This window comes from Homo sapiens, chromosome 16 (genome assembly GCF_000001405.40).
Source record: "Homo sapiens chromosome 16, GRCh38.p14 Primary Assembly".
NCBI classification, from domain to species: domain Eukaryota; kingdom Metazoa; phylum Chordata; class Mammalia; order Primates; family Hominidae; genus Homo; species Homo sapiens.
Genome location: NC_000016.10, coordinates 27,190,667 through 28,319,085, shown reverse-complemented (window position 1 = coordinate 28,319,085; position 1,128,419 = coordinate 27,190,667). Strand labels below are relative to the sequence as shown.

The following is a 1,128,419-nucleotide window of genomic DNA, read 5'->3' as shown; positions in this document are numbered from 1 at the left end:
GAGGAGAGGCTGTTGGTGATGCTCACCTCCCGTAGGAAGTTCTTCAGCTTGGTTTTGCTCTTGTTCACAAACTTCAGTGCCATTTTTGTGCCTGATGGGAGCAACAGCAACAGGGTTGAAGCCCCCTCTCCCAGTGCCTCCGCACTGGATGCACCCATGCCTGTCTCTGGACCCTGGTGCAACAGGGTCCCCAGCAGGCATGACTGTCCTCATCTCACGGATGGGAACAGACCCAGAGAGAGGAAAGGACTTGCCCAAGGCCATGCAGGCAGGGTCAACCTGAGCCTTCTACACCCACTCTGCAGCTCTCCAAGAGGAGGGGGCGAGGGGGCCTGTGATGCCCTCCACCTCTCTCATTTTGTCCTGCCCGCCATATGCTTATTTATCTTGTCAGCCTACCCCATCTAGAACGGGTCTCCCTAAGCTTCCTGTCTTGCTAAATGGATGAATGAATAAGAAATGAGACACTGCAAGGCATGTGTCCACAACTCTGTGCCTGGGCAAGCATCTGTGCCCATCTGGTACATAGCTGGGTGGAGCACACATGTGTGTCCACGGAGCATTTACACATCGCAGGCCCTGCCTTCAGCACTGCACATTCACAACTCACACTTCATTATGATTGTATGGGTTGTGCACTAATGTTACCCTATTTTACAGAGAAGGACTCTGAAGCACAGAGAGGTGAAGTCACTTGCTCAAGGTCACACAGCAAGCAAGTAACAAAGCTCAGGTGACCCCATGTTAGGTGCTCCTCCTGCTGCCCTCAGTTAGCACAAAGCCCCTGGACCCAAGCGCGTGCAGCTGTGGGAGCTCACACAGCCCCAGCCCCTGGCTGGCTGGGTGGCACGGCTGTGACCTACAGTGTGGGGGAGGTATCAAGCTCAGTGACTAAGCGACAAGGCTCTGGAGATGACTCCTGGGGTCTCGTTTTGGTTCACAGCCTCTGTAGCTGCAGGGCATTGGCTATGTGGCTGAATTGGCCTAGGTCTCCCTGTCCTCACCTGAGAGATGGTGATTGCAATATTGACCTCACAGGTCCTTCCACCACCCATTAAGTGTGGCACCCTGTTCCTGAGGAACCACCCTCACTCTCCATCCACCTTCCTGGGGCCAGACATCCCTGAGACGCTGGTGATACTCAGACACAGCCGGCAGCCCTGCCCTCCCCAGACACTCCTGGCACAGCCCCTTGGCTGTCTCAAAGTCACCCCAGATGGCCCCACAGCAGCCCATCCTGTACCCTGGCCACTCTGCCCCGGATTCCTCCCTTGCCCCATCTGCCCAGTCTCTTTCCCCCTGGGCTGCCTCAGGCCTCATCCTCTACATCTGGCCCCTGACCCTGCCTCCTGGCTTCCACAGAGCACCAGAGAGCCCCGGCCCAGCTGCAAGGTCATGTCCCCCAACCCTGACCTCCCAGCCCTGCCCCACCCCAACCTCTCAGCCCTGCCACCCTGCACTTGTTCACCTGTGCCCTTGTAGACCACCAGGTCAACCTTCCCATAGGTGCCTTTGCCCAGCTCCCGGACTAGTTCGTAGTGCTTGGTGACGTCGCTGGCGGCCAGTGTGCGGAGAGTCAGGGCCTGCATGTCTTCAGTGAGAAGGGGCACACCGGCACCAGGCCCAGGGGCAGTCCCCGGCCCACAGCAGGTCAGGGAGCGGGGCGGCTCAGGCTCTGGGCAGCCCACGCTCATCTTCTCCCTGTTGGGTAGGGGTGGTGAGCATGAAGTGTGACATCAGGCAAGGGTCCCCTCCTCCAGCCCCTCTGCCCTCCCCAGAACCCAGAAAACTTGAGGATGGGCCCGGATGCCAGGCCCAAGATAACCACAAGGGGGCGACAAGCATCTTGGTCGCGTCGCCTTCCCCAAAGCCTCAGGGGCCAGGCCTGAGTCAGCTCCCCGAAGACCAGTCACTGCCAGACCCTGCGCTTGGTGGCACCAGCCCCTCTGCCTCATGCTGCCACCCACACACAGTGTCAGGCAAGGCCCCTGTTTATGTCACACAGACACAGCCAGATACCGAGTTCACACGGGTACTCCCATTCAGAAGCGTTGGTTTTATTTGGATTGTAGAGAGGGGGGTCCCACTATGTGGCCCAGGCTGGTCTCGAAATCCTGGATTCAAGTGATCCCTCTGCCTGGCCCTCCCAAAGTGCTGGGATTACAGGCATGAGCTACTGCACCCGGCTTGTTGTTATTTTTATTTCTGAGACAGGGTCTTGCTCTGTCACCCAGGCTGGAGTGCAGTGGCGCAATCACAGCTCACTGCAGCCTCGACCTCCCAGGCTTAAGCTATCCTCCCATCTCAGCCTCCTGAGTAGATTGGATTACAGGCATGTGCCACCACACCTGGCTAATTTTTATTTATTTATTTTAATTTTTAGTTCTGGGGTACATGTGCAGGATGTGCAGGCTTGTTACATAGGTAAACGTGTGCCATGGTAGTTTGCTGCACCTATCATGCCTAATTTTTAATTTTTTTTTTGTAGAGTTGGCATCTCTTTATGTTGCCCAGGCTGGTCTAGAACTCCTGGCCTCAAGTGATCCTTCCACCTCAGCCTCCCAAAGCACTAGGATTACCAGCATGAGCCACTGTGCCCAGCTTATTCACAAGTACTGACGAAGCACCTGCTGTTCCCCAGGGCTCTCCAAAGCCTGGAGGACACAGCATGGAACAAACACCTAGGATTCCCTGCCACCATGGGGCTTACACCCCAGGGGGAGAAGGGCAGTAGACACAGTGATCACATCAGTTGTATATTACGATCGAAAGTGGTATGGCTGTCCATAAGGTAGGGGGTGGGGAAGAGGTCTGAGGGCCATGATTGCATCATCACATACCTTGGCCACGTGGTCTCAGGCCAAACTGGCAGGATGGTATAGATGTGGCCACACCATCCCACCATACACATGGCCACACATCAGCACAGCCTGGCAGTGCCTCCCCCACTGCAGACGACCTCACCACCCGACTAATGAACACTGCGCCTGGCCAACCTGACTTTTTCAAAAATTGTATTTAGGCTGGGCATGGTGGCTCACAACTGTAATCCCAGCACTTTGGGAGGCTGAGTGGGCGGATCACTTGAGGTCAGGAGTTCGAGACCAGACTGGTCAATGTGGCGGAACCCTGTCTCTACTAAAAATACAAAAATTAGTTGGGCATGGTGATGCACGCCTGTAATCCCAGCTACTTGGGAGGCTGAGGTAGGAGAACTTCTTGAACCCTGGAGGTGGAGGCTGCAGTGAGCAGAGATCGTGCCACTGCATTCCAGCCTGGGCGACAGAACAAGACTCCGTCTCAAAAAAAAAACTGTATTTGTATTGAGACAGGGTCTTGCTCTGTTGCCCAGGCTGAAGGGCAGTAGGATGATCATAGCTCACTGCAGCCTCGAACTCCTGGGCTCAAGGGATCCTCCTGCCTCAGCCTCCTGAGTAGCTGGGACTGCAAGCATGCGCCACCACATCTGGCTGATGTTTAAATTTTTTGGAGAGATGGGGTCTTGCTATGTTTTCCAGGCTGGTCTCGAACTCCTGAGATCAAGCGATCCTTCCACCTTAGCCTCCCAAAGTGCTGGGACTACAGCGTGAGCCACCACTTGGGCTAAGACCTGACTTGTCATGTGGGTGACAGTGAACTAACTCTCCATCCGTGGCCTTCATTTCTTTATTTCCCCTTATCTCATGTCATTTTTCTAGTTTTATTGAGGTATATTTGGTGTTCAAAAAACTACACATATTTGAAGTGTACAGTGTGATGATTCTGACATATGTATACATCCCTGCCGTCGAGACCACGAACACATCCATTACCCCAAAGTTTCCTTTTGCCCCTTTCTAAAACCCCATCCCCCCAACCCCGGTCTTCCAGGCAACCACTCTGGGCATTCATTTCTCATCTGTAAATGGAGAGAGGTAGACTATGGGGGATGAGCCTTTCCCAGGCGCAGGCACACATGAGTATGTATCTGTGTGTGCACTGGCAAGAGAGGCCAGGGCTGCCTCCTTTAGAAGCTGCCACCAGCCTCCAGCCCCTGAGCACTGCTTCCGGGTGCAGCCTCCCTCTACCCTCCCTGCACTCCCTTCTCCCTTTTTTCCCTTTTTTTTGAGACGGAGTTTCTCTCTTGTCACCTGGGCTGGAGTGCAGTGGTGTGATCTTGGCTTTTTGCAACCTCCGCCTCTTGGGTTCAAACAATTCTCCCACCTCAGCCTCCCAAGTAGCTGGGATTACAGGTGTGCGCCACCATATCTGGCTAATTTTTGCATGTTTAGTAGAGATGGGGTTTCACCATGTTGGCCAGGCTGATCTCGAACTCTTGACCTCAGGTGATCCATCGCCTGGGCTTCCCAAAGTGCTGGGATTACAGGCGTGAGCCACCGCACCTGGCCCCTTCTCCCTCTAATCCCAGACATGTCACTCCAGTGTCCCTAGCCTGCTCCTAAGCACCCCTGCACCCTGAAGAACAATGACCACAGCTCCCTCTGGGAGAAGGCACAGATGTAGAGCCAGACAGCCTGGGTCTGAGTCCCAACTCTGTCACTTGCTAGCTGGATGTCCTTGGGCAAGTTACTTCCTCTCTCTGTGCCTCAGTTTCCTCATCTATACAAAGGATATAATAATAGTGCGTTGGGCCACTCAAGGTAGCTCACGTCTGTGATCCCAGCAATCTGGGAGGCCAAGGTGAGAGGATTGCTTGAGGCCAGGAGTGTGAGACCGGCCTGAGCAAGACCCTGTCTCCACAAAAAAAAAAAAAAAAAAAAAGTTAGCTGGGTGTGGTGGTGCACACCTGTGGTCCCAGCTACTCAGGAGGCTGAAGCAGAAGGATCGCTTGAACCCAGGAATTCGAGGCTGCAGTGAGCTATGATCACTTCACTGCACTCCAGCCTGGATGACAGAGTGAGACCCTATCTAAATATAATAATAATAATAATAATAACAATAATAACGACAACAACAACAACAACAGTGCCTTCTCCCGATGCGTTCTTGCGAGGGTTAAGTAAGTTAACAGGCGTGAAGCCCTGGCATGTGGCATGCAGTAAGTGCTCCATAGGTGCCCAGGCTTGCTGTGTTGTTCTCGTCATCATCACCGGCTTTCTCTCTGGCTGAGCAAGGGTGGGCGGGCGGGTGGGCATTGCTGGAGGCTGGGAGGGGGTGAGCACTCCATGAGCCCCGCATCCTCTCGCAGCCCAGCGGCTCCCTTCCAGGCCCCAAGCCTCTCCTCCTCCTCTGCCTTCCCCTTCACTCTCGGCACGACCCAGCCTCCCACTTCACACGGAGAGGAGGAACATCAGGAGAGAACTTCCTGGCCTCCCACCCAGCCCCAAACGGAGCTCCATCTGCACCGTCCTCTCAGCTGGCTGGGGAGGAAGGAACCCTCCCCTCCCCGCCCTGCAGCCTGCTCCCATCCCTGTCTTCCCAGCCTCCTGCCTCCCTCCATTCATGAACCAGCTCATCTCCCCTGTCAGTATGTTTTTTTTTTTTTTTTAAGACAGGGTATCGCTCTGTCACCCAGGCTGGAGTGCAGTGGCGTGATCTCAGTTCACTGCAACTTCTGTATCCCGGACTCTGGCAATCTTCCCATCTCAGCCTCCTGAGTAGCTGGGACCACAAGGTGTACGCCACCACACCTGGCTAATTTTTGTATTTTTTGTAGAGATGGGGTTTCACCATGTTGCCCAGGCTGGTCTTGAATTCCTGACCTCAAGCAATCCTCCAAAGTGCTGGGATTACAGGTGTGAACCACCGCACCCAGCCTCCTGTCGTTTTTTAAATTAAATTAAATTTTTTTTAAACAGGGTCTCGCTCTGTTGCCCAGGCTGGAGTGCAGTGGTGCCCCCATGGCTCACTGAAGCCTCCAGCTCCTGGGTTCAAGCAATCCTCCCACCTCAGCCTCCTGAGAAGGTGGGGCCACAGGCACGTGCCACCACGCCCAGATAATTTTTTTTCGTATTTTATTTATTTTATTTTGAGACAGAGTTTCCCTCTTGTTGCCTGGTGCAATCTTGGCTCGCCGCAACCTCTGCCTTCTGGGTTCAAGCGATTCTTTTGCCTCAGCCTCTGGAGTAGCTGCAATTACAGGCATGTGCCACCATGCCTAATTTTTGTATTTTTAGTAGAGACAGGGTTTCTCCATGTTGGTCAGGCTGGTCTCGAACTCCCGACCTCAGGTGATCTGCCCGCCTCAGCCTCCCAAAGTGCTGGGGTTATAGGCGTGAGCCACCGCATCCGGCCCATATTTTATTTTTTGTAGAGATGGGGTCTCACCTTGTTGCCCAGGCTGGTCTTGAACTCCTGGGCTCAAACAGTCCTCCTGCCTCGGCCTCCCAAAGTGCTGGGATTACAGGCCTGAGCCACTGTACTTGGCCTCCTTGCCCCTGTTCCAACAGGAACTTCCTCTCCAGCAACTGTCTTTTCTTTCCTAGCTCATTTCCACCTAAACATGTGCCCTGGCCTCGCTCATTCCACAGTCCCCTCCACCAGAGGTAGGAACAGTGCCAGGCCCAGAGAACCCGGTCCCACATGCCCTTCCTCTCTACTCTAGTGTGCTGATCCAAATGCAGACATGCCACTTGCCACCATGTCTCCACGCAGTCCCAGCTCTGGGCTGGACAGCACTGGCTCTTTCCCGCAGCCACCAGCTGGGCTTACATGGGGCGACATCTCCGCGTGATCGTCTTTCCCTGGTCTCAGGCTTGGAAAAAATCTCTTCCAACCCCTGTGAAATGTCCACCCACCAACGGGGTGATGAGGCTTCCGAGTTAGAAAACCGAGGTGACCGCGGCAACACCAGCAGGGAGAGGCAAGGCTGCTTCTGTGCAGGCCTCCCCGGGGCCTGCGCGTCCTTGGGCCCTTTCTGTGTGGACTGTGGGGCTGTCCCCCAGGGGCTCTGATGAGCACGCAGCCCTCTTTGCCGCAAACTCCTCCCCACGCCCAACAGGGAGACGCTGGGCTGCTCCCCTGACCTACTTTTCCTGACGTGTGTGGAGTCCCCAAGGGCTGCTGAGGTGGGCGGTCCACGTGCATACAGCACACACATCCACACGTGTGCAATCCTCCCGCCTTGGGCTTTGGCCCTGCAAGGCCACCTCAGGCTGTTCTGTGTACTCTGGGAGCTTAATTGGTGGCCACCAGTGGCTACAAGCCCTCCCTGCCTCCCACACCCAGGGACAGGATGCTTGGCTTATCTCTGCCCTCTGGCATGTCTGCCTCAGAGTTGCCCTGGGAAGGGCTGGGCTGGATCAGGGACACAGTCCAGTGGGCTCAGTTTGGGCCCCATGTGTGCCCCCCACTGTCAGGTTCAGCCCATGCTCTGACCACTACCCCACGCTGCCTCTCTATGGCTTTATTTAATGCACTTATTTACTTTAATTCTTTTTTTTTTTTTTAGAAATAGGATCTTGCTCTATTGCCCAGGCTGGAGTGCAGATCATGGCTCACTGTAGCCTTGAACTCCTGGGCTCAAGCAGTCCTCCCATCTCAGCCTTCTTGTGAGTAGCTAGGACTGCAGGTGTGCGTCATGGTGCACAGCTAATTTTTTATTTTTTGTGTTTAGAGATGGGGTCTCGCTATGTTGCCCAGGCTGCTTTTAAACTCCTAGCCTCAAGCGATGATCCTGCCAAGCCACCACCCCTGGCCTCTCTAAGGCTTTAGTGTCCTCTATTCTATCTCCTCAATTCCTGAAGAGTCTCTCCTGCCTGTTCCACCTCCCTGCCGTGCCTCCTCATCGCCAGGTCTCACTCCTCCAGGAAGACTTCCCTGCTGCCCTCACACGTGCTGACTCCTGTCTCTGCTGAACAGCAAGATTCACAGGGGCTGCCTGTCCCTCTCTCAGGGCCCTTGTTGAATACCTCAGCTGTGTCCCTGTCTGCCCATCAACAAACCAAGAGCTCCCCAGGGGCAGGGGCTGGATCGGATTCACCCCTCTCCTGCATCCCTTTCCTGGTTCCCAGGGCTCAGCTTTGGGAGTCCCCCTACTGTCCCCTCCCTCCTTCTTCTCCTTCCACACCTCCCTCTCCCTTCAGGCCTTTTCTCCGCAAGGTGTCAGCAGGAGACAAGGAATTAATCCACGCACCCATCCCTGCCTCTGCGTCATCCGCCAGGTACATGCTGCCTCTGACCCAGTTCCGGCGCACGTGGCGTCGGAGGCACAGGGGGAGCAATGGGCCTTGAGGCTTGGCCTTGATCCTAATGTGCGCCACTTTTTTGCTGGGTGACCTTGAGCAAGTCACACCACTGCTCTGGGCCTCTGCTTCCCCATCCCTACCATGAAGAAATCAAGTAACAATAATAATGGAACCAACATTCACACAGGACTTACCACCTGCCTGGCCGTTCTCAGGACTAATGCACTTAATCCTCACAAATACAAGGTAGGCATTATTGTTAGCTCCACTTAAAAAAAAATAGAGACAGGGTCTCACTATGCTGCCCTGGCTGGTCTCCAATTCTTGGCCTCAAGTAGTCCTCCTGCCTTGGCCTCTCAAAGTGCTGGGATTACAGGTGTGAGCAGCAGCACAGGCTTTTGAGATGAGGAAACAGGCAACTTGCCCAAGGTCACACAGCTAGCATTGGTATTGGCTCCAAAGCTGGTACCTTTCACTCTTGTGCTTTCCCAAGGCAGGATATTGGGAACATCGCACCCAGATTCCCCAGCCAGGTGGGGAAACTGAGGCCCAGAAGAGGGCCGAGTCTCAGTGGGAACTCGACCCTCAAAGTATTTCGTCATTGGTCGTCCCTGCCTCCACTTGCAGGAGCAGCTGTGGATGTGATGGCTGTGAACTTGCCAGCACCAGGCAGCGGAGGCCTCTCTGACCTCTGTTCACGCCGGGCTGTCAGCGCCGCATCCACCCACACTCAAGAGGGTGGAGGAAGGGCGCACACACCTCACGCCTCAAGGGTGTGTCCTCACCGGCCCTGAGGGAGGCCTCCATCTGCCATCTGTGTTGCTGAGGGTGGGTGGGGGTCCCCCTCGACTTCATGGCAGTAGTCACGGCTCTGCCACAAGCTGGGAGGGCCACCGTGGTGGGGGAGGGTTTCCCAAGCAAGAAGCAAGACTGAGCCGCCCACCACTTCCTGCTGGCGGTCGGCAAGCGTTGGCACCACCCTTATGAAACGACACCCAACTCATCGTCTGGCTCAGGCCTACTTTGGAGTCCTTGTTGCTCTCCCCACCAACACACACACGGATGCACAAGCATCCACACAGACACACATGCACACATGCGCACACACACAGACACACGTGTATACACAGACCTACATGGTGTGGCCAACTTGGAAAAATTTCATTCATTGAGTCCTCACAAAACCCCTGAGAAGGGGGGGTGCTTCCTATTATTTTATTTTTTTAAAAAATAAAAGGTTTCCCCATTTTGCCTAGGCTGGTCTTGAACCCCCAGGCTCAAATGATCCTCTTGCCTCAGCCTCCCGAGTAGCTAGGACCACAGGCATGCGCCACCACGTCCAGCTTGAATTCCTATTTTGAAAAAATAGCTTAATTGAGGTAGAACTTATATACCACCTAACTCCCATGGAGTGCACAATTGAATGATTTGAGTAAACGTAAAGGGCTGTGCAGTCATCGCCACAACTGAGTGATGCCTTCTATTTAACAGACAACAAAAGAGGCCCAAGAGGTGGATGATCCGCCCATAGTTATGACACAGACAGCCACCTGTCCCTCAGCAACGCGTGTGTCCTCTCCTATACTACAAAGTCGGGCTGGAGAGCGGCCATCCAGCAGGGAACCACGTTGCCTCCCTTGCATCCAGGCCAGCCATGTGACTGGCTCCCCACTGGAATGTGCACAGAAGTGGTATGTGTGTCGCTGTCAGCCTGGGGCTTCAAAGGATCGGGGAAGGTTTATCTGCACTCTCTTCTTCTGCAGCTGGTTTGATGCAGAGGACTCCAAAACCCCAGAAGATGGTGGAGCCACAAGAGAAGAAGCACCTGGGTCCCCAGGTCACTGTGTGGAAAGCCTCCTGCTGTGGAGGATTGCCCGTCTGCATTGTTGTGGGAGCCACTGGGAAACTTCGATCATGTTTGGCTGCTGGGATATGGGGGCTTGTTTGTTACAGCAGCTGGCACTACCCCAATTCAAGGGTTATGCAGCAAGTAAGCAGAAGAGCTCAGATCTGGGGCTGCATGTGATGGCACCTGTAGTCCCACCACTTTGGGAGGCCGAGGTGGGAGGATTGCTTGAGGTCAGGAGTTCGAGGCTGCAGTGAGACATGATCACACCACTGTATTCCAGCCTGGACAACAGAGTGAGGACCCCATCTCTATCAATTAAAAACAAAACAAACACACACACACACACACACACACACACACACACACACACCCCAAAGAACGCCAGGCACGATAGCTTGTGCCTGTAATCCCAGCAGTTGGATTGGGAGGCCAAGGCAGGTGGGTTGCTTGAGCCCAGGAGTTCAAGACCATCTGGGTAACATAGCAAGACCTCCATCTCTATCTACAAAGAAACAAAAAAATTAGCTGGGCATGGTGGCACATGCCTATAGTCCCAGATACTTGGGAGGCTGAGGTGAAAGGATCGCTTAAGCCTGGGAGGTCTCAACAGAGTGAGACCCTGTCTCAAAAAAAAAAAAAAAAAAAAAAAAAAAAAAAAAAGCCCAAGCATGGTGGCTCACACCTGTAATCCCAGCAATTTGGGAGGCTGAGGCAGGCAGATCACTTGAGATCAGGAGTTTGAGACCAGCCTGGACAACATGGTGAAACCCCATCTCTACTAAAAATGCAAAAATTAGCCAGGTGTGGTGGTGGGCACCTGTAATCCTAGATATTTAGAGGGCTGAGGCAGGAGAATTGCACGAACCCGGGAGGTGGAGCTGGCAGTGAGCTGAGATTGTGCCATTGCACTCCAGCCTGGGTGACAGCGAGACTCTGTCTCAAAACAAACAAACCAGAGAGATTAGATTTGAACCTCAGCGTGTCCACCTCCCTGGAATGTGGCCAGAGGAGGTTAACCAGGACAGTGACAATACTGGGCACCAAGTGACAAGGACCCAGTTACAGAAGTAGGTGGAGAGTGACCAGCCTGTAAAGAGAAGACGGCTTGTTCCTATCCTGCTCTGTGGGAGAATAATTATGCTGGCAAATATTTCCTGAGCATTTACTATATGCCAGGCACTGTGCTAACCACTGTGGATTAAATCTATTAGATGATAAGCACAGCAACCCTGGGAGGTGGGTGCTACCGTCGCTATCCCCATTTTACAGGAAGAGATATTGCTACGGTTTTAATGTCCCCTCCAAAACGCATCTTGAAATTTATTTATTTATTTTTTCTTTTCTTTCTTTCTTCTTTTTTTTTTTTTTTTTGAGACTGAGTCTCACTCTGTTGCCCAGGCTGGAGTGCAGTGGCATAATCTCAGCTCACTGCAACCTCTGTCTCCCGGGTTCAAGCGATTCTCCTGCCTCAGCCTCCCGAGTAGCTGGGACTACAGGCGTGAGCCACCACGCCCGGCTAATTTTTGTATTTTTAGTAGAGATGAGGTTTCACCATGCTGGCCAGGCTGGTCTCTAACTCCTGACCTCAAGTGATCCACCCATCTTGGCCTCCCAAAGTGCTGGGATTTCAGGTGTGAGCCACCACATCCAGCCAATAAATGGTAATTTTTACTCTGTCATTTTAGAGACAGCGAAGCATAGTGGTTAAGCTTTTGGACACTGGAGTGATGGTGCCTGGATTTGAATCTTGGCTCTGCCGCCTATTGGATGGATGATTTTGAACAAATGACATGACCACTCTGTGCCTCAGTTTCCACATCTGTGTATTGGGGTTAATAAGTCTCTGTGTCATAGGACATTGTGGGGATTAGATGAGTTCATTTACATGAGGCGCTTGGTACATGACAGGGGTTCCCTGAGTGTCGGCTATTTATCATCACTCTCCTCCCCGTTGGCATCATCAACCTCTTCTAGCACCCCCAGCCTCTCTGTTCACAGCGGCCGCTGTTACTCACAGCCACCCCCATCTGTACTGCACTGTGCTGGGGCTGGGGCTGGGGCTGGGGCTGGGGCTGCTGGAGGGAGAGAGCACCTTGCCCTGCAGATGCCCTGGCTTCTAGCCCAGCCCTGCCACTGACTTCCTACGTAACTTTCGGCAAATCACTGTTCCTCTCTGGCCATCAGTCTCTGTGCCTGTAAAATGGGGCTAATGATACTTTGCACAGGCCCTTGGGAAAATAGCTATGTGCCTACAGGGTCACATTCAGGAAAGCCAAGTATAAAAAGTTACAATTTCCCAAACACGTAGAGAATTATTCACCCAGCGTTTGTCACACCCTGGCTAAGTGCTGGGAATAGTGAGATGAGGAAGGCACAGGGCTTGCTTTCAAGGAGCTCTTCGGTTTCTTGCTGGGTTGTTAATCCCCTTCAAGGCCTATTCAGGTGCCACCTCCTGATTTAGGAAGCCGCCCAGATCCCTACTGCCAGGGCCCTCCTTGGAAATGTTGGAGCCCTGACCATTGCCCTGGCCTCATGGTTATCTGTGTCCATATTTTATCTGCCTCTCTGATTTGTGGGCTCATTCCCACTTGTCTGTTGCATTGCTCTAACATAGGCACCCCATGCCAACACCCCGCACAGTGCCTGAGCCCGAATAGCTTGCAAGTTACATAAACTCAACTCAAACCAGCTGAATTAAGCCAAAAAGGAAGTATATTGATTCATGAAACAAATGTTCAAGAGTATAATTGGCTTTAGGCATGCTTGGCCCCAGAACTCAAAGTCATCGGAAATCTCTCCACCTTTCTCTCCTCTCTGCTTATATCTTTATTGCTTTATTCTCAAGCGGGCTCTCCCCTTCCCCCATGATGGAAAAGCCGGCCCACAGCAGCGGCACAGCTGTGTCCTGCAGCTTTGCAGCCCAGGGTGAGAGGGTCCCTCTTTCCTGATGGCTACAGCAACAGTCCTGGGGCTAGATCTCGGTGGGTCACCTTTGGTTACTTGTTCATCTCTGAACAAGTCACAGTGACCTAGCAGATGGGATCGATCTGCTTATTGGCCAGGCCCTCCCTGCAAAACCATGGTGGAGACATCCCTTCCAAACTTCACGGGCAGAGAGAGGGCCATTACTGTAAGGAAGAGAAACTGATGTGGAACAGAAAACACCACATGCCCATTCAAGAATCCACTGAAAATATGTAAGCAAGGCAAGGATTGGGTCAAATCTGGTTTTAAGACAGTTTATCTGACTACGTATATAAGAAAGATCAGGGCTGGGTGCGGTAGCTCATGCCTGTAATCCCAGCACTTTGGGAGGCTGAGGCGGGTGGATCACTTGAGGTCAGGAATTCAAGGCCAGCCTGGCCAACATGGTGGAACATGTTGAAACATGGTCTCTACTAAAATACAAAAAGTAGCCAGGTGTGGTGGCAGGCGCCTGTAATCCCAGCTACTCGGGAGGCTGAGGCAGGAGAATCACTTGAACCCAGGAGGCAGAGGTAGCAGTAAGCCAAGATTGCACCACTGCACTCCAGCCTGGACGACAGAGAAAGTCTCTCTAAAAAAAAAAAAAAAGAAACAAAGAAAGAGAGACAGATTGGGGCCAGGTGCGGTGGCTCACACCTGTAATCCCAGCACTTTGGGAGGCCGAGGCAGGCGGATCACCTGAGGTCAGGAGTTTGAGACCAGCCTGACCAACACGGTGAAACCCTGTCTCTACTAAAAGTACAAAATTAGCCAGGTGTGGTAGCACACACCTGTAATCCCAGCTACTTGGGAAGCTGAGGCACAAGAAACACTTGAACCTGGGAGGTGGAGGTTGCAGTGAGCTGAGATGCACCATTGCACTCCAGCCTGGGCAACAAGAGCAAAACTCCATCTCTAAAAAAAGAAAAGAAAGAAAGAAAGATCTGGCGGGGAGAAACCTTGAGGCAGGTGAGGGGTCATATGGAGGTGCAGAGAGTGGGCTTGGTCCTGCAGGCTAAGGGAATTCAGCTCTGGTCCCCTTGCCTTACAGAGAAGTAAAGTGAAGCAGGTGAGAGAGGTCAGAGGTGCTCAGGGCCTGAAGTTCCACCATATGGCTGCTGAGGTGGGAGGATCACTTGAACCCGGGAGGTGGAGATTGTAGTGAGCTGGGATGGTGCCACTGCACCCCAGTCTGGGTAACAGAGTGAGACACCGTCTCAAGAAAAAAAAAATTACCGCTGCCGTGCGCGGTGGCTCACGCTTGTAATCCCAGCACTTTGGGAGGCAGAGGCGGGCGGATCACGAGGTCAGGAGATCGAGACCATCCTGGCTAACACGGTGAAACCCCATCTCTACTAAAAATACAAAAAAATTAGCTGGGCGTGGTGGCGGGCACCTGTAGTCCCAGCTACTCGGGAGGCTGAGGCAGGAGAATGGCATGAACCCAGGAGGCGGAGCTTGCAGTGAGCCGAGATTGTGCCACTGCACTCCAGCCTGGGCGACAGAGCAAGACTCCGTCTCAAAAAAAAACAAAAAAACAAACAAACAAAAAAATTACCATTTATTTTCTCAGTGTGCTGAGACTTTACATTGCTGCTGTCAATCAATCTTCATGGCAGCCCCATTTTACAGATAAGGACACTGAGGATCAAAGGGGTTAAGCAACTTGCCCAAAGTCACTCAGCTCCTGAGTGGCAGAGCCAGGGACTGAACCCTGAACGTCCCACTGCTCTATCTCCCCTTCTCTATTCTTGGTCTCTGGTTCGCAGCGCCAGGCCTCTCTCCAGCTCCAGTGTCTTCAGCACCACAGGCGTGGACAGCACCAAGGCCTGTCCAGCATTAAGTGCGAGGCTGGGGGAGGTTCCAGGAGGATAGGGAGCCAGGCACGGAGGAAATGCCGCAGAACTGGAACCCAGGCCCCCAGCGCTGGAAAGGCATATATGGATGTACTGCCATTCATTTGACCAAACTCTGAATGACAGACACTTGGGTCGTGGCTAACCTTTTGCTATTACTATAAACAATGAGTAGCCTTGTACAGAAGTCATTTTGCCATGTGCAGGTGAGTCCGTATGATAAAGTCTAGAAATAGGCTTGCTAGGTTAGAGGGTGAGTGAGTTTGGAATTTCTGGAGAGTGCCCAACACCCCCCATCCCACCCCACAGAGCTGTGGCACTGAACCTCTCCCAGCCACGTAGGAAGGGGCTGCTTCTTGGTGAAACACAGCAGTTGTCACTAGCTCCCTCACCCTCTCTGGGCCTCAGTGTCACTTTGGGACATGGCCAGACAGTCCCAGGTAGTTAATATGCTACCTTGCAATGGGGGAAAGTAGTGGGTGTGGTAGCTCATGCCTATAATCCCAGCACTTTGGGAGGCCAACAAGGGAGGATCTCTTGAGCCCAGGAGTTTGAGACCAGCCTGGGCAACATGGTGAAATCCCATCTCTACAAATTTTTTTTTGAAAAGCAGGCAGGAGTGGTGGCATATGCCTGTAGTTCCAGCTACTCAGGAGACTGAAGTGGGAGGGTTTCTTGAACTCAGGAATTCGAGGCTGCAGTGAGCTATGATTGCACCACTGCACTCCAGTCTGGGTAACAGAGCAAGACCCTGTCTCAAAAAAAAAAAAAAAAAAAAAAAAAGAAAAGAAAAGAAAAGAAAAAGAAAAAAGAAATAGTGAGAAGTAAGAACAGGTTTCTCATTTGTATTTGCATAAAATAACTCTAGAATCAACACTAGACATTAGCAAGGTGCTTAGCCACCTCAGCACCCAACCTGGTCACTCTCCACTCACTCCCACCTCTCTGAGCCATCATCAGTCACCTCTCAGCTACCACAGCAACTTACTAACTGGTCCCTGCCTCCAAGCCCTCTCAACACAGCTGCCAAGGAGCATTCCCTTACCCCCAGGCTCAGCAGCCTCTACTGGCTCTCATTGTGTTCCAAAGCCCTTACCATGGCCCTCCATTTACCCTTTGGCCCATCTCCCCCCCATATTCTGCCTCCCTCTGCTCAACACGCTGGTCCCCCCACTGTTCCCTGAACATGCCAGCCCCCTGTCTGGGGGCAAGTCCTTCTGCCTTCCCCTAGATATCCACAGCACAGCTCATTCCCTACAAGTTCTGTTCAAATGACAAAATGACACCTTCTCAACCAGGATTGCCCTACTGCACTCCTGACCCCCCCCCATGCCCTGCTCTATTTTTTCCTGGTAGGATGTATCACTTTCTCATGTATTATATAATGTACCAACTTCTGACATCTATTATGACTGTCTCTTTTCCTCACTAGAACTTAAGCAGCTGGAGGGCAGGAATTTTGCTGTCTGGTCTTGTTCACTGCTGTATCCTCCAGCTGCTAACATGTGCCTGGAGTATAGAAGGCACTTAGTAAATGTTTGTTGAATAAATGAATTAACCTCTGAGGAGAATGGCAGGAACTGGGTGAAAAGGGGTAGCGTAGGCATGAAAATTCCTACCGGGTACAATCCAGTTGGGTCTGGGGAGTAAAAGGAACCAAGAGACCAGACAGTGCCAGAGGAAAGTGCCAGGGAGGGGTGGCACCTGCCCGCCCACCTGCCTGCACCCCCAGAGAAGGGCCAGAGGAGAACAACTGCCCCCTGAATTCCCACAGCAGGCCAGTCTGTGCTCAAGAAGCAGGGGAGGAATCTGGGAGCCCCCTTCACACCCTGCCCAGAGTGGAGGCCTCCCTCTATGTCCCGAGGTGGATGTACCAGCCTGGCTCTCTGCCTTGTAACACCTTCCCTGAAGGATGTCCCCGACCTTCACCTTTGTTTACTCCAGTGCAGAAGTCTGTTCACTTGTGGAATCTCCTATTCACTGCCAGAGGGTGGGGGCCACCAAGCCAGGCTAGTGAGGTTCTTGGAAAGACTCTGGCCTCTGCTGTTGGTCCCAGGGAGCCCTGGTCATCCCTGGCCAGCCCCTCCTTCTCTCCAGTTTTCCAGTGGGTGAAATGAGGTAAGCTACTAGTTCTGCCTTCACGGGGCACCATGAGGCTCAGGACCTTCTTCCCTGAAAAATGTCCCATGTAGCACATGCATACTTCTACACACAACAGCAGGGACAGGGCTCCTGGGAGCCCACAAGCCTCTAGATAAGGCCTCTCCCTCCCCTTGGTCCTCAACACAAATACAGACCCCAGCAAGCTTTCTGTTTTGGCTCACAAAGAGAAGGAGGAGGAGTATATTCTCAAATCCCCTCCTTGTCTTCCCTTCGGGGTATAAATCCTGGCTCCATCCCTTTTTAGCTGTGTGACCTTGGGCAGTTTGTGCCACCTGCCTAAGCCTCAGTTTGCCCATCAGTAAAATGGGGCTGAGAATGCTCATTTAACAGGATGGGGCACAAAGTGGGTGTCAGTAAGAAGTTGCTGGTCAGAGGGGCCTGGACCTTGGATCTGTCGTTGACTCTGCAGGTGAGCCTGGGGAAGGCCTTCCTCTCACTGTGCCTTGGTTTTCTGTTCTGTAGATGGAGGCCATTTGGCTATGCTGAATCTCACCCCTGAACCCACTTGAGGCAGAAGGCACTGTAGGGATCCCCTGACCCCGCTCCTCCACTTCCCACATGAGGAGCCTGGGAGGAAGAGTCCAGACTTTCCTGAGATCAAGCTGCAGACACTTGGACATTCTTCCTCACTGCCCTCCCCACCAGGGGCAGTCTGGGGTTCCCGGGGCTGTGAACTCCTATTTGGCTCCGGCCTCTGCCTCAGCCTCCCCTCCCAGCTGGTGCACAGTCCGCCCCTTCTCGGGGCACATCTTTGGTGGCTATTAATAGCTTGTGACGCTGCCTTCCTGCAGCTGGTGCCCAGAGCTGGAACAGGCTCTCCAGCCTCTCCTGCCCTCCCCAGTGAGGCACTGTGAAAGGCAGGGGTCCTGGGTCCTATCCTCCTGGCTACTGGAGGGTGCAGGGCCCGGGGCAGCCCCCAGGGGTGTGGGATAAGCTGGGGAGGTCTTCCCAGCCTGGCTGCCTGGGTGAGGCAGGTGGCCCAGCACTCAGGGGTATCAACAGGAGTGCAGGATGCTGGGCACAGTAGGTGCCCACCACTGGCTGACAGGCAAGGGGACTGGGCTGAATGTCTACCAGTGGACAAGTGGTGGTCTCTGGTGAGATGGCTGGGTGAACAGAGGCCCCAGAAGAGATGGGCCCTTCTCCAGCTGCATCCTTCACCTCCTTTGCCTCCCTGAGCTCCTACACCGGGATGGACTGAAGACAGCCCAGCCTAGGAGCCTGCGGTCCAGGTTCAGGCTTTCACCGCCATTTCTAGCCTGGAAGCTTTGGATCTGCCACTTACCGTCTCCCCATTTCCCCATCCTCAGTAAAGTGAAATAATAAAATAACAGTGCAGTTTAGGGTACTATTAGTAATAGCCAACATTTATGAGCCACTGAAAGTATAAGCACTGTATATATATTGACTCATTTCAACTTCATGACAATCTCAGGAGAAGCTATTATTAATCCCCTTACATCCTTTACAGTTCAGGAAACTGAGACTCTGAGATAGGAAGCTTGGCCAGGCACAGCGGCTCAAGCCTGCAATCCAAGCACTTTGGGAGGCTAACACAGGCAGATGGCTTGAGCCTAGGAATTCAAGATGAGCCTGGGCAACATAGCAAGACCCCATTTCTATAAAACATTAAAAAAAAAATGAGCCAGGCATGGTGGCATGCGCCTGTGGTCCTAGCTAGTCGGGAGGCTGAAGCGGGAGGATCACTTGAGCCTGGAAGGCCAAAAGTGCCATGAGCTGTGATGACGCCACTGCACTCCAGCCTAGGCAACAGAGTGAGATCCCATCTCAAACAAACAAACAAACAAACAAACAAAAAAGAGAGATAGGAAGCTTAAGTGATGTGTCCTGTGTCACACAGCTAAGAAGTCACGTAGAGATCATCTATCTGGCTCCAAAATATTCAATAAGTATTTGTTGAGCACCTACTATGTACTTGGTACTATTTTTGGGTCTGGAATACATTCGTGAACCAAACAAACTGTCCTGCCCTCAAAGAGCTCATATTCTAGTTTGGAGGCACACAGTGACAAAGATGAGCAGGAGATGTGTGTCAGGCAGTGAGAAGTCCTCAAGGAACAGCAGAGCGGGAAAGAGGCAAGGGAATTGTGGGTGGGAGGCCAGCCCATGGAGAAGGCTGCATGCACATAGGCATTGTGGTGGGCGGGCTCTCCTGGCAGAGGGCACTGTGTGGAGGCCTAGAGGTGGGACCTGCTGTGTGCACAGGGATAAGGGAGTGAAGGGCAGGAGATGAGAGCAGAGGTGAGAAGGGATGGCTGTTGTCATTCAGGGCCTCCGAGGCCATGGCGGGGACCTGGCTTCCACTCCAAGTGGGATGCACTCCAAACCCCAAACCTGAACAAACCCTTCCTGAAGCCAACCTGGCCTGGAGAAGTGAAAAGTGACAGTGTCAACCTGACCCGATCAGACTCAGAAACTCCGAGGCCAGCTGTGGCAGCATCGCACACTGTTCTTGGAGTGGGGCTGAGGAGGGGGTGGGGGAAGCTTAGAGGTTTCTCGGGGAGGCCTGGGGCAAGTGCTGCAGATTCCTCCCTGACACAGTTCTCACTGCCATGGCCCCGTGTAAGTGGAAGCGTGGGGCAGGAAATCTAGCCCTGGAGCTCAGGCGAGGTCCCATCAGGTCCATTTGACTGGCCTTGGCTTGTGGACCATGTGTGAATGGTATCAAGGGAGGCAGACTCTTCCCTAAATCCCAGCTACGGAATCTTGAGGAAACAGCTTCACCCATACACCTCCAGTTTTTCCATCTGTAAAGATGGGGCTAACTTTCCCTTTCTGCTCAGGGCTTTGAGGACTTATATGAACAACAAACCCTTAATGGGTACTGGGTGCCATTCATGGCACTTTACATTCATTCTCTTACTCCTCACAGTGACCCTAAGAGGCAAGTACTAATATCATCCCCCTTGTTTACAGATGAGGGACCTGAGGCACAGAGAGATTAAGCACCTTGTCCAAGGTCACCCAGCTGAATCTAGGGATTGCGTTTTTTACCACTAAGCTGTGTTATCTGTGGGCCCCATTGTGCCTCCTGGAGACACCTAGGGTCAGGGCTGGCAGGCACCTGAGCTCCCAAGGTGGAAAAGTCTCCTCTCTGCAAGGCCTTGAGCCCTGGCTCAGAAAGTCACAAATTATGCTCATGGATAGGTAAACCCCTTCTGGCTATGGTGGGGGACCCTAACAAACCCAGAAAAGCTGCCCTGGAGGCAGTGGGGGCCCAGCGCTATACAGCCTCTCTGGGCCCAGATCAGAAGGAGGAGGATGGTCCCCTCCAGCCCCACCCGTGCCCTGTCTCCCAGCCCCTTGGGGCCATCCCAAAGCCCAGAGGCAGTTGGAACATCCTCTGCCCCTCTGGTGGTTGCCTAAAGCCATGAGGAAGGAGTGCTAGTGCAGTGGGAGATCACAGCAGTTCCCTGGGCCTGGATCAGCTCATTTGCATACCCCGGCAGGGAAGGCCAGAGCAAACACTTAAGCAGCAGGCCCTGCTCAAGCGCTTCATCTGCAACAGATCCACTTAATCCTCACAACAACTTTAGGAAGTGGCAGCTATTATTGTCTCCATTCTACGTCAGAGGAAACTGAGGCCCAGGAGACAACTGACCTGCCCAAGGTCACGCAGCCAGAGAATGGTGGAGGTGGGCTTCAAACCTGGGCACTCAGACACTGGCTTCACACAAACCTTTGGTGGCCCACACAGCTGGGTGCAAATCCTGACTCTGGGGTTAACGTGGTGCTGTCCTCAGGGCTAAATGAGAAAACGCTGTCCAGCACTGAGCACTTGACACTAGGAGATGTTCCGCTGCTTCCTCTCCAACCCTGACATTACGTGGTTTCCCAAGGTGGGGCTGAGCTGGACCTGTCCTCTCTCCAGGTATGGCCAAGCAATTGTGGGGCGATGGGAGGGTGGCTGGGGAGGAGAGGGGACTTTAACTGGCCTTTCCAGGCCTAGCTGCCACCCCTTCCTGAGACCTGAAAGGGGGAGCAGGAGGCGAGCCAGGGGAGGGGTGGTTTGGGGAATACTTTGGCCTGGGGCCCATCCTTCTGGGGCAGAAAGTCTCCAGGAAACTCTCCAGCAGAAGGCAGCAGGCGCCTCACGTGGAAAGCATAGGCTGGGAAGGAGGAGGGCTTTACCCACAAAACCACGGTCCCAGCCCTCAGGCAGAGTGCTAGAAGAGGCTCAGGAAGGGCCTCCGCCCTCACCCACACCTGGGGCAGGGGCAAGCTCCACTTCACAATGCTATCCTGCCTCCCAGGGACCCCTTCCCTTTCTTGAGGACAGAACCAGAAGCCTCTGCCTCCCTAGACCAGCTCCCAAGGAAGAGTAACTGTGGAGGCTCAGTCACCCACCTGCCGACGCCCCATTTAATAAGGGCCAATAGTTAGTGAGCATTTTTGATATGGGATACCCTGTCCTAGGTCCCTTCCATTCTTTAGCCTGCTTAATCCCCCTGATGATCCTACAAGATAGTATTATCCCTCTTTTATAGATGAGGGCACTGAGGCCCAGAAAGGGTAAGTGCCTTGCTGAAGGTCACACAGCATCTCAGTGAGCTTCAAGCCCAGGCAGAATCCAGAGCCTGAGCTCTCCTCCATGGTGCTCTGGTATCTGCTTTGACCTCAGGTTGCTGGAGACCTGTGTTCAGAAAAAGGGTGCACTCCCTTCTAGAGCTGTGCCCAGTGACAGGGGCCTGCTGCTGGCCCCTGGCCCAGCTACTCCACAATGCCCATCAGTTTCGTTTCTGTTCAGGAAATGTCAACTTTTGTTTCTTTTTTTTTGAGACGGACTCTCAGTCTGTCACCCAGGCTGGAGTGCAGTGGCACAATCTCGGCTCACTGCAACCTCTGTCACCTGGGTTCAACCAATTCTCCTGCCTCAGCCTCCCTAGTAGCAGGGATTACAGGAATATGCCACCGCACCTGGCTAATTTTTTGTATTTTTAGTAGAGACAGGGTTTCACCATGTTGGCCAGGCTGGTCGCAAACTCCTGACCTCAAATGATCCACCTGTCTCAGCCTCCCAAAGTGGTGGGATTACAGGTGTGAGCCACCGCACCTGACCAATATTTTTTAGTTACTCCTATAATTAGGCCCCCAGCTCTCCTGCCTGACCAAAACTTAGACCAGCTTGGACTTAGTCCTAGAAAGTTAGAAGGAAGAAACTTACAGCTACAAGAAGCTTTCATCCAGTTCTTCTGTGGACAGAGGGGTGAACGGAACCCTGGACAGTAGCCCTGCCCCAAGAGTCCTGAGCAAGACCTGCACCTAGAACCAGGTCAGGAGGGGAAGGGAAGGACTCGGGTTTGCTGTCCCTGGGACACATGGGGCAAGTGGGACAGAGAAAACAGGTTTTTGGTTGCTGGATGTCACTAGTTCAGGGGTAAGAGTGCAAGATGGGATCAAGAGTGGAAAGTGGAACCAGGCTGGAGAAGTTCAGGTTCACTTCACCACATAGCCCTTAAGACCCTGGGTGGACACTATTCTGTGCACGTTCTAACTTGACCATGGGGGTGGGAGGGAACACCCATGAGTGCAGAACACACACAGACGAAGGTTGCCCACCGAACAAAGATTTTTTGGGCTGTGTGTGGTGGCTGTAATCTCAGCATTTTGGGAGGCCAAGGCAGGTGGATCACCTGAGGTCAGGTGTTCGAGACCAGTCTGGCCAACATGGTGAAACCTCGTCTCTACCCAAAATACAAAAATTAGTTGGGTGTGGCCGGGTGTGGTGGCTTACACTTGTAATCTCAGCACTTTGGGAGGCCGAGGAGGGTGGATCACGAGGTCAGGAGTTCAAGACCAGCCTGGCCAAGATGGTGAAACCCCGTCTCTACTAAAAATACAAAAAATTAGCCAGGCATGGTGGCGGGTGCCTGTAATCCCAGCTACTCGGGAGGCTGAGGCAGAGAATTGCTTGAACCCGGGAGGTGGAGGTCGCAGCGAGCCGAGATTGTGCCACGACACTTCAGCCTGGGCAACAGAGCGAGACTCTGTCTAAAAAAAAAAAAAAAAAAAAATTAGCTGGATGTGGTGGTGGGCATCTGTAATCTCAGCTACTCAGGAGACTGAGTCAGGAGAATCACTTGAACCCAGGGGCTGGAGGTTGTAGTGAGCCGAGATCTCGCCATTACACTCCAGCCCGGGCAACAAGAGTGAAACTCTGTCTCAAAAAAAAAAAAAAAAAAAAAAGATTTTTCTGGGCCTGCAAACCCAGATGCCAGCATCGGGGGCCAGGAGGTGACCTAAGGGAGCGAACGGCTGCCTGGGGGTGGACTGGAAGGCAAGGGCCCTGTCTAAAGAAGGTGGTCATTCTCCCGCTGTGGCCTGAGGTTGCCACATCATCTGATTTTTCAAGAAGATCCAAAAATCAGCTTTTGTATGTGAAATTGCCTCCCCCCGACTTTTTTTAAGCACTCACAACAAAGACAAACATGTAAAATACATTGGACCAACAAAAATCGTCTATAGGCTGTATTTTACAGCACGTGCCCTACCATACGCTGGGCTCTGAATTAGACAATGCTGATGCAGTATGGACAAGACAAACCTGGTTCCCGTCTCCTGGAGCTGAGTCTAGATGTGGAGACAAACTCTCACTGCACATGTAGACACACGCCACTACCTCCAAGCCACCAAACCACCAACCAATCAAATTCAGCTCTCTACTACGTGCCAGCTCAGGTCAGCTCAAAAAGGGAGGTGGAGGCAGAAAACGGCTCCGGAGCCATCCTAGAGTGGGGCTTTTCAGGTCAGGGGAAGAGCACGTGACGGAGGCAGAGAATTAGAGGACACGGAGGAGATGGGCTAGGAGAGGTGGTTTAGGGCCAGGCTGCAGTCCAGAGACTATCTGGACTCAGCGACTTGATTCTGGACTCAATGGAGAGCCACTGCAGGTTAGTGAGGAGGGGAGGTCTTGCTCCTTGTCCTCCTCTGGCCTCCTCACAGTTTGCCCTGGACACAGTGACTCAAATTTCTGCTCTTCAGCCTCTGGTTCCACTGCCTTGCCTGTGGGGTGTGTGACAAAGCCCTGGGCTTCTGGGAACCCCCACTGGGGGGAAATGAACTCCTTCAGCAATGGGTAGAGCAAACCTGGATGCTTGTCCTGCCCAATTTCGATCTCCATCCGCCCTTCAAGCTGCAGAGAGGCTCACTCTCTGTCATTTTCTCTGGGAAGGGCCACGTGCTTGCCCAAGGTCACTCAGTCTTCAGGGCACCTGATTCCCCCACAGCCTGTGCTGAAGGTGGCTGCCTCAACTGTCCTGAAATTGGCAGGAGAGGCTGCCAGAGGTCTGCCCGCATCAAGTGCCCCCTACCCTCGTCTCCAGCTGGTCACATCCTCACCCTTGGGTCAGTGCCAGCAGCAGGTGGGGGTGGGGGCACTTGGTGCTGGGAAGGTGGGAGATGAGGAGTCAGCCACCCAGGCTCAGGGCTCCCAAGGCTGTAGCAGGACAGGGATCAGCTGCTTCAGGTGTAGGGTCAAGAATCTCTCAGCTGGACCTGGCCCGGTCCACTTCAACAGGCCCAATGGGACGTGCCCAGGGGTCTGATGATCAGGAGACATCAAGAAAGGAGATAGGAATGAAGTGGGGAAAAGGACCCTGACTCTAGCGCATGGTCCATCACAGACATTGGCGACAGGTTTGTTGAATGAATAAGTGAAGGAGCTACTGGCAGGGCTAGCTGTATCCTGGGTCCTGCCTTCCCGAGCCTCAGTTTGTGCACCTATCAAATGGGTCCAGCATCACTGCTTGTCTGCAGAAGGCTCAGAGAGAAGAGATGAGAGGAACTCCCAGCAGCCCAGAGTGTGTTCTTTCCATGCAGTCCAGCCCCTTCTCAGGATCTGATTCAGGATTTCAGGGTACAATGTCCCCTAGGGTCTCTCGGCTTCCTCATATGCGGTAGAGCCTGGGGTTCAGGACCTCACTGAGGGCCAGGCTGGGGTACGGCCGTGTGTACCACCTGGAAAGCCACAGTGAGACCCTGGAATTGGCCCTTGGTTGTCTGGGACACATTGAGCCAACCCTTGGTTTAACCTGGGTGTTCTCCAGGTTAGGAGGGGAAGGGAAAGACTTGGGTTGCTGTCCCTGGGACAAATGGGAACAGAACGGTGCCCTGACCTGAAATAGCTTCTTCATCTAGGCTACCTCTCCTCCCCAGAAACTAGCGCCTCACTTTGGGGGGTACTTACTCCCTCCCTGTCCCACAGGGAGTACAAAGTATGGTTTAGGTAAAGACCGCCAGTGTGGCCTGGGTCGGGCAGCAGAGTCACAGGGAAGATGCGATTCCCATTCATCCGCTCAAACACACCCCTTCCCCGCACTCTCACAGACAAAGACACACACCCGAAGCCCCAGCCATCACCCAGGGCCACATAAGGCAGCCCCCCTCACCTGTGGGCACCCCCAAATTTTCCCCTCTCGGGGGGACTTCACTAGAAGCTCAGCTTGGCCGTGGGGGAGGGGTATTCACACTCCAAGGACCTGGGGGCCAACCTCCAGGCTCGCAGCTTTTGGGGGGGGACTCTCCGCCCTCTTCCCCCCTCTCCATGGCACAACGGGCTCCACCACCACTCCTCCGTGGGGCCGGGGAGCTGCGCCCGAGCCTCAAGGCTAGGGAGTGGGGTGGGGGAAGGGAGAGGAGGAGGGGGCGGCTCCTCCAAGCGAGACACAAAGAGACGTCCTTCAGCCTCGGCTCCATGGCGACGCTGGGGAAGGGGGAGCGCGCAACCCGATACTTCCTTCCCCACCTGCAGGGCTATGGGGACCTCGGTGGCCACTCACCTGCCGCCCCTCACCTGGGCCCGGCTTACCTGGGCTGGGGCCGCGGGGACGCCGCGGCAGGGGGCCTGGGCGCCGTCGCGGTCTTCGTCTGCCCGGCCCCGGGGGCTCAGGGCGCCACGACCATGGACCGGGGTGCAAGCGGTGCCGCCAGGGGCTCAGTCGCCCAAGTCCTGGAGCTTTAGGGGGGGGATCCCCGAGGCTTCTTGCTGGTGAGAGTGTCTCTTGCTGTCCCCGGCTGCCTAGATTTGGGATTTCTATGTACCGGAGTTGGGGGGAATTGGGATCCCCTGATCTAGGGGCGTTCTGAGCTGGGTCTTCTTGTCTTGAGGTGTGGAGTTGTAATGACCGGATCTTGGGAGGGGGTTCTCGCAATCCCGGCCTGGGGGCACTGCGTTCTAGGTCTTGGGGCGGGGGCCCAGACTGAGGAGGGGGAGTCCTTGCGGTGCCGTAGGGGGCTTGCTGTCTTCTAAATACCGAGGAAGTCTCCGCTTTCCCCGCAGGGGAGTCGCTCGGTGTCGGATCCGGGAGGGCCCCCCCTCTTCCCCGAGGCTCGCCGGATCCTGGATGTGGAAGGGGGCTCCCCGCACTCCTCGGCTGCGGGGGCTTTAGTGGGTCCCGGCCACCGGCGGGCGCTGGAAGCCCCTCAGCCGCTGGGGGGCTCGGTCGCCGCCGCTACGAGCAGCCCGGCCCTGCGCTCCCGGCCCCCGGCCTGGCCCGGGCTCCGGCTGCGGCTCCAGCTCGCGCTCCGCCTGGCGCTCGGGCCCCGGCCCCGGCGCCCGCCCGGGCTGCGCTCCATCGCGGCATCGCGGCTCCGCCCTCCAGCCAGCGCGCACCTGCCCGCCCGGCCCGCGGCTCCGCCCTCCGGCTCGCGCGCCGCCGCCCGCCCCTTTGTCCGTCCCGCTCGGCGCGCGCCCTCGCGCAAGCGCGCTCACCCGCCGCGCGCCCGCCCTCCCGCCGCGCGCCGCGGAGCGCAGATTCTCCCCGCGCGGCGCCCCCACCCCCTTCCGGCCGCGCTGGGTCCTAGCGCCGGTGGCTCCCGAGCTGGCTCCCACCCCCCACCCCCCACCCACCCCACTCCTTTTCTAGGTCAGAGCCCACGAGGGGGCGAGAACGAGGTTACAGAGGACTCGGGGGAGTCTGAGAGGGTCACCTGGTCCAGCTTTCTGGGCCCTGCGGGACGAGACTGCCCCAGACTGTCCCGGTCTGTGCTAGTGGGGCGGAGCCTGTGTGTGTTTGAAGGAGGGAAAACAAATCCAGGTTCTGCATTCGGATATGCATTTCATTCATCCATGCGTCCGCCTGCCTGCCTGCGCTTCCATCCATCCATCCATCCGTCCGTCCATCCATCCATCCATCCATCCATGCATCCTATTTCCAGCGAGACGTCAGAGAACTCACAGTCTTCTTGGGGAAGAGGTCATAAACTTGGGCCTGGGTGGTTGCCCTATCCAACTGAGGTCGCCTTTGCGATCCCTGCTGCAAATAGGCAGTGACTAGTCCAGGAGTGCAGCTGGGAGGAACTGCTCGCCGGATAGAAGGGAAGAAAGGAGATTCTAGGCAGAGGTACAGCAGGTGTAAGGGATGTTGCATTGTCTGTTTGATAACCGGAAATTGGTGGCCTGGATGAAGTGGGTGGATGGGGACAGAGATGAGATAGGGACAGCTCGTCCTTCCAGGCCCTGTTCTTTCTCCTCCCTGCAGCTCACTCTTTCCCTAGTGAGAAAGCCCCAATAGGACGCCTTCCCTATTTCTTTCTTTTTTTTTTGTTTTTTTAGCTTCAAGCTTCAAAAGCATTTCTTTTTCATTCTTTTTTTTAATTATTATTATACTTTAAGTTTTAGGGTACATATGCACAACATGCAGGTTTGTTACGTATGTATACGTGTGCCATGTTGGTGTGCTGCACCCATTAACTCGTCATTTAGCATTAGGTATATCTCCTAATGCTATCCCTCCCCCTTCCCCCCACCCCACAACAGTCCCTGGTGTGTGATGTTCCCCTTCCTGTGTCCATGTGTTCTCTTTGTTCAATTCCCACCTATGAGTGAGAACATGCGGTGTTTGGTTTTTTGTCCTTGCGATAGTTTGCTGAGAATGATGGTTTCCAGCTTCATCCATGTCCCTACAAAGGACATGAACTCATCATTTTTTATGACTGCCCCTATTTCTTCTAAGTTTTTGATCAGGCTGTTTTCTCAACCCAGCGTAATCCTCCCAGCCACTCCCGACTGTTTCCAGAGCTTTAGGAGCCAGGGATTGCAAACGCAAGTACCTACAGGCGCAGACATGAGCGACTGGGGTCGCATGTAAAGTGATAGAGAGGGTGGAGAAGAGGGGAACTGGAGACATCGTGGGCTGTGCGTGGCTGGATGATATTCAAAGAGAAGCAGGACATCCAGAAATCTTCCAACTTTTAAATGTTTGAAACGAATTCCCAAAATTCGGAAATATTGAATGGGCCAAATGAAACACACTTTGCAGACAAATCTGGCCCCCAGACCATAGGTTGGCAACCTCTACCATTGAGAATATTGTTTCAGTTCTTAACTTGTCGGCCTCCTGCCTCTGTCTAGATTGTCTTTTTTCTCTTTTCTTTTCTTCTCTTCTCTTCTCCTTTCTTTCTTTTTCTCTCCCCGCCCTTCCTTCCTTCCTTTCTTCTTTCCTTCCTTCCTGCCTTCCTACCTTCCTTCTTTTTTTGACAGAGTCTTGCTCTGCTGCCCAGCCTGGAGTGCAATGGCACGATCTTGCCTCACCGCAACCTCTGCCTGCGGGGTTCAAGTGATTCTCCTGGCTCAGCCTCCTGAGTAGCTGGGATTACAGGCGTGTGCCACTATGCCTGGCTAATTTTTGTATTTTTACTACAGACGGGGTTTCATCATGTTGGCCAGGCTGGTCTCAAACTCCTGACTTCAAGTGATCCACCCACCTCAGCCTCCCAAAGTGCTAGGATTACAGGCATGAGCCACCGTGCCTGGTGATTGTCTTTTTTCTAGAATCCAAATCCTTTGGGATCATCAGGTCTGTAAAATACAAATGGGGTTGGGTTGCTGTCTTACATAAAACTGCCAAGGACTTCCTGTGTACCATCAGGGTAAAGTCTAACCTTACTTATCCTGGCATTCAAAGCCCTTAACATTTAGAGCCTGCTCTCCATTCCCCTACAAAGGACCTCTCTTCTCCATTCGGCCTTGACCTCAGCCACGCTATTCTAGGACATCTGCCTCTGTCTTTTTTTTTTTTTTTTGAGACAGGGTCTCACTTTGTCACCAAGGTTGGAGTGTAGTGGTGCAATCATGGCTCACTACAGCCTCAACCTCCTGGGATCAAGTGATCCTCCCACCTCAGCCCCCTAAGTAACTAGGACTACAGGTGTGCACCACCAGGCTCAGCTAATTTTTGTATTTTTTGTAGAGATGGGGTTTTGCCATGTTGCCCAGGCTGGTCTTGAACTCCTGAGCTTAAGCCTTCCATCCACCTCAGCCTCCCAAAGCGCTGGGATTGCGAGTGTGAGCCACCACGCCCAGCCCTGACATCTGTTTGTTTTTGTTTTTTTTTTTTTTCTGAGATGGAGTTTCACTCTTATTGCCCAGGCTGGAGTGCAATGGCACAATCTTGGCTCACTGCAGCCTCCGTCTCCCGGGTTCAAGTGATTCTCCTGCCTCAGCCTCCCAAGTAGTTGGGATTACAGGTGTGTACCACCACGCCTGGCTAATTTTTGTATTTTTAGTAGAGATGAGGTTTTGCCATTGTTGGCCAGGCTGGTCTTGAACTCCCGACCTCAGGTGAGCTGTCCACCTCAGCCTCCCAAAGTGCTGGGATTACAGGTGTGAACCACCTCACCCGGCCTGACATCTGCTTTTGATACCTCCACGCCTTTGTCTACTCGGTTTCCTCTGTCTGGAACACCTTTCCCTTCCTCCTTGTTTTCCAAACAAGTTCTCTTCTAAGAACTCTGTGTCTTCCCTTCCTCTCCCACACTCCTTGTCCTGCCAATGTAGAGGAGTTTCGGATTTCATTCTAACTTTGTTCTAATCCTCTCCAAGGCCTTAGTGCCGTAAATAAACTAATAGAGGGATTTGAGTTATTGGGTGTGCAGAAGAGGGGGCTGGAGAGGGAGAAAGCAGGAAGAAAACATTCTGTGTCTAAAAGCTGAGTCTCAGAATGTTAGCACTTAGAGAGCACTTTCCTCTTTTTGCAGAGGAAGAAACAGACCTAGAGAGGGGAGGAGTCAAATCAAGCTTTGCAGTGCCCCTAGCCACAGTTAATCAAGGGTTGCCCAGTTCAAGGCCACCTTCTGCGGAAACCTTCCCTGATTCCTTATCTGGGGCTTTGATTACCCATAGTGCAGTTAGTAAAGGTTTGCTGGCATGCATTGTGGGTAATTAAGTCCCCCTCCCGACTCCCTCTCAGTTCTACAGGGAGGGAAGTCCTGGTCCCCAAAGAGGGTATGCTCTAGCCAGGGGACACAGCATGGGTCCCATTAAATTTAAGCTGTGGCCGGGGCTGGGAAACTTTGGACTCCATGTGTTCTGGGACCAGCAGGTGAGAAGAGAGGGCACCAGCATGGCTGCACTAACTGACCCTGGTCAGCAGAGAGGGCAGGGCTGCTTTTACAGTGGGAGGACAAGGAGGAATATATGGGAATCCAGTGATCCATGGGTTACAATAACCAATAATTTAGGTCCCTCAGGACTGAAGGGTCGGGTCACATCACCAGGTAACCCACCAAGGCCTGCCAAGGCGACGGTGGAGAGTGTGGATAATTTAGAATGGATAGTGAAGAAAGAAAGAACAAGCGCTGGTTATGGCCTCTCGATAACTGCAGCAAGGAGGCGGGGGCTCTAGCATGTTCCACTAATCTCCCTCTTCAAAGTTTTCCCATAGAAAGAGAGGCTCACAGGATCCATGGTAGAGCTGAGTAGTGCAAGGGATGGAAGGTGACGGCCCTGAAAATGTGCCATTCAGACCTCTGACTTCAGGAAAAGTCATTGACCAAGGGCAGCAGCTGTGAAACCCATCTGTGGTTCACACAGGAAGGCTCTGGTTTGCTTCCCACGAGCTGATCCCAGCCAAAGAACTAAGGCGCGTCTGTTCGTGGAGACACAGGACTCCTCGAACAGGCAGCTTTGGATCAAGGACTCCCCCTTGACTTTGTAAAAACTTTCTCACTGCACTGCAGTTGAAGACTCTTCCTCTCCCATCATCCTTCCTTCTGTCTCTCTTTTCCACGTGTTAGATCTAGTACAGTCTGATGATCTTCCCAGCTTCCTCTTCCTCCCTCCTTCTTGGTCCCTCCCAAGGGTTTTCCTCAATAAATCATTTGCACATCTGGCCCACCTTGCCTGCTTCTCAGAGGATGGAACCAACACAACACATCTGAAGAGAGGCACAGAAGTGGTGACTTTGGGAGGCCAAGGTGGGCAGATCACCTGAGTTTGGGAGTTCAAGACCAGCCTGGGCCAACATGGCGAAACCCCATCTCTACTAAAAATACAAAAATTAGCTGGGCATGGTGGCACGCACCTGTAGTCTCAGCTACTCGGGAAGCTGAGGCCCAAGAATCACTTGAACTGGAGAGGCAGAGGTTGCCATGAGCCAAGATTGTGCCATTGCGCTCCAGTCTGAGCAACGGAGTGAAACTCTGTCTTTCAAAACAAAGCAAACAAAACCAAAAACAAACAAACAAAAACAAAAAAAGAAGTAGCAGCCTGCAATGGTGCAGTCCTTTGTCCCTGACGCCTAGGGATAAGCCACTCTTGCCAGCTCAAAGGTGCCACCTCTCCAGAGAGGGTCTTGATGGGTATAATTTGGATAGCGGAACACAAAGAAAAAACTTAGCCATGATTTTATTTTCCTTCTTTCTTCTTTTTTTTTTTTTTTTGAGATGGAGTCTTGCTCTGTCACCCAGGCTGGAGAGCAATGGCACAATCTCGGCTCACTGCAGCCTCCGCCTCCCAGGTTCGAGCAGTTCTCTTGCCTCAGCCTCCCAAGTGGCTGGGATTACAGGCACGTGCCACCATGCCCAGCTAATTTTTTTTTTTTTGTATTTTTAGTAGAGATGGGGTTTCACCATATTGGTCAGGCTGGTCTCAAACTCCTGACTTTGGGTGATCTGCCCACCTCGGCCTCCCAAAGTGCTGGGATGACAGGCGTGAGCTACCTAGTCCAGTCTCTTTTCTTTTTTTAATTTAATTTTTATTTATTTATTTAGTTTTATTTATTTATTTATTTCTTGAGATGTAGTCTTGCTCTTCTCCCCCAGGCTGGAATGCAATGATGCGATCTCGGCTCACTGCAACCTCCACCTCTCGGCTTCAAGCAATTCTCCTGCCTCAGCCTCCCGGGTAGCTGGTACTACAGGCTCCTGCCACCACGCCCAGCAATTTTTGTATTTTTAGTAGCGACAGGGTTGTACCATGTTGGCCATCCTGACCTCAGGTGATCTGCCTGCCTTGGCCTCCCAAAGTGCTGGGATTACAGGCATGAGCCACTGTGTTCAGTTGGCCATACTGATAGACTCCAGGCTTTGGGAAACTGATGGCATTTGGGGATTTCCCCAGCATGTCCTGTGATGCTCTTGATTCCTTGTGTCTCCAGTCATGACAGAGAGAAGGCATTCCTGGCTTGTTGGTCCACATTTATGATTTGTTGATGTTGTTGTTGAGATGGAGTCTCACCTTGTCGCCCAGGCTGGAGTACAGTGGCGTGATCTTGGCAACCTCCATCTCTTGGGTTCAAGTGATTCCTCTGCCTCAGCCTCCCAAGTAGCTGGGATTAAAGGGGCGTGCCAGCATGCCTGGCTAATTTTCATATTTTTAGTAGAGATGGGGTTTCACCATGTTGGCCAGGCTGGTCTCGAACTCCTGACCTCAGGTGATCCACCAGCCTTGGCCTCCCAAAGTGCTGGGATTACAGGCGTGAGCCACTGTGCCTGGCCTGTGATTTTTTTATTTTTTCAGAAGGGGTCTCGCTCTATTGCCCAGGTTGGTTCTGAACTCCTGGGCTCAAGAGATCCTCCCGCCTCAGCATCCTGAGTAGCTGGGACTACAAGTGTGAGCCACTGTGCCAGGCACAATGGTCTTTTGTAGTGGAGAACCTCCTCCCTGGGACCACTGGAAGACACAGGCCAAGTTATTGCTGATAGGAAAACCAAGAGGTCCAACAGAACCCAAGATGGATCGGATGGAAGATGGCACAGGTGCCCGGGACGTGCAGCACTGGAGTGGGTGATGGATCCTGGAATCTCTCCATCCCTTTTTGGAGTGTACATTCTGCAGTGAGAAACAGTGCCCCAGCACAAGTACTGATGAGCTCTCCACTGCCGAAATACAACTCTGTGACCATGGCCAGCAGGAAGCCACTGATGAGGGGAAACACAGTGTGACGGTGCCCAGGGAAAGAACCTGCTTCTTTGTGACATCACGGAGCTGCTGAGCCGCTTGAACTTGGAGCCACTTTGAGTTGGGAATTCTGGCTTTTTTGCAGCTGAAAGTGTGCCAACCCCGTACAAGAAGAACAGCTGCAGGTCTGCATGTGGCGGCTCGCGCCAACACTTTGGGAGGCTGAGACAGGAGCATCTGCTTGAGCCCAGGAGTTCGATACCAGCCTGGGCAACATAGTGGGATCCTGTCTCTACAAAAAATAAAAGTGATGAGAAGAATAGCCCTAAAATCATGAGAGTGGTTGCCCCTCGGGACGGCACCAAGGAAATAGGACTGGTGCGGGGAGTATAATAGGAATTCATCTTTATCTGTTATCCTTTGTCTTTTTATTTTGAGACGGAGTCTCATTCTGTCACCCAGGCCGGAGTGCAGTGGTGTAATCTCGGCTCACTGCAATCTCTGCCTCCTGGGTTCAAGTGATTCTCCTGCCTCAGCCTCCCGAGTAGCTGGGATTACAGGCGCACGCCACCGTGCCTGGCTAATTTTTTGTGTTTTTAGTAGAGACGAGGTTTCACCATGCTGGCCAAGCTGGTCTTGAACTCCTGACTTCATGATCTGCCTGCCTTGGCCTCCCAAAGTGCTGGGATCACAGGCGTGAGCTACCAAGCCCGGCCCTATCTTTTTTAAAATTAAAAATATCTGACACACGAGCCAGGTGCTGTGGCTCACACCTGTAATCCCAGCACTTTGGGAGACTGAGGAGGGAGAATCACTTGAGGCCAGGAATTCCAGATCAGCATGGGCAACATGGTAAGACCTCCGCCTCTACGACAAATAGCCAGATGTGGTGGCACACACCTGTAGTTCCAGCTACTCAGTAGGCTGAGGCAGAAGGATTGCTGGGGCCCACAAAGTCAAGGCTGCAGTGAGCTGTGATCATGGCACTGCACTCCAGCCTGGGCAACAGAGTGAGACCCTATCTCAGAAAAGAAAAACTCTGACATAAATGTGATAAAATGTTGACACTGTTTCTATTATAGCTGTAGGTGTGTGCACAGTTTACAGTTTTGTGTAAATTCTTTCACTGTTTCCAAAATAAGTAAAAACTATTCCATGGAAGTGTTTTAAAATGGGATCTTAAAAAGAAGGAGGAGGAGAAAAAGAAGAAGGAAAAAGAAAGAAGTTTTTCACTATGTGATTCTGTTTTCTCGAACTCCTGACCTCAAGTGATCCACTCGCCATGGCCTCCCAAAGTCCTGGGATTACAGGCATGAGCCACTGCGCCCGGCCTGATTATTTCTGTTTTCTAAAGCCTGGTCTGAGAACAACTGGAAATGCCCTCCTCTCTCACACTCTGAGAAGCACTAGGATTAGGTAGCAAGTTTGGCTCCCTGGGCCCCGCCACCCTGACCTCCTGCTCACGATGGCTCTGGGTGCTGGGCTCCTTAGGACTGGGACGAGGCCATTGCCCCTGGAAGCTATGCAACAAGGATCTGATGGGTCCTGACCCCGCCCATGCCCATGGGGGTGTGTGCTGGGGGAGCAGGGGGCATCCCCTGGACTTCCCAGAAGGAGGCAGGATTCTCCGAGCTGGCTCCATCCCAGCTCCTCCACAGGCATGGGTCAGCAAAACCAGCCCCAGGAATCGGAGACATTTGGCAGGAAACAAGTGCTGTCTGGAACACATCCCTAGGGGGCTGGCTTTAATGATGTCCTAGTTTGGGTTTCCCAGAAACTGACCCTGAGACAAGGATTCTAAAGCAAGTAGTTTGTTTGGTAGGTGATCCCAGGTAGTGGAGTGGTGGGTCGGTGGGTGAGACAGGAAGACAGCGACAAGCGTCGTGTTACCAACTCAGTCACCACCGTGGGCAATGGGAGGTGAACCCCACTGAGGAGCTCACAGAGACAGCGTACAACACGCTGCTCAGGGTTACTGCATCCAAAGGCAAAGGAGCTGGGGTATTGATACTCTGCCTGTCAGTCACCGGGGAGAGCTGCTGGGGCAGTGGGGAGGAGGGGAGGCAGCACTCTGGATGCCAGCAGAGCAGGCTGAGGCCAGAGAAGACCCTGGGAAAAAGAGATGAGGATGCTGGCAGGTCGGAGTGGGGAAGGGGTGGGGAAATGACATGTCTGCCACCAATTTCTAGCACTTAGAACAGTGACCAGCTGGGTCTGGCATGATGCCCACATATTCCTCTGTTACACAGCCTCTGTCCTCTACCTGGTAACAGAACCCCCGTTTCCTCTGGGTACCCACATTCCCTGATACATCCTTCCCTACCCATTAGGGGTTCCAATGGTGGGGTTCACTTGTTCGACTGTAGGGGAGGACTTGTGACCCAGCCCCCACTGATCAGTGTATAACACCCCCATGGCCTTAGCAATTGTTTCTGAGATTGGTCTGTTCCCTGAGCCAGGCTGGTAGGATAGAAGCTGTCTTTCTATGGCGCTGAAAAGCAGTAGGATGTAAGCCTGGAGTTGCCGCAAGCAGGAAGAACCCCTCAGAGGAGGAGGCCAACACAGCAGACGGCAGAGCCAAGAGAGGTAAAGAGAGAATCCTTGTCATCGTTTGATCCCCTTGATCCAGCTATGCCTGAAACTCCGAACTTTTCAGTTACATGACCCACTCAAGTCCTTTTTGTGCTTAAGTCAGTTGGACTTTGGTCTCTGTCACATACAACCCCCCAGAAATAAAGGGTTTAAAAATGTGGGAGTATGGTCGGGCGCGGTGGCTCATACTTGTAATCCCAGCATTTTGGGAGGCCGAGGTGGGTGGATCACGAGGTCTAGAGATCAAGACCATCCTGGCCAACATGGTGAAACCCCGTCTCTACTAAAAATACAAAAATTAGCAGGGTGTGGTGGTGCACACCTGTAATCTCAGCTACTCGGGAGGCTGAGGCAGGAGAATCGCTTGAACCCGGGAGGCAGAGTTTGCAGTGAGCCGAGATCACGCCACTGCACTCCAGCCTGGCAATGGAGCGAGACTCCGTCTCTAAACAAACAAACAAACAAACAAATAAATAAATAAATAAATAAAAATGCGAGAGTAATTAAACACCGTCTCCTCTGTCCCATACAGTCACTATATTTCCTCAGCACCCCAGGGTATGCTGGGGATTCTGAGGAAGCTCAGCCTACCCCAAGCAGGGGTTTGGGTCCTTGGAGTTTAGCCCCTGCCCTCGAAGAATGGTTATTCTTGGAGCCATGTGAGGGGCTTGGTGGGTTCACAGCTGCCTGGGCTGCCATATGGGGCCCCTTTCCCTCCAAGCTCCAGGAACCTCTGGGCCAAGGCACTCCATTCATTCATTCATTCATTCACACTTGTTCCCAGGCCCCCAAAATGTGAAGACTCTGGGATAAAAGGGCTGGCTAAAAATCACAGTCTGTGCCTTCAGGAGCTCCCAGACTAGTGAGGGAGACACTGCACTAATCATGCCAACAAATGTAAAATTCCTACTGAGACCGGGGTACAGAGGAGACACAAAGTTCGGGGGCTTCCCGGAGGAAGGCATGGCCGCCCTGAGATCTGAGGGGTGACGGGAGCTGAGTGAGCTGAGAGCCAGCTGGTGCTCAGGCTCCTTCTCCCCTTCCCCTCCGTGCGAATGCCCACTCATCTCTCCCCAGAGCCCACCCGGCAGCTCAGACACCTCTTCCTCCTTTCTGCAGCCGAGATCTTGCACTCCTCAACTCCGGTAAGTCCCACCTGATGTCTAACCTGCATCCAGCTTGCTGCCTGCACAGCACACTTTCCTCGCTTGGGTCCCAGGGGAGGTGTAGGTCACTTTCACTAAGCCCCTCCCTCCAAATAGTTTTTGGGTCACCTCCCATCTCAGGGATGAGTCTAGATTTTGATTAGGCATCTGGGATATGCCAGGTACTTTCACAAGGCTAGGGTCTTCCCCCAGATGGGGAAGCTGAGGCACAGAGGACCTAGGTAATGAACCAACAAGGTCAGCTTCTTCCACCCTCAGAGGAGGAACAGGATACCTAGGCCTGAATCCTTCCAGCCCACTTTTTACCCCTTTAACCTCTCCCAGGCCATGGCTCTTCCCAGCCCGGTCCATTTGTGCCACCCCCCAGAGCCTGCCTGGGACACCCACCTGGCTGTTCCCTCCCCTTCTCCAGCTTCTCGCCCTCAGGGGGCCTCTGTTCATGCCCACCCACTTATTTAACAAGCACAGATTTGTGCCAGGCTGAGTTCTAAGCCTTTTACACAAATGAGCTCATTTAAACCTCGCTACCACCCCAAGGGTGTGGACGCTATCATCATCTGTCAGGGACACAGACAGGCTGAGGCTTTTGCTGAAGTGCGCACCCTAGCTGGGACTTGAACCCACGCAGGCTCCTGAGTCCAGGCCCTAACCACCCTGCCACCCAGCCTGTCCATCAGCTGCCAGCCTTACCTCTTCCTCCCACCCGATTCCATTTTATCCCGATTCCATCCCTCTCTCCATCCACCTCCCGTCCCCATTTCCATCCTGACTCTGGGTTGCTGCCTGGGAGGGGCACTGTCCTGGTGTCCCGGGACTCGGGGAGGGACACAGGGTGGAGGCCTGGGTGCTGGAGGGGCCCAATTCACACCTGGCTCCAATCCCAGGCTGAGGGAGGCTTGGCTGAGCTGGCCCGGAGGAGGCAGGCTGGGGTGGAGCAGGAGGGGGCTGGGAGGAGCTGGGCCTGCAAGCCCTAATTAAGTCAGTTAATTAGGAGGGGAGGAGAAGTCTTGTGGGAGTTAATGAGCTCAGCTAATTAAGTGGATCCAGGGGGATGGCTCAAATCCTAGTGGCTGGGGAGAGATGGAGGCTCAGCCAGGATGGAAGGAGGGGAATGAGATGCCAGGTGCCTCCCTGCTGTTACCAGGGTCTGTCTGAGGACACCACCAAGGTCTGAGGTCACCAAGGTCGCCACTGGGTCTAAGGCCACTGAGATCACTACCAAGACCTGTAGCTACCCCCAGAGTCTGGTTTGAACTTGTTGTCAGGAGCCAGGCGTGGGCGGCTCATGCCTGTAATCCCAGCACTTTGGGAGGCTGAGGCAGGTGGATCACCTGAGGTCAGGAGTTCGAGACCAGTCTGGCCAACATGGCAAAACACCATCTCTACCAAAAATACAAAAATTAGCTGGGTGTGGTGGCATGCGCCTATAATCCCAGTTACTCAGGAGGCTGAGCCAGGAGAATCGCTTGAATCCGGGAGGCGGAGGTTGCAGTGAGCCAAGATTATGCCACTGCACTCCAGCCTGTGTGACAGAGTGAGACCCTGTCTCAGAAATAAAATAAAATAAAATAAAATAAATGAAGTTACTGTCAGGGTCTCACAGTAGGGCCATAGAGGATATCCACACCTGGGACTGAAGTCACCACTGAGGCCCCATCCCTTGTCAGCCATCCTTAGGGGGTTAAAGCTGGACCCTCTTTGAACATTTCAAGGAATGGGGGTAGAAATTGAGTCCTGGGCTGGGCGTGGTGGCTCATGCCTGTAATTCCAGCATTTTGAGAGGCCAAGGCAGGAAGACTGCCTGAGGCCAGGAGTTCAAGACCAGGCTGGGCAACATAGTGAGATCCCATCTCTGAAACAAACAAATATATATATATATATTTTATATATATATATACATATGTACGTATATATATATTATATACATATATGTGCATATATATGTATACATATGTATGTACATATATACGTATATATACAGATATATACGTATATATGTATATATGTATATGCGTATACGTATATATACATATATGTACATATATATGTATATATACATACACACACACACACACACACACATATATATATATATATATATATATATATATATATAGTTTTTTTCAAATTAGGGAGGCATGGTGGCCAGATTGAGCCAGGAGTTTGAGGTTTCAGTGAGCTATGTTTGTGCCACTGTATTCCAGCGTGGTCAATAGAGCAAGACTCTGCTCAAAATAAATAAATAAATAAACCTAGCAATTGAGCCCCTGACTCTGGGACCCTTCAGAGCAACCATGGCAATCTCTGGCAGGTGAAGAACCATCGCTGTTGCCCACATGTCCCCCCGTGCTTCAGTTTACAAAGACGTCCTCACCCGCTGTCCCTGCTGGAAGCCGGCCGCCTCCCCATGCACAGTGGGACAACTGAGGTCCGGGGAGGAAGGGGCTCATCCCCAGCCTGCTGCCCTCAGTGCCGACCCTGGACTCAGGATCCTGGGGAGGGCAGGGGAATGTGGTCTCCAGGCCTGGCACCAGTCACCTCGAAGGCCACCAGCTGTCCCTGGGGCCCCTGGGCTTTGTCTTGCTTGTCCTGTTTCTCTCTAACCATAGGATACTAAATAACCACGGCTCCCATGATGGAGCACTGACAGTTTTCGAGGTGAAAGTAGTTGAACCTGTGCCCGTGACAGAATGCGGGACCCAGAGAAATTTAAACGTGGGGCCTCTTATTTCTGAGAGCAGAAACAAAAGCTTCTTCCTTTCTCCCTCAGTCTCTTTCTCCCAGCCTGTGATGGTGGTTTTTTTTTTTTTTTTTTTTTGGTTTTGTTTTTTAGAGACCAGATCTTGCTCTGTTGTCCCAGGCTGGAGTGCAGTGGTGCAATCATACCTCACTGCAGCCTCGAACTTTGGGGCTCAAGTGATCCTCCCACCTCAGACTCCCAAAGTGCTGGGACCACAGGCATGAGCCATAGCGCCCAGCTGTGTGATGGTGTTTTTTATTTCCTTTCCTTTTTTTTTTTTTTTTGACAGAGTCTCGCTGTGTCACCCAGCAGGCTGAAGTGCAATGGTGCCATCTTGGGGCTCTGCAACCTCCGCCTCTTGGGTTCAAGTGATTCTCCTGCCTCAGCCTCCCGCATAGCTGGGATTACAGGTGCACACCACCACATCTGGTAGAGAGCGGGTTTGACCATGTTGGTCAGGCTAGTCTTGAACTCCTGACCTCAAGTGATCCACCCGCCTTGGCCTCCCAAAGTGCTGAGATTACAGGCATGAGCCACCACGGCTGGCCCTTTTTTCCTTTCTAATGTCATGCTCCTTTGGGCACAGGGAGGTTGATGGGGCAAGTGCAGACCTCACAGGTGCCTGGACCACGTCGCTGTACACCTGACACCGATCCTGCCCTCACCCAGGCCCCTGGCTGGGGACAAACGGCAGCAGTGGTGACTGTTGTCGGGGTGAGTAGTTGGCTGAGAACCTGCCTATGGGAGGTGGTCGGAGTGTGATCATGCCTGGTATGAGGCAGGGGCTCCAAGGCCTGGGCACATGCCCCACCGGCCCATCAGACTCCCCTTACAAATTCAAAGATGAAATTATTAAGAATTTCAAACTGGGGCTGAGATCGCGCCATTGAACTCAGCCTGGGTGATGGAGTAAGACTCTGTCTCAAAATAAGATAAATAAATAAATAAAATAGAATAGAATAAAATAAAATAATAATTAAAAATTTCTCAGGCGTGGTGACACCTGCCTGTAGTCCCAGCTACTCAGAAGACTGAGGCAGGAGGATCGCTTGAGCCTGGGAGGCTGAGGATGCAGTGAGCCAGGATCAGGACACTGCACTCCAGCCTGGGTGACAGAGCAGGATCCTGCCTCTAAAACAAAGGCGGGGTGGGTGAGGTGGGGTGGGGTGAGGGAGGTGGCTGCCTCCTCTCTTTCCCTGTCCTAGACACTGCCTACCTCCCCCTGCTCTCCCCTGCCCCAAAGTCGATCTCAGTCTCTCTCCCGGGACCGGATGTGGCCTGGGGAGGGCTGGGCGGAGGAGCTGCAGGAGAAGCGGAGAGAGACGGAGGCCATGGCGAAGCCTCCCCTTCTCGCGGGGCCATTCGTTCCCCACTGGACGCTGCTCTGCCTGCGTGGCCTCGGGCATCCTCACACCACCTTAGAAGGTCGGACTTATAGCTGTGCCCATTTTATGGCTGACCAAACAGGGTCACAGAGCTTTTGTGTAACCTGGCTGAGGCCACACGGCCCGGACGTAGCGGGCCTGGGGCCAAGCCCAGGGTTCTGTGGCTAAACAAGAGACTTTGTCCGCGGAATCCGCCGCTTGCCGGCCGGTCCGCATATGTGAGCACAACACGCCCTCTAGTGGCCGTTTCGCCGTAGTGCAGGACGATCTGAGGGACCGCGGCGCGCGCTCTGTCTCTGTCTCTGTTCTATCTGGTTCTCGAGGGCAAGACCACGACATTTCCATCTTCTGATCGCCCACAACCCAGGACATGAATCCCCTCCCCAGCTGGTCCACTCGAGGTCCCCGGTCTGTGCCAGCCCCAGAGTACCTTTTAAAATTTGTATTTTGGAGAAAGGGTCTCACTGTCGCCCAGGCTGGAGTGCAGAGGTGTGATCATGGCTCACTGCAGCTTCCACCTCCTGGGCTCATGCGATCCTCTTGCCTCAGGACTACAGACGAGCACTACCATGCTCGGCTAATTTAATTTTTTGTGGAGACGGGGGTCTCACTGTATTGCTCAGGCTGGTCTCAAACTCCTGGTCTCAAGTGATCTTCCTGCCTGGGCCTCCCAAAGCACTGGGATTACAGGCGTGAGCCACCATTCCCCACCTTAGAGTGCCTTCTTGTTACTCCCCTGTTGTCTTTTTTTTTTCTCTCTCTCTCTCTCTGTCTCTATGTTTACACCGTGGTTCTCAAACTCCGGGGAGCTTTCAAAAGTCCCCACGCAGCCACACCCCAGAGCAAATGAATCCGTTTCCTCTCTCACCATCTTTAAGTTTGTGGGGTACAAACCTCAGAGAACAGAGGAGTTCTCAGCAGCCTCCAGCAGCCTCTCAGCTCCCTGACCTCCTCCCGTCCCCTTCGACCCTCTCCTCTGCAAGCCCCTTGGCCACCGCTCCCAGGCCCACACCCCAGCCTGCGTAACGACCCCACACCTCACCTGCTCTGAGTTCTCTATTTCAGGCACTCCCCCCTCTGCTCTGCCCTTCTATCCTCTTCATCGCTTGCCCTGGTACCTGCAGGCATCAGCTTCAATCCACCGCCCGGGAGCTGTGGCTCACGCCTGTAATCCCAGCACTTTGGGAGGCCGAGGCAGGCAGATCATGAGGTCAGGAGATCAAGACCATCCTGGCTAACACGGTGAAACCTTGTCTCTACTAAAAATACAAAAAATTAGCCGGGCGTGGTGGCGGGCGCCTGTAGTCCCAGCTACTTGGGAGGCTGAGGCAGGAAAATCACTTGAACCCGGGAGGCGGAGGTTGCAGTGAGCCAAGATCGCACCACTGCACTCCAGCCTGAGCAACAGAGTGAGACTCCGCCCCTAAATAAATAAATAAATACATAAATAAATAAATAAAATAAAAACTTCAATCCACCACCTGCAGCACTTTCTCACTACCCAGCAACCCCCTTCTGCCACCACCACGATGGCCTCCTGGAAAACACGCCCACTCCCATGCCCACCTGTCCTGCTATAGGACCAACCTGGCACAGCGCTAGCCAGGCATCCGCTCTCTGCCTGCACCAAGCAAGCCAACACTGCCTGGGAGGGTCACCCCGCAGCTGCCAGTGCCCCGTCTCATTCAGGGGCGCGGGTCTTGGAGAGGCACTCAGCAGAGTGCCCCCAACCTCCGCCCTCACTATGCCTCCCAGTTGCTTTTTCCTGCCCTTTCTGAGCAGCTTCTGAAACTGTAATTCGCCTGTGAGTCTCCTAGGGGTCTTGGTGAGGCCCGAGATTCCGCATTCCATCCCGCCAGCCCCCAGGGGTGCTGACGTTGCTGTCCGTGGAGCCCACTCTGTAGCAAGGTCTGGGATGACTTCCCACCTCCTCCTCTCTCCTCAAACAAACCGTGGCTCCCACTTTGCTGAGAAAACAGATGGATGAGATACATTTCCACTGCCTCCGCCATCAAACCACAACCCCTCCTCCAGCCTCCCTCCTCCTCCACTTCTTCCATCCGCTTCAGTGGCAGAAGGGCCCTTCCCCTGAGGGGCTACAGGGACCCAGTTTCTTCAGAGGTTCCCTTCTTCCCCACTCCGTCCTCCTCATTCTTTCTTTTTCTTTTTCTTTACCCTTTCCTTCCTTCCTTCGTTCCTTCCTTCCTTCCTTCCTTTTTTTTGAGACAGGGTCTTCCTCTGTCACCCAGGCCAGAGTGCTGGAGTGCAGTGGTGCAGTGATAGCTCACTGCAGCCTCTAACTCCTGGACTTAAGCGATCCTCCCACCTCAGCCTCCTGAGTAGCTGTTACTACAGGTATGCACCATGGTTGGCTAATTTTCTTATTTTTTGTAGACTCAGGGTTTCGTCATGTTGCCAAGGCTGGTCTTGAACTCCTGGGCTCAAACGATCCACCTGCCTTGGCCTCTCAAAGTGCTGGAATTACAGACATGAGCCACTGCACCGGGACCCCCTCATTCTTTTTCCAGGACTTTCTTGTGGGCACCAAGGCTCTGGCGTCTCCTCCTGACCCACGTCTTGAGCCATTTCTGGGCCCCCGAACAAAGCTTCTTGATGGAACTGGCTTCCTTCTCTCTGCTCTGCAACTTCCCAGTCTCTTTTGTTTGTTCTTATTATTTCTTCTCTTCTTATATACATATAGAAAATATACTTTTAATTTGTATTCAAGTTAGATATGCCCATTGTTTAGAATCAACGCACAGGGGCAGCCTCACCCCCATTTCTCACTTATTTTTTAAGAGATGGAGTCTCGCTCTGTCACCCAGGCTGGTGTGCATTGGTGTGATCACGGCTCACTGTAGCAATCCTCCCGCCTCAGCCTCCTGTGTAGCTGGGACCACAGGCACAAGCCCCAGTGACTGGCTAATTTGTAATTTTTTGTAGAGATGGGGGAGGGTCTCACTATATTGCCCAGGCTGGTTTCGAACTTCAGCCCTCTAGAGATCCTCCTGCCTCGGCCTCCCAAAGTGCTGGGGTTACAGCGTGAGCCACCACGCCCGGCCCCTTTTCCCACTTCATAAGGACAACCATCTCAACTCTTTTAGCTCGTGATTAGTCATTTTTACCTCCACATTTCCTACATACCATGTTTACATTGCTTCTTTTCCAGTTTTAGGCATTCCTTACCAACCTCCCACTTTGGGAGAAGAGGATTTAGCTCCTTATGTCCAACCACTCCCTCTCCCACCCACTCCCACATCCTATCCCCCCTCACATTACAGTTGCATTATAACATTGGTAAGACTGGAAATGTTTACATATTGTGGAAACGTTATTTACAGCTCTGTGTGGAACACTATGATTCCTTTCTTTTTTTTTCAATAATAGGCTTTATATTTTAGAGTAGTTTTAGGCTTACAGAACAATTGAGCAGAACGTGTTTCTTTTTATTTTTTGAGACAGAGTCTCACTCTCTCACCCAGGCTGGAGTGCAGTGGCTCGATCTCGGCTCACTGCAACCTCCGCCTCCTGGGTTCAAGCGATTCTCCTGCCTCAGCCTCCCGAATAGCTGGGATTACAGGCACCCACCACCATGCCTGGCTAATTTTTTTGTATTTTTAGTAGAGACGGGGTTTCACCATGTTGGCCAGGCTGGTCTTGGACTCCAGACCTCGGGTGCTCTGCCTTCCTCGGCATCCCAAAGTGCTGGGATTACATGTGTGAGCCATCGCACCTGGCCTGAGCAGAACGCGTTTGAATTGACCAAGAGACTTTCAGTTTTGTAGTATACTTCCTCTCCTCCCAACAAATTTCTCCTACCATTAACATCTTGTATCAGCGTGGTGCACTTGTTAAAACTGATGAACCAAGATTGATACATAGTTGCTAACTAAAGTTCATATGTTACATCATCGGGGCTCATTCTTTGTTTTGTAGAGTTCCATGGGTTTTGACAAATGTATGTTACAGGTCCACCCTCCCAGTATCATACAGAATAGTTTCACTGCCCTAAAAATCCACCATGCTGTACCTCTTCATCCCTCCCTCTCTCCCGCCAGCCCCCTGGCAACCACTGATCTTTTTATTCTCTTTAGTTTTGGTTTTTCCAGAATGTCATATCACTGGAGTCAGATAGTACTTTTCAGACTGGCTTCTTTCACGTAGCAATACACATTTAAGGTTCCTCTGTGTCTTTTGGGTGGCTTGATGGCTCATTTTATCACTGAATGTTCCATTGTATGGGTGTACCTATAGAAGGACATTGTCATTGTGGTTTCTTCCAAGTTTTGGCAATTATGAATAAAGCTGCTATAAATATTCATGTGCAGATAAGACACCAAAAACAGGCAGCAAAAACAAGAATAGACAAGTGGGGCTGGGCGCAGGGACTCTCGCCTGGAATCCCAGCACTGTGGGAGGCCAAGGTGGGTGGACTGCTTGAGCTCAGGAGTTTAAGACCAGCCTGGGTAACACGGCATAACCCCATCTCTACAAAAAAATGAAATGGACAAGTGGGACTACATCAAACTAAAAAGCTTCTGCTTAGCAAAAGAAACAATCTACACAGTGAAAAGACAACCTATGGCCGGGCATGGTGGCTCATGCCTGTAATCCCAGCACTTTGGGAGGCCGAGGCAGGCGGATCACCTGAGGTCAAGAGTTTGTTGAGACCAGCCTGGCCAAAATGGTGAAACCCCATCTCTACTAAAAATACAAAAATTAGCTGGGCATGGGGGCTCACGCCTGTAATCTCAGCTACTTGGGAGCCTGGGGCAGGAGAATTGCTTGAACCCAGGAGGCGGAAGTTGCAGTGAGCCGAGACTGCGCCATTGCACTCTAGCTTGGTCAATAAGAAAGAAACTCTGTCTCAAAAGAAAAAAAAAAAATCTGAAAGAGAGGCCAGGTGCGGTGGCTCACACCTTTAATCCAGCACTTTGGGAGTTCAAAGTGAAGGGACTGCTTGAGGCCATGAGTTCGAGACCAGCCTGGGCAACATAATGAGACCCTGTCTCTAAAAAAAGAAAAAAATAATTCTCAAAATGGTATTAGCACTCCTGTGTTCTTTACAACAATATTCACAATAGCCAAATGTAGAAATAACCCAAATGGGTTGAATGGATGAAAAAAATGTGATCTATACATGCAACAGGGACTACTACAATTAAGCCTTAAAAATATGCGATGACAGGCCAGGCATGGTGGCTCACGCCTGTAATCCCAGCACTTTGGGAGGCCGAAGTGGGTGGATCACAAGGTCAGGAGTTCGAGACCAGCCTGGCCAATATGGTGAAACCCTATCTCTACTAAAAATACAAAAATTAGCCAGGCGTGGTGGGGCATGCCTGTAGTCCCAGCTACTCAGGGGGCTGAGGCAGAAGAATCGCTTGAACCTGGGAGGCAGAGGTTGCAGTGAGCCAAGATCATGCCACTGCACTCCAGCCTGGGTGACAGAGTGAGACTCCGTCTCAAAAAAAAAAAAAAAAAAAAGAAAGAAAGAAAGAAAGAAAAAAAATATGTGACAACATAGATGAAACTCAAGGACATTATGCAAAGCAAAATAAGCCACAGAAGGACACATATCTCATAATTCCACTTATATGGGATATCTAAAGAAGTCTAATTCCTAGATTTTGGTTCTATAGTTGTCAGAGTTGCAGAAGAAATTGGGGAATAGCTCATCAGTAGGCATAAAGATTCAATAAAGCAAGATGAATAAGCTCTAAAGAGCTGCTGTGTAACTCTGTACCAGGGGCTCACACCTGGAATCCCAGCACTTTGGGAGGCTGAGGCTAGAGGACCACTTGAGCCCAGGAGTTCGAAACCAGCCTGGACAACATAGCGAAACTCTGTCCCTATAAAAAATTTAAAAATTAACTGGACATGGTGGCATGCATCTGTAGTCCCAGCTACTCTGGAGGCTGAGGATGGAGGATTGCTTGAGCCCAGGAGATGGAGGCTGCAGTGAGCTGTGATTGTACTCCAGCCTCAGTAACAGAGTAAGACCATGTCTCAAAAAAACAACCATGTATTATACATGTATTGTACATTTAAAAATATGTTAGGAGGACAAATTTCATTAAGTGTCCTTACCACAGTAAAACGAAACTAGCAAATATTCATGTGCAGGATTTTCTGTGGGCATAAATTTTCAACTTATTTGGGTAAATACCAAGGAGCACTTGATATTTTCTGCCATTCTGTGGCTTCTCTTCACATTCTCTTGGCAGAGTCTTTTGCAGGGCAGAAATTTTCATTTTAAATTTCTTTCCCTTTTCTGTTCAAAAGTTTCGGTTTTCCTGGATTTGATAACATTTTTTGGAGAGGGGAGTACTTGTTTACCTACATGTTTATATATCAGTCAACCCATATTCTCCCCTACTTGTGTAAATGTCTCCAAAATTCAAAAACATTAGGTATTCTATCAATTTCATCTCCTTGAAGAGATCTCTTCTCTTATTTGAGTGTGAACTGCGAGATTCTCTTCTCCTCTCTCTTACATTCAATTCCTGTTTCCTGGAGTCCAGATGTTACTCTCTTTTTTGGGGGTGGGGGGACGGAGTCGCATTCTGTCACCCAGCCTGGAGTGCAGTGGTGTGATCTTGGCTCACTGCAACCTCCGCCTCCCAGGTTCAAGTGATTCTCCTGTCTCAGCCTCCCAAGTAGCTGAGATTACAGGCGTGTGCCACCATGCCCAGCTAATTTTTGTATTTTTAGTAGAAATGGGGTTTCACCATGTTGGCCAGGCTGGTCTTCAACTCCCGACCTCAGGTGATCTGCCTGCTTTGGCCTCCTAAAGTGCTAAGATTACAGGTGTGAGCCACTACTCCTGGCCCAGGTCTTACTCTTTATTGTTTTTCTTGTTTACTATTTCTTGTTTTACTTGGTTTACTCCCTTATTTTAGTGGAGTACATCCTCCAGTAGCTTTCTCAAGTAAGGGTGCGTAGGCCGGGTGCAGTGGCTCACGCCTGTAATCCCAGCACTTTGGGAGGCTGAGACGGGTGGATCACAAGGTCAGGAGATCGAGACCATCCTGGCTAACATGGTGAAACCCCGTCTCTACTAAAAGTACAAAAAATTAGCCAGGCGTGGTGGCGGGCGCCTGTAGTCCCAGCTACTCGGGAGGCTGAGGCAGGAGAATGGCATGTACCCGGGAGGCGGAGCTTGCAGTGAGCGGAGAGCACGCTGTTGCACTCCAGCCTGGGCAACAGAGCAAGACTCCGTCTCAAAAAATAAATAAATAAATAAATAAATAAATAAATAAATAAATAAATAAGAAAGGGTGCATAGGAGGTAAAATTTTTGAGCTCTTGCCAATCTGAAAATATTGTTTTTTCTACTCTCACTTTATTAGTAGTTTGGCTAAGTATTGAATTCTATGCTGAGGGCTGGGCACAGTGGCTCATGCCTGTAATCCCAGCACTTTGGGAGGCTGAAATGGGAGGATCACTTGAGCCAGGAGTTCAAGACCAGCCTGGGCAACATGGTAAAACCCTGTTTCTACAAAAATTAAAAAATTGGCCGGGTGTGGTGGCACTGCCTGTGGTCCCAGGTACCCAGGAGGCTCAGATAGGAGGATCATTTGGGCTCAGGAGGTTGAGACTGCAGTGAGACATGATTGTGCCACTGCACTGTAGCCTGGGTGACAGAGCAAAACCCTGTCTTTAGTAATAATAATAATAATAATAATAATAATAATAATTCTAGGCTGAAAATAATTTTCTTTTCTACTTTTGGAAACATAGTTCCGGCAGATCGTGGTGGCTCACGCCTGTAATTCCAGCACTTTGGGAGGCCGAGGTGGGTGGATCACGAGATCAAGAGATCGAGACCATCCTGGCCAACATGGTGAAACCTCATCTCTACTAAAAATACAAAAATTATCTGGCTGTGGGGGTGTGCGCCTGTAGTCCCAGCTACTCTTGAGGCTGAGGCAGGAGAATCGCTTGAACCTGGGAGGCGGAGGTTGAGTGGAGATCACGCCACTGCACTCCAGCCTGGCGACAGAGCACAAGACTGTGTCTCAAAAAAACAAAAACAAAAATGGAAAAAACATAGTTCATTGTCTTCTCGTTTCCAGGATTGCTGTTGAGAAGTCCGATGCCATTATGATTCTTGATACTCTATACAATTTTGGAGAATTTTCTTCTTGTCCCAGTGTCTTGAAATTTACTGGCGATTGGCTTTGGCATGAGTCTATTTTTATCCTTTGTTTTTGTTTGTTTGTTTGTTTGAGACGGAGTCTTGCTCTGTCACCCAGGCTGGAGTGCAGTGGTGCAATCTTGGCTCACTGCAACCCCCACCTCCCGAGTTCAAGCGATTCTCGTGCCTCAGCCTTGAGAGTAGCTGGGACTACAGGTGCGTGCCACCACTCTCAGCTAATTTTTTTTTTTTTGTATTTTTAGTAGAGATGGGATTTTACCATACAGGCCAGGCTGGTCTCAAACTCCTGACCTCAACTGATCCTGCTGCCTCGGCCTCCCAAAGTGCTGGGATTACAGGCATGAGCCACCACACCCAGCCTATTTTTATCCTTTGGATGGTCACTCCGTGGGCTCTTTTAATCAGGAAACTCAGGCCCTTCAGTTCTAAGAAATAGTGGAAACATTTTTTTGACTATTTCCTCTCCTCTCTACTGTCTTTCTGGAGCTCCTTTGTTCAGATGTGGGATGCCTGCACTGATCCTCTAATCTTCATACCCTTTCTTTCCTATTTCCCATCTGTAGTAGTCATGGAGGTGGCTGCTTGGTTCTCCTTTCAAGAAAGAACTTGCAGGCCAGGCATGGTGGCTCACACCTGTAATCCCAGCACTTTGGGAGGCCGAGGCTGGTGAATCACCTGTGGTCGGGAATTCGAGACCAGCCTGACTAACATGGTGAAACCCCACCTCTACTAAAAAATACAAAAGTGAGCCAGGCATGGTGGCGGGCGCTTTTAATCCCAGCTACTCAGGAGGCTGAGGCAGGAGAATCGCTTGAACCCAGGAGGCAGAGGTTGCAGTGAGCCAAGATTGCACCCTTGCACTCCAGCCTGGGTGACAGAGCAAGACTCCATCTCAAAAAAAAAAAAAAAAAAAGGAAAGAACTTGCTATTTGGCTTTGAGGATTGCAGTTGGCTGACAGCCTTCAACTACACTGTCTTTGAGATCTGCCACAGCAGTTGAGCCAAAACTAAGGTCTTGTTGGGCAGCTCCAGCCAATGACTGAGGACAGTGGGGACAGTGGGGACACTGGAGCTCCTCTCCTGGACAATGTTTGCTCTTGAGCTTCTCTATAGGTTGGCCAAGACTGCTGGATCAACACCAAAGTGGCTGCCTAGCTCTTTTTTCCTTCTTTCTTTTTTTTTCGAGACAGAGTCTCGCTCTGTCACCCAGACTGGAGTGCAGTGGTGCGATCTCGGCTCACTGCAACCTCCGCCTCCCAGGTTCAAGCAATTCTCGTGTCTCAGCCTTCTGAGTAGCTGGGACTACAGGCACGTGCCACCATGCCTGATTAATTTTTGTATTTTTAGTAGAAACAGGGTTTTGCCATTTTGGCCAGGCTGGTCTCGAACTCCTGACCTCAGGTGATCCACCCGCCTCAGCCTCCCAAAGTGCTGGGATTACAGGTATGAGCCACCGAGCCTGGCCAATAGTTTTGATTTCTGGGCAACATAGTGAGACCCATCTTTACAAAAAAAAAAAAAACCCATTTTTAAAAATTAGCCAGGTGTGGTGGTGCACACCTATGATCTCAGCTACTCAGGAGGCTGAGGTAGGAGGATTGCTTGAACCCCAGAAGTGGAGGCTGCAGTGAGCCCTGATCCCACCACTGCACTCCAGCCTAGTTGACAGGGTGAGACTCTATCTCTACACAAAAACAAAAACCAAAAAACCCCCAGAACTGTTACTACTATATTTAGATATTTAAGAAAATATACTATAACTATGAAACAAAAACTGGATGCTATTTGACAGGGAGAGGGACCTCCAGGAATGAACAAAACTGTTTTATAAAGATGGGGTCTCACCATGTTGCCCAGGCTGGTCTCAAACTCCTAGGCTCAAGCAATCCTCCCACCTCAGCCCCCCAAGTAGCTGGGACTACAGGTGCACACCACCACGCCTGGTTAATTTTTACCTTTTTTTAGAGACAAGGTCTTGCTATGTGGCTCAGGCTGGTCTTGAACTCCTGGCCTCAAGCAATCCTCCCAGTTCAGCCTCCCAAAGCGCTGGGATTACAGGCACGAGCCACTGCGCCTGGCCGCAAGGACATTTGAGGATTTAAGCCCTTCTTACCCTAGTCCTCCTGGGGTTCAGCCCCAGCTTTACTCTCATTTCCAGAGGTACTTAGGCTATTAATGCCAGCACCTTTCAGGGATTTGGCAGTATAGATTATACTCCTTGGCCTGTCCTAACCCCAGTTTAGGGTTCACTTAAAGTGCAAATTCCTCAGCCTGCTAAGTCAGTTATTACCACGTGTTCATTTATCTTCCAGATTCCAAAATGGTGTTGCTATTTTCTCCATTTTCAGTTGATTAGTTCTCACTGCTTCATGCTGTGTTAGGCAGAACAATGGCCCCCTGCAAACATCCATGTCCTAATCTCCATTAGCCATGAACATGTTACCTTCCATGGCAAAAGGGACTTTGCAAATGTGATTAAGGTTAAGAAGCTTGAGAAGGGGAGATCAGTCTGGATAATTCAGGTGAGCCCAATCTAATCACATGAATTGTGAAAACCTTTCCCAGGTGTGGTCAGAGAAAGTGATACGCCACGAATAGTGGCTCACGCCTGTAATCCCAACACTTTGGGAAACTGAGGCGGGAGGATCACTTGAGCTCGGAAGTTCGAGAACAGCCTGGCCCACATAGTGAGATGCCTCCGCCTCCCCCCACCCCATCTTTATAAAAAATTAAAAATTAGGCTAGGTGCAGTGGCTCAAGCCTGGAATCCCAGCACTTTGGGAGGCTGAGGTGGGTGGATCACCTGAGGTCAGGAGTTTGAGACCAGCTTGGCCAACATGGTGAAACGGTGTCTCTACTAAAAATAAAAAAAATAGCCAGGTGTGGTGGTGCACACCCATAATCCCAGCTACTCAGGAGGCTGAGGCAGGAGAATCGATTGAACCCTGGAGGCAGAGGTTGAAGTGTGCTGAGATCGCACCACTGCACTCCAGCCTGGGCGACAGAGTGAGACTCTGTCTGAAAAAAAAAATTTAAAATTAGCCGTGGTGTGTGGCGCATGTCTGTAGTCCCAGCTACTTGGGGGACTAAGGAGGGAGGACCACTTGAGCCCAGAAGGTCAAGGCTGCGGCAATCCTGATTGGGCCATTGCACTTCTGCCTGGGCTACAGAGCAAGATCCTGTTTTGTTTTTTTTTTAAAAAAAAAAAAAAAGAAAAGAAAAAAGAAAGTGATGTGATGAGAAATCAGAGAGATGCTACCTTGCTGGAGGGAGGTGGTCACGGGCCAAGGCATGCAGGTACCTTTTGGAAGATGGAAAAATCAAAGAAATGGGTTCTTGCCTGTAGCATCCAGAAAGCCCTTCCAGGAAGAGCTTCCTAGAGCCGTCCTGTCAACACTTTGATTTCAGCTCAGTGAGATCTGTGTCAGTTTTGACATATAAAACCGTAAGAATTAACTTGTTTAGTTTAAGGCAACTCAGTTTATGGCAATTTGTTATGGAAGCAATAAAACACTGATGCACACACCTTTAAAAATCCACTCACTATCCTTTTTCTTTTCTTTTCTTTTCTTTTTGTAAGAGACAGGGTCTCCCTTTGTCACCTAGGGTTGAGTGCAGTGGTGTGATCTTAGCTCACTGCAGCCTTGAACTCCTGGGCTCAAGCGATCCTCCCACCTCAGCCTCTCCAGGAGCTGGGAATACCGATACGTGCCACTATGCCCAGGTAATTTTTAAAATTTTTTTGTAGAGACAGGGTCTTGCCCAGGGTGGTCTTGAACTCTTGGGCTCCAGTGATCCTTCTGCCTCAGCCTTCCAAGGTGTCGGGTTACAGTTGTGAGCCACTGCACTCAGCCTCACTGTCCTTTCAATGGGGCTTTAGGATACAGAGAAATTACATGTGTGTGTTCAATCTTCCTTCTTTAACCACATCAAACCTGGTTTTGTTTCCACTGCTTCATGTTTGCATTCTTTTTTTTTTTTTTAATTGAGACAGAGTCTCACTCTGTGCAGTGGTACAATATTGGCTCACTACAACCTCCACTTCCCAGGTTCAAGCTATTCTCCTGCCTTAGCCTCCCGAGTAGCTCAGATTACAGGTGCGTACCACCACGCGGGGCTAATTTTTGTATTTTTAGTAGAGATAGGGTTTCATCATGTTGGCCAGGCTGGTCTCGAACTCCTGACCTCAAGTGATCCGCCTGCTTCACTCTCCCAAAGTGCTGGGATTACAGTAGTGAGCCACCGTGCCAGGCTTCATGATGCATTCTTATCAAAGTCACTCTTGACTTCTACATCACTAAATCTAATCTTTTTTCTTTTTTAAAAAATTATTTATGTTTTTAATTTTAATTTTTATATTTTTTAGAGATAGGGTCTTCCTCTGTTGCCCAGGCTGGAGTGCAGTGGTACAATCACTGTAACCTTGAACTCCTGGGCTCAAGCAATCCTCCTGCCTTAGCCTCCTCCCAAGTAGCTAGGACTACAGGTGCATGCCACCATGCCCGGCTAGTATTTATTTATTTATTTATGAGAGAGTTTTGCTCTGTCTCCCAGACTGGACTATAGCGGCGCCATCATGGCTCGGTGTAACCTCGACCTCCCAAGTTCAAGCAACCCTCCCACCTCAACCTCCTGAGTAGCTGGAACTACAGACATGCGCCATGATGCCCGGCTTTTATTTCTTTCTTTTTTTAATAGAGATGGGGGTCTCATGTTGCCCAGGCTAGTCTCAAACTCCTGGCCTTAAGTGATCCTCCTGCCTCTGCCTCCTCAAGTGCTGGGATTACAGCTGTGAGCCATCGCACAAGTCCTATTTTTTTTTTCTCTCTCACTTGTTGTAGAGATGGGGGTCTCCCTATGTTTCCCTGGCTGGTTTCGAATCCTGGGTTCAAGCAATCCTCCTGCCTCGGCCTCCCAAAGTGCTGGGATTGCAGGCGTGTTCCAATGCGCCTGGCAGCTGAATCTAATCTCGTTTCCCTGGACTGCTCACATCTTTGAAGCAGGTGGACCACGCCCCCTCTCCTCGCGACACTTCCTTGGTTTCCGTGACTGCCCAGGCTCTCAGTTTTCCTCCCACTTTCCCAGCTGCTCCTTCTCTGCCTCCCTCGCTGGCTTCTCCTCCACATGATCTCAATACCGCGGAGTCCTCAGGGCCCTGTCCTGGAGCCTCTTCCCTCCCCTCTTTCCCGTGTGATCTCATGGCTTGCAACACCATCTTTTTACCAATGACCCTGAAGTTCCACCGTCAGCCGAGAGGCTCCTCTTCTGAACTCCAGACTCTCATTATGATGTCCTCTCTTGACATCTTCACTTGGACACCTCACCTGCTTCTCAAGTGGAAAATATCTGTGGCAGGAATTTTTTTTTTTTTTTTGAGACGGAGTCTCGCTCTATTGCCCAGGCTGGAGTGCAGTAGTGTAATCTCTGCTCTGCAACCTCCGCCTCCCGGGTTCAAGCTATTTTCCTGCCTCAGCCTCCTGAGTAACTGGGACTACAGGTGTGTGCCTCCATGCCTGGCCAATTTTTGTATTTTTAGTAGAGATGGGGTTTCACTGTGTTGGCCAGGCTGGTCTTGAACTCCTGACCTCAAGTGATCCGCCCGCCTCTGCCTCCCAAAGTGCTGGGATTACAGGCGTGAGCCTGTATTCTTGATGTTCTCACCAAGTCTTTTCCTCCCTCGAATCTGCCCATCACCCATGCACCTCTGCAATCCCCAAAGCCCAGATCACCCCGGATTCCCTTCCTCCTCTGACCCATCAGAAAATTCTGTGGATTTGTCTCCAATGTTTGTTTGTTTTTATTTTATTTTTAGTTTTAGAGACAGGGTCTTGCTGTGTCACCTAGGCTAAAGTGTGGTGACACAATCACAGCTCACTGCAGCCTCAAACTCCTGGGTTCAAGCAACCCTCCCACCTCAGCCTCCTGAGTAGCTGGGACTACAGGCCCACGACACCATGCCTGGCTAATTTTAGAATTTTTCTTTTGCAGGGATAGGATCTCATTATGTTGCCCAGGCTGGTCTGGAGCTCCTGGGCTCAGGCAATCCTCCTGTTTTGGTCTCCCAAAGTGCTGGGATTATAGGCATGAACCACTGTGCCCAGCCTCCTAAATATGTTCAGAAAGCACTTTCTTACTTCCCCATCTCCAAAGCCGCTCACCACTGTGACCTCCACGTTGGCGTCCTCTATTCATTCTGGCCCATCACCACTGATTCTCCCAAGCATAGCCTGAAATATCCTTTAAAATGTCAATCAGATTATACAACTTCCCCCATTTAAGAGCTCTCAAAGGCTTCCCAATTCCTTCTGGAACAAAATCCATCTCCTCGCCATGGGTGCCAAGGCCTGCGTGGCCTGACTGTTCCTGTCCCTCCTGCCCTGCCTCTTGTCACTGTCCCCATCATTTGCTCTGCCTCGGCTACACTGAGCCCTCCCCGTGCTCCTGCCTACCTGTTGCTCTCAATTTGCTTTGCCTGAGCTGCTGTTACTACCCGTCTCCCCACTGCTGGCTACTTCTCATTCTCTAGGTCTTAGATGAAATATCCTCACCTCCCTGTTTACCGTATGCAAAGCAGCTGTCTCCACCATCCCTGGTAATTTCCTTCACAATGGGCTTTGAACCTTGACGATTTGTTTATTTGTTCACTTGTGTTTTGTTTGACTCCCTCATTAGATATAAACCCCATGAGAGCAGGGATGGTATTTTCAGTCCAGTTTCTGGTGCTAGCCCACAAAAGCTATGCAACGAAATTTGTTGAGTGAATGAATGAATGAGAACATTGGGCATCTATTATGTACTGGATGCTTTCATGTAGACGGGACTATATTTCCCAGCTTTTCTTGCAATGAGCTGTTCTGGCCAATGCATGTGGGCAGAAGTAAAGGAGGCCATTTCCAGCTTTGGTTCATAAAAACCTCATGTGTGGTTTCCACTCTTGTTCTTCATCTGCAAGCTGGATGCAGAAGATCCAGCAGTGGCCGTGGGTGATGACAGAGTTACAAGATGAGAGGAGCCTGGATCCCTGAAAGATCACGTGGAGCAGAGTCTCCTCCATCACCACCCCCACCCCAAAACACACACACACCCAGAATATAAGGCTCTTCTGTGTTAAGCCATTACGATTGCCAAGCTTATTTATTCCAACAGCTTGCCTCACCTTAATTAATACATCAAAACACCAGATGTAGGTGGCTGGTGAACATTACTGTGGGTGATGCGTTTGCTGACAAATTTTCATCAAATGCAGATGTGTTTTCTGTGGGGCTGTCTCTTGCATTGTCCCACAACAGAAGCCGAGGGCACAGTGCTCACACCTCTATTATAGCACATTGTGCTGTCTGTTCGAGCGTGTGTTGTTTTTGTCTTCACTAGGCTGTGAGCCCCTCCAGGGACATGGCTGTGTCACATTCATCGCAGTGGCCTCAGCATCCAGTCCCCAGGGAGCCTCAGGGAAAATGTACTGAATCCACAAAGGAGTGAACTGGTCACCTGCCCCCCTTCGTTGCCTTTCTTTCCCTACAAATGCCTGAGAAAGTCCAACTCTTTAATTTTGCAGAGACCCAAAGAGAAGTGACTTCCCCAGGATCACACAGAAGCAGGATGCACCAGAATTAGCCTGCCCAGGGCTGCTAAACGTGGCAGCCAGCTATTCTAGGACTGAATCCTGGAGCCTACCAGGGGCTGGAGCAAGGCTGGGAGAGGCGGGGCGGGGTTGGCTGGGGGCAGCCACAGATTTCTCTAAGCCCCCAAGGTGACCCCACCCAGCCTCATTGCCCCACTGCCCCTCCTCCAGCAGCAAAGAAACACTCCAGAGCCTTCTGTCCCACCCTCCCCAGCCAGCACTGGCTCCTGCAGCCTGGGCGGACACATCACTCAGTATTTTTAGCTTCACCACCTGGCACCTGTGGTCACTGTCTCTGCCCAGCCTGGCCCTGTCCCCTCCCAGGTCTTAAAGGGCCAGAACCTGCCAGCTAGAAAGGAGACCAGCTCCTGCAAACATAGGCTACCATACTCCCAGGGCAGGAGGCAGAGAGACATCCCCTACAGAGAGTCCCCAGAATCAGAGGTGGGAGATGAAGGGATGAGGGATGAGGGGGCAGATTTCACGGCTGCCAACCCTAAGGCCTATTCCTGTCTCTTTCTGGGGCTTCCCAAATGCTGGTTTGCTTACGTTGTTCACCTGGAGGAAACTGATCAACATTACACATCCATCCTAAGACCTGAAGCTGCAAAATCTCCGATGCAGGGTCTGGGAGTGTAGTATTTTTTAACAATTCAACTCAGATTATTCCCATGCCCTCTCTCTTTCTCTTTTTTGAGACAGGGTCTCACTCTGTCGCCTAGGCTGGAGTGCAGGGGCGTGATCATAGCTCAGTGCAGCCTCGAACTTCTGGGCTCAAGGGATCCTCTTGCTTCAGCCCCTGGAATAGCTGGGACTACAGGTGCATGCCACCATGCCTGGCTAATTGTGTGTGTGTGTGTGTGTGTGTGTGTGTGTGTGTGTGTGTGTGTGTGTGTAGACGGGAGTCTCACTGTGTTGCCTAGGCTGGTCTCGAACTCCTGAGCTCAAGCGATCTACCCGCCTTGGCCTCCCAAAGGTCTGGGGTTACAGGTGTGAACCACCACACCCCGCCTGATGCCCTATCTTTCAATGTCATATTCGTTCATTCATTCATTCATGTATTCATTCAACAAGCATTTTGAGTGTTCACTATGAACACGGGGTTCTATCATGAGACCATTGCTTAGGAGTTCTTGCTTAGGGCAAGAAGCCCTTCTGCACCTATTATTTCCTTGCCTCTCCTCACTTGCCCCTGTTTTGCCTCGAGTCTTCCCCATTGCTTGCTCCAGTGCCTATGGGTCAGGTCCCCGGCTCAGCGTCCAGGCCCTCTGTGATCTGGCCCTGTTCTGCCAGCCTCATCCTCACCATCCACACTTTGTTTCTTATTTGCACCAAGCCTTCCCTCTTGCCGTTCCCACTGCCTGCGATGCCCTTTCCTCAGCCTCTCTCACCCCTGGGAAGGCACTTGCACGTTAAGACAGACCTGGTGGGCCTCCGATGGCTCCTGTGGGCAGAGGTGGTCTGTTTTGCCTCCTGACTTCCTAGGCACTGTGCACCCACGCCCATCAAGATGCCCACTACCCTGTGCAGAACTGACCTGTCTTCTCTTTTGTCTCTCCTAGCAGGCTGTGACCCTGTGAGCCAGGTTCCAGTCCCCAGCCCAGGCCCTGGCAGTCTGTGGGTGGCCAGTCACTGTGTTGAATGTTAAGCTGACAACCATAGCAGGGAACATCCTCCCATTTTACAGATGAGGAGACAGAGGCCCACGGAGCGGGAACTGTGCACCCAGAGTCCAACAGAGAAAGTCAGGGAGGAACCCAGCCCAGGCTCCAGGAGCCCTCGCCTGGCCCACTTGTCCTGGAAGGATCCTGGAGGGGGAAACTGGCTTGGCCCATGCCTACCCTTCTCCCCACCCAGGGCAGGGTAGTGCTGACTCAGACAGTGATGGAGGCACAGGCAGGCTGGGCTGGAGCAGAGGTGACCCCTGTCTCCCTTGCAGATCACTCCCAGAGCCTGTGGTCACAGCTTGGATAATGCACTTGGCTGGAGCCTGGGTTTCCCTGCAGGTGGGGGTGGGGAGAGCTGGCTAAAGGAACAATGATCTCTAGGGCTTGAACTCCCACTGGGCCCCAGGCACAGCCCTTCCCTCCACATAGGTATGCAGCACTCATACCTGCTCCCACAAACATGTACACAGGCTCACAGTCACACACGGTCACCCCCAATACCCAGTCACGCAGCCACACAAACCATTCTGTCTCTCTCCCTCTCTCTTTTACACACACACACACACACACACAAGCAAATACACATGCATGCATTTTCGTGTATGAATTCAACAAAGATGGAACATCTGTTAGGTGCCACTGCAGTGCAGGATGGAAAGGTGGCTCTCAGGTTAGGGTGGGACAGGGACATCCAGGAGGGCTTCCTGAAGGAGGAAGCGTTGCAGCTGGGCCTGGATGGAGGAGAATGGGGGAAGAGAAGTCTGGGCAGAGTTTCACTGGAGGTTAATATAGGGGAACAGAGTGAGATGAGGTGGGGAGTGTCGGCCCCAATCACGCAGGCCTTGAATGCTCAGCCGAGTGTTAACTTTATCCCACGGGAGCTGGGAGCCATGGAGGGCTCTGAGCAGGGGAGGGACATGCTCACTGTGGGAGAGGACGTGAAAGCCACTCTGGGGCTAGGGTGGGGGAGATAGGAAGGAGGCTGTGGCAACAACCAGGTGAGAGATCTGAGATCTGAAGCAGGAAGTGGCAGTGGGTGGTAAGCAGTGGACAGAGAGAGATTGACTTGAAGCAAGACTGCCAGGCCCACAGGCACCCTGGGTCGAGCGCTGTGCCCACCTGCTGCCCACCCACTGGCCACCCACGAGCACTGACCTCCGCAATGGGACTTCTTCCAGCAGCTCCTCTTCCTCCTCCCTGTGGAAGCAGACGAAGCAGAAGGCCGGCACATCATCGACTCCGCAGCCCATGGGCCAGGCCGGAGGCAGCTCCAGGACAGGGCAGGGGTGGCCAGGGGTGGCCTCCGCAGCATCATCGCCAGCCTGGGCAGGAGTCCCCGAGCCAGGGCGCTCCAGGGTCAGCAGCCCGTCGGCTTCAGGGCTCTGCACTTGCCCGCCCGCCACCTGTGCCTTCTCACTCAGGTTGCCCGTCGCCTCGGTGGGTGGAGGAGCCGGGGGCTCTGTCTGGCGGGGGCTCCTGTCTTGACCCGTGGGGGTTCCAGCCACGGGGCTGGGCCGTGCGAAGCGGTGTCCAGCCACCTGGATTCCGAGGTGGCTGGTGGGCAGACGGAGGTCTGGGAGTGCCCCCCCAACTGCCCCTGTGGAGCCCTAGGCCCTCCGGCTGCCCACTCTGTGGCTGTCTGTCAGAGGCAGGACTAGGAGGGCAGGCTTGCAGGTGTCCCGTGCCCCAGTCCCCCTGTCTGTCCAGCCGTCTGCTCCTCCTGGTCCAGCCAGCACGGCCGCAGAGGTGCCTTCCCTAAGAAAGTTTGTTCTCCTCGGCTGGGGTGAGTGGCATGGGTGGCCTCCAGGAGAGAGGGTTGGGACCTGCAGCTGAAAGACGGGCAAGGGCCAGGTGAGGCTGGCACGGTGCCCACGCTGTCCTCGAGAAAAGTTCTGACCCCTGGAGTCCCGGTCCCGGCTCGGCTGCGACTGGCGGCTCTCCCGGCTCCCTGCTCTCCCCAGCTCCAGTGGCTTCTCTGGCAGACTGGCTGGGCTGTGGGTATTAATAGCTCCACATTCACGCTGAGAAGCCTGGAGGTTAACTCCTTCTCTGCCAGAGCTGGGGAGGCTGGCAGGGCGGGCGGGTGCGGCCAGGCAGCGTGGCGAAGTGGCCTCGGGGAGCAGAGGGAAGGGTGGTGCCTTGATCCTGCCCCCGCTCTGAGCCTGGCTGCTGCAGCAGGACCCTCAGTGCCACCTCCTGCCCATGAGTCTCTGTGCTGCACTGGGCTCCCGGGGCTTGGGAGTGTGTGGGCCACCTGACCCCTCCACATGTACCCCCAGGAAGTTGGGGGGCCCTGGGAAGGGGCACTGGGAGCTCAGGGCAGCTCCTCTGGGATAGAAGGGGCTCAGGGCTTCAGGGAGCATCCCCAGGGCTCCCAAACTCACACAATCACCCCTCAACTTCCTGGGTCCTCCTATGTTCCCTTAACAGTCACCTTTGCCAACCCTGGACCCAGGTCTGGGGCTGGCTTCAGTGAGACCCAGTGACGAAGCAGCCACAGTGCCTAGCGTATTTTATTGAGGAGTATGGGAAGAGGGTGGGAGTGGGGGAATCATAACAGAATTTGTTTGCCTGAATCTATTTATTTATTTATTTATTTATTTACTTATTTGAGACAGGGTTTTGCTATGCTGCCCAGGCTGGTCTCAAACTCCTGGGCTCAAGCGATCTTCCCATGTCAGCCTCCCAAGTAGCTGGGATTATAGCTACTGCACCAGGCTTGGAAATGTTTATTGAGCACCTGCTTGGTGCCAGGCACCATGCTGGACATGGACACACAGCAGTGAAGTGGGCAGGTGCCGTTCCTCTTTGGTGGGTTTGGGTGTCACTGCAGGAGGTGACACCAGTGGAGCTGCAGCTTGCCTGCATAGTGCCATCATGTGAGTTAGGAAAAGGTGCCTCCCGCCAAGCAGGTACAGCCCCAGCACCAGCTTGTAGTGTGGGCCCAGGCTGGGTTTCGGCCCCACTCACCTCCTCTGCAGTTGACAACATGCACCACCATTCACAATGGCTCTGGAAACACCCGTAAACCAAGGAAAAATAAATTCAGATTGTCCAAAGTGCTACGAAAAAAATAAAACAGGGACATGTGACAGGCTGATGGGGAGGTAGTTAGATGGGGTGTTCAGGGAACACCTCCCAAGAAGGGAACACTGGAGCTGAAACCTGCAGGAGGAGGAGGAGGAGGAGGAAGGAGGAGGAACCAGCCAGATCTGGAGGCAGAACATTCTAGGAAGAGGTGCAAAACCCCAGAGGCAAGAACTGGCTGGCATTTGAGGAGGAGAGTGAGAGGCAGAGATCTTTAAGCTGGGCCTTGAAGAGTGAGTAGAGTTTTCCAGGGGGCTCAAGAGAGGAGGTATCGCCAGCAGAGAGAATAGAGTATGCGAAGGCTCAGAGGCATGGAAGGCAGGGACGGTGCACTGCAAGGCAGCAAGAAGCAGAGGTGATGCAGTAGGATATGCATGAGGGATTGGTTCCAGAGCTGCCCATCCAGGGCTTTGAGGAGGAAGGGTGGGTGGGAGGAAGATGGAAGTGGGAACTCGGGTCAGCTAAGGGGCTGAGGAGTTTGGAGGTGGGGAAGCAGAGAGGCTTGGAAGGGACCATCGATATATGTGGAACTGAGTTCCACTGGCTGGAAGAATAGGTCTGGGCCTCCTTGGCCCAGAGAAGGTGGAGGCTTGGAACAGAGCAGCCATGTACAGTTGTTTAGGCTGTGCACAATGCACAAGGACACCCTGGCAGATAGCAGCCCGTCAGGGGTCAGGGAGAGGGGAGAGGGGAGGGGAGGGGAGGATGGTTGGGGGGTGGTATCCAGCCCTACCTCTGCTCTGCCAAGACTTGCACTTTTCAACTGTGACAGCATGGGGAGTTGCCTTTTTCTTATTGGCCCACCCAAAATGGTGCTTCTTTCTTATTGGTTAGTCTGAAGGGTGCCTTTAAAAAATTAGTCCCCCTAGGCTGAACGCAGTGGCTCAGGCCTGTAATCCCAGCACTTTGAGAGGCCGAGGAGGGTGGATTGCCTGAGGTCAGGAGTTCGAGATCAGCCTGGCCAACATGGTGAAACCCCATCTCTACTAAACATGCAAAAATTAGCCAGTCATGGTGGCGCACACCTGTAATCCCAGCTACTCAGGAGGCTGAGGCATGAGAATCGTTTGAACCCAGGAGGCAGAGGTTGCAGTGAGCCAAGGTTGCGCCATTGCAGTCCAGCTTGGGAGACAGAGAGAGACCCTGCCTCAAAAAAAAAAAAAAAAGAAAAAATTAGTCCCCCTAGAAGGGTGCCTTTTTCTAATTGATCTATTCAGAGGGCATGCATTCATTTTCAAATTGGTCCCCTCAAAGGGGTGGCCTCTTCCAATTGCTTTACCCAAAGGGGGTGCTTTTTTCCGATTGGCACAAAGGGGTCCCATAGACTGGGCTGCGGGGGAGGCCGCAGTGGCCCAGGCTCTGCTACGGACCTGCTATGTGACTTTGGGAGTCACTGTTCCTCCCTAGAACCACAGACTGAGCAAGAGGACAGCTGGGCCAATCGCTGCACTGTGCAGAGGCGGAGAATGAGCCCAGAAAGGGGCAGCAACTTTGCTGAGGTTACACAGTGACACACAGCAGAGCTGCCACTCGACTCTTGCCTCCGTGCTCTATCCTCCCTGCATCGGCTTAGGTCGCTGGCTGCGCCGTGGACTTGGTGTTTCTTTAAGGAGAGGACAGGGAATGAGAGGGGACAAGAGACAGGGAGGGGAGGGCAGCCTAGACTATAGCTCCCTGGGGTGGGGGTCAGAAGGGGTCAGGGTGCCCCAGGCCTCTAGAAGCCCCTTCCCGCCTCCCCCCAGCCCCATGGGGTTGTCATTTGCAGATGTTAATTATTCACGATGCTGCCGCTTTGCCTGGTTTTAATGCACTTTGATGGCGTTCTCTAGCTAATGGGGAAAATCAATAGGTCTTAATTCTTAGTGGCTGTGAAGCTCTGTCTGTCTCCTGTTTGGGTGGCTGGGCCTGGCTCTTCGGCTGGAGGTAGCGGGTAGAGGCTCAGACACAGTTCACAAGAGCCTAAGACTCCACCTTTCCCTCTCCCACCCCTGACCCTCTTCTGATGACAGCCTAGGGAAGGAGGATTAGAGTCACCATGCAGCTCCAAACTCTGCCCTGAACATCTTGGAGGGTCTGACCCCTTCAATCTCGGCCATTTGCCACCCCTCCTAGAGGGATGGTGGTTCCCTCTGCCTCCCCCAAGGCCCTCCTGGCCCCTGAGCCAGACCTATGGGCCATACCATTGGGACAGCAGGGGCCATGTCACAAATTTCTGGCGCCAGAGCCAGGCCTGTAGCCCTTGGCTCTGTTGCTTTGGGATGTGGGGGAGTTTTCCTCTCACCACTCAGGGTCAGCCCTGGTCATCCTCCTGGGTGCAGGCCTGGCTTACAGACCTGTCTTGAGGAGTTGAAGGAATCTGGCCTGGGCCCCACATTAAGAACCTTAAACTTAGACTTACTTGGCCGGTTTACAGTGAGCCTAGATCAAGCCGCTGTACTCCATCCTGGGTGACAAAGCGATACTTCACCTCAAAAAAAGAAAAAGAAAAAAAGAAAAACAAAACGTAGACCTGTGGTATTATCTTTGCATGCCGTCATACACTCAGGCATGACAGTTTCTCTGATGGGATTGAAAGCTAAGACATTCATGGGACGTCATCCGGGAAACCTCCCTTCTCAGACCATACCCTCCTCCGCTACCCCGTGGTGGTCAATGTCCTATATGAGTCCTGTAATTATCTTGTGAATGGAACAGCTATATGGCACTGTATTTGTGTGTTTGTATTAAGAGTGTTCATTACAGCTGGGTGTGGTGGCTCACTCCTGTAATCCCAGCACTTTGGGAGGCTGAGGCTGGTGGATCACCTGAGGTCAGGAAATCAAGACCAGCCTGACCAACATGGTGAAACCCCGTCTTTACTAAAAATACAAAAATTAGCTGGGCGTGGTGGCAGGCACCTATAATCCCAGCTACTCGGGAGGCTGAGGCAGGAGAATCACTTGAACCCGGGAGGCGGAGGTTGCAGTGAGCCAAGGTCGTGCCACTGCACTCCAGCCTGGGTGACAGAGCAAGACTCCATCTCAAACAAACAAACAAACAAACAAACAAAACCAAGACAAAACAGGAGTGTTCATTAGGCAGATGTAAACATTTAAGATACACCGTGGTTTTCATAATGCTGTTTTTGGTATTTTTTAATGTTTCCAAAACACAATGAGCCTCCAAGAGAGGAAGAGGCCTGAGATAGCTAGGCCTTGGGGAGGCCCTGCCTGCTTCCTGGTGGAGCCAGGCCCTTCCTGATGGAGCTGAGGCCCACCCTTGGCTGGCTGGAAATGCTCGGGCCATTTAGAGGATCTGTCCGCTGGGGCCCTCACCTATCACTGTAGCTGTCTGGAACCCAGGACCCAGGGCTCGGAGAATGGCGTCTGCCAAGTTTCATCTGCTCTGTCCGCCCAGGCCCAACCTAGGCATGATCATAGCTCACTGCAGCCTTGATCTGGGCTCAAGCAATCCTTCCACCTCAGCCTCTTGAGTAGCTGGGACTGCAAGCATGTGTCACCATTCCCAACTAATTTTTTTAATTTTTAATTTTTGTAAAGATGGGGGTCTCATTATATTACCCAGGCTAGTCTTGTACTCCTGGCCTCAAGCAATTTTCCCACCTCAGCTTCCCAAAGTGCTAGGATTACAAAGCATGAGCCACCTCGCTGGGCCCCTGGTTTCCTAGAAGAAGTCTTACTTGAATTAAAGTTTATCAGAATGTTGCGGCCGGGGAAGGTGGCTTATGCCTGTAATCCCAGCATTTTGGGAGGCGAAGGCAGGTGGATCACCTGAGGTCAGAAGTTCAAGACCAGCCCAACCAATGTGGTGAAACCCTGTCTCTACTAAATACAAAAAATTAGCCAGGCATGGTGGCGCATGCTTGTAATCCCAGCTACTTGGGAAGCTGAGGCAGGAGAATCACTTGAACCTGGGAGGTGGAGGTTGTAGTGAGCCGAGATTGTGCCATTGCACTCCAGCCTGGGCAACAAGAGTGAAACTCGGTCTCAAAAAAAAAAAAAAAAAAGGTTGCTTCTTCATTTTGTCAAGGATGCCAATGTCTTCCCAGAAGGAGGTTGTGAATTGCATCACATGGAAAAAAGTTATATCCTGAGCCAGGTTTGGGCCAAGTTTTCTTTATCACAAGGTAGAATTTTGTTTCTCAGGTAGCAGTCCAGGGGTTGGTAGTCTTCTCAGTCGAAAATGGCTTATAAGCATCACGCTCACATTTTGGTCCTCAAGAAGGAAGAAAGATGGAGTGATGCCTAAATGACACTCCTTACTCCTACTCATTTTCTGTTAGTGAATAGTTGGTTCCTCACTGCAAGGGAGACTGGGAGACTGGGAAATTCAGTCTCTAGCTGCATGGCCATATGCATTGCTAAAGGTGCAAAGGTGGATTACTATTGAAAAGAGGAAGGGAGAATAGGATACAATTAGCAGTCATGATCTAATTCATAGCAGAGGTTCCAAATCCTCCTCTCTGCCTCAAACTCTGTTTGGTAACCCATTTCTTGTGCTTTTTTTTTTTTTTTTGGAGTCTCGCTCTGTCAGAGGAAATACGTGGAGCAACCAACCTATATTGAATCGGGGGACAGGGGCTCCAAGACCTAGATTATGCAATGTGTTTGAATATACTAAGAAGAGCCTTTCAGTTTTGTCAGGAGGGTTTGTGAATGCACTGATAAAGCTGAAATGAAAACATTAAGCAATGATTAACTCCAGGGAAAACAAAAGGTTGCACAAAAATGGAAATGCCATCATGGTATACTATGTGGCTGAGCTGTTAATATTATCTACAAAGGTATAATAATATAAATACCAAAACTTATTTTAACCAAAAAGGTTATATAACCATATTTAACCAAAAAGGTTATGTAACCATATTTAACCAAAAAGGTTATATAACCATATTGGGAGGATGAAGACAGTATGCATGTGTGTGGAAGAGGAGGGATAGGATATTAGAGAACTACATTTTCATTTTCTATAGTAGGAAGTAAGATCAAAACCAGAAAAATCAAGAAATAGCTGTGTTCACAGATTCTTTAGAATCTTGCCATTCAGAGAATAATCCATGGACCAGTAGCATCAGCATCACCTGGGAGCTTATTAGAAATGCACAATCTTGGAACCTGCCCCAGACCTGCTGAATCAGAACCTGTATTTTAACAAGATCCCTGGGTGAATTTCATGTTGCTTGGAGTTTGAATGACCTTGACTTCCAAAGACAACAGCAAACAGCAGGATCAGCTAAAAGTGTTGAATGCATTGCCTAATTTAGAAAGAGAAGAGTTGGAGTGCAGAGCAGCAGGATAAGGGGCTGCTAATTTTTGAGATACCGCCTGTAGCTTTGAGTTTTAAACTATGTGGAGGATTTATGTTGCTGAAAAAAAGTAAATCGTGTGCATGAATTCAAATCCCAATGCTGGCTGGGTGTGGTGGCTCATGCTTGTAATCCCAGCACTTTGGGGGGCCGAGGTGGGAGGATCACTTGAGGCTAGGAGTTCAAGACTAGCCTGGCCAACATGGTGAAACCCCGTCTCTACTGAAAATACAAAAAAATTAGCCAGGTGTGGTAGTGGGCACCTGTAACCCCAGCTACTCAGAAGGCTGAGGCAGGAGAATCGCTTGAACCTGGGAGGCAGAGGTTGCAGTGAGCCAAGGTCGTGCCACTGCACTCGAACCTCGGTGACACAGCAAGATTCCATAAACAAACAAACAAACACACACACACACAAACAAACAAACAAAAAAACCAATCTCAGTGCTACAAAAAGAAATACAAAGGCTTCCTCCTACTAGAGGCCCCCAGGCTGTCCTATGCCTTGTCAACAGTTTCTAGAGCATCCTTCCAGAACATTTCTCTGCACATCCAGCCTTTGTGTGTGTGACTATCCTGTTTGTCATTTATCTTTATTTTATTTTTTGAGATGGGGTCTCACTCTGTCACCCAGGCTGGAGTGCACTGGTGTAATCATAGCTCACTGCAGCCTCAACTTCCCAGGCTCAAGCAATCCTCAACTTCCCAGGCTCAGCCTGGGACTACAGGCATTACCACCACGTAATTTTTTAATTTTTTGTAGAGACAAGGTCTCACTGTGTTGCCCAGACTGGCCTCGAACCTGTGGGCTCAAGTGGTCCTCCCACCTTGGCCTCACAAAATGCTGAGATTACAGGCATGAGCCACCGTGGCTGGCCCGGTTTATTATCATTATCATTACTATTATTATTTCAAACATGAGAGCACATGCAATGCACCGTTGGGCTTCGTGCTATCTTCACTTAACAATAGCTTGAAGATTGTTCCATATATGTGCATATTGATCTGCTTAATTCATTTACAGATTGCTTTTATAGGCTATTACAGGATGCATGGTATTGTAATTTGTTTAACTGCTCCCCTACTGATGGGAAATCAGGTTGTTTACAGCCTTCTTCTATTACACACAGTGCTACAATAAGCATTTTCTAACCACAATGTAGTGTAGGGTTAAGGGGACAGAGTATCTGGGGTTGGAAACCTAGGGGTGCTGTGAAAGCCAGTTATTTGTCCTCTATGAACCTCAGTTTCTATAGCTGTGAAATGAGAATGAAAATGATATTTACAGTGCCTACTATGTGCACTTATATTCTAGACACAGGGGATTCGGGAATGAACAAAACCGATATAAGTCCCTGCCTTTGTGGAGTTATATTCTCGTGGCAGGAGATAGATATTAAATAAGATAAATTAATAAAAATAGGCCAGGTGCAGTGGCTCATGCCACTAACTCCAGCCCTTTGGGAGGCCGAGGCGGGAGGATCACTTGAGGTTGGGAGTTCGAGACCAGCCTGGCCAACGTGGTGAAACTCCGTATCTATTAATACAAAAAATTAGCCGGGTGTGGTAGCACGCATCTGTAATCCCAGCTACTCGGGAGGCTGAGGCAGGAGAATCACTTGAACCCGGGAGACAGAGGTTGCAGTGAGCTGGGATCGCACCACTGCACTCCAGCCTGGGCGACAGAGTGAGATTCCATCTAAAAAAACAAAAGAAAAATAAATTAATAAAAATGGATGATGATAATAAGTGATGAAGAAAGTGGAGCAAGAAGAGGATGGAGTGGGAGGTCTGCAGTGTTAGGTAGGTGGCTGCAGATGGCCTTACTGATAAAGTGACACTTGAGTGGCATGGACCTCAAGGGGCTGAGTAGAGAGCTCTGCAAATCCTTGTGGGAAGAGCATTCCAGGGAAAGGAACACGGATGGGAAACTCACTACCTCCCATAGAGCTGCAGGCAATTAAAAGGGCTCTCTATTAGTCAGAGTTCTCTAAAGGGACAGAACTGATAGGATAGATGAATATTTGAAGGGGAGTTTATTAGGAGAATTGACTCACACGATAACAAATGAAGTCCCACAATAGGCCGTCTGCAAGCTGATGAGCCGGGAAGCCAGTCCAAGTCCCAAAACCTCAAAATTAGAGAAGCTGACAGTGCAGCCTTTAGTCTGTGGCTGAAGGCCCGAGAGCCCCTGGCAAACTACTGGTGTAAGTCCAAGAGTCCAAAAGCTGAAAAACTTGGAGTCTGATGGTTGAGCGCAGGAAGCATCCAGCACGGGAGAAAGATGGAGGCCAGAAGACTCAGCCAGCCTAGTGCTTCGACATTCTGCTGCCTGCTTTTATTCTAGCCACACTTGCAGCTGATTAGATGGTGCCCACCCAGATGGAGGGTGGGTCTGCCTCTCTCAGTCCACTGACTCAAATGTTAATCTCCTTTGGCAACACCCTCACAGACACACCCAGGATCAATACTTTGCATCCTTCAATCCAATGAAGTTGACACTCAATATTAACCATCACAGGCTCCCTCCCTGTACCTTCCACCTCCTGGCCCTTAGTCTGTCCTTGGGGATCCATACACAATAAGAAGAATCCCTCCCCTGCATGCTGCAGCTGTTCCATCAAATGCCAGCAAGAGAGCTGCCCCTGCCACATGGTCCTGTGTTGAGATGGAGCTGCCCAAAGAACTATGGTGGCTCCCTGGTGGCCTCAGATGCCCAGCCCAGCGGGGTCAGTCCCTAGCCACAGGGGACTCTGCCCCCTGGTCTGGATCCTTCTTCCGGACAGTTGTGTGGTGGGGAGGAGGAACCAGGAGAGAGTGGGGGCTGGGAGTGCCATCTTAGGGTGAGCACACTTGGCTCACAGAGAAGGTTGGCAGCGTGGGCAAGCTGTGTGCAGACCTCAGCAAGGTGGGATATGTGAGAACAGCCCTCTTAGGCAGTTGTCAGCTCTGCTTCAATTTATTTATTTATTTGTAAATAATTTTATTATTTATTTATTTATAAATATAAATTATTTATTATTTATTTATAAATATAATTTATTCATTTATAAATATAAATTATTTATTTATTAATTTATAAATATAAATTATTTATTTATTATTTATTTATGATGGAGTCTCTCTGTGTCGCCAGACTGGAGTGCAGTGGCAGCATCTCGCTTCACTGCAACTCCACCTCCTGAGTTCAACCGATTCTCCTGCCTCAGCCTCCTGAGTAGCTGGGATTACAGGCGTATGCCACCAGGCTTGGCTAATTTTTGTATCTTTAGTAGAGACGGGGTTTCACCATGTTGGCCAGGATGGTCTCGATCTCCTGACCTTGTGATCCACCCGCCTCGGCCTCCCAAAGTGCTGGGATTACAGGCATGAACCACCACGCCCGGCCTCCTTCTTTATTTTTTTATCTTTTATTTTATTTTACTTTTTTAAATAGAGATGGGCGTCTCCCTATGTTGCCCAGGCTGGTCTCGAACTCCTAGGCTCAAGCGATCTTCCTGCCTCAGCCTCCCAGAGTGCTGAGATTAAAGGCGTGAGCCCCTGTGCCTGGCTTCGCTCTCACTTCAGAGAGTAAGATCCGTTTCAGAATTTCTCTGCAGACATCTTTAGGACGGCAGTCTGGTTGGAAGAAGAAGTGCTGGGGAGTTTGTTTCAAGGCAGCACTGGAAGACAGATGTGCTGTTTAACTCATAGTATGTTTATTTTATTATTATTATTATTATTATTATTTTCTTGAGATGGAGTCTTGCTCTGTCGCCCAGGCTGGAGTGCAGTGGTGCGATCTCAGCTCACTGCAACCTCCGCCTCCCTGGTTCAAGTGATTCTCCTACCTCAGCCTCCCCAGTAACTGGGACTACAGGCACCTGTCACCACGCCCGGCTAATTTTTGTATTTTTAGTAGAGACGGGGTTTCACCATGTTGGCCAGGCTGGTCTTAAACTCCTGACCTCAGGTGATCCACCAGCCTTGGCTTCCCAAAGTGCTGGGATTACAGGCGTGAGCCACCGTGCCTGGCTTAGAGTATGTTTATTTGGGAGGACTTGGTGGGGGAACAGAAGAGCAAGTGGTGGGAGGGCTAAAGTCCCCCAAGCCACCCAGTAGCATCACCATTGCCCCAGGGTCATGGGAACAGGAAGGACTCTGGTGTCCTCACTCCCCCAGCCTCGCAGTCCGCCTCCAGCAGGGAGTCTAGCAGAGAATGGCTAAGGTGGTTTGCACAGTTGCAGCCTCAGCATTGCAAAGATGACTACGAAAGGGGTAGATTTGAACTTAACATCCGACACAGGGGCGTTTCAGGTCATGAGGAAGGGCCAGGTGTGGTGCTCACGCCTGTAATCCCAGCACTTTCAGGAGCCAAGACGAGAGGATCAATTGAGCCCAGGAGTTTGAGACCAGCCTGGGTAACATGGTAAAATCTGGTCTCTAAAAAAATTAAAAAATTAGCTGGGCGTGGTGGCACATACTTGTAGTCCCAGCTATTCCGGAGGCTGAGGCCGGAGGATCGCCTGAGCCCAGGAGTTTGAGGCTGCAGTGAGCTTCCAGTATCAGTGCACTCCAGCCTGGATGACAGAGCAAGACCCTGTCTCTAAAACAAGACAAAAACAAAGCAAATTAGTGAGGAAAAGATGGGCTACTTGATGGTCTTTGGAGAAATATAAATCTATATTCACAGTTACTAGACACCTTACTCTTTAAACCCTAGGAAACAACAGATGGATCAGAGATTTCAAAGTTAAAAATAAAGCTATAAAAGAATTAGAATAAAATGTAATGATTAAAAAAAGTCTCGATGCAAAAGGCTTTTCCAGGTGAGAAATCAAGTTCAGAAATCAAAAATTTGACTAGAAAAGGCCGAGCGCTGTGGCTCACGCCTGTAATCCCAGCACTTTGGGAGGCCAAGGCGGGCAGATCACTTGAGGTCAGGAGTTCGAGACCAGCTTGGCCAACATGGGGAAACCCCATCTCTACTAAAATACAAAAATTAGCCGGGCGTGGTGGCAGGCACCTGTAATCCCAGCTACTTGGGAGGCTGAGGGAGGAGAATCGTTTGAACCTGGGAGCAGACATTGCAGTGAGCTGAGATCACACCATTGCACTCCAGCCTGGGCAACAGAGACTCCATCTCAAAAAAAAAAAAAGGAAAATTGTCTATGCAGCAAAAACTACCATATGCAAAATAAACACAAATAGCAAATGATTTTAAAACTGCGTAATGCAAAGGACAGATAAGGGGTAATATCCATAAACCAAAATTAGCTCTCATAAATCAGAAAGAAAAGGACTGTGAATCAAATAGGAAAAAGAGCAGCCTGGGCTCACATCTTCATGTCGTTAGTCCCAGCACTTTGAGAGGCTGAGGTGGGAGGATTGCTTGAGCCCAGGAGTTCGAGACCATCCTGGCAACATGGTGAGACTCCATCTCTACAAAAAATACAAAAGAAATTAGCTGGGCCTGGTGGTGGTTGCCTACAGTTCCAGCTACTTCAGAGGCTGAAGTGGGAGGATCACTTGAGCCCAAGAGTTTGAGGCTGCAGTGAGCTGTGATCGCGCCACTGCACTCCAGCCTGTTTCAAAAAACAAAAACAAAAATGAAAACAAACATCATGCCTGTAATCCCAACATTTTGGGAGGCCAAGGTGGGTGGATCACCTGAGGTCAGGTGTTTGAGACCAGCCTGACCAATACGGTGAAACCCCGTCTCTACTAAAAATCCAAAAAAACTAGCCAGGTGTGGTGGCATGCGCCTGTAGTCTCAGCAACTCGGGAGGCTGAGACAGGAGAATTGCTTGAACCTGGGAGCCAGAGGCTGCAGTGTGCCGAGATCCTGCCACTGCGCTCCAGCCTGGGCAACAGAGGAGGACTGTATCTTAAAAAAAAAAAAAAGAAAGAAAGAAAAGAAAAGAAAACAAACAACAACAACAACAAAAGAAAAGAGAAAAAAAGGAAAAAGCAGAGAATGTAAACTGGTAAATGGAAATAAAGAAATATAAATAGCCAGTAAGTATGTGGGGAACGATACTCATCTTCTCATTACTGAAGGGTCTTTGCACTTTCTGTGCCTTTGCCTGTGACCCTCCTTTCCCAGGTAGCAACAGTAGCTTGCATTCAATTCCTTCAGTTCTGTGTCACTCAAAAATCTAAGGGCTATTACGGCCGGGAGTGGTGGCTCACGAAAATCAAACTTTGTGTGTGTGTGTGTCTGGGTGTGTGTGTGTGTTTGAGATGGAGTCTCACCCTGTTGCCCAGGCTGGAGTGCAGGAGTGCACTGGCGTGATCTTGACTCACTGCAACCTCTGCCTCCTGAGTTCAAGTGACTCTCCTTCCTCAGCCTCCGGAGTAGCTGGGATTACAGGTGCCCGCTACCACGCCTGGCTGATTTTTTTGTATTTTTAGTAGAGACGGGGTTTCACCATGTTGGTCAGGCTGGTCACGAACCCCTGGCCTCAAGTAATCCACCTGCCTCGGCCTCCCAACGTGCTGGGATTACAGGCGTGAGCCATGGTGCCCAGTGGACTTCTAGGCTTCTTGCTTGTGGATCTAGATTGATGGTTTTGCTAGTCACTGAAATAGGGACACCAAAAGAGGATTGGGTATGGAGGACCCTGAAGGCAAGCTTGTCCTCCTGATGAGCCCCAGGGGCCTTGGAAACATCTAGGCGAGGTTGTGGAGCAGGAAGTTAGATGTATGGAATTGACTCCAAGGTGAGGTTTGGGCTGTGTATAATTGCGGGACTCATTGGTGTAGAGATGGTAACCAAGGCTGGGCGCAGTGGCTCACGCATGTAATCCCAGCACTTTGGGAGGCCTAGGCGGGCGGATCATGAGGTCAGGAGATTGAGACCATCCTGGCTAACACGGTGAAACCCCGTCTCTACTAAAAATACAAAAAATTAGCCAGGTGTGGTGGCACGCGCCTGTAGTCCCAGCTACCCGCGAGGCTGAGGCAGGAGAATTGCTTGACCCCGAGAGGCAGAGGTTGCAGTGAGCCGAGATTGCACCACTGTACTTCAGCCTGGGGTACAGAGCTAGACTCTGTCTCAAAAAAAAAAGAAAAGATGGTAACCAAAGTCCAAGGTGTAGCTGGGTCAGTGCCTCACACTTGTAATCCCAGTACTTTGGGAGGCCGAGGCTGGAGGATTGCTTGAGGCCAGGAGTTTGAGACCAGCCTGGGCAAGATGGTGAAACCCCATCTCTATTGAAACAAACCAAAAACAAAGTCAAAGTGAGTGGGATCAATGAGGGTCAGTGTGGGGTGAGACAAAAAGAGGGCCTAGGACTCGCCTCCAGGAACCCTGATATCTAATTGCCATGTAGGAGGATGAGCCTGTAAAGGGGATGGAGGAAGGGAAGCCAGAATCATCGCAGAAGTCACAGGATTCAGCTTTGCATGAAGGAGGAAGAGTCAATGATCCTGAACACTCCTTCGGAGGCCAAGATAGATAAAGACTTAAAAACAAAAGTCCACTGGATTTAACTTTGATGTCAGAGAAAATGCTAATCCAGGGTTTCTTTGTTTCTTTACTTTGTCACTGTTGACATTTGGGCTGGATGATTCTGGGTCATAGGCGGCTGTCCAGTGTGTTAGCAGCCTTCCTGGATTTTATACACTAGATGCTAGTAGCACCCCATCCCTAGGTTGTTTTTTTTTCTTTGACAGAGTCTCACTTTGTCACCCAGGCTGGAGTGCAGTGCAGTTCAGTGGTACAGTCTTGGCTCACTGCAACCTCTGCCTCCTGGGTTCAAGCGATTCTCCTGCCTCAGCCTCCTGAGTAGTTGGGATTACGGGCACATGCCACCATACCCAGCTAATTTTTGTATTTTTAGTAGAGACAGGTTTTCTCCATGTTGGTCAGGCTGGTCTCAAACTGCTGACCTTTGGTGATCCGCTCCCCTTGGCTTCCCAAACTGTTGGGATTACGGGCATGAGCCACTGCACCTGGCCCCATCCCTAATTGTAAACATTGCTTCCAGATGTTGCCTAACATCTCTTGTTGGGAAAATCGCCCTGGTTGTGAACCCCTGCTTTGGCATTGTGTCTTGGGTCGGCATCCAAATGTGGCATTACATAGTTCTTTCTTTTTCTGAGGCAGGGTCTTGCTGCACCCAGGCTGGAGTGCAGTGGTGCAATCATGGCTCACTGCAGCCTCAACTTCCTGGGCTCAAGTGATCCTCTCACCTGAAGCCTCCTGATTAGCTGGGACTAATTTTTTGTATTTTTATATTTTTTGCAGAGACGAGGTTTTACCATGTTACCCAGGCTGGTCTGAAACTCCTGGGCTCAAGCGATTTGCCTACTTCGGCCTCCCGAAGTGCTGGGATTACAGGGGAGAGTCACCATGCCCAGCTTCTCCTTGCTTTTTTCACTTAACGGTATATCCTAGAGCTCTTTTCATTACAATACATAGAAGCCTTCTTCATTATTTTATGGCAACAAAATATTCTGTTTTGTGGATTTACCATAGCTTATTTCATCACTTCCCTATTGATGATTCTGATGATTCCCTAGGCTGTTTCCAGTCTTCTAAAAAGAAAGTCAACAGTACCAAGCCACACACACACACACAGACACACACAGACACACATACACACACACACACACAATTTTCATTCATGTCAAGTAGCTCTATAGCATAAATTCCCAGGAGTGTTCAGAAAAAATAAATAAAGGAAAGAAAAAAGAAAATCTGAGCTATCTGATCAGGAAAAAACATCCCCAGAAATGAGACTGCTGAGTCAAAGGATAAATGCATTTGCAATTTTGCTAGATAATGCCAAATTGTCAATCACAGGAGTGGTAGCAATCTGCACAAGCCATTAGAAATGTACTCAAGAGCTTATGTCTCCTTCACCTCAATAGAGTCAAAAGGAAAATGACAAACTAGGACAAAATATTTGCAACTCATATCACAAATGAATGGCTATTCTGTCTAATATAAGAATTATTGGCTGGGCGCAGTGGCTCACCCCTATAATCCCAGCACTTTGGGAGGCGGAAGTGGGCAGATCGCTTGAGTCCAGGAGTTTGAGACCAGCCTGGGCAACATAGGAACATAGGCAGACCCCCATCTCTACAAGTAAGTAAATAAATAAAATATTAATGAGATGGATTCAATTGAAAGTGATTGAAATACAGAAGTGAGAAGTTCCTGAGAAGGTGGAAGTGGGTGAGATTCAAGGCCAGGTGTAAGTGTAGGTGTTTGCCCCAGTCTCTTTTCTTGCTTTCTTTCTTTCTTTTTTTTTTTTGAGACAGAGTCTCGCTCTGTCGCCAGGCTGGAGTACAGTGGCAGGATCTCAGCTCACTGCAACCTTCGACTCCCTGGTTCAGGTGATTCTCCTGCCTCAGCCTCCCGAGTAGCTAGGATTAAAGGCATGCGCCACCACGCCCAGCTAATTTTTGCATTTTTAAGTAGAGATGGGATTTCAGCATGTTGGCCAGGATGGTCTCGATCTCCTGACCTCATGATCCTCCCACTTCGGCCTCCCAAAGTGCTGGGATTACAGGCGTGAGCCACCGCGTCTGGCCCCCAGTTTCTTTTGTTTTTGTTGTGTTTTTGTTTTTTTGAGATAGAGTCTCACTCTGTCTCCCAGGCTGGAGTGCATTGACATGATCTCAGTTCACTGCAACCTCCGCCTCCCAGGTTCAAGCGATTCTCCTGCCTCAGCCTCCTGAGTAGCTGGGATTACAAGTGTCCACCACCACACCCAGCTAATTTTTGTATTTTTAGTAGAGACGGGGTTTCGCCATATTGGCCAGGCTGGTCTCAAACTCCTGACCTCGAGTGATTTGCCTGCCTCGGCCTCCAAAACTGCTGGAATTACATGTGTGAGCCACCGTGCCCGACCCTGCCTCAGTTTCTCCATTCATAAAATGGGGGTTCTCGAGCTAACCATGAAAGGCACCTAGCACTGTTCTTTGCTAAATGTAACTCATCCCTTTGCTGAGATCCAGGGCAGACTGGGCTTGGGACCACTGGGCAGAGGCCAGCCCTGGGAACAGGCCTTGTGCACAGGTCCTCCGAGTGCAGCCTGGAGGATGGTCGGTGTTCAGTGGAGGGCCTGAGCCACTCCTGGAGCCTCACCATAGGAGAGGAAGGGAGACCTTTAGCAAAGCCGGAGGAGGGAAACCTGCGGGCCTGGAGCCATCTCTTTGTGAGTCCACCCACAGCCTTCTTCAAAGCTCCACCAAGCCCACGATGGGGACAGATTGGCCCTAAATTTAGCTAAACATCAGGCCCAGATGGAGCTTTTAAGAAGCACAGTGCACAACAACAGTCATGAGCACTGTCAGTGGAAGCCCCTGGTTTACAAAAGAGGAAACAGGCGAGAAAGGGCAGGGGGCTATTTCCAGAGCTACACTGCAGGATAGGCCTGACTCCTGCTAACAAGTGTGTATTATGGGCTGGAATGTGTCCCCCTCCAAATGCATATGTTGAAGTCCTGACTCCCAGTGCCTCAGAATGTGACCGTATCTGGAGATAGCAACTTTAAAGAGGTAATTAAGTGAAAATGAAGTCATTGCGGTGGGTGGGGGGGGGGGGGTCCGAATCCAATGTGACTGGTGTCCCTATAAGAAGAGGAGATTAGGGCTGGGTACAGTGGCTCATGCCTATAATCCCAGCACTTTGGGAGGCTGAGGTGGGTGGATTACCTGAGGTCAGGAGTTCAAGACCAGCCTGATCAATATGGTGAAACCCTGTCTCTACTAAAAATACAAAAATTAGCTGGGCATGGTGGCCTGTGCCTGTAGTCCCAGCTACTCAGGAGGCTGAGACAGGACAATTGCTTGAACCGGGGAGGTGGTAGTTTCAGTGAGCTGAGATCACACACCTGCACTCCAGCCTGGATGACAGAGCGAGACACTGTCTCAAGAAAAAAATTAGCTGGGCATGGTGGTGAGTGCCTGTAATCCCAGCTACTTGGGAGGCTGAGGCAGGAGAATTGCTTGAATCCAGGAGGTGGAGGTTGCAGTGAGCTGAGATCGTGCCACTGCACTCCAGCCTGGGTGACAGAGCAAGGCTCAGTCTCAAAAAAAAGAAAAAAAAGAAGAGGAGATTAGGACACAGACATACAGAGGGAAGACCATGTGAAGATACAGGAAGAAGATGACCATTTAAGGCCCACTCTGGTGGCTTAAACCTATAATCCCAACACTTTGGGAGACCAAGGCAGGAGGATTGCTTGAGGCCAGGAGTTTGAGGCCAGCCTGAGCAACACAGTGAGAGCCCATCTGTCTTTTTTTTTTTTTCTCACTCTGTTGCCCAGGCTGGAGTGCAGTGGTGCGATCTCAGCTCACTGCAACCTCCACCTCCCGGGTTCAAGCGATTCTTCTGCATCAGCCTCCCGGCTAGCTGGGACTACAGGCGTGAGCCACCATGCTCGGCTAATTTTTTGTATTTTTAGTAGAGACAGGGTTTCACCATGTTGTCCAGGCTGGCCTTGAACTCCTGACCTCAGGTGATCCGCCCGCCTCGGTCTCCCAAAGTGCTGGGATTATAGGTGTGAGCCATCACGCCTGGCGGAGCCTGTTTCTTAAACAAAATTGGCTCTCTGCTCCTCCCATTCGACAGACAGCCGCATCTTTTCTCACATCCCTGAGAGCATGGTGAAGGTCGGAACAAATGGATTTGGTCGTATTGGGCGCCTGGTCTCCAGGGCTGCTTTTAACTCTGGTAAAGTGGATATTGTCGCCATCAATGACCCTTCATTGACCTCGACTACATGGTCTACATGTTCCGGTATGATTGCATCCGTAGCAAATTCCATGGCACTGTCAAGGCTGAGAACGGGGAAATCCCATCATCATCTTCCAGAAGCAAGATCCCTCCAAAATCAAATGAGGAGATGCTGGTGCTGAATACGTCGTAGAGTCCACCAGCATCTTCACCACCATGGAGAAGGCTGGGACGCACTTGCAGCGGGGAGCCAAAAGGGTCATCATCTCTGCCCCCTCTGCTGACGCCCCATGTTCGTGATGGGCGTGAGCCATGAGAAGTATGACAACGGCCTCAAGATCGTCAGCAATGCCTCCTGCACCACCAACTGCTTAGCACCCCGTCCAAGGTCATCCATGACAACTCTGGTATTGTAGAAGGACTCACGACCACAGTCCATGCCATCACTGCCACCCAGAAGACTGTGGATGGCCCCTCCAGGAAACTGTGATGTGACAGCCACGGGGCTCTCCAGAACATCATCCCTGCCTCTACTGGTGCTGCCAAGGCTGCGGGTAAGGTCATCCCTGAGCTGAATGGGAAGCTCACTTGCATGGCCTTCAGTGTCCCCGCTGCCAACGTGTCGGTCGTGGACCTGACCTGCCGCCTGGAAAAACCTGTCGAATATGACGACATCAAGAAGGTGGTGAAGTGGGCATCTGACGCCCCCTCAAGGGCATCTGGGGCTACACTGAACACCAGGTTGTCTCCTCCGACTTCAACCGTGACACTCATTCTTCCACCTTCGACGCTGGGGCTGGCATTGCCCTCAACGACCACTTTGTCAAGCTCGTTTCCTGGTATGAGAATGAATTTGGCTACAGCAACAGGGTGGCGGACCTCATGGCCCACATGGCCTCCAAGGAGTAAGACCCCCGGACCACCAGCCCCAGCAAGAGCATGAGAAGAAGAGAGAGGCCCTCACTGCTGGGGAATCCCTGCCACACTCAGTCCCCCACCCACCACACTGAGAATCTCCCTTCCTCACAGTTTCCATGCAGACCCCCTGAAGAGGGAGGGGCCTAGGGAGCCCCGCCTTGTTGTGTACCATTAATAAAGTCCCCAGCACTCAGCCAATCAATCAATCAATCAGTTTTAAAAAGATGATCATCTACAAGCCAAGGAGAGAGGCCTCAGAAGAAACCAACCCGGCCGACACCTTGATCTTGGACAATCTCCAAGTCTCCACAATTGTGAGAAAATAAATTTTTCTTGTTTAAACCTCCTAGTCTGAGGCACAGTTGTCCCTTGGTGTCCCTGGGGATTGGTTCCAGGACTTCCCACATATCAAAATTGGCAGATGTTCAAGTCTTCATATAAAATGTTGTATTATTTGAAAATAATCTATGCAGTATACTTTAAAACATCTCTAGGTTACTTAGAATACTTAATACAATGCAAATGCTATGTAAATAGTGGTTATACTGTATTTTTTATTGTATTTTATTGTATTGTATTTCACTTTTTTTAGAGACAGGGTCTCTCTCTGTTGCCCAAGCTGGAGTGCAGTGGGGCAACCAGAGCTCACTGCAGACTTGAACTCCTGGGCTCAGTTGATCGTCCCACCTCTGCCTCCAGAGTAGCTGGGAGTACAGGTATGTGCTACCATGCCCAGCCAATTTTTATAAATTTTTCTGAAGAGATGGTGGTCTCATTTCGTTGCTCAAGCTGGTCTCAAACTCCTGGCCTCAAGTGATTTGCCTGCCTTGGCCTCCCAAAGTGCTGGGATTATAGGTGTGAGCTACTGAACTCAGCCTAGTATTGCTCTTTTGTTTCTTTTTTTGAGATGGAGTCTCACTCTGTCGCCCAGGCTGGAGTGCTGCAGGACAATCTTGGCTCACTGCAACCTCTGCCATCTGGGTTCAAGTGATTCTCGTGCCCCAGCTTCCCGAGCAGCTGGGATTACAGGCACACGCCACCATACCCAACTAATTTTTGTATTTTTAGTAGAGATGGGGTTTCACCATATTGGCCAGGCTGGCTTCAAACTCCTGACCTCAGGCCATCTCCAGCCTCGGCCTCCCAAAGTGCTGGGATTACAGGCATGAGCCACTGCACCCAGCCTATTACAGTTTTTTTTTTTTCCAGATATTTTTGACCTGTGGTTGGTTGAATCTGTGGTTGCAGAACCTGAGGATGTGGAGAGCTGGCTGTTTTTTGCCATGGCAGCCCTCACATACTAATGCAGTGCATTTCCCATTCATGTCAAATACATCTGAAGGCAAGTGGTCCAAGATGCTATGGCCACAACACAGAGTCTCACGCTCCACTTTCTCATCCACCTTCTATTTGCAAGGTCACTTCTTGGGCCAACATGGCTGCTGGAACTGCCTTACTCCAAGCAACAAGGAAGTGGGGAGAAAGCTTGTGTTCCTTCCTTTTAAGGCAACTTCCTACAAGTCCCATAGAGCCATTTTGCTTACATCTTATTGGCCACCGCTTAGTCACATGATGACACCTAGCTGCAAGGGAGGCTGGGAAATGTACCCAGCTAGAAGTAAAAGTTTATTCCTAAGGAGAAGGGGGAGAATGGATGCTGGGAGAGGTACCCAGTGGTCTCTGCCACAAACTATGATCTCAGACCACATACTGAAGAAGGCATGAAGAACTTTCTTACTTTTTCCATAAATCAGCATACTTTCTCTTCCTTTCCTTTCCATTCCTTTTTCTTTTTTTTTTCTTTTTTTTTTTTTGAGACAGAGTCTCACTCTGTTGCCCAGGCTGGAGTGCAGTGATATAATCTCAGCTCACTGCAGCCTCTGCCTCCCTGGTTCAAGCGATTCTCCCACCTCAGCCTCCTGAGTAGCTGCGATTACAGGTGCACACCACCATGCCTGGCTAATTTTTATATTTTTAGTAGAGATGAGGTTTCACCATGTTGGCCAGGCTGGTCTCAAACTCCTGACTCAGGCGATGCACCTGCCTTGGCCTCCCAAAGTGCTGGGATTATAGGCATGAGCCACCATGCTTGGCCACTCAGCATAATTTCTATTGCAAGCTAAGATGGCATTTTCACCTATGTGAATGTGTATATTTCTTGGTAACTTTTGAAGTGCCAAACTATGGTGGGCAGTGTCTGTACTGAAGTCCTCTGTCCATGCAGGTGTGCCTGAGACATCACCCCTCAGCCATTGACCCCCTGGCTTTCAGCTTACACAGGCTGCTTGTTTCTGTCTGTGCAGCTCCTTCTGCCTCTCAGGACCATGCTCAAGGCTCAGAGAATGTTCCACTACTCTCATGCCCACTGAGAACTAGGGCATTGTGTGAAGCATTCTCCCCTCTGCTCTTTTTTTTTCTTTTTGAGACAGGATCTTGCTCTATCCCTCAAGCTGGAGTGCAGTGGTGTATCATGGTTCACTGCAGCCTCAACCTCCTGGACTCCAGCAATCCTCTTATCTCAGCCTCCTGAGTAGCTGGGACTACAGGTGTGCACCACCATGTCTAGCTTACCTTTGTATTTTTTTGCAGAGATGGGGTTTCGCCATGTTGCCCAGGCTGGTCTCCAACTCCTGCACTCAAGTGATCCCCTGTCTTGGCCTCCCAAAGTGTTGGGATTACTGACGTGAGCCACCATGCCTGGTCCCATCTGCTCTGGGCTTTCTCAAGCATCTCTCTGGAGTCTCATCGCTTTTCCCCAAAGAAGTGGAGTTCAGAGCTTTTCCCTCTGAGATTTCCCAAACTCTCTCTTTTTTTCCATTACTTCCCCTCTGCCTTTCTCTTTTCTCCCTACCCCAGGGGCATCTGAAAGTGACAAGTCCTATTTTTGGCCTTTATCTTTCTCCAATAAGGACTTAAGCTATTGGGATATAAAAGCCCGAAACTCATGGATTTTACCTGCTTTCCACCCTCTCCCATTTCTCTACTGAATATGAGACAAAGACAGGTTTTGGATTAACATTAGGGAAGAAAGAAGAAAATAAAATATCAGGCTAGACATGGTGGCTCACACCTGTAATCTCAGCACTTTGGGAGGCTGAGACGGGAGGATTGCTTGAGCCCAGAAGTTTGAGACCAGTCTGGGGAACATAGTAAGACTCCGTCTCTACAGATAATAATAATAATAATAATAGTAAAGGTTTTTTAAAATCAAGAAATTAAATAAAACATCAATCTGTGTCTCAAAAAATATTCTCCTGCCATATTTACAATAAAGTGTCCTGTGGTTGGCACTTTTTGGCATTCCTCACTTCCCTCTCTCTTGCTACTGCCACTATTTACAGTCTAGAAAAGCTACATTTTCTCAGCCTCTCTTGAAGCTTAGGGAGGTGGTATTTCCCAGTCCTGGTCAATAAGATAGGGACAGAAGGCTGTTCAAGGTTTACAGGAAAGCTTTGAAAAAAGAGGGTCCAGGTGTGGCTGACATCATTTCTTTCCCTCTGCTTCCTACTTATAATGTGAACATGGCTGGGTGCAATGGCTCACACCTTTAATCCCAGCACTTTGGGAGGCCGAGGTGGGTGAATCACCTGAGGTCAGGAGTTCGAGATCAGCCTGGCTAACATGGTGAAACTCTGTTTCTACTAAAAATACAAAAAATTAGCTGGAGGTGGTGGTGCATATCTGTAATCCCAGCTACTTGGGAGGCTGAGGCAGGAGAATTGCTTGAACCTGGGAGGTGGAGGTTACAGTGAGCTGAGATCATGCCATTGCACTCCAGCTTGGGCAATAAGAGTGAAACTCCATCTCAAAAAAAAAAACAAAAAAAAAAAAGGTGAACGTGAACACAATGCCTGGAGCTGCAGCAGTCATCTTGCAACCATGAGGAAAAGGCTAAGAAAATCATACAGATGCCATGGCATCATAAGCAGCTGTATCTATATAGTATCATTTATTTACTATTAAGAAAGAAAAATAAACCCCGTTTTTAAGTAAACATAATCCCCAGGACATGGTAGGAGCCCCTGGATCAGGCTATGCCTGAAAGCCACCTACATCTAGACTTTTAGACTTTTGTTACTTGCTGCTGAAAGCATTCCTAATGTATATATGTTATTAAATTAACACAAATGCTTTTCTCTTTATTGTCACAGACTATGCCCAGATAGTAACAGAGTGACAGGCATCTTGAATTTTTTTTTTTTTTTAGATGGAGTCTCACTCTGTTACCCAGGCTGGAGTGCAATGGCACGATCTTGGCTCACTGCAACCTCTGCCTTCTGGGTTCAAGCTATTCTTCTGCCTCAGCCTCCCATCTTGAACTCTGAACCACACGGATGCAAGACCATTTCTAACCATCCTTCTATCATGCTCAGCCCAGGTCCTGCCACCAATTCTGTCCTGAGGGTTCCCATGCCAGACTCTAATTTTCAGAGTGAGTCAGGTATGTAAGGTAATGTTCAGGGCATACTGAGTGGAAACTCTTGATGGAGATAGACAGGCTGTAGAATGGAGATAGTCCTCCATTATTGTCAACCTTAGGACGCACCACCTTACCTTGGTCCCCCTTTCTCAGCAGCAGAGCTCATAAACTGAGTGTTTGGAGGAAGTCCAGACCCGTCTACTGGAAGTCTTCTACAGGATATGTCATTGCTACGGTCTGAATGTTTGTGTCCCTCCAAAATTCACATGTTAAAACCTAACCCCTACCATGATGGCATTGAGAGGCTGGAGCCTTTGGGAGGTCATTAGGTCGTGAGGGTTCTGACCTAGTGAATGGAATTTATGTCCTTATAAAAGAGGTTTGGGCCGGTGTGGTGGCTCACACCTGTAATCACAGCACTTTGGGAGGCTGAGGTAGTGGACTGCTTGAGCCCAGGAGTTCAAGGTCAGCCTGGGCAACATAGCAAAACCCTACAAAAAATACAAAAATTAGTGGGATGTGGTGGTGCATGCCTGTAGTCCCAGTGACTCAGGAGGCTGAGGTGGGAGGATCACCTGAGCCTGGAAGGTCAAGACTGCAGTGTGGCCGGGTGCAGTGGCTCACACCTGTAATCTCAGCACTTTGGGAGGCTGATGCGGGTGGATCATTTGAGGTCAAGAGTTCAAGACCAGCCTGGCCAACATGGTGAAACCCCATCTCTACTAAAAATACAAGAAATTAGCAGGGCAGTAATGGCACGCACCTGTAATCCCAGCTACTCAGGAGGCCGAGGCAGGAGAATCATTTGAGCCTAGGAGGTAGAGGCTGCAGTGAGCCCAGATTGAGCCACTGCACTCCAGCCTGGGTGACAGAGTAAGACCTTGTCAAAAAAAAAAAAAAAAAAAAAAAGCCAGCACGGTGGCTCAGGCCTGTAATCCCAGCACTTTGGGAGGCTGAGGCGGGTTGATCATTTGAGGTCAGGAGTTCGAGACCAGCCTGACCAACATAGAGAAACCCCATCTCTACTAAAAATACAAAATTAGCTAGGTGCGGTGGCACATGCCTGTAATCCCAGCTACTCAGGAGGCTGAGGCAGGAGAATCACTTGAACCCGGGAGGCGGAGGTTGTGGTGAGCCGAGATCATGCCATCGCACTCCAGCCTGGGCAATAAGAGCAAAGCTCCATCTCAAAAAAAAAAAAAAAAAAAAGGTGGCTGGGCGCTGTGGCTCAAGCCTGTTATCCCAGCACTTTGGGAGGCTGAGGCAGGCAGACTACAAGGTCAGGAGATCGAGACCATTCTGGCTAACACAGTGAAACCCCATCTCTACTAAAAATACAAAAAAATTAGCGGGGCATGGTGGCACACACCTGTGGTCCCAACTACGTGGGAGGCTGAGGCAGGAGAATTGCTTGAACCCGGGAGGCGGAGGTTGCAGTGAGTTGAGATTGCACCACTGCACTCCAACCTGGGCGACAGAGTGAGATTGTCTCAAAAAAAAAAAAACAAAAAAAAAAAAACAGGTTTGAGAGAGTCTGTCTGACACTTCTTCAGCGTGAGGACACAGTAACAAGGTTAACAAGGTGGCATCTATAAGGAACAGGCCCTCACCAAATCGGTCAGTACCTTGATCTTGTCTTCACAGCCTCCAAAACTGTGAGCAATATATATCTGTTGTTGGTAAATTACCCAGTATATGTTGTTATAGCAGCCTGAATGGACTAAGACAGTCGTGATGTACTGGGAAGGTTCCTGACTGCTCCAACGGGTGGTGCCAGGCTCAGGGCCCCTCTTCTTTTTTTTTGAGACGGGGTCTTACTCTGTTGCTCAGGCTGGAGTGAAGTGGCGCCATCTTGGCTCACTGCAACCTCTGCCTCCCGGGTTCAAGTGTTTCTCCTGCCCACCCTGTAGCTGGGATTACAGGCATCTGCCACCATGCCTGGCTAATTTTTGTATTTTTAGTAGAGATGGGGTTTAGCCATGTTGGCCAGGCTGGTCTCGAACTCCTGATCTCAGGTGATCCATCCACCTTGGCCTCCCAAAGTGCAGGGATTATAGGCGTGAGCCACCACGCCCGGCCAGCTCCTCTTCTTTGAGAAGTCCCTTTGCTAGTCCCTCACTTGTACACTCTTCCTCAGCTGAACTCACCAGGGCCTGGAAATGGAGGGGTGACAGAATACAGATATGGTTGGTGCATGGAACATGTGTCCCGTGGACTTCAAATCTGATTCCAGCCAGCTAAAACGTCATGACCCAAGCCAAATCAACCAGAGTAAGCCCTAGGACTCTTTTCAGAACAATTCAGGAGGAGAAACTTTCTTTCCTTTAGACTGAATCCTGAGAGAATAATAGTCTAGAATAGCTAGGATCCATCACTAGGGGAAAGTATGCCCTAGAGTAAAGTGAAAGCTAGGAGGGTGGGCATGGTGGCTTATGCCTGTAGTCCCAGCAGTTTAGGAGGCTGAGGCAGGGGGATCACCCAAGGTAAGGAGTTTGAGACCAGCCTGGCCAACATGGTAAAACCCTGTCTCAACTAAAAATACAAAAATTAGCTGGGCATGGTGGCAGGCGCCTGTAATCCCAGCTACTTGGGAGGCTGAGGCAGGAGAATTGCTTGAACTCAGGAGGCAGAGGTTGCAGTGGGCCGAGACTTCGCCTTTGCACTCCAGCCTGGGCAACAAGAGCAAAACTCCATCTCAAAAATCAAAAAACAAAAAACAAACAACAAAAAAAGAAAGCTAGGAGACAGAGAGACCAAGTCCCTAGGACATGGTAGAACCCCTGGATCAGGCTATGCCTGAAGGCCACCTACACCTAGACTTTTAATATATGCGAATTAGAATAGATCCGTGTGTGTGTGTGTGTGTGTGTGTGTGTGTGTGTGTGTGTGTGTGGCAGAATCTCACTCTGTTGCCCAGCCTGGAGTGTGGTGGCATGATTTTGGCTCACTGCAACATCTGCCTCCCAGGTTCAAGCAATTCTCGTGCCTCAGCCTCCCAAGCAGCTGGGATTACAGGCATGTGCCACGATGCCAGGCTAATTTTTTTATTTTTTATTTTTAGTAGAGATGTGGTTTCCCCATGTTCGCCAGGCTGGTCTCGAACTCCTGGCCTCAAGTGTGGATCCCTCTTTTGTTACAGCCAACTGGAATTACTTTTCTCTCTAAAAAAAAAAAGTCTCGAAAATTTCAGCCCATGATGAAAACATTGTGGTATGCAGGGAGCTAGACTGAGATCTAAAGCCCAAATTGCCTGTGGTCAGATCCATTGCCATGCACTGATTGACCAGAGTCTGAATCCAAAGTCTCCCTGGGAGAATTTATGTGCCCATAGCTTTTCCTGATATTTGTACTCTGCCTTGTCTCTGAGGCTTTCCCAGACCATTGGGTTCAGCCCAAAGTGCATCTCTCTCTTCTCCACATTTGCCAGCACAGTGCATTTGGCAGTGAAGTATGTGCCATCTCATCTGTTATTGTCCTGAGATGGTCTTTAAATCTTGGCAAACTTGGGCTGTTCTTCAACTTTTCTCTTTTGAAGTTAACTCCTCCTGGACAGTGGCTAGCTCTTATTGATTTAATTTTTCCACATAGCTTTTAGCACAGGGCTTAGCACATTGATGGACTTTCGGGTGGCAGCATGGGATGGTGGAAGGAATGCTGGCCTTGCATCCCGGCTCTGCCACTTAACGAGCTGGATGACCTTCGGCAAGTTACTGAAGTATTCTGGGCCCTGTGAGAATTGCTGTGAAGACTAAACAACATAACGTGTGCCTTATTCCATTCAGGTTTCAACAATAAAAGATCATAAACTGGCTGGGCGAGGTGGCTCACTCCTGTAATCCCAGCACTTTGGGAGGCTGAGGCATGCGGATCACCTGAGGTCAGGAGTTCAAGACCAGCCTGGCCAATATGACAAAACCCCGTCTCTACTAAAAATACAAAAAATTAGCCAGCTTGGTGATGGGGGCCTGTAATCCCAGCTACTCAGGAGGCTGAAGCACAAGAATCGCTTGAGCCTGGGAGGCAGAGGTTGCAGTGAGCCGAGATTGCGCCACTGCACTCCAGCCTGGGTGATGAAGCGAGACTCCATCTCAAAAAAAAAAAAAAAAATCGTAAACTGGGTGGCTTACAAACAACAGAAATTTATTGCTCACAGCTCTGGAGACTGGCAAGTCCAAGATCAAGGTGCTGGAAGGTTCAGGCTGGTGAGGGCCTGCTTTCTGGTTCTTACATGGCACCTTCCAGCTGTGTCCCCACATGGAGAAAAAGGCAAGGCAGCTCTCTGGGACCTCTTTTATAAGGGGACTAATTCCAATCATGAGGACTCCACTTCCATGACCTGGTCACCTCCCAAAGCCTGCACCTCCTAATATCATTGCATTGGGGATTAGGATTTCAAAAGATGAATTTGGGGGAGATGCAAACATTCAGACCATAGCGATATGTCATTGAATTGTTTGTTCAATCAGTAAATATTTATTGAGTACACATTCTATGTCAGGCATGGGGCTACAGACTGAAAATAAGATGGTGAGTATATAAGTTAAGATACACTGGCTGGGCGTGGTGGCTCACACCTGTAATCCCAGCACTTTGGTAGGCTGAGGCAGGCAGATCACAAGGTTAGAAGTTCAAGACCAGCCTGGTCAATATGGTGAAACCCTGTCTCTACTAAAAATACAAAAATTAGCCGGGCATGGTGGCGGGTGCCTGTAATCCCAGCTACTCGGGATGCTGAGGCAAGAGAATTGCTTGAACCCGGGAGGTGGAGGTTGCAGTGAGCCGACATCGTACCACTGCATTTCCAGCCTGGGCGACAGAGTGAGACTCCATCTCAAAAAAAAGAAAACAACAACAATAAAACAACAAAAACACTTCAGTTGGCCGGGCATGGTGGTTCATGCCTGTAACCCCAGCACTTTAGGGGGCTGAGGTCAAAGGATTGTTTGAGGCTAGAAGTTTAAGACCAGCCTGGGCAACACAGCTAGACCCTGTCTCTATTTTTTTTATTAAAAAAAAATTTTTAAAGATACACTTTGTTAAAGATACACTTTTTTAAAGATACACTTTTTAAAAGATACACTTTTTTAAAGATACAGGCTGGGCACGGTGGCTCATGCCTGTAATTCCAGCACTTTGGGAGGCCGAGGCGGGCGGATCATGAGGTCAGGAGATCGAAACCATCCTGGCCAACATGGTGTAACCCCGTCTCCACTAAAAATACAAAAATTAGCCAGACGTGGTGGCAGGCACCTGTAGTCCCAGCTACTTGGGAGGCTGAGGCAGGAGAATCGTTTGAACTTGGGAGGCAGAGGTTGCAGTGAGCTGAGACTGCGCCACTGCACTCCAGCCTGGGTAACAGAGTGAGACTCTGTCTCAAAAAAAAAAAAAAACCAAAAAGACACACTTTGGTTGCTTGCAAGCAATAGCGACAAGCCTGGTTTCTTTTTTTCTTCTGGCACATGGCTAGACTACATTTCTTAGCCCCTCCTGCAGCTGGATGGGGCCATATGAGTAAGTTTTGGTCAATGGAATGTGGGCAGAAGTGATATATGTTGCTTCTAGGCCTTTCTCCTAAAACACTTCCAGGAGAAGATCTGATGTAGGTCCAAAGACCTACAGGAATGTTGAGCCCCAAGATGGAAAGGGCCTGGGTCCCTGAACAACTGTGGAGCAGAGCCCCACTGCCAACTCACTGTGACTGTGACATGAACCAGAAATAGGCTTTTCCTTTGTTAAACTACTGGGATTTTATTTTTTAATTTGATTGATTGATTGATTGATTGCTTCCGAGACAGGGTCTTGCTCTGTCACCTAGCTGGAGTGTAGTTGTGCGATCATGGCTCATTGAAACCTCCACCTCCAGGGCTCAAGTGATCCTCCCACCTCAGCCTCCTGAGTACCTGGGATTACAGGTTTGTGCCACCACATGCAGCTGATTTTTAAATTTTTGGTAGAGATGAGGTCTTGCTATGTTGCCCAGGCTGGCCTCAAACTCCTGAGCTCCAGTGACCCTCCTGCCTCAGCCTCCCAAAGTGCTGAGATTACAAGTGTGAACCACTGTGCCTAGCCAAACTCCTGGGATTTTAGATTATCTGTTACAGCAGCACAGCCTACCCTGACATCAACTCTGGCCAACTCGAGCAAAAATGGATTTCTCGGAAGGAAATAGAATGCTCATAAAGTTGACAGCAAGGTTGGAAATGAGCAGCTCTGGAGGTTAGAAGGGAGGACTGGTCATGGAGAGCGTGCACTCGTTTTGGAACAGTCATCTAGCCATTTCAATCTCTTTGTCTCAATATTAAAATTTCCAGGCCAGGCGTGGTGGCTTATGCTTGTAATCTCAGCACTTTGGGAAACCAAGGCAGGCAGATCACGAGGTCAGGAGTTCGAGACCAGCCTGACCAACATGGTGAAATCCTATCTCTACTAAAAATACAAAAATTAGCCGGGTGTGGTGGCACGTGCCTGTAATCCCAGCTACTCTGGAGGCTGAGGGAAGAGACGCACTTGAACCCTGGAGGTGGAGGTTGCAGTGAGCCGAGATTGTGCCACTGCATTCCAGCCTGGGTGACAGAGAGAGACTCCACCTCAAAAGAAAAAAAAATTTCCAGAAGGGAGGATTTATCTGGCCTGGTTTTGATTATACGCCCTGCCCCTTGGCTAGAGGATAGCAGACCTTTTATTTCAATCCCTACTAACTGTATTTATTTATTTATTTATTTATTTATTTATTGGCGACGGAGTCTCAATTTAGTATATATACATACTAAAATTAGTTGGGCGTGGTGGCACATGCCTGCAGTCCTAGCTATTTGGGAAGCTGAGGTGGGAGGATCACTTGAGCCCAAGAGCCAGAGGTTGCAGTGAGTTATAATTTTGCCACTGTCCTCCAGCCTGGGTGACAGAGCAAGAGGTTGTCTCAATCAAATCAATCAACCCACCAATCAATCAATCAATCAATAAAGGGGGATAGCAAAGGGGAAGGACATATGTAACAGCTATGAAGTACTACAATAAATGCAAATTTCTCTCCCCTTCTTCCTCACTAAATGTGCAGGGCTGAAGCATTTTATTTATTTATTTATTTATGAGATGGAGTTTCACTCGTTTTCCAGGCTGGAGTGCAATGGCACAATCTCAGCTCATCGCACCCTCCACCTCCCAGGTTCAAGCGAGTCTCCTGCCTCAGCCTCCCGAGTAGCTGGGATTACAGGCATGCACCACCACGCTCAGCTAATTTTGTATATTCAGTAGAGACGGGGTTTCTCCATGCTGGTCAGGCTGGTCTCAAACTCCCGATCTGTGGTGATCTGCCTGCCTTGGCCTCCCAAAGTGCTGGGATTACAGGAGTGAGCCACCGCGCCTGGCCTGAAACATTTTATTTTTAGTCACTTCTGGAAAATGGAAAAAGTGGCTAGGTGTGGTGGCTCAGGCCTATAATCTTAGCAATTTGGGAGGCTGAGGTGGAAGGACCCTTTGAGGTCAGAAGTTTGAGACCAGCCTGGGCAACAGAGCAAGACCCCGTCTCTATTTTATACATTTTTTAAAAATTAAAAAAAGAAAATGGAAAAAGGGAGATAAAATTAACATGATTTACAGATGATACAGCCTTATACCTGGAAAACCTGAGTGAATTTGTTGCCAAAAAGAAAAAAAAGATAAAATATTCAGTTAGTTAGCTGGGTCCAAGATTAAAAAGAGGAAATCAATTGCTTCCCTATTAATACCAACACCAACCACTTAGAGGGTGTAATGGAAGGGGTGACCGCATTTACAATAGCAACACAAAAGATGAAAGACCTAAGAATAGATTTAACAAGAAATGTATAAAATATATATGAAGGAAACTTTAAAATGCTGCTGATGAAGGCAAAAGAAGACCAGAACTCACGGAATGACAGACTTATTCTTGAAAGAGCAAAGTCAACAGCATAAAGACATCACTTCTCCCTAAGATGACGTATACAATTAATGCTATTACAATTAAAAGTAATTCTTAGGCTGGGTGTGGTGGCTCATGCCTGTAATCTCAGCACTTTGGCAGGCCAAGGCAGGTAGATCACTGAGGTCAGGAGTTCGAGATCAGCCTGGCCAGCAGAGTGAAGCCCTGTCTCTACTAAAAATACAAAAAAAATTAGCCGGGCATGGTGGCAGGCTCCTGTAATCCCAGCTACTCAGGAAGCTAAGGCAGGGGAATCACTTGAACACAGGAGGTGGAGGTTGCAGTGAGCCGAGACTGTGCCACTGCACTCCACCCTGGGCAACAGAGCGAGACACTGTCTCAGACAAAAAAAACAAAAACAAAAACAAACTAATTTTCGACCTGTTGAAAACTCAACAATTTTTTTTTTTTTTTTTGAGACAGAGTCTCGCTCTGTCACCCAGGCTGGAGTGCGATGGCTTGATCTCGGCTCACTGCAAGCTCCGCCTCTCAGGTTCATGCCATTCTCCTGACTCAGCCTCCCAAGTAGCTGGGACTACAGGTGCCCACCACCACGCTCAGCTAATTTTTTTGTATTTTTAGTAGAGATGGGGTTTTACCGTGTTAGTCAGGATGGTCTCGATCTCCTGACCTCGTGATCCACCTGCCTCAGCCTCCCAAAGTGCTGGGATTACAGGCATGAGCCACCACGCTCAGCCCAATAATTTTTTAAAGCTCAGCTCAAATGCCATCACCTCCTACATAAAGCCCTCCTGAAAGTTAGGATATATTATTCACAGTCTCTTGGTTTTTATTTATTTTATTTTTTGACATGGGGTCTCACTCTATTGCTGAGGCTGGAGTGCAGTGGCACGATATCGGCTCACTGTGACCTCTGCCTCCCGGGTTCAAGTGATTCTCCTGCCTCAGCCTCCTGAGTAGTTCGGACTACAGATGCGTGCCACCATGCCTGGCTGATTTTTGTATTTTTGATAGAGACAGGATTTCACCATGTTGCACAGGCTGATTTCAAACTCCTGACCTCAGGTGATCCACACACTTTGGCCTCCCAAAGTGCTGGGATTACAGGCGTGAGCCACTGTACCTGGCTGTTCATAGTCTCTTGACCTTTATTTTATTCTGCCTTTGGTCTTAGAATCCTTGACTGATACATGTGACTCTTCTTTAAGAATTAGAACCTTAGGTCGGGCGCAGTGGCTCACGCCTGTAATCCCAGCACTTTGGGAAGCCGAGGTAGGCAGATCACGAGGTCAAGAGATCAAGACTATCCTGGCCAACATGAGGAAACCTCATCTCTACTAAAAATACAAAAATTAGCTGGGCGTGGTGGTGTGCGCCTGTAGTCCCAGCTACTCGGGAGGCTGAGGCTGGAGAATTGCTGGAACCCAGGAGGCAGAGGTTGCAGTGAGCCAAGATTGAGTCACTGCACTCCAGCCTGGTAACAGAGCGAGACTCAGTCTGAAAAAAAAAAAAAAAAAGAAAAAAAGAAAAGAATTAGAATCTTATGTGTGTATTTAATTCCTATATATTTTTTAATTGTAGTAGAGACGGGGTTTCCCTACGTTGCCCAGGCTAGTCTCCAACTCCTGGGCTCAAGAGATCTGCCCACCTCGGCTTCCCAAAGTGCTGGGATTACAGGCGTGAGCCACCGTGCCTGGCCTTATTTATTTATTTTTTTTAAGAGACAAGGTTTTGCTTTGTCACCCAGGGTGGAGTGCAGTAGTGTAATCATAGCTCACTACAGCCTCGCTAACTCCTGGGCTCAAGCGATCCTCCCACCTAAAGTTCCCGAGTAGCTGGGACTACAGGTGTGAGCCACCACGCCCAGACAATAAGAACTTTTTGAAGGTAAGGACGCTCTCTCACTTTTCTCTGTGTATCAGGAAAGTAGGGCTCAGGGAGAGTGACCCTGAGGCTCAGGAGGCCCGGAGTCCCAAAGGTCAGGCCACAGGCAGGCTTTGTCTGAAGTGCAGAAGTAGCATCCCTGTCCCTTCTCCTGCCCTCCTTGTCCCTCTGATGGCTGGGACCCTGGGCTTGCCACCTGATTCTGCTTCTTGCCATCACCCCTACTGGGACATGGTGTTGCCTCCTGTTGTCTTGGAGCCTAAACTTGGCCAGTCCCAGGCAATTCCTTTGCTCCATGCAAGTCCTGCCAACTGGCCTGGCCTCTTCCTGGGAACGAAGTTACCTGTCCCTGGTTTGGGTTTGACTTCTCTGGTCTCAAAACAACAGTCTGGACTGGGCACAGTGGCTCACACCTGTAATCCCAGCATTTTAGGAGGCCGAGGTGGGTGGATCACCTGAGGTCAGGAGTTCGAGACCAACCTGGCCAACATGGTAAAACCTCATATTTACTAAAAATACAAAAATTAACTGGGCGTGGTGGCGGGCGCCTGTAGTCCCAGCTACTCAGGAGGCTGAGGCAGGAGAATTGCTTGAACCCGGGAGATGGAGGTTGCAGTGAGCCGAGATCATGCCATTGCATTCCAGCCTGGGCGATAAGAGTGAAACTCTGTCTCAAAACAAACAAACAAACAAACAAACAAACAAACAAAGCAACCTGGATTCATACCTCATACTGGACACCAAGATAGACTCCAAGTAGATGAAAGATTTACCTGCTAAAAAGAAAAAACTAGAAAAGCAGTGGAAGAAAGCATGGACAATTTCCTTTATAACATTGGCATGGAAATCTCCTTTTCTTTTTTTTGAGATGGAGTCTTGCTCTGCTGCCCAGGCTGGAGTGCAATGGCATGATCTCGGCTCACTGCAACCTCTGCCTCCAGGGTTCAAGTGATTCTCCTGCCACAACCTCCCGAGTAGCTGGGACTACAGGCATGCCGCCATGCCCAGCTAATTTTTGTATTATTAGTAGGGGCAGGATTTCACCATATTGGCCAGGCTGGTCTCGAACTCCTGACCTCGTGATACACACACCTTGGACTCCCAAAGTGCTGGGATTACAGGTATGAGCGACTGTGCCCTACCTCTTTCTTTTTTTAGAAAGAGTCTCGCTCTGGCACCCAGGCTGGAGTGCAGTGGCACAATTATAGTTCACTGCAGCCTCAAACTCCTGGGCTCAAGGGATCCTCCTGCTTCAGCCTCCCAAGTAGCTGATACTACAGGCAGATGCCACCATGGCTGGCCAATATTAGAAATTTTTTGGTAGAGAGGGAGTCTTGCTATGTTGTCCAGGCTGGTCTCAAACTCCTGGGCTGAAGTGATCCTCCCGCCTTGGTCTCCCAAAGTGCTGCAATGACAGACATGAGCCACCATGCCTGGCCAGGATAATGCGTTCTGTTAATGTAAAGGTCCTTTGCTTTGCTGAGCACCTAGAGTATGGATATGCAAATGGGGGGCAGCATCTGGGGCAATGCTGACTCCCATTTCTGCATAATAGTGGGGAGAGTGAGCTGGGCGTGGTGGCTCATGCCTATAATCCCAGCACTTTGGGAGGCAGAGGCGGGTGGATCATGAGGTCAGGAGTTCAAGACCAGCCTGGCCAACATGGTGAAACCCCATCTCTACTAAAAATATAAAAATTAGCTGGGCACGGTGGTGGGCGCCTGTAATCCCAGCTACTCAGGAGGCTGAGGCAGAGAATTGCTTAAACCCGGGAGGCAGAAGTTGCAGTGAGCCGAGATTGCGCCACTGCCCTCAAGCCTGGTCAACAGAGTGAGACTCCGTCTCAAAAAAAAAAAAAAAAAAAGTGGGAGAGAAACGTGAGATTTGGAGTGAAATTCTGAAGGCAGGGAACATGCCCTGGACAGCCAGGCATTATGGGAGACGAGGGGCTCAGGAAAAAAGTGAGCTAGCAGCAGACCAGCTGATGAAAAATTGTGAAAACAGGCAGAAAATATGGGGGAATAAAAAGCTGATGGCCGGGCGCTGTGGCTCACCCCTGTAATCCCAGCACTTTGGGAGGCCAAGGCGGGTGGATCACGAGGGTCAGGAGTTCAAGACCAGACTGGCCAACATGGTGAAACCCCGTCTCTACTAAAAATACAAAAATTAGCCCGGTGTGGTGGCCTGCGCCTGTAGTCCCAGCTATCTGGGAGGCTGAGGCAGAAGAATCGCTGGAATCCGGGAGATGGAGGTTGCAGTGAGCTGAAATCAGAGGTTGCAGTGAGCCGAGATCGTGCTACTGCACTCCAGCTTGGGCGAGAGGAGCGAGACTCCATCAAAAAAAAAAAAAAAAAAAACAAACAAAACTGAAAGGTGGGCCAGGCGTGGTGGCTCACACCTGTAATCCTAGCACTTTGGGAGGCTGAGGCAGGCAGATCATGAGGTCAGGAGTTAGAGACCAGCCTGGCCAACATGGTGAAACCTCGTCTCTACTAAACATACAAAAATTATCTGGGTGTGGTGGCACACGCCCGTAGTCCCAGCTACTCAGGAGGCTGAGGCAGAAGAATTGCTTGAACCCGGGAGGTGGAGGTTGAGGTGAGCAGAGATCGTGCCACTGTACACCAGCCTGGGCGACAGACCGAGTCTCAAAAAAAAACAAAAAAAAAGCTGAAAGGTTAGGTTATTTGCTATGGGGTCAGTGATGTAAGTCCTCTCCTCTGTATCCTCATGAACTCTTAGTAAAGATGCATAGGCCGATGCAGCAGCTTGTGTCTGTAGCCCCAGCTACACAGGAGGCTGATGTGGGAAGATCTCTTGAGCCCAGGAGTTCAAGGCTGCAGTAAGTTGAGATTGCACCACTGCACTCCAGCCTGGGATACACAGCCAGACCCCAACTCCCTTAAAAAAAAAAAAAAACAAAAGGCATGGTGGCTCACGCCTGTAATCCCAACACTTTGAGAGGCTGAGGTGGGAGGATTGCTTGAGCCTAGGATTGTTTGAGAACAGCTTGGGCAACGCAGTGAGAGCCCATCTCTACAAAAAATTAAAAAATTATCCAAGTGTGGTGGTGTATGTGTGTAGTCCCAGCTACTCGGGAGGCTGAGACAGGAGAATTTCTTGAACCTGGTAGGCGGAGGTTGCAGTGAGCCGAGATCACACCACTGCATTCTAGCCTATGCAACAGAGCGAGACTCTGTCTCAAAAAAAAAGAAATATATTGTTCCAACAACCAGCTAAAAGTGAAGGTGGGAGGTTGGGTTCAAGCTCTGAGGGGTCTCATAATCTGAAAGTTGCCTGACGTTCTTGGAAGATGTGAGTATGTCTTGGGGTTGGATGGGAGTGTTTTTTTTTTGGTTGTTTTGTTTTTGAGATGGTCTCGCTTTATCGCCCAGGCTGGAGTGCAGTGGTGCTATCTTGGCTCACTGCAACCTCTACCTCCCAGGTTCAAGCAATTCTCTGCCTCAGCCTCCTGAGTAGCTGGGATTATAGGCAAGTGCCACCATGCCCAGACAATTTTTGTATTTTTAGTAGAGACGGGGTTTCACCATCTTGGCCAGGCTGGTCTTGAACTCCTGACCTCATGATCCACCTGCCTTGGCCTCCCAAAGTGTTGGGATTACAGGCGTGAGCCACCGCGCCAGGCCGGGAGTGGTCTTAATGAACATGAGTCTCAGACACCACCTTTCTTTTTTTTTTTATTTTTTTATTTTGAGACAGTTTCACTCTGTCGCTCAGGCTGGAGTGCAATGGCGCAATCTTGGCTCACTGCAGCTTCCACCTTTGTAGAGACTGGGTCTCACTATGTTGCCCAGGCTGGTGTCAAACCTCTAGGCTCATGTGATCCTCCCACTTTGGCCTCCCAAAGTGCTGGGGTTACAGACATGAGCCACTGTGCCTGGTCAGATTCCCTGTTGATCAGTGAAACAGGTGGAATAAAGCCAGGCACGGTCCCTGTAGTCCCAGCTACTTGGGAGGCCAAGATGGAGAATTGCTTGAGCCCAGGAGGTCAAGGCAGCAGTGAGCCATATTCTCGCCACTGCACTCCAGCCTGGGCAACAGAGCAAGACCTGTCTCAAAAAAAATCTGCTTAAGCTATTCTTTTAAAAAAAAGCCTTATGATTCTAATATCAGAAATGCTATCTAAAAGAGCACTGGGGATGCAAGTGGTCAGTATCTAGTGCCATGTGACTTTTGGGTACAAGGAAGTGGGTCAAAGTGCAGCCTGGTTGATGCTTAATTGTAACTGTATTTCTGTGCAGAATTCTTGTTAATCCTGTGAGGATGGCTTCATTCAGGCAAAATTTCTCCATTAATCATGGTAATGGATGTTTGCAAACATTCATTTACTCTATGCCAGGAAATCACTGAGTAGGATACATTTGAGTTGGGTCTTTAGGGTGAGTAGGAATTTAAAAGGAAGGGAAAGGGATGAGGAAAAGGACACCCCAAATAGCAGAACAACATGAGCCTTGGCTCTGAGACATGAAAGAGTCCGCTGGGTGTGGTGGCTCGTGCCTGGAATCCCAGCACTTTGGGAGCCTGAGGCAGGTAAATCACCTGAGGTCAGGAGTCCGAGACTGGCCTGGCCAACATGATGAAAACCCATCTCTACTGAAAAAAAAAAAAACAAAAACACAAAAATTAGCTGGGCGTGGTGGCACATGCCTGCCTGTAATTGCAGCTACTCAGGAGGCTGAGGCACAAGAATCACTTGAACCAGGGACGCAGAGGTTGCGGTAAGCAGAGAACGCACCATTACACTCCAGCCTGGGCGATAGAGTGAGACTCCGTCTCAAAAAAAAAAAAAAAAAAAAAAAAAAAAAAAGAGTCTGCTGTTTCCAGGAGCCAAGAGGACTCTAGCTTGCTGGGTTTGTATATGGAGAGGAGTTAGAAAGGTGGGATGCAGGCCGGATGCAGTAGCTCACACCTGTAATCCCAGCACTTTGGGAGGCCGAGGTGGGTGGATCGCCTGAGGTTGGGAGTTTGAGACCAGCCTGATAACATTTTGAAACCCCGTCTCTACTAAAATTACAAAAATTAGCCGGGCATGGTGGCAGGACCCTGTAATCCTAGCTACTTGGGAGGCTGAGGCAGGAGAATTGCTTGAACCCGGGAAGCAGAAGTTGCAGTGAGCCAAGATCGTGCCATTGCACTCTAGCCTGGGCAACAAGAGCAAGACTTCATCTCAAAAAAAAAAAAAAAAAAAGAAAGCTGGGATGGATATAGTGATTAATAACTAAAATTTATTGAAAATCTTTGTCAGGTGTGGTGGCTTATGCCTGTGATCGCAGCACTTTGAGAGGCTGAGGTGGGAGGATTGCTTGAGCCCAGGAGTTTGAAACCAGCCTGGGCAACATAGTGAGACTGGTCTCTACAAAAGAATAAATAAAAAATAGTTGGGTGTGGTGACACGTGCCTGTAGTTTCAGCTACTCAGGAGGCTGAGGTGGAAGGATCACTGGAGCCTGGAATGTTGAGGCTGCAGTGAGCCATGATTGCACCACTGCACTCCCGCCTGGGCAATGGAGTGAGATCCTGCCTCTCTTTAAAAAAGAAAGAAAGAAAGTCTTGTAACGTACAAGCACAGTTCTTTTTTTTTTTTTTTTTTTTGAGATAGAGTCTCACTCTGTTGCCCAGGCTGGAGTGCAGTGGTGCGGTCTCGGCTCACCGCAACCTCTGCCTCCTGGGTTCAAACAGTTCTCCTGCCTCAGCCTCCCAAGTAGCTGGGACTACAGGCATGCACCACCACAACTGGCTCAGTTTTGTATTTTTAGTAGAGACAGGGTTCTACCATGTTACCCAGGCCGGTCTCAAACTCCTGACCCAGGTGATCCACCCACACAGTTCTAAACACTTCTCATGCTTTGCCGTGGTCATGGTGGGCTGCCGGATCTTTTCCATGTGCTCCCCTGCTGTCACACTTTCCCTGTGCTGCCTGCCCTGTGCCCAGAAGTTCGACCTGTACGGATTACATCAGCAGGCTCCCTTGCTCCCTGGCTTACAGCTGGACTTATCCAATGTGGATCCCCCAGCAGGAGATTAGCAAGAGAGCAGACAGTGAGGTCAGCATGTTTATTTCACTGGCATTCTCCCCACAGCATCACCTTAGCTGGCTGCTTCCTTCAGCTGCTCTCACACAATTCTTCCTTTCCAGATTCTGGCCTCCATTCCTCCTCTTGTCCCTGCAGGCTTAGAAGTACTAATAATCATGCTGTTACTAGACCTCTTGTGTTGTGTTTTCCTTTGCAGGGTTTCCTTACATCCCACCCTTTAAAAATAGTCCCCTTGTCAGCTGGGCATGGTGGCTCACACCTGTAATCCCAACATTTTGGGAGGCCAAGGTGGGGGGATCACCTGAGGTCAGGAGTTCACGACTAGCCTGGCCAACACAGTGAAACCTCGTCTCTACTAAAAATACAAAAATTAGCCAGTCATGGTGGTGCATGCCTATAATCCTAGCTACTCAAAAGGCTAAGGCAGGAGAATCGCTTGCACCCAGGAGGCAGAGGTTGCAGTGAGCTGAGATCATGCCACTGTACTCCAGCCTGGGTGACAGAGCGAGACTCCGTCTCAAAAAAAAAAAAAAAAAAAGTCCCCTTGTCAACATTTCTTTTGTTTTTTTTTTGAGACAGAATCTTCCTCTCTCTTTCAGGCTGGAGTGCAGTGGTGCGATCTTGGCTCACTGCAACCTCTACCTCCCAGGTTCAAGTGATTCTCCTGCCTCAGCCATCTGAGTAGCTGGGACTACAGGCTCGTGCCACCACGCCTGGATAATTTTTGTGTTTTTAGTAGAGACAGGGTTTCGCCATGTTGGCCAGGCTGGCCTCGAACTCCTAACCTCAAGTGATCCACCCGCTTTGGCCTCCCAAAGTGCTGGGATTACAGGCGTGAGCCACCGTGCCCGGTTCCCTTGTCAATATTTTGAATCCTAATTTGGTTTTCCTGATAGAATTTAGCTGAAACAGGTACCTGCCCAGCCAACTAGGTACTAGTACTATTCCTATTTTATGGATGAGGAAACTGAGGTTACAAAGAGTTTAAATGACTTGCTCAAGGCCACACAGCTACGTAACAGGCTGAGTAAAAACCCAGAGAGTCTGGCTCTAGAGCTGCGAAGGCCTTCAAAGGCCTTGAATGCCAGGCTATGCAGACAGTGTGTTCCCATCACCTACAGAGGGTGCCAGACTCTCACCCTTTCTTCCTTCTGAGATCCTCACAGAGCTGTCGTGGGGCTCAGACAGATCTTGGCTATGGAGGCCAGGCACAGTGGCTCACCCTTGTAATCCCAGCATTTTGGGAGGCTGAGGCAGGAGGATTGCTTGAGCCTAGTTTTTTTTTTTTTTTTTTTTGAGACGAAGTCCTGCTCCTGTCCCCAGGGTGGAGTGCAATGGCGTGATCTTGGCTCACTGCAACCTCCACCTCCCAGGTTCAAGCAATTCTCCTGCCTCAGCCTCCCAAGTAGCTGGGATTACAGGTGCCTGCCACCACGCACAGCTAATTTTTGTATTTTTAGTAAAGACGGGGTTTCACCATGTTGGCCAGGCTGGTCTCGAACTCCTGACCTCAGGTGATCTGCCCACCTTGGCCTCCCAAAGTGCTGGGATTACAGGCGTGAGCTACCATGCCCGGTTGAGCCTAGGAGTTTGAGACCACCCTAGGGAGACCCTCGTCTCCCTAGTCATTAAAAAAAAAAAAATTAGCTGGGCACAGTGACTGTAGTCCCAGCTACTCGGGAGGCTGAGGTGGGAGGATCACTCGAGCCCAGGAGTTTGAAGCTACGTCAGTTATGATTGAGCCACTGCACTCCAGCCTGGGCAACAGAGCAAGACCCTGTCTCAAAACCAACAAACAAATGAAAAAAAAAATGAGAGCTCGAGAGAGAGAGAGATGTTGGCCATTGAAAGAGCTACTCTGGAGCTTGGTGGCACATGTGACCCAAGATTAGCCAATCAGGGCATCACACTCCCCAGGCCATGGTGACTGGTTCAGGAGTGGGCATGTGACCCAATCAAAGACAAAGGGTTTATTTTTCTACGACATTTGTAGGAGATGCATATGCCCTTCTCTCCACCAGGCTTCAACCTGGAAGAAGGGAAAGCCTAGATATGCCAGGGCCCATGAGGATAAATGACCCCCAGTCAAGGAAGCAGAACCAACGAACAGAGAGAAACTGAATTCTGTGATATTCACACCCTGAATCCACCATATCTGAAATTCATCCAAACCTTTGGATGGCGTTTTACGAGACAATACATTCTTTTTTTCTTCTTCAACTGTTAAGAGTCCAAACTTTAGGGTCCCCACCTTGTTACTTGCAATGAAACGGACACAGTGGAAGACAGCTTGGAGTAGGAAAAGGACTGAAGACTGCAGCAGCCAGGTGAACTTCTATTCGTCCATCAAGACCCAACCCAAAGGTTACCATCTTTGTTGCTTCCTCCCCATTTCCTCGTACGCTTAGGAAGTTCATACACACCTCACAATGTGCTGTAATTATTTGGGTGGCTGTTGCTGACCCAGACAGTGGACAATTTGCCTGATTCTTATTCACTTTAAATACTTCATTTTTAGCAAAAGGCCTGGCACAAAGCTAATACTAACTCACTGAAAGTTTGTTGAATGAATAACTAAATGCAGGCGATCAAGGCAGTAGCAATAGAAATAGGCAGGCAGAGATGGCTGGGGGCCATCCCTGCAGTGCCAACTAAAAGTAATAGCAGCCTTAAATCTTTTTTTGGAATAAGACAGGCTTCAGATTAATATTAATAACAAAATGTTATTTAGTTTACTTGAACAAAATCCCTGGAGTCAAATTTATAATAGCTGTGACTTATCTCATGCCTCATGTGCCAGGTGTTTTATGTACATTAAATTAAATCTTCACCCCAGCCTGGCAATGGAGCTATGATGTGGTGACTCCACACATCCAGTTTATTCTGAGGAATTGAAAGCAACTCCAGGGGATTCTATAAGCCACTCATAGCAGTTCCACCCTCCTTCACTACGGCTAGATCCGGGGGACTAGGCCTAGGCCAATTAGGATCAGTAGGGAAAGCTTCTTGGCTTGAGAAAGGATGTGAGAAAGGTGCTCTCTCTTTTTTCTTTATTTTGAGATGGAGTCTCACTCTGTCACCCAGGCTGGAGTGCAGTGGTGCAATCTCGGCTCACTGCAACCTCTGCCTCCTGGGTTCAAGCAATTCTCCTGCCTCAGCCTCCTGAGTAGCTGGGACTACAGGCGCCTGCCACCATGCCCAGCTAATTTTTTTTTTTTTTTTTTTTGAGATGGAGTTTTGCTCTGGTTGCCCAGGCTGGAGTGCAATGGTGCAATCTCGGCTCACCACAACATCCGCCTCCCGGGTTCAAGCGATTCTCCTGCCTCAGCTTCCCAAGTAGCTAGGATTACAGGTATGCGCCACCACACCTGGCTAATTTTTTGTATTTTTAGTAGAGACGGGGTTTCTCCATATTGGCTAGGCTGGTCTCAAACTCTCGACCTTAGGTGATCCACCCACCTCGGCCTCCCAAAGTGCTGGGATTACAGGCATGAGCCACCATGCCCAGCCTCATTTTTGTATTTTTAAGTAGAGATGGGGTTTCACCAGTTGGCCAGGCTGGTCTCAAACTGCTGACCTCAAGCGATCCATCCACCTTGGCCTCCCAAAGTGTTGGGGATTACAGGTGTGAGCCACTGTGCCCGGCCAAAAGGTGCTCTCTTTTGCTGGATTTGAACAGGGAATTTTGTGGCCCTGGCTGTTCCTGGCAACCACCTTGACAACAAGTCTGATAATGGAGAAGAGCAGAGCAAGGAAGTCCTAGAGGAATGGCCGGGCGTGGTGGCTCATGCCTGTAATCCCAGCACTTTGGGAGGCCGGGGTGGGCAGATCACTTGAGCTCAGAAGTTGGAGACTAGCCTGGGCAACACAGTGAGACATTGTCTTTGCTGAAAAAAAAAAAATCAGCTGGGCATAGTGGCGCACACCTGTAGTCCCAGCTAACTGGGAGTTTAAGGTGAGAGGCTTGCTTGAGCTTGGGAGGTCGAGACTGCAGTGAGCTGTGATTGCGCCACTGCACTCTAGCATGGAGAACAGACTGAGACCCTGTCTCAAAAAAATAAAACAAAACAAAACAAACAAACAAACAAACAAACACACACAAAACCACACACAGAAAAAAAAGAAAATCCTAGAGGAATGGATCTAGGCCTCCCATCACACCCAGCCAAAAGCTAATGAATCTCTGGAAGTCCAGTTATGTAACCCAAAGGCATACCCTTAAGTGAGTCAGTTGCATTTCTGTTATCTCATTCAATTTTACAGTAAGGAAACCAAGACTTCGAGAGTCAATAACTCAAGATACCTTAGCTAGTGAAGTTAAGAGCTGGATTCCACTCCAAATGAGTCTCAACCCAAAGCTTTCACTCATCCTACTAAACTAAGCCAAGTAAGTGACTTGGCCTCCATTCCGATTCATCAGCTTACCTACTGAGATGGCTTCTCTTGTACATGCTGTTTCTACTGCCTGGAATGTTCTATGCCCCCTCTCTTTGCCTAGCAAACTCCTGCTTCTTTAAGGCCAAAGCTTAAAGAAATGTCACTTCCTGACTTCCTCCCCATCCTAATCTGCCAGATTATTTTAGATCCCTTGGCCTTATTAGCGTGTAAACTATATTAAAGTTATATCATGTTAGTTTCAATTTTTCCTTCATTGCTCTTATCACAATAACTGATCCATTATTGTACAATATTTTACAAATAATTTGTCTTTAAATTCCATAAGGGCACACATATATTTGTTTTGCTCAGCATTGAATCCTTGAAATAGTGACTGTCACTTAGTGGACAACAATAAAGATTTGATAAAATAAATGTGCTTGAGGCTGGGCATGGTGGCTCATGCCTGTAATCCCAGAACTTTGGGAGGTCGAGGTGGGCGCATCACTTGAGGTCAGGAGGTGAGACCATCCTGGCCAACATGGCGAAACCCCGTCTCTACTAAAAATACAAAAATAAATTTAGCTGGGTGTGGTGGCAGGTGCCTGTAATCCCAGCTACTTGGGAGGCTGAGGCAGGAGAATTGCTTGAACCTGGGAGGCAGAGGTTGCAGTGAGCCGAGATTGCACCATTGTACTCCAGCCTGGGCAACAAGAGCGAAACTCCCTCTCAAGAGAAAAAAAAATAGTGCTTGATGGCCTGGCGCGGTGGCTCATGCCTGTAATCTCAGCACTTTGGGAGGACGAGGCGGGTGGATCACCTGAGGTCGGGAGTTTGAGACCAGCCTGACCAACATGGTGAAACCCCGTCTCTACTGAAAATACAAAAAATTAGTTGGGTGCGGTGGTGGGCTCCTGTAATCCCAGCTACTTGGGAGGCTGAGGCAGGAGAATTGCTTGAACCCAGGAGGCGGACGTTGCGGTGAGCCGAGATCATGCCATTGCACTCCAGCCTGGGCAACAAGACCGAAACTCTGTCTCATTAAAAAAAAAAAAAAAGTGCTTGAGGCTGGGAGTTTGAGGCTGCAGTGAGCCATGATCATGTCACTGCAACAGAGTGAGACCCTTTCTCCAAAAACAAACAAACAAACAAACAAACAAAAAACTAAAAAACCCCTGAAAGCTATTGCTTTCAGTGGTAAAGTGTTGTATCAGTGGTTCTCCAAATGTGGTATCTAGACCTGCAGCATCAGCTTCATTTGGGAGCTTGTTAGAAATGCAAATTATTCAGCCCCATCTCAAACCTACTGGATGGGAAAGTCTATGAGTGGAGCGAGTAATCTTTGTTTTAACAGTCCTTCTGGGTGAATTGATTCAGATCACACTGAGGTTTGACAGGAAAGAAAAATAGCTCAGGGAAGTCTGAGTTATGTGAAGTATGCAAAATTTGTCAGGTCCACTGAGACTTGTGTATGGGAGTTCGGGCACACTCCCACCTCCACATGCTCGGGGACAATTGTTTAAAGATATTTTGTTCCAGACTAGCTGCCTCCCCCATTTCCTTCAGGTTCCTGAAATTTGTGATACAAAGAACAATGTATAGGCAATAGCTTATGTTATTTTTTCCCCCTTTCTCATCATTCCTATTCAACCTTATGTTATGCCTCTTTTTTCCTTAGAAACCCACTTGAAGCCAGGCGGGAGGGCTCACGCCTGTAATCCCAGCACTTTGGGAGGCCGAGGCTGGCGGATCACCTGAGGTCGGGAGTTCAAGACCAGCCTGGCCACTATGGTGAAACTCCGTTTCTACTAAAAATAAAAAAAATAGCCGGGCATCATGGTGGGTGCCTGTAGTCCCAGCTACTCGAGAGGCTGAGGCAGGATAATCGTTTGAACCCGGGAGGCGGAAGTTGCAGTGAGCTGAGATTGCACCATTGCACTCCAGCCTGGGCGACAAAGCGAGACTCCGTCTCAAACAACAACAACAACAAACTACACTCTAGTCTGGGCGACAGAGCAAGACCCTGTCTTAAAAACAAACAAACAAACAAGGAAACCCCATTTGTAACTGCCACTAATTGGACTATACTTCTGGTGGGCCATCTTCAAGCTTCGGGCTTGAATAAACCCTATACTTAAATACTATTTTCTCAATCTCGTTATTTAAGGTTGACAAGGGCCATTGGGTTACATAGATTTGCTCCAATCTATGTAGTAGGCACACCCGCGGGCTCAACCTCAGCTGTTTGGGATAGTTTCCTGACTGTTTCTTAAAATTAGCACTTTCAGCCTGGCTGGATGACTCATACCTGTAATCCCAGCACTTTGGAAGGCTGAGGCAGGAAAGCTGCTTGAGCCCAGGAGTTCCAGACCAGCCCAAGCATCAAAAGGAGGCCTCACCTCTGCAAAAAATAAAAAAATTTAGCTGGGCATGGTGGCGCACCAGGAGGTTGAGGCTGCAGTGAGCCATGATTGTGTTACCGCACTCCAGCCTGGGCAACAGAGCAAGAACCTGTCCCCAAAAATAAAACAAAATAAAGATGAGCACTTTCACGAGTAAAGTGGATTGGAGGATGGGAACAGGAATCCAACACATTCTCTGCCTCTCTCAGCACCTTGGCTATCGAAGTTACGTTTATCTCCCCTGTCCTAGCATCCACAGCAGGGCCTGGAATATAGTCGGGCAAGAGTGTGTGGACTGCATGAATGTAAGCTCCATAGGGCCGCGTGTCGTCACGCTGCCAGCTCGATGCTCCGCCCGTAAAAGGCACTCACTAAAATTTTAGCGGAATGAATGGGCGAAAAAAGCGAAAGGGAAACCACGCCTTTACTAAAATGGCAGCCCGGGCTCCCTTTACCAAGATGGCTGCCGGCCCGCGTGGACGCACGGGCGGTGGGCGCAGGGGGCGGGGCAAGAGAGGGCGTGGTAAGAAGGCGGGGCCAGTGGGAGCCGTCAGGTGCAGCCCCGCCCTCCGCCCTCCGCCCGCTCCCCCCGCTCGCCCCGCTCGATTCCGGATTGGTCCGGTTCCAGCGCCGCAGCCCGGCGGCCGCGCTGTGGGGCCGCCCGGCGCTCGCCACTTCCGGCGCGTTGGGGCTGTTGGTCGGGGGCGGCCGCGCGGTACTAGCGGGCGGCTCCAGGGCGGGCGCGCGCAAGGATGCTCTAGGGGGCGGCGGCAGTGGCCGTGTGGGTTGAGGCTGCGAGGACAGCGCGGGCCCCCGGGCCTCTCCCCTGAGCCGGCCGCCTGGGCCGCGCGGTCGAGGCCTGTCAGCCTCCGCCCGTTCAGCCTCGGGGCCGGGGCCGCCGCCACCTCTGCCCGCGGAGGCCGGGGAGCCCCTGCCTGGGCCCGCAGCCTCCCCCGCGGGGGTCGGGCCCGGGCGGGGGTCCCGAGCAGCTGCCCTCCTCGCCGGCATCCGAGCCTCATTTCCTGCTTTTTCAGTTTCCTTGGGGAGGGGCGGGTGGGTCTGGATGAATTGTCTCGGGGTCCCCCGATGAGGCGACCCGGGCGGCCCTGCCCTTTTTAGAGGGTCCCCTCGGGGCCCGGTGGGGAAGGGGTTGTCTTTGCATGGGTGGGGGACTTCCCGAGTCTGCCGGGACCATGACCTGAACTGTGCGAGCGGGACGTGTCCGAAGCCCAAGAACCAGCTCATCTGAGCCGCCCCCTCCCCGGCCAGCATGGTAAGTGGAATTGGAGCCCCCTTCCCTCCTGGGGTGCCCTACCGGAAGGGTGGGAATGGGCCCCGGGGCTGCTGAGCCATCGCTGCTCTCCCCATGGCGGGGAGAGGCGCGTGCGGAGCCTGGCCGGTGACACATGCGTGCAGAGTGTGCAGCCCCGGCCCTGCGCTCCCATCCCCCCAGGGATGATGGCTCAGGCCTGGGAGGGCCCTGGGAGCGCAGCAGGCACAACCCTTGCATCTGGTGTTTGCCTCCTGCAGCTCCTCCGGATAATAACTATCGTTTATTGAGGGCTTACTACTTGCCAAGGCCCTGCGCGAAGTGATTGACAGTGCAGTAGTATTTAATGATCACACCAGCCCTCTGTTCGGAAGTGGGGAGACTGAGGCACGGAGCAATTAATTCCCCAGCTCAAGGTCAAGCGACTTTTTAACAGTGTTAAGATTTGAACCTAGGCATCTGACTTTGAACCTAGGCATCTCTAATACACTTAGAGAGCTGGGTGATTGTAGGAGAAACATCTCATCTAGCTGTAGGTTTATATATGAGGAAACAGAGCGATTTACAGAGGTCACTTGCACAGGTGATGGCAAAGTCAGGAATGGTCGTGATCTTTTGACACTGAGGCTGCTATTCTACATGCTCTGATCTCTGCTGAAGCTACCTTCCACGTTTTCTAGACCGATACTTTCAATACTCCCCTAAATGTGTGTACTCACATCTCTTTGTGTATCCACATCTCCACGTTTTCTAGACCGATACTTTCAATACTCCCCTAAATGTGTGTACCCACATCTCTTTGTTAAGCATTTGCCTTTTTGCTCTTGTAATTATTTCTGAGCCTTATCTGTCTATTGCGGTATACACAGCTCCTTCAAAGACCAAATTGTTTGAACCCTTATCTGCTCCAGCTCCTGGCACATAGTAAGCCCTTGGTAAGTACTGGATCACCTAGCCTGTGGTTGAGCACCTCGAGGAGTGGAGCTGTTCTCCTCAGTTTCACCCATTTTACCCCTGCCAAGTTAGTGGTATAATAGAGAAAGGGACATAGCTGCATCTTTTGTGATACAGACCTTAAGGCCTGTGGAATTTTCGAAACATTCAAGGGGCCTGTGGGTAGTGTGTAGGTCCTGAGATATGGAGCTTACAACCAGCTGGGTAAAGTACACCATTAATGCTGAGCAGCACCGTACAGTATATGCTATACGTATAGTGTATGTGTTTTATTTTTATTTGTTTTGAGACAGGGTCTTGCTTTGTTTCCTAGGCTGGAGTGCAGTGGCACGTTCATGGCTCACTGCAGCCTCGACCTCCTGGGCTCAAGCAGTCCTCCCACCTTAGCCTCCCAAGTAGCTGGGGCTGCAGGCAAGTGCCACCATGCCTGGCTAATTTTTTGTGGAGATGAGGTCTCACCACGTTCCCCAGGCTGGTCTTGAACCTGAGCTCAAGTGATCCGTCCTCCTCAGCCTCCCAAAGTGCTGGGATTACAGGCGTGAGCCACCGTGCACAGCTGAGTCTATGTATTTTAACATATATATTACACAGTATGAATTGTGGCAAATCAGTTAAGCTCTCAGTTCCAATTTCCTCAACTATGAAATTTGGGGATAGGATTTCTCTAAAGAGTAATCTAGAGGTATGAGGTATAACATTTAGTGGCTAATGAAAGTAGCACTCATTCCTTCCTTCATTTATTCTTTCAGTAATGCTTTTTTTTTTTTTTTTTTTGAGATGGAGTTCAGCTGTTGTTGCCCAGGCTGGAGTGCAGTGGTGCAGTCTCAGCTCACGGCAACTTCTGCCTCCCGGGTTCAAGTGATTCTCCTGCCTCAGCCTCCCGAGTAGCTGGGATTATAGGCATGCGCCACCATGCCCGGCTAAATTTTGTATTTTTAGTAGAGATGGGGTTTCACCATGTTGGTCAGGCTGGTCTTGAATTCCTGACCTCAGGTGATCCACCCGCCTCGGCCTCCCAAAGTGCTGAGATTACATGCATGAGCCATCGCGCCCGGCCTCAATATACTTAAGTTTTGTTTTTTAATTGTAGTAAAATATACATAATTAAAATTAGCCATTTTAACCATTTTTAAGTGTACAGTTTAGTGAAATTAAGAACATTCACATTGTTGTGCAACGATCACCACCATATATCTCCAAAGGTTTTTTCCCAAAACAACCTGTACCCGTCTTTTTTCAGTCTCTCCCCTGCCCTACTTTAGTTTCTATTTCTATGAATTTGACTACTTTAGGTAGCTCATGTAAGTGGAGTCATGAAGTATTTGGCCTGTTGTGACTGCCTTATTTCACATGGCACAGTGTTCTCAAGCTTCATCCGTGTGGTGGCGTGTGTCAGAGCTTCCTTCCTTTTGAAAGCTGAATTCCATTGTGAGTATGTGCTGCATTTCATATATCCTTTCATCCTTCGGTGGATACCTGGGTTGCTTCCACCCTTTGGCTATTGTGAATAATACTGCTGTGAATATGGGTGTACAAATCTTACAAGTGAATTTTCAGTAGCCACCACCATATACCAGGGCCTAGGGCATGTACAGATGAACAAGACACACATTCCTCCCCTTGGGAAACTTACAGCATTGCTTTAGGACCCTTGGACAGAATTTTGTTATTGACTGAGCTAGCCCAGCACCCTTGTATTGAGGTTTCATTTTAATTGGCAGTCAGTAGAGCATCATGGGAATGACCACCTTTGAGTAATGAATTGTAAAGTAGTTGGCTTCATGAACTCCATGTGCATTTTTTCTGAGGTACGTTGCAAGTCAAAGTTTTTGTCACCTAGACCTCAGTTATTTAAGTACACAGGGGGTGGCCATAGTTGATGTGAATAGGATTGTCCTTTTTGTGTCACTGACACAGTGGTTCATCTGTAGGTATCCCAGGGTCAGGGGCTTGGGTAGGGTAGGCCCTGTCCCCCAAAGGTAAGGAAACTGTTGCCTGGCTGGTGTCTTACAGGCGGAGGGTCTTTTCCCTGGGATCCCAGCTCTTTATTCCAGGAAATTATTTCCTCTCCATTTCTTGCTGACTTAACATTTTTACTTTTAAGGGTATTAGTTGGCATAAGTTTGAGCCCTTTTAACATCTTCTTTTTAAATCTTCAACTCTAATAAGACTTGAAAGTGGCGTAATGTGATAAAAACTACCACTTATTAAGCATCTTTGATGTGCTAGCTATTCTTCACTCATTACTTGTTTTTTCTTTCTTTTTTTTGAGACGGAGTCTCGCTCTGTCACCCAGGCTGGAGTGTAGTGGCATGATCTTGGATCACTGCAACCTCTGCCTCCTGGATTCAAATGATTCTCCAGCCTCAGCCTCCTGAGTAGCTGGGATTACAGGCACGCCCAGCTAGTTTTTTTTTTTGTTTTGTATTTTTAGTAGAAATGGGGTTTCACCAGGTTGGCCAGGCTGGTCTCGAACTCCTGACCTCAGGTGATCCACTCGCCTTGGCCTCCCAAAGTTCTGGTATTATAGGCGTGAGCCACTGCGCCTGGCCAAGTTTTTCTCTTAGTCATTCAGTATCAGTAAACCCCACCAACTCTGCTAGGTTCCACTATGGCTGTTCCTGCCAGAGCGGGAGATGGACAGACCTGCTCTGTGATTCCTAGTTGACAAGTGGTGGAGTTGGCATTTAGACCCAAAGTGCTGTACTCCGGAGCCTGTGCTCTTTGGGTGCTGCCTCATGGGAAGGAAGATCAGGAGAGTCTTCCACCTGTATGTTGTTTGGCTTAGAGATAGATAGTGGTGGAGCATAGGGAGTATGGGGAATTTTGTTTACACTATCCCTGTTGACCTTCACATTTAGAACCAGTTTAAAAAGATTTATAGTTGCAGTATAGAATTACAGGAAGAGCTAGCATACTATAACTGTATTTGATTAAATCATTTTTTGTTGCATTCCCATGGATTCTTAAGTGGTGTGACATGTTAGAGGTTCCCACTACTTTGCTGAGAAATTATTACTTAGTATTGAGCGAGCTGTTGCTTAATATGAAAATTGTGTGCAAAATTGAGTTTTTGCTTATATTAGCATTTCTTTTTTAGTTGCTTAGAAATTGAATTGCCTGCTAAGGTTTGTTTTCTTTCTTTCTTTCTTTCCTTTTTTTTTTTTGAGATGGCATCTTGCTTTTGCACCCAGGCTGGAGTGCAGTGGTACGATCTTGGCTTACTGCAACCTCTGCCTCCCAGGTTCAAGCAATTCTCCTGCCTCAGCCTCCTGAGTAGCTGAGATTACAGGCACCCACCACCATACCCGGCTAATTTTTGTGTTTTTTAGTAGAGATGGGGTTTCACCACGTTGGTCAGGCTGGTCTCGAACTCCAGACCTCAGATGATCTGCCCACCTTGGCCTCCCAAAGTGCTAGGATTACAGGTGGGAGCCACCACACCTAGCCTTATTTTTTTAATATCAGTTACCGTGAGTGGCCCCTGTAATGGAGGCAGAATCAGAACTGAAATTTAGCCACTCACATGGCATGTCATCCACTTGTTCATCCACAGCATTGCATTGTACCCCATGCTCTCAGAGGTACAAAGAAGACATGGGGGTGCAGGGAGATGGCAGGGAAAGGTTCAGCAGTACCCAGAGGTTTTGTATGTCAGTCACAGCATTAGAGAAAGTCTGGAGAAAAAGTTACCTGTCAAGAAATGACTTGAATAGCTTCTGAAAAAATTAGTATATGATATGGTTCAAATCACCTGATAAAACCAAAATGTGGTCAGCAAAATTAATGTAGTATAAAGAAATAGGTAGATTAAGCCAGAGTTTTTGTTATTGGTTTTTATATTTATTATATATTTATTTATTTTTTGAGACAGGGTCTTGCTCTGTTGTCCAGGCTGGGGCGCAGCAGCACAGTCACAGCTCATAGTGACCTCGATCTCCTGGTCTCAAGGCAATCCTCCCACCTCAGCCTCCTCAGTAGCTGAGACTACAGGCCCATGCCACCATGCCCAGCTAATTTTTTTATTTTTATTTTTTGTAGAGAGTGGGGATTGCTATGTTGTCCAGCCTGGTCTTGAACTTCTGATCTCAAGCAGTCCTCTTGCCTCAGCCTCCCAAAGTGCTAGGATCACAGGCGCGAGCCACCACACCAGGCCAAATAATCATGAAATAATGTATTGACTTCCTGCTATGAAGTTTACAACCCTAGGTACTGTGGTTACAATCTAACAATATAATAGTTAATATGTGTGTGTGTGTGTGTGTGTGTGTGTGTATTGCTTTCTATATGCCAGGCATCTTACATCTATGAACCTATGAACCCATTTACTGTCCCAAACAACTCTAGGAGGTAGAGGCAGTTTTTTTTTTTTTTTTTTTGAGACAGTCTTGCTCTGTCGCCTAGGCTGGAGTGCAGTGGCGTGATCTCAGCTCACTGCAGTCTCTACCTCCTGGGTTCAAGCGATTCTCCTGCCTCAGCCTCCCGAGTAGCTGGGACTACAGGTGCGCACCACCATGCCTGAATAATTTTTGTATTTTTAGTAGAGATGGGGTTTCACTATGTTGGCCAGGCTGGTCTTGAACTCCTGACCTCACATGATCCACCCGTCTGGGCCTCCCGAAGTGCTGGGATTACAGGCGTGAACCACCATGCCTGGCTTAAAGGCAGCTTTCATTTCATGTTTTATAGCTGACATTCAGTGCACTGAGAGGTTAGGCAACTTCCCAAGGTCACACAGCGAGTCACTGCTCATAACCGTTACACTTCCAGGGTAATATTTAATACTGCCCCTGCCCTCTGGGAGTCAGTTTAGTGGGGAAGATAAGTCAACATACTCTGAAAATACAAGAGACTGTGATACAGGTGATAGTAGAAGAATGTGTTGGTGCAAAGGGGCATTGGTACAAAGATTGCATAGGTACTGACCTGAGAGAGATTGGCTGAGAAGAGTCAGGGAAGGCTTCCCAGGAAGGTATATTTGAGTCTTGAAGGATGAGGAAGAGTTTGACACTGGGACAAAGAAAGGGCCTTCCAAGTGAAAGTTTCTTGCAGACAGTTACAAAGGTCACATATATAGCAACAAAGATAATAGAAAATGATAGGTGTGAAGTGAGAGTGAAGGAAATAAACATTTGTTGGGTGCGTAGGACTTTCTAGGGCTTTATATGCATACCTATGTACACATATACATGTAGTACACAAACATGGTATTTTTTTTATCTGAAACCTTTACTCCTACTTTCCTGGCCAGTTATTGCCCTATTTCTTTTTTCCCCTTTGCAACAAAACCCCAGGAAGGAGTGGCCTGTACTTGGTCTCTAATTCCTCACTTTCCCTTTGCTCATTAATTTTAGACATAGGATCTCGCTCTGTCGCCCAGGCTGGAGTGCAGTGGAGTGACCATAGTTCACAGCAGCCTTGAACTCCTGGGCTCAAGGGATCCCCCTGCCTAGGCCTCCCAAAATGCTGGGATTATAGATGTGAGTCCCCACGCCTGGCATTATTCTCTCTTAATCTCACTTATCAAGGTGATAAGTGTTGCTTATCCAGTGTTGCTAAATCCAGTGGTTAGCTCTCAGTCCCTATCTTACTGGATCTGTCAGTAGTGTCAGACAAGTGGAGTACCCCTTCTGCAGTTCAGCCTTTCGTCACTTGGCCGCTGGGACACTAAGGTGTGTTCTTGGTTTTCCTCCTGTCGCACAGGTTGTTTCTTCCTCATCTCATAGCCGGAACACTCTAGGCCTCGAACTTAGTGCCTTCATCCAGGACACCTATAACCCAACATCTCTCTCCTCAGCTCCAGTTCTCGAGTCTCCAGCTGTCTGCTTGACATCCAAGCTGGTTTGTGAGACGGGTCACATCTCCCCTCTAGCTCACCTCCTTTAGCTCTCACTGGCTGTGCTGCAGCTCCCTCGGTCTTCTTACTGCTCTTCAGACCTTCTGGGCATGTTCCTGCTCCAGGCCTTTGGCCTGGCTCCCTGCCTCTGCTTGGACCGTGCTCTCCCTGAGAATCTGCTTGACTAAACCTTTAAGCCTCGAGTCACTTTTCCAGTGGGGCCTTCCCTCACCACCCTGTTTAAAATGGTAATGCCACTTCAGCACTTCCAGTCCCTGACATCCTGCTTTACTTCTCTTTTTGTACAATTTTTTAACATTTTATATACTCAATATTATTAATGAGGTTGGTCTTTTGTTGTCTCCTGCTAAAATGTTAGCTCCATAAAGCTAGGGAATCTCTCTTTTGTTCATGTATCCCAAGAGTCTAGAGCAATTCTTGGCATAGTGGGCAATTAAATTGTGGTAGGGATGTTGTTGAGGTCTTGGGTGTTCAAAGGGAGCTTTAGGGAAGGAGTAAACTAGGCTCCCTAGCAGTTTCAGAAGTTTGGAAGTTTCAGAAGAGAAGGATGTGAAGAAGTAGTTGGAGAGAAGGCTATCAAGGTAGTTTGTGGCTAGATGATGGAGGGTCTCCAGTACTACCCTAGGGAGTTTGGCTTTCTCTTGTTGGATGGTTTTTCCTTAAAGGAAACTTAATCTGCTGTGTATAGGTTAGATGTGGGAAACCAGATGTTACACCATGCCTGTGTGGATGTGACAAGGGCCTGCCTGTTCTTGCATGTGTAATTAGTGGTTGAGAGGAAGACCTGGTAAGGGAGTTGTCACTTAAAACTGATTCCAGAGTTAAGAGATGAGGAAGAAGGAAAAGCACAAGCTGATTTTGGAAGCCTGTAACCTGGCGATTGAGAGTAGTAGAAAGTTTTAATCAGTTGGTGATTTGGATTTGGTAGGAATGGAAGCGATAACATGTAAACTGATAGGAAGAGATGACAGGAGATGGGCCATGTGCTGATGAAATATGGGATGTGGCTATCTCTGTAGGTAGGTGAGCAGTTGTGGCGCTGTTGACATGAAGGTAGTTGGCCCTGGGCACGAGAAGGATGTTGAAGATCTTAAGTAGTTGCATTGTCAAATGTATCTGTCTAAGCCAAGGAAGATGTGATAGCACAGGCTGTGTTGAAAGGGTAGGAATTCCTGAAAGTGTGGTTGCCACTCTACCTCTACTTTTTCAACCTCCCACCTCTCCTTTCCCCCTGTCATTCATTCTACAACCCATTGCTGACTGACTTTTTTTTTTTTTTTTTGAGATGGGGTCTTACTCCGTCGCCCAGGCTGGTGTGCAGTGGAGCAATCATGTCTTACTGCAGCCTCTATCTCCTGGGGCTCACGCGATCCTCCCACCTCAGCCTCCTGAGTAGCTGGAACTATACGTATGCATCACCATGCCTGGGTAATTTTGTATTCTTTGTAGATACGAGGTTTCACCATGTTGCCCCTGCTGGCCTTGAGCTGCTGGGCTCAAGTGATCCTCCGGCCTCAGCCTCCCAAAGTGCTAGGATTACAGGCGTAAGCCACCACGCCCAGCCAGCAGACTTTTTGTCTTTACCACTTTTCAAGATTATGTGTAACATCTGTGTGCTGAGTTCAGTTTAATGCGTATTTTCAATCCTTAGGTCATTTGACCTCTCAGTGTGGCCTTTGGCAGCCACTGATCTCCTTTTCTTTTCTTGAAACACTTTTCTTCTTGGCTCCCGTGGCATCCATGGTATTAGTCTCTTGGTTTAGCCTCCCATGGCTTCAGCTATGACCCGTGTACCAATGAAAACTAAACCCTCACCAGCTGTAGATATCCAGTGTTCTGACAACATCAAATTAAATGTGTGTTAAACCAAATCCATCATCTTCCTCTCAGGTTAGTGCCTCCTCTGTCTTGCCCTGGTTCTGTTAATGACCTCATTTTCTAGCTAGTCAAATGATGAACCTGAGTCATCTTTAACTTCCTCTTCTATAGCGCCCCCCTGCTTCCAGACCTGTTGATGCTGCTGCTAACGTATCTGTGTCCTGACCCTGACCTTTCCCTCCATTCCCTCTGCTTTGATCAAGCTGTCATTGTCTCTTGCTTTGGTTGTTGCTGTCATGACCGGTCCTCTCTTCCAGGTTCTGCGTCCCTCTGTCCATCTTCCGTACTGCTGAGCTGCCTCATAGAGCTCAGATGTGATCATGCCACGTGAACCCCAGTCATTCAGAGCAGAGGGTTCCCACTGTTGTCTGAGACCAAGTTTTCATCATGGTAGAGTAACATGGGCCCTGAATTTTAAGTTTCTTACTTACTTTGAGGTCCCTCAGTAAGGATGAAGATGGTTCATTAAATACTTAAAGTGATTTATTTGGAGTATCTATGAAAGACTTCCCAAAGTACACCTTGTTTTCCAGCCACAGCAAACCATTTGTCATTCCCAGAACACTCAGTGCACTTTAATACTTGTCTGCCTTTGCTGATGCTGTTCCCTCTGCTCTAGCGCCCTTTTCTTTCTTGCAAATGAAACTTATGTGACATCTCAAGGTTACCATAAACATTACCTCTCTGAGGCTTTCCAGCTGCTAGTTTATCATAGGTCATCTTCGATTATAGTTTGGTATTTTTTGGCTTTTATTATTTTGATATGTTTGTTTTTGTTAATATAAGAATGACAAGACTACATTATTATTATTATTATTATTTTTTGAGACGGAGTCTCGCTTTGTCGCCCAGGCTGGAGTGCAGTGGTGTGATCTCGACTCACTACAAGTTCCGCCTCCTGGGTTCAAGCATTCTCCTGCCTCAGCCTCCCGAGTAGCTGGGACTACAGGTGCATGCTGCCACGCCTGGCTAATTTTTTGTATTTTTAGTAGAGATGGGGTTTCACCGTGTTAGCCAGGATGGTCTCGATCTCCTGACCTCGTGATCCACCCGCCTCAGCCTCCCCAATTGCTGGGATTACAGGCATGAGCCACCACGCCCGGCCAAGACTACATTCTTACAGTGAGTGTCAGACAGTTCAGAAGTTTCAAGAGCAAAATGTGGATCTCTTGCCTCCTTCCCCACTCCTCCTCCTTCCCACTCCAAGCCTGGGGGTGAGGAGGATTAGTTCTTTCTCTTTAAGAGCCCATAGCAGAGTGCGTCTTACTCTGCTTCGCCTCTTTAGTGCCTAGTAAGCATTCAGCAGATACATGAGTAATTAAGAGTCAGGTGTAAAAATAAACCCAAGCAGGTCAAGGTGGGCCCTTGAGGTTAGTAAATGATAGTAATAGTATTTGGAGAGGGTGGTAAGAGTGAAATAGAGTATGAATGCAGTAACACCTTGTATTTCCAAAATCCATGCAACCAGCAAGCTCAGATAACTGTATTTTTTCCCCCGGTGGGTGGAGATGGGCAGCAGGTGAGCAAGGGAAGTTGTCAGAACAAGTGCTGTGGGGGGTGGTGTGCTTACTGGGGAGCCCCAAAGCTAATTGCTACTGGGAGAACCGCTGAGGAACAATGAGGAGTGGGAGTGGGTGAGGTGAGGTCTTTGTGGATCTTAACCAAGGAAAGACACAGGGCAGAGAAGTGAGGGGGTGAAAGAGGCTAATGGGAAGGGAAGGAAATGGGCATAGAGAGAGAAAAGGTCTGTGTTTCATAATTGCACTCTGTGCTAGTCGTCGTTAAGGGGCCCTCATGCATACCGCGTAGGGTATTTGATTTAATCTCTCATAGCCACCCTGCCAGGTAGGTATTATGTTCCCATTTTATAGTTGAGGAAGATAAGGACGCTGAGGCCCAGGGTGGGTAATGCTAAGTAACTTCTCCAAAGTTACCTAGTGTTCTCTTCATCTGGGCTAAGAAAATAAAAAACCAAAAAAACAGAAATCAGAATTACCTAGTGAGTTGACAGAGCCAGGATTCAGTTCTAAGGTTCCAACTCCAAGGCCCATGTTTTTTTCTAGATCACTAGGTTTCTTTTTTATGAGACGGAATCTTTACCTGTTGCTCAGGCTGGAGTGCAATGGTGCAATCTTGGCTCACTGCACCCCAGCCTGGGTGACAGACGAAACTCCGTCTCAAAAAAAAAAAGAAAGAAAGAAAAAGTAGTATGACTTGAGGGCACAGTGGTAGCTGGTCCATATTACAGGACATCAACAAAAAGGAAGATTGCTTGATTTCTTTGAGTTTTAATTCAGGTAAGCCCATTAGGCTTAGCATATGCAATAGGTTCATTTCCATTAGAGGAGCCTGCTGCTGTTTTATATGAAGGTTATAATGAAAAAGATCTCTGGTCTAGGGCTCCCTGAAAAGTTAAGGGTATTTTATAAGCCAAATGGAGCTGGAAGGAAAATCGTTGGTTTCTAAACTCATTAATAATCAGACCTGAGAAGTTCTGTCCTTTCCTTTCCCTTTTCTTTTTTTGAGATAGAGTCTCCCTCTGTTTCGCCCAGGCTGGGGTGTAGTGGCGTGATCTTGGCTCACTGCAACCTCTGCCTCTGGATTCAAGCGATTCTCCTGCCTCAGCCTCCCGAGTAGATGGGATTACAGGTGCCCACCACCATGTCTGACTAGTTTTTGTATTTTCAGTAGAGACAGGTTTTCACCATGTTGGGCAGGCTGGTCTTGAACTCCTGACCTCAGGTAATCCACCGCCTTGGCCTCCCAAAGTGCTGGGATTACAGGAGTGAGCCACCGTGCCCGGCCCAGGGAAGGCCTTTTAAAAAATTCATGAGGAGGCCAGGTGCAGTGGCTCATGCCTGTAATCCTAGCACTTTGGGAGGCCAAGGTGGGCAGATCACAAGGTCAGGCGTTCGAGACCAGCCTGGCCAACATAAGTGAAACCCATTAGCCAGGTGTGGTGGTGGGTGCCTGTAATCCCAGCTACTTGGGAGGCTGAGGCAGGAGAATCACTTGAACCCAGGACGTGGAGGTTGTAGTGGGCTGAGATTGCACCATTGCACTTTATCCTGGGTGACAGAGCAAGACTGTCTCAAAATAAAAAGGCCGGGCATGGTGGCTCACTCCTGTAATCCCAGCACTTTGGGAGGCCGAGGCAGGCGGATCACCTGAGGTCAGGAGTTTGAGACCAGCCTGACCAACATGGCGAAACCTGTCTCTACTTAAAAAAATACAAAAATTAGCTGGACATGGTGGTGGGCACCTGTAATCCCAGCAACTCAGGAGGCTGAGGTGGGAGAATTGCTTGAACCCGGGAGGTGGAGGTTGTAGTGAGCCAAGTGCTTTGTTATTGTCCAGGAAATTATTCATCTGCATTTTGTTTTTAGAGAAAGATAAATTGAGTGATCTATCAAGGATTTTTTAATTTTAGGGGCACATGTCATCAGGACCTCCTGAGGCTGTGTCACGGACTCATGTCCTTTTAAATAAAAACATTTTTATAAAAAGGGTTTGTTTATTTAATTTAATTTCATTTTTTTGAGACGGAGTTTCACTCTTGTTGCCCAGGCTGTAGTGCAATGGCACGATCTCAGCTCACTGCAACCTCCACCTTCTGGGTTCAAGCGATTCTCCTGCCTTAGCCTCCCAAGTAGCTGGGATTACATGTGACACCACGCCCGGCTAATTTTTATATTTTTAATAGAGATGGGGTTTCACCAGGTTGGCCAGGCTGGTCTCAAACTCTCAACCTCAGGTGATCCACCCACCTCGGCCTCCCAAAGTGCTGGGATTACATGTGTGAGCCACTGCGCCTGGCCAGATTTATTTATTTTAAATATGTAATTTTGAGATAATGTAAGACTTACGGAAGAGTTGCAGAAATAGTATAGGGAGTTTTTGTAAGCTCTTCTCCCATAGGTACTTACTAACAAACAACAAAACTGCAGCAGCCAAGCCCTCCAACATTTGTGACCAACAATTTATTTTTTAAAAATTTTCTTTTTTTTTTAAATTTTAAAATTATTATTTTTTTTCTTGTATCAGGATAGGATCTCGCTGTGTTGCCCAGGCTGGTTTTAAAATCCTGGGCTCGAGCAGTCCTCCTGCTTTGGCCTCCCAAAGTGCTGGGATTATAGGTGTGAGCCGTTGTTCCTGGCCTTGTGACCAATAATTTAGCTCAGTTTCTGTGCCTTCTTTATTCTAGTACTGCTAGACAATTAAAGTAGGTGCTGATGCTACTGTAGAAACACAAAATCTTCTCTGCCACTTCTTGATTTTGCTTAGTTGTTATTATCCTGATTGTAAAAAGTATTTTGAACTCTAGAATATTTGATAATTAAAAAAAAAAATTACCACCATTGGATTCAATCTCTAATAACATTTTGATTTGCTTCCTTCTAGTCTTTTTTCCTATTTACTTTTTCAATATGGTTGAGATTACACTGTAAATGCACTTTTTTCTTCTGCCTTTTCCGCTTTATAGCATAAGTGGCTTTTCAAATCATTAAATATTTTATAAATATTTGCAGTGGCTTTATAATACCGAATTGCATGGATTTTTAAGCAGTTCATTGTTCTGTTTTTTGCCATGGTAAATAATAATGTGATTAATGTCTTTGCGAAAACCTTTGTATGTATTTTAGAAAATTGCCTTAGGATAGATTCCCAGAAGGGCCCAAGGGTATGAGGGTTTTTTTTTTTTTTTTTTTTTTTTTAATAAACTTAGATGTAGTCTGAACAATTTTTTTTTTTTTTTTTTTTTTTTAAGAGTCTCTCTGTGTTGCTCAGGCTGGAGTGCGGTGGCGTGATCTTGGCTCACTGTAACCTCCGCCTCCCGGGTTCAAGCAGTTTTCCTGCCTCAGCCTCCCAAGTAGCTGGTACTGCAGGCGCCCGCCACCACGCCTGGCTAATTTTTTTTTGTATTTTTAGTAGAGACGGGGTTTCACTATGTTGGCCAGGCTGGTCTTGAACTCCTGACCTCGTGATCTGCCTGCCCGGGCCTCGCAAAGTGCTGGGATTACAGGCGTGAGCCACCGCGCCCGGCCTAGTCTGAATATTTTTAAGGCACTTCATCACATGTTTTCCAGAAAGGTTACACGAGTTTATTCTTCCCATCAGCTGTAGATAAATATCCTCATCAGCGTTGGGTAATCTTAAGAAAATTGTCGCTAATTTAATAGGTTAAATAATGGCTTCTCATTATTGTTCCTCAGTATCTTTTTCTGTGTGTCTATGTAGGAAACTTATCAACAAGTTAGATTTTATTTTTTGTCTGTTTATAGGAGACAGATCCCTTAAGCTTTATTTAGGTATCCCTTATATTTACATTAATGTATTAGAAATAGTGGCTTAACATATTTTAATTTTTTCCAGTCGTAAGTTAGTTACTTTTCAAAAAGCTGTAGTAAAATACACATTATTTTTTTTTGAGTCAGAGTCTCTCTCTGTCACCCAGGCTAAAGTGCAGTGGCGTGATCTCAGCTCACTGCAACCTCTGTCTCCCGGATTTAAGTGATTCTCCTGCCTCAGCCTCCCGAGTAGCTGGGATTACAGGTGTTAGCCATCACACCCGGCTAATTTTTGTATTTTTAGTAGAGACGGGGTTTCACCATTTTGGCTAGGCTGGTCTTGAACTCCTGACCTGAAGTGATCTGCCCGCCTTGGCCTTAAAATACTACATGTTTTAGTCTGTTTTGTGTTGCTGAAGGAGTATTTGAAGCTGGGTAATTTGTAAAGGGAAAAGGTGTATTTGGCTCCCAATTTTGGTGGCTGAAAAGTTCAAGATTGGGCATGTGGTAAGGGACTCAGGCTACTTCCACTCCTGGTGGACGGTGAAGGGGAATCTGTGTGCAGAGATCACAGGGCAAGAGAGGAAGGATGAGAGTGAGAGGAGAGGCGCCAGGCCCTTTCAAACAGCCAGCTCTCAGGAACTAGGAGAATGAGAATTTACTTACCCTCACCCCCCGAACTCCTTGCCAGGGAGGGCATTAATCTTTTTATCAGATATCTACCCCCATGACTCAAACACCTCTCATTAGGCCCTGCTTCCAACATTGGGGATCAAATTTAGGCATGAGATTAGGTGGAGACAAACCACATCCAGACTATGGCAACACATAACATAAAACGTCACCATTTTAAAGTATGCAGTTCGGTGACATTAAGTGCATTCACCATGTTGTGTAAGAATCACCACTCTAGTTTCACACTTTTTCATCACTCCAGAGGAAACCTGTACCCATTAAGCAGTCATTCCCCTTTCTCCCTTGCCCCAGCCCCTGGTGACCACAAATCTAATTCCTGTCTCATGAATTTGCTTATTCTGGATATTTTATATAAATTATCATACACTATATGGTCCTTCCTTATCTCCGAATGCATAAAAAGATGACATAGATTAAGTAAAAGTTGAATTGAATCTGTATTTTGAAAATAGAAATCCATCTGTGGCAGCAGTCTTAAATTCAGCATATTTAATTGGCCAGGATGTCCCATGCCCCAGCCACTAGGAAGAAATAGTTTATACCAATAGTTACTGCCAGTGGACAGAGGGTTATAGACCTTGGGGTAGGATGGAACCTAAAATAGAGACAAAGACAGGAAAAGTATGGGGCTTAGAGAGTGAAAGCCAGTGAATGGCAGGCAGCACATTCCATGGTGGAATAAACAGAAAACTTCTAGGCATTTACCTTGATTTGGAGTGCAAATTGGAGAACTTGCAGGTAAGTGCAAGTTCTTCCGTGATCAAAAAAATAACCAGCCTAAAGAATGAATGTTTGTGACAGTGTCTAGTACATAAGACCTTAGTAAATGTGCGGAGTTTTGCTTAAGAGCAAGAGTGGTATTTGGGATGACAAGGACAAGCAGAGAGGATCCCCAGGCATCTCTTTCTCAGTGTTTGACATTTTCTCTCTTTCTTTTTCTTTTTGAGACGAGTCTCTCTCTGTCACCCAGGATGGAGTGCAGTGGCGTGATCTCTGCTCACTGCAACCTCCGCCTCCTGGATTCAAGCAATTCTTCTGCCTCAACCTCCCGAGTAGCTGGTACTACAGGCTCACGCCACCACACCTGGCTAATTTTTGTATTTTTAGTAAAGACGAGGTTTCACCATGTTGACCAGGCTGGTCTCTAACTCCTGACCTCAAGTGGTCCGCCCGCCTCAGCCTCTCAAAGTGCTGGGATTACAGGTGTGAGCCACCACGCCTGGCCATGTTTGACTGGGATCCTTGGGTGTGGGGAAATGTGTTTTTAGGTGAGTAGTTTTCATGGTTCCATATACATATATGTATAGAGCTTATTCACTATTTTTCATAGTTAGTAGGTGTTCTACAGTGTGGATGTACCTTATTTAACCAATCCTGCCTTGATGGAAATTTAAGTTGTCCCCATTCTTTTGTTTTACAAACGGCATTGACATGAAGATCCTTTACACCTAAGCTTTGGAGGAAAAATCACCAAAAGTGTATTGCTGGGTGAGGTTGTCTTTGTGTTTGAAATTTGATAAATATTGCTGACTTGTCTTGGCCCCCACTGAGGTGGCACCAGTTGTCTTGCCATCCCTGTATGAGAGTGAAAGATGTAATTTCAGTTCATTATGGTCGGTGTCATGTTGAAGCCCACAAGGAGTGAGGAGCTCTGAGGGTGGGGAAGGGGGAACTGCATTAGGCTTCACAGAGTTGGGGACCTTTTCGAGGAGTCAGGAGCATTCTAGATAGAGGAAATGGTGTGTGTGAAGACATGGAACTGTTATGTGGAGAGAAAAGGGTGAGTTTGGGTTTGGCTGAGGCAGAGGGTGGGTGGGTGGCTGTGGATGGTGAGGTGGGGACAGTAAGTCAGCTAGGTTAGGGCCAGGTGATGAAATGGTTTAATCACCCCTGGTGGTCAGGTAGCAAAGACCCTGGGCGGCAGTGGTGATGGGGCTTGCAGGTGAAAGATACTTGAGAGAGAATGTACGACCAGTCTTTTTAGCAATCTTTTTTTACCCCCGAAAAACTTTCTAGACTTGTTAGAACCAGAATCACAAAGCTGGGAAGGGCTTTAGTGCAGGGCTTTTCTGGTGCTCTGTAGGCCCATAGGGATTCTTGGAGGTGTCACAGACACTAGGTTTGGGAGTACAGACAGGCATTTGAGACCCCCTCCTCTACCCTTATTAATTAAGCAGTTTCTCATTTAGTCTGCTTTATATGGTGGGGTTCTATGCAATATTTCTTTCTTTAAAAAGAAAAAAAGTGTTTGCTGCTAGAATCATGAGTCTAGTCCCAAACTCTTACTGTCCTGAACACAGATGGAGGCCTGTGGGACACGTTTTCATTCTTACATTCTTCGTTTGCAGCAGTGAGAGGTGATTTGTATATAAAAATGAAAGTGAAAAGGCATTTGGCATTCTTGGGATGTTTTTGAGCATTTAGCTAATTTTTTATGTAGGATTTTTATTTTGTTCCTTTTTTTTTAAGCTCATTGACTCACCAGTGAAATATCTAGTGAAATAGTTTTGCTCATTTATGGATGAGGGTGCTAAGGGATTTACATCCATTGATGTCATTCCCATAGCTACTTGGTGAGGGGGAGTACTGTTGAAAGTTCATTTTGCAAGTGAAGAAACTTGAGCTCCGAGAGGTTAGGTAATTTGCTCAGGGGCAAGCAGATAAGTAATCAGGAAGTCATCATTAGATGCGACCTGCCCTGATTCCACAGCCCACACCCTTCAGTTCATGCTAAGGCCTTCCCAGGACAAGCGTACCCAGCCACCTGTTGGGGGTGGAAGGGCCCAGGAAGAAGAAGGGTGTTGGATTTCTGGTCAGTCTTGGCTTTGGGCTGGTGCCTGTAGAAGGGGCAGAGCTGAGAGACGGACTGAGTCACTTCTAGCAAAATTGGTTGAGAATCGTGGGACGGGTGATGCGTGCTTGCTGTGCGGGGATTGAAGGCTCATGGAAAACCCCATGTAGAGTTATCATCTTCTCTCTCCAGGGATGTGAGCAAGGCCAAGGTTATTGGCCGAGTACCTGTTTCATTTCACCTGTGCACCGACTCCCTCCAGAAAGGCGCCATCTGCTTTCTTGCTGCTCACTGCCACCACAGTCACCACTACCACTGTTTTGCCTTTCTAATCCAGTGCCTCGCCAGTGGGGTGGAGGGATGGAACTGTGTATAGTTCCAGTATTACAATATAGTTTTTTATATTGTACAAGTTTTAGTTTATTAGTGGAACCCGGGCACATGAAAGTCCCTGGTTAGAGAGTTGCTTTGCAGCGTCTTCTCCCTTTGTGGCTAGTAATGATCTGCGGGGATGGGAGGAGCATTGAGAACCTATTGGCCATGAAGAGTCACTTCCTCCCGACACAGATCTCTGCTTGTGCAGCGCCCCCACACTTCCTGCGTAATGCAGTGCCCTCAGAGATCCCCCAGCAGCTGCCACCCCGGCAACATTATCTATATTTGCAGGGATACTTAAGGACCCTTTGGCAATTGGCAGTGATATTTTGAGAGCCTTTGAGGAACGTGACTGAACATGAATTTTAAAAAAGTATAAAGGTGGCACTAGGTGTATTCAGAGGGACAAGCTGGTGGCAACTTAGGGGGACTTTGCCTTTATAAAAGGAGACCCACACATGGAGTTTACGTAAGAAGAACTTACAGTGAGGGAGAGATGACTGTATCAGCCAATACAGATGAAGAATGCTCCAGGAGCTTGCGGGGTTTGCCCACAGTGCCACAGACTAGACTCAGTAGAGCCAGGACTGGCTCTAATCTGGTACTTTCTCTGCCTGCCATGCTTGGCCCTGTACCCCTCAGTGGCAGCACTGTTTCCCATTAGAGAAAACAAACCTGTTAGTTTTCTCATTGCTTATGTAGAGGGTAACCTTCCTGTGTCCCCTCATTCTTGCTTTAGCCTACATTCAGGGGGGTTTTGACTGCACACCAGGTGGGAGCAGTATTGGGGCACATTCTTCTGGTCCTGTCTCCACCCTCTCATTTCTTCCTTTCCATAGGAGTGATTTATCTGATTGGTACACCAGGGAGAGCCTCACTCCATTGGTCCACATCTACCCAGTGTGAGGTCACTGCATCAGAACACTGCCTGGCTTTGTGCTTGAACTCTCTCCCCTGCTTACCCTTAAGAGAAGCCTGTCCTTAGCTGTGTCCTACCTTCCTTTTGTGGCTAGCACCATTCTTTGTCCCTAGGTCTGGAGGCGGGTGGCAAGGCCAACTAGAAATGGGAAGGGCGAGGCATTGCAGCTTTGCCATTGACAAAGAGGATGGTAGACTTTGGTTTGCTCTTGGTTTCTTGAGACTTTATAGCAACCGAGTGGAACCTGGAGGGGATGATTATGCTACCCCAGTTCCCAGTAGTAATGTGGTCTAGAGATTTTTACCAAAGTCAAATAATATTATAACTTTTTTTTTTTTTTTTTTTTTTGAGACGGAGTCTTGCTCTGTCACCCAGGCTGGAGTGCAGTGGCCCGATCTCTGCTCACTGCAGTCTCTGCCACCTGGGTTCAAGTGATTCTCCTGCCTCAGCCTCCTGAGTAGCTGGGATTACAGGTGTCCGCCACCACCACTCCTGGCTAATTTTTGTATTTTTATTAGAGATGGGGTTTCACCATGTTGGCCAGGCTGGTCTCGAACTCCTGACCTCAGGTGATCTGCCTGCCTCAGCCTCCCACAGTGCTGGGATTACAGGCGTGAGCCACCGCGCCCAGCCATTATGTTAACTTATTTAAAATGCCAAGTCTACCTGGGAATAATTCAGGATGAAGGTGGTTTTACAAGAGACTTGCTCTTAAATAGCACAGGTGGTAATAGCAGCTGAAATGAAATTACTCACCTGAGCAGTAGCGTTAATCATCATGTTAGATTTGCAGCATGCTTTTATAGTGGTTCGTCAGTTTCATACTCATTCATTACCTGATGTCATCCAATGCCAGGTAAAGCCAGCTCATTCATCATCCTTAAAACCCTTGGAGCAGAACTCCTCTGTGCTTCCTCAAGGGGTGTAGGAGCTGTCACTGGGCAAGAGCTCTGGTGGCCTGCCCCTGTCTTCACTTGACCCACAGCTAGCTGACTTTGGGAGGATGCTCTCTCTCAGCTTCATTTTCCTCATTGTAGAACAAGATTGGACTTGCTGTGCTCTGGGGTTTGTTTACTTCTGTCTTAAGATTCTGTGATCGTGTTTTAGCATTTCTTGGTAGCTTGCCTTGTGTTAATGTGCCCAGTAAGTATCTTTTGAGTTTAATACTAGGCATGCAGATATAAACATCCATCCTCCTGGGATATGTACCTGGGAAAGGGAAGCAGATGGGACTGTGAAGACAGAGCCTACTCTTGGCTGTATTACTTACTTTAGACAGTTTCTGCAGAATAACTATTTTTATCATTTACTTTTTTTGGCTGTTTAATTAAGCCTTCTGACTGGAATATAAATAAGTATATAAAATATATGTATTTTAGCTCCTAGTGGATATGGTTTGTTGCCCAACCAGTAGATGCAAACATTTTAATGTCTAGGCTGTGTAACTGTGGTGAAAATAAACCTGGCACCTGAGAGAATAATTCTTTCCTATTGTATCCTTTTCTCCATTTCTCTTTCCCATATGCCTAGCTAGCTGGGAGCAGCCAGGGGCAAGGTAGAGGGTACCGGCCAGTGGATGGTATTTTAAAAACTGTTTATTTCAAAATGATTTCAAATAGAAAGATTTCAAGGAATAAGTTATACAAAGATCTCTCATACCCTTTACCCAAACTCACCTACCGTTAATATTTTGTCCTGTTAACGTTATTTGCACGTTCCCTCTTTATATGTATATATAGACATATATGCATGTACATGCATGTACATTCACACACACATGTATTTTTTTCTGAACAATTTTAGAGTAAGTTGCCTTTGTCATGGTCCATTGCCCTATATCATATATTTCTTAATAGGGGCATTCTCCCACATGACTATGGTACAGTTACCATCTTCGGTTAATAGAACATTGATTCAGTACTTTGATCTAACCTACTACCACCTGTATTCCAGTTTTGTCAATTGGCTCAGTCATGCCTTTCATAGCATTTTTTCCCTCCAGTCCAGGATCAATCTGTGGTCAGGTGTAGCATTTACTTGTCATGCTCTTTAGTCTTTAGATTTGTTGTTTAAAATTATTGAAACCAGGCTGGGCACGCTGGCTCAGGCCTGTAATCCCAGCACTTTGGGAGGCCGAGGTGGGCGGTATCGCTTGAGGTCAAGAGTTCAAGACCAGCCTGGCCAACATGATGAAGTCTTGTCTCTAATAAAAATTCAAAAAAAATTAGCCAGGTGTGGTGGCGGGCACCTGTAATCCGAGCTCCTTGGGAGGCTGAGACACGAGAATTGCTTGAACCTGGGAGGTGGAGGTTGCAGTGAGCTGAGATTGTGCCACTGCACTCCAGCTGGGCGATAGAGCTAAACTCAGTCTCAAAAAAAAAAAAAAATAAAGAAAGAAACTGGTGCACCTCTCCATTGGTAGCTGATTGATGAGTCTTGTTTTTATGCATTCTCCAATACTATGTGGATGAGGTTTCCCAGCATAAAACGTACCATCCTCTGTATACAAAGATGTTTCCTCTAACTGGTCTCCATGGGGAGAAAATATGCTGCTTCCATGTTATCACTGCCACAGTGGGATCAGTTGAACTTCCTGGCCCAGACACCCGGCAGTCATCTTGCTTCTAACTCTTGGTCCTCAGCAGTAATTAGAGGAAGAGACAGACAATCTGACTGGGCACTTTGTGCAAACCCAAGAAATAATAGAGGAATGTTCTGCCATCGATCAACTTTATGGTAGTTTTAGATTAAAGCAGAAAAGTGCTTTTTAATGACTAAAATTATGTTTAGATGCAGCCAGAGTGTATGTTTTAATCAAATATTAAATGTCTGTGTGAAGATATTGTGCAAAGTTATGTCTAGATCTAAGCTGCAGACAAGAAAACAAGAAGCCTTTCTCATGCGAGGGGATGACTTTGTTCCAGATTGTGTTAATAGAGGGGTGGGCGCGCCTGCCCAGCCTTAGCAGTCCTGTTACATGCTGTGGTTGTCTGTTTGCTTCAGTAGAAGACATTTTTTTTTCTCCTGCAACTCTTGTACACAATGTTTAGAATGAATTACATCAATGTATATTTGTACCTCGGTCTTCCCTCTGCTTGGCCTTACGCTGTCCTATCACAGTCAGGCTAAGGAAAGGAACTCACATGGGTGTGGCTGGGGCTGAGATTCTGGCTGGCTGCTCACTGGCTGTGTGTCTTTGAGCGAGTCATCCAGTGTCTCTGGGCTTCCCTGATTGCCCTGCTGACTGCTAGACTGTGGAGGGTCAGTGGGCTTCACCACTTTTTCTTTTTTTTAAATAGAGGAATAAAGTGAGATTTCCACTTCAATATGCTGTGCTTTTTTTTTTTTTTTTTAAAGGAAGTGTCAGCTGGGCGCGGTGGCTCGTGCCTCTAATCCCAGCACTTTTGGAGGCTGAGGCAGGCGGATCGCTTGAGCCCTGGAGTTTAAGACCAGCCTGGGCAACATGGCGAAACCCCAGCTCTACAAAAAATACAAAAATCAGCTGGATGTGGTGGTGTGCAGCTGTGGTCCCAGCTACTTGGGAGGCTGAGGTAGAAGGATAGCTTGAGCCCGGGAGATAGAGTTTGTGCCACTGTACTCCAGCCTGGGCGACAGAGCAAGACCTGTGCCTCCAGAAAACAAAAGGAAAAGGAAAATATCTACGGGCTGGGATGCAAAAGAGCAGTAGTGACCGGAGGGAGAGATGGGAGGAAGCATTGTTCTGAATGTCGTTCTCCTGACTGGGGCTTCCTTGATGCACTTTTCTAGCTTTCTGGCTTTTTGAGCTGAATGACTTCAGGAGGGGGATAGGTAGATGTCACTCGCCCTGGTTCCCATGCATGTTATTTTAAGCTTAGTATTTCATCTCATACTTGTGTGCAGGCCTACAGGTCAAAGATTTTTTTCTCTCCTTTTTTTTTTTTTTTTTTTTTTTTTTTTGCAGTGGTGAAGGGTGTAGGGAAGTGAGAGTGATGATCTGAGAGTTTAGACATCTATGGTAATCCTGTTAGCTTTCAGAGAAAGTTTACATGAGTTTGAATATCTTTGCTAATCGCATGTGTTGTAACACACCGGATATGTTTTGCATACTTTTTAACCTTCGTTGGCAGCAGGGATAGAATCACTTTTCTTCGAAACCTTTATATACAGCAAATAGGGTAATGACACTGTTCTAGATATGCCACAGGGATATTTGAATGGCACTCTGGGATACTAGTCCTCATTTTGTTGAGGTTTGGTATCTATGAGCCCATGAACCTGAATATAGGAGACCCATATGATTCACCTCCTAGTAGATTATACAAAATGAGGCTCTGGGAAAGGATGGCAAAAAGCTTAATAGAAGTGTCTTTAAAAAATAGTCATTTTTGGCTGGGCATGTTGGCCCATGCCTGTAATCCCAGAACTTTGAGAGGCATAGGTGGGAGGATTGCTTGAACCTGGGGGTTTTAAGACTAGCTTGGGCAACATAGCAAGACCCCATCTTTATTTAAAAAAAATTTAAAAAATAGTCATTATTCCCCAAGATTAATTTTGTAAAAAGGTTATGCTTAGAGGGGGTTGTTTTAGAGGCCATTAGGTAACATATTACAGATTTAATCAGGGTTTGAGGAAACCACCTTCTAGCTGCTACATCTTAGGGAAAAGCACCTTATTATCCACCTTCAGTCTCAGTGTTAGCAGTCTCCTGTTTTTCAACACAGATTGAATCTGCGTGTGAGCAGAAGTCTGCTTATGGTCAGAACCCTTAAAGGGGAAAATGTAAAGAGTCACATGTATCTTCAATTTGGAGGAATTACCAGTATTCTTGAGAAACTGAAAGTGATACCAACAGTTTTCTTGTTCCTTTTACTGTCTTGAATTTGGTCTTTAAGATAGTTGAGCCACCAGCCCATGGTAGATATTGTAGAAAATACAGACATACTAGATAGAGCATCTTTCCAGACAGTTGATGTTCTGGGTAGAGAAGCCTAATATCTATGACGTATGAACAGTGACTTTCAGCCCACACTTCATGCCTGACATTGTGTTTACTATGTATTTTACATTTTATTTAATTCTCAGAATGACCCAATATGTTAGGTACTTTTACTGTCCCCACTTGTGCACAAGAAGAAACAGTGACACATTAAATAACTAGGCCAAGGTCAAGCTGCACATTTGGATTCAAACTTGGGGAACCTGACCCTAGAGCCTGCATTTTAAAACTTTTGCCATTCTGAAATGACCAGAGAACAGCACCAAGGGCAAAATTCTGTAGTACTGATTACAAGACAAAGACACAAGATGTAAATGACCTGATCTGTACTGTAATCTGTGTAGGAAAATTCATGAAGGTTAAACTATAAATTGCAGTCTCAGAAGCAAATGCAGGATGGGGCTAGGTACTCGCTTATGAGACCATGAGTGTTCAGATTGGAGTGGCTTCCTATGGCGAGTGACATTGAATCAGGCATGCTTTCCTTCTTATCCTCCTAGTAAACTTCCTTGCTCTTCAAAACCCAAATCACCCCTTTGAAGCTTTCTTTCCTTCAGATAGAGTTAGTTTTCTCTTTGGTCTTCTGAGGCTGTTTATATGTACGCCAGGACTACAGGATGTAACTGCTAGGCCACCTTCAGTTCTTTGAAGTTAGGGACCGTCTTACTCATCATTGTATCCCAGGGGCTTAATTTAAGCAATATCAGTTACTTAGTGAGTATTGAATTCTCATTTCTCCAACAAATAGCTGAGTTGCTTAGTCACTCCAGAATTAAAGCTAGGTTTAGAATAATTGGAGCGGTGTGATGGCATGTGCCTATAGTCTCAGCTTCTCAGGAGGCTGAAGTGGGGAGGATCGCCTGAGCCCAGGGGTTTGAGGCTGCAGTGAGCTGTGATTGTTCCACTGCACTCCAGTCTGGGGTGATACAGCAACACTCTGTCTCTAAAAAAAAAAAAAAATTAGGCTGAATGCAGAGGCTCCCACCTGTGATCCCAGCATTTTGGGAGGCCAAGGTGGGAGGATCACTTGAAGTCAGGTGTTCAACCCCAACCTCGGCAACAGAGCAAGACCCAGGCTCTACAAAAATGAAAATAAAAGCCAGATGTGGTGGCATGTGCCTGTAGTCTCAGCTATTTGAAGCTGAGGCAGGAGGATTGCTTGAGCCAAGGAGTTTGAGGCCTCAGTGAACTAGGATCATGCCACTGAACTCTAGCCTGGCAACAGAGACCATGTCTTTAGCAAAAAAAAAAAAAAAAAGAATAACTGGGGCAGAAAAATCTATATTTAAGAGAATTTATCTGGCGGTAAAGTACTGTTTGGATTGGAATTGGAAAACCTGGAAACCAGGTAAAAGCAATTATAGTAACGTAGGCAGGAGATGATTAGGGCTCCGTAGAAATAGTGGTGAGGGAGAAGGTACAAACCTGCAAAAGAGTGAGAAGCAACAGTCCGCAGACCTGATGGTGTTTGCTGTGGATGGAGAATATGGGGAAGAAGCAAAGGCGATCTCAAATTATGTCACCCTTCTGCTTCTTCCAAGTTTTAATTTTTTTAGGTGATTATGGGTCTTGGTGGACTTAGTAGTCCCTTAATAAATGAGTCAATGGCATAGATCTCTGAACTGCTGACCCATGAGCAGCAAAGTAAAAGGAGCAGATAAAGTCAGGGCAGGCACAGTTGCAAGCTTATCACCTTTGCAGTTTTAACTGTTTCTGGAACAGAAAACTTGGGTTTGTTTTAGATCTATGCAGAGCTCTCCAAGAGTATATTCTGAGCCAAGCTTAATTCGTCATCCTGCCCAAGGATTTTAAGTGTATGTGCCATTTGCTATTGAGGTGAGCCAAGTAACTCTTGGGGAAGCATAGGCTTATGGGGTTGTAATACCTTGTGCTGCCATCCTGGCAGCTCTGAAGACAAGAGATGGTTCCTAGAAATCAGGAGCCTCATGCTCACACTGTTACCTGCAGGCTTATTGCCAGTCCCCAGAGCCATAGTTGTGCTGATAGAGCTAAAATACAGTTTCTAAAGAGTCTGATAACACCAACCTGGACTTTAGAAATGAGGATTTTAAAACATTAAGTGTTTAAAATTGCAGTATATATTTACACAGAAGCAGATAAATTGTAAAGTTGATCATCTTTGTGTAACTAACACTCAGATAAAGAAATAGACTATTACCAGAATCCCTCCTCCTCCAAGGTAACCACTAGTCTGATTATAACACCATAGATAAGTTTTACTTATTTAAATTATTATTATTATTATTTTTTAAGAGGCAAGGTCTTGCTCTGTTGCCCAGGCTAGAGTGCATTGGTGCAATCATACCTCACTGCAGCCTTGAACTCCTGGGCTCGAGTGATCCTCTTGCCTCAGCCCCCCAAGTAGCTGGAATTATAGATGTGGGCCACTATGCCTGGCTTTTTTTTGTTGTTGTTGTTAAAATTAATATAAAGTGAATAATGAAAGGTTGTGTTTTGGTTTCTTTCACTCTACATTGTGTTTGTGAGATTCATCTGTGTTGTTGCATGTAGCAATATTAATTCCTGTTGTCTTATAATATTCTCCTCTATCAAGAAATCACTATTCATCCATTCCAGTGGTGACGGATATTTGGGTTCTTTTGACTTTTTGGGTATTGTGTATAATAGTGCTGTGAACATTTGTGTATGTTTTCGTTTGGTATACATGTAAAAATTTCTGTTGGGTATATATCAAGGAGTAGAATTGCAGGGTCATAAGATATGCATATGTTTAGCTGTCAGTTTTCTAGAGTGGTTGTACCAGTGTATACTCCCACCAGCAGTACATGCATGTGCTGGTTGCTCAGCCTCCTCATCAACACTTATTATTGTCAGTCGTTTAAATTTTAGCCTTTCTGGTAGATGTGTAGCACTATCTTATTTTAAATTTGTATTTTCCTGATAACTAATGAGGCTGAACACTTATTTATAGGCTTTTTGAATACCCTCTTTTATAATTAATTATTTGCCTGTCCAAAAAAATTGAAGTCCTTTGTCTTTTTTTTTTTTTTTACTGATTTGTTGAAGTTATTTTATGCTCTGATATGAGTTCCCTGTTTCCATATTGCAGATAGCTCCTATTTTGTGGCTTTCTTTTACACTCTCTCCATTGTGCCATCTGATGAACATTTCAACTTACCAGTCTTTTCCTTTATGGTTAGTGGTTTATGTGTTCTGTTTAAGAAATTTTTCCCTACCCCTAGCTCGTGAAGATACTCTGTATCTACAATCCAACTGGAATTTTTGTGTGTGAATGTGTCTCACTTAGTTTTAAACTTATCTTACCTTTCCTTAGTTTGTCAAGATCTGTCTGAGGCTTAAATCCCAAGCACAAGGTAGGAGGCAGTCAGATAAATTTTCTTATTCTTCATAAATTAATGCAGCGCAGGAGATAAAGTTTTTGAATAGCCTTTGGGAATGGAAGCCTTGTCTCCCTACCACACGATGGCACTTGGATTTTGTTTTATGTTCTTTGTCCCTTTCATTACTTGAAAGTGTAATCTGCTTGGAGTATTACCTCTTCCTCACTTGCAGTTAATTCCTTAACTCACCCAATCTACTTTCTGGCTTCACCACTTGCTTGAAACAGCTGGCCAAGGTTCCGGTGGCTTTGTTGCCAAACGGGAGCCAGGGAATTCTCCAGTATCCTTGAACCAGTATCCTTGAATGTGCCTTCTATGTCTTTTCTACCTCTGTTCTGATTGTGTGATGTTAGCAAATTCTTGGCCTCCTGATTTTTCCCGCCTATACATTTTACATAGCTTCATTTTGAAATCTAGTCTGAAAAGCCCCACTAGATATGATTGGGAGAAAGCCCTTAAACCTGAGGGCATGAGTCTCTAGTTTCAAAGTAGGCCTGACCACTTTTGTTGTTTTGCTTTGGTCTGTTTTCATTTGGTATCTAAGACCAAATAAAAATGAGATCAGCCATAACTACAGATTAGATAATTCCTTATGGTTTATGTAGCAGTTTTACATGGATCGCCTGATTGGATCTCATATCACCCTGTGAGGCAGGTATTGTTGTTACAGATATAGAAATGATTAAAAATGCAAACAGCACTTATTTGTTCTTGTTGAGAAACACCTGGTAATGCCCCGGATTTGGTTTTGGAGCTTCCTTTTTCATGTAGCCATCATTTAATGGGAAAATGCATCTGGGTTTTTTTTTTTTTTTTTTTTTTAAACTAGTGAAGTGTAGTAGTGAGAACGGGGGAAAGAGTAGAACAAGGAGTTGGATCTGTAACTGACTGCAAACAGTCCAGTGAGATAACTCAGTACCTTTGGGCCAGCCCATCTGGGATTCTTAGGAGTACTTTTGTCCTTCCACTTTCTGCAGGAACTGTAACTTCTTGGGTTGGGGCAGAGAGTAAAGGGTAGATGGGACTGGGAATGGTGGCAGAGTTGGATTCTTTTTGGAGATTATCAGGAACTTTCCAGTAATCATTTATTTCTCAGATCTCTTCCTCAAGAATCTAGTACTAAATAAATGGTGGTGGTTGATTGCCTGGATGTGATAAGCTCAAGTTTGCTGCAGGATCTACTTTAAAATGATTCAACACAAGAAGTTATGGAGAGATATGATTTGCAGATGTGTCCTTAGTTTCCAGGAACACATTTTGGCTCCAGAAGAACTATTGATTTATTTTAACATGTGCTATTTTTTTTGATTCTTCTGCATCTTCCCACAGCCTTTTTATTTTAAATAGCAAATCCTTTTTTCAAATGAAATGGCACACCAGACTCGATTTATGAAACAGACTACGGCGTTCTTTTATTATGTACACTCATTTTAGAGGTTTGCATTTATAGCATTTATTTATAAAGTCAGTGAGAACAGTGAGGCTGTTTTGATCAACACAAACACTTGAAACATTTTAGAAGATTGCAGTCTTATTTTAGCTTCACTTTTCAGTTTATTTTTGGGTTTGAAAAAATAGATAGTTTTTAATAAAACAGCTTGGCTTGCAAGCCAAGGATATTTTTTAGTTAAACCGATATGGAAGTCTGAAAGAGGAGTAGGGGGCTAGGCTAATCTTTATCCTAAATACAAAGTTCAGGGAAGAAAGTCTCTCTCACTCACAAGCGCTCAAAGTATTGTACAATAATTCATCATTCAGTGTGTCGCAGTTCAGGTGTCATTGCAGAGCCATCATTCTGTGACCTCAGTGTGGGAGGAACGTGGCCCTGTGTTCTGTGTAGTGAGTGCACTTGTGTGTGTTGGTTGGTGTGCACACGCTTATGAATCAAGTCTGATTCAGCCTCTGTAATTGGTACTGAGAAGTGCTGGTTTTTCCTCAGAGATGAAAATTTGTTCCTCAGTCTTCACAAAGTCAATCACCCGACGGAGGCCGCTGGTATACTACAGTTTGACATGTGACACATTTGAGTGTGGGCTTGTTGTTTTAAAATGCAGTTTTTATAGTCAGGTCTCAGTCCATGGTTGATGGAGAGGATATGGGGAAGGGAGATAGGTGGGAAGAAAGAAGTTAAGAGATAATTAAATAATCACAACTGCTGCTGGCTCTTGATTATGTCTGGGGTAGAATTATACCAGTGATGACTCAAAAATGGTTTGGGAATGGTTACCTTTTTGCAGGCAGGTTGTGTGAAGGAGTGTTAACTCAAGGTCATTCCTGCGACTCCTACTTGAGTAAGAATAAAGGAAGTGGGTTTTGGGGCTCCATATGAACCCCAAAGGGAGGGGATGGGTACTGGGGGCCTTGAGCTGCCTCTCCTCTCATTTCCAACCTGAGCAGTTCTGCTGAGAGTCTGGCTCTCACTGTGGGCCTGTGGTTTACAGGAGCTAATTTTGAATCCCTAGTTAGCTTGGCTCTCAGCTGCACTTTAATCTCTGTTGGCTGCTCACGTGAGATTGAGAATTGACTGTATGACTCCTGGAATGCCTTCAAAAACCTCCAAGAATCCATGGCCAGTTGCAGTGAATGACTCACACTTGTAGTCCCATTGCTTTGGGTGGCTGGGATGGGAAGATCGCTTGAGCCCAGGAATTCAAGGCTGCAGTGAGCTATGATTGCACCACTATACTCCAGCCTGGGCAAACAGAGACCCTGTCTCTTAAAAAAAAAAAAACCACTCTCCCTGGTTACCCCCCAAACCCCTGAGAATCCATGAAGCTGTTTGATATAAGTGCTGTGAATCAAAATATGACAAATTATTCAGACACAGGGGAAATGTATCAGGGATGAATAGTCTATGAGGAGTTCTGGCCTTCTTGAATCTCTCTGCTCTGCCCATTCAGGAAGGGCCAGGGGCTAATTTGCTTTCAATCATTATTCCAGAGTTGAATTTTGAATTTCCCCTTTTCTTAGCATACATAATTGAAAATCAGCTGCACAGTAGCATGAATTTATAGAGGATGCAACAACAACGTTGGGTTTTGAGCCAGCTGGGAAATTCCCTTCAGTTTTTTCTGGCATATACCATGCATTTGAAGAATGTTGAACCAAGATTTTGAGGAAGTAAATTGCTCTTGCTGTTGAATGTGACCTAGAAGGAACTGAGGAACAGTGGAACTGAAGATGCAGCTTATTGATTTTTTTTCAAATTCCTTTGTTAGGCATCTGAAGAAGCCTCTCTCAGGGCATTGGAAAGTCTGATGACAGAATTTTTTCACGATTGTACAACCAATGAAAGAAAACGTGAGATAGGTAAGTGGAGCATTGACTTGTAAAGAGGAATTTATAATGAGGAGGCCCTGGTAGGGAGGAAGGAGTTGTTCGTAGCCGTGACTGGTCAAGTCTGCGTGCTTTCCACTTGAATTCTTGCTCTTTTCGCTCTGGTTCTGTTGGCTGGTGGCTGGGGAAACCCCTCCACTTGACCAAAGGAAAGAAAATCCATCACTGTGGATCTTAATTTCAGCAATGTTGTTGAACTTTCATATAAGAAGCCTGCGACTTTTTGGTGGGGGCGTCTAGGGTGGGGTGGGACAGGGTCTTGCTATGTTGCCCAGGCTGGTCTTGAACTCCTGGCCTCAAGTGATCCTTCCATCTCAGCCTCCTGAATAGCTGGGATTATAAGCGGGAGCCACTGCACCTGGATGGTTATTTAAAGAGAAACAGTAACAACTCAGGAAAGTGTCAAAATGAACATGTTTTGCTGTGCAGACGTCTGATCTGAACCTAATAGTGCCCAGAAATCCCATAACTGGTATTACTTTTGGGGGCTTCCCACTGCCTGGGCAATGTAAGATCCTGTCTCAAAAAAAAATTTTTTTGTTTTGTTTTTGAGACGGCGTCTCATTCTGTTGCCCAGGCTGGAGTTCATGGGGCGATCTCGGCTCACTGCAACCTCCGCCTCCTGGGTTCAAGCGATTCTCCTGTCTCAGCCTCCCGAGTTGCTGGGATTACAGGTGCCCACCACCACCCCCGGCTAATTTTTTGTATTTTTAGTAGAGACGGGGTTTCACCGTATTAGCCAGGTGGGTCTTGAACTGACCTCAAGAGATCTGCCCACCTCGGCCTCCCAAAGTGCTGGGATTACAGGTGTGAGCCACCGTGCCTGGCCATTAGTCTTCGATATTCTGACACTCTACTGTATTCTTTGAAGTCTTGTTTTAGATTATAATTGAAATGCTTTTGATTCTTTTAATTTTTGGTTTGTAAATCAAATATTTCTCACCTTCTATTTCATGAATTAAACGTAGAACCTTCTGAACATGTTCATATTCTAATCTGATCTTAAAAGAGATTTAAGTAGCCAAATGCTCCAGATGCCAAATTTGAGTGCAGGCTGAGGGGAATCCAGGGGTTTGTTTCTATACAGTAGGCTTGTCTTAGTTCAGTTCTCTTTGTACCTAGTCATTGTAGCTTTATTTGAGTGTGTGGACTTGGACTACTTATTGCTTCTTTTCTATGGTCTTGGGATAAACTCTAGGCTTTTCCTAGTTTGGTCAGAGAAAGGAAGGAAGCCTTTTCTTCAAAGGGCTCCACCCACCCTCCAGCAAAGGTAAATCACTAGTGCTCTAGAAATTGATAGAGCTGTTAGCAGGGACCTCGAGACCATGTGGTCATTGTAGAGTGGAGGAAACAGAAGCATCAAGGGGGAGCAGTGACTCACCTGGGGTCAGACTCAGAGTCTAGAACAGAGCCCAGAGTTCCTCAGTTCCAGTCTGGTTTGACTTCACTTTGGGGATTCACAGAAACCTTTGCTTAATTATTAGGGCAGGCTGTTAGCTTCCTTTTATGGATTTGTAATTAACTTTTATTTTTATTAAAATAATGTTTTTGACTAGGCATGGTGGCCCATGCCTGTAATCTCAGCACTTTGGGAGGTCAAGGCGGGTGGATCACTTGAGCCCAGGGGTTTGAGACCAGTCTGGGTAATATAGCAAGACTCCATCTCTACAAAAATATGTTTCCCCCCTTTTCTTATGTCTCCTCAGGAAAACAGCACCATTGAGTGCTATGGCGTCCTATAGAGAACTTCAGTCTTTGGTCATAGCATTAAGAGCTCATGGTTTCATAGCCCCACGAGCCCTCTTTGAAATGATCTAAAATTAAAAGGCTTGGATTTTTTTTTTTTTTGAAATGGTGCCTCACTCTGTCGCCAGGCTGGAGTGCAGTGGCGCAATCTTGGCTCACTGCAAGCTCTGCCTCCCGGGTTCAAGCGATTCTCCTGCCTCAGCCTCCCAAGTAGCTGGGACTAGAGGCACTTGCCACTACGCCCAGCTAATTTTTGTATTTTTAGTAGTGACGGGGTTTCGCCATGTTGGCCAGGATAGTCTCGATCTCTTGACCTCGTGATACACCCGCCTTGGCCTCCGAAAGTGCTGGGATTAACGGGCATGAGCCAATGGGCCCGGCCTTTTTTTGTTTTTTTTTTTTTGTTTTGTTTTGTTTTAAGAGATAGGATTTTGCTCTATCACTCAGGCTGGGTGTAGTGGCGTGATCATAGCTCATTGCAACCTCGGCCTCCTGGGCTAAAGCTTCAGGCACACCAAAGCATGTTCATTTTGACACTCTCCTAAGTTGTCGAGTTTTTTTTTTTCTTTAAATAGCCATCTGTGCGTGGTGTCTCATGCTTATAATCCTAGCTATTCAGGTGGCTGAGACAGGAGGATCACTTGAGGCCAGGAGTTAAAGACCAGCCTGGGCAACAGAGCAAGGTCTCCTCCTGCCTCAGCCTCTTGATTAACTAGGACTACAGGCACTTACCACCATATCTAGTTAAGTTTTTCATTGTTTTGTAGAGACAGGGTCTCAGTGTTGCCCAGGCTGGTCTTTCAACTCCTGGCCTCAAGCAGTCCTCCTGCCTCAGCTTCTCAAAGTGCTGGGATTACAGATGTGAGCCACTGTGCCTGGCCTTTCCATGGATTTTTTAATGAGACTGCGTCGTTGCATTTAGCTTAAGTTGTAGGGAACTAGCAGAGCAATGACTTGAGGATTAGAAGAAGCTGCTGTGTGTTCTGCTTTTCCAAAGGCTTTCTAGAATCTCTCAAGGTTGTGGGCCTTTGCACTTTTACCCTTTTTGGATTATATTTCATGACCAGTGCAGCAGGTCAAGGTGACTAAGGGACAGCATGTCCAGAAACATGATGGTAGCCCCGTAATGCTTGCTGCCTTGTGGGTTCTGGCTGATGCCATCAGCAGCCTCAGGAGGAGGAAAACCGTTTCTAACCAACGTGATGTGTGGACAGGGCTACTCGCCGCAACACTCGTCATCGTTGCTCTTGCCACCGGTCGATTCACTTTTTTGGTGGCAGTGTTTTAAAATAAAACCAACCCAAATGAAGAGTTAGCCGTTTTGAATTCTCTTGCATTTTTTTCCTTTCCTATCTTTGTAGAATTAGTCTTAATCTTTTCTTTTTCTGCCTTTCTAGCCGTCATTTTGTGTGTGTGAACAATGTAGGCTCCACTGAAGATTTGTAGAGGAATGGCGAGGCCCTAGAATGTAGCTCATATTCAGACGAAGTAAGTTAGCTAGCAGTTTTAAGAAGATGGAAGGGTACTCTTAGAACATTCCAGCCACACATTAGCTTAAATAAGAACTTTAGCAGTGAAAGTTTCTCTGCCTAGAGAAATATCCATAGCGAGGTTATTGGCTTTTAGGTGGCTGAAAACATTGTCAGTGTCCATGGTCACCTCAGACGCAGAAAAATATTGTATGATTTATTCTTTCTATCTTAAAGAATCCGCTGGTTTTGACATCATTTACATTATATGCAGAGAGACATGTTTAAATAATAATAAGATAGCCCAGTCTTGTCTAATTTCATGTATTTTCATAGCTTTCTTTTGTTGCCATTTAACTTTTCCAGAGGAGCTTCTTAATAACTTTGCCCAGCAAATAGGAGCCTGGAGATTCTGCCTGTACTTTCTCTCCAGCACTAGGAATGACTATGTAATGATGTACAGTTTAACAGTTTTTGAGGTAAGTTGTCAGTAATTTTATACTCTTCTGAAAAGGATTTTGTAGTTCTATTGCCATATCATTAGCACTAGACTAGAGCTGTAATGTGCTGGGAGAGGGTAGCTCAGCTCTGGGATGTCGTCCCACATACTGTCTTTATGTAGTTGTCTGGTGTTTGGGGCATCTTCCATCTTCCACACTAGAAAGGTAAGATGGATGGTTGACTTTAGGGTTAAGTAGGTAGGTCATTTGTGGTAACATGTAACTATTCCCTGCCTGTTATCATTGATAAAGGAAAGATAATTAAATAAAAACATTTTAGGAGGAGAAATAATAACCATAATACCATCATCCCCAACAACAAAAAGTTTTATTTATCACCTCTCTTCCAATCCTTGTCTTCTGTGCCCCCCTTTAAAAAGCCTAACTGTAGGCCGGGCGCAGTGGCTCATGCCTGTAATCCCAGCACTTTGGGAGGCCGAGGCGGGTGGATCAATGAGGTCAGGAGATGGAGACCATCCTGGCTAATAAGGTGAAACCCCGTCTCTACTAAAAATGCAAAAAAAAAAAAAAAAATTAGCCGGGCGTGGTGGCGGGTGCCTGTAGTCCCAGCTACTCTGGAGGCTGTGGTAGGAGAATGGCATGAACCCGGGAGGCGGAGCTTGCAGTGAGCTGAGATTGCACCACTGCACTCCAGCCTGGGCGACAGAGCGAGACTCCGTCTCAAAAAAAAAAAAAAAATCTAATTGTAATCATATTGCCCATGCTATTTTGTATTCTACTTTTCCCCACTTTATTTTATATCCCCACATGTGGTTATGACATTATTCACCAAGGCATGCTCCTGTTTTTGAACATTGAAGTTGCTTCTGTCATTATATTTTGGTGGCCATTAGAGACAGTGGTGTAAAAAAGTTTTTGCACATACAGCTTTTTGTTTCTGTTATTTGGCAGTTCTTCCTAGGAATGGGACTGTTGTGTCCTAAGATTTGAATACTTTTATTATTCTTATTGCCATATTGCCCCAAACCTTTATTTAAAGAGGGATTCTTGTTTATTGAAGTGATAATAGCTACCTGTGGGATGAAAAGCAGTTATTTTTGTGTATAGGTTGTTAACTTAAAAGATGTATATTTGTTTTTCAGAATCTGATCAATAAAATGTGGCTTGGGGTCCCATCTCAGGATAAGATGGAAATCCGTAGCTGTCTGCCCAAACTCCTTTTGGCTCACCATAAAACCTTACCTTACTTTATCCGGAACAAGCTCTGCAAAGTTATTGTTGATATTGGACGTCAGGATTGGCCCATGTTCTACCACGACTTTTTTACTAACATTTTACAGGTAAGGATATGCCTAAGGAAACTTTATCTTGTGAATAGTTTGTTTGTTGAAGTGATTATTTCCTTGTCCTGAAGAGGACTTTTAAGATTAGCAGTTTGGAACTGCAGTAGTGAGGTTATTGTAGGACTGATTATCGCATTCACTTTATATTTATAAGACATATTGTATCTTTGTGAGGTGGAGAAAGTGGGGGAGAAAAACTTAATCTCTTTTTAACCTCTTGTGCAGTTTGTTCAGCCAGTATTTGAAAGCCTGTTAGGTGCTGTACTAGGTGTTGGGGGTACAAGGGTGAGGCTTTCAGTAGTTTCGGCGTTTAGTGGGGGAAATAGCTGTGCAAACAGTGATTACTCAACAATATGGTAATTATTGTGGAAGTATATGCAGAGTGCTATGGTGGCATAGCATGTAGACTTGGTGTTGTTGGGCTGAGATGTGAGATGGTGAAGTGGCAGAGTAAGGGGCTAGATTGATGGGCAGAGGCCAGGCCAGGAAGGGTTGGGGGGTTCCATTGTGCAATTCGTAGTTTTTCCTAGGGAGCTAATGAAAAGTTTTGGGGAGGGAGAAAACATGGCTACATGTTTATGGTGGAATGATGGCTAGCTGGGGTCTGGATTGCAGAGGGGCGAGGTGAGAGGGAAAGAGGCAGGGTGTAGAGGATCTGAGCCAAAAGGAGACGACCTGGTGGGTGGAGGTGAGGCACCCAGGGGATGGGGGCAGGAGGCCAGTGACAATAGGTGAGAGGGGAGAGAAGGGAGGAATCTAGAATGACTTCCAGTTTTCTGGCTCAGATAGATTTTTCAGGCCAGGGTTGAAAGAAGGGGAATGAATTTGGGCAGAAGATGGTGAATTCAGTTTGATAGAAAATGCATTTAAAATTTGTGTGTTCCTTCTTTGTAATAACTAATGAGACATTAGGAAGTGTGGATCTGGGATCAGGATTTGGAAGTCAGAAGGGAGTAACTGGGACCTAAAAGCTACGAGGGAGATGCTGTTGCTCATTTGAATCCTGTGATCAAGTTGGAAACATTTTCATGTATTGAGCTAGTCTTGGGTATGCAGGAAGTGGGTATTATATACAGTTTATAGAAATAAAGTTCTTTGAAAATTGTTTATAGTCTCAGTGACTGTAGGATTTTCCAGAACAATATCATTTTCTAATGTTCTGCCTGCTCTTCATACAAACCATTTTAATGATGCAGCAATTCAAAAAGAATTCAGCATCCAAAGTGCTTCTCTCAGATTGTCTCTCAAAGGGGCACAAAAATTCTTCATTTAGTTTTGTTTTGTACAGTGCTTCATTTATCTAGAGATTTATTGGGTTGTTACTGCAAAGGAGATTCATGCCTTTATTCAAGTAAACTATTTGTTGAACACTAAGCACATGAGGGGATATAGTAATGAACAAAGACCAAGTCCCTGCCTTCCTGGAATTTATGATCTCAGGGCGGGGATGAGGGCATCAACGAACAATAAACAGGTACACACTTGGAGGTATTTATAAGTATGATGAGAACTCAATCCAGGGAAGGGGAAAGAAACTAGCGGGGGTTGTGTTTAGATGGGATGCTCGTAGAAGGCTTTTCTGGGGACAGACATTTGAGCAGAAACCTGAGTGGGGGTGATGGCGTGCACCACGTGGGTATCTAGGGGAACAGTATTTTGGGCAGAGAGAATAGGAAGTGCACAGGACCTGAGGAATGGCAAGCAGGCCAGTAGGCCTGGACTGGGGGGACACGAGGTGGGAGACACTTCCCTGGCGTTCTGTCCAATACACTTGCCTTCAATCCAAGTTGAGGACGGTTATGGTAACCCTCTCCAAGGCTCTCTTAAGTGGGCGTCAGGGAAGCCCACTGGAGACAGGAAAGACCAAGAGGGTTGGGAGTCTAAGTGAACCTATTCCTGGGTTGGTTAGTGGTGCGTCCTGTGACAAGAAGAGAGGGACCTTGAGACGGAGAGTCACAGGCCTGATGATAGCAGGTAAGGTGGAGCCACAGTTCCACCGCTGGGATTGGTCCCTTTGATGAAGAACAGAACGTTTCCTGGCTACATTTGAAGTATAATTATTTGTAACAAAAGATGGATTTGGAAGAGAGCACTTTTAGGTGAAGGGCTTCTGGAGGTTTAAAAAGGCTAATTGTCCACTGTTCTCCACCACCTCCCGCTTTCAACCCCTTCAGTATTGACTCCTTTAACCTCATGTAGCTTTCGTGACTTTGAAACACCATGTAGTAGAAGGAGCCAGACTGTGAGGCAGCAGGTTTGGGTTCTGCACCCAACTTTGTGTAAAGTCTTCTTTTTCTTTTCTTTTATTTTAATAAATAGAGATAGAGTCTCACTATGTTGCCTAGGCTGGTCTTGACTTCTTGGCCTCAAGTGATTTTCCTGCCATGGCCTCTCAAAGTGCTAGGATTATAGGCGTGAGCTACTGCCCCTAGCCTAAAGTCCCCTTTGATTTTAGCACCTCCTGCCACTTAGGTAAGCTTCCCTTTCTTTCTTTGTAAAATGAGAGGGTTGGACTAAGTGATCTTTGAAATCCTTTCCAGTTGTGTTATGTCCTGCTTCTTATTTATTCTTGTGAACTAGACAATGGCATATAAGCCTTGTCAAGAATGATCAGTACTCAATGATCAGTGCCCAATTGCTGACATTTCTGATAATATAGTGGAGTTATCCCTCTGTATCCGTGGGGGATTGGTTCCAGGACCTCCTTGGATATCACAATTCATGGATGTCGAAGTCCCTGATATAAAAAGGCATAGTTTGCACGTAACCTATGCACATCCTTTTGTGTAGGTTAGACCATCTCTGGATTACTTCTAATACCTAATAGAAGGTAAGTGCTCTGTAAATAGTTGTTATACTGTATTGTTTAGGAAATAATGATAAGAAAAAACTATACATGTTTACTACAGATGCAGCCATTTTTTCTTCTTTTTCCTGATTATGTTCTATCTGTGGTTGTTTGAACCCTTGGATACAGAACTCATGGATATGGAGGGCTAACTGTAAACATTTTCTTCAGGTATTGGTAAATAATGCCAAACTGGTTCTGGAATCCATTTCACCATCACTTGATCCTTTGAGTAAATCATCTCAAGGGTTTTTTTTTGGCTCATGTTGTGTTTGCAGTCTGGGGTGCATGGTTTTGTTTTTTTTAAACGCTGTGACAGTTTGTTGGGTGGTATCTATGCAGTTTTTGTTATAATTGTGGTGACCACCATAACCAGATAGAGAGGGGTTGATTTGGTAACCCAGCCTTACGTGCGGTGGGTTGGTTATACCCTTTCTAGGCTCCTGGAGAAGTAATCGAAATTGAAACCGACCGCTTTCCTTCCCACCTGCCTGCATATACGTCAGCACACACATAACACTAATGGTTCTAGAACCTGTTCTTCAAATTCCTGAAGTCTGTTGAGCAGAACCTGTGGTCACATTGTACGTGGGGCTAGAGACTTAAGGGGCAAGCAGCATAGGAGAGAATTGCTGTTTCTTCTGTTGGGTCGTGTAATAAAAACAATGGAACCTTTTCAGAAGTTCACGCTAGAAACCTGAACTTGTTCTTCAACCTGCAGGAGCTTATTGTCTGTTAAATTGCAGAGATTACCTATGTTACAGGCTTAAATTATAGATGTGAAGATGGTAAAGGGAGACACTATTTTAATCAAAAGCTTCCTGGGTACAAAGCTAATGAGAGGAAAAATTATACATTTTATCAAGCTCTTTTTCAAGTAAAGAATAGCTTTCTTTTTTCATCTGGCTTCTTGCCTGACCTTCTCCCCTTCCCCTAAATGGTGAGAGGAAGGAGAGCTTGCAGATAGATTTTCCATATCGTAGGGGATTTTTATATCTGGGAAGCACAGCATTTCATATTTATAGGAGGGTGTATATTGCCAAATGGGATATTTGGCATTACGAGTCATTTCCAGCTGAGAGAGTAAGGATGCAGCCTGGAGGGGAAAATAGAGACAAAAGAGGTAGAGGAGAAAGAAAGGAAAAGGAGGAAGTAATGGGAATCTTTTAGAATATAGACTGATAAGCCAAAGGTCTCCAAATGGAAAGAGATGCTTACCAAGGATCAGTTCTATTTCATTGTGTGAAGAGAAATTTCCTGTCCTCCCTACACTGCATGATCTGAATTTAAGTCAGTGTTAGAAATAGGCCCAATTTGTAGAAAACGAAGATAAAAATTGTGGAGAATATACAAAGTTTTAGTGTTCAAGAGACCTGAATTTATAGAGAGCATTTTAAACACATCATTCATTGCTGCTGGTTACCTAGTGCTGCTTCTGAAGACACTTGAATTTACCTTAAGTTCCCATTATTGAGTACTTGTCCTGTTCTTTAGGGGTGAGCTTTTCCTTGCTTTGTGATAGGGAGAGTTATTTCTAAGGGAAAGGAATGTACCCTGTATTTCTTTCTTTTTCTTTTTTTTTTTTTTTTTTTTTGAGACAGAGTCTTGCTCTCTTGCCCAGGCTGGAATACAGTGGGGTGATCTTGGCTCACTGCAACCTTTGCCTCCTGGGTTCAAGTGATCCTCCTGCCTCAGCCTCCTGAGTAGCTGGGACTATAGGCGCCTGCCACCACACCCGGCTAATTTTTGTATTTTTAGTAGAGATGGAGTTTCACCATGTTGGCCAGGTTGGTCTCGAACTGCTGACCTCAAGTGATAAAGTGCTGGGATTACAGGCATGAGCCACCACGCCCAGCCCGTACCCTGTATTTCTTGAAGTGAAGAATATAAAGTCTGTATGGGTGCAGTTCCTGAGTGTTCTGCTCTTCCCTAAAGTTTATATATTTTTTTAGCTTAAGTAAAAAAAAAAAAAAAGTGTGTCAGGGAATTAACTACATTTAAAGTTAAGATTAAGGAAAAACTTGAAGTGCTTTTCAAATTGTCTGCTCTTTTATAGATTGTAGCAATTAACTCAACAGATAATTTTAGTGGCAACTTGTTTACTTTTATCATTTCTGGAAATTAAAAAATAAGTGTAATAGTAATGCTTTGAATTTTGTAAAAATGATTAGGAAGATGTAAGTAGTGCTTTGCTGTTGAAGGCGTACTTTTTTTGTCTTGTTTAGTTAAACTTTCTTATGGTAGAGAGACTATTACACGTGATAGAAACAGCAACTTAATTTGCTACATGGGTATTTGCAAAATCCTAACTAATCTTAGTTTAATGACATGTATGTATGGTGTTGCTCTGCTATATTTAATCATGAACTTTTCTGAAGCATGCAAAGTTTAGAAGTGTAAAGTTGATTTAACAACATGCATATTGAAAAGACATCACAAATTGATTTACACATCTTAATCACTAATACAGATATAATTTATATACATACACACACAAAACTTGGCTACTAGACAAAGTAACAAAGGCTGTGTTAGGAATCTGGACATGTATAAAAATTGTCATGTTAGGTATAAAAGACCATTGTTTTCTAGCTGTTTTTAAGTTCATGGTATTAGAATTTTGTCCATAAAATATGATGAGAATGTATTTTGAATGGTTAAAAAGAGCTACCTAAATATCCTCTAAGTGATGTTTCTTTTTTTTTTTTTTTTTTGAGACAGAGTTTTGCTCTCGGTGCCCAGGCTGGAATGCAATGGCACGATCTCGGCTCACCACAACCTCCACCTCCTGGGTTCAAACGATTCTCCTGCCTCAGCCTCCCAAGTAGCTGGGATTGTAGGCATGCACCACCACACCCGGCTAATTTTGTATTTTTAGTAGAGACGGGATTTCTCCATGTTGGTCAGGCTGGTCTCTAACTCCCGACCTCAGGTGATCCGCCCGTCTCAGCCACCCAAAGTGCTGGGATTACAGGCGTGAGCCATTGGAGCTGGCCTCTAAGTGATGTTTCTGAAGTGTTGATTTATGTTCATGTAAGATTAAACACACACAGATGCTTCATAGCTTTAATGCTACTGAGTCCTCTTTGTACTTTATTAGTCCAACACTCTGCTCAGAACATGCTTTTTCCTGGCAGTTGATCCAGTCCCCTGTGACAACCCCCCTTGGGCTGATCATGTTGAAGACAACTTCAGAAGAGCTGGCTTGTCCCCGTGAGGACCTCAGTGTGGCTCGGAAGGAGGAGTTGCGGAAGCTGCTACTGGACCAGGTGCAGACAGTGCTTGGGCTACTGACAGGTGAGCAGTATGGTAGTGCCCAGAGATAGAGGCCTGCCCGCAGGCACCCAGAGTTCAGGCCTTGGCACTCAGCAGCTTTGAGCAGTTGTTTGCGCTGTTTCTGAGATAGCATGAAAATGGGAAGCTGCGTTCCCAACACCTATAGCCCAGGGTCTAGCACACAGTAGGACTACAAAATAGATTTGTACCTTATTTTCCTCGTAGTCTTTCACGAAGTGGTCTTCACTGTAACTGTGATCAGTGAGGTAGAGTCCAGGTCATAGGAGTATACCTACAGTGCCGATCACTGCATGGTAAGTTAGGTGGGTGGCAAGCACTCTATTTAAAATAATTTGAATTGAAGATCAGGAGAAGTTGGAGTAGGAGGATATGAAAATTTCCCGTTCTGGGTAAGGAAGTGAGACATGGTGTGGAGCCAGCCCCTTGTGCACTAGGTTGTAGTTGTATGTAGCATTTTGTCTTTTCTGTTTGATGAGAGCCTCATGACAAGGTGTAAAGGGTAAGAATAAACAGAAAGCAAACCACAACATGAGACAGGAAGGTAGGAGGAGAGGGGAGTGCCCTGGGTGACTGGGGTGGCTGCTGTGTGCTGCTGTGATACCTGTTTGCTAGGGAGACATGTATGCAATGCCTGGCCGTGAGGCCCTGAGGGTGCCGGGAGCCTGGGCTTGCTACTTGAGGGAATCTTGTAGTGAAAAGAAGTTTTTATCTCTAACTCCTTTATCCAGGCTTCTTCTTGGATGTCTAGGAACTTTCTTTATATCTCCAGTTTAGTGCTTGGCATGTGGTGGGCACTTAAAGTTGGCTGAAAGAACCATTGATTTAAAGTAAACTTGGGTTAGTGCAATGGCTCACACCTGTAATCCCAGTGCTTTGGGAGGCTGAGGTGGGAGGATCACTTGAGCCCAGGAGTTTGAGACCAGACTAGGCAACATATTGAGACCCCCATTTCTGGAAAAAAAAAAAAACAAAACAAAAAAGTTAGCTGGGTGTGATGATGCATGCCTGTAGTCCCAGCTACTCAGGAGGCTAAAGAAGGAGAATTGCTTGAGCTCAGGAGTTTGAGGCTGCAGTGACCTATGATCGTACCACTGCACTCCAGCCTGGGTGACAGAGTGAGACCCTGTCTCTTTAAAAAAAAAAAAAAGAAAAAGAAAAAGAACTTGGCATTTGTCCCCCCATCCTTCCCTAAAGCCCCAGGGGTAAACCTAAACCTTCAGAGTATTTATTCATTCAAAGCACTTTTTTTTTCTTTTTTCCTTTTTTTGAGACAGGATGTCTCTTTGTTGCTCAGGCTGGAGTGCGGTGATGTGAACATAGCTTACTGCAGCCTCAGATTTTGGGGCCTAAGCGATCCTTCCACCTCAGCCTCCCCAGAAGCTGGGACTACAGGCATGCGGCACCACGCCTGGCTAATTTTTGTATTTTTACTAGACATAGAGTCCCTGTATTGCCCAGGCTAGTCTCTAACTCTTAGGCTCAAGTGATCCTCCTGCCTTAGCCTCCCAAAGTGCTGAAGTTACAGGCATGAGCCACTGTGCCTGGTCTCAAAGCACATTTTTTGACACCCCAACTAAATGTTAAATTTCTAATGTTAGGGACCATGTTTTATACCTCTGTGTCCTACAGTGCCCAGCAGTATATTAAATATTTTAAAAATTGAGATAAAACTCACCATTTTAAAGTGCAATATTGACCGGCTTTTAGTATATTCTTGAGGTTGTGCAACCTTCACCGCTATCTAATTCCAGAACATTGTCATCACTATAAAAAGAAGCATCATACCCATTAGCAGTACCCTCCCCCACCCCGCCCCATTCTCCTCTCCCCCAATCCCTGGCATTCACTAATCTACTTAGTCTGTCTCTATGGATTTGCCTTTTTTGGAATTCTCATAAAAATGGAAGCATACAATATGTGATCTTTTGTGTCTGGCTTTTTCACTTAACATAATGCTTTCAAGATTTATTCAGGTTTTAATATGAAAAATTTGAGAATAAGATATTTTCAAAAGCCTTTGTGATCACCTTATGTTCCGGGTTCTGTACGGGTACAAAGAGGAAGAAAACACAGTTCCCACCCTCAGGTAATTTACACTTGAGTGGGGAGACACAAGTAAACAGTTAAAGATGTTTTAAGAGCTAAATAGAGGTATGTTTTATGTGCAGGAATTCCTGAAGGAGGTGACAGCTGAATGGAATTTTGAGCGACAGACAGGTGGCATTTAGTCTGGTGGAAAGGTGATGTTGAAATTGGGAGGAGGAGAGCAGGTCAGAGGTTGAGAGGGACACATGTAGAAGGAACAGCAGACAGTTGAGCATAGCAAGGCCGCGTCTGTCGGGTGAGCTGAAGCCTGGGTCAGGTGAGGCTAGATGAGGTCAGCAGAAGCCAGGATTTCCAGCCTGTTTCCTGCATGAGGAACGAAAAAGGATTGGTGGCAGGTTTGTGGGGAACGAAAAGTTGAGTTTGGGATATGCACGTAGCATTGTCCAGGAAGCAGGTGGACATGCAGGTCTGTTACTGCCTTGCCTTGTTTCTGAAGCCCCCATCGTGTGAGGCAGAGCTTGGTGTATATAGTCAAGGTGAGTTTGGGCCAAGAACAGGAGACTTGAGAGGCTTCAGAATATATTGAAGCCATAGCAGTGGATGAGTCACTCTAGCAGTGAGAGTGAAATGAGAGGAGAAGCAGGTCAGTCAGGGAACCTGGGGAAACGTGTGTTTAAATGACTCATGGGCAGAGGATGGAAGTAATAGTGAAAGGGATAGAATTGAGTTCAAAGAAACCAGAGAAAAGCCAGGAAAGAGTGGTGCTACCAGCTCAGAGAAGGGTTTAGGCAATGGCCTGTAATGCCACAGTGTGGTCAAGGAGGATGGGGATTAAGTGACCAGTGAGTGCATGCAGCAACCAGGTGACTCTGGCAAAGAGCAGTGCTGGAGGCAACAGTGGGGAGAGGCCACACCACAAGGCCACAGTGAAGCAGTGGAGAGCCAGAAGATAGCTGTGAAGTCGAGAGGCACAGCCGCTAGCTGGAGGAGGACATGGTCAAGAAAGGGATGTTCAAGTACTCATGTTTGATCAGAGGTATCAAGAAACTTTCTCTAAATATGATTTTTATATGCTGGACATTATTTCTCTTATAACTCTGTTTCTCCTTTCTTGGTAGGTATCTTGGAGACTGTCTGGGACAAACACAGTGTTACTGCTGCCACTCCACCACCATCCCCGACCTCAGGAGAAAGTGGTATGGTCTGCCTGCCAGCCAAGGCATTCTTCTTTTTAAATGTATTGGGGGCCAGGTGTGGTGATTTGCAACTGTAGTCCTCAGTACTGAGGAGGCTGAGGTGGGAGGATCACTAGAGGCCAAGAGTTTGAGACCAGCCTGGGCAACATAGTGAGACTCTATCTCTGTTTTTAAAAATTACATTAAAAAAATAGTCCTAGGTTGTTTCCCTCATTTTTTTATTTTTCCTGAATGTCATGGTTATGTGCTTGTGCTGAGATTGTTAGGAGCCTTTGGGCTTGAAACGTCTGCTTGTCCTTCTGTAGGGGTGGCAGGAGGTGGGCAGCAGCCTGCAGGAGAGGACATAGGAACAGGAATATTGAGTGCTTTCTTCCTCACTGGATTCATGTTGGCCAAGGCAGAGTGGAGACCTCTCTGCCTGCATAGTGGAGACCTCTCTGCCTGCATAGTGGAGACTATGCAGTAGTTAGCATTGAATCAACATTGGTTAAGAGTCATTTGGTAAAGCGGGGCATATTTGCAGAGGCTATTAAATAGTTTACTGGTTGCTAGTTATTGTCCACAGTTATGTTAATATCTGCTTCAAAATTCAGAGTGTAGTTCTTCTAAAGATGACTACTTTCAAGGATGGATGGAAAGAGGAAATTGCATCTGAACAGGAACTTTTAGTTTCTAAATGCTGCTGTTTACACTAAATGATCACAAATGCTTTTCCAGCAGAGTACATCCTGTGAATTGACACATATAGCTTCCTCTACTGTAAAGGTTGATGTGGCTAATGAGAAATATTTCCACATCTTCTCCTTTATTTCAAGGAGATAGGCTGTGGAAGTCAGACGTCTCTAAGCCCAAGCTGTTTTATGTAGCCTGTTGTTAGTATGTGGAAGCTGAAATTCTTACAGAGTTACTCTAGAATTGAAAAATCTATCTGGAAGTTTTGGGGAGTACTCATAGTGCACTAATTATTACAAATTTTCATTATCTTACTTGGATTAAAAATTATTAGAGAGCCATTTGTCATACTGCTTAGATTACAAACAATTATAGAGTTCTAGAGTGCATTATAAGCTCATAGGAAATGGAACTTTGTATTTGGTGGCAAACCTTTATTCTTTAGGTAGATATTTGAGGTGGCTCAGCAGATTTATATGTTGCGGTATCTGGAGATTAAAGAAACATTTGGAAATGATTCAGAGATTTGATTTTATGAGTGAACGAATGTCTTGGAGTATCCACAGTTAAGTTTGTTTTTTCGTTTAAATTCTGTTTGCAAATATTAATTCTTTTTTTCGAGACAAGGTCTCCTTCTGTCACCCAGACTGGAGTGCAGTGGTGTGATCACAATTCACTGCAGCCTCGACTTCCTGGGCTCCAGCAATCCTCCCATTTCAGCCTCCCAGGTAGCTGGGACCATAGATGTGCACCAACATGCCTGGCTAATTTTTGTATTTTTTGTAGAGACGGGGTTTCGCCATGTTGCCCAGGCTGATCTTGAACTCCTGAGCTTAAGCTATCCACCCGCCTCAGCCTTTCAGATTTCTGGGATTACAGGTGTGAGCCACCATACCCAGCCAAGATTAGTTCTTTTGAGTTAGATTTATTTTAGACAGTTGAATACTCGCTAGCATGGTTTATTAGCAACAGCAGTTTACTGTAGAAGAAATGCTTGTTTGTGTTTCTGTTGGCTTCATCCAAACAGGTTCTGAGCTAACTCAGTTTATACTTTGATAGGCTCTGTTTTCCTCAGGGCCATGTTGGGGAATGTCAGATAATACAAACCAGAGATATGTGCTTACTTCTTCCATGTGTTGCCTAGGTTTTATGCGGCTAAGCGGAATAAAATATGAACTAACTTGACATTTGCTTGTAACAAAACCTAAAATGTGGTGCCTACTTCTTGAGAATTGCCTCTTAAAATTTTTTGAAGTGTTGGATTTTAGTATTTGAGAAATAACAAAATAAATTGAGACTGTGGGGGCACTTAGGGAGTTATGTAAGCTTTTAAGCTGGTAAAGTTCCCCTTTAAAAAAAAATTGCATGTTCATTTGTTACAGTATTTTTCTTTCTTTTTATGGTAATGTAAGTGAAGTCATTAGATCTTGCCCCACTATTTGGACAGTGCTGATGATGCAATCACCATTCATTTTGATGCTTTTGTTCAACTGTCTTTGTGCGCTTAAGATGCCAAGTTAAGCAGTAAAACTTCCAGAAAGTTGTTTTGCTTTCTTGACCGTATCAGTTTTCTAGAGAAAATTTGTTCTGAGAAACTGTAGGGCCCAGTGAAGCAACCAAATGAATTCCTTAGCTCAGCCCCTGTGGGGCTCTCCTGCCCTGTGTCTTAGGTTTAGTAGCCACCTGAGGCTTGTGGGGTTTTTTTCCCCATATACTTTCTTTTAATGTAATTTTCTGTCTTATTACTTTTAAAGAACAAAGCCCAGGGACTAGTTCCTGCAACAACTCCTTTAATAGTCTGGATGTAGAAAAAAGTTTGAAGGAGTGTGTGTGGTTTATTTCTCAGCATAGTTCCCCCAAATTGTTACCTTAACTCCTAAACTGGCTGCAATAGTGATCACTCACCTCACGAGATCAGACTAGTCTGTCTCTTGCTTACAAACAAGGAAGCTTGCCAGGGGTTGCATCGCCAGTGAGCAGAGTGGGGACATGAACCCCTACCAGAACCCTAGAATTCCAAATCTAGGTGCACGGTCATTGTCCTAGCTTTGCTTTCTTGGTCGTTCTCACCAATTCTGTCCACTTCCTTCTTCCCCTGGTTTGGAGTCTTGGCCCTGCCACTTACTCTGTGACCTTGAGTGGATCCTTCACCTTCTCTGACCGCTGATGTCCTTGACTTTAAAAAAGGAATAGCTTCCTCTGAGGATAAATGAGGGAAGATGTGGACATTGCCCCCCCGCCTGCTGAGGCTGTTCCTTCCTGCTGCACTTGAGCAGCCTCATCTTCCTTCATCTCCTCTCATGTTCACTTCTCTTTGCCTGGACCATTGGGGAAAAAAGTGCACAGAATGAGATTATGTGACTACAGCAATTCTGAGTTAGCTTTGATTGCTCTGCAGTAAAATTAAGGGACCATATCTTTCTCATGCACATGATATATAGTTTCAAATATAGATCTGTACATACGTGATGATGAAAAGTTCTTCAGGATGAGGATGTATCAGAGAGTGTGAATTGAGGCCAGTCTTCTGTTTCCTCCCAAACTCTTAACAGATTGCATATCTTCATGCAAATCTTTTCATGTATTCCTTGTATACTACCTATAGAAAGGTGGGACTTGGGAGGGTCACTTACAACTCCTGTGATCTTATTTTCTCCTCCAGGGGCTCCTTGAATAGAGTTTTCCCCCATTTTACTGGCCAAGGCTGCAGTTAGAGCTGTGGTTTGTCCTGCAGGGGATATTTGTCAGTGTCTGGAGAAATTTAGGTTAACGCGACTGGAGAAGTGCTATTGGCATCTAGTGAGTGGAGGCCAGGGATGCTGCTAAACACCCCGCGGTACACAGCAGACCAAAGAATGATCTAGCCCCAGATGCCAGTAGTGCTGAGGTTGGAAAACTCTTAAGTTAGTAAATATACAACTGATAGGAAAAACATGAAGTTTCAATAATTAAAAAGCTTTGCACGAAAGTTTATTACAGGGCTGGGCATGGTGGCTTAGGCCTGTAAATCCCAGCACTTTGGGGGGCCGAGGTGAGAGGATCACTTGAGCTTAGGAATTTGAGACCTGTGTTGGCAACATAGTGAGACCCCATCTCTAATATATATATATCTGGGCATGGTGGCTCCTGCCTGTAGTCCCAGCTACTTGGGAGGGTTGAAGTGGGAGAATGGCTTGAGTCCAGGAGGTTGAGGCTGCAGTGAGCCATGATTGCATCACTGTACTCCAGCCTGGGCGACAGAGCAAGACCCTGTCTCCAAAAAAAAAAAAAAAAAATTACAAATATGCCAACCATGTCTTCATTCCTTCTAAGTCAGTAAATGCACCAGAGTTGTCTACACAGCTCTGTGGGCATTGGTGCGTATCGCTGCCAGGGTCACAGGTTTTGTAATCAAGCTACCCTCTTCCATAGAGAACTTGATAAAGCTCTCTTAGGTTTGCATTGGAAGTGCTGCTGCATGAAGCAGAATCTGTTTTGTGCTGATTCCTTCCACTTTGATTACGGTGTAATTTTTGAAAAACACTTCCGCCATCCACTAAAATACCTTGAAACATTTAAATTTGAGTAAAATCGTTTTTATGGAGAAATAGCCTTAACAGGTTCTTTCCCTCACCCCAACCTTTTTAGGCAAATGAGTTGTGGTACACTCCTTAGCAGATGCTGACTTCCATGACCATGGTCCTGCTATTTTCTTTCTTTTGAGGACAAAAGTAATCGCAGATCATTCATATCCACCTAAACAGTTTTTGCCTTTGCATAATCTTGTTCAGTCTTTGTCTTCACATATTTGTCTTTCTATGCTTGTAGTCATGGTATACACATGCTATTATTTTACATATGATTTTAGGCCATACATATTTTTCCATATTTATTTTTTCACTTTAATACAGAGGAGAACAATTAGGAATATTTTTCTGTATTTAAATATTAGCTTTCTTATTGCTCATTTTTCCTGGTTGCATAATCTTTCCAGTTAACTTGGTTTTTGGAAGGAAACATTGGTTTTGAGGCCAGACCCTGGTTTGGTTTCATTTCTACCTTATGCTAGCAGAGGGACTTGGGGAAACACTTGGTCTGTCTGTGCCTTAGTTATTTTAATGGTCTGTAAATATGGGTAATAATGCCCACCTTAGAGTTGTGAATATTAAATGAGAATATGCATATATAGTTTTCAGTATAGGGCCAAGCAAGTAGTCACACAGCAGATGGTGGCTGTTACTGCTTTTACCATAAGTATTATTATAGATGTTTTGTTTTTTTTTTTCCTTTTAGCATCCATTCTGGAAAAAGTCTTCTGAGCCACATGCTAGGGACAGCTTTTAAATCTACTTTTCTTTTTTTTGGCTCCTCATAAATCAACTTGATAAGTCCACTTTTAAGAATAGAACTTAAACCCTTCGTTAATGAATTCACAAAATCCTCATTATAATGGCGGAGGAGGTTGAGGCTGAGAAAGGCTAGCCAACTTGTTCATGTTCTTCCAGCGTTAGCATAAGACCTCAGCTCTCAATAAGTCTGGGGACCCCTGGAAGTCCCCCAAACCCTTTTAGGGAGTCCCAAAGGCCAGGTATGTGTTCATAAAAATACTAAGACATTGTTTGTCATTTTTATTCCCATTCTCTCATGAGTATATGAATAAAAAAGTTAATTCCAGATTCCACATTGCAGTTAACCCTTCAGAAATGACTATTCATCAGACTTTAATCTAATATGATAGAATAGACACAGTTATTTGAAAAGGCCACTAAAGCCCTTTGTTCATTTGTAGTTGCATATCTGTGTGGAGTTGCATTTTCTTCACATACTTCAGTGAAAACAATCTATTGCAAAAGAGTGAAGGCAGAAGCAGTTGGGAGAGTCTAGTTATCTTTTAAACCAGCCACTAAAGAGATTTCAAAAATAGAAAAACTGTACTACCTTTCTCACTATTTTTGGGTAAAATACAGTTTTTTTCATTTAAAAATGTTATGCTAACATGATGGCTTTGTAATTAAATGAATTAAATATTTAAACACTTCTCAGCTTTAATTTCTAATATGGCAAATATCAATAGAAGTAATGCTCCTAAGAGCTTTCTCTTCGGGATGCTTAGTAATTTTTAAGAGTGAGGACTTCTGAAACCCAAACATTTGAGACCTAGTGCTGTAAAGTACAAAATAAAATGTAAACATTTACCCAGTATCTTACATAGAAAGAACATCAAATAATATTTGATCACTCCAGACATCTCTACACAGAGATAAGACAGATAAAAAGACAAAAATGGCATCAGATTATATATTTTTTAATAACATTTAAATTTTAGTTTTACTTGATTTTTTTTTTTTTTTTGGTGATGGAGTCTCACTTTGTTATCCAGGCTAGAGTGCAGTGGCATGATCTTGGCTCACTGCAGCGTCCGCCTCCCAGGGGCAAGCGATTCTCCTGCCTCAGCCTCCTGAGTAGTTGGGATTACAGGTGGCAGCTGCCATGCCCGGCTAAGTTTTGTATTTTTAGTAGAGATGGGGTTTCACCATTTTGGCCGGGCTGGTCTGGAACTTCTGACCTCAAGTGATTTATCCGCTTCAGCCTCCCAAAGTGCTGGGATTACAGGTGTGAGCCACAGTACCCAGCATTTTACTTGATTTTTTTTTTTTTTTTTTTTTTTTTTTAAGACGGAGGCTTGCTCTGTTGCCCAGGCTGGAGTGCAGTGGTGCAATCTCTACTTACTGCAACCTCCACCTCCCGGGTTCAAGCAATTCTCCTGCCCCAGCCTCCCGAGTAGCTGGGATTATAGGCACGCACCACCACGCCCAGCTAATTTTTGTATTTTAGTAGAGACAGGGTTTCACCATGTTGGCCGGGCTTGTCTCGAATTCCTGACCTCAAGTGATTTGCCCGCCTTGGCCTCCCAAAGTGCTGGGATTACAGGCGTGAGCGACTGTGCCCGGCCAGGTTTTACCTAAACGTAACAAAAATTGTTAAACTTAAGGAATTGCTGACCTTGAGGTGCTTTTTCTACAAGAAATACTAATTTCTAAAAGATACCTTTATGGTTAAGAAAAAATGATAAAAATCAATTTTGTACTACATGTTTGAATTTTATGTATCACCTCCCCCCGCCACCATGTTTAATTTTAGACCATGTATTTTGAGACTTCTTCCTTGTGAAAGATGGGAAAGTTAGCTAGCGCACCCTCTTAATTCCTACGTCTGTTTAGTCTTGAGTCTCTATGTAATTTGATGCCAGTGTGTCCTTTTGCTACAGCTTCTCCATTCCTTAATTCTTTATTTTGATTTATCTCTTTATCTGTGTGGTTTCTTTGTCTGTTATCCTCCTTGAGAAGAATTTGTGGAGTTACCTGAGTTTTTGCGTGTTTGAGAGAATGTCCCCATGCTGTGAATGTTACTGTGGAGAAGTCTGACTGAGGTGTTTTCTCCTTTGTATCTGTACTTTTTCTGCCTACACTGCTTCCTCATTTTAAACATTCTTAGTATTGATCACTCTTCATCATTTTTTTCTTGGAACAGGATAAAACCCTTTCATGTTGTAGAGTCATGTCAAATTTCAGGAAATTTTTCTTCTTGTTATAGTTTTTTTTCTTCTTTTCTTTTTTCTTTTTTTAAAGACAGAGTCTTGCTCTGTCACCCAGGCTGGAGTGCAGTGGTAAAATCGTAGCTCACTGCAGCCTTGACCTCCCCGGGCTCAAGCGATCCTCCCACTTCAGCCTCCTGAGTAGCTGGGCCTATAGGCATGTGCCACCATGCTTGGCTAATTTTTGTATTTTTTGTAGAGACGGGGTGTCGCTATGTTGCCCAAGCTGGTTTTGAACTCCTGGGCTCAAGTGATCTGCCCGCCTCAGCCTACCGAAATGCTGGGATTACAGGTGTGAGCCACCGCTCCTGGCCTGTTGTTATAGTTTTAAATATTTTTCTTCTTTTGTCTTCTCTAAAATAATTTTATAGCTTTTTTTCCCCTGTTTCATTTTGTTTGATTTCCTTTAGTCTAGTGCTTTCAAAAATCAAGCAAGCATAAGAATCACTTGGAGTGCTTATAAGAACACAGATTCCTGGGCCCCAACCCCTTCAGGCTCTACTCCAGTAGGTGTGGGATGGGGCCTGATGATTTGTATTTCTGACAAGTTCCCTGATTACATTACTGGTCCAGGTCCACAGAGTAGCCCCGTGGTCCTCCAATTTTGGGTCTTGGGGTCCCTTGACTCTTAAAAAATTACTGAGGTCCTCAAAACACTTTGTAAGTTATATCTGCTGATAGAAAAACTGAGAAAAATGTACAAATAGTCATTAATTCATTTAAAAATATCTGTGATGAACCCATTACATATTAACAGATAATATGCTTTAATAAAAAATAACTATATTTTTCAAAGCAAACAGAAAAATTCACTGAGAAGAGTGGTGTTGTTTTACAGTTTTGCAAATCTCTAACATGTGGCTTAGTGAAAGGCAGCTTCTGCATTTCATCTGTTGCAATATCCCATGTGATGTAGCCTCTGGAAAGCTCCATTGTACACTTGGAGATAATGAAAGTGAAAAAGGAAAAGAACATCTTAGTATTCCTTTAAAAATAGTTTTGAATTTGTGGACTCCCTTCCCCGTAATCAACAGCCATTTTAATGTAGATAACCTCTGTCTTCTGTTTGGTAACATGTTCTTGTAAGAACTTACTGTTTTGTGTCCATGTATTTTAATATGTAAGTGGTATAGTAAAACTGTCATTCTGTTTCTTACTTTTAATTTAACTGTATCTTTTTAAGGTCTCTCCAAGCTGTTGCCCGTCTGTGCCTTAGTCCTCTACTTCTGCTCACTGTGTGATATGATACCTGACTCTGCATTCCCTATCCTCTCCCGCCAAGGAGGAGGCCAGACTGCCTCCAGCTCTCCCCCTCACGCCTGTCCCTTCATGGACCCGTGTGAGGGTTGCTTTGGGAGCATACCAGGAGAATGGTCAGGTGAAAGGATATGTGAATGTTTAATAGGACTCCAGAGTGCCAGGTCCTCCTCAGAATGGCCCTTCTTCCTGCACCGCCTTGTGAAGGTTCCTGCATCCATTCCTTGTACTTGACGTCTGGCATTTGCCAACATTTTTTCAGACTCCTTTTAATTTGCTTTTTCTGATTACTAATGAATTTGAAATCTCTTCATATGCTTTGGAGTTTCTTTCTCTGAAAATTGTCTCTCCATATCAACTGCCTGTTTTTGTACTGGGGTTGTTGTGTTTACTGATGTGTAGCATTTTAAAAATAGATTTTAGTTTTTAGTCCTTTTCGATGTTAGAAATTGTGAATATCTTCTCACAGTCTGTTGTCTGCCTGGTAACTTTCCCTTAATGTTTTTCATTGATTAGGAACTCTTTTTTTATTTTTATTTTTTATTTTTTGAGATGGAGTTTCGCTCTTGATGCCCAGGCTGGAGTGCAATGGCGTGATCTTAGCTCACTGCAACCTCCACCTCCTGGGTTCAAGCGATTCTCCTGCCTCAGCCTCCCAAGTAGCTGGGATTACAGGCATGCACCACCATGCCTGGCTAACTTTGTATTTTACTAGAGACAGGGTTTCACCATGTTGGTCAGGCTGGTCTTGAACTACTGACCTCAGGTAATCCACCCGCCTCGGCCTCCCAAAGTGCTGTGATTACAGGCATGAGCCACCGCGCCCAGCCTTGATTAGAAAATCTTAATTTTGTTATATTCCTCAGTATTTTTTGTTAAGGTTTTCTTTTTTGGTAGTTTTAAGGAGTCTTTTTCTCTCTTATATTTCAAATACTCTTATATTTTCTTCTGTTAACTTTAAAGTTTTATCTTTGGTTTAAGTCTTTACTTCATTTGGTGCCCAACTTTGTATGTGGTGTTAGGGATTTTTATTTGTTTATTTATTTAATGGTCATGTATCATGCTTTTCAAAAGCAAGGTCATGATTTGGGGGAACAGTAGCAAGAAAACAAAAACTTGAGTGGATTTGGGGTTTTGCAGCCAGAGAATAATCCCATCTTCTCTTCACTTATGTCTCCTGGGAAACTGCTGTTGTACAAATCTCACTAAAACTAAATTTGAGTCAAAACACTAAAGATTGTATCCAGATCCCCCTCACTAAGAATCATAATCAATTATCTTATTTTTGCTGTACTGTTAAAATTTCCTAATTAGTGTTTAACTTTGAGCATATAGATTTTATTTTTTTATTTCATAGGTAACTAAACTGATACATATATGTATACATATATATATATATTTTTTTGAAGGAGAATTACTTAAAGTCATTTGTAAGAGATTTGATGCTGGATAGCTTAAAAGCCTTTCTTATTTTCAGGTGACTTACTGAGTAACCTGTTGCAGAGTCCCAGTTCAGCCAAACTGTTGAATCAGCCAATTCCCATCCTTGATGTGGAGAGTGAGTATATCTGTTCCCTGGCTTTGGAGTGCCTGGCCCATCTCTTCAGTTGGATTCCTCTGTCTGCCAGCATCACCCCATCCCTCCTTACCACCATCTTCCACTTTGCACGATTTGGCTGTGACATCCGGGCCAGAAAGATGGCGTCAGTTAACGGCAGCAGCCAGAACTGTGTCTCGGGTCAGGAGCGCGGCCGGCTGGGGGTCCTGGCCATGTCCTGCATCAATGAACTCATGTCCAAGAACTGTGTGCCTATGGAATTTGAGGAGTATTTACTGCGTATGTTCCAGCAGACTTTCTACCTCCTGCAGAAAATCACCAAGGATAACAATGCCCACACAGTGAAGAGCAGGCTAGAAGAGCTCGATGAGAGGTAATGAAACCAAGTGTGGAGCTGGTGTGCCCCAAGAAAGGGCCCTGACTGTTTACCATGCTGTGCTGCATGGCATCTGTAATCCTCTTTGATTTCAGAATATGGGGCTCCTGGTGAGGAACAGAAAGGTAGGTGTGTGCCAGTAAGTCTGAGATTAGCTGGAAGGGCTTGGGTGGTTAAGGGAAGTGACTGAGTTTGAAAAATGCTTGTGCCTTGTGTAGGTTTGTTGTCTTTTCTCCCCATCCATCTCCTGTCCTCCCTTCTACTCCTCTTGCCCCCTTTTCCTTACTATTTGCTTGCAGGTCTGAGGTGGTGCAGGGACTGAGACTGCTGCTCCTGCGTAGCCAAGAACAGGAGAAGAGGTCCGTGGAGGTACAGGAGTTATAATCGCCTTTTGTCACTTGGTGTCAGTTTTTACTATTTGACTTTTCCCAAGTGAACATCCTGCAGTATTCAGGAATGTTGTTGTTATTGTGAGTTTTACACCAATGGCAAGTTTTCATCAAACTATAGGAGGGATGTTAATGTGTGCACAGGTTAATGTAGCACACAGCTGTGTTTCTTTGTTATTGTCCTCTCAAGTGGAGCCTACAATGACCTACTTTTTTTTTTTTTTAAAAGCACTCTAAAAGACGACTCCATCACAGTACTCTGAGGCAGGGTTTCATGATTTATGTCTCTTGCAGATGAGGTCATTTATGTATCTTACAACTGCTGCTGTATGAAAACAGGAGGGAATTTGGAAACTTATATTATGAACAATCAGATTGACGGTTTAGGGACTTTCAAGCAATAAATCGTATCGAATTAGTAAATATTTACAGATGACATGGCAGCAAAAGTTGCTAATATTCTCAGTTTTCCTTAGATTGTCCTTTGTTATTAAGCTATATAGAATTAAGCTATTTTCTTTTCCTTAGAGTAAATAGCAGAATATAAAATCAAGTGCATAAAGTTGAAAGTTGTAGTGCTTTTTAAATTGGGCAGTTTTGTAAAATATTTCTAAAATTAAAAAATTGGTACATAAGATTATTTTGGTTTGGTTTATTGTAAAACCGTGATGTTTGCTCTGTATAAGAACACAATCTGATATGGTAATATGTTCTTAAAAATTATTTGGTGATAGCTTTCCATATGAATTCAAAGGCATCATTATTCACACTTTCATATTCTTTCTGTCTGTGGTTAAGAAAGGCTGTATTACCTTTTTTTTAATGATCTGTGTGTCTCATGTCTATCTCTTCATATGTTAATTTAAAAATCTAGCTGCTTGTATCAACTATCAAATATCAGTTGTTTTGACTTTAATCATAATGTAGTCACAGACAACTTTGTTGTGGCTTCCATTTGGATGGTATAGAAATGTCATTATGGATTGTCTATGTACTGATGTTGTTACGTGTAACTTTTGTGCTCTTGGTTTTACATTTTAATCCTGTGCTTCCTATTGCCCTGTGAAAGCTGAGAGGTGCCTGGGAGCAGAAAGGTGACATAAATAATGCTGTGTGCTTGCTTCCTGGCTCTGGGTCCCCTACCACTAATTCTAAACAGCTCAGTCCATTCTCAGTTGTTTAGGAGCTGCTAACCAGATCCTTGGCTTCTCTTTCCCTCTACTGCCTTTTCCCCTAACTTTCTACTGTTCATTAGCACCTGTACCAGAAGGTGGGCAAGGGAAAGAAAATGAGGTGAAATAAAATCTGTAGTTTTAGCTACTGAACAGCCTTGTTTGTATTTTTAAAAAATTGGGTTAGATACTAAAGTAAAATTGAGATTGTTCTGTATTTAGCCCATGGCTTTTTTTTTTTTTTTTTTTTTTTTAAATGGGTAGTAGGGAATTGAGTGCACCTTCCTAAAGAACAGTCAGCTGGGTGGTGACTTTGAATATCCATGTAAAACTATCATGCGGTACATAAGTGAGTGAGGAAGGAGTTCCTACTCTTGAGTATTAGTGATTGATGACACCAGAGAGAAGTGTCTTTGTATGTTCCTGTCTCTAAAAACAGTTGATTTTAGTGCCTTACTGTTTTTCGAGTACTTGGCCCCATGATCCACAGAGACAGCCATTCTCTTTATCAAAACAAATTAATATGTATTTTTTAAAAAGCTGCAAATAAGCTCGGCCGCATAGAGGTCAGGCAGGCAGGCTGGCCACCCTCAGGGAGATAGGTCCCAGGAGCAACATGGGACATTTTATTTCCGGGCCAGTTTTGCTTTTCTGAGTAGTAGTTTTCTCTGCTTTTATTATTTCACATATCTCTGTTTTGAAAAATAGCTTTTGCAGTAATGAGCTTCAGAATTGCTTTTAGCCATTATTTCATTTTCAGCTAAGGCCTAGTATGTCTTTACCTTTTTGTGTTGGTCTCTGAAATGTGATTTATGAAGGTATGGCCATCTCATTTTCTAATCACCTTTTGGTATTTAGGGGCTTAAAATGACAGTTTCTGAAATGTGAGAGTGATGATGTGCTGTGTATTTAATAACAGAGATCTCTTATCCTTGCAGCTGTGACCCATACTCTTCTGTGAAATGATTTTGTGAATACAAATGAGTTGGGGATTCACTGTGAAGTGAAAAGAAAGAGCACTGGATTGGGAGTGGATGATAGTCCTGTTCTGCCATGAGTTGGCTGAGTGACTTTGGGCTGGTCACTTTACCTCTCTGGGCTTCATCTGCAAAACGGAAGCATCAGACTAAAGTCCCTGAGGCTTGCCCAGTTCTAATAGCCTTCCTCCCTTATATTTGAAATCACTTTTAGAGTATTGGGTTGTGCTGTGTTTAATTAGCACCAGGAACCAAAGGGGGAAAAATGGCCATTAAGTTGCAAGCCTGAGTACATCTTACCTGGATGCCATGCCCTTCGTAGCCTGGTTTTGTTTTTGTGTCTTTAGCACCATTCACTTTAGTATTTTGGCCTCCCGGAAAGAAAACCAGCCTTCTAGACTTGCCAGATTGAAATGACACAGTGATCTGCCCATCAACTTTTTATCATTTCCCTTCACTTTAATTGGGTCACAACACAAATGACTTAGAAAATGTGAGCGCACTAGATTATAAGAAGCCTTAGCAGACAGTGTCTGAGGATTAAAGTTGCTTTTCTGCTATGTTTCAGGTGGTTAATGGAATGAAGGGTTGCCTGTCCTGTAGGTAATTGTTGCAGGCCTTTATATTTTTAAAAGAAAATATATTACAAATTTGTATAGTTCTGTACTGAAAGAACTTTGGATTGAATTTAAGTTCTAAGGAGGTGGCTGGGTTTCTTATTGTCACCTTTTGTCTTGTCTCATTTAGCTATATCGAGAAGTTTACTGACTTTCTTCGGCTCTTTGTGAGTGTTCACCTAAGAAGAATCGAGTCTTACTCCCAGTTCCCTGTGGTGGAGTTTTTGACACTTTTGTTCAAGTACACATTTCATCAGGTAAAGCACCAAAGTCATCCTTCCCTTCCAGAGAAAAGGTTTATTACCTTGTTACTTTGAGAAGAAAGAACTTTTTCTTTCAACTTTATTTTCCAAACATTAATATAATGCTTATTATGTGAAGAGTCACAGGTTTAATCTTCCTAACATCCCTGTGAAGTAGGTTCTATTACCATTGTCATCTCTGTTTTGCAGGTAAAGAGACTGAGGCACAAAGAGTAACTTGCTTAGAGTCATACAGTTAGTAAGTGGTGGAGCTGGGATCTGAACCCAGAGTCAGGGCTCTTGACCACTATTATGTGAACAAAGCAAAAGAAAGGAAAAGTCTGAAATTACGGCCTTTAGTTCTGTTCTGTAACTGCCACTGAAACCTCCTTCAAGAAGATTATATATAGTGAAGCTCTCAAGAGTTAAGTTTTGGTAGTGTCCAAGTTTTTCTCCCCCTCACAAATATTTTTTGAGCTCCTATTGTATTCCAGGATTTAGACATACAACCTTCACAAGCAGTCTTTGCCTGCATTGAGTTTACTTACATTCTAGTGACCCTAGTCATTCTAGTATGTGTGTGTACACACACACACACATAAAAAATATATAAAATTATATATGTGGCTTTATTGAGGTATAATTTTATATACCATGAAATTCACTCATTGTAATTGTATAACTCAGTGATGTTCAGTGAATTCATGGAGCTGTCCAAACATCACCACAGTACAATTTTAGATATTTCTATCACATCCTATCCCCCGTGCCTGTTGGTGTGTGTTTTATCTTAGTTTTTAAAGTTTTTGGTAGACATTGGGTCTTGCTATGTTGACGAGGCTGACTTTGAACACCTGGCCTCAAGTGAGCCTCCTGTCTGGGCCTCCTGAAGTGCCAGTGTTACAGGCGTGAGCTACCGTGCCCAGCTGTGTGTTTTTAAAATAAGCTTTTTATTGAAGTATGACACACATACAGAAAAGTGCATAAATCTTAGGTGTAGTTAGATGAGTTTTCCCCAAATTGACATATGCATGTAACCATCACCTAAGTCAAGAAGTACATTGTTGCCAGCAACCAGGAAATCTCCTCATGTCCTTTCCAATCACTTCCCCTCGTTTCTCCCCAGAAGTAACCCCAGGCCTGACCTTAATACCACAGACTAGTTTCGCCTGTTTTAGAGCTTCTCTGAATGAAAGCACATAATGTATGTTTTATCTGTGTTTTTATTGGCCATCGTGTTTGTGAGCTTCGTTTGCGTTGTGTGTGGCAGTCATGTGTTGATTTTCGTTGTGCTGTTGTTAAGTCATTGTTTGCAAGTTCACTCCCCTGCTGATTTGGCTGCTTCCAGTGCTTACTGATCTTGCAGTGAACATTCTTGTACGTGCTTTTGGATGTACACAGATAGCTGTTTTAGTTGATATGTACCAGGGATGAAACTAATGGGTCACTGAGGACATTTGATTTTAGAAGTAGCCTTTTTTTTTTTTTTTTTTTAACCACTAGTGTTGTAGCTTAATGTGTCTAGAGGAAAGGCAAGGGTCTAGGCTAGGAGGGTTGTGTATATGACTTGGAGCAGGGGTTTGTTGGGAAAGCTGTCCTTTCTCAAGGAAGATCTTGGCATGTGAAAATAGAAGAGGACCCAGTGGTAAGGATGAGCCAGTCCTGGGAGCAGGGGAGGGAAGGCCAAAACTTGAAGAAGCTCAGAGGTGTCAGGTAGAGGGGCAAGTGCGTGCAGAGCATGAGGAGAGCCGTGCCGAGGTCATAGTCCTCAGGAGAACTTGAAGTGACTGCAGGAGGGTGAGGATGTAGGGGAGAAGCATCAGAGGTGGAACAGTTTTGGGACATCCAGAGGAATTTTAAAGGAGACCATGAAAAAAGAGGATTTGAGAGAATGTTGAGTGAGTGTTAAATAGCGTAACAGAAATGAGGGAGCTGAGGAGCCAGTTCTGAGGCCAGAAACAGGAGGCTTACTTGGGGGAGATGGAATGACAATGTCTTGACATTTCACTCTCTATGTAAAATGGGGTCTTCTGGTGTGTATAGTATAGAAGAAAGTGAAACATCTTTTAAAGTAGGCATGTCTTATGCCTGATTCTTTGGATTGGACCCAAAAGTTTTGTGTTTGAGGTCTGCTTATTTCTATTAGTTCTGTGTCCTTGGAGAAACCTTAAATTTACTTAGATTTCAGTTTCCTCACCTAAGAAAATAGACTGCAGTGGACATCTTCAGGCCTTTCCCCTGGCTTATTTTTTATGATTCTTTCAGTAGACTCCTATGTGTCATCGAATTGAAAATGGTGGTTTTATATATTTATATATTATATTTATATATTGGGAAAGTAATTGGGGAAAAAGTATGCTCATGAAGCAAACCACAAGCTTCTTTCCTCCTCTCTGTACCTGGAATCGTCAGATGAGCTCCTTTCTGCTCTCCTGTCTCCTGTATGAGGACCTTCCTTTCTGGGAGCAGGCTGGCCACCTGTGGGAGTAGGTATGTCTTTGACGTCCAGACAGAATCAGATTCTGAGCATTAGGTAGAGGGACAGGAACCTGAAAGGTACACTGTCCCAGCTTACTGTGGGTAAACCAGGGCAGACAGCCCTTTGCTGGGGAGGTAGAATGGTGAAAAGGTGGCAAGGTGCACTCTAGGACCAAGGCCTGCTTATAGGGGAGGTCTTTGGAATAAGACTTAAGAATAAGAAATTAAATGATCTCAAGAGACAGCTTTAAGTTCTCATCTGTTCACTAACAAGTATGATCTTACTCTCTCATAGCTTTATTACCTGTAATGTGGGAAAATGTGTCTTTCTCTCGTCTAGAGGGTTATATAAATATATTTAATATTCTTGCCTGTTGTTTCTAAAATTCACAAATTTTAGTACAGTCGTGTGTTGCGTCCCTTAATTGACAGGGATGTGTTCTGATGAATGTGTTAGGTGATGTCATCGTTGTGTGTACATCATAGAGTGCACTTACGCAAGCCTAGATGGGAGAGTCCATCACACAAGTAGGCTAGGTGGTGTAGGCCACAAACCTGTGCAGTGTGTTACTGTGTAGAGTACTACTCTACTATTCTACTGTGTAGAATACTGTAGGCAGCTGTAACACAAGGGTAGGGATTTGTATCTAAACATAGAAAAGGTAGAATAAAAATACAGGGGTTATCTTGAATTGGGCCACTGTCACACATGCAGTCTATTGTTGATGGAAATGTTGTTATATGGTACATGACTGTACTGATGAACATAATTTCGAAGAACAGTCATAAGACAGAAGATGGTGCTAGTATCTTCTTTAACCGTTTCTCCTTTTCTGTTTCTTTTCCTGCATTTTTCTGTAAATGCCCTGCCGCCAGCGCCTCCAGGTAGCAGTGCTCAGCAGGTGTCTGCTGCCTCCTGCCTTGCTTTGCTTGCTGAGCCTCCTGGCTGTCTATAAACCTATGTCTCTGTCTTAATGCTCCTAAGCTTAGTGCGTCCTCACCACTTCCTTCTTGTTCTTGTGTTTTTCATTTTGCCCCTTCTTCCTGAAACTGTGCCTGAGATGGTATACCCTGGGGGGGAGGGCTGTGGACCACAGAGCCTTAAGATCCACCTTCCTTTTGTTTTTTTTTTTTTTTATTTTCTTTTTTTTTGGAGACAGAGTTTCACTCTTGTCGCCCACGCTGGAGTGCGATGGTGCGATCTTGACTTACTGCAACCTCTGCCTCCTGGGTTCAAGCAGTTCTACCTCTCAGCCTCCTGAGTAGCTGGGATTACAGGCAAGCACCATCCCACCCGGCTAATTTTTTGTATTTTTAGTAGAGATAGGGTTTCACCGTGTTGACCAGGCTGGTCTCGAATTCCTGACCTTAGGTGATCCACTTGACTCAGCCTCCCAAAGTGCTGGGATTACAGGTGTGAACCACCGTGCCTGGCCAAGATCCACTTTCTAGTTCTGATTTTGTTCCTTAATTGTCTTGTTACCTTGGGCAAGATACGACTGGACTTGACTTTTGAGCCTTGGTTTCTTTATCTGTAAAAGGGGAAGATGCAAAATATTTGTTCACTTTCCAAGACTTATGAAGATCACATAGACCAATGCAAATGAAAACTAAACACTGTAAACCACTTGGAAGATAGAATGGTATCATTAGTTTCTTAAAGAAACCTGGATTTGTAGCCCTGGAATCTGAAAAGTAAATTGGGGTCTAGGTCCATTTTAAAAATGGGTCTGTGAAGGTTTTGAAAAGTTAGGCGACTTCAAAAATGGAGCCAGCCCATCATCTTGATGACCGGAATGAACCATGTCCACAGCAACTATCAGAGGCCAGGTCATGGGCGGCCTGTGGGCAGTGCACAAGCCCTCGCAGTGGGGCCTGCAGGAATGGATGTGAAAGGTGGTGCTTCAGGTTATACAGGGTGTGTCTGCTCACCTTTCCCCCAGCCTTGAGCATATAGCAAGTCCTCAATTCACATGCATGAAGTTTATATGTATAATTATAAAGTACTTTGACGGAGCCATAATACTTGGATTTATGTGGTAACCTTTCCCAAAGGCACTTCCATATGCATCTGATGAGCTGTGCTCTTTTGAGGGGGCTAGTGGATAGTTTTGAACCAAGGAGGGATAACCTTGGTGATTGACTTGAGGGAAGCTCAGCAAGTTGAACCTAGGACAAGAGTGTGTCTCTTGGATGGGCAAGTCTAGTGGCCTGTCCAAGGACTACTCATATCATTTCTTCTTTTTTTTTGAGACAGGGTCTTGCTCTGTTGTCCAGGCTGGAGTGCAGTGGCACGATCTCAGCTCACTGCAACCTCCGCCTCCTGGATTCAAGCGATTTTCCTGTTAAGCCTCCCGAGTAGCTGGGATCACAGGCGTGCATCGCCATGCTCGGCTAATTTTTGTATTTTTAGTAGAGAAAGGGTTTACACCATGTTGGCCAGGGTGGTCTCAAACTCCTGACCTCAAGAGATCCACCCGCCTGGGCCTCCCAAAGTGTTGGGATTACAGATGTGAGCCACTCGGTCTGGCTGCCGTATCATTTCCATGTGGCTTATTCATTGTTTTTCCTGGTTATTCTCCTGGTTCACTTCATGTCGTGGATATTGTCAGTATTGCCAAGTATGAGGTAGAGACAGGACTTGGTCATTTTGTTTTCTGAGGTTGGTCCTGTCTAGTTCCAGAGCTACCCTTTGGGTCGTGAAGTTGGAATTTGCCTGGCTTTTTAAGTTACACTCTTTTCTTTTTTCTTTCTTTTTCTTCCTTTCCTTTCCTATTTTAATTTTTTTTCTAAAATATACACACCGAGTCTCACTATGTTGCCCAGGCTGGTCTCGAACTCCTGGTCTCAAGCAGTCCACCTGCCGTGGCCTCTCATAATGCTGGAATTACAGGCATGAGCCACCACGCCCAGCCAAGTTACACTTATTCTGTCTCAGACTTCAGCTTAGGTACAGAACTCCCACTGGATACCACCACCCATTGTTAGTTATTTCTTGGGCACCTCCATGTATGCCCTTGTAAACGTCTAGATTTCCATGTGGATCAGCAATGGAAAGAAACTGATCCAAGAAGGTCATGTTATTATTTATTTTCATATTTGATCTTGTCACCAAATATGTGGTCCAGTGAGACAGCCACCAGCAAAACCAAAGGAGTCTTTCAGGTAGTGAGCATTTGAGTGGAGATATCAGGGTTTGGAGCCACAAGTTGAACCTGAATGCATAGGGGAAGGAGTAGCTGTTGGAGATTGTGTTGCCTGGACTTTGCATGAAATAGAGTCTCAGAGCCCTTGAGAAAGTTAACTAGTGCAGTGGTCTTCATTGTACTACTAGGATCCTACAAAGACTTCTCACTTTGTTCCTCCACATCAGCACCTGGTTGGAGGTTGCTATTAGCACGTTTGACACCCTTGCTTTTGCAAATGGGATAATGCCCTGAGGGTCAGACTTAATGAGCTCATTTTCAGTCTGTTCTGTAGGAAGACTGCAAGTGTTACTTTCCTTACATTCAAATGTGTGAACCTGTCACCTTTGGAGCCACTGAAACTGATTTTTGCTTTCGTAATGGTTTGTAATGGAAAGAGCATTGGCTGGGGGTAAAGGGACTTGTTTTTACCTCTGGCCTTGAACAACTTATATCTCTGAATCTCGATTTCTCTCTGGAAAATAGATTTAAACTAGATGATCTGTAAGAGCCCTCTCTACCAGTCTCAGATTTTAAGATAGGTTTTTGCTTGACTTATTTTATAACTCAGTTTATGCTGCACAGTATCTCCCTCATGATGTGTTCCATGGTACCCTTGTCTTGTAAGGTTCAGGAGGGCCCAATGGTATAGACCGACTAAAAGCCACCAGTTTTGGTTACCAGGAAACTGGGGAATCTAGGCTTATGATTTCATCATTCTGCTGGAATTAAACACTGGCATGTGTGTGTTTCTAAGGAATAGTAGCATTAAATAATTTCATTGTCTGGATTTTTTTTGTACCATAGCCTACTCATGAAGGTTACTTCTCTTGTTTGGATATCTGGACGCTGTTTTTGGACTATCTGACAAGTAAAATTAAAAGTCGTCTTGGAGACAAGGAAGCAGTTCTCAACAGGTAAACTCCTCAAACACTGAAAACTAGATATGGTCATTTTGCCAGTTATTCTAGTGGCCTAAGAGACAGCCATGCATTTGGACCTTTTCAGTGAAGCTGAGTCATGTAAGCTGTTTAGGCAATAATGCCATTGAGCATTTCCTTTTTTTTCTCCTTTAAGTATTTTGTTAAGACTTTTTAAAATTTTAAAAGTAATATGTATTACTAATTTTTTATATTTTAGTGCATTTGTGTTAATGTTCTTAATTTTTTAATAGCCCTTATTTTAGAGATACAAACTGAAGTATTTATTGGATAAAATGATATGACATCTGGGATTTGCTTAAATAACCCAGTGGGGGTAGAAGGGAAGTGGGTTCCTGTAGAGAAGAAACAGGCTGCCCATGTGTTGGTGATTGATGTTGGAGTTAGTTCCTAGGAACTTGGGGTTCATTATGTTCTTACCCCATTTGTATGTGTTTGAAAATTTCCTAAATAAATTAATAAATACCTGTTAAGAAAAAGGTGTTCATTTTTAAATCTAGGAAAAGATATAGGAAAATGTAAGGAAGATAAACATAATCCCACACCCCAGAGATAATTGCTTTTGCACTTTTTGTTGTATTTTTAAAAAACAGAGAATGCGGAATGGTTTGTTTCCCCCCCCATATGTTTCTCAAACCCATTTTTCTTGCTTGCAGGAAGAGAGTATATTTCCTGTACAATATGTTCTTTGTGCCACAGGGTGGGGAGAAGAGGAGGGGAAGGTGGAGATTCAGCATGCCAGGAAAATAATGGCAGCATCCATATATGGGGAAAGTAAATGTGGCAGCTTTTCTTAGCAGAAACATACCCATCATAGTCTCAGTAGGTGACTGCATCCCAGTCACACAGTGAGCAGGCAGTCATGAAGGAGGCAAAGAAGCTATATTTTGCATTTTAGGATCAGAGTAGTTTCCTAATAAACTAAAACTGATTCGTGTAATTTGTATATTTATGCTATGAGATTACAAACTAGGTGATCTAGCCCTAAGTACTTTATCATACTTAACAGAGTGCCTGCAGATTTTACTCAGTTTGGTTATAGCTCCTACTTCTTTGCACAGTATTTATAAGAGCAATTTCAGATTAGGTGGTCATTGTGTTGTAAAACCAGTGCATGAGGGGGTTCTGTCGAGTGGAAGCCATGACGGGGAATCGCACAGACCTATGTTTGGATCCTGGTTTTGTAGTTCCTACCTAGGGGTACTTGGGTAAGGTACTTAGCCTGTGGAAGCTTCTGTTTCCTCATTTGTAAAATGAGGATGAAAATAATAGTTGTTGAGACATTAATTGAAATAACGAACTAACATATTTAGAATGCTTGGCACACTGCAAGTGTTCACCTGGTGGTGGTGTTAGTGAATACTCTTTCCCCATAAATGTACCAAATGGAGGAAGGTGGAGAGGAGAGACTCCACTGCAGAGAAAAGGTTGGGCTGGAACTCCAAAGGCTTTTCCATTGCTGAGGTTTTATGAGTTTAAAAAATTCTAAACAGGACCTAGATGTGGTAGTATGTACCTGTAGTCTCAGCCACATGGGAGGCTGAGGCAGAAGAATCGCTGGAGCTCAGGAGTTCAGAACTGTTGTGTGCAGTGATCACGCTGTGGCTGGCCACTGCTCTCCAGGCTGGGAACATAGTGAGACTCCTTGTGTCTCTTGGTACCAGTCACTGGTACCATTTGCTGAACTCTGTCTCTATTGAAAATTAAAATAAATAAATATGCAAATATTCTGTTGAGAATTTTATTTTCCAAGTTTAAACATTTGTTCTTTTGTTCCCAAAGATGGTTTTTGTAATTGTGGAATAAGTTCCAGGTTGCTATGGTGTCAGGTCACATGTGTGATTATAGGTAGTACGTTCATATATCAGAAATCGTATTACACACAGGAGATCCTGTTTTTGGTGAAGTTGCCAACTTTAAGTAATTATGTTTTTGAAATGAGATTCTTGAAGGAAAAGTTACTTTTGCCAAAATAATCTTTCTTGCATGCTAAATAGGCATATCTTTTTGGTTCTGGGACTATGCCTCATTTTTCTATATTTAGTGGTAGATATTCCTTCATATCTCTCAAGCTTGTTGTGAGAATAAACTGAGGAAATGATTAATATGAAAATGCTTTTTAAAAAACAGTACAAGGCCGAGTGCGGTGGCTCCTGCCTGTAATCCCAGCGCTTTAGGAGGCCAAGGCAGGGGGACCACGAGGTCAGGAGTTCAAGACCAGCCTGGCTGAGAAGGTGAAACCCTGTCTCTACTAAAAACACAAAAATTAGCTGGGCGTGGTGGCAGGCATCTGTAATCCCAGCTACTTGGGAGGCTGAGGCAGGAGAATCTCCTGAACCCGGGTGGCAGAGGTTGCAGTGAGCCAAGATCATACCACTGGACTCCAGCCTAGGCGACAGAATGAGACTGTTTAAAAAAACAAAAACAAAGTACAAATGAGAGATGTGAAGAATATGGTCCTGTTGAGAAAATATATACTAGCAGATTATTAGTATTAAACACACACTTTTGCAGATCATTATACTAATAGAGCAGTGGTATAGAGAATTTAAATTCTTTTTTTGCTTTAGGCTAGCCGTGTTACTTTTGGTCAAGTTATATGCTGATCACATTTCCTCTTGCAAAATGGACGTACTTAACACTTCTCTTGCAGGATGGTTAGGATTCAAGGAAATCATGTATGTAAAATACCTGGCACAGCATCTAGATGTATTAGGCACTCAGTAAATGGTCACAGTGATGACAACAGCAATGATGAATAATAGAAGATGTTACTGCCTTTAGACTGTGGTTGTGACTGTAGCGTTAGGTGGCATGGCCCCTGGACAGTCTAAAGGCCTTTAGCCCACCTGCAGATGTTTACCTGCCTGCCCTGGCATCTGTTGTCTAATGTCACAGTTGTCAGTTGTTCTGGCTGACCACTTGAAACAGTGGGAATTTTTCTCATTGATCATGTGATTATCATCCTAAATGAGGCTTTTTAATTTTTCATGATTTATTCTTTTTTAAACATAACACTTTCATATAATGCCTTTATGCCTTTGAAAAATAAAACAACAGGCCAAGTGCCATTGCTCATTCTTGTAATCCCAGCACTTTGGGAGACTGAGGCAGGAGGATCACTTGAGGGCAGGAGTTTGAGACCAGCCCGGCCTACATAATGAGACCCTGTCTCTACAAAAACTTAAAAAACAAATTAGCCAGACATGGTAGTGTGCACGTGTAGTTCCAGCTCCTTGTGGGGACCAAGGTGGGAGGATCACTTGAGCCCAGGAGTTTGAGACCAGCCTGGGCAACATAGCAAGACTCTGTCTGTACAAAAAATACAAAAATTATCCAGGCATGGTGGTGCATGCCTGTAGTCCCGGCTACTCAGGAGGCTGAAGCAGGAGGACTGCTTAAGCCCAGGAGTTGGAGGCCACAGTGAGCTATGATCATGCCATTGCACTCCAGCCTGGGCGACAGAGCAAGACTCTGTCTCTAAAATAAAATAAAACAACAACAACAACAAAAACCCCTCCAAGCTCCTCTGGTTAGTGCTGTTAAATAGTAACCACCGTCTGGGGAACTGCATGTCCTGTCAGATACCCCTTAGTGGTCTAAGACAGTAGACTACAAAGAACATGTGTTAGTCCAGTGGGCTGCACAAAGAAAATATTTCAACTTCAGCTTATAATTTTTTCTGTAACCCTTAACATTCACCACTCCAGACTATGAGAGACTCTTAATATATCAGAGATATGCTGTTTTGCAGGAGCAGCTGCTGAAGAACACTGGCTTCTGGTGATGACCACATTTATGTTAACTAAGAGCATGCACATGTGATCAAATGTTTGTCAACTGATAAAATATACCAGAGAGAAGTTGGGATGTTCTGGAATCATATTTCAGAAGCAACTAATCTTGCAGGAAGTAGTCAAAAATGTTTTCTTGCTGTCTTAAATGGGAAATGTAGGTGTGGTTAAGTCACAAAGGCAGCACTCATTTCCTGTCCCCTGTGGTTTAAAGGTTTTGCATCATTCATCACAACAAAGTGGTAAGCATTGTAGGCTACAAATTTAGAAGCACAAATATACATAGATTTATTTTTGGTCCTAGGAGCTTGGAAATTGGAGCTCTGCATGCTCACTTGCCTGGTCAGGAGCGCAGTGGCGCGATCTTGGCTCGCTGCAAGCTCCGCCTCCTGGGTTTACACCATTCTCCTGCCTCAGCCTTCCGAGTAGCTGGGACTACAGGTGCCCGCCACCACGCCCGGCTAATTTTTTGTATTTTTATTAGAGACGGGGTTTCACCGTGTTAGCCAGGGTGGTCTCGATCTCCTGACCTCATGATCCACCCGCCTCGGCCTCCCAAAGTGCTGGGATTACAGGTGTGAGAGGAATTTCTTGATGAGAGACTGTGGGGACTTGAGAGAGCCTGAGCCCCAGTGTTAATGGGGTAAATGTTCTGTAGCCATTCCTGCAGAGTGGAATGGCCGATGGGGTAGATCATCCTGATCTGTATTTTGAGGTGGTGGCATGGAAAGGCCCGGATTTTCCTTTCCCTTTCCTTGTTTGTGCTTTTGGATGGTTGTGCCTTCCTCACAGATTGTTGAGAAAGTGGGATGAACTAATGAGCGTAAAGTGCCTTGGCTGACAGTAGGTGCTCAGCAAATAAGCATTGGTTCACCTCCCCTTTCTCTCTCACTTCCGGCTCTTTGTGCTTGTCAATGTGAAGGGAGTCACCTGTGTAGAAACTTATTTTTACAGGAAGGTGAAGAAACCTGAGTGTGTGAAGCAACCTAAAGTCATTGTGTCATGTTCTGTGAGCCTCTTTGTGACTAGACTTCTGGCAAGTGCTGGCCACAAACCAACGTAGGGATTCTGGTGACATTAGATAGGACTGTAAACAAATGTGAGTGAGGGTGAGAAAAACTGCTCCTTGCTTTTTGGAGTGGGTGAACCTGCTTAATAAAGAGGAAGTGCCACTGTTACACATGACATTGTGGTGCAATAAAGGTGTGAACTAGGTTTAGATCAGAGCTCTAGCAGCTTTCTAGTTCTTGCTCTTGACTGCCCCACAGGGCAAGTGAATAGAGTCTTAGTTGCTTTATTGAGTTGAAAAAGCTATCCAGGAATATGCTTCAATCCTTTGTATTTACCTGACTTGGAATTTTGTCTGTTTATCACCTGTGTGTTTTTCATTCATTTCTTTGTTCATTTGTTCTTTATTCATATATATTTTATTGAGCACCTACTATGTAGTTGCCTTAACATGTATAATTTTATTTAACTCTCAGAACTTGAGGCTTATAGGCTTATCTCTGTGGTGTATATAAGCATTTAATGCTGTAAATTTCCTTCTAAGCCCTGCTTTAGCTTTATCCCTCAAAAAAAATTTTTTTTTTTTTTTTTGAGACGGGGTCTCACTCTGTCACCAGGCTGGAGTGCAGTGGCGTGATCTTGGCTCACTGCAACCTCTGCTTCCCGGGTTCAAGCAATTCTCCTGCCCCAGCCTCCCGAGTAGCTGGGATTACAGGCACAAACCACCACACTCAGCTAATTTTTGTATTTTCAGTAGAGACAGGGTTTCACCATGTTGGTCAGGTTGGTCTCAATCTCATGACCTTGTGATCCGCCCGCCTTGGCCTCCCAAAGTGCTGGGATTACAGGCGTGAGCCACCACGCCCGGCTATCCTTCAAATTTTAATGTTACATTTTAATTTTCATTTGATTTAAAATATTTTCTAATTTCTTTGGAGATTTCCTGTTTAGTTTCCGAATATTTGGGGATTTTCCATATACCTTTTTGTTATTGTTTTCTAGTTTAATTTGTACATGTCTTTTTTTTTTTTTTTTTGAGATGGGGTCTTGCTCTGTCACCCAGGCTGGAGTGCAATGGTGTGATCTCGGCTCACTGCAACCTCCACCTCCCAGGTTCAAGCGATTCTCCTGCCTCAGCCTCCCAAGTAGCTGGGATTACAGGTGCCCGCCACCACGCCTGGCTAATTTTTGTATTTTTAGTAGAGACAGGGTTTTGCCACGTTGGCCAGGCTGGTCTGGAACTCCTGACCTCAGGTGATCCGCCTGCCTTGGCCTCCCAAAGTGCTGGGATTACAGGCGTGAGCCACTGCGCCCAGCCTGTACATGTTGTCTTTATCCTACTTATTCTATCAGTTACTGAGAGGGGGGTGAATTCTCCAAAAATAATTTTGGATTTGTCTGTCTCCTTTTAGTTTGATCAGTTTTTGCTTCATTTATTTTGAGACTCTGTTAGTTGCATACACATTTAGTTTTCTTTTCCAGTGTGTCTATTGAGTGTTGGACCACATTTCTTTATGTGGGTTTTTTTGGTGGTTGCTCTGGGTATTACAGTATATATACTTAACTTTTCAGAGTCACATTTTACCACAAGGGTGGTATGGAAACCTTACCACCATATAGATTAGAGTCCTTTAGCCTCTCTTCTTTATATTGAGGTTTTACATATACATACTTGGAAAACCCCACCAGACAGTGTTCTAATTTATACACGTACCCATCATTCATATTTTATAGCTCTTAAGAAGAAAGAAGTAGTCTATTAGATTTACCCAGACATTGCCATTTCTCTTGCTTTTCCTTCCTTCTTGAAGTTCCAGGTTTCTTTCTCATATTGTTTACCTTCTCTATTAGTTAGATTGGGCTACCATAACAAAATACCACAGGCTGGCCTTAAACAACAGAAATTTATTTTCTCTTAGTTTTGGAGTCTAGAAGTTCCACTTCAAGATGCTGGCAGATTCTGTTTCTGTGAGCTCTCTTGGTAGCTTGCAGATGGCGCCTTCTCTCTGAATGCTCACGTGGCCTTTCTTGTGTGCATGTGAGGAAAGGGAGGGAGAGAACCCTTGTGTCTCTTCATCTTCTCATAAGGGCAACAGTCCTATTGGATTAAGGCCCTACTCTTTGACCTCACATAACTTTATTACCTTTTTATAGGCCCTGTCTTCAAATACAGACACATTGAGGGTTAGGCTTCAATATATGAATGAGTACTTTTTGGGGGAAGAGTCGCACAATTCAGACCATAGAGGAACCTCATGGAGCATTGTTATTATAGCTGTTTTAGAGTCATCGATAATTCCAACACCTTTGTCATCTTGAGGTTGGCATCTGTCGATTGTCTTCTCCTTGAGAAGTTGTGTCTCTTTGAGTAGCAAGTAATTTTTTGAATCCTCTTACTTATTTGTTCTACCATTAGGCGTGGCTTCCCTCTCCATCATCATCTTATGGTCAGAGATGGATGCTGGATGATGCTACAGACATCATACCCATGATTCAGGCAGTAGGAACGAGAAGTGGGATAGGTTGGGCAAAAGAAGCTTTCTTAGAAGTCCCACCCAGTAGCTGCTTTTAGGCTCTCGTTGACCGCCCCCATCTTCAGGGGAGATGTTGTCCTTGAGTTGGCCTCAATACCCAGTGCTCTCTTGCTGAGGAAGGAGAATGGGTATTGGGCAGGCAACCAGAGTGTCTGCCACAGCCATATACTTTCTCCACCTCCCACATGACACTTTGGGAGATCAGTGATCTATGTGCATGTTTGCCTGGTTCCTACTTGGACTTAATTTTCTAAGCGATACGGGTTTTTTTTGCAGCCAGAGTTGCCAATTGCCAGTTAAGATTTTAGGTCTAATTTAGGGTTACATTTGCATAGAAAGTCTCTAAATTTCCTTTTAGCACAGCAAGACAATTTATAGATGACAAAATTCATCTGTCCTCTGGTCTGAAGTAGATTTTCTTTCCTAGGAGAATTGTGGAAATATTTTGATCTGTCACAGCAATTTATAGTGTGGAACTTCTGTAACTTTAGAAATTTATGTCTTGAACAAAGGCAAAAACATAAACTCTAGGCCTAAATGTTTGATCTTACCTTTCTATGGAGTTTACTAAGTGGGATTTTGACTTTATTGGGTGAATTTTCCCACAGACGTTGCAGATTTTATTAGTGCCTTTTTCCCTGCCGGCATTCTTTCCTGGGCCCTGTTCAGTTGCTAGTCTACTTTAGGGCTGGCGTGTGTTAGGTTGTTAAGTCGTTTGCATACAGTTGGGGAGTCATTGCTGGATATGGGCAAGTAGGGAGTGTCTCTGTCTCTAGTTAAGAAACGAGCTGTCGGGAGCTAAATAGTGGGTGCTCGTGGACATAGGATGGCAACAACAGACACTGGAGACTGATAGAGAGGGAGTGGGGAGGAGGGCAGGGGCTGAAAAGCTATTGGGTACTATGCTCAGTGCCTGGGTGAGGAGATCAGTTATACCTCAAACCTCAGCATCACGCAGTATACTCCGGTAACCAGTCTGTACATGTATCCCCTGAATCTAACATAAAAGTTGAAATTATGTTAAAAAATAAGTAAATAAATACAAATGTCAATTTTGGCATAGGTTAAATTTTTAAGTTAAAAAAAAAAAAGATACTCTGGTCACCAAAATCTGAAATGGGACAATCCAGGAGGATTTGTAAGTGGTCTGTAGACTGATTCTCATCACATGGGCTGTACCTCCTGGACTAAATGGACTGTATTTGGTCTTGGTATTGGATATCTTTTAACTTTGGTTATCATGTTGTCCCAGTACTCAACTGTATTAGATTGGGTGGTGTATTAGAGTCCTGTCAGGAAATCAGAAACCATACTTAATTATTTGAACAGAAAATTCATTTTAGGAAATTGATTAAATAGGTTTCAGAGGAAACACTGAGATAACACAGTTGATAAGTACAGGAAGTGGCTTCACCCCTAAGGCTAGAAGTACAAAGGCAAGAAGCTGGGGCTGTCAAAATCTGGAAGATCACTGCTTGGTCCCTGAGCAACTAGGGTTCAGATCTCTGAAGAGAGGGCCCCATCTAGCTGCCACAGGAGTTCAGAGGAGGGATCTTTTCGAACTGGGACCATTCCTTTGAGGAGAGGGTGTTGCCTCCACCTCTGAGGGTGCACGATACTAGTTCTGGGAATGTGGAATGAAGCTGGAAACCGGAACCAGTTGCTTCTGCCAGGTGTCTGTTGCTGGGGCAGCACTGCCAGGACAGCAAGCCCACAGGAAGGATGCAGTCCTTTTGTCCCTTCTGCCTTCCAGTCTCCCTCCAGTGTCCCTGCTGGCAGAACCTAACAGACCGAAACAAAGTGTCCTTTGAGTCTCAGCCCCAGCATCATAGCTTTGGAGAGCAGATTGATGTGGAGAGCTTACTAACCAGCACTGGTGGTTTGCTCTGTGAATGGGAGCAGTCCCTTAACTTATCTTAGAAGCGTTTCAGGATAGGCGAGTATTTAGGCAACATGATTTGTTCTTGAAAATGAGCAGTTTGTTGGTCCTTGTGGTAGCAATTGTTGCTTATAACTTGGTATCTTCTGAGTTGGGTTCTTATTACATGTGGGAAATATCCAAACCTACCGCTCTGAGTATTTCTTTGAGAAATTATTCTTAGACACAAATCAAAGGGTCAGGGTTTCCCCAGGCTCTTTTTAGTTTCTAAGTCTTCTTAAAATGGACTAAAGATTAGGTTTTGGGAGTTGGGTGGAGCAGGCTTAAAACCCATTGGTGCTGGGCGCGGGATCACGCCTGTAATCCTGACACTTTGGGAGGTCGAGGCAGGTGGATCATCTGAGGTCGGGATTTCAAGACCAATCTGGCCAACATGGCGAAATCCTGTCTCTACTAAAAATACAAAAATTAGCCAGACCTAGTGGGTCATGCCTGTAATCCCAGCCACTCGGGAGGCTGAGGCATGAGAATCACTGAACCTGGGGAGGCGGAGGTTGGAGTGAGCCAAGATTGCGCCGTTGCACTTCAGCCTGGGTGACAGAGGAGACTCTGTCTCCAAAAACAAAAACAAAACAAAACAAAACAAAACACTTCATTGGTGATTTATGTGTAGCGAGAACATGATTTTGAATTAGGGGGCCCTAGGTTCGAAATAGCTTTGTGGCCTTGGGCAGTTTATTTAACTTCTGTTAATTGTTGTTTCCTCATCAGAAAAATATTGATACCATTTACTTCTCACAGCTGTTAAAAGCATGAAATCATTGAATTAGGTAATATTTATATGCAGTGCCTATCATCCCCAGAGCAGCTGCTAAGATCATAACTTGAAAATACTTAGTAAAAGAAAGGACAAGGGATTTAAAATGCAGCACTAGAAAATACCTGTTTGACACAAAAGAAGGCAGGAATGGAGGAATTGAGGAACATAAGTCATAGAAAATAAATAGCAAAATGGCAAAAATGAGGCCTTCCTTATCAGTAATTACATTACATTTAGTGGATTAGATTCTCCTGTTAAAAAAGGCAGAGAACAGATTTTTTAAAGCCACGACCCAATGACGTGTTGTCTACAAGAGACTCACTTTGGATTCAGATACAAATAGATTGCAAGTAAAAAGATGGAAAGAGATATTCCGTGCAAAAAGTAGCCAAAAGAAAGCTCGGGTCACTATACTAATAGGAGACAAAATATATTTTAAGACAGAAATTATTGCCAGAGACAAAAAAGGCTGTTATATAAACAGTCTGTCAGGAAGATACATGGTGCCTGGTACGTCATTAAATAAATACCTCTGCTTCTCTTCCATGGGCGCACACACGTACCAACCCATAAACTCAGCCTCAGGAATTTCGATGCTCTTTTTCCATGGTGATCAACATAGACACCATTTCTTTTATAGTGCAGGAGGCATTTTCCAAATTCTAAGCTGAAAGCCTCCTTTCAATGTTGAATTTCTCCCTGCCACATAGGTACGAAGATGCCCTGGTGCTCCTGCTCACAGAGGTGTTGAATCGAATCCAGTTCAGATACAACCAAGCCCAGCTGGAGGAGTTGGATGATGAGACTCTGGATGACGATGTAAGCGGCATGCCCTGATTGATTTTTTGTCGCTGTCATGTTGTGACATCAATCAGAATGGGGACCTGGAACCCAGAGCCCTCTGCTCCGAAGACTGTTCTGAAACCAGAGTAGTCTTCTGGTTTGAGTCGTACATTTGAAATTTTTAATCTCCTGCTGGTCCCTTTTGGCTTATTAACCATAAAAAATGTTTTACAGGCTTTTTTATCTATGTGGACTAGAGATGTAAGTAGAGAAACCATATGCACAATGAAAAACGGTTTAGTGAGAACTCTGTATCCTCTCTGTCTCCCCTGCCTTGCACCCTCACCTCTGCTCCCCAACCTGGGCAGCAGTAACAGCTAGCTGGATGCTTGTGGAGACCGTTAGCAAGATACTGAACCGATAAGGCTAGAATGAAAGGAAGTCTGTTTGGAGTACATTATGCAAACTTCTGCTTCTTAAAATCAGCCTTGAATTTATTGATGCTGATGTGCCCAACATTAATAAGGAAAATGTCTTTAAGGAAACAATTCCAGTGTTTTTTTTTAAACCATTAGGCACTTTAAAATTTTTCAAATAACTGCTGCTCTTCTCAAAGTAAGAGTGACTGCGGCATGGTCAAGAGCTTATGGGTGGTCATATTTGGGTTACAGAGAGCCCTTTGCTTAGAGCCAGATGGCCTGGGTTTGAAGCTCTGCAACCTTGGGCATGGAGGAGATTGGAGGGCTGGGTGTGGCATTTCTGTGAGCCTTAATGTCCTCATCTCCCAAAAGGGGAGTGACGTGTCTTGCTTCTTAAATGTCACCATGGATAAGAATCACTGGAACAGCTTGTTAAAGCAGATTCTGATTCTGGAGGCTTGGGGTGAGGACCATAGAATTTGCATCTCTGACAGCCCACCAGGGGATGCGTTTGCTGGCTGGCTGTGGACCCCATTCTGAGTGGCACTGAGTCAGTCAGTTATGTGGATAGGGATACAGTAGTGGACCGTGTCAGAAGGTGATGCGTGATCATTTCCAACAGGTGATTTCACAAGTGGCTCTCCATCTCTGTATCCTATAACCCAAAGGGGGGAAAATAGCTTATTCTATGTGGATCATTTACTTTCTGAGGAAGTAGTTTTTTGTGAAATTAATTCATTGTTTTTAAAAAATTCTAGCTTGGCCTTTTTATAGTACCAGATAACCTGGTTCCATCATTTTCCATTTCTTCAAAATTTTATGTCTGAGAGTGGTCTTGAGGTTGGCAAGGAAGATGAGAGGATTCTGGGAGAGCTGATTCTCCTGTGCTTCCCCTACAGCAGCAGACGGAGTGGCAGCGGTACTTACGGCAGAGCTTGGAGGTGGTGGCCAAAGTGATGGAGCTCCTGCCCACGCACGCCTTCTCCACACTGGTAATGTGCTGTCCGGGGGAGTGGAGAGTGTAGCGATTTCTCTGTACACAGAGCATGGCTGGTTGACTCCCCTGGATCTCTCTCTCTCTCCCCTCTTTCCCCTCTATGTAATTTTTAAAAACAGAATAATTACCATAAGTGATGCTCAAACTGAACAAATATTAACATTTCCACAAAATATTAAACCAACTTTTGGAACCTTGTTTAGTCTTGGATATAATAGCAATTTGACTAAAGCCTTAATACCTTTATCAGTAGCTTGCAAGTGGCCAGGCCGAGTGGGAGCTGTTACTTATAGAAGTTACATTGCTGAAAAGCTGGCCTTTGTAAAGCTCGCTCTTGGCAAATTGCTAGCTTTCTCTGCGTGTGTCTATACGTGCTGGAATCTTTAGTTGTAAGGATTGATTCCCTTCCCTGTGTGGTGCGTGTTATTCAAAGAGATTTCATTAAATTCATCACTTCTTCAAGGCAAGGCAGTTATTAGGGTAATTTTTTTTTTTTTGAGACGGAGTCTCACGCTGTCTCCCAGGCCGGAGTGTGCAGTGGCGTGATCTTGGCTCACTGCAACCTCCACCTACTGGGTTCAAGCAATTCTCCTGCCTCAGCCTCCCGAGTAAGTGGGACTACAGGAGCTCACCACCACACCCAGCTAACTTTTTGTATTTTTAGTGGAGACGGGGTTTCACCGTGTTAGCCAGGATGGTCTCGATCTCCTGACCTCGTCGTCTGCCCGCCTCTGCCTCCCAGAGTGCTGGGATTTACAGGCGTGAGCCACCGCCCCTGGCCATAGGGTCATCTTTTGCATTGAATGACCCAGCTATACTTGTGTTCTCTCCTGGAAAGCTTCGTACTTTGCCATCTGCCTTTCTTAGGGGCCAGTCACGTTTTAATCTTACTGGTGAGTGTAGCAGCTTGAGAAAGAAAGATGCAGCTCCGGTTATGACGTTCTGACCGCTACTTGAGCCAGGGAACTGACTTCCAAATAATTTGGCCAATCTTATCACTTTACCATGTGCTTAATAAGGCATAGCTGACATTTCTCTCAAGGTAGAGGTTCCCTTGGATTTGAAGGGAGATATGGTCCCTTCTCAGAGTTCTAGAAGGTGTAGGTCATTTCAGGGTTTGATCTCCTCTATTAGGAACGTAAGAGTCATACCACAGTGTCCTTTGCTTTTTTTTTTTTTTTAAAAAAAGGGTTGAACTAATACGTTTTCTTTCTTATTCTGTGTATTAATTGGCGGTTTCAATTATAGAAACTAGTTGGGGGGCACTGAAGGGGGGTCATAGCTTTTTAGCTGCATTTAAAGGTTCCCAGAGAAAAGGTTTTGATCCTGTTCCTCACACCATAGTTACGTGTTAATGTTGTAATGTTAAAATGCTATTAAAACTTGCATTTATGGCTTAAAATTTTTGTTGTTTTTGTTTCTTTGTTTTCAGTTCCCTGTTCTTCAGGACAATTTAGAAGTTTATTTGGGATTACAACAGTTTATAGTCACTTCAGGGTCAGGTAAACTGGTTTTTATTTTCTAATTTAACCAAACATTCAAAAAACCATCGGACTGATATTTCATTACTGCTGCCGTTGCTGTCGGAACATGATTTCTTCACTGCAGCCTCCCCACTGGCATCTCTCCCCACTTCGAAACAGGGAACGTTTTTAAAGGCTTATGATGAAAAGCTGTGGGGGAGGTAAAAGATGAGGTCATGACAGTGTATTCCAAGGAGGTGTTTGGAAAAGAAACTGATTTGGAGTAAAGAGACAGGACTTACTAAAAAGCCTCTAATTAGTTTCCTTATGTCCTTTCAACCAGCAGGTGTACTAGGGAGAACATGGCCTTGTGCTTTCTTGCTTCCTGCTCACTTTAGAATTGGAAGGCCATAGTGCAGCTGATGGCCTGTGGTCCCCCTGCCCCCTGCACCTGTTGCAAATGGCCCCAGGGGCTCTGACCAGAGCTGGTTGAAAAGGCTTTTGGCTGCTGTTTACAGGCCCTGCCTGCTTGGGGTTTAGGGTTAGTTTGCTTTGTTATTTTGTTGATAACAATAATAGTAATAGCTTCCATTTGTAGCTCTCATTACATGCCAGGCACTGTGTTATTGACTTATATTACTTAATTCTCTCCATCGTCCTGTGAGGTGTAAGTGCTATTACTAGTTACCCCTGTTTTACATAAGAGGAAATTGATGTTCAGAGATGTTAATTTACCCAGGGTCCCATGGCTTTGTTGGTACAAGTCGCATGATGGTATAATAGGGAATGACAAAATGTTGAAATAGCTAACATCTGACATTCATTTTTGTCAACTGAAAACACCAGTAACTGAAAGCCACATGTGTCCTCCCTGCCCCATCAGCTGCTATGCACCACTCTCACTGCCCTTCCTTCTTCCCAGCATGCTTCTTATGGGATCTGTCCCGGCTCTGGTGCGCAGCCCCTGTGTTGGGTAACTGTTGTTTCAGCCCAGCACAGAGCCGCCCAGTGTGCAGCCCATCTCCTGGATGAGCTTGTGATTCATGGCAGAGCCTCCACAGGAGCCTTTTTCCGAGGCTGTCCTTGGTGGTCTGTGACGGCTGGTTTCCATGACTATATAAGCTTCTAAATAATCTAGTGGGCCCCAGGAGGCTGATGGGCCTTGGCATGCCCCGAATGTAGGCCCTGACTTTGTAGATAGGGTAAGAAATTTAAAAAGACAAAACTTTAAAAAGACACTTTCAAAACAAACATGCTTATAAAATGTGCTGTCACCACTAATGAAAATCATTTGGCTGTGTAGAAGTGCTACAGATGTTTCCAGAAGCCATTTTTGGGAATAATCGTGCCCAGGTGGTCTTTCCTTCAGGACCACTATTCAAATTAGAATGTACTCAGGACCCTGAAGACACTGTTCTTGATCTATTAAAAAAATCAAGCAGGTGTTCTTTCCTCCCCCACACTGACCCTTCAGTGTCCTGTTTACTTTTGTAAAAGCTGGTGTTTTTACATTCTGTTGTGTCTGTCTTTAGGTGAAAGTCTAGTGAATCTGAAACTCTATTTCTGGGACATAGCTGATAATTCTGAGCTCTTCTCCCTAGAAGGATAATGTGATTTATTTTTTCCTATAGGAAATACCGCATACTTGCTTTCACTAAAGCCTGTTTACTGGCAATTTCACAGAACTCGGCTCGTCCGGATCATTTATAAATCTCATCCTCAGCACTGATCCTTGGCTTGTACTCCAGTGGCAAAACCTCCCAGGCCAGAAAAATGCTTATTTCCTGCTTTAAAACGAGCTCTCTCATCCATGACAAAGCATTCCCCAATTTTTGGTGGCTCAGAAGCCAAGTTTCCAGTGCAAAGGCTATTAACAAATGGAAACTCTGAGTACATTTTTTCCCCTGGTTCCCATAGCCATTTACCCCCTCAAATAACCTCCATGCCACACCAGTCAGTCAGCCTCATGACCCTCAGCAGAAACTGTGCCCTCTCATCCCTGATAGGCTCTGGGCCTTCCTTCATTTGCATTTACTTTCTAGCCCAGCCTTTAGTTCTTGGGTCTCCTCTGGAGCCTGTGTAAATGGGCGCCAGCCGCGATTCTTGTCTACTCCTGGTGCTGTGACCGTGTATGACAATGGGATGCACATTTTGGCCAGCAGTGAGGCCTGCAGTGTGGTTACCCAGCCTGGAAGGCTCCCACTTTTGCTTTTGTCAGAGCAGTTGGATTCAGAAGATCTCGTGCTTCTCACTGTTTCCCTTCCTGCTGCTGAGCCTGCCTCCACTTCCCTGTCAAGACCAAGGCACAGCTTGTCTTGCTGGGCCACGTTGGTTGCTCTGTGCTGCTCTGGCTCCTGGCAGGTCATCCTTTGCTCCCTCTGTCTTTTCTACCTTATGTGGGTTAAGAAACCCTCATTGGTGGTGTTCCCCTTGCACAGCATTGACATCCGTATGTGACCCCAAAGCCTCCATTCTGTATTTGACTTCTGCCACCCCTCATTGGCATCTTCCTTCATTGAGACAGTATTTCTCCTCTAAGTAACCCTTTAACTTTTCTGGTTACCCATGCAAACTTTCCTGTGTAAGGGATTATTTTGCCTACAACATTTTATGTAAGATTTTTAGACTTAAATTGTTTGTTCTGCTTGGGTCCGTTTATGATTTATGATTATGATTTGTTCTCTCAGAGGGAAATGCCTGAATGCTAATTTTTAGACCTCCCTCAACTCCTCAAAAAGAGAAGACTAAATTATGTTTAAGACTTTTTTTTCCCCTAGGGCAGTGAATTGCCAAGGAGCTGTTCTTTGGATGTGGCTTAGGTCATACCTAGACAGCTTTAGAATGACTTGGTTTGTGGAAGATAGGACTTTTGTGTGGCCATGATGTTTTGTGCCTCCAAACCTTTCAGCATTATTCTCATCTGAAGGTTCTACCTTGCAGATGTCCTGTGCTTTTGGGGGGAAATCTAAGCCTTGACCAGACAGAAGAAAGTGTGGGTGGATCTGAACAGCTTTTCACAGTGGGACACTGGCCTATCCCCTCAAGTTTACTTGATGCCCTGCGTGACTTTTGTGGTGGTGAAATTAGGTTTATAGGCTGAAGGAGGGGGTGTCAAGGGTAGAGAATTTGATTTGGGGTATTTATTGCCCATGCGATTGTCTGCCTTGCAGATAGAACAGGAAAGAACCAGCTGTACTTTTGATGAACATGGATCTTAGATACACATATGTGTGAAGTGGAACTGTATGGAATTGCAGTTTTGTTGGGTCAGAAGTGATCAAGTGTCAACAGTTTCATATTGTTCAAACTCACAGTTTAAAACACACACCCAGCACTTCCAAGCTGTTTTCCATCCTGGGTACTGGATGCTAGGTACCCATAGTTGTCATCCTAGGTACTGCTCTTTGCTAGACAAAATAGGACAAGTTCAGAGGGGAGGGATCAGGATGGCAAGGATTCTCAGGAGGGTAATGAGGGGTTACATCCCCAGGGCTATCATGCTGTCAGCAGGCTTTGGCTTGTTCTGTGTTCTACCCTCAAGGAGTGGGCCAGGGGTGATGAGCAATCACAGGGAGATTTACTTTACCCGTGTTTGTGACCAAGTTGTCCAGAGATGGAAGGGCTCCCTTGAGCTCCCTAGCATTCAGCCGAGGTCCAGGAAGAGGCTGAAGGGCCGGGTGTGCAGGGGAAGTGCTGGGCAGAGGGGACGGCTTGGTCAGGGCGACTTTTAAGCTCTCTAGTAATTGTCTATTAAGGACCATACTCAAATGGAAACTTGATTTAGGGTAGTGTTTTGGTTTGGTTTTTAAAACAAATACAGTGTTCCCCTTGTACACTTAAAATACTTAAGAAGCTTGTTCTCAGGTATTCAGCAGGTACCTAGTTGAAGGAATTGGATACTATAGAGAAGTTGGAAACTGGTGGTCAGGGTAGAGCCTGGGGGGAGGTGGAGGTGCGAAATGAAGGTTGAGCATGTGGAGAGTGCCAGGGACTGCTGAAGCGGACTCAGTGACCCCCAGTGTTGCTCTGAGAAAGAAAAGCTGGCCTCCCCTCTTTTTGGGCCTGTACTATGCTATACCCAGTGTCAGGGTGTATTTTTCATTAGAGTTTATTCCCACAGAGCCCTGAGGTCTGGTTGGTGTGCAGAGGAGGAGCAGGTTTTAGAAGTCAACCCTGGGAGTTGGTTGCATAGATATAACCTTGAAAATCCCATTGACATTCAGAGGGTGTATAATTTTGGCACTTCAGTTAACTGAGAGATTGGGGCTGTCTCTTTTTGTAGCCCATGAAGTCTGTGTTCCCTTTCGTACAACCAGTGTGATGAAAATCCCTCTCAGTTCATTGGTTCCGTGAGTTCGTCTGGCTGGGTGGGATGGTCATTCTGTTGCTGTGGTTGGAGGAGCTGGCTTACTCATTAGCTGCACCCACAGCCTCTTCAGGGCTGCCATCTTGTTTCTGCGCCAGGGCACTGCTGTCCTTGTGGAGTGGAGGAGGCAGGACCAGGTGATTTGGGACAGGTCAAAACCAGCCTTTGTCACTGGCCCTCTCTGTCTGAGGTCCTTCCATGAGTTACCTCTTCTTTCGTTCTCCTGCTCCTTAAGATGTGGCCCTCTGTCCCCTCTTCCAGCCTCGTGTCTTCCTTTGGGGGCTGTCGCAGGCACTGTTGCGAGCCTCATCCCTTGACGTTGGTGGCGGATCGAGGCATTCAGCCTGCTACTTCATTTGCCACGTGCTTTGTAGGTGTCCACCCTTCCTTTCTGCAGGTGCCACCCATCCGTGTTTACTGTCAGTAATACATGCCAGTATTCCCAGGGACAGGGTGAGGAAGGAAGCTGCCTGGGACTCCCTGTCCTGCTCTAGTTTGCCGTCTGTTCTGTTGCATCTAAATCATTCATACATTTACGGTCACTCACTCTGTACCAGCTGCTGTGCTGGCTGCTGGACATAGCTGCTCACCACGAGGGATTTTGTGGTCAGTAAGGAGATGGACTTGTAAATCATCGGTTTATCTCCTTATGGGCACGGGTGCCAAGGAGGAAGGCAGGAGTGGGGAGGCCCCACAGAGACAGGATGCCCCTGAGAGGCTGGAGGCTATGTAGGAGCTTGCAAAGCTTGGGTGGGCAGAGGATGACATGATCAGCAGTCTAGGCAGAGGCACAGAGACACGAGGCTCTGGGGAATTACCAGTGGATCTGGATGACATAGTGGCATAGTAGAAGGTGGCGAGGCCATGAGAGAGCTGAGTTGATACTGGAGAGTCTAGGCTCTCCCCTTTTAGCAGGAGAGAGCCTCCAGAGGCTTCAGCACCTGCTTCAGGGGAGCTGCAAGCTTAGTCTGGGCTCTGGGAAGCTGATTTTGGAGCACAGCGGGAGGAGGGTTGGTGGTGACCAGTGTGAGGAGGAGGGTTGGTGATGACCAGTGTGAGTCTCGCCTCCTAAGAGACAGGAGAGAACTGAAGTAGGGGGAGGGAGCAGGTGTGGAAAGTACCCGGGGAGTTCTGGGATCGTAGGTGCCCTAGTTACGGTGCCCTAGTGGTGTTACCACCCCACCCTCATTCCTGCTGTGTCAGTGAGAAGGACTTGAATCAGACCTGCAGGTCTCTGTTCCTGCAGGTCTCTGAAAATTCTTACTATCTTTTGTGGACATTTGTGAAGAGAGGGATCCAAAAACCAAGGAAGTGACCGAATCAAGGGAGGATGTTTTGTCCTTCATCTTAGCATCCTCCTTATTCAGTTTGAAGAAGTTGTGTTGAAAAGTAAGGAAATTTCAGACCTTAGTAAGTCACTAGTTCTTTGTTATTTATAATAATTAGAAATACTGAACAATGCTCTGTAGCTTAGAGGGTTATATATTTTAACATGGCCCTTGTAATAGTGATACTGAGGCTTAGGAGGGTTGTATGAGGCACTGAGCCCAGAAGTGGCGGGGAATCTGTGTCTTCGGAATCCAAGTCCCATACTCTTTATTTCATACTGTGTCACCTCCCAGCCTTCAGGGGTGGAGTGCTGAGTGTACCTCTCCTCTCTTAGCAGGGGCGGGTCCTAACTGTTGGTCCATGGAAATTTCATTCTGAGATAGGGCCCTATCCTAAAGGAACCAGATTTGGAGTCACATAGACTCAGCGTAGAACACCAGCCTTGCCCCGGAAATGTGACACGTGCTTGGCAAGTGCCTGGGCCTCCCTGGGTGTGCCTCCTTGTATGTAACAGTGATGGTGTCAGGACCTTACAGGGTCAAAAGGAATCAGATCAGGGGCTCCCTCCACGTTAGCACACTCCAGGCTGTCTGCCCCTTCCCACAACTCTGTCTCTGTCCCTGGACTCTGGAGCACAAACGTGTAGTGTTAGGTGGATACCGGGCCCAGTTTCCCTGCTCAGTACTGGGAAGCAGCCCGTGGGTTGCTTTGTTTCGCGAATTGGTTTTGCTGCTGGTTTTGCTGTGTGTGGCTTGCTGGACCAGCTGTTATCTGTAGTATCTAAAGCGTGGTCTTCCTGTGAAAAACTGTCTGGCGTGTTGTGTTCCAGGACACAGGTTGAACATCACGGCGGAGAACGACTGCCGGCGGCTGCACTGCTCCCTGAGAGACTTGAGCTCCCTGCTGCAGGCCGTGGGCCGCCTGGCCGAGTACTTTATCGGGGATGTGTTTGCTGCACGGTTCAATGATGCCCTCACAGTCGTGGAAAGGTAGGCTGGCAGTTACCTTATGGAGCTGTTCCTTCTTCAGAGTTCAGCTTTACCTTCTTGTGTGAGGGGCAGCATATTGCCAAATAGCTTCTGCTCTGGCCCCGGGTAAATCTAGGCTCTGCCACATACAAGCTGATAGGGAACAAATTACTTAACCTCTCTGAACTTCAGGTCCCTCATTTACAATATGAAGTAGATGTTGTTTCCTGTAGGTTTAGTGTGAGAATTAAATGAGATAAAGCACTTAGCACTGTGCCTAGCACATAACAAAACGCCTGATAAGTTATTTAAGGTATTGTTTCTTTGAAGATCTTGTGTATAAATGTAAACACAGTTGTAGACCCAGGAGAAACCAGGAGAGGTCAGTCTTCATGTCTTTCCTCATAGGATAAAGAGATATTAAGAAAGCCCTACTGATAAGGAGTCAACTCCATTGTCCAAGTAGGCAGCTAGATGCACAGGGTGCTTTTTGTGTTTTTTCCAGTCCCATTAGGGCCTCGGGAGTGAAAGCTGGGTAGCCTCCACGCCTGGCCCGAAAGGTGGTTCCCAGCCTTTCACCACTGGGCTCCTTTTCTTCTCCTTCCTCTTGGGTCTCACACCAGGTTTACAGATGCACTTGTTGAGGAACACTTGATTCTACTCAGTCAGCAGTCCCTCCTCCCTTTCTCCCCTCGAAAAACCCAAGATGTAAGTGACAGGACATTTAGATCATTTCAAGGCAGCTGTTGAATTGGTTAGATCAAAACTGAGTAGATGTGGATCCAGCCCAAAGCCAAGACACCTGATGCTTCGACTGGCCCAGCAGCCGCATCACTGGTGACGTGCAGAGGGGAAGTGAGCCTCAGGAGCCTGGGTGCATGCATGCCAGACTTCACTGCCACATCTTAGCTGAAAAGCAAAGATAGCCAAGGGGCTTAAATCCCTTAAAAGCCAGATTCATATTAATAATAAAAACAGCACACAGTAGTAGGACATTTTCTGTGTTTTTGCACATGGTCTTTCATTTTGTTCTGTACTTTGAGAGACAGGCATTGCCGTTTTATTGTTGAGTAAGTACATTGTGGCTCAGTGATGTGAGTGCCTTGCCTCGGTTCACACAGTCTTTGAGAGGGAGAGTGGATTTTAACAGTTTCCTGGGTCCACATGTTGTGCGCTTTCCAAACCGTAGCGTTTGTATTGCCAGTCCGTTCCTCCTCCTCTTCTTGTACTGGGCCCATTTGCACTGAGGTTTAGCAGGGATAAGACATGTTTTTCTGTCTGAAATCCAAAGATAAGTCCATTATTTGAACTTACTCTGTTAAGCAATATAGATATATCTTATCTGTTCAGTTGGCGGGGCGCAGTGGCTCACGCCCGTAATCCCAACACTTTGGGAGGCTGAGGCGGGCAGATCACCTGAGGTCAGGAGTTCAAGACCAGCCTAACCAATATGATGAAACCCCATCTCTACTAAAAATACAAAAATTAGCCGGGCGTGGGGACATGCGCCTGTAATCCCAGATACTCAGGAGGCTGAGACAGGAGAATCGCTTGAACCTGGGAGGCGGAGGTTGCAGTGAGCTGAGATTGCGCCAGTGCACTCCAGCCTGGGCAACAAGAGTGAAACTCCGTCTCAAAAAAAAAAAAAAAAGGTATATCTGTCAGTCATCTCAACTTTGTAGTGAGATGATGTCTCAAAGATCCTGAATCATTTGATAGGTCCCTATCTTTCTGCACTGCTTAGATTTCCAAGCCCAGTGCTTAAACATACTTGTTATTAATATTTTGTCTTCATTTAGAATAAAATGTGAGAGAAGGCTCTTGTTATGACTACATGACCTTAATAGCCAGTATGATTAGCAGTGTTTTCATTTATTGGTTACATAAAACAAAGCTAATATTAGAACTGCTAAACACAGACACATTAAAAGATGTTTGGAAATGCATTTTTAGTGTAGAACAGGATTTAAACACCAGGTGCATATTGGTATATTGTTTTCTGATAATAACTGTTCTGATCACGAGGACTTCGTGGGACTTTGGGAACCTTAGTTCTTTTGCCCTCACTTTCTTGACTGACCGGAAGTGCTCCTTTTTGATTGCTTTCTCATTGCTCCCCAGCAATCAGAAATACAAATACAAGTTTGTATTTGTAACAAGTTCCTTAGTTGATTGTTATGCTGGGACAAAGACAAACACTGCCTTCCCTGGCATCCATTTCCAGGTTTCCACGCAGAGTAGGCAGAGAGAAACTAGCCAGGTCTTGGGTTTTTTCCCCTTCACTCAGAAAGGAATGTCTTTCAACTCCAGGCGTGGTGGCTCACCTGTAATCCCAGCACTTTGGGAGGCTGAGGTGAGCAGATCGCTTGAGTCCAGGAGTTCAAGACCAACCTGGACAACATGACGAAACCTGTCTCTACTAAAAAGACAAAAAAATTTAGCTGGGTGTGGTGGCATGCGCCTGTAGTCCCCGCTATGGGAGGGGGCGCTGAGGCGGGAGGATCACTTGAGCCCCAGAAGTCTAGGCTGCAGTGAGCCAAGATCACTACAATCCTCTGGCCTGGTTGACAGAGCAAGACGCTTTCTCAAAAAAAAGAGGAGAGAAAGGAATGTTGTCCTGTCTGTAATGAAAGAGGCATTTCCCATTTCCTACTAGATAGAGCTATTAGTTATTGTGTTTAATGCTCGTTAGTATCCAGTGAGCCCTTGAGCAACCAGTGGGCTCAACAGCTTGCTTCTGAAAGAATTGTACTTGAACATAAAACACCTCCACCTATTCTAGAAACATTTGCTCCTTTCATCTGCCTCCTCCAAAGTTTTATCAAACATTTTCAAATTTGAAGAAAAGTTGAAAGAATTGTACAGGGAATACACATATACCCACCACATAGATTCTATGGTGGACAGTTTGCTGTATTTTTTTTATTATGTATCAACCCATCTGAAACATTTCCTTTTAAAAATGATTTTAAATAAAAGCTAAGATGGTTTTATCATTATCAAATTTTATAGAAAAGCCCACGTCATCCTATTTCGATAAACTGCCAAAAGAGCAGTTTTTTTTTTAAAACAAAACAAAACAAAACAAACAAACAGGATTTTGGTCTTGTTCTGTTACCCAGGCTGGAGTGCAATGGCATGATCCTGGCTTAGTCCATCCTCAACCTCCTGGGCTCAAGCAGTCCTCCCTACTTAGCCTCTCCCAAGTAGCTGAGACTACAGGCATGTGCCACCACATCTGGATAAAATTTTAAAAGACAGGGTCCTACTTTGTTGTCCAGGCTGGTCTTGAACTCCTGGACTCAAGTGATCCTCCCACCTTGGCCTCCCAAAGTGCTGGGATTACAGGCATGAGCAACCACATTCTGCCTGCTTTTTAAGAACTATTTTTTATTCTCCTCATTTATAAAACATTATATATTAATTGTAGATAATTTGGAAATGCAGAAAAATAGAGGGAAAAAAATCATCCATAATCTACCCACTCTATCCTCCCCCTAAAACAAGTGGTACCAATAAGCATATTTTGGTGACACTTCTTCCCGCCTGTCTTCTGTTAATAGATGAACATTCACGATGTATTCTGTATGTATATTTAGTACAACCATGTCATGTTTAAAACATCCTGAATATTTATCATTAAATATGCCTCTAAGCATGGTTTTTATTGTATATATTGCATTGTATTACCTCCTCTGGGTTGGATATTTATATTGTTTTCAAAGTTTTTGACACCTTCAATAAGGCTTTAGTTAATATGCTTGTATATAAATCTTTATGCATATCTCAGATTATTTCCTTGGCATAAAATTGAAAGTCTGGTCTTGATTCTTTTTTGTATATGAAAAAGTCTGCCCTTACGCTCTTTGCTGGTACCAGCCTTGTCTGTTTTGTCTGTCTTAGTTCATAAGCTGAATGTTCTTGTTTACCTGCCTCTTTGCCAACAGGTTGGTCAAAGTCACTCTGTACGGATCTCAGATAAAATTGTACAACATTGAAACTGCTGTGCCATCAGTATTGAAACCTGACCTCATTGATGTGTAAGTCTAGAGTTTGATGTTTGTGCATTTTTAGGAAAGACCTTGCCCCCAATCTCCAAATAATTTGATTGAGAAAAAGGAACAGTAGTGGCTGCCATGAATCAGGGAAAAACTCTTAAACTGCAAACCTAGAAAGAGAGAGAGATTTTTTTGACTATATGTCTGGGGCAGAGGCGGTTGGAGAAAGTGGAATTAGGTAAGTGAGAGCTGGGATGGAGATTCTATGGAGTAGGCATTTCAGGAGGAAAGAACAGTACAGGCTGAGACAGTCACACAGGCAGGAGGTGGCTACTCCATGTAGTGCAAGAAGAGACTGGATAGGTGTGTTGGGACTAATGGGAAACACCTCAGATGCCATCAGTCTTTCCTGTAGATCATTGACTAAAACTGTAGGATACTGTAGGATGCAGAAGAATGCTTGGGGAACACATTTCTCAGAGATTCTGATTTTAGCAGAATGGCATAAGGCCATAAGGCTTGGGTATTTGCGTATTAAACAAGAACCCCAGGTTATTTTGAAGCAGGACATCTAGAGACCACACTCTCTACCTACAGAAACTCTACAGATAACATGGGATGCTGTTAGGAAAGTGACATATGGAAGGACAGGGACAGGAGATGGGCAGTATCCCAGAGATTTCACTGCCCAGAAGACTTGCTTTAGATGAGAGCAGGGGGTTGGCAAACTATGGCCTTTGCCAAATCTGGCTTACTGACTGCTTTTGTAAATAAAGTTTTATTGAAACACAGCTACATTGATTTACATACGGTCTGGGAGTGGTTTTGCACTATAGCAGCAGAGTAGAGTAGCTGTGACAGTGTGTATGTATGCCCTGCAAATCTGAAAATATATACACTCGGGTTTTTACAGAAAAGGTCTGCCGACTCCTGCTGTAGAGCATTCTTGAGCTGCAGATTAGATAAACGATGGAAAGAGAATCTTACTTACTATGGTGGTTTTAAACTTTTAAAAAATATATTGCTTTCCCTTTTGAGAATTTAGAGAAAGTTGTAAAGCATCTCCCAAGAAAGATGCCAGTTTCCTTATAAATACAACAACTTGTACACATTTTGGGAGTTTCAGAGCCCCTCCTTTCAGCCTTGAGGAGCTCTACAGATGTGCTAGATTGACTGAAATTCTTACTCCTAAGGCTGACTTTGATGTCCTTTCTCTTTATTTTGGTATTTAGAACTTAAAGGGTAATGTGATTCTAAATATAAAATAAAATTTTAAATGTAAAATACAAAATAACTGTGTGGTCACTATGAATTTCAAACTTTCAGTAACTATATTTTCTTACTTTAAAGTACTAGCACATTTTCTTACCCAACTGCTAATTTTGAAAAAGTTCAAACCTATAGAAAATGGGAAAAACAGGCGAATAAGCACCCATGGACCCTTAGCCTAGAGTAACCAATTACAAATTGGCTTTTGTTTCTTGTGCCCTCTCTGCACACAATACATGATGATGATGATGATGATTATTATTATTATTTTGCTGAGCCATTTGAAAATAAACTGCATGGCTGAACGTGATGATTCATACCTGTAATCCCAGCATTTTGGGAGGCCGAGGCAGGCGGATCACTTGAGGTCAGGAGTTCAAGTCCAGCCTGACCAACGTGGTGAAACCCTGTCTCTACCAAAAAATATAAAAATTAGCCGGGCATGGTGGCACTTGCACCTGTAGTCCCAACTACTCGGGAGGCTGAGCTGGGAGAGTCGCTTGAACCCGGGAGGCTGAGATCACACCACTGCTCTCCAGCCTGGGTGACAGAGTGAGACCCTGTCTCAAAAAAGAAAAGAAAGAAAAGAAATTACAGACAACATGTCACTTCACCCGTAAATCCTTCAGTGTGTGTATCCTAGAAATAAGTTCATTCAGCTCTTTAACTATGATATCATTATCAACCCTCACATAATTTAATACATACAATAATGTCATCTCATATATAGTCCATATTAAAATTTCTTCAGTTGTCCCAGGAATGTTTTTGTATCTTTTTTTTTTCTTGGATCCAAGGTCTAACTAATCATGAGCCACACATTAAATGTATTTCCTATAGTCTAGAACAGTTCACCCAATTGTGTTTGTATGTCTGCATGTGCGTGTGTGTGTGAGAGTGACTGAGGACCTTTTGCAGATCCAGATCTTAATTTTTTTAAAAGCATGTCCTACAATCTGGATTTGTCTAATTATTTCCATTATATTAGATTCAGTTTAAACATTTTTAGCAAGGTTACTACATAGGCAATGATGTGCCTTTCCTCTTGCATCATGTCAGAAGGCTCTTAATATCAAATTTCCCTGTAATTGTTGATGCTGAGTTTGCTTTTAAAATGGTGTCTAGGCTGGACACACTGGCTCATGTTTGTAATCCCAGCACTTTGGGAGGTTGAGGTGGGAAGATCGCTTGAGCCCAGGAGTTTGAGAGGAGCCTGGGCAACATAGTGAGACTCTGTCCCTACCAAAAAAAAAAAAAAAAATAGCCGGACATAGTGGTGCATGCCTGTGGCCCCAGCCACTTAGAATTGCAAGCCAGGAGAATTGCTTGAGCCCAGGAGTTGGAGGCTGCTGTGAGCTATGATTGTGCCACTGCACTCCTGCCTGGGCAACAGAGCGAGACCCTGTTTCAGCAACATAAATAAGTAAATAAAGTGATACCTGCCTATATCCTAATTCTGTCTGCTGAAAGCTCCTAGAAACAGTGACAATCCAGTAGCAATCCTATCCGTTTTCCCCAGGTCTTGGTTTCTCAAATCCATTCTCCAGAGCACCTTGGAGAAAAAAGCTCAAGTCTGGGGGGGTGATGTTGGACAATCTTGCCAAGTCAGCAAGTAAGGAAGTGCTCAGTGACTGTTGGGAACATGTGAAGAGGATGCAGGACCCAGCTTGAAAGGGTTCTTCCTGGTCAAACTTGACAGTTCAGTCATCAAGAAAGAATAAGGACAATAATGAATTATACCAGTTTGAATGAAAATAATCTACTCATTCAAAGTGATTAACAGGCTAGGCCGGTGCAGTGCCTCACACCTGCAATCCCAGCCCTTTGGGAGGCCAAGGCAGAAGGATCGCTTGAAGTCAGGAGTTTGAGACCAGCCTGGCCAACATAGACCCCATTTCTACAAAAAATACGACAATTAGCCTGGCATGGTGGCATGGACCTGTAATCCCAGCTACTTGGGAGGCTGAAGCAGGAGAATCACTTGAGCCCAGAAGGTTGAGGCTGCAGTGAGCCATGATCGTGCCCCTGCATGCCAGCCTGAGCAACAGAATATGACCCTGTCTCAAGTAAACAAACAGATAAACAAAAACCCAAAGTGATTAACAAAATAAGGATGAGAGGAGGGAAAGCCTCTTTTTAGAGAAGACTGCCAACTAATGAGGAGAAAAGGAAAGATAGAAAAATTACCAATTCACAACCACCAATGTAATACTGATTTAGGCAGGAGTCGTTAATAAATGCCCAAACCATGAGGAACACTGTCTTTGTGTCACCTCATAGTAGTACCACCTTACAACTTACTAATTATTACCGAAAGGTAATTACATTTAGGTATGTTGGAAGGCTTGGTGTTTTGAAGCTCCGAGACAACTGTCTCTCCTTGTTTAAGATTGATTGTTTATTATATTTGATGAATTGCATACTTTTTTGATGTATATTTTGTTGCATGTACGATGCAGTCAGTACAGCCTTTGCTGAAACCAAACATAGTCTTTGCCGCCTCAGTTATTCCCTAGCCAGGTGGAATGTGTGGTGCAGTGGAAGCTTAAACTCCAAAATCTGACATCAAAGCTCTGTTTATAAAGCTGTCACACCTGGTAGTTGTCTACGCTTTAGTCTGCAGCTAGGAATGTTAAATTTGTACTAGTTCTGAAGTCAACACATGATCACTTAAGTTCTTTGATTTTGCTTTTATAATTTACCTTTCTCTTAGGTGAGCATGTGTCACAGAAAGATTGAATAAGATTCAGTAGACATTGACTAACTGCCTTCTGTGCTCTAGTCAGCGGTGGCAATGTTTAGATGATGAATATCTTAGTTTTTAGGTTCTACGTGAACCGGTAAATGATTTCTATGCTGTTGCCCATGTCTTAGAACAGCAAATGCAGTGGATGCAATTCTTACCTCCTATGAAAATGAGTTGAACGCTAATATATTTTCACCTTAACCTTTAAAATCACATCTTCTTTTCTTTCTGCAGGCATGCTCAGTCCCTGGCTGCGCTGCAGGCTTACTCTCACTGGTTAGCACAGTATTGCAGTGAAGTTCACCGGCAGAACACGCAGCAGTTCGTGACACTCATCTCTACTACCATGGATGCAATCACACCTCTAATCAGCACCAAGGTCTCGAAACAGCAAAGCCTACACCTTTTATCTAACTCTCTGTCTCTCCTTCTGTTCCTATACCCATTTACTAGAAAATCTAAATATGACACAGAGTTAGACCCATAAATCTTTCTGCTGTTATACATCTGTTTTATTTCATGTTCCTTTTTAGTTGTAGCCTACATGCATTCAGATACAACTTTACTTTTTTAGTTATCTGAGTTCCACATGAATACATGCTCACTGTGAAAAAGTAAAATATCATTCAGATTTCCAGACTAAAAAGTTGTGATACCTCTGAAACATTTTCCTTCGCGCGGTAAGCACAGTTGGGCAGTGGTTGTGCAGGCACACCTCATTTTATTGCACTTCCCTTTATTGCGCTTCACAGAGACTGTGTTTTTTACAAGTTGAAGGCTTATGGCAACCCTGCATCAAGCAAATCTGTCAGCACCATTTTTTTGACAGTATTTGGTGCTTCCATGTGTTACATTTTGGTAATTGTTAGAATATTTCAGACTTTTTTGTTACTATATCTTACAGCGATTTGTGATCAGTGATCTTTAATGTTACTATTGTAATTATTTTGGAGTGCCACAAACCAAAGACTGCAAACTTGATTGATAAATGTGTGTGTTCTGACTGCTCCACTGATTGGAGGCTTCCCCATCTTCCTGTCTTTAGGCCTCCCTATTCCCTGAGCCATTTAATAACCCTACAATGACCTTTACGTGTTCGAGTGAAAGGAAGAGTCACATGTCTCTTACTTTAAATAAAAATCTAGAAATGATTAAGCTTAGTGAGGAAGGCGTGTCAAAAGCCAGGATAGGCCAAAGGCTCTTTTTTTTTTTTTTTTGTCGTTTTTGTTGTTGTTGAGATGGAGTCTCGCTCTGTCGCCCGGGCTGGAGTGCAGTGGCGTGATCTTGGCTCACTGCAAGCTCCGTCTCCCGGGTTCACGCCATTCTCCTGCCTCAGCCTCTTGAGTAGCTGGGACTACTGGCGCCTGCCGCCTTGCCTGGCTAATTTTTTTGTATTTTTTGTAGAGACGGGGTTTCACCATGTTAGCCAGGATGGTCTTGATCTCCTGACCTCATGATCTGCCCGCCTTGGCCTCCCAAAGTGCTGGGATTACGGGCGTGAGCCACCGCGCCCGGCCTGGCCAAAGGCTCTTGAGCCAAACAGCCAAGTTGTGAATGCAAAGGAAAAGTTCTTGGAGGAGATTAAAATTTCTGCTTCAGTGAACACATGAGTGATGAGAAAGTACAACAGCCTTGTTGTTGATATGAGGAAGGTTTCAGTGGTTTGGATAGACCAAGCTAGCCACAACATTCCCTTAAGCCAAAGCCAAATCCAGATCAGGCCCTTCAATTCTGTGAAGGCTGAGAGAGGTGAGGAAGCTACAGAAGAAGAGTTGGAAGCTAACACAGGTTGGTTCATGAGGTTTAAGGAAAGAAGCCATCTCCAGGATGAAGCAGCAAGTGCTGATGGAGAAGCTGCAGCAAGTTCTCCAGAAGTTCTAGATCACTGCTGAAGGTGGCCATACTAAACAACAGATTTTCTGTGTAGATGAGACAGCTTTATACTGGAAGAAGGTGCCATCTGGGACTTGGATAGCCAGAGAGGAGGAGTCAGTGCCTGGCTTCAGAGGACAGGCCAACTCTCTTGTCAGGGGGCAACTGCAACTGGAGACTTCAGGTTGAAGCCAGTGCTCATGTATCATTCTGAAAATCCTAGGGCCCTTAGGAATTATGCTGAATCTACTTTGCCTGTCTCTATAAATGGAACAACAAAGCCTGAATGACAGCACATCTGTTTACATCATGGTTTACTGAATATTTTAAGCTCATTATGGAGACCTGCTCAGAAAAAAAGATTCCTTTCAAAATCTGCTGATTGGCAATGCACCTGGTTACCTAAGGACTCAGATGGAGATGTTCAAAGATATTAGTTTCCATAGTTTCCATGGCTGCTCACACAACATCCATTCTGTAGTTCTGTAGCCCATGGGTCAAGGGGTAATTTTGGCTTTCAAGTCTTACTGTTTCAGAAATACGTTTCATAAGACTATAGCTGCCATAGATGGTGGTTCCTCCAGTGGATCTGGGCAAATAAACTGAAAACCTTCTGGGAAGGATTCACCATTCTAGATGCCATTAAAGACATTCATGATTCATGGAAGCAGATCAAAATATCAGCATTAATGGGAGTTTGGAAGAAGTTGGTTCCCAGCCTCATAGATGACTTTAAGGGGTTCAGGACTTCAGTAAAGAAAGTAACTGCAGATGTGGAAATAACAGGAGAACTAGAGGCGGAGTCTGAAGATGGGATGGAATTGCTGCAATCTCAGGATCAAGCTTGAACAGATGGGGACTTGCTTCTTGTAAATGACCAAAGAAAGTGGGTTTTTGAGATGGAATCAACTGGTGAAGATGCTGTGAACATTGTTGAAATAACAGAGGATTAGAATAACACATAAACTCAGTTGATGAAGCAGCAGCAGGGTTTGAGAGGACTGACTCCAACTTTGAAAGAAGTTCTACTGTGGGCAAAATGCTATGAAACGGCACCGCATGCTCCAGAGAAATATTTCATGAAAGGAAGTCAATCGATGCAGCAAACTTCATTGTTGTCTTATTTTAAGTAATTGCCACAGCCACCCCAACTTTGAGCAACCACCACCCTGTTCAGTCAGCAGCAGTCACTTTCAAGGAAGACCCTTCACCAGCAAAAAGATTACCGCTCTGAAGGCTCAGATGATTGTTAGCATTTTTAGCAATAAACTACTTTTTAACTAAGATATGTACATTGTTTTCTTAGACATAATGCTTATTGCACACTTTATAGACTATAGTGTAAACAAAACATATGCATTGGGAAACAAAAAAATTAGTGTGCCTTGCGTTATTGCATAATTTGCTTTATTGTGGTGGTCTGGAGCTGAACCTGCAGTATCTCTGAGGTATGCCTGTATATCCTTCCAGACTTTTTTCTCTTTTTATGTAATAAGTAATAACTAAGTTTGTAGATAGCTGGAGATATAGCTGCTTTTGCCTAACAGTATGCCTTCATTTTCCTTTACATATGTACAGCAACTTCAGATTGTCAAAATGTCCAGTGGTTTTTTTTTTTTTTTTTTGTGAGGATGTATAATAATTTTCCTATTGCTAGAAATGAGTTCCTTTTATGTCCATCTTACATATGCTAGTGGGCCTGAAGGATAGATTCCTGGAAGTGGAATTACTGAGTCAAAGGTTATATCCATGTTAAAACTGGACAGATTCTATTATGTTATCCTCCAAGTCTGCTATATTACTAGAGCATATATGTGTTTATTCTTTGAATTTTTTTGTAGTTTTAGTCATACATAACATTTTATACATTTTTAAACAGTGTATTGTTTTAATAACAATGTGTTGCTTTCCATAAATTTATGTTGTATTTATAATTATAACTTTGAAAATAGTCCTATCCCATCAGGAATATGTTTCATTATTTTCCTAGCCATTGCTGGACTTCTAGGCTGCCTCCCTTAAAAAATAAAAAATTATAAAGAATTCTGAAATGCACACATTCATGAATGTAGCTTTACCCTTTTAGGTAATCTTCTTAGAGTAAGTATTATAGGTTATAGGTAATCTTAGAGTAAGGGTTAAAGGTTAGGAATATTTTGTGACTTTGGGAAATCATAGTAATTTTTTTCCCGAAGTAATTCTGCCTGCCTTGACTTTTTGGTGTGCTGTTTTTATCTTAGTCTTACCAGCATTAGGTCCCATCTGTAACACGTTTTTCTCCTTTGCTAATTTGAAAGCAACAGTGGTAATTGAACCAAGTATTTGATAGGCATGCTGAAGGGAAAGCAGTAGGAGAGACTGGCCTGAGTGTTAAGGCACAGAAGAGTCGGGGGCTCGGGGAGATCTTGGCTCTGCTGGAACAATTAGTGAGGTGAAGAATTCTAGGACCTGGATGACATGCCAGGGAGTGTGATTTAATAGCTGATAGGGAGCCACTGCAGACTCTAAGCTGAGAAGTGCCTGAGTTCAAGGCTGCTGGTGACTGTGAAGGAGGAACGGGAGGAGGTGATAATGGCTGCGGCAGGAGCTGTGGACATGACAGAGAAGATGGGCTTCTCTTGTAGTCATCATAGGAAAAATTCTTGAGCTAGATAGGGCCTAGGTGGTGTAATTTGGAAACCAAGAATGACACATAGCTTGTGGCTGCCTCAGCAAAGTTCGAATCCCAGTCTTACAGGGATGTGGTGAGCTGACGTGCCCTCTTCCCTCTGCAGGTCCAAGACAAGCTGCTGCTATCTGCGTGCCACTTACTGGTCTCACTGGCCACCACCGTGCGGCCCGTCTTTCTGATCAGCATCCCTGCAGTGCAGAAAGTATTCAACAGAATCACTGATGCCTCTGCCCTGCGACTTGTCGATAAGGTGAGGCCCCAGAGCTCCCCCGGGGTCCCCAGGGCTGTGTGACTGAGACCCAAGGAAGCTGAGGAAGAAGAGTCTGGCCTTTGATTTTGTACTCAGAGCTTACAGGCTGTACCAGCATAGACAGATTTCTTATTGTGTGGCACTGACACAGACTCAGTGATTCTCATCGTGCCCATTCTAAGGCAGGCAGTCAGTGTGCTGATTGAGGCGTGGAAAAGCACCTCCCAGTGTGCAGAAAGGTTTTGCTGCTTTGCAGCCTGGTAATTTCGGCCAGTGTTGTGAGAATTCTCTTTGCATTCTTTCTGATTCAAAGCAGTCTGGTTTTTGTTGTCACTGTTCTGTGTGTGTTCTTTGGGGTTGAGAAGTGCCAGGCAAGTGCATTTTCTTAGAATCCTCAAAGGAGGCTCAAGCTAGAAGTTTAAAAACCACCTAACAGGAGGGAGGGCAGGAAGGTTTGAAGAGGGTACCAGAGGGCACCAGGATGTGATTGCAGGATGTGACCTGGTGCTAGGGGCATGGATTGTCACGGATTCTCCTGCAAGTCCTGCTCTAAGTAGCTTCTCAGAGGACTCAGAAGCCACCAGCTGAACAATGCCTGAGATTCAGTGTCTGCAGTGTGATTTTTCCCTCTCTAATACTTCAAGTATCAGATTAGAGAGGAAACGAGAGGTTAGCTCTGGGTTATGCTAGACCTAGACATGGTGCTATTACTTCATTTCATCTTCCTCCCTAAGTTGCCTTCCAGTTGGACCAAAGGCCTTGCCCAGGTTGCAAGAAACGAGCCTGGGGGCTAGGGTTCCAGGTGTGCAGCCAGCGGGTGCTGAAGGCTGTGTTGGGCATGCCGCACCACGGTCTTTGGCTCTGACCTCTGATGGATGCCTTTGGGGTCTCTTGTAGGCCCAGGTGTTGGTGTGCCGAGCCCTCTCTAACATCTTGCTGCTTCCGTGGCCAAACCTTCCAGAGAATGAGCAGCAGTGGCCCGTGCGCTCCATCAACCACGCCAGCCTCATCTCTGCACTCTCCCGGGACTATCGCAACCTGAAGCCCAGTGCTGTTGCCCCACAGAGAAAGATGCCACTGGATGACAGTAAGTGACCCCTAGGCTAGGACAGCTGGGGAAGGAGGTAGGCAGGCATTGTTCTTTGTGGCAGATGAGATTTGCCCCGGAGGCTCCTGAGGTAAATTTTTTTTGTTCATAGTCCCACAGAGGCTGAGCAGGAAGTCATACTTGGGGGTGGGATCCTGCTACCTTTGGAATTCAGTTAAGACAGCAGCCAGACCTATTTCCAGAATCAAACTGTCCCTTCTCTTATTTAAAATGTAAAAAATGCTGGAGCCCTAAGAAAAAATGGAAGACACTGGTGATGGTGCCTTCTGTCTATAAAATACATCTTAAGGTGGTTATTGATCTATTTCAGATGCTTGTGTAGGCAAACAAAGCAGTTCACCTCTACACGCTGGGAAAATGCGCTCAAGAACTATTTTTCCAGATTGGTTTCAACCTTTTTCCAAATACAGATCTTCCAGAGGTTTTGAAAGAGCTTAGTTTCTTAAAAAATGGCACTTGAAGTTTGCTTGTTTATATTAAAGAAAGAGGGAAAAAAATGAATAAGGAAATATCTCTTTGAAATAACAAATAGTACCGAAATATTTTAAAAATACGAGCTCCTTTCACAAAAAGAAAATAATAGAACATTATTAGATGGTGCCATTTATGGAATGTCAGCAAAAATGCTTTGTGAAATGTCAGAAATAGTAATAAATACTATACTCTTTAAAAAACACTACTTTTATAACTAGGAAGATTAACATATGTGCATTGTACAAATACATTAAAATAGAATAATACAAAGAAGGAAAAAGTAACTCCTAAATCTGACCAGTTTTAATATTTTAGAAAGTAACCATTTTAACCATGCTTCCTTCTTACCTTCCCTTTTCTATTTTAAAATATGCTTCATGGTTACATAGCTGGATGAGAGTAGCTGACATATTGAGGGTATACTGTGTACTAGGCTCTTGCCTTGGTGATTCTATATCCATCGTCAAGTCTCTGGCTATGCCAGTATCAACTTTCAAAGTCTGGTGTTGGTCTCTTCCTGGTTCTAAGTATTTTTCAAAAATCAGTAATTCATTCAGTTCTTACATTAGCCTTATGAGTTCGGTACTGTTAGGATCTTGATTGATGATTAGCATGAGGAAGCTGAGGTCTAGAAGATTAAGGAACTTGCCCAGGGCTTGCATCCAGCTGTTGTGGAGTCATGCTTTATCACGTGTAATGGTCTCCTTTCCGCACTTTATCTTACATGGGAGTTATGTTGGTCTGCATGGGCGAGGATATGCTCAGTGGTAACAAACAACTCCAAAAGTGTAGTGGCTTAATACAAGAAGAAAAAGGATATGTTGTTTGTACTATATGTCCAGCTTGGGTCAGCAGAGTGGGGAGGTCACATAGGGACCCAGGCTGTGGAAGGCTCCATTTCAGTGTGTTCACTCTGGAAGGGATTGTGGTGAATTGCGTAGTGGTTCTTAAAGGTCTTGCCTGAAACTAACACTACTTCCACCTCTATTTCCTTGGCCAGAGCCAGCTACATGGCCTTGGCTTAACTCAGAGGGCAGGGAGGTGTGATGCCACTGTGTGCTGAAAGGGTTTGCAGTGTAGTATGTGAATGACGTCTTCAGTATGCTGACTGTGTGCAGGCACTGGGTTGAGCACTTTGTATACGTTATTTCATGTAACTTCCTGTGTAACCCTGTAACCCTGTGAGGTATGTCTTATCCTCATTCCACAGTGTTGAAATTAAGGTTGGAAAGTTTCATTTTTCTTATCTCAACTTTATACTTTGAAAAAAAAAAATTCCAAACCTACAGACTAGCCAAAGGAATAAGAAAATGAACAACTGCATCTCTCTCACCCAGATTCACTAATTGTGAATGTTTTGCCACATTTATGCTTTTTTCTGCAACACACTTTTTCTTAAAAGCCAGCTGTTTAAGTTGCAGATAATTGACACTTCATCTCTGACTACTTAACCTTTGTATCTATATAGAACAAGATATTAAACATTGGTACAATAATGTTATTTAAAATGTAGCCATATTAACACTTTCCCCAGTTGTTACCAAATTGTTCTTTTTTGCTTTTAAAAAATCCAGGATGTAATCTAGGATAGTTTTATTGTGTTTGGTTGTTATATCTCTTTAGTCTCCTTTGATCCAGAAGAGCATGCCCAGTTTTTGTCTTTCGTGACATTGGCATTTTTGAAGCGTCCAGGCCTGTTTTCTTGTCATATGTCTCCTAGTCTTGTTTTGCCTGATTGTTTCCATAGGTTGTGGTGTAGTGGTGCATGTTCGTGTTCGCATTTCCTCTTGCATTGCTTCTGTTTGTCCCATCCTTGGTGATGCTCAGTCTGGATGCCTGTTGGGAGTAGGGCCTGCCAGTCTGTCCATTGGGAAGGTGCTTGGCAGGTGTAATTGCTCAGGACTGTAGAGAAAGTGGGCGAGGTCAAGAGTTGGACTTGGGTCTGAATGGCTCCAGCTCCTGTGTTCTGCACCACTTTGCTGCATTGCCTCTTTCTTCTTGAAAACAAAAAAAAAAAAAAGAAAAGAAAAAAGGTTTTAATGGTTTTATAATGTCCTGTCTCATGGAAGTATAACAGTTACCCACCCCATTCTCCTATTATTATATACTTATAGTGCTTTCAATTTTTGACTTGTATTTTTTTTAAATACATCTTTTGTCCTCGTTTGAATTTCCTTAAATGCCAGAGGTCAGATTTTGGTCTCTTGACTGTTGGTTTTTTGCTCTAAACTGCTTCCCCTGTTGCCTGTGCGTTCTTGAGGAAGTGGCTGCCCTGAGTGCAGTTTCCTAGCTGAGTAGAAGTCCATGTGCTTGTAGTTGTGGACGGCTCCCTGCTCAGCAGTGTGGGTGAGCCTTTCCTTTACTCTCCAGTGTCACTGTGACTGGGGGACCAGGACCAGGCCTGTGGCGAGAAGCGTCTTCCTTCATCCTCAGCCCTGTGAGTGGGGCGATGCTCTCTATCCACGTGTTCAGATGAGGGGCAGCAGGGCCAGGCCTGCCTCCATCTGCCTCCTGAGCATGTCTTCTTTCTGCCGTACCCCTTCCTCAAAGCTGCGGCAGTCCCACAGAGGCTGCTGAGCACTGGGGTTCGGGGGACCCAGAGACTGCTGCCAAGTGGGAGGCAGCTCTCAGCCCAGCTCTGGCTCAGCCTCTGGTGGTCGCCAGGGTTGAGTCTGCTAGGCTCAGGCTGAGCCATGGGCGTCACTTTGGGGAGGCTGGTGGGAAACTCTGCATCTTAAGAGGGTGACTCCACTCGCGCTGGGAACAATGGCAGCATCTCCGTCCTGGACCTTCTTAGATGGCTGGCACACTGCTAGCATCGTTCGGGACCTTGTCTCTAATCCCCACTGCAGCACTGCCAGAGTGGGGTTGTCGGCTCTCCCAGATGGATGAGGGTCCTGCCCATGGCACATAGCCTTCAGATGGTCACCTGTGGTTCATAGCCAGGGCTCTCTGACCTCTGCCTGTTTGCGGCCCACTACATCTGTTTTCCCTGTGTGCCATATGGAGTCAAAAGTCATCTCAGGGTTAGCATTATGTATTGTCAATAACATAATAACAGTAATTATATGCCTTATCAAGCTACGGGGCTAATAGGCCAAAGATGGATCAGGCAGGTTGTTCTTGCAGCCAGCACCATTACATGTGCATGGCAGGTGTTTGTGGGATTACTGGGCTGGAGTAGCATCCCACTGAGTGACAAGGTTTGAGCTGCATGTGTCCGTCCTGGCCTGTGACCTTATGACACTCATTTTCTCACCAGTCTATTCACCATCTTTTAGATTTGATTAAATCCAAGGCACCCAACCTGGGGGTACATTTATTTATCTTTTTTCTTCTGTGGACTTGTTGCCAATGGCCAGAGGCAAAACAGAGGCAAAAACCTGAGCAAGCAGGCAGGCAGGCATCTTCTCCCCAACACACATTCCAGGCTTCTGGAGTCCTGGCAGTAATAATAGTAAAAACAAAAACTAAAACATAAAGAGAGGAGAATTTATATTGTAATCAAGAGACTGTTCCTTTAGTGAGACTCGTGTGATCATCTTCTTGGTACCTTTGCAAGTTTCCTCCCTCTCCCTTGTGTCTCCTCTTACCATGCTTTCTCCCCAGACAGCTTATAACCTGCAACTCATCTTGATTTGCAGCCAAACTGATTATCCACCAGACACTCAGCGTCTTAGAAGATATTGTGGAGAATATCTCGGGGGAGTCCACCAAGTCTCGACAGATTTGCTACCAGTCGCTGCAGGAATCTGTTCAGGTCTCCCTGGCCCTCTTTCCAGCTTTTATCCATCAGTCAGGTAGGAGCTGGCCCAGAGGCCCCACTGGTGGGTGGTGCTAACAAGGGCCAGAATACCCACTTAGATCTGTAGAACACACTGAGTCGGTGCAGTACAGGCCTTGACTTGTTCCGTGCAACGAAACCCGGTACTGAGGGGAAAGGGCAGTGATGTTTATTTGTGGAGTCTAGGGCCAAGGCCCTTTGGAAAAGTGAGCAGAGCTCTCCATATGGGCCTTGGCACCTACAAGAGAAGGCAAGAGAGCTTTTTTGGCTTAGTTCTCCTTATTTTGTGGCAAGGTGCATTTGCCGAGATCGTTCCCCTCACCCTTGTCTGTCACTGTCAGTGATAGAGGGCCTCTCTAGCTCTGTGGATGTACTTGCCTAGCTCTCATGACAGCATTATAGTAGTCTTGTCAGTTTTACAAGAGAAATATCAGGCACTTCTCAGTCAGCAAATATTCATTGCCTCTTGCAAGCAGATTGCGTGCAGTTAGGGCTGAAACACACTACACAAGATGATTGTTGAGATCTGGAAGTGAAACTGCCCTATATGTAACCAGTATTTTCTGCAATTAATCCATTTAATGGACCAGGGCCATGCAACCTAAATACACCTTCATTATCCACTTTCAACCACTTAACCCCTGACCCAGCTGCAGGGATTATTAGTCATAGGGGGAAATGGCTTAAGCACTCAGGTGTTGACCCAGTTGGCATTCATCAGTGTGGGCACAAAGTGATCCCTCTCCAGTGAAACTCTGACCATCACTGGATGTCGGGCAATGAGGGAGGGTTCGAGATGACCTTCATTTCCTGTAGTGAGCCACCAGGTGGAGGTTCCCTATACCAGAACTATTTTCTCAGCATGTCCCTAATCGTTTTCCACTTTCCATCATTGGCCCTGATGGTGTTGGGGAAATGTTTCCAGCAGGAAGCTGTAGAGAAAGCTGATAGTGCAGATTTCAGGAGTAGGTTGATGAAGCCCAGGGTTCTGGTTCTCACTGTGTGCAAGCCTCTGACGATATCTCTGCCCCTTTCCTCAGATGTGACTGATGAGATGCTGAGCTTCTTCCTCACTCTGTTTCGAGGCCTTAGAGTACAGATGGGTGTGCCTTTCACTGAGCAAATCATACAGACTTTCCTCAACATGTTTACCAGGTAAGCACAGACCCACCATCTATAGTTTTCAGATTCAAGGGAGAAGTGGTGGGTCTGGCGACAAAGTGTGGCTTTTTGCTCCTGTTCTGCACTTGCCACAGCATGGGTTTTCATGCTGGCCCCCAGAGAAACATGTGGTTGCTCACTGTGTGGCTTTCTCCTCTGTAGAGAGCAGTTAGCCGAGAGCATCCTCCACGAGGGCAGCACAGGCTGCCGGGTGGTGGAGAAGTTTCTGAAGATCCTGCAGGTGGTGGTCCAGGAGCCAGGCCAGGTGTTCAAGCCCTTCCTCCCCAGCATCATCGCCCTGTGCATGGAGCAAGTGTATCCCATCATTGCCGAGGTAGGGGCTCAGACGGTCCCCTGTGCAGCACCCCCCATCTCCAGATTGGGAAGGGAATGAGATTTCACAGAAAATGTATTGTGTTTTAAAGTTCATTTGTTAGTTTAATATGCTTGTAAAGTAGTTTCTCCCAAGGAAGAAGGCCTTTAGTGGTGTGGTACAGTGTTTTTATATTGATTGAGTTCATTGGAGCTAGTCTAGTGTAAGCATGGCAGTTATTCCACAGGGTCAGTTGCTAAGATCAGTCTCCTGCGGCAAATTTTATACCTTTAAGAGACTCTGGTTTTCTATAGCAAACATTCTAACATATGTACTTTCCTATTAGAAACATTCATGGTCTCGAGGATACAAGGCAAGTTCTTGAAACCATTCAAACAAACCTTTCAGTGTTACAGGAAAGCCCTTTGTCCTTCTTAGAAAATAGGCAGGCACTCAGCATAATAAGACCCGGAATAAGTATAGATTTAATTTCAGTTTTTTTGGTAATAGTCGTATAAATAAGAGTTAATCTTTAACTGTCTGAACTGAGACTGGGACAGGTCTGGTTGCTGTGCATTACGAAATGCACTGGGCCTATGAGGCTTCTTCTGTGGATGCTTGTGGCCCCTGGTGTCTATTTAATTTTAATCAAGGCTGAACTGAATATATGTGGGCCTTCTAATTTTGAATTCTGCAGAGACATTTGGAATAAGGGATTGGGGGAGTTGGAGTCAATGAGAAAACACTGCTGAGCCTGACCCTTCTCCTCTAACTCCTCTCAGAATCCTGGCTACTGGGAAAGAGGAGACTGGCCCAGAGAGCCTGGCTCCCAAGTGTTCTTTAAACCCTCCCCTTCTGGGGAGCAGAATCGCTTTAAGGCGTTGGGTCTGTCTTTAGCCTCCGTGGTTGTGTAAGACCAACAGGTTAGTGGGACAGCATTTTTTATCCTGGGAAAAGGAACAAGCAAGAAGATCTGACAGGTCGAATAGAACAGGAAATCCATACTCCTAATTGTTCATCCACTTGGTAGCTTTTTTCTAGTGTAAAAGCTGAGTGCTCATCAGAAAAAGGGGCCCTTGGCACTGACCCGTGCATTCTCTCTCAAATGTGGGCCATGTCTCTCCTGAAGAACTCGCGGTGTGAACCGCCAACTCCAGGGGCTAGATGTCTTTTGCACAGGCAGTGACAGGACTCCAGGGGCTGGATGTCTTTTGCGCAGGTAGTGACAGGCATGTGGATGGAGTGTTGACACTCGGCTTGCTGTCACGAGGCGTCTCCTAGGCATCTTTGCTGCCCTGGGCCCAGGCCGGAGCAGCTCCGCAAGCTGCAGGTCTGAGCGTCTGTGTGTCTTTGCAGCGTCCCTCCCCTGATGTGAAGGCCGAGCTGTTTGAGCTCCTTTTCCGGACGCTCCATCACAACTGGAGGTACTTCTTCAAGTCCACCGTGCTGGCCAGTGTCCAGAGGGGGATCGCTGAGGAGCAGATGGAGAATGAGCCCCAGTTCAGTGCCATCATGCAGGTAACGTGGGGGCGGGGTTGCTGCCAGGTGACTTCCTCTAACCTGACCACTGCAGCGAGTCCTGTCTTCGAAGCCCCACAGTCTCGGGTCTGAAGCTCAGTTCTGCCTGTTAGTATTGATGAAGTTAATTAATTTCTTGGAGCCTCAGTTTCTTCATCTGCAAAGTGGAGCTAATGTTGCCTGGGTCACAGGTTTGTTGTGAGGTTAAATGAGATGACATACACAAAGTGCATGACACTTGGAGATGCTTGATAAACGTCAGTTCCGCTGACCTCATAGTGCTGTTTCCCCAAGTGTAAAGAGCCTGCCTATGCCAGAGTCACCGAGGGCCTTCTTAGCGGGGAGCTGCCTGAATATGAGTCTCCGCAGGAGGGCCCCAGACCTGCACTGTGATTCTGACTCTGACCATACTGGGAGAAACACTGCCCTGGGAGGGAGCATTCGCTTTCAGGGCAGATGCAGCTGTCCATTGGAGAGAGTGCACTGTCTGGGGGCTAAATACCCCTTGCTGTGGAAGACTGGGACGGCATCACCTCGCCCAGACAGCCAGCCTGCTCTGTGGCTGTGTCAGGCACGCTCCCAGGGTCTGCACTCAAGTGTCTGACGTTCTCATCTGAGTCTAGCTAGGGGAGTCTCTTTTGGTATTTTCAGTGCATGCTTTTCCTCATGGGGAAGCAAGAGGGATTTCCACCCTCCCTCCAGCTCCCTACTAGCACACAGCATGCACACAGGCATGCACGTGCGCATGCGCGCGCACACACACACATACTGACTCTTGTGTGGCAGTTCTTTTCAGGCACGTGCCCTTGCCCTGGCCTTCCCATCCCTGGCACCCACCGAGGCCTCAGGTCTGCAGTACTCAAGTGTTTGCGCCTCCCCTGCCTTTCTCTTGAACCCTGTCCTTGCCTGGAAGACTTCTTTGGCACGCTGGTGCCTGGTCCCCACTGAGGGCTGGTGAAAGGCACTTTGGAGAATAGTTTCACAGTTTGGCAGTTTCTTTTAAAGTTAAGTGTGTAGTTACTGTATGACCTAGCAGTCTCACTTCTAAGTATTTTACCCAAGATAAATGAAAGCATATGTTCACACAACCTGTACACTGATGTTTATAGAAGCTGTTTCATAATTGCCAAAGCTGGAAACACTTTGAGTATCCAGCAGCTGAATGGATGAACAGGCTCGTGCATGCCTCTAAGGGACTGGCACTCGGCAATAAGCAAGCATGGATTCTTGGTACAATCAGCAGCATAGATGAGTTTCACATGCATTCTGTCAGGTGAAAGAAGCTAGATGCCAAAGGCTATGCATGGTAGGATCCCATGCCATTCTATGACATTCTGGAAAAGGTAGAACCACAGGGACAGATAATGAGCAGTGGTTGCCTTAGGGGTGAGGGTGTGAGGGGACGTTCCAGGTGATGGAAGTGTCCTGTCTTGGTTGTGATGGTGGTGGTACAAATCCACAGGTAGGTCAGAATTCATAGAAAGATAAACCTCAAAAGTTTACTCTGTTATACTTCCATGAACCTAACTTTAAACAGTAAATAAGTGGAAACTATTGGTCATCATGGAGATCTCATCCCTGCTGCAGGGATTACAAGATCCTCCTCTGGTAGCTTAGGGGCCCAGGGACAGAATGACAAAGCAGTCACCACTTGTTTTGTAGGGGGGTCCTGCAGACCACCGGCCTCCCCGACTGCCCCCATGGTCACTTTCTATTCTTTCTGTTGGAGCAGGGCACTTTGTGTTGGTGTGCGGGGTGTTTCTTTTTGCCCCTGAACTAGTAATTTTTTTCTTTTTTCTTTTTTTGAGATAAGTCTTGCTCTGTTGCCTAGGCTGGAGTGCAGTGAGTGGTAGGATCTCAGCTTACTGCAATCTCTGCCTCCTGGATTGAAGTGATTCTCCTGCCTCAGCCTCCCGAGTAGCTGTGATTACAGGCGTCCGCCACCACGCCTGGCTAATTTTTGTATTTTTAGTAGAGATGGGGTTTTACCGTGTTGGCCAGGCTGGTCTTGAACTCCCACCCTTCAGTGATCCGCCCACCTCGGCTTCCCAAAGTGCTGGGATTACAGGACTGAGCTTCTGTGCCTGGACTGAACTAGTAACTTTTACACCCAGGAATTCCAAAGCAGTTTAAAAATACTTTGCTTAGCCCCCAGGCAGAGGCTTAACCTCCAGGTGGAGGCTCCATGAAGGAGCCTGTAGGGCTTGTGGCTTTTGAGACGGGGGATGCAAGAAGGAGGGCAAGGGAGGGGATTGCTTGGCTTGAGCAGGAGCAGGCAGGCAGGCTTTGGTGTCTGTCTGCCAGGATTGCTGAGGGATTTGACTAGAGGTGTGAGCTTCTTGCTTCAAAGCCAGGTCCTGTGATGGGTTTCTAGAGGTTTGTTAAAAAAGGTATATATGAGACCATAATAAGAAGCAAGGCCCGGTGGGGAAAACATGAACTCTGAGACTTAGGAGGAGCGTCGTAGAGGTCTGAGCTGGTGGGCCAGAAGCATCAAGACAATGGGTACCCTGGCCCTGGCACTTGTTCTTCTGACATGGGGTAGATGCTCCAGAAGTGCTTGGTCTTGCAGTTTATAAAATGGTGGTCTCATTTCCTAGGCTTTCGGACAGTCCTTTCTCCAGCCCGACATCCACCTTTTTAAACAAAATCTCTTCTACTTGGAGACTCTCAACACCAAGCAGAAGCTGTACCACAAGGTAAGTGCCCCAGCTCTTGGAAATATTCTTCCATCAGGGGCATTGTGGCCTGTGTCCCACCCTCAGGTTACTCACTGGAGAGTGTGACAGAAAGTGGATGGGACCCGGGACAGGCCCCTGGGGGCTGGCTGCTGCTCACCTGGTCTCTCTGCCTGCAGAAGATCTTCCGGACTGCCATGCTGTTCCAGTTTGTGAACGTGCTGCTCCAGGTCCTGGTCCACAAGTCCCATGATCTTCTGCAGGAGGAGATTGGCATCGCCATCTACAACATGGCCTCAGTCGACTTTGATGGCTTCTTTGCCGCCTTCCTCCCAGAGTTCCTGACCAGCTGTGATGGTGTGGATGCCAACCAGAAAAGTGTGCTGGGGCGGAATTTCAAGATGGATCGGGTGAGGAGAGAAAGAGGCCGGGCTAAGAGGAGGGCAGAGTGGGCACGCAAGCCTGGCACCTGTGCAGCAAGGAGGGGGCACATTGAGGCCTCTGGGCGTGGTCTGTGCCCACCCTGCAGCTTGGCGGCAGCTCACGAGATGCCTGCTGACCTGGTGCTGTAGCCTGATTGAGGGGCACAGCCTTTTCCCCAGTCTTGGTGTCTGTAGCACGTATGTTCTTAGTCTCAGCCATGGAGGTCCCGAGTTCCTGGCTCTGCAGCCCCTCCATTTGTCTTGGCATCTTTGTTCATACCCAGGACCCTGCCGTTCTCCCTCCTGGGTGATGAGCCCCGGTGGGGCCAGCATTGGAGTGTGCCCAGGCTTGCATTCAGGCTGAGATGGTTGGTGCTTGGGAGCTGCACTTCTGGGTCCCCAGGGTTAGAGGTGGGACCCAGGTTCCCCGGCTGTCTTGGGCTCTTTCCAGACCAGCCCCAGCTCAGCTTGGGCTGAGTTGCTGCCAGGTCCTGGGAGGAGCCCTCCTAGTACTCACCCTCTTGTCCCACTGCTGCCACCTGTGCAGGGACTGTCAGGTGGGCTGTCCCCACCCGTGCAGCACCTCGGTGGGAGCTGGGTGCTGCTGGCTCTTGGTGTCCATGAGGCCATCTTGTTGGAGCCTGACAGTGCCTGGGACCTCCTTCCCCATGGGGCTCACCTGTTCTCTTCTTCCTGTGTCAGGTGACCAGGCCTCTCTCTTGCCTGATAGGAACTTCTGGGAACTTTTCCTTGTACCGTTTTATACTTGATGAAATTAGGAAAAGAAATCGCTTTCTCCCTGGTCCTCTTGGGGTTCTTGACCTGAGTCCTCTGTGAAGCAGCTTGTCCACGGCTCCACCGTAGTGCTCAGATGCACACACTGCTCTCACTGGTGCAAACCTGGCCGCCTGCTTTCCTCATTTGCCACGTGTGGCAGGGAAGCTTTTGCTTAGACTCATCCTGTTCTCCTTTGTCTTGGGGTCTTCCTTTTCTTGGGACTTGTTCTCTCCTAAGCCTCTTCCAGTTCACTTCAGCCCCTGGATATGTTTTTTCCTTTTTCTAGAGGCCAGATCCTAATACTTAATGATCAGCTTCTAACGACATCAATATCAGTCAACTTTTTGATTTAAAGCTGTGGTTTCAAAATCTAGTTATAGGCCAGGCGCGGTGTCTCACACCTGTAATCTCAGCACTTTGGGAGGCCAAGGCGGGCGGATCACTTGAGGTTAGGGGGTTTGAGACCAGCCTGGCCAACATGGCGAAACCCTGTCTCTACTAAAAATAAAAAAAATTAGTCAGGTGTGGTGGCACACGCCTGTAATCCCAGCTGCTTGGGAGGCTGAGGCACAAGAATCTCTTGAACCCGGGAGGCAGAGGTTGCAGTGAGCGGAGGTTGTGCCACTGCACTCCAGCCTGGGCGGCAGAGTGGGACTTTGTCTCAAAAAAAAAAATCTAGTTATATCAGAAGCACCTGGGGTACTTATTAAAAATGGAGAAACAGACTTCTGTGTTCTACCCAGGAAATTCTGGTTTGGCATTTGGGAGCCACTGATTTAAAAGACATCCCTTAGTTGGTTTTTTGAGGGTAAAATAAAAGAATCACCACCTTCCATTCAGTCACGCACTGTGTGTTTGAAGCCAGCTGCTTCTCAAGCCCCGGGCCAGGAACTGGGGCACCAGTCCCAGCCTTCACCAAGTCTTTCATGGTAGACAGGCCAATACAGCACCCTCTGTGGACCACATAGTGCCAAGCATGTGACATGTCTTGGCTCGAGTAAGCCTTCTAACAAGCCTCTGAAGTGTGGGTCCTGTTACTCCCCCATTTCACAGATGGTGGGGGCTCAGAAGGTGAGCAGTTCACAGAACTTGGAAGTGGTAGAGCTGCGAAGCAGGAGGCAGACCTGGGTGTTCTGGCCCCAGAGCCTGCACACACTCCCCAGAAGCAGATTGCTCAGGACAGAGGCGCTGAGCTGGCTGCTGGGGCCAGGAAATAGGAGGCATCTGTGCAGACTTTGGGAAGAGGCAGGCTTTGAATGGAGTTCTGGAAGAGGAATAGTGGTTGGGCAGGAAAATGAACTTGGTCCTGCTCATGGCTCTGCTGGGGCTTGCTGGGCCTGTTTGAGTCCTCACCGGGACCTACACTGAAAAAAAAAGCAGGGTCTCACCGTGTGCATGATGGCGGAGGTCAGGGCCTCACTTCTGGCCCAGGGCCTTCCATGGCCCACGCTGCGCCCAGTGGGACAGGCCTTGGGACTGTGTTTGCTGCTGCTCGGGTGGCTCTCGAGGGGCAGGGGCGGCCTGGAGCCCCGTGGGTAAAGGTTCTGCAGACATTGCTCGGTGTGCGCGTCACCTCAAGGGGCCATGGTGAAGAAGAGGGCTGTCACCACAGCCATGTCTGCGTTTGAGGGGCCGGACTCAGGAGCAAGTGTGCTGGTCTCTTCAGTGTGAGCTGGGGCCAGCTTCTTCATGGTGCAGCGCTTTGGTCTTTCTGTCCTTAGACTAGTGGTTCTGGTAGGGCTTGGTGGCAGCCTTGTGGTGAGGACTCAGTGAGTTGATGTCTGTATGTTGATTGCAGCAGTGTCTGGCACCCGAGAGGCCCTAGGGACGTATTCCTCTTGTTCTTTTTCTCCCACAGCGCCTGGCACAGAGTCTCTGTGACACGCAGTGCAACAGTGAATAGAAGTTTTGAGTTTTAGAAAGTGCTCCCCTATCTTCAGTGCACACTCTGGGATGGAAGTAGCTGTTGGGGTCTGGTGGGTGGGTGACCTGGTGTGTTGTTGGCTGCAGCTATGCCCCTGCCTTCCAGGACCTGCCCTCATTCACCCAGAATGTGCACAGGCTGGTCAACGACCTGCGCTACTACAGACTCTGCAACGACAGCCTGCCCCCTGGCACTGTGAAGCTCTAGGCCTGCTACTGCCTGGGGACACGGACTTCTGCTGCTGCCACCTGCGCCAGCCCTACCTTCCACCACAGATGTCTCCCAGATGGGCCTTGGTCACACTCCTTGGCTTCTCCCACCGCAAGCAACGCTGCCTGCCTCTGCCGCTCCTCCACATCTTGCCGCTGCCCAGCAGAGCTGGCTTCTGGGTCCACCTGAGCACTGGACGGTGCTCCCAGGGCGTTGGAGCAGGCGGAGGGGTGTGTGGCCAGGTACTAGGAGGCACCAGGAAATCCCGCGGGGTGGCCCATGCAGACCAGGCGCACGTGGCTCATGGGGCAGAATTGCCAAGGACAGCTCACGACAGTGCCACCTTCTCACCATTCCAGCCAAGGAGAGATGTGACGTTGGAACTGCTCTGGCACTTCTGTCAAGCCTCCCCCGCCCCAATTGCCTTGAGATCTCTGCTCTTTGTCAGAGATTTGCAAAGACTCACGTTTTTGTTGTTTTCTCATCATTCCATTGTGATACTAAGAAACTAAGAAGCTTAATGAAAAGAAATAAAATGCCTATGTTGTTGTTCTAGAAACCCTGGCTGGGGAGCTGCTTGCTACTCACAGCCTCCTTGAGGCCGGGTTCCCAGCAAGGTGCATCCTGATGGGAATGTGGGCAGTGCGGCTTGGAGTGGGCTGGCTCCTGGCGTCTCCCACCTTCTAATGGCATCTCCCTGACTGCTCTTACTCAGCGAGGGGAGGGGGTCTCACTGACAGTTGGCCAGATGATGGAGGGAGGCTGCAGTCTGGGAGGGGGTCTCACTGATGGTTGGCCTGGTACTGGTGGAGGCTGGAGGCTGGGAGGGGGTGTTGCTGATGGTTGGCCTGGTGGTGGAGGGAGGCTGGAGTCCAGGCTGCCTGACTCCTGTGGCCCCTGTGGCACCCACTCCCCCTGCCCCCCAGGGTGGGAAGTGTGGGCTCCACCTCCCCCACCTGCTAGGGAATAGATTCCTTCCCACGATGTGCAGCAGGACCTGGCCCTCCGTGGCCTGAAGTCTCGCTGGAGGACAGGGAGGTGGGGTCTCATGATGGATTGGCTGGGTGAGAATAGAGGTTGGAGAGGGAGGGAGGGTGTGACTCTGTGAGGGTGGGGATGGGTGGGACTTGGGGCTCTATGATGTGTCTGAGAGCTGGGGCTTTGCCCAGACGTTCATGTGTGGAAGCGGCATTTGTCATCAAATTGTCCAGAATCAGGAACCAGCACCTCCTCCTGCGCTAAGTATCATGATGACTGGGCAGGCCCAAATGGGGTGGTTGCTGATGTGGACTACAGCGCCTGGCAGGGAGAGATTGGCTCACCTGGACGTGAGGGCAGGCGTTGACTGGCTTGTTGCCAGGCCTGGGGAAGTGGGGAGCTGTGGGTTGATGTCTGTTTCTGAGACTTCCATAGGAATCACCTGGGCAGGGGCTGGGCCGGGGTGAGCAGGGCGTGCATGATGTGTGCTTGTGTGGCAGGCCCTCGTCCATGTCAGTCACAGCCTCCCGACTGCAGCGAGCTCTGCTCCAGAGTTCAGAAAGGAGAGAATAGAAATGCCGATGGCTCTTCTGCAGAAAGGAATTAGCATCCAATTATGCCTGGGCTATATATACCACCTCACCTGCCTGCTAGGGAAGGCCAGGAGTGCTGTCTGTGCCTGAGACTGTGAAAGGGCTTTTTCCTTTGGAGATGGAGGGGTTGAAGGGATAGGATTTGTTGCCTGTGAACCCCACCCTTGGACAGAAGAACACAGGTAGGACTTAGGAGCGCAGAGGAAAGGCCAATGGGGAGTAAGCTGGGCTGGGATGGAGTTTTTTTTTTTTTTTTTGAGACAGAGTCTCGCTCTGTCGCCAGGCTGGAGCGCGGTGGCGCTGCAACCTCCACCTCCCGGGTTCAAGTGATTTTCCCACCTCAGCCTCCCGAGTAGTTACAGGCATGCGCCATCACGCCCAGCTAATTTTTGTATTTTTAGTAGAGATGGGATTTCACCATGTTGGCCAGGATGGTCTGAATCTCTACCTTCCACCGTAGATGTCTCCCAGACGGACCTCGTGATCCACCTGCCTCGGCCTCCCAAAGTGCTGGGATTACAGATGTGAGCCACCGCACCTGGCCTTTTTTTTTTTTTTTTTTAAGAGACAAGGTCTCACTCTGTCACCCAGGCTGGAGTGCAGTGATGCAGTCATGGCTCACTGCAGTCTTGACTTACAGCTTTTAGTGATCCTCCCACCTCAGCCTCTCGAGTAGCTGGGACTACAGATGTGCATCACCATGCCTGGCTAGTTCTGTTTATTTTTTGTAGAGATGGGATCTCACTGTGTTGCCCAGGCTGGTCTCAAACTCCTGGGCTCAAGCGATCCAAAGTGCTGAGACTACAGGCTTTTGAGACGCCATGGCTGGTCAAATGGAGGATGTTCTTTCCAGGACTGATAGCATGGCCCAGGGGTGTGGGTTGTAGTGAGCCCTAATTCTTAGAGGTGTGCGAGCTGGTCTTTGACCTGACCTAATTCTTAAAGTTTTTATTTATTTGTTTATTTTTTTGGGACAGAGTCTTGGCCTGTGGCCCAGGCTGGAGTGCAGTCGTGCCATCTTGGCTCACTGCAACCTCCGCCTCCTGGGTTCAAGTGATTCTCCTGCCTCAGCCTCCCAAGTAGCTGGGATTACACAGGTGCATGCTCCCACACCCAGCTAATTTTTGTATTTTTAGTAGAGATGGGGTTTCACCATGTTGGCCAGGCTGGTCTTGAACTCCTGACCTCAAGTGAGCCACCTGCCTTGGCCTCCCCAAGTGCTGGGATTACAGACGTGAGCCACCACACCTGGCTCTTTGATTTGATTCTTACCTGCAGTGCCTCACATAGGGCCTGGCATGAAGCAGGCTTAAGAAGCACGGGTAGAATTGAGTGAGTTCTCAGGTCCTAGACATATCCAGAAAGTGTGTCTCCCCATTCTGAGGAAGGGGATGGGGAAAGGATAGAGCTGGACAAGAGTGGGCCTTTTGGGCCGGGCACAGTGGCTCACAGCTGTAATCGCAGCACTTTGGGAGGCCGAGGCGAGAGGATCGCTTTAGTCCAGGAGTTTGAGACCAGCCTGGGCAACATGGTGAAACTTCATCTCTGCCATAATAATAATAATAATAATAATAATAATAATAATAATAATAATAATTTAAGAAAAGAAAAAAAGAGTGGGGCTTTGTGTCAGTCTTGGGTTGGGGCGGATAATGGCAGGGGGCTCTCAAGACGGCTGTTTTTCCTGCCGCCTTTGAATGTGAGGCGGCTCTTCTGTCTCCATTTGGGCGCCCATGGCCTGCTTTTCTTCTGACTTGTGTCATTTACATCTGCCAAGAGTGCAGCCACTGGCTTTGGGACGAGATCAGATGAAACCTTCATCTTCCCAATTTCCAGCATTTTCCTCCACTGCCCATCATTGGCCTCATGTGATGGAGGGTTGAATGTTTTTTTTTTTTTTTTTAACAGCATGTATTTTTCTCCTGACTATAAAATGTTTGTTGTAGAATATGTGAAATATGCAGAAAACTTTGAAGCAAAAAAAAAAAAAGTTATCCTACTGCCCAGAGAAAAACACTGTTAATATTTTGGTGTATTTCCTTTTGAGATTACCCTGTATGTGTGTAAATATGTATGGTTTTCTTTTTTCCTTTTTTTTTTTTTGTAAAATTGAGCTCCTGCCGTTCTATTTTATTTTTATTTTTTAAAAAAGATTTTTTAAAAAAACAGAGACAAGGTCTCGCTGTGTTTCCCAGGCTGGTTTTGAATTCCTAGGCTCAAGTGATCTTCCAGCCTCAGCCTCCCAAAGTGCTGGGATTACAGGTGTGAGCCACTGCACCTGGCCGAGATCCTGCTGTTTTATGGCCTCCTTTTTATTTAATATGTTGTGACCATTTTCTCATATTATTAGATGTTTTTTTTTTGAGATGGAGTCTTACTTTTTTGCCAAGGCCGGAGTGCAGTGGCATGATCTCGGCTCACTGCAACCTCCGCCTCCTGGGTTTAAGTGATTCTCCTGCCTCAGCCTCCCGAGTAGCTGGGATTACAGGTGCCTGCCACCATGCCTGGCTAATTTTTGTATTTTTAGTAGAGACGGGGTTTTGCCACATTGCCCAGGCTTGAACTCCTGACTTCGAGTGATCCGCCTGCCTGGGCCTCCCAAAGTGCTGGGATTACAGGCGTGAGCCACTGCGCCCAGCCTGATATTCTACAAATATCTAAGGCTATCACTGATATTCTACAAATATCTAAGGCTGTCACTGACGATGCAGTGATCATCCTTGTGTGTAAATCTGTGTGTTTGATTGTTTCCATAGGTTGGATTCCTGCATGTGAAATTGCTGGGTCAGATGTGTCTGAGGCTTTTATGGATATTTCTGGGGACTGGTTTCTATTCTGAAGGAGGAAAAATATCACAGATTTGACCAAATCAGCCCCTGGTTTTGTGGGTCTTGGAGATTCAGAACTCTAATTGGTTAGTGGCCTAACCAGGCCTGCCCACTTCTGAGCCACATCCTTGTCCCAGTGTCCCTCTCCAGCGTGAGACCTCTGCAGAGGAGCTGAGACCAGGAGAGGAAGGTTGCTGACAGTTCTAGCTGGCTCCTTGGGCCTGGGCAGAAGAGCCATGATTGTTGGCCATTTATTAATAACTATTATTTGCTGAATTCTACAAGCCTGGTGCCCGGCTGCAGGCGAAGGACTCCTTTTCACTGCACATGCAGTAGCTGGTTCCTCCTTAGGTGGAGTCAGCTCCGAGATGGGCCTTGTGTTGTGTGCACGGAGGATTTTGGTGACTGTGGTTTGATCACTGTGGCTCATCTCTGAGACCAGCCCTTGGGAAAAGCTGAGGTGCTCCCCTGAAATGACTCTGGCTGCCCCATCAATCCCCCTCCTTCTCCCTCACCCCTCCAAAGCCTCCTCCTCCAATCTCTGTGAAGCCCTCCTCTGTGAGGCCCTGCCAAGCGCCCCTTCCTCCTCGCTGCCCCGCAGCACCTGTGTCCCCTCTTGTCCCAGGAACCGTGGTGTCACCCCTACCACCATGAGAACCTGCAGGCAGTGGGGGGCTCTCTGTCCCTAGCAGGCAGCGTAGGGCTTGGCTCAGAGCAGGCACCAAAAAATTCTTATGTGCAGGAGGATTTTTCAGATTTATCCAAATGGGTTTTTCTTCAAGGAAGAGGTCTAGAGCCCCGCTGAGGCATCTTCTAACTAATTTTCAACATAATGAAACCGTGTCCTTGGTGTCTGCTCAGAACACCGTGGCCTTACCTTGCTGGGCTCCTTAGGGAAAAGCACTTACGTGAAAGGCTCTTCAGTGAAGAATTTCTGTAGCTCAAGGACTCCCTTTTCCGCCCTTCCCTGTTTGTATCATTTGAAAACATCTTTTAAAAGCCTTGTTAATTAATTGCCTCAGGGCTTGGAGGTGCTGAGTGGGGGCAGGCATTGAGAGCAGGCCGGGTTATGCGGCCTCCTGGGGTGGGCAGAGAGAGCTCCGTGGTGCTGGTCAGAGCCTGACTCAGAGCCCCCAGGGGCCTCTGAAGGGTGGCAGAAGCTTTCCCTGGGTCAGTCAGGTACCAAGGGGTGGGTTGGAAAGTTAAGTATTTCAATGAAACGTCCCAGAGATCCACAGACCTGACGTAGGCGGCAGGCATTTTGGCAACAGGTAGATTTTTTTTTTAAAGACACTCAGGTTTTGGTTGGGCACAGTGGTTCACGCCTGTAATCCCAGCACTTTGGGAGGCGGAGGCGGGTGGATCACCTGACGTCAGGAGTTCGAAACCAGCCTGGCCAGTATGATGAAACCCCGTCTCTACTAAAAATACAAAAATTAGCTGGGCGTGGTGGCGTGGGCACCTGTAATCCCAGCTACTTGGGAGGCTGAGACAGGAGAATCACTTGAACCTGGGAGGCAGAGGTTGCAATGAGCTGAGATTGAACCACTCCAGCCTGGGCAACAGAGGGAGACTCTATCTCAAAAAAAAAAAAAAAAAAAAAAAAAAGACACTCAGGTTTTTAATTTTTTCCCCTTCTCTCTTTTTAATTTTTTTTTTTTTTTGAGACAAAGTCTTGCTCTGTTGTGCAAGCTGCAGTGCAGTGGAGTAGTCATAGCTCACTGCAACCTCCATCTCCTGGGCTCAGGCAATCCTCCTGCCTCGGCCTCCCAAAGTGCTGGGATTAGAGGTGTGAGCCAACGGGCCCCGCCCCTCCCTCCTCTTTATTACAGATTATTATTTGCAGATAAAAAGACTCGCCTAAACCATATAACATTTCAGTGGGTGGCTTTCAGCCCTTTCCTTGCATTTGTGTGCATTGGCCCAGCTGTACACCTCTGACTTTCAGTGGGAATAAATCATATTACTGCCTGGCAGGGTTCTGCCCCCTGAGGCACACACTCTTTTTGGTGGTTCTCACGGACCCTAGAGACCCCAGCTGTCTGTGGCAGTTTGAACCTAAGCCCTGGACTGGGGCCAGTCAGGTAGAAGTGGCCTCTGTGGAGGGTCGTGGGAGGTAGTCTGGGGACCCTCTGACCTACATGGGTGTCCGGCACTATTATTGGTGGCTGAGGCCAGAGACAGAGCCTGTTGTCGGGGTAGTACCTGAGGATGGTGATCCCCAATTAGCAGAGGCTGCAGCCTACCCATGCCTGCCTTCCCCAGCACCGTCCCTGGGTGCCACACTGGAGCTGATTCCTGAGCTCCCCGTGTCTCGGCGACCTTGCTTCCAGCCTCTGAAGGGCACTCGAGGAAGACTGATTGAGACTCTGGGGAAGGACGTGCGTAGCATCTCAATCTCCCCTCACAGAGCCTGCCTGGGGAGGGCTACACCTCGGGAGGCTTTTATGTACGGAGGCATTTCCAAAACTGGTTTGTCCCTCCCCTGCCACAAGAGACCAGCGGGGGCCTGCCTTCTAGAGACACACACCCACCCCCTTAGGGTTCCCTGCCTTCAGAGCAAATGCTTACCTATGAGGAAATTGAGGCACACAGAGGTTTAGTGACCCACCCAAGGCCACACAGCGAGTCTTCAGCAAAGCTGGGGTCCAGCTGGAGGCCTGGCTCCAGAGCCAGCGCTGGCTCAGCTCTACCTCCTCTCAGCTGCTCTGGGGACACCAAGGCTGCTATGTGCTCCTCAGGATTTAGGGGCCTGGGAATTCCCTGAGCTCATGTCAGTTACTCCTAAACGGCACATTCTGATGGCGGAAGGAGACAGCATCCCGGTCACTGTTCCCATTGAGTCACAAGGAGATGGAGGCCCAAAGCATGACTCACCTGGGGTCACAGAGCTGGAAGGTGGCTGGGCAGGAGTTTAAACCAGGTCCATAGCATTCCAAATGCTGCCTTTTTCTCTGTTTCCAGCCAGGGGCGCCGTGGCTGCTCTGTCCATTTTACTGCCTAGTGAAAGGCCTGCGGGGGGCGCTGTCAGGCTCCTTGCGGTGCTGCTGGTGGAGCGCCAGAGCCTGGGCCTGGCTGCGGGCTGAGCGGAAGCTGAGAACGTGGAGTCTGAGTCTCTTTGGGCCCCAGATTCCCCACGTCTGCCCAGTTCCTTCCCCTTCCTGGGTCATGTCTTGTCTCAGGGCATGGAGGGGCCAATGCACAGAAGAGTCACTGGCTTCCTGGAACACAGCACGACTCCGTGACCACCTGGGTCGGCTTTCCCCGTGGCCTTGAGAGCTGCTTGCAGAATCCAGCTTGCAGGTGACCTAGGTGGGGCTGCACTTGGAAACTCTGCTCCGTTTTGGAGTGCAAGGTCCCTGGGTTTCTGTCTGGCTGGAGGCTGTGGCTTTGAACTGTCCTCGAGGGGTTAACAAGAATTACATGCCAGGTTCTGGGCAGAAATAGAATTAAGCATGGATCAGGCTGCACTTTGTAACCAAAAGCCACAAAAGCCACCTAGCATTAGATACCCTGGCATCCCCATTGCTCCAACTTTAGAATCATAAGGCTTTTGTTTAAGAATGACTTGACCTGCATGGTGGCTCACGCCTGTAATCTCAACACTTTGGGAGGCCCGGGAGGCAGAATCGCTGGAAGCAAGGAGTTTGAGACCAGCCTAGGCAACATAGTGAGACCTCATCTCAACCAAAAGTAGAAAAATTAGCTGAGCATGGTGTGGGCCTGTAGTCCCAGCTACTCGAGGCTGAGGCAGGAGGATCTCTTGAGCCTGGGAATTCGAGGCCACAGTGAGCTATGCTTGTGCCACTGCACTCTAGCCTGGGTGACAGAGAAAGACCCTGTCTGTTTAAGAGAAAAATAAAAGATTGCTGGAGTGATTACAGCTTCCCTTTGGAGATGGCAAAGCATCTGACTTCACACTCCCACCCTCAACTCCCACCCTTAGCTCTGGGACACATCTCTTGTGCGTCACTCGTTCTTTCAGTCATCACCAGACGTATCCAGAGGTGTGACAGGTACCGGATCCAGAACTAGGCATGAGGCACGGTTCTGCCTTTTAGGAAGGAAAGGGAGGATCAGCTAGGGCCAGGTGCTTTTTACTTGAATATAATTCGTGTGTGTGTGTGTGTGTGTGTATGTGGTTTGTATGCATGTGCATGCATGTGGGTATGTGCACATGTGTATGTGTGTGTGCATGAGTGTGTAGTGTGTGTGGTGTGGGGTGTTTGTGGGGTGTGTGTATATGTGTGTGTATGGTGTGAGGGGTGTGTGGTGTGGTATGTGGTGTGAGGGGTGTGTGGTGTGTGTGGGGTGTGTGTGTGGTGTGTATGTGTGTGGGGCATGTGTGTGGTGTGTGGGGGGCATGTGTGTGGGGCGTGTGTGTGTTTGTGTGTGTGTGTGAGGGGTGTATGTGGGGTGTGTATGTGGGGTGTGTGTGTGGTGTGTGTGTGCGGGGGTGTGTGGTGTATGGGTGTGTGGTGTGAGGGGTGTGTGTGGTGTATGTGGGGTGTGTGTAGTGTGTATATGTGGTGTGTGATGTGTGGTGTGTGTGTGGATGTCTGGTGTGTATGTGTGTGGTGTGTGTGGCGTGTGTGTGGTGTGTATGTGTGGGAGTGTGGTGTGTATGGGTGTGTGTGTGGTGTATGTGTATGTGGGGTGTGTGGTGTGTATGTGTGTGGGGTGTGTGTATGTGTGAGGGGTGTGTGTGGTGTATGTGTGTGGGGTGTGTGTGTGTGGTATGTGTGGGGGTGTGTGGTGTATGTGTGTGGGTGTGGTGTGAGGGGTGTGGTGTGTGTGTGGGGTGTGTGTGGTGTGTGTAGTGTATGTGTGGTTGTGTGGTGTGGTGTGTGTGGGGGTGTGTGTGGTGTGTGGGTGTGTGGTGTATGTGTGTGGGGGGTGTGTGGTGTGTGTATGTGTGTGGGGGTGTGTGGGTGTGTGGTGTGTGTGGGGTGTGTGGTGTGTATGTGGGGGTGTGTGGTTTGTGTGTGGTTGTGTGGTGTGTGTGTGTGGGGTGTGTGTGGGGGTGTGTGTGGGGTGTGTAGTGTGTGTGGTGTGTGTGTGGTGTGTGGGGGGTGTGTGGGGGGGTGTGGGGGTGTGGGGTGTGTGGGGTGTGTGTGGGGTGTGTGTGGGGGTGTGTGTGGGGTGTGTGTAGTGTGTGGGGTGTGGGGTGTGTGTGGGGGTGTGTGGGGGGTGTGGGGTGTGTGTGGTGTGTGTGTGGTGTGTGTGTGGGGTGTGTGTGGGGGTGTGTGGTGTGTGTGTGCGGGGTGTGGGGTGTGTGTGTGGTGTGTATGTGTGTGTGGGGGGGTTGTGTGTGGGGGTGTGTGGTGTGTGTGTGAGTGTGTGTGTGTGGGGTGTGTAAGGTGATTGATGAAATGCACTCTATGCTCTCACCTGACTCAGATGCACGCAAAATGCATGTTTCTTTTTTCTTTTTCTTTCTTCCTTTTTTTTTTTTTTTTTGAGATGGAGTCTCGCTCTGTTGCCCAGGCTGGAGTGCAGTGGCACGATCTCGGCCTACTCCAACCTCCGCCTCCCGGGTTCAAATGATTCTCCTGCCTCAGCCTCCTGAGTAGCTGGGATTACAGGCACCTGCCACCATGCCCAGCTAACTTTTGTATTTTTAGTAGAGAGGGAGTTTCCCCATGTTGGCCAGGCTGGTCTCAAACTCCTGACCTCAGGTGATCGCCCACCTCGGCCTCCCAAAGTGCTGGGATTACAGGCATGAGCCACCGCGCCCGGCCTGTTTCTATAACTCATCTCATTTTGCTCTGGAAAACTGATGGCAGGAAAAATAAATTTAAAAAGAAATTTGCTGGCTAAGTAGAACTTATTCTCTCCAGATTTAAGACAGCGTCTCTGGATAAAATATTCAGTTAAAGTTCAAACTTCAGACAGGCTCTGTGCAAATTTCAAAAGGTGCCTCTTCCTCTAGGCAGCCAGGGCAGCTCTGCACCAGGTGGGGGTCAAGATTTCAGGTGCCCTCGCCCTTCTCAGCCAGGCCTCCTTGAACAGTGAACAACCTGTGTAGCTGTCCATGGTGGCTTAGTCAAGCTCTCCAAGGAAACTGTCTCATCTCAAGAGGTCTCCCTTCCCCCGCATCCCTTCTCCTTTTTCCAAGGGGGCTTCAGAGGAGGCAGCTTATGTGTCTGTGGGGTTGGGGGAGGGATCTCCAGCCCTTGTTTTGGACTTTAGTCCTCAGATCCGAAGGCCACTCTCAGATGGGCCTGGCTTCCCCAGGACTGAATATCCAACGTGGCCCTCATCCTGCATCTGAGGCCAAGCATGTCTGCAGGCCACACCCCCAGCCTCTGTGACACCTGGTCTTTGCAGCTCTCATCAGGACACCATCAGGACATCATATAGGGTGAAATATGAATGAAAGCTGTCATTGGCGCCTGAAGCCCCCACCTTCCCTGTTGGCAGGGTAGGAAGTTAGAGTGCGTGGCCTTTGGCCTTGAGGCTGCTGGTGCCGTGGAAGGCAAGGCCTGCAAAGGCGTCCTGGGTTTAGGGAGTGCTTTGAGGGGTCTGCTGACTCCTGGTGCCCCTCTGCGGTCGACCCCAGAGTGCAGGCACCCAAGGCTGCCTGGGGGCTGGGATTGGAGGCACCTGGTTGGTGTGGGGCAGCTTTGTCAGGGAGGGGCTGAGCAGGGCAGCCCCTGCCTTCCCAGTCCTCCCAGTCTGGGCTGAGTGGGCCGAGGGACCAGGCTGCGGCTGTAGCCACCTGCTGCGCCCACCCCCTGCCTGTGTGCTCTGTTGCCTGGGGCAGGCCTGGGTGTCCCAGGGCTCTCAGCCTCAGCTTTCTGGAACCAGACTTTGTCCCCTTGCCAGGTGACCTTGCCCCTGCTGCCCTGGCCTGGGCAAATCTCAGCGCCTCCCTCCCATCCTCCCACTGGGGGCTTGCGGGGCTTTTCTTTCCACCCACAACCACCCCCTGGGGGCCCAGCTCCTGCTGCCCTTCCAGATAACTCTGGGGAGGCTATGGCCTTTGAAAAGAGAGTAGCAGCCAGGTGCAGTGGCTCACACCTGTAATCCCAGCACTTAGGGAGGCTGAGGCAGAAGGATCACTTGAGGTCAGGAGTTCAAGACCAGCCTGGGTAACACAGTGAGACCCCATCTCTCAAAAAAAAAAAAAAAAGTCTGACGCCGGACACATCTTGAACTCATGACTTATGACCTACGGCCATGGTCAGTGACCATCTCTGAACCTCGGTTTCCTCATCTGTAAAATGGGAGTCATCTTGGAAATAGGCCGGAAAGAGCCAACCTATTTCATTATTTAAATATCTGTGTGGATTATTTTGATATGAATTTTAAGTGATAATTGAAAACAACAGCAGTACAAAGCTGTCCTCCCCAGCCCCCTGGTGCGGCCCAGCTGCCCGGCCTCCCCTGTTTGGAAGGGGACTCCGCCCTTCCCTGCAGCAGCACACGCTGGGGCTTCCATGCCTCTCCTCCAGACTCAGGTGGCCTAAGTGCCTGCCAGCCCCTCTGGGCCACGCAGGGAACAGCACACGGGCAGTGGCTCAGAGGCTATGTGCCAATGCGGCCGGCCGGCTGTGGGTCGTACACAGCAGATCTACCCATCTTCCATGGCACCTCTGGTGGTGGAGACTGTTTTGTGGGATCAATGACCCTCCTTGAATGTGAAAACAGGACCATCCGCCGGTCCCTCCGAGCTCCTCCAAAGCCTTCTGCTGTTGCAGAAACGTCACTTGCTATTCCATCTGGACTAGGCTGCGTTTCTGTTCCTCCCAACTGTCCTCCCTTTTTCTTCTTTCTGTTTCAAGAAAGCCCCTTCTGCAAGCTCTGGGTAGAGGCAGTGAGGGTGGGGGCCCTGGGCTGGGATCCCGGCACTGTGCCCTACTCCCTAAGTGACCCAGTGCAAGTCATCTCAGTGTCCTAATCAAAATCATGGTAAGTATTTTGATATTTTTATGAAAATAGTAGTTATAAAGAACCTCCTTTTTTGTTTTGTTTTGTTTTTGTTTTTAGACAGAGTCTGACTCTGTTGCCCAGGCTGGAGTGCAGTGGCACAATTGTAGCTCACTGCAGTCTCAACCTCCTGGGCTCAGGCAGTCCTCCTCGCTTAGCCCCCCAAAGTAACTGGAGCTACACATGTGTACCATCATGCCTGGCTAATTTTTTGTAGAGATGGGGTCTTGCTATGTTGCCCAGGCTGGTCTCAAACTCCTGGCCTCAAGCGATCCTTCTGCCTCAGCCTCCCAAAGTGCTGAGATTACAGGCGTGAGCCACCTTGTCTGGCCATAAATAACCTTCTGAAGGAAAAACCAAACGTTTTTCTCTCTCACACTCAACACAGAATGTGTCTAAAATGTGTGGGGATTTCTCCTTATCAGCAAGCAGTTCTCCAGTGGACACGCTGGGCATCCTCTAGTTCAATTCAATTCTGACACTGTCTACCCGAAGTTAGCATCAGATCCCACAGAATGAGGGCTCAGTCCTATGAGACTGCCCCCGACTTCCGATGCCAATTGCAACCCCAGGTTGTTTTACCTGCACTTCTGACCAATGGGCTGTAAATCAACAGGTTCCCACAACTCCCTCCTCAGATTTCATAGATCTAGAGCAGCTCACAGAACTCAGGGAGACACTTTAGCCATTTGTTTTAAGGGATATGACAAAGGCTGTAGGTGAACAGCCAGGTGGAAGGGGGTGTGCAGGGCTGGGCATGCCAGTGGGAGCGCATGCCATGCGCTCTCCGGGGACGCCTACCTCTGGGAACCTCCACGTGTTCAGCAACCAGGAAGCCCTTCCAAACCCTGACCTTTTGGGTTTTTGTGGAGACTTCATTACATAGGTATGATTGGTTACATCACTGGACATGGGTCATCAACCTCACCTTCAGCCCCTCTCCCCTCCCCGGAGGTCCAACTCTCTAATCATGTGGTTGGTTCTCCTGGCAACCAGCCCTCCATCCTGAGGCTATCTGGGGACCCACAAAGAGTCCGAGTCCCCTCGTTATAACAAAAGGTGCTCCTATTGCTGACGCATTCCAAGGGATTTAGGAGTTCTGGGTCAAAAACCAGGGTCAAAGACTGAATATTAGGCTGGGCGCAGTGGCTCACGCCTGTAATCCCAGCTACTTGGGAGGCCGAGATGGGAGAATCGCTTGAACCCAGGAGTTTCAGACCAGCCTGGGCAACTTAGCAAAACCCCGTCTTTAATAAAATAAGCCAGGCATAGTTGTGCATGTGCCTGTAGTCCCAGCTACTCGAGAGGCTGAGGCGGGAGGATCACTTGAGCCCAGGAGTTTGAGGCTGCAGTGAGCCATGTTCACACCACTGCATCCCAGCCTGAGTGACAGAGCAAGACGCTGTCTCGAAACCAATCAACAAAAAACCCCCCAAATATTAGAACAAAAGAGTCCCCTTAACCCCCTGTCTACAAGGGTTTTACTTAAGAACCCACAGCAGAGACTATGTATTTCTTATTTTATATCACAATAAGAAAGATCTCTTACAATATCCCATACCTCCTTTTTCTAAAGGAAGTTAATCATAGCAGTTTCAAGTTAGGGTTCTTTTCTCTTTTTTCTAGAGATAGAATCTCACACTGTTGCTCAGGCTGGAGTGCAGTGGCGAGATTATAGCTCACTGCAGCCTCAACCTCCTAAGCTCAGGTGATCCTCCTGCCTCAGCCTCCTGAGCAGCTGGGACTATAGGTGTGCACCACCAGGCCTGGCTAATTTCCTTTTTGTAGAGATGGGGTCTCGCTATGTTGCCCAGGCTGGTCTGGAACTCCCGGCCTCAAGCAATCCGTCTGCCTTGGTCTCCCAAAGTGTTGGGATTACAGGTGTGAGCCACCACGCCTGGTCCCTCAAGTTAGAATTGTTGAAGGAATTAAATGAGATTGTCCACTTGACATTAACGACTCATTTAATTTAATGGGTACATTAAAAAAACAAAAAACAAAACCCTAGTAAGAATCGGCGCTTCTTCTTATGTGGTGACTGACTTGGAATCCTAGCCCTTTAACCTACAGCACCCAAGAGCCCTTTAACCTATGGCACCCATAACTTCTCCCTCTCGCTCACCCGCCTCCAGCCACCCGGGTCTCTTTGCTGCTCCTCATACGGGAACACACTCTTCCACCTGGGGTCTCTGCACCTGCTGCCGCCTCCCCTAATGTCCCATGGCTCCCTCATTCCCCTGCAGGGCTCACAGCCTCACCTCCCTTGGGTGTCCACAAAATAAAATGCACACAGCAGCCCCCCTTTCCCTTCTCCATTCTCCTGGCGCAGCTCTGATTTTCTTCATGATGCTTATCAACACTGGACTTGCTATGTATTTTTTTGATTGGAGGGGTTATCATAAGTATCCCTTCAAAAGATTGGAAGTGGCTGGGCTCGGTGGCTCACGCCTGGAATCTCAGCACTTAGGGGGGCAGAGGTGGGCAGACCACTTGAGGTCAGGAGTTCGAGACCAGCCTGCCATGAGGTCAGGAGTTCGAGACCAGCCTGCCCAACATGGCGAAACCCTGTCTCTACTTAAAAAAAAAAAAATACAAAAAACTAGTTGGGTGTGGTGGTGGGTACCTGTAATCCGAGCTACTTGGGAGGCTGAGGCAGGTGAATCGCTTGAACCTGGGAGACGGAGGTTGCAGTGAGCCAAGATCACACCACTGCACTCCAGCCTGAGAGACAAGAGTGAAACTCCGTCTCAAAAAAAAAAAAAAAATTAAAAATTAGCCGGGAAGTGGTGGTGTGTAACTGTAGTCCCACCTCCCTGGGAGGCTGAGGTGGGAGGATCACTTGAGCCCAGGAGTTTGAGGCTGCAGAGAGCTAGGATTGCACTGCTGCACTCCAGCCTGGGTGACAGAGCAAGATCCTGTCTCAAAAATAAATAAATCTCAAAATAAATAAAAGATTACAAAAGAAGCTTCTAGAAGGCAAGAAACCACTTTACAGAGTGCCCTGCCCCAAAAGATACATCCACATCCCAGAACCTGTGGATGTGACCTTATTTTGAAAAAGTGTCCTATCCATTGGGCCCTAAATCCTGTGACAAGTGTCCTAAGGGACACACAGAGGAGAGGCACCTCGAGGAGGAGGCGAGGCAGGGACTGGAGGATGCCGCCAGGAGGGATGCCCTTGGCCCCCAGAGCTGGGAGACGCAGGGACAGATTCTTGCCTGGAGCCTCCGGAGGGAGGTGGCCCTGGCAGCCCCTTGGTTTCTGACTTCAGGCCTTCAGAACTGTGAGCAGATGAACTCTTGTTCTAAGTCACTGTGCTTACGGTAATCTGTTTCGGCAGGCCTAGGAAACTAATCCACCCCTGTGTGGCCAACACCCAGGCAGGGACTGGAATGTAGCAGAGCCGGCAGCAGCGAACATTCTCTGAAAAGAGACAGATAGAAAATATCTGAGGCTTTGCAGGCCGTTGTCTCTGTCTCGAATGCTCAACTCTGCCACCGGAGCATGAACTGCAGCCACGGAGAACACTAACAAATGGGTGTGGCTGTGTTCCGATAAAACCTTATTTATGGGCCGGGCGCGGTGGCTCATGCCTGTAATCCCAGCACTTTGGGAGGCCGAGGCGGGTGGATCACGAGGTCAGGAGATGGAGACCACCATCCTTGCTAACACGGCGAAACTCCGTCTCTATTAAAAATACAAAATATTAGCCGGGCGTGGTGGCAGGTGCCTGTAGTCCCAGCTACTCGGTAGGCTGAGGCAGAAGAATGGCGTGAACCCAGGAGGCAGAGCTTGCAGTGAGCCGAGATCGAGCCACTGCACTACAGCCTGGGCGACACAACCAGACTGCGTCTCAAAAAACAAAACAAAACAAAACAAAAACTTTATTTATGGACACCAAAATTTCAATTTCATATAATTTTCATGTGTCAATACATATGATTCTTTTGATTTATTTATTTTTTTGAGACAGTTTCGCTCTGTCCCCCAGGCTAAAGTGCAGTGGGGTGATCTCCGCTCACTGCAACCTTTGCCTCCTGGGTTCAAGGGATTCTCCTGCCTCAGCCTCCTGAGTAGCTGAGACTACAGGGTGGGGCTCCACCATGCCTTGCTAATTTTGGTATTTTTTTTGTAGAGACGGAGTTTCACCATGTTGGCCAGGCTGGTCTTGAACTCCTGACCTCAAGTGATCTGCCCACCTTGGCCTTCCAAAGTGCTGGGATTACAGGCGTGAGCCACCTCACCCGGCCAATGTGATTCTTATTTTGACTTTTTTCAACCATTTAAAAATGTAAAACTCATTCTTAGCGTGTAGGTCAGACAAAGGCAGGTGGTGGTGGGGTTTGGCCCGGGGGCTATAGTTTGCTGCCTGGTCTAGCAGATGCTCCGTATTTGTTGAAGGATTGAAGGGACATTAGAGGTGACAGCTGGATGCTCCGGTCAAGTAGCCCAGAGACTGTGATGAAGCCCCTTGCAACAAAAATCCCTGAGAATTAAAGTAGGGTTGGTGTAAACTGCTGGAGGCAGCTGTCTCACCCCAAGATCTTCAGCGACAGAGGGCAGGGCCAAGAGGTCACCCAGGTGCCTGGCTGGGGAGGTTGTTCCCAGGCCTTCAGTGCTGGTCGACGCCATGGTGCTGAAGTGACAGAGGAGACACGGGAAGGCACTGGCCACTTCCTGACCACACTGCATGTGTTCAGCTGTAGGCTCAGTGAGGATGGGTCCTGGGATTGGGGTCTGGGTGGAGATCTAGAGCACATTGGAGCTGAAACCCTAACCCAGGGCTGGAAAACTCCAGTGACTTCTAGGATTAGGCCAGGAATGCAGATAAGCAAAGGAGGTCTGATGTAAGACAACAGGGCATGATGGGGGCTCTGGCAAAGAGGGGAGACCGCCTCCTATTTAAAGCAGTTACTCAGTCTTGGCACTGTGGCCCATGCTGGTTATCCCAGCATTTTGGGAGGCTGAAGTGGGAGGATCATTAAGCCAGGAGTTCAAGACCAGCTTGGGTGATGTAGTGAGACCCCATTTCTTAAAAAAAAAAAAGTAAATAAAATAAAAATTATTTTTTTAATTAGCTGGGCACAGTAACAAGTATCTGCCATTCCAGCCACTCGGGAGGCTGAGGCAGGAGGATCGCTTGAGCCCAGGAGGTTGAGGCTGCAGTGAGCTGTGATGACACCACTGGACTCCAGCCTTGGTGAAAGAGCAGGATGCTGTCTAAAAAAAAAAAAAAAAAAGGCAATTATTCAGTTTCAGCCAATCCTGCCAGGTGGGAATGCAGGCTCCATGCCAGCAGATTTCTAGATTGTTCTTGAGAAGCTGCAGAATTCAGTTGTTTGTATGAAATCTCCTGATTTAAAATCTTGGCTCAAATAATAATAATACAAAGTCATGCCAGGAGTTTTCTGCATGTTGAGTGGATATTGGAATGCCTTCTTACAGAGAGCTCCGAGAGGCTAGGTTACCTTACCAACAGCACACAGCTCAGAGATGCCAAACTGGGTGTGGGTGACCTCACAGCTGCCTTCCAGGTGGTGGCTCTTTGTGACCTCATTCACTGAGTGAAGGGGGAGAGGATCAGAGGGTCTCTCTTCAGCCAGATTTGGGCCCCAGACAAGATTCAGAAACTGCTACTATCAGCCAGGCTTGGGGACTCATGCCTATAATCCCAGCACTTTGGGAGGCCGAGGTGGAAGGATCACTTGAGCCCAGGAGTTTGAGACCAGCCAGGGAAACATAGCGGGACCTTGTCTCTGCAAAACATAAAAAAATTAGCTGGGCTTGGTGGTGGACGCCTGTAGTCCCAGCTACTTGGGAGACTGAGGCTCGGGAGGATCACTTGATCCCGGGAGGTTGAGGCTGCAGTGAGCTGTGATTACACCACTGCACTCTAGCTTGGGCTGGGCTTTGTAAGAGTGAGACCCTGTCTTTATAAAAAAACAAAACTACTACTCGCTAGCTTTTTTGAAAACTGTGGTGTTCAGAAAATGGATATGGTCACCATATTATAATTCGTATGGCGTAGTACTACTAAATAAGTTTTTTTTTTTTTTTGAGATGGAGTCTTACTCTGTCTCCCAGGCTGGAGTGCAATGGCGCGATCTTGGCTCACTGCAACCTCCTACTCCCGGGTTCAAGTGATTCTTGAGCTTCAGCCTCTGGAGTAGCTGGGATTACAGGCGCGTGCCACCACACCCAGCTAATTTTTGTATTTTTAGTAGAGACAAGGTTTCGCCATGTTGGCCAGGCTGATCTCAAATGCTTGACCTCAAGTGATCCACCCACCTCGGCCTCCCAAAGTGCTGGGATTACAGGTGTGAGCCACCGTGCCCGGCCTGAAGAAGATATTAACATTACAACTTGCTCCTTTATTTGAGAACAGTGGCAATATTATGATTGTTACGATTATGGTTGTGATTTGATCACTACTATACACCTCAGGACTCCCTTCCATATCCAACACCCCACACCCTGCACCCAGGAAATAAATTGGTTTTAACCATCTGGCTGCTAGACCATGTCTCTCCCACCCCACCGCTACTCCACCCCCACTTACCCAACCATCTGGTCCAGCCCTGCCCAGCCAAGCCATGCCGTCTGGTAGACCTTGCTGGCTACCAGCACAAAGGGCTGGTGTTCCCTGTCACCTTCAGTCACAGGGGTGCTAGGAAGGGCATATCCAGGTTCTTGGAGGGACAAAGCCATGCGGGACCTTCCTTCTTGGTTGATAGAGAAGTGGGTGGGTGCATACACCCATGTCTGATGGAAGTGGCTGTCACTCGTGTTTTCGAAAAATGTGGCTTTTTTTGTGAAGAAACTTTGGGAAGTGATGTTGCTGCCATGCCTGCATTCTTTTTTTTTTTTTTTTTGAGCCAGAGTCTCCCTCTGTTGCCCAGGCTGGAGTGCAGTGGCGCCATCTCAAGTCACTACAACCTCTGCCTCCTGGATTCAAGCAATTCCCCTGCGTCAGCCTCCTGAGTAGCTGGGATTACAGGCGCCCACCACCACGCCCAGCTAATTTTTGTATTTTTAGTAGAGACAGGGTTTTGCCTTATTGGCCAGGCTGGCCTCGGACTCCTGACCTCAAGTGATCCGCTCGCCTCGGCCTCCCAAAGTGCTGGGATTACAGGTGTGAGCCACCGCACCCCGCCCATGCCTGCATTCTTAAGGGCCTTGGAAAGCACTCTGCATGCACGCAGTGGCCCAGCCAGCCCACTCTGCAAATCCCTCTGTCTGCCCCTCTCATTTCACAATTCCATCAGAATCGGCGGCCGTGCTGGTGAAGAAGGGTTTGCTCTTAATGAGCCTGCCCAGAATTGCCTTGTTTTCTTGGCGTTGACAAACTATATCCCTTAATAAAAGTTTCATGACTCAATTTAGCACGGGAGGTACATAATCCCAGCCCCTCCTGCCCTGAAATCAAAGATTGCCTCGGAGTATTGGTCCCAGGGGCACTCCTGGGTTTGACACAAACGCTGTCTGGGGGCATCGCTGGCTGAGATTTGCCAGGGGGTCTGTGGGCAGAAGGTGCCCCCTCGGGGAAGGCCTCCCGCTGCTGCCTCCTCCTGCTCTCTTCTGGTGGTCACTGGTCATTCTGGCTGTTCAGCTCTGCCCTGGTCATCCACGGTAGCAGGTTGTTTGCAGAGTCAACCACAGCTCTCCCTCCCATCTCACCAGCCCTTTGCAAATGCTTGTCTCATCAAGAGGTGGGGTCTATTTTCTCCTCTCCTAAATCTGGCCTAATTGGCTCTGCCCAGTAGAGTGTGGCGGATGTGATTGCATGTGAGTGCCCATGAGGCAGCTGGGGAGGCCTTGCAGCTTCCACTTTTGCCTCCTTATTTTTATTGATTGATTGATTGATTGAGACAGAGTCTCGCTCTGTTGCCTAGGCTGAGTGCAGCGGTGTGATCACGGCTCACTGCAGCCTCTACTTCCCAGGCTCAAGCAATCCTCCCACCTCAGCCTTTCAAGTAGCTGGGACTACAGGCGCTCGCCACCATGCCTGGCTAATTTTGTTGTTGTTGTTGTTATTGTTGCTGAGACAGGGTCTCCTTAGGTTGCCCAGGCTGGTTCTGACCTCCCGGGCTTAAGCGATTCTCCCACCTCAGCCTCCCAAAATGCTGGGATTACAGGCGTGAGGCACTGCACCAGGCTCCACTTTTGCCTCCTTAGACCCCAGCACTGCTGCGCAAAAAGGAAGCCCTTAGGCTGTGCGCGGTGGCTCATGCCTGTAATCCCAGTACTTTGGGAGGCCGAGGCAGGTGGATCACCTGAGGTCAGGAGTTCAAGAGCAGCCTGGCCAATATGGTGAAACCCCGTCTCTACTAAAAATACAAAAATTAGCCGGGCATGATGGTGGGTGCCTGTAATCCCAGCTATTTGGGAGGCTGAGGCAGGAGAATTGCTTGAACCTGGTAGGTGCAGGTTGCAGTAAACCGAGATCGTGCCATTGCACTCCAGCCTGGGCAACAGAGTGAGACTCCATCTCAGAAACAAAAACAAAACAAACAAATGAACAAAAAAGAAGCCCTGCCCAACTTACTGGAGGGCGAGGGCTTCTGTGGGGAGAACTGAGGCACCCTGACCAGCGGCTGGTACCAGTTGCCAGATCCACAGGTGAGGTCATCATTGTCACCCCACAGCCCCAGCCGAGCATGGGGAGACTGCAGCACGTGAATGACCCCAGGACAGAGGAGCAGGACTGCTTACATTCCAGCCCACAGAAGAAGCAGGAGGAATCGTAATGGTCGCTTTAAGCCCCTAGGTTTTAGAAGTTTGTTATGTAGCAATGGACAATTGTTATAGCCATCTCTTTTGCATTCTTAGCTGTGACATTTGGGTGGGAATGACCCCTCACCCAGCTCCAGGCGTGGGTCCTGACTGGTGTAAAGAAATGGATGTCACTGTTGTGTGGTCAGAGCACCTCATTCTCCCTGTCCACAGCGAGACGCCAGGAACCGTTTGCTTCTCCACCATCTGAGAAAGAGATGAGGTGCTGTGAGGATGTGAGGTCAGGAATCCAGGCGGCTGTTTTGTGCCGCGTGGGACCTCCATGTGGAGCCAGAGGACAAAGGGATGAAGTTAACACTGAAGAAAGTAAACCAGGAGGCCAGAGAGGACCCAGGTCTTTGACAGCTTTGAGATGCTAGATTCAGCCATACCTCCAGCAAGATCTCTCCCTGAGCTTTTCAGTTACATAAACAAATGACTGCCCTTTAGGTGGCTTCAGCCAGCCCTGAACGACACATCTCTCTCCAAGGTGTGGCATGAGCATATGCAGGAATGTATTTATAGATTTTCATTTTCTTTCTTTCTTTTTTTTTGTGACAGGGTCTTGCTCTGTCATCTAGGCTGGAGTGCGGTGGCCCCATCATAGCTCACTTCAGCCTCGACCTCCCAGACTTAAGTGATCCTCCTACCTTAGCCTCCCAAGCAGCTGGGACTACAGTCGTGTGCCACCACGCCTGGCTATTTTTATTTTTACTTTTGTAGAGATGGGGTTTTGCTACATTGTCCAGGCTGGCCTGGAACTCCTGGGCTCAAGTGATCCTTCCATGTCAGCCTCCTGAGTAGCTGGGACTACGGGCTCGTGCCACCACACCCGGCTCTGTGATGCTATTTACCGAAGAAGTTCCCAAGCTCACAGTGCAGCCAGATGTTTCTGTGAGCCTCAGCTCTTTCTTCCCCCTTCCCCATCACATAGCGTATCTTTTGTTAAAGTCTCTTTAACACAGTGGACACATTTGGCCACTTCTGCTCCTTTTGTTTTGTCTTCTTTTTTTTTTTTTTTTTTTTTTTTAAGAGATGGTGTCTTGCTGTGTTGCCCAGGCTGGTCTCGAACTCCTGGGCTCAAGCGATCTTCCTGCCTCGGCCTCCCACAGTGCTGGGATTACAGGGATGAGCCACTGCGCCTGGCACATTTCAGCTCCTCATTCCTTTTCAGCTCTCTTGATCCCATACACTTTGTTTTCAGAGAAGCTTTGGGGGTTCTAATGGGAGATGTCTCCAGCTCACTTCTTCCCATCTTGCTGGCATCCTGGCCTGGCTGAGCTGGATGCCTGGGTCCACCGTAATCCCCACCTGCTTCTTACCCCCATTAGGACTGTGCCGTGCACAGGTGGGCAGGGAGAGGGCTCGTGAGAGAAATAACTGGAACACAGATGCCCACTGTATCAGTTAGCTTTTGCTACAGAAATGCTTCCTAACAAATGACCCCACACGTCACCCTAAAGCGACACTCATTTATTCTCATAGTGGGTTGATTGGTTGACTGACCTGGGCTGGACTTGGCAGGGAAGCTCTGCTGGTCTTGGCTGGGCTCAGCCATGTGACTAGGGGTCAGGTGGGAAGGAATTCATCAAGGTCATCCTTGTCCTGGGGCTAGTGGGATGGCCGAGGTGTGTTCTTATGGCCCAGCAGCCTCATATGATTGGCAAAGCAAGTCACATGGCAATGGCTGGAGTGCAGAGGCAGGGACCCAGGCCCTGCTCACCGTGGAAGGGCTCTTGCAAAATCACTTGGCAAAGGGCAGCCAGACACAGGAAGGGACACAGACCTGGGGCCAGCGACGTGACTGGGAGTAACCATGCATCTCAGTGGTGGTGCCCAATCTCTCTCCCAACCACCCTGGGAGCATTGGAGCTGGAACAAACAGCTGAGGTGGAAAGACCACAGAGTCAGTGGGGTAAATGGTCCCAGCTACTTGGGAGGCCGAGGCGGGAGGATCACTTGAGTCCAGGAGGTGGAGGCTGCAGTGAGCTATAATCATGTCACTGCACTGCAGCCTGGGTAACAGAGAAAGACCCTATCTCAAAAAAAAAAAAACAAACAAAAACAAAGCTAGAAAACCCCACTGACTTCTCCAAAGCCTCCAGGAAGACACGTTCCTCCTCCTCCCAGGGCTGAGGTCTCCCCACTGCACAGCCACACTCCCAGGTAGACAGAAGAGGCCTCCCTGAGTCACAACCACCCAGTGCCTCACCTCATCGATTCTGACCGTTTTAGAGTGAGGTGCAATGAGCTGGTCGCATCCAGGACTCTCCTGAGCTTGGAGACATAGTACAATCCTTTTGATTTCCTGCTCAGATCCGCCCTGTCCTGTGCAAGCCCCAGCCAAGCCCCTTCCTAGGTCAGCTCCCTCCAGAGTGCTGCTCAGGAGACGGGCGTTCTTCTGATATCCTTAGCGCAGGGAGGATCCCCCCTTGCACTGGGCTGTGCCTCAGCTGGTGGCTGGGCTTGCCTCACTCTCGGGGAGACAGGAGTGGGCTGCCTCCTCCTCCTCCTGTTTCTTTGTCTCCATGCTTCCCTGACTTCGCCTCTTTTAACAAAACTCTTCTAATGTAATAAATTTCTTTTGTGGTCAAAAACTTGCAGTACAGGCTGGGCGCAGTGGCTCATGCCTGTCATCCCAGCACTTTGGGAGACCGAGGTGAGAGGATCGCTTGAGGCCAGGAGTTTGAGACCAGCCTGGGCAACATAGTGAGACCCTGTCTCTACAAGAAATATTTAAAAAGTAGCCTAGTGCGGTGGTGTACACCTGTAGTCCCAACTACTCCAGAGGCTGAGGTGGGAGGATTACATGAGCCTAGGAACTGGAGGCTGCAGTGATCTATGATTGCACCACTGCCCTCCAGCCTGAGTGACAGAGCAAGACCCTGTCTCAAAAAACTAAACCAAGCTGGGTGCGGTGGCTTACACCTGTAATCCCAGCACTTTGGAAGGCTGAGGCAGGCAGATCACGAGGTCAGGAGTTCAAGACTAGCCTGGCCAACATGGTGAAACCCCGACTCTGCTAAAAATACAAAAATTAGCCAGGCATGGTGGGGCGTGACTGTAGTCCCAGCTACTTGGGAGGCTGCGGCAGGAGAATAGCTTGAAACTGGGAGGTGGAGGTTGCAGTGAGCCAAGATCATGCCACTGCACTCCAGCCTGGGTGACAGAGCGAGACTACGTCTCAAAACAAAAAACAACAAACAAACAAAAAACCATGAAAACCTCCCAGTACACAGAATGGGTGTGACCGCTCAAGGGGGCTTCTGGGGAGGCCCCTTCTGGAGGTGATCGCTGCTCAGTTAAGGCTTTCTGGACTCCTGAGATTGGTGGGCCACACCTGGGGTTGACCGCTAGACCTTGGGCAGGTTGTTTCTCTTTCAGCCTCAGTTTTCTCATCTATAAAATGGGGACAGAAGAGCACCTGCCTTACAGGGCAGTTGCAAAGACTAAATGAAGTTACGTGTGTAAGGCACTGAGTACACTATGGCACTTGATGTTGAATACGTTGTCTTTCTCTTTGCTTTACTTAGGAGTTTGAATCAATAAAAGAAGTGTCAGGCAGGTGCGTGCACATGTGTTTGTGTGTGTGTGTGTGAACACCGATGCTGGTTAACAGATCATCTGTGTGGTAAGGACAAGGTTCTCAGAAGATAAGTCTTCATCATAAACCCAGGGAAGATAAGGCTGTGCTCAGTGAAAGCAAGAATTCACCCTTTTCCACTGAGCTCTGGGCCCCTCACCTTCTGTGATAGCCCGGGACTTGGGTGTATCTTTTGTGGCCTGTGCCACAACCACAGTCCTGGACCCAAATTTGCGAGAACTCACAGTGTCTTCTGGGGGTAGGGAAAGCTCTGGTTCCCAAGTTTTAGGGTCCCCATGCGATATGGTTTTGCTGTGTCCCCACCCAAATCTCACCTTGAATTGTAATAATCCCCACATTTCAAGGGCGGGGCCAGGTGGAGATAATTGAGTCCTGGAGGCGGTTTCCTCATACTGTTCTCATGGTGGTGAATAAGTCTCATGAGAGCTGATGGTTTTATAAAGGGGAGTTCCCCTGCACACACCCTCTTGCCTGCTGCCATGTAAGATGTGACTTTGCTCCTCCATTGCCTTCCACCATGATTGTGAGGCCTCCCCAGCCATGTGGAACTGTGAGTCCATTAAACCTCTTTCCCATATAATTACCCAGTCTCGGGTATGTCTTTATTAGCCGTGTGAGAACAGATTAATACACCATGCTGTACCCTCTGTCCCATCAGCAGTCTCCCCTTTGACAGTATCATCTGTCACAGTCACAATAAGGTCCTGAAAACACTTTACCAGTTCCGCCGTGTCTGTGCCTCTGTTTCCTCATCTGTCAAAGAAGACTGGAATCATACCTGCCTCACAGGGTTGCTTGTAGATGTAATGAGTTAATGTGCGTGAGTCTGCTTACAACAGTGCCCAACACATAATCAGGATTTTTTTTTTCTTTTGAGACAAGGTCTGGCTCTATCGCCCAGGCTAGAGTGCAGTGGCACAATCTCGTCTCACTGCAACCTCCTCCTCCAGGGCTCCAGCGATTCTCTCAGCTCAGCCTCCTGAGTAGCTGGGACCACCATGCACCACCATGCCTGTCTAACTTTTTTTTGTACTTTTTGTGAAGATGGGGTTTGTCCATATTGCCCAGTCTGGTCTTGAGCTCCTGACCTCAAGTGATCCACCCACCTCGGCCTCCCAAAGTGATGGGATTACAGGCGTGAGTCACTGTGCCTGGTCCAGAATCAGGACTTTCTATTGTTGTTTATTATTATTATTTATAAATTACTCCTAAAAATATGACTTTCCTAGAAGATTCTTCAATGACACTTTGTTTTGAGATGGGGGGTGACCATGAGGGTGACTCAAAACAGCTGTTGAGCCTGAAGATGAGTTTCATTATTTTCTTTTATGATAAGACAAATGCTTTCATTTACTGATGTCTTCTTCGGGTGACATGTGACTGTCAGCTACTTGTCCCCCTCCAAAGAAAGCACAGGATCCGCCCCTTCAAGGAGAAGGTGATTTTTAAACAATGAATGAGAATGTGAGTGCTTTTTGAGAGATACTCACGTTTTGGAAAGAGCATTTTGAAAGCAGATGTTTGGAAATGTTTCCATTGTTATCAGCTTTTATTGCCAAAAAGCAAAGAAAGTGTGTTTCCTTTTAAAACCTCCCCACGTCTGCACACTTGAAGAACTGGGAAACAGAAAATTCTAGCCAATTTCAAAATCTTTCAAAAGAAAACTTTTAGGAAGTTTTGAATCCATTTATTACAAATCTGCAAATACCAATTTTCTGAATTCTTTTCAAGATGAAATGAGGGCTATCCAGGAAGATGGATGTATACAGTACTAGTCAATTTCACCAAAAAATAGTTCCCTATTTGGTGAATGGGATTAAAATACGAGTATTGATATTAATATTTAGAAAGCACAGCATATGGCACTTCTTCCATTTGAATTTACAAATCTTTGTGAGGTATCGTTTGCAGCTCTAATAGCCACTCAAACCAAGTATGGACATCACTCTCCACAGAACGAGATTCTCATGTCACCACAGCACGTACCGTGCTTTCCAAACCTAAGCTTTCCAAAAAATAAAAAAGATTCAATTGCATTGCTATCAGGAAAAGAACATTTGGAATGCTCAAATGAAAGCCAAAAGGTGAATTTTACTGTTAGCAAGTAAAATAAAAATATTTCAAAGTAGTGTTTATTTAATCTTCATGTCCTCCGTTAAGAATTCCTAGTTTTTATACAGGTTGAGCATCCAAAATTTGAAAAGCCAAAACCTAAAATGCTCCAAAATCCAAAACATTTTGAGTGCTGATATGATGTTCAACAGAAATGCTCACTGGAGCATTTTGAGGCCGAGGTGGGCAGATCCCTTGAGGTCAGGAGTTGTCACCAGCCTGGCCAACATGGTGAAACCCCGTCTCTGCCAAAAATACAAAGATTAGCTAGGCATGGTGGCACTCGCCTATAGTCCCAGCTACTCGGGAGGCTGAGGCAGGAGAATCGCTTGAACTCAGGGGTCGGAGGTTGCAGTGAGCTGAGATTGAGCCACTGCACTCCAGCCTGGGTGACAGAGTGAGACTCTGTCTCAAAACAATAACAACAACAAAACAACAACAACAACAACAACATATTTCAGATTTCCGGATTTGGGATGCTTAACTGGTAAGTACAAAGTGGATATTCCAAAATCTGAAGAAGTTAGAAATCGGAAAAAGTCCAAAATCTGACACACATCTGGTCCCAAGCTCTTTGGAATAAGGGATATTTTATGCTTTATGTACAGCTCGTAATATGTTAGTGCATCATTGTGTAATTCATAAATGTTCCTGCCCAGTTGGAGATCTCTGCTCTTAGTCGTTTCATTAAATCCCAAGTCCCTCACCTGGGCAGTTTTCGTGTCTTGGTGGTGGATGGATGAGTGTGGAGGGGACGCTCTTACTGGTCCAGGGGATCAAGACTGGCGGTCCCACTCTTGGCCCCTAGGAGGCAGCAGAGGGAAGCAAAACAACAGCTTTGAAACCTACTCTAGGAAAACAGCCCCATAAGGGCTGGTGCAGGAGACACCTTATAATGTCTCCTTTCTCCCCAACCTTCCTCGTTCTCCCTCCTCAGGAATGGAGTAAAATAAACCATCTGCAGCCCCTGAGGACCGAGAAAAATCCCATTGAGCGTGGGGAATACGGAAGGGAGTCACTGACCCCCAAGGCTCATTTTGAGCGGTGGGGCTTTAACCTGAACACTGCATTTATCCGAAGATGACACAGAGCTGGCCCACGACAGGTAGAGGGGACCCCGGGTGGTCCTGGACTCTGGCCACTGTCCTGCTACTTCTTGAGCTGTTTCTCCAGCTGAGATCTAGTAAGAATTCCATAAGGGTCGATTTAATTGTATCCCTTTGGCTAAAGCGCATGGTATACAGTCGGTGCCAAATCAATGTGTGCAGTCTCTGACCTGAGGAGTAACTCTTCCTCATCTCATTTGTTACTGCTCTATCCCACCCAAACCTATCTGTGACCTGTCACGCATTTCCTTTCTGTCCTGGGTGTTGGAGTCAGGGCCAGTTTGCGGGCTGCTGTGTCCCTGCCTCTGAGAGCATTTTCTGGCAGATGTACTAAAGCTCTTGTGTGGCGGGTTTTGGCTTGATTCTTCGAGAACGCAGCTGGGGAACAAGTGTGAGGTTCCTTCTCATGGCTCAGAGCAGACTTCAGTACTTGGCATGGACTATGCGTGAGCCTCCTAACACATCCCCACGATGCCTCACCTCCCATCCAACCGACCGCGGGTCCCCAGAGCCGCCTTCCAGAAACGCAGCGTCGTGCGCCTGCTCCAGCCGTCGCTGGATCCTCATGGCTGGCGGAGTGAGATCAAAGCTCCTGGGCCGGTCTTGAAGGCCCTGGGATAGGAGTGCCCCCCAACCGTCAGCCCTCCAAGACACTTCTGTCTACGTGCCCCACGCTTCTGTCACGTAGGCTTGGTGCAATTGATGGAGCCTCTCTGAGCAGCGTCAGTTTCCTCATCTATAAAATGGACACGACTAACCCCTTGAGGATTGAGAATGACGAGAGATGGGCGACCATGTGTGGAAATGCGTTCCTGTGCTGAGACACTCCACACATATTGGTGTCCTTTTCCCGCCCTCATTTCACAGACGAGGAAACTGAGGCTCTGAGCGAGAGATTGGGAACAGATCCAAAAACACGCAGCCCAGATGCAGCAGAGCCAGGATTAACACTCAGACCTTCCCAGTTATCTCTAAAAATTAATTACTTTTTAATTTTATAATTGACACATAATAATTGCTACATATTTCTGGGGTGCAGTGTAATGTTTCAGTGTCCATGCATATATTATATAACAATCCCTCATCAGTGAGGGTCCCCCAGTAGATCTTTTCTTTGTTCTCCTGCACAGATTACCATCTATGCATTTGGGGAATTTATCACCCACTTCCCTGTTTATTATTATTATCATTAAAGACAAGGTCTCGCCTTGTCATCCAAGCTGGAGTGCAGTGGCTCAATCATAGCTCACTGCAACCTCCACCTCCCAGGCTCAAGTGAGCCTTCCACCTCAGCCTCCCGAGTAGCTGGGATGACAGGCACGTGCCACCATAACCGGCTAACTTTTTTTGTATATTTTGTAGAGACGGGGGTCTCACTGTGTTGCTCGATGATCTTGAACTCCTGGGCTCAAGCCATCCACCTGTCTTGGCCGCCTAAATTGTCAGGATGACAGGTGTGAGCCACCACGCCCAGCCCCTTGTTTATTGTTGTCTCCCCTTCTAGAAGGTAAGCCCCATGAAGGCATAGACCTGGCCTGTCTTGTTCACTGAATGCCCAGCACAGAGCAGGAGGCTGATAAACACTTCCTGAATAGACAAGGGCTACAACAGTTTCCAAGAACACACAGGTAGCCCCAGCTGATCACTTTCTAATGAAGCTGGTTCCTTTCACCTCCGGAGAATCTACCCCCTGGGATGTCTTTGATTGCACAGAGCTTGAGGGCCTTCCCTTCCCTGGGAACAGTGGCCCTGAACCACGAACAGCCTGGTAAGCATACCAGCACTGTGAGGCTGGCTTTCCCCAGAAACCCGGAGTGACGGGTTAACCAGGGGAGTGAAGTGGGCATTAGGCTTGCATACCTTGGGAGTCGATGTTTAAAAAACTTCCCTGATAATTGGAAATTGGCTAATCTCTTGCTATAATTAGGAGAGGCTGGAGGCTGGGGATGTTCTGTTTTCCCAAGCTCTGTTTTGAAGGTGTAGAAACCAGGAAGTGACTTAGGAAGCCCAGAAGCTAACAAATGACCGTAGCCACGGACTCCAAGGAAACATGAAATGCATTGGGGACACATCCCTTCAAGGCAGATTCATGTTTCCTGAAAAGTATGAATTTCATTATTAATAGCAACAGTTTTTCTGGTAAATTTTGTTGAGTATAAAAACACGAGCCAGGGGCACACCACCACACCTGGCTAATTTAAAAATTTTTATAGAGATAGGATTTAATTTTTTTGCCCTGCTGGTCTCCAATTCCTGGCCTCAAGCAATCCTTCTGCCTCAGCTTCCTAAAGTCCTGGTATTATAGGTGGGAGCCATCTCGCCTGGCCTGGGAGTCTAGATTCTTATGTGAACTCTCATGATTCTGGAATGTTGGCAACTGATAAAAATTTAACACTCTGTAGAGGCCAGTTCCATCCAGGCCAAACAAAATAAGCTTAAGGGCCAGATTTGGTCTGCAGGTGCCATGTGGGGTGAGCTGGAGGGGCTCCCAGGCACGTGGGGGAGACAGGTGTGAAAACAGACATCATGGTTCAGAGTGATTCATGATATTGAAGATCAGAGGAGGGATGACTGGCTGCCAGGACGTGGGATAGGGGTCAGGGAGGATTCTACGGCGGCATGAGGCTTACAACAGCACCCTGAAAGACGCACAGAGGAAGGAGAGCAAGGATTTTCCATGGAGAGGAAGGAATGTGTGTGAAGGCCTGGGTTCAGTTTGAGCACCAGGTGGTCTGACGCCGCACGGTGGTTTGGTGCAGCTGTGGCAGTGCAGGGGCGGCAAAGGGGCTGGAGACGTGGACAGGAGCTAGTCACTAGGACCTGGAAGAGCGAACTCAGTCATTGAGCCTTTTTGTCCTGCAGGGCAGGCGGTGGGAGCATTTGGGGGGGGTTTGGCGGAGGTGTGTGGGGCTGGTCTCTCTGGAGGCAGGTGCAGGGTTGGGGTGGCTGAGGGACAGCATGGAGACAGGAGGCTGCAGTGAGGCCTTGGCCTGTGGCAGTGAGCCAGAGAGGAGGGAGCCAGGGACTTAGGCTCACATTTCTGGCCTCCTAAACAAATCCCATTACCTCTCCCTGCAACCGCTTCCCTCTACGCCCAAGGTAATTCCAACTATATCACTATTTGGGATAAAAATCCCTGTGGTGATCCAAGGGTTTTGCTGATGAGTTTGGATTCACTTCGAAGGTTGTGTAGACATCTGAAGTGGTCCCTCCAAGGGTGTAATCTCCATCCACTGTCTTCAGCTCATGGGAAAGGCCCAGTACAAACTCAGCCAGAATTTTGGATTTTCCCTGTGCCCCACAGGTCTGCTTCTGACTCAGCCAATAGCAACTCCATCCCTGCGGGAACTCCTGCCGAACACATCGGAGTCATACTTCCCCGTGTTCTATCGTGGGCAAATCCTGCTGGATCTGCCTTTATTTCACTTTCTTTTTTTTAGAGACAGGGTCTCACTCTGTCACCCGGGCTGGAGTGCTGTGGTTCGATCATAGCTCCTTGCAGCCTTGAACCTGCCCGGCTCAAGCGATCCTCCTGCCTCAGCCTCCCAAGTAGCTGAGACTACAGGCACACACCTCCACATCCAACTCATTTTTAATTTTCTTTTGTAGAGATAGGGTCTCACTCTGTTGCCCAGGCTGCTCTTGAACTCCTGGACTCAAGTGACCCTTCCTCCTCGGCTTCCCAAAGTGCTGAGATGAAAGGCGTGAGCCACCGCACCTGGCCTGGAGCTGCCTTTAAAGCTGACCCAGAACCTCCACCATGCCTGTCCCCACACTGGTCTGAGTCCCTGGCCTCATGCACTGGAATCCACACACCAGCCTGTCTGGTCTCTCTGCTTCCACCCTTCTTCCCATAGCAGCACGTGCGGTCCTGTTAGACACGAAACCAGACATGGGTCCCCTCTGCCCAGACCCTCCGCCGGCATGAATATCTTGCTCAGAGTGAATACCTGAGTCCTTGTGTGGTCTCTGCATTCCTGTGTGATCTGTCCCCTCCTCTAGCACCTCCCGCCCCCTTTTTTTCCTCCTCTGCCCTTTGCTCACTCAGCTGCAGCCACACTGTGCTCTCAGTTTTTCCCCAAAGGGCCAGACAGGCTCCTGCCTCGAGGCTTTTGCACTGGCCATCCCTCTGCCTGGAACTTCCATTCCCCCGGATGTCTTCATGGCTTGCCCCTACATCTCCTTCAAATCCTTGCTCCAATGTCCCCTTCTCAGTGAGGCCCTCCTTGAAGCCATCCCCACTTTGATCCCTCCCTGCTGAATTGCTCTCCCTGGCTTTCACCCCTGCATACTCTGCAGTGTTCTTTCTTTTTTTCTTTTTGAGACAAAGTCTCGCTCTCTCGCTCAGGCTGGAGTGCAGTGGCACGATCTCAGCTCACTGCAACCTCTGCCCCCGGGGTTCAAGGGATTCTCCTGCCTCAGCCTCCTGAGTAGCTGGAATTACAGTTGTGCGCCACCACACCAGGCTAATTTTTGTATTTTTAGTAGAGACAGGGTTTCGCCATGTTGGCCAGGCTGGTCTTGAACTCTTGACCTCAGGTGATCTGCCCGCCTCGGCCTCTCAAAGTTCTGAGTGATGTTCTTTCTTACGAACTTTGTTCACGTTCTCTTTTCTTCCCAGTGCTGAGCATTCAGTGGGTGGCTCAGTGAGTGGAGGAGCATCTTAGATGGAAATTCCAAATCCCTCTGTGCATCCTCAGGTGTTTCTTGAGAGAGTGTGGTCCCTGAGACATATCTCACCTGGGCTCTCCTGGCTTTGAACATGCAGGACAGGGTTCCCAGCTGTAGGTCACCGAGCCCTGCTCACATGCACACCAACCACAGCCTCGAGTCCAAAGAAGTACCCTGTTTAGCACACATCGAGGGGCTGGTTTTCATTGGTACACAGACACTCATGATGAATACTGCATGCCAGTTTAAAAGTGCTACTGGAGGCTGGGTGCGGTGGCTCATGCCTGTAATCCCAGCACTTTGGGAGGCCGAGGCGGGCAGATCACTTGAGGTCAGGAGTTCGAGACAAGCCTGACCAACACGGTGAAACCCCGTCTCTGCTAAAAATATGAAAAATAGCCAGGCGTGGTGGCAAGCGCCTGTAATACCAGCTACTCGGGAGGCTGAAGTATGAGAATCGCTTGAACCCAGAAGGCGGAGGTTGCAGTGAGCTGAGATTGCACCACTGCACTCCAGCCTGGGCGACAGAGTGAGACTCCATCTCAAAAAAAAAAAAAAAAAAAAGATGCTACTGGATTCTTTACAGCTGTTTGGCGATGATGTATTTTCTCTGTCAACCAATACTCTCAATGCCACCATTATCACATGGAGGTCCTCTCTTTCAAAATAGTTGAGAATCTCTTGCACAGTGCCAGAAAAGGGCTCTAAAAGCAAGTTTGGAGACCCTTGGCCATCCTTCGTGCCTGCTCTTACCAGGGACGTTGCCCACAACGTTTTCCTCTCACCTACCCCCCGGCAGATTAGCAGCAGCTGACAGTGGGTGCCGGCTCACCCACAGGAGTAAGGCAATTCATAATCGGTTAACCTTGAATTCTGCAAGGCCTGCCACTCGGCAAGCCGGGGGTTGTCGGAGCAGTTCTCAGCTTGGGCAGAATTCAAATGAGCTCTTATAATCAACATGCAATTAATTGTTGCACGCCCTGAGCATCTGGGCAGTAAGTGCTGTGCAGCGCGAAGGGAGTTCAGGGAGCGTGGTCATCTTAGAGCAGAGGTGGGGACGGGGTTGCACACAGTTTCCACGTTGCACAGGAGAGCCTGAAGAGGTTTGTCTGAGTTTGGTCAACTGATCTTGGTTCAGATGTCAGTAACAGTGAATTATTAATTGAGTCTACTGTGTGCCAAATGCTTTTTGCAGCCATGATCTCATTACAGCAGCCCACTGTGATATACCTTGAAGGGGGGGGGGTCCTCCCTTTTTTATAGTTATGGAAATTGAGGCTCAGAGAGGGTAAGTGACCTGTTCAAAGCCACACAGCTGGTCAAGCCCTAGATATGCTTGATCCCAAAGTCAGTATGTTTGGCCACCCTGCCCCCACCCGAATCTTGAAGATTCTACCCACATTCACATGGTGTGCATGTGAGCAGGGTTGGCAGCCCCTGTAGGGCACCACTGCCTGGTAGCTGCAATAACTTTGTGGCCGGCATGGGCCCTCCTAGGGTTCTGCTGTTTGGGATCTCAGGTGGGTGCAGTGGGCTGTCTGGGGTACCCTGTTGCCACTCTTCCTGCAGTTGCATGCCATGGTTGGGAGCCCAGATGACAGTTTCATCCTTGGAGGGGAGCTCTTCCCAGATGCTGGAGGTGACACCCAGGAGACAGAAAAACGTTTCAAACCCTATAACCCAATACTCCAGGAGGGGCGCCTCCTGACAGATTCTGCCACTCCAAGTCCAGCATGGGTTGTCTTATCCAGGGGGTCTTGCAGCTCCCTGGCTGTGGGAAGCCCTGCAGGCTCTGCTGTTTAGAACCTTTGGAAAAACTCCTTTCTCAGGGTCTGGTGCGGGGGTCCTTTTGGGGATCCCCTTCTGGGACAGGGTCCTGCTGGTCCGTGTCCCTCTTGGGGAGCCCCAGCAGGCTCTGCCCTTGTCTCCTGGGGCAGGGCCTCTCTGGGTCTCATGAGATGCCCGCTCCCGGCGGGTTTTGTTGCCCCACGTCCGCCGTGGGGATCTTTTCTCAGGAGCGCCTTGCCTGGGATTCTCCTTGCGTCTCAGACCCTCACCCTGGCTCGGATTTCTTTCGGGGGCGTCCCTCCACTCCCAGGCCCCCGCCCGCGCCCGGCGTGGCGGCCCCCTCTCCCCGTGCGGGCGGGCTCCGGAACAGTGTCGCCGGCCGCCTGCAGGTGTCTCCCCACGGAGGGGCGCGCGTCCCTGCGCCGTGGCCGCTGCCAGGCGCCAGCGGCTCCTAGCCGAGGTGCACTCGCGCTCCGGGCTCCGGGCGCGCCGTAGCCGCTCCTCCACCGCCGCCCGCCCCGCCAGCCCGCCCCGCACGCCCCCCGCGCCGCGCCCCCACCCCGGGGTTGGGGGGGGCATGGGCCCGCGCCGCGTCCGCCGCCGCCGATCTCAGGCACCCGAGCCCCGGGGCGCGGCGGGCAGCGGCCGCTGACGCGGGGCGCCAGCTGCCAACTTCGCGCGCGGAGCTCCCCGGCGGTGCAGTCCCGTCCCGGCGGCGCGGGCGGCATGAAGACTAGCCGCCGCGGCCGAGCGCTCCTGGCCGTGGCCCTGAACCTGCTGGCGCTGCTGTTCGCCACCACCGCTTTCCTCACCACGCACTGGTGCCAGGGCACGCAGCGGGTCCCCAAGCCGGGCTGCGGCCAGGGCGGGCGCGCCAACTGCCCCAACTCGGGCGCCAACGCCACGGCCAACGGCACCGCCGCCCCCGCCGCCGCCGCCGCCGCCGCCACCGCCTCGGGGAACGGCCCCCCTGGCGGCGCGCTCTACAGCTGGGAGACCGGCGACGACCGCTTCCTCTTCAGGAATTTCCACACCGGCATCTGGTACTCGTGCGAGGAGGAGCTCAGCGGGCTTGGTGAGTGCGCGCGGGCGGCGGCCAGCTCGGCTCCGGCTCCCCCGGGGCGGCGCGGCCATCGAGGCCCGAGCCCCGGACCCGTTCGCCCTCCTCCCGCCGCCTGGGCCCAGCTCCCAGCGCTCCGCCTGGCTAGGGGCGACGTTCCGGGGCAGGGGGCGCGCGCCGTTCCGGGGCCGGGGACCAGCATGGGGGGACGTGCGGGACGCCCCGCCGTGGAGAGGTGCAAGGCAGAGCTCCTACCCGCTGCGGACGCCCCGCGGCTTTGGGGACGCTCCCGCGCCCCGGGAAGGCGCCCACCCCCGCTGCCGGTCGGAGGGGCGCGCGCTGCTTTCCGCTCCTGAACTCATCTCCACGCTCGCCCCCTCCTCCTCTTCCTTTCGCGGGGCACTAGATGCCCCCACCCACCCCGGAACGCCCCTGGGGGTGGGGGTGATGCAGGGACTCCTGCTACCAGCCGCCCCTCCTGCCGCAGATCCACAGACCCGGGAGCCTTCCACCCCCATCGCCAACCCACGCCGAACCTCCCAGACGGGAGTGGGGAGTGGGGGAGTCCCGCGGGCTCCCGGAAAGCCGCACCCGCCCAGAGGCACCCCTATTGCCAGACGCCAGGGAGCCCTCTGTATCCTGGCCCCCTCCTGGGAGAGGCAGGCTAGGGAACTGGGGACAGCTGGGCAAACTCCGGGTCGAGGAGTCCAGGAGGGCTTAGCTTAGCACAAGGCTCCTATTAGGTTCGGTGGGGGACTGACTTTTCAGAAGGCAGATCAGACTGTCCCCTTTGCCTGGACCCCCTCCTCTACCCTCCAGAGGCAGCCTGGGCTGGAGTGCGTGTTTTGGAGGCAGACAGCCGGGCTGTGGCAGGGCCCAGGGGACAGCTGCCGGACAGCTGGTTGTGCCACACAGCAGGTAGAGCTGGCCCGAAAGACGTGGTATCTCTGAGCGGGTGTCCAGGCATGGACACCCTCCTGAGTGAATTGACCTCTTTCTCCAAGGTTAAAACTCCTCCCTGCATGCCTAGCTCCTCAGTGTGGACACCACACATATGTGTGTGCTCAAGGGTGGGTTACAGCAGACCTCCACCCTTAGTTTGCCCTAAATAAGCCAGTGGCCTAAGTGGTTTAGAGGGCAGAGGGAGGAAGCTGTGAAGCGAACCCAGTGAAAAGCTCCAGGCCTCTGCACAGGCTGCATCCTCTGTCTGGAATGCCCTTCCCCGCCCCACCTCCTTCTTCAGGGGCTCCTTTCACTGGGACTCTCCCACCTGCCTTCCATGTCAGGATACTGAGGAGGGACAACCTTGTGAGCTCCCCGTTGGAGGGAGGGTCTCCATCTTTGGATCTCACCACTGCGTTTATCTCCCTGCCACACTTGGCACTCCCTGACATTTTCTGGGGCCTGTTTTTGGTCACTAGCTTATAGTCCCCACTCCCCATAGGATGTCACTCTGTGAGGGCCAGCCCGGTTGGTCTTGTTCACTGCTGCCTCCCAGTAATGTCTAGCGCATAGTAGGTCTTCAATAAACATTTGCCGGGTGCATACTGGATGGGGTTGGGATGATGAACCGGAGGCTTCCTGCGGTGCTGCCTCCTCTGTCTCTCTTCTGGGGGTGGCTGACCAAACTTTTCTGTGACTTGAGCCAGGCTGGCCGTTTGTCAGAGATACATGGTGTTTGAATATGGACCTGCCCCTGATTGGTTTCATCCCATCAGACCCACTTCTGGTTTACACTCAACACTCAAATGTTTACTGTGGGATGCAATTAAAATTATTAACTTCAAAAGGCATCTTGGCCAAAATTCCCTGCCTTCCGCACAGCCCAACCCTAATCTCTCACACGGAGGCCTCGTAACACCTTGTTGTCAGGAACATCTTCGTCCTTGGAGGTAGACATCTTGCTACTGTACATCTTTCTCCAAGTTCAAGAAGGTGTTTCCAAGGCTCAGGAGACCCAGCCCTGGGGAGATACCACCTCTGCCTCCCTTCCTCTGTGCACACACCTGAAAATACAATGAGGCATCTCTGGCACCGGAGTGGTCCTGTCTCTACCTCTGTGGAGTGTCCTGGTCCAAGCTGCTCAGCTGAGCCTCTTAATTGTTTGGAGTCTCTGTTGGCTGCTCCCTGAAGGTCACGGTCCCAGTACTTGCTACAATTATTTCCCTGTAGTTCTTTCAGGGCTTGACTTGGGATATTTAAGTATTTTAAAAAATTATTAATTGAAAATTATTTAAAAAACAATGTTGGCTAACATTTATTGAGCCTTTAACGTTCACCAGGTCCTGCTGAAACTTCTCATCTCCTGAATCTTGTTGAATCCTGGCCGCCACCTTTGAGGCAGACACTTCTAGGGTACTTGCTTTTTCAGATGAGGAACTTAGGCTCACAGGGGATTCTGGCAAGGGAGCTGGAATTACCTTCTCGGGAACAGAAAGAAATCAGAGTGAAGGGATCGCGGAAGAGAATAGTACAGTTGAGGGGTCAGGGAAGTTGGCATTTTGGGGGACTCAGTTAAGACCCTCACTCCCAAAACTCAGTTAGAAATGCGGATGGTTAGTTTGTTGCATAAATAAAAGAAACCCCCAGTTTCCTCTTGGCCACTGTGGGCTGGAGATCATCCCTCCCCCAAAATCACAATTTTCCTCTCTGAGAGCTTGGAAAATAGTTATCAGCTTGTCAGTGCTGGTGAGAAATTTGGGAATCGGAGCCAGCTGGGGTGGTTTCTGCAGCTGATCCTACAGTGCCAAAATCCTGCCTTCTCCACCACGGTGGTCCTGAAAGGGTGATAGCAAGTACCTGGCCTCAAACTTTTGTTGCCATGACAACCTTTCCTCTGGGTTCTGTGACTATTTTATTTTTTTACTCGAAGAGGAAAAAAACATCCCAATAGCCCCCTGAACAAAATCTCGCCTCCCCCACCCCTATACATCAAGGCTAAACTTCCCTCCCTTCCATCAAACTACAGCAAAGCTTTCTTTCCTTCTGTGTGTTTCACGTGCATCCAAATGCGAACACCAACCAGGAGATCCTCACCGCTCCGTGAGAAGGAGCTGCTAAATGTTCCCTCCTCTCCAACGCCTGTTTGCCTGTTCGGCCATTCCTTTCTAGGCTCAGAAAAACCTCTCCCCACTCGGGCAGCCACAGGGAAATGTAATAAGCCCTTTTTCCCACACTAAAAATCTACAGTGTTCACAAAGAAAACTGCAGCCTGCCCTAAACAGACACACTTTCACCAGACCCTGCACAAAGAAACCTTTTCTCCTTGCTCCAAGAAGAGCACCCGCGTCCTTCCACAAACAGAAAGGGAAGCGTGGCCTCGACACAGAGTCACCCCAAGCCCTTCACACAAATTGGATTTCTCTTCTGGTTGAGACGCTGGGGAGGGGTTTGGTGGGGAGCAGAAGCAAGCATCGTTCTAGTCAGTGTGGTGGGGGTGGCTGAGGAGAGGCCTGGAGGAGGGGAGAATGAAGGTCTGGGTTAGGGGCGATGGTGGGGCAGGTGGGAGCTTGTGCCAGCTGGGAGCACAGGTGACGTCCACATGCGTTGGACTTCATCCTGTATGCTTTTGAGCCGCAGGAAAGGGGTGGCTTGGGAAGATTGGGGGGAGGTGGAGGGGTCTTGGGGGACTTGCCAGGCTGGCAGGAGGGAGGTGAGACTGGAGAGAGAAGAGAGAGACCAGTCCCAGGGCTGGGTGGTGACGGGGTGGGTGTGAAGCCAGAAGACCCATGCAGGACCCAGGCGGGGAGCCAACACACCCCACACCGCGGTGGCCCCTCCCACAGTCCCAGAGACGTTGGGGTAGGAAGGAGCATGTTTCCTTCAAACTCAAAAACTCTCTCCCCTGTAGAACTGGTGGAAGTTCAAGGCTGGGCTCAGCCTCTTACTAGCAGCGTGGTTTCAGGCAGGAAACTCCCAGGGCTACTGTGTAGGTGGGGATCAGAGCAGCTAGCACCCGCCGGAGATGCAAGGATTTGGTGACGTAGGGCAGGGAGTGGGGAGCACCACCTCGGTGTTGCCGCCACCCTGGGCTGAGCCACCCACAGCCACCCGTGTCTCCCATGGACTTCTGCAGCCATCTCTCCGCCTCTGCCATCACCCCCACTCCCCAGTTCATCCTGCACCCAGCATCCGAGTCATCGTTAGATGTGGGGCACAGCACCTCTGACTGCCCTCCTGTCATTCAGAGTCAAGTCTCCAGCTAGCCTTCCCTGTACCTGTCTTGTCTTCCTTTATTTTGAACAGAGAACCCCAGCTCTTCTGCCCAGTCCCCTAAATTATGCTGCTACAGTGTCACAAGTATGAGGACCCCTGTGATGTCCCCAACCGGGAGGTTTTTGGTGCTTGGGAGTATGTTAGTGTCATATTCGATGTGTTTCATGTTGGGAGCATCTGTTGGGCAAAGATTTGCATGATGGAAGGCATTGCTCTAACTCCTCGACATGGTTTGTTTGTTTTTTTTTTTTTTTTGGTCTTGTTCTGTGGCTCAGGCTGGAGTACAGTGTTGTGAGCACAGCTTACTACAGCTTCCACCTCCTGGGCTCAGGCATCCTCCCGCCTTAGCCTCCCGAGTAGCTGGGACCACAGGTGTACACCACCATACCTGGCTAATTTTTGTATTTTTTGTAGAGACGAGGTTTCACTATGTTGCTCAGGATGGTCTCAAATTCCTGGCCTCAAGCGATCCGCTTGCCTCGGCCTCCCAAAGTGCTGGGATTACAGGCGTGAGCCACTGTGGCTGGCCTGACAAGTATAACTTCCTTTGTCTGCATAATAGCCCTACGAGGTGGGTGCCGTGGTTGCTCTCATTTCCTAGGTGAGTAAACAGAGGCACAGAGAGGTGAAGTGAGTTGCCCAAGGTCACACAGCTAGTAAGTGGCAAAGCTGGATGTGCACCCAGGCGGGAGGCTCCGGAGCCTGGCTCTTGCCTGCTGTGCTGTGCTGCTCCTCAGTCTCCCCAGCCCAGCTCACTCAGGCTCCCTTTGTTCCTCCAACCAGGCTCGTTGGGCGGAGCACTGCATCTGGAGTCACGAGCCCCGGGTTTGGCTCCAGGCTTTGATGCCAACTTACTGAGTGGCTTCAGAGAAATCACACTCCCTCTCTTTCTGGCCTTTTCTTTCCTTGTGTGTAAAATGGAGGTTTTGTTGAGTGTTTTGTGTGGATGATGGAGGTGACAGAGCCCTGTCCCATGACCCATCACAGGGTTTGGGCCCAGATGGTCCAGATTCTAGTCCTCATACTACTGCCAGCTGCTGTGTGGCCTTGGGTAGGAGTCTGCCCTCTCTGGGCCTCAGTTTCCTTGGCTGGGGCATGAGGATGATCCTATCTGCCCCATGATAGCATCGTTGGGGTTGATCCAGATAACGTGGTCCCAGCACTCCACTGGCCACAGCCAGCACTTGGTAAATGGGACTTGCTGCCATCTGACCCGAGGCTGCAGACAGGTGGCCCGTGCATCACATCTGAACCGTGTATCTGTTTTGTTTGGCCCTGCAGTGTTCCCAGTGTCTTTGAATAAGTTGCCAACATTTGAATATGGAGCCACTTCATAGAAACATCTGGATTTATGGCTTTTCTTGAAAACTTGGCAGATGGAGTCTGTACTCCCAATGGGAGTGAGTGGAGCTGCCCCTTGGGGGAATCCACGGTGCCCCCCCACCAACCAGTTCTGCCCTCAGTTTACACGAATTGCCGCCCTTCCCTTCTAGGAGCTCAGGCCTCCAAACCTCAGTTTGGATGCCTAGTCCATTGGTCCAACCTGCCAGCCGGTCAATCAGAACCCAGTGCGTCCCACCTTGCCCCGCAGCTCCCCCTGCTCCTGGCTTTGACTTCATGGTCCGTTTCTCCACCCGGTGGCTGGAGGGTTCCCTGTTCCATCTGAGGCGGATCACCCCCGTTCCCCACTCCGGACCCTTCCTCACTCAGTCACAGTCGAATGCCTTCCAAGGACTGCCAGGAAGTCTGCAGTCTTCTCTGCTGCCTCCTGCCCTTCCCCACTCCTCTCTGCCCCCACAGTCACTCTTCTTCAGCCACACCGGCCTCCTTACCGGCTCTTTGACAGGCCGAGGCTTTTGTACTTGCTGTTCCTTGCCTCCAGGAACTCTTCCATAAGACAACCCCGTACAAGTCTCTGCTCAAATGTCCTCCAGTTTGTGAGGCCTTCCTGGACCACCCCACTGAAATTAGCCGCCTTGCTGCCCGCCGGCACTCCCCTGCACCCCTGATGTCCCCACTGCTCTGATCGAGGTCATACCCACTGCGTATCACACTGTCTTCTCTCTATCATCCATCTCCCTGCTGGGACGCTGGCTCCCTGAGGACAAGCCTTGTCCCGGTCACATCGTGCTGCCCCCAGAGCCTAGATGAGCTGACACTTCAATGCCGTAGGACTCAGCATGGCAGCTCATCCAGGCTCTCGGAGGCAGCACCGTGTGACAGGGACCAAGATTTTTTTTTTTAATATATATTTTTTATTATACTTTAAGTTCTAGGGTACATGTGCACAATGTGCAGGTTTGTTACATATGTATACATGTGCCATATTGGTGTGCTGCACCCATTAACTCGTCATTTACCTTAGGCATATCTCCTAATGCTATCCCTCCCCCCTCCCCCCACCCAACAGCAGGCCCCGGTGTGATGTTCCCCTTCCTGTGTCCATGTGTTCTCATTGTTCAATTCCCACCTATAAGTGAGAACATGTGGTGTTTGGTTTTTTGTCCTTGCGATAGTTTGCTGAGAATGATGGTTTCCAGCTTCATCCATGTCCCTACAAAAGACATGAACTCATCATTTTTTTATGGCTGCATAGTATTCCATGGCGTATATGTGCCACATTTTCTTAATTCAATCTATCATTGTTGGACATTTGAGTTGGTTCCAAGTCTTTGCTATTGTGAGTAGTGCTGCAATAAACACGCCTGTGCATGTGTCTTTACAGCAGGGACTAAGTTTTCAGGAGGGACTCAGGGAACACTTGTGGAATGTACTGGGGCTCTGGGGACTTCTCAGGGCTTCTGTGGGCAGCGAGAGGCCGGGGCTCTCTACTCCGTGCCTGTCATTCCCGTGGACTTGTCAGATGTTCTTCTTTCTTCCCTGCTCCCTCTCTTGGTTTATTTCCAAGGAGAGGTGTTTAGTGGGATCCTGTGGGGAGCTCACGTCACTCCCCCGTGTTTAAATTCTGGGGTGCCAGACTCAGAGCTGTCTTGTGAGGATGCTGCAACCTCGGGCCTCTGCTGCCTTCAGGACGGTGCAGGTTAAGCTCTTTTGGTCTCAAGTGATGGAAACAAACTCGACCCCAGATAAGAATAAAAGGGGAATGGGCCGGGCGTGGTGGCTCATGCCTGTAATCCCAGCACTTTGGGAGGCCGAGGTGGGCGGATCACCTGAGGTCTGGAGTTCAAGACCAGCCTGGCCAACATGGCGAAATCCCATCTCTACTAAAAATATAAAAATTAGCCGGGTGGTGGCAGGCAGCTGTAGTCCCAGCTACTTGGGAGGCTGAGGCAGGAGAATTGCTTGAACCCGGAAGGCAGAGGTTGCAGTGAGCTGAGATCGTGCCACTGCACTCTAGCCTGGGGGACAGAGCAAGACTCCGTCTTAAAAAAAAAAATTAAAAAAAATAATAAAAGGGGGAGTTTATTAGAACAATGCTAGCTCGGCACAATGGCTCACGCCTGTAATCCCAGCACTTTGGGATCCCTTGGGGAATTCAAGACAAGCCTGGGCAACATAGCAAGACCCCCATCTCTACAAAAAAATTAAAAATTAGATAAGTGTGGTGGTGTGTGCCTGTAAGTCCCAGCTACTCAGGAGGCTGAGGTGGGAGGATCGCTTGAGCCCAGGAGTTTGAGGCTGCAGTGAGCTGTCATCGTGTCACTGTGCTCCAGCCCGGGCAACAGAGGGAGACCCTGTCTCAAAAATAAATAAAAATAAAAATAGAATAATGCTGCAGCAAAGGTGAAATCACCACCCCTCAGAGGCCAGAGCCAGGGCCACTGGGCTCCTGGAGGCTGGACCTTCCCTCGGGTCCAGAGCCACCAACTAAAATCCCACAGAGGCCAGCCTGGAAACCTACGAGAGTGACGTGAGGAAGGAGTAGGGGGCCTGCGGGGGCTGGGCAACCGCTGTGTAGTTCCAGAAGCTTTCTCACTGCAGGAGGGGGTGGCTCGTGGAGTGCCTAGTGGTCCATTTTTGTTCAAAACTCCCAGTTTTTATATGACATCTGTTGATTGTTCACATTTGGCAGCAAATCCATTTTTTTTTAAAGACATCTGATCTGCAGGCCAAAATAAAACACTTTCGAGGGGTGGGTAGACCCTTGTCCCGTCAATTTGCAACTTCTAGGCCAGAGTTTTGCTCTTGACAGGATTGAGTTCCCAGCCCCCAGTTGTTTTTCTTTTTATGTAAAAATATTTGTAATAATAATATTTTATTATTTTATTTTATTATTATTATTTTTTGAGATGGAGTCTCAATGTGTTGCCGAGGCTGGAGTGCAGTGGTGCAATCTTGGCTTACTGTAACCTCCGTCTCCTGGGTTTAAGCGATTCTCCTGCCTCAGCCTCCTGAGTAGCTGGGATTACAGGTGGCTGCCACTACACTGGGCTAATTTTTGTATTTTTAGTAGAGACGGAGTTTCACCATGTTGGCCAGGCTGGTCTCCAATTCCTGACCTCAGGTGATCCATCTGCCTCAGCCTCCCAAAGTGTGGGTGATGTGGGTGAGATATGGAAGAGGACTTGGCCCCAAGCTTGCCTGGAGGGGGCAGGGTCCCTTCTCAGGGGCCGTCCTTCTTCCCCGATGGTGGGGACTGGGGATGGGAGGTGATGGAGGTAGAGGAGGGTCGGTGCTTCTGGAAGCAGAGCTGGGGTGGGTATTTGGGCTGGAGCTTGGCGAGGACAGTGGCCGTGGCAGCCTTGTCCCATGTCCTGGCCTCCCAGAGTGTGCATCAGAGATAGCCACGGGGGAGGAGGGGAGGAGGAGGGCAGGAGACACAGACATTGTGAGGAGTGGGGAGTGACAGACGCAGGGCGGGTGGCACACACAGAATCTGAGAAGGATGCAGAGGGAGGCTGCGAGGGGGACCGAGGGGACCACAGAAGGAGTGACCAACAGAGAGAAAGGCAGACACATACAGAGGGAGCGAGCGAGGAGAGAGACAGAGACACAGAGACCCAGAGAGAGATGAGAAGACGCAAAGGGAGATCGAGGCACGTGCACCGCATTGGGTGCACACCCGGACAGAGATGCAGAGAGCAGCAATGAGACAGAAACAGACAGAGATGGAGAAAGGGAGAAATATGTGGGCAGAGAAAGAGACACACGTGTGTGCACACACGCATGCATGCACAGACACACACATGTGCACGTGCACTCACACACAGGGAGGAGGGTGCCCGAGAAGCTGGAGAGGAGAGAGGCGAGCGAGGGGAGCCCGAAATAGCCCAGGGGAGGCGGTAGCAGCACACGTGGCCCTTCCCGCCTCGCCTTGCTCTTTTCCAGGAGGCCCCTACAGGGGAAGTGACTCCTTGAGGCCTCAGCCCCGGGGGAGTGGCTGCGCCCCATCCAGACGGATGAAGAAGACCAGACCCTCCCTCATCTGACTCTGCCCTCCAGTCCCCCTCTGTCCTCCCAGTTGGCAGCAGTGGGTGGGTGCAGTGTTTGGAGGATGGGGGCTTCGTTTCATCACTGACCCCTCTTCATGTTGCCCAAATAATAATAATAATACGCTAATAATAACAACAAAAAGAAGTCTTCTGTAAAGTGTGACTAGAAGAATACAAACATCTTAGGAAAACAGTGCTATTTTTATTAGTCATTCACACTCTAAGCAAACGTGGCATGTGGGAAGCAGCTTCTCCCTAAGTCAACTTGATTGCCTCTGTCCCCTCTGGACACATTTGTGGGGCTTCTGCTCCCCTTTGTCTATGTCTGCATGCCACCCCCTTCTCTCTGGGCCTCTCTCCACCCTGGTTTCTCTACAGGGGATCCTTTTCTGGAAGAGGGCATGGGAGGCTGAAAGCCCCACTCCTCCAGCCCCTTGGACACCACTGGCCACACTCTCTGCCCCCCTCTGCCAGCCTTGTCCCAGGCAGCTCCACTTGGCCCGGGCCCCACCTTGAGGGAGACTTTCTGGGTGGTCCTGGAAGGGGCATAGAGGAGGAAAACCCTCTCCAGAACACAGTTGGGCGGGGCGGAGAGGCAGAAGACTTGGACACGAGTCACTGTCTCCGCTTGGTGGATCTCTCCACATGGGGATCTCACAGGCATCTCAGATTAACATGTCCCTACCTAATCATCTGTTTTCTGCCCTCCTCAGCCAGGGCAGCCTGGGCTATGCTGTTGCAGCTATCTGCAGCAATCTGCAGATGTGGGAGGTTGCAGACAACCCTAGTTGACTTCTTACTCCCGTGACATGTCCATAGCAGGTCAGTGGGGGGCTCTACTTCATGGTGACCTCACTGGGGACCTGGATAAAGGATGCTCCATCTCTGATTTTCCATGGCTGTCAAGGCAGGAAAGGGTATGAGTCCTTGCCTAGAAGTGGCACGGACCATCCTGCTTGCATCTCATTGGTCAAAGCAAATCACATGGCCATGTCTACCTTTTCAAGGACTGGAGAATTTCAGTCCTACTATGTGCTTAGAGAGCAGAGACCTGGGGCCAGCAGGGTGGCACACATCTGTAATCCAAGCACTTTGGGAGGCTGAGGTGGGAGGATTTGTTGAGGCCAGGAGTTTGAGACCAGCCTGGGCAACATAGCGAGACCCAATCTCTAAAAAAATATTTTTTAATAATAATAAAAAAAAGAAAGTAGAAACCAGGGAACACTGATAACAGGTTGAACATTGGTGGCACAGATGACTCCTCCACACCCCACTCCTGCCCCTCTCTTAGCCCCATCTCAACAAAAGACAGCTCCATCTTTCCAATTTCTCAGGCAAAAGACCTTGGAGTCATCTTTGACTCCTTTCTCTCTCTCCCCACAGACACAAACACACACTCATCCTCACACAGCTCATTTAATCTATTGGCAAATCCTGCTGACTCTTTTCCCAAACACATCCAGAGTCTCACCATTTCTCCCCGTCTCCTCCGCCCCCCTGGTCTGAGCCTGCACCGTCTCTGGCCTGGATGACTCCAGCATCCCACTCACTGGTCATCCTGCTTCTGTTTATCCCCCACCGTGCTGAGCAATCCTACTGCATACTGCTGGAGTCCCTCTGCTCAGACCCTCCAATGGCTCCCATGTCATTCCTGGTAAAGCCAATGTCCTCCTGGTAGCTACAAGACCTGCCATCACCTGCCCCGTTACTCTCTGCCCCATCTCCCATGATGCTCTTCCTCGTTGTCTATGCTGCAGCCCCACTGTCCTCTTGCACACACACCTCCAGGCATGCTCCTGCCCCAGGGCCTTTGCACGTGCAGCTCCCTTAGCCTGAAACTCTTTCTCCAGATTTCCACACCATCACTTCCCTCAAACGTTCCTTGTGAATGAGGTCTTCCTTGGCCACCCTATTTAAAGTCGCAGTCACCTCCCCACCTTATTCCACTACGCAGCTTGTTTTTTTTTTTTTTTCGTAACACTTCCCCCTACCTGACATGCTGCCAATTGCTCGATCTACCTCAATGCCTCAGTGATGTGCAACCCACGCTTTTGCAAATCACTGTCTGAAAATCAACACTTTGTTTTATGAACAAGGAAATGCAAGTCTCTGCAGGGAGAGACCCTTTTCCAAACCATCCCCTAGTCACCGGCAGAACTGGCACCAGAACCTGGAGCCCTGCTTTCTAGTTGCTGATCTTTGTCTATCCCTTAAGGTTCTGCTAGACCTTGACCTTCAGTTTTCTGACTTATGCCCTGTTGGTCAGAATAGCTGTTATTCAAAAAATGCCCACTCCAACCAAAAGCCAAATTTCCTGGGACTGGTAGGTAATGAACACTTGGGTTGACTCAGAAGGAGAGTCTACAAATTCTCATCCCTTCTTTCATTCATTTTCATGAACACCTACTATGTGCTAGGCTTTGTCTAGGTGCAGGGGACTGTAGCAGGAAACAAGACGAATGAGGGTTTTAGTTTCATGGAGCTTCCATTCCAAAGGAGGAAGACAGACGACAGGAGGTGGTTTCTTCATTTGCGCATGTAACCTAAATTTATTAAGCCCTTACTTGTGGATTCAGTGGGGGACAAAGCGGACAGTCCTTGTCTTATGGAGCTTGCATTCTGGAGGGGACAGACAATGAGAACAGATACATTGGTGATGGTGGCTTATATGTCACCAGTTGCAGATCAGAAATGACCCCTGGAACTCAGGGGATCAGGAAGCAGTTGGGCTCCTCTGAGTTGGTGAAGGCTAATAGGCTCTTGACAGCATAAGCCATAACCTCTTTGTGACTTTTGAAGCCTGCTTTACATTTTTTCTCTAACGGTGATGGAGTAGAATTTTGAGACCCAAGGTCATCTTTCCAAAAGGCACCAAACCCTTACCTGCTGGCCGAGTTGTTCCAACCCTTGAAGTATTTTCCAAGATACCTATTTCTATCTTTAAAGATCTGTCCTCCTAGCTGGGTGCAGTGGCTCATGCCTCCAATTCCAGCCCTTCTTTAAGGATCTGTCCTCCTACCTGGGTGCAGTGGCTCACGCCTCCAATCCCAGCCCTTCTGGAGGCTGAGACAGGAGGATTGCTTGAGGTGAGGAGTTCAAGACCAACATAGCAAGACCCCATCTCTACAAAAAACATTAGCCAGACGTGGTGGTGTGCACCTGTAGTCCTAGCTACTGAGGAGGCTGAGATGGGAGGATCCCTTGAGCCCAGGAGTTTCTTGGCTGCAGTGAATTGTGATTGCACCACTGCACTCCAGGCTGGGTGGCAGAGTAAGACCTTGACTCTTAAAAAAAAAAAAGATTTGCTCTCCTTTGTAATAAGAGGTCATTTGGAAGGAGTTTTTGGAAATTGTCTTGTCTCCTTTGGTATTCATTCATTCATTCATTCATTCATCACATCTATTAAACACCTATTCTGTCCCAGGTCTTCTTCTAGGCACCAGGTTTACTAGGTGAACTTCATATATAAGGTTCCTGCCCTCAAGGAGCTTCCTTCCAGTGGAGAGAGAGAAAATGAGTAAGTTAAACCGTAGATAAATCAATAATTTCATATAGAGATGTAGTGCTTGAATTCCATGAAACAGAGTCATGAGGTAGCTCTTGCAGGTGGAGTTTTGCATACGGTGTTGGGGAGACTTCTTTGACAAGGTGACATCTGAACTGAGTCCTGAACGACTGTAAGAGGGCAGCCATGGAGTTCTTGGGGGAGTACAGGGGAGGATTCTAAGCAGAATAAGTTAGTCCTTGCTGATTGATCACTTTAGTCTTCCACTTCTTCTTCTTTTTTTTTTTTTTTGAGACAGGGTCTCACTGTGTTGCCCAGGCTGGAGTGCAGTGGTGCAATCACAGCTCACTGAAGTCTTGACCTTTCAGGCTTAGGTGATCCTCCCATCTCAGCCTTCCGAGTAGCTGGGACTACAGGCATGTGTCACCATGCCCACCTAATTTTTAATTTTTTTTTTTTTTTAGAGGTGGGGTCTTGCTATGTTGCTCAGGCTGGTCTTGAACTTCGGGGCTCAAGTGATCCTCCTGCCTTGGCCTCCCAAAGTGTTGGGCTTACAGGCATGAGCTACCACACAGTCCAGTTTTCTACTTCTTAAGTCAATTTTTAGTGAGTTGTCTTTTCTCAGAAAATAATTTCTTCATCAAGAGTTGCAAATGTATTTGCATAAAATTTAGCATAGTATTTTAGCTATTTAGCATAGTATTCCTTTTAAAAGGAATTAAAAGGAATTTTAAAAGGAATTTAAAAGGATTTAAAGAAAAAGCCTCTCTTTGATGAGTTTCCTTTTCTCATTCCTGCTCCTGTGTATGTTGTGGTTTTTCTTCTCTTTCTAATGGCTTTGTCTTGCTCAAGTCTACCAGTGGTGATATGGGCCCTGTAAAAATTGCTTTCCAGACCTCCAGAGAGAGCCGACAGGCTTGAAACCTTTACACAGGATCTGTACTGAGACTGCGCATCCTCAGGCCCCAGGCCTGATTTGTTCTACCCTTCTCCCTTTTTTTCTCCAGCCCAGGTCTTGCCAGCTTAGCTGTTTTATTGCCCCCTCCTCCATCTTTTTTAAAAAAGCCTCATTACTCTTGTATTTATTGATTCTGTTTTTTTAATTTTCTGATACATCCTAGTTTTCTTTAGTCTGACTTTTCTGAGGTTTGTTAATGTTTGCAAGTTTTTACATTGAAAACTTTGTTTTTTCATAGTTAAAAAATTATGAATGCATTTAATGCTATGAGTTTGCCTCTGAGCACCACTTTAGCCATATCCTATGAGTGCAGTGCTTTAAAATGTGGTGCTTTCTTTCAGATGATTTTCTAAAAATTATGCAATGACAATTTTGTTTCTAAAACTTCAGAAATTTTGATTTTGTTACTTCATTGATCCAAGAATAATTTAGTAGAACGTTAAAAATTTCCCAGTATAGGCCAGGTGCAGTGGCTTATGCCTGTAATCCCAGCACTTTGGGAGGCTGAGGTGGGAAGATCACTTGAAACCAGGAGTTAGAGACCAGACTGGGCAACATAGTGAGACTCTGTCTATTAAAAAAATCCCAGTGCCTTGTCTTATTTGCTTAATTTTTTGTCATTAATTTATAATTTAATGAATGATAGAGAAAGTAGCCTATGCAATTTCTGCCTTATATTTTTTTTTCGTAAATGTTTTATTTGAAAAAGCAGGTACATTCCCTGTGTGCAGTTTAAAGCAGTTTTATAGATAGTATTATTTAAGGGCTTTATATTGTTATATATATATTTTTGAGGCAGAGTCTTGCTCTGTCGTCCAGGCTGGAGTGCAGTGACAACATCATGGCTCACTGCAGCTTCAACTTCCTGGGTTCAAGTGATCCTTCCATCTCAGCCTCCTGAGTAGTGGGACTAAAGGTGCATGCCACCATGCCTGGCTAATTAAAATTTTTTTTTTTTTTTTTTGTAAAGATGAGGTGTTACTATGTTGCCCAGGCTGGTCTCAAACTATTGGCCTCAAGCAATCTTCCTGCCTCAGCCTCCCAAAGTGCTAGGATTACAAGCGTGAACCACTGCACCCAGCCTCTAAATTGTCATTTATTTATCTTTACTCCCTTTATCTGCCAAAAGCTGGATGAGGTAGGTTAATCTCTTTCTCTTCAATAGGATTCTTCCCATTTTTACTTGAATTTCTGATAGTTTTTGTTTTCATAAAAAAGTTTGAGTCTATGTTGTTCATCACAAGAAGATTCTTGACAGTTATATTTTCATTGCGGAATTGTGGATTTTATCTTTTGTCAAGATAAAATGGCTATTTTCCCCCAGTGAATGCTTTTTACTTTGCATCCTATTTTTTTCATATTTTAATATTGCTATCCCTGCTTTCTTTCGTTTGTATTCCCTTGATATATCTCTTACTAGACTTTTTATTTTAACTTCTCCATGTCTTTTTGTTAGGTGAATATCTGGTAAGAACATAGAGTTAGCTTTATTTACTTATTTTTTGGTACAATCCGAGAGTCTTAAACAAATACTATTTATTTCTATAACAAATACACTTGGCCTCACTTCTTTCACTTCTTTCTTTTTGTTGAATGTTCCCAATTTTTAGTTTTTTTTTAATCTTTTACTATATAGATTAGGTTTTGCTTCTTTTTTTCTTTACTAATGTTTTAAAAAGCATGCATACTGATATTAATTCTGTTTTTAATACTTGGACTTCCATTTTTGTTATAATTATGAAGAACAAAACAGCATATATTGCATATTTCCTGGTAGGATGAGAAAATTAGTTGCTCTTGAATTCTGTTTTTTATTCATACGTGTCATAATCGTTGCAACTTAATTCCATGCTTAACTGGTTTCATGGCTAATTGCAAGTCCCTTTCGTAAACTTTCCCCGTTTTTATTCATATGGGTGCTGGTTGGCTTTGAACGCAAGATATGATGGTCTATGGGCTGGTCACTGTCCACGTGCTGGGTCCCATGATGGAAGCTGGATTCAGTGAAGAGGATGACTAGGTTCCTGTCCTCATGGAACTTCCAGTTGTGTGTTTGTGCTCATGTGCATGTGTGTGCATGCGTGTGCATGATACACAAAGAAGCAAACTTTTCCCTCTCTGAGCAGGTGGCATCTGAGTGAGACTTGAAGACTGAGAGGAAGTCGGCCACAGGTGATCAGAGGAAACCGTGTCCAGGCAGAGGACATGGCACGTGCAAAGGCTTTGCGCAGGCTTTGTGCAGGGATAGAGCAGGGCGACTTTGAGGAACAGGGACAAGGCTGATGCGCCAGAGTGCAGTGAGCCTGGGAGCCAGGGAGCGGTGATGCGGGAGTGGAAGCAGAGACGGCCACGAAGACTGGATTTCGGGCCGGGCTTGGTGGCTCAAGCCTGTAATCCCAGCACTTTGGGAGGCCAAGGCAGGCGGATCATGAGGTCAGGAGATCGAGACCATCCTGGCTAACACGGTGAAACCCCCGTCTCTACTAAAAATACAAAAAATTAGCCAGGCATGGTGGCGGGCGCCTGTCGTCCGAGCTATTCGGGAGGCTGAGGCAGGAGAATCGCTTGAACCCGGGAGGCGGAGCTTGCAGTGAGCTGAGATCACACTACTGCACTCCAGCCTGGGTGACAGAACTAGACTCCGTCTCAGAAAAAAAAAAAAAAAAAAAAAAAAAAAAGAGTGGACTTCCTCCTCAATGCATGTGGCACACTCCCCAGTGCTTGTTTTCCTAGCAATAGCTAACGGCCTGCGGATGTGTATGGCCTCGTGGCTGGGCACAGACTCCACAGGTTTAAACCTTTCCCCTCAATATCCTGAGGGCAGCTGTCCATGTTTTTTGGCATCTGGTGATGAGGAAGTGATGTCTGAGGTCAGCCCCAATTTTTGTTCCTTTATGGACAACATTATTAATATTTTTCCTGAAATCCTACATGATTTTTCCCATTCATCTTCAAAATAGAGAATTTCATGATGGAATATATAAATGTTGGGTCTTTAATTTTTATTTAATTTTTATTTTTCTGGAGAAAGAGTCTTGCTCTGTCACCCAGGCTGGAGTGCAATGGTGTGATCTCAGCTCACTGCAACCTCTGCCTCTCGGGTTCAAATGATTCTCCTGCTTCAGACTCCTGAGTAACTGGGATTACAGGCACCTGCCACCATGCCTGTCTAATTTTTGTGTTTTGAGTAGAGGTGGAGTTTCACCATGTTGCCCAGGCTGGTCTCAAACTCCTGAGCTCAGGCAATCCACCTGCCTCAACTTCCCAAAACTGTTGGGTTTTTAATTGGCCTGGTACTTGTTGAGGTCAGCTTAGGAAGACTTGATTGTATTATTATTATTTGAGATGGAGTTTCGTTCTTGTTGCTCAGGCTGGGGTGCAATGGTGTGGTCTCGGCTCACTGCAACTTCTCTGGCTCCTAGGCTCAAGTAATTCTCCTGCCACAGCCCCCCAAGTAGCTGAGACTACAGAAGCGCACCACCATGCCCAGCTAATTTTTGTATTTTTTGTAGAGACAGGGTTTCACCATGTTGCCAGGCTGGTCTTGAACTCCTGGCCTCAAGTGATCTTCCTGCCTTGGCCTCCCACAGTGCTGGAATTACAGGCGTGAGCCACCGCTTCTGGCCAATACACTTTTTTAAAGCAGTTTTAGTTTCACAGCAAAATTGAGCATGGAGTATCGACACATCCCATATCCCCCCTTTCTTCACATATGCATAGCCTCTCCCATTATCAACATCTCCCACCAGAGTGGTACATTGGTAACAACTGATGGGCCTTCACTGGCATGTCACTATCACCCAAAGTCCACGGTTTACATTAGGGTTCACTCATAGCGTTGCACTTTCTGTGGGCTTGGACAAATGTGTAATGACATGGACCCACCATTGTAGTATCAGACAGAGTCGTTTCACTACCCCCAAAAAATCCCCGATGCTCTGCCTTTTTGTCCTTTCTTTCCCCCAAACTCCTGGCAACCATTGATCCTTTTACTGTCTCTATGGTTTTGCCTTTTCCAAAAACTGTCATAGAGTTGGAATCACACAGGATGTAGCCTTTTCAGACTAGCTTTTTCATTTAGCAATGTGCATTCATGGCCGGACGCGGTAGCTCACGCCTGTAATCCTGGCACTTTGGGAGGCTGAGGCAGGCAGATCACCTGAGGTCAGGAGTTCAAGACCAGCCTGGCCAACATGGCAAAACCCCATCCCTACTAAAAATACAAAAAATTAGCCAGGCATGGTGGCACACGCCTCTAATCCTGGCTACTTGGGAGGCTGAGGCAGGAGAATCACTTGAACCTCAGAGGCGGAGGTTGCAGTAAACCGAGATCGTGCCACTGCACTTCAGCCTGAGTGACAGAGGGAGACTCTGCCTCAAAAAAAAAAAAAAAAAAGCATTCGTTGCCTGCATGTCTTTTCATGGCTTGATAGCTTGTTTCTTTGTAGTGCTGATAATACATGCCATCGTCTGGGTGTGCTGTAGTTTATCTACTCACCTACTCAAGAGCATCTTGGTTGCTTCCAAGTTTTGGCAATTATGAATCAAGCTGCTATAAACATGTATGTGCAGCTTTTTATTTGGGTGTAAGTTTTTAACGCCAACTAACTACCAAGGAACACAATTTTTGGATAGTTTGGTAAGGGTATATTTAGTTTTGTAAGAAGCTGCCAAAATGTCTTCCTTCCTTCTTTCCTTCTTTCCTTCTTTCTCTCTTTCTCTCTTTCCCATCCTCCTGCTTTGGCCTCCCAAAGTGCTGGGATTACAGGCGTGTGCCACCATGCCTGGCTAATTTGTGTGACTTTAGTAGAGATGGGGTTGTACCATATTGTCCAGGCTGGTCTGGAACTCCTGAGCTCAGGCAGTCCACCTGCCTCGACCTCCCAAAAATGTTGGGTTTTTAATTGGCCTGGTATCTGTTGAGGTCAGCTTAGGAAGACTTGATTGTATTATCATCATTTTTGTTATTTAATACAGTTTTTTTTTGTTTGTTTTTTTCAGACAGGATCTTACTCTCTTGCCCAGGCTGGAGTGCAATGGCACAATCATGGCTCACTGCAGCCTTGACTTCCTGGGCTCAAGCGATCCTCCCATCTCAGCCTCCTGAGTAGCTGGGACTACAGGCATGTGCCACCATGCCCTGCTAATTTATGTATTTTTTACAGAGATGGGGTCTCACCATGTTGCCCAGGCTGGTCTCGAACTCCTGGGCTCAGGCAATCCTCCTGTTTTGGCCTCCCAAAGTGCTGGGATTACAGGCGTGTGCCACCACACCCGGCCCAAACCGTCTTTCAAAGTGGCTGTACCATTTTTCATTCCTCCGGCACTGAGTGGGAGCTCCTGTTGCTCCACATGCTTGCCAGCATTTGATGTTGTCAGTGTTCTGGGTACACTTTTACATTTTAAGTGTACTTTTCTCCTATTCCAGTTCCTACTATTTCATACCATCCATCCAGGCTATCCATGCAGGCTACCCATCTTCAGGGACACCACTTATTTATGGAATTGCTTTCTGTCCTCTGACCTCTATGTCTCTCGTTTTCTCTGTCATAATTTTAATGTTCCTTTTGACTCCTTCTTTTGTATTCCAAAATAGTTTAGAAAGTTCGTCCTCCAGCTGTTGGTACCTCTGAATGTTTGAGAGAGGACTCCGAGCCTCAAATCCTTTATAGTTTTCTATGCTCGTGATCAAAGCTCTGCTAGACCAGCTTTGAGGATGCCTTTGCCTGGCCTGAGAGATCTCGTCCTTGCTTTCCACCCTCTGGGTTCCAGCCTGGCTTCTGTTTCGTCTTCTAAAGGATGGCAAAGGAGGCACTTTCACCAAAGCCAGAGAAGGCTCTAGGCCCTAGTTCCAGTTCCATCTCAGAAAAGACACAGAAAAGAAAGAAACATTCTCTCTGCCCCTAGTGTTGTACCTAATTATGTCCATGACTCATATCAAAATACCTCGTCTTTGGCAGGGAATTAACTTTCTGGAGCTCGGTGCCACTAACACTCTACATTGTTGATTCAATTTTCCGTAGGATTGAGTCTGCTCCTTGTGGCTTCAAATGTGTATTTTCGCTCTGCGTTTGCATTTTTAGCTCCTTTTCAGCCCGTGCTTTCCCCATTTGGCTTCCACTTCACCTAGCCTGCCTTCCTGGCAGCTCTCCTTGGCTAAATCTGTTGTCTGATCTTCCGATCTGCCAAGTCTTCGTGATAGAGTTTATATTTTCTTAGGGACGCAAACACATGCTTTCGTGAATGATTGTGTGTTTCCTCTAACAAGCACGTCTCAAGGACCTGCTTTTATTGTCTACCTTGAGTATATCCTTCCTCTTTTTCAGGTGGTAGAATTGTCCCCAGTGTCTTATTTGCAATGATTTCCCCCTTTCTTTTCTGTATGGAAAGATCTCTTTAGGCCTACCCTTTGCTCATAAATAGAGTGAGTGGGTTCTCTTTGATACTTCTCGCCTTTCACCTGGTTGCAATGGAATCTTCCTGACATATCTCCAATGGTACTGCTGGTTAGCATGAACATTACTAAATGGATTTCTCTGTTGTTGGGATTTACTTACATTTTATGACTTTTTTTTTTTTTTTTTGAGATGGAGTTTCGCTCTGTTGCCCAGGCTGGAGTGCAGTGGAGTGATCTCAGTTCACTGCAACCTCCGCCCCCCGGGTTCAAGCAATTCTTCTTTCTCAGCCTCCTGAGTAGCTGGGATTATAGGCGTGCACCACCACGCCCGACTAATTTTTGTACTTTTAGTAGAGACAGGGTTTCACCATGTTGGCTAGGGTGGTCTTGAACTCCTGACCTCAAGTGATCCACCTGCATTGGCCTCCCAAAGTGCTAGGATTACAGGCACGAACCACTGCGCCCAGCCCATTTTATGACTTTACTAGCTGGAGATAGGATCTCCCTCTCACCTCCTGGTGATGTGATCATGGAAAGAAAAGCAAGACCTGCATGTTATTTGAAGGATGCTTGTAGTTCCTTTCATAACAGAAATGGCGAATGTAAAACCACAATTCCCTCCATGCACTATTCCCACGTTTCTCCACGTCTTTGCCCAGTTTTACTTTGCAGCTCAAGATGTTGAGTGGATGGAAGCCAGGGGGATGAGCGATCCTGGAGCGATTCTCTCAGAAACTTCCAGCCATTCAACATCTGCGATGCCCAGCGAGGGCACGAGGCTGAGAGGGTAAGTGAATGTGCTTTGCATCTTGAGTTGCAAAGAGTCTAGTGACGTAAATGCCAACCAGCAGTGACGCTGGTGCTATGAGAGGAAGAATCTAACAGCAACCTTGTGAAAAGTGAGACGATTCAGGTAACCCACCTGCTCTATTTTTGAGTAAATGCCAGGCCTGGGGAGATCTGTTAGGTTTGGATAAATAAGAGGGAAGAGTGTGGTAGACCTCTTCACTGACTTACTATCAAAAAGTTGTGAGTAGAGTTGTGGTCCACTTATTCATTCATTTACTCATTCATTCCCTCATTCATTCCACGACTACTACTAAGCTCTGGATGTACATTAGAATTATATCAGGCACTCCATCCGGATATAGTATCTTTTTTTTTTCTTTTTGAGAGAGGGTCTCACTTTGTCACCCAGGCTGGAGTGCAGTGGTGTGATCGCAGCTCACTGCAACCTTGATCTCCTGGGCTCAAGCAATCCTCCTTCCTCAGCCCTTCAAGTAGCTGGGGACTACAGGCATGCACCAACACACCCAGCTAATGTTTGTATTTTTTGTAGAGAAGGGGTTTCACTCTGTTGCCCAGGCTGGTCTCAAACTCCTGAGCACCAGGGATCCACCTACCTCAGCCTCCCAAAGTGCTAGGATTACAGGTGTGAGCCAGCACACCCAGACTCTGATACAGTATCTTTATCCTGATAGCTATCAGGGATCAAAGAGGATACACTGGGTCTTTGTCCTGCGAGGAATTCTTCCATTGCTACCTCCGTGTGACCTTAAGAAAATGGTTCAATCTAACAGTGCTTCATTTTACCCATCAATGAAATGGACATAAAAACCAAACATCTTAGGGGTTGATGTGAGATTGAGAGGACACGGAGGTGCAGTCCTCACCCTAGCACTTGGCACAGGCTCAGTGCACAGCACACATTTGCTGCTGTGGGGTCTGAATAAGGCCCTCGGAACGCAGAGAGATGGTCTGGGATGGGGATACTGGATGGAAAAGGAGTGTCTGGCTGAACCTGAACTGATTCTAGGAGATGCCCTGGCGGCCAGTCAGCACTACCCTGCCTGGGGCGGGCATGTGGGGCTCCAGAGCCACCTGCAAGTTCCCCCACCTGCCTGCAAGCCCAGAGGGGCCAGAGCCCAGTGGAGGGAAGGCTCTCAGGCCTGGGGGCTCTGAGAGCATCTTCATGTCCTGCGGGTCTCTTCTTAGGTTGCTGGAAGGGCATCCGTCCTTGACATTTCATTCATTCGTTCATTTATTAGACTTTTTTTGAGTGCATACTGTATGCCAGGCACCATTTTTTTCTATTATTATTATTATTGATGTTGAGAATACAGTGGTGAACAAGATGGGGTCTCTACTCTTCCGAATTCGTAATTAATTCTGGGGGAGTATGTGGTGAGGCAACAGATAAGCAAATAAGATGGTTTTAGAGCATGAGAATTACAGTGAAAGAAAAGAGAAGTGATGGGATGGAGAGTGATTGAGAAGAGGGAGGCCTCTGGGGAGGTGACATTTCTCTTGAGAATGGAATGTCAAAAAGGAGCCTCCCTGTGGAGATCTGGAGAAAGAGCCTCAGACGGAGGCAATCGCAAGTGAAAAGGCCCTCGGGTGGGAGAGGGACCTGAAGGGAGGCGTGAATGGCTGGAGTCCAGTTAGGAGGCGACTGCAGCGGTCCATGAAGGAGACGATGGCAGCTAGGGCCATGGTGATGGGTGTGGAGAAGGGTGACGGGCTCAGCCATTGTTTTGCAGGAAGAAAGGACAGGACTATGATGAGGCCAGCAGGGGAAGGAGAGGAGTCAGGGGTCTCCCTTAGGGTTTTGGCTCCAGAAGCTGGTGGGTGATGCCATTTACTGAGATGGAGAAAAACGAGGGAGGGGCGCGGGGACAGGTTGAGGGAGAAAATCAGGAATTTTGTTTTTGGACATATGAAGGTATAAATACTCATGTTGACTTCTGATCTGCTGTTGACCAAGGAAAGAAGCCCAAACTGTTGTGTGTGTGTGTTTATATGTGTGCGTGTGCATGTGCCTGTGTGCGTATGTGTGCATGTGTATCTATCTGTGTGTGTATGTGAATGTGTATGTGTGAGTGTGTGTGCATGTGTGGGGATGTGCATGTGTGTGCACAGGCATGTGTAGTGCGCGTGCATGTGTGCATACGTGTGTGCATGTGCGTGTGAGTGTGCATGTGTGTGCACGCACGTACATGTCTGCTTGTGTGTGTGTGTGCAAGTGTGGGTATGTGCATGTGTGCGCGTGTGTGCACATATGTGTGCATGCCTGTGAGTGTGTGTGTGAATGAGTATGTGTGGATGTGTTCTGCTGAGGGATTCTCAACTTTGGCCCTGTTAACATTTGGTACCAGATCATTCTTTGCTGTGGGGGTGGGGGGCCAATCCTGTGCATCGTAGAGTTTTTAGAAGTCTCCATGGCTCCTACCAACTAGATGCCAGTGGCACCCATGAATCTCTCCAGCCATTGCCAAATATCTCTTGGGAGGCAAAATTGCTCCTGGTTGGGAACTAACATGAAACCTTCATAGGGGCATTTCCCACGTCATAGGGTGGAATGGAAAATACACAGCATGGGTGCCAGCACTGCCCCCTTCCTTCCCCATGGTCGACATCCTTAACTGATCACATTGTTTTTTCTACAAATCTCAGATGCTCCCTCAGAATCCTTCCTAACACAGGTGACCAGGAGCCATTATCAATAACTAGGATTGGCATTTAGATGAAACCCACTTATTCTCTCTTTTCTAAGGTTAGAAAAAGATCCCAGGATGATCTCTGCAGCCCCCACACCAATTTGCAGTCAAATCCTAGACAGCAACCTTTGCACATCTGTGCCTCAGTATCCCTATATGTAAATGAAAACAACCTGAATTGCTCTCTGTGGATCTGATAGAGCCTTAAGTGGGAGGATCAATGAGATAATCTCGATAACTCAATTTGAGTTTTTGAAGGTGGGCAGAATGTTACAGAAATGTGCAGCGGGATCATTATCTCAAGGGATGCCATGAAGGTGAATCTGTAAATAATTAGAAAACATTTAGCTGGTATAACGTGCCAGGTTTAATCATGGCATAATGAAAAAGGCAGGCTCTCAGAAGCGGGCGGGCAGGTTGGAAGGCCCTGCAGTCTGCTCTCTCTGGGTATCGCCAGGAGGACGGATGGCGATGCTTGAGGTTACGGTAATCTGTGTGTGATGTTTTGTTCGGGCTCAGGGTAACCATGGAGACAGACTCCCCCCACCGCCCGTAGTACCAATTCCACACTCCTGTGCATATGTACACACTGCACATGCACGTCCCCACTTCCCTCCACCCCAGCTCCTTCTCACCTGGAAAGGAGGGAGGATTCAGGGGAGACCCTCCAGAGGGGCAGCCTCAAGGCCGCTGGACTCTGGGGTTGTGGGTTCAGATCCTGCCTCTTCCGCTTCCTGAGCATGATCCTGGAATGTCACATAGCCTCTGGGAGCCTCAGTTTCTTAATCTGTAAAATGAACTTAAAATACTTTTTCCCCAGCAGGGTTATTTGGGGGGGGATCAAATTCTAGGCTGGATGTAGTAGTGTATGCATGTGGTTCCAGCTACTTGGGAGGCTGAGGTGGGAGGATCACTTGAGCCCAGGAGTTACAGACCATCCTGGGCAACAGAGCAAGATCCTGTCTCTAAAACAAAACACAACAACAAAACAAAATTTATCAGCAGTGAGGAATTCTCTGGATGTGGAACTGCAAATTGTTTAACTGCTCCGTGCCTTAGCTCCTCATCTGTAAGGTGGGATAATAATTGTACCTACGGCAGAGAGATCTGAAGCCCATGGTGAGTAGCTCTTCTTGGTGCTGATGAGATTACATTTAATCCATGACCTACAGGAGGGATTGGGGCCCTTGGATCCAACGTGTAGATACCAGGCAGTCATGGGAGGGCTTAGGGTTCAGAGAGGTGGGGAGAGGCTGGAGGTGGCTGCATCCCAAGAGGGGAAATATTAGATGGAAAAATGTACCTCGTGATACTCAGGTCCAAAGAGGGAACAAACAGGATCTAATGGGTGAGTCCAGCAACATGTGAGAGACTCCATGGGACTTTGGTCCATTGCAATTTGATAGAAGAATAAGGATTGGCTCATAGTAAAGATACATGTGGGTTTTTATATTATTATTATTACATTGTTGCTGCTGCTATTGTTGTTATTGTTATTTTGTATCAACAGTGAAAAGTGGTTTCCCCAAACCAGAGCATGACCTAGAGTTACATCAATAGAAATATTATATATAGCATGAGGGAGGTGATGGTCTGTCTCTTCTCTGCCCTAGTAGGGGACCACCTGAAGCATTTGTGTTTGATTCTGGGTGGCTTCCATTAAGAGGGACATTGATGAACTGGAGTGGGTCTTCTGGAGGGGAAGAAGTTTCTCCACGAGGAAACTGAGGCTGTGTTTTCTTCATCCACTAATGGCTTGTGGTTCTAAGAATTAAGAAAGATACAAAGATAAATTTGCAAGGCTGGGCGTGGTGGCTCACGCCTGTGATCCCAGCACTTTGGGGGGCCGAGGCGGGTGGATCACTTGAGGCCAGGAGTTCAAAACCAGCCTGGCCCACATGGTGAAACCCCATCTCTGCTAAAAATAGAAAAATTAGCCAGGCATGGCGGCACATGCCTGTAATCCCAGCTATTCAGAGGCCCAGGCACAAGAATGGCTTGAACCTGGGAGGCGGAGGTTGCAGTGAGCCGAGATCACACCACTGCACTCCAGCCTGGGGAACAGGGCAAGACTCTGTCTCAAAAAAACCCCAAAACCAAAACAACAACAACAACAACAACCAAAGATAAAGTTGTCCCTGTGAAGTGCACACTCTTCTGGGGAGTACAAACCAGGCATGTGACTGTCACACATGTGGGAAACGTAGTTTCCGGCTACAGAAAGAAGCATTTTAAAGAAATGCTTAAGGAAAGAGGAGACTGGGAGTGGGAGTAGCCTGGGGACATCTGGGAGCTGTGTTGAAATGCATCAGGACGTCTGTAGGGAAAAGCGTCCTGATTTCTCCTACGTGACCCCAGAGTCACCATCAGAGAGAGACAGTGATGGAGAGGCCCTTATAGAAACAAGCTCAGCTCAAAGCAGAACTGGCTGCTTGGCTGCTACCTGGCTGGGTCTCCCAGAAGACGACCCTAAAACTAGGATTTGAGAATTTGCATTTGAGCAGTTGATTTGGGAAGGGATTCCAGGAAGTCCTGGTGAAGGGGGGGACAGAGTGATGGGAAAGGAGAGGCAGCCGAAGCAGTGTCCTGGGGCAACTTGGAATCCCAGTGGAGGGCCCTGGGAGACGTGAGGAGCGTGCCTGAGTTGTCCCCCAGACCAGGGGGGAACTGGAGTCTTTCTCCACTAACTCCCATCTACCACTGGTTGAAGGCATCATTAACTTTCAGTCGGCCCTTGGTGCTGGGTGGGCACATACCAGGGCATGAGAAAGCTCTGACAGAGGGAGTCGTAGGAACTTGCAGTGAGGAACCTGTGGCCTTTAGGGGACTGGCAAGCACTGGGGGCCTCAGGCAGCTTCGGGAGGTGGTAGTGAGTTTCCTGACACAGGGTTATATAAGCGGTGCCTTCCTGCGTGACCACGTGGTGGGGAGCCAGGCGAGTCTACTCTGGGTGACAGAGAATCTTTAAACCATTTTGTACGTGTTGCCCACTTGAGAGATGATGTAATCCCAGGCCTTGTCATCCCACGGATGATTTGGGGAGTTTGCGTGTGGGTGGATGTGGGGGAAGAATAACTTTTTTCAAGCTGTTTTTTCCCCTCCTAAACCACCCACTCCTGCCTCACTCTTGGGCTAATTCTAAATAAAGGGGCCCACTCAAAGGCTCAGCTTTCGGTCAGAAGGGCCCAGTTTGCTGATCCAAATGAATCCCACATGGATTAATGATGTTTTCCTGAGGGACTGGGGTCTGGAAGCAGTGAAGTGGCCCCGTAAGCTGGGAGAACCACTGTCATCCCCGCTTTGTCCTTTATGAGCTGTGGAACGTCAGATGGGTCACTCTCCCTGGGGTGGTAGGAGCTCAGACTTTCCATCTGGGCAATGAGGGGTTGTATGAGGAAATCTCTGATTCTTAAGTTGTCATTTGCAGCCTCTGGAAAACTTTGAGTAAGACTTGAAAGCAATTTATGACTTGAGCTGCTGTTAAGCTACAAAGACCCTTGTGTGGAGGTCGGGGCTATTATCATGATGGAGTACTTACAGTAGCAAAGTGCTTCCCGATATTTTATTAATTAAACATGGTCCCGGTACAGCCCCCACTGCCTGCTCTTGTGATGGGGTACATGTGTGCTATAAAATCAGTTGGGTCTATGTGAGGGAGATGAGTAGATGGTAAATAGTAATTGTCACTAAGTCATGCTACTGAAAAGCTAGCAGTGGGGATTCCCATGAAAGAAAGATCCTCACCTATTTTATTTTAATTTAAAAGGCACTCTAAAAGCCATTTAAAGTACAAATACTTTAAAAAATACAGCTGAGGATAGGCGTGGTGGCTCACACCTGGAATCCCAGCACTTTGGGAGGCTGAGGTGGGAGGATTGCTTGAGACCAGCCTGAGCAACATAGTGAGACCCCATCCGCTAAAACAAAAACAAAAACAAAAACAAAAACAGCATTAGCTGGGTTTGCTGGTGCGTGGCCATAGTCCCAGTTACTCAAGAGGCTGAGGTGGGAGGATTGCTTGAGCCCAGGAGTTTGAGGTTAAATGATCATGCCACTGCACTCCAGCCTGGGAGACAGAGTAAGACACTGTCTATAAATAACAATAATAATAAAACACAGCTGCAATTAGTGAGTACATGGGGTGGGTAGAGATGTTGTCTGTGTGCTAGGCACTCCTCTCTCCATTGTACAGATGGACAAGCTGGCAGTCAGAGAAGTAATTTGCTAGTATAGGGGTTCTCAACTGGGGGCAATTCCCCTGCACCTCCACCCCAGGGACATTTGTCAATATCTGGAGACATTTTTGTTTGTCATGACTGGAGTGGGGGCGTTATAGGCAGCCAATGGGTAGAGGCCCTGGATGCCGCTAAATATCCCACAGTGCACAGGATGGCTCTCCTACAACTAGGAAATGATCCAGCCCTGAATGTCCACAGTGTGGAGGCTGAGAAACCAGATCAGCTCTGCGCTCCCTGAGTCCTAACCTTGGCCTCTCCCCTGCCTGTGTTGTCACCCCATGGGATGACAAGTCCAACAAAGGATGCAGACCTCTGAGAAATAGAAAGGGAAAAAAAGAGGAGACAGATAGAAGAACAATGGGAAGTTGAGAGAGATACTGAAACCAGTTGATGTTATATGAGCACCTGGATCCAGCTGAGACTGAAGCCCCGCTACCTTTTTCTTCACATAAGCCAGTAGAAATTTGTCTTTTTGCTTGTGCTGGTTTGAGCTGGATTTTGTCGCTTGCAGCCAAATAGATTTCCCAATTCATTTTTGAATCCCAATGCCCAGACCAGGAACTCGGGACCATAGGGATAGGATGGGATAGGATGGGATGGGTTGGGATGGAATGGGATGGGATGGGATGGGATGGGATGGGATGGGATGGGATGGGATGGGATGGGATGGGATGGGTTGGGATGGGATGAGATGAGTTGCATTGGGATGGGTTGAGATGGGGTGGAACGGGATGGGATGGGATAGGCTGGGATGGGATGGGATGGGATGTGTTGGGATGGGTTGGGATAGGATGGGTTGGGACAGGATGGAATAGGTTGGGATGGGATGGGATGAGTCCCAAGTCTCAAGTCCTGCATGGGAACCCTGTGAGCCTCAGTCTGGTCTCTGATCTCTAAGATGGGCTGAGATATTGCCAACATTTATGTGTGTGTGCGCTGTGGACTCCCTTGAAGAGGGGATGGGAGCTAGGGAACTTCTCTCTTCAACAATTTTCCGCTTTCCACTGTGCGATTTTCTCTTCTTAATATACTCTTTTGTAGTCTGTTTTTCATTAATTATCCCCATAAACATTTCTCTGAATTTCCATAGTCATAATAATGATCAATATTAATGGCTTCATACTACTGCATCTTAACCACAGAGCACTATTTCCTGAGTAATTCTTGGGTTGTTGGACATTTATTTTATTTTAATTTTTTGTTTCCTTACAGTTTAATACACAATGATTATTTTCTTGAACAGAACAATTTATTTGTTGCATGACCTCTTTAGGAGAATTCCCCAAGAGTATTTTTTCTCTCTTTCTTTTCTCCTTTCCTTTCTCTCTTTCTCCCTTTCCCCTCCTTTCCTCCTCCCCTTCCTACCTTACTTTTTTCTTTTTTATTTGATTTAATTATGTTCTTTGGAATAATAACATGAACCTTGGTTTAAAATTCAAAGGCAGTACAAAAAATCTCATTCCCAGTCACCCACTTCCCTCCCAGGGGCAACCGCTGGTGGCATTTTAAAGAATTCATCTGTTAATATTTCATTTTTAAAAAATAAATGGCATCACATCACACTCTATCCACTGTTCTACTCTGGCGGTTGTAGATGGGGAGCTGATCTCCTTCAGATAGTGAGGTCGGAGAAGGCTTCTCCAAGGAGGTGACACTTGAGTTACCTAGAGGACGGTAAGAGAGGGAAGAAGTGGTCCAGCAAGAAGGATTGGCAGGTGCAAAGGCCCTGGGGTAGGATGCAGTGGGCAGATTTGAAGTACTCCATGGAGGCTGATGGGGCCATTGTAGAAGGAGAGAGGTCAGATTGCTAGAGAGGGACCCTGGTGTGCAGAACCTCATTGGCTGCAGTATAAAATTTGGACTTTATTCTAAATACACTGGGGTGCCTTTGAGGGCGTTTAAGCAGGAAGGTGACAGGACGTGGCTTACATTTAACAAAAGTGCATTCTGATTGAGGACTGGGGAGTAATGGATGAAGGCAGGCAGATATTGAAGGGTTAACAGGTGGGGGGCCAGGTGAGATGATGGTGCCTCGGCCTTGTGGGAAGATGGAGAGAACTGGATGGACTCAGGATATTGTTTGAAGGAAGAGCCAATAGGATCTGCTGACAAATTGGATGTGGAGTGAGAGGGGAAGAGGCATTTTGGACAACTCCTAGATTTTTGGCCTGAAGAGATGGTTGTGCCCATTACTGAGATAGAGAAGACTGAGGTGGGAAGAGGTTTTTGTTTGTTTATTTAGTGGGAAGGAAGCGATCTTAAATTCAGACCTGGCCGGGTTATGTTTGTTCTGTCTGTGTGACAGCCCAGAGGCAATGTCAAGTAGACAGGGAGAGAACAAAATACATCTCAGAGCCCAGAAGTGTGATCAGGCTGGAGACATCAACGGAGAAGCCGCCAGCCCCAGGATGGGCTGAGACGCCTGGAAGAGCGCGTCGTGCATACATCAACGTATGAATCTATTTGTCTCACTCTCACTACGCCAGCTCTGCATGTTGTCATTCGTGTTTGTTATTCGTTTTGTAATTTTCTAATTTTCAAAAGCAAACATGGCCTGTAGTGAATGGAAAGAAATTGTGCAGCTGCTTGTATTTGGATCCTAGAGGCTTTCTTACTTGTTTCAGTGGCTTTACCTAATCTAAGGTGAGAATCCAAGTCTGACGGATACCAAAATTAAGAAAAAGAGCCTTTCTGGGTTTCCCATCATGTTCGTGCATCTCCAGCTATTTCTGCCCTGAAAGTCAGAGGTGCTCACTGGAGAGGAACCTTCCAGTAAAAGAGCCGGAGCTGTCTCTTCTCTTCCGTGTCTCCTGAATACCCAAGAGATACAGTTCCCCTGTGATCTTGCTGTAATGAATTCTGGTTGCTTTTTCATTATAAGCCCTAATTTTCTCCACTTCCAGATTATTTTCCTTTCCAGTGGGGTTATAATTCCTTGTTGGAGCCCCAGGGCATGTGTTTTTCCCCTCCGCCATCAAGGCAAGGAATTAGGAAATGCGTGATCTCTGTGGAGTGGCTGCTCTCAGGCCCCTGGCATGGAGGTTCGTCTGTCAGAAACAGCTCTACGCACATTCAGAAAGTGAATCTTGTATTTATGTTAACTTTTATATAAGGCGGCATTAACTAATGTAGCTAACAGATGTTTATGGAGGGTTATCCGTGTGCTGGGGTCAGAACTGAGCCTGTCTCTCAGCTTGCCACAGAGAATCTGAGAACTTAAAGTAGGCAGAAAATTCTAGGCCACCTTTGTGTTCAAGCCTCTCATTAATGAACAAATGGGTGCATCCATTCATAACCTCAGGGAGCCTCAAGCTCTTGGACACCCTGCTTTGGGAAAGTTAATAGGTGAGTGCAAATAATAATGTTCCTAGTCTCAGCATGGCATGGGTGTGGTTATCATTATGAGCCAGGCTGAATCCCATTCCATTCCATTCCCATCCCATCCCATCATCCCATGCCAACCCATCCCATCATCCCATCCCAACCTATCCCATCTCATCCCATCCCATCCCATCTCATCCCACCCCATCCCATCTCATCCAATCCCATCCCATCTCATCCCATCCCATCCCATTCCATCTCATCCCATCCCATTCCATCTTATCCCACCCCATCCCATCCCATCCCATTCCATCTTATCCCACCCCATCCCATCCCATCCCATCCTATTCCATCTCATCCCACCCCATCATTTCATCCCAAACCATCCCATCCCATTCCCATCTCAACCCATCCCATCCCATTCCATCCTATCCCATCCCAACCTATCTCAATTCATCTTATTCCAACCCATCCCATCCCAACTCAGCCCATACCAATCCATCCCATCCCATTCCACCCCATTCATCCCATACCATCCCATCCAATCCCATCCCTCCCATCCCATCTTATCCCATTCCATCGCAACCCATCCCAACCCATCCCATCCCATCTTAACCCATCTCAATACAACTCATCCCATCCCATCCCAACCTGTTCCATCCTGTCCCAACCCATCCTATCCCAACCCATCCCATCCCATCCCATCCCAGTCTATCCAATCCCATCCCATTCCACCCCATCTCAACCCATCCCAATACAACTTATCTCATCCCATCCCATCCCATCCCATCCCATCCCATCCCATCCCATTCCATCCTAACCCATCCCATCCTATCCCATCCTATCCCTATGGTCCCGAGTTCCTGGTCTGGGCATTGGGATTCAAAAATGAATTGGGAAATTTATTTGGCTGCAAGTGACAAAATCCAGCTCAAACCAGCACAAGCAAAAAGACAAATTTTTACTGGCTTATGTGAAGAAAAAGGTAGCGGGGCTTCAGTCTCAGCTGGATCCAGGTGCTCATATAACATCAACTGGTTTCAGTATCTCTCTCAACTTCCCATTGTCCTTCTGTCTGTCTCCTCTTTTTTTCCCTTTCTATTTCTCAGAGGTCTGCATCCTTTGTTGGTTTCACTCTCTGGCAGTCCTCTTCATGTAGTGGCCCCAGCAGCTCCAGGTTTATATCCACCCAGTTTGGCACCAGTAAAAGTCCCCAGAGGGCTCTCATTTGTTGGGCTTGGGTCCATCCCTAAGCTTGCCACTGAGGTGTGAGGAATGTGGTGCTCTGATAGGCTAGGCTTGGGTCAGCCGCTCACCTCTGGAGTTGGGGTTGGAGTTAGCCTCAACAGAGACTCACGGACTGAGCTGCTGGTTCCCCGAAGGAGAATCAAAGTTCTGCTACTAGACAAGGGGAGGAGGGATGCTGGCAGGCAGAACCACAGAACATCCTCTCTATCTTTCTTCAAAAAGCTTCTTCATGCCTCTGTGCCTTTTACAAGCAGTTCCCTTCTGAAGAGGCCCTTCTCTGGCCCTCCTGGAAAATTCATTCTTCCTCTTCCTTCAGGGTTGTTGGAGCTCCCTCCATCTGTGATGTTTCATCCCACGAGCTGGCATGCCTGTCATGTCTGTACACACTGCCCACATGTGCGTGCGTGAACACACACGGCCCACATGTGCGTGCATGCACACACACACACACGCTATCCTTGTAGTTTGAGAGTGTTGTGTAGTTGATATCCAGTACCAGAGTAAAATCCTGACTCAGCAAGAGTTGCATCCTAAGCTGCATTTGGATTTCATTGCTCATCCATCATCCATCCATCTTTAATTCATCCATTATACATCCATCACCCATGAATCCATCATTCTTCCATCTGTCCATGACCACTCATCCATTCATTCATCTACAGTCCATCCATCTATCTACCCATGATCCACCCACCCATCCATTCATCCACCTGTGCATCCATCCATCCACCCATGCATCCATCCATCCACCCATGCATCCATCCATCCATCCATCCATCCATCCATCCCTTCATGCACCCATATATCTACACATTCAGCCATCCATTTTTCCATCATTCATAATCCATCCATCTAACAAATATTGCTGATGCCTTTGCTATGCCAGATGGACTAGAAGATCCCTGCCCTGGAGAGCAAAACATAGTGAGACAGACAGACACAAAAACAAAGATAATTCAGAATGATACAAACGATCCCATCTCAGTCTGGTGTCAGCAGTTTACTTGATGCTGCTGATTCCACTTATAAATAACGCACTTCTACTCACATAATGAAAATGGCAACAGTTCACATTCATTCAGTTCTTTACACAGCACTTTCTCATTTGTTTCTTAGGACCCTTCTTTGGGGGTAGGTATTCTTATCTCTGTTTCTCAGATGAGGAAACTGAGGCCCAGAGAAGGCAGGGAACAGCTCAAGGACCCTTACCTTGACCACAGTGGAGAAGGTACTCAGAAACAGGCCTCAGATACAGCTCCTGATCCCGTGTTAGGCAAGGTGCTTTCCGTAGGTTGAGGATCTGTTCATCAGCTGATGTGGGTCGCCTGGTGCCCTGCCATGCATCACCCTCCAAAACAAACCTGGGCTGGGAGAGCCTAGCTGGCTATTGGTCACTGCTGCAGCGTCTGAGAGCTCCCTGAAGCCCAGGCCTCCTCATCTCTAGCCACTGCCTTTCTGGCTGCCGGGGACCACAGCACTGTGAAGAGAGGCAGTTCCTGCCTAAGCCTGGAGGCTTAAGGAAGGGGCATATTATGTCTCCTCTAGATAGTATGATCTGCCCCGAGCCTGAGGCTGGCTCTCTCTTTGTTCAAAAGAGAGATTAGCAAGTGCTATAGAGGCATTAACAACATATCAGCACCAAGCTGAGACTTTCTCCTTGGTATTAATGGAAGGACAGGAGGAACATTAAATAAGGAATAATTTCCTTTCTCTGAGAGTTAAAAGCTGGGACTCTGAAGCAGAACTGCCCAGGATTTAAACTGTTGGCCATGCAATGAGTGCTAAGTCTTATTAATATTATTCTTATTGTTATATTGTTACTGTGGACAGAGTTTAAAAGCCACAAGCAGAATGAGGCAGTGGTAAACAGTTTACACTCGGGAATCGTAGGCCTAGGTTCCAATCCCGGCTTTGTCAAGTCTTACTTTTGTCAATTTGCAAGTGACTTGACCTCCTCAAGGCTTGGTTTATTCATCTTCAAGATCGGGATGAAAATAATAAAAATAGTCAACATGAGGGATTATTTTCTACCTGCCTGGCACGGGTCTAGGCACTTCTCATGTAATAACTCCCTTGGCCTTCATGGCCCATCAACTACACTGGCTAGATAAGGAAATTGAGGCATCTTGAAGTTCAGTAGCTTGCCCAAAGTCCCACAGCCAATTGTAGGTGAAGGTGGGATTTGGGCCCAGGGCAGTCTGACTCTTGGGCTTGTGATAGGCTTAGGAAAGACTCACGAAATGACACATGTACGTGACCAGCCAAATGCCTGGCACATAGTTTGGTTAAATAAATAGAGGTGATGCTGCTGCTGAGGCCTTAGGTGTCAGCTCTGTTGCTGAGGCTGGAGTGCAGTGGCGCAATCACAGCTCACTGCAGCCTTGACCTCCAGACTCAAGAAATCCTTCCACCTTAGCCCCCCAAGTAGCTGGGACTATGCCTGGCAATTTTTGTTATTTTTGTAGAGACAGGGTCTCATTATGTTGCTCAGGCTGGTCTTGAACTCCTGGGCTCAAGTGATGCTCCCACCTTGTCCTCCCAAAGTGCTGGGATTCAGACTTGAGCCACGGTGCCTGGCCAAGACTCTTACTTCTAATGATGGAAACCCTACTAGTTTAAGCAAGTCTAAGAAAATTATCTACTCCTGTGAACTACAAAGTCTAGGTGGTGTCAGTTTCACCTGAACACAGGTGCCCAAAAATATCACCAAATGCTCTTTGATTCCTTAGACTCTATTCCATTTAAAATTTAAAATTCAGTTCCTCATTTGTACCAGTCACATTTAACATGTGACTAGTGGCCACTGCATTGGATGGTGCAGAACATTTCTATCTTCACTACCAGATTGTATGGTGCTGCTCACTATGGAAATTAACGTGGCCCCTCATAAGCCCTGCACTGAAACCCCACCTGCCTTGCAACCCTAGAGGGAAGAGAGCTGCTTTCCCATAACTCTGGAGAAAAGGCTCAGGGAAGGCTCTCATTGGCCTGATTTATATCACATGTCTATTCCTGAACCAATCACCATGGCCTGCAGCGTGTGAATGGAGTACTCTGATTGGCTGGCTTAGATCATGTGCCTGCTTCATTGGTGGGATGGTTAGGCCTGCCCAGAGCACATGGCATATGTTTCCAGAATAGGGGAGAGAAGAGGATGGAGAGTGAAAAATGACATACTGTGATAGATGGTATTCTTTGTTTATAATTATTAATTCCCCCCTCCACCACTGCTGTGTGTCCCTGAAGGGGCGTGTACTGTCCCACTTCTGAGTGCAGTGGTGCTATTTCGACTCACTGCAACCTCCATCTCCCGGGTTCAAGCAATTCTTCTGCCTCAGCCTCCCGAATAGCTGGAATTACATGTGTGCACCACCATGCCCGGCTAATTTTTGTATTTTTAGTAGAGATGGAGTTTCACCATGTTCGCCAGGCTGGTCTCGAACTCCTGGCCTCAAGTGATCCATCCACCTCAGCCTCCCAAAGTGTTGGGATTACAGGCATGAGCCACAATGCCTGGCCCCACTCTTGATGACTTTGAATTTGGTCGTGTGCCTTGCTTTGATTATTGACTGTGAGCAGATGGGACACACGCAGTATCTGAGCACAGCGAGGCTCTGCCCTGTCACGAGGATGGGATGCCTCAGACAGTGGCTGTTCCTTCTGCCTGGTCCCAGAATGCGAAGGGACGGGGCCCAGTGTAACCAAGACCGGCCAAGCCCAGCAGAGCCCAGCTGAGCTGCGTCCAGCCTGCTTCCCTCATGCGACAAGAATGAGAAGTAAATGCCTGGTATGGAGGGCCACTGAGAGGTTAGGACTCTGTTCTGGCAGCGAAAGCCGACTCGTGCACACCCTGATCCTCTTCCCGAGTCCCATCCTGCTTCCTGCTCTAGTCCACCTTGGGCTTCAGCTGAGGTCCCTCGCTGATGTGTGGCAGATCCGCAGCAGAATCAGACTCCAGTGAAGAGCAAACTCAGGCTGGAGTAGAAGAACTTGTGACATTTCTCAAGGGGCTCCTCTCCTGGTTCCTCTTAAGCTTGCTGCTGTTCATTCAGTCACACACAGTGACTGAGCTCCCGTGATATACCGGGTGCTGGACCTGCAAGATCTTGCGAGACCCAGCTCCTGCCCTCAAGGTGCCCCCAGTCTGTGGGGAGAGACATGGGTGAGCAGGTAATGAAGTCACGGCAGGCCCAGGGCTCTGGCAAACCCGGGCCGAGGACTAGCTGGGCGTTTGGCTTCCTGAATATCGGCCAGCCTTGGACCCAGAGCCACGTGTTGATCAGACGAATTTCTTTAAAAATGACCCTGGGCTAGAAGTGCAATCCTAGCCATGCAGGTTGTCTGGCAAGGCCAAAGGATTCTGGAGATTCTCCTGGTAGCAAGGAGCTGTCTTCCCCAAGCCCATTATCCTCTAGCCTGTGCCTGCTGTGGCATTTCTCTGCCTGGGCTCTGGGTCACATTTCACTTCTGTTGCAGTCCCTGGGGCCATCAGGATGACAGGAGCATCACGCCCAACTGTCAGCCCTCTTCTGTCCCAACACACTGTTCTGACTTCAGACCTTGCCAGTCCCAATTATAAAAGAACAGGCAGGGGATGGGGTCCCCGCTCTTTCACAGGGTCCCAGGCAAAGGCCCGGCTCTCTCTTGCTCATTTATTCGTGAATTTATCTGACATACATTGAAAGCCAATTATGTCTTGCTGCTGGGGCAGGCAGGGGTGACAGAGATGATTAAGATACAGTCAGCCCTTCTAGCCTGGGCCCAGCAGCGTTGGGGGCCTGCGGAGCCAGGGAGGGTTGAGCCGGGCTTGGGAGGATGGTGAAATTGATCCAGCAGTGAGCATTTTAGGCAGAAAGAACAGCACAAGGAAAGGCACGAAAACTGGATGTAGGGTTCGAGCACAACCTTTTGGAGGTGGGGTGCATGTCCCCCTTATGTCTGCTCTTCCTTAGATGAGGTGGCATGGCCCCTGCCCAGAGTTGCCATCTGGGGAGATTTAAGGCTCCCCGAGCCTCCTGGCCCTAGCTGCTGGCCAGGCCCAGTGGCTCCCTCATCTCCCTTTCCTGCACCCACTCTCCTGGTGACATGGCTCGCAGTGCACATCTCCTGGGCAGGTGCAGGACATGGCAACCCTTGGTTCATCTGCTCTTCCCAGAGCCCCAGCCTTTCTCATGCAGGCTACTGCTGAGCCATGATGCATCCCTCCCAGTCCTGCAAGGTTGGCTTTCAGAACCTTGGAGTGGGGCTTTCTCTTGGTTCTGCACAGGAGCTCCTATCACAGCAGCAGTCAGCATGGCCTGAGCCCCCGGGTGGGAAATAAATCAGACAGCTGTGATGGTAACACTCCCATTTATTGAGCACCTATTATGTGCTGGGCACTTTGAGGGCTGCTGCAGCACACAGGGAACTTTGGTAAATGTAAGAAAGCCTTCCCCTCTGGGCATGGAGGATGGGCTCGATGCAGCCCTGCTCAGCCTCAGCTAAGTGCCCTCCTTCACGCACAACCTGAACAGCTGTCATTGGCAGCCCTGGGCCTTTCTAGTCAATATCTCATTTAATCCTCACAATAGCACTATGAGGTGTGTTCTGTTTGGACTCCTATTTTACAGTCAAGAAAACAGAATCTCTGAGAGCTTCAGAAACTTGTTTAAGGTCACCTGGCTGGCAAGTGTGGGAGGAGCACTTCATACTGGACATCTCTGAGGGCGACTTCTGCCCTTGCTGCTGTATTTCACCCTCTCTTGCCCTCAACAGCGAAGGCCACCCTTTGCTCCTTAGCTAATTTCCCAGCAATTCTCTCCCGCTGTTCCGGGGCCTGTTATCTTTCATTATTGTATTTTGTAGCTTCCTAGATTGTTTTATTTTTCACTCCCAGTGGCTCGTTGCTTGGGAGCAGCTGAGAACCCGGCAGTGGCCCTGCTCTAAACGCATCATGTCAGATGCAAGTTTATCTAATTTACAATCGGAGTTGGCGGCAGCACCTTGTCGATTCCATTTCGAGCTAATTTCCTCCCTGATGATTTCCATGGAGGTGGTGGGCTACTTGCCTCCCGGAATCTCTGCCAGCCCCAGAGCTGGGCTCCATGTGTCTCACCTGGTTGTGAACCCTGGGGGCATCGAGTTGCCCTCAGCCCCATTGAAGGGGTTATTTATGGCCCATCTCAGGAGCACGTGGTGGTTAAGGAGCAAAACCTCGTATCTTGGCAAGATCTTGGGTTTGGAGGCAGAAGTTCAGAATTCAAGTCCTCTTGCTGCCACTGTTTTTCTTTTTTTCTTTTCTTTATTTTTTGAGACAGGGTCTCATTCTGTCATCCAGGCTAGAGTGCAGTGGTGTGATCACGGCTCACTGCACCCTCCAACTCCTTGGCTCAAGCGATCCTCCTACCTCAGCCTCCTGAGTAGCTGGGACTACAGGCAAGCACCCCCACACCTGGCTAATTTTTTTGTTTTTTGTTTTGTAGAGGTGGGGTCTTGCCATGTTGCCCAAGCTGGTCTTGAACTCCTTGGCTCAAGCGATCCTCCCACCTTGGTCTCCCAAAGTGCTGGGATTACAGATGTGAATCACCATGCCACTTTCTTGCTATGTGATCTTAGGCAAATTGCTTAAGCTCACTGAGCCTCAGTTTCTTCACCTGTGAAATGGACAATAATGATGCATTGTTTTCCTTCCCCAAGATGGCAAAGAAAGAGGAACACTTTGACAATAGACAAGTTGGTAAGGATGTAGGGATGTGGGAATCTTCACACAATGCTGGTGGGACAGGAACTGGCCCGACCACAATGGACAACAATTTGTCACTGTGTATCAGAACCATAAATGTTCATACCCCTTGCCCCAGCAATTTCAACTGGGTTTGTATGTGCACAAGATGAACGCATGTGCACAAGAATGTTCATTGCAGTCTCATTCAAAATAGAGAAAAATGAGAACAAACAAAATGTTCATTAATAGGGGGACGGCTAAATGAATTGTGGAATATTCATTCTATAGAATGTGCTGCAGCCACTAAAAAGGATGAAATGATAAAATCTATAGGAGACAAATGGATTAGACTTATTGGCAAGTGAAAAAAGCAGTGCTTAGAAAGATAGAAGAGAGAAAGATAGAATGATAAGTATAAAACAAAAACAGAACAATATTTTGTATTTTCTTAAACAAAAACCTTTTAAAATTATGAATTATGTATACTGGCCAGCTGTGGTGGCTTATACATACAATCCCCGCATTTTGGGAGGCTGAAGTGGGAGGATCGCTTGATGCCAGGAGTTTGAGATCAGCCTAGGCAACATAGTGAGACCTCATCTCTCTATATATATTAAAAAACAAACAAAAAAATTAACTGGTTGTTGGCTGGGTGCAGTGGCTCACATCTGTAATCCCAGCACTTTGGGAGGCTGAGGCAGGCGGATCATGAGGTCAGGAGTTCAAGACCAGCCTGGCCAATATAGTGAAACCCCGTCTCTACTAAAAAAACATACAAAAATTAGCCAGGCACAGTGGCGCATGCCTGTAGTCCCAGCTACTTGGGAGGCTGAGGCAGGAGAATCGCTTGAACCTGGGAGTTGGAGGTTGCAGTGAGCCGAGATTGCACCACTGCACTCCAGCTTGGGCAACAGAGTGACACTTCGTTTCAAACAAAACAAAACAAAACAAAAAACAAAAAAAGAAAAATACAAAAATTAGCTGGGCGTGGTGGTGCACGCCTGTATTCCCAGCTTGGGAGGCTGAGTCACGAGAATTGCTTGAACCCAGAAGGCGGAGCCTGCAGTGAGCCGAGATCACAGCATTGCACTCCAGCCTGGGCAACAGAGTGAGACTGTCTCAAAAAAAAAAAAAAATTAGCTGGTTGTGGTGGCTTGTACCTGTAGTCCTGGCTACTTGGGAGGACCACTTGAGCCTAGGAGGTTGAGGCTTCAGTGAGCTGTGATCACGCCACTGTACTCCAGCCTGGGTGACAGAGTGAGACCTTGTCTCCTAAAAAACAAAAACATGTATGCAGAAAAGTGCATTAAAAAAAGATGATTTACGATTTAATGATTTATCCCTGATTGAACCTCATGTAATCACCTCTGAGGTCAAAAATAAAATATTGCCACCACCCAGCAACTCCCCTCATGGTCCTACCAGTACCTCCTACCCCCATCTTTACCCTGAGTCGTATCCACTATCCTGGTGTTATTACGACGGTCAATTCCTTGACTCACTTTATAATTTTGCCACCTAAGCCTACAACCCTAAACATATTATATAGTATAATTTTGCCTATTTGGTTTTGTATTCACATTAACGGAATCACAGTGTATTCTGTTGCTGTGACTTCCCAGGCTAGGTCACAAAAGGCATTGCAACTTCTGGCTGAGTCTTTTGGATTGCTGGCTCTAGGGAAGTCAGGCACCATGCTGTGAGGATGCTCAAGTAGCCCCGTGTCGAGGCCCATGGGGAGAGGTGCCAACCCCAGCTGGGCTATATCCTGGCATCTTGCTCAACATTATTTTGTGAGACCAATGCCAGTCATTGCTCTGCTATGTAGTATTTTTGGGGACATGAATATGAATGTAAATGATTAGGAAAAAAAAGGGTTAGAAAGGTACCCACCAAAGTGATGAGGTCAGTTTGGGAGAGGAGCCCAGAGGTAGGGACAGAAGAGTTCTAAAGAGATTTAGGGGTCTTATCTACTATCTGAATTTTTCTAAAGGAGAAATGTATTGATGCATTATTTAACTGATTAAATTTTAAGAGAAAGAATAAAATGGAAAAAATAAGACCTATTTGCTGGAGTTCCTGGGAAGACGGAATGCATTAACGTAGGTAAAACCTGGAGCCCAGAGTAGGCACTCAGTTAGAGGGAGATGAATACAGGTGAACACGAACCAAATGTCTTTTGGAAGTAGCCATAGGAGCACTATAGTGGAGTGGTCAGCTGCTCTGGATTGGACAGTCTGTGTTCAAATCCTGGCTCCACTGCTTAGCAGTGGTGTGACCTTGGGCAAATGATTTAACTTCTGTCTCCCCAACCCTGAGTTTTACCATCTGGATTAGTTATCACTTGCCACCTGATAAGTCTGTGTACTTGCACCCCTTCTGCCTTCCACCATGATTGTAAGTTTTCTGAGGCCTCCCCAGAAGCCAAGCAGATGCCCCCTCATGCTTCCTGCATAGCCCGCAGAACCATGAACTGATTAAACCTCTTTCCTTTATAAATTACCCAGTCTCCGGTATCTCTTTATAGCCATGTGAGAAAGGACTAATACACCACCTAACAAATCATCCCCAAATGTAGTGGCTTAAAACAGCAATAATTGCTGATTATTTTTCACTGTTTCTGTAGATCAGGAATTTGGGAGTAGTTTGGTGGGCAGTTCTGGGTTGGGGGTCTCTCAGGAGGCTGCAGTAGGTGTGAGTTGAAGCTGCAGTCATCTGAGACTTTTGACTGGCACTGGAGAATCCTCCCAAGGGGCCTCACGTACATGGCTGCCTGGTTGGGGCTGGCTAGTTAGCTCCTTTCCCCATGAACCTTGCCACGGGGCTGCTTGAGCGTCCTCACAACATGGCAGCTGGCTTCCCCCAGATTCAGCAATCCAAAAGCCCTAGCAAGAAGTTGCAATGCCTTTTGTGACCTAGCCTTGGAATCACACACTGCCACTTCTGCAGTTGTTGGTCACACAAGTCATCCCTGATTCAATGTGACAGAGGACGGCAAAAGGGCAGGCAGACCAGGAGATGAAGCTCACCAGGGGTCACAGTGGCTGGCTGCAACACCCCCTCTGACATAAGGACAAGAGTACCCACTTTATAGAGTTTTTGTGAGGATTAAGTGAATCAATCCATGGAAAGGTACTTAGAACAATGGTTGGCATATTGTAAACTTCAGACGAGCACTAGTTATCGTTATTGTTTCAGAAATGCTGCCAGACACATCCCCTTCATGCATTCTTCTGGGTATTACTTTACTGCTTAATTTTGCAAATGTAGATTGGTTCTCAGATTCCCTGGAATGACACCCCTTATAACAATGATCATGAATAGCAGCGCTTTGGAGTAGCCGCCAGAACTGTTTGAGCCACCGCACAAAGACGGCACCCTGCATAGCCATTTTGCATGTCTGCTTCACTGGGTGGACTGAGTCGCCAATGCCCAGCAAGACAGTAGGGCCGATTTTGATCTCTTTGGGAACAGGCATTGAGTCTTTGACTTCAATCACTCGCCACATCAATGTCTCTGCGCGAACGAAGGCATTGATGAGAGAGTGGACTTGCTACTTTCAAACACAGAACAGGAAACTTGACCATCTTCAGTGCTTTAGTCCAAGGATCTGAAACTCTAGTGCCTACAAGGCGAGACAGGTGACCCAAGTTTGGGAAGTGGCCAAGGGTATGAAGAACCAGGTGAGCATGATGATAGAGCAGCAGCTGACCCCTGACCTTGGTGATGGAGAAATAATAGGGAGTGGTAGGGGCTGTGGCAAACAGGAGTGCACATGCTCTGTCTCTGGGGCCACTGTTAGAAGTGCCAGCAAGTCATTGTCTGCAAGACTGTGGTCTAGCGTGGCCTAAATTTCTGCTCCCTTCTCTGAGTGCTTTGCTGCTGTGGTCCACAATTACAGTGACCCTTTGGACGATTGATGCTTGAGCTGTCCTGTAATTTGCATCCAGGTGCTACCAGAAAGGTGTCCTGATCCAGACCCCAAGAGAGGGTTCTTGGATCTTGTGCAAGACAGAATTTGAGGTGAAGCCATAGAAAGTGAAAGTAAGTTTATTAAGAAGGTAAAGGAATAAAAGAATGGTGACTCCATAGGTGTCAAAGAATGAGTACTCCAATGGCTACTCGTGAAAACTTATTCAAGAGTTTTCTGGGAAAAGTGTGGGCAATTCCTGAAACTGAGGGTTCCTCCTCCTTTTAGACCATATAGGGTCACTTCCGGGCATTGCCATGGCATCTTTGAACCGTCATGGCGCTGGTGGGAGTGTCTCTTAGCATGCTAATGCATTATAATTAGCATATAATGAGCAGTGAGGATGACCAGAGGTCACTTTCGTGGCCATCTTGGTTTTGGTGGGATTTGGCTGACTTCTTCACTTCATGCTGTTTTATCAGCAGGGTCTTTGTGACCTGTATCTTGTGCTGATATCTTGTGCTCCCATCTCATCCTGTGACTTAGAATGCCTAACTTCCTGGGAATGCAGCCCAGTAGGTCTCAGCCTTATTTTACCCAGGCCTTATTCAAGATGAAGTTGCTGTGGTTCAAACGCCTCTGACACAGGGTGTACAGTGGCTCATGGACACCTCGACCAGCTTCTCCCTTTAGCATGAAGGGCCCATTTCACACCAGAGTTCCACCCGAGCAGATCATGGCAGTGGGGAGCATTTGCTGACTTCCTTCATCTGAGAATTGTCCACTGATTGGCATCATGAAGTGTTTCACTCTGTGCAGGTCGCAGCTGGGCTTGGGGATCAAAGGCAATTCAGAGCATCCCTCAAGCCTCTATGGAGAAAACAGACATGTCTCAGCACTTCATGTGGGGGCGGCATGTTATGGGCTCCGGTTTCCAGGTGAGGTGGGGTCTGGGTTATTTGACTGATCTCAGGACATCAACAGTGGGACTGATGCATCTAACTTGCCTGGGGGTGGGGGGAAGGTGGCATTGTGGTTTCCTGCACAATGGCCGTTCCCTCTTCTTTCTTGTTATTCTTCCTTGTCTACCTGACAAGGAGACTGAAAAGGGAAGCTACTTTCCTAGCCTCCCTTGAAGCTAAGCAGTGGTTTAGTGACCCAGTTCTGGCCAATGCAATGTAAGCAGGACTCTGCTGGGGGCTTTTGGGGATGTATTTTTCCTCCTGATGGAAGGATGTGGGGGCATATGAGTGAAGTCTTTCTCACCATCCTGAATGCCCCTTATTTCCTGCATTTGGAAGTGGTTGGGTAAGGATGTGATGTCTGGAGCTACCGCAGCCATCTTGTGCCTCTAGGAGAAGTCTCAGAGAATTGCAGACTTAGATTCCTAATGTTGTTGAGCAACTGGATCAATCTTTAGCTACCTACTTCCAGTCTTCTTGTTATGAGACAGAACTGAATGCCTTTATTATTTAAGCCACTGTTAGGTTTTTATTACAGCCAAAAGTTGCATTACTAATGTTACAGGCAGTGTTTGAACAACATGTTCTCTGATGGTATGGAGTGGAAAATTGGGTGCTCCTTAAATACCGATAAAGGCTTGAATTTTGTTGTGCTGGCTCTATCATATTTCTGGGGCTATTTTCTATTTTTTAAATCTCTAAATTAAAAAAGTGAAATATATCACTTATAAAAAAGAATGTTTAAAACATATCTGTATAGTCTAAGAAGAATAATAAAATACCCATGTACTCACCACCTAAGGATTAGAACATTACCAAGTCTTAGACATTCCTTGTGTGCCCCTCCCCATCACATCCCGTCCCTCCCCAAAGTTAACCAGTATCCTTAATTTTGCATGAGTCACTTTCTGCCATTCCTGATAGTTTTAACACCCACATAATCCTAAACAATATGATGTTTAATTTTGCCTGTCCTTGAATTTCATCTAAATACATGCAGACTCTACGCATTGTTTTGTAAGTTGCTTCTTTTGCCCTCTGTGTTGTACGGTATGTTTTTGAGTTTGTGCATGTTGATGTGTGCAGGACTGCATCTGTTATTTCCACGGCTGCGTAGTTTTTGTTATAAGGCTCTCTTGCAGGTTGTGTATTTCTTCTGCGGTTGACAGACAGTTGAGATGTCTCTCATTCTTTTGCCATCACCAACCCGTCTGCTCTAAACATTCTTGTCCATGGCTCAGGGTGCCACAGGGAAGAGTTGCTCTGGCACGGATTCCTTTGAATGGAGTTGCTGGATCACAGGGAAAGACGTATTACTTTCATTAGATAACGCCAAGAAGTTTTCCCAAGTGGTTGCACCTACTTATCCTCACACAGTAGTGACTGAATGTCCGTGTTGCCCACGTCCTCGCTGACATTTGGTCCTGGGTATGTTCTGTTCCGAATGTCCCTCTGTCCCTGCCAAGTTGACCTCTGACCTTTGAAGATGCCTTTCCCTGTGTGTCATTACATATCAGCATCCATACTTCTTCAAACAGTCACCCCAGAATGATGCTGGGGTCCTGAAATAAGGCCATTATCTCAGTCCTGGTCTTTATCTTTGGGTTCAACTGATTTTGGAGTTTCCAATAAGGAGAAAAAAACCAATTTGATATTCTCAGACATCAGAACTGCACCTGATTTGATTCACAAGACAGTGGGAACTTTTCCTGAAGGTCAGCATCCAATCTCTCTCCCTTGGTTCTCTCTGCCTCTGCGTTTTGTATAATCAACCCTAAAGGCGGAGGCAAGATCTAGGATTCTCAGAGTTGCACATTGCAGGGAGATGAGCATGCTGTGGACATTGTGGGGGAGGCAAGCGGATTTGGAAGGAGGTGAGAGGACTCTCAGGGCTCTGATGATGGACCTTGGACAGATCATTTAACCTCTCTGAGCGTCAATCTCCCCTTCTATTAAAATGGGGATGACACCAGTAGATAATTGTGCAGAGAGGGGGTGAATAAGTCATTTAGCACAATGCCGACATGCAGTAAGTTCTCAATAAATGTCAGCAGCTACTTTTAGTAGCAGTTCTCATCTGCATAGTGTTTTGGTGGGGTTGAGAAAGGTTCCAGACATTATTGCTAACATTCCATACATGCATTCCTATAAAACCTCATGATCTGTAAAGTCGTGGGCTAATAAGAAAGAGGCTTATGAGAAAAATAGAGTTGGGGTAGATGACCCCGAACCTAGGGAAGATTGCACTAAGCTCCAAACTAGCTAACAAAATCAATAACAATCTTAATAAAATCTGAGCACGGGTAAATCCTTGAGGGCATTTGTACCCAGCCACACAATCAAACGTTTCAGCCTTCAACCCTCAGCATCTGCTTCCTCCTCAGAGATGTAGGTCCAGGAGGACATTTGCTTCTAATCACGATCATTTTTATCCACATTAAAACTATGATTGGTTCCAGGTGCAGTGTGGCTCATGCTTGTAATTCCAGCACTTTAGGAGGCTGAGGTGGGCAGATCACCTGAGGTCAGGAGTTCAAGACCAGCCTGGTCAACATGGCGAAACCCATCTCTACTAAAAATACAAAAATTAGCCGGGCATGGTGGCATGCACCTATAATCCCAGCTACTGGGGAGGCTGAGACGTAAAAATCACTTGAGCCTGGAGGTGGAGGCTGCAGTGAGCCGAGGCTGTGCCACTACACTCCAGCCTGGGTGACAGAGCAAGACTCCATCTCAAAAAAACAAAAACAAAAAACTGTGATTGAAAGTGTAGCCTTTGCCACTGGCCTATTGTTTCAGCAGAGGTGGGAAGGACTTTGTAGCTTCTTCATCTCAATTTGCCATATCCCCAGATTATACAGCCCAGTGGCAGCAGAGAGGTTCTTGAAACCACAAATCCGGCCACCACTGGAACCAAGCTGGTACCAGAGGCACTTCTGTAGACTCCAGCTTTTTTCTTCAGTTTTTCAAGTCCTGATAAGGATATTTCTTTAATTGTACTTGTTCCTGACTACTTAAAAATATTAATGTGCTGGAGAAAATCTTGTATGGACACACTTTCCTCATTATTTCAACATCCTTCCCTTACATACTAATCATGAATGAGGTAACCTGGGTCAAAGGAGCCTGCCTTATAGCAGGATAGACTGTGTCCTCTAAGAGTCTTTCAGCACTGATGTTCTACAATGGGGTTTGGCAAGCTACAGCCCAGGGACCAAATCCATGGTCCTTTATTTTTTGAGACAGGGTCTTGCTCTGTCATCCAGGCCAGAGTTCAGTGGTGTGATCTCTGCTGGCTGCAGCCTTGAATTCCTGGGCTGAAGTGATCCTTCCACCTCAGCCTTTTGAGTAGCTGGGACTACAGCCATGCACCGACACAGCTGGCTAATTAAAAAAATTTTTTTGTAGACAGGGGTCTTGCTATGTTGCCCAGGCTGGTCCCAAACTCCTGGCGTCAAGCGATCCTTCTGCCTCAGCCTCCCAAAGTGCTGGGATCACAGGCGTGAGCCGCTGTGCCCAGCCCCATCCCACATTAGATATGGTGTTGCCCAGACCCTCATTGTTTAGCCATGTTTTGGCCCAAGGAGGTCAAATTTCCTGGTTCCTTGCCCAGGCAAAGAAGGCACTCTCTGCCTTTAAGACTTTTGTCTCTGGGAAACCACTGAGCTCAGATGTAACCAACTGGAAATTGATTTCAAAAGCTTCAACAGTGGACTCTGTCCCAGCCACATGGGACTGCAAGGACTAGTAGTTACACCAGTGCCTCCTCTCAAAGCTCACAACCTGGCTGGGGCAGGGCAGGGGCCAGGTTAGTACTGAGAGCAGCTCCTTTCCCGAGAGGACAAGACAAGCATATTTCTCACTTGCTTTAGAAATGCAAGAAAGGTTTATTATACCAAATAGGTATTCATTGCCAAAAGATATAACAGCCCAGTGGGACAAATGAGGCTGGCACGGTGGTTAATGCCTGTAATCCCAGCACTTTGGAAGGCTGAGGTGGGAGGATTGCCTGAGCCTAGGAGTTCAAGACCAGCCTAGACAACATAGTGAGACCCCGTCCCTACCAAAAAAAAAAAAAAAAAAAAAAAATAGCGTGCCTGTAGTCCCAGCTACTTGGGAGGCTGAGATGAGAGGATTGTTGGATCCCAGGAGTTGGAGGTTACAGAGAGCTTTGATTGCCCTACTGCACTCCAGCGTGGGTGACAGAGCGAGACCCTGTCTCTTAAAAAAATGAAAATTAAGAAAATGACTCCCCTTTCCGTGTGCTTATCCCCACTCTTCAGTTTAGTCTGTATTTTTCCAGTTGTTTTCTCTATTATCAACCGCATACCTATGTAAAGAGATGGAAGCAGAGAGGTACAGTTCTACTCTCTGCTTTCTCCCCATGACAACATAACTGAGGCATGTTCCCGTGTCTGCACGTGTGGATCTGCCTCGTGCTCTTCAATAACTGTTTATTAGTATGTCCTCCCATGGATACACCTTTATTTATTCAGAATACATACTTCCTTTCAGCTTAGTGCAAATGTCATCTTCCTCCAGGAAGTCTTCCTTGATTCTTGCAGCACAAAATGGCCACTTCCTCCTCCAAACTCCTAGGTCCCTGTCCCTTTCTCAGGCTCTAGATGAGTCAGGGTAAGGCTATGCTGCTGTAACAAAGAGATCCTGCAATATGGAGGCTTGAAGAACAGGGCAGCTGTTTCTCTCTTAGGTCGTAGTCCTGGTTGGTGGGGCAGCTCTGCCCCTGCCAGTCATTCCAGGAGCCAGGCTCCTTCCAAGTCATTGCTCTGTATGCCCTAGGGCACCCTGGTCGTTGTCAGTGTGGCTGAAGTGAGCCACATAGGAAGGCAGGAGATGCCTGATGTCTTCACCCTGACACGGACTGTCCATTCACAAGCCATTGGCAAGAGCTTTGCATGGCCATGCCTCCTGTCTGGGAGGCCTGGGTGTCTGCAATGCCATGGAAGAAGAGAAACCAGCTTTGGTGTACAATCGCTAGTGTTTGCTATTATACAAACCTTGATGCCTTAACGTGGCGCTTGGGGTCCCCATGCTGTGGGAGATGAAATGCTGAGAGAGCAGGATCCAGGGCTGGTCCATCTTCGCATCTTCCTTCATGTCCTGTGTGGCACCTGGCACGTGGTCAGTGCTTGGAAAATGCCAAGCCCATGTGTGGACGTACAGTCACCAAATCAGAGAGTGGTGGGCAACAGGGTCTAGTAACATTTCCCTGCCAAGCACTGTTCTGGGCCCTGAAGACCCAAAGCATAGTTGCTCCACCCCCAAACATTATAGTCATGATCTCTTTGGGTTTCTGGAAAAGGAGATTCTCTTCCTGTGGCAGGGGCACATGCCATCTCTTCCTCCTGACGCCCACCTCCCTCTGCTCGCCAGCTCTCCTCACTTGCCTAGCTGGCTCCTACTGTATAACTCTCCATAAATGTTACCTCTCCCAGACTAGGTTGGCTCTCTCCATTATCCACATGTGTATTATATTTCTCCCTTGTAAGTTTTTTTTTTTTTTGAGTCAGAGTTTTGCTCTTGTGGCCCAGGCTGGAGTGCAATGGTGAAAGCTCACTGCAACCTCCACCTCCTGGGTTCAAGCGATTCTCTTGCCTCGGCCTCCCAAGTAACTGGGATTACAGGCATATGCCACCATGCACGGCTAATTTTTTGTATTTAGTAGAGAGAGGGTTTCACCATATTGGTCAGGCTGGTCTCGAACTCCTGACCTCAGGTGATCCACCCGCCTCGGCCTCCCAAAGTGATGGGATTACAGGTGTGAGCCACTGCACCTGGGCACTTGTAAGTTTTATAAATTGCATTGAAGTAACTTTTTTTTTTTTTTTTGAGAGTTCTTGCTCTGTTGCCCAGGCTGGAGTACAGTGGCATGATCATAACTCACTGCAGCCTTGAACTCTTGGGCTCAAGTGATCCTCCCACCTCAGCTTCCCGAGTAGCTGGGACTACAGATGCATGCTGCCACCCTCGATAATTTTAATTTATTTTAAAAATTTTTTCATAGAGACACGGTCTTGCTGTGTAGCTGAGGCTGGCCTGGAACTCTTGGCCTTGAGTGATCCTTCTATCTTGGCTTCCCAAAGCACTGGGATTACAGGCATGAGCCACCATGCCCAGCCAGAAGTATCTTTTTTTTTTGTATAAAATTTCATTTCAGGTCAATCTGCACTCTAAGTTTGTAAGCTCTATGATGACAGGTACAGTTTTGTGTGTTCAGTGCCTAGCAGACTGCCTGGCCCAATAGACATTCTGTCTACACATGTTAAATATTTAATCAATATTGTCACCGGTTCACCACGGATGAGAAAATGGAGGCTCAGAGAGGTTGAGTGACTGGCCTAAGATCACACAGCAAGTGAGTTTCAGCATTGGGATTTTGGGCTGCCTCCAGAGCTGCTGCTTTCACAGGCTAATGCAATTAGAATACCACATGATGTGTGCCATAACAGGGTATTAATAGGCTGTGTTTAAGGGGTGGTGGGAGGGCAGAGGGGGGCGTGACTGACTCAGCCTAGGGGAGGGGTGGCTGCCTGGAGGAAGCAGTGACCTTGGGGGCTCAGAAACCGTGGGGCATTTGGAGCAGCTGTAGCGACTGCGTGGGAGTATGAAATCTGAGACCAGAGCAGAGCTGGTTGTGAAGCTCCTGCTTGGGGGTGTCAGGGAGTTTGGACTTAGTTGAGCTGAGGGGAACTCTCAGAGTTCGTAAGCAGGGGAGTGACATGATCTGGTGGGTTCTGTTTAGAATGTCACCCTAGGTCAGGGTTGCAAGCTGACGGCTGCTGGCTGGCAGAGTTGGCTGTGCTCACTGGGAATCTGAAAATGGAATCCGTGGCAAACTGCATTAGTTAGGAGTTAAGTCCAACTGCTGAGCCAAATACCCAAAATTATAGCGGCTTAAGCGAAATAGAAGCTTTCTGTCCTCTGTCACATGAAAGTCTGAACGAATCAGGCATCTCAGCTCTACTTCAGGGGCCCAGAATCCCTCTAGACAGTTGCTCTACCATCCCAAGGCACTGCCCTGGTCCACATGGTCCTCGATGGCCGTGAAGGCACAGAAGGAGGAGGCAGATGGACATTGGGGCCAAAGAGCAGTCTCTCTCACTTCAAACTTGAAACATCAGGTGATTCCACCCAAAAACCAGGGTTCTGACTTCTCTTGGACGACAGGAAGGATCTAGCAGGACTGGGCCACACATGGCCACGACTGACTCGATCTGGACCATGTCTGCCTCTTTCGGATGGGCCCATGTGCTCCAGTTCATCACGGTCCTCACACTCCCTTTTGTCCCTGACCGCCGAGGCAGTGTGTCCATTGCTCAATCCTCTTACACCAGCCCCTTTGCTCAGTTTCATGACCCTGTAGTCCCCAAAGCATGTGAGCTCACAGCCCCCAACCCAGGGCGGAGGATGCCCTGCAGGCGGCTGGGCTGGGAGGCTCTCTCGGGCAGTGGCGGCTGTCATGAGGCAGGACTGGCAAGGACCAGGCCAGGCCCAGGCTCTTTGCTGAGAACATCCCTTCCTTTCTTCCTTCATCCTGGTGAACACAGTTCCAACAACTGCCTCTGCCTCTAAAACTCGTAGACTCTCCAGGGGAAACCTTGTTGGAAATCAGGGTGAGGTTCTTTTCTAAACAGCCATCTGGGCGTGTGTACAGGGCTGCCTTTCATTCTCCTGGGAGCTCTTAGGGGCATCCAAGGAGTGCAGCCTGCCCGGCAGAGCCCCGACGACCCATCAGAGCCCCTCCTCAGCTCTACCCTCAGGCTCCCAGGCCTGCTTGACCACCCTAGAAAAGGCTGAGGCTGGCACAGGGGAGACATCATGTAACTCAGGATGCTGATCAAACTTCCTGTCAGAGGCAGTTGCGGGCGGCTGCATTTGAATTTTGCAATCACCGTCCTGTGGGAGTTCTAGATGACACGCTCCCCACTCCTGCTGGGCACCAGTTGCCAAGGAATGATTTCCGGTGGAGGGATGTTTGGTGCCATCTTTATCCATTATTCCTGACCCCTGGCTTCCATCACGGAGACTCCATCAGGCAGGAGGAGGGATGGATGGCTTCTCCTGTCAGAGGCAGATGTGAATGAGTTTACTGGAGCTGGGGAGCAAAGAAGTTTGCTTCCAGTGGGTGCAGGTCTCATGGAGATTGAAGGTCCCTGCAGGCTGGAAATGGCCTTGGCACGGTGGCACCTCCAGATTGAACAGCACTTTTTTGGTCTGCAAATAGCTCTCCCGTATTAGTCCAATCCAATATTTTCTTTCTGACCTGCAGCAATCAGAGGGGGCCTCTGTGTCCCCCTTGGGGACTAGGTACCTTTTAGCAAAATCCCCCCACAGTGCATGCTGTCTCTAGGGTCCAAGCCTTCCGCTAACCCTAACCTGCCTCTGCATTTGGGGTCTGGGTTTCTGGTGGTTGACTCCCTCCTGAATGGGGTAGTGTCAAGATAAGATGCTGCCCCTTCTTGGGTTTCCATAGAGACAAATCCCTCTCAAAGAGCGTCTGAGGATTTTGCTGACTTTACTGAAGATCCGTGGGAGGTTCCATTGCACAGTGCAGGTGACACGGTGCATCTGGCATCCTCCTGGCCCCTCTTCCTTCTACCTGATTTCCCAAGGAGTTCCCGGTGTCTCTTCCTCACGCGTGCAAAGCCGCTTCCCTCTCCCCTGAAGCCTTTCCTGTTGGCGCCGATATACAACCTTGCAAGCGTGTGTGTGTGTTTTGCGGGTGTGTGTGTGTGCATGAGGACATTGGGGCACTTGCCTTCTGCACTGAAGCTCTTGTCAAAACATTTTTCTCCACAAAGTCATTTCTGTCCTCAAGAGGAATTCTGGTGCCAGCAGCTAAGATAAGACAGTTTCTTCACTTGTTATGTGGCTAACAGCTGTGAAGTGGGCTGAAGCAGTTAAGTCATAATCCCCATTTTACAGATGAGGAAACTGAGACTCAGAGAGAGGCAGTGACTCCCTCAGGGTCACCCACTGTGGGACTCCGTTCTAGGCTTGCCGACCCAAGGCCAGTGCCGTTTCCACTGCATCCCTGCCTCATGGAAGCCTGTTTGCTGGAGTTTGGTCCTGAGTTTGCTTCCATGGTGAGCCTTGCCTGGTAGGGCCAGAGACGGGGGTAATGACACAGCACGCATTTACTCATTCACCAAATAGGTAATGAGCCCGCGCCCTGTGCTAGGCACCAGATACTCGGTAATCAGTGGTGAGTGATACAGGGACTCTGCCCTCGTGGAACTGATGGTCCAGTGAGGAATCAGGTGAGCACACACACAAATGCATGTGTTCCCACAGGCAGGCTGAGTGTCACTGAGACAAATCCATCAGGGTCTGGGGTAAGGGCATGCAGGGGGGGCAGGGGTGCTATTTTATAATGGGGGGTCAGGAAGGCCACTTTGAGGGCACAAGCTCCAAAGGTATCTGGGGTGACAGAGCAAGCAGGTGCAATGTCTGAGCCTGGACAGTGTTTGGTGTGTGCAGGGAGCTGCGAGGAAGCCACAGGGTCTGGAGCACAATGATTGAGGGAGAAGGTCGGGGAAAGAGCAGGGAGGAGAACAGGCATCTCATATGGGGCACCTGCGCTCAGAACTGGGCAGTTAAAACAGTACTGATGTGGCCAAGCACCGTGGCTTACTCCTGTAATCCCAGTACTTCGGGAGGCCAAGGCGGGCGGATCACTTGAGGTCAGGATTTCAAGACCAGACTGGCCAACATGACGAAACCCTGTCTCTACTAAAAATACAAAAATTAGCCAGGCGTGGTGGCGGGTAACTGTAATCCCAGCTACTCTGGAGGCTGAGGCAGGAGAATTGCTTTAACCTGGGAGGCAGAGGTTGCAGTGGTCCGAAATCCCGCCACTGTACTCCAGCCTGGGTGACAAATCGAGACTCTGTCTCAAAACAAACAAACAAAAAAGTTCTGACAACTGCACCCCACTTTCTGGACATTGCTTCTTTCTAAAAGCCCCTCAGGTAACTCAAATGTGCAGTGAGGGCCAAGAGCCACTGGGCTAGGGCCCTGCCGGCCACCGTGAGGACTTCGGTTTCATTCTAAGTGTGATGAGAAGTCCTTGGTGGGCAGGAAGGGAGGTGATGCAATCTGACGTACTTTTCTAGAAGACCTCCCTGGTGCCTGGGTTGGAACAGATGGAAGGGAGTGAGAGGGGAGGCAGGGAGGCCATGAGGAGGCTGCTGCAATGGTCTGGACAAGGGGCAGCAGTGGCTGATGATGGAGGCAGCCTTGGCCAGGTGTCATGCTGGACCCCTCTTAACTTCAGGAGGGATGGCACAAGGTTCAAGAGGCCAAGGAAGAGACCTGGAGCCAGCAAACTAAACATAGAGTTTTGCCAGGCGTGGTGGCTTATGCCTGTAATCCCAACACTTTGGGAGGCCGAGGCGGGTGGATCACCTGAGGTCAGGAATTCGAGACCAGCCTGGCCAACATGGTGAAACCCTGTCTCTACCAAAAATACAAAAATTAGCCGTGTGTGGTGGTGCACACCTGTAGTCCCAGCTACTCGGGAGGCTGAGGCAGGAGAATCACTTGAACCCAGAAGGCGGAGGTTGCAGTGAGCGGAGATCATGCCACTGCACTCCAGCCTGGGTGACAAGAGACTCAATCTCTAAAAAAACAAAAACAAACAAAAACCATACAGTTTATTTGGGGGAACTTACCTACAGGGTGCTCCAGTGGCGATGGGCTGGACAGAAGAACAACGGCTCGTAAAATGCGTGCAGTTTCTATAGTACTTTCACTTAACACCCTTGGTCTGGCAATCCTCATTTCTTAAGTCAGGTGTGTCTGCCATACAGGGTATGCTTAAGTTGTTATTGCTGTCAATTGCATCTGCCATACACCAGGGTCCTCAGATTACCACAAACTCAGTGGCTTAAAACAACACAAATTTAGGCTGGGCATGGTGGCTCAAGCCTGTCATCCCAGCACTTTGGGAGGCTGAAGTGGGTGGATCACTTGAGCCCAGGAGTTTGAGACCAGCCTGGGCAACATAGGAGGACCCCCATCTCTACAGATAATTTAAAAAAATTAGCTGGGTGTGGTGGTGCACACCTGTGGTCCCAGATACTCAGGAGGTTGAGGTGGCAGGATCACCTGAGCCTGGGGGATTGAGGTGGCAGTGACCTGTGATGGCACCGCTGCACTCCAGCCTGGGTGACAGAGCAAGATCCTGTCTCAAAACCAACCAACCACCAACCAACCAACCAACCAACCAACCAACCAACCAACCACACACACATGCACATTTATTCTCCCACAGTTCTGGAGGACAGGAGTCTAAAATGAAGGCATCCACAGGGCTGCACTCCTGGGGGCTTCAGGGAGGAGGTTTCCTTGCCTTTTCCAGTCTCTAGATGCCGGTTATACTCCTTGTCTGGTATCTCCTGCATCTTCAAAGCCCGTCACTCTAACCTTTGGTTTTGTACCATCATATCATCTTTTTTTGATTCTCTGGCTTCTCTCTTATATGGACCCTGGTGATTACTTCGGACCCACCTGGATAATCCTGGCTAATCTCCCCAGCTCTCGATCCTTATCTTCATCACCCAGCAGAGTCCCTTTTGCCAGGTAAAGTAAGATATCACAGATTCCGAGGATTAGGACGTGGACTTCGTGGTGGGGGCATTACTCAGTCTCTGACAGTCAGGGTCCCCTCTGGAGTGGTGGAGGGGCCTATGGGTGGAGCCTGGGGCTCCCTTATCTCCCTGGGGGCTCTCAGTGTCTCCCTGACCAGGCGCAGATAACCCCTGGCTTTTTTTGTCTGCTTTTAGATGCTGTGCCAGCTGCAAAGGCCAGTGTGTGGGTCCCACTCCTGTTCCCGAGGGGTCCTCCAGGTGGGCCGGCCTCTCCATGGTTGCTAGGGTGGCTCACTACCCCTAGGGTGCACTGGTGTCCACCTGGTCTCCCACCGGAGGGCTTGGTTGACCAGATCACCCACTCCCATTTGCCTGGCATTTTCAGAATGTATTAGTTTTCTGTGGGTGCTGTAATAAATGACCCCACAAACTTAGTGGCTTAAAACAGCATACATGTATTATCTTACAGTTCTGCAGGCCGGAATCCAGGACAGTCTCACCCACCTAAAATCAAGGTGACATGGGGCAGGCGCGGTGGCTCATGCCTGTAATCCCAGCACTTTGGGAGGCCGAGGTGGGCAGATCACTTGAGGCAAGGAGTTCAAGACCAGCCTGGCCAACATGGTGAAACCCCATCTCTACTAAAAATACAAAAATTAGCCAGGCATGGTGGTGTGTGCCTGTAGTCACAGTCACTCGGGAGGCTGAGGCACAAGAATCCCTTGAACCCGGGAGGCAGAGGTTGCAGTGAGCCGAGATCACACCTCTGCACTCTAGCCTGGGTGACAGAGCGAGACTCTGTCTTAAATAAATAAATAAATAAATAAATAAATAAAATACAATCAAGGTGTTGGCAGGCTGTGCCTTGTTCCGGAGGCTCTAGGGGTGAATGCATTTTTTGCTTATTCTGATTGTTGGCAGAATTCAGTTCCTACAGATGGTAGGACAGAGGTCCCTGCTTTCTTGCTGGCTGCAAACGAAGGGCTGTTCTTGGCTTCTAGAGGTCACCCTGTTCCTTGGCTGGGGACCCCCCACCCCGTCTTCTCCATCTTCAGAGCCAGCAACAGCGGGCTGAATTTTTCTCACCTGGCTTCTCCCTCTCTTCCTGCAGCTGGGGAAGGTTCTCTGCTATTATGGGCTCATGATGACATTGGGTCAACTTGGATAACGGATCATCTCCCCATTTCAGGGGCTACAACCTTAATTACACCTGCAAAGTCCCTTCTGTTTTGTAAAGTAACATATTTACAGCTTCCAAAGATTAAAGCGTGGACGTTTTAGGGGGCTGTTATTCTGCCGAAATGCACCCAATAATAACAAAACAATGACAATGTAATTAATACTTATTAAGCCTTTATTCTGCCGGTCTCTATGCCTGGCTCCTCAGAATCACCTCTGAGGAAGGTACTATTATTATGCCTATTTTAGGAATAGGAAACTGAGGCACAGAGGAAACTGAGGCACAGAGAGGTTAAGGGATGTGACAGGTTGAATTATGCCCCTCCCCCCCCACCATTCATACGTTGAACTCCTAACCCCCAGTACCTCAGAATGTGACCTTATTTGGAGCGAACGTTTTTATAGACATAAATCAAGTTAAAATGAAGCCCTTTGGGTGAGCCCTAATCCAATATGGAGTATGTCCTCCTAAAATGGGGAAATGCAGAAATACAAACCCTTACAGGGAGAATGCCATGTGGATGGGAAGGTGGCATCTACAAGTCAGGGAGACAGGCTGGGCTGTAATCCCACCACTTTGGGAGGCGGAGGAGGGCAGATCACTTGAGGTCAGGAATTCGAGACCAAGCTGACCAACATGGTGAAACCCCTGTCTCTACTAAAAATACAGAATTAGCTGGGCATGGTGGTGCATGCCTGTAATCCCAGCTACTTGGGAGGCTGAGGCAGGAGAATCGCTTGAACCCAGGAGGTGGAGGTTGCGGTGAGCTGAGATCGCACCATTGCACTCCAGCCTGGGCAACAAGAGCAAAACTCCATCTCAAAAAAAAGGAGAGAGGCCGGAAACAGATCCTTCCCCCACAGCCCTCAGAAGGAATCAGCCCTACCAACCTCTTAATTTTGGCCCTCCAGCCTTCAGAGCTGTGAGATAGGAACTGTCTGGTGTTCAGGCCACCTATTTGTGGTGCTTTTTATGGCAGTCCTAGCAGACTAATAAGTGTAACTTGTCATTAGTTGTGGCAGCTGGGTTCGAGCCCAGGCAGTCGTCAGTCTTTGGCTCTCTGGCTGTTTTTGTTGTCACGTCTGTCTCCAACTCTCTCCATTTTGGTCTCTTTGTCTCTGATTTACTCTGTTCTGATTTTTTTTTCTCTATCTTTTATTTGTTTATTTATTTTGAGACAGGGTCTTGCTCTGTTGCCCAGGTTGGAGAGCAGGGGCGCAATCATAGCTCACTGCGGCTTCCACCTCCTGGGTTTAAGCAAACTTCCTGCCCCAGCCTACTGAGTAGTTGGGATTACAGGCACGCACCACTTTGCTTGGTAAATTTTTGTTTTTTGTAGAGATGGGGTCTCATTCTATTCTGTTGCCCTGGCTGGTCTCAAACTCATGACCTCAAGCAACCCTCCTGCCTTGGCCTCCCAAAGCCCTAGGATTATAAGTGTAAGCTACCCTGCCCGGCCTCCTTTTTTTTTTTTTTTCCTCACTCACTCTCCCCTTCTCTCTCCCACTGCTTCTGGCTCTCTGGATTTCCGTCCTTCTCTCCTTCTGGCCCTCAGCTCCTATTGAGACAGGAAGTCCCTCACCTCCTTCCTCTCAGCTCCCTCATCCCCCTCCAGCCACTGTTCCTCCCAGGACACCCCTTTGCAATTAAACTGTGGATAGACCAAGGCCCAGATGCCAGCATCCCTGGATGCCCACACCGGCTGTTCTTGGGGCCTTGGCGGCAAGGGAGCAGCCAGCACTGAGGAGAGTGGGCAGAGAGCTACCCTCTCTGAGAGCGGAGGCCTCTGAGCTGCAGGAGGAGCCAAACTCAGCCCCCACTCACCACCCTGTGGGCTCTCTCCTGCCCCCTCCACCCTGCTGTGCACACAGGCGCCTCGGGCTGAGTGGCCGTCAGCCCAGCAGCCCCAGCAGGCCTGGCTGGTGCGTGACACTCACAGTGGGCACCAGCAGCTGTGCCGCCCGTGTCATCCTGCCACACTGACTCTTCTTTTTCTGCTCCTGGTTCCTGGCTTCAAGCTTTTCAGAGCAGTCTTCCTGCCCTCCAAATCCCAGCCTCCATCTTTCTGGGTTTGACTTTTTCCCTTTGTTGCCCCTGCTTCTGGGGTCCATGTTGCCCTGAGTGGGAAACTCCCAACTCCCTAAGGTCCGAGGAACCCTGTGGTCTGGCCAGCCCTGGCCCCTGGTTGGGTTGGGGGTGGGGATTGAGATGGAGACAGGATGGAGGAAATCAGGGAAGGCTGCCAGGGGGAATTCTGGGAAACACTGGGGAACGGACACTTTGGAGAGACCTGGCCGGCCCAGTTCTTCTCCTCTGGGAGCTTCCCCAACATCAGTCACGGCCATGCTGGCAACCACGTTTTCCTGCAAGGCCATGATTTACCCGGCCATGCTGATTGGCCACTAGAGCTGGACATGTGACCTGAGCTGGGCCAATTGGCTCCTCTGTCCTGGGAGTTTGGAGGACTCTGGGAGGTGGGTTGGCTTCTGTAGGGCTGGTCACAGGGACAAGGGGTGGAATGTTTGAGGGAGGCAGGCATGTGTTCAGAGGAGCAGAGAGGGGCTGAGACAGCCAGAGAGAGGTTGCCCAGCTCCCATGGCTCCCGTCCCCTGCAGTCCCTGCTGCTGGGTTCAGCGAGATGCCCGTGTATCCTTCTGTGTTAACAAGCATCCATTCTCAAGCTCCTGTGAGTGGGTTCTGTCTTTTGCAGCCGCTCAGCCTCCAGATAGCGCTTTTAAGAATGCAAATCAGATCACAGTGCTCGTCTGCTTGGTGCCCTCAGTGGCTTCCCAGAGCTGCAGCATTTCTCCTTAAGGCTGCCCCAGCACGAGGCTGAGCAATCTGGCCCTGGCCTCTCCCATTGTCCCAGGACTCGCTCACAACAGCCTCTTTGCTGTTTCTCCAGCACTCCAAGTTCATTCCTGCCCCAGGGCTTTTGGACTTGCTGTGCCTTTTGCCTGGGATGCTCTCCCCCTGGATCTTTTTTTGTTTTTCTTTCTTTCTTTCTTTTTTTTCTGAGACGGAGTCTCGCTCTGTCACCCAGGCTGGAGTGCAGTGGTGCATCTGGGCTCACTGCAAGCTCCGCCTCCCAGGTTCATGCCATTCTCCTGCCTCAGCCTCCCGAGTAGCTGGGACTACAGGCGCCCGCCACCACTCCTGGCTAATTTTTTTTTTTTTGTATTTTTAGTAGAGACGGGGTTTCACCGTGTTAGCCAGGATGGTCTTGATCTCCTGACCTTCTGGTCCTCCCGCCTCGGCCTCCCAAAATGCTGGGATTACAGGCGTGAGCCACCGCGCCTGGCCTCTTTTTTTCTTTTTAATTTGTTTTGAGACATGATCTTGCTCTGTCACAGGCTAGAGTGCAGTGGTACACTGCAAATACAGCTCACTCCAGCCCCCACCTCCTGGGCTCAAGCCATCCCCCTGCCTTAGCCTCCTGAGTAGCTGGGACTACAGGCATATGTCATCATGCTTGGCTAATTTTTAACATTTTTGTAGAGATGGGATCTTGCCACGTTGCCCAGGCTAGTCTTGAACTCCTGGGCTCAAGTGGTCCTCTCGTGTTGGTCTCCCATAGTGCTGAGATTATAGGCGTGAGCCACAGTGTGTGGCCACCCCCTGGATCTTTACATGGCCAGCTTGTCGTCATCAGGTTTGAGCTGGAAGTGTTCTCTCTTGTAGAAAAGGCCCTGGTCAGCCCATCAGAGAAGCCTCGCTCACCCTGTTATTCCATCACAGCATCCTGTTTTATTTTATTCAGGGCACATATCACCATCTGTTGTTTATTTATTTGTTGACTTGTTTACATCTGTTTCTCCTGCTGGAATGAAAACATCACATCTTGCGCACCACTGAATCCTCAGTGCTTCCAACACAGCCTGGCGCGTAGTAGGTGCTTAATGAGTATTTGTTGATTGAATGCAAAAATGAGGCAAGATGGCCCAGAGTTAGACTGCCAGGAGTTTGGCCAGGTTTGCTGGAAGAGAGTTAAAAGCCCATCTCGTTCTTCCCACACAGGAACCCCATTCTTGCCTATACATAGGCTGCTCTGCCCTTGTAGATGATAATTTGAAGGTTGCCAAGCAGCGGGTGGAGACCAGGCTGCCAGGCTGCACGGAGTGGTGATCGTAGCAGAGGTGACTCAGTTCTGCCTGGGCCAACCTTGGGCCCCCTTCTGGGCTGATACATACTCTATCCACTGGGCCAGTGTCTGTTCTTTCTCTAGAGGGCCACAAAATGATCTTTCCAGGAGGAACCCCATTTGTCCTACAGCCCTTCAGTAAGGGACTATGATTCACATCCCCCAAGATCAGAGGCTTTGACCTGGGAGAGGGCCTCTGGTCTAAAAACAAGCCCTGTTTTGGGTAAGCTGGTGGAGGAGACGATTTCACGTGTGGGTGAATTGCCTTTCGTCTGCCTCTCTCTGATTTGTTTTTGAAAATTCATTGTATTTATTAGATGTGCCATCACACAATGGTCCCTTGACATATTTCATGCTGTAAAGAGACAGCCCCTGCCATCAAGCTGTACGCTGTAGCTGACAACACTGTGTGTCTTGTGCATACTCACGCATACACTTCCACGTGGGCACACGCTGTTGTCAAGCACACAGACGTCACAGGCTGGTGGGAGCAGCCCTGGGGTTGAAAGACCCAGGCTGGCGTTGGCTGTACCTCTCCTCCCTTTCCTGGAAAAATGATGGCAATTCTGCACTATCTATGTGAATTGGGGAAGAAAGCAGCATGGACAGATAAAGTCCAGGATCCCAGTCGCCTCCCTGGCCAAACAGAAATGGCTAACCAGCCAGTGGTTTTGAGGGATGGGAGTTCAGCAAACTTTTCTTTTCCTTTTTTGTCTGCTGGTGGAGCTGCTAATGAGTAGAACGAAGCCCACAGAGGGAGGGGGAAGCAGAAAGCCTGAGCAATCCACTCCCTGAATAATCAGCCCTGAATAATTGAGAATTGACTTGTAATTGCAATTGTCTCAGTGTGGAGATGCTGACGCTAGAAGATGAGGAACAGGCAAGGAGAATGGTGGGGTTTGGAAAGAGGGCGTTGACTCTGGATTGGTTCCTGGCAAAGCAATGGCGGGTCAAGGGGAAATTTTTTATTACAATTTTAAACTACAAGGTCAAAGGGCTAACACTGTTGGGGGAAGGTTGTAGGAGGAGGAGAGGAGAGATGTATCCAGGAAGGAGCAGTATTTCTTCCCAGACAGTAAACAACTACCAAATAAACCCCAGAAATGACACTCTGAGAGTGTCTGTGGGAAGCTTAGAGAGCTGCTTGTCCGGCAAGAGGTATTGGTTTTGTTCAAGCTTCATCTGGTGCTCATTTAAAAAAATAGATTTCATTTCCCCTCTTGCACCAGTCTGGAGGGGAAAATCAGCACGTAACATCTGCCTCATGTCATCATTTAGATGCTTATAAATAAATGGATTCTGGCAGGACTAAGCAAATAGATAGTAAAATGCAAGACCCAGCCAACTCCTGATTAGCTCTTCGTGGATTATCTGCTGGGGGATCGTCCAGAGGAAATGTCCCATCCCAGGGTGGAGTCCTTCTCGCCATGCAGCAAGGTCCTAGGCTTCACTCTCTGAGGTGGCCTAACTTTTTATTTTTACTTTTATTATCTTTAGCATTATTTGGTAGAGACGAGGTCTCACTATGTTGCCCAGGCTGATCTCAGAACCCTGGGCTCAAGCGATCCTCCCACCTTGGCCTCCCAAAGTGCTGGGATTATAGGCGTGAGCCACTGCGCCCCGCTGTGGCCTAACTTTTGAGCGCACAGAATGTCACATGTGAGCAAGTAATGGTTAAGGGCTGGTTCTATGCTGCAGACAGATCTGAGGTTGAACTCGTCTCTTACACACAGTAGCTAAAAGGACTTGAGCCGTGTCTCCATTCCTCTGAACCTCTGTTTCTTCCACTGTATGATGAGGAAGATGATGATTGCAGCTGTGACTCTATGCTTATCAGTAGCCTTGAGTTTCTCTGCATTTCCCAGCGTCCTTTGCACTTGGAATGGCCATGTGACTAGTCTGGCCAATGGGATATGAGTGGAAGTGGTGGGCTGAGGTGGACAAATATACTGTGTGTCCTCCCTCTACTTTCTCTCCCTCATCTGTGGTGCAGCTACACCATAAAAGGAGCCTGGATCCCTGATTCACTGCATGGATATGAGTCATTCAGGAGAAGCAGCTAAGAAAGAACCTTTAAGATTTTGAGGTGTTTGTAACAGCAGCTAGTATTAACTACCCAAACAAATACAGTAGTACTCCCTTGAGAGGTATTGTGAAGAATTAAGTTAGGGAGGCAGAGCTTATAAGAGCTTAGCTAAGTGCCGGCATATAGAAAATGTTCAATAAATATTAGGTATGAGTATTAATTTATTTATGCAGCAAATATTTATAGAGTTCCCATGATGGGCCAGGGATGTGGAATAACAACAGATGCATAAAATCGTATTTTGGATTATGTATTAAATAGTGCACTCCATGGTAAAATAGAAAGAATTTGGTCATTCTTTCCATCAGTGATTATTATTATTGTTGTTGCAGCTCACTGCAACCCTTGAAGCCTCCCAGGTTCAAGTGATTCTGGTGCCTCAGCCTCCTGAGTAGCTGGCATTACAGGCATGCACCACCACACACAACTAATTTTTGTATTTTTAGTAAAGATGGGGTTTCACCATGTTGGCCAGGCTGGTTTTGAACTCCTGCCCTCAAGTGATCTGCCCGCCTTGGCCTCCCAAAGTTCTGGGATTACACGTGTGAGCCACTGCGCCTGACCCAATCATTGATTATTAAATATTAAACCCTATTATGCTCCAGGCATTGTGATGAATGGTGGGGACGTGTGGTTGAATATGTCCGTTTTCACTCTTAAATTGCTTGCAGGCTACTGAGAGATGTACAAGTAAACATATAATTCAAATGCCAAGTGACACGTGTCATATAGAGGGACTTTTTTAAAGTGCTGGCTGTGTCATTAACTCTGTTTGGGGGAAATCAGAGAGGGCTTCATGGAGGAAGGGGCTTTTGAGTTCAGCCTTGAATGTCTGAGTAGCATTTGGGCAGATGAGAAAGCATTTCAGGTGGAGGGACTGGTTCAGAGTCATGAAGCCTTGGGTTGTTTTTTTTTTTAATTATTTATTGATTTATTTTTTAAAAACAAGGTTTCACTCTGTTGCTCAGGCTGGAGGGCAGTGGCGCGATCACAGCTCACTGCAACCTTGAACTGGGCTCAAATGATCCTCCTGCTTCAGCCTCCCGGGTAGCTGGGACTAGAGGTTCATGCCACCATGCCCAGCTAATTTTTAAATTTTTGTAGAGAAGGGGTCTTACTGTGTTGCCCAGGCTGCCCTTGAGCTCCTGGCCTCAAGCAATCCTCCTGCCTCGACCTCCCAAAATGCTGGCATTACAGGCGGGAGCTCCCGCGCCTGGTGAGGTCTTGTGTTTGATGAGATGTGACAAATGCTTTGGTAGCTGGGGATATAGGGTATCTGTGCTAGGTAGAATAATGTCACCCACTCCAAAGATGTCCACATCAGTGCTTGCTCTGGCAGCACACACACTAAACTTGGAATGATACAGAGAAGATTAGCACGGCCTCTGTGCAAGGATAACACACACATTCATGAAGCATCCCATATTTTTCCATTATTCTAAGTGAAGTAACTCTGGAATAGAAAACCAGACTCTGTATGTTCTTACTTATAAATGGGAGCTAAATTATGGGTATGCAAAGGCACATAGAGTGGTACGGTGGACATGGAAGACTCAGAAGTGGGGAGGGGCCAGGCGTGGTGGCTCACACCTGTAATCCCAGCATTTTGGGTGGCCGAGGTGGGTGGATTACCTGAAGTCAGGAGTTCAAGACCAGCCAGGCCAACATGGTGAAGCCCCATCTCTACTAAAAATACAAAAAGCTGGGAGTGGTGGCGCATGCCTGTAATCTCAGCTATTTGGGAGGCCGAGTCAGGAGAATTGCTTGAAGCTGGGAGGTGGAGGTTACAGTGAGCCAAGATCGTGCCGCTGCACTCCAGCCTGGGTAGCAGAGTGAGACTCTATCTCAAAAAAAAAAAAAAAAAAAAAGTGGAGAGGGTGGGAGGGAGTGAGGGATGAAAAACTACATATTGGGTATGATGGACACTGCTTGGGTAATGGGGGCACTAAAATCTGAGGCTTCACTGCTACACAATTCATCCATGTAACCAAAAACCACTTGTACCCCTAAAGCACTGAAATAAAAAAATATAAATAATAACAATAAAAATTAATAAAATCAACAATAGAAAACAAGCAAAGATGTCCACATCACAAACTTTGTAACCCAACCCGTGACTGTGTTAGCTTACGTGGTGCAAATGGACTTTCTCAGATGTGATTACATTAAGGATTTTGATATGGGAGGTTATCCTGGAGTATCCAAATGGGCCTGACCTCATTCCATGAGTCCTTAAAAGTGGAGAACCATGATGGTGGGCACATGTAATCCCAGCTACTTGGGAGGCTGAGGCAGGAGAATTGCTTGAATCCAGGGAGCAGAGGTTGCAGTGAGCCGAGGTTGCACCACTGCACTCCAGCCTGGGTGACAGAGCAAGACTCTGTCTCAAAAAAAAAAAAAAAAAAAAAAAAAAAAGTGGAGAACACTTCCCAGCTGTAGGCAGAGGGAGAGGTGTGTCTGTGAAAGAAGGGAGATTTGACATGGCTGGTTTCGAATATTGGGAACCACGAGTCAAGGCATGTGGGCATCCAGGAGAAGGTAGAAGAGGCAAGGACATGATATCTTCCCTGGAGCCTCCTCTAGGGGATGTGGCTGGGCCTACACCTTGATTTTAGCCTAGTGAGAACCATGGTGGACTCCTGACCTATAGAATTGTAAGATAAGGCCAGGCGCGGTGGCTCATGCCTGGAATCCCAGCACTTTGGGAGGCCGAGGTGGGTGGATCACCTGAAGTCAGAAGTTCGAGACCAGCCTGGCCAACATGGCGAAACCCTGTCTGTACTAAAAAATACAAAAATTGGCCTGGCGTGGTGGCACATGCCTGTAATTCCAGCTACTCAGGAGGCTGAGGCAGGAGAATTGATTGAGCCTGGGAGGCAGAGGCTGCAGTGAGTCGAGATTGAGCCACTGCACAGAGTAAGACACTGTCTAAAAATAAAAAAGAAAAAGGAAAAAGATTTATAAGGTAAAGATTTTGTATTGTTTTAGCCATTATGTTTTGTTTGTGTTAATTTGTTACAGCAGCAATGGAAAATGAATAGAGCGTCTGATGGAGAATGTCAAGAGACCACACTAGACAAAAGGGCCAGGCAGAGTTCTGTAGACTTATTCTGGATGAGCAGTGGGTCTCAAACTTCAGTGAGGTCCCCACTTTTCCATGTACTACTAATATTCTGTGTGAATATTAATTAATAATTATATTCTGAGAGAGAGAGTAGCCTTGTTCATTTTAATGGGCATGATCCTTCCATAAGTTGAATGTATGTTTCTTATTTAATTAATGGAAATGTAGGTTATTTCCAGTCCTTTGCCATTAAAATAAGGTTGCAATGAATGATCTTGACCTTGTGTAATTTTGCACACGTGTAAGATGAGTTCCAAGAAATGGAATTGTTGGGTTACAGAGAATATGCATCTTTAGGAGTCCACATTTTCCAGAAGTGTTTGAGGGCACCATTCTGGTGAGAGCTAAAGGCAATTGGAGGTTCCTGAGCAGAATTCAGATATGGGTTCTACAAGTATTCCTGTGGCTGATGGTGTGGAAGCAAGGAGTCCAGAGGAGAGGCTGAGGCAATGGACCTAGAGAGAAATGAGTGTGAGTGACAGAGAGAGAGAGAGGGCGCTGTTTAGGACTGGGTTGGTATGGGTGAGAGTAAGTTGATTTTCTTGTGTGTGTTTTTATTTATTTTTAGATATGGGGTCTCACTATGTTGCCGAGGCTGGTCTCAAACTCCTGGGCTCAAGCAATCCTCCCATCTTGGCCTCCCACAGTGCTAGGATTACAGGTGTGAGCCACTGTGCCTGGCTGTGTGTGTGTGTGTGTGTGTGTGTGTGTGTGTGTTTTAATCAGTACAGGAACTTCCTAAGACCTGAGAGGTCCTTCTTCAATGGCCCTGGGTTGAGAGCCTACTGGAGCCAGGTGCGGTGGTACACGCCTGTAATCCCAGCTACTTGGGAGGCTGAGGTGGGAGAATTGCTTGAGGCCAGGAGTTCAAGAGCCACTGGGACTCGTGTCCCTCATGACAAGTGAGGCCCACTTTGTGTTCACGTGTCAGGCCTGAATTCCACTCTCCATTCTCTTCTGCCTGGCCCTTTTAACCTTGGGGGAGACAATTATCTTTGTGGTTTTGCAGGGAAAGGGGATAGAAGTGTGTCCCTGTGGTCTTTAAACAAGATCTTTCTGATATTAGGTTTCTTCTAAGAAATACGTGGTGACCACAGTTCTTCCTGCCCCTGACTTCCTGATTTTTGGTGCTTATATGATTTTTACAGCATCGAGGTGTTCCAACTACAATATCTCCAGTTGTTTCATTTTGGTTATGCGTTTACATAGATTCTTTACCCACCGTGGGGTTTTATTATGATTTCTCCATTCTTGGGCTTATTTTATTCTTCCTTGGTGAGCTGTATTTCAATGTCAGCTAGCTTTTTCAAGAATGGCTCATGGATACTATATTCTCCAAGGGCGTTCGTGTCTGAGAATGTCTGCCTGCTGCCTTTACACTTGAACGTGCAGTTCATCTTTTTGCAGCCTTGCTGGGATTATGTTCGTGAGTCTCCCCTGAGGAGAGCCCTGGGACTGTTTCTCCCATTCTTCTCGAGGTTGGGTTGAGACCCAGTGCTGCTTGGGATGCGTGGTGGTCCCCTGAACTTGGGGATGCTGTAGGAAGATCATGAACAGAAAATAACACAATTTGGAGGGGGAAACTTTGGCTGCCAATTTCAGGGCAGCCAGCCAGAAGATTCTCTCTCTTCCCTCGTATGTTTGGGATATTTGTAACTCTAAAAATATCCATGGCAGCTGTGTACAGCTGCACAGGCTGTGCACTGCACGATTCAGGGAATGTTGTTCCTGTAAACCACAATGTGAATGGTGCTCCGTTATGTGCAATGTCGTGGCCCTGTGACCTCTCAGCCTGGAGTGGGCCTAGAAGCAGAGAATTATTTTATCTCAGTGTTTCCAGACTTTGGCTATTTTCATATCACCTTTATTAATTTATTTCTAGCCACATATTCATCTTCTACTATGATTTTTTTTATTGACTCACAGTCTTCTTACAAAAATGAATGTAAAAGGGGAACTTTAGATCAAAATTGGGAGCGGAAAGCCAGTAAAACTCACCAAAATAGAAGAAATATGTATGTGCACGTGTGTGTGTGCATGTGTGCACATGTGAGCATAAAAGAAAAATAATGCCATCAAACTCTAGCTGGATATTGTGGTCTTTCTTTCTTTTTGAAACAGGAAGTATTAGGAAGTATTATCAGCAAGAGTTAGAGCAATGTTAAAGACAGGCTTGCAGAAAACTGACGTTTTCTTTTGGAAGTCATCTGAAGGGTTGGAAAGGAATTAGAGGGAGAATTGTTCCCTATGACACAATTCAGTGTAGTTTAATGCCACATCCCCCCACCATTCTGAACCCCCCCAAGGGACCTGAGAAAACACTGGCCCAGCCCCATCCTCCATGAGCTGCTTGAATATCTTGGCAACATCTCCCCTTGGTGGTTCAAGCCTTTCTCCTATCCTTATGTTACAGTCTCGCCAATGCACCAGAATGTAGCCGTTGTAGCAGCCTCTCCTGTGGTATCACCTGGAGTTTTTTGTCTCACGACTAAGAAAATTAAGGAGCATGGACACAAAGGATGAGGTTGCGCAAAAGTTTAACAAGCAAAAGAAGAAAGCTCTCCTGTGCAGTGGGGGCCTGGAAGAGGGTTGCTGTTTTTACGGTTGAATGCAAAGCCTTTTATAAGAAATGGATGAGGCCTGGGTGTCTCATTTGCATAAGGCATGAATTTCTGGTAGCTTCGCCCTGTCCTCTTAGTGCACATGTGAGCCCTTAGCTTGAGTTACTGCATATTGCTTTGTTCCCCTTTCTGCACATGTGTCAGGGGACAGAATTTTCCATTGCGGACATGTATGGGCAAGTCATCTGTGTAGCCTTTCTTATCTGTGCGGCTGTGGGCATGTCTTAGGCAAGCCCCCATGTGCAAGTTTCCTTATCTGTGCCTGCAAGCTGTTCTTTTGCTTGAAAGAATTCAACTAAGGACCCACCCTAACTGCCTGCCTGACCAGCTTCTTCCTTTCTCCTCTCTCACTTACACCACTGGAAAGTTTAATGCCATGGCACAGGGGCTTTTTTCGAGGCTGGGCCATTCTTTGATTATATTGGGCAGAGTCCCTCTCCTTGGGCCTGTTGAGCCTGGTTTTACTGTCTGGAGTGCAATAGAACAGATAAAATCCTTCCTACAAGTTACATTCCTCCAAATATGATTGAAAGTGGGGACTCTAGGCCAGGTGCGGTGGCTCTTGCCTGTAATCCCAGCACTTTGGCAGATTACCTGAGCTCAGGAGTTCGAGGCCAGCCTGGGCAACATGGTGAAACTCTGTCTCTACTAAAAATACAAAAAATTAGCTGGGCATGGTGGTGCATGCCTGTAGTCCTGTCTACTTGGGAGGCTGAGGCATGAGAATTGCTTGAGCCCGGGAGGTGGAGGTTGCAGTGAGCCAAGATTGCACCACTGCACTCCAGCCTGGGTGACAGAGCAAGACTCTGTCTCAACAACAACAACAAAAAGCAAGTGGAAACTCTGGAGTTAGAGTGCTTGGGCCGGAATCCTGACTCAGGTACTAAACCTCACTGTACTTCTGTTTCTCCATTCAAAAATGGGCATAATAACAGTACCTCTTTCATATAGTTATTATGAGAATTAGACATATGGACATTTCAGTAGCACCTGGCACATAGTACGTTCTCAATAAACATTAGCTGTTATTATTTTCTGTAGGCAGGGACTGTAGGGACCTCATTCCCTCATACCTTCTTCTAGTTATAAGGTGGAGGATGTGGGTCCTAACTTCAGCTTAATATCTGACTCATGATGAGATCTCAAGTCACCCAAGGCCCTCCCTGGGCCATGGTTTCTGTATCTGGAAACTGAGGGTGGTGGACTCTGTGATCCCTAAATTCCTGCTTCCATCTCTAGCAGAGCTGGATAATTGTATGTCAAGGGAGGACAGAAGAGGAAGCGTGTTCTGCAATGAGCAGATCTATGCAAACCTATCCCCAAAGGCTGAGGGAGCCGAGAGGCCCAAGAATGAGGCTCACAAATCTGGCTTCTTTGAAAAAGAAATTTAATAGGAACTTAGTAACAGAAGTGGTATGTCTGGTGGCTGAGAGACAGTAGCTCCCCACACCCACCCTCCAGAAAATATTCCTTTTTTTTTTTTTGAGATGGAGTTTCACTCTTGTTGCCCAGGCTGGGGTGCAGTGACACAATCTCAGCTCACTGTAACCTTGGCCTCCCAGGTTCAAGTGATTCTCCTGCCTCAGCCTCCCTAGTAACTGGGATTACAGACACACGCCACCACACCTGGCTAGTTTTTTGTATTTTTAGTAGAGACGAGGTTTCACCATGCTGGCCAGGGTGGTCTCAAACTGTCCTCAGGTGATCCACCCGCTTCGGCCTCCCAAAGTGCTTGGATTACAGGCGTGAGCCACTGGGCCCAACCGAAAATATCCTTTATCTAGCAAGCCTTTAGGGTAAAACATGCATAGCTGGTCACACCTCAGGCTTTCTTGCAAAACTCATCATCACTAGGGAGGTTAGATAAGCATCTTGACGAGGGTCATCTATGCCACAGGCATTGCTTAAAGACCTTGCTGCAGGAGTCAAACATCAGTTATCATGGAGGTTTCACTTCCAGATGGCGTCGCTCTTGCCATGCAACAGGCTGTTTTCTTACGCTCCACCCCTGGAAACCTGCCCTGACAATCTCACTCACCCACCTCTCCTGAGGTAGTCCCTGGGTCTGGAGAGAAGACGCTTGGTATGGTATAGATTTATCAGCAGTGCATTGGCAATGGGAAATAGATTGGGCCCAGTAGGATTCCAAAGGAGGGAGATTCACAGCCTTTGTTGAATAATCTCTAGTCTTTGGAATACCACGATTTTGGTTTTCTCAGAATAAGTAAAACAATGAGAGATACATAGCATTAATAATTTGAATAGTAGAAATATGGGCCAGGCACGGTGGCTCATGCCTGTAATCCCAGCACTTTGGGAGGCTGAGGCGGGTGGATCACCTGAGGTCAGGAGTTTGAGACCAACCTGACCAACATGGCGAAACCTCGTGTCTACTAAAAATACAAAAGTTAGCCAGGCGTGGTGGTGCATGCCTGTAATCCCAGCTACTCGGGAGGCTGAGGCAGGAGAATCACTTGAACTGGGGGGCAGCGGTTGCAGTGAGCCGAGATTGCACCACTGCACTCCAGCCTGGGCAATAGAGTGAGACTCCATCTCAAAAAAAAAACAAACAAAAAAAGAAATATAATGCACACAAATACTACAATCAAAAAGAGAATTTGTATGCCAGAATGAAAAAAAAACAAAAACAAAAAACAGAGAACCTATTCTATCAGGGAGCAAACTAAAAACATCACGAAGAAAATTAAAACCCAGTTCTCCTTTAGAGACTTGTTGTAGCCAGGAAATAATTCAGCATTCAGTCCAAATTGTAGGCAAATAATAAAAGCTCAGAAACAACTGTCAAGGCTGGAATCTAATAACAGGTGTGTTATAGTTTTCTTCTGAAAGATAGTTTTTCTGTCTCCAATTCCCCTTTTCTACCAAAGAAAAATCACAGTAAGACCCAGTTTATTTGCAAAATAAATTTTAGCCTTACTGTACTTGGCCCGATTATTTGCATAAGGTGGAGCAAGACTAGCGATTGACCACATAGACTCTTTTTAAGTTGGCTTTGCTGGAACTTACATAAGGAATTTTGAATTAGACTTTTTTTTTTAAATTATACTTTAAGTTTTAGGGTACATGTGCACAACGTGCAGGTTTGTTACATACCATTTGACCCAGCCATCCCATTACTGGGTATATACCCAAAGGATTGCAAAACATGCTGCTATAAAGACACATGCACACATATGTTTATTGCAGCACTATTCACAATAGCAAAGACTTGAATTAGACTTTTAAAGGTCTGGATTTAGGAAGCCAAGTCACAGATTCGTCATCAAAATGTGCCTAAACTACCTGTATGAATTGGGTGAATTCTTTTCTTCTTGAGGTCCCAAAATATCTTGAGGTTCCTGGACCTGCTAGAAAGTGTCATTCTTTATTTATCACAGGTCAGGAATCTTGCAAGGGAACCATAAGACAAGGAACTAGGCCAGTCTTTCCAGAGGACCTTTTATTGGCTCTATTAAGTCAACCTCAATTCCTCAAAGCAGAATGGTCATATCTAAAAATACACCATTCTAGTCAAAACCTTGGCATAATAAGTATTTCCAATGTGTCCAGTGGCAAAAGAAAACGTATTCTTAGTGAATGTATGTTAATAACTATATTATAATAAAATAAGAATATTCATGAATAGTTTCCAAATTATGGAGAAATTAGAGGGAAATGTAAATGTCTCCATTTTGCTCACAAGTGTATACTTTGCCCAATTGCTGTAGATATAAATAGCTCAAAAGAAAGAAAAAAATTTCTTTGACTCTGAAAAACAAAACATAAAAAGAAACAACAATGGTTCAAACAAAAAGTCATAAAAATGATTTCAGTCCTTTATTATTTCAGACCCATGTGAGTAATTCTTGTTCTGCTTGATGTTGGGTTAGCAATCCTCATAAACACATCAGCTAATTAAGAGCCCTGGACGTTTCTACTAGCCTAATGGTATCATCTCCAAAGTTATCAGAAACCTGTTATTCAAGATGACTTGTCAGGGTCCTTTCCATGAATTTCCTCGAAGACACCACACTTTAGGGTTTGCAAAAAGCTTTTAGGAAAAAGAATCAGAATAAAGCAATTAACTGCATATACCAAGACATATCAGACATTTAGGAATTTCCTCCAATTTTGGGACACATATTAATAACACATTTATACAAATACAACTCAAAGAAAGTTAAACACCATTTCTTATTTGACAACGTTTCCCATATAATTGTTTGTTGTTTTTTTTTTTTAGACTGAGTCTCACTCTGTTGCCCAGGCTGGAGTACAGTGGTGTGATCTCAGCACACTGCAACCTCTGCATCCTGGGTTCAAGTGATTCTCGTGCCTCAGCCTCCCAAGTAGCTGGGACTACAAGCATTTGCCACCATGCCTGGCTAATTTTTGTATTTTTAGCAGAGGCAGGGTTTCACCATGTTGGGCAGGCTGGTCTCGAACTCCTGACCTCAGGTGATCCACCTGCCTTGGCCTCCCAAAGTGCTGGGATTACAGGTGTGAACCACCGCTCCTGGTCCGTATAATTTTAACATAACAAATAAGCCTAGTATATCTCTCTTGGCCTTTCAGGGGCCTATTTGTTATGTCTAAGTTAGTTTGGGTCAAGAAGACTTAAGTTTAGAATTTGAAATTTGCTTTTGGGAAGTATGTCAAATATCAAAGGTTAAAACACTTGATATCAAAGTAAGAAAGCTTTAAAACACTTTATCAAAATAGGATCCTGGATGACTGCAAAATAATAGTCATTTAGCCAAAGTGATAACTCAAAGATGGCAAAAAGCAAAAACCTTTACTCTTTGATAGAGAGGAGACTGAGTTTTCCAAAAAATCCAAAGCCCTAATAAAGACAGCGTGAAACTGTCTCTCCTTCTCTCCTTTTTTTCTTTCTTTTTCTTTTTTTCTTTTCTTTTTTTTTTTTTTTGAGACAGAGTCTTGCTCTGTCACCTAGGCTGGAGTGCAGCAGCACAATCTCGGCTCACTGCAACATCCGCCTCCCGGGTTCAAGCAATTCTCCTGCCTCAGCCTCCCGAGGAGCAGGGATTACAGGCATGCACCACCATGGCTGGCTAACTTTTGTATTTTTAGTAGAGACGGGGTTTCACCATGTTAGCCAGGATGGTCTTGATCTCCTGACCTCGTGATCCGCCCACCTCGGCCTCCCAAAGTGCTGGGATTACAGACGTGAGCCACCAGGCCCAGCCCTCTCCTTTTTTTTTTTTTCTTAATTGCAGTTGACTGAAAAGGTAAACAAAATAATTTTCTCTCTTATTAATATGACATAAATTCTTGTTTAAAGGAGAAAATGAAAATTTACTTTTATATTAGTGTATTATCAATACAAAAGCTAATTTTAATAAAACCCTATAAACAAATCCATCCAATTTCAGTCAGCTTTGGACCACACAGATAAGATTCCCACAAATCCTTTATAACTGCTTATAAGACTTTTTTCTACTTTTTTCTTACCTCAACTTTTAGATTCATTTATTTTTATCTATACCATTTCTCCTTCATTTTGAATCAACCTTTAAATAACCTCTAAACTAGAAAAAATTACTTTTCCTTCAGCAAAAACCACAACCTCATGTCTTTTTAATAACATTTCTTAACCTAAAATACATTTTGCTTTCTTTATACACTCTGTATATAGAATTGTTTCTCTTATATCTAGTAGTTTAAATTACCATAATTTCAACTCCTAGTAAGCTTAATTTCCAGTGAAAAACCCAGGAAGTAAGTAATTTTGTACTGTCTTATATCAGTATTTGTGGATGAAAATTATTTCATAATTTTTCAGAAAGATGTTTCCTTAATTTTTTGTTTATTAACAGATATACTTAAAGTATATAAACTTAAACTTGTGTTTAAAAGTTAATATTCCAGTATCTTACCTAGAAATGACTCAGACATTTTATGATGATCTGTTACTTTATTTAACATGACATGACTTTAAGATTTGAAATTACTGAAAGGAATTTGAAACTATGACACGATTATCTTTTCCGGTTTTTTTTTTTTTTTTTTTTTTGAGACGGAGTCTTGCTCTGTTGCCAGGCTGGAGTGCAGTGGCACGATTTCGGCTCACTGCAACCTCTGCCTCCTGGGTTCAAGTGATTCCCCTGCCTCAGCCTCCCGAGTAGCTGGGACTACAGGCATGCGCCACCACGCTCGGCTAGTTTTTTGTATTTTAGTAGAGACGGGGTTTCACCATGTTGGCCAAGATGGTCTCGATTTCCTGACCTCGTGATCCGCCCGCCTCGGCCTCCCAAAGTGCTGGGATTACAGGCGTGAGCCACCACGACCAGCCCACAAGTATCCTTTCTAACGTCTTCCCCAGTCACTCTGGGTCCCAAGTACCCACGTGGCACCCAGGGATGGCTATGAAAGGCAGGGCTTGTCTGGGTCCCGAGTTAACACACCAACTATAAAGCTCAAGGCAGAGGACAGAGCTGTGAAGATAATGTCTGACCCTTCCCAGCACAGCCAGGGGGCACAGCAGGGGCAGGGAGACCTCCACACATGTCCCTCAGCCTCACCATGGCCATTTGCTTAGAGTCTAGAATCGAATGGCTCCAAGACTTAAATTCACAGACAGAAGCAACAGTTTTATGACCTTAAAACATCCAACAGAGATAGCCTAAACCCATCTGACCATAGACCCAGGCGAAAATATCTGCATTATATTTAATACTGATAATTCTGAAGACATTTCTATTTTATTTTATGAACAATTTAAAAACTTTTTTTTTTTTTTTTTGAGACGGAGTTCACTCTTGTCGCCCAGGCTGGAGTGCAGTGGTGCGATCTTGGGTCACTGCAACCTCTGCCTCCCGGGTTCAAGCAATTCTTCTGCCTCAGCCTGCTGAGTAGCTGGGATTACAGGCACCTGCCACCTTGCCCAGCTAATTTTTGTATTTTTAGTAGAGACGGGGTTTCACCATGTTGGCCAGGTGGGTCTCGAACTCCTGACCTCAGGTGATCTGCCCGCCTTGGCCTCCCAAAGTGCTGGGATTACAGGCGTGAGCCACTGTGCCTGAACTGAGACCAATTTCATTTTAGATGGTTAGCTTCTAATTTAGTCTCCATCTACCAACTGGACCACTGAGTTCAGGGCGGAGCCCATTAACAAATAGGACCAACGAAGGAATTGCAATTTCCAGGGCCTAATACTTACAGATGTGAAAAGCAGGTCCAGCTGGAAGGCAGAACACTTAGGTCTCCCCAAATCAAGGTCCCACTTTTACACTGGATCCTGGGTCCCCCAAAAGAAAGAAGCACCACGGACAGTGCAAAGGACAGTGTACCTCACTGCAAGGACATTCTCCCCAATGCTGGTGGGTAACCCCGCACCAGTAAGTCACTTTGTGATCAGCCCATCCCCTGCAGGAGTCTTATCCCTTTGTCGCAAGTGTTTCCATAGCCTCTAGGTATCCAAATCACACTTTTCTATCTTTTTTTTTTTTTTTTTGAGGCGGAGTCTCGCTCGGTCGCTCAGGCTGGAGTGCAATGGTGTGATCTCAGCTCACTGCAGCCTCCACCTCCCGAGTTTAAGTGATTCTCATTCTCCTGCCTCAGCCTCCCAAGTAGCTGGGATTACAGGTGCACACCACCACGTCCAGCTAATTTTTGTATTTTCAGTAGAGATGGGGTTTCCCCATATTGTCCAGGCTGGTCTCAAACTCCTGGCCTCAAGAGATCTGCCTGCCTTGGCCTCCCAAAATGCTGAAATTATAGGCATGAGCCATTGCGCCTGGCCAGATCACACTTTTCTTATCTAAACATGCAAAGAAAGGAGTAGCCTCCCTGCGGCAATAACTCTCGTTGTAAACACTGTCAGCCACCCTCAAAATGGCAGCCCTCATCAGTGACTTGTCAGCCATGGCACACGCAAAGGTCATATTCTGTCATAGTACTAAGTAATCCCTGGTACTCCCAAAAGCCTCAAAGATGGGAGAAAGCAATGCAAAAGAGAGCAGAGTTTTAGACCACAGAGAAACCTTCTCATGACTCTTGGAACCCCACAAGGAAGGCAGAAGACCCCAAAAAGGGGGTGAGTGGCACCTTTTCCTGTGTTCCTCAAGGAGTCGTGTTAGTCTGTGTTGTTATAATGAAATAACTGAGACTGGGTAATGTTTTTTTTGAGACAGAGTTTCACTCTTGTTGCCCAGGCTGGAGTGCAATGGTGCGATCTTGGCTCACCGCAAATTCTGCCTCCTGAGTTCAAGCGATTCTCCTGCCTCAGCCTCCCAGGTAGCTGGGATTCTGCCTGGCTAACTTTGTATTTTTTTTTTTAGTAGAGATGGAGTTTCTCCATGTTGGTCAGGCTGGTCTTGAACTCCCGACCTCAGGTGATCTGCCCACCTCGGCCTCCCAAAGTGCTGAGATTACAGGCATGAGCCACCGTGCCCGGCCGAGACTGGGTAATTTATAGAGAAGAAAGGTTTATTTGGCTCATGGTTCTGCAGGCTGAGCGGAAAGCATCGTGTTAGCTTCTGCTTCTGCTGAGACTGCAGGAAGTTTCCAATCATGGCGGATGGTGAAGGGGAAGGCAGTGTGTCCCATGGTGAGAGAGAGAGCTAGAGAAAGAGAGGAGGAGGTGCAGGCTCTTTTTAAACAACCAGCTCTCGAGTGAACTAACAGACCAAGAACTCCCTCATTACCATGAGGACGGCAGCAAACCATTCATGAGGAATCTGCCCCCATGACCCAAACACCTGCCATCAATCCCCACCTTCAACAGTGGAGGTCACATTTCAACATGAGATTTAGAGGGGACAAACATCCAGACTCTATCAGGGTCTCAGGGGCACAGGAAGTCTCCTCTAGATTGATTCATTTGGCTTCAAAGATAGCAAAAGGCAGGAGGAGCAGAAGTGGAAGGAAATGGAAGAGCAAGAGCAAAAATCATGCCAACAAGACCAGGCATGAGGGCTCATCCCTGTAATTCCAGCACTTTGGGAGGCTGGGGCGGGAAGACTGCTTGAGGCCAGGAGCTCGAGACCAGCCTGAGCAACATGGCAAAACCCCATCTCTACAAAAAATACAAAAATTAGCTGGGCGTGGTGGCTCGCGCCTGTAATCCCAGCTACTCCAGAGGCTGAAGCAGTAGGATACTTTGATCCTGGGAGGTCGAGGCTGCAGTAAGCCATGATTGTGCCACTGCACTCAAGCCTGAGTGACAGAGCAAGATGCTGTCTCCAAAAAAAGAAAAAAAAGAAAGGAAAAAAATAAAAATTATACCAACAGAAAAGACACCAAACAGAGGGATCAAATGTAATTTTTAAAAAGGTGTTTCAGTCGACTGAAAAAAAATGCCAGAAACAGGATAAAGGCCTTCCCCTATCTAGAAAAAAAATTATAACCTGAATATTAGCTTCTAATTAAGCTGACTTCTGACTGTAGAGCTCTAAAAAAAACTTCTTTCTAATTATAATTCCTCCTCAAGCCATTTTACTTTTGCTTCTGTTGCTAGCTGGGCTTCCGTCACCCAATGGGCAGCCCACAGAAGCAGTGATCCTGACATTTCTGGGGCATCCTTGTACTCATGCCATGGGCCAAAAGTGTCCAAAAGATGAGCCACACCACTCCACATAGAAGTGGCTGGCTACCCTGCGATGTCCCCCATGGATGCTTCATTCCCTCTGCCCATTTCTTGGTCTCTCGGCTCCTGGCTGGATTGCTACATGTTCTGCAGTGAGCAGGCCTATGCAAACCCACCTCCAAGGTCCAAGGGAGCTGAGATGCCAAAGAAAGAGGCTGACAAATCCCGTTTCTCAGAGAGAAACATTAATAAGGGCTTACAAACAGAAGTGGTGTCTTGCGGCCATGCAACAGTGGATTCCCGCACCGACCTCCAAAAAATATCCTTTCTCTAGCAAACTTTTAGGATAAAAACCATGCGTAGCTGGTCACACCTCAGACTTTCTTGCAAAACTCATGACCACTGAGGATGTTGGATAAGCATCTTGACAAGGGGTTATCTATGCTATGGGCATTGTTTCTCTATCAGGGGTTATTTATGCCACAGGTGTCGTTTAAAGACCTTGCTGCGGGAGTCAAACATTGTTCATCATGGCAATTTCACTTCAAGATGGTGTCACTCTTGCCATGCAACAGGCTGTTTTCCTGCAAGCTGAGATGCAGATAATCATGGGCCACAATCTCACAGTGTCAGCCATAGAATGCCTCCAAAAAAACTCCCCAGTATCCCTGCCCCCCATTTTGATTTCTCTTTCAAAGCATGCTCTTGGAGAATGAGATAGGGTAACTGAGGAGGGAGGATTGCTTGAGCCTAGGAGTTTGAGACCAGCCTGGGCAACATAGTGAGACCCCATCTCTATATTTAGAAAAAGGGCAGAAATAAGACTGAGATAAGGGGAAAATATTTGCCTTGCTTTAAACCAAACCAAACATATGGGATGACATTACAAAAATCACAATTCTTTAATTTATCAAGCTTCCCTGAAACTGAGTCCTTGTCCTGCACCACGTGCCTCACATGTATTACCTCATTTATCTCCAGCTACCCTATGTGTAGGGCAGCACTAGCTGCTGTAACAAATAAGCCCTGAAATGTCAATGGAGTAACAGTAGAAGTTTATTTTCTTTTATTAATTTTTATTTTTATTATTATTTTTTTGAGACAGAGTCTTGCTCTGTCACCCAGGCTGGAGTGCAGTGACATGATCCGGGCTCACTGCAGCCTCAAACTCCTGGGCTCAAGTGATCCTCCTTCCTTAGTCTCCTGAGTAGCTGGGACTACAGGCATGCACCGCCATGCCCAGCTAATTTTTGTATTTTCAGTAGAAACAGGGTTTCAACATGTTGTCCCAGCTGGTCTGAAACTCCTGGACTCAAGTGATCCTCCTGCCTTGTCCTCCCAAAGTGCTGGGATTACAGGTGTGAGCCACTGTGCCCAGCTAGCAATAGAAGTTTGTTTCCTGCTCATGTAACATGTCAGCACAGGTGGTCCTGGTGGATGGCAGTTCTACTCTACATAGTGTTTTGGGATGATATGGTTTGGTAATTTGTCCCCTACAAATCTCATGTTGAAATGTGATCCCCCATGTTGGAGGTGGGGACTGGTAGGAGGTGTTTGGGTCATGGGCGTGGATCCCTTATGAATGACTTGGTGCCCTGCCCACGACAATGAGTTCATGCAAGATCTGGTTGTTAAAGAAACTGGAAGGTCCTCTCCTCTCTCTTGCTCCTGCTCTCACCATGTGATACGCCTACTCCCCCTTCACCTTCCAACATGAGTAAAAGCTTCCTGAGGCCTGACCAGAAGCAGAGCAGATGCTGATACCATGCTTATATGGCCTGCAGAGCCACGAGCCAAATAAACCTCATACTCTATAAATTACCCAGTCTGAGGTATTCCTTTATAGCAACGCAAAATAGACTAACCCAGGGGACTATGCAACTTCCAAATTGTTCCATTTCATGGAGCCTTAGAGCCCTTTGCATCTAGGTGGAAGAGGAAAGAGAGAGTACACCCATTTCATAAAAGCCCTCCCCAGGAATTGCCTCACTTCACGCACACACACATCATATTGGCAGGAACTAGTCACGTGACCCACTGCTCACATGACCCCACTGGGATGCGGGGGATGCTGGGAAATATTGTACCTGGCTGGGCTGAGTGCAATGGCACAATCATAGCTCACTGCAGCCTTGAACTCCTGGGCTCAAGTAATCCTCCCACCACAGCTTTTTGAGTTGCTAGGGCTACAGGTGCGTGTCACCACATTGGCTCATTTTTTGTTTTTTATAGAGACAAGCTCTTGCTGTGTTGCCCAGACTTGTCTCAAATTCCTGGCCTCAAGTGATCCTCCCTCCTCAGCCTCCCAGCGTGCTGGGATTACAGGCATGAGCCATGGTGCCTGGCCAGGGCAGCTACTTCTTAGCAATAACTCCATACTACAGAAGATCACTTCTTTTGGTAGATAGCTAGCTGTTTCTGCCATACCTGATGTGGTAGAGGTGACAATTATAACCATTTTACAGATGTGGAAACTAAGACCCAGAGAGTCTGACCCCTGGGTCACAGAGCTTGTATGTGGCAGAGCTGAGACTTGAATTCAGGACTCTGTAAGTTTAAATCTCTTACATTTAATCACTATAATTCTAATTTTAGATAAGCATTTAGCTTCTTCAGCTTTAACATTCTTGAGAACAAAATTCTTCCCTTGATTTATACAAAATGCCCCAAATGCCCAAGCAACGTATGTCTGGAGGCCACGGTGTAGCAGTCATGATGCCAAGCGGGGTTTTAGTCTTCAGTATTTCATCCATTTGTAGAAACGATTATCCCCAGAAAGTTGACCTGCATTTTGGACTCCTGCCAGAAATCAAGGCATGGTACCATCTGTAAGAGATAAATAAATCAAAATATCATCAGCAGAGAAGTGTGTGCCATCTGCTGCCCCGTCAGTTGAACTGGCAGAGGCCTCCGGAGAATCCAAGGAAGTGCTTGCCAAGGCTCTGCCGCCAGCCCAGATAGTGAGAGGAGAAGCTTCACACAAGATCTGTTGGCATTTTTTTCCCCCAGCTGAATTCCTTGAATCTGGCCAGCAAAGGTGTATGAACTCTTGCCCTTGCCAACCAGTTAAAATCATTCCCCATTGGCCTCATTTGCTGGGGACCAGGACTGATTCTTCTCTGCCCGCCCAGCAAGTTGAAAGCACTCAACTATGAAGAAAATTTACCATGCACCTGCCAAAAAGCTTTGCTGCTTGTGGAATCTGGGTCTCGGAACCAGGGTCAAACTTTGAACCAGCCAGATTTGAGTCCACTTCGCTGGGCACGTCTGGAAGGCTGCTAGGTTCTCCTGCCACGTGTGGGGTCTCTGGAGGGTGTGTGGGACTTTCCTTAGGAGGAATGAATTTTACTAGGACCTGCCTGCTCTGCTAAGATGTAGTACAGAGGAATGACCAAATCAAAGGCTCTGTGCCAAGCTGTCTTGATTGGAATCCTGGCTCCACCACTAGCTGTGTAAAGTTAGACAAGTGATTCACTCAATCTCCCTCTGCCTCAGTTTCTTTTTTTCTTTCTTTCTTTTTTTTTTTTTTTTGTTTTTTGGTTTTTGGTTTTTGAGACGACATCTCACTCTATTGCCCAGGCTAGAGTGCAGTGCGTGATCTCAGCTCACTGCAACCTCTGCCTCCCAGGTTCAAGCGGTTCTTCTGCCTCAGCCTCCAGAGTAGCTGGAATTACAGGCATGTGCCATCGTGCCTGGCTAATTTTGTATTTTTAGTAGAGTCAGGGTTTCACCATGTTGGCCAGGCTGGTCTCGAACTGCTGGGCTCAAATGATCTGCTCACCTCAGCCTCCCAGAGTGCTGAGATTACAGGCCTGAGCCACCGTGCCCAGCCAGCCTCAGTTTCTTCATCTGTAAAATGGGTGTGGTCATAGGAGCTGCCTCATAGGCTGTCGTGCAGATTAGCAATTGATGCATGTAAAGCACTTAGAACACACGTTGGTAGGCGCATAAAGCATGTCAGCACGTGTTATTGGCTGGTTGACTTTGTGAAACTGTTGCTACTGCCTCTCTCTGTTGACCCTGCCTTCCCCGCCTCTCCCCACCTCCTGACTCCATGGAAGCCTCAGCAACACCATCTGGTGGGGTATGGAATTAAGTCACGATCTTCAGACCCAGGATCTGGGGATTCAGCCAAGGATGCTGGGCTCCTTAGTGACCCCTTCCCCCTGTCTCGTTGCCCACATCTCTGCTGCCAACCAGGACCTGGGCGCCCAATGTCCATGCCAAGGGTAACTTGGCAGACCCTCAATGCTCTGCACACCTTCTGCCAGCATTGGGCATCTGCCTCTGGCCACCCCCCTTGATTTTGCCTGTGGCCCTGCCAGGTTCCCCCCACCTGCTCAGGCTGAAGTTGCAGAATTACAGCCTCCTGCTTCTGGCTTGGGAAGACGCCCGGGCTCTCCTTGGGAGGAGTGACATGTGTCTCTAACTTAGGATCCAGGGAAAGAATTTTTAAAAAGCTCTTATTTATGGAGCCAAGCACAGGGCAGCCATTTTCACACACTTTCTCCCATTTCAATTCTCTCTCTCTTTTCCTTCCTTCCTTCGTTTCTTTCTTTCCTTTCTTTCTTTCTCTTTTCCTTCCTTCCTTTCTCTCTCTCTCTCTCTTTCTTTCTTTTCTTTCTTTCTTTCTTTCCTTTCTTTCTTTTTCTTTCTTTCTTTCCTTCTTTCTTTCTTTCTTTCCTTTCTTTCTTTCTTTTTCTTTCCTTCCTTCCTTCCTTCCTTCCTTCCTTCCTTCCTTCCTTCTTTCTTTCTCTCTCTCTCTCTCTCTTTCTTTCTTTCTTTCTTTCCCCTCCCTCCTGCCCATCTCCCTTTCTTCCTTCCTTTCTTTCTTCCTTCCTTCCTTCTTTCTTTTTTTTTTTTTTTGATGGATTCTCACTCTGTCGCCCAGGCTGGAGTGCAAGGGCATGATCTTGGTGGCTCAGTGCAACCTCCACCTCCCAGGTTCAAGCGATTCTCCTGCCTCAGCCTCCCGAGTAGCTGGGACTACAGGCACTTGCCACCACGCCAGGCTAATTTTTGTATTTTTAGTAGAGATGGGGTTTCATTATGTTGGCCAGGCTGGTCTCAAACTCCTGACCTCAGGTGATCCACCCGTCTCGGCCTTCCAAAGTGCTGGGATTACAGGCGTGAGCTATCATGTCCGACCTTTTTTTCTTTTTTAAAAATGGATTCTTGCTATGTTGTCTAGTCTGGGCTCAAGTGAGTCTCCTGTCTCAGCCTCTGTAGTAGCTGGGACTACAAGCATGAGCCACCATGCCTGGCTTGTTTGAATCCTTTTTGCAAGCCTGGATGGAAGGCGCTCTGATTTCCGTCTGGCAAGCAAGGAAAGGGCTTAGAGAGGTGAAGCCACTCCCTGAGATCACTTGGCTATGAGGAGGCAGAGGATGGATTTGAACTCACGTCCTGTGGCTTCTGAGCCTAGACACCTCCTTGTGCTGGCGCCTCCAGACCTGTGATGAATGACATTGAGGGTGTGGGTGTCAAAACATGGAGCTGATTCCTTTGCAGATGTTGTCTGAATTAAATCCTAACTGAAGATGTCTTGTTTTATGCCAATGACCTTATTTAGCCTTCCCAGCAACCCCAGAAGATTGGAATGGTCAACCTTAATAGCAAACAACTACAAAAAAGAACCCAACCAAACAAATATATATATTTAAAAAAAAAAACCATTATTTACTCCCAGTCCCACAGCTAGCAGGTGGCACAGTGGGGATTTGATTTTTTTTTTTTTTTTTTGAGATGGAGTCTTGCTCTGTCACCCAGGCTGGAGTGCAGTGGCGAGATCTCTGCTCACTGCAACCTCCGCCTCCCAGGTTCAAGCAATTCTTCTGCCTCAGCTTCCTGAGTAGCTGGGATTACAGGTGTGTGCCACCACGCCTGGCTAATTTTTGTATTTTTAGTGGAGATGGGGTTTTGCTATGTTGGCCAGGCTGGTCTCGAACTCCTGACCTCGTGATCCGCCCACCTTGGCTTCCCAAAGTGCTGGGATTACAGGCGTGAGCCACTGCGCCCAGCTGGCACAGTGGGGATTTGAATTCAGGTCTGCGGGAAGCCAGAGCCCAGCTTTTAACCAGGGAGCACACCCTGTCCGGCTTCCTGGTGACCCTGGTGCACCCCATGGCTCTCCTTGCTGCCTTCACACAGGAGCTTCTTTCTCAATTAAACCAGACCTACAGGAGGAGATCTGGGGGTGGAATTCCTGGAATCAGGCCTGAGTGGTGAGCCAGAGTGAGGCAGCTGTGACCCGGCCAGTTCTATCTGTGGTGGATTCCTGGAAGACTCATTTCTGCTGAGGGCCCGTGCCAGGCTCTCCGTTTCATGGCAGTCTCGATGTGCCTGCTGACAAGCTCAAGCTGCTGCACTGAGGGCAATTTCTGAGTGATGCCCCCATCCATCCTCGCTCAGCCAGAGCCCCTGGAGACAGTAACTCAGAGGGGCTAGCGGTGAGGGGAGGTCAGGGCCTCCTGAATTTTCTGTTTGATTCTCATGCTGCAAAATCCAGCTGCCCCATAAGGTGATGCCACAAGGTCTAGGAAGAAATGACCTTCCATTTGTCTTTTCTGAACGGTGGACACACCCCTGAAAAACATATCTAGGTCCAATTCTGGAATTTGTTTCAAAATAATCTCATGGTGGTGGGGACAGTGGGGTGTAGAGGTGACAAGACTGGCCTTGAGTTGACAGGTATTGAAGCTGGTGATGGGGACATGGGGCTTTTTGTACTAGTCTCTCTACTTTTGCAAAAGATGGAAATTTCCCATAATAAATAAAATGTTTAAAAAAAGATTTTAGAGATACCTGGTCTGGCCATAGAATGCCTTCTGGAATGTGTCCTTGCCCTTTTTTTTTTTTTTTTTTTTTTTTTTTGAGGCAGGGTGTCACTCCGTAGCCCAGGCTGGAGTGCAGTGGCACGATCTTGGCTCACTGCAACCTCCGCCTCCCAGGTTTCAGCGATTCTTGTGCCTCAGCCTCGACTACAGGTGCACACTGCCACGCCCAGCTATTTTTTGTATTTTTAGTAGAGACAGGGTTTGACCATGTTGGTCTCAAACTCCTGACCTCAAGTGATCCACCTGCCTTGGCCTCCCAAAGTGCTGGGATTACACGAATGAGCTACCGCGCCTGTCCTGTCTTGTTCCGTTTCTGACCAAGTCAGTCCCCTGCATGATAACAGAGCCTTGGACAGATAAGGACTTAAGTCCAGATCCTGATTCTGCCACATAGTGGCTGTGTCACCTTGGGTAGGTCACTCTGCCTCTGTGAGCCTTAGTTTTCTCATCTGTAAAATGGGAATGGATTCAGACTTCGTGCCATTGCTGTGATGAACGCCAAGTCCTTTGCGTGGGGCTTGTTCTGGACTCTCTTCCGGGTTGTGGGATCCTGGCTCTAAGGCAACATGACAAACTCGAGCCTGGGGTGGGATCTGCCTTCCAAAGGGGCTTAGCAGAGGGGCCAAGCCACGCTCAGGGTAGCACGTGACAATACGATGAGTGATATTGCAATAAAACCCTTGGGAAATTTAGAGTGGAGAAATGTTGCTTCTGGATGGAGCGAGTGGTTGGTGAACAAGACAGGCTTCATGACGGGAGAGTGGGGTGGACATTTGAGCTGGATCTTGAAGGCTGGGGATGGTTCAGACTTAGAGAAACAGAGAGAGAGATGTTGAGATTAAGGCAGTAGCAAGAACAGAGACCCAGCCATGGGAAAAGGCTGAGAATGCAGACGTGATGGCTAAGGTGACCTCCCGATCTTAAGTCTGCTGCCTCGTGGCAGGTGTAAGGCTCAATGTGGCTGCCCAATGTCTGCTGTTGGAGCCCTCAGCTCTTTCTTGGCTAGTGTAGATATCCCTTTCTGTTTGTCTCTTCTGTCTTAGATTGCTCCCAAGATTCAATTTCTGTCTCACTGTGGCCATACATTCTGGATTCTGCAGAGTAGGTCCCCGCTCTTGTGAGATTCTTGAGAAAGACGATTTATGAAGTACTATTAATTGCTTCATTCCACAATCATGTCTGCAGCACTGATCACTGCTCCAGGCTTTGAGGACACAACAGCGAACAAGACATACATGGTCACGAAGTTTCTATTTGTTGCTGAAAACATGTGGCCTCCGTGTTGCAGAGACATTGTCTGGGCATTATTATTATTATTATTGAGATGGAGTTTTGCTCTTATTGCCCAGGCTGGAGTGCAATGGCTCAATCTTGGCTCACTGCAACCTCCACCTCCTGGGTTCAAGCGATTCTCCTGCCTCAGCCTCCTGAGTAGCCGGGATTACAGGCGTGCACCACTGGGCCTGGCTAATTTTTGTATTTTATGTAGAGACAGGGTTTCACCACATTGGCCAGGCTGGTCTCGAACGCCTGACCTCAGGTGATCTGCCCACCTCAGCCTCCAAAAGTGCTGAGATTACAGGCGTGAGCCACCACGCCTGGCCTGTCTGGGTGTTATTTAGAAGAGCCAGGAAACATCATTTTTTGGAGAGAGGATTCCAAAGAATTACTGATATGTACACTTTAACATGAGAATGGAAGTTCCGTGAGGGCAGGGATTTTGTCTGTGTGGTTCGCTGCTGTGTCTCCAGCACCTAAAACCAGGACTGGCACATAGTAGGTGCTCAATAAATGTTGATGGGATACAACTGTGTGAATATAAAACGTTGACATTGGGAACTTAAGAGAAGAGAAGTGTACTTTTGGGGATTGAGATTAATTCAGACACCTTCAGATATCACTACTTGATGTTGTGATTTTGATGCCTAAGATAGAGAGATAGAATATGAATTCTCAGGATTTCAGGGTACGCAGCCTCCAGCCTAGTCTAGAAAGTGGTTAAGCCCACAGTGCACACAGGACTACACGTAAATAGATCCGAAAGCAGAGGAAAAGTCCCCTGCACGTCCTGTAGAGGACACGTGTACTAAACAAGTTGACAAATCCATACACAGGACAATTTCAGAGCGTGATGGTGGTCTCACTATGGAAGAAAAGCAACGCAGGTGCAGGAATAAGCATGATGCGGTGAGGAGGGGTGGGGACCACCTTAAGTAGGGCGGTGTGCCAGCTGTTCTCCATCCACCCCTCCATGTCCATTCCCTGCCCTTCTCGGTGCCCTGGGAACTGCCTGGACTCTGTGCCCATTGGTTTTGGCCAACAGGAGGCACCTACAGGGAATCAAGAGGGCAGAAGGAGAGAAAGATCAGGGCATTCCTTTCTGGCTCATCTTGTTCTCTCCCTGTTGCGGTTTTGACAGTGACTACATTTCTCTAAGGAGTGGCTCTCAAAGTGTGGTTCCCAGGCCGGCAGCATCAGCATCCTCTGGGAACATGTTGGAAAGACCGATTCTCAAGTCCCGGCCCAGAGATGCTTAAGTTCTGATTCTGAGGCTTGTTAAGTGTGAATTCAGCTCCTGATGGCAGCTCCTCCTCTATGGCTTCACCTCTTCCAGGCTCCTTTCCCTCCCCTGCCCCTTCAGACCTGGGTTTCCCTTGGTTACCAGCCCCTCAACCCTGTCCACACCCCTATACATAATTTCTTCACTCGTCGGTCTTCAGTGAGCCCCTCGGAGGTACCATCTGTTTCCTGCAGAGACCCTGACTGTCCAGATGACCAGCATGTCAGTTCATCCCCATCTAGACAGGGCACACCCTCTCACGGTCACCCAGTCCCCACAGGCTCGCCTCAGTCATTGCTGGTCATTGAGAAGGCTTGAGTTGGTGACCTTGAGTTGAGGCTGAGATTTAAGTCCTGTCTGTGTGCCCCTGGCCTGCAAGCAAGATGCAATGGTGTGTGATGGTGAGGGCAGTCACACATGGCATTTCTCTTTAAGGCTATGGTGGGTATGAACAGGCACTCTCACTTCTTCTAGCCAAGGAATGCCCTAGTCATTTATTCCTGTAGACCCAGTAGGATAGAACTCTGAGCTTCCACTCCCCAGAATAGCAAGAAATTCAATCTCCAGTTTTTGAGATTTCCTTTCAGCCCCTGGGTCGTATGAAGTTTTCAGGCCATTTGAGAGAACGCTCTGGTCTTCCCCTACCCTTCCTCTCCCCACAGCTGGTGGTTTTCTGGCCTCATGGGCACCATGGGACCCTCACTGGGTGCAAGATTTTGGCTGAGCTAATAACCTATGACCCCAAAGTCCAGCTTTCCCGTGACGTTTTTCTTTGAAGGCCCTGACATCTTTTAGGGTGCTGTGGATCCCCAAACATCTTCTCCTCTTGGAATCTGATGGCCCCCCTTTCTTTCTGCATGAATTCCCTCTGCTGTCCCCTCCCTGAAGCAGGAAGACATCACCCTCCAGTGGGCCTCTGGGAATACAAGGGGCCTTTAAGGAGTCTCCTTCCTAGGGCAGGAGATGCCAGCTCCATTCACCTTTGCTATCTTAGCAGCTCAAAGGGAATCAGATGGGGAGGGGGTAATGGGAGAAAGGGCATCTTCAAGGGGCAAAAATGAGGCCGTTCCCAGGCAACATTGATGGGCATGGAGGAGACAATGGAAGGCGCAGGGCCAGGACCCAGGCTGGGGCCCACGAAGGAGCCCAGAGCATGTCTGCAGCAGCCTCAGGCAACCTGGACTGCCGCCCACTGAGTTGTCCCAGCTGTACCCCCTGGTGGTTGACAACAAGCCCTGCCGACCTACCCTATAATATGCACTGTAGAAACACCAGCGTTGGTGATCTTCATGTTTTTATAGGTAGGGAAACTGAGGCACCAAAAGGTTCATATTGATGTTACACGTGCAGTGAGTGATGGAGCCAGGCTGCACCCAGGCAGGCCTGGCTCTAGAATCCCTGCACTGAACCAGTGCGTGACCCCCTGGCCATGTGCTAGTCTGTGATGGTACCTGCATGTCACTCTTGTTTCCCCCAATTAGGCTGCAGAAGACCGTGTCTCATGTTTCCTCTGACCCGCATGTAGGTGACAGTGATGACAACGAAAGCCATCTCCTAAGCACACACTCTTTTTTTTTTTTTTTTTTTTTTTTTTTTTGTGATGGGGTCTTTATTGCCCAGGCTGGAGTGCAGTGTCAAAATCTCAGCTCACTGCAACCTCCACCTCCGGGGTTCAAGTGATTCTCCTGCCTCCTGAGTAGCTGGGATTACAGGTGTGCACAACCACGCCCGGGTAATTTTTGTATTTTCAGTAGAGACGGGGTTTCACCATGCTGGACAGGCTGGTCTTGAAATCCTGACCTCAGGTGATCTGCCTGCCTCAGCTTCCCAAAGTGCTGGGATTACAGGCATGAGCCACCGCACCTGGCCCTAAGCACTTACTTTTTTCCAGGCATTGCATCTAAGCTCTTTGCCCATGTTGAGTCTTCACAAGACCCCTACAGGTGCTGTGCCCATTTCGCCAACAAGGAAATAAAGGCACAGAAAGATGGGAGGACTCACATGGCAGGAAGTGACAGAGCCAGCATTTGCACTCAGCTCTGCTGATTCCAGAAGTCAGACCCCTGACCACTGAACTATTCTGCCCCATAAATGCCCTTCCCTGAAGGATCGGCCGGTGCCATCACATGAGCCATCACTAAAATGACTCTCTGTTGTTTTTCTAATGTTGGAAGGATATTTTTAATAGGCTGTGATTCTCACCCTGAGTGTACATTGGAATCACCTGGGAGCTTTTAAAACGCTAAGATATATGGGCTCCACCCTGACCAATGAAATCAGAATCGTTGTGGGTGGGGCCTGGGATTCACATTTCCGGGGTTAAGAATCACGTAAATTGATTGACCTAATAGGATTCTTCTCAGCTTTCAAGTTCCATGGTTCACCAAAGGTATGCTGCCATCAGGTGGCAGTAACATGCCACAGCTCTGTGATCTAATTGTCAAGCCCCAGTCTGAAGTGTGATTGAGAGACAAGTGCACCTGTCTTAAGGTTTAATGCCCAAAATAAATCCCTTAACTAAACATATAAACTTAATTGCCATTGATTTTGATATTTTATGGGTCACTTCTAAAAGCGGCAAGCCAATATGGTGCCATTTAATACCTAGCTCATTAATCCTTAGATAATCTTTATCACAGAGACTAAGGATTTGGAGGAAAAACATCTCTTCTGTGTTTGAATTTCAGCTGTTAGACTTCTGGCCATTGAAGTATCCTGTGTTCCTCATGTCATCTCTATGACTTTTCCTTAAACCTCAGCGTTGACCTGCCTGGGCAGTGTGGGCTAAGTTTGATCACCTCTGCTTAAACATCTTCTGTTTAGCCTTGTCCATGTAGCAGAAATGGAAGTGTGAGAGCCATTTATTTTGGCCCCTCTTGGATTTTCCCTGTCTCTATGGAGGTATATTCCTAGGAGATTTCTTTCAGGACACCCCCAGCTGTCCATGGTGGGAACATCTGGTTCTGGTAGGAAATTCTGACATAGCAATGGGAGCAGAGAGCTGGGAAGATTTTAGGATGTGGTGTGGAGTCTGCAGACCTGGGTTGAGTCTTGCTCCATTTCTTACTGGCTGTGTGGTCTTAGGCAAGTCACCGAAAGTTCAGACCCTCACTTTGCTTGTCTTGAAAGTGGAGATTCTCATTGAAGTTTGTTGTGGGACTAAAGAGACGGCAAATATCCTTTCATGATAAAACTGCTCAACAAAGTAGGAATAGAAGGGAACTTCCCCAACCTGACAGAGGGCATATATTAAAAAAACCCCACAGCTAACAACAAATTTTATGGTACAAAAATGAATGCATCCCCTCCAAGATCAGGAACAAGATGAGGATGTCCACTCTTACCACTTCTATTTAATATTATATTGGACATTTTAGCCAAAGCAATTAGGCAAGAAAAAGAAATAAAAGAGATCAAGATTGGAAATGAAGAAGTAAAACTATCTCTATTTGCAGATGATATGAGTCTGTATATAGCAAGTTCTAAGAATCCACTAAAACTGTTAGAACTAATAAATGAGTTCAGCAAGATTGCAGTTTACAAGATCAATATACAAAATTTAATTATATTTCTATACACTGGCAATGAACAATCCAAAATGAAATTTAGAAAACAATTCCATTCATAATAGCATCAAAAATTATAAAATACTTAGGAATAAATTTAACAAAATAAGCATGAAACCTATATTCTGAAAACTACAAAACATTGTTAAAAGAAATTTGAATAGATCTAAGTAAATGGAAAAACATCCCATGTTCATGGATTTGAAGTTTTAATATTTTAAGACGGCAATACTTCCCAAATTGGTCCCATTACAGATTCAGTGCAATCCCTTTCAAAATTCCAACTTGCTTTTTTAAAGAAATTCACACATTGATCCTAAAATTCATATGAAAATGCAAGAGACCCAGAATAGACAAAATGATCTTTAAAATGAAGGCCAAAGTTGAAGAACCCACATTTTCCAATTTCAAAACTTCAAAGCTACAGTAATCAAGATAGTGTAGTATAAGGAGAGACATATAAATTAATGGAATAGAACTGAGAGTATAAAATAAACGCTTTTACTTATAGTCAATTAATTTTTGGCAAGTGTGCCAAGACAATTCAGTGGAGAAAGAATAGTTTTTCAACAAATGCTTCTGAGACAACCGGATATCCACATGCAAAAGAATAAAGCTGGACCCCTTTTATACACCATACACATAAATCATCTCTAAATGGATAAGAGACATAAATAGAAGAGTTAAAATTACAAAAGTCTTAGGGGAAAGAATAGGAGTAACTCTTCATGATCTTGGGCTAGGCACACCCTTCTTAGGTATAACACTAGTCTAGGTGTAGTGGCTTATGCCTGTAATCCCAGCACTTTGGGAGGCTGAGGCAGGAGGATCACTTGAGCCCAAGAGTTCAAGACTAGCCTGGGCAACATAGTGAGACCCCATCTCTATTTTTCTTTTTTTAGATGGAGTCTCACTCTGTTGCCCAGGCTGGAGTGCAATGGCGTGGTCTTGGCTCACTGCAACCTCTGCCTCCTGGGTTCAAGCGATTCTCCTGCCTCAGCCTCCCAAGTAGCTGGGATTACAGGGGTGCACCACCATGCCTGGCTACTTTTTGTATTTTTAGTAGAGATGGGATTTCACCATGTTGGCCAGGCTTGTCTTGAACTCCTGACCTTAAGTGATCCACCTGCCTCGGCCTCCCAAAGTGTTGGGATTACAGGCGTGAGCCACCATACCCAGCCTCTATTTTTAAATTAATAACAAAGAAGATATGACAACAAAAGCACAAGCAACAAAAGAAAAATAGACAAATTGGGCATCATTAAAATTAAAAACTTTTCTGCTTCAAAGGATGTCATCAAGAAAGTGGAAAGACAAGCCACACAATGAGAGAAAATATTTACAAATCAGATAACTGATAAGGGACTTGTATGCAGAATATATAAAGAACTAATCACCCATAATAAAAGGACAAATGACACAATTAAAAAGTGGGCAAAGGGTCTGAGAAGATATTTCTCCAAAGAAGATATAGAAATGGGCAATAAGCCCATGAAAAGATGCTCAACATCATTAGTCATTAAGAAAATGCAAATTAAAACCACAGTGAGATACCGCATGGCACTGGCAAGGATGCTTATAATAAAAAAAGACGAACAATAGCAAGTGTTGCTGAAGACATGGAGAAATTGGAATCCTCATATGTTGCTGATGGGAACATAGAATGATGCATCTGCTTTGGAAAAAAGTGTCGCAATTTCTCAAAATGTTAAATATAGAGTTACATATGACTCAGCAATTCTATTCCTGGGTATATACCCAAGAGAAACAAAAACTTGTCCACACAAAAACTTGTACATGAACGTTCATAAATAACCAAAATGTGGAAACAAATTCAAGTATCTATTATCTGATGAATGGATAAATAAAAGGTGGTATATCCACATCATGTAATATTATTCTGTGATATAAATAACATAGGCTACAAAGATGGTTGGTCCTTAAACACATTATTCTAAGTGAAAGAAGGTAGTCACAAAACATTATTATATGATTGTATTGTATGATTATATAATTCCATTTATATGAAATGGCATTTCATGTCTTGTCTGATCATATTGAGTGTATTCTATAATTCCATCTATATGAATCATACAATATTGTAAGATTCCATTTACATGAAATGACCAGACTAGGTGAATCTATAGAGACAGAAAATAGATGAGCTCTTTCCTAGGGCTGGAAGGGTTGCAGGAAATGAGTGACTGCTAATAGGTACAGCTTTCTTTTCAGTGTGATGAAAACGTTTTAAAATTGATTGTGGTGATGGTCACACAGCCTGGTGAATATGCTAACAGTATACTAAAAACCATTGAATTGTACACTTTATTTTATTTATTTATTTATATTATTTATTTATTTTGAGACTGAGTCTCACTCTGTCGCCCAGGCTGAAGTGCAGTGGGGCGATCTCAGCTCATTGCAACCTCCGCCTCCTGGGTTCAAGTGGTCCTCCTGCCTCAGCCTCCTGAGTAGCTGGGATTACAGGCAGGTGCCACTATGCCCAGCTAATTTTTGTATTTTTAGTAGAGAAGGGATTTCACCATGTTGGCCAGGCTTGTCTCGAACTCCTGATCTCAAGTGATCCGCCTGCCTTGGCCTCCCAAAATGTTGGGATTACAGGTGTGAGCAGCCATGCCCAGCCAAATTGCATACTTTAAATGTATGAATTGTATAGCATGGGAATTATATCTCAATAAAATTGTTAAAGAAAAGGGAAAATGCCTAGCACATAGATCTTAAATATTATTGAGGTGCCCAGTTGGTGGTGAGAGCTGGGAGCCTGCTGCAGGAGGGCGGGCATCTTTCTTAGGCTCAGGAGGCACAGAGCGGAGGGCCCAGAATACTTCTATAAAGGTCTTGGGCCTGTGAAAATGTTTTAGGGCCATGAAAATTCTACGGGCCCATGAAAATGTTTTAGGGCCGGGCGTGGTAGATCACGCTTCTAATCCCAGCACTTTGGGAGGTTGATGCAGGAGAATTGCGTGAGCTCAGGAGTTTGAGACCAGCCTGGGTGACAGAGTGAGATCCCATCTCTACAAAAAATAAAAAAAACTAGCCAGATGTGGTGGTATGTGCCTGTGGTCTCAGCTACTCAGGAGGCTGAGGCAGGAGGATCACTTGAACCCAGGAGTTCAAGGCTGCAGTGAGCTATGATTGAGCCATTGCACTCCAGCCTGGGCAACAGGGCAAGACCTTATCTCTAAAAATAAAAACAAATAAACAAAAAAAGAAAAAAATTAATTTATTTTAAAATCAGAAGAAGATATAAACTTTTAGGTGAAAAAATGCTTAATACTTAATATATTCATCTTTTTGCCAATGTGGTTGTAAAATAGAATTCTTATTATTATGTTTTGAAGTTTAAGAAGGGCCCCTAATAGGCAAAAATGTGCAAGGCCCACCAACATTTTAATGTGGCCTCGGGTGTTGGTCTGAATTTGGCCATTACATCTCCTCCATTCCAGCAATATAACAGTACAGAAAGTTTAAAACAATTCACTCAAAATCCATCCACTCCAGCACAACACTTTATATTATATTATATTATATTTTTTTGAGATGGAGTCTCACCCTGTCACCTAGGTTGGACTGCAGTGGTGCGATCTCTGCTCACTGCAACCTCCACCTACCATATTCAAGCGATTCTCCTGCCTCAGCCTCCCAAGTAGCTGGGATTACAGGCATATGCCAACACACCCAGCGAATTTTTGTATTTTTATCAGAGATGGGGTTTCTCCGTGTTGGCCAGGCTGGTCTCGAACTCCTGGGCTCAAGTGATCCTCCGAAAGTGCTGAGATTATAGGCATGAGCCACCGTGCCTGACCAACACTTTTTAATTTTAATCCTTCCTTCTAGTTCTTGGCTGTCAGCAAACATCTCTTTCAGTGGGCTAAAATATCAGCACCTCTAATGTGCTGTGTGGCCCAGGATGGTCCCTCAGCTGCCCTGGGCCTTATCGTCTTTGTCTGTAATGGAAGGTGTGAGTCCTGCATCTCAGTACGGAGCACAAGGCGGGGGCAGGGGAAGCCAGAATGCTGGAACCACAGAGCAGGGTTCACCCATCTGTGGCCGTGTGATTCTTTGGAAGGAGTGACATAAATAAGAGAGGAAGCACCTCCTTGGCTTGACATTTAAGACCCTTTGTGATCTGACCCCTTCCTTCCTTCTCAGACTCATCTCCCACCGCTGCCTCCATCTCTGCCTTTGCATTGATATGGGGCTGGCAGGAGGTTCAGGAGGCCAAAGGGGCTTCAAGAGACCTTATCAGAGAACTTAGGAAGCTCTAAGCAGACAAATTAGTTGAGAATGCCGAAAGCTTCTAGATCGTTTTGACTCTTCTACCCACATTGGTCCCTTTTGACCCAATCTGTCTCTTTGTTGGGACCAGCAGTAACATCCTGAAGCCAGGGGTTGCAAACTCACCCTAGAGTTTATCCAGTCTAGTGTCGCAGGGGCCATCTCAGTGGTTTAGGTGAAGCTGGGGGCAGAGCAGTAGTGGGCGGTGGGGACTGTGGCAAACCAGAGAGCTTTCAGGTGCCTTATCTAAAGGAGGCACAGCTGCCTGGCCCCATGTGATTGTTGCTGTGTGGGATTGTGGGCTCAGCACAGCTGGATCTTCTGATTCTTTAAGAGAAAATTACAAATCTGAATTTGTAGGTAGCAATTTACCTATTTTTATGATCCCGTGTGGGTCAAACAAAATGTGTTTGTGAGCATAGGTCCAGCGTGCGCCCCCTCTCTTTGTTAGAAAGGTCTAGAAGTTGGGCCATGATTTGCTCAGTGCTGCATCCTTGGTGGCCAGGTCTGTGTCCGTGGCATCAGGGAGGCCTGGGAGGAAAGACTGAAGAGGGGAAGCTTCTTGTAGACATAAGGTTTCAGTGGCATTCATTCATTTATTCATTCATTTGCTCGTGTATTCATTCTCTTGCTCATTTGTTCATATATTCCTTCAATATTGTTTGTTTGTTTCCTTTTTCCTAGATGGGGTCTTGCTCTGTTGCCCAGGCTGGAGTACAGCTTACTGCAGCCTCAACATCCTGGGCTGAAGTGATACTCCTGCCTCAGCCTCCCCAGTAGCTGGGACTACAGCCCCGTGCCACCACAGCTGGCTAATTTTTAAATTTTTTTGTAGAAATGGGGTCTCGCTTTCTTGCTCAGGCTGGTGGGAAAATATTTATTAAGCAGTCACTGTACACACCAGGTTCTGTTGTAGCTGTTAGGAATCCATCCAGAAGGAAGATGGAGAGTGTCAGGGGAGGGACATTTGGAATTTTAGATAGATTAAATGGAAAGGCCTCCTTGGGAAGATAACATTTGAGAAAAATGACAAGGGAGAGGAGGAGTAAACTACTCAGGTATGCGAGTGAACAGTGCTGCAGGCAGCAGAGGCAGCCAGTGCGAAGGCCCTGAGGCAGGAGAATGCCCGGCACGTTTAAAGATTGGCAAGGAGACCAAAATGACAGGAGTGGAGTGAGCAAGGGGGAAGACAGGAGGGAAAGAGGTCAGGGAGGTGATGGAGAGACAGATCACAGAGGGTCTTGCAGGCCACAGCGAGGACTTAGGCTCTGACTTGGGGTGAGTTGGGAATGCTGGGAGGGTTCTGAGCAGAGAAGGGACATAATCTGTTTTAGGTTATACCAGGATACTTCTGGTCACTGTGAGGATGGGGCAGAAAGAGAGAGACCAGTGCAGAGGCTACTACAGTGATCCTGGTGGGAACTGATGGTGGCTGGACCAGCGGAGGTGGCGAGAAGTGGCTGGATGCTAGACGCATTGGGAAGCTAGAGCCACGAATGAGATAAAGATGGCAGCAGGGTTTTGGCCTGAGCATCTGGGGATGGAGGTGCCATTTACTAGCTGGGGATGCAGTGAAGACTTGGTCCCTGTCCTCACAGAGCTTGCAGCTTGCTGGGGGAAATAGACATTAATGTGTGTGTAAGCAGAGTCCGGAGTGAGCTTCTTCTATTTGTAAGAAAGGGTCTGGAAGAAGTAGAAAGTTCAGAAGAAGAAAAAGAAACTTTTAGGTGAAGAAAATGTTTAATACTTAATAGTAATATTGTATATTAGTCTCTATACCAATGTGACTGTAAAACATAATTTTAAAATTACTTAAAAATTTAATTAAATTAAATTTTATTTAAATTAAAAATTTTTGGCTGGGTGCAGTGGCTCATGCCTGTAATCCCAGCATTTTGGGAGGCTGAGGCAGATCACTTGAGGTCAGGAGTTCGAGACCAGCCTGGACAACATGGAGAAATCCCATCTTTACTAAAAATACAAAAATTGGCTGGGCGTGATGGTGGGTGCCTGTAATTCCAGCTACTCGGGAGGCTGAGGCAGGAGAATTGCTTCAACCCAGGAGGTGGAGGTTGCAGTGAGCCGAGATTGCACCACTGTACTCCAGCCTGGGCGACAGAGTGAGACTTTGTCTCAAATAAAATAAAACAAATTAAAATATTTAATTTTTGTGGGTACATAGTAGGTGTATATATTTATGGGGTACATGAGATGTTTTGACACAGGCAAACAATTCAATTATACTCTTTTTGTCATTTAAAAATATACAGTTAAGTTATTATTGACTACAGTCACCCTGTTGTGCTAGCAAATAGTAGGTCTTATTCATTCTTTCTAACTATTTTTTGTACCTGTTAAGCATCCCCACTGCTCCCCGCCCAATCCCCTACTACCCTTCCCAGCCTCTGGTAACCATCCTTCTACTCTCTATGTCCATGAATTCAATTTATTTGTTTTTTAGATCCCACAAATAAGTAAGAACATGCAAAGTTTGTCTTTCTGTGCCTGGCTTATTTCACTTAACATAATGACTTCCGATTCCATCCATGTGGTTGCAAATGACAGCATCTCATTCTTTTTTATGGCTGAAGAGTACTTCATTGTGTATATGTAGCACATTTTCTTTATCCATTCATCTGTTGATGGTTAGGATGCTTCCAAATCTTGGATAGTGCTGCTATCCACAATTGATAAATACAATTGTGCTATCCACGATTGATAAATACAACAATTAATTATTTAATTAATTTTTATTTAGGAAGGGGCTCATCAAGGCAAAATGGCCGAAGGCCCACCAATGCCTCAATGTGGCTGTGGATGCTGATATGCACATTTTTTTTTTTTTTTTGAGACAGAGTCCCTCTCTGTCGCCCAGGCTGGAGTGCAGTGGTGTGATCTTGGCTCACCTCTGCCTCCCAGGTTCAAGCAATTCTCCTGCCTCAGCCTCCCGAGTAGCTGGGACTACAGGTGCATGCCACTACGCCCAGCTAGTTTTTGTATTTTTAGTAGAGATGGGGTTTCACCATGTTTGCCAGGATGGTCTCCATCTCTTGACCTCATGATCCGCCCGCCTCGGCCTCCCAAAGTATGATCTGTATGTTGAATTTCCCTCCCTCTAGCCTTTGAGGAAACAATGTAACATTAAAAAAAGTATAAAGCAATTCATTCAAAATCCATCCACTGTAGCACACCACTTTTGTTTTCTTTCTTTTAAATCCTCCCTTCCAGTTCTTGGCGGTCAGTACACTCTCTTTCAGTGACTTATCATCTCAGTGCCACTAACTTGCACCTGAGACTCACACATGCAAAGGCAGACTCAGGATGGTGGCCATGCCCCATAGAAATCCAAGGTGCTGTGAGAGTTACAACAGCGGGAGCATGTTCCAGGCGGGGAACAGCATGTGCAAAGCCATGGTGGGAGGCTGCACAGGGGTGTACCAGGAACGGGGGCAGAGGGAGAGGGCAGTGGGTGGACAGGCCAGTCAAGGCCTGTTCTGGGTCCACAAATGGGAATTTGAACTTTCTCCTTTGGGAAGTCATCAAAGAGTTTCAAACAGGAGCAAGCTGTGTGTGTGCGTGTGTTGGATGTGATCAGAGCTGTGTTTTGAAATGATCCCTCCAGCTGCAGCGTGGAGAATGAATTGGAGAGGGGCCAGAGTGGAGGCCTGGGGAGGCCAGTGAGGAGGAGCGTGGATTCTGGGGGGAGGCTGTGGAAAGGGACAAGGTTGCTATCGTGGAGGTGGAAGCGATGGGCCAGGATGGATGGGGTCAGGAGGTGGGAGAATTGGCAGTTTCGCCATCCACACTCCTGGGATGTTGGGCTTCTAGGAACCAGGGTTGGAGAAAGATGTCACTGGGCTTGGGTCAGAGACACTGGCTTGCTCCAGGGCTCATGGGATGGGAGCAGGCAAACCTCGGAAGCCCACGTGTCCTCTCACATTCTGAAAACGCTTCTCTTCTTTTCAAAGGTGAAAAATGTCGCAGCTTCATTGACCTGGCCCCGGCATCGGAGAAAGGTGAGTGTGACCCCAGCTGAGCTGTGGCAGCTCTGCTCTCTCTGGGGACATCTTTCCTACCTTGGTGGCTCCCCAAAGCCCTGTGATAGCATCTTCTTCAGCATCCCTGGGCAACAGGGCCCTGGGAGCCAGACACCCTGTTGCAAAGCCCTGAGTTTCTTGAGCTCTCAGTGGAGTGGGAGAGGCTGGTGGATGGGGACTGTCTGCCCTCCCTGTCTGACAGAGTAGTCCTGAGGGTCATCACCCTTCCATTCTGTCCAGTGCATGCTGGGACTGTGGGAGGGATGATGGGGGTGTGGACGTTTGGTTCAGGCAAGACTGGTGTTGGGGTTTGCCTCCAGCTGTAGGATTTGACCTTGGGGGAGGGAAGCCAGGTGCCTGGCCTTTGTCATCTCACAGGTGTGGGGAGGGCCAGTCTGATTGGATGCCACCATCCAGAGAGGGCTCACTGGTGTTCAGAGCCCGACAGCAGAGGCTCTGAGCCCACAGAGATGTCCAGAGGTGTGCAAGGCAGTGACTGGATTATCAGGAGCAGGGCACAGCTTGAGTCAGGGGATAGCAGTCAGGATTAGGTTTAGTTGCAAGTAATAGTGACCCTAAGGAACTAATTTCAATGGAGAAATTTATCTCCTTTATAAAAGTTTGAAAGTAGACAATCTAAGGTGGCTCTGCTCCACAAAGTCCTCAGGATCCTGGCCCCTGCCACTCTCTCTGTTGTCCCACTGTGTTTTTCTTCATGGTCTAAGATGGCTGCCAGAGCACCAGCTATTACATCTGCATTCCAGGCAGCAGGATGCAGGAAGGGCAAACTCTAAGGTTCCCAGAAGTTATCCCACAACACCTGCATATATCTCCTTGACCAGAACTAGTCACATGGTCACACCCAGCTAGAAGGGAGGCTGGGAAATGTGGTCTTTATCCTGGGCAATGCTGTGCCTAGCTGAAAGTCAGGAGTTTTGTTATTATGGAAGAACAAGAGAATGGACACAGGAGGAGAGCCTGCCACAGGGACACGGGGGAGTGTGGCTGCCTCCCCACCTGCCTACCCTCTGCCACCCAGGAGATAGGCTGCCAAGAGTGAAACAGGTATGCATGTCTCTTCAGATAGCCTGGAGATTAAGAGAGGGCTCTGGGCTTGGGAGTCAGGGGAGGGGAAACTGAGGCAGAAGGGCACCATGTGTCCTGGAAGCTGGTGACATTCTGTTTTGCAGACACTGTCTTTTTGGAGCGCTCCAGTCAAGTGGCAGCTGGTGAAGTTGAGGGGCAAGAGACAGGGAACCCACCGGGCCCTCAGTTCCCAGAAAGCGACAAGGACTCCCTACCCCCCAGCAGCCTCTTGGCAGTCAGGACCGCCTCCTCCATTTCTTTGATGTCCCCATGGCTGTGTTCTGTTTAATTGCTACATGTGACCATCTCCAAAACATTTGGCTGGGCGGCTCAAGCCACAGCTTCCAAATTGAGATCACTGGGAAACACAATAATATGACCACTGCATGGCTGATATTTGTTGAACAGTTACTATGTGCCGGATACAGTGCCAAGCACGTCGCAAGCATCAACTGAGAAACCTCCCCACAACCCCTTGAGGAAGGGGCTGTCATTCTCACTCCCACCTGACAGATGAAGAAACCAAGGCTTAGAGAGATGAAGTCACTTAGGTCTCACACCTCATGAGAGGCAGAGCTGGGTGAAATCCAGGCCTGCGCTTCACACCTCTCCACTGTCTGCAGCCTTCTGGGATGTGCAGCCCTCTGGGATGTGCAGTCCTCTGGGATGTGCATCCCATAATTCCCAAGGCCTTGGAGCTCCTGGGTCAACTTTGCTCCAAATCTGGCTTCCAGAAAGCAGGGCCTGTGTATGTGCACATGCATGTGTGCGTGTGTCCCGGGTAAGGGTGAGTGTGCATGTGCATGAGTGGCTGCTGCTATGTGTGTGCACGCATGCATGCCTGTGGATGAGCTGGGTGAGCATGTGTGAACGTGGGCATGGAGGCGTGTACACATGCGTGCACATGTAAGTGCAGGTGCCATGTGTGCATAAGCACAGGTGTGTTCTAGGGTGAGCACATACGGGTTGTGTGCCCATGTGAGTGCGTGTGTGAATTTGAGTACGTGTGTGTGTGTGTGTCTGTGTACAGTGGCAGGTGGGTGGCCTGTGCCCCTCCAGAAGGTATCAGGCCTTTATTTTGCTTCTTTTACAAGAACCCCAAAGAGGTTGTATCTTTGTGTTTTACTGGCCTTGTGATTTTACTTTTAGGGCTTGGCAGCCACACCGAGAACCTTCTGGCTGTGTATATAAAAATGTTTACAAGGAGGCTGAGTGGGCTGGCTTTGCCACTGAGGTGCTGAATGATTTTCACGTACTCGCTGTCTCTCAAACACTGTAGCTCTCGCTTGAGGTTGGCAGGGTTTGGTCCAAGGCAGCCCGTGTGGCCTCCCCCCATGTATACGGGCCCAGCCCTTCCAGTAGACACCCGCAGTAACGTGGCACCCTCAGACCCATCCATTTTCTCCCCACCACACTCAGCTTCTCCATTTCACAGAGGAATCTGAGGGCAGAGAGACGAGGGACTTGTTCCCAGCCGCACTGGGAACAAGTGTGCGGGGTTGGATGTCCACACTCAGCTGTGTTCTCCCAAGGAATACTCTTTCCCTATGTTATGGCTCCCGCACTGGCTCCCTCTGGGACATCCCTCCTGGCATCTTTCTGGTCTGCCACATACGATAATCGCGACACTGGCACTAACTGGCTTTCATACGGTAGTTACTGTGTGCCAGGTGCTATGCTGAGAACTTGGCACACGTTGGCTCCTGTAATCCCCATTTTACAGGTGAGGAAACTGAGGTACAGAGCAACCACACGGCTGGAAAATGGGGGAACTGGGATTTGAACCTGAACAGTCTGGCTCTTAAATGTCTGGTTCTCCTGCTGAAAAGCTTAGGGCTTCTGAGCCTGGGGGATATCTGTACTCCCTTTATCAGCTGAGGTCCGGTGAGTGCTTTCCTTCCTGCCTCCAGCTCCTCCCACCTGGCAAACCGCAGGCATGATTTCAAGATTTCCAGGCCCTTCTCAAATGCCACTTCCCCATTCCCATTTTCTCCAATACCCTCTTGTCCCCTGCTCACCTACCCTCTCCCTCCTGGCAAAATATTTGTCCATCATCAGTTTCTTACCATAGCATCACACATTTTTCTTCGTTTGCCTGACTATTCTAGTTTTGTGTTTTACATGGGAAATGTCTTTTTTGTTTTATGCTAGCCTAAGCCACAACCATTTTTTATCCGGATTCCTGCCACAATCTTGTAAGTGGTTACCTCCTTTCATTCTTGCTCCCTGATTTGCTTGGTACCTGAATGATCTGTATTTTATATTTTGAGATGGGGTCTTGCTCTGTTGCCCAATCTGTAGTGCAGTGGTGCGATCGTAGCTCACTGCCGCCTTGAACTCTTGGGCTCAAGCAATCCTTCTGCCTTAGGCTCCGAGTAGCTGGGACTACAGGTGCGCACTACCATGCCCCACGCTTGGTGCCCAAATGGTCATTTTTTCTTTCTTTCTTCCTTTCTCCCGTCCTCCCTTTTGCCCTTCTGCCCTTTCTCTCTTTCCCCTTCCCTTCCCTCCCCTTCCCTCCCCTCCCCTTCCCTCCCCCTCCCTTCCCGTCTTGTCTCGTCTCCTCTCTTCTCTTCTTTTCTTGACACAGTTTCACTCTGTTGCCCAGGCTGGAGTGCAGTGGTGTGATCTTGGCTCACTGCAACCTCTGCCTCCCAGGTTCAAGCGATTCTCCTGCCTCAGCCTCCCGAGTAGCTGGGATTACAGGCGCACGCCACCATGCCCGGCTAATTTTTTTTTTTTTTTGTATTATTAGTAGAGATGGGGTTTCGTCATGTTGCCCAGGCTGGTCTCAAACTCCTGGACTCAAACGATCCTCCCACGTTGGCCTCCCAAAGTGTTGGGATTACAGGCATGAGCCACTGCACCTGGTCAAGTGAACCCCTATCCTGAAGCTACCTAGGAAACCCCAATCAACAGCCAGTTCATTAGCACACGTAAGACACTCTCATCACTCCAGAGGTTTCAAGGGTTTTAGCAGCTGTTTGCCAGGAACCATGAGACCAAATATATGTTTTTTGTTATATCACAGTATCACGATTATACACACTTGTTATAGAAATTTTAACAACCGTGGCCGGGTGCAGTGGCTCATGCCTGTAATCCCAGCACTTTGGGAGTACAAGGCGGGCAGATCACCTGAGGTCAGGAATTTGAGACCAGCCTGGCCAACATGGTGAAATCCTGTCTCTACTAAATATACAAAAATTAACTGGGCATGGTGGCATGCACCTGTAATCCCAGCTACTTGGGAGGCTGAGGCAGGAGAATGGCTTGAACCGGGAGGTGGAGGTTACAGTGAGCCGAGATCATGCCACTGCACTCCAGCCTGGGCAACAGAGCAAGACTCTGTCTCAAAAAAAAGAAAAAGAAGTTTTGATAGCCCCAAGTGCGTAAATTACAGATGAAAGTCTCTTATAAACCCACCCTTGGGTATTTAATATGAATGGTTTGGTTTATCAGTTCTTGAAAAAAATGTATACATACACACACGTATGTACATACATATATTTGATATATAAAATCATGGTTTGCTATTCATGTCAGTACATAGAACTTGTCCTTATCTTGAAACAGGTGTAGGATATTCTATCGCATGATGACTGATATAGTTTTCTTTTCTTTTTTTTTTTTTTTTAGATGGAGTCTCACTCTTGTCTCTTGTTGCCCAGGCTGGAGTGCAGTGGCATGATCTCGGCTCACTGCAACCTCCACCTCCCAGGTTCAAGCAATTCTCCTACCTCAGCCTTCCGACTAGCTGGGATTACAGGCACCTACCACCATAGCTGGCTAATTTTTGTATTTTTAGTAGAGACAGGGTTTCACCAATTTGGTCAGGCTGGTCTCGAACTCCTGACCTCAGGTGGGCCTGCCCACCTCAGCCTCCCAAAGTGCTGGGATTACAGGAGTGAGCCACCGTGCCTGGCCTGTGACTGATATAGTTTGAATGTGTGTCCCCTCTACATCTCATTTTGAAATGTGACCTTCAATGCTGGAGGTGGGGCCCAGTGGGAAGTGTTTGAGTCATGGAGGTGGATCCCTCGTGAATGACTTGGTGCCGTCCCCTTGGTAATGCGTGAATTCTCACCGTATTAGTTCACACTGGAGCTTGTTATTTAAAAGAGCCTAGCACCTCCTCTCCTCTCTTTCTCACTCTCTCTCTTGCCATGTGACATGCCTGCTTCCTCTACATCTTCCACCATGAGTAAAAGCTTCCTGAAGCCTCACCAGAAGCCAAGCAGATGCTGGCGCCATGCTTATACAGCCTGCAGAATTGTGAGCCAAATAAACCTCTTCTTTGTAAATTACGCAGCCTCAGGTATTTATAGCAGTGCAACATGGACTATCACGTATATTGACATGTGTTTAAACCAGGCTGTCTAGCTGAACTGCACTTGAGTGTTCTGTATTGTATTGTAGCTGAATAACAGTGACTTGTGCACATCTCTCTGTCCCTTACAAGCCCAAGACCTTCGATGGGTAGCATAATTTCTCATTTACCTCTGGGTCTCCAAGTCCTAGCCCAGCACTGGAGTACCACTGGCAAGACAGTATAAGCAGTATAACAAAGGTCTGCACAGTAGATTGTGCCAGGCAGAGAAGAAGAAAGTGATCAAAGATGCCTGAGCAACTTAAGATGAAATGTACAAACGCAGATCAACAGCAATGCCTCCATGTTATGAACTTTTTTATTTTTTATTTTTTGGTGGAGTCTTGCTCTGTCACCCAGGCTGGAGTGCAGTAGTGTGATCTTGGCTTACTGCAAACTCCACCTCCTGGGTTCAAGTGATTCTCGTGACTCAGCCTCCCGAGTAGCTGGGACTGCAGGCGTGTGCCACCACATCCAGCTATTTTGTATTTTTAGTAGAGACTGGGTTTTGTCATGTTAGCCAGGCTGATCTCGACCTCCTGACCTCAGGTGATCCAACCGCCTTGGCCTACCAATGTGCTGGGATTACAGGCATGAGCCACCGCACCCAGTTGATGTTGTGAACTTGATACTGAACATGCAGAGAAAAGTTTCTCCTACTTCCCTGTCTTCCTCCTCAAGGGTTCCTTTGTCTCTCAAAACCTCAGTCATTTATTCACTAGGGCAAGAGTCTCCTACCAAATAACTGTGACCCACAGGATAATCTTAAAACCTGGTGCATTGGCCAGTAAGACCAACAATAATGTTATGTAACGAGCTATCACACAACCCAGTGGCATTCACACAACTCAGTGGCATTCACACAGTTTTTTTTTTTTTCCTCACATGTCTGTGGGTTTTCTTGAGTTTAGCTCATGTCGGAAGGCTTGGTTCCAGGATATAGGCTGGGCTCAATCTGCCCCACTTGTGTCTGTTCAGGTAGAGGGGATAGTAGGTGCTTGGTGGAGGTTTTTTCATGGTAATGACAGAAATGCAAGATGGGGAGCCAACTGCACAAGCACATTTTAAACCTTGTTTGGATCATATCCACCAACATCCCATTGGCCACAGCCAGTCCCATGGCCAAGTCCAACATCAATGGGGCAAGAAGTATACTGCTCACATGGAGGAATGGGTGGGGTGTTTGGAGTGAATGTTTGCTGATCAATAATTTAAGTGACCACACCCGGACCTGACCATAGGTCTCAAGGATGGGTGGCAGCTGGAGCCAGCCTGGCTGGATTTCTGGTCATGAGTGTGAGACTCATTAATTTGCTTGTCAAGGTCTCCTCTGGTCATTGTCAGGATCTTTATTTCTCCCAAAGTGACCTAAATATTTGAATATTTATCTATAACCTGGTTGGCATCAGGCTGCTAAATGGTCTATTATTGCTTCCTCTTCTGAGATTGAAGAACTGTTTTATGTGCACAGACTTTGGCCAACTTTCTGGTTAAAAATATATAACTATTAACAGTCATGAAACCTTCCAGATTAACCAACTATCATTAAATTTTCTAGATTAACCAACTATCATTAAACTTTCTAGCTTCAAAAGAAAACTGTTCATCCTTTTTGCAAATTATTGGCAAATGTGTAAATGTTCTCTCAATGTCTTCAAAGACAACTGGCTAATTATAATAACACTTCCTCCTTTCCTTCTTCTCTCCCTCCCTCCCTCCTGTCCTTCCTTCCTCCCTTCCTTCCTTCCTTCTTTCCTTCCTTCCTTCCTTCCTTCCTTCCTTCCTTCCTTCCTTCCTCTTCTCTTATGGAGTCTTTTGACCTGCAGCCCCATTTTGACTCAATGATTATCTAGGGCTGTTATTCTGGAAGCCCTTTTTACCATTATTTTGAAATTTCCTCCCCTCTCTCATGTTGGCTCCACTGCTTCCTGGATCCCAGGTAGTCTTCTTTCTGGATTACTTCCTCATTTTGGGGAAAAATATCCTCCAGTAACTTCCTGAGAAAGACAGCATGGTTGAGACCCTTTATGTCTCATGTTGTTTTTATTTGTCTGTCACACTTGACTAGATGTTTTGCTGGGTATAAAATTTTAGGTTGGAAATAATTTTCCCACAAAATTTGGGAAGGATTGGCTGCTCCCTTGTCTTCCAGACTCCAGTGTTGTTGAAAATTTCAATGTTATTCTGATTCTTTTGTGTGATCTGATTTTTTCCCCTCTCTGGAAGCTTTTAATATCTTATTTTCTGTTCTCACTTTTTTTTAATCTTCCATTTTCATTTTTATTTGCCTTTTTATTTATTCCTCAGATATTTATTCAATTTTTATATTTCAATCAGCCAGTCTACTTTTAACATTTCTACAGTCATACTTTTAATTTTAAGAGCTTTTTCTTGTTATAGGAATGTTCTTTTTTTTAATAGTCTCCTGCTTTTGTTTTATGGACACAATATCTTCTCATATTTCTCCAATGATATTAATTTTTTTAAGTTTGCTTCTCTACCCTTTAATGTCTCTGTTTCTTCCAAGTTCTTTTGCCTATCTTATTTTAATTTCAACTGTCTTTTATATTGTTTTCCTTAAACATCTGATGTTCACGTTTAACAGTGAGGTGCGAACTTACTATTTTGAAGCTCAAGATACAGTGGAGATGGGGAGAATATTGGCCAATGGACTTCCCAATCATCTGAGCTATAAACTCCTCATCCAAAAAGTTCATTTGGGCCAGGCATGATGGCTCACATCTGTGATCCCAGCACTTTGGGAGGCTGAGGCAGGAGGATTGCTTGAGGCCAGGAGTTCCAGACCAGCCCAGGTAACATAGTGAGACCCCTGTTTCTATGAAAAATTTAAAAATAAAATTAACTGGACATGGTGGTGTGTACCTGCAGTCCTAGCTACTCAGAAGGCTGAAATGGGAGGATTGCTTGAGCTGGGGAGTTCAAGGCTGCAGTGAGCTAGGATCGTACCACCACACTCCAGCCTGGGTGACAGGGCAAAACCCTGTCTCAAAAACAAAATGAAACAAAACAAAAAGTTCATCTGATGAACCCATACGCACTGTCACGAGGCTTTTTCTCTTGCACTGATCAGTTTCCCGCAAGAGGAACTCTCCCATCTCCAGTGTATTAATAAACTCAGCCATCAGCATTCTGGGAATCAAATGGGGGGCCTGGGAGGTATCTCAGTGGCACACATGTAGACTTTCACTTAATTCTTGGTTTTCAGTATGGAGCTCAGCTGGGCCTGGTTCCTCTATTTGAAGGATTTTCTGAAGTTTCCTCTGTGGCTTCCTCCATGCGGGTAGTCAACTTCCAGCCTTCTCCTATCTGCTAAGTCATTAACCAACTATTCATGAAATTTCTAGCTTTTAAAATGTTGCTGCCATCTTTTTTTTCTATTGTTATCTCTTGTCACATCCTCTTTGTTCTGAGGATTTATGACTTTCTTATTCCTTAACTGTAATGATTGGCGGTATTGAAAGAGAGCAGTGGCCTTTGGTTCAGCCCCATGTTCAATCCCAGGTTTGACTTTGTAAACCCAGGTCTCTCTCCTGAGCTCTAGATTCCACCTCCAACTGCCTCCTGGACACTTCCTCCTGAGTGCCCCCAGGGACTGCAAACTCAGCTGGTCCACAATAGAAAACACTTGACCCTTCTTTGTCCATTGTCCTGTCTTCACCATTATCTGCTCTGATTCCAAAGCCAGGAACCAGAAGGTCATCCTCAACTCTTTCCAAATTCAATTATTTGACAAGTTCAGTTTCTTTTGTTTCATAAATATCTTTGTTTCTTTGTTTTTTTGAGATGGAGTCTTGCTCTGTCACCTAGGCTGGAGTGCGGTGGTGCAATCTCTGTTCACTGCAGCCTCTGCCTCCTGGGTACCAGCAATTCTCCTGCCTCAGCCTTCCGAGCAGCTGGCATTACAGGCATGCACCACCATGCCTGGCTAATTTTTGTATTTTTAGTAGAGATGAGGTTTCACCATGTTGGCCAGGCTTGTTTTGAACTCCTGACCTCAAGTGATCTGCCCACCTTGGCCTCCCAAAGTGCTGGGATTACAAGTATGAGCCATTGCACCCAGCCTATCTCCTAAATACCTTTTGCATTGGTGCGTCTTCTCTATCTCCACTGCCACAGCCCCTTTCTGCTTCTCATCACATCTCTCCTGCCATGACAATAATCTCTCAGTTGGCCTCCCAGACTCCAGTCTGCGCTGCTTAAAATCCATTCCTCAATGCTCATCAACACACCTAATGGAAAACTATAGAGCAACGAAAATGAACAATGTACAGCCAGGCATGGTGGCTCATACCTGTAATCCTAGTGCTTTGGGAGGCCAAGGTGGGAAGATCGCTTGAAGCCAGAAATTTGAGACCAGGCTGGGCAAAACAGCAAGACCCCATCTCTATGAAAAATTTATAAATTAGCCCAGTGTGGTGGCACGCACCTGTACTCCCAGCTACTTGTGAGGTTGAGGCAGGAGGATCACTTGAGCCCAGGAGGTAGAGGTTGCAGTGAGCTGTAATCATGCTGCAATCCAGGCTGGATGACATAGTGAGACTCTGTTTCTAAAAGAAAAAGAAAAGAAAAAAACAAATATGACTGCTCACAACATGGATGTTAGGTAAAAGAAGCTGCATTCAAAAGAATACATTCCATATGATTGCATTCCTGCAAAACCGGAAAATGCAGAAGCCCTATCTGTATTGTTAGAAGTTGGGTCAGCGGTTGCCCTTGCAGAGAAGGTGTAACTGAAAGGGAACTTGCGGAGGGCTTGGCAGCTGGCAGCATTATGTTTCTTGATCTGAGTGCTAATTATGTGTATATGTTCAGTTTAAAGGAAGTTCACCAAGCTGCATGCTTAGGATATATGCAGTTTTCTGTGTGCGTGTTGTATACTTTGCTAAAAAGGAAAGAAAAGTGTTTCCTATGCTGAATTTCAAATTATCTTTCTAAAATGAAAATCCAGTTACATCAGGCCCCTGCTGAAAACCTTTGCATGGCTCTCAAACATACACAGGGCATTTTAACCTGGCATTTATGGCCCAGCACGGTCTAGTTCTTGTCTGCCTTTTCAATCCCTGCCTCCTACAGTCCCTTATGTGAATCCTGTGCTCCAGTCCTGATGCTCTGCACACATCCATTTCCCCCAAACTATCCATCACCTCTCATGCCTCTGTGCCTTTGCATGTGCTGTTCCCTCTGCCTGACTTGCCTTTACCACCTCGTTTGCTTTGCAAACTTATATTCATCCTTCAAAACCCAGCTTAGAAATGACCTTTTGTGAAAAGCTATCCCTAAACCCCCAGAGGAACCTACTTACAGAGACTGGTCCTCTGAGCACTGATCCCGCTGTGTTGTGGTGACCTCCTCCAGCAGGCTGGATACTCCCTCAACACAAGCACTGCATCTTGTCTTTGTGGCGCCTGTGTGCCCGACGGGGCTGTACAGAGCAAGAATTTAGTAAAGGTTTGTTGAATAAATGAATGGGTGAATGAGTGAATGAATAGGGGCCAGGTTATAGATAGTGGGTGGCCCATTTGGGCTTAGAAACCTGGATCTGACTCCTGAAGCTGTGATCTCCTCTGACCCACCTGGGTTGAACTGTATTTTAAGTCATCCCTGCTCCCTGCTCCTGTTTCTTGGTGCCCTGGGATTTCTGGCAGCCACCAGCCAGCAATTTTTGTGAAGCAATCTCCAAAGCTTGTAGGTTTCATTTGTTTAATATTTCAGGGATGTGTAACAATGTGGTTGGCTCCATGGTCACACTCTTGAGTCTTGCGTGAGTCATTTCTCACTTCAGTTCCTATAATAGTCTCTTGTTCGTTCCCTCAACCTCTCTGTTCTCCGCCTGAAATCGATTTACAATTCTGCTGCTCACTTAATTTATTTAGTGCTTTTTATTGATTTATGTCATAGAACTGAAACGTGCATAGATCAGAGCATGCTGAGCAGAGAGGGGAGCCCCTCTCCACAGCTGCTTCCACAGCTGCCCAAACTGACATCTGAGCTAAAAACAGGTCAACCTACTGGCTGCAGCCGGAATACGCCAGGTGGCTAGAGCATCTTTTTGCCTGAGAGTTAATCAATGCTCTTTACACCCCTGGCTGTCTGGGGAACCCTCCATCAACCTTCATGAGCCAACCCAAAGGTCCTGCCTCCACAAAGCCCTCCTTCATCCCCAGACTGCATCAATTACTCTCACTCGATGCTCCCGAGGGACTGGGTACCTCCTGGTGGTCCAGGGCCCAGAAACATGGAAGCTGTGATTCTTTCCATTTCAAAGAGACAGACATTTCAAGACACAGAAAGGCAGGATACTGGTCACACTCCATTACTCCTTCTCACCTACCATTCCCAGATAGTATGGAGATAATACTCCCAGCCCTGCGACCCAGGTTGGGAACTGTCCACCATCTGAATGGCCCTGCTCCATCGTGGAGCTCTAGAATCTTCCTATGATGCCTGGCCATTGTCAGTCAACTCACAGCAGAGGCTGGCTCACCTGATGCCAGTTAATTCTCGGAGGCAGGGCAGACTGCAACCTCGCTTTCAGGAGTGGGCTGCAGTAACCTTCGTCCATCTTGCCTTGGGCCAGTCGTCAGTATCCCTTGATGCCAGGGTGTGTGTCAGGAAATAAGGCAGGGAGGAGAACCATCCCTAACCTCGCTCTGTTCTTGAAGAGCTCATCTTCTAGTGGGAAGGCAGATGAGGGGATCCAGACTCACAATCCGTGAGGGGAGACAGAGGGCTGCGGTGTGATGGCAGTCTAGGAAGATTGAGTGGAGGAGCGCCATGTTGGAAGCATCTCGAAGACAGAATGCAATTCCTTCTCGTGCATGAGGGGTGTCAGAGGAAGTCCCAGTAGAATGAACAGCCTGTGCAAAAGGCGACACTGAGTATCTCAGTGCTGGGAACCTGGCAGGTGCTCAGTGGACATAGCTAAGTGACTGAAGGGTGGAAGGAAGGGAGAGCCCAGAGAGGTCAACTGCCTTGCTCAAGGTCACACAGCAGGTTTAGGTCAGAGTCAGGCTCAGCCTCTAGGCTTCCGAGGTTTTCAAGCCTACCCTGCTACCCACCCTTCCTTCTCAGCCATCCCTCGAGACGCATTTGCTTGAGAAACACACCTGGCCCTCCCACCTCCTTAATTCTGAAGTGCTGGTTCTGCCACTTTCTTTTCTGAATTTCTGGATTCCTCTAATTATGTGCTCTTATTAAAGGTGATTAAATCCCTAAGCCTGGTGGAAGATTGCTCCTGGAGATCACAACATCTAATAATTGCTTTAGTTGCTCTAATTCCAATTATTCAAGATTATCTTTCCAGGTAATTAGGTATTTGGGCAGTCTTGCCTGCTCACTCTTCCACAGAGCATCATATTAACCCCAAACGGTGACCAGCCTTCATGTTTTGTAATTGGAAACAGTTTCTCCATGGCAAATAGACTCTGTTAAGGGTAAACAGCAGTAATTTAAATTTCTAAATGGCTCTGTGGTCTTAGCATGCTTTGCTATGAGAAATGATAATATAACTCGAAGGCTCACAATTTGTACTGATCTATGATGGCGTAGGGTTGGGCAGTGAACATCCTGTATGAGGGGCCCAGGGATTCACAGATAGGGTTAAAAAAGACAACATCATCATACATGTCTATACTTGCACCTCATTGCTAAACCACACTGCCTGTGTTATGCTGGAAATCTGGGACACTATTTTGTCATGTTTCCTTTTTGTTTGTTTGTTTGTTTGTTTGTTTTGAGACGGAGTCTCACTCTGTCGCCCAGGCTGGAATGCAGTGGCGCAATCTCGGCTCACCGCAAGCTCTGCCTCCCGGGTTCATGCCATTTGCCTGTCTCAGCCTCCCGAGTAGCTGGGACTACAGGCGCCCACCACCGCAACCAGCTAATTTTTTGTATTTTTAGTAGAGACGGGGTTTCATCGTGTTAGCCAGGATGGTCTCGATCTCCTGACCTCGTGATCCGCCCGCCTCGGCCTCCCAAATTGCTGGGATTACAGGCGTGAGCCACTGCGCCGGCCTGTCATGTTTCCTTTTTATTTTTTAGAGATGGGGTCTCACTCTATCGTCCAGGCTGGAGTGCGGTGGTGCAATCGTAGCTCACTGTAACCTCGAACTTCTGGGCCCAAGCAATCCTCCCGCCTCAGCCTCCCAAGTAGCTGGGACTATAGGCTTGCGCCACCACACTTGGTTACTGTCTTGAGAAATTCTTAATAATCTTTCAACGAAGGGCTGTTCATTTTCATTTCACGCTGCCTTCCCAATTTCGGCCGTGTGCCATACCCGCCTCCCATACCACTGCTCATTTACTATTTCTGTTCACATTCATTCACTGAAAAAGTCTAATTATTTTAGTCTCATCCTGAGCAGTAATATCTGTCAACTCATAGTTTTAGTATGCCAGTTTATTTTTTCAAGATGCTTTCAAATTAATAATAATAATGATGATAGAGTAGTGGCGGTGGCTCATGCCTGTAATCCAGCACTTTGGGAGGCCAAGGTGGGAGGATTGCTTGAGCCCCGGAGTTAGAGACCAGCCTTGGCAGCATAACAAGACCCCTGTCTCTAAAAAAATAAAAAATTAGCTGCGCATGGTGGCACGTGCCTGTAGTCCCAGCTACTCGGAAGGCTGAGGTGGGAGGATCACTTGAGCCTGGGAGGTAGAGGCTGTAGTGAGCCATGATTGAGCCACCACATTCCAGTCTGGGTAACAGAATGAGATCTTTTCTCAAAATAATAATAATAATAATAATAATAGATCAGGTGCGGTGGTTCACACCTGTAATCCCAGCACTTTGGGAGGCCGAGGCAGGCGGATCACGAGGTCAGGAGATTGAGACCATCCTGGCTAACACGATGAAACCCCGTCTCTACTAAAAATACAAAAAATTAGCCGGGTGCGGTGGCGGGCGCCTGTAGTCCCAGCTACTCGGGAGGCTGAGACAGGCGAATGGCGTGAACCTGGGAGGTGAAGCTTGCAATGAGCCAAGATTGAGCCATTGCACTCCAGCCTGGGCAACAGAGCGAGACTCCATCTCAAAAAAAAAAAAAAAAAAGAAGAAGAAGAAGTTCAAGACCAGCCTGGCCAACATGGTGGAATCACGTCTCTACTAAAAATACAAAAATTAGCTGGGCGTGGTGGTGGGTGCCTGTAATCCCAGCCACTTGGGAGGCCAAGGCAGGAGAATCATTTGAACTTGGGAAGTGGAGGTTGAAGTGAGCCAGTATCACGCCACTGCACTCCAGCCTGGACAACAGAGCGAGACCCTGCCTCAAAGTAATAAGAATAAGAATAAGAATAAGAATACCAAAACCTTATTTCTGTTTTAGCAACATGCCAGGCCCACTTGATTCCCCAACAACTTGAAGAGGTTGTACTGCTGTTACACTAGGTTATGGATGGGGAAACTGAGGCCCAGGTAGTTTACATCATCTTTCCCAACCAAGATCATGTGCGTTTTAAGTGGCAGAGGTGGCTCTGAACCTGGGTAGGGGCTGCAGAGTCCTAGCCTTTGCCATTTTACTTCCTGTCCCCAGGTGAACTAATAAAATAGAAAAGACTGCCCCAGCAAGGGGGGTAAGGAGTGAAATCCAGTGAAAGGAAAGGGCGAGGTAAGTGTCGGCCAGGTAGGGCTGGGGAGGAATCTTTATTCCTCCCCTTTGGCCGTCACACCATGGGGGTGACACTTGTGATTCTCTGAGGCCCTCCAGCCTCAGGCACCTCCTTCTGCTTTCTTCTTCTTGTGCTTCTAGTTCCAGGAAAATAGTCTGACCCTTGTGCATGGAATGTCAGAGTGCAAAGGGCTCCGAGAGCCGGTCCCACTTGCTCCATTTAACAGATGAGGAAATTGAGGCCCAGAGATAGAACTCTTTGTGGCTGCCATGGACTGAGCATATGAAGTATGCCTCCTGCATACCGGTCCTTAAGAAATAGGGTCCTGTCTCTGGGGCAACTTCCCTTAGCCCGACCCTGACATATACAGTAAGCACTCACTGAGTATACTCATCCCTTTCATGCATGTTATCACACAACCCACAGAGAACTTTTCTTTTTCTTTCTTTCTTTTTCTTTCTTTCTTTCTTTCTTTCTTTCTTTCTTTCTTTCTTTCTTTCTTTCTTTCTTTCCTTCATTCTTTCTTTCTTTTTCTTTCTTTCCTTCTTTCTTTCTCTTTCTTTCTTTCTTCCTTTCTTTCTCTTCTCCCTCCCTTTCTTCCTTCTTCTTTCCTTCCTTCCTTCTCTTTCTTTCTTTCTTTCTTTCTTTCTTTCTTTCTTTCTTTCTTTTTCTTTCTTTCTTTCTCTCCTCCTCCTCCTTCTTCTTCTTTCTTCTCCTTTTTTCAGATCAGGAAGCTGTGCTCAGAGAGGTTAAGAAACATTAGCCAGGCGTAGTGGTACATACCTGTAGTCCTAGCTACTCGGGAGGCTGAGGCAGGAGGATGGCTTGAGCCAGGGAGGTCGAGACTGCAGTGAGCTGTGATTGCACCACTGCACTCCAGCCTGAGTGACAGAGCAAGACTCTGTCTCAAAACAAAACAAAACAAAAACAAAACTTGCTCCAGGTCAGTAGCAGGGCTTGGATTTAGATGCAGGGCTTTGAGAGCCGGGCTCTGGGTTCAGATTCCAGCTCTGGCTCTCTAGTGGTGGGGCCTCAGGCGTGCTGTTGATCCTTTTAGTGACTTCATGTCTTCATCTGTAAAATAGGGATAACAGCGTCCACTTTGTGGGATTCTTCTGAGAATCAAGTGGGATGATCCATGTGAGGAGTTAGCACAACGTCTGGCTCAAACTCCAGCTTGAATATCCTGTCGGATTTCCCCCATCTCTTCAGTGTGGCCCAGCCAGCTGGAAGGCTAACTTGGAATAACTCAGTTTGCGTTTATTTCTACTCAGCTAAAACATTCAACTAAGCTTTATAGAATAACGCACAGAATTCCATTCACAGCCTGATACTCTCATACCCCTTGCTTCATTTAATTCTTTCTTTCTTTCTTTCTTTCTTTCTTTCTTTCTTTTCTTTCTTTCTTTCTTTCTTTCTTTCTCTCTCTCTCTCTCTCTCTCTCTCTCTCTCTCTCTCTCTCTCTCTCTCTCTTTCTTTCTTTCTTTCTTTCTTTCTTTCTTTTTTTTGAGACAGAGTCTTGCTCTGTGGCCCAGGCTGGAGTGCAATGGCACAGTTTCGGCTCACTGCAACCTCTGTCTCCTGGGCTCAAGCGATTCTTTTGCCTCAGCCTCCTGAGTAGCTGGGATTACAGGTGCCCGCCACCACACCCGGCTAATTTTTGTATTTTTAGTAGAGGCAGGGTTTCGCCATGTTGCCCAGGCTGGTCTCGAATTCCTGACCTCAAGTGATCTGCCCACCTTGGCCTCCCAAAGTGCTGGGATTACAGGCATGAGCCACCGCGACTGACCTCATTTAGTTCTTTCGACAGCTCTTTGGGTTAGGTACTGTGATCTCTGCTTTACACCAGAGTGGCCGGGCAGCTGACTCAGAGAAGTTGAGCCACTTGCCTGAGGTCACACAGCAAAGTGACGTATCCCGTCAGTCCTGTGCTATTTCAGCCACACCTCATGGGCCTTTTCACCCTGCCTGGTGCCTCCTGGTTCCTCTTCCACTGCTCAGGCCCAGGAATTTCTTTGGTCTGCTTTGCTGTGTGTTCTGACCTGGCGGGGAGGCCCCTTGGCTCACAGCTGTCAGGGCCTGCGTGGAGCAGGAGGGAGGCAGCAGCTGAGGGGACCCGAGTTACCCTCTGCTCATCAGGCATCCCATCTGCTGGCTCCTGTGGCCTCATCATTTGCAGCCATCTGTCAGGCTCCCTGGAGATGCTGCAAAGCCTGAGATGTAACACAGAACCTCCAAATGTGCCACCTTCAGCCTGCACGGGGAGCAGAGAGGCCCATGCCCCTGAGACCCCTACCTACGCCTTGAAGCCACCAGGAACTGGAAACTCAGGAGAGAGGTCCTTTCAGAGGAACTGTTCCCAGAGGGCTGGAGCCCCCTCTCCCATTGGCTGCCCGGCAATTGGCTCCGCAGAACCGGCTGGGGTTTACTTTGCTCAGGCGTCTGCTTGAAATTTCATTTTGGATTTAAAAAGTCCTCTGTCTCTTGGCGGGGATGCCCTGGCCCCTGCTTGTCTGCAGAATCTCTGGCCTCCTGGGCTTCCGATCTTCCGCTCGCGTTTGCCAAAGGCAGAGAAAGGGTCCCATGTGGGACTGGGGGCTTCTGGAGCAGGGGGAGGGGCTAGTGATTTCTCCAAAGCCGGTTTCTGTCTGGTTGATCTTGTCACACATGCCTCTCCCTGGCCCATCTCTGGCGGTGAGGGCAGAGGTTGTCAGTTTTATTCATTAGTTTTACATTAAAGAAATTTCTGATAGCAGCTTTTTTGAGATGTAATTCACTTCCATTCAATTTGCCTGTTTAAAGTGTATAATTCAGTGGTTTTTAGTGTATTCAGAGTTGTGCAATCATCACTATCAATTTTAGAGCACTTTCATCAACCTGAAAAGGAACCCCATTTACTTGAGCACTTACCCCTCAATCCTCCCACCTCCAAGAGACGGAGGCAAACACTGATCTATTTTTTTTTTTTTTTTTTTTGAGACAGGGTCTCCCTCTGTCACCCAGGCTGGACTGCAGTGGCACAATCATAACTCACTCCAGCCTCCACCTCCTGGGCTCAAGTGCTCCTCCCAGCTCAGCCTCCCGAGTATCTGAGACTACAGGTACACGCCACGATGCCCGTCTAATTTTGTTTTATTTTTTGTAGAGATGAGGTCTCACTGTGTTGCCCAGGTCGGTCTTGAATTTCTGGACTCAAGTGATCCTCTTGCCTGGGACTCCTAGAGTGCTAGGATTACAGGTGTGAGCCACCATACCTGGCCCTGATCTACTTTCTATCTCTATAGATTTGCTAATTATAGGCACATAAAAACGAAGGCATAGAATATGTGGACTTTTGTGACTGGCTTCTTTCTCTTTAGCATAATGTTTGCAAGGTTCATTCATAATGTGGTGGGTGTCAGTACTTCACGTCTTCCTTTTTTTTTTTTTTTGAGGCAGAGTCTCACTCTGTCACCCAGGCTGGAGTGCAGTGGCGTGATCTCGGCTCACTGCAACCTCCACCTCCTGGGTTCAAGCAATTCTCCTGCCTCAGCCTCCCGAGTAGCTGGGATTATGGGTACATGCCACCACACCCAGCTAATTTTTTTGTTTTTAGTAGAGACAGGGTTTTGCCGTGTTGGCCAGGCTGGTCTCAAACTCCTGACCTCAGGTGATCTTCCCGCCTCGGCCTCCCAAAGTGCTGGGATTACAGGAGTAAGCCACCACACCCGGCCCATTCCTTCCTTTTTATTGCAAAATAATATTGCATTGTATGGGTAGACTACATTTTCTTGATCTATTCATGATTTATTTATTTATTTTTAAAACCTTTTTAAAATTGGGAAATTAGTACAATGCAGCAAGGTGCATAACATATACATATATAGCCTGACAAATTATTGTAAGGCAAAAACTTTATTACAGCTAAGGTTAAGAAATGGGTCATTGTCAGACTCCCAGAAGCCCCTGTAACCCTTCCTGGCCACTACCAAATCCCTTTCCCCAGGGGAGGGTCATCACTGCCTTGCTTCACTTTCTAACAAGGGTTGCCAAACTATGGCCTGTTGTGTTTTTTTGTAAATAAAGTTTTATCAGAACACAGCAACTCCCACTCCTTTACGTATGGTCTATGGCTGAGACCATCTGTCTTGCACAACATAAAATATTTACTGTCTGTCCCTTTATAGAAAATATTAGCTGGCTGGGCATGGTGGCTTACACCTGTAATCCTAGCACTTTGGGAGGCAAAGACGGATGGAGGATTGAGGCCAGGAGTTTGAGACCATCCTGGCCAACATGACAAAACCCTGTCTCTACTAAAAATGCAAAAAATTAGCTGGGTGTGGTGGTGCACACCTGTAGTTCCAGCTACTTGAGAGGCTGAGGCATAAGAATAGCTTGAACCCTGGAGGCAGAGGTTGCAGTGAGTCGAGATTGCACCATTCCACTTCAGTCTGGGTGACACAGCAAGACTCTGCCTCAAAAAAAAAAAAAAAAAAAAAAAAAAGAAACAAAGAAAAAGAAAATGTTAGCTGATCTCACCTTGTGGTTTTACCAAGTATATAGATTTATTTGTTTTCGAATTTTTTGCCTAAATGTGATCAGTGTACTTTTTTGTGTCTGGTTTCTTCTGCTTGACATTATGTTGATCATGTAACTGTAGTTTATTTCTTTTCATTGTTATGTAATATTCTGCTGTATTGCTACACCACCTTCTATTTGTTCATTCTATTCTTAATGGATATTTGGGTCATTTTCAGTTTTTATTAGGAACAATGCCACTGGTTCTTCAAGTGTGATTCTCAAACTGGTGGAATCAGCATCACCTGGGAGCTTGTTAGAAATGCAAATTTTGGCTGGGTGCAGTGACTCATGCCTGTAATCCCAGCACTTTGGGAGGCCAAGACAGGAGGATCACTTGAGGCCAGGAGTTCGAGGCTGTAGTGAGCTATGATCATGCCAGTGCACTCTAGCCTGGGTGACAGAGTGAGACCCTGTCTCAAAAACAAACAAACAAACAAACAAACAAAACCACTCTGCAAATTCTCAAGTCCCACTACGGACCTCCTGAACTAGAAGCAGTGGACCCTGCAATTCGTGTTCCATAAGCCCTGTGGGTGATTTTCATGCATACTCCAGTCTGAGAACCACTGGTTTCGCATCTACCCAGATGTGGAATTCCTGGGTTGACTTAGTGTATCTTCAACATTATTAAGTTTTCTATCCCATTTTGCAAAGTGTGTGTACCAGTTTACACCCCCACTAGTGGGCTATGAAAATTCCCATCTCTCTATCCTTGACAATACTTGGCATTCATCAGATTTATAAATTTTGCCAATCTGGTGGGTGAGAAATGGTATCACATTGTGATTTCCAATTTACGTTTCCCTGATTACTAATGAGGTTGAACATCTTTTTGTGTTTATGGCTATTTGGAACTTCTCTTGCATGAAGTGCCTGTTTGCATCTTTTGCCACGGTTTCTATTAGATTGTCTTTTTCTTACCGATTTATAGGAGTCTTTTTTACACACGATAATCTTTGTTGCTTGTATATGTTGCAAATACCTTTTCCCACTCTGTGGCTTGCCTTTTCTCAGATGTCTTTTAAGAAGTTCTCATTTTTGGCCAGGTGCGGTGGCTCACGTCTATAATCCTAGCACTTTGGGAGGCCAAGGCAAGTGGATCACCTGAGGTCAGGAGTTTGAGACCAACCTGGCCAACATGGTGAAACTCCATCTCTACCAAAAATATAAAAATTAGCTGGATGTGGTGGCCAGCACCTGTAGTCCCAGCTACTTGGGAGGCTGAGGTGGGAGTATCACTTGAACCCGGGAGGCAGAGGTTGCCGTGAGCCGAGATTGTGCCACTGCACTCTAGCCTGGGGAATAGAGCAAGACTCAGTCTCAAAAAAAAAAAAAAAAAAAAGAAGAAGTTTTAATTTTTTTTATTATGGTAAAATATATAACATAAAATTTACCATTTTAACCATTTTTAAGTGTACAGTTCAGTGGCATTAAATACATCCACATTCTCTGCAACCATCATCACCATTTACCTCCAGAACTTTTTCATCTTCCCAAACTGAAACTCTGTAGTCATTAAGCACTCACTTCCCATCTGCCTCTCCTTCCAGCCTCTGGCAATCACCATTCTACTTCCTATCTCTATGAATTTGACTACTTTGGGTACCTCATCTAAGTGGAATCACCAGTATTTGCGTGTCTGGTTTATTTCATGAAACATAATGTCTTCAAGGTTCATTTCTGGTGCAGCACGTGTGAGAATTCCATTTCTTCCTAAGGCTAATATGCCATCGCATGGATGTAACACACCTGGTTTATCCATTTGTCTGTTGAGGGACAGGTGGGTCCCTTGGCTGTTGGCTGTTGTGTGTTGTGAAGATACACTAACATGCTCTATGCCCCAGGCTGGAGTGCAGTGGCACAATCTTGGCTCACGGCAACCTCTGCCTCCCGGGGTTCAAGTGATTCTCCTGCCTCAGCCTCCTGAGTAGCTGGGATTATAGGCACCTGCCACCATGCCGAGCTAATTTTTTGTATTTTTAGTAGAGACGGGGTTTAGCCATGTTGGCCAGGCTGTTCTTGAACTCCTGAACTCAGGTGATCCACCCGCCTTGATCTCCTAAAGTGTTGGGATTACAGGCATGAACCACTGCGCCCAGCCCATTGTGTCATTCTTATGCCTTTGCAACCTCATAGCTTAGTCTTTTGCCCATTTTTGAATCACAGTGTTTGTTTTTTTGTTGGTGGTAAGTTACAGGAGGAGTCTTTATATATTCTGGATATTAACACCTTATCAGATATCTCTGATTCGCAGATATTTTTTCTCCTTGCATGGGTTGCCTTTTCACTGTCTTGATATTATCCTTTGATGCAGAAGTTTTAATTTTGATGTTGTTCAGTTTATCTATTTTTTCCTTTGATGCCTGTGCTTTTGGTTTTATACCCAAGGAACTGTTGCCAAATCCAATGTCATGAAGTTTTCCTCCTGTTTTCTACTAAGAGTTTTATTGTTTTAGCTCTTCTGTTTAGGTCTCTGATCCATATTGAGTTAATTTTTATAGATGGTTTAAGGTAAATATCCAAAGAAATACTTAATTTTAAAGCAGCTAAATTTATCCATCCTTCTCTTTAGGATTAATGCTTTCTTTGGCCTATTTATTTTTTATTTTTATTTTATTTTATTTTATTTTATTATTATTATACTTTAAGTTTTAGGGTACATGCGCACAATGTGCAGGTTAGTTACATCTGCATACATGTGCCATGCTGGTGTGCTGCACCCATCAACTCGTCATTTAGCATTAGGTATATCTCCTAATGCTATCCCTCCCCACTCCCCCCACCCCACAACAGTCCCCAGAGTGTGATGTTCCTCTTCCTGTGTCCATGTGTTCTCGTTGTTCAATTCCCACCTATGAGTGAGAATATGCGGTGTTTGGTTTTTTGTTCTTGCGATAGTTTACTGAGAATGATGGTTTCCAATTTCATCCATGTCCCTACAAAGGACATGAACTCATCATTTTTTATGGCTGCATAGTATTCCATGGTGTATATGTGTCACATTTTCTTAATCCAGTCTATTATTGTTGGACATTTGAGTTGGTTCCAAGTCTTTGCTATTGTGAATAGTGCCGCAATAAACATACGTGTGCATGTGTCTTTATAGCAGCATGATTTATAGTCCTTTGGGTATATACCCAGTAATGGGATGGCTGGGTCAAATGGTATTTCTAGTTCTAGATCCCTGAGGAATCGCCACACTGACTTCCACAATGGTTGAACTGGTTTACAGTCCCACCAACAGTGTAAAAGTGTTCCTATTTCTCCACATCCTCTCCAGAACCTGTTGTTTCCTGACTTTTTAATGATTGCCATTCTAACTGGTGTGAGATGGTATCTCACTGTGGTTTTGATTTGCATTTCTCTGATGGCCAGTGATGATGAGCATTTTTTCATGTGTTTTTTGGCTGCATAAATGTCTTCTTTTGAGAAGTGTCTGTTCGTATCCTTGCCCGCTTTTTGATGGGGTTGTTTGTTTTTTTCTCTGGCCTATTTAAAAAGTCTTTCCCAGCCAGGCACGATGGCTTATGCCTGTAATCCCGGCACTTTGGGAGGCCAAGGCAGGAGGATCATTTGAGCCCAGGAGCTCGAGACCAGCCCAGGCAACATAGCCAGGTCTTGTCTCTACTAAAAGTTAAAACAACAACAACAATAAAAAAAATTAGCCTGGCATGGTGGCATGCATGAGGGAAAGAAAACAAATTTTGGTGATGCATGAAGTCTCTGTCATATTCTCTGACATCCCTTCCTCGGTCCCCCAGGCCAGGGGAACTTTCGTATGGCATATGGGGAGAGTGGGGAGAGGTGGCAGCCTGGACTTTCATCTCTTCTTCTAAATATATTACATACAGTGAAAACCGTGGCTTTTGAACTTAAAAGCCCAGACTCTTGTAACTCAGAAGTCCTGTTCTGGTGGCCTGAGCTGCCTCTCTGCTGACCAGTGTGTCATTCTGTCATACAGCAACAGTTACATGTGGGGAAAGACACATTCATGGAAGGGCATGGGAAAAGCTCAGTTCAGGTCTCAAGGTTCATCCCACTGTAGTTAACTTGAGAATTTGGGGGCTGGCCTGGTGCCTCATGCCTGGAATCCCAGTGCTTTGGGAAGCCGAGGCAGGAGGATCACTTGAGTCCAGGAGTTTGAGACCAGCCTGGGCAACATAGTGAAACTCCACCTCTACACAAAATAATGTATTTTAAAAAAGCTGGGTGTGGTGGTGCGTGCCTGTGGTCCTAGCTACTCTGGAGGCTAAGGCAAAAGGATGGCTTGAGCTCAGGAGGTCGTGGCTGTAGTGAACTATGATCACACCACTGCACTCCAGCCTGGGTGACGGAGCGAAACCCTGTCTCAAAAAGAAAAAAAAAAATTCAGCTGGAATGTTTGCTACCCTTGAGCTCACAAACTCTAGTTTCTTTCTTTTTTTGCAGTTGGAATGTCATTATGTGCTTTCAAGTGCTGGGTTCCCCGTTAGTTCCCCAGAGTCCCCACTGCACAGCAATGAAGCATCCATCCATCCTCACGGAGGGTCCCAATGCCACAGTCCATGTTTGTTCATGTTGGGAGGCTGGAACACATTCAGAAGGCTCAGAACCTTGGCTCCATTTGGACTTTGGCTCTGCCTTGCCAGTACTTGGGCTGCTCTTTGTGGTTTAAGTGATCCTCTTTCTTGCCAGAGGAGTCTGAAACAAAGCAGAATCAGGGACGTTCTGCTCACTTCCTACCACCATGCTTTCAGAATCTTACCTTTGGCTCCAAGCAGCCCATCCATCCTCACCTTCTTACTCTTGTCCTGAACATAACAGAAGAGCTCTTTTCTGCTCTTCCTAGAGGTTTTTGCCAGCTCAGTCCCTCGCGGTGGGCACTTGCCCGTCCTGACAATAACCTGATGACCTTCGCTGCTCTGATGTTCACTCTGACCTGCTGCCTGGACAGCTTTTGGAAATCTCCTTCTCCAGCAGGGCATCTGCTCCTGTGGCTCTCAAGGCTCCAGCCAGTGTTTCCAGGGACATTTGTCTCAATGGGAACCTTTGGGCAGCCTAGAATTTTGAACAGTTGAGAAGCCAGCGGTCTTTCTCTCTGCTCCTCTGCCTTTTTTTTTTTTTTAATGGAGTCTCGCTCTGTCATCCAGGCTGGAGTGCAGTGGTGTGATCTCGGCTCACTGCAACCCAACCTCCATCTCCAGGTTCAAGTGATTCTCCCGCCTCTGCCTCCCAAGTAGCTGGGACTACAGGTGCCCCAACCTAATAATAAACCAAACAATGGTGCACTCCCCATCCCCCACCCATATTAGTGGTGCCAATCATTGCCTCCCCAGCTACACTCCCTTATTAATGAAACTGACCACAGCCCCAAGGGGCGCCTCTCTGCATGGTGCAACCCTACCCCTCGCCTCAGCTCACTGGACCTGAGCTGGACCCGGCTCCAACTGGACCAATCAGAATCTCTCTCTTTGGATTTTTTTTGAAAAGGAGACCTAGAGATTTCATTGACTGTGGGGTGACCAGGTGCACTGCTGAGCTAGGAGGTGGGGCAGACAACCATGGGGCCATGGTCATCATGTGGGTGTCGCCACAACAAAAGAATGAAACGGATGTGTAGAGGCGTCAAGGGAAGACCCCTGGTAATCAGAGACAGAGAGGGAGTCCCCATCTCATGTTCTAAGTCTGCTCTTCGAACACCTCCTGGGCCCAGGACAGTCCCCTGTGGCCTCTCAGAACTTCCTTTGGAGTTAAGCTAGTTTGAGTGGGATGTGGTCCTTGAAGCCAATTTTTCTTCTTTTCTAAAACCCCCACCAGCCGCCAACTCAACGATGGTGCCAAGGACTTAGGAAGTGCTCCCCAGTCATCGCCCTGGTCTGTCTTACTTGGAGAGTGACCTAGAGGTGAAAGATTGCTGATTGGCAGATGCCCTGTCAGCAAGGGAGATGGTCCTTCGAGAGGGCAGAAGGGGCCAGGCGTGGTGGCTCATGCCTATAGTCCCAGCACCTTGGGAGGCCAAGGCAGACAGATCACCCGAGGTCAGGAGTTCAAGACCTGCCTGGCCAACATGGTGAAACCCTGTCTGTACTAAAAAATACAAAATTAGCTGGGCATGGTGGTGGGCACCTGTAATCCCAGCTACTTGGGAGGCTGAGGCGGGAGAATCACTTGAACCTGGAGATGGAGGTTGGGTTGCAGTGAGCCGAGATCACACCACTGCACTCCAGCCTGGATGACAGAGCGAGACTCCATTAAAAAAAAAAAGGCAGAAGAGCAGAGAGAAAGACCGCTGGCTTCTCAACAGTTCAAAATTCTAGGCTGCCCAAAGGTTCCCATTGAGACAAATGTCCCTGGAAACACTGGCTGGAGCCTTGAGAGCCACAGGAGCAGACGCCCTGCTGGAGAAGGAGATTTCCAAAAGCTGTCCAGGCAGCAGGTCAGAGTGAACATCAGAGCAGCGAAGGTCATCAGGTTATTGTCAGGACGGGCAAGTGCCCACCGCGAGGGACTGAGCTGGCAAAAACCTCTAGGAAGAGCAGAAAAGAGCTCTTCTGTTATGTTCAGGACAAGAGTAAGTAGGTGAGGATGCATGGGCTGCCTCAATGACTTTCCTGCCCTGGACGTTTATTTTGAATTAAATGAGCTGGAGGGTAGTGTTGGCGGGGAGTGGCCCTTGCAAATGGAACTAATGACCTGCATGCATTGAGTAATTGCAGTTTTGTCATTGCTTTCAGTGGCAAACACTGCAATTACTTTTGTACCAATGTAGTAGAAAGAGGATGACTTTGAGCCAGAGGAACCAAAGATCTGGTTCAAATCCAGGCTCTGATTTGCAAGTTGGGCATCTACGTCTGTTTGTGTTGCTGTAAAGGAATACCTGTGTCTGGGTAATTTGCAATGAATAGAGGCTTATTTGGCTCATGGTTCTGCAGGCTGTACGAGAAGCCTGCATCTGCTTCTGGTGAGGGCCTCAGGCTGCTTCCACTCATGGAGGAAAGCAAAGGAGAGCTGCTGTGTGCAGAGGTCACATGCAAGAGAGGAGGCAAGAGACGGAGGGAGGTGCCGGGCTCTTTTCAACAACCAGCTCCTGCAGAAACGAATAGAGTGAGAACTCACTTCCACCCTCGTCCCACACAAGGGAGGGCATTGATCTATTCATGAGGAGTCCTCCCCCATGACCCAAACACCTTCCATTAGGCTCCATCTCTAACAGCAGAGATCAAATTTCAACCTGAGATCTGGAGGGGGTCACATAAACCAAACTATAGCACCCAGTGACCTTATAAAGTGAAAGCCTCAGTCCCCTTCCTTGTAAAGTGGGCAGGATGGTCTGCCGATAAGGATGCTGTGAGTCTGACCACTTCCTTGTTCTTTCCTTGTGCGACTGTGATTGACCTGGGCATGGAAAGGCTTAGTGCCCTGAAAGGCAGGCTGGGTGAAGGTCTGGCAGGGTCCTGAAGGGTGGGGGTGATTCCCTGGGTCCTGGGATGAAGGGGTCTTAGATTTTGGTGTAGTTGTCCTGTAGATCCCAGAGCTGGACCTGACCTCACTTGAGATACGGATCGGGTTGCTAGGCAAGGGTTCACCAGGCAGCATCATCTGTGATGCATCCTGCAGGCTGAGCAGTGAAGGTAGGAAAAGGCATTCTAGATGGGAGGAACAGCACATGCAATTTCAAGGAGGAGGATGGATGCTTGTGTCCGGTTCTGTCTACAGCAGCTAATGGCTGTTGCTGGCACACTGAGGACCAGGGAGCAGGAGGGGCCAGGCGGGAGGGCTTAGCAGGGCTGGGTTGCAACACACCTGAAATGTCACCTTGAGGAACTTGGGCTACCTCTTGGAAGCCACTTGCAAGACAATGGAATCACAGGTGGCACGATCTGATTTGAACTCCAAAAACTGATTCACAGCTGCCTTGAGGCAGAGGGGTGGCATGGCTGTGAAGCAGCCCTGCCCAGATCTTGGGGAGAGCCTCAGCATGGCCTGAGAGGCAGGACTTCTTCACGTCTGTCTCTAGCGTATAGCCGAGAGCCTAACGCTAAGTGGTCATTTAAGATTTTGACTTAATATCCCCAAAATGCAAGGTGTCAAGAGCCCCAAGTCAGACCCTGCATCATAGACACCACTTGGCATCAGAAATAAAAACGCAAGCAGAGCCCTCATTGTTGACTCTGAAGCCCCCCATTCCCCCATCAGGATGGGACTAGCTCAGGAAGGCTGGCCGGGCTGTGGCAGCTCTCAGAGGCCTGGGGACCCACAGGGACCTCTCTCAGCAGCCATTCCAGGGCAGGTGGGAGCTGTTTGCTGATGGGATTAGGGGCTCCCCTGCTCACTGTTTTTGACGCTGCTCCCCATAATGGGCTCCATCCGAGTCTCACCTCAATGTCCTCGCCTTGGAGAAACCTCCCTGGACCGTGCTGTCTAAAATAAACACCTTCTCAAGTCACCTTGCTTTGTCCCTCCTGCAAATCCCCGAAATGATCTCGTTTTATGCGTTCACATGTTTTCTGTCTTGTTCTCTTCACAAGACCTTGAACTCCACAAGGGCACTGCCTTGCCTGTCTTGTTCAATGCCAAATCCCCACATGGTGCTTGGCATCCAGTAGGTGCCCAGAAAATATGTGAGCTACATTCCAGAGCCTGCTCTGAGCCAGGTGTTATGCATAGATCAGCTCATGGTCTCATTGGATCCTCCCAACAGCCCCAGGAAATAGGTGCCACTTTGGTCCTCATTTTTCAGATGGGTAAACTGAGGTTCAGAGAGGCTAAGCATGTGACACCCTCGCACAACCGCGAAATGACAGAGCCAGAATTTGAACCCAGGGCCGCTGCACGCTGGAGCCACAGCTCTCCCATGGTGCCATGCTCCTCTGGGTCTCTTCAACTTCTCCACTCTCTCTTCCGTATTCTCCTTTCCTTGGAAATGAAATTCATAGCTCACTTTTGTTTTTATTTTATTTTATTTATTTATTTTTTGAGACAGAGTCTCACTCTGTCACCCAGGCTGGAGTGCAATGGCGCAATCTAGACTCACTGCAACCTCCGCCTCCCAGGTTCAAGCGATTCTCCTACCTTAACCTCCCAAATAGCTGAGATTACAGGCACCTGCCATCATGCCTGGCTAATTTTTGTAGAGATGGGGTTTTGCCATGTTGGCCAGGCTGGTCTCGAACTCCTGACCTCAGGTGATCCTCCCACCTTGGCCTCCTGAAGTGCTGGGATTACAGGCGTGAGCCACCACGCCTGGCCCATAGCTCGCTTTTAAAGCCTTCCCTCCTTTCTTGCACCTCAATGACTTTCCTGCCCTGTACATTTATTTTGAATTAAATGAGCTGGAGGGTAGTAGTGTTGGCGGGGAGTGGCCCTTGCAAATGGAACTAATGACCTGCGTGCTGGGGAAGGTTGTTCTGCCCCGCCCTGCCTTCTCTGCTGCAAAGCACCTCTGCTGTCTCATGATTTCCTGTGGAGTTCTCATCAACGCCTCTTTAAGACTCAAATGGACAAATAAACTGGCTGAGAGAGTGAGGAAGATTTAATTGAGTTCAACTCCAAGCCCTTCATCCTCCCCGTGGAGGGTGGCAGGGTTCAAAATAGGGACTTTGGCTACCAGCAGATCGAGGGTTGAATGCAGGGCCCAGCCCTGAGCAGCTACGGGACCTCAGGCCTGTTTCCGAACCTCTCTTGGACTTCAAGGAAAAGGTGACATTGGAAGACCCCTCTGGAATTTGAGTTTTGCATTTTGAGAAGATAGTGGCAAATTTTCTTCCAGAAGGGAGGTTCTGGGGTTCTGAGGGTCAAAGAAGTCTTCAGACTTTTTATCTTAGTCATTGGCTCAACACACTTTTTTTTTTTTTTTTTTTTTGTGACAAAGTCTTGCTCTGTCACCCAGGCTGGAGTGCAGTAGTATGATCATAGCTCACTGTAACCTAGAACTCCTGGACTCAAGCAATCCTCCTGCCTTAGCCTCCTGAGTAGTGGAGAATACAGACATGAGCCACTGCTCCTGGCTAACTTTTAAATTTTTTATAGAGATGGGGGTTTTGCCATGTTGCCCTGGCTGGTCTCAAAACTCCTGGCCCCAAGCAAACCCCCTACCTCAGCTTCTCAAAGTGCTGGGATTCCAGGTGTGAGCAACCACACTTGGCCTTCACAAATATTTATTGAACACCAACTCTGTACCTCCCCAGTATGATTTCTAGGGCCCTGCCCTCATGGACTTGTTTCTGGTGAGACAGAAACTCGGGAGAAGAGAGTGAGCTGAGAGTGCTGCTCAGGTCAAGGCTATGGTCCTGAATGGTCCATACCAGTCTCCAGTTGATTGAATAATGGGTTATTCTTTTCTCCATTCCCCTCCCTTCCATACTGGCAACCATCCAATTCTGTCTGAAGTATTTCTGCTTGTATGTGTTTTTACAAAGGTGCCCCCTTTTGCATGTATTTTAAATTCATATGAATAGTATGTGTATTAGTCAGCTATTCCTGCAGTAAGGCTGTGTAACAAATCACCCCACCACTCAGCAAGTGGCTTCCATAACCAAGCATTATTTTTCTTGCTTGTGAGTCTGCAGGTTGGGCGGGTTACCTTGGGTCCAGGCTGAGGGTTGTGTTCAGGTCTTCTTGCTGGACACATCTCCTGTCACACTGGGGCCAGCACCAGGGGATATTCTTATGGCAGCGGTGGAAATGCAACAGGGGTGAGCCATGATCTGGGATACTGTGTAAGCCCTGGCTGGGTGATGGCACATGGTCACCTCTGCCCCTATGTCACTGGACAAAGCAAGTCACATGTTCAGGCCCAAAGTTAGTAGGATGGGTGATATGGTTTGGATTTGTGTCCCCACCCAAATCTATAATCCCCAATGCTGAAGGTGGGGCCTGCTGCAGATGACTGGATCATGGGGGTGGATTTCTCATGAATGGTTTAACACCATCCCCACTTGGTGCTGTCATGGCGATAGTGAGTTCTAGTGAGATCCGGTTGTGTGGCATCTCCTACCTTTCTCTCTTCCTCCTGCTGCCACCATGCGAATTGCTGATTTCCCCTTTGCCTTTTGCTATGATTGTAAGTTTCCTGAGGCCTCCCCAGAAGCCAAGCAGATGTCAGCATCATGCTTTCTGTACAGCCTGCAGAACAGTGAGCCAATGAAACCTCTGTTCTGGCCAGGCTAAGTGGCTCACACCTATAATCCCAACACTTAGGGAGGCTGAGGCAGGTGAATCACTTGAGGTCAGGAGTTCAAGACCAGCCTGGCCAACATGGTGAAACCCCATCTCTACTAAAAATACAAAAATTAGCCAGGTGTGGTGGTGCATGCCTGTAATCCCAGCTACTTGGGAGGCCGAGGTATGAGAATTACTTGAACCCAGGAGACAGAGGCTGCAGTGAGCCGAGATCATGCCACTGCACTCCAGCCTGGGTGACAGAACAAGACTCTTTCTTCATAAATTACCCAGTCTCAGGTATTTCTTTATAGCAGTACGAGAATGGACTGAAACAGTGGGGAAGACTGTTCCCCAAGAAGGACGGCTGTGAATGTCTGCTGAACAGTAATGCAGTTGATCTCAGTTTGTGCTATAGATCTCATTCTGTTTCTTCAGTTTTCATGCACTCTGTTTGAGATTATCCATGTGGCTGTGTCTATACCTAACCCAACACCCGCCTGATTCTCCACACTGCGCTCCTCCTGTGCCTGTCTGTTCTCTTAGTGATAGACAACGAGCTTGTTTCCAAATCCTTGTCACCACAAAGGAAGCTGCAGAGAACATCCTCAGGCCTGTCCTCCTAAGGACCTGTGTGCATCCTAAGGACCTGTGTCCTCCTAAGGACCAAGGATCCACTTGGAGTGTGCATCCAGGTGCAGGCTGATGGAGTCACAGCGTAGATTACGTTGAATTTGCACTGCTTAAAGTTCCCATATCCTGACCAACACTGGGCATTCTCCAGCTTTCTACTGTTTGCCTATCTAATCAGTATAAAGCATAAAACGACATCTCATTGCCTCAACATGCATTTCCCTGATGAGGAGTGCCTCTGAGTATCTCTTCAAGGGCTCTTCTGGTTTGAGTTTTTGCTCCTAGAAACAACTTCTGCCCATTCTATACTCTGTGCTTGCCATGAGGAGAAAGGCCAGTGGGGCTGGGATGGAGGCAGCGGCATGAAGCCAGCCGTTTGAGCACGGTGGGCTTGAGATCAGAGCGGGATGTCCACAGGCATGGGCAGGAGATTGCAGCCGGGAAGCTGTCCAGCCTCCTCTACTTTGTTCCAGGCATTAATTATTTAACCTTCATTAGCAGCTCTGAGATGGGAAATTTGTTGTCCCTTTGATTGGCCCCACGAAGAGCCCGAGTGAAGAAGCAGATGTCAAATGATTTGCTTTATTATAAATGACCTGGAGAGATACCTGGCAAAGTCATCACCAAGTTCTTTCTCAAGTTGCTCTGCAGCTCAAGAAAAGAGCTGGCCAGGCACGGTGGCTCACACCTATAATCCCAGCAGTTTGGGAGGCCGAGGCGGAAGAATCACTTGAGCCCAGGAGTTCAAGACCAGGCTCTTGCTGTGAGCCTGGGCAACATAACAAGGCCCCATCTCTATAAAAAACAATAGCAACAACAACAAAAAATTAGCCAGGCATGTGGTGCATGTCTGTAGTCTCCACTACTAGGGAGGCTGAGGTGGGAGGATTGCTTGAGCCCAGGAGTTTGAGACTGCAGTGAGCTATGATTGTGCCACTGCACTCCAGCCTGGATGACAGAATAAGACCCTGTCTCTTTAAAAAAAGAAAGAAAAGAGCATTTGTGAATGACATCCTTTAAGGACCTACTATATGCTCAGGACCTCCTAAATGCTGTATTCTCAGGGACAATGTCTACCTTGAGATGCTAATTGGACTTACCTGACTGCTTACTTCTGAGCATTGAATCCATTCCTTCCATCAGTGCACATTTCTTGAGCACCTACTATGTGCCAGGCACTGTACAAGGCCCCCAAAATACAGCAGTGAAGAAAAGAAAAGCAATCCTGTCTTCCTGGAGCTTACATCCCAGTGGGAGGAATCAGACCACAAATAAATGTGTGACCTGTGGAGCGTGTTAGATGGTGTTAAGTGGTGACAAGGAAAATAAAGCAGGGAGGGTTGCAATTGTGAAGAGAACAGTCTAGGGGGGCCTCGCTGGGATGGTGTCACTTCAGTGAAGACCCCCAGGAGGTGAGGGGGCTGGCCATGTGGGGCCAGTGAGGCATCACAGGAAAAACGATGAGAACAGCACCTAGTAGGCACTCTGTAAAACTATTGTGGTTTCTCAATGAGGAAGTGAAGGCGTTGAGGTTATGGAATCTGCCCTAAGTCAATCGGCTGCTAGGAGCAAGCTGGGACTAAGATGAGGGATCTAGAATGCAAAATTTGAGGAGGCCCTTCAACCCCAGAGGCATGTAAGTGCCAGCCCTGGCCAAAAGGTGGAGATGGGGCTGCAATCCAAGCCTCTGACTCTCATACACACACCCAGGAAGCACTGCATACATGGGGGAGGCCTGGCTGTGCAGTGGCTTGGCTATTGCACATGGCCTGTTCTAGGGTATAATCTGGGCTGCAGGAGACCCATGCTGGCAGGAGAGGAAGGTAATGGTAAGGAAGGAGGTTCCATGGAGGAGGGCAGAGAGCTGTTCTTCCCTCCCATTCCTGGTTTGCTCACGCCATGCTGGTTGGCCTGGGGTATGTGGAGTGGAATCTAGCCCACAGCTTCACCTCATCAATCTCACCATGGGGCAGATGTATCAGTAACAGCAGCATCAGTTAATACTTTTCCAAACCACAAATAAAAGAAACACAATTTAGACAGGGTAATAGGAAAAAGGGAATTTATGGGCTCAAGTAACTGAAATCATCCTTCAGGCATGGCTGGATCCAGGACTCAAACTACTTCACTGGAATCTGTCTCTTTTCACCTTTTGATGTTGCAGTTCCTCTGTTACGGCTTTATTCGCAGGCAGATTCTCTCCAGAAGGGAGGATGTCCGTACTTAGCAGTCCCAGAGGGAAGAGAGCTTTTCTTCCTTAGCGGCACCCACAGAGGCCCTACGGCTGATTCCCACCGGGCTCACTTGGGTTACACGCCCTTCTTGAATCAACCACTGTCTTTAGGGAGATTCAGAACTCTGATTGGCCAAGCCTGGGTTGTGTGACCATCCCCGGGTCTAGGAGCAAGACCAATCCCAAACCATCAGGACCGAGGGTTGGGGAGGCATAGTTCCCTAAGTCAGCTGTTAACAGAAGAAGGGAGAATGGGCTGGGTGAGTCCACACCACACACTATGATGTCACCGTCTGTCCCTTCCCAGGAGCCATTTATTTACCTTCTAGCGCAGTGATTCTCACATCTGGCTGTCCCTTGGAACTACCTGGGGAGGTTTTGAGAAATACAGGTACCTGGGCTGCACCTTTGCACATTCAGATGCAATAGGTCTCAGGTAGGACCTGGGCATTGTTAGTTTTTAAAAGCTCCTCTGGAAGAGATACTTACATGTGACCAGGGCTGAGAACCACTGCTTTCCCAGGTCCCTGCACCTTAATAACCTCTGTGAATCATCACTCCGTGATTTGGAGAGTTTTCAGTCTGCTAGTTTGTAAGGAGGGAAGCAAAGAGGGACAGAAATCCTTAGCCAGACTCTAAGCCCCTTAGCCTTCCTCTGGCTGGCATTAAGTGGAGCGCCGGCTGGTGTCTGGTCTCTTGGGATAGAGATCAGGACAGCTCTCAAGGGAGTGTGGCTTCTGACCAGCATCAAAGCCACACAGGTTAAACTCCCTCTCCCGAGGCCTGGGCCTGCTTGGCGACTTTCTAACCTAGTCCCTCACCTGCCGAATGTCACCACCCACCAAATGTCAGCAGGAAGCAGCCTGACTGAATCCAATTAGAAGCCTCTCCCTGGTGTCCAGACAGACTGATGAACCAGACAGACTGAGCCTGGGCTTTTTTGTTTTGTTTTGTTTTGTTTTGTTTTCTTTTCTTTTCTTTCCACTCACAAGAACTTTGTTTTCCTTAGAACTGGGCTGGGGGCCGTCTTGGAGGGGCCCAGAGACTGGGAAGGGCCAAGTCACCCACACAGGAGTGTCGCTCAGAGGCGGCGACATTGCAGATGCTGTTTACTGCAGGGTCCTGAGGAGCTGGGCAGAGTTGGGTAGGGAGAAAGTTCTGCAAGGCAGGTCCTGGAGTCAGATGGACAAGGGCTGGAATCTACACTCTGGGACTCACTACCTTTCAACCTCCTGAGCCTCAGTTTCCCCATCTGTCAAACTGGGCTAATAGGAATTCCTACCTGATAGGGTTTTTGTGAGAATGAAAGAAGACAATGCTTGTGAAGTCCACAGACAGGGCATATGCTAGATAAATGCTGGCTGCTACAGTTATCTGCATTTGCTGAATAAGTATTTATTGAGTGCTCACTTTCTCAGGGACTGGGGGACATGGAACGTATCGTCTAGTGGATGAGACAAACTTGAACAAAATAACCCTAAGAATGACTTAAGCAATGAGGAAATGATGATAAAGCACGAATCCTCCACTGTGTCCACACATTGGAACCACCTGGGGAGATTTTAGGAAATGCTGATGTCCAGGCCACTCCCCACCCCACACGCCTCCCAAGAGATTCTGATTCACCAGATCTAGGCAGAGGTGTGGGCATCGATGCTCCTTAAACTCTCCCTAGGTGACTCCAGTGGGTGGCCAGGGTTAAGAAGCATGGTCTGAAGAAAGGATGAGTGATACCTGTGTGTGGCGAATGAACTTTGCCTAGGCTAGGCATCAGGGAGGACTTCCTGGAGGAGGTGGCTGGGTGGAGCACTGAGGATGGGTGGGAGCCAACTAAGGTAGGAACTTAGGGCAGAGGTGGGGAAAGTGTTCTAATCAGGGATTGGCATGTACAAAGGCCCTGTGGTGCAGAGGAGAATGGCATGAGGGGTCCGAGGGAGGGCTTGTGTGGCTGGAGCACAGTGGGTGAGTGTGGAGACTTGGGAGGGGCCGGGCCTGAGCCCCACAGAGCAGGTGAGGCCGGTCCAGGTGAGGCATCTTTCCTCCCTCTGAACAACAACGGGAGTCACTGAAGGATTCCGGCGAGAGGTGGCAAGGTCAGATTCTCATCGCCAAAATATCCTTCTGCCAAGACCAGCCTGGGCAACACCGTGAGACCCCATCTCTACAAAAAAATTGAAAAATTAGGCACGTACCCGTGGTCCCAGCTACTTGGGAGGCTGAGGTGGGAGGATTGCTTGAGCCTGGGAAGTCGAGGCTGCAGTGAGCTGTGTTCACACCACTGCACTCCAGCCTGGGTGAAAAAGTGAGACCTTGCCTCAAAAAAATGAAAAAGAAAAGAAAAGAAAAACAAAAGATCCTGCTGGCTGCTGCGTTGGGAGTAGATTGGAGGGGCTTCGAGAGGACATGGGAGACCTGTCAGGAGGCTACCACAGTCTGGGTGAGCAAGGGTGGAGGGAGGGTTGTCGAGGGAGGCCACTCAGTGCAGAGGTCAAGGGCTTGGCTTCTGGCGTCAAACTCTGAACATATTTCTAAACCCTCCGAGCCTCAGTTTCCTTACCTGAAAATTGGGGGTAGTACTAATATCTACCTCACAGGGTTGTTGAGATAATTAATTGGGCCGTTATTAAATGCTTCTATCCCGGTGGACACTTAATTGTCATCAGCCCTCTATGCTATCTTGACTTACGTGACTCCTTCATACTGCTAAGCGCTCACCCCATATGTCACTTTCTTCAATGAGTTGCTTCTCCAGTGGGATTCCTTATCTAAGGTTTTTTTTCGTTTGTTTTTTCCTTTGTGACGGAGTCTCGCTCTGTCGCCCAGGCTGGAGTGGAGTGATGTGATCTCAGCTCACTGCAACCTTTGCCTCCTGGATTCAAGCAATTTTCCTGCCTCAGCCCCCAGAGTAGTGGGATCACAGGCATGTGCCACCATGCCCAGCTAGTTTTGTTTTTTTGTTTTTTTGTTTTTTTTTTTTCAGCACAGATAGGATTTCACCATGTTGGCCAGGGTGGTCTCAAATTCCTGACCTCAGGTGATCCACCAGCACCGGCCTCCCAGGCCCAGTGGCTTCAGGCATGAGCCACTGTGCCTGCAATCAACCATCTTTCAGTTGTCTGCCGCCTCCACCCACTAGACTGTCCATGAGTTTTGCAACGGCAGGGACCAGGACTACTTTGAACATGGCTGCCTTCCTAGCCTGGTGCCTGGCACATAGCAGGTCCTTAATAAATGGATAATCCCTCCCTTACTTTATAAAGCCAGGACAGGGACCAGATTGACTTGCAGTCAGGTGGCTGTGGAACACATCGGTGATGACTTCTCATGCCCTGCATCAGCTGTCCCGTGTCTGTCCCTGGAGAAGGCTTTGTCACTCCTTTTTCCTATCTTGTATTCATGAAGACTGTTTTTCTGAAATCCAATTAGAAGCCCCGCCTCAATTAACAAACAAAAACTTTCACAGAGCACGCTTCCCAAATTTTACCATGTACTCGCCATTTCATTCAGCTAATTTTTTCCCCCTTTTCCTCTGATGTTGGCATAAATGCATTTTTGTTCCAATCTCCTGGGCTGCTGTCTGCTGTCACTGTGTGAGGTGCTGGCACCTTGCCTGGAAACCCAGGACTCTGTGCACGCCCCAGGCACTGCCCTATTCTTGGTAGATCCTCTGTTTTCTCTCCTTTGGGGGCTTGGTTAATGATGCCATCTTTCACCTTGTCACCCCCAGCCCCTCGGTTCCTGTCCTAACGTGAAGGCACCTACTGGTTCCGTGAAGCTCACCTTCCTGCATCGGTGGAATCTCTCACCTCCTTCCCGTGAACATTGCATGGTTGGGACCCACCCTCGGATGGTCATGGCGTGTTCCTAACTGGCCTCCCTGCACCCACCTCTCTCCTGCTATGCATCTTTTATCCATAGCCAGGTTTTTCTCTCCCCGAAAGCTCAGCTTTTCTGTGTCTATTTTCTTCTCTGAAATCTTCAGTGGCTTCCCATGACCACAACATTCTGGGTCAAGACTCTTTCTCAGTCAGCATTTAAACACTTCTCCCAATTTGTCCTCAACCTAGCCTCGCCTTCCACCCCTCCTCCCTCCCACCACCTGACACCACAGCCTTCCGGGGACACTCATTCTTCCTGGAAAATGCCCCACAACTTACTGCCTCTCTGCCTCTAGGCATGCTGGAACCTCAGCCTGAAATGTTGGCCCTGCCTATGTTGACATTTACACATCCTTTAAAGCCCTGATCAAATGTCATATCCTTTAAGAATTTTAATTCCTTTACTCAGGAATAATTGGTCCTCCAAGTTGGATGTAAGAGAAATGTGTGAAGTGGGAACAAGACAATTACTGTGAGCTGTCTCCCTAATATCTGTCCACCCTACTCTCCTTCCTCCAGAAGGAATTTGGTTCTGTTTACCTGTCCACTCTTGGGGAATGAGCTCCTAAATCCCCAGTCCAGGAGTGAATCCTGATTGGTCTAAATCCACATGGCTATCCCATTCCCTTGACAGTGATTGGTTTAGAAGTAGGCGTGTGATCCGGTGTTGCTGGGAGACTGGGGAAGGTCTCTTACTCTTAAGAGATGTGAGTCGACCTCTTCTTCCACTTCAGCTGGGATAGTTGCAGTCATATTATGACTGTAAGGGTCAAAATTAAGGACAACTCATCATCTATCATCCTCATGATGGCAAAGCACAAATATGAAAACGCCCTTTCTGTGGTGATATTGTTGAGCTGCAAAATTAATCAACTCCAGAGATATTTTCCTTCTAAGTTTTCTTTTGTGTGTGATAAGAAAATCCCTTATTGCTTAAGGGAGTTGAGTCAGGGCTTCCTGTTACTTGCAGCCTAAAGCACTCCTGCAGATACAAGGGCAACAGCTAAGTCAATTCAGGTCTCCATGCTCTTTGGGATATTATACAGTCATACAAAAGAAACTCTAAGTTTCTGTGGCCACATGACACAGCATTTATGACATTATTTATGCCAAAAAAAACTCAACACACAAAACTGTAGGCCCTGCATGATGTAAAAATGTATGCAAATTTTTAAAAAGATCAAAAGAAAATACTTTTTAGAAAATAATAGCTGTGTTAGGGTAGTACATTTGTTCATTTCTCTCTCTCTTGCAACCTTTAGTAATGTGTGTACACACACATACATACACGTATGCATATACATTATATGAAGTACACATATTCTATATAGTACATAAATATCTCTTTAATATATCGATCAATGGTATTACAGTATATCTAAATATATAATACTGTATATAATGTCTATATTTGTGTATATAGACATTATATATATTTGTGCATATATATTATATATTTTTATAAGCATTTATGTGTGTATAATTTTTCTCTTACTGATGTAAATGCTTTATAAATATAAATATTACATTTATAAATATCAAGCACTTAAATATGAAACTGAAGTAATCCTCACAAATCCTGAGTTAACACTATTGTTACTCCTATTTTACTTTGAGGAGACTGAGGCCCAGAGAGGTTAGGTAACTTCCCCAAAGTCACAGAGCAAGTGTGTGGTAGAGCCAAGATTTGAGCACAGGGTCCAGAGTTTGTTCTTTTAATTACAAGGGTTCACTCTCTCAGAGGGTACCTGAAGAAATGGCTCCCACAACACTATTTGTAATTGGTTTTTCTGGCACGTTCTCTCTCTCTCTCTGTCTTTCTTTCTCTCTCTCTCTTTCTTTCTTTCTTTCTTTCTTCCTTTTTTTTTTTTTCTTGACAGAGTCCTGCTCTGTTGCCCAGGCTGGAGTGCAGTGGCTCAATCTTGCAACCTCCACCTCCTGGGTTCAAGTGATTCTCCTGCCTCAGCCTCCCAAGTAGCTGGGACCACAGGCACCCGCCACCATGCCTGGCTAATTTTTGTATTTGTAGAGACGGGGTTTCGCCATGTTGGCCAGGCTGGTCTCAAACTCCTGGTCTCAAACGATCTGCCTGCCTCAGTCTCCCAAAGTGCTGGGATTATAGGTGTGAACCACTTTGCCTGGCGTTTTTGGCACTTTCTGCCACATGCATGCACTGGTGAGGATTTCTGGTGAGGTCTCCTCTCCCTTTGCTCTTAGCATGTGGGTGCCCCAGGGACAGGACTTTGACAAAAGGTGTTTGGGCTGTGGGAGTGAGGATGATCCTCCTGGGGAGCAGGAGCCTTCTCGGGGTACAGGGGCAGAACAGCCACTTGGCCATGGCTGCCCAGATGGCTGTGGTGTGCTGAGTGCCACACAGAGACCTGATCCTGGCCGGGAGCAGCAGAGCCAAGCTTGGTGGTTGTGTCTGGTACATCTCCCAGTACCAGGTTTTTTTGCAGCCCATGAATACCAGTTCAATTTGTCAAATCAGTTCATGCAAATAGTATGTTTAAAGGAAAAGCCAGGCATGGTGGCTTACGCCTGTAATCCCAACACTTTGGGAGGTCAAGGCAGGAGGATTGCTTGAGGCCAGGAGTTTCAGACCAGCCTGGGCAATATAGTGAAACTCCTTCTCTACAAAAAATAAGAACATTAGCCGGGCATGGTGGCGGGTGCCTGTGGTCCTATGTTCTCAGGAGGCAGAGGCAGGAGGATTGTTTAAGCCCAGGGGGTCGTGTGAGGCTGCAGTGAGCTATGATTGCACCACTGCACCACAGCCCGGGCAACAGAGGGAGACCCCATCTCTACAAAAATATGTTAGAGCAGGTGTGGAGTTAGGAGTGATGAGGAGGCTTATGGGCATCTCCATGGGATGGCTCTACCTGTCTGTGTTTGGAAAGAAGGCTGCTGTGTAGGATTGGCTGTCATCCATCACTGGATTCTAACCCTGGGGCAAATGTATTGGAGAGCTGTCCAAAGGGCAGTGCTGAAAGCTTGGGTCATGGGAGAAAGAATAGTGTAGAGTGAACAAAGAGGGACGAGATGAGGAGGGGGCACAGGGACTAGGAATTCAGGTCAGCATCCACATCAGAGTCTCATCTTCCCACAGAGGTGATCGGTACTATCGATCGGGTCGGGGGTGATCTATTATCATTGAGTAGGGAAACTTACTAGGTTAAATAGAAAGTATATAAAATGTATTTGGTTATAGATATGTGAAGGAAAAGGCATAATTATATGGTCATCCATGCTGGGGAATATTTTGTAGTTATGTTTTGTTGAGAGAAATAGAACATATTGGATCAATAGAATTAGACAAATATCTTGGGCATCAAGAGACCTGGAAACATGGGAATGATAAAGAGAGAAAAACTGCAGTTTTGACGTTCTTGAGGCCACAAGAGAGATGGAGGAATGAGGGTAGTGTAGAGGAGAGAGAAATAAGTCATTTTGGGGGTGTGAAGGATGGGTGATGGATAAGGAGAGGCACATGTGCATGGTCAGAACAAGGGTAAATAAATGAAATGTTGATTAATTTGTTTATTATGTTCTGATCACCAGCACTGAAGGACATAATGGACTCAGGAAGCCAAAAAAAAAAAAAAAGACAACAAACAACAACAACAACAATAAAAACAGAGAGAGAGAAAAGAAAAAGAAAAAGCAACCCTTACTTGATGGTCTTTTGAGGGTTGGCTTAGGTTATTAGAAATAGTGACATTCTGATGCCCCAGTCTCTTTCCCTGTCTCTTGCAGCTGCCAACAATAGTGGGTCACAGGTACGATCAAGGCAGGGTCCTCAACTTGAGAAGGGGCTGCCGCATAAGACAGGTCACTAAAACAAGAGCCTGGAAAAGAAACCAACACAAAGATCTGGTTATATACAGGGCATATCCAAGCTATCAAGCCAGTTCCCCTAACTGAGCAGGAAGCCAGGTTATAAGAACTGGGGCACAATTGAGAAAGCTTGTGAGGGATGAGTAGGAGTTTTGGAGGGAAAATGAGGGAGAGGGAAATCCAGGCACATGAATGTGCCTTGCATGTCTCTTTTGGGGAATGGTGGGAAATTCATGTACCTGGGGTTTGTGGTGATTGTGTTGTGAGAGATGAGGCTGTAAAAGTTAACAGGGTTGATGTTTAAAAGGAATATGGCAGATATAAGGCTATGGAGTTTAAATAGTAGTAAGAATGACATTCAAAATCTTTAACAACACACCGGCACCAACCATCAGAACAGACACTGGCCGTGGTGCTGGACCAAGTCTTGGCAGGGAAACTCCAGGGTTTTGGAGGGCATGGGAGCAGTGTGTGTGTTGGATGGAGGACTGGGGGTGCGGTGGGGAAAGAACAGGTGAAATACTTGGAGAAGGTGCTGAAGACAGCAGCTACTTACTGGTATGAGCTGGTAGGAAAATATTTTAATATTTGAACCGTCAGAATGGCTGTGCAGGTGCATATTAGCTGACCATCAGGCCTGAGTGGGGAGCAGGGGAGTGATATAACTGGATTTTTGCTTTGAAAAGTGGCTCTGGTCACAGCAAATGTTTGTTCACCAGGTGGATTGATGGGTAATAGAATTTTAGAATGGGTAGGGACCTCGGCTAATTTCATTCCGTCTGATAGAACATAAAAGTTTCCAGCCCTTCTCAGCCTAGGTCTAGCTAGAAATCACCTGCTTCCATCTGGCCCCTTATTCCCCACGACTAAACATATTCCCAGCTCCCTGCATTCTCTGCTCTTGGCCACTGCAGCCGTGAAGCCTGTCCCTGCCTGGTTGCCTCTGCTCAGCCCTGTCTGGACACGCCTGCTGTGCCTTGCTGTTTCCTCCCCTCACCAGCAGGAGAAGTGGCAATCTTCTGGGATTTAATTACAGGTTCCCTGAGGGCCTTTCAGCCCATCACAGGACTCCTGCAGGCTGCCGGCTGGGAGGGTGACAGGAGCATGCCGTGATGAACAGTGACTTCCCGGGATGGCTGCTATAGCAAGTGACCGGCCCACGCTCCTCAGGCTGCTCTGCATTTTCCTGAGCAAAACATGTCTCACTCCTATTTTGCAAGATCAGATAGCAAACGGGGAAAACACTTGCAGCAGGGAAGATGATAAAAGAGAGAGGGCTGTGCAGCCATGGTGGAGGACAGAAGGCACTGCAGTTTCCCTGGAGGTGGCGTCTGCCTCCCAACGACTCCTGGAAACTCTCCATCGTTAAATAATGACTTAGTAATCCTGCTCACTTTAATTAAGTCAGCCTGGTGTGCGGACAACTCAGGTCCAAGTGGGGATCTTTTTGGCCTCAGGCAGCCATGCTACAGTCCAAAAAAGCCCACAGACTAGGGTCAGCAAAGATACAGTAGGCACACCATGATTCCTCACCACCTTCGCCCACACCAGACATTGTTAATTGATCGTGCACAACAAAGTCCAAATGTTTTAGGAGCCTGGATGTGAGTTCTGGTTATTCAGAGCTTGGGAATACTTTAAAATATGACAATTGAAGATTTTAAATTTTGGTCCTCTTAATGTACAATGGGTTCATGGAAGGTATGCCTCAAAGGAGGACATTCTGACCGAGCCACAAGGCCCCTTCCCCCGAGTCAAGATTCCATAATCTTTTTTCAATTCAGCCCCCTTCGGAACATGCCATTTGGCATGGGATGGGATAGATCCTCATCAAGAGGGATGGGATAAATCACTTACTGCTGCACTTTTGGCCCTTACTCCCAGGATGATAAATAAGCATTGAAAGATATGGGTTTTTCTAAATACTCTGTCTCTTATTTTCCTCCTTTCAGGTGAAAATCCAATGATATGGACTCCATATTATCAACTAGGGTGTAATGTTGAGCCGACTCCCCCTCCTGTAATGTAATTTCTCCATTGGGCACCCATGTCTCCATCACTCTCAGCCTGTGTGGTCAGGGTGAGGCTGGCTCTATCTCCAAGGCTGGGCACACGGTCCAGGCTTGGCCAATTGGAGTTTTCCATCTTCTTGGCTGCCATGATGAGTACTGGATTCTAGGAAGCTAGATGTTCTGCTGCATTTGCTGAAAAAATGGAGCTCTCCTTCTCCTGGGTGTGGACCAAGTCAGAGGGGTGTTTGCCTGGAGCTTCTGGTGAATGTCTTTGTCATCCCCGTAGGGAGATCCTGCAAAGGCTCTGAGGTGAGACCGAGCTTGGCATGTTTTGAGGAACAGAAAGAGAGAATGGTTGGGGCATGGAAGGTAAGGGGAGAATGGTAGGAGATGGAGTCAGAGAGGAAGGTAGGGACCAGATCATGGGCAGCCATGATGGCCATGATAGGGAATTGGGAGATTTTTCTAACAGCAGTGGGAAGTCATTGCCACTTTGGGCATCCCCATGCCCTGGAACCTTCTTTGTACTGACTCCTTCCTCCTTATTGAGTCATCTTGGATACGAACAGGTTTGAATGAGAATTGAAAGACTCTGGGCATCCCTAGGCTCTGCCTTTGTGATATGCGCAAGTTGCACTCATCTCTGGGCCTGTTTCTACTGTGGCTCATGATGGAATCAGACAAGTTTAAGGAGAATGGAAAGCTTTAATCCTTCATCCCTTCTATTCTCAATTGGTAGTGCCTGCCTGGACAGCTGTGTGGAGAAGGATTGTGAGGCGTCTCCCAGGCTCCGTGGGAGAGTGCCATGATCGATTAGCAATGTCTGCCCTGGGTAAAGGAACGGGAATGATGAATCATCCATCTTAAGACTACACACTCCCAGAGGTGTCTCCCATAGAATTTCATGGTACTTTACATCAGATGTATCAGAAACTTAGAGCACCAGACCAAGGATAAAAATGTTCAGCAAGCCTTTGCAGGGCTTCCCATTTTACAAAGATTCTTCCTGCCCATTTTCTTGTTGGATCTTCGCAGCCTCCTCAAACCATCTTCTTTATTCTTTTTTTTCTTTTTCTTTCTTTTTTTTTTTCTTTTTTTTGAGATGGAGTCTTGCTCTGTCGCCCAGGCTGGAGTGCAATGGCATGATCTTGGCTCACTGTGACCTCCGCCTCCCAGGTTCAAGTGATTCTCCTGCCTTGGCCTCCTGAGTAGTTGGGACCACAGGCGCCCGCCACCATGCCTGACTAATTTTTTGTATTTTTAGTATAGACAGGGTTTTGCCACGTTGGCCAGGCTAGTCTTGAGCTCCTGACCTCAAATGATCCACCTGCCTCGGCATCCTAAAGTGCTGGGATTATAAGCATGAGCCACCACGCCAGGCCCTCAAACCATCTTAATAGGAAAACAATCTGTTGTGTTTGCCCCATAGCCAGCATCCCTTTTTCTGGTAACCATACTCTGGTTGTTGTTTTTTTCTGCTGGGTGTCAAGCTCTTTCTATGCTCAGGCCATGTAGTTTGTGACTGAGGTTGAAGCAGGAGACCCAGGCCTACGGCAGTCAAAGCATCACATTCCCCTGTGGATGGGTTGATGGATTCATGACCAAATCAGAGGTTATGCAATACAATGAAATGTCTGCTGCAACCTCAGGGGAAGAGAGCTGTGCCCAGTGGATTTGAAGGTGGTTGGATGTGGGTCTAGGTGTGTTGGGGCTGTTTCCTGTGGCCCTGAAAGCTGATTTCACACATTTCTTCTCAACTTGGCATTCAAAATCTGCCACAGTAGAAGGATTTGCTAAAAATCAGGGATTTTTTTTTTGGTCCCAAGAGCTGGCTTGGCTTCCGGCCACTTTCTTACCATGGCATGGAGTCTGAGACCCAAGCCACAGCATGGAAGATGGAGCCAAAAGTTAGAAAAGGACCGAGTCCTCCGTCTAGCTGTGCCCGAAGCCAGATCTGCTTTTTAGCTGATGAATTATTCTTCTGTTTATGCCTGTCGTGGTTGTATTTCTATCCCTTGCAACTAAGAGAAGTCTGATATAAATTTTAGATTCAGCAGGCTAAAGAAAAGATGGTTTAATTCTCATCTCTTTAAAACTCTGGGAATACTTCCCCACTGCCTTGGGAGGAATGGCTGGATTCTCACCTGGCACCCTAGGTTTTCTGCCATCTGGCCCCAGTTGCTGTCTCTGGCTTCAGAGGAAGGCCTCCTATGCTCTGGGTTGATTGGGTTTCTTAACTGCCCTCAACAAAGTCTCCTCTTTTGCTTATTCTGTTCCTCTCTACCTGGAACACCCTTTCTTTCTCCACAGCTACATTCCTGTCATTGTTTAGGGTCCTGCTCATTCCCCCTACATCCTTGGAGCTATGCCAGCTTCTCCCCCCGCCCCTCTCTCTCAGCACACAGCACTTTCTTGATTGTAGAGTCCTCACGCCCAGCTCACTGCCTCTTCTACATTTGAGCACTTTAAGGTCAGGACTGCATGAGGTTCATCTTCAAATCCTCCCGAATACCTGTTACATCACCTTGCACAAAACAGGCCATCAGGAAATACTTGTGAAGCCAACAGATCCATTCTCAACCCAGCAGCTAGAGTGATCTACTGCAAACGCAAATTATATTGGGCCACCGGCTTCTTTAAAATCCTCTGACCAGAATTCCCACCTCACTGGCCTCTGGATTACAGAAAAAAAGCACGAAGCAAGCTTGCTCCCACCTCAGGCCTTTGCACTTGCTGTGTGTGGATTTATCTTCACCCAACTCTTTATTTAGCTTCCTCCTTCCTACCAGGATTTAGCTCAAATGTCACCTCCTCATAGACATCTTGCCTGGACACTCTTAACTGATATAGCCCCACTCTAGACATTTTTTTTTTTGCATTGAGTGATTTTAATTTTATTTTTTCCATTAATGATGATCAATGCTTATATAGCACTTATGATGTATCACATCGTGTCCTAAGCAAATACAGGAGTATATTAACTCTTTTAGTTTTTAACAACCCCATGAGGGAGGTGCCCCCATTTTACACACAAAGAATGAGTGTCATAAGCTGGCTTCCCTGGGAACAGAGCCTGAGATGGGAATTCTGGTGCCCATGAATTTTTGGAGAGATACTTTCAGGTAAAAGGGAGAGAGCATGGCACAGTAGTTCATGCCTGCCGTCCCAGCACTTTGGGAGGCTGAGATGGGAGGATTATTTGAGGCCAGGAGTCTGAGATCAGCCTAAGCAACAGAATGAGAACTCATCTCTACAAAAAAAAAAAAAAAAAGGATTAAAAATATTAGCTGGCATGGTGGTTTGCAACCCAACTACTTGGGAGGCTGAGGTGGGAGGATTGCTTGAGCCCAGGAGTTTGAGTCTGCACTGAGCTGTGATTGCACCACTGTACTCCAGCCTGGGCAACACAGCAAGACTCTGTCTCTAAAAAAAAAATATAAATACATAAAATTTAGAAAGAAAAACATGTTTAAGAGAGGGCAGAGGAAGATAAATTAGACACAGAGGGCAGAGTAAGGGAAATGGCATGGAAGGGGTGTGGTCTCCCCAGAGACTGACCCCCTGGGAAGCTCTGGAGTGTGAATTATACTGCAGAGTTGGTTCCACCTTCAGCCACAGGAAGCACGCCTTTTTTCCTCATTGGGTGTCTCAGGGGTTAGAGGGAATCACCATAACCTTCCAGGTGAGCTGGCTGCAATTCAACCAAGGGCATGTTTCTGCAGAAGGGGAGAGTGTGCTCCTTTAGTGGCCCGTCATGGCAGCCAGGGAGTGATGTATCACTGCAAAGGGGACCTGGGTAGGCACCAGGAATATTCACTGCAAAAAAAGTTAAATGATTTGCCCGAGGGCCCCACCCGGTAAGTGGCAGAACCAGAATTTAAACCCAGGTTGTCTGTCTGTTCCTTTAACCTCTCTGCTGTGGCTGCCGCTACCTGACATGATCCTATTGTATTTATTATTATTATTTTTTAGAGACATGGTCCCACTGTGTTGCCCAGGTTGGAGTGCAGTGGCTATTCAAAGGCATAGTCATAGCTCACTGCAGCCTCAAACTCCTGGGCTCAAGCGATCCTCCCCTCTCAGTTTCCCCAATCCTATTGACTTTTGAAAACTTGTTTATTTTCAATCTCCTCAAGACAGCAGACTCATTGGTTTCATTCGTAGCTATGTCCCCAGCACCTTGAACAGCACCCAGCACATAGTAGGTGCTCAGTAAATACTTGTGGCTTGAGTGAGTGAATGAACGACTGAGAACTGTGGACCTGTGAGCCTAGGCAGCCAGGCTGACTCTCTTGCCTGTGGCTTTGCTTGCTCAGCGCCCTGCCCTGTGTGTCTGATCTTTATTTATGGCTCCACAAAGCCTTCTGCTGTTCATGGATTTCTTTGCTTTCAAATATTTCTTTTGTAACCAAAATGAAAGTCTGGCAAATTCCCCTAAATCACAGACTCCCTTGGCTCTTCTGCCCCCACCCTGCCCCTCCCTCCCTATTTTCCAGTGAGTTTTCAAAACCAACAGGGTGTGTGTGTGTGTGTGTGTGTGTGTGTGTGTGTGTGTGTGTGTACATCCTCTGGGGGAAGAGACACCTCTGCTCCCTCATCCCCTCTCAGAGTTGCCCCATCCATCAGCCTGGGTTTTGCCTCAGCTCTGATCAATACCTGCTTGGTAGCGGCTTAGTGATATCTACGGTTAAGAGCCATTTGTTCCTTTCTTGGTTGCAGGTAGATTCTCATCAAAACCCATTTGGAATCACAGCCGTTCAGTGATCACACAAATGACATGGGAGCAGTAATCACAGGGCTCCGAAGTTTAGGCAGAAGAATGTCACCTGCCACTTGTCTATGGTCCCTTCCAGACACTTGTTATTTTTACTTAGGTGTGGGTGTAGCCAGGGGCAATCTGCAAGATATTTAGCATCTGGTAGGATGCAGGATTGACCTATCAGCCTGGTTGTATCCTTTTCCCATGATTTATATGTTATTATTACTAAAAATAATAGCTCTAGCATCGGGAATGCAACTTACATGCTAGGCTCATTTGTGCTAAATGCTTTCAAAATTCCTCCTAAATTATCCAGGCATGGTGGTGAGTGCCTGGGGTCCCAGCTACTCGGGAGGTTGAGGTGGGAGAATCACTAGAGCCTGGGAGGTCGAGGCTGCAGTGAGCCATGATTCTGCCACTGCACTCCAGCCTGGGCAACAGAGTGAGATCTTGTCAAAAAAAAAAAAATAGAAAAGAAAAGAAAAAGGAAAAGAAAGAGAAAACGCTTCTAAAACAGCTCTGGGAGGCTGTATCCTCACTTTGCATATCAGGAAACTGAGGCTCGGAGAGAGAACCATTTTTCCATTCTTCATAATCATTACATTTGGAAGCTACAGAATAATATTCCATCCACAATATATGAACTTGGTACTCCACTTAATGTTGTACTAAGTTCATATAACAATTCTACTGCCAAACCATTCATATTGTTTCCAGTCTTTTTGCTGGTATAAATAATGTAGCCATGACAGTCCTTGTATCATTAGAGATTCCTTGAAGAATTCATTTTGGATGACTATATAATATTTCATATTGTCAACGAAGACATGTGTACAAGGATACTAATTGCATCATTACTTATAATAGCAAAAAATGGAATGCTATTAAGCCACACAGAAAAATGCTCCTGAGATTATATTAAGTGAAAGTAACAGGGTGCAAAACTGCATGATCTGCAAGCTCCTGGTTATAGACGGAGGAAACTTACATATGCGTTAAAAAAAAAAAAAACTGGAAGGAAATAGGCTCAAATTTTACCAGTTATTGCTGGTGGTGACCTTATATGGGAAACTATTTTCTCATATTTCTATATTTTTCAAATTCTTTCCGATAAGCATGTGTTACTTTTAAATTAGAAAATACGTAGAAAAAAATTTTAAAATAATTAAATTTAGTCTGTGAGTGTAGGTCATTGCTGTAGCCCTGGGGCAGCAGACTTTTCTTTAAAAGGACCAGAAAGTAAATATCTGGATAGTAAATACTGGCTTTGGGAACCACACAGTCTCTATTGTGGTTACTCACCTCTGCCATTGTTATATGAAAGCAGCCATAGATGATACATAAATGAATGAACTTGATTGTGGTCCAATAAAACTTTATTTGTCTGTATTCCAATAAAATCTTATTTACAAAAACAGGAGGCATGGCAAATTTGGCCCATAGGCTGTAGTTTGACAACCCCTGCTCTCATCTCCCAAATCATTATTTTCCTTTTAATAAACTGACTTTATGAAATATTGGAGTAAATACAAATGAATATTTATGAAAATAAGTTCAAAATACCATTAATAAGAATGCAGCGAATCACCAATTTAAGCAAAACGTCATTACCATTAGCTTTGGATTCCTAGGTCCCTTGCCCTGAGATCCCAGCCCCTCCCTCAAAGGCAACCTCTTTCTTGACTTCTAGATAGAACATTCCCTTGCATTTGTTCAGTTTCGCGACAAGTTAGTATCATTAAATACACTGTATCTTTTTGCTTATCTTTGAACTTTAGATAAATTGGATCATGGTACATGTGTTATCATGTTAACATGGTACATGGGTACACAGAGTTAACTTGTTTACATTATGTTCTTAAGATTCCTCCACATTGGCCAGGCGTGGTGGCTTACACCTGTAATCCCAGCACTTTGGGAGGCTGAGGCAGGAGGATCACTTGAGCCCAGGAGTTTCAGAGCAGCCTGGGCAACATGGTGAGACCCTGTCTCCATTAAAAAAAAACACACACACACAAATAAATAAAAATAAAGATTCTGCCATGTTGATGTTTGTAGCCATTATCCATTTCTGTTCACAGCTTCCTAGCAAGCATTCTATGCTGTGAATACACCACAATTTATTTATCCATTCTACTGTCGATAACCATTTAGTTGTTTCCAGTTTTTTTTCCCATTTCAAACTGTGCCATTATGAACATTGTTGAACCTGTATTATGGTGCAAGAATGTCTTTAACTTTTATAAATTGGACTGTGATTGCTGGGTCGTAGGACACAAACATCTTCAACTACACTAGGTAAGGACAAATTGGTCTCTGAAGTGGCTGCGTCAATCTGTGGAGCCACTCCCACATTCTCACCAGCGTTTGCTATCTTCATACTAATCATTTTTAACCTTGATGTTGTTGTTGTGAGTATATATGAAATCTGAAGATATAACAGCCAGACCAGACCTTTAGTCTTTTGTTTTGTTTTGGTTTTGAGACAGGGTCTTGCTCTGTTGCTCAGGCTGGAGTGCAGTGGTACAATCAGGGATCACTGCAGCCTCAACCTCCTGGGCTCAAGTGATCCTCCCACCTCATCCTCCCCAGTAGCTGGAACTGCAGGTGCACACCACCATGCCTGGCTAATTAAAAGAATGTTTTTAGTAGAGACCAGGTCTCACTATGTTGCCCAGGTTGGTCTCAAACTCCTGGGCTTAAGCGATCCTCCTGCCTCAGCCTCTTGAAGTGCTAGGATTATAGGCATGAGCCACTGTGCCCAGCCAGACCTTTGGTCTTAATGCCAGTTGTCTGACCTTAAGTGGGCTTGGCTGTGAGGCATGCTGGGAGCTTGGGTACATGGATGGTGAGACAGTGGTAGGAGTCAGACCCTTGTAGGGTTGCGGGAACTCACCAAGCCCCAGCCTGACCACCACAAAGCAGGTGGTCAGTGTCCTTATAGCTTGAATCCAAAGCTGATCAACAAATCATTCATTTATTCAACAAATGTTAAGGAATGCCTGCTATGTGTCAGGCGCAGTTCAAGACACTGGGGCCCAGTGGCATATAGGAGACAAAAACCCCTGCCTCCATGGAGCTTCCACTCTCAAAGAGAGAAACAAACTTTCAAAAAAGTAAGTTGTCAGTCACATGGTATTATTAGATGGCAATAAGTGTGGAGAAAAGTAAAGCGGGGCTGAGGCTGTGAAGAAGGGCAGGGAGTGAGAGAGCGTTTACATTACAGTTGGGGGAGCCAGAGGGGGCCTTCTCAAGAAGGTGACATTTGAGCAAAGATCAAAGGAGTGGAGGACAAAACCATGAGGATGCCATGTGGTTGGGGGAGGGAGTGGGGAGGTTCCAAACAGCAGAACAGCAGGTGCACAGGCCCTGAGGCAGAAAATACCCAGGATATTCAAACAGCAGCCAAGCAGCAAGGAGATGCCTGGAGTAAAGAGAGAAAGGGATGGGAGGCCAAGGTGGAAGGGTCACCTGAGGTCAGGAGTTGGAGACCAGCCTGGCCAACATGGCCAAACACCATCTCTACTAAAAATACAAAACATCAGCAGGGTGTGGTGGCGGGCGCCTGTAATCCCAGCTATTTGGGAGGCTGAGGCATGAGAATAGCTTGAACCTGGGAGGCGGAGGTTGCAGTGAATGGAGAATGTGCCACTGCACTCCAGCCTGGGTGACAGAGTGAGACCCTGTCTCAAAAGAGAGAGAGGAGAGAGAGAGAGAGAGAGAGAGAGAGAGCGAGAGAGAGGTGATGAGGCTAGAGAAGAAAGGAGGCCAGATTGTACTGGGCTACACAAACAGTGGGCTTGGTTGTGGCTGCCAAGAAACTCCAAGGAAGTCCAGTCAGGCTGGGTGGGGGCAGCAGGATCCGGCAGCTGCTAGGGAGGAAGTGGGCAGGAACTACAGGGAGTGCCAGGTCCCCAGCCCTTGACTGGGGCTCAGGGCAGGGAACTGGAATTTTTTGTATTTTTGTTGTTGTTGTTGTTGTTTTTTAGACAGGTTCTTGCTCTGTCACCCAGGCTGGAGTGCAGTGATGCAATCATGGCTCACTGCAGCTTCAACTTCCTGAGCTCAAGCAATCCTCCTGCCTCAGCCTCCCGAGTTGTACATGGCACAAGTGCATGCCACCACGCCTGGCAAGTTTTGGTATTTTTGTAGATATGGGCTTTCACTATGCTGCCCAGGCTGGTCTTGGACTCCTGGGCTCAAGCAATCCTGCTGCCTTGGCCTCCCAAAGTGCTGGCGTTACAGGTGAGAGCCACCACACCCAGCCTAGACCTGGAGTTCTTGGGTAGACTGAGGCAGGTTCCTGCATGTGTCAGTCATCCTGACCAGGGGCTTTTGTACCTGTGTGTGTTTGGGTGTCTGTGATGGGAAGACTGAGGGTCATGAACCATGCAGTTCATCATCCATGGCAATAAGACTGATGAACTAGAAAGCTCCATGGCCTCAAGTGGCCTGGTTCAAACCTTGGTCTTGCCATTTTCTAGTTGTGTGACCTTAAGCAAGTCAATGGACCTTTCATGCCTCAGTTTCTTGACTATAAAATGGGGATAATCACATTACCTACCTCACAGAGGTTTTTGTGATGATTAAATCAGTTGTGATTCAAACAGCATGAGTAGTATAGTAAGTACTTTATAAATACTCTTTCTTATTAGTTATAGTATTTCTCTTGAATACTACATTTGTCCTTGTCCCAAATATGGACCAGACCAGGAGGGGCATGAAAAGATGCACATCAGCTGGGTGTAGTGGCTCATGCCTGTAATCCTGCACTTTGGGAGGCCAAGGGGGGCAGATTGTCTGAGGTCATGAGTTTGAGCACAGCCTGGCCAACATGGTGAAAACCCGTGTCTACTAAAAAAAAAAAAAAAAGTAGCCAGGCATGGTGGCATGTGCCTGTAATCCCAGCTACTCAGGAGGCTGAGGCAGGAGAATCTCTTGGACCTGGGAGGTGGAGGTTGCAGTGAGCTGAGATCATGCCACTACACTCCAGCCTGGGTGACAGAGCAAGACTCTGTCTAAACAAAAAAAAAAAAAAAAAAAGAAAGAAAAGATGCACATCATTTAATTACTGTGTGCTCATGGGCAAGTTACATTGCTTCCCCGAACCTTGATGTTCTTAACAATGAAATGGGACTGTGAAACTTCTCTTTAGAGAATCAGAAGTGACAGCTTATAAAGATCTAGGTGCAGGCTGGGCATGGTGGCTCACGCATGTAGTTCCAGCTACTTGGGAGGCTGAGGTGGGAGGATCACATGAGCCCTGGAGGTCGGGACTGCTGTGAGATATGATCACACCATTGTGTTCCAGCATGGGCAACAGAGCAAGACCTTGTCTCAAAAAAAAAAAAAAAAAAAAAAAAGCTGGGTGCAGTGCAGAGTCATGCAGGTGTTTGGTTAGTTCCTTCGCCTTCTCCCTCCTTTCATCAACATTGTCCTCTCTGGGGCCAGGTCAGTGGTGGCTCACGCCTGTAATCCCAACACTTTGAGAGGCTGAGGTGGGACCCTTGCTTGAGCCTAAGAGTTCAAGGCTGCAGTGAGCCATAATCACACCACTACACCGCTGCAGTTCAGCTTGGGTGACAGAGTGAAACCCTGTCAAAAAAAAAAAAAAAAAGAAAAAGAAGAAAGAAAGAAAGAAAAAAGAAAGAAAGAAAGAAAAAGAAAGAAAGAGAGAAAAGAAAAAATAATTGTTCCCTCTGGCCTAGTCCAAAGGCAGATAGTGAATGAGGTGTGGGTCCTGACTTCTGGGGCCCAAAGTCTCACAAGGCAGAAAAATAATGGCATGACAATGAGGTAAGCACCATAGCGACAGGATAGCAGCTAACTAGAGAGAACTCTTGCTGTGTGCCAGACACTACATGAAGCCCCTCCCATGGGATATCTACTAGATGGGTGATGTTATTGTCATCCCCATTTTCAGGTGGGGAAACTCAGGTTTAGAAATGTTAAATGATGGGCCCCAGGTCCCTACGGCTGGTAAGTGTAGGCACCAGGGCTTGAGCTACACTCTCTGACTCCAGCCTGTTTTAATGCAGAGGGGCTGTAAGGGCATAGAGAAGTGAGCTATCAGCCTTTGGGGTGGGGTGGGAAGAGGAGGTTACTGAAGCCCTCAGTGGGATGAGATACTGAGCTGAATCTTGCAGGATGTGTAGGAGTTGGCCAAGCAAAACACTGTGGTTTGAATGTTTTTGTCCTCTCCAAAAATTCATGTGTTGGAAACTTAATCCCAATGCAACGGTGTTAGAGTTTTGGCCTTTGGGAAGTGTTTAGGTCAGGAGGGCTCCATCCTCATGAATGGATTAATGCTGCTATAAAAAGGGCTTGCAGGAGTGTATTAGCTCTCTCTTGCCCTTCCTGCCATGCAAGGACGCAGGAAGAAGGCCCACACCAGAAAAGCCACCTTGTTCTTGGATTTCCCAGCCTCCAGAACTGTGAGAAGTAAATTTCTGTTTTTTAAAAATTACCCAGTCTCTGGTATTCTGTTATAGCAGCGCAAACTGGACTAGGAAACAGACCAAAGTGTAGACAGGACGGGCAGATGGAAGAGTACTTGCCAAGGCTCTAGAGACTTGGGGGAAATGTAACATGCATCAGTTCTCTATTGCCATGACAATGCTGCATACTGATCACAACCTTCAGAGGTCTGCAAGTATAAGCGTTTACTGCTTCAACATGTGGGGTGATCAGCTCGATGGTTTTGCTGATTGTGGCTAGCTTGCTTTATGTCTAGGCACAGACAGACTGTTTGGCTGACCTAGGCCAGCCTCAGCTGGGATGATTAGGTTCTGCCCAGTGGGTCCTTCATCCTCCAGCAGGCTAGCCTGGGTGACAACAGGTGCAAGCAAGAGGGATTGCACTGGTTGTGCAATGTGCTTGTGTCTCATCCGCTAACATCCCATTGGCCAAAGCAAGTCCCATGGCTGAGCTCAAAGTCAGAAGTGGGAGAGTATTTTAAAAGGGTACAGACACAGGAAGGGTGAATAATTTGGGACCATGCTTGCAATCTACCAGGTAGGTAGTTTAGGGGAGTTGGAGGGTGGGGCGTGGGGAAGCTGCAGATGCAATTGCCAAGGTCACAGGGGACAAGTTTGTGGAGCATGGGCAAGAGTGGGCCAATGGGAAAGTAGGAAGGAGGCAGAGGCTGTTGCAACCACAAGAAAGGACACAGGCCTAGACTGGGGCAACAGCAGAGGGGATAGAAGAGATTGATTATGCTACATTTGTCCTACAAAACCAAGACAGCCAGGCTGAGACATTTGTTCTGTTACACAGATGTCACAGATGGCCCCTGGGATATAATTGGCCTTGGCCTCTGCAGAAAGGTTAATTGCTCAGATCACACAGTCTGAAGCTTTCTGGAATGGACAGAGCAGCTCCCCAATTAAAACCCCAGAGCTGCAGAGCTTTCTCTCTCCTCTGGTCACTTGGCCAGGGCTGCACAGGGCAGATGAGGAGCAGAGATGCTGGGAGCCCTGCCTATGAGGGAGCTCATATCCCCAGAGGGAGACTAAGAAATGAGCAAACATTCCAGGGCTGGGACAGACATCCTTGCAGGGACAGTCAAGGAAGGCAAAAGCCTATTTTGGCTGCAAAAGAAAGAAAACTCATTTCAAACAGACTTGAGCTGAAGGAGGAGTTTACTGGCTCCATAATTCAAGTATCAGGGACATATCACAGTCAGGCACAGCTGGATCCAGGCGCTCCCACAATGCTCTTAAGAGTCAGCCATTCTCTCTCTGCTCGGCTCTCCTGGGTTTCCTTCTGAGGGGGTCTGTACTGGCAGAGGTGCTCCCGGCAGCTCCAGTTTCCACTTTCTCCAGTTTAGCAACTCCCAGTGGAAAGGGACCGCCTCTTCAACAGATGTTTCTGCAAATTCCCAGGTCTAGCTCTGATTGGCCCAGCTTGAGTCATGTGCCCATCCCTTAACCAATCACAGTAGACTCTGAGGATACTAGCCCTGTAGCTGGGAGCAGCTGGACTGTCCCCCATACTCAAGTGCTGAGAATGGGGTAGTGGTGGTCTCTGGAAGGAAAAGTGGGTTCTATTTCCAAGAGGGATGCTGGGCTGGCCCAGGGCACAGGAGGGGCAGTGGAGGTGGTGAGACAGGGTGTCCATACCCATCGGGGTCTCGGGAGTCATGTCACAGAGGGGATGGGCCTTCAAGTTGAGTCTGACTGCCCGTTTCACAGACGGGTAAACTGAGGCAAAGGTATGATCATTTCAAAATGAGACCGCTGCTAGGGAGACAATTAAACAAGATGTCAGAATGGGGCGTGGCCAGGGGAGAGAAGGTTGGGTAGGTGGATGGGTTAGGATCTTTCTGGTTCCTTGATGAAGAGCTTACATTTGAACTGAGACCTGAGTGCAGATGAGGAACCAGCCCTGTGAGAATAAGAGGAAAGAACATTTCAGGGGGAGCAGGAGGTGCAGAGGGCCCCGGGCTGAAGCAAACTTGATCTCCTAGGGACCCAGGATGCTGGACACACTAACATCTCAACACCTCCTCAGATCCTCAGGGAAGCGGGGTAAGAACCAGGAAGGCCACACGCCAGCTTTTCAGAGCCTGGTGGCCAGGACTAGTCACACAGCAAGGGAGCCTGGGGAAATAGGGGGATTTCATGGCTTCTGAGTGAGAAGTTTGTAAATGTTTCCGCCAGGGAAACCCACCCTCCCGTCGCTATCTTCTACTAGAAGCTCTTAGTTGAAAAATTTTGCTTAATATGCTGGCTACAAGCTCTATCTCATGAGTGCCTTAATTTAAATTTTATTACGAGAGAGGTTGAATTAATTTTTCCATAGGATTTTAACTACGTTGGTTTCTTCCTTTGTGAGCTATCTGGAAACCTAACCTTTCGAGCCTCCTTAAAAAACTTTTTTTTTTAAACCTGAAACAGGAGGCATTTGGAAGCTGTGATCTCAAAGGCCCCGTCCAACTTGTATATTCCCGTGGATTCTCTGATCTTTAAAAATACCAAAGGAAATGCCATTTATATTGGCAAAAGCTTTGTGGGTGCCTCCCAGATGAGAGAATAAACCCCTGAAGTTGGTGCGTCTAGATATTTTTAGACTTCTCTGCCACAGTGATAAAGCCAGGATCCTTTTGGTCAAGGTGGTGAGGCAGGGGTGGGAGTGGGAAGGTGGGGGAAGGGTAGTGGCAAGAGAAAAGATGCTGTCTAGTAATAAGATAGAGATTCAGAGCTCACCATAGACTCAGGCAGGATCATGCATCATGCATCCCCCGCCCCGCCCTGCCACCAAGATGAATGCCGTACTGAGACAGAAGAAGTACATTCTTCGTGCTAGGATAGACCCTTCATGTACCATTGCAGATAAGCCTTAAAAAATTTCTACCCACAAATATTTGTTCATTATTCTGTCCATGTCTTAAAGGTGCTGGCTCATGTCTGTAATCCCAGCACTTTGGAAGGCTGTGGGAGGACTGCTTGAGGCCAGGAGTTCAAGAGCAGCCTGGGCAACAGAATGAGACCCTGTCTCTACAAAAAAATAAAATTAGCCAGGCAGCATGACACATGCCTGTGGTCCCAGCTAATTGGGAGGTTGAGGTGGGGAGGATCACTTGAGCCCAGGAGGTGCAGTGAGCTATGATTGCACTGCTGCAGTCCAGCCTGGGCAACAAAGTGAGACCCTGTCGCTTTAAAAAAAAAAAAAAAAAAAAGATTCTGGCATGAACGGAATAGCATTTTCCCCTTTGTGTGGTCCAGCCAAGTGCTCAGTAGAAGTTGAAGAAATGTCTGCTGTTAAGAAACAGAGTACTGGGTTGGAGACCATGCTCGGCTAGAAGCCGTGTGACCTTCTTCAAATCTTGTCCCCTCTCTGGGGTGAATTTTTAGCACAAAAAAATGCAGTGGGATGGACTCAATCATGATTGGGTTTCTGAGCTCTGTGAAGGATTGGAAACTGGTGTCCTAGGGCCTCACAGTTGTGTTTGAAAAGATTTGAATTCATTATTTTTTCAAAATGAAATTTCATGTAAAACCCAAGATTTCTGGCTTCTTTGGAAGAGTTGGAAGATCTGGCAACCCCGAGTGCATATTCCCACCTGTCGGCTGCGGCTGTGGCTTCTCCTGGGATGTGACCATCCCTGAATGTGACCCCTCCAGGTGGCTGCAGCTGCCATGACTTTCTGTGCTTTTCTTGACACGGAAGCAGAGCATTCACCCCCATTTATGACTGTGCTTGTACCTTTCCTTAAGGAGGAAAGTGAGAGATGTCTTGTAATCGTGTTTCCATCAGAGGTGGGGAAAGCATGTGCAAAGGCCCTGGGGTGGGAATGAGTTTTGTGGCTGGAAAGGAGCCTCAGGAAGGAAGGGGAGGGAGATAAGGCAGGAGAGGTGGGCAGGGGCCAGGTCACTTAGGGCCCTGGAAGAAACCTGGATTTCACTTTGAGTATGATGGGAAACCATTGGAACATTAGAGGGATTTATGGAGGGGAGATTCGATTTACATTCTAGAAAGATCCTTTTGGCTGCTGAATGGTCATACATGCTAGGGAAAAAAATAAAAAGGAAAGGGGGCTAGGGAGTATTGGGGAGGGGCATCGGCAATTTTAAATAGTGGGATCAGGGAAGACATCACTGAGAAGTGACATTTAGGCAAAACTTAGAAGACTGGGCATGGTGGCTGACACCCATAATCCCAGCGCTTTGGGAGGCTGAGACAGGAGGATCACTTGACCTCAGGAGTTTAAGACCAGCTTGGACAATATAGCCAAACCCCATCTCTACAAAAAAATTAAAAATTAGCTAGGCATGGTGGTATGTGCCTGTGGTCCCAGCTACTTGGGAGCCTGAGGTAGGAGAGGATTGCTTGAGCCCAGGAATTCAAGGTTACAGTGAACAATTCAGGCCACTGCACTCTGGCCTGGGTGATAAAAAAAACCTCCAAAACCTTAGGGCAGGTGGAGAGACACAGGGGAACAGCATTTCATGCAGAGGGAGCAGCAAGTGCAAAGTCCCCAAGGCAAGAGTGTGCCTGGCACGTTTCAGCAACAGCAAGTGGGCCAGGGTGCCTGGAGGAAGGTGAGCAAGGGGAAAGGGGGCAGAAGACAGGGTCGAAAGTGAGGGGGAGTTAACGGCCATTGTACAGGTGACCGCTGGCTCTGACAGGTAAGTGAATGCCGAGTCAGCTGGGGCTCACACTCAGTGTCTTCATAGGACCTTGGTGGGGGGTCTCTGTCTTGACTGGGGGACTTCCTGGGGCTGGGACTTCCAAATCTGGGTGCCAGGATACTGCACTCTGTCCGCCAAGCCCCTGACTTCTGGCCTGCCCTGGAGGATTTGGTCCCTGGTGGCTCATTGCAGCTTTGAGGCCACTCTCCCTCCAGGGCCCCAAGGGGGGGCATCTGAGCATCTGGAGCCCCCTCCACCATGCACTCAAAATGGGCTTTGGTGGAGAGGTGGGAAGAAAAGTTGATGGAGGTAGGTGGGCGTTCTGCAGCCCCCTTTAGTACTCGTCCTTGTGGGACACACATCAGAGGAAAGTGACCCGGGGTCCGCAGGGGACGACTCTACTCTGCCTCCCACGGGCAGTCTGTCTCCTCTCCCCTGTCTTGGCTGTGGTTTCCACCATCCAGACAGTTGCCCCTGCTTCCAGGGAGCCCTGCAGAAGTCTCCCCACAGGGCAGCACTGACACCAGGCCCACTTCTCTCTCTCTGTGTGGCAGCCAGAGGGAATACTGGGTACCCAGGTCCGACCACGTTGCTCCCTGGCGGGAGGCTTCCCACAACTCCCTGCTGCCTGGGGATCAAGTAGCCTCTTCTGCGGGCTCCTAGCCCCCAGGATTTGGCCTCTGGGTCCAGCCACACCAGCTCCAGGCTCCCGCCCCCTGGGTCTCGTTCTTCTTGCTGGACTCCCCCTTGTCCTTCAAGACCTCCTCCAGCTCCTCCTCCAGAAACCCCTGGGACTCCTGTGCCTGAGCCAGGCTGGTCCCTTCTGGATCCCTGCAGCCTCTGGTCACTCGGCTCGCCTGGCCGCCACTGCTTTGCCTGGCTGTGTCCTTGTCTCTGTGGTTCATACTGAAAGCTGCCTTCCACTGCCACCTCCCAGCTGCAGCATGGCACCCGACATTGAGCAGCAATAGGAAACAAAAGATGGTACCCGCTGGGCACTTGCTGGCTACTCTCTGGGTACCCTGTCCTGTTCCCGCATGTGTCACTAAAGCCTCACTGCAGCCCTTAAGGCGGACATCGTTTTCATTCCATTTTACAGATGAGAAAACCAAGATCCAGCCAGATTTAAATAACGCCCAAGGCACCCTGCTGGTAAGCGGAGGAGGTGGGATGTGATCACACCCTGCCTGGCTCCAGAGCCCTGCTCTTGTCCCCTCCCCATCCCTCCCTGCTGAAAGTGAATTAATGAGTGAGTCAGTGAATACAGATGACCAAAGCCTCCTGCACCAGCGGCCCCCCCTCTCCCTCCCCTTGCTCTGAAGCTTGGGCGAACCTCCCGTCTCATCATCGGCACCCGCGGGGTCTGCACTGCCAGCCTCACCACCCCCTCCTTCCCCACCTCCTGAAGCCAGATTCCCCCTTGGCATCGGCCTCTCTGCGGAATCAGCTTCCCTCCCCACAAATGTCACCAGAGGGGTTCCAATCGCCAAAGCCCGTGGCCTTTTCTCATCTCTCAGTCTTCATTTCCCTTGACCTTTTGGTGGCATTCATGACAGCGGCTCCCTTCTCCTGGAAGCAGTTTTTTCCCTCGGCCTCTCTGCTGCTGAACAACTCTGGCCATCTCCTTTTCCTCCTGGCTGGTGGCATTTCTTCACTCATTCATTTAGCAAGTTCTTTGCTGAGCGCCACCCATGCCAGAGCCAGATGTGGTTCCCGGAGCGGGTGCTGGACAGACAGACAACATCCTGCCAGACCAGACCTCAGTAAACCAGTGAATAACACCACTTCCAATAACCAGGAGGGCAGAGGGGATAGTACAATAGGGGGAAGGACCGAAAGTGACTGTGTGTGACGGCAGTGGTGGCTGCTTTAAATGGAGGGGTTGGGGTCATCTGAGCTGGGAAGCAGCCGGCCAAGTGACGCTGGGGGAAGAACACTGGGCCAAGGGCACAGCAAGTGCAAAGGCCCTGAGGTGGCTTTGGAGGAAGGGAGCTGCCCATGAGGCTGGAGTGTGGAGGGACAGGGGATGACAAAGGGTAGGCAGTGGTCTGACAATCTGGTAGAAACTCAAATGTCAAGGCACGGAGCTGGGGTTTATCCCAAGCACTACGGGGCATCACCAGAAGGTTGCAGGAGGAGAGAGACCCGATGGTATTTACATTTCTGAAAGGTAACTCTTTCTCATAAAATGGCCCGTGCATCTGAACGACCTGGGGCACTTGCTCGAAGTGCAGATCCCAGCCTCTTCCCAAACTTGCAGCATCAGATTCCACAGGGGCCAGCCCAGGAATCTGCATTTTAACATGCATGCACAAACTTGAGAACCGCTCCTGTAGCAGAGATTCTTCATTCTGCCTTAGCCAAGAAACAATAGCAGAGTTGGTTAACCTGGATGTTCCCAGGTGGCCAAGTGGACAGGATTCAGGATCTAAGAACTGAGGTGGCAGGATCACGTTAACTCTCACTAGCCTGTCACTGGCCATTGGCATCTTCCTCTGTGACGTGTGGTGGCAACAAACCTCAGTGGGCTAGATGCACCTGGGGCTTTGACACCAATCGAAATCACAGATTTTTTCCACCACACCTTATAGGGGTTGCAGATATCTTGAAATACGGCTTCCCTGCTCACTGCTTTGAAATGATTGTAGTTATTAGACGTGCACTAGATCTTGTTATATCCTGTGTCAATCAAGAAGTATGTGTACTAATATACTTCTAATTTTTAAATATTTATTTTTTGAGACAGCGTCTCGCTCTGTCACCCAGACTGGAGTGCAGTGGTGTGATCTCAGCTCACTGCAATCTCCACCTCCCGGGTTTGAGGAATTCTCCTGCCTCAGCCACCTGAGTAGCTGGGATTACAGGAGCATGCCACCACACCTGGCTAAATTTTGTATTTTTAGTAGAGACAGGGTTTCATCATTTTGGCCAGGCTGGTCTTGAACTCCTGACCTCAGATGATCCACCCACCATGGCCTCCCAAAGTGCTGGGATTATAAGCATGAGCCACCATGCTCGGCCTATGTATCTGTTTTTTTTTTTTTAATGTTTTGATAATTCCATTCCAATATAATTGGCTTTCTTTGCAATTCTGCCTGTATTTGTTTTATGCATTGAAAAACATCATTAGGAGTAAGGGTCCATGAGGCTTCACCAGATGCCAAAGGGTCCATGTCCTGGAAAAGGTGCAGAGCTGGAGAGGGAGGCTCAGATAGACGTAGGCACCATTCCTAACTCCCCTTGCCAATGCTGCAGGATCTTGGGTGAATCTCTTTCCTTCTCTCTGCCTCAGTGTCCTTACCTGGAAGATGGAGCCTGGTAGCCCCTACCTCAAATACTTGGAAGGAACCAGCCAGGCCCCCCAAGCAGGCATCAGGGAGGTGCTCTGAGGCCAGCTGGGCTTCTCGTGCCATGGGAGCTGGGCTGACCAGGCTCTGAACCCCAGCTCTGCCACTTACTTGCCCATTATGGCCCTGGGATGGGGACTTAACTTCTTCACCTGCCTCAGCTTCCTCACCTCCATGACGTGGAGATGGTAATAGCACCCAAGGCATAGAGTGGTTGTGGAGATGAATTGAGTTTCTATTTGTCAAAAGGGTGCCAGCTCGGTGCTTGGCCCTCCGTGGGTGCTGTAGAGCGTGGTTGTCACTGGGTGTGTGTCTCACCCCGCAGGTTCAATTTGGGGTTCCTGGAGGACTGGATCCAAGTCCTGTTCTGTCTGCATTCCCAGGAAACAGTGTCTGGGTTTGTGCAGTCACTGCTGTTTTTCAGGTGAGATTGAGGAGGAAGGACAATTGCATTAGTGCTCAGGATGGGGAGACTGAGTTGGAGTACCATCAGGCCACAGGGGACCCTGGATTCAGCAACGGAGGTGCAGAGAGGCAAGGAGCGGAGGCTGAAGCCTGCCTGGTCTTGAGATCCTGGGCAAATGTGGAATCCACATCACCCAGTTGGACAGTACCTCCCCACCACCCACTCAGTCTGGCTCTGTCAGGCTTGAGGCAGCTGAGGATTTTTTCTTTGTTCTTTCCAAGACAGAATCTGTTCTCCTCTGTTAAAATGGGGACAGCTAGCATATTGAAGTCTATCGGGAGTGAACCCTGGGTTATGCCTCTTTACACGTGTCTTGTTGTTATTTATTTATGTTTTTGAGACAGGGTGTCCTTCTGTCACCCTGGCTGGAGTGCAGTGGTACAATCATAGCTCACTGTAGCTTCAACCTCCCGAGCTCAAGCAATTCTCCTGCTTCAGCCTCCTGAGTGGCTACCACCACAGGTGCACGCCACCACACTTGGCTAATTTTTTAAATTTTTGTAGAGGCAGGGTCTCACTGTGTTGCCCAGGCTGGCCTTGAACTCCTGGGCTCAGGCGATCCTCCCGCCTCAGCCTCCCAAAATACCAGGATTACAGGCACGAGCCACTGTGCCCAGCCAGTGATGCCTCTTTACCTGTTTCATGTAATTCCTCACCTGTGAGTCAGGTGAGGAAATCGAGGCTCAGAGAGGCGAGGTAACTTGTCTGAGGCCACACAGAAAGTCCCTAGCACAGCCGGGGTTTGCCTGCAGGTGACCTGGCTCCCCAGGCCGTGCCCTTAAACACTGGGCTACACTGCCAACTCGCAGCGGGTAAATGCTTTCCTGCTTTTCTCCGCTATGTTCCAGACTGAGCAGTCCCAGATCATATTCACAGATGTGTTTTCAAGGGTAGCAGCAGGTGACGGGAATCAGCAGATGTCTGGGGGCGCTTCCCATGGAGGGCCTTTCCTGGCCTCCCATGCCAGCCTCCTCCCCGAGCCTTGCCCATCTGTGTCCTCCCTGACTGCACACTTTCTTCCCTCTCACTGCCTGCACGCTGAGCTGGTTCCCTGGGCTGTAGCCCTCAGCCTTTGTGGTGGCAAACAATAGGGAGGGGTGAGGACTGCAGCAAACTAGACAGCACCTGCCCTCGGTAAAGGGAGCAGCAGCCACTCTGCCCAGCCACTATTTCCATGTGGGAATATGGCCCTGGTCTTCCATGTTTTCAAAAGAATCTAGATTCTCTTGTGATTTTCCCATTTTTAAATATTGGCATGACATCTAATTCAAATTTTTAGAAATATCACATGTACCAAGAGAGAGGGAGACAGAGAAACACACACACACACCCAGAGAGAAAGAGAGAGAGAGAGACAGAGAGAGAGAGAGAGAGAGAGAAAGAGGGAGGAAGAGAGAGGCAGAAAGGGAGAAGAGATAGAGAGAGATCACTTCTTGGCCTTTTGGCTAAGGTCAAGTGGAGAGAGAAACAGAGAGAGGAGAAGAAAGAGGAGGAGGAAGAGGAGGAGGAAGACAGGGGAGGGAACAAAGCAAACAGTAAACAAAACAAAAAATCTCAAAAACCTGTCTTTGAGCCAGTTTGTGACTTCTCCCTTCCCCTTTCTCGTGCTTCTGCCTTCACAGCAGCCCCCTTTTAGAGATGGGAAAAAGGAGACCTGGAGAGATGAGAGGACTTGCCCAAGAAGACCTCGCAGGGGGTGGGTGGGCGGGTGGGGCTTTTGGGGCCAGATCTCTACCTTGGACTTCAAAGTTCTTCCCACCAGGTTCCTACTACCCATCTCCAGGCCCCCAGCCTGTGTGGGCCAGTGCTTATTTTCAAAGTCAGGTGCTGAATTCTGAAGGGGAAGAAAAATAATTGTCATCTGATTCTGAAGGCCAAGGTCACCGTGACATATCTCACAGGCTCAGCAACTGTCCCCAGATTCCAAAAGAGCCATTTCTAAAGGGCACGTCTGCCAGAGACGTCTCTGAACTGACAAGGCCTGGAGGCTTGTGGAACTCTAGGGGCCAGAGGCATTGTCAAAATCCTTTCCAATGATAAACTAGTTTGTTCAGTTGTTGAGTGTGGAGGAGAAAGGACTTGTTTTTCTGGGCCCAGCCCATCAGCTTCATAGGCTGCCGTTTACAGAGGACCTAGAATGCTCCAAGAACTAGATGGGGGCTTTGCAGCCATTCCCTCATTAAAGTTGCCCAGAAAATCCTGTGAGATTGGTAGTGTGGACTCTGTTTTATAGCCAAAGAAACTGAGGCTCAGAGAGGTTAGGAAAAGGCCAAGGTCAAATCCATGTCTGTTTGACCTCAAGTCCAGGCTCACCCCACCACAGCGAGGTATCTCTGTGGAGGTGGTAGAGAAGCTTCCTTCTTTGCTAAGGTCGATCTAGGGGCCATGGTGGGGGCCACAGTGCGGGCTAGGGTGGTTCGGGGAGGAAGTGATTTTGAACAAAGAAAGGAAGTTGGCTGGGCATGGTAACTCATGCCTGTAATCCCAAAACTTTGGGAGGTCAACAGAGGAGGATTACTTGAGGCCAGGAATTTGAGACCACCCTGGGCAATAGGGTGAGACCTCATCTCTACAAAAAATTTAAAAAATTACCCAGACACAATAGAACGTGCCTGTGGTCCTGGAGACTTGGGAGGCTGAGGTGGGAAGATCACTTGAGCCCAGGAGTTGGAGGTTGCAGTGAGCTGTGATTCCACCACTGCACTCCAGCCTGGGTGATAGCACGAGACCCTGTCTCAAAAAGGAAGAAGAAAAAAAGGAGGTGTATTAGTTTCCTCTTGCTGATGTAACAAATTTCCACAAATTTAGAATTTAGTGCCTTGAAACAATATGGATTTATCTCACAGTTCTTGAGGTCAGAATTCCAAGATGAGACTTAAAAATCAGTGTTGGCTGGGCGTGGTGGCCCATGCCTGTTATCCCAGCACTTTGGGAGGCCGAGGTGGGGGGATCACCTGAGGTTAGGAGTTTGAGACCAACCTGGCCAAAATGGTGAAACACTGTCTCTGCTAAAAATACAAAAATTAGCCAGGCATGATGGTGTACGCCTGTAATCCCAGCTACTCGGGAGGCTAAGGCAGGAGAATCGCTTCAGCCTAGGTGGCGGAGGTTGTAGTGAGCTGAGATCGTGCCACTGCACTCCAGCCTGGGCAGCAGAGCGAGAATCTGTCTCAAACAAAACAAAGCAACAACAAAATACCAAAGTGTCAGCCGGACTGTGTTCCTTTCTGGAGGTTCAAGGGGAGAACTTGTCTCCTTGCCCTTTCTGTCTTCTAGAGGCCGCCTGCATTCCTTGGCTCATGGCCCCGCATCACTGCAACCTCTGCTTTTCCCATTGCATCTCCTTCTCTGTCTCTGACCCTCCTGTCTCCCTGTCATAATGACCCTTGTGATTACACTGGGCCAACCCAGATATCAGGATAATCTCCCCATCTCAAAATCTTTTTTTTCTATGCCTTCGACCTTTGACTTTTTAAAAAATTTAATTTAATTTTAAGTTCCAATATCCATGTGCAGGATGTGCAGGTTTGTTACATAGGTAAACGTGTGCCATGGTGGTTTGCTGCACCCATCAACCCATCACCTAGGTATTAAGGCCCATGTGCATTAGCTATTTATCCTTCCATCTCAAGATCTTAATCATGTCTGCAAAGTCCCTTGTGCCATGCAAGGTAACGTATCCTGGAAGTGAACAGCTTCCAGGGATTAGGAAGGGGACACCTTTGAGAGCCCTTATTCAGCCAGCCCCAGGGGCTTAGTCACATTCAAATGTCTTAGTGCAGCATTCAATGCCCTTGACACATGGTTCCCAAGCAGTCCTGCCCATCTCCACCCTGAGCACCCACCAGAAGGAAGTACAGCTGCAGGCTGAACATCTCATTTCCCGCACGCCTCCAGCATGCCCCACCCATTGGAGTGACCCCCTAGGCCAGTGCTCCTTACACTCCTATGTGCTTTGGAGTCAGCTAGGGACCTGATGACAATGCAGGTCTTCAGTCAGTAGGTCTGGGAGGGGCCAGAGATTCTATATTTTCTCCAGGGTCCCAGGGAATGCTGACGCTGCTGGTTTGTAGACCTCCCTTTGAGGATTGAGACTCTAGACAAGATGGTTATGCAGAAAACAGTCATCTCCAGGCCTGTGTTTCCACGGTAGCATGCCGATTGGCATCGGAATGGAATCACATCCCCACGTGCTCTGTTGCCCTACCTTTTTGCCCATCCCACTAAAGTATCCACTGAGGGTCTCTACTATGACCTGGAGTCAAAGCATAAAAGCTTTCCGGACTTATTAAAGGAAGATTCCGAGTGAGCGTCGTGACCTTGGGCAACTCACTCGCCCTCTCTGGGACTTTTTGGAAAGGATTTGGGGCTGGCTGGACAAGAGAACTTTCGGGAACAGCTGTCAGATCCATGCCCTTGGCTTAGAAAGTCAATTCAGGCGTCTGAGCTGAATGTCTTTCCTTTTCCTCTAACTCTGAAAATTGAGTTATGGGATTGTGTGGTGTTTGTTAGAACCCTGGACCATGGGGAAAGGTTTGCAGGATATTTCACCCCTATCTGTAGATATCAGGGGTCCATACAGGGTCTTAAAATGTTGCACGGCTGCAGTATCGGAGATAGAAATGACTGATTTCGTCGTATAGGGAGACAAGGCTGGAAACTCGAATGCTCTTGAGAGCCCGGCAAGACGCATGAAGGGTTGAGGGGCACCGGGTGGGATCCGTGTCCCCTGTCTGAGGAGGGCAGCCCCAGCTCAGCCCCACAGCCATCATCACGTGATGATGCAGTTCCAGTATTGTGCATTTGCCCATTTTGCAAACGAATCCAGAAATCTGGATTTTTTTAATGTGAAGCCTCCTATTTTTAAATGTTGATAATGAATTCAGATATTTTTAAAATACTGTGTGGGCCAAACAAGACATTTCTGTGGGCTGGATTCAGCCTGTTGGCAGCTTGTTTGAGAATCTACTCACTCTGCGGAGAGGGAAACTGAGGCTCACAGCAGCAAAGGGACCTTCCCGAGGTTTGTAGCATCAGGGTTTGAACTCAGGGCTGCTGATGTACAGTGGAGCCACCATCTGTTGGTCTCACTGTAGTTCTCTCTTCCAGACAGCCCTTTCCCCCTCGAACCTCAATCCTCATGCCTCTAATAGAACCAACCTTGCCCCCAGACACACAACAGGAAATAGCCTGGGAGGTGGAACAGTGCCTCCCACCCGACTCTGCTCCTGACTTACTCTGTGACATGGGAAAGTCCTGACTCCTTTTTGCATTGAGATTTCTCATCTGTAGAACAAGGGCTGGGGGCTCAGTGACCCCAGAAGTCCCTCCCTACAGCTCTCCATGGCCTCTGGCCTTTTCCTCCCAGCGCCGGTACATCCCTGCCTCTGAGCTTCCCATATTGACATTTTGCAAACAGCAGCTGCCACAGAGACGTTGCCAGCCCCCGAGGTCCCAGTCCACATCATCTACATGATTCAACATGCTCGGTATCAGGGGGCCTGTCACCCATCTCACAGCCAGCGGCCACTGCGCCGTGCCTTATTGATTTGATGTATTAAACTGATGGATTTTTTGAGAAAAAAGGTGTTTTCTCTTGAAAGGCCACTGTGTCTTGAGACTTCATATGACTTTGCAACAATTCCCCTCTGATCCTCATAAAGGTTTTATTTGTCCAGTGGCTGATAATGCACTTGTTCCGGTTTCCTAATCCTCCTTGGCTACTTCCCTTTAGGAATAACAACAACGGTAACAGCTAATGGGCACCTTAGACAGGACAGGTGTTGTCCTAAGCACTTACTCATTAATTAACTCACTTAATCCTCACAACAGTCCATGGGCTGGCTGCTTCATGTATGCCCAATTTGCAGATGAGAAGACTGAGGTTCAATGGCGATGTATCCTTTTCCCAGTCTCACATCTAGTTATTGATGGAGCTAAGGTCACCTGGTCCAGGTCCTCAATCTTTCTCAGTGCCTTACCACCTCTTATTACAATTGCTGGCCAGGGTTGGTGGCTCATGCCCATAATCCCTGCACTTTGGGAAACCAGGGCTGGAGGATAACTTGAAGCCAGGAGTTTGAGACCAGCCTGGGCAACAGGGTGCGACCTTGTCTCTAGAAAAAATAAGAAAATTAGCTGCATGTAGTGGTGCATGCTTGTAGTTCCAGCTACTTGGGAGGCTGAAGTGGGAGGATCGCTTGAGCCCAGGAGTTCAAGGCTGCAGTGAGTCATGATTGTGCCATTTCACTCTAGCCTGGGAGACAGAGTGAGACCCTGTGTCTTAATAAAAAATGAAAATAAAAAATTAGCTGGGCATGGTGGTGCATGTCTGTAGTCCCAGCTACTCGGGAGGCTGAGACAGAAGAATCTCTTGAGCCTGGGTTGAAGCTGCAGTGAGCCTTGATTGTGCCACTGCACTGCAGCCTGGGTGACAGACTGAGACCTTGTCTCTAAAAAAATAAAAAGGAAAAGGAAAAATTATTATAGTTGTGAATAATGACACTTATTAGCAAGAAATAGTCATACTTAACTTTCTTCAACTCTTTCCAAATGTCGGGCTTGTGTGATTTACAGGTATTGTCTCATTTACTGCGTGCAACAAGTCAATTATGCCCATTTTAGGAATGAGGAACCCTACGGGCAGAGGACCACTCAATGTCACACAGCCGAGACACAGTTCCCACCTATGTTTTTTCACTCAGTCAAGGATCTGGCCCTGGAAGCTCTCTCAGCAAGGGAGGGATCCAAGGCAAATGGGAAATCATTTCTGCAAACCCATCAATCCCAGCAATGAAGGGTCAGAGTTGGCATCACAAAGCTGTTTTTTAAAAAGGCAAAGAGTGCAGCTAACAGGATCAGTTGTCAACTCCTGGCCCCACACCTGATGAGAAATCATTTCATTCCTTCTGCCCCCTGGAGGTCACCTGTTCTCTGCCGCAAATTGAACCATTAGCGCAAGTTTCGGAGACTTGGGACAATCATCCCCACCATTATGGAGGCTTTCCCGGCATCACTAAGGCGAGGCTCTGCCGGGCCTGCTGAGAGACTGGTCTGTTCTGACTTCCTGTCCTTCCGCGAGCTTGCATTCCACAGCACTAAGAAGAAAAGTGAGTGTTCATCACAGGCCAGGCATTCTGCATTGGTTCCCGAATGTTTAATTATTCCCATACCACCTTTTATTTGCCTGATGCCAACACCTACTTTTCTTTCCTAGCATTGACTTAGTTTTTCCTTAAGGTGACTTTTTTTTTTTTTTTTTTTTGAGACTGAGTCTCCTTCTGTCACTCAGGCTGGAGTGCAATGGCGCGATCTCAGCTCACTGCAACCTCCACCTCCCGGGTTCAAGGAATTCTCCTGCCTCAGCCTCCCGAGTAGCTGAGATCACAGGCACACACCACCACACCTGGCTAATTTCTGTATTTTTAGTAGAGACGGGGTTTCTGTATTTTTAGTAGAGACGGGGTTTCACCATGTTGACCAGGCTGGTCTCAAACTCCTGACCTCAGGTGATCTGCCTGCTTCGGCCTCCCAAAGTGCTGGGATTACAGGCGTGAGCCACCAAGCCCGGCCAAGGTGACTCATTTTTTTTATTTTTGAGACAGGGTCTCGCTTCTGTTGTCCAGGCTAGAGTGCAGCGACAGGATCGTAGCTAATTGCAGCCGCAACCTCCTGGGCTCCAGTGATCCCTCCCACCTCAACCTCCCAAGTAGCTGGGGCTACAGGCACGCGCCACCATGCCTGGCTAATTTTTAAAATTTTTGTAGAGATGAGGTCTCCCTATATTGCCCAGGCTGGTCTCGAACTCCTGGGCTTAAGTGATCCTCCCAGCTCGGCCTCTCAAAGCGCTGGGATTAGAGGCTTGAGCTACTGCATTCGGCCTCATTTTTTACATGTACATTTAAAAATGGGACTTTAGATTCCTGGTTCTCAAATTGGACTGCATATCAACATCACCTGTAGGGCCCATTCAAACAGAATGATTTTTACTCTCAGAGTTTCTGATTCCACAGGTCTGGGCTGGGGCCGGAGAATTTGCACCACAAGTGCCCAGGTGAGTCCGGTGGTGCTGGTGGGGCACTCAGTGTGTGCTGAGACCACTGGCTTAGATCACCACTCTCACTGGAAATCAGAGTCCCTTGCATTAAAAAAAAAAAAAAAAAAAAAAAAGATCTGTCACTGACGGTACCTGCAGAAAACAGAATCCCCCAAATAGTTCAAGTGAAGACACTTGAATGAAAGAACTCCTTACAGAGAAGTGAGAAGGGTTAAGAGAATCTGAGGCCAGTCACGGTGGCTCACGCTTGTAATTCCAGTGCTTTGGGAGGCTGAGGCAGGAGGATCGCTTGAGCCCAGGAGTTTCAGACCAGCCTGAGCAACATAGTGAGACCCTGTCTCTACAAAACAATTAAAAATTAGTGGGTTGTGGTGGTGAGTGCCTGTAGTTCCAGCTACTTGGGAAGATGAAGCGGTAGGATCGCTTGAGCTCAGGAGGTTAAGGCTGCAGTGAGCCATGATCCAGCCACTGCACAATGCACTCCAGCCTGGGTGATAAAGCAAGACTTTGTCTCAAAAATGAATAATTAATAATAACAAATAATAAAAAAAAGTTACACAGTATGGCTAGAAACTATGGAAGATTCTGAGTCTGAGGCCGGCCTTGTCTTTGCTTTAAAAAATTGACAAGTGTTAGAAAGGTGTTAAGGACCTATTAGCACCACACAGAGATTCTTTTGATTGAGGTAATAAGAATGCTAAAAATCAGGGAAAAGAGAATCACTTTTTCACTCTTTGGTTCTGACAGTTTAACGTTGTGATTCAACACCACTTTAAAGCACTCGTCCCCTGGTGGGAAACAGGAATGCGTAGCTCACAGCCCCCAGTGGCACCCAGCTTCTGGGACTTATTCACCAGCTTACACTTGGCACGGGGGGACGGCTGCTTCTGGGGATGGGGGCAGGTTGGTGTACGTCCCCCGGCATGTCCAGCCTGTCTCAAAGCTGGGTGGAGGTGGGCTCTGGTGGCCAGGGCAAGCCCCCAAGCAGAGAGACACAGGCGCCAGCAGGTGGAAATGTGCCCCCAAGGGCCGTGGGCAGGCTGGGAGCACCGCACCGGCTGTGTCTGCCGCACTTCCACAGCCCCCTGCCACTGCTCCCTCCCCTTAAGTATTGATGTCCCCTGGAATCCCACTTCCCACATGTGTTCAGAGGCATCCTGTTGACTCCAACTACCTTCTGACAATCACAGCAGATACACAGGGAGTGCTGAGTCTTGCCAGTGCCCCCCACCTGTCTGAGCTCCAGCTCATGGACATTCCTTCTGGATGTTCCACGGCTCATGTAGGCTCTGCATGTCATTGTCCTCCTGCTTTAGCACTGTTCCACACTCAGTGAAGAATGCCATCATCTGCTCACGTGTCCAAGCTAGGAACATGGCACCAGTGTGGCCTCCTCCCTCTCCTTTGCCACCAGGTTCATAGGTGCACAGCCCACTGAGTCCACCCCTCAGGGGTTATCAGTTTATCTACTTGTCCTCATTCCCACTGTGGCCACAGTCCAGGCCACCGTCATCTTTTGCATGGAGTGCAGCGGAAGCCTCCAAGAACTGTTTCCATCCTGTCCATCCATTCTTCACTCTCCTCTCAGCATACAGAGTTCCCTGGCTAAGCCCCTCACCTGCCCCTGAACTCAGGTCAAGTCCAGCTTCCCCAACCTGGCTTCCAAGAATCCTCCAGATTGCCTTCTCTACCCTGTGACCTCCTTCCCCATCATGCCTGGTGGCTGGCTGGTATGGCATCCCTGAGAACCGAAGGGCCATTCCATCCCACTCAGCGGCCGTCCTCTTCTGGACACCTGGTTCCAGAATTGCTTGGGACTCCAGAGAATATCTTGAATAAGAGCCTTGACTAGGGAATCCTACGCCCCACAGCCAGACCGGTGGCAACAACCTGCTAACAGAGGGAGAATATGGTCTCCAAGTGGCCACTCTGTCCTGACGACAGCCTCCTTGCTGACCATGGTTCCTGGAGGCAGAGAGGCATGAGTTTGAATCTAGACTATGCCACTACCTAGGTGTATAGAGCAGTTGCTTAATCCCTCAGAAGCTGAGTTTTGTTGTCTGCAAAACGGGTGATACGTTGCTACCTTGCAGGCTGTTAGGAAGATTCGGGGATATAATCCACATAAATTTTTGTGTCTAAGATCAGATTATCTAGAGGCGCAGCATAGGATGAGGATTTGGGTGCAAAGTCATTGGTGAAGGAAATGCTCCCTGGGGAGACTGGTAAGGGAATTGAAGCTGTAGGACAGGGAAGGGAGAACAGAAAGCAAGGGGTGCTGTCAGGCCAGTCTGACCCCATGGGGGCTTTGTAGTGTGGGTCACAGCTCAGAGTTGTCTTAGCCAGAGCCACAGGACAGGACCCTGCTGGTCAGTCATGCATTGATGGCGGCTAAGAGAGAAATATAAGTTCCCATTTTCTGAACAAAGATAGAAAAAATGGGCTCTGGTTGCCCAAAGACAATCCTCCAAAGACAGAAACTCTAAAAAGAGAGCCTAGGAGATTGGGCGGGACATCAACATCCTCCTTTTTGACTTGGCTCATAATAAAGACCTCATAACTGTCAGCCCTTATTGTGACAATTATAACGACAAGAACAATCGTTATTGTTATTAATTTCCTTGGCTGGAGTGGGCTGAAACTCTCAGACGGATGCTCCCGAGCCCAGTAAGAAGATAAGGAAATAAATCTAGCAATCTAGCTGGAAAAGCACAACTCGGCTGGGCACACCTATAATTTCAGCGCTTTGGGAGGCCGAGGCGGGAGGATCACTTGAGGCTGAGAGTTCGAGACCAGCCTGAGCAACATAGTGAGACCCTGTCTCTACAAAAATAAAAAATAAAAAAATTAGCTGGGCATGGTGGCACTTACCTTTAGTCACAACTACTACGGAGGCTGAGGCAGGAGGATGGCCTGAGCCCAGGAGTTAGTGGCTGCAGTGAACTATGATCATGCCACTGCTCTCCAGCCTGGACAAAGAGCAAGATCCTGTCTCAAAAAAAATCTATATATCTGTATATCTATCTATATCTATATCTATATCTATATCTATATCTATATCTATATCTATCTAAGCACAAGCCAGCTGGGTGCAGCTCAGGCCTGTAATCCCTGCACTTTGGAAGGCCAAGGTGGGTGGATCATTTGAGGTCAGGAGTTCGAGACAAGCCTGGCCAACATGGTGAAACTCAATCTCTACTAAAAATACAAAAATTAGCCGGGCATGGTGGTGGGTGCCTGCAATCCCAGCTACTCGGGAGGCTGACGCAGGAGAATTGCTTGAACCTGGGAGATGGAGGTTGCAGTGAGCTGAGATGGTGCCACTGCACTCCAGCCTGGGTGACAGAGTGAGAGTCGGTCTTAAAGAAAGAAAAGAAAGGGGGGCGGGGAGAGAGAGAGACAGAGAGAGACGGAGAAAGAAAGAAAGAAAGAAAGAAAGAAAGAAAGAAAGAAAGAAAGAAAGAAAGAAAGAAAGAAAGAAAGAAAGAAAGAAAGAAAGAAAGAAAGAAAGAAAGGAAAGAGAGAGAGAGAGAGAAAGAAAGAAAGAAAGAAAGAAAGAAAGAAAGAAAGAAAGAAAGAAAGAAAGAAAGAAAGAAGGAGAAAAGAAAAGAAAGAAAGAACCACAACCCCGCCAGGCATCGGGGTACCCGTGCCTATTTCCCCATGGTTAAGTTACTTCCGGAGCATCCCCACCTCCAAGCTCTGGCCCATCTCCCATCACTTCTGAAAGAGCAGAGCTGGGCCCTGCTGTGAGGAGAGGGGCGGGGGAAGCGTCCTGGCCCGGGGCCCACGTGGGCAGGGTTGAACGCACCCCCTGGGGTGTGGGGGCTGCGTGGGGGAGGCAGCTGAGTCAGTGAGCAGCGCCATGATGAGGGGCAGTCCCTGCCAGCACCAACAGGGGCTGGAAACCCAGCGATAGGAGCATCAGCATCTCCGAGGTAAAGACTGTTGGGTTGGGGATGAAACCTCCTGGGGGCGGCCACCCTCCTGCAGGCTCAGCGCTCTCTGAATTTCCTGCTTTGCTCCCCGCTGCCTGGTGGCCCTTGGGCCAGCGAAGGGCTGGGAGGCTCTGAGTGTGCGGTGCCAGGGGGTGTTTTAACAACATCCAGGCTGCCAAGAGCACATTATTCTCTTACAACAATCCAAGGAATTGCCCAGGAGATGTGATATTTTGGTAGGGAGGAGAAAAAAAAAGAAAAGAAAAGAAAAAAAGGGAAGAAGAGGAAAAGAAAAGTTCTCTGAAACTCTAAAAGCACTGTTGCGCTAGGAATGATAGTGGGTGTTTCAGCATCTGGGTTCTTCATCAGGGAGCAAGTGGGGACTCAGAATTTTCTGTTTATTTGTTTTATTTGATAAATAGTATTTCTTGGATGTCCCCGGGACATTCCAGGTGGAAGGAACAACTTGTGCAAAGGCAGAGAGCTAGAAAAGGACATGTTTGACAAGAAAAGCTGAAGATAAGGACTCCTGGTTGTGATGGAAATTCTCCTCAAACTGGCATGGGCAAAGACAAAGAATTAATTGGTTCACGTGATTGAAAGAACAAAGGACCGGCAGCCTCAGGCATGGCTGGATCTAGGGGCTCAAACAATGTCATCAGGACGCAATCTTCCTCCATCTCTTGGCTCTGCCTCTCTTGGCACTGGGTTCACTCTCAGGAAGGCTCTTGCTGTCTGGTGATTCAGTCAATTCCATCTTTACATCCTTCTAGCCTCAAACGTGGTAGAAATAGAAGGCTTCTAGGGCTGGGCATGGTGCACATGCCTGTAGTCCCACCACTTTGGAAGGCTGAGAGAGGATGATCACTTGAGCTTAGGAGTTTGAGACCAGCCGGCGCAACATGGTGAAACCCCATCTCTACAAAAAATATAAAAATAAGCTGGGCATGGTGGTGCATGCCTGTAGTCCCAGCTACTCAGGAGGCTAAGGTGGGAGGATTGCTTGAATCCAGGAGGTGGAGGTTGCTGGGAGCTATGATCACACCACTGTGCTGCAGCCTGGGTGACAGAGTGAGACCCTGTCTAAGAAAGAAAAAGAAAAAAAAAAGAAAGAAAGAGAGAAAGAAAAGAGACAGAGAGCTTCTCTTTCCCAGTAGTTCCTGCAAAAGTCCTGAGGTTGAGTCTCATTGAATAGACTTGGGTCATGGGTCCATGTCTGACTGCCCATGCCTGGTCCGTAGTTCCTTCTCTAAAGTGTGGGTCTTGGGAGACCACATGACTAGTGTGACCTGGAAGGCAAGCCATGGGGATGTGTTCCTAGTTCCATCTTCTATTCGCTACTTTTTCTTTCAGAAATCATATGTACCCTCACAATTTCATTTCTCCCTGTTGACTCTATCTCTAGCCTTGACCTCGTCAAGAGCCCCTGGGCTGTATTTCCAGTCTCCATTAGATATATCCCCATTATGTTCTTCTAAAAAAATTGTAATAGTACAAATGACTTGAGCTCTTACTATGTGCTATTTATAAGCTCCTTACATTGCTGTGCAACCGAATCCTCACATCACCACAACACTGCAAGACAGGCGTTATTACCCCCATTTTATTTTTTTATTTTTTGAGACGGAGTCTCGCTCTGTTGCCTTGGCTGGAGTGCAGTGGTGCTATCTCGGCTCACTGCAACCTCTGCCTCCTGGGTTCAAGCGATTCTCCTGCCTCAGCCTCCCGAGTAGCTGGTATTACAGGTGCATGCCACCACGCCCGGCTACTTTTTGTATTTTTAGTAGAGATGGGTGTTTACCATGTTGGCCAGGCTGGTCTCGAACTCCTGACCTCAAGTGATCCATCTGCCTCAGCCTGCCAAAGTGCTGGGATTACAGGCATGAGCCACCGTGCCCAGCCATTACCCCCATTTTACAGATGAAGGAACTGAGGCATAGAGAAGTTCACTCCTGAACCAATGACTGGAGTTGGAGGGACATGGCACTCTGACTGGCTAGACCTGAGTCATGTCCCCATCATGGAGCCCAGATGTGGGTCAGCTGCAAAGCATCCATGTAGACAGAGAGTCTCTCCCGGCAAAAAGCATGCAGGAATCATTATAATATGGGTAGGAAAAACAACAGATCCTCCCTAAACTAGATGGCAAATGATGGTAATCCAATTTGGACAAATTTGTAGGAAAAGGGAGCTGTGCTATCTCAGGGAATACAAAGAACATTTGAACTGCCAAACTCCTGGAAGGACAGGAGTGCAGGTGGTCTTCAGGAACAGCTGGAACCAGGTGCTCATGTGGTCAGAATGCTCAGACTCTCATCTGAACTGCTCTTTCCTGGTCTACTTCAGTGGTTCTAAGTGCAGGTTCCTAGAGGAAGACTTTGATTGGTCAGTTATAAGTCAGATAATCATACTGGACCAATCAGCTATGCCAGGAGGGCAGGACCTCACCAGAACATGGCTGACTGGGAGAACCACAAGGTTGAAGTGTGGGAGTAGCAATGATGGGTTCTAGAAAAAATGTGGGGTAGGATACAGGGCAGATAAAAGTGTAGGTGACCCTTGAGGGCAAGCCTGCTGTGTGTGTGAGGTGGCATACTTAGAGCTGCAGGTGGGCCAGGTGTGGTGGCTCATGCCTGTAATCCCAGCACTTAGGGAGGCTGAGGCAGGCAAATAGCTTGAGCCCAGGAGTTTGAGAACAGCCTGGGCAATATGGCGAGACCCCATCTCTATAAAAAATAAAAAATTAGCTGGGTTTGGTGGCGCACTCCCATATTTCCATCTACGTGAGAGGCTGAGGTGGTAGGATGGCTTGAGCCCAGGAATTTGAGGCTGCAGTGAACCGTGATTGCACCACTGCACTCCAGCCTGGGTGACAGAGCGAGACCCTTTCTCAAAAAAAATCCCACAAAAACAAACAAACAAAAAAGAACAAAACAAAATGTATAGTTGGAGGTAACACAGAACCTCTCACTAACTGGCCTAACAATACAGCAGTTTATTTCATGAAACCCAGAACAGGGCAGCTCCGAGGGCTGGTGATTGGTCTGATGAGGCCATCGTTCCATCACTCTTCTCTGCGTCTACAGTGTCAGCTTCACCCTAAACTGGTGGCGGCAAGCTGGCTCTCAGTGGTGATCATCTAATCCATGAGAAAGAAAGGGAGCCCTTGGTCCAGCCACAGGATAAAAGTTCTTCCCCAGTAATAGGATCCAGAGAATGCTGACTTAAGCTTCGGTCCCTGAGCCGGCCCCTGCAGACAAGGATGGGACGGCCATGACAGGCTTCCATCAGGACCTCCCCCAGAACCAGGTTCTATTCTAGAATGACTTGCTACCCTCTGCTGTTGTGGGAGGAATAGGCACAGGGTGAGTCTATCTTGGGTGGCCCCTCATCTCACGGCCTCTCTGCCTCTGTTGGACAGGGGTCCTGTGGCTGTCTGTGGTCTCCGAGGTGCTGTACATTCTGCTGCTGGTGGTTGGCTTCAGCCTCATGTGTCTCGAGCTCTTCCACTCCAGCAATGTCATCGACGGGCTCAAGCTCAATGCCTTCGCGGCTGTCTTCACGGTGCTCTCAGGTAAGGCATGGCTGGTCCTGTGGCCTCTCAGAGCACAGGCGAGAAAGGGTGCTGCCCTTGGAGTAAGCCCTGGTTGTACCAACCGGGAGGCATTGGACAAATTGCTTCTCTTCTGTGAGCCTCAGTTTTATCGTTTGTAAAAAATGACCAATGCATATTGACTGAGCATCTAATACATGCTAAGCACCAGACCAGGTACTAAGGCTATAGTAATGAGCAAAAGCAGGCAGTCCCAGACCTCAAGGAGCATAACACATGTGGGAGGGAGAGGCAGATGAATTTGAGATGTCTTCAGGAGATCAGTACCACATGGTCTGTGATGGATTGGATCTGCAGTATCAGCAAGGGAGGCGGTTGTGCAGAATAGGCTGACTGTGCCGCCTTTCCCTGGGATGTAAAAGAGAAGCCACTTTGGGGTGGAGGGCACGTCGCTCCTCTTCCTGAGCTCATCTGGCTTTGAGAACTCCACGTGGAGATGCTGCATGGGAAGTCGAATGATCAAACACATCCGGAAGCTCAAGGGCAAGAGTGTGTTGGGCAGGGATTGTGGGAAAAGGCCACAGAGCCAGCGATTTTGAGGGTTTCAGGAAGAATGGGACAGTCAACTGCATCATAGGACTCAGGAAGATGGAGACAGATGATTCCAAGCAAACACTTAGATTTGGTGGGCAGGTGCCCAGGGTCGCTGCAGCAGATTCAGGTCATCAGGGGTTAAGCTGGGATTACGCAGGAAGGGAATAAAGGAAGCCTATAAACTAAAACATCAGGAGGCCTGGCAGACAGAGCAGTGGCTTGGCTGTTTAAGACATTTGTTCCTAAAAAGCTGAGTGTAAATTGAATTTCTATAAATTTAATCCTATTCTTCACGCATTGGAAGAACTCTCTATTTAATGAAACCAAAACGATGAGCCTCCTGGTAAGGGAAGTAATCTCTCCTAATTGAGGTATGTACATTTGACAGAGGGATCTTTCAAATAATAGAGCTGCATTCAAGAAGTTAGAGCACATGCCACAGATCAAAATGTGCCAATCTGTCATCCCCAGGATGTGGGAAATCCAATCATCACAGTAAAGAAAAGAAGAAAAATAGAACAATTGTCACAACACACAGACAATGTGGGATTTGGCCTCCATGCACCCCATCCCCATGTACCCCATCCCCATGCACCCCATCCCCAGCTGTCCAAGGACGGAGAGCTTGTTTATTCTTTTTTTTTTCCCCTCCATCTTTTATTTATTTACTCAACCTACATTCACTGAAGGCCTAACTGGGCACTGTGCTTGTTTGGGGGAGTTGAAGGAAAAAGACTCAGTCCTTGCCCTCATGAAGGCTTTCTCTCTCTCTCTTTTTTTTTTTTTTTTTTTTTGAGATTGGGTCTTGCTTTGTTGCCTAGGCTGGAGAGCAGTGGTGTAATCACGGCTCACTGCAGCCTTGACCTTCAGGGCTCAAGCGATACTCCCATCTCAGCCTCCTGAGTAGCTGGGATTATAGGCAACCCCCATCCCCCCGACCACGACCAGCTAATTAAAAAAAAAATTTTTTTTAGAGATAGGGTCTTGCTATGTTGCCAAGGCTAGCCTCCAACTCCTGGGCTCAAGTAATCCTCCTGCTTCAGCCTCTCATAGCACTGGGATTACAGGCGTGAGCCACCACGTCTGGCCAAGTTTGTGATCTTGTGGAGAAATGTATTCATCAGACAATTCTAACTTGGTGTGTTGACCTCTATGGACTGGGTGTGTTAACAGCTCTGCAGGAGGGGCACCCACATTTGCCCAGGGAGTCGGGATGAGTGGGGTGGGCATGGGGAAGGCAACATTTGAGTGAGACTTGGAAAATAAGTAAGAGTCTGCTTGGTGGACAACTTGAGGAGGGCATTCCAGGTGGAGTGGACAGCGTAAGCAAAGGCCTGATGATGCGGCATATTCTGGGAACTTCACATAGCTCAAAATGGTGGGAAGACTGGGAGTAGGGAGAGGAGGAATGTTGAGAGATGAAGCTGGAGAGTTTTGTGAGGGTCTCAGTGCTTTATAGAGTCTGGATTTTACCATATAGGCAATAGGGAGCCACTGAAGAGTGTGGAGCAAGGGGCAACACGGTCGGGTTTGCATTTGGGGATTGTATCAGTCCATTCTCATGCTGCTAGTAAAGACATACCCGAGACTGGGTAATTTATAAAGAGAGAAGTTTAATGGACTCACAGATCCACATGGCTGGGGAGGCCTCACAATCATGGTGGAAGGCAAATGAGGAGCAAAGTCATGTCTTACATGGTGGCAGGCAAGAGAGCATGTGCAGGGGAACTGCTCTTCATAAAACCATCAGCTCTCGTGAGACTCACTATCAGGAGAACAGCATGAGAAAGACCCGCCCCCATGATTCAATTACCTCCCACTGGGTCCCTCCCATGACACGTGGGAATTATGGGAACTACAGTTCAAGATGAGATTTGGGTGGGGACACAGCCAAATCACATCAGGGATGATCTCTCTGGGTTCAGGGTGGAGCACAGATGAAGTGGAGCAAGAATGGAGGTGGGGAGGCCAACCAGGAGGCTGCAGGAGTCATATTGATGCAAAGCAACAAGGCCTAAGTGGAGAATGGGTGAGGGCAGGGACAGGTCCACCGTGCAGGAGGTAAAGTCAGCTGGGCTTGGGGACTGGTTAGGAGAGGCGGGTGGGAGTGGGTGGTTAGGGGAAAATAGAGTCAAGGTGAAGGGTTTCTAGCTTGGAGTGCACAGAATTCAGGAGGTCCATGAACCCAGTTGGGGGAAATAACATCTTTATTTTTCTAACATAAAATTAGCTGTCATTTAGCTTTCCTCCAACAAATCACAGTAGTGGGGATGAGACCCATGACATAGTCACCAATAGTAATCTGTACTTTTCATGAAATCTCACCACAGCTGCAGCTATCTCAAAATGCACTCCTTCAAAAGTATGATACTTGGCCGGGTGCGGTTGCTCATGCCTGTAATCCCAGCACTTTGAGAGGCCGAGGAGGGTGGATCACGAGGTCAGGAGTTCGAGACCAGCCTGACTAACATGGTGAAACCCAGTTTCTACTAAAAATACAAAAATTAGCTGGGCATGGTGGTGCACACCTGTAATCCCAGCTACTTAGGAGGCTGAGGCAGGAGAATCACTTGAACCCAGGAGGTGGAGGTTGCAGTGAACCGAGATCGCACAGCTGCACTCCAGCTTGGGTGACAGAGCAAGACCCCATCTCAAAAAAAAAAAAAAAAAAAAAGTATGATACTTATTAAAGTTTCCACTGAATCCCGTTTCATATGTTAACAAAATGGCACATAAATTCCTATACAACAATTTGTTTGAATATATTGCTAGCTGTATTTCAATGTAATTGATTTCTTCTGTACTATGTATTTCATTTTATCTAGTGGAAAACATTATTCTGAGAAGGGGTCAGATGGTCAGAGGGACCCTGACCTGGGAGATCCCTCGGCTATCCTTTGGCTTGGAATAGGGTGAGCAGTGATCTAACCAAGATAGGGAAGAAGTGGAAGGGGCTGGAGGGGAGATGATCAGTCTGTTTCAGACAGTCTGGGCATGATGTCTCGGGGGGCAGGCATCCAGTCCCCTCTCCTTCATCAGCAGGTTCATCTCTCCTTTTCTTCCCCTGCACCAAGCATCAAAAAATCCCCTCCATTTTTCCAAGCATGTAGCTCTTCCCCCAACCTGCTCACTCCAGCCACAAAACAAAAGTTTGTCGTTGGCCACAGGCAGCCAACACCGGTTCTTGCAAGCAGTCTTCTCATGGGGCAGGAAGTGGGGGACTCTCCTCTACCTCCAAGGGGTTCTGAAAGTTTCTACCCTCAAGAAAACAAATAAACCAAGCCAGGTTTCCTCCTAGTGGGGAGACCCACTGTGAAAGCAAATACGATTGTCTCCATAATTCCAGGCAGATAAACAATCCAGGCTCAGGGAGGTTAATTGACTTGCCCAAGGTCATGCAGCTGGTCATTGCAGAGCTGGGATTAAACCCAGCTCCAGTTGGCTTCAAAGCCCTGTGCTCTTTTCACAGACTCACACTGCAGGAGTGACCAGGCGGGAGGACAAAGATTTTAAGTCTTCAGAAAACAGTAACTGAGAAGGATGTAGCAGCCAGATGATGGAATAAGACTGAGGTAGCAAGTGGTGGAGAGAAAGGATTTTGTATTCATGCCCAGGAGAAGATAAACAGGAGAGACACAATATGAGGAGATAAACTTTGAGGCTGCTGCTGAGAGCTGGGCGTCTGGCCAGGAAGACATGGGAGGCTGGTCTTTAGGGAGCCCCTTGGAAACAGGGCAAGAGGTGGTAAGGGGCTTGGAGGGGGTGGAGAGGGCTTCTGCTCTGCTCCTGTGGGAGGGAAAGTGCTGCTTTCTGTCTAGGAAGAGCTGGCAGGCAGGCTTGGGCAGAGGCCAGCAGCCAGGTCTATCTGGGGAGAGGTTGGGCTCTGACATCTGCTGGACCAGCTCAGCCCAAGGTCAGTGCCTTGGTAGAGAAAGCAGAGACTGGGGCAGCCCTTTCTCTAACCAATTACAGTCAGCCCTCTGCAGCCATGGGTTCCGCATCTGTGGATTCCACCAACCCCAGAGCGAAACCATTTGGGAAAAAAAAAAAGCAATTAAAAAATAACAATACAACAATAAATACAATAAAAATAATACATAAAATAATAATACAATAAAAATAATAAATAAAATAATACAAATTTAATAACAATACAACAACTATTTACATATCATTTACATTGTATTAGATTTTACAAGTAATCTAGAGATGATTTAAGGTATACAGGAGGATGCATGTAGGTTAGATGCAAATATTAAGCCATTTTTTAAAAGTTAAAAAATTTATTATTATTTTTAAAGACAGGGTATTTCTCTGTTGCCCAGGCTAGAGTGCAGTGGCACAATCACAGCTCACTGCAGTGTCGACCTTCTGGGTTCAAGTGATCCTCCCACCCCAGCCTCCTGACTAACTGGGACTACAGGTGTGTGACATCATGCCCAGCTAATTTTTTTAATTTTTAATTTTTTTGTGAAGATGAGGTCTTGCTATATTGGCCCAGGCTGGCCTTCAACACCTGTCCTCCAGCAATCCTCCTTCCTCGGCCTCCCAAAGTGCTGAGATTACAGGCGTGGGCCCCAAATTATATCAGGGACTTGAGCATCCTTGGATTTTAGTATCCGTGAGGAGTTCTAGAACCAATCCCCTGTGGATATCAAAGGACAACTGATTTATAATTCATTCATTCATTATCATTAATCACAATAGCCAGCATTGACTGAGATGTGATAAAGGCTCTCTCCTTTGACCCAGTTTGAATCAGGTCCCTCTGAGTCCTTCTTCTGACTAGACTCCAATCTTGGGTTCTGTCCTTGGTCCACTCAGTCCCATTTTAGCAAGAATCCTGCTGGATCCGTGTATCAAAAACCCCCCAGCCTTGATATCTGATCAAATTCCTCCTCCCTCTCCCCTGATTGTGTTATCACCCTGGCCTGCCTCCAGCAAAACCCTGTTGAGTCAATTTAGCCAGAACCCCCTTACCCCTGATGCTTCCTCATAGTGATTTTCATCTGTGAACCCCACCCTGCTCCTTGGCTGTGAATCCCCACTTGTCCTTGTGTTCAGAGTTGAGCCCAATCTCTCCCTACTACTGCAAGCCCCCAAGGCAGTGGTCCCTCTTGAATAAGTCCTCCTTACCGTTTTTACCTAAAGTGTTTGGATAAGTTTTTCTTTAACAGGTTGGGTGTGATGGCTCATGCCTGTAACCCCAGCACTTTGGGAGGCTGAAGGTGGAAGATCACTTGAGGCCAGGAGTTTGAGATCAGCCTGGGCAACATAGTGAGACCCTGTCTTTATGAAGAAAAAAAAGTAGCTGGGCATAGTGGTGTGAGTCTGTAGTCCAGTCCCAGCTTGATATGGTTTACCTCTGTGTCTCCACCCAAATCTCACCTTGAATTGTAATAATCTCCTCATGTTAAGGGCGGGACCAGATAGAGGTAACTGAGTCATGGGGGAAGTTTCCCCCACGCTATTCTTATGATAGTGAGTGAGTTCTCAAGAGTTCTGATGGTTTCATAAGGGGTTCCTACTTTGCTCAATACTCATTCTCTCTCCTGCCGCCATGTGAAGAAGGGCATGTTTGCTTCCCCTTCCACCATGATTGTAAGTTTCCTGAGGCCTCCCAAGCCACACAAAACTGTGAAACAATTAAACCCCTTTTCTTTATAAATTACCCAGTCTTGGGTATGTCTTTATTAGCAGTGTGAGAATGGACTAATACACAGCTACTCAGGAGGCCAAGACAGGAGGATCCTTGAGCCCAGGAGGTTAAGGCTGCTGTGAGTTATGATCATGCCACTGCACTCCAGCCTGGACAACAGAACATGACTCTGTCTCTCAAAAACCATTTTTTTTTTCTTTAACAGATGCTACTATGCGCTGGCCCTGGGGTAAGCCTGCCACATGTGTTAATCTCTTTACTCCTCCTGTAGCATTACATTCATTCTACAGATCAGAAAACTGACTTGCCTGCAGCCACATGGCTAGTAACGTGTTGAACCCTAGAGTCTGCCATGGTGAAGTGTTCTGAGCAGGGCTTTGCACCCAGGACTTCAGGTTGTTATCATTATTATTATTCCTAGCTGCCTTTGAATAAACTGAGGGACAGATCTTGCCCCAAGGTCCAGCACTCTCAAAATGAGGCTGGGGCAATTTGAACAGATATCAAAGGTGGGCAATTTTCAAGGCTGGGGCCCAGGGGCTGGGGTTTGGATGATTCAGTGAAGGGAGAAAAAGGGTCAAGGCTGTCTCCCCACTCAGTGTTGCTGGCAGCAGAGGGTTATATAGGAAGGTGGCCCCCCAGGGCTGAGGGACAGGGTTGGGGAGGGGCAAGGGAATGGGAAGTTGGTGACTTCTGGCTCCCTTGGTCACCTTCTCCAGCCAGCACAGGGCTTGGAGCTCACGATACTGCTAGGGACCCATGAAATGTTTAATTTTGACTTCTTTTAAAACCAGAAGAAAAAAAGAATGTAATAATAATGAAGATACAAAAATGAATCTAGACAGGGTCATATTTGTCTTTATACCATTACTGTCATAAAAGGTAAATCTTAATACTTCTTTTATGGAGGAACAGGTCTACGATGGCAAAAGTGCCCAGGGCCCATAAAAGTCATAATGTGGCCCTGAACTAGACCACGGCCTTTCTCGTGCTCTCCCAGCCAAGCAAGACTAATTCGAGACCAGGGATGGCTCCGGCTGCCCATGTCTCCACTCCCCCCAAGTCTTGTGACTTCGGTCGAGAGGTATTGGGGAAGACAGGGCTCTGCCACCCTCTTGCTCCCCAGTGGTCAGGGGCTTAGATCCAGAAAGGGTTGTGAGCGGGCTGGGCAAATTTCTGTTCCTCCCCCAGCTCCTCCAAAAATTGAGGCTGATCCACTAAGGAAAAAAGAGAAAGTCGTTCGGAAAATTCCTGCACAGTCCAGCTAACTGTGGGCTTTCAGGAAAAACAGCACTGGCACAAAGAGAAACCTGTCCATCTCCGGGAAATAATCAGCCTCGTGGAGAAATCAGCAAGCATCTATTTTGTTACCTAAAGAGAAAATGAAATGTCACAATAAAACCCAAATTACCAAAGACAAGGTAACTCTTTGAAATCTGAATTTCAGGTGCCATCTTAAGAGTGTGGACCGAGTTGAAGAGCACACTCCCCTATGGCCTGCGGGGTGGGTGCCACCAGTGTGTTTTGGACAGGAGTTTGGGGACCTGGAGGCCTGGGGGCCAAGGGGCAAAGCATACCAACTTCACTCCATTGCCTATACTCACATCCTCGGGAACTAGGTTGTGAGCAGGCACAGTGCAACTCCCCTGGGCCTGGTACCAGTGCCAGGAGCCAGGCAGCATGTGGCTTCTTAGGAAAGCAAATTTGCAGAGCCATTTGCCTTACGATCTCATCTGTGCTGCCTTTTAGGAGTGAATGTGAGCCATGCGCTCACTGAGTTTGCCTTTTTCCATCGGCTGCCAGGAAGCTCAGATCTAAGTTCTGTGTTCAATCATGACACCTTCCCCCAAGGAAGGCTTCCTTCCTGTTACACTTCTTAATTCCTTGGCATTTTCTTGGAGCTTACTCTTATTGTGGTGACTTTTGGTCTTGTGCTTCTTCCTGTAAATGGCCACAAATTATCTTAGGACAAGTTTGCTGGGACCCTAATTCCACCAGTCACCCCTGCCACCTTCACCTGTGCTGAAAGAATCCCCCACCCATAACCCCTTCTGTTCAGTTTCCCTGGCCTGGCAGACTTGGTTTCTTGCTCATAGCTTAGAGGGCAAGTATTTTTGTGTTTAAAAATGCAGAGGGTCTAAGTCAGAAAGATGAATATTTACATATTATTAAAGATCCTTTTATTTGTAAGTGACAAGAACCTGATCAAATTAGCTGGAGGGAAAAAAGGGGATCATGCTGGAAATCTGTTGGTTCAGTAATTGAAAAGTGGAGGGGGTGGGCTTCAGGCACAGCTGCATCCAGGTGATCATGTAATCAGGAATCTATATCTCTAAACTCTGCCTTCTTCTGTGTTAGTATCATTCTCAGTCAGGCCCTCTCCATGCGGAGAGGATGGCTACAAGTAGCCCAGGCTCATTTAAAATTCTAGAGGTAGAGAGAGCTCCTTTCCAATAGTGTCTGCTTGGAGTTTTGTCCAAAAAGGACTATAATTGGACCAACTAAGTCATAGACTCATTTCTAAACAAATTACCATGCCAGAGGATGAATTACTCTCATTAGCCAGGTTTGGTTGGGTCTGTTGGCACGTCCATGATGTGGGCTCAGTCATGGACCAAGCAGGATTATCATGCAACAGCAGGCAAGTGGTTGCCAAAATGAACTGCTTGATACAAGCCCAAATGTGTTGTCAAACTGTCAAATTATCAGAGTGTCCACAGTGGAACCGAACGATCCGGTGCCCCAGGAATGGCAGAGGCCTTATTTTGAGTTTCTCCAAAGCAGACCCTAAGATGAAGATTCAGGTGCAAGCAGTTTCTTTCGGAGGTGATCTTAGCAAGTACGGTGGGAGAGTGGAAAAGGATGCCAGGAAGGGAGGAAAGACATTAAAGGGAGTATTGACGAGAAGGTAACCACTGTGGGCCACTGGGGCTCAGTCCCTCATGGAGGCTGAGTAGAGCACACCCCAAAACTGTTCACTCAAGGGGTGAGAAAGCAGTGATATTTGCTCACCAACTTCCATCCACCATTAGTTTAGGGTCACTCCTGAGACATTAACTCCCCATAATCTCCAGCCTTCTCCACCGAAGAAAGCAAGTCTTTGAGGAAAGAAGTCACCAACATGTGTGGGAATTGCCTAACCAAAGCCACAGATGACGCCTGGTGTGGGCCAAGGAGATATGATTGGAGGCAAGACAATGTCTGCCACAGAAAGTCAAGTCAAGACAAGGGGGGGATTCTGACACCAGCTGGTCTGTGCTGATGCAATTCTGATGCCATCTTCCCAGAAGCAGCATCACACTCCACAGGCTTAATGCATGGTCCTCAGCAAGACTGCCCCCACTTCAGATGCCAGCTGCAAGTTCAGGGGTCCCCAGGCCACTGTCACTTCTGACCAACTGGCTACAAATACAAGGCTTCGATAATTCACTAGAATGATTCACGGAATTCAGAAGTCACTCTACTTAAGGTGACAGCTGTATTATAAAGAATACAGATCAAGACCAGACAAAGGAAGAAACACATAGGGCAAGGTTGGCAAGGGTCTCAATGCAGAGCTCCCATGCTGTCTCTTTGTGGAATCAGGACACATCACCCTCCAACACATCATGTGTTCACCATCCAGGAAGCTTGCCTGTTAGCTGGGCATGGTGGCACACACCTATATCCCAGATACTTGGTAGGCTGAGGTGGGAGGATTGTTTGAGCCTGGGAGGTTGAGGAGGCTGCAGTCAGCCATGATTGCACCACTGCACTCCAGCCTTGGTGACAAAGTCCCTGTCCAAAAAAAAAAAAAAAAAAAAAAAAAAAAAGGCTCTCCTGTGCTTCAGTGTCCAGAGTTTTTATTGGGATTTTATGACATAGGCACGATTGATGGAATCATTGGCCATGTCGATGTGTAGATGATCTCAATCTCCAGTCCCCTCTCCTCCTTGAGGTCAGGCTGGCTCAAAGCCCCAGCCCTCTAATTGCAAGGCTGATCTTTTTAGTGACCCTCCCGCAGCCCCCATTTTGAGTCATCATCTCATCTCACTAGCATCAAATCTGATGTGATTCAAGAGCCTCATGAATAACAAAGACACTTCTATTACAAACTTCAAAGGATTTAGAGTGTCCCTCCTGAAACAGGGACAAGGGCTAGTCAAATTCTTTATTATACAACAAGGGTCCTGGGTGGGGAGACAGGAGCACATATCTGCAGCTGAGCTGTCACCTGCTCCCCTCTCCCAGCTATGTTCAGTTTGGGGCAACTAGAGCCATTGACACATTAAGGGAGAGGCCTGGGAAGTCTTCCCTGTTTGGGGACTAATGCCTTAAGCATTTGCAATAGGGCTGGGCCTGCTTAGCTTGGCCCTCTATGGGGAGTCCCTGTGTGTTTTAGATGCTACAGATTTCACCCCTCTGTAGCCATCCATTTCACCCCTCCTTTCCCCAAGGTAGTGGACCAAGCTGAGTCTCTCCAAACTCAGTCTTCTAAAGCTAAGGTGGCCAGTGCTATTCTTATCCCTGAGCCCAGGTGTGCAAGCAACACTTCAGCTCTTTCATTTCTGGATAGGACCTTAATTTTAATTCTAAGCCCCCATCCCCCTGGGCTGGTAGAAGATTTATCTTCAGAATTTTGCGATGTTTTCTCCCTTCTGCCTTTGCTTGGGGCTGTGCCACCATTTTTGGCTCTTAATGCAACATCTGGCAAAGAGGGGGCGGGGTTTGATCTTTGTTGTTATCATCTTCATCATACAGGTCACAGTGCCCAGTCTGAAATCCTTGGGTCTAAAAGTGTTCCAGAATTCAGAACTTTTTAGATTTTGGAAGGTAACATAAGACATAGACTATCCATTCCATCACACCCCACCAGCAGCTGGGGCAGATCCCTATAATCAAATCCATTCATATTTCTGCTGTAAAACACATATGCAGGCTGGCAGGGGGTGATAAATCAAGATAGTAAATAGCCTCACATCCATCCAGGTCAGGCTTATGTTCCAAAGAAGTTCAGGCCAAGTCAGGTATTGTGACCAGATGAGTTGCAAAAAACATTTGGATTTTAGAACTTCTGGGAATTTGAAATCACAAACAAGAATCATAGCACCAATAGCTCACATTTATTGAGCACCTACTGTGTGCTGAGACATGACCTCTGTCCAGCGCTATTGTTACTGGAAAGGGGTCCCTTGTCCAGACCCGAAGAGAGGGTTCTTGGATCTCATGCAAGAAAGAATTCAGGGCAAGTCCATAGAGTAAAGTGAAAGCAACTTTATTAGGAAAGTAAAGGGATAAAGAATGACTACTCCATAGGCAGAGCAGTGGTATGGGCTGCTCAATTAAGGATACTTAGTATTATTTCCTGATTATATGCAAACCAAGGGGAGGATTATTCATGAGTTTTCTGGGAAAGGGGTGGGCAATTCCCAGAACTGAGGGCTCCTCCCCCTTTTAGACCATACATGGTAACTTCCTGATGTTGCCATGGCATCTGTAACCTCTCATGGTGCTGGTGGGAGTGTCTCTTAGCATGCTAATGAATTGTAATTAGCATATAATGAGCAGTAAGGACAACCAGAGGGCACTTTTGTCACCATCTTGGTTTTGGTGGGTTTTGGCTGGCTTCTTTACCGCAACCTGTTTTATCAGCAAGGTCTTTATGACCTGTATCTTCTGCCGACCTCCTAACTCATGCTGTGACTTGGACGGCCTAACCTCCTGGACATGCAGCCCAGTAGGTCTCAGCCTCATTTTACCCAGCCCCTCGTCAAGATGGAGTCACTCTGGTTCAAATGCCTCTGACACTACAATGGTAGGTGCTCTTATTGTCCCCATTTTATAGTTGAGAATACTGAGGCACAGGCTTAGTAAGTGGCGATTTTGGCTTCAAGGCTCATGGGCTTTGCTATTAGACTGGTCCATGTAGTCTACTGCTGGCCATCCATGTCCATACGGCCCCTTCTGGTCCCCAGGGGCTCTTTGCTGCTAGGACTGGACATGAGATGGGAGAATGAGGCTGGTAACTTCAGTACGCATGGTCTCCTCACTCCAGACTGGGGGGTCTCACATCTAATGCCCAGAGCGACCATGGAGGTGACTTAAATGAGTGCAGCTGCCCAGATATAATACAGCAGGGAATACGGCAGCAGAGGTGAACTTCAGAGCTCATATGCATGGCATTCGAGGAAGGCCAAAATCTGTTTTCTTAACTCCTGATTTTTAATTCAAAAAATTTTAGACAGCTTTATTGAGGTATCATTTACATATCATGCTTAAAGCATATAATTCAATGATTTTTAGTAACCATCAGCATAGCTTAATTTTAAAATATTTTCATCACCCCAAAAAGAAACCCCATGCCACTAGCAGTCGCTCTTCATTTTCCACCAATCTTCCCAGCCCTGGGCAACCACTGCTCTATTTTCTATTCCATCAATGTGCCTATTCTAGACATTTTCTATAAATGGATTTATAGAAGATAGGATCTTTTATGACTGGCTTCTTCCATTCACTTCACACGCTTTCAAGTTTCATCCATGTTGTAGCTCGTACCAGTACTTTGTTAGTTTTATGGCTAAATAATATTCCATTGTATGGATTGACCACATTTTCTTTTCTTTGTTTTCTTTTTGAGACAGGATCTCCCTCTGTCACCCAGGCTGGAGCACACCAGCACAATCAGGGGGCTCACTGTAGCCTTGGCCCCCCTGAGCTCAGGTGATCCTTCCACCTCAACCTCCTGAGTAGCTGGGACCACGTGTGCCACCACACCTGGCTATTGTTTGTATTTTTTGTAGAGACGGGGTTTCGTCATGTTGCCCAGGCTGGTCTTAAACTCCTGGGCTCAAGCTATCTGCCTGCTTCAGCCTCCTCAAGTGCTTGGATTACAGGTGTGAGCCACTGCGCCCGGCCCCAAATTAATTTATTTACTTGTCTGTGCCCAATTCCCTGGACCAGGTTTTCTCCACCTTGGCACTACGGACCTCCTGGACCAGATTGTTCTCTGCTGTTGGGGGCTGGCCTGTGCATTGTGGGGTGTCCAGCAGCATCCCTGGCCTCCACCTGCTACATGTCAGTGGCACCCCCTCCCCAAGTCACGACAACTCGGAATTTTCATGGGGGAATGTTCAGAGACAGTGACTCCAGGACTGGCTGGACACGGAATCAGCAAGACTGCTGGTTTGGGGTTGGGAAAGGGGAAAGTGAGGTCAGGTCATGGCTGGACTTGGATGCCAGGCTAGGAAGTGTGGGGGTGCAATGAGAAACCACCAAGGGCTTTAAGTGAAGGAGTGACAAGGTCAGGGTGAGTCTCACAAAGACTGTTGTTGGGGTACAGGAAGGGCAGGCAGGGCCGGTACAGGCTGGAGAGCACGGCTAAGAGGTGACTGCAGGTGTCTGGCCACAAGGAGATGGTGGCAGAGGGAACGGAGGACTGTGGATGGGCTCCAGAGAAGCAGAACTGGCAGGACTTGATGGTCCACAAACTGCAGGGCAAGGGTGGGAGTCATGGAGGATGCAGATGCCAGGCTGCGACCATGATGGGGAAACAGGGGAGTCATCCCATGAGGGCAAGAGCATTGAAGGAGGACAGTGGTGCATTCTGGGCGTGTGAGGTTTGAGGCAGGACCTCCTGCAGGAAATACTCCATCATCACATCTCAGTCTTTGCAGGGCTAGGAGGGCGGGGAAGGGAAGAGAGGAGAGTGGAGGGCCCCTGATAAGGTAAGAGATGGAGCAGGAGATGGGAGGCAGAGGAAGATGATGAACAGGCCCCTGGGACAGAGGGAGACACACACTTAAGGAGAGAGAGAAAAGAACACAGAGAGAGAGAGATGGATGGAGACAGACAGAGAGAGAAGGAGAGAGAGATGGAGGGAGACAGAGAGAGAGAAAGAGAGAGTGATGGACGAGACAGAGAGACAGAAGGAGAGACAGATGGAGGGAGACAGAGACAGAGAGAGAGGAGAGAGAGAGATGGAGACAGAGACAGAAAGATGGAGAGAGAGATGGAGGGAGACAGAGACAGAGAGAGATGGAGAGAGACAGAGAGATGGAAAGAGAAACAGAAGGAGACAGAGACAGAGAGAGAAGGAGAGAGGGAGGGAGACAGAGAGAGAAGGAAAGAGAGATGGAGAGACACAGAGACAGACAGAGAGAGGAGAGAAGAGATGGAAGGAGACAGAGGGAGAAAAGGAAAGAGAGATGGAGAGAGGCAGAGACAGAGAGAGAGAAGGAGACAGAGAGATGGAGGGAGACAGAGAAAAGGAAAGAGAGATGGACAGAGGCAGAGACAGAGAGAGAGAGAGAAGGAGAGAGAGAGATGGAGGGAGACAGAGACAGAGAGAGATGGAGGGAGACAGAGACAGAGAGAGATGGAGGGAGACAGAGACAGAGAGATGGAGGGAGACAGAGACAGAGAGAGATGGAGAGAGAGATGGAGGGAGACAGAGAGAGAGAGATGGAGGGAGACAGAGACAAAGAGAGAAGGAGAGAGAGCTAGAGGGAGACAGAGACAGAGAAGGAGAGAGAGATGGAGGGAGACAGAGACAGAGAGAGAAGGAGAGAGAAATGGAGGGAGACAGAGACAGAGAGAGAAGGAGAGAGAGAGAGATGGAGGAAGACAGAGAGGAGAGAGAGATGGAGACGCAGAGAGGAGAGAGAGATGGAGACAGAGACAGAGAGAAGGAGAGGGAGTGAGGGAGACAGAGAGGAGAGAGAGATGAAGGGAGACAGAGAGAGAGGAGAGAGAGATGGATGGAGACAGAGACAGAGAGAGAGAGAAGGAGAGAGAGAGATGGAGGGAGACAGAGAGAGAGAAGCAGAGAAAGATGGAGGGAGGAAGAAGGAAGTGAGAGAAAAAGGAGGAACAAGAGAGACACAGGGAGCAAACAGCAGCAAATGGGCCGACATTTACTGAGCACCTGCTATATACCAGCCCATCATCAAAGTGTTAATCCTATGAGAGGGAAGGCCACTGACTCTCCTCAAAACCCCTCTGCAATTCCCGGAGCCTTGAAGGCCCTCCTTCTTCTGTTCTCTCCACCTCCATAACTTCCACTCACCTGTAGCCTTTTTCTTACCCGTCCAAGGAAGGTCCTAGAAGATCAGAGGAGAGCTGAGCCCATCCTCAGTGAGGAGCCCCATCAATGCAGGAGACCCCCAGCTCTGGGAGGACGGGAGGCCCCGAGCCCTGCTCCCATCTCCTGGCTGTCGCACTCACATCTGCCTTCCTCCTTCCTTCCCTCCTCCCTCTGCCTCTTAGTGAACACATGCTGGCCTTCCAACCCCATCTCCAAGCTCACCTTGGAAGCCTTTCCCCAATCCAGGGAACACAGACCTTTTATCTCCTTCAGGCCCTTCTCGGAGGCTGAAACTCAAGATGCCTTGAGTGGCCTGGGAGGGAATGTGGATGAGTGAGCGAGCTGGGGATATTGCAGGAGCTATGGCAGAGGGCAGCAGACGGGCAGACGATGGCACCACTGAGGGGCTTGGCAGCTGCAGGCCCTCATGAAACGCCCCAGCTCCAGCCTAGCTCCAGCTGAGGGTTGCCGAGAAGAAATGTGGACCCAGTGTTGCGTTTCTGATTTTTTACAAGAGAAGCCAAAACTCCCATATTTTAATGGAAATCCTCCAAATTTTTAAAATGTTGGCATCAAAATATCATCTTTTTTTTTTTTTACAGCTCTTGCCAACATCTGCAGGTTCGATTCAGCCCATGGGGTGCCAGTTTTAGATGGTAGCTGGATCTATTTCTATTTTAGCATTTGTAATAATTGATTTCACGTCACTGTTTATGTCACTCTCCTCATTAGCCTTGGAGGAATGGCCTTGCCGTATTTACGGCCATATCCCCTGTGGCTGGCCCCATGCTTTGCATACAGAGGATGCTTAATAAATGTCAGTTAAATGAATGAGTTGGAGTGTTAGAAGCAAATCAGTGGCCTGCAGAAGGGTCTGAGGATTCTAGAAGGGGATCAGGACCTGTTAGCTGGGGAGGGAACAGCCAGTGAGTCTTCGGGAGGTGGGACAGATGGGGCAGGCCCCTGTCATTTTCCCCTTCCCGGCTGGCCATTAGTAATTTAAATTCCGCCACATCCTTTGCATGTTGCTAGAAGCCTGGGCTGGGGGAGTCTGCAGGCCATCAGGCCTTTCATACAAATGAGCCTGGCCCCAGGCACAGGGCCAAGTAGAAATTGGGCTTTAGGGAGGTGGGAAGAGGTAAGAATTTTAATAAGTTCAATAAAAATTGGAAATAAAACCTACGCTGGAGGAACTGCTGGTTTCTGGCAGTTTTTAAGGGACTTAGTGGAGTGAGTGTAGCAAGGGATGCTGGGAATTTCTGGGCCTGGTCTCGCGAGAAACGCAAGGAGGTTGGGACAGGACTGCTAGGCCCAGGCTCCGACTCAGCCGGAAAGCTGGACTTTGAGGGGCGTGGCCAGGAAGTGGCTGGCCTCAGGGGGCGTGGCCTCAGGGGGCGTGGCCTCAGGAGGAAGCCGAGTGGGTGGGTGGGGCCGCCGGAGATCCTCAGGGTGGGTGCGCTGCAGGTACCCTCCTCCTGGTGGCCAGTAGAGGGCAGCACAGGCATAGGATCCAGCTCCCCAGGGAGTGGGTTGGGTGGGGAACCCAGCAGGGAAACCGAGGCCAAAGCCCTGTCGTAGGGGAAAGGCTGAGCTCCTGGAGTCTCTGACACACAGTGAGCAAGGGCTCAGTGGGGAGAGTCTAACTCCTGTCTGCCCAGCGACTGGAAGTAGCCAGGCTCTGAGGACCACCTGCCACAGCTCATGGGGCAGCGCTCACTGATCTGCCCTGCCCCTGAGCCATAGAGGTGGGAGCCAGGCCCACCCTCTGCCTCCCAGTGGCTCCCACCTCTTTGTCAATGTGCCAGGTCCTTTACTCAGGCATCTCATCCCCATTTTAGAGATGAGGAGAAGGAGGCTTAGAGAGGTTAACTAACATGCCTGAGGTCACACAGCATGAGTGGGAGAGCTGGGCTGAGAGCCATGCAGTGCCTGCCTGCATAAGCACTGCATCACCTGCTGTGCGCTGAACTGAGCTTGTGCATTGATCTGGGTGGGCGTCTATTCCTGCCCCTCCTCCTAGAGCATGAGTCTTAGGGCAGGACTTGGTCTATCTGGGTGATCCCTGTATCCCTAGTACCACAGACATCAAGGTGGCCTCTGTAAATACTTGTTGAAGGAATGAGTGTTACAGAAACTGTGGTAGGAGAGGATTGGAAGACACATTTGAATCTTTCTGCCCCTTCAAATAGGCACTCTCTCCTCTGCCCCCGGGCCAGGGTGGGCCACTGGTGGGGAATGCAGGGGGGTTGGCGTGAGCTGCATTCATCACCCTGAACCCTCTAATAAATGCTCCATTGTAGGTCTAGAAAAGTGAAAGTGAGGGCCGGTTTCGGTGGCTCATGCTTGTAATCCCAGCACTTTGGGAGGCTGAGGCGGGAGGATCACATGAGGTCAGGAGTTCGACCCCAGCCTGGCCAACGCGGTGAAACCCTGATTCTACTAAAAATACATAAATTAACCTGGCATGGTGGTGCAAGTCTGTAGTCCCAGCTACTTGGAAGGTTGAGGCAGGAAAATGGCTTGAACCTGGGGGGCGGAGGTTGAAGTGAGCCAAGATCACACCACTGCATTCCAGCCTAGGTGACTGAGCAAGACTCTGTCTCGAAAAAATTAAAAAAGAAAAGTGAAAGTGAGAGCCTGCATTTGGGTAGGGGTGGAGGGCAGATTGCTCAGGTGTGGATCCTGGCCTCAACACCAGGTGTGTGCTTTGGGCCAAATTTTCCATCTTTCTGAGCCTCAGTTACTTACTCCTTCTCCAAAATGGGATAATAGTCAGACTACTGGTGGGGTTGTGCAGATTAAAGGAGTGAGCACATATAAAGTGCCCAGCACAGTGATTGATACATGGTTGGCTCTGAGGATGATGACTGTAACAGAATTGGTAATATTGTGGCAGCACTGAGACTTTCATGGTATTTAAGTATGTAATGATTTGGTATTACAGTGACACTGTATGTAGTTCATGTAACGGGAGAGGGGGTGTGGACAAGATTAATTACAGAAAGGGAAGAATGTATCTGTGTGTGAGAGGACAGACAGAGAGAGGCAGAGAGATATACAGGACATACAGAGATATACAGAGAGGCAGAGAGATATACAGAGAAAAACAGAGGTGGAAAATAGAAAGATACACAGGAAGGCAGAACTAGAGAGAGACACAGAGAGAGAGAAACAGAAACTAAGAGTGTATTTGGCCAGATGCGGTGGCTCACAACTGTAATCCCAGCACTTTGGGAGGCCAAGGTGGGAGGATCACTTGAGCTCAGGAGTTTGAGACCAGCCTGGGCAACATAGTGAGACCCCATCTCTAAAAAAATAAAATAAAAAATTAGCCGGGCATAGTGGTGTGCACCTGTGGTCATAGCTGCTCAGGAGGCTGAGGCAGGAGTATCACTTGGGGAGTTTGAGGTTGCAGTGAGCCGTGATTGCACCACTGCACTCCAGGCTGGGTGACAGAACAAGACCCTGTCTCAAAAAAAGAAAAGAAAAAAAGTGCATTTACTGCCAGTGATTAGGGCACAAACAGATATATATATATATACATACACACACATATATACACACATATATATGTGTGTGTGTGTATATATATGTGTGTGTATGTATGTATGTGTGTGTGTATATATATATATATATATATATATATATATATATATATATATATATATAGAAAGAGAGAGAGAAAGAAAGAAGCGTCCCTGCTCTGTGGTTGACATTTATCCAGTGCGGCCACTTCCACCTCCACTCCCCACCAGGTGGCAGTGAATCCCCCAGGGGCTGAGAAGACCTGTAGGGCTCCCAGCCGGGAATGGATCTCAGGTGATGCTGGGGCAGGGGACACTTCCCAAGGTGACCAGGACAGTATCAAGCCAAAGGAACCTGGGGATGATTCTTAGTCAATCCAGGAAAACACACTCCAAGGACCAGGTCAGGAGTTGGGTGCCAGAGGGCCAGAGGCCTCGTAGACCTAGAGCACAGTGGGATTGAGGTTGGGGGAAGTAAGGGACATCCCAGGAGATGGCTGGATTGGAGCCCAGTATGGTCAGGAGCCCAGAGTGTGGGGGTGAGAGTTGGACTGGCTCACAGAAGAATGCGTGGGACTGGCGCCATCTTGGTCTCAGGCACCAGACATCACAGCTGACTCCAAGTCTAAGGGGACCTCACAGCACAAACCTGTCTCCCAAACCAAACCCTGAGCCTTGTGGCAGGGACCACATTCTGTTCATCTCTGTGTTTCTGGAGCCCGGTAGGACTCAGTGGGAGCCTCTGTGAATGTTTTCAGATGAAGGAATTGTTGGGTAGAGTTGTGGTGTTGGAGGTGGACCCACACATGGGCTGGGCTCCTTCCTGCGGGCCAGAATGCAGCCAGCAGAGAGGGCCCAAGACCTGGAGAGCAGGGTTTCATCCTCAGCTTTGTAGGCCAATGTCCAGAGCTTTCCTGAGAGTTCACACGAGGGCTTTGCAACCTCCATTTTGCTGCATCAAAGCCTGCTGGGTCTCATGTCTGGGCTCTGGTTGTCTCATGTCCAAGGGGCGGAAACTTGTTCAATCTGAGGCAAAACCGTATTTTTCTAAAGGTCATTCTGTAATGTCATCTCTCAGTATTTCTCTTTGTGGCTGCAGGTGGGCACAGGGGAGAGCAGCCACCTTTGAGAAGATTAAGTCCATTTGATGACTTTGGCTTTTGGGGATTTTGCTGAGAACTGCAGGGATGTGGCTGTCTTAGGAGAGAGGCAGTGAAGGGCTGTTTTGAGCCCAGCCTCTGACTGTCTCCATGTCATCTCCATGTCATAGTGTTCATAGTGGATTTCTGTGCGTTTTGCCTTGATAGCATCCTTTTTACCTTCTTCAGCTTAGAACACAATGACTTTCCTTTGGAAACTATCTCTTTTCCACCCTCATGCCATGTTTACTGCACCACATCTCACTGCAGAGGTGGCCCCAAAGCCCGGCCAATCAAAACATTCCATCTCCTTGCCCACAATGATTGGTTCAGGGATGAGCATGTGATACAAATCAAGGCAATGAGATTCAGTTCTAGGATGTTTGTGGCAACTGCTGGAACACCAGAAATGCCCTTTTAAATGAGGAGAGGATGTAAGCTGGGAGCTGATGGATTCAACATATGGAGGGAATCTGCCAGAGAATGAGGCCAATAGCAGTGCTTGAGAGAGGAAGAGACAGATTCCTGACCTCATCATATGAGCACCTGGATCATGCTCTGTATAATGCCAAATGATCCCTACAACTTTCCATTACATGAGTTAATTTATTTCCTCCATTAAAAAACCCAGTTTGAGCTAGGTAGTCACCACTTGTGATTATGAGTCCTAACACAGCTGGTATAGGCTTAGCCACAAAGTACTGTGGGTCTTCAATGAGGGTAGGTAGGAGGAGCTCAGCCAGGGCCACAGGAACTCCTTGGGCTGTTGGATCTCTTTCTCCTGGCCCAGTATAAGGAACTTGGGCTCTCTTTTGGCTGTCATCTCGAAATATGATAGTTCCCTGAGCTGAGTCAGGCCTTTGGGCCTGGAATCCCCTGTTGCCAAGCCCAGCTGTACCTCTGGGATATCAGTGACACATTTAGTAAGTGCTGGAGTTGGCAGAAATAAATTCAAATTACAATAAATGTAACTGGGTTAAATTCATCAGTTAAAAGTTAGAACTCTTGGGTTATAGAAATAAAAACAGCAAGATCCAACCATACAAGAGGCACACTTTAAAAGACATAGAAAGGTGGAAGAGAGAAGAATGGGAAAAGATATACCTGAAAAAAATGAACCAAATAAAGCTGGGTTAACAGTTTTGTTATCTGATTCAATAGAATTTTTTTCTTGTAAAAATAGAACACTTCACAAATTTGCATGTCAACCTTCCATAGGGGTCATGCTAATCTTCCCTTATCATCCCAATTTTAATGTATATGCTGATGAAATGAGCACTGAGTATAATTTAAGACCAAAAATTATAAGGGAGCAAATAAGGAAATTATAGGTGGGTAAAAAGAATAACAAAACAAGAAAAAATATGTCGTCATAAGCATATATTTTCCTAACAACAAAAACTTTATAGCAAGCAATAGCTGGCAGAACCTCAGGAAGAAACAGATAAATCAGCAGTGATAGAGATTTTTAACATACACACAGACATCTCAGAAACTAATGGAGAAACAGACAAAAAAGTGAACTGAGCTACTGAGCAATACAATGAATACATTTGAATTATTAACTATATATAGAACTCTATTTCCCCTAAAAAAAAAACCCTAGAGAATATATGTTTATTTCAAGCACACACATATAGAACATAAACAAAATATGTTGGAGCCAGGAATTGGACTCAGCCTGCTCTGTTTTCAAAGCTCTGTATTATTCTGTGTCATGCGTGTGTCTGTGTATATGGGGAGCGTAGGTGTTGGTAAAGAGAAACTGGCTGCAGCCAGGCTGGGGTTCAAGGTTTGGGAGACTAGTGTCAGGAGGGGTAGTTAGGTGTCAAGACCAAATGCATGGCCTGGTTTGGGCCATGGGCATGGCTCCCCCAGCAGACTCAGGAGGGAACCAGCCAGCCCCAGAGCCATTTTGCCTGCCCTGGTCAGGCCTGACCCAGAGCCCACTGCTGTGTTTGCCAAATGTGTGACAATATTGCCATGGCCTTAGCAACTTAAAACAACACACATTTCTTAGCTCACAATTCTGTGGATCAGCAGTCCTGGCCTGGCTTAAGTGGGTGCTCTGCACTAGGCTGCAGTCAGGGTGTTGGCCAGAGCTGAGTTCCCCTTTAGAACCCATCTAAGGGAAGGATCTGTTTGAAGCTCACCTGGTTGTTCGGAGATTTCGGCTCCTTTTGGTTTCTTTCAGGGCTTCAGTTTCTCCTGGCTGTTGGCTGGAGACCATCCTTAGCTCAAGGAGGTCACCTTCAGTTCCTTGCCTTGTGGACCTCAAATATGGCTACTTACTTCATTAAGTCATCAAGAGGGACAGGCTCCTTGCAAGAGAAGTGTCACAATCTTATGTAACATAGTCACGTACATCCTATTACCACTGCCATATCCTATTGATTATTGCAATTAAGGGGAAAGAATTACACTAGGGCATGGGATCACCTTAGAGTTGCTCCTTCATAACCTTAATAAACGGCAGCTTGGCAGGCTTGGCAGATGGTGCCCTGTGACTAGAAAGCTGAATGGTGTGCAACCCGTCCACTTGGGTTGGGTCACATCTGAGAGAGTCGAGACCACTAGGCCATTGGCTTCTCTTGGCTTGAGGGTCTCTGGCTCGTCAGAGTGGATGAATCTGCTTTGGCATTTCTGAAGCCCAGGGAATATGGCCTCCAAATTGCCACAGTCACCCTTGCAGAAGGGACTGGAATCTGAGCCCTGAGATAGTAACAAATAACAAGACGTGGGTGTCTGGGGGAAGAATGGCTCAAGCAGTGGAAACAGTGCATGCAAAGGCCCTGGGTCAGGAATATGCTTTGGGGTATGCAAGGGACAAGAAGGAGGCCAGAGAGGGAAAGAGGGGCGGGAAGTGAGGTCAGGGATGGAGACACAGATTTCCATGGCCATGGCTCAATCTATCAGTGCACTACTGGTAGACTTTCAGGGTGTTTCCAATGCTCTGCTATAGTGAATACCCTTGTCCATAAATTTTGCCCACACTTGCAAATATGTCTGAGGGTAAATTCCTAGAGGTGGAATTGCTGGGTCAAAAGGAAAGTGCATTTCAGTTTGGACAGCCATTGCCAAATTCATCCTTCTTCCCTCGCAGAGTTGACACTCCCACTGGCCCTTTCTCTTTTTTTTAATTTTTAATTTTTTTTGAAATGGAGTCTCACTGTTGCCCAGGCTAGAGTGCACTGGCGCGATCTCGGCTCACTGCAACCTCCGTCTCCTGGGTTCAAACGATTCTCGTGCCTTAGCCTCCTGAGTAGCTGCGATTACAGGTGCACACCACCACGCCTGGCTAATTTTTGTATATATATATTTTTTAATAGAGACGGGGTTTCACCATGTTGGCCAGGCTGGTCTCGAACTCCTGACCTCAGGTGATCTGCCCGCCTTGGCCTCCCAGAGTGCTGGGATTACAAGCATGAACCACCGAACCCGGCCCTCACTTTCACTTTTCTAGACCTACAATGGGGCATTTATTAGAGGGTTCAGGCTAATGAATGCAGCTCACGCCAACCCCCCTGCATTCCCCACCAGTGGCCCACCCTGGCCCAGGAGAGAGTGCCTATTTGAAGGGGCAGAAAGATTCAAATGTGTCTTCCAATCCTCTTCTACCACAGCTTCTGTAACACTCATTCCTTCAACAAGTATTTACAGAGGCCAACACGCCCAGCCTCCCACTGGCCCTTTCTGAGGGTCCTCCATGACTGTGATGTCCTTGGTCCCTGCCTAGGCTGGCGTCCTGTCCTGGTTTCACACAGAAGAGCTGCTGCTGTCTCCCTGGACTCCCAGCCCCTCCCTGCAGAAGGCTGTTTGGCTGCAGATGGCTGGGGAGTCTAAAAGCCCCTAAGAGGACACTTTCCCTTGATGGAAATTCTCCATATTGGGAAAATTCTCCCCACCAATAGTCTTTTCCCTGTGCTTTCCCCAGGATCAGAAACTCCCCAATGGCTATTCTGAGACAATGTGAGTTCGCATTTACCCACAATTTGTCTCTGGGAAGGTGGAGGTCTGGCAAACTCTGCCAGAGGACAGAGAACAGAGAACATCTTGTCTGCAACGGGGAGCAGCTGTCCCCTAGTTACTGCCCATGTGATATTGCAGGGGCTGGAAAGGCTGGGGGCTTCCGGACCTGCTGAGATAGAGGCTATGAGAGTCAATCAGCATTTACTGAGCACCTACTATGCGGCTCCTGCACCTCTTCCTGCCCGACCAAGCCCGATTCAGGACGAGGGCAGGGCTGAGCCTGTGTGAGCCTGTGACCTAGGGTCTCTGTGGCTTCACACCTGAGCCTGGTCAGGGCAGGCAGGTGCAGACTGGGGTAACCGCAGCCCAGGTGCCCACCCAGGGCCTCCTTAGAGCCACCCCTTCCTCTGGAGCCTCCCCCTCTCTTGCCTGTTTCTCAGCAGCTTGCAAAACCAGTTAAGCCTTAATCTTTGGTGATTGAAGGGGTGTCCTAGTCCTAAACCCAGCTCTGAGCCAGAGGGAGCCCCTGCTGGGAGCACCTGCCAGAGTCACAGGCCTTCCTCAGAAGACAGGCAGGATGGCTGGGTGTGGCAGCTCACGTCTGTAATACCAGCACTTTGGGAGGCAGAGGCGGGAGAGCTGCTCGAGGCCAAGAGTTCCAGATAAGCCTAGCCAACAGAGCGAGACCCTGTTTCTGCGCAAAAATGAAAAAAAAAAAATAGCTGGGCATGGTGGTGCACACCTGTGGTCTCAGCTACTCGGGAAGCTGAGATGGGAGGATCACTTGAGCCCAGGAGTTTGAGGCTGCAGTGAGCTATGATCGTGCCACTGCACTCCAGCCTGGGTGACAGGGTGAGACTCTAACTCTCAAAATATAAAAAGTAAATAGAATAAATAAAGAGGGATAGAAAACCAACTCCTGCTCAAGGAATGTAACAGATGAGAAGAGCTGACGGTCTTTGGCAGGGACTCTAGGGCCAATGGGAGCAAAGACAGTGATGTCTGGGCCAGGCAGTGAGACGCATGAGATGCCCTGGGCTGCCAGGGCCCTGCCCTCTCTGCCCCTATATTTGCTTGGCCCTGGGCAATCTCATAGCTGCTTACCCTGATGGAGCTCTTAGCACTCGCCGGAGGATGGACTAGGGCATGGTGCCGAGACCCCCCTCCATGCTTCTGCGTGACCTCACTCCAGCTTTGTCTGCCTGTCATTCTGGCCATATATGGCCTAGGTCCCAATCTTGAAGGCTTCAAATCTCGGATCCTGTCCCAGAACAGAGGTGGGCCTCGCAGAGCCAGACACTATCATGGGAAGTGTCTAGGCCCCTCTATGAGCGCCCCCTAGAGCCAGAAGTCAGGAGAAGACCAAGAGCCTGCAGAGACACGGAGCCAGATCCACTTCCAAATGGGATAAGGCAGACAGTGTCACTCCTACCCCTCCCACAGCTCAAGACCGTCTCGTGGCTCCTCATAGCAACAGTCCCACCTCTCACCCACCTCTTAACCTCCTCACTCTTTCCCTGCCCTGGGTCTGAAACTGTGAACACACTTGGTCTCTTCCTGCCTCACCATTCTCTCCATCTGGGGCTCTCTCCCTCCAGAACCTTCACAGTTTTCAGGTCTCAGCTTAAATGTCACCTTCTCAGGGAGGCCTACCCTGACTTCCTTGGCTAAACTAACTGACTCAATCATTATCTTCCATATCCCGTTCTTTGCCTTCACAGCATTTATTAAACTGTGAACTTCAAAAGGTATTTTTATTTATTTGTTTTTGTAGAGATGGGGTCTCACTATGTTGCCCAGGCTGGGTTTGAATTCCTGGCCTTAAGCAATCCTCCTGCCTTGGCCTCCCAAATTGCTGGGATTACAGACATGAGACACTGTGCCTGGCTAAATTCTGAATTTTTAAATGGGTGTGTTTTTTCCCATCTTCCTTCATAAGACTATCAGCTCCTTGAGGGCAGGGACCTTTTTGTCTTATATACTCCTTTATTTCCTAAACCATGAAGACAGCCTATCATCCAGAAAGTGCTTAATAAATATTTGCTGAATGAATGAATGAGTGGAAGAGACTGTGATGGAATGGTAAAACACCTGGACTTGGAGTTGGGCTGACCTGGACTCAAACACACTCCTTCCTTGCTGTGTTACCCTGGCTGAGTTGATATACCTCTATGAGCTTTACACTCTCTTTTTTCAAATAGGGTGTAATGAAACCTAGCCTTCCTGGGCTAAGGCAAGGATTACAAAGGACAAGGGATGGTCAAGTGCTTTACAAACTGTAAAGTGCCCGGGGTAAAGAGAGGCTGTCAATTTTGGCTCTCTGGACGGTTGTCAAGGTGGCCGCTCATCCTCTCATTTTCTTAGTGCACAGGCAGCTTTCTTAGGTCCTGGCCAGTGAAACTAATTGGATGGAGTCCCAGCGTTGCCGCAGGGAAGTGTGGAAGCTCAGAGCACTTAAAACTTAACTAGCCAGAAGAGTTGGATTTGCATTTCAGCGAATGAGACCAGAGGGATGGAAGGTAGTGCTGGGAGGAATGTTCTTGAGGTGGCTTGCAAAGGGCTCAGTTCTATGCTAAGGCAGAAGGACTGAGCTGGTGGGGGGTGAGCTGGGGCCTGACACTGCAGGTGTAGACCCGTCACAGGTGTCTCTGCCGATCAGGGCCCTCCGAGAGCAAAACAGGAGGAGAGGGGGAGGCCCACCATGGAGACATGAATACAGTGACTATTCCTGCTTGTCACTTGGAGACATTTAACTGGACGTCTTGGAGAGGGGGTAGGGAGAGAGAGGCAGACACAAAACAGTGGCAGACAGAGAGAAAGAGACAAAAATGAGAGAGAGATGGAGAGAAAGAAGTCTCAGGGAGGGGGAGTCCGCCCAGTGTCTCCCATGAGCTCAAAACAAAGAAGGAAATTAAGATAGGCTTCCCCGGGGTGCTGCACACTCCCATTTATCTCAGAGAACCCCTTGCCTTTCGTTTTCTTGTAGAGATGGGGTTTCCCTATGTTGCCCAGGCTGGTCTTGAACCCCTGGCCTCAAGTGATCCTCCTGCCTTGGCCTCCCAAAATGCTGGGATTACAGGAGTGAACCATCGCACCTGGCCCCCCACGCCTTTCTTTCTTTTTTTTTTTTTTTGAGATGTAGTCTTGCTCTCTTGCCCAGGCTGGAGTGCAGTGGTGTGATCTTGGCTCACTGCAACCTCTGCCTCCTGGGTTCAAGAGATTCCCCTGCCTCAGCCTCCCAAGTAGCTGGGGCTACAGGTGCCCACCACCACTCTCAGCTAATTTTTATATTTTTTAGTAGAGATGGGGTTTCACCATGTTGCCCAGGGTGATCTCAAACTCTTGGCCTCAAATAATCTGCCCACCTTGGCTTCCCAAAGTGCTGGGATTACAGGCATCAGCCACTGCTTCTGGCCACCCCCATGCCTTTCATCATGCAAGCATCTTGCCTCAAACAGGGTGCGTCTAGTATTTAGGGATCTTTGTCTTTCCACATGGGCCCCCAAAGTTGAGCCAACCCCTTCCTCTGGTGCCCAATCGAAGAGAGACCAATCTGTTGCCAGGCTGGAAGAAAGCTGGGCTTGAACTTCCAAGAGAACTGGTGTGTGCACCTATGTGACACCTCCCTGGGGGATTCCCAGGCCTGTCAGGGACACTTTTAGAGCCCACCTCCACGTTCTGATGGGAGCCACCACCCCACTCCTCACCCAAATCCGCATCTCTCCTGCTTCATCTGTCTGCATTCTGCTCCTGTGACCATTGCCACATCCGATGCCCAAGGTACAATGTTCACTTCGCATTTTCTCTAAATCACTCACTGTTCTCACAACATAAATTCATTCAGAAAGGAACCTTCAGATCACCACTGGAAATGAAAAGCCAGTATCACTTGCAATAAATACAAAAGAACTGTCAAAAAGAAATTACCATTGTAAAAATGTTCGTGAGGAGCCGGGAGCGATGGCTTGTGCCTGTAATCCCAGCACTTTGAGAGGCTGAGGTGGGATCACTTGAGCCAAGGAGTTTGAGACCATCCCGGGCAACATAGGGAGACCCTGTCTCTACAAAAACCAAAAATATTACCTGGGCATGGTGGTGAGCACCTTGTGGTCCCAGCTACTCAGGAGGCTGAGGTGGGGGGCTCGCTTGAGCCCAGGAGTTGAAGGCTGCAGTGAGCTATGATCGCACCACTACACTCTAGACTGGGTGACAGAGCAAGACCCTTCCTGAAAAATAAAATAAAATAGAAACAAAAACATTCATGAAGAATCTAAAACAGTGGATTCAATGGGGGATTATTTTGTCCCCCACTGTCCCTGCCCTCCCCACCACAAGGATATTTGGCCAATGTTTGGAAACATTTTCTGGTTTTTATGACTGGGGTATGTGGGGATGGGGGGGGGTGCACATTCCTGGCATCTGGTAGATCAAAGCCAGGTATGCTGCTCAGCACCCACTAACGCCTAGGACAGCCCTGACATCAAAGCCTTCTCTGTCCCCAAATGTCAGTAGTGCTGAGGTTTAGAAATCCTGCTCTAAAATGAGCTTAAGCACCGCAGAGGGGTGAGCCCCACACTTTGGGCAGCTGTGGCCTAGTTAATTCCTCCTTCTCCTTCAGGCTGCACTGAAACATCCTGCCTCAGGGAAGCCTTCCCTGACCCCCAGAACAGAGCACCCGGTGTAGGCTCTGGCTCCAGGGGCCCCTGTACCTCCCGAGCCCTGACTCATGACCCTTGAGGGTGATTTCTTGCTAGTACCTGCCTTTTCCACTGGAGCAGAAACTCACAGTGGGTAGGGGCCATGTCTGTTCCGTTGGTCTCTTTTTTTTTTTTTTTTTTTTTGAGACTGAGTCTCGTTCTGTCACCCAGGCTGGAGTACAGTGACACAATCTTAGCTCACTGCAACCTCTCTTTCCTGAGTTCAAGCAATTCTCCTGCCTCAGGTTCCCGAGTAGCTGGGATTACAGGCACCGGCTACCACACCTGGCTAATATTTGTATTTTTAGTAGAGATGGGGTTTCACCATGTTGTCCAGGTTGGTCTCGAACTCCTGACCTCAGGTGATCCATGCACCTCTGCCTCCCAAAGTGCTGAGATTACAGGCTTGTAACACTGCTTCCGGCCCCGTTGGTCTTTTTCTGCAGCCCTTAGCGCCGTGTCAGGCTTGTAGCAAATACTCAATAGCTACATGTGGAATGAATGAAGGTTGGGCCAAAAAGAGATGTGGACTCTACTCCTGGACTCACCACAGCTCGCTGAGCCCTTAACCTCTTCTCAGCCCACTTTCATTCTCACCTGTGAAATGCACACCTAATGGGCCTGTTGTGGGGATCAAAGGAGAATGGGCATGAAAGTCCTCAGCAGGGGACAAGCCAGGGCATCCACCAGGGGGAGGATCCCTTGCAGAGTGGGAGTCATTCCCTCATTCATCAATTCCACCATCACGGTCGAGCACCCTGGATGTCTGTTGTCCCAGGGTAATTTTATTTTATTTTTTTAAGAGTCGAGGTCTTGCTCTGTCACCCAGGCTGGAGTGTAGTGGTATGATCATAGCTCATTGCAGCCTTGAACTCCTGGGCTCAAGCATGTGAATTTCTGGGGTAGAAATGTAGAAGGTAGAGATGAGATGGGCAGGATTGTGACTTAGGGGTGTGTACATCCAAGGGTGGCTTTCCCCGCTCTCCTGGATCTCATTCCCACCCAATCACAAGCCTGAGAACTTTCTCCTTGTCCTCTCTCCATCATCCTTCAGGTGAGAGGCCCACGCTCATCTTGGGGAACTTGTGAGGGTACAAGGCCACCAAAATGGAGCTCAGTCCAGGTGAAGAGGCATGTGGGGTGTCCAGGACACAAGTGGACACAGATGAACACAGGTGGACACAGGTGGCCATCAGGAAATACAGGTGACACAGGTGACACAGGTGGGCACAGGTGGACATCACTCTTTTTGAACAGCCCTCGAGGATGTGCTGGCTGTGTCTGTGAGCACACGGCCCAACTCGCAAGGTGTCCACTGTTCACTCAGACTGGGAAAGGACCATTTGTGAGTGCCAACTTCACCTCCCTGTGGCTCCCAGGGGATGTAATGGAAAGGGCTTGAAGTGGAGGCCGGCGGCCTTTTAGGGAAGCCCTGCTCATATCTGCATAGTGCAGCTCATTCCTTCTTGGGGCCAACCATCCCCCTCTCCTCCTATTCTTCCCCCTCCTCCTCCTTCCGTCCCCCTCCTCCTCCCCCTTTTCCTTCTCCTTTTCCTCTCCCTCCTCCTCCTTCTCTCCCCCTTCTCCTCCCCCTCCTCCTCCCCTTTTGCCTTCTATTCACCCTCCCCATTCCCCAGCCTTTCCCATCCTCCCCCTTCCTCTCCCCTTCCCCTCCTCCTCTTCCTCCCCTGCGTCCCAGTCCCCTCCAGGCGAGCAACTTTAGCTGATCTCCAGGTGGAAGGGGAAGAGAAACTGTCTCTCTCTTGATAGCGTATTCTTCTCAACCTTTTTCTTGGAACACCTGGATGTAGGCTTTTGAAATCTCCAAAGCCAAATTGGGCTCCTGTTCTCTCAGTCTTCTGGGACAGCTGTGCCCTGAGGTCATGGGTGTTTTCTATCTAGTTACCCAAATGACAAGGGGAACAGGGAATGCTGGCAGCCTGGCTACATGTCCATTAATGTCAGATATCGTCCCACCAGCAGTTTGTCCTGGGTTACCCTGGACCCACTAGGTCCTGCGGCCATGGCCTCTGGGATCACTCTGAACCCCACCTGGGGGATCAGAGCCTAGTCACTGCCACAGGGCTGGATGGGGGCAGCTGAGCTGAACAAGGCTGGTGGAAGTTCAGTAAACCCATTACTTGAAATTGGAAGGTCTCCATGAAGTGCCACCTCCGATTTGGACCACTTCACTTTAAAAGGCAGAATTCCAACCAGAGTGACGCTAATGACTCTGGTAATCTAAAAGGGGACCTTTGGAGAAAGGGCAGAGAAATTGGAATGATCTCTGCAGACAAGACAAGGTTGGGGGGCACCTCAGTAATTGCTGACCCCCCAAAATGCTCCTCTCAAGAAGATGCCAATCGGCTCACCCCCCTCCCCGTGTCCTCAGAGGGCAGAGCAAGAAATTAGCTTAAATTGGAGCGGGAAAGATTTAGGTTATGTGTAAGGAGGAACTTTTTAAACCCTGAAATATGCTACCAAGAGAGGCTTCGGGTTCTCAAGAGGGTGTCTAAAAATAGCTTGTTCTTTAAAAATAGGTCTGGGCAAGTTTTAAACATAGCATCAGCTCAGCTTCTCAGGGGTGGCCTTATGTGCAGGTGTACCTGGCCACGTGGGGTTCCCCCAGGGCAGAGGGCACAGGGAAAAGCCAGGCTTTGGTCTCCGTCGTGACCAACATCAGGATATTTTAGATACGTTCAGATAAGAGATTTATTTTTTCCTCTGCCCCCAGCCGATTGGTCTCATGAAACAGCAGCTTTTAGTTTCTCAAGTTTTTTTTCCGCGGGAGGCTGTTCTGGGGCTGATATTAATTGGGTCAGTCCCAACAGCTTCTCCTGGTTGCTCCTAGTTTCCCCCAGTCCCTTGCCATTCCTGAGCCAGGGTTCTTCAGTGCCTGATGGTTTGCTGGGAAGTAAGCGGTCTCAGCGGTACCCGGTGCCCCGGGGCTCCATGCCTCCAGCATCTCAGCGCCCTGGCAAGTCCCGCCCATCCTCATCCTCACCTGCGGGGAGGACTGCAGCTGCTCCTCCCAGGCTCCCTGCCTCCTGCTCCTCTCGCCTGTTCTCAGGCCACAGCCATGCTCACCATCCCCACCCAACCACTTTGCTCCGAAAGTTGCAATTCCTGCCCCGGGTCCTCAGGATAAAGTCCAAACTGCCTCGGATGGCTTAAAATTTCCCATGGAATGTCCTCGTTTATCCCTGCAGCAGCATCTCTCACCTCTCACGTGCCCCACCTAAGTGCCTGTGACAGCCACACCAAACCACTTTGCCTGTGGGTTTCTGCTGGTGTGGGTTCCCCTGCCTGCTCCACCCTCCTCCTCCTCCCTCTGACCCTTCCACTCTCAGCTGCTATATCATCTTCTGTGGGAGCCTCTTCTGACCTCCCCACCCCACAGACCCCGGGACTTCTCCTCTTGACTGCCCTGACACCGAGAGGTGCCCAGCCTGTGTGTCTGCCTCTCCCATCCCAATGGAAGCACTGGGAGGACAGGCCGCTTGACCACTGTGGAAAAGCCTGAAGCACAGCAGGTGCCTGATATTTGCTCAGTGACCAGCTGAAGGTCAGGGGTTTCCCTTTGCAGCCCTCCTGCCCCATCTTTCTGGCTCCAGCATCCTCCAGGTCCCCACCAGCCCCTCTGTGTCTCAAGTCCCGGACATGACACGCATGCCCAGCATCTACGAGAATATTTATTTAAACATGAGTGCTCACTGCGTGTTCTCAGTAATAACTTAGCATCTTTAGTAATAAACTCTATTATAAATCAATTAATCAGCTACCTCCCTGGTATCTCAATTAAATGGAGCGTGGCATTCGCATAAAGCATCCAAACCCTGTCAAAGGGAGCCAGGCCAGAGGCAGGGGAGATCCTGGATTTGGGGTTGTCACCGCTGCTCTATGTCCTCACCCAGGGGTAGCTCCAGGCTGGAGACCCCTTGGGAGGGGTCATGTGGGCTCTGGTCCACCCCCACCTCGAGGGAGGCGCAGGAACCTGCCACCCCTCTCCCCAGTGATTGAGCAAAAGATGATTCGTGGCATCTCGGGTTGGCATTCCTGTGTGTCCTCTGGACTCAAGAGGCCCTGACAGGTGTCACCAGGCCAACTTGTCTCTCCCTACCTGAATCCCACAGCTGCCCTGCCTGGGCTCACTTTAAATTCATGAGCACGGATCTCACACAACAAGCAACACTGCCCTGAGAGCCGCATGCATTTCTGCAGCGTGTTTGTGCTTTCCCACTCTCAGAAAAGACTATTTCATACCCTCTGCTTGCCGCTCCTCAACCCCCACTTCCCCACTCTCAGCTGGTGACCTTGTCTCCAGCTTGCTGGAGAGAAGGGGGGTGAATCTGCTTAAGAACTCAGATCCAGCAGGGCACAGGGGCTCCTGCTTGGATCCCGGCACTTTGGGAGACTGTGGCAGGAGGATCTCTTGAGGCCAGGAGTTCAAGACCAGCCTGGACAACATAATGAGACCCTGTTTCTACAAAAATAAAAATGTCAGCCAGGCATGGCAGCACTTGCCTATAGTCCCAGCTACTCTGGAGGCTGAGGCAGGAGGATCATTTGAGCCCAGCACATTGAGGCTGCAGTGAGCTATGATGGTGCTCCTACACTCCAGCCCGGGCAACAGAGCGAGACCCTGTCTTAAAAAACAAAAAACAAACAGACAAAACTTGGGTCTCGCTCAGACGCTGTCTTCCTGCTCTCTTGGGTAACGCATCCCAATTCCCATCAAAAGCCAGCCCTCTTGTTTTCTAGAACCTCCTCGCACCTTCTGGCCGTCTCTGGACCTTGCTTCCACAATCGCCCTCTCGCTCCCCTGCTCTGTCCATCTCTCCCTCTCCACGTGATCATTCTGCATGGGCATGGAAACATTCTCTATCTCCCATTGTTAAAACGCCTTCCCGGCGTTTAACATTCTCTATCTCCCGGTGGCTCATGCCTGTAATTCCAGAGCTTTGGGAGGCTGAGTCTGGAGGGTTGCTTGAGGACAGGAGTTTGAGACCAGTCTGGGCAACATGGAGGGACGCTGTCTGTACAAAAAAAAAATAAAAAAAAAAGGTAGATGATAGATAGATAGATGTATTACATGTATATATTTTTAAATAAATAAAATGCCTTCCTGAGCCCCAGGCCCTCTCCAGCTATCACCCCCATTTTCCCACTTCCCCAGGCAGCATTATGCTTTGAAAGCTTTCTCTATCATTTACCCTCCTCCTCTTCTAAACCTCTTGCAGTTGAAGACTCCACGCTGGTTTTCCCTCAGCCTCCCTGGCCACTCTGCCTCAGCTTTCTTTGCTGGTCCCTCCTGCTCTGCTTAATATCAGATGTTGGCTTCATCCTGGGACCCTTCTCTCTCCTCTTCCTACAGTCTCTCTCCAGGTGACCTCTTCTAGGCACATTGTGTTATTTATCATTCGCATGCAGATGATTCACGCATTTAAGTCTCCGGTTCTGACTACTCCTTGAATCGCAGAACTGGCCCTTCAACTGTTTGCTTGCTATCCCAGCTTAGATATAAAATAGGCATTTCAAGGCCGGCACGGTGGCTCACGCCTGTATTCCCAGCACTTTGGGACCAAGGTGGGCAGATCACCTGAGATCAGGAGTTCAAGACCAGCCTGACTAACATGGTGAAACCCCTGTCTCTACTAAAAATACAAAAATTAGCCGGGTGTAGTGGTGGCACCTGTAATCCCAGCTACTCAGGAGGCTGAGGCAGGAGAATCACTTGAACCCGGGAGGCAGAGGTTGTGGCGACCCAAGATCATGCCACTGCACTCCAGCCTGGGTGACAGAGTGAGATTCCCATCTCAAAAAAAAAAAAAAAAAAAAAAGGCATTTCAAATGAATATGGCACAAATAGGATTCTACCCACCCAAACTTCTTCCTCCCTTCATCTTCTTCATCTTGGCAAATGGCATCTGCCCAGACGCTGAAACCCAAACTCTTGATGTCATCCTAGATCCCAGGGATACCACCTGTGTGCAGCCCAACAGCGAGTCCTATTGACTCCACCCTCAAAACTTGCCCCAGGCTGGGCACAGTGGCTCACGCCTGTAATCCCAGTGCTTTGGGCTGGAGGATCACTTGAGGCCAGGAGTTTGGGACCAGCCTGGACAACACAGGGAGACTCCATCTCTAAAATAAATAAATAAATAAATAAATACAATAGCCAAGTGTGGTGGCATGCACCTTTAGTCCCAGTTACTCAGGAGGCTGAGGCTGGAGGAGTTTGAGGTTAACAGTGAGCTATGATTGCACCACTGCACTACTGCTTGGATGACAGAGTGAGACTCTGTCTCAAAACAAAACAAAAGTAAACAAACAAACTAAACATACCTCAGAGCTGCCAGCAACACCAGCCTAAACAAAAACAGCTTACCCTGGGCCCTTGCAACAGCCTGTCAGCCGGGCTTACCTCCTCCCCTTACAATCACTGTCTCCACACAGTAATCAGAATGATTTTCTTAGAAGAATCAGTTAGACCCCTGCTTAAGGCGGATAGCCTTTTACTGACTTCTCGTCCTGCATAGGGTGAGAGCCAAACTGCACTGTGGGCTCCAGGGCCCTGCATGGCCCTGCTCCTGCCTGCCTTTCTGACTCCATCTGACACATCCCTCCCCTTTCTTTTCTCTTTTTTTTTTTTTTTTTTTTCTTTTTGGGATAGAGGCTCACTCTGTCACCCAGGCTGGAGTGCAGTGGTATGATCTTGCCTCACTGCAGCTTCTGCAGCTTCTGCCTCCTAGGTTTAAGCGATTCTCCTGCTTCAGCCTCCCGAGTAGCGGAGGCATGTGCCACCACACCTGGCTAATTCTTGTATTTTTAGTAGAGATAGGGTTTTGCCATGTTGGTCAGGCTGGTTTCGAACCCCTGACCTCAGGTGATCCACCTGCCTCGGCCTCCCAAAGTGCTGGGATTACAGGCGTGAGCCACCGCACCAGGCCCATCCTACCCCTTGCTCACTCTGCTACAGCATTTCCTCCCAGCCTTCAGCCCCAGCCTTTGCCCAGGCTTCTCTCTATGTCTGGAATGCTCTTCCCCAGTCTTCTGCATGGCTGCCCTCAGCTCCTCATTCCAAACCTCTGCTTAAATGTCACTTCCTCTGAGATGCTCTCCCTAACCACCCAGGCTGAAGTGCCCCCCACCTCCAAGGACTCTTCACCACTTGGCCCTATTTTAGTTTTTTCATGGAAATGTTTACTGCCTGAAATTTCATGTTAGTTTATATGCTAATTGTCTGGCTGCCTCCACTAGAACCCATGCCCGTTAAGAGCAGGACATCCGCCCATCTATTCCAGTCTACCACTCCCCAACCCCCTGGAATAGTGTCTGGCATGTGAAAAGCCTTTGCTAAATATTCGTTGGCTGATTGAATGAATACATGATAAATGAATGAATGGTGACCCTGACACGTGCTCTCCTAGACAAAGTTTTGCAGTCTGGTCCTGTCCTAGCTCATTGCCATATCCCACACTCTTGACCTTTATACTAACCAGCCCAACATCCCCAAGCACCTCTCAATCACTGCTCATTTATTCATTCAGTAAACACTTATTGAATGCCTACTGTGTGTCAGGTACTGGGCTTGGCGCTGGGGATTCAGGGGAGAGCCAAACAGATCTGGTCTCTGGACTAGCATACAGTCTAGTGGGCCTACATAGTGAGTCTCAGATGTGCACTCTTCATTCATTCATTCATTCAAGAAACTTCTGTGGAGCTTATTTTGTGCCTAGTGCTGTTCTAAGTGCTTTATAAATATAAGCCACTGAATCCTCATACCAGTCTATGAGGTAGGTACTATTATTATCCCCATATGACAGGTGAGGAAACTGAGGCACAGAAAGTCAACCTACCCAATGTTACAAAGCTGGTAAGTGACTGTATTAGTCAGTTCTCACATTGCTATAAAGAACTACCTGAGACTGGGTAACTTGTAAAGAAAGGAGGTTTAATTGGCTCATGGTTCTGCAGGCTGTAGAGGAAGCATGGCTTGGGAGGCCTCAGGAAACTTACAATCACAGCAGAGGGCGAAGGGGAAGCAGGCATGTCTTACATGGCTGGAGAAGGAGGAAGAGAGTGAAGCGGGAGGTGCTACACACTTTTAAACAACCAGCTCTCTCGTGAGAACTCACTCGCTATCACGAGAACAGCAAGAGGGAAATCTCCCCCCATGATCCAGTCACGTCCCACCAGGCCCCTTCTCCAACACTGGGGATTACAATTCGGTGAGAGATTTGGGTGGGGACACAGATCCACACCATATCAGTGACAGAGCTGGAAGCTCGGCTCTCTCTTTCACTTTCCTGGCTCTGCTTTCCTCTGGGCTCACCTTGTGATGCACTTGACATTGTCTCTTAATTCTTAGCCCCCCTGGACTCAACACTCCTGGACTTAACAGAATTCAGCTTCCTCAGTTTGGACTAGCACAGGGCAGGGCTAGGAGTCATGACAGCTCTTCCTGCTCTAAGTTCTGGGGAGCACCACACCCAGCCCAGCTCTGGCTCCCTGGCCAACATCCCCCCATTTCCAGTGTTCTCCAAGATTTCCTTGGGGCCTGGAGGAACCATACCCACCTGACCACACCGGTTGGGAATTCCATTTATAGTTTCAGGAGTTGGGAGATTCCAGAAACCACAAGGAGAGATTTACAGCTGTGGGTTTCCTGGTGTGAGTCCAAGCCAGGAAGTAATCACGGCAGCAGGAAAGCCTCATTCATTTAGTCTCCTCTAATTCAGGAGGTGCAGTAACTCACCAAAAAGTCTCTTTTTAATTCAGATGAGTTGGAAATGATTCCTTCTGACAAGGATTTGTAGGACAGATGCTGTGGGTGGACCTTGCTTTACAGAATGAACAAGCTTTTGAAAACATAGGCAAGGTTCAGATTTTTTTTTTTTTTTTTTTGAGACGGAGTCTCCCTCTGTCACCCAGGCTGGGGTGCAGTGGCACGATCTCGGTTCACTGCAAGCTCTGCCTCCCAGGTTCACACCATTTTCCTGCCTCAGCCTCCTGAGTAGCTGGGACTACAGGTGCCCACCACCACGCCCGGGTAATTTTTTTGTATTTTTTTAGTAGAGACAGGGTTTCACCGTATTAGCCAGGAGGGTCTCAATCTCCTGACCTCGTGATCCGCATGCCTCGGCCTCCCAAAATGCTGGGATTACAGGCATGAGCCACCGTGCCCGGCCAGGGTCAGATTTTGAAGCAGAATCTTTAAAATGCAATCAGAGAGTTCCACCAAGGTATCTTTGAGTGAACTGTAATTTTTACTTATTGAATTTCCTTAAAGCATGGTCTCTCGTATTTGGGGATAAATAGAATTTAATTTAGGAATCAATGCTTTTCTAAACTAATAGTTCAGAAAATTAATTATTTTGCCAACAGGCTAAGTCCACCTTCTGGGTGGGAGATTTTGTATTAAAATACTGTTGTGCTCCTACTATCCTGGCATAAGGAGTTGTCCTTCTCATGAATATTCCAGCCCTCAGAAAAGGAACTGGCAGAAGACTAAGAAAGGGGTCAACACCCTTCTGAGCAGGAACAGCTTCTGGGCAGGGTAACAATTCCAGAGAGACTCAGCATTGGGCAGTAATAAAGAGGAGAGACTTGTCCCTTCAGAAAACAGATTGTACTGTAAAGTTACAGTGATTAAAACAGTGTGGCACTGATGCAGGAACACAGAGAAAGATCGGTGGGACAGAATGAACAGTTAGGAAGTGCACCCATGTAATTATGGGACTTGGAATATGGTATAAAAGTGTCCTTTAAAATCAGTAGGGGAAATACAAAAATTAGCCAGGTGTGGTGGTGCGTGCTTGTAGTCCCAGCTACTTAGGAGGCTGAGGTGGGAGGATCAACTGAGCCTGGGAGGTGGAGCTTGCAGTGAGCCCAGATGGAGCCACTGCACTCCAGCGTGGGTGACAGAGCGAGACTCTTTCTCAAAAAAAAAAAAGTTTATTAATTGTTTTAAAAAGGTGTAATCTATGCAACAGACAAGATTAATATTCAGAATACACAAAGAATTCCTACCAATTGATAAGGAAAAAGATTTTTAAAAACAAAAAGAAAATTGGCAAATGATACAGACATTCAAAGAAGCAGAACTAGAAGTGGTTAATAAATGTGAAAAATGCTCAAGCTCACTAGTACTAAGAGAAATATAATAGGCTTTTGGGGTCCCCATTCTCCCATTAGCAGCCAGGCAGTTTTCTCTGCTCTGTCTTAAAAGAGTGGAAAGTCTACAAAACACTGAGAAAATAATGGTCCCCTGACCCCAGCCAAAGCCCACTCTACAGCTGGGTCTTCTTACTAGATGGGGGAAAATGCTTTAAACATAAACAATTTAGCCTCTAATCCTAGCACTTGGGGAGGCTGATGTGGGAGGATTGTTTGATCCCAGGAGTTTGAGACCAGCCTGAGCAACATAGCAAGACGCTCATTTCTACAAAAATGAAAATACAAAAAATTGGCCTGTCATAGTGGCATACACCTGTAGTCCCAGCTACTTAGGAGGCTGAGATGGAAGGATCACTTAAGCCCAGGAGCTATGATCGTGCCACTGCACTTCAGCCTGGCAACAGAGCAAGACCCTGTCTTAAAAACAAAAAGAAAGAAAGAAAAGAGAACTACCCTCTCTGGCCTCCCAAGCTCTGTTCCTGCTGACCTCCCTTACCCAGAGGTCCCTGTTCTCCACAGTGATCACAGGCAGACAGGCAGGCAGGCAGCAGAGAGGCTGTGGGTGTGTGGGGACAAAGCCCTTCCTTACTTCCTGACGCTTTGCTCTGCTCTCTGCCCCACAGGCCTCCTGGGAATGGTCGCCCACATGATGTACACGCAGGTGTTCCAGGTCACCGTGAGCCTCGGTCCTGAGGACTGGAGACCCCATTCCTGGGACTACGGGTGGTCCTTCTGGTAAGTGGACCTTCAGGACAAGAGCAGCTTCAGGCACCAGGGCCCAAGGCACGCTGGGACTTCAGCAGCTCAGCCCAGTGGGGTGGGGGGCGGTGGGGGGGAGGAGAAATGGGGAGAGTTGGAGGGGCTGTAGTCCAAAGGCGCTTTAAGACCCCAGGGCAGGGATTGGCAAACTAGGGCCTGTGGGTCAAATCTGGCCCACCACCTGTTTATATGCAGCCCTCAAGCTAAGGATGGCTTTTGGATTTTTAACTGCTAAGAAAATAAATCAAAGGAAGAGGAATGCTGTTTTGTGACATGTGAAAATTACATGAAATTCAAATTTCAATGTCCATAAATAAGGTTTTCTTGGAACACAGCTACTCTCATTGTTTTATATTATCCACGGCTGCTTTAACACTGAGATGGCAGCACTGGGCGGTGGTGACAGAGACTGAATGGCTCACAAAGTCAAAAATACTCTCTGACCCCCTGCCGACCCCTGCCTAAGAGGCGTGCTATGGAAGGTTGGAGATGGAAGCTGGCAAGACCTGAAGTTAGGCGAGCTGTGGAGGGTTCTGGGTGGTCTGATGGGGTAGGTGGACTCCAGTGAGGGGCTCTGAATACAGGAAACAGGTCAGCACCTCAAAGCAGGGTTTGCATATGAAAGGCATGATTAGTCAGGGTTCTTTTGCTTTTGAGTGATAGAATCCCAAGCGTAAGTGAACAAGGGGTGTTCATTTGTTTGTGTAACTGGAAAGTCCAGGTGGATCAGCTAGGGTGCTCTGGGTTGTAACAGAAAAACCTACCTGCATCAGTCTAAGTAAGGAGATATCATACATTGGTTCATGGAAAGGAAAAGCACAGCTATGGTGTGGACTTCAGGACACGTTTGTTCCAGAGTCACTGAGGTCATAAGGGCTGAGTTCTCTTCCTCTGTATAGTCATCTGAGCTTGGCACCCTCCACATGTTTACTTTGTTGCTGGGCTGGCTTCCCTGTTGGGGAGAGCTCTTCCTAAGGCTGGTGCATTCTCCTTCCCTTGTAGGAGAGAAAGGGCCTCTTGTTCTCCAAGATTGACTAGAGTCCCAAGCTTCCCTCTGGTGGGCTTAGGTCATATTCTCTCTCCTTATTCATTGCCACAGCTGGGGGAATATCATGAGCTTATTCCCTTAGTTTGACCAAGCCCACCTCTGGAGCAAAGAATGAGTCAAAACCTCTCAAATGGTGAGTGGATGGAATAGATGCTGAGTGAGCTACCACAAAGTCTGCTTCAGACACAGCTGGATCCAGGTGACCAGATTTCATCTGGAACCCAGTCATGCCCTCATGCCCTCTCCTTATCTTGTCTCTCTTCCCTTTGAATTGGTGTTGGCTTCATTCTCAAACAGCTTTTCCCCAAATGCTAGCAAAGATTATCACAATGCACAGACCAGCCTTCCTTTTTTTTTTTTTTTTTTTTTTTTTACAGAGTCTCTGCTCTGTCACCCAGGCTGGAGTGCCAGACTTCCATCTTAAAATTGTAGCAATACCAGCAGAGAGATAGGGTTTCTTTCCCATATTTCCAGCTAAAATCCTGGTTATGACTTTCATTGGCTTAGCTTAAGTATGTGACCAAACCTGAACCAATGATTTAGACCCTGGGGGAGACTGGAATGACCTGAGCCACATGGTCCAGAGCGTGGCATTAGCCTCACCCAAACCCTTGGACAGAAAGAGAAGTAGGGGAAGTCTCTTCAGGCTGGAAAGACAGAGACCACAATTGTCCACTACACAGGGTATCCAGGTCTGGGGCTGGTAGTTGGGGAGCATTTACCCATTCAGTCATTTAACACATATTAACTGAGTACTTCCTCTAGGACAGCTGTTCTTCTAGGTGCTCGGGATGCAGCAGTGCTGAGACAGCGTTGCAACAGGGATTGAGACAAGTGAACCAGCTGTATCTGAACTGTGCTGTGATGTAGATGTGTGTGGGGAGGAGAGTTCACAGGCAGCTGCAGGAGCACAGAGGAAGGGCATTGACTGACACAGCTTTGGGTGGGGCGGGTCCCCAGGAAGAATTTTGAAGGCAAAACAGGAGGGAATCAGGTGCTAGGCAGAGGGAACAGCAGGTCCAAGGACCTGGAGGTGAGAGAGCATCTCAGAATGGAGCAGGAGGGACTATGATTATAATTTTAAAAAAGACCCCATACCAGTTCAGTGGGCACCCCAGCTCCATCTCCACTCTCTGCTCAATTCCATCCTTTTAAAACCAAAAGCATTTGCCTTAAAGGGACCTTGACCCATTAACCCTGGCCCCGATCCCTTTAAGTAGAACAATCCCAGGGAAGCCAGCTGAGGTTCTGACCTCCCTTTACCCAACCCTTCCCCCTGCAGCTGTTCCTTCCTGAGACCTTGAACTTGGAAGATCTTCTCCCTGAGCTAGAGAAGGGCACAGAGGAAGGGAACTAATATTTGTGTTGACCATGTGTGTAATAATATCTTAGATTTACTGAGCGCTGATGTGCCATGAATCAGGTAGGTATTTCATGGAGGCACAGAGAACTTAAGTAACCTGCCCTGAGGTCTTCCAGCTGCGAGGGGTAGAGCTGGGATTCAAACCCAGGCAGTCTGGCTCTAGAGCCATACTGGAAGCCTCTCTGAGAAGATGGGTAATAATGAGAGTTCATTGATGTGCTTTCTGTGATGTTCCACACATGGTGTGTTCTCAGTAAACACCAGCTCTTATATTGTTGCTACTGATATGAAATTTAACACGCGCAACAACGTGCTACTGATGTGAAATTCGGCACGCGCGACATCGTGCTACTGGTGTGAAATTCGGCACGCGCGACATCGTGCTACTGATGTGAAATTCGGCACGCGCGACATCGTGCTACTGATGTGAAATTCGGCACGCGCGACATCGTGCTACTGATATGAAATTTAACATGAGCAATATCATGCTACTGATAAGAAGTTTAACACATGCAGTAACCTCGTGTTGCATATGCAGATGCTGAGAATCAGAAAGTTTGAATCACTTGCCCTGGTAGGAACTGGTTCCTCCCCATGAGTCCCCCTTTCCAGAAGGCCCTGGCTCTCTCCTCTGGTGCTCAGTGTCTCAAGTCAAGCCTGCTGGTGTCAGCCAGGGGAACATTCTTTCCCTGGAAGCCAGGGATTTCTGCCCTGCTCCTCTGCTCCCTCCTTCGGGGCTGGCCTCCCAAGGGGCACCGAATTCCCACTGGACTTATTAAAGGCCGGGGCCCAATGTGCAGCCCCTATTAGTGCTGATCCATTTCTCCCTGTCACTGAGACCTGCAAGATGGATCAGCCCCGTTTTTCATCCCTCACATTTGGGGCCTCGCCAGGGCTGCACCATGTCATCTCTCTTGTTTAATATGTGTGAGGCCATTTGTCAAAATCCTGGCCCGAGAGCCTCCCCTGCTCCCTCCCCCGGTACTGGAGAGGAGAACAGCTCTGAGAAGAGATGGCACCCACCTCTGTCTTCCTGCCCAGCAGGGAAGAACAAGCTGCAGGGTCTCTGGAAGCTGGAGGGGTTTTGAGGCGCTCAAAGCCGGTTGAGTGCCGGTTTCTTAGAGGGACACCTTTGCAAGAAGTAGAAGGTCTCCATGGTTAAGAGTCTGACAGCCTGGGGTTCAAATCTCACCCCGACATACACTGCTGGGCCACTGTGGCAGCGTGGAGGGGCGGTCAAGGGTGTGGCTCCTGGAGTCAGACAGTTCAGGTTCAGATCCTGCCCCTGCCCCTCACCAGCCGGGGACCTTGGCCAAGTCACTTACCTCCTCTGCACCTCTGTGTCCTCAGCTGGAAAATGGGACAGCCCGAATTTCCGCCTCATGGGGGTCTCTTGAATTGTATTCCATTTCTCTGTTGAGGTGTACACATCACCCCCAAATCTAGTAAAAAATATGTTATTATGTAGTAATAATAGTAACTAGTAAAAATGTGTTGTTATTTGTTCTTACGTTTGGTGGTGGACCGGGCTCATCTGGGTGGTGCTTGCTGGGTTCTTCCTCGAAGCTTCAGTTGGATGTCACCTGAAGCTGAGGTCATCTGGGGCGTGGCTGGGGTGGACCTCCAAGGTGGCACCTCATGACACTGGCAGCTGGTGCCGGCTGGCGGTGGCTGGCGGCCGGAGGGGCTTCACACAGCCTGGAGGCTGGGTCCTTGGGGAGACTATCTCAAGAGTGAGTGTTCCAGGAGACCCAGGTGGAAACCACAGTATCTGCATGAGCCAACCTCAGAAATCACACAGTGTCACTCCTGCTGCATTCTATTGGTTAAGAGCAAGTGACAGGGCCAGCTTCAAGGGGAGGCATGAACCGCGGGAGGTGTGGCTCCCTGGAGGCCAGCTTTGGAGACAGTAACCAACACGAGGAGCTAGTGAATCAATGCATGTGGAGCACTCAGCACAGAGTTTGCTCGGTGAGTGCGAGCCCTCCTGCCCACTCCTCCTTTTGGCGCCATGTCTCAGCTCTCCCTACCTGTGACAACGTCAGGTCAGGACCCTGATGGGCGCCCAAGCAGCTGCTTGGCTTAACGTGGCAGGGACCAAGTGAATCAGATTAAGGTTGGGGCCGAGCAAAGTGGCTCACCTGTAATCCCAGCACCTTGAGAGGCCAAGATGGGAGAGGGGCTGGGCAAAGTGACTCACCTGTAATCCCAGCACCTTGGGAGGCCAAGGTGGGAGAATCGCCAGAGGCCAGGAATTCAAGACCAGCCTGGGCAACATAGCCAGACCCAATCTCTAAAACAATAAAAAATAAAAATAATTAGCTGGCTGTGGTGGTGCACACCTGTAGTCCCAGCCACTCAGGAGGGTAAAGTGAGAGGGACACTCAAGCCCAGGAGGTTGAGGCTGCAGTGAACTGTGTTCGTGCCACTGCACTCCAGTCTGGGCTGGAGGTTCTGTCTCAAAAAAAAAAAAAAAAAAAAAGATTAAGGTTACTACACCTACTTTGTGCTGTGCACAGTGGGAGGCACTTTACAAGCCCCGAGTTGCCTGGTCCTGTCACTGATCCCCAGGAGAGGGGCTGCCATCCCCCTTCAGGGACCAGGAAACAGGTTGAAAGCCACACAATTAGCCTTGGATACTGTGAACTGCATGCAGCCGGGGCTGAACCCAGCCTGCGGATGATTTCTTAGGCCTGCCATTGTGTCTTATAAAAGTTTGGATTTATTTCTAACATCTAAAATGGTAAAACTTCTACATAAAAGTCCAGGTTTCTGATTCATGATCATTGGAAGATCTGTTCCTGCACAACCAGCATTGCCACCAGGCAGCCTGGAGATAAGGCTGAGAATGACTGAAACTTTAGATAGGCATCTGGTCTCCAGCTCACCCCAGTCCCCACCACACCCTATTGCCTTACATTTACCCACGCTTCCACACTTAGTCATCATCTGCCTGACCTTGCAGGAATTTGAGTCTGTGGCCCCTGCTTGGAATGTCAGCTTTCCTGGTGACAGCAGGAGTGTGGAAAGCTAGCCTTGCGCTTTCTGCTTCTGTTTTGCCTTTTATCAGTCTGGAGAGAAATGGAAAAAGTTCTCCTCTTACTCCTGCACACACAGTGAAATCTTATCTCAAGCATTCACTCTGCAGACTGAGGGTAGTGGGACATCGTGGTGTGGAAGCTTATAAGAGCTGGAGGGCCCAGAGAAGTTATGCAGTTTGGCCCATGTCACACAGCAAGAGAGTAGCAAGTTGGGCCAGATCTAGGGAAGGTTCTCACTCCTGTCCTAGTGGCCCCTTTCTGTTTCTGGGGCCCTGTCCCTGTGGAATATAGGCCTCACTGCTGTCCCTCCCTTTCTAGTCTCCATGACTATGTGGAAACAGCAGACCAGCCTCTTTCCTCTCTGGGGACCCCAGGCGGCCCCTTTGCTCTCTGGAGGGGTTAGCTGGTATTCCAGCAGGCCAATCCCTTAAGGGGTTGAGTCTGCTGCTGTGACCCTACCAGAGCCTGGGCCCCAAAGACAACTGGAGAGGGTGTGTGTGCTGATGTCTCTGCTGAGAGGCTGTGTGATCAGCAGGAAGTCTGCCCTTACTCATCAGCCTGAGGCAGGTGGCTGCGGCCTCCTTTATTCTAAGACCAGGGTTGGGGAAAGGGATGTGGCTGCCCAAGGGTGCCCTGTGGGCCATGGAGGGACCAGCTGGGCCCTCAGAGCCTGCCACTATCCAGCTCCTAGTCCCATCAGCTCTTGGGCCCTGAGGGTGGCCTGGATTATGCATCTGTGCCCAGCCGTGCCCCACATGGTGAATCTGTACCCCTCTGGTCTGCAGGCAGCCAAGGCAGCCTTCCTTAGTGATCCATTACAACCTCCCCACTGGGCAGGGCCTGGAGTAGGTTGCAAGGTGGTGTCTATGTGCCTCTAAATCTGCTCCCCCTGTGTCCCTCTGCCCCTGCTGCTCCCAGGGGATGAAGAATTGACAACCCCTGTCACCACCCTCCCCTTTTCTCCCTATGGTGTCCAATCTGCTCTTGGCTCCGGAAACCAGGCCAATCACCCACGCAGCTCCGTGTGCCAGTTCAGAAGTACAAGCTGCTAAAACCAGCAGGTGTTCTGGCCCCAGAGTTTTCAAACTGTGTATTTTGTGGGTGCGTTGGGGCCCTGGGGGGTGAGAGGAACAGGGAGATGAAGGCTCATGGATATAGCCTCTCACCCATGCTAAAACCAGAGCAGTGTTTTCATATCTGTCCTTTTCTCTGTTTTTATTTTATCTGTGTTTATCCATTCATTCCACAAGTATTTACTGAGCACCTATTATGTGCCAGGCACCATTCTAGGTGCTAAGGGATAGTAGTGAAGTGAACGAGGCTCCCATTTTCATGAAGCTGGCATTCTGGGATAGAAGAGGAGATAATCTTAAAAAACAAACACTAAGGATTCCAATTCTGAGAAGACAGAGTAGACATGCTTCTTCAATACAACCACAATCCTTGGACCTAAAGATAAAACAGACATCAGAAGACTCTGAAAGGCAGGAAGAAGACAGTAGGCTGGTTAGGTACCAAGAAACGACACATTGCTGAGTTCTTTTTGTGTTACATATCCCAGATTTGGAGCTGAAGAAGTCAGCAATTCAGAAATGCCTAAAGGACAGAAAAAAAAAAAAAGGCCCAACTAAAGTCCGCTTTCTCTAGCCAAAGGACCAAGAAAGGGTCAGCCCACTGAGACAGAAAACATTTAGCAATAACTTCACTACTCCAGTCACACATTACAGAAAAGAAAAATCTGTGGCTTCACCCACACCCATGCCAGGAAGGGAATGAGTGGTTAGATTTTGGTGACAATCACCAGGTGGACTTTCATCTCTGCTGGGCAGTAACAAGGTGCCCCTTTCTCCCTGCAGGGATTGTGTCAGAGGAGAACTAGTGGAGAGTCAGGATTTTTGCCACTGCCTTGTAGTAATAAGAACATCTCCCTCCCCATGGTGTCAGTGATGTGTGGGGAGCAGGGATGAGGCCCCCTGGCCCCTCCCAGCCAGGTATCAGCAGAGGCCTAATGGGGAGTCAGAACTCCCACCCCCACCCTCACCTGGTAAGAACCAGGAACCATCTCCATCTTGAATGTCAATGGTGGCTGATATGGTTAGGCTTGTACAAATCTCACCTTGAATTGTAATCCCCATAATCCCCACGTGTCAAGGGAGAGACCAGGTGGAGGTAATTTGATCATAGGGGTGGTTTCCCCATGCTGTTCTTGTGATAGTGAGTTCTCATGAGATGTGCTGGTTTTATAAGGGGCTCTTCCACCTTTACTCGGCACTCCTCCTTCCCGTGTGGCCTTGTGAAGAAAGTGCCTGCTTCCTCTTCACCTTCTGCCATGATTATAAGTTTCCTGAGGCCTCCTAAGCCATGCTGAACTGAGTCAGTTAAACCTCTTCCCTTTATAAATTACACAGACTAATACACTCGCCCAGTGGGAAACCTAGACTTCTACCCCTACCTGGAAGTAACTGGGCAGAGCCTCCACCTCGCCAAAGCCACCTTGCCAGAATGATGTGAAAGGAAGCCAACTAGAGCAGACAGTTTAAACAAGATCCAGAGTCTCAAAACATACTCCAAATGTCAAGGTTGCAATTAAAATCACATACCATGCCAAGAACCAGCAAGATCTCAACTTGAACAAAAAAAGACAATCAATAGATCCATGCTGAAATGACAGAAATGTTAAAAATCATCATAAAAATGCTTCAACAAGCAGTTGCAAACACCCTTGGAAAAATAGAAAGTCTCAGGAAAGAAGTAGAAGATAGAAAGAAGGACCAAATGGCAATTTTAAAACTAAAAAATTCAATAACCAAAATAGAAAGCTCAATGGTTGGGCTCAACAGCAGAATGGAAGGGACAAAGGAAAGAATCAATGAACTTGAAGATAGGACAATAGAAATTATTTAATTTGAACAACAGAGAGAAAATAAACTTAAAAAAATGTACAGAGCCTTAAGGACCTCTAGAACTACAACCAAAAATATAACACTGGAGTCCCAGAAGAAAAGGAGGAAGAGGATGGGACTGGACCAAGTACTGAAAGAAATAATGGCTGAAAACTTCCCAAATCCTGTAAAAGACATAAACCTTCAGAATCAAAAGCTGAATGAATCTCTAAAATAGTATAAATTCAAAGAAATCCATACCAAGACACATCACAGTCAAACTTGAAAAAAAACTAAAGTTAAAAAAAAAAAAATGAAAACAGTGAGAAAATAACATCCTCCCTAACTACAGGGGAAAAAATTCAAGCAACAGTGGATTTTGCATCAGAAACCATGGAGGCTAGAAGGAAGTGGCACAACATTTTGAAAGAAAAAGAAAATGAAAATGCTGAAAGAAAAGAACTATCAATTTAAAATTCTATACGTGGCAAAAATATACTTTAGAAATGAAGGGGAAATCACGACATCCTCAGATGAAGAAAAACTAAGAACATTTGTTGCCAGCAGACCTACCCTAAAAGAAAGGCTAAAGGGAGCTCTCTAAACAAAATGGAAATTTTAAAAAGGGGTTTTGAATATAAGAAAGAATGAATGAAAAATGGACAGAGAAACTTTACTTCTCCTTTTGAGTTTTCTAAATTATGTTTGATGGTTGAAGCAGAAATCATGATATAGTCTGATGTGATTCTAAATGTATACAGTGGAAATATTTAAGACAATTATATTATAAATGAAGGAAAGTAAAGGGTCACAAAGGGAGCCAAGATTTCTATGCTTTACTCAAATGTTGACACCAGTAGACTGTGATTAGTTATGTATATATAATGTAAGACCCAGAGCAACCCCTAAAAAAGCTATATACAGAGATACCCTCAAAATAACTATAGATAAATCAAAATGGAATTCTAAGAACTGTTTGAGAAATCCAAGGGAACACAAGAAAAAAGAAAAGAGAAACAAAAAACAGAGGAACAAGCAGGAAAGAACAAAATTAGGTGGCAGGCCTAAGCCATAACATATCAATAATCACTTTAAATGTAAATGGTTTAAATACACCAATTAAAAGTCAGAAATTGGCCGAGTGGATTTAAAACATATGACCCAAAACTATGTGCTGTCTACAAGAAACTCACTTCAAGTATGAGGAGATAGATAGGCTGGAAGTAAAAGGATGAAAATCATCTATCATGTAAGCATTAATCAAAAGAAAGCAGGATTAGCTATATTAATATTAGATAAAGTAGACTCAGGCAAATAAAATAACCAGAAATAGACATTAAATAGTGATAAAAGAGTCAATCCACTAAGAAGACATTGCAATCCTAAATATGTATCCACCAAACATCAGAGCTGAAAATCTGTAAAGGAAAAATTGATGTAGCTGAAAGGAGAAATAGGAAAATTCATAACTATAATTAGAGATTTCAATATGGCTTTCTCAACAATTAATAGAACAACCAAATGGAAAATCACCAAGGATATAAAAGAACTCAACATCATCAACCAATAGGATCTAATTGAGAAATGTTTCAAATCAAATCAGCTCTCATCCCAAGAACCTAGAAAAAGAAGGGCAAAATAAGCCCAAAGCCAGCAGAAGAAAGATGAGCAAAAATCAATACAATTGAAAACAAAAAATAATAGAATCAATGAAACAAAAAAGCTGGTTCTTTGACAAGATAAAATTGACAAACCTCTTGCAAGAGTGACAGAGAGAGCGGACAGAGGAGAGACACAAAATGCCAATTCAGGAATGAAACAGAGGATGTTGCTGCAGACTTTGAGGACATCAAAAATACAGTAAGATCATACTACAAACAACTCTACACACATAACTTTGACAGCCTGGATGAAATAGATCAGTTTTTCTAACAGCACAAACTGCCACAATTTACCAAATGCGAAATAAGTAATTTGAATATCCCTATAACTACTAAGGAAATTTAGTTTATAAATAAAAACTTTCAAAACAGAAATCTCCAGGTCCAGATGGTTTTACTGGAACATTCCACCAAATATTTAAATAAGAATTAGCACTTTTTTTTTTTCAGAAAATAGAAGAGGAGAGAAAACTTTGCAATTCACTTTATGAAGCTAACATTACCGTTATTAAAACCAAAGATAGTGCAAAGAACCGCAGACTAATAGACACCATGAATATAGATGCAAAAATCCTTAGCAAAACAATAGCACATAGAAGTCAGCAATATATAAAAATAATTATACGTCATGATAAGTGGGGCTTATTCTAGGGATTATGGCTGCTTCAATATTTGAAAAATCAGTCAGTGTCATTCACCATATTAACAGGCTAAAGAATAAAAAAATCACATGACCATATTAATTGATACAGAAAAAGCATTTGACACAATTCAACATTGATTCATACTTTTTAAAAAACTCTCAGAAAATTCAGAATAAAGGGGAACTTCCTCAACTTGATAAAGACCATCTATAAAACATCTACAGCTAACATTATACTTAATGTTGAAAGACTGTTTTCTTTCTAAGATTGAGAACACCATTATTATTCAACATAGTGCTGGAAGTTCTAACTAAAAATAAGACATAAAAGACATGCAATACATAAGACATGAAAAGAAAATAAAAAGTATACAGATTGTAATAGAAATAAAATATAACTATTTGTGGATGTTATGATTATCTGTGTAGACAAATTCAAGGAATCTACCAAAAAAATTGCCTAGACCTAATAAATAAGTTTAGTGTTGTCTTAGGATAGAAGATAAAAATACAAAATCAATTGTATTTTTATAAACTAGCAATGAACATTCGGACAACAAAATTAAAAATATATATCATTTATACTAAAAAAGTGAAATAGACATAAATCTAACAAAACACTTACAGGACTTGTACGCTGAAAACTGTAAACCACAGAATAATACCAATGAAAGAAATCAAGGAAGATCTAAATAAATGGGTAGATATACTATGTTCATGGATCAGAACACTCAGTATATAGAGAAGACATCAAATTTCTTATAAATATAGAGAAAAGTATTCTAAAATTTATATGGGAAGGCAAAGGAATTAGAATTTCTAAAACAATTTTGAAAAAGAAGAATAAGGCAGGATGAATTAGAGTACTCAATTTGAAAACTTATTGTATAGCTACAATACTCCAGACTGTGTGATATTAGTGGAAGGATAGGCACATAGATCAATGAAAAAAAAAATAGAGAACTCAGAAATAGACCAATACAGATATGCCCAACTAATTTTTGACAAAGGTACAAATCAGTTCACTGTGTGTGGGTGTGTGGTAGTGGCAGGGGTGGGGCAGGCAGGGAATGGCCTTTTCAACAAATGGTGCTGGAGCTATTGGACATTCACTGGCAAAAATAAACAATCAGCCTTACTTTAAACTGCACACCACTTGCAAAAATTAATTTAAAATGGATCACAGATTTAAGTATAAAATGTAAAACTGTAAAACTTTTAGAAAAGTAAGAGAAAATCTTTGGAATCTAGGGCTAGGCAAAAAGTTCTTATATTTGATATCAAACACATAAAAGGAAAAATGGATTAATGTAATTCATCAAAACTAAATACATTTGTTCCACAAGAGACCCTATTAAGAGATTGATGAGAAAGCTATAGACTGAGAGAATATATTTGTAAACCACATTTCTGACAAAGAACTAATCTCTAGGATATACAAAGACCTCTAAAACCCCAACAGTAAACAACAACAAAACAATCCAATTAGAAAGTGGGCAAAAAACACCAATAGACATTTTGTCAAAGAGGATACACAGATAGCAAATAAACAAATGAAAAGTTGTTCAACCTCATTAGCTGTTACGGAAGTGCAAATTAAAGCCACAATGAGATATTATTACGCGTTTATCAGAATAGCTAAAATAAAAAATAGTGACACCACCAAATTCTGGTGAGGATGTGAAGAAACTCATACATTGCTGGCAGGAATACTGTACTTAGCAATATAAAGGAACAAACTACTGATGCACATAACAACTTGGATGATGCTCCAGATAATTATGTTGGGTGAAAAAAAGCCAATCCCATACATACTCCTGTATGATTTTATTTATGTAAAATACTTGAAGAGGTAAAATTATTGAAATGAAGAACAGGTGGCTTTCAGGATTTGTGGGAGGTCAGGAGGGAAGTGGCTGTAGCTATAAATGGCACAGAAGAGATCCTTGGTCTGTAGTTTGACTGTATCAATGTCAATATCCTGCTTGTGATATTGTAATATTGTATTACACTAGTTTTGCAAGAGTTTACCATTGGGGGAAACTGGCTAAAGGGCACATGGGTTCTCTCTCTATATCATTTCTTACAGCTGTTTGTGAATCTGTAATTATCTCAAAAGGAAAAATTTAATTGAAAAACAAGAGTAAATAAATGAAAGGAAAAAAGATAAAAAGAATCACAGGGTGTGATAAGGGCTGAGATGAAACTAAACAGGGGCATGTGATACAGAATGATGGAGAGGGGGCTTCTTAGAGATGGTAGACAGAAAATGCCCACTGAGGAAGGGGTGACATTCACAGGTGAGAAGGGACCAGCTGGGCAAAAAGCCTGGGTAAAGCTTGGAAAGCAGCGAGTCCAGGGATTCCACAGGGAGGGAAGGCAATGGGGGAGGTAGGTTTGGGAATGAGCTTTGAGTTTTTTGAGGAGTGGAAAAGAGACCGTAGGGCTGGGATGTGGAGAGCCTGAGAAATCAAGCTCAGGGTGACATGTTATTTGAAAAAAGATCTTGCATGTAAAGTACATGGAAAGGCGGGGATGTAGGCTTTTCTTCTAGCACAGTCTGACTTTGTGCCTGTCCAGCCATTGCCTGTCTGGCTCTGCTCCACCGCATAGCATCTGTTTCTGGGGCCCTTGGGCTCTAGCAAACCCCCTCTCTCCCCAGGGAAGTTCCCTCCACACACTCAGTTACTGGACTCCACCACTCATGCAAGGTATTTTTCTTTGCTCAGGCCTTTAGTTTGAGAATCCCCTGCTCTGTCCCCTGACTGGGCCATCAGGGTTGAGCCAGACTTGGTCACCCTTAAGATCCTTGGCTATAAAGACTAGAAATTCACGTCAAAACTAACTCATGCAAAAAAGGAGAATTTATAGCAAGTAAACATATAATAACTTTGGTTCCCAATGACCAAAACTCAATTCAAACTGGCTTCAGGGTAGAAAAAAATCAAGGAAAAAAAATAAAAAGAAACTGAGACTTCCATGATTGAAAAGTTCAGGGATAATGGCTTCAGCTCAGGGATCCAGCCCCTTTTCATGGCTCTGCTTTCTTTTGGGTCAATTTCATTCTCAGGCTGGGTGGTGGCAAGAGGGTCCCCAGCAACTCCTGGCTCAAATCCCACCAGCTTAGCACCACAGAAGAAAGATGAGCTTTGTTTCCCAGTAGCTTCAGCCAAGTCCAGGAGTTGAGTCTCATGAACCTGACTTGGGTCATGTGCCCACCCCCCAACCAATTACTGTTGCCAGAGAAAAGCAGCATTTTCATTAGCCAAGCCGAGGTCATGTGCTCACATGGATGTTGGGGTTGGGGCCAGCCCCACACAAAACAAATGGCCTGAGAAGAAGGGAGTGATCCCTTAACAGAATTGGAGTGTGGTTACCAAAAGGAAGAATGGCTACTGAGCAGGCAAAACCAACATACTCCTTACTCATGGAATCCAGAAAAAGCCTACTTGTTCATTCTCTATCCTCGGGTTCTGAGTTTCCATCATGCTAGTATAAAGAGACATCCCAGGTTGAAGTAGAATCTTCAGCTTTGTTGCTCAGGAGAGAGTATCTGATTGGACCAGCTTTCACCAGATGGTCAGCCCTTGTCCCGTCATCTATGAATGGTGGGGGGTGGTGAGTCACATGCTGGACACTTTGGTGGACAGGGAAGCTCTTAGAGGGGCCGGGCTGATATCCTAAAACTGTCTATTACAGACAGTCAGGGCTTCTGGAAGATCTACATCAGCTCCTTATCATGAAAGAAATGGGAACTCTATCAATGGGTTTTGTGTTAAGGGAAATAGATGGTCCTTTTGAGGATCCCTTTGAGAAAGGCAGAGTCCTCAGATTTTTTCCTTGCTTTCCTTCTGGGGTGCTCAGGGGCTGTCAAGGGGAAAAGCAGTGGGTGCAGGCAGTGGGCTTCATTGACCATGGGGAATGCAGGGGTGGTGATGATGTTTAGAAACCAGCTGGGTGGGCTGGCAGCAGGGGAGGCCTGGAGCTCCCAGGAAATGCAGGGTTGGAACAGCAAAACTGAGTCCCTGATTTGGAGGAAACCAGTTACCAAGGCAGAGACTGAAGAACAGGGATCCAGGAGCCAGGCCAGAGGTAACTGAGGCCAGGCAGGTACCCCACTCCTGGTACTAAACGTTGAATGCATAGTCTTGATCAGAGGAAACAGGCAGGCCATTTCTAGGCTGGAACTGGATCAGCTGAGTCTCCTCGCTCTACCCCACCCTTCCTACCTTTCCAAGTGTGGATAGGACAAATTCTCCAGGTTTGGGCTGGGCTCAGCATGTACATCAAGTGAGGGCTGCCAAGAGTCCCAGCTGTACAGAAAGTTGTGGAGGAGAAAGCCAAGCAGGTCATTCATTATAACCTCATCTCTCAGGGGGAGAGTTTACAAACCAAGTCATATGGAAGTGGGTAATGAGGATGTTAATATTAATGATAATAATGACAGCAAGACTTTCTTGAGTGCCTACTATGTGCCAGACACTATTCTAAGATGGTTTCAGTGGATCATCTCCTTTAATCCTTGTAACAACCCTATGAGGTAGTGCTGTTGTCCATTACGATGAACGTGAGGAGGTGCTGGGAGCAGTGGCACATACCTATAATCCCAGTACTTTGGGAGGCTGAGGCAGGAGGATCACTTGAGCCCAGGAAGTTGAGGCTGCAGTAAGCTATGATCGCACCATTGCACTTCAGCCTGGGCAACAGAGCGAATCCCTGTGTTTAAAACAAATAGTCATGAGGAATGTGAAACAGAAAGGGTTGGCATCTTTCCCAGGGTCATACATGAACAAAGGTAACTTAACTTTCATAAAAAATGAGCTTTTAGGGTGTCTGCCCCCATCTCCTTCCCCATCACCAACTCCAGCTAATCTTCTCATGCATCCTCACTTCTGCTCCCCAAACCTCCCACAGTTTGTAGAACATTCCCTGCTGTTTGATGCCTCCATGCCTTTGTACACACTATTCCTTCTCCTGGAATGCCCTTTCCCCCGGCCAACTCTCACTCTCCTTACCAGACTGAACATAAGTGTCGCTGTATTTTGGGTAACTTTCCTTGATGCCAGCCCCCTTGGACAGAATGATTCACTCTCTTCTTGCCTCCCCATAATGAACTCTGTTACATCTGCATCACAATGTGCAGATAATTCTCTGTCTCCCAGACTGCGAGTGGGGCAGGGACCAAGTCTTATCCTTCTCTGTGGCAGTAACTGCTTAAGTACCAGAGGAAAAGGCAGCCATGCAGGGATGAATGAATGTTTGGTGGGTGTGGGATTTTTCCTGTCCCTTGCCCACCCTCACGATGGCATCTCTCTCCTGATCTCTTGGCAGCCTGGCGTGGGGCTCCTTTACCTGCTGCATGGCAGCCTCTGTCACCACGCTCAACTCCTACACCAAGACGGTCATTGAGTTCCGGCACAAGCGCAAGGTCTTTGAGCAGGGCTACCGGGAAGAGCCGACCTTCATAGACCCTGAGGCCATCAAGTACTTCCGGGAGAGGTCAGTGCACAGGGGGTTACCTCTGGCCACCACGGGGACTCTAAAGCCCACGGCCTGGCCTCAGTGGCCACCGGGCCCCAGTCAAAAACTGGAATGAATGGTATGACAGAGGGGTTATGGAGGGGGGAGGCAGAAGAAGGCAGAGTTTGGACGCCACTATGTCAGAATTTCTGGGATATTTTAATGTTTTATAGGTCATGAGGTTGCCTTGGGCTTATGTGATCAAAGCACTAGAAACCCAGAAGGGAACCAAGTTTGAGCATTTACCATTAGGTCCTATGCTTCTTGGAACCATGATAAAGAGATAAAGAAGCCGAACCAAGGTTTCCTTCTTGGGCTCTGTCATGGCATTGAGTGAAAAGAGGACCCAGCTGTGGGATTGGTGATGGCTCCAGGAGGAGGATGGCTTCTCAATGTTGGGAACTACATGTAATCACCCAAGTCTTCAGGGTCCAGCTGGGATTAGAGGAGGTGACAATAAACAGTGGGTGGGTAGATGGATAGACAGATGGCTGGACAGGTGAGCGGGTGGATGGGTAGGTAGATGGATGGCTGGATGAATGGATGGATCAATAGGAGAGTGAGTGGATGGGTAGATGGATAGACAGATGGCTGGACAGGTGAGCGGGTGGATGGGTAGGTAGATGGATGGCTGGATGAATGGATGGATCAATAGGTGAGTGAGTGGATGGGTAGGTGATGGATGGATGGATGGATGGATGGATGGATGGATGGATGATTGGGTGGATAGGGTGGATAGGTAGGTGGACGGATGGACAAGTGGACAGACGGGTAGGTGGATGGATGGATGGATAGGTGTGTTGGTGGATGGGTAGGTAGATGGATGGATGGATGGATGGATGAGTGGTGGATGGGTAGGTGAAGGGATGGATGGATGGATGGATGGATGGATGGATGGATGGATGGATGGAATGGTGAGTGGGTGGATGGGTAGATGGATGAATGGTTGGATGAATGGATTGATAAGTAAATAGGCAGAGGTATAGATGAGTAGGTATGAGTGGAAGGACAGACAGGCAGAAGGCTGGCTGGATGAATTTCAGGAGTTTAGAAGCTGGAGATATCCTTAGGCAGAACTCCTCCCAGACACCTTCTTCTGATGAAGCCACTCAGAGAGAGCATCAGCAGCCTGAAACCAGAAATTTCTGAGCTTTTCCTCCAGGGGATGAGTTCATTGTTTCTGCTGTATCCACCTCACTCTGTACTGCTCTCCTGGCTCCACCCAGAACTGCTCCTATGGGCCAGCTACCACTACCACTCTCCAACCTAGTGCCAACCTACACCCTGCTAGCTGCTCCAGTCTCTTCTGGGCTGTCAGGGTCTGCTGCCCTCTTTAACTCAGCCTACATCCTTAGAGCTGCTGTGCCTATGTTTGTGGCAGGGCTTGCACAATCACAGGCTGTTACTCTCTCTGAGCTCTGTCTGCCTCCCAGGCCTATCCCAATCAGTAGCAGCACCTAGAGGTACCCGCGAATGGCCGATCTGGCCTGGGGTCCCTATGCTCCCAGTCTCTCCTCTTGAGAGAGGGGATATAGAACAGCAGCCCTAGGTCAGAGTCAACCATCATAACTGCCATTTATGGAGCACAAGTTATGTGCCAGGCCCTGTGCCCAGGAATTTCATTTCAACCTTAAGACTTCACTATGCAGTTAGGACTGTTAGCTCCATTTTACAGATGAGGAAAACTGAGGCTCAGAGAAGTTAAGACACTTATGTAAGGTTGCACAGTGATGGAAGGGGAGTTGGGCCCCAGGTCTGCGTGGCTCTTTCCTAGAATGAAGAAAATCAGAGCTGGCAGTGCCTCAGGATCAGGCCACCCAGATTCAAGAGGCAGCCCCAGGATTTAACTCAGGCAGCTGCTTGAGCCCATGCAGGTGCTGTTATGCCCTGGACAGATCTGCTCAGTACTCACAGTTCATGAACAGGCTGGGGGCTTCTCACAAGTCCATGTGACTCTCAGCCTTGAGGACCCTCTTTGACCCCAGAATCTGCTTTGCCCAACACGTGGGGCTTACTGGAATGCCCAGGAGACTGATACTGTCAGGAGTTGGTGGGTGTTGGTGGATGAAGACCCACCTTCCCACCCTTGGGTGCAAAACGGCCTGGGGCACGCTCTGCCATGGGACTGGTCTCCAGGTGCCCTTAGCAGGGATCAGCCTTTATCACATCCTCTGCTGGCTCCGTCCCTTCCCTGTCGCACTTCCCTTCTTCCCTACCCATAGTTCCTGGGACCGCCTCCCCTCAAGAAAACTACCTTTACCCAAATCCTTATCACAGGGCCTACTTCTGGGGGAGCTGAAGGAGATGGGCATTAACACCTTTCAGTGGCAGGAAGGCATCACTGCACATCCTCAGGGCTCAGCAGAGGACGAGGACGAGGAAGGGGACAGGAGGCTGCAGGGTGGGGCAGCAATGAGGAGCTGGACTGTCTGTGGGGCCCTTGGGAGGGTTTCAGTCAGAAGAGAAGCATGGCAGCGCATGGGGTGAGGAGACCCACACAGGTACCCTGACTGTAACAGGCCCCTCTCTCAGCCTGCCACTGTGTCTTTCCCCAGCCACATCAGCCTCCTTTCCATCCCTCAGGCACTCCAAGTGCGTCCCCACCTTGGGACCTTTCTACTTACTGTGCCACGGGATGCTTCCGTGAGGCCTCTCCTAATCACTGGGTCTAAACACACACTCCCCACAACCTTATCCTAGACACTCTAACCCATTGCTATTTTTTATGTTTTGGAGACAGGGTCTCACTCTGTTGCTGTATTAGTCGGTTCTCATGCTGCTAATAAAGACACAACTGAGACTGGGTAATTTATCAAAGAAAGAGGTTTAATTGACTCACAGTTCAGAAGGGCTGGGGAGGCCTCAGGAAACTTAGAAGTATGGCAGAAGGGGAAGCAAACACGTCCTTCTTCACATGGCGGCAGCAAGGAGAAATGCCGAGCAAAGTGGAGAAAAGCCCCTTATAAAGCCATTAGATCTCATGAGAACTCCCTATCATGAGGACATTATTAGGGGTACTGTCCCCATGATTCAATTACCTCCCACTGGATCCCTCCAATGACAGATGAGGATTATGGGAACTCCAATTCAAGATGAGATTTGGGTGGACACAGCTAAACCATATCAGTCACCCAGACTGAGTACAGTGACACAAGCACAGCTCACTGCAGCCTCGACCTCCTGGGCTTAAGTGGTCCTCCCTCCTTGGCCTCCCAAGTAACATGTGCCACCATGACTGGCTAATTTTTTCATTTTTAGTAAAGATGGGGGCCTTGCTATTGGTTGTCCCAGATGGCTTCAAACTCCTAGCCGCAAGCAATCCTCTGACCTCAGCCTCCCAAAATGCTGGGATTACAGGCATGAGCCAGTATGCCTGGCACCATTTCTATTTTTTCATAGCACCTGATACAACCTGCCAGGATTTTCTTTATTTGTTTGCCAGTTTGCAGACTGTGAGCTCTGGGATAGAAGACCTATGCCGTCTTGTTTCCCACTGTGGACCAGGAGCCTAGAATTGGGCCAGGCACCTACTAGGAGCTCATTCAGGGTTTTCTGGTGATTGACTAGACTCTTGTCTTTGGAGGCCTCAGCCCTGGCTCCCTCATGCTCTTTTATTTCCATCTCCACCATCATCTCGCTGATTCAGTGCCCCAGCACTTCCATGCCAAAGCCCCAGGAGAGAGGATGTGATTGCTCGGTGTAGGTCAGGTGTTCAATCTCGGGCCAGGCAGCAGTGGCCAGGAAGATCCGGCTAACCTGGCATGCGGCTCATCTCGTCCCAGGCTGTGGATGGTGGCAATGCCCAGCATGGCACAGGGCCCGAAGTGGGCACTCAGCAAGTGTTTGCAATAGACACATAAGCAGCCAGATGTCCAAAGCTGCCCCATTAGCACTGCGGTCAGTTGCCACCCCTGCTACGGAGATTCACCTCCTTGGGCATCTGTGGGTAAAACACACCTCATTTTGCTGAGGCAGAAGACAAGACCTCTCCGTACCCCATCAACAAGAAGCTGCTGTTTGCTGGTGCCCCAGTTCCAATGGCTCCTAACAGCTCAGCCCCAAGATGAATTCTTCCCAGCATATGTGCAGAATATCACTTTACACATTCATAACTTGAACATTATGCAGAGGTTCATCAAATTTTATTTCCCTTCCCCTCTGAGGAGAGCATTTCAGCTTAGCCAGGCTGTTCTATTTCTTTTCCTTTTTTCTTTTTTTTTTTGTGCTTTCCCTACAAAGAGCTCAGAGCACATAGATGTCTGCATAGGTTTGCAGGATGGCTCAGATGCAGGGCTGACATCTTACAGTGGCCAGCATCCTTGGAGCCGCAGCCAGGAACTCAAGGGAGGGCGATCCATGGCCCCACCTGCCCAGGTTTCCTTCTCCTCCACGGGGGACAGAGGGTGCTGTGGAAAGAGCAGGGGTTTGGAGTGAGTTTTCCAAATCTATCTCTTTGCTGCTATGTAATTTGGGGTGAGGCGCTGAGCCCCTTTGAGCCTGTTTCCTGTGACCCAGGATGGGAGAATCCAGAGCTCTTGGTGTCTCAGGGAGGCTCAAATTTGAAAACCCATGTGACATGCCGCGCCAAGTGCCTGGCACATGGAGGGCTTTTTGTGTGTGAGTTCCTGTCCCTTCTGCTCCTAATGCCCTCACCAGACCCCAGAGTGAAGCATGAGCTTGGTCATGACCAGCTTAGGATGGAGATGGCGAGGGTATTTCGAAGCATGGCTGATAATCTCGTTATTATCTGTGGCCCTGTATAAGGCTCTCCTCTAAATACCTCAGATGTGACTCAGTTAATTTCTGCGATGCCTTTCTATGTGTAAGTGTTATTGTCACCTCCATTTTACAGGTGGCAAATCGAGGCACAGAGAGGGAGGGCGACTTGCCCCAGGTCACACAGCTGGTAAGTGCCAGAGCTGGGATTTAAGCCCAGGCCACATAGTCCTTCCCTGTGCTGTGTGGCCTCTCAGGCTTGATCAATTATCTCTGCTGGGTATTGAGCTAGGACCTGGGCACACAATGAGAGTAAAGGGAGTCCCATGGCTGAGGAGTTCATCGCAGGAGGGGCAGGTGAGGTGAGAGACAGACCGTGAGTGGGTTTCTGGTATGATGCATTCTGTGGGACAGAGCTCATGGGCTCCCTCACGCCCCCACGTTTCCTATCTGTGGGAGAGGGCTTTCTGGAGCCCATTTCATCCGAGTCTTTCCTGCTGTCCTCCTGGAGACCAGCGACAAGGTAGTGCCCTGCGGGGGCTGATGGACAGGAAGAAATTAAACTGTCCCTTTCCCACCCCTACCCCCACCACCCATGTCCTGTTGGATTACCCTCTGCAAGAGCCGACTGCATGGCTGAGGAGCAGTTGGGCAGATTTGAAATGGTGTTCAGCGCTGTCGAAGAAAGGCGTATTATGTGTGTGTGTGCGCGTCTGTGTGCGTGTGCGTATGCATGTGCACATGGTCATGTGGAAGGACCAGTATGCACATGTGTTGGGTTTGCTGGATTGGAGGGCCTGCACCCCCCAATTCCTGCCCCACCCCTGAGAAACATCTGGAATTAAACCCTCCCAGCGTCACCCTGCCTGTCGTCCCCTCCTTCGTCTTAATCGGGCCTCCCAAGGGGAGGGTCAGATGCTGCTGAATGAAAGGTAAATATTTGCAGATTGGGGCTTTCTTGAATACTTAATGCTCAGATCTGGTTTAACAATGTGTGGAAGAAAATCAGACCTGTTGGATTGGATCCCAGAGGGAATTCAGCTGTGCCAAACAAATGACCCGCCTCACTTGGGAATGTGGCACTGTGTGGGGGACGGAAGCCCCCGGAGCTTTTTGGGAGGGCAGATCTTCCTTCCTGGGACCCCTGCACCTCTCTCTGTACCACTTAGGACTCTCTGAAATTACTTGTTTATTTATTTTCGTGTTTATGTCTGGCCCATTTCGGTGCACACTCCACGAGAGCAGGGAGCCTGCTTTTCCTGGTTACCACTCTGTCCCTGCACCTAGAACCACAGAGGCCCAATCAATTACGGTATTAATTATTAACAATATTAGGCCAGGCTCGGTGGCTCACGCCTGTAGTCCTAGCACTTGGGAGGCTGATGCAGGCAGATCACTTAAGTCTAGGAGCTCGAGACTAGCCTGGGCAACATAGCAAGACCCTGTCTCTACAAAAAAATTAAAAGATTAGCTGGGTGTGGTGGCATGTGCCTGTGGTCCCAGTTACTCAGGGAGGCTGAGGTGGGAGGATCACTTGAGTCCGGGGGATCAAGGCTTCAGCGAGCTATGATGGCGCCGCTGCTCTCCCACCTGGGCTACGGAACAAGAACCTGTCTTGAAAAACCAAACCAAACCAAAAAAACATTAATTCTATTGTTAAGTATAGTAGAAAGTTATGCAGTGCCTCCTGTTGCAGACACTGTTTGAGCGCCTGGCTGACTTCATGCATTCAGCCCTTGTGGAACGCCTGAAGAAATAGACCAGGGTTGGAATTAACTTCGCAGTTTACTAGCTGTGAGTCCCCAGGTAACTCGCTTCACCTCTCCGAGCTTCAATTTTCCTGGCTGGAAAATGAGCTAATGCCTACCTTGAGGCTTTGTTGTGAGGACTTTATGAAATGATACAATTATGTTTCTGGAAACAAAGCTGGGGTTCCCCTCTCCCTGCCCCCGCCCCCCTCACCCCATCCCTCTGTTAGAGACCTCCCTCTGTGCAGGGCAAATAAGATACACTCCCTGCCTGAAAAGGGGGCCTGTAGCAAGCGGCAAATGGTAGTCCTTGGAGAATCTGGCCTGCAGATGTGTTTTGTTTAGCTTGCATGGTGGTTTCAAAATTCTTATTTATTTATTTATTTATTTATTTACTTTTTTGAGACACTCTCGCTCAGTCACCCAGGCTGGAGTGCAGTGGCGTGATCTCTGCTCACTGCAAGCTCTGCCTCCTGGGTTCACGCCGTTCTCCTGCTTCAGCCTCCTGAGTAACTGGGACTACAGGTGCCCGCCACCACGCACAGCTAATTTTTTTTGTATTTTTTTAGTAGAGACGGGGTTTCACCGTGTTACCCAGGATGGTCGTGATCTCCTGATCTCGGGATCCGCCCTCCTCTGCCTCCCAAAGTGCTGGGATTACAGGTGTGAGCCACCGCGCCCGGCCCAAAATTCTTAAATTTGGGCTGAGTTTTAAAAATCAGGAGATTTCATGTTAAAATATCAAGGTTTTGCAGAAACAGAAAAAGAAATATGGCATTTTCTCACTTATAAGTGGGAGCTAATCACTGGGTACACATGGACATAAAGACGGGAACAACAGACATTGGGGACTGCAAGAGCAGGGAGGGAGGAAGGCAAGGGTTGCAAAACCACCTATCAGGTACTATGTTCAGGGTTTGGGTGATGGGATCAACTGAAGCCCAACCTCAGCATCATGCAATGCACCCATGTAATGAATCTGCACATGTACCCCTGAATCTAAAAAAAAAAATACAAGAAATCAAAAATCAAGGTTTTTGGCTTTTCATGACAAAGCAGAGATCTGGCCACACTGGGCCCATGTTCCAGCATGGCAACAACAGGCTGAAACACTTGAGTTCACAGCCCCCTGCTCACACCACAGCAAAGTGCAACTGGGTGGCACAATCGAGTCTCCCGGAAGTGGCTTCAGGCAGGAGGGGCCAGTCCCAGTGGGAGGTATAGGATAGAAGAGGCTTCACAGAAGAGACCCCTGAGCTGAGTTTTTCAATACTCATGCAGCATTCACCAGACAGATCGGCAGTGGGTGAGGAAGGCTATTTCAGGCACGGGGAACAGAACAAGCAAAGGCCAGGAGGGGCCGACACACGAAGCACATTTAGGAAAATCTAAGCAACTTGGTGTGATTTGAGAGTGAGCGCCTCGATGGGAGTTGTGCCTGGGTCTCTGATCTCTCTTCTCCTCCCACGGTGTCTGGGGTTGGAGGCTGGTGGTAGCAGCTATCTGTCTATCACTGGGATGCATTTATCTTCTAAGAGAGAGGAGATGGAGTAGGAACCATCCAAAGCCCCCTTCCTTGATGCCAGTGCTCGCTGCACTCCCAGCCCAACACAAAGCCATCAGATCTCAGATCTGCAAGAAACCAGCATGGACAAAAGTGGTTTGTGCACAGGGAAGGGGTGACCTCAACCTGGCTCCTTACACATTCACCGGATTGGCTGAGCAGGGATGGGCACGTCAACCGCATGCCCCAATGGCTCCTGTTCTCTCTCTCCTGTTTGCTGTGGGGGAGCCTTGTGAAGGGCCTGTCTCCACATCTTCACCTCCCACTCACCGTCCAGCCCCCTCCAATCTGGCTCCCACCCCCTCACTCCACGAAGCAGCTCTCGGCAGCCTGGCACGGCACCCACCTGCCTCCCGAATTGCTCTCTCTTCGGCTCCCACAGCCACTTCTCCTGGTCCTGTGTGCCGACGCCGTCTCTGGTTTCCTACAGGGCTGTCTTCCCTTCTATGATGTGCAGCTCCTCATCCTCCATGGCCACGTGGCCGAGGGCCCCCATATTAGAAGAACCCGCTCCGCCCCACCCGATGCCATATGCAGTTGCTTCCTTGGTGTTTCTACTTGGATTCTCAAAGGCACCTCAGATCAATATGTCCAAGACTCATTCATGATATTCACACCCCCAAATGCAGTCTTATTTCCATCTCTCCCTCCATAAGTGGCTCTGCTTGTGCAAGCTGGAAACCTGCAGTCCTGACAGATGCCGCTGCTTCTTCACCACCCATGACCCTCCCGCTCACCACAAGCCCAGGGCCTTCTCTTTATGTCTCCTTCCTTTTTCTCTGCCTCCACTTCCATCGTCCTAGTCTGTGGCTGCAACAGGACTTACCTGGGTGAATCCAGCAACTTTCTTCATGATCTTTGCACACCCATTTTTGTCCCCTCTAATCTACTCTCACCCCAGAAGCTGCAATGCCTCCTCAATATGCTAACGTCATCAGGGTAACAGGACCCCCATCTTTCTGCCTAAAACACTGGAGTGGTTTCCCATGGCTCTCAGGACAAAGACCCAATTCCTCATCATAACTTCAGAGTCCCACCGTGTACTCCGGGCCCCTTGCCCTGCATGCAGCATCTCCTGATCATACACAGCTCCCCAGCCCGGCCATGTTCCGGCCTGTGCAGCTCTGACCCACTCTTCTCTCTGCTGGAGTGCTGCCTGACACCTTCCCCACCGTCTCCTCCGCCAAGCTGGGCAGCATCACGCCTCAGGTATCCTCACGTCTGTTCTCCCTCCTGGCGTCGTCTGGGTGCTGAAAGGGACTTCTGAGACAAGTCCTGTCTGGAGGTTTCGTGCTGTCGGTACGGCCTTTATGGGTGGAGGGACTCCTTAGGGGTTGTCAAAGATGGGGATGGGGTTTTGGGATGGGGACCACCACCATGCCAGTGATTATTTGTATTGCCAGGTAATCATTGCTAACCCATGCGATTCTAGAAATAACCAAAGTGTAACTTCAAGGTGTTAATATCTAGAGGTCTGTTTTTTTTTTTTTTAAGACAGAGTCTTGTTCTGTCGCCAGGCTGGAGTGCAGTGGCGTGATCTTGGCTCACTGCAACCTCTGCCTCCCCGGTTTAAGCGATTTTCCTGCCTCAGCCTCCCTAGTAGCTGAGATTACAGGCACATGCCACCATGCCTGGCTAATTTTTTTGTATTTTTAGTAGAGACGGGGTTTCACCTTGTTGGTCAGGCTGGTCTTGAACTCCTGACCTTGTGATCCACTCGCCTCGGCCTCCCAAAGTGCTGGGATTACAGGCGTGAGCCACCGCGCCCGGCCGAGGTCTCTTTTTAAAACCCAGTATTGGAGAAACGGGAGACAAAACTGTAAATTACACATAAAGATCAAGCTAAGGCACTGACATGCGCATGGCTTTATCTCCTTCTGTGTTATTTTCCAAATGTTTTATATCATGATGATATTTACTCAGAAAATGGGAAAAGAAAAAAAAAAGTCCTTCTTAAAAACCCATTTATTTCCCCCTAACTTGCAATGACCCTTTTTACGTGATGTTATGGAATCTTAATTTACTACCTGCAGTCATTTATTTGCCCAAAATTCCTTTTAATTCCATTTTTCATTCCATCGTGAATTGCTTATTTAAAAATCAATGTGTTCTTTGTCCTCTGCGACTGTTTCTTAGATGTCTAGCCTCTGAGACATGTTCAATCACAGCTCCATCTCATCCATCTGTCTTCACTGCTTGAAGTTTATTTCTCGGTAACACTTTGCACGCCATCACCCAGTGTTGGGGTCCTTTGAAATCGCCGTTCATTCTTGAGAGGAACGCGATGCCCAGAAACTGGAGATGGCACCGTGGAGATTCAGAGCCTTCACGCGGCTCATGTGATCGGATCGTCAGCCAGCACCCATACACGGGGAGGTGAAAACACAAGATGGTCCTTGAAGTGAAAAAATTATCAAAGGATGGTGGGAGGAACATCTGAAAGGAACATCTGGAAGGAATCTGGAAGGAATGTTCACTCCCTGAACTTTCATGCTTTCTTTTAAATATCTGCCGGCTGGAGGGAGCTTCAGAGGCGGGAAGGAGGTGGCTGGCTCTTTGATCATGGCCATTTGCCACCAGGACCATGGGGAGAGGATGGGAAGCCTGGGCTGGGCTGAGCCCCTCACCTGGCCAAAGCCTGGACCCAGCAGCGCTGGCCTCACCTGGAAGCCTGCTCAAAATGCAGAATCTCAGACCCCACCTTAGACCTGCTGAATCAGAGGCTTTATGTGAACAAGCTTCTCGGGTGATCTTGGAGCACCGTTAAATTTGCGAAGTACTGGGCTGGAGGATAGAGCAGGTGCAGCCCCAGTCATAGGGTCAGGAGGTGGATGTGGCCAGCCAAGGCCAGAGGAGAGAAAAGGGCCTTACAGAACAGTGCTACTCAAAGTGTGGTCCCTGGACCATTGCCCGTTTGCAAACATCCTTCGTGATGTAAGGACAGAAATTGAGATAAATGGAAGCTTTCATAACAAATTGACATTGCTGGACACTCATGCTTGCCTTTTCTATGCATTTTTTTCATTTCATTTTCATTTTTTATGAAAAAATTGGTTCAAGACAGATTGAAAATTAAGTGGGAGCCAGACATGTTGGCACACACTTATAATTCCAGCTGCTCAGGAGGCCGAGGTGGGTGGAGGATCACTTGAGCCCATGAATTGGAGGCTTCAGTGAGTTATGATTGCTCCACCGCACTCCAGGCTGGGCAATAGGGCAAGACCCCGTGTCTAAAAAAGAGAAGAAAATTAAGGGGGTGGGGGGAGTCTTAGTCCTTTATTACAGATAGTTGCAGAAGCACAGCATGTAGGCTATTAATTCATACAAGGCAGTGGCTGGATATTTGGGAAACAGAGTCAGTCTGGGGCCAGAGAGAGAGGGGCTGGCCTTGAGGATGGCACAGATGGAACCATATAGGGTGGAGAACATGGCGGGGGATGACAGCCTGGAGCAGGGGCAGTGGAGGCTGGGGAGGCCCCAGGGCACCTGACACCCACCCCTGCCACAGCAGAGATGGGGCCTGGTAGGCCCCCTGATAACGCCCCTGGCTATTGTGGCCACATTCGGCCCTGGAATCAGGCCGGCAGGTACAGTGTGGCCTCCTAGTGATATATCAGTTCTGGTCCTCCCTGAAACCCTCCCTCAGTGTCCTCAGAGTCTCCCAGCTCCATCACTTGCCTTCATCCGCCTTTTCTCCTAAAAAGAGCAAACACCCAGCCTCCATCAGACTCCAGACTATGGTGGGCTATTGGGGACAGTGACTGTGACATGGCACAGTCACCTCCAACACCTCTGCAGCAGTTCTGGCAGAGCCAGTGATGGAGGGTCCCCAGCCCCACTTTCCATGAGGACCTCACAGTGCAAGCCTGCCTGGGGTGGGTCTGATCAGGAATCCCCTGCCTGCTGGGAGTCGGCAGGGTACCGTGGAAACTCGCTCTAGCTCCAGGGACCATAAACCCAAGCTCAGATCCCAGCCCTGCCACAAGCCAGCTGCAGGGTTGGAGCTACCAGGACTGCTCACGAAGGCCCATTGTGCAAATCTCCTCCCAGCTCCACATTCAGTGATGTCATAGAGGTCCCTTCAGTTCAGCCACGGTTTTACCCCATGGCAGTTCACAAACACTGAAACAGGGCTCTGTTTTGTATTGGACAGCCAGGCTACCAAGAAACTGGGCAAAAGTTACAAATCTGTCTTCGCTTCACCTTTCCCATCTGCGAAATAGGGCTGGTGCTGTTCACGTCTGAACAGGTGCCTTTGTCACTGTCACTTTCCCTGGGGCTCTTCCATCTTTCTAGGCACCACAGCATCTACTCACACTTAGCTCCTGCTCTGAAGTTCCTTGTCCCCAGTTTGGGGGACTCTGTCTCTTCTGGGGCAAAGGGCAGTGCCGTGACCTCCTGTGGGTTTTGCCTGCCCTGAATCCAGAGGTTTTCGATACCTTTGAAGCCCTTCCTCTGCTTCTTGCAAAATATCCCTTTCCTGAGGCAATGACAGCGACAGCTCTAAATGCTGGAATGGAGGAAAGGAGTGTGTGTTTGGGGAGGGGGCACCGGATAGTGCATTACAGTAGTTCATACCTTCCACCTCTGGAACTGGGAGGTGGGGCTGAATATGCAGTCACAGGGTGACAGGACCAGAAAGACCGCAGAGGTAAGGATGACAATGGTGACAACAGTAACAATAATATGGTGATAATAATGGCAAGCACCAGGCAGTGTTCTCAGTCCTGCTCTAAATAGCTTGAGCTTTACATTTATTTATTGTTTTATTTATTTGAGAGAGGGTGTCGCTCTGTCACCCAGGCTGGAGTGCAGTGGTGCAATCATAGCTCATTGCAGCAGCCTTGGGTGATCCTCCCACCTCAGCCTCCCGAGTAGTTGGGACTACAGGCATGAGCCTTAGCACCTGGATAATTTTTTTTGTTTTGTTTTTGGTAGAGACTAGATCTCCCTATATTGTCCAGCATGCTGTGCATTGTTAATTAGTTTAATCCTTATAATAACCAGAAGAATAGGTATATTATGTGCCCATTCATCAGATGAGAAAATCAAGACTTGTCCAGGCACAGGGCTGGTGAGTAGTGGAGCCACTGCCCCAACCCCTGGAGGGATGTGACACGTCTGGGGTGCCCGGTTCCACCTGATGCCTGTTCTGAGCACTGTTTCACACCAAGCATCCCCATCAGCCCTTCAAGGACCTTATTTAGATTTATGGGTGTGTTAGTCTGTTTCACATTGCCATAAAAGAATACCTGAGGCTGGGTAATTTATAAGGAAGAGAGGTTTATGTGGCTTGTGTTTCTGCAGGCTCTACAAGAAGCATGGTGCCAGCATCTGCTCAGCTTCTGGTGAGGCCTCAGGAAGCTTTTACTTATGATAGAACGGGAGCAGGTACATCACACAATGAGCAAAGGAGCAAGAGAGAGGTGGAGATGCCAGGCTCCTTTAAACAACCAGCTCTCTCCTGAACTAATGAGAACTCACTTATTACCAAGCCATTCATGAGGGACCAAAATACCTCCCACCAGGCCCCACCTCCAACATTGGGGATCACGTTTCAGCATAAGATTTAGAGGGGACAAATATCCAAACCATATCAGTGGATGTTTCTTACACCACCACCATCTTATGAAAAAAGCAAATCTGGTTGGGTGCGATGGCTCATGACTGTAATCCTAGCACTTTAGGAGGCTGAGGCAGGAGGATCACTTGAAGCCAGGAGGTGGAGGCTGCAGTGATCTATGATTGTACCACTGCACACAAGCCTGGGTGACAGAGTGGAACCCTGTCAAAAGAAAAAAAAAAAGTAAATCTGTCTTCATGTCTTCAGAAAATGCATAATGTTTCCTGCAGGAAATTGCAGTTCAAATCAAAGGAAATTGTCACGTACTGACATTTACCATTGCTCCTTTTTCAACAGGGAGCCCAGCATTGCTGATGACCCTTGGCTACCTCCCCTGTGGGCTGCTCTTAGCTTCAAACTGTTTTTCCTCCCTCCCTCACCTCCCTTCCTCCTTCCCTCTCTCCCTTCCTTTTTTTTTTTTTTTTTTTCCTTGAGACGGGTTCTCCCTCTGTCACCCAGGCTGGAGTGCAATGGTGCAATCTCGGCTCACTGCAACCTCCGCCTCCTGGGTTCAGGTGATTCTTCTGCCTCAGCCTCCAGAGTAGCTGGGATTATAGGCGCCCGCCACCACGCCTGGCTGATTTTTGTATTTTTTCTTGCATTATTTACAATACTTTGTGCCACACACTGTGCTAGACCCTGAGGCTACAAGCATAGAATGAGAGAAACCCCATCCTTCTCTCTGAGTTGAAAATGTATTAAGGGGGCCGGGTACAGTGGCTCACGCCTGTAATCCCAGCTTTTTGGAAGGCCAAGGTGGGAGAATCACTTGAAGCCAGGAGTTCGAGACCAGCCTGGGCAATATAGTGAGACCCTGTTTTTACAAAAAATGAAAGAATTAGCTGGGGGTGGTGGTGTGTGCCTGTAGTCCCAGCTGCTTGGAAGGCTGTGGTGGGAGGATCGCTTGAGCCCAGAAGGTCGAGGTTACAGTGAGATATGATTGTGCCACTGCACTCCAGCCTGGGTGACAGAGTGAGATTTTGGCTCAAAGAAAGAAAAGAAAAAGAAAAGTATTAGGGAAGGCAGACTATCAGACTATTAGAGAAGTTTAAAGATAGCAGTAGTGAACATGCTCTGAGCCTATCTTCTGTGGCAGGTCCTGGGCTTGAGTCCTTACAACAACCAGGGTGGCAGTGGCAGCGGTCGTTACTGTTGTGAAATGACCACCGGTATTATGCCCAGTGCACACATAAGAAAACTGAGATTCAGAGCGGCCCAGTGAGCTGCACAGGGTCATGCTGCCTGTTAATCGCAGAGCTGAGCTCAACCATGATTCCTCCTCACTCCAGGGCCCAAGGTCTCATTGTGCCCAAAGCCTACCCTTGTCCCCTCCGTGTTTCCTGCCAGGGAGCCCCGCCATTGGGGGCACTCAGCCCTTGACCAGAACCACTGCCAAGCCCTAGTCAGGCCCAGAGGGCGGCCAAGACCCTGCAGATTCTGCAGATCCCGTGTCTTGCTTGCTGAATCTGGTGGAGAGCCTCAAGTCTGTGCAAGGAAACCAGCTCTTTCCAGAATGGCAACACTGCGTCATAGAAAGATGGGCAAGCCTAGTCTTGGAGCTCAGCTTCCTCTCTTAGATATGAGCAGGTCAGCAGCGCTCTTCACATTAGGAAAGACATAAAATCAACCTAAATGCCCATCAGTGGTAGACTGCATAAAGAAAATGTAGTACATACACACCATGGAATACTACACAGCCAGAAAAAAGAATGAGATCATGTCCTTTGCAGCAACATGGATGGAGCCTGGAGGCCATTATCCTTAGCAAACCAACGCAGGAACAGAAAACCAAATACTGCGTGTTCTTACATATAAGTGAGAGCTAAATGATGAGGGAACAACAGACACCAGGACCTACTTGAAGGTGGAGGGTGGGAAGAGGGAGGGGACCAAAAAGCCATCTATCGGGTTCTATGCTCATTACCTGGGTGACAAAATAGTCTGTACACCAAACCCCCGTGACATGCAATTTACCTCTGTAACAAACCTGCACACGTACCCTGAATCTAAAATGCAAGTTAAAAAGAATTAAAAGCTGGCCGGGTGCGGTGGCTCACACCTGTAATCCCAGCACTTTGGGAGGCCAAGGCAGGTGGATCAGTTGAAGTCAGGAGTTGGAGACCAGCCTGGGCAGCATGGTGAAACCCCGTCTCTACTAAAACTACAAAAAGTAGCCGGGTGTGATGGTGCACGACCGTAGTCCCAGCTACTAGGGAGGCCGAGGCGGAAGAATCCGGGAGGCGGAGGTTGCAGTGAGCTGAGATCGCACCACTTCACTCCAGCCTGGGTGAGAGAGTAAGACTCTGTCTCAAAAATAAATAAATAAATAAATAAAAATTAAAACAACAACAACAACAAAGACAAAATAAAAAGGAAGCGAGCAGGTCCCATGGCCTTCATGATGCAGCTCAAACGGTACCACCCCGAGAAGCCTCCGCTGGTCCCTGCACCAGTGGTTTTCAACCCAGGCTGCACATTCCAGCCCTGCTCCCCACTCCCTGTAATTAAAAACTCCCGTGGTGGCTTCACTGTGCAGCCAAGCTGAGAACCACTGGGCTTGACCAGGCATTAACACGCTATCCACGCAGGCCGAATCCCGTCCACCACCTGCTACTGTCCACACCCATTTGTTTCCATCTCGTCTATGTCTGCTTTCACGGCAGGGGCAGAGTTGAGTAGTTGTGAGAGAGAACATATGGCTTGCAAAGCCTCACATATTTACTGTCTGAGCCTTTACAGCAAACGTTCACCAACCCCTGGACTAGATAGTTATTGGCCCTGCCAACCCTCTTCATATCCTCCTGGCCTGAAACTTAGCACATGAAGCCACTGTTATTTGTGTATGGGTAAAACCAACAGGAGATCCTTGAGGGCAGGGGTCTTTCTGGGTGGTCCCTGTGGTCCCCAAGCCCAGCACAAGGCCTGGCTCTCTCCTCGGCAGGTGTTACTGGATATGTCAGCTGTTGAGTGGAGGTCTCTGGGCAACAAGGCTTGGGTGATGAGGGAGGGAAGGTATTGTGCCAGGCTGGACTGACTGTCTCCTTAGACATCAGCCCCTTTGCTCACAGGGCCCCACTTCCCAAGGCTGAGGCTCCCAGCAGAAGCCAAGCAGGTGTCCAGCTTGAGGCCTGGAGGAAGATGAGACTTCAGAGAAGAAACCAGGAGAGACCAGGCATGGTGGCTCACGCCTGTAATCCCAGCACATTGGGAGGCTGAGGCGGGTGGATCACCTGAGGTCAGGAGTTTGAGACCAGCCTGGTCAACATGGCAAAACCCCATCTCTACTAAAAATATAAAAAAAATAACCAAACATGGTGGCACACACCTGTAATTCCAGATACTTGGGAGGCTGAGGCAGGAGAATTGCGTGAACCCAGGAGGTGGAAGTTGCAGTGAGCCAAGATCACACCACTGCATGCCAGCCTGGGCGACAGAGCGAGACTCCGTCTCAACAACAACAACAACGAAAAGAAACCAGGAGAATTGGGAGCTGAGGATGGATGGAGGGGTTGGTTCAAGGTCAAGGCTGTGAAAAGCAGGAGGATGCTGGAAGCCCTTTATGCAATAGGACAGGCCTCTGTTGACCTAGAGGTGCTGGATGTGGCCAGGGAGGTGGTGTTCCGGGATGAGGAGGGGCTGTTACCTGGTCCACTCTCCTAACCAATGTTTGAGTCCAGTTCTGACTTCGTGACTGGTGATACTCTAGTCCTGAGCACCTCTGCTGATGGAAACTCACCACATGCACCATTATTTGGAAGAGTCAACAAAAATGAGGAAACACCTAAATGTCTACCAATGGGGGTATTGAATATTAATTACTCTTTTATATACAGCTATAAGAAAAAAAGGTGGGTGAGATCTAGGTGTACTCAAATGAAAAATTTCTGGATAGGTAAAAAGAAAATCAGTTTCAAAAATATGTTTAATTTGAGTCTATTTGTGTAGAAAAAGTATTAATTCTGAAAAAATAAATACCAAACTGCTAACAATGTTGATCCCATTACATGGAGATGTGATTATAGGGGGATTTTTGCTGTCTCTAAGATGTTGGAGATTTTTTGTTTGTTTTTGAAACAAGCTTGTTTTATCAGGAAAATAGCCAAGATGTTTTTATTAAAAGACTTTTTTGGGCCGGGCGTGGTGGTTCACACCTGTAATTCCAGCACTTTGGGAGGCCAAGGTGGGTGGATCACCTGAGGTCAGGAGTTCAAGACCAGCCTGGGCAACATGGCGAGACCCCCATCTCTACTAAAAATACAAAATTAGCCAGGTGTGGTGGCACATGCCTGTGATCCCAGCTCCTCGGGAGGCTGAGGCAGGAGAATTGCTTGAACCCAGGAGGAGGAGGTTGTGGTGAGCTGAGATCGCACCACTGCACTCCAGCCTGGACAACAGAGTGAGACTCCATCTAAAAAAAAAAAGAAAAACTTAAAAAAAAAGACATTATCCTTTTGTTGAACTGAAATTTGCCTTTCTAAGGCATCAACACTCATTCTTTTGGTTTGGTGCCTAGGGCCACTCAGGCCACAGGAGATCCTTATAAGCAGAAAAAGTTCAGAGTATGTTCCCTGGGAAGTACAGGCCTAGCCCCTTGGTGCAGACAGTCCTTGTGTAGTGTTATTCAATGCCTGATCTTTTTTACTTTTTGAGACAGGGTATCACTCTGTTACCCAGGCTGAAGCACAGTGATGAGATCATGGCTCACCGTAGCCTCTGTCTCCTGGGCTCAAGTGATCCTCCCAACTCAGCTTCCTAGGTAGCTGGGACCACAGGAACACATCACCACACCCAGCTAGTATTTGTAGAGACGGGATTTCACCATGTTGCCCAGGCTGGTCTCGAACTCCTGGGCTCAAGCAATCTGCCCACTGCAGCCTCCCAAAGCACTGGGATTATAGGCATGAGCCACCACACCCAGCCTCACCTGCCATTTTCTAACTAGGGTGCAAGCTTGTCTTCCCTACTAGGCCAGAAGGACTCTGAGGGCAGAGGTTACGAAAGAGACATTTCTGTCCACACAGCATCTGGTGCCAACAGAGAAGGTCCTCAGGAAGTTCCTGGTGAATGAGCGAATGAATGAATGAATGATTGGTGATTATCAATATATGAGTATCTCTCTCCCTTCTACTAAGGACACTTTGGCATTGCTAGCTTGTCACTCTCACCTTCCCCCATCTTCTCCTCCAGCTCAGGCTTCCTGGATGTGCAACTAGGAATAAGAGGTGATGGGAAGAGTCAGGGAACAGAGATAGGGCATTTGTTTTGGAAAGGATTGAGCCTTCCTTGCATGAGAGAAGAGGAGATAGCAGTGGAAAGACAGGGAGGGTGGGGAAAAGGGGACATGCCCCACCAAGGACACTGAAGAGAGTTTAGGGGAAGTGTTGAAAATGAGACAAAGACAGGGTGAGAGAGATTTTAGGACAGCTGCAAGACAAGTGAGAGAAAAGAGAGGGATGGAGGAAAGATGTCAAGCTGTGTGGATTGGAGCACCCACTGTGTGCTTTAGGAGAGACAATAATGATTGGTTTTTTTTTTTTTCTCAGACGGGGTCTCACTTGTTGCTTGGGCTGGAGTGCAGTGGTATAATCACAGCTCACTGCAACCTCGATCTCCTGGGCTCAAGCGATCCTCCCACCTCAGCCGAGACTGTAGCTGAGACCAGAGGCACACATCACCACACCACATGTGCTGGCTTATTTTTTAATTTTTTCTAGAGACGGCGTTCTTGCTATGTTGCCCAGGCTGGAGTGCAGTGGTATAATCATGGCTCACTGCAGCCTTGATCTCCTGGGCTCAAGCAATCCTCCTGCCTCAGCCTCCTGAGTGGCTGGGACTAGAAGCACACACCACCACTCCGGCATGCACTGGCTTCTTTTTTGATGTTTTCTAGAGATTAGGGTCTTGCTATGTTGCCTGGGCTGGTCTTGAACTCCTGACCTCAAGTGATCCTCCTGCCTCGGCCTCCCAAAATGCTAGGAAAACAGATATGAGCCACCATGCCTAGCCTGGAGTTGTTCTTACTTGAGAGGACTAGATTGTGTTTCTCTAATGTGATGCCCATTTGGACAGGACCGTGTGGAACTCTGGAATTTACCTGGGTTACAAATGCATGTGTGCAATGAGGGAACATGACCCCACCGGTTCTCGGGCCCAGCCATCAGTGGGACGCAGGTGAAGGTCTAAGTTTGGAGCTGTGTCAGAGGCCATGCACCTGCCTCCACTGTCCAGGTCCTCAACAGCCTCTGCTCCATGCTTCTCCTCTGCTGCCACCCCGCAGAGGCTGCTCGCTCTGGGACCACCACAACCCTGAGATGATGGAGGAGAGAGAAACCACACTGAGAAGCTCTTGCAATTGTTGGTGGGGAAGAACACTGTACCAGAATTTGGGAGACTGGGGCTTTGATAGTACGCAGAATTATCTTTAGGAAGTGTTTTATTGGGAGGCCGAGGTGGATGGATCACCTGAGGTCAGGAGTTTGAGACCAGACTGGCCAACATGGTGAAACCCTGTCTCTAATAAAAGTACAAAAATTAGCTGGGCGCAGTGGCAGGTACCTGTAATCCCAGCTACTCGGGAGGCTGAGGCAGGAGAATCGCTTGAGCCTGGGAGGTGGAGGGTGCAGTGAGCCGAGACCGTGCCACTGCACTCCAGCCTGGGCAACAGAGCGAGACTCCATGTCAAAAAAAAAAAAAAAGATGTGTTTTAATGTAGTTAAGAAATGCTTCCCAGAGCTGAGCACAGTGGCTCATGCCTATAATCCCAGAGTTTTGGGAGGCAGACGCAGGAGGATCCCTTGAAGCCAGGAGTTTGAGATCAGCCTGGCCAACACGACAAGACCCTATCTCTATAGAAAAATTTAAAAATTAGCTGGATGTGGTAACACACACTTGTAGTCCTACCTACTTGGAAAGCTAAGGCAGGAGGATTGCTTAAGCCTAGGATGTTGGAGGCTGCAGCAAGCTCCGATTGTGCTACTACACTCCAGCCTGGGCGACAGAGTGAGACCTTGTCTCTGGGGTGGGCGGAGGGGAGGGAAATGCTGCTTAGCGAAGAAGAGCCTGTTGCCCCCCATCAGAAAATAAAGTTAGCAAAAAGAAGCCTCCGGAGTTAATTCCCTATATTCATTATGTAGGGATAATCACCGTTAACTTTTTGGTGTGTATTCTGCCAAAATAATTTCTGTGCCTTTCAATGTATAATTCTGAAAACAAATGAAACTGTAAACATCTTTTGATATATACCATTCGCAAATAATTTATTTTCCTCTTTTTGACAGAATGATGGGTTTGCCTTCCTATTCTGCCTCTAACTGATTAGTTGCATGACACTGGGTTGGTCACATCACCTCCAAAAGCCTCAGTTTCTTCATTAGTAGAATGGGAATAATGATGCCCATCTCACAAGGTTGTGGTCAAAATCCCCCAGGGCAGCAGGTGGAAAGTTACTTTGCAAAATATTCTCCAGAGGGGGGAAGATTGCACTTTTTCAGGTTTTGGGTCTCTGCCCACTCATCCTTCTCTTTCCTACCTAGGATTTTGTTTTTGTTTTTTTTTCTTTCCAGGATGGAGAAGAGGGACGGGAGCGAGGAGGACTTTCACTTAGACTGCCGCCACGAGAGATACCCTGCCCGTAAGTGGCCTGTTTGTGGGTATCTGCTACGACAGATTCATGGGCTGCCAGAGGAGAAAGAATCCCTGGAGAAGAGTCAGGCCAGCCCCCACCCCCCACTGCACCCTGCATTCTCCCACAAACACGTTACAGATGAGGAAACTGAGTCTGGTGTCTCAGGGTAGCAAGCCCCTGCACGCAGCTCTCCCCACAGGCTTCCCAGTCGGGATGGGATGCTAAGAAAGGAAGGAAGAGACTGGAGTTCCAGGGAGCAGGCAGGGAAAACCCAGCTCAAGGCCAGGCCTGGGTTAGCCACTGGTCTGAGGGAGGACAGTCCTGGCTAGAAGGAGCCGAGGCAGGGAGGTGACCGTGGACAGGAGTTGTTTGAGCTGAGGATACTCTTGGCAGCTTAGATGCATTCACTTCAAACACTTTGCTGTGGGGCACACCATGAGGCAGAATCTAGGGCACTGCTCAGAAAACAAATGTCAGGATCAGAAAGCAAAGCAGAGAAGAACCAAAGTAAGATTAAAGTTAAAATGGTCAGATCTTGGCTGAGCCTGCTGTAATGCCCACCACGTGTTCCCCACCCCATCCCACTCTGTACTAAGGGCTTTTCATGCCTGATCTCATATCCTTGCTTACCCCAGTCCCTACAGCTGGGATTGTTGCCTAGACTTTGCATATGAGGAAATTAAGGCTCAGAGAGGTGGAGTAACTTGCCCAAGGTCACATAGCTTAGCTAATCACTGGCAGAGGAGTCACAGCAGACACAGTCAGTGCCCTGGCCACCTCTCTCAGACCTTTAGGAAGCTCCAGTGGCATCTATCTGTATCTGCATCTCTGTGCCTGGAGGCTTCCCCACCTCCAGCCATAGAAGGCTAGAAGTGCCAGGGAAGTTGGTGTATAGATACCCCAGCTCCCTCACCCTGGAGTGGGATCCCCCTGAGGCATAAAGAGTCAATGATCATCAGGTTTAGTGGCTCTCCCCTCCCATCCCTGTCCCACTTTTCCTCTCTGCCCAATTTCCCTGTACCTTGTAAATATATCATGGGCACTCAAATTCTTACCTGTGGGTCTGCTGCTGGGGAATCCAAACTAAGAAGGCAGAGATTTAAACACAGGTCTGTCTGATTCCAAATCCTGTGATCCTAGTAACTGAATGAGAAATGGCTCTGCTAGTGGGGAGGAGACAGTGGTGAACCAAGATGCTTGGGAGGAGGCCTTGTTGGAGAAGAGGAGAGGGAAGAGAGCCCAATTTTGGCCTGTGAGGGACAGGAGATGGTGCTGAAGTGAACCATGGGCTCACACATCATGGTTTCATGTCTGTGCTAGCTTGGAGGGCTTCCTGGAAGAGGGGATCAGAAACCAGGGGATGGATGTGTTTGGAGAACTCCTCCTGCAGGGACAACAGAGTGAAGAAATCATCAGAGACGGGCTCGGGAAGCACACAGCAGGGATAGAGGTTGAGAATCCTGGTGCATTCCAGAATGTCCTCAGCTCCCTTATTTGGGAGTGAGCCTCCCCAGGCTCCCTGCAGAATAGGCGGGAAATCCTGGGTAGAAAGAGGCCTTGGGGCTTGTCTTAGGGGCATCTGGGGGCCTGGGTGGAGGTCCCTACCACTGGAAGAGTCAAGGCACTGTGGCCCGAAAAGCAAGCCCTGGAATTAAGAACGAGAGTTCTCAGGGTCAGAGGAAATGGCAAAACCCCTCCAACCCACCCCCAATCCCAGTGCCCACAGCCCTCCCCCCACCCCAATCCCAGTGCCCACAGCCCTCCCCCCACCCCAATCCCAGTGCCCACAGCCCTCCCCCCACCCCCAATCCCAGTGCCCACAGCCCTCCCCCCACCCCAATCCCAGTGCCCACAGCCCTCCCCCCACCCCAATCCCAGTGCCCACAGCCCTCCCCCCACCCCCAATCCCAGTGCCCACAGCCCTCCCCCCACCCCAATCCCAGTGCCCACAGCCCTCCCCCCACCCCAATCCCAGTGCCCACAGCCCTCCCCCCACCCCAATCCCAGTGCCCACAGCCCTCCCCCCACCCCCAATCCCAGTGCCCACAGCCCTCCCCCCACCCCCAATCCCAGTGCCCACAGCCCTCCCCCCACCCCAATCCCAGTGCCCACAGCCCTCCCCCCACCCCAATCCCAGTGCCCACAGCCCTCCCCCCACCCCAATCCCAGTGCCCACAGCCCTCCCCCCACCCCAATCCCAGTGCCCACAGCCCTCCCCCCACCCCCAATCCCAGTGCCCACAGCCCTCCCCCCACCCCAATCCCAGTGCCCACAGCCCTCCCCCCACCCCCAATCCCAGTGCCCACAGCCCTCCTCCCACCCCCAATCCCAGTGCCCACAGCCTTCCACCCACCCCCAGTCTCAGCCCCACTGCCCCCCCACCCCCAATCTCAGCCCCACAGCCCTCCCCCTGCTCCCAATCTCAACCCCACTGCCCTCTCCCACGCCCCCAACCCCAGCTGCCACAGCCCTCCCCCACCCCCAATCCCAGTCCTCACAGCCCTCCCCTGGCACCCAATCCCAACCTCCACAGCGCTCCCGTGCCCCCAATCCCAGCCCCCCGTAGCACTCCCCCAGCCTCCAATTCCAGTCCCCAAAGCCCTCCTCCGCCCCCAATCCCAGTCCCTGCAGCCCTCTCCCGTCCCCAATCCCAGTACATGCAGCCCTCCCCCCGCCCCCAATCTCAGCCTCCACAGCCCTCCTCTCCACCCCCAATCCCAGTCTCTGCAGCCCTCTCCCTACCCCCAATCTCAGCCCCCACATCCGCCCCCTGCCCTGATGCCTAGTGCCCCCTCAAGCAGCATCTCCTTGTGAAAGAATCATCAGACCCATTTGATAAGGCAACAGTCTGAACGATTTCATCTTTCATTCCTTGGTGAGTGTTTATTGAGCATCTGCTGCACGTCAGCCCTGTGGGTGCTGGAGAGACAGCAGGGAGTCAGGCAAGACAACGGCCCCTGCCTCAGGGACTCACAGTCTGAGGGGAGAGAGAATCATTCAGTAAGTGAGCTCAAAAACAAACAAGGGAGGAAGATGTGGTGATGGGGAGGAAACAGGGCAGGGGCACTCCTTCAGAGTCAGCGCTCTGAGAAACCACGGAGCTGGGACCTAAAGGGTGAGGAGTCAAATGAAGAGCTTTGCAGGCAGAGGGACCTGTGTGTCCGACAGCTGGAAGGAGCCAGACAGTGCTTGTGGAATAGCCAGGAGACCAGGGTGGCTGAGGCAGGGAGGGCAATGGGAGGGCAGGAGAGCTGGAGGGGCCGACGGTGGCAGGAGGCAGGACAGGGACGGAGTTCGCTATGCAGTGGAGGGGAAGTTGATTCTGCAGCAGGGAGCCCGGGGCATTTTAAGCAGGGAGAAGACATGTCCACATTATTTCTCTCTCTCTCTCTCTGTCCCTCCCTATTTCTTTATCTATCTATCTATCTATCTATCTATCTATCTATCTATCTATCCATCTAATCTATCTATTCATCCATCATCCATCTATTATTCATCTGTCAATCATCTATCCATCAATCATCTATCATCTATAAATCTTACCATCTATCTAATCTATCCATCCATCATCTATCAATCGTGTCATCTATCTACCTATTTATCTATCATCTATCTACAGATCCTATCTATCCTATCTACCATCTATCTATCTATATATCTATATCTATATCTATATCTATATCTATATCTATCTATCTATATATATATATATATATATATATATATGTCTGCACTGTGGGAAAAGGATCAGAGAAGAGCCAAACTCGAGACCAGGAGACCATCTTGTAATCTACAATATGCACAAAATGTTTTGCTGTTGCAGTCGTTCTTGGGAGACATGATGGTGGCGGCCTGAACTGTGGGGTTGGAGATAAAAGTGGGTAGCTCAAGGACCCTCTGCTGGTAGAATTCCTAGAGTGTCTTGGTTTGTGTTTCCCTGGAAGTCCCTTGAGATGAGGATATAACAGCAAGTGCTTTATTTTGATGATTGAACACCCAACTAGGAGTGAGGAAGAGAGACTAAGAAGGGAGACAAAGGCGACCAGTCAAAGGCACAGCGTCGAGCCTGCTGGGGGCTGGGGGCACCAGTGCAGAGCATATGTATCTGAGCCATCCCCCCAGATAGGAAGGCAACTCTCCTGGGCCATTGTTCAAGGGCTGCCGCAGAGAGGGTCGGGTGCATGAGTTCTCTGGAGGTAATGGCTCGGGGCATGGACAGAGGGGCTTGGGGCGCGATGGAGAAAGCCCCCTTGCACAGTTGGGGGTTAGCAGTGTGCACCACCGTGGAGCTGGGGGGACAGCATCAGATAAGTGACTGATTTGAGTGAGGACCGGGGGAGAGGAGGGACCTAGGATATGCACAGAATTTTTGCCCAAGCAGTCAGGGGCATGGGGTCCCTGACTGATGGAAGGATATGGGGAGGGGTCAGTTTGTGAAGGGCAATGTTGCTTTGTCTGTGTGGAGTTTGAGGGGCTCGTGAGGGCCTCCAGGAGGCAGCCAGATCAACGGAGGGGAGCTTAAAAGGGTGGCAGAGAGACAGGCAGGTGCAGTGGTGCATGCCTTAATCCCAGCTCTTTGAAAGGCCAAGGCAGGAGGATCATTTGATGCCAGGAGTTCGAGACCAGCCTGGGCAACATAGCAAGACCCCATCTTGAAAAAAAAAGTTAAAATTAGCTGGGCATGGTGGTGCAAGCCTGTATTCTCAGCTACTCTGGAGGCTGAAGTGGGAGGGGAGGATTGATTGAGCCCAGGAGTTTGAGGCTGCAGTACAGTATGGGATGGTTGAAGCCCAGAGACTGCAAAGATCATCTGAGGAGAATGTGTAGGGTAGGGAGACACAGTGACACAAAAGGGGCCTAACCTCCTGGGGGTTCAGGGGAGCCAGAGGCCGGTGGGGAAAGAGCTGTGGAAAACTGTCAGTCGCCCCCAGAGACTTTCCAAATCCTGGCTTCTCAGGGAAGAAAAGAGCCTGAGACCCCACAACCCCTGCGCCAGGTGTACCTTTTATCAGGTAGCTGAGCATTAGCAGGGATGGCCGTCATTCCCTGGGGATAGCGGAGTTGCTGGGAACTCCCACGTCAAACAGCTAATAAGGAAGAGACCCCCTCTGTGGTCAGAGCTGAGGGAGGGGTCAGGGGAATGTGGGCTGGATGCTGGCATGCGTGAGAGATCCCGTGACTTCAGGGATCCTGAAGCAGGCTGCTTTATTTATTCCACAAATCATTACTAAGGAGACCTCTCTGGCTCCTGGGAGCATGGAGACGAATAAGGCACGTTGCTGGACCCTGTTGACTTCCAAGTCTTGTTGGGGAGACAGACCCAAGCCATTCGTGCACTGTGTGGCCAGAGCTTGAAAGGGGTCAATGCAGGGTGCGGGATAGCAGGGCATGGTGCCTCATCCCACTCAGGATGACATGGGGTGCAGGAAAGGGAAAGCAGGAAGGGGGGACTTAGCCAGGGTGATACCCCTTGGCAGGACCTCCAGGGCTATCATGATGATACCTGCATTTGATTACGGAAACAGCCAGCAAGAAGAACTCAGTCCCCTAGATCTAATCACAGTATCTCACCTTTGTGCATGTTCTCAGGACTTTGCACTTATTCACTCATTTAACCCTAAATACGGACCCATTTTACAGACGAGGAAACGGAGGCCCAGGAGGTTAAGACCATGGCTTACTCAATACACAGCTAGAAAGTAGCAAAGCTGGGATTTGAACCCGGCCGGTCTGACCTCATCACCCACACCCTGGACCGCTAGGTGATGTCAGTCAGCAGCTCCATTGGTTGGGCAGGGTACTGAGGATGTGGGGTGCCTCCAGACATGGCCTCGGTCCTCTTGGAGCTCATGGTCTAGAGAAGCAGCCGATCAAATGAGTATGGAAATGATGCCGTCTCAGAATTCGGCCTCTTAGCTGCTAGTGGGTTTTCAGCCAAGAAAATATTTTGGAAATGCCTGGACGAGTTTTGCAATATTTCTGCGGGGAGCAGCTGCTCAGATCCTGCGATGGGCTGACTTGCCGGCAGGAGGAACGGGGGAGGCGGGATGTCAGGGAGCCGGCATTATTAAACACTTACTGTGTGCAGGTCTGTGCTAAGCACTTCTCTGCCATCTCATTTGATGGCTGATCCAGCCCTGAGAAGCGGGGATTCTTCTTCTAGAAATACAGTGCTGTAAGGCAAATCAGCTTTGCTGGGATCTCTGGTTCACTCGGCAATAAAACTCAGCTTGGCAATTAGATCTTGCTCCTTACCCTGGGAGAGAGGCCACTCCTTCTCAGGCTCCCAACCCCGTAGGCCTCTTCCCCATCTCCCATGCTGCCCCAGCCAACCTGACCTTCCTCTTTCTTGAACACGCAAAACTCATTCCCTTGGTAGGACCCTTGCACTTGCTGTTCTCTCTGCCTGGATGCTCTCCCTCTAAATCATGGTGTGGCTGACTTCGTCTCATCTTTAAGTCAGCTGAAAGGCCGCTTCCTCCGAGAAGCCTTCCCTGATCTGCACCAGCTTCCCCAGTCATCCCCATATCACCGGGTTCTCTTTTCTTCCTAGCATTTGTCCCTCTCCGAAATGATCTTTTATGTTCACATGCTTGGTTTTCGTTTTGCTGCCTCTCTCCACCAAGTGCCATGAGAACAGGCGCCTTGAGTGTTTTGTTCCTGTGTATATCCCAAGAGTCTAAACTAGTGTGTGGCACATAATAGGTGCTTAATTGTTGGCTGTCAACCTCCACGTTTCTCCCACCACCTCCCATCTGAGAAGCCACTTTTATATTAGCAATTACATAAACTTCTGGTTATCCTAACTGTCCCCAAAGATGTTATTCTGGGGGGCTACTGTGATATGGATTTGGCTATAATTTTTTTTTTCCTGAGGAAGTTGCTTTTGAAACCTGCCTTTGGGGCTTTGTGGCGCCACCAGCCAGCTCAGGAGCACATCAGACGTGACATTTGATGGAGGCGATGTTGCCATATGGCCCAGGTGTCTGCATCTTCCTTTCAGGGGCGACTGAGGTTTGCAGTTGATTGCAGCTGTCAAGTTCAATGCCTGAGACAAGGTTTTGATTTTGCCAGGTGTATCTGTAAGGCTGGGCTCCACGAGAGGCTGTCGCATGCTGGGCGCGGAGGTGGCTTCTGGGAGCTCCATCTAGATGGGTCTCTGCCACTGCTGCTGCCCTCAAAATAGCAGAGGGAATTTCAAGAAAGAATTTTTCTGGACCCAGAGCAACTTGGCATTTTTATTAGATCAAAATCAAATCCAATAGAGTCCTGCTCGAGTTGCTTCCTTTATTAAAATGGAAACAGACAGTATTTCTAAAATAAATATCAATGCCAATTTGCTGGGAGCGCAGATGGCACACAGCTTGCAGACATCTGAGACCTCAGCACTGGGGGTCGAGAGATCCAAGCCAACAGGAGCATCAGAGACACATGGAGAGCTCGTTAAAGGATGGACTGCAGGGCCCCACCCTCAGAATTTCTGATTCAGGAGGTCTGGCGGGGGACCCAGGGTTCCGCAGCTCTAAGTTCTCCACGATGCTGATGCTGCTGATCTACAGACCAAATTTGCAGTTGTCCTCAACCCTCGGCCAATACCTGTCCCTTTGAAGCTACTGCCAGAAGCCAGTCTGCATTTTGTCGCTTGCTTGGGCTATTCAGCAACTTCTAGATGGAAATTGCTGCTTCTAGGGCCAATTCCTTTCCAATCCATCCTCCGAAGACATAAACTTGATCATGTCTTCCCCAGTCCTTCCTAGCTCTAAAACCTCCTATAACAGCAGCTCTAGTAGGAATCTGGCTCGGTGCCCGCCCCCTTCACAAGTTCCCATGAGGCCTTCTCTCGCCTTCCCCTCCTGCATCATCATTTTTCTTTCCATCACTTGTTCCTCTCTGAGCCCTTCTTTGCTCACTTGTTTTTCTGTTTTTGTTTTGTTTTGTTTTGTTTTTTGAGATAAGGTTGTGCTCTGTCACCCAGGCTGGAGTGCAGTGATGTGATTATAGTTCACTGCAGCCTTGATATCCTGGGCTCAAGGGATCCTCCCACCTCAGCCTCCTGAGTAGCTGAGATTGCAGGCACATGACATAGACGTGGGTAATTTTTTTTATGTTTCCAATTTTTTTTGTAGAGATGGAGTCTTGCTATGTTGCTCAGGCTGGTCTCGAACTCCTGGCCTCAAGTAATAATCCTGCCTTGGACTCCCAAAGTGATGAGATTACAGGCGTGAGCCGCCAAGCCCAGTTAATTTTTTTTTTTTTTTTGGTAGATATGGGGTCTTGCCCAGGCCGGTCTCGAACTCCTGGCCTCCAGCAATCCTCCCGCTTCAGCCTTTCAAAGTGCTGGGATTACAGGCATGAGACACCACACCCGGCCTGCTCCCTTGTTTATGTCCAGCCTCTCCTCAGTGAAATGGAAATGTCACCAGCACAGGGACCTTGTTGCTGCATTCACTGTGACATCCCCAGGGCCTAGCACACAGTAGGTCACCAGTATGTTTCTGGTGCATGATTTAGCTCACTTAGTCCTCAGGAGCTGTGTGCTGTGAGTAGTATTTCTATTTTACAAGGGAAAATACTTGGGTTCTGAGAGGTAATGTCACTTGTCCTTTGGGGACAAGCTTGTGACCTTGGGGTCACAAGCCTGTCTGACTCCAAGCTAAAGCTATGACATGGTTCTTCTACTTTATGCCCACTTCTGTCCAAGGCAGTGGTACCACAACCATGCCTAACCCTAAGAAACACTTGGGGCAGGTGTCAAAATAGACTGCCCTCCAGAGCCCAATTCCTCAGTGTGGGACAGGCAAGGAATCTGTAGCTGAGAAGTGTCATGATAAGGCAGAAACCCTTGGGGTGCATGGGGTTTAGGGGGCCCTGCTGGGCATTCTACACCTGCCACCAAGCAACTTCTGCAGCTGCGATGCTCCATGCCTTACCCCTTCATCCCCATGTGCTCTGCTTTCAGGCCATACCCGTCCACTTGCCTCCCTGAAACCACAATATTGCTAGGTTTTTCACACTTCCTGAAGAACCTCATCCGCCTGCCAAGGACCTATTTCACACCCTGTTCTTTCTGCATGAAATGCTGTGCCCCCTTCCTCCACTGGGCAGAAAACCAACCCTACCAGTGGAATTGGGAGCTTTTGCAAGGGCTTTCAAAATCTAGCTCAACTGTCTGGGAACTGCCCCCAGCCCCCTCCCCAGCTCCTGGCAGAGGGGAACACGTTCGTCTCTGCCTTTCACTCTCCTGGTGTTTGTCTGTGAGCCAAATTTTTATAATGTCTATGAGCCCAATCTTTGTGTTTTTAAATGTTTTAATTGTTATAGGTTCAGGGGGTACAGGTGCAGGTTTGTTACATGGATGTATTGCATAATGCTCAGGTTGGGCTTCTGATGTATCTGTCACCTGAATAGTGAACAACGTACCCTGTAGGTAATTTTTCAACCCTTACCCCACTCCCATCCTCCCCCTGTGGAGCACCCAGTTTCTGGTATTTCCCTTTCTATGGCCGTATGTGCTTGTTGTTTAGCTCCTACTTACAAATGAGAACATGTGATACTTGATTTTTTGTTTCTGAGTTATTTCACTTAAGAGCTGGCCTCCAGCTCTACCCATGTTGCTACGAAAGACAGGATTTCATTCTCTCTCTCTCTCTTTTTTTTTTTTTTTTTTTTTTGAGATGGAGTCTCTCTCTGTCACCCAGGCCGTGGTGCAGTGGTGCAATCTCGGCTCACTGCCAGCTCCGCCTCCTGGGTTAACACCATTCTCCTGCCTCAGCCTCCCGAGTAGCTGGGACTACAGGTGCCCACCACCATGCCTGGCTAATTTTTTATATTTTTAGGAGAGATGGGGTTTCAGCGTGTTAGCCAGGATGGTCTCGATCTCCTGACCTCGTGATCCACCCGCCTCGGCCTCCCAAAGTGCTGGGATTACAGGCGTGAGCCACCGCGCCCGGCCCTTTTTTTTTTTTTTTTGAGATGGAGTTTTGCTCTTGCTGCTCAGGCTGGAGTGCAGTGGTGCAATCTCGGCTCACTGCAATCTCTGCCTCTCGAGTTCAAACAATTCTCCTGCCTCAGCCTCCCAAGTAGCTGGAATTACAGGCACCTGCTACCACACCAAGATAATTTATGTATTTTTAGTAGAGACAGGTTTTCACCATGTTGGCCAGACTGGTCTTGAACTCCTGACCTCAAGTAATCCACCTGCCTCAGCCTCCCAAAGTGCTGAGATCACAGGCACTGCCACTGCACCCAGCAGATTTCATTGTTTTTTAATGGCTGCATAGTTTTAAATCTAAGTATCTGTTGATGAGAGCCCAACCTTTGGAGTGAAGCTGGCTAGATTCAAGTCTCAGCAGTGAGGCCTTGAAACAATGACTTAATTTATCTGGACCTCGGTTTCCTCACCTGTAAAATGGGGATAATAATGGCACCTAACTCGTATTTTTGAGGATTAAATGAGTCCATGGACAGGAAGCACATTGAATGGTTCCTGGCACACAGCAGGAGTGGGAGGCATGTCTGGTCTTGTCATCTCTTCATATGTGTGCCTGTGAGCACCCGGGGGGAGGGCCGCATCTCACTCACGTCTGTAAACCCAGCAGCCAGTGTGGAGGCTGACACACAATACATGCCCAACACATGTCTAAATAAAGGACTGAGGAATCAGGGGCCCTGGGGAGAGGTGGCAGGTGCAGTGGACTTTGTCTCATCCCAAGGGCAAGAAAGAGACAAAGAGAATGTTATGGCTCAGAAACGTGGAATCCCTGAGGATGACCCCAGTGGAGAGATAGATGGCCCCCATTCAATCTCCTAAAACAGCCCGCCTGAGGTAGACCAGAAGACACAAACTTCCCTCCATACGGGTCCGTCCCACTCAAGCCTGCCCTTCCTCCTGAGCCCTCCACCGTTCACTCATTCTGCAGACACGTGCTTTCAACGCTGTGCCTGGGACCATGCTGATGCAGGGATGCAACTGTGAGGGAAAGCAGAGCTGGCCTTTGTCCTCCTGTGACACATGCCTCAAAGGCAAGATGAGGAGAAAACCAGTAAACAGATATTCCCATATGTGATGACACCTCTGAAGCCCTCTCATGGTAGAGATTTGTGGACCTAGAAGAGCGATGAGAGTGTCACTAGCTGACAGGTTTCCAAAGCCCGATTTCTTAGCGCCATCCCTGATTCATTTTCCACCACTCTTCAAGCTTCCTTTCTTTCTGGAGGGCAGAGGTCAAGGTTGGGCAGACAGACAGTTGGCTTTGGGCGGACCTGTGAGTCCTATAGAGAGAGGCTTTCAGCACCTCGGACAGCGGCTGGGTGATTGGCCGGAAGGAACTTCCCTGTAAAGGGATCCAGCTGATCTGTGCCAAGCTGGGCTACTGTAGGGTCAGGAGCATCAATACCTGCCACCTGTTACCCTCACTCTGCCAGCTGCAGAGAGACCTTGAGCAAGTCAGTTTCCCTCTAAGTGCCTCAGTTTCCCGATCTGTACATTTGTGGTGGCATTGACGTTCCTGGTCTTGAAGGGCCCTCCCAACCCAATGAATCCATTTTGGAACAGTAGATGTGATTTAATTCAATTCAGCAATTATGTCTGATTCCCGGATCTTGGTGGCTTAGAGAGGGTTCAAGACAGTGATTCTTCACTGAGGGAGGCGGGAGATGGGGCTGGAGGAGATCTGATGTTAAATATGTTCATGTTTTGATATCTGGATTTAAAAGGGAAGAGAAATCACACCTTTGGGGAACCTCCTGTGGTCAAATACTCTGCTAACCTTGGGAGGTTCCCAGAAAATGGAAACCACAGTACCTGCTACCACGCTCTGAGTGGGGCCTTGACAAATCTTTTCCCACCCATGGGCCTTGGTTTCCCCATTTGTGAAGAGAGGCTTTCAAACCCAACCTGCTTCTAGTGCTTCCAGAACTGTGTTCTTTCCACTTCTGTCTGTGTCTGAGATTGGACAGTGAAGGGTTTCTCTGCAGGGTGCCTGCTGGGCCTGCCAACTCCTTTGTAGCTTTCATCCATTTGCAGGCTCAGAGAGGTGAAGTTGCTTGTCAGAAGCCACACGGCTTAAAAAAAATTCACACAATTTGCAAGCAGTGGAGGCTGGGTTTGAACCTTTGGCTGTTAGACCGAAGTACGGTCTCCCCAGCCCCCTGCCATCACCTGAGCCTTCACCCAAAAGAGGAGAGTTTGAGCAAAAACCCTTTTCATACTGTACAGAAGCTCAGAGCAGGTAGAGCAGGTGCATCCCAAGCGCAGGAATCACTCTCTCCCCTTCCTCCATGGTTTCTTCATTTGTTTAAAAAGAAAAAAAAAAGAGTCAGTTTGGGACTTGCTCTGTGCTGGGCCAGGGGCTGGGGAATCAGGGCTCCAAGATGAAGCAGACCCTGGCCCTGCTCATAAAGCTGTCTCCCATCCCCAGTTTCATTGGGGAGACCCATGCTGACCTGGCTATTACAACACAAAGTGATGAGTTCGGGGAGAGAGTTATGCAGGCTGCTGAAGGGCACAGGGAAAGGAGCAAAGCCTCCATTTTCCAAATGCTGCCAGCTCTAGGAAGCATTCTACAGGGCTATGGAATGCTTCCCAGAGCAGGCAGCATTTGAAAAAATCAGGGAGTCAACAGCTGGAGAAGAGCAGGGAAGGGCGCTCCCACCTAGGGGATCAGCCTATGCAAAGCCATGGAACAGAATCATGGAACGAAGACACAGGCTGGGATCTGCCTCTCGTGGGCTGAGTGCAGCCTGAGAAATGCTCTTTGGCCCACAGATTGTTGAAAATACATTTGAAACCTTAATTGTCATCATTTAAAAGCCAGGAGGTTTTGTTTCGAGATCCAGATTTTCAGTTTCTTTGAAAGTTTTGGGCCGGGCGCGGTGGCTCAAGCCTGTAATCCCAGCACTTTGGGAGGCCGAGGCGGGTGGATCACGAGGTCAGGAGATTGAGACCATCCTGGCTAACACGGTGAAACCCTGTCTCTACTAAAAGTACAAAAAAATTAGCTGGGCGTGGTAGCAGGTGCCTGTAGTCCTAGCTACTTAGGAGGCTGAGGCAGGAGAATGGCGTGAACCCGGGAAGCGGAGCTGGCAGTGAGCCGAGATCGCGCCACTGCACTCCAGCCTGGGCAACAGAGCGAGACTCCGTTTCAAAAAAAAAAAAAAGAAAGTTTTGAAGATCCAGCTGGGCATGGTGACTCACACCTGTAATTCCAGGGCTTTGGGAGGCTGAGGCGGGAAGATAACCTGAGGTCAGGAGTTCAAGACCAGGCTGTGGAACAGAGCGAGACCCCATCTCTACAAAAAATAAATAAATAATTAGCCAGGGATGGTGATGTGCACCTGCAGTCACAGCTACTCAGAAGACTGAGGCAAGAGGATTGTTTAAACCTAGGAGCTCGAGGCTGCAGTGAGCCATGATGGCGCCACTGCGCTCCATCTTGGGTGACAGAGTGAGACCCCATCTCAAACAAACAAACAAACAAACAAAAAAACAGTTTAGGAAGATCTGAGCCCACATTCTCCTTGGTAACAATTGGCACTGTCTCTGACTCACCTCATCCATTTACATTGCCTGCTTGGGCCCACAAGACATTTTGAGTTGAGATTCCCAATCTACAGCACAAGGCCTGGGAGAGAAGAGAAGTGGGTGGGGGTCCCTGGTGGGCTGCTGGAGTGTTCTCCTCTGTATACACACACCTTAAATGGCTCTGAGCCCCAAGTGCCTCCTGGGTAGCCAGAGAAAGGGAGGAGGGCCCCAGTCCTCAGCATCTTGCCCTCTGCATCCAGGGGACAGACAGCCTGATTTTAACTCAGGGAAGGACAGGGATTGTGGCCTTTCCTTTTCCTTAAAAAATACACTATCACTTTCTTTCTGTTCTGATGATCTCTCCATGGCTCTGCTTTTCAGCCACTGTACAAGCAGCTAAAATTATGCCTAAATGCTTATTTAGAAAAACAATCATACCTTTCCATGCACCAAATATTTGCTTCTAGATTAAAAAAACAAAACAAAACCCAAACACCTCTATCTTGGCAGCCAACACTTCCAAAGTATGCAATGGTTTCCATGACTGAGGCCAAAACAAATGTGTTTTTCTGAAGCCAAATGATTCCAAAATGTTTGCAAAATGTTTCCCACCCCTTAATAAATATAGTAAAACTTGCAAAACACTAACATTAAGGAATATTAAAAGCAGAAAGAAAAAAGTGAAAGCCAAAAATATTACCCCCCACCCCAGCTATGGACACAACCATCTTCCTCTTTGACTCTTGTCTTGCAGCCTTGTTATTAGAAAGACTCTCCTGATAATGAGAGCTGCTTTGAGGATGGAGAAGGAACAAGGAGATCTCCATCCTTAGAGGCATGCAAGTAGGAGCTTGGCTTCACTAGGAATTCCCACCTCAATGGGCTTTCTGCCAAGAGCCTGTCTGACCCTAAAGTATGACAAGTATGTCTGAGAATCAGAGTAGGAAAATGAAATTATACGGATCACATTTTTTTAAATGCTGAAATTTGGAATCAGGAGGAAAGTAATTCAATCCAGCTCTATCATAGCTGTGACTTCTAAAGCATCTACTAATCCTTACAGAGCCTCGGCTCCCTCATCTGTAAAATGGGCAGAACTACCTCTGGAGCTGCACATGCTCAGGAACTGTTTGTTTTCTTCCTTCCCCCCTTCACTCCCAGCCCCACTCCACCACACCAACCCTCTCCCTTAGTTTTGCACCTTCCAGCTCCACCTCCACTGGTCCACAGGGGTGCATACATTCTGGGCTCAGTCATTGCTCCCCTGGGCTTGGGGTCTAACGGGGGTGATGCTGGCAGAGTGTGCGCTGAGGGTGGGTGCTCTGGGATGAGGGAGATCCCTGAGTGCCAGGGGGAGGATGTCAGAGGGGGCTTCCTGGAGAGCTGAAACTCCAGCTGGGTCTTGATTTGATTCGGCGGGAGGTACAAGGACATTTTAGGCCACAGCATGAGATGGGAATGATTCTGGTGCGCTAGAAAGACTTTGAAGAGACACTTGAGGGGTGACAAGGGAGTGATCTTCCAAAAATTGCCAAAAACACGAAGGAGTGAGAGTGGCAGAGGGGAAGAGCCTTTCCAGCCCTTCCCCTTGTCCAGTCCACTAAGTGTGGTAGACAGTGGCAGGTGCCCCCTGCCTCGGTGCCCAGAGAGTTTCTCAGAGTCAGCTTAGGGCACACCCATGTCCACACACACAGTTTCTGGGGTCCAGCAAGGACTTGGGGACCTAGGAGACATCTGCTCTTGTTCCCCTTCTAATATCCGTACACAACAGCTCCTGAACACATATAAGGCAAATGGGGTGCTCAAGGAGGCCTGCTTGGGGGCAGATGGCAAGGTGGGGAGACAGCTGCAGGATGACAGGATGGTGGTGGATGATGGCTGCACAAGTAGGTGGATTTGCTGAGGGGTGGGTGGTGGAAGGGAAGGATGGAGGGAAAATGGGTGGGCAGATGGCAGGAGTGGGGGCATGGCTTTATGTGAGGTGAGTGAACGTGACTGCAGGGGGTGCTGTCGTGGCTGTCAGGTGGGCATGGGGTGGATAAGGGGATGTTTTGGGTGTAGGTGGATGTGTACATGTAAAGGTGTGTTATTGGGTGGTAGGAGGATGGTTGGGTTACTGGGTGGTAGGAGGATGGCTGGGGGAGTGGTGCACCTGTTGGCAGGTGTGAGGTGCATGAGCGGGTTCTGGGCTGTGGGTTGGAGAGGGTGTGAGCAGAGTCGTGGATACATTGGTGGCTTGATAAGTGGATGGCAGCAAATATTGGCAGATACATGACTAGGTCACAGGTGTGTTGGTGAACTGGTGGGTGACTGGGTGGCTGACAGGGGAGGGATGGGTGGAGAGCTGGTGGTGTTGGGCATGGATCGGTAGACAAAAGGCATGATGGGCAGAAGGCCTAGTAAATGAGGGTGAGTGATGGATGTGTGGGTGGGGGGCGGTGGGTAGACAGGATGTGGGTGGAGGAAGGTGGCTTTCAGCACTGACCGCCTTGTCTCCTGGCAGGACACCAGCCACACATGGCGGATTCCTGGCCCCGGAGCTCCGCACAGGAAGCACCAGAGCTGAACCGACAGTGCTGGGTCTTGGGGCACTGGGTGTGACCAAGACCTCAACCTGGCCCGCGGACCTCAGGCCATCGCTGGCACCAGCCCCTGCTGCAAGACCACCAGAGTGGTGCCCCCAGAACCCTGGCCTGTGTGCCGTGAACTCAGTCAGCCTGCGTGGGAGATGCCAGGCCTGTCCTGCCCATCGCTGCCTGGGTCCCATGGCCTTGGAAATGGGGCCAGGGCAGGCCCAAGGGAATGCACAGGGCTGCACAGAGTGACTTTGGGACAGCAGCCCCGGACTCTTGCCATCATCACATGAGCCCTGCTGGGCACAGCTGCGATGCCAGGAGACACATGGCCACTGGCCACTGAATGGCTGGCACCCACAAGCCAGTCAGGTGCCCAGAGGGGCAGAGCCCTTTGGGGGGCAGAGAGTGGCTTCCTGAAGGAGGGGGCAGTGGCGCAGGCACTGCAGGGGTGTCACACAGCAGGCACACAGCAGGGGCTCAATAAATGCTTGTTGAACTTGTTTTCTTGCGGTGTATGGAGGCCAGTTGCTCTGTGGGCTGTGGCTGCCCTGTCATTGCCCCACCCCATTACTCCTCAAGGAGGCTGAAGGTGACAGCAGAGACTGTGCAGAGGCCAGGGCCAGACACTGCAGGGTGGCAGGGAGGGAGCACAGAGCCCAGGCTGGACACAGGCTGGCAGGGCTGCCTTGTATTCCAGAGAGTGGGCAAGGCAGGGGCCAGGCAAGCAAGAGATGTGGGGCGAGCAAGAAGTGGGCCCCCAAACCCAAGCCCTAAGCAGGGAGGGTGAAGAAGCCACATTTCTCTTCAGAGCTCAGCAACATCACACCACCCTGACCCTGAGGAGGCTTTACCCTGTGCCTAGCACCACCTTTACAGAAAATCCCAGGGCTTAGATGCCTGGAGAAACAGATTCTTATTATAAAGAGGAGGAAAATTAGGGTCACAGAGATGAATGAAGTAACTTGCCTGTGATTACAGAGCTAGCAAATGGCAGAGATGGGGTTTGAATCAGGACTCCTGACTCCAAGTTCAGTCATTTCCCAAGAGGCCTTATTCCTTCCCAGAAGAATTTCTAGAGCTTTTCCCCACGTAGAATATATTCTTCTCCTTTATCCTTCCATCCTTCCATCCATCATCCATCACTCATCCAGCCATTATCCATTATCCATCCATCCATTCATCATTCGTCCATCTATTATCCACCCATTCATCATCTATTATCCATCCATCATTCATCATCCATCCATCATTCATAATTCATCTTTCCACTCATCCATCCATCATTCATTCATTCATCCATCCTTCCATCCATCCATCATCTATCCATTCATCCATCCATTTGCCATCCATCCACTCATTCATCAGCTATCCATCATCTATCCATCCATCCATCCATCCAGCATCTATCACTCATCCAGCTATTGTCCATTGTCCATTCATCCATTTTTCATTCATCCCTCCATCATCATTAATCCATTATCCACCCACTCATCATCTATTATCCATCTATAGTCCATCAACCATCCATCCTTCATCATCCATCCATCCATCCTTCATCCATCCATCCACCCATCCATCCATCCATCATCTGTCCATCCATTATCTATCCATTCATCCATCCATTCATCATCCACCCACCTATTCATCAGCTATCTATCCATCATCCATCCATCCATCATCCATCCATCCATCCATCCATCCATCATCTATCCATTCATTGTCTATGCTTTCATCCATCCATTCATCATCCATCCACCCATTCGTTAGCTATTTATCCATTATCCATTCCTCCATCTATCCATCATCCATTCATCCCTTATCCATTCAACCATTATGCATTTCTTCATTTATCCATTATTTATCCTTCCATCCATCATCCATCATCTTTCCATCCACTATCTATCCATTCATCCATCTATCCATCATCCATCCATCCTTTATCCATCATTCATCAGCCATCATCCCTCCATCTATCCATTATCCATCATCCACTCATCCATTCATCCCTCCATCTGCCCATTATCCATCAACCATCCATCCATCCATTATCCGTCATCCACACATCCATTCATCCCTCCATCTGCCCATTATCCATCAACCATCCATCCATCCATTATCCATTTCTGCATTATCCATTTATTCTTTATCCATTTCTTCATCTATTCATCATCTATCCATCCATTATCCTTACACCTATCTATCATCCATCCATTCCTTCATCTATCCATCATCCATCAATTATCCATCCATTCATCCATCCATCTATCCATCTTCTATTGATTGCTTGTCATCCTTCCTTGTATCAGACTTCCATCCATCCTCCTTCCATGTGTCACACATCCTCATTACTCAACCATCCAGCTGTGCATCCATCTATTCACTGATATAGTTCACTGTGCCCCTACTATGTGCCAAGCACTGTGGTAGGCACTTGAGGTGGGATGCTGGAGCATCCAGAGAGGGCATCTATTGTCGTGAGCCTGGGTTCAGATTCCACCTTCTCCACTTGTGACCTTGGGCGAGTTACTTGACCTTTCTGTGCCTGTTTCCTCATCCATTAAATCCGGATAATCATTATACCTACCTCTTCAAGCTGTTGTGCAAATTAAATGAGCTAACATATTTGAAGTGTCTAGAACAGAGCCTGGCACAAGTAAACACTTTGTGGGTGTTTACTAACAGGACAACAAGGGGAAATCGGGGCTGTGGGAGCTGTAGTCTAGGGAGGCTCCTTTGAGAAAATGATGTCTAAGCCAAGACATGAAGATTGTCTGGGCATCAGCCAGGCAAGAGTATAGCAGGGAAAGAAAGTACATTAGAGGACTTTAAAATAGTCCCAATGGCAGGTGTGGAGAGCAGGGAGGTCAGGAGGCAGTTGTGGGAAATTAGGCATCAGAGGGCAGTGGAGCCAGGCCAGGAGGAACTGGAAACCTTCTTAGGGAGCTTAGAGTTTACCCTGGGGCAATGGGGAGTGGGCAGTGAGATGCTTTTAGCAGACTGGGATGCGCCTGGGTGTACATTTGAGGAAGATCACCGCAACTATGGGCACAGAATAGTTGTGGGAGATGCTTCTCCCTTCCTCATCCCTCTTACACTCAAGAAAGAGAAGAAAGTGGGCTGGCTTAGGAAAGTTGCCCTGGGGAGGGGACCATGCGGGCAGATTCAGGAACCAATTAGGAGGGAATAGACTGAGTGGGAGAAGAGGAAAGTTGGTGACGACTCTCAGGTTACAGGGTCAGCTTGGGGGATAGGGAAGACGGAGACTTCGTGGTTCAGATGTCTTGAGTCTCAGGGGCTCAGGGGACAGCCAGCTGGAGGTTTGTGCTCATTCATTCACGCATTGATTCATCAAGCGAACAATTTGTTAATTCACTTTCCATTCATTCAGTAAATATTAATGACCTACTAGGTGGGGCTTAAGGCGGGGCTGGAAATGGGCCTGGGAGAGCAATTATGGTCCAGCTCTACTGAGGCCTTGAATGTCAGAACAAGGAATTTGGGCTTTGGCCTCATGCAAGAGAGGGCGGCTGCCATATATGGGCCTGGGCAGGGACAGATCTGACAGGGATCTAGCCCTGGCCACCAGGCATCTAGGAGCTCTTGTTCTCACCCAGGGTCCTTCTGAAGTTGGCGAGTGGACCGCAGGAGGTCCAGGAGATGATTGTAGTTGACACATGGGGAAAATTTTAATCTATTTTAATAGTTGTGTTTATGTAAATGTGTATTAGAAAAAAATGTACAGTGGGCACATCAGTGCTATGACTTCACAGACGTTACTGCTTAGGATGAAACCAAAATAGGCATTTAAGTAAAAGAAAAAAAGAGTTGGCTTAAAGAAAAATATTAAATAAATAATCGTGCAAGTGGTATGTGGTTATGATATGCGGACAGCTTGAGCGACAGCCATTGTCACGGGGCAAGGGAGAGAGGTCAGAGGCTCCCAGGGCCACTGAGCTTCAAGTCCTCTGGTCTCCTTCTGGGCACCTCCTGGGCGGGGGCTGAGAACCAGCTGTCTGTCAGTTTCATGGAGCCTGCAGCAAGAAAGCTGCTGGTTAGATAAGAGGCAGGCTGGGTGAGTAATTCCAGTGGGTTTACTACGAGTTCGTATGAGAGTTGTCTTTATGCAGGGAGCGAATGCCAGTGTCTGCCTGAATCTGGAAGGTGGGAGTCACCATCTGGTTTGAAGGCAGGGGGTGCCTGTTTGAGCACCCAGAGGCCTGGATGGGAAAGAAAAGGCCCCTCCACCCACCTCCACAGACAGCTTTCCCAGCTACACCTCCCCTGCGCTGCCCTGAGCAGACAGGCTCCAACCATGGAGAGAATGGCTGTGTGTGTGTCTTTGGTCTTGACACCCATATATATCGACGTGACCCACAGCCCAAAGCGCTTACACGACCTCGTTCTGCCCTGGGCACCTGCGTCCCGTGTCTCTGTATCCACACGCCTTGGGCTCGTGTGTACATGCCAACCTTACCGTGGCCCAGTCACACATACCCATGATCATCAGAGGCTGACTTTGGCTCAAAGTGCTGACCCTACTCCCCTGGCCCCCCACAACATGTTGATATTGCTCAAGTGTGAGTCAGCACCTTGTATGTACCTAGGAGCTAACTGCATGTTCACTGCTCATCCACACTGTGTGTTCTGTTGACCTTGTGCACACACGCTCATGCGTGCTTCTGCTGGCTCTGGACAAAATGCCACACATGTGCTAATGCTGAACAAACATGCTCATGATACACACGTGGCCCTGGGCACACACCTGTGTCTGCACATGCTCTGTGCTTCTCTTGTTGCTTGTTGGCCCATGTCACCCCCTCTACCCAGGTGCAGAGGACCCATGAAGCCACAATCCCTTCTCTGGCCAAGGGCTGAAGGGCAGGCCCGGGCCTCCGTGAGTAACTGGGCTGCCTTCCCTCCTTGGCTGGTGGCTGTGATGGGCACGCATCCCCGCCACCCCCGCCAAAGCCAGCCGTCCTGGCCACACACTCGTCTCCCTCGGGTAATGGAAATGTCAGCTTGATTCATGGAGATTCATCTGCGGCAGCCAGGCCTGAAGACGAGGCACGCTGCGGGAGGATCATCCCCTGTGAAGAGCTGCTGCAGCAAGGGTGTCAAGCCCCTGCCTGGGAGGATGTGAGGATGGAAGAAAGCCCCTGAGGCTGTGCAGTTAGGCCTGGGTTCAAATCCCGAGGCCACTGCAGACCTGCTATGTGCCTCATTGATCCAAGAAATAGTTATGGAGGGACTGCTGTGTACAGGAACAGAGCTGTGCCCTGGAGTGGCCATGGCGAACAAGAAAGACAGACACTATCTTCACCCTTGTGGAGATTAGATTATTAATAATCCTAAATAAGCTGGGTGTGGTGGCTCACGCCTGTAATCCCAGCACTTTGGGAGGCCAAGGCAGGCAGATCACTTCAGGTCAAGGGTTCGAGACCAGCCTGGCCAACATGGTGAAACCCTGTCTCTACTAAAAATTCAAAAATGAACCGGGTGTGGTGGCGCACACCTATCATCCCAGCTACTCGGGAGGCTGAGGCAGGAGAATCTCTTGAACCCAGGAGGCAGAGGTTGCAGTGAGCCAAGAGATCAAGCCACTGCACTCCAGCCTGGACGACAGAGCAAGACTCCATCTCTCTCTCTCTCTCTCTTTCTTTCTCTCTCTCTCTCTCTCTCTCTCACACACACACACACACTCCTAAATAATAAAATAATCACTTTGTATAGTGAGAGGTGTTATGTAGGTGAACCAAGGAAAGATGTGATTTAGACCAGAGGATGAGGGAGGGCCTCTCGGAAGGACCATTGCAGCACAGAATGAAGGGAGAGAAAGGAGGCAGGAGGCACAGGGTAGGTGGGAGGAACCGTGGGTGCAAAGGCCCTGGGGTTGGAGGAGCACCGTGAGCGCCATGTGCAGCACTGCATGACAGGACAGAGTGCTTGGAGCTCGGGGCGAGGACATGGGGTCTGCTGGGGTCAGAGACTGTGGGGCTTTGGGGGTTGTGGCAAGGAGTTTGGCCGTCATCTTCATCCTGAAGGCCACAGGAGACACTGATTTAAAAGGCAGGGTTTTAAAAGGCAGACATGATGGGCTCTGCATTTTGGGAGGTTTCTTCTGGCTGTGTGTGGGGCAGGCCTGAGAAATGGGCGGCAGGGCAGAGGCAGGGTGACCAGAGGGGGCTGCAGCAGGGTCCTGCTGGGAGATGGCGGTGGCTTGGGGTGCGCTGGCCCCGGGAATGGAGGGAAGTGGGCGTCTGATCAGTGGCACCCATGGGGCTTGGAGATGAGTGACAGAGCTGGGCCAGGCTCCTGTCTGGGGCTTTGATGCTGTGCAGGCTGGGATGCTGCCGGCCAGATGAGGCCTTGGTGGAAATCAGGAAAAGCTGCTCTCTGAGTGGATGAATTAGAAAAGGGCCCCCTCCCTGCCCCCAAACATGGAAGACGTGGCCCCTGAGCCTCGCCCGGGAGCTGAGCTGTGGGGCACAGAGTGATTGTGCCCGCCCCAGGCCTGGCTGCCGTGGGATTGAGACAAATTCAGCCCAGCCTGGGACCATCAGTCATGAGGAAAAACCAGTCTCCTCCGTGTGGGGATTTACTGCATGGACAGACAGGAAATCGCTGTGCAGGGCCCCTGCCCTGTCCCCAGCACCGCCTGGCTCACGTCACCCTGGTAATTGCTCCTTGGGCCACATGTAGTCTTGGACTGACATTGAGCTTCTGCCTTAGGGAAGGCAAGGGGCCGGGCTGATGGCCACAGGCCTGGCAGGGGAGTGGGCAGCTGCCAGGAGTAGCGGGCACCCAGGGTAATGAGGGGTCCTGGGACTCCAGGGGGAGCGGGAGGGGCCTCTGCATGGGAGAAGCTCTGTGATGGGGCCAAGCTGGTGAGTGGGTGCAACATGCCCAGCCGGGTACACCCACTCTTACCCCTTCTTCCCGGCCCTCCTGAGAACTTCTAGGGCATGTGTGTTGGGGGTGGGAGGTGCAAGCAGGATGAACCCAGGGAGAGGAGGCAAGGGAGGAAGAATCCCAGGGGCCAATCAGGGGAGGGAAGGGAATGGATAGGGAAGGGGAAAGAGTTGGCGGAGGAGGGGCAGGGCATCGGGACATCGATCTCTGCTCAGCCAATGGGCTGGCTGCACTAAGGCCAGTGCCCTTCTTTGTGGACCAATCTGCCAAGGCTGGGATGGTGCCCTGGAAATTTGAGAGGGACCGGGTGCGAGGTAGTGCCACGTTGCTCTGGTGAAGACCCCAGACCCAGAAGTCACATCCCAGCCTCCGTCTGATGGTGGATGGAGTTGATGTGAGCACCAGTGGGCCTGGCGCCTGAGAGCTCTGCTCCATGACAGAGGTACTGCTGGTACCACTGCAGCCTGGGTAAGGAAGCCTAGGGCCCAGGGCGTAAGGTCACTCGCCAAGGTCGCACTGTCAGGAAGTGGTTGGTGGAGCCTAGACTGGAACCCTGGCAGCTGGCCCCAGGGTCACTGTGTGTGAGTCCTCACCAGCTTTCTGGGGAGAGTGGTGCCTGCAGCCCAGGTCTCACTGCAACTCACCACTGTGCGCCTTCAGGAGAAACCGCAGCGCATTCGCTCTCAGGATGAGGGCTTAGTGTGTATTGGCTGTTAGGATTTTTTTTTTTTTTTTTTTTTTTTTGAGATGGAGTCTCACTCTTGTTGCCTAGGCTGAAGTGCAGTGGTGCGATCCCGGCTCACTGCAACCTTCACCTCCCAAGTACAAGCGATTCTCCTGCCTCAGCCTCCTGAGTAGCTGGGATTACAGACGCCCACCACCATGCCTGGCTAATTTTTATATTTTTTTTAGTAGAAATGGAGTTTCACCATGTTGGCCAGGCTGGTCTCGAACTCCTGACCTCAAGTGATCCACCCGCCTCAGTCTCCCAAAGTGCTGGGATTACAGGCCTGAGCTGCCGTGCCTGGCCGCTGTTAGGAATTTTGTTGTCATCATCACAGCATATGGTTGTCAAAGGCTGCCCCTGTGGCAGAAGCTGTGAGTGGAGCAGTTTCCCAGAGAGGCTAGGAGACTGGAGTGCTGTCATAAATGCCACACTGCACACGGCAATCTGGGACATGCCCACACAGTCAGGGAGGCACCCCCAGAGCACCTGGGGACATATGCAACATACTGGATGGAGGCTGGCCACCTCTTGCTCTCCCCGGCCTCTGGCCCTCAGAGGCTCAAGTCTCAGGGCCCCAGAGAGCACTGCGCATGCCTGGGAGGCTGGGGTCTCATTGCGAGAGGTCCAGCCTTGCCAGCTCCACGCCCACTGGGCCCCGCAGCACTATCCCCACGTCCCCTCTTCTCCTCCACATTCCTTAACCTGCTTCTATCTCAGGGGTTGCAAACTCACACGCTGGCTGGGTGTGTGTGTGTATGGTCATGCGAGGGAGGACTGCAGGCAAGGGTGGGACAAGAGGGGCTGGCGGGGACCAGGACCATCTGGAGAGCACTGCTCAGGCTCTGGGGCCAGCTGGGAACGTGGGACCAGGTTGCCAGATCTTCCTGTCTTTCCAGAGAAGCAGGGAATCTGAATTTTAATGTGAAACCTGATAATAAAGGAAGGCAACTCATTTTAAAAAAATTAAGCATCGCCTAGTGAGTCCGCCAAACCCAAGAGGCTGGGCCACTGGATTGTGGACTGTGAAGAGGCCAGGTGGAGCCTGGGGGCCTTGGAAAGGGACTGTCCTGGCTCCAAGTGAGGCGGGAGGTGAGGCTGGGAGAGGGAACCCGGGCATCTCAGCACACGTGCCTCGCATGGGGCAGCTGCCACCTGCCTGGCTGCGAAGCCCCCCTTGGCAGGCTCTGGGGGGGTCCTTCTGGGTCCTTCTGGGGTGGCAGTGCCAGTGTTGGAACTTCCAGGGGGGTGGGAAGCAGGTCCTTCCCACTGCTGAACAGAGGAGGCAGGTCCCCAAGGGCTGGAGGCCTGTGGGAGCCTCCACTGGGAGCCCGTGCCGTAACCCTCTTGTCAGCTGCAGTGGAGGCCCATTTCCAGTCACCTATGCCAGGGAGCCAACGAGCCCTGACCCCTGACAGTGGCAGCCTGGGAGTCATTTATGTCTCTGTTTGTTGGGGCGCTGGGGGTCGGGGGGCGTTGCACAGAATAGGAAGCCTCAGCATGTGGAGGGAAAGGAGGACGTCTGTTTACCCACAACAGCTGAGTGTGGGGGCTGCCGCCTCCAGGACCCAGAGGTGTCACCTGATGGTCGTCCTGTCTCTGCCCATCTGGGGGCTGAGGAGTGGGAGTGACAGGCTAGGAAGGAGCCCTCTCTCCTTTTTCCTCCCTGGAGAGGGAAGAGGAGCTGGGAGATTCCAGCCTGGGACATTTCTTGAACCCCAGGCTGGAGGTGGGGCAGAAAGGGAGGCCCGCTGAGCAAGCAGGATTGGTGAACGGACCGGGGCCTGCCTGCGGACGGGTTTTATTCAATACTTGGCTCACTCAGTGTGTGTTTGCCTGTTTGTTGAAGTTGAGCCAACATTTAAAAGTTAGATTTCACATTAAAGATAAAAGAAACGCCTGGCTGTCTGGCTTCTCTTAGAAACCTTGAAGACCGAGCCGGGCGAGGTGGCTCACGCCTGTAATCCCAGCACTTTCGGAGGCTGAGGCGGGTGGATCACGAGGTCAGGAGATCAAGACCATCCTGGCTAACATGGTGAAACCCTGTCTCTACTAAAAATACAGAAAAATTAGCCGGGCGTGGTGGCGGGCGCCTGTAGTCCCAGCTACTTGGGAGAATGAGGCAGGAGAATGGCATGAACCTGGGAGGCAGAGCTTGCAGTGAGCCAAGATCACACCACTGTACTCCAGCCTAGGCGACAGAGCCAGAGCCAGACTCTGTCTCAATTAAAAAAAAAAAAAAAAAAAAAAAAAAAGAAACCTTGAAGACCGGATGTTGCTGGCCCCTTGGATCTGAGGTGTGGCTGACCCCTTCGAAGGGCCTGTGCCGCCGTGTCAACCACGGTCCTTGCAGGCCAGTGTTGACATCACTCCCTGACATCACTTGTCTGGCCCCTGAATAACAGGACTCCACCCCAGGGCTCTGGCAGGGGCTGGAGAGGCTCAGCAGAGCTGAGAGGCTGGGACACCCCTGCCGGCCTCCCACTCTCACAGAGGGAATGCTGGAAGGTCTGGGCTGCCCTCGAGGGTCTCCAGGGCTGGCCCAGAGATCCTTCCACCAAAAGGAGGGAGGGCGACTGCTTTCCAACACTAGCATGGCTGGGCACAGCCAGGCCCGTCTCTTAGGAAATCAGAGGGAACAGGGGGCATGGAGCAGGCCGGCCGGAGCCCCTGCTGTTTTCCCTCTATGCTTGGGGCTGGGCCTCTCCTGGCTGGACAGAGGGGGCTCTCTCCTCTGACCCACACAGTGAAGCAAAGTAGGGTTTCTAAAGGACTCTCCTACCTGCTGCCAGTGCTATTGCCGGTGCCTGAACTGCAGTGTGACCCTCCTCAACTGAGCCCTCTTTCCACTCAAGGGCTGCTTTATCCAGAAGCCACAAGCTGCCAACACTCACCCCTGGAGGCAGCAGGGGCATGGGGGTGGGCAGGGAGGAGGTCCAGGAACTGGGGGTCTGGGGGCCACCATTCCAGGATCCACACATGGTGAAGGGAAACCCCAGGGCCAAAGACCCAAGTGTTGTCACCCCCACCTCAACTCTCCAGGGGCCCTCTCAGGATTTGTGCATTGGCTAATAGCTTCCAAAGCTGTGTGTCCCAGGAAAGCTGCACAACCTCTCTGTGTCTCAGCTCCCTTATCTGTAAAGTGAGGATAATAATAGTGCCCACCCCAAAGGGTTGTGTTACGTGGATTAAACAAGTTAGAGCCAGGCATGTAATCACCACTCTCTATGGATGAGCTACTGTTGTCTGCTCATACGGCAGGACAATCTCATTGAGTAGTCAGGGCGAGATCATGACCCCATCTGCAGCTCAGTGAGGGCTTCTCTGTGTCACTCAGCTCCTGGAGGCAGCATGGACTCCCCATCTGACCCCAAATCCGGTGACTCGGACTATATTCTTAATAACATCTTTTATTAATTTTGCAAGAGGAAAAAAATAGAAATTTATTTTAGAGTTAAAGCTTGTACAGCCTTTTTTTCCCCTCCTAAATTGCACAGTACATACGATTATTATAAACATCAGCTGCGGTTCTGGGAGTGAGCTTGTGTCGTGTTAGTGCCATCTCCCTGACAAATCTGACCTGTACCCACATCTCAGCTGGGAAGGAGTAGCTGGGCCTCCCTTTAATGCAGCGGCACTGGTTTGGGTCACAAGAGCTGGTTTGATCAACCCCTGACTCCCCCTGGCGGGAGGTGCTCGTCACATCTGGGAGCTGAGCAGAGGTGCCGGGGGCTTGGAAGCTGGAGAAATGATGGATCTTTCTCCAGGAGAAACAATTCTTATCTTCACATCAGCCCCGTGCTCCAAATGAAAAGCGCGTTTGCATAGCTGCTCGAGCCCAGGCTGCTAAGCTCATGAAGTATTTGCCGGGGCTCTCGGTTGCATAGGAACGTACCTCGAGTACAGTACTGCGGCGGGCCGGGCTGGGCGCCAGAAAAACAACGGATTAATATTTGCAACGAGAAATTACCCACTACTGGGAAACCAATTAGGTCCCTGATCCGAGCTTGTTACATCGATGCATATAGATGCGTTCTGGGCTTCACTCGGCTGGGGGTGCAAGGCACATTTCCAACTCGCTGGGAAGTGGCTGAAGGGGGAGAAGGGGTGGGGGCCTGGGAAAGGAGCACCTCACTGCCTGCCTCCAAGGGCACAGGGGCAGAGACAGAAAGCAGCCACATCAGTGAGCACAGCCGTGATCAGACCAGGAGGGACATGTGGCAGAGAGTGCAGGGAGGGCCTGCTCAAGGGTGAGGGGAGATGGGGGATTGTCCTCAGTGTTCCCCAACACCTGCATCCAGAGGGCACTGGGGTGAGTTCTTCTGGCCCTCTGGGGTCTGGAGCTGCCAGCCTGCTGGCCACCCACCCACCCTTCCTGGCCCGGCAGCAGCACGCAGATGATACCCTGGCCTGCCAGAGTGGGCCCAGCTCTTGCCAAGGTGGATGGCGGGTGGCCCAGCTGACTTCCTTCCCTCTGCAGGATGCACACAGCCTTGGCCAATCCCTTATCAGGCCCGATGAGAGGAGAGAGGCCCCTATACCGGGATGAGAGAGGGTCTTGTGGACCCCTGTAACCAGGAAACTACCCCAACCTCTCAGCCAGCTCCACCAGTCCCCAAATGAGACAAGGATGCGCAGGGGATGGGGGGTGTTGGCCGCTGAAGCTCAGGTTTCTGAAGGCAGTCTCCCTGGGCAGTGCCCTGCTTACTGGAGTTGCGGGGTAGGGTCTGGTCTCCCACTGTCCTGCTCAGCCATTCTCTGGGCCCTCTGAGGCTGGATGGGATGCCTCCCCACCCCGTCATTGTCCTGTTCTGAGTCAGGGTCAGCCCAGGCCCTAGTGGTCATGGGCCCTGCTTTGCTGGGTCTCACAGCAGAGGCATGAAGGCGGGTGTCCTGGGCTCCCTGTGGCCAACCCAGAACTGCAGGGGATCTCTTTGCCCTGCAGCCACAGCCATCTGTCACTCTGGTAGTATCCAGGGCTGTCCTCCCGAGTCCCCTCTTCCCAGCGGGCTCCCCTCAACACTGTGGTTCGCTTCCAGCTCCTGGGACTGAGGGTGAGGGACGCAGGCACTGAGTGGGGCTGCTGACGGAGCCCACCATAGTGGGAGGACCAGCTCTCCCTCCTTCACCAGTCAGCAGCGCCGTCGTCTCGTCTCCTTCTCGCTGATGCAGGTTTTGGGACGTAAGGCTGTCATGACAGGGAACAGAGGGACCAGAGTTACTAAGTCTCAAACCCTGGAGGGGTGCCCCACACTCCCCAGTGAAATCCAGCAGCCTGGGTTGCCATTCAAGGCCCTTGGAAAAGTCCCTGCTCTCGGGGCGCCTGGCACGCTGGCCCCTTCCCTCCGCCTGGAGCAGGCTCTGCCACAACACCCCTCTCAGCCTTTGCCCAGGCTGCCTGGCACACTCCTCACATCCTTTAGGATCCAGCTCAAACATCACCTCCTCCGGGAAGCCCTCACCTTGGGCATCCTCTATTGGTTTCCCACGGCCCGGGGCAAACCCCTTTAACATGGTGCTCTGTCCCTGACTGCTTCCCCACTCTGTGCCCACGACACTTAGATTCAGGAAGCTCCACTGTGTTACAGGTGCCTGCAAGAAGATGGAAGCATGTTGCTCCCCTGGTTCCATCCTCTTCAGTCCCTCCCTAGGCCTTTGGGCAGGCTCCTGGGCAGAGGAGAGCGGTCTAGGGGCAGGCAGGGGTGAGGGTGGGGGTGCAAGGCCACCAGCTCCTTCTATATTCAGACCGAGCTCCCAAGGCACAATGCTCTGGGCAGAGAAACGCCACTGACCTGGGTCAACAACGCTCTGCTTCCGTTTCGCGTTGGTAATGATTTGGTTTTCATTCATCATCTGGACATCTTGATCCTCGGCCTGATTACTGAGGGTAGGAAGGAAACACAAGATTCGATCAGGCTCCTGGCCGTGTGTCCCAGCCATCCATCCTCCTTAGGGCTGGTGGGGAGGCCATGGGGCCGGCTGGGGCCCTACCTGATGGTGGTGTGTTTCTCCTGGTGGCGGATGTCCCTGTCCTCGGTGAAGAGGATGGTGTGGTAGGGCACGGTGGGCTCACATGTGGGCAGGATGCCCCCCACCAGGTGGCTCACCATGGCCAGGATCCCATTGTACACAAGCAGGTCGTCCACCAGGAGCTGCAGGGACACGGGGCAGGACTCATGGGTCCCCCTCGTCCCTCCCACGTTGACCTTGGGCAGAACGCGTTACTGCTCTGAGCCAAGGCTTTCTCCTCGGGAAGACGGGGCTGTCAGGAACAAGCGCCTACTGTGTGCTGTGTCTGCCTTGTGATTTCAGATCTTCACAACCATTGGGAAAGGCAGGAGCTATCAGCATGCATTGCAGATGAGGAAATTGAGGCCCGAGGGGCTTTAATACCATTAGCACAAGTGGCAGAGCTGGAGGCAAACTTGGGTCTCTGGTATCCAGGGTCCCTGTTTTCCCCATCCCAGGGTCACCGCCCCAAACCAGTGGGATTCTAGAGGAAAAGACGAAAGAAAACCCACTTTCTATTTGCTCAGGGTGACACTGAAATCACTGCCAGCAGGTTCTGAATTCATGGTTGGGTGGGAAATTCGCCTGCATCTGACGACCAGGCATTTGTGTTGAGGGTTGCAACAGAGAGAAGTAAATCAAACTGCGACAAATGATAATTGCCGGCGGCCTAATTACCAACGAGCATAATTATCTCAAAAAACTCAGCTAATAAGTACTTACGCCAAACTCCTTCACCCCTCGATGGGGTGTTTTCGCATAATTCCACAGTTTGATCATTGACACGGTGGTAGGCAGATCGAAAATCACATAAACCCGGTTCACCTGTCAGAGAGCGGCACTAATTAAAACAGGCATGTTTGGAAACAGAGGCGCTTGGCTGGGCTGGGGGTGCCAGGCGTGGGCTGGGGTGAGCGGTGGTGCCCAAGGCAGCGCCTGCCACGTGGGCCAGCCTGGAGTTCCGCCCCCTTTCATCTCCTCGAAGCCCATCTTGAGTCAGGTCACGTGTGGCTGCATTTGCAACAAACCGCTGAGCTGGCTTTTGGAGGGCCTGTGTTCTTGGGCCTGTCGGAGCCCTCATTTAAATGCCAGTGGAGGATTGGGAACATCCTCGGCCCTCCCCCACGTCCCCTCAGGTCAGGCCCAGAAATAGTCTAGAGCCCCATGAGCTAAAGGGACAGTCCCCAACTCGGGTTGAGCACCAGCCATGGTGATCAGCATCTGACCCTGTCTGTCCTTTCCCCAAACCATCACTGAGAAGCAACGCCAAGGTGCTGCTGGACAATGTCCAGGGCGTGTCTGTGAACCTCCGCTGGGGGAGTAAAAAGGGGGCTGTCTAGATCGGGGCAGAATCCAGTGGGAAAAGTGGGACGGAGCAGCCTCAAACAGCCCTCCCTCTCCCCACCCCCAACCAAAGCTCTCAGATATTAGGGGAGGCCCTCCCTTGCAAGACAGAATCAAGAAATAAGCATTCCACACTGGCCACAGACTGCAGGCTCAGTCCTGCCCCAGGCCCTGGTCCCCAGCCTGTGACCATCCTCAGAATATGCCAAGAGGGAGTGCGGCTGCTCGGGTAGGGCCAGCCTCCTGGCTGGACCATGGAAACAATAAAGGTCAGGGTGAGGGTCTCCAAACTCAGTTGCCTGTGAGGCTCAAGCAGATACAGATGTTGGAGTCCAGCCGCGAGAGCAACAGCTGAAGTCGCCGCACCCCAAAAGGCCTTCCAGTGCTAGACAATGGAAAATACCCGCTGGCCGTCAGTGGGTGGCCTGAGTCTCAGGGAGGACAGAGCTCTGTTGCCCCCTCTGCAATGGGGCAGGGGAAGCTGAGGACGCTCAATAGGGGGGGTCTAATTTTAGGGTGGCCTTTGGAAAACTTCCGTCATAGAATTGCTGATGCTGTACCTTCCTGTGTTTTCAGAGAAAAAGGTGCCCCCGATCCCCCACTCAGTCCCATGGCATGGACAAGGGACACATCCCTAGTCATATGGCTGCCAAGAACCCGCTGTGCATCTCTACCAGGCACCTGGCCCTGGGCTGAGAGGCTGCAGGGGGGCTGACCACCCCGTCCATGCCCTCTCCCCTTCCTCTCCACCACAACCAACCACGTCTTCTCACCATGAGGCCTCAGAGCTAAAAGCTAAGCAGGACCCAGTGCAAGATTTGAGATCTGGGAAACTGAGTCAGTTGGTCGGAAGAGCTGACCAGGCCAATTTAGGGCCAGAAGGAGGGCAGGGCGGCCGTACTGGGGTCATCTACCTGGTGATGTAGGAAGGGGCAGAAACCGTGAGTGTGCGGAGAGCTGGGTGGGGAGGAAGAGGGCACAGTGGCTGCAAAGCCAGGCAGAGCAGAGAACCAGAGAGGGCTGCCTGCAGGGACCCAGGACGCCCAAGCCCTCAGGCAGTTGTGCTGGGGTTCCTGGCTTCAGATTCCCATGGGACCCCTTTCGCCCCAGGTGTCCACTTATAAAAGAGAAAGAACTGCTGGCCTGGAAGAGCTGACCCCATCAGGCAAGTTAGCAAAGACCTAAACCTTTCTGACAGCTCCCAAGCATCTTGGCTTGAGATTAACTTGACCTGGAAGAAAGACGTGTCACTGAGACCAGGGAAAGAAAGTCCCCCTGCCCGCCTGAGGGCCAGGAGCTGCGGTGGCCGCTGCCGGGAACCCACCAGGCCCGGCAGGATGGGAGCCAGCCACATGTGCCGGCCATCACTGGTGTCGTTCACTTGGTCGATGAGCTTGTCTGGGGTGCGGACGTCCCCGCCCACACCCTCCAGGGAGTTCACGCTGTCGGGGAAGGCCGCAATATCTGAGGAGACGTCTAAGTTGCCATAACCCAAATCTGTGTGCTCGGGGCTGCCAGCCACCCTCAGGCTGATGGCGTGGCTCGGGGGACTCTGGGGCTGGCAGGGCTGATGCTTTGGGCAGCCGCAGCAGTGACAGCTGAATTGGACGTGTCCTGGGGAAACGGGGAGTGCCGGGCCCAAGGGGAGCAGGTGTGTCTGGAGAGGTGGTCAGTTTCAAGTAGAGAGAGAAGGAAACCACACAGAAGGCCAGCTGAAAAAGAGACGTTGCAGGGAACTGCCAGAGCTGGGGACGTAAAATGTTGCTGCTGCTTGAGAGGGTGGAGGGCAAGCTCTGCGGAGGTTTTCTTTTGGAAGGGAATGGGGCGGTGGCTGGATTCTACCCTGGCATGTGAGTATCATGCCGAGCCTCTCTTCCTGGTCAGTGTGGAAGGACCTCGGAGCAGCTGGACCCAGCTAATGTGATCTGCAGAACCCAGCTTCTAGCTCTGCCTCTGCCATTATGACCTGTGAGGGCGTGGGCAAGTCACAGGTCAACCCTGGGCCTGTTTTCCCATCTGTAAAATGGGTATAAAAACCTCCAGCTCCCAGGATGGATGTGAGGATCTCAGAGTGCACCAGATGTGAGCACTTTGGTAAAATCAATGAAACTTTATAGCTTCGAGGAGTCGCTAATAATGATCTAAAACATCAAGAATCATTCATCCCAGCTGAGGAGGGTGGTGGCACCAGGGGAAGGCAGAAAAGGATCCAACTGGAAGCCAGGGACCCCAAACAGATGCAAGGCAGGCTTTGGGGTTCGACTTGCCCTGGTATTTCCCTAACTGTGGTGGGCCAGGGATCACAGATTCAAGATCCGAGGGGGCCAGGCAGGTTACATGAAAGAGGCAGGATAGCCTACTGCTTGGTCAAGAGCTGGTGTCTGGACACTCACTGGCTGTGTGACATTAGGCAAGTTACTCAATCTCTCTGTGTCTCAGGCTCCTCATCTGTAAAATGGGGATAACAGCAGCAATCACCTCACAAGATTGTTGTGAGGGCAGATGAGGTAGCACAGAGTGAGCCCTGAGAAAATATTAGCAGTGAGTTTCGGGGCCTGGTAGATAACAATGGGAGGAGTGGGGGGCTAAGGTAGACCAGAAGGATATGCTTGGGGAGAAATGGCAACAGATAACCAGGTCCAGCCATTGTCACTATGCATAATCAAGGGCCTGTGTTGCCAATTTCTCAGGGGAAACCAGAGATCAGGGTTTTCATGTGAAACCTCGTGATTTCTAAAAATATTAGCAACTCATTTTAAAATGCACTGGGCTAACAGTCTGCAAATTCTGGTGTGGGCATACTATGCACAAAGGGTTCCATACTTAAGAAATTCAGGACACACTGAGTTGAACACAGTGCAACAGGCTTCTCCCTGCAGACCTTGTCAGAGCCTTTGGAACTCCAAAGTATCTGTGGTTCTCCGAGAAGGGGGCGCTATAGTTGGCAGCCTCTCTCAATTCACTGGACCACAGGACTCTGGTTTGTGGAATTCCTGCTCCTGATGTCTTAGCAGGCAGGGCTGGGAGCTGCTCTCTGCTGCCCGTCCCCAAGGGTCAGCATCTGACTATAAGCAAAGCCCCCTGGGCTCTGGTTCCTAGAGGGCCATTTCCCTCTGCACACAAGGCTTCTGCCCCGTTCCCGACCCTCCCATGCTCCCTTCAGTCTGGGTGGAGCCCACTCCTGTCCTACAAAGGATACTGTTTTCCGACAAGGGGATTTTTTCTCCTCGCTCGTCATACAGCTCCAGGCCGGTGAGGCCGATGTAGTAGGGGTCGCCCCAGCTGGTGAGAAGCTGAAACTGGAAAATGACTGGGACACTTTATTAAGGAAAAGAAGGCTTAATTTTTTTTTTTCAGAATATAGTAAAACAATGGCAAAGATAAGAGGAATTGTTTTGGGTTTATGTTGATGAATGAGAGAAAAACATTTTTCTCTTATTGCAACTAGAGCCTATCAAAATATAGGTAGCATCACATTTTCTTAAATTGCATGTGTGTGCATGTGTGTGTGTGTGTGCATGTGAGTGTTCATGTGTGTGTATGCATGCATGTGTGCACGTGTGCGTGTGCCCGTGTGTGTGTGTATTAGGAATTCAAAGCCTTCCTCTAGGCCCCAGGAGACAGGACGGGAGGAGAGGGTGCTCTCCAGGGAGCAGGCAGGATGGGGAAACATCTGTGTCACAAACTGATTGTATGGTATTGAACAAAATGCTCCAGTTTCCCTGGTTGTGAAATGACAAGAACAGAGTACCTGCAACCTCCTCCATCCCTTTCAAGTAAACAGGAGGCTAAGAAGGGGACACATAAACCTCACAGCGCCAGGGGCCATGGGCCGGGGCAAGGAGACCACCATTGCTGCTGAAGTCCCACGTGCAGAGCTGGGCATCAAGCCTTTCCTCAGCCCTGTGCTCTGCTCACTCCCCGCACTCCCAGGAGCAGGCCGGGTGGCTCTCAGATGATGGCATAGCCAGAGACAGTGCTTCCAGAACTGGCTGGCTAGAGAGCGGGCCTTAGAGCCAGGCTGCCTGGGTTCACCTCCCCTGGGCCCTACCCCTTCCCACCTGTGCAGCCTTGGGCAAATTACTGAGCCTCTCTGTGCCTCAGTTTTCCTAGCTGTGAAATGGGAATGATAGTAGTACCAGAGTGCTGGGCTCTGCTGCCTGGGCTAAAGTACAGTGGTGCAATCAGAGCTCACTGCAGCCTCGAACTCCTGGGCTCAAAAGGTCCTCCCACCTCAGCCTCCAAGTAGCTTGGACTATGGGCATGTACCACCAGCTAATTTATTTATTTTTTTTTAAGATATGGAGTCTCATTATGTTGCCCAGGCTAGTCTCAAACTCCTGGCCCCAAGCAATCCAACCTCCTTGGTCTCCTAAAGCGCTGGGATTACAGGTGTGAGCTATTGTGCCTGGATTGCCAAGTTATTTCTATCTTCACCTCCTCCCTGGCTGGTTCCAGGACACCCCCCTTCCCCAGTCCAGCCACTGGGGTCAGTGCCAGCTTCTCTAGCCCCTCCCAGCTGGAGTCCTGGGTGCTGCCCCCTCCAGCCTCAGCAGGAACTAGCCTGGCTGCCCCAGTTCCAGCAGCTCCTAGTGGCCCTGAGGACCCAGGAGGCCTCCTATCCTCTGCCTTGGTTTCCTTGCATGGAGTTCCAGCTGCCTCATCTGTGGCCGCCTGAAACCCTGGCTGGGCAGTTGCGGCCCAGGCGCTGCCTCGGGGCCCAGAATGTGCTGGTGGGGCGGGAGGAGAAGGATACAGCCACAGGGCATCAGCGGTGCCTCGTAGTCCATGCTTGCACACTCCAGGCTTCTCATGTCCAGCCTGAAAAAGCACAAAACAGCACCATGAAGAAGCTCACGACGGCCCAGAATCACCAGCCAGTTACCCCCTAGGTAACAGCCTTTGAAGAAACATGGCAGTTTAGCGTTCCCTAGGATGCAGCAGGGAAAAGAGAGATGAGGCCCCTGCTCGTGTGGAGTTCCCGCTCTAGATGACAGTCATTGCCAATGCTGGCAGGATGCTGTGCCAGGGAGGCACGGGGCTCAGGGCTTTCCTGAAATGGACTCTTTTATTCCTCAACACAACCCTAGGAGGTGGGTATTTTTAGATGCTTGGGATGTGGATGAGGAAACTGGAACACGGAGAAGTGAGGTCACTTGCTCAAGGCCATGCAGCTGGTAGTGGCAGAACCGGGATGGGACGTGAGGTTGCCTGGTACCACTGCCCCCTTTCTTAACCAACCCCCTCTATGTCTTTAAACACAAGGAGGGTCCACGCTGTGCCGACAGCCAGGACGGGGTGACAGGGCAGAGGGACTGGGTGGGGCAGGCTGCCTCAGGGAGTGCTCTGGGAAGGCCTCCAGGAGGAGGCAGCCTTGGGAAGTGCCAGAGCTGAACCTTCCACGCAGAGGAGCAGCAGAGCAAAGGCCCAAGGTGGGAAGTCACTGGGCTGCTGGTGTTTGCCCCAGAAAGCGGCCAGAGGGCTGGAGTCTGGGGCAGGATGGGGAGAGGGAAGTGAGAGGAGGCTGGAAGGCAGGCACAGCCCTGATGGCTTTGGCTTCATGATCTTCAGCACCTGGCTCCACCAGCCAGAGCCTCAGTTCCCACATCTGTAAAACGGGCATCATACTGGCTAGGTCAAAGGGTGGCTGGAAGGATTTCCCAAAGGACACATCAAAGTGTTCACACAGCTGGCCCTCGGGAAGGATCCTCTCCTCCACGGCCCTCCTGACGGGGCCCCTCTCCCTGGTCCGCTGTCAGTGCCCTCCAGCCCTAGCCTGGTTCTCTTCCATTTCAAGGGCAATGTTACAATTAAATGACTTCCTAGTGACCAGCCCAGCCAGCCAACCCCGCTACAGTGCAGGGAAACTCATTTTGTTTCAAGAGCTTGGCCTCTGGCGTTTGGACATCAGGGGGTTTCAATGAGTAAACTTAACGTGGCATTTACAAATCGTTATGAACTTAATGCAGCTGAGACTGGGGCCGAGAAATCCCAGTGAATCCATGAAATATTAAGCTCTATTTTTCTCCTTGAATCTTTCTAAATCAGGAACACAGAAACGGGAGAAGGAAGGCCCTTCCCCAAACTGGCCGGCAGGCATTTCTGGAATGGAGGCAGGCTGTAGCCTCTTTTCTCAGCAGGAAACGCAATGAAGCATTTAAAATCTTCAGCACTCCAGACTGTGAAAAACCCAAATGTCCCCAGACAAGGTAAGTCCATTCCACAGGCTTCCGGTGAGGCTTGGCTGAGCTTTAGAAAATGACTAAGTTGAAAAGCAATGCGTTTGATCATCGTTTCAAAACCCTTTCGGAATGTACATCAGAGCAACTTGCAAAGCAAGCGGGCCCAGGGGCCGGGAGGGGCTGTGTGTGGCGCCCACTTTCTCCTCACCTCCTGGCCGGCTGGGGCAGCAGCTGAGCCCGTAGGTAGTCCACGAAGAGGATTTCTTGAGCAAAATCAAAGTGGCAGTTGCCTGGCCCCTTCCGGATGAGAAAGCCCTCTGGCGGGGAGACGCACAGGCCATCCAGGGAGACGTGGACAATCTTGGCCTGGCAAACAAAAGAAATAACATGACTGAAGGGAGGCAGGCCATGTGGGGACAGAAGCGGTGCTGACGTGACCGGAGCTGCTGGCAGCTGTGCTCACCATGGGGAGCCTTTCGCAGAGCCACCTGACCGAGGTCCATTTCCCATATCAGGTGCTGTGTGGGCGCTGGGCAGGTAGCAGAGGACAAGACAGGCGAGCCCCCTGCTACAGCGGACACTGGTCCACGGCTTTCAGGGGTGGCACGTGACTTGGCCAAGGCCTCGCCCACCTCAACAGCTGCAGCGGCCTGGGGCGGCATGAGATGGAGGTCAAGGGCATGGACTCAGGCGCTTCCATGTGCACCACTAGTAGCTGTGTATGTTACCTACCTTCCCTATGCCTCAATTTCCTCATCTGTTAAATGGGCACGGTCATGAGTTAACCTACGTAAAGTGCCCTAAACAGAGCCTGGCACAAACTGTATACTTCGTGAATGTTAGCCTCTATCACTCCTTTTTCAACCCCTGGCTCACACATCAATACCCCTCTGGGAGCTCTCCCTTAGGACAGGACAGGCCTCTTTCTGATCTTCCTTCTCATGGCACTGAGCTCATCCTTTTTGGGCCTGTATGCCTAGCAGCATCCCAGTGGCTTCTGGGTCTCTCTTATGGCAGAGGTTCTGGCTGGACCACCTCTCTGTCTGCCTCAGGGCCTGGAACACAGCAGATGCTTTCTAAGAGCTTGCAGGATTCACGTGGATTTGAGCCAACATCTCTCCCTGTTCTAGCCAGAGTTCTCCAGCCAGATGGCCAGGTTCTACTGGTCAGTTTCAAAGTCCTAATGGTAGAGTCTGAGGCGGCCCAGCCACCACCTGCTCTATGGGCAGGGAGGGGCAACAGCCATCACTCTCTGATTTCAGATTTTGGAGCCTGGTTCTCCTCGACACCTTAGCCCACATTCGTGGTCAGCAACATGGGTGCAGCTGTTGATCCAACTGGTGCCTTTCCTCTAGGGAGAGGCAGAGGCGCTCCTCCTGCAGAAAGGAAGGGAGGAAGGGTCCCTGACCTGGCTCTCATGTGCCCCTGGGGCCCCTCGTTCCTTCAGCATTTTGGGAGCCCCTCTATGTCAGTTACAGGACAAGTAAACCTGAAGTGTGGTGCTACCTGGCTTCGGGCGTGGCTGTCACTAGAACTTGGTCCCTGTCCTCCATCTCTCCATCTGCTTTCCTCAAGGGGGATTCCTACCTGGGCCCCCTGAGCTGAACTTGAAACATGGCCGGGCCCATCAGCATGACTCCTGGGGTTTTGCTGGCTTGCCTGGAAAGGGGAGCTTTCTCTTCTGCTGGGCTTGGAGCTAGCAGGACATAAGCCTGGAGCTGCCAGAGTGTGCCCTGGACAGAGTCGCCCAAAAGTAGATTCAGTGATGGCAAAGCAGAGGCCCAGGAAGCCCCTGTCCATCCTCCAGGGCCAACACCTCCTCCAGGAAGCATCCCTGACTTCCCTGGGCAGAGCTGGCCACATGTCCTCTGCTCATTCCCTTCGAGGTGACCTCTATCACCACCTCCATCTTATAGGGAAGGAAGCTAAACTTCACAGGGACTAAGTGATTTGCCCGAGGGCCACTGAAGGGATTTGAAGCCCCAAGTCCAGGAGTCCAGGGCCCTGGCTTCCAACCACATGTCAGGGACCCCTGGTGCTCGGGAAGGCCTTTTGGGGTGTGGGATCTGAGTCAAAGCACCCATTTCACTGCAGTGGGGGTCTCCCATCTCAGGCCACGTGCCCATTCCCCCCCACCCCCACCTCATCCCACTGTAGCCATTGTCTGGCTGGTGGGGCCCAGACCTGTGAGATGGGAACTCAGCCCAACATCCCCAGATGGTGAATTCAGGTCACAGAAGCTCTACCAGACAGACTGTGATTTGCTCAAGGGAATTTTAAGGCCCAAAGGCACAACTTGAGGCAGAAGGCTGTTTTTTAATGTCAATATATCTGACTTCTTCAATGTGTTGAACCCAGGGGAGCGTTCATAGAGACACAGGGCGGCATTGGGAGGGTCTGTGACCGGCCTGCTCAGAGGAGCATGCTGGCTAAGCTCCTGCTACACGGGGAGGGCCAGGGGCTGCCGATCCTGCTGTAAGATGTGACACAATTCTTTTTTTCATTTTTCTTTCTTTGAGATGGTGTCTTGCTCTGTCACCCAGGCTAGAGTGCAATGATGAGATCATAGCTCACTGCAGCCTCAACCTGGGCTCAAGAGATCCTCCTGCCTTAGCCTCCTGAATGGCTGGGACTACAGGTGTGTGCCACTAAGCCTGCCTATTTTTTTGGTAGAGATGGGGGTCTCTCTGTATTGCCCAGGCTGGTCTAGAACTCCTGGGCTCAAGCCATCCTCCAACTTTAGCCTCCCAAAGTACTGGGATTACAGGCGTGAGCCTCTACACCTGGTCTGTGATACAATTCCTAAGGCCCTAGAATAAATTCCATGGTGGGTATATGGTGGGGAGCCCAGATCTGGGGATCACCTGAGGCTGAGTCCTGGCTTTGTCAACTGTTACCTGGCAACGGTGATGCCAATCCGCCGTGGCAGGTGTTATTCCCTCCTCATTTTATAGATGAGGAGACAGGCCCAGGGAAGGCAGGCCACGTGCCAGAGGTTACGCAGCTGGTTGGGTCCAAGCTGAGACTCAGACTCAGGCCCTCCTGATAGTAGGGCCCTAGCTGAATTGCTACCTTTCGGTGGCCTCATTGTCACTTTTACATGACTGGAGGGCACCCATTCAGTCACCTGAGGCCAGAAAAGCCAGAGAAAAGGGCTCTTCCGAGGCTCTCTTCTTCATTCCCACCGAGGCTGAGTCTCAGAAGCGCCCCCCTGCTGCTTCTCACTCAGCAAAACATCACACGGAAATCACAATGTGGGCTCCAGGTCTGGCTGGCCAAGGTGGAGACTCCAGCTGTGTGGCCTTGGATGGGCAAGTGAACCTTCCTGGACCTCAGTTTTAGACCCTAAGAAATGGGGGTAATCACACCCACCTCCCATTGGCTGGAATGAGAATCCAGTGAAACAATGAATGCCCGTGAAGCCCTCAGCAGAGGCCTGGCCACCCGAGCACTCAAGGGACTTGAGGGACAAAACTGACCATGGCAAGCTGGGGCCTGGACCTGCCTAGGACCCCCCAGCACCAGGAGAAACGGTGCTGTGCAGTTCCCTGGAAATGCCCTGCGCTCTTTAGCCTGCATTTGCCATTTGCAGAAGGAAACAGCAGCTCTCTCTCTCCCTGGACATAACGCCCCCAGCTCCGTTTGGAAAATTCTGGAGGATTTATGCTCCTCTCTGGCTGCCACGCCAGCCATTCATCAAGGTGCTGCTTCCCTGATGCTGGACTGAGCACGGCCACTGCTCCCCAGCTTACCCCGCGATAGGTGTCCTCGGGAGATTTATTGTAGTTCCAGAAGCGCAGGCCTGCGATGCTTTCGGCCCTGTCCAGGCGGATCGTGACCACATGGTCCAGCCCCGGCGAGAAGGGGATCAGCCACATATGCTCATCCTCCATGGTGATGTTGGTGCCATCAATTAACCTGCAGCAATGGGGACGGAGCGGCAGGGGGGCGGCTCAGTGGGCACAGGAGGCATCACAGTGGGGCCCCCACCCCCTCGGCCCCAAGTACGTCCCCACTGCCTGGCACTAGCCTGGCTGTGTCAGGCTTGTTAAGGGGAGGTGTGACTGCTGAGAACAACAGTCAGAAGTCGTCTCTCATCTATGAAATGAGACATTTTTTAAAAGAAAAAAAAAAGGCTATGCTGTTAAAGGTGCAGAAAAGCAATCATCAGGGTTTTTGTTTTTTTTTTAAAAGGGAAAATGAACCATTTTTCAGAATCCTTTAGCCCAGTGATCCCATTTCTGGGATTTTCTTCCCCAGAAGGAAAATGTATTCAATATATGGGAAAGGCTATCCGAACCAAGATGCTCATTACAGTGTTATTTACAATAGCTTAAAAAAGGATAACAACCTAAAAGATCTCAAAATCAGGAAATGGTTAAGTAAATTTCACAGGGGTTAAGGTGCCATCATGAGGACACTGCAGTCACATGGAGGAGGCAGGACACTGATTATAAAGCTGAGAAATGAGGACAAGGACCAGGAGAGAGTGTGCAAAAGTGAAAAACATAATTGGGTCAGAGGGTATGGAGGTGAGTATTTTTCTCAAGTTTCCAAACTTTCTGTAAATTTGCTGTGTTGGCTTTACAGCATAGTTGGAAAGAAGTGTAGCCCTTCCTTCCCATGCTGGGGGAGAGAGGTACAAAAGCACCAGGTGAGCTCTGCAGCTCTTGGCTTGGAACAAGTAGAAGGAGGGGCAGGTGACTGTGGGAGCTGCTCTGGCTGGACCATGCTCTGTGACCGCATGGCCTGGATATCCCAGGGAAGCCTCTAACCTGTAGGAGGGAGCCCCTCATGCTCTTCCCAGCTGGCACTCTGAGCTTGTCACCTCAGCCCTATCGCACTCCTGTCCTGGCCAGTTTCTGGTTCCCTTGCTTGGGACATCCTGTTCATCCTCAAGTGGGCCTGTGTTTGTCCCAAGGACAATCGTGCCTCTCGCTTCCCCGGACTGCCCAGCATGCCTCAGCCCAGGCCTCAGGCCCTTGTCCTCGTGGCTCTGGCCCACGTGTCTGGCACTGCCATTCAGAAGCCTGGTCCTGGAAAAAAGGGCCCAGCTGGCAGCCTTTTGAGCAACCTCCCTCTCCCTCCCATTTTCTAGAACCTTCCCCACTCCACACCCTGGATTCCTGGTACCTCACAGCTGCTGTACTGGGAGAAACTTGGCCTGCTGCCACATTTCCTAGATTTGAAAAGAAACTTTTTGTTTCCTTTTACATTTTAAAGTTGTGAATTTGGAAAAAAAAAAAATCTCATAATCGAAGTGTTTACCCAAGGAGGCAATGTTTCTTTGTTCCCTAAAAGGCTGTTATTAAATTGATGGATGGTGTGTCTGACAATTGCTGGCATCTTAAAACTGAGGAAATTCAGCAATTCCACACTGGAGTGTCTGTGGAACTAAGCTGACTGAGGATGACCACTAGAGAACCTTCTATTTCCTTCTAAAGGCAATTATGTTTCTGTCCTAGAAATGGGGCTGCTCCATAGCAAACCTGCCCAATTCTGAGAGCAGAGAGAACTGCTGGAGCATTTGTAGCCGACAGTGAAAGGAAGACTCCACAGACACTCTCAAGAACATCTAAATGAATTCCTAGCTCTATCCATAAAAAAGCCTAGAAACAGCAACGGACCAAGTAGCAGTGAGCATCCCTAGTGGCCAGATTATGGTCTCTAAATACCATTACCCACTAAAAGGAACCAGGGCTTCTTGGAGAAATGGCTGATGCCAGGTCTGGGACAAGAAATAAACCAGATGAGCCTGAAGCATCTGTCACATCAGAAGGCAAGAAAGGTGACCGTTTAAAAGGATTCAGGACTTCCCAGCATCCAAGAGGGAATGATTTAAACATCAATCAGGATAAACACTGCAAAGAATTGACTCTTCAAATGCAGTACTGTATGTTTAAAATCCATGAGTTCATAATAATCCCTAAAAAGAAACACACGTTTTAGACGATGCTAGAGAAACAGTTATTTGGAAAGCCAAAAAGAAAAGGAGGGGAGAGAATCCAACACTTAGGCTGCCTTTCCCATCTGAATTTCACCACAGAGTAGCCAAATAATTGAGGGAAATTCTCTCTTTATTGCAGTTATTTCAGCAAATAAATTTAAAAAAGAATAGTAGGTGAAAATACCACCATTTTTCAACCCCTAATGAATTAATGGACTTCGCCAGCATGACTGGCTTCCAACATCACAAAGAGCCTGGCAACCAGACATTCTATTCTGTATGTCCCCAGGGCCATCTTGCCCTAGTAGTCAAACCTCAATCTGATCAGGCCTCTAGATCTAATTAACAATGTACTAGAAATACAGGGGAGCAAGGAGCAGACTAAACAATACCATAGAGATGCAGCCAGTAAAATTCAGGTCCACCTGGTTTCTTCAACAGGTAATTTACAAGAAAAAAATGGAAAAAGGGGAAAGAGAACCTAGAGAGGCTTAAGAGACATAGCAACCAATCACAACACATAGACCTTATCTGGATCTCAAATCAAATGAGCAAACTGTTAAAAAGGGTGGGTGTGGGGACTATGAATCTGCTAGATATCTGGTAATTTAAGAAATCATTGTTAACTTTTTCTTTCTTTCTTTTTTTTTTTTTTTTTTTGTGTTGAGACAGGGTCCCGCTCTGTTGCCCAGGCTGGAATGTAGTGGCACAATCACGGCTCACTGCAGCCTTGAACTCCTGGGCTCAAGTGATCCTCCCACCTCAGCATCTGAGTAGCTGGTACTACAAGCACATGCCACAATGCCTGGCTATTTTTTTTTTTTTTTTTTTTTTTTTTAGAGACACAATCTCACTATGTTGCCCAGGCTGGTCTTGAATTCCTGGGCTCAAGCAATCCTTCTACCTCAGCCTCCCAAGTAGCTGGGACTACAGGGACATGCCACAGTACCTGGCTACTTTTTTTTATTTATTTTTTATTTTTTATTTTTTTTTGTAGAGACATAGTCTCACTATGTTGCCCAGGCTGGTCTTGAATTCCTGGACTCAAGTGATCCTCCTACCTCAGCCTCCCAAGGAGCTGGGACCACAGACATGTGCCACAGTGCCTGGCTAATTTTTTTTTTCTTTTGTAGAGACACATTCTCACTGTTACCCAGGCTGGTCTCGAATTCCTGGGCTCAAGTGATCCTTCTATCTTGGCCTCCCAATGCTGGGATTATGGGCATGAGCCACTGCGCACAGGCAACTTTTTCAAGTATAACAATGGTACCAGGATTATGTTTTCTCTTAAATCCCTTATTGTTTAGAGGTATACACTGAAATACTGACAGAGGAAATGCTATCAGGCCTGGGATTTGCCAACAGATAATCTGGCAGGTGGGTGGTGAGTGGGTGGGAAGGATCCATAAGCCGCACTGTGCGTTGATCACTTTTCCAGCTGACTGGGAGCCAGGTCTCCAGGCTCCAAGCCTAAATACTCAGGAGAGTGACTTGCCAGGATGTTGGGGGTGGTCAGAGGGGCCCATGAGCAGTTAATGATAGCAGGGGGTGAGGCCACGGTTCAGGGCCACCTTATAGAAAAGCAGGGAGAAGCCTGCCACCAACTCTGCATGAGCTCAGCACCAGGCCAAGGGATGTGGCTGCAATGTGACATGCCATGGGAATGACTCCTCATTCTACTGATAAGGAAACCAAGGCAGGGGAGACAGTATAACTTAGTGGTTAAGTGAGTGGATGGTAGGTATGCCACAGGCCTGCGTTCCAATCATGACTCTGCCACTGCACTAGTCTAGGTGGCCTCTGCATATTTCAGTCTCCACATCGGTATAGTAGGGCTCATAATGGTCCCTTCCTCAAAGGGCTGTTTGAGGCTTCAATGGATGAACATGTGTCACCTGCTTCGCATAGCCCAGTGCCTGGCATTTAATAAGTGCTCAAAAACTGGCAGTCATATGATCAGTTATTATTATTAGCATTGCTGTTATTATTGAAGAGGTTAAGAAAGTTACCTAATAGTTGGCATGGGGCAGAGGCGGGATTTGAACTCCCATCCCTCTGACTCCCCTAGTTCACACCTCTAAGCAGCGCCCAGACCCTCTGGCTGTGCAGGGCAGGGGAACTGAGTGCTGGTCTGTGGGCTGCAGGTCCATGTGGATCAATGCTGTATTTGAGGCTTCCCCACCTACTGACTTGACGCAACCTTGGCTTATGAAATCTGACAAGTGCAGGGGAAAGTGCAGCCACCACCGCCTGTGGAGGCTTCCTGAGCCATCACCTCTAACCTCAAGGAGGGGAGAGGGAGCTTTCAGCCCCCGGGAGGCCTGGGTCATTCATGTGTAAACTCTGAACCATCCACTGCAAAGGTTTACAGACAGCTACTGTGTGCGAGACGCTCTGCTAAGCACAGAGAAGAAAATGCAGACCATGGCTGTGTCTGGAAGCATGGGAACCCGCCTTCAAATCCCGCCTGACACTTCCAGCTGTGTGGCCCTGGAGAATCACCTCCCACCTCTCTTTCCTGAGCCTTGGTTTCCTGAGCCTCGGTTTCCCTTGACCACATTACCTCACAGGGTGGCCAGGGGAGGGACATATGCGATTCTATTTGATGTCTGAATCTGAAGTCTCAGAGGCAGAACAATGTCCCCAAAACCCAGTGGGCATGAAAGTAAAGCTTCTGATAGACACTTACTTGTCCAGGGCCCGGGAGTCGTCAGAGTACTCGGGGAGCTCATTTAAGTCTCTGGGGGAAGCAGAGATCTGGTGCAGGTGGATGGGCAGCGCCTGGCCCTCCTTGCCCACCACTTCCAGGCCAGTGAGCCCCAGGTAGTGCAAGTCTCCCCAGGAGGCAGTGAAATTCAGCTGAAGGCCTGCAACAGGAAGAGAAGTGGCCCATTAGCACCAGAGGCTCCAGAGGAGGCATCTAAAATGAAGACAGGAAGAGGAATGCTATTCGGCCTCTATATTCTAGCAACTTCAACCCAGACCCAAAGTGCCTTGCAGGTGGGCTCTGTGGCTTTCCTCTAGGTGGCCTTGGGCCCAGGCCACTGTCAGTGCTCAGGAAACAACGGTAAGCTGCATGGGCGAGGGTTAAACCTGCACATAGCCCTGAGTCCTTCCTCCGCCTACCAGATTGTGCTGTCCCACCCGACACTGAACATCCTTGGTGGCTTCCCATGCTTTCTGGCCAACAACGCATTCCCCATCAGACTTCTATCTACTTCTCTGACCTCACTGTGCACCAGGGACCCTAGGCCCCACCCAGGCTGTCTTTCAGTTTCTCGTATTTATATTCCTCTCTCTCCAACCACAGGGCCTTTGAATGTGCTGTCACCCCTCCCTAGAATTCACATGGCCTGGTTGACTTGTGAGCACCCTTCAGATCCCAGCTCCCTTCCTCAGAGAAGCCCTCCTGAGTTCTTTGACCAGGTCAAACCTCCATTGATAACCTGCCATGCCACTGTACACTTCCCTTTCCAAGCCCTGGTCACTGCTGTAATCGCGTGATCTTGGTAAATACCCACTTGCCCCGCCAGATGCCTAACTCCTTGAGGGAGAAACCCCATCTGTTTCTCTAAACCACTGTGTCCTGAGCCTGGCATGGTGCCTGGCACACAGTAGGAGCTCAGTACAGATGGAATGATTAAACCAGCAACTACATGGAGACTTGTATCAGTAAGCCCCAGCGCTGGAAACTGACATTTTATGCAAATTGGCTGCTATCACAAACATTCACGTGGGCTCAGAGTAAAGGAAGTGACCTAGGGTGATACCGCCATCCTTTTGCCTCTGCTCCCATCCTCTCTCGATCAGAGACCATTTAGAAGTGACCTTCTGTGGCCCTGGGGCAAAACAGCCCAGATGTCATTCATTTGCCCAGGAAACTCAAATGGAATGAATCTCTTGATCAAGCCCTGTCAGATAATTGGCTGGAACGTCTCTTTCCTTAACGGTGTCTCATTAGAGCAAGACCAAACACAATAAACCCTTCTGCCCTTAGAGAATTTGCCGCATATTTTAGCACCCTTTTGGGTAGCTAAGTGTAAGACTCACTCTTTGCAGCGTTCACAGAAATGCCAGCACCACAGAGCAGGCAGAAGGAAGCAGGGTGTCATCTGGCACCACCCCCTTGCAGCTCAGATGAGGAACTGGAAGCCCAGAGAGGTGAAAGGACTTCTTTGTGGCCATGAAGAGGGGCTGGGTCACCTGACCTCCCTGGAGCTTGGTTTTCTCTCCCACGCCCCTGACATCTCCCAACATACTTTTTGTAACTTAGCCCTCAGATCCTTTTCCTCCTTCGTGGTGCCAAGGTAACTCTGAGCATCTCTGGGGCAGATGAAAAAAACATGTGGCCAGCACGGCACCCTGCACATGGGCTTCTCGCCGCATCATTCACGTGCAAAGTGGCTACAAGCTCGTCCCATCCCGTGTCCCTGCTGTTGCAATGTGATTTTGCCCCTCATCCCATCCAGAGTTGGAGTTTCCTTCTCTGCTCCTGACTCTGGGTCACGTGATTTGCTTTGAACACTGGGACAGAAGCCCACGTGAGGCAAGCAGAGCCTGTAAAGCACTCGGGGCTTGAGACTGCCATGCGAGGCAGCCCAGCTAACCCAGACACCTGTCTCTCTGGCCAGCAGCCTCCCCACTGCCAGACGGGTGGGTGAAGATGTCCTAGGTCATTCAGCTGCTGGTCCACCTCCCTGCTGATCAGGAACTCGAGCAGGCCCAGTAGAGGCCAACCAAGCTGGCTCACCCAGAGCTGCCCAGCCAAGATACTGAATTACCAGTCAGTCATGAATATAATTCATGGTAGTTGTGTTAAGCCAGTGGATTTTGGATTGGCTTGTTCGGCAGCAAAAGCTAGCTGACACATTCCTTCTCAGCATGAGTCAGTGTTCCAATGTCATTTCCTGAGAGGCCTTCCCTAATAACCAGAGCTCAAACAGCCCTGCTCACCCCATCACTCTCTACATCCTTACCCTGCTCGCCTTGTTGTTTATAGCACTGAATGCTTCCTGACAATCGAGTCTACATTGATTTGCTTATTTGTCTCCATCAGTCTCCCCCACTAAGACGGAAGTTCCCTGAGGCCAGGACTCTGCTGGTTTTGTTCACTGCTGTATCCCCGGAGCCCAGAACAGTGCTTAGTAGATGTTCAATGAATGTTTTTAGTAAAAATTTTAAACACATGACTAATTAACAAGTAGGGCTTCAGTAGATATCTGCAAGTAAATGAGACAAACGAAAACTATTGGGTTTTACCAACTTCACAGTCAACAGTCAACGAATATTTATTGGTCATCTACTGTGTACCAGAACCTATTTTTGGCATAAGAGCTGCAGGAATGAACAACAGAGCACAATCTCTGAACTCAAGAAGCTTGCATTCTAGCAAAGACTGTCAATAAGCACATAATGAACAAAGAAAGGCAACAGTTCCAAGAGTGATGAACACTATGAAAGAAAATAGCAACAGGATAGGGAGTGACTGAATATGAGCAGAGGTGGTCAGGGAGGGCCTCCCTGAGGAGGTGACATTTGAGCTGAGACCAGGGTGCTGAGAAGGAACCTATCATGTTTTTGCATTTCTGGAAGAAGAACATTCCAGGCTGAGAGGAGAGCAAATTTGACCCATAGGTGGAACCAAGCGGCCAAGGGAGAGAGTAGAAGAAAATGAAATCAGACAGGTAGGCAGGGGCTAGATCATATCGAGAAGCCTGGATTTTCCTCTCTTTGCAATGGGAAGCTACTGGCAGATTCTATGTTGAAGCAGGGGAGCAACATGATCTGATCTGCATCTTATAAAGCTCCCATCAGTTGGATTTTATAGGGAGACCAGGGAGGAAGCTGTTGCAGTAAGGATGGCTTGAACAAGGCTGGTGGCAATGAAAATAGGGTTGAAGGGGACAGATACAGGATCTGTTTCAGAGATAGCACTACCAGGATTCTCAATGGTCTGGATACAGAAGGAAGGGGAAAAAAAGTTTTGACCTAGGTGACAGAGGAACTGTGGCACCACTCCTGAGACAGAAGGGCCACAGGTGGAGGAGGATGTGGATTTGGATGATGGAGATCAGTGCGAGGGAGAAATGCCACCTCCCTCTGTGACAACAAAGAGATGCCCAGTCTCTCCCAAGCCTACAATCTCTTTGTTTGCCTGGCAAGCTGCACTGCGATTCCATCTAATTTGGGGCTGTTCTGAAATTGATTACTCTCCTTTTCGAGCTAATATCCAACATTCCATATTCATTTTCCTCTGGTGTATCAATTAGTATTTATACAAATGGAAATTAATTTTGTTATTTCTCCCCCATGTTTCAACCCTCTCAGCTCCTTTCTTATTCATCACTGCTGATATTTGCAAAACTTCCAAAATTAGTGTCATCTGCAAATTAGCAAGTCATATATCCCCTTTCAAAACATTAATAGGATTGGCCGTATTTACCAACCCCGACACATTCCCCCCGGGTCACTTTATTAAAGCTCTCTCTGTGCTCCGCTCTTGCACGGAGTGGTGAAGCAGGTTGAGGATTTTGAATACGGTGAGGAAAAAGCCAAAGGTTCAGAGAGAAGAGATGCAGAAATCACAGGCCTCAAAACAGACGCAGAGGGTGCTTGGTTGAGAGGCTCTTCTGCCTTCCTACTGAGAAGAGAAGAGAAATTACACTTGCCTTGCAGTAAAAAGGTCTTTGAGCTCTACTCCAGGGCCAAATTCCCAAAGGCACTGAAATAACATCTCTGTGAAAGGTCAGGAGCTGGGTCAGCAGGAAACACATCTACAGGCAGCATCTTTGGGGAAATCATCAGATGAAGGGGACAGTGGCTGCTTCTGCCTGGCCAGCATTCCTGCCTTCCTTCTGGTGACCACACTCTGACCCGCTCTGGAGAACCACCCTGTGCTCGGTCCACACTGTTTGGGTGGCTGACCCCTTTCTCTGGGCTCCAGGCCTGGCCAATCTGTTTTCCATCTCCCACCTCCCGCCCTACCCACCATGGTGAGTCACAGTGGCTGACTTAAGGATGGACATATGAATTAGCCGGGCACGGTGGCACACCTACAGTCCCAGCTACTCGGGAGGCTGAGGCGGGAGGATCTCGTGAGCCCAGGAGTATGAGGCTGCAGTGAGCTGTGTTTGCACTACTGCACTCTAGCCTGGGCCACAGAGTGAGACCCTGTCTCAAAACAACAATAACAGCAAGCAAAGAAAATAACAAAAAAGAGAATGGGTACATGACTCAAGCTAGGCCCAGAGATCTAATTCTGGGATAGTAGTTGCAACTATTGGGATTCAGGAAAACAGAAGTTGTCTTTCATCTGGGACTGCTGGGTAGAAAGGAGGCATAAACTGGAGCTTCCAGGACTTTCCACATGGATGGTGTTGAATGGGAGAATGTCAAGAGACGAAAAGAAAGCAGGGAGAGGGAGGCAGACACCATGTCTTGATGCCATCATTTTCGTAACTGAACGCAGCTGTGTGGAAACTGACGACCCCTAACTTCTAGTTGCATAAGCCAATAAGTTCCCTTTTTTGCTGAACTCAGCTTGAATTAAATTTCCATTATTCATCCCCTGCCAAAAAAAAAATCCTGACCAACTTAGGGGAGAACCAAATTGAATAAAAAACGATGGCTGTCTTTTGGGACCTCACAGCTTCATGGGGGACACTGACTCTTGCACACAGGCTTCTGATGTGAGGTGCTCTCCCAGTGGCAACCCTAAGGCAATCTGCTAGTGTGGTGAGGATGTGGGCTTTGGATTCAAACACCTTTGCTTGCACTCCCAGCTTCCGTACTGGCCGTGTGACCTTAGGTAGGTGACTCCATCTCTCTGAGCCTCAGCTGCCTGATCTCATGGAAAACAGAGCTAGGAGTGTTACAGCGAGATAAGGCAGAGAAAGCCCAGCACAGTGCCTGTCTGGGAGATGAAACCAAGCCTCAACCCAGGCTCTTGCCTAATGTTAGGTTGGCCTTTAAAACTGCTGCTATTCGAAAGTAATTGAGAGTGCGCCCTGGAATGTAAGGGGCTATGAGAATTCCAAATAAGGCACCTTCCTCTAAGGCACCTTCTAAGAGATCATTGGTCATTTTGGAGTAGGTGAAGGAGAGATGAATTTTCACAGGGGATGATAGAGAAGACTCCTGGGGAGGAGATGCGGTCGCAGAAGGGCCATAAGGGAGGGGATGTGGAGCTCACTTAGGGCACTGCTCAGACCCCACCTCCCACCCCCAGGAACAGAAGGACTTAGTCCTCTGGTGGCGGGAAGTGCTGACGGCTGGCAGCTCACCACTGAGGCTCTTGACTTGTGACTGCCCTTGGCTGAAGAGAGTCTCCTTGCAAAAAGCCATGTCCGGCTGGGCACAGTGGCTCATGCCTGTAATCTCAGCACTTTGGGAGGCCAAGGTGTGTGGATCACCTGAGGTCAGGAGTTCGAGACCAGCCTGACCAACATGGTGAAACCCTGTCTCTATTAAAATTACAAAAATTAGCCGGGCGTGGTGGTGGGCACCAGTAATCCCAGCTACTTGGGAGGCTGAGGCAGGAGCTCTCTTGAACCTGGGAGGCGGAGGTTGCAGTGAGCTGAGATCATGCCACTGCATTCCAGCCTGAGCGACAGAGTAAAACTGTGTCAAAATAAATAAATACAAATTAAAAAGTAAAATAAAAAGCCATGCCCCTCCCCAGGGGCAGCCCATAGCCAGTGCCATGTTGATACAGATAAAGACATGGCCCCTCACTCAACTCAGGATGACCCCAAAGGGCCATCCCAGGTTCCGAGCTCCCTGTGGAGCAGGCTGAGGCCTTGAAGTGGCTGAACCGCAGACCAGCTTCTCCCTCTGCCCAATCCTGCCTCCTACCCTTCCCTGACAAGAGCACACCCCAGGAAACTCCATCTCAGGGTCTGTGTCTAGGGAACCTAGCCAGCGACAGGTGGTCGTCAGAAGGCAGAGATGGAGCAGGGAGGCATCCTAGGTGGAAGGTGTGGCTTGCACAGGTGCCTGCAGGTGGACTCCAGAGATGGCATGGGGAGGTCCCGGAAGGGCTGACACCAGGATTCGGAGAGGCTCCAGCTTCATTTTGGAGATGAGGATGGGGAGGTGGGGAGGGGATCCTGACAGTGTCACATCTTTTGTCTCAGAAGATAAAGTAGAAGCGGGTCACATTCACAGGGGGCAGGAGAGAGCAGGAAGTGAGGCTGCCAGGAACCTGGTTAGCAGGGTGCAGGAGGGAGGAGATCACAATCAGCAGTGACCTTGGGCTTGAAGATTCCCCAGGACGGGGAGGGGCTGATGTGGACACGCATGGATGAAGAGAGGAACTGGCTGGAAGGATCAATGGAAAAGAAGGGTGAGGAACAGGCCCAGCAGAAAACCCCTGGGATTTGCTCAGAAGTCACAAACTGGCAGCCAGCTGGCCAGATACACAATAAGTGTTTTATTTGGCTCATGTGATATTTTAAAACATGAGAAAATTCGTTACACACATTTGAGAATCTGGAGACTTCACGTAAGACTCTAGATTTCCGACTTCTTCTGAAAAGTCAGAAGACCTGGTACCCTGGGCCTGTGCACCTGCCCCCACCCCCGGGGCAGAGTGGATGCAGGTTTTCTCTGCCTGTGCATCTACTCTTTGGTGGAGTTGGAAGAGACAGCTCGGGGCACTGCACCAACAGATGCCTTGGGTCTCTTCAGGCTCTAATGTCCTCTTGTTCTACACTTTCTGGGTGCCAACTACACCTCCTGGGTCAGGGTCATGGTCACAGCTAACACATAGGGTGTCTGCATGCAAAAATGCCCCTCAGGGAAGGCAAAATGCTAAGAGATGCCCCTCCTCTGGAGTGAGGTGGCCCTGCTAGGGCCAGGGAGCTGAGCGCAGGCTGGTTTCAGCCTCCACTTGCCCCATGGCCTGGTGTCTCTGTACAGTGTCCAACCCACCCGATTGTCCAGCGAAACCCTGTCCCAAGTGGCCACAACTCCCCCTGTCCCTGGAAGGTCCTCCTTCCACCCAACACTGCTCCAGGAGAGCTACTCACAGATTCCGTGGTAGATGCCTGGCTCTGGCGTGGTGACTTGGGGGACAGGGGAACTGGATGGGAGCTCTAGCTCCGGGATCTGCACATGGGTTGGAGAAGCAGAGGAAAAGGGGGTGGTTTTAGTGATACCCACACAGCTAGCTGGCTGGCTGTTTCTGCATTTACCACTGCCCACCCTATGCCCAGGTAAGTCCTTGTGTGTTTTCCTGGATTTTTCTGCCTTTGTGGAAGCTATGGGACCAGTGATATGGGCGGACCCTGACCCTCCAGGGTCTGCATCCTTGTCAGCAGCTCTCACTGGCTGGGGAGGAGCCTGATGCTAACAGCTAAGGTGTTTAAATTTCCTCCAACAGGGAAGGACTCAATAAATGCTTATGTGGTGAGCTAGAGGAAGAAAGAAAGGAAGGAAGGAAAGGAGGAGGAAGGGAAGAAGAGAAGGAAGGGAGAGAGGAAGGAAGGAAGGAAGGAGGAAAGGAAGGAGGGAAGGAGGAAAAGAAGGAAGGAGGGAGGGAGGGAGGGAAGGAAGGAAGGAAGGAAGGGGAAGTGGAAGAATTCAAACCATAGAGAGTGGCTCTTAACTTTGGCTGTTCACTGAAGCAGAATCTCTAGGGGTGGGGCCCAGACATTTTTAAAGATCCACCCAAGTGATTTCCACGGGTAGCCAGGATAAAAAATCCTGGTCTTCAGAGAGTCAACGGTGGGCCACCACACCCTTCTTGGGCCTTACATATAAACTATTTGCTCATTGTCTCTTTGCACCATAAGTGAAGGCGCTGGTCTCTCACGAGACTGAGAGAGTGATCCCCCCAGCCCCTCACAGCGCTGGGCCCATCAGAGTCCCTTACGAGCACCTTTGTCATTTGGAAAACGCTGGGCAAATGGAAGCGCCCAGGGTAGACTCCCACCTGGAGACCCCTGGGTCGAATCAGGAGCACAGGCACGGCTTGTGGCCCAAAAAAGGTTTGAACACATCTGAATTCACTGCCAGCATTTTTAAATGGAGAGGTTTTACAGAAAAATCCAGCTTTCTGGCTTCTCTTGTAAAAATCAGGAGAACTGGCAACAATGGGCTTGCCCCTCTTGGTGGCCGCTTTCCTTAGATGTGGGGAGGGGGAGGGGCACGCACTCCCCAGCTGCCTGTGCCTCCCCATGCCCTGCTCCTGCACCCCATGCTCTGCCTGGCTGCGAGGTACAATCCCCAGGGAACACCATGGGGTCCACACGACATGTTGCTGTCCTGCCTCAGTCATGACCTTCCCACAGCCCAGCCCCATCCCTTGTGGCTTGTGTTGTCCCCATTTCTCCCCTACCCTGTTTAACCATCTCCTCTTTTTCCTATTGGTCCTGACTTGAATTGACCTTGAAGGTCATCTTTCATTTTAAAAGATTTGTTTATCTGGCTAAGTGTGGCGGCTCTTGCCTGTAATCCCAGCACTTTGGGAGGCCAAGGTGGGAGAAGCGCTTGAGTCCAGGAGTTCATGACCAACCTGGGCAACATAGCAAGACCACATCTCTACAAAAAATAAAAAAAAAACTAGCCAGGCATGGTGGCATGCACTGTAGTCTCAGCTACTCAGGAGGCTGAGGTGGTAGGATTGCTTGAGCCCCGGGAGTTTGAGCTGCAATGAGCTATGATCACGCTAGTGTACTCCAGCCTGGGCGACAGTGCCAGGCCCTATCTCTAAACAAAATAAAAAAATAATAAGTTGCTTACCAATTAAAAGCATAAACTGTGGAATCACGCATTCAAGTTCTACCCTTGTTTCTCTGTCACAATGTGCCCTTGGGCAAGTCACTTGACTTCTCTGAGCATCAGTTTCCGAAATGGCAATGTTAATAGTCTCTACTCAGAGGGTTGTCATGAGGGTGAAACAAGAACACTGTGTACCCTGCTTGGATCATGATATGTGTTCATGAAACCATGGCTGTGATGATCATTATTTTAACTGTAACTCTGCCTATGAAAAGCATTCCTAGTCCTTCCATCAAAAACAACAGTGAATGATCAAAACGCAACCCCAAGCAAAAACTCCCCCCAGACTGCCAACCTCTGAATTGCAGAGATGACACAGAGCTCATTTCTCCTGGCTTTGATTAGAATTTGAATACTTTCTTTACTTCGGTTAAAAAAAAATAAAAAAATAAAAATAATTAGAGAATGAAATATGACATAGAGGACAAAAAAACAAAGTAGAAAGATGGGAAATGTCAACACAGTGGCACCAGCAGCTTAAAGGATATCCATCTTAATTCTCCCTGCTCTACTCTGAGTTAGGGGAAGAAACCTATCTGGGGGTCCCCCCACAGCCCCCCAGCTCCAGTCCTACCCGTTCATCAGCCCCCAAGCCAGCCTGGGTGAAGGGCCGCTCATCCCCCTCGCCGTCGGCCGTGCTGGGCCTCCTCATTGCCTCTTCATCCTGCAGGCTGTCCAGGCTCCCCACATCCAGGTCAAACATCTCATCAGAATAGAATATGGCCTCGAGAATGTCATCATCGGTTGTGAATAAGATCGTGTCTCCAAAGTGCTCTGGGGCTAATGGGTTATCAAGATGACAGAAAGGTCAACTCACTTCACATCCCAGAGATTTGTAGATCAAGAGCCTAAACCCATCCACTTCTGTGCTGTACAACCCCACACCCTTAACTGGTATTGATTAGTGTGAGCCTTATTAGTCTTCACAGATTTGCAAATGGAATGCACGGACCATAAGCATCACATGGATCTAAGGAAGGGATCTAATTTCATGAGAATCACTGTGATATGTCATCAGGCAAGTGACATTTCTTTGGGGTGGGCAAGGCACTATGCAAGACGCTGTTGGTACCCCACCCAGATCTTGGTGGATCCTTTTCTCAGAGTGCCTTGCCTGGAAGGGTGTGGGAGTTACAGCTCCAACCCGGCAAGCCTTGGTTCCAATGACTGCCTGGTAGGTGGGGTTCTAACGCCCTGCTCCTTCACCTTCAGGCAGGAAAGACCTGAAATTTATGTTCCAGACCTCCCTCAAGATCTGGTTGTGGCTGGGCTTCCTGGAAACTATATCCTTGCTTCACTATGCCAGGTTTCTCCTAGGAGCACTCCCTCCATAAGTCACTTGCCAAAGAATGCCCCATCTCAGACTCAGGTTCTAGGGGCCGGACCAAGACAGGTGCTTTATGGGAGATGCTGAATGAGGTCAGGCCTAGCACACTCATGCTGTAAGAGGGGATGAGTGGACCGGGTCTGTGGCTGGGTGCAGGGGCTCATGCCTGTAATCCTAGCACTTTGGGAGGCCAAGGTGGGTGGATCACTTGAGCCCAGGAGTTCGAGACCAGCCTGGGTAACATGGTGAAACCTCGTCTCTACAAAAAATACAAAAATTAGCCAGGTGGGTTGGTGCACCTGTAGTCCCAGCTACTTAGGAGGCTGATGTGGGAGGATTGCTTGAGCCCAGGAGGTCGAAGCTGCAGTGAGCCGAAACCATGCCACTGTGCAGGGCAAGATCCTGTCTCCCCACCCAAAAAAAAAAAAAAAAAAAAAAAGGGCTGGGCGCGGTGGCTCACGCCTGTAATTCCAACACTTTGGGAGGCCGAGACGGGCAGATCATGAGGTCAGGAGATCGAGACCATCCTGGCTAACATGGTGAAACCCTGTCTCTACTAAAAAAAAAAAAAAAAAATACAAAAAATTAGCCGGGCGTGTTGGCGGGTGCCTGTAGTCCCAGCTACTCGTGAGGCTGAGGCAGGAGAATGGCGTGAACCCGGGAGGCGGATCTTGCAGTGAGCCAAGATCGCGCCACTGCACTCCAGCCTGGGGGACAGAGCAAGACTCCGTCTCAAAAAAAAAAAAAAAAAAGAAAGAGAAAGGACTGATCTGTTGTTGGCTAGCCAGCTGGTCTGTTTTTTCCCATAGACTCTCAGCAAGTCACAGATAGGGGCTCTGAGAAAATTCTTACAGACACGCCATACCTCCCGCCAGGGTTCCAGAGGCCTTGGCGATTTCTCCTTCAAAGATGCACTGGGTGTCTAACAGCATTGTGATGTCCTTCACGCCTCGGAAGGAATGTATCCGAGATTTATTGTAGTTCCAAATTCTGATCAGGGCAACGTGGCAAGGGTGCGTGAAGTCAATGGTGATGGAGTGGGATCTGCCCCGCGTGAAGGGGGCCAGCCAGACATGCATGTCATCCTGGGTCCTGTTCACCCCGTCGATGAGGTTGGTGACCACGCGGGGGTCTTTCCCATAGGCTGGTAAAATATTGATATCGGGAGGGTCTGCTTTTATGTTTGAAATCTGCACCGGTTCACCCTTGGAACTGAATATTTCTATTCCGTTGAGGCCGACATAGTGTCTGTCCCCCCAGGTAGACTTGATGTCAATGACCAAGCGCTGTCCATAAGGCAAGACGGGGATTTTAAAGTCACCCCCAGCGTCTGTCTCTCCAGAGTAGCCATCCTGCCCTCTCGACAGCCCTGGCTGCTCCCCCTTCTTGGAGGGGGGCAAGTCGCTGTGCCGGCTGCTCTTTTGCTGCAGGAGCTCATCCAGGATGTCCCCCGGGAGCTCCGTGTTGGAGATGCGTCCCCGGTGGGAGCGGTCGAAGGCACTGAGGGAGCTCCATGACTCGTGAAGTGTGTGCTCCTGCTCACTGCGCCACCTTGACCGTGACGGCGTCCTGGAAGACCAGGTGTCTTCTGGAAGAAAGGACACAAGAGGGGGGAAGCCCTGTGAGTGGCATGTGTGGAAGTGGGGACCATTAGAGACTGTCTCCTGTGGTGGCTCTCAGTGAGGCAGGGCCACCTCCAGGGGAGCCCTCTAGAAACCAGCGGGGTTGTTCCCGGCTGTCTCCTTAGCCAAGAGGCCTCTTGGCACTGGATGGCTGGGGCCAGGCATGTTACCATCCTGCACTGCATGGGGGCCCTGGCACAGAGCTTGGTCTCCTGTCCCACACAGCTTCTGACTGTCCTGTGGGCCATTCAGGTCGGTAAAATAATTGTCTATGATCACCCAATTCCAGAATCTGGTTGTTTTTGCAAAAACACAAAGCATTTTTTCATAGACTGAATTTTCTAAGAATGCAATCATCGTGTGAACCAAGGGAAGACTACTTGGCTGTGTTAGAAACTTTGCCAGGAGTCGCTCCCCACTGTAGAAACTCACATGACCAGGGGCAATGCTGCTGCCTGAGGCGTCTGAGTCAGCCACAAGAGGGTGTGTGCTGGAGACTGTCACAGTCACGTGACTCTAACGGTGTTTTCAAAGACAATTTAATGGCAGGTGGAAGGTTTGTAAAAGAACGTTAAAAGGAAAAAGCCAGATACGCAGCTTTAAATGCAGCATATCCTGGTACGGGTGACATGCACCCGTGTTAACAGTGTTGTTCCTGGTTTCTGGGTGGGGAGCAGGAAGGACTTTTATTTTCTTCTTTGTAGCTTGATTTTTTTAAATTCCCTTCATGCATTACTTTTATTTTCTTTCTTTTTAATTTTTTTTAGAGACAGGGTCTCGCTCTGTTGCCCAGGCTGGAGTGCAGTGGTGTGATCAAAGCTCACTGCAACCTTGACCTCCTGGCCTCAAGCGATCCTCCCGCTTCAGCCCCCCGAGTACATGGGATTATACACATGACCACTGGGCCCAGCCTGTAATACTTTTATCATCAAGAAAAAAATGCTATTTGTTTATTTATTGAGACAGGGTCTCACTCTGTCACCCAGGCTGGAGTGCAGTGGCGTGATCATGGCTCACCATGGCCTTAACCTCCCAGGCTCAGGTGATCCTCCCACCTCAGCCTCCCGAGTTGCTGGGTCCACAGGTGTGCACCAACATGTTCGGCTAATTTTTATTTTTATTTTTTTGGTAGAGATGGGGTTTTGCCATGTTGCCCAGGCTGGTCTTGAACTCTGGGCTCAAGCGATTCGCCTGCCTCAGCTGGGCGAATCCCAGTGCTGGGATTACAGGCGTAAGCCACCGCGCCCAGCCAAAAATGCTATTTTAAAAAGCCATTAAGCCAGGTATATTATAAGGTAAGGAATTTACTTGCACACATGGCTAAAGCCTGTGTCCCAGGTGCGTGGAGAACACGGTCCCAGACTGATCTGAAGGCCCCACGCTCCTTATGGAACATGAGAGCCACGGCGTGCACACCACGCAGTGGCCTGTTCTCACAGCCACGCCATGGCTCACTGCCATCTAAGGGTGTCATCCTGCAAAAACAGCGGCTGCTGACACTGACATTCTGTTTTTCCTCCTTTCATATCGCACTGTGCCCTGTACTCCATTTCCTGCCTGTCTCCTAGGGGGCTCGGCTCCATCAATTATCTCCTCTCTCCAGAATCTCCAATCACTCCTTCCCCACTGGCACTTTCCCCTCTTTGCCTGCAGACATGCATAAATCTCTCCTACCTGGAAGAGAAGAAAGGAAGAAACAGGAAGGCGACCCGCTCCTGTGGCTCCCTCCAACCACAGCCCTATTTTCTCCCTGTTTCGCTCAGGTGCTCTGCCACCCCTCCCACCCCTCCCAGCCTCTCCCAAGCCCCTGCCACCCGGTGCCTCTTTCCAGTGGGATTGTTTTGCTCACTCAAACTCCACTTCCCCTTCCACTCAGATTTGGGGGATCCTTTGGGGACACCCCACCCCCCACCTTCCGGCCATCTAATTGGATCAATGCCGACAGTATCCTTCCAAGCTGGCCTCAAGGAGGGGCACTCTTTAAACTGGTGGTGCTGAAGCTGGAAGGATGTACATGTGGAATTGCCAAAGACTATCTTGCTACCCTATAGAGAGAACCTGCCTGAGAATGAAGCCAACACCGAGAACACGAGTCGAGAGATGGAGGATCCTGATGACAACCTCTGAACTCCTGGATCCAGCTGTGCCTAAAGTCAAACTCCTGGTGGCTTTCTGGCCTTTGCATCCGTAAGACTCCTACAATTCCCTAACCCGCCACTGAAATGCCTTCTCCAAGTGAACAATGACCTCCCAGTCTTTGTCAGTCTTCAGTCTATGTGTGACATCCCTGGCAAACCTCTTCCATTTGATACCTCCTGCTCCACTGGCTTAGGAGCCACTATACCTCCCTGGTTCTCTGCCTCTCCCACTGACAACTCTCTCCATCACCCCAGTCCTACCCTCAGTCTGGGGGTGTCCCAAGGCCCAGGCCGCTCCTCTCCTGACACTGCCATCCTTCCTTGCCCTCATTTAGCTCCTGGTTCCCAGGCAGGCCCTGCTTAACTTTACAGGTCAAGTTCTGCCGTCTCTTCCCTAGGCACCATCCTTCAATTCCAATGACCTCTTGGAAGGTCCAGACATGTCCACTCTGTCACTTCAGTCTCTATGTGCCTAAAATGGAATTTGTCATCAACCCCTCTAGCTGGCATTGTCTCTCCTGCACTGAGAATCAAGACAACCTGACTCTTACCATGCCCACAGCCCTGAGTACGGCCGCCACTGACTCCTGTCCCCTCCCCTCTGCGCTCCCCACCATGATCTTTCAGCTCCAGCCCCGCTGGCCCTCCTGCTCCCTGGACAGGCTGTCTCTTCTGGCCTCAGAGCCTTTGCCCTTGCTGCACCCCTGCCAGGAGTGCTCTTCCTCTGGAGGCCCACCTAGCTGGCTTTGCTTGTCACCCGCCTCCTTGGAGAGGCCTTCTCTGCCACTTTATCCTCGCTCCTGGAGGTGTCCCAGTGCGCAGCACAGCTCCTGGTGTGTGGAAATGCCAGTGAAGGGATGGACACTGGCACCACAATTGTGCAGCCCTCAGGATCAGGCCTAGAGGCCGAGGGACTCCCCCCTCCACCTGTCAGTTCCTCTGCCCCTGTCCTCTGCCCTCCCCCACTTCTCATCTGCCATTTAAAAAGATACCAGAGGTTTCTTCCATCCTCTCCCCTCAGGCACGAGGCTTAACATGTGGCAGAAGGAACTACCCAGATGGATTCTCGTGACTTCAGTTTATGTGATTTGATTTCCACTGACTAAAATGAATGGCCTGGGTTGGTCTGCAAGCGCACCAAGGAGACAGCACCGAATGTCACGTGTCAGGGATGCTGCCTGAGTGTGCGAGGCAGGCAGGGACTTTGCTTTCATTCTGCGTCTGCTTTCTAACCTATTCTCCCTGAGTTGTACACTCTGGGTTTAAAAGCAGAGGAGTAGATGGCCGGGCACGGTGGCTCACGCCTATAATCCCAGCACTTTTGGAGGCTGAGGTGGGTGGATCACTTGAACCCAGGAGGTGGAGGTTGCAGTGAACTGAAATTGTGCCACTGCACTCCAGCCTGGGTGACATAGCAAGACTCCATCTCAAAAAAAAAAAAAAAAAAAAAAAAAGCAGAGGAGTTGAGCCTTGCTCTTAGACCTCTTTGACATGAGAGCTGGCTGGGGGCCCACGGACCTCTCTGTCTGCAGACTCCATGGGAATTGGGGAATTGGGGAGCTGCTGGGATTAGTGCTCTGTCCTGTTGTCACCAACATTTCTACAATCTGCACAGACATCAGAAAGCCACTCCTTCAACCTGCAGTCAACACAATCTGGGAGGGCCCCCAGTGATGAGATGGTGCTATCAAAATTCCTGACATACTCCTAGATTGAGATGAATAGGACTATGGAGCTCTGAAGTTTGTCAAAATCAACTGCACTGCCATGAGGTATGTGGTAATTGCTACTAAAACAGGAAACGATGAAGTACTTAGAGGGATATCACAGAGCCATGTTTATTCCAGTGAATCACCCTTTGGCCATAACTGATTGGACAAGGAGTGGACACCTGACCCAAGTAGACCAATTGGCTTCTCCCCTGAGACTTTGGAATTGGTTGCAGGAACAAGAGCTGGGCATAGTCACTCCAGGGCTGTGAGGCCATTTCCTCACATTTCTGCTCATATGGCTGTGAGGCCGTGTGAGTAGCAGAGAAAGCTGATATCGTGAGGAAAGTGAGGGGAAGTGGACCCACAGAGAAGAAGAGGTAGGGCCCAGAAGAAATAGAAAGAAGCGTCCTTGGTTCCTGCCAACTTTCTGGTTCTTCCTTCCGGTCCCCTGTGATGAGTGGCTACACTCTCTACCTTTGGGGTCAAGGTGATCATTAAGGATTCTCCAAATAACATCCTCTTTACTGCTCAAACTGGACTGATGAGATCTCCTCCACCTGTAAACAACTGACCCCTGATGAAAATACTTCCAAAATGCAGATGGCATTCAACGAGATGCTCTGCTGAGCATAAGATTTCTCAGGCTTGCTCTTTCTCTCTTGCTCTCTTTTTTTAAAGAGATCGGATCCTGCTCTGTCTTGATTTTCATAAATTCCCTATATTACTTTGATTTTAATTAATTAAATTTATTTTCTTTTATTATTTATTTTATGATTTTATTTTCTGAGACAGAGTCTCATTCTGTCACCCAGGCTGGAGTGCAGTGGCGTGATCTTGGCTTACTCCAACCTCCACCTCCCGAGCTCAAGCGATTCTCATGCCTCAGCCTCCCGAGCTCAAGCGATTCTCATGCCTCAGCCTCCCGAGTAGCTGGGATTACAGGTGCGCACAAACATACCTGGCTAATTTTTGTATTTTTAGTAGAGACGGTGTTTTGCCACATTAATCAGGCTGGTCTCGAATTCTTGACCTCAGGTGATCTTCCCGTCTCAGCCTCCCAAAGTGCTGGGATTACAGGCAACAGCCACTGTGCCCAGCCCAATTTTCATTTTTTTAGAGACAGGGTCTCGCTCTGTCACCCAGGCTGGAGTGCCGTGGTGTGATCATGGCTGACTGCAGCCTTGAACTCCAGACTTGAACTGCAGATTTTGATTCACTTTAATTTCTTTTCAGGCATTTCAGTGCCTGGGTTCAAGTGATCCTCCTGCCTCAGCCTCCCGAATAGCTGGGACTACAGACACACACAACCACACCCAGCTATTTTTTTTAAAACTTTTGTAGAGATGGAGTCTTACTATATTGCCCACGCTGGTCTTGAACTCCTGGCCTCAAGAAATCTTCCCACCTTGGCCTCCCAAAGTGCTGGGTTTACAGGTGTGAGACAGTGCACCCACTACCCAGGCTCTCTCTTATACTGGCAACGAAATTCCAATCCCAGAATAGAACTTGGGCAGTCATTCATTCTACCAGCATTCTTGGTAGGCTGGCCTGTACCTTTCCGGAAGGGCATGGCTACGGTATTTGGCTCTGGGTAATGGATAATTTAAAATTTCTAAGCAACTTTCCTTTTTAGCACGACTGACTTAACAAGCATGAAATCTCAGGGGCTTGGTTCTTAATGTGCATTGAGCCAAGCACTGAAATGCTTGGAAAGAAATTAAAGTGAAACAAAATCTCTTGAATTTGGGCAAGTTGGAGTAACACCATTGCCTTGGAACTCCTGGAGGCTTTGCACCGACTGTTTGCTGGGAAAGCTTGGAAGGCCTGGCTTTCCCGGGGCAGGTGGGTGATGATGGCTGTGACCATAGGCCGTGACTACTATAGGGTAATGTTTGGAAACATGTATGGTAGAGCTGATCTGTGCGGGTTCCAGTCCTGCTTTAACCCTTACTGTCTATGTGACCTGAAAAATATTACTTCAATCTCATGTTCCCTTTATCTGTAAAATGAGTCTGTTGGGAGGTTATTTGGGTAACGTGCCTGGACCAGAGCCTGGCTTACCACAAGCATGCTGTGCACCTGGTCACTGCAGTTCTTTTTTACAATGGCCCTCCCACACTGTGGAGGACCTGCCATGAGCCAGGCGCCTGCCCTCAGAGAGCTCCTCAACTCTTTCTTTCCACCTTACCCTCCTCCTGACACTGACTGAGCCTCAGTGTTAAGTCTCAGAAGGGGTGAGCAGCAAAAATTTGTAAGGCTGGGGAATCAGAGGAGGCAGCTCTGTCCAGGATAACACTTGGAGTCTGAGGAACTTGTTCCTGTACCCTAAGTGACATGTCAGGGGTATATCTGCTAGACACTCCCTAATACAGAAGATGCCGATTTGAATCATTAAAAAAATGCATGCATTAAGACATGTAATTAACCCAAATACCCATCAATGATAGACTGGATAAAGAAAATGTGGTACATATACACCATGGAATACTATACAGCCATAAAAAGGAACAATATCATGTCCTTTGCAGGGACATGGAGGTAGGCAGAAGCCGTTATCCTCAGTAAACTAATGCAGAAACAGAAAACCAAACACCACATGTTCTTACTTATAAGTGGGAGCTGAACTACGAGAACACATGAATACAGGGAAGGGAACATCACACACTGTGGCCTGTTGGGGGGTGTAGTGGGAGGAGGGAGAGCATTAGGAAAAATAGCTAATGCATGCTGGCCTTAATACCTAGGTGACGGGTTGATAGGTGCAGCAAATCACCATGGCACACATTTACCTATGTAACAAACCTGCACATCCTGCACGTGTACCCCAGAACCCAAAATAAAAGTTAAAGAAAAAAAGAAAAGAAAACTAGAAAAAAAAATGCATGCCTTGGCTTTGCATAGATATTTCACCAAGAGGCAGCATCACAGAGAGGGTGATGATGATGACAGAACAGCTAATATCTCTTGGGGGCTCCTGTGTGCCAGGCACTGTGTTAAATGCCCCACAAGTATGATCTCATTTATTCTCCCAGCACCCCATGTATTATTAGTGTCATTTTACAGAGGAGGAAACAGGCTCAGCAGGGTTTCAGAACCTGCCTGAGGTGTGGGTTGGAGGTGATGGAGCCAGGATACGTGCCCAGGCAGCCTGGCTCCAGGGTTTGTGCTCCCACGTGGTATGGGGTGGGGTTAAATCCAGAGGCTCTAGGGGTGAGCCCTGGCATGGCAGGCCTGAGTGTTCTGTGGATGGAAAAGGACCTCGTCCAAGCTAGTGGTGAAATAACGACTACTACTCACCGAGCACTCATCATGTCACAGGCTCAGTGTTGCTATTTGGAAGCCATCATCTCATTCTTTCCTTGCCACACTGGGTGGGGAAGTCATAACCATTTTACAGATGAAAACACTGAGGCCCAGAGAGTTGTGTGCCTGGCTAGAGGTCCCAGGTCTGTAAGCGGCTGAGTTTGGATTCAATGGTTTGACTCCTAGCTGCTATCCGTACTCTCCAGGAGCCAAGTCTGAGTGCAAATATTGAGACTCCCTGCCTTGATGGGCTCTCCTTTCATAATCAGGAATGCCCTTGAAGACCATCTAATCATCTACTGCAAAGTTCACAAAGCTCTCAGGGTGAGTCCTGCCAGCAGATGTGCCTTTTTTTTTTTTTTTTGACATATACAGTAGTTTAAAAATAATCTCAATCAGTTGCCAAAGTCAAAAAATAAGAAACATTTCTGGTTTCTCTTGAAAAAAGTAAAGAGGAGGTCTGGTACAGTGGCCTTGCATTCATTATTTTTTTTTGAGACGGAGTCTCACTCTCTTGCCCAGGCTGGAGTGCAGTGGCACAATTTCGGATCACTGTAGCCTCCACCTCCTAGGTTCAAGTGATCCTCCTGCCTCAGCCTCCCAAGTAGCTGGGATTACAGGAACGCACCACATGCCTGGCTAATTTTTGTATTTTTAGTAGAGTCAGGGTTTTACCATGTTGGCCAGGCTGGTCTCGAACTCCTGGCCTCAGGTTATCTGCCCGCCTCGGCCTCCCAAAGTGCTGGGATTACAGGTGTGAGCCATTGCGCCCGGCCTGGCCTTGCACTCCTAAATGCTTATTAGAAACCTGAGTGGAGTGGCAGCCGCCCTGTGGGTGGGCTTATGGTCTCCAAATTGCCAAAGTCCTCACTATTCCCTGTGCCACTTCCAACACTCAGGCAAGTGTCAATTGCTATGCATCATCACACTTGTGTTATTATTTTTTCTTTTTTTTCTTTGAGACAGAGTCTCGCTGTGTCACCCAGGCTGGAGTGCAGTGGCGCAATCATGGCTCACCGTAGCCTCGACCTCCTTGGCTCAAGCGATCCTCCTACCTAAGCCTCCCAAAGTGCTGGGATTACAGGCCTGGCCACTGTACCCAGCTATTTTTCTAACAGTACAGTTAAGGATAAAGTGAAGTGACTAGAGACCGATGTCTCTATGAAAGGCAGGAGAACAAAGTCTTTTGGAAAATGGCTTGGAAAAGCCATGTGTTGCAAGAAAAATGGGCAAAGGGACATACCTTGGTGGCAATGACAAATACATCTATGAATTTACCATGCAAAATGTGTCTTGCCCATTTCACTCATGTATGCATCTCTTTGGCCCCTGAGACAGTGATTTTGTGACCCTTAGTTGAGAACAACCATCTTGTTGTGCAGATAAGGAAACTGAGGTCCAGGAGCTAACTGGCTTCATGCCAATTAGAGGGGCTGGGATGATGATGCCCAAGTCGGGCTGCTCTTTGGAGCTTACCTCTGCTGGCTGGCTGGTCGTCCCCATGACTACTGCTGCCAGCATCCTTCCTTGAGCCCCTCCTCCCACTAGCAGGGCGCTCTCTGTTGGGGGGCTGGTTAAAGATGTCTGAGTCATCACTGTGGACTTTGGTGGTTGCCCTCTGGGGTCTCTCCTTGGTGTTGACACTCCGGCTGGTCCCCCACCCTGGCTCATGCCGTAGGCCTTTATCCCTGGCCTCGGTCTCTCCAGGACCCTCACCGATGACATCGTCTGATGGGAGCCTGCCCTTCCAGGCCAGGGGCTTCTCGGGACTAAGCCAGAGGGGTTTTGGCTTCCTGCCTCCCTGCTTCCTGTCCTTGCCGGTGGGAGAAGGTTGTAACCAGGATGGGGTTTTCCCGGGTGGCTCACAGATTTTTCTGCCCATGAGGTTTTCCAGTTGTTGGATGAGAGAGGGCTCCTCATGGACAGGAGGGCACTTCACAGGTGGGGAAGTGGCAGGAGCACTGGGCATGTCACCCATCGAAGTGGGGACTGCCGACAGTCTCAAATATTCCTCTAACTGGGACAAACTGTCTTTCCTGCAATTAGTAGAATTCTTTCTTTTGCCAGACACATTTCCTTGTGAAGAAAGCTTTGCATCCGCTAATGTTTCAGCTGGCGGTGAGCAACCGAGACCAAGCTCCTTGTCCCCGCTGGCACCAGCCATCTCATGGGTGCCTTTGCTTTCTTCCGAGTGAGCGTTCATGGCCTCCTCTAGTTGCTCGCTCTTCTCGTTCTTCTGGTCAACCAGGATGCTGTGGTCAGCTGGGGCCTCCCTATCTCCTTTGTCTAACTTGCCATTGAAGATGAGGTTTCTGTTGACGTAAAGCTTCACGTTCTTGGCACCAATGTCAAGATCCTGAAACCATAAGATTTAACAAAGTGAAGATGCATAGCATCAGACTGATGTATGAAATTTTGGAAGTCGAAGATACCAAAAAAAGAAAAGAAAATGTGAAATGCTAGAAATGCAAGCTTTTGAAAACCACAGTGCTGGGGGTGTGAAACTAGGCTTGGTCTCATTTCTGTGGGAACCGCTACATACTCTATAAATCAAAGGACTTTCACAAAGAGACGGCCTCAATCGCTGCCTTCGTCATCATTACCTCCTGTCGGGACATTCGTAATAGCCTACTAATGGGTCTCCCTGCTTCCTGTCTCTTGCTACTTTAACTTGGACTTCACATTGCCACCAGAGTTCATTTCCTACCAGAGCAAATCTGTCCAGTCATTCCCCTGTGTGAAATCCTTCATGTTTTTTCACAGCCTATAGCAGTGTTCTTTAAAGTCCAGTTCCTGAGACCATCTGCGTCGAAAAGCCTGGAGTGCTTATAAAACAGCTTTCCTGGCCTCCGTGGGCATCATAATTGGGAGACCGTAAAAGCAGAGGCTGAGACAAGGACTCGGGTGCAAGTCGAGTATTTGGCAGGTGATTCCAAGAGGAAATGGGGAAAGCAAGATAGGGCAGGAAAAAGGAAAAACCCAGTTTTTTTGAGCTGGTCACTGCTGTGGCCAACTGGTGCTCCTTCCCACGGGGGCCCTCTGCGGCACTCCAAGATCTCACTTTCCCCAACCCTAGTCTTCACCTATCTTAAAAATGGCTCCATCATTGAAGCAGTGGCCAAAAACCTCGTGGCCCCCTTGATCCCTCTCTTTCTCACTTGCCCATCCAATCCGCCAGCTGTCCCTCGCCTCTCTCTCCAGAACACTTCCTGGGTCTGACCTCTTTACCTGGAATGTGCTGCTGCCTTCCTTGCCCAGGCCACCAGGGTCTCTACCAGAGACACCACTGCCGCCTCCTAATTGGTCTCTCTGCTTCCACTCTGCGTTGTCTCCTCCAAATCCCTGCACTCACACTTCATTTTCTATGCAGCAGTGAGTTTTTTTTTTTTTAACTGAAATCAGATCATGGGAGTCTTCTGCTTAAATGCATGTCGCAAATGTCTCTCCAAGACTGGGACATTTATCCACTGCTTGTTGAAGGCTGCCCTCAGGGCACTGATGCCCCAACACATGCACGAGCTGAGTGTGCTCCCACGGCAGAGCACCCCACGAGCACCTGAGGCAGGGCACTGTCCACATGCGGGGACTGTCCCATGTTCACGGCAGCTGCAGTTGGAAGGGAGCCAGGAGGATGCCGTGTGAGGACCACTGCCTCAAGGCAGCCTGTAGGTAACTTCTGGACTCAGAACAAGTTCTCCGGATGATTTCTTCACACGACGGGGTGCAGAACCATGCCGATGATGGGATAAATTCCAAAGCTCTCCACATGACATACAGTAACCTTCACAAATGGTCCCCACCTCGCTCTCCTCTCTCACTGCCAGCCTAAATGCCCCTATGTCACGCAGGTTCAACTCTCTTCCTTCCATGCTTAAGATAAAATCACATCTCCTGCTACTGTTTCACTTGTGTCATCCTCTTTACAGCAAAACTCTTTTTCCAGCTTTATCGGGGAATAGAATACACACCCCATACAATAAACTGTGCATATTTAACGGGTACAGCTTGATCAGTTTTAACATGTGTCTACGCCAATGAAGCCATCACACTCAAGAGAACAAACGTACCTATCACCCTAAGGTTTCCTCGTGCCCCTTGGTAACCCCTGTCTCCCCTTCCTCCTTCCCTGGCTCCAGGCAACCACCCACTTATGGTCCCTCCCTATATACTGATCGTCCTTTCTGGAATGTTTACATAAAGGAATCATGTTGCATGTAGTCTTTTTTGCTCGGCTCTTTCAGTCACCATAACTGCTCTGAGATTCACCTGTGTTATGGGAACTGATAGTTCCTTTCCTTTCTACTGCTAAGGAATATTCCATTGCAGGGCCCCCCGCATGATCTGTCCGTCACCCCGTCAGTGAATCTCTGAGTGTCACTGTCCCCGTGGGCTCCTCCTCCCACTACCCCTTGTTCCTCCTCCCGTTGGGCTTCTGCCTCCACCTCCACATGGAACCCACCTGGCCCGGGCACCTGTAACTAGGGTGACGGGCCATCCTAGTTTGTCTGGGACAATTCTGATTTATATCTGTTATCCTGGTGTCATTACTAATGACTCTCAGAAGTGTCTGGTTCCTAAAGTAAATTACAGGGTCCAGCTGACTGCCATACGCAATAGGAATTTCTCCTAGGAGTGGGTGGGTGTGGCGGCTCGGCAGTACTCGGCAGCTTCCCCTCCTTTGCGATGACTTTCCTCCCTGGGGCTTGTGTGGCTCTGCACCCACCTGGCTTTCCTCCTGCCTCGCTGGCTGAGCCTGCCCGACTCCTGGGTTGCTTCCTTTTCTTCGGCTGCACTTTGAACGACTAGGCTGCCCAGGGCTCAGTCCTAGGCCTCCCGAGTGCTCTTCCCTTGCTCTCCAGGTGGTCTCATTCAGGTCCCAGGCTCCCAGTTATTTTCATCTCCAACCCTGACCTCTCCACCAAGCCCCAAGTGACTGCTTGGCCTCTCTTCCTGGATATCTAACAGGAATTCCAATATAAAATGCCCAAAACAGAATGCTCTCTTTTTTTTTTAAGAGACAAGGTCTTGCTCTGTTGCCCAGGCTGGCGTTACAGTGGCTCGATCAGGGTTCACTGCAACCTGAATTTCTGGGCTCAAGTGACCCTCCCATCTCAGCATCCTGGATAGCTGGGACTACAGGTACACGTCACCACGACCAGCTAATTAAAATAAATTTTTTTTTGTAGAGACGGGGTCTCACTATGTTGTCCAGGCTGGTCTTGAGCCCCTGGGCTCAAGGGATCCTCCTGCCTTGGCCTCCCAAAGTGCTGGGATTACAGGTGTGAGTCAATGTGCCTGGTGTGCCTGAAACAGAATTCTGAAATCACTTTCTCCACACTTAGTCTTAAACTATCTTAAAAATGGGTCCATCATTCGAGCGGTTGCTAAAAAGCTTGCCGTCCCCTCGTCCCCTCTCACTTTCTCACTCATATCCAGTATGTGGGCACGTCCCTCGGCTCTCTCTCCAGAACACGCCCTGGAGCTGACCTCCTTGCCCGCGTGTGCTGCTGCCTGGGCCACCAGGGTCTCCCCCAGAGACACCACCATCGCCTCCTAGTTGGTCTCTCTGCCTCCACTCTGGGCTGTCTCCCCCAAACCCTGCACTCACTTCATTTTCCACACAGCAGTGAGTCTTTTTTTAACAACTGAAATCAGATCATGGGAGCCTCCTGCTTAAAGCTGCCCAGTGACTTCCTATGGCACTGACAAGAAATCCTACTCCCCTTCAGGGGTGCCTGCTGACCTCTCTGACTCCGGCTCCTGGCGCTTGCCTCGATTCCTTGATGTGGCTCAGCCTGTTCCTCCTGCCTTAGAGCCTGTGCACTTGCCTGGCGTGTTCTGCCGCAGATGCCCACAGCCTTGCTCCTTCTTCTGTTCAGGACCTTCAGTGAACACACCTCTAGGGCAGCCCCACCTCATCGGTCCCCTCTTTATCTTATTGCCCTGTTTTATTTCCTTTTAGTCTCTGAATGGTCTTGCTTATCAGCTTTTAACTTATTTATTGTTTTTCCCACTCAAAGTTAGGCTCCAAGACAGCTGAAGCCCTGCCCGTCTTGTCCAAGGGCACATTGTAGCCACCCAACAATTATTTTTGGGCCAGGCGCAGTGGCTCATGCTTGTAATCCCAACACTTTGGTAGGCCGAGGTGGATGGATCACCTGAGGTCAGGAGTTCGAGACCAGTCTGGCCAACATGATGAAACCCCGTCTCTACTAAAAATACAAAAATTAGCCAGGCATGATGGCGTGAGCCTGTAATCCCAGCTACTCGGGAGGCTGAGGCAGGAGAATCACTTGAACCTGGGAGGGGGAGGTTGCAGTGAGCTGAGATCGTGCCATTGTACTCCAGCCTGGGTGACGACAGTGAAGCTCCGTCTCAAAATAAATAAATAAATTACTTTGGAATAGCAAATGAATAAACATGGGTTTTCTCTCCTGAACAGCACTGCTGTCTCAACAGTGCTCTAAGAATGAACCTGATCAGAAAAGCGGCGGCCTGTGGGTTTCACCTCCAGATCGTTTATTTCCCGTGTTGCCTTGGCTTCTGATCTGCTCTTGGGAGACAGAATCTGAGACCCTGGAGATGTTCACCTATACTAACCCCTTCTTAGCCTTCCTGAAAGCTAGGTGAGTAGGAGCTAACAAATTTCAGGATCACTGAGTTACAGAGGTTTCCGCAGCAATTTAGAAGGAGAACTGTCCGGCCTGCGTTACGCCACAGGAACTCGGCTTCAATCCTCCAATTGCAGATGGCAGGCTACCATTTGCCGACTGTCAGAAAAGTCGATTCTCAAAGCACTCTTTTACCTGCTTATATGGATGGATTCTCTGTTTAGCAGAGGCACAGAGCAAGTGCGTGCTGTGAATTCACCGGGGAACAGCTATTTGAGAAGGACAGCATGGGCAGTTTTCAATGACTGGTTCTGCAAAATTACTGCCACAGGGATATCTGGTGAGACAGAAACACCTTCCTTTAAAGAGGTAGTGGGTGATGGGGAAACCATCTAGTCCAGCACAGTCACAAGGTGGGCATCCTAGCTTTCCTAATAGGGTGGCCGGCTTCCACAACATGGCCACCCATCTTCCTTCCCCAGTCCAGAGCCCATCTGACCTCCAGCCCTGTTCCCACCAAGACGTCTGGCGGAGAGGGAACTGAGAGAGGGAAGCAGGCGGAGGCAGGGGTCAGGCTTGTAAGAGAGGAGTGGGCTCAGGTGGAAATCAGTGGTATGCAGGGGTCACAGGGAGGTGGGAGGGTCGTACCCTGCCTGGCAGCTCTGAGCTCTGAAAGGTTTCCAGCACTCTGCAGGCCAAACAAGCCACATTCATGGGCAGATGTGGCCCAAGGATCACCAGAGTGGGGTCCCCATAGGGAATATTAGTCACTTCTCTGGATATTCTGTTTAAAGGATAACAGACTGCCTTGTCCTATGTCATCCTCAGAACAATCCTGCAAGGGAAGCATTAGGGCCCCATCTTATGGATGGAGAAACTGAGGCACATGCCTTCCCCAAGGTCACACAGCTGGTATGTGGTAAGCCACTATGGCTGGCATGCTAAGGTCTTAACCACCATCTTTCTGTGGGTCAAGCTAGATTCCAAGAAAGCCACAGTCCTGGCCCATGCTAGCCTAGCCACTGTTAGGAGCACCTGTACCGGTGGAGCTCTGAGCCCCTACCCTTTTTTAAATTTTTATTTTTATTTTTTGAGACGTCTCTCTCTGTCACCCAGGCTGGAGTGCAGTGGTGTGATCTCAGCTTACTGCAATCTTTGCCTCCCAGGTTCAAGCGATTCTCGTGCCTCAGCCTCCCGAGTAGCTGGGATTACAGGCACGCCACTACGCCCGGCTATTTTTTGTATTTTTAGTAGAGATGGGGTTTCACCATGTTGGCCAGACTGGTCTCAAACTCCTGACCTCAGGTGATCCGTCCACCTCGCCCTCCCAAAGTGCTGGGATTACAGGCATGAACCACTGCACCTGGCCTTTTTTTTTTTTTTTTTTTTTAAATAAGTCCCTATGGGCCAGGCGCAGTGGCTCACACCTGTAATCCCAACACTTTGGGAGGCTGAGGCAGGTGGATCACGAGGTCAGGAATTTGAGACCGCTCTGCAGAGGTGCCAGAAACGCTGTCTCTATTAAAAATACAAAAATTAGCCAGGCGTGGTGGCAGGCACCTATAATCTCAGCTACTGGAGAGGCTGAGGCGGGAGAATTACTTGAAACTAGAAGGCAGAGGTGGCAGTGAGCCGAGATTGTGCCACTGTACTCCAGCCTGGGCAAAAGAGGGAAACTCTGTCTCAAAAAAGAAAATAATAATAATAATAATAAATAAGTCCTTATAGACTAACTGTCTCCTACCCCACCCCAGCCCCCACCTCCACCTCCACTGGGTGGTGGGTGTGCGTATGTGTGTGGGTTCCAGTTCTTCAAGACATTTTTCTACATATTTACGTATATACCGCATAAGTGTCATTATACCACAAGGGTGTGCTTAGAGGCTGTATGAGAGTCACATCTGCCCCATGAGGAAAGCAGGATGGAAGATTCTGCGAGTCTGGATTCCTCTGCGCCCCCTCAGTGCAGCTCTGTATAAAGGACATCTTTACGAAAGGATCCAGGGGGAAAATCCTTTCTCTCCTCAAGAACCAGCCTGCTTCCTCCCCCTCCAGTCGTCAGGGCTTTAACCCCAGGCTCTTTCTCCCTTCTTCTGTCTTCTTCCATGAAGTGCACCATGAAATTCCTTCCTGCCGAATGTCTTAACCTTAACCTTTAGAACCCTGTCTCTCTCTCTGCATATGTGTGTGTGTGTGTGTGTGTGTGTGTGTGTGTGTGTGTCCTTCTTGTTTCCTTGGTGTGAATATTTTTTTTCCTTCTTTAACTAGAGTTATTTTTATGCCTTTTGTTCATGCTGCCTCAAACACCCTTTGCAATGGATTTTGAAAAGGACAGTTTGAAACTCTGTGGCTGGTTTGTAGTTAATGGGAACACCTTTCCTGGCCCACATTTTGCCCTTATCTTCCTTCTTTACAGTTGGTGAGAATCAACTGTGCTGAAACTGTAATGCATTTTTAATACAATATTAATATTATTTCAATCTAAGTGATTAATTAACTCAGCAAGGCCACTTTCATCCCTGGCCCCAGTGTAGAATGGCAGGTCTCTTGCAATGAACACACAACTGCCCAACAAAGATTCATGGCGGCACGGTTCCACTGTGGCAACAGTGAAGCAGAGCTGTGGGCTTTAGCATCTTAAGCCACTTTCCCCAGAGATGAGCACCTGCCTTTGGCACAGCCAATACAACCTGAGAACAAACATCTGGAATGAAGCACTGGCTAGGCCCAAAAACCACATGCCAAGGTGGGTCCGTTAAGGCAAATGGAGCCTTGGCATGGCGACACAACTGGAGTCGGCCCAGATGTGCACTGGCTGGACTTCAGGCACAGCCCAGGGAGCCCATACTGCAGGCATCCCACACTCTGGGAGTTGTGTCATTGGCTGGGAACATTTACTGGCACCTCTGCAGAGCAAAAGCGTGGGTTGCTGTCCTTCCTAGCTCTTTGCCCGGAAGTGCTGGCTCCAGCACGGGAAGGAGCCAGGGGTTCTGGGCCAGGGGTTTAGGGTTTGTCTCCCGGACTCACTGCTTTTATCCTAACTGTAGGTCTATCGAGATATGGAGGGCTATGGGGGAGTGAGGTGCTGTCACCCAGAGTGCTGCCACACACACTTTAGGACCTGGCTCAAGGGCTGACTCCTCCAGGGAGCCCCTGGCCCTCCCTGTCTCCCCCTCCTCCCTGACTCTGGTTGACTTGAGTCTTCTTCTGAGGTTTCGGGGTTGGGCTTGCAACCTGGTTCTCTGCACCTACTGCTTAGCCAAGTGTCCACAGACACATGCTTGTCCTCCCCAGGAGGCAAGACCTTCAAGGACAGGGGAAAGGGCTATTCCTATCTGTCTTGAGGTCTTGCTCTGGGGACTAAACTTACAGGGAGTTCTGGTTTCATTGGGAAGTGACCTTCATTCATGGTCTTTTACGTGTCCCTTGGGAGGAAGGCCAATGAACACCATTCTCTGTGATATGCAATTTAATTTCCTCGAAGGGACAGAAGAAGATGGTAAGACACTGAGACATTTAACAAACACCTACTATAAGCCACACTCTGGGAAGACCATGCCGTGTCCCACCCAGCATCACAGACTCAGGATGACAAACGTGGATGGGATCTGATTAGTTCACACACTGGTGGTCCTCTGGCTGAAACCATGCTCGTTTAGCTCACCAAGCATTTAAGAATTTTAGAATTATTAGTAATATTTACAAATTGGGAGCTTTCACATAACAAAGTGCATTTCTGGCCTCTGTTGAAAAATTTAGGCTGTGTGGCAATACCGGGTCGGCGCTAACATGTGGAGTAATGGCTGCCCTCCTGCAGGGCCTGGCTCTCCAGTGACAACGGTCGCTCTATAGAAAGGCAGGGCTGTGCCAGGCGCAGTAACTCATGCCTGTAATCCCAGCACTTTGGGAGGCCAAGGTGGGTGGATAACCTGAGGTCAGGAGTTTGAGACCAGCCTGGCCAACATGGTGAAATCCCATCTCTACTAAAAATACAAAAAAATTAGCCCTGTGTAGGGGCACACACATGTAATCCCAGCTACTTGGGAGGCTGAGGCAGGAGAATCGCTTGAACCCAGGAGGTGGAGGTTGCAGTGGGCCGAGATCACTCCACTGTACTCCAGCTGGGGAACAGAGCAAGACTCTGTCTCAAAAAAAAAAAAAGAAAAGAAAAAGAAAGACAGGGCCGTGAAATGGGCACCAGACTGCCTGGTAGTCATGTGATCGTCAGCAAGTTGCTCTGCCTTTCTGTATCTCAGTTTCCCCATCTGTAAAATGGAGCTGGTAACTGCAGTACCTGTCTCATAGGACTGCTGTGCAGAATAAATGAGCTGATTTATGTAAAGTGCTTTAAATACCGCTTGCCACATATGCAAGAAACAGGAGCCACCCTCATGTCTTGTACCTAATGTACTGCACCTAAATGTATATAGACCCGTCGAGGCTGGCTGCTCAAGGTTGGCCTGGCTCAGAGACACTGCGCTGCAGGGCCCAGTGCGGCAATCCCCCTGTTTCTGCCAGAGGTTGGCAGCAGCCATAGGAGGAGCCCCATGCATACTGAGGTCAAAACTCTGCTAAGTTTGGGTTGAGGCCCTGGCATGCAATTCTTGCAACTTTATTCAATGCAGCCCATACTGTATGGGGGTCTTTTGGTGGGGGACGGGGGGGTCCTGGCCTGTGTGGGATGCAAAGGAAGCAAGCCAGGGTCCTCGCCTTGAAGAGTTCACAACCAGCTGTAGGTGAAGGGGTCACATGCTCAAATGCTAGTGGCACCGCAGCCACGGGGGGTCTGTGAGCTGAAAGATGTATACTCTCAAGTCCAGAGGAAGCAGGGAGCATTCAGCTCCAGCCAGTGGATGAAAGAGAGGGAATATTTGCCAGGTCATCAAAAGCCAATTTCCAAATGTTGTCATTAAACAATTCAGAAGCTGTAAACACTGTGAGGACCAAAACCGAACACATTGCAGGGCAGACTTGGCCGGGGGTGCCTGTTTGTACATCAGAAGCTCAGAACCCTAAGAACACCCTCAGGAAGCAGGGACTTGATGCCAGGAAGGGTGTCACTGGAGACCCCCACAAGGGGCCTAAGGCAGGCTAGGGGTATGGGGAGGCTTGTTTGTGAAGTCAGGTTTAAGCTGAACCTCAATGTTTTGAAAGGCAGGTTTGTAACAAGACGGGTCAGGTATTCCAGGCTCTGGGGATGGCAGGAGCTAAGGCAGAGAGGAGAGAAGAGTTTTATGGGGGCCAGTGGGAGGTCAAAGCTGTATAAGCACGAAAGAGCCAGAGAGCCAGATTTTGGGGTCAGGGAGTGGTGGAAGTCACCAATGCAAACACATTCAGGGTCCAGACAAGTACTGCAAATGAGACAGGCAATGGAGTGAAAGGACAATGGTGTCGCTGTGACTCAGTTCCACTCAAGTTTCCAGGTGTAAATGTGGGATCCTCTAGTTTCTCAAAAAAAAAGCAAAAAAATTCATATTTTCATGCAAAACCTCCCAATTTTAAAATGTTGGCTATTAATTCAAATAATTTTGAAAACATCATGTGATCCAGCGGAAGTCTACCTGTGAACTGCATCTGGTAACCAGTGCACAGCCTGTGTTCAGCCTTCTTCTCAGGATGCTCTGGGAGGCTGTGACAGCTGTGAGTCATGGCTGCTCCCCTGAAGCATTCTGCAGCTGGGAGGCCCTGGGCTCATCGCCTTCACTGCAGGGCCCCTGGGCCTCCCCTGCCTGGGCATGAGCTTGCAGGGGCAGGCAGCGTATCAGTGCTGATTCCCAGCACAACGCCTGGGCTTGGGGCAACTGACAAACCTCTGCTGATGAGAGGAGGGGCTGAGCCCATGAGCAGTGGAGGGAAGGATGGGGATACACGGGAATGAGGTATCATGCAGCAACAGGCAGAAGGGGAGGGACGAGCTGGATTGGGAAGGAGACTAGTTTTGGAAATAGAACTGGTAGGACTCAGAGATGCCTGACAGTGAGGGGCAAAGGGAAGTCAGAGGATCAAAGTTGTGAGCCAGGAGCTGGCGCGGACAGAAAAAGGAAGTGGAGAAGGAAGCCTGGTGTGGGTGGACAGACAGGCAGGGTTTGGGTGTGCCAAGTGGGAGTAGTGTGCATTCGCAGTAAGAAAGGCCAGAAATAGCGATCCAGTGGTTAGGCCTGCAGCTTTGATATGTGGTTAAGTGTCAAGGAAGGTTTAAGTTTGGAAGCTGATGAATAAATTCAACAGCATGTGACTCCTATGTTCTAAGAGAAAAAGAAAAAGGACTTAGGGTGGGTATGATTTTCTATCTTCCCTGATGATTTTTCCTCCTTTTAGAGGCAGCACTTCAATTTCCCATTGAAAATCCAACCTTCTCTTAATTTCACCTCATGTGGATAATGTGGGCCCACCCCAGGTAGCAATGCAGGTCTGACCAATAATGGGCGCTAGATTGCAGCTTTCACGAGGACAGTCTCTTTCTGCGGGGGCTGCTGAAATAAGCATGAACCTGATGCCATTGGGGGCTACCACGTGGAAACTGAGGATGAGGCCAGCACAGAGGAGAAGAGAGCTAAGTGATGGAGGGAGGCAGATTCCTGATGACATCATGTGAACTCCTGGATGCCACCATACCTAAAGCCAGCCACCCAGCGTCTTCTCTTACATGAGCCAAAGACTTCTATTGTGTGATTAACCCAGTTTTAATTGGGTTTTCTGTCCTTTGGTACCAAGAGAATCCTGGCTGATAAAATAGCCCTGCTACTGAGAACTCCAATCAACAGGCTCAGCTACTGAGTCAGTCCTGGCAGGAGGCAGGTGGGAAGCTCCACCCTCCAGACAATCTGTGATTTCTCCTGCTGCACCAGTCAGCACTTACACCTGGGTGAGCAGCCCTCCCCTGCCCAGGCCTCTGCCTACTTCCAGCTGCAGCCCGCCCACTTGCTCTGCACAGCACAGGACATGGGTCTCAGCTTCCATGCTGGCTCTGAGTCCACTTTCATTCTCTTTAGGAGTAGAGCCTGGCTCTGAATCCCAGTGTTCTTGTGGGGCTGCTCTCTTTAAAGGCTGAATGTGGCTGGGCCGAGCGGTTCATGCCTGTAAATCCCAGCACTTTGGGAGGCTGAGGCAAGTGGATCACTTGAGGTCAGGAGTTTGAGACCAGCCTGGCCAACATGGCAAAACCCATCTCTACTGAAAATACGAAAATTAGCTGGGCATGGTGGTGCGTGCCTGTAGTCCCAGCAACTCAGGAGGTTGAGGCAGGAGAACTGCTTGAACCCAGGGGGTAGAGTTTGCCGTGAGCTGAGATCAGGCCACTGCACTCCAGCCTGGGTGACAAAGCGAGACTGTCTCTAAATAAATAAACAAATAAATAAAGGCTGAATTCTCTGTTCACCTCTCCTTCCCCTGCTGGCTGGGGACCCGCTTTAAAGCTGACCCTCTTGGAACTCTCATGGCTACCGTGCCTGTACCTACCTGAGTGAGGACTCTGCCCACAGACTATACTCACTGCATCCCACCCAACGGAAAGTGCCCTCTGGCCATTGGCAGTGGCCTAGACCAAGCCTGAGGCCCACAGTTCAGGAAGCTTCCCATGCAATGGGGTCAGTCCCCTTTCCACCAGTTGCCCTGCTAAGATGCCCGTCATACTTCCCGGGCCCCCACAGCGCCCAGACCCTGCCATGGGGCAGAGCCATCAGGCCGCACTGACTCGGGTGACCAAATGAAGGTTGCATCTTTGACTTCCAAGTCATTGACATGTTTGGTCTTGGTTTGTATCAGATCCAAACAAACCAAGTGTAAAAGAAACAATTTTGAGAGAATTAGGAATGTTTAAATATGAAGTGGGTATCAGAGCATGATAATTAATTATGGCCATGCACGATAGTGCCATCAAGGTTACAGAAAAATAAACAAACAAACTTTTTTTGTTAGAGATGTATACTGAAGGATTTATGAGTGAAATAGTGTGATAGCTACAATTTACTTTCAAATGTTAAGGGGATACGTGAAACAACAATAGCAGAATGTTTGTAATTATTGAAGCAGGTGATGGATACACGCCTCATTACTGAACTAATCTCTTCACTTTTGCATTCATTTGAAAACTTCTTTCCAGAAAAAGGCATTGCTGAAAATGCAAATGGTCATAGGATGAGTTGAGCCCACCTAAAGTGCACCCCAAGAGCACTGACACCCTCATCCAGGCCACCACCATCTTCAGCGAGGCTGTTCTTAGGCTGTTCTATGCCTTGAGCCTCCTCTCTCGGGGCTCCCTCTGCCCCCTGATCCATTCTCCAAATCAACCAGAGTAGTCTTTTAAATTCCTCAATCAGGACCGGGCGTGGTGGCTCACGCCTGTAATCCCAGCACTTTGGGAAGCTGAGGCGGGAGGATGACTTGAGGTCAAGAGTTTGAGACCAGCCTATCTCTACAAAAAATAAAAAAACTAGCTGTGTGTGGTGTGCACACCTGGAGTCCCAGCTACTTGGGAGGCTGAGGTGGGAGGAACGCTTGAGCCCAGGAGGTCGAGGCTACAGTGAGCCATGATCACGCCACTGCACTCCAGCCTGGGCAGCAGAGAGAGACTGTCTAGAAAAACAAACAAACAAACAAACAAACATCCTCCATCAGATCACATCACCCTGCTAACAAGCCTCCGGCGATGACACTAATAGCTGACCCTCGTACAGAGGGCAGGAGGCCAAGGAATGATTCAGAGCACTTTACACGCATTCACTGGACAATATCCCATTTTTCAGATAAAGCTGAGGTATACAGATGTGATGTAACCTGCCCCAGGCCACATGGTCTCAGATGGGCTGGCTCTGACCATACTATATTCTGCCTGTCTCCGAATCAGATCCAAACCTGCTGGCCCACAGGATCTGGTCCCCACCTCCCTCTGGGACCTCTCATGACACTCCTTGTTCCCCATGCTCCAGCCACTTGGCGAAACCACAGTCCTCAAACTCCTGCCGCAGGGCCTTTGCTCCTGCTGTGCCCTGTGGGGAATGCCCTTCCCACAGATGCCCCATGGCTGCTCCTGGTCATCACTGAGCTCGGGGAAGGCCTCTGGCCACCTGGCTCCAAGCAGCCCAGCCTCCTCCTCCCTGTGGCCCTCGTTCACTGTCCTGTGTTATTGTCTTCGGAACACTTAGTGTGACCTGAAATCACATTATTCGTTGTATCCTTGTTTATTGTCCCTTCCCCAACAGAGGGGACAGGGCCTTGTCTATTTGTTCACCACTGTACCCTCAGCACTGAGACTCATGTGGTCCCCTATGTAGTCACCAGCCACGTGTGGCTACTTAAAACTAAAATTAATTAATTACAATGTAAAGTGCAGTCAGTGTCTCAGTGGCACTAGCTGCTTGTGAAATTCTCAACAGCCACCTGTGTCTAGTGATTACTGTACCAAACAGGGCAGATACAGGACATGTCTACCATCACAGAAAGTTCTAGCAAGCAGCGGTGGCCTACACCAGCGGTCCCCAACCTTTTGGGCACCAGGGACTGGTTTTGTGGAAGATAATTTTCCCATGGATGGTGGCAGGGGTGGGGATGGTTTTGGGATGAAACTGTTTCATCTCAGATCATCAGGCATTAGATTCTCATAAGGAGCGTGCAGCCTAGATCCTTCGCATGTGCAATTCCCAGTAGGGTTCCCATGCCTATGAGAATCTCATGCCGCTGCTGATCTGACAGGAGGGCAGAGCTCAGGCGGTCATGCTGGCTCATCTGGTGCTCACCTCCTACTGTGCAGTCTGGTTCCTAACAGGCCACAGACTGGTACTGGTCTGTGGCCTGGGGGCTGGGGACCCCTGGCCTAGACCACATGACATGTCACAGAAACATGCCCCTGGGGAAATGTAGCATTCATTTATCAAAAACAATTTAACGAGTGCCTTTCTGTATATAAAATATACCCTGGGTGCCTGTCCTGCCTGGATGCTCACTGCTGTCCCACTTCCTGGTGTGACCAGGCTGGAGGCGGCACTTGCGTGGTGACGCTGTGGATGATGGGGATGGTGTGCTTATCTGTACTGTCACACATAACTAACATGACTATTATAAAGGCAAACAGATGGACCATGGGGAGCTGCTGGAAGCCCACTTTTTGGATGAGTTATTACCTACTATAGAAGGGAGACTATCGGTTTCTTCCTCCCAACAGATGCCACTCTGCAGGAGAAGCAGTGCTGTGAAAAACCAGAGAAAGACAAGCGGACCTCAAATTTCCCTTCCCGGCTTTGTCTCTTACCACCTGCTAGCTGGGCAAGTCACTTAATCTGGGGAACACCAAAAGATACGACACACATGTTATCACATCCTCCTGAGCCCACGGCAGACGTGGCTGATCAATCATCACACCCTTTCCTCGATGAACCAGAAAGAAGGTTCCAGATCTTTCTCAGGACGGCACTCCAGCAAGCTGTTTCCCATCCGAGTTGGCAAAAGAGACACAGCCGATTTGCCATCTGGGATCTCACTGTCCTAAGTTCTGGCTTCTTCGTCTATAAGATGGGAAATACCACCACCTGCCTCATAGGATCACTGGGGGTTAATTGAGATGATTCATTTGTTCAGTTATTCATTCATGCATTGAATATTTACTGAGTGCCCACAGGGTGCCTATACGTGCCTGATACCTGCGGCATTCAATAAATGGCAGCTGTCACAAGTAGAGGCATCTGTGTGCTGCCTTCTGTGCACTGCTGTAGTGGTGGTGCAGCCTCCACGTCCTCACTTCACCTCTCCCATCCCTCTCCTCTGGCCCAGCTGACACTTACAGAATCACCAAGTTAGGGGGAAAGGAGCCCATAAATGCTAGCATGAGGATTTCACAGGCAGCACATTGCCCAATAAAAGAGACTCCCCTTTTTCTAGTCCCTTCCTTTCTTCTGTTCTAAATAAGCCCTGGTTGGATTAGCTGCCCACATTTAACTTTTCTTCTTCAGATTCCCATACACAAAACACTATTAACAAGCCTTGTCTACCAGGCCGAGCTATATTTCCTATAAACTCTCATTTTATCTCCTCTAAAACACACAGTAATAGCATCCTCTGGAGAATATTAAATCAAACCAACCTGCAGCTGCATTTGTTTGCGCTTTTCTGCTCCTGGTAAATTCTGGCAACAGATTGGGTTTGTGTTACATAAGCGGTGCCCTGGCAGGAACCGCAGTCCTCCACACTCCACCCTGGGTGTGGAAAGACCTCGGCTCTCAAATCCCTGCAGCCAACAGCTCCCCCAAGCACCCATGATGACACCCCATGCTCCTGAGGGACTCTTAAGACCCTGTGCCTTTTTAAACCATTCTATAAGCACAAGGAAGGCTGAGCATAGGTTAAAGAAGAAAGGCAGGCCCTGGCCAAAAGGGATGAAGCTTATCTTTGTTGTAATCCTGCACATAAAATCTGCTTTCCTTGCCCTGAGATATATATTCAATGACAGGGCCGAGCTGCAGGGCACAGCCACGGGCTGCTGGCATTGTTCCATTGCCCATTCCAGAAGAGGGTGACGATGGCCACCTGCCAGGAAGCACTGAGTGGGACTTGGAATGAGAGGACCCGACCCCAGAAGCTCTTAGTGTGCCATGGCTATGTGGGCTGGGGCTGCATTCCGGGGTCTGAGGGTCAGCCTCTGAGCACACAAGAGGCCAGGGCTGGCAAGCAGAGACATGCCCAGAGAAATTTCCGCAAGTTCCCAGTGGCTTGGCCTTCTTTTTCTCAAGTTTAAACTTCAGATGTTTGTTTAAAAACAAACAAGCAAACAAACAACCTCAACGATCAGAAATCAGAGAAAGCTCTGGGCAGCACTGTGCGTACACACAGCTGGCCGGGGCTGCCTGTCCTGTTAGTTTCCTGACTCGAGGTGCCTCGCAACTGACAGGTGCTCACGACGTGATCACTAGGTGGATGGACAGCTGGTGGGTGGCAGAACTAGCAAGAAGCAGCTCAGGAAGGGAGGATGGGAAGGAGGGAGGGAGGGAGGAAGGGAGGAAGGGAGGACTGCCTCTCTGGGACTAGGTTCCCCGCTCTGCCTCCAACCTGCCATGTGGTCTCGTGCAAGCCACCTAGCCTCTCCTATCCTCTCATCTGGATATCAGTAAGGATAACACAACTGCTTATGGATTATTAGGAACATGAGCTCATTCATTCATTCATTCATTCATCAACCACGTATTTCTCCTTTCACTAGGGCAGGGGTGGAGATGACTCTTAAGAGGTCCATGGCGGCCTGGGAAAGTAGCCATAAATTCTGGTCAGGAGATGGTGGAACATGTTCATGAGGTCCCAGAGAAGCGCAAGGGGCAGGGGGCAGGGGGCAGGGTTGGCTTCCTGGAGAAAGTGACGTCTGTGTTTCCAGGAATATCAGGCAGAGATGGGCATTCTGAGTTGAGTGAGATGGGGGTGGAGGGGGGACAGGGATAAAGGGATCACTGCTATGTTCACGGGATGGAAAGCCAGGGCAGCCTGCATTCTGACAAGAGAGAGGCAAGGCCTGGCATGAGGGGATTAGGAGGCTCTGATGTCACACTCAGGGGGTTGACCTTGATCCTCTGGGCCAAGGGGAAGCTCTGAGGGTTTGAAGCAGCAGAGATGTGTGATTGGATCGCCCTGGTGGCTGCTGGAGACAGACTGAAGGGAGCGATTAGGAGGCTGTGTTCTTTCACACCTCCATGCCTGTGAACACGCAGGGCCCTCCACCCAGGATACACTTTCTCCTTTCCTGCCTTGGCTGACTGCCATTGTCCTTTGCCATCACAGCTTAGGTGTGTGTTCCTTCAAGAACCTTCCCTGATCTCTCCCAGCCTGAGGCGGGCTCCTTTCTCCACACTCCACGCAGTCTAGGGCAGGCTAGTTCCAGCCCAAAGAAGAGTTTTGTTTGAATTGTATGGTGGTTTAAAAAGAACTTAAATTAGCTACTGACATTTACACATAAGGAAGGCTCATGTCAAAACTCAGATATCCAGCTCACTGGGCATGTTGGGAAGATCTAGCAGAACTGGCTGGTATTCTACAAAGCAACCCTTAGTTGAAGCTGAAAAGTGGCCTTCCTTTTCCCTGAGGCATGGGCTTGCCAGTCTGCCATAGTCCCCACCACTCCCTAATGTCTCTAGCAAGACTGAAGGTGAGGCTCCATTCCTATTTATAATCTCACTTGAACGATCGCTTCCCTTACAGATTTGAAAGGAAAGTACAACTCTTGCCCCTATGTCTACCATAAGAGGGGCAGATAGGCCAAGTGAATTCCTGTCCTTCCTCACTATTTAGTTCCCTGATAGAACTATGAGTGCATGAAAAACAGCCCAGAGAAGGAAGGAAAGGGTGTGGGCACAGGCAGCAGCATGAGGGTAGATAGTGTGAGGTTAGAAAGGAGGGTGTGGATCCTGCAACCGGAGGTGGTGGGTCCAAAGGTAGCAAGTTATCTCAATTGATCACAGTCAGTTACAGATCTAACTCCTTTTTCCATTCTATCACCCCTTCTCATTACTGTACTTGACTAGTCTTTTAAAAAATAAAAAATAGAACCAGAGGGGCACAATAGTCAGAGGTTAAGAGCCTGGCTAGACACAGTGAGGTCCACAGAACAGGAAGATTGGGATGCCTGGGAGCTGGCTAGACCTACAGAATCTCAGGCCCTGCTCCAGACCTGCTGAATTAGAACCTGCATTTTAGCAAGATCCCGCAGATGAGTCAGTGCAAGTTAACATTTGAGAAGTGAAGGCTAAGAGAAAGGGCCTGGAGTCCAAATGCAGGCGTTCACATTCTCATTCTGACACTGACTGGCTGTGACTTGGGGCAAGTTACATAACCTCTCTGTGTCTGTTTCCTTATCTGTAAAACTGAGTCTCAGCTTACATTTTTCCAGTTCCCCCAAGGGTGGCCTGATACCACCTCCCAACACCAGCAGCCGGAAGCTCTGTCCCTGGGGGCTATGAGAATGCAGTGTGAACCTACCAGCAGGCTCTTGCTGCACACACGAGGCCAGCAGGGCTTCCGTGTATCCATTTTGCAACTTTAGGAATCAGGCTATTGGCAAACTGCTAAGTGCTTCCATCAACCCAGTGCCCAGTGGGGAACCAGCGCCTGTTACTTACGCCATCAGCTGTCCAGTAATTCCGAACCTTGATCTTGGCCAGATGGAAGTCCCCCAGCTGTCTTGTGTTTCGAATAACAAAAAACAGCTGGAGTGGTGGGTGGAAGGGGCAGGTCCACGGGGAGGAGTCTTTCTTGCCCTAGAAGGCCAGCAAGAGAAGGAAATCATTAGGCACATTTCTGCCTCTCCCCAAAGTAAAATGGCAGCGGCTCTTTGGCTCACGAAAACCAGGAGAGGCCTGGTGAGGGCTCAGGGCAGACAGCCAGGCCACCCCGTTGCCATCACCCAGGCTGGGGACTCAGATCACCCCGTCTGGACGGCACTTCACAGCAGGCTACTGACCCCATCCCACCCCCTGCACAAAGCTGCCACACGGACCCCTCTGATCTGCCAACCAGACGGAATTTAAAATGCAGCGGGCTTTATTTTCATCAACTTAATCGGCTTTGAGGAGAGCGCTGGGGGAGGGGAAAGACGCTAGAGAGAAGGATGGGACGCTATTTGATTAACCTGGCAAACAGAGCCTTTGATTTTCTTTTGTAAAACCCTGATGAATTTTTAAAATTTTAAAATAGAAAAGAAAGAAAGCTACTAGCTCAGTCGTTGGTTGGGCCAGGGCCAGGGCACTGAGCCCTGGGATTTATTCTGTTCCTTTCAGGGTTTCCAAGCTTGGAGGCTTCAGTTTGCAGACTCCCCCTGATGGAGGCCCCAGGGGCAGGTGAACAGAGACGCCTTGCTGTCATTCTCATTCACACGGACAAAATTGCATGTCATGAGTGCTTTGGGTACAGATGGAAAAACCCAAACCAGGGGACTTTTCTCAGCCCCAGCCGCCTCCTCTTGGCTTTCTACAATACCTATTCACTCTCCAGTGGGACAAAACTCACAGCTGCTCCCAAACGCGTCCACGCTGGCTCGACCCAGTGCCTTGGCACAGGCTGGGCCTCTGCTTGCTTGCAATTCTCTTCTTAACCTTCTCAATCTGGGGAATTCAGTTAAATCCAAGTGCCCTCAGCTACTTGCAGTCCCCAAGCTTGGTGCCTACCTCGGTGTCCCACGATCATCTCTTTTCACGTCCATGTCAGGCCCCCATTCAGCCGTGAGCTCAAGGGAAGGGGTTGTGTCTGGTTATTCCAGAATCCTAGGCTTTTAGCATAGTTCCTTGGCACATGGAAGATGCCAAAAAAAAAAAAAAAAAAAGAACAAAACCCTTTGTGTAATAAATAAATGACTACATGAATGCACACACATGGAGTGTGCCTCCTAATGTCTGCCCTTTCATTAAAGCTTTAGGGAGGAGACTGTAGGCCAGGTGCTGTGGCTTATGTCTGTAATCCCAGCACTTTGGGAGGTGGAGGCAGGTGGATCACCTGAGGTCAGGAGCTCGAGACCAGCCTGGCCAACACAGAGAAACCCTGTCTCTACTAATAATGCAAAAATTAGCTGGGCGTGGTGGTGCATGCCTGTAATCCCAGCTACTCAGGAGGCGGAGGCAGGAGAATAGCTTGAACTCGTGAGGTGGATGTTGCAGTGGGCTGAGATCGTGCCATTGAACTCCAAACTCCGTCTCCAGGAAAAAACAAACAAACAAACAAACAGAGAAGAGACTGTAAGCTGGGTCTGGCTTACACAGGTATTTGTTTGGTTCATCCAGTGTAAACAACAACAACAACAACAACAAAGCAAACACAAATTCATTGCCAACATTTAAAAATGGGGAGATTCAGACAGGTGCAGTGGCTCATGCCTTTAATCCCAGTGACTTGGGAGGCTGAGGCAGGAGGATCACTTGAGGCCAGGAGTTAGAGACCAGCCTAAGTAATATAGAGAGACCTTGTCTCTACAAAAAAATTTTAAAAATTAGCAGGATGTGGCAGTGTTTGCCTATAGTTCTGGCTACTCAGGAGGCTGAAGTGGTAGGATTGCTTGAGCCCAGGAGTTTGGTACCACTGCACTCCAGCCTGGGCAACACAGTGAGACCCTGTCTCTAAGAAAAAAAAAAAAAAAAGAAATAAGGGCTGGGTGCAGTGGCTCATACCTGTAATCCCAGCACTTTGAGAGGCTGAGGCGGGTGGATCATTTGAGGTCAGGAGTTCGAGACCAGCCTGGCCAACGTAGTGAAACCCCGTCTCTACTAAAAGAAAAAAAAAATACAAAATTTAGTTGGGCATGGTGGCGGGCCTCTAATTCCAGCTACTGGGGAGGCTGAGGCAGGAGAATCGCTTGAACCCAGAAGGTGGAGGCTGCAGTGAGCCAAGATGGCACCACTGCACTCCAGCCTGGGTGATGAAGTGAGACTCTGTCTCAAAAAAAGGTGGTGGTGGAGGGGGGAGATTTCTCCAAACAGCCAGATTTCTGACCCCTCTGCAGACTCGGAAGACATGGCAGCTCAGGAGCCCTGATGGCCGTTTCCTGGAGCCAAGAGTGTGCAGCCCTTGAAGCCCGCCATTTCCCAGGGCTCCAGGGTCCCCACCACTCCCTACTGCTTCATATCCACCTTGCTTCCCTCTTCTGCCTTGGCCTGGCCCCTGTAGGCATTGAGTCTGCAGTCCTTGTTTAGGGGCTGAGCAGCAGCAGCAAGTCCCATCTGCCAATAAGCAACCTCTGCAGGCCTGACACTGGCTGAGTTGTCCCTTTTATCTCAAAGGGGCATCACCCTGCATTTGAGAACATCTCAACAGACTCCCCGTCACCAGGAACGTGCCTGCTACTTGACAGAGCCAGGGAGGGAGGATTGGCTGATCTGGGGTTTTATTGGCCCCCAGGAGATGGAAGGCCCAGGCTCCAGCTGCGGTGGAGGACAAAGGGGACTTGTTTTGGTGACAATGGTGCCTTTCAGGAGGGAGGAGGTGGCTTTTGTTAAGGGGGAACGATGAGTTCAAGGGGTTCTGACTTATTCTGGCAAGTTTCTCCAGCTCTACAAGAACTTCTAGTGCTCTGGGCAGCTGCGAGGGGTCAAGAAACCACATCCCCAAATCCAGCGGGTGAGTCTCATTCCTTTGCTGAGTGGGGGCCTAAAATGGGGCACTGTGGCTGCCTGACAAAGGAAGAGACTGATGGCTGACCCTTAGATGTGGGCTAGGGGACTGTAATTGATTTCCCTTCACATTTCTGTCAGCAGGAGGAATAACAGGAGGGCTAAGCGGGAATTGTGGTGTTCAAAGTCAAAGAACATTAACCTGCGGATAACTCTGGGCCTCATTAGCAACCCAGCCTTCTGATGTTTTCTCTCCACACACAGGATCTCAGAGAGAAAGGCTGATGGGAAGCTGCCCAGGGCTGACCTGGCACATGCTGGGAAAACCCCTCGGTGCCAGGGCAGGAGGCAGAGCGTCTGCAGCTCCTCCCTCCCCAACACAGGGGGTAAGGAATACAGCAGAACGGGAATCGGGCGCCTTCATGCTGCTGTTACCGCCCTTGGTTCATGGCTTCTTTCACTTGGAAACCCCAGGAGGTGGGCATTGCTGTACCGCATGTGCTACTGACCAAAACAGGCCAAAGCTCAGCGAGGGGTGGGATCACCTAAGGTTGTGCAGCACCTACGTGGTGGAGTGAGGATCCGAGCCTCCATCTTTCATGCATTAATTCATTCTGTCTCTGGATTCCCCTAGAAGCAGACCCTGAGGCAAGGATCCACATGTAAGTAGCTTATTTAGACAGAGCAGAAAATATCAATGGGAGAGTGAAGAAGTGAGACAAGGCAGGGAAGGTGGCTCATAAAGGGTATGTTTTCAAGACAGCTGCTCCTGTGGGCAACTGGAGCTTAATCCCCCCAGGGAATCTGGGAGCCAGGGTGGAACAGGCCTCAGAGTGACTGCACCAATGGGGCCCGGGAGTTGGGGTATAAATACCAACTCCCAATGTTGGTTGAGTGCTGCTCCTGGGGGGCTTCTATTTCTCTCTGTATGGAAGGTAAAGCGGGCCCTGGAGGCCACAAAAAGAATCCTCCAGGAAAGAAATCTCAGTGCTGCCATTCAGAAAAGCAGTCAGCATGCCCTGAAGTGCTAGGGCAAAAGGGTGGAAGCAGGCACTGACATATCTACTCCATAACTTGCCCAACAAACACTGTACAGGGTCCCTCCTAGGAGACTGATGCTGAGCCAGACCCGGGGCATGTGCAAGGGAACCTGACCCACCAGGTCCTAGCAGCTCTGTGCTATGAGGGAAGGCAAACAGGTAATGTTTCCAAGAAAAAAAAAATCAAGTAGGGACACATTCTAGGAAAAAAATAAGAGAGAATTATTAATGGCCCATGGAACAGCTATTTTAGAATGAATGGTTAAAGCAGGCTTCTCTGAGCAGGTAACTTTCTAACTCCTAAACCAAAGGTGGCTTTTTAACTCCAGTATTAACATAACACTGAATAGCAACCTGCAGGGAGATACTGCGCTGCCCTCAGAAGTAGCTCCAATTTAATAAATTATTGCATTAAAAAGGAACAAACTATTGACACACACAACAATTTGGAAGGATGTCAAGGGCATTACGCTGAGTGAAAAAAGCGAGTCTCAGAAAGGTTACCAACTCTGGTAATGACATAAATGCTACATAAATTGGCTGGGCGCAGTGGCTCACACCTGTAATCCCAGCACTTTGAGAGGCTGAGGTGGGCGGATCACGAGGTCAGGAGTTCGAGACCAGCCGGGCCAACATAGTGAAACCCTGTCTCTACTAAAAATACAAAAATTAGCCGGGTGTGGTGGCGCCGCCCGTAGTCCCAGCCACTTGGGAGGATGAGGCAGAAGAATCGCTCGAACCCGGGAGGTGGAGGTTGCAGTGAGCCGAGATCGCCCCACCGCACACCAGCCTGGGCGACAGTGTGAGACTTCGTCTCAAAAAAAAAAATGCTACGTAAATGGTATGATTCCATTTACGTAGCATTCTTGAAACGACAAAATGTAGGTAGAGGAACAGATCAGTGGTTTCCATTGTCAGGACTGGGCATGGGGAAGTGTGGCTGTACAAGAGGAGCCCAAGGGAACTCCTTGGTGGTGATGGAACTGCTCTGTATCTCAAATGTCTGTATCTTTAGAAAGAAATCTACATATGTGATAACACTGCATAGAAATATATACATGTACACACAAGTGAATGTATGAAGGTCTGTACATTATACCAATGTCAAGGTCCTGGTTTTGATTATGTACTACAGTTACATAGAATTTACCACTGGGGAAAGCTGGGTAAAGGTGTGTAAGATTTCTCTGTCCTTTTTTTTTTTAATTGAGATATAATTCATATAGCATAAAGTTCGCCATTTTAAAGCGTTCAGTTCACTGGTGTTTTAGTATATTCACAAGGTTTTTCAACCATTACCATTATCTTCTTCCAGTACATTTTCACCACCCTCCAAAAGATAACCACATTCATTAGCAGTCTCTCCCCATTCCTGCTTCCTCCCAGCCCCTGGCAATGACTAATCTACTTTCTGCCTTCAGATTTGCCTATTCGGGACATTTCATATAAATGAAATGAAATTATACAACATATAGCCTTCTGTGTCTGGCTTCCTTCACTTGGCATAATGTTTTCAAGGTTCATCCAGGTTGTAGCATGTAGCAATAGTTCTTTCCTTTTTAGGGCTGAATAATATTCCATTTTGTGGAAATACTACATTTTCTTTATTCATCCATTGATGGACATCTGGCTGTTTCTACTACTTTTTGGCTATTCTGAATAATGCTGCTATGAACATGCATGTACAAGTTTTTTTTTTTTTTAAATAAATGTATGTTTTTAGTTATCCTGGGTATGCACCTAGGAATGGAATTGCTAGGTCATGGGTAACCCTACATTTACCTTTTTGAGAAATTGCTAAGCTGTTTTCCACAGGGGCTGCACCATTTTACATTTCCACAAGCAAAGAATGAAGGTTCCAATTTCTCCACATGCTCACCAATACTTATTTTCTCTTTTCTTTTTTAAAATTACAGCTGTCCTAGTGGGTGTGAAGTGATATCTCATTGCGGTTTTGATTTGCATTTCCCTAACAACTTATGATGTTAAGTATCTTTAATGTGCTCATTAGCCATTTGTACATTTTCTTGGAGAAATGTCTATTCAAAGTCCTTTGGCCATATTTTAATTGGGTTGTTCATCTTTTTGTCATTACGGTTTTTTTCTTTGTATATTCTGAATATTAGACCCTTATCAGATATATGATGTGCAGATATTTTCTCCCTTTTGTAGGTTGTATTTTTACTTTCTTGACAGTGTCATCTGAAGCAAAAATGTTTTTAATTTTGATGAAGTCTGACTTATCCGTTTTTTCTTGTTTTTGGTTGTTTGTGCTTTGGATGTCATAGCTAAGACTTCATTGACAAATTCAAGGCTATCAAGATTTACACCTTTGTCTTCTTCTAAGAGTTTGAAAGTTTTAGCTCTTACATTTAGGTCTTTGATCCATTGAGTTAGTTTTGCATAAGGCATATGGTGGAAGTCCACCTTCATTTTCTCGCATGTGGAAACGCATTTGTCCCAAGGCCATTTTTTGAATGACTATGCTTCTCCCATTGAACAGTTGTGGTATCCTTGTTGGAATCAATTGACTATAAATCCATGGGTTTACTTATGGATGCTCAATTCTATTTCATTGATCTATATGTCTATCCTATGCCAGTACCATGCAGTCTTTATTACTGCAGAGTTGGCGTATGTTTTGAAATTGAAGTGTGAGTTCTACTTTATTCTTTTTCAATAATGTTTTAGCTTTCCAAGTCCCTTGAAATTCCCTATAAATTGAAGAATCAGCTTGTCAACTTGTACAAAGAAATCAGCAGAGATTCTGATAGTGATTTTGCTGAATCTGTAGGTCAGTTTGGGGAAGTATTACCATCTCGACAATGTTGTCTTCTGATCCATGAACAGGGGATGCTTTTCCAGTTTCTTAGATCTTAGGTTTCTTTCAACAATGTTTTGTAGTTTTCAGAGTAAACATTTTGTACTTCTTTTGTTAAATATATTTCTAAGTATTTTATTCTTTTGATGCTACTGTAAACATAATTGTTTCTTAATTTCATTTTCTCTTGTAATCCTTTTTATTTCTGTAAGGTCAATAGCAATGTTCTCTCTATCATTCTTGATTTTAGTAATTTTAATCTTCTCCCCCATCTTTTTTTGGTTAGTTTAGCTAAAGGTTTGCCAATGTGTTAATCCTCTCAAAGAACCAACTTTTGATTTCATTGACTTTCTCTATTGTTCTTCTGTTTTCTGTACTATTTTACAAATTCCTGTGAGTCTATAATTATCTCCAAATAAAAAGTTTAAAAACTGTAAGCTTAAACAACAAAACAAAAAAACTGTAAGCTATGTTTCTGTTTAAAAAAACAAAAAAATATATATGGCACATTTTTATGTACTGGGGATATAGTGTAAACAGGACAGATAAGAATTTTCAGATAAACTGGGGAGACATAATATACATGTAAACAAGATCATTTCTTACAGTGAGATGTGCTCTGAAGAAATGAAAAAGGATGATGTGATAGTGACTGGGGTGGGAGGGAACAGGCCTCCTCCAGATTGTTGGGTGAGGGAAAGTCTTGCTGAGAAAGTGACATTAGGGCTGAAATCTGAATGTGGAGAAGCAATGTGAAAAACTGGAGGAAGAGGGTTTTGGAGAGGTAGGAATGAGGTTGGTGGATTGGAAGGAGAGGGCAGGCCCAAGGCTGCTGGAGCCTGGGTGTGAGGCGGGGGTGTGTGAAGCAGACAGAGTTGGGGCGGAGGCCTGTTCACAGAGAGCCTCCAGGCCATGGGGAAACACCAGGGCTTTATTTCCAAGGGTAACCAGAAGTCACAGTGAACATGTTTCAAGTAGGGGAAGGGCACAATCTGAGATAGATATATATATATATATATATATATATATATATATATATATATATATATGTATATACACACACACACACATATATAATATGTGTATATATACATATACACACACATATATATAATATGTATGTGTATATAATACACACACATATATATAATATGTATGTGTATATATATACACACACATATATATAATATGTATGTGTATATATATACACACACATAAATATAAATACACACATAAATATACATACACACACATATTAATATTTTTTAATTAATTTTTTTTATGGAGACAGGGTCTCACTATGTTGCCCAGGCTGGTGTCAAACTCCTGGCCTCAAGTGATCCTCCTGCCTCGATCTCCCAAAGTGTGCTGGGATTATAGGTGTGAACCACTGTGCCCAAATGTACTGTCCCCATGATTCAATTATCTCCACTTGGCTCTGCCTTTGACATGTGGATATTTTTACAATTCAAGATGAGATTTGGGTGGGGACACAGTCAAACCGTATCAATCCCCAATACATGTAAGTGTGCAATACATACATACATATATATTTTACTTTTTATTTGGAAATAATTCTAGACTCATAGGAAATCCATAATTTCCTAGGGCAATTAAGGAAGACTCTAGGTGGTACATCTGAGCCGACAGCAATGCCAGTTACTGAACAAAAAATACTGGAGGAAGAAGTGATGTGGGGAAGAGGGCAGGGGAATCAAAACTTAAGTTTTAAATCTCTGAGGTCTGAAATGGGCTGGGTATGGTGGCTGATGCCTGTAATCCCAGTGCTTTGGGAGGCCAAGGCAGGAGGATTGCTTGAGGCCAGGAGATCGAGATTAGCCTGGGACACACAGTGAGACCCTATCTCTACAAAAAATAAAAACAAATTAACCAAGTGTGGTAGTGTGTGCCTGTAGTTCCAGCTTCTTGAGAGGCTGAGGTTGGGGGGTGGCTTGAGCCCAGGAGGTCGAGGCTGCAGTGAACAATGACTGCACCACTGCTCTCCAGCCTGGGCAACAGAGCAAGACCCTGTCTCTAAAAATAATAATAATAATAATGAAGTCTGAGATGGCCAGGAGAGATCCAAGAGATGTCAAGCAGGAAGTTGACATTCATGTCAGTAACTCAGAGGGGCAGGCAGGGCTGGGTGTATAAATCTGGAGTCATCTTGAGGCCTTGTGCTGGGATGCAGCCAATGAGAGACATGGTGCGGGCACAGAAGGGTGGAGTTTCCATAGAGGCTGGGGCACTCCCACATCTTTTGAATGCTCCAATTCACTTCCACTGAAGCATTTTCTCTTTCAAACCCAGCCTCCGCTTCTAGGTACCTCAGCTGTCGGGTGAGCTCTATCAGCCATGCGCATGGCCTGGGGCAAGTGCCTCTTCCTCACTGCATCTTGTTTTCTCTCATTGGTAAAATGAGGAGAGTCATCCCAAGGTTCATGTGAGGGTTAAACGAGGCGATGCACCAGGCTGTGGCTGCCACACGCTGGTGCAATTAGATGGTTCTGAGAGGCAGTGTGTTCCGGTAGCCCCGGGCCTGGGACCCAGGATGCAGGGAAGCCCCACGTCAGGGAAGAAGGGGGAATCCAGCCTTCCTGTGGATGAGCCCAGAGACCCAGCAGCCCAGGGTGACACAGCTGCCTCATGTCCCAATCGCAGGGCCAAAAAATAAAAACCTCAAATCCACCAAAACCGTGGACCATCACATGGCAAAGCGCCCCAGTCTCTGCTAAACAGAAGAAAGGGAGAGCAATCATCAGAATTGGTCCCCATCAAATCCAGTGATGCTTTTTATTGTCTCTAGTGTGCTCTGTTCTGGAGAGCAGGCTTCCAAAATGCCACTGCTTTCTGCAAGAGTGGGGCAGGGGAGGGGTGGCGAAGGCTGGGCCAAGTCCCAGCAGCAAGCATGGGAGCCTATAGACTTGAATCTGGAGGCAAAGCAGGGATAGGCCAGGCCACAGCACCCAGGCAGCCATCATCCACAGCTCAGGGACTGTGTCTTTTGAGGGCTGAGATCACAGAGCTACTGATCTAGAAGGGGACTCAGACCCACCCAGTCCAACCCTGGGGACAGTTGTTGCTTCTTAGCTATCTAGCATCCAGCCCGCCGTTTGAGTGGCAATCTTGAATTTCTTAATTTTTGTTTTTACTTGTGACATATATTACACCTTTTCTAAGCAATCTTGAATACCTTCAGGGAGAATCTTTTCCTGCCCTGCTGGGGCATCTTGGTGGAACTGGCATCAAGATGTCCTGCCCTATTCAGTCTGGTCCATCAGCATTCCTCTCCTGAGACTATTTCCAGCAGAGAGTTGCGAGGACAAACCAACCAGCTAACCGACACTGCCGAGGCATCTCAATAAATGGTTGCTGTATGAACTAAGGGAATGAAGCTTTATCCTTTTCTCCATCTCCCCTTCTCATTTTGTTCCCTTCTCTGAAAGTAGCCCCCAACCTTGAGTCATGACCCAGTTTAAGACGTAAGTTAGTGATGGTTTCGGATGCCATGGAAGTGACCACTCACACAAAGGCCAAAACAGTCAACTAAGTAGGACAGCACGATCTCCCCCAGAACCTCAAGTCTGAGAAAAGAATCTTTCCAGAAGAATCTCACATCCTCCTGTTCATCTCCCACCCCCAAAAGACCACACCCGTGGTGGCCAGCATTCCAGGATGCTCCCTAAAACCCCAACTTTCCCCCAAGGCCCATCCTCTCCTGGCCTGCGTGGCAGTGAGTACACTAGCTACTCAAAAGACTTGAAACACATTTACTTTTTAAACATGTGCTAACTGAGCTGGACTCAGTTTCTGCTGCTGGAAATCTAAGAATCTGAACAGATGATTGACCCAATCTCCCATTTTTCAGCTTGCAGAAAAACCCACTCTCAGAGAAGGCAGGCAAGTTGCTGAGGCCAGAGTCAAGACCAGAATCTGGGTCTCTAGAACCAGAGATTTCAAAAACCCCTTTTCTTGTTTCCTCTTCTTTAAAATGGGAATAACACTAACTACTTTTCCCAGTGGTATTAATACTATTAATAATAATAACAATAACAGCAAAGGCTGGGCATGCTGGCTTATGCCCGTAATTCCAGCACTTTGGGAGGCCAAGGTGGGAGGATCACTTGAGGCCAGAGAAACCATCCCAGGTAACATAGTGAGACCCCGTCTCTATAAAAAATTTTACAAAATTAGCCAGATGTGGTGTTGTGTGCCTGTAGTCCCAACTATTTAGGAGGCTGAGGCAGGAGGACAGCTTGAGCCCAGGAGTTTGAGGCTGCAGTGAGCTATGATCACGCAATAACAACATCTTCCCAGGTCTCCGAGGAGATAATTGTGAATGAAGCTGAGGCCCAACATAGCAAAGATGACGTGGCTGCTACTCTGGCTCAGTTTAGCTCACAGTCTCTTGTGTGCAACTTGCAAGTAGCAGGAAGGAAAAAATGCCAGTACCCTCCCCGATCTTTTTTTTGTAAATTCTGTTGTTTGTTTGTTTATTTGTTGAGACGGAGTCCTGCTCCATCGTTCAGGCTGGAGTGTAGTGGCACGATCTTGGCTCACTGCAACCTCCCCTCCCAGGTTCAAGCGACTCTCCTGGCTCAGCCTCAAGTAGGTGGGACTACAGGTGTGTGCCCCAACGCCTGGCTAATTTTTGTATTTTTGGTAGAGACAGGATTTCGCCATGTTGGCCAGGCTGGTCTTGAACTCCAGGCCTCAGGTGATCCGCCCACCTCGGCCTCCCAAAGCGCTGGGATTACAGGTGTCAGCCACTGTACCTGGCTCTGTTGGATATTTAAAGGAAAGAAACATTCAACGTTTGTGGAGTGTGCACCTCACGACCTAGGGCAGCAGGGTCCTGAGGGGGTGTGGGCAAGGGTCCTGGCCCAGGCTGCCCGATATGAACTTGGCTCCACTACCTTCCAGCTGCATGACCTTGGCCAAGTCAATGCCCTTCTCCAAGCTGTAGTTTCTTCAACTACAAAGAACATCCATTAACCTTAATGACCCCTGAGGTCCAGTGTTTGATGGTGACTGTGGAAAACTGCAAGGTGGATAAAAGCAGGTGAATTGGCTCCCCCAAGAAAAACCCACAGAGCAGGGGCTGGGAAACAGCTTAGGGAGAGAGTGTCTGGGGCCTCTGCCAGCACCACTCCCTCAGGTTCCTCCCCAACTTTGCCCAAATGAATAACCCTGGTAGATTTTATCTTATTTATTTTTTTTGAGACAGAGTCTCATTCTGTCACCCAGGCTGGAATGCAGTGGCACAATCTTGGCTTACTGCAATCTCGGCTTACTGTAACCTCTGCCTCCTGGGTTCAAGTGATTCTCCTGCCTCAGCCTCCAGAAGTAGCTGGGATTACAGGCATGTGCCACCACGCCTGGCTAATTTTTGTATTATTAGTAGAGATGGGGTTTCACCATGTTGGCCAGGCTGGTATTGAACTCCTGACTTCAAGTGATCCACTCGCCTCGGCCTCTCAAAGTGCTGGGATTACAGGTGTGAGCCACCATACCCGGCCTATTTTTTTTTTTTTTTTAGAGACAGGGTCTTACTCTGTTGCTCCGACTGGAGTACAGTGGTACAGTCACAGCTCACTGCAGCCTCAATCTCCTTAGGCTCAGGAGATCCTCCCACCTCAGCTTTCCAAGTAGCTGGGACTACAGGCACAAGCCATGATGCCTGGCTAATTTTTTGTGTTTTTTGTAGAGACAGGGTTTTGCCTTGTTGCCCAGGCTGGTCTTGAACTCCTGACCTCAAATGATCCGCCTGCCTCAGCCTCCCAAAGTGCTGGGATTACAGGTGTGAGCCTCTGTACCTGGCCAGATTTTGTTGTTCTTCCCCTCCCTCCACTCATACCCTTAACACAGATTTACCAAGGGCAGAGAAAATGCATGGGAATACACAGCCAAGAAGCAATCCAGTGCCCCTTCCACTCACAGCTAAGTTCCTGTTGACGAGGCGGCCCAGCTCCCCAGGCGTGGCTGTGTTCCGGATATCCACATCGTGGGGCGACACATAAAGCTTTGTGTCATTCAAGTCAAAGAACTCGACTTCTGTGAGACCCACCCACCACGAGTTGCCCCAGTTGGACAGGATCTCCATGGTCACGTAGATGGCATCTTTGATCTCGTCTGCCCTCATTCTCTGTTTGTCCTTAAAGAAGAGAAAAATAACACCAAAGGATTAAGTCATGACAGGCTTGAATTCGGCTCTGCCTCTGCCACCACTGCCTTCAAAAAGTTAGTTAACCTTCAGGGTCTCAGTCTCTCCATCTGTACAATGAGGATAAGAATAGCACCCACTACCTATGGTTATTACAATGATTAAATGAATTCATACTGTAAAGCATTCAAAATAGAGGCCCTGTGTAACTGGCACTCTGTGAGCATTCTGTTTGAAAGTTTACAAATAAATAAAAATGTCTAAAAAGCATTGAATTCTGCCTGAACATGCACGTCTCTCCCCCACTACTCAGTGTTCGGTACCCAGAAGCTTGTCACGACATCTGCTGAATTGAGTAGGTGTTACGTGCTAAGGCCGGGCACGGTGGCTCACGCCTGTAATCCCAACACTTTGAGAGGCCAAGCTCGGAGGATTCCTCGAGGCCAGGAGTTCAAGATCAGCCTAAGCAACAAAGTGAGATCCTGTCTTTACAAAAAAATTAAAAAAAAAAAAGAGCTTGGCACAGCGGCACATGCCTGTAGTCCCAGCTACGCAGGAGGCTGAGGCAGGAGGATTGCTGGAGCCCAGGTGGTTGAGGCTGCAGTGAGCTGTGTTCACACCACTGCATTCCAGCCTGGGTGAAAGACCCAGTCTCAAAAAAAAAAAAAAAAGGTTACGGGCTGAATTTATCCCTTCCAAATTAATCTGATGAAACTCTAATCCCCAGTACCTCAGAATATGACTGTATTTGGAGATAAGGCCTTTAAATAGGTGATTAAGTTAAAATGAGGCTGTGGGGGAGGGGGGCACTAATCCAATCTAACTGGTGTCCTTATAAGAGGAAAGTTGGACACACAGAGAGACACACCAAGGATGCACACACAGAAAAAGGCCATATGAGGGCAAAGCAAGAAGGCAGCTATCTGCAAGCCAGAGAGAGGCCTCAGAACAAACCAAACCTGCCAACACCTTGATCTTGGACTTCCAGCCTTCGGAATTGTGAGAAAACAAATCTCTGTTGTTGAAGCCACCCCATGTGTGGTATTTTGTTATGGCAGCCCTGGTGGACTGATATAGTAGGTAACATGGCCCCCTGGCCTTGGACAAGTCACTTGACATCCCTCGGCCTGGTTGGGGAAGAGGACATGACACCATCTATGTGATAATCCTGTCACAGATGTTAAACAAGATATCAATACCTAAGAAGGCCCTATCATGAGCCTCGGCCCTGGGTGCGCTCTGTAAGTGTCTGTTTCTTTCTGTTTCTCTCCTTCATTGGTTTTAATGCCTGCCTCCTTCCTGCGTCGGCTGTCTGCTCTGAGAGCCTGCGTGAATGCCATCAATAAATGGCCACCGTTCGGAATGGCTTCCTGAGGCCCTCCAGGGCTGATTGCAGCACTGGTCGCCACGGATCAGTCACTCACAAAATGGTGCATTCCCCATGTGCACATGCCCTCTGTTAATTAGCATGGGTAATCTGCAATGGTTCTGTGAGCAGGGAGCCAAGCAAATGAACAGCAACTGTTCCCCACTTATTTTTTTAATTAATAGCCAGCGAGACGTGCTATTGCTCTCAGTGTGTGTTTGGAGGGGCCTTGATTGCCACACGGTGGGAACGCGGATAGGGAGGAGGGAGAGAGGTCAGCTCACAGCTCCTGGATAAAAGATAGGGCCTGTTTTGATCAGCTGGGCCCTCGAAACCCACAGCTTCCTCCTGCTCCACAGCCATGTGGGGTCCTGGCCAAGCCTCTGCTGCCCTGGGTCTGAGTCCCAGGCATGCAGGACAGTGATAAAGCTAAACTGGCCTAGTTGACTCCAGGGGACTGGGAGTTAATGAGCTTGTGATAGTGTGGAGCAATCCAGGGCCAGGTGAGTGGTCAGTCTGGGGATTGCTGAAGAAGTGGCACCGTTCACCTTGCTTGTTGGTGGGAGGCAGGAGGACCAGATGGGAGGCAGGCTGCCTTTCAGAGGGGCTGCTAGAACTCCCACCCAGTGCAATCTGAAATGTGCAAATTCCTCAGCTGCGTTCGTAAATGAAAAAGCTGAAGGATCTGTTAACTAAGCAAGTGTCACAACTCGTCTGTTGCTACTCAGTGGCTCCTCCTGCTTCTGCACTGCCCAATTTGGGATCCCACTTGGCGGTGGGAGGGGGACACTGGCTGGGAAGTTCCTGGCCCCTGTCATTCATTGTCCCCGCTCTTGCTGAGACCACTTGATTTTCCTTGGGGGAAAGCCACGGCGTCTCTTTTCTCAGCCATAAAGCATAGGGGAACTGACCCTTTCCCACTCCAGGGAGGTGCCTGACTGGTCCAAGGAAGCAATGTGTCCTGTCCCCTCGGCTGCCAGAAGGGAGCAGCTCAGTGACAGGCAAGCACCCCAGCACAGGTCGGTGCAAGCACACCAGTCACAGATTTACATGGGGAGAAACAGGCTTCTCTCCTGACAGTGGAGTCTGATGATACAGGGGTGCAAGGTAGAACCATTCTAGCTATTTGGGGACCATGAGGAGGGAGCAGAGATGGGACTGAGCTCCAGGGGGTGGGACTGAGCTTTCCACTGTGCAGACAGAGGGGAAAGACACAGTGCGAGCTGCTGGACCAGGCTCCACCTGGCCCTCCCTGTGTCATTTTCAATGAGAAGAGTCTGTCATTTTTCTGCTCTTTGTTGTATAAGTCAGTTTGCCCTGGATTTTCTGTCTCCCGTAATATAAGGAGACTTGGTCAGGTGTGGTGACTCACAGCTGTAATCCCAGCATTTTGGGATGCTGAGGCGGGAGGATTGCTTGAGCCCAGAAGTTCAAGACCAGCCTGGGCACCACAGCAAGGATTCATCTCTACAAAATTTTTTTAAAAAACAGCCAGGTGTGCTGGGGGGCCCCTGTAGTCCCAGCTACTCAGGAGGCCAAGGTGGGAGGATCGAGTGAGCAAGGAGTTCAAGGCTGCAGTGAGCTGTGATCACACCCACTGCACTCCAGCTTAGAAGAAAGAGCAAGGCCCTGTCTCTAAAATTAATTAATTAATTAAAACAATAAAAATAAAGAAACTATTCCATGCAGTGGGGAGCACAGCTTTGATTTTTCTCGGTGAACTTGCAGCAGATATTTGCTGGTTTCTCCCTGCACTGAGCTGCATGCTTTCAGAGACCTTTCCTGTTTCATCCTCACAGTGGCCTGTGGGGCATGGATTATTGACCCTATCTGAGAGCCAGGACCAGACAGCTTAAGAGGCTTGTCTAAGGTCACACAATCTCTCAATGATGGTGCCAGATTCAAAGCTGGAACTCTAGTCCAGGCCAGGCCAGCTCAGGGGCCTTTCTGCTCTCATAGGATTTTATATGTGGCTTTGGGAGGACTTTGCATTAAGTCCTCACCGGCCAGTAGTAAGATTGGTGACCACCATACCAAATAATACTAAGAATGGCTTGAGTGAAGGTAGGGGCAGAAGGGAGTGCTGGGACACACACCTTTTAGCACAAAAGAAAATGGAGGCTGGGTGTGGTGGCTCACGCCTATAATCCCAGCACTTTGGGAGGCCGAGGTGGGTGGATCACTTGAGGCCAGGAATTAGAGACCAGCCTGGCCAACATGGCAAAAACCCATCTCTACTAAAAATACAAAAATTAGCTGGGCATGGTGATGCGTGCCTGTAATCCCAGCTACTCAGTCGGCTGAGGCAGGAGAATAGTTTGAACCTGGGAGGCAGAGGTTGCCATGAGCCAAGATGGTGCCACTGCACTCCAGCCTGGGCGACAGAACAAGGCTCTGTCTAAGAAAAAAAAAAAAAAAAAAAAGAAAAAAAAGAAAAGAACGAAAATCGAATCACCGTTAATCCTACCACTCTGATGCCACAGTTCCCTTTTGTATTTTGTGTCCTAGCTCCATCAACACACTCATATGGCCACATCTTTGTGTGGTTGTCACAATCATTTTGGACTTGAAGATTAACATCACCTTTTACAGTCAGGCTGATATCTCTAACGTTTCCTGTCTGCATCGTCTCGTAATGATAGCTTCCATCCTTTTATACTACTGCATCGTGCTGATGTATTATACTTTCCTGATTAACTCCATTGTTATGAGACATTTAGGTTTTAAAAAAAAATGTCTTCCCTACTTCCAATAATTCTATAACAGACATCTTCCTGCCTCTAGCTTTTTAGTTCTGTGGGGTGATTTCCTTAGATAAGGAAGTGGGATTGTGGGGCGGAAAGACATAAGTGTTTCTCAGGCTCTTCCTAAGGTCAAGCATTCTGTTTTCCAAGAGGATTTCACCTGTTTATACAGCTGCCTGCCACGTATGTGGGACTGCCGCAGCTTTATTGTAACCTTGCTAGCACTAGAGGTTATCATCAGAAATAATTTGTCAATTCAGAGCTCAAATGGGACATTTAGGTTGCTGTAATTTGCATTTCTTGATTGCCAGCGATGTTGGACATTTTCCTATGGGCTTCCACGCTATTTATATTTCCTCTTGTGCAGACAGGCTTCTCTCTGCTGAAACTTCTGGCCTACATCTTCCTTTCTCTACCCCTGCTCTTCATCATATATACCTCTGTGTGCCAGGGAGGGGGGGGGCGGTGGAAACACAGGCAGAGAGATGCTCATTTAACCACTGTCAGAGCAATCCTCACTGATGCGAAATGCCTGTTCTGAGGGAACTTCCTGAATGTACAACTGAAAATCAAGTCAAGGCTCTCACCTCTGTGTCTGATACTTGCTCCTTGGTTGGTGAAACCACCCTGCCGAGATGGGCAGAGTCACTTTCGACGGCCTGGAGGACTTTCAGAAGCTTCTGCTGTTGTCTGAAATGGGATTTGGTTTTAGCAAACAGGAAGTAGTAAATGATACACAAAAGAGAACATTCCAATCAAAAGTGCTGCACTCGGGGATAGGAAATGATTTGAAGGGGAAGTATGCACTCTGTATCCAGTTCAAAGGCAAGGGCAGGCTTGCTGTTTTTCTCCCTTTATAAATGGCTACACAATTAGTGATGGAATCAGAGCCCAGCTGGGGAAACACTGCTTGGGGCAAGGTGGCCAGCTGACCTCCCTAAGCTTAGAACTTGAGAGTCAAGAGCAGAGGTCAGCTGAACTAAGGCCTACGGGTCAAATCCAGCCCGTGACCTGTTTTTGTATAGCCTGTGAGCTAAGAATGGTTTATGTTTTTAAAAGGTTGTACAAAGAAACAAACTATAACAACAACAATAACAACAACAAAACCAACCGCAAAGCATATTTACTATCTGGCCCTTTATAGCAACAATTTGCTGACTCCTGGGCTGGAGATCTGCTCTGCTCCTCTTGTTTCTGAGGACATGGCATTCTAAACCCAGCAGAGCGTGCCTTCATCATTTGCAAACATGCCCACGTGTGCAGTTTAAGGCTGGGTACCCCCAAGGCCCTGAAGCACAAAGGATCTCGATGCCGAGGAACCAAGCATTTGGCGGAGTGCATGCTGCTTGTAATAAAACTGCATCAGATGTAAAATATCCTCATGGCCCAGCCTTTTCTTTCTTTCTTTTTTTTTTTTTGAGATGGAGTTTTGCTCTTGTTGCCCAGGCTGGAGTGCAATGGCACAGTCTCGGCTCACTACAACCTCTGCCTCTGGGGTTCAAGCAATTCTCCTTCCTCAGCTTCCTGAGTAGCAGGGATTACAGGGGCTCGCCACCATGCCCAGCTAATTTTTGTATTTTTAGTAGAGATGGGTTTTCGCCATGTTGGCCAGGCTGGTGTCGACCTCCTGACCTCAGGTGATTTGCCCACCTGGGCCTCCGTAAGTGCTGGGATTACAGGCATGAGCCACTGCACCGGGCGGCCTTTTCACATGCAGGGGAATCTGCGAGTTCTTATTATGGCCACAATGGTACACAGCCCTGATTTCCACCTGGGGCCTGGAGAGTCTTAAAGGAATGGATGGCGCTGCCTTTAGCCTATTCAGTTTTCCTTTAAGTTATAACAAAGGGCTCCCTCTAGGTAGACACAGACCTGGAGGGCACACAGCTTGGCTAGTGAATTCCTTCTTCATGCAGAAAAACGACCACCCCCTTTCTGGGCTGATGCAGCCCCAGGCCAGACCCTCAGCTTAGTAACCAGCACACAGGCTGGATTTCAGCCCCTTCTCGCCTCTCAGCCAGGCACTTTGCACAGTGCACAACATGCACAGCTGTGCAGTGGCCCTCAGAGTGTGTCTGTGTGCCATGGCATGCTAGAAACTACAGGCTCTCAGCCTGACGCATCTTTCTGAAGATCTATTTTGTCTGAAGACTAGAGGGAAGGCTTTATTTTGATAATAAAACCTGACAGTTCCAATAACTGCTGCTACACGTTAATGGAACAGAATGCTGAGTTTGAACAAACTTTTAATAGAGAAAAGGAGCTTCGAAGGACGCTGCTGTGGGCCAACCTCGCCCCCTAGACCAGCTGGGGAACAAGTTTAACACCCTGTGCTGCATGGGGTATTCTACTGGAAACCTGGAGAAGGTTCAAGTTCTACACAGGTTGGGGCCAAACTGACCAAGATAAGAGCCATATGCCTAAAAGAAATCAAGTCAATTTGAGAGCTTTAGGGCTGGTGGGGGAGACAGAGTATAGTCTAAAGGAATAGTTTAACAGAGTTTGGGGTCAGGTGTAGTGGCTTACGCCTGTTTGAGAGGCCGAGGTGGGTGGACTGCTTGAGCCCAGGAGCTGGAGACCAACCTGGGCAACGTTGTGAGACCCCCTCTACAAAAAAGTACACAAATTAGCTGGGTGCGGTGGCACACACCTGTGATCCCAGATACTCAGGAGGCTGAGGCTGGAGGATCATTTTAACCCAGGAGTTTGAGGCTGCAGTGAGCTGTTTGTGCCACTGCACTCCAGCCTGGGCAACAGAGCAAGATTCCATCTTAAAGAAAGAAATAAGGGGTCTGAAAAAAACGTAGGAAAAGCAAAGAACCCTCATGAAGAAGATCCCCATGGCTGCACTGCTAAGGGGTTTCGGGTTTGGCCTCAGCCTTAGTAGTACCTGCTTCCCAGAAGCCCAATTCTGTCCATGGCCTGGTTGATGGCCCTGGCTCCTCCTGCTGCCCCGGCCGGCTCCTGAGTAGTAGTCGCCGTGGTGATGGGAAGCAGCTGAGGATGGAAAGGCTTATTAAACAGATGTCTCAGGCAACACTCCTGGCCTAAGACACAGCAGGGTCACGGTCAAGGGCAGGCATGCTCAGGCTGACAGTCCCTTTGTAGAAAACAGGAACAGGAATGTGAGGGTGACAGCAACTGCCTGGAGCTTCTATCTAGAACCCCTCACACCATCTCAGCTTCCGAGGACCAGGGCGCTCCTAGGAAACAATCCACTTCGATGAGTGACTGTAAACTTTCTCTTATCAAAATGCTTCACTGGCCAGACGCAATGGTTCATGCTTGTAACTGTAGCATTTTGGGAGGCTGTGGCAGGAGGATCACTTGAGCCCAGGAGTTTGAGGCTGCAGTAAGCTATGGTCATGCCACTGCACTCCAGCCTGGGTGACAGAGTGAGACACTGTCTCAAAAAATAAAAAATAAAAAAAAATCCTCTCACCATCTCAACCAAGCCCCTGTTCTGCTTTGTACAAAGTAAGCAGACTCTATGAAGAATTCCAGTAACAGCATTAGGCCCTTTCATTTTTAATTCTCTGAGCCTTTTCCCCTTCTTTTTCATTTGTCATCGACGCTAAAAATGTGCCCTGCTGTCCATCTGCAGACGATTTTAGTCCCTGGAATCTCTGTGGGTCAGGAATTAGGTCATTCAGAAATTCCGGACCTGGGCAGTTACTGCAGGCCTGTCAGAAACACAGGCTAGTGGCAGACGAGGATGATGGGAACTGGCAGGACAAGTGGCAGCAATGCAAACAGCAAACAGCTCCAGTGCTCTGGGGTGTCACATGCACACCCTGTCCCACTTGGGCTCTGTCTCCCTCTGCTTCTCCCGTCCCCACTTCGCCGCCTCACAAAGGGCTTCTTCCTGCTCCTTGATCAGGCTGGGCTCATTCCCACCTCAAAGCTTTTCCCCGTTCCTTCCACCTGGAATGCCGTTCCCTGTTGCTGGTGCCTTCCGAACAGGCAGGGCTCAGCTCAGATGGGACATGCCTTCCAAGGGGCACCCAGGACCACCCTGTGAGCAGCAGCCACCACCCCACACCCTGTCATTCTCTCACATATTAGCAGCTGTGATTGTCATCGCTCTCTGATATCACCCTGTTTATGTATGGTTTTATTTGCTGTTGCCTGTAAGCTGCATGGGGCTGGGGCTCATCTGTCTCAGCTGCCTCTGCATTCTGAGCACACAGCACAGACCTGTGTATAACCAAGCAAAGATGGTCCTGGGCATTTTATTAAGTCACTTCCTTATTTTCTGGGACCAAATTTGCTGAGATATACTTAATTGACCTAGATAGATACAGATAAAAAAATTTATTTATTCAAGGTACTAAGATCTGTTTTTGCATTGTCTTGTCAATAAATAGAAATATAGGTCAGGCGTGGTGGCTAACACCTGTAATCCCAGCACTTTGGGAGGCTGAGGCGGGTGGATCACTTGAGGTCAGGAGTTCGAGACCAGCCTGACTAACATGATGAAACCTTGTCTCTAGTAAAAATACAAAAATTAGCCAGGCGTGGTGGCTGTGCGCCTGTAATCCCAGCTACTTGGGAGGCTGAGGTGGGAGAATCACTTGAACCCGGGAGGCAGAGGTTGTAGTGAGCCGAGATTGCACCATTGCACTCCTGCCTGGGCAACAGAGTGAGATTCTGTCTCAAAAAAAAAAAAATAAATAAAATAAAAAAATAAATAAATAGAAATAATTACAACAGTTTGAGTCAGCAGGCCTGGGTGAGTTCTAGCTTCAACTCGTGACCTTGGGTAAGCCACGCCATTCCTGGTCTCCCGATCTGTGAAATGGGCAGCATGACACCAGTGCTCAGGGCACACAGTGAGGACCTGGTAGGACAGTGTGAAGGAAAGCGCCCTGGAGGCCATCAGGTGCTATGCACATGCATAGGGCTTTGTCATTCATCTCTGCCTGGCACCATCGGGAGCTACGCACATGCGTGGGGCTTTGTCATTCATCTCTGCCTAGCACTGACCTCAAGGGTCTCTTCCTTCTCCTCCAGCAGACTGGTCCATGGTTTTGCTGGTGGTCCTTCTGCATCCTGGAAGGATGTGATCACATGATGTGATGTTGGAACAAAGCCATTCACTCCATGCTGTTCACAGAAAGATGAGGGCACAGAAAAGGGCAGGGACCTTCTCAAGCTACCATAGATATAAAGTTCAGGGGCAAGGTCAGAGGTCTGGGAACACAGACAATAGTTGCTGCTCGATGGATGCCCCAAAGATCAACCCCAAGATAGAGCCTGGGGAACAACCGGTGCTGGTGACAGGGCCCTGGGCTTGCAGGCGGGCAGATCTCGGCCACTTGCAAAGATGTGATCACCTTGTCCTTGAGAGAAGCAGGCCACCTTGCTTCTCTGGGTACCAGTGGCCATATCTGTGAAGTGAGGCAATGAAACCAACCCTGCCTATTTAAGGGCTACTCTGAGCATCGGGGGGACAAGCTAAGAAAAAGGGTTTCAACAGGCGACTCACAGACCAAGCTTCTGAGAAAGGACGTGCACACCAAGCTATACCCAATGCCTCCAGCTCCCCAAGGTCCCTGATCTACCCACCATTTATCCTCCTGTTGGCTGCTCAAAGCTGAAGGCAGCAGGCGGAAGCTCAAACCCCTGTAGGCCCAGAGAGGTTTTGTGAACAAGTGAAGTGGGCCAGGGGCAGGACAATAGGGAGCAGTGACGACTGCGGAGGCCTGAAGGGCCCACGCTCGGGAATGAGACCTTTGCTGGGAAGCCAGAGCTTGTTGTTGACTCCATTCTTCACTGACCCACCAGTTTGCAACCCTGGTCTAAGGTATCCAGGGTTTGCAGGGAAATCAGTGAGGATGAGGACTGGAGGCAGATTAGCACCCAGCTTAGGCTTTGTGAAATAAAGAGCTAAAAGAAGGCGGAAGAAAAGGGAGCCTTAGCAGGTCAGTGGGTGACTGTCTGAACAGTGGAAACACGGATGAGTCTGGGGTCAGCGATGCCCACTACACCTCTCTCTTCTGCACACTTGCTCTTCTCAACTGCAGCTCAGACACTGCCCAGTCCAGGGAGCATCCCCCGGTTCCTCTCCCAGCCCGGAGCGCACCTGCAGTGGGCTGGCTGGCTGCTCGGCCTTTCTGCTGAGGAGCGCCCTCTGCAGGGCTGCGTTCTCCACCTGGATGGCTTGGAGCACAGCAGAGGCATCTTCCTCTGGGTACTCAGCCTCGCAAAGAGTTTTGCGGGTTGCAGACAGGGGTCTCTCTCGCCGGCTTCCAGGTCCTGAGGGCAGAAGACAGGGGGACGTTCTTTTAGATTATATTCTCGGAGTGCAGCTCACAACCCATTAGACCCCAATTGAGGAACATTCTATAAAACAACTGGCCCATACTCTCCAAAAATGTCAAGGCGGTAAAAGACAAAGAAAACGGTTCCAGATTACAGGAGACTAGGCAGACACGGCTGAATGCAGTGGTGGCCCTGGGGGGACTTGGTCCTGGGGAGGGAGCAGTGCTGTAAAGAACATTATTGTGGCAACTGGGAAAATTCAAATACAGTCTATGGCTTAGACAGTGGTATTCTAGTAATGCTAAATATCCTGAATTTTGTTAGTGTACTGTGGTTATGTAAAATGAATGCCCTTGTTTTTAGGAGATATATATAGCAGTGTTCGGGGTAAAGGGGAATGATGTCTGCCACTTAATTTCAAATAGCTTACAAACACACACACACAGTTCAGGAGTAAAGGGGAATGACGTCTGCAACTTCATCTCAAATAGTTTACACACATACATGCACACACACATATGCACATGCACAAACACAGTTCAGGGGTAAAGGGGAATGATGTCTGCAACTTCATCTCAAATATTTACACACACACACACACCCTCTATCGATCAATTTATCTGCAGTTATATAATTTAATTTACAGATCAATACATGATAGCAGGCATACACATATGTGTGTGCATAATATTTCTGTATATATAATTTTTGTATAATTATATATAATTTTTATATAATTATATATATACATAGAATATAAAGCAAAAGCAATTGGAGTAAAACGTTAACTGGTGAATCTGGGTATGTGGGTGAAGGGTGGAAGCGTCAGTGTACTATCCTTACAATGTTACTTTAAGTTTAAAATTTTATCAAGACATGCATCCAACAAGCATATGAAAAAATGCTTGACATCACTAATCATTAGAGAAAAGCAAATCAAAATCACAAGGAGATACCATCTCACACCAATCAGAATGGCTATTGAAAAGTAAAAATCTAACAGATAGATGCTGGCGAGGTTGGGGATTAAAGGGAATGCTTATACACTGCTGGTGGGAGTGTAAATTAGTTCAGCCATTGTGGAAAGCAGCATGGCGATTCCTCAAAGAACTAAAAACAGAATTACCATTTGACCCAGCAATCTCATTACTAGGTATATACCCAAAGGAATATAAATCATCCTACCATAAAGACACATGCACATGTCTGTTCATCTAGCACTATTCACAATAGCAAAGACATGGAATCAACCTAAATGCCCATCAACAGTAGACTGGATAAAGAAAATGTGGAGGCCGGGTGTGGTGGCTCACGCCTGTAATCTCAGCGCTTTGGGAGGTCGAGGTGGGTGGATCACCTGAAGTCAGGAGTTCGAGATCAGCCTGGTCAACATGGTGAAACCCTGTCTCTAATAAAAATACAAAAATTAGCTGGGTGTAGTGGCAGGCACCTGTAATCCCAGCTACTTGGGAGGCTGAGGCAGGAGAATCGTTTGAACCCAGGAGGCAGAGGTTGTAGTGAGCCGAGATCGCACCATTGCACTCCGGCCAGGGCAACAAGAGTGAAACTCTGTCTCAAAAAAAAAAAAAAGAAAAAAAATGTGGAATACTATAGAATACACCACGGAATACTATACAGCCATAAAAAAGAATGAGATCGTGTTCTCTGCAGCAACATGGATGAAACTGAAGGCCATTATCCTGAGCAAACTAACATGGGAACAGAAAACCAAATATTGCATGCTCTCACTTATAAGCTAAACAATGAGAACACACGGATACTAGCAGGGGAACAACAGACACTGAGGTCTATTGAGGGCAGAAGGTGGGAGGAAGGAGAGGACCAGAAAAAATACCTATCAGGTACTATGCTTATTACCTGGGTGATGAAATTATCTGTATACCAAATCCCTGTGACATGCAGTTGACCTATGTAACAAACCTGCACATGTATTCCTGAAACTCAAAGTTAAAAAAATAAAAATAAAAAATAAAATTGCATCAAAACAAAAACTTATTTAAAAAATTAACTTTCTTACAGAATACCTGTAAAGAATAATATATAATGTTAGGAAGAAGGATGGGTATTTTGCAATATTATTGCTTTTTTGTTTTACTTTTGCACGGGTAACAAGAATTACAAAGTAATAACACCCCAATTTAAGAAAACAAGTATTGCAAAGTTGCAGTTGATTCTGGAAGTTCCCATGAATGGAAAGATGGTTTTATAAAATATACAGTGATATAAAAGAAGCACCTAATAAAACTAAGCATCTAATAAATTATGGTACACCCACCCAACAGAGTACAATGACGCTCTAAAAAGAAAAGAATACTAAAATATCTGCAGGTAAAATTATATGAAGGCTTCCATTTGCTTCCTAAAAATCTGGGGAATGGGTAGGGGTGATGACGAGATGAAATTGCCTGTAAATTGATTATTGCCAAGGATGGGTAATGGATGGATACATTGGGGCGGGGAGGGGAGGTCAGTGTAACATCCTCTCAATTATTTATGTTTGGATTTTTTTCATATTAAAACATACTCCATTAAAATATAGAGCTGCTCCAAATATTTCTTTGGGGTGCTTAAAGAGTTTACCTACTGAATCTCAACCCTTGGGGAAATATTTATCTGTGCCAGGCTCTGTTCTTGGCACTGGCGACACAGCAGTGACCAGAGATACCAAGTCCCCCACTCACATGGTGAGAGACCATAAGCTGGAGAAATAATAAATTTAAAACACAGAGTTTGATGTGGAAACTGACATGAAAAACCATGCAAAGCAGATCGGGGTAAGGGAGATCTGGAGTGTGGATATCAGGGGCAGAGAGAGCCTCGCAGAGGACCAGGGAAGTGTGCTCCAGGCACCAGCGCAAAGATGGGAGGCGTGTGATGTGTTCTCTGAGCAGCTAGGTACCCATGGGGCTGGAGCGGAGCCAGCAGGGGTATAGGTTGACAGAAGGCCTGAAAGGGATTGGGGGAGCGCAGGTCATGCAGGGCCTTGCAGGGCACTGTAGGGCCCATGCTCTGCGGGAAATGGGGAGCCACTGAGGAATTCAGAGCAGAAGACCAGATCTGATGTAGGTGCAGAGTGGAGAAGAGACTGAAAGGAGGTGAAAGCAGGGAGATGGCCAGGGGCTACTAGTTGTCCAGGAGACAGGAGGCAACAGCGGTGGAGGAGGGGACACAGAATGTGGTCAGATTACAGGCATCTGCCAGAGACAGAGCCAATAGGACTTCCTAACAGTCCAGCTGTGGATGGGATAGGAAGAGAGGAGTTACAGGTGACTCCACGAGTGATGGCTTGAAGTAGAAGACGGGGTTGCTTTCAGCTGAGCTGTGGAAGGCTGTGGGTAGAGGAAGTTTGGGAGGAGCAGAGGGCTCAATTTGGGACAAGCTGGGTTCAAGATGTGAGTGTGGCATCAGAACAGAGCTGCTGAGTTGACCTGTGCACGCAGGAATCCAGAGTTTGAGAGAGTCTAGGCTGGATATGTAAATTTATTTATTTATTTATTTATTTATTTATTGTGGTAGGGTCTCCCTTGTCCAGGCTGGAGTGCAGTGGCACAATCTCGGCTCACTGCAACCTCTACCTCTGGGGTTCAAGCAATTCTTGAGCCTCAGCCTCCTGAGTAGCTGGGACTACAAGCATGCGCCACCATGCCCAGCTAATTTTTGTATTTTTTGTAGAGACGGGGTTTCACCATGTTGCCCAGGCTGGTCTCAAACTCCTGGACTCAAGTGATCCACCCACCTCGGCCTCCCAAAGTGCTGGGATTACAGGCATGAGCCACCGTGCCTGGCCTGGAGATGTAAATTTTACATAGGCAACTGGATTGGATCATTTAAGGGTATCAAAGATTGGTATTAATGTTGGCCTAAAACAAACTAATGAAATTTACAGGTATGACATCTTGGGGGATCTATGTATACTTGTGACCTGGTACAAGGCTTTCTGAAAAACAGCATGCTTCCATTCTCAGGACCTTAGCAAACCATCAGCTGTTGATTATTAAGGGCTCCTGTCGAAGCACTTGACTCTCTTGCTACGCCCCATTAGAATGCTGTGTCTGAATGTTCAGGTAGCAACATCAAGAATGTCACTGGCAGGAGAAGGCAGGAGACACCTGGAGGCTCTACTGGGCTGCTTTCCAGGACAGCCAGGCACTGGGCTGATGGGGATGATGGTAGGTTTTTATGGGAATGCTAAGCTAAAATGAAGGAATAGCAAGTTCTGCCAGGCACCCAAGAAAGGGGCTGTGAGTGCAAATGCCCCAAGAACCATCTCAGTGTCACTGAATGCCAGGGGCCGAGTGCCACTGAATAGAAGCCACCTACCTCCCAGCTCCAGACAATCCTTGCCTTATGGGACTGTGCTCCTAGTGTTACCAAATGCTTTTTTTTCCCCCAAGAAAAGCTACCATCTGAAATATATGTGAAATCCCCTGAATTTTATTTGTTCATAATGTCTTCCAGTTTCTAAGAAATGTTGTAAGGGCCAACAGAACCCACTGGCTGTTCTAGTACAGGCCAGGGCACGTCCCAGCTGCTCCCTGAGAAGGGTCAAGGCACCTAGAGGAACCTTCACAGCACCTGTGGATGGCTGCTCTGAGCAATAAACATCAAGTGGGGCCAGGCGCAGTGGCTCACGTCTGTAATCCCAGCACCTTGGGAGGCTGAGGCAGGTGGATCACCTGAGGTCAGGAGTTCAAGACCAGCCTGGCCAACATGGTAAAACCCCATCTCTACTAAAAATACAAAAATTAGCCAGGCATGGTGGCGGGCGCCTGTAATCCCAGCTACTTGGGAGGCTGAGGCAGGAGAATCGCTTGAACCCGGGAGGCAGAAGTTGCAGTAAGTCGAGATCATGCCACGGCACTCCAGCCTGGGCCACAGAGCGAGACTCCATCTCAAAAAAAAAGAAAAGAAAAAATCAAGTGGGCCATTTTCAGACTTTGATGTACTGTCTCTTGTCATCATCCCTGATGCTGCTCCTGAGGACAGAGAGGTAAGGAGCTGCCAGACATGTGAGCCAGGGATTCTGCTCGCCCACTGGAGGCTGCTTTGCCCTTCTCATCTGTCACTTGGCCTGCTGGGCAACAGGAGAGATGAGAAAGTAAAGCAAACATGGGCTGAGAATGAGGTTTGGAAGAAACTCTGTTTAGCAAGCTATGTTGCAGATTCTTATTGTTATGGAAACAAGCAACAGGTAAAAGGATGGGGAAGATCTCACCAGTATCTTCCTTACTCAGTGCAAAAAGGATCAGGTCCTGAAATAGCCAGGAGGACCACAAAAGGAGTGAAGGAAGCTGAAGGATGTGGTTTTGAGCTATACTGGAGCTGAAGCCAAAACACCCCAAAGTATAGACACACCCTCGCCCCTAACGCAGAAATGAGTTATCCACAAAGTCAAAGGTACTTCGTTACCAGGCTTACGACCTGCACTATGCTGTGAGCTTCTTTGGTTGAGTGAGATGCTGCTCTTGGTGTGGGAGTACAGGGGTCGGAGGAACGGGCACACTTTCTGCCCTCATTGACCTTGTAGTCACAAAGCAGAGACAGACATGGGTCAGGTACATGCAGAGGGTAAGGGGCTGCTCATGATGGGAGGGGACGCACTGTCATTTGAGATGTACCATCTGGGAAGAGGATATCTGAGTGGGGACACGAAGGCGGTGAGCCCTGGGAATACCCTGCTCTTCCCTTCGCCTGGAACAGCAGGTGCCAGGCCCTGGTAGGTCAAGCTCAGCACACTGAGGAGTGGCAAGGGGGCTGGAATGGGGGGCAAGGGGAAGGATGGTTAGCAACGAGGGTGGAGAGGTTGCGGGCTCAGTTCTTGTAGAGCCTCAGCTACTTCATGAGGTCATACCCATCTTGTTTACTGTTGTATCCCTGACACCTGGCATTATAATTTTTGCTAAATGGATGGATGAAAAATGACTTAAACCCCAAACCTTGTAAATCTAAGTATTTGTGAATATCACCCAACCACATGGTTCTCTCCATCATCTGTAGTAAAGCACAGTTGAAAAAATCAAGCTCCCTTTAGACCCTATAGACAATTCCATAAATAAGGGACCAAGATTGTGTCAAAGCTAAACAAATGCACCAGCACCTGACACGTGGGGTGCAAACACCAGCATTGGTAGAAGGCTTGGGCAGCACCAGGACAAGTAGAACCTGAAATTCACAAGCTCATTCACCATTTCCCGCATGAAGCACTTATAAAATTTGTCTAAAAAGAACCATGTGGTGACCCTTATCTTTTTACTGCCAATCTTTGGGCAAGAGCCTGTTCCTCTTATGCCTCATCAGTCTGGGGCTGGGATGGAACAAGAGGCCTCTGAGATAGCTTGGAAGCTCGTCTCATGACCTGTGAGCAGGCGGGATGATCTGTCCTTGGCTGCTGCAGCCCTATGCTCACTTCCTCTTGGACAAGGAGAGTCACAAAGGCATCTTTCTCCAGTAGAGACCAGTTTTATCTGCACAGACCCTTTTGCCCCTGAGCGTCTTTCATTTGGGAGGAAATGCTCCTCCAGCAACATGATCATCAGGTGCTGTCTGTGCCCTTTGAGTCATATTATGCTAAGAACATGCTTTTAAAAATTAAATCACCCTTTCTCCAAGTGAAGGTCAATGCTGCAGCTCCACTACCAGAGCTTTTCCCATCCTGGCTTTCCAGAACCGTCCTACATGGCGCCCCAGTTCTCCAAAATCACGTTCCCTCTGTGCACTCCCTCACACCGCACACACGTGCACACGAGGTAACCACCTTTTAATTCTTTTTGATGCTCTCATCGCTCACTTGGGCGAATGCTAGCCTGAATACCCCATGATGGTGGATTTATTCCCATCACAGACCTAGAGGATGGTGGATCTATTCACACAGTCCATTTGTGCCACCAGCAAAAGCCAAATTGCACATTTTAACTTCTCCCAAACTGCTCTTTTCTGGTTGAGAACCATCCCTCTTCCGATAACTTTGCTTTATCTTCACTTCACCAGTGTTTGGCTTTCTTCTCTCTCACAGAGAAACAAAAGGTGTATCAATTCAGGAAATTTACCATGAATGCAACACATGTCACACAGAAGACGTGAGGGCACGAGGCTGCCGGTCGGCTCACCAGCCACCAGCTGTGACTTGAAAAGCTCAAATTCAGAGTCTCAGCAAAATTACCCCTTTCTACATGCAAGGGGCCTTGGAGGTCACCTGGGAAGCCACCGAAATGGCGAATATGAAATTTAAGGACAACAAGGGTCTATTATAGCAATCATAAACCGGCAGCCCACAGGCATAACCTGCCTACAGAGATGTATTGTGTCACTTTCACTTTTTTAGAAAAATTGAAAATAGATGCCAAGCTCAAAAAAAAAGGAAATCCACCTGAAAATTGGGATTCCTGGCATCTCCTGAAAAGTAATACCATCTGGCAACCCTGGAACAGTATTCATATGTGGGAACCATCGGCTGGAGCTAGGTGATGGCGCCCCCTTTCGACAGGGCTGAAATGCTCCAGTTTCCACAGTGCACCCCACTCCCTGTGGTCACATGCCTGGTAGGCCTTGAAACTGTACACTATGTTGTGTGGCAAAAAGTCCAGGGAAATGGTAGACATAGCCTTGTTTTGTCTTCAGATGTCCACACTCACTTCTAAAAGCCAAGAGGGAGGTGGGGAAGGGAGAGTGTGCCCTGGGACAATGTTCTAGGCCTGAGTGCTCCAAAGCCTCCATGCATTTCCAAATGGGCCAACGTCATCAGGCTACCTGCTTCCTATGGCATCGGGAACTGCAACAAGTGGCCACGAATTCCTCCCACCCCTGTATGTGGACCGCTGCAATGTGGTTTTGCAGCATTTTCCATTAGGAGCTAGTGTCTGTTTCTCTAGCTGGGCTTGGCCTGGTGGCTTTCATTTTATTTTTATTTATTTTTCTATCTATCTATCTATCTATCTATCATCTATCTATCTATCTATCTATCTATCTATCTATCTATCTATCTATCTGAGATGGGGTCTCACTCTGTCACCCGGGCTGGAGTGCCATGGAATGAGTATGGCTCACTGCAGCCTTGACTTCCCTGTGCTCAAGTCATCCTCTTGCCTCAGCCTCCTGTGTAGCTGGGACCACAGGCATGCACCACATCACCCAGCTAGTTTTATTATTATTATTATTATTATTTGTAGAGATGAGGTATCACTTTGTTGCCCAGGCTGGTCTTGAACTCCCAGGCTCAAGTGATCCTCTCGCCTCGGACTCCCAAAGTGCTAGGCTTACACGCATGAGGCACTGCAGCCGGCCCTGCCTGGTGACTTTCTTTGGCTAACAGGACATTAGCAATCATGACCAAGCAGTCTTTAAAAAGCACCCAGGCATGGGCTTGTCCTCTCTTGCTGCCCTGAAATCACCAGTGCTAGAGAATAAGACTCTATGGGGCCAAGATGGGCTGTCCTAGCCAAGGTCCTCAGGACAAACAAAACTGCCAGACATGTGAGTAAGGCTGTCCTAGACCATCTGGCCCAGCCACCTGCTAGCTCACTACAGAACAGCCCAGTCCACCCACAGACTCATGAGCAATCATAAAACGGTTGCTGTTTTAAGCCACTACATTTTGGGGTGGGTTGTCAGGCAGTAATAGTTAGCCGACAGACCTGGCTTGTTAAGGCCTGTGTTCTTCTCATCTCTAAAGCTGCTTTTGGGACTTTTCTTGATGGCAGGTGCTGTCTGCAGCCCTGTCATCATTCTGCCACTGTCTCTCCCTGAGCCCAGGAGTGCGGGTGATTTTCAAGGACAGCAATCAAGGCCCCCAGACTAAATGACTTCTACTCTTGGATGTTACAGTCCATTGCTCTACACTGCCTCCGTAGAATCTGTGGCAAAATGTCCTATGTGGTTGACTTTTTTTTTTTTTTAGACGGAGTCTCACTCTGTCATCCAGGCTGGAGTCCAGTGGCGTGATCTCACTGCAACCTCCACCTCCTAGGTTCAAGTGATTCTCCAACCTCAGCCTCCTGAGTAGCTGGGACTACAGGCACATGCCACCACACCCAGCTAATTTTCATATTTTTAGTAGAGATGGGGTTCTGACATGTTGGCCAGGCTGGTCTCAAACTCCTGACCTCAAGTGATCCACCTGCCTTGGCCTCCCAAAATGCTGGCATTACAGGCATGATCTACTACGCCTGGCCACCTATGTGGTTCATTTTTATATGAAATGGATAGCAGTGGCTTTTGTCTACCTGGCACTATGATCTTCACAGCACCTATGGTTTCCTTCAGGGAACCATTCTTTCCTCACCTTTCTCAGCCTTTTGGGTGGCTATGACCCCACTCCTGGCCCTGGCTGTAGTGGATCTTTGCAGATCTGACTCCACTTCTGGCTCAGCCTGGGCCATGCCAGACTACCTCTCCCTGACCATGGAGGAGGGAGGCTGGTTCAGGAGAGAGCTGGTTCTTGAACTAAGAAAAGAACTGTCTCTCTCACCTGGGGATTGCAAAGCAGATAGTAAAGGAAGCCTGGAGCCACTGGGGGCCATCTCTAGGCCATCAATGAAATGCCTGCCTGGTAGTAACTAGAGACATGGGTCTCAAAGTGTGTTCTCTAAACCAGTAATGTCAGGATCGCCTGGGAACTTGCTAGGAATTAAAACACTTACCTCTACCTCAGACACACTGAAGCAGAAATTCTGGGATTGGGGCCCAATAATCTGATTTATTTTATTTTACTTATTGAGACGGAGTCTCACTCTGTTGCCCAGGCTGGAGTGCAGTGGTGCGATCTTGGGTCACTGCAACCTCTGCCTCCCGGGTTCAAGCAATTCTCCTGTCTCAGCCTCCTGAGTAGCTGGGACCACAGGTGACCGCCACCATGTCCGGCTAACTTGTATTTTTAGTAGAGATGGGGTTTCACCGTACTGGTCAGGCTGATCTTGAACTCCTGACCTCAGGAGATCCACCCTCCTCAGCCTCCCAAAGTGCTGGGATTACAGGTGTGAGTCACCATGTCCGGCCAATCTGATTATTTTAATTATTATTTTATTTAAGAACAAAATAGAGACAAGGTCTCACTACACCGCCCAGGCTGGTCTTGAACTCCTGGGTTCAAATGAGTCTCCTGCCTCAGCCTCCCAAAGCGCTAGGATTACAGGTGTGAGCCACCATGCTTGGCCAACAATCTGTGTTTTAATTGGCTTTGCAAGTAATTCTGATGCATGTCCAAGTTTGAGAACCACTGGGCTAGAGAAGTGTAAAGCTAAGTGATGAAACAGCTTCCCGAGAGACCATCTGAGCACCAGGATCCCACCATCCCTGAGGCCAATTCTACTATTCTGGAATTTTTAGGTCTGTGAGCAAGACATTCTCCTTTGTTGCTTGGGCTGATTAGGGTTTCTGTCACTTACTGTTAATGAACGCTGGCTAATATATTAAGAGTCTCTGGACTTTGGCAGAATGGTCTTGCTGTTGCAGGTTTTCCTGACAGGAACACTAAGTACAGGGCTGTCAAATTCCTCTAATTCACTCACACTGAGGGGTGTTGCTTTATTTCTGTGGTTGGCAGCTTGTCTGGGAAAAGTGGTTCAGATATATCACTTCCCTAGAGCACTGTGACAACTTGGACAGTAAACTTTCTGCATTAAAGACTAATGTTCTTTCACCCTCAAGAAGACAACAGGTTTCTAGAAGGAGATTATATTAGCTTTTCTGGAAGGCTTACGGATTGAGGTTGGAGCAATAGAGGACATGAGGCCCTTTCATTAGAACTAGGGACAGTTGCAGTGATAGAAAGGAATGAAGCTCTCTTGGAGTTGCATCACACACACATTTAATTGACACAAATTCAATTTTATGGGCTTAGTCTAAGAAAAAGGGGCAAGGGGAGAAATAACTCTTTATGGGGTACAAGCAAAAGGTTACACTTCTGGAATAGCAGACTATCTAATTCAGACCAACCTCTTGCTGGAACACAACTAGGAAACCTAGAAAATATTTTTAAATATTTAAAAAATCTATTTGAAAAAAAAAAGAGATCGTTTGAAGGCATGGAGAATGAACAGGGCTGTGAAGAATTACAGGGATATAGTAGACTGGAGAAAGAAACTCAGAGATGTAGACCCAACGTCTTGGAGGCCTTTCCTCTTAAGGTGCTACTGATTCTGATGAGAGCTGCCACAAGGCTGGGAAGCTGAGCAGAGCTGGCAACAGGTTCAGAGGCTACAGTCTGGGAGTGAGGGTGACCTGGAAGTAGCCAGGAGTGAAGGGCACAGAAAGGTTAACAATGTGGGCGAATCCAAATTACTGCTGATTATATAAAATAATAATCAGTAGTAATAATGTCTACTACTAATAATAATCAGTAGTAATAATCACTAGAAATAATGTCTAGTGGTGTTTAAAAGCTAGAGAGAATTAAAATGCATACAACAGTATTTAAGTTGGGAAAGGAAAAAATAGAGTTAGAGTTTGTAAGATACTTCCAATAAATGAGAAGTGGTAAACTTGCTAATTTAAAGTAAACCCTAGTAAGTCAAGAATGCATGTTGTAATCTCTGGTAATGACTAGAATAATAATAAAAAAAGAATGTATAACTAACAAGCTAATAGACAGGAAAAAAGAGAAATAATACAAAGCAATCAGTTCAAAGGAAGGCAAGAAAGGAGAGAAAGAGAAACATAAAACAGGAAAAACAAATAAAAAGCAAACAATAAGATAGTAGATGTAAACTCACATATATCAGCAATTACATTAAACATAAATGGACTGAATGCTCCCATTAAAACGCATAGATTGTTAGAGGATAAAACTAAAAACCAATTACGTGCTGCTTATAAGAGACAAACCTTAATATAAAGATACAGAAAGTTTGAAACTGAAAGGATAAAAAACAGTACACCATACAAATACTAACCAAAAGAAAGCCGGAGTAGCTTTATATCAGACAAAGTAGACTTTAAGGCAAAAAGCATTACTAGAGTGAGAAACAACACATAATGATAAAAGGTTCAATTCCCTTAGAAGATATAAAAAGTCAAATTCTGTATGTACCAAAAAAGACATCCCTCCCCGACCCCAGATACAGAGTAAAGCATACAAGCAGCCCACCCTCCAGATGTTGCCTTGAGGAGAGTGAGTTGGTTTGTGATTCTGCTGCACTTTTAGGAAGTTTCAGGTTCCTTGTGTCTCTGGTGGTGTGAACATCCCAGTGTTCTGAGCATGATGCCAGTGTCTAAAAACACACATTTCCCCTACAACCCTGACCCTAAACAAGGCCAGCTGCTTCTTCTGGGGCTCAGCCAAGAAGCTGTGATTTTTCCCACACTGGAGGAGAGACAGACTGTCTTGGGCTTACTGAGAGTTCATGTATCTGTATGAGGTCATCTGTATAAACCAATACATGCTGCACTTAATCATCAATTTGAGGGATTTCTAACGGTAACTCTGGTCTCCTGCACTTTTTACTTCCTTTACAGCCTAATATCTAGGTGAGATGTGGCTCTACCATAATCCCATTTCAGTGTGAGAGCAGTGACAATGCCAGGCTTTTCAGCTTTCCTCTTAGCCACAGAACTCTTTCTTCAAATTTGACTTATGTTAGAGCCAAGTATATTGAATAAGCAAAGGCTGAGCTCCAAACCTGTTCAAAATAAGAATTCCACTACCTCAAATAGTGTCCTCTTTAGGAGTACTGATGGAACAAACTACCCTAAGAACTAAATACCAGGAATAGCTGGTAATCTGATCTTTATTAAATGGACCCAGTGACATGCATTTTTTGTATGAACGCATGCTTCTTTGCCATGGTGGCCAGGAAGCTCAGTGTTACAGCTGTGACTACTTTAGGCATTCATTTGTTCACCCCCTGGTTTCATCTTATTTTTCTACTCTTGTTTTCTCTCTAGTTTCATTTTCTTAAATTTTTTATTTATTTATTTTTGGACAGAGTCTCGATCTGTTGCCCAGGCTGGAGTACAGTGGTCCAATCTCAGCTCACTGCAACCTCTGCCCCTCGGGTTCAAGCAATTCTCCTGCCTCAGCTTCCCGAGTAGCTGGGATTACAGGTGCGTGCCACCATGTCCAGGTAATTTTTTGTGTGTGTTTTAGTAGAGATGGGGTTTTGCCATGCTGCCCAGGCTGGTCTTGAACTCCTGGGGTCAAGCGATCCACCCACCTTGGCCTCCCAAAGTGCTGGGATTACAGGCATGACCCACTGCGCCTGGCCTCCTCAAATACTTTTCAAAGTCTTGCACTACTCACTGTATATAAAACTTTGTTAGTCCATGTCAGAACTTTTTGGAAAAAGGCAGATCATAAATTAATTAAGCTCTATTTCTCAAAGTGCTAGACATGAAAGCATATATTATGGGTTGAATTGTGTCCCCTAAAAAGGTCATTGAGGCCCTAACCCCTAGTACCTGTGACTGTGACCTTATTTGGAAATAGGGTGTTTGCAGATGATCAAGTTAAGATGAAGTCATTAGGTTGGGCATTCATCTGTCTTTATAAAAATGGCACATTTGGACACAGAGACAGAGACATACATGGAGAATACCATGTACAGATTGGAGTTATGTTGCCACAAGCCAAGGAACTGTCAGAAGTTAGGAGAGAGGCCTGGAATGGACTACCCCCCAGTGCCTTCAGAAAATGGCCCTTGCCAACACCTTGAATTTAGACTTGGAGCCTTGAGAACTGTGAGATGATACGTTTCCATTGCTTAAGCCACTCTGATTGTGGTACTTCGTTATGGCTGCCCTAGCAAGCTAATGCACTATGCCAGATGATTTTAGTTGATACATGGTTCAACTTTTAAAATACTAATATATATATATTGATGAGCATGAGAAAAAAGTATAACAAGTGACTCAAACCTCTGATTTTCAGGCATGTTACTGCTTAGGACTAGGCTGACGTGGGTATTAATTAAGTGGTAATTAATGTGGGTAATTAAGCAAATAATAGTTTAGTTGGCACAAGAGGGGCTTATAGTGGAGTAATTAAGAGCAGAGATTCTGCAGCCCAGGTTCTCAAATACTGGCTTCATCACTTACAGGCTGTGTGATCTTGGACAGATTCCTTAACCTCTCTGTGCCTCCATCTCCTCTGTACAATAATATTGATAATAGCAGTACCTATTGCACGGGGCTGTGTGGATGATTAAATGCAAGATTACATATGTAGTCCTACACACAGCTTGGGAGCTAGTTCAGTGCTTTGTAAGTACTGACCCTTAATTTTGTTACTTGAATATGGAAAAAATAGCAATCTTGGCACATATACAAAGGAGGGAAGTCCCAGTTAGCTCAGTAGGATGCTGGGAAAGGTACACGACCACCACCGTGCCACTCCTGCCCTACTAGGGGCTCTAGGGGGGTTCGTGCAGTGGCATACTTTTTTACCAACTTGTTTTGGAGGAACTTCTGAAAAGCCATTTAGATTGGTTCAGATAGTGAAGACAGTACCAGCAGGATAGACTGGAGGCTTGTCAACCTGAACAGCAGTCGGTGAGGCCAATCTAGGAGATGCAGAAGGAACAATGGCACCTGGGACTGCCACCCCTACTCCCCACCTGCTGAGGGAGCTCCGAAAGCAGACTCAGGCCTTTATCTCGCCCCATACCTCCTTCTCCTCTCTCTCCCTTTCCCAGCTCCCATCTCACCAAAGTTGACAGAATCAAAATTCGCCAGACTTTTCTGACATCTTTCATGTTCTATTTGGCTCTTTTCCCCTACAGATCATTTCTCCATTATCTAGTTAACAATGTGACAACTCTGTGACGCTATTGGCTGCAGGAACCTTGACATGCCGACAGGGGTTGCCTCCCACTCCTACCTTCCTCGGGCCCCAGGCAGGCCTCTTTCCAGGCTCTGGGTCCCACCAAAAAGTCCCCAGGAACCAGTTTGGGGATAGCTCTGCCCCACTGGAGTCTGGCTCCTCCAACACCTTGAATTTAGACTTCCAGCCTCGAGAACTGTGAGATGATACATTTCCATTGTTTAAGCCACTCTGATTGTGGTACTTTGAAGGCCCCACTGGGATGCAGGCTCCAGTTAGCCACAGTTCTTCCTGGTCACTACAGGCTGAAGCAGGATGCAGATCAGAGACTTAGGACAGGGGTCTTGGTACTGCATGGCTTGTGCATGCACAGATCCCAACTCCGGGACCTGGGTTGCCTCAGTCTCCTTTGCTAGTGACACAGACTCAAATCCTATCCCAGTGCCTTAATCTTGTTTTCTGTTGCTTATAACAGAATAACTGAAACTAGGTAATATCAAAAGGAAAGGAATTTATTTCTTATAGTTATAGAAGCTGAGAAGTCCAAGGTCAAGGGTGCCGCATCTGACGAGGGCCTTCTTGCTGGTGGGGACTCTGCAGAGTCTCGAGGCAGTGCATGGTGAGGGGATGAGTGTGCTAGCTCAGGTCTCTCTTCTTCTTCCTATAAAACCACCAGTCCCACTCCCATGATAACCCTTTAATCCATTAACCCATGAATGCATTAATCCACTGGACAAGCCTTCATGACCTCTTCACATCTTAAAGGGCCCACCTCTCAGTATTGCCACATTGGGGATTAAATTTCAACATGAGTCTTGGAGGGGGCAAATATTCAAACCATGCCACCCAGCCACATGATAAGCCATGGCCCCCCATCACTGTAGGCTCCCCAGCGCCCAGGTTCTTACCCTAGGTTATTTAGGATAGAAAGTCACAACTAATCTCATACCTACAACTGGCTCCTTAGCAAGCCCAATTACTGTCTGGATCCATCCCCTGGTAACATCGAGACTGAGCCCCCACCCTCTACATCTTGAACCACCTGGTCTCTTCCTTGGTCACCTCGCATCCTCCCCAGCTCCCTATAGGCCAGGCTCCACGTGGCAGCCAGAAGAATCTTGTTGAAATGTAAACCAACATGGTAGCCCCTGCTACAAAGCCTCAGCTGCCACTTGCACGTTGTGTGCCTCAGTTCCTCGTCTGTGAAATGGGGACAATTGCAGAACCTACCTTAAAGTCTAGTTATAAGGATTATGTGAGATGGTAGAAGTAAAAGCTTACGATAGTGGCTGGGTCATCCTAAGTAGTGAATAAATGTAACCTCTCATGTCATTAGAACATAGACAAAGCTGGTCTGTTCACCATCGACTCTTTTGTACTTTCAGAATTGTGTACCATTTGCACATATTATTACTCATCTGAAGTAAGCAAGTTCATTTAAGAGTAAAACAAAAATAAAAGAAATTTTCAATGATAACCACACCTTGGTGGTGGAATCAGAAAATCACTCTCATGGTTACTTTAATGCGTTGGCTTGACTGGGCCACAGGAAACCCAGATATCTGGTCAAATATTATTCTGAGTGTTTCTGAAGGAGCATTTTTGGATGACATTAACATATTCATCAGGAGAGTAAGGCAGATTGCCCTCCACCATGTGAGTGGGCCTCGGCCAATCAGGTGACGGCTTGAATCAAACAAAAAGACCAGCCCTCCCCCAAGTGAGGGTGACTTCTCCAGTCAACTGCCTTGGACTTCACCTCTGACATAGGCTCTTCCTGCACAGCGCACTCGCTCCTCCACAACTGCATGAGCCAATTCCTTATCCTAAGCTCTCTCTCTCACTCTCCCTCCATATCCTTTTCATTCTGTTCCTCTGCAGACCCCTGACTAATACATTTGCTAAAGGGCAGCTAGCCCTCTGCAAGGAGGGTAATGAAGTGCGGCCTCCCATCATGGCACCCCAGAGAGTGACCCAGTCGCAGCCCTGCTCCCCTGCTCAGGGGCCCCCGGAACTCTTACTGGAGCACATCCTCTCCTGGTCTGGGAATACAGCAGGAGCTTGGGGAGTCAGGTTTGGCTCAGGTTTGGTGGGAACGAAAACCTCAGCATTGTCCTTCCGCTTTGCAGACAAATTCCTTTCCCTTTTATGACCTGTAGGAAAACAATTGTTTCATGTAAGACGCTGAGCGCAAGCAAGTTGGGCATTCTGTTCAGGCATTTGTTCATCATTCATTCACTTACTCATTCAACAAATGTCTACGGAACTACTTTGTGCAGTTTGGGATTAGAGATGTGAATAATGCAGGCGACGAAACAAGTTTGCTGAGAGTCATGGTGTGCCCAGCACCACATTTTGGTAAGTACATAAAAGATTCTAGGACATGCACAGGTTTTCAAATTTTAATGTTTCCTGGCTAGGCAGCCAGGCGGTGGCTCACACCTGTAATCCCGGTGCTTTGGGAGGCTGTGGTGGGGGAACTGCTTGAGCCCAGGAGATAAAGACCAGCCTAGGTAACATAGTGAGACCCTGTCTCTAGCAAAAAATGAACAAAATAGGCTGGGTACAGTGGCTCACGCCTCTAATCCCAGCACTTTAGGAGGCCAAGACGGGTGGATCACCTGAAGTCAGGAGTTTGAGACCAGCCTGGCCAACATGGTGAAACTCTGTCTTTACCAAAAATACAAAAATTAGCTGTGTACGGTGGCAAGCACCTGTAATCCCAGCTACTTGGAAGGCTGAGGCATGAGAATTGCTTGAACCCAGAAGATGGAGGTTGCAGTGAGCTGAGATTGTGCCACTGACTCCAGCCTGGGGGGCAGAGCAAGACTTCGTTCCCCGCCCCACCCTCCCTCTGCAAAAAAAGCCAGATGTGTTGGCACGTGCTTGTAGTCCCAGCTACTCTGGAGGCTGTGGCAGGAGGATCCCTCCCAGGAATTTGAGACTGCAGTGAGTTATGATAGTGCCACTGCACTTCAGCCCGGGTGACAGGGCAAGACCTTATCTCAGAAAAAACCAACAAAACAAAACATGAAAAATGTCAAGAAATTCAAATTCTCTCTTCTCACTTTATGCCCCAGTATCACTCGAACTGTGCTGGCATCAGCTGTTCTGTGGCCTGGTTCTTCACACCCAGGAATGACTGTCAGGTCCCCTGCTTTTCCAGGGTGGAGACTCAGTCACCTCTTTAGAGCCCTGTCCCCTCCCTCCCCGTCTCCCCTGCAGCCATGCTGTCTGCAGGCCCAGTGGGTCCCACGTGGGACCATTATTAACACTGCCCTGACCACTTGCTGCTCCCGCAGGTGCGCCTAACACCTTTGTTTATTTGACAAAGGTTCCCTGAGGGGCTGCAATGTGCTGGGCGTGTGCTGCATGCTGGAGAAGTGGAGGGTAAGAGCCAGCCTGTGCCCACAGGCTGGTGGGTGGGGAGGTGTGGTGGGTGGAGAGAAAGACAACTGGGGCCAGTGAACCCAGCGCCATGATGATGCTATGGGAGCACGGGGGAGGGCTGGCCCAAGTGGATGTGGTGGGAGTGTGAAGAAGGCTTTGTGGAATAAGCAACTTCTGAGTGCGGTCTGGAGGGAAAAGCAGAGAGCCAGGTTTCAGGGTTCTGAGTGGAGAGGAAAGGGACTGTGGTCATCTGGGCAGAGGGAACAGCTCAAGCAAGTGTCTGGGGTGAGAACAAACATGGTGAGAGCATGTCTGATGGACAAATGTCTTCTCTGGAGATGTCAGTTATTGGGTGTGGATTTTCCAGAGCTGAACTGTGTCCTCTTCAAACTTTTTTTTTTTTTTTTTTTTTGAGAGGGTCTCATTCTGTCACCCAGGCTGCAGTGCAGTGGCACGATCACGGCTCACTGCAGCTTCAACTTTTCAGACTTAAGTGATCCTCCTGCCTCAGCCTCCCAAGTAGCTAGGACTAAAGGTATGCACTACTACGTCTGGCTAATTTTTTAAAACATTTTTTTGTAGAGATGGGGTCTTGCCATGTTTCCCAGGCTGATCTGGAACTCAAGTGATCCTCCCGCCTTGGCTGCCGAAACTGTTGGGATTACAGACATGAGCCACTGTGCCTGGCCCCCTCCAAACTCATACATTGAAATCCTAGCCGCCAGTACCCCTGACTGTATTTGGGCACAAGGTCTTTAAAGAGGTAATTAACTAAAAACAAGGTCATATAGGTGGGCCCTAATCCAATATAACTTCTCCTAAGAAGAGGAGATTAGGACACAGACACACACAGAGGGAAGACCACAGGAAGACACAGGGAGAAGATGGCTGTCTACAAGCCACAAAGAAGGAAAAGGCCTCAGAAGAAACTGACTCTTGATCTCAGGCTTCCAGTCTCCAGAACTATGAGAGAGTAAATTCCTGCTGTTTAAGCCACCCAGTCTGTGGTACTTTGTCATGACAACCCTCGCAAACTGACACACTGTCTGATTCCAAACATTCCCTCATTTCTCTTTCCTTAGGTTCATCATGGTTCAGAAAAGTTTGTCTTCTCTTGGCACACCCAGCTTTGACGGTGCACATGAATAGGATACAGAGGTGCAGGCAGAGGCCAGGCCAGCCCGAGTCAAAGCTTAGGAACAGAGGATGAAGACTGTTGCAAGTAGGCCTCTCCCCATCAAGTCCTTCTCTCTCCTCCCTGCCCCTCACCAATCGTTTTGCTCGTTCTACTTTCCAAGATCTTTCTTGACAAACTTCCTCCATTGGACACTGCTGTCTCTGCGTGCCAGCATCCTCCCTCCTTCAGGTTCACCTTGAGTTTCTTTTGGAGATGAGAGCTTTACCGCACTATCGTGTGGCTGGGTGGTGATAACCACACCCCTTAGTCCTATTGGCTGGACCTGGCCCATCAGAGCCACGGTGATCCAATCCAAGACAGCATGTGACCCCGTGTGGGTTGGAGAACCAGGTCTGGGACTTTTGCTGGGCCTTTTGGGAAAGAAAAATTCACTTTCTGAGGGGTTGCAAAGTCAGTGTCTTATTTAAAGGCAATTCTGCCTTTGTATGTTGGATAGTCTACTAAGAATGGAAGCAAGACACAGGAAAGCAGAGAAGGAGGAGAGCAAGAGGGAGAGGGAGATGGGAGAAGACAGAGGGAAGAGGCCAGAAGGGAAAAGGAGAGGGAAGAGGGGAGATGGGAGAGAGATGGAGACGGAGAGGGAAAAGAAGACGAAGAGGGAGAGGGGAGAAAATGAGTCTTGCTACATCTCAGAACCTTTCAGTTACTCAAGTCAATAAATAGTCCCTTAGCTTAAGCTAGTCTGTATTAGCCAACTGGTATGTAGATGCTGCAAAACATCTTACAGTGTACAGAACAGACACCTCCAACTATCTGCCAGGAATTTACCATCTGGAATTTCAGGGCCCTGAGGAAGCCTTTGGGAAGCTCTGCGTCTTGCAATCAACAGAGACCTGACTGATATACCTCCCTGGCCTGTGAGACACTCTACCCAAAGAGGAACTCAAAGGACCACTGGAAGTTTAAGTCCTGCTATTAGATGCAGAGACACCAATGGCAAAGAAATGATATACAAGACAGAGCTCACTTTTGGAAGCTGGGTTAAATTCCAGCACCACGAGGGTGTCTGGGCCTGGAGAAGAGCGTCCTTCTGTCTCCTGTTCCCCGTGAACATCTTTCTGAGTCCAGTCGCCACTGGAAGGAGGGCGGTCATGTCTGGGATGGCCCACCAGTGCCGGGTCCTCTGGCTCAGGCTCAGAGAGTATGTCTTCCTCAATAGAGTCATACTCATCGCTGGAACAATCCTTTTGTTTCCTTTGTAGATTTACACTAAGTTCCAGGCTTCTTCTCAGCTCCTGCAAAAAGCCCAGAAGAGAGATGAGAGATAAATATGGTACCTTGAGAAAAACTTATTTGAAAATAGATCATTTGAACCAAAGAATTATTCTCCCCAAACTAACATTTAACAATATTATCTCAACCCTTGTGATGTCACTGCTTTGAAGACGAGAAAACAAAGGGCAGGGGAAAATGAGTAACTCCCTGGACAGAGCAATGTTGTTAATATTAACTGTGGTGTTTGTATCCCGGAGATGCCGGGGGAAGGTGGGGTGGGGGGGAGTGCACATGTGAAGGAGAGGGAGAGAGAAACAGACAATATGGTTTGTTAAAATCTGGGGCTTGTTCAAACAGATTGTGGAGTCCCACCCACTGATTCAGTGGGTCTGGGATGGGGCCTGAGGATTTACATTTCTAATAAGGTGATCCTGACACTGCTGGTCCAGGGACCACACTTTGAAATATGAACTCCCAAAGGCCTCCAAATGACCCTAAACTTCCAGATGGTAAAATGTCTGTCAGGTAGTTGTTAGGGGCTGACCTGCATATTGCAGGGTGTTGAGCGGCATCTAAATGTCATACTATTTAGCACTTAACTACAACTGCTTCAAGATTTTTTTCATGTTTCTTTTGTCTACATGAAATTGTAGATTCCTTATGGCTAAGCATTAAGATCTATATTTAGAGTGACCAGGACATGAATCACCCAAACCAAGACATTTCAGAGAGAAAGCGAGCACTACTATATTTACACTGGGACAAAAAGTATAAACGGAGCTGGGACAGTGGCTCATGTTTGTAATCCCATCACTTTGGGAGGCCGAGGCAAAAGGACTGGTTGAGAACAGGAGTTCAAGACCAGCCTGGGCAACACAGTGAGACCCTGTCTCTACAAAAAATAAACAAAAATTAGCTGAGTATGGTGATGCATGCCTGTAGTCCCAGCTACTCGGGAGGTTGAGGTGGGAGGATCACCTGAGCCTGGGAAGTTGAGGCTGCAGTGAGCTATGATTGCCACTGTACTCTAGCCTGGAGATACACACACACACACACACACATGCACACATATATATAGATGGGACTGTTTGGGCAAACCAGTATGTTTGGTCAGCCTAGCTATACTACCCCTTGTAGCCTATATAGTATCCAATGTAGTTCTAAGAAAATGGGAAGCAATCAATAAAGCTTTGATAATTGACCAATAAACCTAATAGTTATTGCAGTAGGCTGAATAAGGGCTCCCCAAAGATGTCCACATCCTAATCCCTAGAACCTGTGAACTCCTGAGGGCTCAGGAGGAAGTGAGGAACACCTTGAGTGTATAGAACACTTTTACCATCTTAGAGAAATCATCCTATACAGACCGATGATAGAAATATAGATGTTACAGGCACCACTGGTGAGGACTCAGGAAATGAACATGTAATTGAAAACTGGAGCCCAGGGAATCCTGTTATGTAGCAGTAGAATCTTAGCTGAATTGTGTCCTACAGTGCTGTGGAAAGCAGAATATGTAAGACATGAACTTGGATATTTAACTCAGGAGATTTCCAAGCAAAGTGCTGAAGATTTGGTCTGTTTTTCTCCTGCTGCTTAAAGTAAAATGTGAGAGGAAAGAGACAGACTGAGGGAAGAATTGTTAAGGAAAAGGGAACCAGGACTTGGCAATTTGGATGATTTTCAGCCTATCCAGATTGCAGAAGATTCTAAAATTAGGAGATTCACTGTCAGAAAAGTATGCTATGGAGAGAAAACTAAAGGTGTGGCTGGACAACCTTTTTTCTTGTACCTCAGAAAGATGCAAAATGCAAAGTATTCATTTGTATGGAGGGCTCTTTCAGGAGATTAGACATGTGGCTCATGGATCCCCTTAGACATTTCAGCAGAAGCCAGGACAGAGAGGGGATTTTCCAGGAAAGATTTGCAGAGGAGTCCCTTGTCTAATGGAGCAAATCCTAGAGACATACATGGGAGTCCCACATGACTTTTGAGAATGTCATACCAGGAGAAATACTGCCAGCTTGGACTGAATGGGAGAAAGAAAGAACAAAACGAAAGGTTGTCAGACTCCCCAAAATTCTACAGGCAGGAAATTGGCTGATGAAATGGCTCATCTACAAACACAGGCTGCTCTTCCTGAAAAAGGAAGAATGACTCCAAGGATGGAGCTGTGGGCCAAGAGAACAGAGCCCCGAACCACAGATAATTATTCCCAGGCCTTGAAAACTAACAGTTTGCCCAGCTGGGCTTTAAAATTGCTTGGGTTTGGTGATTCCTCTTTTTTCCCTTTTATTTACCCTTCTTTTAAATGGGAATTTTGATATGATTTGACTGTGTCCCCACCCAAATCTCAGCTTGAACTGTAATAATCCCCATGTGTCAAGGGCAGGGCCAGGTGGAGATAACTGAATCATAGGGGCAGTTTCCCCATACTGTTCTTGTGGTAGTGAATAGTCTCACAAGATCTGATGATTTTATAAAGGGGAGTTCCCCTGCACAAGCTCTCTTGCCTGCCACCATGTAAGCTGTGACTTTGCTCCTTCTTTGCCTTCTGCCATGACTGTGAGGCCTCCCCAACTACGTGGAACTGTGAGTCCATTAAACCTCTTTCCTTCATAAATTACCCAGTCTCAGGTATGTCTTTATTAGCAGTGTGAGAACAGACTAATACAGGAATGTTGTTAACTGTTATCCTACACCTATCCACCATTGTATTTGGGAACAGATAACTTGTTTTCTAGTTTCACTCATCTACAGATGAGAAAAATTTTGCCCCAAGACAGGTCATACCCAGGGTCTTACCCATAACCAATTTAGATGATGAGATTTTGGAGTTTTGAGCTGACGAGACTTAGATGATATTCTGGACTTGAGTTGTTACGGTAATGGATTGAGAGTTTTGGAAAACTTGGGATGGGATGGATGTATTCTGCATGTGGTATGGAGGTGAATCTTTGGGGGACAGAGGGTGGGCTGTGGTAGGCTGGATAAATAGCCCCCAAAGATGTCCATATCCTAGCCCCTGGGAGCTGAGGAGATGCTGCCTTACAGGGCAAAGGGACCTTGAAGATATGATTAGGTGAAGAATCTCCAGATGAGGACAGGAGCCTGGATTATCCAGGTGAGTCCAGTGTAATCATAGGCGTCCTTATGAGAGAGAAGCAGGAAGATCAACATCAAATAGAGAATACGTAAGAATGGAAGCAGAGGTCAGGGAGGAGTGAGCTATAGTGCTGGATTTGAAACAGGAGGACATGGCCACAAGCCAAGGAATGTAGGTGGCCTCTACAGTCTGAAAAAGACAAGGAAATGAGCTTTCCTCTCGAGCCTCCAGAAGGAATGCAGTCCCGCCAATGCCTTGATTTTATTTTTTATTATTATACTTTAAGTTTTAGGATACATGTGCACAACGTGCAGGTTTGCTAAATGCCTTGATTTTAGACCAGTGAAACTGATTTTGGATTTCTGACCTCCAGAACTAAGCCACCAAGTTTGCAGCAAGTTGTTACAGCAGCAAATAGGAAACGAATACAGCTGTCTCTTTTTAGAGTTCTCCCCCTTTCATCCCTTGATACCAAGTATTGGTGATACACATTTAATAAAATTAATTAATTATCTCTGTTGCCCAGTGCAGTGGTGTGATCACAGCTCACTGCAGCCTCGACCTCCTAGGCTCGAGTGAGCCTCCCACCTCAGCCTCCTGTGTAGCTGGGACTACAGGTATGAGCCACCACACCCAGATACCCAGATATTTACTGGGCAACTAGAACACTGGCTGGCACATAGTAGGTGCTCGACCAGTATCTGCTGAATGACTGAATAGATTCCATTGATGACTGGGTGGTGGCTGTGGGCAGATGCAGAGTGCCCTCATGTACCTTGGAGGTGACATTGGTGATGGGACCCTTAGCAAGTTACTTACCTCCTCTGACTTGCATCTTGACATCCATAAAAATAGATGAACAAATCCCTACCTTGCAGAATTGCTTTAAAGCAGAGGTCTGAACTGGGACTAATTTTGTCCCCCCACCCAACTCCAGGGGACATCCAGCAATGACTTGAGATTTTTTTGATCACAACTGGGGGAGAGGTGTCCTATTGGGATCTATTACATGGACACCAGGGATGCTGCTAAACATAACAGAATGTCCAGGACAGCCCCACAACAAAGAATGATCCAGCCAAAACGTCAAGGCTGAGAAACGATTAAAGCAAGTGCGGGTTCACCACTGGTGTTTTAAAAAATAACACCAGGTCTCCTAATTGAGTGTATTGAGCTGGTTCACGCAACCTTCATGCAAACCAGACTGAGGTCATGGCTTATGTCTTCAAAGTCTGACAGTGGTGGGCAGTTGGAGGGGCAACAGATTCACTGCTCCTCCCAGGGCAACATGAGTTCCTAGGCGACCTGCTGTTTAACAACAATTTCGGCAGCTGTAAAACTAGTAATCCTTTACGGTAGAATAATGCTCTGTACTCTAGAAAACATTTTCAACCCTTTCTCTCCTTTGATGCTCAGAAAAACCCTGTAAGACAGATAGGTAGAGTAAAACCCTGGGATAACATGAATTTAGTTAAAACAAGATAGCCTATTGGCTCTTATGCTTGGCCCAACTCCCAATTCTCAAATAAGGTCAACTTAGGTTCTGTTCTGCTGGGGTGGGGGAAAGGCTGGGTGAGAAAACAATGGGCACATCCCTCTCTCTGCAGCCCCTACTCTTGCCCAGTCACTGTGGATTACGTTCCTAGCTGGGAGACTGCTGTCACTGTCCAGGAAATCTCAGTTCCAGGGCCCCAAATTGTCCCAACTGATGTCTAAGGCAGAGTGCAGCCACCAAACATGGCCAGTTTCAGGAAGGATTTGGATGAGGCATTAGGACCCTTGAACCCATGGTCAGTTGAGGAGACTTCCTCTGGCCTCTTCATGACCGTCACTATGTTGCAGCCCCACATTCTGAGTGACTGAATTGTGGAGATACCCCCAAATTTGAGGAACTGTGACCAGCCTTTATGCTGGTCCAACTTCTCACAGCGATTAAGTGGCATAGCTGTGACTTCTGCACTCCGCCACTCCTCCTTGCTCCTTCTAGATTATCCACGCATAACACAGACTCTCTTGCATCTGTCATGGCCCAACCAATGGGGAAGACAATAAGGCAACCACCATTCATTAAGGCTTCATGCATGCTCATGTGCTTAGGTGCTGTGCTAAGGGCAGAGGTAGCAGTGCAGAGCAAGATGGCAAACCTCTGGCCTTATAGGAGCATACAGTGTGGGGCGGGAGGAGACAGGCAGGCAATGCATAAAGAAATATAAACAGGGGCATTTCAGAGGTGGCCAGGACTGTGAAGAAAGCCCTTGTCTGGATGATGTGACAGGGCGACTGGCTGAGCAAGCCCTGATGAATGGTGGTCAGGGAAGGCTGAGTGATGAAGAGCTACCTGGTAGTGTCTGGGGCACAAGGCTGTCTTGGGGGTAGGAACAGCAGAGACAAAGGCCAGGAGGCAGGAACGGCTGGAAGGCATGTGTTCCCTAGAGGGAGGCAGCAGTCACGGGGGACAGGGCTTTGTGGGCCTCAGGGAAGAGTGTGGATTTTGTTCTATGCCCTATGAGAAGCTGCTGAAGGGTGCTAGGCAGAGATACAATGTTATCTGATTTCTGCTTTTATTTTTTATTAATTTATTTTTTTGAGACGGATTTTTGCTCTTGTTGCCCAGGCTGGAATGCAGTGACACGATCTCGGCTCACTGCAACCTCCGCCTTCCGGGTTCAAGCGATTCTCCTGCCTCAGCTTCCCAAGTAGCTGGGATCACAGGCGCCCGCCACCACACCCGGCTGATTTTTGTATTTTTAGTAGAGACGGGGTTTTACCATGTTGGCCAGGCTGGTCTTGAACTCCCGACTTCAGGTGATCCACCCGCCTCAGCCACCCAAAGTGCTGGGATTACAGGCGCGAGCCACTGCGCCTGGCCTGATTTCTGCTTTTAAAAGATCTCTATGGCTCTTGGATACCAAGTGGATTTTAGGAGGTGGGACAAGGATGGAAACAGGGCTACCAGCTTTGCTGCAGTTGCAGGTGAAAGAGGAAGGTGGCAGCAGAGGTGGGGACAGGGAGGAGGCCTCGAGATCTATTTTGGAGGCAGAGATGACAGACATGACTGACTAGAAATGAATCATATGCATACCCTCTGACCTAGCCCTTCCAGGAATGTATCCTTTAGTCCTAAGTACACAAAGATCGTTGAGGCATCCTTTATAATAGAGAATGGTCCACATGGTTATCAATGAGAGACGGATTAAATATCTAATAGAGCGGGTGTTCACCGAGCCCCAGGCAGCTCTTACAAAGAATGAGGTAGCTCTACTTTTGTACTTCTTTGGGCAGATATCAAGATATACATTTAAGTAAAAAGAAGCGTGTTGAAAAATGTACATATAACACGAACTCAATTTTTAAAATCATTGTTAATTTCTATACATGTAGGTATGCATATATGCATAGAAAAAGTCTGGAAAAATAGGCACCTGACTTTTTATTTTTATTTTTATTTTTGAGATGGAGTCTTGCTCTGTCGCCCAGGCTGGAGTGCAGTGGCGCGATCTCAGCTCACTGCAACCTCTGCCTCCTGGGTTCAAGCGATTCTCCTGCCTCAGCCTCCCGAGTAGCTGGGCTTACAAGCACACACCACCATGCCTGAGTAATTTTTTGTATTTTTAGTAGAGATGGAGTTTCCCCACATTGGCTAGGCTGGTCTTGAACTCTTGACCTCAGGTGATCCACCTGCCGTGGCTTCCCAAAGTGCTTGGATTACAGGTGTGAGCCACTACGCCCGGCCAGCACCCAACTATTAACAATGATCTCTCTGACAGCCTTTCCAGGACTTTCCTTTTCTTCTTTGTTTTTAAAAAAATTATTTAGTATTAGCAGGCATCCAATTTTGTAATTTAAAAAAATGATACGTTTACATTTATGTTTAAATTTTGTCCCTCCTTCTTGCAAATAAATAAATTCCCTAGAGGAGTGGCGGGGAATGGTGGAGTGGAGGACCCTGGACAGCCAGCTGCCTGGAAAAATCATCTCTATCCCTGGAACACATGTGGTTCCCAAAAGCCAATGACAAACAGCAGCACTCGATGCTGGAAGACAACGGAGGAGCATCTGTCTAACTCGAGAATAAAGTATCCAGCCAAGAGGTCCAGACTGGAAAGTAACACACCATCCATCTCAAACAGCCAGAAACCCAGGGAATACAGACGGCATTCATGAGCTCTTCTCAGAAAATATCACCCAGGTGACAAAATCCAGACCAATGAAAGAGGAAATCAAAATAAAGATAGAGGCATGGACAAGCTGTGATCAAAGGTCTAATGGTAAGCGCTGTAGCCACTTAAAGTTTGAATAAATACTAGGCATTTATGCACATTAGGGAGATGGACCAGAATGCAATGCTATAAACCTAAGCCCTTAGCTTAGCTAACAAAAATCAGGAGAGGGCAGGCAATGTGGGTGGCCTAATTTTCCACACCAGAAAGTCAACCCCAAATGCATCTCAAATGGAAACTAGAGTTTTTTAAAAATGGCAACTCTAACCTCTTATTTCCTAATGTATTAAACCGATGGCTATTTTAAGAAATAATATTTCCTGTGATAAAGAAATTTGAATTTCAATAATTCCTCCTGTTTCAATTTGGTTTCTTTTTCTTCTTTTAAATTAATGGAAATTTAAATGCCATGATTGTATTTGCAAAATATATATAGGCCAGGCGCAGTGGCTCATGCCTGTAATCTCGGCACTTTGGGAAGCGGAGGTGGGAAGATTGCTTGAGCCCAGGAATTCGAGACCAGCCTGGGCAACAAAGTGAGACCCCCAACTCTATTTTTAAAAACTTAAAAAATGAAACAAAAAAAAAATTCCCTCTCCCCAAAGAAAATATATATAAAAGAGCAGCCTAGATTCGGTGTGGCTGGCAGCTTCTTCGCAAAGGAAACAAATGCATTTGCTCACACTGGATGAACCTAGACCCTTATAATGCTCACGTGATCTAAACCATCTGTCCTAGGGGCAGAGGGGAGACAAACTAAGGAGCAACATTCCCTGGAGGAAGCCGTTCAAAACCTTTCCATCTGGAAAGATGAGGACCTTGGGCTGGTCGCTTTGAAAGCCAATCTGCCTGTACTTCAAAGAGATACCATGCTGTGGGATCTACCAGGTGCTGTGAAGCCATCATCCAGAAATTTCTCTGAAAAAACATACTTTATAGCTTTGCTTCAAAATCTTGTTATATTTGATTTCAGTGTTCAGTGTTTAAAATGTTAAGTTCAAGCCCTTTCAACAGAAAGCCCTCTGCATGGAGGCCAGGCTGCCAACACCGCAGGTGGAGATCGGATGACAGGGACTGCACACAAATGGGTCTCCTCACTGGGGATCCAGGGAGAAGGTGGAGGGACGGACGCTGATACAAAGACTTAAAGGTAGTTTCTAGAAGAACCACTGACTGAAATGCAGCAGGGGTTTGATGGTCAGTGAATTAATGCCTTCTATGCCTGAGCTTCCTCTTTCTGCTGAACTAGGAAAAGTGACATCAGGCGACCATCAAACATGAAGTTTTTGCAATAATAGTATCAGTAACTGTAACATCAAAAACAATAGCTACTACTTGCTAAGCTTCTGTTACATTATCAGGCACTAAGCTGACTTATCTATGTACCTTATCTCATTTCTTTTTCTTTTTCTTTTTTGAGGAAGGGTCTTGCTCTGTCACCCAGGCTGCAGTGCAGTAACACCACCTTGGCTCACTGCAACCTCCACCTCCTGGGTTCAAGTGATCCTCCCACCTTAGCCTCCAGAACAGCTGGGATTACAGGTGCATATCACCACAACTGGCTAATTTTTAGTTTTTTTGTAGAGATGAGATCTTACTCTGTTGCCCAAGCTGATCTCAAACTCTTGGGCTCAAGCAATCCTCCTGCCTCAGACTCCCAAAGTGCTGGGATTGTAGGCATGAACCACCACACCCAGCCACCTCATTTCATTTCAACCTCCTAACACGCCAGTGCAGTAGGTCTCCTCATCTTACAGGCCTGGAGGACTTAAGTACAAGTTCAAGGTCACATGGCCAGTAATGGCAGACCCAGGGTATGGAGGAATGACCATCTGACTCTGTATTAGTCCGTTTTCACGCTGCTGATAAAGACGCACCCACGACTGGGAAGAAAAAGAGGTTTACTTGACTTACAGTTCCACATGGCTGGGGAGGCCTCACAATCATGGCAGAAGACAATGAGGAGCAAGTCACCTCTTACATGGATGGCAGTAGGCAAAGAGAGAGAACTTGGGCAGGGAAACTCCCATTTTAAAAACCATCAGATCTCCTGAGACTCATTCACTATCACAAGAACAGCACAGAAAAGACTCACCCCATAATTCAATCACCTCCCACCTGGATCCACCCACCACATGTGGGAATTGTGGGAGTTACAATTCAAGATGAGATTTGGGTGGGGACACAGCCAAACCATATCAGACTCTAAAGTCCAGACTCTTAACCATGTGATCATGTTTATTCCCTGCCTGGTACCAACTTGGAAGCAACTGGTCTCCAGAGAGGGATGAAAGTCAGGGGCACAGTGACTGTCCACTGACTTGCACAAAATTGATAAACCTGCCCGTAAGAGGTTTAGACACAAAGCTGCCTTGAGGCCACTAAACATGTTCATGTATGTGTTAAGTTTGAGTGGATGAAGCATTAAACTCCTAACTCTACTTACAAAGGAGAATGAGCTGGGTCTAAGTTCTGGGCCTCACTCAGTTTACCCTGTGTCCCCAGGTGAGTTGCTGAGCTTCAAGCCCTCACCTTTGCTATGGGAAAATGTGCCCTGATTAGCTCACAAAAAAAAGGCTGCTGAGGGGTCAAAACGAAATTAACAGCTAAGAATCAGTGTTTTGTGATTGCTTTAATAGGGTTCTAGTTTTTACAGAAAATTTAAAATTTTGATGATGGCATCTTTTATTTCTCAGATGCTACTGAATCTGCCTATTAGAAGCTTGGATGCTTAGACCATGAAGCCACAGTGGAAACTTTAAGACAGTCCTCAAGAGCTAGCAGCAGTCTTGGGGGTAGAGATCACTGACATGCAGGCAGAAAGGCCAGACCTCCCCAACCAACCCCCTGCCCCTGGAACCCCAATAATGTCTCTCATTTGGTTGGCAGTTTTGTAAAACTGGGAGTTGAATGTCTTGAGTCTGGCATATATTGCTAGTTGTGATAATTCCCACTAACTTCTCTTGTACTATATGAGGCATTTTACACATTCATATTATTAATCTGCCTGGACCATGAAGGCTTTTTACCCAGCACTGAAGAGTTAGTTGATTAATTTGTTCTTTTTTCTCATTCATCCATGTATTCAACACATTTTTTTTTTTTTTTGAAACAGGGTCTCACTCTATCACCCAAGCTGGAGTGCAGTGGCACGATCATGGCTCACTGCAACCTCGACCTCCTGGGTTCAAGAGATTCTCCGACTTTTTGGTTAGCTGGGACTACAGGTGTACACCATCATGCTCAGCTAATTTTTGTATGTTTTGTAGAGATGGGGTCTTGCCATGTTGCCCAGGCTGGTCTCGAACTGCTGGGCTCAAGCGATCCTCCTGCCTCGGCCTCCAAAAGTACTGGGATTATAGGCATAAACCACCACACATGGCAACAAATATTTTTTATTGAATATACGTGTCCCCCATAAGCAGGTGTGACTGCTAGGTGCTAGGGATGGAGTGATGAACAAGACAGACTTACGGAATCTACAATCTGGCAACATCTCTTATGTAATCCATAACAGATTACCAGAGTAATGAGCGCCAAAAACCCAAACTTAGGGCTTGCCAGTCCACGTCCATAATAAAGTGGCTTGTGCCCTAACTTTAGGGTCAACTCAAGTGATCCTCCTACCTCGGCATCCCAAAGTACTGGGATTACAGGCGTGAACCACCATGCCTGTCCTAACTCTGCATATTTTAAAAATCGCATTCCCGACCGGCTGGGCATGGTGGCTCACACCTGTAATCCCAACACTTTGGCAGGCCGAAGTCACTTGAGGTCAGGAGTTCGAGACCAGCCTGGTCAACATGGTGAAACCCCATCTCTACTAAAAATACAAAAATTAGCCGGGTGTGGTGGTGGACACCTGTAATCCCAGTTACTCAGGAGGCTGAGGCAGGAGAATCGCTTGAACCCGGGAGGCAGAAGTTGTAGTGAGTCAAGACTGCACCACTATACTTCAGCCTGGGTGACAGAGTGAGACTCTGTCAAAAACAAAACAAAACAAAACAAAACAAAACAAAACAAAACAAAAACTCATTCCCCTACATCAATTTTGATAGAACTAAGGCTAGGAAAATTTGAATTATACATGTGTTTTAAATACCTGAGCAATATCTTTAGTTTTCTGACACCTTCTTACTGCCATGAATTTTAATTCAAAGCTAAGTGTATTTATAAAGTACCCTGGAGTTCAGCCTCTAAAGTGCATCACTGGAGAAAAACCAAAACAATCTTTGTCTAGGGAAGAGAGTGATAGAAGACAAAATGAACTCAGGAAGTAGATGGGCCTGGGAGACTGCCCAATGCTTTCCTGGTTTGTGGGCCCCTGGCCAAACCCCTCAGCATCACCCTGGCTGAGCAATCCATAAGGAGATTGGATAGGGATAGCAGGATAAAGACCAAATATCAAGGAATGCCACTGGCTGACTAGAAAATTTCAGGAATTCCTGAAAGATAGAGGGGAGAGATCACATCCATAAAGAACTAAAGGAAAAGGAAACTGCAGATTAAAACATACATGGTGGGTTGGGCACAGTGGCTCATACCTGTAATCCCAGCACTTTGCCAGGCCGAGGTGGGTGGATCACCTGAGGCCAGCAGTTCAAGACCAGCCCGGCCAACATGGTGAAACCCCATCTCTACTAAAAATACAAAAATTAGCCGGGCGTGGTGGCACACGCCTGTAGTCCCAGCTACTTGGGAGGCCGAGACAGAAGAATTGCTTGAACCTGGGAGGTGGAGGTTGCAGGGAGCCAAGATCGTACCAGTGCACTCCAGCCTGGGGGAAAGAGTGTCCTGTCTCAAAAAAAAAAAAAAATAATAAAAACACAGACATGGTATATTAGTCTGTTCTCACCCTGCTATGAAGAAATACCTGAGACCAGGTAATTTATAAAGAAAAGAGGTTTAGTTGACTCAAAGTTCTCCACAGCTGGGGAGGCTGCAGACAACTTCCAATCATGGCAGAAAGCACCTCTTCACAGGGTGGCAGGAGAGAGAAATTAGTAAAGGGGGAAGCATGCTGGGCACAGTGGCTCATGCCTATAATCCCAGCACTTTGGGAGGCTGAGGTGGGTGGATCGTTTGAGGTCAGGAGTTCGAGACTAGCACGGCCAACATGGTGAAACCCCATCTCTACTAAAAATACAAAAAATTAGCCAGGCGTGGTGGTGGATGCCTATAATCCCAGCTACTCAGGAGGCTGAGGCAGGAGAATTGCTTGAACCCAGGAGGTGCGCTGCTGCATACCAACCTGGGTGACAGAGTGAGACCCTGTCTCAAGAAAAAAAAAAAAAAACAACCTCCGGAGAACAGAGCAGAAACAATGAAAGAGAATGATAATAACAGTAGTAATAATAAATGAAAAATTTCCAGTGCTAAAGAAAGACACAAGCGTGCAGATGCCCCTGGCTTCAGCCTACGGGTGAGCCTCTCTGCTGCCCCTTACTTAATATAGCCGGGGACAGGCTGCAGCCCTAAAAGCGGCCCCCCACTCTAGCCTCAGGGCTCCCTGTCACACATCTTGATGCTGAACTCACCTACACATGCACATGCACACACTGCTCCTTCTATGGAAGTTTTTACGGCCCTGAAATTTTTGCTGAAAAGGCCCACTTAGTGTTTTCAATGGGACAAAGATTTTGAGACAGATATATTCATATGGATGAAAGGTACACTCTCTCAAAAAACATTTTGACTCTATATGCAAAGAATGACAGATATTTGAAATATATAAGGCAAAAACAAATGCAGGGGAAAACTGACAAGTTCACAGATATCAACCAGATCAAAGAGACAAAAAGTAAGTCAAGCCCTACAGCGGTGGTTTGCTAATGAGTATGAGAGTTTCCAGGGAAGCTTATTAAAAATGCAGGCTCTGAGCACTCCATGCCTCCTCCAAATCCAGTTCTATACCTATGGGTGTGGTGTGAGAATTCACAGCTTTAATAAGCAGCCCAGGTGATGCTAATATAGGTAGTCTGAGACCACACTTTAAGAATCACCCAGTTAAGTATTACAACTAATCGTGTGTGATTTAACAGATATATTGAGAACTTTGTACCAAAAAGAGAATGATTATTCTTTTGAAATATCATAGAACATTCATAAAAATCATCTGGTAGGCCACAAACAAAAAACCTCAGTAACTTTCAAAACCCAGAAATTAAACCATCTTTAATTTTAGGCCATTTTAAATCATAATGTGGCCAAATTAGAAACTAATACAAAACGATAGCAAAAATACAAAACTAGATAAACAAAAAACTGTTTACTTAGAACGTTTGGGAAAACTCTCCTACATAAAGAAGAGAGGCTGGGCATGGTGGCTCATGCCTGTAATTACAGCACTTTGGGAGGGCGAGGTGGGAGGACTGCTCAAGGCCAGGAGTTCAAGACCAGTCTGGGCAACATAGCAAGTCCCTGTCTCTAAGAAAAAATTAAAAGATTAGCCAGGCATGGTGGCGCATGCCTGTAGTCCCAGCGGCTTGCGAGGTTGAGGCAGGAGCATCACTTGACCCCAGAAGATTGAGGCTGCAGTGACCCATGATCATGCTCTGCATTCCAGTCTGGGTGACAGAACAGGACCCTGTCTTAAATGAAAAAATAAACATATAGGAGGGGAAAAAAAAAACACCCTAAACTAATAAGCCAATTAGAAATAAATGGCCAGGTACAGTGGCTCACGCCTGTAATCCCAACACTTTAGGAGGCCAAGGCAGGCGGATCACCTGAGGTCAGGAATTCGAGAGCAGCCTGGCCAACATGGTGAATCTCTGTCTCTACAAAAAATACAAAAAAAAAAAAAAATTAGCCGGGTGTGGTGACACATGCCTGTAGTCCCAGCTACTTGGCGGGGTGAGACAGGCGAATCACTTGAGCCTGGGAGACGGAGGTTGCAGTGAGCCGAGCAAGACTCTGTTGCACTGCACTCCAGCCTGGGCGACAGAGCAATACTCTGTCTCAAAATAAATAAATAAATAAATAAACAAATAAATAAATAAATAAATGACAATGAAAGTATTACATAGTACTATATGGTAAAATTTGCAGAGTAAATACAAAGCAATATTCAGAGGAAAATGTATAGCCTAATTGATATATTAGAAAATAGTATGAAAATTAAATGGGCCAGGTGTGGTGGGTCACACCTGTAATCCTAGCACTTTGGGAGGCCAAGCGGGAGGATTACTTGAACCTAGGAGTTTGAGACCAGCCTGGGCAACATGGTGAGACATCTTCTCTACCTAAAAAAAAAAAAAAAAAAAAAAAAGAAGAAGAAAAGAAAAAGAAAAAATAAATTAAACATTTAACTTAAGTCAGGTTACAGTGGTGGAGGTCAGGGAGAACCAATGTGATACCAAAAAGTTTAAGAGAGGAATTAAGATGAAAGCAGAAATAAGCTGAAAAAAAAATAAATAAATGAGTAAATGAATGAATGGATGACTAAATAAATAACGTATACTTGCTCAATAAAAGTAAAAGCTGGAGATGGTTTGGCTGGGTAGATATAGACAGCTTTTCATATTATACTCAACTTACTTCTAAACTGTTTGAATCTTTTTAAATGAGAAGGCACCCATGTATTAGGTGTTAGATAAAATGATACAAAATAATGTAAAAATTGTTTCACATCATACCTAAGAAATTCTAGGTCGGCTATAAATGCAAGATATTAAAGTTATTCTAATATTGATTCAGAAGTTAATCTTTATTTTCATTAAGATTGAAAAATATGCTTTATTAAGTTCAATTCATCTGGCACCTTCATTTGTAGAAACACCCTACTGAGGGATGGGATCACTACATCTCTTACTTCTGGACCTGTAATTCATGGGCATTTAGTGCTTGTTCAGCATCATTTCACATCATTCATGCTCATCACCAAATTATTCCTGCTCAGCTTGCCCTGTGCTGTCTGACCCACCTGCCCAGGGCCCTTTCTAATGCCACAAGCCAGCCGTCTTTTGGTCTGAGCTGTCCAGTTGGTCATCCCTGGGGGCCTTTGATGTTTCTGGGTAACAGACGGGCTAGGTCAAGAGCCACTGTCAAGGAGAAAGAGCTCTTCCTCCTGTCTCATCAGGAACTGACAAAGCTTTCATTATCTAAACCAGAAGTTGCAAGTTGGTAGTCTAAAGGCCACATCTGGCCAGCAGGTATATTTTGTTTGGTCCACAGGAAATTGTGAATTAGGCTGGGCATGGTGGCTCATGCCTGTAATCCCAATGCTTTGGGAGGCCTACGCAGGCGGACTGCTTGAGCTCAGGAGTTCAAGACCAGCCAGGGCAACACAGTGAAACCCCATTTATACTATATATATATATATATATGTATGTGTATATATATATGTGTGTATATATATATATATATATATATGTATGTGTATATATATATATATATATGTATGTGTATATATATATATATATATATATGTATGTGTATATATATATATATATATATATGTATGTGTATATATATATATATATATATATATATATATATATATATATATATTAGCCAGGCACAGTGGCTTGTGCCTGTAATCCCAGCTACCTGGGAGGCTGAGGTAGTAGGAAAGCTTGAGCTCAGGAGGTTGAGGCTGCAGTGAGCTATGATTACGCCACTGCACTCCAGCCTAGGTGACAGGGCAATACCCTGTCTGAAAAACAAACAAACTATAAATTAGTTGCCAACATAGAAATAATTGGGGGAAATCAAACATAAAGAAACCCAGGCCGGGCGCAGTGGCTCACGCCTGTAATCCCAGCACTTTGGGAGGCCTAGGTGGGTGGATCACCTGAGGTCAGGAGTTCGAGACCAGCCTGGCCAACATGGTGAAACCCCCGTCTCTACTAAAAATACAAAAATTAGCTGGGCATGGTGGTGTACGCCTGTAGTCCCAGCTACTTGGGAGGCTGAGGCAGGAGAATCGCATTAACCCGGGAGGCGGAGGTTGCAGTGAGCCGAGACCATGCCATTGCACTCCAGCCTGGGCGACAGAGTGAGACTCTGTTTCAAAAAAAAGAAAAGAAAGAAACCCAGAAACCCAGATACCTGGCTTCTCTTAAACCTAAAAAGCCTGGCACCACTAGGCCCATATTTCTACACGATGACAGTCCACTGTGATTGTCTGCTACTATCCCCACCATTCCCTGCATGCCCTGACTGACCCACCTGCCTCACTCAGGTGATTTAAAATATTCTCTCACATTAAGAACATGTGCCAGAAATCCCAATATTTCAGGATCCAAACTACATATCTCAAACTGACTCTTCTACCCCAAGCAACACAAAAATTCCTTGTTAGATTATGTGTCCTGATTCACAGTTTGGAAAACACTCACTGTAATCATAACTCAGTGATGTGATGACTGAAGTCCCTTGTGTGGGCTGGTCAGGGTGCCTAATCAACAGCTATACCACTCACTCATTGATTCAATCATTCAATCCACTTGCTCAATGAAGATTTATTTGCAGACCAACTCTATGCCAGGCACTTTTCTAGGGACAAGAGACACAGCAGGCAATGAGACGGAGCACATTCTGCTATCATGAAGCTTAGATCTGGGATGGGGGAAGGTGTTTGAGGCCCTAAATACTGAACTTGCAAAAGACCTAGAGCAATAGCTGGATGCGGTGGTGTGTGCCTGTATCCTGAGCTACTTGAGGGGGATGGCTTGGGGCCAGGTGTTTGAGGCTGTAGTGCACTATAATTGCACCTGTGAATAGCCACTGCATTATAGCCTGGGCAATGTAGTGAGACCCCATCTCTTAAAAAAAAAAAAAAAAGTACTGATATGAGCCAGAGCTCCACAAACTATTATGTATCGTCTACTCCCATCGATGGATTTGTTGTTGTTGTTGTTTTGTTCTGTTTGAGATGGAGTCTTGCTCTGTTGCCCAGGCTGGAGTGCAGTGGTGCCATCTCGGCTCACTGCAACCTCCACCTCCCGGGTTCAAGTGATTCTCCTGTCTCAGCCTCCTGAGTAGCTGGGATTACAGGCATGCGCCACCATGCCTGGTTAATTTTTGTATTTTTAATAGAGACGGGGTTTCACCATGTTGGCCAGGCTGGTCTCAAACTCCTGACCTCAGGTGATCCGCCCACCTTGGCCTCCCAAAATGCTGGGATAACAGGCGTGAGCCACTGCCGGCCAATCCACGGATTTTGTAATATGGGAATAAGATTTTCTTATAAACCATACCTAGGATTTACGATTTCAGAGCTGGCAGGTGCAGGAGATATTTAATTCACCGCTTCTTGTTAAAGGAGGAAATGGGGGCCCCAGAGGAGTATGACTTAGCCAAGGCCCCAGAATGTTTATGGAAAAACCCAAGCTACCTTCCCAGGCTTGCGGAATCTGTCACTTGGTATTTCTCCTCCCTAAAACAAGACTCGCAAACTCCGACATCCTCAGGAGGCGTAATGTTATATAAACTATCAAATAAACCACAGTGTTGTACAATAGGTAGTGGGGACCAGGCCAAACTGGGGGTGCATGCTCAGAAGAAAAGTTTTCTAAGTCCAAGTCAAACAGCAACAATGATAACCATGGCGTGCCACCAAACCGGCCAACAGAACACATCTGTGAGCTGAAGCTGGCCCTTCTAGTCACGAATCTGAGCCCTCAGTTTGGCCACACTCCCTCCCATTCCTCAGTGTATTTCTATCCTTATCCTGCATTTTAGCATATTTTTTCAAGTCATACCTAATCAGAAAGCCTCTCCTACATGCCTCTATTTTCTCTGCATTGTTTTTTCTCAAGTTTGAGCCACATTTTAAAATGTAACCAAACTTAGAAAAACCAAATAGGATGGGTACATATTTATTTTCATAACATAGTACTGTCTTAATATAATAACAATGCAAAATTAATTTTCTATTTATCTAAAATTCACTTTTTTTTTTTTTTGTATAGACAGGGTCTTGCTCTGTCCCCCAGGCTGGAGGGTAGTGGTGCGATCATGGCTTAGGGGAGCCTCAAACTCCTGGTGTCATGCAATCTTCCCACCTCAGCCTCCCGAGCAGCTGGGACTAGAGGTGCAGATTAGCATGCCCAGCTAATTTTAATTTTTTATAGAGATGAATTCTCACTATGTTGCCTAGGTTAATCTGCAACTTCTGGCCTCAAGTGATCCTCCTGCCTCGGCCTCCCAAGCACCAGGATTACAGGCATGAGTCACTGAGCCCAGCCAAATTTACCCATTTAAATAGTAAAAAACCTAAACAAATTATTCTGTATGTAAATATTTTGAAAATATATGAATACTTCCTTGTCTTCTTAAAAGACTATGCTGAACATAATTCAGTCTTTTTTTGATATTAATGGTCAATATTTTGGATACAAATTGACCTACAGGCCAGGCATGGTGGCTCACGCCTGTAATCCCAGCACTTTGGGAGACCAAGGCAGGTGTATCACTTGAGGTTAGAAGTTTGAGACTAGCCTGGCCAACATGGTGAAACCCCGTCTCTACTGGGAAAAAAAAAAAAAATTAGCTGGGCATGCTAGCACACATCTGTAATCCCAGCTACTCAGGAAGCTGAGGGATGAGAACTGCTTGAACCCGGAAGGCAGAGGTCACAGTGAGCTGAGATCATGCCACTGCACTCCAGCCTGGGCAGCTGAGTCAGACTCTGAAAAAACAAACAAACAACAACAACAACAAAAAACAAATTGACCTATAGTACAGGAGATATTTTTAGGGGCTATCTGCTTCTGTACTTCCATCTGTTATTTTTTTAAGGGACATCGTCTCCCCTCCAGGTTTCCAGAAGTGCAGAATATGGTTCCAAAGAGAAGGGCAGACCCCACCTTCCATCCTGTACCTTTCTGACCTTGGTGAAACTCTGTATTTTTGTTGCTTTTTAACTGGTTGGTCATCTTAACTTTGTACAATGTAGAAAAGCTTTTAATTTTGATTTTTTAAAATATCCCTTTTTTACAGTCCTCAAATCTAAGCCAAAAAGTCCAAAGTAACTTAAAAGATGCTCCTTCCATTGGAAGTGTGCTCTAATCTTCAGGTCTCTGGTTCAGAATCACTGGGAGTTCTTTTGCTAAAAATGTGCTACCTCCTATCTACAAATTCTATTAGCTTAAAAGTTCAGACCTAAAAAATGCGTCTTAAACAAATATCCTAAGCGATTCTTATGCATATCCAACTTTGAGAACTGCAGCTTTATCTTTTCCTTATAACTATGGTTCTCAAACATTGCGACAAATTATAGTCACATAAGGACGTTAAAAAAGGGAACAATGGCTGAGTGCAAACCCAGAATCAGATCCTCTGAGTGGTAAGACCTGGGTATTTGTGTTTTTATTTAATTTTTACTCTTTATGTTGAGCTAATTATAGATTTCCCATGCCATTTGTAAGGAAAAATAAAGAGAGAGCCCATGTACCCTTCACCCAGTTTCCCCCAATGGTAATACCTTGTATAACTACAGCATAACATCACAATTGGGAAACTACATTGATACAATCCTACTATGCTGTTTTTGTTTTTGTTTTTCCCAAGATGGAGTCTTGCTCTGTCATCCAGGCTGGAGTGCCGTGGCATGATCTCGGCTCACTGCAACCTCCGACTCCCGGGATCAAGCAATTCTCCTGCCTCAGCCTCCCAAGTAGCTGGGATTACAGGTGCACACCACCACGCCCAGCTAATTTTTGTATTTTTAGTAGAGACGGGGTTTCACCGTGTTGGCCAGACTGGTCTTGAACTCTTGACCTCGTGATCCACCCACCTCGGCCTCCCAAAGTGCTGGGATTACAGACATAAGCCACTGCGTCTGGCCTTGTTTTTTTTTTGTTTGTTTTGTTTTGTTTTGTTTTTTGTTTTTTAACTAGGTATGCTTTCTTTAGTAGAGATGGGATTTTGCCATGTTGGCCAGGCTGGTCTTGAACTCCTGACCTTGGTGATCCACCCGCCTCGTCCTCCCAAAATGCTAGGATTATAGGTGTTAGCCACTGTGCCCGGCCATTTTTCTCTATTTCTTCTTTTGGTGATGCTTAGTTCTACTGGAGCAGCTCCTCTCCTCTTTAATGTGCTAGCTTTTTCTATTTTGAAAAAATGTAAAACCTACAGAAAACGTATCATGCTAGTATAATGAACACCCAAATACCCTTCACGTATATTCACCAGTTGTTAACATTTTGCCACATTTCTCTCCTTCTCTCCCCTCCCACTTTTTCCTTCTCAATATGTACACACATATTCTTGATCCTGACCCATTTATGCACAGCCCCTCATGCCTGCACACTTCAGCATGTGTCTCCAGAGAACAAGGACATTCTCTTACATGGCCACAATGTAACTATCAAACTCAGAAAATTTAACATCAATACAATATTATCTAATATAATATAGTTCATCTCAAATTTCATTCATTTTCCAAAATTCTCCTTTTATGTAGCAATTCCTCTCCCTCACACCCCTAGGATCTCATCACACTGCCTTTATTGTGTTTTTTTTTAGGATTTTTTTTTTTTTATACTTTAAGTTTTAGGGTACATGTGCACATTGTGCAGGTTAGTTACATATGTATACATGTGCCATGCTGGTGCGCTGCACCCACTAGCTCGTCATCTAGCATTAGGTATATCTCCCAATGCTATCCCTCCCCCCTCCCCTCCCCACCACAGTCCCCAGAGTGTGATATTCCCCTTCCTGTGTCCATGTGATCTCATTGTTCAATTCCCACCTATGAGTGAGAATATGCGGTGTTTGGTTTTTTGTTCTTGCGATAGTTTACTGAGAATGATGATTTCCAATTTCATCCATGTCCCTACAAAGGACATGAACTCATCATTTTTTATGGCTGCATAGTATTCCATGGTGTATATGTGCCACATTTTCTTAATCCAGTCTATCGTTGTTGGACATTTGGGTTGGTTCCAAGTCTTTGCTATTGTGTTATTTCTTTACTCTCCTTTAATCTGAAACAGTGCCCTTTGTCTCTCATGCTACTGACTTTTTTTTCTTCCTTTTTTTTTTTTTTTTTTTTTCTGAGACAGAGTCTCACTCTGTTGCCTAGGCTGGAGTGTAGTGCCATGATCACAGCTCACTGCAGCCTCAACCTCCTGGGCTCAAGTGATCCTCCCACCTCAGCCTCCCAAGTAGCTGGGACTACAGGCATGCACCACCACACCCAACTAATTTTTTGTAGAGATGGAGTCTCCCTATGTTGCCCAGGCTGGTCTGGAACTCCTGGCTTCAAGCATTCCTACCACCTCGGCCTCCCAAAGGGCTGGGATGATAGGTATCAGCTACCGCACCTGGCTGCCACTGACATTTCTGAAGACTCCAGGCCAGTTGTTTTTAGAGTATCCCCCTCAATTTGGGTTTGTCTGGCTGTTTCCTCACTGGATTTCGCTTTTGAAAAACATTTTTCATCCACATTTTCAGTCATGGATTCACTGAGGAGATATTTGGCTAAGGAGAGTTCTCTCTATCATTGTTTAAAACATTATTAAGCATAACTGATGGATGGTCACCTCTGAATACCTTGCTCCTGGGTATAACATCAATAATATTCACAACAGACTGTGGCACATTCTGAGCAAAACCAGATGAGTGCAATATTCCCCGCCTGTGACTGTGAATTGTAAGGAACAAGGAGTCATGAGCCTGGGCTTCCAGCAGGGGCTTCCCTGAGGCCTGGGTGAGCAACATTATTTCTTTATTCCTCAGTTTCCTCAAACCATAACATGGGAATGAAAATCCCTAGAACTTAACTCACAGGGTTAACGTCGTGATGGATGTTACATGCTCAACATGGTGCTTGGCACTCGGTAAGTGCTCATTTAACGTGAGCTCTTATTATTTAAATGTAACATCATTAAGTCAAATCTCTTGTGAATTGTTTTACATCTTCTGGCCAGGCGCAGCGGCTCATGCCTGTAATCCCAGCACTTTGGGAGGTTGAGGCAGGAGGATCACTTGAGCCAGGAGTTTGAGACCAGCCTGGGCAATAAAGCAAGACCTTGTCTCTCAAAAATAAATAAATAAATAAATAAATAAATAATTGGCTGGACATGGTGGTGCGTACCTGTAACCCCAGCTACTTGGGAGGCTGAGGTGGGAGGATCACTAGAGCCCAGGAGTTCAAAGCCGCAGTGAGCCATGATTGCACCACTGTATTCTAGCCTGGGAGACAGAGCAAGACTCCATCTCTTTAAACAAACAAACAAACAAAATATATATATATATATATATATATATATATATATATATATATATATATATATCCATTCTAGGGGGTAGCAGCCCAGCGGTTTTTGTTTGTATATTTGTTTTGAGACAGCTTCTCTCTTTGTCATCCAGGCAGACATGCAGTAGCACAATCATAGCTCACTGCAACCTTGAATTCCTGGACTCAAGTGATCCTCCGGCCTCAGTTTCTCAAGTACCTGGGACTGCAGGCACATGCCACCACACCCTGCACATTTTAAAAATTTTTAGTTGAGACAAGGTCTTGCTGTTTCCCAGGCTGGTCTCTAACTCCTGAGCTCAAGCCATCCTCCTGCCTCAGCCTCCCAAAGTGCTGGGATTACAGGTATAAGCCACCGTGCCCGCCCTGTGGTTTTCCTAGACTCTCTCACGGAGTCCATCTTAAGGCAGGCACAGCTGCTTGGCTACGGAAAAGATCCCCAGCCCTTAGGGGTTAGGATGCTGAAAACTGATCTTACCATCACATCCTGAATAGTTAAGAGGATCCTTTCTTTGTCCACGCTGCTTGAAGGGTCAGAATGTCCACATGCATTCAGAAGGGAGAAGTTAAAACCACAGGGCTTGGTACTGGTGGGAGATTTGGTATCCTAGGGACAAGCACAGAAAACTGGGCATGGTAAAAACAACTTCCTGTCCCTGAAGACATGCTGGGGCCTCGCTCTTCTGTTGGTCTCCCTGCCTCCCATCTTCTCCTCATTAAATCACCCTCTGCTCTTGCTCCTAAAGTGGATCTGATCACTCTCATCCCTGCTACATCAACACCATTGCTGGCACACAGCCAGTCAATGGACCAGGATCCAAACTCAGGCCACCAACTCCTAAAACAGTGCTCTGAACCATGGAGCTGTATGGCAGTTGAGTGAGTACCAGTGTAGAAAGATGGCCAAGGTATGTTGTTGAGTTTTTTTAAAAAATGGGAGGCCAGGCACAGTGGCTCACATCTGTAATCCTAGCACTTTGGGAGGCTGAGGCGGGCAGATCACCTGAGGTCAGGAGTTCGAGACTAGCCTGGCCAACATGGTGAAATCCCATCTCTACTAAAAATTCAAAAATTAGCCAGGTGTGTTGGCACGTGCCTGTAGTCCCAGCTACATGACAGGCTGAGGCAGAAGAACTGCTTGAACCCAGGAGGCAGAGGTTGCAGTGAGCCAAGATCTCACCACTGCACTCCAGCCAGGGTGACAGAGCAAGACTCCGTCTTTAAATAAATAAATAAGTAAATGGGGCTGGCCATGGTGGCTTAGCCTTGTAATATCTGGAAATTTGGGAGGCTGAGGCAGGAGGATTGCTTGAGCCCAGGAGTTCAAGACCAGCCAGGGCAACATAGTGGGATATGAGACCCTATCTCTACCAAAAAACTCCCCAACAATTAGCTGGATGTGGTGGTGAGTTCCTGTTGTCTCAGCTCTTCGGGAGGCTGACGCAGGATGACTGCTTTATCCTGGGAGGTAGAGGTTGCAATGAGCTGTGATTGTGCTACTGCACTCCAGCCTGGGTGGCAGAGCGAGACTTTGTCTCAAAAAGAAAAAAAAAAAAAAGTGGGAAAATCAAATAGCATGGATGGTATAATCCCATTTATGTGAAAATAACCATTAAAAATGTTAAAAAGGCACCCACTCAGAGGTCATTTATATGGTAACCCCAAACAGCAGGAACTGCCCTAAGTTCCTGCTGTGGTAAACCCCACGCATTGAAACTGCCCTAAGTCTCATCACTGGAACGAATGAAGGAAGACTGAAGGGATGTGCTGCAGAGTCTGGCTGGGGGCAGGGTTGGGGTGGGCTGGCCAAGGATGGTGGTCTTTAGTCGTTTATAAATGTCAGCAATAACCACTTTAAGACACTGAACTGTTACTGTGAGAAAAAACCAGACTCACCCCATGCCACCATCCACCCAATGGAAAGAACACTCAGAAGGCATTCCAGAAGACTTCAGGGTGGCCCTGTCTTCCTGTCACGTATCACGCTCTCAGGGACTTCAGAGGTAACTAAACTTGGGAGATACCACTCACTGGGAACGAGACAGGTCCAGGATATTCTGGATCAATGATCTCTTCTTGGATATAATGAAATATGCCATTTTTAGTCCGGATGGTTATCTACCCATCTACTCACAATAATTATCTCTGGGGCAGTGGGATTATGAAAGGACTTTTGTTTTCTTTGTATCATTTGATTTTTTGTTTTTTTTCTTTTAGAGACAGGGTCTTGCTCTGTCACCCAGGCTGGAGTGCAGTGGCATAATCATCGCTTATGGTAGCCTTGTCATTTGAATTTTTTATATCAATTATGCATTATCAGGAAAATAAGTATCATAATTTTTTAAAACGTAAACTTTGTTTCATTCCTGATACATCAACAGAGACAATATAATTTTTTTTTTTTTTTTTGAGATGGAGTTTCACTCTGCCCCTGCAGTACAGTGGCTCCATCTCGGCTCCTGTAACTTCTGCCTCCTAGGTTCAAGTGATTCTCCTGCCTCGGCCTCCTGAGTAGCTGGGATTACAGGTGTGTGCCACTACACCTGGCTAATTTTTATATTTTTAGTAGAGATGGGGTTTCACCATGTTGGTCAGGCTGGTCTCGAACCCCTGATCTTAAGCGACCCTTCACCTCCCAAAGTGCTGGTATTACAGATGTGAGCCACAGCGCCCAGCAAGAGACAATACCACTTAAACGGTGAACATATCATCCATTGCAGCATACAACCATGTGCCCAGGAAAGCCAACATAACTAAGACTTGCCACTTTGGCAGAACTCTCTGGAAAGCGGTGTCTTCCTTTCACCAGAGATGTAAAACAGGTATGATGGTTTCCCCTCAAACTTAAGGAGAATCCCGTATCTTTATTTCTGCCCTCAAGCCCCATGCAATCTGACCCATGGCTGCTTCTCTGACCTCTCCTCTACTTAAGTATCACCTCATCAAGGGGAAGCCCCTGCACCCTCCATATAAAATAGCAGCCCCTGGCCATTTTTCTCTATCCCCTTCCTATTTTATTTTTCTTATCAGCCCTGTTGTCTCCTGACACATTATATACTTGTTTCTCTTCTGCCTTATCCTCAGTGTCCGGAATGGTACCCAGGATGGTGGTACACTGGAGCACACACACCTAAGTAAGGGGACAGCTGTTCCTCAGCTCTGGTCACTGTTAGTGTATAAGAATGTGGAACCCTTGCCTGGGCATGGTGGCTCACGCCTGTAATCCCAGCACTTTGGGAGGGTGAGGCGGGCAAATCACCTGAGGTCAGGAGTTCGAGACCAGTCTGGCCAACATGGTGAAACCCCATCTCTACTAAAAATACAAAAATTAGTGGGGCGTACTGGTTGGCGCCTGTAATCTCAACTACTCGGGAGGCAGAGGCTGGAGAATCGCTTGAACCCTGGAGGCAGAGGTTGCAGTGAGCCGAGATCGCACCACTGCACTCTGGCCTGGGTGACAAGAGTGAGACAACGTCTCAAAATAAATAAATAAATAAAAATGTCAGCTAGTAATTCACATCTTTTAAAAGCAATGTACAAGTCAACGGGGTGGAGGGCAACAGAACATGTCTGCAGCAAGCCAGTCTGTGAACTCAGAGAAGCTATGAAATTGAACTTCACGGAAGATGTGATTAAAGGCGAGAGGCTGGTGTGTTTCAACAGTGAAGGTCAGATGAAAAGTACATATGCGGACATGCATTTCCTCTTGCTCCATTTCAGGTTGCGCTTGCAAACAGTGTGAGGTGGCTGAGTATATTTAGCCACGTGCCTTTTTTTTTTTTCCCTGTTCAGATTGCATCTCTTAAGACTTCTGCCTTTGCTGAAAACTGGCATTGCCATTTTACTCTTACACTTTGCAGGAAAATAACTCCAAGAGGAAATTGACTGTGAAGCCTTATGGAGTGCCCCCTCAAGATGGGGAAAAAAAAGAAAAGAGAGAAATATAATCAAGCACTCAGAGTGGAGAAAATTAAGTGCTGGCGGAGCAGCAGCCATGCCTATGCGGAGTATGTGCACAAAAGGATGCTAATGGGACTTAATGCTGCTGTCCCGTGTTGTAGGGAGCTTGAGAGCTCACAAAGGAAGGGCTATATGTTAATTTAACGAGAGGTGCCCAATGCTTGACCAAAGGCAAACTACCATGGCCTCTTGCTTGAAGGGCACATACATATCTGGGGCTGGGACTGTAACATATTATGCTTGGCTAAAAACCAGCCTCCCAATTAAGAGAAATTGATGGCTGTTTTGCACAGACTGATCCTGAGCAGGGGGCTGTTTAGTTCAAAAGCAAATTGTCTGTGTTGTTTGGGATTTGAGTTTTAAAGGTAATAAAGTCCACAATTTTGCCTACTGTTTAACCCCACTTTAATGGACTGGGCAGAGAAACAAAGTCATTGGATCATTCCATAGAAAACGACTTTTATATTCTGTTTTAGGGAAACAAAAATTTCCAACATACTCGGGTATTTTACAACCAAGATGTGAAACAAAGTGATCCTTGCTCTTTATCTGTCTTTCCTTTATCAGCAAATAAGGAAGTACAAGCATGAAAGCAAAATCGGAGGAACATTTCCTGGACAGCATTCCCATCTCCAGTAAGAGTCCTTCTCACTTCATAAAAGCGATACGTAGAAGCAAGACTCTGCCTTTGCGGTGACGTCACTGAATATGCAGCCGGGGCCCAGAGTTGAACAAATGCCACTCTGGCAAGCGGGGCAGGGTCTGGCTTAGCAACTTGACTTTGACCTACCACCTCTGGATAATTTTGCTTCTACATAACTATGGAGATGATGTACTCATTCTATTTATAAAAATAATGCCCTTGGAGTAAACCCCAACCATCCACTCCTACCTCCACCCTGGCCCAGGCCTGTTCTGCCCCAGTGCACCTAATCTTCCTTCATTCTTTATCCCCCTTGTTCACACTGTGCCTGCATCCTGCTCCTTGAACAAGCCTGGCCTCATGCCGTTGCACGCTTGCTGCTTCCTCTATCTGGAATGCCTTTCTCATTGCTCCTTGCCAAGCCACTCCTTTTTTTTTTTAGACACAGTTTCACTCTGTCGCCCAGGCTGGAATGCAGTGGTGCAGTCTTGGCTCACTGCAACCTCTGCCTCCCGGGTTCAAGAGGTTCTCCTGTCTCAGCCTCCCAAGCAGCTGGGATTATAGGCGCACACCACCACGCCCAGCTAATTTTTGTATTACAAGTAAAGATGGGGTTTCAACATGGCCAGGCTGGTCTTGAACTCCTGATCTCAGGTGATCTGCCCACCTTGGCCTCCCAAAGTGCTAGGATTACAGGCGTGAGCCACAGCGCCTGGCCCCAGGTCACTCCTAATCCATCAGGTTTCAACTGAAATGTCATGCTGGAAAGAGGCCTTCCTTCTCTCTCTATCCTGGCTAACACTGCCTTCTCTCCCACACCATCTTGCTATCCCATCTTTCTCTTCTGTTTTCTTCAGAGAACTTACTGATACCTGAAATGATCTCATCGTTTATTTCTTCCTTTTTTCTTCATTGTCTGTCTCCCCTTTGGAGCACAGGTTGCTTAAGAACAGGCACCTCACTGGGTGTGACCCATGCCTGTAATCCCAGCTACTCAGGAAGCTGGGGTGAGAGGATGGCTTGAGCCCAGGAGTTCAAGGCTGCAGTGAGCTATGATTGTACCAATGCACTCCAGCCTGGGTAACAGAGCACAATTCCGTCTTTAAAAAATAATACAAAAATAAAAAAGTATAGGCACCTCTTCAGTTTTGTTCATTTCTGAATCTCTGGTGCCTGGGACAGAGCCTGATGGTCAGTGAGAGGTGCTTAACAAATGCTTGTGGAAGGAAGGACTGGGATATACTTTTGCAGTTCAAAGGACTTCAGGAATGAAATGGCAATCTGAGGATGGGGAGTAAAATGTCCTGTTGTCAACCCTGTAAGCTGCTAAACCGACATGGACTCCAAGCCAAAGCTGCATAGGCCTCTAGGCTTTTAAACATGTGGCTCCTGCCGCCCTGCGGGTGGTATTCGAAATATTTATCAGGTGCATGTATACACGTGTGGACAGGCTGAGCATCAGCAATTGCTGCCTGCCCTCACCAACTTGCCCCTCAAACTCTTACCCAGCTTTTAGGACCCAGGACAAAAGTCACTCCCTCTAGGAAGCCTTCCGGGATCCTCTCCCTCCTCTGTCTGCGCCATGCTCTGCCCCAACCTCTCTGCATTCTCTCCCTGTACAGGGACTATGTGCTAGTGACCCTTAGAAGTCAGACCCCAGCCTCACCGACCCCTGGTCACCGGGTGCCTCTGAATGCTGACCTCTAGCCCAAGGTCTGCTCATCAAACTGTGTGAAATGAACGCAAGAGTGAAGGAACACAGCGGCGAGTGAAGGACAGAATAAATAACTGTCAGAAAGTGCCCCGAGGGGCCACTGCAGCACCGAGCCTCGCCGTCCTTCAGGTGTCCCGAGCACAAGGCCAAGGCCATCCCTACCTGCGGACGATCCTCAGAAGTGTTGTTTGCCTGGAGAGTCACATCCCCACACAGCTCAAAATCATCAGAATAGTCCACAGGAGGTTCGATGTGGAGCCGTGGGCCAGCTTCTGTTCTGATCTGCACAGATTTCTGTACAAAAATGCAGGCCATTTCAGATAAGGTGGAATGAGGTCTTCATTCCTCTGCGGGGCAGGGACTGGCACTGGAGAGGTTCAGCCAGGATCTATGGGCATAGATACCATGGGGTGGTGTGCCTGCATGCAACAGCAGTGGTGTCATGATGAGCATGGGCCACAGGCCTCCTCCTCATCCGGGCCAGCACTGGATGGGCCATGCCGCCTCGCTCAAGAGTCTACTGTTTCTTGCTGTCCAAAGAACGTGCAGGAGAATTTTTAAAAATAACTTTTTGGTTGGCAATTCTGTTCTTTTTTTTTTTTTTTGAGTCAGGATCTCACTCTGTTGCCCAGGCTGGAGTGCAATGGTGCGATCTTGGATCCCTGCAACCTCTACCTCCTAGGTTCAAGTAATTCTCCTGCCTCAGCCTCCTGAGTAGCTGGGACAACAGGCACCTGCCACCACGCGGCAAATTTCTGTATTTTTAGTAGAGACGGGGTTTTGCCACGTTGGCCAGGCTTGTCTTCAACTCCTGGCCTCAAGTGATTCACCCACCTCGTCCTCCCCAAGTGCTGAGATTACAGGCATGAGCCACTATGCCCAGTCGGTTGGAAATTCTTTATCAGTAGACTTCTAGTAGGTGCTAAACTTCTCAAAAAGGACTTGTGGTCAAGGCGTGGTAGCTCACACCTGTAATCTCAGGATTTTGGAAGGCCGAGGCAGGAGGATCACTTGAGGCCAGGAGTTGGAGCCCAGCCTAGGCAACATAGTGAGACCCCCATCTCTACAAAAAAATTTAAAAAATTAACCAGGTGGCGGGGCATGGTGCCTCACACCTGTAATCCCAGCACTTTGGATGGCCGAGGTGGGCGGATCACCTGAGGTCAGGAGTTCGAGACCAGCCTGACCAAGATGGAGAAACCCCATCTCTACTAAAAACACAAAATTAGTCAGGTGTGGTGGCGCATGCCTGTAGTCCCAGCTACTCAGGAGGCTGAGGCAGGAGAATCGCTTGAACCCGGGAGGCAGAGGTTGCAGTGAGCCGAGATCATGCCATTGCACTCCAGCCTGGGCAACAAGAGCGAAACTCCATTTAAAAAAAAAAAAAAATTAGCCAGGTGTGGTGGTGTGTGCCTGTTGTCCCAGCTACTCGGGAGGCTGAGGTGGGGGGATTGCTTGAGCCCAGGAGTTCGAGGCTGCAGTGAGCCAAGATCACACTACTGCACTGCAGCCTGGGTGACAATGTGACACCCTGTCTTTAAATAAAAGAAAGGGGGGGGCTTTGTGATTAGACTTGTTTGGGAAACCCTGGCCTACATACTCACACTGCAGATATCCTAAAATGAAACACAGCATGGGACATTTCCCAAACTTTCTGGACTGCAGACACTCTGGACTGGGGCCTCTCTTTCTTCTAGTATCCTTTGGATCGTTCTTTGGGAAGGAAACTCATTGGCCTGGTGTGGCTGATTACAGACTCCCCTCCAATGTCCACTTTCCCCTGCTTCTACTGCCTGTAGTTCCAGATGTGCACATGGAGTCCCAGGTTCCCCTGCAGCTAAGAGGAACCGCGTGAACCCGTTCTGACTCACAAGCTGTGGGTGGGAGGGAGGGATGTGCATTGCATCTTCTAGGTGTTTCCTCAAAGGGCAGGGGCCAGCTTCCCCAGGCCCTGCAGCTTCCTCTGCCAGCTGCAATGGGGAGGTGGGAGTGAGCTGACTGGTGCTGGGGGGAGGAAAGCAACATCTGGAGGATGGTCAGAGTAACAGGGGTTCCTGGGTGACCTCATGGAGCAAGGGCGAGTGCTCCCATCTAAGCAGTGTTGTGTCAGAGACAACAGCTTTCATGCTGTTGAAGCCACTGTTACTTGTGTCTCCCTGCTGGAGCAGCCAAACCTGTACCTTAACTGATGTACCTGGCACGCAAGGTTCCCTACCATGTGGCCACAGCCCACCTTCTTGCCCTGATTGCTGCACAGACAACCACACACCTGATAATTAGGCCAAACAAAGGGCTTCTGGGGCTGCGAGGATCTGCAGCTTCATCAGTCCAGCATCCAGGCTGTGTCCTTCAGGAAACACCTCCCTTGTTTTCCTCTGGGGCCCAATTTCCTCCCAACTCTCAGTCCACATGTGGCCCCATGGTGGGGATTTGAGGCAGGCCTGGCCAATCCACCTATTCCACCCTTATAACATGCTATGGCCAGCCAGTCCAGGGATAGAAACGGACCTAAGGCAGCAATGAGAACAGCCCTGGATTCCTGTTAGAGCCGTGGGAAAGAGGTGCTCTCTTCTTGAGGGATGTGAAGCTAGAGGGAAGTCTATCAGGAGCTGCTGGGGACCATCCTGTCCCTAACAGAAAGAGCAAAGAGAGCTGAGAGGATGAAGCAGAGTCCTGATGGGTTTTAGAAGCCCTGGATCCAGCTGCACCTGAAGCGAGCCCCACTGAAACATTCTCCTTTTTGCTTACACCAGTGTGAAGAGGATTAAAGTTATTTGTGACAGTCTTGGCCCTCCCTTGTACCCTGAACTCTCCCACCTCTGTGCCTCTGCTTATGCTATTCTCCCAATCTGAATGCCATTTTCCCAAATCTTTTCCATGCATCCAAACCCTACCTAGCTTTGGAGACAATGCTCTCTGCCTACCTGGTATCTGTCAGCTGCCTGACTCTACTGAGGTGGCCATGTGCCCCACTAAGACGGTCACATTGCTGGGGGCCCTTGCAGCTAGGGATGGCCACGAGATCCAGGTGTGGCAATGCTAGTGGTTAGAAGTCTACGAGGCAGAGCTTCAGAGAAAACTCTGTTTTCCTGGTAATCAGGAGAGACTCAGTGCAGACAGGACTTCTGCCCTTTACCCTTCTACCCTTCTTCCTGACCGGAATGTGGATGGGATGTTTGGGAACACAGCAGTCATCTTGTGAGAATGAGGAAGAAAGCCACACACCAAAGATGGCCCAGCGCAACAGAGAAGCTGGGTTACTGGTGGCACCACCCACCCATGCCACCAGCCTGCCTCCAAATGCACTGTTCACAAATGAGGAAAACAGGAGCCATGTTCTCTAAGATGCAGCAATCTAGTTTCTGTTGCAAGCAGCTCAACTCCATCCCACTTGCTAACCCACTCTGGGCACTTGTTACTTTTGTGTTTCTGTTACCGTGGCTCCTGTGTGGTGAAGGGCCCAGGTTCTAGACTCCGGCATGCTACGTGATTCCTGGAACTCTGATGCCTACTCCTTGTGTGACCTTGAGCAAGTCATCTAGCCTCCCTGAGCCCGGTTTCCAAATCTGTTAAGACACCACTCATGAATCTTCATCAGAGAGCTGCCACAAAGATGACACGCAGTGACGCAGGTGAGCCCTCGGCTGGGGCTTTGGCACACAGCACCACAGGGCTGTACCTATTTACACGGCATCAACTCTGCACAGGTCACCAGACTGCCTCTCAGGTGTATGTTTCATTCGGCATAGCCCCCAAAAGCCAGCCAACCATGTCCTCTGGTAGTGAACCAGAGAAACTGCCACCTGCTCCAAGGCCACAGGTAAAGCTGGCTGTGTTGGACTCAGTAAGCAGGGCCAGGGCTGGCTTGAGGGGAGCAAGGTGCCCAGGGTGTGATATTTAAGGGAGTCTCACTCTCAGGCACCAACCTGTCCATGCACAAATCTGAGCATGAGGCCTCCTTTAATATTCTGCTCCAGGTGCCTTACTTACCTCACCCTCTCCTGGCCCTGTTACTGAAAGATAGAACAGGACACAGAGTATGTGCATGAACTCCAAGACTCACAAAAGGGGTACTCAAGGGTATTTAGGGGCTGGGCAAGGTGACTCTTGCCTGTAATCCCAGCACTTTGGGAGGCTGAGATGGGAGGACTGCTTGAGTCCAGGAGTTTGAAACCAGTCTGGGCAACATAGTGAGACCACATCTCTAAAAAAATAAATAGATAAATTAGCCGGGCGTGGTGATACGTGCCTGTAGTCCCAGCTACTTGGGAGGGCAAGGCAAGAGGATCACTTGAGCCTAGGAGTTCGAGGCTGCAGTGAGCTATGATCACGTCACTATGCTCCAGCCTGGGTGACAAAGCGAGATCCTGGCTCTAAAGAAAAAGTGAGCAAAGAAGGGCTCAGAGAAGGACAAGTGACTAAAAGAAAAATGATGCAGGAGGAAATTGAGAGACAAGGTCTCCGTGGGAGCCTGTGAATGGGGCTGGCACCCAGCCAGATGCCCACGAGGGCTGTTATTATAGGAGGCTCTGGAGCTAAGAGGGGCTGGGGACGGCATGATCAAGATTACATCTTTGGCTGGGCGCGGTGGTTCATGCCTGTAATCCCAGCACTATGAGAGGCTGAGGAGGGCGGATCAGTTGAGATCAGGAGTTCGAGACCAGCCTGGCCAGCATGGTGAAACCCTGTCTCTACCAAAAATACAAAAATTAGCCAGGTGTGGTGGTGTGTGCCTGTAGTTCCAGGTACTCGGGAGGCTGAGGCAGGAGAATCGCTTGAGCCTGGCAGGTGGAGCCTGCAGTGAGCCGAGATCGCACCTCTGCACTCCAGCCTGGGCAACAGAGTAAGACCCTGCTTAAAAAAAAAAAAAAAAAAAAAGATTATGTCTCTGGAAGATGGACTAGGGAGGAATTGGCCCTAGAAAAAGCAATTTCCTAGAACTGGTCCTAGAAGCAGCAAAAAAATAAATAAATAAAAAAGAAAAAGGGGTGGTGGTGGTGGTGGTAATTAGGGCATGCATTTCCCTTGAAGCCCTGGGGTTAGAACCTTTCACCCCTTGTAATATTCAATTCCCTGCAGGTTTAGTAAACATAAGGATTATCTAGATGATGAAGAAAATGATGTCAGAGTCTTACTGACCTACCAAACTCTAGTAGTTTGGACAGAACTCCTTTCTGATCCAAGTTCACAATGCCCCGCTCACCCATCAACGCTTTCACACTACGTGCCATGTCACTGGGTGCCACTCCAAGCACTCAGGTGCATTCACTCATTTAGTTCTTTTTTTTTTTTTTTTTTTTTTTTTTTGAGACAGAGTCTCACTCTGTTACCCAGCCTGGAGTGCAGCGGGGTGATCTCGACTCACTGCAACCTCTGCCTCCTGGGTTCAAGCAATTCTCCTGCCTCAGCCTCCTGAGTAGCTGGAACTACAGGTGCCCGCCACCAGGCCCAGATAATTTTTGTACTTTTAGTAGAGACGGGGCTTTGCCAAGTTGGCCAAGCTGGTCTTGAACTCCTGACATCAGGTGATCTACCTGCCTTGGCCTCCCAAAGTGTTGGGATTACAGGTGTAAGCCACTGTGCCTGGCCGCTCATTTAGTTCTCAAAGCAACCCAAGGGGGAAACTGAGTCACAAGGGTGTAGGCCACTTGCCCAAGGCCACACAGCGAGGAAGTTGCACAGCCTAATCACAGGCCTGACACTAAACCAAAGATGGGCCAACATTTCCTGTAAAGGGCCAGAAGGATTTTAGACTTTGCAAGCTATATGGTCTCTGTTAGGATACTCAGCAATCCTATTGCAGCTCAAAAGCAGCCACAGGCAATGACTAAAGAAATGGGCACGGTTGTGTTCCAGTAACACTTTATTTACAAATACGGGCTGAGGCTAGATTTGGCCCAAGGGCTGTAGTTGTGGATGAACTCTTGTTCTAAATCACCATGCTGTACTGCCCCCAGCAGGCGTGTTGAAGAATAAATGTGTCCCACCTGGGCTGGGTGTGGTGGCTCACACCTCTAATCCCAGCTCTTCAGGAGGCTGAGGTGGGAGGATTGTTTGAGGCCAGGATTTTGAGAGCAGCCTAGGCAACACGGTGAGACCTTGTCTCCACAAAAAAAAAAAAAAAAAAATTTTTTAAAAATTAAAAAACAATGTGTCCAGCCTGGGCTATAGAGGCCTTTGGACTGGGATTAGAGAACTTCCCTGGTGTCCCATGTTGCCCTGGGTTCCAGCTCCACATATGGCGCAGCTTCCTCCCAGGCCCTATCAACTCGGTCTTAGCACATGTGTTACCCTCGGCGCTAGGGCTGTGGAGGGAAAGCACTACCCGGAACATATAACCAAAACCGGGGGTTTCCAGGCCCGGAGATTCCTGGAGGTCTTCCTACCTCGACTGGGATGAAGCTGTAACGGCTTTGAAGTTCATCATTGATTTGAATTTTTCTTTTTATTATACTTTAAGTTTTAGGCCCCACAGCAGGCCCCCCACAACAGGCTCTGGTGTGTGATGTTCCCCTTCCTGTGTCCATGTGTTCTCATTGTTCAATTCCCACCTATGAGTGAGAACATGCGGTGTTTGGTTTTTTGTTCTTGCGATAGTTTGCTGAGAATGATTCCAGCATTCATCCATGTCCCTACAAAGGACATATAGTTTCCAGCTTCATCCATGTCCCTACAAAGGACATGAACTCATCATTTTTTATGGCTGCATAGTATTCCATGGTGTATATGTGCCACATTTTGTTAATCCAATCTATCATTGTTGGACATCTGTGTTGGTCCCAAGTCTTTGCTATTGTGAATAGTGCCGCAATTTTCTACCATACCTCCCAGGAGAGCATGCTCCTCCCTCCTCCCCAGAAACTACTCAATTTACATCCAAATACCAGGAGGCCTTCTAGCCGGGGAAGAGATGGCTCGAGAAGGGGCAAGGAGGAGGGACCACGGGGCACGGGGCCCAGGCCTGAGGAGCTGCCTGACTCACCAGCACCGGCCAGGGCCTAGGGTGCGGCCTGGCCTCCCCATGGGTTTCTAGTCCTTTGTCCAGAAAAAGGGGGCCTGGACTAGGGCCCTGCTACTCTAAGTGTGGTCCACGGACCAGCAGCATTGGTATCTCCTGGGAATTTGTGAGAAATGCAGAATTCCAGGCCCCTCCTTTGCCTTGGGAATCAGAATGTAAACCTGAGCAGTATCCCAGGTCATTTACACGCACGCACATTCAATTTCCAATAGCATAAGATCAGGAGATCGACAAGGCTTTGTGGTGGAAGCCGTTGCTTCTGCCTGTCCAGCACATACTCCCCTGTGTTTGGTAAAAGCACCCTGTTTTCGCTTTTTGAGATGGTGTCTTGCTCCCCACTTCCTGCCCGGGCCCTAAGAGGTTCACATGGCACTGAGTCCTCCCAAGGGGTGGAAGCACGTGACCCAGGCCTAGCCAATCAGAGCATGCGATTCCCCTGTCCCCCCAGTGATTGGGTGACTGGTTCTGGGGCATGGAAGAGATGTGGTAGCAGGGTGGCGGAACCTAAGTGGGCAGCTGCTGGTGGCTTGTCTTGGTACCACATGGGGCACAGGGGGGGTTGAGAGATGAAGAATAGGTCATTATATCGTTTGAGCTCCTGGACCCAAACGTGCCTGAACTTAAGATAACCAAGAATCGGGATGAACAATTCTGCTAGCCTTGGATTTGAACTGAAAGCATGAAAGAGAGCTCTAATGTTCAAGGAAAGCCCAGGTCTCTCTCTCTCCTTTTTTTTTTTTTTGAGACAGAGCCTCACTCTGTCGCCCAGGCTGGAGTGCAATGGCGCGATCTCAGCTCACTGCAACCTCTGCCTCCCGCGTTCAGGCAATTCTCCTGCCTCGGCCTCCCGAGTAGCTGGGATTACAGACATTCACCACCATGTCCGGCTAATGTTTTTGTATTTTTAGTAGAGACAGGGTTTCAGCACGTTAGCCAGGCTGGTATCGAACTCCTGACCTCAGGTGATCCACCCATCTCGGCCCCCCAAAGTGCTGGGATTACATGCGTGAGCCTCCGCGCCCGGCCTCTCTCTCGTCTGTGGTTTTCCCGTCTTCCCTTTAGCACTACTGCTCACCTCGCAGAGGTGTCAGGACCCAGGTTTGCAGTCGGCATTAAGGCACTGAATCAGCAAGCTTTTACTGAGCGCCGACTGCATACAAGGTTCTGAAAACACAGGAAGATACAAAAAAAAAAAAAAAAAATTAAAAACCAATGCCCTGCCCTCAAGGAGGTCACACAGCACACATAATGGGAGAATGTGTTTATGAAGCAACATGTGACAAAATTAATGTGGTCCAGAAAGAGTTTCTAATGTTGAGTGGGTGCTGGAGAGGGGAATAAATAGTCCCTCCATCTGGCCTGCTCTCCCGCCCCCAGCCCCAGGGAGGCTCCTCTGCCACCACTGGGAGGAGATTGAAAGCAGCCCTGCCCACACGGAAGGCTCACCTCCAGTGAGCAGCCCAGGCTGGCAGGTTCCAACCCAGCCCCCCAGGCCGTGCATGGCTCCCTGCCTCCCACCTCCACGCCCTTGCAAGGGATGATGACTGTGCACCTGGCTAGCTCCCCGCTTGGCACGCTGCTGTACCTGAGTGGGTGTTTCAAAGCGGCTGCTCTTTCTTGCCTACTTGCAGCACCCAGACCTGGGTAGACCCTTGCAGTATCAATCATATGGGGGAGGAGGATTTAAAAGCAGTGACATCCCCAAATCCATGTTCCTTTTTGCAACCCAAGGCCAGCTTATTTCATACCTGGCCCACACTCAGCCCAGTTCATGCCTAGAGTTATTTGTTCATATCTGCCACCCCTCTTCGCAAACTGTTTTAAAAGGTGTGCATTAAAGCTTATTGTCAAGTAGAAAAAAAGAGCAAGGCTGGGGGCTGCCCCATATGGTTGTGTGGGTTGTGCAGTATGCAAATGGCTCCCTCTAGAGGTACGAGAGCTCTAAAACACTGACAAAGGTAGGTCTAGGGTTGGGAGGTCCGGCTGACTTGATGTGTTCATCCCTGATTTGTCTGATCTCTTAGAAATAGCAGTGCTCCCCACTCTGACAGTCTGTGTTGTGCAAGGTCACTGGAAAGGCCAATGCTTTACGGCTTGTTTCATTTGTCGTCCTCACTGCAAGGGTTTCAGAACTCAGAAGGAAGATAACAAGAGACAGGGCCCCCAACACTTCCCATTTTTACTTGTGAGATTTTCTGAAGGTGCTGAAGCTGCACAGGCCACAACAGGACACAGGATATGGTGGCTGAGTGAGAGCAAAGCCTCTGCTTTAATAATTGCAATGAACTTGCTTTAGAGACCTTTAAGGAACGCCCACCCCACAGTAAATTGCTGGAAGGCCAATCCCTTCACTAGCAATTTAATGCTAAGAGCCGATGACGTTCATCAAATCTGACAGCATTTTGGTAAACGACGGCTCTGTTGATTAGGCCGCTGTCCACCCAAGTATTACAAGGCTGAGGAAGCCATAAATCTTAATCCACAGATAGCAGCATAAAGATCTAAGGCCCAGAAGTGGTGGGGGGAAAAGGACAGTATGAACAAGAGGCCATACATCACCACCAGCCCATTCCACAGGGAAGGTGGCAGCTCGGGAGCCCAACACAGCCATCGCCATGATCCTCCCCAAACCCCCAGGAATCTGAGGGGCTTGGGAAGGGTTTTACAGGTGGAAGTCATCGGCTTCTTGGCCAGGAGCCAGAGTTGGGATGACTCTGTGACCTTCTGGTCAAGGGATCTGGAGGCCAGTGTACCTGACGCAGCCCCTCCTGTCAGGGCAGCTCTACCCAAATGTGCTTTCTTATTGTTGGGTGAGACCGTAAGAAGAGAAACCTGTTCTCCTGGAGGCGGTGAATGGATTGGGCTTGGTCAGTAGAAACAGGGTGTGTGATTCAAGAGAGTTTCAGGGCTGGGCGCAGTGGCTCACGTCTGTTAATCCCAGCACTTTAGGAGGCCAAGGTGGGTGGATCGCATGAGCCCGGGAGTTCAAGACCAGTGTGGGCTACATAGCAAGAACCTGTCTCAAAAAAAAAAAAAAAAAAAAATCCAGCAAGACAGCCAGGAGGAGAGTACAGAGGGTGAATGGGGAGGCAAGGGGGCTGTGTGGACTGTGAATAAGGCTGGGACTGCAGGTGCTCACTGTGCACTGGGACCACTGCATCCCACCACGGTGTCCCCTGCTGACCAATGTGAATACACAAGGCGACCGTGTGGCCCCACTGATACCTCCTGGTTGGCATGGCCCTACAAGTGAAACCCCAAGACCGGGAGAGGACTGTGGTCCCTCTCTTGGTGGAGCAGCTTTTGAGAACTGGCCACTGGCCACTGGGGACTTGGCTGCCTTGACCACTCTGCCTACCTTGGCTGCCCCTAAGCATGGCAGGAGCCCATCCAAAAGGGTTAGGATAGAAAGATTGTCTTCCTCTCCATCCCATGGACCCAAGACTCTGTCTCCATGGACTGTCTACCATGGAGAAACTTTGGACTTAACTCCACTTCTTGGAGCCAGAGCAAACCAATCCAGCCTGTCTTCCTCATGACGGTAATAATGGTATAGCTGGCACCCCCAGTCTATTCACTCTGCTACCTCCAGCCTTCTTGACAAGAAGCTATAGGACTCATGGTTCCTGCTCATGTGGCCAGGGCAGGCAGGGTTTGCACCAAATGAACTGGTCTCTGAGGGGCTCTAGTCATAGCCGATGGAGGTAGGAGGGGGTGCCTCATCCAGGCTAAGCAGCAGCAGCCCAGGCCATGCCCTGAGAAAGGGATGAGCTGAGAGATTCAGACTGTCTCTGTCTTGGAAACTTTCAACTAACAAATATGGAGGGAGTGTAAAACCGTGTGTGGAGAAGGCACGATGGATCAGGGGAACACTGAAGCTACGAGTTGGCGGCAGCTCAGGGACAGGGAACAGAAGTGCAAGGACGGGGGCTGGGGAAGGTTGGTGGAGAGAGACGTAGCCCTGCTTCAAAGGCTTCCTGGTCCTCCTGTAGCCCCTTGCTCCCATGGGCGGTCCTTTCTGCACACATGAACCCAAAATATGAACCCAAACGTGGCGCTCTACTGTTTCAACCCTCTTGGAAATTCTCACATTTAGATTGAAATCCAAACTTCCTCCTGTGGTCTTCTAGGCCCTGCATGGCCGGTTCTTCCTACTTGCAACCCTGACACCCTCATCCCCACCCTTTCTGCCACCCTGTCCTGATCGCCCTGCCTCCTCTCAGCCTGTGCCCAGTGCCCGCTGCTCTCACTGTCCCCTCACCTGAAAGCCTCCCCCAGCCACAGATCTTTCCGGGGCTGGCTCCAGGTAACTCTCAGGCCCTGGCTGCGATGCGGCCCCTTGGGAGGCTGTGCTGCCCACCTTCGCTGAAGGAGCGCTCCCCCGACAGCTTCTCTTTCAGGCTGCTGTCCTCTGTCCTTCCTTCGTAGCACTGTCTTCCGACTCCCTTGCTTGCCTTTGGTCCTTTGCCTTCCCAACCTCCCCACCCGCTCCCCATCAACATGAGCTCCAGGAGAGCAGGGCTGGCCTCACTTATTGCTTGGAACCCGGCATCTGTAAGTGCCAAAACTGAGTATGTGCTCAATACATGAGCACGGAATGAAAGAAGTAAAGTATGAGTGAGCAAAGGAACATACTAGAGTGAAGAGCCCTGAGGCCTCCAGGCTGAGCTGCCCTCCCCATCTGCCCCTCTGTGATTAAAACAACAACAGGCAGCACCATTCACTATTTCTCCTGTGCCAGGCACTGCTTCAGCTTCTCTCCAAACACAGACCCCACTGATCCTCATTAATTGCCCTCATTAATTACCATTACCAACCTCACATGACAAATGAGAGCGCAGGCACCAAGGGGTTAAGCGTCTTAGCCACTGTGCAGCTGGCAGGAGGCGGAGCCAAGGCTTTGCACTGGGGCTGCTGGAAGGTTCCAGGGTCTATGCTCTTAGCCATTCCTCTGGACTTGTCTGTCACCTGTTCCCACCTGAAGCAGCAGGCAGCCCCTGCTGAGACCACCTGTAATGCACGCTGCACATGCTCCCCTCCAGCAGCCCTGGGAGGTTTCATTGATGATGAAACCAAAGCTCAGAGTGGTTACACGGCCAGCTCCAGAGCACACAGCTCACAGAGGTTACATGGCCAGGTCTGGGGTGCACAGCTCAGAGAGGCTACACAGCCAGCTCCGAGACACACAGCTCAGAGAGGTTACTCAGCCAGCTCTGGGGCACACAGCTCAGAGAGGTCACATGGCCAGCTCCAAGACACACAGCTCAGAGAGGTTACACAGAGAGCTCCAGGGCACACAGCTCAGAGAGGTTACACAGCCAGCTCCAGGGCACACAGCTCACAGAGGTTACACGTACATAGCTCAGAGAGGTTACACAGCCAGCTCCAGGACACACAGCCAGTGAGCAGTCCAAAGCCTACTCCTTCCACTCTCCAGGGGCTACAAATTCAAATGCCCCAAAGAACCAGACGGGAAATGGAAACACGAGATAAGAGAAATCATAGCCTAAATCTGATAATAAACCACAGCTACCACTCAGCCTCACCACTGAAGCTCTGGGGAGTGGTGGGGACTTTGGCAAACAGGAAAGCTCATGCCCTATCCAAAGGCAGTAGCTGGACTTGGCTCCTGCTGCTGGCTGCCTAGTGGGGAGGAGGATGGCCCAGCGTGGGGGCCAGACTTTTCCATTTTTTCCAGGGAAGAAGAGATCTAGATTTTTGATTTTGAGATAGGGTCTTGCTCTGTCCCCCAGGCTAGAGTGCAGTGGTGCGGTCATGGCTCACTGCACCCTTGAACTCCTGGCTTCAAGCGATCCTAACTGTCTCAGCCTCCTCAGTAGCTGGGACTAGAGGTGTGCGCTACTATGCCTGGCTAATTTTTTTATTTTTAGTAGAGATGGGACTCACTATGTTGCCTGGGGTGGTCTTGAACTCCTGAGCTCAGGTGATCCTCCTTCCTCGGCCTCCCAAAGTGCTAGGATTAGAGGCATGAGCCATTGCACCTGGCTAGATATATTTTTAATATAAAATCTTGTTAATTTAAATGTTGGCAAGCTTCGAAAAGTCTTTTAAAAGCTGTATGAGCCCAACAACCATTATCTGGGGGCAAGTTTGACCCACAGGCTTCAAGTGGTTAACTTCTGGACCCCGCCAGGCCCGCCATCCATGTATTTGAAGTCAGGTGTCACACCCTCCTCCCAGTTAAGCAGTCCCCATGTCTTCACAGCCCGAGCTTCAAAGGCAGGAACTGAGCCTTCTTGAATTTTTTTTTTTTTTGAACCCTAGAGCCTTGCACAGTGCCTGGGCCCTGCTGGGTATCAATACATGTCTGTTAAATTAACAGATGATTTCATTCATGACACATGTAGTTCATTCACCACTTTTGAATGCTCCCTGGTTTGTGTCTATCTTTAAGGTTGGTTCCCAAAAGCCTGGGTGTGTGGAGCAGAGTCCATGCTCTAGACTGGAGGGGGCCGGCTCTCGGTACCCATCCCACACTCCTCCTGGGGAGCCTTTCTGTGGGGTAGAGGCCAGAAAGCCAAATACTGCATTTCCCAGACTCCCTTTCTAAAGCTGTCCTCACAGGGTTAACAAGAATTCTCACAGAATATAGTTATAATTCAGCATTAATCACTGCACTTTGACCCACTTCCTTGTAACTGAAATTCACTGGATACTGACCATTAGCATTCCCATTATTCCTTATAGATTTCTGACTGTAGAATCATTAAGGCTTTTGTTTAAGAATTGCTTAAGATGTTTTTCAGATCTTAAATTCCAGCAAAACAACTCACGCTAGCCAGTTTGAAGGCCCCCCACAGAAGAACGGGATCTGCGTGAGAACACAGCTTCTTCATCTCCCTGTCCCGTGACTTCCCCCTGCACTCTTCCACCAATCAATGATCTCCACACATCAGCCTACTCCAAAACCCTTAAAAACACTGGCCCCAAACTCCTCCGGGAGACAGATTTGAGGTTTCCTTCCATCTCCTCGTTTGGCGGCCCTACAATTAAATCTCTCTCTCTGCTGAAACCCAGGGTCTATGTGTATAGACTTGCCAGCATCGTGCAATGGACCTATTATGGTTACATTTTGGCTTGGGTTCTGGGTGTGATTTAGGTTCAGCCAATCAGATGGCCTCACACGAGCCAGGGAAAGCAGAAGTGAGGTGAGGAGAGGAGGGGGATAGATGTTGGCTGTTTCAGTGCTAAGCACAGGGCATGGAGTTCTTCCATAATGTTCCTGACTGGCTAGCCAGGCTGCGGGGCAGGGTCTTCATAGCGCTGTCCCAGCAGGCATGGAGTCACTCTGAGGCCAACAGCTGGGGCAGTAACTCCCTGATTCCTGGATTGCAGCTAAGGTGACACCTTCCTGATGCTGATACCCCACCTTCCCAATGGTGTCCTAGGCAGCCGCTCTCCTGGCAGGCCCAGGCTAAGTGGCCATGCTTTTGAGGCACCATTCCTAGAGGCCCAGCCCAGAGTCCCCTCCTCATGCTAGCCCAAGGACTTCGTAAGCACCCGACTCCCTGCACTGCATTTGTTTCTGCTTAAAATAGCCTGAGTGGTCTCTGCTGTTAGGCACTGACTGACCCCTGACTGATACAGTGTAGAAGGACAATTACAGCCCTCGAGGCATCAGGAAATCAGGAAATTAGCTATGATTAGGCCCTGTGAAGTGTGGGACCACAAGGAGAGACTGAGGAGGATGCTAATTAATCTTAGGCCAAGTTTTTTAAATTGCACAGACTCTAGGGCCAGCTATTAAGCCACAATCTAAGACACAAATATGGCTCCTGATAATAGAAGGCTCTCAAAACAAGTAGAAGAACTGTCTTAAGTGAGAAGTGAAGAAAGGCCTCATTAGCAACAAATTAATATTCATTGCAGGGGACAAAAGGAGGCCTCCAGGCTGTGTGTCCTCCAGGCCTTGCTCCTCAGCACTGAGATCAGGCAGGGACACCCTTCCCCAGTTAATCAATGACTTGAAGATGCCCCTGTGGGGAGGCAGAAAGATCACTGGGTTTATAACCACAGCCCAGAGTTCAAATCCCAGCCTGCCCTCTTCCTTAGTAGCTATGCAACTCTAAGGAAGTCACCTTACCTCTCTTGGCCTTGATTTCTTCAGTAGCACAATGAGGACATTTTCTGACCTACAGGATTATTGTGGGTGGGCTGATAAAGGGTATGAAAGCATTTAACTATAGACCCATACATTTAGTACAGTGTGAAATCGTATGTGGTAGTAGTTCCCAATATTGGTGAACACAAGTTAAAAAATAACAACAGGCCTGACGTGGAGGCTCATGCCTGAAATCTCAGCACTTTGGGAGGCCGAGGCAGGAGGATCACTTGAGGCCAGAAGTTCAAGACTAGCCTGGGTAATATAGTGAATAAAAATAAGTAAAAAAAAAATAAAAAATATATAAAAATAAATAAAAATGTATTTAAATTTTTATTTTATATAAAAAAATAAAAAATATAGTACAAAAATAAATTTTAAAGAGAAAAAATTACAGTAATTTAAAAAATAACACTGCTTAAGCCTCAGCAAGTCAGAATCTCCGGGGGTGGGGCCTGAGCATCTATATTTTAAAACCTCCCTAGGCCATTTAAATGTACAGTCAGGGCTGAGAAATAAAAAGAAAATCTCAAGATCCCAGCCAACTGAATGAACCCCTTCTTGGCCAAGGGGACCCCAGAGAAACCTTACAACTGAGTTCCCAGCAATGATGGGACGGGAGGCCAGACATGCCTCATTATATCCCCTCCCTCCTTAACCGCCAGGAGGCTTTCTTTTCTAAGGGTTAAAAAGAAACCAGCCCTTTTCGGCCGGGCGCGGTGGCTCATGCCTGTAATCCCAGCACTTTGGCAGGTTGAGGCGGGCGGATCACCTGAGGTCAGGAGTTCGAGACCACCCTGGCCAACATGGTGAAACCCAGTCTCTATTAAAAATACAAAATCAGCCGAGTGTGGTGGCAGGCACCTGTAATCCCAGCTACTTGGGAGGCTGAGGCAGGAAAATCGCTTGAAACCGGGAGGCAGAGGTTGCAGTGAGCCAAGATCACACCACTGCACTCCACCCAGGGTGACAGAGCGAGACTCTGTCTCAAAAAAAGAAAAAAAAAAAAGAAAGAAATCAGCCCTTTTCAAAGACTCCACCACTGGTATCAACCAACAGCCTGCTGCCCCTCCCAACCAGCCTGCCTGCTGCCCCTCCCTTCTGTGGTTACTACACAACTGACCAGCATTTCTTCCTGGTAAGGGACCACTGACCATGGAGTGGTTCTGACCCCTCTATAGAGGATGCACAGTGAGGGTTTCCGTGTCTCCCGATTCGCCTTTTGACATCAGAAGGCCAAAACCTCCACCCTCAGATCCTGCTAATGCCGCCATTTTTTGACGATGGGATCCATGGAGAGGCATGAAGCTCAACTGCACATGCGCATATTTCTCCTTTCATAAATATTCATAACTCCTCCTACAGCTTACTGAATATGTATATTGCGCCACCTATTCAGCATAAATCCGTCTTATCCCTCTGAACTTCAAAGTGCAGTTTTCTGGCTTCTGGCCTGAGGCTGTGTTTCCTAGCCTGCCGGAATGGCCACCCGGGAGGGAGGCTGCCACCCTTTCTGAGAAATAAAGCTTTCCTTTCCAAGTGTGTGAACCTCGTCATTCTTCATTTGACGGGGCTGGGACCTGCTGGTCCCCGGTAAGGTATGAGTGACTATGAGGTAAAATATCCAGAACTATATGAGCAAGAACACAGAATTTGGGGCAAAAGATCTAAGACTGACTCTTGATTCTGCCACTTCTTAGCTGTTGACCTTGGAAAACTCACTGAACTTTTCTGAACCTCCATCTCTTCAGCTCCTTATAAAGAGGGACAATATTGGAACATACTCTACAGTTCTGCTGGGAGGGCAAAGGAGACGAGTTACATGGGAGCTGAGCCTACGTGTGGTACCTGGGGTAGATGCTCCAAAATGCAAGCTCCTGACATCAGCACACCAGCTGCAACCCAAAATGGCATCTCAGTTCCATGGGGCAGGGGCTTTGTCATATGCACCCACTGTATCCCTGACATCCAGAACTGTGCCTGGCACATAGTGGGTACTCAATAAAAAAATAGCTGAATGAATGAGTCATCATGATGGGACTCTGAGTCTGACCTTCCTATACCCCCAAGTGGGGCTGGAGTGGCCACATCCAAAGGGGAGGGCCGTGCAGCAGAGCGGTCTCTCCAAAGGTCAGTTCCACATGCAGAAAGGGCACACTACCATGCCCAGCCAGACCCACCTACTCCCCATAGGGTGTTTTTTTTTTTTTTTTTAGACAGGCTCTTGCTCTGTTGCCCAGGCTGGAGTGCAGTGGTGCAACTGTAGCTCACTGCGGGCTTAAACTTCTGGGCTCATGCAATCCTCCCACCTCAGCCTCCTGAGTAGCTGGGACTAGAGGTACGTGCTGCCACACCTGGCGAATTTTTTATTTTTATTTTTAGTAGAGATGAAGTCTCACTTTGTTGCCCAAGCTGGTCTCGAACTTCTGGGCTCAAAGTGATCCTCCCACCTCACCCTCCCAAAATGCTGGGATTGCATAAAGGAGCCACTGTGCCTGGCCCATGGGGGTTTTAAATGCTCTGATTGTATTTCTATTCCCACAGCCACCCACACTCTGTATTCTAAAGCGTGGGCTGGGGCCACAGTCTCCAGACCTGGTGCCATCCTCGGCGCTGGACTTTACTGGGGGCTGTCCGTGAACTGCGTCTTAAGGCTTCTTCAGCTTCTCGAAACAGAGTTCTTCGTCCATAATCTGCACCAGAGACGAGGGAAGGAGACTTGGTGAGGCACTGATGACAAGCTCACAGTACTGGGTTGGTTTGTAACTCATGTCTAAAATGCGTATCAGTGTGCCCAAAGTCTTGTGTATGAGGACATTGACTACAGCGTGGTTGTGGCAACAAGACATCAGAAAACAAGCTAAATGTTGAGCAAAAAAGGAATGGGTAAATAAGTTCCAGTATATATATCCATGCCATGGAATAATATGTATAATATATGGCCGGATCAGGCAGGTCTGTATATACAGAGAAGAGTCTCTAAGCTACAGAGACAAGGTTCAGGACAGTAGGTACAAGAGGTCACCATTTGTGTAAAAGAGTGTAGAGGGTGAATCTCTTTGCTGAATGAATGAATGAATGAATGAAGGTACTGCTGGTGTTCCAAGTACACAGAATCCTGTTATCTGTTCCTCCCTGAAACCTGGACCAGGAAAAGCTGAATTCTCCTTACTAGCAGCAGCAGGTCTGCCTCCACTGTGAAAACTAGGAGAGCCACTGGTTTCCCTCTTTGCCCTGGGGGCTGGGGAGCTCAAGCTACACTCTGAGTTCAACTGTAGTGGCTCTCCTAGGAAACCATTTCAGGAATCATTTTCTCTTCTTGCCCTTTTGTTGTTGTTTTGACTTTTACTATATATTAATGGCTTGGGATCTTACCATGTCTGTGAGGCCATAGATTAGAATAACACAAATCAGTTACTGTGTGACAGACAGCTTACATTTCTTACATCATTTAATCTTCCCAGCAAGCCTGCAAGGTGGGCATAATTATTCCCATTTTATGCAAGAGGAAACTGAGGGTCAGAGAGGTCCTAACTGCCTAAGGTCTCAAAGCCAGAAAGTGGCAGAACAGGGTTCATTCAAATCCAGTCTGCCTCATTCCAGATCTTCTTGTAACTTGCTTGGTAGCACACTGGCCTCTCCAACAAGGCAGCCTACCTTAAAGGCATTCTGACAGCTACTTGGGATAAGCAGTCTCGCCAGTCCCATTTTATTATTGTTTTTTAAATATTTATTTATTTATTTTGAAACAGGGTCTTGCTCTGTCACCCAGGCTGGAGTACAGTGGCATAGTCATAGCTCATTGCAACCTTGACTTCCCGGGCCCAGTCAGTCCTCCTGCCTCAGCCTCCTGAGTAGGTGAGACTACAGGCATGCACCACCATGCCCAGCTACTTTTGTATTTTTTGCAGATACAGGGTCTCACTATGTTGCCCAGGCTGGCCTCTAACTCCTGAGCTCAAACGATCTGCCCACCTTGGCCTCCCAAAGTGCTGGGATTACAGGCCTGAGCCACCATGTCTAACTGAGTCCCATTTTAAAGATGAGCAAACAAAGGCACAGAGAGACTAAGTGGCTTCCCCATGGTATCCTGACTCCACGTGCTCTGCTGTTTCATTCATTCAACTGCCCAATCATTTTCCGTGTCTATGCTAGGCTGGGTTGGGAATTTTTCTATTACACACAAGCTTCCTGTGGTTTTCTTATAGGGCACGTGAAATCCATTTAAAGTATGCACAGTATAGATTAACTAAATACAGAAATGAGTGGTAAAATCAAATATTACACAGGGGTTAGGTACTAAAGTTAAAACATACTAAGTGAAAAATCAGATATAATCCAAAATTTCCCTAGACATTTCCTTAAAGTACTGACTTAAGACCCAGGAAATGTAAAAGCTAGAAATTTACTGCTTTGGCTGCCTTTGCTCTGGGGTAGTAGAGGCCAAGACTAGTTTAAACAGGAATAAAACAGGATTTCTCTTTCTCATTCTTATGCTCTCTTTCTGGCCATGCGGGTGTAGTTAACTTGTGTTCGTTGTTCACATGCACAGGATGTGGTTCCATAATCCCTATTTTTTTTTTTTTTTTTTTGACAGAGTCTCGCTCTGTCACCCATGCTGGAGTGCAGTGGTGCGATTTCGGCTCACTGCAACCTCCGCCTCCCAGGTTTAAGTGATTCTTGTGCCTCGGCCTCCTCAGTAGCTGGGACTACAGGTGCATGCCATCATGCCTGGCTAATTTTCGTATTTTTAGTAGAGATAGGGTTTCACCATGTTGCCCAGGCTGGTCTGGAACTCTTGGCCTCAAGTGATCCACCCGCCTCAGCCTCCCAAAGTGATGTGATTACAGGTGTGAGCCACTGCACCCTGCCCCTAATTAATTTTGATTAACAGAGCTGAGACTCAGCCTGGAGGGCCTGTGCTCACCGTGTGTCCCCTCCGTGTGGGAGGCACTTCTGGAGAAGTCAGAGTGAATAGCTTTCCGCGGTGATGATTTCAGCTCCGAATTGGCACCGTTGACATAGACAGAGAAACCTTGCTCCAAGTGCTCCAGCCTCAATTGCACGGGGTCCTTGCTTTTCAAATGCTTTAATATCCTGAAAGAGAAACGGTGGGTTGTTCCTCCTCATCATTTGAGAGTCTGGGCTGCTGTACCCCCAAGCCAGGAGTGAACTGCTGTTCCCACAGTGAAGCGTCTCTAATCAGAGCCCAGGGGGCGTGTGCCCAGCTGTTTGTCTACAAACAGCCTCTGACAGGCCCATTACCCACTTAGAGAAGCCACGAGGGGCAGACAGTTTGGGGCCCTACAGGGAAGTTTCTGCAGCTCTCATTCTGAGGCTCAAATACACATTAGCGAAAAAGAACACACCCAGTTCATGCCCCGTGCTGGCCAAGGCAGAGAGGAGGCGTGTGTTTACACACTGCTATCATACAGCCTGGGCTTTCTGAAAAGATCCCAATTTTATGCAATTTCACTTTGTGTGAAACTTTGTTTGATGTGTAACAAAAAGGGGTTTTTAGGCTCTCAGGCTTTGTGAGAGAGATTTCATACCACCCATTTACAAATCAGAAAACAGCTTTCGTCAGACCAGGTGGGCTAACGTTTTGCTTCAGTGAATAGATGTGTTCTCAAAACACTCACCCCTGATATTTCAAAGGCCATCATGTCATATTCTAATGCAGTTAAAAAATATATCAATGCAGGCGTTGGTTCAAGGTTAACAATAGGATTATCACATCTTTTGGCTAAAAGGCAGGAGTGTTGCCAGGTCCCTAATTTAGCTTTCACTGAAGCCCATCCTTACACCTTGGGCCTGGTCCTTTACCCAATCCTGATGTCACACTGCCATATGCAGAGTACAGTGTCTTCTTCAGCCCCCAGAGAACTGCTTCCATTGGACGCCAGACTCGCCTGCATTTTATACACAGCTTTAGACACTCCTACATCAACAACATTTATACAGACAACCAGCCAACCTAGCAACAAGTGTGCCTCTTCTTCAGTAATTAAATAAGTGCCAATCAAATTAGCAAAATTTAAATTTTAAAAAATAATAGCAATCACATAAAAGGTGCATACTGTATGCTAAACTCTGTTCTAAAAACCTAAAGTCGATTCTCATTATTCGCAGTACGAGCGGTCTAGAAAGTCACCGTGAATTCTGAATTAGAGAATTTGGAACTACTGCTTCTAGAGGAAATACAGGGTCAGGTGCCTGTGAGTCTTTGTTCACATTTTCATGAACCAATCAACACAGAACCTTGTGTATGTGTGTTTCTGTTTAAAGATGCCTTATTACGCCGTTGATTCATTCACACCAAACTCACAGCCAAAAGCACTATCACTCATGCCTGAACAAAGCTTCCTAACATATGTATTTTCTTCATAAGGCATATCACAGCCTCATGCTTAGGAACACTGAACAGCATTTCTGCACTATGTATAAGGCCAGTTTAAGCAACGAAATCACCAGCAGAAAGCACAAAAATGTGAAAAACATGGCACTACGTACAAGGCAAAAAGGACACTTGTTTATAGTATGAGAGGCAGAGAATTGCCTTGTTCTATATCAGCTGGGAACGTGTGTATCGGGGGACTAAAGATGTTGCCTCTCTGCACGTGTCTGCAAGTGACCGCAAAAATGCAGCAAGTATTGACTGTGGGGTTACAGATCAGTTTTAATGATGACACAAATTCACAGACAGAAAGTCAGAGAATAATGATGATCAACGATATGAAGAAGTTACTCTTCACAATAATCCTACAGGGTAACCACTTTTTTTTTTTTTTTTGAGACGGAGTCTCGCACTGCCACCCAGGCTGGAGTGCAGTGGTGCGATCTCGGCTCACTGCAACCTCCACCTCCTGGGGTTCAAGCGATTCTGATTCTCCTACCTCAGCCTCCCAGGTAGCTTGGACTACAGGCATGTGCCACCACACCTAGCTAATTTTTTTTTTTTGCGTGTGTTTTTAGTAGAGACAGGGTTTCACCATGTTGGCCAGGCTGGTCTTAAACTCCTGACCATCTGCCCACTTCGGCCTCCCAGAGTGTTGGGATTACAGGCGTGAGCCACTGTGCCTGGCCATAATCACTTTTATTATCTCCATTTAGTAGATAAGGAGTATAAGGCATAGAAAGGTTAAAGAACTTGCCCAAGGTCACATAGCTATTATAGTATGTGGCAGGGGTAGAATGCAAACTTAGGCAATTTGGCTCCAGAGTCTACACCAAAACGAAGACAACTTGTAAAGCTAGCAAGATGATGTTGAAACTGGCAAACTTAGACATCGCTGGTAATTCATAGAACCTTCTCAGAAGTAGTATGAAAATATAGAAAATGCCATATGTTTGGTCTTTGCCCAGTAAGCACATTCCGGCAAATTGTTCCTAAGCATATGAACTCTGGGCAAGAAGATAGTCAGTGTTCAGTAATAACAAAACTCTGGAAGCAACCCAAATGTCCAACACCAGAGAAGTGGAAGCTGCTATTACACAGATGTTATCATTATGAAGACTCTATAGAAACATGGGGGACTGTGATCTGTTCAGTGGGGGGCGGGGGAGTGGTGATGAAAAAGGCAGAATAAAAATGATACAGAGGCCAGAGCACAGTGGCTCATGCCTGTAATCCCAGCACTTTGGGAGGCTGGGGCAGGCAGACTGGACTGCTTGAGCCCAGGCGTTCTGAGATTAGCCTGGGCAACATGGTGAAACCCCGTCTCTATAAAAAATATAAAAATTAACTGGGCGTGGTAGCGTGCACCTGTGGTTCTAGCTACTTGGGAGGCTGGGGCAGGAGGATGGCTTGAACTGGGGAGGTTGAGGCTGTAGTGAGACATGATCATGCCACTGCACTCCAGCCCGGGTGACAGACAGAGACCTTGTCTCCAAAAAAAAAAAGAAAGAAAGAAAAAAGAAAAGAAATGAAATGAAAAGAAAAAGGCATATGTAGTAAAGGTAATGTTGGAAAACTGTGTGTTTGTGGACCCAGTGTGGAAGGTGATAAATGTAACATGAAATGAGTTGTTGAGGGAAGGTGGTGGCATTGTGGGTGATTTCTTTGTTTATTTTTTAAATGTTTCTTTAGCAGCTGATACATTCATCTTTTCACCAATTGTGGCAGGAACATTTATTACAGGCTGCTTATCTCTTGCCAGCCTTGGAAGCCTGGGAGATGCCTGATTGTTGGGCAACAACATAAAACGGAAGAAAAACACAAGTAACTAAGAGACAATTTCCAAACACAGCAATAGCTACGCTTGCAAGAGCAAACAATCAAGGGACAATGTAGGCACCGTCAGTCTCCAGGGAGGGAGCAGGAGCCTAGGTCCTGGGAGGCCTGTGGCGGGGCAGAGTGGGGAATCTGATCACCCAGGCAGACAGCCTGCCTCAACTTCTCTCCCTGCCTTCTGATGCCACGTTAACAGTCACGGCATCCAGCTATCCAGGATCTGAGACTGGCAGTCCACGGGTGCCCCTCCTTAGGCAGAATGATTTATGAAAATGTAGATTTATGAAACTGATAAATTAGGAGATAATTATTCAGACTGGAAAGGAATTGCTAAAGGAACTCCCCTACTGCAATGGAGTGCATCAGTAATATCCAGGTGGCATCAAAGAAAAGTGTTTTTTAAAAATTGATAGCCTACTTTGCATAAAAAGCTGTCCTGGGCAGAGGGGACTCAGATAAATCAGATTCCTCTCCTGCCCTATCTAAAATCGAACTCTTCCCTCCTGCTGCCCTGCCACCCTCTACTGGCTTGCCGGTTCAACTTTTTCCAATGGCACACTATCACTGGCTAATGTTATATTATGGATGTATCTGTGTATTTGTTTATTCTTCTTCCCCCGCACTGGACTCTGAGCCTCTGTCCTATGGGCCATGGTGCCTGCTGAATGAGGAAAGCTCTCAATGGCTATTTCTTTCTTTTCTTTTTTTCCCGGGTCTTGCTCTGGTGCCCAGGCTGGAGTGTAGTGGTGTGATCACAGCTCACTGCAGCCTTGATCTCCTGGGCTCAAGCAATCCTCCCACCTCAGCCTCTCGAGTAGCAGGGACTACAGGTGCGTGCCACCACACCCGGCTAATTTTTGTATTTTTTTTTTGTAGAGACAGGGTCTCCCTGTGTTGTCCAGGCTGGTCTCAAACTCCTAGGCTCAGTGGATCCACCCACCTTGGCTTCCCAAAGTCCTGGGATTACAGGCATGAGCCACTGCGTCTGGCCTCAATGCCTGTTTCTGGAACAAGTGACCCCAAGGATCTCAAGTTGGGGCAGGAGACATGGATGAATACCCTAGTGCTCACAGCTACTATTCACGTGATGCACACCACACCCATCATTTCCATTTTATGCCCATGTTGGCCTTTGGGATCACCTGCACAGATGAGGAAGTGAAGGAGTGAGTGGGGAGTACAGGGTGTGATGAGGCAGTCTAGGGACCTGACATGGCTGGGGCTGGGGTGGTTCGGGGAGGAGTCTCCTCCTCGTGGGCCACCGGGGCAGGGACCTAGATGGCAAGGAGGACCCAGTGAACACAAGGGCCCTTTGAACACAAAGTTTCAAAGGGAAACTTACAGGAAAACTTGCCCACAAAAGTGCTGGGCCTGCAGCCCCAGGAGAAGATCCAGGCAGAAAGAAGGAAGGAGAGAACCAGCATCACTGGGGGCCTCACCTGGACCTTTGTCTGAGCCAGAGCTTTAACCCAGTCTATCCTTTTGTCCTCATGGCAGCCCAGGGAGGTGCCGGCATCTTTAGTCTCCTGTTACAGAAGAGGAAACAGACCCCAGGGAGGTTTAGGGACTTGCTCAAGGTCATGCAAGCTGGGGAAATGGCAGAGCCTCTGGCAATGAGGACCCTTTGAACACAAGGGCCCTTTGAACACAAAGGGCAGGTCACTGTGTTCTCAGAGGGCAGCGGCTTAATTGTGACTAGGCTTATGACTGAGTGGTCTCTGAGTGGTGTGGCTGCCATGGCACTATAGATGAACCACATGGTTCCTCCAGATCTCGGTCATCTCAGGTCGCCTGAGGGGTTTCCCCAAGGATCAGCCATTCAAGAATTACCTGGATGTCAATTTGGGGAGAAGGCATTTATATCGAAAGGATGATAATAATAATAAACATTAAAAAAATTAGCTGGATGTGGTGGCCCGCACATGTAGGCCCAGCTACTAGGGAATCTGAGGCAAGAGGATCGCTTGAGTCCAGGGGTTGGAGAGTGCAGTGAGCTATGATCACACCAATGCACTCCAACCTAGGCAACAGAGTGAGACCCCCATCTCAATCAATCAATCAATCAATCAGTCAATAACTGAATGATGATAATGATGATGATGATAATGATGATGAATACTGGGTTGGGTAGGGGGCTTGCTATGGGCCTTCAAGGGCCTTGTCTCACTTCACCCTTCAGTGATCCTGGGACTGAGGTTCTGTTGGCCTGTTTTAGAAATGAACTTGCCCAAGGCCAGAGAGCCAAGGAAACCTCCAACCTGGATTTGAGTTCTGGCCCGTGGGGCTGCAGTGCTTGTGCTCTCCCCTGCTCCTTCCTGCTGTTTCTTGCCTCTAGCACCAGGCATCACAGAGGCTCTGAGCAAGAAGAGGTCAGAGGAGAGAGCACTGGCTCGCAACTGGGGGCTCCTTGGAGGGGGTGGCATTTGAGTCCAGTCTTGAAGGGTGAAGACAGGGAGGGCAGGGGTGTAAAAAGAAGCCTGCCATTCCTCCCCAGAACCTGTAGGTCACCTAGGATGCTCCACAGAGCTGCACATAAGAGCATCTGTGCAGGTGGAGGAGGTGAGTGTGGAGGACGGAGCTCATTGCCAGAGACTCCACCATTTCCCCAGCTTGCATGACCTTGAGCAAGTTCCTAAACCTCCCTGGGGTCTGTTTCCTCTTCTGTAACAGGAGACTAAAGATGCCGGCACCTCCCTGGGCTGCCATGAGGACAAAAGGATAGACTGGGTTAAAGCGCTGGCTCAGACAAAGGTCCAGGTGAGGCCCCCAGTGATGCTGGTTCTCTCCTTCCTTCTTTCTGCCTGGATCTTCTCCTGGGGCTGCAGGCCCAGCACTTTTGTGGGCAAGTTTTCCTGTAAGTTTCCCTTGAATGACCTTTCTCAAGGACCAAATGATCACAGCATTGCTGGATTCTTGGACCTGGAGAGCAAATCTGGGTCTACCCCCTGCAGTCTAGAGGTGTATATTACAGCCCCTCTCTGCTGTCACCTCTTCAGATACAAGGGCCCTCATCTTCTCAGTCGATCTTCATCACTCAGCCCTTTGATCACTCCGCCTGCCCTTTTATGAATCTTGTCGGGCATGATTACCTCTTTCATGAGGTTGAGTGACAAGAATCACTCAGAGTCCACTGGGACAGGCAGCTGGCAGGGTTTCTGCAGGAGTGAGGCAAGGCTGTCACATCTCCAGACTCTGTCCCCCTACTCCCTGCCCCCAGTCTTCTCCTGGAGCACACAATCACTTTCTGCTTCTTTTGTCATAGTTATAGGTGGCCTTGCGCTCACCCTGCCACTACTGGGGAGTTCTTCAAGGGTAAGAGCTGTGTGGTGGACACCTGCTCTCTCTGCCTGGCCAGGAATCTCCCCCATCTTCCAAACAGAGCCCCTCAGATCTCCACTGGGTACAGCACCATTCCTTCTTTGACTCCATGAAACTGACTCCACCGGGTGAAACTGACTCCACTGCACAATGTAGTGGGGTGGCCAAGGAACGGCCAGTAGACTGCGCCATCTCACCAGACACAGGGAGTGATTGGCTTGTATATAGTTAGGATGTATGACCCCTCTAAATCTCATGCTGGATTGTAATCCCTAGTGTCGAGGTAGGACCTGGTGGGAGGTGACTGAATCATGGGGGCAGAGTTCTCATGAATGGTTTAGCAGCATCCCCTTGATGTTGTCCTTGCGATAGTGAGTTCTCCCAAGATCTGGCCATTTACAAGTGTGTGGCACCTCCCCCCCACCCTCTCTCTCCTGCTCTCAACATGTGATGTGCCTGCTTTCACTTTGCCTTCAGCCATGAATACAAGCTCCCTGAGGCCTCCCCAGAAGCCAAGCAGATGGCGGCACCATGCTTCCTGTACAGCCTGCAGAATCGTGAGCCAATGAAACCTTTCTCTTTATAAATTACCCAGTCTCAGCTGTTACTTTATAGTAATGCAAAAATGGCCTAACGTAGCTTGGGATGGAATTGGGCCCATGCCAGGCCAATGGGAACCTTCCTCAGCACTTTTGCTGGAAGCATTAGGAAAGATACCTAATGCTTCTAGGTAGGATGTACGTAGGGGCTTTTCCTGGCTGTCTTGGCCACTGCAAGTGAAGTACCTGCCTGAGAATGGCTCTAATATGGGAAAACGAGGGTATAGAAAATGGAGAATAGTCGATTTTGATTACATAATCTAAACACTTGGATGTAGCTATGCCTGAGGCCAAGAGTATCATGATGAATTTCTTTTTTTTTTTAGAGACAGTGTCTCACTCTATCACCCAGCCTGGAGTGCAGTGGCATAATCATAGCTCACTGCAGTCTTGAATTCCTAGACTCAAGTGATCCTCCCACCTCAGCCTCCTAAGTAGTGAGTAGCTAGAACTATAGGTGGATGCCACCACACCTGGCTATTTAAAAAAAATATTTTAGAGACGGGGTTTTGAACTTCTGGGCTCAAGCGATCCTCCTGCCTTAGCCTCCTGCATAGTTGGGGTTACAAGCAGAAGCCACCATGCCCAGCTCAATGTTGGATTTCTTAATTCCATGAGCCAGTGTTTCCTAGCTGCTTAAGTCCATTTACTTTGAGTTTCTGTCTCTTACAGCCAAAACATACTAATACAGTCTGTGTCTTCCTTATCACAATGCTTCCCTTTGCATTAATGGCAATGCCAGGCACTTAGAAGGTACTCAGTGAAATCCTGCTAAATGAATAAAAGAAAAATGTTGCCCTGCTTCTTATGGGAAGCTGTGTTCTAGGCAGATCTCTGCTCAGAACTCACTCCAACGATTACATCCCCCCTTCTCGGGTTACAGACAACCCAGATAAGCAGCCTGGGTTTTCATCTCCCTCAATGTCCAGCGTAAAGCTCAGAGGCTAGTTTTCTATCTGGTCCTATAACTAGATTTCCAAGTAAATTGCAGTTCTTCCCACAAAACCCCTCCTCACTTAACATAGGGCCACTGGCAATCCGGCAGGTTTTTTTTTCTCCTCTTGATTGTTTATGACAACATCAAGCAAAACGTAGAGTCCAGCCCGGCTCCACCACTTTCTGGCTGTGAGACCTCGGGCAAGTTGCTCACTGCTCGGAGCCTCCACTTCCTTGCCTGTAAAATGGGTGCAGTTACTCTGCCCCATTGGGTAGTGTGCAGACAAAGTAAAATGATGGGTTGAGGTGCCGGGCATATGGCTGGCACTCTGCAAAAGGTGCCTTTGAGATTTCACCGACGATGGCTCAGGGGGATTCCCATTCTTCACAAGTCTCCACTGGAAGGTGTTTCTTTCCAGCTCTACCTTCTAATTTCCTGTCATCACGACAGCTCCATCTTGGTGACAACACGTCCCCCCAAATTTTATGGCAACTCAGTTTTGATATAGCTTTTAATTGTCTTTGTGCTATAACCTTGTCTCTGGAAATTCTCATTTATACTATTGGCCAGTGCCTCTTTGATTGCACACTTATTGATCCCCCAATTAATGAGAAACAATTTGTTCATAAGGAACTGTGACAGCCTCTCCCCAGACAAGTCACATGCAGATGATTAAACAATCACCCAGGTGTTCAGTGGCACCATCCAGTCTGCCAGAGATTGAATAAAAACATCCTGCTCTGTGGCATTAATGATGATGGAAACCCACGTCGGTCTAATCAGCACAAGCCTTCGCCATTCTAGTTTGAGGTTGATGTGGGGATGGAGGGGGATGAGCACAGAGCTGCTGGGCACAGAGGACACTGTTGTGGCGTTTCTGGCTGGCCCTGGAGAGATTGTCTGTTCCGAAGATCTCTACCAGGGGTGGTGCTGCCTCAGTAGGTAGGTATCTGGAAAGTGGGTGGGTGCTGTCATAGATGGAATTTAGGGTCTTACTGAAATTTAGTAAAGGGGCTGGTGGGCAGAGATGCTAAACTCCTGCAATTCGTGAGATTACAAAAACTTGTCCCATGCAACATGCCACCAAGGCCCCTGTTGATAACACTGAGTCCAGTCAGTGAGACCAGAGCTGAAGTCACATGCAGGATGACACCTCCCTACCCCAGACTCTGTTATCTGCAAGACCCTAAGCCCACTCCGATAACACAGAGGCCCACATTCGTACCCATTCCCCTTTCTTCCCCTTCCCCCCACCAGTTCTGTGGGCCTGCGTTGTTTTTCTGTTTGCTTTGTGCTTTCACTTGAATTCATTACCAACATTTTAAAACTCAGGAGATTTCACAGGCCAAATGCAGATCTCCAGCTTCTCTGGCAGACTTGGGAGGATCAGGACCTGGGGGAACTGTGGTCTCACAGACAGCTGGCCTGGGCTGAGCAGCTTGGAGACAGGAGCTCAGGTATCCACTGTTCCACTGAGCCAGCTCCACTCACTGCCTGGCCACTCCCAGCATCTGAATTTGCAAATCCCCAGCTTATTGCAAAGTTTGAGGCCTGAAGACAAACTGCGGTGAACTGAAAATGAACTTCCTCAGCCCTACAAAGGAACCAAGGCAATGATGCCTCTTTCAAACCAGACCATGATGTTTTGACCTTGATCGCTACACACTGGACCTACTGCAAGCTTTTTCAAGAACAAGCATTCCAGAGACAAAATCAGTCCTACTTTAACTTCAAATGACTTATCGACCAACTTCAAACGCCAATGTAAAATGACTCCATTTTTGCATAACACGACATGATTATAGGCTCAGATTTCAGGGACTGTCAAAGCCTGCACAATCACAGACTGGGCTCTTCAGGTGGTTCTTGCACAAGCCCTGCCAAATCCAAGCCTTTTTTGACAACCTTATCTTCTCCCAGAATAGGAGCAGGGAGGGAAGAGGCGGTACTTACACATCGAGCAGTTTGCTACAGCTCAGTCAAAAAATGCAATTAAATCAGTGAATGGAGAAATAGGAGCTGGGGTTGCAGATAATATTCTAAGCCTCTGAGTGGAGGGGGACTCTGCATCCCATTCCTATGTGAGGCAGGGCCTGCCTGCTGTTAATAAATCTAAATAGATTTTTACTTCGCTAATATCAAGGGCTGCCGTCGAGTGGCTTCTCTTACCGGTTCCTCTGCTGAAGCAATATTAAATACTCATCATGTTTCTCATCAAAGTCTGTCACCATGTCCTTAGCGTAACCCTGAAATGAAGAAACAGAGCAGTGTGATATCGGAATGCAGGGAAGCACTGACTGAGAGTGCAGGTGCAGCACACACCGGCGCAGCAGGCTGAGAGGCGGAGGCTGACCTTGACGAAGGCCCAACACCCCAGGCGCATTGCTCCAGCGACCTGGAGCCCCAGAGACTGTCTGATGGCCCCATGGGTCTTAGGCATACACACCTTTAATCATCTATGAAAAGGAGAAGGTCAATTCCCGCCTCTCGCTACTGTTCGTTCCTCCCATGCCCTCTAAGATCAAGGGTTCTGACATGATTTGGGCTCTACTGTTTTCTCAACACTCACTATTTAGTTATCTCAATTGTCATAACCAGAGGCAACCCAAATCAGTTGTTTAAAAGGGGATCTTGGTCGGGCACAGTGGCTCATGCCTGTAAAACTAGCACTTTGGGAGGCTGAGGCGAGAGGATTGCTTGAGCCCAGGAGTTTCAGACTAACCTGGGTAACCTAGGGAGACCTTATCTCTACAAATAATTTAAAAATTAGCCAGGCCTGGGTGGTGCATGCCTGTGGTCCCAGCTACTTGGCGGGGGCTGAAGGGGGAGGACTGCCTGAGTCTTGGAAGTTGAAGCTGCAGTGAGCCATGACTGCGCCACTGCACTCCAGCCTGGGCAACAGAGTGTCTCAAAGAACAAAAAGGGGAGGGGAATCTTATTTTCCCCCTGCCATTTCAAGAGAAATGTATGTTAATTATAAACAATGCAGTCATTACAGAAATCTATGACCCAGACTGGAGGCCCACTTGGAGTGGACATCTGTGGTTCTGTGTCTCCTCTTCTGCCAAAGGGGCCCTGGGTTTCCTTTGGGGAACTGCTCAGCCCCTTCTTGCAGTTCACTGGCTTCCGTAGATGACCTTGAAAGTGACTTTGTTCTTCTCTTGGTTCACATGACCTTGGCCTTGCCAATCAACATAGGGCTTCCCCCAGTCACAGTGATTTACCACTTTAGGGGTGAACCATGACCCGAGTCAGCCCCGGGACTTTGCTGATACCCTTGGAAAAAGAGCTGCTCTCTTCCCATTTGAATGCTGTGCCAATGAGAAGCAGGCCTGGAACCGCCTGAGAATGAAGCTAATAAAAAAAACCAGCATATCCAAGAGATGCAGAGGCAGATTCCTAATGACATAATTTGAGTCCCTGGATTCACCTATGCCTAAAGAAGTATCCAGACAATTCAGTTAATGCCTTAGAAGTTTCAGCTGAGTTTCTGTCATTTGCAGCCAAAAGAATTTTAAGTAATATACTATAATCTGACCATCAGAGATAATCTCTGGTATAATTTATTATGGCTGGGGGAGAGTAATGTATAATAAACTACATATATTTAAAGTGATATATGCATGTACCAGTAAAACTGCTATTGTAATTTGATATATATATCTTCCTCCGGGTGCTTTTCTTTGTTTATAATATACAAAGATACATATCTACATATAAACACATATATACTCTTTAAAAAGCATTTTTTTTTTTTTTTTTTTTTTTTTTTTTTTTTTTTTTAGTAGAGATGGCATCTCACTATGTTGCACAGGCTGGTCTCTAACTCCTGGGCTCAAGTGATCCTCCTGCCTTGGCCTCTCAAAGTGCTGGGATTACAGGCATGAGCCACTGCACTCAGCCCCATATACCCTTTTATTTCTTTTATTTTTTATTTTTTTTCTGAGACAGAGTCTTGCTCTGTCACCCAGGCTGGAGTGCAGTGGCGCGATCTCAGCTCACTGAAACCTCCATCTCCCAGGTTCAAGCGATTCTCCTGCCTCAGACTCCCAAGTAGCTGGGACTACAGTCACCTGCCACCATGCCCAGCTAATTTTTGTATTTTTAGTAGACACAGGGTTTCACTATGTTGGCCAGGCTGGTCTCTTAACTCCTGGCCTCATGTAATCTGCCTGCCTTGGCCTCCCAAACTGCTGGGATTACAAGTGTGAGCCACTGCGCCCGGCCTCATGTACTCTTTTAAACAAAAATAGGATCATACAATAAACAATGCTTTGCAATTTGCTTTTTCTTTTTCTTTTTTTCTTTGAAATGGAGTCTTGCTCTGTTGCCCAGGCTGAAGTGCAGTGGCACAATCTTGGCTCACTGCAACCTCTGCCTCCCGGATTCTCCTGCCTCAGCCTCCTGAGTAGCTGAGATCACAGGTTTGTGCCACCACACCCAGCTAATTTATATATTTTTAGTAGAGACAGGGTTTTACCATGTTGGCCAGTCTGGTCTTAAACTCCTGAACTCAGGTGGTCCTCCCACCTTGGCCTCCCAAAGTGTTGGTACTACAGGTGCGAGCCACCGCACCTGGCCAATTTGCTGTTTTTTTTAACTTTGTTGCCAAGGGGAGGATTAACGATACAATATCAGCTTGGTACTGGTCCCAAGTTATAGCAAGTTATGGGGATTAAGTTTTAAATGGCAAGTAGGGCATTTGTATCAGAAATGCAACTTGTGTGGGAACCTTAATGCTTATCCTGGGAAGAAAAGAGAGAGAAAAATAGAAATCTCTACTATTCTCTTCTTAACTTCTCAAAATATGGCTCTAGCCCCATTATTCTATTAGAACCCTACCCAAGAGAGACCCAGGACCACCTTAACTTAATGCAATAGGTCTTCTCTCCATCCTTTTCCATTGCTCTGAGCCATGGGAATCTGCTCATCTGTCATGCCATTCCAAGTTGAGAATGATGGGCATTCCTTTTCTCTCTCTCTCATCCTCATGATAATCATTAAGATTCCCACTACAGGCCGGGCACAGTGGCTCACGCCTGTAATCCCAGCACTTTGGAAGGCTGAGGTGGGCCGATCACAAGGTCAGGAGATTGAGACCATCCCGGCTAACATGGTGAAACCCCGTCTCTACTAAAAATACAAAAAATTAGTCAGGCATGGTGGTACACGTCTGTAGTCCCAGCTACGTGGGAGGCTGAGGCAGGAGAATCGCTTGAACTTGGGAGGCAGAGGTTGCAGTGAGCTGAGATCACACCATTGCATTCCAGCCTGGGCAACAGAATGAGACTCCGTCTCAAAAAAAAATAATAATAAATAAATAAAATAATAATAATAAAAAAGATTCCCACTCCATTTCTTAAAAAAAAAAAAAAAAGGCCAGATGTGGTGGTGCATGCCTGTATTCCCAGCTGCTCGGGAGGCTGAGACAGGAGGATGGCTTGAGTCTAGGAGTTCAAGGTTACAGTGAGCTATGATTGCACCACTGCACTGCAGCCTGGGCAACAGAGTGAGACCCTGTCTCTAAAAAACGTCCTACTTGCCAAATTCTCTTCCTCTGCATCTGCAGTGCTGAATGAGCCACTCTTCCCATGCAGCTTTCTGCCTGTGCCTTCTCTAGCTAGCCTTCACCCTGTGCCCTCAATTGTGGAAGGTCAGTGTCTGCCTGAGTCTCCATTTCACCAGTCTTGGGTTTTTCTCCCTCCCATCTTCACTTCTCCCTCCAATTACAAGGAAAAGAGCCTGATGTGCAGCCCAGTCATGCCTAGTCCAGGGCTAACACCCTGATGCCCTTTCTCCTCCTGTTCCCTGTAGAGCCCCAGATTGTTGCCATCTGCTTCCATCTTCCCCTGGAGCCTCTACTTTTCCTTCCCGACTTCCCTCTCTCTAGACCCACTCAGGAACAGGATGATGTACCCTCATGTTCTCTCCTATTCTGACATCTCTGCAACCTCTGAGTTTCACTGGGACTTTGCTTCTGGCTAAGTTGGCCAATCATGAAGTAAGTAATAATAAGAAAGGGTGACATAATGAAATTATAAGAAATTAAAACAAAAACAAAAACAAGGCCGGGCATGCTCACGCCTGTAATCTCAGTGCTCTGGGTGGCTGATGCAGGAGGACTGCTTCAGGCCAGGAGTTTGAGACCAGTCTGGGCAACATAGCAAGACCCTGTCTCTTAAAAATAAAAATTAAAAAATAGCAGGGTGTGGCCAGGCACGGTGGCTGACGCCTGTAATCCCAGCACTTTGGGAGGCTGAGGCAGGTGGATCACCTGAGATCAGGAGTTCAAGACCAGCCTGGACAACATGGTAAAACCCCATCTCAACTAAAAATACAAAAAATTAGCTGGGCGAGGTGGCGGGCACTTCCAGCTACTTTGGAGGCTGAGGCAGGAGAATCGCTTGAACCCGGGGGTTGGAGGTTGCAGTGAGCTGAGATAGCACCACTGCACTCCAGCCTGGGAAACAGAGCAAGACTCAGGAGAATCGCTTGAACCCGGGGGTTGGAGGTTGCAGTGAGCTGAGATAGCACCACTGCACTCCAGCCTGGGAAACAGAGCAAGACTCTGTCTTGGAAAAAAAAAAAAATAGCTGGTGTGGTGGTGCAAGCCTGTAGTCCTAGCTATGTGGGAGGCTGAGGAGGAGGGTTGCTTGAGTCCAGGAGTTCAAGGTTACAGTGAGCTATGATTGTGTCACTGCACTGCAGCTGGGGCAACAGGGTGAGACCCTGTCTCTCTAAAAAACCCGAGAAACAACAACAAAAAACAAACTAGCTTTCCTGGCTTCTGGAGGTGCCTACAGAGGCTACTCTGTCCTCCCCTGGGCCTGAGTCCTGCCTCATCCTGAGTGCAAGAAAAGCGCAGGAGGCCTCAGCCCTCGGGAGAGCTGGATTTCAGGAGAGTGGGTCTGGGGAGGATTCTCGCCTTCTTCCAGAATAATAACACATAAATCGTGCAGTTTACCCAGCATTTCCATATACACGATTCTCCTTTGATCTTCACAGAAGCCCTTGAAGTAGTGATTATTACCCCATTTAAGACACAAGGAAACCCTCCCATGCATCTTCCCAGAACACAGATGCTGCTCCAAGGCAATTTACATAACCATTTTGAAACATTAAAATGACCGTTAATATATTATGGGTATGGCATGAAACAGTGGATGACATTTTTAGATGAAATATGGGACTTCAAAGAAATCTCAGCTTTTGCTGGCTGCCCTGGGCTTTCACCTCAAACTCTCCAGGGAATGCATCGATCCTCCTTTGCCAGGAGGGAGATGTCATCAGAAAGACTCGAGAAACTGAAACTTCCATCCATCTCCACTTCTTAAATGTTGATGTGCCTACAAATCACCTAGGGATCGTGGTGAAATGCAGATTCTTTTTTTCTTTTTGAAACAGGGTCTCACTCTGCCTCCCAGGCTGGAGTGCAGTGGTGCGATTTCGGCTCACTGCAGCCTCAACTTCCTGGGCTCAAACTATCCTCCCACCTCAGCCTCATGAGTGGCTGGGACTACAGGCAGGTGCCAATACATGGCTAATTTTTTTCTTTTTTCTTTTTTTGTATTTTTTGTAGAGACGTGGTTTTGTCGTGTTGCCCGGGCTGGTCTCGGACTCCTGAGCTCAAGTGACCCACTTGCCTCAGCCTCCCAAAGTTCTTAGATTATAGGCGTGCGCCAGTGTGCCACCATGCCCCAGATTCTTTTTATTTATTTATTTTTTTTGAGACAGGGTCTCACTATGTTGCCCAGGTTGGTCTCAAATTCCTGGCCTCAACTGATCCTCCCACTTCAGCCTCCTGAGTAGCTGAAACTACAGGCATGTAGCACCGTGCCTGCTTTGAAATGCAGATTCTGACTCAGTAGGACTGGCAAGTGCCCAAGTCTGCATTTCTTTTTTTTTTCTTTTTGAGAAGGAGTCTTGTTCTCTTGCCCAGGCTGGAGTTCAGTGGTGCGATCTTGGCTCACTGCAACCTCCACCTCCTGGGTTCAAGCGATTCTCCTGTCTTGGCCTCCCAAGTAGCTGGGATTACAGGCATGCACCACCTTGCCTGGATAATCTTTGTATTTTTACTAGAGACGGGGTTTCACCATGTTGGCCAGGCTGGTCTCGAACTCCTGACCTCAGGTGATCCACCTGCCTCGGCCTCCCAAAAGTGTTGGGATTACAAGCGTGAGCCACCACACCTGGCCCCAAGTCTGCATTTCTGATGAGCTCCCAGGTAATGCTCATGGCCCACACTTTGGGTAGCAAGGCCCTAGACTAGCCAACTTTATTTCCCACCATTCACAACACCCCCAGCTACAGTCATATGGTCTCTGAACTTGAGCTGGGAGGTACATGGGCTCTGCAGTCCAGCCTGGTTCTGTGTCACAAGGTTGCCACCTAGTTTCTTTACCTATAAGATGGGGTGATGCCTGTACCTGTTGTCTGGTGGAACTTTTCTTTCCCTCACAGGGTTAAGTGAACTGGATGCAGTAACAGTGGAAAGGATTTAGCACAGTACCTGGCACTTACAAAGCTCTCAATGAACATTAGTTATAAGTGCATTTATGGAACTCCATTTCCAAAACAGCACCATCCGAGTCCCACCTCGCCCCATTCTCACTCCTAACTTGATGTCTTAATCATCCTATTCCCTTTTCCAGAAACCCACTCAGCCCCCTCTAGCCTCCGCTCCCAGACTCTCCAAGGGCCAGCTCGGTTCCCAAAGTCCCCATGAAGGCTTCCCTTGCCATTCTCTCCCCTACTCACTTCAGTTCCTTCTGAAAGCCTGCAATTAGTATTAAATTATATACAATACAGTGTGAAATCGGATATAATTAAGTGCTGAGTTGTTAGCATTTAACTACATATACTACTCACTAATTATCTGGGGATTTGGAGGTGTGGGTGTGAGCCCTGAACTCTGCTGTTTATCTCATCTGAGCCTCAGTTTCCTTGTCTGCGAAAAGGGGATACCAATAAGGTCTACCTCACAGGGCTGCTATATGGATAACCTAGGATTAAAGTGGAAGTAATTTGGGATCATTTTCTTTCTTGCTCATCTTGGCTCCCCAGTCAGATTATAAATTCCTGGAGGGCAGACCCATGACACAGGGAAGGAGACAGAGTTTCGCCTGAGTGCCTAGAGGCCTGGGCTCCAGTCCTGGCTTCACCGCTGTCCAGCTCTATGACGATAATTGCTAAGGTTGACTTAGCACTTACTATGTGCCAGGCAAGATTCTACCCCTTTTTGTGCCTAATTCAGTTAACCCTCGTTGTTCTGAGGCTTTATTTCCTTGCCTACAAAATGGATGTATGAATACTTAAGGCACCCAGCAAAGGTGTGAGAACCCTGAAAAAATGCCAAGTTCATCTTCACTGTTTCTCAGTAAACATTTATCAAGGGCTTATTGTGTGGCTGGCCCCCTTGCATATGCGATCAGGGCTTAACAAAAGCTCTGACCCACTGTATATTCAGATACCAACTTGCCTGTATAGACTCTGTAAATCCCGAATAGCTGAGATAGGTCTTAGTTAATTGAGAAAGTTTCTTTTGCCAAGGTTGAGGACGTGCACCCATGATGCAGCCTCAAGAGGTCCTGATGACATTTGCCCAAGGTGGTCAGAGCACAGTTTGGTTTTATACATTTTAGGGAGACATGAGACATCAATCAACATATGTAAGATGAATATTGGTTCGGTCCTCAAAAGGCGGGACAACTCGAAGCAAAGGTGGGACAAGTGGAAGCAGAGAGGGGGCTTCCAGGTCACAGGTAGATAAGAGACAAATGGTTGCATTCTTTTGAGTTTCTGATGAGCCTCTCCAAAGGAGGCAATCAGATATGCATTTATCTCAGTGAGCAGAGAGGTGACTTTGAGTAGAACGGGAGGCAGGTTTGCTTTAAGCAGTTCCCAGGTTGACTTTTCCCTTTAGTTTAGTGATTTGGGGGCATCAAGATTTATTTTCCTTTCACAGCTGTAATCAACTGCTGGTTGTTGGTTGGGGGTGCTGGACTGAACAGCCCCAATCATGTGTGCGTGTGAATTGTGCCCCCTGATGTTGTACAAAAGCGGGCTGCAACTGCAACCAGTCAAGCAACCACACACTGTCTAGGGATCCCTGCAGGGGGTCCTGAGAACACCCATTTAATTGCATGCACAGGGGTGTTCTTGGAAGAGTCCATAACTTTCTTCGGACTATCAAAGGCACCTGGACCCCTCCCAAAGGACAGAATTATAATAAAATACACAAAATGCAATGCCAAGTGTCTGAATTAGATCCCTAGGAAGGTCTCTCCAATCCTTGGAGTCATCTTCAAAGCCCCACTCTGTCTCCCATCCCACATCTAACCCGTCAGCTCCATATGAAAACTACTGCGTATCCAAAATCTGACCATTTCTCCCTGCTCTCCCCTCCCAGGCTGGTCTGGGCCCAGACTGGACTCCTGCTCTTGCCTCCTCCCTGCCTTCTGTCCTCCCTGCTGCCACCTGGGGGGCCTGATGAGAGGTGAGTGGAATCATGTCACTCTTCTGCTAGGACCCCAAGGGGGCTCCTGTCCCACTCAGAGTCAAGGGCAAGGCCATCCCAGTGGCCATGAGGTCCTGCACTCTAGGCCTTGACCCCCATCTCTGAGCCACCTCCCACTACCCCACTCCTCCTCCTCACTCCAGTGTCCTCAACACCCGCCAAGCTCCCACCTCAGGCCCCATTCCTTCCATGTGGAATGCTCTTCTCTCAGGAAAATGCCCACATTCCTTTCCTCCTTCAAGACTTAACCCACTGGCCAACATGGTGAAACCTCATCTCTACTAAAAATACAAAAATTAGCTGGGCATGGTGGCGCATGCTTGTAATCCCAGCTACACGGGAGGCTGAGGCAGGAGAATCACTTGAACCCAGGAGGTGGAGGTTGCAGTGAGCTGAGATCATGCCACTGTACTCCATCCTGGCAACAGAGCAAGACTCCACCTCAAAAAAAAAAAAAAATGACTTGGCAGGGCGCGGTGGCTCACGCCTGTAATCCCAGCACTTTGGGAGGCTGAGGTGGGCGGATCACGAGGTCAGGAGATCGAGACCACCCTGGCTAACACAGTGAAACCCCGTCTCTACTAAAGATACAAAAAATTAGCCGGGCATGGTGGCGGGTGCCTGTAGTCCCAGCTACTTGGGAGGCTGAGACAGAAGAATGGTATGAACCTGGGAGGTGGAGCTTGCAGTGAGCTGAGATCGCGCCACTGCACTTTGGCCTGGGCAACAAAGCGAGACTCCGTCTCAAAAAAAAAAAAAAAAAAAAAAAAAAAAAAGACTTAACTCAGATATTCCCTTCTCAGTGACGTCTCCCCTGACCACCATAGTGAAACTTGCAAAGAGTGCACACACTGCACGCCCCCTCTCCTGTGTCCCTCCCTGCACTAACACACATCTAATTTATTTTACTTATTACACCTTTTATTTATTGGGGTGTCCTTGCACTAGAATGAGAATTCTATGAAGGCAGAGAGCTTTGTCTAGTTTGTTCATTGTGCATTCCAATGAAATTGTTGAGTGAATGAATCCATGAGGACACATTTGAGCAGGGATCTGAAAGTTGAAATGTTACCTGGGCAACAAGAAAAGGGAAGGGCATTCCAAGCAGCAGGGCCAGCATGAACAAAGGTTTGGGGGTGTGAAGAAACATGAAATGTTCATGGACGGGCCAGAGGATGCCTGAAAAGCTGGACCCCAGTCACCTGAAGCATTGGCTTGTCACCCATAAACGATCCCTCGGTTAGGATGTGGCGCTTGCAGGGGGATAAGGGGGAATCAAGAATTGGCTAGATTGCCGGGTGCTGAGGAGGCGCAAGTGACCTACAGCGGAAGGTCCAAGGAGTTTGGATGTGACACGAAAGCAGAGCCTCAATGTCCTTATTGGTATCCTTATCTTTATCCCCAATGCTGGCCCTGGAGAAGGCATAGAATTTTATCAAGGACTGTCTTTACAAAAGTGTTTTTTAAAAATTAGCTGGGTGTGGTAGTGTGAGGCTGTAGTCCCAGCTACTTGGGAGGCTGAGGTGGCAGGATAGCTTGAGCCCAGGAGCTCGAGGCTACAGTGAGCTATGACCGTGCCACCAGACTCCAGCCTGGGCAGCAGAGTGAGACCCTTTCTTTAAGGAAAAAAAAATTCCTACCAAGAGTTAGGCACTGTAGACGTAAGGGAGAAGTTAGGACTGTGGTTTGAGATCAGCCTGGGCAACATAGCAGGACCCCATCTCTACAAAAATACAAAAAAAAAAAAAAAAAAAAGATTCACCAGTCATGGTGGCGTGCACCCGTAGTCCCAGCTACTTGGGAGGCTGAGGTGGGAGGATGGCTTGAGTCCAGGAGGTCGAGGCTGCAGTGAGCTATGATTGCACCAGTGCACTCCAGCCTGGGTGACAGAGCAAGACGCTGTCTCAAAAAAAAAAAAAAAAAAAAAAGAATTTTACCAATGGCCATGTTATTAATTTTCTCTAGGGGAAAAAAAAACTAGAATTGGAATGAAATGCCAAGAATCAGTTATACTTAAAGACAGAGTCCATATTTCAAGGATCACGTATTCCTCTGAGGCCACCATATTGGAATTCTCCTCAACAGGGCTGATGAGTGAATGCAGAAGCCTGAGCTGCATTCAGGAGCAGCTGAGAGTGCAGTGCTGGTTTCTAGGGCTTGAGAATGCTGGATACCCAACCGTGCTGACTGCAGGTCTCACCAGAGAACCATCACTTAGACGGGATAACACTGAGACCATGAAGCCACTGTTTGTGGCCGGGTGTGGTGGCTCACGCCTATAATCCCAGCACTTTGGGAGGCGGGTGGACCACTTGAGGCCAGGAGTTCGAGGCCAGTCTGGCCAACATGGTGAAACCCTATCTCTATTGAAAATATAAAAATTAGCCGGACATGATGGTTAGCGCCATGCAGGACTGTAATCCCATCTATTCAGGAGGCTGAGGCAGGAGAATGGCTTGAACCTGGGAGACGGAGGTTGTGGTGAGCTGAGATTGTGCCACTGCACTCCAGCCTGGGTGACAGAGTGAGGTTCCATCTCAAAAAAAAAAAAAAAAAAAAAGACACTGACTGTCTAGGGTCACAGAGCTCTTCCACACCCCCAAGTCACTTGATTCCCCGCTGCCTCCCTATAGGCTGCACACCCTAACTAAGGGATGAGTTATGGGTGACAAGCTAATGCTTGAAGTTACTGGGGTCCAGCTTTTCAGGCATCCTTTACTGCTGTTTATCAGTGCTGTCTGTGGGTGCTTATTTAACGCACGCAGCAATCCTATGCTCTAAGATCCTTGTGCCCATTTTACAGAGGAGGAAATGGAGGCCTTGAAAGCTGAAGCAAATTGTCTGAAGGTCTCAGAGCCTCTAAGTGGAGATAGCAGACAACCTTGTTTATGTGGCGCCAGCATCCATTCCTGTTCTGGGTATAACACCTTGATTTTCCTCTAGGAAAACCACCTTTCGTCCACTCTCAGTCCACGTGGCGTGGGTGGAAATAACACTCCCAACACTGCAAGGGAAAGCACGTACTGCAGGCCCGGCCAGTGCATTCCATCTCCCCGGCCATGTGATGGTTCAGGGATAGGTGTGCTTCCCAAGCTATGCCTCCCAAGGACCCTCCTGGAAAAGTCCTTATCTCTCCTCCTCTACAATTACTAGTGATATGAGCCAGGGCTACTAGGGAAGGGAGGAAGACGTCATTTCTTCACACACAAAGGAAGGAGTCATTTTACCAACTTTTTAGGTTCACAATTATGAGCAACCTTAAATGTTCCATGGAAAAATCTGCCCAAGATGCCAGGCACGATGGCTCATGCCTATAATCCCAGCACTTCCGGAGGCTGAGGTGGGAGGATCGCTTGAGCCCAGGAGATCGAGACCAGCCTGGGCAACATAGTGAGATCCCACTTCTACCAAAAAAAAAAAAAGTTAGAAAAATCTGTCCAAGACTGATGACACAAACATAGAGACAGCAGAATGGAAGACAATGAGAGACAGGCCAAATAGCAACTAGATCCTTTAATGGTGGTTAATCCACCATATCCAGCCATGCCCGAAGCCAGCACTAACGTTTTACTCACTTGAGCAAATACATCCCTTTCTTTCCTTGGGCCAGTTTGAAGTGTGTGTGTATGTGTGTGTGTGTATGTGTGTGTGTGTCTGTGTGTGTGTGTGTGTGTGTATGAGAGAGATTTATACCCGAGTGGGTACTGGGTGGTACAGTGGTAGAACAAATACTAGACGGTGTCTGAATCCAAAGTTCCTGCCATGTCTAAGGGCTCAGAGAAGCATTTCATAGAGGACTAAATATACCTTGATGAATGCTCCAATGGCCCTAAGCCCACAAGAAGAGATGATCCAAATGTATCTTACAGTACAAAAGTCACAGCCTTCCTTCAAAACCCACCCCAAGTGCCAGTTCCTCTATTCTCCCAGTGAGTCTGTGTGTCCCAGCGCTGTGGAGCCCGTCCTCAGTGCACATGAGTTAAATGAGAAAGTATCTGAGCCTGCTTCTTTTTCTCTTTTTTTTTGAGACAGAGTCTCGCACTGTTGCCCAGGCTGGAGTGCAGTGGCACGATCTCAGTTCACTGCAACCTCCACCTCCCAGGTTCAAGCAATCCTCCTGCCTCAGCCTCCCCAGTAGCTGGGACTACAGGCGTCTGCCACCACGCCCAGCTAATTTTTGTATTTTTAATAGAGACAGGGTTTTGTCATGTTGGCCAGGCTAGTCTCGAACTCCTGAACTCAAGTGATCCACCCTCCTTGGCCTCCCAAAGTGCTGGGATTACAGGCCTGAGCCACCGCACCTGACCTGAGCCTGCTTTTGACTGCATTTGCTAACACATCAGTTATATTCCCATCCTCGAAAACAGAAATATACTCTGCAGTCAATGCACCCATCACACCAGCAGAAGCCAAGCAACAAAGACCTAAAGCAACGGTTGATACTGCCCCCTAGAGGTAGAATGAAACAGCACAAAACACTGCAGCAAACATTTGAGTTTCTCACGCCCTAGGATAGGTGTCCTAACAAAATATTACATCCTACGCGCATGCCAGATGGATAATCAAAGGGAGCGTTTGGGCTATTTTTCGAATACCTTAGAGTTACATTTATTACTACCCTACCTGCTATGTACCATTCTTTATTGCTACCAATACATACCTTGAGATTTTCTATTCAGTCTCAGGTTTTATAGACTGCCAAGGCAGATCCAGAATCTAGGACCCCAGGACACAGTTACGGTGTATTTTTATAAAAATGTTTTTCTTACATAGCTATCTAAAACATCATTTTCAATCCATGTCCAGTGGAAAATAACGAGCATTTCTTTTTATTCTCAGAAAAATTTTCTTCTAAAATTGCAAGGTGTTATTTATCAATTATCTTTCAGACTCACAAAGATAGAAGACTTAAAAAATCTTGAGGTCGGGTGTGGTGGCCCACGCCTGTAATCCCAGCACTTTGGGAGGCCAAGGTGGGTGGATCACTTGAGGTCAGGAGTTCGAGACCAGCCTGGCCAACATGGTGAAACCCCATCTCCACTAAAAAAAATATAAAAAATTAGCTGGGCATGGTGGCACATGCCTGTAATCCCAGCTACTCAGGAGGCTGAGGCAGGAGAATTGCTTGAACCTGGGAGGCAGAGGTTGCAGTGAGCCGAGATCACGCCACTGCACTCCAGCCTGCACAACAGAACGAGACTCCATCTCAAAAACCAAACAACAACAACAAAACTTGAATGAGTTTACTTTAAAAAGGAAGGTTTATATTAATGCCATAAATGGAAAATAATTATTGCTTGCCAGAAGGTAACCATAGACATAAATACAGACCTACTAAAAGAGAAAATGTTTACTTGCCACCTACAAGGTGGCAGAGGTAGGCAAAACACACACTGGGAAACACAGAGTCAGAACTTCCACATTCACACAACCCTAGGAGGTGGGTGGTGTTGACTTTATTTCACACAATGATGCATTTCTTCAGTATTGGCTGAACACTTCCTCTGGCTGGGCCCTGAACTAGTCTCTGGAGATACAACAGTGAGCCCAGCAAAGTCTCTACTACCACAGAGTTCACATTCTAGCGAAAGGAAGACAGATGATTTCCAAAAAGTAAGACAGTCGAGTGCGGTGACTCACAAGTGTAATTCCAGCACTTTGGGAGGCTGAGGCAGGAGGATCACTTGTGCCCAGGAGCTCAAGACCAGCCTGGACAACACAGTGAGACTCTGTCTGTACTAAAAATTTTTTAAAGTAGCTGGGCGTGGTGGTGTGTGCCTGTGGTCCAAGCTACTTCACAGGCTGAGTTGGGAGGATCGCTTGAGTCCAGCAATTCAAACTAGCCTGGGTAACACAGTGAGACTCTATCTCTACTAAAAATTTTTAAAAGTAGCTAGGCATGATGGCATGTGCCTGTAGTCCCAGCTACTTGGGAGGCTGAGGCGAGAGGATCGCTTGAGCCCAGGAGATTGAGGCTGCAATGAGCTGTGACTGCACCACTCTACTCCAGCCTGGGTGACAGAGTGAGACCCTGTTTCAATCAATCAGTTTTTTAAATTAAAATATATTGTATGTCACCTGACAATAAGTGCTATGGAGAATAGAAAGTGGGAAGGGCGGCCAGGCACAGTGGCTCACACTTGTATTCCCAAAACTTTGGAAGGCCGAGGCAGGTGGATCGCCTGAGGTCAGGAGTTCGAGATCAGCCTGGCCAATGTTGTGAAACCCAGTCTCTACTAAAAATACAAAAATTAGCCAGCCATGGTGGCACGTGCCTATAATCCCAGCTACTCGGGAGGCTGAGGCAGGAGAATTGCTTGAACCTGGGAGGCAGAGGTTGCAGTGAGCAGAGATCGTGCCATTGCACTCCAGCCTAGGCGACAGAGGGACACTCTATCTCAAAAAAAAAAAAAAAAAGGAAGTGGGAAGTGCTGTAAATCTCAGAACTTTGGGAGACCAAGGTGGGAAGATCACTTGAGCCCAAAAGTTGGAGACCAACCTGGGCAACGTCATAGTGAGATGCCATCTCTAAAAAAGAAGAAAGTAGGAAGGGGCAGAAGAATGCAGGAGGAAGGGGAGGGGCTCCCTCTTCCCTTCACTGCAGTTGGGGGTGGTGGGGCTCAGGGCTCCGAGAGGGCCTCTCTGGGGAGGTGTACCCTGAGGGTAAAATCACCTTTGTAAGAATTATACTAGAGAGAAAATTCTGAATATAACCAATTCTATCTTGCCTTTCACCTCCAAAATGCCCTTGGTCATTCCTGGGCGTGTGCCAAGCTAACTTTGAGAAAATTTAGTTTATCGTTTAAATAATAATAGCCCTTCCCCAAACTAAATTACCTTTGTAAAGCCAATGAAAGGCCACCAGGTTAGGAGGATGAAAGGGGCCTGAGTTCTGCTAAAATCTAGGCATAGTTCAATGATTGCCAGCCATCATTCCAGAGGTCACTAGATTTGCAACTTCCCCAAGTACTCTGCCCCAAGGCAGATCATGATTGTGGATCCTGATTGGCCTTCTGAGATGTCTTTTCAGGCTTTTGCATTTCTGACAACCAGATGGCCCAAGCCACACCCCTGTGATTGCACCTTCCAACCAATCAAGGGCACCCAGACCCTAGCTCCTTGCTCACCAAACTATCCTTGAAAAGCCCTGGCATCAGCTGGGTGCCGTGGCTCATGCCTGTAATCCCAGCACTTTGGGAGGCAGAGATGAGAGGATCACTTTGAGCCCAGGAGTTCAATACCAGCCTGGCCAAAATGGCGAAACCCTGTTTCTACTGAAAATACAAAAATTAGCCGGGTGTGGTGGTGGGCGCCTGTAATCACAGCTACTCGGGAGGCTGAGGCAGGAGAATCACTTGAACCCAGGAGGAGGAGGTTGCAGTGAGCCGAGATTGTGCCACTGCACTCCAGCCTGGGCAACAGAGCGAGAATCTGTTTCAAAAAAAAAGAAGAAGAAGAGGAAAACCCAAAAACTCTAGCCTCCAGCTTTTTAGGAAGGCTGATTTGAGTAATCATAAAACTCTGGTCTGCTGTCTAGCTGGCTCTACATGTATTAAACTCTGTTTCTGTTTGAAGTCCCCTGTTTTGATAAATTGGCTGTATCTGGGCAGCAGGCAGAATGAACCCGTTGGGCAGTTACAAGGTATTGGGATAAAAGGGGCTTTCAGATGGCAGGAACAGCGAGTGCAGAGGCCAGGAGGCTCAGCACATCTGGGGAAGAGCTCAGAGGCCAGTGTGGCTGGAACAGACTGAACAAGGCAGGGGAGTGGGAGGAGATGGAGTGGGACAGACCCTGAGGCTGCCAGGCCTTGCAGACTCTGGCCTGATGCTGAGGCGGCCGGGAAGCTACTGGAGGGCTTGGGGCAGACCTGACATCCTTTCAACTGGATTTTAAGCGAGTCCTGAGTTGAGAAGGGCTGAGGGAGGCTCAGAAGGTTTCCACAGGGCCTGCAGGTAGAAGGATTGAGGCTGCCCCTACCCTCCTTGCCTGAGGACAGCCCAGGAGGGGGCTCAGGCCTGGGGCAGCATAAACAGCCTCTAATAATTGAGAAGAGACAAGCTGCTTTCGCCCTCTCAGGCTGGTGCTGTTAGTGGACCTGATTTAGGGCCACTTTTACCTGTCAGAGCCTCTCAATCCTGCAGGACTGGCCACCAGGCCTGATGGGAGGAGAGAGGCAGCCACCCTCCGCCAATCTTTGCCTCCATCCACCTGATTTCCATCCAAGAACTTTTCCTTCTAATGAAATGGACCTCCCAACACAGGGCATCTATCACCACCAGCCCAGCAGGCAGGGCTGTCTGAGTAGATGATCATTCCCCCACACCCCAGGGCTGCTGCCGGCCCCCTGAAGAGGGGAGGGCACTCCCTTCCTATTGATCCTACACATATTCCTTGTGCTTCTCCTATGGGTTGGGCATCGGGCAAGGGCCAGAGATAGACAGACAAGTGTAATCTGGCCTCGCCACCCTCCTTGACCTCATTTCCACCTTCATCCTAATAGCCACATGGTCCTTCTGGCTCTTTCTCAAGGTCATTGCCGGCCGGGCGCAGTGGCTCATGCTTGTAATCCCAGAACTTTGGGAGGCCAAAGCAGGAGGATCACTCGAGCTCAGGAGTTCGAGGTCAGCCTGGGAAATACCTCGAGAGCACCCGCCCCACTCCCCCTGCCCCGTCTCTATAATAAGTAAATAAATAAAGGTCATTGCCTCTGTTGTTCCCCCTGCCTGCAATGTTTCCCTCCTTGCTCTAGGGTAAGCTTGTTTAGCAGCATCCCCTCTTCCAGGGGCCTCTCCCAACAACCTCTGTCCCTGTCTGCCTCCTCACCCAGTAGCACCTCTCACTCTCTGAAAGTATCTCTGTTCATTTACACATGGCCTCCCCCATCAGGACGCCAGACCCACGAGAGCAGGGACAATGCGAGCTTGCTCACTGCTGTGTCTCCCAGTTCCTGGCATGTACAAGGAGCTTATAAAGGATTTGCAGAAAGGAAAGAACACGGAGGAACAGAAGGAAAGGGAGGAAGACAAAAATCCCTGGCCTCAAGGAACTTGGAGTAGAGAGATAGAAATGGAACAATTGCTCCAGTGCAGTGTGGCAGATGCTATCAAGAGGAGGCAACTGAGGTTGGGTGCAGTGGCTCACTTCTGTAATCCCAGCACTTTGGGAGGCTGAGGCGGGTGGATCACCTGAGGTCAGGAGTTTGAGACCAGCCTGGCCAACATGGTGAAACCCTGTCTCTACTAAAAAAATACAAAAAATTAGCTGGGCGTGGTGGTGTGTGCCTGTAATCCCAGGTACTCGGGAGGCTGAGGCAGGAGAATCGCTTGAATCTGGGAGGCGGAGGTTGTGGTAAGCCGAGATTGCGCCACTGCACTCCTGCCTGGGAAACAAGATTAAAACTCCGTCTAAAAAAAAAAAAAAAGAGGAGGCAGCTGTGCCACAAGGGCAGTGGGTGGAGTGGAGGGGGCCTGGGATTACTGGCGGGGCTGGGTGGGCTTTGCAGAAGAGAAAACAAGACACCGAATTGTAAAAGAGCTCACCAGGAGAATGGGGGAGGGCGGAGCAGGGGCCAGAAGGGAAGAGTGTTTGTAAAAGCAGATGCCAGGAGACTCCAGGAGCCTGTCTTGGGCTGGGGTGGAGAGTGATCAAAGCCTGCTGGCTGATCCCAGGGGACGGCTAGAGAGTCTTTGCTTCTGACATCCCAGGTATGCTTAAGGGCAAAGCCTGTTTGTGCTAACGGCAGGTGCTGAAATATCATTCTCAAGTGTAGGGCAGTGCAGTGGGGTTCATGGGCCTCAAACTGGATTAACTCTCACATACTGCAGTCAAGATTTTGCCATGTGAGACAATGTTCATCTAGGAATTTAAAGGCGACAGCAAATGCTCATTCTCTCTGACCCTGGTCCCCTCCCCGACCATGTGGGACTGCGTTCCTTTCCCTCCTCCCTCCTCACCCCACTTCTTTCCTACCTTCTTCCAGATTTACTAAACACCTCCTAATCCATGCCAGGGCATGTCCCCAGCCTCATGGAGCTGGTGGTCTAGTGAGGAAGACAGATTTTAATCAAATGACCTACCAAATGTATGACGTCAGTGCTCGGAAGGTGGGGGAGGCGGGGGCGATGAGTGGCTTTAAAAGGGGGCAGGTGAAGCTTCGCTGCAGAGGATAACAGAACCAAAACCTGAAGGATGAATGGGTTAATTGTGGAGGAGAGGGGAGAGTGCTCAAAGCAAAGTGGAGGCGTGCTAAGGCAGCAGACGCACATGAGCACAGAGCAGAAGGGACAAGGCAGGCACGTGGGACAGAGACTGACACGGGACTGAGGCGGATGGACCACAAACACCGCGTGCCCACGGCAGGAGTTCTGCCCTGAGACTCCAGACCACTGGGAAGCCACATGGTGCTCCTGGAGCGGACAGCGGAAGTTGGAGTAAGAAAGGGGTTGGGTGGTGGAGAATGGGTGCCAGGCTGCAGGTGAGAGGCTACCGCAGGTGCTTAGATGAGAGGACTCAGCCACGTGGAGGGTCAGGGAAGAGAGGCTTCCAAGGTGAAGGCACAGGACTTGGTGACAGGCTGGAAAGAAGAGACAAGGGAGAGGGTCTATAAGGATGATTCCAGGGTTTCTGGCCTGCATCATTGGAGGGACGGGGCACCATTCATGGAGCAAAGGCTGGAGGGAGAGCAGGTCTGAGTGTGGCCTGGCGCATGAATGCAATCTGCTCTCACCACTCTCCTGACCTCATTCCCACCTTCCCCACCCCCATCTCAATAGCCACTCAGCTCTTCTGGCTGCTTCTCAAGGTCATTGCCCGTGTGTTGACTGCCCTTGCAAGGTCATTGCCTTGCCTTGAGGAATCTTCGAAGCATCCAGAGGAGCAGTTTCTGGTGTACGGGTTCGGAGTTTAGGGCTTCGAGGCACAGTTAAGGTCCACTTCCTCCCTGCTGGCCTCCATCCCAGGCTGGCTTCTCCCCTCCCTCAGCTGTGTTCCTGAAGCATTTCCACACACCCCTCGCTGAAGCATTATCAAAGGCAGTGGCTGTGGGCTTTGCATGGGCAGCAGGTGTTGGGCTGCGGGGCCCAGATCGCTCACATGCCCCAGCTGCTGGGAGTGTGGATGGCTGGTGGCTTACAGTTGTATCCCTTCCCAGGAAGAAATCCATCCTTCCCCAGGTTATGCTGGATCTCTGATGTTGCTTAATGGCAAAGGTGCAAAGACCCCAGCTCCTTGTCTCAACTGGGACATCTCTGAAGGCCCACCTGTTTCTACCCAGGATCTGTGGGCTCCCCAAAGCCTGAACTGCACAACTCCTCCTTCTGCCCAAGCCTGCTACCCTTACCCCTCACAGGTGTCATCCAAGAGCCCTCCCAATAAACCCCTGCATGTATATCTCCTGCTCAGAGTCTGCATCCTGGGAACGCTTAGATAGCACATCGTTCCTCCTTGACCATCAGCTCCCAGGGCAGGCTGAGCCTTAACATCAAAAGGCACTTGTAAATGTACTGTGAACCGAATGGATGATCCTGATGGCCAGGATTTCCTACAGTGGTCCTGAATTCAAACAGGCCAGACCCGAATCCCCAAAGTCCAATGAACTCCTCAGGTCACAGGCCCCAATTTTAATTCTGAAATATGGTCACCGTGGCAGCATGTGACATAAGGCCCTTAACTCCTGAGTCTTCCTTCAGTGGCTGAGTAGCCACATGGGGTGTGGCCGCAACTCTGGGCTATGAAGCTGGTTTAGGAATAGCAACCAGCTGCCCGGGAAGAAGCCAGATGTGCAGACAGGAGAGAGACGGTTTTTCATTTGTGCTGCTCTGTTTTCAAGAGGGAAGGAGGGGATTGGGAGAGTCTGGTCAGCCCCTAAAGTAGCTCATGTTCTCTCCAAATGCACATTCTTTTTTTTTTTTTGAGATGGAGTCTTGCTCTGTCGCCCAGGCTGCAGTGCAATGGTGGCGCATTCTCAGTTTGCTGCAACCTCCACCTCCCAAGCTCAAGTGAGTCTTCCGCCTCAGCCTCCTAAGTAGCCTCCTAAGTAGCTGGAGCAACAGGCATACGCCACCACGCCCAGCTAACTTTTGTTATTTTTTGTAGAGACGGGCTTTCGTCATGTTGCCCAGGCTGGTCTTGAACTTCCGAGCTCAGACGATCTGCCCACCTCAGTCTCCCAAAGTGCTGGGATTATGGGCCTGAGCCACCATGCCCGGCCCAAATGCATGTTCTTAAGAGTGGAACTGCAGCTCACAAAGTCCATGATTTCTTGGCTTCCTGGTCCCACCTTCCAACCCATAGCCCCTTCCCTGTGCTTTGCTCTAAAACCCAGATCTCTGTGGCTTTCTTCATTCAAAACCTGAGGGCTGGGCAGAGAAGTGGACAGAGGCACTTTGGGAAGCAATGTGGCAGTATCCACTGAGACAAGACACCAAATCCCACAGACCCTTCATCTACTCAGACCCAGCCATTTCCCTCCTGCAATCCAGCCTAGAGAAAGCCACGCAGGTGCCTGAGAAGAATGGACAAAATGCTAGTTGAAAGCAACTCTAATGTCCTCCGGCTGGAGAACAGCTGAATACCAGGGAATCCGATGCAACAGGTTAAGAAATAAAAGAGCAGATAACATCAAGCACAGATCTCCAAGACACATAGCCCAGGGAGAATAGGCAAGTTACAAGTTACAAAAGCATGTTGCAAAACAGTACATTCAGTGTAACACCATTTCTGGTAAAAAAAAAAAAAAAAAAAAAAAAAAAAAGAAAAGAAAATACATTAAAAAATACCACATATATTTTATGGATACACTCAGGTATACAAATGCACAGAGAAAGGCCTGGAAGCATGCATGCCTAGCTCATGGCAACAGCTACTCCAGGATGGGAAGACTGGCCTTAGGGAGGGGTGGGATTAGCAAAATGGATTTTAGCCTTATCTAGAAGGTGACAATTTTTATATTATTTATTTATTAGAGACAGGATCTCACTCTGTTGCCCAGGCTAGAGTGCAGCAATGTGATCATGGCTCACTGCAGCCTTGAATTATTAGGTTCAAGCAATCCTCCTGCCTCAGCCTCCTGAGTAGCTGGGACCACAGCACGCACCATCATGACCAGCTAATTATTTTTATTTATTTATTTTTTTGAGACATTCTCACTCTGTCACCCAGGCTGGAGTGCAGTGGTGTGATCTCGGCTCACTGCAACCTCTGTCTTCCGGGTTCAAGTGATTCTCCTGCCTCAGCCTCCCCAGTAGCTGGGATTATAGGCACACGCCACCACTCCCAGCCAATTTTTGTATTTTTAGTAGAGACAGGTTTTCACCATGTTGCCCAGGCTGGTCTTGAACTCCTGACATCAAGTGATCCACCTGCCTCGGCCTCCCAAAGTGCTGAGATTACAGGTGTGAGCCACCATGCCTGGCCTATTTTTATTTTTTGTGGAAACGGGGTCTTGCTATGTTGCCCAGACTGGTCTCTAACTCCTGGGCTCGGGCAAGTAATGCACGAAAACAGCCTATTGCAAAACAGTGTGAGCTACCATTTCTAAAGAAAGCTGTTTTCATGCATTACTTGCATAACTAATGACCTCAGCCCACTCTACCTCTGTGTACAAAAAAGAAAAAAGTTGTCAATGGTCCCACACTCCAGACAGACTCAGCTTAATACAGCTTTTCTCCCTGAGCCCTGGATTCCCATCTCCAGCTGCCTACAGGGTCTTCCTAGGTTTTAAGCTGAATTCCTGATGTTCCCCCTAAAGCCTGCTCTCACTCTCTCTCCCATCTCAGGAGATAAAGCAGCCATCATTCTCACAGCTCAGACCAAGACTTAGAGGTCTTGTTTTTTTTCTCTCTCTCCCACCCATATCTAATCCAACAAGTCCAGCTGCCTCTCTCTTTACAATACCCAGGATCAGGCCCCTTCTCAGCACCCCCACAGCTGCTGCCCCAAAGGAAGCCACGTCATCTCTCACGGAGATTGTGCAGCAGCCACTGCCTCCTTTCACCTTCGCCTGTGGTCATTCTCCCCACATGGCCAGGGAATGCGTCCTGTTAAAGCCTGCTAGGTCACGGTCCTCCTCTACTCAAAATGCTCCCCTGGCTCCCACTGCCCCCAGAGTAAAAGCCCAGACCCTACAAATGACACAAAGCCCTACACGACCTGGCCTTGACCCCTCTGTCCTCCTCTCCCACCACCCTCGTTCCTCCTCCATCAGCCACACGGATGTCCCCTGTCCCCGCGATTTTGCCCTTGCTGTTCCCTCTGCAGAAATGCTCCTTTCCCAGAGATCTGCGTGGCTTCCTCTCACTTCCTGTAGTCTCTGCTCACATTCTCAGCAAGGCCCTTCTGAGGGCCCTATTTAATGTCACATCCCTCCTCCGTTGTCCCCAGCCCTCTTCCCTGCTTTATTTCTTCTCTGACACCCTTTATATTTTGCTTCTTTATTTGCTTAGTGTCTGCCTCCAGCCGCTGGCACATAAGCTCTACAGGGGCATGGATTTGTGTTTATTTTGTTCACTGCTGACTCTCCAGGGCCTGGGACAATGTTTGTCACATGGCAGGTGCTTGATAAACATTTGCCAAATAAATGAAAGAATGAGTGCACAAAGTTTCCTCTATAGGGCCCCCATCTACACGACCAGACTTGGTGATGCTCATTTGCTCCCAATACCTATTCTTTTCTTTGCCTCTATCACAATGAACAACTTGCTGGTCCCCCACACTCCTGTATATCCTCCTGTGTCCACATCTGGTTTTCTGTGTGTGTATGTGAGTACGTTTGAGACAGGGTCTCACTCTATTGCCCTGGATAGAGTGCAGGCGTGATCTCAGCTCACTGCAGCCTCAACTTCCCAGGCTCAAGTGATCCGCCCACCTTAGCTTCCTGAGTAGTTATGATTACAGGTGTGTGCCACTACATCCAGCTAACTTTTTCTGTACTTTTGTAGAGACAGGGCTTTACCATGTTGCCCAGGCTGATCTCGAACTCCTGGTCTCATGCAATCTACCCACTTAGGCCTCCCAAAGTGCTAGGATTACAGGCGTGAGCCACCATGCCCGGCCCACATCTGTTCTTATCCGCTGGGCCTTACCCCAATCCTGCCATCATCTATTCAGGCTTCAATGCCAATTCCTCCTGAAACCCTGGCCAGTCCCCTTCCCACTGCCTGTCCTGTTAGCTGAGTAAAGACTTCCTCCTCTGGACTCCTCTTTTTTCCCCATTGTTTCAGAGTTCATAAACTGATTGCTCTGTGCTGAGTAACTAATTTGTGCTGAGTGGTTTGCATGTTTTATCTTACAGACCCATCACAGCAACTGATAAACTGGCTATTATGATTATCTCTATTTTTCCTCAACGGAGGCATAGAGAGTCATCCAATGAGAAGTCACAGAGCTAGAATTTAAACCTAGCTTTGGACAGGCACGGTCTCACACCTGTAATCCCAGCACTTTGGGCAGCTAAGGTGGGAGGATGGCTTGAGGCCAGGTGTTCAAGACCAGCCTAGGCAAGACAGTAAGACCCTGTCTCTACAAAAACAAAATAAAACAAAAAACACCAAGCTTTATTGAACTCCAGTGTCTCTGCTTGTCACCTTTAGTGTCAGGTTCCACCATGAAATTGTGAGATCTGAGACTTCAGCCAGGGCCGAGGTGACTTTCAAGTCACCAAAGAAATAAGTAAACCGACCAGGAATCTCAGAGCCCTTGATGGGGACTGGACCATGGTAGGTGACACAAGGTGGGTCCCTGGGCTCTCTAGCCTGAGTCACTGGCCAGACGTGAGTCACGGACACCACAACCAAAACCATCCTGGGACAGTGTGGCCCAGCGTAAGGAGCAGAGCATTAACAACATGAGCTTCAGCATCAGACAGACCAGGAACAAGCCCTGGTTGTTGTTGTTTTTGAGATAGGGCCTCACTCTGTCACCCAGGCTGGAGTGCAATGGCATGAACACACCTCACTGCAGACTTGGCTTCCTGGGCTCGAGTGATCCTCCCACTTCAGCCTCCCAAGTAGCTGAGACTACAGGCACACACCACCACGCCCGGTTAATTTTTAGTTTTTTTTTTTTGTACAGACGAGGCCTTGCCATGTTGCCCAGGCTGGTCTTGAGCAAGCCCTGGTTTCTTTTTAGCTGTGTGACTTAGGGCCTCACTTTTATTTGTAAAATGTGCAGCTGGATTCTGGATGTCACTGCCCCATCAGCCACAAGGTCACAGCACTGAGATTCCTGGATGCCATATTGGGACAGTGTGACCCCACCACTAACCATAGGCACCTGGATCAGGAGAAGGTGCCTGACCTAAGTAGGGCTAATAATCCTGAGAGGTTTGGATGAAAACGTTTAGGCTGGGCCAGCTGCCGTGGTTCACACCTGAAGTAATCCTAGCCCTTTGGAAGGCCAAGGTAGAAGGATTAATTGAGCTCAGGAGTTTGAGACTCCATCTCTACAAAAAAATAAAATAAGTTAGCTGGGTGTGGTGGTGCACCTGTGGTCCCAGGTACATGGGAGGCTGAGGCAGGAGGATCGCTTGGCCTGGGAGGTCGAGGCTGCAGTGAGTTATGATCATGCCACTGCATTCCAGCCTAGGCAACAGAGGGAGGCCCTGCCTAAAAAAAAGTTTAGGACGGACACGGTGGCTCACGCCTGTAATCCCAGCACTTTGCGAGGCCAAGGCAGGCAGATCACCTGAGGTCAGGAGTTTGAGACCAGCCTGATCAATATGGAGAAACCCCATCTCTACTAAAAATATAAAATTAGTTGGGCGTGGTGGTGCATGCCTGTAATCCCAGCTACTTGGGAGGCTGAAGCAGAAGAGTTGCTTGAACCCGGGAGGTGGAGGTTGCAGTGAGCTGAGATTGCGCCATTGCGCTCCAGCCTGGGCAACAACAAAACTCCGTCTCAGACAAAAAAAAAAAAAAAGGGTGGGGGGTGGGTGTTTAAGGGGTTTAGGGCAGATCTGGCTACTCTCTTTAAGTGGGTAAGTGAACTTAGGAGTCATTGGTGGGAACCATTTTCTGCCAGGTGAACTGAGAAAGAAAGAAAGTCGATTTGTACCTAGTGAGAAGGACACAGAAGCAGAGAGGTAGATAGATAAGAGCTACAGAGAGGGGACCTCCCAGGACCCTGGAGGGCTCCATCTGTTCTTCACATCCAGATGATTCTGTGAAGCTCCACTGCTTCAGAGCCTGTGAGAAAGTAATGAAGTTCCCCTTCTGCTAAACTAGACTAAGTTTATTTTTTTAACCACGTCCTGAGTAATATAAATACTTACCTTGTAGAGCTGCTGTAAGAAATAAAAATAATAAGCTGGGCGCAGTGGCTCATGCCTGTAATCCCAACAATTTGGGAGGTTGAGGCAGGTGGATCACCTGAGGTCAGGAGTTCGAGACCAGCCTGGCCAACATGGTGAAACCCATCCCTACTAAAAATACAAAATTAGCCGGGCGTGATGGTGCCTCTATCACAATGAACAACATGCTGGTCCCCCACACTCCTGTATATGCTCCTGTGTCCACATCTGGTTGTGTGTGTGTGTGTGTTTGAGACAGGGTCTCACTCTATTGCCCTGGGTGGAGTGCAGTGGCGTGATCTCAGCTCACTGCAGTCTCGACATCCTGGGCTCAAGTGATCTTCCCACCTCAGCTTCCTGAGTAGCTGGGACTACAGGTGCGTACCACCACATCCAGCTAATTTTTTTGTACTTTTGTAGAGACAGGGCTTTACCATGCATGCTTATAATCCCAGCTACTTGGGAGGCTGAGGCAGGAGAATTGCTTGAACCCAGGAGGCAGAGGTTGCAGTGAGCCAAGATCAGGCCATTGCACTCCAGCCTGGGCAACAAGAGTAAAACTCTGTCTCAAAAAAAAAAAAAAAAAAAAAAAAAAAAAAGTAATATATGCAAAGCTCTTACCTCAGTGCCTGGCCCATGGTAAATAACATGGAATACATGGTTGCTAATATTATAATCAAGCCACAAAGACATACTATTACAGGAACTAGACAAATTAATCATCATGCCCAGTCATCTAAATTACTTTTCCCTGGAAGGGTGGCATGTCATGGGGTTCTGTCCTTGGTCGTCTCCCAGGCCATAATTTTATCAATGGCTGGATCTGGCTGTTGAAGCTGTTTATTATGTTGGCGGATGACATTCAGATGGGAGGCACACAGAATAAACTGGATGACGGAATCTGGGTTCAGATCAGTTTCTTCAGGTTACGGATAGAGCAAGAGTAGCTTGAAAAAATGCATAATGGCCAAGGTAAAGGTCCTCTACAAGGGGAGGCATTGGGAGGGAAGAGTGCTTAAGAAAAGTTCAGGAGGCAAAAGACAGGGCTTTTAGCTGATGTGCTCAGTATGAGCTAACATTATGGTATGGCTGCCAAAACCACCACTACCATGGCACAAAATGAGTGCGTGAGAAATATTTGCTCAGACTAAGACAGATGAAGGGCGCTAACATATTTTAGCAACTAATACATGCCGGGCCCCATGCTGAACACTTGACATTTGCTATTTCCACTGACACTCTCATTAACCCTAGGAGATAAGTATTATTATCATTATCCCCATTTGAGAGGTGAGAATGCTAAGGCTTAGAGAGGTGAAGTGACTTGACCAAGGTAGTAGAGAGCAGATATGGTATTTGAACCCAGTTTTCATTAGAAAGCACAACTCCGGCCAGGCGTGGTAGCTCACACCTGTAATCCCAGCTTTGGGAGGCCGAGGCGGGTGGATCACGAGGTCAAAAGATCAAGACCATCCTGGCCAAGATGGTGAAACCACATCTGCACTAAAAATACAAAAATTATCTGGGTGTGGTGGTGCGTGCCTGTAATACCAGCTACTCAGGAGGCTGGGGCAGGAGAATTGCTTGAACCCGGGAGGCGGAGGGTGCAGTGAGCCAAGATCGCACCACTGCACTCCAGCCTGGTGACAGAGCGAGACTCCGTCTCAAAAAAAAAAAAAAGAAAGAAAGTGCAACTCCATTCCTATATTCTATACTGATCAGTTCAAAACTGGAATATCCCATTTGGTTCTCAGTGTATTTTTAGAGAAAGATGAACTTTTCCAGATGAAGGTGACCAGGAAGGTGAAAACTCACACAGGAAGTCTCCTTGAGAATGAATCAAGTTTGGAAAACCAAGAGCAAGTCCGTATATCAGCCTCTCCTACCCGAGTCCACAGAAATGACACCATTTAAAGTCTATGGCAGCATATGCTTATTTCCCAGCACTTTGGGAGGCTAAAGTGGAAAATAAAAAGGGGTGCCACTAGCAGATTAAAAATGTTGAGAAATCCCTGAGAAATGAATGGCAGACAGAATTGAATTCATGAACAAAAACACAGACCAAAACAGAAGGACAGCCGCAAAAGGTGAAGGTGGGCCCGGGCTGCTCCAAACCTAGAGGCAGCACATTCTCCAGGGAGAGGAGAAGGCCCCAGGCCAAGGGTCAAAGAGATTGATGGAGAGCTCCCGTGGGGATACCAGGAGGCAGCCTGTCAATCCCACTAGCCTTCAGGAGCTGTGACTACAGGTCTTTGGGACAGAAAAGCAGGACGTAGCCAGAAAGAAAAAAGAGACCCTGTGCTCACAAGACCAAGTATTACATCTTACTTCTCGCAGCAAGTTCTGACCCTCTGCCCGTAAGTATTGGCAGCAATCTATAGCATCTACAGAGAAGGAAATGGGAAATCAGTGGCTCATGCCTGTAATCCTAGCACTTGGGAGGCCGAGGCAGGAAGAATGCTTGAGGCCAGGAGTTCAGACCAAGCTGGGCAACATGTGAGACACCTTCTCTATAAATAAAAAAAAAAAGAAAGAAAGAAAGAAAAAGAAAATAGGAAACAGGAAATCATACTACACAGAAGAGCACATATCCACAAATCACAAAACATTCCAGGAAAACCAACATCCATGAAAGACAGGGACTAATTTAATAAATAGAGGAAATAACAATCAAACAGATAATAATGCAAGCAGAGACACTTAAAATATATTTAATATTATCAGAAGGATAAGAGAGGAAGGACATTGCATCTATCAAACAAGAACAGCCTATTACAGAAAAACAACTAATTAAAAAATTACATTGCTGGTAACTTGGGAAACATAAAAAAAAAATCACAAATAAAAGATTTAGTCATCAAAATAAATCATTTGTGACCAGCCTGGCCAACATGGTGAAACCATGTCTCTACCAAAAACACAAAATTAGCCAGGCATGGTGGTGGGTGCCTGTAATCCCAGCTACTTGGGAGGGTGAGGCAGGAGGGAGGCAAAGGTTGCAGTGAGTGGAGATCATGCCACTACACTGCAGCCTGGGCCACAGAGCGAGACTCTGTCTCAAAATAAATAAATAAATAAAATAAAATAAAATAAAAAAGTAAAAGAAATCAAAACATGCTGAAGGGCAGAATAGATACAGATAGAGAGAACATTAGTGATCTGGAAGATTAAACAGAGGCATTTTTCCAAAACACAGGAATAAAGACAAAGAGGACTGGCAAAAATATAAAAAGCTGTTAATTACTATTCCATACAATTAGAAAGACAGGCTGTCTCAGATGTTTTTGGGTAAAGTGTAAATTCAGATTTTCTCATGAGGCTATTTCCAGATTTCCCACCACATAAGCCAAACAAATCCCTATTATTTAGGCCAAGGGTAAGCAAATTAATCACAGGCCAAATCTGGCCAGCCACTTATTTTTGCAAATAAAGTTTTACTGGAACACAGCCATGCTCATTTACATATTGACTATGGCTGCTTTTGTGCTCAATGGCAGAGTAGTTGTGACAAGAGACCGTGTGGCCCACAAAGACTGAAGTATTTATTACCTGATCCTTTACAGAAAAAAGTTTGTTGACCCCTGGTTTAGACCATTATTAGTTGGGTATTTTGCTATTTGTGGCCAAAGCTACTCCTAGTTGAAATAAATAATAGAGTTGCATAGGCTGGGCACAGTGGCTCATGCCTGTAATCCCAGCACCTTGGGAGGCCAAGGCAGGCAGATCACTTGAGGCGGGGAGTTTGAAACCAGCCTGGCCAACATGGTGAAACCCTGTCTCTACTAAAAAAAAAAAAAAATACAAAAATTAGCTGGAGTGGTGGTGCACACCTATAATCCCAGCTACTCCCAGCTACTAGGGAGGCTGAGGCACAAGAATCCCTTGAGTCTGGAAGGCGGAGGTTGCAGTGAGGTGAGATCACACCACTGCACTGCACTCCAGCCTGGGCAACTGAGTGAGACTCCGGTTCAAAAAAAAAAAAAAAAAAAAAGAATAGAGTTGCATAAATAGAAAAAGCTCCAGAAAGATGAACATCCAATGTATAACAGCAGTTATTTCTGGGAAGGGGAATGAGATTGAGGGTAAATTTGACAGGCTATTTTTGTTTAACGTGCAAACTTGAAAAATTTTTAATAACAACAATGTACTCAAATTATTTTGCGATTTAATTTTTCCGAGAAGAATTGAAGGTCTTACACTATGATGATAAAGAACAAACTACTGATGCATTAAAAAACATGGATGGAGCCAGGCATGGTGGCTCAGCTACTTGGGAGGCTGAGGCAGGATTGCTTGAGCCCAGGAGTTTGAGGCTACAGTGAGCTGTGACTGTACCACTGCACTCCAGCCTGAGTGGCAGAGCAAGGCCTTTCTCCAAAACAAAACAAAACAAAACAAAAAACAGTCAAAATAGTGGTTATCCTTGGAGAGGTATTAACTGGGAGGGGACATGTGAAAACCTCTTAAATATAGATTATTCTACATTTGATGTGAATAACTGATTTTATATATTTATATATAAAAATTCATAAAACTATACACTTAAGCTTATTTTATTGCACATAAGTTATACCTCAATAAATACATTTTAAAAAGAATAATGCAAAGTAGGCATTTTTCATTGTCCCTTAGTATGGTCCTATTTCTGAAATATATGTAGTTGCATAGAAAAAAAATGCTAGAGGCACAGTGGCTCCCAGCGGTAATCCCAGCACTTTGGGAGGCAGAGGCAGGAGGGTCGCTTGAGTTCAGGAGTTCAAGACCAGCCTGGGCAAAATGGCGAGATCCTGTCTCTACAAAAAATACAAAAATTAGCTGGAGATGGCGGCATATGCCCATAGTCCCCAGCCACCTGGGAGGCTGAAGTGAGAGGATCACTTGAGCCGTGTTCATGCCACTGCACACCAGCCTGGGTGACAAAGTGAGACCCTGCCTCAAAAAAAAAAAAGAAAAGAAAAGAAAAGAAAAAGGAAAGGGAAAAGGGAAAAGAAAAAAAAAAGCTAGAAAGAAATATAAATAGATGATACCAATGGATCATCTTAGGATTTTTCAACTTTATTGTGGTATGAAAGCAATATACATTCAGTGGAAACTGTACTTCAAGTACCTAAACAAGCATTCTGTTTTTCACTTTGAGTACAGTACTCAATAAATTACATGAGATATTCAACACTTCATGATGAAACATGCCTTGTGTTAGATGATTTTGCCCAACTGTAGGCTAATATTTAAGTGCCGTGAGCACATTTAAGGTAGGCTAGGTTGAGCTATGATGTTCAGCAGGTTAAGTACAGTATTTTCAACTTAGGATGGGTTTATTGGGACATAACCCATTGTATGTTAAGGAGCATCTGTAATAGTGATTATCTAGGTTGGTACGATAACGAACCATTTTTGTACCTTTCTGCATTTTCTAATTTCTTGACAATCAGCATGCATTAGTTGTGGAATCAGAAAGAAATTAAATGTCGAATGCAGGGCCCACTGGCCTGGCTATCTGCAGGTGTAAACTACACCAACCCTGCCTCCCTACCCCAACCCCAGCTACTCCAGCTGATGGAACACGGTGTGGACAGGATCTGACAGAGGGACTCAATGAATAATAAACAGCAAACACTTAAACAGCCCTTACAGATATGGTTCTAAGTGCTTCACATGTATTAGTCTTTTAATTCTCTCAACAACTCCAGGAGGAGGTACTCTATTTTCAGCTCCATTCTGCAGCTGAGGAAACTGACGCGCAGAGAGGTTAGGTAATTGCTGAAAACTACACAGCTAGTAGTAGAGCCAGGATGTGAACCCAGGCTGTCTGCCCCAGCCTCCTGCCTTGCCTGCCCGGGACCGTTCCACCTCAGTGCCAAGCCATCTCCCAGGACTTCAATAAAGCACGAGTGGCCCAAACAATGTATTTTTTAAAGAGTTTAGGTTTCTATATTAAAAAAAAAAAAAAAGAAGAAGAAGTTGGAAAAGTCCAGAATTTTATTGAACTTCCTTATACTTATTTCAGTTTCTGTTTTTTGTTTTTTTGTTTTTTTTTTTTTGAGACAGGGTCTCACTTTGTCACCCAGGCTGGAGTGCAGTGGCGCGATCTTGGCTTATTGCACACTCAATCTCCCGGGCTCAGGTGATCCTCCGACCTCGGCCTCCCAAGTAGCTGGGACTACAGGCATGCAACACTGTGCCTGGCTCATTTTTGTATTTTTAGTAGATACGGGGTTTTGCCATGTTGCCCAGGCTGGTCTCGAACTCCTGGGCTCAAGTGATCCTCCTGCCTTGGCCTCCCAAAGTGCTGGGATTACAGTTGTGAGCCACTGCATCTGACCTTATTTCAGTTTTTGTTTTGAATTATATAGTGGTGGTGGGGAGGAAGGCACAGTTCACTTGCTTCTTTTTTTTATTGGTAATTATTTTTAATTGTAATTTTTTTTTGAGGCAGGGTCTCACTATGTTGCCAGGCTGGCCTCAAACTCCTGGGCTCAAGTGATCCTCCTGCCTAAGCCTCCCAAAATGCTAGGATTGCAAGCATGAGCCACCACATCTGGCCTTCAGTAGCTTCTTTTTAAGAAATTCTTAATTTATTTTTATTTTTAATTTTTGTGGGTACATAATGGGTGTATATATTTATGAGTTACATGAGATGTTTTTATACAGGGATACAATGCATAATAAGCACATCAGGGTAAAAGGGGTATCCATCCCCTCAAGCATTTATCCTTTGTGTTTATAAACAACCCAAGTATATTCTTTTAGTTATTATTATTATTTTTTTGAGACAGAGTCTCCCTCTTATCGCCCAGGCTGGAGTGCATTGGCATGATCTCGGCTCACTGCAACCTCTGTTTCCTGGTTTAAGTGATTCTCCTGCTTCAGCCTCCCCAGTAGCTGGGACTACAGGTGTGTGCCACCACGCCCGCCTAATTTTGTATTTTCAGTAGAGACAGGGTTTCACCATGTTGCCTGGGCTGATCTGGAACTCCTGACCTCAAGTGATCCGCCTGCCTCGGCCTCCCAAAGTGCTGGGATTACAGGTGTGAGCCACTGCACCCAGCCATTCTTTCTACTTTTTTTGTGCCCATTAACCATCCTCACTTCTCCTGCCACCCTCCGTAGCCTCTGGGACCCATCCGTCTATTCTCTATGTCCATGAGTTTAATTTTTAGCTCCCATAAATAAGTGAGAACATGTGAAGTTTGTCTTTCTGTGCCTGGCTTATTTTACTAAACATAATAACCTCCAGTTCCACCCATGTTGTTGCAAATGACAGGATCTCATTCTTTTTTCTGGCTGCACAGGACTCCATTGTGTGTGTGTACCACATTCTCTTTATACGTGTGTCTGTTGGACACTGAGGTTGCTTCCAAGTCTTGGCTATTATGAACAGTGCTGCAAGAAACATGGGAGTGGAAAAATCCCTTCGATATACCCACTTCCTTTCTTCTGTGTATACATTTAGGAGCGGAATTGCTGGATCGTATGGTAGCTATTTTTTGAGGAATCTCCAAACTGTTCTCCATAGTGATCATACTAATTTACATTCCCAACAAACATGTACAAGGATTCCCTTTTCTCTGTATCCTCGCCAGTATTTGTTTTTGCCTGTCTTTTGAATAAAAGCCATTTTAACTGGGATGAGATGATATCTCATTGTAGTTTTGATTTGTGTCTAGTGGCTTCTAACTGGAATCTGGCTGTAGTTAATTGCATTGAGTTTGGGGAGGTAAGTATCAGACCAGCTCCCCTTGCCAGATGAGGAAACTGAGTCTCACATTTACCTGGCAGTCATTGCCTCTGCCCAGCCCTGTGGTCACAGGAGTTTGGGGTCCTCCTGTCTGGCTGTAAACCAGTAGCAAGGGCCTACAGGGAGGAGGGGGAGTGGCATGTTCTTGCCACTTTGCCAGGGTGCACATAACACAGGCTATCAGCTGAGCCCTGTACTTGCTGTGTTACCCAGGGCAGGCTGTCTCACCGCTCTGAGCCTAGACTTCCTCTCATGTAAGATAAGGATAATATTCCTTGCCTTATAGGGCATTGTGAAGAGTCAACAAGACAACAGATGTCAACATGATTTTTTTTTTTTTGAGATGGAATTTCGCTCTTGTCGCCCAAGCTGGAGTGTGGTGGCACAATCTTGGCTCACTGCAACCTCCGCCTCATGGGTTCATGCGATTCTCCTGCCTCAGCCTCCTGAGTAGCTGGGATTACAGGCACCCACCAACACACACAGCTAGTTTTTGTATTTTTAGTAGAGACAGGGTTTTGCCATGTTAGCCAGGCTGGTCAAATTCCTGACCTTAGGTGATCCACCTACCTCAGCCTCCAAAGTGCTGGGATTACAGGCGTGAGCCCCCATGCACGGCTTTGAATATAATTTTTAACAATTGTGCTGTCAGTTACTATTCCCACCACACAGTGGCCATGAAGGGGACAGCTGCTGTTTTTTGCCTTTCCCCCTTTTTCTGGCACCAGTATCCTGATTTTCCTTTTGGAAAATATCCCTTCCTAACCATGTGCTTTACGTAGGGTTGACCCCACCCAACCTTTGTCTCCAGGACAAGTGCACAACCCTAGATGGGCCAGCGAGTCTCTATCTGGGGCCGTGGCTGAAGAGTTAGCCTTGGAGAGCGCTCACTCTTTGCTGAAGTTGCTGAGAGAATTCCGAAAATGACAGGAAGGAGAAGGGGAGAAGGAGGAGGAAGCAAAGAAGGAGGAAGAAGCACCAATCACTATTCAGGGATTCACAACCTGTAGGGCACTGTTCTAGGCACCCTGACCACCTAGTGAGACAGGTGCTGCCACTATCCCCATTCTATATAGAAAGAAACTGAAGCTATGAGGTGGCTGAGCTGCTTGGGTGAGTGATGAGCCAGGATTCATCCCCAAACCTTTTAAATCTAGCACCTAAGCTTCCCCCACCATGCCATCTGGCCTCTACACTGTAAGCCTAAGGCTGCTGGTAGCCATCTTGCCACCTGGTAGAGAGCAGACCTGCCACCAAAGAAGGCAGAGTCAAGAGGGACTAAGTCAGAGCACCTAGATCCATCCATGCCTGATGTCCACCCCTGAACTTTTCAGCTAGGTGAGGCAACAAATTCTCTTATTTTGCAGAAGCTGGTTTAAGGAAGGCTTCTATCACTTAAACAGAAGCTGACAGACATGGCCTGTGGACACTACTAAAGCTGAAGTCACAGAAGCATTGGCTCTTGTCAGACTTGGGGGACCACAGAGGAAATACGGGCTCAGAGAGGGGAAAGCAAGTGTGTCCATGGTCAGTGACAGCAGCCAGGACTGAAGCCCCCATGGCCTGGCACTTTCATGACCTGTGTCTTGCTCCTCCAAAAGTGTCCCCAGAGTAAGTGACAGTTTTCATGGGGTGTTTTTATCCTGCAGACATACCTTTCCTGAGTAACTTGCAGGAACCTCCTCTTAGCACCATTCTCTCTTCTAATCATATTCCATACAGTGACTTCTGGGGGTGGAGGGAGGAGGTAAAGAGAGCTATCTTAAAGGCTATTTCATGCCTAAGATCTGAGGATAGAGAACACTTTGATGGTGCTCTGTTGAAGGGCACATTGTTTATCCAAAACAGACTCGGGAAAGGGAAGCTGTCAACATTATCTCTGTCTGGTCACAAATTGCAGCTCTCTGATGGGATTTTTCCTAGAGTTTAATCTTGTGCTGGAAGCTAAGCTGATACCAGGAAGGTTTTAGACATGTCAATCTCCTTCCTGGCATTTTATCAGAAATTGATTCTCTTTGCTTTTCGGCACTGGAGTCTTGGCCCTGTTGTTGTTAAACTTGGGTGTTTGTGTACACATCTCCTGCAGTGCCCAACCTAACTGCAGAGGTCCTGGGACAGGCTGGGGACTCAGATACAAAGGAATTCCAACAGGGATGGATTATGCACCATTCTTCCATCATACCAAAGGGGCCCAATCTGTGTCCTTCTCTTTCTCAGCAAGACTTCTCCACCTGTGACTTTCAAGGGATTAGCTTTGTAAATAGGATATTTTCCCCTGCCAGTCCTAAATTATAATTGTTGACATTTATTGAGCTCTGAGTATGTGCCAGGTTCCATCCTAAGCACTTGACACGTATGAATTCACTGAATCCTTGCCACAGTCCTGTGAAATGCAGGTTTCATATCATCCCCATCTTATAGAGGGGGAAGTCGAATCACGAAAAGGTAAGTCACTTGCCTGAGTGATAGAACTAGCCTAGGAATCCACGCTGTTTGGTTCCAGGGTTCGCAAGCTCAATTCCTCTGCTGCACTGCTTCTAATCCTGCCCTGTGTCTTATTTGCCCTGCATAAATCAGAAGTTGTCAATGTTACCAGGGCCCCTCTCTTCAAGTTCTCAAAGCTGCAGAGAGACCAAGACCTCAAGAAGCAGAAAGACTGACAACAATAATTTCGCAAGTGGGAATACATTTGGCAGTTGAATCTAAAATAGATTTTGTTCTTCTCTGCCCAGAAATATGAACTAAAAGGTTTCATTCCCGTAAAAGTGCAGAGTTGGAATGTCAGCTGTCATACCAGGCTCTTTGTAATGCAACACCACCAACTTGCCTTTTCTTTTGTTTTCTTCCTTTAAAAAAACTTTTTTTAAAACAAAGCAATTGAGATCTGTAAATATGGACGGGGCAACAAGACTGAAATTGCAAGAACACGGAGAACTGAATGGAGAAAAGGGAAGGAAGTATCTGCAGTTTGCGCGCTAGTGGAGTCTGAAACTCACAGAAAAGTCACCTGTCTTTTCTGTAATCAGCCTGTAATCAGCCAAGACAAATCTTACGAGCTCAGGGCTGCAAGAGATGGCTTGCAGAAATCGAGGTGCTGCAATTCACAATTGCAATGTGGAACCAACCAAAATGCCCACCAATCAATGAGTAGGTAAAGAAACTGTGGTATGTATATATGATGGAATACTACTCAGCCATAAAAAGGAATGAATTAATGGCATTCGCAGCAACATGGATAGAACTGGAGACTATTATTCTAAATGAAGTAACTCAGGAATAGAAAACCAAACATTGTGTGTTTTCACTTACAAGTGGGAGCTAAGCTATGAGGATGCAAAGGCTATAAGAATGACACAGTGGACTTTGGGGACTCAGGGGGAAAGGGTGGGAAGGGGGTGAGGGATAAAAGACTACAAATTAGGTGTAGTGTATACTGCTTGGGTGATGGGTGCATCAATATCTCACACATCACCACTAAACAACTTATTCATTTTACCAAATACCACCGGTTCCCCCCAAACCTATGGTAAAACAAAAGAAATCAAGGTGCTAGATATACCCCCAAGTCCTTCTCAAGTAAACGTCCCTCCTCTCACCCCCACAAGACAAGTGAACTAGGGAACTATAGGAGTGGTCACTGAATGGGTCCATTGTGGGCACCTCGGTCAAGGACAGCCACACTTGAATCTGGTCAGCTTGCTACAAGATAACCTGGGGGAAAAAAAATAGCTCTATCCCTTTCATGCACTGTTAAAAGATGAATTGGAAACATCAATTTAAATAGAACACACACCCTTTGATCCATTAGTTCTACTTTTAAGCATTTAACCTTTGGCTATTCCTATGTGCACAGGGATGTCTGCTCCAGAATATTCTTTAAAGTATTCTTATAGTAGCAAAAGACTATTAATGACTAGATATTCATTAATCAAGAATTAGTAATACATTTATGCAATTATTTAGGACCAAAACCTGACCTGAAATGACATAAAATTTATAGCCTTTATTTACCCACTTAGTATAAATATTCATATTTTGCTGTACACATACATTATATATATATATGTTTTAGAGATGGGGCTTCACTATATTGCCCAACCTGGATTCAAACTCCTGGGGTCAAGTGAGCCACCCACCTCAGCATCCCAAGTAGCTGGTGGGATAACAAGCATCAGCCACCTCAATGAGTTCTGTACATATATTAATGTATTTGATTATAGAGTGCTTTTCCAGGTCCTTATAGGATGGTATAACTTTTTAAATATAAAAAAATGAAATATATTTGGCCTTAAATGTTTCGAGTAAAGAATTACATTCCTGTAAATTCACAATGGAGTACTAGGCAGCCATGAAAAGAGAGAGGTCTGTCCCTATGACCTGCTGAGGAATGCTCTCCAAGACATGTTGTTAAATGAAAAAAAAAAAAAAAAAATCAAGAAGAAAACAATGTGTATTGCATGAGGGGAATGGATGGGTGGGTAAAGGAGACAAAGCATATGTTCTGCATAGCTGCATACCTGTAGAATATTTCTAGAAGGACACATAAGAAATTGATTATAGTCGTTGCCTCCTGGGAGGGCAAATGAAGACTGGTGTCAGGAATATTGTATTCCCTGAATACTCTTGAGTATTGATTAGCCAGGCCAGACTCTCTCACTGGCCTGTGGCCTGGGCTTATAGAGGAGGAAGAGCTAATAGGAGGATCAAGACAGCAACAAGGACCAGGCTAGGTGGCTCACGCCTATAATCCCAGAACTTTGGGAGGCCAAGAGGGGAGGACTGCTTGAGCCTAGGAGTTCAAGATCAACCTGGGCAACACGGCAAAACCCTGTTTCTACAAAAAATACAACAATTAGCTGGGTCTGGTGGTGCACACCTGTGGTCTCCACTACTCAAGAGGCTGAGGTGGGAGGATCACTTGAACTTGGGAGGCAGAGGTTGCAGTAAGCTGATACAGCGCCACTGCACTCCAATCTGGGTAACACAGCGAGACCCTGTCTAAAACAAAAAAACAAAAAAGATAGCAACAAGATAAAGAGACCCAGAAGACCCAGAGGAGAGCAGAGGTGTGTCTGTGGTTGCACACTGAAGAGACAGAGAGGGCTGTCGAGATAACCTCGTCCCTGGAGGCACCCTGGATCCTGTACTCCCTCCATTGCTGTGTTCCCCTCAGACCTGTCTCCTCTTCTGCTTGGGAAAAATGAAGGAAGCCTCTAGCCTTGTACCAGAAGTCTCTGTTACTAGCAGGAAGGTGTGTGTGTGTGTATGTGTGTGCATGTGCATGCATGCAAAGGGAAGGCTTAACATTTTCTAGTTGGGTGAGTTCAATGACTTTTGCAATCCTTGCAAAGTCAGTTCAGCAGATGAGTGTGCTGTCAAGAGCATTTTTTGGAATCTCCAATCAACTGCAAAAACGGCCTTCCGTTATCATGGGAGGCTCTCAGAGTGGTTAAGAATGAGGGCCCTGGGGCTAGCCTGCCTGGGGGCCCAGGTGCCTGGGGACACACAGCCAGGAAGCAGGAAGGCTGGAATCAGCCTCAAGTCTGGCTGGAGTGAGGGAGGCCCCTTCTGTGAAAGTGTAATTAATTGTGCTGCCTTCTCCTTGTGAATCTCTCTGTTAAATCCTAGACACTTCAAGTAATATAACAACTAACATCTATGGAACACTTATGGTGTGCCCAGCACTGTGCTAGGTACGTTAATACATGACTGTATTAACCCTCTCCAAAGTGGACATTATCAAACAAGGTGAGAGGGCTCAAGTCCAAGGTCACACAGCTGGGATTTGAGGCAGAGCTGCTTGGCCTCAGGACCTGAACTGCAGCCCTCACAGCAAACTGGAGGTATTAATTCACAGAGTCAACAGTGGCCTCACAGTGGCTCTGAGCAGTAAGGGGACATGTCCCCAGCGCCATGCTCATGAGCCCCACAGTGCCCTGGGCACCAGTGTGGATGCTGTAGGGATGAATTGGAAGATGAATAAATATTTCTTCCTCCTCTGTGATCTCCTTTTTTCCAACACTGCATGATAAATTTACTTCCTAATGATTTTTGAGTAAACTACAATGACCACAATTTCAAAATCATTAATAATTCATGTCCAAGGGCCATAAACACTATATAATCTCCACAGGCAGGAACCATGAATACTTGTTAGAAATGAGGCTAAGAATATTTTTACCAGCTGAACTGAAATTACCTACTGACTTCAAGCCAACCATCAAAGCTACATTTTTCAGAAATGACTGTAACCTGGCCAGGCACAGTGACTCACGCCTGTAATCCCAGCACTTTGGAAGGCCGAGGTGGGCGGATCCCTTGAGGGCAGGAGTTTGAGGCCAGACTGGCTAACATGATGAAACCCCATCTCTACTACAAATACAAAAATTAGTCAGGCATGGTGGGACACACCCGTAATCTCACCTACTTGGGAAGCTGAGGCAGAAGGATCACTTAAACCCGGGAGGTGGAGGTTGCAGTGAACTGAGATTGTGTCACTGCACTCCAACCTGGGTGACAGAGTAAGACTATGTCTCAAAAAAAAAGAAATGACCGTAACCTTTCCAATGCCTCCGTTCAGGCCACCTCTCCCAGGAAGTCTTTCCCTCCTCTGGCACTCCCTGGAGCTTTATTTGGGGCTCATCTATAATGTTTATCATTCTCTTCTTTGGTTTTGCCTCCTGGTATCTGTGGCAGCGGTGGAGAACTGAAGTGCCTTTAGGGCCAGAGAGGCCAGGCACAGGGTACAAAGAAGCACCTGGGTCGACAGCCAGAGCTATTTATTTTGTTTTCTTTTTTTGAGATAGAGTCTCACTCTGTCGCCTAGGTTGGGGTGCAGTGGTGTGATCTTGGCTCACTGCAGCCTCTACCTCCTGGGTTCAAGAGATTCTCCTGCCTCGGCCTCCTGAGCTGCTGGTACTACAGGCATGTACCACCACGCCTGGCTAATTTTTGTATGCCAGAGTCTACTTAATCCATGGAAAGAGCTGGTTCTCATGCATGGCTGCACATTGGAACCACTTAGGGGATTAAAAAATTCTGATGCCCAGGTTGCACACCCACATATTTTGACCTAACTGGTTTGGAAAGAGGCCTGGACATTGGGTTAGTTATATAAGTATGAATGAATGAATAAATGTATGAATGAATGAATTGCACCAGGCCCTGTGCTGACTGCTTTATGCCAGTGGTTCTCAAACTGCTACACGTTATAATCACCTGGGAACTTTTATTTTATTTATTAAAAAAAATTTTTTTTTGAGACAGGGTTTTGCTTTGTTGTCCAGGTTGGAATGCAGTGGTGTGATCATAGCCTATTGCAGCCTCGAACTCCTGGGCTCAAGCGATACTCCCGCCTCAGCCTCCAGGGTAGCTGAGATCACAGGCACAAGACACCACACCTGATTTTCATTATTTTATTTTATTTCATTTCATTTCATTTGAGACAAGTCTCACTCTGTCACCCAGGCTGAAGAGCAGTGGCCCGATCTCGGCTCACTGCAACCTCCGCTTTCTGAGTTCAAGTGATTCTCCTGCTTCAGCCTCCCGAGTAGCTGGGATTACAGGCACCTGCCACCACGTCCGGCTAATTTTTGTATTTTTAGTAGAGATAGGGTTTCACCATGTTGGCCAGGCTGGTCTCAAACTCCTGACCTCAGGTGATCTGCCCACCACAGCCTCCCAAAGTGCTGGGATTACAGACATGAGCCACCATGCCTGGCCTCACACCTGTTTAATTTTTTTAATTTTTTTGTAGAGAAAGGGTCTTGCTTATGTTGCCCAGGCTGGTCTCGAAGTCCTGGGCTCAAGCAATCTTCTCGCCTCAGTCTCCCAAAGTGCTGGGATAACAGGCGTGAGCCACCACACTCGGCTACCTGGGAGCTTTCAAATATCCAGATGTTGCTAAGTACCGTGGTTGGCAATGTTTAAATGTGGATTTAACCATTTTAAATGTGGATTTAAACATTTTAAAAAATCCACAACTTTTAAATGTGGACACCTACTTTTTAAAAATTATAACAGGGTACGAGCTAGATACAACATATCTTTGGGCTGAATTTGGCCTGGTGAGTTCATTGACAACAGCCACACCCTCCCTTTGTCATGGTGGCTTAAGATCCCTCAAAGAAGTACCCGATCCCAACCCAGGCTGGAAACTACGTGTTCACTCTCCAGGGAGTGCACTGGCCACACCACCTCACCACCACGTGTTCACCCTCCAGGGAGTGCGCTGGCCACACCACCTTACCACCTTGAGAAATACAACATTTGTTCTAACCAGCTCTGAGAAAGAGACAGCTGGTCTTCTCCTTGCCTTTCATGGTGACATAGTTTGATCTATACCTGGCATCCTGGGTAAGGCACAGAGGGTTGGGAAGTCAGGAGAGAGGGCATAGGATGCAGAAAGAAGAGGTGGGTGGAAAAGGCATGTTATAATCTGTCAGACGAGAGTCCTGGCAGCTTGCTGTTTTTTTTTGTTTTGTTTTGTTTGTTTTTTTGTTTTTAATAATTGTTTTTTAGTAGAGGTGGGATTTTACCACGTTGCCCAGGCTGGTCTTGAACTCCTGGGCTCAAGTAATCCACCCACCTTGGCCTTCTAAAGTGCTGGGATTATAGGCAGGAGCCACTTCGCCAAGCCTTTATTTATTTAATTATTTATTTTTAAAATAATTGTTTGGGGTTGGTTTTTTGTTTTGTTTTTCTAACCGAACAAAAGCTCTGTTAAGAGAGTTAGCACTCTCCTTTTTTCAAAAGGCCTGAAACCAAGTGAAATATCTTTCCAGGTTAAGCCTGGGTATTGTGATAAACAGCTTCACTCTCTGTTTCTCACTACAAGCACTTCCCAGGAGAGAAATGATCTGAAATGCTCTCGGGCGATGGGCACAATGGGAGTGGCTGGGAAAGCAGCAATTAGGGGAGTCCCGTAGCTAGAGAGAGACAGAGAGAGAAGGGAAGAGTATCTCAACTAGTTTCCCCCGCCCCGCTCCATGGTTTCCCAGTTAATTTCTTAATGTGGAGAAATAGGATGCTGCTATTCTGTGACCAAAGGCCAGGGGTGGGTTTCAGGTTTCTTTCCTGGCTTGCAGGCTGGTCTTCACCCCAGGTCAGTTAACTGAGGGCGGCCTGCAGGTCTGGGCTCACTTCCATCCCTGCTCCTCTACCTCAGGGTCTCTGGAAGGATGCTGTGGGAAGACAGGCACTTGCTTCTGCCTCCAGAGAAAGATTCCTTACCAGAAGGAGTGGGAAAATCCACCCTGGCTTTGCCCCTAGACTGCCCACTTGGGCGACACTTAGATCTTTTCAGCAGCAGCGAAGTTCCTAAGGCTTCGTCCAGCCCTCATCCTAGATGGGCTGATTGAAAGAAAAAGAAAATGCAAACTGGCTGTTCTGGTTACAGCTGATGAAGGAAACAACAGGAGAAGGTGAAGGTCATGTAACTCACACGACGCTGAGTGCAGTTCAGCCCCAGCTTACTCCTCAGAGCTGGCCGGGACAGCCCAGAGATGGAAGGAGAAAGACCAGGTCTTCTTGCCATTTTTGAGGCCCTGGACCCAGCTGAGCCTGACAAATGCCCTTTCATTATAGGAATGATGACACTTTACAATCAAAAGTGTTGGTAGATATGTCTGGATGAATTTCTCGATTGGTCAGTGTTTCTGATGAGCCACACAATTTATCTCCCCTGCACTCCTGTCCCACCTCCACTAAATAAGACTCAATTTTATATTCTCATAAGCCTGGGACATGATCAAAGGGCCCTGGAGTAACCTATGGCTCCTTGCTACCACTTCCCACTTGCTTTAGGCACCATGATCTTGCAACCTTCCTTATTCATGTCTCTCTGACTTTGACTGTACTGATTCCTTGGCCTGGAAAACTCCTAGTCATCCTTCAAGAAGTAGCCTGCACATCACCTTTTCTGCAAAGGCTTTCTTGATATTGCTGGAAGAGTCAGGTGACTGGTTTCTGTATTAAAATCTCACTTTCTCTGTCCTTCTGTGATAGCACTTCTCACACTGTATTGTAACTATTGTACTGTAGCTCTCTTCCAACTAGACAGTGCATACTCTGAGATCAAGGACTGTGTTTCACTTAACCTCTAGTCCTGGTCCCCCTGGTGCCTGGCACAGAGTAGGTGGGCTCAGAGGCGGGGAGGGGGGAAGGTAGCGGATTTCAAGAATGGCCACAATATTTTGTAGCTCTTCCCATCAAGAGGTGAGATCTATTTCCCCACCCCTTGAATCTGGGACCTTGTGACCTGCTTTCAAGAACAGAAAGTGGGGCCGGGTGTGGTGGCTCACGCCTGTAATCCCAGCACTTTGGGAGACTGAGGCGGGCTCGGGAGTTCGAGACCAGCCTGGCCAGCATGGTGAAACCCCATCTCTACTAAAAATACAAAATTAGCCGGGCTTGGTGGCAGGCGCCTGTAATTCCAGCTACTTGGGAAGCTAAGGCAGGAGAATTGCTTGAACCCGGGAGGCGGAGGTTGCAGTGAGCTGAGATCACGCCATTGCACTCCAGCCTGGGCAACAGAGAGTGACTCGACTCAAAAAAAAAAAAAAAAAAAAAAAAAGAATAGAAAGTGGTAGAAGTGACACTGTGTGACTTGTAAGCCTAGGACTCAAGAAGTCCTGCAGTTGCCACTCCTGCACTCTTGAGCCCTTGAAGCACCATGTGAAAAAATCTGCCTAGCTTGCTGGCAGATGAGAAGTATGTATACCATTAAGAGGTGAGGTGTGGAGGAGAACTGAGGCACCCTGACACTCAACTACCCCCCAGTCGACACAGCCATGAACTGCAGAAACATGAGTGAGCACCATGCGGAGCCTGGTCCAACAGCAGAACTGCCCAGATAAGCCCAAACTGCTAACCCACCAAATCCAGAACTAAATATATGGTTGTTGTTTTAAGCCACTAAAATCTGGGATGATTTGTTACACAGACAAAGTTAACTGATACACTCAGAGATGATTATTACAAGTGATTATTACAAGTGATTATTACAAGTGACACTGGGTTGGTAAGTCTAGTTGCTCACTATCATTTGCTCCAGGATTCAAGCTTGGGACCCCAAGAGAAAAGAGTATATTTAGGGACACTTATTCGCCACCCTGCTCCCTCAGGTCCTTTCAAATAGAGTTGCCTCCCATCAGCCCTCGCCAGGGACACATTTACCTCCTTTTTCTCTCGTGAGCAGGACCAGCTTCTCTCGGCCTTTCGCAGAGTCTGACCTGTCGCAGTTCAAAAGCAGAACCAAGATTAAGGCTGTTTTAGAACAGCTAGTTTATCAACACAAAAGATTTTTATTTGCAAACTGAATAGATGGGACCAATCATAATCAAATGATTTTAAGAAAATGCAGCCTATTATTATAATGGGAAAATGGCACACTTTTGAAATAGACCAACGGCAAGGAAAATGGTAATTCACACACTTACATTATTTGACTATAATGAACAAAGCTCCAGCCTTTAATCTGGAACATTATCTGTACTCTGAAAGGGCTGAGGGACTGTAGTTTTCCCCTTTGAATTACATTTTTATTAAATTGTTTGGAATTACATAAAATGCCTTCCACAAGAATGCCTTCCTCTGTGCACACACACATACCCTTTGATGAGAGCATACCAACGTGCTGCACCAAACCCCCAAATCCACCACATAGGTGACAGTGCAGATGTGAATTAGTGGTAATCACCTGCATTTCATATAATAGGCAATTTCAGAGAGAATTACTGCTTTTCTGGGGGAGCTAGAAGACTAACATTTGAAGGTGTGCATAAATTCAACAGAGTGACATCATAATGTTTAAATATGCTGTTTCGAATGCAGTTTTCACAACTTTTATGGAAGTGTCCATTATAAAGGAATGCCTTGATGCAAAATTAATGGATTGCTTTGGTTTGAAAATATAAAACAAGAGTCACTGCATTATTGTCAATGTATCTCCTAAACTGCCCAACTTTACTCCCCAGTGGCTATTTGTGAAAATGCCACAACCAGTGTCCCCTTAGGTAAGAGCACTCAGAAGACAGAAGCAAAAAATGCTTAGTGACAGCTTAGCAAGAGGAAAGCAACGGGGACTGAGTCTCAGAGAAAAGACACGTCTTTGGACATGGTCACTTCTAGCAAGTCTGCACGTGAGTGAGGGGTAGGGGAGGGGTCACAGCTGGTGATAAAGCTCAAGGGATGATGCTTTTGCCAAGAAAGTGTGAATAAAGGGAAGAGCCAAGGCCTAGGAAGAACCGCTGGCCACGGCCAGACTCTAAGGCCAATGTGTAAAAGGATTTCGAAATGAGGCCACTGGAGAATTTACAGGAGGGCATGGATCATACAGTATCATGGTATGGGAGAAGACATCTTTTGGTTTATCTGGTCAGCTCATAATGATACCCTAAACTGCCCTCCTCTCTCTTCCTCTCCCCTCTGTCCACCCAGTGGGGCCTCTGGGCAGCCATGATTATACATAATCCCACGCCCTGAACCTCAGTATGCTGTGCTATGGATGGACCTCTGACCCAACTGCAGCCAATCAGAATCCCAGTCCCAGGAATTTGGAATTGGTTCTGAGAGACAGAGAAGAGGGAGACACAGGGCAGGGCTATCTCCGTGTGTGAGCTGTCATGCTGAGTTACTACCAGCCACAAGCCTTGGGGTAGACTAACAGAGGCCAGGATTCCCGGATAGAATGAACTAATCTGAAACTGGCTACATGCCTGCCTTTGTCTTCATTGTGTGTGTGTGTGTGTGTGTGTGTGTGTGTGTGTGTTTTCTTTTTTGCCTTAAGACAAAGAACCTAGGATTTAAGGATGAAAAAGAGACCAGCATAATGTACCACTGTAATACAGGGTGTTCTTTAAAAAAAAAAAATTTTTTTTATAGAGATGGGCGTTTTGCCATGTTGCCCAGGCTGGTCTCAATTTCCTGGGCTCATGTGATCCACCCCACTTGGCCTCCCAAAGTGCTGGGATTACAGGCATAAACCACCACACCCAGCCCAGTGTGGGGTGTTGATAGTTGGGGAGATGTATGTGGGGACAGGGGTATATGGGAGCTCTCTGTAATTTCTGCTCAATTTTGCTGAACGCTCTAAAAACCAGTTTATTAGTTAAACACACACACACATACACACACACACACACACCCCCAGGATTTAGGGATCAAGAGATTTGATTGTTAGGCCAATTTTATCAGGACCTCCTGAGGCTTGCTGCTCTGGGATAGGAGCTAGAATGAGCAGCTCCCAGAAACCCTTGACCACACGGCTCTGGCTGTCAGTCTAAGGATTCCGAGTGAGCCCTAAGGCTGGCCAGGGAAAATGACATGCCAGGTAGTCAGGCCTCATCATGCAGAGCGAAGGGACTGTCCCTGAGCTGCTAGGCACAAAGCGGGTTGGGGTCTGGGCCACTGACAGACTGGGGTGTCCTGGCAGCAGGAGTAGTGCAGAGGCCAGTGAGATGCCAGCAGGGCCCTGCAGGGCCCCACAGGGCCCAGGGCAAGAGCAGGCAGCAGGAGGGAGCAGAGCTCCTCCAGGGTGAGCACGGCAGATCCCAGCGCCTGACTGAGGCCCTTGCTTTGCTGGCCACACAGCCTCCTGGGGATCTGGTCCTGAGGGACAAGTGACAGCTATGGGACCTTGGATAAGTCATTAGGTCTCTATGGGCCATAGTTTTTTTTTTTTTTCTTTAAGAGTTAGGCTGAATCATCTTTATGGTTGCTTTTCATCTCTAAAATTATGTTATACTAATAAAGAACAGTTTAAAAAATTAAGGTGGACAATAAAAACAAAACATTAATGTGGCCAGTCGTGGTGGCTCATGCCTGTAATTCTAACACTTAGGGAGGTCGAAGCGGGTGGATCACCTGAGGTCAGGACTTCAAGACCAGCCTGGTCAACATGGTGAAACCCCATGTCTACTAAAAATACAAAAATTAGCCGGGCATGGTGGCACATGCTTGTAATTCCAGCTACTCAAGAGGCAGAGGCACAAGATTCACCTGAACCTCGGAGGCAGAAGTTGCAGTGAGCCGAGATCGCACCACTGGACTCCAGCCTGGGTAAAGGAGTGAGACTCTGTCTCAAAACAAACAAACAAACAAACAAAAACCAAAATATTAACGTAACTGGGCAGCTTAACTTCAAAATGCATTTGAAAACTTTTTTTTCCCCTTTCTCTTGGATTTCAAGATTGAACCTTAAAGGAAACTGCAGAAGCCTTTTCTCTTAGCCTTAAAATAGACTCCGTGTCCCTCCCTTTCTCACCGTATATACTGTCTTCACATTTCTCTAACTGTATACTAGTATTTGCCTATGTGCCTTCTTAGAAGTTCCAGCGGCTAATCTTGGAGCAAGCCTGGAGACCCAGCTGCAAAATTGCAGAGATGACTTCACGGTGGCGAGTTAACAACCTGGCCATTGTAGAGATGACGCCAGCCCAATGTCCAGGTAGACTGGGACCCAAGATGGCCACCCGAACAAGACACACAGATAGTACTCAGCCCAATTCTTGCATGCCTTCTTTATCAAGTTTTCCCTTTTTATTTATGTATGTATTTATTTATTTTGAGATGGAGCCTCACTCTGTTGTCCAGGCTGGAGTGCAGTGGTGCGATCTCCGCTTACTGCAACCTCTGCCTCCCAGGTTCAAGCAATTCTCCTGCCTCAGCCTCCCAAGTAGCTGGGATTACAGATGCCCACCACCATGCCTGGCTAATTTTTGTATTTTTTTTAGTAAATATGGGGTTTCACCATGTTGGCTAGGCTGGTCTCGAACTCCTGACCTCAGGTGAACCGCCTGTCTAGGCCTCCCAAAGTGCTGGGATTACAGGAGTGAGCCACTGCGCCTGGCTCACTCCTGTAAGGGAAAACTGGAGTTTTCTTCCTCCACAAAATGGAAGTGGTTACTTTGGATAGGAATCTGACCACTTCCCTTTATTAGTTTTGGTTAATAAATTCACTTTCTTATTACCAGACCTCACTCTTATTAACCGAACTCTGCAAGCAGCAAGCATGAGACCTGCGTTCAGTCGTTCAGTTACATTAATGCAAAGAACATAGAGCTTAACTACTAAAATGTGAAAGTAGGACAGATGTAGTGGCTCACGTCTGTAATCTCAGCACTTTGGGAGGCCAAGGCAAGAGGATCACTGGAGGCCAGGAGTTCAAGACCAGCCTAGGTAACATAGCAAGACCTTGTCTCTATAAAAACAAACAAAACAAAAAGAATAAAATAAAATAAAACATAAAAGCAAATCTTTCTACTGGAGTTAATTAGAAGCTTTTTAATTCATTAAATCGGAAAATAATTTGCTTATTTTCCAACGAAGATAATTCACTCAATTAAGAGCATTTATTATCTAAACTCCCTAGAAGACTGGTTGGCCCAGTCCTCACACCACTGAGCCTTTCTCTCTCCTCCAGATTAGCTCGATGCGAAGACAGCTCCTGCCTGTCAAGGATGGAAGTGCTGTAACCAGATTACACTGTGCCTGTCTACCGCACTTAGCTTCTCTGAGCATTTTCCTACCTATATCTCATTTATTCTCACAACAACTCAAAGAAGGAAGTGGAAAAAGGTGACATTAATATCAATATATGCCACTTGCAAAATTAAGGGGGTGTTCCTCTGAATTTTGCAGGGTGACCTGCCTGCTTCAGCTATGAAGCAATAAATAAGGCCAATATACTTCACTTTATAGAACAGATGTCTGTCTGGGGAAAAGAAAAAAAAAGAAGTGACTGCATTGAATTTTGTAACTACAATACTATTCTCCCACTTATGATTTCAGCAAGGTTTTATCTGCACATAGGATTCGTTTTCAATGGTTAGCACATTCTGACACTTTGCTCTAGATGAAGATAATCTTCATCGCTACCATTTAGAGGGGAGTCGCATCTTCTTGGATGTTAGTTTCTGAAGTCATCAGGCAAAGGGAAAATCAGTGCCAAAATTACCCTTGATAAAGAGTCTTAAACAACCCGTAAAGTACAGTCTACAGGACATAGCTTTTTAAATCCACTGCTGTAGACTAATATGCATGCATATTTGATGCATATGGAAATGTATATAGTACATGATAAAAATATATATGCAGAATATAATTTCATGATATTCCTAATTAAACTATTCATATTGTAATCACTCCCTCTATTTATCCTCTTCAGGTGGGAGGGGAGTGGTGGGGGTGGAGGTAAGAGCCCAGCACTGACATTAGACCCTCACTCCCATCGAGTCTGGTAAAATGCTCAGTCTTGGCATGAAAGGTCAGGTTTTGGAGAATAAAAGGAACTCAGTAGAAATCTGCAGGTAAAGAAATCCAGTGTAAGGGCCTCCCCATCACAAGAGTTTTGGATTAAGAACTTATTTCCGGCCGGGTGCGGTGGCTCACACCTGTAATCCCAGCACTTTGGGAGGCCCGGGCGGGCAGATCACGAGGTCAAGAGATTGAGACCATCCTGGCCAACAGGGTGAAACTCTGTTTCTACTAAAAATACAAAAATTAGCTGGGCGTGATGGCATGTGCCTGTAGTCTTAGCTACTCGGGAGGCTGAGGCAGGAGAATCACTTGAACCCAGGAAGCGGAGGTTGCACAGAGCCGAGATTGCACCACTACTCCAGCCTGGCGACAGAGCGAGACTTGGTCTCAAAAAAAAAAACTTATTTCTTATTCCCGGGGCAAGGCCCGGTTGCTCACACCTGTAATCCCTCAAAAGCACAAATGCATTTTTCCTTTGAGCTAGCAATATCACTACTAGGAATCAGCCGTGAAGACATCTGTCCACAAATAGGAAACAAACATATGCTCAAGGTATTTGCTGTATCATGATTTGTAATAGCAAATATCAGAAATAATAAGTCACTGAACAAATATGATGAATCCGCACAATGTAATTGAACACTGTAAAGCTGAAAGAATGAGCAAGCTTCTCATATTCTACTCCTTATATATCCTTAAAAGATGGTCATATTTTAGGTGGAAAAAAAAATCAAGACCAGAAAGTATATGTTGCATGTAACCTTTTCTCTAAGAAAAAGGGAAAATCAAAATATATACTCATATTGGTTCTATTTGCATAAAGAACTACCCAGAGAGGCATGTGAAGGACTCTTAAGGTATGTTTTTTAATATTGTTTTTATTTTTATTTTCCTATTACTATTATCTTTTAGAGACTGAGTCTTGCTCTGTTGCCCATCCTGGAATGCACTGGTGTGAACATAGCTCACTACAGCCTGGAACTGCTGGGCACAAACGATCCTCCCACCTTAGCCTCCTGAGTAGCTGGGATTACAAGGGTGTGCCACCACTGGGTGCAGTGGCTCACGCCTGTAATCCCAGCACTTTGGGAGGCCGAGGCGGGTGGATTACCTGAGGTCAAGAGTTCGAGACTAGCCTGGCCAACCAACATGGTGAAACCCCGTCTCTACTAAAAATACAAAAATTACCCAGGCGTGGTGGCAGGTGCCTGTAATGCCAGCTACTCGGGAGGCTGAGGTGGGAGAATCACTTTAACCCAGGAGCCAGAGGTTGCAGTGAGTCAAGATCGTGCCACTGCACTCCAGCCTGGGTGACAGAGGGAGACTCCTTCTCAAACAACAACAAAAACACAAACAAACAGAAAAAAAACACAAGGGTGTGCTACCACATCCAGCTTATTTACCTTTTTGTAGAGGTGGAGTCTTGCTATGTTGTCCAGGCTGGTCTCAAACTCGTGGGCTCAAGCAATCCTCTTGCCTCAGCCTCCCAAAGTGCTGAGATTATAGGCGTGAGCCACTGTGCCTGGTCTTATTTTTATTTTTGAATGATCTATTTGGATCTATTTCCTATTCAAAAAGCTAAAACAAACTTAAAATATGCAATGTCCAAAGGCTGATTTAAATGTGTAAAAAACATAACATAATGAGAAATGCTAAAGACTCTCCCATCCAAGACCTAAGATGGGGCAGGTGGTCTGTCAGAGGGAGATGGAGGAGCCTCCGTGAACCTCAGGACCCCAAATCTTGCTGGAAAGAGAACACAATATTTTTGGAGGACAAACTGACTTCTTTTAAGAGATCAATCAGTAATGTGTGAGAGATAAGAATGAAACGATGACAAAATACGGTTTCTGGAAATTGAACCAACAGTTCCTTAGTGAAGCCAATAGGCTATTGGTGACCTGCTCATTTATTTGAGGGCAAAGTTTTTATGAAATGGCTAGAGAAGATGAGAAAGGAAAAAGAAAAAGAAAAAAAAAGATAAAGGAAGGTGCAGATGGGTTGTCTGACGATCTGATTTCAAAGGGAGTCAGTTTCTCCAGTGCTTTCTGAGCACCTGCCATTGTCAGCTTCTTCCCCGGGTGATAGCTCTTGGGATTTCCTACCATTTGCAATGACAAAGCCGCATGGGTCACAGAAGCAAAGCAAACTGCCCATGGTCACACAACAAGGAAGCAAGGAAGGGTTAGCAACCCATTAGTCCAACGGCTGACCCAGTATGCTCAGCGTGCTTGCCCCACCCTGCTGCCTGCACACCGTTCTTCCAGTCCAGGAAGGAGAGCACTCCCTGTCATTACTACCCCCACCCCCATACCCCCATTTCAACTTCCTTTTTTTTTAGACAGAGTCTCACTCTGTCGCCTGGGGCTGGAGTGCAGTGGCACAATCTTGGCTCACTGCAACCTCCACCTCCTGGGTTCAAGTGATTCTCCTGCCTCAGTCTCCCAAGTAGCTGGGATTACAGGAGCCCACCACCACGCCCGGTGTATTTTTGAATTAGTAGAGACTGGGTTTTGCCATGTTGGCCAGGCTGGTCTCGAACTCCTGACCTCAGGTGATCTGCCTGCCTTGGCCTCCCAAAGTGCTGGGATTACAGGAGTGAGCTACCACGCCTGGCCGGCTTCCTGAACCTTGATTCTGGCTTCTACCTATAGTGTTTGCAAAGATACGCATGTGTTGGAGTGAGGTAAACAGAGGAAGGTGGCAGGATGGGGACAAGGTGTCCTAAGAACAGCTGCCCAGGAGGGGCACAGTGGCTCATGCCTGTAATCCTATCACTTTGGGAGGTTAAGGTGGGAGCAGCTCTTGGGCAACAAAGCAAGACTCCATCTCTTAAAAAAAAAAAAAAAAAACAGCTGCTGGTTTCCATACAGAAAGGTGGGCCTGGTTTTGATGGATTAGATTTTCCAGAGAAGTGATAAATCCAGTCTTCTAATTTTTAAATGATTAATAATTTAAAAAATTTTAAGGCTCTGTACAGGCTAAAAAAATCAGGCCTCTAGTTTCCAACTCAGTACATAACTAGGCAGACAGATCTCCCACTTTCCCACTCTTCCTTTGTTTTTTTTTTTTGTTTTTTTGTTGTTTTTTTTATGAGACATCTCACTCTGCTGTCCCGGCTAGAGTGCAGTGGTGTGATCATAGCTCACTGCAGTCTCAAACTCCTGGGCTCAAGCCATTCTCCCACCTCAGCCTCCAGAATAGCTGGCACTATAGGTATGTGCCACCACACTTGGCTAAAACTTACTTTTGTAGAGACAGGGGTCTCACTATGTTGCCCACGCTGGGCTCAAACTCCTGGATTCAAAGCAATCTCCCACCTTTGCCTTCCAAAGTGTTGGTATTACAGGCGTGAAGCAGCATGCCTGACTTTCCCATTATTTCTTTTCTTTCCTTTTTTTTTTTTTTTGAGACAGAGTCTCACTCTGTCGCCCAGGCTGGAGTGCAGTGGCGCAATCTCGCCTCACTGCAACCTCTGCCTCCGAGGTTCAAGTGATTCTCCCACCTCAGCCTCCCAAGTAGCTGGGATTACAGGGGTACGACATCATACCCAGCTAATTTTTGCATTTTTAACAGAGACGGGGTTTCACTATGTTGGCCAAGCTGGTCTCAAACTCCTGACATCAGGTGATCCACCCGCCTCGGCCTCCCAAAATGCTGGGATTACAGGTGTGAGCCACCGCGCCTGGACTCCTATTATTTCTTTATCTTGATGCCATGGACCCGTTTTGAGGGGACTTCTTTAAGGACATCCCACTAAAACAACAGAAATCTATTAGACAAAGAGCAGGACTGTTTGAAAGCCAGGTAGGGCCGGGCGTGGTGGCTCACACCTATAATCCCAGCACTTTGGGAGGCCGAGGCAGGCGGAACACCTGAGGTCAGAAGTTGAGACCAGCTTGGCTAACATGGTGAAACCCTGTCTCTACCAAAAATACAAAAAATTAGCCGGGTGTGGTGGCGCATGCCTTTAATCCCAGCTACTATGGAGGCTGAGGCAGGAGAATCGCTTGAACCCAGTAGACGGAGGTTGCAGTGAGCTGAGATTGCGCCATTACTCCAACTTGGGCAAGAAGAGTGAAACTCCGTCAAAAAAAAGCAAGCAAGCAAGCAAGCAAGCAAGCAAGCCAGGCAGACACCGGCTCTGCAACACCCCTTCCCTTCATTCCCCACGTGTGCCTCCAGGCTGATGTGGGCCTTTAAGTTACCTTCCTTTTTGGAAAGCCTGATATGATACCCCTGTCACTTTTCCTTTGCATTTTCTGTGTAACTTGACTTCTGGGGCCCAGTTTACTGCCAAATTACCTGGGATAAACAAGTCATGCTAAGATCTTCTTTTCCTTTCCAAACCCAAACAGCAGCTGGCATACAGAAATGCTTATTTATAACCTGCACACCGTTAACGCGCATTTGCTTGGTTTAGAAATGCTTAGCCATGTGTTCTTCTGGGAGCTTCATAATTAGGTAAGAGCCTGGGGACAATGCTGTGTGGCGGCTGAGAGGGGAGGCTCTGGGTCAGCCCGTCTCTCTTAGCTACTCATTACCCATTTGGGAGTCCTATTAGTCCTGACTCCATTTAAGTCTATTGTCAGGGTTAAGGCACTACATGTAAAACTCTCAGAACAGTGCCCTGCATACAGTAGGTACTTAGCAGTTATTAGTTCCCATAAACTGCTGACTATTCATGGATCTCAGCCAGTTCAACTGAACTTGGGCTTCCAAATAGATCTGGAACCTGCTCATTCCTATCATCCCGCTCTCCAAGCCAGGCCCCGTCAACTCCCCCTGGGCTTTTTCTTTTTTCTTTTTTCCAGACAGGGTCTTGCTCTGTTGCCCAGGCTGGAGTGCAGTGGGCATGATCATGGCTCACTGCAGTCTCGACCTACTGGGCTCAAGTGATCCTCCTGCCTCAGCCTCCTAAGTAGCTAGGACACAGGTATGTGCCATCATGGCCAGCTTTTTTTTTTTTTTTTTTTTTTTTTTAATTTACTAGAGATGAGGTCTCACTATGTTGCCTAGCTGGTCTCGAACTCCTGGGTTCAAGCAATTCTACCCATCTCAGCTTCCCAACGTGCTGGGATTAGAGGCATGAGCCACTGCATGTGACCAACTTTTTCAACAGCCACCTAGTAGGTATCCCTGCCTCCACTCTTGCCTGGATTTTCCTATGGCAGCCATATAAAAACCAGACCCTACCACTTGCCTGCCTGAACTTCTAATGTTTCCCTGTGCATGCAGAAAAGAATCCAAGCCTCATTCTGACCAGGCTCTGCATGGCCTGGCCCACGGGATATTTTGGACCTCTCCTCCCTCTTCCCTGCAGCCCTCTTCCCTGCAGTCTTTCTTCTTTGTATTTAGAGAAGGAACCTTGCTCTATTGCCCAGGCTGGACTGCAGTGGTGTGATCACAGCTCACTGCAGCCTCGACCTCCCAGGCTCAAGCGATACACCCAAGTGGACTCCTGCACAGATGGGACCACAGGCGTGCACCACTGCACCTAGTCCCACATCCCTCTTCTGCTCCGTAGACCCAAGACTCCTTCCTGCCTCAGGGCCTTAGCTCTCTCCTCTGGGCCAAGAGCACTCATGCCCTTGGTCTTATGAGGGATCCTTCTTAGCAATGAGATTTCAGCTTAAAACCACCCACCTCTCCAGAGGGACCCAGCCCTCAGTCCTCCGTCTTAACCTTCTGCATGGCACTTACTGACATTTTCTTATTAATATGTTTGTAGTCTGTCTCCCCAACTAAAAATAAGCCCCATGAAACCAGAGGCTGCTATCTGGCTTATCAGTGAATTCTCCACACCTGGAATAGTGCCTAGAATGGAGTGTGCATCAGTAGAAATTTCTGAAATGGATGAACGAGTAAATGACCGAATTTCTGAATAGACAATGCTGAAAGGGACAGAAGGCATGACCGTGTTCTGCAGTAGAGATGTCATCTGCTCTTGCAATGTGCTTTCCTGATCCCTTCCCCCTGCTCTTTCTGGGATGGTGAAACGAAATATGACAAAGTCAGTTTAATACCCCATTGAAGATAATTGGAAAATATTGATTTTTTTTCCATTTGAAATAGTAAAGATAAGTAAATGCTACACTTCTGTAATCTAATCAGCGGCTTATGTGACAACACGCTTCCCAGGCTGAAATATATTTCAGTCTATCTCTGTATCCATCAGACAAGCTCCTAAACCCATTCCCACTCTGGCACTCCAACCAAGTCTCATCCAGCCATTCCAGTTCCCCATAGTGTATGAGTGAAGACTTTGCACTTGTGAAAACGTGCATGGGTATGTATGTGTAACCTAATTAAAGTGTCTTCTGAGTATCTGCACCTCCCAAAAATGATCTGCCAATCTGCCTTGAGAAACGTTGGAAGTAGCTCATGAGATCTCCCAGAATCCTAAGGAAAGAGATGTGTTCCTTCTCCACATAGCTAATTTGTACTGAGAGTCTACCAAGCACCAGGCCCTGTTCTAAGGGTTTTAGATGGATGAATTCATTTGATTCTCCTAGCAGCCTTATGGGAAGGTCCTATTATTATTATCACCATTATTATTTTTTTGAGATAGGGTCTCACTCTGTCGGCCAGGCTGGAGTCAAAGTGGTGTGGTCATGGCTCACCATAATAACTTCAACCTTCTGGGCTTCAGTGATCCGCCCACCTCAGCCTCCCAAGGAGCTGGGACTACAGGCATGTGCCACCAAGCCCAGCTAATTTATAACATTTTTTGGTAAAGCCGGGGTCTGCCATATTGCCCAGGATGGTCTCAAACTCCTGAGTTCAAGCAGTCCTCCTGCATCAGTCTCCCAAAGTACAGGGATTACAGGCATGAGCCACTGCCCCTGGCTGACAACAGATTTCTTTATGAAACTGAAGAATATTCTTGGGTATGCAATGTGTATTTAGGTGTTGGAAACTGACACAAGCAGCATAATGAAATAAACTCTGGCCAGGACAGTCATTTACATTACCTGGCCCCTGCAGGCCTCTAAATGTGTGACCCCTGCAAGGGAACTTCACGGTTCTAAGATACTTCAGAGTCCCCAAAATGAGACCCTAGGCGACATCTGTCAAGTTCCTTCCAACTCTAACTTTTGTGACATTAGAGAGTTCATGAAATGTTTCTAAATAGTTTGGGACTCGTTACAGGGAAAACACACACACACATACACACACACCACACACTGCATTGCAGGTTCACTTAGAGTTTAGAAAAATGTGGTGGGCCCTGCAGGTAACCAGATATCTGTAGCGCTCTGACTTCCTGCCAGGCGCTACGTTTACCCATAACTTTCCTCTCCCCAAAGGACATGTTAAATCAGAGGGTCCACTGCTAAGGGTGGTCAAGGTAGCAGTGGGCTCTGAAGTGAAGTGGGAGCTGGGAGAGAAAGTGACTTCACTAGGAAACGAAATTGGGCCAGGACAGGAATGCTAATGGGAGAGCAGAGGAAGCAGCTGCGGGGAACAGGAAAGGAAGCTAGGAGCGGGAATAGTATGAGGACTGGGTTGTCTGGGGAAACCATATGTGTCCACTAGAGAAAAAGGACCAGGCCAGGCAAAGTGGCCCACGCCTGTAATCCCAACACTTTGGGAGGCCGATGCAGGTGGATTATCTAAGATCAGGAGTTCAAGACCGGCCTGACCAATATGGTGAAACCCCGTCCCTACTGAAAAAAAAAAAAAAATACAAAAATTAGACAGGCATGGTGGTGGGCGCCTGTAGTCCCAGCTACTTGGGAGGCTAAGACAGGAGAATTGTTTGAACCCAGGAGGCGGAGGTTGCAGTGAGCCAAGATCACACCACTGCACTCCAGCCTGGGTGACACAGCGAGACTCTGTCTTGAAAAAAAAGAAAAAAAAAAGACAAAAAGGATGCAGCCACGGTCCCTGGAAGCTTGGCCTGGAAGCTTGGCTACAAGGCCCTTTCCTTTGTCTACTTTATGGAGAATGTCCAGCAATTCACTAGGGAACAAATCCGTTAATCTCTTTCCTGGTTACAGTGTCAACCCAGCAAACACTCATGGGATCTGCCTGTGCCAGTCCTTGTGCCAGGTGCTGGGCATACAAAGGAAAGAAGTGAGTCTCTACCCTCAAAGAGGGAGAAAAGCATAGAGCTCGTCCCTGTGATACAACACAATGCCTGACTAGCTATGGGGTCCTGCCATGGGGGAGTAGCTAATTCTGCAGGTGGTGCTGGTCACTGCAATTTACAGTGTGGAAGTGACTTGAAAGAAGGGCACAGCTGGCAGGGAACACAGCACAGGCAAGGCAGCGAGGTGCGAAAGAAGACGGTGTACTCCAGAGATGGCCAACCTCCCCAAGTGTCTCGGGCTGGCATTGAAATCTCAGATGCCTGCAAAGGAGGCCAATATGATCAATGGAAGAAGTGAGCACCAGATGACAGGTAACACCAGCCAGAAGGGGTCATCAGCACATGTCCCAGGTCAAGGGGGTGGCCACTGTTCAGTGCTAGAGGACCAGAGCTACGTGACAAGAAAGTGCTGAGGGCCCAAAGCACCCTGTTTATCAAGAGACTGAGAAGTCCAGGTTCTTATGTGAAATTACCTTTTTTTTTTTTTTTTTTTTTTCTGAGACAGAGTCTCACTCTATAGCCCAGGCTGGACTGCAGTGGCGCGATCTCAGCTCACTGCAACCTCTGCCTCCCAGGTTCAAGCGATTCTCCTGCCTCAGCCTCCTGAATAGCTGGGATTACAGGCACCCGCCACCACGCCCGGCTAATTTTTGTATTTTTAGTGGAGACGGGGTTTCACCATGTTGGCCAGGCTAGTCTTGAACTCCTGACCTCGTGATCTGCCCGCCTCAGTCTCCCAAAGTGTTGGGATTGCAGGCGTGAGCCACCACACCTGGATTTTTTATTTATTTATTTTTTTTATACAGAGTCTCGCTCTGTCGCCCAGGCTGGTGTGCAGTGGCGCGATCTAGGCTCACTGCAACCTTTGCCTCCTGGATTCAAATGATTCTCCCACCTCAGTCTCCCAGGAAGCTGGGATTATAGGCAGGTGCCACCATGCCTGGCTAATTTCTGTATTTTTACTAGAGACGGGGTTTCACCATGTTGGCCAGGCTGTTCTCAAACTTCTGACCTCAAGTGATCCGCCTGCCTCGGCCTCCCAAAGTGCTGAGATTATAGGTATGAGCCACCATGACCTTACTATTTTTTTTTTTTTTTTGAGACAGGGTCTTGCTCTGTTGCCCAGGCTAGAGTGCAGTGGCATGATCACAGCTCACTGTAGTCTCAACCTCCTGGGCTAAGGTGATCCCACCTCAGCCTCCCGAGTAGCTGAAACCACAGGCATGTGTCAACATGCCCAAATAATTTTTAACAATTTTTTGTAGAGGTGGGGTCTCACCGTGTTGCCCAGGCTGATCTCAAACTCCTGGGCTCAACTGATCCTCCTGCCTCAGCCTCCCAAAGTGCTAGGACTACAGGCATGAGCCACCATGCCTGGCCTGAAATCACTATTTTTGAATATGGAAAAACATATTGATAGACACTGTACAGCGCAGTGTAAAACCTCTGGGTGTGAGAGCAGGTAGGCAAGTGTCTAAAAAGATGAGACTGGAGGGGAGCTAATTCCCCAGAGAAATTCTATACTTCAAGGTGATATGATCCATAGGGCAATTGTTAAAGCTGCAAAGCCCCATGGGACATCAGTAGTCACACTTTCTTACTTTTACATAAAGTGCTCTGCAAACAGTTTCAAGTTCTTCCTTGCAACCAACCACATTGCTCTGCATTAGCCTACTCCCATTTGGAAAGAGAGAAGCAGTCATGGGACCAGATGCTGAGGGAGCTGGGAATGTAGTCAAAACGGGTACCTTTCAAAATGTATATTATTCCATCAGCCCAGTGGCCAGTTCTTCCCCACAGACTCACTCTCCAGGTGTGAGAACCTGGCCACACACTGGCAGTAACAAGGCTGAAATGGGCCTTCCATAACATACTACCAAGTGTAGACCTTATTCGACTGAGTCCTGGCTCTGCTACCTACTAGGTGTGTGGTATAAAACAGACACAATCACAGTATCCCATTGAGCTGTCTCAGGAATCAAATCAGATCTGCCACGGCAACAGTCAGCAAACGTTTCCTGTACAGGCCCAGATAGTAAATATTTTTGGCCCGTGGGCCACATAAGTCTCTTTTACAACTACTCAACTCTGCAAGAAAACAGCCATGGACTATATGTATGTGAAAGGGTGCTGCTGCATTCCAATAAAACTTTATTTACAATAGCAGGCAGTGGGCCACACTGCTTTGGGAAAGGGGAAGACCTCTACAAATATTATCTTCTAAGGACTCCCATGTTGAAATGTAGTCATCTGTTTATGTCTGCTTTCTCACCATACTATGAAGTTTCTAAAGGCAGATAATATATTCCCTTTTTTTCAGATTAAAACAAAAAGAAACTGGGCATGGTGACTCATGCCTGTAATCCCAGCATTTTGGGAGGCCAAGGCAGGCAGATCACTTGAGGTCAGGAGTTCGAAACCAGCCTGGCCAACATATGAAACCCCATCCCTACTAAAAATACAAAAATTAGCCAGGTGTGGTGGCACACACCTGTAATCCCAGCTACTTAGGAGGCTGAGGCAGGAGAATCACTGGAACCCAGGAGGCAGAGGCTGTAGTGAGCTGAGATCGCACCACTGCACTCCAGCCTGGGTGAGAGAACAAGACTCTATCTAAAAACAAAAAAACAAACAAAAAGAATAAGTATAGTCCAGTATGGCATACAAGGAAGTCCACAGGAGTTTTCACAACTGTACAAGTTAATACTAAAGTAGAATTCTAAGTACAAATGCTGACAGGCCTAGGAGTGACAGACACAATGAGAGAAGCCAGTCATTAGACAGGCCCACCTCCCTCTTAAAGGGCAAAGTCTCCACTTAACTCGGGTGGTGGGACAATTGTTGCCATGCAGAATTCTGATTTGGTGTTAACAGACTTTATTGATATTTTCAAGAAAATACCACAATCAGGTATTTATAAGAAATCTGCTCATTTTTCAATGTTGACAACTAATTCAAAAATTTAAAAAACAAAACATTATGAGCCAAATAAACATGCATGTGGGCTGTTTCAGCCCACTTGTGCAAGCTCTGATATAAAGAATTCATTTCCAGCCAGGCATAGTGGCTCATGCCTGTAATCTTAGCAACTTGGGAGGCCAAGGTGGGAGGATCACTTGAGCTCAGGAGATGGAGACCAGCCTGGACAACATAGCAAGACCCCCATCTCCACAAAAAATAAAAAATTAGCTGGGCATGGTGGCACACACCTGTAGTCCCAGCTACTTGGACAGCTGACATGGGACGATCGCTTGAGCCAGGAGATGGACGCACCAGTGAGTTATCTCACCATTGCACTCCAGCCTGGGCAACAGAGCAAGACTCTGTCTCAAAAAAAAAAAAAAAAAAATCCACACCTGTAACCGTAGCACTTTAGGAGGCCAAGGGGTAGGGTTGGATCACCTAAGGTCAGGAGTTCGAGACCAGCCTGGGCAACATGGTGAAACCCCGTCTGTACTAAAAATGCAAAAATTAGTTGGGCGTGGTGGCATGTGCCTGTAATCCCAGCTACCCAGGAGGCTGAGGCAGCAGAATCACTGGAACTCGGGAGGCGGAGGATGCAGTAAGCCAAGATCGCGCCACTGTACTCCAGCCTGGGCTACAAAGTGAGACTCCACCTCAAAAAAAAAAAAAAAAATCAACTTCACAGAAAAATGTCAAGAATAGTACAATGAATTCCCATATCGCCTTCACCTGGATTCAATCTTACTCATTTTGGCATCTCTGAATTCCAATGCACGGAAGGCACTGAAATGTTGAATCATGGAATGAATCTCATAAGGAAAAATAAGCAAAACATTATGGGCCGACTTCCTATAAGTTAAAGTGACAGGAGGAACGAACTCTGAAAAAATCTGAGAGAAAAGAAACTAATCAGATAGAAGGATTGGAACAAGAAGAAAACAGAACAGACACAAAGAGTCTATGGGATGTATGTTTATTTCACCTGCTGAATGCTTGCTTTGTTTTATTGCATTTGATTGTTATTTTATTATTTTTTTTGCTGGGTTTAAGTAGTAAGAGAAACAGACAAATCACCAAGAAGCCAGGTAAATACCACACAAGGACAGGAGAGACCAGCTAAACCGATGGTGTACTCTCAGCAAAACCTTCCTAATTCAACCATCACCTGTTTGCAGTCTGGGATTATTTGGACAAGTGAGGCTAAATATCATCTTGGCATTATTAATTATTTGAGAAAGTTTGCTAAGCAAATGAACAGTATAAACAAGGGAAATGTTGAATATTTGCTCTAGGGGAGCAGTGAAAAGCAAATGAACAACTTCCAAATCCTTTCTAATTATATCAATGTGCTGAACTTTTGTCTAATTATTATGTTCCTTGAAAATGAAATAGAATTTTTTTTCCTAAACCATTTCATATTTTTAAAGTACTGGGGAAAATTCAACTTTAACAGAAAGGCGAACATTTTCATAGGCAGAAAACACACACTGCCAATGTACCTTCATGGAATAAAAAATGTCAAACATTGGATTTTCTCTTAAGCAAAGAGTGTGCTAATTACAAAAGTTATCATCTGCTAGAGAGCTTCATCAGCACGCTTCCCTCTTCTGTCAACTGTGTGGAATAAGTCTGCCTATTTGCAGATAATGATAACAACAGCTACTATATAGGAACTTTTTTTTTTTTTTTGAGACAGAGTCTCACTCACTGGCCCAGGCTAGAGTGCGGTGGTGCAATCTCAGCTCACTGCAACCTCCGCCTCCCAGGTTCAAGCAATTCTCTGCCTCAGCCTCCCGAGTATCTGGGATTACAGGCACCCGCCACCACACCTGGCTAATTTTTGTATTTTTAGTAGAGACAGGATTTCACCATCTTGGCCAGGCTGGTCTTGAACTCCTGACCTCGTGATCCACCCATCTCAGCCTCCCAAAGTCAGGCATGAGCCACCGCGCCTGGCTGTAGGAACTTTTTTTTTTTTTGAGACGGAGTTTCGCTCTTGTTGCCCAGGCTGGAGTGCAATGGCGCAATCTCGGCTCACCACAACCTCTGCCTCCCAGATTCAAGCGATTCTCCTGCCTCAGCCCCCCAAGTGGCTGGGATTACAGGCATGCACCATCACACCCAGCTAATTTTGCATTTTTTTAGTAGAGACAGGGTTTCTCCATGTTGGTCAGGCTGGTCTCGAACTTCTGATCTCAGGTGATCTGCCTGCCTCGGCCTTCCAAAGTACTGGGATTACAGGCGTGAGCCACCGCGCCCAGCCAGGAACATTTTTTTATATGCCAGACTTGATGCATTGTTTCATTGAAGCCACAAAACAAGGTAGGCTTCATTATCATGTCCATTTTACTGACAGGAAAACCAAGGCTCAGAGAGGTCAAAGTGTACAGCAGAGATTCAAATCCAGGGCTATCTGGCCCCCAAACCTAAGGACATTACACTGCATCACAGAAACAGATAGGACCTGCCCAAAGTCAAAATCAAAAGGCCAGGGAAAGGGTTGTGAAAAGCTATGGTGATTAAGACATGCCGAATAAACTAAATTACAGTCCAGTTTGGAGGGCATCTGCTAGACATTTAAGCTTTTGTGAACGTAGGAAGTAAACATCTTTCTAATAAGGCCAGGCTTGGCTTACCTAGTTAGTTAGAATCACAATAAGGTATGCTTCACTTTATCCAATAAATAGGTATGTGCCTATAAAATTATGTATAAATCAGGGCCAGGTGCGGTGGCTCATGGCTATAATCCCAGCACTTTGGGAGGCTGAGGCAGGTGGATAACCTGAGGTCAGGAGTTCGAGACCAGCCTGACCAACATGGTGAAACCCCATCTCTACTAACAAAAAACAAAAAAGTTAGCCAGGCGTGGTGGCGTGCACCTGTAATCCCAGCTACTCAGGAGGCTGAGGCAAGAGAATCGCTTGAACCTGGGAGGCAGAGGTTGCAGTGAGCCAAGATCACGCCACTGTACTACAGCCTGGGTGACAGGGCGAGACTCTGTCTCAAAAAAAAAAAAAAAAAAAAAAGTGTAAATCAAAGTTTAAAAAATCAGAACAGAAAATGGGATTCTTTGGAGGTCAAATATGACCCTAGGGTAAACACTTCTGAGAATAAATTTTTCCTTTTGGGGGCCAATCTGAAAATGAACATACCCCTCTACTAGGCTACAATAACGTCCTAAGACTGCAAGTACAGAGATGCTCATTAGAAGGCACAAAGCAGCCTTCCTGAAAATGGACTGTAGCAATGTTTCTCAAAGGTGCAGATCCTGGGAGAAGGAGGGGTCCACAAAGACAAAAGTATTTTAATCATAATTTGAAGAGTATTTCACTGTGTTGAATTTTTTTTCTTTTGAGACAGTCTCACTCTGTTGCCCAGGCTGCAATACAGTGGCATGATCTTGGCTCACTGCAACCTCTGCCTCCTGGGTTCAAGCGATTCTCTTGCCTCAGCCTCCCCCAAGTAGCTGGGACCACAGTTATGTGCCACCATGCCCAGCTAATTTTTGTATTTTTAGTAGAGACAGGGTTTCACCATGTTGGCCAGGCTAGTCTCAAACTCCCGACCTCAGGTGATCGCCCACCTTGGCCTCTCAAAGTGCTGGGATTACAGGCGTGAGCCACCCCATCTGGCTGTGTTGACATTTGTACTTATGACACAAAGCAATGGTGGGTAAAACTGCTTGCAGTCTGAATCAAGGCAATGTTACCACAATGTACTAGAAACCTTCCCTCCTTCCTTCCTCCCTCCCTTCTTCCATCCCTCCCTTCTTTCCTCCTTCCTTTCTCTCTCCTCTCCCTCCCTTCTTTCCTTCCTTCCTTTCTCTCTCCTCTCTCCCCCCACCCCACCCCCTGCTCTCTCTCTCTCTAGACAAGGTCTTTTTGCCCAGGCTGGAGTGCAGTGGCACAGTCATGGCTCACTGTAGCCTCAACCTCCTAAGCTCAACTGATCCTGAGTGGCTGGGACTACAGGCACGAGCCACTATACCTGTCTAATTTTTTACTTTTTACAGAGATGGGGTCTCACTAAGTTGCCCAGGCTGGTCTTGACCTCCTGGGCTCAAGTGATCCCCACACCTCAGTCTCCTTAGCAGCTAGAACCACAGGTGCATGCTACCATGCCTGACTATTATTTATTTATTTATTTATTTTATTTATTTATTTAGTAGAGATGGAGTCTCACTATGTTGACGAAGCTGGTCTTGAATTTCTGGGCTGAAGAGATCCTCTTGTCTTGGCCTCCCAAAGCGGTGGGACTATAGGCGTGAGCCACTGAACCCAACCATCAGGACATTCTTAAATAAAAATAATTGTTTGTTTGTTTTAAATGTGAGTACATGGCAGTAAATAAAATAATAGACAAATTTTGGTTATTCAGTCTTGGGAATTTGGCAGAAATTTTCTCAAATATGAAATAAGTGAGTCTGTCACTTCAAGGAAACAGCTGACAATATTTGCTGCCAATGTTAAAATTCAAGCTGTCAAGTGAAAACAAGTTGAAAACTTGTTTCCATTACCTTGAGTTTGATAGTTTCCTAATACTTAAACTCCTTTTTAAAATGAAATAGGTGGTGATATTAACAAATGTGATTTTTTAAATACCGTATAATGGCATCTGAAAGGTCAACGTTTAGATTTGCATAACTCACTGAACCAACATTTTCTAAACGACCAATGGCTGATGTTATAAAACCATATATGGGTAAAGCAGCCAATGAAAGGGCAAGATAGACCAATGGATTTTAATGTAACACAGTATAAAAGTTCACCTATAAGGCTTCAGATGACACACTGTGACTAACATTTAAGAAACTGCCACTTGTGGCCTGGCATGGTTCTTCATGCCTGTAATCCCAGCACTTTGGGAGGCCAAGGCGGGCGGATCACCTGAGGTTGGCAGTTTGAGACCAGCCTGACCAACATAGAGAAACCCCATCTCTACTAAAAGTACAAAATTAGCTGAGCGTGGTGGCACATGCCTGTAATCCCAGCTACTTGGGAGGCTGAGGCAGGAGAATCGCTTGAACCCGGGAGGCGGAGGTTGCGGTGAGCCGAGATCAGGCCATTGCACTCCAGCCTGGGCAACGACGGCAAAACTCCCGTCTCAAAAAAAAAAAAAAAAAAAAAAAACTGCCACTTGCAGGCCAGGCATGGTGGCTCACGTCTGTAATCCCAGCACTTTGGGAAATGGAGGCAGGCTGATCACCTGAGGTCAGGAGTTTGCGACCAGCTGGCCAACATGGGGAAACCCCATGTCTACTAAAAATAAAAAAAATTAGCTGGGCATGGTGGTTCACACCTGTGATCCCAGCTACTCGGGAGGTTGAGGCAGGAGAATCGCTTGAACCCAGCAGGCAGAGGTTGCAGTGAGCTGAGATCGTGCCACTGCACTCCAGCCTGGGCGACAGTGAGACTTTTTCTCAAAAAAAAAAAAAAAAAGAAAAAAGAAACTGGCATTTGCTAAATTTTGTATAGTATGAAAGGAGAGTGTCTACAGTTATCTGAAAAGGCAATTAAAATGTTTCTCTCTGCTCCAATTATATATTTGTATGAGGCCAAATTTTCTTCATACACACCAGCCAAAACAGCATAACAAAAAACAGTTTGAATCCTGAAGCAGAAATGAGAGTAGTTTTTTCTATTTCTATTGAATAAACTTGAAAAAACATAAAATAATGCTACTCTTCCTATTAATTTTTTGGAGGCAAATGTAATTGTTTTCCATTAAAAATATTATTTATGTTCAGAAGTAATGGGTTTATTGTTGTTGGAGTTTTTTTGAGACAGGGTCTAGCTATGTTGCCCAGGCTGGTCTTGAACTCCTGAGCTCAAGCAATCCACCCACTTCAGCCTCCCAAACTGCTGGGATCACAGGTGTGAGGCACTGCACATGGCCAATTATTATTATGATTATTATGAGCCACTGCACCTGGCCAATTATTATTATTATTATTGGGTTTTTTTGAGACAGAGTCTCGCCCTGTTGCCCAGGCTGGAGTGCAGTGGCAAGATCTCGGCTTCAAATGATTCTCCTGCCTCAGCCTTCCAAGTAGCTGGGATTACAGACATGTGTCACCACGTCCGGCTAAGTTTTAGTAGAGACAAGGTTTCACCATGTTGGCCAGGCTGGTCTCGAACTCCTGACCTCAAGTGATCCACCTGCCTTGGCCTTCCAGAGTGCTAGGATTACAGGCACGAGTCCATGCCCGGCCCAATTTTTATTATTTTTAAAGGAACTAATTAATGGACATCTTAAGATTTTCCCAGTTTAAATCTTCGATATGGTAAATATCATAAATATAAATAAACAAAGCTCTTTGAGGTAAGAGCATACAGGGGTCCCAAGGCTTAAAAGGTTTGAGGACTGATGTTCTATAGCAACATTACATTGACCTTTCCAGAAGGCAAAATGGTAAAGCACATTTTATAGTACCTCTAAAGTACAAAGGGAAAAGATATATTTTAAGCATATGACAGAATGTTCAATTAAAAACATTTTCTCCACACTACATTCAGTGAATATAAAAAGAATGTGGATTCCCCAGGAACAAATTCCCGAGAAGTGAGGGACAGTGCTGTAATTAGAAAAATGATCTGGACTCTAGCCCAGACCCTACCAGTCTCTCTAGACTTTAGTCTTCCCATCTGCAAAGTGAGATATCAGAATAGCCTATTTTCCATTTGCTTCCAATTGTCAATACCATGACTCTAATCAGGGATCCCTAAATGGGGGCCCACAAGCTGTCTCTGGCCTTCAGAGTGACTGGCCAACCCTGTTTTTGAGAAGTACCCCAAGAGGACAATCAGCTGGTGCTTGGTGAGCAGCTTTCCTTTCAGGTGAGGAATTGATTTTCAGTTACAGCCTCAATCCGGCTCACTAGACTCTCCTCTGCAGACATCTGCATTTACAACCTCTGGAATAAAGGGACCCTCAAAACCGGTCCAAATCTCAAGCTCCATAATTCAGCTCCAGAGACAGGGTGTCTGGGTTTCTCACTCACTCTGCTACATGCTGGTTGTTTGACTTTGGGCAAGTTCCTTAACACCTCTGAGCCTCAGTTTCATCATCTGTAAAATGGAACAACGCTGAACTCAAAAGGCTGGTATGAAGCTTAGCGAGGTGTTGCCCAAGAGTACTTACAGAGTTCTTGGTACTGGAAAGCACTTTGTTAAAGGGAGCTATTATTATTAACGCCAAGGCACAGAAAGGGAGTATTTCCTAAACTCCCTTCACCCCCCACACCAATTCCCTTTCCCAGCACCTGACGATTGCACTCCCACGATCAAGCTTGTTTTCATATCAACTCCCAAATCCGACAGTTCCACATCCCAACATTCACAAGACCCTCCTCAGACCTCTACTTCTCCTTCCCCACCCTACATCCCTTCACTGAGCTCCCGGCCAGTACCGGTTTCCTTCACGACCACAGCCGAGCAGAATGGTCACAGCACTGACCACTCCCCCAGGCTCTCCTCCGCGTTCCAGACCACTAAGCCTCCCTATCCCTCATTTCGGAGACCCCCTTGGGTCAGGAAGTGGTGGTCCAGGGGTTCATGGCCTAGGATTCTGCCCAAAGCGCGGTCGGGAGGGATGGGAGAATAACAGCCCGACCTCCCGGAGGGGCCCACAGACACTCACCGTCCATCCCTAGAGGCGGCGGTTCCGGGAGCTCGAACCGGAAGCGGCCTCTACACTGTTTGCAGTTCCCCTGGTTACTGCGGGGCCCCGGACCAATGACGGTGGAGCTCCACTTACTGAGCCCGCCCCCGGGGAGTGACGTCATGCCGGCGCGCTGGAACTCCTCCTCCGAACCCTGGGTCTGACCCACCTCCCCGGGCCCCGGATCGTTGTGCGCAGGCGCGATGGACCAAGGCCCTTGGCGGTGCGTTGCGCATGCGCCCCGGGCGCCGCCGACTGAAGTAGCAATGGACGCGCTGGAGTCGTTGTTGGACGAAGTCGCTCTGGAGGGGCTCGATGGCCTGTGTCTGCCAGCGCTGTGGAGCCGGCTGGAGACGCGAGTGCCGCCCTTCCCGCTGCCTTTGGAACCCTGCACGCAGGAGTTTCTCTGGCGGGCCCTCGCCACGCACCCGGGCATCAGCTTCTATGAGGAGCCTCGGGAGCGACCCGACCTACAGCTCCAGGACCGGTCAGCGGGCGGCCTGGCCTGGCGGGCGGGCGGGCGGGCGCAGGGCCCGGGGGCTGATGGAGCTGGGGGCAGGGCGGGGGAATGGAGTGGGGCTGTGCAAGTACCGGAGGCCTGTTGATTGAGTTGGGGCACGGCGGTAAGGCTAATCTGGGGTCCCTCAGGCCTGGCAGGGCCCTGGAGTCCGATGGAGTTGGCGGGGGGAGGGGGAGAATCTAGTGATGTCCCGTTTTGTCCCTGTGTGTGTTTTGGGGTAATGGCGAACAGGATTGGGGATATTCTTCAGGCTTAAAAGAATGTTTCCTTTACATTGGAGGATAGGATTAGAGCAGGAAAGACACTTTAGAGCCAGACTGGAGACTCCTGAGATCAACAGACCCTCATGGTATATTCATTCGGTGCAGATAGCCTAGGGCAACTCGAGATCTGCGTATCAGGACAATTAGCGATAATGCTAAAAGCTGACATTTATCAGGGACTTCATGGGTGAGGTGCTGTTCTTTTTTTTCTTTTTTGAGATAGAGTCTCTCTCTGTGGCCCAGGCTGGAGTGCAGTGGCGCGATCTTGGCTCACTGCAACCTCCGTCCGCCTCCCAGGTTCAAGCGATTCTCGTGCCTCAGCCTCCTGAGTAACTGGGATTACAGGCATGTTCCACCACGCCCGGCTAATTTTTGCATTTTTAGTAGGTATGGGGTGTCATCATGTTGGCCAGGCTGGTCGCGAACTCCTGACCTCAGACAATCCGCACCTCTCGGCCTCCCAAAGTGCTGTGATTACAGGCGTGAGCCACGGCGCCCGGCCACATTGCTGTTCTAAGAATCTATTCTAGAAGCTTTAGGAGCTTAAACTCACTTGATCCTCACTTGATTAAACTCCGTTAAACAGGAGATTAAATTCACTTGATCCTCACCTATGAGGTAGGTGCTGTTATCGTCCTCATTTTACAGAGGAAGACACTGAGTCACAGAGAGGGATTATGTAACCTAAGGTTCTGGGGGCAATAAGTGACTAAGAATTGATTTGAACCCAGGCTATTTTCAGCGTCTGTGCTCTTAAGCCATATTGTGAGGGTCAGGGGAGGTTCCAAGAGGTAATAATGTCCAAGACAGGCCGGGTGCAGCAGCTCATGCCTGCAATCCCAGTACTTTGGGAGGCTGAGGTGGATGGGTCACAAGGTCGGCAGTTCAAGACCCGCCTGACCAACGTGGTGAAACCCTATCTCTACTAAAAATACAAAAATTAGCCTGGCGTGGTGGCGCATGCCTGTATCCCAGCTACTCAGGAGGCTGAGGCAGGAGAATCACTTGAACCTGGGAGACAGAGGTTTCAGTGAGCTGAGATTCAGCCATTGCACTCCAGCCTGGGTGACAGAGTGAGACTCTGTCTCAAAAATAAAATAAAATAATGTTCGAGACAAAACTTAAAGGTTGGATTTAGGCAGCCAGTTGGCAAAGAGGACTGTTGGACAGAGAACAGCAAATGTGAAGTAAGTGGCTGAAGTGTGGAATTGGAGGTAGGGAATGAGGAATAGCTAGGACTGTGCTAAGATCCTTAATACAACATGTTATTTAATTTTTACAGAAACCTTAGGAGATGGGTAATATTCTCCCCATTTTCCTGAAGAGAAAATCGAGGCCCTGAGGGGTCAAGTGGCATGCTAAAAGTCAACTAGCAAGGGAAGAACCCAGACTTTGAGGAAGGTCTGAGTTCAGATTCCAGCCAAATTGGACTGGAATCAAGTCTTTTAACCTACTTAAAGAGTTTATCAGCCTGTAATCCCAGCACTTTGAGAGGCAGAGGTGGGCGGATAACTTGAGGTCAGGAGTTCAAGACCAGTCCAGCCAACATGGTGAAACCCCATGTCTACTAAAAATACAAAAATTAGCTGGGCGTGGTGGTAGACGCCTGAAATCCCAGCTAGGTGGAGGCTGCAGTGAGCCGAGATTGTGCCACTGCACTCCAGCCTGGGTGACAGAGGGAGAATCCATCTCAAAAAAAAAGCTTATCCTTTATCAAAAGGACAGTGAGAAGTCACTGAAGAGAGGGTCAGACTAGGGGCAAAGAGTGAAGTTGAGAGATTTTTAGTAATCTAGTCATGGTCTGGCTTACCATGGTGGGCGTGGGGATGAAGAGCACAGGCAGTCAAGACATAGTAGGCTGCTGTTTGGGCACCTGAGCGAACCCTGATTCTCATCTCTGAGGCTGGGAACACGGAAGAACAGCGTGGGGGTTGAGTCTGGGGGAGGTGGGGACTTTGCTGAAGAGACATGTGACACATTTAGCTTCAGGTTCTTTTGAGTTGTCCAAGTGAAGAGTCTTAATTAGTAAACATCTGGCTTCGTGGGAGTGAAAGCAGGCCAGAGGGAGGGACTGAGCTAGACATCTGTGAGTCATTCCTAGCAGCTGGTAATTAAAGCAGCTGGCTAAGATCAGCCCTAAGAGAGAGTGTAGTGTGGTTGGAGGTCTTGAGATATAGCTCTGCAGTGCACCTACATTTCAAGGCTGGATGGAGGGTGAGGGACTTTCAAAAGAAGACTGAGGCGGTGTGGCTGGAGAGGTAGAGGACAGTCAGGTCAGAGTGGTGTTCTGGAAGTTTGGGAGGAGACAGGATCATTTAAGAACGGAGGGTTGGGCTGGGTGTGGTGAATCATGCCTGTAATCCCAGCACTTTGGGAGGCCGAGGCAGGTGGATCATTTGGCCAACATCGTGAAACCCTCTCTCTACTAAAAATACAAAAATTAGCTGGGTGTGGTGGCAGGTGCCTGTGATCCCAGCTACTAGGGAGGCTGAGGCAGGAGAATCGCTTGAACCCAGAAGGTAGAGGTTGCAGTGAGCCGAGATTGCGCCACTGCACTCCAGCCTGGGTGACAAGATCAAAACTCAAGTCTTAAAAAAAAGGAATGGAGGGTTAAATGGTGCAGATAACACAGAGGGGGCAAGGAAGGAAAGGGCTGAAACATGTACATAGGATTTAGCCGCAATTAGACTAGTGTAGGATATGAGTGAGATTTCAAAATAAAACTCGACAAGCAGCCAGGCAAGGTGGCTCACACCTGTAATCCTAGCACTTTGCAAGGCTGAAGTGGGCAGATTACTTGAGCCCGGTAGTTCAAGACCAATCTGGGCAACATAGTGAGGGGAAAAAAAATTATATATATATATATGTATGTATTTTTTTTTTTTTTCAAAAAAAAAAAAACTTGACAAGCTTGGCTAACTGCATGAAAGAAGCACAAATGAAAAATGTCTCCATGGTGTTGTAAGAGGCACATGGAAGAAAGCGGTAGTAAGAGGGGAAAGAAGGGACTTAATTGGAGCTGGGGAGAGGTAATCATATTTGGAATGGGAGGCATTTAATAGACAAGTGAAGACATTGGATCTGTATTTGGAGAAAAAGGACTGAGGATTCAAAGGTGAGACTTGTTAACATGCAGGCGGTAATGCAAACCATGAAAATGGGTTAGGATATTAGAGAGATAACTAAGGAGAGATGGAAAGATGAGATCTTAAAGGGAGGAAAGCTTTGGCCACTTGTGGTGGCTCCCACCTGTAATCTCAGCACTTTGGGAAGCTGAGGCGGGTGGATCACCGAGGTCAGGAGTTCGAGACCACCCTGACCAACATGGTGAACCGTCATCTCTACTAAAAATACAAAATTAGCCGGGCGTGGTGGCACACCCCTATAATCCCAGCTCCTTGGGAGGCTCAGGCAGGAGAATTGCTTGAACCTGGGAAGTGGAGGTTGCAGTGAGCCAAGATCATGCCATTGGACTCTAGCCTGGGCAACAAGAGCAAAACTCCATCTCAAAAAAGCGGAGGAAAGCCTTGAATCATTTCGTCCAACTTGGTGGTTTGGAGACTGAGTACCAGATTTGGAGGGAAACAAAAGCCCATGACTTGGCCAATAAGGAGGTTTAGGTCCCAGCACCCAGCTTCTGGAATAGTCTGGGGAGTCCTGGAAAGGTCTGCGTTCTGTGGGATAGAAAGGCAGGAACCTGCTTGTCAAGATTATCTGCATTTATAAGGCAGGAAAACTGACTGATCTCACTTCTCTCTGATCTCTGCTGGAGGTTGTCAAAAGAACACAGCCAAGCACACATTATATCTGAAGCTGAGTTGGGCTTTGATATTTGTGTTTTTCTCCTTAGGTATGAAGAAATTGATTTGGAAACTGGAATTTTGGAGTCTAGGAGGGACCCGGTGGCTTTGGAGGATGTCTACCCCATTCATATGATCTTAGAGAATAAGGATGGCATCCAGGGCTCATGCCGCTACTTTAAGGAGAGGAAAAACATTACCAATGACATCAGAACCAAGTCCTTGCAGCCTCGCTGTACAATGGTGGAAGCCTTTGACAGGTAACTATTTTGCACCATCAGAAATTCCTGGGAATCTGGCCGGGTACGGTGGCTCACGCCTGTAATCCCAGCACTTTAAGAGGCCGAGGCAGGTGGATCACTTGAGGCCAGGAGTTCAAGACCAGCCTGGCCAACATGGCAAAACGCTGTTTCTACTAAAAATACAAAAATTAGCCGGGTGTGGTGGCACATGCCCATAATCCCAGCTACTGTAGTGGCTGAGGCATGAGAATCACTTGAACCCAGAAAGCAGAGGCAGGCTGCAGTGAGCCGAGGTCATGCCACTGCACTTCAGCCTAGGCAACAGAGTCAGACCCTGTCTACAAAAAAAAAAAAAAAGGAAAAAAGAAATTCCTGGGAATCTGAGTGCTTTGAATGTGTAGTCAGAGCACTTGGATCTGGCCCACAACCTTGGAGTCTGTCAGAGTTCACTAGCCCTGCACTACGCCAGTTCTTGGCCTTCATTCGCCTTCTTCACTGGGGTCACGGGTCCTGCCTTTCTCTTTCCTTTGTGCTCACAGTCCTTGAGCACTTGAATGGTGCCCTTTCTCTCTTCCTACCTGGGCCCTGTGCTGCCAAGCCATTCTCTTGTGAATCCTCAGTCAGTATCCCAATTCCCCAGAGTGTCTAATCCAAATGATCATTTTTTTTCAAGCACCTAACTCCATTCCTGCCTTCCTTCCTACTTTACAGGGCAATGTGAACTCTGCTAACTTCCACCTTCTTTCTTGACTTGCAGACTTTTCCACATTTCTTCCCTGTCTACTCTCATCTCGGAGGAGGTGAGAAATGGTGGCCCTGTCTAAGGCTGTGATCTGGATGCATCCCTTCCTCCTCCTCCCCTCCCCCAGCCCAGCTCCCTCTACCCCTGCTCTTTTCCACCTCTCAGTTAGCTCATCTTTCTCCTTGATTTTCTTTTTCTTTTTTTTGAGACAGAGTCTCACTCTGTTGCCCAGGCTGGAGTACAGTGGTGTGATCACAGCTTATTGCAGCCTTGACCTCCTGGGCTCAGGTGATCTTCCCACCTTCCACCTGAGTAGCTGGGACCACAGGCGCATACCACCACACCCAGCTAAGTTTTATTTTTTGTAGAGGTGGGGTCTTGCCATGTTGCTCAGGCTGGTCTCAAACTTCTGGGCTCAAGCAATCCTCCTATCCCAGCCTCCTAAATTGCTGGGATTACAAGTGTGAGCAACGGCCCCCTGTCTGTCCTTGATTTCTACTGAAGCTTTCCCTTCAGCACATGAACACAGTTCACCCATCTCGCAGCAGAACCTTCTCTTGACCTCAAATCCCTTGTAACTGGCTGTTTCTTTGACTCTGCACCCACGCTTCTTAGATGAATCACCCCCATTCACTGTTTCTCCCTCTTCACCTCCCCTTCACTCCTTTGCCCACTGCAATCCTGATTCCTGACTTTATCACTTCACAGTTTTATCCTCTAAGATCCCATGGGGCCATGAACACTGTTAGGACCCTAATCTCCTTGACCCTGCTACACTGTTAAGGACTCAAAGCTTTTGTGCCAGTGGCTTCCTGCCTTATTTTGTTTTTCTACTTTCCTTGCCATTCCTCACCAGCTTATTTGTGGATTCACCTACTTCCTTCCACCACTTAAATGTTGGCTGGTGGGCTAAGCAGTAATCCAAGCACTTTGGGAGGCCAAGGCAGGAGGATCACTTGAGGCTGGGAGTTAAAGACTAGCCTGGGCAATATAGCAAGACCCCATCACTACAAAAAATTAAAAAAACAAAAAACTAGCTGGGCATAGTGGCACACTCTGTAGTACCAGCTACTTGGGAGACTGCGATGGGGGGATTGCTTGAGCCCAGGAGTTTGAGGCTTCAGTGAGTTATGATTGCACCACCACATTCCGGTCTGGACAATAGAGCGTGACCCGATCTCTTTTTATTTATTTATTTATTTTTGAGACAGAGTCTTGCTTTGTTGCCTAGGCTGGAGTACAGTGGCACAGTCTCGGTTTACTGCAACCTCCGCCTCTCAGGTTCAAGCGATTCTCCTGCCTCAGCCTCCCGAGTAGCTGGGATTACAGGTGCATGCCACCACGCCCAGCTTATTTTTGTATTTTTAGTAGAGACTCGGTTTCACCATCTTGGCTAGGCCGGTCTTGAACACCTGACCTCAGGTGATCCACCCGCCTTGGCCTCCCAAAGTGCTGGGATTACAGGCGTGAGCCACCATGCCTGGTCAAGAAAGACACATTGACTGCTTCTAAAGGCTCTTTGTCTAGTCCCAGACCTCTCTCCCAAGCGGCATATGTGTTATTCCAATAATCTGCTGTGCATACCAGTGTGGTCATCACTCTCCTTCAACCCAAACCTGCCTTCTGTTCCTGTCTTAGTGTGTTGTGTGTTGCTAGAACAGAATACCTGAGGCTGGGTAATTTACAAAGAAAAGAGGCTTATTTAGTTCACAGTGCTGCAGGCTAGGATGCTCAAGGGCATGGCACTGGCTTCTGGCAAGACTTACGTGCTGCCTTATAGCATGGTGGAAGGTCCGAGGGACAGTGAACATGTGCAGAGGGGCAAAACCCGGAGGACATCCTTGCTTTACATCAACCCACTCTCACCGGAGCTAATCCATTCCCAAGAGAAGGAGACTCATTTTCTTCTCCAGGTGGCATTAATCTATTTATGAGGGATCCATCCCCCACTACCCAAACACCTTCTACTAGTCCTCACCTCCCAATGCTGCTGCACTGGGGATTAAACTTTTTTTTTTTTTTCTTTTTGAGGCGGGGTTTTGCTCTTGTCGCCCAGGCTGGAGTCCAATGGCGCAATCTTGGCTCACTGCAACCTCCACCTCCCAGGTTAAAGCGATTCTCCTGCCTTAGCCTCCCAAGTAGCTGGGTTTACAGGGACCTGCTACCATGCCCGGCTAATTTTTGTATTTTTAGTAGAGATGGGGTTTCACTGCGTTGACCAGACTGGTCTTGAACTCCTGACCTCAGGTGATCTGCCTACCTTGGCCTCCCAAACTGCTGGGATTACAGGCATGGGCCACTGCACCCGGCATACTGGTAGTTAAACTTCAACATGAGTTTTGGTGTGGACAAGCCTCATCCAAACCATAGTACTGCCTTTTCTCGTTCTTTATTCTGGTCAGATGTACTCTCATGCACGTGGCTGTACAAGCCATAAACGTGGGACTCTTCTAGGCCCCAGTGTGATGGGATGTACCCTGACCACACAAGGCAGAGGTTTCAAACTGACCAAATCTGCCCACAGAGGAGCTTTGTGTGCCCAGCATGGTATTCTGTTTGGTTTTTAATTTTATTTCATTGCTAATATTTAAAAACCTGGATTTCTAGCTTTTCTTGAAAAGTCACAAGATCTAGCTGCACTGAGACCAATTTTTTACAGGGTGATATAGGCCAGAGTTACCCTCAGCTGGCCATGTACCACCCGGTTCCACACACCGTGAGTTTGTGTTCGTGTTGTGTTCGTGTGTGCTCCCTGCCCTCCTGATTGGGTCCCGGCAGGCTATATGTGATTGTGCCTCTGCTCACCCAGTGCTCCGACCTCAGTTTCTTCACTCTGCACTGCACTTCAGCCTCAACATGCTGGGCTCCTTTTTGTCTCAAGGCAATCCTCGTGCTGTTCCTTCGCCAAGAATATTCTGTCCACAAATCTTCACGTCGCCACATCATTCAGACTTCAACCTGACTCCTCTGGAAGTGTCCTCCATTGCCCAGACACCATCGTAGTACTCTTTATGGCACCAAAAATGGTTTTAAGTGTTTGTTTATGTCACTGTTTCCTCACTAGATTATACGTTGCTCAAAGGCAGGGACTCTATCCTTCTTGTTCACCGCTATGTCTCTCAGTTCTATAATAATATGCCTGGCACAAAGCCGGCTTCTAGAAATACATGTTTGAAGTTGTAACCCCTGACCCATGTTATAGAATCTGAACTCCCCAGCACGGCATCAGAGGGCCACTGGGGATGTAGGCGCTGCTGGCCTCTCGAGCTTTCCTTCCTTCCTTCTGCTTCCTAGCTGGCTACCACACTCCAGACTTTGTAGCCGTGCTGCACCTCTTACCTCCAGGAGCAGGCATGCTTCTTCATGCCTCTGTAACCGTGCAGCTTCTGCATCCTTCCCCTTAATTCTCTCATTCACACAGCTCACTGCTAATACAAGCGTCACCTCTTTGCCTGGTGCAGTGGCTCACACCTGTAATCCCAGCATTTTGGGAGGCCGAGGGGGGTGGATCACTTGAGGCCAGGAGTTCAAGACCAGCCTGGCCAAGATGGCAAAACCCCATCTCTACTAAAAGTACAAAAATTAGCCTGGCATGGTGGCAAGTGTCTGTAATCCCAGCTACTTGGGAGGCTGAGGCAGGAGAATCACTTGAGCTCCAGAGGCAGAGGTTGCAGTGAGCTGAGATCGCGTCACTGTACTCCAGCCTGGGCAACAGGAAACTTTGTCTCAAAAAAAAAAGAAAAAAAGAGTCATCTCCTTGAGGGGTTTTCCCTAATCCCTGTGCACACACTCTTGTTTATACACACATATTTGAATTAGGGCTCCTCATCTATGACATTTTATGGCCTCAACAACTAGAGCCTCTTTCTGTGAGAGAAGTTATGACCTCATATTAGAATTATTCATTTTAAATTTTTTTCTCCAGTAGCCTGTGAGCTCCTTGAAGGTAGAAACTATTTTTATTTGTCTTGGTATCCTGGTGTACTTTGCATGGTACTTCATTGGCATTTGATAACCTATAAGATGACCATAGTCAGCAAATTAAAACTAGCCGGAGTTATTGAATCAGCTAATTCGCGATAATTAACAGAAACATTGGGATCATGTCAGTGAAGGATAGTAAACTAGTCAGAGTAATGACGTTTTAAAAGCAGCAAACCAGTGCCCTGTTTTCAAACTTTTTTCCCCCAGCTGACCTCTTATAATTTAACTTAATGAGCCTGTTTTGAGAACAAAAGAGCATAGGTCCTAAGTTTGTGAAATTCAGATATATAAAGTGGACTTTCTGTCGTGTATTCGCAACATAACATTCTTTTTGAAGACGCACTATATGGGCTTCTGTGACTTAAGCAAAATACTATTTTCAGGTGTCAAACAATGTGAAGAAAGATGGAGTTAAGTTAAAACAGCCTCTTTTTTTCTTTGTGCCTACTTAGTGGTAGAAATAAAGTCATCTGGTGTGGGGAAGAGGGAAGGAAAACTGTCAGACTGAGTTGAGTGGTGTGGCTGCAGCAGGACCTCGTGACTAGGCATCTGCAAATACTAGGGCTGAGAAGAGTGGATGTTGGCTCCCGGTGAACAGAATTGGTAGCCTGTGAGCTTTTGTATGTGGACCCTTGGTGACTCCTTCATCTGGGAAAGGGGGGTCCTCTACCTTGGGCCATTTCCTGCTGATACAACAGAATACCACAAACTGGGTAATTTATAAAGAACAGAAGTCTGTTTGGTTCATGGTTCAAGGGGCTGGGAAGTCCAAGAGCATGGCACCAGCATCTGGAAAGGACGTCCCACTCCTGAGATAACTAACCCACTCCCACGATAAAAGCCTTAATGTATTCAAGAGGGCAGAACAGAACTGTCATGGCCTAATCACCTCTTAAAGATTCTTCCTCTTAATACTGTTACGATGGAAATTAGGTTTCTAACACGTGAACTTTCAGGGGACACATTCAAACTTCAGTCTTCTCCAGTTGAGTAACTTGATGCCAAGGAACGAGTGAGGGATGGGTTCCCCGGCAGCACATCCTTATGGGATCTCCCAGCTGCAGGGCCAGGGCTTGGACTCTGAGAGTGGGTGAATGGAGCAGGTCAATTTGCTCAAGATGTCAGTTGGATTGAGCAGGCCAGGCATTGTGGTGGAGTCTCCATCATCAGCGATGGGGAATGCACAGTAAAGACTGTTAGGTGTCAGCACAGAAATGAGTCTTCTCACTTGGGCTGTCCTCACATGCCTTTTGCTAGGAAGTGGTTTTGGCCTCTTTTGGTGCATTCTTTCTCACATGTCAATTTAGAGGAAGGAACTAATGATTTGAAGGCAAGGTCTGGCCTTCAACAGTGAAGTCAAAATGAGACTGCAGGTCCACTGATTGCACCGTTCAGTGCTTTTGACTCTGAAGATTGTTTTATCAGTCCAGCTCACTGGGCTGGTTCATTTACTTAACAAATATACACAGAGCTCCTATTATCACCCAAATTCATTCTGCGCACTGAGGATGTCCTGGTGAACAGGTTGACAATGTGCCTGCTCTTATATTTGAATGAGGGAAACTGACAAGGATGTTGGCAAAAAAAAAAAAAAAAAAAAAGATGAGTGTGTGTGTGTGTGTGTGTGTGTGTGTATATGTGTGTATATATAGTCATTTCTAAGAGTGCTAAGTTCTATGAAGAATATGGAAATGGTGGGGGTGGGGCTAGAACTCTAGTTGGCATTTTCTGAAAGGCCTGAGGAGTTGACAACTGAGCTGCGACCTGAATGATGAGAATAAATCAGTCACCTAAAGACCTGGATGAAAAGCAGCCAGGCCGAGGAAACAGCAAGGGCAGCACCCCTGAGGCTTGTCTTAGGAACAGGAAGCCTCCTGTGGGTGAGGGGCAGAGCTGTGGAGGATGAGATAAGCAAGGCAGGGAGGGATGGGCCGTGGAGAGCTTTCCAGGAGGAGTGGGATGAGGAGTTGGATTTGGCCTGAGCGCCTTGGCGAGCCCTGAAGGGCTATCAGCAAGGAAATAAGATTGGCTCTGTTCCTTCAGCACACTACACTACTTTTATTATTATTATTATTGTCTTTTTTAGCACACTACACTTCTAAGACTGAAACTTGCTTAACTTAATTTTGGGATCTTGTAAACTCCTAGCAGAAGCAGGAAATGAGGATTCTGCACATTTCTTTTTCTTATCTCAGTTTTCCTAAAATCAGTTAAACTTATTTCTTCATGCGATTGTTTCCGATTTGCAGGTGGGGGAAGAAACTGATCATCGTTGCCTCCCAGGCCATGCGGTACAGGGCCTTGATAGGCCAGGAGGGGGATCCCGACCTGAAGCTGCCCGACTTCTCCTACTGCATCCTGGAACGGCTAGGCCGGTCCAGGTGGCAAGGGGAGCTCCAGCGAGACCTTCACACCACTGCTTTCAAGTAAGTGGGGGGATTTGCTTCTCTGCTTTAAATTATATGTCATTGCACCCTGAATCCCAAATGCAGGGGCCTGCTGTGGTATCTTCCCTGAGGCATGGCTTTTTGTTTCAAGGCCGTGGTCTCACAGTGACTGTTTTCTTAGGTTGGCTGGACAGGAGGTTTGTGTCTCTGGTGTTTATGTCCAAGTGAGAGACTCTATACATTGATAAAACTACCAGCAAAGCAAATGACATGGCTCCTCTTTTCCTCCAGGGTTGATGCTGGGAAGCTGCACTATCACAGAAAAATTTTGAACAAAAACGGGCTGATTACAATGCAGTCCCATGTGATCCGATTACCCACTGGAGCCCAGCAACACTCAATCCTCCTCCTACTGAACCGGTTTCATGTGGACAGGTATGGTTTGTAGTGACCAAAACATTAGGTTTTTTAGTTGCAGCCATGTGTAGTATGCTTTAAAAATTGTAGGGGCAGCTGGGTACAGTGGCTCATACCTGTAATCATAGCCCTTTGGGAGGCTGAGGTGGGAGAACTGCTTGAGGCCAAGAGTTCCAGACCAGCCTGGGCAATATACCAAGATGGCATCTTTATAAAAATAAAAAATTAGCTGGGCGTGGTGGTGCACACCTGTAGTCCCAACTACTCAGGAGGCTGAGGTAGGAGGATCGCTTGAGCCCAGGAATTTGAGGCTGCAGTGAGCCATGACTGCACTGCTATACTCCAGCCTGGGTGACAGAGTGAGACCCTGTCTCTTAAAAAAATAATAATAGAAGCCAAATTAGAATATGACTATAGCTTTTTTAAAAAATGGCATTTGTTATCTGTTTTTTTGTGAAAATAAGTCCTGCTTGTTTAGAAAACTAGGAAACTATACAGAAAAGAAGGAAAAATAAATCTGTAGCTTCACAGCTAACAATAGGAACCATTAACATTTTGGTGACATTTTGGGGAGATGTAAAAATACAAGTAAGTCAGATTTGATTTCTTGTGGTGGCAGAATTGTAGTTGAATTATGTCAGTTTCAAATTGGATGTTTTGCAGCACTCAACCATAATAACCTATATGGACAAGATGGCGAGGTTCTGCTAAGCGATAACAATGTGTGATATTGCTATTTTAGCAGGATATTGTTGTCCAGGTGATACAGCAAACTGGTAAAATGTGCACATTCTCTTCTGAGGACCAGGGAGACTGGGGGAGTGAGTAGGTTCTCTGACTTCTTCATCCTTGCCATTGGGGTGACCTAATTACCTGGCATCGGAATGAGGGACAGAAAAGTTTCACCACTCTGCAGAGGTCTCAGCCCTCACTGCACAACCTCATGCCCTTTTTTGTGGGAGGGGCAGAAGCCAGAATGGGAAAAGGTCAAGCTGGTGCAGGGCCTGGGAAGAGCAGCCCTTAGCTGAGGAAGCCCTGAGCCCTCAGTACCTGGCCAGCAGCTCTCTGGGGTGGAGGTAGGCAGCAATGAGGGATAATGGGGAGGGGAGGTGCATCCTCCAAAAGTGGGGGGAATGATTACATAGAAATGTTAAAGTTTACAGTGCACATGGGTTGGGCCAAAGAAAGTGCTTGACACATGTGCGTAGACTCTTTATTGACTGCGGATCTCCAGGGGTGAAAATCATCATTGCTGCACCTCTGTCAAATGTCCGCCTCCCAGATTTAAGCCATTCTTCTGCCTCAGCCTCCCGAGTAGCTGGGACTACAGGCACCTGCCACCATACCCGGCTAATTTTCGTATTTTTAGTAGAGTTTAGTAGGGTTTTGCCATGTTGGCCAGGCTGGTCTCGAACTCCTGACCTCAAGTGATCCACCCGCCTTGGCCTCCCAAAGTGCTGGGATTACAGGCGTCAGCCACCGTGCCCAGCTACACATAACTTTTGACTCCCCAAAAACTTAACTACTAATAGCCTACTGTTGATCAGAAGCCTTACCAATAATATAAAGTTAGTTAACACATATTTTGTTCCATGTGTTATAGCCTGTTCTTGTATTATTGCAATAAAGTAAACTAGAGAAAAGAAAATGTTATTAAGAAAATACGTTTACAACACTGTACTGTATTTATTGATACCATAAGTTTACATTGTCTGTTAACAAGATAAATTGAAATGGCGGGCAGTCGCAGCTGCAGACCTCACTCTACAGTACATGTCAAGCAATTTAACTTTTTCTTGAAATGTCATGACTTTTCTCTGCTTCTTGGGAGCGTTTCCAGCATCACTAGTGGCACTTTGTGTGGGTCCCATGGTGTTAGTCAAGGTTTATGGTATTGCACTAAACACGAGGAAAAATACGTGAGAACTGCAAGAGATCACCTTTTTTTTTTTTGAGACGGAGTTTCGCTCTTGTTGCCCAGGCTGGAGTGCGATGGCGCGATCTCCGCTCACCACAACCTCTGCCTCCAGGGCTCAAGCGATGCACCACCGCGCCCAGCTAATTTTGTGTTTTGAGGAGAGACAGGGTTTCTCCATGTTGGTCAAGCTGTTATTGAACTCCCGACCTCAGAAGAGATCACTTTTTACTGCAGCAAGTAATTTACTGGAGAGGAACTACTCACACAGAGATGAGATGAGCATCACATGGCTTTTTTTTTTTTTTTTTTATTTGACAGTCTCATTTGGTTGCCTAGGCTGGAGCGCAGTGGCACGATCTCGGCTCACTGCAACCTTTGCCTCCTAGGTTCAAGCAATTCTACTGCCTCAGCCTCCCAAGTAGCTGGTACTATAAGCATGTGCCACCACACCTGGCTAATTTTTTTGTATTTTTAGTAGAGATGGGGTTTCACCATGTTGGTCAGGCTGGTCTCGAACTCCTGACCTCAGGTGATACGCCCACCTCGGCCTCCCAAAGTGCTGGGATTACAAGCGTGAGCCATCACATCCGGCCCATCATATGGCATTTTTAAGCCAATGCTCACAACACTTAAGCTTGCCACAATAGCAACAGGAGGTGGCTACGAAGTTATTAACAGTAGTACACTGTGTATTACAGTTAATTTTATGCAGATTTGATTTCATCCTGCATCTTCATGTTTGTTTACATTTCCTCCACTGCAAATGGCACCGTGTATGGTCTGTAAGTGGTTGCATAAGTTTTGATTAACTTTTTATAATAGATTTGTGTATATTTTATGGTAATGAATGATAAAATAAAGTAGTATCCACCTATATTTTATGCATCAATGACATACCTTTTTCTTAATTTTTTTAATATTTCTAATGTTATACAGTTTGTCTATGAGTTTTCTCAAACTGTCACAAATCTCCAACAATTCTAATATATTTTTATATATTTTCTAATATATTTTTTCAATAAATATGAAAAAAAAAATCTGTGTATAAGTGGACCCGGCCAGTTCAAACCCATGTTGTCCAAGAGCCAACTGTACAGTATTAGAGAGAAGCATCTTTTATGAATTCACATTTTAATTGGGTCATACTATCCATTGGTTAAGTAACTGTCTCACCAAACTCTTCACTTGTGTATAGCTTGTGCTCAGCCCAAGAACACAGGGTGGCAGCTGTGGGGTAGGAGAGAGAACACTGCATTAAGTCAAGATCTGTATTTCCATCTTTGCCCCTCACTTGGGCAGTCACTTGACCTCTTTGAACCACCGTTGCCTCTTGTATTAAATGGCTGTGACACAGTGCCTTCTATGCAGAGTGGCTCATATGCATTAACTGTCTGTCCCTCCATTTATTCTTTCATTCATTGAGAAGCAGTACAGATGGGGAAGTGGGTGTAGTCTCTGGATCCCATACGTGTGCTCTCCCTTCTGCTAGGACTGTAAGTCAAGCCAAGCTGTGCTTGTCCAGCCGAACTGGCCACAAGATTTCTCCCTGCACCCCTCCCTGAGCTCCCACTAGACTTACACAGTCAAGGGCCCTCAATGTTTTTAAATAGCTTCCTTTGCTGGCCGTTAGCTTGGAAGCATTGATCATGACATCCGCTTCACGGTAGAAATGAGATGGAAGGTAGGCTCTGCCACGCCAGTGTAGTCAGGAGCAGGAACCGGAGCTTCAGAGTGGCGTCCCAGTGAGTGAGGAGAGGACTGGTTTTAGAGGAAGAAGACCTAGGTTTGTGTCTCCAGCCTGAACTTCGTAAAGTGTGTTAACTTTGTAGAATAACCCCCATCCTTCCTCACCAAGTGATCTGTTTTTTGTTTTTCTTTGAGATGGAGTCTCGCTCTGTCACCCAAGCTGGAATGCAGTGGTGCAATCTCGGCTCACTGCAACCTCCACCTCCCAGATTCAAGCAATTCTCCTGCCTCAGCCTCCCAAGTAGCTGGGATTACAGGCGCCCGCCACCACGTCTGGCTAATTTTTGTATTTGTAGTAGAGATAGGTTTTCACCATGTTGGCCAGGCTGGCCTCGAACTCCTGACCTCCAGTGATCTGCCTGCCTCGGCCTCCCAAAGTGCTGGGATTTTGCCCGGCCCCTCACCAAGTGATTTGTAAGAAGATATGTGTGATACTTCCTAAACTTAAAAGTATTGTAAAAATGAAAGGTGTTTTACAGAATCATGTCATGCAAGTTTTAGTGCTAGAGTCTAGTCTATACATTGCCTCTAGAAAGGTGGCCTTGGACGTGACAGAACCTCTCACAGCCACAGTCTCTCCACCTGTAGAAGGTAGGAGTTGGGCTGGATGATCTTTGAGACCTAAAAGATTCTGTTATTTATTGTAAAATGATTAAGTCAAGTCTTGCTTTGTCATCTTTAAGAAACAGGCAGTAAATATTGACTTCAGCAACAGGTTTGAAAAAACGAATTGCTCGGTGTTTCTTGCAGGAGGAGCAAATACGACATCCTCATGGAGAAGCTTTCGGTCATGCTGAGCACACGGACTAACCACATAGAGACGCTGGGAAAGCTGAGGGAAGAGCTGGTGAGCCTGGGGTTTCCCACGGGCGGGGCTGGGTGTGATCTGTACCATAGCCGGGAGGTCTTGTCAGGCATAGAGGAATGAATTGCAACCCAAAGCCCTATTCTGGATTTGATGCAAATGAGATTTTCCTTTGTTTGCTGTTTTTTTCTTTTCTTTTTTGAGACAGAGTCTTGCTCTGTTGCCCTGGCTGGGGTGCGGTGGTGCGACAGTGGCTCACTTCGGCCTTCGCCTCCCAGGTTCAAGCGATTCTCCTGCCTCAGCCTCCCGAGTAGCTGGGATTACAGGTGCCCGCCACCACGCCCTGCTAATTTTCATATCTTTGTTAGAGACAGATTTCACCATGTTGGCCAAGCTGGTCTTGAACCCCTGACCTCAAGTATCCTTCTGTCTCAGCTTCCCAAAGTGCTGGGATTACAGGGGTGAGCCACTGTGCCCAGCTGTTTTTTTAGAATAAGAGTGCTTTGTCCTTCATTTAAATTCTTGCCTTTGCCTGACTTCCATTTCTCCCCTGGAGTTCGTTCTAGGACCTATTATCAAAGTTCAGACGGAATAGGAAAATGCGGCATTTAGGTTTACTTCTGTAATCAAGCTTATGATCTTGTTCCCAGTGGTTTTGTACTGAAATAGCAGAGCGGCTGTCCTGAGGGGGAGGGGAGAGGACGCAGGGAGGAAGGCAGCTGTTGACCTGCTTCGTCTTTGGGCCCCAGAGCAGAGGCTGTGGCGAAGGGAGCGCGAGAGGGAGAAAGGCGGAGGGGAGCTGCTTCCAATCTGACTGGAAGGTTTCAGTGCAAGTCAGGAAAGAGCCAACGTTAGAGATGGGAGGAAAACAACATGGCCCTGTAGGTGAAACCAGAACTTAAAACTGAACATTTGAAGTCAAGCTCTTTGGTGACTAGTAGTTAGTCCCCTAATGAGTGGTCTTCTGTCTGACCGCAGGCACCAGGACAGTCCTTGTTCTTTCCCCACGTTGCATCGATGGAGTTCTCTGATTTCATTGTTCACAGGGGGAGGAGGTGTCTTCCACATTGCTAGATTCACTGCCTGCCTAAGCCTCTTTAAAGCAGTGGTTACAGTCTGGAGGCTTGTGGCCCAGACTTGGTCTGTTAAAAATAAATTTGACCTAGCATTTTTTAAGAAATTGAGACTTTCCATAAAAATCTAGGTTTCCAGTCTGTCTCCAGAAATGAGAAGCCTGGGCCTGCCGTCTCTCCTGACATCAGTTAGCTGGAACTAGTTGTGCACTAGCTGGGTCCCCCGCAGTCCACCTGCTTCCTGTCACCTCTCCGACATGAGGCAGGGAGGCAGGGCCATTTGTCACTCCATGAGCACTGCTGTTTGTAGTAGGGGAGAAGTGTTTTGCTTCTCTGTGTCTCAGTTTATCAGAGTAGAAAATCAAAGATAGATGGAGAAGGCCTCTCAGGAAACCCTGGCAGAAACGAAGGAATTTCCTACCGGCTTAATAAACAAATACCTGGCCACCGTGTGGATTAATGTTACTTGTCCAGCCCATGCAGACTCTGGAGATTGAAACCCTCTCTCCTACCAAGTCACTCGGGGGCAGGGAGACAGGGCTAGTCTGGTTTCAGGTCAGCCCTGTGGACTGTGTTAGCAGCAAGCCTTGACTGTTACTGGACAGCCTTTCACTTATTCATTGAACAGATACTTCAGGGAGTGTGTATGTTGAGTTAGAACTGTGTTCCACAATAAGATGGTGAAAGTTAGCCAGGATGACAGGTCTCACACTGTCGTGGAGCTGTCTAATCAGAAGGGCAGGCGTGTGAACACATACCTGGAAGGATGTAGCTGAGCCAGTAGAGGGAAAGGGGTGCTTTCTTTAGAGAACTGGGGAAAGCCTCAAAGAGCTGTGCCAAAAGCACAGTTGAGCTGGGCTTTTCCCCACATAGACAGAGGGGAAGTGGCATTTGAGGGAAAGGAGAAGAGCTGGTGCAAAGGCATGAGTTGTGGAAGGCCATGCAACATGCTTAGAAGTGGGCAGTAATCCAGAGGGCAGCTGGCACATTGTGTGGCTGGATAGGAAGGTAGGGGCCCAATCAGAAAGGACTGGAGTGCTGGCTGAGGAGTGGGGACTTTAGCCTTGAAACTTTAGCCTTATGCACTGCTGCTGGCCGTGTAGAAATGAAGAAGTTATTAGCCAGGGGTGGTGGTATGCACCAGTCCAGCTACTCGGGAGACTGAGACCAGAGAATCGCTTGAGCCTGGGAGGTGGAGGTTGCAGTCTAGGCATATGAGCTGGTGGAGGGAAGGGGATGGGAAGAAGGTGGCGAGGTTGTGGTCATGAGGGCTGGAATTGTTTGAGAAACATTTTGGAGGTGAAACTAACAGGACGTGGTGAGTGCCTGCACTGGGATGTAGAGGTGACTGAAGAAGGAGGATCTCGAGATGAAGCCAGTGAGTTTCGCTGGAGTGGCTGCTGCTCACTGAGGCAGCGCAAAGGCAGGCTTCTGACGCAGGGATCATGTCTGCTTGCTCACTGCGGGCCCCCACGATGAAGACAGTGCCTGGCCCCCTGTAGAGGCTCAGTAAATATTTGCTGAATGGGAGTTGAATAAATAGGTCAGAAAGAGGAGCAGATTTGGGTGAGGAGGAGGCACAGGACAAATCTCAGTTTCAGACATATTGGGTATGAAGATCTTCCATGACTATCCCCTGGTGATGTCTAGTCAACAGCTGGAAATTGGGGTCACAGAGAGCTGAGCAGGATTCAGTGAATAAATTAGCCTATAGATGAAGCTGAGGCCATGAATATGGATGCTGCCTTTTGGGGGGATTTGGTACGAAGACTCACTGCCTCTTTCTCTTTCTGCTGGCCAGATTGTGCACGTCGTTGATGGCAGCCCCTCAGAAGGCAAGACTACATCATCCTTCCCCTCTTAGGATGGTCCAGGGCTTAGTGCCATATGTCAAGGGCTGGGATCTGATGGATGAGTTTCCATGGGGTCTTTTTATGATGCTGGGGGCACGGCTAGATTAACGATAAATGCCATGTACAAGCCAGTGGCTTTGAATGAGCCATATGTGAGTCATCTGTATTGTTTTGATAGCCATATGTTCTGCCACCCAAGGGCTGGAGTGCTGGTTAGCCTGGGAGGTAACCACACATATGTGGCGGCGGCAGCCCACAGACATTTGCTCCCTGTCTCTCCCCCCAGAATGTAAGAGGAAAGCTGTAAGATTCAGTGAACAGCTCTCAGTCACGAGTGCCTCCTGCCATTCGCTCCCTTGCTGGGAGCCATGGTAACCTGCCAGGGGCTGCAAAATCACATGGCAGCAGTGCCCAGGAGGGTGATACCCACAAGCAAAATGGGCCATGTATAAAATAAATTTTTGATACAGGATAGGTTTAAGAAATTAACTTTCCTCTTAACTACCATTAGAGAAAACCAGCACAAAAATGGTGATAAATGGCAACTGACGTTCAGTTTCATTGTTGGAGGGTCTGATTGGGGAGCGCAAAGGCTGTGGCCCCCTGGAACCGGGTGGGCCCTGCTGAAGAGCAGCTGATCAAGGCTTCTGTTCACTGTTGCTGTGAGGAGCTGCAGTCCTAGCCTTTGAAGAGAAGCCAGAATCTAGGTCTTTTTTAATGTGAAATCACTCACTTTTCAATTTTGGCAAGTAAATTACTTTCTTGAAGAAAAACATTGTATCAATTTTAAAAGCACCGCCTGCACTGGAGGCTGCTGTTGGTCACCCCTGCAGGGGAGATGTTCCTAGGATCATTTTGGTTTTCAGCCTTGCAAAAATAGGAGTGATGAGATGGAAATACCCATTATCATTCTGTTGTAACTTCAGAGACCACATTTAAATTTTCACAATTTTTTTTTTTTTTTTTGAAACAGAGTCTCACTCTGTCACCCAGGCTGGAGTGCAGTGGTGCAATCTCGGCCCATTACAACCTCTGCCTCCCAGTTCAAGCAGTTCTCACCCTCAACCTCCTGAGTAGCTAGGATTACAGGCATATGCCACCGCACCCAGCTAATGTTTGTATTTTTAGTAGTGACGGGGTTTCGCCATGTTGGCCAGGCTGGTCCAAACTCCTGGCCTTAAGTGACCTGCCCGCCTCGGCCTCCCAAAGTGCTGGGATTACAGGTGTCAGCCACTGCACCCAGCCTGTAAAATTTTTTAACCTATTTTTTCCCCTTTTTTTTCTCTCCTGCCCATGGGGGACAGGGGTGTGTATCTGTGTGTGTGTGTTTGTATTAGTAATACACTTACATGGTTAAAAAATCAAAACAACATGAAAAGGTATCAGATGAAGTCTTCAGTCTCCACTCCTCCACTCCTGCCTGCCTCATTCTCACCCCTGCACACCCTTCCAGGATCTGGCGAAGCGAATCTCTTTCCCCCTCTAATCAAAAGGTAGAATCGTTTATATCCTGCTCTGGACCTTGTTTTGGTCCCTTGACAAGGTAGCTTGGCAGGCTTTCCTCATTAGTACCTCAAGATAATCAATTAATTCAGGTCCTGAACTTGTGTTCATTTATATGACTTTCTAGTCATTTCAGACATCTTGCTGTGTCTAATAGTAGCCTTTAAATTGTGTTTTGGCAGGGGCTGTGCGAAAGGACGTTTAAGCGTCTGTACCAGTATATGCTGAACGCCGGGCTAGCCAAGGTGGTGTCTCTTCGCTTGCAAGAGATCCACCCTGAATGTGGACCTTGTAAGACAAAGAAAGGTAATGCAGAGTCTCAGCTTCTGTTCCCTTGGCTGGCTGGCTCTCACTTCTGTCTTCTAAGCTTCAGCCTCTCTCTCTCTGATCACATTCTGCCTTGTGGCATAATGATTTCACATATTTATTTAACTCTGCGCCTCAGTGCCTGGCTCAGGACTGTCCATATAAAAAGTGCCTAGAAAATGTTTGCTGAACAAACTTCCAGCAAACATCTCTGTGGTGTCCTCCAAAATCATAGTTTTATCAGGTGCCCAAATAAACAAGTTCATCTTTTCCTCCTTATATTAAGCCACTCTAGTCTCCTTCTTTTTCTTTTTTTTCTTTGCTTTTTTGAGGCAGTCTCGCTTTTGTCGCCCATAGTGCAGTGGTGCGATCTCTGCTCACTACAACCTCTGCCTTTCGGGTTCAAGCAATTCTCCTGCCTCAACCTCCTGAGTAGCTGAAACTGCAGGTGCCCGCCACCATGCCTGGCTAATTTTTTGTATTTTTAGTAGAGACAGCGTTTCGCCATGCTGGCCAGGCTGGTCTTGAACTCCTGACCTCAGGTGATCCACTCACCTTGGCCTCCCAAAGTCCTGGGATTATAAGCGTGAGCCACCACACTCAGCCTCTTTTTTTTTTTTTTTTGAGACAGGGTCTTTCTCTGTTGCCCAGGCTGGTGTGCAGTGGCATCATCTCAGCTCACTGAAATCTCCACTTCCTGGGCTCAAACGATCCTCCCGCCTCAGCCTCACCACACCCGACTAATTTTTGTATTTTTTTGTAGCGAGAAAGTCTCGCTATGTTGCCCAGTCTGGTCTCAAACTCCTGGACTCAAGTGATCCACCCGCCTCAGCCCTGCAAAGTGCTGGGATTACAGGCGTGGGCTACCACTGCCAGCCACTTATCATTCTTTAGCCTGCCTTTGTGAAGTGCCTACTCTGTATTGCATGATCTCGTTATCTAGCCCTGTAAGGTTGGTGGCATTGTCACCATTTTATATGTAAGAAAATTAAAGTGAAGAGATGCTGAGTAACTTACAGAAGGTTAAACAATCAGTACTCAGCAGAGGTAGGATCTGAGCCTTCTAAGAAAGTTAACTTAAGGAGCATACTATGAAACTTTAAAAACCTTCCTTAGTCTGGGCACGGTGGCTCACGCCTGTAATCCCTGCACTTTGGGAGGCTCAGGTGGGCAGATCACTTGAGGTCTGGAGTTGGAGACCAGCCTGGCTAACATGGTGAAACCCCATTTCTACTAAAAGTGCAAAAAATTAGCCAGGTGTGGTGGCACACGCCTGTAATCCCAGCTACTCAGGAGGCTGAGGCAGGAGAATCGCTTGAACCTGGGAGGCAGAGGTTGCAGTGAGCTGAGATCACGCCATTGCATTCCAGCCTCTGTTATATTTTTTTCCTAGACAGGGTCTCGCTCTATTTCCCAGGCTGGAGTGCAGTGGCACAACCATGGCTCACCACAGCCTTGATCTCCCAGGCTCAAGCTAATCCTCTTGCCTCAGCCTCATGAGTAGCTGAGGCTACAGGCAAACCCTACCATGCTGGGCTAATTTCTTTTTATTTTCAGTAGAGACGAAGTCTTGCTATCATGCCCAGGCTGGTCTTGAACTCCTGGGCTCAAGTGATCTCCTGCCTTGGCCTCCCAAAGTGCTGGGATTATAGGCGTGAGCCACCAAGTCCAGTTATTTTTATCTATTCTTGATTTTTGTCCCATCCTTTTTACTCCTCCTGATTAACCAGAATCATTTTAAAAGCTGCAGGTCAGAGTTCTCAGTAAAAGGTGATAGTTGGAATATATGCATTTATATGCACTCCACCCAAACTTCACCATAGTGATGAAAAGGGATATAAGAGGAGTAAACCCTCAACTACAAAGAATACAGGACAGGAAATGACAAAAGGGAGAGCTGGTGATGACATTTGGGTGCTCAAAGGTAGATGGGCAAATGGCGACTGACTGACCAGACTGGGAAAGCTAAGTGCCTGTGAAGGGCGATAGCCAAAAACTGACACCTCAGAACTTGAAATCAACTAAAACTTGGGGATACTGGGTGCCTTTGAAAGCGTAAGTATGGATAGGGCTAGAAACAAGAGAATTGGTTAATGGTCTGTGTGAGAAGTTGCAATCCTGTAAGAGGCCCTTCCCCGCAGAGACAGAAGTCTGGCATTGTCTCTACAGAGCATGCTGGAGGGTTTCTAGGCTCAGAGATAGGAGACCAAGCTGGAGACTGGGCACTGTGCCAAAAATGAGGGCTCTGTGACAGTCTTGCTAGGTGAGAGTTTCCCAGCTGCTGCTCCCAGCTTGGCCGTCTCTTGTTTTAGTCTGTCGTTTGATGTGCATCCTCCAGTAGCTTCCCAAAGGGGAACGTGGGCTCCTAGAACCATTTGGCTCTTCCAACACTGACAGCCAGACTTACGGTTTCCTAGGCCAGAGGCTGGAGACTTCTTTTTCTGAAGAAACTGACCAGTCCATGAGAAAAATCCTCCAGATACTGAAATTTGGGGGTTTTCCCAACAAAATAGCCCCTGCAAGCTCCCTGTTCATGGAAGCCCACCTGATGGTAACTTCTCCCTTCCTCCTCTCCACTTCCAAAACACAGGGCTTTGGGCAGCATTTTAATGCCTCCCTGAATATTTCAGGAAAACTCATAAGAAACAAACATAGGATACTGAAATAAAGTAGGGAGCAGAAGAAACTGAAAAATAAAGAATCCTTAGAGTTAGTGACATGCTCATAGAAAACCAAGCAAATGGCAAAAAGTGCAGTTATTAATTCCAAGGAAACCCAAAAGGTGTACAAGAAAAGATTGCTTATAGCCTGTGTGCTTGACTTTGTGGGCATAGCAAGTTGCCTGTGGAGACCGACTTCATTCACACTCCTCAGGAGAGTGTGTGCTGAATGAGGACAGACCCACAGCACCCCCAGGGCGGGGCTCAGTGCCCTGCAGAAGGTAGGCAGGCGTATTTGTCAAGAGACTGTGAACTGCCCATCTAGGGAAGCTTGTCTCTTCCTTTATTTCCTAGCTTAGTTAATGGAAGCACTGGCCACCTGTCTGGCTTCCCTGTGTCTGAGAAAAGTCTTGTGGAGGAGATGGTATCACACAGATAATTACAATACCACAGGTATATAAACAAAGAAGGAACAGCTGGGAGGTTAGGAAACCTTCCTAGAGCAAAACCTCATCTTTGAGTTCCTAGTGTTTAACACATTCTCAGTGCTGAGTAAATGTGTGATTGGTTGAATGACTGGAACTCCTTGAGGAAAAGTGTGGTAGCATCAGCCTTTAAGTAGAGAGGAAAATAGAAAAGATTGTTGGGTCCTGTGGCAAGGAAGAAAAAAGGCTCACGGAACTGAGAGGTGTCCTGGGGACTTAACTGTTAGGTGATTCCTCAGTATTTGATCTTTTCTTTTCTTTTCTTTTATTTCTTTCTTTTCTTTTCTTTCTTTTCTTTTTTTGACACAGAGTTTCTCTCTATTGCCCAGGCTGGAGTGCAGTTGCATGATCTTGGCTCACTGCAGCCTCTGCCTCCCGGGTTCAAGTGATTCTCCTGCCTCAGCCTCCCAAGTAGAGATTACAGGCGTGCGCCACCACACCCAGCTAATTTTTGTATTTTTAGTAGAGATGGGGTTTTACCATGTTGGCCAGGCTGGTCTTGAACCCCTGACCTCAGGTGATCTGCCCGCCTCAGCCTCCCAAAGTGCTGGGATTACAGGCGTGAGCCACTGCACTCAGCCCTCAGTATTTGATTTTGAAGTCTAATGGCCTGAATACCTAAATACTCATGGCCTGTGGAGCTGTTAATCATTTTTATTTTCTGTCCTGTTGGAAGAAAGGTGTTAAGGAAAAGACAGAAGTAATTTATATTTAAAGTAAAGAGAAACTAAGGAGGAACCTTAGTTCCTTAAAGAACCTTTTTTGCTAGACAGGCAACTGTAGAGAAAGGCTTCTCCCTAGCCTAAGGTCCCTGGAAATTTAAACTAACCAAACTAACTTGAAACTAACACCTCACACCTGAATGGACTTGGGAGTAAGACAGCCCTGGGTTAGAATTCTTGTTCCATCACTGTCTGGTAAGGTGACCTTCAGCAAGTGATTTGACCTCTGTATACCTCAGTTTCCTCATCTGAATTATCTAGGGGGTAATAGTACCCACTTTCCAGGGTATTGTGAGACTTACAGGTGACAGTAGACATAGAGCAGGGCCACAGGCTGATAACACACAGGCCCAATCTAGCCGTGTGTTTTATTTGGCTCACAGTGTTTGTTTGTATTGAATTTGTTGCCGGCATTTAAAAATCAGAAAGTTTCACCTAAAAAGTCTTGACTGTCACCTTCCCTATAAAAATACAATTAGGAAACATTGAACTTTATTCCTTTATTAGCAGTTGGCTAGGCAGAGGGAGCTGCCCCATTTCGGAGGGGCTCACCTTCCCCTTTCACCACAGACACCCGCTTCCCACTGTATAGCCTGCGGCCTGCTTCATGCTGGTATGTCATTTGCCTGACCCTTGAAAGTAAGTTCATGCGTAGGACCCATTGCCCAGTGAGTGGTTTCCATCATCTTGAGGCCTGGAGCTGGGACAAGAGGACTTTCCAGAAGAAAGATTAGCATGACTTACAGCACAGACAGTGGTGGTTTTGGCTCCTTGTGCTGGATTAAGGCAGCAGGCACCAAGATGATGACGGTCAGGATGTTTAGATTGTCACATGCATGCACAAGGAGCCATTCTGATTGCTGGAGGGATGATGTCTTTGCCCATACTGTTGCCCACCTCTCTGCTGCTGCGGCTGGAAACCTGGGCTCATGGTGAGTCCTTCCCTCACTTCCATGGCACGCCGTAGCCCAGTTACTCATCTGTGTAAGTTCTTTCTAGCTAGCTCATGACTTCCTTCAGGGTGGTGACCACACGCTTTACATGCTTTATGTCCTTTTTAAAGGCTGTACAGTGTCTGCTTGGAACAGAGTAGGTGCTAAGCAGATGCTGAGCAAATTTAATTTAATTTAATTAAGTGCCGCTTCAGTTACTTTCCGTGCGCAGGAGGCAAGGGATGAAGGCAGTTTTCAGGGTTTTTTTGCCTTGAGCTTTGTCTTTCCAGTTTGCAAAATTAACATAAAACCTTCCCTCTAAGGCATTATGGAGGAGACAAAGCTCAAATAATAAATAAAGATGATGTATTATTTCATTTAAATTTACAGATATACCTGGATCTAGTATATGAATTATTTTTAAAACTCCTTAACGAATTTGGATTTAGGCTTATTTCAAATGCATATTTCACTGCACAGAAGGCTTCAGTGATCTGTTTTGCAAAAAGCAAAAAAACTTTGGTAATGTAAACAGCCCCCCTGAACTGATCTGTTTTGCAAATTTGGATTATTTTCTTCAAGTGTTTACCAGTCATCCTGTGTTTATTAAATTGTGCTGAGAAGAGAAAGGGAGAGAAGTAGAAGTTAACTCAGCAGTCTGTCGGAAAATGATCACAGTTGGAAACAACTCACAGAAATTGTGCTCCCTGGGGCTAATGACTGAGGTGGTCAACTGGCTAGGTTTTTCAGGTTGTCACAAGTTCAGCATTGAAAGGGCTGTGGGGTGAAGTAGCTGTGAATGAGATCGACTCTCCTCAGAGCTGTTGCCCCTGTGACTCTAAAAAAAAAAGTTCAGTAAGATTTCAGGACAGAAGATCGGTATACAGAAGTCCATTGTGTTTCTGTAGACCCACCGTGCACAATCTGAAAATGAAATTAAGAAAACAATTTTGTTCACAATAACTTAGAAATATATTTAACAAAAGAAGTACAAAACATATACGCTGTGAAAACTACAAAATGTTGCTGAAAGTTAAGATTTATGTAAATGGAAAACATCCCAGGTTCCTGGATCCAAAGACTTCACAGTATTAAGAAGGTGATACTCCCCAGACGAATCTACTGATTCCACACAGTCCGTGTGAGAATCCTGACTGACTCCTCCACAGAAATTAACAGGCTGATGCTAAAATTCACAGGGAATGCAAAGGGACCCAGAGAGCTAAAACAATCCCGAAAAAGAAGAACAAAGTAGGAGAACTCACACTTCCTGCTTTTTAAACTTACTGCAAAGCAGTAGTAATGGAGACAGTGTGATACTGGCACAAGGGTAGACAGATAACCGAATAGAACTGAGAGTCCAGAAATAAATCACACATCTATGGTCAAATGATTCTCGGCAAAGGTGCCAAGACCATTTGATGGGGAAGGCGTGGTCAGTCATGAAAGGCCATGACTGTATGGTTCCATTTATAGGAAAGTCCATAATGGGGGAATCTGGAAGTAGATTAGTGAGTGCTTAGGGGAGGGGTGCAGGGAGACAGGAGTGAGAAAGGGTTTGAGGTGATGAGAATGTTCTAGAATTGATTGGTGATGGATGCAGAGGCCTGTGAATGTAGTAAGAAACCATTGACTTGTACAGATAAATTGATGAATCATGTGATATGCAAATTATATCTCAATAAAGCTATTAAAATTTTAAAAAGTAAATAATATCCAAGAAACCTAGCAAGGTATAGCAAATTAAATTATGATAGTTAAAATGGCCAACAGGAACAGTTGAAAAGTTAAAGTAGGATTGATGTATACAAGCTAAGAGAAAAGAAATGAACCATATGAAGAATGATTAAAATGCAACAAATAAATACAAAGGTTTAAAGGAGCTTTGAAACCAAAAAACTGGAATTAAAAAGAATCAAGATTAGAAAAACAAAAAGGATAAAAGGTGAACATGAACAGAAAAAAAGCAGAAAAAGATTTTCAGAAATTTTAAAAGCCTAGAAAATTGATTATGCTGGAGGGAAAATGGTTAAAATAGTTAAAAAGTGATTAAAGAATACTAGCTTAAAAAATGAATAAGAGAAATAAAAGAAAGACATGTTAATATGGCAGAAGCTCTGTTGAAAGCCAGAACTTAAAACAGGGGTAAGAGCCCCAAAGGTGTGAATTTGTGGGCTGAGTAACTTCTGCTGAGTCCTAGGCAGCTCTCTCGAGGGGACCCAGACACCTGGGGAGCGCCCTTTGCCAGGAACTGGCCTCTTCCCCGCTGATCTCCCCCAGGAAGGACCAGCCACTCAGTCCTGCAGACAGCAGGAGCCTTTGGCCTCCCTCAGCGGGGAAATGTGTTGTGTTTCTCAGAAGAGCACACTGGGGACAGGTAGGAGGAGCGTGAGGACTGGGGAAGAGAAGCAGGCTGGAACAGGGTGGGTGACTGGCCACACGCTGAGGGAGAGGCCCTAAGATTTTCTCGCAAGACCTCTCTAAGGTGTAGCTAGCTGATGCCTTTACAGGCTGAGAAGGGAATGCTCCCTGCGCTAGGAAGAGTCGAAGGCAAGTGCCAGAACTTGTGAGCACAGGAAATGACCGTACAGGGTGAGGGCCTGGCAGCGGAGGTATCCATGGGGCCAGTGCAGGGACTGGATGTTTCTCAGTGACGGATGTGGCCTCCTTAAATAGCTCCTGGCTCAGAGCCCTCAAGAGAGGTTCGCTGCTGCTGTTAGCACTGCACAGTTGACACCAGCCCTTCCCATCTATTGATCGCGCTTTAAGAGCATTGGGGAGGCTGGGCGCTGTGGCTTAGGCCTCTAATCCCAACACTTTGGCAGGCCCAGGTGGGTGGATCACTTGAGGTCAGGAGTTCAAGATCAGCCTGGCCAACATGGTGAAACCCCATCTCTGCTAAAAATACAAAAATTAGTTGGGCATGGTGGCAGGTGCCTGTAATCCCAGCTACTTGGGAGGCTGAGGCAGGAGAATCGCTTGAACTGGGAGGCGGAGGTTGCAGTGAGCTGAGATCACACCTCTGTTCTCCAGCCTGGGCGACAGAGCAAAACTCCATCTCAACAACAACAAAAAAAGCATTGGGGACCTCAAGTCAGCTACTAACTCAGCCCAAGGGTTTAAGGAGGTGATTGACTCTGAAGCTGTATACCAAGAGCGTTTATATAATTTTCTAAACCCTTGTAAACCCCCACATGTACTATTGTCAGTACCCTTGTTTCCTTGTACAATTAGTGAGAAAAACCTAAGACCCTGTGGGCTTGTCTAGAGGCACTAAAAAGAGGAAAGAACTGGGTGAGATGCCATATTGTTATCCCATTTTGTGGTCAGTCTTGGAGTGGGGGGAAGTAGAAAAAACATCAAGATGACATTCCAGGCAAGGCTGGCTGGGCATGGTGGCTCATGCCTGTAATCCCAGCACTTTGGGAGGTCGAGGCAGGTGGATCATTTGAGGTCAGGAGTTGGAGACCAGCTTGGCCAACATGGTGAAACCCCATCTCTACTAAAAATACAAAAATTAGCCGGGTGTGTTAGCGCACGCCTGTAATCCCAGCTACTCAGGAAGCTGAGGCAGAAGAATCGCTTGAACCCAGGAGGTGGAGGTTGCAGTGAGCCGATCACGCCACTGCACTCCAGTCTGGGTGACAGAGTGAGACTCCATGTCAACAAAACAAAACCAAACCAAACACAAGGTCTCACTCTGTCTCACCCAGGCCAGAGTGCAGTGCTGTGATCATGGCTCACTGCAGCCTTAGCCTCGCAGGCTGAGCAATCCTCCCACCTTACCCTCCCAAGTAGTGGGACTACAGGGGTGTGCCACCACACCAGCTAATTTTTTTAAAAAATTGTTTTTTTTGTAGAGACGGGATCTTGCTTGTTGTCCATGCCAGTCGCGAACTCTTGGGCTCAAGTGATCCTCCTGTCTTGTCCTCCCAAAGTGCTGGGATTATGGGCGTGAGCCTCTATGTCCAGCCTTGTTTCTTTCATTCTAGTCCTTCTAAGCATGCAATCCTGTCAGTAGTATTTTCTTTCTTTCTCTCTCTTTCCTTTCTTTCCTTCTGTCTCTCTCTCTTTTTTCTTTTGTTTGCTTTTCTCTTTTCTCTTGCCCTCTTTCTTTTTCTTTATTTCACTGATGAGAAAACAGAGGCACAAGTCCCTTGCCCAAGGTCACAGAGCTGGGCAGTGCTGGTGCAGGGATTTGAATAGAGGATCGGTTACTTACTCTGCTGCCTCCCATGTGAGACTGGGCTGAACTCAGGAGGAAGTGGAAGTTGGGTAGGTGAGTGCTTGGGGCCTGAGCCTGGCTGGGACACTGGCTAAAGGTAAAACCAGCCTAGGACAGCTCCCTGGGGCCTGAGGGTCTGCAGATCTGGACTCCCTTCCAGGCCTCCCTCCCTCCAAGCCAGCTTCCATGTCCACTGCAGAAATAGCTTCCACTCAGTCCCAAACATCATGCCTACAAAATAAACAAGAAAATATGCTATGGTTGGCATAGAAACCTTCCACAGCTACCTTTCTCCGTATCCTCACCTTCATTCCTGCCCTCTCCCCTCCCCTTCCCCAGTAGGCCCCTTCTTTTCCACCTCAGTGCCTTTGCTCATACCCTTCCTTTTGCCTGGAACACCTGTCTTCTTCTGCCTTATCAGACAATTCTTAGTATCCTTTACTGTCCCACCCAAATGCCACCTCCTCTCTCTGCTGTCCCCTGCCTAGCCCCATCCTGTCTCTTTCTCATTTCCAAACTCTGTGCGTGCTTAAAGCGGGGTCCTGAGGGTGTTATAGCACATTTCCCAGCATGGCTGGCTGGCCCTGCTAGTCTGCTAGTAGTCAGCCAACCAGAGAGCATGCGTTGAGTGCCTAATTTGCCTCAAGTGTTACGCTAGGGCCCTTGAATGCATTCATTAATTTAGTCCTTACTACCAGCTTATTCTAGGCATGCTGTTAGAATTACCCTCATTTTACCCATGAAGAACTTGAGGCTCAGAGAGGTAAGGAGCTTCCCCATGGCTGAGCCAGAATTCAAACCCAGGCATGTGAAGCCTGAGCACATTGTCCTTCCTATGCTGCCCGACGGCCTCTCTCACACACACAACCTTTTGTAGGGGCAGGAAGCCTGTCTCTTTCATCTGTACATGTTCTGGGCCCAGCACAGAAGAAATGGTTGTGGAATCAAATCGAATTAAAGGCCCCAAGCACTCTCTGATATTTTCAGCCCAGGTGACTGGGTATGACACTTGATCCTCCAAAGCTGTGTGTTTCCAAGGTTGTAGTAACGATCAGAGTTGTAAAAGCAGTAGCAAACATCTACAGAGCACTACCTCCATGCCAGGCGCTGTCCTAAGGACTCTATGAGGAAGATACTATTATTGTCCCTATTTTATAGCTGAGGAAACAGGCCTAGAGGCCATATTACATAGCCAAGTTATACAACCAGCAAAGGCTGCTGGAGGCAAGCTAACACCAGACAGACTGACTCCAGAGCCCATAATATAACCTGTACCACCATTGCCCTGGGGTGTGTGCTGCAGCAACCCCACCTCCGTCATTCAGTGTTCCCTGAATTCTGTGCTTTCAGCCTCTGGCCAGGCATGTGTGTGTGTGTGTGTGTGTCTTGGGCGGGGGTGGTGGGGAGGTAACACTGAATTTACATGACGTCTGCCTGGCTTACCAGTAGGACTTTCCCATTGCTTGTGACCCTTAAAGAGGAAAGCTGCCGTGGGGTTCGTTTGTTCCCAACTTGCTTTTCTTTCCTGGGTTGATCACAGTTGAGAGCGCCATTTTGCCAGGAAGCCAGATGGATTTTTCACTGGGAATGGGAGAAACACAGACTCTTGGTTCCGCCTCACAGCTACTCTGGTTTTTCCTTTACTATGAATCGTGCTTCTGATGGAAATTTGAAATTCTAGCCTAGCCAGGTGGCCTAGTGTGGAAGGCATCGGTTAGATCACATGACCACTCTGAGTGTCAGTTTTCTTTTTCTTAAAATGGCAATAATAACTTGCAGAAGCCACGTGATGAGTAAGTAAAATCACTTCCGAAAACACCGAACACAATGGCTGGCTCATACTAGGTGCTCCTTAAGGAGTCACTCCTTCTCTTTTTCTCTTCTGGGTCTTCAGAATGTCTGAATGAAGTCCATCTTGGATCCTGGACACAAAAGATCTATGTGATTCCTTTGTGTTGGACTGCTAATATTAGCATGCCATGTCTTTAAAATGCCTGAAACTCCTCGTGCCTGTGAGCGGGTGCTGGTTGTATCTCACCTGCCTTTTGTTCCTGGGAAGAAAGCCCTGTGTCCAGGGACCAGGGGTTGCCATTAGCCAAGTCCCCAGTTCCTCCCAGGGGAATTGCTGGTCACTGAGGTGGCAGCTTAAATGGGGCAGTAGGCCTCGCTCACCCTGGATGACGTGCGCTTATTCGGGTCTTGCTCTGCCCCTGTGGCTTTTGGCTTTAGCTGACTTGTAGTCTGGAACAGGCACCTTCAAAAAGGCAAATAGGAGCCAGAGGGATTTTAATAATAAAAACTGAAATTCTGAGCCTGGTAAAACTCTAGAACTGTGGGAAAGGCACACAGGGCTGGTGGAACTCCTTCCAGATGGTCCCTTGGAATCACAAGGCACACACTACACTGTTCCGTCGTTTACCTGCCTAATCTCTTACCGTTCTCCCCACAAGGCTAAACACTGTCACCAGCCCTAGTTTTCAGGCAAGACACTTGAGGCTGAGGGAGGTCAGCCACCTTGTCCAGGCCCACCCGACACAGCAGCAGGGCTCACAGCCAGCTCTGTGGCAGAGAGTCTGGCTTCCCTACCACAGTGCTGGGCTGCCTCTCCAGCACAAGGTTTTCCAAAGGAAAGATGTGCACCAGGCTTAGCTCGGTGACCCATGACTATAACCCTCTACTTTGGGAGGCCAGGGTAAGAATGTCACTTGAGGCCAGAAGTTCTAGACCAGCCTAGGTGACATAGCAAGATCCCGTCTCTACAACAAATAAAAAAAAGATCCGAGCATGGTGGTGTATGTCTGTAGTCCCAGCTACTCGGAGGTGAGGTGGGAGGACCGTGTGAGCCCTGGAGTTCGAGGCTGCAGTGATTGTGCTGCTACACTCCAGGCTGGACGACAAAGCGAGACTTTGTCTCAAAAGAAAAATATATATGTATATATGTGATGGCATGGGGAAAGGAAAATGTGTCTGTGATTGGCATGTTGTGAAAGAGCAGAGCCAGACACAGCTTGGGTAAATAAAACAGGGCTTATTTGCCGGGCGGATACAGAAGAGAGTCAGAGCAGTTGGGATTCACAGCAGATAAATCAGCTATGCCCTGTGGGGCAGGCAGAGCCGCAGATCCCATGGCCAAAATATCCGGAGAGTCACTCCAGGCCTGGAAGCACAGCCGCCTCACGCTGGGCCCAGTTTCAGCTGTGGCCCACCCACAGCACCCACTCTGGGTCATGGGTGCCTTGTGGGTCCTGGGGCTGATGATGCCTATTGTTCTGTTGCACAGAACAGCTCATAGTCCTCTGGCATCGCCCTCAGCCTCCATGGCCAACAACTGAGCCTCATGCTGAGAACCAGAGCAGGGGGGCGCCTTCGCACGAGTCTCTAGGAGTCAAGCCATCGTGACCAGAGGGCAGCTTTGGGGCTTATCTCACAATAAGGGGGGGCCCGCCACCTTGAATGCCACTGATGTTTGTAATGCCTCTCCCCTGTGCTAGGTGCTGGTGGTACTGTTCAGAATAACTCCCCTACTGGCCAAGTGCATCCACTGCAGGCTGGCAGCCTGGGCTCACTGACATCCTAGCTCTGCCACTACATAGCGCCATCACTTTGAGCAAGTGCCTTAGCTTCCGCATCTGTGAAATGGAGCTTACAGGGGCCTGCCTGCCTTGGGGTTGTGGGATTTTATGGGTTAATTCATGTACCGCCCTTGGCATGGTGCCTGGCTCCCAGCAAGTGCTGGGTGGTCATGTTGAGGGATTGCTCCATGCCAGCCTCTGTACAGATGCTGTCTCAGCCATGCTAACATTAACCCCGTGAGACAGAGAACACTGTCATCCCATTTTGCAGATCGGAAAACAAAGAGTCATACTTGGTAATTTCCCCAAAGTCACAGACATGGGGAGCTATGGAACTTGAGATGGAAACACTTCTCTGCCTGGCTCTGGAGCCCAAGTTCATCCCTACCTTCCCTCCAAACGTTTATTCAGGAGGTAGTTGTGCCATTTGTTGGAGGCTGTGATGGAATGGATGTCAGTTGCTCCACTAGTAGAGAGGTGAGGACGGTGAACCAACTTGGTGGGGAGAAGAAGGGTTTTTTTTGTTTTTTTTTTTTGTTGTGTTTTGTTTTGTTTGAAACAGAGTCTCACTCTTGCCCAGGCTGGAGTGCAGTGGTGTGATCATAGCTCACTGCAACCTCAAACTCCTGGGCTCAAGCAATCCTCCTGCTTCAGCCTTCCGAGTAGCTGGGACTACAGATGCACACCTCCAACGCCTATAGCTAATTTTTTGTATTTGTTATGGAAATGAAGTCTTGCTCTGTTGCCCAGGCTGGTCTCAAACTCCTGACCTCAAATGATCTGCCCACCTCGGCCTCCCAAAGTGCTGGGATTACAGGCATGAGCCACTGCTCCCAGCCAAGATCAGAAGCTTTGAAGACTATGAGGCTTTTTCTCTTTTTTGCCCACTGAGTCATGAGTTTACTAGTACCGTTTCTTGCCTTCCACCCGTGTTTATTTTGAGAGCTGTCCTGTGTATCTTTTCCTAGCCAATTAGCCTCTTAAGGAAGCTTAAAAGGAGAAGAAATAGCGCTGGGCCACTGGCTGAGGGCGCCTCAGGTCTGACTCCCCCAAGTGCTGTGTCGTGCTGCTGCTCAGGCAGAAGCCAGCGTCCCTGGCGCCGCGCCGCTCTTCTATTCTCAGTCACAGGGACGTTTTGAATCAGGGGCGTCTAAACCAAAGGTTTAGAGCCTGGGCTCCAGAGCCAGACTGCCTGGTAAATGCCACCTTCTCACTAGCAAAGGGGCATTTGTTTGTGTGAATTCCTTGGCTCCTTAGTGTTCTCATGTGGGACTGGAATGATCACCCTTACCTCCTCAGGCCATGGTGAGGGTCAGTTCATAGGGTACACGGGGAGCCTAGGACAGCATCCAGGATATAGTAATGGATAAATGGTCGTAGTGTTATTAGGAGCCATAGGTTGCTCATGTGAGCAGCATGGTAGGATGGGGGTTGGGAGGGGCTTGTCTAGAGGACAGTCTAGGGGGGAATGGCATGGTGGTCTGGTCTTCCTGTGTGCTGGGTGTGTTGACCACCAGCTGCTAGAGGTGCTGCTTGTAGAAAGGGAGCCTGGCACTGTGACCCTGTCCCAGTGCCCGAGCCTTCAGATAGTTCTTGCTCATGTCCACAGTCCCGAAAGTCTCCTTGTCCCCATACTTCCCCTCCTGATTGCTTAAGCCTCCCATTCTGAAAGAGAGGGATTGCAGGAGAGGGCAGGGCAGGGGCCTGGAGCACAGGGCAGAGCCAAGAGGGACGGCAGGAGCCCCGGCGGGGAGCCAGCAGAAGCAGAGTCTTCAGGCTTGCGCCGGGGCCTTAGATTGCCTCTAATGAAAAGCCATGCCCTGGGGGACTTTCTGATGCTGTGAGGAGTGGAGGGGTCAACACAAGGTTGGTGCCTGGGGACCACTTCTGCTGGCCTCTTGCCCTAGGCTGGCCCCCGTTAGAGTGTCTCCAGAGGTCTGTTGAGTTCCAGGCATCTCCTGAGTTCCAGGCCCTGAGATGCTTATTTGTGAACTTCAACTGCAAGCCACATGCTCTGCCCCCAAAAGAACCTCCTGCTTGAGTGGAGGTGGTTGGGCCTGACTTTCCTCGGACCTCAGTCTTCTGTGCTGTTGGGGATGGCATTTCACACTTCACGGGCAGGGTTCTGTACTAGAGGGCTGGGCTCCAGGGCCAGCGTCAGTGCCCACTCCTTGCCGTAGCACCCAGGATTCTGTGCATCGATGTGCTGATGAAAGCTGGTGGAGAAGCTGTCCCTGTTATTCTTATGACTACTGTAACAAATTACCACCAACCTAGTGACTTCAAACCACACAGATTTATTGCTATCTGAAATGGCTTTCGCTGGGGTAAAATCAAGATGTTTGCGGGGCAGTGTTCCTTCCGGAGGCTTTAGAAGAGAATTCATTCCCTGGCCTTTTTTGGTTTCTAGGAGGCACCTGCATTCCCTGGGTTGTGGTCCCTTCCTCTGTCTTCAGATCTAACAGTGTAGCATCTTCCAGTCTCTCACGCTGATCCTACTGCCTCTCTTTTAACGACTTTTTGTTGTTGTTGTTCAGTGTTTTATTTTGAGACAGGGTCTCACTCTGTCACCTAGGCTGGAGTGCAGTGGTGCGAGCTTGGCTCACTGCAACCTCGACCTCCCAGGCTCAAGCAATCCTCTCACTTCAGCCTCCTGAGTAGCTGGGACTACAGGCACATGTTACCACACCTGGCCGATTTTAAACATTTTTTGTAGAGTTGGGTCTTGCTGTGCTGCCAAGGCTGGTGTCAAACTCCTGGGCTCAAGTGATCCTCCCCGCTTTGGCCTCCCAAAGTGCTGAGATTACAGATGTGAGCCACCATGCCCAGCCTAAGGACTCTGTGATACTACATTGAGCCCACCCAGATAATCGAGGATAATCTTACCTCAAAATTCTTAACTTCACCCTGGCAACAGTGACCCTCAAAAATCCACAATGCCTTAATTTAATCACTTCTGCCAAGTCCCTTTGGCCATGGAAGGCAACATGTTCACATGTTTTGGGGATGAAGACGTGAACATCTTTACAGGGTGGTTGTCCCGCTCCAGGTTGTCGCGTATCACAGGATATCTTGGTGTTCATGTTGGAGACCTATGACCGTGACTGAGTCATTTTTCCCGTCACTTACAAGCTGTCAGGAGCTTGGACAAGTTATTCAACCCCTCTGGTTCCCTAGCATCTTCATCCGAGGGTTGTTGGAACCAAATGAGTAGCTCATGTCAAGTATCAAGAAGTCCCCATTTTTCCTTGTACCTTTTCTAGTTCTTACCTACATATACGTATATCTTTCTCTCGTTATAGCCGTAGGCACAAGTTTGTTATTTTTTTCGCATGTTTTACTTTTGTAGGTTGCAATATAGATGCATCACACAGTGTGATGATTTGAATGCACACACTAGTCCACAGAAAGTGAGATGGCTGGTAGGTATGCCACCCCTCCACCCCCATTGCTGGTTTTTTTGTAGTATGCATAAGATCGCTCTGATGCTATAAAGAGTGCTGTAGTAGATCTATTAGTACTGATAGGCTTTGCCTCTTTTTGAGTTGTTTTCTTGGAATAAATATTTACACTTGGAATCATTATAAAATCCCCTTGAAATGCTCTAGAAGGGTTATACAGCTCGTTTACACTGCTGCCACACCTTATTGGCAGTGAGTATTAGCTTAAAAGGAAAAAGATGCTTTTCATCCTTTTGGCAAATACTGCTCGCGTGCCTCCTGAGTGTGGGCCGTGTCCTGGGTGCTGGGAAGGGAACAGGAAGAGACAGGCGCGTCTCCTGTTGTCATGGAGCTGGTCTCCAGCAGGAGAAGGTGACTGACTATTGATTTAACAGGACTAATAGCACCTCGTTATTCCTTCCATTTGCATTGCTTTCTTCACTCATTCTTCTAAAAACAAAAAGCAGCTTTATGGAATACATTTTCAGGTCTTGTGGCCCAAGATGAGCCATTTTTAAAAGTCCAGACACGGTGATATGTGTGACCTTTGTGGGGATCTCTGTCTCTGCTGACATGTGCTGTGATATTTCAGAACCCCTCACCTCCCCCACGCAGCACTGCTTTCACTCATTGCTGGCAAACCCGTGCTTGTGTTGCCAGGGACCGACGTCATGGTTCGGTGCCTCAAGCTGCTGAAGGAATTTAAACGGAATGACCATGATGATGACGAGGACGAGGAGGTCATCTCCAAGACAGTGCCTCCAGTGGACATTGTGTTCGAGCGGGATATGCTCACACAGACCTACGACCTCAGTAAGTCTTGTTCCCATGCCAGCTTGGATATGGATCCCGAGAATTTGAGTCAAGAAGCGCTTTGCCCACATGTCGAGAGAGAGCTCTGCTATAGAGAATGTAATACAATGGGAAGTGCCTTGGTTCCCCAGAAGGGTTTAGGCTTCAAGGTCAGATTGGAGTTTGAATCCTTGCTCTGCCACTTAGCCATATGATTTTAATGAGGTCTCTGAGTCCCATTTCCTCATCTGTAAAGCAGGCATCTTAGAGTTCTCCAGAGACACAGAATCAGTAGGAAAAATAAACATAGATATATAAGAGGGAGCTTATTAAGGTAATTGGCTCATGCAATTATGAATGCTGAGAAGTCGCACTAGCTCGTCTGCGAGCTGGAGGCCCAGGGAAGCGTCAGAACTAGGGAAGCCGTGGGGGCAGGTCCCAGTTACCTAAGGCTGGAGAGCCTGGAGTTCTGATGGCCAAGAGCAGCAGAAGAGGGGGCTGCAGCTCCAGAAGAGAGAGAGGGCAAGTTCGCCTTCCTCTGGCTTCTTGTTCTGTCTGGGCCCCTGGCTGATTGGATGGTGCCTGCCTGCATGGAGGGCAGATCTGTCCCACTTAGTCCACTGAGCTACACACCAATCTCCTTCAGAAACACCATCACAGACACACCCAGAGATAAAACCTGACCAGTGATCTGGGTATCCCTTAATCCAGTCCCATTGACACCTAAGGTTAACCATCACGTGGTGAAAGTATCCACACTAGCACATTATGAGGATAAATGACATCAAATTAAAAGAGCTGCTATAGGGCCTGGTGCATAGAAAGCACTGAGAAGAAGAAAGCTATTACTATTATTATTCAAAGGTTCAAGAGCTACCTGTTGTTTTCTAAGATTGGTCTGGAGTTACCACAGGCCCGGAATTTATGATGAATGGGCAAAGAAAACATTCTCTCCCATTCCTAACCCTTCCCCCAGGTCCCCTAACTTCTGTGTGGGACATCAGTGGCCTAGTGTCACAGGCGGTGTGGCCTCAGGTTCCTGCAGGGAGGAGGACAGAGCAGAAGGTGAAGTGGCTGCAAGGGATCTGATTGAGCTGTTGGGTCGGCCCAACCTTTCTGGAGGGCTGTTTGGTAGCTCCCTTGACGTCCCTCAGAATGGGTTCCACACAACACAGCTGGGGAAATGCTGCCCTTAACCCTTTCTTTTTTCTTTTTTGAGACGGAGTTTGACTGTGTCGCCCAGGCTGGAGTGCAGTGGTATCTCAGTTCACTGCAGCCTCCGCCTCCCAAGTTCAAGTGATTCTCCTGCCTCAGCCTCCCAAGTAGCTGGGATCACAGGCATGTACCACTGTGCCCGGCTAATTTTGTATTTCTTTTTTTTTTTGAGATGGAGTCTCGCTGTGTCGCCCATGCTCGAGTGCAGTGGTGCGATCTTGGCTCACTGCAAGCTCCGCCTCCTGGGTTCACGCCATTCTCCTGCCTCAGCCTCCCGAGTACTTGGGACTACAGGCGCCCATCACCATGCCCCACTAATTTTTTTGTATTTTTAGTAGAGACGGGGTTTCACCGTGTTAGCCAGGATGGTCTCGATCTCTTGACCTCGTGATCCACCTGCCTCGGCCTCCTAAAGTGCTGGGATTACAGGCGTGAGCCACAGCGTCCGGACTAATTTTCTATTTCTTTAGTAGAGACAAGGTTTCATCATGCTGGTCAGGTGGGTCTCGAACTCCTAACCTCAGGTGATCCACCCACCTCGGCCTCCCAAAGTGCTGGGATTACAGGTGTGAGCCACCACACCTGGTTAGCCCTTTCATCCCTACTTTTTAGCGTGTTGCTAGATCAGTATAGGAACACATCCTAGTCATCTTTCTTCATTCTGCTGCTTATTTTTATGCGTGTACAACATAGCAAAACCTCCTTTATTCAGACTGATTTTACTAGGCAGCCTCAAGCCTTTGGATGCATCAGGAAATAAAGAGGAAGATACTTCTTTTTTTTTTTTTTTTTTTTTTGAGACGGAGTCTCACTCTGTCGCCCAGGCTGGAGTGCAGTGGCGTGATCTCGGCTCACTGCAAGCTCCGCCTCCCAAGTTCACGCCATTCTCCTGCCTCAGCCTCCTGAGTAGCTGGGACTACAGGCGCCCGCCACCACACCCGGCTAATTTTTTTGTATTTTTAGTAGAGATGGGGTTTCACTGTGTTAGCCAGGATGGTCTCGATCTCCTGACCTCGTGATCCGCCCGCCTCAGCCTCCCAAAGTGCTGGGATTACAGGAGTGAGGCACTGCACCCGGCCAAGAGGAAGATACTTCTGAAAAGTCAAAGAGCTTTGCAACCAAGTCTGCCTTGCGGCTCATGTGCTTTACTGCTGGGACTCCCTGCCCACCTCCCAGTTCCTAAGCCGACTCCTTCCTGGAGTTCTTAGTTCCAGCTTAGTAGGATGCATTTAAAGGGCCTCTGAGCGGCAGATATACTCACAATCCTGACATACACCAGCTTGTGACAGCCCAGGAGTAGACAAGCTACACACAGCAACAGCGGGGGCCAGTGGTCTGCGAGTCATTTACTCCAGGGCTGAGGAATACCATTTCCTTTCAAAGTCCTCGCTTGCACGACTCTTATGGGACAGTGCAGTAGTCAGTGTCCACAATGCCTCTGTGTCTATCAAGAAATACTGGGAAATGAAGAATACACATTAAGAAAAGTTCTGAATTAAAAATTATTTTGATGCTTCTTAAAGAGGTCAATTTCATTGATCTGAAACAGTTCATTCATGCGAAAGGGCTAATTTCCTGCCGTTGGGTAAAACCTATTGGGTTCTTGCATTTTAGTATTTCAGCTGTTGATCACCTGACATTTAGTGTTTTAACGTGGGGCCATGAGATAGTAAGCATTCAAACATTAGCTGTTAGTATTACTAGCCTAGTATAGTATATTACTCAGAGGCTTGGGAGGGAAGCACGCTTGGGAGGATAAGGGAGAGAAATGGCGTATGTTTTGTTCTGTCTGTTAATTTCACAGCATCAAAATGTCTGCTGAAAAAGTGGGCTGGAAACTGACTTGTGCAGAACAGCTCCTTTGCAGCGGTTTGGGTTCACGTGTATTGTTTCTCACAGTTGAGCGCAGAGGCACGAAAGGAATTTCCCAAGCTGAAATCCGAGTGGCTATGAATGTGGGAAAACTAGAAGCAAGAATGCTGTGCCGACTTCTTCAAAGATTCAAAGTTGTCAAGGTAACATCATGAGCCTTCCCCCAACACTCGTTGTCTTTGGAGGTGCTTGCAGTGTATTTGAGAACGAGCATCTCAGTCAGAAGACTCGATGGCCTGACATCTGTGTCAAGGAGGCAAATGGCCTCCCCAGGGCTGAGTGCAGTCCATAGCCATGTTATGTCTCGCCTTCACTGTAGTTTCTGTTTGTCTTCACTTTTTAAGAATTGAATGACTTGTCAGCTTTGAAAAGTGCCAGGCATGGTGGCCCACACCTGTAATCCCAACACTTTGGGAGGCTGAGGTAGGGGGATCACCTGACATCAGAAGTTCAAGACCAGCCTGGCCAACATGGTGAAACCCTATCTCTACTAAAAGTACAAAAAATTAGCCAGGCGTGGTGTTGCATGCCTGTAATCCTAGCTACTCAGGAGGCTGAGGCAGGAGAATTGCTTGAACCCAGGAGGCAGAGGTTGCAGTGAGCCGAGATGGCGCCACTGCGCTCCAACCTGGGCAACAAGAGTGAAACTCCATCTCAAAAAGAAAAAGTAGTCAGAAGGTGATGTGGCCACCCCGGGAGCCTACTCCCACATGGGGACAGTCAGCTGGGGCTGGCCACTCTCTGTCCACGTGCTTCAGACAAAGCAGTGCTCTCCAGGGTTCCACCATCCCCACTTGGCCCTCCTTCTTATGCATGTTACTTGCCTGGCACCTGGGGACATCGAGTTGGCCAGCTATGCCTGTCTGGCACTCTTTTGTAATTCAGACCTGTGGTCTCAGCCCCTGACATGCCACTCTCATCTTGCTCACGATCTGGTCATCTGGCTGGAAGGCAGTATTATAGTTGGGTGAGTGACTGCAGCACACTTAGCCCCATCCCTGGCATGTGATAGTACCTAGATGTTACTCTTTTCCTATCAAAGGCCCTGGGAAGAGCCCCTTGCCCTGTTCTAGACGTTAAAATGGGTGTGGATCACTGATGCCCAGTCGACAAATCCTCATGGCAGTGGCTAAGTGGAGCTTGCGTTCCACAGTCTAACTTTTCAGTCTGCATCACAAATGCTTGCTGCGTACTGTCCATTTTGTGTGGGCCACGTCCTGTCCCAGCCACTGGGGCTATATGGAAGGTTAAGTCAGAGCCCTGTCCCTGAGAAGCTCATAGCCTCATAGAGCAGACACACATTCAGGGTTGTACTTCAGAGAAGGATCTCTGTGGAAGGAAGACCTGGGGGATTACAGAGAGGAAGAGCCTGGAGGGAGCATCAGTGGTGCCCAACCCAGGGCCCAGGCAGTAAGACAGGAGAAACAGAAGAAAGCCAATAAGGAAATAGATGCCACAGACCACCTGAACCCCTGTGGGTATGACGCCCTCTTTGCAGTGGGATAAACACATCTTATTCCCTCTAGGGATTCATGGAAGACGAAGGTCGGCAGCGAACCACCAAGTACATTTCCTGCGTGTTTGCAGAGGAGAGCGACCTAAGCCGGCAGTACCAAAGAGAGAAGGCCCGCAGCGAGCTCTTGACCACCGTGAGCCTGGCGTCTATGCAGGAGGAGTCGCTTCTGCCTGAAGGCGAGGACACCTTCCTCTCTGAGTCGGACAGTGAGGAGGAGAGGAGCAGCAGCAAGCGGAGAGGCAGAGGGTCCCAGAAAGACACAAGAGCCTCTGCAAACCTCCGGCCCAAGACCCAGCCTCATCACTCCACCCCAACCAAGGGTAGGGAGCACGTGGGGTGGGCAGGGGCTGCGTGCACTGCACTGCTGGGCACCTGCAAGAAACACCCCTTCAGTTCAGCAAACACCTGCGGTTGCCCTTGGTGCCATCCTAATGAGAGGCCTGACACTGTCACTTGTACCACATCATCATGGGTTTGGAGGAGAGGGTCCTGTGGTATCTCCTGGCTGCTTGCAAATCATTTCTTCGTGGCACGTGTTTTGTTTGCTTGTTTTTACTATTAAAGGATGGAATTTCATAAGCTTCCTCTGCCCCTTCCCTTCCAACAGTCTAAGACTCCTCCAAGTTTTTAGTTTAGTTATAGAAAACTTTTTTTAAATGCATAGAGAGTGGTGCTGATGACACATTTGCAAATCTGGTACCCAGCTCTGAGCCCCCTGGGGACATCGTTAAATGTCCAGCTTAGGGAGGGACTCTTACTGGCATTTTGTAGGTAGAGGCCAGGATGCTGTTTAACATCCTGCAATACACAGGACAGCCCCTGACAGCAGAGAATTACCCAGCCCAGACATCAGCACTGGCCAAGTGGAGAAACCCTGCTGCCGATGAGAGGCCAGAAGGAGGGGCCCAAGCTGCTGCTGGTCCACTTCCCTCACCTTTCAACTGACTCTCAGCAGAATCCTTTGGCCTGTGTGGGTCTGGTCTGATTGCCAAACATGAATGCCCTCCTGGCCTCCCCCTTGATTTGTTCTATCTCTTCCCTCCACCACAGGTGGGTGGAAAGTTGTAAACCTACACCCATTGAAAAAGCAGCCGCCCTCCTTCCCAGGAGCTGCTGAAGAGAGAGCCTGCCAGAGCCTTGCCAGCAGGGACAGCCTCTTAGATACCAGCAGCGTCTCAGAACCCAACGTGTCCTTTGTCTCCCACTGTGCGGACAGCAACAGTGGTGACATAGCTGTGATCGAGGAGGTCCGGATGGAAAACCCAAAGGTCAGTGCATGCAGAGGGAGGGAGCTGTCTCCAAGAAGGAGTCTGTGGCCTCATCGTTTCTGTGTTTAGGAATCACATGATCACAGTGGAATCATCCACAGCGAGAGTGCTGCGTGCCGAGGCCTGCCTGTGCTTCCCAGGCAGTAGCTCTGTGCTTATCTACACACCACTTTCACGCAGCCTGGGCCCTACGCAGAGATTGTCTGCATGGTTATCCACCCAGTGGCTTATTCATTTCCAACAGCTTATTCTTTTCAGTTAGATTTATTTTAGAGGGAAACCTGTATGCCTAATTTAGATCAATGGTTCTTACCCAGTTTTACCCCTTTTCTGTTCATTGGATGCCACAACTCTCTATGGAGTCAGGATTGGCATTTACCCATAGGAGACATTTCGCAATATCTGGAGACAGTTCTCAGTGCCACACTTAGGGAGGGGCTGCTACTGGCATCCAATAGGGAGAGGTTAGAATGCTGTTAAACATCCTACAATACACAGGACAGTGCTTCACAGCAGAGAATTTCCTGGCCCAAATGTCAGCACTGGCAAGGTGGAGAAACTCTGCTTTAGATAAATGGCCAATATCATTTGTCATAAAAAAGAAAGTAATCATAGAATAGATACAATAAAGTCAAAACTGTATTAGTACATTCCAGCCAGTTACTGTTATATATCAAGGAGTTAAAGACACAGTGAAGTCAAACCAGTACTTTCGTCAATATAATTGGAAGGATTAAAAGACAGTTGATAAGGAATGTCTTTCCCATTATGTGATTCGGTTCACCTAATACCATGTCAACACTTGTGACATAACAGTACCCCAGACACTGCCAGTGCCACCCCCTGTATTTTGGAAACACTGAGTAGAGAACGAGGCACCTAGCACGGAGTAGATGCATGGTCTCGGGTGGCTTTTGATGGTGTTGCTGCTGTTTCTTTATGTATTTTTTTAATTAATTAATTTTTTTGAGAAAGAGTCTTGCTGTGGTGCCCAGGATGGAGTGCAGTGGTACGAGCTCGGCTCACTGCAGCCTCTGCCTCCTGAGCTCAAGTGATCCTCCTGCTTCAGCCTCCTGAGTAGCTGGGACTGCAGGTTTCCTCTTCTGCAAGCATATGCCACTGCGCCTGGCTAATTTTTGTATTTTTTTGTAGAGATGGTTTCATCATGTTGCCCAGGCTGGTCTCAAACTCCTGGGCTCAAGTGATCCTCCCGCCTTAGCCTCCCAAAGTGCTGGGATTCCAGGCGTGAGCCACTGCGCCTGGCCACTGCTGTTTCATTCAGCCCTGTAAGGTCAATGTGAGCTTTGGTCTGTGAGAAGAAAGCGAGGCCCCTAGGATGGAGTAACTTGCCTGTGCAGTCCCTACCCTACGCCGCTTCTCCCTTTTTGTGCTTTGGAAGTGTTCCTATGGCAGAGGTGATGGGGCGTGGCGTTGATTTTTTTCTAGACTCTTTCAGGCCTTTTCTATTTATTGGATGCCACAACTCTCTATGGAGTCAGGATTGGCATTGTTTCTAACCAGAGAGGCCGGGCCTTCCAGCAGTGGAGCCCAGCAGCTCCCCTGGAGTCCCGCCTGCCTTCCTCCCTCTGCCATCCCCTTTGCACCTCTGTGCATTCCCACCAGGTCTTAAAGTCCCTGACTTGTTTCCAGTTCAGCTCTTCCTCTCTCTGATGGAAGTCCATTCCCAGAGTAATGGCAGCACCATGGTCCTCCCCGCATCCTTGCTGAGAAGAATGGCACCAACTGTTTGCAGGGAGGCTCTTGGCAGAGCATGTTGCCTTTGCTGTCCAGCAGCCCCATGGAAACTGGCTAGATTCACTCACGTGGTTTTCCCCCAAACTTTTCACCCTGAAGCACGAAGGTGAACGAAAGACTTTCTGCCCCTCTTGGGACTCTTCTTGAATCTTTGATTCTTTCCCCCTTCAGCAAAGAACTGTGTCTTGCCCGGAGCTCCCACAGTGGGCAGGGAAGTGGGCTGGGGCCTGGCCGTTCAGACACCATCACCGAGTGACCTCCTTGGGCACTTTCTCATTTCCTGAAAGTGCTACTCCCAGCTGGGAGGTGGCAAGCAGAACATGCCCTGGGGCTACCATAAGGCATTGACTTGGGTCCAGTGATTCACAAGATGTGTATTAGAGTTAGGATTTCTTTTCCATATAGGGTTCACATTTGGGCTTTCACATTTTGATCCAGTGTTGGGTGAAACAGGTTCATTTTAAGCTCATTAAGAGAGAAAGACATTACAAGAGAAGCAGACAATTTAGCGGGGATAGAAGAGGAAGCACAGATCCACTCATCCTAATTTTCCTCGAGGAAACCTGTTCTGAACTCAAGAGCCCCGCTCTACCTCATGTCACTTTTTGCCCAGAGACTTCCCTGGTTTCTTCCGTCTGGAGTCAGAGGCCCCATCCTGGCACGTTCACTCCCCATGAGACACTGGAGAGTTAGCCACACAGAGCCCTGGTTTCTTCTTCTGTAAAATGGGAACTATGATGATAAAAGTGTTAAGAGTTTTTGAAGAAAAAAGCCCAACAATACTTGGCATGTAATTGTCTGTACATCAGTTTCTTCCATTCCTGTATGGGAGAACCAAGGGGGAATTGAGGGAACGCCTTCCACCTTTTCAGGAGTTGCTGGAGTAGATGCCTCTGATTTCTGTCCTGAAACCAGCTGATCCTCATAAAGTGGTCCGGGGTCCTCTGCTGGCCAATGTCTTTGATTTTCAAAGCATTGAGATGGTAGAGTAGTGGGATTCTGTGTAGGAGAACAGGCTTCTTGGCTTCCCTTCTTGAAAGATGGGAGTAGAAGTTTCTTGAAGAGGGCCAGTGCACCCACAGGTGTGGTGCGTGGCCCCCAAGCCTTGCCGAGCCCATTGCATCTTGTGCTTTCGGTCTCTGTTCTAGGAGAGTAGCAGTTCCCTGAAGACTGGGAGGCACAGCTCAGGCCAAGACAAACCACACGAAACTTACCGACTGCTGAAACGCAGGAATCTGATCATAGAAGCTGTCACCAATCTTCGCTTAATCGAGAGTTTATTCACGTAAGGAGCTGTCTGTCTGTCTGTCTGTCTGCTGGCACTAACAGTAATCCTCCTACCAGTTGGTCATCACAAGCCATGGACACCACTGAGGGGCATTCAAATCTCTGTCCCACTGTGTAGATTCTCATCTCGTTCCTTTGCGGTAGGGAGGATTTAGATGGTCCTCCCTACCATCTAAAGGGATGGAGGAGTATCTCCTCCTCAAAAGGAGCAGATACTGAGGAACATCAGCATGCTAGACAGAGAGAAAATGACTGAGCAGGAAGCAGAAGTCACAGGGAAAGTGCGTTCAGCTTTTCCTTACCTGGAAGATGGTTGCTTCAGAAGGGCTATGGAGACACTTAAGCGAGTAGTAGCATTACTTCCAGACTTTTAGTTCTCCGTGGTGCATTTTGCGCAAATAGAGTCTTCTAGAGGAGAAAAAACAAGAGACACAAGTAGAGCTTCTCTGTTTGGGATGGAGTAGAGGCTCTGAACTCTGATGTGGTTCTTGTAAGCTCCCATCACCACCACCTCCTGGGTGGCATCTTCAACGCTTCTGAGGCACCCAATGTGAGAGCCACTCGGTGAGGAGGAGCCTTACCCTCCATCAGGGACATGGCTTCTTCCTCATACTCCGTGTCTAACGAGGACTGAATGGGAGGGGGTAGGGACCATCTGCACACACTGTCACCTTGTTCGCCTCTGAGCCATGAGAGGTTGAGCTAGGTGCTCCTAATGTCCCTTTTGGCCCTGTATTCTATTTTCTTTTCTTTTTTTTTTTTTGAGATGGAGTCTCACTCTGACACCCAGGCTAGAGTGCATGATGCAATCTCGGCTCACTGCAACGTCTGCCTCCTGGGTTCAAACAATTCTTCTGCCTCAGCCTCCTGAGTAGCTGGGATTACAGGCACCCACCTGGCTAATTTTTGTATTTTTAGTAGAGACGGGGTTTCACCATGTTGGCCAGGCTGGTCTCGAACTCCTGACCTCAAGTGATCTGCCTGTCTCGGCTTCCCAAAGTGCTGGTATTATAGGCATGAGCCACCACGCCCACTGGCCCTGCATTCTATGATCAGTGATCTGGAAAGATCACCATAGTGACTCAGTAAGACCTAGAGGAAGATGTATCCAGAGAGAAGACAAAATGCACTTCAGATCTTAGGGGCTAGTGATAAACCAGAGCAGCCCTTATCTGGGTGTTAGATTAGCATTCGACTTGGTGAAGACAGGTTTCTATCATGGTGCCCAGTTTCCCTGCCATCATGATCTCAAATCGTAGTCTCTTGAGTTGCCGGTGAAAGGCTCAGCTGTGGAGCTGCTGTCTTTGGTGGCTTGTCCTTACCTGATACATTTGCCACAGAGGGAAACAATCATTAACGTCTCAAGAAATCAGTCTTTCCAGGGTGGGGAAACCCCGTTTGATCCTTCCTTGTTTCTATTGGGTACCGTGAGGCATGTCTGTGTTGCCTGGGTTGAGGAAGGCCTTCCATGTTGAGATTGGGAGTGTTATCTGCTTATTTTGTGATGCCCAGGATTCAGAAGATGATCATGGATCAGGAGAAGCAGGAAGGCGTGTCCACCAAGTGCTGCAAGAAGTCCATTGTCCGCTTGGTGCGGAACCTGTCTGAGGAAGGTCTCTTGCGATTGTATCGGACCACTGTCATTCAAGATGGCATCAAGAAGAAGGTAACCAGGGCCTCCCCCGATGCCCAGAGCCAGCCTCGTGCTGTTGGAAGTTTTTGTCTAGCTTCTCTTGTCATTGCTGTATCCTGGTAGTTGCTTTATTACCAGTGACTTGGAATTTCCCATTATGCCTCCTGATTTGGGGAATATGGGTTAGCTGGAAACAGAAAAGAGCAAAAACTTGCTAGGATTGTAAAGCATGTCAACTCCAAGCAGCAGCTGTGCAGGCATCCAGCCCTGTGGTCAGCCTTGAAGAAGCAGAAGGCAGGCAGAGACATATTGAAGTTCAGTCATTGAGGGACAAATGAAATAACATTTAGGTGGGAAATTTAGACTAAGCAGCAAGAATGCTTTCCTCGGAGAGCTGAGGCAACATCCCAGAGGAAGCAATGGCATTGAGTCAGTGAGGATGCGCTGCCGGGTTATCCGATGGGAGCAGTACATCTCTTCTGCCTCGACATATCTATTTCTGTAAAATTTAAAGTTTGCGGGGGGATGCATTCCCATAGCAGCTGCAGCTCAGCAGCTTCACGGACATTCTAAGGCACACGTTTTTCACGGTCAGGGTAATTTGTGATGGTACAGCCAGGCACCAGGGCCAAAGGGAATGGTTGTGTGGGGACAGTCACTCGTAATTTCCTGACCTTTTCTTCTGACTGCATTTTAAATCTCTGCCTTAAGAAAGCTCTGCATTGATATTTTGTTTTCTTAATAAGCTAGCAAGGTCATTTTTGCTCTTCTGCTTTTATTTTTTGAGAAATTTGAAAACTGCAGAGCAGTACAAAAAACTTAAGAAACAACAGTGTCTATCCTTTCCACATTGACAGCTCTCATCAGTTTTTATGTCTGCTATAAGTATTTTTAAAATAAAACAATAATGTCCCCTGGCCCCCTGCTCCCCACTCCCCCACCAGCCTGCCACTTGTTCCCTGAGCAGTGGCAGTGTGTTCCTGTGCTGACCTCCCTCAGAGAAGGCCAAGAAAAACTGCAGCCCAGTAGTAGCAGTGCCTTCTATTTCTGTTGATCTTCAAAGAGTGCAGTCACTGAAGACAGGAACCCCCCACCCTCCAGTCTAGGGTTAGGGAGAGACAGGAAGGTATAGGCATCTGCTGTGTCTCCAGGCATTGCTGGAGGGAGTGGGCGAGGGATGGGGGCAGCGGGTAAGCATGGGGGGCCACATAACCTCAAAAATGAAAGTGCCCAGGCCTCTTGCCACAAGGTCCCACTACAGTAGCTGGTTTTTCCGGCTGGAAGGGGCTTCCGTCGTGTGCATGTGACTCTAGTACCAGCGTAGGTTTCCAGGCAGGACTTTCTCTGGCACCCAGAGCATGTGCTGCTGGCAGCCTTTGATCTGCTGGGGCCATGTGAGCTGGAGCTGGTGCGTCTGTGTCAGTCTTTTGCCTTTGCTCCTGTGTCTTGCCCGGAAAGTGGGGCAATGTGAATGCTGTATATTTCTCCCTTGCCTTTGAATTCTCTGAAATGTTGCCTTACTGCGTCTCATTTGAGCTTCACAAAACCACAAAGCTGGTGGTTGGGGGTGGGGGCAGGGTGGTCCTTATTTCACAAATGAGGATTCGGAGAAAATGAGCCAAGTGTGGCATTCGGGAGCCCTTGTCTAGGCGTTGCTTCCTGCCCCCTGTTTCCAGATCTTTCTGAGCCCATGTTCAGCATGAAGCTGCTGGCCAGAGTGGATGCTCAGACAGCCTGACCTTGCTGTCCCCGGCCTCAGCAGAGACAGGCAAGAAGCCTGGCTCCCTGGGGGCCTGGCCGTCCTCACCTGCCACAACATGGCTGGTGTGCTCACACACACCCTGCCCCACTCCACCTCTCCCTGCTGGGCATTCAAGTTACTTCCCTTCCACACAGTCTGTTTTTCATCCTGTGTATCTCTCATGAAATGATAACCACCTTAACTGTTGAGCTTCAGTAGCTCGGAAAAGGTAAAACAACAAAAGCAGCTCTAAATCCTCTGCCGGTTTGTTTGGACGTGTGCCTGGCAGGAGTCCCATGACGCCACTCTCAGCAAGGGTAGATTAATGAAAGCTGCTTACCTTTTCCAGATGGAAGCCCTCAGGACTCACAAGCAACTGGGAAATTCTCAGATAGTGGGAAGGGGGCACGGAGCAGCCCTCCAGGTAGCAACAGAGACCAGTGGGCTGTGACGGCCCAGTAAGGGACTTGCAGGGAGACAGCTCTGTGTCCAGGCCAGATTTCTCAGTGGGACCGAGCAGCCCCGGCACCCATGGCAGAGCCTGATCGCTTGGTCACTTGAGGAATTTTGCCGCCAGTAGCTGTACCAGCAAACTGTTGAGCAACAAATTTTGTTTCGATCTCCTAATCGTGTTTTGGAAATGTTAATGAAAACAGGTATGACTGAGGTTCCACTAGGAATCGACTGTGGAGCCAAGTCTTCCTCAGCTCTTCCCTCACCCTGTGGGATGCTCCAACCTCTCTCTCCAGGTGGATCTGGTGGTGCACCCGTCCATGGACCAGAACGACCCTCTAGTGAGAAGTGCCATCGAGCAGGTCCGCTTCCGGATCTCCAATTCAAGCACAGCCAACAGGCAAGTGGAGGTGCCCGGGAAGAACCCATAGCAAGGCTGCCAGGTCTGTGTGTCAGCCTACAGCAATCCAGAAGAGCCCTTTCTTTATACCTGCATGGATCAGTGAATTTGTTGGTTTGGAGTTCATGGTTCATGATCTCCTAGTCTCAATAAGGACCAATTTCAGGATTCTTTAGGGGGAAAAAAAAAGTCCTAATGGTCTTTATTCTGTCTGATAGAGTGTGGACAGAGCACTCCCCATCATAGGCCTCTGATGTCTGACACTCACTCAGTCTCATAATGGCTCACAGTGATTCTGGTTGCCTTTCTCAGATCTTTTCTAATTTTGTTCATAAACCATGTAATGAGCTGAGAGAAAACTCAGGGGAGGGAGAAAGTTCTCAGCTGTGTCTCAACTAGAAACTCTCACAGGCAGGCAGAGGGCTGATCTGGCTTGCACATGATAGTTTGTGGGATCTGCCAAGTATTGGCCACACATACTTTGAATCAGTTGCTGGTTAATTTCTCATATAATTACTGACTTCTAGCGTTGATGCACATGTCTGAAGATCTAGCACGTTGGGTTCCCTTTCTCACAAGGCAGCACCCATAAGTGGGGGTGCCCTCTTCAGGGCCCCACAATCCCCACCACCCCCAAAAGTTTCAGTGACCTGACATTTTGTTTGCATCATCTCCCTGGCCCCTACAAGGAGCAGAATTTGAAACCCCCAGGCCAAGAGGCTGTATCTGATTCATGCAGACAGACTCTGTCCTTTCTCTTAGCCCTTGATTTTCTCAGTACATTATTGCATGTTTATTTGAACTGCAGGGTTAAAACTTCCCAGCCTCCAGTGCCCCAAGGGGAGGCAGAAGAAGACAGTCAAGGAAAAGAGGGCCCAAGTGGATCAGGGGACTCTCAGCTGAGTGCTTCCTCTAGATCAGAAAGTGGACGGATGAAAAAAAGTGATAATAAAATGGGCATAACCCCGCTTAGAAATTATCACCCCATTGTAGGTAAGCTGCAGCTTCTTGTCTGTGTTTAGTTACATTTGATTTGTTGTTTGTATGACAATGTTTGAGGCACTTGGTCCTCTCCATTTGAGCTCCGAGCCGCAGTCAGAAGAATCGCGTCTGAGCTGTGGGCTGGATCCTGTTACTCTGGCCGCATAACTTCTTCCAGCATCTGTTTGTCTATCTGCAAAAATGGGAACAATTCTGCCTGCCATACCCTACAAGGCTTTGGAGAGACTCAGATGAAATCCTGCTAGATCCCAATATGAGGAAAGATTAATTTCTTCTGCTGAATGTCCTTGAGCTGGAACATTCTACAAACTACAGAAAATTTCTTCCTGTCCCAACTCGACAAATCCCCTGGCAGCACAGTCATTGATGAGTCTGAGTGCTCCTATAATTTCCTCAGAGTTGGAGCACTGATGGGTTCCCTCATCCCTCATTTCTAAACTTGTGCTGAACAAGGCAGGTGGCCATGGCATTATAATCAGGATGCTCAGCTCCTCTCCGGGCCATAGCACATGTGCTGGTTCAGGAAGGAGGGCAAACTTGACTCACCGGGGCCCGGCTGTCTGTCAGGCAGCGTCAGGTCCAGGACACACTAGACCCAGGGATTCCAAGTGGAAGAGGTTGTGTGTGTGACTTCCCTTTCCTAGGGCTGCAGCCCCACGGTGTGGCCTTTACTCTCAAGGTTTCCCTGTTAGAAGGCACAGGTGAAAGAGGAACAGCAGCATGAGTGCATGCAACTAGACAGCATTTGCACTCGAATGGACCAGGGGCAGCGCGGGTGTTCCTCGGGTGGGCCTTCTGACTGCCTGTCCTGCACCCTCTTGCTGTGCCTACCTCCTCTCACAGCCATCATCTCTCACTGGGGAAAATCAAGCAACAGCGCATTTGTATCAACAAAGAAATAAGCCCCTTTAAAAGAACTGAGATGGCTGGGTATGGTGGCTAACGCCTGTAATCCCAACACTTTGGGAGGCCAAGTGGAGCATATCATGAGGTCAGGAGATCGAGACCATTCTGGCCAGTGTGGTGAAACCCTGCCTCTACTAAAAATACAAAAATTAGCTGGGTGTGGTGCCTACAGTCCCAGCCACTTGGGAGGCTGAGGCAGGAGAATTGCTTGAACCAGGGAGGTGGAGGTTGCAGTGAGCTGAGATCATGCCACTGTACTCCAGCCTGGGCAACAGAGCGAGACTCTGTTTCAAAACAACAACAACAATAAACAACAAAAACTGAGATTATGGAATATTTGGCACAGTTCTCATCAAGCCAGAAATCCTTATCCAGTAGCTTCTTAGGCCCTCTGTTAGGTCGTTCTTATTATAAAGGCATACCTGAGGCTGGGTCATTTGTAAAGAAAAGAGGCTTAATTGGCTGACAGTTCTACAGGCTGTATAGGAAGCATGGTGCCAGCATTTGCTTGGGTTCTACTGAGGCCTCAGGAAGCTTCCAGCCATGACAGAAGGTGAAGGGGGGCAGGCACATCACCTGGCAAAAGCAGGAGCAAGAGAGAGAGTTGGGGGAGGTGCCACACACTTTTAAACAACCAGATCTCATGAGGATGGCACCAAGTCATGAGGGATCACCCATACCCAGACGCCTCCCACCTGGCCCCACCACCAGCACCGAGGATCACATGCCAACATGAGATGTGGAGGGGCATCCAAGCCTTCCCACCCTCCTTGTTGGTTCCCTGCTCGATTGCCCTCCTGCCGCAGGTGCTGCACTCTGCTTCCTTGCTCCACTTCCCCTTCCAGGAATGTGCGGGGCACACCCCCACCTCAGGCCCCTTGCATTTGCCCTGTAGGCAAGCCCCAAGGGTTCTGCACTGCCAGCAGCTCCTTCACCGACTGGAGTTCACTCTAAGGCTCCCCAGTGAGGCCTCTCCTTTTGTAGAATTGCAGCCCTCCTCCCATCTGTGCTTTATTTTCTGCACCAGCTGTTTTCGTCTGATGGGCTATTTTAGATATTATATTTTATTATCCGTTCTTGCCCATTAGAAAGTAAGCTCTAAGACAGTAAGAATATTTGCCATCTTTCTGGCCCCTGGCACATAGTGGCACTCAATCATTTTTTAATGAATTAAAACTGAATTCAGTATGGGATTTTTCAAGCACCGCCCTCTCCCTCTCTTGCTTTAGTTCCCGGACTGGGGCGTTCTCTAGGATTTCTGCCCAAAATGCCTCGCCTGCGGGTGGTCCACATGTTTCTGTGGTACCTCATCTACGGGCACCCTGCCAGCAACACCGTGGAGAAGCCAAGCTTCATCAGTGAACGGAGAACGATAAAGCAGGAGTCAGGCAGGGCAGGCGTCCGGCCGTCCTCCTCTGGAAGTGCCTGGGAGGCCTGCTCTGAAGCCCCATCTAAAGGCAGCCAAGATGGTGTCACCTGGGAGGCTGAAGTGGAGCTTGCCACGGAGACAGGTGAGAGGCCCCTGCCACTCCTGCACCTGGGGCGGGCAGGCCCAGTAGTAGGATCCAGGGAGAAACATGATAGTTCCTTTTCCTTATATAAACTGGCTGCAGCCTCTGATCCAAATGGAAACATAATCCACACTTCCTGAACCTGCAGGCTTTCTTCCTCATCTTCCTTCCTGCCTGACAAGTAGAGTTTTCCTCAAATTAGGGGTAAAGACACCAAGACCTCCTGGGAGATGACGTTACCATGTGTCACCATGGTGACTGGTATCCTGGCTGCCGGGGGTAACCGTGCGTTTTTTTCCTAGTGTATGTCGACGATGCCTCGTGGATGCGCTACATCCCCCCAATCCCAGTCCACAGGGACTTCGGCTTTGGCTGGGCTCTCGTCAGCGACATCCTCCTCTGCCTTCCCCTCTCCATCTTCATCCAGATTGTGCAAGTCAGCTACAAGGTATTGGTGACAGGAGCCATTATCACAGGAATTGCCCCTCAGCTCTGGGCTGGAGGGCCTACACTCACCTGGGCAAGGGAGGATACTTGAAGACCCGGTGTTGCCCAGATGAATGGATTGGTGGATAGATGGATAGGCAGATGCTCATTCAAGGGAAAATATTTTAAGGATTTGTTCGAGATAGATTAGACTAGATTAGATTAGAAAGATGATTGGGTGGATGGGTGGGTGGTTGGCGGGTAAATACTTTAAAGACTCGCTCTTCTAAATGGATCTATTGGTAGGTAGGTAGACAGAAAGACAATTATATTACAACAATAAAACGTGGTTTTTTTTGTTTTTTTTTTTTGTTTTTTTTTTATGAGACAGAGTCTTGCTCTGTCGTCTAGGCTGGAGTGCAGTGGCGCGATCTCTGCTCACTGCAACCTCTGCCTCCCAGTTTCACGCCATTCTCCTTCCTCAGCCTCCCAAGTAGCTGGGACTACAGGCACCCACCACCACGCCAGGCTAATTTTTTATATTTTTAATAGAGACGGGGTTTTGCCATGTTAGCCAGGATGGTCTCAATCTTCTGACCTTGTGATCCGCCCGTCTTGGCCTCCCAAAGTGCTGGGATTACAGGCGTGAGCCATTGCACCCGACCAAAACATGTTGTTTTTAGAAATTTGGTAAATAGAGAAAGATAAAATAGAAATTACCCATAACTGTATCACTCATAGAGATAATTACTACTAAGTAATTATCTTCTTGGTAAGGTTTTTGTAGTCTTTTATTGCTATGCCATACTTGTATGTACACGGGTATGTGTGTGATCTCCCTTTAAAAAAAAAAGCTGAATTGAAACTATATTCACTCTTTTATTGTCTGTGCTTTTGACTAAAGAATGTTTTGTATTTTTTGCATCATTAACTTTTTAGACTTGATATTAAGTAGAGTCATAGTATTCTTATGTGTCTAATTTATTTAACCATAATATTTTCTATTTTTGGACATTTAAATTCCACTTTCTTACTACTGTTGAGTAGGTATTTATTATGACATGTTGATGAATACCTTTTGGGTAGACATAGATTGGCGGCTCCAGCATTTTTTCCTTTGGGTAAGGATAGGAGCAGAATCACTGGCTTCAAAAGGAACGCGTGTTCTCTATCTCATCTTTTCTTGTTTAAAATATAAATGTATATATTCTTATGTTGCCCCCGGGAAAGGTTTAGCAATTTCTATGCCTACCAGCAGGGTATGAGGGCACCTGTTTATTGCCCTCTGCAGTGTGGTAGATGGGCTGGAGGGGAGGGGCAGCGAGGCCAAAGGCAGAGATGCAGGGGCACTTGGTGGGGCAGGAAGGAGAGCCCAGTGGGCAGGTTCAGGGAGACTATGGTCAGAAAATAGTGGCGAGCACTTTTTCAAGATTCTTGCAGGTCGCCCTGGCCCTCAGGGCGAGCTGAACCTGCACATCACCTCTTCAGGTGGACAACCTGGAGGAATTTCTGAACGACCCGCTGAAGAAGCACACGCTGATCCGCTTTCTCCCCAGGCCCATTCGGCAGCAGCTTCTGTACAAGAGGTGAGGCCATTGAACCTGACCCAGAGTAGTCGCAGGTCCAAACAAACCCTTAAGTCAGGGCTCTAAGCCATCATTCACCAGGAAGAGGAAAAGGTTTCTAACTTCCAGCTTGCAAAAACTCAAGATTTTTATTAAGTTATTAATATTAATGAAGTATGGGCTGGTATATTTTATTACTTGATTTGAAGGTTCTTTTAAAGTAAAATCTGCTGCTAGTGTCTGCAAGTATCGGAATTTTTTTTCCCTTTCATTACTTTTACTTTCCAAATCAAATCCCTAGTGTCGGGTTGATCTCTGTGGCCCTGGTTGGGTGTTAGGTTGGGTAGTTCTGGGCCTTAGTGCAGTGTGGGCTTGAGGCTGGTCCTCCAGTGACCACCAGGTGGAAAAGAGAAGAAGGAAGTCGCACCCCTCACCCCACATGCAGACCCCTGCGGCCGGCTGCGAGTGTGGTGTGATGAGAACCTCCCGCCCCCTCTGTTTTCTAGGCGTTACATTTTTTCGGTGGTGGAGAACCTTCAGAGGCTGTGCTACATGGGGCTGCTACAGTTTGGTCCCACGGAAAAGTTTCAGGATAAAGATCAGGTAATGTCCCTCAAGCCCAAACGAAGGAAATTCTGATTGTTAAACGGTCTCCAAGCAGCCAGACCCAATGTGGGTTCTCCCTGTCTGGTGTCTCCCCTTAGGTCTTTATCTTCTTGAAGAAGAATGCAGTCATTGTTGACACTACCATCTGCGACCCACATTACAACCTGGCCCGCAGCAGCCGGCCCTTCGAGAGGCGCCTCTATGTCCTGAACTCAATGCAGGATGTGGAAAACTACTGGTTTGACCTGCAGTGCGTCTGCCTCAACACCCCACTAGGTGGGTGTCGGCTGTCTCGGCTGAACCTGGCTGCTTTTGCTCCTTTCTGTGTGCTAACTGGGATTTAGGGCTAGAAAAGCCTAGGAGTTGCCTCAACCAGTGGTATGTTCCGAGTGCTCCCCAGAGGCCCAGAGCACCCCTGGGGCTCCCTTGGAAAGGAAAGTGGCGGGCCTTGAATGGGTGGGGTGCTTCCGGTTCCCCCACTCAGTTGAGCCCAAGTAGCTGCACTTTGTCTTCATTTGTTCATTGAGTAGGTATTTATTAAACACACCGGCTGTGTGTCACTTCCTGTGCCTGACAGTGCCACAATGAGAACACAGCCCGCCCTGCCTTCGTGAGACTCAAAATCTAGTGTGAAGAGGAGACACAGCTCACAGGAGTGCAGTGAGGGCCTAGGTGTTGGTTGGGGTGGTGTTTATTCCAGGGCTCGGGAACAGCCTTGCTGAGGAGGAGACATTGGAGCTGAATTCTATAGGATGAGGCAGAGCCAGCCAGGGCCAGAGCTGGGGAGGGCATCCCAGGCAGGGGCAGTGACACAGGCTGAAGCCTTGAGTGGTATGTTGGAGAAAGAGAGGAGGCCATGTGGGTAGGAGGAGAGTGGCCGTCCACTGGTGACAGTGAGGAGGACAGGACAGGCCTAGAGGTGTTTTGGAGGGAACTGATCAGATGTGCTGGTGACTTGGCTGAGTTGGGCTTTGTGGGGAGCCTCTGCCCACACCCCTCTCTCTCCCTAGAAGGACCCTCCCTCCCACACTGGCTTCTCAGATGCCCACTCCTACTTCAGGTGTCACCTCTCAGAGAAAGCGTGTCCACACCTTTATTAGCATCATTCCATTTCATCTTGGGAGTTCCTTGTGCCTAGAATAGTTGGCTTCCATCCCCATGATGTGTCGCAAAGTGTCGGGTGCACAGTCGGCATCCTGTAAATGTGGATCAAATGCATGGAGGGTCTACGGAAGGCAAGAGAGCCTCCCCTGCAGTGCTTTTCCTCCAGGCCTTTCTCCACCTGGCCTTTTCCTGCCACCTCTACCAGGAGAGAAAGGAAGCCACGTTCAGCTTGCACCTCCAAGAGGAGTTCCATTCCGCTCCTCCCTTCTTGAAGCTGAAAGATCCAGTATCACACTTTGATTTTTGCAAAGTGGGAGTCACACATTTTGCTTGGCAGAATTATTTAATGCCAAGAGTAATAGCACTTGTATTTAGAAACTTTCATGGGTCCAGACGTATTTTAGAACAGTGTGTTTCATAGAATCCTCTGGCATTCAGCAGTGAGCTAGGCTTTTGCCAATTTAGATTTTAATAATGCCCTAATTCCCCTGCATTTTATATCTAGATAAAAATTTGTGAACCAGCATGAATTTGCACCAGAGTTTTTCAGGCCTGACAATTGGTGAATTTCCATCCCTTTAGGTGTTCATGAGCAGAAATGGCAAAGGCTTATTGAGCCCCAGTAATCAGGCATTGATTGTCCCTTCATTCAATAAACATTTGAAGAGGTTCTACCCCCAGGATGAGGGGAAAAGCGTCATATAATGAGATGCAATCATCTTTTAGAGCAGGTGCTGCATGAACATTAGCCTGCGTAAGAATCACCTGAGCAGCATATTAAATGCTGATTACTGGGCCCTACCTGGAGAGTCTGCATTTTTCACAAGCAGACTTGTGGTGCTGCTGTTATTTATATGAGAGAAGCTTTGCCTTAAATATTGTTAGTTTCAAGGGTCCATTCAAACGGGTGACCTTGGGCAAGCTACTTGTAACCTCCCTGAATCTCAGTTTATTTCTAAGCTGAGAACTCCACTGCCACCACCATATGGGCCAAGGTGAAGTTGGGCAAGGCGTCTCAAGTAAAGTTCCAGCTGCTGTGGGTGAGGCCCTGAGCTCCCACTGCCCCGGGCCCCACCGGCCATGCCATCAAGCCGAGGTCTCCAAGCATGCTAGGAGAGAGTCTTTGAGAGTCTGCAAACCTTCCCTCACCTATCAAGCAGTGCTTTTAGTGGTATTTTATATTTCTTTGCAAGAAATGCAATTTTCTGTATTACAGAATAACTGGATATCATTTCTCAACTCCATTAGCAAACCTCTTGAGCACTTAGGAGACATCTGGCTGCTCCTGGAGCCAGGTGGGGCCCAGGCCTGCTGCGTGCAGTGCATCTCAGCAATCTGTCTGTACAGGCCCCTCCGTATCCCTGCCACCACCAGCAAGGGCAGTCGTTTCTGCCACCTTGGCCCCAGCATCTCCCGGGGCTTTCCAGGAGGCAGGAAGGCCTGGGTTTCCCCTGCGCTGGACTCCCTGAGCCTGCCGGGCTCTCTCGACTGCCTTGCCTGCCTTCTGTCTTCAGTGAATTCAGCCTGGCATAGACCCTTTCCTTAGGTCACCCACCAGCACTCCAACTCTCTTCCTCTGTTCCCTCTGACTTTCTTGTATGGATATTTTGTACGAAGAGGTCTTACCAATCTCAGACCCCCGCAGTGGCCGGGGAGCCTTTTCACAGGCAGGGAATCCACTCTTCTTCCCCACCCAGCCAGAGGTAGTAGCCACCAGAGCTGCAGCAGGAAGGCGTGATTGGTCACCCTGATGTTTGGTTTTCCAGGCGTGGTGCGCTGCCCGCGCGTCAGGAAGAACAGCAGCACAGACCAGGGCAGCGACGAGGAGGGCAGCCTGCAGAAGGAGCAGGAGAGCGCCATGGACAAGCACAACCTGGAGCGCAAGTGCGCCATGCTGGAGTACACCACGTGCGTGTCCGTCCCAAGCGCGGCCGGCCAGGACTGGGCTGCGGTGGTGCTCATTTCAGATGCCTGCCCGCCCTTGTCTGGCTTAGGATGTCAGGCCAGACGGCCTGTGTCTCCGGTGCAGAGGCTGCAGATGGCTGGCTCCAGACATACTTTATTTAGCCCACATCTTGTTTTTAAAAATGTAATCGGTTGTCAAAATTTATTTTGGGAATTTTATATAAAAATCTGGATTTTTGACTTATCTTGCAAAAGTGAAAACCAGTCAACACTTAGGGCCCCCAAGTTCTTCATTGCTACCTGTGGGGTGTTTTTCTGGAAAGGTGAAAGTTGGTTATAAATAAATGTCCCTCAACCCATGCCATGGGCTCTCTTTTTCGGTGATGACCAAGAAGGGCTCTTTTCTGTTGATTTCCTGTCTTTTAGTGGAAGCCGTGAGGTGGTGGATGAAGGCTTGATCCCTGGAGATGGGCTGGGTGCCGCAGGGCTCGATTCCAGCTTCTACGGACACCTCAAGCGCAACTGGATCTGGACCAGCTACATCATCAACCAGGCCAAAAAGGTGGGTGTGCGTCACACCGGACTACAATCTCAGGGGTCCTCGCTACTCACCCTCCTGTCCCTCCCTGCCTGACCAGAGACACAAATACTGGCTTCCGTTTGTATTGAAGGTGCGTCAGGCCCCTTAAATGTGTGCCTGGCCTGTTTTATTCCCAGTGGATGCTAACTTACGCTGTGACGTGGACAGGTATTCCTTTTTAAAGAAGGATCAGAAGGTCTGGGTGACACAGGTCCTCCAGGAGGGAGTGCATGAGCAATGGTAAAGCGGGTGGCAGGAGACTCCAGCCCCTGGCTGTCAGTGCACAGCGGCCCTTACCTTCCTAAGAGACCTCGGTGCATTTGTTACTCTGGGCGGCTGGGGATTTGTGGAAGCTCATGCTTCATCCCAGTGCTGTGCTTGTCTCACAGGAGAACACTGCCGCAGAGAATGGACTCACAGTGAGGCTCCAGACATTTCTGTCCAAGCGCCCAATGCCCCTCAGTGCCAGAGGTACGTGTGCTGGGAGTTCACCCCAGAAGTTAATATGGTACCAGTTCAGGGCCTAAACGACTACCCTATGTTCGGTTTGGTCTTCCTGGCCTTTGCAGCACTCGTCCTGAAACTGTTGTCTCCTGTGATTATGTCTAGGCAACAGCAGGTTGAATATTTGGGGGGAAGCAAGAGTAGGCTCCGAGCTCTGTGCTGGCTGGGAAGAGCAGTTTGAGGTGGACCGAGAGCCCTCGCTGGACCGAAACCGGAGAGTGAGGGGTGGGAAAAGCCAGAAGCGGAAGCGGCTGAAGAAGGACCCTGGGAAGAAGATCAAGAGAAAGAAGAAAGGTTATGTGGTGATCATTTTCATTTACTGGGCCTTGTCTTTGTTTTGGCTTGGAGATGTGCGACAGCCTCACTCCAGCCAGGCCTGAGCTCTGCCCTTCAGCACGGGTTTCCGCCTTCCCTCGATGTGTGGCGCTGACTCTCTATGATGGTTGCTTTATTTCCACATCCATTTGGCAGATGAGAGAGACTCGAATATCCCGTATGCTTCCCCTGCTTTCTCCGCCTTTGTATCTTTTAGAGCTTCTGACTTTAGGAACTCATTCAGTTCAAATGCCTAGTTTCATCTCAGCTGAAAAAAATGTCAGCAACAGCCTCATCACAACTAGCCAAGATCCTAATTTTGGGGGAGTTTACCTTTTAATATCTGTGTTTATGCTAATCAGGCCAAAGTTCAAAGGCATGTTGCATTTTAATTTTTTAATTTTTATTTTTTTGCGTCAGAGTCTCACTCTGTTGCCCAGGCTGGAGTGCAGTGGTGTGATCTTGGCTGACTGCAACCTCCGCCTCCTGGGCTCAAGCAATTCTCCTGCCTCAGCCTCTCAAGTAGCTGGGATTACAGGCGTGCGCCACCACACCCGGTTAATTTTATATTTTTAGTAGAGACGGGGTTTTGCCATATTGTCCAGGCTGGTCTGGAACTCCTGACCTCAAGTGAGCCGCCATGCTGGTCCCATGTTGCATTTTTAAATTAGAGGAAAGCTGGGAGTCGTGTAAGCCTGCAGCACCTTCTGATTTGATGCACCCCTTGTGCGGTGCCTTTTAGACTGCCATTTTGAGTTCTTCATCCGGCCAGTATTTATAGCAGAGGGAGTGGAAAGGAGACCAGTGTCTAGTTTTTAGACCACTTTCATATTGCCTAAGTGGTCCACAAGTTTTAACAGCAGCCACTGACGGCTGGTAGCTATTTCAGTTAAAGACAGAATGTTTAAACAGGAACCTGTTTTTAGTGGTTTATTTGGCTGGCGTTCATAACAAATAGCATTCCATCAGTTGAAATGGCCCCCTCAGTTTCGCCTGTCGTAGATATGTGTAAGACCAATTTGGCTTAAAAACCTGAATTCATCACAATGCAAAATGTGGTGGTGTCACTTCGAGTCCAAATTTCCTTTCCCCACTTTTCTTCTGCCTTAATTTGGAAGACACTCGCTAAACAGTCTTTTGAGATTGGCAGTGGCATATGGTGTCTGTCCTGTGAAGGTGCTATCAGTACCTCCCCTGGGCAGGAGACCTTGGCAGCCCTGTGGCTACGCTCTCAAGGTTCAGATCCTCCCTCTGTTGCTGACTCAGCTGTGTGACTTCAGCAAGTCACTGTATGTCTCTGTGTTCCTCAACAAAAAACAGTGATAACAATTGTATCCATTTCATAAGGTTGCTATAAAGTAGTATTCTAATTATAAGATAATATGTTGAAAAAGCATAAACCAGTGCTAGGCACACAATGAATATTCCCTGATGCTAGACTGCTGTTTTGGTGGTGGTGGTGCTGTTTAGTTATTAACTACACCGATCTCACTGCTGATGTTAGTTATTTAGTAGCCACCACTGTGTGCTGGATGTTTTATATGCAGTCTCCTTCCACCCTCTCCATGGCCCTGGAGCAGAGGCCTTATTGTCCCCAGATGCACTCAAGTCTACACAACGCCCGTGTGGTCACAGAGCAAGGGAGCGTGGGGGCCTGGTGACTGCACAGTCCCTGGTCCTGCTCACTCGGTGGGTACGCCCCGAGCACGCACTGTAGGCTTCTGTACAAGATGCCTTCAAAGGACTCTGTCACAGTGGGGGAGATTGGAGATTGGCAGATAACCAACTAGAGGCTGCATTGAGCCTTCCAACCTGTTGCTGTGAAATTTGATCAAGATAAATGATGAAAGGGATTTAAAAAAAAATAAAATCTATCAGAAGGGGCTGGGTCTTTTGCAGTTAGTTTATGTGACTTTAGATACAATGAGTATCTGCTAACCAATACCATTAGTCACATCTCACTGGCTGGGTAGGGAACCTGCCCCTCTGCAGAGTGACAGCTCCAAACCAGGTGTTAGAGGTCTCCTGCCTTCTCCCTCTGGTGTTTTTAGGAGAGTTCCCAGGAGAAAAAAGCAAAAGGCTGCGCTACCATGATGAAGCCGACCAGAGTGCCCTGCAGCGGATGACGCGGCTTCGTGTCACCTGGTCTATGCAGGAGGATGGGCTGCTTGTGCTGTGCCGCATTGCCAGCAATGTCCTCAACACCAAGGTACCAACCAGCCCAGCCCAGCGGTGGGCCTGCCCCTCACTCGGAGCTCCTTCCTGTCTGAGCCTTCCGGGGACTCCCAGCCAGAGACCACTCCTCTCAGCTGCTCTGCTTCGCCACTGGGAAAAGCATTGCCCAGAATCCTACACATTTTCTTTTTTAGAAAGATGGAGCCTTGCTCTTTCACCCAGTCTGGAGTGCAGTGGCACGATCACAGCTCACTGCATCCTCAACCTGGCCTCAAGTGATCCCACCTCAGCCTCTCATAGTCCTGGGACTACAGGCGCACCCTGCCATGACCAGCTAATCCTACAAATTAATACCATTCTGTTTTTCTACATTTCTTTTTAGCTTTCAGCTGCATACATATAAATGTTTGCCTAGCTGCAGGCAAACTAGTTCAGAGCTGTTCTTTCTCTCTCCTCACCAGTAGTCTAACCCTGGCCTGCTCCTTCCTCCCACCTTCATTGCCTGAAAAGCTCCAATTTACCTTCCTGTAACTGCCCATCATGTCCGGAATGATCTGCCAATTGGGCGTAATTACCCTGCTCATTCTCTGTTCTTGGCCGGATACTTCTCATGCTGTTTCTGTCACCTCTGGTACCTCTTGGCTCACCGGCGTGGCTGGTCCACAAGGCAGCGAGACCTCTTATTTGCCTTCCAGGAAAAAGCTCTGCCAGTCCAGTCCAGGGCCCCTTCCAGGCAGTAGTGCCACAAGGCAGCTTTGGAGGAGCCCGGGTGTGCCTCCGGGTCTCAGCCAGGCCAGGCAGGAGAAACCCAGCTGGGGCTTTGTGCCCAGATGCTCCTTGCCTGCCAACTATTAGATCCCTTGTCTTGACCGCTTGTCCCCTGTTCTCTCATCCCTCAGTCCTCTCCTGAATTCCATCCCAACCTCTTTTCCAAGGAAGAACCTGAAAGGTGACATGTTGCCATCCCTAATTTCTGTTCCCTGCATCTGCAATGGCTTCGTCATTGCAGAGCTGATGGGTAAGTGGGGCGTCCCTCCATCTGCTCCAGCTCTGGTGCAGCTGGAGGAGGCAGGAGGGTCCTGCATAGGTCAGTGTTGATGGACTCTCGCCGCTTACCAGAACTTACAGACTTTTTGGGTCACCTCATCCTTGGGGATGTAAGAAAATAACTCGTCAAGCGGCTTTCTCATGTCGGCCTTGCCTTCCTGTGTTATTGACCAAGATGTTCTCCTGGGTCTGCTAATTTTGTACATTCTGCTTCTACTAACATAACATACAAGCACAACATACAGAACGTTTCTGAGCACACATGATGCATAATTAGGACACTAAGACCTCTAACTAAACACACTTTGCATCCCCATGATTCCCTCTAATACAGCGCCCTTTCAGGCAGTTCCCCCCCGCCCCGTTGGGCACCTTTGTCACACATGGCGCTTGCTAAAATACACTCTTTCCCGCTGGTCACTGAGGCCTCGTCCTATACTTGTCTGCCCAGAATCTCCCTCAGTGTCTGGCACATGGTGGGCCCAGTAAATATTGTGAGGTGACAGTTGTGGGGATTCTCTGAGGAAGGAGGCTGCACAAAACACATTTTGTCCACTTTTTTATGGTAATTCCCCATGATGTCGTCTCTGAGGATACTGACTTTTTGTCTTGGCTCTGTGTTTGATCCAGGTGAAGGGCCCATTTGTCACCTGGCAGGTGGTACGGGACATTTTGCATGCCACGTTTGAAGAGTCTTTGGATAAAACATCTCATTCCGTTGGACGAAGAGCTCGCTACATAGTCAAAAACCCACAGGCCTATCTCAACTATAAGTAAGCCTCATTGAAGCCCCGTCACTCCGGGACACGGTTACGTTATCCCGTTTGCTTAAGAGTCTGGTGGGAAGTGTGGCTGGAGCACACTGAGGTGTCTGATGGGCTGGCCAAGTGTTGGAGTCTGCTGGGGAGATGGACCTTGGTTTTTTGAGGGTGAGGGCCAAGCATGATTCTGGGTGCTTTCCCATGCAAGGTATTGCTTAGACCTTATAGCGGCCATGAGAAGTAGGTGGTGGTATCCTTTTTTTGGATGAAGAAGCGGAGACTAGATAGGCTGACTCGCTAAGTACCACGTGCCTAGCTGGTGGTGGAGGCAGAGGCAGAGGCTGGCTTTTCCTGCTGTTTTTGGCCCTCAGAGCAGTTCCTGAGAGCTCTGATTGGTGGCTCCCTCCAGCAGCAAGCTAGGCAGGACCTGGGATCATTGGACAGGATGCCCTCTGCCATGTTCTTAGCAGAGCTGAGAACTGTCTTCCTGCCCTGCCCTTGTGTGTGTGACCTCAGGGAGTCCCCTTGCCTTACCAGGCTGTAAAGCGGAATGAGTCTGTACCTGGCAAGCTCTTTATGAAGGCAGCAGTGCCTGGTGGACGGGAGCCCAGCAAATGCTGGTCGCCTTCCCCTTCATTTTCTTTTGGGCAAGTCAGGCTCTCCTTATATCATGGAGATGTGAAGGTTAGTGGAGTGGACACACCTGCTTTGCAGTAGATTAGAGAGCTTAAGAATAATAAACCCCAAAGCCTGTTTGATGTTTTTAAATGTGTGATGCACTTTCACATAGGTCAGCCCATATGGTCCTGGACAAACCCCTGTGAGAGACAGTTTGGGACTCAGTGTTCTCGGTTACCTATGAAGGACGGAAGTTCAGAGAAGCCAAGGTGTAAAGTGTGAACAGACCTGACTGAGGTCAGGCTTGGCTGACCCCAAATCCTTCATTCGTAAAAGCTGCAGTTGTGCAACAGGCATATAAGTAACTCATGCTTCAAGGTCGGCCAAGGCCAGAAACATGAGAATGGAGCTCTCTGAAGGTTCTGAACATGGGCATCATTGCAATTCCCAGACTTCAGCTTTGTCTCCTCTTCCTGCAGAGTGTGCCTGGCCGAGGTGTACCAGGATAAAGCACTTGTTGGAGATTTCATGAATCGAAGAGGTGACTATGATGACCCAAAGGTAGGTCCTGTGTGAGTGTAGGGCTTGGTATGCTTGGGAGATTGGGGCAGCTAGACTTCAGTCAGCTCCTCTCATCCCACAGTGCCCCTGCCAGCCTTAGGAACGTGGACTTTGTTTCCTGCTCACTTGAGAAATCACCGAGTCAGCTCTCTGGTGTTGGCCTTCACTTGATCTGGCTTCAAACACCTGTTTTTAAAGATGATTAGAATCTGACAGGCCACTTTGAAGGGCTGCTGTGCCTTGGGCCTGTTTTGTTAAGAAAATAGAACATTTCTTCAGAAATTACAGGCTTCCTAGAAAGCTCGCAGACTGGGTGTGGGTTTTCTTTCCGAGTTTTCTGTCCAGAGGGGCCAAGGCGGTGGCTGACAAGGAGGGAAGCTGTCTGCTGACCCAGACTCCTGCCCTTCGCCTCAGAGGCTGCTCATCTTTCATTTCTGTGCTAACCCTGGACACTACAGTGTGTGTGGCAGGACTTGTGCCAAGTGAGGCCAGTGGACAAGGAGAGGCTACCTTTTCCGCCAAGGAGGCCACAGGCGAGTGGGACAGACAGAGAAGTACATGGCCATTGCAGGACAGTGTAGTCAGCTCCCGGAAGAGGAAGGCACAGGCCCACAGAGGTCAGGGAGGAGGCTCAGCAATGCTTTTGGATGGAAGTGACAGAAAAACCTAACCTAATGAGAGTATACAGCTTCCTTTTTCCCAAATGCCAAGCAGTTGAGGGTAGGCAGTCCTGGTCTGGTGCAGGGGAGCAGAGATGTCATCAGGCTCCCAGGTTCCTGCCGCCACACTCCCCTCCAGGAGCAGTGGTCAGCTTTCCATCCTATGCCAGTCACCCCCTGGTTGCAAATGTTGACAATGAGAGCTCAAGTCCTCACAACAGAATTCCAGAGCAGGAAGCAGTGGGGAGAGGGGCTGCAATAGACCCACATGGCCCTTGTATCAGGGGACAGCCTTTCCCAGGAGCCCCTGGCAGACCTGGGCCACGTGGCTGGGAAACAGTGGGACATAGCACAGGGGACTCAGGCTGCCATGAGTGGCTTAAACTGTCCTGGTGTATCCTAGGAGACTGGGCATCCTCCCTCCCCACAGCAAATTGAGACTGGCTAATCAGAAAGTGTGGGGAAAAATGGAATAGGTGACCCACAGACACCCACAGTGTCTGCCAGTGGGCTTAGTAAAGGTGTCAGCACTGGGCGAGACTGGAAACCACGGCAGCTGGGGCAGCAACAGTGAGGGGAGAGGGAGCCGTGGGGCTGGCAGGCACAGCAGCCAGATGCAGCAGGGGCTGCGTCCTACATAGCCACCAGGCCAGGGAGGAGCGGGAGCATACCATGTCGCATTGCACACTGGGTGACGCAACCAGCTTGCTCCTCAGATCTGGGTCTGGACTGAGATGATGCAGTGCGCATATAGAGGAGGAAATTGATTTGGGGGCCACCCGTGGAGTGTGAGGCTGGGGCAGAGGAAGGAGGCTGACTACATGGGTGAACCAGGGAACACCAGGCCTGGGAGGAGGGAGGCTGTGAGGGAGCACTGTGTGGGGCACGTTTGAGTCATCTCACCTGGGGCTTGGGAGAGTGCCAGCGATGCAGGGTGAGGCTGTCGGTGGGTTAGTTGGCACCAGGTACCCCAGTTTCCTGAGCGTAGTGGTGAGGGTCTTTTGCCTCCTCTACAGACCGAGCTTCTCAGATGACAGGTGACAGATGACAGGTGACCAGGGGAGGCACCTGGTCAGTGGTTCTCGGACTTAGCTGGTGCAGGAGTTTGTTACAAGATATTCCTTGGTGCATCTTAGCAAAACCTCCCTTTAGGAAGAGTAAGGGCTTAACCTCTCATGCTCTCATGTTGAAAGGTTTGTGCCAACGAGTTTAAAGAATTTGTGGAGAAGCTTAAAGAAAAGTTCAGTTCAGCCCTAAGGAATTCTAACCTTGAAATCCCAGACACACTCCAGGAGCTGTTCGCCAGGTAAGCCGTTTCTGGGATGGTTCCATGTGGCCCTCGCAGGGCAAGAAGAAAAGGCCAGCCCTGTCTCCCTTATCAGCAGGTCCGGGAAGCGCACAGCACCTGCCTGGCTGCATTTGGCCTTGCAGTGGCCCTCCTGTCTCTCCTCTCATGGGTGACTTGAACACAGAATGGGACCTAGCACCCTGCCGGGCATTTATGTTCATTCTCCCATTGGTCCTTCAGGCTTCCTTGTTTGGTTGGTGTACTTTTTGCTAGGTTTGCTTACTTTACCTTTGAGGAAATTCCTATGTAAGTAACGTGCCCAAGGTCACAGTGCTTGTAAGTACCAGGGCCAGGATTTGAACATAGGAGGGTCTGTAACCACTCGGCATTTGGAAGAAGAATCTTGGGTATGAGCACAGAACCCTGTACAATTTTTAAATCTTAAGTTCTGTGAACTAGGCCTGTTACCTCAGCATCCTCCAAATGTAGATCCCTTTTCTCCACCATCCTCACCCAAAAAGTCCCTCGAGCCACTGTTTTTCTGAATTTCTCCCTGTAAAATGATGGCATCCATCAGTTCTGCCTGTGAACTGTACAGCACCCTTGCTCTCAACATTTCAGTTGAAGACCTCATTCCTTCATTCACTCAACAGATAATGTATGTCTCACCCACTGTATTGCCATGCCTAAAGAGCAGTTTGTACTCGTTTTCAGAGTTGATATCCTTTGCCCACATTCTGGGTTTTGTTTCTGGTTTGCAGTAGACTGTTCCCCAGAATTCCAAAATGGCATGGTTTCAAGTCAATCCAATGGCCTGTTTACTGATTTGTAATTTATATCTCCACATATTCTCAGTAAAGTTATGGGGCAACTTTTTTTTTTTTTTTTTTTTTTTGAGATGGAGTCTCACCCCGGCCCCCCGGGCTGGAGTGCAGTGGCACACTCTCGGCTCACTGCAAGCTCCGCTTCCCAGGTTCACGTCATTCTCCTGCCTCAGCCTGCCCAGTAGCTGGGACTACAGGCGCCCGCCACCAGGCCTGGCTAATTTTTTTGTATTTTTAGTAGAGACGGGGTTTCACCGTGTTAGCCAGGATGGTCTGGATCTCCTGACCTCGTGATCTGCCCGTCTCAGCCTCCCAAAGTGCTGGGATTACAGGCATGAGCCACCGCACCCGGCCACAATTTTTAATCATAAAAGAAGACAGAGATTTTTAAAGGAGAGCCCATGAACCATTTAGAGAGAAGAAAAAGTTGCAAGTGTAACAGTTTAATACTGATTGTGATCCTGAGCATTCTGGCAGGCAAGGCAGAATAGAAAATGGTTCCAAGCCAGGTGTGGGGGCTTAACACCCATCATCCCAGCAGTTTGGGAGGCCGAGGCGGGTGGATCACCTGAGGTCAGCAATTCGAGACCAGCCTGGCCAACATGGTGAAACCCTGTCTCTTCTAAAAATACAAAAATTAGCTGGGCGTGGTGGCACGTGCCTGTAATCCCAGCTACTTGGGAGGCTGAAGCAGGAGAATCACTTGAACCCAGGAAGCAGAGGTGGTTTTCACGTTTTCTGAAAAGTTTCTTTTTCTTGGCACTAAATTATAAGAGGAATTTACTATTGCAGTCAAGATTAATTTTTCTGTTAGTTTGTTAGAAACCGAAGAAATGTCCTACAAATGGCCAATTTGTCATATTTTATAAAAAGGCAGTTCTATGACTTATTCTTAAATTTACTTGCTTGGTATACATACAGTAAAATAATATTACATGAAACTCAAAAAAAAAATGGGGAAATGGTTTGTAATTCCAACACCTAATATGGCTACTCTTTGGGGATTTTCATATTTCTTTGTTTTAATTGATGAATAATAATTTTATATATTTATGGGGTACAGTGTGATGTTTTAATATATGTGTTCATTGAGGAAGGATGAAGTCAAGTTAACCAACATATCTGTCGCCTCACCAACTTCTTTTGTTGGCAATACAAACCTTAAAAATCTATTATTTTAGTAATTTCAAAATATGTAATGTGTTATTAACTGTGGTCACCATGCAGTTTTAAATCATGAAAACTTTTTCCTCTGGTCTAACTGTAACTTTATACCCTTTGCTCAACATCTTTCCTTTCTTCATTCCTTCCCTTCCACTTCCCAGCCTCTGGGAACCACCTTTTTCCTTCTTCTATGAGAATAATTTTTTTAGATTACTTCTGGGTGGGACATTTTCTTCTTGTGCTTTTTTTTTTTTTTTGGATTGTAACACACCCACAGTTTTAGGTGCTGTTCCTCTTACAATTAACAGTGGATCTTTGCCAGTTCACATTTTTCCGTGTTGCCACATAATTGTCGGTGAGTGAACATTGCACATTTTCTCAGCCCTCCTTTTTATAACAGGCAGGACAGGGTATATTCTCATTTTAATTTACATGCACAGCACTCGACATTTGGTGAGTTTAACATTTCTCCCACTCCCAACACTTTAGCCAATAAATGGCCATCTTGAGCCAGCATCCGCTTGCTTAGTGAGGAGCTGTTTTGTTTCACTGACATGCTGTTATGTTTCTTTTGCAGGTACCGAGTTTTGGCAATTGGGGATGAAAAAGATCAAACCAGGAAAGAGGATGAACTTAACAGGTAAGTACTGATATATAGAGTAGCTTTTCCTCAGCTGCTTAATAACTTGATGGCTGACAACCTATTGCACTGGGGTAATCTAGGGCCAAATCCAGCCCACTACCTGTTTGTGTGAACAAAATTTTACTGGCATACAGCCATGCCCATTCTGTATGTTGTCTATGCTGCTTTTGTGCAAGAACCTCAGAGGTAAGTACAGTTGACCTTTGAACAATTTGTGGGTAAGGGGACGCCGACCCCCTGCACAGTCAAAAATCCACATAGAACTTTTTTTTTTCTTTCCTTTTTTTTTTCTTTTGAGATGGAGTCTTGCTCTTTCGCCCAGGCTGAAGTGCAGTGGATTGATCTCAGCTCACTGCAGCCTCTGCCTCCTTGGTTCAGGTGATTCTCATTCTTCAGCCTCCCGAATAGCTGAGATTACAGGCACCTGCCACCACACCCAGCTAATTTTTGTATTTTTTAGTAGAGACGGGGTTTTGCCGTGTTGGCCAGGCTGGTCTGGAACTCCTGGCCTCAAGTGATCTGCCCACCTTGGTCTCTCAAAGTGCTGGGATTACAGGCGTAAGCCACCACTCCTGACCCAAGTATAACTTTTGACTCCCTAAACCTAACCACTGATAGCCTACTGTTGATCAGAAACCTTATCAATAACAGTTGATTAATATACAGGTGTAAGCCACTATGCCTGGCCCCACATGTAACTTTTGACTCCTCAAAACCTAACCACTGATAGCCTACTGTTGACCAGAAACCTTATCAATAACAAAGAGTTGATTAATTTATATTTTGTATCTTACATATGTTATATACTGTGCTCTTACAATAAAATAAGGTAGAGAAAAGAAACTGTTAACAAAAATAAGGGGCCAGGCACAGTGCCTCACGCCTGTAATCCCAGCACTTTGGGAGGGCGCTGCCGGCGGATCACCTGAGGTCAAGAGTTCAAGGCCAGCCTGGCCAACATGGTGAAACCCCGTCTCTACTTAAAAATACAAAAATTAGCTGGGCGTGGCAGGTGCCTGTAATCCCAGCTGCTGGGGAGGCTGAGGCAGGAGAATCGCTTGATCCTGGGAAACGGAGGTTGCAGTGAGCTGAGATCACACCATTGCACTCAAGCCTGGGCGACATGAGCAAAACTCTGTCTCAAAAAAAAAAAAGGAAGAGAAAATCTATTTACTATTCACTAAGTGGAAGTAGATCATCTTAAAGGTCTTCATCCTTGTTGTCTTCATTTTGAGTAGTCTGAAGGGACAGAGGAAGAGGAGGGGTTGGTCTTGCTGTTTCTAGGGTGGCAGAGGTGAAAGAAAATCTATGTATAAGTGGATCTGCACAGTTCAGACCGCATTGCAGAAGGGTCAGCTATAGTTGGAACAGATTCCATAGAGCCCACCAAGGCTAAAGCATGTATTAACTGGCCCTTTAGAGGAAAAGTTCCTGACCCCCTAGCCTTGAATATCACTGGCCAAGCCTTAAGGTAGGTTGAGGAAAGGATTTAAACTCTGAACCCATGAGCTTTCCAAGCAAAACTCAGTTCCAAAAGCCCAGGTTTTGTTTTTCCATCTTGGATAATCAATAGTCACTTTGATTTTAGCTCTGTATTTCAGTGAGAAACCTTTTTTCTTCGGAGAAAAACTCGTTTAGAATTAGAGGGAAAGAAACGAGAAGTACTAACTACATTTATTAGTGGTCATGTAAACCCGTTCCAGGTAGGTCACCCCCTATCTACTAAAAGAAACTTTTCTCCTGCAGAAATGGACCTGTTAGTAAAGCCTAGAAACCATCATATATTGTGTTTTCTTTTGTGAATAGTTTTGGCATTTGTGTCCCTTTTGTGAGATTCAAGTTTTTTTCCCTAAGAATTGCATCTGCCTGAGCTGAGCAGTGCCTGTGGTCTCATGGTGCCCTGCTGCCCCCTCTCTTTCAGCGTGGATGACATCCACTTTCTGGTGCTTCAGAACCTGATCCAGAGCACGCTGGCCCTCTCAGACAGTCAGATGAAGTCCTACCAGTCATTCCAGGTGGGTGTCGGCTGCCCGGCAGCACAGCGGGGATGTGGGCCCTTCCGAGGCCAGGCTCGTGAGGTGCTGGCCCCTGCCCTTCTCCGCTGTGGGCTCTTGGGCTGATTCCCCCAAAATGCCAGCCCACATGTCTTTCAACTTTATTTTTTTATCGTTGTTTTATTTTTATTTCTTTGTGTTTATTGTGTATGTTTATGTTATACAACTGGAGGATTTGATGTACGTATACATTGCAGAATAATCGTCACAGTCAAGCCAATTAGCACATCCATCACCCCACATAGTACCTTTTCTCATTATGGTGAGCACACTTGGCGATCTCTCCTCCTGGTGCATTTCAAGTGTACAGCACCAGATTGTCACCTGTCATTACCAAGCTGTGAGCCTCCAGGGCTTAGCATCTCATAGAACTGAAGCTTTGCACCCCTTGGCCAGCTTTCCTCATCTCTCTCTTTAGTCTTTAAAGCATGGGGATGGGATCTAGTGACCTCCACAATCCCTCCCAGAGCTGAGGTTTTTAAGTCTAATGTTTAAGACAGAAAATGAAGCAGGAGAGGAAATGAGGCATGGCAAAGGACCTGAGAAAGTAATTGAGCTATACGGCATAGCTTTTCAAATCATCACTTTGGAATGCCAAGATATTCTGGTTGTGGGAGGTCACTGGATGGGAAAGCTGCCTTTCCGTGGGCAGTGAGTCATCTGTCTCCCGAGGACACAGGTCCACGCGGCCGCTCTACTGCGGCTGAAAGAACATGAGAGTGAGGAAGGGAAATCACATCGAACCCCCGGTGGAGCCTGGGAAGTCAGTGGTCTTACTACTCTTATACAAATGTGGGCACTTGAGGTTCAGAGAAGTTAAATCACACACCCAAGACCACATATCTCAGTCATCACCCAAGACCCCAACAGAGAGGTGCTGAGGGTCCCCTGCCAGTGCTGCCCAGGGCCTCGTTCTCCCCCAAGTCATCAAAAGTGAATTCTAAGGAGGACCCGTTCATTTTGTATTTAATCACTAACCCTAAAAATCTGCTCCTGGCTTACATTAACAAGTCACCTGATTTGGAATACGAGGGGAAAAAAGAATAAGAAAACAAAGGGACTTTCCTAATCCCGCCGATGAATTCAGATGGGTGAGGACCCGATCATTAGGGCGCCTCACAGTCCACAGAGAGATCTTATAGCATGTTAAGCCCAAGCCCTATTCTCAGAGACTCCAGTCAAGAGCAGTGGAGTGGGGCCCTGATAAGAGTGTGCCACCCCTCCCCAATCCCGAAGGGGCCCATGGGCCACCCTTGCAGAAACAGCAGTGTTGACCCTGGCGGGGCGCTGCACGTGCTTGTTACTTTGGCCACAGCGGGGCAGGGAGGACTGGGGGAAATGGAACTGGTTCAGGAAAATGCCACGCTGGGCTTGAATGCCCTGCTTCAGAGCAGCACCCTGGCCCTAGTCTTTAACGGCCATGGCCAGACCTCAGCACACCCAAGACAGAGTGTGCATTTGATTTCTCCTGTTTTAATCACCACCTGGAGGTTCTCTGTGCCTCCTGCAGGGACACATGGGACCATCAATCAGGGAGGCCCGAGAAATGTCCTCATACACTTGCTGTGCATCCCTTGAACCCTGTGTTTTATTTCCTCCTGCCTGTTTTACACATACGGTCAAGTGTACACATTTGGAGTGGAAGGCTAGTATCTGTGCCGTGCGCCCTCTGCCACCCCAGCATTTTGTAGATGAAAGCAAAGCCCTGTCTGAGCCTGAACTTGCAGAGAAAAGAATAAATAGTATTGGGTGAAGTTCCAAATAAACAGTCCACAGACCGTATTTTATTGGTCTCACGCTTGTTTAAAAGGAAAAAACAAAATTTTTTTTTCAAAAAATGTTTTTTCCAACATTGCACACAGGAGTCCAAATTTCCGACTTCTGGCTGTGGGGTGGGCCTTCCAGCTATCCTGCTGATTAGTGGCTCAGAGCTGGAGGGGACTTTGGGGATCCTTCCCACTGTACCCCACCTCCAAACAAGAAAGCCCAGCCCCAACGGCAAAAGCTGGGCCCCCTGCCTTCTAGCCAGGCCCATCCCCAGTATTATTCCCACGGCTTTTTCCTCCTCCAGTTCCAGTTCCATCTCCAGGTGGCACCTGGGCTCTGATGTGTGGTACCGAAGGCCTAGTCACTCTGCCTTAACCCCCAGGGGCATGGAAAGTCACCTTAGAAAGACCACCGGCCTGCGTAGCCTCCCTCCCCGAGCAGGAAACAGGACACTTCTTTAGTGACTCTTGAGTGAGGACTGGAAGGCCAACAGCAATGTCAGAGCCCCATAGGGGACCCCGCGAGGCTCCCCTCAAGGTTCCGGGAAGCCAGTGGAAGGCTGCAGGTGGGCTCACTGTGCCTGTGACAGCCCAGCCTCTTGGAAATGTGAGTGGGTGGACGATACCCCCCAACTCACCACACATGGCCTGAGCGCTCCTATCCTGTTATGTGGGAATACACCCATTCGCTAGTTATATTCAAATGGAAGAGAAGAGCAAAGTCACAGAAGGCTTGTCACAAGGAGTGAGATGCAGCTTCCCTCCAGTGCTCTAGGGAAGGATGATGGTGTAATGGCCACTCCCAGCTTCTCCCGCCCACCACATGGAGAGTGTTCCCCCATAAGGTCTGATGGTCTGCATGCCCAGGACTGGCGCACAGGTGCTGTCTAGAGGAAGCAAGTTGCACAGGCTTCATTCAGATACGCTCCAGGGAACACCTGGGTGCTGCCCCAGAGCCCCAGCTGACCACCGCACCGGTCCCCGGTCCCCTTGTGTCCCTCCACTGGAAGGAAGGTGCAGTGGTGAGGTTGCTCTTCTCTCCTCTGACCCACCCCTGCCTGACAGTGTGACCTCAGAGGATCACTTAAAGTCCATGTGCCTCAGCCTCCTCTGTCACTGAAGGTCCTGGGGGCAGCACCTAAAATCCTTAGACCATGACAGGGATTTTTCTTGGCCAGTGCTTTTGAGGAGACAGTCCTATAGGAGCTCTCTCAGAGGATGGCAAATGCTAGATACTCAGGAACTGCTGGTTGCTTGCCCTTTGCAGAAGCTTGGAGTAACAGAGACTCTGCTGACTGCACAGTCCTTTGAGCTGCTTGTTCACTAGGCGGGGCCCAGGTCCATGAGACTTAGCAGGCTGAGCCATGAAGTCACCATGGCATGTCCAGCAGAGGTACTTCCTTCCGCCTAGGCACTGGGGTGGCAACAGCAAGAGTTGAATCTAGGCCAGGCATGGTGGCTTACGCCTGTAATCCCAGCACTTTGGGAGGCTGAGGCAGGATGAGGCCAGGAGTTTGAGACCAGCCTGGGCAACATGGTGAAAAACCCATCTCTACAAAAAATACAAAAATTAACCAGGCATAGTGCCTGTAGTCCCGGCTACCCAGGAGGCTGAAGCAGGAGGACCGCTTGAGCCAGGAGGTCGAGGCTGCAGTGAGCTATGTTGGTGTCACTGTACTCCAGCCTGGGCAACAGAGTGAGACCCTGGCTCAAAAAAAAAGGAGTTGAATCTGTGTTCTCCTGGGACTTCCAAACAATGAGTAAGCAAATGAGATTGTTTCAGGTGGCTGCTATGGAGAAAATAAAACAGGATAATATAAGGCAATTGACCTCAGAGGAGGAGAATGGAGAGGGATTTGTTATTTGAGGGGAAATATTTGGGCTGAGCCCTGAATGTTGAGGAATCAGCCAGGCAAAGATTTAGGGGAGCGGCAGGGCAAAGGCCCCAAGGCAGGATGCCTCAGCTTTTTCAAGAAATGTAAGAAGGTCCAGGAGGCTGGAGGGCAGTGAGCGAGGGGTGGTGTTGGGGGACGTGAGGCCAGAGTGGTGGCTGGGCGGGCAGGGTCCCACTTATCAGGCTCCTTGTCGTGAAGGACTGGTTGTGGTCACATCTGCAGAGGGAAGTCCTTGGGGGTTTTGAGGCAGGGCAGGAATGTGTGGTCTGATTTAGGCATGGAAGGATTACTCTGGCTGCTGTGGAGAATGGTCAGGGATTGGGGAAAGTGACATGGGGAAGGAGGGAGACCAGTCAGCTGGGGACCATGGTGAGAAAGAACAGTGGCATAGACTAGATGGGCCAGTGCAGGTGGCACGAACCCGATGCATTGGAAGGTAGAGCCCACCTGACGTGCTTTTGGCTGGGTGGGAGGCCAAGGGACAGAGTGGTAGACGAGATGATTCTGTGTTGATTCCCTCTGTCTGCATCCAAAAGAAATCGGCTTGGGAGTGAATAGCCCCCCTGTCTCGTCAGTTCCCTGTCCTTTGTGGTCTCTGGAAGTGTGACGTGGTGGTCCGAGAATTGGGATTGCTGACTTCCTCAGCACCCCTCCCCCTGATACACACACTCACACACACACTCACTGACACACACATACGCCAGCCTGGGCCTCCCACGATCGGTCACTTCCTCTATAAAGCATCAGCCGCAGCCTCTGCCTCCACATACCCCAGCCCTCTCCGTGGCCGGCTGGAGAACCCTACTCACCCTCGCCGCCCTGTGTTGCAGACTTTCCGCCTCTATCGGGAGTACAAGGACCACGTTCTTGTGAAGGCCTTCATGGAGTGCCAGAAGAGGAGCTTGGTCAACCGGCGCCGGGTCAACCACACGCTGGGCCCCAAGAAGAACCGGGCCCTCCCCTTCGTGCCAATGTCCTACCAGCTATCCCAGACCTACTACAGGTGAGTACCTGTCAGGAGCCTTGGGTACTCCGAGGTGGAGCCACGCCCTGTCTGTAAAGAGGAGCAAAGGAAGCACTGTGGCCATGAAAGCGTGTAGGAGCCAGGGACCTTCGCAGCCTCATGTGCAAGATGCCGGCTTGGGTTTCCTGCAGCCCCTTACCTCCTTCGTGGTATGGGGATCAGGTGAGCGCTGGCAGCTTCTTTGTGTTGGCGGCGTTACCATTTTGCAGGTGGTTTGTTTCCGTTTCTCTCGTCAGATGGAGTGAAATCAGTTTGCATTTAATAATTGGCCTGGCTGGAAGTCCACCCTCCTGTTCCAGCATAGCCTCAGTCCCTCTTCCGCGTAGCCCTGAGACCTGGGAAGCCTCCTGGGCCCATTCGCAGCACCAACAGCCAGTGCAGGATTGGGGTGCGGAGGTGCATTCAGACAGGCATCCTCCTGGGGCTCCCTCCTGAAGCGCTCTTGCAGTGTGGCTTCATGCCGCAGAGGGCGTTGCACCACCAGCCTCCTGACCACACGCAGAGAGTCCCTGAGAACATTCCTAAGCTGCCGTCTTGACGGCTTCCCCTTCACACCATTCTCCTTCCCCGCACTCAGGTCTGCACGGGGCTGCAGTCAGATGCTCAGAGACAGCACCATGAATCTTCTTTTGGTTCTTTGATCCCATCCCTTCCCCACGACGGCAGACACTTCCTCCTCCCCAGACCCTGACCCCGAATGACCCTCAGGCCTCTGGGAAGTAGGTGTGGCAGCAGAAGATACGTGCCCAAATCCAACAAGGCCATTTGTCACGGAGACACTGCTCTGACCGCATGTCCCCATCTGAACCGAGGGCAGTGGTCACAGACAAGGAAGGCCTTTTTGGTCCCTCCCTCTGACCCTGGTAGCAGGGTCATGGAATGTTGCTCTCTGGACAGAGCCGGGGAAGTGACTCACCAGGCACTGCGTGGAGACAGCTTGGGCACATGTGTAAGACCAGGGCTGGCTTTGTGCGGAGACTATTATTACAGAAAGCGTGTTCACCATCCCTAGTTCAGCAGCTGTGTACAGTGAGCCCCTGTAAGGTGAGCCTGCCAGCGCCCTCCTGGAGCGCCAGGTGAGGCCACATTGAATTAGATGAGGAGACAGGACTCTGCCCGGAAGGTACTCAGGCAAGCGGGGAAGAGAGACACAAACACCGCTAGGTGGGAATGCAGCACCTTCATCTGGGATGGGACAGAGAGCTTTAGGGAAGAAGTGGGGCGTTTTGCTTAGTTCTCACCATAATGGTTTGACGTGCTCATAGTCCATCCAAATGAAGGCTTCCCACAGCTGGCCCTCAGTCAGGCCCTTCCTTTCTTTTTGTCTGTAGGATTTTTACGTGGCGATTTCCAAGCACCATCTGCACGGAGTCATTCCAGTTTTTGGACAGAATGCGGGCTGCCGGCAAGTTGGACCAGCCTGATCGTTTCTCTTTCAAAGACCAGGATAATAACGAGCCCACAAACGACATGGTGGCCTTTTCACTGGACGGCCCTGGAGGAAATTGTGTGGCCGTCCTGACCCTCTTCTCTCTGGGCCTCATTTCTGTGGATGTCAGGATCCCGGAGCAGATCATCGTGGTAGACAGCTCAATGGTGGAGAATGAGGTCATCAAAAGGTAAGAGTCCGGCATCCGCAGCATCAGGTCTGGCCACGTGCTAGGCATTGGCCAGATACAGACGGGCAGGGGTCAGCAGTGCCTTCTGGGAGCTTGTGGGATGGGAGTTGCAGATGAGTGACTGGGGATTATAGGCCGGTGTCTAAGGTGTCCTCTGCTGGTGCCTCCCAGGTGTTATGGGAATCAGCCAAAGAGAAGGACGCAGCACAGCGGGGCAGGGGAGGGGCAGGGAAGAGAAGGGAGGACTGTTCCTGAGGGCCTCGCAACAGAACTGGGGCTTCCTGGGGAAATGGGTGTTTTCTGGGCTGAGAGACGGGCAAAAGGAACAGTCCCCACAGAGATACAGCTATGTGACAAGGGGTGAGCGCGGTGCACGGGAAGGTGGGAAAGGGGATGGATCTGGGGCAGCCATCCACACCAGCCTTGGTAATGAAGCATAGCCAGTTGCTGGGGCCACTGCTGAAGCCCAGCCACAGAGGCCTCTTGAGGGAGGGGAGAGGCTGCAGTAGCAACTGGCTGGCCTATGCTCAGGTATCCAGGTCACAATTCCCTTCTAGCTTGGGGAAGGACGGCAGCCTGGAGGATGACGAGGATGAAGAGGATGACTTGGACGAAGGTGTAGGGGGCAAGCGCCGGAGCATGGAGGTGAAACCTGCGCAAGCCTCCCACACCAACTACCTGCTGATGAGGGGCTACTACTCCCCCGGCATCGTCAGCACCCGCAACCTCAACCCCAACGACAGCATTGTGGTCAACTCCTGCCAGATGAAGTTCCAGCTCCGCTGCACCCCTGTGCCCGCCCGGCTCAGGCCCGCTGGTGAGTGCTCCTGCTGGTGCTGTGGGAGGGCCTGGCCTCGCCATCATCCAGGAAGACCCTGAGGCCTGGCCTGGGACCTAGACCTTCAGGCTCCCCAGGCCAGGCGTGCAGCCACAGAACACACAGAAAAACACACCCCATCCTTGCAGCCAACTCAAGGGATGCCTTCCCCAGGTGCCTGTGCTGTGCCCACACCTCTGTGGGAAAGCTCCCCGCACCGCCTCTTTTAGTCACAGCTGTGCTGCAGGCACCAGCAGTCACTCAGGTGGGCTCACAAGGAAGAGCAGAGCACTTCCGCTTCCCCACCCCGCCCACTCTCCACGGGCGGCCCTGTCACTGCCCGGGCTCTAGTCTCCTGGTGCTTAGCTCTGCAACTCTAAAGTGTGTGCTCTTAGGAAACTTTTAGGTATTATCTTTTGACCCCTTGCTAGGAAAGATAAGTATTCCGCTCACATTCATGATCTCCTGCCTCCTTTACTTCCAATTTTGACACTATTTTAGTTCTGTTGATGACCTTTGAAACTTTACTTTTTATTTTTATTTATTTATTTGAAATGATTGAGACGGGGACTCGCTATGTTGCCCAGGCTGGTTTCAAACTCCTGGCCTTAAGTGATTTTCCCACCTCCGCCTCCCAAAGTGATGGGATTACAGGCATGAACCACCACACCAAGCCTATTTTTTAGGGTCTTGCTCAGTTGCTCAGGCTGGAGTGCAGTGGCACGATGATAGCTCACTGTCATCTCTAGCTCTTGGGCTCAGGTCATCCTCCTGTCTCAGTCTCCTAAGTAGCTTGGACTATAGGCATGTGCCACCACAGCCAGCTAATTTTTTAATTTTTTGTAGAGACGGGGCCTTCCTCTGTTGCCCAGGCTGGTCTCAGGCCTCAAGGGATTCTCCCGCCATGGCCTCCCAAAGTGCTGGGACAACAGGCATGAGCTACCATGCCAGACCTAGTTTATGTAATATTCTAAATCCTTTGTTGCCATTTCAATGATGTTCTCAGCGTCTTTACCAGGAGTAGATTCTATGTCAAGAAACTCAAGAAACCACCTTCTTTGCTCATCTATAAGAAGCAAGTCCCCATCTGTTCAAGTTTGATCCTGAGATTGCAGCAGTTCCATCCCATCTTCAGACTCTACCTCTAGTTCTCTTGTTATTTCCAAGGCATCTGCAGTTACTTTCTCCGCTGAAGACTTGAACCCCTCAAAGTCATCCATGAGAGTGGGAATAAATTTCTTCCAAACTCCTGTTGATGCTGGTATTTTGACCACCTCCCATGAATCACAGATGTTCTTAATGGCATCTAGAATGGTGGCTCCTTTCCAGAAGGTTTTCAGTTTCCTTTGTCCAGATCCATCAGAGGAATCACTATAATAGCTATAGCTTTACGAAATGTATTTCTTTCTTTTTTTTCTTTGAGACAGAGTTTCACTCTTGTCGCCCGGACTGGAGTGCGGCGGCATGATCTCAGTTCACTGCAACCTCCACCTCCCAGGTTCAAGTGATTCTCCTAGCTCAGCCTCCCGAGTAGCTGGAATTACAGGTGCCCACCAACACACCCGGCTAATTTTTGTATTTTTAGTAGAGATGGTGTTTTACCATGTTGGGCAGGCTGGTCTTGAACTCCTGCCCTCAGGTGATCCACCCACCGTAGCCTCCCAAAGTGCTGGGATTACAGGCGTGAGCCACTGTGTCCGGCCATCAAATGTATTTCTTAAATAATAAGACTTGAAAGTGAAGTGACTCCTTGATCCATGGGGTACAGAATGGATGTTGTGTTAGCAGGCATGAAAACAACATTCATCTCCTTGAACATCTCCATCAGAGCTCATGGGTGACCAGGGGCATCATGAATCAGCATACCATTGAAAGGAATCTTTTTAGTCTGAGCAGTAGGTCTCTACAGTGGGCTTAAAATATTCAGTAAGCCACATTGTAAACAGATGTGCTGTCATCCAGCTTTGCTGTTCTGTTTATAGAGCACAGGCAGAATAGATTTAGCGTAATTCTTAAGGGCCCTAAGAATTTGGGGATGGGAAATGACCACTGGCTTCAACTTAAAGTCACCAGCTGCATTACTTCCTATCGAGAGTGGCCTGTCGTTTGAAGCCTTGAAACCAGGCCTTGCCTTTTCCTTTGTAGCCATGAAAGTCCTAGATGGCATCTTCCAACATAAAGCTGTTTTGTGCACATTGAAAATCTGTTTAGTGTATCCACCTTCATTACTGATCTCAGCTAGAGCTTCTAGAGAACTTGCTGCAGCTTCTCCATCAGCACTTGGTGCTTCACCTTTTACTTTTATGTTACGGAGACGGCTTCTTTCCTTAAACTTCATAAACCAACCTCTGCTAGCTTCCAAGTTTTCTTCTGCATCTTCCTCACCTTTCTCAGCCTTCATAGAATTGAAGAGAGTTAGGGCCTTTCTCTGGATTAGGCTTTGGCTTAAGGGAAGGTTGTGGCTGGTTTGATCTATCCAGACTGCTGAAACTTTCTCCATGTCAGCAACAAGGCTGTTTTTGCTTTATTATTGTTTGTGTGTTCCCTGGAGTAGCACTTTTAATTTCCTTCAAGAACTTTTCCTTTGCCTTCACAACTTTGACTAACTTTGGCACAAGAGGCCCAGTTTTCATCTATATTGGCTGTCACCATGCTTTCTTCACAGAGCCTGATATTTTCTAGCTTTTGATGTAAAGTGAGAGATGTCCAACTCTTCCTTTCACTTGAATGCAGAGGGGTCACTGTAAGGTTATTGACTGGCCTGACTTCAATATTGTTGTGTTTCAGGAATAGGGAGCCCCAGGAGAGGGAAGAAAATGGGGAATGGCTGGTCCCTGGAGTTGCCAGAACACACATGATACTTATTAATTAAGTTTGCTGTCTTATGTGGGCATGGTTTGTGGTGCCCCAAAACAATTACAATAGTAAGGGCAAAGATCACTGATCACAGGTCACCATCACAGATATGATAATCATGAAAAAGTTGAAATATTCTGAGAATTCCCAAGCGTGACAGACACAAATCGAGCACACGGTGTTGTGAAAGTGGTGCCCGTAGACTCTCTTGATGCAGACTTGCCGCAAGCCTTCAGTATGTAAAAAACCCAAGAACACAATATCCGTGAAGCACAGTGAAGTGAGGTGCGCTGTTGAAGTTGATGGTGTTCACTGTACATTTCATAACCACAGTTAGAATTCTATACTTTGGAGTTTGGACTGGGCAAAAATGTAGTGATAACCTATCAATTATGGCTTTAGCAGAGACATATTCTATAGGAAGCAACAGTAGCCAGCCCTGGCTAGTGTAGGCAAAAGTAGGGTGTGTAGAAGGGGCCTGGAGTATCTCACAGGGTCTAAGGAACAGTGGGTACATGAGCAGCAGGAAGGGATGGGACCAGGCCAGCCCTGGTCAGGGACTCCCCGTCAGAGCACTGGACTTTACAGTTCTCGAACCTCAGTCCTCGGCCTCTGTGCCCTTCACTTTACATCTTGAGCAGGAGAATCACAGTGGCCAAGAGAAATCCAGTCAGCTGTTGTGTCCCAGTCAGCTGTAGTCAGAGGCCTAGGGTCACGGATCAGGAGCCTGACTGCCAGGGGCCCAGTGTGTCCACCCAGCAGGTGACCCCTGTGGCTGTCGGGGAAGCAGTGAGTTGGTGCTGGAGCATGCCTTTCCTGGGTGTGGCCTGTGCATTGGTCAGGGGAGGGGGGCCTCTGTCGGGCTGCCTCTGATCTTCCTCTGTGTCCCCACAGCCGCTCCTCTGGAAGAGCTAACAATGGGAACCTCCTGCCTCCCTGATACGTTCACCAAGCTGATAAACCCCCAGGAAAACACCTGCAGCTTGGAGGAGTTTGTCCTCCAGCTGGAGCTGTCTGGGTATAGTCCCGAAGACCTGACTGCTGCCTTGGAGATCTTGGAAGCCATTATAGCCACGGGTTGTTTTGGGATTGACAAGGAGGAGCTGCGCAGACGGTTCTCGGCCTTGGAGAAGGCAGGTGGTGGGCGCACCAGGACATTCGCAGATTGCATCCAGGTGAGCTGTGCTTTAGGTTAGCCGGATATCACCGAAGCGGAAATTGCAGCTCCCAGGCCAGGTGCACACTGAGGATGGGCTTGATTTGGGGCATAGCATGCTGCGTTCTTTTTAAACGTTGAATTAGTCATTAACACTTGAAAACTGGGGCATTTCACATCCGCTTTGAGGGTACAGTTGTGGATCCCCAAAGGTCACACGGCTGACGTGGTTCACGAGCAGCCAGAGAGAAAGAGATGCTGCTCCAGGGCACAGGGCTAGCAAGGGGCAGCCCCGGGGCTAGGAGCCAGGCCTGCCTCGTGGGCCTGGGCTGCTCAGGGCACTCAACCCGCCAGTCAGGGGAGGCCACTCCACTCGTCCCCCGTCACCAGCGTGGAGGATCCCGAGCTCCCCACAGACCCCGCGTGTCTCCTGCCTCCCCAGGCCCTCCTGGAGCAGCATCAGGTGCTGGAGGTCGGTGGCAACACTGCGCGCCTGGTAGCCATGGGCTCTGCCTGGCCTTGGCTCCTGCACTCCGTGCGGCTGAAAGACAGAGAAGACGCCGACATCCAGAGAGAAGACCCCCAGGCCAGACCCCTGGAGGGGTCTTCCAGTGAGGACAGCCCCCCCGAGGGGCAGGCACCTCCTTCTCACAGCCCCCGGGGCACCAAGAGGCGCGCCAGCTGGGCCAGTGAGAATGGGGAGACCGACGCCGAGGGCACCCAGATGACCCCTGCCAAGAGGCCAGCGCTCCAGGACTCAAATTTGGCCCCCAGCCTTGGGCCCGGAGCTGAAGATGGGGCAGAAGCCCAGGCCCCATCTCCACCCCCAGCTCTTGAAGACACCGCTGCAGCGGGAGCAGCACAGGAAGACCAAGAGGGTGTCGGTGAGTTCAGTTCCCCAGGCCAAGAGCAGCTGAGCGGCCAGGCGCAGCCTCCAGAGGGCTCTGAAGACCCCAGAGGTACCGCGCGCCTTGTCCCCCACCCCACCTCACCCCACCCTGGCTTTCCCTCCCCTCCGCCCTGATGGGCCTCACACCTTCCTCCGAGGATGGGGGACCTGCCACTGGCACAAAAGGGGCTTGACTTCAGCTTCTCAGAGCCTGAGCCCTGAGGGGGAGGATACTGCCTGTAAATGCATTTCCAGGGGAGGGCAGGCCTCCCACATCCCCAGGCAGCACTGTGAGTTCCAGAGCAGGAGCTCAGGCGGTGGGGCCAGCGTGTGCACTGCAGCGGCTGCTGTGGGGCAGTGATGGCATGGGGGTCTCAACTTCCTCGGGTGGCAGCACGCCCTTTCCTTTCCTGCACGTCTGTCATCAGCAGCGGCCTTCTCATGTGGCTTCTCTGGGCGTTTTTGTTTTCTTTGGGGTGTTTTTGCCTCGGGTTTTATACCACCCTTGTGGTCGGGGCTTCTGGGTGGAAAATGAGGTGTTCGCTGGCTTCCTGCAATGTGGGGCTTGTCCGGGCCTGGGACGCTGCTTGCATGTGGCGCTGTGTGCGGCAGTCTGCCCGGCCCTGCCACCTCCAGGGTGGCCGCTCTGTGAGATGCTCATTGTCCTTTTTTTTTGACACTTCATCCCCTGAGCCTCGAGGTGCCCTGCTCATGCTAGGTACCATGCTGAAGGTTGGAGGGCAGAGATGGCTTCCCTGACTTTCCGAGTCTCTCACATTCTCTTCCTCTTCCCTCAGGGTTCACAGAGAGTTTCGGAGCTGCCAACATCTCCCAGGCAGCACGGGAAAGGTGGGTGTGGGGTTCTGGCTCCGGGGCCTGGGGCGGGGCTCTTGACAGGGACCGAGTGTAAGGATTTGTGTGAGGGTCTTTGAGGGTCTTTCCCCAGGTACCAGCTCTGACAGCCTGCCCGGCACCTTGGTTCTTGGCAGGGGTACTTGGAGGGGCGCAGTGGGCGAGCAGCAGGCGTGCTGAGCACTGGCAGTGCCCAGGTCGGCCTGGAATGAGGGCTGCGCTTCCAGAATGCCCAGGGCGCTGGTGGAGAACCATGCCTGGTGCTGTCAGCTGTGCTTCACTGGCTCCTCATGGCCCACAGGCACCTCACCCACTCCTGCAGATGAGCCAGGGGTCCACAGAGGGATAAGCCCTGAATGCCCAGCTGCCCCCGGGACAACCATGCCACAGAGTTACAGGAAGCAAGGGGGCCGCAGAAGCCCCTCTGGTGGGGGCGCCTCCCATGAGTGTGTGTGCTGACCCCAGATTGGCAGGGCCCAAGTGCCCTGTGTCCTGGCTTTCAAGAGCTCAGGTGTGCCCCCTCCAAGGCCCAGCCATAGCGATGAGAGCCTGGTGTCCAGCTCTTCTGGGTCCGCCCCACTCGTGGGCCCCGGGTGGCTGTTCAGTCTCTGGTTTAGTAACAGAAACGTCTGTTTCGAGGAAAGTGTGCCTGGAACTCTGCACATGGCGTGGAGCAGAGCTTCAGGGTCACGCTCCCGTGAGTTTTGCCACAGCCTGGAGGTGGTTTCTGCCTGGGCTGCCAGTAGAGCTGGCAAGTCCAGGAGTCACAACCCTTGTCCCTCTCCTGCCAATGTGGGTGGGCCCACTGAGGCCTCAGTTACAGCTACATCAGAGCGGACACCACGTCCTGGTTCCACCCAGCTGGCGGTCAAGGGCCCCTCTGTCCAGACAGGAGAGAAGCAGGGAGTTTGGAAAGCAGAGAGCAAGAGGTGGCTGGTCTCAGCCCTGTGACCTGGGCCAGGCCTAGGACGCCCCTGAGCCTCAGTGTTCTGTCTGGACGAGCTGCCCTCCTGCCCCCACCAAGCCCTGATGTCAAGCCCTCTCCCTGCAGGGACTGTGAGAGTGTCTGCTTCATCGGCCGGCCGTGGCGTGTCGTGGATGGCCACCTGAACCTTCCTGTATGCAAGGGTATGATGGAGGCCATGCTGTACCACATCATGACCAGGCCTGGCATCCCCGAGAGCTCCCTGCTGCGCCACTACCAGGGGGTCCTGCAGCCCGTCGCCGTGCTGGAGTTGCTCCAGGTGTGGGGCCTTCCTGGGTTCAGCAGGGTGTGGAGGCGGCTGGGTGCACTCAGTGGCCCGGCTGTGATGTTCAGGCCCCAGGCAACATGCAGTACCACCATACTGCTTGCCTGCACCTCCTCCCCCAGCTTGTCCTGGGCTCCTGCCTCTCAGGCTGTCCCTCAGTGTCCTTCACCAGCTCCATGCTGCTGACCAGGCTGGAAGATGGGGTGCCCGGGGTGCTTGTCTCTGATGCTTTCTCTGTGCCAGGGGTCACTAACTCATGAGTCCGCCGGGCCCCACGGGTCAAGCAGCTGCCCCCTGGTGCAGCTGCTTCCTGCTTGGCTGACTCCCATGTGTGCCTGGGGCCTCCAGCTCCTCTGGCAGCTAGGAGCTTGAAGTTGAGTGTCAAATTCCCCATGAGCCAAACAAAACCCCACCTGGAAGCCAGTCTTGGCTCACAGGAAGCTGGGATTTATCCCGCGCTGCAGGCCTCTCCTCCACAAATGAGATTCAGCGTGGTGGCTCCAGCCAGCGCTGTACACGTGCTGCTCAGGCAGCTGCCTCTCCCACCAGGGCCTTTGCCTGAACCCTCCTGGTACATCCCCATCTGCCTCATGCCCAGTTCAGGTGCCCCCTGCTCTGGGAAGTGGCTCCCTGGTACAGAGGGGGCATTCCATAAATGCTTGAAGAATAAATCAACAAGCAGGCGAGGGCAGTGCCGCTGTAACCTGTGTGTCTGGTGTCTCCAGGGCCTGGAGTCCCTCGGCTGCATCCGGAAGCGCTGGCTGAGAAAGCCAAGGCCTGTCTCGCTCTTCTCTACACCCGTGGTGGAAGAGGTGGAAGTGCCCTCCAGCCTGGACGAGAGCCCCATGGCTTTCTATGAGCCCACCTTGGACTGTACCCTCCGGCTGGGCCGTGTGTTCCCCCACGAGGTCAACTGGAACAAGTGGATCCACCTCTAGGACCCCTGTGGGCGTCCCCTCCCTCCCAGCCACCGCCTGCCACACCACTCCTGCCTGGTGCTCGGCAGACCCCACTGTGCCCTGGCCTTGGGTCTGCCGAGCCTCCTGCAGCAGGGGACGGGTGCTTTGGCCAGAGTCACAGACTGACACGTTTCCCACTGTACTGGAACTCTGGAAAGAGGGGCTCCCCGACCTGCCCATCCCCCAGGCTCTTCTGGGCCTTCCCCTTGGGAACTGGCCTCATCACACTGGGAGTTGGTGCTTCTTGTCTCTGGGTCTCCAGAGTTTGCCCCGCCTGTGCACACCTCACATTCCAGACTCTAGCCATCTCGGCAGGATCTCCTGGCTCCTTGAGTGCCCAGGTGCCACCAAGAGGAAGGGCCTTGTGGGATACACCTTGCAGAATAGGGATCGGTGTGCCCCGCTGCGAGGGGCCCCCCATGGGGGCTGTGGCCCCTCCGCAGGCAGGACATCCCAACCCCTGGCTGGGACTGAACCACCCAGAGCGGAGCGGCTCCCTTTTCAGCCTTGTGAGTCACCTGGCAGGCCCCAGCTGGGCTGGCTGTCCGTGTCCCTCAGCCTGGCTGGTGATTCCTTGCAGGCCAGAAATGAAGAGTCCCTGTAGGTTTTGGTTTTGTTTGTTTTATTTTGTTCTTTCACCTTTTTTCCTCATTAAAAAAAAAAAGTCCCTGTGGAGTGTACTTATTTATTTTTTGATTAAAGGGAAGTAAAATGCATTCTGTTTTGTGTGTTTCCTAAAGAATCAGTGATTCCCCTAGGGGACTCCCTGCTTTGGCTGCAGAACAACCTGGAATGGCTGTTCCCATTGAAACCAAAGGAAGAGGGAAGGCCCTGATCCTAAGCTCGGCAGCCCCGCCCAGCCTCAGCCAGCAGGTGAGAGATGGCCTCCAGGATGGAGAGGGGCACAGGCAGCTCCCTCACCACCTTCTCAGCTGGTCCCAGGCCTGTCCCCCACAGAGCAGCTCCCAGCCCAGTGCCAGGCCCACGATCAGCTCAGCTCAGCACAGCTGGTGTTGGCAGGGCCTGCGGGATGGGTCTGGCCCCTTGAAGTTCTCTTGAGCTCACATTGTTACATTTTTTTAAGTTAGTTGCCAACATTTTTAAAATGTAGAGTTCACATTTTTTTAAAAAAAATTCAGATTTCTGTCTTCTCTTAAAATGGAAAGTTCCAGTAACAATGGGCTTAGCTTCCTGCCTGTGGCAGTCAGAAGTGCTAAGCAGAGGCCACTCCCTCTAGGTGGGATGTGCCCCGACCTGGCCAGCTGTGTCTCACACCCACCTGCAGCTTCTCTCACCTAGAAAAGTGTCCCCTCTGGGGAACATGTACCCCTGACCTGACCCACCTTCCAACCTATGTCTCCATCCTCCCTCTACGAGGGACCAGGGCCCTGGTCACTCTGGGCCACACTTCTGGATGAGGAGGGACAAAGGCAGGGACTTGGGAGTCAGAGTCCTGAGAGTGAGTCCCCGCACTGCCTAGCCTGGTCAGGTCTTAGTGTCTATTTTTTTTCCCTTTAAAGTTTCATTCAAGTGTAGAAACAATAGTGTTCTATGGGATTTTTTGAGGCAATCAAGTAGAATAGTGGATGTGGTCTGCTTCATAAATAAAATACTGTACAAATACTAATTATTTGGGAAAGTGTGGCATGGTGGAAGAAAGGTTTGGGAATCCAGTAAGTGTTTCCTAAAAAACTGACCCTGCATTCACATTTCAGAGCCTTCGTTTTGTCGTCTGAAAACTGGGGGAAGAGTATCTCCCTCAAGGGAGGGCCAGATGAGCTGAAGAGCACCGGATGCAAGTGCATAGTCGGGTTCAGCAAGTTTCCTTCTTTGCCTGTGCCTCCCAGATGATGGAGAGTGTGGGCATGTGTTGGGAGATGGGACATAGGGATGGTGGGGACAGCTCTCAGATGGTGAAATGGGGCTTCTGTGAACACCAGTCCACATCCCCATTCTGCCCAAGGATAATCTGTTGCTTCTTCCCCTCCCTCCTACCCATCATGAAGCCCCTCATCTGCCCACCCATCTGTCCATCCATCCATCTGCACATCCATCCACCCAACTATCCACCTACCCATCCATCCATCCATCCATCCATCCATCCATTCGCCCATCCATCCACCCACCATCCATTCATCTGTGCATTCATCTACACATCCATCCACTCATCTGTCCATCCATCCATCCATCCACCCACCTACCCATCCACCCATTCATTTGTCCATCTGTCCATTCATCCACCTACCCATCCATTCATTCATCTGTCCATCCATCCATCTACCCATCCATCCATCCATCCTTCCAAGACAGCTCTCTGCCCCTCCAAGCTCTGCACAGAAATCTCCAGAAGCCACAGCATTGACCAGTAGTTGTGAGCTGAGATGCCTTCAGGGGCCAGGCAGGTAACAAATGAGAGGAAAGGGGCCTTGGGTTAAATACTAGGGAGTGATAGCAACTGTGGAAAACTAAAATGTGTATGCCCAGGCTGTGAAGGAATGCAAATTTGAAAGAAACATTAAGCACTAACTACCAAACAAAACCTACGAAGGGGCAAAAATGGGTCTCTGGCCCTTTTGCAGCTGCCAGAACAGTGCTAGGTGGTGGCTCCTGGTCTCCTGCAGAGAGGCCAGGGAATGCACAGCCCAGATGGGCACCTGCACGAGGCCCGGACACCTTGGCTTTGTGTCCCCAGCTTCCATATACCCCCCAGTCTTGCCCTCCTCACTCTTAATTCTTTTTTCTTTTTCTTAGATAAGCAAATACATGAATGCATTGTCTGTTAAATACAACATTTCAAATCTGGCTAAAGCCTGTGGGCCCCTCTCCTTCAGGGCCCCTCCCACTTTCCCTCTTCCCATTTCCATCCATATCTGTCTGTGCACGCCCTGGGAAGCCCGGGCCTGTAACATAAAACACGCCCTCAGCACGGCTCACTCACCGACCCCCTGGCACATCTGCATCAGCATGCCTATTATGGGAGTGTTTTGAGGAAGTAGCCAAAGCTTTAGTGGAAAACCACCCAGGAAAGCTTCACCAGAGAGTCCTTCTCCACTACAGCAATGCCCCTGCTCACTCCTCATCAAACAAGGGCAATTTTGCAAGCGTTTCCATGACAAATTATTAGGCACTCACCTTATAGTCCTGATATGGCTCCTTCTGACTTCTTTTTGTTTCCTAAAAAAGAAAAAAAAAACTTTAAAGGGCACTTTTCTTCAGTTAATAATGTAAAAAGATGGCATTGCCATGGTAAAATTCCCAGGACCCTCAGTTTTTCAGGGAGGGGCTGAATGGCTGGTCTCATCGCCCACCAAAGTGTCTTGACCTTGATGGAACTTATGTTGAGAAAGACAGTTTGTTTCTTATTTTTAATCTTTGAATTCATTTTCCATGAACTTTTTTTTTTTCTTTTTCTTTTTCTTTTCTTTTTTTTTTTTTTGAGACAGGGTTTCGCTCTTGTTGCCCAGGCTGGAGTGCAATTGCGTGATCTGGACTCACTGCAACCTCCGTCTCCCGAGTTCCAGCGATTCTCCTGCCTCAGATTCCGAGTAGCTGGGATTACAGGCATGCGCAACGACGCCCGGCTAATTTTGTATTTTTAGTAGAGACGGGGTTTCTCCATGTTGGTGGTGTGAGCCACCGCGCCCGGCCTCCACAAACGTTTTGAAGTCGCGAATGTGTGTATCTGTGCACATACATGCTGTGTATGTATGTATTTGTGTGTGGGCATGTGTGTGTGTGAGTGTGCATGTATGTGCCTGCGTGGAGTCTCCCTCCTTACCTCCAATGCCCAACGCAGGTCCATCCACCCAAAGGGTAGAAGTCAGCCTTTGTTGAATTAAGCAAACCCCTGCCAGTTCACCCTGTCCTCATCGCCCGTATTCTCTACCGCAGAGGGCTGCTGTGGTGATTGTCCAGGGTCCCCTTTATAAGCGCCAGGCAGATGCACTTCTGTGGCCCTTTCCCCCTGGACAGCAGAGCGAGCGGGCACTGCCTTCAGCCGACACCTGCATATTGCAGTGCTTACCAGCAGGTGGCAGCAGCCACCCAAGCGTCTCTGTTTCCCATTACTTCGCCTTGGTTTCCAAATGTCAGGTGCTCTTGGTCCATACAGGCTCCAGGGTGAGGCCAGTAAGAACTGACTGGGGCAGGGCATGACTTATCCATAAAATGGATGATATCCTAGCAACAAGATTTCCTGAGCATCTGCCAGATGCCAGACACTGTTCTGGGCACATTACACACATTAACTTCTGGCCCCACAATAGCCCTAAGACGTCTGCCTGATCAGTATACTCATTTCATAGATGAGGAAGCTGAGGTGCAGGAGGTAAAATCATGTCCACAGGGCTGGAGGCTGGAAAGCGGATCTGCTGGTATTCCCAGTCTGCCAGCCTCAGGGACCTCCCCATCACACCGCCTTCCAGGGATGGGATTTGTTTTGGGGTGGGGGGGGAGCCAGCATTGTGCTGGGAGACTCCCTAAAGAGTAGGATGAAAGGGTTTCTTATCTGGGGTCATCAATTTTTTTTTTTTCTTTGAGACAGAGTCTCACTCTGTCGCCCAGGCTGGAGTGTAGTGGTGCGATCTCGGCTCACTGCAACCTCCGGCTCCTGGATTCAAGTGATTCTCCTGCCTCAGCCTCCAGAGTAGCTGGGATTACAGGCGCCCACCACCACACCTAGCTAATTTTTGTATTTTTAGTAGAGACGGGGTTTTGCCACGTTGGCCAGGCAGGTCTCGAACTCCTGCCCTCAGGTGATCCACCCACCTCGGCCTCCCAAAGTGCTGGGATTACAGGCATGAGCCACCACGCCTGGCCTGGGGCCATCGATTTTTGAAAGAACCTTCACATTTGTCACCCTTAGACACAGGGGGAAGACCTATGATTGCCCCATGGTCTGAGCAATGAAGGAAGGGCTCTTGCTCTCATTACAGACTCCCCAGGAGGCGGCCTGTTTTCATCTCCACACCTCATTCTGTGCCCTTTCTAGGTCTGGGGCAGATGGTTGCCTCCTCTCTCCATACTGCTTTGCCAGTCACTGCTCTACCATTGATTGATTCATTCATTCATTCACTTATTCAATATTTTTTAGCACCTGCTCTATACCAGGCACTATTCTAGGCTCTGAGACCCAGCGGAGAATTAGATCCCTGCTGTAGTGGCGATAGACAGTAAATATGATGGATAAATAACACAAATGTATGAGAAGGTATAATAAGTGTGATGGAAAAAACAAAACCAGGCAGTGGGGTGTTGCACTTTGAATAAAGGACCCAACCCAGAGTGGAGAAGGTGACGTCCGAGCAGACTTGACTCCATCCTCTCATCTTACACGAATGCGTGGGTGTTTCCTGATGGCAGACAAGTCCTCTCCTTGTTCTTTCCTGTCGAGAGTTTAAAGGAAGCGCCTGCTTTCTTTCCTGTCGAGAGTTTAAAGGAAGCGCCTGCTTCCTTTACTGTCAGTGGAATGGGCTCCTGGGAGGGGCAGTGCACGTGCTCACTGCTCCATCTTCCACCGGAAGTCCCCTTCTTGGGTTCCACCGGTGCCCTGGGACTGGGTGGGCTGTGCAGGGTTGTGCCATACCATGGGGCCAGCAGCCGGGCTCAGGCAAACAACATCCCCAGATAGGAGGGAGGAAGGGGCTTTCACCTCCAGCGGGGGGACCAAAAGGAGCTCAGGAATGGGGCAGAGCATGATGGACTCCAGGCAAATCACTGCCTTTTTCTGGGCCTTCACTTCCCTCTGTCTCCTTCCCTTGTTAGAGCATCTGGGACCCCCAGACAGCATCCCAGGCTGAGATCTCGCAGGAACTGTTGATGGTTGGAGAGCTGGGGTTATGTGTTCGTTGAATCCCAGCAGAAAGCAGTGCAAGCTTCAAGGCATCTGGAGGGAAGCATTTATGAACTCTCTGGGAAGGAGATTGGGAAGGGCTGGGGCCACAGCCCTCTTCTCCTCTGACCTGGAGCCTAGCTCAAGGTGATGATAGAAAGACAACGCACCTCTGGCCGGGCGTGGTGGCTCACGCCTGCAATCCCAGCACTTTGGGAGGCTGAGGCGGGCAGATCACTTCAGGTCAGGAGTACGAGACCAGCCTTGCCAACATGGTGAAACCCCGTCTCTACTAAAAATACAAAAATTAGCCAAGTGTGGTGGCACGTGCCTATAATCCCAGCTACTCAGGAGGCTGAAGCAGGAGAATTGCTTGAACCTGGGAGGCGGAGGTTTCAATGAGCAGAGATCACGCTATTGTACTCCAGCCTGGGTGACAGTGTCAGACTCTGTCTAAAAACCAAACAACAAAAACAAAAAACAAACAAAAACACTAAGACAACTGACATCTAATAAGGGCTTGCTCCACCCTCTGTTTTCATTCCTGGAGCAAGCCAAGAGGCTGATTCCTAACCTCCACTTTATAAAAGAGAAAACTGAGGCGCAGCGACAGCAAATGACTTGCCCTTGGAGCCTGGTCTTCTGGGCCCTTTGAATGGGGTGATATGGTTTGGCTCTTTGTCCCCTCCAAATCCCATGTTGAACTGTGATTCTCAACGTTGGAGGTGAGACCTGCGGGGAGGTGATTCATGGGGGCAGACCCTCCTGAACAGCTTAGCACTATCCCCTTGGTGATGAGTGGGTTCTCGCTCAGTCACTTCATGGGAGATCTGGTGGGTTTGTTTGTTTGTTTTTGTTTTGTTTTGTTTTGTTTGAGACAGAGTATGGCTCTGTTGCCCAGGCTGGAGTACAGTGGTGTGATCTCGGCTCTCTGCAACCTCTGCCTCCTGGGTTCAAGCAGTTGTCCTGTCTCAGCCTCCCAAGCAGCTGGGACTACAGGCACAAGCCACCAAGCCCAGCTGATTTTTGTATTTTTTTTTTTTAGCAGAGATGGGGTTTCACCATATTGCTCAGGCTGGTCTCGATCTCCTGACCTCAGGTGATCCACCCACCTCGGCCTCCCAAAGTGCTGGGATTACAGGCGTCAGCCACCGTGCCCAGCCAATCTGGTTGTTTAAAAGAGTCTGGGACCTCCCACTTTGCTCTCTTCCTCCTACTCTTGCCAGGTGACACGCAGGCTCCCCCTTAGCCTTCTGCTGTGATTGGAAGCTTCCTGAGGCCTCACCCAGAATAAATGCTGGTGCCATGCTTCCTGCACAACCTGCAGAACTGAGAGCCAATTAAGCCTCTTTGTAAATTACCTAGACCCTGGTATTTCTCTTTTTTATTTTTTGAGACAGGATCTTTCTGTCGCTCAGCGTGGAGTGCAGTGGCGCCATCTCAGCTCACTGCAACCTCTGCCTCCCGGATTCAAGTGATCCTCGTGTCTCAGCCTCCTGAGTAGCTGGGATTACAGGCATGTGCCACCATGCCAGACTCATTTTTGTATTTATAGTAGAGACAGGGTTTTGCCATGTTGGCCAGGCTGGTCTTGAACTCCTAGCCTCAAGGGATCCGCCTGCCTCGGCCTCCCAAAGTGCTGGGATTATAGGCGTGATCCCAGCCTAGCCTGGTATTTCTTTATAGTGACACAAGGACTAATACAAGGTCCTTCCTTAGGATAGAAGGAGAGTCCTTACTGTGGGGATAATATCAGAATAATGCTAGAACACTTTCTGCTGCAAGGGACAGAAACCCACCTCAAACCAGCTTAAGCAAAAAAGGAAATTTATCAGCTCATTGATTCAGCTAGGGTAGGCAGGGTTATGCTGTGGTAACAAACAGCCCCATCTCAGCAGCTTAGAACAACAAAGGATTGATTCCTTGCTCACGATACACGTCTATCACAAGTGAACTGAAACTTCAGTCCGTATCTCCTTGCTCAAGGACCCAGGTGCCCAGGCAGATGGAGCAGTCACCATCATCATCTGTCTCTGTGACAGAGGAAAAACACCCCAGGGGGTGTGGTAGCCATCTGAAAAATGCTCTGCCCAGAAGTGAGACTTATCACTTCTGCTCACAACTGCCCAGTCCCAGCCAGTCACATGGCCCCATCTGGCTACAGAGGGTCAGGATGTACAATCCTGCCATGTGCCCAGCATATGGTGAACAGCATAATGACTTCCATACTCATGTATCTAAACGGTCCAGGAGAAACGTGGTTTCAGGCATGGCTGGATCCGGGATCTCAAGAGCTATTACCATCTCTCAGCTCTGCTTTCTTGTGTGTTTCTTGCTGCCCCTCCCAGTACCCTCCTTACAGCTTAGTAATCCCAGCAGAAAGAGAGCATGGACCAGCTAGGGTATGTCTGTCCCTAAACTGTACTGTTGCCAGGGGGAAGAAATGTCCTACTGGGCAGGCCTGGTTCACATAGCCACTCCCAGAGCTGGGGTCAGCCACGTCTCCAAACTGCTGCACAGGCAGATGCAGCAGGCACCCACGGCGTCTGCTAAACCTTCCTCACCTCTTGATCTAGGTACGTTCCAGCAGAGCAAGGTGAAAAAGAGCTGAAAGTGGCATCAGAAGCCCAGAGTTCTGGTTCCAGCTCCGACCACTCATTCAGTGTGTGACCTCAGGCAGGTCACCAGCCTGAGCTGTGCCTTCATTTCATCTGTCAGACGGATGACTCTGCCCCTCAGAGCTTGCAGACGGCAAGGTGAGGAATGCGGCAGCTGGGAAAGTGACGTTGCTATCGGTCCCCCTTCCTCTTCAGTGAGTCTTGTCAGCAATTCTGGCCTGGTCTTTGGAGGGCGAGGAGCGCCTGTCCCACTTGCTCCTGACCCTTGGTCGTACCTCCAGGCCTTTGTCCAAGCTCTTCCCTCTGCCCCAAATAGCTGGTACATGTAACAACGCCTATTCATTTTTCCTTTTTTTTTTTTTTTATGAGACGTAGTCTCGCTCTGTCACCCAGGCTGGAGTGCAGTGGTGTGATCTCTGCTCGCTGCAACCTCCATCTCTCAGATTCTCCTGCCTCAGCCTCCTGAGTAGCTGGGGTTACAGGCACCCGCCACCGCACCCAGCTAATTTTTGTATTTTTAGTAGAGACTGGGTTTCACCACGTTGCCCAGGCTGGTCTCAAACTCCTGACCTCTAATGATCTGCCCGCCTCGGCCTCCCAAAGTGCTAGGATTACAGTCATGAGCCACCACTCCCAGCCTCCTATTCATTTTTCGAAGTCCAACCAACACCACCTCCTCCCTGAAGCCCCCTACTCCTCTTGATGTTCTCTCTGGGCTACCATCGGTGAGCTGGGACTCACTCATACCAGCCAGGAGGGCAGATTGTGCATATCTCTTCCCAACTCTGTGTTTAGACTCAAATCAGGAGCATGAAATTACACCATGGAAATAAGCAAATGCTACAAATCAGGCTTTATTGAGTGCCTACTATGTGCCAGGCTGGGACTAAAGGCAGTGAACAAAATAGAGTTGCTGGCCTGGTATAACTTGTGTTTTATCTTTATCTTTGTTTCCAGTATGCATTTATCTCTGTCTATCCAACCAATCATTCTTCCTTCAAGCTTTTTATTAAAGCCATTAAGAGTAATATCAAAGACTTTTGCACCAACTTAATACCATCTTCCTATCCACCCACACATCCATCCATCCTCCATCCACCCTCCTACCTACTAATCCCTCCTTTCAGGTGAGCCAGCTCTTGTCTCCAACTTTTATTTTTAAGAGACAGGGTCTTGATCTGTGACCCAGGCTGGAGTGCAACGGTGTAATCACAGCTCACTGCAGCCTCAAATTCCTGGGCTCCAGCGATCCTCCCACCTTAGCCTCCCGAGTAGCTGGGACTATAGGCAAGCACCACCACACCTGGCTAATTTTTTTAAAAAATAATAATTTTTGTAGAGATGGGGCCTTGCTATGTTGCCCAGGCTGGTCTCGAACTCCTGGCCTCAAGTGATCCACCTTCCTTGGCCTCCCAAAGTGCTGAGATCACAGGTGTGAGCCACTACGCCCGGCCCTCCAACTTTGCTCCTCTGTGTTTATAAGCTGAGTTCCCTTCAAAGGTGGGATTCTGAGGAGCCTCATCTGCCCCAGTCCAGAGTCCCCCAATCTGGCCTCAGGCCTTCCCCAACCATCTGTGTTCCCCTCCGCCACCCAGCAAGCTCTGGGTGCAGGAGAGCTGTGCTGCTTTCCTGGGAGCCTGTGGCTCAGGTGGCACCCACAGGTGGCTCCTGGAACCTGTTGCCCCCAAGAAGGTGTGAAAACCACAGCACATCTGGACCCAAGAGTCCCTAGGGTGCAGGTGCACGGGGTGTTGAGGGCTGCGCCTGCTCCGTGCAGAAGCTGTGTTTCCACTCTTGTGCTCCCATCCAAGTCTCACACCCCCCGATCCCAGGCTCACAGTCCCACTCTTATAACCATCAGTGTTCTAGAACCTTCCAGCCTCCTGCCAGGCACCGAGGACTCTCATGCATTCTCTCAGCTACCTCTCCCAACCACCCCACTTCACAGATGAGTCACGAAGGAACCTTCCGCAGGACTGACCTGTGCTGACTTCCAACCCGACCCTGTTGCAAAAGCATGGGTGAGCTAGAGCTGGCTCCTCCAGCACAGCCCTGCAGCCTGCAGTCTGACCTTTGGGGAGGAAGACGGGGCCGGGCCAGGGTGGCCCCAGCTCTACTAAAAATACAAAAATTAGCCAGGCGTGGTGGTGTGTGCCTGTAATTCCAGCTACTCTGGGGCTGACGCAGGAAATCGCTTGAACCCGGGAGACAGAGGTTGCAGAGAGCCGAGATCGCACCACTGCATTCCAGCCTGGGCGACGAGAGTGAGACTCTGTCTCAAAAGAAAAAAAAAAAAAAGAAAAAGAAAATGTTGCTAAGAAATATTTTCTTAGCTTCTTAATTCACATTTCAACAGGTTCTCTGACAAATCATTGACAAACAACTTGACCTCCCTTCAATTCTCCAGGATGAACAAATAAGACAGGATTTATTGGCAGGATTGAATTGGGGCAGGGTAGGGGGCCCAGCAGGATGTGTGGCCGGAGCACACTGCATAGTTCCAACCTGCAGCCCCCTCCATGAGTGCCACGGGGGGTGGGTCCCATGAGCCATGGCCTGCTACGTAATTGGTGTTTAATAAATATCTCTTGGGTGCATAAAGGGAATTTTTAAAAACTTAGTAGCAGAAGTTAGAAAAAGAAATCTTGGTTGGTGGGGAGCTGTTTCCAAGAGACGAAACGGACTGATTTTAAGCCTGGAAACCCCCCCGAGTGGCCCTCTGCAGGCGGGACGGCCCCGCGGGTGCCCAGGCTGTCGCTGACGATTGATGTTCTCACCCCCGCCCGCCTCGGCTCTGGCCGCAGAAGGAAGGAAGCTGACGTTTATTGAGGGTCTGCTCTGGGCTGCGTACCGTACACGGGTGACATCGCCAATTTCCCCCAGGTGTGTCATGCCTTCCCCACTGTCTGGATAAGGAAACTCTAGCCCAGAGAGGGGAGGCGACTTGGCTCAGGTAGCACAGCCAGAAGGTATCAGAGTCGGGATTCAGACCTTCGTCCAGGGGCCGCCCAAAAAATTGCCATTCCCGAGGTCACCATGGGCTCACTCCATCCCCTTTCGCTTCCTGTTGGCAGGTGATAAGGAACAATATGGACTTCTTGCAGCTCCTGGAGGCAGACGCTGGAGGGCTGGGCTCCGCCTCAGTCACAGGCAATGCCCTGATCCCACAAAGCCCCGGAGATGCTGTGGACCAACTTGCAACACAAGACCCTAGGAGGGAGGACGGCTGTTGTCATCTGTTGACCACAAACACGTTTACTGTGCACACTTGTGCACATGGGTGAGCTCCGTGAGTCCAGACATGCACAGGGCAGGTGAATGCATGGAGTACCATGGGCATTATCCCAGGCCCACAGGCACGTGCAATCACACACACACGTGGACATGCCACTGCGCACCTAAGACACACACACACACACACATGCATATGCACACACACACATATGCACACACACACACAGACACTGTAAACATCAGGCTCAAAGGCCCATCCAGGAGACCAAAGGCTGCAGGTGTCTTCACATCACAGCCCAGGTGACCTTGTCTCTGGCTCAGGGCCCAGTGGCCTGGCCAGCTCTGGACATCCAGTCAGCCTCATTAGCTGGCCTGGGGTCCAGGGCTCGAAAGTGGCGGAGGAATGACCACCCACTGGCGGAGGTAGCTCCGGGGGGGTCCTTCGTCCCCGGGGCTGGTGAAGTCACACTCCACAGGGCTGCTGCAGTCAGAGCCCACAAAGCCACTGTCAAACGTGTCCATATCCAGGCCGGCCAGGGGTGAGCCCGCCTCACTCTCTGAGACCCCTCCAGGTGACCGGCCACCCCAGGGCAGTCCCCCAGCCCAGTCCTCCCCATCTGCAAGGGGTGGCTTTAGTCTGTCCAGGAGGCTTCCCAGGGGCCCTCCTAGCCCAGGGCTGCCAGCTGAGACACAGCCACAGGACAGGACTGTGGTCCCTGCATCCAAGAGTGGGTCCTCTAGGCCTGGGCTGGGCTCCAGGCCAGCATCCAGGTCCAGGGCTGGGTAGCCGTCATCCTCACAGCTGCAGGGCCAGGTGCATGGCCCCTCTGCATCTAGCACAGTCACTGTGTCAATGGACACCAGGCCGTATGGCCGATCCCTCTCCTCACTGTAAGCTGAGCCCCCCGAGTTCTGGGCTGTCGGCCAGAAGCTGGGCTTGGGCACACCGTCAGACTCCACCAGCTCTGCTGGTTCTTGTAGCTCCGTGAGCTGCAGCCTCTTGGCCGGGCTCCGTGGTGGGTGGCAGCTGTACACCTCCAGGGTGGAGGGCACCTCTGGGCTCCAGGGTCCCAGCTCCAGGCTGGAGCCAGTGAAGGGTGCACCCACCCATTTCTGTGAGAGAGAAAAAGAGAGAGTCATAGCACAGGATGAGGGTAAGGTGAGGGTTTATTTTTCTTTTACTTTTATTCTTTTGAGACAGTCTGGCTCTGCTGCCCAGGCTGGAATGCAGTGGTGCCATCTCGGTTCACTGCAACCTCTGCCTCCCAGGATCAAGTGATTCTCCTGCCTCAGCCTCCCAAGTAGCTGGGACTACAGGCGCCTGTCACCACACCCGGCTAATTTTTGTATTTTTAGTAGAGACGTGGTTTCACCATGTTGGCCAGACTGATCTTGAACTCCTGACGTCAGGTGATCCACCCGCCTCAGCCTCCCAAAGTGTTGGGATTACAGGCGTGAGTCACTGTGCCCAGCCAAGGTGAGGGTTTAAACAGACAGAAAGACAGACACAGACACAGAGACAAGACAAAGAGACATCAAGAGAGACAGACAGAGACATGAAGATAGACAAAGACACCGAGAGACAGAGAGAGAGAGAGGAATCAGGACCACAATGTGCTCCCACCCTAGTGGATCCCCCTCCTACTCTGGGCCTCAGTTTCCCTACTTGTAGAAGGGAGTTGCTACCCTTAGTAGTGTGACCAGTCAGACAACTGGTGGCCCCATAGTCCAGGCAGGGACCAAGATTCCTGAGTCAAGGAGACATGGGGGCAGGAGGGCCTGAGGTCTGAGGTACCCCTGAGCCATCTCCTGCTTTCCCGCCTCCTTGATGCTTCTTGAAACCTAGCACTCTCCTGGTTTATGTGTCCCCACCAGACAGACACTTGGCCCCCGGACATAAGTCTTGTCTCTTCTGTCCATGGCTGTAGCCCCAGTGCCTAGCACAAAGTAGGTGCTCAATAAATGTTTATTAACGAAATGAATGGGTGGAGTGGATCAATGAAAAGCCACTTGGAAAGGCCTTTGTACACTTTGAGGATAAAGGATGTGGGTGATGCTGGCTGAGGCGGTGGCCCTTAAACTTGAAGGACCCTCCCCTTCCCTCCCCTGCCAGGACTCCCACTCACGACACCAGAATCCTCATGCAATTGGCAAGGAAAATCCCCAGGAATGGGTATCTCCCTGTTTTGAGCTCATCTTCCTCAAAAACTCATCTCAGAACTGTGATGTGGCCACCACCACTGATTCAAAGTCGCTTCTCAGCTGTGTGCCCTTAAGCCAATTACTTACCCTCTCGGTGCCTCAGTTTCCTCATCTGTAAAATGGACCTAATAATAGCACCCACCCGTAGGGCCGTCGTGAGGATTAAATGAGTCACTGTTTGTGATGCTCCTAGGGGACTGCCTGGTATATAGCAAGTGCTATATGAGTATTGGTAAAAATCAACCCAAAATCAATGTGATATTTGAGCTTTAGGGAAGAGGAAAGGGTGGGTCTTATGTGGGTTGGGGTCCATGTTCCTCCCTGCCCACTCTTTGGCCTCCTCATGGGTGCCCTGGGGGCAGTGGAACATCCACTCTGCAGGGGCTGCTGTGAATATGAGAATGAGTGAGGCAGGAAGGGTGTCCAGCGCAGCACCAGGCAGACAGCAGGAGCTCAATCAATGGTCTAGGTCTACACTGTCTGACTTTCAGGCTGGGCTGCAGCAGGTGGGGCTGGCCCTCCCACCTCTGTCACCACATCCTCTCTGTGGCAGCCACTCCCACTGCTGCAGGGTGGGTGACACGGCTGTAAATGGGCACAGACAACCTGTGGGTGCTGGCGGGTGGTGGTGAGTTGGAGGCTTGGCAAATGTTAGTGTGTTTTGCCCCGTGGGCCAGGCTCTTTCCAGAACCTATTCCCTCTCCAACCCAGATTAAGGACACCTAAGAAAGGACCAGTGGGGCAATCTGTGACTCAGGAGACCACCAGCCTCACCCCCTATCCCAGTCTGGTTCCTTGGGCTGGGCCAATGCTGCATTATTTTGTTTACTTTTTCTTTTTGATTTTTTTTTTTTTAAGATATAGTCTCTGTCTGTTGGCCAGGCTGGAGGGCAGTGGTGTGATCATAGCTCACGGCAGCCTCTGAACGATCGTCCTGCCTCAGCCTCCCGAGTTGCTGGGACTACAGGCGTGCACCACCTCACTTGAATGATTTTTAAGTTTTTGGTAGAGATGGGGAGGCGGAGTGGTGGTGAGGGTCTCCCTATGTTGCCCAGGCTGTTTTTGAACTCCTGGCCTCAAGCAGTCCACTTGCTTTGGCCTCCCAAAGTGCTGGGATTGCAGATGTCAGCCACCACACCTGGTCAAATCTTGTTTAATTCTTCTGCCAATTCTGCACCACAAGAATGACTGTCTACACTTTGCACATGGGGAAACTGAGGCCTGGCTTGTGGCTTGGCTGAGACCTGGATGCTCTAGGCCTGTGGGGTGAGGCTGGGGAGCCTGGGGTGAGGGGAGGTGGGGCTCCTGAAGAGGAGGAGGGGCTCCGAGGAGCTCATCACAGGGTCGGGAGCTCACCTTGAAGTCTCCGCTGCAGCCCTTGTACAGGGGCATGAAGAACCGCTCAGGGCTGGGGACGGCCCATATCTTCTTCCATAGCCTGAGGGGGCAGAGAGGGGTGAGGACCCTGACATCACCAGAGGGCAGCCTGGCCTCCCATTCGGACGCTCCCCAGCTTCATCCTACAGGAGCTTCCGAGCATCCCAAGACTCAGCCCAGGCGCCTCCCTCCTTCCCTGGGGCTTGGTTTCCCCTTCTGTAAAATGGGAGAAGTAAGTCTCCCTCACAGGCTCCTGAAGGGATATCGTGGTTATGTTCTTGGCTGCCTGTTGCGTGCTGGGCAAATGTTGCCCCTTCTGAGCCTCAACTTCTTTATCTGCAACCAGGGGTGCGCAGAGAGGCCATTTCAGAGGTGTGGACTATTACAGCCACCTCTTCACCACCACCTAGTGGCCCCTTAAGCCCATTAAGCCTCAAAGCTTAAAATCCACTGGACAAGATCACAGCTGAGGTCCCTGTTTAAGGGCACAGATTTTCAATCCCAATTTCTCCACCTTGGAGCTGTGTGACTTTGTCCTTGACATCTCCTTGCCTCAGTTTCTCCATTTGTAAAATAAGGGCAACTGCAGTGTCTCAAGCTCATAGGGCAGCCATGGGGGTGAAGGGAGTGCCCTCCACAGTGTCCAGCACATGGTGGCTGTGAGTTGGTTATTATCCCATCATCATCATTGTTACCATGATGACAGTCATGTTTTCCAACCCTGCATGTATCATACAGGGGCAGTGGCCCAGGCTGACCACCTCCCTGCCTTCCTCATCCCCTGGCCTCACCTCCACAATGGATGGGTCTTCAGGCTCCAGAAGGCAGGAATGAAGACTATGACAAGCAGGAGGAGAAGCAGCAGGTGAGGGTTCCAGCCTTCCTTTAACTCTGGGAAGGAAGCAAAGAAAGGGTTAAATGGCACCAACTCTACCAGAGGCCATATGGGGTGGGCATGGTGGGAAATGGGTCTGGGGTAGAGTGGAAGAGGGTAGGAGAGGCTGTTACTGCTAGTGTCTTGAAGTGAGATGGATCTGGGTTCAAATCTTGTTCTCATTCCTCACCCCAGGCAAGTAACTTCATTTCTCTGAGCCTAAGTTATCTCGTCTGAAAAACAGGGCTGATTCCCACTTCAGAGTTAGGGGGATCAAATGCCTAACAGAAGAAGCAGCTGGCACCCAACAGGGCCTGGCCAGCAGGGGCTCTAGAAATGTAATTGAAGGGCTACATCTGAGGATGAACAACTGAATACCTCCCAGCTGTGCCAGAAAGCTCAGGGCTTAGGGTGGCTAGAACAGGACAAAATTTGATACCAGGAGTGGGGTGTCCATCCCAGCTTCACACCTACCCTCTGACTGGGTCTGAAAGATGACCGGGTCACTCCATTCACTCCAGGTCCCCTGGTAGGAGGAGCCAGGCATGGGCCCTGCCCGCACCTGCAGCTCATAGCTCGAGTCTTTGCGGAACTCCAGGGGGAGGAGGGAGACACTTCTTGAGTCCACTGAGATCAGCTTTCTCCTCGGACTCTGCCAGTACAAGGAAAGGATGCACCAGGTCAGGGTTAAACCAGGCCAGCCCCTGCCTCCAGCAGAGCCACCTCTTTTCCCAGCTTCCATCAAAGGGGCTGAGTGTCTCTTCTCTTCCCACAAGAATCAAGCCTATGCCTGAGTAGCTGGACTCAGGCATGGGGAGCACAGACTCACCAGCACTGCCTGGCCCGTGCATGTGATAGGATGCTCTGTTTGATTTCTCTTTGATCCAATTCAGCCACTCACAGTCCTGGCAGTGGACTCTCCCTGCAGGACTGGGCATATCTCAGGAGTGGTAATGGTCTGGCAGCATTCCAGGCAATGCATACTTTTGGAATTCTTCAACAGTTGAGGACATTCTCAACCGATGTACTACTGATATAAGTCTCAGTACATCAGTGGAGAATGTCTTCAACTGTTGAAGAATTCCAAGAGTTGACATACTGACATTCCCAACAGCAGGCATTTCTAGAACTCTAACTACAGACATCTTAGCAATGGATACCTCTGGAAGTCTTCCACTGGGGACTTTCTAAAGTATGGCACTCATGGACATCTTCAGCTGGGACTATCCTAAAGGATGGGCAATTCTAGAACTCTTCAGCTGTGACTGTTCTATCATTGTTACTATTTTTTATTTTTTAGAGACAGTACATCACTTGTGACTGTTCTAAATAGTGGGCTGGAAGGACATCACTCAACACCTTCATGTTTGAAACAATGGGCCCTCTAACACTGGACCTTTTTTTTTTTTTTGAGATCGAGTCTCACTCTGTTGCCCAGGCTAGAGTGCAGTAGCGCGATCCCAGCTCACTGCAACCTCCGCCTCCTGGATTCAAGTGATTCTCCTGCCTAAGCCTCCAGAATAGCTGGATTACAGGTGCATGTCACCACGCCTGGCTAATTTTTTGTATTTTTAGTAGAAACAGAGTTTCACCATGTTGCCCTGGCTGGTCTCAAACTCCTGACCTCAAGAGATCCACCTGCCTTGGCCTCCAAAGTGCTGGGATTACAGGCATGAGCCACCGCACCTGGCTGGACCTTCTTAATAATTGATATTTCTGGAACTCTCCAACTATGGCCATTCTAAGCAATTGGGAAGCTTCCAGGTTGCCCCATTTCTGAAACTTCTTCTATTGTGACTATGCTAGACCTGGGGTGGAGTCTGGGGAAGGGACAGTCTCTTTGGCATGCTGACCGCCGAGGAGACCAGTTTGGGGAGGACAGATTATTCAGGGGTCTCCTACCTTGGGGAGAAGTGAGGGGAGGAGGAGGGCCCGCTGTAAGGGAGTGCTCGTGCCCTTGGTCTCTGTTCTTGGCCATGAATGATGTTGTTCACCCGTCTCTCCCACCCAGATGCCTTTGCACTCCGTCATCTCCCCTCCCCTCCCACAAAGCTGCACTGATCCCCACATTCCTCACCACAGCCCAGGGGTCTCCCCGGTTCCTGTACTGCAGCTCATACTGAAGCTTGCCCTTCAGCATGTAGAAGGCAGGGTCTTCGTAATCTGAGCGCCAGGAGATATTATACTGTCCTGAGAAGGTCACAGTCACGTTGAAAGGGGGAGCCGGCTTGACTTGGTGGAAAAACCCAGGAAAAGAAAATGGGGTGAGAATTTGCTGCAGGTGAAAAGGATTTGGTGATGGGAGGAAGTCCTGCCTGCCCCCACCCCTGCCTCCATGCCTGACCCATCATGGATGAGATGAAGACCAACAACCCTGAGTGACTTTGGGCAAAGTACTCCCAACTCTGGGCTTCAGTTTATTCATCTGGGACCTGGGAGATTTAGACCTGATCAGGATTGCAAACTCAGGGGCGGGCAGGTCACAGAGAGGAGTGAAGCAGGTTTAGGGACTGTGACGAAATAAAACAGTCTGGCTGGGTGCAGTGGCTCATGCCTGTAATCCCAGCACTTTGGAAGGCCAAGGCAGGTGGGTCACGAGGTCAGGAGATCGAGACCATCCTGGCTAACACGGTGAAACCCCATCTTTACTAAAAATACAAAAATTAGCCGGGCGTGGTGGCGGGCGCCTGTAGTCCCATCTACTCGGGAGGCTGAGGCAGGAGAATGGCGTGAACCCGGGAGGCAGAGCTTGGAGTGAGCCAAGATTGCGCCACTGCACTCCAGCCCGGGCGACAGAGCGAGACTCCATCTCAAAAACGAACAAAAATAAATAAATAAAAGAGTTAAAAGTGAATGGCCCCAGCAGCACAGAGTGGTCAGCTTTTCTAAGTTTTCTAGGGAAACACACACGCACATGCCTACACACACGCATACACAAACACATGTGCACATGCACACCCACACACATGCATGCCCACACATGCACACCCAAACGCATGCCTACACATGCAACACACATGCACACGCACAGCATGCACACACACAAATGCACACGCACACACATGAAATCTGAAACCCTGCTTTCTATGCACTGAAGGGCAAGTTTCAATATGAGGTGCAGAATGGGAAACGGGAGACCCCTGGAATTATCATGTGAAATCTCCAAGGGTTTTTTCCCCCTAGAGACAGGATCTCACTGTGTTGCCCAGGCTGGAGTGCAGTGGTGCGATCATAGCTCACTAGCAGCCTCAACCTCCTGGGCTCAAGCCATCCTCCCACTTCAGCCTCCCAAGTAGCTGAGACTACAGGTGGATGCGACCACACTTGGCTAATTATTTGTCTGTTTTGTAGAAATGGGGTCTCACTATCTTTGCCCAGGCTGGTCTCAAACTCCTGGCCTCAAGTGATGCTCCCACCTCAGCCTCCCAAAATCCTGGGATTGCAAGAACAAGCCACTGCACCTGGCCTATATTAAGTTTTAAAGTTAGCAACCCATCCAAAAATGTTCTCAGCAACGTGCTGGCAAATCCATTCATTTTCCATTTCTGTTCTAAATGATGGTATCATTTTCTTTCAACCCCAGCTACTTCAAGCAGTTGATGACTCTTCTTAGCATGAATGCTAATGGTGAGGGCTGCCATTTACACAGAGCCTGCCTGGCTGCCCTGCTCTGGGCAGTTTGACACCCCACAGTGGCCCTGGGAGGCCAATCTGATGGTCCTCATCTTTCAGCGTCTCCTGGCAAGTGCAAGAGCCGAGCTCTGAGCCATAACAGCAAGCTTTCATGGGCGGCCTCCAGGTGAAGGTCAAAGCCGGCATTCTGTTTTTGCTCCATTCGAAGGACATTTCATGAACTTGAGCAGAACACAATATGTTAAGGGCCTTAAATTCCTCTCTTGTAAAATGGGCTCAGTTCCTATATCATGGGGCTTCAAGTTCAAAGGGATGAAGCTATTTAGCAGAAGGCAGTAACTTCAGAGGAACTGAGTGACAAGTGTCTATTAGTGTCAGAGAGGAGTTGCAGGCCTCTGCCCTCACCTTCTCCACTTTTTCTTTTTTTGTTCTCCTTCCTTCCTTCCTTTCTCCCTCCTTCCCTCCCTCCCTCCCTTTCTTTTTTCTCTTCTTTCTTTTTTTTTTTTTTTTTTTTGAGACAGAATCTCTGTCACCCAGGCTGGAGTGCAGTGGCGTGATCTCAGCTCACTGCAGTCTCCACCTCCCAAGCCCAAGCGATTACACGGCCTCAGCCTCCCAAGTAGCTGGGACCATAGGTGCGCACCACCATGACTGGCTAATTTTTGTATTTTTAGTAGAGAAGTAGTTTCCCCATGTTGGCCAGACTGGTCTTGATCTTCTGACCTCAAGTGATCCACCCACCTCAACCTCCCAAAGTGCTGGGACTACAGGTGTGAGCCACCACACCCAGCCACCTTCTTCACTTTCAATCTGCCACCATCTAACACTCTGCACCTCTCACCCTGTGATTTTGTTTACTATGTGCCTCCCTCACTGGGCTCTTAGCTCCTTGGGGCAGAGGTTTTGTCCTCCAGGTTCAGTCTGTGCCCACAGCTCCTAGAACACAGCCTGGGGCACAGTAGGCCCTCAATAAATATTTGGCAAATTAGGCTGGGCAAGGTGGCTCATGCCAAAAATCTCAGCACTTTGGGAGGCTGAGGTGGGAGGATTGCTTGAGGCCAGGTGTTCAAGACCAGCCTGGACAACACAGCAAGATCCCAGCTCTACAAAAAATTTAAAAATTAGCCAGGATGGTGATGTGCACCTGTAGTCCCAACCACTCAGGAGGCCGAAGTGGGAGGATCGCTTGAGCCCAGGAGTTCCAGGCTGCAATGAGCTATGGTTGTGCCACTGCACCCCAGGCTGGAGGACAAAGCTACACCCTGGCGCGCGCTTGCTCGCTCTCTCTCTCTCTCTCTCTCTCTCTCTCTCTATATATATATATATATATATATATATTTGTCAGATTAACTAATGAACCTTGCAAGGCCTCCAGAAAGGAGCTCTAAGGCTGCCTGTGATCCTGAAACCCGCACTGAGGGCTCCCACCACGCCCCGAGGTGACAGAGGTGCACATTTTACAGAATGCCATGGTGAACACTGGGTTGTTGCTGTTGCTGTTCCAGTAATGGGATGTTTTTGACTGAAATCGTTTCTAACCCCTCTTTTGTCTTCCCCGGGGCAGGTGGAGGCCGGCTCTCGGCTTCCCTGTGTGGCTGGGTGAGGATGAGTCCCAGAAGACACCAGGGTACTGAGAACTGCCCCGTGGGTACTCGGGAGATGTTTGCAGAGCCTGGGGGTCGTGAAGAGGGGCTGCTCAGCCCAGCGAGGCCCAGGGCCCAGGAGGAGGAAGGGACCCTCGGCGGGAGGTGGTTAGAAAATCACTTCCTGCCCCAGCTGGGACCAGGCTAGCTGCAGATCCTGGCAGGGAGGGAGGGAATGCCAGAGAGAAATGCTTGGATTCACGCTGCAAGACAAGTGGCAAGGAGGGTCCCCTTGTGAGTCTGTGCATGTGTGAGTGTGTGCATGTGTGCCCGTGAGTAATGTGTGTGTCTGTGCATGAGTGTACACGTGTGTGAGAATGCATGTGTGAGTGTGTGCATATGTGTGCCCGTGTGTGATGTGAGAGTGTATGAGTATGTGTATATGTGCGTGTGTGCACACGTGTGAGAAAGTGTATATGTGTGTGCATGTGTGAGTCTACACGTGTGTGAGAATGCATGTGTGAGTGTGTGCGTGTGTGTGCCCATGTATGAGTGATGTGAGAGTATATGTGTGAGTGTGTGTGTATTGTGTACGTGTGTGTGTGTGTGTGTGTGTATGTATGTGTGAGTGTGTATGAGAGTGAGAGAGAGCAAGAGAGAGAGGCAGTGTGGGCCTCTGTGTCCATGCCATGCAGGCTGGGGCTGGGGAGACATCTGTGAGTTTGAGGGCGCATCTATGAGTCTGTGTGTGCGTGAGTCTGTGACCCTGGGAATTTGCGTGAGTGTGCATGTGTCTGGGAGTGTGTGAAGCTTCACTCTCACGCTCTGTGGTGTGACATCCACTCAGCAAAGAGGTGCAAACCTGGACCCCCAGAGTGTGAATCACAGACACCTCTTATACCCCAGCCCCTCTGCTGGGAATCTAGCGGCAGAAACTCCCGAGCTCATGGGCGGGGCCTTCCTGAGGGCAGGCTCCCTTTGCAGCCTGTGTTTGCCTCTGGGGCCGCTTTGGGTACACACATACACACACACACACACACACACACACCATGCCAAAGCCACCTCCCAGGCCCTTCCATGCCCTGCCTAGTTCTGTTTTGTTTTGTTTGAGACGGAGTCTCACTCTGACGCCCAGGCTGGAGTGCGGTGGCATGATCTTGGCTCATTGCAACCTCTGTCTCCCAGGTTCAAACAATTCTCCTGCCTCAGCCTCCCGAGTAGCCGGGATTACGGGCGTGTGCCACCACGCCCGGCAAATTTTTTTGTATTTTTAGTAGAGATGGGGTTTCACCATGTTGCCCAGGCTGGTCTCGAACACCTGACCTCAAACGATCCACCTGCCTCAGCTTCCCAAAGTGCTGGGATTAGAGGCGTGAGCCACAGTGCCTGGCCCCTGCCCTGGTTCTTGTTTTGTGTTTTGAGATGAGGTCTCGCTATATTGCCCAGGTTGGTCTTAAAGCCCCAGGTTCAAGCAATCCTCCTGCCTCAGCCTTCCAAAGTGTTGGAATTACAGGCATGAGCCACCTCGCCCTGCCACCTGCCCTAATTCTGAACTCACAGATAAAACTGCTCCCACCAACCAGGCCCTCCTGCCCCTGGGACCCCCCTCTACCTCCAGCCTGGAGGGAAATTCCAGGCCTCCCTGGAGCTTATGAAGGGGAAAAAACCCAAGAGGGTTTTTTTTTTCTGTAACTCAGTGTCGTCCATTCGCCTCATTATGGGGTCAGGATCCCAGAAAGTCAGGGTTAAAAGGACATTTGCTCTACAAATAGGGAAGCTGTCCCAGAGGTAGGTATGCCTCATCCATGGTCACACAGATGGGCAGAGCTGAGCCGGAACACGAACCCAGAAGTCCCGGGTCCCAGCCTAGCTCCTTCAATACCTCTCAAACCTATTATCAACCTTTCACACTTTAGTAAAAAATAGCGCAACTCAAAACAGAACTCTAAGGTGTAGTGAGGACATAGGCCAGGTCAGATCTGATGGAAGGAGGAGAGCTGGCCCAGAGGGCAGGGAGTAGGGGACCCAGCCCCTACCTATAATCCTAGCACTTTGGGAGGCCAAGGCAAGTGGATCGCTGGAGCCCAGGAGTTCGAGACTGGCCTGGGCAACATGGCAAGATCCCCGTCTCTACTAAAAATACAAAAATTAGCTGGGTGTAGTGGTGTACACCTGTTGTCCCAGCTACACGGGAGGCTGAGGTGGGAGGATCACCTGAGCCCAGAGAGGTCAGGGCTGCGGTGAGCTAAGATTGAGTGCCACCCTAAGCCTGGGGTCCCAGGATACTCACTGCTCTCAGCCAGGAGAAAGCTGCCACACTCCTGGGAGTAGTTGCCAGACTGGTCTGTGATGTTGACACTGAAAATGTCGTCGGCCATGAAGTGGAATACATCCATGTGGCAGGTGTAGGTGGCATGCGTGGCATTGTGGGCCGACCTGTGGAGGCTGCAGGAGGTGGCCTCGTCCTTCAGCTCTTCATACTGGTCTTGCCTTCAAGGACAAAGCAGCCGGTCATGGCTGGAAGCCAGGGGCAGGGGGGATGGTGGTGGGCTCAGTGCTCAGGGCCAGGGCAGAAGCCCAGACTCTCAGGGCTGGGAGGGATTTGAGGCAGGGCTGGGGGGTGGTCACCTGGTCCAACCAACCTTTTCCCAGGGAAGGTATCACCTCCCCTACAGCATCCTCAATGAATTGTGTCCGGGCTCAGCTTGCACACCTCCCAGGGGCCAGGAACTCACTACCTCATTTAGGGCAGCAGCTCTCAATTTTGGAAATTTGGGCCATTCTTGCTTGGACTAAGCCTAAATCTGTCCCTGTTGGTCCCAACAACCAGATGGCTGTCCTGCAGGAAGGGCGCTAGGCATTTTGGGTTTCCTTCTCTCCTTTCTGTCCAACATCCATTTTTTTGAGACAGGGTCTCACTCTGGCCCCAGGCTGGAGTATAGTAGTGTGATCATGGCTTACTGCAGCCTCGACCTTCCCAGGCTCAGCTGATCCTCCCACCTCAGCCTCCTCAGTACCTGGGACTACATGCATGCACCACCATGCCCAGCTAACTTTTTGTATTTTTTGTAGAGATGGGGTCCCACCATGTTGCTTAGGCTGGTCTCAAACTCCTGGGCTCAAGTGATCTGCCAGCCTTGGCCTCCCAAAGTGCTGGGATTACAGGACTGAGCCACCTCGCCCAGTCCCCAAATCCACTGAATATCTAATAATAGCCTGTGCTGAGGGCCAGGAAAAGAGCTAAATGAACCTCATCTCCTCCTCTGGGTGGACTTCTGGGAAAGTTGGTGGGATGGGATTAGGGAAAATGCTGTGGCTTTTTAACTCCCACTGGACAAAAATGATGGGTTTTGAAGTATGTATAGTAGTTTACCGGATATTAATTTCCCTACCTAGATGTTCAGGATCTGAACATGACCACTCTCTAGGCCCAGTAGGGATGTGTGGACTGAGTTCTCTGCCAAATTTGCTGGAATACAAGTTCCTGCTGAATAAATGCTCTCCAAGCCTCCCAGCCTGAACTTGCTCCTTATTCCCCCTCACCCTGCCTCACTCCACTCCAGCCACACTGACCTCCTCCCTATTCCTCAAACGCACCAGCTCTTCTCCCACAGGGCCTTTGCACTGGCAGTGCCCTCTGCCCAGCTCCCTGGCTTCCTCCTTCTCACTAGCAGTTGTGGTCCCTTTACCTGAGGTCCAGTGTTCTGTCCTTGATATAGCACCCAGTATTATTAGAAAGTATCCTGTTTGGGGCAGAACACGGTGGCTTATGCCTGTAATCCCAACACTTTGGGAGGCTGGCCATGCGGCAGACCGGCCATCCCGGGGTCTCAAAACCATGGGCGACCTGTGTGGGCGAGAGAGTGGTCTTTGAAGCTGGTGGATAGACCAACCCTGCGGGCTCCTGACTTTTCAAGTCCTGTGAGCCCTGAGTGGTTGTCTGAAAGGCGGGTACAGTGGGCGGATCACTTGAGGCCAGGAGTTCGAGACCAGGTGGGCTAACATGACAAAACCCTGTCTCTACTTAAAATACAAAAATTAGCCAGGCATGGTGGTGCACACCTGGATGCAATCCCAGATACTTGGGAGGTTGAGGCAGGAGAATTGCTTGAACCCAGGAGGTGGAGGTTGCAGTGAGCCGAGATCATGCCACCGCACTCCAGCCTGGGCAACAGAGTGAGACTCCGTCTCCAAAAAAAAGAAAGAAAGAAAGTGTCCTGTTTGGGCCTGGCATGGTGGCTCACACCTGTAATCCCAGCACTTTGGGAGGCTGAGGTGGGCAGATTGCTTGAGCCCAGGAGTTTGAATCCAGCCTGGGTAACATGGCAAAACCCTGTCTTTACAAAAACTACAAAAATTATCCAGGTATGGTGATGCATGCCTGTAGTCCCAGCTACTCAGGAGGCTTAGGTGGAGGGATTGCTTGAGCCCAGGAGGTCAAGGCTACAGTGAGTTCTGATCCCACCACTGCACTCCAGCCTGGGCAACAGAGCAAGACCCTGTCTCAAAAAAATAAAATAAAATAAAATAAAATAAAATAAAAAAGAGAAAGCACCTTGTTGGTTGTTTTGTGTGTCTGTCTCCCCCAGCCTCCGCCCCACCGTGGTACGTCAGTTCCAAGGCATCTGGGGCCTGGTCAGTCTTGCTCTGCTGAATCCCCAGTGCCTGCAACAGTGTCTGGCAGGAACTTAATACATGTTTTGTTTTGTTTTGTTTTGTTTTTGAGTTGGGATCTTGCTTTTTTGCCCAGGCTGGAGTGCAGTGGCGTGATCATAGCTCACTGCAGCCTCGACCTCCTGAGCTTGGTCCCCCTGCCTTAGACTCTCAAGTAGCTGGGATTACAGGATTGTGCCACCACGCCCGACTGATTTATTTTTTGTAGAGACAGGGTTTTGTGATGTTGCCCAGGCTGGTCTCAAACTCCTGGGCTCAAGTGATCCTCCTTCCTTGGCCTCCCAAAGTGCTGGGGTTAGAAACATGAGCCACTGCACCTGGCCTATAAATGGTTTTGAATGAATGAATGAGCTGATGGATAACAGAAGCTCTTCTTTATCCTGAGCTGCATAGGGTCTAAAAGGGACCCATGGACTTTGGAGTTGGGCGGTCTGAATTTGAATCCCAGCTCCAGCATTCACTGGCTGTGTGACCTTAGGCAAGTTGCTTAACCTCTCTGAACCTCAATGTCCTCATCTGTAAAATGGGAGTAATCATTGTGAGGGTTGGGGGTGACCATTCATGGGAAGCGTGTAGTTGGGGGCCTGGTACCTAAGTGCTTGAAAAATCATGCGGGAAACCAGCCATCCCGGGGTCTCAAAACCATGGCCGACCTGTGTGGGTGAGAGAGTGGCCTTTGAAGCTGGTGGATAGACCAACCCTGCGGGCTCCTGACTTTTCAAGTCCTGTGAGCCCTGAGTGGTTGTCTGAAAGGCGGACACAGTGGTCCTCAGTGCACAGTGTCCTCCTGGGGGAATCACTGAGCAGGCACCCTGAATTGCATCCCCGGGGACTGGTGAGGCCCGGCTACTTACCAGGTAAGGGTGAGCGTGCTGGGGTGGAGGTTCCACATTTCCAGGATGCAGATGACCGTCTGGAGGTAATCGGTGTAGCAGACGAGGTCGGGGCAGCCCCAGCCTGGAGGGTCAGTGGGGAGAGAGGCCTTGGTGGGGGGTGGCTTGGGACTGCAGAGCTTCCTCTCCATCCCCTCGAGGGCTGGAGGAAGAATGGGTGCAGGGGTCCCCAGGCCGGGACAAATATGAGGACTCAGGAGCTGCTTAGATGTAGGCCTGGCACCCAGGGGGCCTCACCACCTGGAAATTCCTTGTTTGAGCACCAATGTTTCAAGGCTGGCTATGAAGACAGGATGCATGTGATGGCAAATAATATAAAACTAGCTGGTCCCCAGCTCAGCACCCTCCTCCAGAGCCCTGCGCCCGGCCACCAGGTCTGTGTCCCTCCTGGCCAAGCTCCCACTCAGAATGGCAATATCCTAAATGCCCCAGATGTGGTAGGAACCCAGCCAGAGCACACGCACACACCCCAAGAGGGTCAGGACCTCATAGAGTCAAGGACAGCTATGCTGAAAATGTCCCAAAACCCTGACAAGGAAGAGGACTCGGCTCTACAGAAGTTGGATCCACAGGACACCCACTCTCGGAGATTCAGGAAGTGCTTCAAGGAGTAGGAAACCGTGAGAGAATTAAAAAGCCCTCGGACACTTTTGCATAAAGGTCTGCGTGATCCTGCGGCCAAAAATGCCACCGCCACCAAGAAGTCTTCTAGGTATTGCCCTATGAGGCAATTTTGTTGGAAGATTTAACACCTTTCCATCCTGCTCCCCAAACATTAATTGTTTCGCTGTGTTCTAAAACAGGGGTGCAATCATCATCTACATTTTGTTAAATGTGGACAAAATCAATGGAATAATTTGTAGCTTTGTTTTGTATATTCGAGTGCCAATTCCACTATTTTTTGCTGCTATTTACTAGAAACTTGTACCGCTCACCTCTTTTTGAGATAGGATCTCTTGCTCTGTTGCCCAGGCTGGAATGCAGTGGTGCGATCTCAGCTCACTGCAGCCTCCACCTCCTGGGCTCAAGCAGTCCTCCCACTTCAACTTCCTGAGTAGCTGAGACTACAGTTGTGCACCACCATGCCTGGATAATTTTTGTGTTTTTGTAGAGACAGGGTTTCACCATGTTGCCCAGGCTGGTCTCAATCTCCTGAGCTCAAGCGATCCACCTGCCTCAGCCTCCCAAAGTGCTGGGATTGTAAGAATGAGCCATCGTGCCTGACCTTGTTCCCCTTTTTAAGTAGGTTCATTTTTGGTGGCTTTTTCCTATTTTCCCTGGACTAATGAAGACCCCTGAGGTGGTGGTGGTAGATTCCCTTCCTGGGTCTCACTCTAGGACAGAACCTATATGCGGAGCCAAGAATACTGTGTCTGGAAATATCCTTTAGTTCATTGTAGAGATGAGAACACTGAGGCTCCAAGACTAGACCATGCCTCTTGTCTCTCTTGGTCTGGGCTGCTGAGACACTCACCCAGGGAAGGAAATACCTAGTCTGTGCTAGTTTTTCATAGCCGCACACATGACAGATATTGCTAATGGATCACAGCACTCCCTCCCCTAGGTGTGACCTCGGAATGCTTCTCAACTTCTCTCGAGGCAGTGGCTACCAAGGGATCTGAGTCATGGAAGTAAATCTTGCTCTAGGAGGGGGCTTTCCTCAGGGAGACACACAGAACTTGTCGGTGGAGTGAAAAGGAGCTAGTTCCAGCACTTGGTGGAGAAAACAGGACTGATTTTGGCAAAACCTCAACACAGAGCCTCTAAGTAGCTGTGTCATCTCTGAGTTCGTATCCTCGTGGTTCTTTCTCAGAGCTCTGGGAATTTGGAGAGGAGCTACCATTCCTAGCCAGGCTCAAAGCTACCAAGGGACAGGGTTTGTCTCCAAACTTGGGGAGGCAACGGCAGCCCCTGAGTGGCAGGGAGGTGGCACCAGGGATGAGAGGGTGGGAAAATGCCCTGTCAGTACCCCAGCCACAGGGCAGAGAGCCCCAGGGCCATCCCATGTCTGGGGTTATGAAAGCGTGCAGGAGGCAGTGAGAGGTGCACAAAGTAGCTCTGTGACTGCAAACATGTGACTCAAAACTGCTTCTCCTCCCCATGTGTAAGCCGGAGACACTGCTTGCCCTAGAGGCTGTTGAGGTGTTGAGATGAGATCATGCCTGTGCCTGCATGCTGCCCGCACATGGCTATCACTCCACAGATAGCAGCACAGCATGGTGAAGGCCGTGCTACGGTTTGACGTCTGTGTCTCCCCAGAAACTCAGTTGCCAATGTGATCATATTAAAAGGTGGGGACTCTAGGAGATGATTAAGTCATGGGGGCAGAGCCCCCCTGAATGAATTATTGATGCTATAAGAGGGCTGGACGAACCCAACATTCAGACCCTTTTTGCCCTTCTGCCATGTGAGGATGCAGCGTGTGTCCCCTCTGGGGGTGGTGCAGCGTTCAATGTGGCATCTTAAAGGCAAAGATGGGGGCTGGGTGCGGTAATCCCAGCACTTTTGGGAGGCCGAGGCGGGTGGATCATTTGAGGTCAGGAGTTCAAGACCATCCTGGCCAACATGGTGAAACCCCAACTCTACTAAAAATACGAAAATTAGCCATGGCATGTGCCTGTTATCCCAGCTGCTCGGGAGGCTGAGGCATGAGAATTGCTTGAACCTGGGAGGCAGAGGTTGCAGTGAGCCAAGATTGCACCATTGCACTCCAGCCTGTGTGAGAAAGCAAGGCTCAGTCTCAAAAAAAAAAAGCAAAGATGGGCCCCTCACCGGAATCAAAGCTACTGCTGGTGCCTTGATCTTGGACTTCCCAGCCTCCAGAACTGCGAGCAGTAAATGTCTATTATTTATAAATTACCCAGTCTCACGTATTCAGTTACAGCAGCACAGACAGACTAAGACAGACCCCAAGAGCAAACTGATCCCAGCTCTGCCTCTTCCGGGTAGTGTGGCCATGCACCTGTCTCTTAGCCTCTCTGAGCCTCCTCAGCCAAAAAACTGGGCGTCATTACAACATGCGCCTTGTGGGGCTGTTGGGACAGTGGAATGGGATGACGCTCCGAGCTTTGCATGCAGCCAGGGCTTGTTATCTGCACCCGCCAGATGTGGAGCCATGGTGGGTGACCCAAAGGCTTTTTAGAACCAAGATGAGGATGCTTGCCACTCAGAAAGGGAAAATCAAAGCTTGACATCTGTTTCCTGAAGGAGCTATTTGAGGTCCTGGGTCTTCTGGTAAAAACCAGAGAAAAATGCCCATGAGTCAGCAGAGCAGCTGTTGAGTTCCTCCCCTGCCCCTAGGCCGGCCTCCACACAAGTCTGTGCTGGATCCCGCCTCCTCATGGCCCCCTCCTCCAGGAAGCCCTCCAGGATCTCTTAGTCCTAGGCAGTGCCCTTTCAGTCGGACTCCTGGTCTTCCCAGTTCTGCTTTCTAACGTCACCCCCTCTAACCACAACATCTGGTCCTCTGGGGGCTGCCTACCAAGGTTCAGTCTCCTTTTGGCTCTTCCTCCTGTCCCCAGCCCAGGGACCACCAGTGCCTGCTAAGAATCTAGCGATTTTTTTGTTTGTTTATTGTTGTTGTTGTTGCTGTTGTTTTGAGACAGGGTCTCGCTCTGTTGCCCAGGCTGGAGTACAGTTGTCACCTTGACTCACTGTAACCTCCACCTCCCAGGCTCAAGCAATCCTCCCGCCTCAGCCCCACAAAAAGCTGAGACTACAAGCATGCGCTCCTATGCCTGGCTAATTTTTTTTCTTTTGTAGAGACAGGGCTTCACCATGTTGCCCAGGCTGGTCTTGAGATCCTGAGCTCAAGCGACCTACCCTCCTCAGCCTCCCAAAGGGCTGGGATTCCAGTAGGAGCCACCGCACCCGGTGCAGCAATTGTTGAAAAACATTTCCAAGGAGAGTCATTACATAAGGAGAAACTGAGGTTAGATGGAAGGCAGAACTTCCTCACTCAGAGAGTTGGGAGCCAGCCAAGGCAGAGGTCAGGGGAAATGAAGGACGAAGCCTTTCATCCCCCCAGTGACACCCGAAGACACAAGCCTGTGGGCTGGGCCACCTGAGACTCATGTCTACCGCTTCTGTTTCATGGAGCCCTTTGGTGGATGGATTCTGATTAGTGGAGAGCCGGCTACTGGACTCGTGTCAGCCTCAAGGGCATGGATGTCATCTTTTCTGAATCTGTGGACTCTAGCCGTGTTTTTGAGCCCAGAAAGCCAGCCCGGCCCTGGCTCAGCTCTGTGATGGGGGCCCTCCCCACCCGCAGACCACGGGGCAGCCACTTACCTCCCTGGAGCAGCAGCAGGAGCAAGGGGGCGGCCCAGCCACGCGGCATGCTGACTCCCACGGGCCTGCAAGAGACGTACAGTGGAGGGTGAGCCAGGCGGGCTCAGGGCTCCCCCGGCCTCCCCCTCATCCTGTCTCTTCCCAGGCAGACTTGCCCCTGATTCTTGGAACTGTCTTAAGAAAAATGCAAGATCCCGAGGGGCCTGTGGATGACCCCAAGAACTCCCACCTCTTAGAAATGGCAGATTCACCCCAAGAATCCCTTCTCCCACCTTCTTCCTGCCCCCGCCCCATCACGTCACAAATGCAAAGTGAATTTGTTTTATTATTTTATTTTAATATTTTTAGAGATGGGGTCATGTTCTGTTGCCCAGGCTGGAGTGCAATGGCGCAATCACGGCTCACTGCAGCCTCAACCTCCTGGGCTCAAGCGATCCTCCTGCATCAGCCTCCCGAGTAGCTGGGACCAAAGGCACGTGCCACCACGCCTGGCTAATTTTTAAAACATTTTTGTAGAGACGGCATCTTGCTATGTTGCCCAGGCTGGTCTCAAACTCCTGGGATCACATGATCCTCCTACCTCGGCCTCTCAAAGTGCTGGGATGACAGGCATGAGTCACCACGCCCAGCACAAGGTGAATTTAAAGAGGGAGGAGACTGCTGACTATTTTGCCCTTGCTGAGCCTATTGATGTAGCATTGTGTGTGAAATTAAACTTGTGTATTTATCTATCTAACAAAGAAAGAGGGAGGGAAAAAGAGAGGAAGGGAGAGAGAAAAGGAGAAAAAACTAGTTTGGAAAGGGGGATCTGCTGAGGAGCAATTTTGGATCTTCCTTCCTATAAACATCCATGTTGTAAAAAAAAGCCAGTAAATTGGCTTTTTTATGTTTATTTTTTAGACAAAGTCTCACTCTATCGCCCAGGCTGGAGTGCAGTGGCCCGATCTTGGCTCACTGCAACCTCTACCTCCCAGGTTCAAGCGATTCTCCTGCCTCAGCTTCCCAAGTAGCTGGGAATACAGGTGGCCGCCACCACGCCTGGCTAATTTTTGTATTTTTAGTAGAGACAGGGTTTTGCCATGTGGACTAGGCTGGTCTCGAACTCCTGGCCACAGGTGATCCACCCACCTCAGCCTCTCAAAGTGCTGGAATTACAGGCATGAGCCACTGCACCCAGCCATCAATAAATTGGCTTCTTACTGAATAATAAATCCAAAGTTAACCCACAAAGTTAACCACTGCTGAATACTTAAGATAAGGTTAGCCCAATAATGAGGCTCCTTACTCCATCACAAAGCCCAGATTAGCCCACTCGGGAGCATGCTAGGAAATCCAGGCCTGACCAAACAGAGACAACCTGACCTCCTAATTTGGGCCAGGATGGAGAAGGAACCTCTTTGGGGAGCAGAGTGAGTTTATCCAGAAAGAGTGCCCTCTACTGTCTTGGGCAGAGGAATGCCCCACCAGTCTGGCGATGCCAGGCTTCTCCTGGGACTTGTCTGTTTCACCCACCAGCTCTGTGTCTGTTTGAGGAAGTGCCAGCCAGAGGGCAGTGGTCCACCTGCCCAGACTCAGGAGCCCCTCCCAGACCAGCCCCTATAGACAAGAATGGAGCTAAAGCTAAACCTAAGAGGGATGCCCCATGCAGGACCCAAGTCACAGGCATGGCTTTCTCCAGACGCCATCCCTGACTCCACAAGGGGAAGATCCTCCTCCTCTGTGCCGGGGTTCCCAAAGATCCTACTCTGGCCCCATCCATAGTTCCCTCTGACCTCCCTCACAGAGCCATCAAAGAACCCTGGGGCAGGGCACAGGCTGGGGGGCCAGGAAGGTTCAGATGACCAGCTGTGTGGCTCCGGGCCAGTCCCTTGCCCTCTCTGAGCCTTGTAAAGTGGAAACAGCAAGGCCTGCTTCCAGGCTTGTGAGAATTCAAGGAGGTGATTTGCATAAAACCCTGCAGATGGCCCCCATCACATAAACACTCAAACAACAGCTGTAATTGATGGAGAAGGTAGAGCCTCAGAAACAGAGGGGGTCTCAGAATGATCTAGCCAAGAGTTGCCAAAATATCTCATATCCAAAATTTTGGCCATATTTGTATATTGTGTGCACTGTTGTTTATTTTAATACATATTTTAATATATTTTCTATAGATAAGCACACTTAAAAATTTAACTCCAGCATCATCCTAAGCAATAACATCACTACTCAAATAAAATAATGTTGAGGTAGATGCAGTTTCAACCTGCTTTTAGGAATATGAATCCTGTGTGATTCCAACCCCTGCAGAGGTCCTGTTATCACACTTTGAAGATGTGGCCTCTGATCGCAGGAGGGGGAGTCTGTGTCTGCCCCCTCACTATTCTGTCCACATCCATCACCCCAGCCACGGTGCGAGTCCTGACATAGCTCTGTCCCCGTCACTCCCTGATGGTTTTATCTTGACCACAGCACAGCAAAAAGTGCAAACTCCTTTGCCCAGATTCAATATTCCTCATCTCCAGCTTGACCAACATAGCAAGACCTTGTCTCTACCAAAAATAAAAATAGAAGTAAAAATAAGTTAGCCGGGTGCTGTGTGCCTGTGGTCCCAGCTATTCGGGAGACTGAGGAAGGAGGATCACTTGAGTGCCGGAGGTCCAGGCTGCAGTGAGCCATGATTGCACTATTGCACTCCAGCCTGAATGAAAGAGTGAGACCCTGTCTTTAAAAAAACAAACAGACAAACAAAAAACTCCTCATCCCTCCTAATTTCTTACCTCTGCCTACATCACAGAGCCCTAGGGATGTGGAGGGGGTACCTGCTGCTTCTGCCTGCCCGGCGTCTCTTCCCAAAGAGCTCCTCTATCTGAGCTGCCTCTAGTGGTTTGCCTGAGGCTGACTCCACCCCATGCTCCACAAAGTGGGCTCCTGACCCAGGCTTGGCCAATCAAAACACCCCATCTGTCTGACCACAGTGATTGCATCAGGGATGGATGTCAACCCAGGCAAGGCCAGTGAAAGCAGTCCTGAGATTTTTTTTCTAGAACTCTAGAAAACTGACACTTTTTTTGGTATCTTCTCAGAGCTTGTAGCCATCTTTGTCACCTCTTAGAGACAGCCTCCTTGAAAATGACAGCCATACTGAGAAATACAGGTCAGGAGTCCCCATGGCATCATGGGAGGTCCTGGATCCAGCCATATCTGATGTCCACCCTGTGGATTTCTCATTCCCATGAGCCAAAAACCACCTATGTTGCTTAATCATGTTGAATTCTATTTCTGTCACTTGCCACCAAAGATCCCTGACACAGTGGAGTTGAGAAAAGGGCTCAGAATTTGAAGCCAGAAGATCTTGAAGCAAATAGTAGCTCTTCTCTGGCTCTTTTATTCTCTGAACTCAGTTACCATCTCTGAAATGGGGACAATAGTGCTCACTGCACCTGGCAGTGAAGAAGAGGCTGTGAGAAAGCAGATGTGGTAGTGCTTCACGGACTGTGAAGTGCTGTACCAGTGCACGGGTTTCCTGCCATTACTGGCTGACTGCCCTGAATTACTCATCGTCTCCCCGGCAGCCCAGGCTTCGTCATGCATCTTTGCCTCTGCTGGAGCAGACTCCTGCCCTCCAACACCTTTCCCCTCCCATCCTCTCAACTCAACTTTCATGGTCCATGTGCTGTATCCCTGCAGCCACACTGGAGTGTTCCAGAACTCCTGCCACTAGCCTATTGCGTTTGAGGTTTTCACTGGTGCTACTATTAATTATCCACTTACTATTGATCTTTACCTTGCCTCCTATTTTTTACTCCAATAAACATGTCTCAAAAATATTATATCATGACCATCAGCAGATAACTGGCATGAAATAGGCAGTGTGCGCCATGCTGGTCAAGACACAGACTATGGAGCTGGCTGGTCTCAGTTCAAATCCCAGCTCTGCCACTTATAGGCTTTGTGGCCTTGGGCAGTTTGCTTAACCTTTCTGGGCCTCATCTGTAAAATGGGAGTAATGATAATCACAGCACCTGCCTCATAGGTCTTTGGGAGAATTAAATTAGTCAACATTTATAAAGCATTTAGAACAGTGCCTGGCATATAGCAGATATTATATAAGTGTTACTTAAACAAAACAATCAACTTACCATAAAACTAAATACAATACAACATAAAAACTAAATACAAGAAAAACAAAGGCAGTAATTGAATTTTAGTGACATGCTACTGCCTGCCTGAGAGTCCTAGAAACTGGAGATGTGGTTTGTCTTTGTTTAAAGTTAAGAAAGGGAGGCCGGGCACACTGGGTCATGCCTGTAATCCCAGCACTTTGGGAGGCCGAGGTGGGAGGATCATTTGAGGTCAGGAGTTCGAGACCAGCCTGGCCAACACGGCGAAACCCCATCTCTACTAAAAATACAAAAATTAGCCGGGTGTGATGGTGTGTGCCTATAATCCCAGCTACTCAGGAGGCTGAGACAGGAGAATTGCTTGAACCCAGGAAGAGGCGGAGGTTGCAGTGAGCAGAGATTACACCACTGTACTCCAGCCTGGGCAACAGAGCAAGACACTCTGTCTCAAAAAAAAACAAAACAAAACACAAAAAAAGAGAGAGTAGTGTTTAAGATGCGATAGCACCAAATTGAGAATCTTGCCTCCTCCATCAGCAGGGCAAGTGATGAAAGAGCCTACGCTTTCACTAGGGGATCCAGGGATATTTAACACTGTTTAAAATAAACTGCTCACTTCTGGGAAACATCAGCTTAAAAACACAGACTTTCTCCATCACTCCCTCCTCATGCTCCCACAGCACCAAATGGGGCCTACCCTAATTCCACTGCCTTCTCTGCCCCGAATCCATCCCCTTTTGGGTCTTTGCACGCAGGCTGACCCCTGAGGGCAACAGCACCTTATCCTCAGATACAGATCGGGCCACCATGTGTGTTTCCTACAAGGACAGAAGGTGTCTTAGGAGGCTTCCTGCTACAGGAGCCCCTTGATATGGTTTGGATATTTGTCCCACCCAAATCTCATGTTGAAATGTCATCCCCAATGTTGGAGGTGGGGCCTGGTGGGAGGTGATTGGATCATGGGGGCGGATTTCTCATGAATGGCTTAGTGCCATCCGCTTGGTGATGAGTGAGTTCACCTGAGATCTAATTGTTCAGAAGTGCGTGGCGCCTCCCCCTTTTGCTCCAGCTGTCGCTATGTGATGTGTCTGCTTCTGCTTCACCTTCAGCCTTGAGTAAAGGCTCCCTGAGGGCCTCCTTACCAGAAGCCGAGAAGATGCTGGCAGTATGCTTGTACAGCCTGCAGAACCATGAGCCAATTAAACCTCTTTTCTTTATAAATTACCCAGTCTCAGGTATTGCTTTATGGCAATGCAAGAATGGCCTGACACACCGCTGCAGCACCCAACCTCTGCAGTCTCCTACGGAGGAGTGAAGTGCACCTGACTTGGAGTGTGCCAGGTCCCAGCTGTGCGTCTTTGGGCAAGTTCTCTAACCCCTCTGATTCTCTGTTTTCTCATCCATAAAATGGAGGTCATCAATCTTTGCTGCAGGTTTGTCATGAGCATTAAAAGTGTCATCGAATTTGAAGTCCTGTAGGTGCATTTATCCACCAGTTTCAGTGCTGAGAAATGTTTCCTGGAGTTGCTGTAATTCACCCTAAAAGTTGACCAAATTTCAAGAGATTCTGGGGAAATGGAGAAGCTTGGGGCAGGAAATTAGATTGAAGTGAGTGCTATGGAGAATATAAGGTGCTTAACTTCATGGTCAACGTGGTGGCTCATGCCTGTAATCCCAATACTTTGGGAGGCCGAGGTGGGTGGATCACCTGAGGTCAGGAGTTCGAGACCAGCCTGGCCAACATGGTGAAACCCATCTCTACTAAAAATACAAAAATTAGCCAGGTGTGGTGGTGGGCACCTGTAATCCCAGCTACTCTGGAGGCTGAGGCAGGAGAATTGCTTGAACCCGGGAGGTGGAGGTTGCAGTGAGCCGAGATTGCACCACTGCACTCCAGCCTGGGTGACAGAGCGAGACTCCATCTCAAAAAAAAGAAAAAGAAGAGAAAAGAAATACAAAGAAAAACCACAATGACATACCATTTTAATTTTGTCGGATTGGCAAAAACTGAAAGTCTGATGACATCACATATTGCTCAGGATATGATATAATAGGAACTCTCATTTATAGCCAGAGGAAATGTAAATTATTACAACTGGTCTGGTAAAAAGTTTGGCATGACCTAATAAAAGCGAACACATGCCCTACCTAAAACCCAGTAACTTCACTCTTATGTAAACTGGTAAAGAAATTCTTCCTGCATGTCTATAGCAGCATTGATTTTAATAGTGAAAAATTGGAAACAATCTAAATAGCCATCATCAGGAGAGTGAAAAAATAAATCGCAATACTGTCACTCAGTGTAAACATGAATCATTTACAGCCACACACAACAAAGTGAATGACTCTCACAAACAAAATTTGGAGTGAAAAAAGGAAGTTAGAGAACAGCATAAGCATAATAACACCATTGACACCACACTGAAAACCATACAAAATCATCCTATATATTGTTTAGGTAAGCACACCCATCATAAAAATATTTAAAAATTCATGGGGATAATAACATCAAATTTTGAATAGTGTGGAAAAGGAGGGGGTGTGAGAAGGAGGAATGTTCAAGGGTCTCAACAGTTTGGTAAAGCTTGGTGAAGCTACCATGGGTGTTGATTATATTTTATGCCCTTTTGTATGTTCAAACTATTTCATACCATTTTAAATGTAAGTGAGGCTTAGTTTTGTAAAATAAAATATGGATGAGGGACTTCCACTTCTGGCTATAATGAAGTAGCTGTTGTCACACTAATCCTCCCACTGAGGGCAACTACTAAGCAGAAAAAAAAAAACTGCACAAGAGAGTGCCAACTTATATAGTACTTAAGAGAGGAAAAATGCATTGAAATTCTGCATGCAATTTCCCCTCAAATCATGTGCAAAGTCATTGAAAATAAGTAGCATGCCAAGAAACTTAGCAAAAAAACACCTGCTAATAGGTGGGAAAACTAAGAAGGAATTTTCACAGTTTTACAAGCTGAGGGAAGAATTAGAGTTCAGGGCCTGGCAAAAAAAAGATGGGCCCTGGTGAGTACCCAGCTATTTAGAAAATACTATTCCTTGGGAATAAGGAAAAATTAGAAATAGTTCATTCTTGACTGCATCAAGGTGTAATCTGCTTATATGCTATATGTCTGCTAGAAGAAAATTTAAATTGATCTAGAAAAAGTTAGCTTCATCCAAAGCCTCTATACTTTTTATACATAATGTCCAACTTTCAGTTAAAATTACAAGGTAAACCAACAAGCAGTATCAAATGATCAACAATGAAGATAAAATAGACAATAGAAAAGTTACTTAGGTGAATTGGAAAATGGCATTATCAGATATGATTTAAAATAACTATGATTAATGTGTTCAAAAATTCTATCAGAAATTTGGAACCTATTTAAAAAGTAGAAATCCTGGAACTGAAAAATATAATAACTGAAGTTTATAAGGACTGAAGAGATGGATTTGGCAACATACTAGTAACATCAGAAGAGAGGATTAGTAAACTGGAAGATTGGTCAATAGAAAATACCAAGATTGAAGCATGCAGAGAAAAAAAGTTCAAAAATACAGAAAAGAGCAAAAGAGACATAGAAGACATTGTGAAATGATCTAACATACATGCATTTGCAATTAAGAAGCAGAAGAGAGAGAAAACAAGTAAGAAGAAATAGCAGTGATCTTAAAATTTTTTTCCAAACTAACAAAAGACATTAAGCCACAGATTTAAATAGCTCTACAAACCACAAATAGGATAAATACAAAGAAAACCACATCTAGGCATATCATAGAAAAACTATTTTAAAAAATAAAAGACAAAGATATGCAGTATGCAGAAAAAAAAGACACTTCACCTTCAAGGAAGAAACAATAAGACTGGCAGGGGACTTTTTAACAAAATGATGGAAGACAGCAGACAATGGAACAACTTCTTTCAATGCTGAAATTTCAAAAGCCAATTTAGAATTTTATATCCAGAAAAAAATCTCTTAAAAAATAAAAGTAAGGTCAATATGATACAGACAGCTATAAAAATATTACAGTTAACATCATACTTAATGGTAAAGAAATGAAAGCTTTGCTCCTAAGATCATGAACAAGACAAGTATGTTCACTCTTGTGACTTTTATAAAACATTTTACTAGAGGTTCTAGCCAAGGCAATTAGGTAAGGAAAAGAAATAAAAGACTTTCAGATTGGAAAGGAAGAAGTAAACCATTTCTCTTTGCAGATAATATGATCTTGTATATACAAAACTAAAGGAATTTACACCTAAAACGAACAAAAACCAATTAGAGCTAATAAACAAATTTAGCCTAGTTGTAGAATATAAGATTAATAGACACAAATAATGATATTTTATACACACTGGCAATAAATAATCTGAAGATGAAATTAAGAAAGTGATTTCATTTACAATAATACAAAACAGAACAAAATGGTTAAAGTAAATTTAACAAAATTCATTAGTTATGTTAATATGAGATGAATTTGTTTATTAGTGTGAGACTTGTGCAATAAAACCTACAAATGTTATTGAAATAAATTATAGAAAACCTAAATAAATGGAGGATATACCATGTTCATAGATTGGAAAACTTAATGTTATCAAGATGACGCCTCAAATTGATCTACAGATTCAAAGTAATCTCTATAAAAAATCCCAGCTGGCTCTTTTTTTTTTTTTTTTTTTTTTTGCAGAAATTGACAAACTAGTCCTAAAATTTATAGGGAAATGTAAGGGACTAGAATAGCCAAAAAGGTTTTGAGAAAGAACACAGTTGGAGGAGTCAAACTTCCTTATTTCAAAGCTTACTACAAAGCTACACTTATCAACACTGTGGTACTGACACATAGATGTACATATAGATCAATGGGATTGAACTGAGAGTTCAGAAAGAAGTGCATATATTTATGTTTAACCGATTCTTGATGAGGGTGCCAAAACAATTCAATGGGGGAAAGAATAGTCTTTAAAACAAATGGTACCACACAAATGGATATCCACAATGCAATATAATGAAGCTAGATTTCTACTTCACACCGTATACAAAAATTTACTCAAAATAGATTAAAGACTAGATGTAAAAAGTAAAACTATTAAACTCTTAGAATAAACCTAGGTGTAAATCTTCATGACCTTGTATGAGACAATAATAGTTTTTTAAATATGACACAAAAGCATAAGTAAACAAAGAAAAAATAGATCTATTAAACTGTATCAAAATTTAAAATGTTTGTGCTTCAAAAAATACTATCAAGAAAGTAAAACTATAACATACAGCATGGGAAAAAAAGCATTTGCAAATCACGTATTTGTTAAAGGTCTGGTATTTAGAATATGCAAAGAATTCTTGCAACTCAAGATCTAAAAGGCAAGAATTAAAATTTAAAATGGGCAAAAGATTTGGATAGACATTTCTCCAAAGAAGATATCCAAACAACAAACACATGAAAAGGTGGCCATTGACATTACTCTCTAGAGAGATGCAAATCAAGAACATAATGAGATACCACTTCACATGCATTAGGATGGTAATAATAATAATCAATCACAAGTGTGAATGAGGGGGCGGAGGGTGAGAATGTAAAATGGTGCAGCCACTGTGGAAAACAGTTTTGCAGTTCTTCAAAATGTTAAATACAGTCACGTGCTGCATAATGATATTTCATTCAATGACAGACTGCATGTACATAGGCGGGCCCATAGGACTATAATGAAGGTGAATAATTCCTATTGTCTAGTGACGTCATGACACAACACTTTACTCATGGGCTTGTGATGATGCTGGTGGAAACAAATTTACTGCACTGCCAGTCATATAAAAGTATAGCATATGCAGGGCTAGGTGCGGTGGCTCACGCCTGTAATCCCAGCACTTTGGGAGGCCAAGGCAGGCAGATCATTTGAGGTCAGGACTTCAAGACCAGTGTGACAAACATGGTGAAACCCCGTTTCAACTAAAAACACAAAAAACTTAGCCAGGCGTGGTGACACATGCCTGTAGTCCCAGCTACTCAGGAGGCCGAGGCAGGAGAATCACTTGAATGGGGAGGCAGAGGTAGCAGTGAGCCGAGATTGCGCCACTGCACTCCAGCCTGGACAACAGAGTGAGACTCCGTCTCAAAAAAAAAAAAAAAAGATAGCATATACAATTATGTATTGTACATAATGCTTGATAATAATAATAATAATAATAATAATAATAATAATAAACTATGTTACTGGTGTATGTATTTACTATACTATATCTTAAATCACTATTTTAGGGTGTGCTCCTTGTACTTACTTAAAAAAAAATGTTGGAGGGGCACAGTGGCTTACGCCTGTAATCCCAGCACTTTGGGAGGCTGAGGCAGGCAGATCACTTGAGGTCAGGAGTTGGAAACCAGCCTGGCCAACATGGTGAAACCCCATCTCTACTAAAAATACAAAAATTAGCCAGGCACGGTGGTGTGTGCTTGTAATTCCAGCTATTCGTGAGACTGAGGCACAAGAATCGCATGAACCCAGGAGGTGGAGGCTGCAGTGAGCCAAGATTGTGCCACTGCACTCCAGCCTGGGTGACAGAGCAAGACTCTTAAAAACAAACAAAAAATGTTAACTTGTAAAACAGCCTCAGGCAGGTCCTTCAGGATGGATTCCGGAAGAAGGCATCATTATCATAGGAGATGCCAGCTCCATGTGTGTTTTTGCCACTGAAGACCTTCCAGTGGGACAAAATGTGGAGGTGGAAGACAGTCATATTGGTGATCTTGACCCTGTGTAGGCCTAGGCTAATGTGTCTGCCTGTGTCTTAGATTTTTTGTTTTTTGTTTTCTGGGTTTTTTTGAGATGGAGTTTTGCTCTTGTTGCCTAGGCTGGAGTGCAATGGCGTGGTGTTGGTTTTCCCGGGTTCAAGTGATTCTCCTGTCTCAGCCTCCCAAGTAGCTGGGATTACAGGCGCCCGCCACCATGCTTGGCCAATTTTGTATTTTTAGTAGAGATGGGGCTTTCACCATGTTGGCCAGGCTGGTCTCGAATTCCTGATTGCAGGCGATCCGCCCTCCTTGGCCTCCCAAAGTGCCGGGATTACGGGCATGAGCCACCATGCCCCGCGTGTCTTAGGTTTTAACAAAAAAAAATTTTTTTAAGTAAAAAAATAAAAAATAAAAAATTTTAAAATATAATATATAAAAAGGCTTTTAGAATAAGAATATAAAGAAAAATATTTTGTATAGCTGTACAATGTGTTTGTGTCTTAAGTGTTAGTACAAGAGTGCACGAAAACACTTAAGTGTTATTACAATAAGATAACTGTTATTACAAAAGTGTTATTCAAAAAGTTTTAAAAAGTTAAAATGTTTATAAAGAAAAAATGTTGGCGGGGCGCAGCGGCTCATGCCTGTAATCCCAGCACTTTGGGAGGCCAAGGCGGGCAGATCACGAGGTCAGGTGATCAAGACTATCCTGGCTAACATGGTGAAACCCCGTCTCTACTAAAAATACCAAAAAAATTAGCCGAGCGTGGTGGCGCGCACCTGTAGTCCCAGCTACTCTGGAGGCTGAGACAGGAGAATTGCCTGAACCTGGGAGGCGGAGGTTGCAGTGAGCTGAGATCGCGACACTGCACTCCAGCCTGGGTGATAGAGTGAGACTCTGTCTCAAAAAATGAAATAAAATAGGGCCGGGCGCGGTAGCTTACGCCTGTAATCCCAGCGCTTTGGAAGGGCGAGACGGGCAGATCACAAGGTCAGGAGATCGAGACCATCCTGGTTAGCACGTGAAACCCCATCTCTACTAAAAATACAAAAAATTAGCCGGGCGCAGTGGCAGGCGCCTGTAGTCCCAGCTACTTGGGAGGCTGAGGCAGGAGAATGGCGTGAACCCGGGAGGCGGAGCTTGCAGTGAGCCGAGATCACGCCACTGCACTCCAGCCTGGGCGATAGAGCGAACCTCCGTCTTAAATAAAATAAAATAACATAAATAAAATAAAATAAAATAAAATAAAATAAAATAAAATAAAATAAAATAAAATAAATAAAATAGGAAAAATGTTACAGTAAGCCAAAGTTAATTTATTATTTTAAAAATTCAAATAAATTTAGAGTAGCCTAAGAGTTCAGTGTTGATAAAGTTTACAGGAGTGTACAGCAATGTCCTGGGCCTTCACATTCCCTCAGCACTTAATCACTGACACCCAGAGCAACTTCGAATCCTGCAAACTGCATTCATGGTAAGTGCCCTACACAGGTGTGCCGTTTTTTCATATTTTATATTATGTTTTCACTGTACCTTTTCTATGTTTAGATACACAAATACTTACAATTGTGTTACAGTTGCCTACAGTATTCAGTACCGTATCATGCTGTGCAGGTTTGTAGCCAATTATAGGCTGTAAGATACAGCCTAGGTGTGTAGTAGGCTATACCACCTAGGTTTGTGTAAGTGCACTCTATGACGTTCACACAATGACAAAATTACCTAATGACACATTTCTCAGAATGTATCCTCGTCATTAAGCAATGTATGACTGTTTCCATATGACCAAGAAATTTCACACCTAGTTATATAGTGAAAAGAATTGACCAGATGCAGTAGCTCATGCCTGTAATCCCAGCATACTGGGAGGCCAAGGCGGGAGGGTTGCTTGAGCCCAGGAGTTTGAGACTAGCCTGGGTAACATGGCAAGACCTCATCTCTACAAAAATTAAAATGAAAACATTTTCTGGGCATGGTGGTATGTACCTGTGGCCCCAGCTACTCAGGAGGCTAAGGTGGGAGGATCACATGAGCCCAAGAGTTTGAGGCTACAGTGAGCTGTTTTCACACCATTGCAGTCCAGCCTGGGTGACAGAGTGTGACCCTGTCTCAAAAAAAAAAAAAAAAGAAAAGAAAAAAGAAAGAAAAAGGAAAGAAAACAATTGCGGATATATGTCCAGAAAGAAATGTACAAACCATTGTAGACAAATATTCACAGCAACATTATTCATAATACCAAAAAACTGGAAACAAGCAAAATTTCTATCGACTGGTGAATGGATAAAGAAATGTAGTATATCCATGCAGTAGAATGTTATTTAGCCATATAAGGGAATGAACTACTGATACGTGCTACAAAATGGATGAACTTTAAAAATTCATGCTAAAGTAAAGACACCAGACACAAAAGGCCTCATATTGTATGACTCCATATGTATGAAATGTCCAGCATTGGCAGATCCATAGAGACAGAAAGTAGGTTAGTGGTTGCCAGGAGCTGAGGCTGAGGGGAGGGGGGATAGAGAGTAACAGCAATGGATGTAGGTTTGTTTTTGGAGTGATGAAAATATAGAGTTAGTGGTGATGACTGCACAACTTTGTTGAATTGCACATCTTAAGAGTACATTTTCAGTTTTGTGAATTACATCTGAAATACAGATTTTTGAAAATGAAGGCAAAATAAGGATTTTTTTTCAGACAAAAATAAGTAAGAGATTTTGTCACTGATAGACCTGCATCAAGAGATATACAACAGTGAGTTTTTCAGGTAAAAGAAAAATAATTCCAGATGGGAAGCAAGTTACTGTAGGGTGAAATGAAGAGCAACAGAAAGTACTCTAAATATATGAATTAGGCTGGGTGCGGTGGTTCACGCCTGTAATCCCAGCACTCTGGGAGGCCTAGGTGGGTGGATGACCTGAGGTCAGGAGTTCGAGATCAGCCTGGACAACATGGCAAGACCCAGTCTCTACTAAAAACACAAAAAATTAGCCAGGTGTGGTGGCGCAAACCTGTAGTGTAGGCTACTAGGGAGGCAGAGGCAGGAGAATCGCTTGAATCCGGAAGGTGGAGCTTGCAGTGAGCTGCAACTCCAGCCTGGGTGAGAAAGTGAGACTCCAGCCTGGGTGAGAAAGTGAGACTCTGTATCAAAATAAATAAATAAATAAGTGAATTACTATGATTTTTAATTTCTTAACATACTAATGATGTAAACTATATGCAGAATTAAAATACACGACCATGAAACCCCAAAGGTAAGAAGAGGTGAATAAAGTTAAAGAGGACTTTGTACAAGAGGACTTCAAATTGTACAAGAGGACTTCAAAAAGCTCATGGAAACATGGAATTAAAGATAACAATTAAAAAATAAACTCTATTTCTCAACATAAATTCAGTCAAGGTCAAGGCACTTTTGTAAGTGATGATACCAGGCACATAGTCCATCTCCAAAGAACTGGGGGGTCCTGGGAATATAGCCATGTCAATGCAGGCTTTTTTACATTATTAACTAAAGAAAAATGGGTGATCGTTAAAGATTGCTTAAGATTAGGAGACAAAAAGAAGTCAGAAGGAGCCAAACAGGACTTTAAGGTGGATGCCTAATTTCTCATGGAAGCTGTAAAATTGCCCTTATTTGATGAGAAGAATGAGCAGGAGCATTGCTATGGTGGAGGACTCTCTGGTGAAGCTTTCCTGCGCGTTTTTCTGCTAAAGCTTTGGCTAATTTCCCCAAAACACTCTCATGATAAGCAGATGTTATCATTCTTTGGCTGTCCAGAAAGTCAACAAGCAAAATGCCTTGAGCATCCCAAAAACCGGTTGCCATGACCTTTGCTTTTCTTGACCGGTCTGCTTTTGTCTTGACTGAACCTCGTCTACCTCTTTGGAGCCACTGCTTTGTCTTCAGGATGAACTGGTAAAGCCACGTTTAATCTCCTGTTACAATTATGTGAGGAAATGCTTCTGAATCTTGATCCTATTAGTTTAAAATTTGCATGGAAGTTTCTGCTGTTGTCTGCAGCTGATCTGGGCACAGTGGTTTGGCACCCAGTAAGTGGGAAGTTTGCCCAACTTTAATTTTTTGGTCAGAATTGTGTAACCTGAACTAATTGAGATGTCTATGGTGTTGGCTATTGTTTGGGCTGTTAATAGTTGGTCCTCTTCAATTAGGGCATGAACAAGATGAATTTTTTCCTAACAAATTGATATGGATGATCGGCCACGGAGGGCTTTATCTTTATCATTGATTTCGCCATCCTTCCACCCTAGTTGCACCATAAATTTGATGTTTGTTCCTGCTTCAATTTTAGCAGAATTCATGTTGCAATGATAGGGGCTTTTTTGCAAACAGACGCCTTATCCTTCTTAGTGCCTCAAACTAGATCCTGTTCAGACATGTTATAGCAAGTTAGTACAAGTTTATTTTGGTGCAGAAAAAAGTTTGAACTTTATGCATAGTTTTTTCATAATTTGAATTTTCCATGAACTTTTGGAAGAATTCATATTAGGTAGATCCTAATAATAATAAGTATGCATGTTGTAATCTCTAAGATAAGCACAAAAAGAATATAAAAGAAAGTACAATGAACAAACTAATAGGAAAAATGGAATAATAATTTTTAAAACTTGATTTTCTAAAAACTAGAACAAAGAAGGAAGAATAGATAGGTCAAAAAAGAAAACAAATAGCAAGATGGTAGACATAATCCCAGACACATCAGTGCTTTCATTGATGTCTGAAATAAAAGGCAGTCTTAATACCAAAACTTGACATTAAAGGAAAGTAGAATTACAGGTCAATCTTTCCCATAAATAATCTAAAAAATATCTGAAACAAAATATTAACAAGTCAAATCTAATAATATTTATAAAAATGGATAACATATTATTATCACATTGGTTTATTTCAGGAATGTAAGGTTAGTATGACATTTAGAAACCATAATCAATTTCACCACATTAACTCAATAAACAAGAAAATTTATATTATCATTTAATAAGTTCAGAAAGCACATTTAATAAATTGCAACACCCATTCATGATTTTTAAAACCTGTCAGGAAAGCAGAAATAGAGGAGTCTTCTTTAATCTAATTACGATCACACACACACACACACACACACACTATACATAGCTAACATTATCCTTAATTGTGAAATATTGAACACTTCCTTACTGAGGTCAGGGCAAAAACAAAAACATCTTATACTAGAGGTGCTAATTAACATAATAAGGCAATGATAAGAAACTTTTAATTTATAAAGATTAGAAAACTATGTGTTTAAGTTATATAAGAATTGAGGAACCAGAAAAGTCCACGATACTCAACAAATAAACTATTAGAATAATAATTGTTATTATTATTCAAAGAAGCTGAAGATGAGATCAATATAAAAATCTATTGTGTTTCTAACAATCAGCAAAATTGACAAACCCTTAGTTAAACTAAGAAAAAAAGAGAGAAGACTCAAATTAACTAAAATCAGAAATGAAAGAGGAGACATTGTAACTATGTCACAGAGATAAAAAGGATTCTAAGAGACTACTATGAACAATTATATGCCAACGAATTGGATACTTCAAATAAATTAGTAAATTCCTAGACATATACAACCTACCCATACTGATCATGACAAAATAGAAAATCTAAGCAGACCTAAACTAGAAAGGAGATTGAATCAGTAATCGAAAACCTCCTAGAAAAAAAAAAAAAAGGCCAAGACCAAATGGCTTCACTAGAGAATGCTACCAAATACTTAAAGAATCAACACCAATTCATCCCTAACACTTCCAAAAATTGAACAGTAGGGAACACTTCCAAACTCATTTTATGATGCCCCAGTACCAAAGCCAGACAAAGATGCAAGAAAACAAAACCATAGACCAGTACTCTTGATGAATACTGATGCAAAAATCCTCAACAAAATGCTAGCAAACCAAATTTAACAACACATTAAAAGGCTATACACCATGACCAAGTAGGATTTATCTGCAGAATTCAAGGATAGTTACAAAAATCAGATAAATGTAATACATGAAATTAACACAAAGAAGGACAAAAATCACATGGTCATCTCACCTGATGCAGAAAAAGTATTTGAAAAAATTCAATACTCTTTCATGATAAAGAAAACATTCAAGGAACTAGAAATAGAAATAAATTACCTCAACATAACAAAGTTTATATATAAAAAGCCCACAGTGAATATATTCAACAGTAAAAAACTGAAACCTTTTCCTCTAAGATCAGGAACAAGGCATGGATGCCCACACTTGCCATTTCTATTCAACTGGAAGTTCTAGCCAGAGCAATTAGGTAAGAAAAAGAAATAAAAGGTATCTAAATTGGAAAGGAAGAAATGCAATTATCTCTGTTCACAGATTACGTGATTTTATATGTAGGAAACCCTAAATATTAAAAAAATGGTTAGAACTAATACATGAATTAAGCAAAGTTGCAGGATACAAAGTCAACACTCAAAACTCAGTTGCATTTTTTACATTAACAATGGACAATCCAAAAAGAAACTTAAGCAAAAAATTTCATTTACAATAGCATCAAAAAGAGAAAAGTACTTAGGAATAAACTTAGCCAAGGAGGAGAAAGACTTGTATAAAACATTTTTGAAGGAAATTAAAGAACACAGATAAGTGAAAAGACATCCCATGATCATGGATTGGAAGACTTAATATTGTTAAGATGACAATACTACTCACAGAAAACTGAATTTAATATAAACCCTATCAAAATCTCAATGACAGTTTTTGCAGAAATAAAAAAAGAATTCATCCTAAAATTCATATGGAACTTCAAGGGACCCTAAATAGCCAAAATAATCTTGAGAAAGAAGAACACTCTAAAAAAAAAAAGAAGAAGAAGAAGGAGAAGGAGAAGGAGAAGGAGAAGAAAGCTGGAGGCCTCACATTTCCTGATTTCAAAATGTATTAAAAAGCTACAGTAATCAATATAGTATGGTACTGGCATACAGATAGATATACAGACCAATGGAAAAGAATAGAGAGCCCAGAAATAAACCCTTGTGTATATAGTCAAATGATCTACAAAGGCACTAAGTCTATACAAGAGGGAAAAGGAAGTTTGTTCAAGGAGATAGTGCTGGAAGAACCAAATATCCATATGCAAAAGAATGATGTTGGATCCTTATTTTACTCCATATGCAAACATTAACTCAAAATGGGTTAAAGACCCAAACATAAGACCTGAAACTATAAAACTCCTAGAAGAAAACATATGGGAAAATCTTCGTGAAATTGGAATGGGCAATGATTTCTTGTGTGTGATAACAAAAGCACAGGCAACAAAAGTAAAAATAGACATATGAGACTACATCAAACTTTAAAACTTCTGTTCAGCAGAGGAAATAATCAACGGAATCAAAAGGCAACCTATGGAATGGGACAAAATATTTGCAAACCATACAAGAGATATGGGGTTAATATCTAGAATATACAAAGAACTCCTACAACTCAATAACAACACAAAAACAAATAACTCAATTTAAAAATGGCCGGGTGTGGTGGCTCACACCTGTAATCCCAGCATTTTGGGAGGCCGAGGCGGGCGAATCACCTGAGGTCAGGAGTTCAAGACCAGCCTGGCCAAGATGGCGAAATCCCATCTCTACTAACAAATACAAAAATTAGCCAGGCATGGTGGCAGGCACCTGTAATTCCAGTTACTCAGGAGGCTGAGGCAGGAGAATTGCTTGAACCTGGGAGGCGGAGGTTGCAGTGAGCCAAGATCACACCACTGCACTCCAGCCTGGGCAACAGAGCAAGACTCTGTCTCAAAAAAAAAAAAAAAAAAAAAAAAAAGGACAAAGGACATGAATAGACATTTCCCCAAAGAAGATCAGCAAATGCCCATTAAGCATACGAAAAGATGCTCAATATCACTAATCATCAGGGAAATACAAATTAAAACTACAATGAGATATCATCTTGCACTTGTTAGGATGGTTATTATAAAAAAAAAGAAAAGAACAAATGGTGGTGAAGATGTAGAGAATTGAAACCCTTGTGCACTTTTAGTGGGATTGTAAAATGATGCGAAACTTTAAAAAATTTTTTTAATTAAAAAAATAGAAATACCAGACATATATCCAAAAGAAATAAAAACAGCATCTCAAAGAGATATTTGCACACCTGTTTCTGCAGCATTATTTACAATAGCTAAGATGAGCAAGTAACCTAAATTTATTGATAGGTGAATGGATAAAGAAAATGTAGTACATACATAATGGAATATTATTCAGACTTTAAAAAGGAGGAAGTCCTGTCATATGTTACGACATGGATGCTTCTTGAGGACATTCTGCAAAGTGAAATAAACCAATTGCAAAAAAACAAATACTGCATTGTATCACTTATATGATGTATGTAAAGTAATCAATCTCATAGAAACAGAAAGTGGAATGCTGATTGCCAGGGACTGGGGGAGGGAGAAATGAAAAGTTGTTTTTCAATGGGTATAGAGTTTCACCCATGCAATAGGAAAAAGTTCTAGAGATCTCTTGTAAACCAATGTGCATACAGTTTACAATATTGTACTGCACATCTAAAAATTGTTAAGGGTAAAAAAGATCTACTGGTTAATAAAATCCAAACCCGGGACACTATACTTTGCACTACAATACCCTCTCTTGTTAGATTAGCAAAGGAAAGGATCCATAAACATTACAAAAGCAAAGAAAGGCAGGAAGCCCTCAACTGGTGGTCAGTTGAAGTGGGCTGGGTTTGATAGCTATTTCTTTTAACATCTGGAACTTTAGCTTTAAAAAGTGTTAATAAAGTTGTAAAGTATAAAAACTCATTATATTTCTGTACACTACAAACAGTCAAGAAATTTTAAAATTATGCCATTTACATCAGCATCAAAAAATCAAATATCCGAGAAGAAATCTAATGAAAGATGTACAAGACTTTTTTTTTTTTTTTGAGATGGAGTCTTGCTCTGTCACTCAGCTCTGTCACTAGAGGCACAGTCTCTGCTCACTGCAACCTCCGCCTCCTGGGTTCAAGCAATTCTGCCTCAGCCTCCTGAGTAGCTGGGATTACAAGCATGCACCACCACACTCAGCTAATTTTTGTATTTTTAGTGGAGACAGGGTTTCACCACATTGGCCAGGCTGGTCTCGAACTCCTGACCTCAAAAGATCCACCCACCTTGGCCTCCCAAAGTGCTGGGATTACAGGTGTCAGCCACTGCACCTAGTTGATGTACAAGACTTCTACACAGAAACCTACAAGACATTACTAAGAAAAATTAGAGAAAACATAAATAAGTGGTGGTACATACTATGTTCATGGATTGGAAAATTTAATACTTTAAGGATGCTAGTCCCCCCCAAATTGAAGTAAAGTTTCAGTAAAATCCAAAGTTTCAAGAAAAAAATCTCCAGCAAGATTTTCTTTGGTGGAAATTGACAAGATAGTTCTAAAATTTATATAGAAATACAAAGGACTGAAAATAGTTTAGACAATTTTGAAGAAGAATGTCAAGATTTATAAAGTAATTTAGAAAGTATGGCATTGTTGCAAGGAAAAACAAACTAACCAATGGAAAAGAACAGAAACAGTAGAAATAAACTCATGTATTCAACCACTTGATTTTCAGTAAGTCACCAGTGCAAGGCAGTGGAGAGAAAACATGTTTTCTTAAATGATGGTATATTAATTGAATATTCATATGGAAAAAGTAAACCTTGACCCCTACCTTACACCATACAGAAAAATAAACTACAGATAGACTGTAGACCTAAATGTGAAAGGTAAAACAGTAAATCGTCTAGAAGAAAACACAGAATAATATTTTTATCACTTTATTGCAGGCAACACTTCTTAAACAGCACATAGAAAGTTCTGGTCATAAAGAAAGATTTATAAATAAACTTCATGAAAATTAAGATTTTTTATTGATCAAAAGTTTCCATTAAGAGAATGGAAAAGAAACTGAAAGAGGAAGAGGGAAAGAATTATATATATATGTAAATTTATAATAAAATATAAATATAAAAATATTTATTTATAAATATTATATATATTTATAAAATATAAATTATATATAATAAACATATATAATTTATTTTTATAAATATATATATGGAGAGAGAGAGAAATAAACACAATTCCAAGTGCTGAAAAGGATACAGAGTAACTAAACTCTCTGTCTCTACTCAATATTCTGGTAAGAGTGTAAATCGACACAACCACTTTGGAAAACTTCTGCTGAGCAGAGACTCAACATTTCCACTTCCAAGTTATATAACCAAAGAGAAATGCAAGCATATGTGCCCAAGCAGACATGTACCAGCATGTTCATAGCAGCCATTATTTACAACCTCCCCACACTGGAAAGAACCCAAGTTCTTGGTTTCCCTGTATCTTTTTTCTGTCACACGATTGAGGAATGGGATGCGTCTAGTTCCTCAAGTCGGCCATTCTCTGCAATGTGACCCAGGTAGGGACATGGGGCTGAAAGTGAAAGGTGGGTAGTGTGGTAAAAGTAAAATGGCCCTATTTCCTATAGGGATCACAAAGAAATGAGGTGGGCGAAGAGGGACTCCCCAGAAGTGCCAGGAACAGGAGCCAACAGGTCACCAGAAGAGGAAGTGTTAAGGCGGAGGGACTTCCCGAGAGGGAACACAGAAGAAAGAACTCCTAAAGTTATCCAGGGTCTTCAAGGACTTCTGCCCACCTGCTCTCCTGCTGGTCCTCCTCTCTGACCTTCCTGCTATAGCTACAGAGCTGTGGTTCCTCCAACTCCATTCTTACTCCAACCGTGTCATTCCATGGCTCTCTGTTATCCACAAAAGAAAAACCCCAAATTCCTTGTCTGGTATTCAAGGCATTTCGGGATCTAGCCCCCAGTATTCATACTGGACTTCAGGCTCATCAGACCACTGACAGCCTCACCAACATGCTCCATTCACCTGGCTTGCACACCTGTGCATGTGCTGTTTTAGCCACGGAAACTATCTGCCCTTTTTGACTGACTGTTAGCCTCCTACTCAGTCTTCAAAATCCCATTCAAATGGCAGCTCCTCTGTCAATCTTTGACCTCTCCAAAGAGCATGAGTCACTCCTTCCTCTGGGGTCCACCCTCCACATAGTACATAGCTCATGGTGTTTTCATCTATATTCTGGGCACCATCTAGGCAGGGACAGTGTGTTTCTTTGTTACTGCTGAATCCCCAGTAACTAACCAGTGCCTACAGTGGGTGCTCAAAACATTTGCTACATGAGTGACTAAATGAAAGAGAATGCTTTCTATGGAAACGAATTGTGAACAAACATTATCCTCAATGTTAAGACCTATGTAGACCGTACACTCCAAAGTTAAATCTTACCCTTTTTGACCCATTTTTCTGGAGCTTTAGGGGATTGAGAGCCTTATGTATTTGGTGAGGATACGTTTTTTGTTGTTGTTTGTTTTGTTTTGTTTTTGAGATGGAGTCTTGCTCTGTTGCCCATGCTGGAGTGCAGTGGCACGATCTTGGCTCACTGCAACCTCCGCCTCCCGGGTTCAAGTGAGTCTCCTGCCTCAGCCTCCCAAGTAGCTGGGATTACAGGCATGGGCTACCAAGCTTGGCTAACTTTGTATTTTTAGTAGAGACAGGGTTTCACCATGTTGGTCAGGCTGATCTCAAACTCCTGACCTCAGGTGATCCACCCTCCTTGGCCTCCCAAAATACTGGGATTACAGGCATGAGCCACCGCACCTGGCCGAGGATAAAAGCTTTAATGCTTCAATCTTTTTTTCCTGCATCAGGGCCTTTGGACATGCCTTTCCCTCTGCCTAGAATGCTTTTCCCCCAGCTTCTTTCCTTTCTCATCCTCAGGTTTCAAGTTCAGTGTTGCCTCTTCAAAGAGGCAACCCTATCTGAACTGGGTCTACGCCACAGATCTCTGTAGCCCACATCCCCTAGTTTGTCTCCTTCATAGCAGGTGTAAGATGAGGAATCGTTTTGTAAATGTCTCTGTGTATGTGTTTGTAACTTGTTTCTGTACTGAAGCATGAGCTCTCAGAGGCTGGGTAATTGACCTATTTTGTTCAGCACAGTATCCCTAGTGCAGAGAAGGGGACCTGTAGGTGCCCCATAAGTAGCTGAAGAAGAATGTTAAGTGAATGAATGAATGAGGCTAAAAATGGAGACAGCCCCTAAGAGGTCCTGCTTTCCTCATTAGCTTCCTCACTGTCCCCAGAAACTCCCCCCAGACCCACCTCAGGCAACATCTTCTGCTTCCAGAGTGTGAATAATCATGACTAATGTCATCAGATTAGTAACAAGGAACTTTCAGAGAAGGACAGTGGGCTGCCCAGGGTCACACAGCAAGTTCTCATCTCAGTGGGTTCTCAGGCTGGGGAAGAACTAGCCCAGTGGCCCTGGGTCAGAAAGCAGACTCTGCCATTCACTCACAGTGGGAACTTGGCCGTATCTCTGCCTTTCTTTGAGCCTCAGCTTTCCTCATCTGTGGAATGGGGGCAGCAGGCTTAGCCTGGATGCGGAGTGTGAGGCAGGTTAGTGTGGTTAGTATTAGGTGTGTGGTTAGTGTTAGTTGCTTTTCATCTTTTTTTTTTTCGCCAGTGGCAAGGGGTGGGTTATGGGTGTCTGAAGGCAGGTATGTTGGGGACCTCAGGCTTACAGTTAATCAGTAGAAGACGAAGGTGAGAGGAAGGGCCTTCTCCTCCCCAGCTCGTGCAACCTCTGAGGCTGTGCGACCTCTCAGCCTATCTCTCTCTCCTAGCCAGGCAGCAAATCTCTATTAGCTCCAGCAATCTTTCCCTCCTGGCACTTCTTCCAGCCTGTGCAACCTCTCCTAGCTGTGGAGCATGAGGTCCCAGTCCCAGCACCCGCACCCCCCACTCCCCACCCCCGCTGCCTGTGCAATCTCTATCTCCCTGCAAGCCCTGCCATCCTCTGCAGCCTTGCCCAAACCTTGCAATCTCTCAGCCTCTGCAGCCAGATCTCACTCCAGCTCCATTTCCTCCAGCCCAGGAGGGGCCGCTTGTAGAGCAGTGAAAGGAGGCTTTGAACTATGCCACGAGATGGAGCGGAGCTGGCCACCCACCGTCTCTCTCCCCTCAGTTCCCAGCAGCCCCCATCAGCCCGCCCTGGCCCTGGCCAAAGTGGACTGGTGTTACTGATTCATTCTGGGGAAAGTTGGCAAGCCCTCGTCCTAGTCAAGCCCGCTTGGCAGATGGGGAAAGGAGGCCCAGAGAGGCCCAGGGCCTTGTCCTGTTCACACAGTGGGGGATGGCAGGGGCCTGGGCTAGGACCCGGGCTGGTGCACTTGCCCCAACTCCCCGGGGACAATTCAGGGCAGGGGTCGGGGTGGCCAGATCCTTCCTGTGGGCTGCAGAGATCAGCAGGCTGGGTTCCTGATGCAGATGTCCTGGGCAGTCGGGGGCCCTCCTTGTGGCCCCTGCCCCCCAGCCTGGGGAATATTCTCAGGTCGTTTCAGAAGTTCCAAGTTTACTCAGAGGTCTCATTTGAGCTGTCATGAAAAGTCCCTTTGGCCTGGGGCCAGGGCAGGGAGTGGGGGCGGTGGCACCTGTGAGCCAGGGGTGGGGGTGGGTTCCTCCCATTGCCCCCTCTCCCTCCCCTTCACGTGTCCGGGGGCTCCGGAGGGCAGGGAAGGAGGGCATGTGAGGAAGGGGCTGCGAGGGCAAGAAGACCCTCTTCCTGGAGGAAGCATCTGTTCCCCTCTTTTCACTGCTCCCTTCTAGACGGTTCCCTGAGTGACCCTAGAAAAACCCCCACCCTGCTCTGAACTTCAGTTTCCCCATCTGTAAAAGGGGGGAAGCAGAATCATCATAAGAGCTCTTATTTACTGAGGTCTCATATATGCCAATATGACCAATAATATTTATTATTTTTTTTCTGTATTTTCATAGCTAAAAGCAAAGAGCTCTTACATATTTAAAGTAAAACATAGGCCGGTCACGGTGGCTCATGTCTATAATCCCAGCACTTTGGGAGACTGAGACAGGCAGATCACTTGAGCCCAGGAGTTCAAGACCAGCCTGGCCAACATGGTGAAACCCCGCCTCCACTAAAAATACAAAAATTAGCCAGGTGTGGTGGCAGGTGCCTGTAGTCCCAGCTACTCGGGAGGCTGAGGCAGGAGAATCGCTTGAACCTGGGAGATGAAGGTTGCAGTGAGTTGAGATTGCGCCACCGCACTCCAGCCTGGGCAACAGAGCAAGACTCTGTCTCAAAAAAAAATTAAAAAAAAAAAAAAGTAAAACATGATAGCGGGCACTTCTCATGAGCCATCTGTGCCCAGCTCTTTTGCCTTCCCCATCACACTGGCTCTCTCTGTGTACCCCAGAGCTTCAGGACCTAGGGAGGTGCCTGGGCCATGGTAGATGTTCCATGAAGAATAGGTTGAGTAAATCCTCACCACAGACCTAAGACAGGCATTCTTATTCCTATTTCCACTCTTACAGATGCAGCAACTGAGCTGCAGAAAGGTTAGGTGGCTTCCTCAAGGTCACACAGGTACTAAGCGGTGGACTTGAACCCAGGTCTGGCCAGTTCCACAGCTCAAAGTCACAAGGGGTGGTGTGCTGGGAAGCCAGTTCCAGTTCCCCCATCTAACCGCAGGCACCCCTTCCTAGTTGTGTGGAGAAGGCCCCTGTGCCTGCCTGTGAGGATGCTGAAGGCGCTAGCTTCCCTCTCTGGCTGTGGAAGGAACGGATACCCCGTTCCTTTCATTCATTTATTTATCAGGCACCTGGGTTGTCCTGATGCTACAAAGAGGTGGGTTCCTCCCAGAACTTCTGGTGGCTGGCTTTCTCTTGAATGGGCCTCCTCCTCTGGTATCCACCCCCTACTCTACTGCCCACAAGCCCCTTACTGGCTCTAATCCCCACCTCCCAGTTTCTTCTCCTAGCCTGAAACCAGGAACGCTGGGCAGTGGGAGCCTGCAGTCTGAGCTCAGAGCTGTCTTTGCCTTGCTCTCCCCACCTCTCCTGGTCCTGGATTCTGCCTCCTCCTATCACAAGGGCTTTTAGCTACCTCCACTGTGGGACTGAGTAAGGATCCGGACACCCTCCTGGCAGAGGAGCGGGCAGGACAGGGGCATCGCTGAGCCCACGGTGGGGAGCAGGTGAGCAGGGCCTCTCCTCTGGGGGTTGCCTGTCCTCGTGGGAATGAATACTCCGCCATCCCCATCCAATGCTGCTTCCCAGAAGCTACCCAAGCCCATGAGTCTTGTTTTCATGTTATTCTATCTAGCAGGTGGTGGCCTTGTCCTACAGACTGGCATCCAATCCCAGCTCCATGTCATCTGGTCACAGTTAACCTGGGGCAAGGTTGTCCCCACTAAGCCTCACTCTTGTCATCTGTGAAATGGGCTGAATGAGGCTGCCCGCTTCACCTGTTGAGGACTATGGGAGACGCTTAAGTGCCTACAACATGGTGAGTTGGCACTGGGGGGGCCAGAGCCAGGTGGCTGGCCAGGCAGGACCACAGCAGCCTGAGTGTGTCGCTCCCCCTCTGTCACTCTTGGAGTCGGGCCCGTCTCCATGGGCTCAAAGCTTCTCATGCCACAAACTCTCTTCCTCAAAGGAAAAGGGCCATTAGGAGCACAGCTTTCACCCTGTTCGGCCCTGAGGTCCCCACAACTAGCTCCACCAGGATGGGGGTACCTTGGTCCCCATTTCATAGATGAGAAAACCATGGCTTCTCAAGGCTAGAAGCAGAGAGACTTGCCCAAGTTCACCGAGTGAGGAAGGCGCGTGGCCGGGTTTTGACCTGGCAGGTTTTCCCCGACTCCACCATGTGCTTCTGAAAGCCCCACTCTCCCCCCAGGGAATCACAGATGTCCTCCTCGCAGCAGCCTCCTGGCTTTGAATGTCCCGCACCTGGTCTTCTGCCTTCACTGAGCAGAGACGTCATTCCTGCGGCAAGTCCTAAGTTCCCGCTCCCCAGGGCTCCTCCACCAGGAATGTTCTTCCTTTCCCATCCTTCAAGGCTCAGCCTCCACTGACCTCCCCACCCTCCTCTCCTCCACATGCACAGGGAACTGGGTTGGCCTCTTACCATCCGACCCGTTCCCCGTGCTTCATGAGAAAGATGCAGCGACAGCTCATGGGGTCACCTGGCTTGACTGCCCGACCTGCTACGTCCCAGTTGAGTCACCGAGGGAAAATCACTCTACCTCTCGCAGCCTCATTGCCTCATCTGCGAAATGGGCACACCAGCCATTGTTTTGAATGACTGGGTGGAATCAAGGTGGTAAGACATAGAAACTGACACAGAATGGGTCCCATCAGGCTCTACACCCATGCCCGTCACCTCCCGACTCAGCCGCCCAGAATCGGGTGATTGACATGTTATGTTTGGCTTGAAACTGGCTTTCCTTCCCCAGCCCGCTACATTTTGGAGGCTGGTTTTCAAGATAGAGGGTCGTCTCAGCCACATCCCTGCTGCTGGGCCCCTAAGCTGTGCTGAACAAGAGACCCCAACCTCATTTCTGCCCAGCCTCACTGCATGAATCTTCTTTGCCTCAGTGTCCCCAATTGTGACTTGGGCACAGTCCTCCGAGCCCTCCCACTGTGACACTAGATGCAGCAGGCAGGGAACAGTCCCTCCTGGGCAGAGAAGGCACCCTGGTCCCAGCAGAAAACCAGGGCTGGAATTACCTTCTGTTTCGGCTTCTTTCTCAGAAATCCATTCCGTGTGCTGGGGGCAGTCTGATGGGCTTCTGGGGGTGGCAGCTGGGTTCAGCGTGGGGGTGACAGATGAGGGTCTGAGAAAGCAGGCAGAGGCCTGGGGTGAGAATCCACACCCAGCCCGAGTCACCAATCAGGCTGTCATAAGACCTGTCACTCTGATGACGGGCAGCTGGGCCTCCAGGCAGGTGTCCCACAGAGCAGCAGACAGAGGAAAGAGACGGCAAGGAAGGTACCAGGCGGCCGCAGCAGGGATGCACGGGCCGCAGACAGACAGACACAGCTGCGTGGCTGTCAGCCACACTCAGGGAGAGGCAGGCAGAGGGCCAGACGCCGAGCTTACGGTCACTCAGCAGAGAGACGCCAGTGGGTCTGTCTGAGGCCGCTGGCTGCCACCCAGCCGCATGTGCAGAGTGGGGAGGAAGAGGAGGATGTGGTGAGCCGCTCCCCGCCAGCCCCGCCCACCCGCAGCTGGGCTCCTCCTGGGAGGGAGTGAGAAAGAGGTGGGAGGGGGCCTGGCCCCACAGCAGGCACCCACTGTCACCAAAGGTCACCTGCAAGTAAGACATTTGGGGCCATCGGGGTGACACTTCCCTCTTAGGGACCTGTGACATCATCCCCACAGGCCTCTCAGTCATAACCCATGAGGCAGGCAGTGCCTCCTGGAGCCACCACATTGCACAGATATGGAAACTGAGGCCAGAGGTGTGAAGATGTGGCACAGTTTCACCCGTGGACCCAGAGTCCTCAGTGGCCGACTCCAGCCCCTCAGCACAGAGAGAAGGACCAGAACCTTGCCCAAGGTCCCACGGAAGCCCCTTTTTCAGACTTTGCAAACCAGCCTGTTTCTTATTCCTGAGCCTTACCTGCCTAATAGGGTCTGAGCTTGGGACCCTCTGCTCTGGCTTGACCCCCATGCCTCTCTGCCTCCATTTCCTTTGGATCCAGTCTCCTGCTGCAGAGCTCCAGGGAGCAGGACCCCTTGGGCACGTCACATCACCTCTCTGAATGCCTCACTTTGCCCATCTGTCAAATGGGGGCACCTAGCTATGAGGAAGAGGGCAGACATTAACACATGAGAATTCAAGAAGAAAATAGAGAAAAGAAATTCTCAAGAGAGTTTTCATCTTGCTAACATGCCAGAGGCCCATGAGAGGGTCAGATGTTTCTGGAAGACATTCAAGAAACCAGGAGACAAAATGTAACAAGCTTAATGCCTAGTGCAGTCTCCAAAGGAGAGCAAGAGAATTGCTACCACCACCACCGCTACCACCACCACCACTACCACTGCCATCACCACCACCTCGAATTACTTTGGTGCCTACATGATCTCACTTTATCCCACAAAGTGTGAGGCAGACAAGATTAGTCCCATTTTACAGATGGAGAGACTGAGGCCCAGAGGAGTGAAACGTCACACAAGCCAAGAAGAATTAGAGCTGGGATTTGAACCTGGGTGTGTTTGATTCCTAAGCTTATACCAGGCTGTGAAAACGGGGCCATACCAGGATGAAATGTCCCACAGTTGGGGGAGGCTATTTTATGCTGTTTTGATAACAAGATGCAATTTGTAGCTCTCCCTGCTGACTCATTTTTGGGAATCAACTTGCTGTTGACTTTCGTGACCACTCCAGAGAAAAAAGAGAAAGCGTCTTGCTATTCTTTCTTTCTTTTTTTTTCTAGCTGTTTTTGAGGAACTTGGTACAAATTCCCCTGTGGTTGATTTGAGGGATCCTGGCCCTGTAGAGCTCTTCCCAGCTACCGAAGTGTGTCGTGTTCTCTGGAGAACGAACCTTGGGAAGACACCAGCTTTTGTTTTTCTTTCTCTTGATCTTCGGGGTGAATTCTCTGATAACATGCACTGAAATTTGTAGTGGTTGAAAGATCAGGAGAAGAGACAGTAAAAAGAGCTAATATTTGCTGAAAGCTCATTGTGTGCCAGGGTTTTAAGGACTTTAAAGATGCACCCTCTCATTTAAACCTCAGAAATACTCGAGAAGGCTGTGTGCAGCGGTGCACACCTATAATTCCATCATTTTGGGAGGCTGAGGTGGGAGGATCGATTGAGGCTAGGAGTTCAAGACCAGTCTGGGCAACATAGCAAGACCCTGTCTCTATAAAAAAATTTAAAAATTAGACAGTCATGGTGGTGCACGCCTGTAGTCCCAGCTACTCTGGAGGCTGAGGTGGGAGGACCACTTGAGCCAAGGAGCTGAAGGCTGCAGTGAGCTATGACTGTAGTGCTGCACTCAAGCCTGGGCAACAGAGCAAGACTCTGTCTTCAAAAATAAAATCCCCAAAATGAAAAAGAATGAGTCTAGAAGATAGTTATCATCATCATCATCATCGTCCCTGTTTTACAGATGAGGAAACTGAGGCTCAGAGAGGTTAAGTGACTTGTCCAAGGTCACACAGCTGATGAGTGCCAGAGTTGGGATTTGAACTCAGTCATTTGGGCTCCAGAGCCCGCACTCTTAACTCACTACACTGCTCTGGGGTGTGTATGAAAACAAGGATATTCAATTTCTCCTCCCTCCCTCCTGCCTGCCTTCTTTATCTACCTGCTTTCTACCCACCCACCTACCTATCCACCCATTCATTCTTCTCTGCACCCACCCACCCAGCCATTCCTTGCTTCCTCCCCCTAATATTTATTGAGCAGGCTCAGAGAGGTTAAGTGACTTGTCCAAAATCACGCAGCTTGGCTACATCCTGGGGCTAGCCCACAGAAATATACACACAGTGACAGCCCCCATGGAGCCTATATTCTAGTAGGGAGAGTTAGACAAAAAGAAGTAACAGACAAACTCAATGTAAACTGTACTAAATGTCATAGAAAACCAATGAGAGATCAAGGTTGTGACATTTGGGGGTACACTAGGTGCTAAGAAGTGCCCAGCCATGGGAAGAACATTATCGGCAGAAGGATCTGCAAGTGCAAAGGCACTGAGGTAGGAAAGAATGTGGCTGGCTCCAGGAACTTGAGAACAGCATGGCGTAATACAGTGAGCAAATGGAGGAATAGTAGAAGGTGAAGGCACGGAAATCACACATCTACACCACATGGGACCTCACGGTTTTGGGTGAGGAAGGTAGATTGTTCCAAAGGAAATGGGAAGTCATCATTGGAGGGTTTCATCTTAAGAGTGGCTTAATCCAGTTTACATTTTCAGTTCAGGCCAGGAGTTGGGGAATGGGTGGGATCAGCAGGGGTCACAGTCCCTTGGTGCTTAAAAAGTAGATGCATTTGGAGCTGCCAGGCCCATGTCCACTGGGGTAAACATGAGTCCCCTCAGAAATAGACATGTGGTCCCTTGAGGGGTTCCTCTGGGTCTGTAAATGTCTCATAAGTATGGCCTCTATACCCTTGGAAGGAAGGTGCCATAGGATCTCAGCGGCCCTCCAACCATGCCTCAGTGCTGATAGCTGGTCAGCGGGGAGGAAGTGGTCACATTTGCATTTCAGCCAAGGGGCCTCCTGGGAAAAAATAATTGACACACCCCCTCCCTCAACCCATTTCCTCTTTTTTATTTTTATTTTAAGAGCTTTATTTAGCTATGTTTTACATAACATAAAATCAAGCCACTGTAAATGTACAGTTCAATGATTTTTAGTGAATTTATCGAATTGTGCAATTATAACCACGATCCAATTTTAAAACAATCCCATCACTCCTGAAAGGTTCCTTGTGCCTGCTTATAGTCAATCTCCATTCCCATTCCCAGGGCCACTCGTCTACTTTATGCCTCTACTGATTTTGCTTTTTTTTTTTCCTAGGCATCTCATATCAATATGTTGTCTTTTGTGTTTAGTTTCTTTCAGCATCGCGTGTTTGGGGTTCAACCACGTTGTAGCGTGTGTTGGCACCACATATCTAAAAATCCATTTTTAGGCCAGGCGCGGTGGCTCATGCCTGTAATCTCAACACTTTGGGAGGCCAAGGTGGGCGGATCACTTGAGATCAGGAGTTCGAGACCAGCTTGGACAACATGGTAAAACCCCGCCTCTACTAAAAAATACAATAATTAGCCTGGTGTGGTTGCACACGCCGGGAGATTGAGACCAGCCTGGCCAACATGGTGAAACCCTGTTCTACTAAAAATACAAAAATTAGTTAGGTATGGTGACGTGCACCTGTAGCCCTAGCTACTCAGGAGGCTGAGGCAGGAGAATTGCTTGAACACGGGAAGTGGAGGTTGCAGTGAGCAGAGCTAGTGCCACTGCCCTCCAGCCTGGGAGACAGAGCGAAACTCCATCTCAAAAAAATAAAAAATAAAAATTGATTTTTATTGCTGAAGAATATTACATTGCATAGATATGCCACATTCATTTATCCTTTCATGAGATGATGGACATTTGGAGTATGTCCACTTTTTCCTTTACTACAAACAAGCATGCTATGAACACTTGCATGCGAGTCTTTGTGTAGACATGCATTTTCAAATCTTTTGGATATATACCCAGAAGGAGACTTGTTGAGTTAAAGGTAGTTTAACTTATTAACTTTTAAATAAGTTTAACTTATTAAGAAACTGACAAACTGTTTTTCACAGCAGCTGCCCTGTATTATATTCCCACCAGCAATGTCTGAAGGTTCCCATTTCTCTACGTCCTTGACAATATGTATTTTCTTTTTTTTTTTTTTCTTTTTTTTTTTTTTTTTGAGATGGAGTCTCGGTCTGTCGCCCAGGCTGGAGTGCAGTGGCGCGATCTCGGCTCACTGCAAGCTCCGCCTCCCGGGTTCACGCCATTCTCCTGCCTCAGCTTCCCGAGTAGCTGGGACTACAGGTGCCTGCCACCACGCCTGGCTAATTTTTTGTATTTTCTTTTGTAGAGACGGGGTTTCACCGTGTTAGCCAGGATGGTCTCGATCTCCTGACCTCGTGATGCGCCCGCCTCGGCCTCCCAAAGTGCTGGGATTACAGGCGTGAGCCACCGCACCCAGCAGACAATATGTATTTTCTGTTGGTTTTTATTATAGCCATCCTAGCGGATGTGAAGTGGTATCTCATTGTGGTTTTGATTTGCATTTCCCTAATGGCTAATGATGGTAAGCATCTTTTCATGTGCTTGGTAGTCATTTGCATATCTTGTTTGGAGTAATGTCTATTGAAGTCCCTTGCCAAATTTTATTTATTTTATTTTTTTTTTAGACAGAGTCTTGATCTGTCTCCCACACTGGAGTGCAGTGGTGTGATCTTGGCTCACTGAAACCTCTACCTCCTGGGTTCAAGCGATTCTTGTGCCTCGGCCTCCCGAGTAGCTGGGCTTACAAACGTGTGCCACCATATCCAGCTAATTTTTGTGTTTTTAGTAGAGACGGGTTTTCACCATGTTGACCAGGCTGGTCTCGAACCCTTAACCTCAGGTGATCCGCCCACCTCAGTCTCCCAAAGTGCTGGGATTACAGGCATAAGCCACCGTGCCCAGCTCCTTGCCAATTTTTAAATTTGATTGTTCATCATTTGTTGTTGAATTTTAAGAGTTCTTTGTATATTCTGGAAACTCACCTTTATCAGATATATGAATTACAAATATTTTTCCCATTCTGTGGCTGTCTTTTCACTTTGTTGATAGTGTGCTTTAATGCAAAAAAAATGAAAAAAAATTGACTATAGATTCATGGGTTTATTTCTGAACTCTAAGTTCAATTCCATTGATCTATATGTCTAGCCTTGTGCCAGGATTATCACACTGTTTTGATTACTGTAGCTCTGCAGTAAGTTTTGTTTTGTTTTGTTTTTGTTTTTGTGTTGTTTTGAGACAGAGTTTCGCTCTTGTTGCCCAGGCTGGAATGCAATGGCACAATCTTGGCTCTGCAGTAAATTTTAAAAATGGGAATTTGAGTCCTCCAACTTTATTGTTTTGGCTTTTCTGGGTCCCTTGAAATTTCACATGATTTTTAGGATCAGTTTTTCCATTTTTTAAAAAAGGCCATTGGGACTTTTATAGGAATTGCATTAAATCTATAAATTACTTTGAGGAGTGCAATGTTAAATCTTCCATTACATTAACATAGAATTTAAAAAACTTTATTTAGGTCTTTTCTAATTTTTTCAGCAATATTTTATAGTGTTCAGTGTACAAATCTTGCACCTCCTTGGTTAAATTTATTCTTAAGTATTTTATTATTTTTGATGCTATTATAAATAGAATTTATTTAATTTCCTTTTGGGGTTGTTTATTGCTAGTATATACAAACACAATTTATTTTTGTATGTTGATCTTATACCCTGTCACTTGGCTGAATTTATTAGCTCTAATAATTTCTTTGTGCGTTCTTTAGAATTTTCCATATATATGATCATGTCATCTGCGAATAACAGTAGTTTTTACTCTTTCCTTTTCCCATTTGAATGCCTTTTATTTCTTTTTCTTGCTGAATTGTTCTGGTTAAAACTTTCAGTGCAATGTTGAATACCAGTGGTGAAAGTGGGCATCCTCTTTCCTGATCTTGGTGGAAAAGTTTTCAGTCTTTCACTGATTTAGTGTGATGTTAGCTTGTTAGCTGCGGGTTTTTCTTTCTTTATTTCTCTTTCTTTCTTTCTCTCTTTCCTTCTTTCTCTGTCTCTCTCTTTTTTATTTGAGATGGAGTCTCACTCTGGTGCAGGTTGGAGTGCAGTGGCATGATCTTAGCTCATTGCAACCTCATGGGTTCAAGTGATTCTCCTGCCTCAGCCTCCCAAGTAGCTGGGATTACAGGTGTGTGCCACCACATCCAACTAATTTTTGTATTTTTAGTAGAGACAGCATTTCACCATGTTGGCCAGGCTGGTCTCGAACTCCTGATCTCAGGTGATCTGCCTGTCTCGGCCTCCCAAAGTGCTGGTATTACAGGCATGAGCCACTGTGCCCAGCCAGGTTTTTCATATATGGTCTTTATCATGTTGAGGGAGTTCTCTCTTATTCCTACTTTACTGAGTGTTTTTATCATGAAAGGGTGTTAAATTTTGTCAAATGCTTTTCTGCATCAATTTGGATGATCGTGTGGGTTTTCTTATTCTATTAATGTTATGTATTGTATTGATTAATTTTCTTATGTTGAACCACCCTTGCATTCCTGGGATAAATCCTTTTTGGTCACACTGTATAATCCTTTTAATGTGCTGTAGAATTAGTTTGCTTGTATTTTTGTGAAATTTTATATCTATATTCATAAGGAATATTAGTCTGTAGTTTTGTTTTCTTGTGGTTCTCTTGTCTGGATTTCTCTCCTGTTTTGTGGAGGAGTTTGAGAAGAACTGATGTTAATTCTTCTTCCAATGTTTAGTGGAATTCACCAGTGTAGCCATCTGACTCTGGACTTTTCTTCATTGGGAGGTTTTTGATTCAACTCTTTACTTGTTGTATGTTTATTAAGATTTTCTATTTCTTCTTGAGTCAGTTTTGGCAGTTTGTGTTACCAAACTTTAATATTTAAGTTGACAACTATTATTATCTAATTTGTTGGCATACAGTCATTCACAGTACTCCCTTATGATCCTTTTTATTTCTGTATGATTTGTAGTAATATTCCCACTTCCATTTCTGATTTTAGTGATTTGTATTGTTTCTTTTGCTTAGTCCAACTAAAGGCTTGTCAATTTTGTCAATCTTTTTGAAGAAACGACTCTTGGTTTCTTTCATCTCTATTGATTTTGTATTCTTTATTTTGCTTGTTTGCACTCTAATCTTTATTATTTCCTTCCTTCTGCTACCTTTGGGTTTCATTTGTCCTTCTTTTTTTAGTTCCTTTAAAAGTAAAGTTAGGTTATGATTTGTGATCTTATTTGTTGTTTTTTTTTAATGAAGGCATGTAGGGCTACACATTTCCCTGTTAGCACTGCTTTTGCTACATCCCATAATTCTGGGTGTGTTTTTGGTGCTTTCATTTTCATTTGTCTCTAAGTATTTTCTAATTTCCTTGTGATTTCTTCATTGACATGATGACTGTTTAAAAATATGCTATTTAATTTCCACATAATTGTAAATTTTCCAGTTTTCCTTCTGCTATTGATACCTAACTTCATTGTGATCAGAGAAGACACTTCATATGATTTCAATCTTTTAAAATTTATCAAGACTTGTTTTGTGGCTTAACATATAGTCAGTCCTGGAGAATGTTCCATGTGCACTTTGTGGTCACTGTTATTGTTGGGTGGAGTGTTCTATGTGTGTCTATTAGCTCTGGTTGGTTTATAGTTGTACAAGTCCCCTACTTTCTTAGTCTTCTGTCTAGATGGTCTCCAACTATTATTGTAGAACTGTCTATTCCTCTATTCAGTTCTGTCAATATTTGCTTCATATATTTTTGGGCTCTGATGTTTAGCACATGTATGGTCATAATTATTATGTCTTCTTTTTTTTGAGACAGAGTGTTGCTCTGTCACACAGGCTGGAGTGCAATGGTGCAATCTCAGCTCACTGCAACCTCCGCCTCCCAAGTTCAAGCAATTCTCTTGCCTCAGCCTCTCGAGTAGCTGGGACTACAGGTGTGCACCACCGTGCCCTGCTAATTTTTGTATTTTTAGTAGAGACAGGGTTTCGCCATGTTGGCCAGGCTGGTCTCAAACTCCTGACCTCAGGTGATCCACTCATCTTGGCCTCCCAAAGTGCTGGGATGACAGGCATGAGCCACCACCTGGCCAATCTTCTTGACAAATTAACACATTTATCAACATGTAATGTCCTTGTTTGTCTCTTGTAACAATTTTTTACTTAAGACTCATTTTATCTGACATTAGTATAGCCACCTCAGCTCTCTCTTGGTTTCTATTTTCATAGAATATCTTTTTCCATCCTTTCACTTTTAACTTATTTGTGTCTTTGGATATAAAGTGAGTCTCTTGTAGACAGCATGTAGTTGGATCATGTTTTTTAATTCCTTCTGTCAATCCATTCTGTCTTCTAATCAGTGAATTTAATCTACTTACATTTAAAGTGATTCATGATAAAAGGCTTACCACTGCATTTTGCTATTCATTTCATTTATATCAAATTTTCTTTTGTTATTCAATTCCCTCATTACCTCCTTCTCTTGTATTGATTGATTTTCTTCTAGTGCACCATTTTGATAGCCTCCTCATTTCTTTTCTGTATATTTTTAGTTATTTTCTTAGTGGTTACCTTGAGGTTTACACTTCACAGGAAATTTATAACAATATAGTATGAATTGATAACAACTTGGTTTAAATAGCAATACAAAAACTCTACTCCTATACAGCTCCCTCTACTCTATTCTACTCCTATCCCTCCCCCTCTTTTGTTGTCATTATCACAAACTACATCTTTATGTGGCATGTGCTCATTAGCATAGATTTATAATTATTTTTATGTATGTATCTTTTAAATAATATAGGAAACAAAAAGAGGAGTCATAAGCCAAAAATATAATTATACTAGTTTTTATATTTACCTTTACTAGTGTTCTGTATTTATTCATATGGCTTTGATTTACTGCCTAGTGTCCTTTCATCTCAGCCTGAAAGACTCCCTTTAGTGTTTTTCATAGGGAAAGCCTCCTAGTGATGAAATACTTCACCTTTTTTTTTTGCAATCTTTGAATGTTTTAATTTCTTAATCATTTTGGAAAGATAGTTGTGCCAGATAAAGAATTCTCAGTTGGCAGGGTTTTTTCCTTCAGCACTTTAAATATATCATCCTTCTGTCTTCTGGCCTTGTGGCTTCTGATGAGACTTTGGTCATTAATCTTGTTGAGGACCCCTTGTATGTGACAAGTTACTTCTCTCTTGCTAGTCTCCAGATTCTCGATTTGTCTTTGTCTTTCAACAGTTTGATTATAATGTGTCTTGGTGTAGATTCCTTTGGTTTTATCCTAGTTGGAGTTCACTGAGCTTCTTGGATGTATATACTCATACCTTTCATCAAATTTTGGAAATGTTTGGCCTTTATTCAAATATTCTTTCTGGTCCTTTCTTTCTCCTCCTTCTGGGATTCACATAATGCATATGTTTATACCTTTTTTTTTTTTTTGAGATGGAGTCTCGCTCTGTTGTCTCACAGGTCTCTCAGGCTCTGTTTATTTTTATTCCTTTTTACTTTATGCTCCTCAGACTGGATTATTTCAATTTACCTAGCTTCAAGCTTATTGATTCTTTCTTCTGCCTACTCAAATCTGGTGTTGGAGCTCTCTAATAAATTTTTCATTTTGGCTATTATATTTTTCAGGTCCAAAATTTCTATTTGGTTATTTTAAATAATGTCTAGCTCTTATTGATATTATCTACTTGTTCACACGTAGTTCTGGTTTAACTTAGTTCTTCACTCATGGTTTCCTTTAGCTTTTTGAGCATATTTAAGACAATTGATTTAATGTCTTTGTCTAGCAGCTCCAATGTCTGGACTTTTTTAGGGACATTTTCTATCCATTTTTCCCCCGTGAATGGGCTGGGTGTTCCTGTTTCTTTGTATACGTTATAGGTTTTTGTTGGAAACTTGGCATTTTGAATGTTACAATGTGATAATTCTAGAAATCACATTCTCCCTTCCCCTGTCCACAAGGCTTGCTTTTGTCATTTGCTGTGAGCTTCAGCCATTCATTTACTTAGTGACTTTTCCAAACTATTTTTGCAAAGACTATATCCCTTTTTGTGTATGTTCACTGAAATCTCCATTCTGTTATCTCAGCAGTTGGTCAGTGATCTGTAAGAGGTTTCCTTATATACCTGCAGCCAAAAAGAAAAACAAAATAAAAGATACTCCCCTAGTCTTTGTAAATTGGCTCTGAGCTGGGATACTCCTTTACACTTAGCCAGGCAGACTACAATTCTGTCTTAGCCTTCACCTCTGCTTGTGCAGAGCCCAATTAGCCAGAGGTGCAAGCCTAGGATCATCTCATATCATTTCTGTGCATGACTTCAGCCCTGGGCATATGTGTTATATTCTAGATTCCCTGGTATACACGGAAGCTTTTCAAAGCCCTTATTCCCCCATATACATTCCTCCTTAGTCTTTTTCTTCTCCAGCTTTTTGGTCGGTCTCTGCTTTTTGCTTTGTCTGTCATCCTTTGCCCCACATGGGTAGTGTGTGTCTTTAAAGTTTGTCAACAGACATTGCCTGGGAAGCTGCTCCAGCCTAGAGTTCAGGGGAAGTGGGAGGGCAAAACAAAGGCAAGCACCTGAGTGGATCCTTTAGGGAGATGCCAAACAGATCAAAATGTAGAAACACAATTCTTTGAGACCAAGGCTTGTGTTGTTCTTTCTGGTACCAGCAAGCCATGCCAAGAATGCAGGCTACTGTACTCATAGCCACGACTAAGCTGATGAATGTGAGATGGTAGGCAAGTAAGCAAAAATGCTACAGTATTTTCTTACCAAGAATTAGCAGCCTTTTCTGGTTGCTAAAGGGTTTTGATTAGATTTCAGGTTCCAAAAAAGTTTCTTTTGACACTTTCTTCCAGCTTAATGTTTGCTTTAGTGGAGGAACTGATCCTTGGAGTTCCTTACTCTGCCATTTTTAAATAATGTACTTAATGGTGTTTTTTTTCTTTTGAAGCATAACCCTTTTAAATTTTATTGAAACCCAATTTATCAATTTTTTTCTTTTGTGGATTGGACTTTGGGTGCCATATCTAAGAAATCTTCACCTATACCAAAGTAGCAAAAATCTCCTCTCATATTTTCTTCTAAAAGTTTAATAGTTTTAGCTCTTGCATTTTTATTTTTTATTATTTGTTTATTTTCTGAGACAGGGTTTTGCTCTGTTGCCCAGACTGGAGTCCAGTGGCTCACTGCAATCTCAGGTCACTGCAACCTTGGCCTCTTGGGTTCAAGCGATTCTCCTACCTCAGCCTCCTGAGTAGCTGGGACTATAGGTGCATACCACCATGTCCGCCCAATTTTTGTATTTTTGGTAGATATGGGGTTTCTCCATGTTGCTCAGGCTGGTCTTGAACTCCGGGCTCAAGTGATCCATCTGCCTTGACCTCCCAAAGTGAGCCATTGAGCCCAGCCTTACCTTTTTAAAATTATGATTTTGACTTAATTTTGTGAATGCTGTGAGGTAATGATCTAAATTTATCTTTTTTCATATAAATATCTAAATGTTTCAGCACAATATTTAGAAAAGATTGCCCTCTCCCTTTTGAATTGCCCTGACACCTATTTTGATAATTGACTATAAATATATGGGTTAATTTCTGGACCCTGTATTCTGATTCATTGCTTTATATGTCTATCCATTTACTAGCACCTTACTGCCTTGATTGCTGTAGCTTTGTAGTAAGTTTTGAAATCAGGAAGTAGAAGTCTTCCAAATTTGTTCTGCTTTTTCAGAATTGTTTTGGTCATTCTGAGTCCTTTGCATTTCCATTATAAATATTAAATTCCATATAAGTTTCAGCTTGCTAATTTCTGCAAAAACTCCTACTGGAATTTTGACAAGGATTGTCTTGAATCAATAGATCAGTTTGAGGAAATCTACCACCTTAAAAACTTGGAGACTTTCAATCCTGGATATAGGCACTCTCTCCATTTATTTAGATCTTTGAAAATTCTTCTCAGACAACCGCTTCCTCATCCATTCATTTTTTTAAATTAATTTTTTATTGTAATAAATACACATCACATGACATGTATGATATGGTTTGGCTGTGTCCCCACCCAAATCTCATCTGGGATTGTAGCTCCCATAGTTCCCACGTGTTGTGGGAGGGAGCCTGTGGGAGATAACTGAATCATGGGGGTGGTTTTCCCTATACTGTTCTTGTGGTAGTGAATGAGTCTCACGAGATCTGATGGTTTTATAAGGAGAAACCCCTTTCACTTGGTTCTCATTGTCTTTTGTCTGCCGCCATGTAAGATGTGCCCTTTGCTTTCTGCCTTTCACCATGATTGTGAGGCCTCCCCAGCCACATCAAACTGTGAGTCCATTAAACCTCTTTTTCTTTATAAATTACCCAGTCTTGGGTATGTCTTTATCAGCAGCGTGAAAACAGACTAATACGATGTACCATCTTATCCAATTTTAAGTGTAAGTTCAGTGGTATTAACTGATGCATTCCTTTCTGAGGTCCAACATTGTGGGGTTCCTGTAATGGACCAGATGGTCTGCTGAGAGCCACAGCCAAGAAAGGGCAGGGGATGTTTCATGGGGAGCAAACCACAAAGGAAGGAGACGTCTAGAGGGCTGGATTGTGCGCAACATGTGGCTGAAACTGGGAACCCCCTTTTCACTCAGTTACCCTGAGACAGCAGGTTTATTTTAAGAGCGATGGCTGAATATAAAGAAAAAACTAATAAATAGTGCCCTCAGTTATGAGTAACACAGAAAGAATATGTTTATCCTGCCTTAAAAGCTCATCTTGGTTTGTATTAGGCTCTGGACTAATAGGGGTATCATTTAAGCAGATGATAAGACTAAGAATTTTGTAAATTTCTTTCCAAAATTAGGATCTCTAATGGGCTGATCAGACTGCCCTAGCCATTGATCACATCACTTGCTGTTTGGCACATGAGTTGTGTCTTGGTTGGGTTCCCCCAGAGGCAAATTCTAAGACAAGGATTTAAGGATAAGTCATAGATTTGGGAAATAATCCTAGGAAACACAGGGGAATGGAGAAGTGGGGCAGGCAAAGCGAGGAAGCCAGTAAAGGGCGCTTTAAGGAGAAGGCCACTGCTGTTGGCAACTGGAGCTGAATCCCACTGGGTACCTCTCTGGGAGACAATATAGAACATGTCTCCAACTTGTCCCAAAGGAGAAACAAGAAATCTGGGATATTTCTTTTCCAGGACTTCATTTGTTGTTAGTTGAGGGCTGCTTCCAGGGCCACGACTCTCTGACACTTCCAGCTTGCCGATTGCATGCACCTGTTGCCAAAAATGAACCCTCACGCAGGGAGTTGCAGGTGTTTGCAGTACAAATGCTTTGGTGTATAAAGCTGAGAAGTTAAGGGTAAGGCTTCAACATCTGCTACAGGGACCATGATAGGGACAATTAATTGTGTCCCAGCTTCCATCTTGTCCTTCTTTCTCATATCAGGACCATAGTGTAATTCTGGATGGCAACAGACCCAGCTAATAGACCACTTTCCAGTTTCCCTTGCAGCTAGTGATGGGAGTGTTCACATGGACCTTCTGGAAGCACTCTGTGGCCCTTCCAGTATTCCCCTTCCTCCTTTCTCCTGCCTAAAGTGTACACGTGATGGCTGGAGCTCAAGCAGCCATTTAGAACTAAAGAAAAAGAATAGGATAATCACAGAGAACTTGGCCCTGATATCATGGGTCATGAACAAATGTCAGCAATCATTTGTCTCTAGACTTCTCGTTCCATAAAGGAATTAGCTCTTAAGTGTTTAAGCCACTGTGGTTGGTCTCTATTAGAAGTTGGAACTTCTAACCATACAAGGGGATTGAGTGACTATCAAAAGGATGAAGAGGCTTATCTGTGTACCCAAACTGGTGAAGCAAGAAATAACCAGGTATGCTGTGTGTATAAAGTACTGACTAGGTTGAAATAAATCATGAAGAGAGGGTTGGATGAATAATTTATAAAACATCTGTGAAACAGAATACTCTGTAGCTATGCCATGTGAGGACATAACAAGAAGGTGGCTGTCTGCAAGCTAGAAAGGTTGTTCAGAAGACAACCATCAACCACCTTGACTTAGACTACCAGCCTCCAGAAGTGTGGGAAAATAAACTGTTGCCTAAGCCACACAGTCTATGGTATTTTGCTATGGCAGCCTGAGCTGACTAAAACAGATGTATCTGTATTAGTCAGTGTTCTCCGGAGAAACAGAACTGTAACCAACACAATTATTAATAACAATAATACAAAATTGTTTACAGTTGTAAGGGACTTGCCATCTGCAATAAGCTATCAAAACCACCTTTTATTTTAATTTTGTATTTTTGAGACAGGGTCTCACTCTGTCGCCCAAACTGGAATGCAATGGTGTGATCATGGTGTGATCACTGCAGCTTAAACCTCTCAAACTCAAGCCATTCTCCCTCTTCACTCTCCCGAGTAGCTGGGACCACAGGTGTGCACCACCGCGCCTGGTTAAGTTTTAAAAAGCTTTTTGTAGGAATGAAGTCTCATTATATTGCCAGGGCTGGTCTCAAACTCCTGGGTTCAAGTGGTCCTCCTGCCTCAGCCTCCTAAAGTGTTGGGATTACAAGCGTGAGCTGCTGTGCCCAGCCCCAAACTACCTTTTAATATCCCCATTTTAGACATAAGAAAACAGGTGCAGGAGACTAAGCAACTGGTCCACAGGCACATAGCCAGTAAGTGGCGGGGTCAAGATTTGAACCTGGGCCGTCTAGCCTCAAGGGTTAATAGGCCCATTTCTGGGTGGTGGGAATTTTTATTTTTAATTTTTTATGTTATTCTGTATTATCTGATTTTTAAAATGATATCTTACTTCTGGAATCTGGGAAAAATAACCAAGCTATTTCCATTTTGAAGAGAAAAAAAAAAGGACATCACAAAACATCAGTATGGTGGGAAAAGGGTGCAGAGAAGGGAAGGTATAAAAAAATCTATAGAGATGTGAGCCATGGTCCCCCTGAAGCATGTGACGTCCTTTACTTCAAGCCAGATATTCAATTACATGTATATGAAGATTAGAACCACAGAACCAACATGTCACATGGAAAATGCTTGCGAGATTTTCCCAAAGTCAAGAGTGTGTCACAGCCAAGGGGAACCTGAAGCACCCTAGGGTTGCATTAATAGAGGTATGGTGTCCAGAACAAGGGAGGCTATTCTCACTGCACTGGCCACACCTTCAGTCTACGTCCAGTTCTGGACCTTCATTTTTAAAGAACATTGGCAAATTGATGTATATTCAGAACAGGCAACCGAGAAGGTAGAGCAGCTGGTGTGGAGACAGTAAAAAAAACCATGAGACAGCAGAAGTATTTGGAAAGAGAAGACTCAGGGTGGGGGTCATGAGCAGGTCCAGACCAGCATAGTCAGAGTTGATGAACTGGAGAAGACAGTGAGCTCCCTGTCCCTGGTATGTAAACAACTCCTCACTGTGGGGGTATGGTTGGATTAACTGAGTGTGTGGTTGGACCAAGGGCAATGAAGTCTCCTTTCATGCTGAGTGTCTGTGTGTCTCTGATTCTTAGAAAGACATAGGAGGGCTTACCATGGAGGGAGATAATTATGGACCGAATGTGCTGCTTTCAACCTCTGCCAAATTCATATGCTGAAGGCTTAACCCACAATGTGGCTGTATTTGGAGATGAGGCCGCTAAGGAAGTAATTAAGGTGAAATGAGCTCAGAAGGGTGGGACCCTGATCTGATAATGTTAGTGCCCTTATAAGAAGAGACACCAGGGAGTTTGCCCTCAATCTCCCTCACAGCAAGAAGGCAGCTGTCTGCCAGCCAGGAAGAGAGCCTTCATCAGGCATGGATTCAGCTGCCTTTCTTTTCTGACTGCAGAGCTGGGGAGATGGGAGTTTACCAAAGTTTTCCAGATGCTGCACAGAGAATTCAGGTGGTGCACTGAAAATGTGCCTACCAGAGACTGGCACAAATGCGCGAAGGAATTTCCTTTGCATTCTGATCCCTAATGTTATTCCTGGACCAACTTGTTGATCATGGACTTTCCAGCCTCCAGAACTGTGAGAAATAAACGTCTGTTGTGCAAACCACCCATCCATTGTGTTATAGCATCCTGAGCAGCTAAGACAGAGGGTTACAGCAACCACTGAGCTGATTGGGCACCTCTGCAAGCTTTCTCTTAGGGGACCCTGGGGCTGAGCCCCAGCCTCCAAGTTCAGGGGTGGGGGTGCGGTGGGGTGAGCTGATTACAGTCTTAGGGCAGAGGAGGAATTGCCCATCTTCTCCCTCCCCTGCCACCTCCAAAATTTTCACAGTTAACAAAACAGATCTTCTTTTCACTGTCAAAGGTTTTAAATTCAATGGGAAGGCGGATACACAGGTCTAAAAGCAAAGCACTTGAGTTAGTGGCATGTACTAAGTATAAGAGGTACTGCCGGGCATGGTGGCTCACGCCTGTAATCCCAGCACTTTGGAAGGCCGAGGCCTTAAGCTCTTAAACACTTAAGAGCTAATTCCCTTATGGAATGAGAAGTCTAGAGACAAATGATTGCTTAGGCCGAGACCTAAGATCAGGAATTTGAGACCATCCTGGCCAACATGGTGAAACCCCATCTGTACTAAAAATACAAAAATTAGCCGGGCGTGGTGGCACATGCCTGTATTCCCAGCTCCTGGGGAGGCTGAGGCAGGACAATTGCTTGAACCCGGGAGGTGGAGGTTGCAGTGATCTGAAATCGTGCCACTACACTCCAGCCTGGGTGATAAGAGCAAAAGTCCATCTAAAAAATAAAGGTACTTATAATTGTTGCTGTTTACTAGACTAGTATGATTATTATTAACAGCAGTAGCATATTGTCTTTGTTTTTGTTTTTGTTTTTGTTTTGTTTTGTTTTGTTTTCTAGTCCTGATTTACTCTTCTCCTGGTCACTGTATCCCGGCTGTTTCTGAGATATCATGCCCCCTCCATTCTCAGTTCCTTTCCCTAGGAGCGTGCATGACTCTAGCCTAAACCAATCCACTATATTCCCTAAGCCACATTAACAGATCCAGTCAGAGTCTAACAGATCCCACGAGACTCTAGAGGGATTGATCAGGGCAAAGACTCCGCACTTGGAGCCGGGAGAACGTATTCATGTGTTCCCTGCAGCTGCTGTATGTCTCTGTGGCCACACGGGAGAAACTGCCTCAGGATGGGGTCGACCTGGAAGAAGTGACTCAAGAGATGAACTGGGCCATCAGGAATCAGGATCCCTTGATCCAGCTATGCCTGAAAGCCAAGACATTTTAGTTAAATAGGACAATAAATTCCCTCTTGGCTTCAGCCAGTTTGGATTAAGTAAGTTTCTTTCACTTGAAACTGAAAGAATCTTGACAGATACATTACTGTGTGACCTTAAAGTGCTATAATGGTGGTTGGTACAAAGTGCTATGACAGCAGACACGAGCGACCCCTGATGATACTGGCCACAGTGTGGAGGGAGTGTCAGGGAAGGCTGCATGGAGGAGGGGTCACTTGTTCTGGCCTTGGAAGGATGAAGAACAGTTCAGCGTGTTGAAAATATAGGAGAGTGCATTTCAAAACGTTCTGAAAATGTGGACAGGAAACCAAGAAATACGCTTCTAAATCACCCAAGAGACAATGAGAAAAATTGCAATGGAAAATTAGAAAACATTTTGAACTGAATGGTTTTAAAAAAACAACCACATGTAAACTTGTGGGTTGCAGCTAAAAAAGTACTCAGAGGGAAATTTGTAGCCTTAACAGTCACAGATTAGCAAAGAAGAAAAGCTAAAAATTAATGTTCCAAACGTCTCTCTCGAGAAGTTAGAAAATGACAGTGAAATAAACCCAAAAGAAAGGAAAGGAAAATTATAAAGATCAGAATTGGCTGAAAGAGGAAGGAAGCACAGCAGAGGGCCAACCAAGCCTGGAGTCGGTTCTCTGGTAAGCCAAAGACATGAGGGCGTGACTTCCCCGCCTGTTCGGGGAATGATGAGGGCCCTGGTGTGGGTGGGGAGGGCAGAGGGGGACACCAGAGCAAGGAGGAAGTGTCGAGGCCATAGCCTGCTGGCGAAGACAGTGCCAGAGCCTGGAGAAGTTTCCCTGTAGAGCAGCGGGAGCAGAACCCCACCCCATCGACGGCCAGAGCCATGAGAGGATCTCAGGAGGGGAGTGATGGGAGCAAGCTACCTTTGGTCCCTATCCAACTGGGCTGGGAACTTGTAGGGTCCTGGGAGACTGTCTGCAGATGAGGGTATGTGGCCCGTGTGCCTAGGTCTGATTGGAAAGGAGAAGATAAGCCACAGAGGATACCAAGTTTAGTTTTCCAGGAACCGGCCTCTGTCGCTGGGGAAACTGCCACCACAGCTGCTGGCTGTCCAGTGCGACCTTGGCACAGGCTGGCTTCCCTTTCAGGGAGGGGCACCCAGACCCATTGAGTGGTGTCTGAGAAGGCCCTGGAGGGCTGGGGGGAGGCTGCCGAGCTACGGCATCTCCAGCCCTTCAATAGAATATTTGGCAGGGTTTCTCCACCTTGATAGTGTTGACATTTGGGCTGGATCATTTACGGTGGGGGCCATCCTGTGCATGGTGGGATGGTGACCAGCATCCCTGGCCTCTTCCCACTAGATGCCTTTCCCCCAGTTGTGACCACCAAAGGTGTCCCCTGGAGGGCAAAATTGCCCCCAGGTTGAGAACCTCTGATTTCATGTTGTAGGGGGAGGAGCACTGGACCCAGAGTCCTACAGAAGATGTCGGCAGTGCCAAACTCATCCGCTAGGGCTGCATGACCCCAGGCAAGATCCTTCCTCTCTCTGAGCCTCTACAACCCCTACCTGCCAATTGTGGTGAGAATACTTACCCCTGCCCCCAGGATAATTAGGAGGATGCTGTGCCTGGAAGAGCAGGCTGCCACAAACAGCAGAGGTTAGGTGGGAATCATTGCCCCTGTACCTGGAGCGAGGCTAAAGAGCTGAACGGCGTGTGGGGCGGGGTCCCCATGGTGACAATAGCATGATCTTTCTTGCTTCCTTGCTTTCTCTCACCACCCCAATCCCACCCGTTGGGAATTCCTGTTGGTTCCACTTTCAAAACATGCCCAGAATCCACAGCTGTGGTCGCCGCCTGCTCTGGACATTGGAAAATTAGGGCCTCCCCTACCAAAAACATCCCCTTCTAACTGCAGCCAGAATGATCATTTTGAGACAATCATCTGATCAAGTCACTTCCACATCCAAAGCCTTCCTATGGTTGGTCAAACAAACCCTAGGTCCTGTGTGTGGCCAGTAAGGCCCTCCGTGGCTGATCCCCATTGCCTCTGAATTTGTCTCTTTCCTCTCCCCCAGTTTTCTGACTCTGGCCTCCTGGCTGCACCCCCTTCACGCCATTCCCTTCCCAGGGCCTTCGCACAGCCCGCTCCCTCCTCCTAGAACAATCTCTTTCTCCCTGTCCCTCCAGATATCTGCGTGGCTCATTCCCCTAGTTCACTCAAGCCTCTATTCAGACCTCCTTGGTGAGGTCTTTCCTGGCACCTCCTAAACAGCTCTCCACCCGCTAATTTCCCCTGGCCCCTCCCCTGCCTGTCTGTTCTGCATAGCACTCAAGCCCTCTGACGTCACACTGTGGGCTCACCTGCACATCTTTTGGCTCTCTGTCCTCACTAGGTGTCACTTCATGAGAGCAGGGACTCTGTTCTGCTCACTGCAGAACCTTCCTCAGTCCCTTTAGGGCAGTGCCTTGCACACAGTAGGTGCTCACTAAAAAGTCAGCCCTGCTTCAGCCCCACTTAGGATTCACTCTGGGAAAAAGAATCACCCCTGCCCCCCTGAGTCAGGTTGGCCTACAAATGGCAAGGCCTCTTCAGTCTCAAATCTCACATGTGGCTCACACAGCTCTGCCTTTCCCTCCGGCTGAATTAGCCTCTCACCTCACCCTCCCTTCTTGCATGATGTGCTTCAGCCGGAATGGGTTGTTTCCTCCTGGCTCCCACATGGGCCGTGTCCTCTACCTGGTGCATTCTTTCTGTTGCCATCTGTTGGAAAACTAGTTCCAGTCCTTCAGATTTTAACTTAGATGTCATCTCCTCCAGGAAGCTTTCCCTGATTGCCCAAGTCTGGGTCAATTGTCCCTCCTCTGAGCCCAAGCTTCCGAGTCTTGTTATGAACACACTGCATTGTTGTTGCTTATGCACTTGATCCCAATCCCATGCAGGTAGGGGCCAGTCTTGTATCCCCCAGGGCCTAGGACAGTGCTGGGACTCAAGAAACGTGATTGGAGTGAATCAGTGGATGAATGAATGCTCTGAATGACACCACCTCAAAGGACCTGGAGCATTCTCCTTAATCACTCTTGTGGGTGCCAATCTCCTTGGGCGCCTTTAGAAGCACTATATTTTCTTCCTGAGTACTGCAGCTCTTTTTAGGCCCCTGAAAGGCACCTGGCTCTTTCAGTTTTATGGGCATTTGTGAAAGAACTCAGCCCAACAGACCTCTGATGGGCACACCTAGAACCACCTCCAAATGGATTCACCATGGCACATGCTGGGACCACCTTCTACCTTGGAGAGAGCTTCCCACCCATTCTCTCATTTCTGCCTCCCCTAAACAGTGAGCTGGCCTGGAAAAGTCTGGCCTCTCCAGGTGGGGAGGATGGAGTCAGGTGACTATGTCCTCTTTGATGAGTGGGCAGTGAGGTCCCCCAAGAAGAAGGGGCAATGCTGAGTAGAGACCCCTTCCCCACCCTCCAGTCATCTGAGACCATGACTTGGTTATCTTCTTGGAACCCACATGGTAATCTTGGCACCCATCAGAGACTGTCCTTGTCTCTCTAGGGCTGGGATGGGGGACATGCTGGAGGACCCAGATGTGCACACCACAGGTGCCCACAACACACAAATGAAAACAGCAGCAGTAGCAGGTGTTGAGTACTTACTCGGTGCCAGATGCTAGTATCTTATTTATTCCACTAAACAACTCCAAGTCTGTGTTGTTGCTGGAGGCTTAGGGTCCTTGGGCCACATGTGGGGCTGAAAATAATCCTGATCTCTGTCCGTCTGTGATAAGAGCTAGTAATAATAATAATGTCTGCCTTCTGTTGTCTCCCTGTATTCCTGTATTAGTCTGTTTTCACGCTGCTGGTAAAGACATACCTGAGACTGGGCAATTTACAAAAGAAAGGTTTAATTAGACTTAACAGTTCAATATGGCTGGGGAGGCCTCATAATCATGGCCAAAGGCAAGGAGGAGCAAGTTACATCTTATGTAAATGGAGGCAGGCAGAGAGCTTGTGCAGGCAAACTCCCGTTTTTAAAGCCATCAGATGTCATGAGACTTATTCACTATCATGAGAACAGCACAGGAAAGACCTGTCCCCATGATTCAATTATCTCCCACTGGGTCCCTCCCACAACACATGGGAATTATGGGAGCTACAAGATGAGATTTGGGTGGGGACACAGAGCCAAACCATATCACCCCCCAACAAGAGAAGGCAGGCATTATTACTAGCGCATATCACAGATGGGGAAACCAAGCCACAGGGAATTTAAGTAACTTGTTCATTGTCACACAGATAAGAAGACATGAACCTGGGATTCAAACCTGGACAGTTCGGCTGCAGAGCTTGAGCTGTTAACGATGACACTCTCATCTTTTTCACAAATGCCCACACAAGTCCCCTTCTGTACATATCAACATATCTCACTTACATATATGTGCAAATCAGCATATGAAATCCCGCTCTTGCTCATGCACTCATGGACACATACAACCCAATCACAAAGACATAGATTCTCCTGTAGCATGAAATTCATCATACATCGTCAATAGGCAGCGAGAATTCACCCGAGTCACGCACATTTACACACAGGTGTGCATGTCCCTGTTAATATGCCTGCGTGAAAAGCATGCAGAACCGCCACTCACAAGTTCACACATGTGCAAGTACACACACATTGTCACATAGGCACAGACATATATATGTGTGCACACTTGCATATAAACATTTCTTGAGCACCTACTATGTGCCAGGCACTGTGCCGGTTCTGGGAATATAAAAGTGAAGAAAACCGAGTTTCTACTCTCTCAGAGTGTGTAATCCAGGGGAGGGGGAGGCATGCGTGAGCAAATCAGATAGAAAGTGCAGTGGCTCATGCCTGTAATCCCAACACTTTTAGAGGCCGAGGCAGGCACATCACCTGAGTTCAGGAGTTCAAGACCAGCCTGGCCAACATAGTGAAGCCACGTCTCTACTAAAAATACAAAAATTAGCTGGGCAAGGTGGCGCATGCTGTAATCTCAACTACTTGGGAGGCTGAGGCGGGAGAATCATCTAAGCCCGGGAGGCAGAGGATGTTGCAGTGAGCCAAGATCGTGCCACTGCACTCAAGCCTGGGTGACACAGCAAGACTCCATCTCAAAAAAAAAAAAAAAAAGAAAGCTCATAGTTATGGAGTGCTTATTATGCATAAGTTGCAGAGCTGAATCTGCCTCATGCATTAGGGGTCCGTAAACACCACAGCCCCCATGCTTACATGCACACATATGAATATAAACCTCCCTCCCTGCAGAAGCCACATGGCACAACCTGGGCCCTTGACAGGAGTGGATGGGTGTAGGGGACGGGGATCAGCATTATTTTCAGCCCCCCTCGTGGCCCAAGGACCTCAAGCCTCCAGCAACTTCCCTGAGATGAGACCATGGCCTGTGCGACAAAATGCACATGCAATTTGCAGACATGTGTACATCTCTCCACGTGCTTGTATGTGTGCAGGTCCCTCAGCAGTCCCCCATTCTCCTCAGGACCTCCCGCCCTATCAAGAGCCCCTGTCCCTAAGTCACCAACCTCCTCCCCCTACCCTCATCTTGCACCTTAGGGACCTGTGGGACGGAGACATTTGGATCTTCCAAGACGCTGCACACACAGGCGGAGGATGGGCTGCAATGACTCGGCTTCCAGGCAGCTGTGGTGAGTTTCTGCAAAGACTCCCTTCCTCAAAGAGGCTCTGCTTTACTGAAAGTTCAGGTTGCCGTGGTTTCCCCGCATTCACATGGGGGAAAGGTCAGACTCTCACAAAAATATTTACCAAGAACTGTCTGTCAGTCAATCAACAAACATTTACAGACAGCTGCTGCTCACATGCTGGGGAGAGAGGGGGGATGAATAAGCACAGGCCTTGTCCTACATAAAAGCTCAGGGGCCATGAGGGAGCTGTGATTGACCCAGCAAGGGACACAGTGGCCAGGAAGAGGGAACTGCTTGTCCAAAACCTGGCATCAAAAGAGTGTGCCCTGGTGAGACCAAAACAACCTTTTTTTTTTTTTTTTAATTGAGACGGAGTCTTGCTCTGTCGCCCAGGCTGGAGTGCAGGGGCGCGATCTCGGCTCACTGCAAGCTCCGCCTCCCAGGTTCACTCCATTCTCTTGCCTCAGCCTCCTGAGTAGCTGGGACTACAGGCACCCGCCACCATGCCCGGCTAATTTTTTTGTATTTTTAGTAGAGACGGGGTTTCACCGTGTTAGCCAGGATGGTCACGATCTCCCGACTTTGTGATCTGCCTGCCTCGGCCTCCCAAAGTGCTGGAATTACAGGAGTGAGCCACTGTACCCAGCTCAAAACAACCATTTTTTATGGCCCCTAAAATCACAACCAGTGGTGTGCTGGTAAGCCAACAAAAACAACAGGAAACAAACCAAAAACCCAATATGTGTGTTTGCTGCAAAATCCTGAAACACGGTGTTTGCTGCTTTGCATGGTGTAGATAGTCTCATTGTGGCCAATTTCAGGCTACCAAGGTGATGTCAGGGGCTGCGGAGGCAAAGATGACCACAGGAGCTGGTGCAAGCTGGACTCAACACACTGTTTCTTCCCACAGACACCAGGAGGACAGAGCCAGAGCTTTGGTGCCTGGAACAGAGTAAGGAGTCTCAGTTAGAAGTGCCAGGGACAAGACCCAAACCTCTTGTTCATCTTTTGATGCATATTCCGACCTGTTCTTTCATTCACTCAGCACTTACCCTGTGCCAGGTACTGTGCACCTGAAGGTGCTGAGACCATTGCTGCCTGTGCTGATGGGGAAGTACTGGTGTTAAGGAGCCCAGAAGAGAGGCATTAACCAATGCCTGGGGAGCTAGAGGACTTCCTGGAGGAGGTAGTATCTAAGCTGAAATGGAAGGGAGTAAAGCAGCAAGTGAGGGGTAGAAAAGAGTTATTTGCAAGCAGAGGAAATAGGATGTGCAACAGCTTAGTGATCTCATGCACCACTGGGTTCCCCCAGCAAAAGCATCCTGTTGAGCAGATTTTGTAAATGAACCAGCACCATCCTAGGTGCTTTACAAGTATTCACTCATTTAATCCTCAGACGATCCTATGGGGTATTTAATATTCTTAGCTCCTTTGTACAGATGGGACCACTGGGACAGATGGAAGTTATGAATAAGTCAATATGCCCAAGATCACTGGTCTGCCCTTCCTCTCCACGATGCTACCTTGAAGCATCTGAAGTAGGTGCAGCTTGGGGAAATTTTAGGGGGTACCCAGATATGGGAAACAACTGTAAATTTAATTCTGGGTTTAATGAAATGTCAGAGTGTGGGAAGTGATGGGTTCAGTCCCTCCCCTGCTCCCTGCCAGCCCTTCACACACAAAGACAAGAGTATTGTCCATCATGGACACATTGACCGAGGCTGTCGGTCAGCCAGTCAACAGAGATTTGTCAGAATCTTTATGTCTTGGTCTGGCCTAGGACTGGGATGTTTGCAGTGAACCTCTGCTCACATTTTTGTTTTGTTTTTCCTTTTTTTTTTTTTTTTTTGAGACAGAGTCTTGCCCTGTTGCCCAGGCTGGAGTGCAATGGCACAATCTCGGCTAACTGCAACCTCCGCCTCCCGGGTTCAAGCGATTCTCCTCCCTCAGCCTCCTGTGTAGCTGGGATTACAGGGGCATGCCACCACGCCCAGCTAATTTTTTGTGTCTTTAGTAGAGACGGGGTTTCACAATGTTAACCAGGCTGGTCTTGAACTCCTGACCTTGTGATCTGCCCACCTTGGCCTCCCAAAGTGCTGGGATTACAGGCGTGAGCCACCCCATCTGGCCTTGTTTTGTTTTTCTACTGAACACTTAATCTGGGCTGGGCTCTAGGCTGAGGATTGGGGCACAGAAGAAGTAATGAATCTGTGTCCCTGTCATCAAGGGGCATGATAGGAGACATACAGGAGACAAGGTTTTCTGTATGTTTGAAATATTCCATGATTTAATATAAAAAATAATTTTTATATTAAATTTTAGACACAAGGTCTTGCTCTGTTGCCCAGGCTGGAGTGCAGTGGCACGATTATGACTCACTGCAGCCTCAAACTCCTGGGCTTAAACGATCCTCCTGCCTCAGCCTCCTGAGTAGCTGGGACTACAGGCGCAAGTAGTCAATTGCAATAAATGACGATTACAATAAGTGATCGAAGAGGCCCAAGGACAAAGGAGAGAACAATTCTGCCCCCCATCGAGGGGAGGACTCACGGGGAAAGGCCTGCTGCCACTGGGCCTGAGAAGATGATATTTTACAGCAGTTGCCAGGGAATCAGGGGAGGACGATTTGGACCTACAGATATGGATAAGGATTTTGGTTTTTTTTTAGAGAAGAGGCAATGGTGGAAATGTTCTGGAATTACATAGTGGAGATGTGTGTACTACAACATTGTGAATACACTGAAACCCACTGAGTTATATATTTTTAAGTGGTTGAAATAGTGAATTTTACGTCATATAAATTTTATCTCAATAAAAAATAAGCTTATGACTGGGTGCAGTGGCTCGCACCTATAATCCCAGCACTTTGGGAGGCCAAGGCGAGTGGGTCACCTGAGGTCAGGAGTTTGAGACCAACCTGGACAACATGGCAAAATGCCATCTCTACTAAAAAATACAAAAATTAGCTGAGCGTGGTGGTGGGTGCCAGTAATCCCAGCTACTAAGAAAGCTGAGGCAGGAGAATTCCTTGAACCTGGGAAGCAGAGGTTGCAGTGAGCCAAGATAGTGCCATTGCACTCCAGCCCAGGCAACAAGAATGAAACTCCATCTCAAATAAATACATAAATAAATAAGCTTATGTTTCAACCACAGGGAGCTTTCTGGTTGTAAGTGACAAAAATGCCTGTTTAAAAACAAAGTTTAGGCCGGGCATGGTGGCTCACACCTGTAATCCCAGAGCTTTGGGAGACTGAGGCAGGAGAATCACTTGAGACTAGGAGTTTGAAATCAGCCTGGGCAACATTCAGCCTGGGCAACATAGCGAGACACCATTTCTACAAAAAATACAAGTATTAGCCAGGCGTGGTCACTTGTGCCTGTAGTCTCAGCTACTCAGGAGGCTGAGGCAGGAGGATCGTTTAAGCCCAGGAGTTTGAGGCTGCAGTGAGCCATAATCGTGCCACTGCACTCCAGCCTGGGCAACAGAGCAAGACCTTGTGTCTAAAATAATAATAATACATTTTAAAAATAAATAAGAAGTTTATGAATATAGTTTCAGGCATGGATAGATCAAGGTTCTCAAATAATTTCTTCAGGTTGGAAGGTTCTACTCTGGGATCTGCTTTCTTTTGTATTGGCTTTAGTCTCATTCTCAAGCAAGCTGAGGAAGCCTCATTGGTGGCCAAAGAAAAGCAGGGACCTCAGAAGCCAAGACCTACCACCTACCAGCTTTCAAAGCCCAAAGGAAAGAAGGCATGTTTTCCTAATGGTTCCAATGATGCTACCAGGAAAAGCTCTCATTGGTCAGTTTTAATCATATGCCTGTCCCTGAACCAATCTTCAGATTGGGAAAGGAATGCTCTGATTGGCCAAGCCTGAGTCATGTGCCCTGTTGGAAAGCTAGGAGTTAGATCAGTTCTCTGGCAGTTAGATCAGTTCTCTGGAACTGCGAGTGGGAAGACGCTGTCCCGGCAAGGACCACCAGGTGGTGATGTCAGAAGAAGGGAGAGTAGATACAGGGCAGGCAGGATAGCCGGGTTCGTCCGGAAGAGTGGTAGGGAGGGGCGTGCCTGCCAGAGGGAAAGGCATGAGAAAAGGCTTGGAGGTTGAAATTGCATGGTGTGGGCTGGGAACTGTGGCTGGGTGGTGGCGTGTAGTCAGATGATGGTGTCTAGAGGGGTCAGGTCATGTGTCTGAAGACATGAGAAGCCTCACTTCTCACTTTGAACCAGGGCCAGGTACAAAGAGGTTTGGACAGGGCCTGTACGCCAGTGTTGCCCAAACTCTCATCCCTATGCACACAAGTCATTTCTGCCGTATTTACATTTTTTCTCCATCATTACATTTTCTTCATATTGGCCTCCTCGCTTTGTTTAAATCACTTTATTGTCAAATGAAACATTGTCACCATCACACATGAAAGATCAGGATCCTTTACTGTAAATAGAAGGGAACTGTAAAAACAAGCCCATTGAAACCAAAACCGAGTGATTAACTTCCAGCTAGATGCTGCAGCCTGTGGTAGGCTAATCTGGAGAAGAGAAAGAGAACTGAAAAAGGAATTGTTTTCTCAGCTCACTATGCCCACATGCCACCTAAAATCATCTTAGGGACCCCAGGGAGCAGGGAAGGACGCAGTCACAAAGATGGTCCTGGTCCTGGCATGGGGGAGTGTTTGATAAAGACACTACCGGCATAAACCCAGGGGTTACAATAGGGAGGCTGACATGGCTGAACAGAGGAGCTGGAGAGCAGGGTCCCAGGGACAGACTCACAGTACCGGAAGTTCTGCAGGGAGGAAGGAGGTAGTCAATTGAGGAGCACCCGCTCTCTTGCTTTAGCAATCAAAACCAGGAACCAGAAGGAGGAGGTTTGGCGAGGATGAGAAAGAGCTCGTTTGGATATACTGAATCTGAGATGTGGGGATGTCTCTGTGGAGATCCATTCATCTGTTCAAGAAGTATTTATTTATTTACTTATTTTTGTGTATTTATTTAGAGACAGGGTCTCTGTCGCCCAGGCTGGAGTGCAGTGGCGTGATCGTGGCTCACTCCAACCTCGACCTCCTGGGCTCAAGCGATCCTCTCACCTAAGCCTCCCCAGTAGATGAGACTACAGTTATGCACCGCCATGCCTGGCTACTTTTTGTATTTTTTGTAGAGATGGAGTTTTGCCATGTTGCCCAGGCTGGTCTCAAACTCCTGGGCTCAAGCAGTCCACCTGCCTTGGCCTCCCAAAGTGCTGGGATGACAGGCGTGAGCCATGGTGCCCAGCCAAGAAGTATTTATTGAGCACCTACTATGTGCCAGGCACTGTTCTAGGCCCTGGGATAAGGCAATGAGCCAACCAAACTGAAATCTCTGCCCACCATGAGTCTACTTTCTTTGGGGGAGATATGGGAGACCTGGTGAGAAATAAGAAATAAAAGACTTAATAATATATACAATATATAATAACATATGTCACACGAGATAGGAATGGCTACTAGCTAGGACATGCAAAATGTTTGGGTGGGAGATGTGGAAACTGAGACATACCCAACTGCAGTTGAATGTATAACTCTGGAGTTCAGGCAAGAGATCTCAGCTGGGGAGATATATTTAGAAGACATCATTCATTCATTCATTCATTCACTTAGTAAATGTTTATTGAGTATGCTCTATGTGCCAAGCACAGTGCTGGGCTGTGGACCACACAGTTCCTGATCCATGCGACTCCAGTACAGATTTAGTGAAGGTTGTAATTAACTCTGTGGAAAGAGGAGAGGAGATGGGGAGGGCCCCAGATGGGCCCTGCGGACCCCTAACGTGTAAGAGAGGGCAGAGGAGAAGACCTTGGAAAAAGAGACTGGAGCCAGGTGCGGTGGCTCATGCCTGTAATCCCAGCACTTTGGGAGACCGAGGCAGGCGAATCACAAGATCAAGAGCTCAAGACCAGCATGGCCAACATGGTGAAACCCCGTCTCTACTAAAAATACAAAAAAATTATCCAGGTGTGGTGGTGGTGGGTGCCTGTAATCCCAGCTACTTGGGAGGCTGAGGCAGGAGAATCGTTTGAACCTGGGAGATGGAGGTTGTAGTGAGCTGAGACTGCGCCACTGCACTCCAGCCTGGGTGATAGAGCAAGACTCTGCCTCAGAAAAAAAGAAAAAGAGACTGGACAGGAACAAACAGCCAGTGTCAGAGAACCAAGAGGGGCCGAGTTTCAGGAGTGAGGGAGATGCTAGTGCCACAGAGTAGTAGGGATTGAAACTGAGACTTGGCTTGGGTGGTGGAGCTGGCTTCAGTGAAAGTAGTTTAGTAGCAGAGTCAGGCCGACTCTGCACAGAGAGGGTAGAGGAGTGGGTGCAGAGGAAGGAAGTGAAGCCCAAGAGAGGAGACAGCTTTTGAGCACAAGCACTGTGGCTGGGGGAGAGAAGGCGAGAGAGAAATAGGAGCCGGGGTGGAGGGAAGCTTGGGCTGTTTGAAGATGGAAAGACTTGAGTAGATATGTGTGGCAATGAGGAAAGGCCAGCAGAGGGAGGCAGGTGAAGACACAGGGGAGTGATGGTGTTTTAGGGTCCAGAGGGAGAAGAGAGCTCAGCCTGGGAGAGAGGGAATGACCCCGCATCAGGAATGGCTGCATCATTGGAGGGGCACTGTGCAAAATAAAAATGCAGGTCTTCTTATTCAAAAAGGGCTGATAATTTGGCCAGGCGCGGTGGTTCACGCTTGTAATCCCAGCACTTTGGGAGGCCAAGGCGGGCGGATCACTTGAGTCCAGCAGTTTGAGACCAGCCTGGCCAACATGGTGAAACCCCGTCTCTACTAAAAATAAAAAATTAGCTGGGCATGGTGGCTCATGCCTGCAATCCCAGCTACTTGGGAGGCTGAGGCAGGAGAATTGCTTGTACTCGGGAGGCAGAGGTTGCAGTGAGCCGAGATTGAGCCACTGCACTCCAGCCTAGGGGACAAGAGCGAGACTCCGTCTCAAAAAGAAAAAACAAAAGGGCTGAGAAATCAAGATGGTCACTCTTGGTTCCTGGATTAGAAGTGGGCTGAGTTGTGGCTTCTGGCTGCCCAGCAGATACCTCTGGGGTAGGAATGGCTGTCACCATGCTCCACCCCAAGGTCCCGTGAGGTGAGCTACTGACCTTGATGATCCTTTGCACCTGTGCCCAGGCCTCCTTCAAGGGCAGAAGGCAGCAATGGTCATGGATGGTGGTGGAATGGGGAGGATGAGTAGGGCCTGGTGTGCTGGGGACAGAGCAGCAGGTGGCCAGGAGCCTGTACCAGGGAAGCAGGCAGGTGGCAGATGTCCCAGGGAAGCAGGCAGGAGGTGGGACCCTGTGTGAGCTGAGGCTCCAAGCCCTCAATGGGTGCTCCTTGGTCCCATTAAACCTCCCTATAAAACACAACTTCAGAGATAAAATTTTTAAGAATTTCTTTTTCTTTTTTTATTTTTTTTTGAAACAAAGTCTCGCTCTGTTGCTCAGGCTGGAGTGCAGTGGCACAGTCTTGGCTCACTGCAACCTCCACCTCCCGGGTTCAAGTGATTCTCCTGCCTCAGCCTCCCTGAGTAGCTGGGATTACAGGCATGCACCACCATGCCTGGCTAATTTTTGTATTTTTAGTAGAGACGGGGTTTCACCATATTGGCCAGGCTGGTCTCAAACTCTTGACTTCGAGTGATCCGCCCACCTTGGCCTCCCAAAGTGCTGGGATTACAGGTGTGGGCCACTGCGCCTGGCCAAGAATTTCAAAACTGGGACTTCAGAGCATGACACTGAAGAGTAGGGGTCCTCCGAGCAGGGGGGTACGGGCTGCTGCCTGGCGCACAGCTGTGGAGCCAGCCTGCCCTACGTCCACTCTAACAAGAAAGGGTGGATGCCGATATGGAATGGGCAGGAATTTGGCAGGATCCTCTGGAAGTGAAGATTGAGTGCCAATAAAGAGGGAGAGGATGGGGATTGGGGAAGGAGCTTGAGGAAGAGTCCAGAGCCTAAAGTTGGATGCGTGAATGCACCTGCACGTTCATTTCCCATTGCTTCTCTGACAAATTTCCACAAGTTTAGTGGCCTAAAACTGAAATTTATGATCTTGCAATTCCAGAGGTCAGAAGTCTGAAACTGGTCTCACTGAGCTCAAAATCAGGGTGTTAACAAGGCTGTGTTCATTCCAGAAACTCTAGGGAAGTCTGTTCCTTGACTTTTCCAGTTTCAAGTGGTCACCTGCATTCCTTAGCCCATGGCCCTTCCCTCCATCTTCAAAGCCAGCAGCATAATATTTTGAAATCTCTCTCTGACTTGGCTTCTCCTGCATCTCTCACTTATGAAGATCCTTGGGATTATATTGGGCCTGTCTGGATAATTAAGGATAATCTCCCTCTACATCTCAGGTTCAGTTGATTAGCAACCCTGCTTCCATCTGTAACCTTAATCCCCCCCTTGCCATGTAATGTAACATGTTCACAGGTTCCAGGGATTGGGACATGGACATCTTGGGGGGTTCATTATTGTACCTACTACAATTTTTAAGGTTGCTTTATGACTGCAAAAGAAAACTCACAGTGGTTTAAAGAAAAGCACACTTACAGTTTATTTAAGAATTTAAGGTTGGTTTGATCACTTGGTGATGTAATCAAAGCCCCAGGCAGGCCTTCTTCTTCTTCCACTCCACCATATTCAGAATGCCTCCTTTCATCTCCAGGCTTGTCTCCTCATGATTGCAAAAGCACCATCCAAAGCAGAAAGGAAGGTGGCAAAGGAGCCTTCTCCTCCATGCTGCTTTTTGATTAGGAAGGAGAACTGCTGACTTGCTCTGTGGTTCCATGGCAGAGAGGAAGGTCAGGCAGCCCAGCTATGTTGACCAACTCAAGCTAAATTTGCTGCTAGAAATCAGGAAATCATGGATGGTGGTGGAAGGGGGAGGATGCGTAGGGCCTGGTGTGCCCAGGGCAGAGCAGCAGGTGGCCAAGAGCCTGTCCCAGGAAATGCCAGTTCCTGGGTGGGATCACGCTAAGGTGGGTCATCAGTATATAGGAGTGGTGGTTCAGGGCAGCCAGAATCAGAGATCAGCCTATAGCTGGGATCAAAGATCCATCTGTGGTGAGGGTCAGGGGTCAGCATGTGGCTGGGGCCAGCCTGCAACCAGGATCATGAGTAAGTCAGTAACATGGGTCGGGACTCAGTTCCTGGCTTGAGTCAGAGCTGTTCTGTGGCTGAGGACAGGAGGTGGACTGTGGCCAGGATCAGAAGTCAGTCTGTGGCTGGATCAGGGTCATTCTGTGGTTGGAGTCAGATATCATAATGGAGTTGGGATCAATCAGTTTAGTCTTCTCTGTCTGTCTTTCTCTCTGCATCTCTGCTTCTCTCTGTCTCATTCTCCTTTGCTGTAAACACCTGTTGGAAGCTCAGCAACTTGGGTCCATGGGGAAGAGGGAAGTTGAGTCTGGGCAAGGTCCTATAAGTCCCGGTATGGAAGAACATAAGGGAAAAAGAGAAAAATGTCAGGAATATAAAGATATTCCCTAGAAAAATGTCAGGAATATAAATATATGTATGTATGATGAGAAATGAATGATATAAAACCGCAAATACGCAAACACTGACTCTGCATGTAAACAACACACAGAAGTGGCACAAACAGATACAAACACAAGTGGGTTGAATGATGGGATTGGGACAATTTTTTGTCCTGGATTACTGTTGCTCCATTCTGCCCTTTTTGTAATAAAGTCAAATTAAATTTAGAATGTCATTATTTCCTCTAATTATGTTTTATACCCTCACCTCCCACAAAATCCACAGACATATTCAGTGTAATATTAAGGATAATGTTAGCAGACTAGGCATGGTGGCTCACATCTGTAATCCTAGCACTTTGGGAGGCCGAGGTGGATGGATTGCTTGAACCCTAGGAGTCTGGGACTAGCCTAGGCAACATAGTGATTCCCTGTCTCTACAAAAAATTAAAAAACAAATTAGCCAGGCTTAGTGGTGTGTGCACCTGTGGTCACAGCTACTTGAGAGGCTGAAGTGGGAGAATCACATGAGCCCAGGTGTTCAAGGCTGCAGTGAGCCGGGATTGGGCCACTGCGCTCCAGCCTGGGTGACAGAGAAAGACCCTGTCTCAAAAAAAAAAAAAAAAGAAGAAGAAGAAGAATGTTAGCAAATACTTTTAAGGCATTAACTATTTGCAGGCATAGTTCTTTTTTTTTGAGACAGAGTCCCACTTGTTGCCCAGGCTGGAGTGCAGTGGCACAATCTCCGCTTGCTGCAACCTCTGCCTCCTGGGTTCAGGCAATTCTCCTGCCTCATCCTCCCGAGTAGCTGGGATTACAGGCACCCGCCACCATGTCTGGCTGATTTTTGTATTTTTAATAGAGACAGGGTTTCACCATGTTGGCCAGGCTGGTCTCAAACGCCTACCTCAGGCAATCTGCCCACCTTGGCCTCCCATAGTGCTGGGATTACAGGCGTGAGCCACTGTGCCCAGCCGCAGGCATAGTTCTAAGGACCTCACAGGTACTAACATATTTAATTCTCACAATAGCTACATGAGGCAGATATTATAATGATTCCCATTTTACAGATAACGAATCAAGCACAGAGAGGTTACACGCTGGCCTGGCGCCACACAGCATATCTAATGGACATTAGGCTCTTTTGTCTGGTGCTGGGGGAATTTCTGGAAAATGCAGAGATGGAAGAGAGGTGGGATCGGGGCAGGGCGGGTGGGGAATCTCCCAGGCCAAGTTTTCTGGGCACGGCCTGGACCTGGAGCTGCTGGGATGGAGCAGGTGCTGATGCTGATGTGGTCACCAGAGGGCAGCAGGGACCAGGGAGCTGACTTCCTCTTCACACCCCCTCCACCCGGGGCGGTGCCCCTGACTTGTCAATAAACGTCGTGGAAACAGGTGGGATTTGGTGGAAGAACTGACACGGTCCCGCCACCATCACAGGCAAGTTAAGCTTGAGAGCAGCCTGGTGTCACCTGGCCTCCACCCACCACGTCATCTGCTGCTCACCCCACCACTGTGGCGTGCAGAGTACTGCTCTTGTGTGCCTTTTACCAAGGAGGAAATTTAGGCCCAGAGTGGGCAAACACTTTTCCCATGGTCACACAGCTTGGAATTGGAAAGGCTGGACCTAACCAGGCAGGGTGAGCGCAGAGCCCTTGTTCCTCTGAGTCTCTGTTCTGAGCTGGAACCAGGGAAGATGATGAGCCCATGGTATATACAGGGCGGTTAGCTAGGACTCTGGTTTGAAGCCTGGCTATGCCACTCGGTAACAGCACATCGTGGGCAAGTCCCATGCAGCCTCATCGGCTGCCGGGAGGATCCAGTGACGTCAGGCCTCCCTCGTGGTGGGAGCTCAAACACTTGCTGGGTTTTTTGTTTTTTCGGTGTTTTGCTTTTTGTTTTTTAATTAATAACTTTCGTGGGAAAAATAAAGTCAGAAAGGTTGTTCAACCGGATGTTCACGGAGATACTACGCCTTCAAAAACAAGCGCTCATTTCGTGATCGCCCACACAGTGCCAGATGCTGGGGCGGGGATGGGATTTCCGGTGGTTTTTCTTCACTTTCCTCTTTATATCTTCAGGCTTTCTCTGAATAGGAAAAGGTCTGCACGTGCTGATAGAGTAATCAGAAAAATGCAATAAGCCACTTTTTGTAAAAAAAAAAAAAAAATTCAGATGCACTCACTGCCTTCCTCCCCCCTTTCCCCCTCCCCTCATCCCCCACAAATTCTGTGTAAAGGCAGGGCTGAGGGAGTACCCCCAAATCAACATCTCTGAAAGCTCCCCCGCAGGGGCCCAGGCCACTCAGCCCACTCTGGCGCTGCTACCCAGGGGCGTCCCCTCCTGCCCTCTGGTCCAGCCCCGGAGGCTGAAACTCCCGCAGCCGGCATCTCACTGGGCCTATGACCCTGGACTTTTCCTACTTCCTGCAGGGTGGGGGCCAGCCTGAGTTGGGCCCACCTGATCCACCAGGTCTTCTCATCCCTCTGTAGCTTCCCAAAGCCCAGCCAGTTCAGTAATAGTTGCTGAGGCCAACAACTTGGATTTCTTTTGCCTAAGATCCTTTGTTGGGCTCCCAGTCCCATTGCATCTCTAGCAGTCAAATATATTTTCTATTTGCTGCCTAATTTTTAAATTAGATTTCTCTGAGACAATGCTCAGGCAAAGTGGATTCGAGCCGACATCTGCGTAGGTGTCAGGATGACATAAGCTGATATATCACGGCGGCTGGGAGCTCTTAGGTCAGACCCGGGTTCAAATCCTGGCTCCAGGATTTCCTAGCTGTGTGGTTCTAGGCTAATCCTCAACCTCTCTGGACCTGTTTCCTTATCTGTAAAATTGGGATAATCATTGAGCCTCCCAACTAGAGCTGTTTGGAGACGTAAATGACACAGTGGCTGGACGGCACTTAGCATATTGCTTGGCCCTAAACAGATAACTATTTTTATTTAAAATTATATTTTATTATAAAGAGCTTTTGGAGGCAAGAAGTCCAGAAGGCTAGTTCAGGCTCTGCCATTCTCTGGGTGACTTTGGGCAAGTCCCTTTTCCTCTCTAAAACTGTTTCTCCATCTGTAAACTGTGTGATTTGGGCAGCTAAAGGGATTGATTTTGGCTTAGAACAAGGTTTTTTTTGTTTTTTTTTTTTTTTCCTGAGACAGGGTCTCACTCTGTCATCCAAGCTGGAGTGCAATGGCACAATCTCAGCTCACTGCAACCTCCGCGTCCCAGGTTGAAGCAATTCTACCAACTCAGCCTCCCAAGTAGCTGAGATTACAGGCACCCACCACCACACCCGGCTAATTTTTTATTTTTTGGTAGAGATAGGGTTTCACCATATTGGCCAGGCTGGTCTTGAACTCCTCACCTCAAGTGATACACCCGCCTCAGCCTCCCAAATTGCTGGGATTACAGCCATGAGCCATCATGCCTGGCGCAAGGAGGTGTTTCTAACAAACATCAGGCTGCATGTGAGGTAGAGAGCTCCCCATCATTTCCAGTGTAGTATGTAGGCTCCTAGAGCAGGAAGGAATCTAAAATGGCCAAGCCCCTCAAGTGTGAAATCAGGGCAGCTACTCAGAGAAGCAAAAGTGATACAGACATAGGAGCTTCAGGTTCCCAGCCTTCCCATCTAAGGCCCACACCATCCCTCTGCCTGCCTCGGATGTGAAGCGCAGATCACTACAGAGAGCCTGGGTGATGGAGACACTGTCTGGATTCCACTATAGATCTGTTGCTAACTAGCTGTGTGACCTTGGCAGTGTATCATCAGCCACTGTTGGTGTCCTGTTCCTGTCTTCTTGGTGTGCCAGAGTCTCTCAACACCTCCAACTCTCAGTTGAAGAATTTTTTTTTTCCTGGAGTAGCTGGAAGTGCTGGAGAATTAATGCTCCTGGAAGCAGCTCTCAGCCAATGACAGATGGGAGCTGGTGGACAAATACCCCAGCTCCCTCTCCTTTGCAGGCATAACTGGGCATGTGCCATGCATGGTCTTCCAGAGATCCCCGGCAGGTAAGCATCAGTTACTCATGCTGGTAATCTGTTGAATAACTCACCCTTTTGTCAGAGGTTTATTTAAACTGGAGCTTTGAAGAGGGGCTGGGTAAAATGAGGCTGAGACTTACTGGGCTGCATTCCTGGGAGGTTAGGGCATTCTTAGTCATAGAATGAGACAGGAGGTCGTCACCGATACAAGTCATAAAGACCTTGCTGATAAAACAGGTTGCAGTAAAGAAGATGGCTCTAACCCACCAAAACCAAGATGGCAACAAGAGTGACCTCTGGTTGTCCTCACTGCTACACTCCCAACAGCGCCATGACAGTTTACAAATGCCATGGCAACATCAGGAAGTTACCCTATATGGTCTAAAAGGGAGGCATAATAATCCACCCCTTGTTTGGAATATAATTAATCAATAACCATAAAAATAGGCAGCCAGCAACCCTCAGGGCTGCTCTGTCTACGGAGTAGCCATTCTTTTATTCCTTTACTTTCCTCATTAACTTGCTTTCACTGACTCTATGGACTCGCTCTGAATTCTTTCTTGCATGAGATTCAAGAACCCTCTTTTGGGGTCTGCATCTGGACCCCTTTCAGGTAACACTTTCTTGGTTTGTGTCCTTCCCTGCCTCAGTTCCCCACTACCTTAGCAGGGTTTCCCGGGATTACTTCCTAAATCAACTATTTGAATCCTTGTATGGGGAACCCAAACCCAGATGGCAAGTTTCTTAACCTCTTGCATCCTGGTTCCTCTGGATGGGTGAATTCCAGGAGTTAACAGAGACACAGCACTCACAGCAGTGTCTGGAGGTATGTTTGGTTAATACATAAAAAATAAAGAGACAAAGAAACTTTATTTATACAAAACTCCACCCCTTCTGTTCCACTCTCCTCAGCAAACACAGATAACAGGTGATGAAACTAAAACACACAGACGAGCATTACTCAACCCAAGGTTCCCGCCTTCCCTAGCACCTGAGGTCTGGGCCAACATGCAGGGTAACTGGTGCCTTATGCCTGCTGTCTGGATTGCCCGGCCCACAGGGTGGCTGAGCATATTTATTCTGGGGGTTCCATGCATACGAGGAGCCCCCAGCCATACAGCTGGGCATGGGTGTTTGGCAGCAAATTGTCCCTGCTTTAGTCATAGCAATTTTTCATGTCCTCTGTTGCTCCCCTTAACTGAACACCCCTTGACAGCCGGGATTCTGCCTCCAGCATCAACCTAAGGAAGCTCTGTTAAATGAATGAGCACCTCTAGGCAATGACCACCCTCCCTGAAGTTCAATTTCTCATCGATTTCCCAAGGCCGCCCAAGTCATTCCCTTGATGGCTGTGTTAGTTTCTAGGCTCGGCTTCTAGTTCAGTGAGACAGAGGCAGGTGGGCCTCCACGTGGGCCATGATCTGGTGGGCAAAACATGCCTTGGGCAGTTACAACAGGGACAGTCTGCTGCAGAAGCTGTGGAGGGAGCAGCCAACAACTCGTTCACAAGTCGAGGTGCCCAAGGGCCTCAGTTTTCCTGCAGGGGCCTGCCGTGGGGCACGGCGACCCAGTGCCCTCTACTCTCATGGGATGTGGCGAGCCCAGCCCAATGCTGGGCGGGGTCCAGTCTCTGCAGCCCAGTGTTAGGCCAACGTCAGTGGGGCCAATCACCTTCATACCATGGTTCTTCAAGTCTTTTGGAAATCTGCCAGCCTGGCTGCCTTCCAGGAGGTGGCATTTCCCAGGCATGGATAAGCCCTAGTCCTCATCTGCAGACTCAGCAACAAGAGGACATGCACCTAAGAGACCCTCATGTATGTGGGTCCCACGGAGACAAAGTTCACGATTTTGGGGGTCTGGCTTGAGCTCTGAGCATTGCCAGGGGCAGGATGGAAGGATGATGAGGATTTACTCTTCTCTGAGATGCCCGAGGGTGCCAGGGAGGCCGGACACAGACTGGCCTCCAGTGGAACCCCACCTGGAGAGGGGTCTGGGGCCCTCAGGGGGGTTGTAGGGGGCGAGGACCTGTCTCCACAGCAGCAGCCACAGCAAGGACTGGCCATGACAGGGGTCTGGCCACCATCCTCCTGGCCATGACACTGTTTCAGGTGGCCGCACAGGTGGCAGGTAAGGGCTGAGTAGACAATGCCACTGCCCAGGCTGTCCACAAGGGGGTCTGTGGCCTGCTCCTGGGGAAGTGGGGGCTTTGGCATGTCCTCTACCTTTTCCCCCGGCTCCAGACCCAGGTGCTCTGGGGAGCTGCTTGGGAGATGTGAGCTCTGCGGACTGCGAGGTGGCTCCCTGTCCAGTCCAAAGGTGAACAAGGGGACAGGGACTGGGGCAGGGTCCCCAGGGCAGCCAGGAATGAGGTCTTGGAAAGGCTTATACCCCTCTTCCCCACTGCTAGCCCCAAACCCACATTTCTCTGGGGACACAGCACTGCTGGCAAGCAGGCTTGAGAAGGCCTTGTAACCAGCCTCTCCTGGGGGACCCAAGCCCACCACCGCACTGGCCTGGGTGCCACCCTGCTCCACCGCATGTACAAACTCCTGATAGCCACTGGTGGGGGCCGAGACGGGGGCTGCAGCTGCCCCATGCTGGAGGACATTTCGGCGGAGGATCTGCTCCCAGGTTTCTGGCTCAGGTTGGGGCACAGTGGTTGGCTCAGAGAGCTGGGGGACACAGGGCATCTCGGGTTCTACTTCCTCCAGGTGTCTGGCCAGCAGTGGGTCTGGACCCAGCTCTCTGGGACACGGTGACTGGCTCAGGGAGTTGCTGAAGCTGCGGTAAGCAGGGTTGCCTGCGATGACGAGGGGCGTCTCTGTGCAAGTCAGGTTGTCTGGACTCTGGGTCGGGCTGGCAGGAGGACTTGGCTCCAGGTGGAGAGGCTGCTCCTTGCCCCAGGGAGGTGCCTCCTTGGGCCCTGCACTTGGGAACTCATCCCAGGGCATGTGAGCACTCGTACTTCCCGAAGGTGGAAGAAGGCATGACTCCCCCATGTCCTGCTGGCAAAAGCCCCCATTCTCCTCTCCGAGCAGGTCCAGGAACAGGCTCTCTGTTAGCCGGGCCACAATGCCCTCCCTTCCCTCCTGGAAGTCATCCCTGCTGCTCTCAGGCGATGCACAGAAGCTCCCTTTTTCTTCCTCTACCTCCTCCTCCTCCTCACACTCCACCGGGGCCTCAAACAACTCCACACATCGCACCACGCTGATGCTCTCTGGCCAGAGGACTGTCTTGCTGATCTCCACTGGGCACCATGCTGATTTTCCAGAGCCCTGGAAAGGCATCTCTTTGGCAGCCTTGTGAGGATCTTCATCCCTTTTCATGTTGTGCTCCAGAAAACAGGGCAAGAGCTTGGTAAGACAATTCTTCCAGTGTCTGCAAAAGCAAAGGTTGGTCAGGGTTCAGTTTCGACACTTGAAAAACTCCTATTCATTCTTCAAAGCCCAGCCTGAAATCACCATGTCCTGATGGCTGTCTACTTCAGACATGCCTTCTAACGTTATAATCAGTAATTGATCAGTCTATGTTGCTAGAATGAGAAATCCCTGAGGGTAGGGTCTGTGTCTTTGGGATTTCGGGAACCCAGCACATGTCCTGGGCACCAAATACAAGCTCAGATCTGTTGAGTAAGAAAAAGTCTTTATGGATGATGATAATTAAAAGCAACACCATTATCCCAAGCCATGACCAATTAGAAAGGATATGGAAGCCGGGTGCGGTGGCTCACGCCTGTAATCCCAGCACTTTAGGAGGCTGAGGAGGGAGGATCGCTTGAGCTCAGGAGTTTGAGAACAGCCTGGGCAACAGAGCCCAAGCCGTCTCAAACATCTCTACAAGAATTAAAAAAAAGGAAAATTAGCTGGGCATGTTGGTGTATGACTGTAGTCCCAGCTACTTAGAAGGCTGAGGCTAGAGAATCACTTGAGCCCACGAGTTTGAGGCTGCAGTGAATCACTGCACTCCAGCCTGAGGGACACAGCAAGACCCTGCGTCCAAAAAAAAAAAAAAAAAAAAAAGATGCGGGATCCTAGGGTTGAAGCAGGGTCCTGGACCCCCTTTAGTTTCTGGAGTATGGAAAGGTCCAGCAGGCCCCAGGGAAGAAGCTAAGGAGGCCACAGTGGCGGGGCAACACAGCGAGAGCTTGTCTTTACAAAAACTTTTTTTGGTATTATTTTTTTTGAGACAAGAGTCTCACTCTGTCGCCCAGGCTGGAGTGCAGTGGCACAATCTGCGCTCACTGCAACCTCTGCCTCCCGGGTTCAAGTGATTCTCATGCCTCAGCCTCCTGAGTAGCTGGAATTACAGGCAAAAACCTTTTAAAATAGCCAGGCGTGGTAATGCACATCTGTAGTATCAGCTACTCGGGAGGCTAAGATGGGAGGATCACTTGAGCTCAGGAGTTTGAAGGTGCAGTGAGCTATGATCGCACCACTGCACACCAGCCTGGGCCACAGAGTGAGATCCTGTATATTAAAAAAAAGGAGGGGAGTGTTCAGGATAGTGGCTATTTGCCGACAAGTATACAATTAGGTCAAGATTTTAACAACAGGCACGGCTGCTCTGGTTGTTAACTATAACAGCACTCCCAAGGGGTATCACCATGTACCTGACACACCAGTGAAACTCAGGGGGCTTGGCCAGCAGTCCACGTTTCCAGAACACCCCTCCTCCTGCCGTCCCTTGAAGGCTAATGTCACAGGGCAATTACCGAATGCAGGGAAGAGAAGGCAGACATGGAGCTAGGGGCTTGCCTCTCCAATTCTATCACCTTCCCAATGCATGCAGGCTGTGACCTAAGTTCAGATACATACGGGCACTTGGCTGGTTCCTGGCCTCGGGACCGCTTCTCCCACTGTGACCCCTAAAATACAGAGACAGCCAATGAAAGAGCAGAGTGGCCTTGCAGCCCGGCCTGGAGTACGGCAATGCTCAGGAAGGGGTACAAGCCTCGACATCACACAGATCAGAAGTCCAACAGGTCACTTACGCTTTCTGAGCTTCAGATTCCTGGGAATTAATTACATTGTCCTAATATTTACAGGGACTGTGGTCGATGGCAAAAGTGGCCACAGAGGAGTGCTCTGAATCTCCTCCCATCCCTTGAATCTACACTGGCCCTGGGACTTGCTTGGGCCCATAGAATGTGATGGAAGTGATATCATGCCAGTGCTGCGCCTAGGCCTCAAGAAGCCTTGGGACTTCCCACCCTTGAAAACTGAGCCACTCTGTAAACAAGCCTGGGCCGGCCTGCTGGAGAGTGAGAGGCACATGGCTCAGGCACCTGCACTGTCCCAGGTAAAAGTCAGCCAACTAGGCTGGGTGCAGTGGCTCACGCCTGTAATCCCAGCACTTTGGGAGGCTGAAGTGGGTGGATCACCTGATATTAGGAGTTCCAGACCAGCCTGACCGACATGAAGAAACCCCATCTCTATTAAAAATACAAAATTAGCCTGGCGTGGTGGCACATGCCTGTAATCCCAGCTACTTGGGAGGCTGAGGCAAGAAAATTGCTTGAACCCAGGAAGCAGAGGTTGCAGTGAGCCAAGATCACGCCATTGCACTCCTGGGCAATAAGAGCAAAACTCCGTCTCAGAAAAAGAAAAAAAAAAAAAAAGCCAACTGTCAGACACGGAGGGAGGCTACGGGGACGGGTCAGCTCAATTCAGATCTGCCCAGCCCAGCCCAGCCCAGCCTCCCCCGCCACCCTCACTGCTGAGCCCAGCCCCAAATGCCAGCCTGCAGAAGCATAAGCTAAATAAAGTTGTTGTAACCCTCTACATTTCGGGGTCGTTTGTTACACAGCAAACACTAACTGATACATAAATGGCACTTGGTATTTGCAAGAGGCTGGAATATGCACTTTATATGTATTGTCTCAATAAATTCCAATATCTGTCCTACCAGGTAAACACTGTTATAACCCACAAGAGGAAACTGAGGCTCAGAGAATTAAGCAACTTGCTCAAGTCCACACTGCCAGTGAGTGGCAGAGTCAGGATTCAAAGCCAACACCACTAGATTCCAGAGTCCCTGGAAAAGCAAGGACCCTCAGACCTTCTCTTCTAGACAGGACCTATAATCCCCCTTTCTCCTACCTAGAGAACTCTCATCTTGCTCAGGCAAACCCCACCCACTCACCCACAGGACCATCGCCTTGGGGAAGCTGACTCCACCCCTGGCTTAGGGGTGGGATACATTTCAGGCCAATGAGAACCCGGAAGGGATTTGCTAGTGCTTCGGGGGCAGTTTCCTATGCTTAAGAAGAAGACACAGAAAGCCTGTCACCCTCTCCTTCCTCCACTCCTTCTGGCCTCTAGCCCTGGTACTGGCACCTCCCCAGGGAATGACACAGTGATGATGACCCAAGGGTCATTCTCCCAAGGGGAGGGAAAAAAACAGGAAACCAACCCCAGAGAAGCCCACCCCAGGCTGGGATTGCCAAGGGGAAGGGCGGGAAAGCCTCTGGTCTGCTAATGACCTCATTCGGCTTCTGTCTCTGTCTCCCCTGCAACCCTCCTGACTGTCTATTTGCCATTCCAGAAGCCAGTGAAGGTCCTTAACAGCCCAGGTGTTCTGAACCACACTTCTTCATGTACACAGTCCCACATGTCCTCATCCACGCCTACTCCTACCTGAGCATCCTGGATTATTATAGCCACGAGGCGGCTGCGGGCTGGGTTGGGAATCTGATCCCACCATTCTTTCTTAATCCTGAAAAACAAAAGGAAAAGGTGTTGATCTCTGAATTATTGACAGGTGAACGCTCCTCCCATAAAAGTGGTCGTTATCACCAATACTTATTTGGCATCAGAGATCAGGCTGATTAGTTTCTGGAGGTCAAACCACTGACTCATCATTCTAACCTGGTGACATGGATTCTATTGCTAACCCTATTCTACAGATGAGGAGAGTGAGGCCCAAGGAGGTGGAGTGACAGCTGGTAGGTGGCAGAGCCAGGTTCACACTCCCGCATTCTGTTACCCAGCACAGAGTTCCTGAGGAGGCCACCTATGTCCTCAGTGGGAATGAGACCCCAGGGGATTAGGAAAGACTCAAACTGCAGAGAGAGGATTCTAGGTTCCCCTCAACAATCCCTTTTTCAGAGCAGCTGAGGGCAAATGACCAGGGAATGGCCTGGGATGGCCTGGGAAGCTGGGGGACCTACGGAGAAACACAACCCTTCTCTCTTCCTGGCCTGCCTGGGGCCATGGTGCATCATCACTGGGAGGTAAGGTCCTCAGACCGCTTCTGAATTAGCCTCTGCCCATGGTTTCAATAAATAAACACATATTTATTGAGCACCTTCTATGTTTGACTCACTGTGCCTGGCCCTGAGGCCACAACAGTGAACGAGACAAAGATGCCTGCCTTGGTGAAACTGACCTTCAAGAGGGAAAGATGGATGATAAATGGAGACAGAAATGCTTATATGAGGCCAGGCATGGTGGCTCACGCCTGTAATCCCAGCACTTTGGGAGGCCAAGGCAGGTGTATCACCTGAGGTCAGAAGTTCGAGACCAGCCTGGCCAATATGGTGAAACACCGTCTCTACTAAAAATGCAAAACTTAGCCAGGCATGGTGGCAGGCGCCTGCAATCCCAGCTACTCAGGAGGCTGAGGCAGGAGAATCGCTTGAACCCGGAAGGCGGAGGTTGCAGTGAGCTGAGATCGCGCCACTGCACTCCAGCCTGGGGGACAACATGAGACTCCATCTCAAAGAAAAAAAAAAAAAAACGAAAGAAATGCTTATATGAGGTCATTCATTCATGGTAATAAGTGCCATGAATAAAGATAAAGGGGTAGAAGTTCAAGATCAGCCTGGGCTACATAAGTGACAGCCAGTCTCTACAAAATGTAAGAAAATTGGCCAGGCACAGTGGCTCATGCCTGTACCCAGCACCTTGGGAGAACGAGGTGGGTGGATCACTTGAGGTCAGGAGTTCAAGACCATCCTGGCCAACATGGTGAAACCCCATCTCTACTAAAAATACAAAAATTAGCTGGGTGTCGTGGCACACGCCTGTAATCCCAGCTAGTCGGGAGGCTAAGGCAGGAGAATCGCTTGAACCCGGGAGGCAGAGATTGCAGTGAGTCGAGATCGCACCACTGCACTCCAGCTTGGTTTTTGAGACTCCACTCTGTCCCAAAAAATAAAATTAAATTAAATTAAAATAAGAAAATTAGCCAGGTGTGGTGGCAAGCGCCTGTTGTCCCAGCTGCTCTGGAAGTTGAAATGGGAGGATCTCTTTAGCCCAGGAATTGGAGGCTGCAGTGAGCCGTAACCGCGCCACTGCACTTCAGCCTGGCTAACAGAGTGAGACCCTGTCTAAAAAACAGAACAAAACAAGAAACCAAAGACAAAGAACAGCAAAGAGGCTGGCATGCTGGGATATAGTGATGGGGAGTGGGAAGAGGTACAGGTGATGGGGAAACTGAGGCTCAGAGCAAGGCGATCAGTCCAAGGTTGCTCGGAGGCATCAGTGACAAGATATGGAGGGGAATTTGCATTCCCTGCCTACCTAGTGTGTGCTGGGCCAAGAGTGGGCACTTTCATCAATCATGTTAATAATCCTTAGCCACCTCTAATCCTGACTTAGTGAGGTTGAGCTTGCTAGTCCCATTTCAGAGATGGGAGGACTGAGGCTCTGAGACACCATGATTCCAAGGGCTGGCAAGAGCTCTCTGGAAACGAGGCTCCTTCCACCACCTCCCAGCCACTCGCCACTCATCTCCTCCCTCAGCCTTTACTGTGATTTGGCCTCTTCTGGCTGATGAAATATGTTCTCACCATCACTGTCACTCTGCAAAGCAGGAACCCCAGGCTCAGGGGTTTCAGCAACTTGTCGGCCGCCAGCTACCAAGCTCCAAGGCCAGGATTCAAACCCAGGTCTCCTGACTCCATCAGGGCAATCGTCGCAAATTCCTCTGGCTCCTACCACATGCCCCCAGATGCCCCCAGTTGCCCAGGCACCCAGCGTTGTAAGGGGATGTGGGATGACTCCATCTTGCTTATCCCTGGCCAGCTCATTCTCCCCAGTCAGGGCCCCCCTCAAATTTTCCCTCCTTGGAGAGCCTTATCCTGGTCCCCCTTGCAAAAAGCACCCCAGAAGATCTCTGGCCTGCACCCTGGTCTAGTGCATTCAGAGAGTGGGTCACTATGGAAAACCACCTGTTTGTGATTGATATGTATTTTCAGTCTCCCCAGTAGGATGCCGGTTTTAGAAATGTGGAGTCCTGGTTGGGTGCAGTGGCTCACACCTGTAATCCCAGCACTTTGGGAGGCTGAGGCAGGCAGATCATGAGGTCAGGAGTTCGAGACCAGCCTGACCAACATGGTGAAACCCCATCTCTACCAAAAATACAAAAAATTAGCCGGGCATAGTGGCATGCGCCTGTAATCCCAGCTACTCTGGAGGCTGAGGCAGAAGAATTGCTTGAACCCGGGAGGCGGAGGTTACTGTTAGGCAAGATTGTGCCACTATACTCCAGCCTGGGTGACAGAGTGAGACTCCGTCTCAAAAAAAAAAAAAAAAAAAAAAAAAGAAAAAAGTGGGGTCCTTGTCGATATGTTCTCAGCTCTACTCTCAAGGTGTGTAGTAGCTGCTCAGTAAATGCGTATTATTGACTGAGAGGACTGCAAAGGGGCAGACTAGAGGGGCAAGTCCCTGCCACCCTGCACTCCAGAGGGACTGCTCGGCAGCACTGGGCCCAGGACTCACTTGGTGATGCTGACATAGCACAACAGGCAGACGGCCAGGATGACAATGCAGGAAACGCTGACGCCCAGCAGGAGGTGCTGCTCGAAGGGCTCCCTGTAGGCTGGAAGTGGGAGGGGAAGCCATGAGCTGAGGTCAGCCATGGTACAGCCTGGGCTCCACTTCCCAGGACTGGAGACCCAGGGTCAGGACCCTCGTCCGAGACCCTCCACGATCTGACCGCCGACCACCCCTCCACCTCATCTCCCCACCACTCTCCCTCTTGCACATTGAGTCCTCGTCACACCGGCCACCTCATTGCCCCCTGCTCCTCCAAAGCTCAGTGCCACCTCCAGATCTTAAACTTGCTGCTCTTTCTTTCCGGAAGCACAGAAGTCAAATGCACCAACTTAGGAGCCGGATGGCTCCTTGCTGTGTGACACAGGACAAGTCCCTTATCTTCTCTGTGCCTCCGCATCCTCATCTGTACTATGGGGTTAATGACAGAATTGATCGTGCAGGGCTGTTGCGAGGATGACATGATGAATCAATAGATAATGCACTCAGAACAGAGTGGCCTGTCCACATCATTAGCTGCCATCATCTCAACACGGTTGACTTCTCCTTGTTCACTTTCATCGTCACATTCTCCAAAAAGTTTTCCCCGACACCCTCCCTACCGTTGCCCCCTGCCCATCGCTCCATCCCCTTCCTCTGCTTTTATTTTCTTCCCAGCACTCACTGTCATCCAGATCCATGTGATTTCTTTCTTTCTTTATATGTTTGCTTTTTGTCTCTCCCTCCAGAATGTCAGCTCCACAAGAGTGGGGATTTCTATCTGCTTTGTTCATCGCCGATTCCCCAGTGTCTAGCACAGGGCTAGCCATGTAGGAGGAACTCAGCAAATATTTGCTGAAATAATGAATGAGGGTCCCATACATTGTTATCTGTTTCATACAAGCTAGTTCCCTTCCCCATGCCAATGGCAGATGAGAATCAATTCAAAACTTTCCCAAGCACCTGGTTCTGTGCTGGGTTCTGGAGATACAGCCATGGAGACCCTGCCTATGGAGCTCACAGCCCAGGGCAGGAGACACGTGGCTCAACTGATATCCACAGTGCAGGATGAGCAATGCTGAGAGGGCTGTGCGGTGGCAGGGTCAGGGTACTGCCAGCTGCCACTGCACCTACCACGTTGAAGAATCTTCTTTCATTGAGTTTTTACGACAGCCCTTACTCCTCCCATTATACAGATGGGGAAACTGAAGCAGTCTTCTTCACTCAACAGCTTTTTCCTCTCTCCCTTGTCAGGGAGCCATGCCCACCCTAAGGCTTGAGCCAATCACGATTATCCTGTTCCTTTTTCCAGGCATTTGAGTTCCCAGTCTTCCTTGCAATGAGCAAGTAATAACAGTAACCATGTAACATGTAACAGTCTTGGCCAATGAGATGTAAGGGGAATTTTGCTAGGGAAGCTTCTAGAAAGATGTTTGCTTCCTGATTAAAAAAGAGATGCACAAGGTACACTCTCTCGTAGCAGCCTTTCCTTTCCTTCCTGCTTTATGTAAGACAGTGTGCAACGGCCAACCTGAGGGCATGGGTGGCAAGTCTAAGGATACAATGCCACCATGTGAAGGATGGCAGAAGGGAAGACAGCAGAAGGGAAGAGATATCACTTGGCTGCTGTACAAAACCCAGTAGGTCCATTTGTAAGACTTCATTTTATGTGAGATAATCAATATTTCTACTGCGAAAGACCTGTGGGATACCTCACTGAAAAGAGTTGTTTCTGGGATGTAGGTTCCAAGTGAGAAAGTTCCCAGCCTCCTTTGTGGCTATGTGTAGTCATGTGACCATTTTCACCAATAGAATTTGAGAGGAAGTGATGCGGCCCACTTCCGGGCTGTCTGCTTTCAAGAAGCAGATGTGATCTCCATAATCACGCCTCTTCTGCTGGCTGGATACAGACAATGGTGGGGCCCTAGAGCAGGGATTCTTCACTTGGGGTTGATGGACCAACATGGCTGCAGGTAGAATTCAGGGGTCTGAGAACTTGGATGGGAAAGAAATTACATCTTTACTTTCCCTAACCTCTCACACCTAGCATCTCCTTCCATTAAGAATGGAGGAAGGGGCCAGGAACACTGGCTCCCACTTGTAATCCCAGCACTTTGGGAAGCCAAGATGGGAAGATCACTGGAGCCCAGGAGGTCAAAAGCAGCCTGGGCAACATAGTGATACCCTGTCTCTATTTATTTTAAAATTTTAAAAATAAAATAAAATACAATTTTAAAAAAAGAATGGAGGGAAGAGACCCCAGTAATGACAGCATCACTGATCCTGTCCCCAGCAAAACAAAACTCACAGCTATTCTCATATCACATCACAATTTCAGTATCATAAAGTATTATTTATGCTTATCTACTTTGAAATTACAGTATTTATGCGAGCTACCCCTAGAACTTATTATTTATAGATCTTAATAAAGAAGCACATATATCTCTAGATTAAAAATGTGTTTAAATGTTTTATAACTGCATTTCAATACAATTAGTTTCCTCTGTAGTTCTATTTATTTTATTTTATTTCATTGTATTTATTTATTTTTAGAGATGGGCTCTTGCTCTGTCACCCAGGTGGGAGTAAAGTGGTACGATCACGGCTCACTGCAGCCTCAAACTCCTGGGCTCAAGTGATCCTCCCACCTCAGCCTTCCCAGTACCTGGGACTACAGGTGCATGCCACCATGCCTGGCTAATTTTTGTACAGATGGGGGTTTCACTATATTGCCCAGGCTGGGATTTTATGTATTTAAAAATATTCTGAAATGAGGTCCATAGGCTTCACCAGGCTGCCAAAGGAAACCAGGACACAAAAGTAGGTAAGAATCTTTGTCCTGGAGAATGACGGCACCACAAGATGGAAAGAACCTCACTCCCCAGATTTCTACAGGGAGGGAAACCACCTACAAACCAGCAACATTCACGTTAGCTTGTTACGTGAGCAAGAAATATATTCCCATAGTGTTAAGCCATGGAAATTGTGGGCTTGTTTGTTACTGCAGCCTAGCCTGCCTACCTGGCAGATACACCACGGCAGGTGTATCTAATGGCAGGATTGCCATTAGAGGCATCCTATGATATAAAAGCCCAGAGACTCAGCCAGGGGAAGTGTCTGGCCACAGGGGAAGAATGGAGAGTGGAGATTACCATTGCTTAGGCCTCTTGATACTCACAGTTGTGCCACTTGGTGCTGGGGCTCCACTCACTCCAGGTGGTGTTATAGCACTGAGCCCAGGCCCTCACCCGTGCCCTGTAGGAAATCCCAGACTTCAGGGTGCTGGCTGCGATGCGGAGGGAGGGTTCTAGGTAGGTCACGTTATAGATTCTGAACTGGTAGAGAAAAGGGAGATGTTAGGGCACCAGCCGGGGGCGAGGGGCACCAGTGCCCACCCTGGTTGCTGTCGTTAGCTGACCCCACCATGTTTAAGAGCCACCAGCCTGGGTATTTGGTTGTTCGTCCTGTTCAGGCCATTGCTTGCCACCTCTGTAACTGTGACCAGGCTACAGCAACATGCGTCAGGCTCCTCGACTAATTAGCTGTATGTTACTTAGGCAAGTTGTTTAACCTTTCTGAGTTTTCGTGAGATAATTCAATCTCATCTGTAAAACAAGGGTAAGAGTCCCTACTACCACTTCCTGGCTGTGTGACCTTAAGTAAGTGACATAACCTCTCTGGACCTCAATGTCCTCATCTGCAAAATGAAGATAATAAAAGTGCCTATCTCCCTTCCCGCAGGGTTGTGGTGATAAGGAAATGGGTTAATATACGTAAGTATTTCAAATAGGGTTTGGTATACAAAAAGCACTGGGTGATCTTTCTAAAGGACTGGCAGGGTCGAGGCATCTCTCTCTGTCCTTCATGGGCTTCCTAGTGTCTCCATGGTCAAGTCCAAACTCACTGGCCTAGAATCCAATGCTCTGCCCAACCTAGCCTCTACTGAGAAGTGACTTCCAAGATCTATTGTTAAGTAAACAAGGGAAGATGCAGATGTGTATGTGTTCTCTGCTTCTTTTTATGTTTTTTGTTTGTTTGTTTGTTTTTTAAAGAGAGATGGGGCTGGGCATGGTGGCTCATGCCTGTAATCCCAGCACTTTGGGAGGCCGAAGTGGGTGGATCACTTGAGGTGAGGAGTTCAAGACCAGCCTGGCCAACATGGTGAAACTCTGTCTCTACTAAAAATACAAAAATTAGCTGGGTGTGGTGGCGGGCACCTGTAATCCCAGCTACTCAGGAGGCTGAGGCAGAAGAATCATTTGAACCTGGGAGGCAGAGATTGTGGTAAGCTGAGATCATGCCACTGCACTCCAGCCTGGGTGACAGAGTGACGACTTCGTCTCGGAAAAAAAAAAAAAAAAAAAGAGAGAGAGAGAGATGGCACAGTGATCACTGCAGACAAACCTAAGATGGCCCCGATGATCCCCACTTTGAATCACATCTTTGTGTCATCTGGTCTTCTCGAGTGTGGGCAGGACCTGCTACTTGTTTCTAACCCACAGAATATGGTAAAGGTGATGGGATATATAGAGGATTTCATGGATGTGATTATATTACAGAAGACTGTAATATCCTACTTGCTAGGCAAGTCTCTCTGCCTTGATGGCTTTGCAAAGGGCACATGGGAAGGAATTCAGGGTTAACTACAACCAACAGCCAGCACGAAACTGAGGCTCTCAGTTCAACAGCCTGCCAGGGACTGAATGTCACCAATATTGTATGAGCTTAGAAGTGACCCTTCCCCAATTGAGCCTCAGATGAAACTGCAGCCCCATCCCACACCTTGATTATAGCCTCACGAGACTCTAAAGCAGAGAACCTGGCTAAGCTATGTCCAGACTCCCAACCACAGAAACTATGAGATAATAAATGGGTGTTGTTTAAAGCTGTGAAGCTGGTAGTACCATTATTATGCAGCAATAGAAAACTAAGACAGCGATGACTGAACACACACATTTGCTTGTATAGACATAAGCTCTCTCTAAAGGATGCACATGCCCTCTGCCTGCCCTAACCTTGCCTCCCTTTCCCTTCTGGCAAGAGACAGACAGCAGTGGTCAGTCTCTGGGAAGAAAAACAGGAGGCTGGAGTCGGGAGAGAAACATGTTTCCATTCTAAGTCCTTTTGTACCATTTGTATTTTTATTTTGTGTAACTATTACTTTTACCCTCCAAAAAAGCTTTAAAAAGTGATACATGAACGCTATATTCATGACTGACCCTGATGGCAAGTGAGCAACCTGAGTTCTCATCCTGTCACCCCTCTCCCTGCGAGATCCAGGGCTATGCACCTCCCTCTCCTCTTCCTCAGCCCCCGGCAGTTTCTTCCTGGTTACTGGCAGCTCCATTTCTGCTTGTGGTTGGAAGCACATTTGGGGAAACCTGGTGCAAAGTGAGCCAAGGGGAGGTTTTTTCACAAGAAAGAAGCAAAGTTCCAAAAGATTGCTGGAGCAACTACAGAGAGTTCAGAGATTTTCCTATTACAGAGGGAGCTGAGGGTGGGGTGTGAGTTGTGGGGAGACTGGGGAAGGGAGAGAAAATTCTCACTCTCTTTTGTCTTTCTTTCTAAACATGAGCAAACAAGAAGCAACAGCTAGATGTAAGTTACCGAAGAAATCTTACACCCTGGAAGGGAGCTGGGAACTGGGAAATGTTTTACTAAGAAACAAAAGAGAAATCTGAGCTTCCAAAGAACTACTTGCGGTTTGTCTGTTTTTTAACAAGAAGGACAGGTGTTTGGGAGACCATCTCTGAGAGAAATGTCCATGGGAGGAAAAAGAGCACAGGCTTGGGAGTTCAAATACTGGGTGCAAATCTCAGATCTGGGCTGGATGCGGTGGCTCAAGCCTGTAATCCCAGCACCTTGGGAGGCTGAGCCAGGGGGATCACTTGAAGCCAGGAGATCCAGACCAGCCCGGACAACATGGCGAGACCCTGTCGCTACTAAAAATACAAAAAATTAGCCTGGCGTGGTGGCCTGTGCCTGTAGTCCCAGCTACCTGGGAGGCAGAGGTGGGAGAATCACCTGATCCCAGGAAGTCAAGGATGCAGTGAGCCATGATCACGCCCCTGCATTCCAGCCTGGGTGATAGAGTGAGACTCTGTCTCAACAACAACAACAACAACAAAAACTCAGCCCTGCCATTTCCAGCTGTGTGACCCTGAGCAATGTGCCTGGCACATAGTAGGCATATAAAATATGGAAACCATTATGAGGCAGGCATTCAGGGCTCTAACTAAACTTTTGGCTTTGTTTGGTGCTTTATCGCTACACATATTCCCACATCCCCCAACCCCATAATCCTCAAACATTCCATGAATTTTCACACCCATAAACCTTTTATCATGCAGTTCCCTCTGCCTGGTCTACCGTTCCCTTCTTTCCCCATCTAGAAAACTCCTATGCATCCTTCAATGCCCAAGCCAAAACTCCCCCTCCACTATGGAACCTTGCCTAGAAATTATCTAGGGGAATGAATGAGTAGCTCTAGCCCCAAAATTCTATAGTAAGTTCCTAATGTTTCTTTCTGGAATTTATCCCACTCAGTATGAGCCACAGTTGGTGCCTATAGTGCTGTGGCAGATGCAGGTGGACACCCGCCCAGCTTTTATGCCATCGGGTTTAGGTGCCCACTGCTTAGGACAGAACTCCACTGCCTGCAACTCCAGGGCCAACCCTCATTAGTCTAAGCCAATTGTGCCAATCCCATCACCTGGCCTATCATTCATCAGAGGGGAGCATGTGGCCAAGCTCTGGCCAATCACTAAATTCTTTATGTTCAGCTCTGTTCTTGGGAAGGGAGAGATGGGGTATCTCAGTTGCCACTGTTCCACCCACAAGAGAAGCTGGACTTCATTCTTCTGCCTCAGACCTGGTATCTGGAGGCCTGTGGCATCCCTGAGCACCAACATACCCCTAAGCCATAGCCCAGGCATGCTGACCAATCCAATCCCATGACTGGCATCTGGTGCCACGTCTTAAACCTGGCTGGCATTTTAGCCAGCACAGTCCTGCTTCCTCTTCCCCAGTTTCCCCTGGGGAAGCCACTCCTGCCTTATTTTCAGTTCATCTGGTTTGGATGGAGCTGAGCCCACCTGCAGCCCTAGAGGCAGGTATGTGACTCCTCCCTGGACAAGCAGGGCCCTCCACCAGCACCCTCTCTCCACCCACAGCCAGTGATTGGTTCAGAGGCTGGCACAGCATCGAAGCCAGGCCACTGAGCAGCAGCCTTAGGACTCTTATTAGAACCGTCAAGAAAAAAAACCCTTTTCCCACTGTGGCTTTGGGATGTAGGCCTGGAGCAACTAGTAGGCATATCTGCCACTACATGAGGGAAGAGCCTGCCTAAAAACGAAGCCAGTACAGAATAAAGCAGGGCGCAGAGCTGGACAGGTTCCTAGAAGCTGGATCCAGCCATGCCTGAAGGCAGATCTAGAAATATGAAAATATTAAATAACATATCTTTGGACTCTGAAGGTGGTACCTTTCTCTTCCCCCCAGCCCATCCTTGGGACTCTCTGTAGGTCTTGCACAGGCCTGGGGCATGAGAAGGAGATTTATTGACCAAACAAAACTTGCCCCACTCTCTAGCATCTGTGCACTCCTTCCCCCCATGCCCCCCGCTTTCTGAGCCTCTGCTGTGTGAGCCAACTGCCCCATTCCTGCTCTTTCCCCATACCTGGCCCAGTGCCAAAGGGGAAACCAGACCTGAGAGATATAAATCGACACCCCTGGCTTGGCCAGATTGAGAGGAAGCAGTGACAGACACCAGCATGGGAGCTTAAGGTGGCGGGTGCCTGCTCCCTGAGAGCCAACCAGGCCCAGCCTGGGCCCCTGGGATGCACAGAGCCGGCCCTCACAAACCTCAAGGAACAAATGACAGACCAGTGTGTGGGACAGCGGGCAGATGGGGATCTCTGTGGCCTGGGGCACTCAAGAGAAAGGGCACATGGCTTTTAGGACACATGTGGGCCAAACAGGGGAGCTCATCTGTATCACACACCTTGTACTGTCATAGCCCTGTGGGCGGGTGCTCTTGTCACTCCTGTGTTACAGATGAGGAAACTGAGGCACAAAGAGGTTATGGGATATGCCCAACATCACACAGCTGGCGAGTGGCACAGCAGGCATTGGATTGCAGCCCTGTGGGACCCCAGGTCCCATATGTCCAGAGATTGTCCCTCCAATGGGAATGTGAGGAAGGTGGATTCAGGGTGGGGAAACATGGGTGGCAGGAAATGACCTCCCTGCACACCAGCAGAAAAATAGGGGGACTCAGCCACCCACTGTGGACGGCCCCTGCCATTACTGACCTGATAGTTTCCTGTAAATCCTCTCGCCCTTTTTAAAGATGTCAATACATGTACTTAAGAAGGAACTCCACTGGCCAGGTGCGGTGGCTCACACCTGTAATCCCAGCACTTTGGGAGGCCAAGGCGAGTGGATCATCTGAGGTCAGGAGTTTGAGACCAGCCTGGCCAACGCAGTGAAACCCCATCTCTACTAAATATACAAAAATTAGCTGGGCACGGTGGCAGGTGCCTGTAGTCCCGGCTGCTCAGGAGGCTGAGGCAGGAGAATCGCTAGAACCCAGGAGGCGGAGGTTGCAGTGAGCCAAGATCACGCCACTGTGTTCCACCCTGGGTGACAGAGTGAGACTCTGTCTCAAAACAAACAACAACAAAAACTCCACCAACACTACTGTGAAGGGAATGTCAGGACCAGCTTCCATGGGGAACAACCAACAAACTGATCTTGTTTTCTTGGGAAAGTCTAAGCCTGGGGTGTGGCCTCTGCTCTCTTCATTAAGAGGAATTAGTAAACGAGTCAGCTGTATGGGGACTTCCTCCTTAACCCGTTGGCCTCAAAAGGGAACTGACACGGGTCACTGTCTCTTGAGTCAGTATTATTCTCTTCAATAATAGGGTTATTCAAGTGAGCTGTCAATGTGCCACCTACGATCACTTGTGTCCCCCAAACTGGGAAACACAGATGTGGCCCACAGCCCTACCTTTACAGAGGAGGAGCGGCATGCAGAGATAACTCCCCTTCTCTGATGTGAGGGGTGGGGGGCCAGGAAGCAAAGGGACTTGCCTAGTGCAGAGCCAGGTGAGAAGCCAGGTCTCTAGCTCCTGGGATTTGCTATCCAGCCCCAGGGCTTGCCTCCCAGGCTCCTGGCTCCAGGGACTGGGCCTCTGCTGGTCACCCACCCTGTTCCCCAGAGGTCACAGAAAAACGTCAAAGCATGCCCACTCACATCTGCCGGGTCGTTTTCACTCCAAATGTTGACTGCATAGGTGAGATGATTATACAGGTAATTGTCAGGGGGATACGGGTTGCTCCAGGTCAGCAGCAGAGTGTCGGAGACATTGGTGTGAACTGTCAGGTTTCCTGGGGCCCTGGGTTTCACTGCGGGAGAAGCGGCCTCTATGTGAGGATCTATGCAGTGACTCCCCCATCACCCAGCCCAGCCCCGGCCTACAAACCACAGCCACCACCCAGATTTTTGGTCGACAAAACCTCCATAGCATACTTCTGGAGCACCACACAGATTCAGAGCCATAGCAAAGAAGATTATAATAACAATAATGTTGCTAAAATTCTACATAGAACTTTAGTGTTTATTAATTACCCTTTTTTTCTTCTTTTTTGAGACAGGGTCCCACTCTGTTGCCCAGGCTGGAGTGCAGTGGCACAATCCCAGCTCACTGCAGCCTCAATAGCCCAGGGCTCAAGTGATCTGCCTGCGCTGGGCTCCCAAAGTGCTGGGATTCCAGGCATGAGCCACCGCGCCTGGTCTTTACTAACCACCTTTCTACAGTGAAGGCAAAGTGTATGAGCCAAAGTAACCCAAACTTCAGCCTTTTAAAAAATCTTTTTATTTTTATTTATTTTTATTTTTTTGAGACGTAATCTCACTCTGTCGCCCAGGCTGGAGGGCAGTAGCATGATCTAAGCTCACTGCAACCTCCTTCTCCTGGGTTCAAGCCATTCTCCTACCTCAGCCTCCCAAGTAGCTGGGATTACAGGCGCCTGCCACCATGCCAGACTAATTTTTTGTATTTTTAGTAGAGACGGGGTTTTACCATGTTGTCCAGGCTGGTCTCGAACTCCTGACCTCCGGTGATCCGCTGGGCTCGGCCTCCCAAAGTGCTGGGATTATAGGCATGAACCACCACACCCGGCCTCAAACTTCAGCTTTTACAGCTGCATCCTTCACACCTTTGGCCACATCTCTGTACTTTATGATGATTTACTGAGTATTTTTCTTTATTTTGATTCATCTGTTTTAAAACTTGGTCTCCTTTGAAGCAATCATATCCATGAGACCTCAGGTTTTTATTCCTGTGATGCATGTCATATCATGCATCACTGGAATACAACGCATGTTTTAAACTCCTGTCACCACAGCCCAGCAAGCTCAAGGGGGATTCCTGCAGGGACTCCGGGTACCAGAAGAAGGTCAGCCTTCCACGGTCAAGACCATCCAAAGCCGCAGCAGCTGACCAGTGGACACAGAATGGAAGGAATGTTCCCAGTTCGGTTTTCAATCAGCAGCAGGCATGCCTTCCAGCAAGCACACCTCATCTCAATACGCCTTCCTGGGCACTTAAGTTCAGGGGTGGAAACAGCTGGGCTGAAGGGGGCTTGGTGGTCTACTGCGACCAGCTCCGTTTCAAAGGTGGGAGGACTGAGGCCCAGGCAGGGGCAGGAATCCCATCAGATTTGGGAAAATACAGGCGGCTTCCTCCTGCTGTTGCTATGACCCCACCTCCTCCCCTGCCCACCCCACCCTCAGCCCAGGCAGCTGTGGGAACACACCCAGCCACCCCTGCCGCACTCCGCCCTGCTCACCATGCTCGCTGGGCTTGAAGGAGCCCTTCCACAGCAGCTGCTGCCCAGCCCACAGGTCCAGTGTATAGTTATCCGCACTGACCACGTCATCCATGAGCAGGTGGCACACGCACCCCGCGCCTCCGTTGTTCTCAGGGATACACGTGTGGGCTCTGCAGACACAGGGGCTGGGTTAGGCTGGTCACCTGTAGGCTGGCTGGGCCCCACAGCTGTGTCCGGGACATGCCTCCAGGAACCGCATCAGACTCTTCCAGCTTCCCGATCACGGATGTGAGGACAGATCTGGGGGCTTGGGAGCGGCCAGGGTGTGCTGGGGCAGCCGACTAGGGTTGCCTCTCTTGCTGGCCACAGCCTCTTACCACATGCACCAAGGATGCTCCTCACACCTGCCTAGCTGCCGGCCCTGGTCCTGGGACTTAGCTTGTTCCTGAAAGCCCATGAAAGGGAAGAACCGGTGGCACTAATTAATTTAGAACAACATAAGCTCTGCATCGCACAGTTTGGCCATCGTAAGATAATTCCAATGTTCCACCTTAACAGCCAACCCACATCTCACGGGCTAGGCCAGGGGTCTGCAAACTTTTTCTGTAACAGGCCAGATAGTTAATATTTTGGACTTCAAAGGCCACACAATTTCCTTTTTTTTTTTTTTTTTTGGTTATTTGTATAAATTTAGGGGGTACGAGTTTTTTGTTTTTTGTTTTTGTTTTTTTTTCCTGAGACAAAGTCTCACTGTCACCCAGGCTAGAGTACAGTGATGTGATCTCGGCTCACTGCAACCTCCACCTCCTGGGCTCAAGCAATTCTCCCGCCTCAGCCTCCCTAGTAGCTGGGATTACAGGTGTGCGCCACTACACCCAGTTAATTGTTGTATTTTTAGTAGAGATGGAGCTTCACCATGTTGGCCAGGCCGGTCTCGAACTCCTGACCTCAAGTGATCTGCCCACCTCGGCCTCCCAAAGGGCTGGGATTACAGCCGCGAGCCACCACAGTGCCCGGCCTTACAAGTGCAATTTTGATGGCAAGCCTCAGATCTGTTCTCACTGGATATGCTGCCTAGTGGTGAAGTCTGGGGTTCTGGTGGGTCCGTCACCCAAATGGTGTACACTATGCCCATTAAGTAACTTCTCTTCCTTCACCCCTCTCCCACCCTCCCAAGTCTTCAATGTCTGTTATTCCATGGTACATGGAATAATGCCCATGTGTACACATTATTTAACTCTTACTTATAAGTGAGAACATGCAGTATTTGACTTTCCATTTCTGAATTATTTCAATTAAGATAAAGGAGGAGGCCGGGCTCAGTGGCTCATGCCTGTAATCCCAGCACTTTGGGACGCTGAGGCGGGTGGATCACCTGAGTTCAGGAGTTCGAGACCAGCTTGGCCAACATGATGAAAACCGGTCTCTACTAAAAATACGAAAAATTAGCCGGGTGTGGTGGCAGGCACCATTAATCCCAACTACTCGGGAGGCTGAGACAGGAGAATCGCTTGAACCCGGGAGGCAGAGGTTGCAGTGAGCCGAGATTGTGCCACTGCACTCCAGCCTGGGCAACAAGAGCGAAACTCTGTCTCAAAGAAAACAAACAAACAAACAAACAAACAAAAAACATAAAGGAGGGCCATGCAGTTTCTGTTACAACTACAGCAGCCAGTGTGTTCCAATAAAACTTTATTTACAAAAACAAGCAGTGGGCCGGATTTGGCTCACGGGCCATAGTTTGCCAATCCCTGGACTAAGCCAATGGAAACAAAGCACAGCCCATCTACCTTAGAATAATCATGGAATACCACCTTTACTGGTGAACGCTGCATGCTGGTGTGCCGTATATCCCCAGTCTGCCCCGTAACTGTGTGTCTTGTGTACGTGATTATGTCCTGGGCACCAGTGTAACGAAGCATCCTGTGCACCATGGAGTAGCCCAGGGAACCACCTGACTCCTATGCCATGTGTCCTGGTCCATCCACCATCACAGAGGACTCCACTCTCAACACCGTACTCCTCAATCAAGGGTCTAGTCCAGTGGTTCTCAAAGTGTGGTCTGGGCCCACCAGGTAAAACTCTTTTCATCATAATACAGGGACGTTATTTGCCTTTTCACTCTCTCTCACTGGCGTACAGTGGAATTTTCTAGAGGCTACATGACCTGTGATCATGTAATTGATCTGAAGATTTGTTGAATGCGGGCTTGCATGTTGTTGGGACTTAAAATTTCTCCATTTTGGGCCGGATACAGCGGCTCACGCTTGTAATCCCAGCACTTTGGGAGGCGGAGGCAGGAGGATCACTGGAGCCCAGGAGTTTGAGAGCAGCCTGGGCAACACAGTGAGACCTCCATTTCAGTAAGAAAAAAAATTTTTAATTGTTTTAATTTTTTAAAAATTACACCATTTCTTCATTGCAAGTTCTAATTAGGTAAACATAGAATGATGTGTTACCTACACCAAAGCCCTTTGGGTCCTCACTCATTTTTAAGTGTGAAAAAGGGTCCTGAGACCAAAAAGTGTGAGAACTGCTGGTCTAGTCCAGTATTCCAGCCGTATCCATGTGCCACGTGGACCAACACTCCCACCATGCGCTCCACTGTATCTTACATAACATGTCCCTGGAGATGGGACCTCCCCTCTAACACCATATAAACAGCAGCAAACCATACTCAGCATCCTGCACTCCAGCGCACCACCTGGACCCAGCTCACTCTTGGGGCAAACCCTTTGGGCACAACCTCCCCAAACCTCCAGCTCCAGCGCAGGCTTACTCGGAGAGCAGAAAAACCAGCTGGTACAACAGGCGGAGCTCGGTGCTGCAATTGGTGGGACCATTCATCTTCCACTCGCAAGTAGAGATGCTCATGTAGTCGGAGACGCAGGTGGGCTCCTGCAAGACCTTCATGTTCCCTGGGGAGACACAGGAGCAGCCTGAGCGGCCCAGGAACTCAATGCGTGAGGGGGACTTGCACCCAAACAGGACCAAGGGGAATAGCACAAAAGCACAGTGCAGGCAAAGTTGAGGGCCAGCGCCCACAGAGCTGGGGCCAGGACCAGGGCTGCTGGAGCTTCCCAGCTAGTGTCGGGATGACTGTGGAAGCTGAAGAAATACCCATGGGTGCGGGGGCCATTAGACAAGAACGAACCAAGTGCACCTTTATCTCACACAAACTTGACAACTTGTTCTTGGCCAAATTAAAGGGAAAATATGTAGCAGTTTAAGGAGTGCCATTCCATCACACCAAGCCTCTGCCCTCGAGCTAGGGGAAGTGCCACTTCCCCATTTGCCCACTATCTGCGCCCCTCTTTGTCTCCACCCCTTTCTGCCCTCTCTGTGCTCAGGAGGCTGATACCACAGTCTTCATCACCGGGTACCCTTGGCCTTTAGTTTCCGGTTGGGTTTGGCCAATGGGAGAGAGGAGATGGATGGGCTGGAGGAGACATCGGGGTCCTTCTCCTTTCAGCGCCCTCCTAGCTTGTCAGTGGCCATGGCAGGACTGGAATTGGCAGGATGTACACTGAGTTTGCTAAACCACCTGAGCATGAGACCACTCAGGCGCCTCCATGCTCCCATGCTCAGTGCCACGCCCATCTCAGCTGACAACAACTTGCATAAGGGCTTACCATGTTAAGGAGCTGTCTTAGATAGCAAATAAATATTCCAAGCTTATCTCATGTCCAAAACTAACTCCTGATTCCCGCCCCTCCCCAAAGTACCTTCTCTTCTGGCATCCTTCTGCATTTCAGAAATGACAACCGCGTCCTTCCCAGTAGTTTAGGTCAGAAATCTTGGAGTCATCCTGGCCACTTCTCTTTCTCTGTCTTTCACCTCAATTCCAATCTGTCCTCAAATCTACCTCCCAGAGGGATCCGGAGCCTCTCATCTCCTCCACTCCAGACCTCCCTCCAGACCTCCTGGCTTCCACCCTCTTCCTTTCTCCACACGGCATCCTGAAGAGTCCTTTGGAACATAATGGATGATATGGATCCTCTGCTCAAACACTGCAAGGTCTTTTTTGATTCAGCCACTCTGTCACCTTGCTGACCTTCACTGCTCCCTCCTGCTGCTCACTCTCCTCCACCACATTCCCTCCTGTGCTCAACCCTCCCGCCAGGCTCAGTGCAGGGCCTCTCTGCCAAGAATGAGCCTTCCCCAGACATCTGCACGGTTCCCGCTTCCTCCAAGTCAGCTCAATGAGGCCTTCCCTGACTTCCCTACTTTCAACTGCAATCCCCCCCACTCCACCCAGCTTCCCCAACCCCCTCTTATGCTGTTCTGTGTTCTTTCCCCATCACCTTCTCTTTTTTTTTGACAGGGTCTCACTTTCTCACGCAGGCTGGAGTGGAGTGGCGCGATCACAGTTCACTGCAGCCTTGACCTCCTGAGTTCAAGGGATCCTCCCACCTCGGCCTCCTGAGTAGCTGGGGCTACAGGCGTGCACTGCCACACCTGGCTAATATTTTATTATTTGTAGAGACAAGGTCTCCCTATGTTGCCCAAGCTGACCTCGAACTCCTGGGCTCAAGCGATCCTCCTGCCTCGGCCTCCTGAAGTGCTGGGATTACAGGTGTGAGCCACTGCACCCGGCTCCCATCACTTTCTAACAATCTTTAGAATTTACTGATAATCAGGGCCACTTGTCATTGGCTGTCCCCTCCCACTGCAGTGTAATCTCCATAAGGCCAGGTGACATACTGCAGGACCCTGGCACGCCATTAATAGCCAACAAATGAATGATTGAGAAGTGGTGACTTACCAGAGCTTGCCACCTGCAGCAGGACCAGGCAGCTCACAGGGAACAGGAGCCCAGAGCAAAGCCACCCCATTGGGAGATGCCAAGGCACCTGCAGAGAGAGAGGAAGCAGGTTAGTGCTGACCTGTGCTTCCAGCAGAGCTCATCTTATTCAATATGCAACCCTCCCCTGCCCTGGCCATTTATTTGTTTGTTTGTTTGCTTGTTTGTTTGTTTTTCCGAGACAGAGTCTCGCTCTGTCTCCAAGGCTGGAGTGCAGTGGTGCAATCTCAGCTCACTGCAACCTCCACCTCCCGGGTTCAAGCGATTCTTCTGCCTCAGCCTCCCGAGTAGCTGGGATTACAGGTGCCCACCACCACACCTGGCTAATTTTTGTATTTTTAGTAGAGACGGGGTTTCACCATGTTGGCCAGGCTGGTCTTGAACTTCTGACCTCATGATCTGCCCCTCTGGTCTTCTCGAAGTGCTGGGATTACAGGCCTGAGCCACTGCGGCTGCCCAGCCATGCCCTGGCCATTTGTGTCTCTGCCGACAACAGGTCCTCCACGTTCACAGAGCTCTCTCTATAATCATGAAACAACACCCAGACCCACAAAGTCCAGAGGGTGAGCTACACAACAACTGTCCTGGGAGATGCTTCTGGATGTGGCCTTCCTTGGACAACCCTCTACACATGTTTCTCTGATTATTTCCTGAGGTTTAAATACCTGCTCTGTCACTGACTAGATGTGAACCTTGAGCAAGCTGTGCTTCCATGCCTCAGTTTCCTTATCTATAAAGTGGGACTAAGAATAGCCCCATCTGATTGAGGTGTTGTGGGGATTAAATGAGCTAACACAGACAGAGCCCTCCAACAGTGACCGGAACACTTTAAAGTCTCAAGTAACGTTACAAGTCAGCTTAGTCCATATAGGCTGCTATAACAAAAATACCTTAGAGCAGGTAATTTACAAAGAACAGAAACGTATTGCTCTATTGGGTGCAATGGTGTGCATCTCTAGTCCCAGCTACTCGGGAAGGTGGGGTGGATCACTTGGAGTCCAGGGGTTTGAGACCAGCCTAGGGAATATAGTGAGACCTCATGGTGAATTTTTGAAAAATTGTTTTAAATTTTATTATTCAGGCCAGACACAGTAGCTCACACCTGTATTTCCAGCACTTTGGGGAGCCAAGGTGGGTGGATCACCTGAGGTCAGGAGTTCGAGATCAGCCTGGCCAACATGGAGAAACCCCGTCTGTACTAAAAATACAAAAACTAGCCGAGTGTGGTGGCGGGCACCTGTAATTCCAGCTACTCTGGAGGCTGAGGCAGGAGAATCGCTTGAACTGGGGTAGGCAGAGGTTGCAGTGAGTCGAGATCGCGTCATTGTACTCCAGCCTGGGCGACAAGAGCAAGACTCCATCTCAAAATAAATAAATAATAAATAAATAAATTTTCTAATGCATAGTTCTGGAGACTGGGAAGTCCAAGATCACGACACTAGGAGATCCAGATCTGGTGAGAGCCCATTCCTCACGGACGATGCCATGCTGCTGTGTCTTCATATGACAGAAGGGGCAAACACACTTCCTTCAGCCCGTTCATGAGGGCACTAACCCCATTCATGACCAACCACAGAGCCCTCATGACTTAATCACTTCTCCAAAGGCCCCATCTCTTAATATGACTACAATGGGATGAAGTTTCAACATATGAATTTGGGGGAACACATTCAGCCCATAGCACCAGCTATTATCATTAAGAAAAAAATGTTCAGAAGCCAGGTGTGGTGGCTCACACCTGTAATCCCAGCACTTTGGGAGGCTAAGGAGGGAGGATGGCTTGAGCCCAGGAGTTCAAGACCAGCCTGGGCAACAGAGTGAGACCTTATCTCTACAAAAATTAAACAAAATCAGCCAGGCACGGTGGTGCATGCCTGTAATCCTAGCTACTTGGGAGGTTGAGGTGGGAAGATCGTTTGAGCCTGGGATGTCAAGGCTGCAGTAAGCCAAGACCGTACCACTGCACTCCAGCAAGACCCTGTCATAAAAAAAAAAGAAAAGAAAAGAAAACAGAAAGTTTGGGAGGCTGAGGTGGGCGGATCACGAGGTCAGGAGTTTGAGACCAGCCTGGCCAACATAGTGAAACCCTGTCTCTACTAAAAATACAAAAATTAGCCAAGTGTGGTGGCGCACACCTGTAGTCCCAGCTACACGGGAGGCCGAGGTGGGAGAATTGCTTGAACCCAGGAGGCGGAGGTTGCAGCGAGCCGAGACCATGCCATTGCACTCCAGCCTGGGTGACAGAGTGAGACTCTGTCTCAAAAAAAAAAAAAAAGGAAAAGAAAAAAATGCTAAGAAGCAGAATCTCACGGAGTCAAGTGTGTACTTTTCCCCAGCACTCCTGGTACATAACGTCAAATACCCTCCAAAAAGTGTGTACTGGGGCCGGGCGTGGTGGCTCACATCTGTAATCCCAGCACTTTAGGAGTTCACAACCAGCCTGGCCAACATGGTGAAACCTGTCTCTACCAAAAATACAAAAAAAAATTAGCCGGGCGGTAGTGGCGCGTGCCTGTAGTCCCAGCTACTCAGGAGGCTGAGGCAGGAAAATCGCTTGAGCCTAGGAGGTGGAGGTTGTGGTGAGCCGAGATGGCACCACTGCACTCTAGGCTGGGCGACACAGTGAGACCCTGTTGCAAAAAGAGAAAAAAAAAAAAAAGAAAAAGAAAAAAAGAAAACAGCACGCGCTGGGTTATATTCCCTGCAACATTTCAAGTGCCCATCCTTCACTTCCCGCTTGGGTCTCTCTCCTGGGATCTTATTCAAAAAAGCAGCTCCCAGGCTTTGTTCTGCTAGTGAGTAGTTCTTTGCCATTAACAGCATTTCTCTTTTGGTGCTCTGGCTGTGTTTCTGTGGCACAGGAATGGTTCCAAGGCTAACCTCACAGGCTTGCAGCAAACAGGAACGGAGGTGTTGCCTCTGAAGCACTGTGTGCAGTGTCTGGGGCATCATAAGAACTTAAGGCCACCTCAGGAGCTCTAGGCCCCTGCTGGATGCTCTCCGAGTGACTTGGGCACACTTGAAGGCCCTCCCCCCAGCAGGGCTCCACCTCCCTCTCCACCTGGGCCCAGCACCCATGCATCCTACGCCTGCCACCTACACTTCTTCTTTTTTGTTTTTTAACATTTTATTTTATTTTATTTCATTTTATTTTTTTGAGACAGAGTTTCACTCTTGTTGCCCAGGCTGGAGTGCAATGGCGCGATCTCGGCTCACTGCAACCTCCGCCTCCCAGGTTCAAGCGATTCTCCTGCCTCAGCCTTCTGAGTAGCTGGGATTACAGGCATGGGCCACACACCCAACTAATTTTGTATTTTTAGTAGAGACAGGGTTTCTCCATGCTGGTCAGGCTGGTCTTGAACTCCCGACCCCAGGTGATCCGCCTGCCTCAGCCTCCCAAAGTGCTGGGATTACAGGCGTGAGCCACTGAGCCCGGCTGCCACCTGCACTTCTTAAACACACCAAACTCAGTCCCACCTCCATGCCTTTTCTCTCTCTGTCCCCTCCACCTGGAGGGACCTTCCCTTCCTCCCTTTCCTTTTTTTTTTTTTTTTTTTTGAGACAGAGTTTACTCTGTTACCCAAGCTAGAGTGTAGTGGCACAACCTCGACTCCCTGCAACCTCCACCTCCCGGGCTCAAGCAATCTTCCCACCTCAGCCTCCTGAGTAGCTGGGACCACAGATGTGCACCATGAGGCCTGGCTAAGTGTTTGTATTTTTGATAGAGATGGGGTCTCATTATGTTGCCCAGGCTGGTCTCGAACTCCTGAGTTCAAGCGATCTGCCCACCTTGGTCTCCCAAAGTGCTGGGATTACAGGCGTGAGCCACTGTACCCGGCCCTTCCTCCCTTACGCGTGCTTTTCCTCTCTTCCCCTAATTTATGATGGTGCAAAATCAATGGGTGTTCAGTAGAAGCAGTACTTGGAGCACCCATACGACCATTCTGTTTTTCACTCTCAGTATTCCATAAACTACACAAGCTATTCAACACTTTATAACAAAACAGGCTTTGTGTTAGATGACTTTGCCCAACTGTAGGCTAATGCAAGTGTTCCGAGCTAAGTTAAGCTATAACGTTCAGTAGGTTAGGAGTATGAAGTACATTTCTGACTTAATAATATTTTCAACTTATGATGAGTTTATGGGGACAAAACCCCATCATTAAGAAACATCTGTGTATGAGACACATAAACACACTCACATATCTCCATAATGAATAAATTACCCCAATACCTCAGTGTGCATGTCAGAAAAACAAGGACATTCTCTGCATAATCACAATACAACCATCGAAATCAGGAAATTAACAGTGATGCATCACCACTATCTCATCCACGGCCCCTATTTATGTTTTGCTAATTGCCTCAATAATGCCCTTTATACGTCCAGGATGCAATCCAAGATCATTCATCACATTTGATTATCATGCCTTCCTAGTGACCAGGTCTTGGCTTCTAAATACTATTCTGTACTGAAAGGAACCAGAGCGCCTTAGAGAAATAGCTGATTCCAGGAGAAGGAAAAGTACCAGATAGGCTTGGAATTCTTGTGCCAGACAATAAGGAAGTACTCAGCAGCTAGCCTGACCTGGACAAAACAGGCACATTTTGAGCATCAAAATGAATATTATGGTATCCACTTGTAACCCTTGGAGTTAAAGTCCAGGAGTCTGTATTGACATAGATCAATAAATGGAGGAGGCCGGGTGCAGTGTGGTGTGTGCCTGTAATCCCAACTTCTTGGGAGGCTGAGGCAGGAGGATGGCTTGAGCCTGGGAGTTGGAGGCTGCAGTGAGCTATGATCGCACCACCGCACTCCAGCCTGGGCAACAGAGTCAGACTTCATCTCTAATAAATAAATAAACAGGGAAGAAGGGAAAGCTCTATTTTACTATGACAGCCTCAAAGTAACTCCCTGCAAAACTTGTATTGTATATTAACTAATGAGTGAAAATACATATCAATGAACGTTACAATACAGAAACCTGGCAGACACCACCTTCACCAAGTGATCTAAACTCACCAACAAGAATGGGACAAATCCCCAACATCACCTCCCTGAAACAATTCCTGAGAAGAGCACAGCATGTCTTTTCCTGGGTTCCTGCCAAGGATGCATACATCATTTGGAAACGTCAGACAAATGTACACCAAGGGCCAGTCTATATACAAGAACTGGCCGCTGCTCCTCACGAAGTGCCAGGGGTGCAAAGGACAAGCCAGCGTGGGACATCTGTCCCTTTTTAAATTGTCTGTCATCCTGACAGCCAGGGTCTGTCCCATTCACTGCCGAGTCCCCAGTATCTACAACGGTGCCTGGCACATAGGACGTGTTCAGTAACTGTTTGTTGATTAAATTCATTTTGGACATGATGTGGGGCCCCTAACTGGCTCAGCATGAGGCTGCAAAGCTCTCTCTAGGGGAAGGCTCTGTATCGGCTCAAAGGTTGAACTCGTCTTCCTTGCTGAGAGTTACAAAAGTAAAGTCTCAAGTAAAGGAGGGGCGGGAATGGGGTGGTGGGTTCCTGACACTGATTTCCTTGGCAAGTCCTAGTAACTTTTACTCTCACAACTACACAGATGCCCACAGTATCCTGTGGCAGAGATGGCAAAGGTGTCACTTTAGCCTCAATTATGAATAAAGAGAAACAGAGAGGCCAAGACGCCTGTCCAAAGTCACACAGCAGAAGACTTTCATGGTAAAGTCCTCCAGGGAAACAGGGGAGTCAACAACCCTGTCAAGATTCACTAAAACATCCCAGCATGGCGTCAGGATTGATATCCTTAATCTGTTGTGGAAGGCACGCCCAGACTTACGCATGCCCATGTGCACACACACGTGCCGCAGCTAGCTTCTCAGGGATGTGTGGGTGCTACATTTCAGGAGAGATCACAGATGCAGTGGGAGAAGAGGCTTCCCTGAACATCAGAGGCAAAAAGAACAAAGATGCAGGTGAGTAAAAGAATTAAAAAGATAAGTGCCAGGTTATCGCGTTCAAGTACACGGCAAGAGGAGATGATTTCAAGTTCCCATTCTAAATCAAGAGACTCCTGGCTGGGCGCGGTGGCTCACGCCTGTAATCCCAGCACTTCGGGAGGCTGAGGCAGGCAGATCATGAGGTCAGGAGATCGAGACCATCCTGGCTAACATGGTGAAACTCAGTCTCTACTAAAAATACAAAAAATTAGCTGGGCGTGGTGGCGGGTGCCTGTAGTCCCAGCTACTCAGGAGGCTGAGGCAGGAGAATGGCTTGAACCCGGGAGGCGGAGCTTGCAGTGAGCCAAGATTGAGCCACTGCACTCCAGCCTGGGTGACAGAGCAAGACTGTCTCAGAAAAAAAAAAAAGAGATTCCTGAAGTGGTGGAGTTGGAAGGGGTCTCAGCGGTCACCTGCCAAGCTCAACTGCCAACCTGGACAAGGATGTCCTGCGAACACCCCACTTCTGACATGCTGCTAGGCAGTTTCAGCCCATATGCCACCACAGATGGAGCAATCACTCTCAGGTCTCAGTTAAGCAGAGCCATTGGAAACAGCCTCCTTATGTTGAGTCAAGGCTTTGTGTGAACAAAATCCCTGCTTGCCCAGCACTTACCTTGTACTTGACACTTTGCTAGGTGCTTTAGAAGTATTACCTCACCGAATCCACACAAGAATCCTGAAAGGTAGGCTGTTATCCCAACTGTCTAGCTAAGGAAACTGAGGCCAGAGAGGCCAAATAACCCATCCACCAGGTCCCACAGCTGGTAAAAGGTCAGAGCTAGAATCAGAACCCACGTTTGTTTGCTTCCGAGCCCACCGTGGATTCCAGTATACCAGTTCCTTCAATCTCATCTCCTAAAACTGCAGGCTGAACCCAATAAGATGAAATAAAATGAGCCGGGCAGAGTTGGCCATCCTGCTTGTCAATTTCAAACAACAGTTCCGCAAGTGTAGGATAAGAAAATCTGACTGAGCAGCAGAAAAGTCCTGAGGATTTTATCATCTGCAAAATCTCCAAAAGCCAATGGTGAAGCAGCAACTTAAAAAAAAAAAAAGAGTCACCCGAGGTCATATTAACAGAGGTATCCATTTATAGACTGTTACATCTCACAACAGCAGAATATACATTCTCCTCAGGTTCATGTGGAATAATCACCAAGACAGACCACATTCTGGGACATAAAACAACCTTAAGAGATTGAAAACATTAGAAATCACACAACATATGCTCTTAGGCCACAATGGATTCAAATTAGAAGTCACTAGCAGGAAGAAAGCCAGAAAATTTCCAAGTATTTGGAGATTTAAAAACACACTTCCGAATAACATATGGATCAAAGAAGAAATCACAAGAGAAACTAAAAATATTTTTAACTAAATAAAAATGAAAATATAGCCTATCAAAATCGGTGAGACGTAGCAAAAGCAGTGCTTAGAGGGAAATTTATATTATTGAATGTATATCTTAGAAAGAAAGTTCTAAAATCAATAATCTGTTTCCATCTAGAGTACTAGAAACAGAAAAGCAATATATGTCTAAAACAAGCAGAAGAAAAAAATACAAAATTGGAGCATACATCAATGAAATTAAAAATAGAAAATTAATCGAGGAAAATCAATGAAATCAAAAATTGGTTCTTCGAAAAGATCAATGAAATTGATAAATCTCTACCTAGGCGAATCAAAAAAATGAGAGAGAAGGCACTAATTAATAATAATGTGATATGGCCTGGCTCTGTGTCCCCACCCAAATCTCACCTTGAATTGTAATATGAATTGTAATCCCCACGTGTTGGGGGAAGGACCTCATGGGAGGTGATTAGATTACGGGAGCAGTTCCCCCATGCTGTTTTCGTGACAGTGAGTGAGTTCTCCTGAGATCTGATGGTTTTATAAAGGGCTTTCCCCCCCTTTCCTTGGCGTGTCTCCTTCCTGACGTCATGTGAAAAAGGATGTCTTTGCTTCCCTTTCCGCCATGATAATATGTTTCCTGAAGCCTCCCCAGCCCTGCAGAACTGTGAGTCAAACCTCTTTCCTTTATAAATTACCCAGTCTTGGGCATGTCCTTAGAGCAGCATGAGAACAAACTAATACTATTGTAAATTAAAGAAAAGTTATTAGAGGTGGCACATGCCTGTAGCCCCAGCTACTGGGAAGGCTGAGGCAGGAGGATCACTTGAGCCCAGGAGGTTAAGGCTGCAGTGGGCTGTGTTCATGCCACTGAACTCCAGCCTGGGCAACAGAGAAAGATCCTGTCTCAAAAAATAAAAAATAAAATTTTTAAATTAAAAAAAAGTGGCACTATATAATGATTCGGGAGTTAATTCTCCAAGAAGATGTAAATAACAATCCTTAATGTGTAGGCAACTAACAACAAAGGGTCAAAATATGTAAGGCAAAAACTGAGAGCAGCAAGGAGAAATAGAGAAATCTGTGTGATTATTCTGAATAATACTATTATTGGATAATAATAGTATTATTACTATTACTTCAACTCTTTTGGTAATCGACAGATCCAGCAGGCAGAAATCAGTAAGGACACAGTTGACTTGAACAGTGCTGTCAATCAACTGGATCTAAGTGCAGTGTGCAACCACAACTTGGCATCCCTTTGGAAGGAATACTGCTGTCATGTATGACAACAACCAACACAGAGAGGGCCTGATAATCCCAGGAGGCCTAGAAAGTCTTTACCTGGAAAGCTCTGCCCTCCTATACTGGGCAGCCTCACCATTCACTTAAACACACAGAGTTTACCACATGCCAAGTTTTCTTTTACATCTTTTACATACAAGAATGCATTTAATAATCTATGAAATAGGTAATATTATTTTCTCCATTTTCAGATGAGGAAACCAAGGCACAGAAAGGCTGAGTGATTTGTCTGAGGTTGCACAGCTGTGACAGTCATGGGTCTTAAATCCAGCACTCAAGCTCCAAAGCTTTGGTTCTTAACTACTATCTGTCTAGAAGTCAGAGACCTTAGTGTTTTGGGGATCAATGACCTATCTGAGCATCTAATGTAAACCCCAAACCCTGTTTCTGGCAAGGTGCATACACTTAATTCTGCATTCCATTTTAGGGGTTCACAGAATCCCTGAAGCCCAAGTGAGGACCTCAGGTCAAAGGCCTGTCCTCTAAGCAGTGGGCAGCTTTTGAGGGTCTTTGAGCAGGGGAGTGGCAAATTTTTGAGAAGTCTGGGGGGATGTGGGCAGTTAGCAGTTGCTGCAGATGAGGCTCACCCTGCCTCTTCTCCACATCACAGCCAGAGCCATTTTAAAATCAGAAATGAGACCAGGGCCAGCTCACACATCCAATGCCCCCTGGCTCCTAAAGGGCTTCTTCACAGGGGCCACAGATCCCCAGGGGGTTCACAGCTCATTAGAGAAGCATCTCTGACTTAGAATAAAATCCAAGCCCTAGAGTGAAAAAAGCCAGTTCCCAGAGTACACACCCCGTGACTCCATTTATGTAACATACTTGAAATCACATAACCATGGAAATGGAAAACACATCAGTGGGTGCCAGGGGCTGAGGGGGTGGGTCAGGAAGGGAGTTGGATGTGGCTATAAAAGGAGAATTTGAGCCATCCTTGTGATGATAGAACTGTGCTGGATCCTGGCTGCATACACAAACCTATGCCGTGATAAAATTGCATAGCACTAAACCACACATGCGTACGCAAACACAAAAATGAGTACAAGTAAATCGGGAAATCCCAATAAGGTCAGTAGCTTATATCAGTGTCAGTATCCCAGCTGTGATACTGTATTACAGATTTCTACAATCTTGCCCTCGGGGGGAACAGCATAGAAGCAGGGGTCTCTCTGTGATTTCTTTTTCTTTTTCTTTTCTTTTTTTTTTTTTTGAGATGGAGTCTCACTCTGTTGCCCAGGCTGGAGTGCAGTGGTGTGATCTCGGCTCACTGCAACCTCTACCTCCTAGGCTCAAGTGATTCTCCTGCCTCAGCCTCCCCAGTAGCTGGGACTACAGGCAAGCCACCATGCCCAACTAATTTTTGTATTTTTAGTAGAGATGGGGTTTCATCATACTGACCAGGCTGGTCTCGAACTCCTGATCTCAAGTGATCTGCCCGCCTCAGCCTCCAAAAGTGCTGGGATTATAGGCATGAGCCACCACGCCCGGCTTCTCTATGATTTCTTCCAGCTGTGTGTAAATCTTTAATTATCTGAAAATAAAAAGTTTAATTTAAGAAAATGAAGAAAAGAGCCAATTCCCCTGCTTATCCCTCTAACATTCCCCTCCTATCCCCTCTCCCTCTTCTGCAATCCTCCATTGGCCTCAGCCCTGGGATACACTCCCAGCTCTCCCTTTTCCAAGCATTTGCACCAGAAACACTTCAGAAGCCTTCTCTGACCCCCCTCAACTAATGCGGGCCCTCCCTGTGACTTCTTATCACAGCACCCTGTTTATGTCTGTCCCAGTACTTATCACTATCTCTAATCAGATTAATGAGGTTACATGTATGAATGTTTATTTTATTTCAAGATGCAGATAGCAAAGATAGCTTTGACTGCAAAATGTTTTCAACTTCCCTAGATTTTTTTTTTTTTTTTTGAGACGGAGGTTTGCTCTGTTCCCCAAGCTGGAGAGCAGTGGCGTGATGTCGGCTCACTGCAACCTCCACCTCCCGGGTTCAAGCGATTCTTGTGTCTCAGCCTCTCGAGTAGCTGGAATTACAGGTGTGTGCCACCACACCCAACTAATTTTTTGTGTTTTTAGTAGAGACAGGGTTTCCCCATGTTGGCCAGGCTGGTCTTAAACTCCTGACCTCAAGTGATCCACCCGCCTTGGCCTCCAAAGTGCTGGGATTACAGGCATGAGCCACTGTGTCTGGCCTAGATTAAAATATGCCATAAGAAAAAGACAGAACTCAAGTGTGTTAGTCCATTTTTGCATTGCTATAAAGAAATATCTGAGACTGAGTAATTTACAAAGAAAAGAGGTTTAATTGGCTTATGGCTCTGCAGGCTGTACAGGAAGCATAGCACCCGTATCTACTTGGCTTCTGGGGAGGCCTCAGGGAGCTTTTATTCACGGGGAAGGCAAGAGGGGAGCAGGCGTACATGGTGACAGCCAGGGCAAGAGAGAGGAGGGAGGTGCCGCACACTTCTAAACAACCAGATCTTGTGAGAACTCACTCACTATGGCAAGGACAGAACCAAACCATGAGGGACCCGTCCCCATGACCCAACATCTCCCACCAGGACCCACCTCCAACACTGGGGATCACATTTCAACAAGAGATTTAGAGAGGATGACATCCCAACTATATCAGCAAGCAAAAGACTAGAAAAAGGTAGCAATCTACATTATGAACGGTTAATGGCCTTAATATATGAAGAGTTCTTACAAATCAATAAGACAAACATCCCTTTAAGAAAAATAGGCAAAGAACATAAATGGTTCACAAAAGACATATTCCTCCATCAGATGTGAAATAGCCACCTCAATATACTGCTAGTTTTTCAAGTTGGGAGTATAATAGGTAACCTCAAATTTAAATTATGTATTTGTCTATAAATGCATTGTTTGCCTCCCTCTGAGAGACCACAAGCCCCATGAGGGCAGAGCTTTATGTCTGCTGTGCTCACTGCTTTATCCCCAGTGCCTGAAACAGTGCCTGACACAGGCATAGCATGTGTACAATAAACATATATTAAATGAATGAATGGTTTAAAAGTCAGCAATAATAGGCTGGGCACAGTGGCTCACGCCTGTAATCCCAGCACTTTGGGAGGCCGAGGCAGGTGGATCACCTGAGGTCAGGAGTTCACCAACATGGTGAAACCACATCTCTACAAAAATACAAAAATTAGCCGGGCATGATGGTGGGTGCCTGTATTCCCAGCTACTCGGGAGGCTGAGAGGCTGAGGCAGGAGAATCGCTTGAACCCAAGAGGCAGAGGCTGCAATGAGTTGAGATCACACCATTGCACTCCAGCCCGGGCAATAGAGCAAAGTTCTGTCTCAAAAAAAAAAAAATTCAGCAATAATAAATTCAACAATCTTTTTTTTTTTTTTTTTTGAGATGGAGCCTAGCTTTGTCACCAGTCTGGAGTGCAGTGGCACGATATCAGCTCACTGCAACCTCCGCGTGGGTTCAAGTGATTCTCCTGCCTCAGCCTCCTGAGTAGCTGGGACTACAGGAGCACGCCATCACACCTGGCTAATTTTTGTATTTTTAGTAGAAACGGGATTTCACCATGTTGGCCAGGATGGTCTCGATCTCTTGACCTCCTGATCCGCCTGCCTCAGCCTCCCATAGTGCTGGGATTACAGGCATGAGCTACCGCACCTGGCCTCAATAATCATTTTTAAACATGAACCAGGTCCCAAGCTTTTGTCCATAGTTAACTGTATATGCAGTACTTATTTTGTGCCTGGCCCTGTTCTAAGTACTTACAATATATTAATCAATTTGGTTCTCCCAACGACCCTATGAGGTAGGTGCCATTAACATTCCCATTTTACTGATGAGAAGACTGAGGCACAAAAAGGCTAGAGCACTTGCTGGTGGTCACAGAACCATAACCTAGGCATTGTCACTCCAAAATCCACGTGTTTAAGGACTGTGGTTGCTGACCCTTGAAATGCAGTCCCCAAAACCCTGGAACTTTGTCCGGGGAGCCCCACTGGCCTGAGACCCATTGGCCTGAGACCCAGAGACAGCAAGTGACAAGGCCAAGGTCACAGAGTTAGGAAGCAGCAAAGTCAGTGAAGGCCGCAGCCAGGAAATGAGCAGAAGCATGGGCCTGGGAAAACACGCCCGCCACCAGGAGAACACACTTGACTCACTTTTTTTAAAAAACTCGGGGGAGATTAAGTGATTAAGCCTTGAAATGTCAGAAGCCAGCAGCAGCCTGGAAGCGACCCAGCAGGACTCTTCCCGAACCCACAGCGGGTGGCAGGGGGGCAGGGGGCGGAGGACTGGGGGCGCACAGGGGGCGGTACAGGCCTTCTGCTCTTCTTCCCTCTGGGCAGGAAACCTGGCTTGGAGGAGGGGCTGGTTCTGCAGACAGGATGCAAGCACCTCTGTGACAGGTGGCATGTGGAGAGGAATCCAGGGACAGCAGGGGCCTCGGGTGGGGGCTGGGGCTTTGGAGCCGCTGACCCCTGAAACTCCACGACAGAAACTGGCCTGAAACCTCAGCTCCTGTGGCGCAATCAGTTAGTCATGCTACTTATAAGAAACCAGCCCAGAGCTTCCTCTGGCTTCTGGGACAGCTGGGCTGGGCTGGCAGGAAGCTAGGCATGCACTTCTTCCTGGGACAGTAACCTACCTAGAACTGGGGTTTCCAGAAATGGCAGCCACGTCGGTGGCCCCACTGGGATAGTAAGGCAGGCCAGGCCAGGGCCCCAGAATGGCCCGGGATCTGCCTGGTTGGCTCCGTCCCCAGCCCAGCCAGTGGGAGGGAGGGGAGGCAACAGACTGGCTCTGCAGCCACCAGGAACACAAATCGGCCCCCTCCACCAACAGCACCCACCAGCCTCCCTGTGGGCCTGCTGTGGCTCAACCATCCTCACCCACTTGCTCAAGTACCTCACTTATTCTCCTTCTCTTTTTTGCTTTAGAGACAGGGTCTCATTCTGTGGCTAGAATGCAGTCGCACCGTCACGGCTCAGTGCAGCCTTGAACTCCTGGGCTCAAGTGATCCTCCTGCCTTAGCCTCCCAAGTAGTTGTGACTACAGGCACACACCACCATGCTCGAATAATTTTTAAATTTTTGTAGAGATGGGGATCTCTCTCTGTGGCCCAAGCTGGAGTGCTATGGCACAATCATAGCTCACTGCAACCTCAAACTCCTGGCCTCAAGCAAACCTCCTGCCTCGGCCTTCCAACATGCTACAGGCATGAGCTGCCGTGTCCAGCCATCTCCTCATTTATTCTTGCTGTGGGTGTTTTCCAAGTACTGCCTATGTGCTGGCTATTACAGATGCAAACAGGCCATTCATTCATTCATTCCTTTCTTCTTTTAACAAATATTTGAGCAAGGAAGAAGTTGCCAGAGCGTTTTGAGCAAAGAAGTGACATGATGAGACTTTAAAAAAGACCTCTCTTGCTTGGGTGGTGGGGGCACGGGTAGAAGTGGGTAGCAGTGAGGAGGCTACCACACTGGCCCCAGAGAGAGGTGCCAGGGCTCACACCAGGCTGCGGAGATGGGGAGGTTGAGAAGGGGCTGAATTCTAGATCTGTGTTGAAGACAGAGCCCACAGGATTTGCTGACAGGATGGATGCTGTGGGGCGGGAGAGAGAACAGGAAGGCTAATAGGAGTCAAGAATGATTCCACAGCCATTGGCCTTTTCCAAGATGGCGGCCTGTGGGGGTAGCCCGTGTGACAAGCCAGCCTGCTGGGCAAGCTGCAGGACTTCAGATTAGCAGAGGAGGCTGTTAGCAGGCGCTCAGGGAAGACCCTCCCTCATCCTAGAGGGTCAGGTTTCTTTATCGGGGATGCACCAGAGTTCTCTCGGGGAGGGGCCCGACATACAGCAGGCACTCAATAAGTGAGCATGTGTATTTTATTTTATTCTTATTTTAACAGGTATACAGTGTTTCCTTGGTGCCAGACACTGGCCTAGGTGCTTTAAGCCCTCCCTATGAGATAAGTATAATTATTAAACCCATTTTATGATTCTGAAGGTTCTTTTTTTTTTTTTGAGACAGAGTCTCACTGTGTAGTCCAGGCTGGAGTGCAATGGTGGGATCTCAGTTCACTGCAACCTCTGTCTCCCAGGTTCAAGTAGTTCTCCTGCCTCAGTCTCCCGAGTAGCTGGGACTACAGGTGCCCACAACAACGCCCAGCTAATTTTTTTGTATTTTTAGCAGACACAGGGTTTTGCCATGTTGGCCAAGCTGGTCTCAAACTCCTGACCTCAGGTGATCCACCCACCTCAGCCTCCCAAAGTGCTGGGATTACAGGCGTGAGCCACTGCGTCTGGCAGATTCTGAAGGTTCTTATGAGAGGGCGGGGTGAGGGAGGGAATGAGGGAAGACCCAGCGAATAGGCAGGCAGGAGGGAGGGCACGGCCCACTTCCCACCCTACAAGCGGGGCCCTTGGCTGGAGCAAGGGGGAGAAGGACTGGCTGGGATGGCAGCTGGAAGGTTGGCAGGCCGGGGACAACACCGTCTGCCAAGCCATGGCAGTAGACTCAAACTCTGTCTCTAGGGCAGTGGGGAGCCAGTGAAGGCTCTTAAGCAGGAGAGGAGCGGGCTGAGCTGAGAGCTGGCGAAGAGGGGGCAGGTTTGAGCCTGTTTGGGAGGAGGAGGCAGCAGGGACTTGGTGGCGCTTGGTGGGGAAAGCAGGCTGGGGAGAGCGGGGACAGAGGGAAAGTGGCCTCAGGCTGGGGTGGTGGGGAGGATCCCAGGGACCCTTCCCACGATGGAGAGCCGAGAAGAGAAGCAGATTTGCTGGGGAAGACCACGCGCTCCGGCGCACTGTGGACACTTTGAGTCCACACAGTCAACAGGCAACTCCATCCGGGATCCTGGAAGCCAGGCCTGTCTTCAGAAGATTCCAGAGGCCCAAAGGAGGAAACAGAGCCTGAGGAAACTGTGTCCAGAAGCCACCTACCCAGGAACAGCAGCCAGCCTGGCCTCCATCTTTCTGCAACCTGTTATCTTGCTTTATTTCTCTGCAATCTTTGTGGCATATTGCACACTCGGGCCTTATGTGTTTGGTGCTCATATCCCCTACTGCAAGGCCAGCTCACACAAGGCCAGTGTCGATCCCGCTCACAGCCATCTCCCCAGAGCCTAGCACGGTGCCTGGCACACAGCAGGTGCTCCATGAATATTTGCTGAATGGAAGAACGACAGGATGAATTCCCCTGGCTGTGAGCAGGGAGGCCTGGTTGGTCATCCCCAATTTTCCACCTCTCCCTGCTGGGCAAACACTAGCAAATCCTGGCTTGGAGTCCCCTTAAATGTCCTAATGCAGGCACAGATCTCAGCCACCTCGGGGCCCTGACCTCCAGAGAGCTGGTTATCGACTATCACTCACTGTCCTGAGCAGCGGACAATGGCCTCTTGGCGCCAGGGTGCTGATTAGATTTTGACTGTCTTAGTGACAGCTATGGCTCCTAGCTGGCCTCCTTCTTGAGGTCTGCAGAGGTCACTGTGACTGGCCACGTGTCCCCTCTTCCTTCAGCCATGAGAGGCCATGCCCTGGGCCCTTCTGCCCTTGGTTTCGCCCCTCCCCAACTGGGTGCAACTTTGCTCACCAGCCTTGGCATTGGTTGTACCAGTCTCACTAACAAAAAAAAGCACTTGAAGGCTGGGCGCGGTGGCTCCTACCTGTAATCACAGCCATTTGGGAGGCTGAGGCAGGTAGATCACTTGAGTCCAGGAGTTCAAGACCAGCCTGGGTAACATGGCAAGACCCCGTCTCTACCAAAAATACAAAAAAAAATTGCCAGGCATGGTGGCACATGCCTGTAGTCCCAGCTACTAAGGGAGATGAGGCAGGAGGATGGCTTGAGCCCACGAGGTCGCAGCTGCAGTGAACTGTGATCATGCCACTGCACTCCAGCCTGGGCAACAGAGTGAGACCCTATCTCTAAAAAAAAAAAAAGAAGCCCTTGAGCCTCACTCACTCACTTAACCATGGACCCAATCCAAGGAGCATTGCAGATACAATTAATATCATCTCCATTGCAGAGATGGAGAAGCCGAGGCCCAGAGAGGGTCAGGAACCTGCCTAAGGATGCACAGCTAGTGAGTGGGCTGGGATTTGAACCCAGGCCTTTGGCTCTGGAGTGCACAGCACAGTGCCTGGCACAGAAGCAGTCATAAACTTGCTTTTTTATACACCACTCTTTTTTGCTTCTCCTGGAAAGCTCACTATGGAAGATACAGTAAAATATTCTCCCTGCAAGCACAGATGGAGGAATGAGGCTGAGGGAGGTTCAGAATTTGCCCGAGGTGATGGTGACGGAGCAGGAAGTAACCAGGTAGGAATTTAGAATCTGGCCTTTGTCACCATTTGCTCGGCCCTCAGCAGCAGTGAACTTGTCTCAACAATGACCAGGACTTTGCCCCCTGGGCAAACCCAAAGCCAGGACAACACATGGGCACAGGTAAGAGCTTCCCGTTCATTTTCTGCTTGCAGACTGGCATATGGAAGGCAGTGGGTGGGGACTACCCATGGAGCTCTTCCTGTTGTCTCACCCCATACCATTCCTGGATGGGTGGGGACACACAGACATGGGGGCCACCTTTGTGGGCAGGGACCCCCAAGCATCTGAGACACAGAAGCATAACTCTGGGCCTAAGTGCAGGCTCCAACCTGACTCGGTGGGAGACCGTGGCAGGCTGGAGTCCACTCAGAGCCTCAGTCTCCTCATCTGTGAAATGAGAATAAGATCACTTGCTTCATGGCTGGTTGCAAGGCTGCTGTTGTTTTTAACTCATCTGGCTTATTAGTACAGGAGTACTGACATCAATAAAATAGAATTCATGACAATGATGTCTTGAGTAAGTATTAGAAGAGAGAAGGTGGATGGTTTTTTTGTTTTTGTTTTTTTGAGAATGTCTCACTCTGTCACCTAGACTGGAGTGCAGTGGAGCAATCATAGCTCACTGCGGCCTTGAATTCCTGGTCTCAAGTGATTCTCCCACCTCGCCCTCCCAAGTAGCTGGAACTACAGGTGCACGCCACCACACCCAGCTAATTTTTAGTTTTTGGTAGAGATGGGGTCTCACTATGCTGCCCAGGCTGGAAGTTGGCTCTTTTATACTGATTAAAGGAACAATTCAGCCAGCTGCGGTGGCTCATGCCTGTAATCCCAGCACTTTGGGAGGCTGAGGTGGGCAGACTGCTTGAACCTAGGAGTTTGAGACTGGCCCGGGAAACATAGCGAAATCCCATCTCTACAAAAAACACAAACATCAGCTAGGCGTGGTAGTGCACATCTGTAGTCCCAGCTACTCGGGAAAATGCAACAATTCACCAAAAAGGTATAAAAATCCTGAACCCTTATTCTACTCATATGGCTATGCACTTAACAACATAGCTTCAAAAATAAAGCAAAAAACTGACAGACTCAAAAGGAGAACTTAACAAAGCCTCTATTATGGTGAATTGTAATTGTATTACGGTGGGAGGTAAATCAGGTAAAAAAAAAAAAACCACATAGTGACATAACAAATATAGATAATATAATAGCTAGCTTGATCAAATAGATACATTTCTAGAACCTTATACCCAACAGAAAATATACATTCTTTTCAAACACAAGAGGAAAAAAATGACCAGAAAATCCTATAAAGATCTCAGCAAATTCTCTACCACTGATATTATAGGAACCACATATATTGACCACAACAACCATGATGACCAAATTTAGAAATCAACAATAAAAAGATAACTTAAAAAATTCTATCTGTCTCAAAAATTTAAAAAGCATATAATTAAATAAGTCTTAAAATGGGAACCAAAAGGGAAATTCTAAACTGGGCAGTGAATAACATTGTGTAACAAGTTGTGGAAAGAAACCAAAGCAGTACTCAAAGAAAAAATGATAGCATGTTAGCCTGAAGTAGATTTATTAGAGAGCATGAAAAACTGGAACCTCTTAGCTTTAGACAAGGACTCTCAGAATAGAAGAAACTTGGATTAACAGCAGCTCATATAGAAGAGAAACATGGAGATTTTAGCTGACAAGCCCAATATGCACTCCAAGTGGGATATGGCTGCTACACAGTATGATTCCAGGTTGCATCAACAGAAGTATAAGCTCTAGATCCAAGGAGGTAATAGTCTCCTTCCTCTTTGACCAAACAAACAGTCTTTGCGTGGGACTCCAACCAGTTGACTCATGTGCCAAGGCAGGCCAAACTTATAATTTCCTGAGTCAGGGAGAATACCTGAAATAACTACAGTTGTGTAGTCTGAATAAGAGAAGTATCCGAGTTTGGAGGGAGATGGTCACTACCTCCAAGAGGCAGAAACAGACTCAGAAAGTGGAAGCTCCTAGAAAGCTAATTTGGGCTGGGCACGGTGGCTCACACCTGTAATACCAGCACTTTGGGAGGCTGAGGTGGGCGGATCACCCTAGGTCAGGAGTTTGAGACCAGTCTGGCCAGCATGGTGAAACCCCATTGCTAATAAAAATACAAAAATTAGCCAGGCGTGGTGGTGTGTGCCTGAAATCCCAGCTACTCGGGAGGTTGAGGCAGGAGAATCACTTGAACCCGGGAGGCAGAGATTGCAGTGAGCTGAGATTGCGCCACTGCACTCCAGCCTGGGCAGCAGAGTGAGACTCCATCTCAAAAAAAAAAAAAGAAAGAAAGAAAGCTAATTTGGCTAAATCTCAGGAAGATTTTCTCCCAGTTAGAGCTGCCCACCTGTGGAAATGTGGCTTCTGGAAGAAATATGCTAGAGGCAAGACCGTCGGGAGGCTGTGGCCCTGCCAGCTTGGAGACCTGCCCAGCCCAGAGAGCTGGTGCCTCTCCTCCCTAGAATTCAGTCTTCCCTTTTAAAAAGGCAGAATACTTCCCTGGCCGCTTCAGGAAAACATAGGCCTTCTCTGAGTTTTTCAAAAATGGTTCTGGGCGACTATGCTCACTGATTTCCAACGAAGAAATGTAATCCTTTTAAACTCTCCTCTTTGGGCTGGATAGCTCAGAACCGTGGTTAAATGCACAGGCTTCTGGGTCTGTAGCCCTGGGTTTGAATCTGGACTCTGCCACTTAGGAGCCGTGTCACCCAGGTAAGTCTCTAGCCTGAGCCTCAGGTTCCTCCTCAGGGAAATGAGCAGGACACCCACTCATCTCCATTCCTGCACCCAGCACAGAGCGTGATGTGGACTCCAGCCTCCACTGCCAGAGGCCGTGGTTGGGGCCATGGCTTCGGGATGATTCAAGCACATTACATGTATTACGTACTTTATTTCTATTATTATTATATGGTAACATATAATGAAATAATTATACAACTCACCATAATGCAGAATCAGTGGGAGCCCTGAGCTTATTTTCCTGCAATTAGATGGTCCCATCCAAGGGCGATGGGAGACAGTGACAGATCATCAGGCATTAGAGTCTCATAAGAAGCACGCACCCAGGGCCGCGTGCAGTGGCTCATGCCTGTAATCCCAGCACTTTGGGAGACTGAGGCAGGTGGATCACCTGAGGCCAGGAGTTCGACACCAGCCTGGCCAACACAGTGAAACCCTGTCTCTACTAAAAATACAAAAATTAGCTGGGTGTGATAGCACAGGCCTGTAATCCCAGCCACCAGGCTGAGGCAGGAGAATCACTTGAACATGGGGAGGTGGAGATTGCAGTGAGCCAAGATCGCACCATTGCACTCCAGTCTGGGCGACAAGAGCGAAACTCCGTCTTAAAAAAAAAAGAAAAAGTACGCAACCCAGATCCCTCACATGTGCAGTTCACAAAAGGGTTTGTGCTCCTGTGAGAATCATCTAATGCCTCAGCTGACCTGACAGGTGGCCGAGCTTGGGTGGTAATGCGAGCGATGGGGAGCAGCTGTAAATACAGATAAAACTTCGCTCACTCACCCGCCACTCACCTCCTGCTGTGTGGCCCTGCTGTGTGGGGACCCCTGGTCTGAGACACTGAGGAAGGTGCTCATTCATAAAATAATATGTAAAATGATTGGACTGTCTGTAAAATGGGGCTTGGAGGAACCAGTCCTGCGCTGCCCACATTCACAGTATTTCTGGGCAGATGGATGGCAGGGAGTACACCGACAATGTAAAAAAGTGGATCGATCTAAATGGCAGGTGTGTCTTCAGCACTCAGGCATAGATTTTATTGTGTTTAAACACCATGGTGAGGACTGAGGACTCTGGAGCTTCTAGGTTCACAGCCCTGCTCTGCCACCTTCAGGTGTGTGACCCTGGACAAGTCACTGAACCTCTCTGTGCCTCTGTTACTTCATCTGTAACATTTGCATGAGAGTAGCTCCTATCTGGTAGGGTTATTACACAAGTTAAATGAGACAATGCAGGTATCTGGCCCCAGCTCCCTCCCTGACCTCTGCTCCTAGACCTCTTTCTTGTTTGGTTCCATCCAACCACACCAGCTTCCTTGCTGTGGGTCAAACACACCAAGCTCATTCATGCCTCTGGGCCTTTGCACTCTCTGTTCCCACTGCCAGGATCACTCTTTCCCCAGATATCCACATGCCTTGGTATTTCAGGTCTCAGTTCAAAAGCCACTTCCTCAAAGTCACCAAGCCCAGAATGCTTTCAGCTCCATGAGGGCCCTCATTTCTGGGTCACTCATTCCCGTGTCCCCAGCCCCTGGCACTTTGGCTAAGCAAGCGTTAAGCACCTAGCCCCGGGCTGGCACTCGAGATATGTGAGCGCGTGTTACGTTCAACTTTGCTTTGCAGGCGAGAGGCTCTAAGACCCAGAACACAGCCCCTCCCCACCAGGAACTCAATTCCACCAAACCCTTGGAAGGCCCCACGGCTCCTCTTCCCCTCCCGGGACCCACTTCCTCCAACTCCAGATGCAAGCCCAGCTGGGCACCATCCTCGGCCGAGAGGTTACAGCACCCAGGCTGGCTTTAGCGCAGACCTCAGATTTCTTAAGCAAACGAGAAGAGGTGAGGAGGCCTGTGGGGGCACCTAAAGAGAGAATGAGTCAGTCAGAGCTAGACTTGAAACGTAAGAGACATCAGCACTTCTTGGAAAGGCAAGAACGGACGCATTTAGACAGAACTGTGCATGCAGAATGAGGGGTAAGCACAGGCCAGTCAGGAAGTGGAGTCTTCCGTCCTCTGTGAGTCCCTCCACCTGGCCCTCTCTTCCTCATCCCTCTCAAATGTCACCTCCTCAGGGAAGCCCTCCCTGATTCCACTTGCACCCAGCTTTGCTTTCCTTCCTAGCACAGTCTCCACCTGATAGGATATTGCAGGTCCATGTTCTCTCCTGTAAAATCCTGGGGGCCAGACATAGTTCAGAATTCAGGATGACTCAGGCTGTAGAAAGGTCACCTTGTATAAAATACCCACCGACATGCCCATCATGCAGGGCGGGAAAGCACCCAAAGATCAATTGCACTAATATCTCTGCAGAAAGACATCTGAGCATCACACCGAAGAGGATGAAGACTCTAAAAAGCCTCAAGTTTAGCTTCAAAATGAGTTATGAAAAACTTTCGGTTTTCAGAAATCGTGGATTTCAGAATAACAGATAAAGCTGCCGATCTGAACATATGTATTGGTTGTACATTGCCTGTATGCTCAACTAGAATCTAAACCCCAGGAGAGCAAAGGACTTGGTCCGATGCTCTGGCACATATAGGTGCTCAATAAATTCCTGAGGAAGAAATGCAGGAGGAAGCCAGGTGCTGGATACGCAGAAGGGACTCGGTCCAAAATGCAGAGAAAAACAGCAATCACTGAGCGCCTTCCAAGGGCAAAATGTCTATACAAACTATCTCATGAATGCTCTCCCTGCAAACACCCATGACAAAACAAAGGGAGGCTCAGAGAGGTTAAACAACTTCCTCCAGATTACACAGTGGAGAGCTGGGAAGTAGCCAGCTCCGATTTAAACCTGGGATCCCCTCTTCAAGCTCAGGCCCTTCTCTCTGCCTTAAGCTCAGAGACGCAGAGCAATTTGCTGGATATCATAAAACAGTGGTGATGCACCCGGTCTGACAGTGGATCCCCCAGCCTCTGTAGCACCTCAAGCCTCTGCCGGGGCGCTCCGATCCACATTCACCAAGGGCAGGTCTGTGCAACCTCCAGACAAGCTCCTGGCCTCTCTTCTAGCCCAGCCATGGTAAGTCTAGCTAAACGTGGCTGGGCATGTCTCCACTGTGCCAGCCAGGAGGAAAACTCAGAAATGTCTTTCTTGGTCACCCCAGTGAACTGGTACAAGCAGGAAAGAATACATGGGAAGAAAAGTAGGATGGAGTCTGTCCCTCAGATGTGGACCTGAGGCAAGGCTACTGCATTCATCTCCGGGTCTCAGTTCTCACCTGCAAAATGAGTGGACTAAATCCCAACCAATAAAGCTCAAAGGAGGCAACAGTAAAGATTTATTCATTTAGGCCAGGCACGTTTGCTCGCATCTATAAATCCAACACTTTAGGAGGCTGAGGCAGGAGGACTGCTTGAGACCAGCAGTTCAAGACTAGCCTAGGCAACATAGCAAGATCCTGTCTCTAAAAATATAAAAACAATTAGCCAGCCGTGGTGGCACACACCTGTAGTCCCAGCTACTCAGGAGGCTGAGGTGGAAGGATTACTTGAACCCAGGTATTGGATGCTACAGTGAGCTATGATTGTGCCACTGTGCTCCAGCCTGGGAAATAGAGAGAGACCATGGCTCTAAAAAAAAAAAAAAGGTATTCATTTAACAAATACATAGTTTGTACTACATACCAGGTACTGTTTTGTATGCTTGACATATATTAACTCATTTAGTCATCACTACAATGGCATAGTCACTATAATCTCATAAATGCAGAAACTGAGGCTCTGGGAAGTCAGTTACACAGTAAGCAGCAAAGCCAGCATTTGCACTGGGTGATCTGGCTCAAGTCCATACTGTCACTCCCCAGCTATACGTTTTGACAGGTAACAACAGACATATACATTGATTGTGGACCCACTGGGTGTTGGACATTGTGTGAAGTAGCTTATAAAACATGTCATCAACCCTCAAGAAAGTTCACTTTTACAAATGTGAGGAAGAACAGTACTTAGGCGGCTTCTGTCCTGGCCTCACTCCCAGGTACCAGTGAGGGCAGTCGAGAGGTGGGGCATCTAATCCCAAACGCTCTCCTCCATCGTCCCAGATGGGGTGGGTGGAAGAGGGCAGGGAGATGGGGGAGGTAGAAAAGGTTCTCTCTTCTCATGTATTTATGTATTTGTTTATTTTGAGACAGAGTCTCGCTCTGTCACCCAGGCTACAGTGCAGTGGCACAATCATAGTTCACTGCAGCCTTGACCACCTGGGCTCAAGCCATCCTCCCACCTCAGCCTCCCAAATAGCTGGGGCTAGAGGCACCTGCTACCACGCCTGGCTAAGTTTTTAAATTTTTTTTGTAGGAACAGGATCTCACTATGTTGCCCAGGCTGGTCTCAAACTCCTGGGTTCAAGCGATCCTCTCTCAGCCTCCCAAAGTGCTGGGATTACAGGTGTGAGTCACTGCGCCCAGCTTGTCACTTCTTTGACAATTCATTTCAGCTCCTTTTTGAACTGGGAGCATTAGAAAACTGAACACCCCCACCCTTGCCCTGGGCATTTTGCAACCGGGATTGTATTGTATTAAACATATCAGTCATTGAGTCACTTCCTAGCATTTGGAAACCCTTAGGTTATCTCGGACCTGCCGGTAACTGCATGTGTTGTAAATGGGGTGAGTGACTGCAGGTTTTCCTCCCTGCTGCCTCCCCAGCGTCTCCCTCCAGATTCAGATCCAGAGGCCCAGGGTGGGGCCCAGGAATCTGCATTGTTGCTTTTACAACTCAAGCCAAGGTGAATACACTGGCCCAAGTTCCTTGGCATGGCATTCAAGGCTTTCCACAATGCAGCCCAGCCCAACTTTCCATCCATCTCTGGCTTCTGCTTACTCCCTAGGTTCTGTACACAGTGCCCTTTCACACTTCCCAGCCTCCGCCCACTCTGTGCCTCCCTTTACCTCCCATCCTCTACCTGCCAGACTCCCCTGCTCTACTCACAAGGCTAGCTCAGGGTCCCTGGGTGCTGGGAAGCCTGGCCCAGTGACCTTTGAAGAGCTGATCCCCTCTGGCTTGTGGTCCTGCAGCCGCTGGTGCATCCGCACCCTCCCAGCCCTCACGTCTGTCTTCCTGCAGAGGGGGTGCTCCTTGAGGCAAGCACCAGTGCCCAGAACACCACCCAGGGCCTCGCAGGAGCTGAATGAGTGCTAGTGAGTGAATGAGTGGCTTAGCAGGTCACCTCCCATTCATGGGCTGGGCTAGCCGAGTTCTAAGAAACCCCTGCAGGACCCTGGAATGCCCTAATGTGCAGGACACCCTGGCCAAACCTACACCTGAGCCTGTTTCCCCATTGGACTTTGGGATTTTGATAAAGGCACTGAGGTCCCAGCAAATGCCTTGGGCTCCTCATAGGCTACTGGGGGCAGGGAAGTGCAGTGGGTCATGCCTCCCAGAGGGCTGGGGAAGGGGAGAGACTAGAACTGGAGCAGGGTTAGCGCTGGCCTGGGGGCATTCCTTGAACCCCAGAAGCAGACAAACTAGTGGTCCCCTATCTTGCTTAAGTCTAAGAAATCCAGATTTTGTTTAAAAAAAAAATCAGGGCTCAGTGGCTCACACCTGTCATCCCAGCATTTTGGGAGGCCGAGGTGGGAGGATCACTTGAGGCCAGCCTGGACAACATAGTGAGACACCATCTTTATAAAATAAATTTTTAAAAATAAAATAAAGATCAGATTCCTGGGTTTACTGAATCTGAATCTCAGGGCAAGGACCTGGGAATCTGCATTTTAAGCAAATCTCCCGGAGATTCTGGTTATTGTGGGGGCTCCTCAAACGTGATTGAGAGATGGAGAGCAGCTGGCTCTGGCGTGGGATTGCCTGGGCTCTAGTCCTGCTGCCCCACGGACTCCCAAGTGGGCGGCACCTTAGGGCAAGTTACTAAAGCGGCTGGGGTCTTGGTGACCTCATCTGTACAATGTCCATGACGCACAGCACCGGCCACAGAGAAGTTAGTGGGAGGTTTCACTTGGCATCCTTTCAGTAAAACAAGTCCCAGTCAATGATCGCGATTATTGGGTCCATCTGATATTCGGAGGCGGAGACCGCCCCGATTCACTGACCTACTACTCAAATTTACAGTTCTCAGAACTTTCCCCACCCTTTCTCTCTCCGAAGTCCTCACTGACTTCCTGAGCGCAGGGCTGGGCGCCACTGCCCGGAGAAGAGGGGCTGCGTGGCCTCCGACAGCCTAACCCCAAGCCCCCCACCCCCGCAGGCCGTCCCGGCGGAGGTCTCACTGCCAGCACCGGCTTTGGGGAGCGCTGGGTGTCCACGTACCCCGGGCCTCGCGCCTCCGCTGCCGTTCGGCGGCAAGGACGGAACCGGGCGCTGCTCCGCGCGCACCGAGAGTCGCGGGCTCGGGCCCCGCTCGGAGTCGGGGTGGTCCCCGTGGTCCCCGCCGGCGGCCGAGCCCTTCCCGAACGCCCTCAGCCGGCGTGCCCGGGCGATACCTTCGCAACCCGATCCGCGCGCGGGCCCCGGATCCTACCTGCGCGCCCCTGCTCCATTCGCCGTCCGGGCGCCCAAGCGGGAAGTGGGGGACCCCTGGGTGGCCCTTCCCTGGCCCGCGCCGCGCGGGGCTTTCCTGGGCGCGGAGACCCAGCCCGCCCCGGCTTCCTGCTCCCCGCCCCGGCGCCCGGCAGATTTGCATGCGCCGCCCCGCCCGGCGCGCCCGGCCCGGGTCCCGGCCACCTCGCGCCCCTGTCGCTGTCCCCGCCGCCGCCGCCGGACAGTCCGAGCCGCCGTCCTCTCCTGGGGGCGACCCCAGCACCTCGCTGGGTGTCTTGCCGCGCGCTTCCTCCCACGCCGTAGCCCGAGGTCACGCCCAGCGGAGAACTCTGCAGTGGATCCCCTTGGTCTCGGAATAAAACGCCCACGCCGACCAGGCCTCCAGGACCTGCTCCTGCCTGGCCTCCGCGGCCTCTTTTGCGCCGGGGCAGTTGCGTTTGGTGGGGGAGGGCTGGGCGACTGGAATCCTCCTCCCCTTCCTAACAGCCCGGCTTCCAAGTGAGAGTGGTTGCACATTCTTCAATAAATGTTTACCCAACTCCTACTCCAGCCACATTTGGATAGTAAAACAGCCCTTCAATCAGTAACTAGTACAATCTGTCGGGCACTGCAAATGTTAACTCGTTCAATCCTGGCAACTACCCTATAAGGGAGTGATACTATCACCGGTTTTACAAATCAGGAAACTGAGGCACAGAGTCCTTAAGAAATTCAAAATGGGTTGGGCAAAGTGGCTCATGCCTGTAATCCCAGCACTTTGGGAAGCTGAGGCGGGAGGATCACTTGAACCCCATAGTTCGAGACCAGCCTGGGCAACCCTGTTAGCGAGACCCCTATCTACAAAAATTGACATTTATAAAATTTTAAAAAAGAAAAGAAAGAAACTCAGAATCACTCTGCAGGTAAGCAGGAGCAGGGGTGGAGCTGGGATTCGAACACAGGCCCCATAGACCATTAACGTCTGGACACCATAAGAACCCGGATGCAGCCAGATGACTGGGGGGAAAACACTCAACAAAGTATTTCAGGTCAGGAGGGCCCAAGAAGAAAGTAGGGACCTCTTAGACCAGTGGGGCAGGTGGTCTGGAAGAGGCTTTTTGAGTAGAGGCCATTTGAGCTGAGACTCTGAAGAGCCTATGGGGGAAGACTTGTGTAGGGAGAGGGAAGAGCTAGTGCAAAGGCCCTGTGGGAACCAGCTCAGCCTGCAGGAGGAATTGCTGAAGGCCGGCATGGCTGTGGAGCCCTGAGTGAGGAAAGAGCGGAGACAGGGGAGGTGGGAGATATTTGGACTCACACTGGGCAGTGCTGAGAACCCAGAGAGTAATTTGACCCCCTGCTGCCCTCAAGGAGCTCTCAGTTTGAGGGTGGAAGCCAAGGACTGCCCAATGGGATCAAGTGCTGTGGTGGAGGGTGAGGGTTGGCTTCCCAGGGCAGGGGCCACTGCACGTCAATCATTCTTTTTTTTTTTTTGAAGATGGGGTCTCATTCCATTGCCTAGGCTGGAGTGCAGTGGGTGATCTCAGCTCACTGCAACCTCCACTTCCTGAGTTCAAGCAATTCTCCTGCCTCAGCCTCCTGAGTAGCTGGAATTACAAGCGTGCACCACCACGTCCGGCTCATTTTTGTATTTTTAGTAGACATGAGGTTTCACTATGTTGGCCAGGCTGGTATCAAACTCCTGACCTCAGGTGATCTGCCTGCCTCTGCCTCCCGAAGTGCTGGGATTACAGGTGTGAGCCACCACGCCTGGCCCATATGTCAATCATTCTTTCATGTACTTGGTCTGTCTTGGTCCTACTGTGTGTCTAACCTTGTGACAAGCGCTGATGACGCAGACCTGAAGACATGAAACAGACACAATCCCTGCCCTCTGAGACCTTACAACCAAGTGAGCAAGACAGCCACCAACCCACCCCCGGAAGTGACAGTAAAGATAAGTCAGTTCCCTGGGGTCAGGGATGGCTTCCTGGAGGAGGTGACCTCTGACCAGTGCCTGAATCAATGCAGAAAAACATGCAGGTGGAAGGGACAGCATGAGCAAATACCTGGAGGTGGCGTGGGAGTGTGGAAAAACTCCCATCCTTCGGCATCTGTTTGTGGATGCCTCCATATGCCAAGTCGTGAGCTGGGGGCTAGGGAGAGCAAGAAATAGATCCAGCCCCTGCTTCCTAGCCCTGAGGACCTGGTTGGGGCACTGACAAGTGAGCAGACGTAAGCAATTGAAGTGAACAGATGTAAGCAATTGAGTGTAATAAACCCCGTACTGGGGGCAGCCCAGGCAGACGCTAAGAGGACTAGGGAGAGAAGGCCACAGGAAGGGCTTTCCTGGAAGCTTGGGTTTCAGGAGGAATAGGAATCCTCTGGATTAGGTGTGACTTCCACTCCCGTCCACACTCATACTCCCTCACACTCATTACTCACACATCCGCACACCCACACGGTTGATGCTTCATCCCAGGCAGTTCAGCCCTGCAAGCTGCCTTTGTCCTGTCTGTGTTTCTGAGTTTGTGCCCCATGTCATCGGGAGACGACAGCAAAAGTCTACCTTTGAAGTCCTTTGGGAATGTATGGCTTGGGCTATATCCCCTCCTGGACTCCCAAACTGGGCTCCCATCCTGTTTTCCCAGTCAAGTCATCCTTCGTCGGTTTCCTCGCTTGCCTCTAGACTGCCGGCATTGGCATACCAACTCTGCTACGTATTGACTATGTGACTTTGGGCAAAGTAGATCATCCTCCCTGTGCTTCAGTTTCCCCATCTGTAAAATGGGGATAATAATAGACCCACCTCATAGGGCTATGAAATGGTGAAATGGCAAGGTACGTATCGCAGTGCCTAGAATAGTGCCTGGCGTGGATTAGGCATTCAAAATGTCAATTGCTGTTCTTATCAGGATGAAAATGAGAAAGAAGCAAAGTCGAAGCCTGTTGCCTTGGTCTGTTGCTTGGTTGTGAAATGGAGATGAACGTGGCATTGAGAAGACAGGCAAAGAAAGCACAGCTGTGGTCAGAGGCTAAGACATTCAGGAAATCTGGGGGAAGAGACTTCGGGAATTCTTTGTACTCTTCTCCCAACTTTCCCGCCAGTCTGAAATTATGTCAAATTACAAAGTTAAAGAAAACAGGGCATTGTTCTCGGGTGCAAGAGAGATAATAAATGTCTTCTTGCATACAGTCCCACTGTTCAAGTTCCTGCCCAAGATGCCCAGACTTTATCTGTGACTGCTCCGTCAGTCCTGGGAGCAGGTCCAAAGGCACCAAGATAGTAAAACCTCTGTTCCCCCATCTAGGGGTTCCCAAGTCTTGCCTCAGTATAAGCTCAATCCTCATTATATCCTAACACGCTTACTTGTTTCCAAGCCTTTCGGTCTTTAAAACTAATAGAGTTTATTTTTTAGAACCATTGTAGATTATGGAAAAATTGAGCCGATAGTACTGAGAGTTCCCATACATCCCTCTCCCCCATGCAAAATTTCCTCTTTTATCAACATCTTGCATTAGTGTGTAGTGCCTTCCTTATAATGCTGATACATTATTATAAACTAAAGTCCATAGCATACATTGTTTCACTGTTTCTCGGGGTTTTGTTTTGTTTTGTTTTGTTTTGTGTTTGTTTGCTTGTTTGGAAACAAGGTCTCACTCTGTTGCCCAGGCTGGAGCAGCCTGGAACTCCTGGACTCAGGGGATCCTCCTGCTTCTGCCTTCTGAGTAGCTTGGGCTACAAGAACATGCCACCACACTAGGCTTTTTTTTTTTTATACTTTTAGAGACAGTCTTGCTACATTGCCCAAGCTGGTCTCAGACTCCTAAGCTGAAGTTATCCTTCCATCTCAGCCTCCTAAAGTGCTGGGATTACAAGCATGAGCCACTGTGCCTAACCTCTGCAGCACAGTTCTGAGTCTTTTTTTTTTCTTTGAGACAGAGTCTTGTTCTGTCACCCAGGCTGGGGTACAGTGGCGTGATCTCAACTCACTGCAACCTGTGCCTCCCAGGTTCAAGCGATTCTCACTCCTCAGCCTTCCAAGTAGCTGGGACTACAGGTGCACGCCTGGCTAATTTTTGTATTTTTAGTAGAGACGGAGTTTCCCCATACTGGCCAAGCTGGTTTTGAACTCCTGACCTCAAGTGATCCACCAGCCTCGGCCTCCCAAAGTGTTGGGATTACAGGCATGAGCCAATGCACCCAGCCAAGTTCTGGGTCTTAACAATGTATAATGCCATGGATCCACACATGTAGCAACAAAAAGAATAGTTTCCCAGCCTGGGCAACATAGCAAGACCCGGTCTCTACCAAAAAACACAAACAAACAACAACAACAAAAAACAGGCCAGGCATGGTGGTGCACTGTAGTCCCAGCTACTCAGAGGCTGAGGCAGGAGGATCCCTTGAGCCCAGGAGTTCGAGGCTGCAGTGAACTATGATCATGCCACTGCACTCCAGCCTGGGCAACAGAATGAGACCCTGTCTCTAAAAAAAAAAAGAAAAAAATAAAGAATAGTTTTACTTCCCTAAAAATCCCCAATTCTCTACCTATTCTTCCTGGATTCTGGAAACCACTGATTTTTTTACTGTCTCCATAGTTTTGCCTTTTTCAGAATGTCACGTAATTGAAATCAGAAAGTATGTAGTCTCTTAATACTGACTTCTTTTACTTAGCAATATGCTTTTCAGGTTCCTCAATGTCTTTTCCAGGCTTCACACCTCATTTCTTTTGTGGCTGAATAGTGCCCTATTGTATGGATGTACCACAGTTTATCCATTCTACCTATTGAAAGACATCTTTGTTGCTTCCAATTTTTGGCAATTATGAATAAAGCTGCTATCAACACTCATGTGCAAGTTTTTGGGTGGACATAAGCTTGCAACACAATTGAGTAAATACCAAGGAGCACAATTGCTGGATCATATGGTAAAAGTAAGAAAGTTTGGCAATAAACTGCCAGTGTCTTCGAAGCTAGCTGTAACATTTTGCCTTTCTATCAACAAGTGAGAGTTTCCATTGCTCTGTATTCTTGTCAGCTTTTGATATTGTCAGTTTGAGGATTTTAGCCACTCTAGTAAGTGTATAGTGGTATCTCATCATTGTTTGCAATTTCCTAGTGACTTAAGATGCATATGTCAATGTTTGCAAATTAGGAAATTTGCAATTTCCTAATGACATATGATGTTGAACATATTTTCATATGCTTTTTGCCATCTGTATATCTTATTTGTTGTCTGTTGATATGTTGTGCCCATTTTTTAGTTGGGTTACTTGTTTTCTTATTGTCGAGTTTTAAAATTCTTTGTGTATTTTGGATACAGGTCCTTTATCAGACATGTGTTTTGCAAAGATTTTCAAATTTAATATAGTTTTCAATTTTCATAAACTCCAAACCACCAATTTTTTTTCTCATTCCTGGATTATACTTTTAGTGTCATATCCAAAAACTCATTGCCAAACCTAAGGACACTGAGATCCAAGATTTTATCCTATGATATCTTCTAGAAATTTTATAATTTTGTATTTTACATTTAGGTCCACGATTTATGTTGAGTTATTTTTTGTGAAAGGTGTAAGGTCTGTGTCTAAATTTATTATTATTATTTTGCATGTAGACATCCAGTTGTTTCAGGAACATTTGTTGAAAAGACTATCCTTTTCCCACTGGATTGCCTTTGCCTCTTTGTCACAGACCAGTTGACTGTATTTGTGTCAGTATATTTTGGGGATCTGTATTCTGTTCCATTATTCTTTTTGTCTCTTCTTTCACCTGCACCATACTGTCTTGATTACTGTAGCTTTATTTTATAGTTTTAAAGTCAGGTAATGTCAGTCCTTCAACTTGGTTGTTGTTCTTCAGTATTGTGTTGGCTATTCCAGGCTTTTTGCCTTTCTGTTTGAACTTTAGAATCAGTTTGCCAATACTCACAAAATAACTTGCTGGGATTCTGATAGGGATTGTGCTGAATCCGTAAGATCAAGTTGGGAAAAATTCTCCATGAACATGGACTATCTCTCCATTTATTGAGATCTTTGGTTTCATTCATCAGAATTTTGTAGTTTTCCTCATAAAGATCCAGTATATGTTTATTAGATTTATACTTAAGTATTTATTTTTCTTTCTTTTTTGGTGCTAATATAAATGGCATTGTGTTTTTAATTTTAAATGCCACTTGTTTATTACTGGTATGTGGGAAAGCAGTTGACCTTTGTATGTTAACTTTTTATCCTGCAACCTTGCTACACACACTTATTAGTTCCAAGAGGGTTTTTTATTTAATTCTTTAGGATTTTCTATGTAGACAATAATGTCATCTGCAAACAAAGAAAGTTTGGTTTCTTCCTTCCAAATCTGTGTAACTTTTCTTTTTTTCTGTTGAAGAAACCCAAATGGAAGTTTCTGTGTGTAGGGGAATGCTTCTGGGATAAGGTTGGCTTTCCTGACTGAAAGGGTCTTCCTGCTGTGAAACATCTTGCCGCCATGAGAGAAGGCCAAGACAACTGCAGTACAGGAGCACTGACATCTGTGAACAACTGAATCAACCCCAGCAAGAGCTAATATCTGGAATTCTTGTCAGGTGAAGAATTTTCTAGACACAGAAGCCGTGATATCTTTTTTTTTTTTTTTTTTTTTGAGACGGAGTCTTGCTCTGTCACCCATGCTGGAGTGCAGTGGTACAGTCTTGGCTCACTGCAACCTCTGCCTCCTGGGTTCAAGTGATTCTCCTGCCTCAGCCTCCCGAGTAGCTGGAATTACAGGCGCCCACCATCACGCCTGGCTAATTTTTGTATTTTTTGTAGAGATGGGGTTTCTCCATGTTGGCCAGGCTGGTCTTGAACTCCTGACCTCAAGTGGTCGACCTGCTTTGGCCTCTCAAAGTGCTGGGATTACAGGCATGAACCACTGCACCCAGCCCCTGACATTTTTGAGCAGCTGAACCGCACCAGTTGTGACCAACCTCCAGATTCCATGTAACTAGAGAAAATTTAACCTCTGTTTATGTTCCTATTATTGAGTTTTTTGTTATTTTGCAACTTAACAGATCAGACCCAATGGAATTATTTTGAGAGTGGGAGCCATTTGGGAATCATGGCTCAACTGGTTTTGGTGGGTGAAGACACAGGGGTTTGCCAACAACCCGAGTCAAGCTCTGTGGATATAGCCAGGAGATTGTGCAGAGGCTGAGGGTTGACTCCTTGCTTCCACCCTTGGGGAAGAATGATATCCAGTCATATCCCTCTTACCTCTGGCAAATCAGGTTCAACAGATAAACTTTCTCTAAAATAAAATGATGATGTTGACGGTGATGGTGGTGGTGGTGATGATGATGGTGATGATGGTGATGGTGGCGGTGGTGACGATGTTGACGGTGATGATGGTGATGGTGGCGGTGGTGACGATGTTGACGGTGATGATGGTGATGGTGGCGGTGGTGACGATGTTGACGGTGATGATGGTGATGGTGGCGGTGGTGACGATGTTGACGGTGATGATGGTGATGGTGGCGGTGGTGACGATGTTGACGGTGATGATGGTGATGGTGGCGGTGGTGACGATGTTGATGGTGATGATGGTGATGGTGGCGGTGGTGATGATGATGTTGATGGTGGTGGTGGTGATGTTGATGGTGATGATGGTGGTGGTGGTGATGATGTTGATGGTGATGATGGTGGTGGTGGTGATGATGTTGATGGTGATGATGGTGATGGTGGGGGTGGTGATGATGACGGTGATGATGGTGATGGTGGCGGTGGTGATGATGTTGATGGTGATGGTGATGGTGGCAGTGGTGATGATGATGTTGATGGTGGTGGTGGTGATGATGTTGATGGTGATGATGGTGGTGGTGGTGGTGATGTTGACGGTGATGATGGTGATGGTGGGGGTGGTGATGATGACGGTGATGATGGTGATGGTGGTGGTGGTGATGGTGTTGATGGTGATGATGGTGGTGATGATGTTGATGGTGATGATGGCGATGGTCGTGGTGATAATGGTAGTGGTGGCAGTGGTGATGATGATAGTGATGGTGGCGGTGATGATGTTGATGGTGGTAGTGGTGGTGATGATGATGGTGATAGTGGGGAGGAAGATGTGATGATGTTAAGAGCTAACACATATAACCACACTTACTACGTACCAGGCCCTGTTGTAGGCTCTTGTAATATATTAATTAATCCTCACAAAACTCCAAGAAGTAGGTACTGTTATTAGCTCCATTTCACAGACAAGAGAACAGGCACAGACAGGAAAGTAACTCTCTCAAGATCCCATAGCTGTTGAGTGTGAGTGAGCACACTTTCTCAGGAGAAACAAACCTCTCCCAGAAACCTAAGAGATGTGACATATTCACTTTGCTTGTTGCGATAGATATCATTTGCCATCTGGGAGGAGTGCCCACAGAGCTTAGTGTTTCTGGCTGAAGAGCAATAGACTCTTGCCAGCTTACCTCACTGATTTCCAGGAGGAGGAAGAAAAGAGGAAGAAAGGTCATGATTTACACTGGTCTGCAGTCCTGCCTTCCTCTTGGCCATCACAGACAGCTGCCAGAGTTTCCAAAGCTAAATCTCTCACTCTCTGTTGAGAATCCTTCTGAAGCTCCCCATTCCTGAAAAGTCAAAGCAGGATTTCTCAACCTCAGCACTACTGACATTTCGAGCCAGATAATTCTTTGCTGTGGGGGACTTTCTGTGCATTGTAGGATGTTTAGCAGAATTTTTAATCTTTACCCAGCAGATTGCAGAAGCATCCCCTTAGTTGTGACATCCAAAATGTCTCCAGACATTGCCAAATGTCCTCTGGAGAGTAAAAATAGCCCCCAAATTGGAGGCAGAAGGGGAGATGGGCACCCAAGGCAGAAAGAGCAGTGGGAGCAAAGTTTGGAGGTGTACAAGTATACCTTAGGGAGTGCCAGGGGTGGGGCATGCAATGCAATTCATGGTCATATTACAAAAGGTCTTAAACACAGCCTTCAGGAGATGTGGAGCCATTGAAGGATTCCAAACAAAGGAACGAGAGGCTCAGCCTTGAAATTTGAAACAATCCCTCTGGCAGCCATTCGGATGGTGAACCAGAGGGAGACACAACTATTGACTGATGGGTTTGGGGGGCGGGGAGCATCACAATAATTTAAGTGAGAGCTGAGACCCAGAGGAGGGGAGAGCAAGAGGCAGAAGGAGTCTAGGCATGCCAAGATTTCATGGTGGATAAATTCTAGTCCTTTCTAAGAGTGTAAAGGCAAAAATAAAATGTCTGGTCCATGGAAAGTGATTAATAATATTAATTTTGGCCAGGCGCGGTGGCTCATGCCTGTAATCCCAACACTTTGGGAGGCCAAGGCGGGCATATCATGAGGTCAGGAGTTCGAGACCAGCCTGGCCAGTGCAGTGAATCCCTGTCTCTACTAAAAATACAAAAAGTTATCTGGGTGTAGTAGCGGGTGCCTGTAATCCCGGCTACTCAGGAGGCTAAGGCAGGAGAATCGCTTGAGCCTGGGAGGCAGAGGTTGCAGTGAGCCAAGACTATACCACTGCACTCCAGCCTAGGTGACAGAGTGAGACTCTGTCTCGAAAAAAAAAAATTAATTTCTTCTCCTCCAGTTCTGTGCCATTGTTGACATGATTCCCTGGGCTGGCTGTGTGCTGCCTCTTTTTCTCAGCCTGCTGAAATCCCCCTCTCCTTGAAGGCCTGTGACTTCCTGAGTGGAGCCTTCTTCAGCCTTCCAGACAAGCTCCTTCCTGTTTACCCGAAGCACATTGGATAGGTGTCCAGTATATTGTAATTCTAAGTGTCTGTTTTCTCTATTAGACAGTCAGCTCTTTGAGTGCAGTGACTTTATCTTGTTCATTTATTCCTTGAATCAGTGTTTCTTGAGCACTTACTATGTGCCAGGCACTGTGCTAGATACTGTGATATAGCTGTGAACAACTGTGTTTATCCTCAGAATCTACAGAGTGCATGGCATACTTAAATGCTTATAAATGTTTAGTGAATGAATGAACAGGTGGATGGATGGATGGATGGATGGATGGATGGATGGATGGATGGATGGACAATGAAGTTATCAATGTGGCTGAGACCTGGAGAGGTTTAGTGAGTCACCCATGACTGCCCAGGAAGTGGCAGAGGAGGAGCTGAAGCCCCAGACAGTTAAGGGACTAGTTCTTGGAACAATGGGGCTCCCCTAGAAGGTTTTCTATGGTCCAAGAACAGCCTCACCTGTTTGCAGGACGACAACCTGTCAGCTCCCAGAGTTCTTCCTTTTCAGCTAGTTGGCTGAAGCCGCAGAGATTGTTTATAGTGGATTTGGGTAGCTTGTCTCCCATGTAGATTTGTCCCGTTGTTGCTCGGCAAAAGCCCTGCTTTGCCCCTGGGGGCTACCTCCGAACCGCCCCTCTCCATTCATATGTCGAGATGGGGCTCCGTGCCCAGCCTAGGACTGGAGCATGTGGCCCGAACCTAAGTCAACTAGTACACCGGTTTCTCTGGACACAGTGCCACAGAGCTTGGTCAGAGGTAAGCATGTTACTTAAATGCCCCAAGCTATTCCAGTCAGGGTGAATCTTGAGACTTTGTGGGATTTCTGGGACAAGAGCACTTATACCCTTTTGTACTGAATTTAATATGGAAGGCATGGGATTTTAATTTTGTTATGGTTGGATGCCATCTCACAACCACAAGAAGAGGGCTTTTTCTTTTCTTTTTTTTTTTTTTGAGACAGAGTCTTGCTTTGTCGCCCAGGCTAGAGTGCAGTGGCGCAATCTCAGCTCACTGCAACCTCCACCTCCCGAGTTCAAGCAAGTCTCCTGCCTCAGCTTCTGAGTAGCTGGGATTACAGGTTCACACCACCATGCCCAGCTAATTTTTGTGTTTTTTTAGTGGAGAGGGGGGTTTCACCATGTTGGCCAGGCTGGTCTCGAACTCCTGACCTCAGGTGATCCTCCTGCCTCAGCATCCCAATATGCTGGGATTATAGGCGAGAGCCACCGTGTCTGGCCTCTCTGAGGGTTTTTCAACACAGTCTCCCAGAGGACCCAGTTTCCCCCAGCAATAATCTGCTCATTAATACTCCTTTTATCGACTTTCTTGCCTCCCTGTTCATTTCCCCCTCCCTGTTACTGGTGCCCTCTGGGATCACATCACAATATGCTACTGGCCCTCTAATCTGCATTTCAGGGGAGAGCTAATCCAAGCCAGCCACCTCTGTAACATCCTGGATATGCCTCCAGTGAACCACCCCTCCCTAACACTCAGTCCAAAAAATTCAGGTAGAATTGACTCCACCTCTGGCTGTGAAAGTGGGCAGGTGATTTTCAGGAGTCAACAGTCAGAACACTGCAGTGCCTTGGCCTTACTGATTGGGTCAGAGATGGCCATGCGACCTGATAGGAGTTAATGAGAATCTTTGAAATTTTTCTGGAGCTGCTGAGATAGACAGTCACCTGTCCTTCCACAGGTGTCTATCACCTGTACCACCCAGAGGATGCAGGGCTAGAGCTCTGGGAGCCATTCTGCTTAAAACCAGCTGTACTGCCTTTGCTGACTATGAAGATAACCCATGTTTGTGAGAGACTGCCATGACACTCCCATTCTTTACCGCTCCCCGGGTCCATGCTTCTTGCCATGTAACTTACAAGTGTCCTCTCACTTTGAGCTCAGCCATGTGACTTGTATTGGCCAATGGATGTTAGCAGATGCAATGGGACAGAGGCTTGTAATTAGCTATGATCAGACTTATTTGCATGTTTGCCATGGCTACAGAAAGTTTGCAGACTGGGCTAGTCCATAGAAGGATAAGGGACACGTGGAGTAAGGTCCTCTCAATTGTCTCAGCTGAGGCCCCTGTAGATCAGCCAGCAGCCAACATATGCAGCAGCCCAGCCAACCACTACAGTGTAAGCAAGAAACACTTATTGCTGCATCCTGATGAGCACTTTGGCAGCATTATATTAGCTGGATAATTGATTGATACAATACTCAATTAAAACGTTGAAGCCACACAGAAAAGGATAAAAAATTAAGTGAAGGCTGGGCATGGTGGCTCATGCCTACAATCCCAGCACTTAGGGAGGCCAAGGAAGGAAGATCAGTTGAGGCCAGGGGTTCAAAACCAGCCTGGGCAACATAGCGGGACCCCCCCCAACCTCCACTCCTTTATTTTTTCTTCCTAATTACATGAATGTCATCTGAAATCACAAAAGTAACCACTGGTGACATCCTGATGAACATCTCTCTATATGCACACACATGCATGTACACATGTACACACCCCACTTATATAAACAGGCTCACCCCATGCAAGTTAAGTGGTAAGTGTTGAGTGAAACCCCAACAATTGGTCATCTTTCTGTGTCCACGAAAATAGATCAGTGCTCAGCAAACCATATCCCTTGGGCCAAATCTGGCCCACTGCGTGTTTTTGTGCAAACCACAAGGTAAGAGTCGCTTTTGCATTTTTAAGTGGTTATAAAAAAACAAGTATAAATAGAGTTTTATTGGAACACAACCACACCTATTCATTTACAAATCATCTATGTATGGCTGCCTTAGCAATACCATGGAAGGGTAGAGTAGTTGCAACAGAGACCTTGTGGCCCACAAAGCCTAATATATTTACTCTCTGGCCCTTTAGAGAAAAAGTTTGCCAACCCAGACACAGATAATAATGACTCATTTATTGGCAGCATACAATTCCACTGTATGGGCATTTAATCAACCCCTTATTGATAGAGATTTAGGTTGTTTCCTATTTTTTTTTTTTTTAGATGAAGTCTCATTCTGTTGCCCAGGCTGGAGTGCAGTGGCACAATCTTGGCTCACTGCAACCTCCACCTCCTGGGTTCAAGCAATTCTCCTGCCTCAGCCTCCCAAGTAGCTGGGATTACATGTGCCCACCACCAGGCCTGGCTAATTTTTGTATTTTTAGTAGAGACAGGGTTTCACCATGTTGGCCAGGCTGGTCTCGAACTCCTGACCTCAGGTGATCCACCTGCCTCAGCTTCCCAAAGTACCGGGATTACAGGTGTGAGCCAGCTGTTTCCTATTTTTTCTTATCTTAAATAGCACTGTGATGAACATCATGACCATTTATCTTTGTGCTCTTGTTTATCTCCTTAGGAAAAATACTGAGAAATGGAATTGCTTCATTCAATTCATGACATTGAAACAGGTAAAACTAATCTATGGTGGTAGAAATGAGATGGGTGGGGCAAGGTCAACTGCAAAGAAGTGAAATAAAACTTTCTTAGGAGATGGAAATGTTCTAACCCTTTAGCCTCTCTTCTTCACTTGCTCTGGCATTTGTCTCTTAAAACACATTTGCTTTTTGGTGAGAGAGCTGTCTTATTAGAAATTTATTTCAGCAGCCAGGTGTGGTGGCTCATGCCTGTAATCCCAGCACTTTGGGAGGCTGAGGCGGGTGGATCATGAGGTCAAGAGGTCGAGACCATTCTGGTCAACATGGTGAAACCACGTCTCTACTAAAAATACAAAAATTAGCCGGGCATGGTGGTGGCATGCACCTGTAGTCCCAGCTACTTGGGAGGCTGAGGCAGGAGAATCGCATGAACCCAGGAGGTGGAGGTTTCAGTGAGCCAAGATGGCGCCACTGGCCTCCAGCCTGGGTGACAGAGCAAGATTCTGTCCCAAAACAAAAAACAAAACAACAACAACAACAAAAACCCAGAAATTTATTTCAGCAAGATGTACTTGTTGTCAGCAAATGTGACCCTCTGCAAAAAGAAGATACAGGACCTGACATAGCTGCTAACATAGAATTTCCAAGTTAAAAAATATGCTTTAACGATAAGAATGTATCCTGCTACACACACACACACACACACACACACACACACACACACACCCCTCCTCTCATATCCACAGTCACAGAATTAACATCCCTTTGGCAAGACGGGGGAGGGTTCTGGGGCAAAGTCATTCATATAAGGATATTATGTGACCTCATGATGACAAACTGCCCTTGTTTGCCACAGCGTGGCTGGGAGGAAGTAGCCATGATGAAAGCACTAATATTGGGGGTGGAGAGAGGAAAAAGGGAAAGGCTAATAAGGTCTCAGGGCAATTGAAGGAGGTTATAGAACATGATGGTTAAGAAGTCAAAGGTGTATAGGAGGCTGGGCGCGGTGGCTCGCGCCTGTAATCCCAACACTTTGGGAGGCCGAGGCGGGCGGATCACGAGGTCAGGAGATCAAGACCATCCTGGCCAACATGGTAAAAACCCCGTCTTTACTAAAATACCAAAAAAAAAAAAAACAAAAAAATTAACCGGGCGTGGTGGTAAGCACCTGCAGTCCCAGCTGCTTGGCAGGCTGAGGCAGGGGAAACGCTTGCACCTGGGAGGCAGAGGTTGCAGTGAGCCGAGATTGCACCATTGCACTCCAACCTGGACAACAGAGCAAGACGCCATCTCAAAAAAAAAAAAAAAAAGAAGGTGTATAGGACAATAAAATAAGTAGGAAGGGAGCCTTGGAAAATAATCAGGCTGGTTTGTTTCAAACCCTGTCACCTGGAACTCTGGGATTCATTCATTCATTCATTCATTCATTCCGTGAATATTTATTGATGCCTGTTACATGTCATCACATCCCAGGAGCTAGGGACTGCAAAGATGAACGAAACACAGTCCCTGTCAGCTGGAGGAAAGAGAGGCCAAATAATTAGGATACAACTTGGTACTGGGTCTGAGAGGGAAATTTGGGAACACAGGTTTTCTAGAGGAAGGGTAAACCAAGCAGGCACCTGATGGATAAGTAGGCAGTGGTGAAGGGTTGGCACTGGTGAGGACCTAAAGGGAAGAGCAAGTACTGTGGTCATTGATATGGGATCAAGGCAGCCAGTGGGGGAGGGCGACAAGACAGGGTTCTGATCTAGAACTTTTGGATCAATAGCTTTTAAACAGTTTTTATTATAACCCATGGGAAGAAACACATGTTCTCTTTTGCCCCGGTACACAATCTCTCTCTCTCTCTCTCATTTATTTATTTACTTACTTGAGACAGGGTCTCACTTTGTTGCCCAGGCTGGAGTGCAGTGGCGCCATCTTGGCTCACTGCAGCCTCAACCTCCCAGGTTCAAGTGATCCTCCTGCTTCAGCCCCCACAGTAGCTGGGATTATAGGGGTGCACCACCATGCCCAGCTAATTTGTTTGTATGTTTTGTAGAGACAGGGTTTCCCCATGTTGCCCAGGCCGAACTCCTGAGCTCAAGCAATCTGCTTGCCTTGGCCACCCAAAGTTCTAGGATTACTGGCATGAGCCAGCAGGCCTGGCCTCTCTCTCTCTCTCTCTCTCTCTCTCTCACACACACACAGACACACATACACACATACAGACACACACACATACACAAAAATCTATCCTCTATCTATCTGAAACAAAGATCTACAAAGCAGTATTTCACCCTGCAAGCAGCTATTTATTTTATTATTTTTTATTCTGCTCTATGTTGTTTTCAAAATCCTAATCAGAAGTGAAATCAGCTGGTCACAAATTGGTACGTATCGCATGATTTCATTTATATGAACTGCTATAACAGGCAAAACTAATATATAGTGGTAGAAATGAGGTGGGATAGGCAAGGTTGACTGCAAAGATGTGAAAGGAAACTTTCTTAAGGGATGGAAATGTTCTATGTCTTCATTAGGGTGGTGTCTACACGCGTACATGCATTTGTCAAAAATAAATACATAAAAATAAGTGCGCATGAGGGAACTTTCTGGTGTGGTGGTGCTGTTCTATATTTTGATAGAGATTTGCATTGTACAGGTGAATGCATTTTGTCAAAACTCATCAAATGGTACACTTAAGATCTGTGAATTTCATTATATGTGAATTTTACATTAAAAACATTATGGACAAATGCTGAACTCCAGTTGGTGATATACATGTTGAAGTGTTGGAAGGAAGTGTTCTAGTGTCTACAGCTTACTTTTTCAAATGCATCAAAAAATAAGTTAGATTGTTGGATGAACAGAGGAATGGAAAGATTGACAGATATGTGATACAGTAGATATAATAAAATATTAATCTACGTCAAGACAATCCAATGAGAAAAAAACTAGTCTTTTTGTCCGGACACGGTGGCTCACGGCTGTAATCCCAGCACTTTGGGAGGCCGAGGCAGGCAGATCACCTGAGGTTGGGAGTTCAAGACCAGCTTGACCGACATGGAGAAACCCTGTCTCTACTAAAAATACAAAATGAGCTGGGCGTGGTGGTGCTTGCCTGTAATCCCAGCTACTCAGGAGGCTGAGACAGGAGAATCGCTTGAACCCGGGAGGCAGAGGTTGCAGTGAGCCGAGATTGTGCCACTGTACTCCGGCCTGGGCAATAAGAGCAAAACTCTGTCTCAAAACAAAAAACAAAACAGAAAAAAAACTAGTCTTTTCAATAAATGATAAAGGGACAACCTGATATCCACACACAAAAGACTGAAGTTTCTGGGTACAGTGGCTCCCTCCTGTAATCCCAGCACTTGGGGAGGCAGAGGTGAGTGGACCACTTGAGTCTAGGAGTTTGAGACCAGCCTGGGCAACATGGCAAAACCTCATCTCTACAAAAAATACAAAAACTAGCCTGGCATGGTGGTGTGTGCCTGTAGTCCCAGCTGCTTGGGAGGCTGAGGCGGGAGGATCACCTGAGCCTGGGGAAGTCGAGGCTGCAGTGAGCTGTGATCCCACCAGTGCACTCCAACCTGGACAAAAGAGTGAGAGACCCTGTCTCCAAAAAAAAAAAAAAGAATGAAGTTGTATCCTTGCCTCACACCACACCATATACAAAAATTAACTCCGCTGGGCGCAGTGGCTCACGCCTGTAATCCCAACATTTTGGGAGGTTGAGGTGGGTGGATCACCTGAGGTCAAGAGTTCAAGATCACCCTGGCCAACATGGTGAAACCCCATCTCTACTAAAAATATAAAAATTAGCCGGGTGTGGTGGCGGGCACCTGTGATCCCAGCTACTGAGGAGGCTGAGGCGGAAGAATTGCTTGAACCCAGGAGGTGGAGGTTACAGTGAGCCAAGATTGCGCCACTGCACCCCAGCCTGGGTGACAAGAGTGAAACTCAACTTCAAAAAAAAGTAATAACTCTAACTCAAAATGGATCAAAAACTTGTATGTAAGAGCTAATCTATGAAACTCTAAGAAACCACAGATGTAGGCCAGGCGCGGTGGCTCATGCCTGTAATCCCAGCACTTTGGGAGGCCAAGGCAGGTGAATCACAAGGTCAGGAGTTTGAGACCAGCATGGCCAACATGGTGAAACCCATCTCTACTAAAAATACAAAAAATTAGCTGGGCATGGTGGTGGGCGCCTGTAATCCCAGCTACTCGGGAAGCTGAGGCAGGAGAATCACTTGAACCCGGGAGGTGGAGGTTGCAGTGAGTCAAGATCAAGTTACTGCACTCCAGCCCAGGCGACAGTGCGAGACTCCATCTCTAAAATTAAAAAAAAAAATAGAAACCACAGATGTAAATCTCCTTGACATTGGTTTAGGTGGTAGTTTCTTAGCTATGACACAAAAGTAGATGCAATGAAACCAAAAACAGATAAACTAGACATCATCAAATTTAAAACTTTCATGTTTTAAAGGACACCATCAAGAAAGTGAAAAGAAAATCCACAGAATGAAAGAAAATTTTTGCAAGTCATATATCTGATAAGGGAACTATATCTAGAATATACAACAATTACAACTTAATAATAACAACACAACTATCCAGTTTTTAAATGAGCAAAGGACTTGGATAGACAGTTCTCTGAAGAAGAAATACAAGTGACCAACCAGCTGCTCAGGCTGGGTGCGGTGGCTTATGCCTGTACTTCCAGCACTTCAGGAGGCCAAGGCAGGAGGATCGCTTGATCCCAGGAGTTTGAGACCAGCCTGGGCAACACAGTAACACCCCCATCTCTACAAAAAATAAAAACAATTAACTGGGTGTGGTGGTGTGCACTTATAGTCCCAGCTACTCAGGAGGCTGATGCAGGAGAATCGCTTGAGCCCAGGAGGTCAAGGCTGCAGTGAGCTGTGATCGTGCCATTATACTCCAGCCTGGGTAATAGAGTGACCCTGTCTCAAATTTAAAAAGGAGCTCAACATCATCAGGAAAAGCAAATCAAAACCACGGTGAGGTGCTACTTTACACCCACTAAAATGGCTATCATCAGATAATAACAAGTGTGGGTTGGGATGTTGAGAAATTGGAAACCTCACGCACTGATGGTGAAAATGCAAAGTGGTGCTGCCACTTTGGAAAACAGCCTAGCAGTTCCCAAATGCTCGAACATACAGTCCACCTCATGACCCAGCAATTCCATTCCTAGGTGTATAACTGAGGGAAGTGAAAACATATACCCACACAACAACTCGTATGACCCAAATGTTCATAAACTGATAATGGATACATAAAATGTGGTGTATCTATACAAGGGATATTATTTGGCAATAAAGAGAAATGAAATACTGATGCACGCTGTGATGTGGATGAACCTTGAAAACATAATGCTGAGTGAAAGACACGAAGGGTCGCAAATGGTACGATTCTATTCATATGAAATGTTCACAATAGGCAAATCTATAGAGACAGAAAGTAGATGGTTGTCTGTCTGGATTTGGAGGGTGGGAACGTGAGAGTGAGACACTGACAGTTAAGGCGTCCGGGGTTTCTCCTTGACAGCAAGAAAATGTTCTAAAACTGATTGTGGTGATATTAGCACAAATTGTGAATACACAGAATAAAATGCAAAGGAATAAATTTGCTGGGTGTAGTGTCTCACTCCTGTAATCCCAGCACAGGGACTTATACATATATTATATATATATGGATAGACACTTCTCTGAAGAAGAAATACAAGTGACCAACCAGCAATTGAAAGCTGCTCAGGCTGGGTGCGGTGGCTCATGCCTGTACTTCCAGCACTTTAGGAGGCCAAGGCAGGAGGATCGCTTGATCCCAGGAGTTTGAGACCAGCCTGGGCAACACAGTAACACCCCCATCTCTACAAAAAATAAAAACAATTAACTGGGTGTGGTGGTATAATATATATATATATATATATATAACTGGGGTGGTATAATATATAGTATATATTATATATAATATATAATATATACTATATATTATATAATATATATAATATATACTATATATTATATAATATATAATATATACTATATACTATATATTATATAATATATATAATATATACTATATATTATATAATATATAATATATAATATATACTATATATTATATAATATATAATATATACTATATATTATATATTATATATATATTATATACTATATATAATATATAATATATATTTAATATATATTTTATATTATATATTATATAATATATATTTTATATTATATATTATATAATATATATTTTATATTATATTATATAATATATATTTTATATTATATATTATATAATATATATTTTATATTATATATTATATAATATATATTTTATATATATTATATAATATATATTTTATATTATATATTATATAATATATATTTTATATTATATATTATATAATATATATTTTATATTATATATTATATAATATATATTTTATATTATATAATATATAATATATATTTTATATTATATAATATATAATATATATTTTATATATATTATATATTATATATATTTTAAATACATTTTATATATATTTTATATATATATATATATATATATTTTTTTTTTTTTGAGACAGAGTCTCGGTCTGTCACCCAGGCTGGAGTGCAGTGGCGCAATCTCGGCTCACTGCAAGCTCTGCCCCCAGGGTTCATGCAATTCTCCTTTCTCAGCCTCCTGAGTAGCTGGGACTACAGGCGCCCACCACCACACCCGGCTAATTTTTTGTATTTTTAGTAGAGATGGGGTTTCACCGTGTTGGCCAGGATGGTCTCGATCTCCTGACCCCGTGATACGCCTGCCTCGACCTCCCAAAGGGCTGGGATTACAGGCATGAGCCACCACACCCTACTAGATTGTTCTATATTTTGATGGTTGTATATTTTGATAGAGATTTGCATTGCACCAGTGAATGAATTTTGTCAAAGCTCATCAAATGATACACTTAAGATCTGTGAATTTCATTATATGTAAATTTTACATTTAAAAAATTATGGACAAAAGGCGAGCTCTTCTAGTTGGTGACATGCATGCTGAAGTGTTAATCCCAGCACAGGCATTTGAAGATGAAAGCCATTGAATTGTACACTTTACATGGGTGAATCGTATGGTTTATGAATTATATCTTAATAAAGATATTTAACAGTGTTAATATAGGCCAGCATGCCTGTAAGCCTAACACTTTGGGAGGCCGAGGCTGGTGGATTGCTTGAGCCCAGGAACTTGAGACCAGCCTGGGCAACATGGTGAAACCCTGTCTCTTCAAAAAATACAAAAAATCAGCTTGGTGTGGTAGCACGTGCCTGTGGTCCCAGCTACTCGGGAGCCTGAGGTAGGAGGATTGATTGAGCCTGGGAAGTCGAGGCTGCAGTGAACTGTGATAGCACCACTGCACTCCAGCCTGAGTGACAGAGTGAGCTCCTGTCTCAAAATAAATACATACAATAAATAGATGAATAAAAACGTTTATGTAGATATGCTACCAAAAGCATGACTCATAAAAGAACAAAATTGACAAATTGCTCTTCATCAAAATGTAATACTTCTGATCGTCAAATGACACCATTAAGAAAATAAAAAAAGAGAAGCCGCAGACTGAAAAAATATTTGCAAATTATCTATCAAATACAAGCCTTGTATCCAGAATTTATAAACAACTTTCAAAACTCAATAATAAGAAAACAAACTAGTCGCTGGGCGTGGTGGTCCACGCCTGTAGGCCAGCTACTCGGGAAGCAGAGGTGGGAGGATCCCTTGAGTCTAGAAGTTGGAGGCATCAGTGAAGTTATTTAATATGATCACACCACTGCACTCCAGCCTGGGCAATAGAGCAAGATTCCGTCACACACACATACACACACACACACAAGAATCCCAAGTTCTGCAACAAGAAGTCAGCTTGGGGAGACAGCAGAGGACAGTCAACCTTCTGGAAGTCACCAGTACGGATGAAAGTCTCAGGGACCCCCTCAACAGTTAGGATTAGACCAGACCCTGGATTTCCACTCAGCTCTCTGGTAGGGAGGGTTCCCCATAATGACAGAGATTAACTTTCTCACCAGCCTTGTCTCTGGAAACACAGCGCTGGGCTTAACTTCATGTATTAGTAAAATCGGGAGGCGTTTCCTGCATCCAAGACAATTGTTGTCAGGGAAAAAGGTATCCCTATTACATCCGATTTACGTATTGGAGTTACAGGTAATTTCAACTTATAAAGGGGTTCATGAATAGGAAAATGTCCTGGTACTTAAAAGTGCAAGTTTGGCCCTGCACGGTGGCTCACGACCGTAATCCCAGCACTTTGGGAGGCCAGGGCAGGAGGATCACTTGAGGTCAGGAATTCGAGACCAGCCTGGCCAACATGGTAAAACCCTGATTCTACTAAAAATACAAAATTAGCCAGGCGTGGTGATGTGCGCCTGTAGTCCCAGCTACTCAGGAGGCTGAGGCAGGAGAATCACTTGAGCCCGGAAGGCAGAGGTTGCAGTGAGCCGAGATCATGCCACTGCATTCCAACTTGGGTGACAGAAAGAGACTCCATCTAAAAAATAAATAAATAAAATAAAAGTGCGAGTTTGGACAACTCTCATTCAGACCCATTTCAGTCTTTTTAAGAGCTAGTCTTCCCTACCCAAAGTGTTGGAGCACAAGAGAAAGCCTCTGGGTCTTCTCTACCTGCCTTATCTATGGGCCTGTGTGCTCAATATCAGAACGCTCACAGCTCCAGAATGTCTTTCATACTTCTTTGCCTTGTGTAGAACTTTTTCCTTTTTTGTCCACCTGGCGAACTCCTATTTATCCTTCAGTACCCTGCTGACACTGCCCCTCATCTGGGCATGAAAGTGTACAGGAGCCTTCTTGGATTCCTTCTCCTATGATAGACACAGTGTTATCTCTTTCTGCATTCCCACTGATCTGCACATGCAGCCCCAAGCTCAGACTGGCTTTCTCTCTGGATGTACGACACGCCATAGGAATTTGTTGTTTCAAATACAATTAAGTCTGGTGCCAAGGCCTCAAGCCCCAGAGTACAATAAATTGCTCTCAGTGGTTGTCTGGATTCTCTCTGTGCCTACAGAGAACCAAAGGGGGAAACAGAGGATAGGGGATGGGGTGTCCTACACAGCACAGACACTTAGAGAGGGCCCTCTGTCTCCTATCTGCAGCAGGCAACACAGTGCAGTATTTTCCAATTCCATCTGGTCCTGGAAGGTGGGTGTCCTCGCTACTCCTTCCCAGGTTGGGCACAGGCACCTGGCAGTGGCTGGGGGGGTGCAACCTCCCTTATAGCGTCATGCAGTTACTCCTGCTAGGGTCCTGGTGCCTCTCTGGGCACTTTGAGGCAACACAGCATTGTCACACCCTCCAAAATGCCCCCACCCCCATCATCCCAGTTTGGGAGATGCTTCCACAACTGAGGCCCCAGCTTTGGCTCATGCACCTCAGGCAACTTCTTCTGTTCGCTTCCTCCCTGGGAGGTTTCACTGGAAACACAAGATTGGCCTGGCAGTCCTAGGAGAGGGGCCAAGGGATGCTGCGGCCAGACACTTTCTTGCTAACACCCTATTTCTCCTAGATCAGCACTTACCTCACTCGTGATATTTCAGTCATTTATTTTCTGGCCTGGGCCTTCCTCTGAACTGTGAATCTTTTGATGCCAAGGAATGTCTCACCGACCTTGGTCTCCAAAAGGCCAAGTGTGGGCTTTCTAACTGGGGCTCTGCGGGCTGGGGGCAAGTTTTTTCTTTTTTGCTGGGAGGGGCAGGGGTGGAGGCAAATTTTTAAAGTCTCTCTGAGCCCATTTTCTTGCCTATAAAATGAGGACTACAATAATACGGATCTCGTTAGTATTTTTGGGATGAACTAAGCCAATGCATGTTAACCCTTTAGAACAATGTCTAACATGTATTAATAGCATAATTCATGTTAGCTGTCATTATTACTTTTTATTTCCATCACTGTTACTTGTAGTGGATGTTTGGTTGCCTACCAAGTAGTCATTCCAACTCCTTTTTTCCACTATAGAGACTGAAAATGCAAGGTACTCACCTCCCCAGGCTCCTTACAGCTAGGGGGGGTGGATGACCTAATCTTGGGCAATGGAGCTTGAATGAAGGTGTGCAAGGAGGCTTCTGGGAAAGATTTTCCTCTCTGATAAAAAGAGAGAGAGAGAAAGAGATTTTTGGACATTGTCTTGGAGGCAGGAGATACTTGGAGCTGTGACAGCCATCTTGCAACCATGAGGACAGAGCCAAGGATAAAAGCCAACATGCTGAAGATGTCAGAGCAGGGGCCTTTATAAGATCATTGAGTTTCTGCCCCAGCCCTGGAAACTCCTACCTTGGAACACTTTGCTAAATTCGATCTGAAATGCCTTTATTAGGAAAGCCATTTTTAATTGGGTACACTGGGATTAGTAGCTGAAAGTATTCGGAAATTTACAGTGGGTAACTGTTGAAAGAAAGTAGCCGGGTCAGGATGGAAATCCTGAACTCCCAGACTCAGATGAGAACAATAGCTGGCTGCCGACTTAGGCCATGGATGGGTGATGCTTCTTGGTCTACTAATAGGTGCTTGGCCTCATGGGCAGTTCCGCAGTCTGTCTGTGGAAGAGAGTGAGTACATGAAAAAAAATACAGCAAAAAGGAAGAGAAAGAAGACAGGGAGAGAGGAATCATTCACAAGTGAATGACCCCAAATCCTCAGGCTTCATTTCTGCTGGCACAACCTTGTTCATTTGCTCTGGGACATCCCATCATCAAATTGTAACATGGTTTCAATCCACTGTGGGATGGCAGAGAAACTACGGCGTATCATCTAACCTGGTTTCATCAGTATTTCTAACTTAGTTTTTGGCAGGTTATTCATTCTCTTGTGTTGGAGACACTGCCTTTCTGTGTTGCTGAGAAAAGGGGGGATGGGGCTATGCTTCTCTTATTTCTGGTTAATTTTGTGGCTAGAAAAAATTTCGTGGGAAAGACTAATGCACAACATATTTTTACCACATCAACTACCGGTCCCATCATGATGCAGGATGTTGCAGGAATCACTGATGTGCACCTTGTACAGGTTGATGTAATGCTTACTTCTTGGTTTGCAGGTCAAAAACAAGCTAGAAGTGAGGAGTGGTATCAATATACATTTTAAGGCCGAGTGCAATGACTCACGCCTGTAATCTCAACACTTTGGGAGGCTGAGGCAGGCAGATTATTTGAGGTCAGGAGTTCGAGACTAGCCTGGCCAACATGGTGAAACCCCGTCTCTACTAAAAGTACAAAAATTATCCAGGCATTGGTGGCGGGTGCCTAGTCCCAACTACTCAGGAGGCTGAGGCATGAAAATCACTTGAACCCAGGAGGCGGATGTTGTAGTGAGCTGAGATGGCACCATTGCACTCCTGCCTGGGTGCCAGAGTGAGACCCCATCTCAAAAAAAAAAAAAAAAAAAAAAAAAAATTTTAAGGATATGATCACTCTCCCAGAGGCAAGAAGTATCATTTCTCGACCCCAATGAGTGCTCTCTTTCCTCATGTCATCACATTTCTTTATATACGACTGTAGTTCATCTCTGGTACTGATCCTCCCCTTCCAGTATCCTTCTCTTTTGGGCCACTCTACTCAAACCATGCTTTCTGGGGTCAGCTATGACAGTGTCACCAAACACAAAGCCTTTCTTTTCCCAGTTCTCATGCAATCTTTTTCTCTCTGCAGCTGTTCATTCTTCATGAAATGCTCTCTTCTGTTAATTTCCAAGATTCCATACCTACCCTCCTGGTTTCTCCTGACCTCTCTAATCACCTCCTCTCACTTCTCATCCTGCCTTCTAAATGTAATCATTCACATCCTCTCCTTTTTCCTCTAGCATTCTTCTGGTTCTGCTCATTTATAAACTTACTTTTTCCCTTCTTGGGTACATGACCACCATCAAAGCTTCCACAATACATAAGTATATATATTCAGTGAATGTTTCCCCGGATCTATTCTGGCCCTGTCCAATCCGATTTCCCAGATGGAACCTCTGTGAGCATTGGGTGTGCATTCTTCCAGACCTGGTACAAGCAGACACATCATTCCATAGTGTGATGATTTTGTTTTGGTTTTATTTTGTTTTGTAGAGACGTGGTCTCCCTATGTTGCCCAGGTTATTCTTGACCTCCTGGGCTCAAGCAATCCTCCCGCCTTGGCCTCCCAATGTGCTGGGATTACAGCCATGAGCCACTGCACCCAGCCCATAGCATGGCATTGACTACAGTTCTGCGTTGGTCATTTAAAGTCTCCACATTTAGCCCTGTCCTTTCTCCCATGCCCTAGTATTTTATTTATTTATTTATTTATTTATTTATTTATTTATTTATCTATGAGACAGGGTGGTCTCACTCTGTCACCTAGGCTGGAGTGCAGTTGTGCGACCTCGGATCACTGAAACCTCCACCTCCAGGTTTCAAGCGATTCTTCTGCCTCAGCCTCCCAAGTAGCTGGGATTACAGGCACCTGCCACAACGCCCAGCTAATTTTTGTATTTTTAGTAGAGATGGGGTTTTGCCATGTTGGCCAGGCTAGTCTCGAACTCCTGACCTCATGTGATCCATCTGCTTCGGCCTCCCAAAGTGCTGGGATTCCAGGCGTGAGCCCCCCGACCTGGCCCATGCCCTCGTGTTTCATGATCCACACCTTGAGCATGTTCTCTCACACCTCTTGCCCTCAGAATGCCTAGGGCAAAGTCATTGTCTCTCGCGAGCTAACTTCTGTGCTTGGACGGTGTCACCATCCAATTAAGCAAGCTGGAAATGATGTTGTCATTGTTGACTTCCCTCTCTGTCTCTCTTTCCCATTCTCGCTTGTGAAAGACAGTCACAGCAGCCATGGGCTGTGCACTCTGCTTCTTTTTTTATTTCCCAGCTTTTAGGTTTTGGGGGTACCTGTTCAGGCTTGTCACATGGGTAAATGGTGCGTCGCTGAGGTTTGGGGTACAAATGACCCCATCACCCAGGTACTGAGCATAGTACCCAATAGGAAGCGTATCAACTCTTGCCCCCTCCTACCATCCTCCCTCTAGAAGTCCCTCGTGTCTATCGTTCCCATGTTAATGACCATGCATGTTCAATGTTTAGCTCCCACTTATAAGCGAGAACATGCAGTATTTGGTTTTCTGTCCCTGTGTTAATTCACTGAGGATAACAGTCTCCAGCTGCAACCATGTTGCTTCAAAGGACATGATCTCATTCTTTTTTATGGCTGCATAGTATTCCACGCAGTACCCTCCACTTCTGTGTTCATTTTCACATCTGGCTTATTTCCCACTCCTTGCTGCTTCTGCCCTGGTCCAGCCCCACCCTCCTCTCACCTGAAGTAAAGCTATATCCTCCAAGCTGCTTTCCCTGTTTTTTGTTGCTTGTGACATCCTCTGTATGTCGCCTACTGTGAGGCGAAAGCAACTCCATTTTGGATGCAGATCCACCATGTTGACTTAAGATTCACCACAGTTGCAGGAATGCCTCTAAGATTTCTACTTACTGCAAAGCCTGCCCTTAGGTCAAAACAACCTTGATGTTATTGTAAACACATGCTAATCATAAATCCTGCCCTTAGGCAATTTCCCTATGGTATATAAGCCCTGGTCTTGGGGCTGGGAGGTAGCAGCACAGGGGACTACTATTTCTCAACCATTGGATACGTGGCTTCTCTTCACAAGTCCCAGTTAAATGCTTCTTTCTAGGAAGCCACGGCTCCAGCCTATAATCCCAACACTTTGGGGGACTATGGTTGGAGGATCACTTGAACCCAGGGCTTTGAGGCCAACATGGACAACATAGTGAGGCCGTTTCTACAAAACATTAAAAAAAAATTAGCCAGGTGTGGTGTGTGACTTGTAGTCCCAGCTACTCGGGAGGCTGAAGTGGGAGGACTGCTTGAGCCCAGGAGGTTAAAACTGTAGTGAGTTCTGATCACATCACTTCACTCTAGCCTGGGTGACAGAGTAAGCCCCTGTCTCTAAAAACAACAATGACAACAACAACAAAAATTTGTCTCTGAAAAACTGGGTTTGTCAGCCTCTTTCTTCAACCTCTCAGCTTCCTCGGCCTTTGGGGTAGGTTTGTACTGACCTCCCACTGTGTATCACTGGCCAGTTATCGTCGCACTTCTTCTTCCCTCCTGATTAATTCAGGCTGCAATGGCCCACACATGCCTGGAGAATGAATCAGGGTTGACTTAGGCCAGAAATAACAATCCCACTTCCCTTTCACGGATTCTGACTTGCCCAGGCTTCCTTGCAGTAAGAGGTGCTGATGTGATTCAGTTTTTGCCAACAAGATCCACAGGGGAAATCTGGGAAGAGGCCCATGAAGAGAAAGACCTCCTGCCCTACCTCTTTCCTGGCACCATCATTTTCATCTGTGGCACTGAACACCTGTAAGGCCTAGCTCCAGACTTACCTTTCCTCCAACATGACCCACTTATGTTGCCAGTCACTTCTTACCTACCTTATGCTGGAGCTGGGGGTAGGGGCTTGGGAATTCAGGTCAGTTACATCATGCATCATAGTTGGTCTCCAAAGATGGCCCCAAATGAAGCCACCTCCCAGTGTTCGTGTTCTTATGCAGCCCTCTCCACTCTGAATCTGCACTGGTCCTCTGAAATATGTTAACTCACAGAATAAAAAGATAATGATGCTGTGCTAGTCTGGGCCCAAGCCTGAGGAAGAACAAGATATTCTGATGTTATCCTCTCCGGAGCCCTGAGCCAGCACACAAGAAACCCAACTGCCCTGAGACTGCCACGTTTTGAGGAAATGTAAGCTGACCACAAGGAGAGGCCACGTGGAGGAGAACTGAGACTCTCAGCCAACATGGAGGACCAGGCTCCAATCTCATGATGTAGTATGAGCCATTCCAACCAGCCTCCACCCATTTGCGTCCCCTGAGTTGACACCACGGGAAGGAAAGATAAGCTGGGTAAGTTGGGGTGAAAATGTAACTGCAAATCATATCCTCTGTTCAATCTCAATAGCCTTCTCATTTTTTTTTTTTTTTTTGAGACAGGGTTTCACTCTGTTGCCCAGGCTGGAGTGTGGTGGCAAAATCATGACACACTGCAGCCACAGCCTCCCAAGGCTCAGGTAATCCTCCCACGTCAGCCTCCTGAGTAGCTAGGACTATAGGCATGCACCACCATGCCTGGCTAATTTTTAAATTTTTTGTAGATACAGGATCTCCCTGTGTTGCACAGGCTGGTCTCAAACTCCTGGGCTCAAGGGATCCTCCCGCCTTGGCCTTCCACAGTGCTGGGACTACAGGTGTGAGCCGCTGCACCCAGCCAGCCTTCTCTTTCTTGCAAATGATTGCACTCTTCTGCAGCTTCACTTTGCTTACACGGGCCTCTCAGCCTGCATTACCTTTCCTCTGCATCAGTTATCCCATCCTCTAAAGCTAATCTGGAAAGCCCCCACTTCTATAAACCTTCCAGATGATGTCAACTCTGAAGAGTGGGTATTTGGACCAGCTCTGCAGCAAGTGTGTACTTTTGCTCACTATGCACCTACCCTCCCTCTCTTGTTGTAACAGCACCCCAGTTTTGTTTGGATGAACTCCCCCCACCACCTTTTAGTGCAACTCTGTCAATCAAGTTGTCCATTAACTTGTGTTTCAAGTGGGACGTAGAACCCGCCTGGGCCAATCAGTTGTTTCTCTCTCTCTCTCTCTCTCTCTCTGTCTCTCTCTCTCTCTCTCTGCTCTTACTCTTTCTCCAGTGCAAATCCTGAGAGGGTGACAGATAGCTGAAAATGGATGACAGCCTGACCAGACCTCCATAAGCTGCTGCTGGCAAGGTCTGCCAAGTTCTCTGGTCCACATTCAGTCCCAAATCTGAGGCTCCAGCATTTTCATTTGAGTCTACGAGCCACCCTGGAGCAGAGACAGTAATGCTCGCCAATGATTCCATTGTTCCCTTTCATTTCCCAGTGTTCTGGCATTTAGGGAAGATCTTGTGACTAGTTCTCACCAGAGATCCTAGAGTAGAAAGGACACATGTCACTTTCAGGCTGAGGCAGTAAAAACCCCCTGTGCAAACCCCCAGCCTCTTTCTTCCCCTGCCATGGTCACACCAACAAGGCTTCATGTTTCAGGGCTGCAGCCACCAGATGGTGGAACCTCCATTAGTCTGAGTGAAAGGAGGGCAGAGCCTACTGCTGATCCACATGTGGTAGATTCCACTACCTAGAAATAATAATTTTGAGAATGTTTGTTATAGCAGCATGACCTGGACTGTCCTGAATAATATACACCAATACCCTTCCTACCCTTCCAATAAACTTTTTTTGCTTAGATTATCACATCAGTTTCTTGTACCTAAACCAGCTTAACTGATAAACTAACAGCACTTAGTAGCAATTTCTTTTTCTTTCTTTCTTTTCTTTCTTTCTTCTTTCTCTTTCTTTCTTCTTTCTTTCTCTCTCTCTCTTTTCTTTTTTTTTTTGAGACAGGGTCTCACTCTGTCACCCAGGCTGAGTGTAGTGGTGCAATCTATGGCTCACTGTAGCCTTGAACTCTACAGTGGGCTCAAGCAATCCTCCCATTTCAGCCTCCCCAGTAGCTGGGACCACAGGCCTGTGAGCTCTGCAGCCTTGAACTCTGCAGATGGGCTCAAGCAATCCTCCCACCTCAGCCTCCCCAGTAGCTGGGACCACAGGCCTGTGAGCTCTGCAGCCTTGAACTCTGCAGATGGGCTCAAGCAATCCTCCCACCTCAGCCTCCCCAGTAGCTGGAACCACAGGCGTGTGCCACCACACGTTGCTAATTTTGGTATTTTTAGTAGACACGGGGTTTCACCATGTTGCCCAGGCTGATCTCAAACTCCTAGGGCTCAAGCGATCCTCCTGCCTCAGTCTCTCAAAGTGCTGGGATTACATGGGTGAGACATTCCACCTGGCCAGCAATTCCTTTGTTGATTACACTTACTAATGTGCATTTATCTTATTTTTTCTTGCCAGCTGAGAGCAACCTGACCTAAGGACTACGGAGATTCATCTTTGCATCTTACCACACTGCTGAGCACTTTCTTGATAAGATTTGTTAAGATGAATGTAAAAACTGAATGAAAATGAAATTTTTGTTTTGTTTTTAGAGACAAGGTCTCTCTTTGTCATCCAGGCTGGAGTGCAGTGGTGTGATCATAGCTCACTTCAGCCTTGAACTTCTAGACTCAAGCGATCCTCCCACCTTAGCCTCCCAGTAGGTGGGACTATAGGAATTGAATTCGTTTTTTAAATTCAATGTTTGCATTCATCCTATCAAATAGTATCAAGAGCCTTATAAGTATTCATCAGTGTGTACCACCACCAGACCTAGCTAATTTTTAAATTTTCCGTAGAGACGGGGTCTTGCTGTGTTGCCCAGGCTGGTCTCAAACTCCTAGCCTCAAGTGCGCCTCCCACCCCAGCCTCCCAAAGTACGGTGATTAAAGACATGAGCCACTACGCCTGGCTGAAAATGAAAAACGTGGTGAGTCAACCAGTTACTCTCTTTTCAACTGTGGTTTTCTAATCCATTTTCAAGTGAGGTTTCTTTTTTTCTTTTCTTTTTTTTTTTTTGAGACGGAGTCTCGCTCTGTAGCCCAGGCTGGAGTGCTGTGGCACAATCTTGGCTCACTGCAACCTCTGCCTCCTGGGTTCAAGCGATTCTCTTGCCTCAGCCTCCCGAGTAGCTGGGATTACAGGCATGTGACACCACGATCGGCTAATTTTTGTATTTTTAGCAGAGATGGAGTTTTGCCGTGTTGGCCAGGCTAGTCTCGAACTCCTGACCTCAGGTTATCTGCCCACCTCGGCCTCCCAAAGTGCTGGGATTACAGGCATGAGCCACCATGCCTGGTCTCAAGTGAGTTTTAATTAAAAGAGATTTAAAAATATGATTGCATCTCTATTTTTATGACGGTGGCATATATATAATAATATCTATATGTTTCAATCAAATTGTAGTCATAACTTTAAAAAGCCTTATTAAATGACAAAGAGTAAAACACTCTGGAAACATCAGAACAGCAGCAATATTCACCAAGCTCTTTATTTGCAACAGACACTCTATGTAGGGATTTTACTTTTTCATCCTCCAACCACACTCCATCCCTAATCCTGGTGTCTACATCTTATTGAAGACAAAAGAAGCAGCAGCAATTTGGAACTATTTGTTTATTGCTCCCAAAGGAATAAATAATTTCCAAATCATAAAAAGGGGGACTCAAAGGAGCTGGTAGACTAATAAAGAAGAACCATAGAGAGGAGGAAGTTCTCCATTTTTGTCCATTTAAAAAGAAACACAACAGTTGGGTGCTCACACCTGTAATCCAAGCACTTTGGGAGGCCAAGGAGGGAGGATCACTTGAGGCCAGGAGTTTGAGACCTGCCTAGGCAACAAAGTGAGATCCAATCTCTACAAGAAATAAAAAATTAGCTGGGTGTGGTGGTATGCACCTGTACTCCCAGATACTTGGGAGGCTGAGGCAGGACGATCACTTGTGCCCAGGAGTTTGAGGCTGCAGTGACTTAAGATCACACCACTGTACTCCAGCATGGATGACCGAGTGAGACCCTATCTCTTTAAAAAATTCTTTTTTTTTTTTCTGAGATGGAGTCTCTCCCGGTCACCCAGGTTGGAGTACAGTGGCGTGATCTTGGCTCACTGTAACCTCTGCCTCCTGGGTTCAAGCAATTCTCCTGTCTCAGCCTCCCGAGTAGCTGGGATTACAGGCGCCTGCTACCATGCCCAGCTAATTTTTGTATTTTTAGTAGAGATGGGGTTTCTCCATGTTGGTCAGGCTGGTCTCAAACTCCTGACCTCAGGTGATCCACCCGTCTCGGCCTCCCAAAGTGCTGGGATTACAGGCGTGAGCCATCGCGCCCGGCCAAAAAATTCATTTTTTAAATTCAATTTTTGCATTCATCCTATCAAATAGTATCAAGGGCCTTACAAGTATTCAGCAGTGTATACCAGCTTGGATGGCACAGCAAGACCCTGTCTCAAAAAAAAAAGAAAATGAAACACATGCAAAGTGGAAATGACTTACAACCTGCTCCCAGTGAGAGAAAGAGAGAGGGAGAGAGAGAAAGATAAATATTACTGTTGGAATAATCTTTAAGAGCATGCGGTGTGCGGTATGTGAAAGAATCTAAATGTGTTACAGATCAGGGCTTCTCAAGCATTCACACGCTCAGAATTCACCTGCAGATCTTGCTAAAATGCAGATTCCGCTTCAGTATGTCAGGGAGGGGCCTCAGTCAACTCCTTAGATGTCTCGAGCTCCCAGGGGGTGCTGAGGCTGCTGGAAGAGCAAGTGCAGAAAACTAGTGGGATCAGAACGGCCAACACAATTCAAGAACTCTTCAGAAGCTTGGGTTGGGGGTTTTGATGAGCTTGCCCTGAATTCAGCCTTTGATCAGTTCTCTTTAAAAGTCGGTTAGGAAATCACTGTTACCTTGTATCTTATCTGGAAATCACTTCTCTGGTAGCTTCACTATCTTTTTAGAAAAAGAGTCAAGAACACAGACGCAGGGGAAACAGAGGTCTGAAAAGCGAGAACAAGCGTAACAAGTTCTACACACTAAAACTTCTATGCTTTACTGAGATTTAGTTTTAATTTTTGGCCACTTTTTCTAACAAGACTGGCTATGTGTTTGCTCAGGTTAGAGGATGTTAGAAGAAGGGAATTATAAGCGCTTAGGACTTCTGGTAGCCCGACAGAGGGGAAGAGATGGAAATAATACGAAAAGCTGACCCTAGAATGAAAAATTCACCACCGTCTTGGGGCATTTCTTGCAAAGGCAAAAAGCCCTAGAGTAGTCACTGTCCTCAAGATATCTTTGAGACGGAGTCTCACTCTGTTGCCCAGGCTGGAGTGCAGTGGTGCGATCTCGGCTTACTGCAACCTCTGCCTCCTGGGTTCAAGTAATTCTCCTGCCTCAGCCTCCCCAGTAGCTGGGACTACAGGCATGCGCCACCACGCCCAGCCAGTTTTCGTATTTTTTTTTAAATTTAATTTTATTATTATTATACTTTAAGTTTTAGGGTACATGCGCACAATGTGCAGGTTAGTTACATCTGCATACATGTGACATGCTGGTGTGCTGCACCCATCAACTCGTCATTTAGCATTAGGTATATCTCCTAATGCTATCCCTCCGCACTCCCCCCACCCCACAACAGTCCCCAGAGTGTGATGTTCCCCTTCCTGTGTCCATGTGTTCTCATTGTTCAATTCCCACCTATGAGTGAGAATATGCGGTGTTTGGTTTTTTGTTCTTGCGATAGTTTACTGAGAATGATGATTTCCAATTTCATCCATGTCCCTACAAAGGACATGAACTCATCATTTTTTATGGCTGCATAGTATTCCATGGTGTATATGTGCCACATTTTCTTAATCCAGTCTATCATTGTTGGACATTTGGGTTGGTTCCAAGTCTTTGCTATTGTGAATAGAGCTGCAATTCACAATTGCTTCAAAGAGAATAAAATACTTAGGAATCCAACTTACAAGGGACGTGAAGGACCTCTTCAAGGAGAACTACAAACCACTGCTCAATGAAATAAAAGAGGATACAAACAAATGGAAGAACATTCCATGCTCATGGGTAAGAAGAATCAATATCGTGAAAATGGCCATACTGCCCAAGGTAATTCATAGATTCAATGCCATCCCCATCAAGCTACCAATGACTTTCTTCATAGAATTGGAAAAAACTACTTTAAAGTTCATATGGAACCAAAAAAGAGCCCGCATCGCCAAGTCAATCCTAAGCCAAAAGAACAGTTGTTGTATTTTTAGTAGAGATGGGGTTTCCCCATGTTGGCCAGGCTGGTCTCGAACCCCTGACCGCAAATGATCCGCCTCCCAAAGTGCTGGGATTACAGGCGTAAGCCACTGTGCCTGGCCCTCAAAGATACCTTGTACTCATCAAGAAAGGTCATCGTGTGCTTCAGATGGCAGAGAGATATATTTTTGAATAATTAATATAGAAAGATAGAAAAAATCTTTAAAAAATGTTGGTGCTTGAAGGAATATTCTAGTTATGTGAAACAATTCTGGGCCAGGTGCGGTGGCTCACACCTGTAATCCCAGTACTTTGGGAGGCCAAGGCAGAAGGATCGCTTGAGCCCAGGAGTTTGAGACCAGCCTGGGTAACATAGCAAAATCCCACCTCTACTAAAAATTAAAAAAAAAAAAAAAGCCAGCCATGGCGGCTTATGCCTGTGGTCCCAGCTACTTGGGAGGATGAAGCAGGAAGATTGTTTGAGTCTGAGAGGTTGAGGCTGCACTGAGCTGTGATCATGCCACTGTGCTCCAGCCTGGGTGACAGAGTAAGACCCTGTATCAAAAATAATAATAATAATTTAAAAATCTTATATATAACAATTCTCAGATGATGCTGGGTAATTATGGCTATAACTATATCCCAATCATATCTATGTAGACCATTATATATATTCTCTATTTCCTTATATCTAAAATCTTTATGATCACACAGACTCGGTTATTCTGAAAAATAGTATCTCTTATGATTATAAAATAAGACATACTCTTGGAGAAAAGTTGGAAAATATAAGAAAATAATAAAAAGTTTATATGCACTGTTAATATTCTGGTGTGTGTTTAGTTTTCTCTCTTAAAATATCCTGAATTTTTTTTCTGACATCAAGTATTCTTTGAAAACATGATTTTTAGGGTACATAAGATTCCATAGAATTGTTACACACTCCAACTGTTCTCTTTTATAACATTGGGAGACATTTAAGTTGTTTCCTTCTTCCCCTAATATAATTAAGTCTCTCATGCACTTCCTTGTATATTAATTTTGTGAGCATCTTTGATTATTTCCCCAGATAGATTCCCAGAAGTGGAATTGCTGGGTCAAAGAACACAGACATGTCTGGGTTCTTAATGAGTACAGCAAAATTGCCCTGTGGAGAGACTGAACCGTCTACACTGCCTCTGGCAATGTGCGTATTTCTCATTTTAGCGTCTGAGCTTTCTGCTGCCTTTAAATTTAGTAATTGGTTTTATTTTTATTTTTATTTTTTTGAGATGGAGTTTCCCTCTGTCTCCCAGGCTGGAATGCAGTGGTGCGATCTCAGCTCACCACAACCTCCGCCTCCTGGGTTCAAGGGATTCTCCTGCCTCAGTCTCCTGAATAGCTGGGAAGATAGGCGTGTGCCACCACGCCCGGCTAATATTTCGTATTTTTAGTAGAGATGAGGTTTCACTGTGTTAGCCAGGATGGTCTCGATCTCCTGACCTCATGATCTGCCCGCCTCAGCCTCCCAAAGTGCTGGGATTACAGGCATGAGCCACCGTGCCCGGCCGGCCTATTGACAGTTTTTAAAATTGACCTTTGGGAGCTGTCACCATTCCTTTTAAGAAGAGTGATGAGTAGAGGGCGATCATTTTCCTTTTTTTCCCTACCAACTTGCGCGCATCACCTCTGCTAGATTGAACTTAAAATTTCTTTTCTTTTCTTTTCCCTCCCTCCCTCTCTTTTTCTTTTGAGGCAGAATCTCACTCTTGCCCAGGCTGGAGTGCAGTGGCGCCATCTCGGCTCACTGCAACCTCCGCCTCCTGGGTTCAAGCGATTCTCCTGCCTCAGCCTCCTGAGTAGCTGGGATTATAGGCATGTGCCACCATGCCTGGCTAATTTTGTGTGTGTGTGTGTATTTTTGTATTTTTAGTAGAGATGGGGTTTCGCCCAGGTTGTTCTCAAACTCCTGACCTCACGTGATCCAATTGTCTTGGCCTCCCAAAGTGCTGGGATTACAGGCATGAGCCACTGCACCTGGCTTGAACTTAAAATTTCATGAATCCAAAAATTATGTATTTATCACACTGCTGAGCTTTATAAAAAAAGAAACAAAAATGATGTAGTATACAAATGCTGATGAAAACGACTCTGAAAAGGGCTTGACCTGGGCTGTGAAAAACCCGGTCTCTAGTCTCCATTCTCTTCTCCATTCATTGCTATGTACTTTTCAAAAATACACTTTTAATTCTTTTTTCATATTTTCACTCCTATCAGAAATTTGTTTTCAAATACAGAAAAGTAAAAGTGAAAAAAATGACAGTTGTCCATTTTTCTACCATCCAACATTAACCACTGTTAACATTTTGGCATATTTGACTTTAACGCCTTTTTAAAGCCAATATTTGAAAAATTAAATTTTCAAATCTTTTCAATCCTTAAATTCATTGCTATATGAATACATAGTTTTATTATTTTAGTTCACAATTAGAATACTCCAGGCTGGGAGCGGTGGCTCACGCCTATAATCCCACTTTCGGAGGCTGAGGTGGGCGGATTACTTGAGGTCAGGAGTTCAAGACCAGCCTGGCCAACATGAGGAAACCCCGTCTCCACTAAAAATACAAAAATTAGCTGGGTGTGGTGGCGTGCACCTGTAGTCCCAGCTACTTGGGAGGCTGAGGCAGGAGAATCGCTTGAACCTAGGAGGCAGAGGTTGCAGTGAGCCAAGATCGCGTCACTGCACTCCAGCATGGGTGACAGAACAAGACTCCAGCTCAAAATAAATGAATAGAAATAAAATTAGAATATTCCAGATAAACCTCAAGATCTTTATTCTCTTCTCCCATCCCAATCTTCCTTTCCCCTTCCTAGAGGCCCTCTAGCTTGAGCTTTATAACAATCTTTTCAATCCTTAAATAGAAAATAGTTTTATATGCATATGCTTATCTACTGGCAAATTATAATATTGCCATTTTGCACTGCTCCAAATTTGCATAAATGGTGATCTTGCTGTATCATCTTTATATCTTGCTTTTCCCCCACTCTATCTATGCTTTCAGGATTCATTCATGTAGACACTTGTGAGTTAATTCATTCCTTTTCATGTTATATGACCACCCGTGGTACATGACTATCTTGCTTTTTGATTTCCTTATTAATGGCTCTTTAGGACGTTTCATTTTTTCCCACCACATTGTTGCAGCAAATCTCAAGCACACATGGGAGATTTTCTTCAGTTAAATTCCTAGAAGTGGAATTGCTAGATAAGCTTTTTCAATTTCAGTAACACCAAATAGCTCTCCAGAGGGGCTATATACAACATTTATAACCCCACCATATACGTACAATACTGGTCTTTCTTTACCCTTGACCACATTTTGTCATTCTTATAGGGAAAAAGTTGGTTTCCTTTTCTTGTTTTATTTCCAACTAATAGTGAGGTTAAACATCTTTCCATATATATTTATATTTAAATGTATATTTTATATTTATATTTAAATATATATTTTATAAATATACATATATATAAATATATATATATATATATTTTAATATGGAGTCTAGCTCCATCACCCAGGCTGGAGTGCAGTGGTGTGATCTTGGCTCAATGCAACCTCTGCCTCCCAGGTTCAAGTGATTCTCCCACCTCAGCCTCCCAAGTAGCTGGGACTACAGGTGCCTGCCACCATGCCCAGCTAATTTTTGTATTTTTAGGAGAGATGGGGTTTCACCATGTTGGCCAGGCTTGTCTCGAACTCCTGACCTCAAGTGATCCACCCGCCTCAGCCTCCCAAAATCCTGGGATTACAGGCATGAGCTATTGCACCTGGTCCCCACATATTTTTTGGCCATGTGAATTTTCTCTTTTGGAAGAGATATTCTTTTGATACACTGGTAGACTGAATTTTTTTCAATACATATTTGTAATATAGATGAGCCTGACATTTTCTTTAATTTTGCTGTTCTCTTTTTGGTGTCAAAATTAAACTAGTCTCAGAATGTGTTGAATAGCTTTCTCTATCTTGTTCATATTCCAGTGAATTTTGCATAATATAGTCTTTTTGTGTGTGCTGATCACTCCAGTAAAACTTACTTGTTCTGGACATCTTAGGAGGTGAAGCATATCCTATATTTCTAGTTCGATTTCATTAGTGATTATTACTTTTAATGGCAAAAACCTCAATTACTTTTGCACCAACCTAACACTTTTCTTCTTGGGTCAAGTTTTGTAATTTTTATTTTTGTTAAAATTACCTTTTTTCTAATTTTTCAAATGTATTGGCATAAAGTTTGTGGTATACTTTTGTGCTTTCTAAAATTTTTACTCTAGCTGGTATGTTCAGTTTGCCATTTATCGTATTGTTTGTATGATTTTCTTGATCAATCTTACATGAAGTTTTTCTATTTTATTAGTCATTAAGAGAACACCAGCTTTTGGCTTCTATAATCAACTTCATTTTCTTTTGTTCTTTGTTTTACTCATTTCTGCTTTTTCATTCTTATTTCCTTCCTTCTGCTTTCTCTGGGTTTCTGTAGTTGTTATTTTTCTAACTTTTAACAATTAACTCCCTTACATTTTTTCTTATTTTGTAAGAAGTATAAAGCTATAAGTCCCCCTCTAATTATTATTATTATTATTATTATTTTTATTTTGAGATGGAGTCTTGCTCTGTCACCCAGGCTGGAGCGCAGTGGCGTGATCTCAGGTCACTGCAGCCTCCGCCTCCAGGGTTCAAGCGGTTCTCCTGCCTCAGCCTGCTGATTACCTGGGATTACATGCATCCACCACCATGCCCGGCTAATTTTTGTATTTTTAGTAGGGACGGGGTTTTGTCATGTTGGCCAGGCTGGTCTCGAACTCCTGATCTCAGGTGATCTGCCCACCTCAGGCTCCCAAAGTGCTGGGATTACAGGCGTGAACCCCGTGCCCAGCTAATTATTTAGTTGGATCCCACATGTTTTATGATGTCAGGTTTTCATTGTCATTTATTTCCAAATATTTTATAATTTCCATATTGGTTTTCTTTTTAATCTGAATGTTTTCAGTTTCTAAACATGTGTTCTTTTTCTTTTAAAAATGTATGATAAAATCTTTCAACATATAAAAAATATAATACCTGTGTACATGGTCCTGTACTCAACACCTCACTTAAGAAATAAAACTCGAATATATGCTTATAATTTTTAATTTTAATTTTAATTTTTATTTTTTTGAGACAGAGCTTTGCTCTTGTTGCCCAGGCTGGAGTACAATGGCACGATCTTGGCTCACTGCAACCTCTGCCTCCTGGGTTCAAGGAATTCTCCTGCCTCAACCTCCTGAGTAGCTGGGATTACAGGCACTCACCACCATGCCTGGCTGATTTTTTTGTATTTTCAGTAGAGATGCGGTTTCATCATGTTGTCCAGGCTGGTCTCAAACTCCTGACCTCAGGTGATCCACCTGCCTTGGCCTCCCAAAGTGCAGGGGTTACAGGCGTGAGCCAGTGCGTCCGCCCAATTTTTAATTTTTAAAAATTCGTAAGTAATAGATGTACGTGGTTAAAAAAAAAAGTTCATTCTGACTTCCTGGCCCCTTCCTCAGAAGCAGCTGCAGTTACTAATTTAAGGTGTATTGTATCTACACCTTTTTGGCTCTCTTTTTGTTGTTGATGTTTAATTTTACCACATTGCGGTTTGTGAATGTGGTCTATAGATTCTTTGGAATTCATTTAAGCTTCCTTTGTGGCCCAGTACATAGTCAATTTCTGTAAAGAATAGATATACCAAAGTTTTTTTTTCTAAAATACAAGCCTGATCTCATCACTTACTTTTCATAAGCTTCTGTGGTCTTCGGGTGAAAGACCAACACCCTCAGCATATTATTTCCCGAAGCTTCCTCTCTAGCCAAGGCCTTGGCCCTCGCCTTGTGGTCAACAAATTTATGTACTCATAGCTCTCATGCATTTTAGGGTCAGCTTTGAGAAGTCTGAACCATCAGAGCTGTCCAGGAATAGAGAGTCCAAAGTCTGGCACTTCAAAGGCCCAATAAATACTCACAGAGCCCACTAGGGAATGAGCCGTCCTCTGAGTCATACTGAGGCAGGACTGTCACCCCATGGGGGACCACTCTGCATGATGAACTTCGATCCTTACTCACTACTTGTTCCTGCTGAACGAGATTCACCTCATAGAGGCCTCTGATTGCTGTACTGCTTCCATTTTAATTTGTCAGCACTTTCCCTTCTTTTTATTTTTGCCAGATCCATAGTGGATCACTTGACAGTAGCATTCTCCCGTCACTTGGCCTTCTATGAATCAGTTGCTTAACCCCAGCTAAGGCCCACTTCAGTATGAATCCAGGCTGAGCTTCTGCTCTGAAGCCCCCAGGATGGGGATGGGGGTGTTGAGGGAGGGATCAGATAACCAACTGTCATCTCTACACATTTCTGGTTTCAACCTCAGCTAGGAACTCATCTCTGCATTGTCGTCAGCGTCTCTTCCAAACCTTTTGATCCATTCCCCTTAAATCCCTTAGCATCTCCTCAGCACCTCCCAACCTTTTTTTGGGATAGGCTGGTGTGCAGTGGCACCATCCCTCAACCTTAACCTCAACTGTAGCCTCAACCTCCTGGGCTCTACCTCCCAGGCTCAAGCCATCCTCCCACCTCAACCTCTCAAGTAGCTGGGACTACAGACACATGCCACCACACTCGGCTAATTTTTAATTTTTTTTTTGTAGAGACGAGGTCTTGCTGTGTTGCCCAGGCTGGTCTCGAACTCCTGATCTCAAGCAATCCTCCCACCTCAGCCTCCCAAAGTGCTGGGATTACAAGTGTGAGCCACCACGCCAGGCCCTCTTCAGCCAAAGATTGATACTGTTTGCTACCTTACGGAGAAAACGGAAAACATCAGGAGTGAGCTTTTTTTAGCCACTTTCACCTCTTTTCCTGCTGTTTCAGAAGTGTCTCTTCTCTTCTCTAGGTTAACAGTAATCCTGTCGCTATACACCTTTGACCCCATCCCTTTTTGTCTGTTTTTTTTTTGGTGTTTTTTTTTTTTTTTTTAAGACAGAGTCTTGCTCTGTTGCCCAGGCTGGGGTGCACTGGCACAGTCTCGGCTCACTGCAACCTCCACCTCCTGGGTTCAAGACATTCTCCTGCCTCAGCGTCCAGAGTAGCTGGGACTACAGGTGTGCGCCACTACGCCCGGCTAATTTTTTGTATTTTTAGTAGAGATGGGGTCTCACTATGTTGGCCAGGCTAGTCTCAAATTCTTTTTTTTTTTTTTTTTGAGATGGAATCTCACTCTGTCACCCAGGCTGGAGTACAGTGGCTCGATCTCAGCTCACAGCAACCTCTGCCTCCTGGGTTTAAGTGATTCTTCTGCCTCAGCCTCCCAAGTAGCTGGGCCTACAGGCACGCACCACCATGCCCAGCTAATTTTTGTATTTTTAGTAGAGACAGGGTGTTACCATATTGGCCAGGCTGGTCTCGAACTCCTGACCTCATGATCCACCCGCCTCGGCCTGCCAAAGTGCTGGGATTACAGACGTGAGCCACCGCACCCGGCTGCCTGTTTTTATTTTATGGATTATTATCTCTGCTCCTATGTCTTCAAGTCTTCCCTTCTGAAGCCATACTTCCCAAAAGAGCAGTCAGCATTCCCTCTCCACTTCCTCAACTTCCACTCTTCACTCTTGGAGTTCGATCTGGCTTCCTCCCCTCTCTATTAAGATGGCCTTTGTTGGCCATCAAATTCTAAATCAGTGGCGCATCTTACTCGACCTCTCCAGAGCATTGACGATTCTGACCACACCCTCCTTCTCAAAAGTCTGTATTCCTATGTGCCTCTGATGCCACTTTCACAGCATGTGGTTCATGAATGTCACCTATAGATTCTTGAGAATTTCTTGAAGCTTCCTTTGTGGCCCAGTAATCAATTTCTGTAAATGTTCCAAGCATGTTTGAAAAGAATAGATATACCCAAGTTCTTTTTCTAAAATACAAACCTTCTCTCATTTCTTCCTGGTCTTCCATCACTTCTATGGTCTTCAAGTGAAAGACCAACCCCCTCAGTCTTGAATCTTTCTTTTCTTTCTACCTTTTTTTCTTGACGCTTTGATCTTGAAATGCTGGTGTTCCCAGCGTTTTCTATTCTTTTATCTCTCCACACACCAGGGAAGCACATGCTTCACAAAAGGGGACGGTCTCTCCCAAGTTCTGAACAAGTGCTGCCATGGGGGAAGGCTGGCCCACTGTCGTCAGACTTCCCCACTTTTCCAGAGCAGTCAGCTACAGTAGGGTTTTATGTGAAATGTCCCAAGTTTATTTATTTATTTTTGAGACAGAGTCTGGCTCTGTCACACAGGCTGGAGTGCAGTGATGCAATCTCAGCTCACTGCAACCTCTTCCTCCTTGGCTCAAGCTGTCCTCCCACCTCAGCCTCTTGAGTAGCTGGGACCACAGGTGTTCACCACCATGCCTGGCTAATTTTTGCGTGTGTGTGTGTGTGTGTGTGTGTGTGCGCGCGCGCGTATATATTTTTTTTGTAGAGATGGGGGCCTCACCATGTTGGCCATGGCTGATCTCAAACTTCTGAGCTCAAGCCATCCTCCCAGCTGGGCCTCCCAAAGTGTTGGAATTACAGGAATGAGCCATCATGCCCAGTCAAAGATTGAAAACCCCAACTTTAAATATTGATAATGAATAGAAAATTTCACAAAACCATGTAGGGCAAACAAAACACAAATATTACTCCTTAGGGCTTTATTTCCCCTCTTATTTGACTACCTATTAGGCAGTTTATAAAGAACTTATTAGTGGTGTTAGTTCACACTTATTGAGGGCTTACAATGTGCCAGAGACACTCTTCTAAGTAGTTTACGTTTACTCTTCCTTTAATCTTCAGAATAACATTATCAACAAAGTGTTATTATTAAACCTGCTTTATAGATGAGCAAACTGAAGCTGAAAACTTGAGCTCAGTCATCCCTTAGTATCTGTGAGGGATTGGTACCTTAGTCCCCATGGATACCAAAATTCTCGATGCTCAAGTCCCTTATGTAAAATCAAAACCACCTTTGTAAAAAGCATAACTGAGAAAATTATGATAGTGAAAGAGATCTGGCCTGACTCCATCTTGCTTCTAACTTCCAAGCTGTCCTTGATCATTCCTGGACATAGGTGGAATTAATGTTGGAAAGAACTTAGTTTATAGTTTAACTTTGAAACAAAGGCAATAATAGCCCTTTCCCAAAACAAATCCCCTCCTTGCCTAGGAACGGGTCTGCCTTTGTAGACTAACAAATTAGCTAAAAGATTAGAAATTATGGTTTAGGAGGTCACGCAAGCTGGAGGCTACAAGATTCTGACCCTCCCCAGATTGCTTCCGGGAGTAACATCACTGTTCTAAAACCTAAAATCAGTGCTTGAGATATTTTGCAGAACCCGTGTTCTAATGCACCAGCTGACGCCACCCAGCCCTGTAATCTGGCTAATCTGGTCCTATGGTCCTAACCCAGGATCTGACTCAGTGCAAGAGGACAGCTTTGACTCCTTTCCTCTCTGATCCAACCTATCAACACTCTCTAATCCCCAGCACCTCCAGCCACCAAATTATCCTTGAAAACCCTGAATTTCCAGGGAGACTGATTTGAGTAATAATAAAACTGTGGTCTCCTGTTCAGCCAGCTCTGTGTGAATTAAACTTTCTCTATTGCAATTCCCCTGTCTTGATAAATTGGTTCTGTCTAGGAAGCAGGCAAGGAGAACCATTGGGTGCTTACAAAATGCGAGAATACTTGCATTTAACCTACACAAATCCTCCAGTATATTGAAAATCATCTTTAAATTACTTACAATACTTAATACAATGTAAATGCTATATAAGTAATTGCTATGCTGTATTGCTTTCGGAATCTGTATTATTTTTATTGTTGAACTGTTATTTTTTACTGTTTTCCCCCACAAATATTAACCACCCACAGTTGCTTCAATCCGTAGATGGGGAACCTGTAAACATGGACAGCTGACTGTACTTTGTCCTATGTCTCAGAGACACTGAGTTTAAGGCCCAGGATTCCATGTTGACCATCCAGCTCCAAAGCTGAAGCTTTTAATCACCACACACCACTGCTTTCCCACTTAGCAGATGAAACTGAAGCCCAGAGAGGTTAAGAGGTTGTCCAAGATCACAGGGGTGGTGAGTGACCAAGCCTGGATTTGATCTATCCTCACAGAGACAGATATTTGCAGGTACTGCTGTTCTATATTAGTTACCTGTTTCCCTTGCTAGGCTGCATCCCTAGCTCTCAGACCAGGGATAGAATTCAAACGTTTGGAAAATTAACGCCTTGAAGACTCAAAGCAGTCCATTCACTTCCACGAGTAATTTCACTTGCTTTCTCACAATCCCTAGGTAAGATAACAGTTAACATATAATCAGCACTCCCATGTGACACTTTTCAATGGCCATGCTAAGCACCTGATATAGGTGTTATTATCTCTTGTAAATCTCACCAACACTATTTTGCAAGAACTAATATCCTCATTTAATGGAAGAGGAAACTGAGGCTCAGTGACTTGCCCAAGCGCCTGCCAACTAGTAAGTGGCAGAGCCAGGATTCTAGATCAGGCTCTATGACCACAGAGTCCACATTTTTCTTTTCTTTTTTTTTGAGCTCTGTCACCCAGGCTCGAGTGCTGTGGTACGATCTGGCTCACTGCAACCTCTGCCTCTCGGGTTCAAGTGATTCTCCTGCCTCAGCCTCCCGGGTAGCTGGGATTACAGGCACACACCACCACGCCCGGCTACTTTTTGTATTTTTAGTAGGGACGGGGGTTTCACCATGTTGGCCAAGCTGGTCTCGAACTCCTGACCTCAAGTGATCGGCCCGCCTTGGTCTCCCAAAGTGCTGGGATTACTTACAGGCGTGAGCCACCGCGACCGGACCAGAGTCCACATTTTTGACGTCGAGGCCACACTCAGTTCCACAGATGGGGAAACTGAGGCCCGGGGCAGGGCACTACATTGTGCCAGCGGAATGGTGGCCATTGAGGGAAGCCCAGGCTGCACGCCAATTCTTCCTCCTTGGTCAGGGAAGTCACTGAGGTGCAGGAGGCGGAGGGCGACAAGTGGAAGCCCCTTCCCATTATTAAGGATCGAGAGCGGGCGTAATTTGGGATCTAACCCACGAGGCGGAACCACCAGGGCAATGGCGCAAACGGAGAACCGGAAGTGCGTCACTCAACGGACGGGCGAATAAGCCGCAGGCCACCAATGGGAACGCCGCGTTCGCGTTCGCCCCGCCTCAAAGGAAGAAGAGTCCACCTTGCGACCGTATCCGCTAGCGCGGCCTGGGATGCGCTTGGGCTCCCTGGTGGGTAACGTGGGGAGCTAGGGGTTGGAGGGGAAAGAAGAGGGACTTCAAGGAAGGCGAGGGGAGGACGGAAGGTGGGGTGGGCGAGACAGGCAGTGGGGTCCGGCCCCGGGGTCGGTCCCCGTGGGCTGTGGAACTCGGGGACTGGGGTCTTGGGGTTTCCCCCTTCTTGATGGGGAAACTGAGGCCCAGACAGGGGCCGCAGAAAACAGCGGACTGGGATGTCCTCCCGCAACACACACGCAGACATCTAAAAATCTTACTATTTAGTGAAAAATATTTTTAATCGTAATTACGATTTAACAGGTAAAGATACTTTTCATTGTAACAGGTGAAAAAGCAAAATATAAAATTCGATTCAAACTGTGATTACATCTATGGAAAATACAGCCTTTGCCGACCACCCTCTTTGTCCCGCCGCCCTCCGTGCTCCCCTCTGTTTTGTGTACGGAGTTTCTTACTTTGTACAAGTCCGCAGCCGCTTATGTTACAGCCCCGAGGCCAGATGCGTTTAAAATCGAGGAGTTCTCGGAGTTTGGAAAGGTAAAGTCCCTATGTTCTATGTTAGGTTTCACCCTCAGAGGGGGCTGGAGCAGCGGCTTGTAATCAAATACACGACCCTTTCCACAGCTAAAGTTATGAAGATACGCATATATTACATTGACCTGGTCGCGGTGGCCCACGGCTATAATTCCAGCACTTTGGGAAGCTGAGGGGGGCGGATCACCTGAGGTTCGGAGTTCGAAACCAGCCTGGCTAATATGGTGAAACCCTGTCTCTACTAAAAATACAAAAAATTAGCCGGGCGTGGTGGTGCGTGCCTGTAATCCCAGCTACTCGGGAGGCTGAGACGGAAGGCTGAGGCAGGAGAATCGCTTGAACCCGGGAGGCGGAGGTTGCAGTGAATCAAGATCGTGCCACTTCACTCCAGCTTGGGCAACAAGAGCGAAACTCCGTCTCAAAAAAAAAAATGCATATATTTACACTGTTGGGATAAATAACCATAAATAGCCTCACCTTAAGTCAGGTCAAGTTTTCCAACTTAAACAAGTTTTGGTATTCAGACTTTTTTTTTTTTTTCCCCTGCATCCGATCATCCACTAGTATTCATACCTTTTTAGATTTGAGGGTTGCAGATGAGGGACCTGGATTGTAGTTGTTCTGTTCACTCACTTTTCTCACTCTCGCTGGATAGAGAGTGTCCTTGAAAACAGGAACTGTGCTGTTGTATGGTCACGTCTATCTCTGCCACCAACTCTTGTGTGTCACCTTGTGCCCTCTTAGTCTCAGTTTCCTCATCTGTAAGATGGGGTCAGTGACCCTTTGCTCATAAGGTTGTTCTGGTTTGGGTTAAATGAGGTCGGGCATGTGAAGCACTAGAATTGTGTTAGCACCCGCACGAATGGTATGACTGAGATTTACTTATTCCACAAACATTTCTATTTTAAAATTATTAAATTTAAATAAATTGATTTAATTAATGCATTTAATTAATTTAATAATAAATTTAAACGTATAGATGTATTTCTTAAAATGTGGGTGATAGGAATTTTAAAGATTTATATAATGCTTCAAAAGCCTTCGAAAAGGTTTTTTTAATTGGTTTATCTGTATATATGAACTCTTGAAACTTATGGCTAAAACACTAGGATTTATCTGCAAGGTTGCAGAGAGATAATTCTGCCTTAAATTGGCTAAAACAAAAACAAAACCAGCCAACCTATATTATACATGGGATTAAAACCAATTTTTCTCCCATTTTTTTTCTCCTTTTTTCTTTTGCTGCCCACATTATGCCTTATTTTATGAGCCCCAGTTTTCTGGGCTTAGTTAAAAAAAATTCAGTTCTAAACATTGAATTTAGGGAGTTTTTGTTCTTGAATAAAAAGGCATATACTTAGAAAAAAAATCTGTTTATCCGGGAAAATATATTGAAATCATGCTGCTGAGCCTCTATTTTCTTTGATGTTTTGGTTCTGTATTATTTTATCATAACTTTTTAGCATTTAAAAATTTACTGATGTACATTTAAAGCCAATAAACTGTTTTAATTAATTTTTTTAAAAAAAGTAATTTTTTTTTTCTTTTTGTGACAGAGTCTCGCCCTGTCGCCCAGGCTAGAGTGCAGTGACGCGATCTTGGCTCACTGCAACCTCCACCTCCTGGGTTCAAGCGATTCTCCTGCCTTAGCCTTCTGAGTAGCTGGGATTACAGGCGTGCACCACCACGCCTGGCTGATTTTTGTATAAAATAAAATTATTTAAGTAGGTAATACATGTCTATGCTAATCCCACCATTCTCCCTACAGTCTCTTCTCATAGAGACAAGGGACATAATATGCATAAACAAGCTTATGGTTGTCTTTCTTCCACTCCTACTTTTCCCACTCCTTTTCCACCAAATTATAGCATTCAATCCTATCCTGTTCTCATTCTCATTTACATTTATTTTGGCTGTTATTTAACATATTCACATTATTTTGTTGTTGTTGTTGTTGTTGAGAGTGGATCTTGCTATGTTGCCCAGGCTGGTCTTAAACTCCTGGCCTCAAGCAGTCCTCCCGCCTTGACCTCCCAAAGTATTGAGATTACAGGTGTGAATCACCATGCCCAGCCCATCACATTTAAAAACATTGTATGTAACATACCTATACAATTGTGTGGAAGTGTAAGTTTGAAGAACAAAAATAAAATGAACACTCATGTACCTGCCACCAAGTTAAGAAATAGACATTTTCAGATTGCCAGACCCTCCACTGAATCCTTTCTTCCCTCCTCAAAGATAACCACCGCCCTGAATATTGTGTTACTTGTTGCCTTGTTTTGCTTTGTAGTTTTTACCATGTATGTGTGTATTTCTAATGAATGAATGTATGCTTTTGCTGAGTTTTCGATTTTATGTAATAGGATCCTAAAATATATTTTGTGTGACTTGCTTGTTGCACTTAACATTATCTTTCTGAGAAGTATGCGTGTTGATGTGAGGAGCTCTACTTTGTCTTCATTGCTGATTTGAATTCTATGGGATGATTATATTGTTTTAATGTAGTTCTTCAGTTGGTAGGCATTTATACTGTTGCCAGACTTTTGTTATTACAAGGTGCTTCTGTAAAAACATATCTCCTAGGGCAAATGTGGAAGTTTCTGTAAGGTATATACCTAATAGTAGATTTCGGGGGATATGCAAATTTGCTAGTAATATCAACTGTTATCTGAAATGGTTACAATAATTTATACTCAGCCTGGAGTGGTGGCTCACACCTGTAATCCCAGCACTTTGGGAGGCTGAGGTGGGTGGATCGCTTGAGTCCAGGAGTATGAGACCAGCTGGGGCAACAGGTGAGACCCCATCTCTACAAAAAATACAGAAATTAGCCGGGCATAGTGGTGTGTGCCTGTAGTCATAGCTGCTAGGGGGTTCTGAGGTCAGAGGATCGATTGAGCCCACAAGGTCAAGGCTGCAGTGAGCTATGACTGTGTCACTTCATTCCAGCCTGGGCAACAGAGTGAGACCCTGTCTCAAAAAAAAAAAAAAAAAAAAAAAAGGAAAAGAATTTATACTCTCCCAGCAGCAGATGAAAGTTTCAGCCTCAGCCATTCTTTTAAAATTTTTGCCTGTCTGGTGGTGGCTAAGACATTCCTTCACTGTGGTTTTCATAATCATTTGTCTGATAACATTGAGATTGAGCATCTTTTTTCTGTATTTATTCATCATTTATGCATCCTCTTTTTGTAAAATTTCTGTTGCCCATTTCTCTTTTACAGTTGTGTTTCCCATGCTGATTTGTAGGAATTCCTTATATAGTCTGAATATGAATCTTTTGTATTTTGTAGCTTATGTTTGTTTTAAATGCCCTCCAGTTTGTATCCCCTAACCCCCACCTTTCTGGTATTTTTGGTGAATAGAGGCCCTTAATTTTAACAAAAGTCAAGTTTATCAGTATATTCCTTTATGACCTGTACTTTTTATATCTCTTAAAGAAATCCTTCCCTACCCTTAGGTGATAAATATATTCTCTATATTGCCTAAAAGTCTTACAGTATTTTTCCTTATTATGACCTTATCCCTTCAGAATTGATGTTTGTATATAGTATGAGGTAAGAATCAAATTTTATTCATTTTTTTACATATGGATAACAAGTTTTCCTGGCACCTTTTATTGGAAAGTTTGCTTTCATCCGCCATCAAGTATCCATATATGTATACCTTTCCGTTTCTGAGTTCTCTGTTCTGTTCCATTGATTGGTCTTATTTGTCTATCTCTGTACCATTACCACACTGTACTCGTTACTCTAGCTTTATAAGAAGTGCTTTTTTTGTTTTGGTTTGTTTTTAGACAGGATCTTACTCTGTCATCCTGGCTGGAATGCAGTGGTGCAATCATGACTCACTGTAGCCTCGACATCCCGAGCTGAAGCAGTCCTCCCACCTCAGTATCATGAGTACCTGGGACTACAGGTGCATACCATCATGCCCAGCGATTTTTTTTTTAATTTTTGTTTTTAGTAGAGACAAGGTTTCACCACATTGCCCAGGCTGGTGTTGAACTCTTGGGCTCAAGCAATCTGCCCACGTCAGCCTCCCAAAGTGCTGGGATTACAGGCATGAGCCATCGCGCCCAGCAAATATGAGAAGTCTTTATAGCTGGTAGGACAAGTCCTTCTGCCTTTATTTTCTCCCAGGAATGTCTTTGCTGTTTTGCCTTTGTGTTTTCTATGTAAATTTTTAGAATCATCTTGTCAAATCACACACACACATACACAAAGCCTCTTGGGATGCTGACTGTAATAGCATTGATTCAATTGCATTGGGTCAATTTGGTTTTTAAAGTGATTGCTGCCAACATTTCATTTTTCAGTATGATGTTTGCTGCAGGTTTTTTGTAGACGTCACTTAGTAGATAAAAGATGTTTTCTTCGATTCCAAATTTGTTTTTGGTGTAGGTACATGTTGAATTTTATCAATTGTATATTCTGCATCATTAAGATGATCATATGCTTTTTTAAAAAAACTTAGGTTTGGCAGCACACGTGAAGGTTTATTAGATAGGTAAACTCACGTCATAGGGGTTTGTTGTACAGCTTTTTTAATCAGCCAAGAATTAAGTCCAGTACCCGATAGTTATATTTTCTGCTCTTCTTCCTCCTCCCACCCTCCATCCTCAAATAGACCCCAGTGTCTGTTGTTTCCTTCCTTGTGTTCATAAGTTTTCATCATTTAACTCCCACTTATAAGTGAGAACATGTGGTATTTGGTTTTCTATTCCTGTGTTAGCTTGCAGAGGATAATAGTCTCCAGTTTCATCCATGTTCCTGCAAAAGACATCATCTCATTCTTCTTTATGGCTGCATAGTGTTCCACGGTGTATAGGTACCACATTTTCTTTATCCAGTCTGTCATTGATGGGCATTTAGGTTGATTCCATGTCTTTGCTTCTGTGAATGGGGCTGCAGTGAACATTCCCGTGCATGTGTCTTTATGGTAGAATATTTCTGTTCCTCTGGTATATACCCAGGAATGGGGTTGCTGGGTCAAATGGTAGTTCTGCTTTTAGCTCTTTGAGGAATTGCCACACTGCTTTCTACAGTGGTTTAACTAATTTACACTCCCTCCAACAGTATATAAGTTTCCCTTTTCTCTGCAACCTTGCCAGCATCTGTTATTTTTTGACATTTTGATAATAGCCATTCTGACTGATGTGAGATGGTATCTCATTGTGGTTTTGATTTGCATTTCTCTAATGATCAGTGATACTGAGCTTTTTTTTCATATGCTTGTTGACCACATGTATGTCTTCTTTTTGAAAAATGTTGGTTCATGTCCTTTGCCCAGTTTTTAATGGGGTTGTTTGATTTTCTCTCGTAAATAGTTTGCAAATATTTTCTCCCATTCTGTAGGTTGTCTGTTTACTCTGTTGATAGTTTCTTTTGCTGTGCAGAAGCTCTTAAGTTTAATTAGATCTCATTTGTCAATTTCTGCTTTCATTGTGATTGCTTTTGGTGTCTTTGTCGTGAGATCTTTGCCCGTTCCTGTGTCCAGGATGGTATTGCCTAGGTTGTCTTCCAGGGATTTTATAGTTTTAGGTCTTACATTTAAGTCTTTAATCCATCTTGAATTGATTCCTGTATGTGCTGTAAGGAAGGGGTCCAGCCTCAGTCTTCACATATGGCTAGCCACTTATACTAGCACCATTTATTGAATAGGGAGTCTTTTTCCCATTGCTTCTTTTTGTCATCTTTGTCAAGGATCAGGTGGTCATAGGTGTATGGCCTTAATTTTGGGCTCTCTATTCTGTTCCATTGGTGTATGTGCCTGTTTCTGTACCAGCACCATGCTGTTTAGCCCTGTAGTGTAGTTTGAAGTCGGGTAACGTGATGCCTCCAGCTTTGTTCTTTTTGCTTAGGATTGCTTTCGCTATTCAGGCTCTGTTTTGGTTCCATGTGATTTTTTTTTTTTTTTTTTGAGATGAAGTCTCACTCTGTTGCTCAGGCTGGAGTGCAATGGCGTGATCTTGGCTCACTGCAACCCCCGCCTCCCAGGTTCAAGCGATTCTCCTGCCTCAGCTTCCTGAGTAGCTGGGATTACAGGCGCGTGCCACCCCGCCCAACCAATTTTTGTATTTTTGGTAGCGACAGAGTTTCATCATGTTGGCCAGGCTAGCCTCTTAACTCCTGACCTCAGGTGATCTGCCCGCCTTGGCCTCCCAAAGTGCTGGGATTACAGGCATGAGCCACCGCGCTCGGCCCTGTGTGAATTTTAAAATGCTTTTTCCTTTATTAATGTGGTGACTCACATTGATTGATTTTTAGATGTGAAACCATTGCTGGAATAAACCTAAGTGATGATATGTCATTCCTTTTACATATCTGGATTAAGTTTGTTAGCATTTTGCTTAGGACATACTGTAGCTGTGTTCATGAAAGATACTGGCTTGTAATTTTCCTTTCTTTTGACATCCTTGTTAGGTTTCAGGGCCAAATTAGGTTAGCCTTGTCAGATGGGTTGGGGAGGGTTTGCTTTTTTTCTGGCGCTGCGATTGTGTAACATTTGAAATTATTTGTTTTTAGACTATTTGGTAGAACTTCTTGATAAAGTCATTGGGACCTGAAGTTTTCTTTGTGAGAAGATGGATTTTCTATAAAATGTCATTAATGGTTATAGGAGTGTTTAGGTTTTCAGATAATTCATTCATTAGTTTTGAATAAATTTCCTATGACTTTTTACATAGTTAAATTTCAGATTATTATAAATTATTGATAATATTTTTAAGTATGTTAATTGCAGATATTTGTCTCATTTGCAGTTAATTTCCTTTTTTTTCAAATATTGTTTGTTTATAAGTTTTAGCTCTTGGAAAATCTTGTCAGAAGTTTTTCACTTTTATTATGTTTTTTCAAAGAATAGTTTTGGTTTTGTTGACCTTAGATATATGCTTATTTTCAGTCTTTATTAATTTCTGCCCTTTATTATTTTCTCATTTTACCTTTCTTTGGATTTAATTTGTAGTTCTTTTTATAGTTTCTTTTTTTTTTTTTTTTTGAGACGGAGTCTTGCTTTGTCACCCAGGCTGGAGTGCAATGGTGCCATCTCAGCTCGCTGCAACCTCTGCCTCCCATGTTCCAGCGATTCTCATGCCTCAGCCTCCCGAGTAGTTGGGACTATAGGCACGCACCACCATGCCTGGCTAATTTTTGTATTTTTAGTAGAGATGGGGTTTCACCATGTTAACCAGGCTGGTCTCCACCTCCTGACCTCAGGTGATTGACCTGCCTTGGCCTCTCAAAGTGCTAGGATTATAGGTGTGAGCCACCACGACCAGCCCCCGCAACCTTTTTTTTTTTTTTTTTGAGACAGGGTCTCACTCTGTTGCCCAGCCTGGAGTGCAGTGGTGTGATCACGGTTCACTGCAGCCTCGACCTCCCAGGCTCAAGCAATCTTCCCACCTCAGCCTCCTAAATAGCTGGGACTACGGAGGTGTGCCACTATGCCCAGCTAATTTTTGTGTTTTTTGTGGAGATGGGATTTTGCCATGTTGCTCAAGCTGGTTTTGAACTCCTGGGCTCACTGTGCCCAGCCTATAAGGAACTCTTATAATATAGAGGTAGATTTTATTCATTATTAATTTGATAAGGTTTTAAATCTGGTCTAACAGTCCTTGTCTTTAAGCTGGAACATTTAGTCTATTTTTATTCATTGTTATTACTAATCTAGTTGGATTATTTCTCCTGACTTACTTTGTTTTTTTGTGTTTGTTTTTCCTATCCTGGTTTTCCTTTCCATTATTTTTTCTCATTACATTATTCCCCTTTACTATTTGGAAATTATATACACTATTTGTTTTTTTAAAAGTTGTTACTCTAGAAATTGTAAAATGCAAGTGTAAAATTTATTCATGTCCAGCTTCTACTCCTGACCATCACAAGGCTATTAGAACACTAATCCCAGTGATTGCTCACCTCCCATTTATGTTATTATTTTTGTGTATTTAGTTTTTTAAAAACCTCATTCTTTTTACTGTGGTATTAAAAACTTTTTTTTAAAGATAGAAGCATTTCTTCTGATTTTTACTGTTTTATACAGTTAACTTGGATTTAACCACATATTTACCAACTTTTTTTGCTCTTTATTCTACCCTGCATTTTAGACCTTCCAACTTGTATCCCTTTCTTTCTTCCTGAACTATATGCTTTGGAATTTCCTTTAGGGAGCACCTGCTGGTCACTTGCTCTTTCAGTTTTTTGTTGTTTGGAAATGTTTTTGTCTTATCCTCAGTCTTCAGCTCGTTATAGAATTCTCTGTTGAGACACCCGCTCCCAGCATAGAAGATATGTTTCCACTGTGACCGGCTTCCATTGTTGCCATTGTGATGGCAGCCGGCAGTCTACTTGTTGCTCTTTAGAAGTCATCTGACTTTTTCTTTGATTGTGTTTAATCTCTGGTATTGTGTGGTTTTATTAGGATGAGCCTAGGTGGATATTTTAGAGTTTATTCTGCTTGAGATTTGATGGGATCACAATGACAGTGATTCGTATCATTTGTCCCCACTGCCAAGCCTCGGTGATACCTCATCCCCTTTTGTAGGATCCCTTCAGGAGACTGCTTTCTGGACTCTTTGCCTCCCATTTCTTTCCTCTACACCTCCATGATGCCAAAGAGGATAATCTCCCTAAAACACAGCTAGGCAACACCATGTTCCTGCTTCAAGACCCTTAGTTTGTAGAGATCCTTCATTTGCAGGATAGAAGTCCATTGTTTTTAGCCTAGCACATTCTAACCCTGTGCCCAGAACAACCACTGGCAAATACGGGGGTGCTAAGTACATCGACATGGAATGGCCCTAGTGATAGGAAATAAAGTTGATGACAGGCTGGATTTGAGGTTTAAGGAGAGGAGGACCAGAGTTCGATGCTCAGGTGTGTGGTATGATTGTGTGGACTGCACCGTCCACACCAGATGATTTGCAAAGAGAAGGACTTGGGAGAGGAAAGGGGCTAAGGAGGTGGAAGGAGAGGATGAGTCTAACGTAGGCTTTGTTGAGGTGCAGATTTGGTGAGATGGAGGATATTTTTCTAGCAGGCAGTTGGAGGGACTGGTTATGAGATGGCGCATTTTCCCAGCCCTGAGGTCCAGTTGAGGATGCTGTTAAAGAACAGCACTGGCTGGGCGTGGTGGCTCACACTGTAATCCCACCACTTTGGGAGGCTGAGGCAGGTGGATCGCCTGAGGTCAGGAGTTCGAGGCCAGCCTGGCCAACATGGTGAAACCCGTCTCTACTAAAAATACGAAAATTAGTCAGGCACGGTGGTGGGCGCCTGTAGTTCCAGCTACTTGGGAGGCTGAGCCAGGAGAATCACTGGAACCCGGGAGGCAGAGGTTGTAGTGAGCCGAGATCACGCCACTGCACTCCAGCCTGGGCAACAGAGTGAGACTCCATCTCAGAAAAAAAAGAAAAAAAAAAGAACAAAAGAGCAGTAATTAGCAGTCTTGTGGATCTCTTATGTGCCAGGTGCTTGGCAAGCCTTTGGTAGTTGTGACTCATTTAGGCTTCCTCTATGTCTTTAAGGTAGCTACTAGTTTCCCAGTTTTAGAGGTGAAGAGACTAGGCCTTAGGGAGGCTGAGCATTGTTAGCTAAAAATGTTTGCCTGCTGTATTTGCCCAAGGCACCAGTGAACTTCTTTCTTGTCAGATCTTGACATCACCTAAAATGAATGTAAACACCTCAGAATTCCAGGACCCATTGCAGTCAGAACATCCAGGAAAGGGTTTGGGAATCTGTATTGTTAAAATGCACATTAGGAAATCCTTAGGATCAGGCAGATCTGGGACTTTCTGGTCTCAGTGCTTCCTGTTTAGTTCCAAATTCACATTCTTAGCCCCTGCACTGCGTGCTCCATGGCAGTAGCCAGCGTTTTGATCAGGGCTTGTGGAATAGTTTTATTAACTGTGATCTTTGTGGTTTACGGAAAGATCCCATTTTGTTAGTGAGCAGGAGATTTCGAAAATAGTCTGAAGTCCTGCCATGATAGTTGTTTTATTAGTGGTTTGGGGAGAGGAGGAAACTAACATTTATTAAGTGTTTACTAGTAGTTCTCTCAGTAATGAACTTCATTATAATTTTATGGTGAGAAAACGGGGCCTCTGCTCAATTTCTCCAAGGCCATAGATCTGGTAAAAAGGCTCAGCCAAGGGTTAGACCCAGAATTGCCTGATAGTAAAAATAGCTCAGACTTATTTAGTGCTTACTGTGTTACCAGGCTATTACATGTATTAACCCATCTAATCTTCGTAGCAGTTCTGCAGAGGACGTTTCTATCATTAGTCCCACTTTACAGATCAGAAACCAAAGCCTGTGGGGACTAAGTTGCTCAATCTCACACGCCTAGTAAGTGGGAGAGCCAGGCCCTGAATCCCGGCATTCTAGCTCCAGAATCCACACCTCTTACCACTGCCCAGTCCTGATGCTGTGACTCGTGTTCTTCTTCTCACCTTTGTAGTAAACAGCATGAAGAATGACTTTTAAAAATGATAGCAAATTTATATTTGTTAATGTAAATTAGTACAAGACCCAGGACGTTGCTTCTGATGTGCTTGGGGTTGACTAGTGTCATTTACTTCCTTTTCAGTTCGTTCCCACATGCAGGGCAGCACAAGGAGAATGGGCGTCATGACTGATGTCCACCGGCGCTTCCTCCAGTTGCTGATGACCCATGGCGTGCTAGAGGAATGGGACGTGAAGCGCTTGCAGACGCACTGCTACAAGGTCCATGACCGTGAGTACCGTTTCCCTGTTCCCAGGGCGCTCTGGTGCTGTGTTGATCAGGGACCAGTGACATAGGTACAATACCATGTAACTTGTTAACCGGTACTCCTGAGCTGAGCATTCAAGCCTCTTCACAATCTTACACGGGCCCATCTTTCTAATTTCATCTTCCACTTTTATTTTTTTTCCAAGTAAACCTGACATTTAGCCCTGTGGATAAAAACTTAGAGTCTAAAGCTGTATAGTTGTGGTTCACACCAAGCCTCCAGGACCTGCCCCAGCCTCAGTTTCTGTATCTGTAAAGTGAGGATAGTAATTGTACTTAACACATAAGTAAGTGCATGGTTCAGGGAATTGAGAGACATGATATGTACAAGACAGTGGCGCAGAGACAGTGCCTAGTGGGGTATTGATGGACACAGGGCAGCTTGGCTGGGTGCGGTGGCTCACGCTGTTATCCCTGCACTCTGGGAATCAAGGTGGGAGGATAGCTTGAGGCCAGGAGTTTGGGACCAGCCTGGGCAATGTAGCAAGACCCTCTCTATTTTTTTATTTGAAAAAAAGAAAATAAATTATAAAACAAAAAAATGGGGGAGCTTAGCACAACACTTAAGGGCACAGCCTTAGACTGGGCCGGACCTGAAGAGTGTGTCCCTGCCCTGTGTCAGCTGAAGGCATTTGGGGCATCTTACGGGGCCACTGGGAGGGGCAAATAAGAAGCCCTTGGAGACAGGACATGGTGCTAAGTTCTAAGTAACTGGAGATGGTGGAAGAAACAGTAGGATCAGTGTTGATAGATCAGTCGAATTAGCATTGGCAGATATTGTTGAGTTGTGTGCCAATATGGGTAGATCTTACTGATTAGATTTTATGCAGTGACAAAGGTGATGGATGAGTAATTGTATGATGTGATTATGTTGTTTTTTTGTGAAGTACAAAATCGTTTTCATTGGTTATGAATGCATTTGCATGTAAAGGTATAAAAGTGGACCAGAAGAAGACGCAGGACACTTGTGAGGTGCTTGTGAGGAGAAGCAGAGTGGGAGTGGGCTGTCAGCAGAGATCACAGGACCCTTCACTTTTATCCTGTTATGTTCTTTTATTAAAAAGAAAAGTCTTGAAGCCAACGTGACATTATTAGCCTAACAACATGACATTAATTAGTGTAGTCTACTGGTTGTCACCTCTGATGAATGGGAATGCAGGCGTTTGGTTTTTATTCTGCCTTATTCTGCCTTTCTCTCTGTATTTTTAATTTTCAAAAGAAAAAGATAAAAAATGACATAGAAGTGAGCCAAGCCAAGAGGTATGAGAAAGGGCGTGTACAGGTACACAGGGAGCAAGTACACAGGTGAAGGGACACAAAAAAAAGGCAAAAAGATGCTTTCATTCTTAGTCCACAGGCATCCTGTAGCTCCTTGCAGTGAGCTGTGAAAGGGCGAAGGGACACCAGAAAGGGTGTCCCTCCTGTCCCCAAAGGCAAACACTTCATGAGTGCATTACATCTTCTTCCCAGCCACTTTTATGCCTTTGCATGCAAATGCATTCAAAAGTGATGAAGATCATTTTATACTTTTCAAAATGTGAAGGGACACGAGAAAAGGTAGGTGTCACATTTGGAGCACTGCAGTTTCTGCAGCATGTTAGAGTTCAAAGCCTGATCCCAGAGAGGTGAGCAGTGAATGGGAATAAGAAGAGGGAGACAGAACAGAAACGAATATTCTTTCAAGGTGTGCAAAGGAAGGAGGAATAAAAGAAGGTGGCGTGTTAGACGGAGAAGAAGCAGTTTGAAGTGTCTGGAGAGTAGCATCTGCGTTCTCCAGAGCACTGGTCCATGGAGGTGTTCCATGGGGAATTCTGGGAGCTCAGTAATGCCAGGAACAAGTTAGCCTGTTGAACTGTGTTTAATTCTGTGTATCCAAACCTAATTGACCTACTGATAACCTACCCTGGGAATCCCTAGACAAGAATATATGATGTGTGGGAAGAGAATACATTCTTTTCGTGTGTAGGTTTGCAGATCATGAAGAACCCTATACACCATAGTAATGGCTTTTTACTTCTGCGGACAGTGTGGCCCTCTTGAAGTATTCAAAGCAGAGAGTGAGAGAGACAGTTTTAGGTTTGAGAACCATCTCCGTGGTGAAGGTAGATGCGCCGCAGTTGTACCAGCAGAGAAGGATCTTTGGTGAGAGACTTTTGTATTGAAAGGGGATGTTATACCTGTTAAGCTAGTTTCTCTTGCTCTTTAAAAAGCATAGTAGCGGCTGGGTGTGGTGGCTCACACCTGTAATCCCAGCACTTTGGGAGGCTGAGGAGGGTGGGTCACCTGAGGTCAGGAGTTCAAGACCAGCCTGGTCAACATGGTGAAACTCCATCTCTACTAAAAATACAAAAATTAGCCGGGTGTGGTGGTGCATGCCTGTAGTCCCAGCTACTTGGGAGGCTGAGGCAGGATAATTGCTTGAACCTGGGAGGCAGATGCTGCAGTGAGCTGAGATCCTGCCCCTGCACTCCAGCTTGGGCGACAGAGCGAGACCATGTATCAAAAAAAAAAAAAAAAAAAAAAAAAAAAAAAGCATGGTTGGACTTTAAACCTACCCCTCAATATCCTCCAGAAATGTGCATAAGAACGCTTGTCTTCAGCCTGAGCAACATGGTGAAACCCAGTCTCTACCAAAAGTACAAAAAATTAGCCAGGTGTGCTGGCACACACCTATGGTCCTAGCTACCCAGGAAGCTGAGGCAGGAGGATCGCTTGAGCAGGGGAGGTGGGGGTTGCAGTGAGCTGAGGTTGCACCACTGCACTCCAGCCTGGGCAACACAGTGAACCCCCATCTCAAAAAAATAAAAGAATGCTTGTGTTAATCCTGAATCTCTTATTTACACGACAATTTAGTCCTTTTCTCTTTTTTTCTCCTGTGAGTCTTGACTGTAAGCTTTCATGTTGGTGGGGAAGTTTCACAGCTCACTGCAAGGAGCCACATGATGCCTTGGTACTAAGACTGAAAGTGTTTTTGCCTTTATTTGACCTTTAAAATTGTTATGATCTAATTTAGGAAAGTCCTGTAGAATGTGTCTAGGAATTGATTTATTCTTCACACTGTGTACCATTTCTTTGCACCTAGATATGGTTATGGCCAGGGTGAACAGGGTAGAACAATCTATTTTGTCCTATCTTCATTTAAGAAAAATGCCAAAAAACTTGTTACTGCATGTTCTTGTTATTAGGGAGATTTTAAACAGGAAATGACAGAAATTATCTAAACTTAAGTGAATACTCGCAAGACCCAATATTATTAATTTCCTATCTTTTGAAGAGATGGCCAGGAAAATCCCCTTGTACCAAATAGAAAAATATTTAGCTTCTAGGAAAATTATGAAACAAAGGAGTGATTGAAATTGCAAGTTATTCTAATTGCCATTTCCCAGGGTGTTTGTCCAGTTTATCAAATCACTTCTTATTCTAGGCTTTGGTTTGGGTTCTCTTCTTACTGTCGTTAAGGGGAAACAAAGTCCCCAATTCTCCTGGCTAGTGAAGAGTTTAGATTTTGTTCTCAAGTTCAGTGCAGGCCTTGGGTCGAGCCTTTCGGAATGGCGCTAGGGACCTGTGTTCTTAGAGGACCTTAGATTTTTGAGCCAGGACTTGCATCCACACATACGTTTATTCAACCAGCAAAGCTTCCCTAGAATCTCAAGTGAGCCAGGCCTCTGTGCTAGGGACTGGTGACTCAGAGATTGAATTTTTATTTTACCATGGCTCTCATGAGTCATACAGACAAGGGGTCAGATGATTCCAATATAGGCCTCCTTGATAGAAGTCGGCACAGGAGGCCTCGGGGGTGGTGGAGAAGGCTTGGGTTTGAGGTTTTCCACTTTTGGCCAGTATGGAGCAACAGGGCTCAGTACACCTTCTTGCCTGAAACAATTCAAAAATGGACAAAGTATAAAATACTGGACATTCGTCAGTCAAGGCCAGTGATCTTTCGAGAGATGGGCAATGAGGGTTTCTTTTTCTCTTGACACTTGATGTGGTATCTTTTCTAACACTACTCCAGTTCTCTAGATAACAACTGGGCATTCCATAATTCAGTTTAATTCTGACACTATCTGCCTGGAGTTAGCATCAAATCCTACAAGTTAAAGGGCTCAGTGTCACAAGACTGACCCAACTTAAGACACCAGTTGTAAGTCCTGGGCTACCTGTGTTTCTGACCAATGGCTGTACATCAGTGGTTCCCATAACTCCCTCTTTGGATTTGATAATTTTCTAGAATGATTCATAGAACTCAGGAAAACACTTTACTTACATTTTGACTTACGTGGTTTTTTTATAAAGGCTACAACTCAGGAACAGCCACATAGGAGAGATCACAGGGCCAGCTGTGGGAAGTGGGGGTGGCATGGAGTTTCCGTGCCCTCTCTACTTGCACCACCGTCTCAACGCCTCTGTGTGTTTAATAACCCGAAGCTCTTCAAATCCTGTCGTTCAAGGGTTTCTTTTTTATTTTTATTTTTATTTTTTTTGAGACAGTTTTGCTCTTGTCGCCCAGGCTGGAGTGCAATGGCAAGATCTCGGCTCACTGCAACCTCTGCCTCCCAGGTTCAAGCGATTCTCCTGCCTCAGCCGCCTGAGTAGCTGGGACTACAGGCGTGAGCCACCACACCCGGCTAATTTTTGTGGTTTTAGTAGAGATGGGGTTTCACCATGTTGGCCAGGCTGGTCTCGAACTTCTGACCTCAGGTGATCCGCCTGCCTCCGCCTCCCCAAGTGCTGGGATTACAGGCATGAGCCACCGCGCCCGGCTAAGTTTTAAATTATTTGTAGAGACGGGGGTCTTCTTCTGTGGCCTAGGCTGGTCTCGAACACCTAGGCTCAAGTGATCATCCTGCGTCAGCCTTCCAAAATGTTGGGATTCAGGCGTGAGCCACTGCACCCAGCCCAGTTTCAGGTTTTATAGGGCCTGTTGATTATTGAATTTGGCACACTCTAAGAAAAATAATCCCACAAAATTGTGAATCCACCATTAGAAATGATTTGAAATATTTATTTAGCCACCGTGCCTGGCCATTCCTGGGTTTCTATGGAGGTTTCTTTACACAGGCATGATTGATCAGTCACTGGCCGTTGACGAGTGCTTCCATCTCCAGTCCCTCTCTTCTCCTCAGATATTGGGGAGTGGCTGAAAGTTCCATGTTTTTTATTGAGGCTTGGTCATTCTGGTGACCAGCCCCCATCCTAGGGGCCTGCCAAGAGTTGCCTCATTAGAGCAAAAGATGCTTCTATCACCTATATGACTCAGGGAATTCTAAGAGTTTTAGAAGTTCTGTACCAGGAACCTGGGGGAAAGACCAAGTAACTTTCTTCTGCCACAAGCGATAGTGGGAGTGAGCAGTACAGCTGCCCCAGCTCAGTGCCTTTAGAAAGTTTCTAGGCCATGGCACAGGGGAAACCCAGGCAGAGCTAGGCAGCCTCCCTGCGTTGAGGAGATGGAGATGAGAGTTCAGGGAGACTAAGGCAGGTAGAGGTTGCAGGACGGAGTACTTACAATGGAGTATAAGGTGGACCAGAGGTGCACAGAGAGAAAACTTGAGATGTCCAAAGTGCCCCTCCACTCAAGGATCCCGCTGAGAACTGATGAGCAAGAAAACTTCTTAAGGCCAGGGAGAGAACTAGTTGAAGGATTAGAGAAAACAATGCCAGCTATTCACAGAACTGGGAATAGTGCCCGGCCCAAACATTTGAGGAAGAACTCACACCATTTCTACCCAAACTCTTCTGTAAAATTGAAGAGAATATGTTACAACTAATTCTATGAGACCTGCATGATTCTGATACCATAACCAGACAAAGACATTGCGAGGAAAGAAAACCCCAAACAAGACTCCTCATGAGCGTAGACGTTAACGTGCTAAACCCAACTGTGGCAAATCTAATCTAACAGTGTTTACAAAGGATGGTACGACATAACCAAGTAGGGTTTATCCTGATTTTGCAGGGTTGATTTAGTATTAATATTTGAAAATCAGTGTAATTCACCATATTAAGCTAAAAAAGAAAAATCTTGTGTTTATCTCAATAGGTACAGAAAAAGTATTTGACAAAATCTCATGTTTGCCCTGGTGTGATGTAGCAGAAAGTTTTTTATAGGAAGCTAAGGGATCCTAAGTAGCAGGGGATAAATAGGATAAATAGACTTAGAACACAAGTGAGGAGTCTGAACTCTACAGAGTTTTATATATATATATATATTTATATATATATATATATATATATATATATATTTTAAATAATTAAAATTAAGGCTGGGCGCGGTAGCTCACGCCTGTAATCCCAGCACTTTGGGAGGCTGAGGTGGGCAGATCACCTGAGGTCGGGAGTTCGAGACTAGCCTGACCAACATGGAGAAACCCCGTCTCTACTAAAAATACAAAATTAGCTGGGCACGGTGGTGCATGCCTGTAATCCCAGCTGCTCGGGAGGCCGAGGCAGGAGAATTGCTTGAATCCGGGAGGCAGAGGTTGCAGTGAGCTGGTATCGTGCATTGCACCCCAGCCTGGGCAACAAGAGCAAAACTCCATCTCAAAAAAAAAAAAAAAACAGTTAAAATTAAATAAATTTCATTTATTTTATTATTTTATTTTATTTTTGAGAGAGAGTCTCAAAAAAGCCTCCCAGGCTGGAGTGCAGTGGTGCCATCTCAGCTCGCTACAACCTCCGCCTCCTGGGTTTAAGCAGTTCTCCTGCCTCCGCCTCCCGAGTAGCTGGGATTACAGGCACGTGCCACCACGCCCGACGAATTTTTGTTATTTTTAGTAGAGGTGGGGTTTCACCGTGTTGGCCAGGCTGGTCTTGAACTCCTGGCCTCAAGTGATCTCCCTGGCTTGGCTTCCCAAAGTGCTGGGATTACAGGCATGAGCCACCGCGCCTGGCCCTCTACACAGAGTTTAAAAAAAAAAAAAAATCCAACAGCTATTCCTGATTAAAAAACAAAAACAAAAACAATACCCTCAGCAAAGTGAGAAAAGAAGGGAACTTCCTTAACCTGATAAAGGGGATCTCTGTAAAACCTACAGCTAACATCACTCTTAATGGTGAAAGACTGAATACTTTTCCCTAATCTCAGGAGAAAGACAAGAATGTCTGTTCTCACCACTTTTGTTCTAGCTAGTGTACTGAGGCGAGAAAAAGAAACAAAAGGTAGCTGGATTAGAAAGGACGACACAGTAAAACTGTCAGTTCACAGACAACATGATCATCTGTGTAGAAAATCTGATGGAATCTACAAAAAATCTTCTGGAACTAATAAGTGAGTTTAGTAAAGTTGTAGGATACAAAATCAATATCCAAATACCAATTGTTTCTCTATATGCTGGCAATGGATAATCAGAAATGGTAATGTAAAAATAGCACCATTTATAATAACATTAAAAATAAGAAATGCTTAGGAATAGATCTGGCAAAAATGTGTTAGACCCGTACACTGAAAACTACAAAACATTGTTGAGAGAAGTCAAAGGAGATTTAAATAAGTGGAAAGACATAGCATGTTCATGGGCTGGGAAATTCAGTATTGTTAAGGTATCAATTCTCCCCAAATTGATCTATAGATTCAAAGAAATCCCAGTTAGATCCCAGCAAGGCTTTTTATAAAAATTAACAAGCTGATTCTGAAATTCACATGGAAATGTAAAGGACCTAGAAGAGCCAAAACTATTTTGAAAAAGACAAACTTGAGGAACCCTGCCTGATTTCAAGACTTACTGTATGGCTGTCCTATCAAGACAGTGTGGTAGTCATGTCATGATGGACAAACAGATGAAGGGAAAAAAATAAGAGAGCTAGATAACAGACCCACACATAGGTGGACAGCTGATTTTTGACAGAAGTGCAAAGGTAATTTAGTGGAAATAGTCTTTTCCAAAATGAGTGCTGGAATAATTGGATATCCATAATCAAAAAATGAACTGCAAGCCATACTTTGCACCAAATACAAAAATTATCTCAAAATGAGTCATAGACCTAAATGTAAAACCTGAAACTATAAAACTTCCAGAAGAAAACATAGGAGAAAACCTCTGTGACCTATGATTAGTCCAAGATTTCTTGGCTCCAAAAGCATGCTCCATAAGAGAATGAATCGATAAATTGAACTTCACAATTAAAAATTTACATTAAAAAATACTCTTTAGAGACTGAAAAGACAAGCAAAATACTAAGAGAAAATATTTGCAAATAATGTATTTAATGAATGACTTGTATTCAGAATATATAGAGAATTCTCAAAGCTCAAAAATAAGAAAACATTCAACCCGGCTGGGCGTGGTGGCTCACACCTGTAATCCCAGCACTCTGGGAGGCTGAAGCCGGTGGATTGCTTGAGCTCAGGAGTTTGAGGCCAGCCTGGGCAACATGACAAAACTCCGTCTCTACAAAAAAATACAAAAATTAGTCAGGCATGGTGGCATGCACCTGTAGTTTCAGCTACTTGGGAGGCTGATGTGGGAGGGTTGCTTGAGCCTGGGAGGCAGAGGTTGGAGTGAGCTGAGATTGTGCCACTGCACTTCAGCTTGGGTGACAGAGGGAGATCCTGTCTCAAAAAAAGAAAAGGAAAAGGAAAAACATACAACCCAGTAAGAAGTGTGCAAAATATTTGAACACTGCAAATCGGTTGTACAGATGGCAGATGAGCACATGAAAAGATGCTCAACATCATTAGACATTTAAAAAATGCAGGCCAGGCATGGTGGCTCACACCTGTAATCCCAGCAGTTTGGGAGGCCGAGGTGGGTGGATCACGAGGTCAGGAGATTGAGATCATCCTGACCAACAGGGTGAAACCCTGTGTCTACTAAAAATACAAAAATTAGCCAGGCTTGGTGGCGGGTGCCTGTAGTCCCAGCTACTTGGGAGGCTGAGGCAGGAGAATTGCTTGAACCCGGGAGGCGGAGGTTGCAGTGAGCTGAGATCACGCCACTGCACTCCAGCCTGGGGAGAGAGCAACACTCTGTCTCAAAAAAAAAAAAAAAAAAAAAAAGCAAACTAAAACCGCAGTGAGCTACCACTGCATGTGTATTAAAATGGCTAAAATGAAGAAGACTCTGCAAGGCAAGTATTGGTGAGAACATGGAGGAACTGGAACTCTAATATACTACTGTTGGGAATGTAAAATGGGACAGCCATTTAGGAAAACAGTGTGGCAATTTCCTATGATTCAGCCATTCCTCTCTTAGGCATTTATTCAAGAGATATGAAGCTATATGCCCGCACAAAGGCTTGTGCAGAGATAGAGTATCTTTATTTGTAATGGCCCCAAATGTGAACACCTAGTTGTCCATTTGCAGTTGAACAGATGAACAGACTGTGATAAATCCATACTACTTAGCAATAAAAGTAAGTGAGCTCTTCCTACATGCTAGAATATGAATGAATCAGAATGATTTTGCTGAGTGGAAGAAGTGAGGTGAAAGAGTATAAAGCAATTTTGTTTTGTTTTGTTTTTTGTTTTTTTTTTTTTGAGACAGAGTCTTGCTCTGTCGCCCAGGCTGGATTGCAATGGCGCAATCTCCGCTCACTGCAACCTCCACCTCCCAGGTTCAAGCGATTCTCCTCCCTCAGCCTCCTGAGTAGCTGGGACTACAGGTGTGTGCCACCACGCCCGGCTAATTTTTTTGTATTTCTGGTAGAGATGGGGTTTCACTGTGTTAGCCAGGATGATATTGATCCCCTCACCTCGTGATCTGCCCACCTCGGCCTCCCAAAGTGCTGGGATTACAGGTGTGAGCCACTGTGCCCGGCCATATGAAGGCATTTATGTGAAATTCTAGACAATGCGTACCTGACTGTAATGACAGGATGGTTCAGTGGTTGCATGGGGATGGCATAGAGGAGGGATAGGATGGGTAGGTGAGAGGGATTACAAAGAGGCACAAGGAAACTTGGTGAGTGTATTAGTCCGTTCTCGCGCTGCTAATAAAGACATACCCAAAACTGGGTAATTTATAAAGGGAAGAAGTTTAATTGACTCACCGTTCAGCATGGCTGGGGAGGCCTCAGGAAACTTACAGTCATGGTGGAAGGGGAAGCAAACACATCCTTCTTCACATGGTGGCAGGCAGGAAGGAGAAGTGCTGAGCAAAAGGGGAAAAGACCCTTATAAAACTGTCAGATCTCTTGAGAACTCACTCACTGTCACAAGAATAGCATGAGGGTAACTGCCCCCATGATTCAATTCCCTCCCACCAGGCCCCTCCCATGACATGTTTGGATTATGGGAACTACAATTCAAGATGAGATTTGGGTGGACACAGCCAAACCATATTGGGGGTGATGGAAATATGTCTTTGCAATCCAATATGTATTTTACACTTAGTTTAGACTGGCCCCATTTTAAGTGCTCAGTAGCCACATGTGCTATTTGTAGAATGTTCCTCAGCTTAGGTTTGTCTGGAGCTTCCTCCTAATTAGATCTAGGAGTTTTAACTTTGCAGATATAATATGGAAGCGGTGTTGTGTTCTCTCTGCATCCTACCAGGTCGGCTACGGTGTTGATGGGGTCAGCCAGGTTTCTCCAGTGTACAATTACTCTTTTTCTATGTGATTAATAAGTATATTGCAGGGAGGTACTTAGAGACAAGGTAAATATCTCATTCTTGGCCCGGTGCAGTAGCTGATGCCTGTAATCCCAGCAGTTTGGGAGGCTGCAGCAGGTGGATCACTCAAGCTCAGGAGTTTGAGACAAACCTGGGCAACATGGCGAAACACTGTATCTACATAAAATAAAAAAATTAGTCGGGCCTGGTGGCATGAGCCTGTAATCACAGGTACTCAGAGGCTGAGGTGGGAGGATCCCTTGAACCCGGGAGGCAGAGGTGGCAGTGAGCCAAGATCATGCCAGTGCACTCCAGCTGGGTGACAGAGCAAGACCCTGTTCCAAAAAATAATCCCACTCTTCATCCCATTTTTACCTATTAGTTTTAAAATACTTCCCTGGATTCATTCTTATTTTATGGTTGCCAGACTGCTGTGAGGTACAGTTCTATACTCTCCAGCACTAACATTTTAGAACTAATTACACTGTATTATCATGTTTAATGTTAATTTTTATGAGGTTTTAAATTATCTATTGTTTTAAGGACAAGTTAGGTAAAAATGTCTGAAGTTTTAGATTTAAAAATTTAGGTTTAGAAATACTTCAGTGAGCAGAGTAAATAATTTGATGTTTGGGCAAAAACCAGGTCGCTGAAATACATGTGTCAAAACTAGATGAGTGAGTCAAGTATCATGGTCACGTTGGGGTTTGATAAAGATTTTCTGTTTTTGTCAACTCTCTTATCTGCCTTCATCCCGGGTTTGTTTCCAGCGTGCTGATTGACATGCCTGTATCTGCTTCGTCGTCTCACGCTGGACTCCTGTACATCATCAGGCTACGTGCGTTGATGGTGAATCAGCGATGTTGACATTTTGGTTTAGTATTCCATCCTGTCTGTAGTCCTATTTGTAAGCACCTTCTCTTTCCAAGGAAGACTCAGTCATAATTAGAAGCTGGCTCCAAGTACATTTTCCTTCTGTTTTTAGTGATTTCATTTATAGATCTCCCCTTTGGCAATGATGAACAGTTAATCAGCATACCACTGTCAGAGCCGGTCTGCCTTTCAGTTAATCAAGGGAGATAAAGTCTGGGATCATAACTGAAAAGTGGCAAAAAATGAGTATGAAAAGTAACATCTAACGTGTGACTCGATGAATTTCTCAACATACAGAATTGACAGCCGGCAGTTATTAAGTGCTTAGACAGGAATCTTTGGGTTCAAGAAGCTCTGTAACCACAAGGAAATTGATGTTGCTTTTGTGTCTCTGGCTCTTGCTGGCCTAGATGTGTCCAAGTCCTGCCCGTTCTTCATGTCTGCAGCCTGGGAGTCCAGGCTGGACTGCTCCACCGCAGCCCTTTCAGGCCAGCATGGAGTTGCTGAGCCAGGATTTCTGTGCGCTTCACGCTCCCCTAAGCACACACATCATGTGTTTGGGAATGCATTTTGAACTGGATCCCAGACATGAGAGAGGTTATGTGCTGATGCGTGGAAGTACTGGGAATGGATTCAGTGGGATTACCACAGACCCCGCTGGCTGGAACAGGGAAGCCATTTTTCAAAGGCATGAATTCAAGTCCTGTTTCTTCCAGGGTCTGGGGAAAGTTCTTTTACTTTTCTGAGTCTCAGCTTTCTGTGTTATAAGGGACATCACATTCATTTCATGGAAGAGTCTTGAGGATTAAGCAAGGGAATGTATGTTCAGCGCCTGGCACAGAGTGCTTGTGGGCACACGTTCACTTCATGCTCACCACTGCCTCTTCCTTCCTTTTCTGCCCCTTAACTTGCCATCTAATCCCAATTGCTGGGGGTGAGTGGTGGGGGGTGACTATCAGAAGACCCATGGTGCTGGTATGATAGTGTGATAGGAATTATTTTATAGACCACAGGGCTGAATTCTCTTGGGGTTTTCCTAGAAAATTCACAAAGCATGGTCACCACTTGTACCACACATCTTCCTCGGTTCGTGGACGGATACGTCTTGAGTGTCAGCTGAATGTTGGGCTGCTGTGGTGAATAGGATGAGCAGATCCCAGCCTTCAGGGAGCTGGCATTCTGCTTAGAAAGAGAAAGACCGTAACTCGGAGGCAGACAGTGTGGTAGTTTGGGGTGCTAAGTGCTGGAAGGAAGCATTGAGTCCCTCGGTAGAGCGGGCCTGGGGTGTGGCTTTGGCCAGGGCCTCTGTTCAAACCTTTCTGTGGAGCTGCCATATGTGGCGATGCTCGGGTGATGAGGGGCAGCCCTGCAGAGATATGCGGGAGACGCTTTCCAAAGGGAAGGCAGCATGAGTGAAGGGGCTGAGATGGGGAGGAGCTTGGTGTGGGGGAGTGGGGGACAGAAAGGCAGGTGGCAACATAGGTCAGGGGATGGAGCCCCAGACATCTTCCAGGCTGAGTGCTGGGACCTGGCTCCACTCAGCTGCATGTGGAGGACAGACAGATGGAGAAGGCTAGAGGGGACACCGGGAGAATGTTGGAGGCTGTTGTCTGCTTCAGACTGTAGTGAGTGGGGAAAGGGAAGGGCGTGCGCCTGTCAGAGCGACTGCAGTCAGCCGCCTTCATACCAGCCACTTCTTAGCCCCTGCTTAGCCCAGAATGGGCACCAAATTGAGTCCTCCACGGATAAAGTGTGAACATAAACGGAGACCAGGCAGCAGAACAGGCAGCAGCTGCTTATTTAGAGCTTGCTCCAGCAAGAGAGGCAGCCTCCACTTGGGTTTAGCAGAGACTCCAGGAAGGCAGAGGAGTGGGGAGGCTTCAGGTGTGCCTGAGTGGAGGCTGCTGGCCAGGGCAAGGTGGAGACAGCTAACCAGAAGTGGGGCGTCCTATGTGATTGGTTAGAAGTACATATGTGGCTTTCTCTGGTTTGTTGTCTCTTAGAAACAGGGATAAAAATTAGGGAAGCTGGCAAGCATGGTGGTACATGCCTGTAGTCCCAGCTACTTGGGAGGCTGAGGCGGGAGGAACACTTGAGGCTAGGAGTTTGAGACCAGCCTGGGCAACATTGCGAGACCTCAGGGTCTGCAGAAGAAACAAAGTTAGCTGAGCGTAGTGGCTCGTGCTTGTAGTCCCAGCTACTGGGGAGACTGAGGTGGGGGGATCACTTGAGCCCAGGAGTTCAAGGCTATAGTGAGCTATGATTGCACCACTGCTCTCCAGCCTAGATGACAGAGCGAGACCCCATCTCTAAAATATAAAATAAAATCAATTAGGGTAGTATCAGTTACTGATCCTGCCTTGGTCCTTTTGGGCCATGATTGTGGGTTAGTTTTGGCTTCTGGACTGGTTGCTAGGGGACTGGCCTGGCTTCCTGCAGGTCTGGCTTAGAGGTGGTGGGCTGGCTTTCTGGGCAGGTTGATGTAGATTTTGGGTTGGAGTTCTGCTTTTATACGTGGTCTGGCCATTGGCTGCAGCCCATTGGCTGTTTGTATGTTCAATCTCTCAGAAGAATGAGTGTAACACGGTCCATTCCTTTGAGCTGCTCACAGTCCAGCCTGTGTGAGAAATAGTAACTGCTTAGCTGGTGGGTCAGGGAACAGAGTGACCTCATTAATCACTGTGTCTCATGACAGCGGGTTTCCTGCCCACATCGGAATTGGGAGACGGTGAACGGTCAGTGGTATATAACTTACAGGCATTGTTTGTTTGCACTATAGTGTTTGTAATTTTTAAGAATTACCAGGTTAAACAGAAAACAACCGCCAGGAGATTCTGTGTAAACACCCAAAACTCGGGCACTCGGCTGGAGCAGAGCAGTGCTGCCTTCTTTGGTAGAATGCGTGCCGCCAGCTCCCTGCTGTGCCCACAGCTGTCTGCAGCTGTGCTTCCTGCCTGCCTCTGTAGGCATCAGATTTGTCCATTTTCAGTTCGCTCAGTGCAATCTGAGCAGGAGGAAACTTACCCAACAGGGATCAGGAAGAACTGCTCTGGTTTCAGGGGCTGGGGTGACCAGGAAGCCTCTCTCCCGTCCCCTGCAGAGCCCCTGTATCAGCTCTGCGAGGGCTCCTGCATGGGTAGGGATGGGGACCAGAGCGCCACAGAAGGTGTCAGAGCTGCCACTCATCTCAAGGATAGATGGACCACCTGTTTTCAGTGGGTGTGATTAGATGAAATGTGTATGAACAGCATCAGTAGCAAAATATATAGTAGTTTATGTTTCTCATGACGATTTCCATTATGATCCAGAACTTTACCGTGATAAAGCAGTGGGCACTGCTTTATTGCCAGTGGGAGTCCTGACTGGTAGACCTCCAGCCAGGGGAAGGTCCCATAGATGCTGCATAGATAGGGACAGCAAGTGGATGTCCCCATCACCACTCCTGCAGTGGTGTCATAGGTTTTAGTACCATAAATGCATGCAGCTGAGATGCAGGTACTGTGCCCAGTAACATGAAATAAGTTTTATGCTCTGTCATTTGAGTGAGGCTAAAGAGCAGATTTTCTGATTGTAATAAACTTCTGATTGTAATAAACTTCTTGAGTTTAAGAAGAAAAGAACTCTGTGTACAGATCTCAGAACAATAGGTTTTAAAACCATACGTTATTAAAATCCTATTTCTTCTCTACTGTCAGAGCACTGAGCTAATCTACCTTGTCACACAACACTCATTTTTCTCTTTAGATTGAGATTCATGAGGGTCAAGGAGTCAAGTTATATGATTGTTGAGCACTGAAGTATTTTTACAACATTTTATTATGGAAAAAGTCAAACAGAAAAGTGGAGAGACTGATACAGTGAAGCCCTGTGTGCCATCACTCAGTTCCGATGATGAACGCAGGACTGATCTTGTTTTATTTATGTTTGTACCTGCTTACCCACGTTATTTTGAAGTATTCTCAACATCATTGCATGTATATGTAAGAATTTTTTTCTGATGAATGCCCACATCCTTTCGTGATTGCATCCAGCTAATGGCCAGACATCTGATTTCTGGTCTAGACTTTGTCGCTTCCTGTCCCGTCTTAGGTATGTCCTTCATCTCTCTGACCTCTGAGAAAGAGAAGCAGCGATCCTTTCTGGCTCGCCTCTGCATTGGTTGCTGAGGGTCTGCTGAGAGGTGAGGAGCGGCGCTGCAGCGTGTAGTGAATGAGCTGGTGCACCGATGGAGAGGACGGTTCGTCACTAAGTGATCTACCACAGACCAGCCACTCTCCTTCCACCCGGCTCTTCCCAGCATTGTTCACTGGCCATGCTTGGAAGTGCCCATGGCAGTTCTCATCTTTGCATCTGTGTGCCTGAAGGTCCAGAGAATCTTTTTCCCCAGGCGGTTGGGGGAAAGATGAGAGCTACAGGCTGAGAGGTGAAATCCTGTGGCCCCTCACAAACCTCCCCAGCCCCGTGTCCTGCCCACCAGCCCTTCCTTCTTCCCAGCCCAGGGTCTGCTCTCTTGGGCCAGCTCCACTCCTGCACCCCCGTCTCATCCAGGGCCTGCCCTGCCCTGTCCTCAGTGCTGTGCTAGCAGGACCGCCCGTCCACCCTGTCTGTCGGGAGGGCTGTCAGAGGGTAAGTTGGCTCACAGTGGCTTGGGCCCTTGGAGTCTTATTTTTTGCTGTTATTTCCTCTGCCTAAAAATAACATTTTATGTTTTTATTGCCTAGTTTAGAACAAAACTATTTGTTGGTCAGAGGTCAGGGCAGTAGACTTCCCAATTTCCTGTTGCCCAAGTGCACAGTGAATCCTAGGTTCCAGTAGCCTCTGGGAAGCAGGGACCCTGATATAGCAAGAAGAGGCTCATTGGTAACATTACATTCCAATGTAACTTAATCATTTCTTTCATTTTTTGAGAGATGGCCTAGCTCTGTCACCCAGGCTAGAATGCAGTGATGCGATCATAGCTCATTGCAGTCTCCAACTCCTGGGCTCAAGCTATCCTCCTGCCTCAGCCTCCCAAGTAGCTGAGACTATAGCCACATGCCACCATGCCTGGCTGATTTTTAAATTTTTTTGTAGAGATGAGCTCTTGATCCATTGCTCAGGCTTGTCTTGAACTCCTGGCCTCAAATGATCCTCCTGCCTTGGCCTTCCAAAGTACTGTGATTACAGGTGTAAGCCACCACACCTGGCCTTAAAATTTAATTTTAAAAGAAAAGGAGAAACTGTATACAGAATTAGTCCAAAACAAAATCTCTCAAGATGACTTGAGCCAACCCTTCTCCTTAGGGGAGAAGTGTCCTGTTTTGTTCAGTGCTTGTCACTTGCCTGGAGGCCCGTTTTCAATTGCCACCACTGATGGGCATTTCCTGTTAAAGGAAGAGTGGCTCTGTTCGCTCCAGGGTCTTTGCCTTTCCTCAGCTGCTCCTGCTGCCCTGCATGCTGTCCCTGCACGCTGGACCTGGCCCAGTGCTCAGGGCTGGGCCAAGGGGATGATGGATGCTGGGGTGGGCTGGGTTGAGGGGATGATGGATGCTGGGCTGAGCTGGGTTGAGGGGATGATGGATGCTGGGCTGGTCTGAGCTGAGGGGATGATGGATGCTGGGCTGGGCCAGGCCGGGCTGATCCAATGCATCTCCTCTGTGAGTGCAGCTCCTCTTTGGGTACCACCTCTGGTGTCCTAATCAGGTGCCCAGATGCCTTCCATCCTTCCCTGTTGGCCCAGTCTCTCTTGGTGACTCTGAAGCACAGGGCAGGTGCAGGAGGGTATAGACGAGATGACGGTGGGGTCTGGTATAGAGGATGTCCTCAGGCTTGTTCTGTGGAGCCCATGGGGCTTAGTGCCTGGGAGCTTAGGATCTGGGGTTGGGCAAGCCCGGGCTCCATTTCCTTCCAAGTTACGGAAACTATGAGCAAGTTGTTAACCTCTCCAAGCCTCCTGTATATACAGATGATACTAGTGATTTCATCTTACGGAGTTACTGTTATTGTCATGATGAAATGAACCATGTGAATGCATAGTGCTGGCACATAATAAGGTAATCATAGCCACACATTTGCAGGCCCCTTGATTTTAGCCTAACATGAGCTACTTTACTATAGCCCTTAAGAAATCCAGACACACCCTGCCTCTTCCAAGTAGAGAGAACACAGATAGCACTGTGTTTAGAGGTTTAGAGGTTCAACTTGCTTGATTTAAACATGTTGCTGGTTGTCCTGGCTAGGGTATCTCTTTCCCTCTAGAGGAGACATCTGTGCTAGGGCCAGGGCCTCGTTCCTCTGTCCTCATAGCTGGGCCTCCCATATCACTGACTGGAGGTTGGTGGTGTGCAGAGAACCAGCCTCTGATCCAGCGCTACCTACAGAAAACCTGATGTTTTGATATTTACTGAAGGTTGTGTCTTTTTCTTCAGTTGGTTCTGGATTCTGAAAAGGAGTGGTGTTGTTAATTAACTCCTAAGTCTTCAAAGTGGTATTTCTAAGACTGAAAGTAGTTGTCTCAGAATCTCACCATACGGACTTTATTCCGCACTCTTTATCATGACCATGGGCTCGTAGAATATTGAGGTCAAAAGGATCCTCAGACATGCCTTTAGCCCAGTGTATCCCTACAGATTGGCAAACTGTAGCTTCTCCACCAGGGCTCCTGGATCAGGGGAGAGACCAGGGGCAGAGCTGTGGACATTAGCTGTCCTGAAGACCTGAGGCTGGGAAGCAGCGATCTGGTGCAACCTTAGCGCTTAGTGGACATCATAAGGATCTTGGGAGCAAGCAAGAGACCCCAGTTCTGGTCAACTTAGAAAGGAATGTGTCGGGGCTGGGCACGGTGGCTCACGCCTGTAATCCCAAAACTTGGGGAGACAGGTGGGCAGATCACTTGAGGTCAGGAGTTTGAGACCAGACCAGCCAACATAGTGAAATCCCATCTCTACTAAAAATACAAAAAATTAGCCAGGTGTGGTGGTGAAACACCTGTAGTCCCAGTGCCTGGGGAGGCTGAGGCAGGAGGATCGCTTGAACCTGGGAGGTGGAGGTTGCTGTGAGCTGAGACTGTGCCACTGCACTCCAGCCTGGGCAATGGAGTGACACTCCATCTCAAAAAAAAAAAAAAATGTGTCGGGATGCTATTGGGGGAGGGACACATAGGACTCATTGGTGGCCAGGTGCACAGTTGGGGATAGGCAGGAAGCATGGCATCACCTCATGGCCAGAGCAGCTGGCCCTCTGTAGCTTCTGGGCTGGAGCCACCTCCAAGCTTCCTTTTGTCCCTTGCTCAGATTGGGAGAGTGTCTGGCTGATAGGGGTTCTCTGTCTACTCCTGGCTGCCCTAATCTCTGGTCCCTTCAGCTTTCTGCTTTCTGGTTCCCTGAATATCATACCTGGAATTATTCTCTCACCAAAACCGCAAATGTAAGAGAAAGACAATTGTAAAAAAAAAAAAAGAAAAAAGGCGAAGGTCTCGTTAGGGAGGGACATGGCTGCTGGGCTGGCAGGTGTCACCAGCTGACTCCTGTCTTGGGGCGGCGGCTGGACACAGTAACTGGAGTGCCACGTGATGAGGAAGGAAGTGCTGCCATGGGAGGACAGAGCTGGGAAGTGCAGCTTATCTGGTTGGGGAAGGCCTGTACGGGAGGCTGCCAGAGGATCAGGAGGCTGGGGTCCAGCCAGGGGTGGTGGTAGAGAAGCGGGAGGGAAGAGGGTTCTGGACATGTGTGAGGCTGGAGGCGAGACTGTGTGTGGCTGTTAGAGATGAGAAGTGGGGGAGAGGCTCACGCAGGGCCCCACAGAGCGGGAGGGCAGGATGGGCTAGAGCCCACACCTCTGCTTCTGGCCCCATGCCACCACGCCACCTCTGTTGCTGCTGAAAGGAGTCAGTTGAAGGGTTTGGGGGTGCTGAGTGTAAGAGAAGTTTCTTCTCAGGTCACGATTAAGAGGAGCTGCAAGGGCGCGGGGCCTCCGTGAGAAACAGTTACAGGGTCAGCGATGGAGATCGTGGACATGACCCTGATGCAGGAAGCGTGTGGAAGGAAAGAGGGCGATAGCGGAGAGAACGGGAGCGCCCAAGCAGTGGCTGGTGTGTGCAGTGAGCGAGTACAGTAGGAGGAAGTGGTTGGTCAGATGAAAATACAGCAAAACATTCATGGTTTCTGAAAAATGAGGCTGGACGCCAAACCAGAGGTGGTGTGGAGAGGGGAAGGGCAGAGAGGGCTGCTGGCTCCCTCCCTGCAACGGGGTGTCTGGAAAGTCCAATAGATCAGAATGCTTCTCATCTGCCCACAGGGCACATTGTTCTCAGTGATACCCAGGAGGGGCCTCGTTAGTGGAAAATGTGAATTGTCACTTTCAGAGAGGTGGGACTTGCCCCAGTGTCACACTGGGTGGACAGGGTTCCTGTCACTCACTCCGCACTGAACGAGGCTTTTTGATGTCTGGGCCTCTTGCACCTGAGCTGCCCAGCGTTGGCTCCCCTTGGGGGTGGAAAAGTGTGTCTGGCCAAGTCACTGGCACAGGCAGGTACGGAACAGCTCGGCTCCCACGCCAGCAAAGAGCTGCCTTGCATGCTGTGGAAGAGGAAGACAGCACCGGGGGCAGAAGAGAACATTTCCTGGAAAAACAGGCCATCCAAGGTGGCTGCCGCAGTGGAGGGAGAGGAGTTTTCAGAAAGGAGGGGCCCGTGAGCAGGGGCATGGAGGCAGGAAGTCAGGCCATGCCTCCCTCCTGATGCCTGCTCTCCAGCCGCCGAGGCCAGATGTCATTGTCATATGTTACGATCTCACCACATCCATGTTCCACCCACTTACTATGACTACTTTTTAATTTAAACTGCCTTTTAAAAACTTAACTGAAAGGGAAGATTAGCTCCTCGCTGAGCATGGCACATTAGTGTCACTGCCCTGGGCTTTGTTCTCAGCTTTTCTGGGCCCCACAGTCTGATCCTCTGACAGAGCTCATTGGCCTGGGTTTTCCTTGACTCTTTCACACGGCCACATCCTCCATTGTCACCAGCATGATCTTCTGTTGTTTTTTTTTTTAACTTTATGAATCTTGAGTTGTACGGGTAGCTTAGAAATGCCTCTGTCTAATAAGAAATCAAACACAGACATACAGCACGAGTGCCCTGTGATGACCCTTCGTTTAGTCCCTTCCTGGCGATGGCCTTGGTCGTCAGTCCAGTGGGTAACCTGCTGGGCCTTTTCCTGTGGGACTGTTTCATTGGTTCTGTTTTTGTTTCACACATGAATGTATCATATTGTCCATTTTTTCTTGCAGTTTTTTTTCCAGAATGATTTTCTAAGGCATGAATCTTTTGAAATTATTTATTTTAATACATAAAAACAGTAGTGAAAACAATAATACATACTCTTGCTTTAAAAAGTTTCACAGCACAAGCTGGGCGTGGTGGCTCACGCCTATAATCCCAGCACTTTGGGAAGCTGAGGTGGGCGGAACACTTGAGGTCAGGAGATCGAGACCAGCCTGGCCAACATGGTAAAACCCCATCTCTACTAAAAATACAAAAATTAGCTGGGTGTGGTGGTGCATGCCTGTAATCTCAACTCCTCGGGAGGCTAAGGCAGGAGAACTGCTTGAACCCGGGAGGTGGAGGTTGCAGTGAGCCAAGACTGTGCTACTGCACTCCAGCCAGGGCGAGAGCAAGACTCTGTCTCAAAAAAAAAAAAAAAAAAAAAAAAGTTTCACAGCATAAAAGGGACACAACGCTGGCCATGTCCTTCCACTGCTTCCAGTGCTCAGAGGCTTCCTGGTGCCACAGGAGAAAGGCCCTGCTGTCCCCGGCCACGGGCTCCTGTCCTCACCGCAGCCTCTCTGTCCTCCTCAGCTGAGCCCCCGGCAATAGTGTGGGTGCCCCCTCCTCAGACTGATGGACCTGGATGGTGGCCCCTGGGCTGTGAGCATCCTGCTGGCAGGGCCAGGGGAGGTGGGCGACAGAGAAGTCAAAGCCCCGGCCTTGTGGTGCAACTCTGGGCGAGTCAGTTCACCTCTCTGCGTCTCAGCCTCTTCCCCTGTGCCCAGAGAGCTGCTGGAGGGTGGATTCATGACGACAAAAGGTGCCCAGGACAGGGCCTCTCCATGCTGAGGGCTCGCTGCAAGCCACCCTTCTCACCCCGTTTGTTGTTATTCTTACTGTTCCAGCCCAGGACCCAGCACAAGCCTGGCATGTAAGTGAGGATAACCCGACATTGAATAAAAAGAGAAAGGAATAAAGCTCCACCTAAGATGTGTGGGGACATACAGGGACAGAGGCCTCTCGCGGGGCACTGGGGATGCGATAGAAGGGCTGAGATGGGATAGGATGTTTGTGCGGCGGGAGCTCACGCAGGCTCTGAGCACATCATTGAGTAATGCGCTGAAGGTGCTGATTGGGACTCTCATCAGGAGGCAGCGAGCAAAGACAGGAAGCCCGCGGCAGCCTCCGTGGTTGCAGATAGCATCTCCCTGGCCCTCCTGCCTCACAACGCCCTCCATCTGTTGTCTGTTTGTCTTCCAAGTACTCCAGGAAGAAAGAAGCCACGTGGCATTGGCGTTCACCCAAGAGGCTGCAGCCTCCACCCATGTCTGGGGTTGCTGTCCCCTGCGTTGAGATGGGATGGAATGATTCAAGCAAGCTACATTTTTTTGATGAGGCCCCCTGGTCACCCCCCTTTTTTTGGTCTGTTTATTTCCAGGCAATGCCACCGTAGATAAGTTGGAGGACTTCATCAACAACATTAACAGTGTCTTGGAGTCCTTGTATATTGAGATAAAGAGAGGAGTCACGGAAGATGATGGGAGACCCATTTATGCGTTGGTGAGTGCCCGGCAGAGCCCTCTAGTGGCATTTTTGAGGAGCTGGAACAGGGCCCAGGCAGCCTGTGTTTGCTTTGGTTTGATTTCTCTTTTGGACAGTTCTTTGCAAAGAAGTCACTCCAAATGTATAGAATATTAGGAATAAAGGGAGAAAATGGTTTTTTATTTAGAATAAGACATAGAAGCTATGAAAAGAAACTCTGTAGGAGTGTCAAGGATTGCAGGCCATGTGGGTGGGGCCTTCAGTGGTTTTCAGATTTACTCTCACAGGTAGGGATTTGGGCCTCATCCCTCCTGCCGCCGACTCCCCGTTCACCCACGTGATGTGTTCAGGATGCCACAGCCAGAATGGCAGAGCCAGGAGTGAAATACAGCCAGGGTGAAATACAGGAGTGGGAAGCTGACATGCCCCATCCCTGGCTAGGAGACACCTCAGCTGGTCAGAGGACATCTGGCTGCTCCCAGCCAGGCTCACACTCAGAAAGGGGCACTCTAGTCCAGGGTTGCCCAAACTCAATTCCCTGGAAAAAAAACATTACAGAGTCAAAGAACTGTGGAAATGCTGGTCAGACATGGCAAAGCAGATTTCCTTGCTATCAGACTTCTCAGTGCTTTTTTTGCATTTGAAGCTCCATTAACATGCAGACAAATCTCCCAAATTTATCTGAGTTTGGAAAATACTGCACACCCTTTGGAGTTCTGAAACTTCTGAGGGCCCAGCATGTTGGCTGAGCTAAAGAATAAAGTCTGTAATATACGCCTGGTTACAGATCCATCCCTGCGGCCCGCAGTGCCTGGATACAGGAGCTCAGTGACTGGCCAGAGATGGAGGAGGGGAGGGAGGGAGAGCCAGCGACACGTTAACCAACACGCAAAGAGCACAGCCTGACTGTCGTGCTGACTTATTTCTTAGGTGAATCTTGCTACAACTTCAATTTCCAAAATGGCTACGGATTTTGCAGAGAATGAACTGGATTTGTTTAGAAAGGCTGTAAGTAGAGTAATCCCCATTGCCCATTGGGTGGGCTTCTTATGGGAAAGTTCTGTCTCCGTCATTAGCAGTGGCAACTGCAGTGTTCAAGGATCACTGGGGGGACATGGGCCACCATTGCTGTCTGAGAAAAGGCTTTGCAGGGAGATGTCACTGTCTACCCATCTGGAACTCACAGCTGCCAGGGGGTCCCCATGGCTGCCTGAGAAGGAAGTGCTGGGCCAGGTGTGAGCCCCAACTGGATGGGCAAGAGCAGGGCTTCACTGGTAGTAACAGGCGTTCCTGCCTGGCTGCTCCAAGTGCCATCTGGGAAAGGCAGCAGCAGCAGCATCGCCTGGGAGCTTGTTAGAAAGGCCCGGTCCCAGTCCCCACTCTAGACTGCTGAGTCCGAATCTGCATTTTTGCCAGGTGCCCACTGAATCCTTTGCACGTGCACATTTGACAGGTACTGTTCTACCAGGCTTCAGAGCTATTTGCTCAGCCTTCTGCTCAAACACATGGCTAAGAGTGGTTCTCAGGCCTAGATGCAATGATAATAACTGCAGAGGTGAAAAATAATTCAGACATTTCAGCCCCACTCACGATCTGTTGAATCCAAATCTCTGAGAACCAGGCGGTGGAATCATTCCTTTTAGATCTTCTCCTGGGGATTATTAGCCACCAAGGTTGAGGAGCAGGTGCTGAGCTGAGCACACACCTGCGTGTGCAGGAACCTGTCTTCCCCAGCGGTTCCTGCCTGCCGTGTCTCTCTCTCACTGCCTCCGAGGCCAGCCGTGAGGCAAGGCGACCCTCTTTGATTTGGGGACATTAAGATGATTTATTTGGGAGGATGTTATAGAAGTGACCTCTGAGTCAAAAGAACTGAGCACAGTCCTGGCTCTTGATGCACATTAAATTGTTTTCCCGGAATACCATGCCAGTGTACAGTTCTGCCTGTGATCTGAGTGGTTTTACTGTGCCTCTGCCAGACTTGGTATTACCATTTAAAAGTTATTTTTGCCATTTTAATAGATGAGCATGATACCTGCTCTTTCTTCCAGCTGGAACTGATTATTGACTCAGAAACCGGCTTTGCGTCTTCCACAAACATATTGAACCTGGTTGATCAACTTAAAGGCAAGAAGATGAGGAAGAAGGAAGCGGAGCAGGTGCTGCAGAAGTTTGTTCAAAACAAGTGGCTGATTGAGGTACTGTCTCATGGTTTTTCCAGCCTGGTTCACTTTTTCAAGTGAATAACAGTTTTTTCTCCAAAATCGTACTTGTAGCCAACTGATGTCTGAGGAGCCCGGCCTTCTCGGATCCCTTATCTGCTTTCATGCATTCCAGCAGTGACCCCGTGGGGAGGACTTGGGCCTCACTCCTCCTGCCTCCCACTCCCCGTTCACCCAGATGATGTGTTCAGGATGCCACAGCCAGAATGGCAGAGCCAGGAGCCGCGCCCAGGGACTTGGGCCCCAGGATCAAGGCTCTAGCCCACAGACTGCAAGGCAGGGCAGTTCCGTGGCTGAGAGTGTGGCTCTAACATCTAACCCGGGTCTGAACCCTGAGCCAGGTGACCTCATGTTCCTTGTAAGAGGGGAGTCGTTGTTTCCCCTTCGGGGCTGGGTGTGTCAGGAGCGGGAATGGGACCTCACAGTAATGTGCTCGGTGCTAGGCTGGCTGGCTCGCGGGGGAGGCGGCAGAGGAATTGGTGACATTACCACTGTTGTTTTTGTCAGCAGTGAGTTCCTCAGGGCCAGTGCTTAGAAGAGGCATAGACCTGCTTCAGGAAAGGAGCTGTGACATCTGGGACAGGCCCCACTGCAGCTCCAGTTTCTAGATGTTGCCCCCACCCCCACGTCTAGTCCTGCTGAATGGAGCAGAACAAATGTTTCAGTTCTTTTTCCACAAAAGGCACCCCTGTTTTCAACAGCTCAGTGTTTGCCGAGTTGACCACAGCTGTGCCTCCCAGGTGCTTGTGCCCATGTGTGTTGAGGACGCACTCACGCCGGGTCCCCGCTTCCTCACTTGGTGGTCGGACTCGTGGCCAGAGGCTGCTGCTTGTGGCTGCAGCGATTCTCCGCTTCCTTTTCAGGAAGGCTCGCGTCTGGGTTGGGGAAGTCTGTGTTCTGAGTTACTGATTTCTATTTAGGGTGGGCCTGTCCCAGGAACCTGACCCGAATTCAGTTCCTGGGGTACCTGATGGGAAGACAGGGTGGAGAGGTCATGGGGTGAGGGCAGGGCTGGGAGCTCCTGGTGAGTGCAGGATCTGCTGGGCGCGTTCCCGTATGTCATGTCTTGGAGGCTGTCTGCTGCCCTGCAGTGGCTCCATAGCTTAGTTTTTAGCTGACAGCTCAGGGGTCTGGATGACGTCGGACACCCTGAGAGTGGCAGGGCCGAGTTCAGGCCCCGGTTTGGGGACTGCAGCTCCCATCAATGGCTTTGTCACAGTTGTTCTTGCCCTCCAGGCTGTATTTGGCACTAGGGAATGTTCTAGGGCTACTCAGGTTATAACTGACCATTCTCGCTTGTGGTGCAGCCCCTCTTCAGGCCAATTTTTTTTTTTTTTTTAAGATGGAGTTTTGCTCTTGTTGCCCAGGCTGGAGTGCAATGGTGCAATCTTGGCTCACCGCAACCTCAACCTCCCGGATTCAAGCGATTCTCCTGCCTCAGCCTCCCAAGTAGCTGGAATCACAAGCATGCGCCATCACACCCGGCTAATTTTTCTATTTTTAGTAGAGACGGGGTTCCTCCATGTTGACCAGGCTGGTCTCGAACTCCTGACCTCAGGTGATCCGCCTGCCTCAGCCTCCCAAAGTGCTGGGATGACAGGCGTGAGCCAGCGTGCCCGGCCACAGGCCAAGTTTTTTAAGGGTAGGGGTTATGACCTCTTCATGGCTGGTCCCCATTGCAGAATGTAGTGCCTGGCACCTCAACTGCTCAATAAATGCTTGCTGAATGGATGACTGGACAGGTGGATGAGGTTGCAGAGGAACAGCATTTAAAACTTACAAAAAATGTTACAGGAAATATCTGCTCATTACAGGAGGATTAGAACATGTTGAGATGCATAAAGAAACCCACTGAAGTCACCTGTTATCCCAGACCCTAGAGCCGAGTGCCCCAACATCCCAGTACACAACACTTTGCACCCTGCTTTGCACCCAAGAGCACCATGCCTAGCACATGCTGCCACCATTGTGCATGGCTTGCAGGGCGTGCCCCCAGCTTTATGGTTTGACTTGCCCTTTGTCTGCCCTTGGTGTCTGGAGAGGGCGGTGGTGGATAGGAGAGGCCCCGCCCTGGAGTCTGTGGCGGTGAGCTGTGGCTGCAGGCGCTTGTACTCTGTGCCTTTCTCAGTTCGGTGGCAGTGCTGGCACCACCTTCTGCAGGGCGCCTCTGAGCTCGAGGGAGGGTGGACAGAGGATCCGGGAGCTGCCACCTGCAGGAGCGCTGCAGAAGTAGCAGGGGGCCCTCAGCACTGGCGCTGGGCAGTAGCCCTAGAGAGGCTTCTTGTTGACTGCCTGGCCTGCTGGGGCCCTCAGGAGGACGAAGGAACGAAGCTAATGTGGCAGGGGCTGTGTGGTGAGACTCCTCCAGGTTCCTCCGCTGCCTGTGGTGAGCAGCTTCTCGTTGCGGAGACTGTTTCCTCATCTGCAGGATGGGGACATTGCCAGCTCCAGGTGTTTTCTGTGAGGGTCCAGTGCTCTCTGACCTACATGGCCTGGTAAGGGTTGCCTTGAGGTCTGCGGCACTCTGGAGGAATCACTGAGAACCGGGGCGGGTGCTCACTTACCCAGGACAGGTCTTCCTAGGGCAGCACCTCGATCAGAGAGACCACATGTCAGTGTCTGATCCTTGGCCTCTCAGACACAGGGCTTCCCACAGAAATAGCCAGGGGCCCACTGACAAGGCCCTTCCAGGTGGGTATATCACCCCAAGGACACGTCACTCCTGGACAGCCAGTCCTGTGTGAGACTGGCCCGGCATGGAGGTGCTGAGGCAGCTGTCCGTCCAGGAGAAGGCCCAGGGGTGGTAGGTGGTTGGGGTCAGCGGGGAGGCCTCTGAGAGCAAGCGCGGCTCATGGGAGCTGGGCGTCTGCTGATCGGCGCACCTCCATACACCCCAGGACTGCTCCCTACACGAGGTCCTGACTTCCAAGTGTTGTGGCGAGGCGCCTGGGAGATCACCTGGGCTGTCGTCGTCTTTGAGGGCTAGGGCATCCCTCCTGCCCCTCCCCTGATGGGCCCTCAGAGGACTGAGTGGGTCATGAATGGTGAGCCTTGGGTGCAGTTTCAGGCACATAGCAGGTGTTCAGTAAATGCAGCTTGGCTGGGTGCAGTGGCTCAAACCTGTAATTCCAGCATTTTGGGAGGCCAAGGCGGGTAGATCACTTGAAGTCAGGAGTTTGAGACCAGCCTGGCCGATATGGTGAAACCCTGTCTCTACTAAAAATATAAAAAAGTTAGCTGGGTGTGGTGGCGGGCATCTGTAATCCCAGGTACTCGGGAAGCTGAGGCAGAAGAATCGCTTGAACCCTGGAAGCAGAGGTTGCAGTGAGCTGAGATCGTGCCATTGCATGATCTAGCCTGGGCAACAAGAGCGAAACTCTGTCTCAAATAAATAAATAAAAAATAAATGCAGCTCCTGCCTCAGTCTGAGCTTGAACTTGCTTAGTGTCAGGCATTCCTTTGGGATCAGTGCAAGGTCTACTTCATCTTCCCGTGGGTGTTTATCACAGGCCTGCCAAGTGCTGGGCCCCACAGCAGGTGCTGCGGACACAGGAGTGAGCACAGCCAGAGCTGGTGGCCGCTCCCATGGGGCCATGGTCTGGAGGGGGAGCCCGAGATCAGTGAGACGGTCATCTCACTGCAGTCCTGGTACAGATGGAAAGGAAACATGGCTTTATGACAGCTGTCCCAGAGGAACCGGCCCTCAGCTGCTGAGGAAGTGACACTTGAGCTGAAGGCTGTGTGGGAGTTGCCTGGAGCCTGGGGTGGGAGGATCATCAGCCCGGCAGTGGCCCTGTGGCCAGCAGGTGCACTCAAGAAGCTAAGGCCAGGGCCATCTGAGCACAAAGATTGCGAGGCGAGCAGACGGAGGGCAGCCCGGGAGATACGCGTATTAGGGGCTTGGCTCTTGGACCTAAGGGTGGTGGGAAGCCCTGGGGTGGGGGTGAGTTGGGAGTGACAGGGCCAGGCTTGTTCGGTAGCGAGTGCGTTGCTGGAGGAGAGTGGGCTCAGAGAGCAGCAGGAGCAGGGGAGGGTGGAAGAGGGTGGAGGCCGGGGAGGTGGGTTGCCATGATGGATCTGTAGGGGAGGGTGGAAGAGGGCGGTGGCCGGGGATGTGGGGTACCATGATGCATCTGGAGGGGAGGGCGGAAGAGGGCGGTGGTTGGGGGTGTGGGGTGCCATGATGGATCTGGAGGGGAGGGTGGAAGAGGGTGAGGGCTGGAGAGGTGGAGTACCATGATGGATCTGGAGGGGAGGGTGGAAGAGGGTGGTGGCTGGGGATGTGGGGTGCTGTGATGGATCTGGAGGGGAGGGTGGAAGAGGGTGGGGGCTGGAGAGGTGGGGTACCATGATGGATCTGGAGGGGAGGGTGGAAGAGGGTGGTGGCTGGGGATGTGGGGTGCTGTGATGGATCTGGAGGGGAGGGTGGAAGAGGGTGGGGGCCAAGGAGGTGGGGTGCCGTGATGGATCTGGAGGGGAGGCTGGAAGAGGGCGGTGGCCAGGGAGGTGGGGTGCCATGATGGATTTGGGAGCTTTGGGGGAAGGTAACAGCCATAGGACTGAGGACCGAGGACAGCCTGGGGGCTGGTCACATCCTCCCATTGCCCACAGCACTTGGATGACACAAAGCCCCTGTGCACCAGCAACAGCTGCGGTGCAGGGCACAAGCACCTGGTGCCCCGGCCTCCCTCCACTGTTCCCGCAGCGGCTGTCCATGCCCCAACCCCACGCTTCTGCCCTGCCTTCCTTCCTGTGCTCACCCAGCTCCTCTACTGGTGTTCCAGAGCGAACGCACTGTGAGCCCAGATTACGCAAGCACACCCCTCCACATTGCACTGTGGGGATGAAGGTGGGAATGGGGTGGGGGGCTCTACCTGTCAGAAACGGGAGTGGGCTGGGTGCGGTGACTCACGCCTGCAATCCCAGCACTTTGGAAGGCCGAGGTGGGCGGATCACCTGAGGTCGGGAGTTCAAGACCAGCCTGGCTAACATGGTGAAACCCTGTCTCTACTAAAAATACAAAATTAGCCAGGCGTGGTGGCGCATGCCTGTAATCCCAGCTACTCAGGAGGCTGAGGCAGGAGAATTGCTTGAACCCGGGATGCGGAAGTTGCATTGAGCCAAGATTGTGCCATTGCATTCCACCCTGGGCAACAAGAGCAAAACTCCATCTCAAAAAAAAAAAAAAAAAAAGAAAAGAAAAGAAACGGGAGTGACAGCTCTTGCTTGTAAAAATTAAAAATTAGAAAATAACAGAAAAGGCAGTTGAGCACTCGGGTGACTTGCAGGCGTCAGTGACGTCATCTCCTGGTGTGGTTCATATCCGATGCATGAGCTGACTGTGGAGAAACTGGAATCAGCCTGCATGGGTCCATGTCCTGGGTCCCGTGTCATTTGCCTGCCTTGGGTCTCCCTCAGTGCTGCCTTTCTCCTGTGACCTGGCAGTAGGGTCGGCCTGGGGAGCTGCATTGTTCTTGTGCTTCCGGGCTCTCCCAGGGATTTCAGGATGCATGATGGGTGGACCGCACCCTGGCATGGGAACCAGGAGGCCTGGCTTCCACTGGAGGCTCCACTGCCCACAGTGTGATGGGGCCTGTCTGCCCTCTCCAGACTCCTTCCAGCTCCATCTGTAAAGTGATGTGGCTGGAAGTGATCTCTGAGGGTCCCTACTGCAGTTGGAGGCAGAAGTGCTGGGAGGCAGAAGTGCTGGGAGGCACCAGGGATGCTGCTTTTTGGGAGTGGGATGGGTGGCGGATGGCAGCAGTGGGTGTTTGGGTTTGCACCCTGGGGAGACTGACCCCCTTGTGGGCCTCAGCGTCCTCATCTGCAGGAGGGCTGTGACTGCCTCCCTCGAGGCTGCCGTGCAGACAGAGAAGTCACGTCTGAAGGCACAGCAGATGCTGAGAAAAGGCGGGTGTCAGGGAGCCACGCCTCCATGTCTTTAGGGTCTTTGCCTCAGTTTCCCTTGCCGAGGCTCTGCCAGGGGGATGTGGCTGATGCCCGTTGGCTGGGGTTGGTGAAAAGCTGCGTAGACCCTTGTGTCTTCCTGAGCACTGGGCTGTGGGATCACAGAGGGAAGAGAGGTGGTGAATGGGGAGAGGGCCTGGCTGAGGGTGGCCACCTCCTGTGTGTCCCTGCAGAAGGAAGGGGAGTTCACCCTGCACGGCCGGGCCATCCTGGAGATGGAGCAATACATCCGGGAGACGTACCCCGACGCGGTGAAGATCTGCAATATCTGTCACAGCCTCCTCATCCAGGTACCCGCAGGGCAGGGCACGGGAGCTCATCACTGGGCCCTCGGCTCCCGGGGCTCTGTACAGGTACTTCCCGGAATCCTGGCTCTGGGCCCAGCCCTCCTGCACTGCTGGCGCATCCTCCCACAAGAGCTGGCGGAGGCCATCTCCCAGGACGTGTCAGGACGCCTCCCTGCTGTGCCCCGCAGGGACGCACTGCCGCCCTCCTCCCTGGTTCTGCTGTTGGGGTCCAAGGGCCCTCGCTTACTTTATTTTTCTCAGGAAGGCTGAGTGTTCTGTGCAACCTGCATCATCTTGGTAGTTTTGTAGTGAGTGTCTCTTGTCGATTGCTGCTTTCTGGAGTGGTCTTAACACTGGTTTGCAGGGCTTTGCAACCGCTGAACCAGCGTGGACATTGATGTGTCTTTCAGTTTCTATCGTTTTGCAGCTGTAGCTGTTTGTAATTGCAATTGCTCTTACGGGCCTCGTACACCTGTATCCTTGGGCACCTGGTGATTATTTCCTTGGGCGGAGTTTCTGGGACAAAGTGCACTTTTTTTTTGAAAGCTTTTGATTCACATTAGCAAATAAGCTTCTGAAAAGCTGTGGCTGTCCACACGCCACCTGCAGGATCTGAGTGCAGGAGTTTGGGAGCCCTCGGCTTCTGTCACTGCGTTCATGTGTTCAGAATTGTTTAGTAAAACCCACCGCAACAAGCAGCAAGCAAACAAAAGACTCCACTGCACTAAGGCGTTTGGGATTATTTTCAATATTAATCTGGGGCCCAGAAGATAACACGATGCCACCTGCTGCCCATTTCCCTTGTGGCTTCCCCGGAGGTTTGCAGAACATGGAGGTGTGCACCAGCTCCGCCGTCATTGGCCTTTCCTGTTTCAGGGTCAAAGCTGCGAAACCTGTGGGATCAGGATGCACTTACCCTGCGTGGCCAAGTACTTCCAGTCGAATGCTGAACCGCGCTGCCCCCACTGCAACGACTACTGGCCCCACGAGATCCCAAGTGCGTGGGCCCTGAGGAGCTCATGGGAGGGGCTGGGCCAGCAGGACGTGGGGCCTGGTGCCAGGGAAGCCCTTGGAGACAGGGCCCTGAAGGGCTCCAGGGTGTGTGGGGGTCCGTGTTAGCAGCTTGAATCCTAGAAGAAGCCACTGCAGGAAGTAAAGGCTGAGCTACGTGCACCGCTCCAGAGGACTTTCTAGAACCCAGCTGAAATTCCAACGTGTATGAGCATTTTGTCTAGACAAGGCTCTCTCTCTGGCAGCCCTCTCAGGAGGGGGACGTGAAAGCTATGTCCACAGCTCCCTCAGTTTGTTCCTCTCTGAACTGGGGCTAACTCTGCCTTCCTCACGGGCTGGGGAGGGTTAGCAGTGAAGGATGGTGTAGACCTAGGACAGTCCTTGGCACAGGAGACGTAGCTGCTGGCTCCAGCTGGTGCCCCTGTGCTGCCAGCCCCTCCATTCACTGTGTCTTTCCTGCCTTTTCTGTCTACAGAAGTCTTCGACCCTGAGAAGGAGAGGGAGTCTGGTGTCTTGAAATCGAACAAAAAGTCCCTGCGGTCCAGGCAGCATTAGCCATCGTGCCCTGCTGAGGGGCTGGCTGCCTTGAGTGGCCTGATCGCCACAGCCCTTCTTGGAAGAAAGGCGTCCGTGTTTCAGGTTCCACGCGAGTCACCTCTTTCGTCTTAATGTTCACCGTCCACAGCTTTGGAATAAACCATCCTGGGAAGTTGCTGCAGCCCGTCTGTGTTCTCGAGCCCGTGTGTGAGGCTCCGTGTTGGGGCCTTGCCTTTCCTGGAGTTCGGTCGTCACTCAGACCCCCTGGGTTTGGGCTCCAGCAGGTGAAGCCAGCAAGAGCCCCCAGCAATGACTCAGAACAGCTCACTGTCCTTGCCCAGGGCAGCCTTGCCTCCAGTCCCAGCGGTGGCCAGCTGTCCCAGCAGGACTGGGCTGGCCCGAACCTGGATGTGTGAGCCTTGGCCTCCCCAGCTCCCCAGTCTGGACTCTCCCCTGGCCCAAGGTGCCACTGGCCTGAATGGGCTGAGGCTGGGCGTTTGGGCGGGATGCGTGCTCTCCCTCCCTGGACGCTCTGCTCCCTGTGGGTGCCCGGCAGCCCTGCCATCCAGCTGTCCCAGCCGGGACTGGGAGTCAGCCTCAGTGCTTCCTCTCCCTGACCCTCCTGCATCCCATTGTCACCAGATCCTGTCCAGCCCAGCTGCCAATAGCCCTCTAGCCCTGCCACTGCTGCCTCAGGCTGAGCTCCAGCCCCGGCCCACACTCTGCCTCTGTGCTCCCTGCAGAAGACCCCTGGATGCCCCCACTGCTGCAGCAGGGCTGTGACCCCTGGTGAGGCTCCTGCTCATCTGCCACCGCCTCCCCCCACCCACTGCTCAGGGTGCAGCGCTTCCTTCGTCAGCTCCGGAGCCTCTACACAGAGCGCCCTGGGCCTGCGCGCCCTCCCCTCTGGTGTCTGGCTTTGTTTCCTGGCTAGCACCCGCTCGCCCTTTGGCACTGGTCAGCCCCTCGCTCCCTGCACTTCCTCCATCCTCACACTTGTTAAGTCCCCATCTTCATCCCTCTCTTGAACCCCAGCATCAGTCAGGATGCTTCAGTCATGACAGAAAAGCCAACTCAGACTGGCTGAAACAAGGACGGACTTGGCCACAGGGGTCTTGAGGAGATGCCTGGTCTAGAGGCTCCAGCAAGGTCACCACACAGCCATATTTCTGTGTCTACTGTGCTTTCACTGGGCTGGCTGCATGCTTGGGGCCTACGAGGTGGTTTCCTAGAAATCCAGCTGCCTTCTTCATGGTAGCAAAATAGCTGCCATGCCTCTGGGCCTCGCGCATCATGCCTGGGATCAGGAGGAAGAGGGTGGCTCTCACTTAGTGGCTCCCACATCCTTGCAAGCATCCTCATGGCCCACAGCTCCCACGTGGACACCTGTGAGGTGGGGATGGGATTATCCAGCTGGCATTGGAAAATTAGACCCACCTCGGAGAGAGGGGTGGGACTGTCCCTCTCAGGCCACGTGGCTGAGGGAGCAGGGGCCTTTCCCTAAGCATATCGAAGGTGCGATCACATCTTCAGTAGCCTCAGGGGCAGCAGGGAGTGAACTTGGACACTGAATTGGTGGCTGGCCTCCCCCGCTGCAGGCAGGACCACCCCACTTTGTTCACCTCCATAAACCCAGGGTGGAGCAGGCATCCAAGGCTCAGTGAACCAATGACCCCTGCTGGTGGGAGGCTCACCCTCCCAGAACCAGGTCTGGGCTCCTCAGCCCTCAAGCCCACCTTCCCATAGTGAGGCAGCCGGGGACCCAGCCCAGCCCTTCGTCAGTGGGCAGAGACACGCCCATTGGTAAGCCCAGTACGTTCAGCCACTGCCAGCCCCGGCCGGCCTCACCTAAAGAGGGGTTTTTTGGAAACGTATGAGGTGGCTTGCAGAAATGACAGGAAGGCAGGACCAGTCTAGAATGGGAGACCTTGGAATAAGGGTCATGGATGTCAAGACAATTCTGTCACTGCGGGCGCTGCTGCCACAGGGGGTCGGCTCCAGCCTGTCTGAGCTCCTCCCGACACGCCCTCAAGATGCCGGTCCAGGGAGGAGCTGATGTACAGACCTTCCAGGACCGCATCCCTGGGGCAGAGGTCATTCTCCAGAATGCAGTCAGCTTGCCGTTCTGGAAGACGGGAAGATGGACGCCAGAAGGCAAAAAGCCAACTAGCAAATAATGCCTGCAGGAGGGGCCGGGGCAGCTCCGGACTGTCCCAGTTGTCCTGTGGTTCTGGCTGTTCATTCTTTGAGCTCGAGTCAGTCCTGGCTGGGGACTCAGGAAGCCTCTGGGCACTTGGCCACTGGGGACACCAGCCCTCCTGCTGCTTGTCTCTCTTGCCTCCAACCCCTGCATGATAACACCGACATGAACGTCCCACAACGCACACTAGCACTCACTCAAAACCCTCATGAGGAGTTCCAGATGCTGCGTGTCCTCACCCACAGGGCAGGACATTTCCCCTTTTCCCATTCCTCATCTGACAAGGGACATCTGCTTGAAGCCACCTGGCCAGGATACCACACGTTAATGAACGTGGCCTCCCGTGCCCAGCTTTCTGTCACGCTACACTACAGATGGGCCGTGGGGCTTGCCAGCTGGAGCGGCTAGGCACTGGGAGCTGGGGCCACAGTCCACCTGTCCTTCAGCTGGGGAAGGGGTTTGAGTTACACAGGCGGGCCAGGAGTCACAGCCCACTGTGGCCGGGCCGCCACCCCTCCTCACTAATGGCGAACCTAGTCATGAGGGCGTCCCTGTTTTATGCCTCGCTACTTTCAGGGGTGTTGACATCTGGTGTAAATTCTTCCTGTGAAAGATTAGGTAATTCACTATTAACCATGGCAGGGAATAAACAATGTCCTTGCAAACAGCTGCCCACGGAGCCAAGTGGACTCAGCTTCCAGATAGCTCTTGTGTTTGTCACTCCCCAGCACGCCCATGGCCCCTCGGCAGCCCACTCCCAGGATGAGTATCACGGCCTCTCCCTGCCAACAGCCAGCTTTCGAGAATGCAGATTCTGCTGTGTCTGCTCAAAGGCTGAGAACCCCAGGACCTACACGATAAAGTCAAATTCCTTGGCCTGGGTAGAGGGCATCAGGAGCTGGAGTTCAGCTGCCCACAGCCACTTTCCCATCCCCCTTCTAGTTACCCCAGGGTAGCTACCTCCTGGCCAACCAGAATCTTTCCTGGGGCTGCTTGATTTTTGGCTAAAAGACAAGCAGCTGAGCCAGTGGCAGGATGCTGGCAGGATGGCAGCTCAACCCTCAGGGCTCTTTTCCCCAGGCCTATCTTAGAAGCGGGGAAGAAAGAAGCCAAGGCTGGCATGTGGCTCACACCTGTAACCCCAGCACTTTGGGAGGCCAAGGTGGGAGGATTGCTTAAGCCCAGAAGTTCAAGACCAGCCTGGGCAACATAGCAAGATCCCATCTCTATTTAGTTTAAAAAACAAAAAACAGAGGGCTGGGGAAAATCTTAATGGCCAAAACATAAAACAAACCTGCGTGCACACAAACGAGACACAATTACAGAAAGCATAGAGCCTGGCTCTCCCCCTGGCCTCAAATCCCCCAGGTTTGAGAGTCATTACTTCTGGGGGATGGTGACTAGAAGGTGGTAGGAGGGAGGCTTCTAGGAGCTGGTGATGGTTCGGTGGTTTCTTCACTTGGGAGCCTGCTCCTGGGTGAGTGCGGGTGAAAAGTCATCCAGCAAGACCTTCGCACTTCTCTGCAGGCAGGTAGGTTATCCTTGAGCCATGGGGATGACAGAAAGCTCCCACTGCTCAGCAGGGGTCCCGGCTCCTGCGCAGGTCTCTACGGACTCTCTCCTGTGACCTGGGCAATGCCCAGCTCTCTCCAGTATTCAGGCTGTGGCGTCCAGCAGGCCGTTATGGGAAGGAAGGGCAAAAGGATCAGAGTAATTGGGATCAGTGACAGCGGCTAAGGTTCATGCAGCAGCAGGGGCTCGGCACCGCCTTCTCGGCCCTCGGCAGTGAGGACTGGCCTTGCCCTCTTTTCCATATGGGCACAGCGAAGTGGGGGATCCTGGCCAAGTCACCCAGCAGGTGCACAGCGCGGCCGGGTTTGAATCAGGTAGCCAACCTCAGAGCCCATGTTTCACCCCTGCCTGTGTGACCCACCCGTTTCCCAAAAACATTCGGCTTTCTGATGCCAGAGTCCCCATGCAGGCTGTCTGTCTGCAATGTCCTTCTGGGCTCTCCCCACCTTCCTCTGCCATGCACCCCTGGCCTGGAGTGTGCTCCTTCCTGGGCAGCCCCTGCTCTGTGCCTGTCCAGTGCTGGAGCTCAGCCCCCCAGGGCTGCCACTGGGCAGTGAAGGCTCTTCAGGACACAGGTTCAGTCCTGCTTGTCTCTATAGATTCCAGGACCCAGGAAATTAGTGAACAGATGAATGCTGTCTGCATGTCAGGCCCTTTCAGCTCCTATCCTGGCTACGACCACCAGAAGCTGACCGAGAAGCTCAAATCCAGAGCCCGCACGTAATGCCAGTATTTCACCGGGATGAACAGGATCTCTCCAGGAGACAGGATGCAGGACAGGAATGGGGCCTTGGCAAACTTGGGGAACTTTTCCAGGTCGGGATTCTCCACGTCAACCTGAAGAAAGCAAAGGACGTCATCATCTCCAGGGGCAGTGGGGAGAACCTGCAACGTCACCCCAGACCCCCAGTGCCCACCTGGCTCGTGTTATGGAGAAGGTGCGTGTCATGAGGGTACAGAGCCCCTGACTCCTGCGGGGAATACAGCCGGATGTACTTCCTCCCCATCACCTGGGGAGAGAGACCCTGACAGTCAGCTGGTGGCCTCACTCCACTGCTGCCCCAAGCCCACTCTGGCCTCTGTGCCCTTCCACATGCTGCTCCCTGGGCCCAGCCTGCCCTTCCCCACCACACACATGCTTATGGTTCCACGTGTATGTTTTTCTTTCTTTTTTATTTTTTAGAGACAGGGTCTCACTCGGTCATCCAGGCTGGAGTGCAGTGGTACGATCATGGCTCACTGCAGTCTCGACCTCCTGGCCTCCAGAGATCCTCCTGCCCCAGCCTCCCCAGTAGTTGGGACTACAGGTATGCCCCACCACACCCAGCTGATTTTTGTATTTTTATTTTTGGTAGAGATTAGGTTTTAATATGTTGCCCAGGCTGGTCTTGAACTCCTGGCCTCAAGTGATCCTCCTGACTCGGTCTCCCAAAGTGCTGGGATTATAGGTGTGAACTACCAAACTTGGCCTAAGGTATGTTTTTCTTCCAAATACATTTTGAAAAATAACTTCATTTTTGGAGCCCACAATTATTAGGCGCTTGTCTGTGCCAGGCACTGCTTAAGTGCTTTATGTGTGTTAACTGGTTTAATCCTCTCTGAGGTGGTTTATCTTCACTCTCATTTTGCAGGTGAGGAAACTGAAGCACAGAGAGATTAAATGAGCTGCCCAAGCTCACACAGCTGAGGTGTGGCAGGGCTGCTGTCTGCGCCAGGCACGCTGGCTCCCGAAGCCCAGCTCTTAGCCCACTCCTGGGCTGCCTCTCTGGACTGGTCTGCTGGGGTAGGAGAACGTTCTCCTTTACTAAACCTCTCTTTGCCTGCGAAAACCAGGGTGGTCTTACAGCAGTAGACAGAGGTGCCTCCCCTTGCAGCAAATCCATCTGCTCCTCTGACTGGGCCTCAGGAAAAAAACCTCCCAGTGACTGAGAAAACTCCTCCCCCAACCTGCCACCTCCTATTTGGAAGCTGGTCTGGATCGCATGGGTAGCAGGCGGGGAGGGGCAGAGGCACCGGGCACCCACACCAGCACTCGCTCCCTCTCCCGAGGGCTCCCCTGTGAGGGATCTTGGGAGGAGCACATGCAGGAGGAGCCGCTTCTGGAAGCACCGACTGCAGAGGCCTTCCTGGGCCTGGGGCCGTTTGTGGGTTTGCTTTATATTTTTGTCCTCATCCCCTTCAGTGCTTCTTGTTTCTTTTTAAGAGCCCGGTGTTTAAAGGCAGAGAATGTGGCCGGCCAGGTGTCTGGGCCAGGAGGAGTTAGAAGGCCACTATTCCAGCTGCAGCTCCAACCTGCACTAGGAAGTTTTGCTGGGGATCCTGATGTAGTGGGGAGATGGTTCCCTGGGGACCAAACCAGGCATTGATGGTGATTTCCTCCTCCTCCCCATCGCCCAGGCTGCAGTAGTCGGGGATGCTGATGTCCTGCTTCAACTCCGGGATCTGTGGGCGGCAGAGCAGACATGAGATGTGGGGATCCGGCTGGGGACACCGCAGCCCGGAGGCCAACGAAGAGTCAGAAACACATACCTATATCCATTATGTGTGTGTGTGTTTGAGACAGGGTCTGGCTCTGTTTCTCAGGCTGGAGTGCAGTGGCGTGATCTCAGCTCACTGCAGCCTCTGCCTCCTGGGCTCAAGTGATCCCCCCACCTCAGCCTCCTTACTAGCTGGGACTACAAGCATGCACCACACCCGGCTAATTTTTTTTTAATTTTTGTTTTTGTAGAGACAGGGTTTCGCCATGTTGCATAGGCTGCTCTCAAAATCCTAGACTTAATTGATCCACCCGCCTCGGCCTCCCAAAGTACTGGGATTACAGGCGTGAGCCACCGCACCCGGCCCTTGCCGTCCTAGTTTTAAAAGCCAGGGTAGGCACAGAGGATTTGTTGCCATACCTGGCAGAAACAGGCTGGGCAGAGAAGAGAAACTGCCTGACGAGAAAGGCAGGTGTGGGCCTGGGTCTGTGCTCTGAGCTTTATATGATGCAGTAAGGGTGGCGCGGCTCCCCATGGCCTCTGACAGAGTTATATGCCACACATCAAGCGATCTTGGATGTTCACGGTGGGGCAGGGCCGCAGTGGCCTGGCCTCCTTTATTTATTTATTGTAATTTTTTTTTTCAAAGACAGTCTTGTTCTGTCACCCAGTCCGGAGTGCAGTGGTACCATCATGGCTCACTGTAGCCTCAACCTGCAGAGCTTAAGCGATCCTCCTGCCTCAGCCTCCCAAATTGCTGGGACCACAGGAGCATGCCACCGTGCCTGGCTAATTTTATTTTTGTAGAGATGGGGTCTTGCTATGTTGTCCAGGCTGGTCCTGCTTGGTCTCCCAAAGTGCTGGGACTACAGGTATGAGCCACTGCACATGGCCCTGGCCTCCTTTACACAAAGCCAGGGTCTCAGAGTGAAAACACACTCACTCTAAGTCCACTTCCTGTCCAGACCCTTAGCAGGCACCTCAGTTACCTCCGGGGTTGAACCCACCAGAGCAGGCCACCAGCCCACACCCCCCAGGCCACCGAGAACCCCAGGGTTCTTCACGGGACCCTGGATGGACCTGGCGGCATTTTTCAAGCTTGAGAGGCATGAAAACAGGGTTGCCAGAGGGACACAGGGCTTTTTAAGAGTCACTGCTCCGCAGCCTGAAGGCACCTGCAGGTGGACACTACCATTCCTTCGGGAGCAGTGACGGTAACTTCAGGCTGCTGGCTCAGAAACCAGTGTGTACCAGGAAAAGCTGGAATGTTCTCCCTGCAGGGAGCTTGGTCCCAGACACTGCTATTCAGACCTTTAAGAACCTGTCTCAAATCAGCTGTGCAGAAACGCAGCCGCGCCTGCTGCTTAGGACTGAAGTACAAGTTCGCAAGCTGAGGTCCCTCCCAGGGCTGTGAGGGGTTCCTCCCAAAGGTAACCCGACGCTGCTGCTTTTGACCAGAACTGGCCCTGTGGAATCTGAGCAGAAACTATGATTGGTCCCTGATGACATCATCAGGATTTCTGAAAGGTGATTGGCTGACCAGATCATGTCATCAGAATCACTGGCCGAGGATGCAGAGACCCGAAGGGAATCAGTGCTCCCGAGATGTGACTAATAACTGAGGCAGGCTTAAACTGATGGCCAAAATCTTCTAGAACACGGGGTCCCTGGGAGAAAAGTCAATAAGAGGTTCTGGGACAAGAATTTGGTAGGAGTCCCTGAGCGTCCTGTAGGTAGAGAAGGTTCTAGAACACTGTCCTTGCCACACGGCATGATAACACCTGGGCATGGGCTGCTGGGACTTCTCCAGGGTCCTCTCCACAGCATGGTAGACACTCAGCTCTGGGACCCAAGGTAAACACCCAGGCGGCCCTCCATTACCCGAAACATCTTTCAAGTCCTGGCTCATCTTGAAAGTCACTGTGAACTTGGCCTTCTACTCCTAAATATAACTCCTCCTGTCCTACAAAGTATGAAACAGCTGCTCCAGGACAGGGAGCCAAGGTTAACCATGGCTTCCAGGGTCCCCAGCCCACACTGAGGCCATGCCCCCAGGATGACCAGGGTCAGGAGAAAGGTGGGTCTCGGGATCACACAGTAGGGACCTGATCAATTAGAATCCCCCTTTCCTTCACTTAGCAAGTGACATGGACAGGACGCAGGATGCACAGGTCCTAATAGGGAGGCCTGGGGAAGAGAAACCGCCAGCGTCCTTTAATGTCGGCATGAAGGCTCCTGGCACAGCCCCTACTGGCCCTGGGTCCCCCATCGAGACAGAGAAGCAGTCCTGGCTTCAGCAGTAGATACAGCAGCTGATCAGCATCCCAGGGCCCCACTGCAAAGGCTACAGAGGTGCGGCCCCAGCCCACCCCTGGCTGTAGCCCTGACCCTGACTGACTCGAGTCTTCCACGTTCGGGACACGCACCTGGCCCTATCCTTGAATCCTGCCAAGGGCTGCCTTCCTGGGCACTCCTGGCAGACACCACACCAGCCAGGTCCCTCCTGGGCGCCCCAGCTCCATCTATTTAGTGTTTTGGGGTCCTGAATCTGGGCATCTTCCCCGATCTTCCCTCCCTCCCCCACACATCCACCCACGTCCAGGGCTCGGTGGTTCACACCGGTCTTGAACTGCTCCACCTGCCAGCATCACCTCTCCTTGCACCACAGCAATAGCCCAGCCAGCCACCCGCTCCGACAGCTGCTCCCTTCATCTCTGAATAGCAGCCCCTACAATCCTCGGGGCACTGGCGACCCCCCAGTGTTTCCTGTCACTTTAGGAAAATGGCTCCTCATCACCCACGTCCTGTCACCTTCCTAGCCTCACCTGCTGCCTCCCTCCTACTCACGCTCACTGCTCCAGCCGCACTGAGCCCAGGAGGGGAGGAGAGGGGAAGGTGAGACGGTGAGGGGCAGAGGTGCGTGGCCTCAGACTTACCTGGTCAAAGAGCTGGTGCTGAGCAAGGTACCCGACGTCCCTTGGCTAATCCACCGGGGAAAACCAGAGGCAACACAGAAAGCCCAGTTAGTCATGACAGATGCCCTCCTGCTGCTGCTGTCCAGCTGGCCCCAGCTGCAGCACCCGTCACCCTTCCACTCCATCCTGAGTGGTCCTCTCCAACCCTTAGAGGCCCTGGGGCAGCTTCAAAGAACCTCTCCAGCACCGGGGTACCCAGTTTGTAAAGCACTGATCTCATCCATCTGATTGGCAAACATTTTCATAAAATGGCAACAAACAGTGCAGGCAAAGATGTAAGAAAATGGACACTTGTGTTAATTGCTGGTGAAAGTATAAGTGATCTAACTTTTGGGAAAAATAAATTGTCCTATCCTGTCCTGTCGTAATTTTGACAGGGCCTGGTTCTATTGTCCAAGCTGGAATGCAGTGGCCTGATCTTGGCTCACTGCAACCTCTGCCTCCTGGGCTCAAGCAATTTGCCCCACCTCAGCCTCTTGAGTAGCTGGGATTACAGGCACGTACCACTATACCCAGCTAATTTTTATATTTTTTATAGAGACAGGGTTTCACTATGTTTCCCAGGCTGGTCTTGAACTCCTGGTTTCAAGTGATCCGCCTGCCTCAGCCTCCCAAAGTGCTGGGATTACAGGTGTGAGCCACCATGCCTGGCTGCTATTAAAAATTTAAATACACATACTCTAGACTTAGCTGTCCAACTTTTGGAACAGGCTAAAACCCACTGAATTATACTCCCCTGCCCATTAAAAAGGACCTGACATGAATCCCTCATGTCTGCTGGCTAAGCAGCCTGCCTTCCTCGCTGCGGTCGTCCCTCCGACCACAGACTTACAGCCTGGCTCCTCCAAAACCTCCCATTACAACACATGGGGGGTTATTTGCCTAAATGTACTATGCTCTCTGCCTTGCAAGTACTAGGGGAAAGCAGTCCCCATGATGTACCTCATTCACGATGTATTTGCTGATGAACTCGTTGACCGTCATGAGGGTCTGGGACCATTCCTCATCTGTGTACCTCGAACCAACTTCCACTGGGACAGTTCGGCAGCCAGCGATCTCCTGGATATACTCCAAACTAGCAGAAAGACACACATTGGCATCGTCACTGCTAATATCTGTTGGGCATAGTACTAAGTGTGCTTTGCATGTGGTCCCCTTTCATCCTCGGAAAACCTCACGTGCAGAGACAAGGACTGTCATCCCCAGCTTCACTGATGAGGAACCGGCATGGAGAGGTGGGGCTCCCTGCTCAAGGCTGTGTGGCTCATACACAGTGCTGTGCAGCTTTGCAGACAGGGCCGGTAAGTCTGGTTGGCTGGGCTGCTCTAGTTCCCTGCTTGCCAACAGCCTCCTCACTTCTTTCTTTGCTCATTTTGTCACTAAGCTGAGAAACCTTTGAACAAATAGCGGACAGCGTGGCAGGTGGCAGTCTCCTGGACTCTGCCCTCTAGCCTGGGACTGATTCCAGGCCTCATCAGTTACAGGCCAGGGGATCTGAGGCAGGTTACTGAACCCGAGTCCTTGATCCCCATTTACAGAATGGGGGTGATGACAACACCTGTCCTAGTGCCAGGTACGTAGTAAAATGCTTAATGAAGCCTTGCTGTGAGGAGAGCTCCTGCAATGAGAATTCCTCCACATGTGTCAGCGGGTACCATTCCCTCCGCGAAACCACAAAACAGGCGGACTCCATCTACCTTCCTGGAGAGATGCCTCCTTATTTCCAAACTCATGCAGAGCCGCGGCATGACAGCCACGCTCCAGCTGCCTGATCTGATCTCCCCATCATGATTCTGAGAAAGGACTAGAAACAAACACAAGAGACCACAGAATCCCTCAGAGAGAGAGGGGCTGTCTCTTGGGTTATTTCTGCTCTTAGCTTCAGGGCCCTGAGATGGTCTGAAATTGCTAGGATCCTGTAAAATTGCATAACAGAAACATTCTAGGACTGCCACTTAGGGACTCATTAAAAAACCGCTTAAGGCGAGCAAGGTAGAAGGTAAGAATCCCATAACCTGCGGCATAAATTCAGAGCACCTTACTTTTCACTCTTTTTTAACCCCTTGGCAATCAGTCAAGGGCTGCTAGTGAAGCATCTACAAGGTTGCATTTCCCTGGGGATGGTCGGGAGGAATTCAGGGAGCCCTGGGGAACGCTAAAATGGGAAAAGGGACCTCACCTCCCTCAGCGACCACCCACCTCCACTTCTGCATGCACGGCCAGTGGTCAGCCACGCCTTTCAGGATCACGGGCCTCCCTGGAACCAAAAACTGCTCCCTGAAATGCTGGAGGGACGGACGGTGCAGCCGGGGGACTGTTTTTTCTAACTTCACATCTGGAATCAAACCATGGTCCGCCCTTGCTTTCTGTTTAAAATCAAAACAGAACAAAATAGCAACCACCTCAGGAAGTCGACATTTGAGGTATTCCACCAGGAACCTGTGTCAGGGGTAGGAGAGCTTAGCTGTCAAGAGTACCAGTAACAACAATAGACAACGTTTGTTATTATTACTGCTACTATTACTATTTGCTCCTCATGAGATCAAGGTGGTTTTTTTCTTAACCATTTCATCAAAAATGTTTGTTTCATTATAAACTGCTTTCACAGACATTCTGCAATAAAGGAAAACTTACTATCTCCAACTTCACCATCTTAAGGTCTTCTCATTCCTATTCTTTTCCCATCTTACACACACACACACACACACACACACACACACACACACACACACGCAAAATATCTCTGACCCACTGGGAGTAACAGCAATGATGAAGCAGCAGCCCTGCCTCTCCCCTCCAATCATTTATCAAAAGCAGTTTCCACATGGCCACCCGGTCCTTACAGTTTCTTAGGAGTGGCTGCACCATCATTTCCTTAACCATCTCCCAGCTGGGTGACCTGAGTAAGTTACTTGCTGCTTGAGAACCTCAGTGTCCACAGGTGTGAACCTGCTGGGAAATGGCCAGCCACACTGGCTCATACCTGTAATCCCAGCACTTTGGGAGACCAAGGTGGAAGGACTGCTTGAGCCCAGGAGTTTGAAACGAGCCTGGGCAACATAGAGAAACCTCTGGCTCTAGAAAAAATTTAAAAAGCTCGGCGTGGTGGTACATGCCTGTAGTCCCAGCCACTCGGGAAGCTGAGGTAGGAGAAATCACCTAAGCCTAGGAGGTCGAGGCTGCAGTGAGCTATGTTTTATTTATTTATTTATTTATTGAGACCGAGTCTTGCTCTGTTGCCCAGGCTGGAGTGCGGTGGCACAATCTCGGCTCACTACAACCTCTGCCTCACGGGTTCAAACAATTCTCCTGCCTCAGCCTGCAGAGTAGCTGGGATTACAGGCATGTGCCAGGACGCCCAGCAAATTTTTGTATTTTTAGTAGATATGAGGTTTCACCATGTGGGCCAGGCTGGTCTCGAACTCTTGACCTCAGGTGATCTGCCGGCCTCAGCCTCCCAAAGTGCTGGGATTATAGGCGTGAGCCACCATGCCCGGCCTGCAGAGAGCTATGATTGTGCCACTGCACTCCAGCGTGGGTGACTGGGCAAGACCCTGTCTGTAAAAAAAATGAAACAAAAGAGCAACCCACACCCCATGCCCTTGGCCACATGGTGCCCTTGGCAACACCGGGTATCATATGAAGCCTTGTTTGCTAACTTAACAGCCAAAGATGAAATGCTGTTTTGCTATTTGCATCTCTCTCTTTTATTTTTTTAACCAGAGGTGAGGCTGAACATTCTCCTGCACATTTGTTTAACAGATCTATTTCCTTCTTGTGAACAGTCTGTTCAGGTTCCTGGATTTCTACCTCCTGGGGCTCAAGATTTTTTCCCTATTGATTTGTACCATTCCTTACGTAATAGAGATATTCATTGTCTGACATATTTGTGGAAAAATTTTCTTCTCCCTTTATTTGATTTTCTTTTATTTTGGTTACATGCCTGTGTGTTTAGTGTCAACCACTTGCATTTTTCTTATATAAAAATAATTTGTGGCTCACGCCTGTAATCCCAGCACTTAGGAGGCTGAGGTGGGTGGATCACCTGAGGTCCAGACAAGCCTGGCCAACATGGTGAAACCCTGTCTCTATTAAAAATACAAAAATTGCCGGGCGTGGTGGTGGGTGCCTATAATCCCAGCTACTTGGGAGACTGAGGCAGGAGAATCATTTGAACCTGGGAGGCAGAGGTTGCAGGGAGCTGAGATTGCGCCACTGCACTCCAGCCGGGGTGACAGAGTGAGACTCCGTCTCAAAAATAATAATAATAATAATATGCATTGTAGGAAATTCGGAAAACATAGCAAAGCATTTAGAAAAATGTCAGAAACATCCCATAATTCCACTACCAAGTGTCTAGTACAGTCTTAGTCATTTCTTTCTGTGGGTCAGTACTCTGCCACTCTACAGACAAGGAAACCGAGGCTCAAAGGAGGTTAAGTGACTTGCTTGGGTGTGTTGCAAGTGAGGCCTGTGTGTTGGCACCAGGACCTGAAGCCTTCAGAGTAAACCATGCTCTGTTCCTGGGGGTGCTCTTTGGAACAGGCACATAGACCCAAGGGGTGGGAGAGATTGACCCCAAAACAGACATCAGCTAGTTGTAGTATCTCATCCAAACCCAGGAGCAGAGAGACAGGAGCAGCTGGAGGTATCGCCTCGCCTGGGTGAGACTTCAGCAAGCCCACCAAGAAGCTGAAAGAAACGGGCTGCCGCTGGCTGCAGCTCTCACCCACACAATCGCTTTAAGCTGTTTCCCTCAGGAACCACGAAGTTTCTCTGCTGCCTCTCTGCTGAAAGGGCGCTGCCTTTGCAAAAAAAAAAAAAAAAAAGAGAGAAAATGAATGGAGCTGTTCCATTTCCAAAGTCAATGGGGGCTGAGCACGGTGGCTCACACCTGTAATCTCAGTGCTTCGGGAGGCCACGACAGGAGGACTGCTTTAGGCCAGGAGTTCCAGATTAGCCTGAGAAACATGAGACCCTATCTCTACAAAAAATAAAAAATAAATAAGAAACTAAAAAAATTAGCTGGGTGTGGTGCCATGCACCCATAGTTCCAGCTACTAAGGAGGCTGAGGCAGAAGGATTGCTTGAGTCCAGGAAGTGGAGGCTGCAAGGAGCCGAGATCACACTACTGCACTCCAGCCTGGGCGACAGAACGGGACCCTGCTTCCAAAAACAAACAGAAATCCAAAATCAATGGCAATGCTGTTTTCCACCAGAGGGGTTGCAGGCCACGAGGCCTCACCCCAGGGGAGAGATGACTCGGAATTTCTAGAACAACAGGGTTGCTGGATGGCTAGTGTGCTTGGGGAGAATCTCCCCCACATACCTTTGTGCAGGGTTGCTCTGGGAGGGAGCCACGGGCAGGCCTCTTTCCAGGGAGGTGTGTCTGGAGGATGGCAGCGACTTTAAGAAGGATGTCCCCCAGGATGGCTGCCCCCATCAGCAGGCCCATGTCACAGACCCGCAGGGCTGCGGCCACAGTGTTGGCATCCTCAGGTGCCTGGCACAGACACAGGGCTTTCAGGAGGCAGCCGATGGCGTAGACCCGGCGCCAGTCTTTGTCTACGTCCTGCCATGTGCCCGTGTTGAGCTTCTCCCAGGAGTAGTCCAGGATCACCTCGCTGCTCTGCAGACACTCGTCCCTCCTGCCCTCGTAGAAGAGCTCAGTGGCTCGCTGCAACAATGTCACCACGCTCCTCTCCACTTTCTCCCCGAGGTCCAACTTCAGGTCTTCTTTACTGTGCGGCAGGAGCGCCCTGAGGGCCTCCCATAAAGTGCCTTCTCTGGCCAGGGGCTCTGCGGGGCAGTGGGTGTCTCCAGCCATCGGGCCACCACCAGCTGGTTCAGTCCCGTGCCTGGGGAGGTGGAGAGAAACAAGAGTTAGACACCAGGACAGACCTGATCCCCTGTGCATTCCCGCAGCTTCCTGCATCTCATCTGCGAGGATTTTTCAACAGCAGTCTTCTCTGTTGGGCAGAAGCTCTGGAGGGGAGGGCCCTCATCTGTCTGGGGTCACCACTGTATCTTCAGGGCCTGGCGCAACACCTGGTACTCAGCAAGCACTGGATAAACGTCTGTTCAGAAAGGAACGTGTATTGTCCTCATCTGCAGTGCCTCCCATACCCCTCCGCTGCCTGGCAAACTCCTACCCAACCTTTAAAGCCCATCTTAAATATCCCTATGTGAGGCCTGCCAAGACTCTCCAACAGTGTTCTGTGTTCCTGCAGCCCTTGAGCTTCTCTTACAGTACTCGTCAGGATGTATGAAAACACCTGCTTACACGTGTGTCTATCCAACACTGCACTGCCAGCTCCACCAGGGCAAGAACGTAGCTCATTCCCCTACGTTTCCCAGAGCCTAAAAGCAGAGTCTGCCTCATGGCAGTCACTCAGGAGTGCCAGGCTTTGAAAAGTATTCGAGAAGGCCGGCATGGTGGCTCACGCCTGTAATCCCAGCACTTTGGGAGGCCGAGGCAATTGGATCACTTGAGCTCAGGAATTCAAGACCAGCCTGGCCAACATGGCAAGACGCCGTCTCTACAAAAAATACAAAAATTAGTTGGGCACGGCGGTACATGCCTGTGGTCCCAGCTACTCAGGAGATTAAAGGTGGTGGGATCACTTAAGCCTGGGGGCAAAGGTTGCAGTAAGCCGAGATCATGCCACCAGCCTGGGTGACAGAGCAAGATCCTGACTCAAATTAAAACAAAAAAACAAAAATGAAGTGACTTGCCCCAAGGCCTACGGTCAATCATTTGTGCAGAAGCAGGGCTTAAATTCTGGCTGATCTCAGCACCCTCTCCTGTGCGCCATGTCAATGCTGCATGCTTGACATAGATTAACACGTCCCTTGCAATCCTATGATGGGAGTTTTACAGATGAATAAACTGAGATTTCGAGGTTAAGCAATTTGTGCCAAACTACACAGTAAGTGGCAGTGTCTGCCCAGAACACTCATTGCCTTCAAGGGTGAGCTCTTTGGACTTTGTATCCACAGGGCTGAGCTTATAATGAGTTCATTTCCATTCTTGGTTCACAATGAACTTTCTTTCTAGCAAGCTCAGGGTATGGTAGGGCTCAGAGAGCCCCAGCCTGCCAGGGTGGGTTCTATCTCTAGCCTCCTAGAAGGCTTGTGTTGGCCTCATTCACAGCCTTCTTGGAGCGTTTCACAGTCCAATTTCCAGCATGGACTTATCCACTAGGCCAGCACAAGACACCACATGGGCCCATCCCTGGCCTCCCTGGGTGGCCTCCTGGCTCATCCCGTGTGTGGCTTACATGAATCTTATAGAGCAACATGGAGAAGTCTCATCTTGAGCATCCAAAAGACCTCAGGGGCCTCATATCCTGGCTTCTCATAAAGGCCAGTGGAAAGGCCTCCCAGGAGACCATTTATTGCCCTACTATAAAACTGGCTTCCACTGGGGCTCTATGTACCAGCTTTGTAAACCTGTCTCTTGATGGCCTTAGAAAACAGCCTCCCAGAGGGTTTCAAATGGGCTATAAACCTGTTCTCTGCAATGCAGATTACGGGCTTTGTAAATTGGTGTTTCAGGGTGACCTTATAAAACGGCCCCTCACAGGGCGCCTATCAGCCTTACCAAGCCAGCTTCTCAAGGTGGCCTCACGTGTGCGGCTTTGTAGCCAGGTTCCCCCAGTGGCCCCGTGTCTGCTTTGTCACCTGGCCTCCCAGGGTGGCCTCATGTTTGGTCTTCATAGGCGGCCTATCTGCTACTTTGCAAATCGGCCTTGGAGACCTCATGTTGAAGGCCAATGGACACAGCCTTCTGGGAAAGATGGCCTCCTAATACTGTGAGTTGGCTGTACAAAACTATCTGCTCTTGGCCACATGAAATAGCCTTATGATTATTCTTTAATGCAGAGTTCTTCAATGAACGGCCTTATCAAAAGGCCTTCAGAGATACTTACGTTGACAATATATGATGGTTTTCCAGAGACAGAGGCTTCAGGATGGCTGTATAAGTTTGTTTTCAAAATGGCTTTTCAGATTGCCTCTGTATAAGCCACTTGAAATGGCCTCCCCAAAGGCCTCAAGATTATTATACACTATCCCCCAGCAGGGCACCTATAATCCCAGCTACTCGGGAGTCTGAAACAGGAGGACTGCTTGAGCCCAAGAATTCGAGACCAGCCTGGGCAACATGTAAAGACCCTGTCTCTAAAAACAATTAAAAAATTAGTTAGCTGGTCATGGTGGCACACACCTGTAGCCCCAGCTACTCCGGGAGCTGAAGCAGGAAGATTGCTTGAGCTCAGGAGTTTAAGGCTGCAAGTGAACTGTGTTTGTGCCTCTGCACTCCCATCTGGGTGACAGAGTGAGACCCTGTTTCAAAAAATAAAACTATAGCCTCCTACAAGGCCTTATGTTGGCAGCATGGTGAAGTGGCATTCTGGCCGCATCAGTCTTCTGCCTTGTTGCATAGGCTTCCCCAAACCTCTCATGATTTGGCCTTTTATGTAGTTACCATATCAAACAGCCACATCCTGGTATAGGAAGCAGTCTTCCAAAGCAGTTTTGTGAGATGGAGTCTTGCTCTGTCACCCAGTCTGGAGTGCAGTGATGCGATCTCGGCTCACTGCAAACTCCACCTCCCAGGTTCAAGTGATTCTCCTGCCTCAGCCTCTGAGTAGCTGGGACCACAGGCACGCATGCCATCACGCCCGACTAATTTTTGTATTTTTAGTAGAGACGGGGTTTCGCCATGTTGGCCAGGCTGGTCTCCAACTCCTGACCACAAGTGATCCACCCACCTCAGCCTCCTAAAGTGCCGGGATTACAGGTGTGAGCCACCACGCCCGGCCCTTGTAACTTGTTTTAAAAACTGGCCTTCCTATAGATGGGGGCTTGTCTGAGGACCAGGTGAAGTCAGATTTTGTCTTAGTTTTACAAATCGATCTGTGGTTTCTTCATTGTGCCAGGAAAGAATTGTTTGTTGTGTCCATCTACCCCGCTGGGAGCAGCCTCACATTGGCTCCTGTTAGCCATGCAAAATGGCCTTACAGAAGGAGTCTTGGTCTGGCTGGGGAAACACTCTCTTGCTGGCTGTATGAAACAATCTTCCAGGGTCACTGGCCTCATGGGCTATGAGAAGCAGCCTTCACACCACCAACCACTTGAGATGGCCCTCCTGGGAAGGTCAGGTGCGAGCCACAGGTCACTGCCTTTCTGAATGGCCTCAGGTCCAGGCTCATCAGCCTTCTGGCATTTCCCATATACTGGTCTGATAAAAAGGCTTCTTGTTGTATCAAGAGGTTTTCTAGAGGAAAGGACTAGCCAGAGTAGCCTTATGGCCTGGCTTTATTGATTGGCTTCCCAGAACTCCTCACTGAATTGCTGTTTATAAAGTCTTATATTAAGGCCACGTGCATCGCTCACGCCTGTCATCCTAGCACTTTGGGAGGCTGAGGAGGGTGGATGACCTGAGGTCAGGAGCTCGAGACCAGCCTGGCCAACATGGTGAAAACCCATCTCTAATAAAAATACAAAAATTAGCCAGCGTGGTGGTCCACGCCTATAATCCCAGCTACTCGGGAGGCTGAGGTAGGAGAATTGCTTGAACCTGGGAGGCAGAGGTTGGGGTGAGCTGAGATCTAGCCACTGCACTCCAGCTTGGGTGACAGAGCAAGAGTCTGTCCCTCCCGAAAAAAAAAAAAAGCACACGCACACAAAAGGCTTACATTAAACAAACAGGCTTCCAAAGGAGGGAGTCAAGAATAAGATGTGTGACTTGCCAGTTCCCTGCAAGAAGAAAAAAGATGTGTGAAGCAGTCTTTGAGAGTGGTGCCACAGACTGGCCTTCGAGAGCTCTACATAAAAGGGTTTATTGGGAGTTGTACAGATAGCCTTCTAGTGGCCAGGTATAGGTGGGTCATCCAAACCAAGATGCTATTAATATTTATGTCTGCATCAGTAAAAAACTGGTGTTATTCTAGGCAAACTGACACCTACCGTAACCCAAATGTGGGCCATATCAAAAAGCCTGAGTGGCCTCGTATCTTCACTTTACAAATCAGTCTCCCAGAGCTCAACAGGTATTGGCCTTCAAAGACCTCTTGTTGATCACAGAAGGTTTTTTTATTTTTATTTTTTTTGAGACAGAGTCTTTCTGTCACTCAGGCTGGAGTGCAATGGTGCGATCCCGCCTCACTGCAACCTCTGCCTCTCAAGTTCAAGCAATTCTCCTGCCTCTGCCTTCTGAGTAGCTGGGATTACAGGTGCCCGCCACTGTGCCTGGCTAGTTTTTCTATTTTTAGTAGAGACGGGGTTTCACTCTGTTGCCCAGGCTGGTTTTGAACTCCTGACCTCAGGGTGATCTGCTTGGCTTCCCAAAGTGCTCAGATTACAGGTGTGAGCCGCCACGCCCGGCCCAGAGAAGGCTTTATTTATTTTTGTGGGGAGGGGGGCGGTCAGGTATAGAAACAGCTTGAGTGGGCTTATGTCCTGGCTTTGTGAACTGGCCTCATAACCTGGAACAGCTTTCAGGGGGAGATCAAGTGTGGGTTGCATAAAACAGCTTTTGAGTGGACTTGATTCAGCCCCTAAATGCTCCTTACATAAAGTCTTGTCTGCTGGTGTATGAAATGATCTTGCAAAGAAGGTCAGAATATAGGCTGTTATGTGCTAACCTCTGAGTGGTTTTTCTCCTGGATTTATAAATAAGACTAAAATGAATCTTATAAAAGCCTTCTTGTTGGTCGTACTAAACAAAAAGGAGCCAAGTATAACCTGTATAAAACAGCCGGAATAGACTCAGGCCTGGACTTTATAAATTCACCATCCAGGCAGAATTCACTATGCAAACTGGCAAAGTAGGTCCCTGGTAGGTTATGGGATATATCCCTCTTGGAAGCCACTGCCCTGTCATCCTAGGATTCTCTCAAATTATTTTTATTATTTTTTTTGAGACGGAGTCTCGCTCTGTCACCCAGGCTGGAGTGCACTGGCCCAATCTTGGCTCACTGCAACCTCCGCTTCCCAGGTTCAAGCAATTCTCCTGCCTCAGCCGCCCAAGCAGCTGTGATTACAGATGTGCACCACCACACTCAGCTAATTTTTTATTTTTAGTAGAGACGGGGTTGCGCCATGTTGGTCAGGCTGGTCTTGTGAACTCCTGACCTGAAGTGATCGGCCTGTCTCGGCCTCCCAAAGGGCTGGGATTACAGGTGTGAGGCACCGCGCCCAGCCTTAAATTATTTTTAAACATCAACTCCTCTAAAGCACCTCCCTGAGTATTCTTTAAGGTGGCTGGGTGGAATGGCCTCTCCGAGAGCCTCACTGTGATTTGCAGAGGGTCTCAGGGTGGGCACTCTGCAAGCACCATGCTGGTCATGAGAAAGCCTCCCAAAAGGGGCTTCCAGGACAGATCAGCCTACACCTAGCTTTCTGGGAACAGGCGGTCCAGTTCTCTAATCTCCTCAATGTTATTATGGCAGTATTCCACAAAAATTGTGCAAAAACAAGAGCTTCGTAAAACTTCCCAGGAAAGTTTGGAACATTTTCCAGAAAGCTTTAATTCATGGCACAGGGATCCCTTTGGCTCTCTAAGGGGCACACAGTCTTGTGTTTGGGTCGTCCGTGTGGCCCCAACGCCTGCGCACCTCCTGTCCCCGGGCTTGCTCCCGAGTCCTCCTGAGCACGGCGATTCCTACCGTTGCCGGGAAACGCACCGATGCCCATCGTTAAGTCCTACCGAGCTACAAGCACCTTTCCTTAGGGCAGTCACACACCCAGGCCCCAGAGGGTCCCCCGTACCCCGCACTGGCCTTGAGCCCCGAGGCCTCAGACCCCCTTCCCTCCTCAGCGCCTTCCCCGGGGCTGCATTTCTCGCGGCTCATATTTGGGACCTGACGGCGGAATCGTTTCCAGCCTGCCTTGCGGCCCAGGGGCAGCGGCTGGTTGCCTAAAAGCAGCGGACACACATATAGCAGAGTATAAAACCCGCGCAGGCGCACTAGGCCTACACCAACGCGACGCCAAGAACCGCTAAAGCGCACAGCAGCCCGCCGTAAGGGCCTGCCCTCACGCATGCGCAAAACCACTGCCAAGAGACGAGCATACGCACGCGCGGAACCTTTCCCTTTATCCTCCCGCAGGGCAGGCCGGCGACGAGCTAAATTGCATTCTCAGAGCGCATGCGGCAACTCGAGCCACCCTCGGGGTTTTCCAAGGCGCACGCGCGAGGCCGGGCTTGGCTGCTTCACATGACGCCTGCGCGGTCTATGCCTCTGAACCCGGCCTCTCCACTTCTGAGGAACTGGAGCTGACTCCGCTCTCGAGTTGCTCAGACTAACCTCTCTTCAGCTGGGACGGTGTCGAGTCGCCTTTGGGCTGGCGAAGACTCGTTGCGTTTGGTCCGACCACTCGGCTGTGTCCCCTGAGGAGCCAGAGGCTAGCATAGGAGTATCGATCGCTCACCGCTCGTCTGATCACGACGCAGTGCCTGGAGGAGCGCCGAGTGATCGATGCCGTGGCCCCGCCCCACTGCTGTTTAAAAGGCCGGGGGATGGAGAAGACAGAAAGGCTTGGCTGTATCCTCTGGGTCCTTCCACGCTAGTGATACCGCTTTTTCCTCTGCACAGATAACAACTTCGTACAAGGCTGTTTGCATCCACCATTTAATCTCTGCAGCTAGGATTATTAGTTCTCCCTATTTTACAGAGAGCGAAACTGAGGCTCAGTGATTAAAGTGGCCACATACTTGTACTTTTGGAAAGTCAGATCCACAATTACCCACGAGCAAGTGCTGCATCCACAGTCTGTTCGAGTGAGAAGGCAAGTGGCCAGGGGACACACTCCTGCCACCTTTGCTTTGATGCCGAGTGGTGCGTGGTCACTGGGACTTTTGTGTTTTGAGCACACACTCCTGTGGACTCCAAGTATGCACGCCTTTTGCAGCATTGCACAGAGGCATGGAAAGTTATGTTCGTACTGAGCTTGGGGTCTGAGTAGGAAACAGGCTTGCTCAGGATCAGTTCATAGATTAGTGGATTCTAGGTACGGTGCTAAAATACTTTAAAAATATGAGGATCGTAGCTATTGTAATGATCATGCTCATCCCCATTTTAGGGAGTGTATTAGTCCGCTTTCATGCTGCTGATAAAGACATACCCGAGACTGGGCAATTTACAAACAAAAAGGTTTAATGGATTCACAGTTCCACATGGCTGGGGAGGCCTCAAAATCATGGTGGAAGGTGAAAGGCACGTTTTACATGGTGGAAGACGAGATAATGAGAACCAAGTGAAAAGGGAAACCGCTTATAAAACCATCAGATCTCATGAGTCATATTCACTACCAGGAGAACAGTATGAGGGGAACCTCCCCTATCATTCAGTTATCTCCTACTGGGCCCTTCCGCAACACGGAATTATGGGAGCTACAATTCAAGATGAGATTTGGGTGGGGACACAGCCAAACCATATCAGGGAGGGAGCAAGTAAAGCACAGAAAGATCTCCTAACCCACCAGGCTCACTGGGATGCTGGTGTTTGAACTCAGCAGCCACAGGTTTAGAATCCTCATGGTTATGTGCTACACTAAGTTTCCACCCTTGAGTAGTGACAATGTTGAATTTTCCCTGAGTCTTGTGTCCCCGGAAAAAAGTAAAAAGGAATTGCTCTCACCCTTTTGTGTTGTGGAAAAAAGTTTACTGCAAAGAATCACCCCCCACCCCCACAAGAGAATTTAGATAAGACTCCAAGACACCACCCCCATTGTTTACCTGTGAGAGCAGGTAAACAGGACACAGACCCTCCAATTCTCATTCATTGTCTTATAAGTGATTACCTGAACTGCTTGTCCCACTAATCAATCCTTATAAAACGCTGGTCAACCACTTTGGTTAAGATTCTTTCCTTCCTCCAGGCCCCTGAACTTTGGCTCACCCTGGGCCTGGGCCAGCAGACAGCCCCTCCTCAGAATAGGCTGGCCTCAGGTTGATATATTCTCTGATCTACTAACCCATCATGTCACCCTTTCACCCCACTTCCAGGTTCTTTCTAGCCTTGTTTTCTTCTTCCTATGAAAGAAAAGCTCTTTTTGGCCTAACCCTTGTGGCCACAGTGTACTCTCTTTTGCAAGTCTCCCTTCCCCTGTTATAATAGTCCCTCCTGGCCAGGCGTGGTGGCTCACACCTGTAATCCCAGCACTTTGGGAGGCCGAGGCGGGCGGATCACGAGGTCAGGAGATTGAGACCATCCTGGCTAACACAGTGAAACCCCGTCTCTACTAAAAATACAAAAAATTACCCGGGTGTGGTCACGGGCACCTGTAGTCCCAGCTACTCGGGAGGCTGAGGCAGGAGAATGGTGTGAACCTGGGAGGCGGAGCTTGCAGTGGGCCGAGACACCGCACTCCAGCCTGGATGACAGAGCGAGACTCCGTCTCAAAAAAAAAAGAAAAAAAAGTCCCTCCTGCACCTTGCAATAATCCTTTCAAATAAAGCCACTCTTTTTTGTTTCCTTCAAATAGGATTTTTCTTTTTTATTTTTTTAAAATTATACTTTAAGTTTTGGTTTACATGTGCACAGCGTGCAGGTTTGTTACATACGTATACATGTGCCATGTTGGTTTGCTACACCCATCAACTTGTCATTTGCCTTAGGTATTTCTCCTAATGCCATCCCTCCCCCAGGACCCCACCCCCTGCCAGGCCCTAGTGTGTGATGTTCCCCTCCCTGTGTCTACGTGTTCTCATTGTTCAACTCTCACTTATGATTGAGGACATGTGGTGTTTGGTTTTCTCTTCTTGTGTTACTTTGCTGAGAATGATGGTTTCCATTTTCATCCATGTCCTTGCAAAGGACATGAACTCATCCTTTTTTATGGCTGCATAGTATTCCATGGTGCATATGTGCCACATTTTCTTTATCCAGTCTATCATTGATGGGCATTTGGGTTGGTTGCTATTGTGAACAGTGCTGCAAAAAACATACGTGTGCATGTGTCTTTATAGTAGAATGTACAAAAATCACAAGCATTCCTATACACCAATACCAGACAAACCGAGAGTCAAATCATGAGTGAACTCCCATTCAATAAAATACCTAGGAATCCAACTTACAAGGGATGTGAAGGACCTCTTCAAGGAGAACTACAAACCACTGCTCAAGGAAATAAAAGAGGACACAAACAAATGCAAGAACATTCCATGCTCATGGATAGGAAGAATCAATATCATGAAAATGGCCATACTGCCCAAAGTAATTTATAGATTCAATGCTATCCCCATCAAGCCACCACTGACTTTCTTCACAGAATTGGAAAAAACTACTTTAAACTTCATGTGGAACCAAAAAAGAGCCTGCATAGCCAAGACAATCCTAAGCAAAAAGAACAAAGCTGGAGGCATCATGCTACCTGACTTCAAACTGTACTACAAGGCTATAGTAACCAAAACAGCATGGTACTGGTACCAAAACAGATATATAGACCAATGGAACAGAACAGAGGCCTCAGAAATAACACCACACATCTACAACTATCTGATCTTTGACACACCTGACAAAAACAAGCAATGGGGAAAGGATTCCCTATTTAATAAATCGTGCTGCGAAAACTGGCTAGCCATATGCAGAAAGCTGAAACTGGATCTCTACCTTACACCTTATACAAAAATTAATTCAAGATGGATTAAAGACTTAAACATAAGACCTAAAACCATAGAAGCTGTAGAAGAAAACCTAGGCAATACCATTCAGGACATAGGGATGGGAAAAGCCACTCTTTACTAGATCTGAATTTGTTTTGACAGTGGATGGGCAGTTACTCTACAGAGACTACAGTAGGGCGGGCACTAGAATCTCCAACTTGCCCAGACAGGCACCACAGCAAGGACCAAAGGAGATTTGACCTGGGACCCCCTGATTCCAGAAGCCACAGTGTTCAGGAACTGGCTGTTAATGGTGGGTATGGAGTGCTGCCAGTCAGGCAGAGACAAACACCCCTTTTACCAGCTTGTTTGTGTTTTCAAAACTGGCTTGTTGAAATGAATTACAGGCGCAGATGAAATGTTTTCTTAAAAGAACCACAATTTTTCACCACAGGGTTTCACTTCCTGTAGTCTCTTTGCCAGTCCCTCCACCTCCTGTCATTCCCAGCAGCCTTAGAATTGGCCATTAAGCTGACAGACCCATTTGAATGCTGCAAAAGCCACTGAACAGAAAAAGGCATCATTTAGGCCCATATTTGTGATTTTTCTCCATTTGATCAGAAGCCTGTAATTTAAATATATCCAAGTGTGCTGGGAGCATTCGTGACTTAATTATCAAATTTATTTAAAATATATACATACAAACAAAGCTCCAAACTTGCAAACAACGTGTAGCTTGGCCATGAAAGAGACATTTAATTTACTTCAATTGCTTAAAAATAGACATGAAAACCTCCCATGTCTTGGCTCTTCCACTGATGCCACCTGGATTTTCCAGGTGGAGGGTCTGCTCACTTAGTTATTCTGTGCTTTCAATTTCATTTCAGCATGTGACCTTCAGCCGGGAGCTAGCAAGCCTAAAATGACCTTGCGTGAAGACTCAGAGCAAAATACCAGGTGTTTTGTTGAGTGGGTTCCCCTGGGGTACAAGCAAATAGCCCCCAACATAAAGTAAGGCAGACCGGGATACTTTCTGTCTGAGCCTCAGTGTCCACCTCTGAAGTGGCTATGTTGTCTGGGATATATACCCTGGGGTTCATTGTTGCAGCCAGGAAAATTTAGGACATGGACACACATGAGGAGGTTAGGAGCGGAGGTTTAATAGGTAGAAGAGGAGAGAAAGAGAAACAGCTTCCTCTATCGAGGAAGGGGTGTCTCAGTGGGAAAGACTGGTTGGCAGCAAATGCGCAAATTTTATAGTCCAGTTTGAGGAGGCGGTGTCTGATTTACATGGGGCTCATAGATTGGTTAGATCAAGTGTGACGTTTACATAGTGCGTGCAGAAGGCTAGTCACCTCACCCTAATCTTATTATGCAAATGGGCTTTCCAGTTGATCAGCGCCATCTTGTCTGCTTCTTACAGTACATGTGGCTGGCAGAGAAGGGAAGATGGAGCCACCATCTTGAAAATGTCTAGTTGTTAGTTCCTGCCCTCATTCACCCATGCAAGCTCCCAGCTTGCTTGTCTATATCTGCAGCTCAACTTTACAGGCTGCTCTTTGTTAGAAAATGATTTGGGGCTGCTTTTCATGAAAAAGAAAGGCCTTTTACAAGGGTAAAAGGCTATCTGCATAAGTGATTTCTTCTTAACTTCTATGTCGTCTTCATGAAATAGGTATTGTGAACCCTAAATAGCCGAGACAGGTCTCAGTCGATTTAGGAAGTTTATTTTGCCAAAGTTAAGGACGGGCCTGTGACACAGCCTCAGGAGGTCCTGATGACATGTGCCGAAGGTGGTTGGGGCACAGCTTAGTTTTATCCATTCTAGGGAGACATGAGACATCAATCAATATGTGTGAGATGTACATTGGTTTGGTCTGGAAAGGCAGGACAACTCGAAGGAGGGAAGGGGCTTCCAGGTCATAGGTGGATAAGTGACAAATTGTTGCATTCTTTTGAGTTTCTGATTAGCCTTTCCAAAGGAATCCATCAGATATGCATTTCTCTCAGTGAGCGGAGGGGTGACTGTGAGTTCTGTCTGTCCTGAGTCCATAAGAAAATCCCTTGTGGACAAATTGTGAGGAGGTATGTAGCTTTTTTATCTTACTAGCCATCTTCTTTAGGAATGGAATAGGAGGCAGGTTTGCCCTAAGCCGTTCCCAGCTTGACTTTTCCCTTTGGCTTAGTGATTTTGGGATCCTGAGATTTATTTTCCTTTCACAGTATGATAACCGACCTCCCCAGGAGGTAGTGATGGTTAGATAAGGCAGTTAAATGTCTCAAGCTACACTCTCTGTTCTTCCCTCTGTCCCAGAATCTATTTATTCCAACCCTCCACTCACCTGCTGGTAATGGCACAGGCTGCCCTTCCGGTTCTGTGTCCAAGGACCCCTGTGGGCAGTGTGGAAATTCTTAAAATATAGGTTCTTGGGTACTGCTTCTGGATATTTCGATTCAGTAGTTCTGGAGTCAGGTCCAGCTACCAGCCAGCAGCCTGGCCAGGGTTTTGCATTTTCACTAGCTTTCCAGAAAACACAGAGGGAGATGGCACCCACATTTTTGGAAATGTAGCCGATGCCTGGAGAAGTGTTACCCAGACTATGTTACCCAGGCTGGTCTCAAACTCCTGGCTTCAAGTGGTCCCCCTGCCTCAGTCTCCCAAAGTGCCGGGATTACAGGAATGAGTTACGGCAGCTGACAGAGAATCTATTACTTGATGGGAGAGGCTTTAAGTCACATGTCAGAAGGCTTGGGTATGGATGAAGGATGATGTCAAATTTTGGTGCGATTTTTGCAGTGGACAAACACACAAATCCCTGCCCATGTTCTAGTGGCGGGAAACAGGAAATTAGAAAATTATGTGCATTGTTATATATATTATGACTCAAGCAGGGGAAGGGGGACAATGGTGCTATATGTGTGTGTGGTGAGGGCTGCTGGTTTGCATGGAGTGCTCAAATCCTCTCTGATAAGGTGACACCTGAGCTGCAACCTGAAGGAGGTGAGAGAGTAAGTCATATGGGGCCATGTGTGGGAAGACAGTTCCAGGCACAGGGAACAGCAGGTGTGCTGGGCATCTAAAGAAGGAGCACAGAGGTCATCGTGGTTGGTGGTGGGGAGCAAAAGCTGGGGAGTAGAAGCTGATGACGTCAGAGAGATAACTTGGGGGTAACTCTTGTAGGGCTTTACCGGATGTCGTTAGGATTTAGGCTTTTGTTATGGGTGAAATGGGAAGCCCTTGGAGGGTTTTGAACAGAAGAGTGACATGATCTGAGTTAGATTTTAGGAACTCACAGTCCTAGACAATTAAAGATGTAATATTAATAAATACACTGGGTGCAGCAGCTCACACCTGTTATTTCAGCACTGTGGGAGGCTGAAGTAGGAGGATTGCTTGAGGCTGGGATTTCGAGAACAGCCTGGGCAACATAGCAAGACCCTATCTCTACAAAGAAATTTTAAAAAGCCAGACATGATAGCACATGCCTGTAATCCCAGCACTTTGGGAGGCCGAGGCAGGTGGATCACTTGAGGTCGGGAGTTTGAGACCAGCCTGGCTAACATGGTGAAACCCTGTCTCTAACAAAAATTCGGCCAGGCACAGTGGCTCACACCTGTAATCTCAGCACTTTGGGAAGCCGAGGCAGGCAGATCAACTGAGGTTGGGAGTTCGAGACCAGCCTGACCAACAAGGAGAAACCCCGTGTCTACTAAAAATACAAAATTAGCCAGGCGTGATGGCGTATGCCTGTAATCCCAGCTACTCGGGAGGCTGAGGCAAGAGAATTGCTGAACCCAGGAGGCAGAGTCTGCAGTGAGCGGAGATGGCACCATTGCACTCCAGCCTGGGCAACAAGAGCGAAACTCCGTCTAAAAAAAAAAAAAAATTAGCTGGGCGTGGTGGCGCATGCCTGTAGTTCTAGCTACTCGAGTGGCTGAGGTGGGAGGATTGCTTGAGCCCTGAACTTCAAGGGAGGCTGCAGTGAGCAGTGGGCTATGATCATGCCACTGCACTCCAGCCAGGGCAACAGAGCAAGACCCTGACTCTAAAAAAAAAGAAATAATAAATAGCAATAACTGTGAGGAGTGTGTCATGTTAGGTGACATGTGGAGAACCACAGGCACATGTCACAGGTTCAGATCAAAGGTAAAGAAGGGTGTGGCAGTTTTAAAAAATGATTGCAAATGCTTTGATGCTCCTCCCTTTGAGTGGCAGGCTTGAGTAGGGTATGGCAGAGGTGACACTATGGGTTTTCTGAGGCTGGGTCATAGACAGCGATGCAGCTTCTGTTCGTTTGCTGGAGCACTCAGGAGCCTGGCACTCCCTCATAAGGAGTCTTCCCAGCCCAGGAGCTGGGCACTCACATGAATGAACCTTTGGAAGGTTCTAGCCCCAAGCCATATGCCTCTTCCCAGCTGAGCCCTAGACATCATAGAGCAGAGACAAGCTATCTCCTCTGTGCCATTTCCCAACCCTTAGAGTCTGCAAGCATAGTTTAATGGTTATTGTATCCTGCTAAGTTTTAAGACAGCACAGCAACAAATAACTGGAAAGGGGGTAATTCAGATACCTCGCCATGGAGGGGAGATTGTTCCAGGAAGAAAAAAACAGCTGGTCTGCTGGGGTGGAGGCAGGAGAGACTGTGGTGGTGATTTAGAGCAAAATTCCCCAAAGTCTGGATGCTCCTGCTGGTGGTACAAGGGGTGACTGGGAAGCATTTTCTTCCATGCCAAGTAGGCGTTGATGGATTGCTGTTGTCCAGTCATTACGTGAGGAATTTCAACCAAGTTTGCACATGTTCAGGCAATGACAACTATGTTACAATGGCCACCTAGTCTATAGTGATGACATGAAATCATTGTTTGCAAGGTGCATTCCAATTTCATATGTTAAAATGTGAAAAAAATGCCCCTGAAAATAGATAAGGAGGAGTAATACATAATATTAGGGGCTGGCAGAATATGGCAAGTATTGCAAAGGGGAAGATGGCTTGGGAGCGGGCACGTGGCAGGAAGCCAGGGAGATGGCTGGATGCAGATAGGCTTGCTCGACACCCCTGCACACTGCCCCATAGGCAGCAAGCACCAGACCCAGGTCTGGCAGCCTCCAGGCTTGTCCCAGTGCTTTTTGTATCTCCAATGCTCACCAGGATTCTTTTGAAAACCTGGACAGGACTGGAGCAGGGCAGGGTGAGGTTAGGGGAGTGATATGGTTTGGCTGGGTCTTCGCCACCAAATCTCATCTTGAATTATAATAATTCCCACATGTCAGGGATGGGGCCAGGGGGAGATAACTGAATCATGGTAGTGGTTTACTCCATACTGTTCTGATGGTAGTGAATAAGTCTCATGAGATCTGATGGTTTTATAAATGGGAGTTCCCCTGCACAAGCTGTTTTGCCTGCCACCATGTAAGATGTGCCTTTGCTCCTCATTTGCCCTCCGCCATGATTGTGAGGCCTCCTCAGCCATGTGGAACTGTGAGACAATTAAACCTCTTTCTTTTATAAATTACTGAGTCTCAGGTATGTTTTTATTAGCAGCATGAGAACAGACGAATACACGGAGGAAGCTTAAAGCTCTGGGCTGTCTTGAGGGGTGCTGTGGTTTGGATATGGTTTGTTCCCAGAGCTCATGTTGAAATTTGATGCCCAGTGTGGCCGTGTTGGGAGGGGGCCTAGTGAGAGGTGTTTGGGTTATGGGGGTGGATCCCTCATGAATGGCTTGGCGCTGTTCTCATGGTAGTGAGTTTTTGCTCTGGCAAGACTGGATTAGTTCTTTTGGGAATGGATTAGTTCTCGCAAGAGTGGGTTGTTTCAAAGCCAAGATACCCTTCATATTTTCCCCCCTTCCCATGTATCTCCTTCCCCTTTGGCCTTCTCCTCTGTGTTTTGATGAAGCCTGAAAGCCCCCTCCAGAATCCAGGGTCATGCCCTTGAACTTCTCAGCCTGTAGGACCATGAGCTAATGAAACCTCTTTTCCTTATAAATTACCTAGTGTTCATGGTAGACAGGTCTATGCAAACCTACCCCAACATCTGAGGAAGCTGAGAAGCCAAAGAAAGACGCCGACAAATCCAGTTTCTTAGAAAGGAACATTTAATAGGGACTTACAAACAGAAGCCATGTCTGTATCTTGGGCAGCAGTGGGTCAAGATGGTGGATCCCTGCACAGTTACCCCCTAGACCCAGGGCTTATTACCGTAGGGGAGGGGTGGTTTGGAAGGGATGTGCAGGAAAACTGAAGTAGGATTAACATCAAGGTTGTATGACCCAAGGGCAGGATTTACAGTAAGTATCTGTTCTTACCCGAGGAACAATAGATAAACTGGAAATCTTAGAGACCTTCCTGGAACTGGAATTAATCAGAAGTCAACACTGCAGATTAGCATCCGGGATGGAGTTGTTTAGTATTCTTTTATAGCAACATAAAGCAAGAGGGAACAACCTGGTCTCTGCTCCTCAATATTGTATTTATTTATTTATTTTAGAGATAAGATCTGTCACCCAGGCTGGAGTGCAGTGGCGCAATCATAGCTCACTGCAGCCTCCAACTCCTGGGTTCAAGTGATCCTCCTACCTCAGCTTCCCAAAGTGCTGGGATTATAGGTATGAGCCACCGTGACTGGTCCTTAGCATTCTAGAGCATTCTAGTCCCCTCCACGTTGGACACTATTGGAAAGACATTGGGCGCTACCTAGCTACCTCTTTGTCCTGCTGACCCCACTGCAGGAGGTTTCTGGGAGCTCCATCCAACCTGGTGTGTTCATCCTGTGGAGGCTGCAGCAGAAGTAAGGGTGGAGCATATGTCCTGTCCTATCCTGCATCCACCAGGAGAGGCCCTCATAGTGGGAGGAGTGCATAGAGACAAACAGCTTGGCTGGTTTTCCATGGGGACTGAAGGGACCTTGATAATTATCATCATCATTCTGATTGATTGTTTTTAACACTAGAAAGAGTCACCATTTCTTGATGTTTACCATGATTTGGGTGCTTTATGTATTAATACAACGTCTCATTTTATCTTTGCAGGGTACTGGAGACACTGGTAGTAACAGCTCCATTTTAAAGAGGAGGACACTGAAGCCCAGGCAGTAAGTAACCTGCCCGAGGTCACACAGCTGATAAGATGGTGGGAAAAGATATGGCCCCAGATATGTCAGATTTCTTTTCTTCTCTCTCTTTTTTTTTTGAGATGGAGTCTTGTGCTATTGCCCAGGCTGAAGTGCAGTGGCATCATCTTGGCTCACTTCAGCCTCCACCTAGTGGGTTCAAGCGATTCTCATGCCTCAGCCTCCCGTGTAGGGGATTACAGGTGCCTGCCACCACGCCCTGCTAATTTTTGTATTTTTAGTAGAGATGGGGTTTCACCATGTTGGCCAGGCTGGTCTTGAACTCCTGGCCTCAAGTGATCCACCCACCTTGGCCTCCCAGAGAGCTGGAATTATAGACGTGAACCACTGCACCCGGCCCCCTCCCTTTTCTTTCTTTCTTTTTTTTTTTTGAGACAGGGTCTCACTTTTTCACTTGGGGCTGGAATGCAGTGGCATGATCAAGGCTCATTGCAGCCTTGAACTCCCGGGCTCAAGTAATCCTCCTGCCATAGCCTCCAGAGTAGCCGGGACCACATGCACATACCACCATGCCTGTTAGTAGAGACGAGGGTCTCACTATATTGCCCAGACTTGTCTTGAATTCCTGGGCTCAAGTGATCCTCCTGCCTTGGCCTCCTGAACTATTGGAATTACAGGTGTGAGCCATCACATCCGGCCAATACGTCTGATTTAAAAGCCTGTGTGCACACTTTGGGAGACCAAGATGGGTGGATCACCTGAGGTCGGGAGTTGGAGACCAGCCTGGCAAACATGGAGAGACCCCGTCTCTACTAAAAATACAAAAATTAGCTGGGTGTGGTGGCACGCACCTGCAATCCCAGCTACTCGGGAGGCTGAGGCACAAGAATCACTTAAGCTCAGGAGACGGAGGTTGTGTGAGCCAAGATTGTGCCACTGCACTCCAGCCTGGGTGCTCTTAAGAACCACTGCATTGCCATCATGTCATGTCCATTCCCTATGACTAGGCCTGGCTGGTTGAAAAAACTGTAGATTTCTTAGACTGTTGATTACTTAGAGCCTCATGTTCTGTAGGAATCAGATCAATGCTAAGTGCCCTCAGGTCTTCAGAGGACTTATGTCTAGCGTTGGAACCCGAGAAGCTGGGGTTAAAGTGATCAGTGATGCCTATCAGTGCAATTCCACAAATATTTTCGCAAGCCCTCCTATGTGCTAGGCACTGTTAGACACTGCTAGGGGTGGAGTGAAGCTACAAAGATTAAAATGTACTCTTTAGGCCTTCTGGGAGATTACCATTACTAGGGAAAACACATACAAAAACATAAACCCTAGTACATGTCATCATCACTGAATTGTGTTAGACATCATTGGGTTTTAAATTACAGAAATCCAACTCAAGTTATTCTAAGCAAGAAAGTAGACATTTATTGGCTCATATGACAGAAAATCTCAGGACTGGTCTGGTTTCAAGCACGGCAGAATCTAGGTGCTGAGGATGTTGTCACATCTTGGCCACTCTTGCGTCATCTCCTGGCCTCTCCTTTCTTCTGAGCCGACCTTATTCCCAGGTAGGGTCTTTTCTTATGGTGGCCCCTGACAGCCCCATGTTTGCTTAGCAACCCCAGAGGAAACAGAGTGCCTCTTTCCCGAGAGTTCTAGCAAAAGTCCCCGAGAAGACTGCCAATGCTTGGCATGTCACATGCAGATGCCTGAGCCAATCACTGTGCATGATGGTTGTGATGCTGTGACTGGCCAAGGCCAAGTACGTGTCCATCCTTAACTGAGAGTGGAAGTTGAGCAGTACTGCTCCCCAAAATTGAGGTGGTGTTACTAGGGGCAGGAGAACAGATGTGAGTCAGGCAAAACCCACACATGTCCCGAACACCAGCCTTGATGGCAGGAAGGGCCATGGAGTTCATCTTGTCTGATACACTCATTTTATAGATGGGAAATATGTGTTCTGTTTAGAGCACACCTTTCAAATCCCATCTCTGACACTTGGGAGGCCCGGAGCAATCTCTTTACTTCTCTGTGCCTCAGTTTCCTCATCTCTGAAATATTTATAATAATGACATCATAGGGTTAATTGGAAGGATTAATTCACATAAATGTTGTAACATATTTAGAACAGGGTAGGCCGGGCATAGTGGGTTGTGCCTATAGCTCCAGCTCTTTGGGAGGCCAAGGCAGGAGGATCGCCTGAGCTCAGGAATTTGAGACCAGCCTGGACAACATCTCTACAAAAATTTTAAAAATTGGCCAGGCACAGTGGTTTGCACCTGTAGTTCCAGCCACTCAGGAGGCTGAGGTGGGAGTGATCGCTTGAGCCCAGGAGTGTGAGACTGCAGTGAGCTATGATGATGCCACCGCACTCCGGCTTGGGTGACAAAGTGACAACCTGTCTGGAAAAAAAAAAAGAACAGTGTAACATAGGAGGTGCTCAATAAGTGCTTATTCTCACTCCTCTCTCCTCATATTATTGTAAGATTTCTAGCCAGAAGCCTCTGTGGCTGGTAGCACCTTTGCCTGAGCTTTGCTCGGGTCTGCTGGGTGGGCTTGTTCTGCTGACTCAGCCTGGCAGGCTGCACTTGGCTTATG

General features: G+C 48.0%; 9 protein-coding genes, 8 long non-coding RNA genes and 6 pseudogenes across 75 annotated transcripts in view, besides 98 other annotated features; 13 read left to right on the top strand and 10 right to left on the bottom strand.

Annotated features, from left to right (window-relative positions):
- The window catches only part of SBK1 (SH3 domain binding kinase 1), a 65,169-nt gene extending 4,764 nt beyond the window's left edge, over positions 1-60,405 (bottom strand). Inside the window, exons 1-3 of one of the 2 annotated variants that reach the window (XM_005255315.5) lie at positions 59,584-60,405; positions 1,469-1,701; positions 1-91 (exon numbers count right to left, since the gene is read on the bottom strand). The exon at positions 1-91 is cut by the window's left edge and continues 112 nt beyond it. In XM_005255315.5, the coding sequence (XP_005255372.1) occupies positions 1-91; positions 1,469-1,701; positions 59,584-59,678 (419 nt within the window). In that variant the 5' untranslated portion in view covers positions 59,679-60,405. Of the gene's footprint in view, positions 92-1,468; positions 1,702-25,785; positions 26,562-59,583 lie in introns of those variants that run through there. The other variant, NM_001024401.3, reaches the window with a different exon arrangement.
- Positions 26,461-26,690: a silencer, noted in NCBI's record as "silent region_7307". NCBI's record gives its function as "represses an Ori minimal core promoter by ATAC-STARR-seq in GM12878 lymphoblastoid cells {active_cell/tissue: GM12878}" and the evidence as "EXISTENCE:reporter gene assay evidence [ECO:0000049][PMID:35858748]".
- Positions 26,898-27,069: a silencer, noted in NCBI's record as "fragment chr16:28303338-28303509 (GRCh37/hg19 assembly coordinates)". NCBI's record gives its function as "represses an EF-1alpha promoter that drives an FKBP-Casp9 reporter gene in an ReSE screen in phorbol 12-myristate 13-acetate-treated (for megakaryocytic differentiation) K562 erythroleukemia cells {active_cell/tissue: K562(+PMA)}" and the evidence as "EXISTENCE:reporter gene assay evidence [ECO:0000049][PMID:32094911]".
- Positions 27,021-34,257, top strand: LOC124903670 (uncharacterized). Its single transcript, XR_007065033.1, has 2 exons — positions 27,021-27,319; positions 32,019-34,257. It is a non-coding gene; the product is annotated as an uncharacterized LOC124903670 (long non-coding RNA).
- Positions 41,104-41,398: a silencer, noted in NCBI's record as "tiled region #11993; HepG2 Repressive DNase unmatched - State 4:PromP". NCBI's record gives its function as "represses a minimal TATA promoter and a strong SV40 promoter by Sharpr-MPRA in HepG2 cells {active_cell/tissue: HepG2}" and the evidence as "EXISTENCE:reporter gene assay evidence [ECO:0000049][PMID:27701403]".
- Positions 58,072-58,572: an enhancer, noted in NCBI's record as "H3K4me1 hESC enhancer chr16:28271835-28272335 (GRCh37/hg19 assembly coordinates)". NCBI's record gives its function as "activates a minimal SCP1, AML or CMV promoter by ChIP-STARR-seq in primed H9 embryonic stem cells {active_cell/tissue: H9 hESC(primed)}" and the evidence as "EXISTENCE:reporter gene assay evidence [ECO:0000049][PMID:30033119]".
- Positions 78,359-79,603, top strand: GAPDHP35 (glyceraldehyde 3 phosphate dehydrogenase pseudogene 35; annotated as a pseudogene).
- Positions 95,304-96,154: an enhancer, noted in NCBI's record as "H3K4me1 hESC enhancer chr16:28234253-28235103 (GRCh37/hg19 assembly coordinates)". NCBI's record gives its function as "activates a minimal SCP1, AML or CMV promoter by ChIP-STARR-seq in primed H9 embryonic stem cells {active_cell/tissue: H9 hESC(primed)}" and the evidence as "EXISTENCE:reporter gene assay evidence [ECO:0000049][PMID:30033119]".
- Positions 99,389-99,890: an enhancer, noted in NCBI's record as "H3K27ac hESC enhancer chr16:28230517-28231018 (GRCh37/hg19 assembly coordinates)". NCBI's record gives its function as "activates a minimal SCP1, AML or CMV promoter by ChIP-STARR-seq in naive H9 embryonic stem cells {active_cell/tissue: H9 hESC(naive)}" and the evidence as "EXISTENCE:reporter gene assay evidence [ECO:0000049][PMID:30033119]".
- Positions 106,884-107,373: a silencer, noted in NCBI's record as "silent region_7306". NCBI's record gives its function as "represses an Ori minimal core promoter by ATAC-STARR-seq in GM12878 lymphoblastoid cells {active_cell/tissue: GM12878}" and the evidence as "EXISTENCE:reporter gene assay evidence [ECO:0000049][PMID:35858748]".
- Positions 106,884-108,001: a biological region, named in NCBI's record as "H3K27ac hESC enhancer GRCh37_chr16:28222406-28223404".
- Positions 107,003-108,001: an enhancer, noted in NCBI's record as "H3K27ac hESC enhancer chr16:28222406-28223404 (GRCh37/hg19 assembly coordinates)". NCBI's record gives its function as "activates a minimal SCP1, AML or CMV promoter by ChIP-STARR-seq in naive H9 embryonic stem cells {active_cell/tissue: H9 hESC(naive)}" and the evidence as "EXISTENCE:reporter gene assay evidence [ECO:0000049][PMID:30033119]".
- On the top strand, positions 107,121-221,110 carry XPO6 (exportin 6). 2 transcript variants are annotated; one of them, NM_001270940.2, is made up of 25 exons: positions 107,121-107,720; positions 109,964-110,099; positions 138,055-138,145; positions 141,754-141,866; positions 142,991-143,188; positions 149,177-149,336; positions 152,501-152,578; positions 162,559-163,012; positions 166,301-166,427; positions 172,883-172,992; positions 183,762-183,870; positions 185,153-185,245; positions 186,683-186,752; positions 193,238-193,397; positions 197,324-197,416; positions 201,624-201,768; positions 206,036-206,182; positions 207,080-207,269; positions 211,409-211,564; positions 212,589-212,703; positions 212,872-213,043; positions 214,379-214,540; positions 217,141-217,239; positions 217,398-217,628; positions 220,447-221,110. In NM_001270940.2, the coding sequence occupies exons 3-25, from the start codon at positions 138,094-138,096 to the stop codon at positions 220,546-220,548; spliced, it is 3,336 nt and encodes a 1,111-aa protein (NP_001257869.1). In that variant the 5' UTR covers positions 107,121-107,720; positions 109,964-110,099; positions 138,055-138,093; the 3' UTR covers positions 220,549-221,110. The 2 variants fall into 2 exon arrangements, with proteins under 2 accessions (NP_001257869.1, NP_055986.1); NM_015171.4 differs by lacking the exon at positions 109,964-110,099.
- Positions 109,884-110,178: a silencer, noted in NCBI's record as "tiled region #6679; HepG2 Repressive non-DNase unmatched - State 14:Gen5', and K562 Repressive non-DNase unmatched - State 14:Gen5'". NCBI's record gives its function as "represses a minimal TATA promoter and a strong SV40 promoter by Sharpr-MPRA in HepG2 and K562 cells {active_cell/tissue: HepG2 | K562}" and the evidence as "EXISTENCE:reporter gene assay evidence [ECO:0000049][PMID:27701403]".
- Positions 125,307-125,536: an enhancer, noted in NCBI's record as "active region_10639". NCBI's record gives its function as "activates an Ori minimal core promoter by ATAC-STARR-seq in GM12878 lymphoblastoid cells {active_cell/tissue: GM12878}" and the evidence as "EXISTENCE:reporter gene assay evidence [ECO:0000049][PMID:35858748]".
- Positions 126,791-126,963: a silencer, noted in NCBI's record as "fragment chr16:28203444-28203616 (GRCh37/hg19 assembly coordinates)". NCBI's record gives its function as "represses an EF-1alpha promoter that drives an FKBP-Casp9 reporter gene in an ReSE screen in K562 erythroleukemia cells {active_cell/tissue: K562}" and the evidence as "EXISTENCE:reporter gene assay evidence [ECO:0000049][PMID:32094911]".
- Positions 129,579-129,718: a silencer, noted in NCBI's record as "silent region_7305". NCBI's record gives its function as "represses an Ori minimal core promoter by ATAC-STARR-seq in GM12878 lymphoblastoid cells {active_cell/tissue: GM12878}" and the evidence as "EXISTENCE:reporter gene assay evidence [ECO:0000049][PMID:35858748]".
- Positions 130,111-130,160: an enhancer, noted in NCBI's record as "active region_10638". NCBI's record gives its function as "activates an Ori minimal core promoter by ATAC-STARR-seq in GM12878 lymphoblastoid cells {active_cell/tissue: GM12878}" and the evidence as "EXISTENCE:reporter gene assay evidence [ECO:0000049][PMID:35858748]".
- Positions 131,245-131,414: an enhancer, noted in NCBI's record as "active region_10637". NCBI's record gives its function as "activates an Ori minimal core promoter by ATAC-STARR-seq in GM12878 lymphoblastoid cells {active_cell/tissue: GM12878}" and the evidence as "EXISTENCE:reporter gene assay evidence [ECO:0000049][PMID:35858748]".
- Positions 135,656-135,768, bottom strand: RNY1P10 (RNY1 pseudogene 10; annotated as a pseudogene).
- On the bottom strand, positions 139,863-139,988 carry LOC124900376 (uncharacterized; annotated as a pseudogene).
- Positions 172,002-172,517: an enhancer, noted in NCBI's record as "NANOG hESC enhancer chr16:28157890-28158405 (GRCh37/hg19 assembly coordinates)". NCBI's record gives its function as "activates a minimal SCP1, AML or CMV promoter by ChIP-STARR-seq in primed H9 embryonic stem cells {active_cell/tissue: H9 hESC(primed)}" and the evidence as "EXISTENCE:reporter gene assay evidence [ECO:0000049][PMID:30033119]".
- Positions 177,411-177,460: an enhancer, noted in NCBI's record as "active region_10636". NCBI's record gives its function as "activates an Ori minimal core promoter by ATAC-STARR-seq in GM12878 lymphoblastoid cells {active_cell/tissue: GM12878}" and the evidence as "EXISTENCE:reporter gene assay evidence [ECO:0000049][PMID:35858748]".
- Positions 207,439-207,913, top strand: TPRKBP2 (TP53RK binding protein pseudogene 2; annotated as a pseudogene).
- LOC124903669 (uncharacterized) lies at positions 209,343-221,596 on the bottom strand. Its single transcript, XR_007065032.1, has 2 exons — positions 221,508-221,596; positions 209,343-209,761 (listed from the first exon to the last, which is right to left on the bottom strand). It is a non-coding gene; the product is annotated as an uncharacterized LOC124903669 (long non-coding RNA).
- Positions 221,257-221,756: an enhancer, noted in NCBI's record as "H3K4me1 hESC enhancer chr16:28108651-28109150 (GRCh37/hg19 assembly coordinates)". NCBI's record gives its function as "activates a minimal SCP1, AML or CMV promoter by ChIP-STARR-seq in primed H9 embryonic stem cells {active_cell/tissue: H9 hESC(primed)}" and the evidence as "EXISTENCE:reporter gene assay evidence [ECO:0000049][PMID:30033119]".
- Positions 226,729-227,680: an enhancer, noted in NCBI's record as "H3K27ac-H3K4me1 hESC enhancer chr16:28102727-28103678 (GRCh37/hg19 assembly coordinates)". NCBI's record gives its function as "activates a minimal SCP1, AML or CMV promoter by ChIP-STARR-seq in primed H9 embryonic stem cells {active_cell/tissue: H9 hESC(primed)}" and the evidence as "EXISTENCE:reporter gene assay evidence [ECO:0000049][PMID:30033119]".
- Positions 255,372-531,558, top strand: GSG1L (GSG1 like). 6 transcript variants are annotated; one of them, NM_001323900.2, is made up of 8 exons: positions 255,372-256,010; positions 355,883-355,930; positions 434,448-434,600; positions 474,025-474,136; positions 490,130-490,297; positions 495,171-495,224; positions 511,532-511,599; positions 527,619-531,558. In NM_001323900.2, the coding sequence occupies exons 1-8, from the start codon at positions 255,662-255,664 to the stop codon at positions 527,714-527,716; spliced, it is 1,050 nt and encodes a 349-aa protein (NP_001310829.1). In that variant the 5' UTR covers positions 255,372-255,661; the 3' UTR covers positions 527,717-531,558. The 6 variants fall into 6 exon arrangements, with proteins under 6 accessions (NP_001310829.1, NP_001103233.1, XP_011544052.1 ...); NM_001109763.2 differs by lacking the exon at positions 495,171-495,224; XM_011545750.3 differs by lacking the exons at positions 495,171-495,224; positions 527,619-531,558 and adding an exon at positions 512,914-513,056.
- Positions 291,988-292,488: an enhancer, noted in NCBI's record as "H3K4me1 hESC enhancer chr16:28037919-28038419 (GRCh37/hg19 assembly coordinates)". NCBI's record gives its function as "activates a minimal SCP1, AML or CMV promoter by ChIP-STARR-seq in naive H9 embryonic stem cells {active_cell/tissue: H9 hESC(naive)}" and the evidence as "EXISTENCE:reporter gene assay evidence [ECO:0000049][PMID:30033119]".
- Positions 299,206-300,405: an enhancer, noted in NCBI's record as "BRD4-independent group 4 enhancer chr16:28030002-28031201 (GRCh37/hg19 assembly coordinates)". NCBI's record gives its function as "activates an origin of replication core promoter dependent on BRD2, P300/CBP, MED14 and CDK7 cofactors, and independent of BRD4, by STARR-seq in HCT116 cells {active_cell/tissue: HCT116}" and the evidence as "EXISTENCE:reporter gene assay evidence [ECO:0000049][PMID:35650434]".
- RNU6-1241P (RNA, U6 small nuclear 1241, pseudogene) lies at positions 320,685-320,791 on the top strand (annotated as a pseudogene).
- Positions 324,746-325,945: an enhancer, noted in NCBI's record as "P300/CBP strongly-dependent group 1 enhancer chr16:28004462-28005661 (GRCh37/hg19 assembly coordinates)". NCBI's record gives its function as "activates an origin of replication core promoter dependent on BRD2, BRD4, P300/CBP, MED14 and CDK7 cofactors, with strong dependence on P300/CBP, by STARR-seq in HCT116 cells {active_cell/tissue: HCT116}" and the evidence as "EXISTENCE:reporter gene assay evidence [ECO:0000049][PMID:35650434]".
- Positions 369,486-369,656: a silencer, noted in NCBI's record as "fragment chr16:27960751-27960921 (GRCh37/hg19 assembly coordinates)". NCBI's record gives its function as "represses an EF-1alpha promoter that drives an FKBP-Casp9 reporter gene in an ReSE screen in HepG2 liver carcinoma cells {active_cell/tissue: HepG2}" and the evidence as "EXISTENCE:reporter gene assay evidence [ECO:0000049][PMID:32094911]".
- Positions 451,571-452,072: an enhancer, noted in NCBI's record as "H3K4me1 hESC enhancer chr16:27878335-27878836 (GRCh37/hg19 assembly coordinates)". NCBI's record gives its function as "activates a minimal SCP1, AML or CMV promoter by ChIP-STARR-seq in naive H9 embryonic stem cells {active_cell/tissue: H9 hESC(naive)}" and the evidence as "EXISTENCE:reporter gene assay evidence [ECO:0000049][PMID:30033119]".
- RNU6-159P (RNA, U6 small nuclear 159, pseudogene) lies at positions 455,730-455,835 on the bottom strand (annotated as a pseudogene).
- Positions 466,411-466,912: an enhancer, noted in NCBI's record as "H3K4me1 hESC enhancer chr16:27863495-27863996 (GRCh37/hg19 assembly coordinates)". NCBI's record gives its function as "activates a minimal SCP1, AML or CMV promoter by ChIP-STARR-seq in primed H9 embryonic stem cells {active_cell/tissue: H9 hESC(primed)}" and the evidence as "EXISTENCE:reporter gene assay evidence [ECO:0000049][PMID:30033119]".
- Positions 522,791-522,991: a silencer, noted in NCBI's record as "peak2549 fragment used in MPRA reporter construct". NCBI's record gives its function as "represses an SCP1 promoter by STARR-seq MPRAs in K562 erythroleukemia cells {active_cell/tissue: K562}" and the evidence as "EXISTENCE:reporter gene assay evidence [ECO:0000049][PMID:32103011]".
- Positions 538,742-768,942, bottom strand: KATNIP (katanin interacting protein). 20 transcript variants are annotated; one of them, XM_005255201.4, is made up of 29 exons: positions 768,909-768,942; positions 745,130-745,185; positions 700,585-700,661; positions 690,256-690,425; positions 687,924-688,021; positions 670,351-670,482; positions 664,350-664,478; positions 641,090-641,357; positions 637,556-637,687; positions 620,586-620,758; positions 619,487-619,606; positions 617,391-617,497; positions 615,088-615,190; positions 610,166-610,381; positions 597,391-597,528; positions 578,166-579,045; positions 568,780-569,502; positions 567,162-567,367; positions 564,835-564,913; positions 557,496-557,673; positions 552,612-552,777; positions 549,068-549,225; positions 547,434-547,498; positions 545,877-545,987; positions 544,002-544,141; positions 542,057-542,158; positions 541,316-541,476; positions 541,117-541,205; positions 538,742-540,512 (listed from the first exon to the last, which is right to left on the bottom strand). In XM_005255201.4, the coding sequence occupies exons 1-29, from the start codon at positions 768,913-768,915 to the stop codon at positions 540,457-540,459; spliced, it is 5,040 nt and encodes a 1,679-aa protein (XP_005255258.1). In that variant the 5' UTR covers positions 768,916-768,942; the 3' UTR covers positions 538,742-540,456. The 20 variants fall into 20 exon arrangements, with proteins under 20 accessions (XP_005255258.1, XP_005255259.1, XP_011544075.1 ...); XM_005255202.4 differs by having other exon boundaries at positions 619,487-619,552; XM_011545773.3 differs by lacking the exon at positions 768,909-768,942 and adding an exon at positions 765,453-765,472.
- Positions 544,111-544,611: an enhancer, noted in NCBI's record as "H3K4me1 hESC enhancer chr16:27785796-27786296 (GRCh37/hg19 assembly coordinates)". NCBI's record gives its function as "activates a minimal SCP1, AML or CMV promoter by ChIP-STARR-seq in naive H9 embryonic stem cells {active_cell/tissue: H9 hESC(naive)}" and the evidence as "EXISTENCE:reporter gene assay evidence [ECO:0000049][PMID:30033119]".
- Positions 546,848-547,613: an enhancer, noted in NCBI's record as "H3K4me1 hESC enhancer chr16:27782794-27783559 (GRCh37/hg19 assembly coordinates)". NCBI's record gives its function as "activates a minimal SCP1, AML or CMV promoter by ChIP-STARR-seq in primed H9 embryonic stem cells {active_cell/tissue: H9 hESC(primed)}" and the evidence as "EXISTENCE:reporter gene assay evidence [ECO:0000049][PMID:30033119]".
- Positions 548,450-549,649: an enhancer, noted in NCBI's record as "P300/CBP strongly-dependent group 1 enhancer chr16:27780758-27781957 (GRCh37/hg19 assembly coordinates)". NCBI's record gives its function as "activates an origin of replication core promoter dependent on BRD2, BRD4, P300/CBP, MED14 and CDK7 cofactors, with strong dependence on P300/CBP, by STARR-seq in HCT116 cells {active_cell/tissue: HCT116}" and the evidence as "EXISTENCE:reporter gene assay evidence [ECO:0000049][PMID:35650434]".
- Positions 559,021-559,080: an enhancer, noted in NCBI's record as "active region_10635". NCBI's record gives its function as "activates an Ori minimal core promoter by ATAC-STARR-seq in GM12878 lymphoblastoid cells {active_cell/tissue: GM12878}" and the evidence as "EXISTENCE:reporter gene assay evidence [ECO:0000049][PMID:35858748]".
- LOC105371157 (uncharacterized) lies at positions 571,196-572,770 on the top strand. The gene is made up of 3 exons (XR_950957.3): positions 571,196-571,299; positions 571,588-571,723; positions 572,696-572,770. It is a non-coding gene; the product is annotated as an uncharacterized LOC105371157 (long non-coding RNA).
- Positions 594,598-595,098: an enhancer, noted in NCBI's record as "H3K4me1 hESC enhancer chr16:27735309-27735809 (GRCh37/hg19 assembly coordinates)". NCBI's record gives its function as "activates a minimal SCP1, AML or CMV promoter by ChIP-STARR-seq in naive and primed H9 embryonic stem cells {active_cell/tissue: H9 hESC(naive and primed)}" and the evidence as "EXISTENCE:reporter gene assay evidence [ECO:0000049][PMID:30033119]".
- LOC100128079 (uncharacterized) lies at positions 600,057-610,665 on the top strand. Its single transcript, NR_147898.1, has 3 exons — positions 600,057-600,373; positions 600,631-600,843; positions 610,168-610,665. It is a non-coding gene; the product is annotated as an uncharacterized LOC100128079 (long non-coding RNA).
- Positions 615,827-616,326: an enhancer, noted in NCBI's record as "NANOG-H3K4me1 hESC enhancer chr16:27714081-27714580 (GRCh37/hg19 assembly coordinates)". NCBI's record gives its function as "activates a minimal SCP1, AML or CMV promoter by ChIP-STARR-seq in primed H9 embryonic stem cells {active_cell/tissue: H9 hESC(primed)}" and the evidence as "EXISTENCE:reporter gene assay evidence [ECO:0000049][PMID:30033119]".
- Positions 616,327-616,828: an enhancer, noted in NCBI's record as "NANOG-H3K4me1 hESC enhancer chr16:27713579-27714080 (GRCh37/hg19 assembly coordinates)". NCBI's record gives its function as "activates a minimal SCP1, AML or CMV promoter by ChIP-STARR-seq in primed H9 embryonic stem cells {active_cell/tissue: H9 hESC(primed)}" and the evidence as "EXISTENCE:reporter gene assay evidence [ECO:0000049][PMID:30033119]".
- Positions 617,934-618,434: an enhancer, noted in NCBI's record as "H3K4me1 hESC enhancer chr16:27711973-27712473 (GRCh37/hg19 assembly coordinates)". NCBI's record gives its function as "activates a minimal SCP1, AML or CMV promoter by ChIP-STARR-seq in primed H9 embryonic stem cells {active_cell/tissue: H9 hESC(primed)}" and the evidence as "EXISTENCE:reporter gene assay evidence [ECO:0000049][PMID:30033119]".
- Positions 639,871-656,356, top strand: LOC107984874 (uncharacterized). Its single transcript, XR_001752113.3, has 3 exons — positions 639,871-640,146; positions 648,358-648,711; positions 649,402-656,356. It is a non-coding gene; the product is annotated as an uncharacterized LOC107984874 (long non-coding RNA).
- Positions 677,325-677,966: an enhancer, noted in NCBI's record as "H3K4me1 hESC enhancer chr16:27652441-27653082 (GRCh37/hg19 assembly coordinates)". NCBI's record gives its function as "activates a minimal SCP1, AML or CMV promoter by ChIP-STARR-seq in naive H9 embryonic stem cells {active_cell/tissue: H9 hESC(naive)}" and the evidence as "EXISTENCE:reporter gene assay evidence [ECO:0000049][PMID:30033119]".
- Positions 681,766-682,266: an enhancer, noted in NCBI's record as "H3K4me1 hESC enhancer chr16:27648141-27648641 (GRCh37/hg19 assembly coordinates)". NCBI's record gives its function as "activates a minimal SCP1, AML or CMV promoter by ChIP-STARR-seq in naive H9 embryonic stem cells {active_cell/tissue: H9 hESC(naive)}" and the evidence as "EXISTENCE:reporter gene assay evidence [ECO:0000049][PMID:30033119]".
- Positions 684,747-685,433: an enhancer, noted in NCBI's record as "OCT4-NANOG-H3K27ac hESC enhancer chr16:27644974-27645660 (GRCh37/hg19 assembly coordinates)". NCBI's record gives its function as "activates a minimal SCP1, AML or CMV promoter by ChIP-STARR-seq in naive H9 embryonic stem cells {active_cell/tissue: H9 hESC(naive)}" and the evidence as "EXISTENCE:reporter gene assay evidence [ECO:0000049][PMID:30033119]".
- Positions 769,077-769,186: an enhancer, noted in NCBI's record as "active region_10634". NCBI's record gives its function as "activates an Ori minimal core promoter by ATAC-STARR-seq in GM12878 lymphoblastoid cells {active_cell/tissue: GM12878}" and the evidence as "EXISTENCE:reporter gene assay evidence [ECO:0000049][PMID:35858748]".
- Positions 769,173-858,473, top strand: GTF3C1 (general transcription factor IIIC subunit 1). Of its 4 annotated transcripts, none has more exons than NM_001286242.2 (37): positions 769,173-769,416; positions 773,563-773,772; positions 780,730-780,906; positions 781,159-781,302; positions 785,699-785,795; positions 790,365-790,488; positions 807,185-807,337; positions 810,431-810,546; positions 811,930-812,239; positions 812,970-813,187; positions 816,091-816,227; positions 817,742-817,895; positions 820,353-820,456; positions 821,265-821,449; positions 823,594-823,875; positions 824,178-824,323; positions 825,790-825,887; positions 826,373-826,469; positions 826,571-826,748; positions 829,343-829,484; positions 829,908-830,043; positions 830,451-830,532; positions 830,671-830,859; positions 832,932-833,089; positions 834,733-834,875; positions 835,961-836,042; positions 837,895-838,007; positions 840,555-840,617; positions 842,542-842,635; positions 847,166-847,338; positions 848,691-848,978; positions 849,536-849,795; positions 853,546-853,826; positions 854,250-854,691; positions 855,494-855,545; positions 856,600-856,792; positions 857,524-858,473. In NM_001286242.2, the coding sequence occupies exons 1-37, from the start codon at positions 769,196-769,198 to the stop codon at positions 857,734-857,736; spliced, it is 6,255 nt and encodes a 2,084-aa protein (NP_001273171.1). In that variant the 5' UTR covers positions 769,173-769,195; the 3' UTR covers positions 857,737-858,473. The 4 variants fall into 4 exon arrangements, with proteins under 4 accessions (NP_001273171.1, NP_001511.2, XP_047289992.1 ...); NM_001520.4 differs by having other exon boundaries at positions 854,250-854,766; XM_047434036.1 differs by lacking the exon at positions 830,671-830,859.
- Positions 769,197-769,276: an enhancer, noted in NCBI's record as "active region_10633". NCBI's record gives its function as "activates an Ori minimal core promoter by ATAC-STARR-seq in GM12878 lymphoblastoid cells {active_cell/tissue: GM12878}" and the evidence as "EXISTENCE:reporter gene assay evidence [ECO:0000049][PMID:35858748]".
- Positions 780,184-780,478: an enhancer, noted in NCBI's record as "tiled region #15498; K562 Activating DNase unmatched - State 14:Gen5'". NCBI's record gives its function as "activates a minimal TATA promoter and a strong SV40 promoter by Sharpr-MPRA in K562 cells {active_cell/tissue: K562}" and the evidence as "EXISTENCE:reporter gene assay evidence [ECO:0000049][PMID:27701403]".
- Positions 780,184-780,518: a biological region, named in NCBI's record as "Sharpr-MPRA regulatory regions 5680 and 15498".
- Positions 780,224-780,518: an enhancer, noted in NCBI's record as "tiled region #5680; K562 Activating DNase matched - State 14:Gen5'". NCBI's record gives its function as "activates a minimal TATA promoter and a strong SV40 promoter by Sharpr-MPRA in K562 cells {active_cell/tissue: K562}" and the evidence as "EXISTENCE:reporter gene assay evidence [ECO:0000049][PMID:27701403]".
- Positions 792,529-792,729: a silencer, noted in NCBI's record as "peak2546 fragment used in MPRA reporter construct". NCBI's record gives its function as "represses an SCP1 promoter by STARR-seq MPRAs in K562 erythroleukemia cells {active_cell/tissue: K562}" and the evidence as "EXISTENCE:reporter gene assay evidence [ECO:0000049][PMID:32103011]".
- Positions 847,263-847,764: an enhancer, noted in NCBI's record as "H3K4me1 hESC enhancer chr16:27482643-27483144 (GRCh37/hg19 assembly coordinates)". NCBI's record gives its function as "activates a minimal SCP1, AML or CMV promoter by ChIP-STARR-seq in primed H9 embryonic stem cells {active_cell/tissue: H9 hESC(primed)}" and the evidence as "EXISTENCE:reporter gene assay evidence [ECO:0000049][PMID:30033119]".
- Positions 861,985-862,034: an enhancer, noted in NCBI's record as "active region_10632". NCBI's record gives its function as "activates an Ori minimal core promoter by ATAC-STARR-seq in GM12878 lymphoblastoid cells {active_cell/tissue: GM12878}" and the evidence as "EXISTENCE:reporter gene assay evidence [ECO:0000049][PMID:35858748]".
- On the top strand, positions 865,693-871,417 carry IL21R-AS1 (IL21R antisense RNA 1). The gene is made up of 3 exons (NR_037158.1): positions 865,693-865,989; positions 866,164-866,343; positions 869,280-871,417. It is a non-coding gene; the product is annotated as an IL21R antisense RNA 1 (long non-coding RNA).
- Positions 866,186-866,285: an enhancer, noted in NCBI's record as "active region_10631". NCBI's record gives its function as "activates an Ori minimal core promoter by ATAC-STARR-seq in GM12878 lymphoblastoid cells {active_cell/tissue: GM12878}" and the evidence as "EXISTENCE:reporter gene assay evidence [ECO:0000049][PMID:35858748]".
- Positions 867,044-916,912, bottom strand: IL21R (interleukin 21 receptor). 6 transcript variants are annotated; one of them, XM_011545857.4, is made up of 10 exons: positions 916,468-916,912; positions 915,866-916,042; positions 888,966-889,030; positions 884,637-884,739; positions 881,399-881,598; positions 875,970-876,124; positions 874,367-874,544; positions 873,810-873,909; positions 872,998-873,079; positions 867,044-870,552 (listed from the first exon to the last, which is right to left on the bottom strand). In XM_011545857.4, exons 2-10 carry the CDS (start codon positions 915,913-915,915, stop codon positions 869,803-869,805), a joined length of 1,683 nt encoding a protein of 560 aa, XP_011544159.1. In that variant the 5' UTR covers positions 915,916-916,042; positions 916,468-916,912; the 3' UTR covers positions 867,044-869,802. The 6 variants fall into 6 exon arrangements, with proteins under 6 accessions (XP_011544159.1, NP_851565.4, XP_016878746.1 ...); NM_181079.5 differs by having other exon boundaries at positions 915,866-916,006; XM_017023257.3 differs by lacking the exon at positions 915,866-916,042 and adding an exon at positions 902,807-902,936.
- Positions 868,321-868,470: an enhancer, noted in NCBI's record as "active region_10630". NCBI's record gives its function as "activates an Ori minimal core promoter by ATAC-STARR-seq in GM12878 lymphoblastoid cells {active_cell/tissue: GM12878}" and the evidence as "EXISTENCE:reporter gene assay evidence [ECO:0000049][PMID:35858748]".
- Positions 868,701-869,578: an enhancer, noted in NCBI's record as "H3K4me1 hESC enhancer chr16:27460829-27461706 (GRCh37/hg19 assembly coordinates)". NCBI's record gives its function as "activates a minimal SCP1, AML or CMV promoter by ChIP-STARR-seq in naive H9 embryonic stem cells {active_cell/tissue: H9 hESC(naive)}" and the evidence as "EXISTENCE:reporter gene assay evidence [ECO:0000049][PMID:30033119]".
- Positions 868,811-868,860: an enhancer, noted in NCBI's record as "active region_10629". NCBI's record gives its function as "activates an Ori minimal core promoter by ATAC-STARR-seq in GM12878 lymphoblastoid cells {active_cell/tissue: GM12878}" and the evidence as "EXISTENCE:reporter gene assay evidence [ECO:0000049][PMID:35858748]".
- Positions 868,881-869,040: an enhancer, noted in NCBI's record as "active region_10628". NCBI's record gives its function as "activates an Ori minimal core promoter by ATAC-STARR-seq in GM12878 lymphoblastoid cells {active_cell/tissue: GM12878}" and the evidence as "EXISTENCE:reporter gene assay evidence [ECO:0000049][PMID:35858748]".
- Positions 869,841-870,080: an enhancer, noted in NCBI's record as "active region_10627". NCBI's record gives its function as "activates an Ori minimal core promoter by ATAC-STARR-seq in GM12878 lymphoblastoid cells {active_cell/tissue: GM12878}" and the evidence as "EXISTENCE:reporter gene assay evidence [ECO:0000049][PMID:35858748]".
- Positions 870,381-870,440: an enhancer, noted in NCBI's record as "active region_10626". NCBI's record gives its function as "activates an Ori minimal core promoter by ATAC-STARR-seq in GM12878 lymphoblastoid cells {active_cell/tissue: GM12878}" and the evidence as "EXISTENCE:reporter gene assay evidence [ECO:0000049][PMID:35858748]".
- Positions 873,751-876,431, top strand: LOC124903668 (uncharacterized). The gene is made up of 2 exons (XR_007065031.1): positions 873,751-873,883; positions 875,975-876,431. It is a non-coding gene; the product is annotated as an uncharacterized LOC124903668 (long non-coding RNA).
- Positions 879,693-880,638: an enhancer, noted in NCBI's record as "H3K4me1 hESC enhancer chr16:27449769-27450714 (GRCh37/hg19 assembly coordinates)". NCBI's record gives its function as "activates a minimal SCP1, AML or CMV promoter by ChIP-STARR-seq in naive H9 embryonic stem cells {active_cell/tissue: H9 hESC(naive)}" and the evidence as "EXISTENCE:reporter gene assay evidence [ECO:0000049][PMID:30033119]".
- Positions 887,881-887,930: an enhancer, noted in NCBI's record as "active region_10625". NCBI's record gives its function as "activates an Ori minimal core promoter by ATAC-STARR-seq in GM12878 lymphoblastoid cells {active_cell/tissue: GM12878}" and the evidence as "EXISTENCE:reporter gene assay evidence [ECO:0000049][PMID:35858748]".
- Positions 896,852-897,052: a silencer, noted in NCBI's record as "peak2542 fragment used in MPRA reporter construct". NCBI's record gives its function as "represses an SCP1 promoter by STARR-seq MPRAs in K562 erythroleukemia cells {active_cell/tissue: K562}" and the evidence as "EXISTENCE:reporter gene assay evidence [ECO:0000049][PMID:32103011]".
- Positions 910,719-910,858: an enhancer, noted in NCBI's record as "active region_10624". NCBI's record gives its function as "activates an Ori minimal core promoter by ATAC-STARR-seq in GM12878 lymphoblastoid cells {active_cell/tissue: GM12878}" and the evidence as "EXISTENCE:reporter gene assay evidence [ECO:0000049][PMID:35858748]".
- Positions 910,879-911,008: an enhancer, noted in NCBI's record as "active region_10623". NCBI's record gives its function as "activates an Ori minimal core promoter by ATAC-STARR-seq in GM12878 lymphoblastoid cells {active_cell/tissue: GM12878}" and the evidence as "EXISTENCE:reporter gene assay evidence [ECO:0000049][PMID:35858748]".
- Positions 911,019-911,158: an enhancer, noted in NCBI's record as "active region_10622". NCBI's record gives its function as "activates an Ori minimal core promoter by ATAC-STARR-seq in GM12878 lymphoblastoid cells {active_cell/tissue: GM12878}" and the evidence as "EXISTENCE:reporter gene assay evidence [ECO:0000049][PMID:35858748]".
- Positions 912,446-913,034: an enhancer, noted in NCBI's record as "H3K4me1 hESC enhancer chr16:27417373-27417961 (GRCh37/hg19 assembly coordinates)". NCBI's record gives its function as "activates a minimal SCP1, AML or CMV promoter by ChIP-STARR-seq in primed H9 embryonic stem cells {active_cell/tissue: H9 hESC(primed)}" and the evidence as "EXISTENCE:reporter gene assay evidence [ECO:0000049][PMID:30033119]".
- Positions 912,446-913,623: a biological region, named in NCBI's record as "H3K4me1 hESC enhancers GRCh37_chr16:27416784-27417372 and GRCh37_chr16:27417373-27417961".
- Positions 912,811-913,260: an enhancer, noted in NCBI's record as "active region_10621". NCBI's record gives its function as "activates an Ori minimal core promoter by ATAC-STARR-seq in GM12878 lymphoblastoid cells {active_cell/tissue: GM12878}" and the evidence as "EXISTENCE:reporter gene assay evidence [ECO:0000049][PMID:35858748]".
- Positions 913,035-913,623: an enhancer, noted in NCBI's record as "H3K4me1 hESC enhancer chr16:27416784-27417372 (GRCh37/hg19 assembly coordinates)". NCBI's record gives its function as "activates a minimal SCP1, AML or CMV promoter by ChIP-STARR-seq in primed H9 embryonic stem cells {active_cell/tissue: H9 hESC(primed)}" and the evidence as "EXISTENCE:reporter gene assay evidence [ECO:0000049][PMID:30033119]".
- Positions 916,281-916,400: an enhancer, noted in NCBI's record as "active region_10620". NCBI's record gives its function as "activates an Ori minimal core promoter by ATAC-STARR-seq in GM12878 lymphoblastoid cells {active_cell/tissue: GM12878}" and the evidence as "EXISTENCE:reporter gene assay evidence [ECO:0000049][PMID:35858748]".
- Positions 916,281-916,835: a biological region, named in NCBI's record as "H3K4me1 hESC enhancer GRCh37_chr16:27413572-27414114".
- Positions 916,293-916,835: an enhancer, noted in NCBI's record as "H3K4me1 hESC enhancer chr16:27413572-27414114 (GRCh37/hg19 assembly coordinates)". NCBI's record gives its function as "activates a minimal SCP1, AML or CMV promoter by ChIP-STARR-seq in naive H9 embryonic stem cells {active_cell/tissue: H9 hESC(naive)}" and the evidence as "EXISTENCE:reporter gene assay evidence [ECO:0000049][PMID:30033119]".
- Positions 936,501-936,690: a silencer, noted in NCBI's record as "silent region_7304". NCBI's record gives its function as "represses an Ori minimal core promoter by ATAC-STARR-seq in GM12878 lymphoblastoid cells {active_cell/tissue: GM12878}" and the evidence as "EXISTENCE:reporter gene assay evidence [ECO:0000049][PMID:35858748]".
- Positions 943,744-944,038: an enhancer, noted in NCBI's record as "tiled region #7417; HepG2 Activating DNase unmatched - State 4:PromP, and K562 Activating DNase unmatched - State 12:CtcfO". NCBI's record gives its function as "activates a minimal TATA promoter and a strong SV40 promoter by Sharpr-MPRA in HepG2 and K562 cells {active_cell/tissue: HepG2 | K562}" and the evidence as "EXISTENCE:reporter gene assay evidence [ECO:0000049][PMID:27701403]".
- Positions 943,854-943,973: an enhancer, noted in NCBI's record as "active region_10619". NCBI's record gives its function as "activates an Ori minimal core promoter by ATAC-STARR-seq in GM12878 lymphoblastoid cells {active_cell/tissue: GM12878}" and the evidence as "EXISTENCE:reporter gene assay evidence [ECO:0000049][PMID:35858748]".
- Positions 944,724-944,903: an enhancer, noted in NCBI's record as "active region_10618". NCBI's record gives its function as "activates an Ori minimal core promoter by ATAC-STARR-seq in GM12878 lymphoblastoid cells {active_cell/tissue: GM12878}" and the evidence as "EXISTENCE:reporter gene assay evidence [ECO:0000049][PMID:35858748]".
- Positions 949,072-949,272: a silencer, noted in NCBI's record as "peak2541 fragment used in MPRA reporter construct". NCBI's record gives its function as "represses an SCP1 promoter by STARR-seq MPRAs in K562 erythroleukemia cells {active_cell/tissue: K562}" and the evidence as "EXISTENCE:reporter gene assay evidence [ECO:0000049][PMID:32103011]".
- Positions 951,286-951,365: an enhancer, noted in NCBI's record as "active region_10617". NCBI's record gives its function as "activates an Ori minimal core promoter by ATAC-STARR-seq in GM12878 lymphoblastoid cells {active_cell/tissue: GM12878}" and the evidence as "EXISTENCE:reporter gene assay evidence [ECO:0000049][PMID:35858748]".
- Positions 951,396-951,455: an enhancer, noted in NCBI's record as "active region_10616". NCBI's record gives its function as "activates an Ori minimal core promoter by ATAC-STARR-seq in GM12878 lymphoblastoid cells {active_cell/tissue: GM12878}" and the evidence as "EXISTENCE:reporter gene assay evidence [ECO:0000049][PMID:35858748]".
- Positions 952,829-954,028: an enhancer, noted in NCBI's record as "P300/CBP strongly-dependent group 1 enhancer chr16:27376379-27377578 (GRCh37/hg19 assembly coordinates)". NCBI's record gives its function as "activates an origin of replication core promoter dependent on BRD2, BRD4, P300/CBP, MED14 and CDK7 cofactors, with strong dependence on P300/CBP, by STARR-seq in HCT116 cells {active_cell/tissue: HCT116}" and the evidence as "EXISTENCE:reporter gene assay evidence [ECO:0000049][PMID:35650434]".
- IL4R (interleukin 4 receptor) lies at positions 954,308-1,005,330 on the bottom strand. 15 transcript variants are annotated; one of them, XM_011545826.3, is made up of 11 exons: positions 1,005,269-1,005,330; positions 988,888-989,020; positions 978,813-978,900; positions 976,827-976,965; positions 974,066-974,217; positions 972,468-972,619; positions 966,390-966,546; positions 963,179-963,278; positions 960,092-960,170; positions 958,271-958,320; positions 954,308-956,834 (listed from the first exon to the last, which is right to left on the bottom strand). In XM_011545826.3, the coding sequence occupies exons 3-11, from the start codon at positions 978,880-978,882 to the stop codon at positions 955,256-955,258; spliced, it is 2,478 nt and encodes an 825-aa protein (XP_011544128.1). In that variant the 5' UTR covers positions 978,883-978,900; positions 988,888-989,020; positions 1,005,269-1,005,330; the 3' UTR covers positions 954,308-955,255. The 15 variants fall into 15 exon arrangements, with proteins under 15 accessions (XP_011544128.1, XP_047290023.1, NP_000409.1 ...); XM_047434067.1 differs by lacking the exon at positions 1,005,269-1,005,330 and adding an exon at positions 1,004,855-1,005,112; NM_000418.4 differs by lacking the exon at positions 1,005,269-1,005,330 and adding an exon at positions 1,005,066-1,005,112.
- Positions 954,514-955,014: an enhancer, noted in NCBI's record as "H3K4me1 hESC enhancer chr16:27375393-27375893 (GRCh37/hg19 assembly coordinates)". NCBI's record gives its function as "activates a minimal SCP1, AML or CMV promoter by ChIP-STARR-seq in naive and primed H9 embryonic stem cells {active_cell/tissue: H9 hESC(naive and primed)}" and the evidence as "EXISTENCE:reporter gene assay evidence [ECO:0000049][PMID:30033119]".
- Positions 955,015-955,515: an enhancer, noted in NCBI's record as "H3K4me1 hESC enhancer chr16:27374892-27375392 (GRCh37/hg19 assembly coordinates)". NCBI's record gives its function as "activates a minimal SCP1, AML or CMV promoter by ChIP-STARR-seq in naive H9 embryonic stem cells {active_cell/tissue: H9 hESC(naive)}" and the evidence as "EXISTENCE:reporter gene assay evidence [ECO:0000049][PMID:30033119]".
- Positions 990,954-991,618: an enhancer, noted in NCBI's record as "H3K27ac hESC enhancer chr16:27338789-27339453 (GRCh37/hg19 assembly coordinates)". NCBI's record gives its function as "activates a minimal SCP1, AML or CMV promoter by ChIP-STARR-seq in naive H9 embryonic stem cells {active_cell/tissue: H9 hESC(naive)}" and the evidence as "EXISTENCE:reporter gene assay evidence [ECO:0000049][PMID:30033119]".
- Positions 993,766-994,620: an enhancer, noted in NCBI's record as "H3K27ac-H3K4me1 hESC enhancer chr16:27335787-27336641 (GRCh37/hg19 assembly coordinates)". NCBI's record gives its function as "activates a minimal SCP1, AML or CMV promoter by ChIP-STARR-seq in naive H9 embryonic stem cells {active_cell/tissue: H9 hESC(naive)}" and the evidence as "EXISTENCE:reporter gene assay evidence [ECO:0000049][PMID:30033119]".
- Positions 999,711-999,760: a silencer, noted in NCBI's record as "silent region_7303". NCBI's record gives its function as "represses an Ori minimal core promoter by ATAC-STARR-seq in GM12878 lymphoblastoid cells {active_cell/tissue: GM12878}" and the evidence as "EXISTENCE:reporter gene assay evidence [ECO:0000049][PMID:35858748]".
- Positions 1,000,122-1,000,321: an enhancer, noted in NCBI's record as "active region_10615". NCBI's record gives its function as "activates an Ori minimal core promoter by ATAC-STARR-seq in GM12878 lymphoblastoid cells {active_cell/tissue: GM12878}" and the evidence as "EXISTENCE:reporter gene assay evidence [ECO:0000049][PMID:35858748]".
- Positions 1,004,372-1,004,421: a silencer, noted in NCBI's record as "silent region_7302". NCBI's record gives its function as "represses an Ori minimal core promoter by ATAC-STARR-seq in GM12878 lymphoblastoid cells {active_cell/tissue: GM12878}" and the evidence as "EXISTENCE:reporter gene assay evidence [ECO:0000049][PMID:35858748]".
- Positions 1,004,862-1,005,071: a silencer, noted in NCBI's record as "silent region_7301". NCBI's record gives its function as "represses an Ori minimal core promoter by ATAC-STARR-seq in GM12878 lymphoblastoid cells {active_cell/tissue: GM12878}" and the evidence as "EXISTENCE:reporter gene assay evidence [ECO:0000049][PMID:35858748]".
- Positions 1,005,092-1,005,391: a silencer, noted in NCBI's record as "silent region_7300". NCBI's record gives its function as "represses an Ori minimal core promoter by ATAC-STARR-seq in GM12878 lymphoblastoid cells {active_cell/tissue: GM12878}" and the evidence as "EXISTENCE:reporter gene assay evidence [ECO:0000049][PMID:35858748]".
- Positions 1,005,092-1,005,899: a biological region, named in NCBI's record as "H3K27ac hESC enhancer GRCh37_chr16:27324508-27325238".
- Positions 1,005,169-1,005,899: an enhancer, noted in NCBI's record as "H3K27ac hESC enhancer chr16:27324508-27325238 (GRCh37/hg19 assembly coordinates)". NCBI's record gives its function as "activates a minimal SCP1, AML or CMV promoter by ChIP-STARR-seq in naive H9 embryonic stem cells {active_cell/tissue: H9 hESC(naive)}" and the evidence as "EXISTENCE:reporter gene assay evidence [ECO:0000049][PMID:30033119]".
- Positions 1,006,722-1,007,921: an enhancer, noted in NCBI's record as "CDK7 strongly-dependent group 2 enhancer chr16:27322486-27323685 (GRCh37/hg19 assembly coordinates)". NCBI's record gives its function as "activates an origin of replication core promoter dependent on BRD2, BRD4, P300/CBP, MED14 and CDK7 cofactors, with strong dependence on CDK7, by STARR-seq in HCT116 cells {active_cell/tissue: HCT116}" and the evidence as "EXISTENCE:reporter gene assay evidence [ECO:0000049][PMID:35650434]".
- NSMCE1-DT (NSMCE1 divergent transcript) lies at positions 1,028,618-1,050,881 on the bottom strand. Its single transcript, NR_037184.1, has 5 exons — positions 1,050,842-1,050,881; positions 1,037,451-1,037,550; positions 1,032,342-1,032,424; positions 1,030,133-1,030,286; positions 1,028,618-1,028,841 (listed from the first exon to the last, which is right to left on the bottom strand). It is a non-coding gene; the product is annotated as an NSMCE1 divergent transcript (long non-coding RNA).
- Positions 1,046,884-1,047,432: an enhancer, noted in NCBI's record as "NANOG-H3K4me1 hESC enhancer chr16:27282975-27283523 (GRCh37/hg19 assembly coordinates)". NCBI's record gives its function as "activates a minimal SCP1, AML or CMV promoter by ChIP-STARR-seq in primed H9 embryonic stem cells {active_cell/tissue: H9 hESC(primed)}" and the evidence as "EXISTENCE:reporter gene assay evidence [ECO:0000049][PMID:30033119]".
- Positions 1,050,314-1,094,092, top strand: NSMCE1 (NSE1 component of SMC5/6 complex). Of its 4 annotated transcripts, none has more exons than XM_006721023.5 (9): positions 1,050,314-1,050,380; positions 1,050,712-1,050,923; positions 1,061,505-1,061,651; positions 1,083,787-1,083,908; positions 1,084,821-1,084,898; positions 1,085,939-1,086,085; positions 1,092,250-1,092,366; positions 1,093,240-1,093,360; positions 1,093,850-1,094,092. In XM_006721023.5, exons 3-9 carry the CDS (start codon positions 1,061,516-1,061,518, stop codon positions 1,093,927-1,093,929), a joined length of 801 nt encoding a protein of 266 aa, XP_006721086.1. In that variant the 5' UTR covers positions 1,050,314-1,050,380; positions 1,050,712-1,050,923; positions 1,061,505-1,061,515; the 3' UTR covers positions 1,093,930-1,094,092. The 4 variants fall into 4 exon arrangements, with proteins under 4 accessions (XP_006721086.1, NP_659547.2, XP_047289729.1 ...); XM_047433773.1 differs by lacking the exons at positions 1,050,314-1,050,380; positions 1,050,712-1,050,923; positions 1,061,505-1,061,651 and adding exons at positions 1,075,715-1,075,842; positions 1,077,197-1,077,287; positions 1,077,602-1,077,733; NM_145080.4 differs by lacking the exon at positions 1,050,712-1,050,923.
- Positions 1,050,341-1,050,420: a silencer, noted in NCBI's record as "silent region_7299". NCBI's record gives its function as "represses an Ori minimal core promoter by ATAC-STARR-seq in GM12878 lymphoblastoid cells {active_cell/tissue: GM12878}" and the evidence as "EXISTENCE:reporter gene assay evidence [ECO:0000049][PMID:35858748]".
- Positions 1,059,653-1,060,152: an enhancer, noted in NCBI's record as "H3K4me1 hESC enhancer chr16:27270255-27270754 (GRCh37/hg19 assembly coordinates)". NCBI's record gives its function as "activates a minimal SCP1, AML or CMV promoter by ChIP-STARR-seq in primed H9 embryonic stem cells {active_cell/tissue: H9 hESC(primed)}" and the evidence as "EXISTENCE:reporter gene assay evidence [ECO:0000049][PMID:30033119]".
- Positions 1,080,544-1,080,838: an enhancer, noted in NCBI's record as "tiled region #5139; K562 Activating DNase matched - State 8:EnhW". NCBI's record gives its function as "activates a minimal TATA promoter and a strong SV40 promoter by Sharpr-MPRA in K562 cells {active_cell/tissue: K562}" and the evidence as "EXISTENCE:reporter gene assay evidence [ECO:0000049][PMID:27701403]".
- Positions 1,081,242-1,081,361: an enhancer, noted in NCBI's record as "active region_10614". NCBI's record gives its function as "activates an Ori minimal core promoter by ATAC-STARR-seq in GM12878 lymphoblastoid cells {active_cell/tissue: GM12878}" and the evidence as "EXISTENCE:reporter gene assay evidence [ECO:0000049][PMID:35858748]".
- Positions 1,081,712-1,081,781: an enhancer, noted in NCBI's record as "active region_10613". NCBI's record gives its function as "activates an Ori minimal core promoter by ATAC-STARR-seq in GM12878 lymphoblastoid cells {active_cell/tissue: GM12878}" and the evidence as "EXISTENCE:reporter gene assay evidence [ECO:0000049][PMID:35858748]".
- Positions 1,082,702-1,083,226: an enhancer, noted in NCBI's record as "H3K27ac-H3K4me1 hESC enhancer chr16:27247181-27247705 (GRCh37/hg19 assembly coordinates)". NCBI's record gives its function as "activates a minimal SCP1, AML or CMV promoter by ChIP-STARR-seq in naive H9 embryonic stem cells {active_cell/tissue: H9 hESC(naive)}" and the evidence as "EXISTENCE:reporter gene assay evidence [ECO:0000049][PMID:30033119]".
- Positions 1,083,407-1,083,496: an enhancer, noted in NCBI's record as "active region_10612". NCBI's record gives its function as "activates an Ori minimal core promoter by ATAC-STARR-seq in GM12878 lymphoblastoid cells {active_cell/tissue: GM12878}" and the evidence as "EXISTENCE:reporter gene assay evidence [ECO:0000049][PMID:35858748]".
- Positions 1,086,617-1,086,666: a silencer, noted in NCBI's record as "silent region_7298". NCBI's record gives its function as "represses an Ori minimal core promoter by ATAC-STARR-seq in GM12878 lymphoblastoid cells {active_cell/tissue: GM12878}" and the evidence as "EXISTENCE:reporter gene assay evidence [ECO:0000049][PMID:35858748]".
- Positions 1,086,847-1,086,946: an enhancer, noted in NCBI's record as "active region_10611". NCBI's record gives its function as "activates an Ori minimal core promoter by ATAC-STARR-seq in GM12878 lymphoblastoid cells {active_cell/tissue: GM12878}" and the evidence as "EXISTENCE:reporter gene assay evidence [ECO:0000049][PMID:35858748]".
- Positions 1,096,006-1,096,691: an enhancer, noted in NCBI's record as "H3K4me1 hESC enhancer chr16:27233716-27234401 (GRCh37/hg19 assembly coordinates)". NCBI's record gives its function as "activates a minimal SCP1, AML or CMV promoter by ChIP-STARR-seq in naive H9 embryonic stem cells {active_cell/tissue: H9 hESC(naive)}" and the evidence as "EXISTENCE:reporter gene assay evidence [ECO:0000049][PMID:30033119]".
- Positions 1,097,318-1,115,560, bottom strand: KDM8 (lysine demethylase 8). Of its 8 annotated transcripts, none has more exons than NM_024773.3 (8): positions 1,115,450-1,115,560; positions 1,108,465-1,108,993; positions 1,105,335-1,105,501; positions 1,104,078-1,104,210; positions 1,103,097-1,103,141; positions 1,099,976-1,100,125; positions 1,098,601-1,098,693; positions 1,097,318-1,098,520 (listed from the first exon to the last, which is right to left on the bottom strand). In NM_024773.3, the coding sequence occupies exons 2-8, from the start codon at positions 1,108,960-1,108,962 to the stop codon at positions 1,098,356-1,098,358; spliced, it is 1,251 nt and encodes a 416-aa protein (NP_079049.2). In that variant the 5' UTR covers positions 1,108,963-1,108,993; positions 1,115,450-1,115,560; the 3' UTR covers positions 1,097,318-1,098,355. The 8 variants fall into 8 exon arrangements, with proteins under 8 accessions (NP_079049.2, NP_001138820.1, XP_016879165.1 ...); NM_001145348.2 differs by lacking the exon at positions 1,115,450-1,115,560 and adding an exon at positions 1,114,911-1,115,111; XM_017023676.2 differs by lacking the exon at positions 1,098,601-1,098,693.
- Positions 1,101,613-1,102,405: an enhancer, noted in NCBI's record as "H3K27ac-H3K4me1 hESC enhancer chr16:27228002-27228794 (GRCh37/hg19 assembly coordinates)". NCBI's record gives its function as "activates a minimal SCP1, AML or CMV promoter by ChIP-STARR-seq in primed H9 embryonic stem cells {active_cell/tissue: H9 hESC(primed)}" and the evidence as "EXISTENCE:reporter gene assay evidence [ECO:0000049][PMID:30033119]".
- Positions 1,115,356-1,115,515: an enhancer, noted in NCBI's record as "active region_10610". NCBI's record gives its function as "activates an Ori minimal core promoter by ATAC-STARR-seq in GM12878 lymphoblastoid cells {active_cell/tissue: GM12878}" and the evidence as "EXISTENCE:reporter gene assay evidence [ECO:0000049][PMID:35858748]".

Bases quoted from the DNA above. Each gene is read 5' to 3' on its own strand.
- XPO6 (NM_015171.4), top strand. The intron at 183,871-185,152 runs GTAAGCGGCATG...CTTCCCCTACAG, and splicing joins ATGAGACTCTGGATGACGAT to CAGCAGACGGAGTGGCAGCG. The intron at 207,270-211,408 runs GTAAGTGACCCC...CTTGATTTGCAG, and splicing joins AAAGATGCCACTGGATGACA to CCAAACTGATTATCCACCAG.
- GSG1L (NM_001323900.2), top strand. From the start codon at position 255,662: ATGAAGACTAGCCGCCGCGGCCGAGCGCTCCTGGCCGTGGCCCTGAAC. The intron at 495,225-511,531 runs GTAAGTGCCAGA...TTTTCTTTCCAG, and splicing joins TGCCCCAGGTCACACAGCTG to GATGGAGAAGAGGGACGGGA. The intron at 511,600-527,618 runs GTAAGTGGCCTG...GTCTCCTGGCAG, and splicing joins CCACGAGAGATACCCTGCCC to GACACCAGCCACACATGGCG.
- KATNIP (XM_005255201.4), bottom strand. The intron at 690,426-700,584 runs GTAAGAGAAGCC...TTTCTCTTTCAG, and splicing joins TTGCTTCAGCAGAGGAACCG to GATATTAAAGCATTTGAAAA. The intron at 541,477-542,056 runs GTAAGTACTTAT...GTGTCCCTGCAG, and splicing joins GAGGGGTGAAGGAGTTTGGC to CTCCTGGTGGACGACCTGCT.
- GTF3C1 (NM_001520.4), top strand. From the start codon at position 769,196: ATGGACGCGCTGGAGTCGTTGTTGGACGAAGTCGCTCTGGAGGGGCTC. The intron at 780,907-781,158 runs GTAAGTGGGGGG...CTTTTCCTCCAG, and splicing joins CTTCACACCACTGCTTTCAA to GGTTGATGCTGGGAAGCTGC. The intron at 834,876-835,960 runs GTAAGCCTCATT...CTCTTCCTGCAG, and splicing joins CAGGCCTATCTCAACTATAA to AGTGTGCCTGGCCGAGGTGT.
- IL21R (XM_011545857.4), bottom strand. From the start codon at position 915,915: ATGAGCTGTCGCTGCATCTTTCTCATGAAGCACGGGGAACGGGTCGGA. The intron at 881,599-884,636 runs GTAAGTAGCCGG...TTGTCCTTGAAG, and splicing joins AGCACGCTCACCCTTACCTG to GCAAGACCAGTATGAAGAGC. The intron at 873,080-873,809 runs GTGAGGCCAGGG...CTGCCCCCTCAG, and splicing joins AAGACCCATCCATTGTGGAG to GCTATGGAAGAAGATATGGG.
- IL4R (XM_047434066.1), bottom strand. From the start codon at position 985,683: ATGAGATTGAAGGAACTGGTATACTGGAATCCACGGTGGGCTCGGAAG. The intron at 960,171-963,178 runs GTGAGTCCTGGG...TTTGTTTTTCAG, and splicing joins TGCTATGTCAGCATCACCAA to GATTAAGAAAGAATGGTGGG. The intron at 958,321-960,091 runs GTAGGAGTAGGC...TCTGTATTTTAG, and splicing joins TAATAATCCAGGATGCTCAG to GGGTCACAGTGGGAGAAGCG.
- NSMCE1 (NM_145080.4), top strand. From the start codon at position 1,061,516: ATGCAGGGCAGCACAAGGAGAATGGGCGTCATGACTGATGTCCACCGG. The intron at 1,083,909-1,084,820 runs GTGAGTGCCCGG...CTTATTTCTTAG, and splicing joins GGAGACCCATTTATGCGTTG to GTGAATCTTGCTACAACTTC. The intron at 1,092,367-1,093,239 runs GTACCCGCAGGG...TTCCTGTTTCAG, and splicing joins GTCACAGCCTCCTCATCCAG to GGTCAAAGCTGCGAAACCTG.
- KDM8 (NM_001145348.2), bottom strand. From the start codon at position 1,114,993: ATGAGCCGCGAGAAATGCAGCCCCGGGGAAGGCGCTGAGGAGGGAAGG. The intron at 1,104,211-1,105,334 runs GTGGGTGGTCGC...TCTTTCTGCTAG, and splicing joins CCGTGCATGCAGAAGTGGAG to TTTGGAGTATATCCAGGAGA. The intron at 1,098,521-1,098,600 runs GTGGGCACTGGG...TGCTTTCTTCAG, and splicing joins TTCTCCATAACACGAGCCAG to GTTGACGTGGAGAATCCCGA.